Source organism: Anolis sagrei, chromosome 3 (genome assembly GCF_037176765.1).
Source record: "Anolis sagrei isolate rAnoSag1 chromosome 3, rAnoSag1.mat, whole genome shotgun sequence".
Lineage (NCBI taxonomy): Eukaryota > Metazoa > Chordata > Lepidosauria > Squamata > Dactyloidae > Anolis > Anolis sagrei.
The window spans coordinates 245,442,506-246,495,005 of NC_090023.1; the positions used below are offsets into that span (position 1 = coordinate 245,442,506).

At 39.4% G+C, this 1,052,500-nt stretch overlaps 10 protein-coding genes and 1 long non-coding RNA gene across 24 annotated transcripts in view; 6 read left to right on the plus strand and 5 right to left on the minus strand.

The window, feature by feature from the left end:
- Positions 1-90,217, plus strand: part of RSRC1 (arginine and serine rich coiled-coil 1) — a 187,533-nt gene extending 97,316 nt beyond the window's left edge. For both annotated transcript variants that reach the window (XM_060767630.2, XM_060767631.2), the window contains exons 6-10: positions 6,918-6,969; positions 62,936-63,004; positions 86,329-86,435; positions 88,190-88,336; positions 89,151-90,217. In XM_060767630.2, coding sequence (XP_060623613.2) covers positions 6,918-6,969; positions 62,936-63,004; positions 86,329-86,435; positions 88,190-88,336; positions 89,151-89,243 — 468 coding nt within the window. In that variant the 3' untranslated portion in view covers positions 89,244-90,217. The remainder of the gene's footprint in view (positions 1-6,917; positions 6,970-62,935; positions 63,005-86,328; positions 86,436-88,189; positions 88,337-89,150) is intronic.
- An 18,639-nt stretch (positions 90,218-108,856) lies between these two features.
- On the plus strand, positions 108,857-128,666 carry MLF1 (myeloid leukemia factor 1). Its single transcript, XM_067466276.1, is given in 9 exon segments — positions 108,857-109,044; positions 109,046-109,216; positions 115,688-115,841; positions 120,326-120,370; positions 121,193-121,237; positions 123,905-123,991; positions 126,114-126,242; positions 127,238-127,397; positions 128,455-128,666. Coding segments are annotated over 9 exon segments (1,167 nt in total). The 5' UTR covers positions 108,857-108,880.
- Positions 128,667-134,712: 6,046 nt separating this feature from the next.
- Positions 134,713-177,320, plus strand: GFM1 (G elongation factor mitochondrial 1). The gene is made up of 18 exons (XM_060767624.2): positions 134,713-134,837; positions 135,858-136,010; positions 139,034-139,166; positions 142,215-142,419; positions 144,681-144,797; positions 145,679-145,829; positions 149,191-149,345; positions 149,963-150,047; positions 150,264-150,401; positions 152,566-152,667; positions 153,965-154,021; positions 154,832-154,969; positions 155,445-155,527; positions 169,969-170,131; positions 172,151-172,295; positions 174,112-174,272; positions 176,224-176,277; positions 176,948-177,320. The coding sequence occupies exons 1-18, from the start codon at positions 134,790-134,792 to the stop codon at positions 177,077-177,079; spliced, it is 2,220 nt and encodes a 739-aa protein (XP_060623607.2). The 5' UTR covers positions 134,713-134,789; the 3' UTR covers positions 177,080-177,320.
- On the minus strand, positions 154,785-166,351 carry LXN (latexin). Its single transcript, XM_060767626.2, has 6 exons — positions 165,917-166,351; positions 163,137-163,199; positions 161,033-161,210; positions 158,946-159,082; positions 157,058-157,120; positions 154,785-155,817 (listed from the first exon to the last, which is right to left on the minus strand). Exons 1-6 carry the CDS (start codon positions 166,334-166,336, stop codon positions 155,719-155,721), a joined length of 960 nt encoding a protein of 319 aa, XP_060623609.2. The 5' UTR covers positions 166,337-166,351; the 3' UTR covers positions 154,785-155,718.
- A 3,748-nt stretch (positions 177,321-181,068) lies between the features above and the next one.
- On the minus strand, positions 181,069-198,690 carry RARRES1 (retinoic acid receptor responder 1). Its single transcript, XM_060767623.2, has 6 exons — positions 198,338-198,690; positions 187,680-187,742; positions 186,659-186,797; positions 185,170-185,297; positions 183,676-183,738; positions 181,069-181,682 (listed from the first exon to the last, which is right to left on the minus strand). Exons 1-6 carry the CDS (start codon positions 198,584-198,586, stop codon positions 181,512-181,514), a joined length of 813 nt encoding a protein of 270 aa, XP_060623606.2. The 5' UTR covers positions 198,587-198,690; the 3' UTR covers positions 181,069-181,511.
- A 37,314-nt stretch (positions 198,691-236,004) lies between these two features.
- MFSD1 (major facilitator superfamily domain containing 1) lies at positions 236,005-254,986 on the plus strand. 2 transcript variants are annotated; one of them, XM_060767621.2, is made up of 17 exons: positions 236,005-236,221; positions 238,162-238,214; positions 238,663-238,775; positions 239,200-239,242; positions 239,421-239,488; positions 239,919-240,027; positions 241,146-241,248; positions 242,088-242,186; positions 244,093-244,204; positions 245,830-245,886; positions 246,150-246,306; positions 246,762-246,859; positions 247,454-247,566; positions 247,974-248,021; positions 249,006-249,066; positions 251,474-251,585; positions 253,211-254,986. In XM_060767621.2, exons 1-17 carry the CDS (start codon positions 236,062-236,064, stop codon positions 253,268-253,270), a joined length of 1,566 nt encoding a protein of 521 aa, XP_060623604.2. In that variant the 5' UTR covers positions 236,005-236,061; the 3' UTR covers positions 253,271-254,986. The 2 variants fall into 2 exon arrangements, with proteins under 2 accessions (XP_060623604.2, XP_060623605.2); XM_060767622.2 differs by lacking the exons at positions 251,474-251,585; positions 253,211-254,986 and adding an exon at positions 250,576-251,337 and having other exon boundaries at positions 236,009-236,221.
- A 113,510-nt stretch (positions 254,987-368,496) lies between these two features.
- LOC137096516 (uncharacterized) lies at positions 368,497-370,277 on the minus strand. Its single transcript, XM_067466015.1, has one exon. The coding sequence runs from the start codon at positions 370,249-370,251 to the stop codon at positions 368,497-368,499; it is 1,755 nt and encodes a 584-aa protein (XP_067322116.1). The 5' UTR covers positions 370,252-370,277.
- A 74,882-nt stretch (positions 370,278-445,159) lies between these two features.
- Positions 445,160-965,243, plus strand: SCHIP1 (schwannomin interacting protein 1). Of its 12 annotated transcripts, XM_060767611.2 has the most exons (12): positions 445,160-445,333; positions 550,541-550,605; positions 551,866-551,946; positions 561,691-561,841; positions 843,923-844,612; positions 939,069-939,187; positions 953,444-953,561; positions 954,606-954,803; positions 956,430-956,553; positions 957,976-958,069; positions 959,647-959,691; positions 964,464-965,243. In XM_060767611.2, the coding sequence occupies exons 1-12, from the start codon at positions 445,325-445,327 to the stop codon at positions 964,513-964,515; spliced, it is 1,746 nt and encodes a 581-aa protein (XP_060623594.2). In that variant the 5' UTR covers positions 445,160-445,324; the 3' UTR covers positions 964,516-965,243. The 12 variants fall into 12 exon arrangements, with proteins under 12 accessions (XP_060623594.2, XP_060623596.2, XP_060623597.2 ...); XM_060767613.2 differs by lacking the exon at positions 959,647-959,691 and having other exon boundaries at positions 445,162-445,333; XM_060767614.2 differs by lacking the exons at positions 445,160-445,333; positions 550,541-550,605; positions 551,866-551,946; positions 561,691-561,841 and adding an exon at positions 777,831-778,242.
- A 39,896-nt stretch (positions 965,244-1,005,139) lies between these two features.
- Positions 1,005,140-1,017,306, plus strand: IL12A (interleukin 12A). Its single transcript, XM_060766745.2, has 6 exons — positions 1,005,140-1,005,413; positions 1,008,528-1,008,706; positions 1,013,768-1,013,845; positions 1,013,948-1,013,989; positions 1,014,089-1,014,193; positions 1,016,392-1,017,306. Exons 1-6 carry the CDS (start codon positions 1,005,362-1,005,364, stop codon positions 1,016,590-1,016,592), a joined length of 657 nt encoding a protein of 218 aa, XP_060622728.2. The 5' UTR covers positions 1,005,140-1,005,361; the 3' UTR covers positions 1,016,593-1,017,306.
- Positions 1,017,307-1,028,626: 11,320 nt separating this feature from the next.
- Positions 1,028,627-1,033,573, minus strand: LOC132769846 (uncharacterized). The gene is made up of 3 exons (XR_009630926.2): positions 1,033,494-1,033,573; positions 1,030,449-1,030,494; positions 1,028,627-1,029,011 (listed from the first exon to the last, which is right to left on the minus strand). It is a non-coding gene; the product is annotated as an uncharacterized lncRNA (long non-coding RNA).
- Positions 1,033,574-1,041,627: 8,054 nt separating this feature from the next.
- The window catches only part of LOC132770547 (NACHT, LRR and PYD domains-containing protein 1a allele 5-like), a 40,995-nt gene continuing 30,122 nt past the window's right edge, over positions 1,041,628-1,052,500 (minus strand). The window contains exons 14-16 of the mRNA XM_067466020.1: positions 1,052,276-1,052,356; positions 1,049,136-1,049,408; positions 1,041,628-1,043,355 (exon numbers count right to left, since the gene is read on the minus strand). Of these exons, the coding sequence (XP_067322121.1) occupies positions 1,043,336-1,043,355; positions 1,049,136-1,049,408; positions 1,052,276-1,052,356 (374 nt within the window). The 3' untranslated portion in view covers positions 1,041,628-1,043,335. The remainder of the gene's footprint in view (positions 1,043,356-1,049,135; positions 1,049,409-1,052,275; positions 1,052,357-1,052,500) is intronic.

The following is a 1,052,500-nucleotide window of genomic DNA, read 5'->3' on the forward strand; positions in this document are numbered from 1 at the left end:
CTTTTTCTTCTCTTTTCTTTCCCTTCAATCTTCTAAGCCAGGGACAAGTATAAGGCAAAGGCCCCATACAAGCATCCAACACATCCTTCCCACATTACAGTTGTTTAAAGCTATCCTCCCTCATCCCCCACCCCATTCTAAAAGGTGCTGATGCTTCTCCCAAGGCTGAGTGACAGTTTAAGTAAAAGCCTTAGGATAAATTGTGGCAAGCAGTTAGGGGCTAAATACTCTAAATCAGGGGTTCTCAAACATTTTCAGCTGCAGAGCTCTTTTTGAAGCAAAAGTTTCTTGTGGAGCTCCAAGAAATATTTATATATTGTAATATAATAGTGTGTGTGTGTGTGTGTGTGTGTGTGTGTATAATATATATATGATGTGTGTGTATGGCATGGTGTTTTGATGCATTGTGTTTTAAAATTTGACAGACAGGCTGGGCCAGTGGCAGATGGATGGAGAGTGTTTGTGTGAAGTAATTAAAAATGAATAAATTCCTATGGACACTTCACATATCTCATTTGTAGTGCAAAGGAAAGGACAAGAAGAACAATGCAGTATTGGAAATGAACAATTTTAATCAGCATAAACTTAACAGTATTTCATTGGAAGACCCCAGGGGCCACCCAGTCCACCACCCTTCTCCCATGCAGGAAAGCAGCCTTAGTAGTAGTAGTAGTAGTAGTTGTTGTTGTTGTTGTTGTTGTTGTTATAGGAGTAACCCCAGGGGTCATCCAGTTCAACTCCCTTCGACCATGCAGCAAAAACACAATCAAAGCACCCCCTGAGCGGTGGGAGGGAAATAGGAATTTGGCAGCAAGGGAGGCTAAGGGGAGGGAGAGGAGCAGGAAAGAGGAGGGAAAGCTTGGAGGAGGAAACCGTGAAGCCCCTTAGTATACTTTGTGAAGCCCCAAGGGAGCACACTTCGTGGAGCACACTTTGAGAACCTGTGCTCTAAAGGCACCAAATTCTCTCTGATCTGGGAGGTTAAAAAAAGTCACCCCTAGTTATATTTGGATGGGAAATTGCCGATAAAGTTTGAGTTGGGGGGGGGGGGGGGTTAAACAGGCTATAAACCAGTAAAACATCTTTAAAAATTAGATATACACACTGCCTTTCGTGGGTTTAACTTTGACCATGGACTCACACTGAAGGACCTAAAGATTCCAGAAGGAACACTTTGGGAGAGTTTAGGTCTTTCTTCCAGGGCAATTCTGTTATCAAGATGGAAATTCCTATGGACACTGCACATATCTCATTTGTAGTGCAAAGGAAAGGGCATAGAGATTCTTAGGGAGGTGTTTTCTCAGGTTGAAAAATTAGCATTTTTAAAATTTAGTTTTCCCACTTAGGGTGAGATCTACACCCCCTAACTCCAGCAAAAGTGGAGGGCCTACTATAGTTTCATGGTATTTCCCAGTAATTGGATACCATTATAATTACTGTTCTTTTTCAGTGTCCTAAATGTAACTAGAATAGTTGCTTTTAGTTACTTAAACACACAACTAAATAATTCAAACCACCTGCCTGTGGTACAATAAACACATTCTCCTCCTATGCACGTCATTTGTCACTTCAGCCATAACAGAACAGTGTTACTAATCACAAAATGTAGGGATGATGGGAGATGTACTCCAAAATATCTGGATGGTAACAAATTGTTGTAGACTGTTATAAACTGTTAAGAAGTAGAATGTGTTCCCCATCCTTGTAAATAACAATTAGTTCACATTTGTAATTTTCTAGTAGATAAGATATTAATATTGTAAGTATGAAATCTGTATAATATGATTTTTTTTTTGTAATTGATGTTTTCAGTATAACAGCTGGTTTTGAAGTGCACTGTAGATCAGAACAGCTAGATGTTAGCTATTCTGCTGAAGAGAAACTAGGCTGAACTTAGAATACAAACATGTGGAACACCTGGACTTGTGGATTAGTTAAGATTGTCTTAAAATTAGATATGCAAATAATAACCACATCTGAAAGCATTTTAAATATTTTAAACAGATGTATTAATACTTTCATATTAGCATTGTAACAATTTGAAAATAGTGTTAGTGGATTGATTTAGTGAAAAAACACAACTAGTAATAAACAAACTTGTATAAACCAGATGTTATCTAACCACTGGGTTGGACTGTAGCTATGACCACTTGGCAGAGAATGTAAATATGGAAAAGCAAAAGGAAAATACAATCAATGGAATACTTGTTAAAATAATTAGGATTTAATAGGGGGGAAAAACTTGGTAGAGCCATTTCTGTGTATCCCTAAAAGCTTTATTTAGGGTTTATTGGTGTGTGTGTGTGTGTGTGTGTACTATATCCTTAGCAGTGATAGTGATTCCCTACAATAGCTCTGAAGAAAAGTTTACCATGACCAACATAAAATAAATTTGCCTACACATTTAGTCCACTAAATGTAACCTACACAATACATATAATAAATGTAAGAAAATGAATAAGATGATTGTGTATCAGCACAGTTATTTTTCAGTAATTAATTATGCTTTTAAAATGTGAACACTGAGTGTTGGAATTCTGAGGGGAAAGGTTTGAATTATGTTGTTACGCAAGTATGCAAGAGACTACTACCTTCCGCACAGGTCTTGGGAAATATTTTAATTATAGTTTTCTACAGAATGTACAATCCATCTAAAGAATGTCAATCACATTGCCATGAAAGATATGGTACTTGGAAGCTGTCATTCATGTCTGCTATGAGAGGAGAAGGTTTTCAGAATTGCTGCCCAGTATTTATCAAATGCACATTCAGGAAACTTGAATTAAACAGGGACTCATGAATCACACAATTCATTTTCAGTATTGGATATAGTTGCATTTTGAAGACCCAAAAATAATATTTTTGACTTGTTTGGTCCAGAAACCTGTTATTCCTGAAGCAAAATAAATATCACACCCTAGCGTTAACCTCCTTAATTGTAGAAAACTGTAGTACTGTAATAAAGGTCAACAAAAACAGTGACTGTGTAGCAAAATAGTAGTAACTGAACTGACTGGGTTATATTACCATTTTCAATATGTAAATGTAATGAACTTGTGAAAATGGCTCATTGGGGGTATGTTGCTTTTTATCAGTTTGGAAATACATTCTATTCCACTTGCTTAATTTCTATCACTCTTCTATTCCAGATTTTCTTAACAATACTACATTAAAAATGATTATCTCAACTGAATGAGATCTAACGTTTAGTCCTACATTTATTTTGTTATCATAGTTACCAAACTCTAGGATGATGCTTATATGAAATAGCAAGAATTATAACAGAGCTTATTAGTAAATTGATGTCTTCCTTTTTTCCCCCCAGGGTCTATTTTCTTTACAACTTTGTGTCTTACCAGGATATGCTGCACTATTATTTTGGAAATAATTTAGATTAAAGACTTTCTCTCTCTCCTGTGAATGCTAACGTCCATTGAGAAGTTTTCTGTTGATTTCTGATATTTTGATGTTCTGTTTGATAAATCACATCATTTTGAGTTCTTCAAAGTATTTTCAGCGCAGTATAAAAAATTATAAATTTATTTATTTATTTGGAACATTTATATCTCGTTCTTCTCAACCTCCGAAGAGGGACTCAGGACTGCTACCAACAGGCACTATTCAATGCCAATACAAAATAAAACATAGCATAAAATACAGTTCGTACAAATTAAGACAGTTATAAATATACGAGGGGTATTTTTTAAGTAAGGTCCATTGGAACATAAGTACACAACGAAAGTTTATTTCAAAAAAGTAAATTTATTTTCAGAAAGTACATACTTCACTCTATTTTTCGACATAGTTGCCAAGTTTGTTCAAACACTTATCATACCTCTAAACCAATTTTAAAATACCCTCTTCATAAAAACTTGCCACCTGCTCCGATAACCAAGAGTTCACTGCCGTTTTCATGTCGTCATCAAAGAAGGGCGACCAGAGCGTTCCTCATCATGGACTTTGTCACGGCCATCTTTGAATTGTCGTACCCACTTACGCACTTCGCTTTCACTCATAACAGTATCACCGTACACTTCACAAATCTGTCGATGAATTTTGTCAGGTTCCTTGCTGACAAAAACCATATCACTGAGCGAACCTCACATGCGGCAGGTGAGTTGATAGTCTTAAACATTTTTAAAGCACAGAACAGAACCATATAGGTTAGCTACAGAGCGGCAACTGAGCACAGTTGTTCCCGAGGCATGCTGGTACACAACGCACACGCTCGTTGCCGTATGCGCGCAAACTACTAGTGTCTACAACAAAACGGACCTTACTTAAAAAATACCCCTCGTACATTGCATTAAAACAGTTTGCCAGTTAGAAGGCACCAAAAAGGCCATTTAGTCCATACACACCCATCCAAGTGGTACAGCAAAGGCACTCCTGAGAGATGGCCAACTGACCTCTCTTTAAAGACCTTCAAGGAAGGCAAGCCCATTTCCAAGTTATTCCGTTCCATCATTTAATTGTACTTACCATCAAGAACTTCTTCCTAATATTTACATGAGATACCTTATAATTTTTTATTATTTCAGTAAACATTAAAATATTTTCATCTGTTTATTAAAAAATCGCCCCTATTTCAACATGAGAGAAGTAGGAGTTCCTTTTGGGAAAAATTCTATCCTCCTTTCTGTACTACATTTCTCTGGCTCATTGCAACTGTAATGGAGTGTTCATCTCTGTCTCTGTCACTGCCCTTCTGTTTCTCTTTCTCTCTCTCTCTCTCTCTCTCTCTCTCTATCTCTCTCTGTGTGTGTTTTCTGACAGGCATATTGAGTAGACTGTATTGACAATAAGGATAGAAACAGGATGAGTATTTGGAACCATAGGGACACAGAAGAGATATCAGAAAGGCAGCTTATGGCTACCATTATAGTCTACTTGCCACCTGATAATACTAGTACAGTAGAATCATAGAATCAGAGAGTTGGAAGAGACCTCATGGGCCATCCAGTCCAACCCCCTGCCAAGAAGCTTAAGCAATTTGATTTCTTCAATGTTAAATCCATCTTAGAAAAAATTAGCAGGTTTCTACTACTCAGAATCATAGAGTTGGAAGAGACCTTGTGGGCCATCCAGTCCAACCCCCTGCCAAGAAGCAGGAAAATTGCATTTAAAGCACTTAGAATTATCCCAACATGTTTTTCAGTTCCTGACTATTTCAAAGTTCTTCATACAGTCTAGTCAAAGGACTGTGTTGAGTTCTTATGCATTGCAGCTGAAGACTTCCTTTTTTTTTTAGCTAAGAAAAATTATATTTGTGTTGAGCCCTGCTGTCATGCCTTGCTGTATTCCAGTGCCATACATTGTTTTGAATGATGTCCTCAAACAAGGCAATCATATTTCTGCTTATTAAAGTTTCAATTCAATGTAATTAATTTCTTGTAAGTTGAGAAGACAAAACCCTAATGAATCACAGCAATCTTTGGCTTATTCTTCATAATTACTTTTCTTTGACACTTAATACTCCTAAATCTAATTGCATAATATTAATTGTGCTTGCAAAATTAGTTGCAGGATAATGCAAAGCAGATTTGTTCTTAGCCTCCTTCATAAACTTCTGTGTCAAAAACTATAACAATAAAATTATAATAGCCACAAGTTGTCTATTCATCCATCTGGAAGGAGAGAGAGAAGGAGGGAGGAAGTGTAATTGTGAGCATGAGAGAGTTTGAAAGTGCTCCAGTGCTTTGTGTTTTCATCTATGTACTATATTCATCACAGCCTCTTTGGAATAGTTAGCCAATGCTTATATACCCGTATTTACTTGAGTGTAATGCGGCATCAATCTAATGCACACCTCAATTTTCAAAACACTGACACCAAAACAAGTACTTGCTGGCGAAGGTGATAGGCAGTGGCAAAGAGTGCACTTTTTATCATTTGGCACAAAAAGTTGTGCAGTACAGTTGCAGCCTACTTAGAATTACTTCTTTTAAAAACAAAAGTGTTAGAACACCACAGCTTTCAGCAACGGAAAAGAAAACCTTGGGGTGCATCTGTTCTGTAGAATGAATTCACCTGGCTCAGTTCTGTGGGGTCATAGGGGCTGCCAAAGAAGGTAGGTGCCTCACCAAACTACAAATCCTAGCATTGCATAGCATTGAGCCATGGGAATTAAGTTAGAGATGACATCCCTCAAAGAGGAGCATCAGATGCTCCTGAAGTAACTTCCCCTATTATTTTGGCTCAGCATTAAGATCACCATAGTACGTGAATATAATGCACACACTTATTTTGGGAAGTTAATTTAGCCAAAAAGAGTGAGTATTAGATTTGAGTAAATATGGCAATATGTGTAGATTGAAAATATTACTTTTATCATCCTATGTATAACAGCAGTTGAGTATTTCCATTTATTTAAATTTATAATTGCATAATCTAATGTGTTCCAGGATTGTTTGCAGTGCTTGGAATTTGAAAAAGATTTTTTAAATGATCAGAGCTCAGTAGGTTGTGATTTCTTAAAGAATGTTTTCTACTTTAACTTAGTGAAAAAACTAATTTTGTAACTTTCCTTAGCTGTCCATTGATCAAATAGACCCATTTGGATGAAATATTCAGCATAGTTTCGGTCCTTGAAAAGAGTATCAAGGACAGAACTACATTTGCGGGTAGAAGGGAACAATACTGAAGCCCTGCAAAGGATGTGCTATTTAGTCTGTGAGAGAAGTTTTAATAGCTACTTGTTAGAAATAGTTAATATTATAGGTTAATAGTCAGCTGCTTCATTGATTCAAAGCTCTGTTGAAATATGGCTTGTATAACTATTGTGATTTTATCCTGAAAACATATGATATAGTTAATGCAAGTAAATGAATAATAAATGCAAGAGTTTTGTGCTGAGACTAATTCACCCAAACTTAGATTTCAGTTTGTAATATTTTCTTTTGTTTCCCTCCCTTTAGTCTGCTGCAGAACAGGCCAAAGCTAGATTACAGTTGGTTCTTGAAGCTGCTGGTAAGTATAAGAAATATAAAATTGTTCTAGTATTTGTTTTGACAGCATTGTAAATAAATTAGCAGATCTGTCACAGAAATATGGAATTTAATATAGATATTAGGCTTGTAATTTTGTTTTAAAATCGTATTTTATTTTAAAAAAATCATTCGAAACATGCAGGAAAGGTGGGGATTTAGAAATTGAAACACCAATAATTTTCGTTAATGTTCTGTAAGATTAGGATGTCTCCCAAGGTCAGTTTAATTTTCAGTATAACCATTAGGCAATTTTGGTAAAGCCAAGAGAACATAACTTAAAAACCCATTCTTTTACTTTGGAGTTTGGCCCGATGTCACCATAAGGAAGGTGTTGTGGGTGGGATTAAATTTAATGGAGATTGAGAACACAGCCATCTTAAATGTAGCTTTGGAAAGCGAGGCCCCCAGTGGCAGAGAATGCAAAAGGCCAAGCCAGAAACAACATTTCCCAGAATGCAATTCTGCTCAGGACCCAAATGAGGGCTGAAGGACCCAAATGATAGCTGACTGCAACAGTCATTCTTTAGAGTTAGTCTAATAATAATAATAATAATAATAATAATAATAATAATAATAGATAATTATTGAATCAGAAAAGAGTACTAAAGTAAGTAAGCATTAAGCAAAGCCAAGAAAATATAAAGTTCTTTGAAAAAAACATCCCTTTTAATTTTGGCCCTTTGCCATAAGGAAGGCACTGTGTGAGTGTGGGTGGGTAGGTGGGGGGAGAAAGCCAGCCAGTCTTTTTGTGTGTGTCAGGAACAACTTAAGAAACTGCAAGTTGATTCTGGTGTGAGAGAATTGGCTGTCTGCAAGGACATAGCCCAGGGGATGCCCAGATGTGTTACCATCCTGTGGGAGGTTTCTCTCACATCCCTGCATGAGAAGCTAGAGCTGACAGACAGGAGCTCACCCTGCTCCTCAGATTCAAGCCACCGACCTTTCGGTCAGCAGTCCTGCCTGCACAAGAGTTTAACTCATTGCACCACTGGGGGCTCCATTTAGAGTCAGTCTAACAATAAATAATTTTTTAACCTGCAAATAGGACTAAAGTAAGTAAGTAATAGTATAAATCTGTGCCAAGTTGAAGTTATGTGGTTGTGTGTCATAAAGACAGATGGACATTCAAGAGGATTGCTGATGTCGCTTTTTGGAGGAATAAATTGTTTTGGTCAACACTTTTAAAAATCCCCCAAAATCTGTAGATGTGTGAATCTTTCTGAAACTTTTGAAGATAGCAAGTTTCACCCCACTAGTTTTAAAATGAGGGAGATACCAGCCCCTGAAGTTTCCCCAATAGTAGTAATTATTGCATTAATGTGCATGCATAATTACTGTAATGAAATAATTATGAAATTTCGTTAGTCTCATTATAGTAACGTGTTTTTACTAAGAATACTTTAGAAACACTTTGGAAATGAAGCGCCAGCTCCCCCCCCCCCCATTTTTGTAAGTAATTTTAAACCATTTTTTAAATTGATTGCACATGCCTAATAGATATCCTCAATTATTAATCAGTAGTTGTTACTTTATATTGGCTGGTACTCTGATAACAATGGCTATGCTTTTTTTTAGTTGTGTAGAAACAATTTTCTATTCATAACTAAAAAGCACTGTGCATTTCATAATGTTAATAGGTGATTAAAATTTACCAAATTACATAGTGCAACACATTAATACTGTGTTCACCTGTCCTATTGAATCTCTTTACATACTTTAACCGAAGAGTTGACAGACACCTTTTTTTTCTCTTTTATTATATATACTGATTGTGTTTTTATTTTCTTACTTAAGTTTCACAATTAAACCTGATAAAATAAAATAATCAGAATATAGTTAGGGAACTTCTACTCCACTTCAGACTTTTGTCCAAACCCATACTTTGTATTCTTATTTCCAGTAAATGTCCATATTTTCCGGCATCATGTCAGTTATGTCCTAGTTTCAAATGTATACATTGTTCTCCCCTTCTTTTAATATATCTCTGAAGCATATAATTATAAAGTAGATGTGACAGTACAGACCTTGAAAAGCACAATTTGTTTATACTGCTCTGAGCTGTCATCCCTCATTTTTTAAAATTTAACACCTAGAAAATGTATTAAAGTTACTATGAGTTTTATGTCATTGTGATCAGTAGTCGATAGATTTCAAAACACATTTGAAGTTCTTGTGACACTTTTTAATCTAAAAAACATAAAATTAGAGTTAAACTTTGAGATCCCAATTACGCTTGAATGAATTATGGGATTAGAAAATATGTTTTATTTATACAATGTTAAAATATTTTATTTATATATTTATTAATAGCTGCACATTAACAGTTATTCTCGGAGCATTTTATTGGACAAACAAAACAGATAAAATATTCAGAATAATACATACAATAATTAAAAGTATCAGAAAAACTATAGAAACACTGCCTAAAACATTTCTTCTAGCGTGATCTGGCTAAACCAATTAAATGTACACACTAAAAGAGTAAGACCTTGTGCTGTTGCACCCAAGCTACTTTAAGTGACTTCAGCACTAACTTGTCTTAACTTTCTATCAGCTTGGGGGATGCTGGTTTGCCTTCCTGTTTGAGCAAGGAACTCCAAAGAGTCAATGTCCACGCTATTACTTAAAAAAAAAAAACGGTAACTTTTTGTAATTGGTCTTGGGCCTATCTCCACCCCATTACTATCTCTATCCCGTTACTATTTCCCAGCAACAAAGTCTATTTTCTTACTTAAGTTCCATAATTAAGCATGATAAAATAGTTTGAAGATAACTGGTTAGTCGCTGCTTGTGAATGATTCTGTAGACAAAGGGCAGAGGAAAGATTCCCTTGCTCACTTTCTCCAGTAAAGGGGCCTATGGGCTGCCCAATGCCCAAGGTGATCAGGCTGGAGGCTGAGAGAGCAGGTCTCTCCTATTGAGGCCTGGCACCTTGCTGAAAGTGCTGGAAACTCTACAGGCCATCACTGACCAGCGGTAGATCAGTACAGCCACATGAGCTGCCAGAATGGTAATAGTAGTAGTATTGGCTTGAAATGGTTTGTCCAAGCCTGGATCTCGCTGGGACGCTTTTTGCTTCCAAAATTCCCTGGTGGTAATAACCTTAAACTAAAGATGGCTCCCTATCCCTGGACAAAGAGGTGGGCCAACTTACTACTCCAAACCAGAAAGGGTTTCCTTAAGCTCCACCCTTGTAAAACTAATAGAAAAATGGCTGTTCTCAAGCTGTGGGTGAGACATCCTAACAAAATGAGGTGCGATCTATACAGTTCCATCACAGAGATCGAGGCTTATTTGAAAGCTAGGTTTATTTTAGATATTACCAAATTAAAATGGCTTCTCTCAGCACCAAATAGATGAGAATAAAAATGCCAAATGACTCTGCTTGAGCTTTTCATGTATACATTGAAAAAATGTATAGATGAGTTTAGAGTTCACTTAGGAACTCTAATTAGGAGTGTTTTGAAACTTTAAAAATACAGTGCATAATTAAGAGTTATTGTAAATCATGTCTTGGAACAGAAATGGGGATTGATAATCTTTGGTACCACTTTCTTTATGTTTATTCTTTTGTGTGAAACAAAAAATTCTCTTTGTATTTCAGTGTATTCACTTTTTAGGTATGATTACAACACAATTTAAGATCTGTATTTTACTTTTCAAGTTTTCTTTTTTAAGCCAATAAGGCATTCCAGGGTTTATGCAGTAACATACTAGGATTGCATTCCAATTCATACTTTACCCTGGCATTTTTTTTTACAGTTGACAAACTTTTGTCACTGATTTCTTTAGCCTTTGATAAACCTTACAGGTGTTGGTTGTTGCTGGTAGTCGTTTGTGGTACCATTAATATCTCTGAATGCCCAGAAAAAATAAACTTTAGAAGTCCATAAAGCATTCAGTTTTTTAAAGTCCATGCCAGTATTTTAAGGAACATTAAACAGTGTTGTGGATAGGGATTTGCATGCACTCTTTTTCTTGATGCATTCAAGTAATATTACATTTTTTCTATATTACTTAGCTGGTATGGAATTCTCATAGGACATAGCTTCAGGAAGTCTGAACTACTAATATTGTGTTAACACAGTTTGTATTATATTTATTATGATTCTATGTTGCTCAAATATCGGCTGTAGATTTTGTGTTAATGATAGATTGTAGTTAGGCTTGCACAGCTTAGGCAATAACTAAACTAACATGAACATTCTTTCTGTGAATTGTTTAAGGAAACTTTTTGTGCACACAAATACTGTGACTCAGTAAGGATTATTACAACCAGCTATAATTTTATATTTGAACCATTGTATTTCCTTGTTTTCTCAGTTGATCTATAGAAGAAAAAAAGCCATGTTAGAACAGAATAACAATATCACAGCAACTTGCTACGTCTGAGCAGATGTTAAGCAGGCAGTGACTGAATGTTAATTCTGAGAGGGTGGCATGTTTAAGCCTATCTGAAGTATGTTGCATGTGGGGTTTCCAGGCTTATTTACAATGCTGCCTCTCTTGGGAGAATTTTAACGCTAAACCTCTTTCTTTTTGTCACTCTATATGGACTCTCTCAAGTCAGTATAAAGCAGATCATCCCTAGGCTAAAGCTCTTCAGCTTTTGTTATTGGGCTCTGTAGACCTGTAATTAGGCCTCCTGGCAAGCCTTGCAGCCCAGTTAATGGTCATATGGAGTTTCTATGAAGCAGACTGGCTTTGTATAAATCCTTCGTTGGAATATGTTTATGGGTCACTTCCTACCAGGACCATGTTTTGTCCTTGTGCCCTGTGGACTGACAAGGAACAGGTTCCCTTGACCATGGACAGCTCAGTTTGCTACTCACAATCTACTCAGCTAATCCCCAGTGTAAACAGAGGATTTAGCATCGCTTCTGTCACTTACAGTTGCCAAACCACTTGGGTGTCTGTGATTTCTTTTCCAGAATTCATTACTGAATGACAGGGAACTGTAAAAGGTTTCATGCTTATTTGTCATTAAAAGCATCCTTATTTTCTTAAATATTATAGAGATATCAATATGCAAAGATATCTCACCACAACACAAATTATAGATACTGTAACAAATTAAACTTATTATTTTGAGTTATCTATATTTTCATTTAATAGAATTTAATAAAAACCAGTTTAAAAACATACCTTAAGTAGATATGAATATTTTGGAATGATTAATTTCTGCTTCTCATCTAATAATGTAGCAAAAATCTGCTATACTAGTAACATTTTCTTCTCTTGCTTATGAAGACAATTACAAAAGTTGATTGATGTGTGCTTTCAAAGGTCCGGAGTTGAAATGGCTGTCTGATCTGCATGAGGAATCTGCATTTCAAATCTGTTTCTAAAAGAGCATGCAAAATACTGTATTTTAAAGACAGAATTGTTGATAGTTTAAAGCAGACTTGAGAATAAAGATGTTAATATGACAGTAGCAATATGTGGTAGAAATGACAGAAGAATAATGAATGTTTTATATTTAATGGTGCTGTTTGACAGCTTATCTGGATGTTTGGCTGTTTAACTCATTATCCTGTGATTATATACTCAGTTTGTTCTGTTAATTTTCCATCACCATCTTTAAAAAAATCGTCACACAAATTAAGTGGACATAAAAATACAAATGTATTCATATTAGCTTCTCTAAATGTAGTAAGACATTTCTTGTATTGTTGACTCTGTCTTTCATGAAATATTTCTCAAGAATGACAAATTTGTAATGGTTCAGTCTTTCCTCATAAGTGGTCTACAATCTGTGGTTCTAAAATCGCTCATGACAGATGTGGCAGAAAAGACCACATACGTAGAATGTATGATTTTAGTCTGGTGGAACTAATAGGATCACTCATTACTTCAGAGATTTTTGCTCTCCCCTTTTAATGAAAATTACTTGCTTAAATAGTATGTCCTTTTGTTTCCCATGGTCAGTGGCTTTGCAAGTTCATGTTAAAGACCAGGTGGGAACAAAGAGAAAAATCTTTGTATTTTTCTCTGAATCTGAAAATCTACATTAAAAAGGAATAGTATATGATAATTTAGACTTGGTTTTGTTATTTTGAAGGTTCGTGGATACTTCTTACTTTTTTCTCAGTCTGAAAATATAATAAACAGTAGGAGAGATTCCTCTAATTTATGGCAGGCTATAGAAATAATGGAAACCCAATGGGTAACCTTGAGTAAGTCATGCACACTCAACCTTGGAGGAAAGCAATGGCAATCCCCCTCTGAACAAATCTTGCCAACAAAACCCTGTGATAGGTTCATCTAATATTTGCCATATATTAAAATGACTAGAAGATGACAAACAACAAACAAGTAATAACAAATAAGATATAGTAGCAAATAATGCACCCTGTCATCAACAAATGAGCCATTTACTGTGCCCATTCCCTACATCAATTTTGTACTTTATGGGACTTTGCCTATGTTTCCACTGAGGTCTCATGCTCCACCAGGGTTCCCCCAGAACTCCACTAGAAAGCTACCCTAAATGCTTAGAGATCCTTTGGAATAACACTGTTGAAAAGTGGAAATATATTTATTAATATATTTTTATCCTGTCCATCAAGGCAGGTTTACCTTGCATGGAAGGAAACTATGCTATCCTTGGTAAGGATTAGATTCACTTTATTATCTTGCTTCTTGTGATCATTTTTTTTTAAGCTGGTGAATGATTCAGTGAACAAACAAGGTCACAGTGTGCCTTGTTTTTCATCCACCCCATTTCCTGGCATACATAATCCGTCGGGGTGATTATGGTAGTTTGTTCAAAGTCCAGGGCAGAATCCAAACCAGAATGAATAGGTGATGTTAGGAACTTGGTCTAATTGGCCTTACTCATATCACAGGAAGTTCCAGAGAAGGCCTTAACTTTCCCAAATAGAAGATCAGTTGGTTAGCTGTTAGATTAGTTGAAGGTTAGTTGTTGCAGAGGTTCTCAGTTGTTGATTTATTTCTTTATTTACATATACTTCTATAACACTTATACCCAAAGGCATTCAAAGCCATAAAGCATATTCATAGTACACAAATAAACAATGTACAAGTTAACAAACATTTGTTATCATGTCCAAAAATAACTATTTGGTTGGGTTACTCAGGGAGGACTTGAGAAATAAATAGTTATTTAACAAGATTGAAGACAAAGTATAGTTGGAACCTATCAAATTTCAAGAGGAACAGCTTTCCATATGGAAGATGCCACCATGCTCAGTTCCCTGCTTCATGTAATTGCTGGATGAACTTCAGGAGCATGTGCCCTTACCAGAAAGACCTCTCTGAATAACTTCAAATGGGAATGTGTAAGAGTGTTAAAATAAAATAGTCCCCATTTGTACTGAGTATCTAAGCATTTCACAATCTGAGGCTTGAGATGCTGTTTTTTTCCATTTCAGTAGAGGGTTATCATAAAGGTACAAAAAATGTTGTCCTGCATAGCTGTCTTTTGCCTAATGTTACTTGCAAAGTTAGGATAAATAACCAAGGATGATAGTTTGAGGATGAAATGGAGGTGAGTGCACTCTGCAATAATATAATCATATGTGTTATGTCTACATAATTCTATTACGTAGCGGTATATCAATGGCTAAATAACAGAATGAAAAAGTTTTTTTATTTTTCTTTGTTATAGTGAATTTTAGGCTTTGTTACAAGTTATTTTACACATCTGTTAGAATCAAGAAAAGAGATACCTGTTGTAGTGTATGTGATATAAACATTTATTTCCATCTAATTCATTCGTTAAACTTAATGAGTAACACCCTATAAATCTTTCAGTTGGTAAGCAGTGAGGATCTAAAATTCCTCTGCTATATATTTATATACATTTTATTGTGCGGTGCTGTAATAGTTTTGAGTGCTGTGTAGGGCTCTTGACTTGCTTAGTTCTAGCAGAGACACTGGGCATTGACAACTTGCTCAGTTCCAGGAAGATTACTATATTATATGTCCTCAGACCATGTTTTTGGATCTATATAGTATAGATTTGCAAACCTTAACAATAATAACTCTCATTTACTTCGATTTAATCTTGTTCTTCAGATATCAACGTATGCTAGTCTTCTGGCTAGAGACAGGATGTCTATTATTACCTAATGCTGGGTAATTTTGGTATAAGCACTGGTATTTTTGTGGGCTACCAGTGGATATGTGGCTGGCCAGTATGGGACATCATGCTAGACTAGATGTGTCTCATATATTGTAGATCGTTCTGTGTTCATAGTCTTGATGTCAGCCAGAGTAGTGAGATCTCATTGTTGTCTGTCTTCAGTGCTGTGCTCATATTGTGTGTGTGTGTTTCAAAGATTATATTCATGCTATTTTGCCTGAGCTTCTACATAGTTTAAATATTAAAATGCCTTGCATCATGTACCAATAAGTCGTCTTAAAAACAGTCTTAAGAATAAAAATACAGATTGATACAGTAGACTTTGTGAGGCGTGCATGTTGATAAACATTAGAGTAGACTTCCCACCCTTGTGGGAAAGCTTGACTGCACAACCCCTGCCATGATGAGTATCACGCATATTATCTGCTTCTCTCTTTTATCTTGTCTGAGTTTTTAATTAATTTTAATTAGTTGTTTTTTAATAATTACATGTAGCTGGCCCGTTGTCTCTGCCTGTGTCTATTGTAATTCTTATATTGTTATGTATTCATATGTTTTATGTAATTATGATGTTGTTTATTGTTTATGTTTTCAATTGTGTTTTGGTTTTCTTTATTGTAATTGTTGTTCGGGCCTGGCCCCCATGTAAGCTGCTCCGAGTCCCCATTGGGGTGATGGCGGCGGGATACAAATAAAGTTGATTATTATTATTATTATTATTATTATTATTATTATTATTATAAATTGTGTGCCATCCATATACACACAGAGATACACACTTTGGCATGCATGCCCCCTCTTTATCAATAAAAGCAAGATACTTCTTCCTTGCAGTCTGAAATGATAGAACAAAAAGGAAAAGAGAATGGGGTGTATAGAAAGAAAATTAGAATAGTCAGGCATCAGTTCTGCAAGGTCACATGGATCTTATAAGTGACTATAATGCTGCTGCAGATTGTTGTACTTCTTATCATGACAAACTGGGATATAACCAAAAAGGTGTTCTAGTATATTAGGAGTTGGAAAGACGGAATTGATGGTGAGGAGTCTACAAGGAGAATTCAGGAAAACTGTAAAGCAGAAACAATTTGTTATGTTGAAATAAGTCTGCTTATAAGTCACTTGATGTTTAAAATAGATTTTGAGCCAATAAACGTTTGTTATTGCTGTTTACATCTCTGAGTGTCATTCATTTGGGGGCTCTTAAGGGAAATCAGTTGTACACATATAAAACTACCCCCCCCCCAATTCTCTCTTTGTGTGTTTAGTGACCCCAAATAATCAACCTGTAGAGTGGTTTAAAGGTGTTAGAGGCAAGGTGATTGACAGGAGCCTGTCGCTGTTTGTGTAAGCAACAGGGATGATCCATTATAAAAGTGCACTGTAAGAATCTGCTATTTTTAACACAGGTAAGCAAATGAACACACTGGGTAGCTGACAATTTGTAGGTGATGAGGACTCATTCGGACAGCTGAGCATTTGGGTATGTCATCTTCCTTTTCTTCTCAGAGCAGTCCCCTGACCATGCTAATTGTTGAATTCATATTGAGTGAACTGTTTATTATTATGGGAAATGTCACCTGGTATTGCCTCAAAGCGCATGAATGCAGTCACACATGTTCTCTGTACACATGTTTACAAGAAATCTTGTGATCTTGAAAAACAGTGCAGCCTTGGCAAATTGGAATCAATATCCACATTCACACAGGGCTCTCTAAAACTGACATTTTAGTGAACACATGGCAATAAAGATATAATGATGATATACTGTGATAAAGCTTCATAAATGACAAAACAAGTATTTAGTAGTTTCTTTAGGATGGGAAAATATTAACCCAGCTGAGCAAACGTCCAAGAATGAAAGCAGGTTGATGATGCTTTGGAATTTGGAGAAATGAGATAAATGTGTCTTTTTTAAAAGTACCATGTAAAACTTTGCATAACCCACACACAAATTAGAAAAAAGGGAAGCAGTCTTGGGAAGCTTCCGTGTACAGGGAAAGTCTTCTGTAAAAGACACTTTTTAGAGACCTTAAAATACTATTTGGTCTTGATGGATCCTTCTTGTAAGAAGTTAGGGAGTGTTGGCACTGCTGACTGGAATAGTGCAAAGACAAGGAGATCCAGTAGCCCATGGAGCCAGGAGCAGAAAATTAACTGATAGGTTTCTCTGGCCAAAGTCCCAGGTTCTGGGTCTGAAAAACTGATTCCAGTTTCAAAGGAGCAAAACCTAGACCCGTGATGGCGAACCTATGACATGCGTGTCAGCACTGACACACATAGCCATTTTTGATGACACGTGGCTGCATACAGAGAAGCATGGGGCCTCATGCCAAGAAGGATGTTTCATCTTCGGCACCTGCACAGCTAGATGTAATAGCCGAGGATGCAACATTTGCTGTAGTGTAGTATAGACACTCTGTGACGGAGGTTTGTAGGCCAAAATAACAGAGTTCTGGTACAGAGCATCTATTTCTGGGACTTCTGGTTAGGCCGTTAGAGGATCTTTGAATTCACTTCCAGCCAGGGGAGCAGAGGAATGCCGCGGGGATGCATTTATTTATTTATTTATTAGATGCACTTATTGACCGCCATTCTCAGCCCTTACGGGGCCCCTGTGATCACCATTACCAGCAACGACATAACCACAGCAACCATCATCCAATCTACTGTTCTGGGGTGTCGTGGATTTCTAATTGCCCATCATTAGTGAAATAAGTGAGGGGAAGGCTGGGAGAGACGAGGGCCTGTCCTATGTGTGCCATTTCCCGCCATTAGAAATAGTGGGAGCCATCTTAATTTACACTAAGCAGGTAAGTTAAATAAGTAGTTTTTGGTTTATTAAATATAGTTATATATTACAATTATACTTTATACTTTTTTGTTATTTAAACTATCAATATCACAAATCTAAGGTTTTTTTCTCGAAGTAACAACCCACCTGAGTTATGCTCGGGTTTTTTTTTGGCAAATTTTGACACATTTAGCTCAAAAGGTTGCCCATCACTGACCTAGACTACACAAGTATTTCAACAAGAGCCTTTCTGAAGGAGGAGATAACTGGGGGTTCTTGCTTGATGCCCACCCCTAGAACAAACTACCATTGAAATCAGAATCATTTTAAAGCATCTGAAGCATGATGTCAGGAAGTTCTCTAAAACAAAGGAACTTCTTACAAACAAAAGATAGTTGTCTCAACTTGTGAAGTATCTATTAGTGATGTCTCAGGCAAGCATCTGCTTAAGGAAAATATCACCGAAGCGTCAACCTGAACATCCTTGATAATAACATTTCCCATATTACCAACTGCAGGGCCATGTGCTAGGAGAAATGTGCTGGTGGGGAAACTGTGTCCCAGTAGATTAAGCAGGAATCTTTACAAAACTTGGTTATGGAGTTCAGAATAGGTGCTAGCTATAGAATTTGATCAGAGAACTTTTCAGCTAATCCTTGCTCTCTTAGGCTAGGGAATGAAAGAAATTCCATTATAATACACACACATATACATCATATCAAGTGTGTTGTACAGAAAATGGCAACACATGATCTATCACTGTATATGTGGAGTAAGTACCGGTATTTTGTACTTTGCATACAGGGCTGACACTCAGTTTAGACTTTGCTGATTCATTTGCTTTGTATCTGTAAGCACCTGGATTGAATCACAACTAATGTTTAAAAAAGAGATAAATCAGCAAGTGATTTGAAGACTTACCTGGTAATTTGGGGACCTGCTTTTAGTCAGAGTGAAGAGAGCTAGGGGTACCATTGATCTGACCATGTAATGCAGTATCGTATACTGAAATAGAAATACAATTTTAAAATGTATCATTTTTTAAAAAATTGAACGTGTATTGATCAGCCCTGTAGATATGCTTTAGCCATATTTTTCTGACAGGAGAATGAGCTGTAGTATCTAAAATTGAAGAGGGGAGTTGTAGTGATGGTAGTTCATTCAGGGAACTGTTTCATCATATATGTGTCTGAGTTTTATCTGAATGCAATAGACTCAGTATAAATCTGTTGGGCTGGCAAAATAATTATAAATCAAAATCCTGATACTCGGAAATCTAATACAAATTCAAAGTTATTAATAAAATATATCTGAATATTAATTTGTGTATATCAGTATGTAGATTCTAAAGTGTTATTTTCCAAAAAGTAGCAGTAGAAGGGCTGGGTTATTGTATAGTATATTTTAAATTATTAATTGGTTTCAGAAATAGTCTCAAATGTTTCAGGATTGCTGTTTGGAAGGTAATTTTCCATACTAACTCTTAAGTAAATATACCTCATGTTTACATTATAACTAGCAGAATTTTTGCTAATGTAGCATATGGTATGAATGATTCTGATGCAAATGTGTGCTAATTATGTGCAGCTGAATCTTGCATGCTTGTCATTGATCTCAAGTCAAAGACAAATTTGTGTTTACCTTAACTTATTTATATTTATTTGTATTTAGCAAAGTTTTCCAAGAAAATTAATTAAATATATGTATTGGTTGTAAAACCAGCGCACAGGAACAGTAACATTGTTGATTTTTAAAAATCTCATAATTTGTGAAAAAATGAATTGCTTTCCTGTGGGAAATACATTTTGCGTTACTCCAGATATTATATTAAATATAATCTGTTCTGTCATTTTGACCAGGTGCTTACTTCTACAGTAGTTGAAATTGTTGTTTTATAGTTAAACAAACCACATTCTTGTTAGCAGCAAAATCCAAAGAATGATTCTTCAGAAATAAGTTCTTCTGAGACCTATACATCTTGCTTCCAACTTTAGTGTACAGAGATTATAATTTCAATTTGAATGTGTTTCCCAAAAGGATTGAAATGATAACTTTTGTTTCTATCCCTAGATACCTATTAGTTTTCAGTTTCACCGTCCTAGGAAGCTATAATTAATAGATTTGACTGACCATTCATAGTATCTTTGTCCATAAAATGCTTTTAATATGCTTAGTCCTATTAACTACAATTTCCCCCCCACAGGTATACAGTTATTTATAAATATTTAGGAACTGTTGCCTTTTGTATCCACAAAATATCAAAATTAGTGTCTTAAAATCCAAGAAGAAAGCAAATAGGTGTGTATGTGTGTCAAAGCCATGCTCACTTTTCTTATGTAACACATCTTAAGAATTCTTTCTTTTTATGACTGTTTAGGGTTGGCTGAAGCTATTTTGAGCTAGAACCTTTATATGTCAAAAAACCGTAAGAACTTTACCTTTCGTTTTTAGAAGTTTATTTTACGTGCAATTCTTTTAACTATCTATACATTCTGAATATGCCACATAGAGAACCATTCTTATGGCCATACATAATAGTGGGATTGGTGTAGTCTGTGTTGTGTGCTAAAATCTGAAAATTAACCTGTGGAGTGCTACTTCTGTTTAAAAAGAATCTCAATGGGCTGAGTAGAGAACGGTGAAAAATGCAGTCCAGTGACACCCAGAGAACTGCATTATACTCCTCCCTCCCATTAATCCTCATAATTACAATAGACACATTGAATTAATTGTTGAATGGTGAAACAACACTTAGATGTATCCCATTTATTTAGTGTGTATATTCTAGTAGGGACTAGCAATATAATTGTAGCTCCCTTAATTTTGGTCATCACTATTCAGGAATCTTTAGTTCCCTCAATGCAACTTCTGCTGGAAGTTGACCGTAGACTTTTGCTGGAGAATCTACAGATTCATAGAAAGGTGTTTTTGTTAGGAATGTCTAGGTCCTCCAGAACAACTGCAGTCAGCCCTCCATGCTTGCTGGATACACAATGTAATGTGAAAAACGATGAATATCTGAAAGAAGATCTCTCTAGGTGATTTCCAGTATGACTCTATGGTCAACCTCTGCCAGATAGAATTGTGCTGGAGGGCCTAGAGATTCCTAATCAAACTGTGAATAATCATATTCTCATAAGACAAACCTGCAAATGTGAAGGGTTGACTATACAGGAACTGTTTCATTATGATCTTTTATCATGCTTAGCACTTGCATTTTTAAATTTGTTTTGCAGACTTGGCTGAATATTCTGATAAACATATTAACATTAGTGATCCTTTTATTGTGTTTGGAATACAGAACTAAATTTCTGATAACCTGCTATACTTGGAACGTTCTTTGTCAATATGACGTAGGAAAGGATCTGTTGATGCATTCCTACGGTTGACTTTTGGAGTAGGGATACCTCATTCTGTTTTGCCTAATTATCATTTCTGTATCCACAAGTCTCATTAAGGATAGGTAGGACATCCTTTGGCACACTCTACTATGGCTGTCTTGGTTAAAAACAGGAAAAATGCATGGTGAAATAATGCACCATTGATACCAATCTTAATAACCCCTTCAGGTAATAAAGCCAACAGTGCCATCATTGGAGGATACCAAGACGCTACCCTTGCATGCACAGCTCTGTTTGATGATACCAATGGCCCTGGATGCTCAGAGGCTAGGAAAAATCAACTTTAGCTTACTAACAACAGCTCAACAGTAATCCACTCCACCAAGCTTAATGTGAGCAATGTTCAGAAAAGAAAGATAATGGTTTCCTTTGATTCTTTTATATCATTCTTCTACTCTCATTTTTGGGAGTTTATGGTGGAAAAATATAGCACTTTCAAGTGGGAGGGAGAATTGGGGCATTGTCTACACTAGCAAAAAATTATATTAATATCCAATCCTATTTTGGTGCTGTAGAAACACACAATATACAACCGTTTCAGCAGTAAAAGCACTAAAGACCTTAATATTATTTATTGAAGCTTCTTGCTTTGCACTTTCCTGGAAAGAAAGTCTGTTGCTGCAAGTATCCATTGGGATCAGAGTCGTATTGCTCTCTGTGTGAGAAGGATTGGCGGGTGGCCACTGTCAACATTTTCCCATAATGTTCAAGGCTGTTACCCTGATCCTTGCCACATCTAAGCATGAGATCAGTGGTGAGGGGTAGATCGAGACCCTTGCCGCTGAAAAGGGAAAAATAGTTTCATTCTCCTTGGGACTACTCTAACCCCCCTTCCAGCTTTTAAAAATATTTATTTAAATCAAAACAGAATGCTTGAAAAGATGGAATTGCTACTCCTGGAGAAATACTCCTGAATGCAATAAAATAACTCTAAATTCCTTGTCCTCTAAACACCAAGGTGTCAGAACAGTGGTTATACTTGGTTCTAATTTATAATTCAAAATGGATTTCTGTAACCTACAATAGAAATTGTAGGCCACTGGGCAAAAACTGACCTCTAGTCCATCACAGTTCTGCGCCCCTGTGCTACAGTTATTGGAAGGAGTAAAAGTGATTGTGTTGAAGAAACAGCATTTGGCCACAGAATCTGTAGCAGGAAGCAGCTGGCTTCACTAAAGGAGTGTTTATCTGAAATGTTGGGCTTCCACAAAAATATACAAGCACTTTGCAGTTTCTTTTGAGAGATAGTTGTGTTAGCATTTTTATCATAAAAAGGCACTAGCATCTTTGAGAATAGCTGGGGGTGGGGGAGGAGGGAGAGGATTCCTGTATTAGCTTTTAGGAACTCAGTTCACTTCATCAGATAAAGCAGATCAAGTGGACAGAATCCATAAAAATGTTTGCTAGAAATTTCCTCCTCCCAATTTGTCTCAAAGGTGTCATTATCATATACAGTATACTCATGTATAAGTCAACCATGTGTGTAAATGGACAACGGGTTTGAGGGCCAAAATTAAAGGTTTTTATATGACTTATGGATAAGTCGATGGCCATTCTTCAGAGAGAGGAAGCCACATAAGGACTTGTCAGCACTGACTCATTTTTCTACTTAGCCATTCAAAAAGGCCAGGAATGGCACCACATTGGTGAGAATAGAGAGGGTCAGTAATTCTTTTAGATTCTCCTGAGATGGAGTAAGTTCTTGGTTCTCTGCAGTCAGTGTATGATGAAAAGCCAGTCTTCATTTTTAGAACATATGTTATTATACAGTTATACACTTATTCTGCATTTTAAGGAACCTTTGTCTTTATGTCTAAATACTTCCATTATAAATCATCTGTATTAATTACTCAGTTGAACAATGATGCTTATAACTCAAGCAATAAAATCATTGTGTAACTGTTACTGAAACTGTATTTATCACTACCTTATTAAATACTGAGGAATAAGTGCCATTTCCCCCAAATAGTTTCATTTGCTCATATTTTCTTTGTTGACCCAAATGAATGAAATTAGAATAAACAATCTTGGAGTCATTTGTAATCACGAGCTGATTAATGGAGTTTCGTTTCCTAGCCATTATTCATTCATGAACACCTGATATCTTTCCCATAAACAAATTGTGTTTGTCCAAATTAAGAAATTAAATGAAGCATTTGATGAGTTTATGATTGACCCTTCTAAGTTGGAGCCCATTAGTCAATGTCGTTATCATACAAAACTGTTTGACTAATGTGCTGTCTAAGAAGCATGTGGATTTATTATGATTTCTGATTAATGCATGCTGCAAGCCAAATTACTAGATTGTAATAATTTTTGATTCTCATTTTAGCAGTCAGTGAAGATTTTCATCTCTGATGAAATGCATTTATGTCCCTTCAGATTTAGAGTTGATTATAAAGAGTTGGCTGAATAAATCTTTAAATATTACACTGCACATTTTTCAAAGGCATATTTTCTCAAAACTCATATTGCTCGTTGAAATTTTTACATTAAAAATGAAACACTGGGAAGAGACTTAATGTCTAAGCCACTAGCTTAAATATATTCTAAAGCCTTCATATACATGGGTATCTTTCAAAATATATCTTTCAGTGCTTATTCTTATCAACCATACTTACATTTTATAAACCATGGTGGCAAGTTCAATCAATGTATAGTTTCTGTTTTTGTGATATCAGTGAAATCCCCTGCATGTCTACTCAAAAGTAGGTTCCTTCAAGTAAACAAATACTCAATTGTATCTGTATTCTCTTAAATAGAAACAGGTCACAAGTGAACTTGGGATTGATGCTGTTGAAATGAATATGCTTAGGTTGAAATTCTGTCCTTGCATCTGACACAATAGCCATTGGACTTCTCTGCTTAGCATCTAATTGTGCCAGATTGTGGCTGCTGTTCCTTTATATTATTACATTATGCATATTGAAATAAGAATTATGGTGCGATTTTACAATGACAGTCAGGCTTTTTGATAATTCGGTACAAAAAGTAAATTTTCTTTTACAGAGATAGCATTTTCATAAAAATCATTCTTTCTGAAGACACCATTTTTTGTTCGTCACATTTTCAGTTTTATAGTTGGGTGAAGGTGCATACGTTGCATCTTAAATAGATGTCTCAGGGCTTGAACAAAAATGTACTTGAGTAGGCTTTGATCCAAAGGGGGTAAGAGGAGCAAGTTTTAGCATTATGTTTGGGTCTATTATCCCTTTTGTCTTGGATAAAGAATGACAAATTCAAATAAAAATTGAACAATGGCATAATTTATTAGGTCATCTATATAGTTATTTGGTTGGATAAAAGGTAAAGGTTTTCCCCAGACATTAAATTCAGTCATGTCTGACTCTGGGGGTTGGTGCTCATCTCCATTTCTAAGCTGAAGAGCCGGTGTTGTCCATAGACCTCTCCAAGGTCATGTGGTTGGCATGACTGCATGGAGTGCCGTTACCTTCTGTCGGAGCGATACCTATTGATCTACTTACATTTGCATGTTTTCAAACTGCTAGGTTGGCAGAAGCTGTGGCTAACAGCAGGAGCTCACGCTGCTCCCTAGATTCAAACCTGCGACCTTTCGGTCAGCAAATTCAGCAGCTCAGCACAGTCACCGGGGGGTCCAGTTATTAGGTCATCTATGTAGTTACACAAAAGTAGAAAATAGCCTTTTCCAAACAGAATATTTGGCAGAAAAAATGAAATGCAAAGATACAGAATGGGTGACGCCTGGCTTGAGAGCAGTACGTGTGAAAAAGATCTTGGAGTCCTCGTGGACAACAAGTTAAACATGAGCCAACAATGTGATGTGGCGGCAAAAAAAGCCAATGGGATTTTGGCCTGCATCAATAGGAGCATAGTGTCTAGATCTAAGGAAGTAATGCTACCCCTCTATTCTGCTTTGGTTAGACCACATCTGGAATATTGTGTCCAATTCTGGGCACCACAATTCAAGGGAGATATTGACAAGCTGGAATGTGTCCAGAGGAGGGCGACTAAAATGATCAAGGGTCTGGAGAACAAGCCCTATGAGGAGCGGCTTGGGGAGCTGGGCATGTTTAGCCTGAAGAAGAGAAGGCTGAGAGGAGATATGATAGCCATGTATAAATATGTGAGAGGAAGCCACAGGGAGGAGGGAGCAAGCTTGTTTTCTGCTTCCTTGGAGACTAGGACGCGGAACAATGGCTTCAAACTACAAGAGAGGAGATTCCATCTGAACATTAGGAAGAACTTCCTGACTGTGAGAGCCGTTCAGCAGTGGAACTCTCTGCCCCGGAGTGTGGTGGAGGCTCCTTCTTTGGAAGCTTTTAAGCAGAGGCTGGATGGCCATTTGTCAGGGGTGATTTGAATGCAATATTCCTGCTTCTTGGCAGGGGGTTGGACTGGATGGCCCATGAGGTCTCTTCCAACTCTGATTCTATGATTCTATGATTCTATGAAAGGTATTATCAAAAACAGGTACATTATTTTGAATGATATTTTTCAGATGCATATAAATCATGGGAAAGGATTAAAATATCCTCCTGGACTTTGGTGGTACTTTCAGGATTCATTTGTGATGTACTACTATGTGTTTTGTGACTTGCCTCATGGAATCCAGATATATTGCTGCTATTGCCAAATAATGTTAATAGCGCCAACCTCTTGAATTGCAGTGTCTTTGCAACAAATAATAAAATGCCTCTTAAATTCTGACTTCAAAACTGTAGGAGGGGACATTTGTGCATTGCTGTTGTGTGCCTTCAAGTCATTTCCAACTTAAATCAACCTTAAGACAGCCCTATTCTGGAGTTTTCTTGGGAAGATTTGTTTAGGCAGGTTTGCCTTTGCCTTCCACTAGGGATGAGAAAGTGTGATTTGCCCAAGGTCACTCATGGGTTTCCTTAACCATGCAGGGATTTGAACTGTGTTCTCTTGAATTGTAATCTAGTGATCAAACCACTACACCACATTGCATGTCTTGTTCACATTGCACTGTAAAAGTCTCCTGACTCCGCCTTGTCCTCGGAAGACCCTATGGACAGATATCCCACGTCTTCTTTGGTTTACTAGAAATCTATGAAACAAGATGATACTTTAGACCAGTGTTTCTCAAACTCTGCTCCCACAGATGTTTTGGACTTCGGCTCCCACAATTCCTAACCACTGGTAAACTGGCTGAGTTTCTGGGAGCTGAAATCCAAAATACCTGGAGGAGCAGTTTAAGAAACATTGTTTTAGACCAGGGGTCCTCAAACTTTTTAAACAGAGGGCCAGGTCACAGTCCTTCAAACTGTTGGAGGGCCGGATTAGAATTTGAAAAAAAGCATGAATGAAGTCCTATGCACACTGCACATATCTTATTTGTAGTTCAAACACTTAAAATAATACAATAATGAAAATGAAGAACAATTTTAACAAATATAAACTTATTAGTATTTCAATGGGAAGTGTGGGCCTGCTTTTGGTTGATGAGCTAGGATTGTTGTTATTGTGTGCTTTCAAGACTTAGGTTGACCCTGAACGAGGGCCGGGTAAATGACCTTGGAGGGCCATATTTGGCCCTCGGGCCTTAGTTTGAGAACCCCTGTTTTAGACAGTGGTATGCCTGGGATCTTAGCATTATTTTTTCTGCATTGCTTGGAGTAGATACCATCTGATATGAAGTGTTACTGCTATTTTTCTCCTGCTCCCCTAGGTCCTGTGAAAATGGAAGGCCAACTATAATTTCTTTGTGCCAGTGCATTTACATAAAAATACAATGTATGCTCTGAAGCAAACATAGACATAGGTTGCAGCATAGTGTACAACCCATGTCTCTGTCATAGCGATCCATCCATTGATACTAAACTAGTTTTGCAACGCTACAGCATTATTTCTTTCTTTATTTATGACATTTATATGCCACCCTTCTCACCCCCAAGGGGACTCAGAGCAGCTTACAAGGTATATATACATACAATATATTATATTATTAGCATAGTACAATATCAGTATTAAATATTACTATATTGTACTATACCATTACATTGTAATATTATTAGTAATATTACATTTAATATAAATATATAATTATAATATCATATTATTATTAGTATTATATTCCATTCCATTATAATATTATAAATATTATATGTATACACAATATATTATATTATATTATATTATATTATATTATATTATATTATATTACATTACATTATATTATTAGAATAGCACAGAAGACAAGATGGAACTGTCCCCTGGCCCCCCTCTCTTCACTCTGGCCCAAAGTGGCAGTTGGTGCTGGGGGAGGGGTCCCCAACTGATGTCATATGCAGGTGACAAGATGGAACTTTCCCTTGCCCCCCCCCCTCACTCTGGCTCAAAGTGGCAGTTGGTGCTGGGGGGAGGGGTCCCCAGCCGATGACATACGCAGGAGACAAGATGGAAATGTCCCCTGTCCCCCCTTCACTCTTGCCCAGAGCAGCAGTTGGTGCTGGGGGGAAGGGACCCCAACTGATGACATATGTAGGAGACAAGATGGAACTGTCCCCTCGCACCCCCCCCCCTTCACTCTAGCCCAGAGTGGCAGTTGGTGCTGGGGTGGGGGTGGGGGTACGTGCTTAGATTTTACCTCCATACTGTAGCATTTTTAATTCATTGACTTAATTTGCATTTTAACATTTGTAAATTATCCTTTATCCTAAACATACCTGAGTGGTATCCAAATTTAATTAAAACAACAAAAACACCAAAACATGTCAGAATGAAGGGATAAATAATTAGCAAATATAATACATTTGATGGGAGCAGCCAATGAGAACAGGCACAACCAGTCTTAGTAAACAAAAGGTATAAAACTTGAAATGCTTGGGCAGTTGCATCTCCATTGGTGAGAGTGTTGCACAGTTGAGGTATCACAACTGAGAAGGCTCGCCTTTATTGGCACATAATGCAGTTGAGTACACAAAGAAGAGGCTGCCCAAAGGTCTTGTTCATGTCTACAATTTTTCCCCACCTTATTTGGGATGGTGATAAAATAATACTTCTGTCATTGATGCAAACACATCTTCCCCCATAATTGCAGAGGAGATGAGCACTGTTTAGACAAATTAGTTTATTTTAAAATTTTGCATTTTGAAACTTTTGCCTGTAAGCCATATGCTATTGACATTTTTTACAAAAGCTCCACTGAGAAGCAGATGATAAAATCAGATGTTGTCTCCAGCAGATAAATTTACAGTATTCAGCTGTTGTAGGTGATTAGGCCAGGTCCAACAAAATAAAGCCTAAAGCATCATATTAACAGTGCCATTTATATGGGTCTTAATACACTGTGAATAAAAGCCTCAATTACTAAGCACTTTTGAGTCCTGACAAGGCGATCTCATGATGTTAATGGTATCTTTATAACCTTTTTAACTTCTTATTTTCTCAAACAGAGCTCTACAATAATAGCAGTGAGTTTGCCCTTGGCAAACAAACTCATTTTGAGACAATAATAATTATTTACTATTTAGATAGATGGCAGTAAAATTTCTTTGAATGAGATTTTCCTGAGAAAATACAAATTGATTAAATTACTTACTTTAATGGAGTGGTGAAGCATGTAGTACTTGAAGCAATGAGCTTAATGTTTTTCTTTCTTTGTCAATTGAACCATAGAGAGTTTTTAAGGTAATCTGAGTGACAGCTTTTTGTTTAAAATCACATCCTTGTCCTTCTTTAATAGATTAGAATAATTGTGAAATGCATAATCTTTGTCCTCAGTTGTTTCAGATTAATTCTTACCAGGGTTTTTCTCTTGAAAATTTCTAGTGAAAAGTGGTATCATATTTTTATTCTGTGAGTAGTATCTGCTTGTGTTTGCAGTGGAGTCTTAGAGTAGGAAAATGAAGCCCACCTGGATATTTTGTTTTATACTGAAAGATATTATAGGAACTTCTGTAAATCCCATATAGTATGCGGTAAAATCCAGCCAAGACTATGTTTCCCACAACTTTCTCCTCTTAATACCAAAATGTTGACCATGACTCAAGTCAAGGCAATCATAATTAGTTAAATCTCTTCATTGAAAATATTTCACATATCTTCTTCCTTGTAGCCACCCAAATTGCCTCATTTTGTGGGGATATCTTAATGCAGTGGTTCTCAGCCTGTAGGTCCCCAGGTATTTTGGGTACAACTCACAGAAATCCCAACCAGTTTACCAGCTATTAGAATTTCTGGGCTTGTATTGATATATGGTTTTACTGTATGTATGGGCAAGAGTGTAAGTTTTGTATGTTTTGCATGTTTGAAATGGTCAAAATTGACTAATCAATAAAGAATTGTTGTTGAATTTCTGGGAGTTGAAGGCAAAACATCTTGAAAACCCACAGGTTGAGACCCACTGCTTTAAAGAATATTGTTTCACACCATTCTTACACTTTACCAAAAGAGGTTCAGTTAATGCTTAGTTTATTTAGTAGCAGTATATTTTCCCAAGGCCTAAATACTCTAAAGGCAACAGATTGTGCCTGATCTTGGAAGCTAAGCTAAGTCATCCCTGGTTAGCACTTGAATGGTAGACTGCCAGTGAATACCAGGTGTTTTAGGTTATATTTCCAAGTAACAAACTGGAAAAGCCATCTCTGAGCATTCCTTGCCTAAGAAAACCTTATGAAATGTATGGCTTTATCCTAAGCCAACAGTTATGTTTTACATAAAACAAATTTCAACTGATTACACTTGAAATAACAATAGCAGCAGCAGCAACAACAACAACTTTATTCTTTTATCCCGCCACCATCTCCCCGAAGGGACTTGGGCCAGCTTACATATGGGACAGAATGTCCACAAGACATAAAAACAGAACATTAATAAAACTCAATTAAAATAAGATCATGGTAAAATATAACAATCCAGATAAAAACACAATTAAATAAAACATCATAAGAGTATAAAACAGCAGCATTGAAACAAAAACAATTATTAGAATTTGTTTCACAGCAGATTCTATGAACAATGGAGGAACATCAATATTTTTGGAGGAAAAAAATATGCAGTTTGTTTTTAAATATGCTCAAAGATAGCTGTGTTTTAAAATGATTATAAACATGGATTCTTAAATATGCATTCTAGATCAATACAGGACTCTGGAAACACAGAAGTCTGAAATGTTTCTTTGGGAGACTAAATGGCCAACTAATCATGAACAAAACCTTCCTACATTTTTTGTGGATCCAATTAAATAATACACCCAGTTGGTGATCAAACATGGGCTGATATATTGTAACAGACAAACACTTCAGATTATCTAGATTTAAGTATAATGGAAGAAGGCACATAATTTGGCCTTCTTTACATCAAGGCTACATTGCAGGGCTTGCTATTAAAGCCAGTTTTTAAGATGCTAGTGCTTACTCGATAGCAATAGAATATTTTACATGTGTCTAAAAAGAAATAAAATATAAAACCTAAATAAATGTAGCTGAATACATTTTTACATCTAATACTTTTTACAACTCAGAAGTCAGGCATATTCTTAGGTAAATGCGTGCTGGATTTCAGCATGATTAACACATGAAGTTGGGATGCATGCAATGAATAAGAATAAATAACACAACCTTAATTCTATGGTATAAAAATATTGAAAATGCAATGCAAAGGCAAAATATACAGAGTTGAAACAACTCACAATAGAATAGAAATATATGTGGTATATTATACTGTCGCAATAAGATTGCTATGCAAGAAAGATAATACGTTTCCAGATGTTTTGAAATAGGATGGGAACTGTTTTTCCTGTTTTCCACACAAACCTTTTTGGATTTATCTGATTTTCTAAAAATGCAGTATTAGCAGTCTTTTCTGATTGAAGTGCATTATGTCTAAGTTGGTTTGGATCATAATATCATTACTTGAATCTACTACACCATCAAATGTCATGCACACCTCAATTTTCAAAACCCTGAAACCAAAAAAAAAAATGCTTCCAAATGTAATGCGCAGCTGCAAAAAGTTGGCTCTTTTAAAATTTTTGAACAAAAAAATGTGTGCATTACAGTTGCTGCCAGCTTAGAGCTGCTTCTTTAAAACACAAAGTGTTAGGATAGCAAATCTTCCACCAATTGAAAAGAAAATCAGAGAAAATGGTAACACTTATCTTAAGGAGCCTCTCCTGTTTATCCTGCCTCATCTTCCTTAGGTGAATCTATGCTATATAATGAATACATCTTGATACTGCTTTAATGGCTCTAACTCAACGCTATGGAATTCTGGGAGTTGTAGTTCTACAAGCCCTTTAGCCTTCTCTTTCAAAGAGGGCTGGTGCCTCTACAAATCTCAGGATTGCATTCACTGAATAACGGTATTCTCGATGTTATCAGACAGTAGACATGCTTACAGTAGATGCATCCTAGGTAATTCCAAAGTCCTTGGGTGAATCTGCACTGCAATTAATGCAGTCTGACTCCACTTTCACTGCTATGGTTCAATACTATGGAATCATGGGACAGTAGTTTACACAGTCTTCAGCCTTTTCTGCCAAAGAATGCTGGTGCCTCACCAAACCAGAACTCCCAGGATTGCATAGTACTGAGCCATGGCAATTAACAGTGGTGTCAAACTGCATTAATTCTTTGGTGTAGATGCATTCTAGGAGGGCTATGTTGGAGTCCTAGACATTAACCCCCAAATCTCCTCGGAGCTGCAAAAGGGAACCACAAGCCAATCTTATGGAAACCTCCCCTGACTTACTGAAAGGATTTGCACACATGCAAATCACCCCAAAGAATAGGATTTAGAGTCTGTGCTGCAGAATTCTTGGGAAGAGGTTTCTCATTCTAAGTCCTGAACTCACTGAACTACAAGCCCTAGAACACTGCAGGTTTTAAAGTGGGGCAGGAAAGTCCTGTCTGAAGTTGGGAAGGTCAATATTAGCTAATGTTTGAAATGGAGACCCTCAATGTTAGGTTATATTTCAGGGGAAGGAGTAGGAAAAAATCCCTTTGTGGGCCCCCTTTGGGCAACAGCTTCTCCCTCTCTCATTCTCCCTCCCTCACAGCTGGGAAAGAAAGCTGGGCTTCAGAAGTTTCCCCAAGCCAAGTCTTCTTTGTGGTAGAGGCTCCTTCTTTGGAAGCTTTTAAACAGAGGCTGGATGGCCATGTGTCAGGGGTGATTTGAATGCAATATTCCTGCTTCTTGGCAGGGGGTTGGACTGGATGGCCCATGAGGTCTCTTCCAACTCTATGAATCAATGATTCTATGATTCTATGATTCTGATTCTCCTTTCTCCATCTCTCCCCCTCCCCCTCCCAGCAGGGGAAGAAGGCTGGCCTTCGGGAGGACTGCTTCAGAAATGACTTGGGGAAGGAAAGAGGTGCAGTTTCTTCCTCCATCCCCAACTTGGGGGACAAAGGAAGAAATGGTGTGGAGAAGGTGCAATTTCTGCTCTGTTTCCCAAGTTGGGAAGTAGAGGAGAAATAGCTTGGGGCAGGAAAGGGTTTTTTCCTCCATCCCCAACTTGGGGGACAAAGGAAAAATGGCTTGAAGAGGGTGTCATTTCTCCTTGTTTCCCAAGTTGGGAAGTAGAGGACAAATGGCTTGGGGAGTGTGCCGTTTCTTCTCTGTTTTCCAAGTTGGGAAGCAGTAGAGAAATGGCCAGGGAGGGAAATGGGCACAATTTCTCCTCTTTCCCCAATTTGGGAGACAAAGGAGAAATTACTTGGGGAGGGAAACAGGTGCCACAGGCGGTGTTCTCCTAGTCATAAAAACAGAAGAAACCATCAATACAGCACCTAAAACACGGAAGTTACCAGGTTAAAACGGGGGTGGCAACATTACGTTAGCAGTAAATCTGTGCTGATTCCTTCAATGGATAAAAAACACAGTGTAAAAGGGTCCCCTTTTATCCGGGTTCCTTCAAGTAATTCAAGTAATTTCCAACTTGTGTTGATCCTAAGATAAACCTATCACGCGGTTTTCTTGGCAAGATTTATTCAGAGGAGGTTTGCCTTTGCCTTCCCCTGAAACTAAGATAATATGGGTGCATCTGCACTGTAGAATTAATGCAGTTTGATGCCATTTGATCCCATGGCTCAATGCTATGGAATACTATAGAATCCTGGTGTTTGTAGTTTGGTGAGGCACCAACACTTTTTTGCAGGGGAGGAAAAATACCTTGTAAAACCACAACTCCTGTGATTCCATAGCATTGATCCCTGGCAGTCCAAGTAGTGCCAACTACATTCATTCTACAGTTCAAATGGATCTTTGGACTTGCCCATGGCCACCTAGTAGATTTTCATGGCCAAGTGGGGATTTGAACCCTGGTCTTTAGAGTTATAGTCTAACGTTTAAATCAATATACCATGTTGGTGCTGTATTGTTCCTGGATTGTTCCTATTGGCATTTTTAGTGTTCTTTAATATTAGCCAAAGTGACTAATAGCTATTGTCATGTACCAAATTCCAGTTCTGTTAATCAGGTAGTTGCTTGTTGTGATTTTTTTCCCTTTTTTGTTCTTTGTTGAATTTCGGCCTTACTTTATACTTTGTAATTGTAGGTATGCTAATCTGTTTAGTTAGTTTTACTCCTAGACAAACATACATAGGATTTTTGCTTTAGTATTTCTATCTGGGTGGTATTAAACACATACACATTTACTCTGAAGACCAGTGGTTAGTTTCCGTTGTTAAATAAGTTCTTTTAAGGCTTATTTACTTTCACTATGAAGCTAAATTTGCCCTGTTAATTAACGTTCAGCGATCTTAAAAGTGCAATTTATTGAGGCTCTTGTGGGAATAGCAACAAATTCTGAACAGTAAAGTATGAATCTTGTCTCTGCAATGTTGTAAATATGAGAAAAACAAAACATTATGTGGTTATAAACTCTGAACTTTTTATATTGATTAGATTGGTTGCAGAGGCATATTTGGTATCTGAGGATAATATATTAAATATTTTTTTACTTTGAATTTTTGGTGAAAAGAAGATTGTTGTTTGTTTCACATGGGAGTTTCAGGGCCATGGGTAAGGCTTTTTACACGGAAACAAAGTAACAGATTGAAGTGGTTTCGGGGCTTCAATCCCTTGGTAAATTAGCCAGCAGGCTAGCCTTTTTATAGATGCGCTGGTTGATGCCATTTGGGCTTTAGCAAAGAGAATTACCTGAGGGAATAGGAAAAGAATAAGGAAAGAGTGAACATAGTCAGCGTGGCCATTATGGCCAGGCATACTTTGTCAGTAAAAATGGGCAGTACCTAAATGTTGGAGAGGGACATTGCTAGAAGGGATATATTTTTCTAATTCTTATAATTACAAATCAAATTATTAAAACATTCTGCTTCCCTGGTGTTTTGTGATCCCACAATCAGTCACATTGCTTTGTTCAAAAATGTATCTTATAAAGGTGCATTTGTATATGTAGCAGAAATTAATAGACGTGATGAAGTTGAGAAATTAAATGCAAATTATAATCCCATGTAATGCAAAGGTATTGTGATGATTTTTGCAAAGTAAAAACAAGTTGAAAGTTTCCTTTGGTATATAATACTCTTAATGCGTACATAATAGCTGTCATTTGTATAGCAAGTTTATATAGGGAATAAAAAGAAACTATTTCATTACTCAAATACTGTGATGGGAAATATAAGTGGTGTGTTTTCCTGTGATTTATCCAGTACTAATTTATCTCATAGCATTCTAAAAATTAAGATTTATTTTAATTGTGATACTGCTACATGAGAACTAGAAGGAGATACGGTGAAATCATTAAGTCTACCTGTTAGCCTCTAAGGCCTTCTCATAGGGCTTTTAATTTTCTATTTATAAAGGGGTTTTAGGGATCAATATGAGGATCTGTTGGTAATATTATATTTAATTAGAGTAATCAAAAACCATGCTCAGAGCATGACACCTGCCAGGGAGAGCGTCAAGCAGCTAGTAAGCAGCATGTGTTAGTATAGCCCCTTTTACTTGTCCATGAGCGCTAATCTTGCAAAAGTCCCAAATGGGGCAGCTAGTCAGCTATTTCATTGACTTTGATCTGGTTTGGGGGGCAGTTTATTTTCCCATAATGCTGTTGATCAATGATTTCCTTTCAGCACTGATGTAATTAAAGGGATTTAGTCGGTTTGTGCTTGTGTTGTCTTAAAATTTATTATTCTGGGGATATAAAGAGGATCGATACAGTGCAGTGGCCCTGTGTTTAATCCAGACCAGAAGGGACCCTACTGATAGGGCTGAATAGAGTGAGACAAGCATGAAACGGCTTCAGGACATAAACAAGATGTTTACTTGGGACTTTGAGCTGACCTATCCACAGCCTATTCCTGCTTAACCATTAGCATTTTGCAACCTATTTTTCTCATACGGTCTCAAAAATTGATTGCTATCATTATTCTGTTCAAATACATTAAAGGATTTTTTTATACATACAGTTTTTTAGAAATATCAAGTGTTATTAAATTATCATAACTGAATAATTCACTGGATCATTCATGCAGTTTATTACCTATAGAAAGGAGATCTGATTTTTAAACAGGAAGACATTGTAAAATGAATCATTTGAGGCACATATTGTAAGGTTGACCCTGGTATTTGGCTCATGATTTGTAGAAACGTGTTTTTTTTTGCACACTTATACATGCATGCAAAATAAGAATTCTTACTGCATATATAACAGAAAACGTTGCTATTTAATCTTCGGTATGTTGAAATAGCATTTGAAGATGGCAAGCAATCTGGTGATGCTGTACAACACACAGGACAGGAGATTTAATGATGGAACTGAATATAAGACAACTATTGGTGCAATCAACACATGTATTTCAACAGTTTTTTAAAGTTTGTAAGCTCAGTTTTATATTTATAACAACAACTACCTTCGGCAACACTTATTGATTAAGAGCACAAAAGTCAGGCATGTTTGAAGAGAACCGGGAAGCTGCAGAAACAGTTTCTATGCATAGATGGGTTTCAGAGCTCATTGTTGTTACTGCATCTCTTCATATGTCCCTCCCAAGAGACAATTTTCTTCCACAGTTTCCTACATAAATGAAGTAACTACAATCAAAATAGAATAATTGGGATTCTTTGGTGTATATTCAGAAATGCTAATCATATATATATTCATGATAAATTAATCTCATGTATAAGTTGAGGATACATTTTGGGGCCATAATTATGGATTTTGATATGACCTATGGATAAGTCAAGAATTATTCCCTAGAAAATGTTTGCCAAAAAAGGAACTTCTCTGAGTAGAATGGTTAAAGGCGAGAGAATTTACTTTTGGGCACTGTTGCCATCATTTTCCCACCCAGGCATGCAGAAAGATCAGAAGCAGAACCAAAGCTAAAAGTAGAAAAGGTCAGTACTGTTTTTAGGGCTTCTGGGATGAACTAAATTCTCGCCTTTTGCCACTTTACTCAGAGAATGAGGTGGTAACTTTTTTGTCAAGAGTTGAGATACAGCGCTTCACATTGATCTGTGGATGAGTCGACTCATGTTTCTGGGATTTATTTTTTTAAAACTGAGATTTTTTTGAATTCTGCATGAGTATATATAGTAAACTCTTCACTGATTCCCAGTGGCGCAGTGAGTTAAACCACTGAGCTGCTGAAATTGCTGACTGAAAGGTCGACGGTTTGAATCCAGGGAGCGGGATGAGCTCCCGCTGTTAGCCTGAGCTTCTGCCAACTTAGCAGTTCGAAAACATGCAAATGTGAGTACATCAATAGGTACCACTTCAGCAGGAAGGGAACGGTACTCCATGCAGTTATGCCAACCACATGACCTAGGAGGCATCTATGGTTAGCACCGGCTCTTTGGGTTAGAAATGGAGATGAGCACCACCCCCCAGAATCTGACATGTCAAGAGGAAACCTTTGCCTTTATTTCTGATTTGTATCAAGAGTGGGCAGGTCATTCCATTGTAAAATATTGTGGTTGCAAATAAATTATCTCCATTGATAGAGAGGATGTTTTGCCACCAAGAAATGAAAAGTAAAATTTGGAGACTTATAAAAATATCTCACAAATTTGGTATGATGAGTGCAATAGAACTTGATCCTCTATATCTTATATTTTTCCTGCTATTTCTTCTAAAATGAATTGTCACTTATATGAATACAAAAGTATAGGACATTAAATATAATGGTTGTTACATCTGTTTTCAGTATTTTTGTATGTCTAATACTATTCTTAAACTGTTTCTTTTTAAAGGATATACAACATAGTGGATACTTGCCTCTTAAATGAATGTATTCATATTTGAGAGTTTTTTTATTTATTTGCTGAAGAGTTTGCTATAACATATTATGTTTTCAATGACAACCACTTTAGTTAAAGCTTGAAATTGTAATTGGTGGCTTTTTAAAACTGCTACTGATACTGAATGTTACTATTTATTATCTTGTTGCTGCTATGTACAGACATATAAGTGCACATGTCTCTGCTAAAATTATTTTTTGAGAGTTATGAGAGTAAAGTTAGGATTCTCAAGGTTGCAGGTGTGCAGGATGCTTGTGTATATTATGAAGAGTGTCCTTGGAGCAGGCTTTCTGTGCTGACAGCAAATCCCACTAAAATTCTTGTTTGAGAAATCCAGTCTTTGTTCATGAATATATTTCAAGTGTTATGGATTGAATGTGTGGTCTTTTAAACCCACTTGCTTTAAATGAACTGAGAGCTATAATAATTAAAGGAAATGTGATGTAGAAGGTTCCTAACCTAAACCTTAAGCAGAGAATTCTTGTTTTTATTCTGCCATACGTATATAGCTTTCCCTTAATGCAGCTACTGAAGTTCAGACAGGCTTGACATATCAACAAGATTAAACTGTTGTGTATAGTGAAGATGAATTACTTGTTTTCTATGGCATTTATTATTATTTTTTCTCTAATGCCAAAATAAAATTTGATTTTAACACTGACCCAGTGAATGCGTAAAAAGCATACTAAAGGATTTTAATGTTTTTTCTTGTGAAATTTAGTAGGATAATGGTGATTACAGTATTATAGTATCTAATGGGTTAGGATAAAAATAAAGCAGAGTTTCTCATAATTTACCCCTCTTGAGACTGTGTATGCAGCACTGGTTGCTGGTACAAAATATTCATTCTGAGAAACTTGAAACATGCTGTTTTCAAAGTCAAGTGTACTTTCTTCAAGGCTTTTGGTAATATAATTGAGAGTATCTTGACATCAGCAATAACTTTTTACACAAATCTCTTCTTGATGCACATTTTCTCTTTTGCTGCCAGGTGTCAAGTCCTTTTGGATGTCTGTCTTATGATTTTTCACTTAATGTACAGTAAATCCTGCTGCCTTTTGTGTTTCCCTCCAAAGTTTATACTTCATTCCTCCAGAAATGAGCCCAAGCTGCGATTATTGAAAGGGCCAGTGCTGCCTTTGACAGCACCTCAAGGCAGCAGGTTATATTTAAAATGAGGCATTTGTGGTGGAAAAGAAGGACATTCTGAGGTCACCTTTTTATCAGCATATGGTTAATGCCCAAATGCATGTTTGATACAAAATTAGCTGTTTGAGTTTGGAACATTGGTCACACTCTGTTGAAGAACTGGTGGTGCATGAATTGTTACTGTGGATAATTAGAATAATTATTACATTGTTACAGATTTTAAATGATATATCAATATATTGATCCATGAGATTCCTAAGTGAATAAAAATTCAGATGTACATAGAAAACTGATATGCAGATATTTAACTAAATACAATGCAGAAGCCCATATTACCAGACCTCTGTGGACAGGAATGAACTCAGAATCCTAGACTTGTTTGTGGCTTCTACAAGTTGTGGGTCTTTTAACAAGTGTGTGGCTGGTTCTTGTTGTAGATTCTTTGTAATAAGTTGTCAAGTTTCAAGAACAGCTTTGAAAACAATTTTGTCACTCTTCCAATATCACTCTTCTTCCCATTGTCTTAAATGCAACTCTAGTTCAGTGCCTTTTGACTATTACTTTATGTTTTTTTTCCTAACTCATGTAGAGGCAATTGCTACATACTTTTAGCAAACATATTAAGGGATTGATTACACTTCTGTTTTGTAGCAGAGGAGAGGGTCCACTTCTACCAGGAACATAGCTTCTTGCTCATGCAGTTCCACCACCATGGAAACGGGGGTGCCGTGGAAAAGGGAGTGCATCTAGATTGACTTTTCTATAACATTTTCTGGTACCTACAGCAACAGACTGGTTGGTCAGAGAATCATCTTTTTTCCATTTTTGAAAACAGTTAAAACATTTTGTCCCTCATCTTACAGAGTTTTTGTTCTGAAAAGAAACCGCCTTTGTTCCCCTATGGACAGCTTTGCTATGAGAGATATGGGATATTTTGGCCCTATTGGTTCTTTTGGCGCTTTGGGGGAGTGGAATTTTATAGTCTAGACCAGTGGTATTTTAAAGGTGGGAGTTAAGAAGTAAGTAATTTTCTCATGGCTGTAGAGCAGTGGTTCTCAACTTGTGGGTCCCCAGGTGTTTTGGCCTACAACTCCCAGAAATCCCAGCCAGTTTACCAGCTGTTAGTATTTATGGGAGTTGAAGGCCAAAACATCTGGGGACCCACAAGTTAAGATCCACTGGTCTAGAAACATCCACTGAGAATGGTATCTCTTGTGTCCTCACCAGATGAGCCCATAAGGCTGGTGGGACATGGAGAAATCTGCTTTTTAGGACTACTCTCATTATTCATCCTGCTTGAGATGGAATTTCATTTTTGGCAAGACTGATGTGGAAAAGATCCTTTGTTCATAATGCTAGATTGTTCTTCAGCACTCAACTAGCAGACTAGATGCCATCAAAACATGGGGAATTCTTCCCACTCTCAATTTCCCATCAGGAACCGCTTTCATGTTTCTCTTTGCACACAAAGTCACCAGTTTCTCCCCACTTCACTTCTCTCTCCAAATGGAAAGTTGACTGGCTGGTGAAAGAATAACTGTGTTATCTCCAGTCACTAGCTGGAGATAACATGTGGTGGAATACTCCTTGTTTTGGTTGCCTTTCTAATGAGATCATTCAGCAAGACAGAGAACAGTCTCGGTGTTCCAGATAATCAGAGATGGGGTATCAATTCTTCCCCACTGAAGCCCCTAATATTGAGGATGTGGGAAGAGATATATTTGATTGTTTTGTTGATTTTCTTTGGATATATCACACATATATCCAATATATTATTTTCTTCTATGTTATGCTTTGATCTTTCTGTGCTCTCTTAAAAAAAACTGCTGTTATAGGGCAACCTAAAAAGTAAAAAAGTGCCACATTTTGAAGAATTGATTTTATTGACCCTCTAAAATTGTTGTCAAGAAGAAACTATTCTTTTTGTCACTATATTAAGTGAGAAAGTGTAGCATAGACTTTGTGATGTTGATAAAATTTTTGTATAGCTACTGTCCATCTTAATATATTATCAGAATTCATTCAGTTCTTGGCAGTAGTTAATAGATAATACAAAATATTGGAGGCAAATAATATAAACTTTTTTGGAGATCTGAACGAACTGCTGTGAATCTACACCATACCATGTTGTTTGGTTAGTGCAGTATGTATTGTGACTCAACTGCGTCTGTGAGATTGTTTCCATGTAATCTAGAGACCTGAAGTTGGTTGTCCAAGGCAATTGGTGTGACCCATTCTTACTATTTGCACTGCTTTGAAAATGTGAATAGCAAAATTTGGAATGCAGCTTACAGATTGAAATAATAAAATGTCACCGAGTGTGAGGGATTTTGTTATTCTATTTTCAGCTTGCTAAATAGTGAGAAAGGGAAGGCTACAGTTGTAAAATAACTAGGATTTTTTAAACTTTATTCTTCACACAATGGAACAGTGCTTTGATTATGGAAACATTTTAAGTGAAAATGAGACTAACTCTCTGCTTGCAAAATGCAGGCTATATTTAATGGTATGTTTTTTATGCAGATAGCCTGATAGTAATAATTGTATAATTTTTAGTTCTAGAATGATTCGTTAGTGTCACTACAATGTCTTTTTAAAGTATATCAGTATTGAAAACATTTGCAGTATAGTTTGTGGAACATTTTAATTTTCTTCATCTGTTTGCATGTGTTTTTAAAGACAGACAGAATCCTTGTCATCTGCATGCATTTTATTTGGGTATATACCTGACATTTTCAAAATGGCAGATGAAAGAAAGGTTCATGCTTCAGCCTAAGATTGTTCAAGTTTGCAGGCAAGCTGTCATGCTGAATTTGGTTGTTACAGCAAAGAGAAACGTCATCTGTCATATTTAATAAGCAGATTGTGATCTGGTGGATTTGAATTGTTCCTGATATACTGAGGAGAGAAAAAAACTCCAAGGAGATATGGTATTAGAAAACGAAGACCGCATATTCATTTGGCAAATAATATCACAAGAATTCAGCCTCCAACTGTGGTGAGCTATTCAGAACAAAATATACTTTTGTTAATGTCATGGCATAAAGGCTTAAAGTTGATGCAGGTATATACATTGCCATATCCATTGTAGGAATATGGTGAATTGTGAGAATGTGATGTAGTCATTTCAGCATTGGGAATGAGACCCTGGAGTGTCTGCTTTGCCATGGAAAATCCACCCCCACCTCATGAATGATCTTGAGCATATAACACACTCATTGCCCCTGAGGGAGCCAAAGGCAACACCTCTTCTTAATAATCCAGCCAAGAAAACAAAATGATAAGCCATTTTAGGGTCATCAGAAATCAGAAAGTAATTGACGTCACACAACAACAGGTGAACTGTAGTCTATCAGTATAAAGATGAAGATGTGAAAGAGGGAGCAGCAAGTCCTTTGCCAGGCAGTTTAGTTATCTGTTCCCATATCTACATTACTGCCTTCATTCACAAGAGAGTAGAGACCATTAATGTCCAAGAAAATTATTTGTATTACACATATTCAGGATTGCATTACTCTACATTTCCAAATATGAGGTCTTCATAATATGGTATTCTTTATTTCAAGTGGATGTCAAAGCCTCAGCCCCCAAATACCAGCAGAGCACACATTAACAGCCCAAGGTCAAGCCAATAGTCCGACAAAGGTGCAGGCATTAACAGGATAACACAATAGAGGAGCCAAATGTCCAATCCAGGGTTGTGAGCCAATTACCAGAATGTCCAGAATACAAGGTTGAATCAGAGTCCACAAGCCGAGGTCCGAGGTAAGTCCAGGGTTCAGGAAACATGAGATATCAAAAACCTAAGGTTATAGCTTCTAGAACTGACATTACAGCCAGCAACCAGACTTCAGTTCCTTAAATACTAAATTTACCTGTTGCTTGCTCTCTTCTCAACTAATCTCAATGATCTGCACAGCTGAGACCTCTCTTTTCGCAGGTACAAGAAAGCTGAAACAGTTAACTCTTCTTCAGCTTGCTCTGAGGAACTTTGTTTGCACTTGTTCAGCAGGCTGAGTAGTAACTCCTTCCATGGATGTTGCTTCAGAGCTTGGCTAAGGGAGCTGCTGGGCTCCAACTTGACAGCTGAATCTTCCACCAGCATCATCCATACTTTCCAAGCTGTCTGCAACAGTGAAAATCTTGAAATATTAACAAAAACCCCTTTTCTCCACAGTCTTTTTTTAAAGCTGATAACCTTGCTTTTTAAAATCTTAGCTTCAGATTCTAAAACAAAAATTTGCATTTGTATTTTGCTACTCTTCAAAGAGAGCAATGTAAATGCCTTTCTCCTACCACTCATTTAGTCTTCATAACAGTCTTTGGGTCATTTAGTTTTAAGATAACAATCTAAAAAGCATACAAACAGCAAGCTGTTGTAAATATAAAAAGTTTAAGTCAGTTTTCTAAATTATTATTGCAATTTGAAATACTATTAATCAGATAATATTTCAAATAGCAAATGGCTATTCCCCTCAAGTTGGAGGTTGCACAAGTGGAGCTTCCAGCAGTATTGTAACTGGGGCCCTATTTTTCTCTGTCCTTGACTTTTGCATGAGAGGGGGAGCAAAGCTGCACCAAAACCCTAGCATCTCCTTTATGCAGCCAATGTTTGGTTTAGAAAACTGTTGACTTTCCTTTGACAAGGAGGATATGACAGGAAGGAGGCTCCTTGTTATTTGCTAAAGGTTGGAGATAACCGAGAATGTTCACTGTGAAACATTGGTCTTCCCAAATGGAGGGCAAACAGCATGGGGTAGATGTTGTTGTTCATTCATTCAGTCGCTTCTGACTCTTTGTGACCTCATGAACTAGCCCACGCCAGAGTTCCCTGTCGGCCGTCATCACCCCCAGCTCCACCAAGGTCAAGACAGTCACTTCAAGGATACCAACCATCCATCCATCTTGCCCTTGGTCAGCCCCTCTTCCTTTTTCCTTCCCTTTTCCCCAGCATCATTGTCTTCTCTAAGCTTTCCTGTCTTCTCATGATGTGGCCAAAATACTTCATCTTTGCCTCTAATATCCTTCCCTCCAATGAGCAGTCAGGCTTTATTTCCTGAAGTATGGCGGTCCAAGGCACTTTCAGAACTTTCCTCCAACACCACAGTTCAAAAGTATCTATCTTCCTTCGCTTATCCTTCCCTATGGTCCAGCTCTGACTACGGATGTCAATGGGGAATACCATTGCTTTGACTATGGATCTTGGTTGCCAGTGTGATGTCTGTACTCTTCACTATTTTATCGAGATTGGTCATTGCTCTCCTCCCAAGAAGTAAGCATCTTTTGATTTCCTGGCTGCAGTCTGCATCTGCAGTAATCTTTGCACCTAGAAATACAAAGGCTGTCACTACCTCCACATTTTCTCCCTCTATTTGCCAGTGATCAGTCAGTCTTGTTGCCATAATCTTGGTTTGTTTATTTTTTATGTTTAACTGCACTTTCTTCTTTCACCTTGATAAGAAGGCTCCTCAGCTCCTCCTCACTTTCATCCATCAAAGTGGTATCATCTGCATATCTAAGGTTGTTAATGTTTCTTACAGCAATTTTCACCCCAGCCTTGCATTTGTCAAGCCCCGCACATCGCATGATGTGTTCTGCATACAAGTTTTTTTTTAATAAATTTTTATTGAGGTGTATTCATACAAATATATAAGTAAAAGGGGGGAAAGGAAGGGATAGGGCGGGATTAGGTAGGTCTAGGAGTATTAGTGGGGTAGATTGGGTTAGGTCGAGGGGTGAGAGATTGGGTTGGGGAAAGAGGGGGCGGCAAGTATGGAGGGATATCAAGGGGAGGGGGAGGAGGTAGGGAGGGGTATGGGGGTAGAGGGCGTGAGGGGGTCTTTTGACTTCCATAATCTCCTTCTCTTTGGTTCCATTTTCTTATTTTCTTCCTTTTTCTGCCGAGTTCATTCTTCCTCCTTTTTTGTCTCTTTCTTTTCTTGATCTTCTATTAGGTATTCCTCATATGGCTTCCAATCCGTTCTTCTCATTGGTTTTCCATATGAATCTTTTAATGCGAACGTCAATTTGTCCATATCTTTGATTTCATTCATCTTGCTTGTCCATTCCTCTTTTGTGGCTATTTCCTTCTGTTTCCATTTTTTTGCCAGAACTATTCTTGCAGCTGTAATACAATAGTTAAATAGAATGTCCTTATTTTGATCTAGTTCCAATTCCTCGTCTGTTATTCCCAGTAGGAAATATTCCGGCTTCATGTGTATCTTTGTTTTTAAGATCTTTTCACATTCTTGATTTATCATTTTCCAGTATGTGCTGATCATAGGGCATGTCCACCAAGCATGGTAGAACATTCCGGTGTGAAGTTCACATTTCCAACACTTATTTCTTACAGTATCATACATCAAACCTAATTTTTGTGGGGTCATGTACCACCTATTAAACATCTTTAGCCAATTCTCTTGCATGTCGGTCGAGTAGGTATATTTGATCTTTTTTTTCCAAATTTCTTCCCATTCTTTGTATTGTATTTGTCTTCCTATATTTTTAGCCCATTTAATCATACATTCTTTTATTATTTCTTTTTCAGTAGCCCATTCTAATAATTTGTTATATATTATTGTTATGTTTTTCTTCTTTTTTCCTAAGATTTGATCCCATATATCTTCCTTTATCATAAAGCCTATTTTTCTGTCTAGATTGTAGTATTCTTTAAGTTGTAAATATTGGAACCATGATACGTTTGTAAACTTGACATTTATCTCCTCTCTCATCTTTAGTTGTAGTTCATTGTTTTCTTTCTTTAGTACATCTTTGTATGTTGGCCAATTGGTCCATCCCAGCAGTCTTCTTTGTTTCGCTTCTAATGGTGATGCCCATAGTGGAGTTTTAGAGTACATTCTTGTTTTGTATTTATTCCAAATTTTTATTAGCGCAGCTCTGATAAAATGATTATTAAAGTTTTTTTCTTTTGATGTTTGGTTATACCATAAATACGAATGCCAACCAAATCTGAGGTCGAAGCCTTCAATTGTTAAAGTTCTTTCTTTTTTCAATGAAATCCATTCTTTTACCCATGAGAGTCCACTAGCTTCATAATATAATTTTAAATCAGGTAAGCCCATTCCTCCTCTATTCCTTTGATCAATCATGTTTGTGTATTTGATCCTAGGTTTCTTCCCATTCCATATGAATTTTGAGATCTCTTTTTTCCAATTATCCAATAATTTATTATTTCTGATTATAGGTATATTCTGGAAGAGATATAGCATTTTTGGAAGAACGTTCATTTTTATTGTTGCAATTTTCCCCAAAATTGATAAATTTAAGTGTTTCCAATTATTCAAATATTTCTTTATTTCAGACCATTTAGCTTCATAGTTATTTTTTAGAAGTTGGGAGTTTTTTGCCGTTATCCAAATTCCTAAGTATTTCAATTTTGTGCAGGTTTGAACTCCTGACAAATCCTCCAATATCTTTTGCTTTTCCTTAGACATATTTTTTGTTAGTATCTTTGTCTTTCCCTTATTTATTTTAAAACCTGCCACTCTTCCAAATTCTTCGATAATCTTCAGCCAATTTAGTATGTTTTCTTTTGGGTCTTCCATTATGCAGATCAAGTCGTCCGCATATGCCCTATATTTATATTTTTGTCTACCAATATTCAATCCCTGGAGTTTTTCGTTTCCTTTGATGTTTCTCAGTAATATTTCCAATGACATAATAAAAATAAGGGGTGATAGGGGACACCCCTGTCTCGTGCCTCTCTTAATTGTTATTTCTTTAGATGGTATTCCATTCACCCAGATTGTCGCCTTTTGCTCGTTATATATTGCATTAATTGCATTTTGAAAGTTATAACCAATGTCTAATTCTTTGAATATAGTTTTAAAAAAGTTCCAGTTTAGATTATCAAAAGCCTTCTCGGCGTCAATTGTCATTAGAGCCATTTCTTTTTCATAATGCGTCTCGTAATATTCGATTACGTTCAGTATATTTCTTATGTTTTCTTTTATATGCCGTTCTGGTAAAAAACCAACTTGATCTTCATCTATCCAATTCACCAAGAAGGTTTTGAGTCTTTCCCCTAATATGTATGAAAAATTTTTATAATCCAAATTAAGAAGCGATATGGGTCTATAATTTTTGATATTTGTTTCATCTGTGTTTTCTTTATGTATGAGTGTTATATTTGCCTTCTTCCAAGTCTCCGGGATATTCTGATCTGTCATGATCTTATTCATCAGGGTTTTCTGATAGGGAGTAATCTCCTCCATCATTGTCTTATAAAAGATGGCTGTGAAGCCATCAGGGCCCGGGGCTTTTGACGGTTTCAACTTTCTTATTGCCTTCTGTATATCTTCTGTTCTGCATACAAGTTGAATACATTGGGTGAGAGTATACAACCCTGCTGTATGCCTTTCCCAGTCTTGAACCAGTCTGTTGTTCCATGGTCAGTTCCTACTGTTGTGACTTGGTTCTTATACAGATTCCTCAGGAGAGAGACAAGGTGATTTGGTATGCCCATACCACCAAGAACTTACCACAAGTTATTATGATCCACACAGGCTTTAGAATAGTCAATAAAACAAATAGACGTTTTTTCTGAAACTCTCTGCCTTTCTACATTATCCAGTGGATATTGGCAATTTGGTCTTTTGTTCCTCTGCCTTTTCTAAACCCAAGAATGATATTTCCCTGCTGTATTCCTTATGGGGGCTATGAGGAGGGTATGGCCAATGGATGGAATTTGGTGATGGGCCAAGGACCCAAATGACTCCTTCACAGATTGGACTTGGGCAGAGGTTTCCTTTACTGCTCCATATGATGGAAAAACTATAATAGTGAATTCCAGTGCTTGGTTACTGATATGTTAATTTTTTACTGTCTTTACACATGGGAAGAACAAGAAATTAGTAATTTGCCATTTGCTTACCCTAAGTAAATGCAAGCTTCTTAATTCATAATCTATGATTGCTACATAATCAGAGGTATAAAAGCTCTATTGGACTCCCTTGGTCATCTTTGTAATCTCACTTTTAATCCCCCCCCTCCCAAAAAAACCCCTACTTTATAGCATTCAATTCAAGGTGACGGACAGTAATAATTTATTATAAGCATCTTTATATCCTCCAATTAAATTTCAAATCAGAAGTATTATTTATGCAGCAGCTCCTTCTTTCTTATAGTCTTTATTTACTTTTAAATATATGATTTATTTTCCACTAAAATCAAAGACACTTGCTATACAATAAAAAATAAAGTACATGTCTGCTCTAAATGGTTTTTATTCAATGTTTCTCCTTTTCACCTGCCCATAACCCAAGATATGAAACTCCCCTTCTTTTTATGAGCTTTTCTGCCCACCCATCTACACCTTTTATAGAAAAAGCCTCCCTTTTTGAAAATCCCCCCTTATCTACTATTTCAGTCTTCTCTGTTAAACAGTCCCTCTTTCACCTCTAATTCTTTGATGTTGTCACCTGTATCTGCTGCCGACTGTTTCTTCTAAGCTGTCTATTACTTTCCTATTAGTCTTAGTCAATTGAAACTGCCTGTGAATATATCCAGTGACATTTTTGTGGTTAAATCTTTGGGGAATCTTCATTTGATTCCTTCTTGACCTGATTCACAGCATGCATATTGTTCACTACACTAGTGCTTCCCACATTAACATTAATATATGTAGCTTCCCTGCTTACAGTATCTTTCTATATTCTCTACTAAGTGCTGCTCCTTTACACAGTTTAGTAGAGCTCAGATTTTGAGGGGGAAAGCTCAGTGTAATCCATATACCCTTCTTCTTCACCACTTCAGCCAAACCAAACTTCTACAGCATAAAAAATAGTCAGGGAGTCTGTCCTGAAGGAAGAGGAGCAAGGTCCTGGGAGCTATAATGTGAACATTGCTTGCTGGCTTTTAATCTTTCATAGGCTGCCTATGTGTCTTGTGCTGCTTTTGTATACTGAGCATGTTAGAGATAACAGCTGATTTTTCCATTCAGACCTGAGCTTGAAATCATTACCATTTAATGCTAACACATTAGTGTTCAGTTGTTCAATCAGTCGATATACCATAAAATCAGTTCATTGTGCTGATGTTTACATTTAAATTAATTTAAAGTGTTAAAAATGCCCCAGCACTCCTGCCCATTCCATGTCCTCTAAAACCCTTGTATTTGAAGTAAATGGTATCCCAATAATATTTCACTAATACATTTTGTAGGTTTTCTCCTTTTGAAAGAAAAATCCGTAGTGTGATACCTTAATAGCTACTCAAAATCAAGCATCCTTCTGATTTATTTTTTTTCAGGGAGGTATACATCAATTAAAGTAACAAACTTTAAAACTGTTGCACATTTAGACAAAATAGGGCTAATGAAATAATTTCAAAGAAAGTATTTGTAGCATCAATCCTAAATCTACATCCCCCCCCCCCTCCAATTAACACAAATCAATTGAATCAATTTGCATTAGTGTGGATTTATCAAATTCCATATGAGTCTATTCTAGTTGGGACTGGATTTAGGTCTCAGTTCCTCATTGACAAAATTACCTTATTTGTTCTTTCAATACAGTGTGCAGTCTGGGAATCATGCACATGTACTCCATCCATATAGACTTAGTTCAAAATCTTATTTCATCTCTTCAAAAATACATTTTCTTCTCTATTCATTTGCTTCTTGGTCATCAAATGTTAATAATAATAACAACAACAACAACAACAACAACAACAACAAAATTTGAAAAACATCTGTTTCTGGTTTGAAAGTTTTATTTCTGTTTAATTGTGCGGTGCTTACTTTGAAAGTAGTTGTCATACTCCAGAAACTTCATTTATGTGGCTGTCACAAACTGTTGAATTTTTGAACCTCACAATCTCTAAGGATGCCTTCCATTGATGTGGGTGAAACGTCAGGAGAAAATGCTTCTGGAACATTCCCATACAGCCTGGAAAACTCACAGCAACCCAGTAATTCTGGCCTTGACAGCACATATGTTGAATTAGTTGAGATCCGATGAGATATTCATTGAAAAATTATAGCAAAATGTGCTGCAGGATGTCCCATAATTTAGTTTAATCAACTTTTCCCATGTTTTTATGATAGAACTAATTAAGAAATTACATTTATAACCCAGGAACAAAAATCGTGTTACATAGTGTAGTCAATTATATAAACCGTTACAATATTTTTCAGCATTTCCTTGCACAGGAAAAGGAATGCACTTTGTGGCAACTCCTATGGGCTGCCAAAAGAACTTAAGATTTAGCAGTGTTGTAGTGTTTGACTAGTCTAGAGGCACATTAAAGGTACTTCTGCACCATGGTTGGAGCAAATTATCCTGCCTTCCACACAATACTGTATGTATCACAATAAGGGGAACCTGGCTTTGAGCCAAGCATGTGCAAAATATTTTATAGACTGCAAGAAAAACCTTTTTTTGTTTGTTTTTAAACCCAAATCCTTAAAAACCAGTTACAGTAAACTTCGTGTCTATATTGATCCTTTTTCGGTTTTTCTAGTTCCATGAAATCAATACCCTTTTTGACATACAGTAAAGTACTAGCCTGAATGCATGCTTCCTCTGTCATTTTTATAGAACATATTTCCAGGCCCAATCTGCTGTTGCATAGACTTCTGGCATGTCAACATTACCTCTGTTCCCTTCTATTATGAAGCACTGCAGTTTTTTTCATCTCAAACTGGAAACATGAGTATGTGAACACATAAAATTGACACGTCTTTCCAAATAGTCCTTGTGTGCAAATGTATTGCACAGTTTTGGCCTTTTAAATACTGCCATTTGTTTTTCTGGATTCATTGTATATTCATATATCCAGTTTGACAATTACGAATGTTTCAAAGCCATTTTTTAAAAAATTACTATGTTGAAAGTATCTCTCTACATGTATTTTAAATGCCTGTTGCTTAGCTTGTGGCTGTGTTTCTCTTCTTTTGCAGACCCTGTTATGGTGTTCACTAAATGCCTCATAGTGGTTTCTATCTATTTATAACCAGAGTAAGAAGTAATAAATATAAATGCATTTGATTCAAGAGATCTGGTCTTATCTTCTTGAACCGATTGCCTCTTTGGAGAGAAGTGCACTGTAACTTAATATGCCATTGCATTAAAATCAAAGATGTCATTTCATTTGGCGCCTTTTAAGAGTCATATCAGCAAGCTAAGTAGTTTGGCTAGCTAATTACTTAATCAGTAAAAATCACCCGATGAAAGCCAATTGTTTCCTTGGTAAATAAAATATTGCATTTCTTAAAAAATAGCAAAATATAGCACATTTTAGTTTTGATTTTTCCAGCATACGGTATATAAGTTGGTGCTTTAAAAGAAGGCTTTAGTGGTATCTTTCTGAGGTGTAATACCTTCAATTGCTAAAAATAACATCACAAAGCATGTTAGTTATATCCGTAATTGTTTTGACCATAGAATTAATTTTAAAGTCAAAGGGGGCACTGCTTTTTCATCATTTCTAGCTCAGAATATTCAGCATGTCACAGATGTTCATGAATAATGTCCATTTAAAACTGTTGGCAAGAGTGCCGGAGAGTTGGCTAGATGAATTAAATGTTGGGGGGATCTGACAGGAAGCACGCTGCTTTGTGATCATTCCAAAGTTCTAATAATCTCCCTCACCTTCCCTGCCTGCCATTAATGAAAGAGAATAGGTGATTGCACCTCCGGCTATGTTCTGCGCCTAATGACTCCTCCAAAGGCAGATTTATGAAGAAAAAATTAACTTTGAATGAGGATTGAATTGGCCCTGACAGTCTGATAGACTGTGACACAGATTCTATGGCAAAACAGACGTAGCCCTAATTGATTATCAATATTTTAAGCAAAGTGATGAAAATAAGCATTAAGTGATGAGAAACACAGTCTTAATACAGTAGGCAGGAGCCAGGATTCGGAGAGTCTTTGGGGAGGCTGCCCCAATCGCTATTATGGAGCATTTTCCCCTCTGGTTTCTTGCTTATATTAATTGTTCCTTTATGTTGATTTCTCCCCTCTTTTAAAGGGCTGTGATTAGAAACGTAGCATTTGTGATGAAATCTGCAGTTTCTGTAATCTTCTATTCATCTTTTGCATTTGTAAACATCCAGGCATATTCTACCCTACGTTGGAAGCAAATATTTAGAAAACTTAAATTTTGAGCTGTCTTTTTAAAACATGATGACAAATGCATTTCAAGGCACTATCTGCTTAAGTTGTTCTTTCTGGGGAATAATGTCTGTTATTGTATTGCTGCTCTTTGAAAAAAAGAAAAGGTGCGACAGGATTGAAAATATTAATTGAGCTTATTTTGATATGACGGGATCTACACATAGATGTATGTTACTAATGAAAGAACTCTGCAATTTCACATGTTGTAGTCAATTCCTCCTTTATAAAAACTGTTGAGAATACAAGGGAATGTTGTGTTTCTCTCATGGAAATGCCAATTACTGAGTTCCACTTCTGAATGTTAACAACCACCATCAGTGTGGCCAATCTGCATATGTAGAAGGTTGTTCACATTCCCTTGTGCTTGTCAGCAGTCTCCATCTTTTGGACAGTCTTTGTAATTTACATGCATTGTCTAACTTAAAGGGATGTCTATGTCTACTCAAAAATTAACTCCAAATAACTTATGTATTTTATTTGTTTGGGATGACAGCCTCAGTTTAGTGAAACAGTAAATATATATGGATATGTTATCACCTACAACAGATTCTGAGATTTTGGACAAATCCAAAAACATAGCTGAGTGCACATGGTATTTCACGACACCATACAAATACCGTTGTTACTTAATGCTTAACAGTGTTTCTAAAGGTTGTGAAATTATACATTGCAAATGTATAATATAGCTGATGAGTAAAATATATGTGTCAAACATATGATTTTTGAAATGTGTTCAGTCTTATAACCTCATAGGTTATAAGCTTTGCTAATTTAATATATGATAGAAAATGTGAGTTAAAATGCCTTGTGATCGATAAGAGATTGTGCTTTTTAAAGATTATATAAGTGTCTGAGATTCTTATGTTCATCTGACTAAAAAAACCCCTAAAACAATTACTTGATAATACGCTAGTATGGGAGTCAGCAGCCTGCTAACCATGTTTGTGTTGCCTTTGTTCATGAAATGCATTGCCTAATTCAATTAATAATAGCATCTTCTCTCACCATATGTATTAGGTGCTCTTGTCCCTTGGTTTTCCATTCTTCAACTCTACTTAGGCTTTTTCGAGTACTATACTGGTCTTCAGAAGTGACTTAACTTGACAGTTGTTCTGGTTTACTTTTGACTGACATTGAGTACATTGCTCTCATTTTAACAATACTGCATAAATAAATGGTATTAAAATATATCCTGTTCAGTTTATTATGTCCCTTGTAATCTTTCAGCAATTAAAAGAGAATGCATTGTTTTTCTAGGTAACCCCTCCCCAAAAATTCAAATAAGTCTGAAATCTTTGGAAATAAATTACCTTTTTATGGTCTGTTTTATATAACATTCCCTATTATGTTATTGAGACTTTTAGGAGTACTATATAAGTATGTGTTGCAAACTTGTAAAATGTTAAGTATTAGATGAGAATGTTGTATGTTACCAATCTATAAACAGGGATAAATGTAGTTGAGCTTACATAATAACAGCAACATCAACAACAATAATGCCATGGATTTGACCAGTGACATCCACCCATCCGCACTATTTTTACCAACCTTATTTACATTATCATCAGTTAATCATTATAGCTTTGAGAAATATAATCAGAATGAATCACACCTGGATTCTTTGAAGCAGTACTTTTCTCTAATGGCAGTTTAAATAAAAGGAACACATTCTTATTAAAAGCATCCTTTGCTTTAGCATAATTTTATTTCAACATGCATTTTCCTAGGTAAAACCATCCATGGGACAAGTAGATCAAAGGGTTTTAGTTCAACTGAATGTTTCAGGATTAGACAAACCCCTGATAATGAGTGCTTTATCTGTCATCTCATTTGTTTCATTCCATTAGACAGATGCAGCGTGGTTAAATGCAAATATAAATTATTCTACTTGCGCCCTCTAGTGAATATCAGATTGTTTTGAGCATTACACCTTTATGATTGAATCAGCCAAACCTAATGCAAAGTTATTTAAAAACAGATTTTTGATACTTAGAATGAATATTGAATGTTGCAAAGTTCAGTGTTACATGTTCAAAGTGAATCATTGTAGTAGAAATATGAAATATTGGCTATTTTTCCCAAGTTGATTAGTTTTTCACTTTTAGTCTTCCAAAGGAAAACCCAGTTCTTGTTTTCTTTTACTTAGTGAAACAAAGTTGGAAAGTAACACAAATACTTTTTTTTGGGGGGGGGGGCATTATTTGATTGTAATTAATTTGTTTCATAAGAACTCCACAGCAGTCTTTCATAGCTTCTAGCTAGGTCAAATATTTCATCTATGCTGCTTTGTATCAGCTGAAAACATCTCCAGATTATAGTTTTTACATTGTTGCTAGAATAATGTCCAAGCATTGTTGCTAGAATAATGTCCATTGTATTCTGACGTTTTCTGTACTTTCAAAAAGTTTTAAATAGAATAAAAGGGATACCCATGATGTGAAGTGATGAGCAACATCCTGTTTTCTAAAGAAATATAGTCTTCCCTAAGAAGGATCATGCCATAGTATATTTGTTTTAATGGTATTACAAGACTCTGGGTATTCCAAGCTATATAAAAGAACATTTACTTTTCAAATCCATTATTTTGCAATTTATCTTGTGCTTTCTCTACCCGATTTCTCCTATTTTATAACAACCAACTGACACAGAAATTAATTCATGCAGTTGTCTGGTTTGGATTGATGGGTGTGTTTGCTTATCATGATGATGTGGACAGGTTGCTTGGAGAAGAGAGATCAACCTGTTGTCTGTAAGATCCATGCCATCCTGGATACTCAAGACTTCCAGGGGTAGCCAGTTGGATGATGGAGGTTGTAAATGCTTCTTTGAAAGAAGTTTGCATCTCCACCTGTGTAAAAGAGACAATCAGTAAACTTGCTCTTCTTGGTAGATGACCCACATTGGGGGAAAGGGAGGTTCCATTTCTCATGGTTCTTTATGCATGTTCCACTATCTTGCCATGCTAAATTGGTAGCTAGAGGTCACAGCTTCCTCAGTATCAGCATCCCTACTTTAAAGCACATGTCTGAAATGGAAAGCCCACAGGCCGAATGCAGCCCACCCCACCACATCATTTTATGTGGCCCGCAAGGCTTTCAGTGCCAGGGCAACATAGTTATATTCATACAGTCTTACAATTGCAAACGGCTCTTTGAAGGCAGCCATAGAGATGATATGGTCTTGGTGAAAATGGTGAAAATCACAAAAGTAGATTCATAGAGAGGCAGGATGCAGCAGAGCCTCCACTGAAGATCTAAATTCTGGGCAGGCAGAGGCAGTTCCTCAGATATTCTTACCCCAAGACATATGTAGCTTTGTAGGTCAGCTTTATGACCTTGAATTCTGCTTAGAAACAAATGGAAAGTTATTTAAAACCAAAAACAAAGGAGACCCAATACACATAGTTTATCTCCATTTTACAAATGGAAGGCATTCTCCTTCTGGAAGACTTTCACATATATTGTCCACCTATTGCAGCCCTGTATTGATCCATTTACCCTCAGTTGTTTTTCAGGGGCATGTGATAAATATGATACTGCTATAGAGTGTAGTGCATGAGCAGAGTTCTATTTTAAAAGTTTATATAAACATGATTGCTGTCATACCATCAAAGCTTCCTCGGGAGTATAATTCTTCCCACCCACATAGATAGACAATTAACTATAAGTGGCTATTTCAAAGCATTGCCTGTTCAACCAATTACACATGGCTCCTGGATTGTTGCATTATTTGGTCCCCTCATTGATCCCAAGAAGTGTCATCTGAATCCTATGTAAGAAACAGTTTTTGTTGGGTCTATCTGCCATCCATTCTAGCTTTTGTGGTCTTCCCAACAGTTAGAACCATGTACTTAATTTGCATTTCCACATATGTGATTCGTTGCTATGTAGCCCTTACTCTTGAGTCTGGATTTATTTGTCATTGTCATTTCCATTTGGCTATTTCCTAGACTTTTTCGCATAGCTTTCAATAGTATGAAGCATTAATGTTAATTAAATTATTATTAAATTAACACTATGACAACAGTTGTGGACAATTAGAGTGGACACCTGCATTGGGTGGGAAGAACTTCATTGACAGATTCTGATGCAGGATGATAACAGTTTTTTCCCATTTGTGCCTTAAAACTTTTGTACAAAATTTGCAAGGTTTTCTTCCTGCAGAATTACAGTTGTGTAGATAGCATCAGTGGTCTTGGAGGAAAGTGCTGAGAGTGTCTTGGACAGTGAGAAGATCCAACCAGTCCATACTTCAAGAAATAAAGCCCGACTACTCATTGGAGGGAAGAATAGTAGAGGCCAAGATGAAGTACTTTGGCCACATCATGAGAAGAAAGGAAAGCTTAGAGAAGACAATTATGCTGGGGAAAATGGAAGGAAAAAGGAAGAGGGGCCAACCAAGGGCAAGATGGATGGATGGTATTCTTGAAGTGACTGGATTGACCTTGAAGGAGCTGGGGGTGGTGATGACCAACAGGGAGCTCTGGCGTGGCCTGGTCCATGAAGTCACGAAGAGTTGGAAACGACTGAACGAATGAACAACAACAACAACAGATAGCATCAGAGACAAGACCATTATGGCATGGCATGTCATGGCATCTAGTAATGTACTGTCTATTCTTAGAAGCCTTCTGTTGCTCACATTGGATCTAAGGCAGTGGGGCCAAGTAATACATGCTTGATGCCAGCATATTTATCTGTCTCTGTGTTACGTTTTCTCTGGAGTCTTTAGACTCTAACCATACAAACACTATTCTGTGCCTCTCTATGGTACACTTCCTGATAACTAACACTTTTTGCACCACTTGCTATGGTGTTGATGGAGCACTTTCTCACTAAAGTGGCATCCTTAATTACTGTCATTAGGGACAGCACTCTTAGGATGGACTCTGCATTCTGCAGTCCAGTGTAAGCTAACATAGGCACAAAGTGGTGCTTCACCCAGGCATACCATTCCTTTGTGAAGTTTATTTCTGTGATTCCTAGTGTTAGGAAACCCCACAAGAGACAGGAGGAATTCTCATTCCCTTTCCAATTCTTCATATATTACACACAAACAAACAAACAAACAAACACTGTGTGTGTGCCTGTGTGTATGCCTACTTTCTTATTGCATACATTATTCCTTATACTTGTAGTCAGGTGTAGGAAAGATTCACCAGGCAACTGGATTGCAAAACAGCAGGACCTGTTTGTTTCCACCAATAGAAATACCAGAAATGAAGATCATTTTTATTTTTATTTTACTCGCTGTATCTCTGTCTCAAAATATTTTAAAATTCAGCAAAGCTTTTCTGGCCGTTTGTAAAGCTCCTGAAGGGAGGAAGAGTATAGGAAGCAGGAATTTAAACATGCCCTGTGTTAGCACTCTGAGGCCTGTCTTGCAGAAATTATCTTTGAAACTCAAAATCATTGTTTTAAACAAAGAAATATCTGGATTTGGATGCATAATTGTATTTAGCATTTTTCAGCATCACATCGAACAATAGATGTTTGTTCTTCTGATGTGTTAGACTTTAAAAATTCCATTTAAACCCTTAGTAAGTTTCCTTGGAAATATTTCTAAATGATGTAAGTGATATTAGCTTTCAAGAAAGTTGGTCCTGCATCAGTTTTAGAGCTGTAGGATGTAGGATGTTTGTTTCTGTTCTTTGATGTTTTTGCTTCTCTGGTCAAATTAATGAGCCAAGAACAGAAAATAAATAGTTATTTAAAATGTATGTAAAATGTATGCACATCAAAATATAGAAAATTAGTAAATATATAGGTTACCGTTAGAAAAAGTATTCTTAGTAATAATACTATTTCACTTATGATTTAGGTATTTTTTTAAAAAATCTCATAAACCATTCTTATGCAGAGAACAAATCAGTCATAAAGAACTAACAAGCATAGGAGAATAATCAGATTTAAGCCTGGTAGGTTATTGAATCTAAATTTTTTTCCTGGTTGGCCCAAGAGCCATATATAAGCCATCAATCTTGTGTTGATAATGGACAATCTTGAAACCTACCTAATGTTTGTGTTATTAAATTTCAGTCTAATGAGCTTTGCTAATACATATTGAAGATGCTTGTAAGGGTAGAATGTGAATTTGAGCAGGATAATTCCAAAGAGACACAAGTGAGGCATTTTACATGACTCAAGGGGTATCGCTACAATTACACATATAACCAAAATTGGATTTAAATGGAATTTCTATTACGGTTTCTCTGCTACTAGGGAGAATAGAGTGTAAATGAAGTAAAAGTCTTTATTGTTACCAGTGCTTTGTTTTTATTATCTAATTTAATAGATTCTTGTAAAGATATTGCTGGCAGAAAAGTTTTAATATTTCATTACTTTAAATGTAGTATGAGTGTGTCTAAAAGCTTGTAAATGGAAACAGATGTCTCTGTAATTGTTTCTTATATTTTAGAACATCAGCATTTAAGTTGTATATTTTAAGAAGGTGTAGGCGCTGACTGCAAAGAGACATTGGATTTCCAAGTTGTGGTCATGTGGCATTCACATCCTTTGTTCTTACTACACTAATTGAATATTCATATAACTAATGTATTGATGCAGAAGACTAACAGAGAAAAGAATGAACTGTTGCTCTATTAAGTGTATAATTGATTTATTGTAAAGTATGAACTGGTATAAAGTCTTAACTACCCACATTTTGGTTCTTTATCTTTTGACAAGGCAATACTTTAAAAAACTTAATATTTCATCAACTATAATGCTGTTAGAGACTTATTCTAAGTTCACTCATCAGGCAGTGAGCTGGCAATAAAAGAGAATGGCCCCTTGGAGACATTAATGCTTTGGAATAAATGATGTGCTAGAACAGAAATTTAATTAATTTACAGAGTATATTGATAGTCCCTTGTTACTGTGCTGTATATTTTTAATCTTCTTTTAACATCTGTAGTAAAGTGTTTAAAACCCCTGCAGTTGAGCAACTTGTAGATAATTAAGTAATAAGGGGAGATGTTTCTAAAAAGAAGAACATTCTTTTTAGAAGATGCTGTCGTAACATGAATTAAATGCCGCTGTTGTGATCTGCACTGAGGATTTTGTGGGGAGGATGTGGGGCAAGTCATGAAGTGATTCTGTCTCTCTGCAGGAAAAAAAAATAGAAAGTTTTTAAAAAAACAAAAAAAACAAGAATTCAAATTTCTCTGCATCCAGCCTATTGAAAACACATTATATCCTAGTCCAGGAATTGGTCACATTCTTTTAGGATTTGCACAGCACCATACTATAAACTATATTGAGCTTATGGAATTCCATCTACAGGCAGTCCCCAAGCTATGAAGAAGATAGGTTCTGTAGATTTGTTCTTAAGTTGAATTTGTAAGTCGGAACAGGTACATTTTTGAGGTGTAACTCCAGCCACACACACACACACAAACAAGCTTTTGATAGCATAGAGAAGGGTTAATATCCCTGTGGTGTTTGCTTTGCTGTCTGTGTCCCTGTTCAGAGGATTTCACCTCACTTTCCGTCCCTGTGATAATTGGATTTTGAAAAATTGGACTTGTTGTGGAAGCAAGGCTTGGTGATAAAGCTTCAGTGGGAGACATCTTTTCCCCATGATAATAACACTTTCAGGAGTTCATTTCCTTTCTGAAGGGGAGATTTCTCCCACTTCCTGTTGTCTCACCCCGTTCTTAACTATGAGTCCTTTGTAAGTCGGATGTTTGTAACTCGGGACTGCCTGTATTTAGTTCTTAGTACTCATGTTTGTCAACTGGCAAGAGAATCTGAGGAAGAGAATGTGGAGGGATAAAGGAAGGCATTGTACCTTTTCCAGATAGAAAATACCATATATACTCGAGTATAAGCTGACCTGAATATAAGCAGAGATACCTAATTTTACCACAAAAAACTGGGAAAACTTATTGACTCAAGTATAAGCCGAGGGTGGGAAATGCAGCCACTACAGGTAAATTTCAAAATAAAAATAGATACCAATAAAATTACATTAATTGAGGCATCAGGAGGTGAAATGTTTTTTTTAAAATTTACACTGGTTCCGGTCCAGTGTACTTGTCCGAACGGATCTCCCTCTACACCCCACCTCGGAGTTTAAGATCCTCTGGGGAGGCCCTGCTCTCGACCCCGCCTTTATCACAAGTGAGACTGGCGGGGACGAGGAGCAGGGCCTTCTCAGTGGTGGCCCCCCGCCTGTGGAACTCACTCCCCGGGGAGATTAGAACAGCGCCCTCCCTTCTCTCATTCAGGAAACAGCTGAAAACTTGGATGTGGGACCAGGCTTTCGGAAACTCTGGCAGCTAAAAAGAAGGACCATAATGAAGGGCAAATATTGTAGGAACCTATTTTAACCTATTGGACCTATGGAACGCGAAACACTGACCATGAGATTGCTTACTGTTGTGCTATGGTGCTATATATTGATGTTTTAATCTGTTAATTATTTAATTACTGTTTTTATAGTTGTATGTATTTGTATAAGGGCATCGAATTGTGCCTCTCTGTAAGCCGCCCTGAGTCCCCCTTCGGGGGTGAGAAGGGCGGGGTATAAGTAGCAGAAATAAATAAATAAATAAATAAATAAATCATTACATGTCTTCAATGTAAATGTACTTACGTATCCTTCCAACAATAATAGAGAGTAAAATAATAAATATAATAATAATAAAGTAAAATAATGGAAATGCAATAATAACAGTAATAATAGAGTAGAATAATAACTGTAATAATAGAGTAAAATAATAAATGCAATAATAATAAAGTAAAATAATCAATGTAATAATAATCATAAATAGTGTAAATAATAAATGTAATAATAATAGGGTAAAATACTGTAAATGTAATAATAATAAAGAGAGTAAAATAATACATGAAATAAAAATAATACTAATAACAGAGTAAAATAATAAATAACCTTGACTCTAGTATAAACCAAAGGGAGCTTTTTCAGCCTAAAAAAGGGGCTGAAAAACTAGGTTTATACTCGAGTATATACAGTAAGTACTAACATAATTCTCGTGTCATACATCTCAGGTCCTATATTTTGAATCCAGAAATTCAGAAGGTTTGTTGTTAGGTGACATTTAAAAATAAAAATGAAAAGTATTGCAAACATAAAATGTGAATACTATTTACTGTATGTTTATGCCACTGGAATTGTCATTGAAGTTTAAAAACCTTATCCAAAGCTTATTTTAAAATTTACATATAAAATGTATATCACAACCCAATCTCTAAATCTCTATACATAGAATAGATAGAGAGGGGAAAGCACCCATGCTGCCTTAGAGAGTCAGCCAGCCCTTGCTGTCACTACCATTTCTCCACTCAGGTGTTCAAAAAAGGTGGAAATGGGATCAGGACAGAGAGAATATATGGGTCAGTGCTTCTTTTAGGTTCTCCCAGGACAGGCAAAATTCTTGCCTCTCCCCACTCTACTCAGAGAAGAGGATGGCTCATTTTTTGATAAGACAGAGTAGTTACCCTGACCTGTGGATAAGTTGACCCAGGTTTTGGGAGTTATTTTTTTATTAAAATTTATAGACTTATACATTAGTATATTGGACAATACAACAGTCCAATTCCTCAATTGTAACACACTTAAAGCATGAATTAAGGCAACTTGGTTGAAGTAGATAATTGAGACAGTATTTTCATCTGTTCCAGCTTTTTCTTCAGTCATATAGTCAAATGCGTTTTCAATGTGTTCGCCACACAAATATTTGGTTTGCTGTGTATCCTCCTGTGACGTATGGGACCACAAGCTGTAATTGGTTTTATTCCATTGCTTATTGATTGTTGCTCAACTTACCTGCAGACTGCAGGAAAAGAGCCATTGTCTGCTAGCAGTTGATAACTGAAAGAGCCTGGCTCTTGCCAGCAGTGATGCCCAAATAAGATGGAGAAGTGCTCGACTGCTGCCCTTCTCCTTTTCCAGCTAAGTAGGAAGTAGCAGCTGTAGAGAGAAGTTCTTGTCGACACCTAGGCCCAGGGAAGATAGAAAGATCTCTGAATACAGCTGTTCTATTTATGCAGCCAGTACTTCCTGTTGTTTGTCCTGAACCTCCTACCATTTAGATTGGATGACCCCACATTTGTGTACAGGCAGTCCTTGAGTTACAAAAACATCTTGTATTATGTTTGTATTATGAAAGACAAAGTTCACTCTATACACTTTCACCACTCCATGCACACTTTTATGCATTTGTCCTATCATTCCTTACTAACCTTTTCCTCAAATGCTAAAAAAACCCAACCCCATATACAGAGAATTACTCCAGCTTTTTAATCACTTTGTCTGCTTTTTCTTAAGTGAAGTTTCTAAAACTTTCTGACTTTAGTGGTATTTTACTGAGGTAACACAAATTGGATTCTTAATTATTTTTCTGTAGAAGTTAATTAACTCTCCCTAAAAGTGTGTCATTTAGAGTAGCACAGGCCAGATTTATGAGATGGAACTCCCATTGTCTATTATGTAGGAAGATGTACTTGCCTGTAAATCTACACTGAAAACTTCTTTTTTCCACCATGAAGGATTTTGCATGCTAGCTAGAAACAGAGAAAATGAAGTTCCTATGAATTTATATTTTTGTGGGAATGTAAAGAACATTCTCTCTCATCATTGACTTATGTGTACCTTGCTGCTCATATAATAGAAGCAGCCAGGGATTCCTTGGATTTTCTTACAGTCTTGCATTTCTGAAGATTTCCATATTGCTCAGCCCCATATTGCTCATATTTCTCTCATTTTTATAAGTGAATGAGTGCTGCTCTTGTAGTCCATTCTGTAGTCCACCTCCTCCCCACGAAGAAGTCAGTCCAGACTTGTATCTTGTTGTTTGACAAAGGGAGGTCTTTTTCTAAAGGACTTAAAATACTGTAAAAGCCATGGAGAATAGGAATTCACATTTTTTAAAAATGTACTTACAAACTCACAGATTATCTTCAGACCAGATCATTGCTTCCAGCTTTAATAATTTAATTTGCACGTGTTTGTTTTTAAGTTCCAGCTGTCACTTGTTACATATTCTGAAATCACAGGTTTGTTTTGAAGTTGCTAAAATATTGTTGTTAAATAAATCTGACTGAATGTGCAGTTGTCTAGAAAACATTTCTTTACTAAAAATGTTGAGCATGGAACTAATCACCCCTTTTTATTTTTAGCTAAAGCTGATGAAGCATTAAAAGCTAAAGAGAGAAGTGAACAAGAAGCAAAGAAGAAAAAGGAAGAAGGTAATCCATATGTCCTTCCTGTGTTATCTAGGTGAATTTTTGAAGGTTAATTTATTTTATTCACTTAGTCCTATCAGAATTATTATAGTATTCCTGATATTTGAAAAACCCAATCATCATTAGAAAAAAAAATCTGTAAACAAAATATTTGCTTTTTGCTCAAACCAGATGTCTTGAAATCTCCCCCTCAGAAACCCCCACTTTCAGAGATTCTTGTCTTGAGATGTCTTCTGCTATGTGTATACCACATTTCAGTTTTCTGGATTGCCTGAAAACTACCCTAACCATTTCAGGCATTAAGATATGTAATTTTGGTTGTAGAAGAAATTTGTGATCATGGAACCCTTTTCTGCCTGTGGTCACCCAACAAGACTTTTTTGCTTACCTCCAAGGCTTCCTGCTCTTTAGCTTTTGGTTTGTAATTTGGATGAGGGAGGAATTTCTCTAACTGGGTGTCTAAATGCACGGACAGTTGACACATTGTATTGAACTTTATTAATGTGTATTGTGAAATTGAAAATATAAAAAATAATTAGCCATACATTTTAGAGTAATCGTTTTATTTTATTTTCACAATTTTAAACAGATGATTTTAGAAGTTCAAATTGCATCAACTTTTCAGTTTAATGATCTGTTTAAAATAGTTGAAGCTTTCCCCTCTTTAACTTCAAAGCACACTGGGCACTGATTACATCTGAAGAAAAGCTTTTCTTTTATGTTGATATTCTAATTATGCTATCCAGATACACCGCGTGCATGTGTTCTAATAGGCGTATATGCTCACATTTAGTAATGTCCAGTGAAGCAAAAGATAAAGCCACTAAAGTTAGTGCCACTTCTAGGCCTATTGCTTCTATTCTTGAAGCAGGTAATAAGTGAGAACAAGAGTGCCTCTGTTATCCTGGGCATGGTACTCTAACGTGCTTTTAAGGCATCTGGGTAGGGCTTTTTGTAGTTTTTTACTCTGACTTGAAGCTAAATTGGAAGACACTGGAAAGGGCATTATGTGAAAGCAAAAGTTGATAACTCAACTATGCTTTACCAATGTTCTGACTTCAAAGTGCAATGAATATAGGTTCATCTTGCATTGCCTGCCATCTCAACAGTACTCAGCAGGTGATTAAGTACTTTCAAGTCTGGAAGCTTTCATGTAAGTTGTATCAGGAGTGCATTAAGATCTCAGTTCAACTTGCATAAGGCAAAAATGGTCTGTTTTCCTATATGGAATCTTTATGAAGCTGGAGCCGGGTTATTGTTATACAGCCCCCAACACCTCCAATGCCATTTGATGGCATGGGAAAACTGCTTGCCACCCTGGAGATCTGTTATAAGATCGGTTGTGGGAGTAGGAATTGTCTGGAAAAGAATGTGCTAAAGTACTTTCTCCATGTATATTATTTATTTGATTTTTTTAGCCTGCCTTTTTTTCTAGTATGGGACCCAAGATGAACTTCATTCATACTCCTTCTATAAACAGACATAGATGCTCATATGCATACTCTCTCCCTCACACACACTATTGTTATTAGCCACTGAGAAAATAGTAATAGAAGTACCCTATTGTTTCTCTCTTGCCCCCATCTCCATGTCAACAGCTGTTGTAAATTTTGAAAGTGGGGAAAATGATGGTCAGAAATATAGGAATTCTTTTACTTTATGAAAGGGACTATCTTCGATCTCCCTCTACCACATGTTTTTATTTTATTTTGGGGATCATCAGTGGTGCTTTTTCATTTGGTTTTCTAAAACATCTCCAAGCATAGTATTTACTATATTCTAAGGACAAATTTCTAAAATGCCCTTTTTATTCTTATTGTTTCAAAAAGGTCTTGTGTAATATATAGTTTTAAAATTTTTCATAGAATCATAGAATAATAGAGTCTTCCTGGGGAACTCTCCAGATGTTTTGATCTGTATAGCTGCTGTACTAGCAGACACTAATTGTGTTCAAAGGAGCAATCCAGTAATCTAGTTTGTTCATAACACTGTGGGTAATGAAATTGAGATTTTTTGCTCATAGATGGGGTTGTATCTAGCACACCAGCCTAAGTTGGGAGAATCATAGAATCTTTGAATTGGAAGAGACCTTGTGGACCATCCAGTCCAACCCCCTGCCAAGAAGCAGGAAAATCGCATTGAAAGCACCCCTGGCAGATGGCCATCCTGCCATTGCTTAAAAGCCTCCAAAGAAGGAGCCTTCACCACACTACCGGGCAGAGAGTTCTACTGTTGAACAGCTCCCACAGTCAGGAAGTTCTTCCTAATGTTCAGGTGGAATCTTTTTTCCTGTAATTCGAAGCCATTGTTCCAGGTCCTAGACTCAAGGGCAGCAGAAAACAAGCTTGCTCCCTCCTCTCTATGACATATTCCCCTTACATATTTATACATGGCTATCATGTCTCCTCTCAGCCTTCTCTTCTTCAGGCTAAACATGCCCAGCTTTTTAAAACATTCCTCATAAAACTTGTTCTTCAACCCTTGATCATTTTAGCCACCCTCCTCTGGACTCATTCCAGCTTGTCAATATCTCTCTTCAATTGTGGTGCCGAGAATTGGACACGGTATTCCAGGTGTGGGCTAACCAAGGCAGAATAGAGGGGTAACTTGACTTTCCTGGCTCTAGACACTTTACTCCTATTGATGCAGGCCAAAATCCTATTTGCTTTTTTTTTTTTTTGGGCTGCTGCTGCTGCATCACATTGTTGGTTCATGTTTAACTTGTTGTCCACAAGGACTCCAAGATCTTCTTCACACGTACTGCTGTCGAGTTAGGCGTCTTGACAGCAGTACTTATTTTATGGAACAGTAGGTTACTGAAAGAGTTCTTTTCCCATTCTTCTTTAGAGTTGGGTCTGAAGACAAATCACAGTTACTTGTTGACTGACCAGTTTTGAACAATCTTTTAATAATGATTACTAAATTCTAGGGGAGGCAAAGGTGATGCACATTAGAAATCCCTAAGTGCCATCTTATGTCCTAGAAGCTTGGTAAATGTATAAGTTTTGAGGATTTTGATGTCCAGGCAAATTAGCTCTGTATCCTAAAGCATAGAACAAAAACCCTCCATCAACATAATGACCTCATTTTGGTTCCAGTTTCATCTCTTAGGAGTAATTAGAAGTTATTGTTGGAACTATACATTATGGAGAGATTCTGTCTCTGGCAATCTATAGACCATATAGTCTTCTAAGTCTACAAAGAAGGGAAAATACACATAAGCTAGTATAATGAGCATACAAAAATATGTCAGTTTTGGGATGTGGACTCTGAAAGATGTAGCAGTGGAAAGTTTACTGGTATTGTGCGCATGTCAGGACTCTGTAGGCTTTCAGGTGGGTGGGCAATGAGAGTGAAAAATGCCTGATATTTTTAGAAAAATTAGCAGCAGAAGTTTCCAACTCTCCCCACTCTTGTTGAAATCCCTGGTAACTTACCTGGATGAAAAAACCTGCATTTTGCTGGTGGAAAAACAAGTAAAAATTCACATACTTTCTAGGATAGACAACATGAAAAATAGCGATAATATAGATAATATCTTACAGAGTAGCATATTTAAAAGATACAGCCCACTGGAATATAGAAGGTTACTGTATACTAAGCCAAGCAGTTTCTCCATCTAGCCCTGTATTCCTAACAGTTACTGGCAATGATTCTGCAAGTATTTCAGATTCTTTTCAGTCTTATTTGAGATCCCATAAAGAGAGCTTGGCCCTTTGGTTATACCACTCAACTATGGTCCTTCTTCCTAAAGAGAGCCTATCCTCTTTGCCCTGAGGACCATAATAATAATAATAATCATCATCATCACCATAATCATCATCATCTTTATTTATACCCCGCCACCATCTCCCCAAAGGGGACTCGGGACAGCTTACATGAGACCAAGCCCAGAAGTGCATTACAATAGAGTAACATAAAAAGAATATAACATGTAACACACTATTAGGAAAGGTAAATAAATGTATGTTTCATGTATATTCAGAGGACAAGCTCTAACTCATATTTGTAACAAATTCAGCTAATTATATTCAATGATAAAATCAATATCAATACTTCTTTTGATATTTGTTTGAAGAATAATTTGTATTAAATTGGATTGAAAATACCTTTTTACAGTGATTCACAAGCATTTTTGAGATGTCTGATGCCACAGCTCTAATAGAAATGCATAGACAAATGGTTTTGTATTTTTCACTCTCTACATGAGTTTTTTATATTTGTAATAGGTTATTCTGTTTGATCTTTCTTTCTTTCTCTGCACATTTTACAATTATTGTGTCCAGCAAGAACTACCATTCAAGTGAAAACAATAATTTGTAATTGAATGACTAGATTGTAGGATACACAGCTTTTCTTCTTCCTCCTTTGGTCGCAGTGGGCATTTTAAACATAATGATATTCCCCCTTCCCCATATGTTGACATATGATAGGTAGCAGAGTTCTGGAAATGAATGAATCTAAAAGATTTGCCTTTGTTGCTGTACTGTAGAAAACCTGTGGTATAAATAAGCATATTGTTTTCTACCTCAAGAAGAAAGATTATTCTTTTATCTAACCCTGAACATTACTTTTATTGTAATTTTATTGCCAAATCAGGTGTGAGATTAGATGTTGGATGTTACATGTAATCTGCTCAGAAATCAAATTATTTGACCTCCAAGCCCACCACGACACCCTCCTGCTGGTTTGCTGTTACATATGCAGTATTTTCCTGTCATGAATACAAATGGAGGACAAATTAGAATCTACAGACAGCTGACCTGAGCGACAGATTAGAGACTAGGGGGCTTGTGCTACTTTAAATGTTTTAATTACCACAGTCCCTATAGCCAGTTGAAGGACTCCTTTAGAAATAATTTTTGTGGCAGAAAAAGGAAGGCATGAGAGATTCCCCCCTCCTCATTTAAATTTAACAGAGCTATTCTGGAGCTATGCTAATTTGCTGCATAAAATTAGGCCTATTAAAAAAAAAGTCCACTTTTGCAAGAATGTTTTTAGTGGCAAAGGTGTTTTAATTTGGGATTAATCCAAAATGTCATTAGAATTTGAATTTTATTTATGGTGGCATCAGGATTTATGACAGCTCTATTGGCAGACCTGTAGACAGTTCTTATATTCTAGACCTGGCTAGTCAAGTTTGATGAAATATATAGTCACAATTGCACAATGATATGGTACCAAAATATATAATTGCTGAGGAAGAACATGGCTCTGTCTGTATTATTATTTCTAAATGGTTTTAATGTGTTGTTCATAATACAGTTAAACAATGTCTTGATTTCATAAATTGATCTAAGGATGAAAACATATAGTTATGTGAAGTGGAAGATGATTAAAATATCTGACAGTGATAGCACTATTTTGGTACCTGGAATGAATTCGTGTGAAAAAGATTTAGAGGGAATTATTGGGGAAACACATTTGTAAATGTAATCCTAAATATCAAAGGAATAGTGCTAAATGAAGACTAGTTCCTTCGAATTTACAAAATAAAATTGACTAATGCTTAAAGGAATGTTATCCTGACGCCTTCGTTCCTAAATTTGCATTTCAGTTTTTCATGTGTGTTGGCCCAGCATTGAATTGATTAGTTATGCCTAGCTAGTAAGCAGTGAAACATTTTATATACATTGGGGAAATAAATTTGGCAGAAAATCAGCATGAGTAGATTTAATTATCGCTCTGAGACCTTTCCCTTTTCTAGCTTAGTGATCCTGAAACTCCACGTGTTTCACTGAAATCTGTGTGGATGCTAAGCTTCGCTTCCCAATTTGTTCCTCCACACAATGATAAGCCAAGCAATTACTGCTTTATTGATTTTTCATCATGGCAAATTTAAAGTTGGTTTTTCCCTGAAAAGGCAGAGGTGATTAAGCGTTTCCCCTCAGTTTAGTACAAGAGAGCTATGTGGCAGAATCTAATATCCTGAGGTCAGCCTCTGCAGGGAGATAATACGGTGTCTTGGCCACGTGTTAAAGAGAGAAATCAGGGCTACAAATGTGATAGGATATATGTGCAGACAGTTTAATTTGCTCCATTTATATGAACAATTCACGTGGTACATGCTTGGAAAACATTGTATTGCATAGGCTTGGAAATACAGGGCACGTGAGCAGAAAGAAAGGGTAAATACAAATGAAGAACTCTGAAAAAATGGTTCCTTAGGGGAAAATATGATATTAAAATAGGAACTAAAATAAAATAAGATTTAAGAAAGGAACTAATAAACAACAATTTAGAGTTGTATGAAAAATTTGAACATTTCCTAGCAAATTGAAAGGTAGTATAATTTGCACCCAAATAAAATCTTTAAGAAGTTTATAATATGTCTTCCTGCCTTTTGGACAGTAAATATCTGCATTTAATCTTGCTTATCACAGCTCTATGAAGTAGCATAATTTTATCCCACTTGCACTCACTGCTTACTTAAATGTTGGCATGCAGCAACTGCAGCCTCTGGTTGTTTGAATATTGTTTCTGTAGTGATGAGCCTCGGATCTGCTTGTGGCTAGCTGCGTATACCTACTCTTTTACAAGGAACACACCTTGGCTCTTTCTTCTCCTGAGTGAACTGTACATTATCAGACATTTTCCTTGTGTACATTCATTGTAGCATGGGCAGGGTGTCCATGAGCACCACTCTGTAATTTTTTTTTCCGTGTCAGGAGCAACTTGAGAAACTGCAAGTTGCTTCTGGTGTGAGAGAATTTGCCGTCTGCAAGGATGTTACCCAGGGGATGCCCAGATGTTTTGATGTTTTACCATCCTTGTTTGAAGCTTCTCTCAAGTCCCCGCATTGGGAGCTGGAGCGAACAGAGGGAGTTCATCCGCGCTCTCCCTGGATTCAAATCTCCGACCTGTCGATCTTCAGTCCTGCCAACACAAGGGTTTAACCCAGTGGTTCTCAACTTGTGGGTCCCCAAGTGTTTTGGCCTACAACTCCAAGAAATCCTAGCCAGTTTACCAGCTGTTAGTATTTCTGGGAGTTGAAGACCAAAACATCTGGGGACCCATAGATTGAGAACCACTGATTTAACCCATTGTACTACCGGGGGCTCCACCACTCTGTAATATTGATGTATTGTTCTTCTTGGATCACTTGAACCAATCAGGACACAGCAGATATTTTGAGTTAACATCATTGAGGCTCTCTGATTTTAAATGTTTTTCATGCACCTATACTATAAAAATATCATAACAGATGAGACCTTCCCCTTTTTATCTTTTTCACTCTGCCATTAACAGGGACACTTGTGTTATTAATAGTGTTGCCAGATCTTAAGGTCTGGTCCAGAGTCAACAATTTTCATAGGATGTCTCCAGGAGCTGAGGAATGACACAAAGGTGGCTCTGCCCCCCAGCAAGACGCTACAGATGCAGAAGACCCACTTCCCTCATTCATTGATCAATGAAAAAACAAAGAGGGATTGCATAGTTCCTTGAGGCTAATAAGTAGAAGACTGACTAGGCACCTGGTATCTAAGTGTGTGTTTAAGTGCTTTCAAATCACCTGCCAACATATGCTGACCCCATGGATTTCATAGGACTTTTTAAGACAAGGAATACTCAAGAGGTGATTTTGCCAGTTCCTTCCCTTGAAATATTGCCTACAGCACCTGTTATTCGTTGGTTGTCTCCCATCCAAATACTAACCAAAGCTGACTGCCTATAAATCTCCCAGTCACTTCCTGGCAGCTTTGTTGCATTTAAACCTCCTCCTAGCAGTACTTTTTGGATGTGTCTTTTTCTGACCTACTTGCTACAGTTTACAACTTTGTTTTACTTTTCTTTGGGTTTTGGGGTGTTTTTTTCTGGACTTGCTGAATAACTTCTGGACTAGCTGGCAGCCAAGTTTTTCCTTCACCCTTCCTCCTGTTGGATACCCTGCAACTGAAATACATGGAATTAACGCCGTATCAACTCTCATCCTCCCAACACTTGATTCCTGAATCACTTGCTGACTAGAACATTGGATAACATGGTTTCCCCTGATTTCTACAGAATTGACCACTGATTTGAAATATTCTCTATACTCACGAGATGTGTGTCAGGTTTTGGCATTTTATGTGGATTGTTCATTTTCCTAGGAATTCACAGACACATTTTGTCCGCTATTCATATGACAAAAAAGACCACAATGTCTTTCCAAATGGGTTATAGCAATTCTTTATCTAGTCTATGAACATCTGGGGATGCACAAGTTGAGAACCACTGGACTAGAGTTTGGGAAGTATTGATGAGTGAGTTCCAAGTTTGGTGCTCCACTTTTTGAGCTCCCAAAATCTTTATCCTTTGGCCAGGCTTGTTGGGGTTTCTGGGAGCTGAAGTCCAAAGCATTTTGAGAACCACAGTTTGGGAAGCACTGCCTTGGATCCTTGGCTGCTGTTTCAATGTCAGTGGAACTGAGGGTTTATAGGGAGGAAGCACACTTGTGTGGATGGGGTTTCTGCAAAAAAAAAAAAAAAAAATCTTACGTAAGGGTTCTAGAAGGTTCCAAAAGATTCACTGCACAGACACAGGTACCCCTATTTGTGTGAATTCACAGATGGCCACTCAAATAACTAGAGTTATATGTAAACAGCCTGCCCACTTTCTCCCTCAAGGAAAACATTTTGAATTATAGCCAGCAATTCTTGCTTCTCAATCTTTGCTTTATTTTTATGATGCTTATATTAATAGATGCATGTTTCAGAATGCATTCTCTGTTGAATGAGTGGCATGCAGAGCCAAGAAATCTGACTTCAGATGGTTTTTGTGGGTCTTTATGGGTCAGTGCTTTACGCTAGCCCTTTGCTGTGCATTCATGATTTTGAGGTAAAGTTTTACCATTTTGTGAAGTAGCTTGCTACCTTATATATATAGCTCGGATTCAAAGAAAGAGTGCATAGGATATGTTAGATAGAAAGACTGCATTAATTTAATTTGTGTTACATTCAAATATCTGTCAGATTGTGTGTGTGCATGTGTGTGCGTGTGAAGAAGAGCAGGATTTGGGTTCTAGGCATTTTCTTTTAAAATTTATCCATAAACATAGCTCAGGGTTTTTTCCCCCCAGTAATAACCACCGACTTCTGTATTTATTTATTTATTTTTCTTGTGGTTCATGAAGGGTCATAGCTGGGCTTCACTTACTATTTGAAATCATTATATAATCCTTCATTTGAATAAAATCTCTTTTCTATTGCTTAGAAAAGAGATTTAGGAAAGAAATATTGTTTTGTTCTGATAATATTTGCAAGTTCCCTGGGAAAATGTGGATGAAGGTATGAAGAGTTTCTCTCTGATAAATAGATAATTCCTTTGTATTGAACAACATTCTTATCATATCCAGAAAATCAGGGCAGAACAAGTTTTTTGCATTATGGGCAACAAAAATATCCTTTGAATTCACACCTGAAACTCCAGTTCCTGCAACGTTTGGAACTGGGGTGTCACAATATACTCTGAGACATGTATATCAACCAAATACAATTTGTCTCATTTGTAGGACTGCCATGAGTTTTATTTAACTGTGTCTTATGAGGCAAGAAAAAGCACCTAGACAGCTCACTATGTTTGTGTACAAGCTGATTAACAACTGGTCACAATGATTCTGCGTTATCATTGGGTCTCTGCAGTATAAATTCCTCTATAAAGGTAGAAAGACCTGAAGAGAACCATTTGCACTTTGTCTTCTGTAGGCAGAGTTAAAAGGTTCACTGACAACAGCCATATGGCAGACATCTCATGGACAGCTATCCCATGAGATTTGTCACAACAACATCTGTTATAGAACTCCAGTATGCTGAAGACAATGTGGTCTGTGCGCATTCAGAAGGAGACCTACAAGCCACTCTAAACAGAAGCGTATGAAATGCTTGGCCTCCCACTGAACATCGAGAAAACCAAAGTGCTCTTTCAACAGGCACCAGCCAATCCCCCTGTAATGCCAGAAATATAGCTTAATTGTGTAACATTAGAAATTGTTGATTATTTCTGCTACCTTGGCAGCCATCTCTCCACAAAAGTTGACTTCGACACTGAAATACAACACTGCCTGAGCTCTGTGAATGCAGCATTTTTCTGAATGAAGCAGATAATGTTTGAGGATTGGGACATTCAGAGTGAGACCAAGATACTTGTTTATATAGCCATTGTCCTCCCAACCCTGTTATATGCCTGTGAAACATGGACCATCTACAAACTCCTGGAACAATTCCATCATTGTGGCCTCTGAAAAATCCTGCAAATCTCTTGGGAAGACAGGCAGACAAATCTCAGCATGCTGGAAGAAGCAAAGACTACCAGCACTGAAGCGATGATTCTCTGTCATCAACTCCACTGGACTGGCCACCTTGTCCGAACGCCCGATCACCGTCTTCCAAAGAACTACTCCCAACTTAAGAATGCAAAATCGATAGGAAAAGAGATTTAAAGATGAGCTTAAAGCCAATCTTTAAAAAAGTGGCATAGACACTGAGAACTGGAAAGCCCTGGACCTTGAGCGCTCTAACTGGAGGTCAGCTGTGACTAACAATGCTATGGAATTGGAAAAGGCATGAATGAAGTGCGAAAGGGAGAAACGCATCAAGAGGAAGGCATGTCAGCTTAACCAGACCAGGACCGCCTTCCAGTTAGAAACCGATGTCCTCACTGTGGAAGAATATACGGGTCAAGAATAGGTCACCTATGGACCCATCACCAAGACCCTATCCTTAGAAGGCCATCCTACTCAGATGCGAGTGATTGCCAATGATGATTATTTATCTTATAAGTACTACATTTTCCCTATGCCTATGTATCTACTTTTCTGTTCTGACGTTCACTATTAACAGGATTTTAAATTCCATCAAAGTTTAGCAAATTTAGACATAATTTTAGTTTATACAACGGATAATTAAAGTTTACATTGTTTTCTAATTTAATTGATATTGGAAACAAGACAGAACTTAGTACAGCAGGTTTTAGTTGCATCTGGCTCATGTAGTTGTAATAACTTAGAGTGCTGTACTCAATGATAAGAAAATATATCTCGGTGCCCTTAAGTTCATTAGGGTTTGTCAAAGGTCACAGTTTATGTTCAGTTAGTTTTATTGAGGTCTATTCTTATGGCAATGACCTGAACTCGGGCTGTGTATCCTTTAGCACATAAGAGTATATATTCTGAAAGAAACTCAATTTTAAATTTAGATAACGTCTGGCTTAGTTATTGCATTATTAATCAAAATCAGTCTGATCCACTATAGTAACTGAAGTATCTAACTTTGAATGAAAGGAACATTCAGCACTAATTCTCTTATGAGACTGTGTAAATTAAATGTCTGTATGGCTCTACTATACAAACAGAAAGATTTTATACTCTTCAATTAATGCCTAACAAATGGCATATTTTAATTTTTAAGCAATATCTGAGAGCCTCCAACTACACCCTTTTTGTCCCTGAAGAGTATAGATGTTGCTTCATTAGGCTGACATAACCACCTGGTGTTGAATTTCCAGCCTCTAGAGAATATGTAACATCTGGTACATACCATGTGATATCCCTTTTTTGTGTATATCTGATTCATCTTTTATTGTGACTTTATGGCAGAAATTAATTAATTAATATGGCATCATTACCACAAATATTCAGATGAATAGAAGTGTAGCATATTATAGAAATAATACAAACACACAATAGTGAAATGGCTTTTTAAAACCCGCATTTTGATTTATACAGAATCTTGCTGGTATTTTGCCATAGGGCTGTTGATACTTAATTATTAGATCGTGGCCATCGAATGTAGTAAATGCAGTGTGTAAAATTGCCTGTTTTCATTTTTTAAAATGTATATTTCTAAATATGCTACTCTCTTTAGTACTGTGATACATTTATTTTTTTTCCATCCTACAATAGATATTCCTATAATTCCTGGAAGTGTTTTTGTGCTAGCTCCAAGAATTGAATGATACATATTTTGTTGTTGTTACTAAAAAGAACTTGGGTTGCAAAGTACACAAGATAGTTATCAAAGTAGAGAAAACCTGGAAATCATTGTTTCCTGTAGAATAATTGCCAATCCACTTGTCAAATTTGCTAGTTCAGATTACTTTTTTGTTCTACCCCAGAGCCACTATAACAACCAGAATCTGGGTCTCAGCCACTAAGTATACTTCAATTTATATGTCACTGTAAAAAATACTGGATTTTTTAAAAGGCGTAATTACAAAGAAAGCTTGAAAAAGGAGGGGAAAGAGAAAATTATACAAACATATAAGATAGAAAAATGGGCTAGAAATAAATATCCAAATAAACAGACCGTATTTCCAAAGGCACATTCTTGAGCTGATGTAAATTCATGAATAGCTAAAGTAGTAAGGCATTCTTATATTTGAAAGGTAGATGATAAATGTTTGTTTTTCCAACCTTGGCATGTGAGTCTTTCAGCAACAGTAAGGTGCACATATGATCCACCTGCATTCACCATCAGTTAAATTCCATAAAAAAAACTTTGTGTCTACAAATGCCAAATATTTTTCTCATAGAAAATTAATACAAAGTAATACAGATATTCAACCAGAAAGGGGTAACTGGTGAATGTACCCACACCATATACCACAACGAAATATTTTCTGAATTGTATTTAGTTGCAGCAAACAATTGGATTTTGGTATGCTTCAAAATTGCTAGCCATGGCTTTGCTCTACAGCAGTGGTTCTTAACTTGTGGGTCCCCAGATGTTTTTGCCTTCAACTCCCAGAAATCCTAACAGCTGGTGAAGTGACTGGGATTTCTGGGAGTTGTAGGCCAAAACACCTGGGGACCCACAAGTTGAGAACCACTGCTCTACAGCCATGAGAAAATTACTTACTTCTTAACTCCCACCTTTAAAATAGAGTAATAGTCACTGATACCGGTTGCTAGGTTAAGAATGTTTTAAGGGTTGACCCAAACATTTTCTTATGGCACTTTTGATGGCACTGATCTAGTCAAAGCAGCTTGTTAGCACATAGACCAACCAAATACATATGGGAAGTCCATAAACAAGATTAGAGGGTAAGAGTAATCTCTTACTACTGTTTCCCAATAAGTGGTATACTGCCTTTGATACTAGAAGTAACACACAACTATTTTGACTTATAGCCAACAATAGCCTTACTCTCCATGGATCTGACAACTCTTTGAAAGTTGCCACAATTACTATCCATGTTGTAAAAGAAAAAAATATTGCTTAACTATGTGTTCTAGGAAGATGTGCTTCCCTTTATTTGAATTGGTCACAATTTGGCTTCATTGGAATGCCAAAGGGCTCCTGATTCACTTTCCCTGCATCAAGCATAATTTGATTCAAATCTCAGCTATCTGTAGACTAAATGAGTGGTGTGCTGTAGACATCACACCACTCTTTGACCAAGCTTCCCCCCCCCCTCACCCCCCTCCATCCCTTACTGAATTATTATGGCAAGTTTTGTTCTGGAACTGTAGTTTTTTTATTCTAGCAGAATTTTTATTGATATGGTTTTAAGTAAACCCCAATCATTCTGGAGGTATTTCAAATATTTAACTTGATGTTACCGTTTATTACATCATTTCAAAGAGGTTTCACTGTTCTTCCTGTAGAGCAAGAGTGGGGAACATATGACTCTCCAGATGTTTTGACCTATATAGCTGCTATACTAGCAGACACTAATTGTGTTTAAAGGAGCATTACAGTAATCTAGTTTGTGCATAACACTGTGGGTAATGAAAGTGAGATCTTTTGCTCTTAGATGGGGTTGTATCTAGTACACCAGCCTCATTTGGGAGAATCATAGAATCATAGAGTTGGAAGAGACCTCGTGGGCCACCCAGTCCAACCCCCTGCCAAGAAGCAGGAAAATTGCATTCAAAGCACCCCCGAGAGATGGCCACCCAACCTCTTCTTAAAAGCCTCCAGAGAAGGAGCCCCCACCACACTCCAGGGTAGAGAGTTCTACTGCTGAACAGCTCTCACAGTTAGGAAGTTCTTCCTAATGTTCAGGTGGAATCTCCTTTCTTGTAGTTTGAAGCTGTTGTCAGAAGTCACTTTTTGGTCATCAAAGCCATTTCCCCTTTCACAGAAACCCCCATCCCTTAAACAGCTCGTGGTACTTTTTTTGTTTTGCAATTGGATATGTTTCATAGATGGACTGTTTGCATACTACTATTGGGAAATGGAAGTTGTAAAGGAAAGGGAAAAATAAAATATAGCTATTGGTTATGAAATCTCTGCTCTTTGTTAAATGCCATTTTCAATTCAATAGTTATAAAAATGAGAAGTGCCCTTAATATTAGGCTTTATTGATCAGAAAAGGTCATGGGCAAGCTATATATTGCCTGTATCTCTGCAATAGCTAGCAAGCCTAATCAGTAGTGTTCTGTTTCTAATTTCTCTTTCTGTTGTGCAAAACAGAAACAATTGAGGAGATTGTCCAAAATTAATAGAAATCGTGGAAATTGACTCTGCATTGATTTAAATTTTAAAAAGAACTGAGCATTCTGGTCAAGTGTCTTTTCTCTTCCATTTTCCTTAAGTGGCTTATTTTAGTTTCCTAAATTTTATTTTCCCTCTTTCTTTACAAACTGGGGCTCAAGGAGGTCTTAAGTCTGTTGACTAAAGGTTATCTTGTAATGAAAATATAATAATTCAATTTTCCTAGCAGCAAAGGGCATACCTCTGTAATACTGGTTCATTATTCTCAAAAGGCTACTAACTACCTTGTTTTGCAAACTTGCCGAAGGTAACAAACCAAAGCTTTAGCTGCAGTTGGATTTAAATACAAAGCTTCAAAAAATCTGAAGTAATCATTGTCACTTTGAAAAGATATAGGTTCAGAGTTGGATTATTTACAGCGTTTTCTTCCCAGACCTAATGCAGCAAAGTCATAAATCTGTTTGTGAAATTACATCTTGCTTCAGAAGTACTGTGGTCAATTTAACATTGACTTGATTGCAAGTACGAAATAGGACAAAATGGGCCGTGAAGCAGATTTTGTGTTAAAACATTGTTATTCTTGATGATTAGCAGAAACTGTGAGGGACACCCACAGGTACCTCACAAGATGAAAACATTAAAAACATATTAGTTTGATTAGTTTCGGGGGTGAAAGACCTTCTTTGTAAGTCTGTGTGTACTGCACCTGCTTTATTACCTTCAGAGAACTGTCTGGAACCTCTGATTTTTGAAAGAATGAACATTTTTAATAAAGTCCTGTCTCTCCAAATCAGGCATGCCATTATACAAGTGCCTTCTGGCAAATTTCTAAAATATTTGTCTTAGTATCACTATTGTAACTTTTTTTTCATGCCAGGAACAACTTGAGAAACTGCAAGTTGCTTCTGGTGTGAGAGAATTGGCCGTCTGCAAGGATGTTGCCCAGGGGATGCCCAAATGTTTTACCATCCTGTTGGAGATTTCTCTCATGTAAGAAGAGTCTATAATATCAGTATGCAAAGCAATATTTAGCACTTTGAGACTGAGTGCGACAAATTGTAGCATAAGCTTTTGTTGTGTCTGATAAAGTAGAATTAGTTGGCAAAACCTTATTCTACAACTTTTCTTGCTCAGTTAGTCTCAAAAGTCTATAAGATCCCTCTGTATACTGATATTTCTCTGCAGATATGACCAACAGGAGCACTTATTGTGAGATAAGTGAATTGATTATCTCCCCAGCAGCTGTAACATATGTCACAGACATTATCTCAGGTTTCATTTCCATACCATTTCTGGCTTTTCTTTCTCCCTTTCCATATTTCCCACTTGATAAGTGTTCATTGTACATCATTGTAAGCTTTCTTATGTAGCAATGATTTTTTAAAAAACTCCACATTTTCTTTATTATATATGAAACTTATGTTCATTTGCAATCTTACCTACTACTGAGATTTGGAATTTTTTTACCAAGATGTGTAGCTTGTGGAGGTACAAAGAGGAGGTACAAAGGGTGGGTACTTTGCTTCTCACCTCCATGAGAGAATGAGAGAGCCCATCACTCCCTCTTTGCCTGTTATTCTTGCATTGCAGATGCTGGGGTGGGAAAAACACACTTGGGACATATTCATTGACAAAAGAAAAAGAATTACCGATCACTCTCAAAATATGTTGAAACAATAGCAAGGGAGGATCAGCTCAGCCCAAATGGGATGTAAGTGCCTGCTTATAGTTTAACGCTTTGTGCTAGCCTTGAGATGCTGGTGTTCCACCTCTAGTTTATCCCCCCCCCCCCCACCCCGCTCTTTCCCTTGTGTGTCATATCTCTGTAGTGTGTGGCCCTGATGGACGGGCTTCTCTCTTTTTTTTTAATTGATGAGAGCCTCTTTAGAAGACAATGATTATCTGAAAACATTGTGTCATAGTAATTTCCTTACAGTGTCTTTTCTAAACAAATGTATCCTAGTAGAGCAAGTGCTCAGGCCATGGTTCTGGGTCACTTGGAGGTCTGTATTGCCCCCCAAGGTGATGAACAAATGCAAACCAATAAAAACAGTACTAAAATAAAAATGCTTTAAAACACATTAGCATAATCTTTAAAAACTTCTGAAACCAGTCTAAAACAATCCTAGAATCCACTTTGAAAAGTGGTGAAACAGCATTTTGAAGCATTGCATGTAATGCAAAACATAACCCACGGGAAGCTTAAAAATAGCGTTGACTGCTAGCGCAGGGAGCTCCACAGTTGATGGGTTGCTACAGAGTAAACCCTGGTTTCCTTTCCATCTACTTTGACTGACCACAACTTGAAATGATCTTTCCCATTACTTTCCTATCTAGCTGGAGATGCTAGATATTGGACCCAAGACCTTCCACCTTGCTTTATACAGAATTGTCTTAATATTGCATTGTATATAGTATTCCAGTACCCCTGTATTACAGAATGCAATCTAATTACGATATAAAAGATTTTATGAAAAAAAGCAGCCAGTGCTATTTGCCTAAAGTTTGTTATTTTGGAAATGCTTTGTTTAAAGTTAGTTTGTAAACTTCTCCAACTATGTATACTCAAGACAATTATTTAATTTATTTTTTTCTTTCTTAAAAAAAGCAATCTAATATAAAGCTCAGCAGGACACAGAGGAAAGGAGTGATGAAGAAGAGTTAGAGGATTGGGATAGATAGATAGATAGATAGGCAGGCAGGCAGGCAGGCAGGCAGGCAGGCAGGCTAACACATTACCCTGCTGTTATGGAATAGTCTCCCTGCTCATATTATGACAAGTTATTTCTTCTAAAAACTTTGTTTAATTCTACATCACATTACACATGTGTGGTAAGTGTAGCATCAGAAACTGCCTGATCCTTATGATGATTTCATAAGGTATAAACCATGTGAAAGAACCACCAGTTTCAAAATGTTGCTTTGTTTACATCAGATTAATGCTAATACTTCACATGATGAACATTAAATAAAACCTTCACACACAAGATTTTATTTAATGTTCATCATTTTGATAGACTGGTGAAGTCCATCTGTTTTGAGGATTCATAAAGTTAGCAGTGTTTCCCTATGTCTTCTCTCATTATTCTTGTTTATATTCCAGGACAGCTACAAGATTGTGTGAGACATGATTTTTCACCATCCCTGCTGTGTAGTTGTGTTGGGTCTTGATCAAGAGAGAAAAGTGGAGTATAGATAAATAATATAATAACAATGCACATTATATTGACTCATAGGAATAGACAGCAGTTTTCCTTTTATATGAGAGTTTTAAAAACTATATTTAGAGGTGCATTTAAGTAGCAGCAAAATATGCCCACTGATCTTGTGGAAAGCAAATGTTAGTCTTTCTCCAACTTGTGGTGATTGTTGACATTGATTTTAATGACCGCCACAGAGAATCACAGCTGATCCTTTCTGTCCATCCTCTTACTAAATTCATCGGTTTTTAAAATATATATATGTGTTTATATTTTGATCCTTTTCCATTAAATCATCAGTGTGTTTGTATTCTAATTCTGTTTAATTACCCATTTACAATCTTCTGTATCAGTAGTATGTACTTACTTTATTTTTGTTATGTATGCAGGCATAACCATGGTGGACAAGTTATATAAAGTTTTTTGGATTACATAGATGTAAAAGATAGAAGAAGCTAGTAATTGCCTTTAAGATCAGAGCACAAAGCATTACCTTGGATTTTACAAGGCCAGCCAGCAACAAAAGAGCAGTAATTTATGAGCTCAGTGTAAAAGAATAGCATAATTACATTAAAAATTAATGCTAATGAACACTAAAATGGGGAAGGTGGTTATGATGAAAGTTTGTATTCATCTTCCCTGGTTTGAATGATGGCTAGTGACTTGATTAATGGCTTAATTTCTATCAATTAGTGGGGAAAAATCTCCTACAAGACAAGGGTAAATTGAGCATTGAATTACATATCGTGCTTTTGTACGCTGAGAAAAAAGCGCTGAGTATCTCTCATATTAGCCACAGTGACAAATGTGGTGTGCCCCTCTATGTCTGCATTAGCTCTCCTGACAGGCTGGTTGTGTGTGGTTATGGGGTGTTTGGAGATGGTTGGCAGACAGCGTTTGCTGGCAAGTTCCTGAGAAACCTACAGCTCTTCCATCTATAGAATTTTAATTAGAGTCAATAAGAATTCAAGCATTGAAATGGACAGCTAACAACAATAGCAGAAGCTGCACTCTGGCCTTTTCATGTGTTGCAGATGAAACTTTCTTCCATCACTTCCTCTGAAAACACAGCATAATTCTGCAGTAATATCCTTACAGATATTATTGATGCTCCACATCATTTTATTTGCTATTTTATTTGTGCACCTTTTATTTAAATATTGATGTCTGGAAACAATTAGTTCAGATACTTAATATAGCCAATGATTTAGCTAAAGGATGCATAAAGAGATTCCCTCCAATACTCCATATGTCATTTGATCTATATATTCATGGCCAAATATAGCTTCCTGCCCTCAGCCACTCGATGATATATATGAACTAAAACACAGGGAGAAAATTATAAAAGAAGGACTTCTCTGACAAAATGTATCTCCATGCTCACTGAAAAAAGACCTAATCATTATTTGCTGGAGTACTGACTTACGTATAACTTGGTCAGTTTGCAAAACATTTAATATAATGCCAAGTTTTTAAACTTTGTGCTTTTTGAATACATTTGGTTTGCGTCTGATATGATAAATATAAAATAGTTTGCAAAACCACTGTTTCTGGTCGTCCAGTCCCTTTTTTATTTACTAAATATGTGGGCATGGGATTCTGTTGTTATTTAAGTGGGAACTGAGTAAAAAATCACCCTCTGTGGTTTTCTTGGACTGGCATTGAAAATGGTATGATTCCATATCATGCATTATTTCTTTTCTTCCTCTTCTCCCAGTATGCCCTATCACTTTTCTATAGGCATTATGATCCGATCCTTCTCTTTAAACATCTTTTCTCCCCAAGGTTCTGTCACCTTCCAAAGCAATTCGGTAGAAATGCTGTTGCCCGATACAGAAGATACTATTGCTTTTCTTCAAAAGTTATTTTTGAAAACTGTCGTGTACAAAAAATTGTAACAGATCCGGGATACGTCCCAAGTGTTATGGTTGCTGAAAACACAGTAGTTCTGGAGCAGTGTGGGTCTGTGTGTGCCTCTGTACAATCCCAGCATGCAGAAGGTTCAGGCTTTCCCATCCACATACACACTAAGTATTCTCATTTATAACATGATGAGACTTCATTTGGCTTTAAAGAGACTGAATGCTTAATTTCCTATTGAATCTGTATTGCAAGCTTCAATATTGATGTGTAGACAGCACATGAATTATAAAAGCATATAACACAAAACAACAGTAGGGAAGAGCTTGTGAGCTTAATGCTCAAGAGCAGTCAAGAAAAGCGAAATATCCGAGAAAAACTTAGTGTTTCTCTGTTCATTGAGTACAACAAAATCCACCAAAGAGTGATACCTTTATCGGCCAACCAAAATGCAGAAAACATATTAAGTCAGCTTTTGAAGCTTTGTTGGCTATTTCATCAGGCAAAGATACTAAAAACATCATCTTCTCAATGAAATGGCCAGCATTCTGTCCTCTATTTCTTTATACATTTTGATATTTTCCTGAGTTGTTCCTTACTAAAAGACTATCCCACGAAACATATTAGAGTATTAGAGAATTAGCTGGCCAACCATATTTTGGACCGCCATATTTGTGTATTATGTCTAAACATACTGATTCACAATAGACTTTGTTCCCTTCCCTTCTCTCCTTTCTTCAAATTATGTTGAACTTCCCTATTGGGTCTCTAGTGACCTTGACTTCTTACTTCCTATTTCCTTTCATTTTCAAAAGTCTGAACACTTTCTTGCATTTTACTTGGTCCTACTAAATTCGTACCACCCCAACTGTGGATGTTGGATTTTGTTTTAACTTCCCACCAAACTTCCCACCAAATTACCTTCTCCTTTAGTTCGTCTTTTATTTATAGGAACAGCATTTACATTAAAAGTACTTATGACACTGAAGATTACAAAAACATCTCAGGAAGGCAAATATTCTAAAGTTTCTCTAAAAGGACTCTTTCTGAAAAGTAAGATGTATTACAAATGCTGACCACAAGGCCATTGGAGCTCTTGTGCTGTAGTTTAACTGGTAATACATTGCCATCTGCTGTTTGCAAGAACTCACTACCACAATATGGTTGTCTTCACTTACAGATATAAACCATGTGATTTCAATGGACAGATTGAAATTGAAGTTTATCATACGGAGGCCTTTCCAAACCTTTTGCAAAACTGTATTGATATTTTTTGCAGTGTGTTCATATTTCTCCCATTTTTCCCCACTGTGTTCATAATAAAATAAAAGGAGCAAAGCTACCAGGAGCAAGCTTAATTGTGATTCGTATAGAAGGGATGATTTATGTATGAAACATGGCATCAAGAGTCACTAATACAAATAGTTCTGTATTTTCAGTCTGACCAGAGTGAACAGACTTGCTGTCCAATGAGTTAGTATTGATTTTTTTTGTCTGTACCCTCTTAGCTTTCTGACTCCATTATTTTTGATTTTACTATGAAATATATATCCTTTCTACTGACATCTGACAGACACTGTATGGAAGGCATTTTATCTACCAATAATGTGTTTGTCAACAATATTGTAGACTAATGGATACAACTTCCTTCTAGTCCATTTTTATCCAGTTAATGTCACTGAAGTAATTCAGGAAAAATATTTTGTGATTTCGTTTCTCTTGGGGCACATGTCCACAGTTTGTAACTGTCATTTGCATTTGAGCACTCAAAAATATTAAAGGTCATACACATGCCAACTCAAGGTTTGTCACTGAATATTTAATAGGTTTTTTAAGGTCATGCATTGGTCACATGAGATATTGTATATACAATATATAGTTTTCTACACAAATGTTATTGATTTTCTGACACAAATGTCAGTCATTAATGAAGAAAGTTTAACATGCATGACATAGATATGTCTGATAGTCCAGGGAAGTTTGGATGGTATTTCTATATTGTTTGAATATGCATGGAAAATCTTGATAATGTTTTTATCACAGGAGTGACAAATGTACCTCAAAGGCCGTATAGTGGTTTACCCATTTTTTAAAAAAGTACATTAAGAAAGGCTAGTTTAAGAGAAGTGGTGGAGATACTTAAAAGTTAATTCTGTTTTTGCCATCTTAGATTGTCTGTTTGTCCATCCTAAAGTACATATAGATTCTTTCCCAGTCACCTCCCACTGTCATACCAGTAGTAGAATTCAATTTTATGTAAAGATATAGTCAATGTCTGGGAGTCCCTGAACCACCCCTGTGGGGTGAGGTGGGGTAGGGCAAATGGGCAATAGGAATGTTCCTGCCGCCATAATAAACTACTGTGTGTTGAATGCAAATGTCCTAAGAGTTCCTGGGCCTATGACTTCCACCTATGTCCCTCTAGCCTAGTGGTTCTCAACCTGTGGGTCCCCAGGTGTTTTGACCTACAAATTCCAGAAATCCCAGCCAATTTCTAACAACATCCAAATTTAAATAAAACTGAATTGATATGAAAATGTGTTGTGTTAGATCACATGGCAAAAAGTTCTCCATCCAAACTCTATGTCACCAAACACAGCAAAGCATGTGGTTTGAGTTTAGCCACCAATAGAGTGTTCCACATTTCAATGACTTCAGGTTTTTGACAGGTCCTAACCTATTGCATTAACAGGAGTCACTGAATTCAATTAAAGTACTCCTGAAAGATGGTCATTCAATTTCTGTTTGGAGACCTACAAAGAAGGAGGTGGTCTTCTCCACTAAAGGGTAGCTCTTTCTGCCAGGACCGAAGTTTTGTTTTGTTTTTTTGTAATTGGAATCCATTAATTTGTGGATTTAAATGACATGATGGAATGTTTCTATGTATAAATATTCAGGTTATTTTTTAGCAGAAGGAGAGCATATTTAGTGATATCTAGGGTGGGCATTGATGGATGATCTGCATGATAACGTTTTTCAAGAAAGATTCCTGAGAAATTTTGGATTGTCTCCAACATAACTTCAGATTAGTGTGTATTACAGTACTTCTACTACTGGAAAATATTTTCTGTCATGGGATCAGTTCTCTTTGGTTTTCACAATGTGCATCTGAGTACTTGCATTCTAATATATTTTATTGCCACTAGATATTTGCCTGATCTTACTTATTTTTTTCTATCACAACTGAAACATGTGTAATTCATGTTTATTAAAATAAAGCTCAAAGGAAATATGTGAGTCTGTAAAATGAAATGCTTTGAACTCTAGAGGATACTTCAAGTTTTTCAATTATTACAAGATTGGGAAAAACCTTTTAAAATATTGCTTCAAAACAGAATACTAAAATAGTGTAGTTGATACAGTATAGGTACTGAATACAATAGAGGTATGTTTTAGAGATCTACAATAGGCTCTGTGTAGAATGACTCATCACTGCATAGCATTTATTTCAGTTGGTAGGTCTTCTTGAGAGACTCAACTCTTGCTAGACTATGCATACACTTTTATTGAGTCAGGTGACAAAATACCAAGGCTCTTTTCCCTCTAAGCTTTATAACAAACCATTATCCAGTTTGGGGGCTGGTCATGGTGGTGGATTATCACACGTATAATTAATAAGCATTTCATTTATAGCAGGTGTGTATGGGGGGAAGGATTGGCATTATTGTCCAAGGAATAGTTTTAACCTTTCCATTCGTTTTCTCTGAACAAAGCAAAAATAGTTTCTCCTTGGCGGAACCTTACTTAACCTCAGATTTTTCTATTTCCCTCCAAAAAGAAAGCATAACAGAAAATTGCCATGCTGACCTTAATCTTATGCTAAATTATACTGACATTATACCCTCCTCTGTAGAGCAAACCACACTTGTGGAACAAGTGAAACGAGTGAAAGAAATTGAAGCAATTGAAAGTGACTCCTTTGTTCCACAGACATTCAGATCAAGCAAAGAAGCCAAAAAGGTAAGTTTGTAATTTTATTTCTTTGCATGTTGTCCATGTGAGTTGATGTAAAATTGCATATTAATACACTTTACATTGAGTGTTCATACTAGCAATTTATTGTATGCTGCCTTGTGGCATATATTCAATTTTATTTATCGTGTCAGAAGCGAATTGAGGATACAGTTATAATGTATTTAAAAACACAAACAAAGTTAAAAACTTGGCATTATACTAAATATCCTTTCACCAGTAGCTGGCCACTTGGAGTGCCTCTGGTGTCACTGTGAAAAGGTCTTCCATTGTGCACGTGGCGGGGTCCAGGCTGCATTGTAACATGTGTTCTCTGGTTTGCTCTTCTCCACACTTGGAGGTCATGGACTCCACTTTGTAGCTCCATTTCTTAAGGCTAACTCTGCATCTAGTAGTGCCAGAGCACAGCCTGTTCAGCACTTTCCAAGTCGCCCAGTCTTCTAAAGTCAATAGTAGTCCTAATTCCAGTAATCAAAAATGTGAATTCTGATCATCACATTAAACTTTATTTTTATATTTTTGAAAATGGATATTTATCAGCTTTTTAACATATTTTTTAATGATATTTGAACTGACTTTTAAAATAATTGTAAATGTTTTTTCGAATTTAATATTTACCTCTTGTAGGTTTTTAATTGTGTAATGTTTAAGTCGTGAGCTACTTTGGACCTCAGTGCTGAGAAAGCTAAAGGTTCTGCACTCTTTAAAGAAAGCTAAAGGTCCTGCATAAACTATAACTCCCAGGATTCCACAGCCACTGAGCCATGGCAAAATTGCATTTGTTCTCCAGTGGAGGTGCAACCAGAGGCTGCTTTTAAATGCAGAAAAAATACTGTATATCAGGAAATATGACAGGCTTATTCCTCCCTTGCACCTTGAGGCGGGCTTGCTGTGCAAGGGAAGGCACCATGTCTTTTTCAAAACAGCCTTTTCCACAGACAAGGAAAAAAACCACAACAAATGGAAACCCCTTGAAACAAGAAGTGTCCAGGAGACGTGCAAATGGAAGAAAAATATCCTCTGACACAATTTGGGTCGTGGAAGCAACAAAAGCCAGCCAGGGCCCGGGGGGGGGGGGGGGGGGAGGGAGAATGAAGGACTGCTAGAGAAAGTAAAAAGGAGAAAGAAAGGGAGAAGGGAGAGATAGAAAAGAGTAGAGAGCGAGAGAATGTGGGAAAGAAGGAAGAGGAGAGAAGTAACCGAGAGAGTACAAATAATAGCAATAACAATAAGGCCATACAATAACCATACAAAACCAGCCTCTTTCTCATTGTGCACCACTCATTTGTTTCTCTGGGTCCCAATCAGAATATATGTTATCATCTGTTTGCATGTTTACAAATAAAGCTAGTATAAAATAATGAATCCATACAAATGAGGAAAATCCTGCAGTGAAGATACAGGGTTGGGCAGGCCACAATTTTTCAGTGCACATTCTTTTTCTAAAAGACTTTTCATCGTCTTTAGTTCCAACCCTGAAATTAAATTCTGGGTCAGGAAAGCTCCCTTTGTAGATGTTCAGGCATTTAGCACTGCTTATTCAGACTCTTTTCCAGCTCCAAGACAACCTGTTATGTCCATTAAACAACAGATGTAATGGGTCAGTCTAGGCAAACAAAATGTATAAGAAGAATTCTTTTTATTGAGCAGATCTCCCTCACGACTCATATACTATCACAAGGTGAACATTCAAATGAAAGTTTTGCTTATAAAGATGTTTGTGATCCCACTCTGCACTTTAGGTAGCAGAACTTGTTGAAATCAAGTCTGAACCTATAACGATAGAAGTGGCGGATGCTGATTTAACTACTACAGAAAAAGAAACAATGACTGGAAATATTCCTACAGCTATCAAATATCAAGATGAGAACTCACTGGCCCACCCCAACGTAAGTAAAGTTGTATAATAGCCTTTGACATTCAGAAAAAGGAAAATCTAAGTGATTTTTGATTTATACATTTTTAAAGTCTTAAAAGCACTTTTCATATAACAAACGTTTATAGCATGAGCGTAAATTGTTTAAAATAGATTCTAGTTGCTATCTTCAGATTTAGGTAACTTACTGCAAACTGAATTTTTTTCGGAGTCTTTTTTAAAAAATGCGTGGAGGAGAGTTCATTTCCTGGTAGATATTCAAAATTACTTAAATTGGGCTACTTCCAGTGTCTCAGCAGACAGCCATTTTGCCTTCTTGGTTTTCTTTTTCTTTCTTTTTCTGCCAACCTAGCAGTTCAAAAACATGCAAATGTGAGTAGGAGGCATCTACAGACAATGGTGGCTCTTCGGCTTAGAAATGGAGTTGAGCACCACCACGTAGAATCAGACACAACTAGACTTAATGTCAAGGGGAAACCTTGATATTAAGGTATTTCTTTTGGATTGAACAGTCTGTCCTTGTTGTACAGAGCATAATACAGATGTCTGTGTATAAAGCTTAAAATTCTTGATAAACTAAAATACAAGTACTGATGCAAATCACAGCCCAATTTAATAGAGAATGAATATCCACAAGGGGGGAAAAACAACAACAATAAAAACCTCATTTTGACAAAGGCATTTGAATATGTATTTGAATATGTATCCCCCACTGCACTACTGATTGCGTGAGTTTTCTGAAAATTATTTTCACAGGGAATTTGTAGCATTTACAAATCCAAGTACCATGTATATAAATTGTAATATATTTTTACCTTCTCTTGTAGTTGTTTGTGGACAAAGCAGAAGCAGATGAAAGATGGTTCCAGAGGCTGATGACGCTTCGACAAGAGAGGCTAATGGGTAGTCCTGTGGCCTGAGTAAATTACTATGTTTGGGCTATAAAAGCCTCATGGTAAAATCTGATGAATGTTCAAGTAAATACAGCAGAATTTTCACCTGATTTCTGTGTGAGACCAACTTCGTTTTAATTCAACAGTGTGATGGCATAATGGCTCATTATTTGCCCAGTCCTTGCTTCAGAAATAGAATGATGGTATGCATAGCGCTTTGAAGGAAATGTTAAGGAAGGGTCCTGAGGGTATTAATCTGTGACGAAATTTCCTTTTATGAGAAAGTACTTGGTGAGTTTTGCTTTCTCCACTCAATTCCCTAGGATTGCCCTAAGGACACTATGATACAATGTCTTTACACTTCTTTACAATTCAGATCTAAAAGTTAATAAGAATGAAACATCTCTCATTATAAAATGTATACCTTTTTCCCAAGAGGAGCAAGCAAGTCTTGATTTTTTCTAATTTTTGGCATAGCCATTTTTATCATATGGCTTGCTATCTGTACAATGAATTAGAATGACTACATAAAACAGGGAAATAGAAAAGAAAAGAATGTAAAACTCATCATTTTACTGCATCTCCTATTACTGTATGACACATTTTAAAACATATTCCCAGTTTGTACATACCTTTATGCTACAGTAATATTGAAAAGCTTTCTCCTGTAAAAATGTGATAAATTACTAGATGATTATAGTATTTTATTAATTTGTGTTCAACTGAATCAGCTAGGAAACACCATCAGCAATGTCAAGGCACGGAATTCCTCAGTGCAGTGGTTCTCAACCTGTGGGTCCCGAGATGTTTTGGCGTTCAACTCCCAGAAATCCTAACAGCTGGTAAACTGGCCGGGATTTCTGGGAGTTGTAGGTCAAAATACCTGGGGACCCACGGGTTGAAAACCACTGCCTTAATGGGAGGGGAGATCTAGGAGTTGCTTAGGAATATGCTCAGCATGCCTAAACTAAGTGAGAATAAAAATATAGTTTGGAAATAAACCTCTCCTAAAGTGTTGTACAATACATGCTCTTCATCCTCCAGTTTCAATTATATTGAGATGACCTGTTCAGATACATATAAGTCATTGGCAACAGGTGTTATGTGAAAAGGGAATTAAGTTACTTTTCTATCTTAGTGATCTGCATGAAAGCTTAGGAACGGATCATCTAAGCTGGTAAACTGGCTGGGATTTCTGGGAGTTGTAGGCCAAAACACCTGGAGACACAAAGGTTGAGAACTGCTGGTCTAAGTTATATCTTGGCAAAATGCCATCTGTGTCATTTTACACATAATGAAACATATTTTAACTTCTCTCAGAAATGGTCTCCACAGTACCATTCTGAAGGTTGGCATTTGACACCATCGGTGTAAAACTCTACTGGGATCAAGGGAATTGGTTTTGGAACTCAAAAGAAATAGCCTTCAATTTTAATGCATAAAGAAATATTTTGTACAAACACCTGCCAAAACTCTGACCGCCATCCCTTTTGTCCTGTGATAAATTACCTTTACATGTATATGAAAGACAGGGGCTAAACAGGGAACAAAAGAGATCATATACACACAATAGCTTTTGTACATTCTATGTTCCCATATATTCTGAGCCATGTCTGGGGAAAGATATATGACTTAAGTGGCCAACTATTAAAATTTTCTTTACAAATAGGTTATTTGTTGTTGTTTTTTCTGACACACTTTTGTGGAGCTGTAAAATAATAATAATAATAATAATAATAATAATAATAATAATAATAATAAAAACCTGAATTTTTAAAGTTACAGCAGGGGGTTTTGAGGACACACTTTCGGGCTACAAAATGAATGGTAACATATTGAGTCTTAGAAAATGTTAATATGTCAAAGTAAGCTCAATGGGTTATTAGAAATATAAGAAAATACAAATAAAAAAACTTCAAAAAATTGCATGCGCCCCCAATCTGGGAGAAAGGCGATATACTTTTTTTTCATGTCAGGAGTGACTTGAGAAACGGCAGATCACTTCTGGTGTGAGAGAATTGGTCATCTGCAAGAACATTGCCCAGGGGACGCCCAGATGTTTAATGTTATACCATCCTTGTGGGAGACTTCTCTCCTGTCCCTGCGTGGGGAGCTGGAGCTGACAGAGGAAGTTGAACCCACTCTCCCCAGATTCGAACCGCTGACCTATTGGTCAGCAGCCCTACTGGCACAAGGGTTTAACCCATTGTGCCACTGGGGGCTCCTCAATATACAAATACAACAATCAAACAAATAAATGATATACAGTATTTCCAATCTTTCCAACTCTCAAAGATCAGAAAATGTTTGCTGTCATCAGCTACCTAAAAATCAGTAATGTGTTTTTCAGCAGTAGACATCCAACAAGTTTAAGATGGATAATTTATTTTCACTCAAGTAAAAACATCAACCTGATTCCCCATCAGATGATGTTACCTAGATTTTAAGATACTCACTTGCTAGGTGGGCATAGAATACAAATCAATAAGCTAATGGCATTTAGTGTAGCAAAAGCACTGCTCATGGGGGTCATATCATGCACTTCTATTCCTCCCAGCCAACACTGGAATATTAGATCATATCTATATCTTCTCTCATATTTGCAGATACAAGGCACATTAATTCTTAAAACATCGTGTTGCCAACCAAACTTTGTTTCTTCCTTTAAAGCATTTCCTGGTTGTGTGAGAACTGGAATAGGAGGCAAATTGTTTTATTCAATATTGCAACCATTTGAATTATAAATAGTCATATCTCTATCAATTTATAGACCACTAGACTACTTTAATCCTTCGGTGTTATACCACAAGCATTTTTCTCTGTTTTGCTCTGTAATTAAACAAGATGAACTTGTGTAGTAGTACAGACTTTGGAAAAGTTACTTTTTTGGACTACAGCTTCCAGAATCCCTCAGCCAGTATGACCAGTGGCATCTCTGGAAGATGTAATCCAAAATATAACTTCCAGTCTCTGAAGTTTAAATGCTTTAAATTCCTTCCCAAATTACTAGAAAAAGTTAAATCTTCCATTTTGCAATAAAAATAAATATAAAAGCAAAACCCAACTTTTAAAATCCCAAATAATTTGGCTTACTTATTATGTAAGAGGTAACCTTGACTAGTGGTTTGAGCACTGGACTATAATTGAAGATCAAGGTTTGAATCCCCACTTAGCCATGGAAGCCTACTGGGTTTCCCTTGGGTAAGTTACACTTCCTCAGTCTCTCAACTTTTTTACCTTGGACGAACCCTTGAAATCATGGAGTCGTAAAATCTTAAGAGTTGAAGAGACTACAAGGGGCCATCTAACCCCCTGCCATGAAGAAAAATGAAATGAAACAAATCCTGACAGATGGTCATCTACCGTCGGCTCAATAAAGGTCTCAGGGAAGCCCAGCATTAAAATAATCTCATCTACAGCTGGTGGAGAAGGATCTTTATAATCATGATGTCTTTCAGAACCCCGAGAGACCTCTCATGAGTCTCTAGTCTTCTAGGGAACTCTGGCTAGGGAACAGCCTAAAAGACTGGGCTGTTTTGGTTAAGACAGAACCAGTACAATACCAAGAATGCTTCAGTGGCCAGACAGCTCCTCCAAAGTGCAGCTCTATAGATTCTCCATATGTGGCAGTCATGTACAAAGTTGTGAGATCTCAAATTCCTAACAGTGGTGCATCCCTTCATGGATGTTTTGGATTGCATCACACCATTGATTGACAGCACATTTCTCTGTCACCAGTGCTTAACAAACAATAGTTCAATTGCCATTTTCAGTAAGTAAGGAAACCAAAAATAAAAATGTAAGTTAGTACTCGCATTTTTCTTCTGATGTTTGATGTATTACGTTCCTTTTTTAAGTGATTTGCTGCTATTTTGAGAGTGACCAAAAAGGCTCCTACAAGCGGCTAACCACTGACTGTGAGGATGGGACTTGTTTGAAAGGCAAGCAGGCTAGCAGCTGTTGAATGAGCGTGGATGAAGTCAGACCAATCCTTTTTTCTACAACAGCTGTAGCATTTCTGAATGTATTAACCATCTCAGTAACAAATCCAGGTACATTTGCTAAAAGGAGATAACATTTGCGATAGTCATTTATGGCAGGTTTAAGCTCCCTGTATTACAGACCAATAGGTGGAAGAGATTATGAGCAAGAGCTTTCACATAATCTTTTCTGTGTTTCGAAAAAGGATATACTTAACTCATTAATTTTTTTAGGCAGAATAGAAGTCACACTAAATAGGAAAGCTGTAAAAAAATTAAAAGTAGCTGCTTTCTCAAAATTTGGTTTCAAAGATGGCTTCCAAATTATTCCCAACTGAATCTTGGAAGGAGAAGGAGATGGTGATTAGGATTTCCAGGAGATAGTTATTGAGCAAAGATTATAACAAAGCCTTTGATTGTGTCATCATGAAAAACTGGATCACTGTTACAGAAATGGGTGTGCCATAGTATGCTATTGCTCTGAGGTGTAAACTGTACTTGGGACAAGAGAATACTGTTATGAGAGAATACAAAGAAACAGAAAGGCTCATAGTTCACAAGGAGGAGGACAAGCAAGGCTGCATTTTACCACCCTATGTGTTTGACTTTGAATGCTGAACATTCCATTAGGCGATCCCTGGTAGTCCGAGGATGATGGTCCTCCAAGGTCGGTGTTCTGTCAGTGGGTCTGTAGGTGACTGTGGAGCCCAATTCTTGATCTGCATCTTCTCCCGCAGTGAGGGTATTGGTTTCCAGGTGGAAGGCGGTCCCGGTTGGGGTTGGCTTGACGTGCCTTCATATCATGGGGAAAACAGGATGAGGAAGTGTGAAAATTGGAGGAAGGAATGAAAGCTGGACAGTAAAGAAAGCTGATAGAAAGAAAACGCTTTTGAAATATGTTGGAGTTGCATTCTATGGATAAACGAGTCCTAGATCAAATCAAGGCTAAACTATCCCTAGGAACCAAGACAACTACAGTGTTGTATTTAGGACAGAGCTGGAGAAGACATAACTGTCTAGAACAAACAATAATGTTTCCTAAGGTAGACTAAGGTAGCAGAAAGAGAGGGAGACTGTATTCTAAATGGATAGGCTCAGTAAAGAAAATGACAACACTGAATCTGCAAGACTTGAGCAGAGCTGTTGATGATTCAATGACCTGGAGGTTTCTAATTCATAGATTCATCATAGGTAAAGCTGACTTGATGCCAATTAAGAACAACAAGTGCTTCAGTATCCTCCCAAATACTTGTTCCTCTGGATAACCTGCAAGTGCAAATATTCCAATACACTGAGTTTCCCTAGATTGTGTAAGTTATAAGAACTGGAATTTCTTGCAACTTAATTTGCATTGCCTTAGCCAAAACGTTTAGTTTTGTTAATGAAAAGCAAAATGGCATGTTGAGAATTTAGATTGTATATCTGCCAAGCTCCGCAGAATGGGTTATAAAATGAAATATGCATAAAATGGGATGCAATCTAAGTTTGTACAGTAATCGCCTTCATTTTGTACGCGTCTTTTCATCCTGACTGTGCCAACTTAGTAATGTGAATTGGCTGTTCACTGCAAACAGTTTGAAAACACCTGGGAAAGAATCAAAATTTCTTTTTAATTATGCTTTGTGGTTATTGACATAATGGTAAATATGGAAGTCTTTGTTCTCCATTAATCTAAAGAAGACGTTTAGGCAAACAGTACTGTTTGTAGATGACTATTTCCTTTAAAGAACAACTGAAGTGTTCCATTGCAAGAACTAGCTGTATAGATTTGCAACCTTATTAATATTTCCTGAGAGGTACATCATTGGCTGCTGACCTCTGACATAGTATAAAAGATTTTTGTTGACGTGACTGCAGTATATAATCATTATTTATTTACTGGTAAATTATTGATAATCCTCTAATTCATGTGTGATGGGAGGAAGTGGGTTTGCAAGTGACTTATAAGTGGAAGTGTGTCAAGAACCTGTAGAAATCAATGATAAATCTATCTATAGTTAATCCTAGTGAAAGTTCTGTTTATGAAACAATGATGAATGGCAGATCTGCTAATGGAGATTTTTTTAAATGTTGTTATCAGTGATTAATGAGTGATATGTGAAACCCAGGGAAATGTGTTTGTTTTCTGTGGGTTGTGTAAAGGATTTCTTGCTTGGCTTTCAGAGGCTACTAGATACAAACCTAGAGGGAAAGGAGTAATACATAAGGATCACCCCCCTCCAATGTATCCCTGTCCTCATGGGATCTCCAAGTAATTTAGAGAGTGTATTAAAGGAGGAATCACACAGCAACAAATCTATTGCTGGCTTAGTCGAGCCAAACACATTCATAAAGATGTGCAGGATATAATAGTTGGAGTAATAATTGGCTGGTTTTCTCTAAAGTTATTTCCTTTAAAAATGTGAAATCTGGTTTATATGCAAGGTAGGGTTAAGAGTGGTATGTCTCTTTTGGAATAGTAGAGATATACTTCAATATCATTCGATCTGTACAATTTCTGTAGTAGTTGAAATTTGTGCTAAAAGGACAAAGGCACCAGCAGCTTGAACACAACTAGTGTATTCTTGACATCCATTAAGGAACAGGTGTCAAGTCTACCCTTTAATTCTAGCACTGATAGATTAATAAGATTAGATGTACTGTATGTGTGATTCAAGTTTGATTAATTTGCACACATTTGTCAGATTTTTCAAGTGAGTGGCAATGAGAAGGAAGGAAGGAATAGGAGATATGTGGAATACAGCAGGCCAAGGATGGTGAAGAACTGCATCAAAGGCATCAAAAAGTTTAAGGCAGGCAGGCAAACGCACACATGGCTAGCTTCTAACCACTTTCTGAAGAATTAAATTACCCTCTAGAGATCATTACAATATTTAATATTTATTGTTTCATACTTGTGTTTTGATTCCTTTCCCTCATTCCCAAGATCATAATTTAGAAAGTTGTATCCAGTCACACACATATTTCAGGACAAAGTCATTTCAAAAGACCAATAGTTAATGTACAAATTATTTGGAAAATGATACTATCATCTCTGTAATTCTTATGACTGAGATTGATTATGACTAATATGAAACCTCCAAAATCAAAGGAATCTCAGATTCATTCCTGTCTCCTGTCTGACTCCTACCGTAGTTGACCATAGTCCAAGCCCCTTTGTGAGTTAGTCCCTCACAAAACCTAGTTGCTGGTGTTAGGTATCAATAATAGGCAGTACATTGTTTTGGGCATTTTTTAACTTCATACCACACCTTCCTCGTTTCAAAAGACCTAGCCATTAAAACATTTTAGTCGTAGAGATACAGATACAAAAAGAATGTGATAATTGGTAGAGAGGTGTGTGTGTGTGTGTGGTTTCCTATTTTGCCTCAACCATAATAAAGAATGAACCCAGTCTGTTATAGCAACGTCCTGTGAACTCCTTGGATTTACATTTGATGTTGATGGTATTTATAATTTTATCCCAGACAGCAATTGTGCCTCACCCAATTACAAAGCCCAGGATTTCAGAGGCCAGCAGTCTGGTACACCATAGGAAATCCAGCTTTGTTATAACATAGTGACAAAACTAGCTGAACAATATTTTCACAGCCACTTTGATGGCTGAAAGTGAGGAGGAGCTGGGGAGCCTTCTAACCAAGGTGAAAGAAGAAAGTGCAAAAGCTGGGTTGCAGTTAAACATTTTAAAAAAACCAAGATTATGGCAACCGGACTGATCGATAACTGGCAAATAGAGGGAGAAAATGTGGAGGCTGTGACAGACTTTGTCTTTCTAGGTGCGAAGATGACTGCAGACACAGACTACAGCCAGGAAATCAGAAGACATTTACTTCTTGGGAGGAGAGCAATGACCAATCTCGATAAAATAGTAAAGAGTAGAGACATCACACTGACAACTAAGATCCGCATAGTTAAAGCAATAGTATTCCCGGTAGTAATCTGTAGATGTGAGAGCTGGACCATAAGGAAGGCTGAGCAAAGGAAGATAGACGCTTTTGAACTGTGGTGTTGGAGGTAAATTCTGAGAGTGCCTTGGACTGCAAGAAGATCAAACCAATCCATACTCCAGGAAATAAAGCCCGACTGCTCACTGAAGGGAAGGATATTAGAGGCAAAGATGAAGTACTTTGTCCACATCATGAGAAGGCAGGAAAGCTTAGAGAAGACAATGATGCTGGGGAAAATGAAAGGAAAAAGGAAGAGGGGCCGACCAAGGGGTAAGATGGATGAATGGTATCCTTGAAGTGACTGGCTTGACTCTGAAGGAGCTGGGTATGGTGACGGCTGACAGGGAGCTCTGTCATGGGCTGGTCCAAGAGGTCACGAAGAGTCAAAAGTGACTGAACAAATAAACAACAACGAAATGTGTTGGATTTTTCATCAGCTTAAAACAGGCAGAAGGTCTTCTAATCAAGAGACTCTGAATACACACCATACCTCTGTTTGTTTCACTTATCATCTGGTCTATGAGCTCTAGCTGGCCATCATTTGTCTGGGGAAGTGCCTTTGAAACTATCTAATGTGGTGGATCAGCCATTTGTTCCCCCAGTGTTCTGGGACTGCATATTTTTGCCCACTGGCTTCAAGGCTTTCTTTCTTTCCTGGAAATTTGCTGCAGATCAACATATTGTGGACAGGCATTAGTCTATGTCACTTTATGTAGCACTGGTCCAGGTGATAAAAATGTAGATACTCCTCATAATGCTGTGTTTCAAATGTTTATACCTTCTTAAACCAGAAGGTGGCATCCAACAACCCAATTTTCTTTTTGGACTCTCAGAGCACATCTTATGGTACATGTAACATGCTGCTATTTAAATCTAATTCTTTAATCTACAATATTTATTCTTGGAAGACGAAAACACACATAAATTGCCTAGAAAATAGACATGTCAATGAAATCAGCTAGCTGTGTCGTTTAAGGAGTAAGCATTAGTAAAATTGCATTGGTTAGGCAAAGTTACCTAATTTGCTTTCAATTGATTTTTCTTTTTTAGCTTATCCACCCTCTTAAATTATCTCCAGCTCTGTTAATAAGATGCTAATATTAAGAAGTCAATGTGCTTCGCCCGGGACGGAGATAATTCTGAGTTTGTGGCTTTTTTTCTATTTTAAGAATTTTCCCCCTTCACACACTTTCACACTGAACACACAAACCTTTGAAACATTTTACCTGTTCAAGAGACTGGAAGAGGGCTTTTGGCTGGCCTAAGAAAGGGATGACATTTCTATAGGATTTCAGATTTTATCTTTTAGCCAATGTCCATAGGTTTGGCTTTTGTTTGTTTGGGGTTTTTTTTGGGGGGGGGGGTTATTTTTCTAGTTGCTGCTTTTAAGTGTTCACAGCATGCACTGGACATTTGAGTGCTATGTATATCTATAATGGGTAAGTAAATTTTCACTTTCTGAACTAATTTACTCTTGCTAATGAAGAATAATGTTGCAGGCATCCCAAGCACTGAAACAGCTGCCTATCATTCAGTGATAGTGCAGTGTTTCCTCTAGGTCTTGCCATAGTGGGTTCATGTTATCTCTGCAGATTTAACTGCCAGTGAGAGTAGGACACTGTGTGAAGTCATGGGAGAGAGTCTATTAATGTCCCCTGATTGTGGAATGCTTTATTTTAAACATTTATATTCCGCCCTTCTCACCCCGAAGGGGACTCAGAGCAGAGCACAACATACAAACTGCAAACACCCCCTTTGGAGTCCCAAGCTGAAGGCAATCCATTGATTCTGCATCCATGAAGTCAACTATCCATATATTGAAAATATTTCTTTTTAAAAATCTGAAAAAGCAAACTTTGATTTTGCAATAGGGAACATCCTTTTTTCTATGCTATTGTATATAATAACACTTGAGCATACCCAGTTTTAGTATCCATTCGGGAAAATGTCCTGGAACCAAGTCCTAGTGAATACCAAGGATTCATGGTGCAATAATAAGAAAGCACAACTAAAGAATCAATTCCTTTGCCCAAATGTAAGATTTTACATTTTGAATAGGACTGTCAAGGAAAATTGAGCACTGAGGCTGGTTGTAGGGCAGTGTGTGGCCCGTTGGAGAATTGGTCCTTGTGTCTGCCCAGATTCCTCACTCATGGTATACTTTATCTTGCATCTATTGCATTTGAAATTAATGAGATTTTCCATAGCACAGCTTGCCATGGGAGAAGTTACTGCACCCTTTGTGTGGGTGAAAAAGCACAACTTTTACATAATGCTTATGCAAGTAGTCAACAATACTTATACCAAGAATACATAAATACTATAACATGATTTTGTGTTAGTGATGAATGTGCTTAATGAGGCTCCAAATTCTGAATAGGATTTAAATAGCCATATCTTGGAAATCTGAATAAGAACTAAGAAGGCAAATTAATTCCTCAGGGAAATCGCAACAGAACTCATTAGTTCAGGCATGAAAATACCTCAAAACTTTTAATTGGGGATATTTACTCTGAATGAATACCATTTGGCAGCTTTCTGCAGACTCTATAATCTCATTTATGCCCAAAGTTTTCATTTATTACTGGCGACATCATTAATCTCGCTGGAAATGCCCTGCAGTCTGACAATCCTGGTAGCTGTGAGAAGATTTCCTCCAAAATTCTTTTTATCTGTGGAAAAGTACTCTAACTCAATCAGACAACAGTCGGGAAAAGGACGGAGCAATTAGAGACATCACTCTCACAAATGGGCCCCTGACACTCGCGTGTTATTACGCTTCTCTTAATGAGTCCGTTCCTAAATAGGAGCCCCTCCCATCCCTAAAGAATGTGCACTTCCCAAAGCTCCTCCTTGATATTTGTGCAACTGTACACTTTTGGATTTTTGAATGAACCAATGAGTCAGTTCTATGTATTATAAAGTGAGATTCCTGATGAGCAATGCCTGTCTGCTTGCTGATCCATCCCTTCTTGTTGTATCCTGCCTCTCTTCCAAATGATTCTGGGATTTTTTTTATCGTGTCAGAAATGACTTGAGAAACTGCAAGTTGCTTCTGATGTGAGAAAATTGGCTATCTGCAGGGACATTGCCCAGGAGATGCCCAGATGTGTTACCATCCTGTGAGAGGCTTCTCTCATGTCCCCCCGCATGAGAAGCTAGAGCTGATGACAGGAGCTCATGCTGTCTCGTGGATTCAAACTGCAGACATTCAGGTCAGCAGTTCAGCCGGGACAAGGGTTTAACCCATTGTGCTACCACAGCTCCTGAATTCAGGGATGTGTTTGTAGAGCACTCTTGTATTTCCTGATTTCCAGATCCTTCATCTGATTTAAAACCAAATGAAGGGCCAGGAAATCAGGAAATAAAGGAGTTTGTGAAATAGAGCAATGATGATCACTGACATGATGATTTCATAAAGAGGATATAGATTTACTGTTGGGGCTTCCCCAAGGGATTTTGCTCCAAAAGCCAAAAATCAAATGTTCCCTTCTCTCCAAATAAAATCCATAATATTTTAGAATTTTCTGTCAGAGAATCCCAAATATTCTTCTCCCTCAAAGAATCAAACATTTTCTAACCTTTCATGGCTTCCAAAATATCTGAGGCATTCATCTCACTCATTATCTGTGGGGCTGATTACGGTTACTACAAATTGCCAGACAGGTTGTCCTTGAATTGCAACTATTACTTCAATTTTTATTTTCTGTCTATACTCATTTTGTTATTTTTTTTCTTTTTATAAAACACATCCCTTTAACAATGTTGCAGCCAGGAAAAAGAAGCTATATATGTTTCACTGAACTAAATATATTAAGGAGCCCCCAGTGGTGCAATGGGTTAAACCTTTGTGCTGGCAGGACTGAAGACCGACAGGTCATAGGTTCGAATCCAGTAAGAGCGTGGATGAGCTCCCTCTGTCAGCTCCAGTTCCCCATCCCTCTTTGAGCTCCCATCTCAGCTCTAGTTTCCCATGTGATGAGATGAAAGAAGCTTCCCACAAGGATGGTAAAACATGAAACATCCTGGCGTCCCCTGGGCAACGTTCTTGCAGACGGCCAATCCTCCCACACCAGAAGCAACTCAGTTTTTCAAGTAGCTCCTGACACACACAAAAAAACACCTAAATATATTTGAGAAATCAATAAATAGTTACTTTCCATTGCAGACAAAATGCCTTACATTGGTATTCTATTAATGGCAGGGAAGAGAGGGGGGTGGGGGATTTTGTTCTGTTGTAATGAACATCCTAAGAAAGCTGCCCTGTGTGTTCTAGCCTAATTTACGACAAGTGTGTCTGGACATGGACTACAAATGAATCCAGGATACATTATTTATGCAACTATCTCAGTGTGGGGGAATGTAAAAATGATATAACTAAGCACTAGTGAACATTACTTGATATTGTACACCTCAGAAGTTGAAAGTCTCAAGGTTCTACGTGCTCAATTAGGGCTGATTTTACTGCTGCAACATATAAAATGCATAAGAAAAAATAGTATTAAAATATGAGAAATAATGAATTGTTGCAGTAATGAAAGGGTCAGTAGGCAGACCTAGCAGTATTGAGCTTACAGATGAGCCACTTCCACTCTTCTGCCATACGATTATAACTGATATTTTCTCATAAGACATCCTGAGATCCATGGCATCTAATAAACGTTTTTGGCATGTCTCAAATGCACATTATATATTAACATAGAGATATAATATTTAGTTTTGCAACTTCTTTTGACCAAAGGAGTATTTGCTCAGCAGAAGGTTTGTACAGAATTCAACAGCTGAAGGTCAGCTCACCAAGAGGGTGGATATCAGTAACATGTCTTCCTCTCTTGTTCAGTAGAGTTTATGTTGATTTTGGCCCATGGGCTTTTCACAAAGGTGCTAGTCACCTTATTGTCTCCACTGGGAGTTAAAGAATGGCAGGGTTGGGGTGGATGGGAATCCCAGTCTGATTCCCTGCTTTGGATTTAAAAAAGAGGAATGCAAACCTCACTAGGCCGCAGCATACCTTTTTTGGGAACAACATGTCAGCAAATGTCTATCTTAGCAAGCTGAAACATGTTTTTTACCTATGTGCCTGGAAGGTGTTGAAAAATAGCATTTGGGCTTGATCTATAGAGGAGGGAGATTAAGATTTACATAACATGTTTTGGCTCGCCTGGGATCATTTGCCATTTGGTTGTTCTCCCAAAGCTGTCTTCTCAGTTCTCAGTTACTCTACCTAGCTACAGAAGAAGGAAAGATGAGGCAGCATAACATGTCATGGATTTCTAATTGACCATCATTATTGAGATAAGTATTCCCCGTAGTAACCTATTAATTATAATATTACTTGTATTTGCCATACATATTCCACTGGATTTCCCAAAGAAGTAAATATCACCTGCAAATATATGTATATTCAGGTGATATTGGTATTTTCTGTTTTAGTAATATCAAATAATGTTAATAAGATGCTTGCCATAGATGCAGGTGAAACGTCAGGAAAAAATGCCTCTAGAACATGGCCATATAGCCCGAAAAAACTCTACAACAACCCAGTGATTCCGGCCATGAAAGCCTTTGACAATACAATAAAAACCATAAAACACAAGTCCGCAGCATCTCCTCACTAAAATCTTTTTTCCGTTGCATCGCCCAAGTGTTCCATGGGTCTAAATCTGTTACATTGCATCTGCTAATTGCTGCTCAAAAGGCCAGGTTTTAACTTTCTTTCGAAATGTTAGGAGGGAGGGGGCCAATCTGATATCCCTAGGGAGGGTGTTCAATAGCCAAGGGGCCACCACTGAGAAGGCCCTGTCTCTCATCCCCACCAACTGCATCTGTGAAGGAGACGGGACCGAGAGCAGGGCTTCCCCAGATGATCTTAAGTGCCTAGCTTAAGGGTTAGGGTTTCACAACCTATGGATATGAAAACTGGACAATAAGAAAGACTGAGCGAAGGAAGATAGATACTTTTGACTGTGGTGCTGGAGGAAAATTCTGAGAGTGCCTTGGACCGCAATAAGATCCAACCAGTCTATACTTTGGGAAATAAAGCCCGACTGCTCATTGGAGGGAAGGATATTAGAGGCAAAGATGAAGTACTTTGGCCACATAATGAGAAGACAGGAAAGCTTAGAGATGACAATGATGCTTGGGGAAATGGAAGGAAAAAGGAAGAGGGGCCAACCAAGGGCAAGATGGATGGATGGTATCCTTGAAGGGACTGGCTTGACCTTGAAGGAGCCAGGGGTGATGACGGCCGACAGCTCTGGTGTGGGCTGGTCCAAGAGGTCACGAAGAGTCGGAAGTGACTGACCAAATAAACAACAACAAACTGAGTAAGGGAGAGGTGAGGGCCTGTGCTATGGATGCCATTTCCCGCCATTAGAAATAGTGGCAGTCATTTTAATTTAGATAAGGAATGTCATCTTGCAGCATAGTGCAGACTTCATTTCACCACTATTACTGTTTCTGTTTATTAACTCTGCCCTTTCTTAAAAGACTGTTACATGTGCCATCTTGCACCTTGAAAAATATAGCCAGAGTTTTACTCACAATTTTTCCCTCTACGTACTTTTGTGAGTCCTTATCCTCGGCGTTAAATAATATCAAAACCAACAAAAGAAACAGACTGACAGATGAAGTTAGTAGCTCTTGCTTGGTCTTGAAGTGTACAAAATACCAACCTTCGATTGAAGATTGGGCCCATGAAATTCAGCAACAAAACAGCCACTAATAGACAGGTTAGTTAAAGAATTCCCCCTCCCCCTCACTTATCTTAGTTCACGGCACCCCACACAAGTTCAATAATATCAAGACCAACAAAAGAAACCGACTGCAGATGAACAAAGAAGTCGCTAAGGAGTTAAGTTAAATAATGAGGTTTTGGTTTATTAAATACAGTTATATATTACAATTATACATTTTTGTTATTTAAACTATAAATATTGTGAAATTTTTTTTCTTTCAAAGTGATATCCCCACCTGAGTTAAGCTCGGGGTTTTGGTTTTTTTTTTGGCAAATTTTGACACACCAAGCTTGAAAGGTTGCCCATCACTGCCCTATGCCATACAGATTCTCCTTGTTCTGTTTACAGATCTATTCATCTATGTATTTATTAGAAGCAGCCAGGCAACCTGAACTATTATGTAAAGGTAATTTCAAGGTCGCTTTATTGACATTACACTTGTCTAGGTGCTGGGCATTTTAAAAATACTGCTACTCCTGAGCCCTTGAAGTGATGTCATTTAAAGCAAGATTGCTGAGTTCTTCTAAACACTTCAGATCAGGTTTCTGCTGCCTTCACATGAATCCAATACCTTTTGCAAAGACAGAAGAGTAAAACACATTTTATTTACAGATCTCAGCAATAAATTGTAGGCTGCGAGCATATTTTTCTGAACTACTGGAATGTTATAAATATCAGTTGGTCAAACCAGTCAGGCATGGTTACTAGAAACTTGTTATATTTGCAAAACATACAGGAATATGGGTTAGTTAACTACAAGTGCATCTATATCAGGAATGGACAAACTTCAGCCCTCCAGGTGTTTTGGACTTCAACTCTCACAATTCCTAACAATCGTGGGAGTTGAAGTCCAAAACACTTTGAGGACTGAAGTTTGCCCATGCCTGATCTATATAGTGCCAGGTTAATGCAATTTGACACCACTTTAGATGCTATGGTTCAGTGTTATGGAATCCTGGGATGTATAGTTTCATGAAGCAATGGCACTCTTTGGCAGAGAAGGCTAAAGACCTTGTAAAACTATAATTCCCATCATCTCACAGCATTTAGCCATAGCAGTTAAAGCAGTGTCAAACTGCATCTCTTTCCCAGTTTTAAACTTCACTGCAGGCTTGTCTGCAAAAGTCCAGGTTTCCCCAGCCCTGAGTTACCATCCTCTCAGTGCTGATGCTGCTTAAAAAGTTCAACCTAGACAAAGGATGATGAAGAAAGGAGACTGCACAGGCATGAAAAGCCGGAGCTTCTCAGACAGACATATTGTTAATTTAGGCAGGTCTATATATAACTTAACTAAGAATAACCTGCATCACTTAATGATTTATTTAAGCCTAAATTAGTAAGAGACTGAGTGTGTAGTCATTTGGTATATTTAAAAGAGCTTCTTCAACCAAAGGTGTTATTAAAAACAAGAAAGGAAGACTACAAAGGGCTGCTGTGCTGGGTTGAAAGGCAGTTCCCATAACAAATAACCAGATGCTAATGGGAAATACATGAATAGACATGAACATAAGAGCATCCTCCTGTTGTCCTGCCCCAGTAGTTGGTAATGAGAGGCATATTATTTCTGAACTTGGTGCCCTCATCATGAATATGTATTCACTTTTTATAATCATATTTATTTATATCTCGCTTTACTTCTCCAAAGGGGACTCAACGCGTCTTGATGTAAAAGCATTATTAGTATACAATTTAAAATATATAAACATTAAAACAGAATTAAACACAAACAGTACTAACATGCAGTTAAAATCCATCAAAACCTATTCAAAGTTAAAAAACAACAACACAGCACAGCCTTACTAGATGGTTTAGTGGAGATTAAAGTCCTCTCAAGGTTGCATCTACACTGCAAAATGAATGCAGTTTGACACCATTTCAACTGCTATCAAATCATGGGAGGACTGGTTTGATGAGGCACCAAGCACTCTTTAAGCAAAACTCTTATAATTCCGTAGCATTGAATAGGTGTGGTTGAAGTGGTGTCAAACTGCATTCATTATACAGTATAGATGCACTCTTGTATCAGCCATCCATGAATCCCAGCTCCTTCAAGATCGAGTCAGTCGCTTCAAGGACACCAACCATCTTGCCCTTGGTTGGACCCTCTTTCATCTATCAGTCAGATGGCAAGCTGTTTAACCTCAGCAGACTGAAAGCCAAAACCAAGGTTACAACAACAACTCCAGTATGCTGATGACAACGTCATCTGTGTGCATTCAGAAGAAGACCTACAAGCCACTCTAAATACCTTTGCAGAAGCATACGAGAAGCTCGGCCTGTCATTGAACATTGAGAAAACCAAAGTGCTCTTCCAGCAGTCACCAGCCAACCCCTTTCCAATGCCAGAAATACAGCTTAATTGTGTAACATTAAAAAATGTTGACCATTTCCGCTACCTTGGCAGCTATCTCTCTACTAAAGTTAACATCGACACAGAAATACAACACCGCCTGAGCTCTGCGATCGCAGCATTTTTCCAAATGAAGCAGAGAGTGTTTGAGGACTGGGACATCCGTAGGGATACCAAGGTGCTTGTTTATAAAGCTATTGTCCTCCCAACCCTGCTCTATGCCTGCGAAACGTGGACTGTCTACAGATGTCACATGCAAATCCTGGAACGATTCCATCAGTGCTGCCTCCGGAAAATCCTGCAAATCTCTTGGGAAGACAAGTGGACAAACGTCAGTGTGCTGGCAGAAGCAAAGACCGCCAGCATTGAAGCGATAGTCCTCCACCATCAACTCCGTTGGACCGGCCACGTCCGGATGCCCGACCACTGTCTCAGTTGCTCTACTCCAAACTCAAGAATGGAAAACGGAATGTTGATGGGCAGGAAAAGAGATTGAAAGATGGGCTCAAAGCTAACCTTAAAAACTCTGACACAGACACTGAGAACTGGGAAACCCTGACCCTTGAGCGTTCCAGCTGGAGGTCAGCTGTGACCAGCAGTGCTGCAGAATTTGAAGAGGCACGAATGGAGGGTGAAAGAGAGAAACGTGCCAAGAGGAAGGCGTGTCAAGCCAACCCCGACCAGGACCGCTTTCCACCTGGAAACCAATGCCTTCACTGTGGGAGAAGATGCGGGTCAAGAATAGAGCTCCACAGCCACCTACAAACCCATAAAAATAGTCATCAAGGAAGTAAGTACTCCAAACTCAAGAATGGAAAACGGAATGTTGGTGGGCAGGAAAAGAGATTTAAAGATGGGCTCAAAGCCAACCTTAAAAACTCTGGCATAGACACTGAGAATTGGGAAACCCTGACCCTTGAGCGCTCCAGCTGGAGGTCAACTGTGACCAGTAGTGCTGCAGAATTTGAAGAGGCATGAATGGAGGGTGAAAGAGAGAAACGTGCCATGAGGAAGGTGCGTCAAGCCAACCCCGACCAGGACCGCCTTCCACCTGGAAACCAATGCCTTCACTGTAGGAGAAGATGCGGGTCAAGAATAGGGCTCCACAGCCACCTACAAACCCACAAAAATAGTCATCAAGGAAGTAAGTACTCCAAACTCAAGAATGGAAAACGGAATGTTGGTGGGCAGGAAAAGAGATTTAAAGATGGGCTCAAAGCCAACCTTAAAAACTCTGGCATAGACACTGAGAACTGGGAAACCCTGACCCTTGAGCGCTCCAGCTGGAGGTCAACTGTGACCAGTAGTGCTGCAGAATTTGAAGAGGCATGAATGGAGGGTGAAAGAGAGAAACATGCCATGAGGAAGGTGCGTCAAGCCAACCCCGACCAGGACCGCCTTCCACCTGGAAACCAATGCCTTCACTGTAGGAGAAGATGCGGGTCAAGAATAGGGCTCCACAGCCACCTACAAACCCACAAAAATAGTCATCAAAGAAGACCATCTTACTCGTCCAACAAGGGATCGCCTAAGTAAGTAAAGTAAGTAAGATCTACAGACGTCACATGCAAATCCTGGAACGATTCCATCAGCACTGCCTCCGGAAAATCCTGCAAATCTCTTGGGAGGACCCTGGACTCATCGCTGAGCCTGGAACCCCAGGTTTCGGCGGTGACCAGGGGAGCATTTGCACAGCTAAAGCTTGTGCGCCAGTTGCGCCTGTACCTTGGGAAGTCTGACTTGGCCACGGTAGTCCACGCTCTGGTTACATCCCGTTTAGACTACTGCAACGCTCTCTACGTGGGGTTGCCTTTGAAGACAGCTCGGAAGCTCCAACTAGTCCAACGCTCGGCAGCCATGATTTTAACAGGACCGGAGCGCAGGGAGCATACAACCCCCCTGTTGTGCCAACTCCACTGGCTACCGATCTGCTACCGGGCTGAATTCAAAGTGCTGGCGTTGGCCTTTAAAGCCCTAAACGGTTCCGGCCCAAGCTACCTATCCGACCGCATCTCTGCCTATGAACCCACCAGGACTTTGAGATCTTCTGGGGAGACGCTGCTCTTGATCCCGCCTGCTTCTCAAGCTCGGCTGGCGGGGACAAGAGATAGGGCCTTCTCGGTGGTGGCTCCTCGGCTGTGGAACGCCCTTCCTACGGACATTAGACTAGCACCATCTCTAATGGTATTCCGCAAAAAAGTGAAGACCTGGCTGTTTGAGCAGGCGTTCCAATAATTAGTGCAATGATTGGTTAATGAACACTGGAATGGAACAATGGATGACGAATCTGGATGATGTTTTTGATGACGAGACGACAGTGAATGGGTCGTGTAATGTGTAATGTGTTAGGTTGTTAACTGTTTTTATACTGTAGTACTGAATTTTTGCTGTTCGTATTTGTTGTGAACCGCTGTGAGTCGCCTTCGGGCTGAGAACAGCGGTATATAAGTATGGTAAATCAATCAATCAATCAATCAATCAATAAGATCTGCTGCAGATAAAGATAATAATAATAATAATTATTATTATTAATAATAATAATAATAATAAAGAGTCAGGCAGAGAGGGTGGTTCACATGGACTCTGACCATCATCAACATCAAGAGCCCTGCTTTGGAGCCTTTGATTAAACATCTAGGAAGAAAGCACAATGGAGAGAACAGCAACAACAAGCAAGGGCCTAGGAAACCCAGGCAGGCAGACTCCTAGCGTGGCTACGGTTGCTATGGTAACGGCCCCTCCCCTTTGTTGACGGTCGCCATCTTGGGTGCCGGCCAGAGCCAATCGGGAACGAGAGGGGCGGGGATTTGGAGGCTGGAGGGGGGGAGAGGGGTGGGGTGGCTACATCTTGGGCGGGGAAGATCTCTCCAGGCTTTTGGAGTAGAAGCCGCCACAGCAGCAGCAGCAGCAGCAGCAGCAGAGCTTCGGGAGCCAGAGTCATGTTCGGGAGCCTGTCCAGAGTCTTCGAGGAGGACCCCTTCTTTCGGTGAAGAGGGGAAGGGGGCTTTCATAGTCTTTTCTGCGGCCAGGATAACTCAGGGGGCCTCCTACTCCAGGCATGGGCCAATTTGGGCCTTCCCTCCAGGTGTTTTGGACTGCAACTCCCACAATGCCTAACAGCCGGTAGGCTGTTAGGCATTGTGGGAGTTGTAGTCCAAAACACCTGGAGGGAAGGCCCAAATTGGCCCATGCTGGTCTTAAATCTGAAGATGGACTGGTCCAGTCTAACAGTATAGCAAGAATTTCAAAAGAACTAATGGATTGCCTTGGATTAGAACAACTCAGGGCCCCGCCACACAGCCCTGTAACCCATAATATCAAGGAAGAAAATCCCACAATGTCTGCTTTGAACTGGGTTATCTGAGTCCACACTGCCATATATTCCAGTTCAAAGCACAAAATGTGGGATTTTATTTCAGCTGTGTGGAAGGGGGCAGAGGTTTAAGTGGGATATTTTTCTTTAGGCTTTTCTGTCACAATGGGCGGGGAAGGAAATTTACGAGGAAATAAATACTGTGAGGCTTACTTTTGTCTAAAACTCTGAAAGCTACTTGGAAACAAGTGTTTTAAACAAGATTGAGGAAACGAATGGATCTCTTTATATAATATATTATAATAATATATATTAAATACATACACACATATCTATTATTAATACTATCCATTTGTTTCCTCTATCTATCTAACTATCTACTTATATATATATATATATATATATATATATATATATATATGGTAACATTGTAATGTAATGGTGCTGGCATATTGTATGTAATATTAATAATGTTATGATATAATATATTGCATGTTGTATATGCTACAACGTATGATATAGTAAGGTAAAGGTTGTCCCCTGACATTAAGTCCAGTCATGTCTGACTCTGGGGTGTGGTGCTCATCTTCATTTCTAAGCTGAAGAGCCAGCGTTGTCCATAGACACCTCCAAGGTCATGTGGCCAGCATGACCGCATGGAGCGCCGTTACCTTCCCGCCGGAGCGGTACCTATTGATCTACTCACATTTGCATGTTTTTCGAACTGCTAGGTTGGCAGAAGCTAGGGCTGACAGTGGAAGCTCACACCGCTCCCTGGAATCGAACCTGCAACCTTTTGGTCAACAAGCTCAGCAGCTCAGTGCTTTAACTCACTGTGCCACCAGGGGCCCCATATTTATATATATATATATATATATATATATATATATAGTAACATTGTAATGTAATGGTGCTGTCATATTGTATGTAATATTAATAATGTTGTAATACAATATATTGCATATTGTATATATTACAACTTATAATATGGTACAACATATTATATAATACTAATAGTATAATTACTCATACTATATTATATATATTGGATCTCTTTAATAATAGGTATGTGTGTGTATGTATTTAATATATATTATTATAATATATAAGTTATATATATTTATACTTATATATATATAGAAATAGTAACATTGTAATGTAATAGTGCTGGCATATTGTATGTAAGATTAATAATATTGTAATATAATATATTGCATATTGTATATATTACAACTTATGATATGGTACAACATATTACACAATACTAATAGTATGATCTACTCTTAGTATATAATATATATTGTGGTATAGTGGCACGGTGGGTTAAACTGCTGAAATTCACTTCACTTTATTTCTTAATTAGTCGTTCTCCACCAAGGAGTTCCGAGCGACTTACAATTTAAAATAGCATTTACACAATATAAAAACATTCAACATAAAAACATACAAGAGTGACTATTTGGCAAATTAGATCTGATTACTTTACCTAAATGCACAACCAAACAGCCAAGTCTTGAGCGCCTTTACAAAAGGTTGCAACTCCGACATTGCTCTAATATATGGAGTCAATGAGTTCCACAGAATAGGAACATAGATTGAAAAAGCTCTACGCCTTGTAGCTTCCAGGTGTACCTCCCTAGGGCCTGGTATGTATAGGAGATTTTCTTGGGTGGATTGAGGTAACCACTGATGGGAAAAAGGAATGATGCGGTCCCTAAGATATAAAGGTCCTTGGCCATTTTGAACTCTAACTTGTTGACTGAAAGGTCACAGGTTCTAATCCGGGATAGCTGCATGAGCTGCTGCTGTTAGCTCCAGCTTCTGCCAACCTAGCAGTTCGAAAACAGGCAAATATGAGTAGATCAATAGGGACTGCTTCAGTGGGAAGGTAATGGCGCTCCATGTAGTCATGCCGGCCACATGACCTTGGAGGTGTCTACAGACAACACTGGCTCTTCGGCTTAGAAATGGAGATGAGCACCAACCCTCAGAGTCGGACATGACTGGATTGAATGTCAGGGGAAAACCTTTACCTAATAATATAGTTCAATATAATAATATATAAATAATATGATAATTGTATATAAAGGAGCCCGCGGTGGCTAGACTTGCAGACCAAAAGGGCGGCAGTTCTTTTTTAAAAAATTTTTTTTATTATACATTTATCAAACAACTTGTATAAGCATACATTCTTCCCTCTTTTTACAACATCGCAGATAGAAGAATTTGTCATATTATATACAATCTAACAGCAAAAATAATCAAATACATCTTTAAGCATATTTCTTATCATTCAGTTACAACTTATACTATGTATATCTCTACCACACACCTTTTATCTACTTATACATGTTTTATTTCTTTATAATTAGTATTATACCATTTCCCACCTCTTCCCTTTACCTTTAGTTTGTGCCCCCTTCACCAGGACCTTCACCAGGTCCTGGTGAAGGGCGGCAGTTCTAATCTGGGGAGCGAGGTGAGCTCCTGTTGTCAGCCCCAGCTTCTGCCAGCCTAGCAGTTCGAAAGCATGCAAATGTGAGTAGATCAATAGGTACAGCTCAGGTGGGAAGGTAACAGCACTTCATGCAGTCATGCCAGCCATATGATCTTGGAGGTGTCTACGGACAACGCTGGCTCTTCAGCTTAGAAATGGAGATGAACAGCACCCCCCAGAGTTGGACACGATTAGATTTAATGTCAAGGGGAAACCTTATAATTTACTAACAATATTGCAGTATAATGTGTTTTATATATATATAAAGACGTGGATTTGTTTTGGGGATTTGGAGGGTTGGTTATTTTTGTCTTTGTTCAGCTTCTCACAACATTGAATGTTTGCCGATATCTGTTGTAAACCGCCTGAGTACCCTCAGGGAGATATGGCGGGACATAAATAAAGGTTTTTGTTATTTAAAGGAGCCTCTTTTTGTTGCACTCCCCCCTCCCATTTTTAAATCTAGGATAGATTTGTCCGAAGAGTGTCCAGTCAGGAGATGCTTACATAACTATCTAGCAATTTCATGCTTGTCTGCATGAGCCTTGCAATCATGTGATTTAATTAATCTGAATTAGATCTAACCTTCCCTTAGCAGCTTTGTATCCATGCATGATTGTGTTTCGAGAATTGCTTTCAGGTAGTGCAGTACACACCCTGTTTGGTTTGGCTCCATTAAGCCAAAATCATGCTTGCTCCTGAATCTCTTGAAATCAGAATGGAATTTGTTGATGATTTTATGCTGTGTCAGCAGCTGATCACGCAGCCCTTTTTGGCAAGGTTTCCAGCTTTTACATTGCCGCCCATCTCCAACTTCAATAAAAGTGTCATTTTCCTATAAACATGCACACACAGGCAGGTTCTTTCATTTGCATTCAGTCATTTAATCTTGTCTTCTCTTTTAATGTATAAAAATCTGGAAGTGACTTATTCGTTCTTTTGAAAAGGTGGGTGAAATTCAATGCAAATGAAACAAGGGCACACTCTCATAGGGCATGTTCAGTTTTTAATCCTTTTACCAGTAGATTTCTGAAATATCTAACCATAAAGTATAAGTCCATAAGAACCATGTTGCATAATATAATTCATAGTACTTTCATTTTAATACAATGAGATATTTGAGATACCGTGGAACATTTCAAGCTACCTGTAATTGGAAATCACAGTTTTTATTATTATGGAAATGAGCCTATGGTAATCTCCTTACACCTCAGTTTACTCTCTCTTCCTTCCACTTTTCTCCTTCAAAATGATAGCAAAAAGTAATTAAGACACTTTCAGTTCGATTATTGTTCACTACAATAACTCAATGAATTGTGCTGAACTTTATGAATGGAAAGAAACTTCAGTCCATTGTTTTTTTTTAAAGCAGTTGTGGGCAAAGTGCAGTTGCCCAGGCATTGTTGGATAGCAGCTCTTTTGATACTTCACGTATGGGTATGTTAGCTTGAGCTCCAGTCTCAATAACATCTTGAGGGTCACATATTCTCCCATCTCTGTTTTAAATATCTTGTCAGGCTTGAACACAAAACCATAAGCAATGCATAGTGGTCCATGAACTGGTTGGTATTGATCCATTAGCTATTACTTGTCGTTCCCTAGGAAGAGATAATGAATTGTAGCCAAAGAACACAATGCTGGTATTCGTCCCTGGCACATTTGCAAAAAAAGTTGTTGATTAGGTGGTTTAGGGAGCACTAGCCTAATGTAACTCCCGAAAGTTGTCATCTTTAGTGGTTACATGTTTAATTTTTTGGGGGGAGGGGGGGGACATGCACTTGTCTCTTCTAAAGGCTACAGTGGTTGATGTAAGAATAAAAATCAAATTGTACTACTCATCTACAGCACCTTTTATTTTGGATACTGCAGACTGAATCCTGCAAGTAGTTAGGACTACTGTACTTCACCTTGTCATTAACCTCTAAAATACGAGTTTAGTAATATGAAAGGTTTCCCTACCTCAGAAGGAGAGATCTTGAACCGGCAGCCAAAAATACTGTCTAGGATAAAATTGCTTTTAGAAATGTCTCCCTGACTTTGCAGCTGTTCCTGGGAAGCTCTAGTACATCTCACACTCTTTCCTGGACCTGCCAAGTTTTCCCCCCCTGAATAGGACAAGACAGGTGCATAAGCAATTTCCTCTCTGTGCAAAGGAGTCCTGTGCATTTAGTTTGCCAAAGAGTGGCCTGTGATGTGTTTTTGTTTTTTTTACAGTCTTCTGCTGTGACCAGTGTCTTATACAAAACCAACTGTTCTAATTAGATTTTCCTGGAAAACTTTGTGTGCACTAACTTGATCTCAAGAAGCAAACATATATTGGAGAATAAACTTAGCAAAATAGGCTCTGTTTGCCTTTGTAATAATATTGTTCAGGCCTCAAGGATTAAAATGCATTTTGTATTGAATCATCTTGTTCCAATAATTATTTTGTAGAAATGTGAAAAACGCATATACAGTCAGCTTTAAGTACTCAGACATTGCATCCATGGATTCAGTCATCAACAACTTGAAAAAATTCCGCATGATCCATTTTTTCTTTTTATTTGTCATTTTATATCAGAGACACTATTTCACAAGCTCCATTGTATGCAATGGAACTTGAGCACCCACAGATTTTGATATCTCTGAGAGGTCCTGGAATCAAAGATCTTATTGTATAGGTGAACAAAAACAGTAGAATGGTTGCTATTTCCCTTGATGTTTGTTTAGCTGTCAGGGATAATATGCTAATATGTGCTATTATGACCATTTTCAGAATGTATATCAGAATAAACCATACAAGCTCAGGGTATAACAACATGTGAGAAGTAAATGAACACCTTTTAACTTGATAGTTTTTTGCTTTGTTTTTTGGAGGTTAGTAATTTTCTTATATGTCTGCATCAAAGTCCAAAACCTGTGGAGGGAAGGCCCAAGTAGGCCCATATCTGCTTTAAAACTGAAGATATATCTGATAGTCTGATCCAGTCTAACAATATGTAAGTTTACTTCATATATGCTGAAATGATAGCTTTTAAGAAGCTACCTGGAAGCAAGAATTTAAAAAGAAAAGGACTAATGGATTGCCTTAGATTAGAATAACTCAGGTTTAAGTGGATTGTTTTTCTTTAGGCTTCCCTGTCACAATGGGCAGGGAAGGAAACGCACTAGGAAGTAAATACTGTGAGTTTTAGTTTTGTGTAAAATTTTAAAAGCTACTTGGAAGCAAGAATTTTAAAAAGATTGAGGCAACCAATGAATCTCTTTGATAATAGATAGATAGATAGATAGATAGATAGATAGATTGATTGTTAGGAATTGTGGGAGTTGAAATCCAAAACACCTGGAGGGCTGAAGTTTGCCCATGCCTGATTTAGAGTGATTGATTGAATCAGCTCATCACAACTGGGCTCTGAAGATGAATTCTGAGTCTGCATCTCATTCTGGTTCTTATGTGAGATACATTGTTCATGCATATTCCCCAAAAGATTGGGTGGCAGCATTGATTTTAACTCAGAAAAAATGTGCCTTGACTATTGGAAGTCTGGTAATCTATCATAGCTAATTCTTTAAGTTGTGTAACTTAAATATTGACATTTTTCTAAATGTACATCGATAGATGAGCTGTCTCTCTTCCCTCCCTCCCCCCCCCCCCCAATAATTTTCAGGGATCCATTTGCTGCACATACTGAACATGTACATCGTTTCTTTTCTGAACCCTTTGGGCGTGATCCATTTCTTGCTATTAAAGATGGTGGAGAAAGAAACATAGGTCACAGAGGACGTCCAGATTCTCAGGTTGCTTTGAGAAACAATCACAAGGTATGCTTTCTCTTTGATAAGCAGAATATATTAAAATATGTAACCAGTGGCAGGATGTGGTGCTTTGCATTGTGTTATGTTAGTTGTAACTTTCCTGAATATTTGCTGTGCAAGTTAGATACATTTGATTTCTCACATGCAAATCAGAAGCAATTACGTTTAAGTTTGTTTTCAACTATCCAACATTTTATAGAATCTAAATGATAGAACAAAAGGAATAAAGAAAGTTTTTTTTCTTTTCTAGATAGCTAACCTATTTTGACCAATTTATATCTATATTGAGGTATCTGATATAGTGTATTAACACCATACCATCATGGCTACAGCTCTCTTGATGAATTTGCACTATAGCTCTTCTTAGTCTGCAGTCCTGTAGCACATACTTAGGTATAATGTCTAATGAATTTCACTAGGGCATACTACTAAGTGAACCCAGAGAAGATTGCCTTATATATCACTAATTTGCTGATACAACAAGCTGTAGAAACTTGATATAAAGAAGATAGATATATAATATCTTCACATATGAAATTGCAATCATTTCAGGGTTTTCTTACTCATTAATTGGTACATTAGATATCTGTCTGTGTGGTGAAAAATCAATATTTCCGATGCATGTATTTTAAAGATGCATGTATTTTAAACAATCGATTAAACCAATGTTTCTCAAACTGTTCTTTAGGTGTTTTGGACTTCAGCTCCCAGAAATCCCAGTCATCTTACCAGCTGTTAGGAATTGTGGGAGCTGAAGTCGAAAACCTCTGGAGGAGCACAGTTTGAGAAACTCTGTATTAATCTTTCAGGGTCCTTGTCTAATTAGTGTTAGAATGGAACTTTAGTGGGAAGTGGTGTTGTGCCAGGATCAGTAATCTAGATATTTAGAATGGATGCTAGGACCAGGAGAAACTGTCACCTGCTGGTCAGATCTTTTTTTCCACTTGTATTGGCCTCTGTTTTCAGCAAATAGACTTCAGTGGATTTCAGATCTAGTTTTGTGGTGAGCAGTATTGGGCTTTAAGACACATATTTACATTTAATTAAAAAGGATTGTTTTGCAAATAGGCCTCATCACTTTTTGTGACTTACAAGCCTGGAAGCCTGTACTTGATAGAGAGGTATGAGTGAATTGCCTAGAACAGTGTTTCTCAAACTGTGCTCCTCCAGATGTTTTGGACTTCAGCTCCCACAATTCCTAACAGCTGGTAAATTGGCTGGGATTTATGGGAGCAACAGTCCGAAACACCTGGAGGAGCACAGTTTGAGAAACACTAGTCTAAAGCATATTACAAGCCTCTACACTTCTTCACCCCCTTTTCTTTAATTTTATTATCACCTGTTCAGTTTAGAAAATACTCTTTGTTGTATAAACTGAACTGGAAGAACACATGCATTTTATTTAAAAGAAAGCAAACCCAAAGTTATTGCTCGTTAGACTTACTGTATGTCAACATAATTACATTGAAATTTAGTAAGTTTTCTTACATTATATGCATAACCCCTTGAGGAATGCAGGAGGGTAAATATTTTTGACAACTGAGTTCCATATTTTATATCAAACAAAAATCTGACTTGATTCAAACTAGTAAATGCCCAGAATATGTTCCTTATGGCAATTTTGAATTTTTCCAAGCATATTTATGTGATTTTTGTTTGATATGAAGCTACTGTATTTTGTTTGGTGCTATTCTATTGTCAGAAAATACATATACTGTCAGTACTATGATATTGTAACTAGTTAATCCCACCAACTGTCAGAATAATTTTCAGTGTTGTAAAATTACTAATTTCTTGCTTTGAACCCTCTGATTCTGTTCAGGAAGGTTGTGGACTCTTCAGAATTGATTTGATATAGGAGTTGCATAGGGGAGGAACGAAGTAGAAGTAGCTGTTGCCATTTCACTTTTTCCATATTCTAGAGTTCTTACAGCTCCTTGTCTAACACTGAATACTTCATGCAAAAAAAGGCCTGGTGAAAGGCAGACCTATATGATTTCAGACGTTAGACCAACCCCTAGATATTGTGTGATTGAATTTTAACATGACTGAGAACTATCTTGAAAGTAGTTTATGATGAAAATACTGAACCTCCTATGGTTCTGACAGTTTTACTACAATGTCTCTATAATGGTCATCTTTAATTTAATATTCTACACTTGGAAAGAAGGGATAGTTGAGGATTTACCCCCTTTGCCTATTGATGTATTTTAATTTTCAGATTCATGTATGTAAAGAGAGGCAACGTAAATATTTGGATCAGGTTCTTGGAAGCATTATGTCCTGATGAACTAAAGAGGAAAAAAATGCAATTAACTGATTGTATCTGAAAAGGTGCCATATTTATTTTTTCCTGGAGTCCATACATCTAAAAAATCTGTTTGTTCTAATGATGGATGTGTAACACTCTATATTGAATGTACAATTATGTTTTAGATTTGACTGAATAAGCTTTGTGTGTACCTTTTCAGTCATCTGTTTTGGTTTGTGATAATACAATATGTGTGTGATGGAAATATTATAAAATGCTTCATAAAATCAGTGCAAGCATAAACACCGAGCTTCGGCTACAGTTTGCATCCAGAGAGCCAGCCTTTTTCAGGAGCTGATAAAATGTCCAGTGTCTCAATATATCTTTAGTCAGGATGCAGCAAAACACGAAGGGTTATCTAGCAGGTAGAATTACTGAGCTCTTAGGAAGCAAGGCTGCTATAATGAGGACTGGCTTGGCACCTCAACGTATTATTAGTTCATGGATTTACACAGTCTGTGCATTACTCAACTCATTTTAGAAGGAGATAATACTGTGTACCAGCTTAGGCCTGAAATAAAAGAAAGGTTTGCTATTAAATTTGGTTGTGGTATACTTTTGCCTTCCATCTGTCAGTGCTGCATCCCATTAATACCACATAACCCTGGTGCTGTAGTTAACACTCCAGTTTAGCTTAGACATACAAATTGTTTAAAACATACTTTCATTTACGAGATTAAAACTTAATACTTGGCAGCAAAATACCAAGTAAAACTAGTGTACTCAATAGCAGATTATTCATGTTGTTAGTTTCTAGTGCACATTTTAAAGCAATTTGAGGCTAAGCTGTTTATTTCAAAACTAGCTATCGTAAAGTTGTCCTCAAGCAGCAAGAATGTACTTTGCAGAATAATCCTCTGAATTGATTGAGAGGAGAGAGCATTCCTCAAATCTGTGGCTGAATATCTTCAGCATTCCAAGTTGATATAACATAGGTCTTCCCAGAAGGACCAAATGCAATTCCCATTCCCAGGAATTAGGTAAAAGATATGGGAATAAAAATAGGGATTACAGAGGTGAAGAAAAAAAGTGAATGAGTCATGGAACTGAAACAAGATATTGGCTGCAGGCTATAAATGAATAGAGTTGATTTTACATGCACTCTGTTTTAGTAGTTGTACTCTAAGAAGGATTCTTTGATTACTGAATAAGGAAAAAGACCATTGTATTAAAATGCATTTCCATAGAATAGTTTGATTTATTGTGTGCCCTTCAGCTGGGCATTCTGGAGATTAAAATTTATATACAGATTCTTCAATAATACTTTTTTGTCCTGCAGAGATGCTCAAGCTCTGTTGGCTGAGATCTGAAAGTAACTATGTTTGATGGTGTTTATTTATATGTGTATATTAACATATAATTTCTTCACTGGTGAATTTATAAGTTAAACCATTTTGTACTCAAGACCTCTGAAACTGCTGACATGGGAGAGATGACTTAGTTTATCACCAGAGTTCTATGAATATTTAAGATAATAAGTATGTATTTCATTGCTAACTCTACATAATCTCTTGCTTCTGCATAAAATGATTGCTTGTGTACATACTAGCTGCTTCACTTATTTTAATTTTTTTGTTGTCTGCAATTTATTCCCTTGGAATTTAGTTACTTGAATTTATATGTTGAGTAGGAACAGATTTGTTGGTTTTAATTAACATCTTTCCATCTGAACTGGGCTAATCTTGGTTGCAGATAGACAGAATTTGAATGTCTGAGAAAGCAGTAGAAGTATAAAATACAGAACGCTATTAACTTGAAGGTGCAGGAGAATATTTTTAGTGCACTAAAACATATTTATTCAAACACATGATAAACCACACTATTTTTAAATGCCAGTTCCAAGGCCAGCCAAGATGTGTCATCTGCAGCCATATTTGTTCACATATCCAGTGGCTGGATCTTAACAGAAGGATCAAAAGAGATGCATGGAGGATAGAAGCTGTATCCTCCTTCCTACCACATTTTGACTGTCCATATACCTTGTCAGAACTATTTTACAAGCCTAGTTCACTTTAAGTACTGAAACTAGGAATGAAGGACAATGTGATCATAATACTGCCCAGTGAGCCGAATCTGTAACCTAAAGAGGCAGACACACATGTGTTTAGTTGCCTCTTCTTTATCTGTGGACAAATATTTAAGTAAGAACAATTCATATAAGCTGATATTTTTCTTTCAGGCGATGAGCTGTTCCCTTATGCCTTTTGGCAGTTTTGGTGGCATGGTTAGTATGCTGAAGAAGTACAAAACTCTACCTTCTGGTGATCTGGGCATGCAAGAAATTTTGAGCACTAATGGTTTATGGTATTGGCATGCTGTTGTTTTTAGGCCAAGCTCAGACTAATCTATTTTTTATTGTATTTCATTTCTGGTTTTGGTCCTTCTTTGTCTGGGAAGAAAGCATAGCATGTTTCTTCTGTTTACATAGCTTCTGTTCTTTTCTGGAGACATAGGCATGGGCTCCTAATTTAGTTGAAAATGTGTTGTTAACACAGAGATAGGAACCTGAAAGGTGTGCCAGGTAACAACGTGGCAAGAGTTACGGAAAAGATGCTTCTGAGCACATCTTCAGACCAGGACTTTGTGATAGATACCATACTCAAGATTGTAAATTCTTTCACTTGAAAAATCTCATCTTGGTTTTTTCTTCAAGAATTCCCACCCCAAAACCAGGAACCTCTTTAAAAGCTTATTGGGAAACAGAAACTCTTGCCAATATACCAATCTATCTCTGTGTTAGCAAAATGTTAGCAAAATTGAATTGATGCAGTTGAATTCACACCAACAGACTGTTCCTCTTTGGGCTATGCCTCCTTAAACTATGATTCCACTAGCACCAGAGCTTATGCTACTTCCTTGAAGAAGCAATGCCACAATAAATACAGAAAGGGGGCTTGGTGGTAGAGCTGCAGACTTCTCTTTCATGCAGACTGCAACAGTAGATTTTATTTCAAAAACTCTAAACACTGCAGTGTGTAAGCACTCTGCATGCACCGAGGCCATTGTATAACTGAATAATTTTCATGAGCTGACATTTCTCTTTCAGACCATGAATTTCCCCCTAATCCCCTTTGGCTGTTCTGTTGGCATGGTTAGTATATTAAACACAGTGATGTTTATAATTTTTGGTGAAATGGGCATGTCTCTCTTTTTAACTAAACTTAAACCTTTTTTTATTGTATGCTCTCTGAAATTCATTTTAGCATTCCTTTTTTCATTTCTGAAAACAGATTTTAATGTACTTATTGGAAAGATTGAATTATACAGATACCCAATGAAATTATACAGACATCCAAAGACATATTTTTACTATTTTCTTGACAGTGAAATAAGTGCTGGAAAAGCAAAAACTTAATTTAAGGATTCTATAATATCTGCAACTATTATTTCTATCAATCTGAAAGTTTATATGATTCAGTCTTTTGAATTTCAGTTTTTTCTATCATGTGATGGCTTTATAATTTTAATTTCTTGGTGCATGTAGGGTTTTTTGTATATTTATTACAGTAGCTAAAATAATAAGTTAGTGTATATCGTGCATTGTAGAAGTGTTTAATCTTTCCATTCTTTTAATTTTTCACATTTTGTTGTGTTGCAACCTGGACTTGACATGGATTTTGTTGGCATTTGCAGTTGCTTGATACTCAATACTGTGAATGTGCAAGATATTTTTTACCATGGCAGAAAAACCAATTAAAAAGAAAGTCATTTTCCCTGGTTGGATAGGGTAATCCCCTGTTTTGTAGTGAAATGCATTAATGTTGCTTCTAGAAATTACATGAATAGTTGAATGGATTCTACCTGTGTGCAGTTCCAGTATCACATGGTGTCACATTAAATACATTGCTGGAAGGCTCTAGCTTGGTGGACAATATATCTAAACAAACAGCACCATGAACACCAAGGAGCTATCAAAACAAGTCCAGGGTAAAGTTTTGCCGAACAATCAGATTTGGAATATTTTAAAAAAGCCAACAGTGAATATTGGCTTAAGTCCATCATTACCAAATGGAAGGAACATGACTGAAATGTAGGATTGTGAAAATCTTGATTCATGCTTTCTTTGCCTAACATTCATAGTTGCAGGGGACAATTTAAGACATGACCTAATAACTTTCTGGTAAAATCAGAGAAATGATGGGTTGTTGGTTAGGTATTTCAGTCCTGTATCCTCTATTTGGAACCTTCTATTACACAGAGCTGGCTTCAGCCACTGGTTTTTTTTCTGCCTCAGACAACAAAATGTCTTGACCCAGTCCTGTTTCTGAAGTCAAGTCTTTTGGACTATCCTTTCTTATGTTTCTTTCTTCCTGCTGCCACTATTCCTTCCTACAGAAATTTTAATCTAGCACACAAACGTATGTGAAAAAAATAACTGCACAATTTATTATATCCTGCTATGGTTTGATTGTCAATAGCTTGGTCTTTTTGGCACATAGTACATATAGTCAGTTATAGCTAGTGCTAATCCCATGAGCAAGTCTCTGTTGAGTTTCCTATAAAGGCTTTAGTATGCTTCTGTTAATGTTCCCAGTGTTCCTTGTGGTGGTCAACCATCAGTTGGAATGCTTGAAACAAATAGTATCTATGTCAACGGAAGCCTTGGTTACTGAGGAGTCATAATAGACATTGGAGCCAAGTCAACAGTGTGTCATACAAGCCTGTTTCTTGTGCTGTCTCATCAAACCATGTCTTCTTTTCCAGCAAGTGAAAATTATACCTGACTTACAAATCGTAAATCACAGAAGGGAAACTGAATAATGGACACTTTCATCAACTCACAAACTGATGATTTCAGTTTAGTCAATAACTTAGGCCCATGTTCTAAAAGATAGGGCTTATTTTTGTACCTCTTCAATAACTTGATAGAGTAGAAGAAAAAATGTCAATTTCTTGCAAAAGTCTCAGTTGGGGAGGGTTTTCGGTCATAAAGCTGAATCTCTCATAAAGCTTCTCAAGAAGCTGATTTTTTTTTCACAGTCTCAATGTGTTATATTTCTGGTGGTAACCTAGAGTTGCTATTATGCTGTGATATTTAAAAAAACTAAGAAATTATCTAAACATTCATACATGAAACGAGTCACGCGTCAGAACACATGGGCTATATTTTCAGTAGTTGAAGTTAATGCAGAAAGCCTTTCTGAAAGCCCTTTACTTCTGTGGCCTATTCCATTTTCCTTCTAGCAGATTAGTAACCAAACTGAAAGTGATCCGGAATCTCCCATTGTTTTCCTTTTAATTGGTAGGGGTAAAGGGGGGGGGGGGGTCATCAAAATTGGAAAGTATCACTTTGATATAGAGTATCTTAACCTTTGCCTAAACTTTGATATAGAGTATCTTAACCTTTGCCTAAACTTTGATATAGAGTATCTTAACCATTGCCTAAATCTAAACTTATATCACCCCATCTCGTTTTAACTCCGTAGTGTAAAAAAGGCAGACATAAATCTCATGCATCATGTCTAATTTAGATTTCAGCTAAGCACAACAAAAGCTTAAAAGAATAATAGCAAACATTCTTGGGGTTTTTTTAAAAAAAAAATAAACCCACACCATCCACACTTTGAACTTTTCTGGTGCTATACCTTGTGGTCTCTGTTTTTTTAACCTGGTGTTCTTGTTTGCTTTCAGTGGTTAAGGGAATTAATAAAGCTGCTTAATTCTGAATCTTCTGGTTCTTCACTGCAAAACAGTCCTGAGCTGTAAATACTGTGTGGTTTCCCCCCTCTTAAGCCTTTCCTATCCTCTCTTCTGGCAGAACATGGATTTCAGGGATCCTTTCTCTGCGATGGATAGAATGATGTCAAATATGAGAAACAGCATGGTGGAATTGCAAAGAAATTTTGTAAGTTCATATTTTTGTAAATGCAAATGAAAAACTGCATCAGTATTTTTAACGGAAATAATATGAGTAGCAAAAATACCCTATGAAATGTGAAGTAGAAGATAAATGCTGGGATCCAGGGTGGGTGGAAAAATGTTAGCATGTTATGGACACAGTGTTTTTTTTTACTTTGAATTTAGAAAAAAAAGTGTGTTAAAAGGTTATTCTTGTAACTATTCACGGATACTGTTAATGGACTGTGGGAAGGGGGAAAGTATAGCCTCCCAGATATTGCTGGATTGTAACTGCTGTCATCTCTCACCATTGACTATGCTGGCTTGAGATAATGACAGCTGCAGTCCAAGAGTATTGAAATAGTTTGCATAAGTGAAAGATATACTATATTTTCCTATCCCCACTTCTGGTCCTATGAATGTTCTTTAAACACTGTAGAAACAATATACACAATTTGGCATCATATCCATGAAAATAAGTCCACAAATGATGTTGGCTAGCCTTTACATGCCTGGCCTTGTGGGTTGCCAGGGGTAAAATTACTTTTGTATAGAATTTACCTTTGCAATAGTCTTGAGTTTGTTTTTTTCTATCTGCCAGTTACAGGTAAATGGCTGTTTACATACCTCATATTGCATGCAATACATTCCATCCTGAATTATGTTCTTCAGTTATGTGACTACAATAGTCCTTTTGAAAGGCTTTGCACACTGAGGGTGCATCTACACTCTAGAATTAAAGCAATTTGATACCACTTTAACTGCTATGGCCTATTACTATGCAATCATGGAAGTTGCAGTTTTATAAAATCTGTAGCCTTCTCTATCAAAGACTGGTGCTGTGTCAGAATCCAGATGCCTTTAAAGAGCCAGACACAGAGATAAGGTCCAAACAACGTTTATTAAAGCAACAAAAAGGACTCAGGGGCACTTACTTCAGTGTCCCTGGCCAAAACCAAAAGGTTTCAAGCAGTTTGCAAGGCAAAAACTTAACTTGGCAAATAATCCGGATGAAACCGGAATATAATCTGGGATAAACAAAAAGTTGAGCAAAACGCTCCAAAGTCACAGAGTTCAAGGTTTGCAAGTAAACAAGGTGGAAGAACACAAAACCGTAGTCCAAAAACATCCGAAGTCAAAGATATTAGAGTCTAAAAAGCAGCGTCATTGTCCAGGCAGTCCAAAGTCAAGAAGAGGGGAAGTCAGCACTTACAGGAATCCAAAGCCAGTCGATACATGGAGAAAGCAGCAACCTGTAGTTCCAGGACCCAACAAGAGAAATGGCAGTGACAAAGACCCAGGCACGAATCCAACACTTTGCCTCCTGCAAAGTCCCATTACTCCAGTGCCTACATTTATCTTACAACTCATGATCTGTTGATGAGCTGTCCTCCACCCTTTCCTCATTGCTATCAGCTGCTCTAGCCTCCACAGCTGATCGCCAACCCTCTCACCAGCTTTTCCATCTCTTATCAAGACTTAGGTCTCCCCATGTATCACCAGATTGCCAACCCCCAGAAAACCCTTCAAAAGTATTGCTGGACATAGGTTGTGTACACACATCTTTAACTTCTTGCACACGAGTCCAATCCAACCCATCCTCCTCGTCACTACTCCCAGACCCATCACTTCCAGTGAAGCCCATACAATCTTCTTCAGTTGGAGCAGTAAGTATATCACGGATCCGTTTCCTCTGATGCTCTTTGTCAGACTCCTGCTCCCGAGTAATCCATTTTACACCCCGCTTTCATCTCCTTCCTCCTCCATTTTTCCGAGAAACCCTCAAATGAGTCATTGTCTGTAGGAGACATGAATATCGTCCAAACTCTGAGCACCTCTCTTTCCTCCTCTACTACCCCATCCTTACTAGGAGACTCAACTACAACATGCTGTGATTCCATAGCATTGAGCCATGGCAGTTAAAGTGGTGTCAAGAGTGATTGATTTTACTGTGTAGATGCACCTGTAGTGCTTGAGATTGCCATGATGTACTGAGAGTTGTGTTCCTATAACATTTTCATCTTTAATTGTTCAATGGAACCATAAACAGTATTGAATAATGCTTTTGGTTATATATTCTTATCCTAGTTTTCTTTTGTTTTGAATAATTTGTTGTGCTTGAATTTCAGGATAAAATGGCAGTTGATACAAATGCTCACACTTTCAGTTCTTCTTCGGTGATGACCTATTCAAAAAAGGGTGATGAACCTCCAAAGATTTTCCAGGCTTCTGCTCAGACTCGAATGGCTCCAGGAGGAGTAAGTTAGACCCAGTATATAAGAATAGTTTGGGTGATGTGGTTTGCTGTATTGCAGGAAGTAAGCTGCAAATTAACATTTGCAAAGGGAACAATAAACACAGGGCTCATCTTATAGTTCCAGGCCGCTGTCAGACCCCATGCACTTCATGCACTTTCTTGGTGAGATTTAAATGAAAAGAAACATTGACATAATTTTTTTACACATTATGTATATTTGTTTTGCAGCTTCCATATAACTGTTGCATCTAACTTTGCTAAGAAATTTGCATTTGAACCATGACAATTCATGAAAGATTTTATATATAAGAAGAAAAAGTGGTGGAAAATAACCTACAGTTCTGAACTATAGCCAGTACTTTGTTATCAGAAAGCTTCTAATAATATAACTGTGAGGATAGTGATAAGCAGTAGCCAAGGTTTTCAAGAAGGTTAGCCTGTCATACTAACAGTTAGTGTCCCTTTCATGTAGCACATACCAGCACATACTTATCTCTAAAGGCCCATTCACAGCCTATATTTAGACTAGGCTTAGGCAGTTTTTGAAACGGTTCTGGTAGAATAATATGTGATCATTAACTGGTAGACATTCATTCTATGTGTGAATCATAGACATTCATGTTATGGTCTCAGTTCTGTGAAGTGATGAATCATGCAAAGGGGACAATTAGACAAATAGCTGTCAATTGCTGGTTTTCTTTTAGTAGTTTTTGCTCATGAGGAGACTAACAACCCTCTAAATGAGGCTTATCTCTTCAAAAGTGGGAAATGCTGCAGTATAAATTATAGGTATCGTTCCAAGTGTTCTCATTTATGCTCAGCATTTAGATCTTCCTTTGTTTTGGTATATTCTTTTCCTTCCATGCATACAATTTCCAGTTTAGGTGATTTATTAGAGTTTATATGCTATTTCTGTCATCTTGATTTCAACTCTGTTGAAATGTAGAACCAAGAACATTCATTCATATGAATAACTTTTTTTCTGTACACATACAGATTAAAGAAACCAGAAAGGCACTTAAAGATTCTGAAAGTGGGCTTGAAAAAATGGCTATTGGTCATCACATTCAGGATCGAGGTCATGTAATTCAAAAGGAAAAGAACAACAAAACTGGCAATGAAGAATTGAATCAAGAATTTATCAATTTAGATGAAAGTAAGAAACTTTGTGCTGGCATCCATGTTTTTGGTTTTTGTTCTGTAATACGAATTGTCAACAGCTTACAAGGGATTAGGTCTGTGCAAATGCATGCACAGAAAAATATGCATATTTTAGGATCCCCCGTGGTGCACCGGGATAAACCCGACAGCTGAACTTGCTGATCGAAAGGACAGTGGTTGGAATCCAGGGAGCGGGGTGAGCTCCTGCTGTTGGCCCCAGCTTCTGCCAACCTAGCAGTTTGAAAACATGCAGATGTGAGTAGATCAATAGGTACTGCTTCTGAGGGAAGGTAACGGCGCTCCATGCAGTCATGCAGGCCACATGACCTTGGAGGTGTCTATGCCGGCTCTTTGGATTATAAATGAAGATAAGCACCACCCCTAGAGTCAGACACGACTAGACTTAATGTCAAGGGGAAACCTTTGCCTTTTAGGTTATTTCCTTTTTACTTCAAATTTGATTTTTTTATCAGACTATAATAGCTTTAACCCACATTGAGTTACATAATCATGGCTGTTGTCTCTTCCCCAGTGATAATTCCAATGTATTATTTGGTGTAAAAATACTTTATTCCTATAGGAGTGTTTGTGGGTGCAGATTGAAGGCCAGGATATTTATTTTGAGTAGGTTTTTTTGCTCTTTGTTTAGCAGAATATACAGCCAACACAGTTGTGATGTCTTAAAATACTGTGTGGTTTGTCTTTTTTTTTAAAAAAAAAAAAAGCCTGCATTCAGTAGATGAATCTTGAGGACATTGTTATCTCTTCAGATGACTTCATGTTAAAAAATACCTACTTTGTTGGTGTAGCTCTAAGTGAATTCTGCAAGAAAATGTGACTCTGGGGAACTAAAATATACTGTCTGTCTTGGTGATGTTTTAACATGTTCTATATCAGTGGTCTTCAACTCCCAGAAATCCTAACAGCTGCTAAACTGGCTGGGATTTTTGGAAGTTGTCGGCCAAAACACCTGGGGACTCACAGGTTGAGAACTACTGTTCTATATGAAATGGTTCAAGTTAAAGACATGGTATCTTTCATTTTTTGAACAGCCGAAGCTCAAGCATTTGATGATCAATGGCAAAAGGAAATTGGGAAGTCTCAAACCCTCTGTAGACAGAAACACCAGAAAATGTGTCAAACAACCGAGACACAACCAAAACACAAGAAATGTGTCAAAACACCTAGATTCAGCATTACGCAAGAAGATGCAACAGCATTGTTAAGACACTGTTGCACCACAATTAGGAGCATCCCTAAATAGCACACATTAACACTTCAGCCAAAAAACTTGTGAGACCACACCTTGAGTAACTTATGTTGTTGTAGCAAATTTGGGTTTAATGCATGTTTCCGTCCATTGGAGAAGGGCTTTTGGTGATGTGGCGGTTTGGGAAGAAGCAGATATATTGTAATGGCACCAGCACCTTCAGTCAATAGATATTTGTGTTTGTCTCCTGGAGAAGAGAAGAGAATGCCAAATTTGTCCATTTCTTCCAGCCTGCTAAAAGAAACTCTTAAGTTAATTCTTGGATGTAGAACTGTTTCAGCAGTTTTGTAAAATAAATGTGGTAAGGATCTCTGTTGGTTTTTATGGGAAACACTGCAGGCTTGAATTGCGGCTGCTTTAGGAAAATACCTCCCTAAACACCAAATCTCATCCTAAAGCCAAAAACCAAAGCTCAGTGAAGGCTGTGCAGTACAAGGATGTGAGAGGACCAGAGAACATGTAATGGAACTTAGAAAGAATGCTTCTTCTTGAAACTCGAGAACGTTACGGTTTGTCAGGTTCACAGTCCTAGGGCCGATCATCTAATCCAGAATAAGACAGTTCCACGTGTCTTTCTGGCCAACACTCTTGCTTGTTTGCTAGTAAACTGTTTACCTAACTAATAGAACACCAAACATTTTTATAAAATCATAAACATCAAGTATTCCCTTGATCTAAATGTCATTTCAGGGAGAAGACTCACCCAAGAACAGCCATAGAGGGACCGAGGAGGCCACAATCTTCTGTGGAGAAGCTCAGTGTCAAGGGATCACACGTTCCCCTCAAAGCCAACAAAAAATAAATGGCTGTGTTGTTTTTGTGTTATTACTCTGGCTGTTTGTTTTGGGAGGATACAACCATTCTGGATCAATGAATAAGACCAAGCTTACTCTTCTTAGCAGTAGTGATTTTGCTCTTTGACTCCCAGATGTTCATGACGGCTCTCAGCTCTTTGATAACACTTGCTTTTGACCAGTAAAGGAAAAACACTTGATACTAAAAAGCACTTTATGGAGTTCTCTCTCTGTTATGAGGTAGATTGTTAAAACATATGGTCTTTACTGACAACAGCGGCTCTATTATGTTTGAAGACAGAGTGATATATGCAGAGTTTCAAAGGAGCACAGGTAGTAAACTGCTGTTTGTAATGGAAACAATGCAGGTCTTGTTTGGTTGAAGAGTTAGTCAAGATCTAAAACATGATAAAGAAGAAAATCACTTGGAAACAATAATTTACTGAATGTACTGCTGTTAAACTACAGACATAGAGATGTGCAAATGATTTGCATAGTTTAGAATTTTTTTGGCAGTCTCTTAGTTTTGTGTATTTCTCAATATAGCCACCCTCTTAGGTTGTTGGTTATTCTGTTACTATAATTCAGTTCTGCTGTTCTCCTTGCTGAGTGTAAGTAGCATTTCCTATAACAATAAACCATTGTCCTACCCTTGAACAAGCTGTGACTTGTTTTGGAAGGTGGGCATCAAGAGTCGTATTAGAGATATAATTAATAGACATCCTAGTGAAGCAAAAGCTTTTTTCAGTATTCTGTATAAAGGATTAGGTGTAATCAGATTTTAAGATGAAACATTATTAAATAATATGCTAGTAGCTCACTCAGTTTCCAGAAAACATCTGATAGTTTTTCTGAATAGATTTCCAATACACATAGCATCAACATAACTAAAAACCTAAGAATGTTTTCTACAGAACAAAAAACTACCCAATATCTGAACGCACTGCTAAACTAACTGGGAATTCCCATAAAAGGCCTATAATTCTGATCTCTATATATGTTTTCCAAAGCATGGTTTATTATAGTACTTATTTTTAGCATGCTCCACTTAGAGATATTTTTAGTAAACATGTCTCCCTTCAAATGATTGTAATTCAATATGCTTAATGTTAATAAGCTATTTTAACGTATAAGAAGTCATATTTCCAATGAATACACTTAATCCCTTTAATTGGAAATTATATTGACACTGAGGGAAGGCAATTTCATTTTCAGAACTCTAGATTGGAGTAGAAATGCACAAAACACATTTTAGAGTGTTATTTGACAGCACACACAGATTATTTTAGTGCTCCTCATTGTTACTTTTTCTCTCTGTCTTCAGGATTTCTGTTTCTTTATGATTTATTATTTTGTCCCCATAAGGGCTGGTTGTGGGTTAGAAATATAGGGTCTGTTATGATCTGGGAGGCATTTTGTTTTGCAAATCCCCAAAATGCTTGCAATAAAAGTGAATTTAGGAGAGATTAAATTTATGCTTTCATAGTTAAAATGCACATTTGCTGGATGTTGTCTTCACTGTAAAGTCTTTGTGGTGCACTCATTTGTAAGAGATGGCAATTGGAAAGTATTTTTAATGCGCAATCATATGCAACCTGTATTTGTGTTACCTATAAATGCACTAGATTAAGCAAATTAGTTGGCTCTGCAAGTTAGCTCAAGGCTTCTCAGTTCAAACCTCATCTTTCTATAGAAACAATCTTGCAGAAGTTTGAACATTTAGCGCTTCAATTTCTTTATATTAGGATAGCTAACAAAATATCTGGTATGTAAAAAGTTAAGGATCTGTACAGTTAAATCCTTCCAATAGAATAAAGTAATGGTTTCTATGCTTTTTAAAGCCACACAGGGCAGAAATGTATATCTTTGCATATTTTTCTTGCAGCTGCATAATTATAAATACTGTATGACAATGTTAATACATCAATTCTCATCAAATGAAAAGTTCACTTGCCACTTTTTGTTAATAAAGAACTGTTCAACAGAATACTGCATCAGTTGCTATCGTGCTTTCCGTTGTTTTTCATTAAGTTTTCAAGAAACAGACATTTGATTCAGCTGCTTACATTTTGGTAAGCAGCCTGACTATATTTCAGCAATAGGAGTCTTGGTTTTCTGAACCTAACATTTCCTTTAAATAGCAGTGAATCTAGTGTTTTTCCATGCACACATGCTCACTCCATGCAAAAGACCATGCACATGTATGCACATGTGTTCAGACAAGTTCATGGTGTTTTGAGGTAGGAGGCAATGCATATGCCAGCTGAGTAGTTTGCAACCTATCATCTCCCTAAAATAAGAGCCTTGCTAATCTGAACGGGTGAAGACCCTTAATGTTCACATATCCTAATAACTGTTGCCAAGAAACATGACTCTAGATGTGAAAAGCTCAGTGTTGGTGCACAAATCCAGTGATTTATTCACTGCTGTCGCTAAGATTACAGCTGCCATGTGGTCAAGCCAAATAGACACAGTGTTTGAAATTGCCACCTGTTCAGTGCACTTCCCTGTTCTTATGCAGGGAACTCCAACCGTGTTTTAAGCACGTTTGTAGGGCAGCAGGTGTTTTGCATATATCACTGTTACTCTGATTTTGTCTTTGCTAACTGAATATGAACAAAATCTTATTTTTCAGTTGCTATGAAATAGTTGCACGACATTCATCAAGATCTTTGGGCCACAAGACAGACGGGTTCTTAGGATATTTATTCAGTCTCTTAAAACCAATTTAAGAACTGTGTAAGTTTAGGATTATGTATCTAACAGAGGATGTTACAAACTCCTCTTATTCAAATTTTTGCTTGGGTCACCTTAAAATACTATAACTCACTGCTTCCTGCCCCCAAATGTGATCCTGTGAGCTCAATGAAGGGGCCACAAAAATTTGGCAACAGTAAAAGGTTTCGGAACGCCACCCATTTACAGAAATATATTGGCAACAACATGCAAGGTTTACAGTGGATTCTGCAGAAAATGCTTCAGCTGTACTCCACAAAAAGGAAAATCAGCCTGTTTAGTAACCCTTGCAAATGCAGATTTATTATCAGTAAATGTTCGTTTTTTATACCTATCTTATATAACTATATAACTGGGGTCCCTGGTGGCGCATCGGGTTAAACCGCTGAGCTGCTGAACTTGCTGACCAAATGGAGGGCAAAAGGGAGAAATGTGCCAAGAGGAAAGTGTGTCAAGCCAACCCTGCCTGAGACTGCCTTCCACCTGAAAACTGATGCCCTCACTGCTAGAGAACATGCGGATCAAAAATAGGGCTCCACAGCCACCTGCAGACCCACTGCCGAGACGCTACACTTGGAGGCCCATTAGGCTACGAGGAATCGCCTAAGGAAGTAAACACACAATAAGAAATATGGATACAAGACCTTTTCAAGAGCCCAGCACTTGTCCATTCTTGTCCTCTTTTTCTTCTGCCGATCAACAAAACGGTCCCCCAAAAGCATGTTTACAATTCTGAAATGCCATTGATTGTAAGACACGTGCTAATTTCAGTACCACCAACAGGATAATTACGCTGTAGATATATAAAAATGCATTTGTGACACTAAGGCCCCTTCCACGCAACTGAATAAAATCCCACATTATCTGCTTTGAACTGGAATATATGGCAGTGTGGACTCAGATACCCCAGTTCAAAGCAGATATTGTGGAATTTTCTGCCTTGATTTTCTGGGTTATGTGACTATGTGGAAGAGCCCTATGATGCACCCCGTTTTCGGGCCCTTCCACACAGCCCTTTATCCCAGAATATCAAGGCAGAAAATCCCACAATATCTGCCTTGAACTGGATTATCTGAGTCCACACTCAGATAATGTGGGATTTTCTGCCTTGATGTTCTGGGATATAGGGCTGTGTGGAAGGGCCCTAAAGACATGGTTTTGTGTAGGAAAGAGCATCTTAAAATCGAGGAAATACTATATGTGGTTTTCCTCTGCTTACTGCTTATAGAGCAGGCATGGGCAAACTTTGGCCTTCCAGGTGTTTTGGACTTCAACTCCCACAATACCGTATTGTGGGAGTTGAAGTCCAAAACACCTGGAAGGCCAAAGTTTGCCTATGCCTGGTATTTGTTGTTCATTCGTTCAGTCGTCTCCGACTCTTCGTGACCTCATGGACCAGCCCACGCCACAGCTCCCTGTCGGCCGTTACCACCCCCAGCTCCCTCAAGGTCAGTCCAGTCACTTCAAGGATGCCATCCATCCATCTTGCCCTTGGTCGGCCCCTCTTCCTTTTGCCTTCCACTTTCCCCAGCATCATTGTCTTCTCCAGGCTTTCCTGTCTCCTCATGATGTGGCCAAAGTACTTCAACTTTGTCTCTAGTATCCTTCCCTCCAGTGAGCAGTCGGGCTTTATTTCCTGGAGGATGGACTGGTTGGATCTTCTCACAGTCCAAGGCACTCTCAGAACTTTCCTCCAACACCACAGTTCAAAAGCATCGATCTTCCTTCGCTCAGCCTTCCCTAAGGTCCAGCTCTCACATCCGTAGGTGACTACAGGGAAGAACATGGCTTTAACTAGGCGGATCTTTGTTGCCAGTCTGATGTCTCTACTCTTTACTATTTTATCGAGACTGGACATTGCTCTCCTCCCAAGAAGGAAGCGTCTCCTGATTTCCTGGCCACAGTCTACATCTGCAGTAATCTTTGCACCTAGAAATACAAAGTCTGTCACGGCCTCCACATTTTCTCCCTCTATTTTCTAGTTGTCAATCATTCTTGTTGCCATAATCTTGGTTTTTTTGACGTTTAGCTGCAACCCGGCTTTTGCGCTTTCTTCTTTCACCTTGATTAGAAGGCTCCTCAGCTCCTCCTCGCTTTCGGCCATTGGAGTGGTGTCATCTGCATATCTGACGTTGTTAATGTTAATGCCTGGTATAGAATCATGGAAACAAAATAGGAAGATATGCCAAGGGGCATCCAGACCAACTTCATTCTTCCATGCAGGGATACAATCAGATGGCCATCCAGCCTTATGCTTAAAAATGTTCAGAAAAGAAGATCTCTTCTTGGCTAAAACTATAGCTAAGAATTAACCTTGAGGCCTGTTTCCTGCTAAGGTAGTTGCAGAAGATTTCCTTAAAACAGGGCTGTGAAATCAGCTAGGCTGCCTTCCTTCCCTTTCCTCCTAGCAGTTCCTCCCACCAGGCGAAAGGTGGCGCTGTAACTTTGGTCTCCCAGGAGGAGGCAAGGTTGCCTACGCCGAGCCCAGCCTTCCTATGCTCCAGCGACGTCACGGGAAGTTCTTGCCGGCTCGAGCCGGAAGTGGAGCCCCTACAGATCTGGACGGCGTGACTTTGACGGGAGCATCATGTTGAGGTGGAGGCGGCTGTGGGGCTCCGTGTTGCCCGGGCAACAGGTATTTTTGAGGCGGCGGGAGGCCTTGTTTTGAAGGGTGGGTGTTGTTTCTATGTGGGTGGAGCGAAGTCGTAGAAGTCTTGTGTTGGGGTGGAGAACGAGGAGAGGCCTCTAACTCAGAGCTTAGTTCTGTGGGCTTGTGGTGGTTCACTGTAGAACTGGCAGGGGCAAAGTTGGGTTTTCCCTCCAACCGGTAGGCTGTTAGGAATTGTGGGAGTTGAAGTCCAAAACACTTGGAGGGAAGGCCCAACTTTGCCCATGCCAGTCTTAACTCATAGACTTCTCTTTGATTGTAGTCAAACTATAAATCCCACTACCTACAAGTCCCAAATGCCACAATCAATTACCCCCAAACCCCACCAGTATTCAAACTTATGCATATCAGATATACAGTTTGGTTACCCTGCAATGCCCGGGTTATTTGAAAAAGGCATTGTTTGGTTTTGGATGTTATGAATGGGCCCATTAAAAACTGGTGCAGATCCATGGCTGATGGGGTTAGCAGTAATCTTTGGATGTGAATGCAGGTACTGCAAATCACATTATCCATGATTCATCCTCACACAAGCTTCACCAGGATATAGCGTGAGTCATTGGGGGTGGGAGTGGGGGTCTGTGTCTCAAGTTTGGTCCATATCCATGGTCCATGGGGCTTGCAGTACTCTCTGGATATGGGTGAAGGTACTGTAAATCCTATCACCCATGGTCTATTCTCCCCAAACCTCTCCAGGACGTAAAGTGGGTCATGGAGGCTCTGTGTCCCAAATCTGGTCCAGGTCTGTCATTCATGGGGGTTACAGTGGTCTGTGGAAGCGAATTCCATTGTCTGTTGTCCATCCTCCCTAAAATCTCACTGTAAGAGAGAGAGAGAGAGAGAGAGAGAACTACAGAGCTTTTTTAAGCAACATTTTCTTTAGACTAAAAATACCTCACTACTTACACTTGATTGTATGTATTTTTAATGCTAAACATTATCTTGTGTTGCAATATTGTTATACTCTCTCTCTCCTTTGTGTTTCAGCTATACTTGAACAGCTGCAGATGGTGCTCGTCAGGAATTATTCCCAATGAAAAGATCCGGAATATAGGGATTTCTGCACACATTGACTCTGGAAAGACAACATTAACTGAGCGCATACTTTTTTACACAGGAAGGATAGCTCAAATGCATGAGGTACTTCTACACATGATGGTGCTTTCAAAGACAGTGTATGAGTGCTATTTGATCTCAGTGGCTAGAATCTTGTTGGTGTGCTATGCTAGCATGACATTTATATAGTGCTCATTCAGTGTTGTACAATGTGGTGGATCACAAGCTTTCCATAGGCAGCAAAGATCTACTTAGAAACCAGTCACTGTATCATGTTGTTTGGGATTCAACGTCTTTCTTTCCAGGCAGTGATGGAGGTGAGTTATTCTGCTTTTTCCATCTTTACACTCGTACACACCACATACACCAAAATAGAAACAGAAGAACGGCCTGCCTCAGGGAAGTGTGCTTGTCCCATCCATGTTCAACATCTACACAAATGACCAGCCACTGTCAGAAGGGACAGAGAGCTTCATCTATGCTGATGATCATGCCATTACTGCTCAAGCAGGGAGCTTTGAGATAGTTGAACAGAAGCTCTCCGAAGCTCTAGGTGTTCTTACTGCCTACTACAGGGAAAACCAGCTGATCCTTAATCCATCTAAAACACAGACATGTGCTTTTCATCTCAAGAACAGACAAGCATCCCGAGCTCTGAGGATTACCTGGGAAGGAATCCCACTGGAGCATTGCAGCACACCCAAATACCTGGGAGTCACTCTGGACTGTGCCCTGACCTACAAGAAGCACTGCCTGAATATCAAGCAAAAAGTGGGTGCTAGAAACAATATCATACGAAAGCTTACTGGCACAACCTGGGAATCACAACCAGACACAGTGAAGACATCCGCCCTTGCGCTATGCTACTCTGCTGCTGAGTATGCATGCCCAGTGTGGAACACATCTCACCACACTAAAACAGTGGATGTGGCTCTTAATGAGACATGCCGCATTATCACGGGTTGTCTGCGCCCTACACCACTGGAGAAATTACACTGCTTAGCTGGTATTGCACCACCTGACATCCGCCAGGAAGTAGCAGCCAATAGTGAAAGGACCAAGGCAGAGACATCCCCAGCTCATCCCCTGTTTGGGTATCAGCCAGCACGTCAAAGACTTAAATCAAGAAATAGTTTTCTAAGATCTACAGAGACACTCGCTGGAACACCTCAGCAAGCGAGAGTCCAAAAGTGGCAGGCTCAAAACCAGAACCTCAACCAGTGGCTGATACCCAATGAGAGACTCCCCCCTGGGCACACAGAAGACTGGGCGACTTGGAAGGTGCTGAACAGACTGCGCTCTGGCACCACGAGATGCAGAGCCAACATTCAGAAATGGGGCTACAAAGTGGAATCCTCAACATGCGAGTGTGGAGAGGAGCAAACCACTGACCTCCTGCTGCAATGCAACCTGAGCCCTTCTACATGCACAATGGAGGACCTTCTTGCGGCAACACCAGAAGCACTCCAAGTGGCCAGATACTGGTCAAAGGACATTTAATCAACTGCCAAGCTTGCAAACTCTGTGTCTTTTCTATGTTTGTTTGTTTGTTCTGTCAAAAATATAATACAACTGTTCGGTTGCCTGACACAATAAATAAATAAGCCAAAATAGTTATGATCTCCGATGTAATTTTTTTTTCTCTTTCTGACTATCCATTGTAGAATTTTAAGTACAACATACATACAACGTACCCCTGAGGCCTACAGATTGCTGGTACATACAGGGCTGATACAGGTGCTTTCTTTGACTCCCCAGTTGGCTTTACAATGCAGTAAAGGATATAAACTGTGTTATATTTTCCTTTTCTTCTTTGTAGAGTGGGTCATTGATTCCATAACATTCTGATCCACAACTTCCAGTGATTTCAGGCTGATGTGCCTTGTATGTGTAAATAGTGACAATGTGTATTTTATGCTGGTCTTATTTAATAATATAGGGCATGATCATCCTTTTTTTTCTATCAATGGCTGGTTTTGGGACAGAACACCTGCAGATATGGCAGGCCCATTGTAACGGACATAGTTCCTGTGATGGTTTTCTGGGGGCCCACGCAGCTCTATATATCAAGAATATCAAGGCAGAAAATCCCACAATATCTGCTTTGAATTGGATTATCTGAGTTCACACTGCCATATATTTCAGTTCAAAGAAGTTAATGTCAGATCTTATTTAGCTGTGTGGAAGGGGTCTGAGAAACCTGGAAAGTGAATTCTCTGTAGTGGCCGTTGCTTGTAAAATTTTAGATGATCTGCCCCCCCCCCCCTTGCTTACTTCTAAAGTAGTTTTTTTCTTGCCCGTGTAGCCATCTGTGAACACCCATCCCTTATGATCTGCTGCGGAGGGACTTGCTCAGTAACTTATCAAATAGGGTGAGGCTAGGGAGCAGAGCATCCTCTCAAGAATGTTTCCAGTTTTGTGAAATTAGCTATTCTAAAAGACATTATCAACTGCTATTAACATACATAGGAAGCATGCCTTTAGTTCACAGTTCCTTAAAAGCTTTAATGGAATATCTTCCAGACACATTTGCTGGATATCTAGAAATCATCATTCTTTACCTTTAGTAGAGTATAATTTTGTGACTAACCAAAATGTCACTGAACAGAGAACTAACTTTCAGAGTCTCAGAAGTTTTTTTCAACCAGAATGTTAAGCCATATGGAAGGTAGCAAAAAAGAGAAAAGACGAATGGAACCTAAATGCCTTACTGCACAAATTGAATACAGTAAACGTGTAGCAGGTGTATGTTGCTGTTCTAATACATATCTGTTGAGATACAAGTTTCATTGCATTTAGGGGGACTTATTTAAATATAAGTATGTGTAGAATTCCAACCTTAGCTTGGTTAGTTTTTGGGTGTGCAAAATAGTTTCAAAATATGTTCCATCCTAATGAGATAAACACGTAGTGATGGTCAATCCTGTGTGTTTCCTCTTTCATTCCCTCCTGATAGTAAATCCTAGCAGACTTTATCTGCAGTTAGAATTCTGAAAGAAACAAAGTAAGGCATCTTGGGGAAGATCTTTGCTTTGTGCAGAGAGGCATAGGTTTGCATGCCGAAACACATGGACTTGCTGTTATGAATATGTATTTTTTCATATTAGGTTAAAGGTAAAGATGGTGTTGGTGCTGTCATGGATTCGATGGAGTTGGAACGACAACGAGGGATCACTATTCAGTCTGCAGCAACTTACACTATGTGGAAAGATACGAACATCAACATAATTGACACCCCTGGTATGTGGATTCCTAAGCTTGTTTGTATTTGGCATGTGAAATATATCTGAAGTTCAGAGAGCATGAATTTTACCCCCAGCCAAAATCACATCTGTTTGATAAATCTATTTCTTAGCTGACTCTTGGTTTGTATTGCAGATGGTACTAAGGGTGTGACTCTGTAACCCCAGTGTTATGTAAAGTTCGTCAAAGTAAATGTCTCAACTGAATCCTGGATTAGACTTGGAATCTTTGTGCCTAAGATCACAAGTCACTTACTGAATAGTCCAGAAATGGAGCAGAGCGAGAGAATGTTTAATGGGAGGGATGGAGAACATGGGACCCTCCAGATACTGGGCAGGAATTCTCTATCCAACATGACCTGTAGTGAGGGATGAAGGTTCAATTGACCTTATTGTCCACCAGGTCTTTCTTAGCCTCTCACATTTCTCTGTACACTCCCAAGCATTACATTCTCTGGCAGTAGGATTCTTTGCAAAAGTTTATATGTGTCTATGCATTTAGATTTAGATCTCTTTGAAGGTTCAGAAGGACTGTCAATAGTGTCCTTTCCCAGCAGTGCGATTGGTGTTCATAATCCTTTTTAAACTGAAAATTAGTTATCTAATTCTTGTTTGTTCAAGATCCCCACAACAATACTCATTTATACCTTTTTGTAAGCAATAATAACTATTTACTTATGACATGCTCTTCCTCCAAAGAGGCCAGAAGGGCATACATTAAATGATTTTACCCAACTAGCAATGAATTGAAGCATGTTAGTTTGAGAGGAATGGGTTCCTTAGTGTTTAATTGGTGAATTTAATGTTGAGTGAGGACTTGGGTTTTGGATTTATCTGATTTTTGTTTAATTTAAATCATCTGATGTGTGCTTTTTATTACACAAAAGTGGTGTTATGGTTACAATTTGCAGGTGAGGGTAAGCTCACAGTTTGTGTAAAGTTGATTATTATTTTTATGTTTATTTGTATCCCACTTTTTCTCTCAATAAAGAGACTCAAACAGCTAAAATTAAAAGCAGCAGCTAATATTAAAAGCATTACAATACAACTTAAAATATACAAATAATAAAACGGTATTCAACGTCATTAGTATTAAAACAATTCAGATCAAATTCATCAAAACATAAAACCACATTAGCACCTTATATAATCTTTAAAATCTTCTTCTTTAAAAGCCTCTCTGAATAAAAAGATTTTAGATGAACTTGTGCCAGTTACTCATTCTCTCAGCCTAACCAACCTCACCGAGTTGTTATGAAATGAAGGGTCTGTGAGAGAACCATGTACGATAGTTAAGTGCTTCTGGGGGGTGGGGTGGGGGGCTGCTCTCGCTCCTGCCCCCATTGCAGGCGGGGTTGGTGGGACGAGAGACAAGGTCTTCTCGGTGGTGCTCCACAGCTGTGGAACTTGCTCCCCAGTGATATCATAAAAGCTCCACCACTCTTAAGCTTCAAGAAAAATCTTAAAACCTGGCTATTGAAGCAAACCTTTGGGGATTAATATGACCCATGAATATAAGAACGATGGAAGCAATTGGTGTAATGTTTATGAAGTGAAGTTGGTGCTAGACCTTTGATATGTTTTAATCACCTGGAAGATTATTTATAATTGATATTTATAAGTTTTTACATTTCTATAATTGTTACTGTTATTGTTATTGTCTGAATCTGGCATTGACAAGGGGGTGACAAGGGCAGGACATAAGTACAATAAATAAATAAATGTGTGCAAATTTGAACTCAATGAAAAAAAGCAGTTTATTATTGATGTACACTTTTAAAAATAATTTACTTTCCTCAGCTTTCAAATTAAACTGGTTATTTTATTTTTATTGCTGTATCTATTTGCAAAAAAAATCAACTCCCATTTTCTACTGTCTTTCTTTGAGGCAATGCTAGAATATTTTTTTATTTAGGAAGTACAAATTGTCTCAAAATTAAGAAGTTTGTAATACAGAGTGTCTTTCAAATAAAGTTTATTATAAAAATACTGAATGACCTTAAGTATTACAAGATGCCAATTTGCACCTTCTGAGGGTCATATAAAATAGGGCTTCTTAAACCTTTCCACTCATGACCCCTTTTGGCCTGAGAAATGTTTACATTTCAGGTATACAGGTATATAAAATATGTATAAAATCAAACATTTAGTGATAAAATATCACTGTATTGTCGAAGGCTTTCATGGCTGGAATCACTAGGTTCTTGTAGGTTTTTTCGGGCTATAGGGCCATGTTCTAGAGGCATTTCTCCTGACGTTTCGCCTGCATCTATGGCAAGCATCCTCAGAGGTAGTGAGGTCTGTAGGAAATAGGAAAATGGGTTTATATATCTGTGGAATGACTGGGGTGGGGCAAAGAGCTCTCTGCTGAAGCTAGGTGTGAATGTTTCAGCTGACCACCTTCATTAGCATTTGAAGGCTTGGCTGAGCTTGGGAAAATGTTCTGTTGAGAGGTGTTAAGATGTGCCTGGTTGTTTCCTCTCTGCTGTTTTGCTGTAGTAATTTTAGAGTTTTTTAATACTGGTAGCCAGATTAAAAATGCTAATGAAGGTGGTCAGTTGAAACATTCACACCTAACTTCAGCAGAGAGCTCTTTGCTCCACCCCAGTCATTCCACAGATATATAAACCCATTTTCCTATTTCCTACAGACCTCACTACCTCTGAGGATGCTTGCCATAGATGCAGGCGAAACGTCAGGAGAAATGCCTCTAGAACATGGCCCTATAGCCTGAAAAAACCTACAAGAACCTATAAAATATCACTATTTGCAAGCTTGCTAAACAGGCTGATTTTCCTTTTTATGAATCATCTTCTGCAGAGTCTACTGTGAACACTGCACAGTGCACAACAGATTTGCGTAAATGTCTAAAACAGACACTAGGTGATTTGCAGGAACCTTTACTGTTGCCAAATGTTTGGGACCCCATTTGGATCTGGGACACACAGTTTTAAGAAGCTCTGATATAGAACAGAAAGAAAGCCAAATTCAGTGCCAGCAGGAGTAGAGGCTTTTAGATAATCATGTATGTTTCCTTCACTTCCAGGGCATGTTGATTTCACTATAGAAGTGGAGAGGGCACTGAGGGTTCTTGATGGTGCCATCCTGGTTTTATGTGCTGTTGGAGGAGTTCAGTGTCAAACCATGACAGTGAACAGGCAAATGAAGCGGTATAATGTCCCATTTTTGACCTTCATCAACAAACTGGACCGAATGGGTTCAAGTCCAAACAGAGCTCTGCAACAACTCAGGTATGAATTTTGTACTTTGAAAATTCCACCCTCTGCCAAAAATCAGAGAGAAAGCTGGGCTAAATATTTTTAAAAGTCTCTGATAAAACACATACATCTTTTGTGGAATGTTCTGGATGTCTTGTTTCTTAGTAGAACATGTGAAATGGGTTTAAAAATCCATCCAGAATCATCATTTATTTATTTACTTTACTTTACTTTACTTTACTTATATACCGCTGTTCTCAGCCCGAGGGCGACTCACAGCGGTTCACAACAACAAGAATAGCAAAAAATTCAATACCACAATATTAAAAACAATTAACAACTCAGCACATCACACAATTAATAAGCAATTACTACAATAACTTCACTATCGTCTCATCCACAAGAACGTAATTCAGATTCGTCAACCATTATTCCATTCCTATATTCATCACCGGTTATTGCACTAATTATTCGAATGCCTGCTTAAACAGCCAGGTCTTCACTTTTTTACGGAATACCATTAAGGATGGTGCTAGCCTAATGTCCGAGGGAAGGGCGTTCCACAGCCAAGGGGCCACCACCAAGAAGGCCCTATCTCTCGTCCCCGCCAGCCGTGCTTGAGAAGCAGGCGGGATCGAGAGTAGGGCCTCCCCAGAAGATCTCAAAGTCCTGGTGGGTTCATAGGCAGAGATGCGGTCAGATAGGTAGCTTGGGCCGGAACCGTTTAGGGCTTTAAAGGCCAACGGCAGCACTTTGAATTGAGCCCGGTAACAAATCGGTAGCCAGTGGAGTTGTATGCTCCCTGCGCTCCGCTCCTATTAGAATCATGGCTGCCGAACGTTGGACTAAAAACTTTTAAAACTTTTATGGTGGCTGTGTCTCATGAAAGATACTATACCTCACTACATGAAACTTTTTCTCCTTCCATAGTACTGCTTGAGTCATATTTGTGTGTGTGTGTATTGTCCACTGTGTCGAATCTACTTTGCAGGCAAAGTTGTTAGCACAGTGGAGATTGTGACATCTCCTAAAACAAGCAAACTCTTGGTATGGAGAAGTTCTTGTCTGGTGCTTTTTAATCTGGAACGCTTTGGTAGTATCTCTCCTTCTGAGGATTGGTGAACCTTAATGATAGAGAAATGCTACCATAGTTATGATGTTCTCATGTTCTCCAATTTTGTTCAAATTTTAGCTGTCACACCAGTCAGGTATTAAACTAAGTTTCCCAAAATTTGAGGTCTCCAACAGTAATAGTTGCTGATCTAGACTGCCTTATCTGAAGGGTAGTCAGTCTGCGTGCGCACAACATTTAACAAAATGCCATTTTTGGGCTCTAATAAAATTGAAACTAAATGTAGAAGAATGGCTGGTAAATTGAAATCCTGTATGGTTTTTTTTCTTCTGCTGATCCCAATGAAATTAATTTAACATTATGGATGCAAAATCCAGTAAAAAAGCTGACTCAAAGTGTGCATCAAAATGTGTCATGATTCATTGCGACAGATATTCAGACTACAACAATTTCCATGCAAATGAAGATACAGACTTGAAATTTTGACCATAATACATAATGTGTTGGACATAATACTTGTGTTGGACATAATACTTCCGCCCTGCAGAATCTCTTCAAATTTGTCACTGTCAGTGCAAATGGTAAAATCTACTAAAGTTCAAAGCAGATTATTAAAAAAGAGTCTACCTGAATATGCTTCTGAATAGTATCATCTGAAAGAGAACATTTTACTCTACAAGGCTGATGTTTTTGTTTGGCAATGGGACCATTAAGTATCAATTTACTTAGGTCAAAGTATGGTAATATTGTGTGTATTTATGCATTATGCTTTATGCATCCTCATGGTCCTGCTAGTTCATTTGATAGGACGCTGAGACACGATACTTGCTGGATTCCAGAACAACTTTTTGCTGTTATCCCAGCTCCATAGGTGACATCATCCGGTCTTGCGGAGAATAATTTTAGGGAAACTATACTGCTGACCAGGTGATGTCACAGGTAAAATTTGAACAAAATTGGAGAATATGATGGTGTGAACTTTTAAACATTTTAGACAACTTGGCATGGAATGACCCAAAACTTTCAGACTGTAAGAGCTGGTCAACAGTGGACCTCACTCCTCGGAGTGCGGTGGAGACTCCTTCCTTGGAGGCTTTTAAACAGAGGCTGAATGGCCATCTGTTGGGGGTGCTTTGTATTTTTCCTGTATGGCAGAGGGTTGGACTAGATGGCCCATGAGGTCTCTTCCAACAGTATGAGTCTGTGATTTTTATTTTCACAGATCCAAGTTGAATCACAATGCTGCTTTTATTCAGATTCCTATGGGCCTGGAGGGAGATTTCCGGGGAATCATTGATCTGGTTGAAGAAAAAGCAATATACTTCGATGGTGACTTTGGGTAAGGGATCTCAACATTTTCTAAATATAAAGAGATTTTATCCCTGTGGATGGTGAAGCGACAGCTCCCCTGGTGGCCAAAATTCAAAAAGCATACCCTCATGAAGCTGGAAGTTAAATAGCCTCTGTGTCTCTGTCTATATATGTTGTGTGCCTATGGCATTGAATATTTGCCATGTATTTGTTCATTGTGATCCGCCCTGAGTCCCCTGCAGGATGAGAAGGGTGAACATAAATACTGCAAATAAATAAATAAATAAATAATGCTCTTCAGGCAGATTTTCTGCTAGTGATAATATTTAGAGAGACTAGATTAAGTGTTACTTGTTCACTTTTTTCTATTTCACTTAACCATATACTTCTCTCTGTACATTTTTGTGGTGATCTCAACTATCACGGATGGTTGTGGCACTACCTAAATATAGCTTATGTAAGTAGGCCAGTAAATCCTGTGTTAGTAACACAAAGTCCAGTATAATGGCCCCCATAGTTTGACATGAATCATCAAGAACAAATCAAAGTAAACCTCAACATCATATTCTTCCTCTTGCCCTACTTCTTATGGTTAGGAGGAGTGGTATGGAAATTTTTGTCATGTTGTCAGTGCCAACAAACTGGTGAATATTAACTTTGATTAATTTTGAATAAGGCAGCTCCAGCTCCTAACTACTAACTTCTATGAACAGTTTTTAATCTTATCTATATTCTTGTCCTCCTAGCTACTTTGTTTAATTTACAGATGTAAAATCAGCTAGTATACACACACATCATTAGAACAATCTAAATTTCCTGCTATTGTTTGTATTGAAGATACTTACGTGACTTAAATATCTGTTTGTGTTGTGAATACTAATGGGTTGTTTGTTTTCTGTTTTTCTGTAGTCAGGTTGTTAGATATGATGAAATTCCTTCTGAATTCAGAGCTGAGTCAGTGGATCGCCGCCAGGAACTGATTGAATGTGTTGCAAACATAGATGAACAGCTTGGGGAACTTTTCCTTGAAGAGAAGATCCCAACGGTAGCTGACTTGAAGGTGAAAAGAGTTTAAGGTCTTTTTCATTTTGCAAATAGTTACCCAAGACATCTGATGTACAGTACTGGAACATGTGGGTTATACCCAACTTTTTGTGTACATTTTTTGCTCACCTGTACAAAGTTAAGAAGGTTTAACACTCATAGGACTTAATCTAATCTTTGTGGAAGATTTGGAAGAGGGGTAGACTCTGTCAGGGATAGGCAGCTGTGGAAGGCTAGGGAAGCTCACTAGTCTCCAGGGGACAGAGGAGAATGACTCATAATTTAGTGGTTAGGTCAGAACGCGCACATACACACACACACACACACACACTTTTTTGGACTGTAACTTCCAGAATATTCTCTTGGCTGTGTTAGTTGGAGGATTCTGGGAATTTGAAACCAAAAAAGGAACCTTGCAATTCTCTGAGTTAAGGTATGTGATTGCACAAACATTGAAGACTACCACTAGACAAAATGCCCTTAGTTATGCCCTGTCTTCTCTGTCATGTGTTTCTAATTTACCCTATGGGAATCTCCATTTTCTGTTCTAGTTCTTAATGAAAGATAGATAAGTATTGAATCAGAAAATGTTGCCCTCAAATCTCAGCTCAGCCATGATTTTGTTTGCTCAGATTGTACAATTTTTTTTCTGTGTCAGAGGTAACTTGAAAAACCAGAATTCTCTCACACCAGTCGCTTCTGGTGTGAGAGAATTCGCCATCTGCAGAGACGCTGCACAAGGGACGCCCAGATGTGTTACCATCCTGTCAGAGGCTTCTCTCATGTCCCCGCAGTCCTGCCAGCATGAGGGTTTAACCCAGTGCGCCACCGGGGGCTCCTAGATTGCACAAATCCTTGACTTCAAATATGAAATGGTCTTGCCATTAATTGCAATTAGTGGCCCAATCACAACAAGAGGAAATACGTACAAGCAAGATGAGATTTAAAGGTAAAAGATTGTTGGTTCACCCAGGATTATTGAAAGAGTGGTTTATAACAGAAATATGTAAAAATAAAAACTGGCCCATAAAACAACAACAAAAAACCACAGTTGGATTATAACTGTACATGAGTAAATAACTAAAAATCCCATTGAATTATTATTGTAAATAGGTACACAAACCAAAATGAATGAACAGGAAAAAAAATTGAAGGTTTATTTTGACTGATGGTGGGTGTAGGTTAGCTTTCAAGCAGAGATAGCTTTGTATCTTGAGGTATCACATTTCTTTGCTTTTAGGAACTGAACTTGTTTGCAGCATGTGCTATTCTGCAAGCATCTGCAATATCTTTGTCATGATACTTTGGTGCTATCCAAGGAAGCAGCAGCCTTTCACTACTAGACATGAATAACCACAGATTATTGTAGGGGATGAGCACTAGCTGAAGGATAGCAGCTGCTAAGTGTGATTGACAGAACTCTGACAGATCTTGGAAGTCCTTCATCTTTTTTTTCCTGGATGTATAAATGTGGGATTTGCACTTCCATTCTACATTTGTATATCCCTCACCGCCATCCCCTCATGTCTAAATCCAGGGGCAGCTCGTGTAAGCAGACACTGTTTCACCGGAGCTGAACCCATCAGACAAGGCCTGAAGTTGGCTTGCGGAAAATAGCAGCTTTGAATTTGGAAATAAACCTCCTGTTACCCTCGTTAGCCTTTGATGACTTTGTGGTCTGGAGAAATGCTGCATAGGGGTTATGTAATCATTTCATGCTTTATTCCATCTCTTACACAACAGTTGAGAGGAGCAGACTCATTTTAAGTGCTGTTGAGTGCTCTGTTGCTCCCAAGGGTTAAAGCACACCAGCTATTCTCTTGATATTATCCATTACCCTGACTATCAAGGGGGCATATAGCTAATTTGGGTATCTGAGGATCTTGCAGGATCCTGGAGATACTTTTCTTCATTTGTTCTGATGGAAAGTGCTGGTAGTTGCGTGTGCAGTGGTTTGGAAGCAAAGCGAGGCCTTCCAAAAATAAGTTAGCCGTTTCTGTAAACAAAGAGGATTTCTTGGTCAATTCATAGAAGTACATATATTTGTGAATTGGAAAAATTATATTCAGACACAGAATTGCCTGATTAGCAGCTATGAATGGCTACGTTCAGGATAATGTATAATCATGTTTTGCTGATTTTGGAAGGAATCCCCCCCCCCCCCCCCAAAGTAAACAGCCTATATGAAAAATTTATCTCAAAATCAGCAGTCAGTTGGTCTACAGGTAAATATAACCAATGAGTAAGTATTAACAAAAAAGTACATTTTCTGGTTCAGGGTATCATTGTGTCTACCAACCCCCTGTTCAAAAGTAGATAAATTGCAAATTATTTAATAACTGTGGAAAGTCCAAAAGACAGGTTTGTTCATGCCAATTTGTCTCCAGGAATAGATCTTTCTGCTGTGGCTGGCAGCCAAGTTTTGGGTTAAAATATTTTTTCATGGCGAACACATTGAATATTTGTTGCGAAGGTCATGGTTTCAGCAGCCAGTTCTCGTTAAGCATGATGTGCAGAAATAACCTTCTCATTTGCTGGTATCAAAATGTTATTGTCAAGATAAATGATTGATCTACCATGACTACAGAAGTCAGGAAACAAAAAATACTTGAAAAGGGAACTGAAGTTGCAATTTAAGAAGGAAGTCATTTCCAGCTTGTGCAATGTGTTTCCCTCCCAACTATGATATGCTGATCCCTTTCATGCAGTGGAAAAGGAGTATGTAGTATTTCAGGGCTTAACTCGGAACTTCAGGTTCAGAAGCCTTAAAGACTTGGCCTTACAAGTGAAAGAATCCAGCTTACAAAAAAGAGCTTTGTTGGACTATAGCTTCCAGAGTATTCAGCCATCATGGTCGGTAGTTACACAAGTAGGAGAATCTGGAGTTCGGTGTCCATCTACTTTCCCTTCCAAGTTGAATAAATACATTTGAACTTGGAAGAGAAAATAGACAACATCACTTATGAAGCAGTATGAAGTCATGGGACAAGGGAAGCCTGGGATTAGTAGGAGAACCTTGGTCTTCTTCCTTTTCCACTTTTTGTTGTTGAAGACACTACTTCAAAAAAATAATCTTAACATGATTTGAAGCATGTTTCTGAGTTGCACTCCCATGAGACTTGTTTTCTAAGTGTCTTTTGGCCAGCTCCTGATGTGGCCAAAAAAAAAAAATCAATAAAATGTTTTATCTTGTTCAGTTCAAAAGCTGTGCATGGCTCCAGCTTGAAAGATATTGGAACCTTTCCCACCATAGTGGAAAGATAAGTAGCCATTCTGCTTCTGTTGTCACTAATACTCTTACTGTACTTCTTATTCTTCAGAGTGTATGCATTGTACTTACCGTTAGGCACAAATCATGAGTGTTTCATTTCTCCTAGTCTGCAGTCAGAAGAACAACACTTAGTAAATCCTTCACACCTGTGCTGGTTGGAAGTGCTTTGAAGAACAAAGGTGTGCAACCTCTGCTGGATGCTGTCCTTGAATACCTGCCAAACCCCGCAGAAGTGCAAAACTATGCCCTTTACAATCAAGAGTGAGTACAGTATGCATAATGAAAGTGGGGAGAGCAGCCTTGGATTATGCAGGACACCCCCTCCAGGATAAATGTTTTGCACCCTGTTCTAATCTTTCTTGTGAAAGGAAAGGCCAAAATGAAGAAGGGCATGAAACTTCCACGCCAGGGCATGAGCAACTGAACCATATAGATTTGCTTGATGTTTTTGTGCTTATTCGGTAGTCTGTGCTGTAAAGGAGAAAGGTATTTTTGTTGGAGTTACAGTCCAACAGCTGGAGGACTGCATGTCCTCTGTTCTTGCTGTCCAGGCTACAGTAGGGCAAAACTGTTGAAGAAAGAGCTTTTAATGGAGGGCTACTGTACTTTTATAGTTAAAATTGCATTTAATGTAGTTGTGCTTTTAAAAACATTATAACATTTATTATTTTTAGCTATATTATATGCATTCAGCATGATTTCAGCCACTTCAAATCCAGGTTTTGGGAGAAAGGTGGGACAAAACCATAGGGGGAAAAGGAAGGGGCTGACTGAGGATTCTACATTTCTTGTTGAGAAAATAGATTAAAACATAACAGAATTCTACAAGAAATGCAGGTGGATAAGCAATGTTAAACTAAATTTCAATTCTCTTCAAGGAATTCTCAGGAGAAATCCAAGATATTGTTGGGTTCTGTGAGAGACAGTTCTCTGCCCTTTGTGGGCCTGGCATTTAAACTCGAGGTACGTTTAATCTGGGGGTCTTGGGGCATCTGCTGTACACAGAATTTTCTAATTATCTAAGAGGCATTGATTGGGTCACTAAAATCCAGGAAAAGGTTATTTGTGGTGATCTTTTATCACTTGTTATGTTTTATACTGATTTTTCAATTTAATCTCTAGTTCTTCCAACTCATTGTGTCTCTTGATTTACAAATTCCCATATTATGCTACTTGCAGGCTGGACGGTTTGGGCAGCTCACGTACGTTCGTGTTTATCAAGGGATGTTGAAGAAATCCGAGTATATCTACAACACGAGGACTGGTAAAAGGGTGCGGGTGCAGAGGCTTGTCCGCATGCATGCGGACATGATGGAGGTGAGTATCATGACAACTAGGATGCACTTTGTACCTGATCTGTGGGACATTCTTACTTATAGTCAGAAAAGAAGACACTATTTAGATATAATCTGTTTTCAGTCATCAGTATCAAAAGATAGGGCCCTTCTAGTCCAATGCGATGGTAGGAATTTTAAATGCAGAGTTTGGTTTCCCATGTTAATATGGTTCCAGTTTTTCAGTCCTCTTTTTAAAAATATAACATGTTTTCGTGTATACCCTGCTTTTATCTTTAGCACAGTAATGAACTGCTGGAGCCCCATAGATTCAGTGCAGAACCGCCTCTAGCAGTTGCCATCTGGCCCTAACTCATCTCTTGCTTCTGAGAATAAATTGTGTTAGCCACTTTGCACTGAGACACAGGCAAAGGGGTTTTTGATCCATCCTAAACAGTGCAAAGAGCTTTAGAAACACTGGCAGTATTTCACCCCTTAAATACTTTAGGCAAACAAGTTCCAAAGAAGATGAAAAGAATAAAGGGAAAAAACCTTCCTTTGACACTCTGAAAGAGTAATACACTTCGGCTAATCTATCTTACAAGTGCTTTGGATATAATTCATGATAGGGAACAATGTGCTAAGGAGGCTTTTGTTTGGGTCTCAACTAATGTAAGAATGAATCCATAGAAGGGATTATTGTTGCTGACCCATCAGAGGGAAGGAAATGACCCTGAAGGTCATGTAATCCAATCTCCTACCAAGGAAAGAAATCCACTGTCATTGACCATTCAGAAAAACCACCAACAAAGAGGGGCCTACCACCCTTGGAGACAATCTGGTCCACCACTCTGTTTACATCATGCCCCCTTACATCAGCTATCAACAAAGGCTGTATGCTAGAGAAATTAGCAATATTTTAATGATCTTTCTGGTTTGTTCTGTTATGCCCCAGCTGTTCCTGTTTTTCATTTAAATAATGTTTTGTCCGTGGAAATCACTCTGCCTGCTGGCTCGTATCAACTGTTTTAACAAAATGATTAAACTGGGAAAGATCCCAGTGTTACAGGTGGCCATTGGGGTCAATATCCTTCTGTAAAGTAGCTTTTGACCTTTGGCGTATAAAATCATTAGGCTTCCTCATTGATTTTGCCAGTGAGGCAGGCCTATCTTTTAATTTCTTATGCTTCCATTAAAAAAAATGTCTCCCATATCAGCAGTCATTTTGTATTTGAGAGCCACTCATCTCATGACACTTCTTCCCTTTTTAATAATCTAACTGGCCAGTCTTATACAGCTGCCCCGAGTCCCCCTTTGGGGGTGAGAAGGGCGGGGTATAGTAAATAAATAAATAAATAAATACACTGGCTGACTTGCCAGGGTAAGATGCATTTGATAGAAGGCTTTTTCTGGCTGATGCATACTAGCAGAGTCTGGTACTAATTTGACAGTTTAACCATGGGTTTAGGTCCAGTTACAAATAGGGACTGTGCCTCTGCACCAGGGATGAGCAAACGTGCCATGTCTGGAGGGGTTCTTGGCACCTGGGACATTCTGGAAGTCAAAGGATAGTTTACATGTCCCCAAGTAGAAAGCAAAACAAAACGGGAAGCAACAATCAGTCCACTTCTGGTTTGGAAAAAAATGAATTTTCTAATATTAAATAGTGCAAGGGCCCTGCAATCTATTCCCAGAGATTTTCAGAAGAGATAATTTTACCTTTTTGCCTAAAGGGGAAGTTAAATCATCCCTGCTATTAACCAATCTAGAAACAGAAATCTAAATCCATGGCCATCTGCAGATGCTGTTTAAGATTGAATTTCATGTTGTTATGAGAAGCCTGGCAAGGCTCCGGTACCATGGAAGACTGCAGTTGAGAAATGCTGAGCCAGTTTCCTTTATGCATCTATGATGGAAATTCTGTGACTGCCATGTGTTTTTTATGCATATGCTTTATTAGATTTAGATTCTGGGTGCTTTTTATACTTGTTAGACTGAATGTCTTTTTCTCCTGATGATCAAAGATAACCTTGATATGCAGCTCTTACTGCTGGTGCAGAATGGCTACCAGCCTATGTTCAGTGAACTTATACAGTGACTGCAGACTTCACTTGACGCTGTAGCATTTGCTCTCTCTTGTCATTTCTTTAATAATTGCCCTTGTATAATACTTGAAAGAGTACCTAAAATTCTTTTTGCTTTGCTAGGATGTGGAAGAAGTTTATGCAGGCGATATCTGTGCATTGTTTGGCATTGATTGTGCCAGTGGTGATACATTTACAGATAAATCTAGCACTGACCTTTCCATGGTAAGTTTTCCCTTAGTTGACCTGCTGTGGCTTTATTTAGATTTAGGAAGCTTTCCAAAGCGGTAGAAATGGGAGACTACTCACTCAACAGGACTTTGTCCCTCCCTTCTGCCTTCAGTGGCTTCCTACAGATCTCCACTAATGAGTCTTTCAATCCTCCAGAACTATATACAGGAGAAGTCAGCAGATGGAAGCAGTTAGATTAATTTAAAACTCTCTCTGGCTTTTCACCCTGAATTCCTAAAAGGTTACTCTGTTGTCTTCCTCATCAAAATGTCATCTTTACAGTGTTTTAGGAGAGCAATGTTTGAACATTCGTTTTATAACTGTCACAAACTTAATAAAAACTAAAAACATGACAGTATGAAGATCATACTAACAATTTATGTTCCGGTAGCATGAAAGGGCATGGTCAGGGCTATGTAATGCAATGAATACAACTCTGTTTTGTTTTTAAGTTTCAGATTCTGTTAGGTATGCAGTACTGCCTAAAATCCCAAGGTTTTTCAAGAGAAGGAGGAATTTTGATAGCATGTTTTAGGACATGATTTGACTCCAGTATTCTAATACGTTATAGACAGCAAGTCAGGAGAGCAGGGAAACAAAGCAGACTTGAAGATCGCTGCCCACCTCATCATAGTGACATGAATGAATGAAACAGGGAGAACCTATGCTTACCTGATCATGCGATTTCTCTGCAGTTCATCCCCCAAAGAGAAAGTTGAAACAATATTGTGTAAGCCAGCTATAAATATGTGCCCTTCATTTAAGTTGTTAGATATAAAGTATCACCTGAACAGGCCCAAAGTGAAATGAATTTACTCACATCTTCAAATGGTCAAGTTATTTCTGGTAGGAGCAAGGCCCAGTTCTGGTATCATCGCAGCAGAGCAAGCATCTGCCTAAGCATATTTACTACTTCCATAATACACAGCTTTTGTGGTTTATTCAACCTACAGTTTTTATTAACTCCAGATTGGGTGAAATCTCTGACTGCCAAGGTTTAACAAAATCTGGAAGTTTTGAATTATGGACGGTGACAGAAGAGAGATTTGGGTATTCTTTTAATAAACCGTGATTTATTGAATCGAGATTATTCTAGAACAGACTGAATTTTATAGGAGAACAAATTCATCAGGCAAGAAGAAAATGTGGTCATCTATTCAGAATGCTTTCTTCATGGAATGTATATACAAGAGTATTTTTGAGCACACAGTAATTTGAATATCGATTTCTGTAAAGAGCCATTTTGAGATTTTTAAACTGACAAATAGTCATTCTCTTTTGTTTTGTGCAGGAATCTATTCATGTTCCTGATCCTGTCATTTCAGTAGCAATGTCAGCATCAAACAAGGTAAAGAGTCTGAAGTTTTAAAAAAGTAAATAATATTATATCTAGTTTGGGGAAAAAATACTGTGATTTGATTTGAGAAGAAATAACCAAGGTTTAACCACATTTACCAAGTGTGTTCAGGAATAACTAGGCTTTATGCTTTAACAGAAAGTATGCATTTGTATGCTTGTGTTGTTTGTATTCTACCCAATGTCAACATTGCCTTGAGTGAGAGAAGTTAAAAGACTGTGAAGCCAGCGTAAGCCTCTAGCAGTTTATTGAGGTGGCTGAGTTTTTCTGGTCTTTGTTCTGGAATGCTTTTGAAGATGACTACAGGAGGGGAATGGACCTTGCATAATGTGATGCATTGTATATTTGTTACCTTGCATAACATACTGCATTGTATATTTACTGCTTTCTTTTTAATGGTTATGTTTTTAATTGGGTTTTATTTCCTATATGTTTTACTTTATTGTATTGTTCTGTGTGTTTATTTTAAGTTCTGTTTCAGGCACTTTGTGCTATATGTCAGCTGCCCCGAGTCCCATTGGGAAGATGGAGTCGGGGTACAAGAATAAAGTCATTATTATTATTATTATTATTATTATTAACTGGTTAAATTATTTTTGAAACTATTGCATGAGGTGAATTTTTAGCTATGTTTATTTTAACTCTTGTAAGCTGCTCTGCATCACAAACTGAGAAAGAGATGAGATATAAATAAATATTGGACTAATAATAATTTTACTGGATGGTCAGCAACTTCGGGGGTTTTGTTTATGAAATGATTAAAATTCAACACATTAATTTACACAATTATCTTTAATCTAGAATGATTTGGATAAGTTTTCAAAAGGTATAAATCGCTTTACAAGGGAAGATCCCACTTTCCGAGTACATTTTGATACGGAGAGCAAAGAGACCATCGTTTCAGGAATGGGAGAACTACATCTGGAAATCTATGCTCAGGTGATAATTAAGAGTGCTTTGATGAACTATATAACTGACTTTAACTTTTGTTTCAGAAAGTATTTCTTTATTTTAACTTAGTTTTTTTCACTGGTTCCAGGCAGAAGAATGTTGTAAACTGTATAGCATTGGTTCAACTTTAGCAATTGGACCTAAGTTAATATTTTCTTCTGTTTACAATTTGTGAAATATTGGTTGGGATTCAAGGTTCTTTTTTCATAATTACAGGATATGGATAAAAGTATCTTCTTTGAAGCGAGTGGGAGCTTGCTAATATAATATAATATAATATAATATAATATAATATAATATAATATAGTTTTTATAAAGAAAAAACTCAACAAAAATCAGATTTTGGATTTTGTTTCATATATGATTGTAAATAACATTAAATATTCATATGTTGATTTCTTTAGCTTGGCTGAATGTATTTGCAGCTATTTTAATCAGTATATATGTGTATGTTTTTACTCAGCGAATGGAAAGAGAATATGGTTGTCCTTGTGTTACTGGAAAGCCTAAAGTCGCCTTTAGAGAGAGCATTGTGGCAACTGTACCGTAAGTATTAACTGACAAACAAGAACCACCAAACTAACGTCACAATATGTTTGCTTTGGTTTTCACAATATGCATAGAATTGGACATGTTTTTGAAGCTGAATAAGCCTGTTGTGTAACTATTGTTTTCTGTATTTAGTTGCTTTAAAAACTGTTTCAAAAAGCTCTAAGAGTAGCATAGAAGACGTGAAGCTAATCTTGAGCTGCACGCTTTGGCTGGCGGCTGTTCTGTGTTACTTTCACTCCATGCTGTGGATTCCATAGTACTTGCATATGCCAAGGAATAATTTCCTGTGGATAAAATAGCACCAGAAGTTAGTAAAATCTAAACATTAGGAGACCCAGGGAGCTTTAATTCAGGTCTGGTCTTCTGACAAAAATCATTTATTAATCTAGTATGCACATGTCAGGTGACATTTTTCTTCTCTCTCTCTCTTGTCATTTTCACATTTGTATGTTCATGAAGTATAATAAGCTACAAATGAAAAGAATCCAGAAGGTAGATGAATAATGACAAATAATTCCACACATTATTGGATTAAAGTCAACTTTTTCAGATCTCTAATATAAAAATAGGCTATCTATATAGTTAATTCAGACTTATGTGGGCAAATTGTGGCCAAAGCATTAGGCAGAGTTTGAAAACAAAAACAAACAAACAGACTTTAGGGTGATCTTTTCCATAGACCATTAGAGGTTAACCTTAGAAATGCGGTGAATTGAATGCAGCGGTTTTCTTTCTTTAATGAAAATAGCCTATCACTGAAGTAGACCTATGGAAAGAAGTTTCTGCCTTAAGGAAGGGTGATCTGTAATTTATGATAATTTTCAAGTCCCTTATAACCCTGTTTTTGACTCTGTTTTAACTCGCATCAAGCCATGAGGAGAAATAAAATGATGATGATGATTATCACTATTATCATCATCATTATTATTACTGTTACCCCATAAAAGGCACAAAAGGCAGTCCCCAAGTTACAAACATCCAAATTACAAATGACTCATAGTTAAGAACGACGGTGAGACAACAGGAATTGCAGGAAATCTACCATTTGGAAGGGAAAATCACTCCTGAAAGAGTTATCATGGGGAAAAGGGGTCTCCACTGAAGTTTTATCACCAGTTCTTGTTTCCACAACCAGCCAATTTTTTTTTAAAAAAAATCAAGTTCTCACAAGACAGAAAGTGCAGTGAAATCTCCTGAATGGGCACAGACAGCACAACAAACACCACAGGGGTGTTAACCCTTCTCTATGCTATCCAAAGCTTTTGTGTGTGGGGTGGGGGTGGAGTTACACTTAAAAATGCACTTGTTTTGACTTAAATACAATTTCATCTTAAGAACAAACCTGCAGAACCTACAGTATCTTGTTTGGAACTTGACGACTATCTGTATAAGTAATTGGTTCAGAAGACAAACAATGGAAGTTTTAATTTCTGTTTAGTTGTTCATGTCCTTTGTAGTAGTATTGCATGGAAGGCTCTTAACCACCCTCCCCAAACAAGCAAACTGATATGTAAACTTACTTACCTGGGAGACCATATCATGAAGTAAAACAACAAAGGAAAATTCAAGGTAGTCATCTTTTCTCTTCTGAAATCAACAAAAGGAAGGGGAGAATATTCCACTTTAGTTAGCACAGAGCTAATTGCAAATGTTTTCATTGAACATAAAAGGCTGAAGAGCTGAATAAACAAATGAGGGAATTTGTTTTGCTTTTCTGGTCATTTTAGCCACATAAATTCTAAAAATAGCATTGTGTAGCCGACATTTTACCAGCACATTTGCATGATGAGGGACCTTATTGGAATCACAATATGCTACATTCACAGCTTTTTCTTCATCTACCAAGGAAATCTATAGAGAGTTATATTCTCTATAGAAACATTGAATTATTATTATTATGCTTATTATGTTTATTATTATGTTTATTTATAACCTGCTTTTTTCCTCCAAAAGGAGACTCAAAGCTGCTTACATTAAAAGCATTTCAATACAATTTAAATTTTACAGATATAAAAAAATTAAAACAGGATTAAATATCATCGACTGACCAGGAGCGCCTCTGTCTTGTCTGGATTAAGTTTCAATTTATTTGGCCTCATCCAGTCCATTACTGATGATAGACACTGGTTTAGGGTCAAGACAGCTTCTTTGCCTTTAGATGGGAAGGAGTAGTAGAGTAGCAAGTCCTTTACATATAGGTGGCACCATATTCCAAAACTCCAGATGACCTCTCCCAGAAGTTTCATGTATATTTTAACAAGATGGGGGACAAAACCAAACCTGAGGAACCCCACACGACAACGGCCAGGAGTTCCTGTACTGTCGTCCATGAAGGAACGGAACCATTGTAAAACAGTGCCCCCCAGTCCCCATCCCAGAAAGACAGTCCAGGAGGATATCATGGTCAATGGTATCGGAAGCTGCCAAGAGATCCAGAAGAACCAACAGGGACACACTCCTTCTGTCTACCTCTCTGCGTAGGTCATCCACCAAGGCAGTCAAAGCGGTTTCTGTTCCATAGCTAGGCCTGAAACCAGATTGAAATGGCTCTAGATAATCCATGTCATCCAGAAATCCCTGGAGTTGGAAGGCCATTACACCCTTGCTCAGAAAGGGAAGGTTGGACACTGGCCAATAGGTGTTCATTATGAGGGGGTCAGGGATCACTTTTTAAATATAACTTTCACAACTACCAACTGATACAGCTCAGCTGGACAGTTCCTTGCAGATACAGTAGTGTCAGCTATAAACAATTTCTCTGCTGCATCCATTGCCACAGAGTAGGCTTTCAAATACACTCTAGCCTGTGCTTCATCAGATTTGCTTTGAGTTTTCCACCAATGTTGCGGTGTCTCTCTCACTTGCTTCATCGCCACCAACTCCTTTGAAGAGTAAGGGGCTGGTTTGGCTCTCCTCCCTGAGAGGGGACATTCAGGAGCAATTATGTCCACTTTTTCCCATTCCAAAGGTTAGCTAGTGCTTCAAGGGGTTTGTAAGGTGGAGCGTGCCGTTTCCAGAAATCCAAGGCTATCTTTAACTATTTAGAACCATAAAGGGTGGTCCCAACTCCTAAAACCCACTCATTCATGGCCCCCATAAATGTATATTATTTATTATTGGGGAGGGGTTGGTTGATTTCCCCCTTAACAGCCAATGTTGCCTATAGAACATGCAGTTATTAGAACTCTGCTAAATAGAATATTGAAGTAGTTGCAAGCTACATTTAACCAATCACTGGGTGAAATATAAATTAGAAAGGTAGATGGATAGTTAGATCATTGGCCACCTTGAGACGCTTTAAGAGATATCATCTTATAAACAGCTGGTTTTTTTTTTTAAAAAGGAACCGGAAGAGTCCCTTTAAGAGTATCTAAATCCACTTTTAAAGCACTTTTGAGAGAAGCTAACTTACCACTTGCTTGACACTTTCAATTTGTGCCAAGTTGTACAATGTGTCTTCTGTGGAAATCTGCCATATTACATGTGAACAGGCAACAAGGGCTAAATTCCGAACAGGCTCCATTTCTGCTGCCATATTTCCATAATTGTCTGGTAACAGAAACAAAGTTAATATTGAGATATGGAAAGTCTTGATTGGTGTTTGTCTAGATATTATATAAAAACTTGTATTATATGCCTTATCGTCCCCCAAAAAACCTTTGCAGTTCAGTAAACAGTATGTAAATGGCCCTTGTGCCATTTGGTGCAGTTGGTGCTCTTTACTCTTCAGTCGTATCATGGCCTTGCATTTGGTGAAATGTGAAGGTATGGGGTTTGGGGGAGGGGGGAGACAACATGGCTAGGGCATTATGACCAGGATTCATGTAGAAGGAAGCCATGGGAATTTTAATAATTTATAACCTCCACTCCCTGTTGAAATAATATATATATACAGGTTGAATCTCCTTTACCCAAAATACTGGGATGAGAGGTTTTTCAAATTTGGAATACTTGTATCTACATATACAGAGTTAAATAGATAGGGGGAAAGGGGGGGGGGGGTAGTCACATGTCCAGCATCCATTGAATTTTTCCTCAAGTTGCTCTAACGGGGGGGGGGGAGGAGAGTGGGGGGGGAAGGAGAGTGGGGGGGGAAGGAGAGTGGGGGGGGGGGGGCTCAGCTTATGTAAGGTCTCTGAAAAAAAGATGTCCCAGGCACAGTAGCCAGGAAGGGAGTAGCAAATTAACACCCCTTTCCTGTGAGACTTTTTATTCTCTCTGTGATGGTAGCTGATGGAGTTGCTTTGCCCTTTCCCTCCTTGTATGTTTTCCATCCAGGCTCCTTGAAGAAAGCTTAGCATGTGCTGAATATGCGACTGGCCCCGTTTCCACAAAGGTGGAAGTAAGAGCTGCTGGCTATTTTGTTTGTTTGTTTTTGGAGTATTTTGGATTTGGATTTCTGAATAAGGGAGACTCAATCTGTTCTTTTTTCCACACCCAACTATACTGTAACTGTAGAGATTACATTAAAACTGGATATAAATTTTCTCCAAATTTTGTACTGCAAATCAGCTTTGCACGTGTAGTCCAGTGGATGCTGGACATGTGACTACCTTCTTAAAACGAAATATAACAACATTCCTCAGAACAAGCTATGTTAGTTTATTTCATCAAAACAAACAAATGAATCAGATGGTGGTCAAGTTGGTCTTTTCTTACAGAATGGGAGACTCCACCCCACCCTGTAATTAAAAGCCCTACTCAGGACTTGCAAACACATGGCTTTCCTCTCACTGCCGCCCACTTTGCTGAACATTATTTTTCAATGAGTCACACCATTTTGTAAGATGTCCAAAGAACAAAAGCCTTCGTTCCACTATTTTAGATTCTAGGGAGAGTTTGGGCTTGATTTGCACTCAGATGTTTACTCAGATTTTTTGGCAGGAGATTTTATACATAAAGCACTCTTCCAGTATCACTTTTTAGATGAACTCTTATGATGATTTCCCTAATTTATCCTTGAATAATGTATTCTGGCATTTGTGGACCAGAGTCTACTTCCTCAGACTCATAGAATGTCAGCTTGAATTGCTAGGTATAGATGCACATGGATGTGAGAAAGAGAAAAATGTTTGCAGAAAGAACAAGTTAGAATAAGATGTTAAGAACCAGACTTACTGGGTCATGCATTTCCTTAATAACCTCACAGCTAACTTTTTTTCCTACGGGCTCATGGTGACATTCCATGCATCTGATGATACAGACTCTGTCCTATGAAGCATAGGTCATAGTAAATTATTATTATGCCACAAGAAATTGGCTATCGTTAGTTTTTAAAGTGATACAAGATTAATTATTTCTGTTGTAAAACTACTGCTACATAGCCATGTATGAAGCAAAAACACACATATATAGAGGGGAAGCTGGAGCTCTTACTGGAGCACATCAGTGAGGAAAGAGACTACACTGCACCATTTTTTTCATTTGCGATATTTCAGAACTTCTGTTTAGCATTCAGAAAGTACAATCTCAAGTCATAAAAAATATATTTTTAAAAACCTGGGATTTTTTGTGCCTCTAGTGGTTCAGAAAGATTCTTGATCTTGTTGTAAAACTTGTTATCTGCCTCGTCTGTATTGATCTCAAGCTCCCCTTCCACAGTGTAATGCACTTCTGCAGCAACATGTGGGTCACCGTGATGATAAAGAATCTCAGCCGTGCAGTTCACAGGACTTCCCTGTTGGGGGAAAAACATTTAACATGGGAAAAATTCACTGGAACGTGCTAGCATAGATTTTTACTTCATTTTTATACTTGATACTGTTTAATATATCTCAAAGATATATCTTTCTGTTAGAACAGTCATGCATTTTCCTTTGCTCACATCCTACTGTGAATCTTGAATACTCACAATAACTGAGGACTACTTTGAATTTAAAGAAAAATGTCATGTAGATTCTCTCTACACCACCTCTTTTTACACAACTGCTCTGATTATTATATTTATTATTAGTTATATTTCTAACTTGTCTTTCAGCATGTTCAGGGCAACAAATAGGACTCTTGTACTCCACCCTTTATCCTCCTAACAACCCTGCAATGTAACTAATGACCCATGGTCAACCAGTGCATTTCAACCTTCTGTAGGAACTTGATACAATACTGTGGAATGGCTACTTAAGAGCATCCCAACTTAATGTTCTTAACTGAAAGCTGTTGCTCAGCTTAAGTTTAGCTTTGACATAAGAGCAGCATTTTGAGTTAAAAGGTAGTGCCAGAGGGAGTGCTAGTGTGAGACTATGGGGGTTTACGGCTTCAAGGAAGCAGCCTCCATGCCTCATGTTCTTGTCCACTTTGGGAAATTGCTGTCTGCCTTGCTTTTTCTGCTTTAAGGAACTTTGGGTTAGATGATTTTGTGTGGTTTTTATTCCGGGTATGTTTGGATTCATGAAAAGAAAGAGGCAGAGAGCAAGAGAGGGAGGGAGGCTGGAATGAGTACAGTATGAAGAAAGTGATGCTTCTGCCTCTTCGCTTTGTGCTTCCTTGTACTTTGTACTTTTACCATTTTAAAGTTGACCTTTTTTATTGTTCCATATGAATGTGCAAATATACATTATTTGTTATTTATGAAGTACATTTTCTTAATTATAAACATGTAGCAAAAATGGAGGGGGTTGGGGCTGAAATGGATTAATAGCATTTCAATGGAAAAATCCACTTTTGAGATAAGAGAGTTTTGGGTTAAGAGCTCAATCACGGAATGCATTAAACTCATAAATGCATTAAAGTCAAGATATCACTGTATTTCCAAAAGTCCTGAAGCCACAACACTATGCTAATTCTCTTGATGCCTGGAATTATGCAGATTAATATATAGTCTTTCTCTTGTTATGGAATCCTGCTGTGGTGGATGGTTTGTGCTGCAGGATTGCCTGCTCGAATTGTGCCAAAATTACTTATAGAAATTTTTACAGAGTTCATATCAGAGCTTGGCTGAAAAAGTCTGGCCTGGTTTCCTATGGACCGTAGTGCAAGTATTCAAAAAGTATATATGAAATGAATGAATGACAGATAAAGCTAGGTGTTTTGATTTTTTAAAAAAATCACTTGACAGAAATGTGTGCATTTAACAATTTACTGTATGCAGATTTTATGAATAAACATAGAATCACATATATTTGAAGAGCAAACATAATTGAACAATCACATATGGTGCTCAGTTTTTGTTAGGATAGAGAGAAGGAATATTTCACCTGCCCCATTTCTCAATAATGTGATATGTTCAGGTTCCTCATTGCAATACAATTATATATATATATAGAGAGAGAGAGAGAGAGAGAGAGAGAGAGATTGGTAGAGCTATAGGTAAGAAGTACAAATATGATTGTGTACTGTGGTCATCCAATTTTGTTCCATTTTAAATTGTGTTAGAGAATATCCCAGTTGGAAAACATTTTATTTATTTATTTATTTATTTATTTATTTGACTTGTATACCGCTACTCCCAATTTGGTTTACAGCAGTAGATTAAAAACAATACAATTAACTTTAAAATACAATAAAAACACAATAAAAACAAGAACAGACATAGTCCCGAGTTATTCATGCATACACACACAAGCACACATGCAAGAGACATGGTTGATAAATAAGTAGGACTTACTTTCTGAAGGGCCTCTTCCAGTGAAACCTTCAGATGATATTTATTTCCAACTCCTGGAATGCGCTTTACAAAAAGAAAATAATAGTTTTGCATATTATTAATATTTTACCAGACTCAGGTAGCATTGTTGAAAAACAAGAAATCTTATGACTGCAGATGAAAACAAAAAGAGGACATATATTACCTTGATTCCATAAGGAAAGTGATATATTTAGTTATCTCCTGATATAATAAGTGGAATTTAAAAGTCTTCAGTTTAGTGGATGGTTTCTTATGATTAGAAGCAACAGCTAGCCGTCTTTTCCTAACCAACGGCTGAGATCACGAGAGAGTGATAATGCTCATGGGGCACAGATATGGAGAGATATGAGGAGGCACAGCTTCATTAGGAAGTTGTCTGTCTTTTATTTTGCCCAAAGATACAATCAGATGGGTTGCTGTGAGTTTTCTGGGTTGAATGTCCATGTTCCAGAAGGTTCTGGAACATGGCCATACAGCCCGGAAAACTCACAGCAACCCAGTGATTCCGACCATGAAAGCCTTCAACAATACAATCGGACGATTTCTGTATGGGTTGTAATTTGATCAAGGAACCAGGCCTAAGGAGCAGATGAATGTCTTAATTTGCATCGAGCGAGAGGGCAGGGCTCCAGATGTTGTTGGACTGCAACTCCAATGATGCCTGGATGGATGTTGCAGTCCAATATTGCTGAAACCGAAGGTAGAGGGGAAATGCTTTCAATAACCAACCTTAGAATTATTGTTTTCCACTGTCAGTGAGCTGTGTTAGGAGTGTATCCCTATACAGTGTTTCCTCGCTACTTCATGGTTCGCTTTTTGCGGACTTGCTGTTTCGTGGATTTTTGCCTTCCAGTTTATGAATGGTTGCCATTGCCCAGAGTGGCGTTCTAATCCCACCACCTGGCAATGATGTTGTGTGGAAGGGGGTTTCACCCTCCCCCTCGGGAGAGAGGCAACCAATCAAGAGAGATTGCAAAGCATAGCAGAGATAGCTAGCAAAAAAAGGGTGTGGTGCCTTTAAATCTCTCCTCGCTTCTGCCTCTCCCTCGGAACACTATATACATATATAGCGTCCCTACTTAGCAGATTTTCACTTTTCATTGGTAGTCTTGAAAGGTATTTTGCTGCCATGGCCTTGATTTGTTTCTGCCTTGTGGGAGTAGCAACAGTAACCAAAGGTTGAGGTCACGAGAATGTGATGGCAGCAACAAGTCAGAGGACATCACAAGTGGAAACGCTCAGGTGTATTGTCCACACTGGGAGTTGTAGTTTGGCGAGGTGTTGGCGTAATTTGGCAGTGAAGGCTAAAGGCCTAATGCCTTTAGAGATTGTTTTAAACAGTCGATTTTAATGTTTAGATAAATGAATTTAATGCTTATGTACGTGTACAATCTTATTTATGTCCCGGCATTGAACGTTTGCCATTTGCATGTTGTGCTCTGCCCTGAGTCCCCTTTGGGGTGAGAAAGGTGGAATATATAGTTGAGTCTCGCTTATCCAACCTTCACTCATCCAACTTTCTGTATTACCCAACGCAGTCTGCCTCCCGCCCAGATCCACAGCTCTTTCAATACATTGTGATGTTTTGGTGCTAAATTCGTAAATATAGTAATTACATAAATACATAACGTTACAGTGTATTGAACTGCTTTTCCTGTCGATTTGTGGTAAAACATAATGTTTTGGTGCTTAAATTGTAAAATCATATCATAATTTGACATTTAATAGGCTTTTGCTTAAGCCCTCCTTATTATCCAATATTTTCGCTTATCCAACGTTGTGCCAGCCTGTTTATGTTGGATAGGTGAGACTCTACTGTCCATGTTTTAAATAAATTAATAAATAAGTCATAAGTAATGCTATAAGGAGGCTTTATTTGGAGCCCTTGGTGGCACAGTGGGTTAATGCGCTGAGCTGCTGAACTTCCTGATTGAAAGGTCACAGGTTTGAATCCGAGGAGCGGGATGAGCTCCTGCTGTTAGCCCCAGCTTCTTCCAACCTAGCAGATTGAAAACATGCAAATGTGAGTAGATCAATGGGTACCGCTCTGGCGGGACGGTAACAGCGCTCCATGCAGTCATGCTGGCCACATGACCTTAGAGGTGTCTACGGATAACGCCAGCTCTTCGGCTTGGAAATAGAGATGAGCACCAACCCCCAGATTCAGACACGACTGGACTTAATGTCAGGAGAAAACCTTTACCTTTGCTTATAAGGAGGCTTTAAAACATAGGCTGGATGGCCGTCTGTCAGGAGTGCTTTGAATGGGATTGTCCTGCTTCATGGCAGGGGGTTGGACTGGATGGCCTGCGAGGTCTCTTACAACTCTGTGATTCTGCAAGCATGGGCAAACTTTGGCCCTCCGGGTGTTTTGGACTACAACTCCCACAATTCCTAACAGCCTACCGGCTGTTAGGAATTGTGGGAGTTGCAGTCCAAAACACCCGGAGGGCCAAAGTTTGCCAATGCCTGCTCTATTTTAGCAGTTGAGGATGTCCTGTCTGGTTTTTTGTTTTGTTCTTTGTGTTGTTTTGGCTTTTCCTTAACTACCATGGCTCAATACTAAGGGCTTTGCTGATAATGAGGGATCAGCCCTCTGTGGCAGAGAAGGCTTGCAAAACTACAACTCTCAGCGTTTCCTAGCAGTCGGGCACCGCCTTGGGATAGCCGTGGCTGGATCCCATGGGGTCGTGGGAGCTGTAGTTTCTCCCTCTCCGTCAAAAGAGTGCTTCCCGTGCTTTGGGCGTCTCTCCTCTTACCTCCCTTCTCGCTTGGTGCACCGTCGGCACCTGGAAGAGCCTGCTGGGGCTGCCCCGCTGGGCGTTGATGTAGTGGGCGACCAGGCGGGCCGCCCGGGTGGCAGGGTAGTTGCCCCGCGGGATCTCCTCCTCCTGGCCCTCCATGCCGGGGCTGCGGGGCGAGGCTGGGGAGGAGGAGGAGGAAGAAGAAGGGTCGCCCGCGTTGCTGGCGGAGGCACTTCCAGCCAGGGAAGCAGGAAGCAGGAGGAGAAGCAGGAGGAGGAAGCGGGCGGGGACCCAGCAGCCCCGCCGACGCCTCTTCCCTCCCAGGAGCCCCATCTGAACCGGGAAGAAGGCAGGGAAGGAGCCGGGCTTGCTTCCGCGCTGGAAGGGCGCCCAGACTTTCCCAGGGCGGGGAAAAACTTGAAGGCTGGTCTTCATTGGCTTTTAATTCCTGCGTTTCAATATTGATATCAAGTCATAGAATCCTAGAGTTGGAAGAGACCTCATGGGCTATCCAGTCCAACCCCCTGCCAAGAAGCAGGAAAATTGCATTAAAAGCACCCCCGACAGATGGCCACCCAGCCTCTGCTTAAATGCCTTCAAAGAAGGAGCCTCCACCACACTCCCGGGCAGAGAGTTCCACTGCTGAACAGCTCTCACAGTCAGATTCAATACATTGTGATGTTTTGGTGCTAAATTCGTAAATGCAGTCAATACAGAGTTTATGCTAGGCCAGGAATCCTCAAACTGCGGCCCTCCAGCTGTTTGGGCCTTCAGCTCCCAGAAGCCTTAGCCAGCTTGTTTCGTTCTCAGGAATTCTGGGGGTTGGGGGCCAAAACAGCTGGAGGGCCGCAGGGAAGGAGCCGGATGCCTGTCTGTGGCATGATGTATAGCAGGCAAGGGCAAACTTTGGCCCTCTGGGTGTTTCAGACTACAACTCCTACAATTCCTAATATCCGGTAGACTGTTAGGAATTGTGGGAGTCAGGCCCGTAGCCAAGATTTCGATTCGGGGGGGGGGGGTTCGGGGGGGGTTGGGGGCAGCTGAGTTTCGGGGGGGGGGGGCTGAGTCTGAGTGAAAGAGGGTCTACCCTAGCAAACCTTTTGTATCGTTACCCCAAAACCCCCATGCATATGGGATATATTGAGCATGGTGATCAGATCATGATATGAATAAACATAACAGTTTAAATAATGCACCAGTAAGGCCTTTTCACGAACCACCATGAGAATTTCGGGGGGGGGGGGTGTGAAGCCCCTCAGGCCCCCTCCCCCCCCCCCGGCTACATGCCTGGTGGGAGTTGTAGTCCGAAACGCCAGGAGGGCCAGAGTTTGCCCTTGCCTGCTGTATAGTATGGTGTATGGAGTATAATATTAGTTCAACTTCTTTCTAATATTAACTTTCCAGCATGTGGAAACTACACTTACCTGCTATCTACCAATAACAACAACACTATGTAACATGATTTTGGTTCCTGGGTTTTCGGTGTTGTGTGTGTGTCAGGAGCGACTTGAGAAACTGCTTCTGGTGTGAAAGAATTGGCTATCTGCAAGGACATTACCCAGTGGACACCAGATGTTTGATGTTTTAACATCCTTGTGGGAGGCTTCTCTCATGTCTCCACACGGGGAGCTGGAGCTGACAGGGGAAGCTCATCCATGCTTTCTCGTGCTCTCTTCACATTTGAACCCTTGATCAAGGGTTAGGGTTATTTAATTACGTTTATTAAAGTTGCAAAAGTTTAGGGTTTTTTGTGGGAGGGACATCTTTGCAGCACGTTTTGCAATAATTTTTCAATGAATATCTCATTGAGTTTCAACCAATTCAACATACAGTAGTTTGTGGCAGCCACAAAAATAAAGTTTCTGGGGTGTAACAAATACTTTCTAAGTAAGTAACACACAATTAAAGAGGACATTGTACTTTGTGCTTTCCCCTCATGACGGGCGTTGGACTAGATAATCAATGTGGTCTCTTCCAACTTTATTATTCTATGATTCTATGTTTTATCTCTTTTTTGTGAGAGGAAACTGTAAGTACATTTTCTATAATGGATAGAAATGTGTCTTATTGTGATCCTTTTGGACTGCATCTCGCATAGTCCTTCATCATTGGGACTGTTAGGAACTTTTGGCAATCCACCATATATCTTCTCCCTTTAAAGGGATTTTCCATTTTGAAATCAGTACAGTGAAATCAGTACAGGCAGTCCCCAGATTACAAATGTCCTCATCACCAATGACTCATAGTATGTAGATGTCCAACTCCATCACTCCTTTCCACCTGCTACTAAGGAAGCTGTTCAGGCCCTGAATCGGTGCTTGGCAGCTGTGACTCTCTGGATGAGGATGAACAAATTGAAATTGAATCCAGACAAGACAGAGGTCCTCCTGGTCAGTCAAAAGGTCAAACAGGTCATAGGGTTACAGCCTGTCTTGGATGGGGTTACCCTCCCCCTAAAGACACAGGTTCACAGCTTGGGAGTTCTCCTGGATTCATCGTTGAGTCTGGAACCACAGGTCTCGGCGGTGACCAGGGGAGCTTTCTCACAATTAAAACTTGTGCACCAGTTGCTCCTTTACCTTGTGCAGTCTGACTTGGCCATGCTGGTCCACACTCTTGTTACATCAAGAATAGACTACTGCAGCATGCTCTACGTGGGGTTGCCTTTGAAGACTGTTCAGAAACTTCAAGCAGCAGCCAGATTTCTAACTGGGGCATCATACAAGGAGCATACAACTCCCTTTTTACGCCAGCTTTATTGGCTGCCAGTCTGCTACCGAGCACAATCCAAAGTGTTGGCTTTAGCCTATAAAGCCCTAAACAGTTCCGTATTTCCTTCCAAACATATCTCCTTCTATGATCCACCTCGGAGATTGAGATCTGGGAAGGCCCTGCTCTTGATTCCACTTTTCTCGCAAGCGCAACTGGTGGGGACGAGAGACAGGGCCTTCTCACTAGTGACCCCTTGACTATGGAACTCCCTTCCTAGTGAAATTAGAACAGCTCCCTCTCTCCTGACATTCAGGAAGAAAGTAAAAATGTGGTTATGTGACCAAGTTTTCAAACAGCAAAGCTTGTAGTGCACTACGGGCTTGATTTTGGATGGCATGATTTTAATAAATGTTTTAAAATTGTGTTGTTTATTGGTGAGTTTTAATATAATGTTATTATATTATTGATGCTTAATTTTTATGTTTTATGTCTAAATGTTCTTTTGTGCTTATGTTTTAATTTGGTTAGGTTAATTTATAGTTATATGTTATTGCCTTGCAGTTATCTTTTGGTTTTCACGTATATGTACGGCATTGAATTTTGCCTTTATAATGTTGGAAACTGCTTTGAGTTCCCTCAGGGGAAAACGCAGATATAAATGTAATAAAATAATAAATAAGAAAGAGGTTGAGACAACATGAAGTGAGAGGAATCTGCCCCTTGGAAGGGAAATTCACTCTTGGAAGAGTTATCATGAGAGAAGCTTTATCACCAATCCTTGTTTCTACAACAAGCCAAATTTTCAAAATTCAGTTATCACGGGACAGAAAGTGAGGGGAAATTTTTTGAATAGGGGCACAGAGAGCATGACAAACACCACAGGGATGTTAACCCTTCCCTATTAACATTTTAATTCTTTTATTCCAGCAAGAGTAGCTATTTTTGAGTCGCCTGTTAAGGGCTGAAAAATGCGGTATAGAAATAAAGCAAATAAATAAATAATAAATACATTTTTGATGTTGATGTTATGTTACGTCCTTGCATGTTGTTAGTAATTGCAGTGGTTTTATTTTAAGTTATTTTAATTTGACCTATGTACTTGTTGTTGTTGTTGTTGTTGTTGTTATCATCCTATCCAAAACGTTTGTGTGTGTGTGTCTGTGCCAATGCATGTCTGGAGTTATGTTTAAATAATGTACCTGTTCTGCCTTAAATACAAGTTCAACTTAAGAACAAACCTACAGAATCTGTCCTGTTTGTAACTTGGGGACTGCCTATACTCTCAGTCTCTCTTCACACAAAGTACACGAGCCAAAGATTCCACACTGACTCGCCTTTTAAAATGTCTTTTGCAGGTTTGATTTTACTCATAAAAGGCAGTCTGGTGGAGCTGGCCAGTATGGAAAGGTCATTGGATTTATAGAGCCTCTGGAACCAGAGAACTACACCAAGCTGGAGTTTGAGGACAGAACCGTTGGAACAAATGTCCCAAAGCAGTTTGTGCCAGTTATTGAAAAGGTAATCTTCCCGCCCCATAAAAAATCATGTTTTGCACGTTGGGAAACTGAACATTGTACCTTTTGGTAATACAAGTAGAACACGACATCAAGCCGGAAATTGACATTGGCTGAAGCAACATGTCAGTTGGGAAGCCATGTAACATTTATATAAAAAGAGCAATTATAAATAAAAACAAAACTGCAAAAAAACAAAAAAACATGCACATTACAAAAGTACAAAATAACATTGAAAAAAGCAACAATCCCTCCGAACTCTTAATGCATAGTAGATTGCAGGACATGGGGCTGCATGATATCCACTGGGGTTTTCTGGTGCCTCATTCTTGATCCATATTCTATTCTGACTGCTGCTTGTGTTTTTGGAAAATGCCATTGAAGTAATGTCTTTCCAAAGAGAAACAAGATAATTACATTGCATTTTATATACTTGATTTTCTGCTCACTTTCATAGTCACACAAAATAAGACATTCAGCCTGTCCTCAGTGTTGGTTTACTCTGAACATTCTCAGGCCCCTTCCACAAATCTGTATAAAATCCACATTTAACTGGATTATATGGCAGTGTGGACTCAGATAATCCAGTTCAAAACAGATATTGTGGATTATCTGCCTTGATATTCTGGGTTATATGGCTCTCATATGCCAAAAGAGAACAATTTATTTATTTATTATTTATTTACAGCTTTTATATTTCGCCCTTCTCACCCCGCAGGGGACTCAGGGCGGATTACAGTGTACACATATATGGCAAACATTCAGTGCCAATTTTTTGACATACAAACATATACTGACATACACAGAGGCTATTTAACTTTTTTCTGGCCACCAGGGGAGCTTTCATTGTTTGTCTGTGACGCTGATGAAGCACTTCCGCATTCCCCACATGCTTCCCCACTGGAATGCTTTGCTGGAGTTTTCTTTATGGCCTCATAAATCCGTTTATTTAGCCTCCCCACACTTTAAGGTAGTACCTTATTTTCCTACTTGACAGATGCAACTGTCTTTAGGGTTGCAAAAGTCGACAACAGGCTACACACAATTGGTTGGAAACCCACTCCAACCCGGGCTGGCTTCGAACTCATGACCTTTTGGTCAGAGTGATCTTAATGCAGCTGACACTCAGCCAGCTGCGCCACAATAGTGATAGTTTCCTCCCTTTAAAAATTAAGCAGACCCTCCAATCATGGTGACTCTTTTTCGTGATGGGACAGATTAAGAGCAAATGTTGGATTTTCTACATTCTGATAAGATTTCTCTGTTTTGATAATGGGAGAGAACAGGAATTTCCTCTGCACAGGAAGGTGTGTGTTCGTTCTTAGTGTTGAGACTAGACTTCCAAATGACAGTTTGGAAGTTTGTTTAAAGTGAATCTGTGCTAGATTGTGCACACAACAAACAACTCTATGGCCTTAGAGGCATCATATCAGGTCAAACTAGTTACATCCGCTACTGTCTAGGCAATGTATTACAAGCCAAATCTGCAGTAAACTATATTTGGGTTTGCATGCCCATTCAGAATGCATTTAACATTTCATTTGTAGTGGACATATTTCTTGTTGTATATATGGCGTGTAATCTTCCCTGTGCCTGTGTATCTTTTGCCGACTTTGTCTTTTAGCATCCATTCCCAACCACTAGAGCCCAAAGCTTCTGTTGTACAGTGTTCATTGGGGCAAACAGTGGAAGTGCAATACACTTTCAAAAGCTTTGTCTTCTTTTGGAGGGTGTTATATGGTTAGGTTCCACCCAACCGTTGGCTGTCGCTTTGCAGTTTGTTGTCAACTATACATTGGGACTTGGAAACTATGGAAGTTCAAATGTTGCATTTCAAAACAATGCATCACACCTTCAAGGAGTTCATTCACTGTCAAATTAGTCACAATCTTTTTAGTCTCATAATATTTTGACTGCACATTACTGTTTTGCTTCATACTTGTTATCTGCCCATTTCTAATAGCAGATAGAAATTCTGCCACTTGGAACGGAAAGTAACTAATGCACGTAACCTTCTTTCTAGGGGTTTCGTGATGCCTGTGAGAAGGGCCCCTTGACAGGTCACAAGATTTCAGGAATACGGTTTGTCTTGGAAGATGGTGCTAATCACATGGTGGATTCTAATGAAATCTCTTTCATCCGAGCTGCTGAAGGAGCGTTGAAGCAAGGTACGACTTCAGAGACAGGACACTTTCAAGCTCATCTACAAAGGCCTTCTGTCTTTTCTTCACTTCTTCTTACAGTTACCTAGATTACATATGCAATTCATCACTTTTCAGTCTATTTAATCAGTGTTGTCAGAAGCTTTAGAAGTATAATTTGTCATCCAGCCTTGATGTTTTACAAGTTTGCTGATAGCTCAAGTCAGCATTTTGATAATCACTTAGCTTAGTAATGTTAAGAATTCTAAGGTATCCATGGACTGCTCTGATTTCATTCAATCTTTTCCAAACCTTTCCAAAAGCAATCTTTGCTGCAGGCAATAGATTCACCTGTATTGTAATATACATTATAGTATTATTGGGTTATATAAATTATGGTATGCTCAAATGGAACCCCTGGTGGTGCAGTGTGTTAAACCGCTGACCTCCTAAACTTGCTGACCGAAAGGTTGGTGGTTCAAATCTGAGAAGTGGGGTGAGCTTTCGCTGTTAGGCAGTTGAAAAACATGTAAATGTGAGTAGATCAATAGGTATTGCTTTTGCAGGAAGGTAATGGCGCTCCATGCAGTCATGCTGGCCACATGACCTTGGAGATGTCTATGGACAATGCCAGCTCTTCGGCTTAGAAATGCAGATGAGCACCACCCCTCAAAGTTGGACACAACTAGACAATGTCAGGGGAAACCTTTACCTATGCCCAAATAGTCCTGATGCCTCTCTGTGTGTAGTTACAGGATTCTGATGTATGTGTGCTAACTCCAGTGTTACTTGTGTGATTGTCTCCTTATGTAATGAGAGCCCCATCTCCCTCCTCTTTCACAGTCCTCACTTCCATCTGCCTCTCAAATCTTTCCTGGAGGGGATGCACAGGCGCAGGATGAATTTGATGCAATAGCAGCTGTTTTATACATTGGTGGAAGGGGCCCAATTAATTATAGTTCTTCTAATTCTACTGTACATTTTGAATTCTGAAAACTGAATGTAGGCAGTCCCTGAATTACAAGCAATGTAGATTCTGTATGTTTGTTCTTAATTTAAATTTGTATGTAAGTTGAAACAGGTACATTTTTAAGTGTAACTCCAGCCATATATGTAATTATGTGCATAGGTGTTTGTTTTGCTGTCCATGCCCCTGTTCAGAAGATTTCACCTTGATCTACTCACATTTACATATTTTTCAACTGCCTAACAGCGAAAGCTCATCCCACTCCCCAGATTTGTCCCTGTGATCATTGGATTTTGAAAAAAATGGTTTGTTGTAGGAAAAAAGGGATTGGTGATAAAGTTTCAGTGGAGACCCCTATTTTCAATGATAATAACTTTTTTCAGGAGTGAATTTCCCTTCCGAGAAATACGTTTTTCTCACTTCCTGTTGTCTCACCCTCGCTCATAACTATGAGTTAATTGTAAGTCAGATGTTTATAACTTGGGAACCATCTGTTCTTCAAAATCCAAAATTGTTCATATAGGTGGCTGAGATAGTGACACTTTTGCTTTCTAATGGTTTAATATGCACAGACTTTGTTTCATGCACTAAATTATTTATAATAGCGTGTATAAAATTACCTTCAGGCTATCTATATAAGATGAATATGAAATATAAATTAATTTCATGTTTAGGCTTCCATCCCATTTCCAAAATATCTCATTATGTCAATGGAAGTATTACAAAATTGCGGTGGGGGAGGGAACACTTCTGGTCCCAAGCACTTCGGATAATAAATACTCAGCTTATAATTATTTTTTAATTGAAAAATAATGGAAAAACCAGTGTAGGGAGAGAGGTGTTCTAACATTTTCTTTTGTACTCTGGAAAATACAGTTATGGACAATGCGTCCGTGTGTATTCTTGAGCCCATTATGTCTGTGGAAATCGTGGCACCCATTGAATTTCAAGGAGCCGTGATTTCAGGAGTGAATCGACGCCATGGAATCATCACTGGGCAAGATGGAACTGAAGGCTATTTCACCCTCTATGCTGATGTATGTGCTTCAGAGTTTATTCAACCCACTCTTTCTTTACCAGAGAATGAAACCTAACTTTATTTTTTCAATGCATCTTAGTCTGTGAACATTTTATTTTAAAAAGTGAACATTTTATTTTAAAAAATAGATTTTGGTGACAGAGAAACTGTATATCAAGAAGGGAATGATTGTTGTAGAGTTATATGTGGGAGTCCTTTTTGTTCTGTGTTCTTTTGAGCCATTCTGTCCATACCATTATGTGGACCGACAATATGACTGTAGGTTGTCCACATGGTGGGGCTGCAGTCACAGCAGTTACTTTTGAAAGGTATTTGCCCTATGTTACAGTTAGTCCCGTCAAGAGGCCAAGTAGGTGATTCATATATCTCTGCTTCATCCAATGAAATAGATTCCTGTGTGGTATTTTGGCCATCAGGCAGCTTTTCAAAATGAGAGTCTTGAACTGGGGGCTTATATTAACCAATATTATGTTGAAGCCTATAGAAAATGTCGAAGCAAAGCCATGTTAGATTTGCCCTCACTTCCTTTCTTCACAGTTTAGGTTAAAGTAGACACTCTGATATCTTCCAGGTTTATTGACTATAGCAGGTGATCCATCTGTGGCTTGTGATGTCTCTGTGTGTTTCCTGTATACATAAAATGTCACACGAAAGGTCCTCAGACATTTTGGCCAGTAGCTCTTCCTTAGCAAGTGGCAAACCTTCTATATTAAGAGACATAATAGTTAGCAATGTCTATTATGCATACACACAATCATACAATGTCTGTATGCTTGTTCACAATGCTCTGCCTCATGTACAGAGGAAGAATTATTTAACAGACAATATGGTCGCTGTTTCCCGGTTTTGGTCAAAAATTATTTAGCCGCTTGTACTCCTATTTTTATCAGTTTTATACTAATGTATGCAATGCTTTTGATATAAAATAAATAAATCTCTGGCTTAGGTGTGGAATTGCACACTTCTACACCATAGAATGTGCAATTGTGAACAAGCTTCATAAAACCAGTTTGAATTGAAGAATTGGATATGGTTAACCTAGTGGGATGGATGAATTGTAAGATATTTTTCCCCATAGATTTTCCTTCTCTCTGAAGGTACATGTCTTTGTGAAGTCCAAGTTCCAAAGAAATGATACTGTGTAGGATAGATGAAGTGGTATTGTTTCTGACTACAATTTAGCTGTCCTGTGCAGCAAATAAAAACAGGTATGCATAGTTTTAGAAACTGTGTCTTTAAAAAGAGCCTTTCTAAAAAGCTGTGAGGAGGCATTGGAAGAGCTTCTTTAGAGAACAGATGTGCTGTGAGCAATCCTCAACCCTCATCCTGTGCAGATGTAGATTGATATCCATGCTATGTCACTTCAACCTAAACAAATCGAGCTACTTGGAGTTTATTCAGTAGTACTGTATATGCCTTCAAGTCATCTGTCCACCTATGCTGGCCCCATACATTTCCTAGGGTTGATCTAGGTGAGGAATACTCAGAAGTGGCTTTGCCTGTACATGTGAATTAAATTCAAAGGTGTAGACTAGGCTGCAGATTAGAAAGTGAACTCGTCTTCTAACTTCCTTGGTTTTTATAGGCAACGCATGAGGCTAAATTGAAAATATTTTGTTGCCAACCTTTTTGGAGTTTGCACTAAGCGCAGTTAGGCCAGTTCATAGAAGTTAACGACCTTTACTCCTCCTTGATACAGAATCTGCAGGAGTCTTGTTCAGAACTCTGTAGAATTGTATACATGCAGACTATTTCACTTGTGGCCTACATTATGAAAATAGCTCCTCTTTCACAACAACCCAAAATAATTTATTATATTATTAGTGGTCATGATAACCTAAAAGATTATATTTAGACATCAAGACCTTTTTGCTTTAGTTTTCCCAAAAAGCTAAATAGTTCTCTTCCCACTAAAATTGATATAAAATATACTTTCAATCTATTGCCAGGTCCCACTGAACAATATGTTTGGATATGCGACAGAACTGAGGTCATCCACTGAGGTAAGTGCTTAATTCATTAGCTTGTTGATTTTGTATCTCCGGTATAGAAGTAAGGCATGTTTGCTATAATCTATGCTCTACTGCAGTGTGTTAGGCCTGTTTTTATGTTGATGGTGACACAGCTTCTTGGAATGGTTGCCTGAGCTTTCTAAAAGTCGTAGGACAAAAATGCTGCTAGCTCTTATTGGCTGCTCTTAGAAAGCAGCAAATCAATCAGAAAGATCAGGCAGAAGGGGAAGACTGAATATATGCCTAGAAAGAGTCCAGAGTGGCTACTCAATGAAAGCCAGTTCAGGAAAACTAGATTTATGAAGGGTCTCTAGAGCCAGAGGAAGTGCACCCGTGTTTCCTCCTGATAGACTGCAGCTCCTATAAGTGTCATTCCACATATCTGATTACCATGGACTGTGAAATGTATAGTCTGAATCACTTGGAGGACAGCAAGCTTCCTATCTTTGATATAGAGAAATTGGGAGGGGGTGGAATTGTGCAAAATTGTAGTTTGAAATTTTTACATTTGAGCCAGATTTTGAATTGCATGGAAAGTAAGAACTACAGGCCATGTTGTTGTTTTTCTTTTGGAATGGCACGTAACTTTTGGTTGTGACTTGCTTTTCTGCTGTGCTCATCTTCCATAGTAGCTGTCCTAACATTGACATTCTATCTTCAGGGGAAAGGTGAATACACAATGGAATACAGTAGATATCATCCCTGTTTACCCAGCGTACAGGAAGAATTAGTTAACCGATACCTAGAAGCTACAGGTCAACTTCCCGGGAAGAAGGGCAAAGCCAAGAGCTGAGTCCCTTCTGGGTGAGCAGATTGTAAGGACCTGCTGATGAATGTCTGCTGCAATGAAGTTCTATTGATTTAAGAACTTTAGAAAATTCAGAACAGCTTGCTGAATTTCATTCTGGATCAATATTTCGACTTAATTATTAAGTCACTAAGAGACTGCTACTGCAACCATTATAAATTCCATTAGTTAATCATTGTCCTTAATTTAATAAAATATTGGCTTTGTTTTATGTGCTGGATATTCAGATTGTGCTGATCATATGTTTTCTTTTACCCTTCTTCCCTTTTTGAAATTCTCTCTTTTTTCTTGTTACTGTTGTGTGTTTTGCCTACAAGGATGAGGTTGTGGGGGGAGGGGGTGGAAGCCCCCTACATGAGATCATGGAGAGCATCTGCCAATCAGAGTAAACACCACTGAGCTAAAATTGAGAAATACAATGATCTTGTATAGCAGCTGAACATTTAACAAGGTGTTGTTGTTGTGTGCTCCTTCAAGTTGGTTCCGATTTAATGATGACCCTAAGGCAAAACTATCATGGCATCATCTTCAGAGAGGGATGTGCCACTGTTGTCTTTGAGGCTGAGAGAATGTGCCTTCTCCAATGTCATCCAGTGGGTTTTCATAGGGATTGGAACCCTGGCCTCCCAGAGTCCTAGTCCGTGCTGGCTCTGTGGATTTATACACACTTTATAACAATATACCGGTGGTACTATTGGATTTAAAGAATGAGAAAAGGTAACTAGTTTTATTTTTCTTCCTGATGTTTTCCTGCAGTTAAGCAATGAAGGGGGTGGGGGCTGAATCACATATTCCTCAACCATCTTCCCAAGAATGCTTACTCTAAATCAGTGGTTCCCAACCTGTGATTCATGGACCACTAGTGGTCCGCAAGAACTAAAATATGGTTGGCGGTCTCACCATTATTACACTGTTGCAACGAGAGTGACTGGTCTCACAAAATCCTCTTATAGTGCCAAGGCATATTAATTATGGTGTTCTGTGGGCAAGCAGATGGCGACTACTGGATGACATGTTTTTTATCAGAAACTAGAGCTGATGTAGTTTATCCAATGCAGTCTTCTGAATCAGCACCCCAAATAACCAAACTGAATCTAAAGTTGACAAAAAACTGATTCTTAACCTTTTTTGGTACTAATGTTCGAGAGTAGTCCCTGGTCAAAAAATGTTTGGGAACCACTGCTCTAAATACTCTTTAAGTCTGTCCCTGGCATTTGTTTAATCTGTGTTTCTGGGACAAAAGGGCATGGTGTTTATTAATGAGTCACTGAGGAGCCTCCCTACTGAGTCTTAAACCAGAAGAAAAATACAAAGGCGGTTGCTGGTATGTGTATATAAAGGCTAATATTTCCTGCTTAAACATCCCCTCATTACACTTCAGCCAAATGGGTACAAAAAGCCAGGTGTCTAATACTAATTGATATGCCCATGATAATTTTCTTCTCAGTAGGACATGCTTCTTTGCCAATAAATATCCTCAGTGGTGACACTCTATGTTATTGTACCTAAAATATACCTAGATTAATATTGCTCCCTCTCCAAAGAATAGGGAGAACACTCAGTGCATGGGGCTCACTAGAGTTATATTCTTCTATTTTTCTAATGAATGCTTGTTCATGTATTTGCTCCAGGTCCCATCATCTCTCACCATTGGCAGTGGATGAGGATGATTGTAGTTTATACCTGTCCATCCCTGGACTGGAATATGCTCACAATTACTCTGGAAGTCTGGCTTACTTTGTCACACCATAAGGTTCCATATCTAACCATCACTTTGAATATCATGTTCATATGCTCATGTTAGTCTTGGCTATGATGTTGTGGAGACCTGAGTCTACCAGTGGTGTCTTATTCCAGTCTTGCCTTCAATTCTACCCAAAATCTGGTTTTACTTGGGCTCTTCATAGTTTCACTATTGACCTGCATGCAAGCTAGCCCTATCTACCTGCTGAAAATAACTAGTCACCTGAAGCTATTGAACCACAAGAAAGGGTGTGGTTTTGGCAGAGGTCTGTTTGCTAGTGGTCTGCTTACATGTCTCCTTAAATAGCCAGTTCTGGAAAAGCCCCTTCAATCTTGCTTCCCATGTCACTGGAAAACACGCCTACGGTTGGGTCCTTCGCAAACAATTTATGAGCCCTCTGTTGGCAATTCCTGACTCACACAGTCATGTTCCTGCTGCCTATGTATCTACTCTGCCAGTACTATTGCTGGACCTTACTATGTCACCAATGACAATGGAAGGTGGTTTGCTTGCTCATCTTCCATTTTTTATATATGCCACCGCTGTATAACTAATGTCATGCTCTTTTCACTAAAGGCAAACCTTTTCTGCACAAAAGAATAAAGGGACCCAAATCTAACATCAGAAAATATTGAAAAACTGGCAGGAGAACACATTGCCCTCCCACAGCACTCTGATTTTAAAGCAGACATTATAGAACAAAGACATTGCAAAGAAAGATTAAAGCAAAAGAGAGCAGTGTTATAATTCATCAAGTGGTGAGTCTGCCTCCAAAGGTCTGAATTGAAATAATGGTTTCTTATCATCAACCTGGGCAAGCAACCAGCCTTCCTTGGAACTCACATTATCAGCAGGAACAGCTTTGTGAACGACTAGCATTAAAGTAATTGTCACTGTTTGTACTTCCTTCATTTAATGTCCTTCTGAGCTCACTGTGTATGATTTCTATCACTTTATGTTTTGTATATAATAGCTGAACATTGGGATCACCCTTCTCTCTAGTTCACGAAGGCTTCTGCCATAATACTTTGGTTAAGTTTTTATGCTGCCACAGGGTTCTTTTGCTGTTTCTACCACATAATAAGAAATCCCTTCTGTTCTTCCAATTTTTTTTACAAAAGCAATCTCATGTGGGGAGAAAGTTATGCATTCTTTCAAAATGGTGTCTCTGATATAAATAGGCAAAATCAAGATTTGGTTTTTGTATTTAAACAAAATATTTTCAAATCATTATATATAATAAGACTTGGGCATCCACAGATTTTGCTATCCACAAGGGGTCCTGGAACCTATCTCTAGTGGTCACCAATGCCCTACTATAACTCAGAAAATATTCCTTAAAATCAAATTAATCATCACTCTATTACTACTCCAAAGGATCATTGCCTTGTTGACACATCATGCAATGTGCAGTGCTTGATGAATCCAAGGCCAGAGTTAAAATTGTTGGAAAAACATTAACAATCTTAGATATGCAGATGATACTACTTTGATGGCTGAAAGCGAGGAGGAGCTGAGGAGCCTTCTAACCAAGGTGAAAGAAGAAAGTGCAAACACTGGGGCAGTGACACACTTTGTATTTCTAGGCATGAAGATTACTGCAGATGCAGACTGCAACAAGGACAGAAAATGTTTACTTCTTGGGAGGAGCAATTACCAATCTCGATAAAATTGTGAAGAGTAGAGGCATCGCACTGGCAATGAAGATACGCATAGTTAAAGCAATGGTATTCCCCATATTAACTTATGGATGCGACCATAAGGAAGGCTGAGCAAAGAAAGATAGACGCTTTTGAACTGTCGTGTTGCAGGAAAATTCTGAGAGTGCCTTGGACCGCAAGACGATCAAACCAGCCCGGCTGCTCACTGGAGGAAAGGATATTAAAGGCAAAGATGAAGTATTTTGGCCACATCATGAGAAGACAGGAAAGCTCAGAGAAGACAGTGATGCTGGGGAGAATGGAAGAAAAAGGAAGAGGGGTCAACCAAGCACAAGAAGGATGGATGATACCCTTGAAGTGACTAGCTTGACTTTGAAGGAGCTGGGGATGGCCATGGCTGACAGGGAGCTCTGACGTGGGCAGGTCCATGAAGTCACAAAGAGTTGGAAGCAACTGAACGAATAAACAACATTTATTACATCAACCTTTCCAAAATTTCTGTCCTCCAACACGAAATAATTACTTTCAAAATGATGTGACAAATGTACAAAAGACATGAGAAAAAAAGAAAATGTGCATTATTGATTTTATTGGATATAAGTTAAAAGTAGGCATCAATTGTTTTATTTTCAAAACTTTAAGTATCTCAACACATAGTTCTTTAAAATGGTAGTTTCATATGTATATCAACATTATATATATCAACATTTTTTCTCAATACTAAGCTACCCCACCTAATGCCAGAAACTTGGATTCAAATCAGTAGTTCTTACATATATTAAAACAATCTGGAAAAATGTTGTAGGAAGGTACATAAAAATACTTTTTCTTCATATGAAACTGCCCAGAAAAAGAATGTATTTATGGCAGAAAATAAGCAACTAGTGCAAAACTTCAAAGTAGACTGAAATGATTTTATGTAGAAGAACAATCATAATACTGATTTTGGAATATTAATGTTAGGTGCTCTACACCTTTGCAGAAATGTTTACATCTTTATAAACACAAGCATTCACCCTATTAAAAAATTGCCTTCTGGCTCAATAAGAAAGCCACTGGTAGATCCCTGTTCTGCTCCAGATCCATCACCAAACCCTGAAGATTCATCTTCAGCAGAGCAGTCATACTTCACTTTCATAGGCAGTCCAAGCTTCCAGATAAGGCGCATATGGCAGGACAGAGACTAGAGAAATACAGAAAAAAATATAATCAGAATTTGAGCAGCAGTGTTGAACATTAAGAACATCCATCTGCCTTAAGAGAAAGTCCGAGATGTACCAGTATGTAAGGTAGCAGATGTACCAGTATGTAAGGCTGTATCTACTTTGAGGGGGCAAACCTTATTAAATTTAATAGAATGGGGTTCTGATTCAGTTAAAATCAAGGCATATTCTGGAGTTTTCCGAAAACTCCTGAGTATCCCTCAGCTTCAGGGCAGTCCAGATGGTTGGGCTGAATCAATTATTCTTTCCCTGTGCTGTTCACTGTAGAGAAAGGGATGGACCGTTCTGTGTCGCCACTGTTTCTAGCTGGCCATGGAGCTCTGGGCAAGCTCCTGGCTGTCATGGGCACCTCTGTTGAGATCAGAATGGGGCTCCAACATGGCAAGCATGAAGGAGTGGGTGATCCATCCTCCTTTCTGATCTCATGGGTGCCCTTTTCTGACATCAGCAGAGGCAAGTGTGTGACCAGGAAGAAGAAAGGCAGATGGTCTGGTTGTGCAGGTGCTTCTGCCAGTGTGAGAATGGGGCACCCACTTGATCAGTAAGAAATAGTAGCCCATCTATGAATGGCATTCTCCTCTCCTTCATCACATTGGTATGCAAGCACCCTGTTCTGATGTCAGTAGAGGTGACAGCCAGGAACGTGCACCGAGTTCTCTGACCAGCTAGGAGGGGAGGTCACAGAAACATGAAGGAGGTAAGATGCACACCACCCCAATGGAACAGCAGCATTTTCTGGGCATGTAAACTATGACCCTGGAGCACGTTTATATCATGCTAAACTCCCTTTTATAGAAGGGTTCTTAGCTTGCAAGAAGCACCCTGAACCCTCTGGGCATGCATCAGAGACCGACAGCTCCTTTGGCAAGCATGAGGGGAAAATGCAGCCACTAAAATACTGTGTAAACCGCATTGAGTCACCTAATTTAGGTTGAGAAACGCGGTATAGAAATAAAGCAAATAAATAAATAAAAGACTTATGCTAGAATGTGTCACAAAGTTCTAGTCACTGTCAACAGAATTGGGAGGCAGTGCAACCCCACCTTTCACTGTTTTACTCGACAGTGAACTCATGCAGGGTCATGGTGTAGAGCAGGAGTTCTCAAACTGAGGCCTGTGGGCCGGTTGCGGCCCTCCAAGGTCATTTACTCGGCCCCTGGTGTAAACTTTACACTTAGGGTCACCCTGAGTCTGAAACAACTTCAAGTCACACAACAACAACAACAGCAACAACAATCTGAATTAGCTTGACTATCTGATCAGCCAAAAGAAGGCACACCATTCCCATTGAAATACTGGTAAATTTATGTTGGTTAAAATTGTTCATCATTTTAAATACTGTATTCTTTCATGTTTTTTGCAGTACAAATAATATTTCTGAAACGTGCATAGGAATTTGTCCATGTTTTTCTCAAAATATATATACCCCCCCCCCCAACAGTCTGAGGGACAGTGAACCAGTCCTCCGCTTTAAAAGTTTTGAGGGTCCCTGGTGTAGAGTGTATGCTCACCTGCTCATATCTCAATGTCACACAGGCATCAGACCACCACTATGACTGAACCTCCTTTCTTTTTCCTCTCCTTTGTACCACTACACTCCTAAATGGATCTGGTGGGATGCTGGAGCATTTTTTGACAGTGCAAGAGGTGTGGATGGGATGCAGTGGGGTGAAGAATGGCCTCCCCTCCACTGAGTCAAGCATTTCATTGGAAAGATGTTACACTGGATCCATACAATAACCCTATAAGGCACACTGCTATTATTATGCCCAGTTTGTAGGTGATTTGCTGATGCTGAGAGAGGCAATAATTTGAATAAAGGCCGCTTAAGTGAAATCACAGCAAGACAAGGGGGGAGACCTTTGTAAATTCCAGCTCAGACTCTCAGCTTCTGAACAATCCTATCTTACTGCATGTGGAAGAAGCCATCTTAAGCACTTTTGGTTTTCTTACCTCTGAAACTCCACTTGAGAGCAGAATACTGTAATCAAACTCAAGGGACTCGTCAGTTCTTCTCTGCATAGAGGAGAAAAGAGATCAGTTAAAATCAGAATTACACTTGGGATCACATGTTGTTGGTATTTGAGAGTTGTGATTCATACTGTGATTAACATTAGCTCAGAACTTAGAAAGGTTCTTTATTATTGGACTACCACTTCTTATGGTGGCATATAAAGGCCCATCTTGTGTCATACAAGCCATTATAATAATATAAAGGCACCCAATGAGTCTGTCTGGGGAGGGCACTTTATAGATGGGGTGCCACAACTAAAAGGAGACCTACGTCATGTAACTACCCTGCCTTTCCTTATGTGGAAGAAATCCCTGGCAGAAGGCCCCAAATAACAACCTTGAAACGTTTCAGCACTTTATTGTTTGTTGTTATAAGATTGTTGTTATAAGTTGGGAGTTTCAGACACTTCCTGACCACAAGGTACTTTATGGCAGCATAAAGTTGCAGCAACAATAAGTGAAGAAAAAATATGGCGACTCCGGCTTCTCACCCATTTTATTTATATTTATTTTATCACCGTTTGATGGATTTGGGGTAACGTACCAAGATCAACTTTGTGATGAGTAAGCATAAACTATGCCAGCATATTTTTTTACCCTCGTGGCCCAGGGAGATAGTGATGGGGGTGGGATGAAGGCAATTGCCCTCCTTCCAGTGAGAATTATGCCCTTCCCCAATGAAATTTGCATTCAGCCCCATAACTTTTAGCACTGCAAAGAGTGAGACACTGAAAAGCATTCACATCTAGAACTCTTGTATTTGCTTGGTAACTTTGCTGGCAACTTGTATTTCAATACTCAAACTGTTCCTATATGCTCAGCTGAAGTTGTAAGTTACTTATCCGAAATGCTTGGGAGTAGAAGTCTTTTGGATTTTCAAATTTGCATATTCTGACATAATGAGGTATCTTGGAGATGGGACCATGTCTAAACATAAATTTTATTTGCACTTTATACAAATAGCCTGGGTGTAATTTTCTATACAGTATTTGTAATCAATGTGTGCATAAAACGACATCTATGCACACTGAATCATCAGAGAGCAAAGGTGTCATGATCTCAGCTACTCATGTGGACAATTTTGGAATATTTCAGGATTTTAGGTAAGGGATACTCAACCTGTACTATTATCCTACTTCAGTTTCCATAGTTGAATCCTATAAAACCTTGTAGTTTGCTGAGCATTATAAGAACCTCTCCCTTTTTTACTGCAAGTCTCAAGATTCTGTAGGATGGAACCACAGCAGTTATAGTGGAATCATAATGCTATTATACAAGTCTCCATGGAGAATACTAATATTATATTTTACATTGGAATAAAAGGGACCTTTACAGATTTCAGCCATATGCCAGGGAAGTTGAATTACTTGTAGTATTGTCACTTTTGGTGGAGCCTTTGTTCTCATACTTTACTTTTTTTTAAGTTTCACCTACCCACTGCTTCACATTCTTGATTTGTGTCATGATGTAATTTGAGTCTACAGTTGCCTTCTCCCATGCGATGTAACTGCTGCCAACTGTGCCCAAAGCCCACAGATGATCAAGAGAGGGCTCATCACTATCTGTAAAGGACAAAAAGAGAATGCTTTTGAAAATGTAAAATATGATGATAATATATTTTATTAATATTCTGCTTTATCTCCCTGAGAGGCCTGTATGTATTACAGAATACATATATGGCAAACATTCAATGCTGTTATATAATTAACAACAAAGACAGTACATAGACAGAGGCAAAGCTTCCCTCTTTTTCACCTCTTGCATCTGGAGGCTGTGTTCGACTCGGTCATGGGGAGGTGCTGTTGTTCCGTTTTTCCACGCCGAGGAGCCTGTTATCTATGGACGCCTTCCTGACTGAATTGCTGGCATGTCTTCAGGCGTGTCTTTTACCTCCCCGCCAAAGCGGTACCTATTTATCTACTCACATTGCTACTTTTGAACTGCTAGTAAGCAGAAGCTAGGGCTGATGGATAGAGCTCACCATGACCCACGACTTGAACTGCCAACCTTCTGGTTGGAAAGATTTTCTGTAGGTGGCGGTTTAACCCGCTGTGCTAATCGCAGCCCCAATAAGACAATACTAACTAAAAATGCTATGAGTTACGTTCGTAACATGGTAGGTAGTAATGGCAACAGGTTAGTTTTCAGTGTCTTTAACAACTAACAGGAGCAAATTCCTTTTTAAAAAGTAACTTTCCAAATTCTGGCTGGCAGTTCAGTATTTTTGCTTTTTTTCTTCCTCCATGCACAGAAGTTGCCAATGTACACTGTTCCTAATATTGGAACTTCCTTCAGTCCCCTTCAGGGGAGATAAAGCAGGGTATAAATAAATAAATAAATAAATAAATAAATAAATAAATAAATAAATAAAAATAGTAATAATAAATTCCTAACATACACCTATACATTTTACCATTGATTATTGTGCATTTTGGGCCATTTGCCTTTTGTAAAGGAATTCATGGCTTTTGGTCTTTCTTGTTTCCCTGAAATGTATTTATTATAAGCATATGCTAAAACTATATTGTAATGGGTACTGTGTGTCTGTCTGTGTATAAGTTACTCTTTGCTTTGTAAGGGGTCTGGAGACGTACAAAAGGAGGCTACTGGAAAGAATCCAACAAATTTCTTCTCCATTCCTTATTAAACTCCAGCACTTGTTTACTTTTCTGCCTTCTCCCACAGAGGAAAGAATACGGGGAGGAAATTGCTTCTTGTTTACCAGAAAGTCCCGTTTATCCTTTTGCATGCATCAATGCACAGCATAATCCTAAATTCACCATCCAAAAGCATCTATCTGCTGAGCATCTCTTATTGGGCTGGACTGCAATAATTGCAAACACTTGTTTTTTGTGTTCAATGAATTAAAGCTAATGATTATAAAAGGAAATGCCAGGAAGATATTATTTTGCAATCGATATACCTCTAATGCTTAGGTACAAGCTGTAGTCCTCCCGACGACGTTGAACCGGATCTTTGTTACGGATGCAAGTAATTTCAACTGTTGGCTTAGGTTTTGTCTTCACGTAGAACACAGATGCGGTGCATATGCCTAGTTTTTGCTTAAGAAATTAAACAAAATGTAAATTGAAGTATTTCATTTCCAAGCTAAATTTTTCTTTATTATTGCCAGTTTGATGTCTCATCACACTACAATTCCACTTTAATAATCATAACAATGACCTATGAAGTCCTGGGATTTGTACGTAGTTTGGCACTAGACCTGTCTGAGTCTGGATTCTAAATATCTCTTCCTAAATTGCATATCCCAAGTTTCCAAAGGATGTTGCCGAAGCAGATCAAGTGGTATTACAGTGCCCTAATTGTATAATATGACAAGGTCCCCAAAACACATTCCAAATAAAAATGTTTTACAAGCAGTTAGTTAGTGTTATGTCTGGGAATAGAACATGACTGGAGGGAGGATTTTCGTCTGGAAAACAGATCAATCCAACTTCTCTACTGTTTTAACCAGGAAAGCAGAAAACATATAAGCTCATCCTTCCTATAAACCACCGTCCCAATCGAAAACCTCTTGGTCCATCCAAGCATAACATTCAAGGAAGGTGATTACATATCAAACATGAGGAAGAACTTCCTGACTGTGAGAGCTGTTCAGCAGTGGAACTCTCTGCCCTGGAGTGTGGTGGAGGCTTCTTCTTTGGAAGCTTTTAAACAAAGGCTGGATGGCCAGCTGTCAGGGGTGATTTGAATGCAATATTCCTGCTTCTTGGCAGGGGGTTGGACTGGATGGCCCATGAGGTCTCTTCCAACTCTTTGATTCTATGATTCTATGATTTGGCCCACCTTGGAGAGCTAGCTGTCCATCTCAATGGGTAAGTCGGAACTTGGAAAAGTGATTTTTAGGATTACAACTTCTGGAATTCTCCATTCAATATGGTTACTATAGTTGTAGGAAGCTCCAATTCATATAACAAACTTACCCCCGTCTGAAGATCTTTTGTAGAAATGTGAAGGAAATATTTCTTTCCAACACCTGGAATATCCTACAAGAGAATTTTTAAAAACAGTTGCATTTTAATGCATTTCAAAGTAAATACACCATAAATAATGGTAACAGTGTGTTCGTTTTACATCAGGGCTAGGAAATATTTGCCCCTCCAGACACTGTCGCTTGTGTTCATCCTTACCTGGAATATTCCTGCTGACACTCCAGAACATTCCTTAGTTTACCCATGTTATATAAACGAGTTTTACCACACTTTATGGACCAGAACTCTTTGGACATCATCTGGACACCCAGGTTCAATTTCTGGTTGACACCAGTGTTTGAGACCAGTGGAGAAAACCCTCAGGGGCATCAATACTGCAGAATTATAACAGCCTCACGCCACATGGATCAATGCTATGGAATTTTAGGATTTGTAATTTTGTGAGATATTTACCCTTCTCTGCCAGAGAACCCTGGTCCCATAACAAATTAAAAACTTCAGGATTCCATAGGATGGAGCTATAACAGTTAAAGCTGGGTGAAGCTGTTATAGGCCTGCAGTGTGGGTGGTCCCGTGGTCTATGGCAGATTATACTACCAACTGTGTTCTGTCATTGGTCTCTAATGTGTTGCAAGATCTCTTTCCATATTGATATTCCAGACTAACATGATCCTATCTTTGAATTCTACCAATTTGTAAAGGCAAGACATTCCATTTGGACAAGGAGTATTATCAGACTCTGCTAATTAATCAATGATTTATTTATTGACAGCATTTATATTCTGCCCTTCTCACCCCAAAGGGAACTCAGGGTGGATCACAGAACACATGCACGGCAAACATTCAATGTCGTTAAACAGACAGGACAGACAACAGATAGAGGTATATATCGGAATTTTTTCCCAACTTTGGTGTCCTGGAGGTTGTGCTCGATTCCAGCCACAGGGAGGTGCTGTTACTTCATCCTCTGTGACAAAGAGCCCTTGATCACAGACTTCCTCCTTCCTTTGATCGATGGCATTTTCTGGCATTGCCTTTATGGTGCCGTACAATTCCTCTCCGCTTAAGCGGTGCCTAATTTCTCTACTCACAGCTGTTTTTGAACTGCTTAGGTCAACAGTAAGCTGGGCTGAAGGTCAGGTGCTCATCCTGACTCAGGTTTCGAACTGCCAACCTTTCGATTGGTAAAATCGATTGCTGCTGGTGATTAACCAGCTGTGCTAAAGCCCGGCCCCAATGATTAGTTGATAAATGATTTTAAAAGACAGTCTCTTTTTCAAAACATTTACCAGTCATGCTGAAAACTCTGCTTTCCACCCTTGCTACCTGGAAATACATAAATTTCACTTCTTCCAGAGTGATGGATGATACACAAGTATATTCTTCCTTTGGTCTTAAGTATGTACATGTAACTTGTCATTTGTGTAGACTTGTTGAGATCCTTCTGCTTTTAATTTTCAACGTCATGTTCTCAAGTTCTCATGATGGAAACACAAAGAAACATCCAAATAACAACAGGTTGCAGTTCTACAAACATTGGATAGACATCCAACCATATGAGTAAGCTGCAGGGTTGCCAAATAATTTGTCTGGTCTCTCACTTTTGCCTTTAGCAGCTGAGGAATACACAAATTTCTTTCCATGCTGTGACTGCCTGATGATTTGGGACTTTGAGTTGCTTCGTTTTATGTATCAGCCCACATTGTAGATGGGTCTTAATCCACATGAATTTAAAAGGCCCAGTCATTTCAACATAGCTATGGGAGACTAGCAGCTCCAGTTCCTGAATTGTTGCCCAATACAAGTACATTTTTGAGAGCTCTTTCAGTCTGCCTTGCCAAAAGATGCAGTTTGATGGATAAGGAAGGTGTGGGGGAAATGCCAAATCGGCTGCAAGACTGAATTTCAGGGCTGACAATGTGCTGCTTGTTCTATAGCCCCCTCACCAGGAAAGAAATGCATTGAGGGCTCATTTTACCTTCCTCAGATTATTCTTTTGTTTCAGAGGGAAAACATTTCAGAGATGTCTTGTTTCAGGCACAGTCTTGATTTTTATGGCCTACTAAGAAATACCAGGCTTTTGAATACCATTCTTTCATAGGTACAATATAAAAAACCATACTTAAACAAGACATAGGGTTCATCTATACCAGTGATTCTCAACCTCTGGGCCCCCAGGTGTTTTGGCCTACAAATCCTAGAAATCCCAGCCAGTTTACCAGCTGTTAGGATTTCTGGGAGTTGAAGGCCAAAACATCTGGGGACCCACAGGTTGAGAACCACTGATCTACACTGTAGAATTAATGCAGTGTGACACCAATGTAACTGTCATTGAATGCTATGGAATCCTGGAATTTGTAGTTTGGTGAGGAACCAGCACTCTTTGGCAGAGAAGGCTAAAGACTTTGTGAAATTACAACTCCCTAATTTCATAACATTGAGCCAGGGCAATTAAAGTGGTGTCAAACTACATTGTAAATCAGGTATGGGCAAACTTTGGCTTTCCAGGAGTTTTGGACTTCAACTCCCACAATTCCTAACAGCCTCAGGCTCCTTCCTTTTCCCCCTCAGCCGCTTAAGCGGCTGAAGGGGAAAAGGAAGGGGCCTGAGGCTGTTAGGAATTGTGGGAGTTGAAGTCCAAAACACCTGGATGGATGAAGTTTGCTCATGCCTGTTGTAGATGGAGCTCTAAGCTGTACATTAAGGGAACACACCAACATGAGAAACCATGGTTTCAATTTGGCTTAAACCATCTTCTCCATTAAACCATCAAGGTCCTCACAATGCTCATCATCCCATCTACTGACTAAGTATGTGAAATGTAGTTCAGTGTCAGGGAGATAGGTTGGGGAAGGCTGCTTAACTGTAGCTAATGTGATATAATTTGATATGGTCTATACTCTATAGTATGAAAGTGGGCCCGGTGGCGCAGCGGGTTAAATCGCTGAGTTGTTGAACTTGCTGACCAAAAGGTCAGCGGTTCAAATTCGGGAAGTGGGGTGAACTCCCATTGTTAGCCCCAGCTTATGCCAACCTAGCAGTTCAAAAACATGCAAATGTGAGTCGATCAATGGGTACTGCTCCGGCAGGAAGGTAACGGTGCTCCATGCAGTCATGCTGGCCACATGACCTTGGAGGCGTCTATGGACAATGCCAGCTCTTCGGCTTAGAAATGGAGATGAGCACTACCTCTCAGACATGGACACGACTAGACTTAATGTCAAGGGAAAAACTTTACTATAGTCCAAAAATTAACTTTTCTGTGCCATGTCTACAAGTAAGAAAAAGAAATCCAGCCACCACTATGGATGGGACACCATTGGCCTTCCAGTATGGGTCTTACTACTGATATGGAGATGGCTGTTAGAAGCTAAAGTGCAAACAATTGAAGGACCAACAGTTCTCAATTCTTAAAATATGGTTTAATTCTCCACCCTTAAAATATGCTTTAATTTCATGTTTAGGATCCAAGGCCAATGCGTTAAGCTTATTTTGAAATCAGAAACTTATACAACTCTACTGATGGGGACTTATGCTCCATGTTTGGGAACATAGCTTATGTCCAATCAAAACAATGGCTTTAAGCTTTCTAAAATCTGCTCTGGACAATAGCCAACACATAGGAACATAAGGTAAATGCGCAATTCCAGAGGTTAGCCAGAAGAGACAAGGAACTATTTTTAAACAAGCAATGCATGGAAGTGGAAGAAGACAACAGAATAGGAAGGACAAGAGACCTCTTCCAGAAAATTAGAAACATTGGAGGTAAATTTCAGGCAAAAATTGGTATGATAAGAAACAAAGATGGCAGGGACCTAACAGAAGCTGAAGAGATCAAGAGAAGGTGGCGAGATTATACAGAAGATCTGTATAGGAAGGATAACAATATCGAGGATAGCTTTGACGGTGTGGTGAATGAATTAGAACCAGACATCCTGAGGAGTGAGGTTGAATGGGCCTTAAGAAGCATTGCTAACAACAAGGCAGCAGGAGACGACGGGATCCCAGCTGAACTGTTTAAAATCTTAAAAGATGATGCTGTCAAGGTGATGCATGCCATATGCCAGCAAATATGGAAAACACAAGAATGGCCATCAGACTGGAAACAATCAACTTACATCCCCATACCAAAAAAGGGAAATGCGAAAGACTGCTCCAACTTCCGTACAGTGGCCCTTATTTCTCATGCCAGTAAGGTAATGCTCAAGATCCTGCAAGGAAGACTCCAGCAATACATGGAGCGAGAGTTGCCAGATGTTCAAGCTGGGTTTAGAAAAGGCAGAGGAACGAGAGACCAGATTGCCAATATCCGCTGGATAATGGAGAAAGGCAGGGAGTTTCAGAAAAACATCTACTTCTGCTTCATTGACTATTCTAAAGCCTTTGACTGTGTGGATCATAATAAATTGTGGCAAGTTCTTGGTGGGATGGGCATACCAAGCCACCTTGTCTCTCTCCTGAGGAATCTGTACAAGGACCAAGTGGCAACAGTAAGAACTGACCACGGAACAACAGACTGGTTCAAGATTGGGAAAGGCGTCCGGCAAGGCTGCATCCTCTCACCCAACCTTTTTAACTTGTATGCAGAACACATCATGCGATGTGCGGGGCTTGATGAATGCAAAGCTGGGGTGAAAATTGCTGGAAGAAACATTAACAACCTCAGATATGCAGATGACACCACTCTGATGGCCGAAAGCGAGGAGGAGCTGAGGAGCCTTCTAATTAAGGTGAAAGAAGAAAGCGCAAAAGCCGGGTTGCAGCTGAACGTCAAAAAAACCAAGATTATGGCAACAAGAATGATTGACAACTGGAAAATAGAGGGAGAAACCGTGGAGGCCGTGACAGACTTTGTATTTCTAGGTGCAAAGATTACTGCAGATGCAGACTGTAGCCAGGAAATCAGAAGACGCTTACTTCTTGGGAGGAGAGCAATGTCCAGTCTCGATAAAATAGTAAAGAGTAGAGACATCAGACTGGCAACAAAGATCCGCCTAGTCAAAGCCATGGTATTCCCTGTAGTAACCTACGGATGTGAGAGCTGGACCTTAGGGAAGGCTGAGCGAAGGAAGATCGATGCTTTTGAGCTGTGGTGCTGGAGGAAAGTGCTGAGAGTGCCTTGGACTGCGAGAAGATCCAACCAGTCCATTCTCCAGGAAATAAAGCCCGGCTGCTCACTGGAAGGAAGGATACTAGAGACAAAGTTGAAGTACTTTGGCCACATCATGAGGAGACAGCAAAGCCTAGAGAAAACAATTATGCTGGGGAAAGTGGAAGGCAAAAGGAAGAGGGGCCGACCTAGGGCAAGATGGATGGATGGCATCCTTGAAGTGACTGGACTGACCTTGAAGGAGCTGGGGGTGGTGACGGCCGACAGGGAGCTCTGGCGTGGGCTGGTCCACGAGGTCACGAAGAGTCGGAGACGACTGAACGAATGAACAACAACAGGAACATAAGGTGTGAGATGTGAGATGGAAGTGGAAGAATCAGAAGACAGCCAAATCCTACACCAGATTAGATTTCAATCCAATAGTTACATGCCAAGAAAAATCCTGACAAGTTCAAAGAGATCTAGTAAATACAGAAAGACAACATTAGTTTCAACAGTGCCAATATATCAGACCGTGGGAGTGAGTGGTTGTCCTTTAATGTGTTCTCTCTTCTGACTTTAAAAGGCTCTATACTGAAAATGAAACTCTCTCAACATCTACTAAAGCAGTGTTTCTCAACCTTCCGAATGCTGCGACCCCTTAATACAGTTCCTCATGTTGTAGTGACCCACAACCATAAAATTATTTTCATTGCTACTTCATAACTGTAATTTTGCTACTGTTATGAATTGTAATGTAAATATCTGATATTCAGGATGTATTTTCATTCACTAGAACAAATTTGGCACAACACACCCGATACACACAAATTTGAATACTGGTGGGCTTAGGAGGGGGGGTTGATTTTGTCATTTGAGAGTTGTAGTTGCTGGAATTTATAGTTTTTTTTTAATGTCAGGAGCAACTTGAGAAACTGCAAGTCACTTCTGGTGTGAGAGAATTGGCCGTCTGCAAGGATGTTGCCCAGGGGTCGCCCAGATGTTTTGATGTTTTACCATCTTTGTGAGAGGCTTCTCTCATGTCCCCACATGAGAGAACTGACAGAGAGAGCTCATTGGCGCTCTTCCAGGATTTGAACCTCTGACCTGTCAATCATCAGTCCTGCTGGCACAAGGATTTAACCCACTGCGTCCCCGGGGGCTCTGGAATTTATAGTTCACCTACAATCAAAGAGCATTCTGAACTCAATAAACAATGGAATTGAACCAAAATTGACACACAGAACTCACACAACCAACAGAAAATACTGGAAGGGTTTGGTGGGCAGTGACCTTGAGTTTTGGAGTTGTAGTTCACCTACATCCAGAGAGCACTGTGGATTCAAATAATTATGGATCTGGACCAAACTTGGCACAAATACTCAATATGCTCAAATGTGTACACTGGTGGAGTTTGAGGAAAATAGACCTTGACATTTGGGAATTGTAGTTGCTGGGATTTATAGTTCGCCTACAATCAAAGAGCATTCTGAACCTCACCAACGATAGAATTGGGCCAAACTTTCCACACAGAACCCCCACGACCAATAGAACATATTGTGTTTTCTGATGGTCTTTGGCGACCACTCTGATACTCCTCCCCTCATGACTCCTCAGGGGTCCTGACCCACAAGTTGAGAAATGCTGCTCTATACTGAAAATGCAACTCTCTCAACATCTACTTAAGGAAACATTTGTTCTCTTGTTTTCCAGACCAAATATAAGAATGTAAGCAGCGGAGTCTATCAGGGAATGATTCACCCAACTCTATTGATAACAACAACAACAACAAAAACAACAATACTTTATTTATGCCTTGGGGTTTAATTGCACTAGATGCTGCAGAATAAGGGTTGAGTGATGGTGTGTCTACACTGTAGAATTAATTAAGCTGCTGTAGGTATGGAAAGAGGAGGAAGAGAAGGCATTGGGCACTATCAAATCCTAACTCCCATGATTCCTTTACTTGCTCCAAGGAGATGACTGGTAGGTACAGCTTGGCAAAAACAGTCTTTCGATGCCATCCATATCCAAAAGACACAGGAGCCCCTGTAGCTGGCAATGATTTATACCAAACTGGCATCAAAATCACAGCTGGGATTGAATGGGCTCTTTGAACACACACAATGGTGCTGCTGCGTTTCTGTTTTTCCTCTCCAAAGCCATGGAATTTTTCCTTAGAAGACCGGCTTTGGATCAAACCACATCCAAAAACATACTTCTGAAGGAGTCCAAAGGCTGGAAATGTTAACAAACACTCTCCTTCAATCCCAGCCAGCCAGCTGGTGTGTTTTGTAAAACATTACAGAGATTGCTTACTCTTGTCTTTTTCCTCTCCTGCAAACATCCCTCTAATACAAGGGGAGGGGGGAACGTAGCCCCAGGCACTTTGCTGGCTGCTTTAAAGGTGTTTCTTCAGATTTTCAGAATGCTGTAATGCAATACACTCAAAGATTAGAGCTCACAGAAGATCTTAAGAGGCTAGGTGCTGACAGCTTGAGTTTTGAATGATTTGGAAGGTAGTTTTTGAAGTTTTCATAAGTAAGGTTGGAGAATAAAGGAGAGAGAAATGTTACAATGGGCCAAGGTAATAAATCTAAAACTGGAAAAGGTTCTTTTTCTTGGAGCACAACTCCAGAATCCCTGGACTAACATGGCCAGCAGAGCTATACTTGAAAAACATAACTTTTCCAAGCTGAGATATAACACGGATCTGAACAACCAGTCCAAATTTCCATATCTTAAGTGCAAAATGGACCTCTGGATTTTCAATAGTATATTTATAGCATCAGTTACAGAGCCACAGAGCAAGTATTGACTTACGGGAATATAATTTCTGAGAATGGATGAATGCTATTTATTATGGACTCTTCTGTTTGCAATACCATGCAAGCAAAAGGTGGACAACTCAGCTTTCACATTGTCACATACTACAAAGAACAAAATGTGCATATTATGGCCAGAGTTGGTTCCTGTTTAAGTAGTTACACTGAGGTTTTGGTATCTGCTAGAGTTTGGTTTCAGGATCTCGATGGAAAACCAAAATCTGTGGGGAGGGGGGATTCATGTCAGGAGCAACTTGAGAAACTTCAAGTCACTTCTGGTGAGGGATAATTGGCTGTCTGCAAGGACATTGCCCAGGAGAAGCCCAGATGATTTACCATTCTGTGGGAGGCTTCTCTCATGTCCACTCATGAGAAGCTGGAGCTTATAGACAGCAACTCACCCCGCTCCCCGGATTCAAACTGCTGATCTTTTCGGTCAGCAGTTCTGCCGGAACAAGGGTTTAACCCATTGCGCCACTGGGGGCTCCTGTGGATCCGTGTATACTCCAATGGCATAGTAAAATGGTTTCCCTTATATAAAATGAAAAAAAATCAAGTTTTGCTTCTGGGAACTTTATTTTGAATATTTTCAAACTGTGGATGATTGAATCCGTGGGTTCAAAATGCATGAATATGGAGGGCCAGCTCTACTGGATCACATTTTAATGACATTTAGGAAGAATACTGGCAAAGTCACTTGAGCACTCTCATTTTTGCCCTAAACTACTAGTTTTGAAATTTATTTAAATGAATTCATTGAATCAGCCAAGATCAAATAGGATTACTTTGCTGGGAAAGTGATTTTTCAATGGGTTAGGCAAGGTTATTTTCCCTTCCCATTTTGGTCCCCTATCCCCTTCCTACACCATTCAATGTGGTCCAGAAACTGAGCAACAACCGTATTGCCAAAAGCTTTCATATCCAGAATCACTGGGTTGCTGTGAGTTTTACAGGCTGTATGGCCATGTACCAGAAGCATTCTCTTCTGACATTTTACCCACATATATAGCAGGCATCCTCAGAGGTTGGAGGCTCTGTTGGAAACTAGGCAAGAGAGTTTATATATCTATGAAATGTCCAGGGTGGGAGAAAGAACTCTTGTCTGCTTGAGGCAAGTGTGAATGTTGCAACTGGCCACCTTGATAGCATTTAATGGCCTTGCAGCTTCAAAGCCTGGCTGGTTGCTGCCTGGGGGAATCCTGAGCAACAACCCTTCGGAGCAGATTTTTAGATGCTGTGAAAACCTGAAGGGGTTTAGTCTTTCAGGCAAGGTGATAGATGCTACTGTGGCATTTGGATTTCAACCATTCAGAACGGAATATTAAGAACAGTTATGAAATCCCCACAAAACTATAGGGTATCCAAATAAACACATGACAGGAGCTTCACCCCAGATTCAAGACAGTATCTGTAATTTAGTCATAGGACTGTGAGGATGAAAAAGGAGTGAGAAATCCTATCAGCTGCCTTGAGGTCTTTAGAGGAAAAGTGTCTTGCAGTGGTTAGCTGTTGTTATTTGAGGTCAAGCTGGCTTCTACCTATGGCAGCCCTATGAACGAGAGACCTCCAAGAGCCTCAAGAAAACAACAGAACCAATTGCAAGAGGGCAAGGTCCCATGTGAGGCAGGGATGCCTTTTAGTTTTTTATGATTTCTTATGAGACTGGGGATTTTGCTTTTGGAAAGTGCAGCAGTACACACATTTGGGACCCAAGTTTCCCCAGCTAGAAATTCATTATCTTTGTACTGTTATCATTTCGTTGCAATGTTGATGTTGGCTGTTCTTTGCTTATGAGGTTAACTCAGCCTTACTGGAGAGGAAAGGGGCTCAGAATCTAAACAATACGCAGTCTTGATTCAGGGATTGAGATAAACATCTCAAAAACTGTTACACTTTTCCTTCAATGGAAAAAGATTGCAGGGGGCAATTGGTTTTTGTTGTTGTTTTGTGTTATTTTGTGTTTAATCCAAAAGAGCTCATGCTAATTTCTCTATATGAAAGTTCAAGTTATTTGAAATAATAAGCAAATAAAGTACAGGGTTAGTCAAAATGCATAGGCCAATAAGCCATTCAATTGAATGGCAGATTGGCCTATGCATTTTGACTAACCCTGGATTTTGCCCACTCTCCATGTAGAAGTATTCATCATCGGCATGAAATCTTAGCACTGGCCTCATTGCTTCTATTCAGATCAACCATGAAATTGTATGAGTTTGAAGTCAAGCAAAAGAATCCAAATATCCCACTGCTTATGGGCCAATGGGATGCAACAGCCATTAGCCAGGAGCCCCTGAAGGGCGGAATGGGTTAAACCCTTGTGCCGGCAGGATTTGAGGTTTGAATCCGGGGAGAGAACGGATGAGCTCCCTCTGTCAGCTCCAGCTCTCCATGTGGGCACATGAGAGAAACCTCCCACAAGGGTGGTAACACATCAAAACATCTGGGTGTCCCCTCGGAAACATCCTTGCAGATGGCCAGTTCTCTCAAACCAGAAGCAACTTGCAGTTTCTCAAGTCGCTCCTGATATGAAAATTCATGAATTTTTTGCATGAAAAGTGCATCTATCCAGGCATGGGCAAACTTGGGCCCTCCAGGTGTTTTGGACTTCAACTCTCACAATTCCTAACAGCCAGAGGCTGTTAGGAATTGTGGGAGTTGAAGTCCAAAACACCTGGAGGGCCCAAGTTTGCCCATGCCTGGTCTCCACCTCCTCCTCTGCCTCCTCTTCCTCTTACCTTGACCGAGACCTTCTTGACATGCTCAGGAGCCCGGAGTGAGCTGGGAGAGCTCAGATTGTAGTTGAAATAGTGGATGGCGGCCTGAGCAGCGCGCAGGACGGGCAAACTGGAGGCGGCGGGGTCTCCCTGTCGGGAAGGCAGCGAGGGGTCCTTCCAGAGCAGTTTGGGGGTCTCCTGGGGGTCCCCTCCCGAGGAGGAGAAGGAGTAGAGCGCCAGGCAAAGCAGACACGCCGCCAACCGAGGCATCCTGGAGGCAAATGAGCCTGAGCCCAGGAGGAGGAGGATGGATGGATGGAGAGATGGATGGGACAAAGAGCAGCCCCGACTCAAGGCGCGCCTCTCCTCCGCCCCTTCCTTCCTTCCTTCCTTCCTTCCTTTCTTCCCTCCCTCTTGGCCACCCACTTTAGCCACCAGTGTATATATAGAACCATGGAATCCCTAGAGTTGGGAGAGACCCCAAAGGCCATCCAGTCTAACCTCCATTCTGCCAGGCAGGAAGGAAGGCACCCTCAAAGCCCCCCTGGATCACTGTTAATGGAATTTGGAGAGTTTTTGATTTCACAGTCTTTAGCCTTCTCCTCCCAAAAGTGTCTCTGGTGCCTCTGCCAAACTACTTCTGGCATGACTTCAGAGCATGAAAGTCATGGTAGCTTTTTTTTTTTTTTTTTTGGTCGTGTCAGGAGTGACTTGAGAAACTGCAAGTCGATTCTGGTGTGAGAGAATTGGCCGTCTGCAAGGACGTTGCCCACGGGACGCCTGGATGTTTTATCATCCTTGTGGGAGGCTTCTCTCATGTCCCCGCATGAGGAGCTGGAGCTGATAGAGGGAGCTCCTCTGCGCTCTCCCTGGATTCGAACTTGCGACCTGTCGGTCTTCAGTCCTTCTGGCACAGAGGTTTAACCCACTGTGCCATTGGGGGCTCCTGCCATGGTAGTTGAATCTCATGAATTCTCTCAGTGTGAGTGCACCCTGGAAATAAACCAGGGTTTCAAATCCCTGCTCAGCTTTGTTGAAACCCACTAGGTGGCTTTGGGAAAGTCACACTATCTCAGCCTCAGAGGGAAGTCAAGCGATCCTCGTGGACAACAAGTTAAACATGAATCAACAATGTCATAGGCAAAGGGAAAGCTTTCCCCCTCTTTTAAACAGAGACTGGATGGCCATCTGTCAGGGGTGATTTAAATGCAATATTTCTGCTTCTTGGCAGGGGGTTGGACTGAATGGCCCATGAGGTCTCTTCCAACTCTTTGATTCTATGATTCTATGACATTAAGTCCAGTCGTGCCCAACTCTGGGGGTTGGTGCTCATCTCCATTTCTAAGACGAAGAGCCGGCATTGTCCATAGACACCTCCCAGGTCATGTGACTTCATGGAGTGCCATTACCTTTCTGCCAGAGTGGTACCTATTGATCTACTCACATTTGCATGTTTTTGAACTGCTAGGTTGGCAGAAGCTGAGGCTAATAGTGGGAGCTCACCCTGCTCTCTGGATTTGAACCTGCATCCTTTTGGTCAGCAAGTTCATCAGCTCAGCAGTGTAACCCACTGCGTCACCGGAGCTCCAACAATGCTATGCAGCAGCTAAAAAAGCCAATGGGATTTTGGCCTGAATAAACAGGAGTCTAGTGTCTAGATCAGTGTTTCTCAACCTGGGGGTCGGGAGGGGTTGCAAGAGGGTTTCAGAGGGGTCACTAAATACCACCAGAAATCACAGTATTTTCTGTTGGTTATGGTGATTCTGTGTGGAAAGTTTGGCCCAATTCTATCACTGGTGGAGTTCAGAATGCTCTTTGATTGTAGGTGAACTATAAAACCCCAGCAACTACTACTCCAGCTGAGGGGGAAAAGGAAAGGTAAGAGGAGGAGGAGGCAGAGGAGGAGGTGTAGACCAGGCATGGGCAAACTTGGGCCCTCCAGTTGTTTTGGACTTCAACTCTCACAATTCCTAACAGCCAGAGGTTGTTAGGAATTGTGGGAGTTGAAGTCCAAAACACCTGCATGGGCCAAGTTTCCCCATGCCTGTTCTATAGCATTGAGTCAGGGCAATGAGAAAACTTGTCAAATTACAGGGATTCTAAAGTAGGCATGGGCAACCTTCAGCCCTCCAGGTGTTTTGGACTTCAACTCACACAATTCCTAACAGCCTCAGGCTCCTTCCTTTTCTCCCTCAGCTGCAGTGGCTGAAGTTTAGCCATGGACCATAATATAGAATGTGATTAAAAATAAAAATATTCGAATAAATACAGAAGTCACATATTGAAACAACACAAGATCCCTAAGTGAGAATTCAGTCCTATATCAATATATGTAAAGCCCATTTAGCTCTGTGGGACTTATTTCTAGTTGTTTACCTTAAGGTTAGTTCAGGCAACACTGCGTTAAAATGAGAAGCTAAGTCTGAGGCCCCTTCCACACAGCTGAATAACTGGAATATATGGCAGTATAGATTCAGATAATCATAGAATCATAGAAGCAAAGAGTTGGAAGAGACCTCTTGGGCCATCCAGTCCAACCCCCTGCCAAGAAGCAGGAACATTGCACTCAAATCACCCCTGACAGATGGCCATCCAGCCCCTGTTTAACCCAGTTCAAAGTAGATAAATAAAATCCCACATTACCGGCTTTGAACTGGAATATATGAAAGCGTGGACTCAGATAACACAGTTCAAAGTAGATATTTTGGGATTTTCTGCCTTAACATTCTGGGTTATAGGGCTGTGTGGAAGGGCCCTGAGTTCTCTTGTTCCTAGCTCAAGTCAAGCTCTGATTTTGGATTTAATATATCCTGGAAATTTTCTGTGTTCCTGTTCTTGTACCCCTGTTCAAGTCTTACTAGTTATATCTTCCTGTCTGTGGACTTATGCTGTATCTGTGATTCCTGGCTGTTCCTGGATTTTGTCACCTTTGGAACTTTATGAGACATTTTGGATTATTGTTTGGTTCTCACTTTTTGTTAAACCTTTTAGGATTATATATCTTTCTTTCTTATTCCAGATTTTATATGCTTTTAATATGTTTTTACAATAAACTGTTTGCTCATATTCCTGGACTCTTGTGTGGTGCAGTGGTCATAGGAGTTTCCAGGCCTGGAGTTCAACAGTTACTTCCAAGTAGAAGTGCAAAGGTTTACAGTGTAAGTCCTCGTGTTTTCCAGCCTGTTACAAATTAGGTTTTTTTTTCCATTATGACTAATACGAGTATTTCTCACTCTCCCTACCATAATTTTAACATCCAGACCACAAAATTTCTGCAGAACTTGAATGTTTGCTTACAATTTTGAGATACTGCCTGGTTAGCATTTTAATAAATATGTATTGTATTTATGGTTACAATTGTAAGGGGTCTCTATCTCAATATATTTAAGATGACATATTTAAAAAATGTATGCATGTATGAAATCAGTGATTTCAATTTCAGTGGCTACCTTTTTAAACCAAAAAGAAAAACCTTTTATATATTATGCACAATTATTATTCCACACATTGATATAGAGAACAGACACTCTTCCTCTGTCTTATAAACTTCATGATTCATTCTATTTATACTGGGAAGTTTTCAAATCATATAGCATATGTTCTTTTTTTTGTGCTTAGAATCGCATTTATGTTATTTATATTATGTTCCGATTTATATTTGGACTAGAACTTTGTAGTTCCTGTATAAGGAGGTGTGGTTAATCAAGTTGTGTTATTTCCTTATTCAGTTATTTTCCACTTCCTGTAGTCTTAATAACTATTAACAACAGTGTTTATTTTAAAATTTATTTATTTATTTATTTATTTATTTATTTATTTATTATTTGCACTTGTTAACCGCCACTCTCAGCCCGAGGGCGACTCGTGGCGGTGTACAAAACATAGAACATAGAAGACAACAGTTTACAATAGATCAGGACCACAACACACATCCTACTAATACACAGCTAATTAAACTAAAAATCCTTCATCATCCCTAAACAACATGTTCTAAATTACAAAGCAAGTAGGACAAGGCATTTGTGGTCTGCATTTAGTGCTCATGAACACAGATGATTGCATGAGAAAGCAAAAAAGTTAACTGTGGTGTCGACTCTTACTGGGGAGAACTTGGGGAAAATTACTTTTTTGAGCTGTTATTTATTCTGAACTGCCCTCAAGCCAACTTCAGCTTATGGTTTTGTTTTTGTTTTTTCATGTCAGGAGCTACTTGGGAAACTGCAAGTTGTTTCTGGTGTGAGAGAACTGGCTGTCTGCAAGGACGTTGCCCAGGGAATGTCTGGATGTTTGAGGTTTTACCATCCTTGTGGAGGGCTTCTCTCATGTCCCCGAATGGGGAGCTGGAACTGACAGAGGGAGCTCAATCTACTCTCCCTGGATTTGAACCACTAATGTGTTGGTCAGGGGTCCTGCCAGCACAAGGTTTTAACCCATTGCACTACCAGGGACTCCTAACTTATGGTGATCTCATGAATGAGAGATCTCATGAATGAGAGACCTAGGCCAGGCATGGGCAAACTTTGGCCCTCCGGGTGTTTTGGACTTCCCTCCCCACAATTCCTAACTGCCTACAGCCCATGCCTGCTTTAGCCTCAGGTCTTGCTGACTCAGGGCTGCAGCTTCCTTGACACAACCTATCCATCTCCAAATGCAGCCTTTCTCTTTTCCTGCTGCCTTCCACCTTACCAAGCATTATGATCCTTTAGAACAGGTGTCCTCAAACTGCAGCCCGCCAGCTGTTTGGGCCTCCAATTCCCAGAATTCCTGTCCAGGGCTTCTGGGAGTTGAAGGCCAAAGCAGCTGTAGGACCGCAGTTTGAGGATGCCTGCTTTAGAATGAATCAAGTCTTCCTATATGATGGTTTGTTGTTCATTCGTTCAGTCTTCGTGACTTCATGGACCAGTCCACACCAGAGCTCCTTGTCGGTCGTCACCACCCCCAGCTCCTTCAAGGTCAGTCCAGTCGCTTCAAGGATACCATCCATCCATCCATCTTGCCCTTGGTCGGCCCCTCTTCCTTTTTCCTTCCACTTTCCCCAGCATCATTGTCTTCTCTAAGTTTTCCTTTCTTCTCATGATGTGGCCAAAGTACTTCATCTTGGTCTTTACTATTCTTCCCTCCAATGAGCAGTCAGGCTTTATTTCTTGAATTATGGACTGGTTGGATCTTCTGGCGGTCCAAGGCACTCTCAGCACTTTCCTCCAGCACTACAGTTCAAAAGCATCTATCTTCCTTCCCTCAGCCTTCCCTATGGTCCAGTTCTCACACCCGTAGGTGACTATGGGGAATACCATGGCTTTAACTATGCGGATCTTCGTTGCCAATGTGATGTCTCTACTCTTCACTATTTTATCAAGATTGGTCATTGCTCTCCTCCTAAGAAGTAAGCACCTCTTGATTTCCTGGCTGCAGTCTGCATCTGCAGTAATCTTTGCACCTAGAAATACAAAGTCTGTTACTGTCTCCACATTTTCCCCCTCTATTTCCCAGTATATGATGGTACTTCTGAAAAAAAGCCTATCGGGGTCACTGGAGATCTCCCATCCAAGTTCACTCTGCTTAGCTTCCAAGATCAGATAGGATTCCATACTTTTCGGGTACTTAGGGTAGTTGAATTATCATCTAGCAAAGGCATATAACATTAAAGCAGATATGTTTTACATTCCAAAGTGGCTAGCCTGCAAAAAACAAAACAAGCCTAGCCAGAGCAACAGTTCCAGAGAATTGCTGGAAGAGCCTCCAGTAACAGCTAGAGGTTTGAAAAGTTCATTTTGGATTGGCACTCCCAGAATCCCTCATGTTGAATGAGGGAGTCTGACAGAGGTGGTCCAAAACATTCAGTGTTCAACCAATTGACTATCTTGCCCTAGGATTTCACTTGACAAGAAGGAGAATTGCTATAATTTTTAAAATATCATATTAGACTGTGGATTGCTGTGAGTTTTCCAGACTGTATCGCCATGTTCCAGAAGCATTTTCTCCTGACCTTGCAATCTCTGAGGATGCCTGCCATAGATGTGGGTGAAACGTCAGCAGAGAATGCGTCTGGAACATGGCCATATAGCCCGGAAAACTCACAGGAACCCAGTGATTCCTGCCATGAAAGCCTTTGACAACACATATTAGACTATTGTCTTAATGGTGAATTTTTTTTCTCATGCCTTGTTTTTTAGGGATTTGTTCACCATTCATGTAATTTATTTCAGATCATATCTTCAAAGCCTGTATCTTTTCCTTCCCCTTCCTTCCTCTCAAATTCCACTTTTTTTTGTAACAGCCACATAACTCATCATAATTACTAACATACATCTTACAATAATGTTGAGTGAATTCAGCATTTTTGTATTGTCTCTGGCGTTTTATGACTACATTTATAGAACAAGTTGTTTCTGAAACTTCCTGTGTGCAGTCTTTTTTTTCTTTTTAAGAGAAAAAACATTCACAATCCTTTTTCCTCATCCCAGCATCCAAATTGACCAAACTCAGCATCCTACCAAAATGATCTTGTTTCCTCCAAGGCATCTTCCTCCAACATGTTAAAGGAAGCTCTGTCTATTAAAGGGGATTCACCATGATAGCTCACATATCGGTGTTATTTGGTGTCAAGTCTGTTTTAGCTTATGGTGACTCTATGAATGAGAGACCTTCAGGACACTTTGTGGTCAACAGTCTGACTCTTGCCCTACAAACTTAGCTTCCAGTTTACAAATCACCATTGTATTTTCTGTGTCATATCCCCTCTGTGGTTAAACTGTTGAGCCGCTGAACTTGCTGACCTGAAGGTTGGCAGTTCAAAAACATGTGAATGCTAGTAGATCAATAGGTACTGACTCAGTGGGAAGGCAACGAGGCACTCCAAGCAGTCATGTTGGCCACACAATCAGGAGGTGTTTGCGAACAACGCAGGCTCCTTGGCTTGGAAATGGAGATGAACACCTTCCCCAGAGCCGGAGTTGAGCACCGCCTCCAGAAGCCGGAGATGAATTTGTCTGTACGAAATGTATGAAATAAATAAATAATAAATAAAGTACAATACCCTGAGTTCAGTTGTTTTGGCATCTAGGGACAGCTTGGCCATGATTTCTTCAAGGATCAATTTATTTGCCTTTTTGCGAATCTGTGGTGTCTGTAGAATTCTCGTCCAGCACATTTCCAATACGCGCATTCCCTTCTTACCAGTTTTCTCCACTTTTATTTATTTTGTTATATATCCCGCCCTCTCTTCCTCATTGAGGGACTCAGAGCAGCAATTTCTTCTTTCACAACCATAAATAGATATTGGAAATGAGATAGAAGGTCCATATTCCATGAGGATATATAGGTTGAGCATCCCTTATCCAAAATGCTTGGGATTAGAAGTGGAACTTCAGGGTTTTTTTCCCTGGATTTTGGAATATATTTTGGAGATGAGACCCAAGTCTAAAAGCAAAATGCATTTGTGTTACACATACAACTTATACACATAACCTAAAGGTAATTTTATACACTATATTTTAAATCATTTGGTACATGAAACATTTGCGTACACTGAACTTTCAGTAAGCAAAGATGTCAGTATCTCAGCTCCGTATGGGATCAGGTTTTGGAAAGTTTACTACCCTGACTCCCCACGGGGAGATAGGGTGGGATATAAATAAAGTTGTTGTTGTTGTTGTTGTTGTTGTTGCTGCTGCTGTTGTTGTTTATATTATTATTATTTCAGTATTTTTGAATTCTGGATAGGGGATGCTCAACTTGTAGAACTGGCATACTCCAATTGACATAGCTGTATCTGATGCAATCCAAGGCTTTGTAGTTTACTGAGGCACCTGCTGAACATTGACTGCAAATCTGTTGGGTAGAGCCACAGCAATTATAGTGGAATCACAGTGCTACAATAATATAGTGTGGAAGGGTCCCACGTCTCCACTAAGATTCCTAATAATGTTATAATTTGCATCTGAAGGGAAGGAATGCTTACAGCAGTGGTTCTCAACCTGGGATCCCCAGATGTTTTTGGCCTTCAACTCCCAGAAATCCTAACAACTGGTAAACTGGTTGGGATTTCTGGGAGTTGTAGGCCAAAAACATGTGGGGACCCCAGGTTGAGAACCACTGGCTTACAGGGTTCAGCCATATGACAGGGAATTCAAATTGCATGTAATACAGTAGACTTTGGCAGGACCTTCAGTTTTAATGCTTTGACTTTTTAAATAATTTGGTGCATGAAACAAAGTTTGTGTACACTGAACTTTCCAAAAACAAAAGTGTCACTTTGTGTCTATTGTCTGCAACATGATGCATTTCCCAGGATTTTGCTTCCAGTTGTGGATATTTTCTTCAGCTCCAGTTTTAATGATGCGTTGCTTTCTGACTCATAAGCTTGGGGCAGCTTTCCCATTCTCTTCAAAGCTAATTTGATAGATGTAGCCGTTTCTTTGTTAAAGTCAGACTTCAGGTTGCGTCAGATTCGTCCTATAAAAGTGAGGGTGATAACACCATCCTGCCTCTTGTCTCAGGTAATGAAAGACTTTGGAGGCAGCCTTGGGGAAGTGAGGGTGTTTCCTCCCATGCAGCAATACCATCTATCACCACCATTGACCTCCAGTGAATCATGGCTGTGTATTTCACTCTCTAAGGCCCCTTCCATACAGCTGTATAAAATCTACATTGAACTAGATTTTATGTCAGATAATCCAGTTCAAAACAGTTCAAAATAGATCTTGTGGATTATCTGCCTTGATATTCTGGGTTATATGGATATGTAGAGGGGCCCTAATTCTGTGAATACCTCACATTTATAAAAAATATCATAGTTACCTGGGTTGTTGTGAGTTTTCCTGGCTGTATGGTCATGTTCCAGAAACATGGAACTTGGCCATACAGCCTGGAAAACTCAGAGCAACCCAGTGATTCTAGCCATAAAAGCCTTTGACAATACACCAGACAACCCTTTAATCTGAGAACATTTGCGTTTTGAAAATGCGAATGTTCCTGGATCCAAGTCTACACATGCTCCAGAAAGCTCTTGCTTTCTGGGGCGGGGGTCCAGATGGGCTTCTAGAACTTTCAGGGATAACACCTGGACACTCTAACCCCCTTCCTAAAACCTTCCAAAATCCCTTATAAAAACAAGAGAATTTACCCGGCCTCCATTTGCGTGGTGCCAGAGCTCTCCTGGCGCATAGGAATGATGTACCAGGAGAGCTCTGGTACCACATGAATGGAGGTTGGGTAAGTTCTTTTATTTTGGGGCGGGGGTCCAGATGGGCTTCTGGAACTTTCAGGGAGAACACCTGGACAGTCTAACCCCCTCCCTAAAACCTTCCAAAATCCCTTATAAAAACAAAAGAATTTACCCGGCCTTCATTTGCGTGGTGCCAGAGCTCTCCTGGCACATAGGAATATGTGCCAGGAGAGCTCTGGTACCACATGAATGGAGGTTAAGTTCTTTTATTTTTAAAAGGGGGTTTTGGGGGGATTTGGGGAGAGGGTTTATGTCTTCATTGTTTTCTGGGCTAATTTAGCCTGGAAAACCACAGGACTACTGTCTGGGCTGCCCCTTCAAAAGTCCAGAGAGCAGTCCAGATAGTGGAAGCAGTGGGTTTATCCCATGCCTTCCAAGAATGTTAATTGTCTGTACTGCGATATTTTGTTTGTTGGCATCTAATGATTGCCAGTTGTAAGCCGCCCTGAGTCCCCCCTCGGGGCTTGAGAAAGATGAGATATAAATGTTTGATTTTTTTTTAAAAAAATGGATAAGACCACTAACAATTAAATTCATGAGAAACCAGGGTTTTCCTGGTTTGTGGTGAATGAGTGCGTGTTTGTCTAGGACGTCATCTGGACAGCTTCCTTTTAATTGCGGGAACTCCTGCGTTAAAGGGGCTGTCTGGATGCGCCCACAGTTAACTGTTACAGGAACATATTTCTGGAAGACTTGCCCCATTTGCAGTTTCCCAGGGTTTTCTTCTGCAGCAAAACACAAAGAAGGGAATGATCATCTGCATTTCTTATGCCAGAGGAAGTTTTAAACTGGTGGCCTGACAATCTGAGATTTTTTTCTATTGCCTTGCTCCAAGAAAGAGAAGTTGATTCTTTGTCAACAACTCAAATGGAAACATGACACAGGAATATCTCAATCATACTTCCACATTCATAAGTCCACAATATCTGAGTTCAATTTATGAAACATTTTGTACAGAAAACAGGTATGCAATGCTTATATCTGTTAAGAATGATAGATAAATTTCTGAGTTATAATGTGTCTGTGAATATTCATTTTAAGTGAAAAGTATTAAAGGATCAGGTCACCTCCTTGTTATGGATATATTGGAGAAGCTGTGATTTAGGATCTTATCCCATTTGAATTCAGGAAATGGTGTGAAGCAGTTTGTTGTTATTTTAGCTTCTCTCCCTTCATATTTCCAGAATATTTGGGGTGATCTTGGGCCTATTATATCCTGTAGGTCTAACATATCTTACAGAATTATTGTTACATATATATATATATATATACACACACACACACACACACACACACACACACATACACATACACACACACACCTCTTGAGTTCACTGCTCTCTTGAATTCACTGCATGAAGGGTGAGGATTTAATGTGTCAGAGACAATAACTGGATCCTTCTGTGACAGACATTCAGCCAGGCTCCTTTTTGTATACAAGATGCATGGAATAATTTGCAAGTATTAAAGGCATACTCATTTTGGTATTAAACTCAATTGAAAAACCATCCATGTACAACCAACAGTCATTCCCATGGAAATATTTTCTTAAGCACAGCTACTTTGAAAAGCAGTGGGAAGGTGGCTATTGTGAATGTTTGTAAAATATCTTCAGTCAGGACTTCAATGGCTTACTCTGCAGATGGTTTGGCAGCACTCTGGACCAAAATTTTAAGACCCCACATCAAGATACAGACAACCATTGTCCTATTGTTTGCATCAGCTTGGGAAACAAGGCTCTGCCAGCTCCAAATACCAAATTTGCATCCTTGCACTTGAAAAAATATTAATTTGGGCCCTGCTGTTTTTGCTTTTGAAGGCACCGGATGGTAGCACACCCCTTGGCCCCTGACATTTTAAGTTATTTGCAGAAACGGCAGCCACGATTTGTCAGGACCCATTGTTGCTGGCTCTGAAAGGCATTTTGCGAATGAATGGGCCGTGTTGTGTTGGTGATAAGGCAGACCAATGCTTGGAAGGGACGACTGCCAGGTATAAGAGAAAGGCTGCTGAAGAATGAAAGAGGAGCCTGGTGACACAACGCATCCACATTGGCGGAGGGGCTTGGTGTCTCCTTGTCCAAGGTCAGACCTTGCAAAAGGAAATGGAGAAGCCAGTGTCAGCAAACTTTGTGGTGACGTACCCATTGATGCCGCAATAGAGGGCAGGGAGGGAAGGGCTGTGATTGTTCTCCTTGCCTGGCAAAAACAAACCCTGGACCTTTAGCAACAGGCTGCAGATTGCTCAAAAAGGCATTTTATTCTCATTTCTCCATTGTCTGGCTGTCACAAATTTAATAAGCTGAATGCTTAAAGCTTAATGCTCAGCACTGAGGATTGACAGAGTGAAAACTGAGCCTTTAATGGTTGCTGAAGAAGGCCTTACCATAGGTGTTGCTTGTCATACAACAAGCAACACATATGGTAAGGCCTTCTTCAACAAAAAATATCACAGTTATGGCAATTCACAACCATTATAGCAGTGGTTCCCATCCTTTTTTTTTTTTTGACCAGGGACAACTTGACCAGGGACCACTCTCCAACATTAGTACCAAAAGGGTTATGAATCAGTTTTTAGTCAACTTTAGATTTGGTTTGGTTATTGGGGTGCTGATTCAGAAAACTGCATCGGATAGACCACATCAGCTCTAGTTTCTGATATGGAACTTATGCCATCCAGTAGTTGCCATCTGCTAGCCCACAGAAACCTATATTTAATAAGCCTTGGCACTATAAGAGGGTTTCATGAGACCTGTCTCATTGCAACGTTGTAGTAACGGTGAGGCCGTGGACCGTATTTTCATTCTTGCGGACTACTGGTGGTCCACGGATCACAGGTTGGGAACCACTGAATTATAGGAATCCTCTCAGGTTTTCAGTCTGGCAATCCTATAACTTGGGGAAATGAATGCCTATTTCTTTTTATCCCTCTTTCTGCTTAGAAACCCACAGGGGTGAGATCTTATAGACACTGTATTTTGAAACATGTGGTCTGTATTTTGGACTGATGCCTCCCAAGCTATCTGATGTGTGGGACTGGCAGTTTCCACCCAAACATGGCAGGAACCAGTATCATTACTGTGCTCATTAGTTATCATTATCTAATTCTTGGTTAGAAGCTTGCTGGAGAATGGCAGACAAAGGTTTCAGGTTGCAATGATAATTTGAGGTGCACTACTCTATTGTTTATTTTATTTATTACTTATTATGTTTAGGTATATTTTGTAGTTATATTTATATTTTGCCATAAGGACAGCAGGGAGGGAACCATTCTGGCTTCCCTGGGCAGGGAGTTCCAGAGTTATGGGCTTTCTAGACTTTCCTTATGAGCTTTAGGATGCATGTAAAATATCACCTTTTAATATATTATGTTTTCCACTTCCTAAAACATGTTTGCTTGGTTTTTTAAAAAACAAAATGGGTATTGGTCCACAAATGGGACTTCCTTTGCCCATCTTGTGAGAACCAGCGTTATGTAGAGCAGGCATGGGCAAACTTTGGCCCTCCAGGTGTTTTGGACTTCAACTTGCTGTTAGGAATTGTGGGAGTTGAAGTCCAAAACACCTGGAGGGCTCACATTTGCCCATGCCTGGTGTAGCGGTAGAGTGTTGAATTCTGGCTGCATCTACACTGTAGAATTAATGCAATTTCAAACCACTTTAACTATCATGGCTTAGTGCTGTGGGACCATGGAAGTAGTAATTTGGTGAGATACCAGTACTATTTTACAGAGAAGGCTAAAGCTGTCATAAAATTACAACTCCCATGATTCCATGGCATTGATCCATGACATTTAAAGTCGTGTCAAACTGGATTACTTCTACAATGTAGATACATCTTAAGATTCTGGGAAACCAGGGTGTGAATCTCCACTTGGCCACAGAAACCTACAGGGTGACCTGGAGGAAATCAGTTTTTTCAGACTCAGAGGAAGGCAATAGCACACAATTTCGGAACAAATCTTGCCAAGGAAATCCCATAATTGGCTTTCATTGGGGACACTGTAAACCAGAAATGGTTTTATGGGAGACGACAATATCGACAATAACATTCACTCAGCTTCCAAGATGAATACCCTCCAACATTTCATATGACCAAGCAACATCAGAGTGTAGTCAAGATGGCAAGTTACTATTGAAGAACAAAAAACTATGATTTATTATTGATTTATTTTATTTACAGTATTTCTATCTCGCCTTTCTCAGCCTGAAGGTGACTCAAGGCGACTTACAAATTGGCAGCAATTTGATGTCACAACAATAATAAATAGTATACCAGTAAAACATTTGACACGACATAATAAAAATCCATATAAAAAACCTTATAAAACCATTAAAAACATATAATCACCAACATCGTCCAGTTAAACTCATTTTCCATTAGCATCATCTAGCCGTTCCATGTTCACTCTTTCATAGTATCATATTTATCTACTGCACTGCATTTCCAAAAGCTTGTTCAAAGAGCCAGGTCTTTACTTTTTTCCAGAAAGTCAGGAAGGAGGGGGCCGATCTAATATCCCTGGGGAGAGAGTTCCACAGCTGAAGGGCCACCACTGAGAAGGCCCTGTCTCTCGTCTCTACCAACCACACCTGCGAAGAAGGTGGGATCGAGAACAGGGCCTCCCTAGACGATCTTAAGTTCCTAGGTGGTTCATAAGGAGAGATACCTGTTCGGACAGGTAAGCTGGGACAAAACTGTTTGCATCAGATTGCTTTTGCCTGTGGCTATTGGAGAGGACAAGATTCTGCCTCTTCCTCTCTTTCCTCTAAATACAAACGACAGTACTTTTGCACTTTGAATTGGGTTTGCGGCAATTGTAGTAAGTTAAGGCAAAGTTGGAGGAGAAGAGAGAAACTGGGACAATGTAAAAGAATTTGAAAGGTGGGATGACAAAGGATTAATTGGGAATGTCCCTTCCAAATCAGTTACAGGATATGAAACTCTAACAATCGAATACAAAAACTAATATATGTGTGTGTGTGTGTGTGTGTGTAAAATGGAATGAAATAAGTAATGTAGGGAAACCAAAAATTAAAGACCCATAAGATGGTTCAAACTGGGCAGGGTCACAATACATAATAGAGAAGACCCTCTCCCAAATTCGTATCATTTAGAACAAACAAAGATGAAACGGACACTTTCATTTCCTCAGAATCTGCCTTCATTTCTTCATTTCCAAGAATTACAAAATTTCCAGTCTATGAAGAAACTAGGCCTTCATCCAGAATCTTTCCTTGCAATAGTCAGAAATCTGTCTTCGGCCTATTTGTTGATGTTTTACTTAGGTTTTTTTTTTTAAAAAAAGTTTTCGGAAAGCAACGACTAATGGCAATTGTGAAATAGTTCTGTTGTTATTACAGTTTTGTTCTTGGAGACACTGAACGCAGCTTTCTTGAGAAATATAAGGTATCTGGGGAATCATAAAATTTACATGTTGCCAAAGTACAACTGTAGAACAGCTGAAATTTGCTAAACACTTGTTTAGGGTTCTCCCCAATATACCTTGAATATTATTTATTTGTTTATAGTGCTGACCTATAACACAAATGCAAGAATCCAACTTGACAGCAAGGGAAGGAGCACTAATTTAGAGCCAGTTGGGTGCTGTGGTTTGAGTGTCGGACTATGACTCCAGAGAACAGGGTTTGAATCCCCACTCACCCATTGAAACCCACTCAGTGTCCTTGGACAAGTCACACTTCCCCAGCTTCAGGGAAAGGCAACACCCTCTGAACAAATCTTGCCAAGACACCTGTGATACATTTCCGTTAGGGTCACCTTAAGTTGGAAACGACTTGAAGGCATACTACAAGTACAAGCTGAGTATCCCTTATGTTGAATTCTGAAATCAAAAATGTTGTTGTTGCTCATTCGTTCAGTCGCTTCCAACTCTTTGTGACCTCATGGACCAGCCCACGCCAGAGCTCCTTGTTGGCTGTGGCCACCCCCAGTTCCTTCAAGGTCAAGCCAGCCACTTCAAGGATACCATCCATCCACCTTGCCCTTGGTCGGCCCCTCTTCCTTTTTCCTTTCATTTCCCCCAGCATCATTATCTTCTCCAAGCTTTCCTGTGTTATAACTATGTGGCCAAAGTACTTCATCTTTGCCTCCAGTGAGAAGCTGAGCATTATTTCCTGGAGTGTGGACTGGTTTGATCTTCTTGCAGTCCAAGGCACTCTCAGAATTTTCCTCCAACACCACAGTTCAAAAGCATCTTTCTTCCATCATTCAGCCTTCCTTATCATCCACTTCTCACATTCATAGGTTACTATGGGGAATACCATTGTTTTTACTATGCAGATCTTCGTTGCCAGTGTGATATCTGAAATAAAAAATAACATATTCTAAAATCGACCACATTGGTGTCTGTGATAGTCAATTCTCTGCTTTCTGATGGTTCAAGATAGTCAGAAGTTATTTCATGTGCAAAAATATTTTAAACATTGTGTATAAAATTACTTTCAGGCTATGTGTATAAGGTATATGAAACATCAATGATTTTGTGCTTAGACTTGGATCTCATCTCTGAAGCTTTTCAGTATGTTCTTATATGCAAATACACTATTCCAAAATCCTAAAAAAACCCAAACAAACTCCAAAACATGTCTGGTTTTAAAGGATACTGAACCTGAAATGTAAAGCAAAGTGGTCGTAGAAAAAGGCTGGATCTAAACTGCCCTATATCCCAGGATCTGATGCCAGATTGGGTTGCTGTAGGTTTTTCAGGCTATAGGGCTGTATGGCCATGTTCTAGAAGCATTCTCTCCTGTTGTTTCACCTGCATGTATGGCAAGCATCCTCAGAGGTTGTGATACCAGATTAATTTCCTTATCCCAGATTATCTGGTAGTGTAGTCTCATATAATCCCGTTCAAAGCAAATGCAAAATCTTTATAAAGTTTGAAGCAATTCTTAAGCTGATCTCTTTTTGGGCAGAACAATGAAAACCATCAGTTCCTTTCAGGAAATGCTGCAGTTTCTCAATAAAGTAGAAGTGAAAATGTGGGTCCTCTGCTGACATTTCCTTCAGCAAAGAGCTAAATGAGCTGTTGGAATTTAAAAACCATCTCACGACCCATCTCTTCCAGCAGGCCTACCCGGCCAATTTGAAACGTGAATTTTAAACTCGTGTCCTGTGTTTCAATCTCAACCTTCAACATTTCTGAAATGTAACTGGAAACCACAACCAGAAGTGATTTCTAGCTGTGATTTTTTGTGCATTTTCATTCCAAAGCCTTTGTGGCCCAGAGCAAAAATTGCCTTTTACATTCATAACAGCTGTTTTGGCTACTGTGTCTGTAATGGTTGTAACTTTTGATGAGCACAGATACGTTTTACCAAGTGCACCTTCAGCCGATTGGAACAATAACAACAGCATCGATTATGAGCATACTAGAAATGCAATGCATCTTTCCATATTCCGCAGAGTAGAATAGAAACAGAGGATCAAATGCCAAGCATTTAAATGTGATCAGGTTTGAAGCTGGAAAATAATAGTATTGACTCTGTGGGGATTTTTCTCCTCATTGCCTGAAGTGTTGATCAAGAGCAGAGTGTAATATGAGGATAAACAAAAATGTGTTAAATTAAGCCCCCACCCCACCCCACCCCTAGCTTTCCTGCCTTCCACCTGGGAACTTTGTGCTCAGTCAGAATAGTCCACCCTGGAAGGATCTTGTTGAGGAATTGCGGATATGCTGTACTACAAGTTCCATCCTCCCACCAGATTGGGCAATGGGTTACTGTTTGAAGGCACACAAGGGAGGTTGGAGACTGCCAATTCTGTGCCATGCCATTCCTAATTTTTAATAGGCATTTAAAAATAAATAAAAGAGATACCAAGCCACAAAATTCTATACACAATGTTTTCCCAAAACTATGTATTGTCAAAGGCTTTCATCGCTAGAATCACTGCGTTGTAGGTTTTTCAGGCTATATGGCCATGTTCTAGAAACATTATCTCCTGACATTTCACCTGCATCTATGGCAAGCATCCTCAGAAAAACATACAACAACCCATTTTCCCAAAACGGTTACATGAATTTAAATACTTTGACAAATCATCATCATCATCATCATCATCAATAACAACAACAACAACAACTTTATTTATATCCTGCCACCATCTCCCTAGGGGGACTCGAGGTGGCTTACAAAGGCACTCCAAGGTGCAGCATATAACATAAATGGTACATGAGTATAAAACAATATCACATAGAAATTATAAAAAAAACCACAAAGCTGCCTCAAGTAGTTCTGGCTTCTGGCTTATGCATAGAAATGTCCATAAGATGTGTCACCGTTTAGTTTCTGCTGATGCTCTACTACTTTTACTGCATCAACGCAAAGATGTGCTTGTCAGTCTTTTGACAAATCCACACTCAGTTCTAGTTATTGCTAAAGGACCTGTTACACAAGACCTTGGTTAGCAGTCACATCCACATTTTTCAAATTACAGATTTCTACCACTTCTTCTTACAGGAATTTCCAGTTAATACCTGCTATAAAGGGACATCACTTTTTCAAAGTGCATTTTTACAGAATGAAACAGTGAATGCAACAGTTCCTGCCAAATGTTTGTTCCATTTCAATCCCTGCCAAGAAATGACTGATGCTTGTGAAATCAAGGATTACAAATCAAATTCTGAAGTAGAAGTATTCTTATAATGCATTTCAGCTGTGGGGAGTAATACTACTTTTGTTCTTCTTGTGAAGAGTAGACATGAAGAACACATTGTAGGCTGCTCCCTTGTGTGCCTTCAAGTTGTTTCCAACTTATGGGGGCCTAAAGCAATCCTATCCCAAGGGTTTCTGGAGCTGAGAGCATATGACTCGCTCAAGGGGATCCAGTAGGTTTCTATGGGCAAGAAGAGATTGGAAACCTAGTCTCCAAAGTCAGAATCTAATGTTTGAAACATTACACTACACTAGTTTCCTAGGGACCCATAAAACACTAGCAGCTAACAGTGACCAGTTGGTTCCATGTCAACAGAACAGTAAATATGCTCTAGATTTTATTGTGATGTTTAAATAACTTCTCCTAGATGCTAAACCCTTTCCCCCAAATATGTATAGCTCTTTTTTAATTTTTCTATAGTATCTAAAAAACTATTAAGAAAGGAAAAAAGAAAAGAAAAATGAACTGGTGGCGGACATAGGATCACTGACATACTAAGCATGGGATGGAGAAAGCTTTCTGCCTGAGGTGCAGGCAATAATACTGCCTGTCTAATGATTGTGGGCAGGAGAAGAAATCTTTTTATCCTTTCCTTCCTTTGGGATTTCTTTCCAAGCAACTCACCAGGTTACAAACTCATTCACTGAATCACACTCTCGTTTTTCTTTTCTTCGTTTTCTCTGCTTTATGCAGATTGCCTGGGAGATGCTAAACGACAATGAAACTTTTCTGGTTTTTTACCTGCAGAAAGTTTTTTTCCTTGTTTGTTTTCTTGCTTGCTTATTATTTTGAAAATAAAAGTGGAATACAAATGGAGCGGATTCCCTATATGATTGACATGGGAGCCACCTACCACCACCACTAAATAGGTGTCTTCTCAAGAGAATAAACACATGCACAGAGAATAGATGGGGAATTTCCAGTGATGGGCCAAATGTGGCCCTTGTGGTTTTGAGGGTCAGATCAATCCCCCAGGTGCCACTTCCTCTTATCAGCCAAATCTCTTCTGTGTAAATTTTGAAAATTTATACCAGAATATTTCTTCTCATGTATGACAGAATCAGTCCATCCGTTCTCCCACATTTTATGTCCAATTATCATCCAAAATAGTGACACACATATATTGTATTTCTCAATTTTTTGAATGGAAATAAATATGTGTACAAATGAAAGGAATGGAAATATGTGTACAAATGAAAGGAATGGAAATCTGTGTCAAGGGTTCACTTTATGAGGTCTCTGTGTTAAATTGGAAGCAGGTCAAAGCAGCGGGGAGTGGAGCACAGGGCCAACCTTTGTAATAACAGCAACAGGAGAGACTGTAATTTCAAGAGTGTATTTAAACATTTTGGATCAAGGATCTTCCTACTTAGGAAGGTTTCTCTGTTTTATTGTTTTAGAATCACTCAAACTATGGCCCACTTCTTACAATTGCATCATCTGATACTCTAGGCCAGTTGTGCTCTGGTAAACTGACAGGGATTTCTGGAAGTTATAGGCCAAAACACCTGGGAACCCACAGGTTGAGAACCGCTGCTCTAGACCAGTGTGGTCCAGGACCATTTTTGTGACCCCCTCCTTCAAATTTTCCCTATTTTTTGTGCCTCAGTGACATCTAGAGAGCCATATTCCTGCACCCACCTCAGACCACGCTAGATTTAGCCAAGGACTTAAAAATTTGGGAACAAAAGTGAATATAAACTTTTAAAAACCTTGACTGACCCCGCTTCCAAACATGGCAATTCTTCGCTACTAGACTAGTAAAGGGTATTTCTACCACTAGAGGGTGATCAATTGGGAGGCAATTTGGGGGGGGGGGTATAGCTTTCCAAGCTCTCTTGGTAGCTAATGAGGATCTCTAGAATCATGAAATCTTAGTACCCTAGAGTTGGAAGACACCCCAAGGGCCATCCAATGACACCCCCCCCCCACCCACAATCATGCAGGAACACCCAGTCAAAGCATTCCCCAAAGCACTCGCCATCTAGCCACTGCAGGATACTCCACAAATAAACAGCCCTTAACCATCAGAAAGTTCTTCAAAAAGTTTAGGTAGAATCTCTTTCCCTGCAATTTGAATCCATTGCTCCATGTTTAGAGCAGCAGAAAACAAGCCTGTCTCTTTTCTCAATGTGAAATCCTTTTAAATATATAAGCATGGCTATCATGTTCCCTCTCAACCTTCCTTTCTCACCATACTCAGACCCCTAAGCCATTTCTTGTAGGGCTTGGATTCCAGGCCTTTAATTTATTTATTTATTATTTATTTACTATATTTGTATACCGCTCTTCTCAGTCCTCAGGGTGACTCAGAGCGATTCACAATGGTTTAACCATTTTGCTTGCCCTTCTTTGGACACATTTTAGTTGCCCACCTCTGCTCACTTATGCAACTTAACTGAAGTAAACAGAGAAAGACACTGACAAACCTCTTCTATAGAAGTCTTAACAGGGGAGTTGGGCAATGCCAAGGAAACACATCCTTCTTGTGTGTTTTTGGTGGTGTTGAAGTTGTTTCCAATGTATAACAATCCTAACCAATTAAAGAGTTTTCTTGGCAAGATTTATTCAGAGTGGATTTGCCAATGCCTTCCTCTTTGAATTGCTCAAATTAGGTTTCATGGGCAAGTGGGGATTCAAAGCCTGTTCAATGCTCAAGCCTGTACACCACACCAGTGAAAATGCAAGCCCCAGATTTCCATAAGGTTGAGCCATAGCAGATAAAGTGGCATCACTTTTGCAGAGATTATCCTTACTGCTACCTCAATGAAAGAGGAAGGTGACGCTGGGAAATTCAATGCCATCCTGCTTCCTTCCATCAACCATGCCAACAGTTTGTCTTTAAGCCAAAGGGGAAAGATAGCTCGAAAGTGGATGTGGTTGTGTTAGGAGTTTCAAATATTTGCAAAGTGCAGAGAGCAGATAACAAACATACAAACACTATCATGTAACTCAAGTGAGCACCCACACTGAAAGAGCAACAACTACCATTAAAATAAGAGAAAAGCAGAATGCTGAAAACTCAATCCAAGTTGTTGAAAACTCTTCAGATGAAACAGATTTGTTGCATATTTGTTCCCAAAAGACCAATAAAACTGAACTTTTATAAAATCCTCCTGGCTGGACATTCCGTCATTGTGAGGCAGCCTTACCCTGCTCGGCTGATATTTTTACTTCTTTCAAAGATGGGATTTTCAGCAGAGCCTTTCCTTGGCAGGGACAGGGAGGGGTTCCGTTCAAAAGTAATTTCCATGAGAAAACAGAAGAGGACTCAGGGCTCTATTTAAGGGTTAGGGTTAGGTTTAATTCTGTTTAATTCTGTCCCGTCATTTTAATCTTTGTACTATGTATTTTAATATACGTACTCTATGGTATTGTGTTTAATCTGGGTGTTTTTACTGTGTTGTACCCTGCCTTGAGACACAAGGAAAGGCAGGTAACAAGTTGTTTACAGCCCCCAAATATTTTTTTCTTGGTGTCTTTGTTTTTAGTCCTGTTCCTAGGGTTATTTGGGGCACTGGTTCAGAAAACTGCATTGGATAGACCGCATCAGCTCTAGTTTCTTAGATATAGTTATCATGATTTTCTATGGTGTGTGCAGATGGTGAGTGCTAGGTGGTATATATTTTGTACCTCCAAAACAAAGAGCTGATAGGGAGAAACTAGTACTATTTTTGAAATTAGCAGGTTCAATATGCCCAGAAATAAGTCTAATGTTTGAGGCACCAAAACTTGTGTTGCTTTTTTTTCCGAGTCAGAAGTGACTTGAGAAACTGCAAGTCACTTCTGGTGTGAGAGAATTGGCAGTCTGCAAGGACGTTGTCCAGGGGATGACCAGATTTTTGATGTTTTACCATCCTATGGGAGGCTTCTGTCATGTCATTGCATGGGGAGCTGGAGCTGACAGAGGGAGCTTACCCACTCTCCCTGGATTCAAACCACTGACCAGTTCTGCCAGCACAAGGGTTCAACCCATTGCACCACCAGGGTGTCCTTATGTTGCTCAGTGTTGTTGCTGTTGTTGTTATTCATTTAAATAGGGTTCACTATTATCCAGTTTCTTTTTTCCGCTCTTGAGTCCGGGAATGTGTTCTCTGTCGTACTATATAATATATAATACTATATATAATTATAGTACTCTAACTACCATGATATCCTATACTCTTAAGGGTCTTTTATATAGAATTCTGGCATTTGTGCCCAATTGATTACATCATTCCTGTAAAGCCCTCCTCTTAATCATTTCTTTTAAAAGGCAGCACAATCTTTTTTAGCCTGAAAATTGTGCAAAAATCCCCTCCAAATGTGTGAAAACATGGGAAAACATTGGGTTGTTATGAGTTTTCTGGGCTGTATGGCCATGTTCCAGAAGCATTCTCTCCTGGCGTTTCACCTGCATTTATGGCAGGTATTAACACTCCACTGATATATAAATCCCATTTTCCTGGTTTCCAACAGACCTTGCGTTTTACCTACCATAGATGCAGGCAAAACGTCAGGAGAGAATGCTTCTGGAACATGGCCACACAGCCTGAAAAACTCACAACAACCCAGTGATTCTGGCCATGAAAGCCTCCAACAATACATGGAAACGTTCCTACCATATCCTTCAAAATCATATGCTACCTTTGATCCTATCAACCTGCCATCACTGTCCCGCTAACATTTTTATATGGTCAAGGATCAGAGTTTGTGGACGGCTTGACAATGTCATCTCTAAGCTGCTGGGAAAGAAATAGCACAATTAATCAGGTTGCACATAATGCTGCATTTCGATCATGCTCTTTTATGACAATGTGTTGTCAACATGAGGAATGTTTTCACAGAAACATGGCCAAAAGGGCAGGACTTTCCAATCTGTTGTTACTTTCCTTTCATGAGTTAATTCCATACTTGCAAGTCTCATATCACTTATTTTTAAAGAGCAGTGTTTGCAGATTAATTCCTTGGGCCTGTTTCGGCTCACTTTATTCATTGTTCTTCCCTATAAAACCCTGGCTGCATAAATGTGTTTCTCTTAATGTAATGACGGATATTTATGAAGTTGTTTCGGCCCTCTAAACTGCGGGCGATGAACTCGGAGATATAAAATTGCAAAGCGATGTAATCTCTATGGAATGAAAATTTTAAATCAGCTGCCAAGCCCGATGCCTTTAAGGGAAATAAAATATTCTGTGATTTTTGTTGCTGCGTTAGCATATTTTTCATTTTCTTCCTGTGCAGAAAATAAATATTAAATTCTTTCCACAAGGCAGCAATGGCTTTAAGTTGGTTGGTGGATTGGTAGAGAATTATATATTGTGATTCCCTGTTTCCTTTCTTGATTGCTTGAAGTGCCATGCCTTGCTTAACTTTATAAGTAATTTCTTCTGCCAGCTTTTTATTCCTCCTGTATAATAACTGATGGTTTTCATTGCATGAACTAGCTAAGGAAAGTCATTGCCTCACCTTTTCGAAAAGACTGCAAGATTTGTCTTGCAAATTTAAGCAAACTTCCCCGGGATCCAGGTTAATGCCTTCATATTATTTAAGGGTTTACAATCTGCCTCTCTTCCCAGTTGCCAAGAGATCAGGGTACATAACAACCTGTTAATTAAAACCAAGAATCTATACTATACTTACTTATGCAATCCCTCATAGCTCGAGGATGATTGTCTTCCAGATGTGGTGTCTTGGTGGCAGGTCCATAGGTGGCTGTGGAGCCCTATTCTTGATCCACATGTTTTCCCCCAGTGAGGACATAGGTTTCCGGACAGAAGGTGGTCCCCGTCAGGGTTGGCTTGACATGCCTTCCTCTTGGCACGTTTCTCCCTTTTGGCCTCCATTCGTGCCTCTTCAAATTATACAGGACTGCTGGTCACAGCTGACCAGCTAGAGTGCTCAAGGGCCAGGGCTTCCCAGTTCTCGGTGTCTATTCCACAGTTTTTAAGGTTGGCTTTGAGCCCATCTTTAAATCTTTTTTCCTGTCCTCCAAAATTCTGCTTTCTGTTCTTGAGTTCGGACTAGAATAACTGCTTTGTGAGAGGGTGATTGGGCCTTTGGACAATGTGGCCAGTCCAGCGGATTGATGGCGGAGGACCATCACTTCAGTGCTGGTGGTCTTTACTTCTTTCAGCACTCTGACATTTGTCCGCCTGTCTTCCCAAGAGATTCGCAGGATTTTTTTTGGAGGTAATGCTGATGGAATTGTTCTAGAAGTTGCATGTGACGTCAGTAGATAGTCCACGTTTCGCAGGCATATAGCAGTGTTGGGAGGACAATGGCTTTATAAACAAGCCCCTTGGTATCCCTACAGATATCCTGGTCCTCAAACACTTGGTGCTTCATTCGGAAAAATGCTGCACTTGCAGAGCAACAAGAATCTATAAATTACCATCTGACTGAAATGGTGTTTTAGAACCTGCTTAAAACAAAGACCTAGTCTATGTGAAAGAAGCCAGCCTTGGTTTTCAATATTGTATACATAAGGGGACTAAAACTGGATAATGCAGTTTGAATCTGTATGATATGATTAGTGTAAACCCATACAATGCAATATATCTGCACTGAACTCCATTATATGGATCTATAGGGGTTACGTTCCCCTGAAGATGCAGGTTCGCAGCTTGGGAGTGATCCTGGACTCATCGCTGAGCCTGGAATGTCAGGTTTTGGTGGTAGCCAGGGGAGCTTTCACACAATCAAAACTTGTGCGCCAGCTGCGCTCGTACCTTGGGTAGTCTGACTTGGTTACGGTGGTCCATGCTCTTGTTACATCCCATATAGATCACTGCAACGTACTCTACATGGGATTGTCTTTGAAGACTGTTCAGAAGCTTCAATTAGTCCAATGGGCGGCAGCCAAATTGTTCACCAGAGAGGTGTACAGGGAGCACACCGCCCCCTTGTTACGTCAGCTCCACTGGCTGCCAGTCTGCTACTGGGCACAATTCAAAGTGCTGGCTTTGGCCTAAAAAGTCCTATACGGTTCCAGCCCAGCTTACTTGTCTGAATGTATCTTCCTCTAAGATCCACCTCAGAGTTTAAGATAGTCAGGGGAGGCCCTGCTCTCAATCCCACCACCCTCACAAGCGTGACTGGTGAGGACGAGAGACAGGGCCTTTTCTGTGGTGGCCCCCTGCCTGTGGAACACGTTCCCTGCTGAAATCAGGTTGGCCCCTTCCCTCTTGTCCTTTAGTAAAAAGCTTAAATCATGGCTATGGGAACAGACATTCAAGCAGATTCAAACTGTATTATGTGACAGTGCAGATCCAGCCTTTGCCCTTTGACATATAGTAAGATGATGGTAGGGTCAAAGAAGAGGGCAGCTGTATTGACTCTCTATTAGGTGCCATTTACACTGCCATATAAAATCCAGAATATCTGCTTTGAATTGGATTATATGGCAGTGTAGAAGGGGTCTTACATGGGTTTTTTTATTTATACAAATGAATAATAGAATGATGGAGAGGGAAGAACTTCTGAGTTCTATCCAGTCCAACCCCATTCTGCCATGAAGGAATACACAATCAAACCACTCCTGACAGATAGGCATCCAGTTTTTGTTTTAAAAATTCCAGAATTCATCCAGTGGATTTCATGGTACTTCATCACAATGTACTGGGAAAATCTATTACCCCTTTAGCTACTATGAGCATTTCAGCCAAACATATAGTAAACAAGGGAACCTAAGGAAGAAGGGAGCAGTTGTCCTTATACTCATGGCTAATCCAAGCATCCTAGGATTTGACTTTACATGTCCTGGTTCCACTGTGCGACTTAATAGGACCATTCAGTTAAATTTTTATAGGGATGTTTGGCACTCTATAAATATGAAGGCACAGTTACTTTTTTGCATTGTTCATGAAGAAAGGAATGCCTTCCTTGGATTAGGATGGAAGTCACTCAGCTGTTTTCATTTTGGCGGAAGCCAAATAGAGCCAAAACAACTGAAATGATAGGAAGGGTGGGAATTTCCTGTGGTTAAACGGAGAGGAATTTTTTTCTGCATTACACCACAGGGCAGTGTTGAAATACATTTTAACCCAGTCTTATTACCTCATTCCCACATTTCAAGTAGTATCATTTAGAAGAGAGAGAGAAGTATTTCTTATAAAATTAATGTAACAGGGTCAAAATGGTCAGAGCTAGAAAACTTAAGATGTAGTTGTTTTAAGATGCACCTACACTGTAGAATTAATGCAGTTTGATACCACTTTAACTGCCATGGCTCCATGCTACAGAATCCCGGGCGTTGTAGTTTAATAAGGTCCTTAGCCTTCTATGCAAAAGAGTGTTGGTACCTCACCAAACTACAAATGCCAGGATTCCATAGGCATAGATAGAGCCATGGTAGTAAAAGTGGTACCAAACTGCATTAGCTCTACAGTGTAGAAAATGCACCCTTGATTACATTGTATTCTATTAGTTGAGTAGCTCTACCCTTTAGCCTTGCACTTGGCTTTCTCTGCAACTTTTACCCATCTCACCTGGGGTAAAAGCTTATTATGCACCAGTTTTTCGTGAGGTTTGTGCAGTTTTATTGTGAACATTTCTGCATGATGGCAATTACTATGCATTCACATATTTTAATCATCAGCACTCATATTCCAAGTTTCAGAATCTGAAGCTTATTTCATGCTAAAATAAGTGCCTGAAGGTAGGTTTGAGAAATATGAATATTGTCCTACACTGCTATAGCACTACCATTCTACTTTAACTGCTTTGGCTGAATCTTGTAAAATTCTGGGATCTGTAGCTTAGTGAGGCCTAAGTGTTCTTTAGCTGAGAATCCCAGGATTCCATACGAGGCAGCCATAGCAGCTAAAGTGGAAGAATAGCACTATGATTTTGATCTAAGAGAATTCCTGGCTGGTTACTTAGCTTTGGATGTTAAAACATTGGATGCAAGAACTTTTGAATGGCACAAAATGCTTCTATCTCACTAATTAAGAAAAAATTCAAATAAAAGGCACAACTGAAGGTGTTATATGCTAGAAATGAATGTCTGTTTATCCAATCATTCTGTATTTTTCACAGCAATGGCTTGAAAACTCAAGCTATGCATCTCTTCAAGAATTATTGAGTTAACATATAGCCCTGGAAGGTTCTGCATGGAAATGAGCTCAGGTTTCCATTTAGGGAAACGGATGATTGTGAGAAGACATGTATAGAACAGAGTTTTGCTTTGTATGGTTCGTGTGGAAATGTCCATACTAGGGAGAAACACACCTAGCCCCATGCATTTTGTTTTGAACCAACCCCAATACAGTGTGTCCCATTCCGAAGTCCCCAAGTAGCATTGTTTGGTGGTCCCCTTGTTAACGGATCAATGAATCCACTCCGAGGGCCCTTCCAGACAGGCACTATATCCCAGGATCTGATCTCAGGTTTTCTGCTTTAAACTGGATAAGAGTCCCCACTGCCAGATTATCTAGGATAAACAGAAAACCTGGGATTAGATCTTGGGATGTGCCCTGAACTTTAAAGGATCTGTCCAGAGTTCTGATTGTATCTGAGGAAAGCACTCAGCACATAGGATATCTCCTTTAAAGTTCAGGGTAATTCACCACCCCACTGACATGGGATCTGTCCTTGCCCCTGAAAGCTTCCCCAAACTAATTCTGTTTTGGAACCAAAAGAAGAATATCTATCTCCTTTTGAAATTGAGTTTGTTTGTATAAGTGATTTCAAGTTGTCTGTCTATGGATTCCATAGAGTTTTCTGATTGTCTTCTTCAGAAATACAGTTGACTCTCCACATTTGTAAATTAGATTTATTAGTATTTGATTATTTACTGGTTTGATTAAAATATTCTCTCTTGGAACCTCTAGATCAAGGATCCCCAAACTAATGCTTGGGGGCTGGATGCGGCCCTCCAAACTCATTTACCTGCCCCTGCCCCTAATCTTTAGTCTTGAAGGCACACAAACGACTTGAAGGCACACAACAACAACAGTCCAAAATTAACTTTACCATCTCATCAGTTGAAAACAGGCCCACACTTCCAATTGAAATACTGGCAAATGTATGTTGTTTAAAACTGTTCTTCATTTTAAATATTGTATTGCACTCCACATAAGGCATGTGCAGTCTGCATAGGAATTAGTACATGTTTTTATTTAACTATTTTTCCACTCTCCGGCAGTCTGAGGGACCGTGAAACCTATGAGAACCGGCTTAAAGAGCTGGGCATGTTTAGCCTTCAGAAGAGAAGGCTGAGAGGATACATGATAGCCATGCATATATATATATATGTGAGGGGAAGGAGGGAGCAGGCTTGTTTTCTGCTGCCCTGGAGACTAGAATGCGGAAGAATGGCTTCAAACTAGTGGGAAGGAGATTTCACCTGAAGATTAGGAAGAACTTCCTAACCGTGAGAGCTGTTCAGCAGTGGAACTCTCTGGCCTGGAGTGTGGTGGAGGCTCCTTCTTTGGAGGCTTTTAAGCAGAGGCTGGATGGCTATCTGTCGGGGGTGCTTTGAATGTGATTTTTCAGCTTCTTGGCAGGGGGTTGGACTGGCCTGTGATTCCAAGAACCAGCCCTGGGCATAAAAAGCTACTTTTCTGGGCAAACAGAAAGGTTACATTGCCTGGAACATTTTGGGATTTATAATCCGGACAAATTACTTTTCCAATATCTGAGTGTAAGGGCATTTGAAACCTAATTATACACAGTAACACATGATCTTTAAAAAAATAGAATCTTATGCATATTTACTCAGAAGCAAAACTCACTGAGTTCCAGGTGACTTTGTCACTGATAAATGCACAGAGGTGAAACAATATGTGTCACTTAGATTTGGGCAGCAAAATGATATCAGGCAACCTTTAAAAAGCCACAGTCTCATTGGTGTTTTGTCATATTTCCCAACATCTTTGCTAGAGCCTATAATAATTTTTTAAAAAGAGTACCTCTGAAAGCTAATAGTTGCTTCACCTGAATATTTATTACCTGGAGTGCTAAGCAAACATTGATTGATCAGAGCGATGCAAAAATGTGCTACTGGAAGCCCGCGAATTTTATAGCTCCTATAAAGTGCTGTATACAGTTTTTGCTCAATTTTATGCTGTTAAACCAAACATTTGGTATCATATGGCACTTTGAGTGCTTTGATTTATGTGAAGACAGCAATTGCTTCAGTAATAAACTTTCTAAAGTGTGAGCTTAAGAGCAGTCTACTGTATTTATTTGTGACATAAACACTCACCTGCAATGCATCCGAGAATCGTCTCAGATTTAACTCATATCGTACATTAAAAACATTAAGCTTCAGACACTACAAGGTCATCTCCAAGGTAAAGGCAGCTGTGATGAAAAACCAGCCAAGGACAAAGTGGGAGCTATTTTGAATTTAAACTGATAGGGAAAAATGTTCAATTCTTCCAGAGACAAAATCTTTATTCAACTGAATCAAACAATCACAGTAAGCAACTCTATATATAAAAAGGTAAAGGTTGTTCTGTGACATTAAGTCCAGTCGTGCCCGACTCTGGGGTGTGGTGCTCATCTCCATTTCTAAGCCGAAGAGCCAGCGTTGTCCATAGACATCTACAAGGTCATGTGACTGACCTTCCCGCTGAAGCGGTATCTATTGATCTACTCACATATGCATGTTTTCGAACTGCTAGGTTGGCAGAAGCTGGGGCTGACAGCAGAAGCTCACGTCGCTCCCCAGAATTGAACCTGTGACCTTTCAGTCAACAGGCGCAGCAGCTCAGTGCTTTAACCTACTGTGCCACTGCGGATTCCTCAACTCTCTCTCTCTCTCTCTCTCTCTATATATATATATATATATATATATATTAGATTTTAACCTAAATTGGTGATCCCCCCCCTAGTGCAAATGATCTGAAAACCACATTTAATTATATGGAAAGAAGACTATATTTTACTTTAAGTCAGGAAAGTTCATTACTTATTTTCTGTTTAACTCAGTACAGTGTTCAAGAAATATATGAAAGATAAATCCAAATATAATCTGGAAATTTTAGTTCCACATGGGGTGGGTGAAAGGACGGCCATTATGGATTTACACCTCCAAGACAAAATTATATGATAAAGGAAGGAAGGAATAACAGTTGAATAAGTATATACAAGAGTTATCCATAAAGTAGGGTTACAAGGCACATAGCTCTTGCGGGGAATTTTCATGGCAGAAGTTGGTATCACTGCCGTGTAGAGGGAGGCCAGTGGAAGTAAACAAGCAGTGACAGTCATCAGTAGCTCATCGACTGGCGTTGTGGTGAAGGTTAGAGATGAGCGTCCCCATTCCGTTTCCCTCCAAGTATGAAGTTTGTGCTGTAATATGCTACCTAAATGCTAAGGGCATGAACACTGCTGCGATTCATCGCGGAATCTTTTCAGTTTATGGAGAGGACAGCATGTGACAAAATGGGTATGGAATATATTGTGAGACCATGAAGAAACTTTGCAGAGCCATCCAAAACAAACATAGTGGGATGCTGATAGCAGAAGTCTGTCTCCTTCATGACAATGCACATCCACACACCGCTCTTGCAACACAAGAATTGTTGACTTCATTTGGTTGGGATGTTTTAAGCCACTCCTCTCACAGCCCCTATCTTGCACCCAGTGACTATAATCGCCTCACTAAATTGAAGGAACACCTGGGTGGGAAACATTTTCCCCACGACAATAAGGTGAAAATCGAAGTGATGAACTGATTGAAAAAGGGAGAGGGAAACTTCTATGACACAGACATCAAAAACTTGTCCCACAGATGACAAAATGTATTGAACTGAATGGTGATTATGTGGAAAAATCATGTAATGCCTATGCTATAATTTATGTCCGTTTTATTAAAACATATTTGTATTTTTAAAAAAATCTTGCAACCTTACTTTCTGGATATCCCTTGTATTTGCGGTGTAGATAAGATAGTGGTAGGCAACTAAGAGCCTGCCAGATATTTTGAACCATAAGTCCCATAATCTTTGACCCTCCATTTATCTATGGTAGACAGTGATAAGGTAATACAAGTAGAGTGGATGAACTATTAAAGGAAATTTATGTTGGCGAAGGCGTTCATGGAAGTTATCACTGGGTTGCTGTGAGTTTTCCGGGCTGTATGACCATGTTCCATTTTTAAAATATATATTTTTTATTTTAGGACATACACAAACACAACAGTTACAATTCCCACCACCACCATGAGGATTATTTTCTTTTAAATATTTTTGAGATTTACATACTATATAACATTTGTATTCTATTTCTTATGGCCTGATCTCTAGACATATTCATAATATAATTCTTGACCCAGTTCCATCTTTCTTCAACTTCTTGCATTCTATTTTCATTACACTTTGAATCATTTAATTTTATGGAATTTAATGGAATTCAAAATTATGGATGTAAAAAAAAAAGTAAAAGTAAATGTATGGCCCTGTTCCAGAAGCATTCTCTCCTGACGTTTTGCCACATCTGGACACAACGTATTATTTGAGAATGCATAAATGCTAGACCTCTCTAACAACCACCATGTCAGACTACACAGAGAAGCCATTGGAATCCACAAGCATGTGGACAATTTCAACAGAAAGGAGGAAACTGTGAAAATAAAGAAAAATTGGCTACCAGTATTATTTTTTTAAAAAAACTCCAAAATCAGGAAAGTAAATAAAGAACAACACTCAGAAAACAGGGGAAATCCAGAGAAGAAACCATCAGGGTCATCTAAAACCTTCTAACAAAGGATGTCGCCAAGAAGCAGCCAGGCTTTGAAGCTGCAAGGCCATTCAGTGCTAATCAAGGTGGCCAACTGTAACATTCACACTTGCCTCTAACAGACAAGAGTTATTTCTCCCATACTGGACATTCCACAGATGTATCAACCTCACTTGCCTAGTTTCAACAAACCTCACAATCTTTGAGGATGCCTGACACAGATGTGGGCAAAACGTCAGGAGAGAATGCTTCTGGGACATGGCCATACAGCCCAAAAAACCCTCAGCAATCCAATTTCAGTTTGCTCCCTCCCCTCCATAACATGTAGCACTGGACTGGATTTAAAACTTTGGACATATAGTTAAAATCAAGACAAAGAGAACTGGAAAGTTTCAGTACTTCCAGGGGCCAGGTCACCTTTCTGGATAGGCCTGTGAGAAAGAGGTCTGTCTGTAACCTCATCTTTTGTAGACTGGGTCTATTTCATAAGATGCAAGTGTGAGTATTGTGCGCTTTGAAGTGTAGGTATTGTCAGCCCCATGGGGTGCTATTTTTTCCATTCTATAGTCTGCACCAATTGCTCTTAGCTAAATAACAAATCAGTCATTTACATTTAAAAAAATCTTATTAAAGCAAAATGTGGCACCTTATTTTACAGGAGAACAATTCTCCTGGATCTTCGTGGCCCACTTTTTTGGAGAAAAGAAGGGTCAATAGAGGAGCACTGCGATCTCTGGGGTCCTTGTGAGAAGCCCCAAATATGTGCAATTTCCACCCTGATCTGGAGCAGGGAGGAACCAGTCTCTAAATGGTGGACAGGAAAAAGTTATGTTGATGATTGCAGCTCATCAATGAATTCCTAGATTCCCTAAAGATGGGCATTGAGCTTTGACTCAATAGATAAGGTGAATATTTCTCAGCCTTCTATCATAACAGAACATTGTTCATATTGTATCATGGTATAAGGCAGTGTTTCTCAACCTTCCTAATGCCACGACCCCTTAATACAGTTCCTTATGTTATGGTGACCCCCACAACAAGAAATAATTTTTGTTGCTACTTCATAACTGTAATTTTGCTACTGTTATCAATTGTAATGTAAATATCTGGTGTATTTTCATTGACTGGACCAAATTTGACACAAATACCCGATACACCTGAGTTTGAATATTAGTGGGGTTGGGGGGACGACGACGACGACTGATTTTGTCATTTGGGAGTTGTAGTTGCTGGGATTTATAGTTGACCTACAATCAAAGAGCATTTTGAACTCCACCAACAATGGAATTGAACCAAACTTGGCACACAGAATTTCCATGACCAATAGAAAATACTGGAAGGGTTTGGTGAGCATTGACCTTGAGTTTTGGAGTTGTAGTTCACCTACATCCAGAGAGCACCGTGGACTCAAACAATGATGGATCAGGACCAAACTTGGCACAAATACTCAATATGCCCAAATGTGAACACTGGCAGAGTTTGGGGGGAAATAAACCTTGACATTTGGGAGTTGTAGTTGCTGGGATTTATAGTTCACCTACAATCAAATTGGGAAGTTTTGCCCAATAGAATTGGGCAAAACTTCCCCCCACAGAAACCCCACAACCAACAGAAAATACTGTGTTTTCTGAGGGTCTTTGGTGACCCCTCTGACACCCCCTTGTGACCCTTCCAGGTCGAGAAACACTGGTATAAGGGGAAGCAAACAATGAAAGATGTAGCTTTTGCGACAGCAAAATGATGGGTTGTTTGGAGCTTTCCAAGCTCGAGGTCATATTTATTTGCTCAGTTTATCCTCATGTTTCACTGAAGAACGCACTGGCTGTTTCTGAGTGCATCTCAAGCTTTCCTACATTCAGCTGAGAGTAAAAAGGAAGTGAAAGCTTTACTCATTCACAAACATTGCAATATAGTATGATGACTAGAAAACCACAAGATGATGCCAGCACAGACGGGCTTCCCAGTTTCACAACTAGAGAGACTTATTGCAAAATAATATCTTCTTATCAGTAAAGTACAGTCAGTCCAGCAGATCTGTAGGTTTGACTTTTGCTCACAGCTTTGATTTAAATGTTTTCTTTATGAATCTCTAGTTCCTGCAGTGCAACCCCATGGACAGCCTTTTCCAGAATAGAGGCATTCCAGAAGAGCAAGAGATTGCTACAGAGTTATTCCTTCAGATAAAAATGTAAAATTTTAATGTATGTTTTTTTCAGTTTCCTCTTACCTCAGTGATGTAAAGTAGCTTATTTTTCAGAGGATGAATCATAGAGATGGAAGAGACCACATGGGCCATCTCGTACAACCACCTGCCATGTTGGAAAAACACAATCAAAGCAACCCTGATAGATACCCAGCCAGACTGTGTTTAAAAGCCTCCAAAGAAGCCTCCACTGCACTCCGAGGCAGAGAGTTCCACTGTTGAGCAGATCTTACAGTCAGGAAGTTCTTCCTAATGTTCAAGTGGAATCTCCTTTCCTCTGATCTGAACCCATTGCTCTGAGTCCTGGTCTCTGGGGCAACAGAAAACAACTTGCAGTTTCTCAAGTCGCTCCTAACATGACAAAAAAATAAAATCCCTCTCCTCGTATTCGAACTGCGGACCTTTTGGTCAGCAGTCCTACATGCACAAGGGTTTAACCAATTGTGCCACCAAGGGTTCCAGCTATTTGGTAATACAATATGACTTAATCCCAAAATTCCAATTGTAAATCCTTTATCATGGCAATCCCATGAGTGGTTAGTGAAATGCTTTTCATATTCTGAAATCTGTGCCAAGTCTCAGCCTTTGTTTGGCTGTTAGAGAGGATCATTCTACATGAATAACTGAATGGCTTCTGATATAACATTTGAAAACTTCTTTGTGTAAAGAGTTTCTACATATGAATTAAATACATCCACTCAAACAATGATCTGAAGGTGAGTGAAGTTATGGCTGACCAGAAATGGGTTCGGCACATAAGTAGATAGAAAATTATTAAACCATCCAAAGGAAGAGTAGGTTATACGTATAATAAGTAAATAAAACAGAATAGCCGCAGCTGCTTTAACAGTGGCTGTAATTCCCAAACTAGTATATTGGCAGAACTACATTTATTCAGTGCGGGGCTGCTAGCAAAGTACTGTGGTGACAAGGCCACTAGCTTTTATTTCTCAGAAGATATTTCATATTTTTCATAATATATTTTATTCAGATATAAACATGGAAAGAAAGTACAGAATATTTTGCTTGGATTTTCCTTCAACCATCTGGTAAGTGCAATGCAGCTCCAGAGTGCCACCATCTGCTGAAACACTAGTATTAGACGCTTAGAAATGACACTCAGAGAATAATCTTGTGTGTATGTATGTACAGGCAGTCCCCGAGTTTCAGACAAGATAGGATCTGTAGGTCTGTTCTTAAGTTGAATTTGTATGTAAGTCGGAACAGTTACATTTTTAAGTGTAACTCCAGCTGTGTGTGTGTGTGTATGTGTTTGTACAGTGTAAGAGCACCTGATATGGGGTGCTCCTACCCTGTAGAATTAATGCAGTTTGACACCACTTTAACTGCCTTGATTCAATGCTATGGAATCCTGGGAGATGTAGTTTGCTGAGATACCAGCACTCTGGTGGAGAAGGCTAAAGACGCTGTAAAACTACAACTTCCATTGCATTGAGCCATGGCATTTGAAGTTGTGTCAAGCTACATTAATTCTACAGATTGCACCCCATTTCTTCCTCATCCTCTGTTTGCTTTACCAGCATCAGTCTGAAAACAAAGGCTCTTTCATGACGGTTTATAAAGGTGCGTGAGTGGATTTTCCTCCCACCTCTTTTAATGTGAAGTAAAGAAATATTTAGGACAACGGTGCAGCTGTGAGAGGGCAATTTGCGCACCAAAAAAGGAAACAAATTCCAGCATTTGATGAGTTACATTACATGCAAGTCAATGGACCACAATACTTTTGAATGCAACTGGATTTGGGTTGGAAGTGGGCACGGACAGGAGGAATTAAATATTTTACCTTTACAGCTGAAGCTTTCTGAGATAGTCAAGTCCCATTTCCAAGTAAAGCTGGGTTTACACTGCCACATAATCGAGATTATCACACCAAATAATCCAGATTATCTGCTTTGAACTGGATTATATGAGTCTGCACAACCATATAATCCAGTTCAAATCAGATAATCTGGATTTTAAATGGCAGTATAGATGGGGCCTAAGTATTCTTCTATCTTGGAATGCTGTTGGAAATAATCTCTCCCAGATACAGAAGGATACTTGAGTTATCCAGATACTGAACTGTATAGGTTTTCTTCAGCGGGAAATTTGGCAAGAGAGGCAGAAATAACAGCAGGAAATCTTGCTGTTGCTGGGGAAACATTAAGAGGAGTGGTGGTTCTCATGAAACTTTTCCTTGATTGGAGTCTACTGGGAGGAGGCTGATAGCCATGCAGCGGGTGGTTTTCACAGTGTTCAACCTTATTTCTCTCACAGTTGGCAGCAACTTCCTGTCGCACATCAGGGTGGGGTCGGGTGGGGGGGGGGGTGGAGCAAGGGCAGCTAACTTATAGTCTATCAACAAGTGTCTAGAGACATCACACTCAACTCCTGGAACGATTCCATGAGCATTACCTCTGAAAAATCCTGCAAATCTCTTGGGAAGACAGGTGGACAAATGTCAGTGTGCTAGACGAAGCAAGGACCACCAGCACTGAAGCGATGCTCCTACGCCATCAACTTTACTGGACTGGCCACGTTGTCTGAATGCCCGATAACTGTCTCCCAAAGCAATTATTATACTCCCAACTCAAGAACAGGAAACATAATGTTGGTGGATAAGAAAAGAGATTTAAAGATGGCCATATAGCCTGAAAATACCTACAACAACACAGTATTTTCTGTTGGTTTTAGGGGTTCTGTGTGGGAAGTTTGGTCCAATTGTATCATTGGTGGGGTTCAGAACACTCTTTGATTTGGTGAACTATAAATCTCAGCAACTACAACTCCCAAATGCCAAGGGTTATTTCCCCCAAACTCCACCAGTGTTCACATTTGGGCATATTAAGTATTGGTGCCAAGTTTGGTCCAGATCCATCATTGTTTGAGTCCACAGTGCTCTCTGAATGTAGGTGAACTACAACTCCCAAACCCAAGGTCAAAGCCCACCAAACCCTTCCAGTATTTTCTGTTGGTCATGGGAATTCCCTGTGCTGTTTATTTATTTATCGTGTCATCAGCAACCATACCATTGTATTACATTTCTAACAGAACAAAACAAACAAACAGATTAAAAAAACACAGATTTTGCAAACTTGGTAGTTGATTAAATGTCCTTTGACTAGTATCTGGCCACTTGGAGTGCCTCTGGTGTTGCCGCAAGAAGGTCCTCCATGGTGCATGTGGCAGGGCTCAGGGTGCATTGCAGCAGGTGGTCAGTGGTTTGCTCTTCTCCACACTCGCATGTTGAGGATTCCACTTTGTGGCCCCATTTCTTAAGATTGGCTCTGCATCTCGTGGTGCCAGAGCGCAGTCTGTTCACCGCCTTCCAACTCGCCCAGTCTTCTGTGTGCCCGGGGGGGAGGGGGGTGTCTCTCATCTGGTATCACCCACGGATTGAGGTGCTGGGTTTGAGCCTGCCACTTTTGGACTCTCACTTGCTGAGGTGTTCCAGCGAGTGTCTCTGTAGATCTAAGAAAGCTATGTCTTGATTTAAGTCGTCCCCTGTGCTAAGATTGGTTCAATTCCATTGTTGGTGGAGTTCAGAATGTCATTGATTGTAGGTGAACTATAATTCCCAACAACTACAACTGCCAAATGACAAAATCAATCCCTCCCCCAACCCCGCCAGTATTCAAATGTGGGCGTATGGGGTGCTTGTGCCAAATTTGGTCCAATGAATGAAAATACACCCTGCATATCAGATATTTACATTATGATTCATAACAGTAGCCAAATTAGTTATGAAGTAGCAAACAAAATAATTTTATGGTTGTATTAAGGGGCTGTTGCATTAGGAAGGTTGAGAAATATTGGTCTATTTGAACACTTTTCAGGGTTGCTCAACTTAGACTAAACTTGGCTACTTTGCATTTCCTCCCCAGCCCTACACTTCAGGCTCCCACGTGAGGGCTGGGTGAGGGCGGGTCATGTGACGCACCCGCTCACGTGATTCCGCCCGCCCGTCAAGATGGCGGCCATGGAGGAGGAAGAAGAGGCGCTGCTGGAGGGAGAGTCGCCCGCCGAGGCCTCTCAGGGCCCTGAAGGGAAGCCCATGCCGGCGGTGTGCGACCCCAGCCGCCTGGCCCACCGCCTCCTGGTCCTTTCCCTGATGTGCTTCTTGGGCTTCGGTGAGCGAGAAGACTTTCTCTTTCGTGGAAGGGGCTTCTACACCAGGCATGGGCCAACTTGGGCCATCCCTCTGTGTGTTTTGGACTTAAACTCCCACCATTCCTAACCTCAGGCCCTTTCCTTTCCCCCCTTAGCCGCTTAAGCGGCTGAGGGGGAAAAGGAACGGGCCTGAGGTTAGGAATGGTGGGAGTTGAAGTCCAAAACACACAGAGGGAGGGCCCAAATTAGCCCATGCCTCCTTTACATTGTGAAATGGATGCATAGCTCGTTCACTGTCATGCCTCAATGATGTCGAACCAAGTGACCAAGCATAAAAAGTGGAAGCAAAGGAATGGAGGAATAGGCAGGCATTGAAGTGAAACTGGTTGAGTTGCAGTTTCAAACTTCCTTCCTTTTTTGAATGGCAATTTCTAATCTCTGTCGAGTCTACTGAGTCATGTCATCAGGATGGATGTAGCAGCAAGTGCCTTAAACTGAACCAGAGTTTTGAACTGTTTAATTCATCTGTTTTATTTCTTTTATTTATTTATTTATGACATTTATATGTCGCCCTTCTCACCCCAAAGGGGATTCAAAGTGGCTTACAAGTAAAAAGTAAATACAATATATTATTATTATCATTGCACAATATTAATATTATATTTTTGTTCTGGAACAGCTGTTCCAGGAGCTCCAATTTTATTTCATGGCCCCTCTCTTCATTCTGATCTTCTAGTCCAAAAATACAGTTTCCAAGCTCAAATTGTTTTTTCAGAGCATCAGGAGGATTTTGTTTTTTTAAAAATATTTTTTATTAAAAGTTTCCAAATTACATTATAAAAAAGTGGGAAAGGGAGCAAAAACATAGGGGAGAAGGGGAAAGGGTAGTTGGTTCCCCCAACTCTGGAATGCATTGCCCAGCGAGATTAGACAAGCCCCCACCCTAGAAACTTTCAAGAAGAACTTCAAAACTTGGCTTTTCCGTTGCGCTTTTGGAGAGTGGTTTTACATTCCCCTTTGTCTTTCCCCCCAAAATGGGTGTCCCCATATTGCACTGCCTCTAACCCTATCATACCTGTTGTAGGGATAAAATGGAAAATTGCTGTACAATGTTCCCTCACTTATCATGGGGGTTCCGTTCCAGGACCACCTGTGATAAGTGAAAATCCGCAAAGTAGGGACATCATTAATTTTAATATTTATACATTATTTTATATATTGTATATATTATTTTCTTACCTGCGCTTCCTTACCCATCTCCTGGCACATCCCGTGGGTGCCTGCCTGACTCCCTAGCCTCCGCAGAGCCTCTGGAGCCATACAGGGAGCAGCAGGCCAGGGAGGCAGGCCTTCCCCGCCACGCCTCAGGCCGCCACACTTCTGGGGTCTGTGGAGGCCAGGGAGGCAGGCCTTCCCCGCTGCACTTCCAGGGTCCCTGGCCTCCACTGGACGTAAATATTTTATATTTGATATTTTTAATTAATATTTTAAAAAACCTGCGAAACAGCAAGTCCGCTAAAAGCGAACCGTTAAGTAGCAAGGGAACATTGTATTGACCTTTCTCCTCCAAATCATGTTTTATATGTCATCTCCTGTCATCTGCAATCAGCATGGACTATGGTAGGAAATATTGGGAATTGGTTAGGGTTCGAATCCGGGAAGCAGCATGAGATTCCACTGTTAGCCGCAGCTTGTGCCAATCTAGCAGTTCGAAAACATACAGATGTGAGTAGATCAGTAGGTACAGCTCCTAAGAGTTTGAAAACATGCAAAAATATTGTTTCCAAGCTCAAGATTATCCTCTCCCTTTATTCTCTGGTGCTCCAGAAAAAATTGAGGATGCCTTTCTTCCTCTCTTCTTTCTCTTTATGTTGTGATTTAATTGTGGGATCCAAAGTATCAATGCTACTATTAAAAGCATTTTCAATAAATCTTTTTTTCTTAAATTTTTGTTCTTTAGGCAGCTATTTTTGCTATGACAACCCAGCAGCTCTTCAGACTCAAGTTCAAAGGGTAAGTGAAAACCACGAATTTCACCCTTCATCCACTAAGATGATAATATTTTAATTGTGCACTAGACCTTTCAGCAACATCAAGGAGAGACTTACATTGTCCTCCTCTTATTTTTTAAATAGGACCTACAATTTAAAGTACTTGGCTTGCTAATTCAGTCTCTAATTCCAGTACTTTTAATTATAATGTAATTCAAAAGCTATTTAGGGAGGTTTGATAATCTGTACACGACTGAAAGGAAAAAATGGAACTGTCCAAAATGTGTGTACTTCACATGGAATTTATCACAGATACAATCTAGACCTCACTTTTATATAGGTTTTTTTTTCCTAGCAAGGGTCAGGTTGTTTCAATAGGAAAACCTGCATTAGATAGATTTTTCTTAATATGTATTTTATAACTAAAGTGGAGCTGAAATGTTGATTTGTGTTTTTGCGCTTTCTTTTAGGACATGAAAGTGAACACTGCTCAGTTCATGGCACTGTATGCATGGTATTCCTGGCCCAACGTGATTCTCTGTTTCTTTGGAGGCTTTCTTATTGACAGAGTATTTGGAATAAGGTAAGATAACTTATTTATTTATTTATTTATTTACTGCACTTGTAGACCGCCGTTCTCAGCCCTAGGGCGACTCATGGCGGTGTACAACATATAGAAAACAATTTACAATAAAGGCAATATCACAAACCACAATAACAACATCACTACCAATAATACAATTATACTAAATCATTCGCGACGTCTCATCATAGAATCACAATCCAATCTCGTTATCCATATTCCCTTCCAATCATCGTTGCCAATTGTTGTAGCACTTAATCAAACGCCTTCTCAAACAACCACGTCTTATGCATGCATTGGAAGATATTAATGGCTGAACGACCTTTAGATGTACTTTATGTTCAGCTGAATTGCAATAAGGGGGTATTTTTGTGTTGTTGCTTCTTTATTACAATGGCTTTAATGGTTGCAAACTTCTTTGCAGGTGGGGCACAATAATATTCAGCTGCTTTGTCTGTATTGGACAGGTAAGTGGAATAAATAACTTACAGTTAAATATAAATCAATAGATATTCAGTAGATCATCCTAATGATCTGCAGACCATTAGATTATTCTAAATTTTAAAAAATACTGAGTGAAAATATTTGTTAGTGATGTGGCTCCAGCATTTAAGCTGACATGTTATTCATATTCCACTCTTTAAGGTGATTTTTGCTATGGGAGCAATAAGCAATACTTTTTGGCTGATGGAAGCTGGCAGGTTTGTGTTTGGGTAAGTTCTTATATTAGCTTTGTGTCATCCCTTGTTACCTTCTCTCAGTATTAAAAAGGCTATAGTTAACTTTATATTTTTTTAAAAAAATCTTCTGAATCAGTTCAGTTTCTTTGTCTTGGGAAGCATTAAATCATTTCCCTTTTGATCTTCTGAATACTCTAAACTAAACTTGCATATTAACATAAATATAACTCCAACGGAGCTCCATGCAGTCATGCTGGCCACATGACCTTGGAGGTGTCTATGGACAACGCTGGCTCTTCGGCTTAGAAATGGAGATGAGCACCACACCCCAGAGTCGGACACAACTGGACTTCATGTCAGGGGAAAACCTTTACCTTACCTTATAACTCCAAATAACAAGAAATGGTTGTGTCATGCATATTGTTTTAATCATTTATTTTTTTAACCCCCTTCTTTCATTTAGGATTGGTGGAGAATCCTTAGCAGTAGCTCAAAATACCTATGCCGTGAGTTGGTTTAAAGGAAAAGAATTAAACCTTGTGTTTGGACTTCAGCTCAGCATGGCTAGAATTGTAAGTTTGAAAACTCATTTTTGTTTTCTCTTGTAAGGACCATAAATGCATCCTAACATTTATTTCTATCTATGCATATAGTTAGGGACATAATTATTCAAAAGGAATTTTAGAATACCCAACAGAATTCTCTAATAACAATTCTAAGAATTCATTCCTTACAATTGATTGTCCCAATGCTTCTGGTTAGCCAGTCTTCTTGGTGGACCAGTTTAAAATTGGTCCACTGAGAAGATGTGATAGATGTCAAGGGACCTCAAATTGTACCTGAAATGCTCCCTCTTGCAGAACTTGACTCTTGTAAGATTTACTTTGTGTGAAAAAGAATGTATTTGAGTCTGATTGCAGGTAAGCACCATCCTATTATCACATATTAGCAGACTCCATTAAAAATGTAGTCAGAATGATAGCGTAATGTAGTCAGAATGACAGTCCTTTGACCAGGCAGGTTCTATAGAAGACCCTTCTTCAGGCCTTATCAAGTATTTGAGAGTACAAGTCTCTTGAGTTGTCAGGATTAGCAAGAGTTGCTGTCCAGATAAGCAGGTTGCTGCCTTTGGCATGTTGATGATAGCTACCCTTTGCTGAGTGTCTGTAGCATCTAGTTTATAGTCTCATAGAGACTACATGGGCTATCCATCCCCCTCCCATGCAGGAATACGCAATAAAAGCACTCCTGGCAAGGCTATTCAGTGCTAATCAAGGTGGCCAATTGCAACATTCACACTTGCCTCCAACAGACAAGAGTTCTTTCTCCCACCCTAGACATTCCACAGATATATAAACCTCATCTGCCTAGTTTCCAACAGACCTCACAGCCATCTGTGCCTGCCATAGATGTGGGCAAAATGTCAGGAAAGAATGTTTCTGGAACATGGCCATAAAGCCTGGAAAACTCACAGCAACCCAGTGATTCAGGCCATGAAAGCCTTCGACAACACTACTGACAGATTTACTATATATGAATTCTGCATTCTTGATTGCAGACAGTTGTTCAAGCTAGATGTATTTGAAGTGTTGTGTGCAACACACACAGAGATTATTCAAATGGATATTCTTTTTTCTGTTCTTTTGTACTGTGTTGAAAATATATTATCACAATTCATTTATCTTCCTAGGGGAGCACTGTGAACATGAATATTATGGGATGGGTATACTCGAAAGTTCAAGATCTTCTGGGTTCTACAGGTCACACTACTCTTGGGGTAGCACTTTTTATTGGTTAGTAAATTCTTCTATTATTTACTCTTAGTGTTTTGGGATTTGCTCCAATATGGATGAATAGGAAGCTAGTGGTTAGTTTAGTTTATAAACTCCAGGTTCTTCGTAAAATGTGTGAAAGCAAAGCTTATAAATTGTTCTAATGGAATAAGAGTAAAATTTACTTTTACTTAGATGCGTAAGAGATTATCATGTCCTGCTTTCCTGCACCACACACAAGTTAGATATCTGATCCAATTAGAACAAAGCAACTATAATCTTGAAGTGTAATCCTTCCATAGACAGCTCTGATTCCCATTGTATCCATTTTTAGATCTGTTGGTACACTGATAAATATTACTAACATAAGCTGAAAGAAGTTTCTTAAACTATTCAATATTTAACTGAGAAATTTTCAGATTCTGAACTGTATGCATTTATAAACTGAGAAGTGTATTCTTTTAGACCATTGCATGCATTCTTTGGGCCATGGGTAGGAATTTGGCCCTCCAGAAAATTTGGACTATATATCACATAATCCATTATCAGGGGTACACTGGCTGTGAGCTTTGGGACTCAAAGTCCCGAATATCTCACCACCACTGTCTTAGGTCATCTCTTTCCAGCCAATTTACTCTTGTTTTGGTCTTAACTCCTACTACTCGCGAACAGCATTGCCAGTGGCAGGAATGGGGCGAATTGTAGGCCAAAATATCTGGTGGGATCAACTTGTGGAAAACTGCCTTTGATTATTTTTAGTTCCATATCTAATAACACAATTGTTGTTATTTATTCAGTTCTTAGTAAGTTGCCATTTCGGTATAATTTTTGATATAAAATGCATTTACTCTCAATTTCAGGTGGTGTGACATGTATTTTTTCATTAATCTGTGCTCTCATTCTTGCTTATCTGGACAAAAGAGCTGAGAAAATTCTATGTAAAGAGCAAGGAAAGACTGGTAAGTGTGTGTTGTTGTTCAGTAATGAAATGTTTGTTTTTAAAAAAATGTTTGTTAGAGAGTGAATAGAAACAAATATTGAACATGTTCCTTCTTTTCTTTGGCCCCTTCCACGCAGCTGAATAAAATCCCTCATCATCTTCTTTGAACTGGAATTTATGGCAGCATGGACTCAAATAACCCAGGGCCCTTCCACACAGCCCTGTATTCCAGAATATCAAGGCAGAAAATCTCACAATCCAGTTCAAAGCAGATAATGTGGGATTTTCTGCCTTGATATTCTGGGATATAATGCTATGTGGAAGGACCCCCAGTTAAAAGCAGATATTGTGGGTTTTTCTGCCTTGATATTCTGGGTTAAATGGCTGTGTGGAAGGCCCCATCTATATATATAAATTTGTTAGGGGCATCCAACGAGGAAACAAAACTCAAAAACCCCCCAACGAAACTTAACCAAAATTCCCATGCCCATAACACAACCCACAAGGTACAAACATATCTACTCAAAATGAAAAACAACACAACAACACACTCACAAAACGGCAAAACAACAAAACTCAAAAATCCCCCAACGAAACTTAACCAAAATTCCCATGCCCATAACACAATCCACAAGGTACAAACATATCTACTCAAAATGAAAAACAACACAACAACACACTCACAAAACGGCAAAACTTCACGCCCCCTCCAAACCCCACCCCGCCCCTTCCCGCCCTGTCAAAATCTAGGAAAGACAGGAAGGAAGGAAAGAAGGAAGAAAGAGAAAAGGAGGTAAAGAAAAAGGGGGAAGGAAGGAAAGTTAGAGAAAGAAGGAAGAAGAAAAGGAAAGAAAAGGAAAGATGGAAGGAAAGAAAAGAGAGACAGCAGAAAAGAAAGAAAAAGGGGGAAGGAAGGAAAGAGATAGAGAAAGAAGAGGAGAAGGAAAGATGGGAGGGAAGGAAGGAAGGAAGGAGAGAAAGAAGGAGAGAAAGAGGGAAGATTGGCCACAGCAACACGTGGCGGGTAAAGGTTGTTATTTCTATTATTATTATTATTATTATTATTATTATTATTATTATTATGCTATTGTTCCTATGAGACCCTTTTAGGGGGAATGGGAGAGGTGTCAGGTCCCAGAGGCAATGCATTGCATTATTGTTATTGTTATGATGGTGGTAAAATAAAAGGAAATAAAAAGTGAAAGAAGGAAGCAAACAGGGAGGGAAGAAAGGCAAAGGAAGAAAGGGGGAGGGAATGAAGGAAAGAGAGAAGGATGAAACCAAGTAGTGAAAGAAAGAAAGAGGTAGAGAAGGAAGAAAGGAGAGAAAGGGGGAGGAAAAGGGGGAAGGAATAGGTAGGTACCTCTCTTTCATAATAGTCCAGATATCTACCTCAACTTTGATAAGTTTTACTATAGGCCACAGCAACGCGTGGCAGGGCACAGCTAGTTGAATATACATCAGTAAATTCCTTATTTTGAAATGACCCACTTTTGTCTCTTTCATGATATTGTTTGCTATTCACATGGGGAATTTCAAGCCCTGGTTTGCTTCTATAATGCATAGTCAGATTAAGGCCCCTTCCAGACAGCCATATAACCCAGAATATCAAAGCAAATTATTCCACACTATCTACTTTGAACTGGGTTATCTGAGTCCACACTGCCATATAGTCCAGTTAAAAGCAGGTAAGTGGGATTTTATTTAGCTATGTGGATGGGGCTTGATGCATTGCAAAGAGAGAGCATTTAATACACGAAATAGCAGTAATATAAAACAGGCTAAAAGCAACTCTGAAAAGCAGAATTTGACTTTTCTCACTGAAGAAACTTTTACATGAAATCCAGTGTTACAGAACACTTGTGAATCTGTCTTTTACAAATGTAGCTTATTAATTCTGATACTGATGTTTCTCTTTCTTCAAGGTGAAGTGATTAAATTAACTGATGTGAAAGACTTCTCACTGTCCTTATGGCTCATATTTATTGTCTGTGTTTGTTATTATGTGGCCGTCTTCCCGTTCATTGGACTTGGAAAGTAAGTGCATGTTTAGTAAGACCTTAGACTTGCCATTTTGGAGTAAGTTTGTCTAGAGTTTTTCTTTGGTGTGTTGTGAATTGGTGATTTTAAGTGATAAATACTTTTAAGCACAGTGTTCAGTAGCTTTATTTGGGTCCATGTTGGTCCATTCCATCAAACCAGTGTTACTTGTTCAGTTAATTGATAAGCTGCTCCATACCTGATTTTAGAGTGGTGTACAATAGATGAACATTTTTATAAAAAAATTATAATAAAAGCAGAATGCATTAGTTAAAGAGTCAATTGGCATTTATTAGCCTTGCTGAAAAGAAAAATATTGAGTAGGTGAAAGAATTAAGTGTAGTTATGTTTCACTTTTGTCAGGAGGGCATTCAACACATATAAATCCTTTAATCCTGGTTGACTCTGAAGAAGATAGCAGACCCATGTGAAACCATCAAAGACATCTCCTCAAAAGATCTAATACAATAGTCTGAAGATTGCTGCAGTTCTAGATCTTACCGATACATATTCTAAACTCAAAAATAAGCACTGTAGGTCAGACTAGAGATAGAGGAGTTCTGTGGCTGTACATTTATCCATCTGAAAACTATGGCAGTGATCAAAAGAATTTACTAAAATGTTGCCTCGTGTGTATTCTCACACTTGTTTATGTATCCCTCCCCTGAAAGCCTTAGGTTGGCTGCTCCAATAACACAACCTGTTCATTTTTTTGCATCATAGGGTTAGCCAACAGTAAGTTGTGAATGGCTTCTCTAACTGTGACTTTAAGATGTCCTTTGTATAGATGCAGTCATAAACATTGTATGTGCGTGTTCCCTTCTGAGACACATAGAACTTTCGCCTGTGTGTTGTGTTTTTCAAGTAAATGCAAAATATATGTCAGATGTAGCTCTGTCACTGACATACATTTTACAAATCTGAGCACTTGACTTTAGCCTCTTCCTTATCCACCTGATCTCTCCTTTGATGGAAGACTTACTCTTACTCAGACTGCACAATTCCATTGCAGAAAAAAATTATACACATCGAATGGTATTATTAAAAACCAATATTTTCCCCAATCCCCATTAATTCTAATACACATAGACTGATCTTATAAAGATTATTGCTATCTTGCCAGAATTCCTAAACACTCTAGTCTTCTCATCCTTTTACAAAACCAAGTAGTCCAATCAGAATTACTCTCAGGCTTGGAGCTCTCTTTGAAGCATAAATCTGCAAGCCAACCCATGCCTACACTACTTTCTTGCTCCTTAAAAAGGAGGAAGGGCAGGGAAGGGGAAAAAAGGAATTTTACAGCACCTTTAAGACTAATTGGTTTTTATTTTAGCCTGAGCTTTCGTGGATATAAATCCATTGTTTTAGATGTACTGAATGATGTTAAGGCCTCAAGTATAAAGCATATGCATACAGATGTACAATGTCTTGGACTGGCCCTGTTACTTCTTATTCATTAGTCAATTAGCTATTTTCTCCAAGATAATTTTGTCACATGGTTCTTACTTTCTTGAGGGCTGCTGATAAATGCGTGCTATCAAAATTGTAGGCTGGTTGTTTTAAGTCATTAATTATTTTTAAAGCTGGCATGATTGTAAATTCTCCATGGTTTCTCTGAACAGAGTTTTCTTCATTGAGAAGTTCAAGTTTTCCTCTCAAGAAGCAAGTGCAATCAACAGGTAAATAGGATACAGCTTTACAAATGAGGTTATTAGTTGTTTCTGCCTTTCCACAGTTTGCAATTGGAGGTAGCTTACAGTATTTAAGACATAGTTAAAAATTACTAGCATACAAATGTTAGCAATCAATCAAACCATCATAAAATGAAAAGCAGTTAAAATAAGGACAGAAAACAATAATTTAAACTCCTATACATTATACAAGGCCTGTTTTTTCCTTGGAATTCTAGCATCCTTACAAGTACCTCTTGTTTCTTTTATAGTATAGTGTATGTCATATCAGCACTCATGTCCCCTGTCTTCGGATTCCTAGTTGACAGGGTTGGAAAGAATATTACCTGGGTTATATGTGCCGTGGTGACTACATTGGTGTCTCACATCATGTTGGCCTTTACTTTCTGGAACCCTTGGGTGGCCATGGTAGGTGTTTCTTCTGATTTTGTTTTATTCAAATTCTGGGGTGTGGGTGCATAATTGTCAACTTTTACAGGAACTCTGTTTCATGTATTACACTCCAAAAGATTTTATGTATATGAAAATGGTACCACAATAATAGATACATCCTATTTCCTTCCTTCCATGCACATATTAGAAATCGAAACTCTAAAACAGCTTTTTTCATAATAGCAATTTAGACTGCTTCAGGATGTGTCCATGGTGTTAGTGGTGTTGTTTATCAACTAGGCTCATTATGTAGTTATCACTTTGACTGTCAGCTACTTTTAGTTCCCACATGTTATGTCAGCAATAGAAGCAGCCTATTATCACAGGAAATCTATGCAGAAATGCAACGTATCGTTTGTTATATCCATATTATTGGTTCCCTTTAGTGTTCTTAAATGTTGATGCAGTGTTTTTAAATCTATCTTCCACAGTGTTTGCTGGGAGTAGCTTATTCCTTGCTTGCCTGTGCCTTATGGCCTATGGTTGCTTTTGTTGTCCCCGAACATCAACTGGGAACAGCTTATGGCTTGTAAGTAATAGGTATTTATATTTTCAATTTTGGAAATGAGCCTTTGTCTTTCAACCTAAACTTATGGCAAAATATTCAGGTCTTTGTTCTATTTAACAGTCTTGATTTACAAGAATTGTCAACTTGAAAGTATAGTAATGTGAAGAGTCCAGATTGGGGACAAATTCTGAGCAAACTTCTCTTGTTCTATTGCTGTTATCCTAACATTCCCACCTCAAAAAGTTAAAAACCGAAACAAAGCATTGTGGTGGTTGGTTGGTTGGTTGACATTTGCCTAGAAGATGAATGTCACAGCCGATTTCCTTCTTTTTAGGCTTCAAAATATAATTACTGCTGGGAAAAGAAAATGCAATATCTGCGTTCAGGATGCATATAAAACATCTGTGAAGATATGCTAAATCTTAATTGCAGTTTGCTGGGTTTAGCAGCAATTCTAATGTCCGAGTAGTACATATTTCATTATTCTAAAGGATTTTTATTTTTCTATAATTTCAAATGTTATTGACGATTTGGGATAATATTTCAGGCAGCTTTATTCTTAACTGAAGGGGAAATGATTGGCCTCTGTAACCCAATCATTGTATTGCTTTTCAGCATGCAGTCAATCCAGAACTTGGGTCTAGCCATCATTTCCATTGCAGCTGGTCTGATACTAGATTCCCGAGGGTACCTCTTCCTAGAAATATTCTTCAGTGCTTGTGTGTGTTGTAAGTATGATACCATCTCAAGGTGCAAAATGCCTTCAAAAATGCAATTGAAATAAAAGCAGGTTTCAAAATAAACTGTGGTGGTGTTCCTGGTGAAAGCTGGGGCATGTCCATGGTTTGAGTAGTAAGGCAACTATTTTTCTCCTCCCAACTTTGTACTCCTCCTGTAAGACTCAAACATAGATTATCTATGGTACTGTACATGAACATTTATCATGTGTCTGTTTTGTTATACTGTAGTTGCATGTATTTGGAATCAAAGTACTCCTGTGTGGTTCTGCACACAATGGCCACCTTAGAAAGAAACCGCTTTGGTGTTAGACAAATGCCCTGTTTGAAAGTCTTTGGCTTGTAACAACCTGTGTAATAAGGCGGCTGTCATATGGCTTTTTATTTTTATCTTTTAGTGTCACTCATTGCTGTGGTCATGCTGTACTTTGTGAATTACCTTAGAGGTAAGCATCTTTGATTTTAACTCTCTGTACTTGTGAGCACTTACATTTGAGTCAGCAGATGATTTTAACTTCAACCAATGTTAACATAGTGGCACATGCTTATAACTGACATTTTTAACAACAATATTTGTGGTTTTGACTCTACAATAAATCTCACTTTGTTGTCCCATCTTGCTCTCACATACAGATATTTCACAGTAACTATAAACATGTGTATCTACCATGTACCACCTTGTTTTCTATTGCAAACCCAGTATGTGTCATTTGCAATAGTTTGTTTCTTTTGGAACTTTCACTTGTTTTCCTTTTGTTTTAATACCGTTTTTCAATAACTCTGTTTATAACAAACACACATACACAAACATACTATATTTTATGCCATTGAAGTGGCTCTCTGAAGTGGTATGTAGTCTTAGCATGCCATAGTATTTTGTTAGTCAGAACCATAATACTCAATTTTGAAGACACACACTTTCACTTTTTAAGACACTAAAAAGTCAGTATTGAAACAACCAAGCATGCCTAATTTAGCCTGAAGCTTTTAGTTCTCTGAGTTGGTGTTTGTATTGTATTTGGAGCAGTGAATCTCCATGAACTTAATTATTTGTGAGATTTAATGCAAAACGGGTGACTCTCCTTATGTCCAGAGCTCTCAGAATCCCCGTAGCTTGAAAGGCCAGCTACAGAGCTACTGATTGGATTGGCTCATCTTAGAGTTGCCACAAGTTGGAAAAGCACATACTGGCCAGTATGACATAAATCTGGGGTTGCCATATGGGTAGAATTGTGCAGGTCACTTTCTTTACTTCTTCTAAGTTGATGCTTTAACCACTCTCAATGTAGTGAAATTTCCTTCCCCATTTTTTTTAAATCTATGCATTTAAGTAATCTGTGCCCTTCACAAAGTTGTGGTGCAAGTTAGAAGTGACTTCTAAAGAATGTTCAAAGAATATGTTACAAACATGAATATCTCTTATGCCATAGGAGGTGACCTTAACTTATCTGCAAAGAAAAGGGAAAAGTTGCAGAAACTAGCTGTGGATGAGTAAGTATGTAGCTGGAGTTCTGACCTGAGTCATCTCTGATGTATTACAAAATAAGGTGGAAATGGATAATGGGCATTGACATAACTATGCACTGTTTCCCCCCACACTGTCTGGTGACTTGGAAGAACATTAAACCTTTATGACATCTTGAAGATCACCTGAAGATAATGGGTTAGGAACATTTTTTTGATAAAGTGGAAGATCCTGATAATATGACAGTTTACTATAAAGATAAATGTTGGTATTATACAATACAATTAGATACACAAGGTTTACTGAAATCAATGGGACTGCAGTGAGATTTGAGCCTTGGTCTAACATGAGGAGGACAGCTGCTGTGAGTGGGCTTGTTTTTTTCCCCAGGGGACAATAGGTGGCCTCTTCCCCATATCTCTCATCCCTGAATTTTTAAAAATACATGTAATGTATTCTGTAGCCAAAATTGTCCCTTTCTACCTCAGCCATGGCCCTCTAGACACCTTTGTTCTTTAACATGAAGTCAGTCAACTTTCCCTCCTTCCCTCTTCCCACTTTCTTCCCTCCTCCCCCCCTTCTCTTTTTCTCCTTCCTTCCTTCCTTCCTCCCTTCCCTTCCCTTCCCTTCCCTTCCCTTCCCTTCCCTTCCCTTCCCTTCCCTTCCCTTCCCTTCCCTTCCCTTCCCTTCCCTTCCCTTCCCTTCCCTTCCCTTCCCTTCCCTTCCCTTCCCTTCCCTTCCCTTCCCTTCCTTCCCTTTCTTCCCTTTTGTCTTTCCTTCCTTCTCCCTTCCTTTTTTCCTTTCTCCTTTCCTCCTAAGGAATGTTTAGCTGGGAGAAGAAAAGGTAAAAAGGGAACATGAGAACCATGTTTCAAGATTTAAAATGTCCCATTGAGAGAGGTGGGCTGACTTTTTGTGGCCAGGACACAAGGGAGCAATGGTTTCAAATGGCAGGGAAAGAGACTCGACTGAAAAGATTAGGAAGAACTTCCTGAAAGTAAGAGCTATTGGAGAGTGGAATAGGCTGCTTGGGAGTGTGGTGGAGTCTCCTTCTCTAGAGGCTTTTCCGCAGAGACTATATAACGGGAGTGCTTCGATTGTGCCTTCTTGCATGGCATAGGGTTGGACTGTATGGCCCTTGGGTGTCTCTTCCAGCTCTAGGATTCTAGGATTATATTTCAGGAGTAGGCAGTACTGGGTCTAACGGATACACTTTCTCTCCCATCCACCATCTCATCCGGACCATGGCTAACCCTTTTAGGATCCAAATGTTTCTTGTCTTTCCTTTACTTTCTGCCTCTGAAAGAGAAGGGGGGGGAGGGAGGAAGGGGACTTGGGGAGAACCTCCTCCCTTCCGGCCCACACATCCTGCTCCGGCTTGCCATGCGCCCCCCAAGTTAGAAAGTTTGCCTATGCCTTGTTGGGTTAAAAAGGCTGTCTCACGAGTCAAAGAGAGATTATTTACAACTTTCTCTTCAGCTCCTTCAAGAAGTCATAGTGGTAACAATAACAAATCACTACAATATTTTTTGCAGAAAAGAAATCTGAATAGGAAATCTTCCAGAAGTGGGGAGGATTTGATCGGCAACGTGTCCTGTTGAAGAGCATTGTATATGCATCCCGAGGGATAAACATCAAGCTCTTTGAAATAGTTGATTCAATTCATTGACTCTTTTAACGTCTTATTTGTATCAGTGATCAAAATGGCATCATTACCCAAGTACTAAGCTGGAGTCAGACAGGTAGTTTACCTACCTAAGAGACTACTCCTATTCAACGGAAGGTGGTTTCTTCAGCTTATTTGGAGCCAGTATTTTAATCTATGGGCAGCTCTTTGGATGACTTCATCTTTCTTCTGTGGAGTAATCATGGTTCAAATAATAAGGGTGTATTGTTACTCAGTAACTGCATTTTCTGTTGCCTTACAAAATGCAGGTTAATGTTTCTCAGTTTGTTGTTGCAAATTACGGTTTCATAATAAAATCATATGAATTCCTGGATCAGAAGAGTTTAAGTGAAATTGTTGTTATATGTGTTGCTAGAATGATTGGAGAAATTATGTGAAATCAAATGCCTGTCTCTGAGAGAACAAAATATTGAGTGTTTTTCTAGCAGCCTGCTAAGCAGTCTTGTGGACGGGGGAAGTTTATGTCCTCCCTTTTGTAATGAAACTGTTTAATTCTGTTTAAATGTACTTCTTTTGTTAAAGGCAGAGCTTACCCTTTGACTCACCATGTTGACACTTGCACTTTTGCACTGGAATTTTGATCTTTGTAAATAAATACTGGAGAAAAGAATGTCTGCCTATCAAATTTGTCTGATTTAACCTACCTTCCCAGTCATATTATTGATCTAGGAATAATACCTAGGAGATTTTCTAGCACACCTTGTGAATTCACATGTGCATTAATAGCATCCCCTTTCTCTTCACAGAGCAAAGAGACGGGAACAAATCAGACGTCAGAATGAAGATGACTTAGCCAGATTGCAGCCAAAGAATGACTTTAGTTTGAGGAATAGGTATCTCTCCAGATTAGGTGCTCAGGTACTGATAAGTAGTATATATAAGTATATATATATATTTTAAAACTGCAATAATTATTGCTTTGTCAGGCTACTTTCGATTTCAGATTTGATCCCAGCATCATGATCATGTGGCACATGACACTTAATGTTATTGCACATGCATTGTGTGTTGAAGGTGCAGTAACAAGGGCTTCTGGTTGCAAGGGCCTCTTTTGACTGAGACCTTGACTGTATCTAGTTAAAACAGACAGTTTTGGCCCAAATCTCATCTGTTCAGAGCTGAGGGAAATGTGCCTATCCACCCACAGTATCATCTTGGCTGGCTTCTAGCTTTATTTGAGAATATTTGAATGTCATGGCTGCATCACATATGCAATTGATGGGTTTTCTTTGGGGATTCCATAAAAAACTTCAGGTAGCCCTAAAGATATTTACAATACCAAATCTTCTTTTTCCTCGAAGTTTCCAGATCAGTAATTCTTTAGTGGGATCGCACACCACTTCCCAACAACTTAACATTTTCCAGGATTGGAATTAGGTTTTCAATTCTTTTTCTTTCTTTCAAGTTATGGCATTTAGGACAATCTATGTGACCTTCAGAGACCCCTAGAGGGAGAAAATACTGGTAGCCAGATTTTGTTCACAGAGAAGCCATTGACATCCACAACAAGCATGTGGACAATTTCAACAAAAATGAGGAAATCATGAAAATCTGACTACCAGTATTAAAAAAACCCTCTAAAATCAGGAGAGTAAATAAAGAACAACATATAAAAATAAGGGAATTCCGGACAGGAAACAATCAGGGTCAGTTAATCACCTCCCAACTCTTGTCTGTCTCCAACAGACATGAGTTCTTTCTCCCACCCTGGACATTCCACAGATATATAACTCCACTTGCCTAGTTTCCAACAAACCTCACAACCTCTGAGGATGCCTGCCATAGATGTCAGTGAAACGTCAGGAGAGAATGATCTCTGGAACATGGCCATACTGCCCGGAAATCTCACAGCAACCCAGATTGGGAAATGTGTGACTCTTCTGATGTTTTGGACTGTAGTTTCCATTAATGTTAGTCATCACAACCAGTTTTTTTTTTTTTTGGTCGTGTCAGGAGCGACTTGAGAAACCAAGTCGCTTCTGGTGTGAGAGAATTGGCCATCTGTAAGGACATTGCCCAGGGGACGCCCGGATGATTTGATGTTTTATCATCCTTGTGGGAGGTTTCTTTTATGTCCCCGCATGAGGAGCTGGAGCTGATAGAGGGAGCTCATCTGCCTCTCCCCAGATTCGAACCAGCGACCTGTTGGTCTTCAGTCCTGCCGGCACAAGGGTTTAACCCACTGCGCCACCGGGGGCTCCATCACAATCAGTGATGTGCAGGATGATGAGAGTTAAAATCCAGAAACATTGTGGAGCCAAATATGCCTCTTCCCTAGGCTACAGTCATGATTGGGAGTTGTGTGTAAACAGAATCCAAACATTTGAAAGATCTCATAGACTTGTTTTGGCTCATTATTCCAGCCACGTTGTTGCTCTGTGCCATAGTTTTCAGTTGTCACATAGATCCTTTGTTATTTCATTTAGCAAATAACTTGGAAAAAACTTATTGATGAGACGGCCTGCTTTTTCTTACTTTTGCAGCTGCCTGACAACTATGCTTGTCACTTACCTGCACTGGCTCACAGAAGTGTGTTGAAATAGCAGAGTGGTGCCAAGACATGGGGATGCAATACATGAACCTTGTGCGCCACACACGACCACAGTCTTCCATACAGCTGCATAGATAATGAAAATCCCAACAATATGTTCTACAAACAAACCAATAGCTGATATTGTGAAACTGCTGCCCTGAACCTTGTGCCAAAGCTGATAGGGTAGGAATGCTTTTTAAAAGTTGTCAGTTGTGTGCTGCTACTGATAGATTTCTGGTTTTGCTCAGGTTCTTTATCTGTTCATAATATAGGCCTGTTGAGCAGCTTGACTTTGAGAAAGAGTTAGATAGAACACCGTAATTCAGCCCTTTAAAACTGCCTCTTGTTACAAACTCAATAATTATATTCTTTCTATGGTGGACATCTTTGTTCATGCCTTAGATTTCTTTCTAATGAAGGGAAGCAATGAATTTAATTCACTAGACTAATGATTTCTGTGAAATTTTTGTGTTGCTTTTATCAGAAATGAATGAAACTTTTAAAGCATACTGTTACTTAAAAGTAGCTGTTTTCAAAATAGCGTTAATATCAAGTATTTCCATTGTTTATGGTAATGAAAAGCAGAAGATTGAGATTTCCTATGGAAATAGCTCAGTATGTATCTTTACTGTCAAGGCAATTGCATTGATTTTGTAGAAAAATGATAGAAATCACCCATTACAGTTCATTGAAATGATAATATTTTTTAAAAAAGGATTGATTTTACTACCATAAGTGAAAGAGTGTTAAAATACAGAGAAAAAAAAAAGCAGACTTCAGAGCTGACCTTGGTTTTGGAACTCACCACGAAGATGTTATCACAGTTGCCTTGCTGTTGGATTCAAACTCACCTTTCCATAAATGGTGTGGAAGGGAAAGCCAACCGACAGAAAAGTCACTAAATGGAAATCAAAGGAGATTTTCACTGATATCCCTCTAGAGCAGTGGTTCTCAACCTGGGGTCCCCAGATGTTTTTGGCTTTCAACTCTCAGAAATCCTAACAGCTGGTGAACTGGCTGGGTTTTCCGGGAGTTGTAGGCCAAAAACATCTGAGGACCCCAGCTTGAGAACCACTGCTCTAGACTAAGTATGGACAAACTTCAGTTCTCCAGGTGTTTTGGACGTCAACTCCCACAACTCCCTATTGGTTGTTGGGAATTGTGGGAGTTGAAGTCCAAAACACCTGGAGGTCCGAAGTGTGCGCATGCCTCCTCTAGAGTATCTACATTCTGTCCTCTAATTTTCTGCAACAGTTCTTCAGAAAGCACAGGATCGGCTGATTGAGGAAGAAGAACAGGCATAAACTGGGAAACCCAATTCCAGGCTATAATAGTACACTTTCAGTATTGTAATCTGTATTCTAATTAACCCTGATTCTTCTGGTAATTCTGTCATTGCTATTTTTAATTTTGATTGTACTTTGAGCCAACAATATGGTACAACTTCACTACTAAAGATTTCTTACATTTTTATTATCTGAAGTTGAAACTAAGCAATGTCCTGATCTTGTGATTGTTAAAGGCTCCTAATACAGAAGTTCTCTTGACTCATATAACAAAACGCTTTCAGGACTGTAATTGCTGAAAAGTTGATCTAGAAAGTCAATTGAATACATTTTTGTTACTTGTAGCAATTTCATAAAATAAATAAAATTATATTTTAGGGGAGGAGGATGCCTACAATTTATGTTTTTATTCTTTCTAAATAAAGTCAATATGTTCAGTATTTTGTGATTCATTTTTATTAATAACTATCATTGTGTGACTGCCATTATGCTCTCTCAGCCTGAGGAAGGCAGTGGCAAATCTCTGAACAAATTTTGTGGTAAGATTTTCAGGCTTAGCTCAGTGGGTTAAACCATTAAGCTGCAGAAAATCCTGCCAATTGAAAGGTTGGCCGTTCCAAGTCCAGGTCGGGGTGAGCTTCCTGCCCACCCAGCTCTCTGCAGACCTTAACAGATAAAAAATAGAAATGTAAGATAAATAAGTGCCACTTTAAAGTGGGGAAGTAATAAAAGTGCCCATGCCTGCAATTTGATTGGGAGGACGTCAAAAGGACAACAAAGCTCCTCTGCATGGAAGATGGAGTGTCGAGGACAGTCTCCAGATGCCAGAAATGGAAAAGATGGGAAAAGCCTTTACCCTGTTTATGTAATGTCTGTCCTTGTTAATTATATAATGGCAATGCTGTATATGTGTTCCGTCATCCACCCTGAATCCCCTTGGGGAGTTAGAGTGGGATATAAATAAAGTGTATCATTTGCCTTAGAATTGCCCTATGTCAGAAACAACTTGAAGACACACAACAACTCAGCATTGTGAGAAGCAGTTGGGAAAAGATTCTGTTCAATGTCATTTACTCAGCAGGAATATTATTTTTCTGGTGTTTTTAAAACCTGATGCCCTTTTGGTTGCCCAACAAAACTAATTTGCCAACTTCCAGAAAAGTAGGGTGTGGGGACTCCATTGCAGAACATAAGAATGATTTCGTTTTGCACTAAATGATTATTCAATATTTGATTCACAAAACTAGTATACCAGATGCTCTTACAAACAGGACATGTCAACCCTAAATGCATGTGATCCATTTTAGAAATTATCTATGTGATATAAATGCAGAAATCTGGAAAAAAAAGACTGTGACTTAAATAAATTGAGCTAATTGCCTTTTGAAATTGCGCATTTTACACTTGAAGCATAACCTTTTTGTGAGGGATACAGCTTGGGAACCAAGAAATGAAATGCTTAAAAGTTTACATTTTCGGGTGCAAAGGCAAAGCCTGGAGAGTTGCACTATGATAATATTCTTACATCTGTTTTGCAATGAGGCATTTGAATGGGTAAGATACAGCACACCTGTCATTAACTGGGATGCTGTCACTTGGCTGAAACCAAAGCCCTTCCCATGGGCTTTTAAAGACCTATGGCTGGACTGGATGAGTCTTTCAACTGATCAGGCAAGGTATTTCTGTTGTTTTTAGGTAACTGTTACAGTTTTGGGATTGGCATTTGGCCTAATTGTTTTAATGAAACCATTTGGATAAAACGCAGCCCCTCCAAGCACACTGCTGCATTTTGTGTGGTTAAAGTTTGAAAACATAGCTGTTGGGTATTCGGAATATTAAAAGAGGTTCCTGTTCAAAATCTAACAGGTTTGCATGTATAAATACCTTTTTAAAGGGGCAAATGGTGTTAAGAGGCTAATACAATTTAACAAAGCATATTGCTCGAAATGTGTATTTTTACACTGTTCTACAGTGCATATTATAGTTTGTTGCAGTCAATGTCCTTGACTCATAGATAACAAATTTAGCCAAAAGGAATGAATTGCCTCCCTCAAATCTATATAAAGGGACGGTTTACATATATTGTTTTGAATAAATCATTTCCATATTCTACCCAATAGCCACTAAGACAGGCTAATATCCCCATATTGTAGACAACAATGGTGATGCCAAAGGTAAGACTGCCCAAGACAATCTTCTAGCCCCATGTATGAGAGAGAAGTATTTGTATTATTGTATCAAGGATGTACCAGGGATGTGCTTATGTATTCTAATACGTCATTAAAACAGTTCTAGTTGCAATTCGTTTTTTACAAGTTGCAATTTTCAAAAGTTATTTCTTTTGAATTTAGCAATGTTGATATCAATGACAATATTGTGTGGCATTTGGCTTGTTTGCTTCCTTTATCTAGCCACAGTCTTTATGACAGATTTGAGAATCTGTAGGTGTTTTTGAGCTACAATTACCCTTCGTTTTTAGCCATGGCTAAGGCTGATGGGAGGTGCAGTTCTACAGCTTTTGGATGGGAACATTTTCTCAAGAATGGTTGAGTTGAGGTATCTGAATAAATTCAGTTAGAATTATTGCTGCATCCGCCTTTCTCTGTGAATGTGAATTTTATCACTTGTGTACAAGAAGATACAGGCTAACATACTTCATGGAGATAGAGATGATACCTATGCTCTTTACTGTAGCTGTTGACCTTGATGATGCCCAACATAATTCTTGCCCAACTCTACACTTCTGATTTTCATGCATTTGGCAGCAATCTGAAGAGGTGTGTGTATACCAGCTGTACTGTTGGCTACCTTGCAATATTAAGTTAGGACATGTGTGGAATCCCACTTCAGTCCAAGGTTTGATGGATTTCTCTTGGTTCCCATTTCCCTGAGGGCTCAATACTGCCCCCCCCCCCCATGTTATTTAACATCTACATGAAGATGTTGGGAGAGATTATCCGGAGTTTTGGAGTTCCATGCTATCTGTACGCAGATAATGTTCAACTCCATCACTCCTTTCCACCTGCTACTAAGGAGGCTGTCCAGATTCTGAACTAGTGCTTGGCAGCAGTGATGGTCTAGATGAGAGCAAACAAATTGAAATTGAACCCAGACAAGAAAGAGGTGCACCTGGTCGGTCGCATGGCCAAACAGTGTATAGGGTTACAGCTTGTGCTGGATGGCGTTATACTCCTGAAGACACAGGTTTGCAGCTTGGGAGTTCTCCTGGATTCATAGCTGAGCCTGGAACCCCAGGTTTCGACAGTGGCCAGGGGAGCATTCACACAAAACTTGTACACCAGTTGTGCCCATACCTTGGGAAGTTAGACTTGGCCATGGTAGTACATTCTCTGGTTATAACCCATATAGACTACTGCAATGTGCTCTATGTGGGGTTGCCTTTGAAGACAGTTCTGAAGCTCCAATTAGTCCAATGGCGGCAGCCAGATTGCTCACTGGAGCAGTGTTCAGAGAGCATACAATCCCTCTGTTACATCAACTCCACTGGCTGTCCATCTGCTGCTGAGCACAATTCAAAGTGCTGGCTTTAGCCTATAAAGCCCTAAATGGTTTTGGCCCAGTTTACCTGTCTGAACATATCTCCTCCTATGAACCATCTCAGAGTTGGGCCTGCTCTTGGTCCCACCTTCCTCGTAGGCGCGATTGGCGGGGACGAGAGACAGGGCCTTCTCAGTGGTGGCCCCCCTGCTGTGGAATTCCCTCCCCAGGGGTATCAGATCAGCCCCCTCCCTCCTGACCTTCTGTAAGAAAGGAAAACATGGCTTTGTGACCAAGCCTTCAGAGAACTTGAGAAATAGATAGATATGGACTTGATGTGTACGGACTACTGGAACAGCCGGATTACGCTTGAGGATCATGTGATTAATTGCTAATATATTGTTTTAAGTGTTTTAAATCTGTTTTAATGTATTTTATAACTCCTTTTAAATGTCTAGATTTATACATATCCTATGGCTTCGTATGGTTGCCTACTTATAAGCCACCTTGAGTCCCCCTCCGAGGTAGAGAAAGGTGGGATAGAAATGCTGTATATAAATAAATAAATAAATAAATAATAAAAGCAAGATGTACATGTGGGAAAAGGATGTCCATAGATGGATTCTCTATGGCTCCTGATTGACGGAAGTTGCTGAAGCAAATGCCTCTAGTCTCCCTTTGAACTTTCACTGGATGTGTGGAATGCAGAGAACTGAGCTGACCGGAAAAGTCTCCTCTAGAAGAATAACAAGTGAATCCGCCCTTGACAGCATGTTTCATGGAAAAAATGCAGGCATCATCTTTAGTCAAATGTTCCAGAATAATTCATATTTTCATAGAGCTTTCCTTTAAATTCATGATATCTGTCATGTTTGGTTTATTTTGAAAGATATACGTGAATATTTATTGAAACCTGAGCTGCTACTCAAGTTTGAAACAATAAAGAGTTGATGAGGCAACAACATGTGGAGATGCTTCTAAGTCTATAAATAGATTAAACTTTTTAGATGCAGATGGGGATTTTATTATGGCTCAGAGGAAGGTGTTTGCTGCAGCCTGTGGAGAGGAAGGTCTTGGTGGGCTTTGTGTGTACACTATAAGGAAAGCTTTGCACATTTCTGTTCTCCAGTTTTGTTTCCACACATCTCTCAAAGTACTCACATCTAATTAGTGAAGATTATGAAATCAGCCTTTTTGATATTTACCACTTTGGGCCTTTGTGTAATACCACAGGGAGTCAGAATTCTTAATCACCCAGGAAACAAAAGATGTTAATCTGCTTCCTACTTCAAAGATGCTTTTAAAAGTAAACAACCATAACTCAACCTATAGCACAAAGAATGAATCATGGGGGAAATTAATCTTGCTAGTTTGGAGAAACAGCTGTGAACTTCACGTACACGACAACTCCTTAAAACTGGCTATATCATCTTTTTGAATGGAAAGAAAGGGGGTTGTGCATACTAATTATTTTCAAAGTTAGCCATATTGGAACTTGATATTTTAGACTCTAAAGGCAGCTAAGGGGAAACTGTTTGCTTGTTGCATTGCTTAGCCATGAAAATCCACTTGGTGACCTTGTGTGAATCACGCACTCTAACCACTTCATCACAGTGGCATAGCTGGCTCCACCCTACATCATCCACGAAGCCTACCAGCTCCCATCCAACGATATTAGTGGGGCTCTGTGGGTGATGTAGGGTGGAGGTGGCACATGTCACCTCCATAGCAACATAGGAGGCTTCCCATGTTGCTAAAGGAAGTCATGGGGAAGTCGCAAGATCGACACTCCTCTCCATTGGGTCAGATGGATGACGTGGGGCGATTCCAGCGGCCATGTGACCAGGTTGTAAGAGGAAGGCAATGGCAAACCTTTGAATAAATATTGCCACTCCCAAAACACACACTGTAATTTGGGTCTAAGTTGGAATTGACTGAAAGACCCATAAAAACAAATAGAAGGTCAAGGTACCTCTTCTTGTCTGCTGCAATGCACCCTGAGCCCTGCTACATGCACAATGGAGGACCTCCTTGCAGCAACACCAGAGGCACTCCAAGTGGCCAGATACTGGTCAAAGGACATTTAAACAACTACCAAGCTTGCAAACTTTGTGTTTTGTCTGTCTGTCTGTCTGTCTGTCTGTCTGTCTGTCTGTTTGTTTTGTTAAAAATGTAATACAAATGTCTGGTTGCTCCTGACACGATAAATAAATAAAATAGACCATCAACTCTCCCCAATATCGGGTTCCTTGCCGTTTATCATGCATTGCAAATACAGAAGAATTTATTTCCAAAGAGTCTCAGTTAAGAATTATTTAGCTTCAGGTTTTTGGTCAGGAGGCTGTGCCAACCTTGATAACAGGCTGTGCTTTGTGGCCGCCACAGTTATCATCAGGAAGCTTACACACAAGCCTTAAATTGTCCATATAACTCACTGCTGAAGATGGTTATAGCCTGCTAAAATGTGTTTTACTGCTAACTGGTTTAGTCTGTTACTTGCTGAAGTGGATGCAAATTCCACTTCAGCTTACAACATAACCAACATTATTGCTAACATTTGATGTTAGTGGTGTGTGTCTATATAATAAAAGAAGAGCATGATCTAGGTAGTGCTGAGTACATTTCTATGGTTTTAATATGGGAGAGCAATTTGAAAGTACTTAGCTTCAGCTGGATGAAGCCCAATATAATCTGTGTGCTCCTGTTTGCCAAGCGCTCAAACTATTGCAACTGTGAATGCAAACTATTTAAATTGAATCTCCACATTTGGGATTACAATCAGCCAAAACCAGCATGGATAGGCTCATGTGCTGATGGGAAAAGTAGTCTAAAACATACAGGGAATACATGGTTTGAGGAAGCTGAAGCATACAGAGGGCATAAAATTGTATAGTCATCTTAAATATAGGCAGGAGTTGCAACCTTAACTGTACCACCAACAGCATTTAACCAATGTTGCCAGCTTATCCCATTCTGTCCTTTTTTTGCAGTAGCCTACCAGGAGCAAGCCGAAATAGGCACGGTATTCTTTCAGCAGCTACAAGCTGAGAAAATGTTTGTCTTCCTAATGTATTTTCACTGGGCAGTTAAGATTGCAGTAATAGTTATAGGAAGAGTTGGAACTCTATAATTTGGATGGCCTTATATACTAGAGTAATAAAGACTGCTATCACAGTTGCTTTGGAAGGAGCAGTATTGTTATCATCCAATGCTTAATATCCGAATAAACAGATGGCCACACAGTAAAGTAGGTAATGGGAATCAATACTACACACTCCTGTTTTGATGCCCTCATGAGAGTCCTCTCAAAAGCATTTCAATAATCCCGAGTCTGGGTCTAATATTTCATCTCCTGGATCAATGTTTTCCAGTGGTCACTTCTAAGACGTTGATCCATCATGAAATACTTTCTGGATAATTGCAAAACTCCCTTGTTGGCATCTCTGTTGACACATCATCAAACGTGGTGTTAGGGCTACATAGGAACCTGAGGATTTTATAATCTTCTGTTTAACAATGATTCTTTTCATCCACTAGTAAGTCCATAACTCTCTAAGTCATCTCCTGCCTTACATAGACTGCTGTTATCCTCCCGGTGCATAATTGTAGCTCTATGGGGATTGTTCCCCTGTAGTCTTTGCATGTGTGTCTGTGGCATGTGGTTGAATAAAACAACTATCTGCATGGTTCTTTATCACCGGTTGGTGAGAAAGATCCATGCAGATAGTTGTTGAATCAAAGAGGAAGGTCTTCAACCCCTTATGGAAGCAAGTGAGATCTTCCTCCAAGTCCAAAAAAAGATTGTTTTTGATGAATGAACAACTAATTCCCATGCCATGTCCCATCCCAGTACCAATTTGTCTTTCTGATGCACTTCATCTCATCCCTCAGTGGAGATTAACCTCATTGTTTATCCCACCCGAGCCTCCCACTAGACACATCATTTTATCTATCTCACCCATGGGTTTTACAATTTTTACCCTTTGCATTTGACCCAGCTCATCCTTGTTTAATTCTTTTAGCATTTTATACTTTGTTTTTATTATGTTATTGTCATAATATTATTGCATTACTATTTTATTGTTAGGCATTTTTATTTGGGTTGTTGTAGGTTTTTTGGGTTGTATGGCCATGTTCTAGAAGCATTCTCTCCTGATGTTTTGCCTGCATCTGTGGTAAGCATCGTCAGAGGTTGTGAGGTTTGCTGGAAACTGGAAAATTGGATTTATATATCATTGGGTTTATATATCAGATATATAAGCCCAATTTTCCAGTTTCCAACAAACCTCACAACCTCTGAGGATGCTTGCCACAGATGCAGGCGAAACGTCAGGAGGAAATGCTTCTAGAACATAGCCATACAGCCCCAAAAACCTACAACAACCCAGTGATTCCGGCCATGAAAGCCTTCGACAATACATTTTTATGTGATGTTATCATCTGTTTTGTATGTACTTTACTTTTCTTTATTGTAATTATTTGGGATTGGCCTCATGTTAGCCGCCCTGAGTCCCTTCAGGGAGATAGTGGCAGGGTATAAATAAAGCTATTATTATTATTATTCCACAGATGTGGAGCCAGGTCTTGAAAGGCTCGCAGCCTTGACAGATGTGTTGTCGAAGGCTTTCATGGCTGCAATCATTGGGTTGCTGTGAGTTTTCTGGGCTGTCCACATTCCAGAAGCATTCTCTCTGGACATTTGCCCAATCGATGAGGATCCACATCCTGACGATGTCTGCCATAGATGTGGGTGAAATGTCAGGAGAGAATGCTTCTGGAGCATGGCCACAAAGCCCGAAAAAATCACAGCAATCCTGCATGTTGGTGGAACAGAAAATAATCCCTTGCCTGTAGATCTTAAATTTCTAGATTGCAGACTATACAAGTTGATCTGCCAAGAACCCTAAATACAAGACCCAAAGCTTTGAAAAGGGACCTATTAGCTCTAGAACAGCCCCAAATTGGTAGTCGGTGTAGGGCTCTATGGAGGAAGAAACATGTAAATGTTTCATGAGATTTAAAATAAACTGAATGGCACTGTTCTGTATTAAAGCCAGAGGAAGATTGATTTTGTTAGAAAAATCTGTTCACAGTTATCTTAAGACAATTCCCTAATCAAAAGTCTAAGTTTGAAAAGGTGTCCTGTAGAAAAGATACATGCAATTTTTGTCACAGAGTTTGAAAATATAGGATTTTTTCACTGACTATATACTCTTAGCCAACCACTAGGTGACACTAGTGTCCCATGAATATAAACTATTCGTACATTTCTTTTCCTGCAGAAAAGTGGGAATTTATATAAATAATTTCAGAAATGCAATCACTGTAGTAAAACTATTGGATTTAATTCAGATTATCACTTTATTCTCTCAGTATGCAATTCAAAGTTTGAGATGAATTTGGCAACACCATTTCCCTGAAGGAGTAAGACCAGTTTTCAACAGATTAATCTTAAATCAACTTTCCCCTCAATTAAGCAAAAATGTCCTATAAAATATGGCCTCTTCAATTAATGTACCAAATAATTGAGTCTTATGAAAGAACAAATTATTTTAAGATTAAAATCTCAAACCCATTGAGCCAGGTTGATTCCTGATGAAGAGAAATAATTTTAGTTCAGTTTTACAGGTAACACCAGCATATAATGTAGCAGAAAACAGCATTATGCACCCCAAAATGAGAAAACTCCAAGTTTCCAGAGGAACAAAAACCAAAGAGCATTTAAGGCATTTAAACAGTCAAATTATGATTAAGTATAACTAATGACCAGAGACACTAATTTTTTTGCAGATGAATAAATAGTATAGTAGACTCCCAGTTAACAGACTCACATGGAGATGGGTAGATGCTAGATAATAATAAAGCAGCCTTATATGGGGAAACCATAGTCTTTCCTATGGTCTTGGATCCAAGTTGAACAGGGCTTTTATAGGTCACATTTTAAACACTTCAGCAAGTAACAGGAATGAATATGTCCAAGTCCGATTCCAACTCAAAGAATATACTGTACTTACTCAAATGTAATGCACACTCCCCAGCCCCCCCTTATTTGCTTAGCTGAAAGCGAGGTGTGAATTATAATTGATGGTGCATTAGAATTGTGTCGCGAATCCCACCTGTGCCCTTATGTCAGGCTAAGACTAGCAAACTCACCATCTTTATCCTGATGAAGGAGCGGCAGCTTCCCAGCTGGTCTCATTCAGGCTGTGAATGAGACCAGTTGGGTAGCCACATCCCTCTGCCAAGCTGAGGTTGGTGAGTTCATCAGTGTAGGTTTGGTGGAAAGGGTTCCCTTTTCCTTACCTCTTGACTGAGACAAAGCAACTAAGAGGAAAGGGAAAGGGTGCCCTTCCACCAAGCCAAGCCTTGGCAAACTTGCTGGCCTTGGCTTGCCGGAAAGGTGCGGCTTCCAAACTAATTCATAACTTGAATATGAACAGTTGGGAATCTGCCTCCCCTTTGTCAGGCCAAGGGAGCTCCTGCTTGCTAATCAGCCAGGGTGGAATGGTTGAAATTGTTGTTTATTCATTCAGTCGCTTTCGACTTTTGGTGACCTCATGGACCAGCCCATGCCAGAGCACCCTGTTGGCTGTGGCCACCTCCAGCTCCTTCAAGGTCAAGCCGGTCATTTCAAGGATAACATCCATCCATCTTGCCCTTGGTCGGCTCCTCTTCCTTTATCCTTCAATTTTCCCCAGTATCATCTTCTTTTCCAAGCTTTCCTGTCTTCTCATTATGTGGCCAAATTACTTCATCTTTGCCTCAATATCCTTCCATTATTTCCTAGAGTACGGACTGGTTTGTTCTTCTTGCAGTCCAAGGCACTCTCAGAATTTTCCTCCAACATCATAGTTCAAAAGCATCTATCTTCCTTCACTCGGCCTTCCTTATGGTCCATTCCTTATGGAATGGCTGGTAGGGAAGGGGAAACTTCAAACTATCAGAAGAGCAGTGGATTCTCTTCTGGCCTCATCCAGGGGGCCTTCAAAATCTCTGGGTTTGGAAGACCTCTTTAAATGAGGCCACTTTGGGATCCACCACCTCTCCATCAGGTTGAGGCAGAGGCCTGAAGGAGGCATGCGGTTGACAGGCAAGGCAAGGGGCACATTACATTGGACAGCAAATCTTTGTTTTTGTAATGTGTACCTCAAAATTGAGGTGCATATTACAATCAAGGATGCATTGTACCCCAGTAAATATGGGTACTTGTAGAAGTGGTAATGAGAAAAGATGACAGAATGGCATTTCACCATGCAATAATGAGCAGGATTTCTCAGACTCTTATATCCAGACTTTTAAAAAAAAATAGTCTTTAAGAAGAGACAATTGAAGCCTAAATTAAATATATTTAATTTTCTGATGTGCCTGGAGTTCTGTAAACACGAAGCTGCAATGTGCTCCAAATTAGTGAAATACTCTATTTTCCAAGAGCATAATCACTGCAATTAATTCTGCTGTTTACATGTTTACAAAGCTTGCTCATGGAGCTATTATGCAGCTGTTAATGTCAGCAGTGGGGAAGCCATTTAGTGACTCTTTTGCATTTGCCCTATTTGGGCTCTTCAAGTGAAAGCTTTCTTGACAAACAAGAGATCCTTAGTATATTGACCAAATTCTACAAAGATACTCTGAGCACGTAACATCACCGACCTGAGTAGTGTCAGTGAAATCAATGCGGCTGCTGATTGACCCATTATTGTCAGATTGTCCCAGAGCAGCAGTCAATTAGATCAGGACTTAATTGTCATGGGTACTGACAATGTCTCAACATGTGACACCGATTTGTCATTTCCAAAAGGGTTTACCAAAGGTCTAAAGCATGGTTCATGGATACAACCAGTAAAGAGATAGATTGGATAAAATGCCAGAAGTCATTATTGTGTAGCAAGAGAAGCATTGGTAATGAGAGGTAAGCAAAGCAGAGTTCTGCATTGTTTGTTCTAGGAAAACTAGCAAATAATCATTACAGTCGGAGTGGAGAAAATGTGACCCCTTTAATATTGCTAGACTGCAATATCCCTGACTATTATCCCTGACTATTGGGCATAATGGTTGGAACTGATGTGTGTTGGAATGCATCCCCAGGAGTCCTCCATGTTGCCTATTTCTTACAGACTAGAATCATAGAATCACAGAGTTGGAAGAGACCTTGTGGGGCATCCAGTTCAACCCCCTGCCAAGAAGCAGGAAAATTGCATTCAAGGCACCCCTGATAGTTGGACATCCAGCCTCTGTTTAAAAGCCTTCAAAGAAGGAGCCTCCACCACACTCTGGGGCAGAGAGGTCCACTGCTGAACAGCTCTCACAGTCAGGAAGTTCTTCCTAATGTTCAGATGGAATCTCCTTTCTTGTAGTTTGAAGCCATTGCTCTGCGTCCTAGTTTCCAGGACAGCAGAAAACAACCCTGCTCCCTATGACTTCCCCTCACATATTTATACATGGCTATCATGTCTCCTCTCAGCCTTCTCTTCTTCAGGCTAAACATGCCCAGCTCTTTATGCTGCTCCTCATGGGGCTTGTTCTCCAGACCCTTTATCATTTTAATCGCCCTCCTCTGGACACATTCCAGTTTGTCAACATCTCCCTTCATTTGTGGTGCCCAGAATTGGACACAGTATTCTAGATGTGCTCTAACCAAGGCAGAATAGAGGGGTAGCATGACTTCCCTGGATCTAGACACTATACTCTTATTGATGCAGGCCAAAATCCCATTGGTTTTTTTTGCTGCTGCATCACATTGTTGACTCATGTTGAACTTGTCCACAAGGACTCCAAGATCTTTTTCACTCGTACTGCTCTCAATCCAGGCATCCCCCATTCTGTATCTTTGCATTTCATTTTTTTTTTTTGCCTAAGTGGAGTATCTTGCATTTGTCTCTGTTGAACTTCATTTTGTTAGTTTTGGCCCATCTCTCTAATCTGTTAAGATAATTTTGAATTCTGCTCCTGCCTTTTGGAGTATTGCTTTTCCTCCCAATTTGATGTAGTCATGCCTTCTAACCCTTCATCTAAGTCACTAATAAAGATGTTGAACAGTACTGGGCCCAGGATGGCACCCTGAGGCACTCCGCTTGTCATGTCTTTCCAGGATGAAGAGGAAGCATTGGGGAGAACCCTCTGGGCTCGTTCATTTACCCAATTATAGATCCACCTAACCGTAGTTTTGCCTAGCCCATATTGGACTAGTTTCCTTGCCAGAAGGTCATGGGGGACCTTGTCGAAGGCCTTACTGAAGTCCAGATACGCTACATCCATGGCATTCCCCGCATCTACCTAGTTTGTAAAGTTTAAAAGGTTGTCCCCTGACATTAAGTCCAGTCATGTCTGACTCTGGGGTGTGGTGCTCATCTCCATTTCTAAGCCGAAGAGCCAGCGTTGTCCATAGACACCTCCAAGGTCATGTGGCCAGCATGACCGCATGTGTTAAAGTACTGAGCTGCTGAGCTTGTTGACCAAAAAGGTTGCAGGTTCAATTCCAGGGAGCGGCGTGAGCTTCCGCTGTCAGCCCTAGCTTCTGCCAATCTAGCAGTTCGAAAACCTAGTTTGTTACTCTATCAAAAAAAGAGATCAGATTAATCTGGCATGACTAGTTTTTGATAAATCTGTGTTGACTATTAGCAATGAAAATCAATGACAAATATATAGGGGAGTGTATTTATTTATTTATTTATTTCAGACATTTCTATGTTGCCTTTCTCCAAGGCCTCAGGGTGGTTTACAACCATAATTAAAACATAACAATATAAAATAACCCATTAAAATAATCCCAGAGGTCTTTAGAGGTCTCCACCCTGTTGGGGCCATCCATCTTTGGGGTCTTCACCTTCCAGAGTCCTCCCTCCTTTGGGGTCTTCCATCTCCAGGGTTCTCCTTTGGGATCATCCATCTTTAGAGGTCTCCATCCTTGGGGTTGTCCTTCTTTGTTATCTTCTGTCTTTAGTGTTCTCCACCCTTGAAGCTGTCCATCCCTGGGGTCTTCCCCTTCCAGGGTCTCCCCCCCTTTTGGGTCATCCATCTTTGGGATCTCCCCCCCTCCTCCCCGCTCTCTCTCCTGACTGACCCCTGGCCTTTTCTGGCAGAGCAGAGTGCCTCAGAAGATATGTAAAGCAATCTCCTAATTCAGACTTCACTACAATTTTATACAATTTCAATGCTAGTGCATCTTGAGGGGATGCAGTTTTTAGGATTTGCAGGTGTAAACTCCAAACTATAGCACTAGAAATGTCTCACAGAAAAATCTAGAAGCCTCCTGAAACTACATATCCCAGGATTGGGCCATGCTACTTCACCTACATTACAAGTAACTTCACACTGTACCCTTGGAATGGACGTCAGCACCCAGGCTTTCAAGTCTCCTTATCAACTTTCTTCTCCTTCAGCACAAATAACTCTAAAATTTGATTTCCCATCAGGATGGAGAAGCAGAGCAATTCCCTAAAATTTCAGTTGGCTCTCAAAGACCTGGCAATTCTTCACTAGAACTAGTTGTACTGACCTTTAGAACTAGCTCTCTGAAATGTGTCAGGAAACAGATTGATACTGGTAAAAGCTGTTGTAATAAGAGAGCCACAAATTCCCTGTTACATTTGAGCCAGGGGTGGGCAATCACAAAGGAAGCAGGGTCTATTTTTCATCCATATCATGTCACTATGGTGTTTTTTTAAAAAAAATATGTAACCTATGAGGGACAATGGGAGGCTGTTGCATGTTTTGTGGATCTGTAGAATATTTTGTACCAGTTTTGAATCATTTCAATCACTTCCTTCATTTTTGTTTGGAGAGATCCTCCAGAGAGGGGCCCTGGAGATTTTGGGAGCTTAAAAAAATAGTACACTGGCCTATTAGGCACACTTTCCCTACATTACAGTTCACATTATGTCACACGTATTTCACATTTTCTCTGCATTACTAGTAGCAACCTGCTCCCCCCCCCCCAGCAATACTTTTCATCTGTGTCAAATAATTCAATGTAGACTAGAGATGTCACTCCAAAAACATCTTAGCATTTATTAACTATGCATACCTCTTGAACTTTACTTTTCAGTTCTGCTCCTACAATATTTTTCATGTCTTGGTTTTTGGCCTGTTCCTGGGTTTATTTGGAACTTTGATTCAGAAGACTGAACTGGATAGACAGCATTAGCTCTAGTTTCTAAGATATCCCGATTTTCTATGGGCGAACAGATCAAGAGTAGTATATGGAATATGTTCTGTATCTTAAAAACTAGAACTGATGGGGGAAAACTGGTGCCATTTATGGAATCAGCAGGTCAAATATACCCAGAAACAAGTCTAACGTTTGTGTGTTGGTCAGTGTTATCTTTTTAATTTCATTTATTAAATTGATAGCCCCTCTCCCATGTTGTCCAAGGCAATATATATGGTCCTCTACTATCATTTTTAATCATCATATTTGTAATGTAGGAATGCACATTTAGAGTTCTAGTGAGTATTTAGTGTTCTAGTGCCTTGGCAATTTAGAAAATCTAGGTTTGCATAGGAGGAAAGTTTCAATGGGACCAGAATGCTATAACTGTGTAACTTGAAAGGACCTCTGGTCAGGCTGAAAGGCAGTGACTGGCCCAAGGTCAAGTGGGTATCATGACTGTGTGGGACTTCGAAGTTGGATCTCATTTCTAGTCTGGCACACTTACTGTGCTGTCGCATGCTGGGCCTGAAATAATGTCTGTTTACAGAATGTGCTCTCTTTATGCTCAATGGGACGCCGGGGTGCCTCAGCTGAAGGGCCCTTTAGATTTCCCAACACAGAGTTCAATTGAGACTTGAGATAAGTTCAACAAAGTTCTTTATTTGGGTTTAAATCTTCAAACAAATGAATTAAACACTTTATAACCTTGGAAAACTGGTAGCTTCCTCAATCTGCCAACAAGGGACAGGCAACTGGTGGTAAACTGTTTCTTTATTCCTTAGGGAAATCCTTTGACCCCTCCCTGGGCAATCTCTCTTTACCTTACTGGTGTGAGGCCCCTACTCCTGGCTCCAAGCTGCTTTATGGATAGCCCGAGTGGTCCCTTACCAGGCAAGGTTCCTGTAGATCTGCCAAGCTGAAAGGTGTCCTTTAGTTTCTCCACAAAGGCTATAGGAACAATTTCTTTACTCCCCAGCAGAAGCTGTGGATCCTTTTCTTTCCCCCCCAGCAAAGCTTTGGATCCTTTCCTTTTCCCCCCAGCAAAGCTATGAGAAATGAAGCCTTTGTGCAGGTGGGAAAGAGAGACCCGCACGTCCTTCTGTTAGGCTTCCAACAGTCAGACTGAACAAAGTCTTCCTTTCCCTCCAAAACCCTGGGAAAAAGGGGTGGTTCTAAAGATTCTAAAGATGATAGTTGATGGCCCTATGACTGCAACCTGGGGAAGCTACCTGATTGCAAAAAGCATGACTTAGATTCATGCAAACTAGCAGTGCAAGAAAAAGAATCAAATCTCCTGGCACTGCTGTGCCAGCACACTTATCACTATTTTGTGGTGGTTTTACTTACATGCACAAATCAGAGCATATTATTAGTCTGGCAACTTCCCTGGCACCTACTTCAGCCTCCCAATCCATATCATGTCTTGCAGATGTCTTCAACTCTATAGGGCTACATTGGAAGGGCTAGACAGCTTAACTGAGTTAATTAAAATATGTGAGAGTAAAAGCCTTTTTCTGCTAAGGTAAAGCCACAGCTGGCTAACTGTGAACCATCACATGTGTGTGAGAATGTGCCTTCAACTCACCTGTCCACTTATGGCAACCCACAAATTTCATAGAGTTTTCTTAGGTAAGGAATACTCAGGTGGTTTTGCCAGTTCTTTCCTCTGAAACGCAAAGATATGATATAGGTATTCATTACAAATGTATAGGATCTGTGAACAAAGAGCCGACTCCCAGTTTTCCTCTACAAAGCCTTATTTAAAAGCGGTAGCTTTAGTAGCTGGCTAAAAATAGATGTTGAAATCATTATCTGTGCAACCTGTCATCAAAGATACATTTAAGAGCAGCAGAGGAAAAGCATGAAGATGGAACAGGGAATTGTAAGGTGTGATTTAAATATAAAACCTATTCTTAAAGTGTTTTATATTATTGATGTCTTCCTGTGCCAATAAGTTCTAACATAAATATGGCAATCCATAATGTATTGACCATAATGGCAATGTTATTTTAAGCTGTCTCAAGAAAAACAACATCTAATTGTTGCTATCAATATATAAATATCATGCTTATGAGTGGGGGCAATTTAAAAAACACATTGGAAATACACTCTGAATTTAACCCTCCTATTCTCATTGAAATGTTTGGAAAGGTTTTAATATTGGCACTACACAATTCTGGCCATGGTGTTTGTTGGTGTCAAGGGTGGGATTGTGCAGCCCTGCAGATGTTCCTTTTTTTGTGTCAGGAGCGACTTGAGAAACTGCAAGTTGCTTCTGGTGTGAGAGAATTGGCCATCTGTAAGAACGTTGCCCAGGGGATGCCTGGATGTTTTGATGTTTTACCATTCTTGTGGGAGGCTTTTCTCATGTCCCCGCATGGGGAGCTGGAGCTGACAGAGGGAGCTCATCTGTGTTATGCAATATCTAGCATCTCTCACCATTGGCTATGCTACCTGGGGATGCTAGGATGTTGTAGTCTAGTAACATCTGAATCTCAATCCTGATTTAGATGCAGTAAAGAAGCTTGCAGAACCCCATGATAGGTTCGCCTTTGCGTTTCCATGAGTTAGAAATGACTTGAAGGCACACAATTACTATTACTGCTATTATTATTATTATAGTGTCATCATCATATCTAGCATTTTACAAGTAAAAGAACAACACAAAACAGCCTCCCCAAGGATGTACAGTTTAACACACAATCAGGAAAAAGAAAGAGTGATACAAATAAGAACTATGCAATACAACTGTGGAACAAATTTTCCAGACAGAAATACAAAAAAATTGCAATGAATATAGAACTAACTGGCAAATGCATATCACCAAAATATCAAAGATTGCAGAGCAATACTAAACTACAATTTCATAAGCCTTAGGAAAAAAAATAGAAAAATAGAACTTTTATTCTTATATCTGAAAACTAGGAGCAATATACAGTACAGAGCAGTAAGTGATGAAGGACAGGCTGTGTTCCTAGAATGCAGACCATGAAAAGAGATTGTCTGAGTTGCCTACTCTGGAACATGCAACATATAAGTGTCCTTCTTTAGGGGCCCCATTCAAATCTATGATACTATATCTGTCCTATACATATACATATGTGTGTGTATGCGTGTGAATCATATCTACAGTATTCATTTATATCTATGGCTGGATGGCTCTATGCTAGGAGGGCTTTGATTATGTTTTCTTGCCCTGGTGAAGGGAGTTGGACTGGATGGCCTTAAGGCAGCATTTCCCAACCTGGGGGTCTGGACCCCTGGAGGTTGTGAGGGGGTGTCAAAAGGGTCACCAAAGACCACCTGAAAACAGTATTTTCTGTTGGGCATGGGGGTTCTGTGTGGGAAGTTTGGCCCAATTCTATTGTTGTTGGGGTTCAGAATGCTCTTTGAGTGTAGGTGAACTATAAATCCCAGAAACTACAACTCCCAAATGTCAAGATCTATTCCCCCCAAACTCCATCTGTGTTCATATTTGGGCATACGGAGTATTTGTGCCAAGTTTAGTCTAGATCCCTCATTGTTTAAGTCCACTGTTCTGTCTGGATTTAGGAGACCTACAACTCCCAAACCCAAGGTCAATGACCACCAAACCCTTCTAGTGTTTTCCGTTGGTCACGGGAGTACTTTGTGTCAAGTTTGGTTCAATTCCATAATTGATGGAGTTCAGAATGCTCTTTGATTGTAATTTAATTATAAATTCCAGCAACTACAACTCCCAAATGACAAAATCATTTTTTTTACTGATGATCACTCATCAGTAAAAGGTGTCTTGTGGCCAAAATTGGTGGCAATTCATTCAGCAGGTTTTGAGTTATGATGTCACACAAAATGAACAGAGCATGTGTGTGTGTGTGTGTGTGTGTGTGTGTGTATGAGAGAGGGAGGGAGGGAGGGAGGGAGAGAGAGAGACTAGTTTTTATAAGTCATTTTTTTATTTTACATGAGGGTTCTGTGTGCCAAGTTAGGTCCAGGTCCATCATCAGTGGAGTTTGGAATGCTCTTTGATTGCAGATGAACTATAAATCCCAGTACCTACAATGAACAATTGTAAAGGCCAATTTCCCCCCTCCCCCCAAAAAATACACCAATATTCAAATTTGAGCATATTGGGTATGCGTGCCAAATTTGGTGCAGATCCATTGTTTGTGTTCACAGTGCTCTCTGGATGTAGGTGAACTATAATTCCTATAAATCAAGGTGTATTCCCCCCCCCCATGCCCTCCTGCATTTTTTGTTGGTCATGGGGGTTCTGCGTGCTACGTTAGGTCCAGTGCCATTGTTGATGTAGTCCCAAGTGCTCTTTGATTTCAGGCGAACTATAAACCTCAGTACCTACAATGGCTATAAATCAAGGTGAATTCTCCCAAAACTTCTCTAGTATTTTTTTTTTGGTGATGGGGGTTCTGTGTGCCAGGTCCATTGTCAGTGATGGTCACAGTGCTCTGACTTGATGCAGAGTGAACTACAACTTCCATCATGTAGAATGAATCCCCCAAACTCCTCCAGTATGTTTAGTTGCTGCTTGGTTCTGCTCTGTTTGTTATGCAGACAGAGTTGAAAAGAGTAGGAAAGGGCTAAGGGAGAGGCAGTGGGCGGAATCATGCAAATTCCACACCAATGGACAGAGTGGGATGTTTGCAGTGGAGGAAACACGTAAAATTTAGGATGAAATTGTCCCTGAATGAAAGTATTCCTTGGGTGGTGGGCTGTAGTGTTTGGGAGAACATTGGCAGGGTTTGGGCTACATGCTCATGGTGCTCGCTATAACCTGAAATGTCATTGGAGGGAGTGCTTTTGGTGGCTCCTCAGCACTGTGGGTTATAGCTGTTTGTGGAAGTGGGAGCCTGTCTGTGGAAGTGTGCACCCCAGACACACACATACATATTTTTACTTTTATTGTGTGTATAGATTATTTATTATATTTATTTGCGCCTCACTATTCTCCCAAGATTGAAAACCAAAGCTGCTGTATTGAATCCTAAAAGTAATAGGCAACCAATCAGAGATTTCAAAAGTGGAGTTGCATGATCAAAATGATAGCTGAAAAAGATAATTTTAGCAACAGAATGGAAACCAGAGGGCAAAAGGAGATGGTGGTGATAATACATTGTATCCTCATTTGTGAAGTTCTAGAGCCTGCACTCTTTTTTATTCTAGGTGTGAGGTGATTTGCAGGAGAAAGCAGGCTTGTTCAGAGAGCATTGCTGAAGAGACATTGTCTGATGTCTTCAAACAACCAAGTTCAATGTGTCTACGACTCCTCACCGTGGTTGTATGCCGCATTGTCTCCCTCCTGCTGCCCCAGAATTTAAATTAGGAACACACCATACGCACAGACCAAAAGGGCCTACATTGGAGTATTTTTATGTAAAAAGGGCTAGTTTTCAGAGAAACCTAGTATTGCTCTGTGGCGTAGGGTTAGGAACAGCCAGATCTAGAGTTTTAGGAATTATTTCTTTTTGAGCAGATTGACAGGTGGCTTTGGAAAACTTGGATGGAATGTATTAAAAGAAGGCACACATGCAACCTGTGGACATATGAATGGTCCTGCTAGATCAGTTCAAATGCTCAATATGAAGTTAATGAAAGCGCAGTCCCTGGTCTGTATTGTAACCCTCTGAAACTACTTTTTTTTAAATTGCATTATTTTTCAGGTAGGATTTACAATTTTCATGTATTCAAGCCTTGATATTACTTGCTTGCTCGTCAACTTTTTTTTTCACAAGGAAATTACAATTACTCTTTTGACTTTAATTCTATTTTCCTGCTTTTAATCCAGGTTACATTTTGGGTATATGTCTTTGGTTTATTCCACAATTCTCTCCAAACTGCAATTGAATCATCTTTACTGGCAGGGTGTTGTTACAGATGATTTCTCCTAGAAGGGTGTTTACAGAACTGTTGTCAAACATGCTGAAGTCAGATATTCTACTTAGGAGTGGGGAGCACATTTGTGGCTGGTTAACAGTGAGTGTTAATGCTGTTTATTGCAAGATATCGTTTCAAAGCAGCAGATTCAGTTTCCCCCGCTCCCAGGAACCTTTAAATACAGCGGGGAAAACCATGAAAAGGCTCCTAAAATCTTTTGGTCCAGTGTGTATAAGTTACTAGTGCTGCTGCAGCAATATTAGGACAATCCACGTGTTATTGTGGGCATTGCTTTCTCTGTTCTACTTCCCTGTTCCTAAGCTGCAGCTATTCAACTTCTGGTGAGCAGTCATTACTTCCCCTTTTTGCCCCATTTGCCCCCCCCCCCATCTCTGAATGATTTAATATATTTTTCCTTACACTATTCTGTTTCCCTTTGTTATATATTAATTCCTTCATGGAGTAAGGTCCTACTTTGTGTGTTCAATTACATTTGCCTGTGTGCTAACTAGGATTGCCATTTGAATGTGGACATGCACCTTTCCGACCTCATCAGAGGTTGGAAAGGGCTGCTGAAATCACCATGCATCATGACAAATCCAGCAGTGGCCTTTGGATGGCATGGGGAACCCAGCACTCCACGTCCCACATCGTCCAATGCATTAGTTGCCTCATTCCATGGGGGGGGGGGGGAGTGTCAGCTACCAACTTCCCCCATTGTCTCAATGGCAACATGGGAAGCCTCCTGTGTTCCTGCCACCAGATCTTCTATAGTTTTATGATGGAGCCCTGTCAGAAATAGTTCAATGTCATGGGATGGGAGCCAGCAGGCTCCATCATAAAACTATAGAACAGTGGTTCTCAACCTATGGGTCCTCAGATGTTTTGGCTTTCAACTCCCAGAAATCCTAACAACTGGTAAACTGGCTGAGGTTTCTGGGAGTTGTAGGCCAGAACACCTGGGGACCCACAGGTTGAGAACCACTGCTATAGAAGATCTGATGCATGCTGCCAAAAGTAAGCCCATCTGATGAGATCATTAATTGTGATTCCAACTGGCAGACATTGTCACCAATTTTTCCCCTTGAAGTTCTGCTGACCCCAGCATGCCAAAATATGGTTTGGTGATGATAACTATACCACCCTGGCAGCATAACTTTGGACCTTATCAGATAGGTGGTTTTTCCTGGCTCTGTACACGGCTAGCATGCTGCCAGAACAGAGTTTGCTGAGCCCATCAAATGATGCAAGGCTACTGCTGACAGGGCTCCATGCCAGCAGCATGACAACCTGTCTTCTCATTGAAGAAACCGAGGACAGCACAGAAGGAAGACAGCAGAGAAATGTCTGATGGAGTCCAGACCCATGACAGTGAGGGGACAAAGTAGAGCACTTACCCACAGTTTTCCTTGCTGTCCCCCAGCTTCTGGACCTCAATGTGATGAGGATCCTAATGTATATAAGGCTGGGATATCTATATCCATTCTTATGGTAGGTGTTACATATGTATGGCAACCTTGAACTGCATTAAGGACATGACCCTTAAGGACATTCAGGAACTTGAGCTGTTCTTAGACACCACACACCACACTGGCCTAGACACGCAGCCCATATCACACCAACATTACGGGGAGGCTCAACAGGACAGCACCTCAGATGTGGACAACCCTCAGGCTTGGAGAAATGTCACCCTTAGAAGGACACATAGGACCCGGAAGCCTCCTCAGAATACTTCCGCTCAGCTGCAGTTACACAATAGATTCCAAATTCTCACACAACTATCACCTGACCAAGAAACACAACATATTGGGGAAGACCAGAATGGCTTAGATACTGATCAGTGGCTCATCCTTGATCAGTGTGCAGGGGATAGCCCTGACTGGGACAACACTTCACAACATTCACACTTGCACAATCCTGCAGGTGTACCATCCCCAACCGTAGACCAGGAGCAACAGGAACACATACAGGAGAACCATAGGCTCTTGGACGAATCTCAATGGATTGTCCTTGATGAATGCACCGGGGATGTCGAGGAGGAGGACAACACTTTTCACCTACACAATTCACACCAACAGGATCACTTTTCTGGAGACCTACACACTACATTGCACAAAAGGGGCCCTGTCATTCCCGAGAGTAAACAGGTCTTGGTAGTAGGCGACTCCCTCCTTAGAGGAACGGAAGCTGTCATTTCCAGACCAGATGGGATGGCTCGAGAAATATGCTGCCTACCGGGGGCAAAAATACACCATATCACTCAGAGGCTCACCAGGCTCCTCAAGCCCTATCACCGTCCTCCCCTCATGCTGATTCATGTAGGAACCAATGATACTGCAAGGCATACGTTTCAAAAGATCACAAATGATTTTCGAGCTCTAGGAGCAAAACTAAAAGAATGTAATGTACAGGTGGTCTTTTCATCCCTCCTCCCTGTTGTAAGACACGGACCCACAAGAGCCAGAAAAATAGTACAGGTCAATGACTGGCTTAGAAAATGGTGTCAGGAGGAACGCTTTGGCTTCCTCGACCATGGCCTGCTTTTCCAGGAGGATGGCCTACTGGCAAGGGATGGGGTGCATCTCACACAAGTAGGAAAACACCTTTTTGCTCACAGACTCGCAAACCTTATTAGACGCACTTTAAACTAGGTCCACCGGGGGAGGGGGACAACAGCCTTGCGAACACTACCTTACCCATAATGTCTGGGAATCGCCAGAAGGCTAAACGGAGGGCTGCACAAACACAAGGACCAAGTACCAAAAGCACAATAATCCCAATTAAACAGCTCAAGGGAAGATCTCAGGGGCTCATATGTCTTTACACTAATGCACAGAGCATGGGAAATAAACAAGACGAACTCCAACTTTTAGCACAACACCACAAATATGATATCATAGGGATCACTGAAACCTGGTGGGATGACTCCTATCGCTGGAATGTAGATATCGAGGGGTATAACCTCTTTCACAGAAACTGAACAAAGGGGAGAGGAGGCAGAGTAGCCTTATATGTCAAAAACTCTTATGCTGCAGAAGAGATTCAAGACAGCAATCTGGGAAACCAGCTTGAAATCATCTGGATAAGAATCAAGGGAACTGGGACTCAAAAAGATGTCGTTGTAGGCGTCTACTACAGACCCCCAAGCCAGGAGGAAGAACTTGATGAAGTCTTCTGCCAACAGTTGACCAAACAGGCACAGAGAAGAGATGTAGTAGTCATGGGCGATTTCAACTATCCCGATATTTGCTGGAAAACAAACTCGGCCAAGAGTACAAGGTCCAACAAATTCCTCGCTTGCCTTGCAGACAATTTCATGGTCCAGAAGGTAGAAGAGGCAACAAGGGGATTGGCTACTCTTGATCTCATCCTAACAAATGCGGAGGACCTGATCGATGCGGTCGAAGTGGTAGGATCCTTAGGGGCAAGTGACCATGTGCTCCTGCAATTTGAGGTACAAAGGAAGGCCGAAACTAAGACAAGTCAAACCCGCGTTTTGGACTTTAGGAGAGCTGATTTCCAAAAAATGAAGGAAACGCTGAGCAGCATTCCGTGGACACAGATACTAAAAGACAAGGGAGTTACGGATGGATGGGAATTTCTCAAGAGTGAAATACTCAAGGCGCAATTGCAAACCGTGCCAACAAAGAGAAAAAATAGGACAAGTGCAAAGAAGCCAGAATGGATGTCCAAAGAACTTCTAACTGTGCTAAGACACAAAAGAGACATGCACAAGAAGTGGAAAAAGGGAGAAATCACCAAAGAAGAATTCAAACAAATAGCCAACACCTGTAGGGAAAAGGTCCGCAAGGCTAAAGCAAAAAACGAGCTCAGACTTGCCAGGGACATTAAAAACAATAAAAAGGGCTTCTATTCTTATGTCAGTAGAAAAAGGAAAAACAAGGAGGCGATAGGACCTCTTCGAGGAGAAGATGGGGCAATGCTGACAGGGGATAGGGAAAAGGCAGAACTACTTAATGCCTTCTTTGCCTCGGTCTTCTCACAAAAAGAGAGTCTTCAACCTCAGCAAGATGGAGTGGACGAGGGATTGGAGGACATCCAACCCCAAATTGGGAAAGAAGTCATCCAGGAATACCTGGCCGCTCTTAATGAGTTCAAGTCCCCAGGGCCAGATCAACTACACCCCAGAGTATTGAAGGAACTAGCGGAAGTCATTTCGGAACCATTGGCAACCATCTTTGAGAGTTCTTGGAGAATGGGAGAAGTTCCAGCAGATTGGAGGAGGGCCAATGTGGTCCCAATCTTCAAGAAGGGAAAAAAGGATGACCCAAACAACTACCGTCCGGTCAGCCTCACGTTGATACCGGGCGAGATTCTGGAAAAGATTGTTAAGGAAGCGGTCTGCAAACTCTTAGAAACAAATGCAGTCATCGCTAATAGTCAACATGGATTTATCAAAAACAAGTCATGCCAGACTAATCTGATCTCTTTCTTCGATAGAGCTACAAGCTGGGTAGATGCGGGGAATGCCGTGGATGTAGCGTACCTGGAGAGCAGATGAGAAACTCTCTTCTGGGCACACAGAAGATTGGGCAACCTGGAAGGTGCTGAACAAGCTGCAGTCTGGCACCACATGATGCAGAGCTAACTTTAAGAAATGAGGCTACAAAGTGGAGTCAATGACATGTATGTGTGGAGAAGAGCAAACTACAGACCATCAACTACAATGCAACCTGCCACATGTACAATGGAAGATCTTCTCACAACAACACCAGAGGCACTCCAAGTGGCTAGCTTCCGGTCAAAGAACATTTAGCATAATGCCAACTTTTCTTAACTTTGTGTTTTAAAATGCATTTTAACTGTACCCTCAACTCACTTCTAACATGATAAATAACCTCTTAAGCAGGTCACACACTCTCATCCTCAGAGGAAGACAATGACAAACTTGATATGAACAAACTTTGCCAGGAAAATCCTGAGTCACCATAAACTGGAAATGACTTGAAGGCATGCAACATTATTGGTAACTACAAGCATACTGCTTTCTAGTACTAATGCAAATATAACCTGTAACGGCACAGGTTACACTTTCATTAGTATTGTGATGTCTGATAGAGAACAACTCAGCCAGAATGATACTGTGCATTAAATGTTGTGCTTGGTAAGGTAAAAAGCAATAGGAGAAGACAAAGACTGCATTACAGATGGTAGACAATCCAGAAAGCCACAGCCCTTAGTCTGCATACCTGAGCAGAAATGTTGATAATAGGATCACTTGGAGGTCTCTCATTCATAGGATTGCCTTAAATCAAAGTTGACTTCAGCAGTCCTTAACAACAAATAAATGTTATTCTGTCTTTATGCCTAAAATAAATAAGTAATAACCCATGCTGGTTATAATAAGTACATTATATAAATATGTTCTATTTCGTTCTCTGAAATTATAAGCAGGCCATTTTCTAACATCAGTATAACTGCTAACTCCTCTACACTCTGCATAGTTCCTATCATGCTTCTGTTGTATCCTTCTGGTATTCTACTCCTAATGTAAACAAACCAACAAAGAAAGTTTTGCAATAAGATATCCGATCCCAGTGGAAAAATTAGAATTTCACTTGAACATCTGTTTCAATAGGAAGGAACAGCCTTTAGTAAGGAGTGGCACTTTTTTTCTATTCTGTTTTGTGTTTTAATTTTTGTATGCTGGGAGAACATTCTGCACATAGGAAAAAAGTTAATATGTATGCAAAATGTAAGCAAAATAAAGAGTTCCAGTGCATGAGTGTTTATTACTTATTCATATTGAAAGGATGCTAAATTAATTTCCTTTAAGTTGCTGCATATTGGCAGGCGGAGCTATTATAATTCATTATAATAATTGCTCATATTTCTTTCCCTTTGATGTAATCTTGAACAAGGTACTTTTTCTGTTTTGCATCTCAGAAGCTAAAAGGATTTGAAGTTAGGTCATGACCAAACATAATAAACAAAAACACTCTAAGCCTAGCAGAGAGACATTGGAAGAGTGTGTTTACCAATTTTGTAATTTCCCTGTAATCTCATAACAGAAAGGGACCCTAAACAAGGAGAAACTTGAAATTTGGAAATATGGAGAGCTCTAAAATTGGGGATACATCCAAGCTGCTGCCTTAATTTTCCCCCGTGCCCCACATTCAGGAAAGATGAACACCAAAAAGGAGAGCAACCAGGGAGGATGGGATTAATTTCTCCTTGCCTTTTGCAGTGCTAGAGTAACAGCCACTAATTTATTTGAGTTTGATTTCTATCCTACATTCATTCTAAAACTGGGGCTCAAGGCAGCTCAAAACCAAACAAAACAAAGATGGAAACAAAAACATCAAAGTTGTAATAGTAATGTATTTAAATATGACTGAATTAGAAACAAATGTTAAATACAACTATTAAAAAATGTACCATTCACCAATTAAATGCATCTTCTTCAATAGCCAACCAGTTGCCAAAGGCATCTCTGAATAAAAAGCTATTTTCCTGCTAATGAAAGGATAACAGGGGACATTATCCCACTGAAGTCACAGAGAAGTAGGCATCTCATTGTGTTTCATGTGTAAATTGTTAATTTGATAGTATGACTACTGTGGCCTTCACAAACAAGGATGGGAACCAAGAAAGCCTCCCTTCAAAGAGAGGTCAATAGCCTCAGAGCAGCTACTGGAGAGACTTGTTGAAACTGGACTCAAGGGAGATCATTTTCCGCCTTCTGCTTTGAATGTCAATGGCGTAGGGGTCAGAAAGCAGAGGAAAAACCTGGTCTCTAAATAAAACTTAGCAGAAGTGTTGGAAGTTGAGTTTACAAGGGTATTTGAAACTATGTACAACCACAGAAGCACAGATTGTTGAATTGGTGCAGTTTCATGAATGAAGAGAAGCACAATATCAAAAGTGCTCATCCCAGGATGTATCCGCTATCTTTGCTGTAGAATAGCAGCTTTGTGTAATAGAGTCTTACGTCAATCCTTCTGCAAGTAGTCTTTTCTATTCCCTTCTACTTTACAAAACATTACCTTCTCGTCTAATGGATCATGTCACCCATGATGTGCCTAAAGTATAATAACCTCTGTTTAGTCATTTTCATCTCAGGGGAACTGATTTGCTATTGGACCTACTGATTTGTCCTTTTGGTAATATATGATATCCACAGGATTCTCCTCCAGTACCAAATTTCAAATGAGTTGATTTCCTTCTTTTCTTCGCTGTCCAGCTTTCACAGCCATACACAAAAATTAGAAATAGTGTGGCTTTGAAATTTAATGATACGTCTTTATATTTCAGGATCTTAATCTAGATCAGCCCAATTGAAAGAGGAACAACTGGTATATGGATGTGAATTATATCTTGCCTGCCTAGTGATCACAAATAAAACATTCCCTTCAAGCTGTTTTTGCAAACATTCAGGAATACTATGCATTTCAATATGGGATGGGGGAGGAGGATAATTTGCTGCTGCTCCTCAAGCAGAAAAATGTAGGGACTTGCTCTGCAATTAAATGCTGCTAAAATCATTCTTTTTGTAAAGAACAGCTTCAGAAAGGGACTGATTTGAATGAAAGAGAAAGGATTCACAGCTTGCAAAATGTGTTTCTGCTCCAAATTGCATTTTCCCTCTTCCCATTGCTTCCAACTGCTCCACATCACAGACTTTTGGGCATATGCTTCCCTGGAACTGAGCTGATAAGGATGCAACCACAGGCCCTTTCATGCCATACAGTTATAATGCTATGATTCCCCTATAACTGCTTCTGCTCCATTCTTTGGAATTCTGAGGTTTAGCATGCCATGGTGGTTTGAATGGACTAGGGCTCAAATTCTCACTCAGCCATAGAAACCCACTGGGTGACCTTGGGCAAATCACACTCTCAGCCTCAGAGGACAACAAGGGCAAAACTCCTCTGAACAAATATTTACAAGAAAACCCTGTGATATCCACCTTTGGGTCACATCAGTCAGAAATAACTTGAAGGCATACCACAACAGCAGCAACAGCAGAAACATTAAGAATTATCATCCAGTGAACTTTAGAGCCAGAATTCCACAGAATGTGGCATGGTCTTGTAATTTTGTAGTGCGAAAAGTTCCCAGATACTTGATTAGAGTCTATGCTTCAAAGTCCAATTTTTGAACAAGTTACTGGTCTGATTTTTTCAGCTGGAAGTATACAGAATGCCTTGCAGTTCTTCAGGCTCAGATGGAGGTAGTGGTGATTTTGTTTTAGATTTGGTATTTGCATATCTGACCAAGTAAATCAAGAATGTATCTGATTTTTCTATAAGCTGACACAGTGTTATATTTTTAAAAAACTGTTTCGATAAGCCAAAACATGGTATCACAGAAAAACTTGGAAATATATGATCTCATTAAAAAAATGCTGGCACTTGGAAAGATCTCTGGTCGCCAATCACAACTTCAGGGTGGCTGTAATTTATAACTTTTGTCCCCCAAGCTAAACCATTTAATCTGATAATCAGCATCAATCAAGGAATTTTAGTGCCACATTTTGCAGTCTGAGCAGAAAAGCTCTCTCTTGGGGACAAATTAGGCACCCCAATGTGACACTCGCAAATAAATATTGTTCGCTATAACATTTGGTGCTATGATTCAGTCAGATCGATTCACGGTAGAAATGCTTTTGAAGCTAGAAAGAAGTATATAATTACATTTAAAAATACAAAAGAAAAGACACATGTGGAGCAATAGCATTTTGGTGGACTAAAAGGCCAGCTTTCCTACCAGCTCAACAACATGCAATTTTATTTATGCTTCTCAGAAGCTGAAAGCTCGTGTGCTCAGATAGGTTCCATAACAGTTCATAACTCATCATTAAAAGGACACAAGAACCCATTATGCTGGGATTCCATCTTTTTCACTGACTCAAAATGCAACAGTTTGACATTCAATATTTGAGATGTCTAAAGACTCATGTCATTGTTGCAACTGCCTACTGCAAAAAAACTCAAAACCAATACATCAGGAAAACTAAGATAATACGTAATGATGTCCAATTTTCTATTAATTTAGAAGCTCCATGTAAAGCCAGGCAACTCTTAGAAAGTAACTAAAGCAGTCTTTTTCCTATTCACAAGCAATAATTCAATTAAATTTTAATAGAAATCTATTAACATATTAAAATATTAGCCTTATTAAAGTATTCTGTGAAATCAGGCTATTAGCCAAACCCGTTGGGGCTAGGTGGATGACATGGGTTTTTTTTGGGTTTTTTGTAGCAACCCCATCTGCCTATCCCATCAATCTATGAAGGCCAAACTGCCTGCATCCCTTTTAAGCTTCTGCTTGAACCTTTTGTGGATATAAACCCACTGTAACCAGGAACGGTCATACAAAAAACTCAGTAAGCCTTAAAGGTGCTGATGTTTGTTGTTGTTTATTCATTCAGTCGCTTTGATCCCTTTGATCCGGTGGAATGATGGGAAAGATATCTACCTGAAACCCTAGAAATCCATTGTTGTTGTTGTTGTTTATTCCTTCAGTCGCTTCCAACTCTTCTGACCTCATGGACCAGCCCATGCCAGAGCTCCCTGGCAGCCGTGGCCACCCCCACCTCCTTCAAGGTCAAGGCAGTCATTTCAAGGATACCATCCATCCATCTTGCCCTTGGTCGGCCCCTCTTCCTTTGTCCTTCCATTTCCCCCAGCATCATTACCTTCTCCAAGCTTTCCTGTCTTCTCATTATGTGGCCAAAGTACTTCATCTTTGCCTCTAATATTCTTCCCTCCAGTGAGCAGCTGGGCATTGTTTCCTGGAGTATGGACTAGTTGGATCTTCTTGAGGTCCAAGACACTCCCAGAATTTTCCTCCAACACCACATTAATTAGCTTAGTGGGAGAGTTGAGTTTTTACAGACATCCTTCCTTATTCTAAAAATTACATGTGCTTTCACTTATTGAAAGATTAGATAATTACTCCAATTTCATATGCAGTAGATGTCTGTCTCCGCAATCTCTAACTGTGAGACACATCACTCATGGGTTGTTATACGTTCTTACATTACTATAGAAACAGCTATAGTTTACTGTGATGTTCTTGAAGGCAGTGCAGCTGTGTCTAGGGGCTTTATCACTCCAGTTTGTTGTCTCACAGCAATCATGTTTCAGCAAATGGTAACATGTCAGTGTAGAAACAATTATTTTCACATCTTATCTCAAATAGCATTATGGTGCTGTTTCAGCTATTCACATTCCTGCAATAAACTTTGCTTCCCTGCCTTCCTACCATGTTCACCCTATGTAGCACTTGTGTGCTGTTTTTTCCCCTGTATCTGAAATAGCAGTTGTGCAGTCCCAACTCCTCTTGCGAATTGAAGGTGCTGCCTTATTTGTTCATTGTACAGAAACCCTTAGTGAAAGAAATGGTTGCTTACCTGTAACCATGTTTCTTTGAGTGGTCATATGTGAAATTTGCACATATGGTATTTCCTGCACTTGCGCAGACAGGTTGGAGTCTTCTAGAAAGCTTCTCAAGATACATTTTGGTGGAAGTTGATTAATTAAGATAAAAAGTTGTGTCAAGCAGTTGTTACACAGAATAGCACAGTGCCTTTAAAGCAGAGCTTTCCAAACTGTTGGTCTCAACACATTAGTGTGTTGGTTGCAGTATGTCGGTATGTTGCACAAACATAATGAGAAACCTCTGAGTCTATGTGAAATAAGCAATAACTTGTATATACAGTAGAATCTTGCTTATCCGATCTTTGTGTATCCGCCATTCTGTCTTATCCAATGGTCTTATCCAATGCCCCCTTTTCCTCCAGCATTTCCCCTTCAATTAAAGGAGTGCTCCCCAACTCTCTCTCTATTCCCAATAAGTGAAAATGGAAAGACAAGAAGGAGGAGGAGGAGAGAGGAAAGAGGGAAAAAAGGCAGGCCCAGAAGCGTAAATGTCCTCCCTCCTTCCCTCTATGATTTCCACACACCTGTTCCACATCTGGGCACTTCTTGCTGGCTGCTCCAGCCCCGAGGTGTTGCTTTGCCTCAACCCTTTGAGTCCCTATGTGAGTTTTCTAGGTGTCTAGCACCATGTTGGATGGGTAACAGAAGGAGATTCTGTATTAAATGACATTTTCTTTTATCTGACATTCTGCCGAACCATTGATGTTGGATAAGTGAGACTACTGTATTTTTAAATATATAAATGAAAAGTCTTCATGCACTAACGTTGTGTCTCCATACATTTTGTTATCACAGCTTATGTCCATATCTCTTATAAGGGGTTCATTTAACTTCTGCTTTACTAGTTAACAGGAATTGCTGTGTTCAGAATGATGCATGTTTCGAAAGTGTCATCAACATTAAATATTTGTAAAGCTCTGCTTTACAATGTGGATAGTTTTTAGGAAAGAGAAGCTAAAGTAATTGCAACACATAGCACGCATAAAAATACCAGCAGAATTTGGTGACTCTCATTTAGGATACATTTTCTTCCTAACCTAACTAAGGTCAGTTATGACCTATTGCGGTTTTGAACATCTTTTGAACGAAATGTTTTAGTGTGCCATCATAAGGACAACAGGGAGTAGGCCATGCTAGCTTTTATGGGGAGTTCCAGAGTCCAGGGACAGCTCCTGAGAAGACCCCCCCCTCCTTTGCATTTCCACCAACCAAGCTTGTGATGGAGGTGGGACCGAGAGAAGGGCTTCTCCTGATGATCTCAGAGTATGAGTAGGTTCATACAGAGAGACAAAATATGCCAATTAATTTGGACATGAACTATTTAGGGTTGTATAGGTCATAACCAACACTTTGAATTGTGTCCAGAAACAAACAAGCCAGTTGAGCTGTTGGAACAGGGGAATTGTGCATGCCCTGTAACCAGCCCCAGGCCCCTTCTATAATGCCATACAAAATCCAAATTATCTGCTTTAAACTGGATATATGGCAGTGTAGACTCATGTAATCCAATTCAAAGCAGATAATGTGGATTTTGTATGGATTACATGTAGACTCATGGATGGATTACATGAAGACTTTGAACTGGTTTACATGTAGAATCATGTGATCCAGTTCAAAGCAGATAATGAGGATTATATGATAGTGTAGAAGGGCCCCCAGTTAGCAGTTTGGTTGCAGCTTCTTGGGACACTCTTTAAAGGCAGTTCCTTTGATCTACTTTCAGACAATGCCTTCACCCCTTGCCTCTTTTTTTCACCCTGGTCCTTTTCTGTTTCTTTTCTTTGTAGATGTTTTTCTTGTAAAGTGTTTGAGGGAGAGGTTCAACTCCTCTTGTGAGTAAAGCAAAAACTACACTACTGTACAAACCAGATATTGCTGGATTGCAAGTCCCAACAGCTCTATCTAGCATTGTATACATGAAGAATGTTGTGAGTTGAAACCCACCAACACCTGCAAGGCTTCAAGTTGCCTACCCCACCAAATCAATAAATAATTACACATCAGCATGAGCTACAAGATGTACAGTTCCACAGAAGTCGGGTGCCTTTCTTTATCAGCTTATAACATGCATGAAAACAAGTCCAATATTATGTGATGAAAGAAATGGAAGGACGGAGCTGTTGGCTGTACTTGAAAATGGCAGTTCTGTCATGCTGTGCATGAGAGAAAATAGAAGGCCTGTTTATGATTCACTGCCCAACCATACACCTGGCAGACAATATCAGCTGGGGGACAGGCTGTTTCTCTCTAGGTAGACTGGGCTTGAGAAAACAGTTGCCATCTTGCCAAGAGACATGAAAGGCGCAGGCCGGTCACAGACATTGATTTTGCCAGACAATACTTGTGTAACAATTTGATTAGTTTGCTTCAGAGAAGAATCGCAACTGCATGTGTATTCATTCTTTATGAATACACATCAGACAAAGCTGAGCTGAGAGAAGTTTCACTACGGGGCTCTCATTCAACCGCATTTGAAGCACAGCAGAATTTACATTTTAGTTTTTTATAGTCACTGTGACTACCAAGCTCCAACCTTTATCTAAAAATATAGATGTAAATTATAATAGGCTTCTATAGGATCCGTGGCACTCTTGGGACTGCAATCACTTTGCTTCATACAAGGAATTTGATGAGATATCAGCACAACAGAAGAAGGTATAGATGCCTACCTACTACAATTCCTTCTGCAGCTGATTCCTCTCTTCTCCTCAACTATTGTCCTCTACAGAGCATACTCCCCACTTGTCCTGATTTGGTAGAGACAGTCCTGGTTATGCTTCTGTCATTCCACTTTTTCAACTGTTTTAAAAATGCTCCAGTTTCTCTCCCATCATCCAACTTAATAAAATAAGGAAGGATTTTCGTTCTGGAACACACAATATAAATAATAGTAATAATATAATCATCAGCAGCTGCTACATACTGCAATTCACAATACAACACTGAAAACAAAAGGGATCTTTAGCTACAATCTCTTATGAAAAAATGGTTATTGGATCAAATGGATGGGGCTCACATAAATTGTATACTTATCATATCTCATGTGGTAAAACAGGTAAGTCTCTTTCCTGTTTCCCTCTTGTAAGAATTGTGCTGTAACTAGTCAAACACAGAATGGGAGTTGCGGTCCAAGAAATAAGCACAAAACCAATCTGGAAAAGCACAGCATATATACCATATGTCTATATATGAATTTGTCCCCTGTGCTTTCTTTTTTCTTTATGCAAGGTGCTAATGAGGAAAGTGTATTCACTATTTTAACCTAATTACACAGTATCCCAGACCATAGCTGCTTGTACATTCTATACCTTTAGAAATTCATCACCTCAATATTGCCTAATAAAGTTTGTAAATGGCTTCCAAATGAGCAAAAATTGCCTCTTCTAGTCCAAGAACAAATGTGCTTTCTACCCAAGAGGAGAATGGTTTTCGAATCCCCCCATTCATTCTTCTAACGATGTGCTAATCGTAATTGCAGTCCCAAGAGTGCCACTGATCGGGATCAGAGAAATGCAACATTTACAACGTTTCATTGACACAAGGGCCATACAACTTCAGTTACAAGTGTGCATTATATAAGAGTCAGCATATCTGGTTAGATTTGTAAAAACAAAATCTATCAACTATGGATTGTGCTGCCTGATTCTGAACTTCAAACACATTATTTTTGTTTTACTTCCCTGCAGCAGGGGACTTACCTAGATGCCTAATGCAGTACCAACCTCACACGTATCACTATAAAGTTGGTCTTTAAAGTGAGTTGGTCTTTAAAAGTAAAAATGCAAAATCCATTGCTTGCATCCAAGGCCAAGTGTAGGTGGCTGGAGCTTGTGAGCAACTCCAAAAAAAAAAACCAAAAACACCCTTGTACACATATGCAAGCCATTCTAGACATGCTAGCATGGAACTTAAATGATTAAGTAGTAAACAGAATAAAATAAGTGCCAGCATGGTATGATGGTTAGATTATATGACTCTCTGGAGACCAAGGTATGAATCTCACTCAACCATGGAAACCCACGAGATGGCCTTGGGCACATCATACTCTCTTAGCCTCAGAGCTAAGGGCAAGCCCTTTCTGAACAAACTCCATCTACCAGTAAATCTCTGATAAGTCCACCTTAGGGCTGATGTAAATCAGAAACAACCTGAAGGCATACAGCAACAAGAGAGTAAAACAACACCTTTAGACAGCAGGACCAAAAGCTTATTTTTCTCACATACTGAATGGATCACCAGCATGTGAAAAGGAACATTTGGTAAATATCTAAGTCTACATATATGGACATAAAGGAAAATGTTTTACACTGAGGGGACAATGAAGACAATGATGTCTTCTTGGCAAATCTGCAGAGAAGCCTGATATATCTTCTCTTGTGTGGGGGAGAGGCTGTTAGATAGGATTTCAACCCATAGGCTTTGGGCTCTTATTTTTATGCACTTATGAAACAGAGCTCCACAGGAGTCCCACAGAGGTCATCATATGACATGAAGGCACTTCTGGTGGGAATTCATGGGGCTCAGTTTCTGCAGCACACATGGAAGTGGAGTCTGAAGACCATCTTCAAGAGTCAGATGTTACACGACTCCAAACGGATTCGAAGATAGGAGAAAGTGGGGAAAAGACAGGTAGACATGGGATGGGGAAGGACGGGAGGGAATGGGTTAAGATGGTTCCCTCCACTTTCCCTCGCTTTCCCTCACTCCATCTGATGAAATTGAAAGAAGAGTCTTGGCTGTAGTATGTATGTATAGGCACATCTGTGTGCTATGGCTCTGCCAGAAGGACAATACTCCTCATAGAAATGATAATCATCTGCTTGTCCTTGGAACAGGGTGGGTTACACATTATCTATGGTAGGCTGCAGGATTTCTCCATTTTAGAGTATTGGGTCTCTTTGTAATTCCAAGTGTGCACCAATAAATCTGACTCTGGTTTAACGCTAACTTCTGGTGTCTTGTCCATTGATTCTTATTATAATTTGCAGTATGTCACTTTGCTGCCAGCCTGTTTTTGGACCCAATGTAAAACACTGGTTTTATCTTTAAAGGGCCAAATGTCTCAAGAGTTACGTTACCTAAATTTAGTGCTATGACAGAACGAGGACACGATCATCCTGCAGAATTCTGCCCTCCAAGATAAAATTTTATTTCAGCTCATCTCTACATTGTAATGAAAATCATCCACACCTACAACTGTTGTATTCCTTGTGCTCTCATTTCCTTGGTAACTTGGCCAATTCCCTTTGGAGGGGGGGGGGGGGGCTGAAAGAAAAATTCATTTGAGGGTAGAATTCTTTGTGGGAGGCATTCCCTACCCATAGCTGCACTCTGCTTATGTGAATTTTCTTTTATGAGTTTCCTTTCATGCCTACCTACCTACCTACAGGGACCCTAATCCTTCAGATACTGCTGCCAAATGAATCAAGGTGGCTGGCTACCTGAGAAGGAACCTTTTCAATAGTGGCATTCAATTTGCAGAATGCCTTCTGCACAGCATCTGGTACCTAGGTTATGGTATTTTCAGTACCTGATAAAGATCATGTTTCAATTCTCCTATATTTTTTAAGAACTATATTTTAAGCATTCTCAATCCACTATGCCAACCCCCCCTCCCTTTCTTATCCCCCTTTTATTGTGTTCCCCTTTTACCCCTGGCTGCTAATTTTATTGTGTGCTATTTTATCTCATGCCACCTTATTGTGTTTTTATGTCTCATTTTTAAATGTACTTGTAAACTACCTAGTGGACCCCAGTTATTAGGCAATTTAAAGTATAATAAACACTCTCCATCCCTGCCATTTCCCTTGATCAAAAACATGACATTTACACACACTCACCTAAGCAACTGTTAACTACTTTGGTGAATTAAGAAGGAACAATATACAACCTGTTCTCCCCAATATGTCTAGTGGGGTGTAGAATTTTAGAGGAAGGTAAAATGATTGTTTTGTAATCCTTTCCCCGATATCCCTGTTCCAATGAAACCTGGAACTGTCTTGAAGTGCTTTTAAGTTAAAAATAAACAAAGAGGAGGCCCAATAGCCATTCCAACCTCCTGTGTTATATTTGCTCTGTAGCAGAAATCCACAAGTACAAAATACATGGCCAGGAAAACAAATGTCAAATCTTATCCCAGTGTATGAATTAGCTGAAATATTTGTTTTGAATTATTTAAATATTAACATAATAGAAAGGATAAAATATGTCACCGAGATCAACTTATTAAAAAAGAAAAGAAAATTGTAACCCTGTGGTGTAATATGGAAGAGGAGCATTTCATAGCTGCCCCTTCTCAAGCAGTGAGGAGGTGCCCAAAGTGAAGGAAGGGACAGGTCAGCTAAGGCATGAGCAAGAGGGCAGGTGCACCCAGCTTTATGCCTTACCATCAAGCCTTTAGCTGAAAATGCTATTTTTAAAAAAAATGTTTTATTTTATGTTGTTGTTTATTCGTTCAGTCATTTCCGACTCTTTGTGACCTCATGGACCAGCCCACACCAGAGCTCCCCAATGGCCGTCACCATCCCCAGCTCCTTGAAGCCAGTCACTTCAAGAATACTATCCATCCATCTTCCCCTTAGTTGGCCCCTCTTCCTTTTTCCTTCCCTTTTCCCCAGCATCATTGTCTTCTCCAAGCTTTCCTGTCTTCTCATTATGTGGCCAAAGTACTTCATCTTTGCCTCTAATATCCTTCCTTCCAGTGAGCAATCGGGCTTTATTTCCTGGAGTATGGACTAGTTAGATCTTCTCACAGTCCAAGGCACTCTCAGAACTTTCCTCCAGCACCACAGTTCAAAAGCATCTATCTTCGTTGCTCAGCCTTCCTTATGATCCAGCTCTCACATCCTTAGGCTACTACAGGGAATAGCACTGCTTTAACTATGCGGACCTTCGTTGCCAGCATGATGTCTGTACTCTTAATTATTTTATCGAGATTGATCATTGCTCTCCTCCCAAGAAGTAAATGTCTTCTGATTTCCTGATGGCAGTTATCCTCACACCTAGAAATACAAAGTCTGTCACCTCCTCCACATTTTCTTCCTCTATATGCCAGTTATCAATCAGTCTGGTTGCTATAATCTTGGGGTTTTTATGTTTAACTGCAACCCAGCTTTTGCACTTTCTTCTTTCACCTTGGTTAAAAGGCTCCTCAGCTCCTCCTCGCTTTCAGCCATCAAAGTGGTATCATCTGCATATCTAAGGTTGTTAATTTTCATCCAGCAATTTTAACTTCAGCCTCGGATTGGTCATGCCCCACACACTGCATGATGTGTTCTGCATACAAATTGAAAAGGTAGGGTGAGAGTAGACAGCCCTGTCATACGCCTTCCCCAATCTGGGACCAGTCTGTTGTTACTTTGTTGTTATACAGATTCCTAAGGAGACAGACATTTTATTTTATCTCATCTCACTTTACTGTGATTTTATATCTTATTATTATGTTCTTGTAAATAATCTAGTGGACTGTAGTTATTGGGCAGGGTATATTGGTCAATGATATATGATAAATGAACATCACTCCCCTTCTTATGGCACTTCTCTTGATCAAAATCACAGCACATCCATATCCACACCAATACTTTGCAAGACAGAAGCAGAATCTGTTTTCTTTGCAAAGAGACAGTGAGTGGAGTTTTTTTACATCCAGCTTCTCATGTAACCACAAAGGGAAGGATAGCTTATTATTTGGTGCAATGTTTTTTAAGGCTAAGGAGGAAAAGAGAAACAGCAGAGCACTGCTTCAATGAGCAGCTTAATTCTAGACACTGTTCAAGCTCTGAAAAATAACTTATATCAGAGCAAGACAAGTGTCCATGCAGATGTAAGAATATTCGGTATTTTTGCTAGCAGTGTACATTGGGTTTGTGCTCTTAGCTGAAGACTACAAAACAGGAGTAACTACTCTGGAGACTAACTCTGGAGGAAGAGGAAAATAGAAATATGCACATATTAAGAGATTCCTCTAGGCTTAATTTCAGAAGCCCTAAAAGCTAGCTTTCATAAATGTTTTGGAGTTTTCTTTTTGGACAGAAAAACTCTGCAATTTCAAGATTTTATCATATCGACAATTTCATATTTTTATCACTGTTCCATTTTGTGGTTATGCAGTATCATAGAATCATAGAATCAAAGAGTTGGAAGAGACCTCATGGGCCATCCAGTCCAACCCCCTGCCAAGAAGCAGGAATATTGCATTCAAATCACCCCTGACAAATGGCTATCCAGCCTCTGCTTAAAAGCTTCCAAAGAAGGAGCCTCCACCACACTCCGGGGCAGAGAGTTCCACTGCTGAACGGCTCTCACAGTCAGGAAGTTCTTCCTAATGTTCAGATGGAATCTCCTCTCTTGTAGTTTGAAGCCATTGTTCCGCGTCCTAGTCTCCAAGGAAGCAGAAAACAAGCTTGCTCCCTCCTCCCTGTGGCTTCCTCTCACATATTTATACATGGCTATCATATCTCCTCTCAGCCTTCTCTTCTTCAGGCTAAACATGCCCAGTTCCCTAAGCCGCTCCTCATAGGGCTTGTTCTCCAGACCCTTGATCATTTTAGTCGCCCTCCTCTGGACACATTCCAGCTTGTCAATATCTCTCTTGAATTGTGGTGCCCAGAATTGGACACAATATTCCAGATGTGGTCTAACCAAAGCAGAATAGAGGGGTAGCATTACTTCCTTAGATCTAGACACTATGCTCCTATTGATGCAGGCCAAAATCCCATTGGCTTTTTTTGCCGCCACATCACATTGTTGGCTCATGTTTAACTTGTTGTCCACAAGGACTCCAAGATCTTTTTCACACGTACTGCTCTCGAGCCAGGCGTCACCCATTCTGTATCTTTGCATTTCATTTTTTCTGCCAAAGTGGAGTATCTTACATTTGTCACTGTTGAACTTCATTTTGTTAGTTTTGGCCCATCTCTCTAATCTGTCCAGATCGTTTTGAATTCTGCTCCTGTCCTCTGGACTATTGGCTATCCCTCCCAATTTGGTGTCGTCTGCAAACTTGATGATCATGCCTTTTAGCCCTTCATCTAAGTCATTAATAAAGATGTTGAACAGGACCGGGCCCAGGACGGAACCCTGCGGCACTCCACTTGTCACTTCTTTCCAAGATGAAGAGGAAGCATTAGTGAGCACTCTCTGTGTTCGTCCACTTAACCAATTACAGATCCACCTCACCGTAGTTTTGCCTAGCCCACATTGGACTAGTTTCCTTGCCAGAAGGTCATGGGGGACCTTGTCGAAGGCCTTATTGCCACATGGTATTAATTTCTGGGTTTTACCCTGCCACTTTTGGATTCTCATTTGCAGAGGTGTTCCTATGAGTATCTGCCTAAGGTCACCCAGTGGAGTGGGAATCCAAACCCTAGTCTCCACAGTCATAGTCCAAAGCTCAGACCGCTCTTCTACCCTAGATCTCAGGCTCCATCTACACTGCTGTCATAATGCAAATTGAACTGCATTATATGGCCCACACTGACCATATAATGCATTTCAATCTGCATTGTAATTGCAGTGTGGATGGGGACTCGGTTATCAAAATACCATGTGGCAATCATTCTCCCTCTCTTCTTCTATAAGCTATTTTAGTAATATTTAGTAAACATTTTATGCTAGTTTCTTACTGTGGTTATTAAAAATGATGCTGAAAAGGGATATTTATCTTTTCGTTATAAAGATATATAAGCTGCTGTAAAGCTACATCTGTTACAGAGTACATCAACCAGATTGTTAAAAGTACTTAGGGTTATCAGTACATCTTACATGCTCTGCGTACAAATACATTTGCTAAAGACTGATTGCACTTATTTATTGGAATTCCAACTGGCATTTATTGTCATCTTTTATGGTTTTGCTTTTTCTTTTAATGACAACAGATGCAATTTGATCTTGGAAGCTAAGCAGGGTCAGGCTTGGTTAGTACTTCAAAGGGAGACCACCAGTGAATACCAAGTGCCATAAACTATATATTTAAAGGAAGGCAATGGCAGACCACTTGGAGTATTTATCTCTAAAGAAAAGCTTAAGAAATTCACTCAGCCACCATAAATTGATAGAAGACTGGAAGTTTCGTGCTGCTAGTACTCCATTTGTGATCACAGGTGGGGATTTCATTGCCAACTCTCCTTGTTTCTGTCAGTATTTGGTTACTTTATCTTATAATTAAAGATATAATTAAAGAATCTGTTTATTTACTTTGAATTTGTCATTTGGTCAGGTCATCTACAATAATGGTAAAAAAAATTGAAGTCACTGTAATCCTGCAAAAATAGTGATATGGATCTTTTCTATTTCCAGAAGATCCACTGCAGTAGAAACAAAGTATTTTGGCTTCTGAAAGAACTAATTAATTTTAATTGGAATAAGCAATTGGGGTCAGTAGCCCATGCCATCGAAGTCATGGAATGATGCCTTACCTGGCAGATTACTATACAGTCTTTATGTAATTTAATTATACCTCCGTTAATTGACAACTACTTATTTGTAGCTATTTCCTTCCAAGTGCTTGTTGTGTGCCATGCTGGCAATTCACACACTACACAGTGAGTGATTATCAGCCTGTACTACCATAGGTTGAGCATCCCTTATCTGGAATTTTGAAATCCCAAATATTCAAAAATCCAGTCATCCACATGAGTGGCTGTGGTGGTCATATCTTTGCTTTTTGATGGTTCAGTATACACAGACTTTGATTCCTACACAAAAGTATTACAAATATTGTATAAAGCTGGCCTCCGGCTTTGTGTATAAGGTGTATCTGAAATATAAACAAAGTTCACATTGGCACTTGGATACCATTTTCAAGGTATTTCATTATGTTTGCATAAGCAAATACAAGTATTCCAAAATATGAAAAAGAATATTGTTATCGATAATGGACCCCCAAAATGAGGGATGGATGAATTGCCTAGCGAGGTCCCACTCTGCTCTTTCTCCCAAATCCAAAAACCACATGGAGCCTCCCTTGGGAATCTGGCCCCAAGTTGGCACCAACACCACACATTTCCTCATACTTGTACCATCACTATAAGTGGGAATCAGTCTCAGCCATTTCTCCTGTGTCACAATGGTTCCAAGCACAGCAACAACTAAATAGTCCATTTACCTACCTACTCGTCCCTTGTCATACCAGCAAAACTCATCAGAGCACTTAAGCACCCCTTGTTCCTAAATCCCAGGACCTACCAGAATGCCCAGAAATTCCATTATCCCTGACTTAGGAACCTTGTCCTAAGGCAGTGGTTCTCAACCTCTGGGCCCCCAGGTGTTGTGGCCTACAACTCCCAGAAATTTCAACCAGTTTACCAGCTGTTAGGATGTCTGGGAGTTGAAGGCCAAAACATCTGGGACCCACAGGTTGAGAACCATTGTCCTAAGGGCTAACCTTCTAAAATGACAATTATCTCCTGGAGGTGCCCACATTTCTTTCCCAGAATGTCCCAAGTAGGCAGACACATCAAGCAACAGATGAACTTCAAATTCAACCAATGAAAGTTTATTGAAAATTCCCACAAGACTACCCAGCCAATCAGCAACTGAGATTCACAGACTTTTAAACTTGCAGCCAGTCCATGGCTGTGCATGAGCAAGATGCCACATCCAAGGAAATCTGGCCATCTGTTCTTCATGTTCCCAAATGTGTGTAACTTTCTATAACATTACTTTACTTACTTAGATGATCCCTCGTTGTCCGAGTATGATGGCCTTCCAAGTATAGGGTCTTGGTGGTGGGTTCATAGGTGATTGTAGAGACCTATTCTTGACCCACATGTTCTTCCATAGTGAGGGCATTGGTTTCCAGGTGGAAGGCGTTTCCAGTCAGGGTTGGCTTGAGGTGCTTTCCTCTTGGCACATTTTCCCCTTTCACCCTTCATTCATGCCTCTTCAAATCCCACAGCACTGCTGGTCACAGCTGACCTCCAGCTAGAGCACTTAAGGTCCAGGGCTTCCCAGTTCTCAGCATCTATGCCATAGTTTTTAAGATTAGCTTAAAAAACTAATACCCAGGGTTGTTTTAGATTTTTCCGGCCTATATGGCCATGTTCTAGAGGCATTTTCTCCTGACATTTCACCTGCGTCTATGGCAAGCATCCTCAGAGGTAGTGAGGTCTGTTGGAAAATGCCTCTAGAACATGGCCATATAACCCGGAAAAACCTACAACAACCCAGTGATTCCGACCATGAAAGCCTTCGACTAATACCCAGGTTTGGGCTCTGGGGATATTGCCCTCAGGGTCCAAGAGCTGATCGCTGCTGTGTGCATCTGTTTGGGCTGCCACACACTGGGAAAGAACCCGAGATTTCAGGCAAGAGTATGAAATCCAAAACATTTCTTGTCTGAAGCCTTTTGGATAAGGGATACACAACCTGTACTATACAAACAATTAGCATTCACGCTGGAGAAAAGAAACAGCTTGCATTACTTTCTGAGTAGCAAAAAAATATTGCTTAGACTTAAATGAAGGCCATTTGGTGTAATGGGCTTTCTTTGGTTTATTCATTCATTCAATTTATAGACCACTTTTCAATGCTGCTGTTCCCAAAGTTGCATACAATAAAAATTAAAACATCAGCACTGAAATAATAACAATAAAACCAATAGGAGTTGGCATTAAATAAATATAGTTTGTTTTTTTTAAAAAGCAGTGCAAAAGCTTAAATGGCTACTAGCATTAAAACTGCATCTGCACCTTCTTTATTGGGGGTCTGCCTCATCATTAGGATTTAAATCTTGGAAGGGCTCATGAAGGAATAAAGAGTTTCTTCGGATACTGTTTCTTTCAAGTGGTGCGGTATTTCAAAATAGGTTTTCTATGGCGGGCGGAAAAAAAAACCTCTCAGATAATGGTTGCTGATGGCCTTTGGCTTCCATTTTAAATTTTGGTTGATCTTTTCACCTGGAAGCAATTTAGTGGAATTGAGATTCACTGATTCTATCTAGTGAGGGGAGTTTGAAAGCTACCCACCTCTTCCTTTAACCTGAGGGAAATTCCTTTAAAAATCGTTGAGAGCAGAGATATCTCATTGTACTTTGGTATGTATGAAAAAAGCCCTCTTCTCAGCCTGACTTCCAGCAAACAGAAATGAGATGACGCCGGCAAAAGACATTTGTCTAAGGACTAGGAAAAAATGAGTTGGGCAGAGGAGAGAGAATTGAAATGAAGGGCAGAGAAGTAGAAGGGAAGTAATCCCTCATTTTCTCGCGTCCTGCTCTGCTTGCAGACTTGTGGAATTATATTTATATTGATTTGGGGAAGATGTCACAAAAAACAAATAAACAGCTTCGCTGCAGTAAATAATGCATCTGATTATTCCATGAAAGATCTTTTAGAGCCCACCAAGTAATGAGAGAGCTGAATCCTCCAAACTTCAGCGTTGTCAGCTTGGCCAGCATTTTGGGATCAATTTAAAGCCCAGTGAAATGGCTTGGAATATTACGTGCAATTTGTATCAGATTTTACTTGACACGGTCAGACATTTTCAACACTTCAGAAAATAAAAAGTGGAATGAAGTATACTTTTAATGTTTAAAAAGTCAAACAGAGTTTGGGAAGCAATGATCCCCAGGAAGAGACCAGTAGGTTAGCTAAATATGCTTTTCCTCTCAGGTTATTTCTTCACCCAGAGTCATCACTTTCAATTTGGGTTTAATCTCACCTACACAAATAGTGGAAAATATGTGGATAGTGGTTAACTAGTAGATTTTTCTTTCTCTCTTATTTGAATGTTTGAACATTCAACTGAAATTGTATCTGATTCCAACATTTCCATAATTTGGTAGACTTCTTGCTAGACAAAAAACAGTAGAATAAAAATGGCACATTGCAAGAATGCTTCACAGAACAATGATATAAATGCAGACTATAAAGCAGAGCACGAAGCAAATACATACAGTTGCCATGAAAAATGCTTGGTGGACTTCTGATTAGGAAAATGTGGGGCTTATTTCTAAATGTTTTGAATGAAAACCAGCAGTTATTATTGCACTTTTTCCATGTCAGGAGTGACTTGAGAAACTGCAAGTTGCTTCTGGTGTGAGAGAATTGGCTGTCTGCAAGGGCATTGCCCAGGGGACGCCTGGGTATTTTACCATCCTGTGGGAGGCTTCTCTCATGTCTCCACATGAGAAGCTGGAGCTGACAGACAGGAGCTCATCCCACTCCCCGAATTCGAATTGCCAACCTTTTGGTCAGCAGTCTTTCCGGCACAAGGGTTTAACCTATTGCACCACTAGGGCTCTTATTATTGCACTAACCATGCACTCTTGTACTTGATGCACAAGTAGAGAAAAGCATCCAATCTCTTCCTACAGAAGGAAAATAATGTCCAAATAGGCCAATCTGAGAGAAGAACATATGGTGAGAACTGGGGTCTTTATAAAGTGCAATGGTGCACAGAGCTGAAAATTAGGCTGGAAACGGGGAAACCTTGGGTAACATCAAATATGTTAAGATGGTTCCATATGACACAGTGTGGATGGCACAGACTAGCAATATCTCCAAATTCAAAATGGTTCATTGAAGGAACATGGGAGAAACTTAAAATAATTTTTGATACAAAGCCCAGATTTGTTTTTTATAACATGCTTTGAAGTATTTATCTGTTTGTTGCTTGGAGAGCAAGAGTACACCTGGAGCAACCAAAGCGTGCCTTTGAATGCATCCCCTTTCTACTTAAACTGTACAAGAGGAGCAAACAACCAGATGGATTACAGCATACTTAGCCTTCTGTCCACAGACTTTCACGCTCTTATGGCCATGTAAGCAAATGATTCACTCTAAATTGAATTCTTACTGACCATAAAAATCACCTTCCAGGTTGAATTTTAATGAGCTAGAAAAACATTAACAAATATGACCTACTGCTGTTTGTGGCTTTTGTGGCAAGGCAGTGTTTCTAGGAGGAGGGACAGAAAACAGCAATATGTTATTCTTTATTTGTGTCCAACTCCTGTTCAAATATAAGGATTTAGCTTTTAAGAATGTATTTTGTAATAGAAAATGAAAGCTGGGTTGTAGCCTCTTTTTCATCCTTCTGTTGTAAATTGATTTTAAGGGTTTTCTAAGGGGAAAGAACATATATCTATATGTATATACACAAAAATGTGTATGTGTATCTGGTGGAGGTGTCCACTTACACAGAGAGCCTCCCACCTCCACAAACAGGCTATAGTTCCAAGTGCTGGGAAGCCTCCAAAGGCACCCCCTCAACTGTCATTTCAGGTTATAGTGAGCGCAATGAACATGTAACCCAAACATTGCCAATGTCCTCCCCAAACATTACAGCCCACCACCCAAGAAATACTTTCATTCGGGGAGAATTTCATCCTAGATTTGATGTGGTTCCTCTACCGCAGGCAGGCATCCCAGGGTTCCTTGTGTGGAATTTGCATGACCCTCCCTGCTGCCTCTCCCTTCACTCTTTCCTACCCTTTCCAAACACAGAGGAACTGATCAGCAACTGAACAGACTGGGGGGGTCAGACAATGGACTGGGACCAACTTGGCACAGAGAAGCCCCATGACCAACTGAACATACTGCAGGAGTTTGGGGAAAATGACCTTGATATTGAGAGGTGTAGTTCACTTGCATCCCGAGAGCATTCAATCTCACTGACGATGGATCTGGACTATACTTGGCACACAGACCCAACATGGCCAACTGTAAATACTGGCTGGGTTTGGGGTGATTGCCCTGAGAATCTAGGGGTTGTAGTTCACCCTTATCCATAGGGCACTGAACACACTCATGACAGATCTGCACCAAACTTGGCACACAGACCCTGGTTTGGAGAGGACTGACCCACGATTCTGGGAATTGTAGTTCAGTCACATAGTTATGTATTTTCTAATGGGAACATTAATAAAAAACAAAATTACATTCCTAATAAATAGTGTTACTAATTAACTAAATATTATTGCCTAACACCCCAAAACAAACAATGCCTTTTTCAAATAACCCGGGCACTACTGGTAGTTAATAAAAGTGAACTCTGAGCTGATAGGGGCTGTGAAATAGGGTTTGATAGATAAGGGGAAGAGGCACAAATGATATCCTTAAAGGACTGCAAATGACCACAGAGATTTCCTTATACATCTTGGAGCTGGAGAATACAATTAATTTTAAACCCCAATTCAGTGATTTGAAAACAGTCCAAGTCACCTTGGTGCAATTCAAAGTCTGCCGTATTCATCTCAAGGCTGAATTTGAATCTTTGTTACTGTAAACTGCATTGACAAGTTTTAAAAAATAACTTGTACAGGTGGTCTGTAAGTAGGTTTAAAAATAATTAAGCAATAAACAGAGGAGAACAAAACTTGGCATCTTCTACCCATGACTCCTGGCTAGGAGGAGAGTTTAGGAGATTATTGTGTGCTTGTCAGACATGTTCCCAATCTCAAAACTGGGCAAAATGAGGAAAAGACAGCTCCTTTTATGGTTCTTATGTATTTTTTGAGTTTTACCAGGAAGTTTTCTTCTTGAAAATGGAAATAGAGAATTACAGATGAAAAGCAGATTCCAGTGTCTGCATAGCCCTATTTAGCCATTCTGGAATGTAGGTTAAAGAAACATGGAGGGAGGTGGGACACACTATCCTTGTTCTCCTTGTTCCTTCTCACTTTCTTTTGTCACTTTCCTTAAGAACAGAGTGATCTTCTGATGGGATTTCTGGGAAATCGTGACAATGGTTGGGACATGGCTAGCATACGCCCCTTTCTTGAGAGCCTGTTTAATTATGGTATTCCAGAACACCTGAATGGTGTCCAATTGTATTATATGCAGTAATAGGCAGTTCCAATCCTCCTTAAGACTCCTCAGTTCAAAATGAGAAGTGCTATAAAGAATACTCTTTCTTTTTTGCAGGCTCCTTTTCCTCAAAATCTTCAGAAAGGGAGGCAATAGGAACAGTAGGTATTGGAAAATCCTACATCCTACCTCATCACAAAGGGCTTGTTCCAGCAGCATACACCGGTTAAGCTCTAGATCAGGCATCCTCAAACTATGGTCCTCCGGCTGTTTGGGCCTTTGACTCCCAGAATTCATGACAATTGAACAAGCTCATTAGGGCTTCTGGGAGTTGGAGGCTCAAACAGCTGGAGGGCCACAGTTTGAGAATGCCTGCCCTAGATCATTGATGGAGCCTACTGGCTCCCATTAGGTGATGCAGAGACACCTTCAGCGGGGCTCCGCGATCCATCTAGAGCAGAGCCGGTGCATGTCATAGTTGCGAGAAGCCATAGGAAGACATGGGATGAAGCCACTCCATCAATGCTTCCCTTCATGGGTTCAACATAATTAGGAGCTGGGCAATGCAAGATGTGGGGCAGCGGGATCCCCACACCCTCCCACGAGGGTCGCCGGATTCGCCATGATGTGTGACAATTCCAGCAAGCATGTGACAAGGTCCTAGACTTCCAGGGCCAAGTTGTAACAAATTGTCTGCAATAAATAAACCTTGGGTTGGGGAAGAATGAGATTCTACTGTAGCCAATCCTATTGTAGTTGTGTATGTGTCAGGCAGAGTAAACAGCATCTGCCTCCAGAATGCTCTACTGAATATGTGTGAACACCAAAAGAGAGGGAAAACAGATTGGCCTTATTCACCATTTATCCTTAGCTTGTTAAAAAACATAGATCTATAAATGATCTGGTTATCAAAATTGAAATTTTAATGAAGGTAGAAGCTAATGGAGGGGGAAAAAAATCACCCATGGATTCATTTTGGAAGCCACTTGCAAGTGTTTTTTTTAGACAACTGAAATGTTTTTATTTATTTATACAAAACTTGGCCAACTTGGGACCTTATCCCAAGTCTCCCTCCCATTTTAAAACATTTGTAATCTATTGAGGGTACGATTTCTGACAGAGCTCTTCCTATAATGCAGGGGAACTTCATGTAAGCTCTGTCAGGATTCATTAGGGAAATGTCAGAAACAGTCATAAAAAGATTGGGGGGGGGGGGGGGTGAGGTAGGGGAGAAGATGGTCAGATATTGTCTTCTAGACTCAGGAACTGGAACATAACCCAAAAACATGTGGGAAAGGAGCTGTCAACGTTGCCTGGGTTGAATTACTTCAGTGAAGGTGACTAAGGGGTGTTCCTGTGGATGATCCCCTACCAAGCATTGACATTTCTCTCCAAAATCCTGCTTCCTGAGCCTGACATGGTCTTTTTAAAAATGAATGTAATCATTCAAAATATCAAAATTTCAAAATATCTTTGTTTTTCCTGTCTGTGCTGGTAATTTTTAACATCTCGGACTTCTGCAATGGAAAGTACTGAGATCAGAGAAAAGCTGGTATCCCCAGAGTCCTGTCTCTTCAATTGCTCCTTCACGCTGCTTCCCCCTCCCCCCCCCCTCTCTTCCTCCATACAAATGCAGGTCAGGAAGGCAATAATTGGTCATCTTTTGCTGAGTTCTTTAAGCTTCACAAACAAGTTCTCCACATTGCAGAGCTTTTGTATGAGGAGTTGGGAGGAGTAATTGAAAAACAGAAGGAAAGAGAGAGCAATGAGCTTTGCGATGCAAGAGACACCCCAGCAAAGCCTACTCTCCCACCTTCCAGCCATACAGAGGCACAGTTGTAATGGGTAAATTCTAACACAGCACAAGAAACACTTCAGAGGAGCCTCCTGCTTTCTCCCCTTTGCTCCCTCCTTCCACTCTCATTCAGAGATCTGAATTCCAAGAGGCTTCTCTACTGCCAGCACAATAAATCAGTGCCTTCCTTCTCCTCCAGAGCAGCAGGATGGGAGGGAGGGAAAAGCCGGGTATCCCAAGAGTCCCCCCAAGGTTTTCTTTCTTTTTTTTAAGGGAGTGGTCAGTAACTGCACTTGTTGGTGTGATAAAACTTAAAATGGATTATTTCAGGAGAAAAGACAAAAAAGAACAACATAAGATAAAGAATAGCAAATGGAACAGTGTGCTTTGTAATGCTACAGGAATACATGCCATAATAATAATACCCCCCCCCCCCCAAAAAAAGGCATAAGGTTCTTGGTCATTTCATTTCACATGTGTACTATATTAGTTCTGAATAATGTTTCCCTAACTGTTCTTATTTTCTGTTGTGTAGGTGCCTACTTTTCCCATGCTGTTTCTGCATCTAGTATTACATTTTCTATCTAGTCTTCCCAGGCATTTAATAGAAAGCCTGTGATGGACTATCCCTATTTTTAAAAATTGTGCCAGAAGTGATGTAAGAAATTGCAAGTCGCTTCTGGCATGAGAGAATTAGTTGTTTGCCAAGACCTTGCCTAGGGGATGCCTGGATGTGTTACCATCTTGTGGGAGGTTTCTCCCATGTCCCCGCATGAGATGTTGGAGCTGAAAGATGGGAACTCATGCCATCTCGCAGATTCAAACCGCCAAGCTTCAGGTCAGCAGTTCAGCTGGCACAAGGGTTTAACCCATTGCATCACCGCGGCTCACATTATCCCTATTGAGCCTAGGACATTCTAACAACCCTAGGATGAGTTGTTCTAGATTTTTTGGGCTGTAGGGCCATGTTCTAGAAGCATTCTATCCTGATGTTTCACCTACATCTATGAACCTCAGAGGTTGTGAGGACCTCATAACCTCTGAGGATGCCTGCCATAGATGTAGGCAAAGTGTCAGGAGAGAATGCTTCTGGTGTATGGTCATACAGCCCAAAAAACCTACAGCAACCCAGTGATTCTGGCCATGAAAGTCTTTGACAACCCTAGGATGCTTTCACGCTATATATTTATATCACTATGATTCCACTTTAACTGCCATGATTCCCTCCTATGGAATCCCATGGTTTGCAGTTTAGAGAGAGGTACTTAGGATTCTCAGCCAGTGAGATCTGGGACTTCACCAAATTACCCATTCCAGGTTTCCACGGGATGCATTCATTTCAATTAAAATGGAATCAACATGCTGCAATTATATAGTGTGAATGGCCCCCTGGACTGGATCTGCTATAAACATTAGTGCCCATGCAATATAGGTGGGATCGCCACAATTCTTTCTCATTTAGACACAAAATCTGTTGATAATGGAACTTACTACAAACTGCCAGACTTGAAAGCATAGCACACAGAAGAGCTGGAGACTCAGAAAACAAGCTAGCAAGTGAGAGAGAGAATGAATGAATGAAAGGGAAATATTTATCATATTTTTACTTTAAAGACAGAAGGATTATTCATCATCTCTGACTCATGTAAACAAGTCATTACTGCATTGAGTGAATTTTGCAAATTAGATTAAACAGAGGTAAGGTGCAGAAAATTAAAAAGTTAAGCTTGGGCATTTTCTGAACTCAAGGATGCTTCACAGGTCCGTGAAGCCTCTTGAAAACCATTGATGAAAATGTAGACACCTTGGCCTTGTGCCCATAGCAAACTTGTCACAAAGCCCTGCCATTGTTGGCAGTTGCACAGAATGTTGGCACTTGCTCAAATATTGTGTTTGTTGTGGCACAAAGAAAACAAAACATGGCATGTGATGATGGTTGTGAACTTCAAGTGGCTGTTACTCCCTCAGACATTCAGGGAAGGTGGTCATTCATTTCCTTTGGCAATTTTCTGGTCGCATTTCCTCTTTGGAGTTTGGCGGACATTAATAACAGGGTGTTTCTGATACAACAGAAAAATCAATGTAGCCCAGCTATCTCTGTAACAGACAAGGATCTTGGGTATTATAGTAATGCAACAAGATGGCATTAGGTCTACAGGGCCAGAAATCACAACTTGGCATTTTCTTTCCCCACGTCGCAAAAGTCTTGCCATTTTCTCTAGAGCACGGGATCTGAGGATTTACTGCCTGTGAAACTGCCATGTGAGTACTTGAATCAAACGACTGTGATTGAGTCGTTCTCAGTGGGATTCGGCGTGCTGAATCACCGAGTTATCTCTCTCTCAGGGAAAAAGTGATGAAATACAGCCTGTACAGCTTGAACCGAACATCTCGAAGAGGCCATCCAAATGCCAGAAATATACATGTCATCTCTGGTGGATTATGAATAAGAATTTAAGCAGCAGCTACAATTGCTTCTGTCTAGAGAGTTTCAAACACTATTTTATCCAACACCACCATAATTTCTTATACCTGTTCATGTTATTTCTGCAGATATAAGATCCCATGAGTAACATATGGGAATATTGCTAGTATACTTGTTGCCCCATGACCAAGTTCTATCCATCTTACTACAGTGACAATGGTTATCTACGTCTACTCAGCCTTCATCCAACTATCGGTTTCTGAGGGCCACGGCTCTTCCTGTTTCCAGTTCTTTACTATTAAAGAAAGGGCGCTTTCAAACATAAAATTATTTCTTATAAAGTAATAATAATAATAATAATAATAATAATAATGTTAATAATAATCTTTATTTATGTTCTGCCCTTCTAACTGGAGGGACTCAGAGAAGGATTATAGAATCATAGAGCAGACAAAGGCAAACATTCACTGATTTATTTATAGACATACAATAAGACATACTTACTTACTTACTTACTTAGGCAATCACTCGTAGCTCAAGGATGATTGTCCTCCAGATGTGCTGTCTTGGCAGTTGATCTGTAGGTGGCTGTCTTGGTGGTGGGAAGGTGGTCCTGGTCAGGATTGGCTTGACATGCTTTCATCTTGGCACATTTCTCCCTTTCACCCTCCATTCGTGCCTCTTTGAATTCTGCAGCACTGCTGGTCACAGGTGACCTCCAGTGAGAGCGCTCAAGGGCCAGGGCTTCCCAGTTCTCGGTGTCTATGCCACTGTTTTTGAGGTTGGCTTTAAGCCCATCTTTAAATCTCTTTTCCTGCCCACCAACATTCCGTTTTCCATTCTTGAGTTCAGAGTAGAGTAACTGCTTTGGGACACAGTGATCAGGCATTCTGACAACGTGGCCAGTCTAGTGGAGTTGATGGCGGAGGAGCATCACTTCAATGCTGGTGGTCTTTGCTCCTTCCAGTATGCTGACATTTGTCTGCCTGTCTTTACAAGAGATTTGCAGGACTTTTCCAAGACAGTGCTAATAGAATCATTCCAGGAGTTGCACGTGACGTGAGTAGAGAGTCCACATCTTGCAGGCGTACACCAGGGTTGGAAGGACAATGGCTTTATAAACGAGCACATTGGTATCCCTATGGATGTCCGAGTCCTCTAAAACTCTCTGCTTCATTTGGAAGAATGTTGCACTCGCAGAGCTCAGGTGGTGTATTTCAGTGTCAGTGTTGACTTTTGTGGAGAGGTGGCTGCCAAGGTAGCAGAAATTATCAACATTTTCTAATGTTACACAATTAAGCTGTGTTTCTGGAATTGGAGAGGGGTTGGCTGGTAACTGCTGGAACAGCCAGGGGTTGGCTGGTAACATTTTCTAGATGTTCAATGACAGGCTGAGCTTTTCATATGCTTTTGCGAAGGCGTTTAGAGTGGCTTGTAGATCTTCTACTGAGTGCACACCAATGACATTGTCATCAGCGTATTGGAGTTCTATAACATATATTGTTGTGACCTTGGTTTTGGCTTTCAGTCTGCTGAGGTTTAATAGCTTGCCATGTGTCTGATAGATGATTTCCACTCCGGTGGAAAGCTTCCCGTCAACAAGATGAAGTATCATAGCAATGAAGATGGAAAATAAGGTTGGGGCAATAACACATCCCTGTTTGACACCTGATTCCACCTTAAATGGGTCACTTTGAGAGCCATTGCTGCCCAAGATTGTTGCTATCATGTCATCATGGAGGAGCCGCAGGATCTTCTCAAATTCACTGTAGACAAAGGCGAACACTTCTCCTTTCATTTCTGGCTTTGGAGGCAGTGCCCATTTCTGACTCTCGGAGGTGCTCTTTCTCCATTTTTCAAGCTGGGTGCCTGCGATGTTACCTTCTGATCATGTGGCCAGCACGATTGCTTGGAGCAACTCTTTGCCTTTTCCCACAGAAGCGATAGATATTTATCAATTCACATTTGCATGTTTTTGAACTGCTAGGTTGGCAGGGAAGCTAGGACTGGAGAATTGAGCTCACCCCACCTTGAGGATTTGAAGGTCAGCAGATTCAGCAGCACAAGGGTTTAACCCATTGCTCCACCACAAGTAGGACATCTTAACACTCTACAAGCTTTTTAGAGAAGAGGTACATCTACACTGAAAAATTAATGCAGTTTAACACTGCTTTAACTGCCATGGCTCAGGCATGTAGCCGGGGGGGGGGGGGGGGCTTGAGGGGCTTCAGCCCTCCCCCCCGAAATTCTCATGGTGGTTCGCGAAAAGGCCTTACTGGTGCATTATTTAAACTGTTATGTTTATTCATATCATGATGTGATCACCATACTCAATGTATCCCATATGCATGGGGGTATTGGGGTAATGATACAAAAGGTTTGCTAGGGCAGACCGTCTTTCACTCAGACTCAGCCCCCCCCCTGAAACTCAGCCCCCCTGAAACCCCCCCTGAAAAAAACTCAGCCCCCCCCCCCCCCCCGAATCGAAATCCTGGCTACGGGCCTGCCATGGCTCAATGCTATGGAATCACAAGACTGGTAGTTTTACAAGATCTACAGTCTTCTTGGCAGAAGAGTGCTGGTGGCCCACCAAACTGCAAACCCACAGATTCCCCAGCATATTGAGCCATAGCAGTTATTAAAGTGGTATCAAATAAAACAATTTAATTATGAAAACTATAAATATAAACATGTACCTAAACATTTCTATGAATTGTCAGCGAAATTGATTTTCTGGGGTTAATTAAACTGAGAACTTTCCATGGGATCCTCAATGAAAGGATTGATAATGCAAGACGGTCTTTCTGGAAAGACAATTTGACCACAGCTAGAAAAAAAATAATGTGAAGACTAACAAATTAACATTAATTTGTACATTGCTGTGATGAAGTCTCACTGAATATTACAAAATTAATTTGTTTACTCCAACATTAGAGCTGTTAAATTATTTTTAATTTTAAAAAAAACTATTTAAAAGAACCAACTCTTCAGAAATTATCTTCAAAGTACTAAATTAAACTAACACGAAATTATAATTATGATTTATACTGCTAATAGCAATTAGTTAACTAAATAGTAATTAAAGTAACATTTTAATTTTTTTGAATAAAAAGTATGCAAAATGCATAGCTTATATGTATAAAATAAAGCAAATGTGTGCACATTTTTATTTTTAAATGCTGATGTATTGATGAGATGGAATGGATTGGGTAGACATAAGAAATTGACCCAGCAGTGTATCGTTTAAGTGTTGGGCTGTGAGTGTAGAATTCTGTAGAATTAATGCAGTTTGACACCACTTTAACTGCTATGGCATAGTGCTATGGAATCATGGGAGCTGTAGTTATACAACTCTCATGATTGCATAGCATTAGGTTTTCATAACATTAGAAGTTTAGCCTTCTCTGCCACAGGGTGCTGGTGTCTCACTATACTATAGCTCCCATTGAGGATTCCATTGAGGCATAGCAACAATAACTTTATTTTTGTACACCTCCCCCAACTCCCTGGAGGGACTTGGGGTGACTTACATGGGAAATAAGCCCAGTCAACGTAGTTAAATTGTAACACATTAAAAACATAACACCAGCATAAAAACAGAACAAAACAACATTATAACGAAACATAAAACAACCATCGAACCAACAACCAATTGACCTGAAATAGCAATGACAAAACTTAAATCTTGCCAAGAAACCCCTTCGCAAGAAACCACCATGACAGGGTGACTAGAAGAGTTAACTTCATGGCATAACAATAAAGAAATTGTCACAGGCTAGAAAGAGATTTATTTGTCCATATCTATTCCTTAGCAAATAAACTGACACAAACTCCTGAATGCTATTGGATGAAATTATTATTATATCCCCCATTATCTAAAATGTCCTACTTTATCACTTTGGCAACATACTTTTTAACATTCACACATGTACCCAAACAATAGCAGAGTGGTCAAGATGGCAAAAGATAGAAATGAGAAAGTAGAAACAAGCTTGGAGAGGCTACAGTAGTGACGGGGAGCTCATCCATCAGGCCCCAAAACTGGGACCTGTCTTGGTTTTTACTGGAGGTGTCCAAACAATGCCTCCAGTTAAAATGAATTAATTTGGAACAAACCAAGGTCCTACATCTTTTGGGCTCTTGGAGCCCAAAGGTGAGGGATGGTACCCACCCTCTCCCCCAACCCCCAATTTAGCCCCTAAAAATTAATTAAAACATACCTGACCACCATAACTTCCTTCTTTGCATCCTCCTGGTGCAAAGAAATGATGTGCAAAGAGATGGGGGGGGGGGAACGAGGGGGGACAAGGGGGGATTTTCCTCCTCACACCTCCCGTCTCCTCAGGTGTCATTTCCTCAAGCCAGAAGGACACATCTTACTCCTTTCATCCTACTCTTGACAAGTTAATTGAATGCGAACCACTTTTGCACTTTGCACTCAGTTTGCAGCTACTGAAATAAGCTGAGGCAAGGGGAAGAAGAAAAGAGAAACAGGGATCTTTTAAAAGGTTCCTAAAAAGTGGGGTGACTAGAAGATTAATTGGGGCTGCCCTTGCCCATTTGGCTTCTTTGGCTTGAGCCAGAAGGGGGAAAAGCATTTGGAAGATATGTGGGAACAGTGGTTGGATAAAGAAGAAGATGCAGATTTTCTTCTTGAGACCAGTTTATACTTTTTGTACTAAATAAGCAACTGTAAATCCACAGTAGTTTGCTGCAATCTCAGACTGCCAGTGTGCATAAGGCTTATAAATCTTGCTGGCAATTCATCTGTCTACCTTGATATATCAGAAAGGGCTCTCACTTTTCCTACTTATTTGGACTTTCAGAGCTTGTCCTTCGAATGAATAACGTTCAGTTCAGAGCTGTAAAAATAAAATCTCATTCTAGTGGCATAGAAGAGAAATTTGTTGTGCTCTTTATCAGACCTGCTGTGTATAAAAATGCATGCACCATGACACTAGCATTCCCCTTTGGACTTTGTCCTTTCTTTTTAAACAGAAAGACCTGAGTTGAAAATGTCTTTTTTGAGTTGGGTTATTTTGCTTTAAAGTCTGTCTTTTTCACACTATATCAATGAATTCCATTTCATATGTAAATATCCCCAGGGTCTATGGCAGCAAGCACATCAGTGAAAAGAAGAAAACAAGTGATACTGAGGGAGATACAACTGAAGTTTATATTGTCAAGTAGGAGAGGTACTTTTTGAGAGAAGAACTTGGCACCGGAGTCCAGAAGTTATAGTTCAGAAAATTAACTCTCCCAAACATTATATCATGAAATGTCTCATCCCACGTTATTTGAAATCTAACAATGCAATCTTTGGAAAGGTTTCCAAGACCTTATGGAGTAGAGGTACACACCATATCTGCCTCTCTGCCAATGGAGAAGTGGAGATTGATTGAGGGAAGATGCTGAATCAGGGATCCTCTAATCATCAATCAACATATAGCTGTTAAACAATTTAACATCCACTCATAGCAGTCTCCATATATCTTCCATAGGGGCCTCCAACTGTCCTGATTTGACAAGGACACTCCCAATTAAACTTCTATTGTAAGGCTTTTTCAATTGCTTTTAAAATAGCCCAGCCCCGCCTTGTCTGGAGTGTATGCCAATTCTTTCTAACTGAGTTTGAAGTAAAAAAGTTGCATGCAATTTACTTAACAGAAGGAAGAGAGAGGAGGGGCACAATCCCCAAAGAAAACTGTTAAAACCTTTTCTAGCTTTTGTGTTCTTCTCCATTTATAACTTTTTCTACCTGATATTGTTTGGCCATACCTGTTCCAGTTTTAATGTATAAAAAGTTGATAGGGTATGAAATTTATCCAACACAGTACAGACTATAGTTTTGTCAGAAGCACAACTACGGACCTCACCATATTAGTAAAATTACCCAACCAATAAGGGTTTTACTACCACAATTTTTAGGCTGGATAGGAATCTGCCTTGGTTGAGGGAAGCATTAGCTACCCTCATTACCCAGTCTACTAAGCCCCCTCTGGCCTGTTCAATTAGCCAAGAAGGGCAAGGATTTAGAACGCACGTGATGGGCCTCACCTCTCTAAGGGTTCTGTCCACATCCTTGGACTGCACCAACTGAAATGAATCCATTAAGACATGACAAGCAGATTTCTGAGTTACATCCACCAAGACTGTATCAATTCACACATCTAAGTTGGCTTGATTCTGAGCACCATTATCTGCAAAGAACTCTGCAAGTTCTTCACAGCAGGCCACCAAGAATCAGGATGAAGGAGTCTCCTGACCACCCAGAACAGTTCTACTGGACGGTTCCTTGCAGATGCAATGTTGGTGGCCAAAAAGGGTTTCTCGCCTCCCTTCACTGCCAGGGAGTAGGATTTCCAACACACTATATTCTGTTTTCGGTCAGATTCAGAACAAGTTCGGCACATATTCACCAAAATTACTTTAAAATTAAAACAACACTGTGGCAGAAAAAACGAAAAGACTCTTTTCTTACCCTGAGAAACGACTGAACTCCATTTCTCTGTATCTGAGTTAGTTGTATTATCCCTGAAATATACCTTGCTTCCTATTGTCAGTCTCTGGTACTGTCTTGTTATCCCTGAATTTCCTCCACTCGTTTCCTATCTGCTGCTGCAGGACCAGGACATGGAACAGACACTTCACGCTTTCAATGAACAGAATGGCTTTGAACTCAAAACTGGGAACACTAAGTTGCAGCTTTGGCCACAACAAATGAGTTTTGATTGGTGAGATGATTTACTCTACCATGTGAAGTGGCAGAATGTTTATACTCAGACATTATAGTTTTTATAAGCATTATTCTCCAGAGTTGAATCTATCACATTTAAAATAAAAAAGAGTAAAAGCTTGCATTTAAAACATGAGTATTGCTTTACAGCTTTGTAGGCTCCATGGATTCGAGTTATGCAAGATGAGGACTATTTGCATATGATTAAGTGCAGTATTTATGATACATTTTAATGTTGGCATAAGTAAATGGAGTGGGACAGACATTCATTACCATTGTAACCAGAGGCAACGAAGACGTTGCACACAAGACTGGTACTGACTTTTCAGGAGGTAAACACAGAGTTACTGGAATAGTTGGGTTTCCTAATGTCAACAGTGTGATTTCTGACAATTCAGAAAAAGAACAAGTTAAGGGTATTATTTGCAACCTTTGCTTTTTGATTAGTTAAGGGACTGAGTGCATATTTAAATATTCTTTAAAAACATGTTTTAAGCCAGTTAAAAACATTTAAAACATAATTGCTAGTAAAGGATTAAAAACACAGCGCACTACTTTCCACATGCACTATTGTTCCATAATTAAAATACACAGATTGCTTGAATTAAAACATCTTCCCCTATCAATGGAAAGAGAAAAGGAAGGAAGCCAACGATATATCTAGTGGGAGGGAGTTCCACAGACTGGGTGCAATGATTGAGGTCCCTTCCATACAGCTGAATAAAATCCCACATTATCTGCTTTGAACTGGAATATATGGCAGTGTGGACTCAGATATCCCAGTTCAAAGCAGAAATTATGGGATTTTCTGCCTTGACATTCCGGGTTATATGGCTGTGTGGAAGGGCCTAAGCCATCCCCAAACATGCCTGTGAAAGTAGTGGTGGAACCAAGATAAGAGGGGCATATCTGACTGTTGGGATTAGGTAGCAAACATCTAATTAAATGAAGACCGATTTATGCTTGGGGTCTAAGCTGCTTGTGATGTAGAGCTATTGATTATCTGATTAGGATATCCAATCACCCTTCTCTCATGCATGCCCTCCTGTCTGCCTCTTTCTACTGAAGTGCTGAATTTTGACATATAGAGTGTTTAAGAACTTTCCCTGCAAAAATAGATCTGTGTCTCTGGCATAGAATCATAGAATCATAGAATCATAGAATCATAGAATCATAGAATCATAGAATCATAGAATCATAGAATCATAGAATCATAGAATCATAGAATCATAGAATCATAGAATCATAGAATCATAGAATCAAAGAGTTGGAAGAGACCTCATGGGCCATCCAGTCCAACCCCCTGCCAAGAAGCAGGAATATTGCATTCAAATCACCCCTGACAAATGGCCATCCAGCCTCTGCTTAAAAGCTTCCAAAGAAGGAGCCTCCACCACACTCCGGGGCAGAGAGTTCCACTGCTGAACGGCTCTCACAGTCAGGAAGTTCTTCCTAATGTTCAGATGGAATCTCCTCTCTTGTAGTTTGAAGCCATTGTTCCGCGTCCTAGTCTCCAAGGAAGCAGAAAACAAGCTTGCTCCCTCCTCCCTGTGGCTTCCTTTCACATATTTATACATGGCTATCATATCTCCTCTCAGCCTTCTCTTCTTCAGGCTAAACATGCCCAGTTCCCTAAGCCGCTCCTCATAGGGCTTGTTCTCCAGACCCTTGATCATTTTAGTCGCCCTCCTCTGGACACATTCCAGCTTGTCAATATCTCTCTTGAATTGTGGTGCCCAAAATTGGACACAATATTCCAGATGTGGTCTAACCAAAGCAGAATAGAGGGGTAGCATTACTTCCTTAGATCTAGACACTATGCTCCTATTGATGCAGGCCAAAATCCCATTGGCTTTTTTTGCCGCCACATCACATTGTTGGCTCATGTTTAACTTGTTGTCCACGAGGACTCCAAGATCTTTTTCCCACGTACTGCTCTCGAGCCAGGCATCCCCCATTCTGTATCTTTGCATTTCATTTTTTCTGCCAAAGTGGAGTATCTTGCATTTGTCACTGTTGAACTTCATTTTGTTAGTTTTGGCCCATCTCTCTAATCTGTCAAGATCGTTTTGAATTCTGCTCCTGTCCTCTGGACTATTGGCTATCCCTCCCAATTTGGTGTCGTCTGCAAACTTGATGATCGTGCCTTCTAGCCCTTCATCTAAGTCATTAATAAAGATGTTGAACAGGACCGGGCCCAGGACGGAACCCTGCGGCACTCCGCTCGTCACTTCTTTCCAAGATGAAGAGGAAGCATTAGTGAGCACTCTCTGTGTTCGTCCACTTAACCAATTACAGATCCACCTCACCGTAGTTTTGAAATCCAGGTACGCTACATCCACGGCATTCAGTTTATATCATAATTATTCTTTTAACTTGTTAATGATGTGGATTTTAACTACATTTGTTTTAACTTTTGGGTCCGAACCAGTGAAAAAGTAAGGCTGTGATGATGATGCCGGTGAGGACATAGGCTTGATTCCCATTCCTGGAAAGAGTCACTATGTTACAAACTACCACTAATACATGAGTAGTAACTTAGGGTGTGTGTGTGTGTTACTCACCCTATAATGATTGGGGGATATTATCTTCTGCCTGGACCATAATAAATGTCTAAATTAGTGTGGATTGACAAGAAGGATGTGTATTGTTGAAGGCTTTCATGACTGGAATCACTGGGTTGTTGTAGGTTTTTCAGGCTGTATGGCCACATTCTAGAAGCATTCTCTCCTGATGTTTCTCCTGCATCTATGGCAGGCATCCTCAGAGGTTGTGAGTCTGTTGGAAACTAGGAAATTTGGATTTATACATTTATCTGTGGAAGGTCCAAGATGGGAGAAAGAACTCTTGTTTGTTGGAGCTAGGTGTGAATGTTTCAATTGGCCACCTTGATTAGCATTTTATGGCCTGACAGTTTTTAGGTGTGGATTGACATGATAGTTGTTAAAGTGGTTCAGCATTTCCATGTTCTCAAATAATATGCTGTGTCCAGGATGGTTCATGAGGTGCTCTGCTATGGCTGACTTCTCTAGTTGAAGTAGTCTGCAGTTCCTTTCATGTTCCTTGATTTGTGTTTGGTGTTCCCTATGTAGACTTCTCCAGGATACACAAAGAAGTAATTGAAATCCACAAGTATGTGGACAATTTTAACAGAAAGGAAAAAAACCATGAAAATTAACAAAATCTGGTCATCAATATTAAAAAACTCTAAAATTATAACAGTAAATAAAGAACAGCGCAAAAGCTGGGTTGCTAAACGTCAAAAAAACCAAGATTATGGCAACAAGAATGATTGACAACTGGAAAATAGAGGGAGAAAATGTGGAGGCCGTGACAGACTTTGTATTTCTAGGTGCAAAGATTACTGCAGATGCAGACTGTGGCCAGGAAATCGGAAGACGCTTACTTCTTGGGAGGAGAGCAATGTCCAGTCTCAATAAAATAGTAAAGAGTAGAGACATCAGACTGGCAACGAAGATCCGCATAGTCAAAGCCATGGTCTTCCCTGTAGTAACCTACGGATGTGAGAGCTGGACCTTAGGGAAGGCTGAGCGAAGGAAGATAGATGCTTTTGAACTGTGGTGTTGGAGGAAAGTTCTGAGAGTGCCTTGGACTGCGAGAAGATCCAACCAGTCCATCCTCCAGGAAATAAAGCCCGGCTGCTCATTGGAGGGAAGGATACTAGAGGCAAAGCTGAAGTACTTTGGCCACATCATGAGGAGACAGCAAAGCCTAGAGAAGACAATTATGCTGGGGAAAGTGGAAGGCAAAAGGAAGAGGGGCCGACCAAGGGCAAGATGGATGGATGGCATCCTTGAAGTGACTGGACTGACCTTGAAGGAGCTGGGGGTGGTGACGGCCGACAGGGAGCTCTGGCGTGGACTGGTCCATGAGGTCACGAAGAGTCGGAGACGACTGAACGAATAAACAACAACAAAGAACAAAACTCAAACACAGGGGAACTCCAAACAAGAAACAATAAGGAACAGCTAATCACCTCTCAATAAAGAATTCCCTTTGTAAGAAGCCACACCTAAAAACTGTCAGGCCATCAAATGCTAATCAAGGTGGCCAATCGAAACATTCACACCTAGCTTCAACAGACAAGAGTTCTTTCTCCTACCCTGGACTTTCCACAGATGTATAAACCCAAATTTCCTAGTTTCCAACAGACCTCACAACCTCAGAGGATGCATGCCAAAGATGCAGGCGAAACATCAGGAGAGAATGCTTCTAGAACATGGCCATACACCCTCAAAAGCCTACAACAACCCAAGAAGGATGTGATTATGGGGGTCAAAATAAGAACAACAGAACTAAAAAAAAAAAAACAATTCTACTCCCAAGATGAAATTTTCCTTCTTTTTGCACATTTCTAGCATTGCAGTAACTTAAAACTTGAGTTGGACATTTAGAAATTCAGTGAACACATCAAGCAGAAGAGTTATAGGGAACAGTTTTTAATGTCTTACTATCTGCAATATTAGATATTTGGGGAGGGCAGAATTTTTGCTTGAGGGGGCAATGCTGTCATTATACCTCCTATGGGTATACTTCTATTTGAATACTGAGCTGTTGCTGAAATCCTATCCCACCTGATTCGTCTGCAATGCCTTCTATTATAAATCGCCTCCGGGCTGAGAGGGGCGGTCAATAAATGCAATAAATAAATAAATAAATAAATAAATAAATCAGAACCTGCCTTAAGAATATTATGTGCAGCACCTCAGGATTGCCTTTTAAATTTTTCTTAAAGGGCACTCAAAGGGTAGTACTCCCTTTTCACTGCATAGATTTGGGAGGCTTCTGTTAACACATTTCAGATGTTTGAAATTATATCACTTGGAATAAGTAGATGAGAGTGGTTTTGCCTGGCTGAAAAGTACATAAGTGAATCCAATTTTGATGCTTTTTTACGTTTACCGTTAGCCCAATGCAAACACTCTAAAGTGTTTTTTTAAGCACTGAATTGCTTAATCTCCGTTTTCTCAAAGAGTTTATAACTCTACCTTATTTTTTTCCTGCATTTTTATTCTATGGAGGAAACAGCATGATGGTTGCAAGATTACACACAGCTGTTTTCCTTCGTATAAATTCAGTGCTCACATGCTGAAAAACTGTGGCTAACTGTGGTTGACCAATGCATATAGATTTACACTTGTTACTTCTTAAAACACTTTCTTATATGTGAGTTATATTTCAGACCTTATCTGGAAGACTGCTTCCAGTTCTGGACACTATAGTTCAGGAATGATGTTGAGAAGCTGAAACACGTCCAGAGGAGGGTGGCCAAAATGATCAAAGGTCTGGATGCCAAGCCTTATGAGGAGCAACTTAGAGAACTGGGTATGTATAGCCTAGAGAAGAAAAGCCTAAGAGGGGACATGAAAGCTTTGTTTAAATATTTGAAAGGATGTCATGTTAAAGATGAAGCAGGCTTGTTTTCTGCAGTTCTTGAGACTAGGACACAGAGCAATGAATTCAAACTGAAGGAAAAGAGCTGCCGTTTGAACATCAGGAAGACCATCTTGATAGTAAGAGCTGGTGAACAGTGGAATATGCTGCTAACTCCGGCCCCTTCTACATTGTCATATAAAATCCAGATTATCTCCTTTGAACTGGATTATATGGCAGTGTAGAATCATATAATCCAATTCAAAACAGATAATCTGAGGTATAGGGCAGTGTAGATTAAGCCTCAGAGAGTGGTAGAGTCCCCTTCTTTGGAGATATTTCAAAGAGGCTGGATGACCATCTGTTCATTGTTGGAAGATTGCATTTCTGTATGATGGCAGGTTATCATGGATGGTCTTTGAGGTCTCTTGATCGTATGATTCTAAAGCAATCTTCCAACAATGAAAAGCAGAATATTATATGTGGAAGTGAATCACAACAGATTTGATTATGGAAATATGGTCATTTTTTATAATGGTAGTCTTTGATGATAAGCCAAGAAATAGAAAACTGATCACTTTTGGTTTAACCCACTGCTCCCCGTGGCACAGTGGGTTAAACCCTTGTGCCGGCAGGACTGACAGGTTGGAGGTTTGAATCGGGGAGAGCACAGATGAGCTCCCTCTGTGATCTCTAGATTCCCATGCAGGGACATGGGAGAAGCCTCCCACAAGGATAGTAAAACATCAAAAACATCTGGGTGTCTCCTGGGCAACATACTTGCAGACGGCCAATTCTCTCACACCAGAAGTGACTTGCAGTTTCTCAAGTCACTCCTGACACATACAAAACTTTTGGAATGAGAGGTTTCTATCTATTTTTGAGAACTCTTCACATGATTGATGAAACTTTGCAAATAGCAATGAAAAGTTCGGTTTCTTCTTTTACCACATGTCACATCAGGCATCAGCTAAGCAGTAAAAGCACATACTTCAGAGAACTATGAATCTAGTTTCCACACATAATAGCTTGAAGTAATATACAATGGCATTATTTACATCCCCATAAATTTACAAAATTCACTGAACAGATGGTGGGTGAAAATAAAGTTTCCCTTTAATTCTTCTATAAACTAGCTCAGACAGAAAGTGTTAGACATTATCCAAGCGGTATGAAAATTGCAACATGTTAGTTAGGATAATGGAAAACTAAAAGGGAACTCCTAGAAATGATTACTAGAAGCAAGGAACACATGAGGAAGGAAAGCAATAACTGTCCATCTCCTATTGCATCGACTGTCCTCTGGCATTTGCTCTCTGTTTTAAGTAACTTCCAATTATTCATATTCTGAAAATGAGCTGGTGGAGGAGTAACAAAATTACTTTAATCCTTGGGAATCTTTAAAGGTGTTTATGACAGGTGGCGTCTGGTGAGTAGGGACCATTTTGGAAGCTAAAAAGGTTGGTGGGATGAACCTGGTGGGGCATTTAGAAGGAGAGTCCTGGCTTTTGTGCTATTGGGAATTGCTAAAACTCTCTCCCTACATTGGATTACTTTCCTCTTTTTAGAAAGTGCTGGCTTAGTTAAATTGCTGGGATAGGCCACAAATGAACCTCACAAAATATAACACCAGTTCCGATTTGCACCGGGAATGAATACGTGTATTAATCAAAACAGTGTCCACAGGCTACTTCTCAGAAGTAAGATGGGAACCAGAGCCTAGGAGTTGTACCAAAGAGTCAGAAGTGAAGTATGAAGCCAACAGACAGAGCCAAGGAATGAAACCAGAAATTAGGACTGAAGAGTCTACAAAAATACACCAGGTCCAGAGAGCTTCCATTCGGGGAAACTGTCAGGCACAACTTCACCTTTTATTTATTTATTTACTTACTGTATTTGTATACTGCCCTTCTTAGCCCTCATGTGACTCAGGGCAGATTCTCCTTTGTGAGACAGGATCATCTGACTGGATGGCAAAGGCCAATTCAGAGCCTAATAAAAGCTGTCTAACTGCATCTATGGGGTGTATAGTATATGAATATAGTGAAGCTTCATCTGGTGTCCTGAGAACTGGCAACTGGAACCATACTGGCCCATTGTTTGGGGCACTGATTCTAGTCTTCACTTTCTAGAACAAAGGTGAATGACACCTGACTCTCAAGACGTTGTTGGTTTACAGCTCTCATCATTCTTTACCATTGGCTATGCTGTGAGTTGCAAATCAACCATACCTGGAGGATTGTATTTTGTCCACTACTTCTTTTAGAGAATGAAGGATTTTGCTGCCAAAGTAAAAACCAAAGGACAATTCTCCTGTCCCTATTCCACCCACTTATGGAAGCTAAACGTCCCCTCTCAAGTAGCCGAGCTAAACCAGCCCCTTGGTTTACTGAGGAGCTGGCAGCTATGAAGCGAAGGAAGAGGGAACTAGAGAGCGTGTGGCGTTCGGAACCGAGCGAGTCAAACCGAGCACGGTTTGTGTCCTTTCTTAGGGCATATGCCGCGGCAATAAAGACTGCAAAGAAAACTTTCTTTGCGGCCACTATTGCGTCTGCAAAGAACCGTCCGGCGGAGCTGTTTCGGATTGTCAGAGGTCTTTTAACTCCCGCCTCTGCAGGTGGGAACCCTGACAATTCGGTCGCGCGCTGTGAAGCATTTGCTCGGTTCTTCGCAGACAAAGTCGCCTTGATCTGTTCTGGGCTGGACGCCGCGTTAGATGCAGACTCTGTGGATGTAACGAGAGCACCTGCTTGTCCTATTTTGTTGGATTCTTTTCAGTTTGTGAAACCCGAGGATGTGGACAAGATACTTGGAGGAATGAGGCCCACCACGTCCATCCTAGACCCCTGCCCATCCTGGCTTCTGAGAGAGGCCAGAGGGGGATTGGCCGAGTGGGTAACAGTGGTGGTGAATGCCTCCCTTCGGGAAGGCAAGATTCCAGCGAGCCTAAAACAGGCTATTATAAAGCCGCTGTTGAAGAAGCCATCACTGGACCCCACTAAATTGGACAACTTTCGGCCTGTTTCCAATCTCCCCTTTTTGGGCAAAGTCATGGAAAGCGTGGTGGCCTCACAACTCCAGGTATTCTTGAGAGACACAGATTATCTGGATCCGGCACAGTCTGGTTTCAGACCGGGGCATGGTACCGAGACGGTCTTGGTCGCCTTAGTGGATGATCTGCGCCGGGAGCTAGACAGGGGGAGTGTGTCCCTGTTGGTGCTCCTGGACCTCTCAGCGGCCTTCGATACCATCGACCACGGTATCCTTCTGGGGCGCCTTGCGGAAATGGATCTTGGAGGCATTGCTTTGCGGTGGCTCCGGTCATTTCTGGAGGGTCGCACCCAGAAGGTGTCATTGGGGGACTCCTGTTCCGCACGACAACCTTTGACTTGTGGGGTGTCACAGGGTTCCATACTGTCCCCCATGCTGTTTAACATCTACATGAAGCCGCTGGGTGAGATCATCCGGAGTTTCGGGGTGCGGTGTCATCTGTACGCAGATGATGTCCAACTCTGTCACTCCTTCCCACCTGCTACTAAGGAGGCTGTCGAGGTCCTGAACCGGTGCCTGGCCGCTGTAACGGTCTGGATGAGGGCGAACAAACTGAAACTAAATCCAGACAAGACAGAGGTACTCCTGGTCAGTCGCAAGGCCGAACGGGATATAGGGTTACAGCCTGTGCTGGACGGGGTCGCACTCCCCTTGAAGGCGCAGGTTCGCAGCTTGGGTGTGACCCTGGACTCATTGTTGAGCCTGGATCCCCAGGTTTCAGCGGTGACCAGGGGAGCATTTGCACAGCTTAGGCTCGTGCACCAGCTGCGCCCGTATCTCGGGAAGTCTGACTTGGCCACGGTGGTACACGCTCTTGTCACATCCCGCCTGGATTACTGCAATGCTCTCTACGTGGGGCTGCCCTTGAAGACGGCCCGGAAGCTTCAGCTGGTCCAGCATGCGGCAGCCATGTTACTAACTGGAGCGGGTAGCAGGGAGCACACAACGCCCTTGTTGTCCCAGCTTCACTGGCTGCCGATTTGCTACCGGACCCAATTCAAGGTGCTGGTCTTGGCCTACAAAGCCCTAAACGGTTCCGGCCCAAAATACCTTTCTGACCGCATCTTGGCCTACGAGCCCACGAGGACCTTGAGATCGTCTGGGGAGGCCCTTCTCTCGATCCCGCCTGCATCACAGGCACGGCTGGCGGGGACGAGGGAGAGGGCCTTCTCGGTGGTGGCCCCCCGGCTGTGGAACACTCTCCCGGCACACATCAGACAGGCGCCCTCCCTCATGTCCTTTCGAAAAAGCCTTAAGACCTGGCTGTTCGAGAGGGCATTTAATTAAGTGCTAAGCAACAACATTACGGTAATGAGAACTGGAATGGTATAAGGAAAATGAGACTGGCTATGATTCTACTAAGAGACGAAGCGGATTTTTATGTAGTTTGTATTTGTTGTATAGTCATATGTTGTTGATACTGGCCTCTGTAACTGTCTTTTTATGTGTACTGTACACCACCATGAGTCGCCCGTAAGGGCTGAGAATGGCGGTCAATAAGTGCATCTAATAAATAAATAAATAATAAATAAATAATCTAAACAGACTTCTTGAGTCTTAAAGCAATACTAGCAGTAGGACAGGATCCTTCTATATACTGGAGGGCAGTGACTGACTTAGAGATATAGGGCAATCTAACAAACAAATGGGGTAGGCGACTGTGGGATGCTAGAGAGGTCTATTAGCGCACAAGAGTCCCTAGAGGCCCATACTATCCAAATGTATCCCGGGGGGAAAAAACCCTGCAATTTCTGTTCCCAAATGCTCTCTAGGGCAATGGTTCTCAACCTGTGGGTCCCCAGATGTTTTGGCCTTCAACACCCAGAAATCCTAATAGCTGGTAAATTGGCTGGGATTTCTGGGAGTTGTAGATCAAAACACTTAGGGACCCACAGGCTGAGAACCAGCATTCTAGGGGTTTGGAAGCATTTTGCCATGTTTTTGCCCACTCAAGCCATTTTAGGTCTGGGAAATATCAGTTTTTAGCAACAAGAAATAAGTGGAATGAGCTTCCTGTATCAGAAGAAGGCATGTTTTGGAACAAAAATGGCATGTGGGCAAAAGCATGGTGACAATATTCCCACCATTGTCTCTGGAAAACATTTGAGGCAATACCTTACTGATTTCTGAGGCCCACAAAATAGCACTGGGGGCCACAGGCAGTCTATGACCTTTGTGGAGGAATGTTGTGTTTGCGTGGTAGAGGGAAGCTGGCAACTTCCCACCTTCCACAGCATCTTATTCCTGAGATAGCTGGCTCAGTTAATATCTTGGAAAGGCCAAGCTTGCAGAGAGCTATGACTATGAACTGTAGGATCGCTGTTTATGAAAATTTAAAACAGATTTCATAGGTAGCTATAACAAAATGTACTATCAAGTTCTTCCTAGGCAATTGCAAAGTATGTCCACATTATATTTGCACAGATAATACAAAATGTTATGACTAGAACAACTTTTGTTGTATGGCTGAAATTGGAGATATTTCTCATTATTTATTGTAGTGTTCCAACTCTGACTTCTCAAGGGGGAAAACCTGGTGGAAGCAGTAGGAATGCTGCTAATACTGATAAGAGCAAACTTCTGGTATCTGAGAGCAGTATATTCAATACGTTTAGAGAGACAAGCTGTTTAAGCCTGGAAGCTTAAGGAAGAATTTTTGGATTGTCAGTTTGATGAACTAGTCTTATAATTATCCAATATTAGGTTTTTGTCATGCTGTTTTAATGCTTTGTTGTAAATGATCAAAACCTCTTTGCTTGATTAATACACTGAACTGAACAGATGAAACGATCTAGGCCAGAGGGCTAACCATAATGGACTTTTCACCATCCTTCTATGTGGCTGTTCAGCAGTTCCTCAAGGAAGACTTTACAGCCAAGTTCATTTATATAAAGTAAATCCAAGGCTTTGTTCAGTAATATATTTAGGAAGTTGAAACTTCATGATCCTGCAAATAGGTATGAGCACAGAAGAGCCTTCTGCTTAAACAGGGAATAATTTATATGTTATTTTGGCATGTAATTTCACCCCTGCTGGTCTGGAAACTCATTACAAGGGAGCAGGGATTGCTAATCAAGATCTCTGGGTCCCATTCCCTTTCTGATAAGCCCATAGACCATTATATCATAATCTTCAGCTGATATCAGCATGTATCATGTCTTGCTATAAGTGATAAAATGTTACATAGTGTTCTATGGCTCTGTTAAGTATAAATGAATAACAGTAAATCATCTGGAACAAATTAACTTGTTTTGGGTTCTCAGTTTATAGGGTATTGTTCTTTACAGCACAACATCTATCTGAGCATGAATCAATTTTTAGTCTATGCAGAAAAGCCACCCGTAAATTTACCTGTACACCATACAGAAATATTGGAAACAGTCCTGTTATGGGTGTTGATTTCAGTTTCTAAATTTAAATGTTGTTCAACGTATAGTTGAAGGCTTTCATGGCCTGAATCACTGGGTTGCTGTGAGTTTTCTGGACATGTTCTAAAAGTATTCTCCCCTGACATTTCGGCCACATCTATGGCAGGCATCCTCAGAGGTTGTGAGGTCTGTTGGAAATTAGGCAACTGAGATTTATATATCTGTGGAATGTCCAGGATGGGAGAAAGATATTCCACAGATATATAACCCACTCTTGCCTAGTTTCCAACAGACTTCACAACCTCTGAGGATGCCTGTTGTAGATGTCGGTTAAATATCAGGAGAGGATACTTCTGCAACATGGCCATACAGCCTGGAAAACTCACAGCAACCATAGATCTTGTTCTTCAATTAGAAATGTGGATAAAAGGAACAATTATTTCCCTTAAATTAAAAAGTTGGCTTTTATATGAGCGTAGTCTTTCTTGCGTAAGTGTACTAATGTACATGAAAGCTTCATGTCATGAACAGCATTTCAAATGTTGGACCAGGATGTTGCAGGACAAGAAGAGGAACTCAGGACTCTTCTCACAAAATCAAGCAACATATGACTATGGTTTTCCCAAAGCATGTAAAGGCCTTTACGTCTGTGAAAATGCCTTTTCATTCAGGTTTCCCATGGTAAAAAGGTAAAGGTTTCCCCAGTTGTGTGCGACTCTGGGGGGGTGGGGGGTGGTGGTGGTGGTGGTGGTGGTGCTCATCTCCATTTCTAAGCCGAAGAGCTGGTGTTGTCCATAGACACCTCCAAGATCATGTGGCCACCATGACTGCATGGAGCGTTGTTACCTTCTCGCAGAAGCGGTACCTACTGATTAAGTCACATTTGCATGCTTTCGAACAGCTAGGTTGGCAGAAGCTGGGCCCAACAGCGGGGACTTACCCTGCTCACCAGATTTGAACTGACAACCTTTCAGTCAGCAAGTTCGGCAGCTCAGCAGTTTAACCCACTGCACCATTAAGTAAGGCCTTACAGTCAGTGAGAGCAGTCCTCTTGAAAATACAACTGTTGCTACTATCTGACTACTGATATATATTTAAGATCAAGGTCAGTCAGCCAGGTTGCTGTTTCTAATTTGGTATTGACCCACCACTGTCTCCTTGCATTCAATTTTAAGGAAAACCAGCAATTAGAATAATCCAACAGGCATCATTATAAATTGATTTTCAAATTTAAATGTCAGTGCCTTTGCGTATCGCATCTAAAATGAAATGGATTTTTGTTTACTGCTGCACATGTTGCCTTTGTATTCTTTGCCAAGAAAAAAAAGTTGCATTTATCTGTTATTGGTTTAGTGCTCAGAAACGGCATCCCTTCCCCAACATGTCCTTGCTCTTTGAAAAAGAATTTGTTCAGGAAAGGTTTATCTATTCATCACTCATAATGGTAATTTTCCTCTCGATGCCTTTTCCTTTCCCCCTTCAGGATTGCTTGAGCAAGTGAACATTAATGCTGTCTGACTAGGTAATATTGCTGAGACAGACTGATACAACTTAATAGCAAAGCAGAGTTTAAATATCACGCTCTTAAGAGGAGATGCATTCAGTGCGCCTGCACTTCTAGTGACCTGGCCTAAGATTACATTTCTGTGCAGCTCTGAAACCCCTTCCATAAATATCTCACCAATATGGAGCGCAAACTTTAAACTTCCTGGTGAAGCAGTTCATGTCTTATATAAATATAAGTCCACTCTGCATAGCTCAACATGAAGACATTTAAAATAGATCTTAGTTGTTCCACATTCCTGCTAAAGCCTGGAAAGTTCACATTAAGCCTAGGGACTTAGCTTAAAGATTAGTCATTATGGTCTCATTTAGCTGTTAAGGTATGCTTTTGAAAACTTCTCTTTAAAACCAATGGCTTGATAACTGGGATTAGTCTTCACAGTAGCAGAGAGCAGGGAGGAAAAGGTAGTTTTGAATGACAGTAAACCATAAAGTAAAGGTTTTCCCCTGACATTAAGTCCAGTCGTGTCCAACTCTGGGGGATGGTGCTCATCTCCATTTTTAAGCCAAAGAGCCGGCGTTGTCCAGAAACACCTCCAAGATCATGTGGCCCGTTTCCTTCCTGCCAGAGCGGTACCTATTATCTACTCACATTTGTATGTTTTCGAACTGCTAGGCTGGCAGAAGCTGGGGCTGACAGCGGGAGCTCACCCTGTCCCCCCCAGATTCAAACCTGTGGCCTTTTGGTCAACAAGTTGAGCAGCTCAGTAGTTTAACCCACTGCGCCACCGGGAGCTCCCCTAGATATTGGACTTGGTTCCCTCTACTTTGGGATGAGGACAAGGAATATCAGGGCAATAATCCTACCTTCAGAGGCGTCCCTAGGTAATTTTCAACGATAAGCAAACAGTATTTTGGTGCCCCCCCCCCCCCCCCAATCACTGATATATATTTTCAGTTTGTCGTGGGAGTTCTGTGTGCCATATTTGGTTCAGTTCCATCACTGGTGGAGTTCAGAATGCTTTTTGATTTTAGATGAACTATACATCCCAGTAACTACAACTCACATATGTCAAGGTCTATATTCCCCCAAGAGCGCCTCAAGAACACCCCTGGGCAAAATCAACTATACTGCAAATGCTTACTTTGCATAATGGGTTGAGCCGCCTCTGCCTACCTTGCGTTTTCTCAACGTGTTAGATAGGATGTCTTTGTATGGCACATTCTGCACAAATGTGGTTGATGTTTATTATATCATGCTCAATGACATTACCAGGGAACTGTCCCTTCTGATAATAAGGCTGGTGGTTCAAATCCGGGGAGCGGGGTGAGCTCCCACTGTTAGCTCCAGCTTTTGCCAATCTAGCAGTTTGAAAACATGCAAATGAGAGTAGATCAATAGTTACCACTTTGGCAGGAAGGTAACGACCACAGTCATGCCGGCTACATGACCTAGGAGGCATCTACAGACAATGCTGACTCTTTGGCTTAGAAATGGAGGTGAGCACCACCTCCCAGAGTTGGCCACAACTAGACTTAATGCCAAGGGGAAACCTTTACCTACATATTTTCACTGATGGGCTATAACTCTAAATAAATACATGTTTTTTTTAAAGTAGAGGGATACGAGACCTTTTTTGTTTCAATATTGTCTTGAAATTATAAAGTAAATCCAATGCATGAGGCAAGGCTGTGTGTGTGTGTGTATATATATAGAATAAATGTTACAATTAGTGCTGGAAACTTCCAGAAAATATTTCAAGGTAACAAAAATGTTCTTTGGATGCTTAAAAAAGCTCCCAGAATGACAGCAAAAAATTAATGCAATTTCCTGATATGCCCGATTCGGAGGAGCCCAATATCTTTATATTTAGTGCCATGTGTATGCATGTGCTTTTTAATTTAAACTTTAATAAGATAGTTTTTCATCAGGAATTTTTAAGCAAGACTACTGACTGTGTCTTTTGTCAACAAAATGCAGAACAAGAAAAGGGGAAGGAGGGTTTGGTGCAGTGAATTCATATGTATGAAGAAAGCCATTTAAGTTTCTGATAGCCCCCAGAATTCCGATCAAATGTTCTCAGTATATTTCAATCAATAGGGATGCTTCTCTTGTTGGAAATGTTTCTTCTAGAAATGTAATGGAGCTATTCAAGTATGTTTTTCTTAAGAGAAGCAGCAGCAGCATATTTTTTGTAAAAAAATGTGCAGTACCAAATACTATTCATTATCAAGTACTAGGAGTGGGATAGGAAAGATAATAAAGCTATCTATCAAGATGGTGTTTCAATATTATTCTTCCATGCCACACACTTTCCTCTGCTGATATTCCACTCTTGCAGCTCTTCTTTTTTTAGTCCTAATAAATCCCAAACTCCAAAAGAAGCAGCTGCGGCTGGTAGCATCCAGTTGGGTCTGTGCTTTGGCAAACATGATGCAGTTTGCTCCTCAAGTATCATGTTATGATCCTTGTAAGTCTGATTACCTGGCAATAGGGCCCTTGGTCCTGATATTTTTTGGAGTGGATACCAGTGCATGTCATTTTGGTGGGAGAAACATACATCTCCAGACACCTCGAGTTGGCAGTCCTATTTATTACTTATCAATAAAGGCTCAGATAGTGTGGTGTTAGAATTCTGGGCATAAATCACGGACAGCTGAAATACTCAATATGAATAACCACTTTGGAAATGTGTCATAAACCTGGCAATTGTTGCCAATTCAAATATCTGATTGCAGATAATTGACATAATTTGAATGGGCAAGGTAAATATCAGGGTACTCTTGGTGGAAATGTTTCCAACTGTCCTGAGTAATAACCAATGGTCTGTTGTTCCATTTTTTACAGCTGCTTTAAACGATTGTCCCAATTTCTCTCTTTTTGTCCCCTCTTTCCCCCATCTGTGCTTTCATCTTACTCCATTCACTGCAAAATGAATTCAGAGTACAAAAGTTGTTGCACACAACTAACACAGCAGTGTAAAGAAGAGAAGACACTTGGCCTTCCCAATGAACTGAGGCAAACACAAACTGCCTTGTTTGTCCTTTGTCATTAATAACTTTTACTATCTTAACTACACTCTGATATCGCTTGAACACACATGTCTTGATCTTCATGTGTGAAATGTTGGGAGATATGATGTCCTGTTTCACCAAGATGAGTCTTCTAGCCATCTGGTATGAAAATCAACACTCCAATTTGCTCTACATGGAGCCAGATATGGAAAGCATTTTGGGTGCTACAAAAAGGTACCAAGTTGTTTGTAATTAATGTATTGTTATTGACTCTCTTAAGGCCAGAGAGAGTAAGCAGTGTTGCAAGATTTTCTGCCCCAATATTTGAATGACTTCATTGATCCTTGAAACCATGCACCACAACGTCAACTCCACCGATCCTCAGGAAGACATTGACACCCACTTCTGTATTGCTGCCTAGCTTGAGGAGAAGTGCAAATCTATCTGGATTAAAAAGACAGAAATTGAATGTCAGTGGACTGTGGTTTCCATTAACTTTCGACACAGCTCTCTTTGAGGATACTTATAGTTGAAGTCTAGAAATGTAACTTCCCTGACCCTTGCTTTAGGGCTTAAACGTTTACTTATTCTACAAAATTTTCTACAAATTTAAGATTCTTGGTAAGCAACTTCAAATAATTTTGATACACATTAGGGATAATTCATGAATTAGGTCTTGGGCTGAATGGCAGCAAAAGATATTTAAAGGGGCTCCATGAAAAGAAAAGGTGAAGAATTGCTGTCACAAACAGGGAGGAAAGAGGTGTCCCCCCCCCCATGCCCTACATGCAGTGATGGTGGCAATGTGAGAATGCCCTCTCACAAGGATTTTAAGACTCTGAGAGGTTCATTTTGTTCACATACAATCTTCATATGTTCTTGACCTAAGATGTAAATGGCGCAATTGCTGGATTGCTAGAACTGCCTGTTTGGCATCTCCCTCCAACCCTCTTTATGGGAAGACCTAGTCTTCTAGTATTATAATGCATCACAGATTATGCAACTCAATCTGAAAGGAGGTTAGGTTGACTCCTGTCCTGTTCTTCCATTCACAGAGAAAAATAATCCATTTTCATTTAGGTGGAATCTTAACAATTGATTGGAGGAAGGTTTTTTTAAACAGAGGGGGTTTCACCATTGGAACACATGAGCCTTTAAAAGGTGTGCTTCAAGATTAGAATTAGTTTATTTACGGTATTATAATATACATTTTGGAGCCCCCGGTGGTGCAGTCGGTTAAACCACTGAGCTGCTGGACTTGCTGACCGAAAGGTCACTGGTTCGAATCCGGTGAGCGGGGTGAGCTCCTGTTGTTAGCCTCAGCTTCTGCCAACCTAGCATTTTGAAAACATGCAAATGTGAGTAGATAAATAAGTACAGCTCCAGTGGGAAGGTAACAGCACTCCATGCAGTCATGCCGGCTACATGACCTTGGAGGTGTCTACGGACAATGCAAGTTCTTCGGCTTAGAAATGGAGATGAGCACCAGCCCCCAGAGTCGGACATGACTGGACTTAATATCAGGGGGAAACCTTTACTAATATACCTTTTATACTATTTCACTTTATTTAATTGGGTTTTATCTATATTGCTTTTTGTACCCTCTAAAATAATTTTCAACCTTAATTTTGGGAGAAAGGCAGCATATAATCATGGGAAAAAACATGATTGTGTAAATGTCAATCATGTTACTTATCTTTTTTAGCGACGCACCTGAAAAACCTTTTGTACCTTTTTATTTGAAGAAATGCATAAATGGGCTCTACTGACCAAATTGCAGCTCTAGGTGAACACTGAAAAAATGTGTTGGATACTGTGCTTTGATGTGACAGGAAACATAACTTCCTTAATTACTTGCTCTGACACCAAACACTGTTTGTCAGGATTCAGATAAAGTGGTCTTAAAATTTAGAAATTTACTAGATTAGTGTGCCAGTCAGAGGGCTATAATTTTTAGGGCTTTGGTTTAAAGGAACATAAAGTAAGGGGAAAATAGTGAGACACAAGCAACTTTTAAATTAAGTAGAGAGGTGACATGCATCTTAATTTTCAGAGTCCCCTGCCTCCCCCACCCCATCCCAGCCAGGATTCGTAGCATTGACTTGTAAGATAATTCTTACAAAGTTGCTGTTCATTCTCTCTTTCCAAACACAGCACAGGTTGTTCGCTAACAGAGTCCCATTTGTTTTATTGCAAAGCCAAGGAGATGTTCGGATGGAATTGTCACAGAGAAAATAAGTTGCTGGCAGCTCCCATCCTTCATACCAAGGAGATGCATGTAATACATCCCATTCAGCAAGATAAATGGGCCGGAGCACTCAAGATGTAGCACGTAGGAAAGGCAGATCCTCTTTTGGATAAATCTGCAGGTTTTGCCCAAGTGGGTTATTATTTTAGGCAAATAGTATGATTGTAAAAGTATTGGATGACATTCTGTTTGGTATATACATCATTATAAGCCAACTTATGAGCCTGTAAAGGTGCTGGTAGAATGTCTCCACTCTCAGTAGAGGCGCACAGACACCAACATCTTTGGCACCATTGGAGTCAAGAGCATGGTTCCTGGTGGATCCCATTGCACAATTGGCATTAGAGTGTTGGTTGTAGTAGTGATATAGATCCTGTTGTACAATATGCACGAGGAACTCCAATGTACCTTGCCACACTTCACTACATGGGGTACATATCATGTTTGGGACATAATTACATCATTGTAAAGTTATATGTCAGGACGCTGGATATTGTTCATTCCATAATACTACATTTTGAATAAAATTGGGGAGTTGCGGCCCCTCCCCAGACTAGCTATGGTTATCATATCTTAACCCAAAGATAATGGCCAATATCCCATATAACTGGCATCTCTTGAGTCAACTCCTCATCCTTTACAAGGCAGCAACTGTTGCTAGCAATAGAAATGTGTTTCCCTGTAGTTCAGCACACAGCATGTTGACATTTGCACTTCCCTCCTTCCAGCGATCTCCGGTATGACAATCAAAAGCAGTGCTGTTGCCATTCCTCCTTCCATTGCAGTTTGGTGACAGGAGGTGGGGGTAAATGTCATTATGCAACACCCCACTCAACAGGAGAACAGACTTATGTTGCTTGAGGCAACTACTGCCCAGTAAAGAAAGATTGGGAGATTTCTTTATGTTCTTGGCAATAGTGCCACAATTGTGAATACACAGGGCTCATGCATACAAAAACAGTTATGGATATGTTACTCTGGTTTTCATCTATAACTCTGACCGTGAATTCCAGCCAATATTTTGAAATACTCAGAGATATCACAACAAAATGAAGTTTCTGGCCTCTTTCACCGCTAGACTCTTTGTACACCTTTCTCCTCAAGCTGAACCCAATGTTCTTTTTTCGCCCACTAATCTGTAGTAAAATAAATAGCTGTGTTGCACCTCTTCCACGCTTTCAAAAATGCATAGCATTTCTGAATTGATTGAGTATTGCAAGGTTTGAAAATACTTGAGGAAAAATGGGATACGCAGAGATGGTAGCAATTTGTTAGTAATTATATCGATGCCAGCACAGAAGGCTTAGTTACAGGCCACGCTATTCTGGACTTGAAGAACAGTCTGATTAGATGCTATTCAGTCCATCTCATCGAGAATGAAATGACACCTTCCTCACACCAAAAAACTCCAATTTCTTCTACCGCTTTCTGAGAGTCTTCATCATTGTTGGCTTTCTTAAACTGCAGAACAAAGGAGCAATCTACCACTTACATCCTCCCCTGATAAATTAAACACAAATTGGCTCCACTGGGTGCAATATCCCACCACGCTTCAACATGCTTGGCAATCTTTAGCATCCATTTGACACAGCAGTAGATCAATTATGCTTTCTTTCTTACTTGCATCAAGAAAAAAACCCCCTACACCTTAAACCAACAGCCATGAATTTGTTTTCCAGAAGCGGCTTTCTTCAAACCAGAATGAAATACTAGTGAGATTTGCTGATTGGTATCCCCGATTATTAAACATTCTGGAGTGTGACTGCTTAGCAGAAACATTATCGACAAATTATGGGAGAAAAACAAGTGAGGGAGATGAGTTGCTTTATATCACTAAGAAATCTATCACTGGTTCTGCAATGAGATCAATAATGAGATATAGGCTTCTCTATAAAGACAATTTGACTGAGATTCTACAATGTATGTGTTCTTAAACTAGGACATGTAATAGTGTTTGTCTACAAATTTCATAATTTTTGGTGTTAATGTATCCTGTTTTGTTTTTGTTTTTGTGTGTGTGTGTGTGTATGTATGTATGTATATATATATATGCAGCATTGAATCATGCTTTTTTTGTAAGCTGCTCACTCTTTGGCGTGAGAAAGGCGGGGTATAAATACAGTAAATACATTAATAATAAATAGTAGTGGCTTAGAGTCTATTATTTATTTATTTCACATATTTGTATCCTGTCCTGCTCACCCCAGAGGGGGTACTCAGGGCAGCTTACAACAGGCAACCATTTGATGCCATCATACTGATTCATAAATTGCAATTGCAGTTAAAACAGTAATTAAAACATCAAATTATTAAAACATTCATTTTAAATCACACAGATGCAAATCATACTCATATTCCAGGTCAAACCATTATCAGTACATCCTACCAGTGTACTTATGCAAAAAGTGGTTGTCCCTATACTTGGCTGATTTCTCTCAGCATTGTTGTTGCATATGGATATGGCAAAAGGAAATACTGGATGCTTCCTTCAGTGTGGCCTGAAAAAGTACTCACCTGTGTATGTAACCACAAGATACTGATTTTGTCTCCCATTATCAGGTCTGTTCTGAGGGACTTTGATGCCTGAGATGAAGAATGGGGTTTCGCCTACAGAAGCTCAACCATCGATGTCTTCCAGTGCATCTGAGAGTGGGAAGAATAGGATAGCTCATATAAACCCCATAGGCCTTAGATGAATTCAACTAACAGTTCTTAAAACTGCACAAGACATTCATTAAAGTGTGTGAGAAAATGTTGTAGCCTCATCTCTACTCAAGATCTCGGACCCCATGTTTAGGGATTTTTGAGTGAAAAGTGGAGAAGGCTCCTGTACCTTTAATGGTTGTCTAGAAGAAGGAATTTCAACAGGTGCTGTTTGTTACATGCTTGTTACATGATTTAGCAGGTGTTGCTTGTTACATGCTGAAACTCCCTCTTCTAATCTAGACAACCATTATAGGCACAGAAGCCCTCCCCAATTTACTCTCTAGCAGCTTTAAGTGGTCTGGAGCGAAATGTGATTAAGTCCACATGAAGGTTGTTACAGAGAGTGAAAACGTGAGAAGAAAAGGTCTGTGATTGTATTAAACTTGTAGTTACTTCTCAGTAAATATAGGGAGGTTAGAAGCGAAGGCTGAGGAAGGGAGAATTATGTTCAAGTTTTGAGATTTCTATAGGAGGAAGTAAGTCTCAGCATCTTCACTGGCCCATTTGATGAAGGCACAAAGGATGGTATGGTTAGTAGTTGCTCCCAGACAGTAGATCTCTCATGAAAAGTGGCACTGCCTCCATTTCCGCTTGGCTTTTGCCAAAGTAGCAAAATCATTTTATTGAGAAATGCATTTTGCCGCTCACTGACTGTTATAGAGATAGCTATGAAAGACACTACTGTACTTTTAAACACCTCTTTTGTTATATTTTATATGTTTTCAAATTGTGTATAAGTAAAAAGGTACAAACAAACAGCAAAATGACCCAAAACATGGGTCAATGGTAGGACAAGGTCCTACTGCAAAAATAGTGACAAAAGGCAGAGTAAGGGATGCTTTCCAATCCTATTTCCCCTCTCTTGCCAAAGCTGAGAAGGAAAGATAGCCTTTCCTCCTTCCTCAGCAGTAGTGTGTAGGAGCCTGAAGAAAGCAGTCCATTTGTCATTGGCCACTAGAAGTGGAGTTGAATAGCGGTAGACATGGACATGTCAAATAAAGATGTACTGCAATAAGCCTGTCTTGAGTGGCCATTTTTAATAGGGTGGACAAGTCTCTCTATGAATTTTAATAGAGGATGAAAGTTTGATTGGTACAGGTATCCAAGGTTATACCCTCTGCTCATCCACAGATAATTTTGGGTGTATATGGATATTGCTTTTGCTTGCTTTAAGTGAGTGGGATTTTTTAAAAGCTGTATTCTAAGTCAGATTGTTAGGCTCTCTGTGTCCTGCACTGGGAGTATTGCAAGACATAAATAATAGGTTCCTGTTGACTGTGCGTCTGCAGCTGTATTCACCATAGTACATTTTCCCTTCAAAATTTTCCCTCTATGGACACAATTTTTGAACATCCAAGAAAGGCTATAGCTGTTCTTTTAAGACGAGGGACCATTTTGACCAGATACCACTCTTCAATGTTAGTACCAAAAGGGTTACAAATCGGTTTTTGGTCAACTTTAGATTCGGTTTGGATAATCGGGATGCTGATTCAGAAAATTGCATTGGATAGACCACATCATCTCTAGTTTCTGATACAGAGTATATGCCATCCAGTAGTTGACATCTGCTCACCCACAGAAAACCATATTTAATAATCTAGAACTGATGTGGTAGTAGTAATCTTTCATGGGTAGTCAGCCTCTCCCCTCCTGACTTCCCTGTTGCCTCAGCACTATAAAAGGGTTTTGTGAGACCAGACGCTCTTGTTGCCACATGGTTTTGTGCTGTAGTAATGGTGAGACCGTGGACCATATTTTCATTCCTGTGGACCACAGGTTGGCAACCACTATTTTAAGAAGAGAAGAGTTGATCTGAGAAAGGGCCTGATATTGGACCATATAGAGTAACTGCCTTCCTCTCTTGCTATTGATGGTGATCATTAAAGGACAGAGGAACCTGATAGAACGGCCACCTTTCCCGTCTCTCCCTCCATTGCAACTCGTAAAGTCTATGAGCATGTCAGGTGTTAGTAGTGGAAGACATGAGATATTCTGCAAACACTTAAACAATTTCTTTCATCAAGTTCATTTTTCTCCATATACTTCTGAAACTTGATGGTTATGTCACTTAGAAGTACCTCCCATGCTCATCTGCCTAGTAAATTTAGAAATATCAACAGGGTACACCAATATGAGATGCAGAAATAATATCATTGCTACTGTAGAATTAGATTCAAAATATTACCCGGGGTTAGGCTTATTGCCTTTTAAGTGGCTTCAAAGTATTCTCAACACTTTTTACTCCCTGGGACCATAAATCCAACATTTAGCACTTCATTGATCTGTCCCTTCCTCAAATAACTTCTTGTTTTCTCCACTTCTGCAAATATCCTTTTGGAAAAAGAGCTTCTGGGAGAGTGGCATATTCATGAGCCATTAAAAAAACCTATTCAAGAGGGACTCTTTTTTGATCCAAGTATGTGCACCCTCACAGATTTTGTAAACAACTTAATTTTATGCTTATTCCCGAGATGCACAAGAACTTTCAGCAACTCATTTTTCATCACACACTACTTATCATTCCTATCTTCTTCTTAGTAATATAAAATATGCTTGTTTTGTCATTGTTCTTTTGTTTGCTTGCTTGCCTTTTTTGTATTGACTGGTTTACATTTGACTCTGGAATTGCTCTGCAACTCCTTTATCAATTTGAAGTTGAAAAAAATAATCAAAGAAGCCCTTTCCAGCTAGTCTTGACTGTTGCCTCTTTCACATCTGCTACAAAGTCTGGAAGATTCCTATCCATTGGGGTAATTATCAAGTAATGAAGAAATAATCTGCTTTTTGTTGGTTAAATGATATAATGTACTTATGTTTTCACATCAGCCAAACCACAATATGGGGCCTCTGTTGAGATATCAGCGGTAACTTGTGTGTTAAGAAATAAATATCAAATTCTATATGATGTTAGTGATGCCTTGGTTGTTGTGCACCTCCAAGGCATCTCTGATTTATGGTGACTTTAAAATCTATCATTGCTTTTCTTGGAAAGATTTGCTCAGAGGGGGTTTGCTTTTGCTTCCTTCTGAGGCTGAGAGTGTGTGACTTACCTAAGCTCACACAGTGCATTCCCATAGCTGAGTGGGGATTTGAACCATGGTCTCCAGCAGTAAAGTCCAATGTTCAAATGTTGCTACTAACAGTTTACTAAAGGCTTTTTGCTAAGTAATAGCAAGGATCTGAACCATTATATTACAGCACTAAAGCAGCTATTATGGCTTATGTGTTACTTACTTACAATATAAAACAACGTACTGAGTTTGTGGCTGTTGTTTTGCATTTGCGTTGCTTGGCTCTGTTTTGGAGCTGGAAGCAAGCAGCAGGTGGCTGTTTTTGTTGCTGGGAGCTGACATGCAGTGTTTGGAAGTTGGAAACTGAAGTGTAAGTCAAGGCCAAGAAAGACTACTTATCTAAACTACAAACCAAGGGTACCTTATTTTCAACAACGTAGACAGAAACAGAACTATTTACTATGTTTATTTCCTGTTGTGGTAGAAAGAAGACTCACTGGTGGGATCAACTATTCTGATTTGCTTTGTATCATTATTGAACCAAAGTGAATGAACTATTTTCTTTTCTACTTAAAGCCACAACTGACTCATTTGTATTTTTGAGTTCAGGGTCACACTATATTAAAAGGGGCTGCAATATCTTTAACAGGATATGTGCTTGCTTCTGTGGGCTGCTATCACCAGTCTGACATTCAAGCCACCACATCATACTGGCTGTGCCTAAGCCCATTGAAACGAATTCTCCCAGTCTTGTAGAACTGCACAGATCCTGGAGGGAATACAGCCTTGTTATATATTCTTTCCTATTTCATCTTGCATCGTGCCATCAGAAACAAAGCAAGTTTAAAAACAGAAAGAAATTCAAAGGTCTAAATTTTTGATTGGCTGATAAATGCAAACATCACAGTGTTTCCACCCCAAAATCCTTGATAGTTTTGTAGTAGAGGAAAATAAATGGGCAAAAATCCAGATGATGAAAAAAGTACTTATTTCTAGCACAATGTTTTTCAGATACACTCCTTCCTCAGAGGCATTGTGCACAAACAAGAGTGGATAGGAAAGGAATGGAATATAAATGTTTCAGAATACCAAGGAAGTGAACAATTCTCATTTTTATTTCATTGTTTCTGCAAATCCCGCCTGCATTCACATCTAAACTTTTATTTATATCCATCGTGAGAATTTCTTTTTTTTCTTCCCACAATGAAATGTATGTGTCTCTTTGTATGAATTTTCCCTAATGTGTGCATTTATTTATGCATTTTACTTCATCTACATATTTTCTGCATTGGCTAAGGTATGCTCATGTGAGTTTTTCAACTGCATGCATTTTCAGCAATTTGCATTTTAAAATGTGCACATTGTTAAGGGTGTACTTTATTCCTTCAAAATGCCCCGCAAACCTCCCCCAAATGTGATTTTTCATGGCATGGAGCCTTTCATTCTACAATGTACAATAGTTACTTTCTTTACAATCATGAATAAAATGCAAATTTCTAAACATTACATTACAGGCATAAATCAGTTAATGAAGTATATGTATTCCTCAGTTTTCCTTCTTTAATAGACACTTTGGTACCAGAGGCAGAAACAACCTGAAAATAACAGGGATAAGTTCTTACATCACAAAAAAGAAGAACAGTTCAAGATGTTTTATTCAAAACTGAAATAAGGTACATTTGAAATTCAAATAGGCTTCAAATCTATCTTTTGATTGTTTTACCTTACCATCTGAAGTCTAAAAGAGATCATATTCAAAGTTTAAACAAGCAAGTCAACAAATAACATTTGACCCAGGCAAAAGAGGGTCAGCCCTGGAGTCTACTTGCCTGTATTTCACAGGGAGGAACTGGTAAAATTACCTTTCAATATTCCTTGCCTAAGAACACCATATGAAAAGCATGGGGTCACTAAGTTGACAAGCAAGGTGAAGTTGCATGCAGACACACCTACGCACACACACATTGATTGAGAACCCTATCAATTATAGATGGCCTTAAGGGAAGGGGAGTATTTTATAGAAAACGCAACAATAGTGTCATTGCAGGAGTCTACTGTATACTGTGCGACTGTGGACAAGTCTATATAGGGACCACCAAATGCAGCGCCCAAACACAAATCAAGGAACATGAAAGGCACTGCAGGCTGGTTCAACCAGAGAAGTCAGCTATAGCAGAGCACTTGAACCAGCTTGGACACAGCATATTATTTGAGAACACAGAAATGCTAGACCACTCGAACAATCACCATGTCAGACTACATAGGGAAGGTATTGGAATCCACAAGCATGTGGACAATTTCAACAAAAAGGAGGACACCACGAAAATGAACAAAATCTGGCTACCAGTATTTAAAAAACTCTAAAAGTGGGACAGTAAATAAATAACACTCAGAAGACAAGGGAATTCCAGACAAGAAACAATCAGGGCCAGTTAACACCCCCCAACACAGGATGCCTCCAGGCAGGAAGCAGTCAGGCTACTTAATGCTAATCAAGCAGGCTAAGTGCAACATTCACACTTCCCTCAAACAGACAAGAGTTATTTCTCCCACCCCGGATATTCCACAGATATATAAACCCCTCTTGCCTAGTTTCCAACAGACCTCACAACCTCTGAGGATGCCTGCCATAGATGTGACCCAAATGTAAGGAAACAATGCTTTCTGGAACATGGCCATACAGCCCAGAAAATTCATAGTAACCCAGTGATTCTGCCATGAGAGCCTTCAACAACACATTGCCATATAGATATTTAGACCATTCATCTTTATAGTACTATAACTTATGGGCTGAGAATGGCGGTTAATAAGTGCATCAAATAAATAAATAAATAAATAACTTGATGTAGTTGAGTACACTAATATAGGAGATATTGTCCAATTGTGTTACTTGTTGATTGAATTTAGGATTTTCTTCACATAAATTTTGTGACATTCTTTTTAGCAATTGTCTCGGACTCTACTCTTGTAATCACACATGGGACAGGACTTTTGACCAAATCAGAAATTCTGTTGTATTTTAGTTTTGCAGAATGTTATACATGATAATTTTGTAAAAGATCAGAAGAGGCACAGCCTTGAAAATGCAAGGGCTTTCTGTTCCTCCTCTTCGTTAGTTATAAAATGCGATGAAATGTTTCATTGCAAATTATTACCATAGCCTAATTAGCCATGGCCTGGCAACTAGACATTCTGACATAGGAGAATGTGAGTGTTAATTCTGGTGCAATGAAAAACATTTATGGCTTGATATAAAAACACAGTCTTAACTGATGTCTCTCTGTTTCAGCAATTTTTAAAGAGATGGTCCAATGCTAATAATTAAAATTTCACTCACTTTGCTGAAACCATTCAGCTAGGGAAGTGATTGCTTTATGGAATCTGTTTTGATAGTGGAAGCTTTTGCTAATTGGATCACTGACTGGTAACATAATAGATTGACCAAAATTAATGGAGACAAACATGCTGGTAATGTGTACTGATAATGACGTGGGCAAGTTAACCCAGTCATGACTGCACTTTCCTTGAAAACATTTTATTTTTGCATTATTCCTTGTCCTCATACTGGAGATAATATAATCTGCAGAGGATGAAAAACAGGATTCCTTCTACTGATGTTAGTGAATGGCATACATAAATAATATAAGTATCATTCACCATATACTTTTACATTATTTTCACAATCTCCCAGTCTGAATGTCCAGTAATTTTCTAATTCCAATGACTAGGTGGGGTGTCACCTTTGATGGAACTGAGTATACAATCAAAACCTTTCCAACAGATAGCCATCCAGTCTCTGTTTAAAAACCTTCAGAGAAGGGGACTCCACCACACTTCAAGGACCTTATCACATCCTCCCTGTGGCAAAACAGCAGATGCACCGGGCAACTCTGCTGCCTCATGCACCCCTCCAGCACAGTGACTCTTCATCACATTGGGGAAATGTCACCCAGCCGGGGCAGATGTGTTACTTCCATTGTAGTCAGTAGGGCTGGGCGGTTTCGTTTCGTTAATTCGTAATTCGTTAAAAATTCGTTATTTTTTTGATAACGAAGCGATAACGAACCATTCTGGAGCAACTTAAAAACGAAACGAATTTTTAAATTCGTTTCGTAATTGTTTCGGATTCGTTATGTATTCGTTTCATTATCGTTTTGAAGTCGTTTCGTTATTATTTCCGCATGTCTGGGGCAAGTTTTATAGTTGTTTTTTGTTTAATTAGTGAAAAAAATTATAATATCACACCAACAGTCAACAACAGAGGGAGAGGGAAGCTTCAGAAGTTCCCCCTGTCCCATTTGGAGGTTTTTTAGCGTATTTCGCGGTCGAGTCCGCCATTAACGAATCGATTCGTTATTGTTTTGAAATCGATTCGTTATTGTTTCGTAATTTTTTAAACATTTACGAAATTTCGTAAATATCAAACTTTTTAAAAGAAAAATTTCGGAATTCTTTTTAAAATCGAAACGCAAAAACCCCCCAAAAACGAATCGATTTTAGAAACAAATTTTTCCATTGTTACCCAGGCCTAGTAGTCAGCACAACATGAGGAAGCATCCTAGGATGCATCTATGCCTGTTGGGGGCAGGGCCTCCACCTGACATCAAGGGATGTTGTGTGATGGGCTGCAAGTGTCCTAGGATGCTTAAATTAGTAAGTGTGATGAGGTCCCAAGGCAGATATTCAATTGCTGAACATGTCTTACCATCAGGGAATTCTTATTAATGTATAGGTGGAATCTGTTTTTCTGAAGTTTCAATTCTTTGATGTCCTAGTTTCTAGAGTAGCAGAAAACAAACTTCCTCCATCTTCAATATTAAATTCTTTCAAACATTTAAACATGGCTATCATGTTACCTAGTAAACATCTCTTTTACACCTTAAACATACTCAACTCCCCTAGCTGCTATCATAGGGCTTGGTTTCCATACCTTTGACCATTCTGGTCATCCTCCTCTGGAAAGTTCCAGCTTCTCAATACCCCTCTTGATTTGTAGTGCCCAGAAATATGGTGCCAAATATTGCAGTCTGATCAAAACAGGATAGAGGGGTACTATTCCCTCAATCTAGACATGCATTGTGCCCTTGTTGCTGAAGCCATGAATCACATTGACTTTTTTAGCTGCCACATCACACTTCTCACTCAAGTTCAGCTTGTGGTCCAATAAGATTCCAAGATCCCTTTCAAATGTACTGTTTCAAGTCAGGAGTCACCCATTTTATATTTCTGCGTTTCATTTTTTTTTGTCTCACTGTAGTATCTTACATTACTCTCTGGTGAAATTCTTTTTGTTAGTTTTGGCCCAGCTCTCCAATCTGTTAAGGCCATTTTCAATCCTGATCCTGTCCTCTTGTGTATTTGTGACACTTCTCAATTTGATGTTATCTGCAAACATTATGCTCAGGCCCTTTATTTCATCATCCAAGTCCTTGATAAAAATGTTCAATAACTCTGCACCCAGGGCGGAACACAAGTGGAAGCATGTGGGTGTGACATGAGGGCATTAGTCCTTTCCTGTCGTTGTCCCCCACAACGACTATATAATTTTTATCCTAAATTTTAAATTTCACTCTGCCCATTTGATTTTGTTGTTCTTCAATGATTATTATGGAATTGTAAATTTTATATGTTACAATCTGTTTCAATGATTCTTACTTTTGGTATAAATGTATATTTGTTTTGGGATTTGGGTGGGATGGATATTTACTTATGTTAGTTGTATGGCATTGAATGTTTGCTCTTTTGTTGTTCACTGCCCTGAGCCCCTTTGGGGAGGTAGAGTGGTTTCTAAAATAATAATAATAATAATAATAATAATAATAATGATAATGATAATGATATTTAGGTGATGAGTTCAGACTAAAAGTCCTCTTTAAAATGGATGACTGAAGGTATAAATTTCATGTTCTAAGATTTCCCTTACAACTCTTTGGCAGTAACAGGAATATAACACCATTTATAGTACAATTCTAATCCAAAGATTGCTGTGATACAAGACCAATAGTTTTTAATTAACATTTACTTCCAAGTGAGCATGCATGTATTTGCAACCTTTAGATCATTGGAATATTTGTTATTTGAAATTATTGATACATTTCCAATTTTTAGACAAAAAGACACATTTGTACTCAATACACATGTTTTGATTAGTTAAACTTAACATTAAACAGTTGTTAATTAAATAAACTATATTATGTATTTCTGATATATCTGTTAAAATCTTTATCTTTAACCTTAACAAAACAAAAACAGAGTTATTAACAATTGTGAGAACAACTAATATCAAAGCAATATAAAAACCAATTAAATACAAATCCCCAAATCCTAAGGGAGACAGCAATAATCACATCTTTTTTTTAAAAAGCACATAGCACAGCCAACTCCAGCTTATTACAAAAACTGAATTAGGGATGGGCCAATCAATTTATTTCCATCTTCTGCCACTTTTTCATTATTTGTTCCATTTTGATATATTTTGTTTCCACATTCAAATAAGCATTCTATTTCCTATATGTGAGTACTTGGGACTGCTGTGCAACAAAGAAACACTGCTATTTCTGTATTCCCAATTGTGGAAAATACTGTTTCATCTAGCTATGAATGTTTGTAACCAGTTTGGCAACAACTAGGGTTGATCTTTCACCTGGATGAAAAATGATTCTTTTGACTTGTTTGCAGTTGAGTGAAGAAGCACTTCAATATGGGGCAGCTAGGTCATTTCAATGGTTCTAGCAGAAAGCTGTATGGATGATAAAGGGAAAAAGAAGTGAGTTGAAGGGAGAATGGCGGACTCCTGGGCAGGGAAATGTGAGAGGAGTTCACTATGTTGAAGTAGGGAGACAGAGGCTGTATCTACCTGGACCAAATAAAGGGGAGTCACCATGCAACTATTGCAAGGAGTCTATATGATATATACATTACTCTAAAGCTTCCAGAAAGCTCTGAAGTGATCTTGGTGTTTTTGAGGATCTGGCCTATTCTAGTATCCTTATGCCCCAAATACCTGACTGTATCATGAGCAAGAACCTGCATTTACGATGAGATCACAATCTGGCACCCGGCAATGTGACCAAAAGAAATGATGGCACCAGGAAGCCTTTGCAAGGGAGCATATTTCATTGACCAGAGGTGATGGTGGCATCAATGTGCTCTTGACCTGGACACCAAAAGAGCTCTGGGTATGCTCCCATGTTACATTGATACAGCTCTGGAGCACAGTACTTTGGATTATTTGGATGACTGGTAGCTGAAGCCAGAAAAAGTGTCAGATCCATTTAAAAAGGAAGCCCACATAGCTTCAAGGAAGTTGCTTCAGTCCCAACGAAAAGACAAGGGAGGCAGACCAACAATAACCAGAGACAATGAGAGCATTTGATAACACCTTTAGTTGCCTTGACTCCATCTTGTAAAATCATGGGGTTTATAGTTTAGTGAGTTAGTTAGAGTTTATTACCAGGCAGCTGCAATGAGAATGTATTAGAGAATATTAAGCGCAAATTCAAGGATTCCATAACATAGAACTATTTCTATTAAAGTGTGATTACTCTGCTACATTTGCACAATGCAGAGAGCCCTTCCACACAGCCATGTAACCCAGAATATCAAGGCAAATAATCCACAATATCTGTTTTGAACTGGATTATCTGAGTTCACCCTGCCATATAATCCAGTTCAATGTGAATTTTATACAGATGTCTGGAAGGGGCCAGTGGCACCTTTGGTTTCATAAGAACATGTCCAGGAATTGTGATTCTTCATCTGATTTCTGTTAACCTTTACACATAGATCAGAGCAATGAGAACTTTTCATAAAGCAGAACCTTAGGCCGGTTCCACACATGACTTTAAGAAACCCGATCAGGCGTGGATTAAACCCAATTGGGCACTGATTATAGTCCACACGCCTCTCCCCCAAACCCTGGCTTACCTGGGGGGGGGGGGGGGTTGTCTAGATGCCCTGCTGGATCTTCTGTTGTTTGGAAGCCTCAGTCCAAGAGGACCCGCATTTTGTGAGCTGTGTGAATGTGCCCTTATTTATTCTGTATATGTCATTTCAATCAGTATTTAAGCAACTAGAGTTATAAGTTCAGTATTGCTTTCAGTTCTTGTATTTTGACAGCTTTAGTGACGACTGTTTTTGTGAGTGTCTGGCATGCCGAATATCAGTCTTGGTGGATATCATTGCTCTCTTCAAGTACACTAGCAGGATTGACAAGGAGAAAAGTACAACCATAGCACAAAATCATGAGGCAAGATCCACCCCAGACTCATGAAAACCAGTATCTTCTCTTAACAGCCATGAAATATTATTTTTTGGAATGAAAACTAAAATTGTGCTTATTATTTTGTCAGGAAAAAAATCAAAATACCTATAATATCCTCAAAAGTCACATAGATATAATGAGGGAAACAAACTTATCCTATCAATAATTCAACAGGTATAATTTGTTCACACATTTGTCCAAGCCATCATTTTATTTTCTTGAGAAAATGTCCAGTTTTTGTTTTGGGAAATTAATCAAAGACAGAATCAAACATTTCACTAAGCATGTTCTCATAATGTGAGATGCACATAATTCTTCTCTATAGCAGCTGACACAATATAACAAAGCAGGATATGCTTTCTTGTTCTTCATTTGTCCTGTAATTTTTATTGTTATACTTTCACTTGAGACATTCTAGAACTATAATTTTTTTAGGACAGCTATCTCAGTATGTTTTACCATAAAAAGACATAAAGAAATCCACCTTTAAGATCAATCTTTTGTTGTTGGTGTTGTTGGGGTTTTTTTTTGTATGTTGGTTTTCCTTTAATCTGTCTTAATAAAAAAATAATCAAAAAATTAATGGGGAAAATATTTTTGGCATAAGATTTTGTGGGCTATAGTTCACTTTATCAGAGGAATTGAACAAAGTTGTTGCTTTCAGATCCATAGAATGAAGTTGTTATGATGTGATAATTCCCTGAAGCATTGCTACTGGCAACTGTCAGAGGTGGATCAGGAGCAGGGAACTGTGGTGAGGAGCACACCTGCCTATGGAGATGGTTCCTTTGTCAAAATATGAATGAATGGACAAAGGAGTTTTATGTCTTCTATATGCGGTTTTGTGTTTTGAATGGTTTTATTTTACTGTTTATTGGTTGTAATATTCTTATAGTGTATGTTTTATGTAATTGATAATGTTTTTGTTTATGTTCTGATTTTATTTTGTTGCTGTGTTGTTGGGCTTGGCCCAGTGTAAGCCGCCCAGAGTCCCCACTGGGAAGATGGTGGCGGGGTACAAATAAAGATTATTATTATTATTATTATTATTATTATTATTATTATTGATGCATAGGCTCTCCGTGCAGTCATGCTGGCCACATGACCTTGGAGGTGTCTACCGACAACACTGGCTCTTCGGCTTAGAAATTGAGATGAGCACCAACCCCCAGAGTTGGACATGACTAGACTTACTGTCAGGGGAAAACATTTACCTTTACCTAGATGCATAGAAGACTATCAGATCTAGAAGTTTTGTTGTGTTTCTATATTTTCAGTGCTTCTACCTATATGATGGGCCCATCATAAGCTTATTCATATATTCACATGAGTTTTAGCATGGGCAAAAGGTCTCAAATTACTTAAGGGGATCCACAACCATGTAATCTTGTAACATATAGAAAATGCATAGAAAATGATTTTTCACATTTTGATCCTGAGCCTTAATTGGCACCGAAATACTTGGCATTAAACCAATTTTAGTTTTCTTGCATGGAACATACCAGTTTTGCCCCCATTTATTTGAACTGTTGATATTATTTCATAAATTACATCACAGATTGATCTGTGGATAGATTAGCTGTCTTGATCTTTACTGACAGACTGTGAGTCAATCATCTTTAGAGCTACTGAGAAGACTTCAAAAGGCCAAGAGGAGAATGTACAAGACCAGACTTCTATGTCATTTTGCTGGCGCAGCTCCGCCATTGTGATAACCACCATGCACTCCCAGAATTTCTGTCATGACCCTTGGGTACCCCATGTGACTTATCTGCTAAATATTAATGGATACAATTACTTGTATCTATATTGATTTGAACACCATTAATGTTGTAGCTTCCCTAGGCCTGCACCACTTCATTGGCAGCTGTGGGATAGGAAAATACTGAACAGCCACACATTTAAGTGCAGTATCTAATTTGACCTTTGGCTGGGGAGCAAGGAGCAATTCTGGTCCTTGCAAACTTTCTTATACTTATGATCCTAGCAGTTAGAATCCTTGGCTGAAGAAATATAGCAAACAGAAATAGAGCTAAGCTTCCTCACTCTCCTGCTGCTTCACACAAAAAGAGCTAAGCTTCCTCTCTTTCCTGCTGCACACAAAAATCACCTTTCCAAGCTGCCTTTATTTATGAAACCAAAGCATATGCTTTTGTTACACTCTTCCGTGTAATGTGTAGTCCATCATTTAGCTTTGGCAGCCAGGATTTTTTTTTCAATTTTTTCCCCCACATGTTGACTTTGTAGGATGAATGTTACTTTAATTTGCTTAGTAGAATCAGGCAAACCTCCAAATTGCATTCTAATTTCAGATGCTGTGTACGTTAAGCTAATGGCATATTTTCAGAGTATTGTAATATAGGCACTATGAAGAATACTAACAACTTCGTGGAATCTTTTCCTGTCCCGTGACGTCCCTTGAGATGCAGTATTATTCTGCAACAGAGAGAATGGCAAGGAAGTATGCTCTTTCGTAAGATGAAAAACAAACATTAATTTCCAGAGCAGTATTTGAACAAAGCAGGAATGCAGAATGAACAATTTCTGGTTAAATCTGAATAATACTGGCTTAGTGATGAAGGATCATTCAAACAGATTTGAAGGGCAAAAATATACAGGTATTGTGCTTATGCAATTCAGGATTGTGACCTGACTAAATGCTGTAATGCATCGACAAATTTTTAAAACATGAATGAGAAACATCACACCTTTTTGGCAAATCCATCACTCTTGGGATCATCCCAATTGGATCTTTTGGTGTAACCCAGACAGCCACACACCTTTTGCCACAGACCTATCATTTTGTGATTTCCCAAAGTCTGTATACATTTCCTCCCATTCCATAAGGTTGAAATTGTCTCACAAGGTCCTTATTTCCTTTAGCAGTAAGACCTTAAAGAAATAATATCTTTGGTCATCACTGGAATACAATGCCTAAGTGCTTCCCTGAAACTAAATTCATCTGGAACAAATCTGGGTCTACCCTCTCCTCTCATTAAAACAAAGACTGGGGAGATGGACCTTTACATGACTGCTCCTGGAGACTATGCATTAGGAGAAATGGGTGGAGAAAAGGTGCAAACCTCCCCATACACATGCCAGATTCTATGAGGGAGAATGTAAACTATGTTTTAGAGGAAGAAACTGGCAAAAGCACTCTTGAAGATTTCTTGTCTAAGAAAACTTTATGAAATATATGGGGTTTCTGTAAGTCAATAGATGGCTTGATGATACACATTGTCTCATTGGGTCTCATGCTAGAAAAGGAATTGGTCTTGGTCTTTTTGGATGCTTTTCCTTAGATCAGTGTTTCTCAACCTGGGGGTCGAGACTCCTGGAGGGGTCGCCAAAGACCATTAGAAAACACATATTTCTGATGGTCTTATGAACCCCTTTGGGTGAGAAAGCTGAAGATCTCTTCACCTGTCCTTCTCTTCCTTTTTGGAAACAGATGGCAAATTTTAGGTGAACTATAAATCCCAGAAACTACAGCTCCCAAATGTCAAGGTCTATTTTTCCCAAATTCCACCAATGTTCACATTTGGGCATACTGAGTATTCGTGCCAAGTTTGGTCCAGATCCATCATTGTTTGAGTCCACAATGCTCTCTGGATGTAGGTGAACTACAATTCCAAAACTCAAGGTCGGTGCCCACCAAGCCCTTTGATTGTAGGTTAATGATAAATCCCAGCAACTACAACTCCCAAATGTCAAGGTCTATTTTCCCCAAACCCCACCAGTATTCAAATTTGGGCATATGGGGTATTCGTGCCAAATTTGGTCCAGTGAATGAAAATACACCCTGAATATCAGACATTTACATTATGATTCAAAACAGTAGCAAAATTACAGTTATGGAGTAGCAATGAAAATAATGTTATGGTTGGGGGTCACCACAACATAAGGAACTGTATTAAGGGGTTGCAGAATTAGGAAGATTAAGAAACACTGCCTTAGATAAACAAAATTAGGTTTCTAATAAGGGAAATCTAGTGTGAAATCTAGTTTTTGTAGCACCCTGGATCATTATAGGATGTAACTAAATTCAGAGATATCACTTCTAGTTTCAGTGAACAGGCATAAGAAACTTTATAGTGGAATGGGGTTTCAAAAGTGGGGAAAAGATATATCCAAAATAATACAGGACTAATCGAATGAAATAGAGGTAATTTCAAGTGATATGTTGTGCTTTAATTCACAATTTTAAATAAGGGATTTAATTAAAAGAGTATAAAACAGGATCTTAGACAACTCACCCCATTTGAAAAATATTCCTGCAGTTCAACTGAGGAAGCAAAGTACTTTATCTTGCTCTCATCATTTTTTTCCAGTCAGCCTTCTACATTTGCTGGAGTTAGGGACACAGAACACACAAAAAGTAGAAAAACTACAAATCTCAGTATTTTTTTTTACCTGAAAAAAACTTCTCTAGAAATCTCTAGGTCTTCCAGTGCAACTTGAGTCAACTTCTGCCAAAAGCTGGCCATAGCATCATGCTGGGGGACATAAAAATGTCTAGAGAAGTGTTTTCTATGGGAAATTCTAGGTCTTCCAGTACAACATTGTGGCAAAAGCTGACCATAGAGTCATGCTGGAGTACTTAGAGATTCCTAGAGAGAGCATGTTAAACAAAGCTGGAAACGTGAAACCCCAAATCATAGAATCATAGAATCAAAGAGTTGGAAGAGACCTCATGGGCCATCCAAGAACCAGGGATATTGCATTCAAATCACCCCTGACAGATGGCCATCCAGCCTCTGTTTAAAAGCTTCTAAAGAAGGAGCCTCCACCACACTCCGGGGCAGTGAGTTCCACTGCTGAACGGCTCTCCTCTCACAGTCAGGAAGTTCTTCCTCGTGTTCAGATGGAATCTCCTCTCTTGTAGTTTGAAGCCATTGTTCCGTGCCCTAGTCTCCAAGAAAGCAGAAAACAAGCTTGCTCCCTCCTCCCTGTGGCTTCCTCTCACATATTTATACATGGCTATCATATCTCCTCTCAGCCTTCTCTTCTTCAGGCTAAACATGCCCAGCTCCTTAAGCTGCTCCTCGTAGGGCTTGTTCTCCAGACCCTTGATCATTTTAGTCGCCCTCCTCTGGACACATTCCAGCTTGTCAATATCTCTCTTGAATTGTGGTGCCCAGAATTGGACACAATATTCCAGGTGTGGTCTAACCAAAACAGAATAGAGGGGTAGCATTACTTCCCTAGATCTAGACACTATGCTCCTATTGATGCAGGCCAAAATCCCATTGGCTTTTTTTGCCGCCACATCACATTGTTGGCTCATGTTTAACTTGTTGTCCACGAGGACTCCCAGATCTTTTTCGCATGTACTGCTCTCGAGCCAGGCCTCCCCCATTCTGTATCTTTGCATTTCGTTTTTCCTGCCAAAGTGGAGTATCTTGCATTTGTCACTGTTGAACTTCATTTTGTTAGTTTTGGTCCATCTCTCTAATCTGTCAAGATCATTTTGGATCCTGCTCCTGTCCTCTGGAGTATTGGCTATCCCTCCCAATTTGGTGTCGTCTGCAAACTTGATGATCCTGCCTTCTAGCCCTTCATCTAAGTCATTAATAAAGATGTTGAACAGGACTGGGCCCAGGACGGAACCCTGCAGCACTCCGCTCGTCACTTCTTTCCAGGATGAAGAGGAAGCATTGGTGAGCACCCTCTGGGTTCGTCCATTTAACCAATTACAGATCCACCTCACCGTAGTTTTGCCTAGCCCACACTGGACCAGTTTGTTTGCCAGCAGGTCATGGGGGACCTTGTCGTAGGCCTTACTGAAATCCAGGTACGCCACATCCATGGCATTCCCCGCATCTATCCAGCTTGTAACTCTATCAAAAAAAAAAAATCAGATTAGTCTGGCATGACTTGTTTTTGATAAATCCATGTTGACTATTAGCGATGACCGCATTTGTTTCTAAGTGTTTGCAGACCACTTCCTTAACAATCTTTTCCAGAATCTTGCCTGGTATTGACATGAGGCTGACCGGATGGTAATTGTTTGGGTTATCCTTTTTTCCCTTCTTGAAGATTGGGACCACATTGGCCCTCCTCCAGTCTGCTGGAACTTCTCCCGTTCTCCAAGAACTCTCAAAGATAATTGCCAATGGTTCTGAAATGACTTCCGCTAGTTCCTTCAGTACTCTTGATCTGGCCCTGGGGACTTGAACTCATTTAGAGCGGCCAGGTATTCCTGTACGACTTGTTTCCCAATTTGGGGTTGGATGTCCTCTAATCCCTCATCCACTCCATCTTGCTGAGGTTGAAGATGACCTTCTTTTTGTGAGAAGACCGAGGCAAAGAAGGCATTAAGTAGTTCTGCCTTTTCCCTATCCCCTGTCAGCATTGCCCCATCGCAACACTGGTTAAAGTGCCTAAAGACCTTGGCCTACACTTAAAAACAATAGGAACTGACAAAATTACCATCTGTCAAGCTGCAAAAGGCCACTCTGCTTGGATCTACATGCATTATTTGTCGTTACATCACACAGTCCTAGACACTTGGGAAGTGTCCAACATGGGATCAAATACATACAAAAACCAGCATTGTGACCTTGTTTGCTGTGTACCAATCTTGTTGTGTATATAATTATGATGATGGTGGTGGTGATGGTGATTATGATCCAAGATTGCACACAGTTGGATGGCAACTGCCCTCCCAATCACATTGCCCAAAAGTGGATTTGATAGTTCTATAGTTATTAAAGTCCTGGGAGGGCCTTTTTTTGTAGAAGCAGCCATATTACTGCTTCTTTGAAAGAAGATGAAGAAGTTCCCTCCCTGAAGGATGCATTGACAATATATCGCAGCTCAGATCTAACTGTATATTCTCCCTGAATGACCAGCCAAGAAGGGCAGGACAGCTCAGCCCAGATATCTGCATGCATGGGCTTAGATGAAAGATTAGATGAAAATTCTACTATAAGCATAGCTGAATGTTTTAAATTCTGTCACAGCACTTGAGGCGTGACAAATGATCATTGAAAAATCTTGCCATTTTAGAGCTGACTGATCTTTTTATCGGGCAGATGGAAAGCAGCATGAGAAGCCATGACATTTTGCCTCATTTCAAAAAGAAGCCAGTCAACTGTCCTTGGCAGCTGACCCAAATCACTTGGAGAATGATAAATTGTGTGTGAGTGTGTCTTTGCAACAGCAACCATTACTTTTAGAGTACTGGAAGCTGCTCACAAAAGAGACAAAATTCTGCCTCTGAGATCACCTGGATGAAAAACCCCAGGAAACTTCATGAATATTGCAAATCAGCTTGAAGATACAAATGAGAGACACATTTTTTCCACACAGCAAGAAGACACAGGCTGCTGTCAAAATCCACAGGAGGAATGCTACCACAAATTTTATATTCTAAGGAGCAAACAATTGATTTCCTAAGGAAATATACCCAAGTCAGCTAATTCCTTTTGGTACTGTTCCAACAATATTTGGCTCAACCGATCTGAATATCTGAGTACTTTCCAAAAGTTACTTTCTGATGCTCAATAGTTTGGCTGACGGGGGGGGGGGGGGGGGGGGGTTGGAACGGGACAGGGGACATTGCAATCTGTTGTAAAATGTAATATTCTTTCAATTGGAGGTTTTCCGAAACAGCAGTTCACTCTCTTTTGGTACCAAAATCATCAGTTGGAAGATTCCGAAGGAATTGAGGGCCACAAAACATCTTTGGAGAGCTACACGCAGCCCCAAGCTACACTTTGCTTGCCTACCATCTAAATCCATAATTTAGTGAGTCTATTCATAATAGGCTAAATAATAGGCTAAATTATGTCTAACAACCATTCCATTTCTTGTTACTGAAGTGTCTTATGAAGGAAGCCTCTCTTCATTTGTTGTGGATTCAGGCCACCAAAGGTAGCTTCACCTTGATTGCCCCTTTTTAGACTAACTCTGTATCACAGAAAGGGATAAAACCATTGCAGGTTTCATATCCGCAGAGCATTAACTTGTCTTGCTGAGGTTTGTTTTTTTGTTTTGTTTTTGGCTAGGAAGAAAACCTTATGCCAACAATTTCTTTGTCCCATCCATCAAACATAAAGGGAAGCACTGCTTTGCTGCAAGAATCAGTAAGACATATTCTCAGCTGTTTACAACACTAGAGGGCTTGGGACAGAGGTTTCCAGGGGTCGAGGGTTGTGATAGCCATTGGAATGCTTTGTGCAGCTTTATTAAAGGGAAGCAAAATCTGACGACAAAGTACCAGTGGGAACGGAACCAAAATGTGACCACTATTGACCTTCTTTCAGAAAGCTGCTGACTTGTAACTTGTAAAGGGAATTGTTTACTCCTTTTGAATATTTCCACCATACTTACCTTTGATGCATTCCTTAGACATTTTCCCTATAGTTTCTTATACAGCTTGCCATAGATGCAGGTGATACGTCAGGAGAGAATGCTTCTAGAACATGGCCATATAGCCTGAAAAACCTCCAACAACCCAAACACGAAGAAGCAAGAGGTTTTGAAAAAGAGGATGAATATGGCAAAACCCATATTTTAACATCACTTAACCTACACAAAAGTTGGTTGGCAAAAGGTATGTTACACTTACATTTCATAACTCTCTGCCACCCCAAATGTCAAATTAATTCCTTTTTAATGGAATGTAACTTTGTTCACAGTCAGTGGCTGGCAGTAGAAATGATAGCCTGGAGCCATTTGGTGCAATGTCTTTAATCCATATTAGGTTGCATTCCACATTGCAAAGTCAGTGTCTTGCACCCTAACTTACCCCTTCTTTAGTCATTATCAGAGGTAGTTGTTGTACCCAACATCTACATGTAGAGCTAAAAGGGTTTAGGTCATCAGGAGACCATGGGTCCTTCCACACAGCCATATAATCCAGAATATCAAGGCAGGAAATCCTACAATACCTGCTCTGAACTGGGTTTTCTGAGTCCACACTGCCATATATTCCAGTTCAAATAAGATATTGTGGGGTTTTCTACCTTGATATTCTGGGTTATATGGCTGTGTGGAAGGGCCCCTGTAGTGAAATCTACCTTTAAGGCGACCAGGCCAAAGCCTGAGTATCAGTAGCTGTCATCTTGAAAGACAGGCAGAAGCAGGAGGAGGAGTCAAGCCGACTCCTGATTGGTCAGAGCAATTAGGGGAGGAGTCGGTTGGAGAGGGAAAGAGGCTGTCAGCTTTTGACAGGGAGAGAAGTGTCTTGACATCAGACACAGAAGGAAGGGATTTTTAGGAGAGGAAGCTAGATAGAGTTCTGACAGGGAAAGAAAGCTTTAAAGTGAGCCTTAAGGATAGGGAATAAGTTGCAGACAAGGGCTAGGGTTACTGTATTGAGAGAATCAGTAACAGAAAGACTTGTCTTCTTATACTAAGGGAAAGTATAAGAGAGCTTATTGCCCTGTGTGTGAGACAGATAGGGGTCTGTTCTCCAGTAGATACTGTTTCTAAGAATAGAACAGTGTGTTTAAGGAAACTCACAGTTTTAAAAGCTTTATTGTCAGTAGAACTATTTGTTTAACCCAACTAAGTCTCTACAACTGAATCACACTTCTGTACCGCTCATTCTATGAGTAGATATTTGTTTAAAGTTTAATAAACCTTTTCTAGTTCACTTTTAACTTGTGAATGCCTCAGTCTGTCAATCTCCTCAGAACCAAGTCAAGTCAATAATAGAAACCTCTTTAAAGTCCAGTCAGCCAGTGAAAAAGCAATAGAAGAACCAAGGGCAAACACACCTTACCTACAACACATTCACACCTTTGGTTCCTCACACCAATAAAACTGAGGTGGTGGCAGTCAGATCTACCAAAAACATCGGTCATTGATATAGTTAACCTATGGTCAGCAGCTAATTATTTCACAGTGGTGACAGCGGTGGGACTCTTTGGTTCCCCCCTGCCCCAGGTATCTTTGATCTTCTTTACAGCCCCATATTAATAAAATCACTTTTTAAGGGATTATGGTGTGTGTGTGTGTGTGTGTGTCTTCAGGTCACCTATGGACCTACAAAAACCCCATGAATTTCACAGCATTTTCTAAAATAAGGAGCAGGTATGGTTTTGTCAGTCCCTCTCAAACATAGCCTACAGCACCTGATATTCATTGGTGGTCTCCCATTCAAATAGCAATCAGGGCTGACCCTACTTAGTTTTCAAGATCAGATAGTATCTTGTGCATTTTAGGGTATATAGTAAGGTCCATTATGATAGTAGCTCCTTTCTCTGAAAAAGTGCTTTCTTTTGATTATTTTAAACCTACTTGCAATTAATTTTTGAGGCTTGGGTGCTCTCCTACCCACTCTCACTCAGCCACTCCGAGTCCCGTTAGGAAAATGGGGCAGCGTATAAATAAAGTTATTTATTTATTTATTTATTTATTTATTTATTTACTTATTCATCTTTTTATTTATTCAGGATTCTGAAATCTTCTACAATGCTTCCACTTCTTTTTTCCCCTCCACTAATAATTCCCAAGTATTAAAACCTTTCCTTACAAAGCTATCCTCATAAATTCCCCTTGTTTACTTAACTACCATTTATTATGTTTCCTTGCTCTTTTATGTGTTCTTTTTTTCAGATGGAGTAATGGGAACCAAAGGCATTCTAAATTGCTTAATTCCAAAAGAATAGGCTAGGACCTTATTGGTACCCTACACAAAGATCCTCTACTTGAAGTGAATAGAAACATTTACCATAAACTATGAAAGGGTTGAGTGTGCAGTACCATTGTGCTTGCAGATATCCACTGTGCTTGCAGATCTTAATGCAGATCAATTGCAATGCAATGTGGATGAGGGCAAGATCTGCATTTGATTGTACATTCAGAAGTATGCTCACTTCTGTGATATTGCAACACAAGGCTTGTATAGCACAATACATGTATAACTCTACAAGTAGAGATTTAGACAACACCAATATAGATTCTGTGTGTTGCTATACGTCCATGATGAAAAAAGAACCCAGCCTACTGTGGCTGAAAAACAAGCTGTCCTACTTAAATTGTATTAACTTCACAAAGTTAATGTAAAATTAAATATAAAGGATCTTTTAGACACTGGCCTTGCAGAACTCATAAATAACATTTATCTTGCTTTTACTCTGGGACAACAGTGAAGTGGCTGGTTCTTTGTATGGTCACCTGCTTTGCTTTATTTCAACAAATTCAGTTGTAGGAAAATAAATTAAAGCCATTTGTTTGCTGGATTCTGCTCCTTGACAAGTTTCTCTCTTCATTTCAGGCTCTACCTAATAGTTTTCAGAGTGAGGTGGGCTTCTACAATTAAAAACATCTCAGAAAAGTATAATTTCAAACTAAATAGATAAGATTATAGCCATAAAATTTAGACCAAGACAATTTGCCCTTCACCAGCAATTTTCTGCACTTCCATAGCTCTTGCCACATCTGACATCTGAAAACTATTTCTATTTTCGACCTTACCACAGGATGGCATTTCAGAAAGCTTTCAGGGACAAAGAGTAATGGTCTCTGATTTATGAACCAAATGCTGAAATGTTCTTTCTCAGACACTATACAACATGCTATTGAAACTCTCAGTATGAAGCGTTGCCCATTGTGTCTTTACTTTAAAAAGATGTTTTTAAAATTGGTGTTGCAGGGATGTTAAACCTATGGCCTAGGCTATATTTCCTCAACTTGTTATCCTCCAGAAATTATCATTACTGATCCCCCGAAGCACTTCCACTAAATAATTTTACTATGTAAGATAGCCTTCTCCAACCTAATATCCTCTAGAGGCATTTTCCATCATCCACACAGAACAATGATGGGGAAACTCTAGACTCTTATCTGGGCAGCAAAGTGATTGGATGTAAGAAGGTACAGTAGTATTAGAAAGATGAACAAAGGAGAAAATGCACCTGGATCGGTCCAGACTCTCAATTTTGGGCAATCTCTACAATGGATAAATGAATGTTCATCGGGATGACACTGTGCAAATGCAATGATGACATAAGGTTTCCAATGAGCTTTAGCCTATTTTCAGTTAGACCTGCTCATAATTTGCAACATCAACACTCTAGTCTCCATCCTATCTATTTCATCACCACCAGCTCCATAAGAAACCAAGGGAAGTGCTGGTGTGTGGCTCCATTCCATGGACTACAGTACCAAAGAGTGATTATATCTACTACTTTGGTCATTTCTTCATTCCAGGGAGAATGCAATGGAAAAATGAGGAGAGTGGCAAATCAACTTGCCAAAGCAAGTCACCAAAAAAAAAAAAAGTATTGATTAATCTGCTAAGGTAGACCATCCTAATTAGTCTCCCATTCCGTTAGAGGTTCCAGGACCCATCAGTCAGGGGGGAGGGTAGTGTCCTAGAATGGTTCCACCTAGTCTTGGAGACTAAGTTCCATGCTGGACATCACCCAATGTGGTGTGACTTCCAACAGAGACCCCACTCCCAACTGTGGTGGAAGCATCATTGGACGCTTCCTCCGTAACATGGGGGGCAGAATGGGGCTTTGCCAGGAGGGCGATGCTTTCCTCCATGTGATGGTGGAAGCATTGACAAGAGGAAGTTGCATGTGGTCCTCTCTTTTCTCGACAAGGCCAGACAAAGTGGGATGATGAGGCCCTATGTCTAAATACCACTAGGTAACAGTCTATCCATGATAATGGGGCTATAAAATCTTCCCCCACACTAGAACCACTATTCTCTCACCCAACCTGTTACTGTGAGAAGAATCCAGGCTGGCAAAGCTGTGAGAAAGTAACCACATCTAGCTTCAAGCAAGTCAGGTCTGGGTTGCTGTGAGTTTTCCTGGCTATATGGCCATGTTCCAGAAGCATTCTCTTCTGATGTTTTGCCCACATCTATGGTAGACATCCTCAGAGGTTGTGACCTCATGGCCATGCAGCCCAGAAAACTCACAGCAACTCAGTGATTCCAGCAATGAAAGCCTGCATCAACACAATACAGTTGTGTAAAATCCAAGCTAGGTCAGCATTCTCATCCAAGCTCAAATCATGGGCTCTTCGTCCATATAACTAGGCACTGAGCAGCAGCATTTACAACATTTACAGCAAAGTGATTCTGTGGCAAAGTGTATACTCTGGGAACTGACCCAAAAGTATGGAACTGAGTGAAACCTTCTTCTAACTGCACATTATTTGCTGCCTTGCTTCCACCTTATCACCAAGGCTACATTGTTGTTTCTATCTTTTCTGTCCTGAATTAATTTTGACTGTTCAAATCTATGCTTATCATAGGACTGTTGTAGGTGTTCTAATTTTAATGGCAGTTGAGTTATTTGCCAGATTAAGGGAGATATTTAAAGAAAGAAAAAAGTTGTTTTTCCTTTTCCCAATTTCATTAAAGTTCATGCTTCCCTCAACCCTCTATCGGTTTATCTATCAGAGGGACAGAGTAGTCAAAATTCAAAAAATCTTGAAAAACAACTTCATCATATGTTGGGAAACTTTGATGTAGAAATATGTTTGCTATGCAGAAAGAAACTATTGGGAGACAGGATCCTTTTTTTCTATTAAGAAAATACCATTTTCTAACAAACAAAAAAACCACCATAGACATGTGGGGCTTTGTGTTGTTGCTGCTATTGATTTTTTGGTGGCCTACAAAAAACTTGAACTGTGAATACTCCTCAAAAACCATACAATTTTCAACAACTTTATCACAGAAAAAAATAGTAATAGTAATGTTATTCATTCTAAACTGCAAGAATATATAGGTGGTCTGGAGACATTGTAAGAACAATTCATATAGGCATACACATTGATTCAACACATGCTTCAACCATAATCTACAATTTACATGTTTGCACCTTGGATCTGAGCCAACAAGGGCTTCTCTCTTTTTTAATATTGCAATTTAACGATCAAATGACAGGTGGATTTCAATGATAAATTCAGTTTTAGGAACTAAAAGAAGCACTGTGCAAAAGACTCAACCCAAAGATTTAACATTTCACTAATTTGTAACTATCTTGCACAAAATAAGAGCAATAATACAGCTCCTTTCAGGCTCCTAGTAACATACTGTCGTGATGCTGAGTTTGATATACTGCCAATCTTTCAGTGGTTTATCATTCAGGGGCATGTTTCTCCCTCTAACCTAACAAGGGACACACAACAGGATGAACAAAAGAATGAAGCTCTGAAACATTAAAAAAAAATCCCCAAGTACGGTGACCACAGATATTCCCAGACATTTTTGCCCTTCACAGTGATATACAGCCTCTCATTATCACATTTATAATAATTCAGCAGAACCATTTCCTGGTGCGCCCATCGGATTCTGCGATTTATGAATGCATTACCACAATAAATACAGTAACAGGTCAGCCCTGCAGTGCCAAATGAGAGACTGTGAAGATTACATTTTGTGAAATGGGAGGGGGAGAAATCAGGTGGAGCCAGAGGCAGTAAAATACAGTTTTTGTGCACAAATTTATCCTTAACTAAACATGTTGGCTGTTAGCCCAGACTTGTGGGCACATGCAAACAAAAAATCCAGGTACACTACCGTGTATCTTTCCCATACACTATTGTTGTTGTTCATTCGTTTCAGTCGTTTCTGACTCTTTGTGACCTCATGGACCAGTCCACGCCAGAGCTCCCTGTCGGCCGTCATCACCTCCAGCTCTTTCAAGGTCAAGCCAGTCACTTCAAGGATGCCATCAATCCATCTTGCCCTTGGTTGGCCCCTCTTCCTTTTTCCTTCCATTTTCCCCAGCATAATTGTCTTCTCTAAGGTTTCCTTTCTTCTCATGATGTGGCCAAAGTATTTCATCTTTGCCTCTAATATCCTTCCCTCCAGTGAGCAGTCGGGCTTTATTTCCTGAAGTATGAACTGGTTGGATCTTCTGGTGGTCCAAGGCACTCTCAGAAATTTCCTCCAACACCACAGTTCAAAAGCATCTATCTTCCTTCGCTCAGCCTTCCCTATGGTCCAGCTCTCACATCCATAGGTGACTACTGGGAATACCATTGCTTTAACTATACGTATCTTCATTGCCAGTGCGATGTCTCTACTCTTCAATATTTTATCGAGATTGGTCATTGCTCCAAGAAGTAAGTGTCTTCTGATTTCCTGGCTGCAGTCTGCATCTGCAGTAATCTTTGGACCTAGAAATTCAAAGTCTGTCACTGTCTCCACGTTGTCTCCCTCTTTTCCCAGTTATCAATCATTCTTGTTGCCATAACCTTGATTTTTTAAATGTTTAGCTGCAATCCAGCTTTTGCGCTTTCTTCTTTCACCTTGATTAGAAGGCATACACTTTTACAGATAGGGAAATGCTGTGTAGTATAGTATACTCATTAAGCAATGTTTCCAAAAGGAATATACTAGCCCTCAACACACAATTCCATAATAAAATAGATATTCTCACCACTGGGATCATCTTCACTGGCTTGTATCTTTGTAGTTCCAGAGTCTTTGCAGTTCCATCTTTAAATCCTCCTATCATGTTGTAGCTTCCCTAGACCTGCACCATTTCATAAGTGCGTTCTCAAATAATATGCTGTGTCCAGGTTGGTTCATCAGGTGCTCTGCTATGGCTGACTTCTCTGGTTGAAGTAGTCTGCAGTGCCTTTCATGTTCCTTGATTCGTGTTTGGGTGATGTTGCATTTGGTGGTCCCTATGTAGGCTTGTCCACAGCTGCATGGTATACGGTAGACTCCTACAGAGGTTAGAGGATCCCTATATATCCACTAGGGCTGGGCGGTTTCGTTTCGTTAATTCGTAATTCGTTAATAATTCGTTAATTTTTCCAATTACAAAACGATAACGAACCATTCTGGAGCAATTTTTTTAAAAAACGAATTTTTAAACACGTTTTGTAAATGCTTCGTATTTCGTTATTGTATTCGTTTCGTTATTGTTCTGAGGTTGTTTCGTTATTATTTCCGCATGTCTGGGGCAGGTTTTTTGTTTAATTAGTGAAAAAAAAAATAATATCACACCAACAGTCAACAACAGAGGGAGAGGGAAGCTTCAGAAGTTTTTGGAGGTTTTTTAGCGTATTTCGCGGTCGCGTCCGCCATTAACGAATCGATTCGTTATTGTTTCGGAAATCGATTCGTTAATGTTTTGTAATTTTTTTTCACATTTACGAAATTTCGTAAATATCGAACTTTTTAAAAGGAAAATTTTGTAATTATTTTAAATATCGAAACAAAAAAACCCCCCAAATACAAATCGATTTTAGAAACAAATTTTTCCGTTGTTACCCAGGCCTAATATCCACAGATATATAAACTCAATTTTTCTACTTTCCAAAAGACCTCACAACCTCTGAAGATGCCTGCCATAGATGCAGACAAAACATCAGGAGAGAATGCTTCTAGAACATGGCCATGCAGCCCAAAAAACCTACAACAACTCAGTGATTCTGATCATGAAAGCCATCAACAATACATTCTTTCGTGTTTCTTTGTTCGTGATCTGTGTTGTCATGAGTCAGAAGAAAATGATAGCAGCTGATCCACAAAGGAATCAGATTCCTAGCTTCTTTATCCAGGAGAAAACCTGGGAACATGATTTCTATGTTAGTGTCATGCATCCTGTTCTAATTAGGGATATGAGGAATTCTGTTCTGTTTTGTACTTGGTTTTCAGTTCCATTGTGTTTTTACATATAACTTGTTCTTGTATTATTGTAACGCCTTAAGCAACTGACTGGAGAGTAGTGCTCCAAGCTGCATGATATCTTTAAACCCCAATTTAATCCATTTTACTTTAGAATAAAGCTTTCTTTGTCACTATTAAACCTCTGTTTTGGTGCCTTGGCAAATAGGAGTGCATTTTTCCTCAGTAAAAAGGGAGAGAAACGCTAGATTGCTTCAGTTTGCTCATTCCCAAAGGAAAACGTGGGAAGAAGATGAGTGGCAGGAATAGTGAGCCTTTTAAAAATAGTATGTATTGTTGTAAATTACCTGCATTGAACCCTTCAATTGACTTCTGCATGTTTAACCACTATTTTGATACATTAGAAATTTCCTCATTTTTCTATGCACAATTTTCAAACATGTCCCCAGATATGTTTACAATGTGTCTATGACAGGATTCAAAAATGCTTTTGTGAACCAGGAAGTGCATACTGAAATCAGATTCCCCCTAAATACTTAAGTGCCAGCAGTCAAGTGGTGATTTTTTTCCCTCTCTACCCATTGCTTCTAGCCTGTGGCATGTTCATATGCTTCATATGCAATTAGGCAATGCCAAATAGTGGAAGATAAGTAACTTCATAGTGACAGAAATGTAAAACAAGTGTTTGACACATAGAATGAAATTACTGATGTGGGGAGTTTAGCCAGTTCAGGAACTTTTGGCATTGCAGAAATCATGTCAATTTATTTCTTTCTACTCTCTTTCACTCTGACTTAAACATATGAGCAGAAGAAAGTGTCATGACTGGCTTAAGATTAGTATCCAATGAACTGACACTACATAAGAAGGTTGACATTTTTGCTAAATATCTTTCATTTATTATGAGAGATCCCAGAGACAATGAAAAGAAATGTATAAAAAGGGTAAGCACTCCCTCTTGCCATCTATAAGGCATCTTTACTTGACTGGCTAGTACAAATTGAATCTCCCTTATCTGGAAATCCAAAATCCAACACATTTGAAAACCTGAAATATTTTACTACTAATAGCTGCCCACTTCTGCCTTTGGGAAAAGGGGGCTAGTTGCAAGACCAGTACCCACTGGGTGTTTCCTCCACTTACACAAAGCACATATCCTAGACACTTGTATGTTCATCTTCCACCCAGCCAAGGATGGAACATGGTAGAGCAACTGCCCTGGAAATGTAACATGTAGGGAACATGGAATGACTCTCTTGCTTGCCACCTGTATCCAGCCCAGAAGGAATGATAAAGACCTGGATTTTTCCTTCTCTTCCTGACTACGGATGCATCCAGACGGCTTCATTATTGCAGTAACTTCCACAATAAAGAAGGGGCTGTCCAGATGACATCCTGGACAATCCCAAATTAATTCACTACAAAACAGGAAAACCCTGGTTTGTAATAAATTATTTAGATAGTGTATTTATTCCATGCCTTCTTGGAAGGTGTGGGATAAACCCACTACTTCGACTGTCAGGACTGCTTCCTCAAAAGTTCTGGACTTTTGAGGGGGCAGTCCAGATAGTAGTGTAGCAGCAGGTCTGTTACCCGAGGTCAGATGAGTGCAATCAGGAAGGAAGAGAAAGGAGACGGCAGCAGATTCCAGGCTCTTTATTCAATCAAGCTTGATCGGGTGTTCAGAATACAATATCTGACACACACTGGAAGTCAGATTTGCTCCAGCATTTATAGCATAATTCTCAGGGTTACACATGCGCAGAAAAGCCCTGACATTTACACAATCTAATCAACATCCTTTGTCCTCGAGGAATCGCAGCCAAGAACATTTGTTGGCAAGATCCACTATTTTCCCTTCCATCAGCTGACTACATTCCCAGAGGACTTACATAATCTTTAGAATGAATCATCATTTCATATATTTCTCTTCATACATATGTCTTCATATATATCTCTTCAATTTATTCAAAACAAGCATTTTCCTTATTAATTCTCCTTAATTTCCCCCACAATACATTCACAATATATTCATAATACATTAGTCCTTTCAATTGATTCATTTAAAAGGTGTATTTAATTGCCTGCTATTTACATCAACCAGACAGGAGGTGGCGCTGTTATACCATATCTTCAAATGTTCCTTCTCCCTGGATTAATAATTATTAACTTTGTACTTGGCACTAACCCTAGTAACACATTTAGCTCCAGCCTTGGCTTATTCAAATATTGACATAAGATAAAACCAGCCTGAAAGGTTTCTAAGTCATCTGTAAAGTTTCCCTTCTACCAAAGACTCTGCTTTCCTTCTCAGAAACAAACAGGTAACCCCTCACTTCTCATTATTTTCATTTCAAATTATAATTATTATTTTTCTTCATACAGCCACCACATTCCCCCCTTTTTGCGAGCGAATGTTCCACAGTAGCATCGCAAACTCAGGATGTCAGATCCTTATTTTAAAGCAAGAAAAGAATAACAATTTTAACATAATCAAACAAAATTATTTATCACAATTATTGAAGAATGTCCCATACACGTTGGCACTTCCACAGTGCTCCTCAATCTTCTGTCTGATTTATTTGACCAGCTTCCAGGTATGTGGTCAAAACCAGAGCTGTAGTCCTCTTTCTGGGTCTCATGGCGCTGTTGGTTTGACGGTATGAAGTCTCAGGAGATCTTTCTGTTCAGGAGTCGCAGTCCACTCAGGTGGTGCCTTTTTTATTCTGGTGTAATGGATCCAGGCTTTGATTCCTTCCACTTTGACAGCTGTGGGAGTTGAAAGCAAGACAGTAAAAGGCCCTTTCCATTTTGGTCTTAACGGTTCTAGTCTCCAATCCTTAATCAGCACTGAGTCCCCCGGGCGGAAGGAGTGTAAAGGAGTAGCTGGCCAAGGTGGTCTTAGTTCTTCAGTGTATTGTTGAAGTTGGGCTATGGCCAGCCCTAATGCTTGAACATCCCTTTTTAATGCTTGCTGTCCCAATTGATTAATATCTCCTTGAAGATGCCTCAATCCAAGGGGAGGTCTTCCATACATAAGTTCAAACGGGGACAGGCCCAAAAACTTAGTAGGAGTACATCTAACATGGAGCAAGGCTATAGGCAGTAACCTAGTCCATGGCAAGCGAGTCTCTTGACACATTTTTGATAATTTTCCTTTTAAAGTTTGATTCATCCTTTCTACTTTTCCTGAGCTCTGAGGTCGATATGCACAATGCAACTTCCATTTTGTTCCCAATAGTCGGACCAAGGACTGTAAGACTTCTGATACAAAAGCTGGTCCATTATCTGAACCAATGTGCAAAGGAATCCCATATCTTGGGATGATGTCTCTAAGAAGTGCCCTTGACACTTCAGCCGCCTTTTCAGTTCTAGTTGGATATGCTTCAGGCCATCCAGAATGAGTACATACAAACACAAGCAAATACTTATGAGGCCCACACTTTGGCATTTCAGTGAAATCTACTACTAAAGATTCAAAAGGTGTATTTCCTTGATATTGAACCCCTGGAGGTGGCATTGGTCCTGTTCTGGGGTTATTTTTAGCACAAATATGACATCTGGCTGAGGCTATTCCTGTTAGGGCAGTGAGCCCATTTATGTAAAGTTGTCGTCCCATTAGTGAGGCCAAAGCTGTTTTTCCCAAATGGGTTTCTTGGTGTGCCTCCTTAATCATTTCCCAAGCTATCTGTCTGGGTACAAACAGCCTCTGGTCAGGCAACACCAACCATCCATTTTTCCTTACAGCTTTCTCACGCTGGGCCCATTGTTCTTCCTCTGGAGTATATAGCAAGTCATCTTTCCTTAACCAGTCTCTTACCTGCAAAGGGGCCATAACCGGCTCTTGTCCTCGTCCCTTCCGGGCCGCGGCCTTTGCGGTAGTGTCAGCATATCGGTTTCCAAAGGTCACAGGATCCTCGCCATATTGATGTCCTTTACAATGCATCACTGCTACTTTAGCAGGAATCCAGACAGCATCTAACAATCTCAGAATGGTCTCACTATGTCGTATTTCTTTCCCAGCAGAATTTAATAGTCCCTTTTCTTTATATAAAGCTCCATGTGCATGCAGAGTAGTAAATGCATATTTTGAATCTGTATAAATGTTGACTGTTTTTCCTTCTGACAATTCAAGAGCTCTAATTAGGGCTATCAGTTCTGCCTTTTGAGCTGATGTGTCTAGAGGAAGTGGTTCTGCTTCCCACACAGTGGTTGCAGTTACTACAGCATATCCAGCATACCTTTGTCCATTTTCAACAAAACTGCTTCCATCTGTAAAAAGAGTGGCATCCGCCTTAGGCCAAGGTTGATCTTTTAGGTCAGGCCTACTGGAATATATCTCATCCATAGTTTCCAAACAATTATGTTGAAGTAATTCTCCTTCAATAGGCAGGAGTGAAGCAGGATTTAAGGTACTGCAAACCTGTAACTTGATTCGAGGGTTCTCACATAACAAGGTCTGATATTTCAACATACGGCTATTTGTGAACCAATAATGTCCTCTATATTCCATAATAGCTGTTACTGAGTGAGGAACCATAACTACCAATTCTTGTCCTAAAGTCAACTTATCAGCTTCTTGAGTCAGCAAGGCCGTAGCAGCTACAGCACGTAGGCAAGATGGCCAACCCTTTGCTACCTTGTCTATTTGTTTGGACAAGTAGGCTACTGGTCTTGCCCAGGTTCCTAGTAGCTGGGTAAGCACCCCCACTGCTATTCCATCTCGTTCACCAACATAGAGGGTAAATGGCTTCTCCAAATCTGGCAGGCCCAATGCAGGTGCTTGCACCAGAGCTTGTTTTAACTGGGCAAATGCTTGGGCACATTCGGGGGTCCAATTAAAGGGTTCCTTTTCACCCCCCTTTGTAGCTTCATAAAGAGGTCTTGCCATGATAGCAAAGTTCGGTATCCAAATTCTGCAAAACCCCGCACTTCCCAAGAATTCTCGCACTTGACGCCTACTGGTGGGGGTGGGGATGGCACAAACTGCTTGTTTTCTTTCAATTTCTAATTGTCTCTTTCCTTGTGACACACGAAAACCCAAATATTTGACATCAGTTTTACACAGCTGGGCCTTCTTTTTAGAAACCTTGTATCCTTTTTCATAAAGTAGATGTAATAGTTCCTTAGTCGCCCTGTAACACTCTTCTTGTGACGTGGCTGCCAAAAGAAGATCATCCACATATTGTAAAAGCACCCTATTTTTAGGGTCAGATGGGAACCCTTGTAAATCCTGAGCCAATGCAGTTCCAAATATCGTCGGGCTGTTCTTAAAACCTTGAGGCAACCGAGTCCAAGTATATTGGACTTTTGCTCCAGTTGTAGGGTTTTCCCATTGAAAAGCAAAAATGGGCTGACTATTGGTTTCAAGGCGTATACAAAAAAATGCATCTTTCAAATCCAGGACTGTAAAATGGGTAGCAGCTGCTGGTATTAAACTTAAAAGTACATATGGATTGGGCACTACAGGATGTATGGTTACTGTAACTTGATTTATAGCTCTTAAATCCTGCACCGGACGAAAGTCTTGTGTTCCTGGCTTTTGTAACGGTAAAAGAGGAGTGTTCCAAGGAGACCTACATTCTCTTAGGATCCCATATTCAAGTAACTTGCTCAGATGCAAATTGATCCCTTCTACAGCTTTTCGAGGTATGGGATATTGTCGAATAGCCACAGGTCCCATCCCTGGTTTTACTTCTATCTGTACAGGTGGAACACACCGGGCCAAGCCAGGTGGATTGTCTTCTGCCCATACACCTGGAACTCCATATCTCTTCCATTCTTCAGTACTTTCCTCACAAACAGTAAATATTCTCCATTCCTCTGACATAGGACAAATCAAAGTATAAAGTCCCTTTCTAACAGTCATTTCCATTGTCCCATTGTCTTCAAATGCTAATATTGCTCTCATTTTGCAAAGCAAGTCTCTTCCTAATAAAGAGATTGGGCATTCAGGTATATATAAGAATTCATGCATCACTTGTTGGTTTGCTAAATCACATTTTCTGCTTTGTAACATAGGATAACTTTGTCTTTGACCGGTGGCTCCAACCACATTAAGTTCTAGTCCATTTTCAGGGGCCACTGGCTTTGTTACCACAGAGTGGTCAGCTCCCGTATCTACTAGAAAAGTCATTTCCTGGCCCTCAACATTCATTTTGACCAGTGGCTCCCCCGGGCCTAGGCATAAGGGGGCCGGTCTGTCCTATTCCGTCCAGTCTTCTCCTAATCCAACCATCCCAACAAATTCTTCTTCTCTTTTTTCTCCATATCTAGCCCCAGGAACCAGGTTAGCATATCCCCCTTGGTGGCCTCCTCCCCGGCCTCTTCCTCTCCAATGTCCTCTCTGGGATGGCATTCCCCTTTGTATTCCTACCGTTCCTTGAGCAGATGGGCACTCGTTCTTCCAATGACCTTCTTGACGACAAATGGCACACTGGTGTCTTCCCAGGGGCATCCCTCGTCCTCCTCTTCTTTCCTTCTGCCACATTCCTCTTTTCCTTCTGTTTCCACTTTCAGATCCTTTCAATTTATCTCTTTCATCTAAAAGGTTCAAAAAAATCTTATGATCTTCCTCTCTTATTTTCTTTCTTTCTCTTTTTTCTGCTTCATCCCTATGGATGAATACCTTGGTAGCTATTTCAATTAACTGGGACAGATTCATCCCTGCAAACCCATCTTGCTTCTGCAATTTTCTACGAATGTCTGGGGCTGATTGAGTAACAAATGAAGTATTTAATAATGCAGATCCATCTTTTGATTCAGGATCATAGGGACTATACTTTCGGTAAGCTTCCAATAATCTCTCTAAATAAGCACCTGGACTTTCATCTTTTCCTTGCATTACTTCCTGTATCTTCTTGAGGTTGATCACCTTTTGGGGTCCCTTCTTCAAAGCTTCCATTAAAAATTCCCTGTATCTGACTATATAGTCCATGTCTCGGCTTATATTAGGATCCCAGTTTGGATTTGTCAAAGGAAATGCCCCTGCAGCCCATTCAATGGGATTATAACTTGTCTTCTCAGCAGCATATGTCTGTGCTAGTTGGGTTCCTTGATTAAGGATTCTTCTTCGCTCTTCAGATGTGAAGAGAGCCTGTAATAGCTGTTGGCAATCTGACCAATCTGGCTGGTGGCTAGCCATTATTGTTTCACACAAATTTATAAGTGGCTGAGGGTTTTCAGTATAAAGAGGATTATTAGACTTCCAATTTAACAAATCTGAAGTGGTAAAAGGCACATGTTGGTAAGTAGTTTTTGGAGTTAAAGTTAAGTCTCCTTTGTCATCCATCTCTTGTACATATTGGACCATTGATCTTAAAGGCAATTGAAAAGCAATCTTTGGGTTTGGATTACTATGGCTTCTAGTTCTTCCAGCTATGGGACTATCTCGCAAAAATTCTTCTGTTATATTCTGAAGCCATCTGCTTGCAGATGCTAGATCTATTAAAGGTGACTTTTTAGATTCCCCAGGAGAGGTATCAGAAGAGGTTGACCTTTCATTGTCAATGGCTTTTAACTGTGGGTACATAGGAACATAAGGAGGAGGGTTACTCACTTCTTCCTCAGGACAAGGAAAAATTCCAAATCTTCTTTTCTTCTTATCTGCCTGAGGCTTTTTCAAATTAGTTAAAGCTACAAAAACAGCACATTCTTTGTTTTGACATTTCTTTAACCATGCGGGCTGTGTAATGATAGCATTTTCCCATGCCTCTGCATATGGAAATTGATCCGGATGAACCTCTGCTGTTATTCTCACAACTGTTCTGATATCTTTTAAATCATAACTTCCTTCACCTGGCCACCCGGTATTAAATTGCACCCAGTCTAGTTCACAAAGAGATCTCAATTTCTGGGGGCTATTACATCCTGGTGTTTGAGTTAATTCCTTAAATTTTGAAAAATTTTCCACCATGCATTCAAGAGCAGTTAAAGACCTTTTACTTGGTGTACCACCCATTTTCTATATTTTTCTCCTTTTTTTTTCTTTTTAAAACAAAGTATTAAGCACAGAAAGCATAAAGAATGGAAAATACAGAAGCAAAGAAGCAACAACACAATATTTCATAAACCAAAATACACACACAAAACAACCTTATCACTTTCCCCTGAAAGTGTGTTCCTTTAACCTGTGAGTGCGATTTCTGTGCGAAAACGTCACTCGAGGGGTTTCACTTGATTTCTGCAGTAATCACACAGTGAAATATTCCCCAGGTACTTCCCATGTACCTCCTTTTCCTGTCCCTTTAAGGCTAGCCTTTTTCCTTTACCTGTGCCGTGGAATCAATATACCCTCAGTCTCAATATACCCCAGTCTGAAGGGCAGGGAAGGCGAGGATCAGCCGGGTCATTTCTTTCAATGGGTACCCGTATTGCCCCTTCTGATCGTCGTCTTATCTGACCCACTGAGTGGTGGCAATCAAGTCCTCAAAAGACTTCGTTTCTGTTCCTTCACTGTTGACTCAGATCCCGGACGAGCCCCCATTTGTAGCAGCAGGTCTGTTACCCGAGGTCAGATGAGTGCAATCAGGAAGGAAGAGAAAGGAGACGGCAGCAGATTCCAGGCTCTTTATTCAATCAAGCTTGATCGGGTGTTCAGAATACAATATCTGACACACACTGGAAGTCAGATTTGCTCCAGCATTTATAGCATAATTCTCAGGGTTACACATGCGCAGAAAAGCCCTGACATTTACACAATCTAATCAACATCCTTTGTCCTCGAGGAATCGCAGCCAAGAACATTTGTTGGCAAGATCCACTATTTTCCCTTCCATCAGCTGACTACATTCCCAGAGGACTTACATAATCTTTAGAATGAATCATCATTTCATATATTTCTCTTCATACATATGTCTTCATATATATCTCTTCAATTTATTCAAAACAAGCATTTTCCTTATTAATTCTCCTTAATTTCCCCCACAATACATTCACAATATATTCATAATACATTAGTCCTTTCAATTGATTCATTTAAAAGGTGTATTTAATTGCCTGCTATTTACATCAACCAGACAGGAGGTGGCGCTGTTATACCATATCTTCAAATGTTCCTTCTCCCTGGATTAATAATTATTAACTTTGTACTTGGCACTAACCCTAGTAACACATTTAGCTCCAGCCTTGGCTTATTCAAATATTGACATAAGATAAAACCAGCCTGAAAGGTTTCTAAGTCATCTGTAAAGTTTCCCTTCTACCAAAGACTCTGCTTTCCTTCTCAGAAACAAACAGGTAACCCCTCACTTCTCATTATTTTCATTTCAAATTATAATTATTATTTTTCTTCATACAGCCACCACAGTAGTCCTGAGTTTTCCAGGTTGATTCAGCCTGGAAAACTGTGAGGGCTCCAACCCCCTCCCTAAAACCCCCCACAAAACACTAAAAAATAAAAAAGAAAGTTACCAGTAGCCATTTGGCTTCTCCTTCTTTCTGATGGAACATACCAATAACACCCATAATGAAGCGGGGGGGGAGGGGGGGACAAATTGCTCCCGACTCCTGATATGTTTTTGGGCATCATTGGTATGTTTCTACAGGTAGGAAGAGAAGCCAAATGGCTCCTGGTAACTTTCCTTTTTATTTTTAAGGTTTTTTTGGGGTGGGGGGTGGGGGTGGGGGTTATTTTTGGATGGCCACATGCTATTCTGAATACTTCCAGGATAGTATGTGAACAGCCAAAGGGGAAAGCCCATTTTCCCCCTGCCTTTGTGTATTTAAAACCCCTTTCTTAAACCTGCTCCAAAGGGGGTTTAATGTATGTGTGGAACTCCCCTACATTGCTGACAAATTTGAAAGTATTATGACATCTCCTTTAACAGAGGCCTTGTGTAAGTAGAGTCTTCTTCCCCCTTCTTCCACTTCTTTTTTCCTCATCAGGATTCTTGGAAGAAAACCCAGTGGGCATTCAGCATTTGCCTAACTGCCTTTCCCCTCATCCCTTCTTTCCTAAGCATGTGTAAATACAGGTATTCCCAAATTCAGAATCCATCAAAGTCGTGGTCCCAAGCATTTTAGATAAGAAGGACTCAGCCTGTACTGTCATGTTAATCGCTACAGTAAGATGGAAGCAACCCCATGGGTTACTCATTCTCTTTTTACTGCATTACTCCCAAGGATCAGTGAGCATCAGTCTCAAACATCTATAAGGCATGTCTCAATGTTTCTCAAGCTTTTGTTGCTCGCAAACCTCAAGATGGGGAATATTTTTGGGAAACGTTTGAATGAGATTGAAATTCTGATACTTGTTCCATGACTAGATTTTTTTTCACATATTGTGTGGGCGGGCATGCACCTTAATTCTACAAAGTGGGAATAGCAAGCAGATTTTTGTGAACACATGCAGCAAATTGGTCCATTAATCAGGGAATCCTGATGAGACTGTGTCATTATAGCTCTAATGGAGGATAGAAATCATTTGGGTTGTATTATAGCACAGAAAAACTTCAAAGTAACTCACAACTGCAGGTTTTTTTTTACCACCATTGCATTGAAGACGCTCCATATGATGAACAGATGAACAGTAGCCCCATAGTGCACTTCTGTTAATAATCTCTACTACTTGTAGAACCCAATGCTGAAAGTTAAAATACTAACTATATATATATATACACACTTTCTGTCTTTATTGCTTTGTCAGTTATTGTTCATTTTCACTGGAGGTGAAAACATTTTGTTGACTGCGACACAGAGCTGGCTTGAAAAAGAAAATCCTGAAACCCTTCAGGGCATTTTATGAATGAAGAACACACTTTTCCTTTTTTGAGAGATGGGTGGAAGGACCTTCTTTTCAACTGGAAGCAAACAAAATCACAGATCCAGAGAACAAAGGCTTTATTTTGATGATGTGAGACTTATGAAGCCTTAAAGGCACTATATCAGAATCTTAATAAAATGTAACTCATGTCTATATTTAAATTGGAGGAACAAATACCAAGGAAGCTCTCTGTTCTGCTGAGTTAAAGGATAATACTGAAGGGCAGTTAAGAATGACTAGGCATCTAACATATATTGTTGTTACTAAGGGCAGATCCAGCCAGGCTTTTATCCCAGGAGAATCTGCTTTTAAAAATGAAGATTTTTCTGGGGGCCTGTCCACACCCACCCCAGAAAGTGTGCACTTTCTGAAGTGGGTGTCCAGGCGTGTTCTCAGGACTAGTTTGAGAGAATGTCTGGAAGCACTCCCCCTCCCCCCAAGCCCCCAGACTCCTTAGAAAACTAATGAAAACTTACCCATCCTCCATTACAGGCTTTGGCCAGCTCCCCAAGTGCATAGAAATGATGCACCAGGAGAGTGGGGGGGGGGGGAGTGATTTTACTTCCTCCCCCCCCCCCCCGCTCTCCTGGCCCATCATTTCTACACACCAGGAGAGCTAGCGGGAGCCTGTAATGGAGGACGAGTAAATTTTCATTAGTTTTCTAAGGGGTTTGGGGGCTTGGCAGGAGGGGGGTGGGTATTCCCATAGTAAACAGTGGAAATACTGTCTGGACTGAAGTATTCTGCAGTCCAGAACCGGAAAAAGAAGACACGGAATAAAGGCATGGAATAAACCCCACTATCTAATTAATTCACTACAAACCAGGGTTTTCCTGGTTACTTTGCATGTAAACCAAAGTCCAGCCCTTGCATCCTTTGATCTGGTGGAATGATGGGAAAGATATCTACCTGAAACCCTGGAAATCCGTTGTTGTTGTTGTTGTTTATTCCTTCAGCCGCTTCCAACTCTTCTGACCTCATGGACCAGCCCACGCCAGAGCTCCCTGTCAGCCATGGCCACCCCCACCTCCTTCAAGGTCAAGTCAGTCACTTCAAGGATAGCATCCATCCATGTTGCCCTTGGTTGGACCCTCTTCCTTTTTCCTTCCATTTTCCCCAGCATCATTCTCTTCTCCAAGCTTTCCTGTCTTCCCATTATGTGGCCAAAGTACTTCATCTGTCCCTCTAATATCCTTCCCTCCAGTGAGCAGTCGGGCTTTATTTCCTGGAGTATGGACTGGTTGGATCTTCTTGCAATCCAAGGCACTCTCAGAATTTTCCATTGTGATCCAAAATAAATCAGAGCTTTGAAAAATTACCGACCCACATTTATAGGCACTAGACTCCCCAGAAAAATGCTTCAAAGTTTTGAGGTACAGCCCATATATACTTGGCTAGATGGGCAAATAATCTGACCTAGTATGTGCTCTGCTTTCAATCACAACCTTCTATTTTCTGTTAACATCCATTTCTTGCCTCTACCCCTTGGATTAGCCATTAAGTGAACAGTCCTACTTGCTGTTTCAAGCAGATATGTCTTAATTTGAGCTTGTTTTCTGGGTCATCAGTTTAGTTTCTGAGTTCTTTACAGTCTGGAGGAATCCCAAGTACCAGAGGTTCATATCTTTTAATCATTGGATGGTTCTCGGCTTCATGCAGTTTTAGAACAAAGCTTTCAAATCTGTGTTCATTACTGTGACCTGAAGTGCCCTCAGCTGTATCATGCTAACGGCAGGGCAGCCATTGGTATATTGAATCCATTCCTCACTGGTATCACCTCTTCAATCAAGATTAAAAATTAATATTAAAAGTGGCTGTTAGGCTGAACCTTTTGATTAGGAAATATTTCTCCAGACTTGTCGTCAAATGGAGAGCTGAAGCACTTGTTTGTCATATGTGAAAGAATCTATATCATTACACGCAGTTGCTATAAGAAATTGGGTCATTGATCCAGGGCTTATCCAAGGCACCTTTTTCCTATTCAGAGTTGGAATAGAAAATGGTACCCACTTAAATCAAGGTCTCTAATGTCCAAAGGCTAGAAAGCCATTTTGGCATTGCCATAAGCCCTATCCCAACCCTAACTCTGCAAACAAACTGCATAGTAATTAGTTTATACATTGCTTCTATTCCATGCCTACTCCACCAATTTGCTGCCTGAAACATGGGGATATAACATTAGACTATGTTATTCTCAGGTGTGAAGACAAATACTTTTTAATTTTTTTTAAAAAAATTGTATAATGGTGGGATAAAATGAATATTTCTGCACAGCTTTTCCCAAGTATTTGCACATCCTGAAGTGTTTCAGGAAATTATTCCATGGATAATGGAATAATGTACCAGAATCCTTATGATCTGCTACTTTATGCAACTTCATAGAATTGTAGAATCGTAGAGGTGAAAGAGACCTCGTGGGTCATGCAGTCCAACCCCCTACCAAGAAACAGGAAAATTGCATTCAAAGCACCCCCAACAGATGACCATCCAGCCTCTGTTTGAAAGCCTCCAAAGAAGGAGCCTCCACCACACTCCAGGGCAGTGTGTTCAACTGCTGAACAGCTCTCACAGTCAGGAAGTTCTTCCTAATGTTCAGGTGGAATCTCCTTTCATGTACTTCGAAGCCATTGTTTTGCATCCTAGTCTCCAGGGCAGCAGAAAACAAGCTTGCTCCCTCCTCCCTATGACTTCCCATCACAAATGTATACATGGCCATCATGTCTCCTCTCAGCCTTCTCTTCTTCGGGCTAAACATGCCAAGCTCTTTAAGCTGCTCCTCATAGGGCTTGTTCTCCAGACCCTTGATCATTTTAATCACCCTCCTGTGGACACACTCCAGCTTGTCAACATCTCCCTTAAATTGTGGTGCCCAGAATTGGACACAGTGTGATTCCAGGTGTGGTCTGACTAAGGCAGAATAGAGGGATAGCATAACTTCCCTGGATCTATGCCAAAATCACATTGGCTTTTTTAGCTGCCACATCACACTGTTGGCTCATGCTTAACTTGTTGTCCACAAGGACACCAAGATCTTTTTCATGCATACTGCTGTCGAGCCAGGCATCCACTATTCTGTATCTTTGCATTTCATATTTTCTGTCTAAATGCAGTATCTTGCATTTGTCCCTGTAGAACTTCATTTTGTTAGTTTTGGCTCATCTCTCTAATCTGATAAGATCGTTTTGAATTCTGCTCCTGTCTTCTGGGGTATTGGCTATCCCTCCCAATTTTGTGTCATCTGCAAACTTGATGATCATGCCTTCTAAACCTTCATCTAATTCATTAATAAAGATATTTACCAGGACCGGGCCCAGGATGGAACCTTGTGGCACTCTACTCATCACTTCTTTCCAGGGTGAAGAGGAAGCATTGGTGAGCACCCTCTTGGTTCTCTTAACCAATTACAGATCCAGCTAACTGTAGTTTTGCCCAGCCCACATTTGACTAGTTTGTTTGCCAGAAGGTTATAGGGGACCTTGTCGAAGGCCTTACTGAAATCTAGATACACCATACCCCTGCATCTACCCAGCTTGTAACTCTATTGAAAAAAGAGATCAGATGAGTCTGGCATGACATTCATGCCAGAGTTATCTGACATTCTGACATTTATGTGTTCCTAGCTGAGTAGCAGAGATGTTAAGAAACTCCTTTACTGAATTGCAAATATGCATAATGGGATCTCAGCAAGGTCATTCAACATGGATTGGGATTTATGCACATTAGGATTGATGCACGTCATGTCACTCCACAATGTGCACCAGGGCACACTTTACACTGATGTTCATTGCACATTTCACACAGATGCACATCAGGCAGCGCTCACCATAGCCCTGTATTGGATATGGATGTTATGCAACTGTGCCATTCTAATTCTTACAGATAGCAGTGTACAATGTACATTGATGCATAAAACACATCAGGCACTTTGCTGGCTGTGATCTGTAGTAAAGTAACATCAGCTTTCTGCTTGATGTGGACATTACAAAACTGAACAATTCAAATTCCCAGAGATGCAGGTCCATTTACGAAGATGTACATTCTCAACAGGATCCCTTGGAGCATCTGTTTCAGCAAACTACATTACTTTAATTACTTCCAATCTGTGCACCAAACATGATGCATTCTATCAAGTTGAAATGGCTGGTCCAACGTCACCCAGTGAGCTCGGTGGTTCAGTGGGGACTAGAATCTAGACTTCCCATTTCCAAGCATTTTAACCATTATACCACTGTGGCTCTCCAAAAGAATTCATACCCATGAGTGGATTTGAACACCCAACCTCTGGCTTCACAGTCATTATTTTCTAGACTAAACACTATGCTAGCTGTCATGGTTGTTTTAATGGGCTGCTTGCTATTTTGCAGAAACTGACTCTAATTTAAAATATTTCATCTGAATGGGATAGAAATGATTTGCCATATCATTGTCAAAACTCTGATATATATTGCAAAGCATTTTATCCCCCTTTGCATATAATTTAGTGAAGCTAGTTTCATAAAGGAAAGATGCCATTAATAATAATTGCATTAGATAAGAGTGATAAATGGAGAAAGTGGCCATAAACCTGCCATTAGCTAGCTGCAAACGTTTGTGTGCTATTCTGTTTTCCACACTACAACAAGGCAAAATATTCAGATCAGTTCCCACCATAAGGATATTAACACTTCATATTTCATGATAATGTTTATGATCAGTTTTGAACAATTGGAAAGCATTATATAAACAGTTATCGGTTATGGTTCATCATTTGACCAAGATAAAATTATTTAGTCAAATGACTGCTCAAGTATTTTTGAAATAATAATGTATAAACAAGAAATAAAAAAAAATCCCCAACAGCCTGAGACTTAGATTAATTTAAAAAATAAAACAACATCACGGAAGTAACTTCTATACATAAACCAGAAAGATGTCATTGTAAAACAGGGAATTTAATCCAGACTTATTCATAATTTAAAGATTAGCATGAGCCCCATGGATTTCAATGATTTTGTATAAGTAATCATGACATTCCTTTCTATGCACTTACAGATGGTTTAATGATCTATTCTCAAAGATTATTGCTAGTGGTTTTGAGATTACACCTGCCATTTTTCTATATAGTTCATCTGGCCCTGGAGACTTGGGTATTCCTGTTCTATCACCATGCCTATTCTGTACTACATTTCCCTCATTGCATCATCTGTTCTATTCTTTCAAGGTGAATTGCTATATTCCCTTTAAGTAAAGCCAGAGGGTATGGACCTCATTCCATTTGCTGACAGAATTGCCATGAATCATGGTGAATCCAGCAGTGCCTGGTGGGGGGAACCCATTGCTCCAAACCCAACTTTGTCCTAAATACCTCTAATCCCATCCCACCGGGGGGGGGGGGGGGGGAGTCTGCTGCCCAGCTTCCCCCATTGTTGCTAATACAACACAGGAAGCCTCCCATGTTGCCACCACAGTGGCATATGCTGGTTCATCTTCAGTTTTGCTACAGAGCCCTACCATAAGTAGCTGTACATCATGGGATGGGAGCTGACGGGCTCAGTGGAAAAACGTAAGAGGAACTGGCAAATGCTGCTGAATTTTGTCCTGTCTGAAGAGGTCAAAATAAAGCAATAGGTAGTTCTACATTTTTTCTGTACCCCATTAGCATTTTGTCTTTTTCTCCATCAAGCGGCCTCGCCTTTTCCTTCTTCTTCATTTATTTCTACAAATTTATTTATTTATTTGTTTGTTTATTTATTTATTTATTTGCAGCATTTTTATCCCACTCTTTTCAGCCCAAAGGCAACTCAGGGCACCGTACAGATTGGCAACAATTAGATGCCATAAACATACATACATACATATCGATTAAAAACATTTAATACCACATAATAAAAATCCATATAAAAACCAATTAAAGCTATAATAATTAATGTCTACCAGTTCGACTCCTTATCCATTTTGCAATCTCTTTTATTGTTTTTGACCCTTCTAGCAAGTTTGATCTTGTTCTACATTTTAACTTTTTTTTACTCTCTGACATGTGCAGGCTATTCATTCTCCTTTTCCATTTTTACATGTCTCTTTTAAATCTTAGCTCAGTTGATACCCATCTCATTTTTCTTCCTGTTTGAAATTCTGCCTTCAATATGACACCTTTAAGAAACTTCTATCCATCATGAACTCCCTTGTTCTTTAGTTTTCCAGTGTTTCCACAAAGTTACCCAAATTGTTTTCTCAAAGTCTACAATGCATGTCTGACTTGGGGCCCTTCCACACAGCCCTATATCCCAGGATATCAAGGCAGAAAATCCCACATTATCTGAGTGTGGACTCAGATAACCCAGTTCAGAGCAGATATTGTGGGGTTTTCTGCCTTGATATTCAGAGATATAGGGTTGTGTGGAAGAGCCTTTGGCTTCCCATTTCCACTGTATAATGAAACCCAGGAGAACATGACTGACACTAAGCAGGGCCAGCCTTGGCAATCAGGTGCTGAATGCTGGTTTTCAGAGGACAAAAATGGCAAAACCACCTCTGAATATTCCTTTCCCAAGAAAACCTTATGAAATTCATGAGATCATCATGAGTTGATAAGCAACTTGAAAGCATGCACACACATATATAGAACCGAGGCCCCATCTACACTGTCATATAATGCAGTTTGAACTGCAATATAATGGTCAGTGTAGACTACTATAATACAGATTGAAATGGATTAGTGGATTACATGAATCTATACTGCCATATAATCCAGTTCAATGCACTAAATATGCATACTGAAACTGTATTATATGGCAGTGTAGATGGCACCTGAGTTGCAGGCAGAAAATGTGTTGAGTGGAGTTGGGCTGAGGTTCACTGGCAGGAAAGCAATTGTATGGCACTGTATTGTACTTTGCAACCTTAAAAACACTTGTATGATATTGAACCATTTTTTATAGACAGGAAAGCATTTCTATGGATCTGAGCTCGCTTTTGCAGACAGGAAAATGGCTGTATGGAACATAGGCTTTGATAGTTAGATATGCTTAGTGGGAAAATTGGCCAGATGGCATGATTATTGTTTTCTGTTATTTTAATTTCTGCATGTTTTTCTAACCTTTCCCCAAGATTGGCTGTTTTTATGGTAAGTAGGCTACTTGTAACACAAACAATTGACAGTTATAGCAGCTTGGATGGCGGCAGAATGTCATCATAAAGCCATTTTAGTACGGGAGGATATAAAGCAGTTACAGGATCTGTGTCGTATGAAAGATCTGTCTGATCTGCCAGGACTGAACTAGTCATGCAGTGAGGTGGAAGATCTTTCAGTCGTTGTGGGCAACCTTTTTGATATGTGTACTGCAAGTCAGACACAGTATGAGACGGTGTCACTCTGCTGTGCATTTGCAAATACATATCCAGTTCCACGGTTTCTTGAACACAGTGCCACCTATAACTATAGTGTGCCAGAAAATGAACAACAGCACAGAGTTTCTTTCCCAAGTGGGGAGGGATAAAGAAGCAACTCTTGGTCTTTGCGAAAGTGCAAGGATTTGCCAACTTCTGGAATGGAAATTGGGTAAGGATTCTTTATAAAAGAAAGATCCCACCATGATCTGCAGCATGAATAAAGTCAGAAAACAGATCATAAAATCATAGAATCATAGAGTTGGAAGATACCTTGTTGGCCATCCAGTCCAAGCCCCTGCCAAGAAGCAGGACAATTGCATTCAAAGCATCCCCAACCGATGGCCATCCAGCCTCTGTTTAAATGCCTCCGAAACCGGAGCCTCCACCACACTCCAGGGCAGAGAGTTCCACTGCTGAACAGCTCTCACAGTTAGGAAGTTCTTCCTAATGTTCAGATGGAATTTCCTTTCCCGTAGTTTGAAGCCATTGCTTCAATTGAAACCAGATATAGCATTTGTGGTAGAAACCAGAAGAATGCTGCACCCCAGGGACCAGTAGAATCCAGGCTGCAATAGAATACCTGGAGAGTATCCTCATTACACAATTGTGGGGCCTAAATATCACGTTGACTACATTGACTTCATCTCATTGAATTCCTGGATATGTAATTTAATGAGGGACTTGGAATTCTCTGTCAGATATTAGAGCCCAACCAATGCATGGTATTCCAGCCTTTCCAATGAAATCAAATATGAACAATGTACAATCTTCCTGTTTTCAGTAGAAGTGGTTGGGCACAATAATACAACAAGGGGCACATCTACACTACTCTGCTACTTTTCTTGGAAAGTGAAGGGGCAAATAGACTCCTATTTCATTAATTATCATTAATTCTGGCTACCTGTTCTAGTTTTGTCTTATTAGAAAATTCATTTTTAAAGCATCACAATGGAAAACTTATTTTTAACTGAAAGTAGTTCTTACAAAATAATCAGGTATTTTTAATGAACCAACACTTCGCCATAAACTATCTCTTAAGCATAAATGGGATTCCTTTTCTATATCTTTCAAAAGTCCTGATTATGTTGAACAGAGGATTATGGGAAATGCAACTCAAAAATGTTTGTCAAGTCCTAATGAATCCTGTGCCTAAATGTAATTGCAAAAGGTGCTCTGTCAGTAATCCCATGAGACAGTAATTCTGTGTTTACGTCAAGATAAAAGTCATTTCCCATAAACACTATGAGACAAAATGCTGCTGTGATTTTTAGGACTATATCTTTAGTAGCAATAGTAAGATTTTAGTAGATGAAGCTGCTTGAGAATGGGAAAAGAATCTTGTAAACACTGGGATCTTACATCACAATATGCAACCATGTTGGTAAATTGTGACAAAGAACAGTGGGATACCATGTAAGATGAACTGTTGAACAATAGGGGCTCCCGCTGTGCCTCAGGACACATTGTTGAATTGGGACACATTGTGTATTGCAACTGTGTGGCCCCACTTGTGCAATGGTCTGGATGGCATGGCTACATCTTTATCACCCTCCTGAGAAGTTAAACTTTGCACAATGGCACAATTCAGCTTCGTGTGGCTATATTTTTCTTAAGAGAGTCTTGCTGGCTTCGGTTCTAATTTCAAACTGATGCTAGGGGGGAAAAGATGCCAGTAGAGTTTGGCTGGAACCAATCTCAGAAGGCCAGGCAATGGGATTCTGAATCTGGCACATGCTGAGCTCCACTATTTCTCTCTTTTTATATACACATAGCAGGAGGGGGGTTCTTCTGAGCTCAAGTCAGATTTGCATGCTAGTTTTCTAGAACAGGCGCAAGCACTTGGCAGTGGGATGCCATGCTCTGATTTCAGTCATGTGAAACATCCATTCTGCTCTTTTCGCAGTCCTAATGAATTGTGAATGATTTTTATTTTGCTTTGTAAAGGCAAATATCAGAAGTTTGTTGTTTTTCACTATGTAGCAGGTCCAGGACTAGATATAACTGTTGATATGACAAAATGAAAGAAATATTTCTTAAGTTATGCAACATGCCACAAACAACTCAGCCAGGAGAGATGGCTTGCAGTATTTGTCCCTGTCCTTCTTTTTTCAAAGTTGTTGGATGTGTAAGCCTATAGTCATCCTGTAGTTAAAACCCCCTAGCTTTAATGTATTGAATGGAAATAGCTGCCCCTCCTTGGTTCTTAGTTGAGAAACTAATGCAGACCGAGTGGGTAGAACATGTCTACGTATCATATTGTTGATCGTGAGTCACCTCACCTATGCTTTCAGAGTGTAGCAAATATTATTTGAAATTCCATTGTGGCTTTTAATGGCATAAATACAATGATGAAATAAGTTGCATTTTCTTAGAGATTATGTAAGAATCCTATCCTGTCTGGAGTTGTGCAAACCCTGTGATTCTGATTCAAACCATTTCACTAGGCTACATGACACAATGGGTTAAACCCTTGTGCCAGCAGGACTGACGACTGATGACCGATATAGCCCCTGGTGGCTCAATGGATTAAACCCTTGTGCCGGCAGGACTGATGACCAATAGGTTGGAGGTTCGAATCCAGGGAGAGCACGGGTGAGCTCCCTCTGTCAGCTCAGGCTCCCCATGCGGGGACATGAGAGACGCCTCCTATAAGGATGGTAAAACATCAAAACATCTCAGTGTCCCCTAGGCAACATCCCTGCAGATGGCCAATTCTCTCACACCAGAAGCAACTTGCAGTTTCTCAAGTCGCTCCTGACATGAAAAAAAAAACACGCAAAAACTTAGGCTAGGAGGTTCCATATGGTGGGTGGAGATTTGGATAGAAAGGTGCATGATTGTAACACTTGTGAGACAATCCAGCACTACAGTGTAAGGTGCATTTGTGTAACAGTGAATCAGATCTAGTCCACAGCTTGCAGTTACTTTGTAACAAGGGGGGGACAATCGAAGTGCTCAGGGGGTTTTCACTTATAACATAACTGAGCCCTAGCTATTATAACCAATTATGTGGGTTACTTCAAATCTCCAAATACACCTGGAAGGACTTAGTTGTCTACTCCTGCTCAATAGTAACAGTAAACTTTGAAGTTAAATCTTTTCATAGGTTTACCTTCTTCAAGATTACAAGTAAGAGAATCATTCTAAGCACATTTGAGATGGTGCTGTATACTACAGGGAGAAAAGCTCCTAACCAAATATTTTTCCTAGAAATTTTTAGACTGAAAACCAAGGAGCAAGGCTTATTTTAGATCAGGGCAGGGACTGTCAAGTTATGCATTACCTTCCAAACAATATGCTGATATATCATTTCAGAAAAGGGTGTGACCAGACGAAAAATTGGGTGTGGGCCTAGGAAATTGTGTTGAATGTACATAGCCATATAGTCTGTAGGAAAAAAAAAACATTCAGTAGATCTAGGATAACAGAACAGCGTTCACTGCTGCCCTAAATACCAGTATGCCCAGAGTTCCCTTTGCTTTGTCCCACTTCACTTGGTTCATTGACATCTATAGAAGAAGGGTGGGGAAATACTGTCTGCTAACGTCATTGCACACTTATTTTAATAGGTGTTACCAGGGAGATGCAGAGTAATGTCATGAAGCTCTCATGTCAAGTCTGATTTTCTGTCTTGCACATTTCAGCTTCAGGGGAGTTGCTTTCAAGTTAGCATTTACAATTATGGCATTAAAATGTATTTTGGGGAACTATTAGTGGGAATATCAAATATACAACATTTATTCAGAAACTGAAATTGCCTGCTAATCATAAGTTCTCCTATAGCTAGCTCATTATGGTGGATGTCATTTTTGAGACAAGCCCAGCTCCAAGTAGTATCAAGGGTTAATTCATTTGCAGCTAAAGAAGTGGAGTCATTATCATGATATAATCTCTCTGAAGTAATAGCCACTCATATGAAGACTGATATTTCATGGACTAAGAATGAAATAAAACTCATCCTCTCTTGGAAAAATTGTAGAGCCAAAAACTGGTCTTGCCTTTGTCTGCAGTGCATGAGAAATCCAGTTTAGATTAATATAGTTTAGATTAACTATATTTGTGCACTTTGGGCACAAATATAGTTCATATCTGGGCTCAGTAGTATTCATATATATGTTCATGGGACAATTGCAATTATAGCATAATCATGAACGTGAGTTGCTTTGCACTTAGTGCAACCACTGTCCACCAAGCTCATGGGTACTTTGGAAGGCAACAATTACAATCATAGAATCACAGAATTAGAGTTGGAAGAGACCATATGGGCCAATCTAGTCCAACCCTCTGCCATATAGGAAAAGCACAATCAAAGTATCCTTAACAAATAGCCACCCAGCCTCTGTTTAGAAGCCTCCAAAGAAAGGGGTTTCCACCATACTCTGAGGCAGAGAGATCCACTGATGAACAGCTCTCACAGTTAGGAAGTTCTTCAGGTTGAATCTCCTTTCCTGTCATTTGAACCCATTGCTCTGGGTCCTAACATGTTATCACACCAGGGCTTTAAAGCAGGCAGCCCCACATTTCTGACACCTGCAGAACTCTGGGGAAAGTAGTTTAGCACAGGGCCTTTTGAATTCTTAGCTATAGAGGTCCTTGCTTTCCCAAACTACATTTCTCAGAATTTTGCAGGTGGTAGAAATGCATGGTTGCTTGCTTTAAAGTCCTGGTGTGATAATGTCGTATGTCTCCAGGGCAGCAGAAAATAAGCCCATTCCATGTATTGTCGAAGGCTTTCCTGGTCAGAATCACTGGGTTGTTGTAGGTTCTTCAGGCTATATGGCCATGTTCTAGAAGCATTCTCTTCTGATCTTTCACCTGCATCTATGGCAGACAACCTCAGAGGTCAGTTTTTCCTAGTTTCCAACAGACCTCACAACATCAGGATAGAATGCTTCCAGAACATTGCCATATATCCCGAAAAGCCTACAACAACCCAACTAAGCCCATTCCCTCTTCCTTTGACATCCTTTCAAATATTTAAACATGGCTATCATGGTTCCTCTCAACTTTCTCTTCTTCAGGCTAAACCAACCCAGCTCTTTAAGTTGCTCCTCAGAGGGATTCATGATCTCCAGATCTTTGATCATTTTAGCCATTTTCCTCTGAACACATTACAGTTTGTCAATATTTCTCTTACATTGTGGTGCCCAGAATTGGACACAGTATTCCAGGTGAGGTCTGACCAAAGCAGAATAGAGGGGTAGCATGACTTCCCTTGATCTCTAGACACTTATACTTCTTTCAATGCAATCCAGTATCCCATTGGCCTCACATGGTTGGCTCATGTTCAACTTGTTGTCTGCTTTCACATGTACTATTGTCGAGCCAGGTGTCACCCATATTGTATCTATGCATTTCATTTTTTCTGCTTGAGTGTAGAATTCTACATTTCTCCTTCTTGAGGTATTTTAGAAAGGATTTTTTTTCTCCTTGGAGATGCCAAGGATTCAACGTTTTCTTCTTCATAATGTAAACATATTTTTACCACACAATAATGGTTCTTTTCACAAAAGCTGCCACAATGGTGGAATTCATGGTGGTCACATAGATGGCCTTTATGTTGAAGATTGGGAGATTGTAGATGTTACATTTAATCCAGACTCCCAAAATTTATCACCAAGCCTTTGGAGGTTTCATAGGTAAGTCTCAAACTTAGAAAAGTTGTATTTTGGAAGTTCAGCTCCTGGAATTTTCCAACTATTTCATAATATCATGTGACTTGTGTGAACTGAGTGGAGAATCATCTATATCTCCTTGCCAAGTAAAACAATCCACCTCTTCCTTATGTGGAAATTCCGTTCTCACAAACTGTATAGTAAGTCATCATTATGTTTGAATGGTCAAGCATTTTTACACAATTGTTCCCCTAAGAAAAATATTCTTTATTGACATTTTAAGCATATCTCTTTGTATAAATCAGGTGTATAAAATAAAAATGGCCAGAGCTAGGAAAAGTTTTTGAAATATAACTCTTCTGATCCTCCAGATGACAAGGCCAAAAATAGCTTTCCTGAGTTCTGAAAATTGAGTGAATTATGCATATTGCTATTCCAAAGAAATGAATCTGAAAATACTGAAACCTTTGCAATTACTCTGGCTATGGCAGCAGAGCCAATTGTGTGTTTGTTTCAAGGGTTTAATTATTTTTTTCAGGTAAGAGTACTGCAAATATTTAAAATTTGATTAAAATTTTTGAGCTCTTAGTTTAATTTCAGGAAAGAGGAAGTGATAGGAAACCAACCATCTGTGCTACTCAGGCTGGTAAGCCAAGAGGCAAGCAGCCAATGAACGAAACCACCAGCAGGGCCAACACCACCTCACAACCTGCCAACTTAAGGGTTTCGGTATTGTATAAGCAATGGCAAATTGACTGAACAGCTTGAACCAGCATTAGGCTTGTCCAGTGAAATAAGGGGCTGGGCCCCTACCCCTATTAAAGGCTGCGTAAAAAAGGGGATTTCAACAGCTGGGCTTATCTCTTATTTCACTGAGCAAGTCTTGTCAGCATATGAATGGATGTCATTAACTGGTCTGAAACTAATATCGTACTTTGCATATCTGTCAAAGATAGAAAACTGGAAAGAGCTCATCTACCTTTAATGGTAGTCTTGATGCATAGTGCCCCGTTACCTCTAGTCTTTTTAGTTCCCAAACACTAGAATCAAGGAGATTAAAAATACAATAGTTTAATTCTGCCAAAGAACTAAGGGGTGGGTTGGTGTAGGTTTTTTTGGGCTGTATGGCCATGTTCTAGAAGCATTATCTCCTGACTTTTTGCCTGCATCTATGGCAGACATCCTCAGATGGTGTGAGGTCTGTTGGAAACTAGGAAAATTGGGTTTATAAATCTGTGGAAAGTCCAGAGTGGGAGAAAGAACTCTTGCCTGTTCAACTGTTTCAATTGGCCACCTTGATTAGCATTTGATGGCCTGACAGTTTTTAGGTGTGCCCTATTACTGCCTGGAGGAATTCTCAACCTATAACAACCCAGTGATTACAGCCATGAAAGCCTTCAACAAAACTAAGGGGTGGTTTACAATCAAGTCAAACCAAGAAAGCAGCAAGAAAGTGCCATGCTTGACTGTTTCTGCAAAATGGGTTTTATAGTCTCAAATTGACACAAACACGCACGCATGCAGTCAAACTTCCTCTCAGCTTATCTTTCAGCTCAGCACCTCTGGCTCTCTGTTCCTTCTGTTCCTAAACATCCTAGATTTCTCTTTGTTTCAAAGCAAAACAATCTTTCTGCACAATTTTCCTCTCCCCCTCACATCACTGTTGAGTCAATCTGATCTCCTCCTACCTCTCACCCAAATGTCTTGTCCTGGCAACACTTAGCAATGCTATCTATCCCAAATTTATTCATTCTTTCTCCTTGCACCCTTTAATGCATTCTTAAACTTTTTCTTTCTGAAATTCACTTTACATTTCCTGGTCCCAACTGTAGTAAAGACAGTTGGTCATTAGGGGACTTTGGGAATGCAAACCACACCAGGTGACACATTACAGCAGAGACACCAAAGAAACTATCTATAATTTTTTGTGTCATGTTTCAGCACAAATGTATTATTTCCCTTTTTAATTAAATTAGCCCTGAAGTTAGAGATCAGTAGCCACAAAAATATTTTTGGTCTACCCAGCTACATGTACTATACCAGTGGACCCATAAGATGAAAACTCTGCGCTGATTTACCTCACATGCATACACTCTGGTTAGAGATGTCATGGATTATAGTAAACCTTATATTTTGACCATACGTGGAACTTACTATAGAATCGCACTGGAGTATCTAAAGAGATTCACAAACACTTCCAGGTTGAAGATGGAGTGTTTCTGGTTTTTTTTTGAGAATTGATAAGTGAAATAAATATAGAATCCATGTATGACTTACTTACTTACATTATTTCTTATTTATTTTGCCTTTCTCCCAATATAGGGATTTGTACTATAGTGTGGTAAAGTCTGGCATGGAAGGAGGTCCATGGTATGGCACCATGAGTAGGTGACACCAACCCTAGTGACCTCTGTGGGAGTAGACGAGAGAATTTCAGCAGATATTGCTTGCCACATGAACAAGTAACAAGCAGCACCTGCTGAAATCCCTCCTTTTGCACAACCATAACTAGTCCAGGGGCTCTTTTCATTCTGGCAGCCTTAGTAAGGGTTCAGAAATCACTATCTTTTCTATAGCTTACAATATCCAGAATCCGCTAGGTATCGTGGTCATGCTAGCTGAGAGATTCTAGAAGCTGTAATACTAATAACAGCCAATAATATAAACTATCCATCCCAGTTAAGCGGATAAGTTGGGTGGGGAATCTCCCCTCCCAACCTGTAGGGAAAGAGTTTGGACCTCAAAGCCAAAGGTTCCCCTCCGATGTAATGAAAGGATTCAAAGTCAAGGTTCATCATAGCCTTTCTCATTATGCATATCATCTCTAGTCAATAGTCAACATTATCTTTTCTGTTAGAAACAGTGTGTACCTTATGCTAAGTCAAACCATTCAGCCCTACAACTCACTTCTGTTTAAAACAGGGTCTTTTCACACTTTACCTGGTACTACCATTGGCTAAGCTGTGACCTTTTGCATGCAAAGCATGTACCCTATCACTGATTTACAGTTTCTCCTCTTACTTAACCTTTCTACTTTGAGTCTGCCATCTAGCTATTCATTTTGCTCCACAGCTCTGGTATAACAAGAAAGTGACACTTTGCAGATGCAATATAAATCTTACAAGAGCCGGGATGGGGCATGTAACGGGATGGGTTTTCTTTTCAGGAATGTGATGGCTAGCAATGCTTGAATTTCAGTTTATAAAACACCCTCCCGCCCACAAATATAGGAAAGTTCCTTTCTTGGATTTTTTTTGGTTTTGATGGTTATTTTATATATAATGTTATAATGTTGATTTATTTTTGTTTTATACTTTGTATGCATCTTATTTTAACTGTGTTGGCCCCATGTAAGCTTCCCCGCGTCCCTTCAGGGAGATGGAGGAGGGGTACAAAAGTAAAGCTATTTCTAACCAGCAATAACATAGGGATCCTCTATTCCTATTCACCACTTGGAAGTTGGAAGGGGCATCGAGTCTAACCCTGGCCATGCAGCAATACATAACCAAATCTCTCCTGAGAGATGCCCTTCCTTCCTAAGAATGGAAGGACACTTAACCACAAGAGGGAAGAAAAAGCACAACTTTTGATCTCTCAGAGTTGACCTTTCATGAAGGGAATACAATTCTTTATCAATATAAATCCATGTTAGAGAGGGATGTACTGTAGTGTGGAGATGGATTCTATTTTAGTCCAGTCTGAGGGTGTGTCTATACTGTAGAATTAATGCAGTTTGACACCACTTTTACTGCCACAGCTCAATGCAATGCAATCTTGGGATTTATTGTTTGCTGAGGCACCACCTCCCTTTGGCAGAGAAGCCTAGAGACCTCATAAAATTACAACTCCCATGATTCCATAACATTAAGTCATGGCAATTAAATGGTGTCAAACTGCAGTAATTATACAGTATAGATGCACACAGGGAGAAGAAAATTGTCTTTACTCTCCCAGTCTCCATTATGCAAAGTGTGACTGGGTACTGTGGTCACTTCCTTCTCTCTCTGGTTAATAAACTGCTATGGCAGTGTGCTCTAGCTTCAGAAAGCTGTTTCTGGAAATGGGAGGGATGCAATACTTCCTGCTCAATGTAGAATTGTGGTCACAATATCCAGAAAACCAATATAGCACAAGAGATTTAACTGGGACACTCTTGCTTGAAAACTTAGCTTAAGATGATACTCCTTGCTGGCTATGGACAAACCATGTTCCTGTAAGCCTCTTTTCTCGTTTCAATATTGAGACAGTAGTGCTTGCCTACCTTACAGGGGTAAAATTGCAAGATTAATGAATGAATAAAAAGGAGCCCCCAGTGGGTTAAAGCACTGAGCTGCTCGACTTATAACAACAACAACAACAACAACAATAAAAACCTTTATTTATACCCTGCCACCATCTCCCCAAGTGGACTCGGGGTGGCTTACATGAGGCCAAGCCCAACAACTTGCTGACCAAAAGGTTGCAGATTCAAATCTGGGGAGCGGGGAAAGCTGCTGTAGCCCCAGCTTCTGCTACCCTAGCACTTCAAAAACATGCAAATTGAAGGTAACAGTGCTCCAAGCATACAAGAAGCTCAGTCTGCCATTGAACATCATGAAAACCAAAGTGCTCTTCCAGCAGTCGTCAGCCAACAGCCAATCCCTCTCCAATACCAGAAATACAGCTTAATGGTGTAACATTAGAAAATGTTGACCATTTCCACTACCTTGTCAGCCACCTCTCCACAAAAGTCAACATTGACACTGAAATACAACACCGCCTGAGCATTTTTCTGAATGAAGCAGAGAGTGTTTGAGGACCGGGATATCCGTAGGGATACCAAGGTGCTTGTTTATAAAGCTATTGTCCTCCCAACCTTGCTATATGCCTGCGAAATGTGGACTGTTTACAGACATCACATGCAACTCCTGGAATGATTCCATCAGTTCTGCCTCCAGAAAATCCTGCAAATCTCTTGGGAAGACAAGAGGACAAATGTCAGCATGCTGGAAGAAGCAAAGACCACCAGCACTGAAGCGATGGTCTTCCACCATCAACTCCGCTAGACCGGTCACATTGTCTGGATGCCCGACCACCGTCTCCAAAGCAGTTGCTCTACTTCAAACTCAAGAATGGAAAACAGAATGTTGGTGGGCAGAAAAAGATATTTAAAGATGAGCTCAAAGCCAACCTTAAAAACTCTGGCATAGACACTGAGAACTAGGAAGGCCTGGTCCTTGAGTGCTCCAGCTGGAGGTCAGCTGTGACCAGCAGTGCTGTAGAATTTGAAGAGGCACAAATGGAGGGCCAAAGAGAGAAACGTGCCAAGAGGAAGGAGCATCAAGCCAATCCCAACCAGGAATGCCTTCCACCTGGAAACCATGCCCTCACTGCAGGAGAACATGCAGATCAAGAATAGGCCTCCACAGTCACCTATGTACCCACCGCCAGTACACTGATCTTGGAAGACAATCCTCGGACAATGAGGGATCGCCTAAGTAAAGTAAGTAAAGTAAAAACGGTGCTCCATGCATTCATGCTGGCCACATGACCCAGGAGGTGTCTATGGACAACGCCGGTTCTTCGGCTTAGAAATGGAAATGAGCACCAACCCCCAGAGTCAGACACGACTGGACTTAATGTCAGGGGAAAACCTTTATCTTTACCTTAATGAATGAAAAAGCTTTGAATTCCTGGAATGTGCTAAATATGAAAAGTATTATCTGTGTATGCCATCTACATCAATGCCCTTGAGGAAGAAAACTCCTGAGGCTAGAGCCTTCATTGGCTCCCAAATGGATCTGCTTACTTTAATGTTTGCCTTCATTTTCCTATCTTGTTCAATCAGTTCTTCTCATTTGTTCTATCATGTGTGCTGTATTAAAATATCCTTTCTTTCCTTTGTATTTGCACCCTAGAGCTCTGGCACAAGGTTTATAACAAACCAATTAAAACCAGCTGCCTGCAGATTGGCAACATGACATATCATTTCCCTTCGGAAGATTGCTCCATGCCCCGTGGCAGGCAACAAAGCATATCTCGGTGTGCAGCTCTTTCCCTTAATAATATGCCAAAAAGTTTTCACCAAGGAGTGTGTTTTGTGTTAGGGGCTGCTTTTGTGTGTTTTCCTCTTCACAGTGTACGCTGACATTTCTTCATTTCAAAACTTTTGTGAGCTTTGTAAATCGTACATTTCATCCCCAAAAGTTTGCTTCCATCCCCGGTGCTCTATTTATAACTATTGCCATGGCAGGGCTGATGATAAAGGCAAGATTATGATCTGTCTGCAAAAAATATATAGAAGTTCCTTTATATAAAAGAGGGAAAATGTTTGTTCCAAGTCGGCCACAGGGAGTTGGGAGATTGTAATAGATAATACAATTTAATAATTCCTATGGTATCTTTCAGAATGCAGTTCTTAGAGTTTCTGCTTACGTTTGAAGTGAGCCTGTGAAATGGATTGAATGAGGAAACTGATCAGCTTTTTCACTAAGGAGTAGGATTACTGGATAAGGACAACTGCAAGACCTGAGAATTTAGGAGAAGAATCTGAGACTTAGTCCCCATCTATACTGCCATATAATGGAGCTTGAAGCTGCATTATATAGTCAGTATAGACTTATGAGTTTGTACTGAGTCTACACTGACCATATAATGCAGTTTCATATTGCATTATATTGCAGTGTAGATGGGCCCCTAGAGATGAACCACTTGGGATATCACAATAGACCGGCCCTTATCGGACAAGGATGGGATTATAGAAGAGAGCCCCTGGAGATGTCATTAAGCATCAATTACAGTTATGATACATCTTCACTGTAGAATTAATGCAGTTTAACAGCACTTTAACTGCCATGGCTCAATTCTATGGAATCAGAGCCCCCGGTAGCGCAGTGGGTTAAACCCCTGTGCTGGCAGGACTGAAGACCGACATGTCGCAGGGAGAGGCGGATGAGCTCCCTCTATCAGCTTCAGCTCCTCATGCAAGGACATGAGAGAAGCCTCCCACAAGGATGATAAAACATCAAATCATCCGGGCGTCCCCTGGGCAACGTCCTTGCAGACGGCCAATTCTCTCACACCAGAAGAGACTTGCAGATTCTCAAGTCTCTCCTGACACGACAAAAAAAAGGGGAGTGTAGTTTAAGTCTGTAGCCTTCTCTGCCAAAGAGTGTTGGTGCCTCATCAAACTACAAATCCATTAACCCATAATATTGAGTCATGATTGCTACAGTGATATCAAACTGCCTCAATTCTGTGGCATAGATGTACTCATAGACTTCAAGTCTATTGTTTCACTCCAAGCAAAGTAGGCCCATTGAATCAATTATTGAATGGTAAGCCTACATGTTGGTAAATTGTATTAAATCAATATGTTCGCTCTAATCAAGAGAAACAAAATAATTTAGGCAATGCCAAGTAATGGCTACATCTGAAAATGTTTAAGTGGTAGCTAATGGTTGACTACAAGAAGCCATAAAGTGAAACCATGGTTTGAAGAGGGGTTTCTAACCATGATTTTTGGTTGTTACATTGTACAAAGCAAATCAGGGTTGGAGCTTTTTCAGCCCATTGTACTTGCAGTGTGATAGACAGCTATTCTTGGCATGATCTCCACATTGGCTCTGAAGCAAATAGCCTAAAACAGAATTTTACTGTACGTAGGAGATCATCATGAGAACAGGGAAAATTTACTTTTAAAAATTATAACTCCCCAAATCTCCCAACCAGTATGGCAATGTGGATAGAGTCAAGGGAGTCATTTGTTTAAGCTCTGGTCGAGGAAGTATTTATTTATTTATTTACCCTATTTCTACCCTGCCTTTTTCAACCCCAAAGGGACTCAAGGCAGCTTACATATAGACAATTATTCAATGCCTAAGAGCAGACTGCTAGGAATTGTGGGATTGAAGTCTCAAACACCTGGAAGCTGAAGTTTGCCCATGCCTGCCTTAGAGCAACATACAATTCCAATAAGTTTACTTGTCAGAACGTATCTCCCTCTGTGAACCACCAAGGACCTTAAGATCATCCATGGAGGCCCTGCTCTCGGTCCCACTGCCATCGCTGTCACGTTTGGTGGGGACGGGAGACAGGGCCTTCTCTGTGGTGCCCCCCGGCTGTGGAACTCCCTCCCTAATGAGATCAGATCTGTCCCCTCCTCCTGACCTTCCGGAAGAAACTCAAATCCTGGCTGTAGGATCAAGCATTTGCAGAATAGACTAATTTACTGGTGAAGATAAGGTTTTAGTGGACCGCAATGGACTGATTTGGATGACGATTTGGAGCAGTGAACTGTTATGCAAATTGTGGGTTGTTGCAGGTTTTTTCGGGCTATAGGGCCATGTTCTAGAGGCATTTCTTCTGATGTTTTGCCTGCATCTATGGCAAGCATCCTCAGAGGTAGTGAAGTCTGTTGTAACTAGGAAAAAGGGTTTATATATCTGTGGAATGACCAGGGTGAGACAAATGGACAGGTGGACAATTTCAACAGAAAGGAGGAAACCATGAAAATGAACAAAATCTGGCTACCAGTATTAAAAAAACTCTAAAATTAGAACAGCACAACAACAGAGAGGAAACAAACAAGGACATCTAATCACCTCTCAACAAAAGATTGCTCCAGGCACTGCCAGGCAATCAAATGCTAATCAAGGTGGTCAGTTGAAACATTCATACCAGCAGACAAGAGTCCTTTGTCTCACCCTGGTCATTCCACAGATATATAAACCCTTTTTCCTAGTTCCAACAGACCTCACTACCTCTGAGGATGCTTGCCATAGATGCAGGTGAAACGTCAGGAGAAATGCCTCTAGAACATGGCCATATAGCCCGAAAAAACCTGCAACAACGCAGTGATTCCAGCCATGAAAGCCTTATGCAAATACATATGCAAATTGTATTTTATGTTATGTTATTATAATGTGTCAGCATTGAATGGTTGCCTGTGGGAAGCCGTCCTGAGTCCCTCTTCAAAGGTTGAGAAGGACAGGGTATAAATATTCTAAATAATAAATAAATAAATAAATAATAAAATTAAAATTAAAAATTAATGCATATTAAACATTTAAAACATAACATTCAATATTGAAAACACACCATCTGTAATCATAGTCCAGGGCTGTTCCAATAATCATTGCACATATTCCATATCTATTACTCCCTTGGTTAAAGAGTATTCCTGAACTAGTCCTGTCCTGTCTGTGTATAATAACTTTGAATGTTTGCCGTATATGTGTTCTGTGATCCACCCTGATTCCCCTTCAGGGTGAGAAGGGCAGAATATAAATACTATAGATAAATAAATAAATAAATAGTCCAAAAACATTTTGGCTCCATATCTTCTGAATGGTCATATCTCACAGAAAAAAAAAAACAAAACATTTTTCTATAAGGTTAGGGGAATGACAATGTTTATTCACATGTGATTTCACTTGTCATCTCTTCCTCCCCATCTGCGATATCACTCAGATGTCTGACTTCAAAAATTACAATGAACCATATTGCTGCAAATGGAGATAGAGTAGATAGGTACCTTTTGGGAATAGAATGATTTCTCCTTCCTCCTGGGATCTCAGTTGAGCCAAAAACAGGCCATTCATCATTTAATTATTTTAAAACAAGTTATACCAGGGGATTTCTGTTATCTTTTTTCATTGCTATTTTGTCATTCAGTGAACCACAGCTCTCTTACTCCCTTCTTGTTTCAAAACTTTTTCCATGACTTGTCGTTCATGTAAGGACAAATATGAAGCAGCCTTCTTTATTTACCTAATCTATATATCAAGGTTTATTTTGGCAATTGTGTTTGTTTAACATTGTGTTATGATACAAATTCTTATTAAAAGCATTGTGGAAGGAGGTATATTGTACCTTCTTACCCAATAATTCCATGGTCAGTCAGTGACCAGGGGTTAGCTTTTGGATAAAAGTCTAGGAAAAGATATGGCCATTATTAATAAAGTTAGATAATTGAGCAGAAGATAATTTATTAGTAAGATGATTGACAGTGAAGTAGTGTGGGAGGGGAGGGATGAGATAAGATTTCAAATTATGATTGATTGCCTTATTATATATATTGTGAAGATGTAATAAAATTATCATTAATAGTGGATACATATTATGAGCGCCCCCCCCCCCCCCCCCGGTGGTGCAATGTGTTAAACCACTGAGCTACTGAACTTACTGATCTAAAGGTTGGTGGTTTGATTCTGGGGAGGGGGTGAGCTCCCACTGTTAGCCCCAGCTTCTGCCAACCTAGAAGTTTGAAAACATGCAAATATGGGTAGATCAATAGGTATCGCTTCTGCGGGAAGGTAATGACGCTCCATGCAGTCATGCTGGCCACATGACCTTGGAGGTGTCTACAGACAACACCGGCTCCTCGGCTTAGAAATGGAGATGAGCACCACCCCCCAGAGTCGGACATGACTAGACTTAATGTCAGGGAAACATTTACCTTTACTTACCATGAACAGCCTCAATATTACACCCCTCTCATTACCACAATTGCACCTATTTGATGATCTGTGGTCCTGTGATTGCACTTTGGCATATCCTTGTCTCTCTACCTTCCTGCACTACTGTTATTCCTTAATGTAGTACTGTTGTTTTTAGTGCAAGTGTGAAATTATAGTATTTTAAGAAAGACAAACATATATAATATAGTATAATAATAATATAATATAATATAATATAATATAATAATAATATAATATAATATAATATAATATAATATAATACAATATACAGCCAGCTTGGGAGTTGTGAAGGGAAGGGAGAGAAGGGCAAGGAGGAGAATCCACTACCTGATATCACTTTATTGTCAGAAAGGTAAGGGATCTATTGAACAAATGTAGGTGATGAAAACCTTGCAAGATTAGGAACTATTGGTGCGTTAAAAGATAGGGACAGAATATGCATGGGGTGGGCAGGGAGTGGTGATCAAACTAACAAATAAGATATGCATAGAGATGTGTGATAGGGACCATCTCCAAAGATGATTGTCCAGCTGCAATGCCAGTTTGCCTGCCTTATATTGATAAAATCCTTCATAAAAATGTGTGCTGTTAACAAGTCACTTTTCCTTCATATTCTATAATGCCTGCTGTAACTGTCTTTCACATTCTGCAAAATTCAGTTTACTTAAATAGTTAAACTGATTATTCAGTGCAAGGCCGGTTACACAGTCTGCAAGATATCATTATTGTGTGTTTAGTCTGAACTTGTTTCTAGAAGACATGAGGTGAAGAAAGGTGATTACCTATTTACTGACCTCACTAGTCACTGGAGTCCAGCAAAATGTATTGCCGTTGCTCACAGATTGCTGTATTATCTGAGTTTACAGTTGGCCTTCCTTCTTCCTCTGGCTCATTCTGTATCTAATTTAGCAAAATTGCATTTAAATTAGTCCCTGATGAGAGACCTAGAGTTGACATTTTTCCTTTAATAGACACGTTAGTCTCCCTGCATGCTAAAATTCCATAAATGGCTCTTTACTCTTCACAAACGAGACAGCTACTATACATCAGTCAGTGCATTATATTCCTAGATTCACCTTGGGGAATTATTAGTAGCCGTCACACATTTATTTTTTTCGGGGAACGAGTCAGGATTTTCCCACTAGCTAATTTGTATTTGTATTGTTCATTCCTTTTCTCTCACTTGACCTTCTTTCTACACAGCCATCTTGTAAAGTCTACTTTTCCACAAAGTTAATTGGAGCAGGGAAGGAATTCGATACAAACCAAATTATATCTGTCTTCAGATTATAAGTTTCGCATATTAGATTGTGAAAATTTGTGGCTGGCTGATAGCTATGACATTTCTATGGGAGGTCAGGGCTGAGAAGTAGAGAAATCATTCCAAAAGGGAAACATCAACCTTCCAAGGTCCGACTTGGTAAAGTGAGCAGGAGCGCCCCCACTTGCAGAAGAGTGATTTCCATGTGTTCAAATAGATGAAATATTTCACATTACCCTCGAAAGCAAGGGTTCTCAAACTTTTTCAGCCACAGAGCCCTTTTTAAAGCAAAAGTTTCTCATGGAGCTCCAAGGAAGGTTTATATATTACATTATATATAATGTAAATATATCGGGCATGAGCAAACCTTTTGATCCACATAAATTTAACAGTATTTCAGTGGAAGACCCCAGGGGCCATCCAGTCCAAACCCCTTCTGCCATGCAGGAAAAGCACAATCAAAGCATCCCCAACAGATGGGCACCCAGTCTTTGTAATAAGAGAAACAATGGGAAAAGCTGGCCTGATATGAGGAATTAATATTGAACTGCAAAGACTCTGGCACAAGCCAGTAAAGGTGGTCCCAGTGGTGATCGGCACACTGGGTGCAGTGCCTAAAAACCTTGGCCTGCACTTAAACACAATTGGCACTGATAAAATTACCATTTGCCAGCTGCAGAAGGCCACCTTACTGGGATCTGCACATATCATTCGCTGATACATCACACACTCCTAGACATTTGGGAAGTGTCCGACATGTGATCCAATACAACAGCCAGCAGAGTGATCTTGTCTGCTGTGGACTCATCTTGTTGTGTTTCAAATAATAATAATAATAATAATAATAATAATAATAATAATAGCAGCAAAATCATGGAGCCCCTCAATATGCTTTGCAGAGCCTGGAGCACATTTTGAGAACTGCTGATCTAAAGAGAGGATCTCTATTTGAGAACGTATTAGGAATCACCATAGTGCCATTTTATGTCATTTCTCACAAACTGAAGAAGCTGCTAGCTGCTGGGTTGACCAGCGGTGGAATACTAGTGGATGTGCAAATGACCTAGCATCATAGAAATGCTGGTGACTCAGCAGGCATAGCAGCCCAGAGATTTTTTAAAAAAGTATACTTGGTTCTCCATATTCATGAGTTCTGTATCCATGAATTCAATCATCCATGGCTTGAAAAATATTTTTTTTAATCCTGGACAGCAACCCGGTTTTGCCATTTTTGTTATATAAAGAACACTATTTTCCTGTGCTATTGTATAAACAGACAGCCCCCAAGTTAAGATAAGTTCTGTAGGTTTGTTCTTAAGTTAAATTTGAATGTAAGTTGGAACAGGCACATTTTAAAGTGTAACTCCTATCTATATAAATAAAAATGTAATGACACCAAATTTGGACACAATACACGTACAGGCCAACAAGTGACCATCATGCATAAAAACACTGAAAATCACAACAGAAGAGACTTAAAAAGCCAAAAAAAATACAACACATGCATAAAACCACACACACACATATATTATGCAAACACACATATATACACATATACACAAATATATACACATATTACACACATAAAACATATATACACAGACTGGGCCACAGCAATGCATGGCAGGGGATGGCTAGTATATATATAAATAGAGAGAGAGAGAGAGAGAGAGAGAGAGAGTGTCTAGGAAGGGTTAACACCCTGTGGTGTTTGTTTTTCTCTCTGTGCCCCTGTTCAGAAGATTTCACTTCATTTTCTGTCCCTGTGATCATTGGAGTTTGAAAAATTGACTTGTGGGAACAAGGAGTGCTGATAGAGCTTCAGTTGAGACACCTTTTTCCCATGATAATTTTTTCAGGAGTAAATTTCCTTTCCAAGGGGTAGATTTCTGTGAAATGGGAACAAGAATATTGAACATGTATGTGGGAAGAGTCATGATTCAAATGTTGCTGCACATGTTTTTCATTTGGAAGTTCCCAGATTCAATCTGTGGTATCTTCTGTTAAAATGAGTAGCTGGAGACTCTGGATAGTCACTGAGAGTCAGACTAGACACAACTAATCAAGATGAATAGTACCAATCTCCTCTGGGATTATAGCATTTTGTGTTCCAGAACAACACTTTAACTTCAATGTTCACTCCTTAGCTTTATGTCATGAAAAAGAATCAGAATCATAGAGTTGGAAGAGACCTCATGGGCCATCCAGTCCAACCCCCTGCCAAGAAGCAGGAAAATCACATTCAAAACACACCTGACAGATGGCCATCCACCTCTGTTTAAAAGCCTCCAAAGAAGGAGCCTCCACCACATTCTGGGGCAGAGAGTTCCACTGCTGAACAGCTCTCACAGTCAGGAAGTTCTTCCTCATGTTCAGATGTAATCTCCTTTCTTGTAGTTTGAAGCCATTGCTCCGCGTCGTAGTCTCCAGGGCAGCAGAAAACAAGCTTGCTCCCTTCTCCCTGTGATGTCCTCTCATATATTTAAACATGACTATCATGTCTCCTCTCAGCATTCTTTTCCTCAGGCTAAACATGCCCAGTTCTTTAAGCTGCTCCTCATAGGGTTTGTTCTCTAGACCCTTGATCCTTTTAGTCATCCTCCTCTAGACACATTCCAGCTTGTCAGAATTTCTCTTCAATTGTGGTAGCCAGAATTGGACACAATATTCCAGATGTGGTCTGGAAAAGAAACAAGGAAGAACATTAGGAAGGAATCATTTAAATAAGGCACTCCTCTCTAATTATGTTGGACTACAACTTTCATAATCCAGCTGGTCATGGCCATACTGGTTTGGAAATGTAGGATTTAGTGCAACATACCTGGAGAACATCAGGTCGCTAGGGGCTACTTCAGATGAGAAAGGCTGTATATTATGGCTTACTTCTCATTCCCATTACAGAAAATGTTTTTGAATTTTGACAGGCTCATATTACTTCAAATGACTGCTAGTATATAACAGTGGAATGATGTAGAAGTGACAGAATTTTATTTGCTGCCTTCAGATTGAATTTCTCGAATTTGGCAAAGCACATTCACACACATGCCTGCTTACACATACACACAGATGCCTTCTTATGCTTTTTTAAAAGTACTTATTTCTCTTGCTGGCAAACGGGCTCATAAAAAGCCTCTGGTGTAGTATCTTGAGGTTGCAAATAGCAGTGTTGATGGCTCTGTTCTGATTTAAAATGAACTCTCATCCTATGTGGCTCTGAAAATGTAAGGAAGGTTCTCTCTATAATGCCACATGTTAATAATAATCCTGGAAAACAAATGCTGTTGGCTGGAATGCAGCACAATTGTAGGAAATGAATGCCCAGGTGAAAAGTTGGAGCTGATGATAGAAGCGGCTGAGATGAAGATGAGACTTCGGTTCTCCATATCGGCAGCAAAACTCTTACTCACAAATTGCAAATCTCATTCCATTTATATTCCTGTAAATGGGAAAGATAATGGTATTACGGCAATGAAGTTGTAGGGTGCAAGATGGGTGGGAAATTGCATGCCCGAGCAAGCAGAGATATATTTAAATGTGGAACACTGTTAAAACTATGTGGTGGTGTAAAAGAGAATTGAGTGTAGGTGGCTTTTAAGAAGACAGGCAAGAGTAAAGCACAGTTGGATCTCTAAATCCACACATTCTGCATCCAAAGATTCCATAATCCTCAGCTGGAAAATATTTTGTAAGAAATCCAAAAAAGCAAACCTTGATTTTGTCTTTTTATAGAAGGCAAACTATTTCACTACATGATTGCACACAATGGGACTTGATCATTCCATGAGGGGCTCTGGAACCAAAACCCAGTGGATACCAAATGTCCACTATACCTTGTCAGATTCTTTGAAAGTTGACCCTTCCCTTCTTATTATTAGGAAGCTGCCATGTACTGAATCAAATATTGACAACTCTGATTGGCAGTGACCCTCTATAAATTTGGACAGCACCAAGATCTTAACTCTAGCTTTCCCAATTGGGCATGGCATTGCTTAGCGTTTGAAATCAACCAGGATTAAATGCATTCAGGATGGTGTAATGATTTCCCCCCTTATGAAATATGTTTATTTATTTAACCAAGCCTATAAGAGCTTTCTTTCTTAAAATTTATTTTATATATTGCATTTCTCCCAATATGGGATATGGTTGATTGACTAATGTAGTAATAGGAAATTTAGCCATTTTAAAAATTCTGCTTTGAGGACAAATGTCTGCCAGGGAAATAAAGGAGCATGTTGTTCTGATGTTCCTGGTAAAGCTTTTCCTGGATTGTATTATTCCATTTTCTGGTAATGAGAAAGTAACAGATTGCAATACTAGTTTAAAGGTGTCATACCTGATAATAGGGTTCAGTGAATTTTAGTCTATTCTTCTCTTTGACATGCTGTTTCCAGAATGGAGTGAGGGGTTTTTTTTTTGTAAGCAGAGAGTATTTTTTTTATTGGTTGCGGAATGGGAGACCATGCAAGAACCCCATAGACTCCAAGTTAAGTAACTATTCTATACTGTTATAACAAGACACTGAGCCTATTTGTACAGGAGGTTTCAGCACCTCGGATAGTTCCATTACAGTCTAGAAAAGGATTTGCATAGAGAATTTTAAAAATTGTGTCAGAAGCGAATTGAGAATATACTGCAAGTTGCTTCTGGCTTGAGAGAATTGGCCATCTGCAAGGATGTTGCCCAGGGGATGCCCAGATGTGTTACCACCTTGTGGGAGGCTTCTCTCATGTCCTCTGCATGGAGATGAACATCTTAGTTTAAAGCAGCAGTAAAGACTAGTATCTTTTGGTTGGCTTAGCCAAATAAATGTTAAAGTATTATTTGATTGATTTTAATATTATTTGGTTTTATGTGCTCTTTCAAAAGATGCCATATAGTTAATCTGTCATTGTTTTAACCTGGATCCATATGGAGATTTTGAACAACATTATCAACAACAATAATAATAACTAACTACTACTCATAATATAATTTAGCAGCCATATGTGGCTCTATTCCTCAATTAAGTAGGATGTGTAATGTCACTTACCTCCCCATTTCATGCCGTGTCATATTTGATGGGGGATGTTTAGTGTAAATAGTTTTATAATTTGGAATCAACATGGGTCTTATTGATAAATGACCCAAGAGCAAAATAAGAAATAGTGTTTTTACCAATGAAGAAATCTGGTAATTCCGATGTAATGAAAGTACCCTGCTGTAAACAGCAACCAAGATAATTAAGCACCTGATTTTTCTGCCTGAGAAGGTCGTTATTAAAGAACTCCAATGATTAGAGTGTTCCAATTAAAGGTTGCTGTCAGTTTCATTCTTGATTTAGGCTTAGAGGAAAAGTTATACCTAAAAAAACAACAACTCCAAACCATAGCCACATAGAAATATTTTCATGACTTCTTAAATCCAATGAACCAATTTAGTTTGGGAAGCTTTCTTGAAGCTAAGCGCCTTAAATATGGCAGCATTCTGCTAATTTATGAAGCACATAGTAAACACAAACAGCAAAGAGCTATAAACAAAACTGATGCAGGCTGGTTCATTGTCATTCCCCCAGCTTCTGTGGGTAATGACGAAAGTAAATAACGTAAGTGGTAGAAATTGAATTAAACTTTTTAAAAAAGTATTCTGTAGCATTAGTAAAAGAGGCAGGAAATCTTCACCAATTACCAAAAAGTCATTTTCATTTGATTGCATCTCTGCTTTAAACCCCAAAGCTGTGAAGATAATACCTGATGGATCTTGGCCAACTTGGTTGGGCATTACCACTGCATTATAACATTATACATTTCTAGCATCATTGGCTCAAGGCTCAAATAAATCAGTTGGATTTGGGGTAAGATTATTTCTTCAGCAGAATCAAGTGGCAACATTTTCCTGGACTGTGTAACTTCATACTGTCATAGATTCATAGTGTTAGAAGAGACTACATGGGCCATTCAATCCAACCCCTGGCATGAAGAAATACACAATCAACCGACTCCTGACAGATGTCTATCCAATATCTAACCCTCTAAAGAAGGCGCTTCCATCACACTCTGAGGCAGCATATCCCACTGTTGAGGAGCTCTGACCATCAGGGCATTCTTCCAAATTTCTTTTCTTGCAGTTTGAACCTATTGCTCCCTATTATAATTGTTAGAGTAACCAAAAACAAGCCTGTTTCATCTTCAATATTTAAACATGGCTATTATGTCTCCTTTTAACCTTCTCCAGGCTCAAAATACCCAGCTCTTTAAGCCACTCTTCATAGGGCTTGGTTTCCAAGCCTTTGACTGTTTTGTTGTCCTTCTTCGGCCACATTGTAATTTGTCAATATTTTTCCTGACATGTGATGCCCAGAACTGGACACAGCGTTCCAGGTGAGGTCTAACCAAAGCAAAATAGAGTGATACTGGACAAACTGGCTGGGGCTTTGGGGAATTGGATTCCCAAACACCTGGAGGGCCACAGGTTGTGCAGGCCTGATCTAAACACTATTGATGCAGTCTAGAATAACATTCGCTTTTTCAGCACACTATTGACTTATGTTCAGCTTATGCTTTACTGAGATTCTGGGATCTCTTTCACACATGCTGCTGGCAAATCAGGTATCACTCATCCAATATCTCAGCATTTTAGTTTTGGCCCAGGACTCCAACCTCTTAAGGTTATTTTGAATCCTAATCCTCTCCTAGTTTGAGTTCACTTTCAAATTTGATAAACATGCCCTCTATTCCATCATCCAAGTCATTGAGAATAGCACTGAGTCCAGAACAAAATAGTGGCATTTCATTATTCACCTCTCTGCAGGATGAAGAGGCTCTGTTGTTGAGAACTCTTGAATTTGGATGGTCAACAAATTACATAGTCCACGTTCTAATAGATTCAAAAATCTAGCTTCAGCAATTGTGCACGAAGGAAAAACATGATTATAATGCCCAAAGCTCAGAAGAGTTACATTTTTGGACTATGATTAACCATGTAGTTCTTGTGGGTTTTTTCGGGCTATATGGCCATGTTCTAGAGGCATTTCTCCTGACGTTTCGCCTGCATCTATGGCAAGCATCCTCAGAGGGTCTGGTTGCAATTAGTACAATGGGTTTATATATCTGTGGAATGGTTGGGGTGGGGCAAGGAGCTCTTCCCTGCTGCAGTTAGGTGTGAATGTTAGCTAATCACCTTCATTAGCATTTGAAGGCCTGCCTGAGTCTGGGAAAATCTGTTGCTGGGAGTTGTTAATCTGTGCCTGGTTTCTTCCTCTCTGATGTTTAGAAACCAGGCACAGATTAACAACTCCCAGCAACAGATTTTCCCAGACTCAGGCAGGCCTTCAAATGCTAATGAAGGTGATTAGCTAACATTCACACCTAACTGCAGCAGGGAAGAGCTCCTTGCCCCACCCCAACCATTCCACAGATATATAAACCCATTGTACTAATTGCAACCAGACCCTCTGAGGATGCTTGCCATAGATGCAGGCGAAACGTCAGGAGAAATGCCTCTAGAACATGGCCATATAGCCCGAAAAAACCCACAAGAACTGAGTGATTCCGGCCATGAAAGCCTTCGACAATACATTAACCATGTAGTTCCAAAAAGCCTTCCAAGCATAATGCCCCAGTAGCAAAGCTAAGAGCCCTGAGCTTTCTCTTTCTCTTAACATATAACTGGCATTCTTTCTCTATCCTCTATATGCTAAATGTATTGTACAGATTCTGAATTCAAGCTGGTTTGTGCTTTTCGCTGAAATTATATTTGAACAACATAATTGCCCTTCAAGAGGTTATCAATGGGTCAAATTATTCATAAGGAGTAGCAATATATGAAAAGTCAGGCAGAGTGCTTCACAAAGCTTCAGCATGCATGGCTGTCTATTTGCTAGTGATGCATGAATCTCCCTCTGAAGTTGCTGAAAAATGTGAGCATTCCATGTGAGTGTTTGCAAAGGCCTCAAGAATTTGTGAGTGTTCCTAGTTCAGTGTTTGCTAATTGCCTCCTTGTGCCACCACCTGCTTTCTCTGATATAACCACCTTTCATAGAATCATAGAATCATAGAATCATAGAGTTGGAAGAGACCTCATGGGCTATCCAGTCCAACCCCCTGCCAAGAAACAGGATAATTGCATTCAGAGCACCCCCGACAGCCATCCAGCCTCTGTTTAAAAGCCTCCAAAGAAGGAGCCTCCATCACGTTCCAGGGCAGAGAGTTCCGCTGCTGAACAGCTCTCACAGTCAGGAAGTTCTTCCTAATGTTCAGATGGAATCTCCTTTCTTGTAGTTTGAAGCCATTGTTCCACGTCCTAGTCTCCAGGGCACCAGAAAACAAGGTTGCTCCCTCCTCCCTATGACTTCCTCTAACATACTTATACATGACTATCATGTCTCCTCTCAGTCTTGCCTTCTCTTCTTCAGGTTAAACATGCCCAGCTCTTTAAGTCACTCCTCATAGGACTTGTTCTCTCAACCCTTGATCATTTTAGTCGCCCTCCTCTGGACACATTCCAGCTTGTCAACATTTCTCTTCAATTGTGGTGGCCAGAATTGGACACAGTTTTCCAGATGTGGTCTAATCAAGGGTACCATGATTTCCCTGGATCTAGATACTATACTCCTATTGATGCAGACCAAAATCCCATTGGCTTTTTTTTTTGTGCTGCTGCATCACATTGTTGGCTCATGTTTAACTTTTTGTCCATGAGGATCCCAAGATCTTTTTCACATGTACTGTTCTTGATCCAGGTGTCCCCCATTCTATATCTTTTCATTTCATTTTTTTTCTGCCTGTGGAGTATCTTGCATTTATCACTGTTGAACTTCATTTTGTTAGTTTTGGCCCATCTCTCTAATCTGTTAAGATCATTTTGAATTCTGTTCCTGTCTTCTGGAATATTGGCTATCCTTCCCAATTTGGTGTTGTCTGCAAACTTGATGATCATGCCTTCTAATCCTTCATCTAAGTCATTAATAAAGATGTTGAACAGGACTGGGCCCAGGACGGAACCCTGCGGGACTCCACTCATCACTTATTTCCAGAATGAAGATGAAGCATTGGTGAGCACCCTCTGGGTTTGTTCATTTAACCAATTACAGGTCCACCTAACTATAGTTTTGCCTAGCCCACATTGGACTAGTTTGTTTGCCAGAAGGTCAGGGGGACCTTGTCAAAGGCCTTAATGAAGTCCAAGTGCGCTACATCCACAGCATTCCCAACATCTACCCAGCTTGTAACTCCATCGAAAAAAAGAGATCAGATGAGTCTGTCATGACTTGTTTTTGATAAATCCATGTTGACTATTAGCGATGACTGCATTTGTTTCTAAGTGTTTGCAGACCACTTCCTTTCTGAAACTCATGTTGGGCAAAACAAAGGAAGAAAGAGACGTGTTTCAAGCACCTCAGGTGGCAAATGCTGGGAGGAGGCAGCAAAGTGTTGAGGATACAACTGTATGATAAACTGCCTGACTTGCACCTTCCAAGCTAGCATTTTGCCTTCAGGTGCAATGAAGATGCAGTCCTATTACCAGTGTTATGGATGCATCCAGCTGCCAGGCCAGTTGGCTTTAGCACAAGGAATAGGAAAGATGCCATCTTGTTATTCATCTCATGCAACACAATGTCTGGGCTAATCCTATTCAATTCCAACACATTCTAGATGGTGATATGGTGCTTTGCTTGTGGATGCTACTGAATGGCATATGACACCATTTTTGTGTAGACAGCACTGGATTCTGTAGTTCCAGATGCAGTGAGAAGGAGATATCTCTGTTGGTGACTCAAAAGAGCACTCAAATGTAGCTGAGCTTCAATGGCCTTCCATCATATGTCAAGGTAAATTTCTTTGTAAATTTCCCTCAAGAGGGAGATTCCTGTTTCTCTAGATAGGACAGAGAAGTGGTGGGCAAGTGGTGGGCATCTTGGTGGGGAATCAGGGCAAGCAAAGCATTTTGAAAAGAGCTGTCTTCCTCCTAACCCTATAATGTAACATTACTATTTTCATATGGAAAATTAATATTATTGGTAATTATGTTACTTTGCAAGATGAATGACATAATGCTTGTATTATTCCATAAGTGAGATCTATTACTATCTTCAAAGTAACAAGAGTAGTATTCTCATTTCACAGGCATTATATTTGAGCTCTGGTTGAAATGGAAGATGATTTGGCATAGGATGATTAAGTCATTTGGGGAAACTAGCAAAAACTGAGTGCCCCAACTAGTACAAGCAAAAACACTTTCTCAAAGGCAAAAGCTCTGTTGGATGCAACCCAGAATTTGCAAGTCTTGAACGCTCTCTGGTTAAAATCAATAATGCAGCTCTTTGCATACTAAAAATTAGTATGTCAGGAAGAACCATTCTCCTTACTACATTCAGCACAAATATACTGTACATTGATTTTAAAAAAAGAGATAGAGATATACTAAATAGTTTAATTCACACTTGCAGCCCATTGCAATCCAGTCCAGTGAAACCTTTTCTGCATGAGTCTCCCAAATGTGTAAAACTAGATCATAACAACTCTATGAGTCTGGCTGAACTGTGTCTATTTTTGATGCATATCTCAATAGACTTACTTATAAACGTCCTTAAATCACATGGTGTGGTTGATAAGCTATTTATATGTAAAATATTTCAGTTCTACATTTTGCATGCATACAGAATAAAAATTCTCTCTCTCTCTCTCTCTCTCTCTCTCTCTCTCTCTTTCTTTCTCTCCCCCCCCCCCCACCCAATTCCAGTGATTCCCCAGCCCCACAACATGACATGAAGTTTGGGATGGTGGAATGAAATCAGGGACAGGGCTCCTCTTCCCTTAATAGCTGCATAATATTATGAATTTATGTAGATATTGCTTGTCATACAACCAGAGTCCTGTCCTTTATTTCACCTGGCAGCTTTGCTTGCAGTAGCAGATTGTGGTTTCAGTGTAGTCTGATGATGAATTCACTTTCAGTTTAAATCCACCTTTAAAGGAGTTATCCAGAGCGCTGAATATATTTTCATGATAGGGTTCGGGTTCTTAGATAGCTCCTTCAAAGTTTGAACTAAAATCCATTGTACATCCATTTCACTTATCAAAGCCACCAACCCTGAATAGTGTATTATTCTGGATAGAGATTTTATTCCATGTATATTTTTAAGAAAAATCTATTTTTGAGCAAAGATTAACAGGAGTCATCGGGGTAGGGTTATTTTGGATGTGTGTGTAGAGTGGGGTTCTTTTAGCATTTCTGTCTTACCTTTTAAGGCAAGATTTTGAAGTGTGATGTGGATTCCTAACTCCAGAGATACCTGGATGAAATGGATTATTTAGATCCATTTCAACCTGGCTTCAGGTCTGGCTTTGGTTGTCTAAGGTAAACATTAGATGGGTAGAATGTATCTCTGTTGGTTCTGCTGGAGTTTTCCACACTTTCAATGCCATCAGCCATGGTATCCTTCTGGGTTGCCTCCTTCGATAGGACTTGTGGTTACTGTTTCATAGTTGCTCCAGAAATTGGTGCTGGGGGCTGGGGTGGGGTCCCTTCTTGTCACCTTGGCCTGTGGTGTTCCTTAGGGATCTGTCTTGTCCCCCAATGCTCTTTAGCATACATATGAAATCACTGAGACAGGTTTTCTGGAGATCTGGCAAGTCAGGAAAAGGGGGTTCAACTCATGCTGGATGGTGTAGTTTTGGATGCATTCCTGAACAAGCTGACCAATTTTGTACAGTTAAAACTAGCATGTTATCCTCACCCACCTACATTCAAGGATCCCTCAGTATGGCTTTCAACTCTATAATAGCAATTTAAGATCACCTTTAGCAATTAAAACATTTTTCCTGTTTTCATTTTCTCTTCCACATCCAGCAGTTGTTTTCTACACAGCTCATTCTTCCAAACTATTTCTGGTTCCCTTCTTCCCCTCAGTTGACTCTTGATTATATTACTTCAGATTTCCCACTGTTCTTCAAGGGGAAAGGCACCACAATGACCTACAAAAGACTCTGTTGTACTTGTTATATCCTTGTTACACTGAAACAATTTCTTGGGGAAAATAGCAGTGGCTCCCATCACTTTGTTGATAACATGGATCTGCATTGCACTCAAACCTCACTATTGATTATCTTAGGCCATGGTAAGGATGTGTTTACTGCTTCTACACTCAAGACACCTTGGTGTTTGCTCTGGCTGAATAAAAGTGTAATGGAGACTTCCTTTGGGGGCTCCCCGCAGTCCCTAAACTGTATGACAGCAATCAAGAGACAGTCTGAGAGGCCTTAAAATCAATAATGCATTTGGTGGCATAACTGTGATTACCCACATTGACAGTGACTTTCTGCTAAATAATAATTCTTTCTCCATTACATGTGTGTTTCTTCTTGAAAAAGATTTGAACCTTTAATATTCACCTTGATAAAATTATGCTCTTTTGCAGAATAAATACACACCACCCAGTCCTTTGCATGTCTGTCTGATCAATGCATCTGTTTCAAAGTGCAATAATACCAGAATGCTTGACCTGCCTTGCAAGTGGAGGCAGTCATTACTTTTTCTTTGCTGCAATTGGATGTGCCCCTTACCTGTGGAAGTCTGGTGTTTCACTAAATGTAATTACCCAAAGAAGACTTAGAAGCAATTCTCAGTAGTTTGAGGGAATTGGCTCTAAGAGCATTTAAGAGTTACAAAGCATATGAGTCTAGAAGTCAAAGTAATGGCATCTAGCTTTCTGAGAAGGGGGAAACACAGTTGAATAGACGGGTCTTTTCAAATGAAAGTTCTCATTTTCCATTACTCACTTATTCATTACAAGACAATATGTGAGGCATGAGAGCAGAAGCTTTTCTTAGCATGAAATAGGAATGGGGAAATGCTCAGTTAAAGTGACCATATCAGTCTCTTTCTGGCCCACATAAATATCCTACATTTCACCCATAAGGCTGCCATGCAAATTCCAAATTAATTGTGATTTTTTTAAAAAAGTGCATCACATTTTGCATTTAAATATATATCTAAAACACACATTTGAAAATGTGTTTTCTTTTGAAATGTCAATTTCTAAAAGTATATGGTTTAAAATATGAAATTTCAAATGTATTTGGTATGCTTGTTTGTTTATTGAACCAAGAACTTTATGACCAGAAATCCAGCACAAAGACATTCTGATCTATACATTTGTCTGGGATGTACAGTTCAGGTTGGAATCAGGCTGATCTAACTTCAAACTATTCAAGAATCCTTTGTTCAAATGTGATGGCAATGTGTGTTGCGTGGGCATGTACGACTACTGTCTCCCGCTAGCAACCCAATTGCAACACACACAGTGTTGAGATAACAAAAAGGCCATGACTTGTTTATTGCTTACAGAAGGGAATCAGGGTTGGCCACCATGCATGAGTCTTAGATCAGGGATCGGGCAGCCCATTGCTGACTGATACTGCTTAACCATGGCAGGGGGTGCTGCTGTTTCCAATCGGCACAATACTGGGATACTACAACCGTCACATTCCTGGTAAACCACCAGACTCCCCCCCCTCCAATGGGGGGGGTAAGGTATTCAGATCAGGGGTAGCTGCCCCCCAGCAAATCAGGTGGTGAAAGGAAGCCACTGCTGATTGGCTGGCCAGTCGCCTAGTGGGAAGCTTTCCCACCACCCAGGGAGTTTCTTGGAAGAAGAAGCCCCGCTGGAGCCATGGTGTGCGGGAGGCCACCCTGGAGCAATGGTGTGCAGTAGGCTGCCCTCTGCCATAATCTCTCCACCTGGTAAGTCAGGCAGTGCCTTTATTGTAGAAACCAAGCTGTGAGCTAGTAAAGTTTGAGAGAATTCAATCTCAAACCTGGAAAATATGAAGTGAATTCCTCACTAGGAATGGATTTGCCTGTAAATAATTTACAATGATTAAACGGATCTAAAGAACTAGTCTCTACAATTTTGGTTCAATTGGACTTCAGGATTTACAACTCCCCAGACTAGCTTTCTGTCACACACATAAACAGGTAATGCATGCAGTCAAAGAAGCAATAGGTACGGTAATTGCTTTAATAGAAGGTAGCCAAGCTTCAACCAGATATTGGTTGTATCTGTTTAAAACTGATGTAAGATACATTCTCATTTCTCTCATGGACCTTTGGTTCAGTTACCTCTCTCACTGCCCTTTTTGAGACATTGGAACTATTGATTACTTGATAGCAAAGACCAGAATAAATGAGAGCAGGATGATATCCACATGAAGAAATTCTTGCTTTATATCCTTCCTAATATTATAGATCTTTCTTAGGCTCCATTACCCATGGATGAGAGGGGAGATTGTTGCTTGTGCAGCTGTCAATCTTGGAGCACTTTGCTGCCTTTCCATTACTTCCCACCTGCTGTATCGTCTGCATGGATGAACAGGGACCGGAGAACAAGAGGCATCTTGCATGATGGAACTTGATTCACTGGGCTTTTGAAAGAAACTGTCTGATTGGAGGGTTCTCTTCTCAGGCATCATAGAAGGGAATCCATCTTGTTATTCTGCTGGGATATAGCTGGGAGGGACAAAAATATTCTTCCACCTTTCCCATGTTCTTTGGGGCCTGTAATGTATAAGATTCATGTAACATGGAAGGTAAAAGGAGACAATGAGTAAAACAGATGAGTTAGAAATTGTTTATTTTATGTTTTATTTGTAGTTTTTAAAATAAAAATGAAATGCAAAAACCTAGTATGCCTGAGTGCAAGAGGAACCCTGGGCTACACATTCAGATATATCGGTGATGGTCTTGTGTACCCGCCTGTTGGGAAACATGAGATGTTTCCATATGGCAGTACCATGTATTTCTCTTAGAGGGGTTATGAGCCCTCATTTCAAATACTGATGATATGTGTGAATGCAGCAGCAAGCTTAAATTGTATTTTACTTGAGCTTAGTGACAGAATGCAAACTAACAATACTAGAGCACCAATTAAACCAAACCAAGGGGGCGGAGAGGGAACACATGTACATCCTTACACAAAGTGAAAATACACCTGAGGATGGAATATTATTTATTTATTTACTTCATTTCTACCCAGCCTTTCTCAACCCGGGAGGAGACTCAAGGCGGCTTACAAATTCGGTAAAAATTCAGTGTAGGTAAAGAGTAAAACACATCTCATAAAAATATAAACAATCTAAGCATATAAGCAATTAAAACACATATCAATCTATCAAACAGATTAAAAGGACACATAAAACACTGCATATGTTGCCTCCAGAACATTTAGAACCAACTATGGAGATATAATTGCTCACAGTAATTTTGCATATATAGTCATATTCCATTGAAACAGAATTACAGACCTAGCAAATGCCTCCTGGGCTGATGTTACTGGGTGGATTTAAAGTTATATTCTTATCTACCACCATACATGTTTCTGGTCAGCTTCAGTGGAATCAATGCAATGGGGTCAGTGCACAATTATTATAATTCTGTGCAATGTTATGGAATATAAATAGGCTTTGAGCTCAAACTATCATGAGTGACATTTACCAGAGCAGAATTATGATTTAAAATCTACTTTTCTGCTTTAAGACATTTTATATTGTTATGCATTAATGCTCTTATTATGTATGAATAAGAGGGTTTACTCCAAATGTTTATATTATATAACCTAAATTATACTGATTTTTTTCCCACTGGGAACTAGTACTGGTTTGATTGCTAAATGTGAACACAAGAGAAACCTAGACATTTCCGTATACTGAATTAACCTATAGTTTTACTGACAAAACATAAAATACTTGTATATTAAATTCTTTGTGGGTATAGGGCAACGGATGTGTTTTGACATTTCTTTTCAGTCATGCACCTTTTTCTCAGTAGAATTTGTTTTCTTTGAAAACCAAACCAATTCCTTGATTTTGTATTTATGAAATCTAGTCATTTTATTCTCAGATTTAGACCCATTTTGCCTTATCAGAAGAATTAGCCAACCCACCTTTCAGGGCACATTACATTCACAAGGAGAGCTACAAAAAGCATCAAAACACATAACAATATAAAAATAAATAACAGATGCTACATTAATTCATTGGAGACAGTAATAAAAACACATGCAAGGCTTTGTCAAAAGTAGCAGCAGAAAAATTATACATATTTTTCTTGTTAGGAGTGCAGCAACGCTTAGCACCGAAGAGTCAAGAATACCTCAGAGTTGGCAGTACTAATAGGATTAGATAGTTTGAGTGATCCAAAGTGTCCTCTCTCCTTGTCTACCTATTCAGACCCTCTGTTTTGTAAACTGATAGACCTATAATTGTTTTCACACTGCTTCTCTTCTCACCAGTCCTTCTTCCTTAGAATGAAGCTAGATTGGATTATTGCCCTGAATGACTTTCTTGTCTTAGAATGGAGCTCCTGTAAGATACTTTAGTTTGTTTCTCCAAACCATTGGTATCATTGGTCTCTAACCACTACACACATTCTTTACAAGGCTACAGGCCCAAGCTTTTGTTGTTTTGAGAGATCTATGAAAGGATTAAAGTACATCAAAGAACTAGGCTACTTCTGAGAATAGAGGCACGGCAATTTCTTGAAGTACCCTAATTGTGATCTCCAATCATTGTACAGTCCCTCTATCATTTTGAGAAGACAGTTCCAAAATGCCACTGCAAATTGCCATGTTCCTTGTATAAGAACTGACATCTTAGTTCTTACTAGTTGGAAAAAGAGTAGGCACTGTTTTTAGGACACTGTTATGTACCATTCCTGTAAGAAATTTATATGTATTTTTATACTTATAAAATTGCAAGGTGACTGTGAAAAAAATGGAGCTGTGTTCAGTATATTCTAGATACCAGAGAGAATATTATTGCCATCATAATATTCTTGTGAGCTTCTATATTTTCTTGTTAAATTAGAATCAATTAGACTAGATTAACCTTAAAATAAAAAAGCACACTTAACTTTTTGCATTGCTATTGCTTTGTGTGTTTGTATGCATGGGAACAACTCAGGACCATCATCATGAAATGACCAAATTCTCTAAAAAAAAAAATCTCCTGCACCTGCCTCCACAATCATTTAGGCCCCTTCTGTACTGCCATATAGTCCAGGTTGTTAAAGCATATAATCCAGATTATAGGATTTGAACTGGGTTATGTGAGTCTAAACTGCCATATAGCTCAGTTCAAAACAGATAATCTGGATTTTATATGGCAGGGTAGAAGAGGCCTTAGTGGCCAGTGGAGTCCTGGAAAGTCCAGGGATGTGTCAGATGAGGAGAAAAGTTTCAATTGGGCAGTACTTAGGACCTCTTCACACAGCCCTTTCTGTCTGTGCCTATGAAAGGAAAGGCAAGTGGGGCAGCTCATGGTACCCAGTGTGCCCTCCCTCCTTCCCCCATCATATGGTGGGGATGGGAAGGGGTCCTTTGGCATGCTGTCCCTGTCCCCATCAGATGGGAGAAAAGGCAACAATATGCATTGGCCCGCTGCCCTTCCCCACTGCCCTTCTCCCCATCAGAACTGGAATATTATCTCAACGGTTTTTCAGTTTTGTAGCAATTCCTCTTGAGTTTTCAGCTGACATCGTCTAGTCACCCTCCATTTTGAACAGGGAGCTCCTGGAATAAAGGGACTGTGTGGATGGGCCCTGAGAGGAAGCATCCAAGGAAGCTGATAGGGAAGACAGGTGGAGGGAGGGCTGGAAGAGGAGAAAGTATGAGAGCCATTTAGTTAGGTGTGGTGAAAGAATGAGTGGGAAACCAGCATAAACCCATTCCTCCCCACTCTTCCCAACACCTTTTCCATCCTCTTCCAAATCTGGCAAGTCTGGTGGTTGCTTCTTTTGCTATCCTCACACATGCAATGGGAATGCCTTCTATTTCCTCTCCTCCTCCTATCAGTTTTGAGACCAGGTTACATGACTGAGAGCCCGCCTTCCCTATTAAAAGGACTACAAAGACTGTCAAGTTCAATCACCTGCCATGCAGGAATATGCATCAAAAGTATTATTAAAAGATGGGCATACAACCCCTGTTCAAAAATCTCCAAGTGGAAGAGTCCAGCATCCTCTGAGACACTGTGTTCCATTATGAAATAGCTATAACATAAAATAAGTTCTTGATGTTTAGTTGGAATCTCTTGTATTGAAATTTGAATCAATTAGTTCGTGTTCTAATTTCTGGAGCAGCAGAGATCAAGGTCATTCCTCCTTCTATATGACATCTCTTCCAACATTCAATTATAACAGCTATATCACCTCTCAGTCTTCTCTTCTCTGAGTTAAACATTCCCAGCTCCCTACATCATACTTCATGAAGTTTGGTTTCCAGACCTTTCATCTTCTTGGGCATTTTTCTCTGGATCCATTCCAGCTTGTCAATATCCGTCTTCAAGAAGGACTTTTAAACATCTCTTATGATCAAGACAGCCTACGCCAGCTTTTCTTTTAAAAGGCACTCTTAACATGATAGAGACTGAATGGTAAGTGGGTGCTTTACTCAAACTTACATAGAAGTTACTAAGTCAGTTGGTCATTACACTAATGATTACAAGCTCTTCTTCTGTGGTCTAGAGAACAAGATGTTCCATTTTGAATGCATTCTTCATATGTTCACTCAAACTATTTTTGCAGTAGTGAAGAGTGGATCACTTGAAGCTGAGCTCATTTTATGAGGTGCATTTCTTGCTCTCAGAGCACTATTAAATATTACTCTGAGAAGTCTTTCTTTCTTTTTGAAAAAAAATGTAATAAAATAAACACTGAAGGCTTTTCATATAAAGCCAGGTCCGTGATAAAAAGAGAGGTAGACTACAATTGCAATATATCTTGAGTGTGCTAGTTAATTATAAATGGCATGCAATAAAGGGATATGAATGACAGAACAGAGTTATATGAAAAATGAAAGCCTTGATTATTCATTCCCCCTTTTCTAGCAAATGAAGATTAAAATTATTGTTCTTACAATGGGAATCTGTGTTGCTTTGTTTAAAATATGATGCTTTCCATATAATTAACTAGGCAGTCCCCTGCTTTGGGATCTGGAGCTTTTTCTTCCTCCTACAAATCTGTTGTGTTTAGGATTGATCTCTTCGAAATGTACCAATACATTAAATAAATGTATAGAATAAATACATTTCAGACTAAAGCACGTATATTACTAGAGGGGAAGGGGAGCCCATTGCTACCTTACTTATGATGTTGCAAGAATGATTTGCCACTATTTGCCTACAATTAAGTTCAATAACTTTTATGCTGTGATTAATTAAAGCCTAACATTTCCTAGTAACCCCTGCATATATTAAGCATTGAAATGAGTTTTCTGCATCAACTCATTAAGCATGCAGCAAGCCCAGCAATACAGTGGTTCTTCGCTCTAATAAAAATACTTAGTCTTTACATTCCTTGCAGATCTTTATAAGCATAGCAATCAATCCTAACTCTACAGTTGACCCTTAGAGGGAAGGACAAGTTAGCATGGAAGTCACTAAGGTATAGTGACATAGTTTGCAACTATTAGTGGTTAGTTCACACTTTGAATACCAAAAATGTAATAGATGCTGAAGTACTTGATATATGGCATTCTTTCTAGAAAGACACACAGAGAAAGAAATCATATTATTTAATGTATTTTTCATTTTTTCTTGCTTTTGAAATTTAAATATGCCACTTGTATAGTATAAGTTAAAGGTTTTCCCCTGACATTATGTCCAGTAGTGTCCGACTCTGGGGGTTGGTGCTCATCTCAATTTCTAAGTCAAAGAGCCAGCGTTGTCCTTAGACACCTCCAAGGTCATGTGGCCAGAATGACTGCATGGAGCGCTGTTACTTTTCCACCTATTGATCTACTCACATTTGCATGTTTTTGAACTGCTAGGTTGGCAGAAGCTGGGGCTGACAGTGGAAGCTCCTGCCACTCCCCGGATTCAAACCTGTGACCTTTCGGTCAACAAGTTTAGCAGCTCAGCGGTTTAACCCACTGTGACACCAGATATACTTGGATAGTATATTTCAATTTTAAAAAAAGCTTTAAATGGTAGTTGACATTGTGGTGTATCATATATTGTGACTTGGGTCTTTGCAAACCTACACTGTGAACATTTGGTTGCTTAATTGTGGGTTGGAGTGCAAAATCACCAGTTTTACTCTTCTGGGATAAAAATTTCCAGCACTTTAAACTATGATTAAAGAAGTACCAACACTGGGGCACTACTATAGTAAAAGTTCCAAGGTTCAGTCTCTGACATCTCCAGGGATGTCTGGAAAAGATGCCTCTTTGGAATACTCTATAACTGCTGGCAATCAATGGATCTGCTCCAACTGTCTTAACTGGCAAGAGTCCTAATTAATTCCCTGCCATCTTACTTTTCCAGCTTCTTTTAAAATATCCCAGTTTCTGCCCCCCCCCCCTTCCCCACTTTTCCTGCTCTTCCCCAGCTTCCTTCCATTGCTACAAACTACTATTTAAGCACAGCAGTAGTTTCCATTTGATTAGCTTATCAGTAGGAGAGGAAAAGTTGTAGCAAAATCTTGCCCTGTGCAATACGTTTAGATGAAAGCAAACTGCTGCACCATCTCCTAGTTTGGGTGTGTTGAATTGTTGTAGGTTTTTGAGGCTATATGGCCATTTTCTAGATGCATTCTCTCCTGACGTTTCACCTGCATCTATGGCAGACATTCTCAGAGGTTGTGAGATCATTGGGTATATTGTTTCTCATTAATAACTTTGGCCATTTTGACCAGATTCCAAAGTTGCTTGGCCCCATGTATCCTCATTTTCATCTGTGAAATGTTGGATGGTGTACCAGTGTAGATCACAACAGGAAATTGTCAGCCCTGAACGGTTTGGGACCACCCTACCTGCGTGACCGCATCTCCATGTACGAACCCACACGCTCGCTCCGGTCATCTGGGGAGGCCCTGCTCGTGATCCCACCTACGTCGCAAGCGCGCTTGGTGGGGACGCGGGACAGGGCCTTCTCTGTGGTGGCCCCCCGACTTTGGAATGCCCTCCCAAAAGAGCTTCGTCAGGCCCCTACTCTGGCAGTTTTCAGAAGGAACTTAAAAACTTGGTTGTTCCGATGTGCCTTCGCAGATTAGGAATCCCCATCCCAAGTCCTAGATGCACTTTAGCACAACTAATGTTGCTGCACACCGCACTTTTAATCCTACGTTCCTCCTGCCATCTCAGCACTTTTAACCCTGTACCCCATTGCGTTGGCCGAACCAGTTTTAATAGTGTCTTGATGTATTGTCATTGTGGTTATTTTGCTTAATTGTTTGATTTGCTTTGTTTATTGCTGTGTTATGTTTTCTATTGTATTGTGTTTTGTGGCTTCGGCCCGTGTAAGCCGCATCGAGTCCTTCGGGAGATGCTAGCGGGGTACAAATAAAGTTAATAATAATAATAATAATAATAATTAGCAGGCCTGAAAACAAGTATTATTTCTACTCAAATGTCCCTCACCAATTTTGTAAGTGTAGGACAGATCTTGGACTTTATCAAATGAACCAAGCAAGCCAACATTGCAGTTGGACCATCACCTTTGCAGACGATAGCTATCACATGATGTTGTGTGCATCCCAACACAGGTTTGCCTCCCCTTCATGATTATCCCACCCCTTTTAATTGATGGGTAAACCCCAACAATAGCTTGCTGTCCTGCTGTGTCCCCATTACTTATCTTAGTGTGATAGGTCCCTTCTGTTTCTGTGCCAGCATGGGTAGGAGTCTTTTCCCGTCTTCCTCATCTCCCTTGCCCCTGCATGCTTGGTAGGGCTTGGGTAGGAACATAGCATTACAGAGACTGTGTGGAAGACCAGTGGCAAAGTAGATTAGCAAACCAGTGCAGTTGTGAATGAAGGGATACTGGAAATTCCCAACTTGATACATATCCATTATCTATCCTGACATGACTTTTGTGGTACAGCAGGTTGTTTTGATAAAGCCCTTTTTCTTCTCAATGGGAAGTGATCCAGCTGTCAAATTCCATCTCACTCTCCTCTCCCCCCTGTATTATCTCTTTTAGGCTTAAAAGGGCTGGGGAGACCCCTCCAAAGATGTGGCCAAATTGCCCCCTATACCCTTAAAGGCCATTCTCTTTGTAATACCTTTGTAAAACACTTAGGAAATCTGGAAATAAGTGTTACACCAGATCTTTAATCTGTTAAATAATGTAATGGAGAAGCTAAAATTCGGATGCTTTTGTATTTTGTATGCACATTGAATAAATATTTGTGGAATGCACCCACATTTTGTTAGAATATTTGTGACTTAACAATGTCTTTGCAATTCATTCAGGAAGCAAAATGCTTGTAATAAAGCACATAGTTTAGGAATCCTTTCAATTTCACAAAATCAGCTTCCTGACAGTAGTGAAACAAAGAGGATTTGGAGCCATCTAATAGCATTTGTTTTCATTTATTATCTAAGATTTAAAATAGCAAACAGACCCCAGCCCTAAGAGATTTCTGGATTCCACCCCCTGCAAGTCTTTCTCCACTAATTAGCTCCCAAGAGGTGAGAGATTTTTGTTCTGGCTTCAGCTTTGAACAGAAGGAGCCAGTTTTTCCCTCCCCCATGTTTCTATTGGCATTCAAAATGTGTATTGTTTAAAATCAGAAGCCATAGCTGATAGCCATAAATGATTAATATGCTATTTATAGGATACAATTTGCTGTACCGCACAATAGGCACATCTTGAATCATTCTTCTTCCAAGGCTTTCAAAGCCAAATTATGTTGAAAGTTTGTTTGTTAGGCCTTCTGAATGTTAAAAGCACCAGAACAATTCACTTTCAGGATGATGGTTCTGTAAAGCTGCATTTGCTCTGTTTAATTAATAAAAGCTCCTTCCCCTCACACATTTCTGGCTGCTCAGTGGGAATCTAGACTAAGGAAATTGAAAAGTTTACATTGTCTCCAACAGACAAGAGTTCTTTCTCCCATCCTGGACCTTCCACGGGTATTTAAACCTTCCTTGCTTAGTTTCTAATATACTTCACAACCTCTGAGGGTGTCTGACATAGATGTGGATGAAATGTTAGGAGAGAATGCTTCCAGAATATGGACATACAACCCGGAAAATTCACAGCAACCCAGAGAGAATATTCTCTCTACATATGCTCCAAATGTTCTAGAAGTGTTCTTTTTACAAGTACTGTACTTAGAAAATAATGTTCTCTCTAAGACCGGGGGAGGGGGGGGGGGAGGAAGAAAGCACAAAGCCCATAACTTTGAGAACCACTTCTCTAGGAATTTCTATGTTTTCCAGCTTGAAATGGAAGTTGACCACAGTGTTACAGTGAAGTAACTAGAAATTCATGGAAATAATATGTGAATCAAATCTACAAAAGTGAACCCCATAAATGTGAAAGTCAGGCTACACTTCCTTCCTATGTTACATTGCAAATATATTATGTTTACCTTATAGAAAGCAATTTGACAAAGGAAGTAGTCTGCCAGATGTTCATCCTATCTATCTATCTATCTATCTATCTATCTATCTATCTATCTATCCAATATACACACTTTCTCTCAGGATAGGTTTCAAAGTGGCTTACAACAGTTTACAAAAACAGCACAACTGAAAAACTATTAATATAAAAATTGAAACACAATTAAACTAGTCTTCTATTCAGAAAAACAGAAGCTAAAAATACAAGTTAGAAGCATTTTTGAAAGTGCACTTAAGGCATAATAAAATAGAAACACAACATCCAACATATCCAATGAAAATGTTATAAAGACTATACGTGCTTGCTGAAGAATATGTACACCCGTGTTTCTTTAATGTACAGCTTTGGTTCCCAGTCTGTTCTTTCAAATGTTTGGGATTTAAGTTCCCAAAATCCTTGACCCTGGACCATGTCAACTAGGGTTCCTGGGAACAAATGTGCAAAAGAGTTGGAGGACCAAGGGCTGCTCTGTGATAGAATATAGTTGCCTCTTAGTAGTTTAGGGTTTTTTTAAAATGACAATCTCTAGACCAAATCCAGTTTGTCTTTCAGCTTTTCTAATCCCCAATAGAAGTAATAAGCATATATTTAGTTTTTGTTTCCATTGTATGGAATAGGACCTAAATTTTAATGTTGAGTGGAACATACTGAATAGTACTAGATATGGTTGGAAATTCCCCATGTAGTTTTTGTTCTTATCATAAAAACAAAACAATGTGGTTTTTGCCCCAGAAGAATTGGGTTTTGTGAAACCTTGAACATTCCAGTATTTAACTAGCCTTTTCAGCCTCATTCTTTACAGTGCTTTCATCTTTGTCCCATCAGTTATGCTTAGACTATAAGCCCTCCAGGAATGGAATGTGTCACTTTGGTTTAGTCAGCAGGTTATAGTACGCTGTTGGAATTAAATTTGGAACTGCAGGAGAGTCCCTCCTAAGGGCACTGCTGCCTGGAGAGGCTGGTTTGTTGGGCTTTTTCCTGTGTGACTCCCCAATTGGAGAACGCAGTCTCTCAGGAATTTCAATTGACTCCTCACTCTCTTGAGTTCAAAAAGCTGTTAAGACACATTTATCTCATCTAGCATTTTGAGCACTGATGCAATATATTTCATGGTTTTATTAATTTTTAAAAGTATACCAAAGTTTGTTTTAGTTGTTCTGTTCACTGCCTCATCAACCTTTTGCCACAGAAGAAACTTTGAAACATGTCAAGATAATCAAAACATGAAAAACCACTTGTCCAATAAATAGTTTTGTAAGCTCCTGGTCTAGCAATTTTTGAACTTTGATTCCGAACCGCTCCTGAGGAAGGCCTGAAAGTATATACAGGTTGAAATACATAGGGTTTCTTAAATAATAAAACAACCATCTTTTGAACGTCTCCATTTTTTCCTGTGGATTTCATTAGAAGCTTCCCAGTTTCTGCCTCTTCTGTAGCTTTTTGGCCAGAAAGTCAACACAAATATTTTTATTCACACACACACTAGAATTAACAAGTGGTTTTCTTTTGGAAAATAAATTTGACGGATACTTATATGCTTGTGTTGAGTGTAATTAACATTTTAGCTTATGTTCTCTTCCTCAATGATTACATGCCCATGAAATAATACCTTGCCTAACTTGGAAGGTATAGCTTAGTTCTGCAAAGTATGGATTTTGAAACAATGACAACCTGTGTCAATGGGACTGTATGCTCTGAGTATTAGACCAGTCTTTGCAAAAGCTGTTCTATGTAACTTCCTAGCATTAAGAACTTTTATCACTGGAATATGGTACCCCAGAGCACGGTGGACACTCTTTTTCTTTGTGGAAGTCTATAAACAGAAGTTGACTGGCCATATTTTGGGAGTGTTTTGGTTGTCTATTTCAACATGGCAGTGTGTCGGACTAAATGGTCATTGTGGTCCCATCCAACTCAATGATTCTATGAAATCCTCTGGAGGTGTGACTGGAACCTACATCTTTTCAGCAATAGTTTAAGACCTTTTTGGATACTTGGCACCTCACATTTTAGCCTGTTTTATTATTCCACATGTAGTTGTCTGCACAAAACTATATTAAGTCATACAGAGTCTCCAAACTAGTTTTGCTTTCAGAGACTCCACAGTTTCAGCAATAAACTGGTCATGTGGACATCCTGTTCTGACATCAGCTATGTACTCAAATGGAGTTCTGTTGCTGGCTAGAAGCAGCAGTGGCAGCACTATGGGATTGAGTCATCTCCTTCGTCTGCACTGAGGAGTGCAGAGAAAAGGTGAAGGTGGTAGTGTTCGTCTGAACAGGGGACCAGTTGGAAATAAACTTGTCCATGTCATACTGATCTACTGTTCAGACTGCACCAAAGTATATTCTGACTTGGTCCAAAGTAAGGCAAAGTGGGGAAAGTCAGATCGAAGTAAAAGAAAAGGGAATATTCACTGGAAGTCACTGTGCATCATGAAGATTGCCAGTGGTGCATTTGTGGTGAGTCTAGGATTTGGGGCCAATATGGAGAAGTGCTTAGTCTATGAAAGATTATGCTACCCAAGTCATTCTCTCAATGAGTGTCATTGCTACAAGATTCCTTCAAATATTAAGACTAACATTAATATGTCTTTTAATTGCTTTAATTAGTTATTCTCGAGGTCTGTCATTTGACCTTCAGTTTCTGTTTTTCCTCACCATTGTCTATGATAGCTAAGGCTTCTGGGGACTGTAGTCTAATATTATCTGGAGAATAATAATTGCCTTTGTTGTTGATGTTGTTAACTGCTATAAAGTCAACTTTGACTTATGGTGGTTTCATAAGAGACCTCCAAGTTGCCTTATCATCAACAGTCCTGTTCTGGTCTTGCACACTCAGAGCTGTGGCTTCCTTGATGAAGTCTGTCTATCTGGAATGTGGCCATATGTAGAAATGGGAAATATGATGGTATGGAAAATCCTAACTAATATTCCATTATATGTCTTAACACTTCAGGATTCTGTTTAATTCCTGCCCCCTGTACAGTTAGCCACCCCAGGCCAACAATATGTATGCTGAGAGCAAGAGAAAGTAACCAGGTAGTCTCTATGTACATATCAAAGAAAGATCGACTCTGCTCTCACCCAGCTATTGCTGTGTTGCTCAAGGTAAAACATGCACAAGTTTTGAAAAAGAGGAGAGGGGCTAGGGAGAACTAATAATCTGTATTGGCAGTGAGCTTCATATATGCTTGCTTGAATTGTAGATTTAGCCTCATACTTTCTCAAAGGGTCCACACCTCCCAAAGGAGTTTTGGGGTCCATTCAATCTACATAAGAATCAAGCTTTCTAGATCTCAAATAAGGAACTTCTTCTATAATAAGGAATGCTCGACACTTTTATTATTATAGCCATGCACCAGCAATACACTTGTACAATGCAATCTTAGCTACCATTATTTTGGCTGTTGCCAAGCAGTAACCATAACTGAAGGCACGCCAGCCCACGACCACTGTGCTTACTGCCTTCCTCAGTTGCGAGCACTAGCTGCTGCTGAACCAGATGGCTCTGGACAAAGAGGCATTGCTATTCCCACCCACTAGATCTAGGATTACATTAATAAATAAAGGAGACACACTGCTTGGAACAGAAGATTTTTTAATTTCACTTTATTAAAAAGGGTTTAGCTGCCTGCTTCATCCTCTAACTCTGCTCCAAGAACTGATACTCATAAATAATCTCATCTTTTATCAGCTTGCTTTTTAAATTACTTTTCCATCAGTTAATGTTTAGTTACTAATTAAAAACAGACTAATAAAATTTAATGGTGCTATCTTAATAAGAAGAATCATTCAGCCTCCTAACTATTCTAAGTTGAATTCATACTAGCAATGATTTGAGGGGCTAGAACTTGCTCCCTACCTGTGCACTTTGAAGCAGAAAATATATAAATCATTAATGGGTTTTTAAAAAACCATTACAATGAGTAAATTCTAACTTTACAGTTGAACCAGAAAATGTGTTGGTGGAATGAAAATCCCAGCAGCCCTAGCCAGCATAGCAAGTGGGAAGGGTTGATGGGACTCATCATCCAACAACATCCAAAGGACAATACATTTTCAACCCAAGCTTCAGAGAAGCAGTAATATGATTGCATTAAGGGGACAGAAGTGGATCAGGATAGAGAAATGTCATTGCATCTGAAAACAGGGCAAGGACCAGGTCCTAGCATTGCAGATAACTGGAGAAGTTGGATAGGTGTGAGGCAAGTGCACATAAACTGATACTTTGGTATTATGTGAAATGGGGTCCCCTAAGCTCCAGCTCTTGAGCCCCTGCATTTGAATGTTAGGGGGAAAGTGACTAGATATAGGGTAGTTTGGTTGGTGAGAGTAAGCAGTTTGTGTTGGATTAATACTCTGGGAGACCAGAGTTTGGAAGCTATGGAAGCTCACTGGCTGACCTTAGACAAATCATTTTTCAGTCAATGCCAAACCCCTTCTGAACAAATCTATTATGAAAACAGTGCAAAATGACCTCAAGACACATAACAACCACATTTTGAGTGATAACGCTCCAATTTTAGAAGGTTGATGCCTGCCATTTGGTTTCATATTAGGTGTTGAGAAAATCTGGTTCCTTTTACTATGGTTTGCCAATTCTTTTTTCTTGTTGTTGACAGTTTTGTGGCTAGTCTTCATTTTATTTCATTTGTTGATTATTTTACCTATTGTTGATTGCTTAAGTTAATTATTTTGATTCTGCAAAGTGGGATGCAAATAGTTGTAAACAAAGTAAGCACAAATAAATAGCTTTAATAGAGCATCTCATGAGAATTGCTTTACATGCCCTGTTTATTGATGGTAGTGGCCTGTCAAGATCCACCCAACTGGAGCAATTTGACAGCAAGGAAACCTGGGTCCTATTATACTACACAATAACAGTGCTATGGTTCCACTTTAACTGCCATAGCAACATCCCACTGAATCTTGAGATTTGTAAATTAGGAAGGGATATTATTGCCAGAGAGCTCCTCTTAGTGCCTCACTAAACCACAAAATATGGGATTCCATAGTATGAAGTCATAGCAATTATGGGGGAATATGCCACTCATAGGCTGAAATCTAATATCTGATGAGTGTTGTGGATATATCTGCTTGTAGAGATACATTATATGAATGCAATACAATGTTATACAACACATGTGGATGGTTAGGTGCAATTTTACAGGGTACCATACAGGGTACCATTACAGGGGACCCAGCATGTAATGCCCAATATAAAGCTTGCAAAGACATTGTATAGCTGAACATGGTCTATGCTCAATTTTGCTTCCATCACTATCAATGGAATGTGTCCATTGCACAAGGTTGACATTTGGCCCTTCACGTGGAGCATGATTTATGCATGCATGTGTTTCTGATGGATTTTCACTTAACTATATAGGGTGACAGAGCCTTTGGTTTAGCAGGAGAGCTGTCCAGCAAAACTGAAATAACAGTAGACACCCAGAGCAATGGAGCGCTGTCCAGCAGAGGCTGGTCCTGTGCAATAATCCTTAAGGAATCGTTAAACTAACAAGGGCAGTCACTCAGCAACTATACATTGTATTGAAAAAAATCCTCTTCCCAGAGACTCACAAGAAGTACTTCTTGAGGGCATGCTATTTCCATTTTTTTCTGCCAAGTAGATCTTTACTGCCAAGTAAAGCTGTATATTATATCTTCAGCTCTGGTTTTTGGCATAGGTTTATTGTTTACTCTGTTTTGGAGGCTTTGGGGGATAACAATTAAGGACTCACATCTGTAGCGGTGAATCTGTAGATAAAACAATACTGAGCTCTTTATCAGGGATGGTAGATTGGCTTCATAGTAGGCTCTAGCTATAGGCCATAGTAGTGCCATAGGTCTCAACTAGAGCTTCTTTTCACTTGTTTCAGCTCTAGGCCCAAATTAAGCTTGATATTAGATGGATTATGTTAATTAAAGTAGAAATTGGACATATACTGTTGGAAGAGGATCAGCTCCAGAAATGCTGCCTGAAGGCAAGATGGAACCTACTCTCCCCTTAATAGAGAATCTGAGTGGAGTGCAGCTGGACAAATGGTGGCCAACTATTATACTGAGCAATAGGCTCACATCCTCTAACACACCTCAACCAGCAGGCAAGTTTAGGGAAATCATGATAGGTAGTGTGCCATGCATACGTGTGTTCTTTGACAGAAGGAAATTGCTGAGGAGTTCAAGAAAAAAAGTCCTTGATGTCTCTTTCTGGCTTCTCCAATTTGTCTAGTGGTAGAACTAGCTCTGATCTTGACATATTAAAAGAAAATTCTATAGTAATGAAATCTGAGCAATTTTCTCACCAGATGGGGCTGTTTTCATGTCTTATTTCAGATGTTCATATGCATGCAAATGGGCTATACATTTGAAATATTTTTAAAGAAAAGTAATTTCCAGTAGACTTTCAGATCATACTTTAAAATGAGGATTAAAACTTATTTCCCAGTATCCTAAGCAGAATTCTGTACCATTAAAAATATGAATGCATGAAGGGAGCTTAATACTTCTGCTGGAAAATAAATCCTCTTGGGGTTCCCAATCAAATTTTGAACTGGAGTAGACATCACTGACAATATTTTGTTCTGGTAAGAGATTTTTTAGATGTAAAGCATCTTTGTCCATGTCTTATATTCTGTCTGACTAGCCGAAACATAAATAATTGCACGTCGGAGTAAATGGAGATGTGTATGAGCCATAAATGATGGCTGTTCTGGTGAACACTGTTGAGTTATATCAACCAAACTGATGTGCACAGTAGGCTGTCATATGACAAACAGGAAGACTCCAAAATATGCTCAAAGCAAAAAATAAAAACATTACATTCATCATTTTTTAAACTCTTCTATACCTATTAGCAACAAACTCTTCAATCATAGGGAGGCAAAGAATAAATTAAGAAGAATTTTTTTCCACTGAGTGTGTTACACTTGCATAGCAGTATGTAATTTAAACATGATATATACATTGCTTCATAAAAACCTATTGCTAAGTTAACATTCACATACTGGGGTTCCTAATACATTTTATTCTACTACCGAACACTATATGGCACATAAATATAATAGATTATGGCAGTTTCAGCATATTCCAGGCAAAGTATGTATTGTGCATCGATATGTCTGACATAAATAGGTGTTCTAAATGCACATGCTCAGGGCTCTTAGAAATGGGAGGGCTTTTCCAGTGCATAGCTATTAGCCATTATGTGTATATCATCACCCTGATATTAGATTTAGCTCTGCGTGTGTTGCTGGATAATATACTGTGGGTATTGGACATATTCACATGTGTGAACTTCCAACAGCATATCATGAAAATGTGGCACTGAAACAATTATGTGCATCTAAAGGGGCATTTGTAAAAATACAGTGATTGCTTCTTTCATTTTAGAGCTTGGTTTATGGTTGAACTACTCTGCTGAAGCAGGATATCAGGGGCTGGCCCAATACTTGAGAAAACTTACAACATTAGTCCAAAGAATGAGAAAGAGCTGCCCATGTTTGAAAGGTGGGTATCTCATTTCTATTACCTCTGAGGTCCTCCACCCGCTTTTTCATTTCCAAGACAGAATTATTTCTAGTTCATTAATGAAGGAAACTCTGGTGGCTATCTCTCTTTTTCATGCAGGATTATGAGAAGAGATTATTATACATTCAGAGTTGTCCACTTCTTTTAAAGTAAAATTAATTTACAGAGATAATCAGCCATGCATGAAATTTGCCCATATCCACAAATTTATCAAAATGCATTTTTCTGAGAGTTCCACTTTTTACCCTCCCTTGGATCTGTGCTTTATTTTTGCAATATAGTTTTGCAATAGTCCAAATGCCTCTTTGTAGGAACAGAAGCTAGATAGAGATAGCATCTGTTTGTGCCTAGCATGAAGGGAAAAAAAGAACAAGGATCAGTATGACCAGTTACCACTTAGTGTCTGCTTTGTGGCCTAAACATACTACCAAACTACTATCCTTTGGACAAAGAGTTCAGAGCCGGAGTATGGGGTAACTAAAATGAGGAAGAATCCAAATTTCTCACCTGTAGCATGTGTTTGGACTACAATGAGGGGACTAATGTGAGTGAACGGATAGGCAATTTTGGTCTTAATATCTACCCATATGGACATCTTGTAGAATTTTAGATAGTTAATTCCGTTGCTGAGACTTGTTTGGATTGATGGAGTAGGAACATTTTTAACCAAGTTTCACAATTGATGGTTGGGAGTATGAATTTCCTTTTTCTTATCTGACAAGGCCATAATTACAAGGAAAAATTGAAGAATTAGCTCACTACAAAACTCCATAGGAGCAGGGTTTGCCCAAGTTATTTTGCTGCCAGAGAAAGTTTAGATAAGGTGTAACTGAAAGAAGTAACTCTGTTCTTATGTATCATAGGTAAACATATAAGAATATTAGCACCATAAACACTTATTTCTAGATTCAACAGATTTAAAAGCAGAATTGAAAGCAAAGGTAGCATAGAAATAGAGCTGAATGACAGAGTGAACTGCTTCCAAAAAAGACCATGAGCTTTTTTGCTTTGAATTGGCACAAGAATCACAGGCTACATTACATTTGGATTTGTTTAGCTGGGAAATCAAGAGGTTTCCCAGCTAATTCTCCCTATGACATTTGCTGAGAGCAAAGGTATTCACCTCCATATAACCTATATGTTTATTGGCTAACTTTGTGATCTAGGATTTATATTAGTGTTAACAGCCAAACAAAAACAATTTCTTGGTGTCCTGGTTTTTAGGCCTATACCTGGGTTATTTGGGACACTGATCCACAAAATTCCATTGGATGGAGCACATTGGATCTATTTTCTCAGATATGGTTATCATAATTTTCTATGGGTGAGCAGATGAACATGTGGCATATGTTCCATATCTCAAAATCTAGGGCTGATAGGGGAAAACGGGTACAATGTTTTGGAACCAGTATGTCAATATACCTAGAAACGGGTTTAACATTTCAGGCACCAACATGTGTGCTGCCCAGTGAAATGACCAAGTATAACCCCTAAAACTTATCTTCTCCAGCAGGCAGCATACCAACCAGATGGCTTTTGATGTGCTGAAAATCTGTGAGGGGTGTTGAGACAAGCATATGGGATGCGATCTGGTGGGAGCTCCTCAACTGCTTGGTGTCCATGTGCCCTGCAATGGTGAGAGCACGCACTACAAATGCCATCTCCCAGCATCTTAATCAGCAGCTTTTCTAAACCCCTTTAATTGGGATCTTATTTTGGGATTCTGCCTGGCCCAAAAAGTTTGTTTTTTTGTAGTGGATGCGAGGGTGGAATCATCAAGCATAGTTTTGACAATGGAGCTCCAGTGTCATAGTTATATCTGATGATGCAGGAGATCGATTAACATAAAATTTCTTTTCTTTTCATTACATTGTTCTGTATGAACTGATTTTCACCTAATTTAGAGGTCATGCTTGGAGTTCACTGAATTAAAAGACACACTGTCTACATGTGTATATGTGCCTTAAAGCCACCTGTCAATGTACGGTGACCCTATTAATTTCACAGCATTTTCTTAGGCAAGGGTACACAAGAGATTGTTTTGGCACTTCCTTCCTCTTCAATATAGCCTACAACACCTGGCATTTTTGGTGGTCTCCCATCCAAGCATTAACCAGGGTGATCCTGCTGAGACAGGAATTGACAGGGTCTGGTGCCCTTAAAGTATTTAGGCTGCTATCAATTATTTTTCATTCATATAGAGGAGTGTAGTACAGCATTTATAAGATTTCAGTGAGCTCAGTTAAAATTTATTTATTTGCCATAACTACATAAATAAAATTAAAAGTTCTGTCTCTGTGTTACCATGTCAGCTGGATAGACCTGATCTGATTTGGAGGAATGTTTGGAGCATTCTCACTTAATGTATAGGCCATGTGACATACAGAAAGCTCACTCTGGGGGACATTTTTTTTTCATTCATATGACACAGTTTGCTGGGCAGTCACTTGAGATAGGTCTTCTCTCTCAAGGCCAAATAAGACTAATGAGCAATGTCATAAATGTCAGAGACCTCAAGGAGACAGGCAGTCATCCTCAGGAGCAGTTAAAACTAGATGATCATTAGTAATGGTTAATGATTCTCCGGGTCAACTCTGGGTATTTCCGTCAGTGGGAGAAAAAATACAGTAGTGATAGATATTTGATATTTTCTTTTAGAGATGTTATGATTTATTAGTATTATGAGGATTTTATCTCTCTTTGCATCTTATCGTTTGTTTGTTTGTTTATTGTCGGGAAGACGTCTTTCAATTTTTGCTCAAGCATCAGGGAAGATACAAGTACAGATTACCACTTCTCTCTGTTTTCATGCAGTGGCCGAATGTGGTTTATCAGTTCTCTACAGATTACTATTTTCCCCATGTGCTCTGTGCAATATCTTCCATATGGCCAGTGGTCATCTGAATTAACTCAGGAATTGTCTTGATCGGAGACAGATTGCTGGTTTATACAGAAATGTGCAGAGTTGATTTTTCCCCCATTGGATCAGTACTCTTATTGCAACTTATTTACTTCTATTTTATATGAAACTGTTCAAATGCTACCTCAACAAATTCAGCAGTGTCTCCTTTCAATTGTTTTTTAAAATAAAATAGTATTATTTATTATATATTTTAATCAATTTATTCTGATATTCATGTGGTCCCTTTTCTCTTTAAAAATAATGATCCAAGACTGTTTGTAGCAATCAAAACCAATATACTGTTAGAATATACCAGCATCTAGGAAACACATTTCCTTAAATATGTCAGAAGAAGTCCTGTTTAAAGAGATCTTTGAAATATCTCAGTTTAATGCCTTGTCTACTCGCTTTACAAACCCTTCACTGTTGATAATTTCACTGTAATCACACATTTCAGCTATTCTCATAGTCATGTCATGCTTTCTTCTTTTGCCTGGCAGGGATGCTACATAGGATGTGCTTGTAAACACCTTCAAGTTCAGTGTCTTTTTTCCAGCTCCAGGGACTTCTATGTTTATCAAGAGCCATGCACAGTTAGCTTGAGATGTAATGCGTAGCTCCCCCACCACCCCATTCTGTCTATGGAAAGCTCTTTCAGTGAACAGGAGGAAGCACTGCAATGAAAATGAACACGAGAGGAGGATCAAGATGAGTAGAGAGAGATAGGATGTTGGGAAGCAAAGCAATCTGGGAAAGTAGATTACCTGACCTTACAAGAATGGGTAGACTAAAAAGGAGGAAGAGGTACAGAATATGTTGACAGAGTATCAGAAGTGTGGAGATTAGGTGTCTTGGAAGCATGGCGTTTATTATCTGGGGAAATGATGCTCTATATTGCGCAATTTTGTCCATGATGCCAAAACTGGTAGCCTGTGTGAATTCTTCCCTCCCTGTTTAGAGCCGTGAAAACTCATACTGTGTCTGTATTAAGGACTTGATCACATGGAGGTGGCAAACAGGTGTAGAAGCAGGACCATCACCTAAAAAGGATGAAAGTTCCAATTGCATGATACTATGTGATACCCATTTCTGGTCTGCCACTTCACTTGGACAAACCTGTCTCCTGCTATTGATTAGGAAATGCACCAATCAGGCCCATAGCCAAGATTTTGATTCGAGGGGAGCTGAGTTTGATTTGCGGGGGGGCTGAGACTGAGTGAAAGAGGGTCTACCCTAGCAAACCTTTTGTATCGTTACCCCAATACCCTCATGCATATGGGATATATTGAGCATGGTGATCAGATCATGATATGAATAAACATAACAGTTTAAATAATGTACCAGTAAGGCCTTCTTGTGGACCACCATGAGAATTTCAGGGGGGGGGCTGAAGCCCCTCAAGGTGGACTTCATACCTACATACCTGGCACCAATAGTTCCTTTGTGCTATGTTTCCAGGATATACTATGTGATGATCTCCAGGTGCTTCAATGCTGGCAAGCTGGCATAGAAGTAATATCTCCCACTCCCTTTCTCACTAAAATAAATAAAAAATAAAAATAAATTAAAAAGCCCTAACCTTTGTGGAAACTGCAAATTTCCCTTTTAAAAATTAATTGAAAAAAATATGCAGCTACAAAACAATAGGAGATCTAGCAACAGGACTCACTGAGCAGTAAAGTGACAGAGTTGTGGAACTATGTGAGTGACTGTCACTCACAGGGTGACTGTCAAATTCCTCACAGGGTGACTGTCAAATTCCTGGAATTAGTGATTTATGAATGGTACATGAGGATGTCTTTGTGCAATAAACTCCCATGTTCCTTTTTACCTCTTAGGAGCCACAACATTTTATTTATTGAGACCGAGCCCACTTTGGTGTTGAGGCAGTGGCCCCTATAATTTCTTTTTTTATAAGAACCCACACTAGCTTAAGGACTGATCAACAGTGTGGCAAGGTCAGAGCATTCATGCCCTAATAGTATGCACAAGAATAACATAGAGAATCCTTGCTTTTTGCGAGCCTGGGGTAAATTTCATTCTTTTTTTGGGGTAACCTTGAGTATTTATTTACTTCTTTATTATTTACTATATTTATATCCCACCTTTCTCATTCTGAAGGGGACTCAAAGTGGCCTTATAAAAGGCAACAATTCAATGCCATACCAACAAAAAATGCAAGTAAACATTTACAATAAAACATAAATTTAAAAGGCATATAAACATTACAACACATTATTAAAGCCATGCAATCCAGAATCATACCCAAAAAGCCATTCCAGTCATTGCTTTCTCAAGGTGAGGAGGGAGGGGGCTCACCTGATTTCACTGAGGAGTTCCAAAGCCAAGGGGCCACCACTGAGAAGGCCCTGTCTCTCATCTCCACGAACCACACTTGCGAAAGAGGTGGGACCAATCTTAATCTCTGAGATAGTTCATAGAGGGAGATGCGTTCAGACAGGTAAGCTGGGCCAGAACTGTTTAGGGTTTTATAGGCTAAAGCCAGCACTTGGAATTGTGTATAATGATATAATTGAATAATATGATATTGGCACATAAAGTAATTTGTACTATATCTTCTAGGCAGGGTAGTCTTGATTGAAGACTACCATTATGATTTGTGTCCTTTAAAATGCATAGTTCTACCTCATTTCAATGTAAAGAATGCTGTGTAGTTTTTGTGTAAGGGTGGTGTTATTACCCCTATCCTGTCAGGGGCAATTTATTTGTGGAAAGAGTATATGGATCAGCACCTAATTTTTCTAAAGTTCAAATGCAGCAAGCTTGGTTGTGTCCCCTTTAAAAGAAATACTTCCATACATCATTGATATTTTTGGAGATTTATGAGGCAGGAGAAGAATATAACCTGTTCTTCTGAAAGTGTGGATTAGCTTTCTGGTAAGAGTAGTAAAACTGTGGCTTTGCTAGTAAACTAAGTGAATACATCTTAAAAGATACCAAGGGACAGATGTAAAGTATTCTGTGCCCTTTTCTGTCATATCTATGTCTGATAGAGAAGAGGAAGCAAACCAGGCTGAGAAATGCCTTTCAATTTTACAAAGGCAGTAAATTGAGAAAAATACTAAAATCTTTCAGAACAATTCTGTATCAGTAGAAAAATACCCCTTTCTTTGCTTTGAGCAGATAAATGTATTTTTTATTACCAATGAAAAGCTCTGAAGCAACCTAACTTATAGAAGTTCTATAAGCTACTATTTTGTCAACACAAAAAAGACGACAAAATCCTGGTTTTGGTATGTAGAGCCTTAAATAGATTGTGACCCATGTACTTGATGGAGCACTTTTTCTGTCATGAATCTGCCTTTGCCTTGAGATTAACATAGAAGTTCTTGCTCTGAGGAATTCCTTTGAGAGAAGCAGTGAGGGTAAAAAGCAGAAGGAATACTGTTTTGAGGATGGCTTCCTTCCCATCTATGGACTGCTCTTTCCTGCAAGGTCTGGCTGGTTCCAGGACCATCATTCTTCAGATACCCAATTAAGACCTCAACCAACATCTCCTCAGTGTAGCATAAATATCTGCATGGCAATCTGTGCCACCTGAACTATATACCATTTTAATTGGTAAGTGACAGTTAAAAAAAGAAACTGGTATCTAATAAATTGATAATGATAATAAGGCAAAAAATCATAAAACAAAGGGGCTTTATTCCATAGGGCATCACCAACATCCTAACCTCTTGTTGAAACCTTCAGCCATGGGGCATCACCCTTGTGTTGGCTTACACGTGAAAACATTTCATAAAACTGTTTTCTGGCTCATCTACACTGGCTGTAGTTCACAATTTCTCATATTCCTGCTGTGTGAAATTCAGTGCCAGCTGGAGCCTGAAAAATCGATCTCGTTTAAGCAGGAGTGATGTATCATGGGGCAGTGCAGTGGCAATGGTTCTTCTTCTAGTGTTTAGACCTTGCTTATGGGCTGCTGCCAGCACAGCTCTCTGGCAGAATATGGGGCAAATAGTAAAGGCTGGATCATTTTAAATTGGGAGGAAGTACATTACCATAAACTTCCTGAGAGTGTTAGGAACAGGGAAGGGAGGCTCATCATGATTTCCTCAGGTTCTGGTGCCAGAAACACACACAACAGCTACTGTTGCCAACAGAGAGCTCAGGAGGTGAGCTGCAGAAGTGAAACCAGAAAATGGATGAAAAAATTGCAAAGGTTTTAGCCTTGTAACCTCATGGTATTTTGCATTTCTAACTTCAGGAGAGATGGGAAGATTTCCCTCTGTAAACCAGCTGTGCCTTCTGGCTTTGTCTCTGTTTATACTTCTGAGTCTGAGAGCTGGAAAGTAATGTGGGACATCAGATGTTGAACTCTGTGTTCTGCTTTGCTGCTTTAATTGGTAAATACCAAAGTCTCACTTTGCATTTTGGGTCTCACTTTGTTAGGTAGATTCACAAAACTTTTAATTTTTTAAAATATGGTAGAAAAATGTCTAAGTTTTGAAAAAGAAGTCATCTTCTCAATTGTGAAGGACCTCATGTTTACCATGTGCACCTATGCTCTAAAATGCTTCAAAGTGGTAAATGGGGAAATACTCTAGTTCCTAAGCTTCTTTAAGAATGTAGATACACAGATACACTTCCATACAATACATTTGATGAAAGAATTACGCATTTTGTGCTTTGTACATGGTGGCACATAGTTGAGTTACAATCTCATTAGCCCACCATACTTGCTCTCCCCTTTTGCCACAGAACCCATTTCACAATGTGCATCTACTTCTATCAGGGCTCCATAGCAAAAGGGGAAAGTAAGCTGTGTATGCTGAAGTGGCAGAAACTTGGGAGGCTTCCTGTGTTTCCTTTGCAACAATGGGGGGAACTCGGGCAGCAGATGTTTCCCCTCATGGGAGGGGACCAGTGGTAAGTCAGGCAATGTGGGGCATTGGGGGGGGGGGCAGATTCTCCACATCCCTTGCCAGGACCCACCAGATTCACCACGATGCGTGGAAAATCCCAACCTTAATATGATAAGGTTCTTAAACTCCCCAGCAAAATGCAACAGGGGATGTATTCGTAAGACGAGTCAGTGATGGCTAGTGGCTCTAGTGCCCCCGGTGGCACAGTGGGTTCAACCTCTGTGCCGGCAGGACTGAAGACCGACAGGTCGCAGGTTCAAATCCGGGGAGAGGTGGATGAGCTCCCTCTATCAGCTCCAGCTCTTCATGTGGGGACATGAGAGAAGCCTCCCACATCAAATCATCCAGGCATCCCCTGGGCAACGTCCTTGCAGACGGCCAATTCTCTCACACCAGAAGCGACTTGCTCCTGACACGACAAAAAAAGTGGCTCTAATTTCTATTGGTGAATCTGCTCTGGATTTTAGTTTGAACTCTACAGAAAATATTCAATGGTACTGAACCAATGTTGGAAGTGGGGTTCATCACTTTAGAGAGTGCTTTTATATTTGGAGTAACACTCACAATGGATTCACAGCCCCATTAATATGACTGCCAGTAGTACCTAGTTGATGAGTGTGTGTGTGTGTGTGTGAAAGAGAGAGAGAGAGAGAATGTGTGTGTGTGTTAGCTAATTTTTCATTAACTGAAAGAGAAGGATATGGTGATATTACTATTTATTTTTGTAGGAATCTGAACTGGCTTTAAATCTGCTCTTCCTGTTGTCACACTGCCTGTGTGTACTATTCAGAGGAAAGACATAGAAATATAAGATTAGCTTGTGTTTCTGATAGGAATGGCCAAAGAAAGTACAATGCAGAAAAAATAGGTATGTTTCTGCGTCCCATCGAATTCAGTGGAATCTAAGCAAACTTAAATTGGCTGTTTGCCCCTTCCTTTGACTAGAATTTTGCTGTGAGTCTGTCTTCTGTCATGCAGCTCTTACCGCATCTATACTATACAGAAAGCTACTCTGTTATGTAGTTTAAATGAGACACAGTACAAAAAGAACATTGGTGGACCTGATCAAATGAGATTGATGTTATTTTTCCCTACTGAACAGTTGTAATCCTCCAAGGAACAATTTAACACAGAAAAGCAGCAGGGTGGCTGTTGGACTCTTCTTCCATTTGCCATTTTTGCTCTTGTAGAATATTTGTCTCCTGGGCTGCCTTACATCTGGCAAGGTGAAAAGTGATATATTGAGTGAATTGGAGCTGTAGATATACCTTCCAAAATTTCACAGGTGAGAACCAGGACAAATGTGGCCAAGCAACAGCAATATGTGTTCACAGTGGCAAACAGTTATGTGTGAGCTAGGAGAGGCTGCTATAGTTTGCTTTCTCCCCTGCTGAATTAAATGAATGTAAACCACTTTTGCCCTTTAGACTCATGACTTCATCACACTGAGAAATTTCTCCATTGTAGGACACTTCAGTATCTTTTGAAGTATGTAGAGACACAGAGCTCATCACATGAGTTAAACTGCTTCTGGCCATCATGCATAGCCCTCCTTGGTTGAAAAGAGGCAGAAGTGTCCAGAAAGGAGGGAATCCTGCAATTGACCTCATCATATTAAGAAATGTCCTGAAAGGAGGAAACTCTGAACATGGGCTAGCAATCACATTCAGAGCTCCTACCTCCTCTTGCACCTTACTCCCATGGTTCTAGCTGAAAAGCAGGTGGAATGGGAGCCATCAAAGTTTCCCATCTCGTTTCATTGCCTGCCCACAGAATGTATTGCCAGCTCTTTCCACGTGTGAGTGTGATGGGGAGGCAAAACTTGAAACCTGACAGTTGATGATCACCCCTGCTTTCTCATCTCAATGTGATGAGGTCATTAGTCCGAACCAACTGAAGTAAGCTGAAGACAAAGGGAAAAGTAGGATGAGAGATATGACTCTTTAAAAACAACTGGAAAACAGACATGACAAAAGATTAAATGGGAATTAACCCATCAAATTGGAAGACTTAGAGGAAAGATGTGGATGAAAGAGGAGTTCAACATTCTCCCTCCACCCTGTGCCTGATTTTTTTTTTTTGCTTCAGTCAGATCAACCATACAATTTTACTTTGCGAGAGCTCAGCACAACTTACATTTGAGAGACAGCTTTATTTATTTATTTATAACTTTTATATTCCGATCTTCTCTACCTCCGTAGAGGGACTCAGACCGGCTGATAGCAAAAATTCAATGCTAACACTAAAATCTAAAATATCATACATCAACATTAAAATTAACCAATACATATAGGATAAATTACATAACAGCCGTTCGCCAGGATAAAATCATGCCAACTCAGTCTGTATATTCAGTCCATATATTGTGGTCAGTAACTTTGGTCAATTGCCAGTCTCAGACATCATTCCACAAAACCTTTGTTCCACAGCTTTCTAATTGTCATCTTCAGTTCTAGCCAATAAAGGTGGAACCTATTTCTAAGGACCGCTTCACAAGTTGGGGTGGGGTGTGCTGTTTCACCATAATATGCCAGCAAAACAGCAGGTGCCCATGTGCCCTCCCTCCAAGTGTGCCCTCCCTCCAATAGGCTTTGTCCCTTCACATCACATGTGAGGGATGGGACAGGGCATGTTGGAATGCCCTTTCCTCCATCACAGCTGAGGATATTGGGTTGGCCTGAGTGTGGTAAGGGTAGTTGGTGTGGTTAAAACAAAAATAGGTTAGTTGTGATTCTTCTATATGTTATTGAATAATCTCCACCACCCCCCACCCCCAACCTGGAAATAAATATGAGCATAGGCAGGTGCAGTATGATGTGATCAATAACCAATCTGTTTCTATTGCATGTGGTGTCTTTAAGAGGTGAGGCAGAGGGCCTCACTATCAGCAGTTCTTGTGGTCGGAAAATAGAGTAATGAGTTCAGTTTGGTGTACAAGCTAGTAACAGATGTTGGGGCTTACCTTACCTCCTCAAAGCCCTGGGCAGTTTTGACTCATGATTCTTTAAACTCAGATCTTGTTCGGTGTTCCTGAAGCTTTTCCATAAATAATGCTAATTGATGTAGTTTCTGTGTAGCAACGTTTCATGTATCCAACACTGTTTTCTGGGAGGGAAAGGCAGAGGGATGTTTAGGGTAGGCAGTCATCCATGTCCAGCATCTTACCACAGGGTTGGATTGGGAATTGTAGTGAAGGAATGTTTTAATCCATCCCATTAGGGGTGTATACCTTGGTGAATAACTTCAGCAGTGCAAGAATATGAAGGTTTCACTGCAACTTTCAGCCACTATCCTTTTGTATAAATTTGTCTGTACAAAAATACACATGGGCAGAAGATACTATTTCTGCACAGAAAATGTGGGAATGAGCCTTTGAACTGGAAACAGTATATTTTTGTCCGGTTTTCTGTGGAGAGAAACAAAACATGCACATGCATTTTTGCACAAACAAATCCAATGGCTGTCACCTTTTTCTTCATGGGACGTTTCAAGCATAGAGATATTCCCTTTTTCATTCAGCATACAAATATACATTACTATTTTTTACCATCTCCTCACCACATGATCTCACTGTCACTACAACTCCTTAACTCTCTGGTAGGAAATAACTGTCACACAGGAGAAGAAAGGAGATGTGAAGTCCCATCACTCAACTGAGCTCTTGGACTCCACTGTTTCCTTTGTTCTGCTCCTTTTCCAGCAAGCAGAATGAACTATATATTACATTTAAAAAAAGTTTTACTTCAACAGCTCTCTCTTTTGGCTTCTCTAACTTTAGATAAAGAACTCTCCCTGTTAAAACATCTGTGGTTCTGGCTCTCTGTCAAGTTCATCACTTCTGTGACTGGGATTGAGATGAGAAGGTTCCTTACTCCTTTAACTGGAGAAGCTTGCTGGCGCCAACAGGTTTCTCATTAAGCCTCAAATTCAGAATGTGCTGTAAATTCCAAATGTGAGAGAGGCCTTAGAAGAACCAACTAACCATGCACACACATACAAATGAAGCTGTATCCTGTTGGATGCCTTGCAGAACAAGTCAGGTATTTCATGTGGAAAGCTTTTAAGCTATTTATACCTTTCAGTTATTTGGTCTGACACAAAGCTGGTTATGGAACACTGCTGTTTTCAAAGGCTTGCGACAAAACAGTAGGACACATTTTTAAAAAGGATAAAATATCATTGTGTGCCTTCATTAATTGGTTCAGACAAATGTCATTTGTACTAAAAATATTGGGTTGCATCCAGACTTTAGTCACACTTTAGAAGAAGACTCATCCAGATCAATGGCACTCAAGTAAATCATGACTCTTTCTCTCTTATCTCCTGCCTTCCTCCTTGCGCAGGACTCAAGGTGGCAATTTAATTCTCCTTTACATCAGTAGATTTAGTCTAAATAGTGAGTCTGCTCAAAATATAAATCTCAGTCTCTCCAGTTAAGGGACAATTTCATTTGAAAGACTAAGTGAAAAATTTGGCATAATTTCTGCATAGCCAGTTGCCTTAAATTTTACATGCCCTATCGTGGTAGGGAAATATAATTTAGCAACTCACATCAAAGCGAAATAGGGGCAATTCCATATAATCTGGACTTCAGGATTTTAATGAATTCCATACTGGACTCTGTGAGCATTACTCCTGAATAGACATGCAAAGGTTTGTATTATAAGTAAATCAGCGAAATTCTTGTTAGAATGTCAGCAGGTGCAACATTACAATAGAATGTAGGCCAAGATCCTGCATCAGAAATATAGCTATGCTTCATCTCCTGCTCCAACTCTTGAAATTCCCCTTAAAAGACAGTCTTTTTGGATGATGGGGTTCTGTGGGGCTGGCAAAAAGAACCGGACCACCCTTCTCTTCTGGTTTCTGCAATGTTCTGTTCACCAGTCCTTCAATACTCTATCTCTTTATATTGTTGATTGGATTTTAATGTGAGTTGTAGGAGGTCTTATACTGAAATGGTGAGTTAATGCCCATACTTCCTAGACCATGAACCACTGGCAGTGCCAGATTCACCATTGTGCTTAGATGTGCTTAAGCACAAGGCCCTGTTGTCTAGGAGGGTCCATCTTCTTGTCCCAATTTTTTAAACAGATTTTACTTATGTGGTACAATTCTAAATTTGAAGGCATTCTGTTTCAGAGTGATTCTAGACATAATGAAAGAGTTGATAATCTATGGGAGTGTGCCACAAATCTATGGGAGTGTGCCTACTGGGCCTACCTCCTTCAGGGTCCAAGGAAGGGACCTCATAACTGAACTAGCACCAGGGCTTCATTTGTCCTAAATATGGCACTGAGCACTGGTACTTCTCATCTTACATGCAAACCAGTTAAAATTACTCTAAAACCATGGGATGGGTGAATGGAAGAAAAACACATTACAATAATATTCTTTGTGGAATTTCTTTCAGAAAAGAGTCATAAAAAGATAAAGAACAAAACAGAAATCAATAAGAAACTAGCATGTTTGGAATGCATCTTGTGGACTTTGCATACAACTTGGGTTGTCAACTAGATATTATTATCCCAGTGTAGCCAGTGAATTTGTTTTCTGTCCAGTAATAATTGGCAATCATAAAACAGTTAGCTCCACATTCTTTTAGGGTTACATCATAATCCAATCTTATCTACTTTTTTCAAATTTGTACCCTCCAGATGTTTTGGGTGGCAATTCTCATAGTGAAGTTCCCCCGCTCGTAGTGAAGTTCCCCCACTAAGCCAAGGATGGGCAGTTTCACTATAGATGTGAAGGATTGCACTGAACTCCCCAACCCACTCCAACAGGTTTATGGTATAGAAGAGTAGCAGATTGTCCTTCAGCATCATATTTATTTACTTATTTATATCATTTCTGTCCACTCTTCTCACCCCACAGGAGACTCAAAGCAGTGTACAAACTTTATATAGAACACATATAGGCAAACATTCAATGTCATTATGCAGTTGACAGGACAAACAATAAATAAACAGAGGTATAGGCTTTTTTCCATCTCTGATATCTGGAGGCTGTGTTTGACTCTGGCTTTGGGGGGGGGGGGGAGGTGTCACTCCATCTTCCATGTAGATGCCTCCCAATCAAATCATTGGTATGTTCTTTATGGACGCCTTTATTACCTCCCCGCTTTTAAAACGGTACATATTCATCTATTCACATTGCTGTTTTTGATCTGCTAGGTGGGCAGAAGAGCTGCTGGCACAGGCTTGAACTGTCAACCTTTTGATTGGCAAGATTTACTGCAACTGGCAGTTAGCCCACTGTGCTAAAGCCTGGCTTTTCTAACTGCAAGGATAGTGTGCCTCCTTTGAATCTAGAATACCAAGGAGACAGAAAATTTTCTTCTATTGTAAAGATGAATCTAAACAGAGGTGGCCAGCTTCTGGTAAAAGGAAATTTAGTAAAATGCCAAGTTTTTAACTTTGTTTGTGGTTTTTCTATACATTCTGGCATGATAAATGAATAACAGCATACTACTTCTAGTACTTCTACTATACATTTCTACTCACTTCTCCCTATGGAACAAGGCATAGAACAACAACAAATTCAACATGTAACACAATGAAAGAGCATCTGGAGCCAATGCATATTAAAAACAAATTAATGGTAATTTAAACATTCATAATTTAAAAATAATCTGGATGGAACTGCTGGAAGAAATTGGTATTTAGTTTTCAAAACTCTTCCGGTAGGCCATTCCACAGGAAAGTCACAAGAAGTACTACTTTGAATTTCAGTGGCACTGTCCAAGTTGCTGAGATCTATCCCTGAAAAAGAATAGGTACCTTGGAGAGGTCCCTCCTTCATATGATATGTTGAAATCCAGACTAGCATACCATTCTTCAAATATGGAAACATTGGGTAACACACAAGGACTTTATTTCAAAGGTTGCCTTCCTCAGACTATAGGAGCATTTTTTCTGATGTAATATTGCTTCCATCAGTGGATGGAGTCCTCCATAATGAGTGAACTGCTTTCACTTGAGGAACTGAATCTTTAGATAAAATCCATTATTTTAATTCAAATGCGAATGCCTCTCAATGCAACATTATTATTTACTTCTATTTGTCTACAAGTTTTTACTCCATGGAGAAAAAGAGTTCTTTTCAGAAACAGATCAGCTTCTTGAGAAGAGTCTAATGTATCACTTGTTTGGCTCTTGGCACAGCATGACTTTAAAAACCTGAAGTTTGCTGTTTTGTGTGGTGACTGGGGAACTGAATGCCTGTTGGGCCATTCGCAGTTTTCAGTTTGACTTGGGTTTCCAGCAGGGGGTGAGTGACTTAAAAAACAACAGTTCTTGATGGGAGGAAAACAGTTGTGTGAATTCAGCCTTAGGGATACACAGAAAGAAGAGCAAGCATGGAGGAAAAACACATTTTAATCATCTTGGTTGCTTTTCTGAACTCTAAAACAGATTTTTTTTAAAAACCCAAACTATTTGGTCTTTAGTGAATAAGCAAGTTTATGAGTAGTTGAAAAGACTTTTCCCCTGTACCAGTGCTTTTATCTGACATACGTAGTTATGCATGGTTATCTGAGTTTGACATGAATGACTTTATTTAACACATATAAAGGAAATGCTCAGCTAATATTGAATGGGCCCAAGGCTATATTAGTCATGATTTTCTCTTACTGATGCTAAGGGGAGAACTTAGCCATAATTAAATGGGATGCAAACCATTGGGCTATATCCTATTACACATCCCATGGATGGAAAGGTTTGTGACAGTGCAACATGGATGGTGGATACACTTACCAGATCCTCAATATTTGCTCTGCAGGGTTTCTTAACTTCTAGAGCAAATTTTATTTGGAGCAGACAAGTCACTGAGGACTTCAATGGATAGGATACATTTTCATTGCAGGTAGATCACTGGATTTTGCCCATGAAAATCAAGCATTTTTCTCTTTTGCACCTGCAGTGTGTGTGTTTCAGGTCTCCAAATCGGGAGATTTTGTATTCATATCAATTATAAACATTAGCCATCTCTTTTTTAAAAAATGTTGACAGCCATTTCAATTTAGAGTTAAATTGTATTTTTTATGCTATTACTGAAAAATCTCAAATACTTCCTCACATTGATCATCTTAAACCCTTGTCCAAGCGAGTGTTTATGGGCATTGGGTGGGAGGTGGGAGGTGAGGTGGAATACCATAGTTTAGCTTTCTAGTACTATCAGAAATACACAACTGACATAAATAAATCTGTTTATATGTCTAAAGTGCCTTATAAAAAGCTATGAATCCACTTTGAGGCATAAAAGGAATTAGATTTGCTGCTATAGCTCTGTGCTGGGATTAATAAAATGCTCAGAAAATAGCTGATGGAATGATCCATTTGAGGTCGGTACTAGTATCTTGGGAAGCTAGTAAGGCTGCTCTGTGTGTGTGTGTGTGCATTTGTGGCGAAGAGAGTTACATTTGTTCAGTATTGTTTCTGGAACAGCATTGTTAAAATTAGCTGAGATAAAGCCTGCACATATTTGCAGAGCCTGTTAAGCAGGGAGAAATCCATCTGTAAACCTAAGTTTCCCCTCATTTCCTTCACTATATATCTCCAAATTACAGTGAATTCATTCCTGAGCTGGAAAGGTGCCAGAAGTTTCTCATCTAGCTATTTGTGTGCTGCCTCTTTCTGCTTCCCCTCCCTTCTTCTTTTCCTTCTTCTTCTCCTCTTCCCTCCACCCTCTCCCCTTTGAGGCTTTCTGATGCCTATAGAGTGAGCTCAACTCAAAGGTTTTTCAGCCTCACACTTGCCTGGTATTTTGCAACAGTCAGATCCAGCTCTGTGTAATACTCAGGAATACTGTGGCAGCATCCGATTTCTAGCCCATTTTTTCTCCTGCAGGTGATCCAGAAACTTCAACAATGCATCTGGTAACGTATGCTTTTTTCTAAATAAGCCATGCAGTGTTGTTTCATTTGATTTTCTGCAGCTTTTCTGAGCATTTTCTAAGTGAAGTGAATGTGAAGAGGGGGCTTATTGAGACACTGAGATGTATATATATGATGTATATACATATATGAGATGTGTGTGTGTATGTTGAATGTTATATTGTTTCAGAAGGAAATGCATTTTAAGTATCTGTGCAGAAGATTCTCATTCAAGTATCATTTTCTCACTGAGCAAAGCCATTGCAAATATAGATTGTTGCACATGCAATTTATAATGAGATAAGTTTTTCAAAGCAAACCCAAATTGTAGACTACTGTTTCACACTGGAGTGGCTCGGTGCTGAAATGAGATACTTGTTTGACAGCAGTACATTTAAAGGAAGAGTTGGATAAATATCCAGGGACTCTCTGAACTCTGGAAAAGCAAAGATCCTGCTGCTGTTGAACAATTTCAATAGATCTTCTCCCATTCTTTAAAATCATATTTTATATTTTTATTTGGCAGCTGCTTTTGGGAGTAAAAATATGGCTACATTTCCAAGTAACCTCGCAGGTTTCTGAGACTCGATATTCAGGAAGTGGCATAGCTGTTCTTAAATCCTAGTCCTTGGATAGCAAATGGATCAATATAAACATCTGAAGTCAGAATTTGAGCTATTTCACCATGAGTATTTAGAAAGTGGGATTTGCACATCTGTGTGAAGAGGCAGGTTGGTGGTACTCATACAAGAACTGTTTGTGATGCCTTTGTGGTGCCAATCTTGGTCCTCAAATAGTTTTGTGGCATTTCAACATGAATTGCTATGGGCAAGTCTTTCGAAGACCATTGTCTCCACTACTGGTCTCCAGCATCTAGAAAGTCTATTGTTGGGTTGAGGGGGTAGGTTTAAAGGGTATTGAAAAAGTACAGTTTTTACTCCTATGTTAAGAAGAAAAACACTCAACATTTTATTTGTTGAGTAGTAGATGTGACACTTAGCCTACAGTCCTGATCTTACTTGAGAGTAAGCACCACACATTGCAGTGAGACTGATTTCTGAGTAAACATACATTGGATGGCGCTGTTGGACTATACAAGGATCTGTGATATTTTGCTACATATAAATTCAAATGTATACACACATCCCATGTGTTTTTTTTTTAAAAAAAGAGATCATAGCTTTGTTTTCTGTTTTGTAAAAACGTAAGTAGCCAGTTCAAGTATTTTAAACATTATTATTATTACATCTTAAAATTAAACATTTCAGACCACTCTATAACATCAAACAGCAACCACATACTGTATTTTTCATCTGTTAATTTATCTTTTAGGGAAAGAGACCTGTCTTTACAGTGACTGTAAAACATGCCTTAAGAGTGTGTGAGCCCACTGCCTTGACATAGGAAGAAAACAAACAAGTGTTTTTTGGAGATGGTAGACTGTTTATTAGGTCCAAATGTAAATATTGTCTCAATACTGGTTGATTATGTTTTGGTAGTGGTATGCTTGCTCTACTATTATATTGCATTGAGGCTTCTCATCTAGCTGTTTGTGTGCTGCCTCTTTAAACAATGATTCTGGTGTAATTTGCAGCTGGCTTCACAATGCCTTGCTGAGCTGTGACATGAGTTACATGACACGTGTTACATGAGTTACATGACATCCCAACTTTGTGCCAATATTATATACTAATCCAGGGTTCATTATGTGTGTGATCATATGGTGATCCCATGAATTTCATAAGTTTTTCTTAAGCAAGGAATACTCAGTGGTGATTTTGCCAGTTTCTTCTTCTGAATATATAGCCTACTGTACAATGTATTTTTTGCCACTCTCCCATCCAATAACCCAAGCTGTCCCTGTTTAGCACCAAATGGGATCTGGTGCTTCTAGGATTCATTGTAAGTGTGACTGGAGCACAATCTTGGAATCTAAAGACATACTCAGCAGTTAGTACAAGAAGTCAAAGGAAACCTGGGATAAAGTGTCCCAATTCTACAGCTTCCTTTGGGTGAAGAAATCTTAAAAGTATGTTGCATAGAGTGGAAAACTGGAATGATAGGAATTTAATTAAAATTATAGAATTATATTTTTATATGTGAATTGCTGCTATTTTTCAAACACGAGCAGTGAGCTATTATCCACCATAGCCTACACCATAGGAGAGATTCCTTGGCCACTATTACATTATTAAAATATTGTCCGAAATTGTTTAACATTCCCTCATCCTTAGGGTGATCTAAAGCCTGATTCATATTAGTAGTCCCAGCCAGTGTAAACTCATTGAATCAATGGGGTTTAGCTAATAGTTCACTTAGCATTCATCAGTTAATTCAATGGCTCTCCTCTAGTTGGGACTAACAATGGAATTCAGATCCTAATTTGGCTGAAGCACTTTCAGGGATTGCTGAAACCACACCATGGCCTGAATCCTATTGGGAAATGCTAAGGTAAAAACATTGAATAATTAAATCAAATAGTGAGACAACATGTAAGTAAGTAAATTGTTTAATTGGTTCTACTCTATTTGGCAAGAGGAACAGGATTCAGATAAATTTCTCTCCACCCATCTCTTTTCAGGATATTGTATTACAATGAATTCCTTGATCCGGTCCCATGCTCTTTTCTTCTTCTCTATATAAATAGTCTTGGACTAAAATTAAAATGGATTTCTGTTATCATTCAAGTTATGTTGGTACTTCTTTAAGAGGAGGATCTTACACTGATTTCTGCCTTGGAATAAAATATTGAATAATGGGCTATGCGGAACCATTATAAATCTAAGTCTCTGTATTATCTAACAAATTTATTAGACAATTACAGACTATTTTGTTAATTCACACAAATGAAAACGTGCATTAGTGATGATTAATTTACCCAAAGGTAGTTAGACTTTGATTCACTCCATTGTCCAGCCAAAGCCACGGTATGCATTTGCTAATGGTTGCCTATATATTTGAAATGTCAGCACACATAAAGTGCCAACCTTGGAACCTTAATTACATATTGAATGCATAATTTATTTAAAAGGCAGCTTAGTGGCATAAAACACCATAATTGTGCTCTACTTCACAAATTAAGCCATTTTAAGGGACAGAAGCTTCTACTAGTCTCTGTCCTGGGTTTTACAATGTTCCTTTCAAAGATTTCATTCAGTATATAGTTTGGTTTTGATTCTCACATAGGTTTGGTAAATGTAATGTAAGCTGACTATGCAGTTGGTTTTGCTAAACATACTGAGAAGTAACTACAAATGCTTGAGACTATTTGTGCAAGGTAGTATTTCTAATGCAGAATAATCTTAGGAAGCCTTGGAAAAGTTACTTGCTACCTGGAATCCTCTCAGCAACATACAAATGGGCAATTTAATGTTACCCATGTCTTATTTTGTATTGAGCACAAGAGGCTATTTGTTACGCCCTTGCACTCTGCCTTAAGGGAGCAACAACAGTAAAGCTCCTGCATATCTCTCTGTGTTTTCATCTAGTTTTAAAACATCAGTATTTGTGGACAATCCATCATATGGACAATAAAGAATCTTAGCTGTTCATGAGTTGGGGGGAAATGACAATTTGTCCAAGACCTTCAAAAGAAATGCTGAATCTACTCTAGAAGTATTATATAGGGTGGTGGATTGATAGTCGTCATTGCTCCATTTTTTTGATGGGCAGATAAACCATCTGGTAAACCTTTTGGTGTCACAGCTATGATTGCTATGTGGATGGAAAGGAGGTGACCAAATAGCTGGGACTACTTTCCACCCCTCACTTCTCAAGAGACTAGAGGAGGAATGGCAACTTCCTTCATTTTTGCTCTCAGACTAATGAACTGCAGTGAGGAAAAAAGCAATCCTCACTGCTTGCTTAGCTCTCTTCTTCCCCCCTCCACAGCTATTTAATGGATGTAGCAGTAACCCCCAGAGTTTGACAACTGCAAGAAGAAAAGAATTATAGAGTTGCAGGCATGGAGCATTACCTTCCATGCCTTTGATGTAGGATCTCAGCCATCATGGTTCAGAGCTCTGCTCCGCCATGAGACTTGTTGGTTGGCCTTGGGCCAGATCATAACTTATTGTACAATGCGGTTGTGACGATAACTCCAGAAACATTTTCAAGCTAGTTGCTGAGCATGAGGAGTTGAAAAATTGTCAATTTGGCCAGGATTACAATATCACATGGTACTCGGGGGAACAGTCTGATAACTACAAAGAGTTTCCTCAAGGTACAGAAACCTAATGGCGGAAAGTTATCAGAAATTCAGTTGCTGAAGGAAGGTCACAGAGTAGCAGTGGGAACCTAACTAGAGAAGATGAAGGTTGATAGCGAAGTGCAATGAAGAATAGGTATTATGGAACAACTTTAAGTATTCTGCATTCACCAGCCTGTAATTGACTAAGGAAAAAGAGCAGAAAATTAAGAAGGAGGTTTGGAACTGAGAATGGATTATATGTATATGTAATTCCAGTACTATTAGGTGAATTAGAACCAAAGAGTGCATCTATACTGTAGAATTAATGCAGTTTGACACCATATCATGGGCATTATAGTTCTACAAGGTCTTTAGCCTTCTTTGCCAAAGAGTGCTAGCTTATCACCAACCTATATAGCATTCAGCCAGGACAGTTAAAGAGGTGTCAAATGCATTAATTCTATAGTGTAGATATACCCTTAGTTCAGGAAGGTATTTCCCTCAGATACGGAGGCTGTAATGTAAATGTATGTATTTATGCATCATGATTATTAGCATTTCTCAGTGAATTTGTCCAGTATACCTTTTACATTGACAGGAAATGCAAATTCCCCTGACTCCCATGTTGTGTCTATCCGCAGCCACAACATGCCACCTACTGACTCCTCAGCACTCTGGCAACATCAACCAGAGCACTGCCTTGCTAAGGAATCTGGGGGGGGGGGGGGTGAAAACCCCTTTCCCCGCTCCCTTGCATTTTAACTTACACCAGTCAGAGCACTGAGAACAAGGTAGTTGGCATGTCACTGCCAGGGACTACCCTGACATTTGGTGAAGGGGTGACAGGACACCTGAACCCAGGGGGCATGGGATGTCAGTCAAGACAGCTACAGGCAGTTTACCAGCTGTTAGGATTTCTGGGAGTTGAAGGTCAAAACACCTGGGGACTCACAGGTTGAGAAAAACTGGTGTAGAAGCACTTTTCTCTCTTGAGTTTTTCACAATTCAACCTTAGGGTCTACTGATATAAAAAGGGTGAGAAAGCTTTTCCACATCCATTTTACACACAATGGACATAATTTTATTCACTTTTAGTATGTCCTACCTTACACAGCTACAAATATTGAAAGTTCCATCACGTGGAAGTTACCCCTTGATTTTTTGGGTTGCCACCTTTCTGTACCCTTTCCAGTAAAGGCTGTTCTTCAAGCATAATGATGGCTCTTTTTCATCTGAGGACTGTGCCATTTACAGTGGGAAAGGCCTATATGTTTGAACCTGGCACATTTGTCTTTGCCATTTGCAAAGTCCATAGCTGTGAGGACTTTAATGAAGAAATTCAATGTGTATAGGGAAAATATTAAGAAATATCATAGGGAAGATGTCTCAAATCCACCTATTATGATCTGCTCTTTTTATTGGCTGGTATGTGCCTGAGGCAGCTGAATCTTCTAACACTTTCTGCCACCAAATCCTCTGTTTCCTGGCAAATACAAAATACTAAATTCAACATCTGTCTTGCCAAACACATTTGGCCAGTTATCATTTGGAGCAGACCCTTGTCCGCATGGAATCCAAGTAGATCCAAATCCATTTCAGCACTGAGAAGAACACATTTTCTTGAACTTTGCACTGCAAGGGAAACAGAGCCTGTGTGATTGCAGCAAGCCATTTTTAAAGCAGCTGTCTCCATTTTGTCCAGTCTGCTACCATCCCTATTTTCTCCTTCTACATTGCTGCCAAAGGGTCATTTCTATCAACCACTTTCTTTTTTTAAGGATCTCAACACTCACATATTAAAAGCCAAGGTTTTTGAAAGTCAGCCTCATGCTGAATTTTCTTACACATTTTAATGATAAATTACCACAGATGTTCCAGTATCTCCCATCTGTAAGCTTTGCAAATATCAGATTTGTTTGGCAAAGCTCTTTTACAATATCATATTTTCCTTAATATAATGTAATTTCCTTTTTCCAGGCACTTTAAGAGAGAGGGAGAAATCTATATGGTTCCAGATGTTATGAGGCTACCTCTCAACTCTGAAAATCTGAATTTTGATTTTTGTTTTGAGTCAGTATGTTTCATGTAGGTTAATAATGTAAGGTGAATGGTGATATCTAGACCACAGACTTAACAAGCCACTTGCTGACATTCAGGATAAGTAGGAATACCTATGAGGATTTTCAGCACCCAACAAGAATTAGGAGTTTTTAGAGGAAAGTCTAACGATTTGAATGTTGTAGCTGTCATGTACAACTTTTGGTCACTCTTAGCCCATGTTGGTAGATTTAATGTTTTTACTTTTGATGGGAGATACTGAGCCAAAACAAAACAAAAAAATAGATGTAGTAGTGAGAGCTGAGTACCTCTTTAGAAAAGTGTATACCTTCTGCTTAGTAGCACCTTTGTGTGCAGTGTTCAGCATCACCAACATATGTGGTGGTTGTGCCTTATGTGTCTGTGGTTTGTGTCTCAAGTTACCAGCTGACATATAGAGACACCATGACTCTCAAACAAGAAATACCCAGAGGTAGTTTTTCCAATTCCTTCCTCTGAAATATTATCTGTAGCATCCGATATTCATTGGTAGTCTCCCATTCAAGTTTTAACCAGGGCTACCCCTGTTTAACTTTCAAGATAAGACACAATCTGATGCCTTGTAACTATTCTTAAATAATATAGTGTGTAGACATTCTCAGATTGCAAACTCATATTGCCAAGCAAAAAAAAAAAAAGCCATATGAAACAATCTCCATGCAATTCATCCTTGGTCAATCAAGTGTAACCTTGCCCATTTTATAACACATTGTTGTTAAAATGCACTCTTGAAAAGCTGGAGTTGTGTAAGCTCTTACTATTCATGGAGAAGTTTCTGAAATGCTTTGCATGCATCTGGCTGCAGTATCACAAGCTTGAATTTATAACTGTCAAGAATTTCCCGCTTGCTCTATAATGTTTTAAAGATGAACACCTTTCTCATCTCTCAAAGTCTAATCTCATGAGATTTCCCCAAAAATTCTTAGATTTCACACAAGACTCCCAACTGAATACAATGGGCACCACAATGGAAAACTTGCATTTTTCCACAATGGAAAAATAACCTTCAACTCCAAAGGTACATTATAAATTTCCAGAAGTTTATTCAGTGCAAGTTTATTCTTTCCCCATTGTTATTATTTTTGTCTCTGTTGCTTTATTGCTAGGTAGTTAGGAATGCTCAAACACATAAAAACTTAAACATATAAACAACAGGGAATTAAATATTTTATTTTGCACTGTTTGAAAATTATCCAAAGGAAACATACATTTTAAAACAATAAAGAGAGAGAGAGAGAGAGAGCTTGTAAAATTTCTTAATAAACCATCATTTTACAATTTGGGTATGAGATTAATGCATTATTTGCATTGTCCAAGGCATAAGTGTAATTCTTGGAATAAAAAAGGGCAATCTTTCTCTGGAAGTGGGTTAGAAACCTCACTATTTCTAGATGTTTTGGGCTACAACTCCTGTTATTCCATAGCATTGTCTATGTTGACTGGGACTTCTGAGAGTCTGTTAGGTGGATATCTACTATTGGTAGACTAAGGTTTTCTTCTTCAATAGATAGATCTTCATTTCACAGTGGCATATTTGATCATCTTTTTAATTATTACAAAAAAACAGAACTAATTAGCCAGTTATCTAGCTGTTCTGCAGACGATTGCCTGACCAATTTACAGGAACAGTCCTTAGTCCAACTAGAAAGGTGTCCTCATTATACAGCAAAGTGATGAAGTTTTCCCCCTGAATTGGACCACAGGCTGTAGGGGTGTTACTTCTCAGCTGACCTTTGGTGGTGTAAACTGAGTTCAAAATGCAGTCTGTGCTCAATGAACTGGGGAAAAGGACAGGATGGGGTGGCCCCTTACCCTTCCCTGTGGATCCAGGCAAAAGCTAAGTGTTGGAGTCTCTCCTAGCTTGTGTGTTCTTCCTTATTAATAACTTTTGCCACATTTTCCACATCCTGATGGTGTTGGGTCATATATGTCCCACTTTTCATAATAATAACCTTTATTTGTACCTCACCAGCATCTCCCCAAAGGAACTTGGAGCAGTTCACAGAAGCATTCCAAGTGCCACATGCAGACAACAATACATAAGTACAAATACAATGACATAAGTATAATTGACAGCACACAAAAATCTCATTAATAAAATTGTAAACATTTGAAAAATATATAATTCCTAAATCGGTGAAGTATTGGAAGGTATCCTTTTGCCTGGCCAATATAAGCCAAGCGGTCATAGGAGAAGAGGTCTCCTTTCCTTCCCATTTTATCCCCAGTCTTACTACACAGCATTGTTTTATCAGTAGAGTTTATACATCACTTCTCCGTTGTGATCTGGACCCAAAGCAAAACCTTTGTGTCCAAACTACTATACTGACACTGAGATGTCATTTCAGGAGATGTCTTGTGTCTTGTAAAATGGAAAAGAATTATAATGAAAATTTAGTCTGGCAGCAGAGATGGAAAGAACAGGGGTAAAACTAAAAGCAGTCAGTGTGTGTCAGCAAGAAGCATAGCAAGGCAGCCTCATCAGATCTCAGCTAGGGCAGGGAGGAACTGAAAAAACTAGAGGAGAGAGACATGTGTTGCACAGAGTCTGCCCTATGCTTCTTCAGTTGTCCTCAGGTAGAAGGTACTGCTCCCAAACCAATGCTGAAGTGAGATTTTATTGCTGATCTGGTCAACTTTTGTGGGACAGGTCACCTCAGGTCACAAAATACCTTGAGCCAGCCATGAGTTAAAGAAGCCCTGATATCTGAAGGTCTAAAATACTAGTAAAACCTTGCCTAACCAATGGCTAAATTATGATAAGGCAAGACATGAATAGTTTGAGATGCGACACAACTATATTCTTGTCTTTGAGGTTGCCTTTGCTTGTTAGGCAAGACAAAGATTACAGCTCAGGATACCAGACCGTTGTTGTTAATTGCCCTAAAGTCTCCTTTAATTTCACCACATGCACAATGGAGGACCTTCTTGCAGCAACACCAGAGACACTCCAAGTGGCCAGCTACTGGTCAAAGGACATTTAATCAACTACCAAGCTTGCAAACTTTGTGTTTTATTTGTTTGTTTGTTTGTTAAAAAATGCAATGCAACTGTTTGGTCTGTCCCTGATACGATAAATAAATAAACCTTTAATTTATGCCACTCCTATGAATGAGAGACCTTTGGGTCACCTTTGCTCAGCTCTTGAAGACTCAGGGCCATGGCTGGATTCCTTGATCAGTTCTGCCCATCTGGAATGCAGTCTTTCTCTTTTTTGGAAGGGTGCCTTTTACCTTCCCAAGCATTTTCCCCTCAGTGAGTCATGTCTTCTCATGATACAGCCAAAGTATGATATTCTCAACTTTGTCAGTTTGGCTTCTAAATATAGTTCAGGCCAGATTCGCTGTATAACTCAATTATTTGTCTTTTTGCAGTCTATGATATTTGCAGACCTCTCCTCTAGCACCACATTTCAAATGAGTTGATTTTCTTTCCACCAGCTTACTTCACTATCCAGCTTTCACAAGTATACATAGAAATCAGAAGAATGAATGGAGCATTTTCAAAATCAGTAGGTGGTCTTTATGGCATTTCTCAGAATGAGTATTTAAAAGCGATGCGTTTAACTCACTGCTGTGTTGCTTTCCTTGAAAATATCACTGCTACACTTTCTTTAAATTGTCAGAAATAGATCACAACCTTAACAGAATTTCAGGTGTTAACAAGCGCAAACTACATTTCCCCCCAAAACCAAACAAAATCTTATAGATTGGAAAAGGGATTTACACATTTTCTTATTTTATTATCATGGGCAAGTACTAAGAATGTCAAAAGCTTTTACCCTTCTGGGTGAAATTACAAGAGCTCTGATCAAAATTAAAAATAGAGGTAACTTTCACAATCAGTTTCCAATGCCTCAAGTGAATTATACAACAGTGTTTTTGTTAAGTGACTGACTGATGAGTTCTAATTGGTAGAAGCACTTCATTGTGTTAGTTTTTGGCAGTCATACTTAGTTGCTGAATATTTTTAGGTGGCTTGATTGCAGCCCACAGTGCAAACTCTCCAATACAGCTTATCCTTTCTCTTCTGTTATTATCATCTCTTTAGGTTGAGACTGTATTTGCAAAGGTCACTAGAGATGAGAACCTTTCAAGCTAACAGTAGTAACTACAAGAGCAGCTCATTCCAGTAGTTAAGCTTAAATTAGCAGAAAGCAGGCCCATTGTGAACACATCTTTTTTTTAAAAAAAAAAAACTGGAGAGCTGCTAAAATTAAGGAGCCATAATTTCCATTGATAGTGTGAAGAAAATGAATCAAATTTGTCAAAGTAAATGCCATCTACATTCAATGAGGATGGTTTAACAGTGTAGCTCAGAGTTTCGTACTGAAAAAAGACATAACTAATTTTCTCAATGGATCCAATATACACTTGTTTACATTGCTGTTGGATAAACCATTATCCATATGATCTTCTCAATCTAAGTGATGTTCAGCAGGTCGCTATTCTAACTAGACTTTGGAAAGGTTATATGTTAGATCAAACAGCTGCTTAAAATCTTGCCATGTGCTCAGGGGAAGGAAGATGGATGATGGAACTTTGAGACCTGGGCATGAATCCTTTTGTCTGTCCAACTAAAATGACCCCATTAAAGCTGTAGGATTTATTTATATGTTGAATCACTGCTCTAACTGGAATTGCCCAGTAGGCTTCAAATAAAGGGAGAAATGTACATATGGATCACATTTAAACAATGTAGACTGGAAAATAATGGGAGCATACCCAAGTACTACAGGCTACTACAGGCTATATCTTAAACATTGAATTAGTGTTTTGTGAGATATTTATTCTTCTCTGTCATAGATCTCGGGTAGCACAATGGACTACAAATCCCATGAGTCCATAGGATGGATGCATGGCAGATAAAATGGTGTCAAGCTGCTATAATTCTGCCATATCATTATTTCTCAAGAGCTCAAGTAATTGCTCTTATTGGGATATTGGGAACTTTATAGAATAGTAAACAAATTGGATGCTATTCCTAGGAACTCACATATGCTCGTTGACCTTTTGGCTATGATCAAGTATAATGTATCCCCCCCCCCCCCCAACATTGATAGCAGATGAATACTGTACATATAAGCTGGGGTATCCATTGGTGTTTGCTGGTGCCAAGACCCCCAATGAATACAAACTTCATAGATGCTCATGTCCCTTTATAAACGACAGTATATTAAATGTTAAAATTAAGGTTTGCCTTTTGCGCGGTGAGGTTAGGATGGAGTATTTTCAAGCTATGAATCATTGATTCCATGGATACAGATTCTGTGGATACAGAGAGATAATTTGAGTGTATTTACCTAAAAGTGGGTGAGTGGAACAAAATAGGGATCTGTTGGTGTGCTGCCCATGCTGCTCAAAAGTCTACATTCCTGAGCTAGCTGGGGTGGTCTTGGGATTGGCATTGGAGTCTCAATGGCTAATAGTGCTGGGAGACTTCAACATCCATTCCGAGACTGCTCTGTTGGGTGTGGCTCAGGTCTTCGTGGCCTCCATGACAACCATGGGTCTGTCCCAGGTGGTGCCTTGCCCTACACATGTTGCAGGACACATATTGGATCTTGTTTTCTTTGTAGGATGGAATTATGATGCTGGTGTGGAGGAACTGGCACAGTTCTATTGTCATGGACCGATCACTACAAAAAGTCTCCTGGTTTCAGGATGCAGGGATATAAGCAAAGTGCCACAGATCTGAAAATCAGTCAGCTTCAAAGAGAACAGAATCCAATTTTATCAAATATCTCCTATGGGGTGAGTAATGATGGCAGTGCAGCTAAACCTGTAAAAACAGCTGGGGGACCACAATTGCCCACTTCTGTTTTACTGCAGCCACAAATTGCACAAGTATGACGAACAGAAAATTAGAAAGGATGTCCTTCAATGTAGCAGAAAAAGAAACAGCTACCCCTAATCACCTAAAAAAGTAATTTATAGGCCTCCTATTATTTGAAACAATCAGCAGAGCTGTTTGTATATGCTGAGCCTTGCAGCGGGTAGCAAGGGGGAAAGGATGGTGTGCTGAAGATATAAAGTGATGGGGATTGATGCCACAGCCAAGGCTAAATAAATATGAGGAGGACAAATTCATGAATATGTTGAAGCAGAGAGGTTTTTGCTCATTTAGTGAGCATAATCTCATCTCATTCATGTTCTCTTTACTGTAGTACACATAGCCACCAGCTGAGACCTGCAATAAAATCTGTTTTAATTTTGCTTACAAAACTTAGGCACATACGTTTTGAAAGCCAGGAACATTTAAAAATGAATACTTGACTCCCTAGTGACCCAGCCTTTGGAGTAAATGGGCTACAGATTGGCATTCCTGCTCCCTACAGCAAAAACCGACCAGCTCAGACCAGATGCAATGTGGCTCCCCAGTGAGACGTTTCTGCCAAGCCTCTTTTGCTCCATTTCCGGTGGGAAACTGGGGAATGAATGCACTGGAGCACAGTTCCACCAAATACTCCTTTGACATATGGAATGGAAAGCAGCAAAGGATGAATAACTATTCATTGCAAATGTCTCTCCTTGTTTTGCAATCTTCAAAAAAGAAAGGGCCAGAAGAAAGACTTCTGCCAAGGAAGGGGCATGTGTGTGGAATAATAATGAGCACATTTTGGTCACTGGCTCCATGCTCAGTTGCACTGTATGCACCAGCTGCCATGGATTCCAGACATACCACTTGTCACTGATGTGTCTATTGGCTTGGCTTTTTTTTTTTAAAAAAAAAACCCCACAGAATATATTTTCATTTTTTGTAAGATACGCAGCAACCATATTTCCCCCCTGAAATTGCTGCTTAATCTAAACAAGGAAACTGAATGATAAGGCTTACCATATGGCTTGGTTCTCGGGTAGATTTCCACTACTGCCATCACAGCCAGTAAGCACAGAAAATGACATCCTGCTGAATGGTAGGCAATAGCAGTCATCCTCAAACTGTGGCCCTCCATCTGTTTGGGCCTCTAACTCCCAGAAGCCCTTACAAGCATCTTCAATTTTCAGGAATTCTGGGAGTTAAAGGCCTGGGCAATAGCATAGGAGAGCATAGGAGAGCAGGCAAGAGAAACCTACCTAAAAAAAGAAATAGAATTGATACTGCATCTCACTTGAAGCTTCATTCAGGCTTCAATTTTTTTTTTAAAAAAGACAATTACTGTAAAAAACAACCATTTTCTATGGACTGACACAGAAATTAGGGGCCAAGGGGAAGATCAAGCAGCCCACCTTCTTGTTTCACTCCAGGCCAGGAAAACCCTCTGACTTTAAACACCATACAGCTGGGTAAAAATGCAAGCAGTTTATTGAAAATAATTGAAAAGCAGTAGCAGTAGCAGTAAAAACACTCCATAAAAATACGTAAATCCAGTTAGGTAAAAAGATAAGCAGAAACAAATAGTTCAGGAAATTAGAAACTTCCAAGGTAAAACTCTAAAACTTAAATCATGAAAACAAACAAGGAACTTAACACACAAATTTATCCAAGGCAAGGCTTCCAAGAACCAGGAAATATGACTTGACTCAATTCCAACGTTGCTTCGTCTGAGTATAGATTATGTACTTGGCACTTTTATCCCCTAATCTACTTTATGCCCAAGTGGCCAGAAATGGATTTCTATTTCAGCCTTGACTCTGTTATCAATCTCTCCCTCAGTCTGGCAGAACGCCTGAGAGATTGGTTTGTTTGCCTGTGCTGACTGAAAATATGCCTTCTATGTTTTGTTGTTTATTCGTTCAGTCGTTTCCGACTCTTCGTGACCTCATGGACAAGTCCACGTCAGAGTTCCCTGTCAGCTGTCATCACCCCCAACTCCTTCAAGGTCAACCCAGTCACTTCAAGGATGCCATCCATCCATCTTGCTCTTGGTCGGCCCCTATTCCTTTTTCCTTCCATTTTCCCCAGCACAATTGTCTTCCCTAAGCTTTCCTTTCTTCTCATGATGTGGCCAAATTACTTCATCTTTGCCTCTACTATCCTTCCCTCCAATGAGCAGCCGGGCTTTATTTCCTGAAGTATGGTCTGGTTGGATCAAGATTTTAAACAGTTCAACTGGGATCCCGTCGTCTCCTGCTGCCTTGTTATTAGCTATGGCTTTCTATCTACTGGCTCATTAATTTCTGCAGCTGGGCCAGGTGCTGAGCTTTTCTCAGGCTCAAAGTCCTGGGAATTCTCTGGTAGCAATTCAGGCCCTCTTCCAGGGACCATCATCCCCAAACCCTTCAGGAAAGACACTTTCAACAGGAATCCCATTGTCATTCTCTGTATCTAGAACAACCTCATCATTATACACATCATTAGATACATGAAACATCATTGTCATTTCCAACATCCAGAGTACCCTAATCATGGCCTTTAAAATTAAATAGTCCAATTCCAAAGAAGTATACACACATTTCAATGTGTGATGTACAATATAGTTCCTTTTCCTTTTTTAGACAGCTGTTCTTTTGTTCCCAAGTGTTAATACTACTTTTTAAAGAACAATATATGATTAGAGATCAATTTTGTGATGCCTGGGGGCATATTGCTCTATAAAAGTTCTACAGCAACCTTCTAGAATATATTACACAGGTGTTTCGGTGAATAGATAATCTGAAAAAATTAACTGAGCCCATCTTGAATGTATTCCACTTCATATTAATTGAGCAACAGATTGTATTTGTACAGCTGAAAGCAGTTATGTAAGCAATCATATTTAAAATAAAAAACAACACTTTTTAGAAGTATAGTCCGAAATGCAACCATTATTTCTCTCTTTTGTAATTCCACTTTAGATCCCTTATGAGAGAAAAGTGAGAGATATATTCATTAAATAATAACATCAATAATAATTATAATTATAATCTATGCCAAATTTTTAAATTTTCTTGTGTGGTTTTGTGTTTGTGTGTATCTGTACTCTAAAGTTTTCATTTGTATTTTATGTGTACAAATCCTCACACTGGGTGAGACATCAAACTTGGACCTTATTTCATACAAGTGTTGCTGCTGTCCTGACATTGTGTAAAAAATTCATGGACAGGACATATTTTGGCAGAAGTGGGTTAGTTCAATTGTTGGTGTCAGTCCTTGATGTTGTACCATGCAAGAAAAAGACATACACACTGATGCCTTCACTAACAGTAATTTGTTTAAATCATATTGAATAAAGAGCAAGATCAAAACATAAAACTTAATTGAACAGATCCAGGATGGTCCTAGCCTTTGAGACAATGCAGGACTCAACTGCTAGAAGAATTACCCCCAAACTGAAAACTTGCCTGTCTTCCCAACTCTGAAACCTTCTGGGCCTTTCTATTAAAGGGGTAGTGCTCAACAGGTGCCATCTGTATTAAAGTTTAAAATCTGCTTGAAGGTTTTATCCCCTTTGAAACCTGTGATCTACCATTTTGAAACTTCAGCATATCTGTCAGCTAGTCAATTTTTCTCATATACATAAGAATGAGAGCTTTTGTCCCCTATCAGTATGTGATAGAACCTGCAGGAGCTCGGTGTCATTATATTTTTATATCTCTTTGGAGAGATTTAAAGTGGCTTTGAAATAGACTCAAAAACAATTCAGAAGCTCTTGGTATGACCTGGTGCACTTTCTAAAATCCATAACTCACAGGTGACAGATAATGTATTTTTCTTATTTGTCTTAAGGGCCATGAATAAATTGGCAATAACCACCTCTAGATTATTGTAAAGATCATGCTTTAATGTTATAACTGCTCTTAGCCTCTTGCTGCAAGGGCCAAATTAATGAAGCTAAAATATTGTTAAATATATGTAGATGTGATGGAATGCCATTGTGATCACCCAGTTTTGGTGCTACAGTACTGCTGGAAGAATACATGAATGTTCACCTAAAGAAAGAAACATCTTTTATATCTAATGTCCATAGAAGATGGGATACTCTTTTCCAAGGGAGCACCTTTAAACCTATGGTAGAGTTTCATAGTAGGAATATACAAACCGAATCCTGTAATGGAATCATTTTCCTCAGAATAATTTTTGTTATTATTTAGTCTCTTTCAGAAATATGGATCCATGCTAACATAGGCATACTCATGTTATGTGTAGAGAGGATCACCTGTGATATACAAATATGATAATAGAGAGTTTGGTCGTTCAGAAAAAATAGTCCATGATAGAGATAGAGACTTGATCTGACCACCTTGCATTTGTGTATGTGTACTTATGGTCATTGCAGAAGTTGGTATCATCATTTTTTTCTTCATGGTGTCCAAAACCCTCCTACTTCCACATCCTTTCATTGCAGCAGCCTCCCCAAAGTCATTCTGTTACTGGTGGAGAGTAGGCAAAACACTGGAAAACCATCTGTCTATCTTTCCATAAGATAGTATCTCCCAAACTCTGGTCTTTTAGGTCTTTTGGACTTCAGTTCCCAAAATCCTTGGTCATTGTCCAAAGTAGCTGAATCTTTTGGGAGTTGAGGTCAAAGACATCTGGAGTACTAGAGTTTTGGACTCACTGCCTTAGACTAAAGATATCATTCGCTGATACCTTTGGAAGACTCAAGTGGATCCCAATGGATGGCCTCAGTTTGTGTCTCTCTATGGAAATATAGTTAGATTTTCTTCCAATCCCCTTGCCAGTGCCACAATGAACAATGGGGATGGAAGTCCCCAACATAATTCTGCCCAAGGTTATTTTATCAGTGCTGCAACTAACATGTAATCCCTTTTGAAAGTTAATGTTAAAGAACATTGTAAGGGTATTGTACAGGGCTTATTTTCCAAAAGCTACATCATTCCTTCATCATGAATATTGCAACAAGTTATTTTTTCAATAAATGATTATCAGCAATGAATTTAATCTTCATCTTATAATGAGAAAGAAGAATGGTTTACTTTTAAAAGGTACATTCCTAAAGTTTTCTTTTGTTTATTACTTCTAGCATATATTTTTCTTTATACTATTTCAAAGTCAGTCTATCTTTACATAAACAGTTGGCTGCAGAAAACCCACTGGTCTGAACAGGACAACACAGTACTTGGCAACCACCAAAGTGTTTCTGTTTTTTAGTCCATTTTGTGCATGGAAGAATATTCCAAGAAAGTATGCAAGTATGCAAATAGAAGATACTAGCCGTCTCCTGCCACACGTTGCTGTGGCCCAATCTGGTGACCTGGAAAATAAAGTAATGAGAAAGTGTTGGTTTCTAATCTGTGTAATTTCTTTATGTTTGTGGGTAAACAGCATTTCTTGTTGTTTCTTTGTCAGTGTTGATGTAGAGATTGCCTGGCTTGCCTACTCTGGAACATGCAACATATAATTGTCCTTCTTTAAGGGTCCATTTCAAATCTATTATATTATATCTGTCATATACATGTGTGTGTGTGAATCCTATGTCTATCTATACCTATAGCTGGATGGCCTTAAGGCAGCATTTCTCGACCTGGGGGTTGGGATCCCTGGGGGGGGGGGGATCATGAGGGGGTGCCAGAACACAGTATTTTCTGTTGCTCATGGGGGTTCTGTGTGGGAAGTTTGGCCCAATTCTATCATTGGTGGGGTTCAGAATGCTCTTTGATTGTAGGTGAACTATAAATCACAGTAACTGCAACTTCCAAATGTCAAGGTCTATTTTCCTCAGACTTCATCTATGTTCATATTTGGGCATATGGATTATTTGTGCCAAGTTTGGTCCAGATCCATTATTGTTTGAGTCCACAGTGCTCTTTGGATGTAGGTGAACTACAACTCCAGAACTCAAAGTCAATGTCCATCAAACCCTTCTAGTGTTTTCTGTTGGTCAAGGGAGTCCCGTGTGCCATGTTTGGTTCAATTCCATCATTGGTGGAGTTCAGAATGCTCTGCGATTGTAGGTTAACTATAAATCCCAGCAGCTACAACTCCCAAACGACAAAGTCATTTTTTAAAGTGATCATCACTCCTTGGGTTAGTAGGTGTCTTGTGGCAAAATTTGGTATCAATTTGTCCAGCGGATTTTGAGTTATGAAGTCACTCAAAACGCACAGAGCATTTTTATATGTATAGATTCTGTCAGATGCCTAGCCTTTCTTTTTGTCATCTGCTTAGCTTTGCTGAGCCAAATGTAAGGTTTGGGCTTTGAAATGATTGGGGATGTGTTCAGGGCCATATTGGTGGTAGTGCTCTGGAACTAGCAATACAAGGAAACTACTAGGTTAAGACCTAGTTAAAACCAAATGCAAGGCTAAATATTCCTCTATTTTCTCAGTGGACACGGCTGTGATTCAAATTACCAATTATTTGGTTCTAGCTGGTTGGTTATGAGTTTAGGAATTAAGCATAGCTTTGGGAACTTAATACATTAAAATAAACAGAAGTTGGGATCATAGCTGGCGGTACTGGAGAAGGCAGTGGAAATAGCTAGCATGTGCAAATGTCAGATTAAGGTACTGTGAACTCTAGAGACTTTCTTCCAGAGAGATACACAGTCTTAACCTTATAAGAAACCATTGCTATTACAGGGCCGTTTTTATTAAACCTTCTCACACAGTACTAAACAAACACTTATTTTCAGTTATACCTCTGGCATGCATTTCATTCCAAAATGTTTACCCTGGGATGATCTAATGGAAAGACTGTTTGCTTAACCACAGGTTCTTGCAAAGAAAATAAATGAAAGCCTGAAGAATTGAGCAAAAATACTGAACCATATCAACATTCAGCATATGCTGAGCTGGTAGCATCTTGTCCTGGGATCATATGAACACCTGGTTATGGCCCAGTAGAAATTACTCGGTGTTAGAAAACATTTCAAGTGCAATCTTCATGTTGTATTTCTGGGTTTCTCATTAAAAACAGCACAGTAAAGAGAAAAGTAAGAATATGTTCCTTTTTGCCTTTGAAAAATGTCATTTATGAAGTTTTAAATTTCTCTGTTGCATGACTGCCCTTGTTATCAAATGTTTTTTGATGACCAGAAACAATACAATTTTCTATCCTCAAAACATTGGCATTACCTTTGTGCAGCTTTTCCCCAATGTCGTCACCTCCCTCTCTCATGATTCTTCCAAACCATCCCACCAGTTTTAGTCCTAAAAGCCCCATCCTACATTTGATTGTCAGGACAGCTTTGTGGTGTGTGTATGTCTGCATGTAAAAGGCTGTAGTGGAAAGGATTATGGGTGTGTATGTATATAAAACACTATAGCAACTCTCTTTCAAAACCAATATTTTGAGGCTTGTTAACCTAAGTATTCTTTGAAGCTTTTATATTAAGCTACTATAAACTCTTCTATATACTATTATTGCTTTATATCAGTAATTTATTTTCTCCATGTGTACTTGTTAAGAAAGGCCTCTGGAGAAACAACTATGTCTTTGTAATATGCAGCAATCAATTCTTATTATTACCATTCTCTGTCTTTTAACATCTAAAGACCAATTTGTACAAGATGGCTACAATCCTACGCAAGTACTCCTGGAGTAGACTGGGACTTACTTCTGTGTAAACAAAAGTAGGATCATATTGCAAATCGCATACAAGAAACTGATAAATCAGCCAGTCTTTCTGAGCTTCTGCATTAACTTGGTCAGGTCAGAAATTCCTAGTTCTTCGGGGCACTTTGCGTGTGTATCACTGAATTTATCTACTGTTTATCCCCTTGCCTTGAAATAAATTAAGGATTGTAATTGAATTCATATGATTCTGTTAAAACCTAATTTTGCAGAGCTCACACAAATGAAGCAATTTCCTTGGCAGTACTTTTTCTTAGAAGATATGTGGAAAAGATGGGGAGGGGAAGAGACTGGTGAGAATAGGGATTTCTACCATGTAATTTGTCATGAAATAAAAATATCCTGTAGTGATAGTTATTGATCTAGAAAGATCTCACTAAATGGAAAACTTCTATCACTCCCCACAACCTTTGGCTACTGATACTGATACATTTAATTCAACACAAAGGTTGCCAACGATGGTATCTTCAGAAACGATATGTAAACATTGCCTTCTGCATATCATAAAAATTAACGGATTGTATATTCTCTGTTTTGAAAACACGTATTCCTATTTCGTTGTTAAACAACTAAAATAATTAAAAATGAAGGAAACAGAACAACTGAACAGTCTAAACCCAGTAAGGGGGAAAACCTTCTAGCAATAGTAAATAAAAAGGGGAGTGAAGCCCACTGGAATAATACAAATAAATACAACCTAATTCCAAAGGCCAGTTGTTTGAGAGGTCTAGTGTTAAATTTATTTATTTATTTATTTATTTACAGTATTTGTATACCGCTTTTCTCTCCCCGAGGGGGACTCAAAGCGGGGACTCAAAGCAAAAATTCAATGCCAGTACAAACAATTACAATTATACACTACAATTGGACATAAATTAAATTAAAAAATACATCTATAAGCAATAAAACAATCATTAAGACAATAAAACAGTCTTGTCCATTGAATTGCAGTTCCAGTCATTGTCTTGAAATGCTGCATACATTTACTTCTACTGCCCGAAGGCCTGGTCCCAAAACCATAATTTTAATTTTTTTTCTAAAAGCCAGGAGGGAGGGAGCGGATCTTACCTCATTTGGGAGTGTGTTCCATAGGCCGGGGGGGGGGGGGGGGGGTCACAGCCGGGAAGGCCCTGTCTCTCGTCCCCGCCAGGCGCACTCTTCCACAATGTTGATACACTGCAGAAGAACCTCAGCATACCAACCTTAGTACATGATTCACTCTGTAGTCAGTTTTTTCTGTTGCTAAATTTAATCATTGATTTAGGTTTTTAATATCTGTTTTTATACCTGCATTTCTGGTCATTAAGAGCCACATTATCACAGGCTGTCTGTGCCCTACATCACTGGAGAAATTATACTGTCTAGCTGGTATTGCACCACCTGACATTCGCCGGGAAGTAGCAGCCAATAATGAAAGGACCAAGACAGTGACATCTCTGGCCCATCCCCTGTTCGAATATCAGCCAGCACGCCAACACCTTAAATCAAGAAATAGTTTTCTAAGATCTATAGAGATACTCACAGGAACACCTCAGCAAGCGAGAGTCCAAAAGTGGCAGGCTAAAATCCAGCATCTCAAGCCATGGCTGATACTGAATGAAAGACTCCCTCCTGGGCTCACAGAAGACTGGGCAACTTGGAAGGCACTGAACAGGCTGCACTCTGTCACCACGAGATGCAGAACCTACCTTTAGAAATGGGGCTACAAAGTGGAATCCACGATATGCAAGTGTGGAGAAGAGCAAACCACCTATTACAATGCAGTCTGAGCTCTGCCACATGCACAATGGTGGACCTTCTTACAGCAACACCAGAGGCACTCCAAGTGGCCAGCTATTGGTCAAAGGACATTTAATAGAATGCCAAGTTTTTAAACTTTGTGTTTTCTCAAATACTTAATAAGTGTACCCTTGATTTGCTCCTGACACAATAAATAAATATCTGCTTTTGCTCCTGCTTTTAACTGTGTCCCAGTGGCCTTTGTTTTTATTCTTTTTAAACTGAGTATTCTGCTTTGACCAGTGTTAAATGAATAATGACATCTCAGATTGTGTTAAGTAGAAATGCATAGACCAGGTCCACAACTACTGATGAATGTTGTGCATGGGAAAATTGCCACTGCAATAATATGCTCCAAAAAGCCCTGTCAGTCATGTGGAAGTGCCATTACCAATCAAAATAGTTAATTCTTCCAAGACATCTCTAGAGTTTAGATGGCGGTAGGGGAGGAATACTTGGCTACATGGTTCTGTGCTTGTGCATGTGTGCATATGTAGCATGAATGTGTATTTGAGTGCCTGGGGGAAATTGTACTCCAGCTAGCACAGTTGGGATGGGCCCCATCATGCACAGGGAGGATAGAGGTAGATGGATCCAGTGGGATAAATTTAGTATTCGTTGCAATTAGAGCAGCCCACTGGAATGAATGGAACCACTCACTACGTATTTAAAACCTGTTCATTCCAATGTGTACAGTGTAAGAGGAACTAATGTTGGATTTAGCCTATTGTGCAAACCAGCCTCCAACCCCAAATAAAACCTCATGCATTTTGTGAAACATAGACTAGAGCTAATATCCTCTTATGTGAATGATGTAAACGCAGCTTCAATGGCCTAATTCTCACTAGGCTTTTCTCCCCTGCAAATACTTGACTCCAGTTGTCACTTCCTGTCTATCTGTGAGAGTCCATGGGCAAAATGAGGTTCCCTTAAGCCTGGCTGAGCTCAGCGAAATTCAATCCCATTTATTCTTGGAGGAAGGACATATGTCACCATTCTGATGAAAATAATATGCCAAGCATTTGGGAAATATAGACTGTGAAGTCAATTTGTAACACACGGTCTTTCGTGGAAATTTAAATTGCATGTTTTTGTTGGGGTTGCTTAGTACCAAGCAAATTAATGTTGTCTGAGCTGAAAATCTAAGTGCCATTCTGCAAATTAAAACCTACTTTCCCTTTCACTTTACGATTGGAAGTAACATTCTTGAGTGAAGTTTTGTAATTAAAAGTAAAACAGGGGGCTGAGGATGATAGATGTGACCTGCGGTGCCAGCATACTGAAAAGCTTAAGCAATTTTTCTTTGGCAATGGGTAGGCTGTAGATTTATCATCGGTACAGCAAACATATTCACTTGGGGTGGGGTGGAGGAAGCAATTAAATATAGACCTTGGTGACAGCACCTGTCACAAAGAAGCCGTATGAATATCCTTACATGAATTTTAAATTAAAATCTGGGTTTTATTGTCCTTTTGAGCAACTTCATGCTCATTTCATAAGCCAAGCAACGAGATCAGTGATAGATGTGTTCCACAAAACTTAATATATGGAGAGAGTCTTGGTATGAAGAGATAAAACAATCTTATACAATGGTTACTAGTGGTTCTTGTCACAAAATAAACTGGAATTAAATTAAATCAGATCAGAGCATTACATAAGAAGTGAACGTCCTGCATTTTATAACAGGCTCATGAGTCTGGGGGTCCCTGATGGTTGTGAGTTCTATTGTTCTGCCAGAGCCAGGACTGATCGGCAAGATTAATGGGAGAAAGATTAATGGCAGAAAGAGGCTGAAAACATTTGCTCTGTCCCTACAAATATGTGAAAGCATTAACCCAGCACAAATGGCATCAATATTTGAAAACACTGGTTCATTAGGACCAATAATGTGTATAATAACAGCACATTTTGAGTTTATTGTTGCTTTCACTACCCCAGATGGCTGCAAAATCATAATGTCGCCTTCCATTGTGTTCTTCCTTACTTCCAAGCTAACAAAAGGATGGCAACATTTCCGCTAGCCATTACACAGTATGTATGTTAATTGTGTAAATGACTTTATTACACTGTTCAATTGCTCCAAGCAAGGAGGATAGTGTGTGTTCAGTGAATGGGTGACTCACTTTTTGCATTGGCTGGGTTCTTCAGAATGAATAACTCTGCATTGCAATTAGCTTGCTTTGCCTAGAGGTTTTTTTTTTAAAGTTTGCTTGATTTCATTCTGAGAAACACTCAACTATCTTGCTTCTACTTCCTTGTTTCTGTGTTTGTGTATCTTCAAGTCACCTGCCAACTTAGGACAAATACATACATTTCATAGGATTTTCTTATCCACAGAATACTCAAAGGTCATTTTGCCATTTTATTAATTTTAGTATTTTGTGAAGGTCTGGTGGTCAGTCTCTTAAAGACAGGGAAATACTATAGTGGAAAAACATATGAGAGTCATTGCCAGTCAGTAATAGTAACAGAGCACCATTGGTGGATACCAAAATCTGTGGATAATATCCAAGTCCTTTTGTATACAATTGTATAGTAAAATAGCATCCTTTATGTAAAACAAAAAAAAAATTGCTTTTTTTTTTACTTCTTGGGGTGATGGGGATGACGGTTTTCATGGCATGAATGTTTGAATTTGTGGAAAGCATATGGAGAGGCAACTGTACTGAGCTCACATTTCTACCTTGGTGTTAAGCAGTTGATCTTTAAAGTATTGGATAAATGGCAGATGCTGGAAAAGTATATTTAGTGAGCTGATTGAAGGCAACCTTTTGTCAGTGCAACTTTAGCGAACACCCTGATAACTTCTTTGGATTGCCTGGGCTTTTGGGCAATGCTTCTGGCTTCTTGGGACTTTGATTTGGATTTTGGCTTCTTGGGACTCTGTCATGTTGCCATGGAATCTTGTTTGATCAATGTTTATGGATTATGCTTTATGTTATTTGCCTTTGGACTTTGGAAACTCTGTCTTTGCATTTAAGACTCTGTTTGGCTATTGAACTTTTGCAACTTTACTTTTGTGTTTAAGGCTTTGCCTTTTCTTTAATAAACTACAGAACCTACAGCCTTAGTATGTGTAGTGTTCTGAGAAAGGTGAATCTATCCTGAGGTGCGACATCTTATTAGCTGTGCACAGTGTATAAGCTGGTAAGTATCATTATACAGTCTTCCTTTCAAAGGGTTTGTTGTACCTTACTACTCAAAGGAGTAGAAAGAGTAAACTCCCTTTGGCAAGCAAAATGATAAAGAAGACCTGGATAACTACATTGCATGAATTAATTGAATACCCATTTGTTGAAATTCTTAACATAAACAAAGCATGCTTCAGCTATGCCAAGCCAATTCCAATTATCTACCTCCCTTTAGAGTTGCAGTGTGACATGGTGGTTTAAGTTTTGGGCTAAGTGTCTGGGTGACCAGGATTCATAGCCCCACTTGGCCTTGGAAATCTGAGTTATCTTGGGCTGAGGAATGAACTAGCTAGGATCCGCTCCGTGATTGCCCAAAGGTTCCTTCTGTTTTCACAGGAGAGAAGAGGGATTCCCCATGTTGGGAAGAACAGCTGATTTTTAGATCATTTAAAGGTCCAGTCCATTGCAGGGACACCCCTATGAAGGGTGTGAAACTGAAGAGGATGACAACGGGTATAGATAGATGGTTCTTTGATTGATGTAAATCTGCAGTCCCGAAAAGTCAAAGGTGCAAGGCACAGAAGACAAAAGGGGATAATGCCAGATATCCAGAGGCTCAGCTGTCCTTTCAAAAGACTAATTTATTATCTGAGTTTGACTTTGTCTTCCGTGGGAGCTATAAGCCTCTGGACACATCTGGCCAGGTAAACAGAGCAAAACACAACCCTACTGATAAAGGGATTAACTGTCTTTCACTCATATACAAAAGAGATACCATTTCCAGGTCTGGTAAATCATTGGAGGGATATTTCCTGATTGCTCAACGACCTCTGTTTGCAAGGGTATATGTAACTACAGGTTACTGGGGGTCAGGAACGGATGCCTTCACAATGGATTTGATTTTTGCTTTATACACTTATGAATTAATACAACACACAATTAATACAATTTACACTAAATTTTTCATTCATTAAATGTATGAAGGATGTCTTAAACCCCTTGACTTGGTTAAAATGAAGCACAAATCTTTTGCATCTTCTCTTTCACAGCTCCCCATTAAAGTATCTACTAAAATAAAAAGGCCATCATCATCCTGTCCTTTCCCCAGACTGGGATTCAAAGTAGTTTACAAAATTAGAAAGGCATTGTTAAAAATATACATGATACAGTATATGATTAAACAGGGGGAAAGACTTTACGTGTTTGCAAAAAGCAAGTAGGGAGGGTCCTGGACTGATCTGTAGTTTGGTGATGCACCAGCGCTGTTCACCAGAGAAAGCTGAAAACCTTGTAAAACTACAGTTCACGTGATTTGATAGCATTGAGGCATGGCAGTTAAAATACTTGTCAAACTATAGCATAGATGCACCCTTTGCAGAAGGAGACCAGACAAAGCCACAAATCCTGTGTAAAAACAGCCTCTGTCCTTTCCAAACACTCATGTAATGGTGGTGGGACACCAAGAAAACCCTCCCCCACAGATCTGGTAAAACCTGGTCAGGTTCGACAACAAAATAAATGGGAAAGAGTTAAGTGCAAGTGTACTGCTATTTTCTGGAATAGGTTCTTAGAATTTGTGTTTCCCTTTGGGTCAAAGAGTACTAGGCAACAGTTGTATTGCTCTCTGCCATGTTTCTGGTGTTCTGCTTGGGAACTTTTTTCCTTGCAGTCTTTTACATAGATAACGGCATTTCACACATTACTAAATTCAGACTCTATAATTAATGGTTTTGGTTGCCAGCTTCAGTCAGCATAAAGCATTCTTCTGAAGTTGAATGATTTCATGTTTGCTAATTGAGGGAAGAAATAAATAAAATGCCAGTCAGAATGATGGAATTTCTAGGGACGTATTTTGTCAACTGTGGTAGTGTTCCCACTGTTTTCAAGTCATGGGCAAAATATGTCACTCCCTATTTGCAATGTATGGGAGAGGCGGAAAAAGGGATTGTTCCTTGCTGTAATCAATCTACATTAGGCAATGAGAATGAGTACATATATAGTGGCTTATTTTGACAAAAGCTAATCTAAAACTAGCATTTAGAATAAAGAATCAGCTCTTTTTTGTTGTCAAACCAATTTTATTGTAAAGTATTTGAAGAAAGAACTATCATAATTTTCTGGGAAAAATAATTTAAGGATGGCCACAAGTCTTATTTCTTACTAGTCTTCCAATTTGTATTGTGGTTTTCAAAAACCTTCCAACTGGGTAAGCTATCCTTGTGTCCCCTGAGGACTTAAGTTGAGTAAATCATATGTACACATCTTGTCAAGCATAAAGGGGATGTTTGTGTGGAATTAGGTATATATCCCTTGAAAGAACAATGACAACAAAACAATGAAATTTGAGCCCTCTCAATTTTGATTTCCATTTTTAATGAAAATATGTCCACCTAATTCTATCAGAGTTGATGACATTTCTCTTGCAAAAGTAGTTAATTGTACTATTCATTGCAGGTATGTTCAAGCTCTATTACTTCTTGTCATTAACATATTGTCAGGTTTTACATTGACCTCACCTTACATTGGGAATGGCCCAGAGTGTTTTTTCTCTCCTTTGGTTGTTATTTAGCAAAAAGGTTCAAAACTGCGCAGGACTTGGAACATTATCACATTAGTAAAATACTCCATTTTCGAGACTGTTTGAGAATGATTTCAAACAGGTCCTATCACATGATATTTCCCCTGGTGCATCAGTATTGTATCGGAATCCATCTGCAATGCATCATAGAAATTGATTACTTGGATGGACTTCCGGTGGACATGGCGACGGGATAGCCTCGTCGAGAGAGAGCTCCCGACGAGGACCAGCGTTGTGGTGGTTAGGTAGAGCTAAAAAAGCTCCCCCCTTTGCCGGATTGAGTGCAAAGGTGTCGCGAACCCCAAGAAACGCTTGTGACCCCAAAGATCTCTCCACCCTCAAGGAGGAGAGGTCGAGAGGGTCCGAGCGGGAAGGGGAAGCGAACCACCCCGCAAGGATCAAGCCGCGAGGCTTGTCTAACCGTCGCCAACCCACTCCAAAATAGAAGAAAAGGAAGATAGAAGAAACCCCCGGAGGGGGGAAAGGAAAAAGAAAGACCCCAACCCCAGGTAACGGGAGAGTGCTCCCAAATTAATAATATTCAAAAGAAGGGAGGAACGGAGGGAAGAGGAAGACAAGGAAAGCTGGAGAAGTAAACAAATAAATAAGAACGGAGAATAAAGAAATAGAGAAGAATAAGTATAAACCATATTTGGATATTTGGATAAATTGAGAAATTAAGAAATCGGACAACGGACTTAAATGGAGTAAATTGAAACCTGGCGAAAATTGATTAAATTATTGGGAAACTGATTAAATTAATGGAAAATAAGCCGATCTATGGAAATTAATTTTAGATCTATTATAATTATTTAAAGAGGATAAGGAACCCCCCAAGCAACCCTAGCTGGGGCTCCTTTTGGAACTTGAGACGGAAGAAACAAAGATAAACAAATACCGACCTTGACGCCATTATTGTTGAGTCTATCTCAGCCTTCTCTATAAACAACTGGGTTGCTTGAAACAAAGGAAGTGACGAAACAGGAAGGCGGGAGATAGTGGAGGACCAAGAATTAGAGAGGAATCAAGAGGGGTCGGAAAGGAGCGAATGGAGGAAGTGACGGGGCGGAAGGAGTATTGACGCCATTTTGGATCATAGAGAAAAAACGTTATAGATCGGCTGGAAGGAATTGACACAGTGAAACCCAGAGGAGCAAAGGAGTTAAGGAGTGGTGGTGTAAGGGCAAGATTTTAAATAGAAGCAACGGAGAGGAGATTCGAGGACGAGAAGAAGACGACGACGGACAAGGAAGAGAAGAAGACGGCGACGGACCAGGAAGAGAAGAAGACGACAACGGACCAGGAAGAGAAGAAGACGACAGCGGACCAGGAAAAGAAGTAGAAGAGAGTTATTACAATAAGGAGGAAAACTGGGAGATAAATAACCTCGGGAGGAACTAAGATGAAGAGAGACAGATAAGTAAAGGACTAATTCAATATCTGGAGCTTTTAAGTGGAGGAAAGAAGAGGAATTTGATACTGCTCATCTCTATTTTTGACAATCGTTAATCTATAGTATCCAATATATTATTATACGAAATTGATTTTATATAATACAGTGGCATATTATGAAATAGAGTGGTTACTTTGGTATATTTGTTGTTTAAGTAAGGGGGGGAATCAGAATTAAATAAGTAAAATAAATTATAATTAATTAGAGTATCAGTGTTTAAATTTGCTCAATTCATTCCCTTTGTTGTATTTCTATTATCTTTTTATATCACAGAAAAACATAACAATATAATACTTTTTTTTGATAAAGATTTCTCTGCTTCCCTTTCATATGACCTCATTATACTTACCTAAAACATTGTCTTAGGGGCCATGGTGGCACAGTGAGTTAAACTGCTAAGCTGCAGAACTTGCTGATTGGAAGGTCGGTGGTTCAAATCGAGACAGGGTGAGGTCTCATTGTTAGCACCAGCTTCTGCCAACCTATCAGTTAAAAACATGCAAATGTAAGTAGGTCAATAGGTACTGCTTCTGTGGGAAGGTAACAGCATTCCATACAGTCAAGCTGGCCACATGACCTTGGAGGCATCTATGGACGCCAGCTCTTTGGCTATAAAATGGAGATGAGCACCACCCCCTAGGGTTGGACATGACTAGACTTAATATCAAGTGGAAACCTTTACCTTTAGGGCACTTCTACCCCTCTTCAGGACAAAACCCCACACCGGCCATCACATGACATAATGTGTGACTTCCAGTGGAGGCCCCCACCTCCAACTGGGATGAAAGCAGGTCCGTAGCCAGGATTTCGATTCGGGGGGGGGGGGGTGTGAATTTTTTTAAGGGGGGGTTTCGGGGGGGCTGAGTCTGAGTGAAAGAGGGTCTACTCTAGCAAACCTCTTGTATCATTACCCCAATACCCCCATGCACGTGGGATATATTGAGTATGATGATCAGATCAGATATGCATAAACATAACAGTTTAAATAATGCACCAGTAAGGCCTTTTCGCGAACCACCATGAGAATTTCGGGGGGGGGGGGGGGGGCTGAAGATCTTCAAGCCCCCCCCCCCCCCCGCTACATGCCTGAATGAAAGCATCATCGGATGCTTCCCCCCAACATGGGAGGCTTCCTCTTTGGGAGGGCGGCACTTTCCCCATGTGATGCAGAAAGCAGGGTGACAGATTCATCCTGCTGCCCCTCTTTTTTTGCAGAAGCCAGGTGAGGTGGGATGCTTTTCCTGGCCTTTTTTACCTATACTACTACAAAAACAACCTAAAGTCATTCCTTAGCTATAATCGCCTTGATTCTGTGGTGATCGTTTGCATGTAAGGTCATAGTCCATTCCAACAATACAATCAGCAAAGATTTCAAAGAAATATCTGTCATGCCTTCTCAAAAGGAGAGGCAATGCTGACAGAAGGCTTATTTGCCTCACTAGTGCCTCAAGTTCAGCTCCATAGAACTGAATTACTAACTAAAGCAATATCAGCAATAATTGCAGCAATGGAACCACGCCTACCATAATAACTAACTTCAAAAAGTTTATTTCCAGATTAACAAAAACAAGAATCCACAGGAGTTTTTGTTTTTCACCAAAAAGTAATGATCAAGTGAACCTACTGCTGTGCAGATGCAAGATATTTTTAAAAATATCACAAGAGATGTAGTTCAGAACTTTGAGGCTACATTACTGTGCGAACTTAGGAAAAAAAACTTTTAAAAGGTCACAGATTTCGAACAGATTGGGAGGAGCCAGACTTCTGTGGCGTTATGAGTCAAAGTGCTGTATTTTCTAAATGTATGACTTGTAGTAATTCGGTGTGATGGGAACAGGTATGCATCCCATCTGAATACAGAATGCATTAAGTAATTAAAAATGTGGGATACATAATTCTTGAAATAGAATCTGAAATCTGCATCCTGTTTCACATAATAGCCAATCAGAATCCTAAAAGTTGCCCACAAGTAGAATATGGATACAATATCTTCCTGTCCATGTTCCCTAGCAATCAGTAAAAGGAGGTATATTGTATTATATCAATACCCTGACTATTACTAAAATAAATTTTATTTGTCCACTCTTCCTCACAGCCACAAGTACAATAAAACACAACATCTATCTATCTATCTATCTATCTATCTATCTATCTATCTATCTATCTATCTATCTATCTTATAGCCATGTAAGATTAAAACACCAATAATAATAAAGTACTAGCCATTTATAATCTCATTTTCTGCAACAGGGGTTGAGAAAGTTTAGCCTGTAGGCTGCATGTGACTCACAACCCCCTTGACTCTCAAACCCCCACTCCCAAATGTAATCATAAAATTTTAGCTGACTTGGGGGTTATATCTCACCCAGAAAATAGCTCAGTGTGCCTCAAAGTCCCTCATGAAAGAAAATAGCTGAAAAAATGTGACTGAATATGATGTTCCATAACTTCTGGCATCCTCCCCTCCCTGCCGCTGCCAGTGTTTCTGACATTTAGCAAACTGTTCGATTTTCAGTAAACCTGTGAAGGACAAGAGGTTATAAGTACAACTTAGTTGATGCCAGTTTATTGCCTCTAATCTTACTTTAGCTAACATCATTATCTTCCCTCTCTCTCTTGCAATATTGTCTTCGTCATGTCGCATATTCCAAGCTACTCTGTAGTGCTTCATCTAAGCAGGGTCAGACCTGGGAAGGAGATCACCAGAAATCTCTAGGTAACACTAGAAAGGAATTCTGCCTGAAGTCCCAGAGAACTATAACTACTCAGAACTGGCAGAACTGACTCAGATGGATCCATGTTTCTTTCAACCTGAGGCAGCTTTCTATGTTGCTTTGTTCCTAAAAATCAGTACACAGAGATCTTAAAATCTCATCCATGCAGTGATGTTTTCCCTTACTTGTCTAGTTTGGTGAACGCAAACTGTTCACATTATTCTAATCCAGGTGAGTTATCAATACTATGATATTTTATTAATGCGTCAGGGCTAAATGGCATGTTGTGTAAATGTGCCTCTCAGAAACTGCTACGAAGCTATACCACAAGTGGTTAATGTGTATATAAATTTAATTCAACATGTTCCATATTGAAATGTGACTAATAAATAGGCATAAACAGCCTTCCTACAGACTGTTTCATATGTATGTATTAGTCACATTTCAATATGTGGCTAAATAAGAGAAGCAGAAATGATTTCTGATGGAAATGTTGTTTGCTTCTGGAAAAATTGATCGTATGATGAAAATTCACCTGACAAGACCTTGTTGCCAATCAGTTTGTGTGGCAGTGTTGCTAACTTTTATATACTTCCTTCTACTTGGAGATGCTGCAAGGAACACAGTGTAGGATAATTAAGCTAAGTTTGAAGTAATTGTAGCATTTCCTTCTTAAAATTCCAATTAATTCATGGATGTAATTTAAACCTGGAGTCATCAGGAAATAATTACTTTATTAGTTGAATGCTGGGGGAGGGGGACATTTTCATTAACATGCTATAGCAATGGTTCTGAACCTGTGGGTCCCCAGATGTTTTGGCCTACAACTCCCAAAAATCCCATGCCAGTTTACCAACTGGTAGGATTTCTGGGAGTTGAAAGCTAAAACATCTGGAGGCTCATGGGTTGAGAACCGCTGCTCTGCTATTGTTGTGTGCCTTTGAGTCATGCTCAACCTATGGACAATTATCGTAAGGTTTTCTTAGCAAGATTTGTTCAGAGGAGGTTTACCATTTTCTTCCTCTGAGGCTGAGAGTGTGTGACTTGCCCAAGGTTTCATGAGCAAATGGGGATTCCAGCACTGGTCCTGAGAATCATAATCCAATGTTCCAACCACCATACCATGCCAGCTTACTTTATGAGTCAGTAAATAGAAAAAAGAAAATCCAAACTATTAAGGATTTAGGAAATATACACTGTGTTTTCGCTGAGAACTATTAGTCACAGAAAAAAGCCATTTTTGGCAGCTCCTGTCATTTTCTTTTCTTTTTTCTTTTTTTAGGCATGTGTATAAACTGATACTTTCTCTAATTTCCAAAGAGCCATCAAACTAAAGTGTTTCTAATAAATAACAGCTCTGAATTTCACCTGTTCATTATTGTTTTTGGGGAGTACACTCAGAAAGGAAATGGTTTCTTACAGAAATTTAGCCCATTGCCTCATCACATTGGTAAGATGTCTGATATGACTAATAGCCTTTGAATAAATGATTGGGGAGTTCAATTAAGGACTCTCGTGTATTACATATTCCAGGCTGCATTTAGTCCTTGGTCTTGCACATTTCCCATCAACTTCCATGCAGGCATACAAAAGAAGAATGTGAACCCATGAGTGTTTTGTATAATTTATACTAGTAAATTGATTTAAATTATTTAAATGAATGTCTGCACCAAGCCTAGCATTTTGGAGGTAGGGGCGGGAGGAGTTCTGCATGCCAAAACATTTTGAAGAAATAAGACGATAAGTTTGACACTAAAATGAGAACAGATATTGATTGTAGAGAAGGGAAGCATTTTCCTATATGAAAATACATGGAGGTGATGGGTCAGAATAATAACATGTTTTCCTTCAGTGCCATTATATATTTGTTTAAATGTTACCTATTATGAGAAGAATGCTTAATCCCCTTGCCTGGGGAAGGGATAGAACATGCTCAACATTAAAATAAATGAATCCATTCCATTTTATACAAGAGTCTTCTGGATTTGCTTGTCATCAAGAAGAGTTGCTTTCTGTCCCTGCTACTGATGGAAAAATGATTAGTCTTTTCCCTATTGTGAATGTATTCCTGGGTGTTGGAACAACACTTTGAAAACATACTTTTCCAGGTCAGCCTTTCCTAACATTTTCAAGATCTGACTTGGAAGCAATTGCTGTTACAGAGTAAAAAATGGATAAAGTTTCAAGGAAGAGAACAGTCATAAAATAGTTTGAGTGTTTTAATTTTTATCCACTTAAGTATATGATAAATTAAAATATAAGCCAAAAAGAAGTAATAGAAATCATATTTCAATGACTCAATGTGTGCTTGGGAGCACTTGCATACCAACAGTTTTCTTATATGCAGAGGCATCTTTATTCATTTCAACATCCAGATTAACCCAGCATAAACATTCCCATGAGTAACTGTCATTGATCCCAGAGTAACATTACTGTCAATGGAAATACTGCGTTCAGATGAGGACTATGTATCCATTACGGATCTAATCCATTGTTCCATAGGCAGCCAGAGGATTCTAAAGAAAAATAGCATTTCCCCCTTTTTGGACCCTATTTTTATGTTATTTAATCACAAACTCCCACTAAAACAGTCAAAAATATAGAATATGAACAGGCGTGAAAGAGGCACAGTTGCTAAGATTCCTGACATAGGGTAAAAAAGTGAGAAAAGAGGACATTCCACTTGCAAGGTTCCTGGTTTTTTTAAAAAAAAGCATAGGATGGACAACTCTGTACCTGTGTAGTGGAAGGCACTGGGGAAGGGGGAAGAGTTTTTGTATGTGGGGAACTTTGACAATTGGCTAAAGGCAGAGTCCTTAACAAAAAGGCTTTGGAAATGCTTCCTTGGATCCTGCTATTCAGGGGACAATAAAGGACACTGTTCTTGGGACTGGCCTACGGGTTTTGTTTTTACTTTAGATTCTGTGACATGAGGGGGTGGAGTCCTCAGGCCTGTCTTCTAGGATATACTAAGACAGGAAGCAACTAAACTGTTTAATTGTCTTTGGGGCTCAGACTTTCTATTCAGGGAAGGACTGAAGAGGAAGTCAAGGGATGATGCCTGCTTCAGCTGACCAATTTTGGGATATTTGGAACAGATTCAGGCAATATAGGAAGTACTTTACTTAGAACCTCATCATATTGAGTTCTGGCTCCATCCTAGGGAGCTTTCAGGATGGAACCAACCAGAGCCCTTCACACGATGCAGGGCTACTTCTGGTGGGGCTCCATTCTGGACACATTCTGGGACAGAGCCTTGAGAATATGGGTGGCTATCCATATTCTCATTTTCCAATACAGGACCAGCACAGGGGGAAGTCCCCCGTGTGACGGGGAAGGTCGCCATGCTGCCCGGCAAATTTCCCTGCTGTCACATGAGTTAGGGACTTCAATATGACAAAGTCCTTAGTGGATAATGAAAAGAGTTGTGAAGATTTAGGGTAGCTGTTCCTTAAAAGATAATTCAAGGGAGAATAAAGGAGAGCTTGGTTAAAAAAAAGAGATGGAATTGAAATAAAAGCAAAGTTAAACTGAGCCATGTTTCACAATCAAGGAATTGCTGAACTGTTTATGATTGTAGGTTTAACTTCCTCGAACCTATTCCACTTCAGGTGAATACAATAGTAGGAAAGGAAAGTTTCAAAGCAATTGGATCAGGGACTTTTTAATGTCCATGTCCTCTCCCCCTGTTTTGTCTACAAAACAAAGAAAGGGAATCAGAACAGTTGTTTTAATTTCTAAAAGCTGCATCTTGGTAAAGGAGAGCTGTAGAGTGAGTGCTAAATATAACTCAATTGCAGAATTTTGTGTCTGCAAATTAAACTGTAGGAATCGCAAGCTATAATGCTAGCAATCTCCACATACTGAGCTTTTTTTTGTTTTTTTCCCCATGATTACTGCTACGGGGGTTCCTGGTAGAATCAAATCCTCATGCGGCAAGTGTGTTGTCCTATAGTTAATCATTTATTATTCGTTTACAGCATATCCCACCTCTGCTCCACTGGACAAGAAGCTGTTCATGGCTTTCCTTATCCCTGCTTTTTTGAGATATAGCAAATCTGTGAGGTAGGTCAAGTGGAGGGAGGAAAGAATGGAGGAAGAATGTCTGCCTGGTAAATTTCATGGTTCAGTAGTGATGGGAACTTGGATCTTCCAAGTTCCAGTCAAATCCCTATATCAGTAGTGAGCAAATAATGAATCTAGGGGGAAATGAGGCTTTCATTCCTGCGATGTTCCATGGATTTTTTTTATGGCAAAGAGTGGGTCTCTAAGAGTAGTGATTGATATATTAAATAGATTGCTTCTCTGCAGTGTTTAGCATATTTTTCTCCAAAACCAACGTGAAAGTCCAAAAGACAAAAAATGGGCCCTGTTCTCACTGTATTTCTTTATCCATACAATATACTTCACTAGACCCTTTTGTTTTTGAAAACATTACCCAGTCAATATGACCATAGTTTAACATAACTTACAACAACAAGGAACTATTTTAGGAAGTATGGATCTTAGTGCCCAATTTCTAGCAATATCTATATTGTGGAATCTGGCAAGAAGCTAATTCTCAAGTATATCTATATAAAGTAATCACTATCACCTCACATCAGTGTCCAAAATACTTTTCTGTATATTCAGAAACTCAGTGTACAACAATAGCTACAATTCAGAAATTTTGAATTATAGTAAATTATAGACTGACCCATTTGGAGAAAAAGAATGTTAAAGAGCCCATGATGATCATACAAACTAGTGTTTCTCAGACTCTTCATATTTGGGACATATCTTTTTGACTTCTTTCTGGATACAGTTAGAAGCATACTGCAGAAAAAAATGTATATTTTATCTCAAGCCATTTTTCAGTGCCATGAAATTAAAGCTATCAGATAGTGCTGTTAATTTGTTTTCTTTTTGGCTCACTGCCTCTTTGCCCTGGTTTCCAGAATGCAACTACTTTTCCTGGCAATGCTAATACTGCATGGATCCCCCATCTCTGCCTACAGCAACACAGGCTACAATATATTCATTCAACCATTTCAGATAGATGCTACTGCCCATGGCCAATCATTTGATTGGTTTCCAAGGGTAGATGTGAATAAACAGATGAAGTATGTAGCTTAGGGAATACACCCCATTCAGAATACCTCTGCCCCATGCAGCCCAAACCCTGGCAAGTTTTTTCCAGAGGTTTTAGGAGGACCATCTGCAATACATTTGGAGTCCTATCAAGAAGTAAACTGAGGTGAAGTCCTGTTGAGAGAGTAGAGGTCCCCTTGCACAACATTGAATGAAAGCTAAGCTATGGAGTTACATGCAAAAGAAAATAAAATAAAAAGAAAATTCGAACTCCCATCCCTGGCATCCTCAGTTAAAAGGAACATATATTGGGCGATGGAAAAGACATCTATCTGGGAAAACTATTGTCACAGGGATAGGCATAAATACTAGTCTGTGTGTATTGTGCCTTTGTGTTCCTTCATGTAGTTGGTTGCCTATGGTGACCCTAGGAAATATTTTGGGTTTTCTTAGGGAAGAAAACAACTGAAATACAGCCCATAGCACTTGGTATTCCTTGGTGTTGCCCCACCCAGGTTGAACTTACTTAGCTTCAAAAAATGGATGGGGTCTGGTGCCATCGAGGTAGAAGAACAATATTTCCAACATGATATAGGTCAGCTTTCTGTGTTCCCATATTAGAATGTCTTTCTTTACAAAATGTACAGACACACTTTGTTGTTGTTGTCTTCAAGTTGTTTCCAAATTATGACAACTGTAAGAAAACACTTTCATTGAATTTACTTGGATTTATTTGCCTTGCTTACCTCTGAGGCTGAGAGAATATGACTTGCTCAGGTTCACACAGTTTGTTTCCATGGCTGACCGGGGAGCCAAACGCTAGTGTCCAGAGCCAGAGCCCAGTGCTCAAACAAGGACACCATCCTGGCAGATTTATTAGTGACTTGAAAAAACATAGCAAACTATCAGGTGGGAAAAGACCCTACAATATATGCAAGTTAATAGTGGATCGCATTTTTACTGGCTGCACTATTTATTTTTTATTTTTATTAGAAAATGAGAGCCCTTCAATGTCTCTATTTTTGTACTAGCTGAAGTCACATTTCAGTGGGCTGTGCTCAAACAAATGGGCTATCTGTGTATATTGTCAGTCATAATAATTTGAATGCAAAGTCTGTTCTTGAAGTGAGGGGAGAGGAAGATGGTTTTCATAAATGCCACTAAACTTCAGCAAGCACATGCTTGGTGAACTTTATAAAAATGTCTTTAATAAAGGGAAATAGAGCATTTGATAAGCACCATTTTTCTCACACATGGAACTGGCTATACTCAGGTTAAGGCAGAGCTGGGGCAATTTAGACTAGTATGGGGCAATCTTGTGATGACAATACTGCGAGGTGGATGAGGAATGTCCCCTTTCCAGCTTCTGGCCAAGATAAATTCATCATGTTCCCCTTCTTGCATAAATCCCACTTTATGTATAGAGTGCTCCCCTAGAATTCAAAAAAATATTCTATTCTTCCTAATATTCCTAGTAGCCTAAATTAGAATTAAAAAGGATGTAAGGATCTTGTTAATTTGGACATTCTGCATTATCAATCTTGAGGAGTTGTGGATGTGGGGTGCTTGTAAAACTTCTTAGTCTGAAGATTACAACACATTTTTTCTCAGTTTCCATTAAGTGAGAATGCAATGGCTGTAAAAACTGTTTAGGAAAGGAAGCTTGTGCAACAAAGCTCATGGAAGGAGTGGTGTTTAGAAAGGTATTAGGGAAGACAGGACTACAGAATCAGGCGATCGTTTATTAGGACTTTGAACAGGAAAGAAGATAGGATTGCCATATCCCACTGCATATAATTTCCATATTATGCAAATAATTCTAATTATGCAGTTACCAAAATTTACATTCAAATCCTGCAAATTGAACACATGGATTGTTACATTTTTTAAAAAATTCTAGGTTTCAGCCTTCATGGCACAAGGGCAAGGGCTAATCTTCTTGCTTGGAAAGAGGAACCATTTTCTGTTTCAAACTAGTAGACTTCTTAAACAACTTGCCTGTGATACATACAGCTTTGGACGGCAAGTAAACCAGAGGCCTGAGACACAAGGAAGTGGAACATAGTATTTGAAGTGGAGAGCTGAAGCTTCAGAACAGTTTCCAAATCAGACCCGAACAGTATGTTATAGTAATCCAAATGGGATGTAATCAAGGCATGTGTAACTGTAGTCAGAAGCATACCCACACTAAGTACGATACTTCTGTGCCCAGAATTGCATTCATGCTGTGGGCCCAAGGCTGAATCCCTATTTGCTGTTCTGTCTTTGACTGAACTAGGAACATGTCTGTCTTATCTGGATAAAGTTTTGATTAGTTCATCCTCATTTAGTCCATTACTAATAGCACAGACTGGTTCTGCACAGTTTCCTTAGAATTAGATTTACTGACAGCACTGAACTTCCAAGCTCTGGATAACCTCTCTCAGTTGTCTATATGCTGAATTGCATGGAAAACAAACCAAGTCATGAAGTCTAGGAAGTCAAATAGAAATTTCACAACATCACCTTCTGAGTTCAGCTCTCGAAAAGAACTAGAATGACTGTAAAAGAAGTGCGCTGCAATCTCATAGCAGAAATACTCCAGAAGACAGGAGCAGATTAGAGAGATGGGCCAAAACTAACAAAATGAAGTTCAACAGTGACAAATGCAAGATACTCCACTTAGGCAGAAAAAATGAAATGCAAAGATACAGAATGGGGGACAATGCCTGGCCCGAGAGCATGATGAGTGAAAAAGATCTTGGAGTCCTCATGGACAAGTTAAACATGAGCCAACAATGTGGTGTGGTGGCAAAAAAAGCCAATGGGATTTTGGCCTGCATCAATAGGAGCATAGTGTCTAGATCCAGGGAAATAATGCTACCCCTTTATTCTGCCTTGGTTAGACCACACCTGGAATATTGTGTCCAATTCTGGGCTCCACAATTGAAGAGAGATATTGACAAGCTGGAACTTCCTGACTGTGAGAGCCGTTCAGCAGTGGAACTCTCTGCCCTGGAGTGTGGTGGAGGCTCCTTCTTTGGAAGCTTTTAAACAGAAGCTGGATGGCCATCTGTCGGGGGTGCTTTGAATGCAATTTTCCTGCTTCTCAGCAGGGGGTTGGACTGGATGCCCATGAGGTCTCTTCCAACTCTAGGATTCTATGATTCTATAAATGTAGTCCAGAGGGAAATTATGGTCTGTGATATAGAAAACCACTGAAAGGTCCTGCAGAGCCAATGCTCTGTCCAATTTACTTATTTATTTACTTTGTTATTTACAGCCCCAAGAGTTTTGAGAATGAGGAAAGCAAAAAGTCAGGCCAATTGTTCTCATCTCACAGATGTTTTAAAACCAGCTTTCAGAAACTCTAGTCAGGGATTCTTGGAGTTGAAGTCCAAAACTAGTGGAGGGCTTACCGTATGCCTTCATACAAGAGCAAATAAATCTACAAAGACAGGGCTCAAACTTCTGAAAAATGTTAGTTTGGGCAACAAAGTCTTTGCCTTGATAAATATACATCAATTATATTAAATTTTAATTGAATGTATTATTTTTTTGTTTTTTATATTAAAATAATTCAGTACTGCACATTGAATAGCTCTAGGTTAAATACACCACAAAGCTGCTTCTGTTGAAGCTTCACACTGATTAATGACACCTTTCCTAATATTGCCCAAGGCCCCACGAAATGCCTGGCTGCAGTCCTGTACCTGCTTATTAACACAGTTGGCATTGTGTTTTAATTAAAAGAAAGCAATGGGAGAGGTTGCACTAGAGCACTGATGCCACAGCAAAATTTAGAAGTGAAATAAACACATATTATTTATTAATTTAATTTAAAGCCTTTCTGTAGCACCTTCCAGCCTATAAGAACTCCCAAGATGATGAACAAATAAAACCAATTAAAACAGTACAAAGATAGAAATATTTTAAAACACATCAAAATATTCTTTAAAAACCCCTAAAAGCAGTTGAAAAACAATCAAAAATTATGAAACATAAAAAACAGCAGTTTTAAACATTAAACATGATGGGGGAAATTAATATCTGATTGTCTGATGGAAGCTTAAAAGAGATGAGGCTAGCCTAGTTTTCCTGGGTAGGGAATTCCACAGGGGCCGTGCTGCTACCTCATTAGATGCCAGGACATATAATAATAATAACGGCCATTGCATTTTGCATTAGGTGCAGCTCTTTCAGAGGCAGCCCCACGTAGAGCATATTACAGCAGTCTAGTTGGTAAGTAACTAAGATATGAAAAACTTTAATCAAATCTACTTTCCCAAAGAAAGAGCATAGTCCAAGTTGGACTTGAGGTGTACGAGCACCCAGGCCTGTAGCCAGGATTTCATTTCGGGGGGGGGGGGGGGCTGAATTTTTTTTCAGGGGGGGTTTCGGGGGGGGGGCTGAGTTTCGGGGGGGGGGCTGAGTCTGAGTGAAAGAGGGTTTAGCCTAGCAAACCTTTTGTATCATTACCCCAATACCCCCATGCATATGGGATATATTGAGTATGGTGATCAGATCATAATATGAATAAACATAACAGTTTAAATAATGCACCAATAAGGCCTTTTTGCGAACCACCATGAAAATTTCGGGGGGGGGGGCTGAAGCCCCCCGAGCCCCCCCCCCCTGGCTACATGCCTGCGAGCACCTCAAGGCTATGAACCTGATCTTTCAAAGGGACCATAACCTGTCCAGAACAGGCTCTGAGTCCAAGGCTGGTTTTTCTACTGACCAACAGCATTTATGTATACTCTGGATTCAGCCTCAGACTGTTTGTCTGCATCTAGACAATGATTCAGTACTATCAGAGTCTTCTTTGTATCAGTTGTAAAGAACAGATAGAAATGAGTATCATAAGAATATTGTTAACTGACCTCTCCCAGAGGCTTCATGTGGATGTTAAAATGCATAGGGCTTGGGCCAAAATCAGCTTGACTGAAAGTGATTTGTAATATTCAGTGGTCCCTTTTGTGTAATCCCCCAAAAACATAACGGGGAGGAGGGAACCAAAAAGATTGGCAAAATGGATTAAGAGCCATATTTATCAGCTACTGGAGAAGATGGAGTTAAGTCTGCATTATACCTGAGGTAGGGTCTGTCGGGGGGCTCCTGGAGAAGACCCTGTAGCATCTTTTCTTCCTCCCAGGCAGCAAAGTGTCCATTTTTAAAAAAAGTTCCATAGGTTCCTCCTTCAGAAAGGGCCCTTGCTTTCCCAGCAGCATTTGCATGGGGTAGGCACTGAAAAGCATCTGAGTTCCTCTCAGAACATGATGGGAGTTGAAGTTGAAGCATCTCTCTCTCTCAGCCAATAAAAGGCCTGGTTATGTCCATGTTTTGATTGGCTGAGAAGGGACACAACCAGTGACTACAATTCCCAGAACCCTCTTTTGCGGTTTCTCTTATTTTTAAAAATGTTATGGTAAAAACTTAAAATAATTATAAAAAACAGTAGACTGGTGAATTGTTCTGAAACTTGGCAGGCCTAAAGTTATAAATGGGGTCTAAAACCGAAGTAGGTTTCATGCAGATAGGTCTTAAAATGACTGAGGATTGAGCTTTTCAAGTTTCCCATTGTAGCCAATGATCTGAATCTTTGCCAAATGAAAATGGCAACACTCCACCCGATCCAAGTAACTTCTTGGCAAACAGAATGAGGGGTTAGGTGTCAATGGACTCCAAAACTGCATGCCTTTTGGCTGAATTGCACACCTCTAATTGGGACAGTATTCGTTAATGGCAAACAAGTTGAACGACAAAGAGCACCACTCCCTGTGAATGCGCCTTCGGAGAGTGATCACTCAACTCATTTGTTTGTTTCCACCTACAGTTATCCTTATGATAAAGCACCTTCCCTTGCCCCTATAAAGGCCAAAATCCACTGCTCCTCCCTCTCGGACTCCTCTCTTATAAATGCACTTTCATTCCTAACTCACCCAGGGTTTTAACCTTTTAACCTTTTATTTCACACATCTGGCCCACCCTTTGTCTTTGATTTTACTATGCCATTTTATATTATTTTATTTTATTTGTTATTTTATATATTTGTTATGATGTATTTCTTTGTTATTTTGCGTCTAATTATGTTGTATTATTTTGGGCTTGGCCTCATGTCAGCTGTCCCGAGTACCCTTTGGAGAGATGGTGGCGGGTTATAAATAAAGATGATGATGATGATGATTATTATTATAGACAAGAAAGACCAGAACCACTGCAAAGCAATGTCCGCAAGTCTCACATTTGTTTTAGTCCTATGTAACTCCCAAGAGCTGGACATTCTGCAAAAATTATGCAGATGCATCATATGAATAGGATGGCTTGTTGCTAAAGAAATAGTTGCTGCTACTTTGTCTCATTTTGTGACATAACTTAGTTTGACCATTGTTATGGCAGCAGCTACCATCTATCCATCTATCCGTCCATCTATTACTCTTGTTCTAGGCAACAAATCCTAATAAAATGCAGATACAATTTTGATTTTAAGAACATAAAATAAATGAATTGCAATGTATTTTAAAAGACAAAAAGAGAAAGCCATAGCCAGTTCTCATGGAGCTGTTATTTTTTTTAAAAAACAAAAACAAAACACAGATGTCTATATGTTAAAAAATACCATGTTCTTGGAGTTGTTCAATCTACTCCACGTCTGAGTGGAAATGATAAAGGAATACAGTTCATTTATTTGTTTAATTAGATGGTTCAATAACTTGGGTTGTCCCTTTAAAATTAAAAATAAAATGTGGAGCAGATTTATTTCCCCACTAATATGGAAGCCATAAACCCCAACTGGCAGATGGAGTTATATATATAGATGGAGTTATGATCCCAATCCACAGGGAGTTCATAAAAACATGGATAATAGTGAATCCTATTGAAATAAAGCACCTCTGTCCCAATTGCCTTGTTGTTGTTGTTCGTTCGTTCAGTCGTCTCCGACTCTTCGTGACCTCATGGACCAGCCCACGCCAGAGCTCCCTGTCGGCCGTTACCACCCCCAGCTCCCTCAAGGTCAGTCCAGTCACTTCAAGGATGCAAAATATGTCCCCAATTGCCTATAGGGGACATATTTTGTCAAACATGGATAAATGAATCTATGGATCCAGGTCCCATGGATATGGGGGTTGTACTGTGTATCTAGCAAAAAACCTCGGCTCAATTGAAGTTATTCTTAATGGCTATAGATATTAGATACCATGCCCCTCATACAAGCATATTGGCTACCTCTGTGAGCCGAGGTCACTTAGAAATGTCTCTCTGGGCCAGGCTGATTCTTACAAATGTGTAATAGGCTGGAGTGAAACCCATGTTGGAAAAGAAATGCACCAGATGATTTGTAAGCTGCCATCCTATTGTTAAGTCTGTCCTATTTGAGCTAATAGGAAGATGATTATGTCTTCCAGCAAGAGATGGCCTTTTGATTCTTTTCAATTTGGTGATTTCATTTAATCATGTGTAGCTCTATAAAAATGGGATGTGAATGTAATACTTTAACTAGAGCATCTAGCTGAATACTAACACAGACACTTTATCTGAGGACTGGGAATGATAAAGGTCAAATTAGTCAAGATGCAAAAGATTTTCTGGGCAAATCCTGAGCAAATCTCATCATGAATCTCCTGCTCCATCATGTTTGCATGCCTTTGCTTGGTCAAGTTTTCCTGGGACCAGTAATGCAAGATATAACCAGCTGACTATAACTGGTTATGCTGGGAAGAATCTCTTCCTCCTCCTCTATTTTATTTTTATCCTGCATTTCTCCCCATAGGGATTCAATGTGGCTAATGATAACATGACCAAATACAAAAGAATTAAAAGACAAAGCAAATACATATGAATATAATATTGTCAAAATATTCGTGTAGTGAGTGTAAAACTTAATACACTTAAAATACATTCTTGGGGTACCATGAAGTCAGTTCCTCTCTAGGTGGATGTTGTACCCCTACATTATATGACCTTCCAACTCATTACACAGTTTGGGCTAACTGTGTGCCACCTGGCATTTTTTAAAACTAGTCTACTCTCTTGGTTGTATCTAGTACTGTCATATTGCTATCCTTACAAATGTTGCAAATGTTAAGTCTTATGCTTAGGACTTTATTGCATGGGGCAGGCAAACTGGCATTGCACTTGGACTATCACAATTGATGATGGTTCCTACCACATTACACAATGTGTATCCCGCTACTAGTATGCCTCCTTGTCATGATTCTTGTGTTTCTAGCTATTAATGGATAAAACCCAATCCAGTAGGGTTCCCATCTCCTATCTTGGTGCAATGGCTCCCTTGCGCTTCAGTGCCAGCATGCCAGCAAGTAAAATGATACAGGGGGTGGGATTCTCCTTCTCTTCCCCTTTGCTATTCCCATGTTTTCTATTTTCTTTTAAATGTTTTATGTTTGTCAGGTTTTTAAAAAAATCTGGAATTGCACAAAAAATAAAAAAGAAACCACAGTAGTGCAGGAAGGTAGGGTTATAAGGGCATGGAAGTATGAACATAAGACCATGAATTGCTGTATTGGTGCAATTATGCTAATGGTGAAAGGTGCGATATCAAAGATGGCCAATTCATCATGTATCCGTAAACAACAATAACATATCCATTGCATAATAATAGATTTGTATGATAAAGCTCATAGATTCTACTTGAACAAGTAGTCAATGCAAGGGTTCCACATTTTATTACATGGTGATAGAATTGAAGAGCGCCATGACATAAGGCACTGCATAAATTAATTGCCTGCATTGAGATCCCTCCTGACCAACTGAGATAACATCTGGTACAAAATAAAGGCCCGTGACTCCCACACAGTCAATTTGCTATTCTTCTGCATGACTTTAAAACCTTTTTTTTTTGCCTAATGAAGAAACCAGTGGAACTTTGAAAATTTGCATAAAATGTTTTTTGCCTTCTGGTTGGCCTGTAAAGGTATTCCTGTTTGTGGATTTGGTTATATTTTACTACATGACCAACATGGTTTTCAATATGTGTTAGCTGTTTACACAAGATGTTGTGTGGCTGCTAACAAAATCACATCTGTATATATAACACTGTATTCTTTTCTACTCACTCTTATTGTAGCATACTTTTGACCAAAATGAGGTGGATATATTTTAAAATCTGTGCACACCTATACTAATAAATGAAAAAAGAAGAAGAGTCAGGTGCAGGTTCCATCCAATTCGTCTCTCTCTCAGAGATGTAGCTATATTATTTATAATGTTTTCTCCATGAGTGTGTTACTGCAATTGAACCTATCACTTTTTTTAAAAAAAAAAACAAACCCAAATGTACTGGATTAGAATGAGTAATTATTAAAGTTCAGCCATGAATATTTTGGCTACTGTAAGAGCTGCAAATATTGATTTTGATGCACTATTCTTCCTTTATTGCTTGGTAACAGAATGTAAAACATGGGATTTAAATAGAAAACCGATTACTTTCCAATTGTTTTACTGTATGTGTTCTAAATTTAGGGGTAATTATATTCTCATTGCTGGTAACAATTCAGTTGCTTCTCCTTCTGGAACATTTTGAAAGATCAATATTTTGCAAAGCAAAACTGTTTCCCAACAACACTTTGTTTTTTTAACAGAAAGGGTTGTGCTCTTCTAGTGCAGCCTGCTAGAAAAAGATGGATGTATGAGGAAATGTGTATGAGGAAAATGATGTGGTCTGAATGACAACCATCTTTGGCTCGGGATGGAGCTGAAATACTTTAATTTATATTCCCCCAAATATTTGTTTTTGGCATCAAACAAGCCTGAAGGAAATATAATGATACTATTGCAAATCCCAGGAAGCATAATATTAATTTACTTTTAGTTAATCTATTCTGGAATTTGATCTGCACTTAAAGTTTTGAACCCTATCTCCCAAAGAGGTTGAGCACCTTGGTTGGGTCATATTTCAGGACTGGATATACTGTCCCACTAACATGGAATCCTTGAGGATTTTCATCTCAGTTCCTCAGTTGACTACATGATGAAGTTGACAAAATGGCTATAATATTAAATTAGGAAAATAGGGAAGATGTGACCGGGGGGGCGGGGGGGGGGGGGCGGGGTGAAGTTTACATTACATTATGATTTAAGGTTGAATTTCTACAAGATGCTGTACTAATGGTATCTAACACCAGTAAAGCTAGCAAAAATGTGTATCAGTCAAGGGAGCCAGTATTTTGGGTTCTGGTGAGAAGGCAAAGCATTAATTGAGCCTCAGGAGGCCAGCTGCTCTTGATCACCACTGTCATATTTCTGCCCAGGCATTGAAAAAGGCCAGAAACAGTACCACACCAGAGAAAGTAGTGTGGGGAGCTCGATGCTTCTTTTAGGTTCTCCAGCAATGAACTGAGCTTTTGTCTTTTGCTACTCTACTCAGAGTATGAAATTGTTCATTCCTTCATCAGAGTTATAGCACTCACATTGACCTGTGAATAAATCCACCTAGATTTTTGGGTGGATTCTGACTAAAAATTATATGCTTCTTCTATACATGAGAATGTATGTGTGTGTGTATGTGTGTGTGTGTGTGTGTGTGTGTGTGTGTGTATGGTATGTTGGAAATGTGAACATCAAGAAAGTTATTTTGCTAACTCTGGTGGAATTGTGACTATCATTTTCCAGGGCTCTCTCCTGATAATGGCATAGAGTTTAGCCAAACAAAGCTAGGCTATGGCCAAAATCTATTTTACTTCGTCAAAAAACTAAAACATCAAGATGCTGCAATGACTGACTAACAGAACAGGAGTATAATACATGGTTAAGGTAATACAAACAAAGCTCAATGTTCCAAAGGTGCAGACTGCAGTTAGAGTTCCAAAACCAAGGCAGATGAGCAAGGTTAGCTGGTGACCATAATCCAAAGGTACAACAAACCGAAGTCTGATAGGACAAACCTGAAAGTCAGCCCAGAGTTCAGCATCAAGGTTTCCAGGTATAAAAACATATAAAACAGGGTTTCAAGATGCAACAGAGTTTATGACAGGGTCATAGAAATAAGGTCTGGTATCAAGATCAAACCCAATGGTCACAGCCAAAATATCGGTCCCATATTTCAATGGTTACTGTTCCCAAAGAGCAATATCTTGTTGACCTCTTTTTAAGCAGAGATTCTCAAATGCTGCTCATAGCGGCAGACCTTCACCAATATATTGTTTTCACCAGTAATTTTTGCAGCCTGTGAAACATTACCTGGAAGGGAAGGTCAACTTTGACCTCTTTTTAACAGGAGATGGATTGACCCCTTCCAAGCATTCAGCAGCAACTGAACCAAACTCACCAAATGGCTGATCATAAGACTGACAATGTATACACTTTTTGTGACAAACACAATAGAAGACTAAAAAGATATACTGATTTTAGAATATGTAGATGATGCAACTAAAAGCAAAATCAACCCACTGCACAGATACAGCATTTTGATACCTCTTTTAAGTGTCATGTTTGCTTTTTATTGAATCCTGGACTGATTTGTTTTGTATTCTGTATTCTGTATTTTGTATTTTTGTATTTTTGTATTTTGTCTGTTTGTTTGCTTTGTTCTGTTAGAAATGTAATATAATTGACTGGTTGCTGGTGACTCGATAAATAAAATAAATAAATAAATTTGTTTTGTGAAACATTCCAAATTCTCAGCTAGAGAACTTTACTGCTGTGATTCAGGGGAGGGTGCTCCATGGCAGATAATTTCAGCATTGGTTCTTGTGGGTTAATAGAGGAAACTTGTCAATTCTTAAAAGACAGAACCAGTTATAGACAGCTAGTCACTTTCATATGCTACAGAACCAAGGAGAGCTCCCAGTGAGACTACAAGAGAACATTGGCCAATTAGGATATCAAAAAGTAATTAAATACTGGTTAGATGTTTACAGTGACAATATGGTAGATACAAACCAAGTTTTTTTTCCAGAAGCTTACAGGATGAAGCAAGGAAATGCATCAAGGCTATAAACGTGTGACCCACTTAGCTGAATGTGGCCCATCAGGATTTCTTGTTTCTTTTTTTGTGATTAATAAATTGCTTGCTTTTGTTGCCTGGTTGGGAAGACAAAAATATGTGAGTTGTAAAAATTGTCCTGTAATTGGTAGTTGTTGTAATGGGGCTTTAGAATATTCAGCCTTGCTTGCAGTGCTCTTTGCATCAACCTCAGAGTTGTTGCAAAGCAATCTATTGACAAAATAAAATCCATGTCCCTTCCCCCAATACATTAAATGGAGCTATCATCAAAATTCATTACTGTGCCCAAACAAATTTGTGGGGTTGGGGGGTTAATTTAACACTGCATTTCAAAACGTATCTTTCTGAAACTTACTTACTTGAAAGAAGGACCGCCCCCATCCAAGAATCTGGTGACATGACCTTTACCTCCTCCTGCTGACATTCCTGAATACACAAAGCATCTATAACCCATCTATAACCTTTTTACTTTGAATCTTTACAATTTGACAGGTGCATCTTGTTCCCACCTTCCCAAGACCATAAAGGCAGCATCTCCCCATTGTAACATTTATAGAACACTTCACATATGTGAAATTTCATAAAGAGGCATATGACTTTATCTGCCTATTTGACCTTTTCTTCAGCTTGAGTCAATATTCTTCTGCTCAGTCATTTTATTGTTTCCTCAGTTTGCTAAAAAAAATCAGTGAAAAATATAAAATACACACCCATCACATCTTACCAAAACACAGCATGTGTCATAGGAAATGGGAGAAAAAGATATTTCCTCCCTCAGGTGTTTTTGTTGTGGTTGCTCCAAACCTTAAACTGTTAACATTTAAGAAACATCAACCAATCAGTTTTCAGTAGGGAAATATGCCTCCCCAGCTCAATACCCTGTTCATAAAAGGTAAATGGCAAGCGGGATTTGGGACTGATGATTATCCAAGAGACTGCTGATGGCATCACGTTGTTTTACATCATTTCCCTCCCAATAAAACCTTATGAATATTGTTGCATAAATCCAAGTCACAGAAATGTTGCATCATAATATCATTTCATTCTTATGAGCCTTTAGAAAAAATAAATGTGAACCACTGCTAAGAAGATCTTTAGGCAAGGCTGGTGAGATTCCTCAGGCAAATTACTTTTACCTTCTGTACCTAAAACCATTGAGACTGCTTTCCTCTCTACAATGCCCTACGCACAGTGAATTTCACTGTAATAGCAAGCCATCTCAGAACCCTCCCTGATTAAGTAAATTATTATTATTATTATTATTATTATTATTATTAATTACCTACCTCTTCTTTTCCTTGATAACATTGTAAAAAATATTATCAATGAAATCATTTTTTAAAAATCCTGGGCCTGTTGATGGAATCCAACTTGTATCTTTACCACCAACTCATTGTCTTTCTTTCATCTGCCAGTTGACACTTTACCTTTATTCCTCTCTCTTTCCACTCTGACGGTATTCTCATGTATGTTAAAATATTCTTGACTTTATCTATCATATTTGTAGAAACCCCTTCCATTATTTTGCTGTTTAAAAGACAGACAATGCTCTCGTTCCATGGAGCAATCTGTTTGTCTGCCAACCCCCGAAGTAAAGACTCACGAATAAAGACACAACAACCAAATCAATGGGTTCAAATTGGGCAACTTTTATTTAACGTTACCTATTTAAGTGCTTAACCTAACTCAAAGGGGTGTCGGGAACTGGTATAACCAAACCCAGGTAGATTCACTACCAGATCTTAAAACAACAATTTTCGGGCGAAGCACCTGGGTTTCCTGGTAATAAACCCGGACCACCAAGCAAGGGAAATGAGTGAGGAGTCTCTTCCAAAGATCTTGCACCCTGACTCCTCTCATTTCATGGCCATTTGACTTCACTTCACCTTTTAACTAAACAGTAGGTGAGTGTTTAACTTAATGGCCTATCACCCCTTAAGGGGGTGCCTTAGGTGCACACCGACTAAAGGATTTCCCTAACTATTTTACGCTAGCCTATTTAAAGATAGTCCACCATTCTATCTAGCCCCTAAACAGTACAGGGTAGGCAAAAAACCCTCCCCTTGAAATAAGAAGGGAAAAAATTCCTACCCGGTTCCATAGGCAACCTAAATTATACTGTTAATGGGTGGGAGTGGTGAGCCTCGGTGGGGGCTGGCCTGTACTAACAGGCCACGCCCCCTAGTCCTCTGGAAGGTTCCATTGGAACCATCCCTGCCTCGTGGGAGGCAGACAAACCATTTTTCTCTCCCCATTTCACGGGGAGAGGAAATTTATTCTTAGGAAGGAACTTCTGGATGGATTCTGACAGTCTGTTAATTCCCCAGTCCTTCAACAATAGGTTCGTACTCACTTTACAGGATATTTTTGATATATGTTTTGAAATATGTTGCTCTATTTATATTAATAAAATAACCTAAAAGATTATTAAGTTGCCAGCTCATTCTGCCATGTAAAAATCTTGGAATTCCAATGATTAAGGGTGTTTAAGTTGACGCTAAATCTCCCTTTTGAACTATATATTTGTTCATGAGTTGGTAGCTGATGTAAACCAAAGATGACAAAGGGCACCAACAAACAGATACAGATTAGCTGGCTAATAGCAAAGAATCCTTGGAGCCCACTTTCAAAAGAGATAGGATTTGAGAATCATGTTTCTTTCAGTCACTCAGCATATAATATTCTTCCAAAATACATGTGGTAATTCAGCTCTGCACTCTATAAATGTATCCACACCACTTTCAAACCCCAACCTTCCTGACAGATATTCCTATAAGTAATCTAATAAAATATTCAATGGTAATATGAACTCTTATTCAAAATATCTATTTGCAGGATGCAAAATACCCTTTTCTGTTAAATGACACTCTAAATAATAAATAATTTAGGAGTTTATAATAATGTGCCATTTTATGGAAGTGTACTTTCATAAAGGTTATTAAGTTTCAAAATATTTTCTGATAGGTTAGGGGTGAATAAATTGTGGCCCTCTAGATTTTGCCAGATTGCAGTCCCTAGCATTTCTCACCATTGGTTATGTTAAAACTGATAAGAATTACAGTTGAATGACACTTGGATAGTTGTATTTTCCCAGTGCTACATTATAAAGGAAGTTCACTCTTTGATAAGCTAGCTGTAACATGACAACACGCTTAAACCCAATTGCGAATGCATATTTCAAAATGCTTAACAAAAGTTTTACATTGCTTCAAGTCTCAAAACTCAGGAATTGAAGGGAAAAATCATGGAGAGAAGTTTTTATTTGGGAGGGCAATATCGTCATTTTGCTACCTCATAACATATCGTTGTTTATGTTTATTCGTTTGTATGGCCAGTTTAATTTATATCATACCTTTCTCCCACCATAGGATTGAAGGCAGTGTATACCTTAAAAAATTCCACTTCAAACCTATTTTTTTTTAAAAAACTTACAAATGACAATGCAACTTAAAAGCAGTTTTAAAATGTATTTAAAGTATAATTAAATTTTAGTTGTCATTTGCTTTAAAATCAACTTGAACCATAGGAATGAGAGTCTCCTTGAAAACTCAGATCTATCACTCCCTTATATCTTGCCCTTGTAGTGTAGTCTCCCTTTTCTCCAATGGTGTTCTACTTTACCAAGCACTGTTATCTTTTCCAATACTGGTAAGTTACTTTGTCTCATGATACAATCAAAGTATAACAGCCTCAGTTTAGTCATCTTGGCTTTTTATGAGAGTTCATATTTGATTTGCTCAGAGACCCTTTGTAGTAGTCCACGATATCCACATAACTTTTCCAGCACCCCATTTCAAATAAGTTGATTTACTTCCTGACAACTTTCTTCACTGTCCAACTTTTATAGTCATATACAGAAATCGAAGCCGAACCTCTAAATTAGTCCACTGAATTAGGCTATGGGGAATCCAGGTTCAAGTTCCTACTGAGCCATGAAAATCACTGCATGGCCTTGGGCAATCCACTCTCCCACAGTCTGGCTTACTTCACAAAGTTGCTGTGGAGGAGAGCCATGTTTGAGACTTTATTCTCAACAGGAGAAAGGTAGTCAATAAATATAAGTAATAGGTTGTTGTAGATTTTCCGGGCTGTATGGCCATGTTCTAGAACATGGCCATACAGCCCAAAAAAATCTACAACAACCCAATGATTCTGGCCATGAAAGCCTTCGACAATACAATATAAGTAATATGTTATAAAGTGAAAACACAAAACTTTGTTTTGCCTTCTGGCACTTGGCAGTAAGTCAGTCACAAAAAGCATAGTTGTATGGGATATAAATGTGAGAGGGCAAGGAGGTTGGGGCAGAGAACCCACTTTCTTTAGTGCCCTTCTATTGCCATTGTTGGACAAAGAAGGAAGGGAAATGGGTGGAAAAAGAAAGGACCTTGCTTCCTCTTGGGTTCATATTTATATACATAAATCCTGAGTGGAAGTAGACACAATTTACAATGTGAATGCTGAACACACACACACATGGGTGTGTGTGTGTGCTATATGAGGATCATGTACTTTCTGGGGAGCATATTTTCCAGGACATGCCAATGATAAATGAAAGTTCTTACTCTGAGTGCTCCAAACCTGTTATCTCAAGGGATAACATTCATATCTGTGAAATGATTTCTGAAGAACTGAACTCTCCATCCCAAACCCTTAGGCCTAGGGAAATTGAAAGTGGTTCTTTATGCCAACATGAGAATCTTTACTTTCCTGATGTTTATTTGTTCCAGGCCCAGCAATGATTTCTGTCTTGGTAAATTCATCATCAGCCATGAAGGGGAATTTCTAATGTGTGTTGAAATTAGTTGTTCTGCTTCTGGCATGTTTACCTGTCTGGTTACTGACTGATGGTCTATGGTTGGGAGCTCACTTTTTGTATCCCCCATATATTCTAGTACATTGGAGAAGAGAAAAGCCATTATAATATGTCTCGCAGCTGTGTAAAAAGTTCAAAAAAATGCCCCACAAATGAATAAGTTTTGTTCTGAGATCTCTTACTCCAAAAATGAAACACTTACTCTGTTAGGCACACAATTATGAGACTTACAATTACATATACATAAATTAGATGTGCCTATTTGTCACTGACTACAAAAACACTGCCCTAAGGAATGTTGAGGCTTCAATACAGAACAACAAAAATGAATTTTGTAGACTGTAATCCCTGATGTGTATTGCGCAAGTGAATAATGCACATCTCCTTTCTGCCTCTCAAAGATTCCATGGTCTGTGTGACTTGCTACTTTATCACACCAGTGAATTAATCCACTTTAAATCCATTTTCTGCCTCCTGCAGAATTCTGGGGTGTGTAGTTTAGTGAGGCTGTTAAAGGCTTCTCCCTAAACTACAAACTCCAGAATTCTTCAGGAGGCAGCAACTGGATTTAAAGTGGATTCATTCTCTAGTGTGATGAGGTCCGTGGACACTGTTTTGAGAGGAAATGTAAAACATTTAAAATTCACTTTTAATAGTAGGCATTCTGGGCCCAAATCTTTTTAAAAACCATACTTAAAATTTGTTCCTTTGTTTTTTCATATGTTGTGGGGAATGCCTTTTGCACAAATTCCAATTGAGAAAGAAAATTTTGGCACACCACATTCATTAATATGTGTTTTTTCAAGCACTGTATTTCAAGGCAACATACAAAAGACTTGCATTGACCCTTTTTTTCCCTCTGGAACCACGTTGTGCTGGATGAATTTTTATCCAAGGATGGGAAAAGTGCTCCTGTGCCATGTGATAACCTATCTAGGTTTGGATACTGTACATGAACTTATTAATACTTGCATTCAGTACTTACTTACTTAGGCGATCCCTCGTTGGACGAGTAGGATAGTCTTCCATGATCTGTATTCTTGTGGATCCGTAGGTGGCTGTGGAGCCCTATTCTTGACCTGCATCTTCTCCCACAGTGAGAGCATTGGTTTCCAGGTGGAAGGCAGTCTCGGTCGGGGTTGGCTTGATGCGCCTTCCTCCTGGCACGTTTCTCTCTTTCACCCTCCATTCATGCCTCTTCAAATTCTGCAGCAGTGCTGATCACAGCTGACCTCCAGCTGGGGTGCTCAAGAACCAGAGCTTCCCAGTTCTCAGTGTCTATGCCAGAGATTTTAAGCTTTGAGCCCATCTTTAAATTTCTTTTCCTGTCCACCAAAATCATTGTCAGTTTAATCTACCCTTTTTGGCTGTGATGAGCATAAAGTCAAAGAAAAACAGTTGTGTTCACCACTTTGGCAATAGTCTTTTTCACACAGTGGTCTGACCCAGATTCCTTGTCCTTGCACTGCAGTAATTGGCCAGCTATGTTTTCAGATACGATAACGTTGGTGGATAAAATAAGGTTTTGGGTCTTGACTCCTATGTGTCCTGGTTTGAGACAGCAGACAATCTCCAAACTCTCTGCTGACTTACACAAGTACAGAAAATTCAGTATTAACCTTTGTCCTCCATGGAAAACATAATAAAAGTTATCTATAAAAGTTCTGAATTTTTCCATTAAATAAATCTTTAATGCTGAAGAAATGCTCATTATAAAGGCACAAATTGTAATAACCAATTTCCAAAACTACAGCATGAAACTTCTGCATTGGAGATAATTCTTCTTCACTGACCAAGTGGAAATATACAAACTTGTGTAATAGTATTTAGTTGAATAAGGGAATTAGACTTGGGGATACTGCAAGAATTATAGGAATAAGCTTGACAAACTTGCCATCCTAAGTATACATTTATAGGCTAAATAATTTGTATGACACGTGTCTGTTTAGCATTTAGATATATTAATGTAGACTATATTAAGATTCTTAGGTAATTCCAATAATAAAATATTCAAACTTATATTAAAAATTTATTTCTTGTTTGGAATGATGCTATTATGTTAGAAGTATGTTGAGTATAAAATCTGTGTGCTATCAAACTGCATTTTAAAGAGAACACCAAACCTTTAATACATGCTGTACTTTAATATATGCTATTGAAAATCCTGAATGTATCTTGCAATGCAAAACAATGTTGAAGGCATTGTTTGTTACTTTTGTATTCTATCTTCCTTACAATGAAATAAAATTCACAGTTCTCCTCCTCCACACTTTATACTCCAAACAAATCTGGGAGGCAGCTATAATAATAATAATAATAATAATAATAATAATAATAATAATAATAATTTATTTGTACCCCTCCACTATCTCCCCAATGGGGACTCGGGGCAGCTTACATGAGACCAAGCCCAACAACACAATACAATAGATAAAATCAAAACACAAACAACATGATAAATTACATAAAACATAAAATGTAAGAACACAGTAAACAAAAATAAAATTACATTCATAACATAAACTAGAATAGTGAGTGGGCCGCCTGTACAGACTAACATACTAAGGCTAAAAACATGGCTAAAAACACGGGGTGAGACAACCATGGAGCAAATTATTTGTGGGGGAGAAACTTTACAGAGTGGAGACAAAAAAGAACCTTCATAGATAGATGTTGAGGAATAACAGTCATATGAGATAGTATGATTAATTTCCAAAAGCGCTGTGGAAGAGCCAGGTTTTGAGGTTTTTCTTAAAATTTTCTAGAGTAGGGGCTCATCTAATCTCACTGGGCAATGTATTTCATAGTCGGGGAGCCACTGAGGAAAAGGCTTTCTCCCTTGTTCCCACAAGGTAGACATGAGATAACAGTAGGGATGAAAGAAGAGCCTCCCCCGAGGATCGGAGGGATTGGGCAGGTTCATGGAGGGAGATACAATCACAAAGGTAGGCGAGTCCCAAACCGTTTAGGACTTTTTAGGTGATGACCTGTACCTTGAATTGGAAGATAAACTGCAGCCAATGGAGCTCTTTAAACAGGGGGGTTGACCACTCCCTGTAGTTCGCCCCCATTATTAGTCTGGCTACCGAACATTGAACAAGTTGAAGTTTTCGGGCCATCTTCAAGGGAAGTCCCATGTAGAGTGCATTGCATTAGTCCAGTCTAGAGGTAACTAAGGCATGGACCACTGTGGTTAAGTCCGACTTCACGAGGTATGGTCACAGTTGGTGCACAAGTTTTAATTGTGTGAAGGCCCTCTCGGCCACCGCCGACACTTGAGCATCAAGTGTCAGCGCTGAATCTAGAAGGACCCCTAAACTGTGGACCTGTGACTTCAGGGGGAGTGCAACCCTGTCCAGCACAGGTTACCATCAGGTGAACGACTGACCTGGAGACCTCTGTCTTGTCAGGATTAATCTTCAGCCTGTTCATCCTCATCCTGATCATCACAGCAGTCAGGCACTGGTTCAGTATCCAAGGGGCTTCCTTGGATTCAGGTGGGAAGAGTAGTGGAGTTGGGTGTCACCTGCGTAGAGGTGGCACCATACTCCAACACTCCGGATGACCTTTCCCAGTGGTTTCATGTAGATGTTGAATATCATGGGGGATAAAATAAACCCTTGCAGGACCCCACAGGTCAATGGCCAGGAGTCCGAGCAGGTGTCCCCCAGCTTTACCAACTGGGAATGACCCTCCAGGAAGGATCGGAGCCACAGTAAAACTGTCCCCCCCCCCAGTCCCATCCCAACGAGTCTCCCCAGAAGGATACCAAGGTTGATGGTATCAAAAGCCGCTGAGATGTCCAGGAGATCCAGCAGGATCACACTCCCCCTGTCCAGTTACCTGTGGAGGTCATCCACCAAGACTACCAAAGCCATCTCGGTACTGTGCCCAGGCCTGAAGCCTGACTGCGAACGATCCAAAAATCGGTGTCATCGAGGAATCCCTGGAGCTGTGAGGCGACCACCCGCTCAAGAACCTTGCCCAAAAAAGGGAAGTTGGAAATTGGTCTGTAGGTGTTACGTACAGTCGGATCAAGGGAGGTCTTTTTTAGTAGAGGTTTTACCACCAACTGCTTAAGGCAAGATGGGAATTTCCCCTGGCCCAAAGAGGTGTTTATTATGACAACAAACCAGTCTAACAACCCCTCTCTGGCCATTTTAACTAGCCAGGAAGGGCGAGGATCCAGAGCGCAAGTAGTCTCTCTCGCAGACCCAAGGACCCCCTCCACGTCATCCGGCAGAACAAGACAAAAAGAATCCCATAAGATGGAACAGACAGGTGCCTCGGCTACCTCATCTGGTACTGCATTTAAACTGGAGTCCAGCTCAAGGCATATCTGAGCAACTTTGCCTGCAAAATGGTGTGCAAACTCGCTTCACCAAGTTGCCGAGTTGTCTGGAAGCCCCCCAACCTCCAGAGGATTACCTGAAGGTATCTCCAGGCAAATAATTTCCCCCCAAATATCAAGTATCCTTAATTTCCTGAGCAAATGATGGATACATTACATTACTCCTAAAAAATAAATGTTCATTTCATTCTGTGTAAAAACAAAACAATATAAAGATGGGAAATTTCAGAATAGTTTCATTGATAGATCTATAGTTGGAGAGATGGGACTGTAGGTGCTCTTATTGCTTTTTCTCAGACTAGTATATTTTAAGAAAATAAAAACCCACTAACCACTAAGAGGAGGGCTTCAGTTTGGTTTGCCTTTGGATTCTGACCTCAGAAAAGCAGCAATGGCATCCAGAAAATAGAAGCTGAATTGATTTATTTTGGGTAGTTGCTATGGAGACTTCCCACTGATACAAAATACAATGAAAAGGTTGGGGAAGAAAAATAGGACACTAGGTTATGAAAGCACAGAGAATGAAACTATATTGGATGGAATGTCTTAGGTAGCCAGTAAAAAAATAGTTCTCAGAATTATACCTATTGATTCAGAGGCACAAAAAATCAACTTAAATTATGAGGCCACCTTGGCTTTGAAACAGATCATAGCAATTAAACTGTTCCATTGTCATTATCTAACATCCACCACTGTCCTACTTCCTACTGAAAAGCCCTATTGCTAACCGTAAAAGGAAAGACACAAATTTGTACCAGAATTCAAGGATGTAAGGCTTTCACGATATTGCTCCACATTTCATGTATAATGCTGTCTCTTCAACATCACATTTAATTGTCCTACTGTCCCAGTTTGGGAAGAACAGTCTCATTTTAACCCTCTGTTGTCCCATTTTTGGGCTGCATTTAAAATATCCCAGTCCCATCCCCCGCGCACACACAATTTTTCTTTGCTCTAAGTTAATTCAGCATGCGAAGGGGACAGAAGACGTGGAATGTTGCCCTTCCTAGGACCTCATTACATGGACCTTGACACACATGGGGAGGGGGGGCGGCATCTATCTAGCGAAGGGAGTCATATCTTTCTATCCCCAATTGTGCAGTTTCAAGTTCTGTCTTCTCATCACACGTGTTTCCCTCTTCAGTTTTCCCCCAGTTTTGCCCACCTTTGAATAATCATACAGAGAATCCTTTTCTCTGCCCTCTCCGTAAGGAAAACTTCAATATTAAAAGCCAAGATTACTATGGACCTCATCCCATCCCTCATGCCCAAGGTGGTGAACAAAATATAGATATACAAATAAAAATACAGCCATATAATGTTATAATAAAACTTTTGATATGGAATGTTCATGATCATTCTGCTTATTGTAAATAAATAATAAATATAGATATTTTTCCCCCTTCCCAAATGGAAAGATAAATTACTTACTGCTGAAAGTTATGAATAAATATCCCTTCAAGGCACCAATTTCCTACATACTGGGCGGCTGGGAGGTGAACCAATATGCTGCTTGAGAAGTAAATTATTTGTTTACCCAAGCCGGGTTTCCATTTAAATCACCAGTTGTCAGTGACATTGACTTCCCTGTGATGTAGGAATTACAAGGTTTGCTGTAGAAGGAACAAACATTTCTATTGAAGTAAATGAATGCTAAGTAGTTACTCCATGTTAAAAAGTTGTGTTTCAAAATAGCAGGTTACATGACGCTTTGCTGGTCCCCCTTCACTTCAGAGGAACGACAATGGCGTGCTCTCTTGCTTTGAACAGAGCGCATACCTGATTTGATTTGCTGTATTCCCACACTCAAAGGAATGCATGTATAAGTAATAGTCGTATTCTTTATTTAGCAGGATGGAGGGGGATCTGGTGCACTTGAAGTGAGCATTCTTTAACCATTTGGCCTGACTTCACTGGGAGAAACATGAATAAATCATTTAACTTGACACCTTTTTCCTTGCGTAATATTATTCTTTTGTATTTGTCCAGGAAAACAGAGGTCAAGTATGGAAGATTAGTATATTTCTCCAACAAATAATAAACAAATCTCTTTTTAAAGGCAAAAAAAAAAAAAAAAAGACGAGTGCCCTGAGTCTCCATTTCTGAGAAAACATTTTCCTCCCTGTGATAACCTGGCAACAAGATGGTGGAGGAACTATGGCTAATTCAATTTTACTGGACACTGCATCTAAAAAATCTGGTGATGGATATGCCAAGTTCCATGTTTTAGCTATTACTGAGCGCACACTGACTAGCAGATTAAGATCAAGTTCAATTCTCTGTTTGCTGATTTGGAAACCAGGTTCAATCTAAACTTAAAAAGTTGGACTGGGAAATCTGAAGCTTTATAACTCCCTTGGTTTATTGCAAACCAAAAAATGATATTTTTCCTGTTTGTGAGAGCTAAATGACACTTGCAGGCATAGTAACTTCTTGTGAGGATATTGTTTCATAGGGGGTTGTAGTTTTAGAAGGACTTTAGCCTTCTCTGCTTAAGAGTTTCTCTTGAGTTTTGTCCTAGTCATACATCATAACCAACATCCACTTTTGTTTATTTATTTATTAACTTGGTTATTCTTAACACTTGATGAAGCTTTTAATTTAGGATACTATTTTTAGCAATTGTTTTAAAATCTATTTTGTATTACAGTCGCAATGCATATTGTTATATTTTTACCATTTGTTTTTAAGTGAGAATAAAAATAATTAAGAAGTTAGATCATCTGATTTCACTATATTTCTTCATATAACTTCAACCCAAGGATGGAACTGTTTCTAACATATTCAAGTCTCCATATCTTCAAATTCTCTTAAGGGGCATTATATGACTGGTTTGACAATGTGGTATACTCCATTTCATTTAACAGTGAAGCCCTACAATAAAATTAATTCATCAGTATCAAGAGACCATACAACACAATAACTCTCTGAATGAGTTATCTGCAAACCTGCAGTCCAAGTGGTAACCCATTTACTCAGAGGATGGGAATCTCAAATCATTAAAATGATTTAAAATGTTCTTTCCCTCTGTGGAGTGATTAGATTAAATTGCACCAATCTATCTGTGTACTGAGAACACCATATGCTGGTTTAAGTGAGAAATATGCTTCTGCATTGACAGCATTGCAGAACTAACATGTGAAAAACTGAGTCAAATGCTCTTCCTAAATTTAAAACAAAAATTATTAGCACATTTCAAGAAATTAGAAAGTATTGGCAACAATTTGTGCATATTTTATTTATGGTTTCTTAAAACATAGATATGAGCAAAAGGACAGAGTATTAAATCGAGAGGGGCACAGGAAATAGGCATGTAATATTTGAAAAACACCCACTTGACTGTGAGAAATAAGGATGAATCTCTTCTGAACTTATTTCTAAAAAGTAAGTCATTGTGTAACACATTACAGAAAAATACACATTATCACTTCTTTCTTTTTCTTTAAAAATAATTCATTACATTACTGGTTCCATTATTCATTACTTTCTTCTTGTTTGTGAGGTTCGGTTTTTAAAAAATCATTCTAAAAAGTTTTAAAATGAGTTCTCAGAATGTCACCTCCCTAAACAATCAAAAACATCCTCCACAGTTGGCAGGTAAATAATACTTAGTGTGCTGAAAAATATTTTGGCCAGCATCCTTTTGCTGACATATGTAGGTATAAGCCCGCTTTACAGCTTCATGTGTCTATTTATAGTCAATGCAGATATTCACTATGTCCCTTGTGTAAATCCATCAATCTTTTGCCACCCCCCCCCCCCAACGCATGGGAAGCCATCTTTCTATATCCAAGTGCACAATGACAACGCAATCTGGATATCCCTGCAGATGTTGTTGTTTTTGCTGCTGTGAATCTTGCTATAGGGACAGATTGGACCCTTTGTTGCTTGCACCTTCTGACCACTGAATGGCCATGAGATACAGGAGACATGGGGAGTCTGTAGAACTTCCACTAGATTAAATCGGATCTTGGCTATTACATTAACAGGCTTTACATTATAGTATGACCCTTATATCCATAGGGAATATGTCCCTGGACTTTGCAGAGATATGTAGGACTGCAGGGAATTGCAAAATCTATTTAACAAATGACTTTTCATGGAAGCATTATGTAGAGTTACTCTGGAGGAAAGGTCGAGAGAGGAAACCTCTGTAGGCATTGCTAGGTTCTTAAGTGCAACTCTGTAGTCAACTTTCCATGGAACCATGCTCTAGAATCACTCAGGGGACCCATAAAATATCTATAGAGGTAAATAAATGAAACTGCAGGTCCCAGTCCTGTGAATTCAGCGGTCATACTATACTTGTAAAAGGGCTGTTGTAATACCCCTGTTATCCCTGCAAGGTCTTTAACTTCAATGCACTATTTTCAAGCTTTACATTCAATATTAAAACCATGCCATCCAGTTATTTCCAATTATTCAAATGCCTGGATTTATTATTATTATTATTATTATTATTATTATTATTATTATTATATTATAACTTTATTTGTACCCCGCTAGCATCTCCCGAGGGATTCGATGCGGCTTACAGCAGGCCGAAGCCCAAAAACAATACAACAATACAATACATAGCAAATAAAAAACAGTCAAGCAAAAACAATAACAATAGAACACGACAAGACATTATTAAAAAACTGAGTCGGCCAAAGTATGGTATAGGGTTAAAAGTGCTGATGTGTCGGAGGGGTGTAGGATTAAGATAAAAGTGCAGTGTGCGGTGTACGGTGACCTTGGTAACTAAAGTGCTTCTGGGATTTGGTCCTGGGAGATTCCTAATCTGAAAAGGCACATTGAAACAGCCAGGTTTTCAAATTCTTTCTGAAAGCTGCCAGTGTAGGGGCTTGTCTGAGATCTTTCGGGAGGGTGTTCCAGAGACGGGGGGCCACCACGGAGAAGGCCCTGTCTCGCGTCCCCACCAAGCGCGCTTGTGACGCAGGCGGGATCACGAACAGGGCCTCTCCAGATGACCGGAGTGAGCGTGTGGGTTCGTAGACAGCGATGCGGTCACGCAGGTAGGGTGGTCCCAAACCGTTTAGGGCTTTGTAGGTAAGCACCTGCACCTTAAATTGGGCTCGGAAAATAAACGGCAGCCAGTGGAGCTCCTTAAACAGGAGGGTTGACCTCTCTCTGTAATGGGCCCCAGTTAACATCCTGGCTGCCGCCCGTTGGACCAATTGGAATTTCTGAGCCGTCTTCAAGGGCAGCCCCACGTAAAGCGCATTGCAGTAATCCAGTCTAGAGGTGACTAGGGCATGGATTTAGGATCTTGGGTTTGATATTCCTGGGATTTATCTTGTTCAGTTGAAACAAATGGTTAAGGTGGAAGAAGGTTTGCTGGAAGCAAGCACATATTTAAGTCATATTTTAATGACATCTCTTGATTCATAATAAAATAATGCAACATAAAGTCATATTACTGAAATCATAACCCCTAAACCAGGAAATATTAGATAACTAAGGCTGTTCAACATGTTCAGGAAAGCTATAGTCTGCACTATATCAGAAAGTATAAAACAAATACAGAGCCTAGAAGAGTTCTTTTAAATACTTTGCAATTTTTTTCACCTCTAGTAAAGAGCTCATAGACCACCAAGAATCTTTTAAATTAAGTTTAAGAAAATCTGATCTAGAAATTATGTAACTAGTGGGGAAAAATCAATGATTTCTAAGGCTGGAGCCATATCTAAAAAACAATCAATCCTTACCTCGATACCAATGCTGTTGGGACATGCAACTTTCCTCTGGTTCCAAAATAAAAGTGCTTATATTTGACTTTCGTACCATTTTTAAAAACTCCCTTTTTATTCTACAATTTCTAAGAAAAAAATATGTGTCCTGCACCTCTAATCAGGATTATATTGTAGGCATGGCTCTAGCCTAAGACTGGTCAAATTTTGACATATAAAACTGACATATGGCCTTGCGGTTTTCAGTGGGCAGAATTTCTTACTGAATACTGCCTTTACCTATATGACATTTTTGCTCAGAATTTTTGATTTCTGCACTTTTTTTGGCATAACAGAGATAAAATTCATGGTTATTAGTTGAAATGAATTAAAGCTGGTATGTTTTATAATGACTATAGAAGCATAAATGTCATATGAATTCTGAATGATACATATTTAATGGTGATATATCTACATCTCATTTTTCTGCCGTCATTGTTTATCTGCTCCACTTCAGAGTATTACTTTTATGTCTAAAATTAAAACCAAATGGGCACTTATGGCTTTCGATCATCTGCCGTCATGAGATAATGGATTTTGCAGTCATTGTAAGATAATGGATTGGCAATCTTTCTCTGGCCTCCTGGTCAGTTTGATATAACATTACTGCTATTCAGACAAACACAATATTTGATGGTGGTGGTGATTTTGACCTTAAGTGAGAGGAAGGACAGCCACCCTTTTTTTTTCTTCAGTGGTTTCTTCAGTGGTTTAGCATAAAGTGGGGAACCACTTTATGCTATTTCTGTTAGGTTGAATTCTTTGAGCCTTCATCTCAAGAGTCAGGGAATAGGTTATTTGCTATAGTTTTTGCTTGCCAAATATAGGGAATCAGTTTTGGCTCAGGAGCCAAATGCCTAAAGGGTCTCAGGACTGCATCCAAATAGATGTGGGCCAAAGACAAAACAGCAAAGCCAAATCAAAGTGGGTGGAAAAATATACAATTATTGCCAAAAGGACATTTACTATCAAGTAGACAGAGCACAGCTAAGGACTTTTTAGTATCACCCAGGGATGTAAAGCACTGGTTAATTCCATGTAACTTATTTTTAATTAACTTCATCTAGTAAGCTTGGAGACACTTAGAGTATAGCATTAGTAGAACAGGATGTATTCCTAAATCATGTTGAACTTTTGGCATACTGCTCTTCGAGTTTATCAAACACACTTAGGAACCTCATCAGATAAAAGCCCTCTCCTCTTTCCACACACTTCTAAGACATTTCAGGGAGGGCCATGGAACATGATATAAAATTTCTTCTGGTTGTCATCCAGTGCCTTTTGTCCCTGAAATGTAGTAAAAGTGTAGAGAAGGGAGGGGGGGGGGGGGTGGTTAAAGGAAATGGGTTGAAATCATCTTCAGAGCTCCCAATGCAGGTGGAAACAAGAGAAAGATAGGGAAAACCCATGGGACTGGATCTGTCAGATTCCTTGGGTTGTTTCAGTTCAGTGATGTTGAGCAATGGGTGGACAGTATGCTAATGCTCCTTAAGACAGTGTGGGTCCCACTGAAAGAAGTGTTTTAAAAAATGGCTTAATTCTCCTTTAGTGGAAGGGTAAGACTCAATCATTAAATAAACAACACATCTCAAACATTAAAAGAAAATGAAATTTTAAAACACAATGGAAAGTTGTGTCTTAAGAATTGTGCCTTAAGCACGGTGCTTTAACTCTGCTTCAGTGGAAGGGCTTTGAGGGCAAACGACCCGAGGAAAAGTGGTGTCTTAAGAAAGGTGCCTTAACTCAGCTTCAGTGGAGGGTCTTGACCCCATGAAACTTGGTGTTGTTTAAACAAGTATGTTGGTATCCTTGAAATGGGAGGAGACATTGCCTGCCCATGTGATGGAATTAAGCAGATAGTTGAATTAGAAGCTGGAGGAGATGGTCTTGTGTGACCAGGGTGAGTAAATTCTTTATCTTCCTGAAAGACAGAACCCCATGAAATACCATGCCAAGAAGATGATTTCCTACACTTACCCCTGTTTTCCCCAGCTATATCTGATGAAGTGTTGGTATGTAATTTTATTTTATTTATATATTTTCCCTGCTTTTACTGTGAGGAACTCAGGATAGTGTTCCTTCACACTAAATACATAAATAGTCAAATAATAATAATAATAATAATAATAATAAATAGTATTTGTTATGCCCCTTCCTCAGTGACTCAAGGTGGGATACAACATAGTTAAAACATCCAGAGAAAAATGGATGCCGTTAAAACATGTATATTAAATTACATTGGGCAAAGATAAAAATGCCAATACTAATAAAAGGTGAAATTGAAGTCCATTGCTGAAAATTCCACATCCTCACATGCAAAATGAAGACATTCAAATACTTTCTCCTTGCTGGGAGACATTACAGAAGTTTTTGAATATTTTCTTATGAATTTTCTTATTTGGAGAATTTATTGTGAAAATTTCATTTGTTCAAAATACACTGTTGCACAAACCAATGTGTTTGGCATAGAAAATGGTACTTTGCACAAGATAACATTTTCACTGGGTATGAATAGAAGGGTGAAAGGGCTGTCAAAGATTTTTCTCATTGCCTCCTATTTACTAGTATACTTTGCATCCTTCTTTCACCCTGAATTACATTATCTTACATTTCTCAGTAGATACTTCCATACTTAAGAATTCCCTTCTAGAAGGACTCCTTCTGTGATCTCTTTTCTCTAACAAATAAAAACTATCTTATTCCATAGCAATTTTAGGAATTGGTTATGATTGACTTTTAATGATGTGCTATTTTATTGATATTTTTAAAAAATCTTAAAAGAATTTTGATTGAGTTGAATGTTGTACGCTTACAGCGCAAGGAAAGTTATTTTAAAAAACAGTAGTATTCATGTATTTACATGGTTTTAAGTCTGTGCTGCTTTTAATTTGAACTGCTTTGAGACTCATTATTGCAGCATGACTAAAAATAACAGTAATGACAGTAATCATTGTAATACTAAAACCCTTCCACATAGGTAGGAGGAAAACGATGACCGCTACTGAGCTTCAGGCAGGATGTGAATCCAGATCTTCTTGTTCCTAAATCATGTGTGCCTTCGAGTTGCTTGTCAACATATAGTGGTCCCTTGGACCTCATAGGGTTACTGTTTTGTAATGTTTCACAGATTATAATGACTCCAGTCTATATCTTTGGATGGTTTTTATGAACAAGACATTGCCAATTTTTAAAACTTAACAATTGAAGGGGGTGCCCTGCATAGGAGAATGAATGTATCTAAATTAGAAGTCAAGGCTTCTTGTGGATGGATTTTTCTCAGATTGAAAGAGAGCACACAGCTCTTAATTGGTGGGAAACACACTTAGGAAGAATGCATCAATATTTAATAGGTGAAGAGAAAGAACAGACTGACTTCTTTTTAATAATTTGCAATTTAAGATGCAATCCTACACTCAATATCTACTAGCACAACAGATACACCAGCGTAAGTCCCTAAATATACCACTGAAACACTGTGCTATGTATGTTTTTGTAATGGAGCAGAAGATGTGCTGGAAAGCATTGCTGTTACAATGAGTTCATTTCCCTCCTCCAGTTTTTGCTTCTGTTGCTTTTATTCTGTTTTTGTATACAGTATGATTCCCAGATCTGTGCAACCCATGGTTTTGCTTATCAATGTCTGAAAAAAAATTATCTCAAGTAATGTTTAAGTCCTCCAATGCAATTCTATGATCTGTTTCTCACTGAAGTTGACCACAGAATCATGCTTGAGGACCTAGAAATGCTAGAAAGGTTATCTTGCTAGGGATTTCATAGGTTCTCCAGCACAATTCTGTGGCACACATCTGCCAATAGACTTCACTTTTGCATTTCCATGATATGACTAAGAACATAACTCCCACGAATATGGGGGTTGTACTGTATACTAGTACATTTTGACCAGTCTCTCATAAATAAGAATGACATTGCACCAATCTCTCATGAATAAGATTCAAGCTGGCTTACAGTAAGACCAAATCATTAAATAAACAACACATCTCAAACATTAAAAGTAAATGAAATTTAAAAATGCAATTCAAATTAAAAACACATTAATAAATATGCTGAAAGTCTGTCGCTATATACTTAATCTTTGTTTTCTGAACAAAGGAAAAACCATAGGGAGACAACTTAGTTTCCCTTGGAAGTGCAATCCCTAGCCCCTGAGCAGCCACTGAGAAAACTTGGTGTCTGTATTAGACTGTTTCAAAGCTGGTAGGACCAATGTGATGGACTTCCAGTAAGATCCCAAAGTATAGGCAGGGTTATATGGCAAATAAAGCAGGTACTTGGTATCTGCTGGGGTTTGGTTCCAGGACCAACCCGAGCAACCAAAATCAGGTCTCACCATATGCAATGGCATAATAAAGTAACATCCTTTATTTAAAATGGTAAAATCAAGGTTTGCTTTTGGGACTTTTTTGTTTGGAATATTTTAAAGCAGTGAATGATTGAATCCATATATCTAGAATCTGTGGATACGGCAGATCAACTATACAGTCATTAAGTAGTGTGAAGGCCAAGCTGATAAGACTTATCTCTACATCATAACCTCTAAATTGTACACCAGGACAATATAATAATCATTGAACAAAGGAGGTGTTGTAGCAAAGGAGCTGCTATAGGTCTCTTTTAACTGGCTAAAGATGGGAAAGTTAGTAGGAAAGAGTTAATGTATTTAGTTAAACATTAATCAGCTAAATAAGCTAATTCAATTACATTTATATTAAAAAGGAAAAAAGTAAGCACATGAATGTTAAATTGCCAATTAAATTGCAATTTAGAAAGGAAAGGGAAAAATTAAATATTGGGTTTATTTTACATAGCTACTTCATTTTAAATTATCTCATTGCACTAAAAGCCTTACCTAAATGGTAAGGCTTTTAGTGCAATGAGATAACTTAAAATGAATCCATGATTTTACTGTCCGCCCCATCCCAAGTTTTGAGTTTGAGAAAGAAAATAAAAGCTACATAGCATTTTGAAAACTTCGTTTCTGGAGTACCTCACCACAAACCTTTATCTTGTTTCCCTTTTGTCCTTTCTTACAATTTTATTTTCTACCTTTAGCTTACAGGTTTTCATGTGGGTCTTAACAAATGTTAAACCAGAGTTAAACACCACAAAACTCAGTTTTCTTGGATAGTTGAGGAGCCTTAAGGTATCCAGTGAGTCTCAAGTATCTAACTAGCTCGTTATCCATGCATGCAGGAGTAGACATCTCTGTTCAGGTATAGTTCTATAGTTGTCCACAGGCATTTTGCACTAGATTCCACCTATGTATCCATGGACAGAGAATTTAAAAGTACTCTTAAGCTGTGGTTCTGCTCATGCAATGGGAGCCCATCTTCCTTCAGGACAGTTTGCTTACCCTGTTTCTGGACCTGTAAACCATCAATCCTCAGAGCCTCTATTTTATTTGGGTTCAGCTTCAGGACCTCATCCCATGGGGAAAATTCCCAGCTGTAGAACACTTTGCCCACACATATAGCATCGAGCTCACCACATCTCACCACATGACACACATCTACTTCCAGTAGGGCTCCACGCATCAGTAAAGTGTTCTACGCAGCGAAATCTGGACATGGGAGACTACTCATGTTCAGATAGAAAATCATGGGGCAGAGTGGTCTCACACCAAAAAGGTACACTTTCCAATGTGTGATGGGCAAGCAGGTGATGGGGGTGATGCAGGGTACTGGGTGACGAATTTGCTCTGCTGCCCTATGTACCCCCCACTGTCCCCCACATCAACAACATCCATGTGATGAGGTTCTTGGTCTATTCTCAATCACCCTGGTATAGGGCAGTACCAGCATGCTCGTTGTCAATTCTCACAACAGAGGAGAGCTCAGTGTCATCACTCTGGGTTTGGTACAAAATTTGAGAGTGCAGTCAGTCTTCCATATCAATGGATTATGCATCCATGGATTCCATTATCCATGACTTAAACTCATTAATGAAAAATCCAAAAAGCAAACCTTGGTTTTGTCATTTCCTGTAAGGGACACCATTTTACTTTGCAATTGTATATAATGGGACTTGAACATCCATGGATGTTGGTATCCATGGTGTCTGTGTGTCCTGGAACCAAATACCAGTGTATATCAATGGTCCACAGTACAGCCACACTTTGCATCCAGTAGGAGCCCATACAAGCCAGACTGAACATGTCTTTTGACTGATTATCTGTAGCTTAGTTTTGCCTGGATTTAATGTTAGTCTTCATTCAGTCAGTTACTGATATCAGCACACCTTCCACTGGCACAGTGGTAGTGGATTTTCTATCCCCCCCACCTCATTTTGACAAGATGGGATTGTTCTGGCTGACACATTGCATATACTGGTACATTTCTTTTGCTTTTACATCTTTTAAAACCTTTTCCTTTGCCTAGTGCCATTAAACTAGCCACTTCAACACCCTACCCCCCCTCTTCCCCTCCCTCCGCCATCAAAACACTCAATGTTTCAAATTATTTCTGTGCATTTTTATAATAAAATGTAGGAAGGAACACTAAATAATTTACATTGACAAACAAAAACTAATTTTCCAATTTTTAATTTTTATCCAGTTACATGAACCATGATGGTGAATAATTAACAACTCAGAAATGAATTTCATATCAAATTCTCTCTCTGGAAGGACTGGTTGTAAATATTAGCATCTGCATCTCCTTCCTGAACACTCATTTATTATAAAAACATATTTTTTTTAAAAATGAAAAAATAAAAAAAGCCCAGCGGGAAGAGTTTTCAGCAGGAATTGGGCTGTAATAAGAAGAGTGGCAGACCCCGGAGGGTTTGCTTTGTTACCGCATAGACCCGGGATAATTTGTTGGATGTTGTTTTTGAATTATTCATATATCCTGAGCTCTTGGCTTTGAGAGGCTGAATACTGCTAACTTCTATCATATGCCTTCTTATGCTCCTTTTTATCTGCATTTAAAGATTTCTAATAGGATGTCTCTCTGATTCATCCACATGGCAGGATACTACAGGATTCTATCTGCCAAGCATACAGTATTAAGAAGAGGGATTAAGGTTAGCAAGAAGGACCTTCGATGAAATTTTGTGGCATGAAGTCCTCCTGTTCATTGTGCAAGTCAGATAGCTATAACCTCCTCCACCAAACCTCTTTCCTTAGCCTGTCCCAGGTGGCTTTCCACTCATCATTGAAGGGATCAGACAATATCTTGTCACAGCAGAGCAGGATTATAACAGATCATGATCTCTGGATTATTACAGATGTGACAGAATATACTACAGTTGGCCTCCATCCATATCCATGGATTCTGCACCCACAGATTCAACTATCTATGGTTGAAAACATTCCACCTCCAATCCAAAACACAAACCTTGATTTTGTCATTTTACACAAGGGACACCATTTTACTATGCCATTGTAAATAACTGGACTTGATTATCCATGGATTTTGGTATCCACAGTAGTGGAGGTGGGTCTGGAACCAAACAACAATGGATAGTGAGGGCTCACTATATTAAGAAATACAGAACTCTCTGCTTCTTGCTTCTTCTTCTTTTTTTTGAAAGGGGCCTTAGCATGTTTCCCAACAAATCTAGCTAGAATCAATCCAATGGCAGCAAAATTAGAGAAAGTTAAACAATAATAACTTGCCCTATGAAGATCTTCATATGGACAGATAGAATGGGTTGGGCAACTGGTATTGACTGAAAATCTAACCACAAATTAAAGACATTAAAGGGTGGAGAGAAACACAGTATACATTACATTTCATGGTATTCATTTATAGCTGAAATTGTGGGAAAAAATGCATGTTGAAAATTCTATATGTTGCCATATCTGTCAGCATGAGCTGATCTCCAGCCCTGATGTATTGTTGTTTTTATTTCACTTATTTTAATTCCAGTGATTGAAAATGAAAATAAAATTTAAAAACACTGAATGTTCTTGGCAATGTGTGTACTTCAGTTGGAGCTAAAATGTGATAGAGAAGTATAAAATATGTTTGGAAAACTATAGGGATTGGAAAAGAATGGGCCATCCCTATTATGTATTATTTATTGTGTAAAGTACAGGGTGAGGCAGCATAACTTCCCTTTTTTCAAAATTTAATAAAACCCATTGTATGAATCAGAATTTTTTATTTTTTTATAATGTAAGCGCATACCTAAAGTTTTGTTTTACGTAGTTTTGAAGATCAAATTAGAAATCGGTTTACTCAGTGAATGGAGAATGGGGGACATTTCCCATACACTGAGTAAACCGATTTCTGGCGTTTGTCATGACTCTTGCCAGCATAGCAGGCGTTATGTTGGCAATTTCTTCCTGGATGTTGGTCTTCAAATCTTGTAGGGTCCTTGGACGGTTCACATAAACACGGGATTTCAAAAAACCCCAAAGAAAAAAAATACAAGGGGCCAAATCTGGAGAGCGGGCCAGCCACTCCAAATCCGCTCGAAAAGTAGGCCTCAACGGCAAAAGCACGCTCCTCACTCTTCCAACACATGATGGCGACTGAACTGTGTCAGGACAAAACTTTATACTCCCACCTCTCGAACGAGACCACTAGTGCTCCGCTACGTCTTCAACCGACTGAATGGCGCGCATTTTAAGAAAGGAAGTTATGCTGCCTCACCCTGTATATGCTTTCTATACTTATGAACTCACCATGTATATGAATCCATATATGGATCCAAGGAGAGGGCATGCATGCTTGCAGCATGAAGAGTAATTCTAGAAGCCCATACCCAGGTATATGTCCCCCAATATCAGTCCCTTCCTTTGCACATTAGTAGGAAACTAACTGGCATCTTTCAGTTCTGAACTATTTTGAAAAGATGTAAAGAAAACGATCTAGATTAAGGTTGGCTAGCAGAAGGAAAAAGAGAAAGATGTGAAAGGGAACTTATTCTAGCAGAAGGAGGAGAAAAAGTGTGGCATGATGCAAAAGAAGGAAATTCTGTCATATTTTCCCTTTACTCAAAGCCTATGGAGTACCTTATAAACTTGACTATAAGTTTTTCAGAACATTTTTAATGCTGAAAAAGGCCACCTCAGATTATACTCTAGTGAGGGTCCTGGCTGGAAGACGTGGGGCTGAAAGAAGCCCTTTGTAGGGCTTCTACCAGCTGTGTGCCTCCTCCCCTTTTGGCATAGCAACCTAGCTGGGTCTCTGTGCTGAGAGGGGAGGAGAGGAAGGTGCATGGCTCATCAGCCACGCACCTTCCTGCTCGGGTGAGCCAGGCCTCTTCTTTCAGCACAGGAACCCAACTGGGTTGCTGTGCTGAGAAGAGAGGAGAAGCTGCATGCCTTTCTCTTCTTCTCTCTCAGCACAGTGACCTAGCTGGGTCTCTGTGCCAAGAAATATTTATCCAGAACATTTTAAAGTAGTGAAAGATGTGTTTCATTGTCAGACCTAATGTATACACTTATGCCAATACTGTGGTTTTACCATAATAACTGATACTTGGTGATTTAATTAGTATTTATCTTTAATAGGTGAAATATCCTAACTGCCTGTAGCAGGTATTGTGGATCAAAGTTGCTATGTAACTCTCTCTCTCTCTCTCTCTCTCTCTCTCTCTATATATATATATATATATATAGAGAGAGAGAGAGAGAGAGAGAGAGAGAGAGAGATACACACACTATCCTCCCTTTTAAATATTGGCAGTGGGAGAGAGCTTAGATTAACTCCCAGGAACGTGCGCCAGGAACAGCTGTCAAAGTGTATTTCCCTTTTCTTGTTGGTTGTTACTTTAAACCAAAAGTTATACAAAACAGCAAACTTAAAAGTGAACAGCTTTACTCCTGGCTGAGATAAGAGTGACTCTCCTGCCATTTCCTGACATCACCTCTATTAAGGGTCTTTCTTGTTTTTTTGCTATTTAATTCTAATCAAATATCAAAGATACCTTCTCAGGAGAAAGCATCTCACCCTGCAGGGCTTCTGCACTAATTGGCTCCTTGCTGAACAGGAACATTTGCTGAACAGAATGCTGGAAGTGTAGAATTTCATTCTTTTGGCTGGATAACTGCATGAAAGTAGTTGGTATATTGGGAAATTTGGAGGTGAAAGTGTGCAGGCAGTGTCCAATATAAGTGATTGTATGCAGTCTGCAGAGGTGATTTGCCATTCAGTTTCCAGATATGTCAAGGTGAGATATGGTTGGTTAGTAAAATTAGGGCTGCAACTGTTGTATGTACACATGTTACCTGCAGGGGTAGTAGAGACAAATAGGGTTCCCCATGGTGTTTCTTAACCATTTGAATGGTTAAGGACAAGTGAGAATGAGCAGCAAAAGGTGACAGACACAGCCCTCAGTATCCACAAATTCTTTTTCATAAATTCAGCCATCACAGATAGAAAATGTTTTTGAAAAATCTGAAAAGCAAACTTTAATTTTGTCATTTTAGATAAGGGACACAATTTTATTATGTCATTTTATGTCTACAGACTTAAGCATGAATGGGCATGGATATTCATGGAAGGTAAGCTTCAGTGGATGCCAAGTGTCCACTGTATAATGTATTGCCGAAGGCTTTCATGGCCGGAATCACTGGGTTGTTGTGGGTTTTTTCGGGCTCTATGGCCATGGTCTAGAATGCCTCTAGACCATGGCCATACAGCCTGAAAAAAACCCTCAACAACCCACTGTCCACTGTATCATAATAATCAATGTAAAGAAATTGGTTTTAAAAAGAAGACATTTTTTCTAAATTTTTCAAGAAATTAAAAAGAAAATCAAATTAAGATTAAAAAGTCTATATAACTATAGGTAAATATATTATATGATCTGGCCAAACAAGGAGTACAATGAGGAACTGTATAGAAGATATGAAATTATTACTGGGTCATTCCATGCCAAGTGCTCCAAACCTTCTCACCACCATGTCTCCAGTTTTGTTCAAATTTTAGCTGTAGTGCCAGTCAGGTGTTAGACTAAGCTTCCTCTACAAAACAGATATGTTTTTGTTTTGCAATACAACCATTAAGTATCCATTTATCATCGAACCTTTGGAGACTTGTTCTGCATAAGCAGGAATTCTTTCCTTTTCCACAACATCTCAATTGGATATGGAATTGGTTGCCAAAACTTTGAATGTACCCTACAAGCTATTAAGCTCATTGCTGTTGAAGGGGAATGTCAACATATGCTAACCATATGTTGTGGTCTAAGTCTCCCATTCTTTTCAGATTATGATTTGTCAGAATGGGAGACAGAAATGCACAGCTCTAAATAAAGATGTGTCTTTAATCCATCAGCATTGCCTGCTATTCTATCCTAGTGTGGCTGCAAAGTGTACAGTAATTTCACTCCACTAGCATAGATGAGATTTGGACACAAGACATACATCTCCTTTCAGGCTAGAGTCTGTACAACATTTGATCATTTGGGAAGTATAAAAGGAAGGCATGAAAGCAGCTGTTGGTCATTCCAAACACAATTGTCTGCTAGCAACTGAACATTTTCGAGTTCATGGCAAAAAAAGAAAAAGCCAAAAAGGCAACAGGTTGAGAACCATTGCAGCAGCTGGTACTGATGAAGACCCCCTGAATATGCACACCTGGACTGCAGATGAAAACCGAGGAAACTGGGGTGTCTACCACTGGTTCATCTAATCCAAGCCCTGTCAAAGAAATCATGGAACAGGAGCAAAGATAAGAACCTGTATTGCTGTTAGACCTTGCACTTTATATGAACCAATTGAAAGCCCTATTAGTGCAAAATCCATGGACTCCATTGTCAGGATATGTATTTCCTGTGGATAAGAAGAGAGACCTAAGCTTTCAACCCAAATGGTTCAGCAGATTTTCCTGGTTAGCCTATTCATTTCATCTTCAAGGTGCCCTCTGTAAGTATTGTGTGCTGTTTGGAGGAGAAGTTGTGGGGTAAAGGCAGTTTTCAGGAGCTTTGTGCATTGTTGCTAAATCATTTTTGCAGTGGAAAAACACAATAGAAATCTTCAGTGGACACAAAAAAACAGAGTATCATCAGAACAACTTGTGCTTAGCTGAAAACTTTCTTTTCAGTGGAAAGCATCTTGATGTAACCCATCATGATTAAGGAAATATACAGTAGAATGAGTAATAGAATTTAAATTATTTTGAGTTATGGATCTACTCTTCGTGATTTGCTAAAACATACAAATGGCTCCCCACTGCATCTTTTTTCTTTTTCTCGCTATAGGCCTGCCCCCTTCTTATCCCGAGGAAACTGGGGTGTCTACCCTACTTGTTCTTCCCTGTGAGAGCTGTTCTTTATATAACTATCATTTTTTTCCAAAAAGGACTTGCTCAGATACTTCATAAAAGTGAAGCATCCCATTGAGACAAACAAAGGCAAGAATCAGAGCTTTACTGCCAAAGGAAGTTTTGAGTTCTTTTGTCCTGATAGCAAAAGTAATCTGTGAGACTATTAAAATGTTCCCCCTTGTCCTGTAAGTATCAAAATGCTTGTCTGTCCAATATTTGTTCTTTCTTGCTTGCTTTCCAGGGATTGTCCTACTCCCACTTAGTTCTTGCAACTTCTTTGTTAGCTTGGTTTCACTTGAATTGCACTCCAGGCTACTGCCTTTGAACCAGACTCAGGTCTGTTAAACCTGAAAGTGATTAGGAGAAACTGGAATATTTCTTATTTGACTCCAGGGCTTCAGGTAAACCACACTGTCAACTTAAAATCAGGGGAAGTGATGGAGGAGTAATACAGCATTGCAATTCTTTCCATTTCTTTGCTTCTTCAATGGGAACATTCTTCATAGAATGTGAAAATAATACTATTTGGATAATAGCGCCCAGCTGGAGGGATTTTGGAAGATGTCATTAAAGAAGTAACTTCACCAAACTCTGATTGACACTGTATAAATAAGTTTGTGTTGATGAGTTTGTGGATAGTCAGGGGAGTGGTAGGATCCATGGAATAGTGGACAGTTGTTTTTTTTATGGAGTTGTTAAATAGTTTGATTGTAAGCACCTTCAGATAAGAAAAAAGTATCTGGAAGCTCTGCAGAACTGTATGGCCCTGTAGAGACTTCTTGCTTGGGGGAGTTTTCCCTAAATCAGTAAACCCAGCTTATTCCTCTTATCAACTTCCATTGAATGTTGGAAGTAAATTTTATAGATATATTATGTGCTCTGAGAAAAAGCAAATCCTTTTATCAATCTTATTGTTGGGTTTGTATAAGGATTATCAAGTAGAGAGGAGATGATTGGTACTTAAGAGAAATATTTTATTACATGGGCTTCCTGAGAGTTGTCAATTGTTTTGCCCTTTTGAATAGAGGCAAGAAAATCTTCTTGGTGAAAAGGCTGAGATGTGGAGGAAAAATCTATCACCCTAAAAACATTCTTGCCCCAAGTGTCCTTTGTTGGGGATGGATTTCATTCTCTTCCCAGTGGTTAGCAAGGTACTAGTTTCTAGATGCTAAACAACATTAATGTCACAGATTTTTTTTCCTGTTAATGAAGATGCCCTCTGTTTAAAGGAGCATAGAAAAGGAAAACAGAACCCTAGAAGCTGTCATCATCAACTTAAGAATAGGCTAATTAGTCACATGACTACTTTTAGAATTTGATAAAATATATAATATCTTTTTAAAAAAGCAATCTATATCTTATTATGTATCCATTCACAAGGTATGCCAACACAGTCAAATTGTAGCCAAATGTATGTTTTTGTTCACCCTCCTTTTTGATGGTGCATTTTTTGGGAATAGATAAGTGACCCTCCTGAGAGTAAGTAGCACTGAGCACTTGCTTCTTCAGTGAATGTTCTACAGAGACCTTAGAACTAATCTCATTACACCACAGCTTCTAAAATACCCAGGGCGCAGCAAAAAATATTATTGCACTCTAGCACTACAATAACTTACAGTGTTGCTAAGTTTTTTGCTGCAGCATTTAAAATTAGACGGATGATGACTTGCCCCACCAAGGGAACACCCTGTTGGGAATGCAGTTAGAGCAACCTGTTAGAGCTGAAATTCTATTAGACTTGCAATGTGCCCCTCCCATTCCCTGTAGTGCTCCCCCCAGTGCTTTCACCCCTCCTATCAGTCTCCCCTCACCTCAGTTCCATACCTCTTACATTAACCTGTGTTTTTAAACGGTGATTTTAAACTGTTTTCTAATCTGTTTTTTTGGCAAAAATATGATAGCTGGGACCATACGCTATGCTAGTTGTGCAACACGGCTCAGAATTAATGAAGGGAAGACGTGCACGAGACCGTGGAGTGAGTGAGAGACACAGCTGCGACAGGATGGCAGTGAAGTAATTTAATTCAGGTGGGGGAGGATAAGGGTGAAGTAAAGTAAATCTTATTTAATGTTAAACAACAGCTTATGAAAATAGTAAACGGGATAGAAATGTTCCCTCTCCCCCTTTCTGGCGAACAATGTTGTCACGACTCTGACACAGCTGCGTCTCTCACTCGCTGTGCTGTCTTGCACACGTGTTCCCCTCATTAATTCAGACCTGCATTGCGCAACCAGCAGAGGGTCCCAGCTATCATACTTTTGCCCTGTTTTTAAATAACGGCTTCATTGGGGAGCTGTGTTTTCCCTTCCCTGGGTGCTTGTGCTCTGCTTTGTGCTGGTCAGTGGCCATAAAAGCTTTGTATTTGTATTTAAGTGACCTTCCTGAAAGTAAGTAGCACCGAAAGAAAGGTACAAGGAAGTGAGTTTGTGGATAGTATCTCTTCATAGTATCTCTACATGGTTCACCATTGTGATCCATTTTTGCTTTTTGTGGAAAGATAGGATACCTAAACTATCTGTAGTACATCTTGTACCATAGAAACTATTGGTCTCTTTAATGGAAATGGAAATTTAGTCCAAGCAGCTGCAGTTCTACATCTCATCCTGTTTTTAATCAAAGAATGTGTATACCTTTTGTACTATTTTATCTTGTGTAATTTGTTGCTATTCACAGAAAAGGGGGGGGGGGGTATATGGAGCTTCTCTTTCATAGGCTTCTACCAAATTGCTACCTCTTTTTCTCTGTGTGTGTCAAGAGAGAGATATTATACTGTAAATTATACTAGCTCTTTTAAATAGACATGCTTTTCTTGTCAACCTGTTACTTCACAAGATGTTTCTTAACTCCATTTCACTGCAGCTGAGATGTTCAAAGGCATAGCTGAATAGCGTGGTAATTTCCCTCTGAGTGTAATCTCTGCCCATCTTTTTAAATGGTACAGTAAAATTATACACAGGTTGTAAAGAGACCACAGTGGATCGAACAATCATGTTAATGATTGTTATCAAGTGATTAACTACAGAGTTTGAGTGTAGTGAAGATGAGATTATTTCACCTGTGAGATTGCCATGCTCTGCCTCTTTATGACATTCCTAATTAGCATGGTTCTATATTATAGTAGTTCCCAGTAGAATTACTATAGTTAAGGGAACTTGTCGGGACAGACGCCTCTCTTTTATACATCACATTGACTGTTTTCAATGGTCTTGGAGTGTAATGTGTGGGAAAGTTCTGTGATGCAAACTCTGCTGAAATAAATAGGATTTGGACAAGTTGCACAAAAGTGCTGAAGTTTCAAGCACTGTTGACTAGTTTTGGGATCCCCGGGCAAAACATGTCAGGGATATTCCCATCAGAAGGAAATGTATAGCTGGTTAGGTGATTTTACACATAGTGTTGTAAGTGATGTGTGTGGCTTTAACAAGATCATTGTAGACCAGATAATGCAGCACAAAATCTTTTTTTTTGTCAATGTATACAAACCTCCAGATCAAATTTGGTGGGAAATTAAGATATACATTTTAACAACAACACTGATCTAATATTTTTAATATGCCAAGTAACAATGGTTTTCTGGGTTTTGTAAGACCTCCATAGGATTTGTTGTTGTAATGTGTCCCAAAGTCGTTTCCAAATTATGACAAACCTAAGGCAAATCTATGATGGGGTTTTCTGAAACTCAAATTGTGTAACTTGCCCAAGGTTACCCAGTGGGTTTTCATGGCTGTTCTCCAGAATTGTAGTCCAACGCTCACACCACTATGCCATGCTGGCTCATTAATTAATCATGCATAGGATTACACAGTTAATTTCAGCTGAGCATACATTGGCTAATATTTTTGTTTTGATGGATGTTCAAATTAGTGAAATGCTTGCCTGATAACAACTACTTAGAAGAAAGTCCCACTGAGTTCAGTAGGATTTGCCTTTAGGTAAATCTGTGTGGGATTAGAGCTTTATTCTTACAAAACACTGAGTTCATGGCTCATGCTACAGTTGATATATATTTGGTTTAAGTATCTTCTGCAGCTGATGAAATGTTTGCTTTGCAAAATGTTCCCACTTCAAATTCTTAAGTGCCATAGGAAAAAAAATCATTAAATATCAGTCTCAAACACATATGTAGTCATAATGAAATGGCTTTTACTTTCAAAGTGTCACTTAATCTTCTGTTTTCCCCTCTCCTTTCAGTTTTAGTGGAAATTTTTAAGGTTTCAATTTCCCAGGCTTGATTTTAACAAGTTTGAAATTGCTTTGAGTCGATAAAGAGACATGTGAAAATATGAATTTAAAGAAGCAGTGTTTTTTGAATTATCGAACTGTAATTTCCAGCTTGCCTCATCATTAGTAATGCCAACTAGGGCTACTATAAATTTATGTTCAACAACATCTAAAAGATGGTAAAATAAAATTTGAGATTTTTTTTACTTAAACTACTTACAAATAGAAGTGGTTTCAAGGTGTCAATCAGGTTTGTCTCAGTCCAGCTGGTGTCTTCAAATTACACATGGGCCGTGTCAACGTCTTACTGTCTACTGCTTGAACCTTGAATACTGTTTCAGATTCCTAAAGAGTTGGTACCTAACTGGCTGATTAAACAGAGTTCTGTATCAAGGCTCTGGTAGCAGATTCAGTGGAAAAAAAATGTAAAGCACGGTACCATTTCTGACTATGTAGACACAATCTAAATATAATTGTGCTATAATACGATTGGCCCTCCACATTAGTGGGTTTGACTTTTGAGATTTGATTAAAATTGTTTCTCTGTGATTTATGGTGTGCCTCTCTGGCAACTTCTCCCAGACATTTACCGATGGGTCAAATGGGAAGAAATTGAGTTTCCTACAGAGGACATAGAGTTCTCTACTTCTAGCATGATTCTAGGGTCACTAATGCAAGTTGATAATAGAGTCATGCTGGAGAACCTAGAAATCCCTAACAGAGGGTTTTTTGGGGGGGGGAGGGGGGGGTTAAAGTATATTTTAAAATGTGCATCCTCCTTTTCCCTTTCACAGGGCCCCTGTGCCCCTAACCTCGGCGAATTTGACAGACTGTAATCTTTTCTGAAAAGGGATAACCTGGTCATGTGCTGGTTAGTAACTTTTCTGTTCTAGGCAAATGGAAGAGATGGGGTGGGTCTGGAGTTTTGGTTATGCTTTAGAGCTTAGTGTACACTTAATTCAGTTCATGCCATTCACTCAGTTAACCATAACCAGTCTTAACTCCATTGCTTTTCATATAGCACTGACATAGCTGTTGCTTTTTGTATAGCACTGACTTATGGCACTTTTGAAACTTTCTCTCTTAGAGTTACTTGATTCGTTCAATTACTTGCCTGGTGTATGTGCGCACACACATAAACGTACTTTTTGTTTCTGTATTTCTCCAATATTGCCAGATGTTGTTTTGAGGTGGATATTGAACAGCCTTGCGCAGCAAAGACACCACACAGGAATACTGCTCCAAGCTTTTTTTCTTTCAATATGATCCTTATTTTAGCTCCTGACTCCTAGACTGGGTTCTCTTTGCATTGGTGGCTAAAAAACTGTTTGATATTAAATTTAGAATATTTTTCACAGGTTCATGGTGAGGAAATAATTTATTTGAGTAAGAGAAGGCAGGGAAATGAAACAATGAAGAGAGAGTAAAAATAGAAAATCTCGATCCACCCCAGCAGTGCTTTGACTGGCAATAATTAAATGATGGTTAGTTCTTATGTTTCTCTTCACTAAAATAATCAAAATGACTGAAGGGTTTCATTATAGGCAAGATGGGGAGAGAGGGTTTCCATGGCTTTGCAACAGCATAAGACTATTTGGTAAAAGTTGCCGTGTATGTAAAAATTAAGACCATTAAGAGGTTCTAGTTTAACTAATAGCATTGGAATTACAAATCCATACAATCCATTCTCACTTTCTGACTTAGGGTGCATCTACATGGTAGAGTTAATGTAGCTTGCCACTATTTCAATTGCCATGGCTCAATGCTATGGAATAATGGGAGTTGAGGTTTTAAAAGGTCATCTTCACTTTTTAAAAAGTGGTGGTGCTTCACCAAACTACACATCTCAAAATTGGTAATTAAAATGGTGTCAGACCGCACTAATTAGTGTAGATACACCACAGACTCTGGTAATGTGTTTCTAAGTGCTATTGATTTCAATGAAACTGTAGCAGACTGCTACAGTTTGATGATAAGCAGTATCATCAAATCAAAGCCTAAAAATATTTTTAGATATGCTTGGCTTTCCATAGCAACATTTTCAATGAGTTATCAGTTTATTGTACTGTGTTAGCAGATCGTATAATGGAGGACTCTTTAATAGCAGGCTCCAAAAGGGCTCTTAATAATTAGACATTATGTCTTGCACTTACAGTAAAATCGTTGACAGGATCAAGCTGCCACATCCCTTATCAAGAACACTTGTTTACTCTTTTGAATCTGTTATAGTGTATATTTCAATCCAATAACAGGGTCCTTTAAAATAAAAGAATAAACTATGCAAGTCATTAATCAATGACACCTTACTATCCCCCACACTAGGGTCTTGATCCAGATGAATATGGTGTAGATGAATATTATGTGTTTGTGTGTGTCTCCAAGAAGATAAGCCCTAGAAATCTTAATATGCAATATGACATTTATATTAAAGGGGCCTGAGGTCTTGCATCTCAGGACAATTTTGTTTTTAAACATTTCAATTCATTAATGATTTCTGTAGCCTACAGAACCACGCTGAGTCACTGGGTCACTAAGGGACCAATCAGAAGTAGAGTGCATGGCAAGCAGTATATTTCCTCAAGCATAAGAGTAGTGTGTAGTGGTGAGCCTTGTGGTTTGGTGTGGACAAATCACACAAATGTGATTTGTCTTACTGCTTCAGCATTGAAACAGGTCCTGCTGGAATCCAATCTATAGAGCAACTTTGAAAGCAGGGAATCTAATTGGGAAATTAGCAGCATAATTGTAGATGCATGTGTGCATGCTGCCAATCCTTTTATGACCTATTGCAAGGTATGCATAACGAGCAAATAATTTACATGAAATGCAAAAATAGTTGGCAGAGTGTGGGGAATTAAAATGTGGCATAGGAATTCATTGTGTCTGGTAAGGATGGAGAGCAGAGTTAGAAAGGTGGAAAGTATGAGAAAACACTAGGGTGGAGAGAAAGATCACGAGAAATTAAATGGGAGAAGAGAAACAGAACTGAGAAGAGGAGAACAAAAGGGCATGTAACCAGGTGAAGCTAGTATAGGCAAAATAAGTCCAGGGTGGAGAGAGAAGAGTTAGCTGAAATGAAGTATGGCAGAAGGAACAGGGAATTAAAAGAGTGGGATTGAGAGTGGATCTAAACTTTTAACTATAGTACCAAAGTTGGATATGTTTGCTGAGGTACATGTGGAGTTGGGTAGGAATAGGGTTGCCAGGCCAATAGTGTGTTAAGTTCTGAGATTAAATGGTTAAAACTTGAAATCTTGAGATGGCCTGTTGTGATGACACAGGTAAAGGTAAAGAATGATGTTAAAAGGGGAAGCTCCAATGAAAAAATATACACACATCTTTCAATATCATCATCATAGGCTATCACTCGTGGCCGAGTTTGATTGCCTTCCAAGGGTAGGGTCTTGGCGGTGTGTCTGTATGTGACTGTGGATACCTATTATTGATCCATATGTTCTTTTTCAGTGAGATCTTCAGTTTCCAGATGAAAGGCAGTTCTGACAAGGGTTGTCTTGACACGTCTTCTTCTTGACACACTTCTCCTTTTAACCCTCCATTCATCTCCATTCATGTGTCTTTCAATTCCACAGCATTGTTTGTAACAGTTGACCTCCAGTTAGAACGCTCGAGGGCCAGGGCTTCCCAGTTCTTGGAGTTTACGCCACCATTTTAAAGCCCATCTTTAAATCTCTGATTCTGTCTGCCAACATTCTGTTTGAATCCCCACCATGAAATAAAGACATAAGATATAAGATGTGAAGAAATAAATGGTCCATTTATTGACCTAATTAGAAAACTGGTAATTGAGCTAAGTAACTAGTTGTGGGGGGGGGGGGGGGAGCACTGTGGCATGGGTAATGGTGTGAGACCAGGTATTGTTCTGGGACTACCTTACAAGCCAACCACTGGATGAAACGCCTGATCCTTGGAGCACTCCACATTGATGGTTTGCTATCCTGGTGGGTTATTACTGGAATGCTGTCCCTGGGAACCTCCCCCTGCCCCCAAGCCATAGATACGATGTCAGCTTGGCGGTCTGCTCTCTGGGTAGGGTGAACTACAATTCCCATAATCAAGGTTAATTTCCATAAACCACAGCAGTATGTTCAGTTGGTCATGGGGGTACTCTGTTCCAAGTTGAATTCATTGTCAGTGAGGGGGGGGGGCAAGTTTCTCTGGGTGCAGGTGAACTACAACTCCCATAAATGAAGGTCAATATCCCTCCCCCAACTTCTCCAGTATGTTCTGTTGGTTATGGAGAGTCTCTGTGCCAAGTTTCGTCCAGGTCTGTTATTTGTGTGGGTCTCATTGGTCTGTTCAAGTTGGAGCTGAATGGGGTGAAGGTACTGCAAATACCATCATCTGTAGTCCATCCTCCCTCTATCAGCATCAGGACATGAAGGGGGTCATAGGGGGTCTGTGTGCCAAGTTTGGTCCTGATTGGCCAACTACATTTCAAGTTTTGCAAGCGCAAACATACACAGGCTGGATTTTTATATATAAAGGTAAGTACTACTTTAAAAATCCTTTAGGTTTTGGGAAAAAACTTAAGAATCAGCGGAGAGTGCATACTTTCAGTTGGTGCTTTGTGTTAGTTTTATATGGTTTTATATTTCTTTACAATACCCTGTCTAGCTTTAGAAACAGTATATAAAATACTGAAAGCAAACAAATGTGTTTCCAGATCAGAACAAAGGAGTGTCCAAATTACAATCTATGCTAATTAAAGAGAATATGTTTGTCTACCTGTTTGTGTCTGCCATCATTGGAAAATTCTATTTTGTTTGCATACCAAGGGGACCCTGACAGTGTTCATCATGAGGTTATTTTGTTTTCAAATCAAGGTAATTACTTTAAATTAATTAAATTTTATCTGTAGCCTGCAGTATCATAGTGTGTCTCTAGGTGACACTGAGACACCAGGAAACCAGGCTTCTCAGGAGTAAAATCAGGTAGCTTTGAGGTTTGATCAGTAGGTTTTGGCTAATTAAAAGGACCAAGTTAATTACTTTTCTCCTTGCTATCCATTTCCTTGCTGGAACAACACACAGCTCCCACTTCTTTGTAATCTAGATTCCAGATGAGTGTTGCCTATACTTAATTCCAAGTGTCAGTTTCTATTCAAGGAAAATTTCTACTGCCTGATAGGTCAAGGAGGGAAAATGCTGAATGAACAGAGGTCATTGGGAATTTTACCCAGCTGTCTGGTTTTTAGGACACACATACACTGAGCACTTAATGCAATGGGGCCCCAATTCAGCTTTGTGGCAGCCAAACTATGCATTGAACTGATCTGGTCTAATGCAGGACAAGGCCACCATAACCTTGACTTCATTAACCAAAGTTGTGGGTTGCTCTGAGTTCTGGACTTGGGCCAATTCTGAGATGGAACCAGCTGCAACCATTAACACAGCCATCCCATATTTTCCATCTGTTCTCCGCATTATGACAGTCTCTGAATGCAACATAGGTCCTCTTGTTGGCTGGTACCCTGGCCAACATAATTACAGGTGATGAGCAACTGGCAGGACAGTGTTGTGCCTGGTGACACTGTGACATGGAGAACAAAGGGGACAAAAAGTATGGTTGTCTGGTGGTGCTGAACTAGCTTCAATGCTGGTGGGCAGTCAGGAATCACTCCCATCCCTCGGGGTGTGGCTACGTAAATAATCCCAGGGCTGATCCAGTGTACGTCATGCCCTTACTTGAGTTCTAACTATGTCACCTAGTGTTTGACTGCATACTCAGATTATGATTTTTAAAAGAATATAAAGACATATCTGAACTATATCTTTAAATTAGCCTCATACTGCTTTTTGTGTTCCATCCTAACAAATCTATGATTTGTAGCCTGGTAAAATACTTAGCAGCAAAGCCTGGAGAAGACAATTATGCTGGGGAAAGTGGAAGGTAAAAGGAAGAGGGGCCGACCAAGGGCAAGATGGATGGATGGCATCCTTGAAGTGACTGGACTGACCTTGAAGGAGCTGGGGGTGGTGATGGCCAACAGGGAGCTCTGGCGTGGGCTGGTCCATGAGGTCACGAAGAGTCGGAGACGACTGAACGAATGAACAACAAAAATACTTAGAATGTACCAATGTACCTGACAAGAGTGGGATTAATGATGAATTCAAATTAATTCCATAGCAAAGACAGGACTAAAATATTTTGCTCAATTGTTTTACAAAAAACAAACCTTCCACTCTGAAGCACATAATTGATGATGATTCTTTGACCACAGTTTCCCACAATTTATGGATCTATCCAATGGTATGCCTGTCTTTTCCACCTTTCTTCAATTTGCTTATTAAAATATTATGGGGGACCTTTTCAAATGCTTTGCTGAAATCTGGACAAAATTGCTTTAGAGTTTTTAAAAATAATAAGTGGTATAACTTTTTCTAAAATGTCAGCAAATCAATATGTGTACATTAGCAAACCTACAAGATTTTAATCTTTTCAACATCTAATCTTTTTTAAAGTGCTGCTTTTTATTGATGACCTATTGAATGGACAATATCTGACAATTTAATAAATGCATTAATTCAATAATACTACTGCTCATTCCTGCATTGCAAAATGTTGTGATTGCTCTTTTCCTTCTATTGCTTTATTATTTCCTTAAAATCAATTTCACTACATTATCCGCTAAAACTAATCAAGCATCAATTTAAAGAGAAAGAATTTTACAGCCTAATTTTATGTCAAAGAGACTTCAAAATGAATGTTATCAGAACTGTGATGAAGATCACTCATGTGCAAGATGTCATTTGTGCTGTACAAGCCCATCATTCACACCACTGTACAATCCTCTCTGTTATTAGTATTCACTTTTTTGTAATCTAGTGAATCCATTATGTGGTGTGTCCAAGGGATTGCATCCTCTTCGACTGAGAATAGCTTAGTGTCAAAAAATTGGAAGCATAGCACATCCAATGCAACTCTAGCATGGAGAATATTTTATCTGAGAGCTTGCTGACCATTATAGATACTACTTACTCATTTATTAAAATAGTCATATGTATGTGCACCCTGTCCAATATCTAGAGATCCCAGGAAAGCCTTCAAATACCACTATGGCATTGAATTGGGAGGAATAGCTAATACTCTGGAAGACAGGATCAAAATTCATAATTACCTCAACAGATTAGAAAGCAGGGCAAAAACTAACAAACTGAATTTCAGTTTAGGGTACTTCATTTAAGCAGAAAAAACCAGGTGCATAGAAACAGATGGGTGATGCCTGGCTTGACAACATACATGTGAAAAAGATCTTGTAGTCTCAAACAAGTTGAACATGAGTCAACAATGTGATGCAGCAGCTTAAAAAGCCATTGGCATCAAAAGGAGTATAGTGTCAATCGAGGGAAGTAATGGCGCATCTCTATTCTGCTTTGATCAGACTTTGGAATACTGTGTCCAGTTCAGGGCACCAAAATTTAAGAGAGAGATTGACAAGTTGGAATGTGTCCTGGGGAATGTGTCACGTTGACCGGGGACCACTCTCCAACATCAGTACCCAAAGGGTTATGAATAGGTTTTTGGTCAACTTTGGATTCGGTTTGGTTATTTGGGGTGCTGACTCAGAAAATTGCATTGGATGCACCACATCAGCTCTAGTTTCTGATACAAAACTCGCCCACAGAAAACCATCTTTAATAATATAGAAAGGATGCGGTAGTAGTAATCTTCCGTGGATAGTTAGCCTCTCCCCTCCCAACATCCCAGTTGCCTTGGCACTATAAGAGGATTTCATAAAACCAATTGCTCTTGTTGCCACGTGATTTCAAGGCAATGGTGTAGTAATGGTTAGGCCATGGACCATAATTTCATTCTTGTGACCACAGGTTGGGAACCACTGCTCTATAAGAGGCAGCTTAAAGACCTGGATATGTTTAGCCTGAAGAAGAGAAGGTTGAGAGGAGACATGATCATCATGTTTAAATATTTGAAAGGATGCCATAAGGAAGAGGGAGCAGGCTTGCTTTCTGCTGCCCTGGAGATTTGGACTCACAGCAGTGGGTTCAAATTACAGGAAAGGAGATTCCCCTTGAACATTTGCAAGAGGATTAAAAAAGTCTTTTATACAGCATGTAGCAGTTAAAATCAGAGCTATTGGGGAGAAAAGACACATGATTTTTAACTCCAGAATATCAGACATCATAGTGTAAAACTCCACATGCTCAGATCAGAATGTAAGAGACGCAGGCCCCATCTACATAGCCCTAAAATGTTGTGTCGGAGGCACATTGTCATGAGTCGTCCAAACTACAATAATGCAGATTAACCTAGAATAAATCTGGAAATACAAGTTTCTTTCAGGTTAAAGTAGTACTTTCAAAGATCCAAACCTTTCACTAAGGTCCCAATTTTTGAAGGTGTGGGTCTTGTGGAAAATGCTGCTGAGATCACCATCTGTGATCTCAGCAGCAGTCTCCACAGCAATCCCTCCTCCACAGACTCAAGCAGCAGCAATGGAGGAGGGTTTGAAGTGCCTCACTCCATTTAAAAGAAAGCTTCTTACTGAGCATGGGGGCTTTTAAGGGCTTTGTTTTCACTCTAAAAAACTTGTGGAGAGAGAATTCCCCCCTCCCTTTTTCAAAAACTCAATCACATCCAGTTGGGGTTTGAAATCATTTCCTTTTAGTTTATTTATCACAGTAATTATCCGTCATATGTCTATTCTAATATTCTGTTCAAATACATAAAAATGCATATTACCCAAAGGAGGAAACGCTTTAGATATGTTATGCAGTTTGCATATTTTGATTCACATAATTTGGGATATAATGATATTGTGTCCAAGAAAGAGTGGCTCTTATCACAAGTTTTAAATTTAATGTTAATAACTATAATTGTGTACAGTATGATCTATAAACCTCAGTACTTCTGTTTTTAACCCCACTTTATTTTTGCTCTATTTTTAAAAAAATAAACTATAAGATTATGTAAGAGATATAAGATAAAGGTAAATGTTTCCTTTTGATAAGTCTAGTCATGTCTGACTCTGAGGGGGTGGCGCTCATCTACATTTCTAAGCTAAAGACCCTGTGTTGTCTGTAGACATCTCCAAGGTATGTGACCAGCATGACTGCATGGAGTGCCATTACCTTCCCACCAAGGTGGTGTCTGCTGATCTACTCACATTTGCATGTTTTCGAACTGCTAAGTTGGCAGAAGCTGTGGCTAACAATGGGAGCTCACCCCACTCCCTGGATTCGAACTGCTGACTTTTCAATCGGAATGTTCAGTAGCTCAGCGGTTTAACCTACTGCGCCACCGGGGACTCCTTATGTAAGAGATATATTAAATGATAAATATGTTTCAGATTATCCCAATGTACTTGCCATTGCAACATCAATAGATACTACAGGCTGGGACAGTATTCTAGCTCTGGAAACTAGCCAGACATCTGCTTGAGAATCCTATGTAATGGTCCTCTTGGAAAGAAAATGCCACTTGTTGAACAAATTAAATAAAACAGGTGTTCATATTATCATAGAGTTGGAAGCAGTCTCAAAGACTGATTCAATGTGGAGGGATGGCTATATTTACATTTTTCCAGAATCCGACTTGCAGCTTTCCTTACTGTATTCATTCCGCCATCGCACTAACTCCTAATCAATCATTTGGCCACAGTATCTTCTGGGGAAAATTCACCTTTTTACAAAACTAAATCCAGAAAAGGAGAGGTTTATATATCACAATATGCTGGCCAATTCCTGAAGCATTCTTTCCACATAGAAGATGCAAGGGAGCCCTCCTTTTTTCGAGTGGCTCATTGTACTCTTTTCAGTATGTTTTTCAGAACTCTAAAAGCTATAACTCATTACAAATGGAGAACAACAGGGCTGTTTCATTTCTTTTCATGCAACTGAAACTAACAGTATGGAAGAAAACAACTTATTAACAGCCAAAGAAATGGGACAGAGCACAGCATGTTGTAATACAGAGTCACATGTGGGAGGGAAATCTAAATAGGGAAATGATCTTTGGATTTCCATTCTATCAGTTCATGCTATCCTGTGAAATAAATGTCAGCTTTGAACTCTTCATTGCCAGTTTTATGTTACGGGGTAGATTTCTCCAAGGAAACAATTTGCTTCTCTTTCTACCACTGCTTTATTTATTCATTCATTATCATTGCTATTATTAATGTGTACTGTACAAAAAGATGCAGTGAGGATCTCAGAGTAGTGCATTGTAGAAAAATGGGTGAAAAAACTATTTCTGTTGCATTAAGAGAGGCAGATAACCAGAAGAACAATGAAGCCAGGTCATTATGATGAATGTGTGACTGTATTTAGCTTGCATTTATTGCTTTATTTTTATTTTAGTTAAAATGCACTTTCATGTTCAGGGAATTTAACTGGCATCCTATTAGTGAATTATGACGATATAGGACAGAGCCATGTCATTGTAACCCTTTTTTGTGGTTTAGTTTGGAACTATTCTTGACTTTGCAACAACAAAATTCTCTTCTCTAAAATTCCAGTTGTAAGCAACTCAGCCCCCTTCCACAGTGAGTTTTTCATATTGACTCAGAGTGGGAGGTTCAATGGGGACATGTCTAGCTATTTTCCTGTAGGAGATTTGTAGGGAGGACCTAAAACTGCTTGGAGGAACCTTTTTGTTTTTTGTTTTATCATGTCCTTCTACAGCAGTGATGGGCAACCTTTTGGGCTTGGTGTGTCAAAATTGGCCAAAAAATCGAGCATAACTCGGATGGGGTGTCACTTTGAGAACCCCCCCCCCCATCATTTTATGATATTTATAGTTTAAATAACAAAAATGTGTAATTGTAATATATAACTGTATTTAATAAACCAAAAACTAATTATTTAACTTACCTGTTTAGTGATTTCTTTGTTTATCCATCAATCAGTTTCTTTTGTTGATCTTGATATTATTTAACTTGTGTGGGATGCCGTGAACTAAGAACAGCGAGGGGGGGGGGATTATTTAACTAACTTGCCTATTAGTGACCCAGCCTCCCCCTTACTTATCTCAGTAATGATGGTCAATTAGAAATCCATTTTTTGTCGTGTCAGGAGCAAGTCACTTCTGGTGTGAAAGAATTGGCCATCTGCAAGGACGTTGCCCAGGGGATGCCTGGATGATTTGATGTTTTAATCATCCTTGTGGGAGGCTTCCACATGAGGAGCTGGAGCTGATAGAGGGAGCTCATCCGCCTCTCCCCGGATTCGAACCTGCGACCTGTTGGTCTTCAGTCCTGCTGGTACAGGGGTTTAACCCACTGCGTCACTGGGGGCTCCTTAAGTAGAAATACATGACACCCCTGAACAGTAGATTGGATGACGTGATTATGTGGTTGCTGGTAATGGTGATCACAGGGCCCGCAGAGATGTGTTTCCTGCAGAATTCCGCTGCTCCCTGCTCCACCGGCTGGAAGTGAGGTCAAAGATCCCCATACGGCCTAACTGGAAGCCCCAGAACTAGATGCTCTGTGCTGGAGTTCTGTTGTTTTGGCCTACCAACCTCTGGCACAGAATGTCTGCACTACACTACAGCAAATGTTTCATCTTGCTAAAGCAAATGTTTCATCTTCAGCTACTGCGCCTGGCAGTGCAAGAGCCAAGGATGAAACGTCCTTCTCGGCATGCAGCCCCATACTTCTCAGTATGCAGCCGCATGTGACTGCGTGTCATTGAAAATGGCTATGCATGTCAATGCTGACATGCATGTCATAGGTTTGCCATTACGGTTCTACAGCCAGAAGCCTCCTGTTGTTAACCTTACTCCAATGACAGGTTTTTTTTTGTCTAGTTCTCAACTTGAAGGAACAAATGTCAGATTTGTTGTAAGCCAGGCTCGTATCCTGAGGCAGCAATGCAGTTTATCTGGTGGTCTTGGGCCAATCATTACATCTTATCCTGACCTATTGTACAGGGGTTTTTGTGACAATACCTGGGTGACTGGTTTGTGTTCATTGAAAATAAATAAATCAACAAATAAATGTCCTGGTTTGTTCTGAGTATCTAGAAAGTTTGGCAGCTATCATGCTAAACCACACAAAGCTTTTATTTGATCTAATTAAGCACTTCTTGCATTTTTACAGGCATTATTTTGTACAAGTTCACTGTCCAAACTCAAGTCTGAGCTTTCCAAAAGACGGGCAAAATGGATGGATGGATGGATGGAGAGAAAGAGAGAGATGGGGGGGGGGGTGGAATCCTTTTTCTACTATAACATGTGTACATGTGTGTGATTTATATCAGGTAAATTGTCTGTGTGCACACTTTGTGGAGAAATTATTATCACTTCTCCTATTTAGCTCCCCTTTGCTGTGGCCATGCTGCTTTTGAAGATTTAAAAAATGCTGAGATTTCTGTTTACCGATCTCCTGCATTGTGTAGTTCTGATCCTCACACTTGCTTTGATATAAATCCTATTTCGATCAATACAGTTTACATGTAAGCTTACTCTGCAAAGACTGCCATAGATTTTGTTTATATTTTATGCACTTCACTGTGTTTAGCAGGTAGAGTTATTTCTGATAACATGTATTAGAGGAATGCTTTGCCACCTGAAAGACAATTTTGTGCCTGCATTTGGGTATGAGCCCTATAACTTCCTATACTGGGAAAAAGGCAGGATAACAGTAAATTTCAAAGTCTAAATAAATAAATAAATAAACAAACAAATAAATAATGTGGTTTATAATATGCATGGTAAAAGACAGCAAGAGGCAGGAACTAACCATTTTATATGCACATATAATTGACATTTCAGCAAGTATTAAAAAGTGTATTGATTTTGGCGTATAATGCAGACTAACTCTGATGAAATCCTCACTGTAATCAGTGTAGCTTACTTCATGGTAAATGTGGCTAGGATCTTGACCTTAGTCTATTTTCTTCGCACCATTTCAGCTTGTGTGGTGCACAGGTGTTTGGTAGGATTTGTGTAAAATAGTTTTCTGAACTATCTCTGACCTTGCTGTTTTTGAGAGCTTCAGTTATTTTCTGTCCACATCTCAGACTTGTTTTATTGAAGTAGCCAACTTCATTGTAGAAAGTAAGTACAGTATGACCTCTACCCTTTATCCACAGATATGATATCCGGTTTCATTTACCCACCTTTCAAAAAATATTTTCCCCAGATATCTTTGTGCACCTCTTTAGGTCCTCCAGTGCAATTCTGTAGTATACTTCCAGCACAAGAATAGTGAATGCATAGGGTTTGCTATTGCTATTGTCTATGTACTTCTTGGGAGGAGAGCAATGACCAATCTTGATAAAATAGTCAAGAGTAGAGATATCACACTGGCAACAAAGATCCACATAGTTAAAGCAATGGTAGTCACCTACGGATGTGAGAGCTGGACTATAGAGAAGGCTGAGTGGAGGAAGATAGATGCTTTTGAACTGTGGTGTTGGAGGAAAGTGCTGAGAGGGCCTTGGACAGCAAGAAGATCCAACCAGTCCATACTTCAAGAAATAAAGCCTGACTGCTCATTGGAGGGAAGAATAGTAGAGGCCAAGATGAAATACTTTGGCCACATCTTGAGAAGAAAGGAAAGCTTAGAGAAGACAATGATGCTCGGGAAAATGGAAGAAAAAAGGAAGAGGGGCCGACCAAGGGCAAGATGGATGGATGGTATCCTTGAAGTGACTGGATTGACCTTGAAGGAGCTGGGGTGGGCTGGTCCATGAAGTCATGAAGAGTCGGAAACAACTGAATGAATGAACAATTGTCTATGTTTTCAGGCATTTATGGTGCGTGTGTACATCTTGAAGGATATCTTCCACAGATACAAGAATTGCACTGTATAAGTCAACTTTGCTTTAATGATAGATATTGAAAAATAAAATAAAAAGGAAGGTACAAGATACTACTAGTGTGCCATAAAGAAATCTAGCTTTAGCACCTTGTGTGAAGTTAGGGCTCCCTTCACCCGAAACCAGGGAACATTTTGAAATGTGATCCTCCACCTGTGCTGAAGTCTTAATACCAGAGAGAGACTGCATTATTGTGGGTTTTACCTTATGTACTGCTCATCTTGTGCATCACTATTATCACTGCTCAATATGTATTTTGAAATAGTAGCCATACTCTTGATTACTGCCCTGTGAAGAGGATGTAGTAAAAAAACCTGTAGGACATACATTGAATTGCAGCATCTGCTAGAACTGAAAAAAAAATGAAATGAAGACCAATAAACAGTGTGAGATAATTGCTTGGCAGTCATTGCTCCCGTAAGTGTCTTCCATTTATTGGGTAGGTATTTAGAAATCTTGCTTGCGGTGCCATCACTTAACCATTTCCACAAAGCCTAATGTTTATCCCAGTGGTGCTCTAATTAGCAGTTATATCTTTCCAGTTTGAAAGGCTCCAATTATTTCTGCCCTCAAGGTGCTGCTCTGGGCTTAGTGTCTGCACCACATGACAACTTATTTTATTCTGAATTTCATTGGTGTTTGATTGGTGTATATTTTCTAGAAATACAAATATATGCATTAAAGCATTCATACTCATCTGGTTGTACAGTTGGTCTTCCACGTTTGTGGGTTTAATTTTTTCAGATTTAGTTATTTGTGGATTTGATTAATATGTTATTTTTAGGAATCTCCAGATCCTCTAGGTCCATGGTTCTCAACTTGTGGGTCCCCAGATTTTTTGGCCTTCAACTCCCAGAAATCCTAACAGCTGGTAAACTGGCTGGCATTTCTGGGAGTTGTAGGTCAAAACACCTGGGGATCCACAGGTTGAGAACCACTGCCTAAGGTGATGCTATGGATCTTCTTACAGAACTACATGTCTCAGATCTTGAGAATTCAACAGTTATAAATCACTTGGTTTTCATGTGAAAGGCCTGAAGTTCAGTCCTGGCATCTTCAGGTAGAAGTAGGAAGAATCCAGCTTGGATATTGGAGATTTGCTTCCAATTAATGAGCTAGGTAGTCAGGTAGATTATTGATTTGACTTACTATCAGGCAGATTCCTTATCTTTTTGTAAAGCTATTTACTTCATTTGTCTTCTCCATGTTGAGATTTCAGAATAAAATTAGTTACAGTTTCAAGGATCAAAAAATAAATTAGAAATTTTAGGGGGGGGGGGAAGCATCTCTTCCTTGATATTTGAAGGTTACTATAACAGATACTTTAAGCTGTTTTGTAAAAATTAAATGCTGCAAGTTATTTACTCACATTAGGAAGCATCTTTAAGTACCACACTTCCCTTGTAACCCTAAAAGTACCGATGGAAAGAAATCTTGTCAGACTTAATGTAAAAGCAGGGTATTCGCACTTTCCAAAGCAGGTGAGAAAATGTGCACCTTGCGTGAAGCATTAGTAAATCTTGAGAGACTTATCAGTCATTTTGAGAAAATGAAGTACTCACAATACCATAAGGGAATTTTTAAAATCAAAAAAATAGAAAATCTTTTAGACAGTGTGGGAAACTAGCATAAAGGAGGGGTAAATTATGCAAATAATTGCCTATGCTAGCAAAACTGTATTTTAAAAGTATGAACAATTTAGTGTGGGAAGAAACCACAAATTTTTATCGATGATAATAGAAAAAAATGTAGGTGAGATTTAAAGAAGCTTGTTGACATCAAGGCTATGATATTTTGACACCTTTAAATAGCTGAAAGAGTCACCCAGAGAAGGAACAGTGTTTTCTTTTATCACATTACAGTTATGTAAAAATACATAATGTATAATATTACCATAGATATTCACACTGGTCAGCAGTTCAAATTTGGGGAGTGGGGTGAACTCCTGCTGTTAGCCCCAGCTTCTGCCAACCTAGTAGTTCAAAAACATGCAAATGTGAGTACATCAACAGGTACTGCTTCGGCATGAAGGTAACAGCATTCCATGCAGTCATGTCAGCCACATGATTTTGGAGGTGTCTACGGACAACACCAGCTCTTCAGCTTAAACAAATTACATGCATATGGGACTGTTTTCTAACACTGCCTGTTAAGTGTGCCTGTGTGTATGCATGTAGGCATACAAAGTAAGATGTTAGGGAGGCAGTGGATGTAGTCCAGCTTCTATTTCCATGTCTGTGGAATGTATGTGGAAGATATGAATGTGTACTGGAAATTGTACCCATAGGAGCAGGAAGAGGCAGGATGTGAGGAGCAGAATCCATAAAAAGAGCACACTTCTTCCAGTTGTTTAACTATGGGCTGTGGTTTCCCTTTTGCTGGCCCTGTCTTCTCTGGGAAAGGGCAGCACACTTCTCATGGGCTTTCTGAAGTCCTTCCATCTCAAGGCTGAGCCATCACTATGGCAACTCATCCTCAAACGTGAGGAAGTGTCAGTGCCACAAATCAGAAGAAGGCGAGCAACACAAAGGAAGTTTCACCTTTAAGTTGCTAAATTTCCACTTCTGTTGCCTTCAGAACTGTATATTTGTGTATGCCAGAAGATGAAATGAAACTTCTTTATTCCATTTCTGGATGTGGAAAGACTATACGTTACATATATAGAGTGAGTTATGTCAGCATCAAAGAGACAGTGTGCTTAACAATTACAGTGGGCTCTTGGTATCCATTGAGTTTTTGTTCCAGGATCCCTCAATCTATGGATGCTCAAGTTCCATTATATATAATGGTACATCAAAATGATGTCTCCTATGTAACATGGCAAAAATCAAAGGATGTTTTTTTATTTTTTTAAATATTTTCTATCAGTAGATTGTTGAACCAGAGGATACAGAATTATTTCCCTAAGAAGCAAGCCTTTCCCATTATCTAAAAGCTTTCATTGCCAACTGGAGGCAAAGGCATCTCAAAATGTTTTACATCATAATGGGGCTAACTCACAGAATTATATTGTTGCTGAGGAAATACATCCTACCCGACCCCCCTTCAGCTATTGTTAGTTACAACATTTTCATCATTTTAATTTTCCTGCTTTTTATTCATTTCATACTGGCCATTGTCTGTTGTTTTGTTGGCTGCCCAGGAGTCATATTTGGGTAAAGATTGTTGCAAAAATATTTGAAATGAATAAAAAACAATAATTTGTAGGTGTAGCACCTAGTAGGGTTGTGCTTTTGGAGTAAACCTTGACCCGTTTTGTGTCCTGGCTTTTGGTGGGGCCCCAATCTATTTTTTGGGGGGGGGGTGGTGGGAGCCTTTTGAAATCAGGATGGCAGATTTTGCTCTGGATTGCTGAAAGAGCCATTTTCTATTGGCCCATTATGGGGGAGAGGATTTCCCAGGATCCCCTTCTTGCCATTTTAGGTATTGAAGCTGTTTTACTCTAGAGGAGAGGCACTGAGTTGCAGGCAGGCACATTCTTTAAGGAGGCTTTCTTACCTGTTTTTACTCTAATGGAGAGGTGCTTGGCTGGAGTCAGGCATGCTTTCTGGGCATACACACCACATATGCATGCACTTTCTTTCCAAGGCAAGGATGCAAGTTCTCATTCTTACTTTAGAGGACGTGCTTGGCTGCATACAGGTGTGCACACTGTCTGGGCCTGCACACCACATATACTCTCTTTCCAAGGCAAGGAGGCAACAGGTAAATTCTCATTCCTACTCTAGAGGAGGCACTTGACTGCAGGCAGATGCACACGCTTTCTGGGTCTGCACTACCTACACACACACACACACACACACTTTCCAAGGCAAGGAGGCATGGATCGTCACATGCTCATGAAAAGCAGATGAGGAGCTGGGATTGGCTCCCACTTGTTTTCATGTCGAGCTGATTTTTGTACCAGGAGGGGCCTTCCCATTATGTGCCCCAAAAGGAAAACAGTTCCATGCACAACTCTAGTAACGGCATAATTGGTCTGCCCTGTTTTATTTTGGCCTTGAAATGGTATCAAAGCAATCTGGCTTCAGTCTATATGGATGTAACTCTCACACTCATTGGAAAATACATTGATATAGCTAATTGTGCTAAAGTAATGTCATTTGAGCTTATTAAAGTGCAGTAAGTAGCTTTGAGAAGAATATAATGGGCCTTTCTACCATTTATGCTGATAGATTTCTTTTTGTGCAAGCCATACCAGAGTGCAACACCACAATATTATTCTTTATCTGAATAGATCTACAAACTCTATAAATAGTGTGTACACAGAGACAAGAAATGAGTAACATGCTGGTGCTTCAAAAAGCAAGCTTGCATTTTTGGCCCTCGCTTTCTTCTTAACTATTAATGTCCATTCGCAACAGCAGGGATGGGGGAAAGGAGCAATGCCCTGAATTTTACAGTACATTTACATTATAACAAGTTTATGGAGGCCTCGTAATTCACTGAGTATTTCAACAGGAGTTTGGATTGCTTCCAATTTAATTTTCTGAAGTTCGAGCTTACAGCTGGGTCATTCCTGGCATAATCTGTGAGATGTATCTCCTAACGCTGTGAATTGGAACGACGGCATCTCAGATGTAGGCTGTTACAAGGAGTCATCATTTATGATAGTCGGGGTCTGAGGGTACAACATCAAAATCACTTTATGTGGACACAGCAACACAGCTTCATAAATTTTGTTGCAAGGTGCAATAATCAATACTTCATGTTTAATGACGCAAACCTGAAATTAGTATAGATTTTATGTCTTCAGCTCTTCCAAATTATGCAAACTTTACTAGCCCCTTTTGTAGATGTCCTGTTACAGCTTCTCATAAAGAACAAGCCAATAATATTTAATTGAATGATTGAATGACCCAAAGAATGTCAGAGACATTTTTTCTTACTTTTGTTAAGCCTTTACCCTTAGGTTAATATAAAATGATGTCAAACACATGCACCAAATGATTTATGTAAGCCATGCAGGTTTTGTCACCCTTGGCTATAGAAAAAATCAGTTGTAAATTGTTTCCACATTCTAAATTACCTCACATTGCTTTGGGATATACTGAAAACAAAATTGACCACTGGAGTGCTTGGAAAAATGAAATAGGTTATCTTTTAGATTTGAGCACACTATAGACAAATCATTTTTCAAGAAATTTTGCCGTTTTCTAAGTTTCATGCAGTGGAAAGAGAAAGAAAGAAAAACTTTTATTGTTCAAAGATGGCAATGAGATTCATGACTGGGCTCCTCCAAATGGCTTTTGAGTGGTTCAGCAGTGCTAAGTCATTTAAAATCATCTTCCAGTATTTCAGCTATTTTAGTGAAAATGGAGACAGAATGTTCAGAGAATAAGAAAAACTTTGAAAAAAGTTTTCAAACATTCAATACAAAAATACAAAACTTTATTACTGTCACTGAGCAGCACAAAGCAGGATACAAACGCCCTGGGAAGAAGAAACACAGCTCCACAGTGAAGCAGTTATTATGTTATGTTCTAAGTTGTTGGGATATATTTCAACATTTCCAAAGCACATAGGAGATGGAAAAGGCATTAAAATTGTATATGTCAGTGATGGCATTACTGTTTTTTGTCTTGAGAAAAGATACATCTAAGAAAGTGGTTCTCAACCTGTGGGTCCTCGGGTGTTTTGGCCTACAATTCCCAGAAATCCCAGCCAGTTTACCAGGTGTTAGGATTTCTGGGAGTTGAAGACCAAAACATCTGGGGACCCACAGGTTGAGAACCACTGATCTAAGAACTCTGCATTTCTACTGCAGGAGCCACAAACAAATTTTGTCAATCATTTTTGCAGGGAAAGTTACCACACATAAAATCTATAGTAATTCCATGTCGGGAGCATACCTTTACATAACCATACCTTCCTCTGAAAATTGGGATAACTTTTCTTTCTTTAAAAGAAAATGTGTGATGGGAACTGCTTGAGAATGGCTGCTATTGCAAAATATGCAGTGCTCAATAATGGCATGCATGTAACTTTGGCCTGTCCCAGTGTTGGAGAGCAGCATTGGGTAGAAGCAAACCAATTTTAATCCCAACTACTTCTGACATAATGAAATGAATGGGCCATGTTAATCAATGTGTGTCCCATTCCTTTCAGAGTATTTACTCCAGTTGGAGAAAAATGGATCTAGTCAACAGGTTCAAATCCCTGCTTCATCACAAAGTTCAGGTGGGAAAATGACATGGTTTTGTCTTGCATGGAAAAGATCCCAGTGTCATGCCTCAGCATGTACTAAGTATTGTTTGAATATAATGCTACTCAACAACTGCCATTCAATGTCCATTTTATGGAGTCAGTTTCCAGTAAGTCAGACTATGTACTGGTTTGGCATAAGACAGCTTTCTACCGTAGCTTTGTAAGGATAAAAGGAAAAGCTGCATGCACTCATAAGATAGGTCACAAATGTAGCACACAAATGTAAGTACAGCATGATAGGAATTAGATTGGGGCCCTTCCACACAGTCATATAACCCAAAATATCAAGGCAGGAAATCCCACAGTATTTGCTTTGAACTGGGTTATCTGAGTCCACACTGTCATATATTCCAGTTCAAAACAGATACTGTGGGATTTCCTGGCTTGATATTCTGGATTACATGGCTGTGTGGAAGGGCTTTTGGATGCCTCTTGTAGTCTATGGTAGTCTATGTAGTTAATTCTATGGTTCTATGATTTCATCCATTGTTCCTTTTCCTATTTCAAATATTAATGGAGCAGAGAAGAACAGATGTAATAGATAGGATAAAGCCTTGTCAGATAAGCATTCTGTTTACACACTGGCCAAGATAATGACGACATTTATTTATATCCCATTTATTCCAGTCTGAGGCTTACAAAAGATTTATAGATATACATATATCAATCACAAATACAGACGTTTAAAATATAATTATATCATCAATTAAATTAAAATCAGTTTAAAATCGTAACTATGATTACATAAAGACATCAGATGATCTTTAATCTTGGGACCTAAGCAGGCCCAGCTCTGGTTATTACTTGGATGAATACCAGATGCTATAGTCTATATTACAGGGAAAGAACTGGAAAAATCACTTCTTGAGTATTCCATGCCAAAGATAACCATATGAGATCACCATAAATCATCAGGCAACTTGATTTAGAGACCACAGATTCAAATGTATGTACATTAAAAGCAATAACTAAATAAACACTAGTAGACACTCTAGCATAGTTTTGCAAGACCCACCCAGTTATCTTAATAGGCCAGTCTTCAAATGCCTTCTGTAATGTTTAAAAGGTCTTAACCCACCTGGAGAGAGAAAGCGAAGTGCCAGTCTAAACTGTCTGGGAAGGGAGAGTTCCAGAGGCTTGGAGCAGATGGCTCTGACAGTTTGCAAGTAATGTAAAAGCTTCCTCTTGCTGACTTCCACAGCCACTGACTTTCATAACATAATATAAATATGCATTTTGGTGCACTGTCTTCTGAAATGAAAAAGGATACTTGTTGTCCAGAAGTGGATATCTTTTGTCTAGAATTTGTATTTGCATCTATTTATATTTAATTATAATGGAAATACAATTGCAAATGCAACTTGTAGGGCAAATAATATCCACATCCGTAACTGTAATATCAAGCAGACTATGGATCAATCCTTAATTGGCCCTTAATTTCAGAAGACAGATGCACAAATGCTTGAACTATGGCCTCCTTGCAGACAGACTTCATCCTCTGAACTCAGGTCAGTGCTGGCAGAATGTACGATGCAAATGTTCTCGTTCCATCTTATAATTATCTGAACTTCAACAACCTTGAGAGCTTTTTTTACCTTCCAAAAAGACAAACTGTTCCATTTTGACCTTGCTTCATTCTGATTGGTTTTTGTTTTTGCATTATACTCTGAAGTTAATGAGCTAAAGGAAGACATAAAGCACTGCTTAAGCTTCTTAAATTGCCTTCGCGTCCACCTCATGTTAAATTAGCATATATAACTGATGCACACAGAAGAACAGTTAGATATATTAAGCTATAGGTGATGTGTTTGTTTTCTAGTCCATTCAGGTTCCTTAATATTTTTTTGCTTGAACGACTTTCTATTATGTTAAATCTGAAGCTATAGCATTTGTAATGAAAAGCATGCCAGCAAAAGGTCCCTTGAGGCTGAAGGATATGTTCTCCACGGATAGGCAATGGTTTGTCACATCAAGGGCAGATACTGTTTCTCTAATCTACTGCTCTGCCTCGTATGATAGACAAAGGGACGTTGTCCTATTATACTTACCTCTCATAAGCAGGGCCAACCCTAGCATTAGACAAAATGAAAGAACTGCCTTAGGCAGCCAATGATGGGGAAGGAGAGGAGCAAAGGTGTCTCAGATGGTGCAAATAGAATAGCTCTATGTCATCTTGATACCCTTCCCCCTCCCTAGATTCTCCTCTTTGTTTTGTAGTAGCCTTTTATCCTACCCTACTTCTCTTTTCTCCTTTGTAGACCTAAAGAAAACCATGATGTCACCATGATGGAAATAATTCACTTGTATACTCAGTTGGATTGTCAATGATAGTTCAGCACACCATCCCTACATACAAGTCCAGAGCACTATAAAAAGGTCCATCCCACCCAGAATCCCCATTCCCATTATTGCTAGAAAGTCCTTAAATAAGGCATGGACTACTAGCGGCCATTATCTATTGCTCTCCAACAATGGATATCCAGAGACTGAAATGGAGGTTCTAGATAAGAGCCCTTCCAAACACACCAAAATCCTGAGAGGAACCAAAATCCCAGTTCCTGTCAGGATGGAGGCCACACAGCTGGCCCAAATACCAGGATTTTGCAGGGATGAGGGGTTGCTAGATGCTCTTCTGTGCTGATCCAAGATCAGCAGGGGTGGGCAAGGGCACTGCCAGCCTCCCCCTCCCTATACTTCTCCCTCAATTTACCAGAGGAAGACCCTGATAGAGACTTTCTTCCTCCCTCTCCTCCCATGGAAGAGCTGACACTGGGATGAGTAGGGGAGATTCCTTCTCCAAGGCTTTCTGTTGGCTGTTGTCGGGAGAAGAGAGAGCTTTCCTCCGGTAGATTGAGGGGGAAATGGTGGACAGGGAGGGGAGGCTGTCAGTACCATCTCTGTTTTTCAGGCTGCCTGAGCCTGGAAAGAAGGAATTGCTATGGAAACAGACACTGGGTTCATGGAAGGCACAAGCTCCATACCTCCAAAGGCTGCATATCTTCAGGAAATGCCTGGATCTTTAGAGGTATTTTTTAAACCTGAATTAAACCAAGTAAATTTGGTTTATTCCTGTTTTAAGAAGATTAGCCTGAAATGCCATCTGGATAGGCTAAATCATTTCCCAGCTTGTGTGTAGATGGGACCTAAGTGTCCTTATTCATCCTCTGGTAGAAATAACTTTGAACTAAAATGGTGTAATGTATGACTACCAGAGTCTGAATCTCCAGCCATGGAAGCCTGATAGGTGACTTTGGGCTCCTAGCTTGTGTGTAGATGGAGACCCAGTTTGTGCGTAGATGGGACCTAAGTGTCATTATTCATCCTATGATAGAAATAACTTTGAGTTAACATGGTGTAATGTTTGACTACCAGAGTCTGAATCTCTGCTTGGCCATGGAAGCCTGATAGGTGACTTGCCAAACACATATTCACCTCTCCCTGCCACTGCAGCCGCCTGCAATGCTCTCTTTTTTTACATTTACAACTCAGTGTTAAACTGTTGCTAGCAATTCAGCAAATGTAACCAAGCTTAAGGGCTTATTTCTTGACTGCTATCTTTCAGAGCCAATTTTGTCCCTTGTTACCAAGAACATCTTAATCTTTTTAAAGGCAAGTTAAAGCTAAAGCACAACCCAGAATCCTGTCATTTAGCATTCAGGCTTTCTTTCACCCCTTTCCAAACGAAATTGGACAGTCAAATCTGCTGGTTTGCTGTTGGACAGTTTTGTCCATTTCGAAATTAATGCCACATTAAAACTAATAATATTAAATATTGATATACCATGATATCCTATCACAATGTCTTTAATGTAGGCTTTGGGTTGAAAAGAAATGTTCTCACTTAAAGTTCTAAGCCCCTCAAAAGGTTATTTGCTGCTACAATTGCATTTATAACAGTATATCCTTACTTTTGTTTGATTTGGTTTAGTAACTTTAAGAATTAAGATGCTACAAGCTGCTGGACTGTGATACAGACATTTAAGCAGTGAGGCCATGCATCACTGCAAATGAGAAAGTTACTTAAAGTAGTGAGAGTTACATGACAAAAGAAATCTGCAGCCTAATGGCATAACATTTTAGAGACCATGCATCAGTGATCATGAACCAACAGCATTGCCTTCTAATTTGCTCCTGAGATCAGTTCAAGGTATTTGATTTCACTGAGTCTCTCTTTCAATGCCATCAACAATGCAACCTTTCTGGAACAGTTCTCTGGCATTGCATTTGGGGGCACTGTTCTACACTGGTTCTGTTCCTTTTGGCAGGGATGAACCCAGCTTTGCCGGAGGATGCTGATTCACTCTCCTGCCCATTAACCTGTAGGGCAGTGGTTCTCAACCTGTGAGTACCCAGGCAGGCCCGTAGCCAGAATTTCAATTTTTTTTGGGGGGGGGGGCTGAGTTTGTTTTGGGGGGGGGCTAGCAAACCTTTTTGATCATTACCCCAATACCCCCATGCATATGAGATATATTGAGCATGGTGATCAAATCATGATATGAATAAACATAACAGTTTAAATAATGCACCAGTAAGGCCTTTTCGCGAACCAACATGAGAATTTGGGGGGGGGGGGGCTGAAGCTCCTCAAGCCCCCCCCCCCCCCCCCGGCTACATGCCTGTACCCAGCTGTTTTGGCCTACAACTCCCAGTAATCCCAGCCAGTTTACCAGCTGTTAGGATTTCTGGGAGCTGAAGGCCAAAACAACTGGGGAAACCAAAGGTTGAGAACCACTGCTCTAGGGTCTTTTGGGTTGTGGTTCTGTCTCCCATTCTGTTTAATATCTACATGAAACTTCTGGCAGAATTCATCAGGAGTTTTTGGGTTTTGGTATTACCAGTAAGCTGAAAACTTCGAATGCATAAAAAACCACCCACCCACCCACCTAACTCCAAGGACGGTGTTTCTGTATTAAAGCAGTATGTGCCATCAGTAATAAACCAGATGAACTGAAACTTAAACCAGAAAAGACAGTGATGCTCCCTTTCAATTAGAAGATGTGCATAACTAAAATTAGTGTGCTAGTTCCATTGATTGCTCCCGTAGTTGTCAAATCTCGCTTTGGTAACACATTCCTTGATTACATCCTGCTTGGATTACTGTAACACACTGTATGCATTACTATCTTTGAATTTCTTTGAATACAGAATCACAGTTTCTATACATGGCAACAAACAGTTTCCTGTTCTCAAATTCACATAGGTGGGAGTTAAATCCAGTTCTTTCTCTTCCTCTGAGTTCACAGCAATGGGAGTTGGGATGGAGGGAAGGTAGGTTATCTGCTTGTGGCCTAGGCATGAAGGATGTCTGCTTACAACCACCACTCCACCTAGTGTGCTACATCATGCATATGAGTGAAATCTGAAGCAAAATATTTAATTTAAGAACTCTAATAGCTTAGTGTCTGCTGTTTTTTTTGTCTCCCTGCAGGAAGAACTCAAAAGACTACAGCATACCTTGGAGCAAATTAGTGATGGAAAATATTTACTTGAAAAGTAAGTCATTACAGTTTTTTATTTCTATTTTTAAAAAATGCTTGCATGGATTTTAATGAACGTATCAAGCTGTATTTGATTTAGCCAATGTATTACTCAACTAAATCTTGGACTGAACAACCAGCAAAAGAGGGCTGAATTTTTGAAGTGGTAAGTGAGATAGGAGTTAAATGGATTCCTTTAGTGCATTGCTAACGCAATTTCAAATAAACGTATCTCCATGCAATCTATACATTTTAACTTATTTGATAGACTTGTTTTCTTTTGAAAAACACGACATACAAAAATTGTGCTAAGTAAAGTATGAGAGGGTAGATATCTGTCTCAGGAATCTTATAATCTATGAACCAATATGGGGAAAAGGGGGAGAAAGAAGTGAAATGAAGGGAAGAATTTATGAGGAAGAATATACTAACCCGAATGAATATTGTAGTTAGATCTATATAGGCTTAATTCTACTAGGATATGGGAATAGAAAGCTGGGCATGCAAAAATCATTTTGGAAGAGGGTTTCAAAGGAGATCAGAAAAGTGGCACAATGGAGATAAAAATAAAACTAGAGTTGCAAGAATTAAAGCATAGTGTCTTTTGAGGAAGTTGACTTTCAGATGAGCTTTGAGTGGTGGAATTCAACCAAAGAAGGACTAACTCATTTGTAGGAAGATATTGGGATATAAGAGCAGAGAGATGAAGGAGACTCACACCTCAGAGGAGTTGTGTGGGATCTGAGATTGAAAAGAGAGACAGGATAAGGATTTTGTATGCACAGGGCAAAGATAATGTTGTAACATATGAAGTATCATTTGATGTATCATGTAAAGAAAATTTATGTGGTGTTTAAGCTTCAGGATCATACTTCTGCATGGATAGTTTTGAGGGCTAAACAGAAGATTATTCTAGTACACAAGTATTTTAGGAGTGACAGCTCTAACTGGCTTCACCTTGAAGAACACACTGTGTTGTTATTCTAGCAAAGCAACAGCAACATTGCAAAGGTCAAGAAAAGAGGGTAAAGGAGAAGAAAAAGTAATTGCAAAAGTGGCAAATTAGGTTTCTTTTGTCAATTATTTAGGACAGCTGGCTTTTAAGAATTCCTGTGAGACTTTTCTTCACTCCTTGTCCAAGAGAGGTCCATTTTAGAGCATGCAGTTGGAGTACATTGTTTTTAAGTGGATTGATGCTTATGGTGACTGTAAAATATGCTCAAATAGTTTTTAATTGATATCCTTTCTGTTTTCTCTTTCTCCCTCCTTTTTACAGTCACCAGCTTGCTATGGATGTGGAAAATAATATTGAGAAATATCATATTAATTTACAGCCCTTGGAATCAAAAGTGAAAGTGTAAGTGATATAAAGTCTGCTATGTTATGTCTCTTGTATAAATATGGCAGAATCATTGTCCTCAGAGAGATGTTTTATTTGGCTTCTTGTCTTCAATTTATAAATGTCTTCATTCTTGTTTCATGGGCTTAAGATTAACAATATTCTCACAGAAGGATGGTAAAGAGAGCATCCTGAACCTCACTTAAATTCTATGATCAAAAAATTACGAAGATCGTTGAATGAAGTTTAGGGATATTTCATATGATATTTGTGGTTCTGCTGTCAGAATTCTGGAAGATGTTAGCAAATAATCAACACAACCCTAAGTGTGACACAGGTATCGATGAGAGCCCCAGGTTGCATTATGTTTACTGAGGCAGTGACTTTACTACATGCAAGACCTCCCTTGGGCCAGAGAAAACAAAATGTTTGGAGGATTGCATGGAGTGTGCTGCCAATAAAAGTGATAGCCTATATTAGAGTGGACCTCTTTCTCAAAGGAAGGCAAAGACAAACCTCCTCTGAACAACTTGAAAGCACAAGATAACATATAGTTTGGGTCCAGGCTATTTGAAAAACTATTTCCCTTTATGAGCCCTTTAGAGCCCTAAAATTGTATGGACACTACAGGGTTACCTTCTCAGTCATTTTGTGGGAACAAGGGAGAGGGTCTTCTTGGTGACAGCTTCCAGACATTGGAACTTCCTCCCAGAAAAAAAAACCCTATAAAGGCACACGCACTCACATGTCGTAGCTACCTTGAATCCCATGGTAAAATGTGGTATATAAATGGAAATTATCATCATCTTACAGCAGCCATGGAGGGAAGATTATAGAACAGAGTCATGGGAGTCAAGCTAGATTCTAAGGAAATGTGTCCTCCATACAAGTAACACTTTTTTCTTTTATTAATTAGATTAATTCAGAAACACATGCCAGGCTTGTGAATTTTTAGGATTATTTATTTGTTGTATTTTTATCCCACCTATTTAACAGTATGGGACCCAAAGCAGTTCACAATAAATTAAAACACAACTAACACATATTTAGTACTAAATTTTAGAAACCACTCAACAAGCCATTCTGTTAAAAACCCCAAATTAAAATAATTTAAAAGCACATTAAAAGATAGTAAAAAGGATGAAATGCATAACACACCCATTAAAAGAGACTTCTGGCATAGTAAATTAATAGCGGAGGCCTGCTTATATAAAAAGTTCTTTACCTGCTTGTGGAAAGAGAGTAGACAGGAGGGCATGTATGTCTCCTGAGATTTTAATGGTTCAACAGGCTTATAGAGGGAGATAGAGTCTTTCAAACAGTACAAGGGTTTACAAGGCTTTAAAAGTCATAACCAGCACTGTGAATTGTGCCCGTAAATGGTCTGTAAGTTGAAGGTGTTGCAACATGGGAGTTATGTGTTCCCAGTCAAATTAAGGCTGAGTTTACTGTCCTGTGATCAGTCACAAAAAAGAGACACGATGCAAGTTATATAGATGTGGAAATAAGAAAGATGCCATGGCCCATGAGGTCTCTTCCAACTCTTTGATTCTATGATTCTATGATCACTTGAGAGAGTGCATTTTCTAATGTCTGTTAAATGTATTCTGTAATGTGATCTACTATAATACCAATACTTAGTAGTAGTAGTAGTAATAGTAGTATTGATATTATTACTATTATTAGCATTATTCAGGTTTATTCTGCATTAGCCAATTATATTGTCATTGTTATTATTCTCCATGAAGGAAGATCATGTAGACTGAATATAAGAAATGCTATGATAAAGTGATACAATGGTAAAGCAAAGGTAAAGGTCTCCCCTTGGCATTAAGTCTAGTCATGTCTGACTCTGGAGGGTGGTGTTCATCTCAATTTCCAAGCCAAAGAGCCGGTATTGTCCATATAGGCCTCCAAGATCATGTGTCCAGCATGACTGCCGTTACCTTCCCATCGAAGTGGTATCTATTTATCTACTCACATTTGCATGTTTTGGAACTGCTAGGTTGGCAGAAACTGGGGCTAACAGCAGGAGTTCACCCCGCTCCCCAGATTCGAACCACCAACCTTTTGGTCAGCAAGTTCAGCAGCTCAGAAGTTTAATCCACTGCACCACTGAAGGTTCCATGATACAATGCTATATGTGTCATAAATAATTTCTCCTCTGCAAAGAGCCAGGAGGAAAATAAGCGTAGTTGAAAATGATAATCTAAATATCCTATGGGAATTTAAGGTTCAAACTGACTAGCAATTAGAATATAACATGCCAGACCCAACTGTGGTTGAGAAAATGAAAGCTTGTATTAGTGGTGTGGCAATCCCTTGGGTCAGCAGAGCTGAAGACAAAGAGAGGGGAAAGGTTATAAAATATTGAGACCTACAAATTAAGATTTAGCACCTCTGGGAAATGAAGACAACCATAATTGCAGCAGTGATAGGTGCTCTGGGAGCAATTCCAAATCAGATATCTCAATGAAATCTCCACAGACAGGATAGCAATACCACAGTTACAAAAAAACAATACTGCTTAGAATATACCATATTATTCAATGATATATTCCAAATTTCTAGCTTCTTGGTTAGAGTCCAAATCATTGATGACATCTGGTAGACTGGGAATCCAACGATTTTTTTACATTCCATTGTTTTCCCATCCCCAAAGCAGTTCGAACAGATACAGATGAAAGTCCACATAAATAACATGTACTAAAGTTATAATATAATTAAAAACTATACATACAAGTAAAATAAATTTAAATATATATCAATTTATGTATATCCAATTGAAGAAGACTCCTGCTGATAATTATCTCAAGTTTTATCAGATAATAAGAGCAAGGAGCAGCATGGAGGGCAGTGAACAGCTGCAGGGAAGCAAATTTTCTTGGATAAATTGCATTGGAAGAAGGATTCAGTTTCAATGTCATAGTCTTAATCTGAATTATTTCAGCACAGTTGCTGTTTGAATTGTGGAGTACAAAAACCATCTTAGAGTTGCACCATTAGGGTATACAAGATTAATGTAGAATTTAGGATAATTGGATATTCCTGATTGTTTCTTGTCTGGAGTTCCTCTGTGTTTGAGTTTTGTTCTTTATTTGCTGTTATAATACTTTCTTGTTTCAGACAAGAAACAATCAGAAACACCTAATCACCTTTCAACAAAGGATTCTCCCAGGCAGTAATAAGTCACACCTAAAAACTGTCAGGTCATTAAATGCTAATCAAGGTGGCCAATTGAAACATTCACACCTAACTCCAACAGACAAGAGTTCTTTTCCCCACCCTGGACTTTCCACAGATATATAAACCCAATTTCCTAGTTTCCAACAGACCTCACAACCTCTGAGGATGCCTGCCATAGATGCAGGTGAAATGTAAGGAGAGAATGCTTCTAGAACATGGCCATGCAACCTGAAAAACCTAGAACAATTGATTCCAGTCATGAAAGCCTTTGACAATAAAAAATGTTGTTTATAAGAATTTTAAAAATTCCCCAAAAATCCATGGATAAGTGAAACATTCTGAAATTTGGTGGGCTAAGAGTTATAAATGGGTTCAACCATTGTAGTCAGTTTCACACCAATAGCTGTAAAAATGAGGGAGAAAAGAGCCCCTGAAGTTTCCCCAATTATAGTAATTATGCTCAATTACTGTAATGAAATAGTAATAAAATTTCATTACTCTCATTATAGTAACAATGTTTTCATTAATTATACTTTAGAAACATTTTAGAAATGAAGTGCCAGTGCACCCAGTTTTGTAATGACTTTTGAACCATTTTAATGGATCGTACATCTCTAGTAGCCCCTACGACGCATGCAGTGCACAGATATTAGAACGTTAGGAGCTGAGCAGTAAAAATATTTTCCTATAGCTAGATTTGCTGCAAGAATGTCATCTATAGGGACATCTTGAGGACCACCAGAGATCTCTATGTATGTCTTTCACTGCTTGTCAAAATAGAAGAAAATTTATTTCTCTCGTTTTCTCCACTATCCTACAAAATGGAGATGCCTGTGGTGGGGAGGGTGGAGGAGTGCATTGTTACAGCAATGATTCCCAACCTTTGATGGGTGTTATGAACTTTGGTTCCCAGAATTCCTTACAGTTGGCTAAGCCGGCTGGGCATTCTGGGAGTTGAGATCACAAACACTTGGAGGACCACTGATTGGACTGGAAATCACTGGCTTAAAATATGAGTTTTGAAAGCAAGCATAGGGAGATATAGCTATGGAAACATAACTTCCAGATGTGTGTACATGTCCTAATGCAGGCTCTCAGCCATGGATTGTAAATTAATATGCTTCCATTTGTAGTCTTACTGCAGAAATAAAAATTACAGGCATATAGGTTATTCATAATAATATATTACAAGATAAATTATTAAATCTGATTATTGCTTGAAAGCTACGTGTGAAAGCAGAAAATATGTTTGTTTAAATTAGCCAAAGCCACAACTGTTTGAAAAATTCATTGTCTTGTAAAGCATATCTCAAAGGAGCAGTGAGTTTTAAAAGCATCCAAATTCTACCTGCTCTAATCAAAATCCAAACTGGTAAATGTTGCTCAGTCATCCAGAATATGATTTCCATGGAAAGCCTTTCTTTTAGTCTTCCTAAAACATGTTCATGTCTTAGTTACTTCCTAATTAGACTTTTAGAATGTGCTATATATGAGGCTGCCCTTGAAGAGTGCTGCAAAGCTGTAACTAGGGCAAAATGCAGTAGCCGGATTGGTGTTAGGTATGCATTTTTGAGACAGTATAACACTGGTCTTACAAAGACTTCATTGGCTTCCTATTTGCTTCTGAGTTCAATTCAAGATTCTGGATATGACCTTGTTGTAGCTATGTGTCTTCAAGTCACCTTCAATTTTTAGTGACCCTATAGGGGCTGTGGTGGCGCAGTGGGTTAAACTGCTAAGCTGCAGGATTTGCTGACTGGAAGTTTTGTGGTTTGAATCTATGGGATGGAATGAGCTCCCGTTGCTAGCCCCAGCTTCTGCCAACCTAGCAGTTCAAAAAGATGAACATCTGAGTAGATAAATAGGAACCACTTTGATGGGAAAGTAACTGCGCTCCATATGCCGGCCACATGACTTAGGAGGCATCTAAGCTCTTGGGCTTAGAAATGGAGATGAGCACCACCACCCAGAGTTGGACACGACTAGACTTAATGTCAAGGGGAAGCCTTTACCTTTTTAAGATGAATCTATATTGGGGTTTCCTTGGCAAGATTTGTTCAGGATGACTTTGCACTGAGTCTTCATCTGAGGGAGTATGGCTTACCCAGGATAACCCAGTTGGTTTCAAAGGCAGAGTGGGGGTTTTATCACTGGTTAATAGACTCATACTCCAGTGTTCAAACCACCACACCAATGACTTTCTCATTACAAAGCCCTAAATGACACAGAACCAGGATATCTTAAAAAAAATCTCTCCTCTTCTCCTCTGTCACATCTCATGAAATTAGATTGGAATATGCACATAACAGGGCTTTTTCTGTAGTTAAACCCTGACTGACTATGGAACTCTCTACCTAAAGTAAGCTGTCTTCATCCATTCCAGTAGGCAGCGAATTTATACCGTTCCAGTTGGCTTCAATGTTAGAAATTTCTGTTTCAGTTGCTTTAAAACTGCTTTTTAGATTACTTTTAGAGTTTTTTTTTGAGAGCCTTTAATATCGTTTTAAATATTTTTTTATTATTTTAATTGATATTACTTATAACTGCCTTTGAAACCCTTGTAAGTTGGATAGCAATATAGAAATACCTTAAAGAAAGAATTTGTCTTGCCTGCCCTTCATTCCTGACTTCCTGACTTCTCAGATACTCTTGAGTACTGATTAGCAGGTTAAAAAACCAAACAAACAAATAAAAAACAATAGTAGCAATAGCAACTGGAAGGAGGTAAATTTCAGGAGACTATTTAGGACAATTCCTGCTCCTTTGGGCTACAGATTTGACCCTCACAGGGTCAGATGTCTGCTTAAACAAATAGTTATAATGCACTCAGGAAAGGTCTGAATCTCAGTGTAGCTTTCCAAAGATTTGGTACAAGATTCTCTGTTAGGCAGAACACTTCTGAGTATTTCTTACCTAAGAAACTCATGGAGTTTTCAAGGTGACTTGAAAACACATCCAAAAAATAGGAATTAGTGGTATATGATGGAGATATTAGATCCCTTTTTATGCCTGAAAATAATTGAATGTCATTGCAGAAGATGCTATACCTTTTTGGATTCCTTCAACTAGTCTATCTATTGACCACATTGAGTAGAGATTCTGGAAGCTGGAGTCTAAAAAGTATTTTTCCACTCAGTGCTTATTTTATTTTAATATAGAATCATTAGAATCATTTGTAGCATTATATCTTCCTAGGAAATTCATGACAAGTATTATTAATCACATTACCATCCATAAGGCTTGCAATAATTTAGAATAAAAGAAACTTTAAACAAGACTTCTTATCTATATACATTATTTATATTGATCAATCTTTCATCAGGTACAACCCAGGCTTTGTTAGCTGATCTTAGCCTTGACATTCACCCCACCCTTAAGGCTGGTTGCTTGGCTTTGGGTTGAAGAAGGTTGGCTTATCCATTCATTTAAAAAGTAAATTTTCTGTATTAATTTCACTGCCTCCTACACATCTGTTCAAAATCCAGATCTTATTTGATACTACACTGCCATCTGGCGTTAAGTATGGAACAGTAGCCAAGCAACTGAAAACATCTGTTGACATTCAAAAGTCTATGAAAGGATAACAAGCCAATTAAATGTTTGCTAGAGTCCATTGGCATGATGTGCATCTACACATAAGTGATGAATCGGATATTAGACATTTTTTTCTTGCTTAAATCAAAACAGGTTGTTCTGCCCTAAGTGTAGAAAGGCAAGATCTTTCTCGTGGGAACCAAGGCTTTAGAGCTAAAGAGTTCTTCTCTTTGCTCTTTGACATGCACGTTTTTATTATTCCAATTTCCTTTGCTGTCTCAGCATTCCCAAATGCCTCATGGTAAATAAGACTACTAGCCTTGATTGCTATGTAGTAGATACAGCAACAAAGCAATTCCCCCTTTTGTTATTGTCTAGTGTTGGGAAACAAGAGTAGTGGGTCCTGTCATGCATGTGGGCGTTTATAGACATCTCATTGGTCACCTTCAGTCTGATCTATCTTTATGTTCTTAGATGTGTTATGTTTGGCAAAATAATTACTGTTTTAAACATTTTTTAAAAATATAACAATGTTATATATATTCCTTCAGAAATAAGTTCCAACAAGTCCAACAAGATTTATTTAGCATAGAATAGCAGGTTTAAACATGATAGTTTGAGTTTTGCTGGTAGTTCCAACTAACAGGGGCTGCAGTAATACAGTGGTTAAAGCCACTAGCTGCAGGAAACAGCTGTGGACCAGAGGGTTAGTAGTTTGAAGCTGCGAGTCTGGGTAAGCTCTCGACCATCAGTCCTTGTTTCTGCCAACCTAGCAGTTTGAAAGTATGCAATGCGAGTGGATCAATAAATATTGCCTCGGCGGGAAAGTAAAAGGGTGCAGATATATAGACATGCTGGCAAAAAGATTGGAGATGTCTATGGACAGCAGGCTCCTTTGGCATGGAAAATGGAACAAGCGTACTCCCCATGGCCACAGGTGAGTATCGCCTTCAGACACCAGAGATGGAAAAAAAGGGGAAGACGTTTACCTTATCTGTGTATTCTATGTGCCTGCTCAAAGCCACAAAAAATGAAGAAAACTACCTCAATCAGCTCCGAAGTCTTATCTTTTATTGCAATCTACACTAAAAACTATATACAGGTGTAGAGAAAAATATGTCAGTTCACTTTGCCATATATCGATGGAAAAGCACATGCTTATCAGATCTCCTGGCATCCATCTCCATCACAGGAACTTTCCAAAGTTATGCTCTAGCAATACATCACAGCTCTATACATTTAACTTTTGCATTATTTTGCTACACCACACATTTAAACTACAAACAATATTTCACTACATTTAAACACCCATGTTCTGACAGAGTATTGGCCATATATATGTACTGTAATCAGCTCTGAGTCAGATAAAGTGAAATACAAATAAGGTGTATGATTATTATTATTATTCCGTCCTGGGCCCGGTCCTGTTCAACATCTTTATTAATGACTTAGATGAAGGGCTAGAAGGCATGATCATCAAGTTTGCAGACGACACCAAATTGGGAGGGATAGCCAATAGTCCAGAGGACAGGAGCAGAATTCAAAACGATCTTGACAGATTAGAGAGATGGGCCAAAACTAACAAAATGAAGTTCAACAGTGACAAATGCAAGATACTCCACCTTGGCAGAAAAAATGAAATGCAAAGATACAGAATGGGGGACGCCTGGCTCGGGAGCAGTACGTGTGAAAAAGATCTTGGAGTCCTCGTGGACAACAAGTTAAACATGAGCCAACAATGTGATGTGGCGGCAAAAAAAGCCAATGGGATTTTGGCATGCATCAATAGGAGCATAGTGTCTAGATCTAAGGAAGTAATGCTACCCCTCTATTCTGCTTTGGTTAGACCACATCTGGAATATTGTGTCCAATTCTGGGCACCGCAATTCAAGAGAGATATTGACAAGCTGGAATGTGTCCAGAGGAGGGCGACTAAAATGATCAAGGGTCTGGAGAACAAGCCCTATGAGGAGCGGCTTAGGGAACTGGGCATGTTTAGCCTGAAGAAGAGAAGGCTGAGAGGAGATATGATAGCCATGTATAAATATGTGAGAGGAAACCACAGGGAGGAGGGAGCAAGCTTGTTTTCTGCTTCCTTGGAGACTAGGACGCGGAACAATGGCTTCAAACTACAAGAGAGGAGATTCCATCTGAACATTAGGAAGAACTTCCTGACTGTGAGAGCCGTTCAGCAGTGGAACTCTCTGCCTCGGAGTGTGGTGGAGGCTCCTTCTTTGGAAGCTTTTAAGCAGAGGCTGGATGGCCATCTGTCGGGGGTGATTTGAATGCAATATTCCTGCTTCTTGGCAGGGGGTTGGACTGGATGGCCCATATGAGGTCTCTTCCAACTCTTTGATTCTATGATTCTATGAATAATAATAATAATAACCACTGAATAGTGTTGAAATGTCGAGCAATTAATACACAGAGTTTGCTTTTGTTGGGTCTAACAACTAGGGATAGAAAGAATCCTAGAAAATGTTTAAAAAATAATTTACAAACATTTCTTGGGTATCATGAAGGCTGTCAAAGTAGGTTCCTGGACTGCCGAGAATCATTGCCGTTCAGAACTTATTCTATGCCGGTTGTTATGCAACCCCCCCCCCCCCCCCACCAAAAGGACTTAACAATAATTGCATGTGAATTTTGTGCAGAATAAGTTCTGAGTTGTAAAAACCTGTACAGTTTTTAAAGTCATTCCCACAGCTAGAATAAAATTGCTTAAATTACCTTTTGCTTCCTTTGAAAATGAAACTAGGAAAAAATAGGAGCCAAATCCAGGCTTGTATATTCAATTCTGTCCTGTTGGAAGGATTACCAATTATTTGGACCAAATGGTGCTCAGTGTTTCTGAGTAATTTCTCATAATGTTAGTGGCATTTCAAAAGAGAGATTTCAACATTTAGATTCAAATGTTGTGCACCATCTCATTCCAGCTCTACAAGACTGTTTTCCATCAGGGCTCCTTAGAGAGAAATATTTCAGTTTTGTGAGAATGTATAAGGTGTCCCTATAATCATCCATATTTCAACTTTAATGTAGCATTCAGAGAGCATGGCGTGAATATCTACAGCGGCAAGATATACAGAACCAAGACCAATTGGAGAAGCGCAGTCCATCACCACCTTCTTTGTCATCTGACAAAATGAGCAGTTCTATCAGCATGAACACCTTTTCAGATGGCAGCACTCCAGTAAGTAAAGGTTCCCTTTCCAAACTTACTTAGTTGTGGTTGCAAGTATTAGGGCTGGGCGGTTTCGTTTTGTTAATTCGTAATTCGTTAAAAATTCATTATTTTTTTTATAACGAAGCGATAACGAACCATTCTGGAGCAACTTAAAAATGAAACGAATTTTTAAATTCGTTTCATAAATGCTTCAGATTTGTTATGTATTCGTTTCGTTATCGGTTTGAGGTCATTTCGTTATTATTTCTACATGTCTGGGACAAGTTTTATAGTTGTTTTTTGTTTAATTAGTGAAAAAAAATTATAATATCACACCAACAGTCAACAATAGAGGGAGAGGGAAGCTTCAGAAGTTCCCCCTGTCCCATTTGGAGGTTTTTTAGTGTATTGCGCGGTCGCGTCCGCCATTAACGAATCAATTTGTTATTGTTTCGTATTTGTTTCGTTAATGTTTCGTAATTTTTTTAACATTTACGAAATTTCGTAAATATCGAAATTTTTAAAAGAAAAATTTCGGAATTCTTTTAAATATCGAAACGCAAAACCCCCCAAAAAACTAATCGATTTTAGAAACAAATTTTTCCGTTGTTACCCAGGCCTAGCAAGTATTTCTCCAGGGAAAATGCTTTGTTCTTTTGGATCATTCCTTACAGTGCAACAGTGACTTGTGGATGACTCTGTGACTCTTTGCTATATCTGGAGATTTTACAAACTGTGTTGTTATGTTTGAGCTTGAAATGGACTACACTCATTGGAGAATAGTGCATCTCCTTATACTGAAACTGTTCTTGCTTGCTTGGTGATTGTGCTTGCTGTTGTTTGATTCTGGAAGAGTTAGATATCAGATCTGCATTTGTTTATACTGTGATTATCACACCTTTGAAGAGGTAGAATCTGAATTTTAAAGGGGCCACGTTGCAGAAAGAGAGCTTTATGTTTTTATATGACTTACTAGGGCATCCATCTGAAAATCCACTTCCTCTGTAGATAAAAGAACTGACAAATGTTTTAGGGAACAGAAGACCAAGTGTCAGCCTTCAGTCAGAAGCAAGTACTTATAAATATAGGGAAATAGCAATGACATCAACAATATCTTATTGTGTGGAAATATTTACCAAGATAGCAATGTGGAAACCAGCCTTGAGCAATTCTGAGTTATCTGAAACTTCTTAGACTGTGCTTGCATTTACACAGGAACAATCATCTTGCTATGGCTGTGATATCTAGTAAGCTTTTATATGTGAAACTGTGATCATAGATCACTTGGTACAGGTACTTTAGAGGCCTGACCTAGCCTAACTTCTGGTTTTCTTTTGGATCAGTTCCTTCCAATAAGCCCTACAGGTATGCGTTCCTATGCAGACAGGCCTCATTCAGGCCAGCATGTTGTCTTACATTATGATCGTAATTGTCCCAGTATTTTTCATGCTTGATGTCCTTGCCAGTGCAGTAATTTTCAATGGAGTGGAGGCTGTTGTCACATTTAGATACCAACCATATGGCGATGATGAGACACTAGGTTGAGTGCATATCTAAATTAGCACTTGACTGAATGTTTGAAGGGAATGTAGAAACTACTGTTATGATGGATGTATGTCTTTATGTTGTGATCGTTTTCTTTTCCTTCAAAGAACACTGCTCTTGTGTAACATTCTTGTGCTGCTGAATGAAATAAATGTGCTAAATTTATAACTGTACATAAATCTTGGACCTAAACCAATGGTGTGATTCTATTTTGCAATTATCCTTGGAGGAAATTTATATGCACGATGGCGGTTTTGCAAGAAAACAGGTACAGAGATTTTGTGGACTTTTTAAACTATGGGGACAAAGACAAAGAAAATATAGCTATGCAAGATATGGTGTCATGGTCCACATGAATGATAAAGAAAATCCTAATGTTATGGCACCACAATGAATTCTTGTCCTTTTTTAAAAAAACAAAAACTGGTCCATATTGCACAGCATCTAAGGGAGAACTTTTTCCCTTGTCAACCTGCGCTCATAGCCAAAAGGCTTCCAATGTTTATGTACTCATAGGGTAAGGTTGAAAGAAAAGTTACCATAAACTTCCTAAGGAAAGTGTAGGGCTGCTCAGATACTGCAGGAGTAAGTAAGTATTCTATTGGAGGTTCACTGATGTGCTGGGTAGAATCAGATAGACTCATTTTATTAACTGCTTATTTTCCTAAGGTACCTTGCCAGTTTTTAAAGCACTGGTAATCTGAAGAGAATAATTCCATGATAAGTCATTGCACAAAAGAATCAAGTGAGAGAGGAGTGTGTGCCTATCACATGCTTACCTTTTTGTAATTTGTAAATGTTATTAACAACTTTCAGGCATGATATGAAAATCCATTTGTCCATTGTTTGTTTATATTTTAGATTTGAATCTAATTAAAACTTGTGCACCAGCTGTGTCTGTATCTTGGGAGGCTTGACTTGGCCACAGTGGTCCACACTCTTGTTACATCCCGAATAGATTACTGCAACGCACTCTACTTGGGGTTGTCTCTGAAGACTGCTTGGAAGCTCCAGCTAGTCCAATGTTCAGCAGCAAGGCTGCTCACTGGGGTGGGGTACAGGGAGTGCACAACTCCCCTGTTACGCCAGCTCCACTGGCTGCCTATTGGCTTTTGAGCACAATTCAAAGTGCTCGCTTTAGCCTATAAAGCCCTAAACAGTTCCAGCCCAGGAACTGTTTACCTGTCCCTCTACAAACCACCAAAGACATTAAGGCCCTGCTCTTGGTCCCACCTCCTTCGTAGTCATGACTGGTGGGGATAAGAGACAGGACCTTCTTCATGGTGGCCCCTCAGCTGTGTAACTCTCTCCCCAATGATATTAGATCCACCCTCTCCCTAAAAAAACCCTCAAATCCTGTCTTTGAAATCAAGCATTTGTGCAATAAATAGATCAACTGGGGGAAAATGTTTTAGTGGACCGCAATGGACTGATTTGGATTATGTTTTGAACCAGTGAATTGTTTTTAATTGAATGCTTATAATTGTTTAAATTGTGTTAATTGTAACTGTGTGTTTTAGTGGGGGGGGGGGGTTATATCCAATGACTGCCTGCTGTAAGCCGTCCTGAGTCCCTCTTCAGAGGTGTGAAGGATGGAATAGAAATGCTTGAAATAACTAAATGAATAAATTGTTAGCCCCAACTATAACAGATTAGACCTATGGATGAATTATGAGAAGTAGGCCTGTGATTCAATTCTACAAGTTGGGAAGGTTATGTAGTTATAATTCACTAATTTATTTGAATGCATGTAGAGCTGAATGTTTTATTTATGACTAGAAACCTCGTAAGGGTAGCTAATAAAATGGTAGATTTAATTTCTTATGCACCAATGTACTTATAGTTCATTTATTTAAAATGTGTGCGTATGTTGCTGTTCTAGAACTAGAGTGTTATACTTGCTTGGATGCTGGACTAGGACTAAGAAGACCAGAGTTCAGATCCCTGCTCTGTTGTGGCACCCTAATCGGTGGCCTTGGGCAAATCATGTTTTCTCACAGGAAGGCAATGGCCAAACCCCTTGAACAAATAAAACCTAATGATAGGGTTTAATTTAGATTGTCTAAAGTCTGAGATGACTTGAAGGCACAAGTCTGAGATGACTTGAAGCAGCAACAAGTTGACTTTCATAAAATGAATTTCGGTCAGGTTATGTCAAATTGAAACCCCATTATAAAAAGTGCCTACCTCACATTTATCTTTTCCACAGGATAGAAGTCATTTATTGGTAGTGGGTTAGCATGGTTTGAGTTGAAGTTGGGCATGTTAGCAATAAAAAAAGTCACTGTTAATTTTTTTTTTAATCCAAAAATTGACTTCTTGCTATTCAGAAAACCTGGGTGGAAAGAATAACACAAAGACAAGTATTATGCGTACATTTCACACATCTCAAGGTATTTCGGGAAATTATTTTTCATAAAAGCATCTGAATTTGCATTAAAATTATAGCATCTGTGCAAAAAACATTTTCAGTTCAAGAACTATTATAAATTTTTGGTGTTCTCCCCAAGTACATAGTTGGATATTTTCTGTGTCAAAATTGGTTTATTTAAAAAGGGAGTGTGTTTCTGTGCAAACATCCTCAAGAAAAACACATTGATGTTTCTGGACTACTAGAGGTTTAAGCATATAGTTTTTGTTCCCAAAATAAAATATATGTTTTTGAAAAACCTTTTTACACACAAAAACAAAAATTACAATTTTCCTGCATAACACTTATTGTGCACAAAAGCTACAATTCTCTGTAAAGAGAAAAAACTGCTCTCAGAAACATGCTTTTTGGGGGGATGTGTGAATACTGAGTAAATAGTGTGCCAAAATATATATTTTATCCCCACAGGGAGAATATTGCAACCTTGCCTGTGATGAAGAAATAGTGAAAGATTTATATCCCTGGCATGTGTAAGGAGTTATCTGGGCTGACAAGCAATGACAGCTTCACAGGACATGTCAACAAGATAGCTTATAATGATTGTTTCAACATTGGGGAAGCCAAGCATATACAGACACACATTCTAGGCTTAAAGAAAGTTGATTTCAGTAAACTTTGGGGAATATTGAGTTTGATCCTATGGTCAGGAATGCAGATCATGATGGATGGGAACTTCTCAAAAGTGAGATACTGAAGGCACAATTTCAAATAGTTAGAATGAGGAGGAAAATGGGAAGCATCTAAAGAAACCAGAAAAGATGACTAAAGAACTTTGAAGTGAGCTAAGGTTTAAAAAGGACATGTGGAAGAAATGGAAAAGAGAAGAATAACCAAAGATGTTGCAGCCAGGGAGTGATGGGACATCTAGGGTAGCTGCCCAGTGGTGCTAAACTACACTTGGCACAGCTGGGAAAGAGGGGCTCCCTTCCACCTCTGTGGTGGCTGGGGGAGTCCCAGTGATCTGGCAGCCAGCATGCTGGATTGGGTCCACATTAACAATCAGTGTTGAAGTGTCTTTGACATAGAGCAGCCAATTCTAACTATAGGCAGTCCCCAAGTTGCAAACAAGATAGGTTCTGTGGGTTTGTTTTTAAATGGAATTTGCATGTAAGTCACAACAGTTACATTTTTAAGTGTGACTCCCAGCCAGAAACATATCTTTTAAATCTTTGGATAGCATGGGGAAGGATTAACACCCCCGTGGTGTTTGTTTTGCTGTCTGTGCCCCCTTTCAGAGGATTTCACCTAACTTTCTGTCCCTGTGATAATTTGATTTTGAAAAAAAATGCTTGTCATGGGAACAAGGATTGGGGATAAAGCGGCAATGGAGACCCCTTTCCCCCATGATAATACCTCTTTCAGGAGTGGATTTCCCTCCCAAGGGGCAGATTTCTCTCACTTCCTTGTTCTCTCATTTCCCCATTCTTAACTATGAATCATTTGTTTGTCAAATGTTTGTAACTCAGAGACTGTCTGTACAGGAAAGAGATTCAACCAAACAATAGATGGTTGAGATATTAAGAACTGTTTGATAGTGGGTGCTTTGACTGTTTCTGCATGGCAGGGGGTTGGAATGAATGGCCTTTGCGGTCTCTTCTGATTCTGTGATTCTTTGATAAATCATAGAATCATAAGAATAGGAAGAGACTTTGTGGGCCATCCAGTCCAATCCCCTGCCAAGTAGCAGGAAAATTGCATTCAAAGCACTCCCCAGCAGATGGTCATCTAGCCTCTGTTTAAAACCCTCCAAAGAAGGAGCCTCCACTATACTCTGGAGCAGAGAGTTCCACTGCTGAACAGTTCTCACAGCGAGGAAGTTCTTCCTAATGTTCAGGTGTAACCTCCTTTTCCTGCAGTTTAAAGCCATTGTTCTGCATCCTAGTCTCTAGGGCACCAGAAAACAAGCTTGCTCCCTCCTCCCTGTGACTTTCCCTCACATATTTATACATGGCCATCATGTCTCCTCTTGGCCCTCTCTTCTCAATCATTTGCTAAGATGCTATGCTGTGTTTCTTGTGTTGCTTTTTTCCTCTTCTTTCTCCATGCTGTTCTCTCTTAAGTGACATTTCTTGTATGGTGAGCTGGGATGTCATCATATATGCTATGTAGGTGTGTTTGTGCAATAGAGACATTTCAAAAGAATTCCACAAGAGGGCTCTCTTCTACCACATTGGAAGAGTTTGGCTCAGAATATAACAAGAGAAAGTTTATATGTGCGACAACAGATGTTTCCACCCAGAGCCATTAATATCAAGTGAGATTTTACCAGTGCCTTCTGTCAGATGTGGGTTGTTTTCTGTTCTCAGAATTAAATTATAAGTCTTTTTCTTGTGTGCAGAATTCCTACATGTTGAAATCTGCAATTGTAATTTTATAATTGTAGTTTTACAAGCACTTTGCTTTTTCTGTCAAAGAGTCCTGGTATTCCACCAAACTACAAATCCCAGGATTCCATAGAATCAAGTCATGGCAGTTAAAGTGCTGTCAAACTGCATTCATTTGACAATGCAGGCGCACCCTTAGTTGCCCTGTAGTGAGCAGATTATCAAGAATGACCTGCTTCATTGCTTGCTGCTCTCCCAAGGAATGATCTATGACTAGGGTGATATTCACACTTTTACCCACTTCAGTTATTAACCTCTATTGTGATGTGCTTCTGCTGTATGGCAAAGTGTTGTTGATAACTTGATTTTCAGAAGCAGTTGCTATACGAGCAATGCACAACTCTGATACAAAGTCTGCCTAGAAGTACAGAAGTCTTACATATCAATTGCTTGATTTATTATATATATATATATATATATATATATATATATATATATATATATCTACATAAGAAAAAACAAGTGTCTGACTGCTTGATCTTAACCAAATTATCAAAAACAACAGGGTGGATTTTCAACAGATATGAGGAATATGTTTAGGATGTTTTGACTTATAAGGGAAACCATTTTACTGTGCCATTAGATATATAGTGGATTCACAGTTAACTGGAACTCAAGCAACTGGAATTCAAGCAACTGGCCAAACAAATCAACTAAAATTACATACTGCATCCATTAGACTCTGTTTATAATATAGTAAATTGTGTTATTTTAAGTTAAGTTTATCTTTGTCTTAATTTGCTTTTAATTGTTGTATTTCAATATTAATATCAAGTCAATACAGAGTTTATAGTCTGGTATAGTATGAGGTATACTCTGAAGCCTAGTTTTAATAGTAACTCTCAAGTAAACAGAAACTAGATTTATCCAATATTTACCAATTCCCATAAGGGACCACGGTGGTGCAGCAGGTTAAACTGCTAATCTGCAAAACTTCCTGACTAGAAGGTCAGCAGTTCAAATCTGTGGGACGGGATGAGATCCCACTTTTAGCCTCAGTTTCTGCTAATCTAGCAGATCAAAAACATGCAAATGTGAGTAGATCAATAGGTACCGCCTTGGTGGGAAGGTAACGGTGCTCCATGCAGTCATGTCGGCCACATGACCTAGGAGGTGTCTACAGACAATGACGATTCTTTAGCTTAGAAATGGAAATGAGCACTACCCTCAGAATAAGGCTTGACTAGGCTTAATGTCAAGGGGAAATTTTTACCTTTACCAATTCCCATGGATGCCGATTAACTGAGATTCTACTGTAATGGGACTTGAGCTTCCACATATTTTGATCCTGGAACCAAACCCCAGTTGATACCAAGGGCCTACTATATCATTATTTATGTAGTATTAATATTTACCCTTGAGTAACTCAAAAGTCATATATCGCAAGAAGAGTTGCTAGTTCTTCTAAACTCACTTAGCTCATCAGAAGGCTTATTTTCTTCTTTATGACTATGTCATGCTTGCTGGCACATGGAAAAAAAATCTCCAGTATACCAAGGAAAGATGTTGTCCACTCCCTTGAAAGCAATGCCTCTAGTTGTAATTCAGTGGACTGACTTTTGTATTAGTCAGCCATATCACAGCTTTCATTTGGGTAGTTTTATAAGGGTTTTAAAAGGCTATTAGGGTTTCATGAGCAGGGGAGTGCTACTAAAATTGAATTTCCCCCTAGCCAATATGATGTGGCCAACACACAATCAGTCATTTGATCACTGGTGCATTATCAGAGTGATAAGGATGTTCTTTCTATTGGTGTGATGCCTATAATTCTCCCCACCTCCAAAACAATAACAAAGAAATAAAGAGTGATCAGTTCTCTACTTGAAGTCAAGCAGTTTTATAGAAAACTTGATGTAGCCCCATCCCTGTTCAGGGACTTCAAAACAATCTTGTGCTCTTCCCTTTCCCCTGCCAAAGCTCTTCTGCCTGATAAATCATTGATAGCATCCCACTGAGCAGAATTTAAAACATGCTTTAGAGGCACCATCTGTATTCAGACAAAACTGATACAATCTGTGCTATGCAAGGTGATGACCATGATGCCTCAAACCTCGTGTCATTTTTTGAGCACATAGTAATATGCCTTTCTTTTTTTTACTTCTTTGGTCATCCACCTCTGTCAAGTCAAAAGGGAAAGACAAAGAAGGCCACCTTTTTAACTAAGACATAAATCTTGAAGTAAGCCAAGCATCAAATACAGAAATTCCTATCACTACTTCATGCGGGATTTAAACGGGTATGGATGCAGATACTGAATATGTTCAGAACATACGTGGACCATTTTCCTTGTATTTTTAATGGCATGCTCACCATCAGTGTGGAGGTTTCTTTAGATCAGTGGTTCTCAACCTGTAGGTCCCCAGGTGTTTTGGCCTACAACTCCCAGAAATCTCAGCTGTTAGCATTTCTGGGGAGTTGAAGGCCAAAACATCTGGAGACCCATCATCATTATCCTTTAGACTTTCAAGGAAAGCATCTATCTGTTTTACCACCATCTCACGTGAGGACACAGTAGACAGCATCCTTAGCAGCCTCTCTCATATTGTAGAAGTGCCTCTCTCCCATTGGAAAGTAGGTTTTCTCCCTACTATGATTTATTTTTGTCAGCAGGCAAATAACTTTTTGTCAGCAAGCAAATATTATTCTGCCACCAAAAGTATAGGCATGAGTATCTGCATTGTTATATTAGAGAAGGAGGGAACCATGAAGACATAGCATTCTTCCTTTTCTTTCTGTTTGTTGTATTTATGCCTGTGGCTTTTGGACCAAGATGCTAACATTTCTTATGTCAGTAGCATTTCATCTCCTTCTGCCTGCAGGTGTGCATTGTCCCACCATTGGCTGGCTGATGGGTAGCAGATGGTAGAAAAAGTGTCCATTTATTTTCTGGAGTCCTGACATCTTTGTCCTCATTTTTTCTGGCAACAGGTTTTGTTAGAATGAAATGGATGACTTAGCTCTTTAGGAAACTGTGGAGACGAGTAATGCAGGATTGAGAGAGAGGTGCTGGAGAAAGGACAACACAGCAGCTCATTGCTTTCTCCTGGCTAAATTGTTATTAAATATTGTGCTGGTTAATTGAGTGCAATTTGTTGTCAAAGGCTTTTATGGCTGGAATCACTGGATTGCTGTGAATTTTCTGGGCTATAGGGCCATGTTTCAGAAGCATTCTCTCCTGACATTTTGCCACAACCTCTGAGGATGGCAAACATCCTCAGAGGTTGTGAGGTCTGAGGCAGAGACCTCAGCCTGGAAAACTCATAGCAACCCATAGAGTGCAATTGCCATGTGAATACAAGACTTCTCTCTTTATAATTCAAACAATATTAGAGATTGACAGTTCTGCCTTTTTATATTCCCCAAAACACTTTAGTGTGTTGTTATTAATAATTCAATTCTATGTTCTGTTTAAAAGAATATCATCTCAAAAATGTGTATGTTATTATGGATTTCATTGTATTTCAGAATCCATATTTACATCTTCATTTCTATATCTAAACCTCTTGTACCACAACAGGTTATTTTAATTCTCAGGAGTCACGCTTTGATACAGGATCCACTCAGAACTCTATCCACAATTTCTGCATTGTATACAACAATTCTGTATAAACATTCCTCTGAACATGAGGTTATATTGGTCCCCTTCTCCCACCTCCTGAGATCTCAGAGTGTATGGGGATTTTCATGGGGTATCTTACAACATGTGCAAAAAGTTCGCCTTAATGTATGGTGGCAAGAACTATGTCTCAACATTCCACGTACCATTCTAAAAAGCCAATCTTATCATTTCATGGAGGAATTACTAAAGATCATACTCTTGAAGCCACTCAAGAGTGCACCCTTCAAACAGTTCTTAAACTTTTATCAAATACATATTTACCTGGGAGTAACTAACTCCCCATTAAAATGAATAGCTTGGCAAAGATGTCTCTTAGCACAACCTGCAACATCGATTTAAACTGGTGTAAATAAGAAGAGTTTGGTTCTTTTTAAACTAATTTCTTCCTTTTTATTTAACTGGAATAAAGCACCTGGCAAAATATTTCTAAATGAGATTTTACTTTATTGGTTTATAGTTTCCATATAGGGAAAAGCGTAATTGAGAATTACATTAAATTGGAGATCCAATTAAATGCACATTCTGAATTTTATAAGCCAATCAGTTAGGACTGCCTTAAATGTTACTGCCCCTGTGTGAACATCAATATAAAGTGATTACCCATCACAAAGCTTTACATGGAAAGCATAACATTTCACTCTGCTCATTTATTGTATGCCTGGAACTAGGGCTGGAGTTTTGGTCTGTATTCGTTTCTCACATCCATTCATTCCAATTTATGTATGAGTTAATATTGCTCTAGATTTTAGAAAATGCAAAATCTCAATCTTTTTTCTCATATATACATCTTGCATAAGTTTATTTCAAACATATAGAATCCTAGATGAAGCGGACTTCCGGTGGGTGAAAATGGAGGTAGGCACGGCTTGACAGTGCTCCTGCCAGGCACCCGGTTTCTCCAACGATCGAGAGGAAAAGAACCTCTCCTCACACCCGCGGATTGAAGCGGGGAGAGTCGCAAAGCCAGCGACCCCCTCCAAGATCCCAAAAGTCACCCCCACCCTCAAGGCGGGGGGGACTAGTGGATCTGGAGCAGCGTGGTCGGGCAAGCGGATCGGGGATCCGGGAAGCGGGGAAAACTCCGCAATAACTACCTCCTTCGCCTGTTTTCAAAAGACCGAAGATGAAGAAAAACTGGAAAGTGTGCCAGGGAAGCTGGTAAGGGGGCATGGCTTTGTCCAGCCCAAAGAAATGAAGTTCTCTTACTGCCAATAGAAATCTATCTCTGAAACCTCTGAAATTCCGTCAGGGGTAAAGAAGGAGCAAAAAGACAAATAAGAAAACAGCTGAAAGAGAAAACAAGAGATCCTCTTTAAAGAGTAACTCTTTAACTCTTTAACTGGAAATTAATAATATATCAAAGGGAACGCGGGAGCGCGCTCTCGGAGCTTTCGAAGAATCGAAACTGCTGAAGCCAGGAGGAAGGGGGGAAAAAGGGAAGGGAGAAGGGTGAAGAAAACAGTGGGAAAAGACAATATTTTATTGTGAGATCCCATCGTCCAAAGTGTGTGTGAATTGGTACTTGCTAAAACTTGAAGAGCCCAATGGCGGCAAAAGAAGGTACAGCTAACAAAGAGTACTGACCTTGAAGCACACTTTGTTATGTCTAGCCCGATCCTTCTTGTAAACAACGTTGGAGGACAGGAAGCTGACGAGGGGAAGAGGAGGGCAAAGACGCGCGCAAGGAAGTGACGCCAAACAAGGAAGACAAAGTAGACCATAGAGAGAATAAAATCTAGAAGTGAACCCTCGGCGCGAACGGAAGCGGAAATAGGTTGAAAGCGACTATAGAGCTACAAAAGGAAAGAATAAGCAACACTTACATAAGCTTATAGCTATAAAAATAATCCAAAAAACTAATAAATAAAGAAGGAAATAAAGAAAGGAAGCCGTACAGAAAGGAGACGACGGACAAGGACGAGAAGAAGACGGCTGCGGACCAGGAGGAGAAGCAGACGTTCGTCGGACCCGGAAGAGAAGTAGACGCGCTCCGGACCCGGAAGAGAAGCAGACGAACACCAGAATTGATAGAAGAATAGAGAAGAATCCAAATTAAGGATTACAAATTGAAATTAAGCAAACAGAAGGAAGAAAAAAGCCCAAAGATAAAAGTTGCAAGTCAGAAATAAATAATAGTAAAAAGAAAAATCAAATTGAGAGAATTAAGATAAAGGAAAAGGGGGAAAAATTTACATAAAAATATAAACAAAATTAAAAATCAACTAACAAACAACTAATTACAAAACCCACCAATTATTAATTAATTAAAAATCATTTAATAAATAATTAATTATAAAATTCATTAATTTCCAATCATTTTCTAATTAAATAACAACAACAAATTAAAGTACTAAAAAAAAAAAACAAAAAAAAAGAAAATTATTTCTATACACATATATAAACACATATATACAGCAACAAACAGAAAAACAGATACACAACACATAAAAGAAAATAAATAATAAAATTAGAACCAACCAGCATCTGATATTTAATTAGCTATAAGACTGGAGTCATAACTCTGACACAAAGACATAAGGAAAACACAGAACTCTTCTCAACCGAGGCAAGCAAAACCATAGGGACTATTAAATAATTAAATACAATCATTTCTCTCAGACAAGGCCAAAACAAGAACGCTTCACAAGCTTAAAATGACAACCCCAAAACACAAGACAGAGAAGGAGCTTAAGGACTTAAAAGGAACAACTAGGAGAGGATCTGGACAGGAAGAGACAGCAACAGCGATGGGAGGAACATCAACAGCAACAGGGCCAATAGGGTGGAAAGACATTCTTAAAGAAATACAAAAACTGTCAGAAAAACAAGATGAACTTAAAAAAGATTTTGAGGCAAAAGCAGTCAGACACGAAGAACAACAAAAATTGCTGAGGGAAGAGATGGCAGAAATTAAAAAAGACCTGAGAGAAGAATTAGGGAAAATGAGTAAGGAAATAAATGAACTAAAAAAAGAGAAAAACAAAATAGAAAAAACTCAAACTAAAATACAAAAAAAAGTGGAACAACTGGATAACAAAAACACAAAACTGGAAAACCTACACGAGCGTCTAGAACAGAGTGAGATGGAGTATCAACTCAGGTTTAGAAATATAATAGAGACGGAAAATGAAAATATTAGAGACATTGTAGTAAAAATAACAGCTAAGATATTGGAGTGTCCGGAGCAGGACATGGATAATGGAATTGATAGGGTGTTCAGAATTCAGACTAACTATGCAAAGAGGAACAAAGTACCAAAAGATACGATAGTTAATTTTGTGAAGAAGAAAACACGAGATGACATCCTACATTATAGCAGCCGAAATCCAGCTTTTTTCAAAGACACAAAGATAATAATACTCAAAGAATATCCACTCATGACCTTGAACAAACGCCGTAAATATTTCTTCCTGACGGACGAACTGAAAAAATTAAACATCAGGTTTAGATGGGAGAAGAATGAAGGGATAATGACCACGTATAAAGGGGAGAAATACTGGCTCACGTCGGAGGAGAAAGCAAAGGACTTTTATAAAAGACTGGAAAGAGAAAAAGTAATAAAAACCACACCCAAATCAGCAGAAAGAGGGAAAAAACCCAAAAGGAAAAGATCGAAATCCCCAGAACTCAATGGAGCAACGACAACAATGCAATCAACCAACGAGGACGGAGATGATGAAGAAGACGACGAAGAGACAGAAGAACCACAAGTAGAAGAGTGAAATGGCAGAGTTCACATTACAGTTAAATTGTTATTCAAATAATGTAAATGGATTGAACACACCCAATAAACGCAAGAAATTATTTAACCAGTTAAAGCGTGGAAAATACAATATCATTGCTTTGCAAGAAACCCATATAGCGCAAAAACATACGTCATATTTAGAACAAAAGAAATTAGGTAAATTATATCATTCATCAGCAATAGAAAAGAAAAAGGGGGTTGCATTATACATTGATGAAGGAATCTCATCGGAACTGATCTTTAAAGATGAGGAAGGCAGAATAGTGGTGGTTAAGATAAACATCGGCAGGGAATCCATTTTGATATGCAATATATACGCCCCAAATGGTGCAAAGACCAAATTTGTTAAGACTCTAAGAGAAAAATTACTAAATTACCAAACTAATCATCTAATTATAATGGGGGACTTCAATGGAGTAATGAACGCGAAATTGGACAAATCTAGACAGCAGAAAAGAACCAAAAAAAATAATCAGAGTAGTCTTCCAAACTGCTTCCTCTCATTGAAAGAGGAATTTGATCTGGATGACACTTGGAGACTACATAATTATGGGGAGACAGATTACACCTTTTACTCAAGTAGATATGCAAGCTGGTCAAGACTGGACATGATATGGACGACCAGAACACTTACAACTAAAGTCGATCATATAAAAATTTTACCAAGAGACCTATCGGACCATAGCCCAATAGTAATGTGTATGAACTATAGGAAATCAATGAGAAGATGGAGACTAAATGATAATTTGTTAAAAACACAAGAGGATATAGATAGATATAAGTCAAAAACCAGAGAATACTTCGAATTGAACAATAAAAGTGACATAAAAATACAGACGGTATGGGACGCATACAAAGCAGTAATGAGGGGCCATCTAATCCAATATAATGCAATAAGAAATAAAAGGAAAAATCAAAAAACAAAAGAACTACAGGAGAAAATTTGGCAAAAAGAAAAGGAATTTAAGAGAGACCCAGAAAACCAGAGCCTAAATAAAGAATTAGATATACTCAAAAAGGAAAAACATAATATGGAGCTAGAAGAAATCGCAAAACAACTAAAATACATTAAACAGACTACATTTGAGAATGCAAACAAAATTGGAAGGTGGTTGGCCAGGAAAATAAGAAAAAAGAAACAGGCGCAGATTATAAATAAGATTCGAATTGGGGAGAGAATAATAACTAAAGAAAGAGAAATTATAAAAGAATTCCACAACTACTATCAACAACTTTATAGAGGGGAAGACATAGATAAGGGAAAAACCATGGAATATCTGAATAAGCAAAATTTAGGGAAAATATCAGATGAACAAAGGGAAAAACTAAATAGACCAATAACAATGGATGAAATCAAAAGGGCGATACAAAAATTGAACAATAACAAAGCCCCGGGCCCGGACGGTTTTTCGGCTTGCTTTTATAAATCCATGCAGGAAGAAATTTTGTCAACCCTACAAAATATTATGAATGATGCTTTAATTAGGAAACAAATACCAGATTCGTGGAAAAATGCCGACATCATTTTGATACATAAAGAAGGAACTGATATTGAAGAAATGAGAAACTATCGACCAATATCGCTGTTAAATTCGGATTACAAAATTTTCACAAGTATATTAGCTAATAGATTTAAAGACTTCTTAAAAGACTGGGTGGGGGAAGAGCAAAATGGTTTTTTGCCAAACCGAAATATCAAAGACAATGTAAGAACAATTTTAGATGCCTTAGAATATTACGAGCTACACAATCAACAAGAAATGGCCCTACTTACTGTCGACGCAGAGAAAGCGTTCGACAACTTGAACTGGGACTTTTTAAAATTCCTATTTAGAGAAATAGACATTGGGCACCACTTTCGGAATGCTATAGATGCGATTTATGAAGACCAAAAAGCGAAATTGTTAATCAATGGTAACGCCTCAGAAGAACTAATAATAGAAAAAGGCACTAGACAGGGATGTCCCCTGTCACCCTTAATTTTCATTTTTGCGTTAGAAGTGTTATTAAAGGACATAAGGGAAGATAACGCGCTGAGGGGCATCAGAGTGGATAAACAAGAGTATAAAGCAAGGGCTTTCGCCGACGACTTAATATGTATCGTTGACAACCCACGAGAAAATATAAAGAGGTGGATCCAAAAGTTGGAAGAATATGGAGAAGTCGCGGGGCTGAAAATCAATAAAATGAAAACAAAAATGCTAGCCAAAAATATAACCGAAAAGAATCAAAAAAGATTAGAGGAGATAAGTGGCATTCAAGTAGTATCCAAGATTAAGTATTTAGGTATTTGGCTAATGGCAAGAAACTTGCATTTATTGGAAAACAATTACCTTAGCAAATGGAAAGAAATAAAAAGAGACTTAAATAATTGGGAAAAATTAAATTTATCTATGTTAGGTAGAATCGCAGCAGTCAAAATGAATATTTTGCCAAGGATGCTTTATTTATTCCAAAATCTCCCCATAATCAGGAACAACAAAACTTTCAAAGACTGGAATAAAGACATAATGAAGTTTGTTTGGAACAACAAAAAACCCAGAATTAAGTCAATAATCATAATGACTCCTAAAGAAAAAGGAGGGTATGGATTACCCGATTTAAAACTTTATTATGATGCAGCCGCCCTAGCATGGGTGAGAGATTGGAGTACACTATCAAAAATTAAAATTCTGACCTTAGAAGGTCATGACTTGAGAAGAGGTTGGCACTCATATATGTGGTATGACGGAGCCAAAAAGGAAAAAAACTTTGGAAACCACTTTATCAGGTCGTCGTTACTAAAAGTCTGGGAGCAATATAAAAAGTTCTTGTTCGGGAAAACTCCCTTATGGATTTCGCCTTTAGAGGCAAATCAAAGAAGACTATTGGGGTGGATGCAGTGGCCGACGTATAAAGATATGTTGATAAAAAAAGGTGACACCTATGAATTGAAAAACCAGGAGGCCATAACAGGACAATTTAAAAATGTATCGTGGCTTCACTACTTGCAAGTGAGAGAAGCCTTTAATATTGATAAGAAAAATGGTTTTGGAGATAAAGATGACTTTTGGAGTAAAATACAAAATACAGAAAAAAAGTTAATTACAAAAATTTATAATAACCTGTTGGGCTGGGCTACAGAAAAAGAGGTCATTAAGGACTCAATGATTAGATGGGCCAGAAATATAGGGAGGACAATTCAATTAAAAGAATGGGAAGAAATTTGGGAGAAAAGACTGAAATATACATACGCAGCAGAACTTCAAGAGAACTGGCTAAAAATGCTACATAGATGGTATTTGACACCACAAAAATTAGGAAAGATGCACAAACAGGTAAAAAATGAGTGTTGGAAATGTAAAAAACAAGAAGGGACGTTTTATCATATGTGGTGGTCGTGTGAGAGATCAAAGCAATATTGGAAAATGATACATTCAGAGTGTAAAAAAATATTAGACACAGAATTTCAAATGTTACCAGAGATGTACTTATTAGGGATCTTTGAAGCGGACATTTTTAATGACCAAAACAAAGAAAAATTATTCACTTTCTTTGCGACAGCGGCAAGAATTGTTTTCGCCAAACTTTGGAAATTGGAAGAGACACCATTAAAAATGGACTGGATAAAGAAAATTCTTGAGATTAAGGACATGGATGAATTAACATACTGGTTGAGGTACAACAATGGACAAGGTAGAAAACCAACAGACTGGAAAGCAGTAAAGGAATATATAGAGAAGATAGAATGGTCAAAGTAATACGTTAAGGGAGATAGAAACAAGTTAGCTAGTTCCTTTCCTAATAATAAGAATAAAACGATGGTAGAAGAAAGAATGAAAGAGGAAGGGAAAGAGAAGTATGTAGACATGGTTAAGTAAGAAGAACGGAAGTCACACTAGGGTGTTTGTATATTTTTTATCTTATTTTTTTTTCTTCTTTTCCTTTTCTCTCTACATTGTGGTGGTTTTGGTGATGTCAAAATATTTTGTGATATCACTGGTGGGTGGCGGGATTGGGAATCACTGATATATGTTCATCACAAAGCTTTACATGGAAAGCATAACATTTCACTCTGCTCATTTATTGTATGCCTGGAACTAGGGCTGGAGTTTTGGTCTGTATTCGTTTCTCACATCCATTCATTCCAATTTATGTATGAGTTAATATTGCTCTAGATTTTAGAAAATGCAAAATCTCAATCTTTTTTCTCATATATACATCTTGCATAAGTTTATTTCAAACATATAGAATCCTAGATGAAGCTTTGCAAAGTTTTGCAATGTGGTAGCTGAACTGTGGCTGTGTTTTAATATTTCATATCAGTCTGTGAAGTGTGATTAATGTTTTGTCATTTCTTCATTTGAACTGAATTAATTGTCCTTGATATTTACTACATAAGGTCTATGCAGAAGAACAATGCAGCAAGCTTATAGGATTGCATGGGCTTTGGTATACAGAAATTTGGAACCATACCAGCACTGCTGCCAAAAGGGGAAGAGAATGTGAGCATCAGAAGTTGATTAATAGCAGTGAGAGAAAATGGGGCCAGAAGAGGAAGGAATGGAGTGTAGGTGGTTTGTATCCTATACAGGAACATGCTGTATTGCAACATGTTGGTCCTGTGTATAAATCTGACATTCTTAAGAAAGATGGAGAAAACATCATTTCTCCCAACATTTTTAAAACACTTTGGGACTTGCAATTGAAATATGTGTATGTTTCAGACTCAAGAGTCTATTCCTACAAATCAATGACATGGAGTAGAAGAAGCCATATGTCATATTCTAAGTATGAAGTAGGAGAACTCAGATTTGATTTATCTTGAATGATGCTGTATGCACATGGATAGCTATATGGGATAATAATTCTATGTAATTGGAATGCCTTCTGATGATACATTCACATGTGCCATGCTGAGGAACAATAGCAAAGTAGAGCTTTTCTCTGTTGGAGTTCAAGCAAGCTGTAGATTATAGTACAGAAACACTTCAAACCAGACTGAAAATGGACAGGTTTATTGAATTTGTTCATGGAACTGCAGTTTCCACTGGTCTTGGACAAAATGCTATCTGTAGGGGAAAATATCTTTGATACATAGCTCTGATCGTATGGCATAAAAGAACAATATTGTAAATACCGGAGTCATAAATTAGTCACTGATGGTGTAACTTGTAAAACACAAAGTTCTGAATGTGAAGGGTAGAAAAAAATATTACTTCTTACATTCCTTTTTGCTTTCCTTTCTTAAGATTCAAAGCCAGGCTTTTAAACAGTCTAAGCCCTCTTCCTGAAGAAGGGAATCAATCAGTTTTACTCTCTTCCATATGTATTTTTTTAAAATCTTTCTTTCTCTGACATTTTTAATTAACTAGCTCTTTCTGTCATGCTTTTCCCCCTTATGAATGTGTGTGTGTGTATATATAATAAGTCTGTATCAAAAAGCAAACTAAATGAAATTTCCTACCAACCCTACATATGTACACCACTTGTCATTCAGTATAAGCCCTCACATATTCACTCAAACACCTGCATTGTGTAGTTTAAATGTCAAAAGAAGCTTTGTGTCTAATGTGGCTTATTGTTGAAATACAAAAGAGAGGGTTGAGAAGGATTTGTAGTGTCCAGCTGCAGCTCCCTTGAAAATAAGGCTGTGGCATTTCTCCATGTTAAAGGTGGATGCAGAAAAAAAGTAGCAATACTAATCATTGTGCAGATTTTCAATGCATGTTGAGTAACATTGTTGCACATGACTGTTTATACCCAAATCCAAAAAAATTACAATGTTATTGGCAGGTGAACTTTTGCTGGGCAACTGTTTCTAGTTCATCAGTGAAGTCATTTCATTCATATTTAAGAAAAAAACAGTTCATTGTCTGCTCACCAGGGTGCAAGTAGAACAGAGTTTGTATTTACACATGGCTACAGTTGCAATTTACTTAAAGAGGCCATCCGTTAACAGTCCTGTGGCTTTTTAAATCATTCAGGCATAATCTCCAAAAGCCACAGAGAACCCGCTCTCTACTGTGGTAATTCTCAGCAGATGAGCAAAAACTGGCAGGAGACATACCTGGCTATGGAGATTTTATAGCACTTAAAAATTAATTCAGATTCTGACCAGGGGGAAATTCAGTCACCTCTTCTTGAAGTAAAAAAAATTATTCCTGAAAAAAAAATCTTTCATTTACTATCTTCATATTAACCTTAGGTAGATGCATTGCTGTAATATTTGTCTGTGAAAATCTAGACATACATAAACCTCTAAAATTTTGATTCTCTAATATTCACTTCTGACTAATTCTGGTGACAATAACTTTGTCTTATTTTGTATTATCCTTCAAATAAGTTAACTTGCTTAAAGTTACTTGAAATCTAGGAGTTGTAAGTTTTCAGGACCATGGACAGCTCTGAGAGCACCTCATTCTGTGAGCATAAGACAACTGCAAACGTTTCACTGTCTTAAATGTACATACGTTAGAAAGAGGTCCTTGTCTAGAGTGCACATAGTCTACATTACATGATAAATTCAATGAACAGGAGCAGACAGGTTCAGGGACAGGTTGTCAAATCTGTAATGAGCATGAGACAGAGGGGAATTGGGTAGCCATGAAAGTATGAGCAAGATGAGACTTTCCAGGAAAAACACACATGTGAGGATTTTGAGGGAGTTACCTAAAAGTGATGGAAATGCCTTGGGGAACACAGAGGCAGAAGCCTTCGGTGATATGATAGCATGGCAAGAAGTAGAGAGGAGAATCTTACATTTATTTCACACATTCAGAGGAAAGGAAAGGAAAAGAAAGGAAAGGGCCACAGGTATAAAAAAATGAAATTGAAAATGTTGATAGAGTTAAAAAGCAACATAAAATTCAATAATAGGAACAATTACTTAAAACACAAAAAATAATTGTTAAGACCCCTTGGTACACAAAGTAGTTTTACCTCATGCCAAAAAATCCTATATTATCACCAGACACACTTTCCTTGGGAGGGTACTCCAAAGTTATAGACCTACGATGGGGAAGGGCTGCTATTGTGTATACAATCTTTCCTCCATATCCATGGATTCTGTATCCACGGTTTCAACCATTCATCCAAATCAAATTCCAAAATGAAACCTTGATTTGTCCTTTTACATAAGGCACACTATTGTATTATACTACTATATATAATGGGACTTGAGCACCCACAGATTTTGATATCCATGGAGTGTGTGTACATCCTGAAATCAAGCCACAGTAGATACTGTATGCATTTCTAATGTATGCTGAGAAACAGAATTTCAAGATTGGGCTCTGATACCAATAATGCATAACTAGGTTAGTTCAAGTCAAAATGCTCCTTTAACTATTTGGAATTGATGTTCCCCAGGATTATAGAAGTAAGCATCAATACCTTGAACTATATAGCAAGCAGGCAGCTGAAATAACTCCTTCATAGTTAATTCAATGTGACTCTGGCTCAGTAGGTCAACCATAGTTTTAGCAGTTTAATTATGGTCTAGTTGAAAGATCCTAACTGTTTTCAAGGATGCAAGAGATTATATTATTCCAATCTGGAGGTTATTTGACTATAGTTCACTTCAACCAAATTGTCACAATATAGTAAATTCCACAACTATGGAGAACACTTGGGTATCTCATGGCAAGGTTTGATTAGGAAACATTCCAAAGTTGAACATTAGATTGCCCAAGTAGAATGTCCTCCCCAACAGCAGTGACTCCCAAACTTTGGATCTCCAAGTGTTTGAGACTTCAACCCTCAGAAGCCCCATTCAGCTTGACCAACAGTCTGGAATTCCAGAAGTTAAAATGTAAAATATCTGAAAGACAAAAGTTTGGAAACTACTACCTTAGAGAACAGGTAGGACACTTACACCTATCTCTTAGGAATGATATAGTCTGTGTTTTTGCAAAAGTTACTTTTTAGGATGACAACTTCCAGAAGTGTGGCTAACTGGGTGTGACTTGGGGAACTCTTGGAGTTATTTTTGTCACCTAAAAATAACTTTTCTCCAAGTTTTGCATGATACTTCTACCTTGGTCAGGAATCAGGTTCATTTTATTGACTCTGGACAATTTATTAGCTTTGATCAGTGATGAGTCCAAGGCATAATTCAGCACATCATCCCTTACTGACAATCAACTGAAACAGAAATGGGTACCATGAAAAAAATGCCTCAATCTAAATCTATACATAATCTCATCCAAATACTATTTGAGTTTTTAAAAATGACAGATAAAAGCAGGACCAAAACTTAAATGCAATAAGTTCAAGCAGATATGATAAAATACTACTTTTTGAAACTGGGCTGGTCTGAACTATCATCACTCAAATCTCTTCTCAGCCATGGAAAACCACTGGATGGCCTTGAGCAAGCCATATTCTCTTACACTTAGAGGAAGGCTGTGTCAAAGCCCCTCTTAACAAATCTTTCCAGAAAACTCCATGATAGGGCATCATAAACTAGAGCTGAAGGCACATAACAACAGCAAGTACACTTCCCTCAGATATGGTGTTAGTCGCATTTGACCTGTTCTTTGAAGGTTTAAATTTAGTTATGAGTATCAACTAAAGTAAACCTGTTGAAAAGATGGGAACCTGGTAAGTCAATACTTAAGTAGACAAGCCAGAACTACCGTATTAACTGAATTTAGGCCTAATGCATGTTTGAAAATCATACATTCCCCCAGATTTTGTCAATTACAGGTACCATCAACCCGAATAATCATAACCTATGGTGTGTCATTTTGAAAACTGCAGTCCAGGGAGGAGACAAAGTTCCCATCACCGGCCTAAATATATGATGAAATCATTGTAAAAAAATTTTTTTGGTGTCAGGTGTGACTTGAGAAACTGCAAGTAGCTTCTGGTGTGAGAGAATTGGCTGTCTTCAAGGATGTTGCCCAGGGGGTGCCCAGATGTTTAATGTTTTAACATGCTTGTTGGAGGCTTCTCTCATGTCTCTGCATGGGATGCTGGAGCTGACACAGGGAGCTCAACCCACTCTCCCTGGATTAAAACCGCTGACCTGTCAGTTAGCAGTCCTGCCGGCACAAGGGTTTAACCCATTGTGCCCCCAGGGGCATCATTGTAAATAGAACAAGAAAAGAGTATGGAAAAACTATTCATTTGGACTACAACTCCAAGAATTTCCCAATCAACTTCAGAAAAGCAAGAACTCAGTCCTGGAATACAATCTGTGTTTATTCCTCGGCACTTCTAGTTTTTTTTTCTTCCTATACCTGGGAAAGATCTCTGCTTGGGAGTGCTGTTGTCTTCTACAGCAGACAAAATTAGGCAAATGAGAAAATAATCAGACCTGTCCTTTCACACTGCACAATTATACCAGTATATTTATATGCCTTGGCTACAACCCAGAGAATCTTGGAATCTGTAGTTCATTGAAGTACTAGAGCTCTCTGTCTGATAATTCTAAGTACTCCACCAAACATTAAATCCCAAGATTCAACAGGATGTTGTGACAGCAGGTAAAATGGAATCATGGTTCTATAATGGTGTAGTGTGGACAAGCCTTAATATAAAGCAATTTTTGTGTTTCTTCTCTGTTATTTATAAATACTGTGTAATATTGCTTGCTCTGGTCAATGTCAGTTGAAAAGTGAGTGGATTACTCTAAATACAATTTATATCAGTTTTTCATGTACCCAGTCCACCTATCTAACAGCTATTTCTTAACTGCACCAAATTACATTTATTTTTCTATTTATCTTTCCCCAATGTATGCATTTTTGCTACTAAAGTTTTAACCTAAGCATTTAGACCTGAGTGCATAATTGTGTTTCAATTCTTATAAATGGAGATGTGAACTTGGGTGCATTTTAAAATGCATATTCAAATGACATTCTCTCCTATCCATTTTTAGATGCTTGCCAAAAAATGGTTGGCACAGGATTGAGAAAAGATCTCACGCAGTATGAGAAAGACTGTAGGGAATTAATCTCTTGGGCAAAGTCTACCAACTGAAACCTTAATGATAGATTTTGACATGATGCGTTGGATTGCTTTTTTGTTTTTATAGCTGTGGAGGTTTACAGCTGGGTAGAACATTTGAGAACCTGCAATCACATTATCATATCTTATCAAGTGATGATGTGGTCATTGAAATTCTTGTCGTGTCTTGCTCACTCTGGGAGGCAGAAGGGGTTTGTGGTGTATCTGTGTGAGGATGCTCAGCAGGCAATTAAATGTGGAGTGGGGATCATCTAAATTCCCTCTAATTGTACAGGCACAGCCCACACTCTATTGACTTCATGGTGTGTGTCCAAATGAAGGTGGAGAAACTGAATTCAATTTCACACATAATAAAACTGACCAATATCGGCAGAACAATCTGACTCCTGAGGCAGGATTTTAAGATCTTGTTAAAGTTAAAAGTAGCAAGTACAGGAGGAGTGATCTGTTGGTGGTATGAGGCTTTAGCATAGCTCACAAAGCTTACATTTTAGACAATATTTTCAAGAAACATCGAAGTCGAGGAACTGTAATCCAAAAAGACCCAGCCTCTTACCAGAATGACCAGTTTACAGGGGTATGGGGTAGAGAAGGTTGGCACGTTGTGGTCTTCTCTCACCATACTGGTGTCCTTATCAGAGGGCTACATAACTTTCAAAAGCTTTGAGGAGGAGCACCAGTCATCAAGGAAGGGGATAGTCCTTTCCTTGTGTGGGAGGGATGCACAAAGTCTTTTTTCCATCCACTCAGGGAGGATAAAGAGGTTCCACTTTGTTCCATGGGACTGGATCCAGCTTTAGGGATATGGGGCTACCACCCCTCTTTATTAACCCTTTTATTGAGTTAATGGCAACTAGGCCCCAGCTCAGCTTCCTGTTACTTTATTGCAATATTTTGTCACTGTTCTAACCTCTGTTCTACCTTTGAACCCTCTGTTCATAACACAAATCTTGAACCCATAAACATGTTAAGTGGAAATAGTAACTAAATTCCAAACTCAATTTGATTGTTTGAAGGCATTCCTATGGTCCCAGTAGAATCATGCATTGCCCATAATCTAAAGCCAGTGAGGCCATAGGTCTTGAGTCACCACTTTACCTGTAATGAAACACTGAAACTTATTTTCACACATTACAATAGAGGAAGAAAGGGAAACATCACTTTCTTTTTTCCATAATATTTTTCCATACTTTGTAGCAGGGTGGGGAACCAACTTACCCATGACTTCCAGCCGTGATTTATATTCCCTTTTGATAAGCAGCATACCATTGGTGGACAGGGCTGATGCCAAGAATGGCTTCAACTAAACAAGTCCACGTGTCCATCAATTTACACATAACACAAACATGCTCCACACGCCCTCTCCTCTCTCCTCCTGTTCCTTCTTTGATATATGTTTATCTATGTAGAAATATTACAGTGTATCAGGTCCAGACCAATTTAAGCAGATGTAAGAAATTGCAGTTTCCTAGCAGTATCTGAGAAACTCGGGATAAGGAATAAGGATAAGAAATGTGAAAGACAAAGGCCATAGCTGGTTACAAGCGTATTTAAAGCAGTGGGGATAAGCTAGTGACCATTATTGGATTGCACACCACAATTTCTTCCTTCTCAGACAAAGGGAACAAAGAAATTGGCTAACATCTGGAAGAAGTGGGATGTGAAGCCAACAGATAAGAAAGAAGCATACATTTGTCTGCAAATATTTAAGGAACTCAACCACAGGGTCTGCCTAGCCCTGCGTTGCTCCCTCTTCCACTGATCCCCTTATACAAGTTTGATGGCTCATTGCTTCCAAGAATACACCTGCAGTTACCCCTAATGCACTGGCATTAACCTCCCAGAAACCTTTAAGATATCATCCTTGGAAGCATTGCCCTTGAGTTTCTAAGTGTGTTGTTTTCATTAACTTTGCTATATCAGACAACCAGCTGCTCAGAAACAGCTTCAGGCTCTTCCTACTGGCCCCACCATGAAATGAAAATACAGCCTTTTCATTTTATTTTCAGCCAAATTCAAAATCACATTTGTGCAAAGATCTTTTCTGCCCACTACAGTGAAAAATGATGGACATTGCCACTCTTCAAAACCAACAACACCAGTCTTCATCCCCTTCTTCCCTACTTGCCTTAAAAAAAATAACAAAGCTGGATACTGAGGCCTCCTGTTGTCAGCAGCCACCATGTAAAAATAGTGAGCTGCTAATGGAAGGACATAGCAATACTTTCCCATGTTAAGACTGGCAGAATGCTTGGCTCCATGCTGGGCAATGTGAAAGATGCCTCTTCTCATTGCTCTTCATGGAAATACAGAAGGAGCTGGGGAAGGAACAGAGTGCTATGTGCCTTCAGCTGAAGCCTGCTAGGTGGGTTTTGACTGAAGATAGGCTGGAGGGAATCAATGCTGAAATAGCCCACAGGCTGAAGATCCCATGCCTATCTCTGTGGGTTGTTGAAACATTAGGCTGGTTGGCTTGCATTTGTCTATGACAAATAGGTTTTCTTCCCATCACCTTTTCAGGAGAATACGTTCACATTTTCTGCTGCTCATTGTCTTTTATATAGAAATCGCCTGCATCAATATCAAGTATTATGCATGCATGTGCAAACATAAAGGCAGTGACAAATACAATATTGATGGTAGTAGGTTGGATGGGACCCCTGAGCATTGCAGCTGACCCATAGGTTGAATGTTCTCTATGGCTAATATATCAGATTAGAAAACAAAGGCTTTGGTAGAGAATTAGCATTACATTTTTCCAGGATCTGTTGACAATGGTGGTGTGATGAAGTTTAACATAATGCTTTTGCCTTGAAAATAGAAAAAAATGGCTGTCTTTCTCAGTAAAGGAGTATTTCTTTTCTGGAAAATTCTGAAATCTAAAATATTCTCAAACTCAAAATTGTCTATGTGGGTGGCTTTGCCCTCTGATGGTTCAATGTGCGTCATAGTTTGTTTCATGGACAAAATTAGTCAAAACCTTGGGTATAAAATTACATTCGAGTGATGTTTTTATAAGGTACATAGGAAACATAAATTAATTTTGTGTTTAGCCTTGTGACCTATGTCCAAGATAACTCATTATGAATATGCAAATATTCAATAATTTGAAATATGTAACTCTATTGGTTCCAAGCATTTTGAATTAAGGATATTCAACGTAGCATATTAAAACATCTACCTAAAAGTGTGGATCTGCTTGCTTATTAGCTTATCTCTGTGCCTGTGTACTAGGAGGTGGCATATAAATGTCATAAATAAATAAATAGGAGTGGTAAAAGGCGAACAGGGAGAAGCCTCTTCTTCCACAGATTTGGGATCTCTAATGCTCTTTCCAGTGGCAGGCAGAACCCCAAAGATGACATTTCAACTAAAGCTAATGAATAATGAAAAAGAAAGCTGCACACGATTTTCTCAGACGCACAAATGATGGCACTGTCTGTTTGCTGTGTCTTGCAATTATCATTTTGCCAGTGCAGAATTATAGAATCATGGAAGGATAGAGTTGAAAGAGACCTCATGGGCCATCCAGTTCAACTCCCTGCGAAGCAGGAAAATCGTATTCAAAGCACCCCCAACAATGGCCATCCAGCCTCTGCTTAAAAGCCTCTAAAGAAGGAAAGTTGAGCATGCCTTATCCAAAACACTTGGAACCAGAAGTGTTTTGAGATTTTGCATAGTTTTGGAAAACTTGCATTTGAATATATGTTCATAATTAATATTTTTTTAAGATGAGGCCCAAGTGTAATCACAATTTTTTTTCATATACATATTATCCATATAACCTGAATGCAACTATAAGCACAATATTTCTAATAATGTTGTGCATGAAGTAAAGTTTCTGTACATTGAACTATCAGAATACAAAGGTGTGACTATCTCAGCCACCAATTTTGGATTTTGGAATTCCAGATAAAGGGAATTCAATTTATAAAAGGAGAAATCAGGAGATTTGAGTCTGAGAATATGGATAATTAGATCCTTGGCAGTGGTGTTATGTTTCTTCCAACATTGTCATATTCCTAAGAAGTGTTTTTTTTTTCCAGTAATGTGAAGATTCATATTAAATGCATTTTTAAATGTACTGTTGATAAGAGACACCCTCATCAACTCCACCATAAATACTTCTAGGCTTTTTTCTTTATCCTGATGGTCTTTTTTCACTGTTTTTTACTCGCTGGAAATGAGGGAGACTAAAAAGCTGCTGAAATTTGGTGATAAGAAAATTCTTTGTAACTGTTTTCATAGCAATCTCTTGTTTGTTTCTTTAAACCACTAAGCCTAAAGCTAGTAACAGATAGTCCAACAAGAGGCAGCCAGGTTAAGGTGAGACCAGCAGGTTTTAACTGTTCCTGGTTGATTAATCTCACACAATGATATTTATTTATTTATTTGAAACATTTGTATTCTGCCCTTCTCACCCCAAAGGGGACTCAGGGTGGAACACAACATATATAAGGCAAGCATTCCATGCCGAGACATAAAAATCTATAAATGTACACAAACACTAAAAACAGCTATATCTACTTTAAAATAAGTTCTTAAAAACTAACTCAAAACACCATGCTGGCTCCGGTCAGCAGAGTGAGTATTCTATTATTGACTTATTGCACTGTACCAAAGGCTTGGTCCCACAGCCAGGTTTTTACCACCTTTACCATCTTTTACCAAAGACAGGAGGGATGGGGCTGATCAGATCTCACCAGGTAGGGAGTTCAATAGAAGGGGGGCAATCACTGAGAAGGCCCTCCCTCTCATCCCTGCCAAACACACCTGTGGCGGTGGCAGGACCGAGAGTAGGGCCTCCCCAGAAGATCTTAGTCTTCGTGGTGGTTCATAAAGGGAGATGCGTTCAGATAGGTAAACTGGTCCGGGACTGTTTAGGGCTTTATAGGCCAAAGCCAGCCCTTTGAATTGTACCTGCTAGCGAACAGGCAGCCAGTGCAGCTGACATAACATGGGAGTTGTGTGCTCCCTGTAGGCTTCCCCAGTTATTAACCTGGCTGCCTCTTGTTGGACTATTTGAAGCTTCTGAACAAAGGCCACCCCATGTAGAGCACATTGCCGTAATCTATCCTAGATGTCATGAGAGCATGAACCACCATGGCCAAGTCTGTCTTCCCAAGGTATGGGTGCAACTGATGCACAAGTTTTAATTGTGTGAAAGTCCCCCTAGCCACCACTGTAACCTGAGGTTCCAGGCTCAGCGATGAGTCTAGGAGGACTCCCAAGCTGTGAACCTGCACCTTCAAGGGAGGTGCAACCCCATCCAGAACAGGCTGTAACCCTATTACCTTGTTTAGCCTTGACTCTGACAAGGAGGACCTCTGACTTGTCTGGATTTAACGTCAATCTGTTAACCCTCATCCATGCCGTCATGAATGACCATTCAACATCGGTAGGAGAAGAAAATGAGGTTATTGAAACATAAATGAAAAGTTTAAATGATCACCAAATACTTTTAAAATGAGGAAGTAATATTAGTCACTAGAGTTTCAGCACTTGAGATCTTATTAATACAGTTCTGTCTTTTTTTAAAAAAAACCAAAAAAAAAAACCCCGTCTCTATTCTAATTATACCAGTTGCCATACCAACATTGAAAGGTGGGTGCATCATTATAGATCTGAGACTTATACAAAGCACAGTGCATTGCCTAAAAACATTCTGTTCACATTTGTTCCCAAAGGAGATGGCTGTTTATTTTGGTCCTTATAAGCATCTTAAGAAAGATTTACAACACTGAAGAATGAAAGCAGTTGAGTAATCCTTTCTGGGGTTTTTTTTAAAACTTGTCCTGCTGTTATGAATGTAAGATACCATTTTTATTTGCTCTTCTGATATCCAGACAGTGCTAACTGTATCCAAATAACTAGCTTTTTGATGTTGTTTAAATTCTTTCCCTGTATATAGACTATACAATTGTAATCACAAGTAGATTTTGTGATTAACATTAGATTTTTTGAATTCACTTAATGAACACCATTCAGCATTTCTGAACGATAATTGATTTTTCTGATGCAATGGAAAAAAGGTATATTCATAGGGTCCTCTAAATGTCTTTATGAAAAAAAGACAAGCAGCCTATTATTCTAAGATTTCACTAGGATCACTGCTATGGATGCTGTCTACCTATACATTTCTACTCAGAAGTAAGCCCTATAGGATTTAGTGAAATTAAGGCTGCACATACACCACAAGATTAATACAATTTGGCACCACTTTAGCTGACATGGCTCAATGCTATGGAATCATTGGAATTGTAAGCCCCCAGTGGCATAGTGGATTAAACCCTTGTGCCAGTAAGACTGCATATTAGAGGTTCGAATTCAGGGAGAGCAGGTTGAGCTCCCTCTATCAGTTCCAGCTTCCCATGCGGGGACATGAGAGAAGGATGGTAAAACATCAAACATCTGGGCAGACCCTGAGCAACGTTCTTGCAGACAGCCAATTTTCTCACTCCTGAAGCAACTTGCAATTTCCCAAGCTGCTCCTGATATGAAAAAAATGTAATTGTAGTTTTACGAGGTCCTTAGCCTTCTCTGTCAAACAGTGCACAAAGCTACAAATCCCAAGATCCCACAGCATTGAGGCAGGACCGTTAAAGTGATAACAGATTGCATTAATTCTAAAGTGTAGATGCACTTTATAGGATTGTAGCCCTTCTATTATGGGGGTCTCTATTCCTTTTGGGGGGTTTTAAACAGAGGATGGCTGGTGCTTTGATTGTATGTTCCTGCATGGCTCAGGGTCCGATTGGATGATCTTTCTGGCCTCTTCCAACTCTGTAATTCTATAAATACTATTTAGCTACACTTACAGTAATCCTATCAATGGCCCTGGAGTTATCCATCTACAACTTCTAATGGTTTCAGAGTTTCTGTTGTAATTATGACCAAAACCTTGATTCACCCCCTAATAGCCCTCAATAAGTTAAAGATATTATTCTTTGACAATCTGTTACTTCGGGAAAATCTTATGTCCATCAATTAGCTCTGAAAATGGTTCACAAGTCACATAAATCCATGATCCCTAGGCTATGACATTTGGAATAATACGGGATCTATCTCTTCCTAATGATGTCATTATCTGGCCCATCATTCTGCTCAATAGATGGTATAAAAGAACCTACAGAGCATTCATTATGTCACACTATTAGTGATCTTTCTCTGCAGCCTAGGTAACAACCTTGTTTACCAGTTGAGTTTTCATTGACCTTTATCCACATAAACTTGCCAATTTATCTTTGGATCACAGAACAGAAAATAGGTTCTAGTTATACACTGAGAAAGATGCAGCACACGTGCATTGTGCCTCTTCCGTCTATTGCTTTGCTTCAGCTTATACTCTTTTCCTAGACAAAACTACAGTTGTGCATTTTCACAACCTTTGAATAGTATTATCTTTATGCATTATTCCATTGGCATATAACGTTTATCATTCTGTAAGCCATTGTAGCCATTCTATTCCACACTTACAGCTTTAGTGTTTATCATATTAGGAGTATATGGAGAATTTGTGATTCCTAAATAGAAAAGAAGAGACAGAAAACTGCATGCTAATGTATGTTGAATTTGCTGCACACAATTTGCTTTGTAATAAATAGTGATTAGTGATATATTATTATTATTATTATTATTATTATTATTATTATTATTATTCACTGTCTTTCAGTACAAAGTTTTCTTGCCAATGTTAAATTTGTATCTTGGCTACTACACATATATAAATACACATATTTATAGAATACATATTAAAGTACACAGAACAGAGACTAAAACACAGGACACAAGCTTAAAATTCGTGATTGTAATGATCAGGACTATCAAGATTATGGCAACTGGACTGATCAATAACTGGCAAATAGAGAAAGAAAATGTGGAGGCAGTGACAGACTTTGCATTTCTAAGTGCAAAGATTACTGCAGACACAGACTGCAGCCAGGAAATCAGAAGTTTACTTCTTGGGAGGAGAGCAATGACCAATCTCGATAAAATAGTGAAGAGTAGAGTCATCACACTGGCAATGAAGAGCCGCATAGTTAAAGCAGAGGTATTCACCTTAGTAACCTATGGATGTGAGAGCTGGACCATAAGGAAGGCTGAGCGAAGGAAGATAGATGCTTTTGAAATGTGGTGTTGGAGGAAAATTCTGAGAGTGCTTTGGACCGTGAGACGATCCAACCACACCATACTTCAGGAAATAAAGCCTGACTGCTAATTGGAGGGAGGGATATTAGAGGCCAAGATGAAGTACTTTGGCCGCTTAATGAGAATACAGGAAAGCTTAGAGAAGACAATGATGCTGTGGAAAATGAAAGGGAAAAGGGGCAGTGGAAGAGATCCAATGGCTAAATGAGCTGTCAGGATTCAAGACACAATTAAAGATCTAACTCTTCCAGCAGGCCTATCCAGTCATCTTTTAACCATGAGTTTTGAATTTGAATTGCATTGCTGCTGTATTTTGATCTTTGTACCATGTGTTTTGGTATATGTTTTAGATAGTGTGGTTTTGATATATGTATTTTGTTGTAAGTATTTTATGTTGCTGTGTTTTGACTGTTGGACCCCAACTCAAGAATCACAAGGAGAGGTGGGAAACTATTCTTATTCTTATGGATGGTTGATCATAGATATACAGCCATACCTAACACATAGGTACTGTTAGCTTTAGGGTGCAGGTCTTTGGTCTGTATCTGAAAAGAAACCTCCAAGAACACACCAGTATGCCCTTAATCTCCACCACCTGCCAATTATTGCTGCTGTATTTTGGTCTTTGTACCATGTGTTTCGGTGTATGCACTTTAGAGTAGAGTGTTTCGATATATGTATTTTGTTGTAAGTATTTTATGTTGATGTGTTTTGACTGTTGTACCCCAACTCAAGAACCATGAGGAGAGGTGGGAAACTATTCCTATTCTTGTTCTTATTATTATTCTTATGGATAGTTGACCACAGAGATCCAACCATACCTAGTACATAGGTACCATTAGCTTTAGAGTGCAGGTCTTTGGCCTGTATCTGAAAAAGAACCTCCAAGAACACACCAGTATGTTCTTAATCTCCACCACCTATCAACTGATTTATAAGCAGAACAGCATCCAGTACAACTTAAGCCACCCACTGATTGACATGTGCAGAAGGGAAACTGCCCCCCTTCATATGCAGCAGAAATGAATTTATTTATTTATTTAAAAGTTTTGTATACCGACCTTCTCACCTCTCTTGAGGGACTCAATGAACCATAAATTCCCACTCAACCTCCTAGGATAACCAGCTAATCATACTCAGAACTTGGGTGGTGAGTGAGGGTGAGTCACTGTAGGGAAAGAGGCCTGAATAAGAAGACAACTAGGTCTTCATAACTTCCATATCTCCCTTCTTTCCTGCCATTTCTGCCAATGGCATTCCCAAACTGGTGCAAGACCAGAGAACACAGTTGTTAGATGTTGGAGTTGTGGATATGATTCTTGTTTCTTGAGTTTTCGAGGCCCACTCAAATTCTTTGCTGAATTGTGAGTTGTTGTTGTTGTTTTCCTAAGTGGAAATTTATGCACGTTGTGGTACGCACTTTCCCTAGTGCATGGATTGTTACATATTTTATCCATAAAATGTGTTTGTTCCAATGTTTTCATATACAATATATACATCATCTTTGATGTGTATAGTAGACATACATTAGCTCCCAGGGCATAATAGAAAGCCCAGAATAGAACACTTCACCTGCATTAGTCTTTAAATGCATGGCTTCAAATGTCAAAACATCTCTCATGCTTAATTTGACACACTGCAAGTAGATTCTACAGTTCCGTGTCTCAGTTCATAACCCAATTCCAAATACTTCCTTATCTTTTGTGTGAGCGTGTGAATCTCATTCCAGACGGCTTTTATGAATTAGAGAGGAAATTGCTCTTTTGCGGTGATGAGTGAATGCTTTTATGATCACAGAAAATATTGACAGATGAATGCCATAATAGAATACGTCAATAATTTTGATTGGTTTATCTTGATAGAGTCAACATTACTGTACGCTGCCTCCGTCAAAAAGAAAGGGCTGTTTGTGTGCACACAAAGCATAACAAGCAATCAAAGCTCTTTTATTCACAGTGCAATGGAACAAAATGCAGAATAATTGATATAAATGGCACTTGAAGGCAATACAGCTTTTTTGCCGAATTAAAAAATGACATTTTTTTTTGCTACCTGCTTGTCGATGAGAACTGATATATAAGACTTGCTTGAACTTGCCTCATTAGTTGTAGCAGTTAATTAAGCTTGATACAACCTTAATGTCTGACCAGGCTAGTTGGCAATGAAGGTAAAACTGATAGCTGATGAACAGTTAACAGGAGATACAAGGGAGAAAGGAAATAAAAGCACCACTGTCAAATTAAAAGGTATTGTTGTGAGATATATATATATATATATATATATATATATATATAATCCACATTGTGAGCTGCTTGATTACTGTTTTCTTTTGGGAGAAAGCTTTTGGGGCTTTCTTTTTTTCACTGAAAACCACAGCCTTCATTAACTTGATTGGTTTAATTGCATTACTTTTTTGTAGATATCACTCTGGTTACTCTGCTAGGGAGAAAAAACCTTCTGGATTAGTGTAAATAAAGGTGTCATGGATTTTTCAGGGTATTTAAAATTCTATCATGGTTTCTGCAAGCCACAGACAGTGGGTTATTTTTTTTTCCAGAGCTAGGCAGTGCATTCTTCTCTGGAGGTTTTATGGACAAGCTGCATCAAACGATAACACAATGAATAGGGCATCTGCCATATCCCATCAGCTACTTAAATTTGCTGTTTCGGAGAGAAATCTAATACCGTAATGGAGTATTTTCTCATCTTGCCAATAGCTGTGCAGGCTGAGGACAGTGGGATCTATAGGCAAAAATCTCTAGAGGGATACTAGATTATAGAAAACTGCTATAAATTACTCAAATAGACATAGAAGTGTGAGATCTAAAAATATTTTTTGGAAATTTAAATGTCAGTGTAGGAATATGAAAATCTGTTAGCCTCAATTTCATGCTATTTCCTAAGCTAGTGGTCACCTGCAAATTTACACAACCCGCCCTTCCTCCCCTCCTACTTGATTGTCATGCCCCAGCTCTTTTGTATGCGATTTTAGCGGCGGAAGAACTGACCGCAGCCCCTCAGGAGGGCTATTTATAGAGGGGAGAGGGGCGGGAGGGGCTGCTCCAACTGATCTCTAGTCTCGTGAACTTTCCGTGATAGTTTCTTTCTTCCCACATGGAAATTTGAGCATTTTTTTCATAATGCCCCTCCAATATTCCATTGTTTTATACTTCAATGTAATTTTTTTACACTTTTTAAAACATACCAACATATTCACAGTGGTTTGGTTCCAGAACCCTTTGAAGATATCATAATACCATAATGTCTGACTATACATTGGTGTAATAAAATTATATTCCTCATATACAATGGTACAAATTAAAGTTTTCTTTTTAGAACTTTTAATATATGTTTTCAAGCCATGAATGGTTGAATCGATGGATACAAAATCTGTGGATATAAGGAGGCAACTGTATACATTTTTTCTTATTAACTAGAGTGTGCATCTGTATATTTTTAAAGCACAGTCATGCATGTTTTCCCAACATGTGGTTTTGTGCTGCATGACAAGGAAGAAGATGGGGCTGTCAGCGTGGGTCTCCTGCGATGGCCAGGAGTTCTCATGGAGTTCTCCGGCTGTCTGGCAGCAGTGATGGAGACACAGATTGAAAGGTGATGCAGGTGATGTAGTCTGAGCTCAGCTGGATGAGCTGGACTCTAACCTGCTGCCACCACAGGATTCTGTTCTGGATTGACCCTGGATTAAGTAGAACATATAGCTGAGAACACTCTCCCTGTTTTCTCATTATCTTCTTATCCACTCCCTCCCTCTCTCTTTCCTCTGCAGCTTCTTTCCAATATACACATGCTGTACTATGAGATATTCCTCTGTTGGCTTCCTCTTTCTGACCCACTTTTCTTTGCTGCTTCATGCTTGTTCCTCAAAGCCCACCCCTCCCCCTTCACCATTGACTATAAAATTCTGCTATGGATACAGGAGAACTGGTGGAGAGAGATGTGAAAACAATGTAGCAAAGAATATGCCTTGGGAAATACATACAAAATTATATTAAATTTCACTTTCAAAAATGTACTTTTTGGTTCATAAAATATTAGCATATAATTAATGTAATTAATATGAAGAAACTGGAACTTAATATTTTTAACTTTTAAGCCTTGATCATCTCTTTATTTTCAATCTATTCCACAAACTATTTTTCAACTGTCACAACTGAGCAGCTGTCTTTGCATCTCTTAAATTCTTTAGCTGTAATTAAGAGATGATTGAAAATCTCTACATCACAATAATTTTATTTGAATTTCCGTCAATCTTCAACAGTTGAGGGTTTTCATTAACGGTGAAGACATTAATTAACCACTTTTGGTTTATCCAGTTAAGCAATGAACATGTGAAACTGTATTACAGAATCTCAATATGGGTAAAAAAAGAGAATGTATTTGACAGTCTGATGTTGTCATTAAAGTGTTGGCATGCACTTGGGTGATCTAGTTCTTCTACCAAGCCATGAAGGTTGGTCAGTCTATCTGCCTCACAGAACAATTGTGAGGATAAATCATGAAAGAAGTGCATTAACTTGAACACTACAGTCAAGAGATCAGAAGAAGTCTAGGACTTGGAAGGGTAGAAATAGACAAGATCCTGGAATGTTAAGATATACCATTGAATACTACTGATAGGATTGTCCATGCCATTATATTTCTAAATTCTATGTATGATTGTGAAAGCTGGACCTGAAGAAAGCTAATAGGAAACAAATCAAATATAGTGTTGAAGGACACTGTGTATTGCTAAAATGACAAAACAACAACTAAGCAATCCTGAACTCTTCCTAGAAGCCAAGATGACTAAACTGAGACTGTGCTACCTTGGCCTTGTCATGAGAAGACATGACTCGGTAGATGATAAAGCTTGGTGAAATAGAGGGCATTAGGAAAAGAGGAAGACTGCACTACAGATGGATGGACTCAACTAAGGAAGGCACAAACCTGAGTTTGTATGACCTAAGCAGATCTGTTGATAATAGGGTGACTTGGAGGTCTCCCATTCATAGGATCACAATATGTTAAAGTCAACTTGATGGCATTTGGAAGATAGAAATGTCTAAACAGACAGGCAAATGAGAAGTCTTTCTCTGGAGCTGGCCAATCCAAGATTTCTTCCACACTGCTGTTGGGGAATTTTGGGAAGAGAGACTGGTGTTCTTCAGAGCTTCCTGGAACTGTGACCCATGCTCTGAAAATGTAGTTGAAGGGTGTGGTCTGAATTGATCAAACAGGTAATTTTTTTTTTAAAAAAAGAAACATTTCCTGGGCAGTTCATCTGTGCATAAGTGTGGAAGTGTTGGGTTGAGAGTTTAAAATGACAGCTTTCCAGCTTTATAGAAGTAAGCCGATCAGGAGTAATCTTCCAAAGAGGATTGCAGTGATTGTGCTGGGCTTACCCACAACAGTGTAAGGCTTTGCATTTTTAATATTGCCCGCCTATTGCTGGTTTTGGCACTTGCAATCTGTGAGCTTTGCTGAAAAGGTTTATAGTGTAGGGCAAGTAGGAGGGCATATAGCAGAACTGTGAGTGTCCTCTTAGCAGAGTCTTTTCCATTAAAATGGAAATCCAGGGCATTTAGTTCTGTAAGGTGTTGTAAGACTTGAAGTCCTTTCCAACTTGTGGTGACCCTAAGACAAACCTATCACAGGGTTTTCTTGGGATTATTTATTCAGAGGGGATTTTCTATTTGACATTATCTAAGGATGAGAAAGTGTACACCTAGTGTGCCTGTCTCAAGGATTTTAGTCCTGATCTGCATAGTCATAGTCCAAGGTTCACTGTGACCATGATGACTCTCATTATATATCTCCAGGTATATCCTGGTCAAAGTCTAACCCCATTGAGTTAATATTTTTTTCATATTTTCCCATCTCCAAGTATTTATGCCCCTCAAAACTGTTTTCTTGTTCCTACCATGCACTGGGAACTACATAGTCATGTTAGGAACCAGGGGATAGAAGTCCAAAACAGCTGGAGGACTAAGGTTTGCCAACTACTAAAGCACTGCTTCTTAAACTATGGGATCTGACCTCAAATTGAGTCCCCTTAGTTCAATGTTGGGGTCCCAGTAAACATTTTCTGAGTGTTACCTAGTGGTTATTTTAGACATTGACATGAATCTGTTGTGTAGTGTTTACAGTGGACCTTGCAGACAATGCTTCAGTTGCACTTCATAAAAAAGATCAGCCTGTTTAGCAAGGCTTGCAAATACTTATTTGTTAAGTGTAAATGTTTGATTTTAAAGCTATTTTATGTATCTATATTCCTAGGGGGTTGTGAGTGGAAAAGTTTAAGAAGCCCTGAACTAGAGCAAATACAAATATCTGTATCAGCAATTTAAAGTGATTTAATATGTTCTTTTTGGATTATTACTTTTTCAAAATCTAAATATTCCTGTTCCTTAAATTCAGATTTGTTCTCAGATGTTTATGGACAAAATCTTACCTCTTTTAAAAATGCATATCTAGCATTGAAACAGTCTGAAAGTTAGCTGTTGAAAATCTCATTCATAGCTTTTACAGATAGTCCATTTCATTTTATGGCTGTCGTGTCAATACTATTAAATGAATTCTTCCTGGAAGTGAAGATGTTTTTAATCTTTCCCAAGACATACTGCTATGGTTTATGAATATATTGATATTTCACTTACTTTACATTTCATAATCTCACTTTCCATGCTAATATTTTAGATATCATTAAGAAGTAATCATTCAGGCATCACATCCACCCAATAAAGGCCAACACAAAAAGTCATCAGATCGACTTCCCTTCTTATGCCATACTCTGTTTTATCCAGCTCTTGTCAATCTTCTTCTTTGTCAATTAGATTATTTGGATTGCAGAACCGTGGTCTACAATTGACAAAAATTAGCACTGCCCTTCCACACAGCCATATATCCCAGAATATCAAGGTAGAATAACCCACTACATCTGCTTTGAACGGGGTTATCTGAGTCCACACTCTTCCACATAGACCAATTCAAAGCAGATATTGTGGAGTTTTTTTTCAGCTACTACTACTACTACTACTACTTTATTTTTGTACCCTGCCTACCTCTCCCCAAAGGGACTTGGGGTGGCTTACCTATGACAGAAGGTGCCTGATAATAACGCATAAAATAAACATAAAAGCACATAAAAAACAATTTAAAATGGGATGGTCAAGAATGGGACGGTGAAGAACTTCTTGGTGGCAAGAGCTGTTCAATAGTGTAGTGAAGTCTCCTCTGCAGATATTTAAATTGAGGCTGAATGGCCATCTGCCAGGAGTACTCTGACAATGCATTCCTGCTGGATGGCCTATGTGGTTTCTTCCAACTATGATTCTATGCTCAATATGCATTTTATTTCTTCAGTCCCCTGGATGAGATGATAGTATTGCCCAAGATAAACTTGTAAATCTTTTCTCCCATTAGGGCATACATTTACAAAAGAGAAACGGGGATTGTTAGTAAAATATGATACCCAAACCTTTGTGACATGCCTGTTTTTAATTAAAATATGCTTTAATTAAAGCAGGAGAACAATTTCTGAGGAACTCTTTCTGCCAGATGGTGATTCCTAATTTACCTCTAGTGTGTTGGATGCAACATGATTCTTTTCTGATTAGATGAGGTTGATTGGATGCAGTCTTTCGATGTACAGGATACTTTTATTAAGGAAAAAATATTTCTACAAATTGCACCTTCTTAATGAAAACAACATTGGCAAGCAGGGCAATGAAGGTGGGACTCATCTTTTACAGATTAGAAGGTTTAATTACAGATGCAACATGTTTTCCATTTGAAAGAGTCCTACCAGTAAGAAGAGTGAGGTAGATGCCTCAGGTTGTAGATGAACGGTTTGTAGCAGCAGAAAACCTTGTTAATGTAAAGTTTGGAAATATTATCTCCTGGACTGCAATTCCAAGAATCATCATTCAGCTGGCTGAGGGATTCTGAGAGTGGTTCTCCAAAAACCCATCTTTTCAAACTTCCTGAGTGACCCAATCATTCCTATCCAATGTCAACCAGTGGGTTCCCAGGTGTTTTGGCCTACAACTCCCAGAAATCCCAACTAGTTTACCAGCTGTCAGGATTTTGAGAGTTGAAGGCCAAAACATATGGGGACCCTTGGCTTAAGAACCACTGTCTTAGAGGCACTGTTCACTGATTGTTTTGGCCACATTCCTAAGTTGTCTTCTCCCATTGTGTTGGAGACAACTTTTAACAGTGAGAAGGGACTGATAACTCTGTGTCATGTACATCCAACTCTACTCACAGTGTTGTTGTCACTGGAGCATGCAGTCCCAAGTCAGAGTGTTTGCTAACTATTGATGAGGAGCTAAGAATATGCCCTTGAGTGGTTTGAGAATACAACTCCCATCACCCTAACTGTTGGCCATTTTTGCTGGGGATTTTTGCTGTGGATTTGAAGTATTGTGATACAACAATTTCTGGAATGCCTAGTTTGGAAAGCACTGTTCTAAGCCATGTTATGGCTTTTATGTGTCAATAAAATGGAAGGTATTATCTTATCACTACTAGTAGCTGCTGGCTGCATTTAGCCCATACTTTAAAGAAGCTATCCAGGATATTAAAGCCTATGTTAAAAATAGCATCTGCACCTTAGATAGTTCTTTTAAGGTTTGGACTAAAACCCAGAGTGGATTCACCCCCTATCTTATATGGAAACTACTAGTCACAACAACCCAGTATTGCAGTAAGATTTATCTGACAATCTGGATTTGGATACTATGAAGATTTTTTAAAAGTCTGAATAAATTTTAATCCTTTCCTCAATTAGCAAACCAGTTGGGACAGTCCCAAAGTTCAGCATATGTTAAATGATGGGACTGTTTTTTTAATATATATATATATATATATATATATATTGTGAGTTTGAAAAAAGGCAAAAATTTCAGAAATTAAAACAAAAAATCCCATGTACTCCATTTGTCCTCTAAAAAGATGAGATGTTCCACTGAAGCATTCTATCAAAATATATTAATTTGGCCCTAAGGAAAGAATAAACCAAACTGCTTCAGGCATTTATGCTTTTGATCATAGCCCTCTGATAGTCTTGATTAAGACTTTCTTCTACATTTCAGCCCTGCTTTGACACATCATTTCCCTTTTTGTTCATTTCTGGTTTTGATGCCATCTTCTTTTTCAATAAGGATGATTTACCCATATATAGCAGAAAGCCATTGGAATGAGATAATAAAGAGAAGAAAATGATAGAATGTCTGATAACATTTTGATCTGCAAATGCTCTAGATCACATTTTAAACCTTTCCCTAAATTTAAAAAAAATGTTGCCTCCCTGCAAAATGGTATAGTCCTATTGTTTACTTTCCTTTTTTTTTAGCCTAGCCCATTTTTCTGACATTTTAATTTATTTGTTTTGACATAAAGGGAGAATTTGAATGCTACCTACCACAATATAGACCAGCAAATTATGTACAAAATGAGTGCTGAGGGACAGCATTATGAACATCAGGATTGACATTGTTTTGATTTGAAGCATTACACATTTTGGGATTAATTAATTGCCTCTAATGCTAAGAACCGAAATGGTTTGGCTGGCTCAATTGTCATTAATTAGTTTGCTATCTAAAGCATTCCTTTTCGGAATATATCATGGGAATCTCAAAGAATGCAATGGAATTTCTCAACATTGACTCTTGGGATCACATTTTGTTACTTGTGTCTTTAAAAGGTGTATATGGGGATGGTATTTTTTAAGAGCTCTTCCTAAGTACCTTATTCCAATCTAGAATTTTCTTTCCAGATGGATTACAAAGTTCTTAACATGACTTTTGTCTGAGAACACAACCTCCAATAAAAAAATCAGAAGATGCACACTCCCTCTTCAGCCAGAACCTCCTCAGCCTATGTTGGCCACTAGATGAGGGAAACTCTAATATTCTTCACGTATCCTGGTTACTTGGGGACTTCTACTGTGCAAACAAATTACCTTTCCCATCTCACCCTGTTCCATTTCCCTCTTGCAAATCAGCGCTATTTTTTTCTTATTTCCATTCTCCTTCAACTGTTTTTCAAACCCAATTCTTCAATTACTTTCCTACTGTTCTTCTGTGCCTGGACTCTAGAGGTTTTTCTCCCTCTCTCCATCCTCTCCATGAAAGCAGCAAGTGGGTTAGCCCACCTAGCAACATAGACTTCTCTTGTTTTCTTCCAATCCTATGATTGCTTCCTGAGATTTTCCTGTTTTACTGAATCAGAAAGAGAATGTGCCAAATAATGCTAATAAATCTGAATGACCTGCAATCAATCAATTAAATAATTAAATTGGATAAGAAATTTAGTGCAGTAAACCTTACCAGGAATATCTAACAGATCAACAATTTTGAGAGCCAATTAACTTGTTATTTCCAAGGTCCGATTAGGGATTCTGTCTCTCTGAAAGCTGTTGTCAAAACGAGATAATTCACAGAGATGTTGAATGTAAGTGAATATGCATAGTCTTGGACTGGAAAGCCTGGGCCTTGTTCAGAGACAGACAGTGGCTTTCATAGTGTTTTCCTCCCATGTGTGGTTTTCAGAATGTCCCCCTTTGTCATCCTCTACTTTTCTAAGAATGATCATCACATTTAATTGACACTCCAACTTTAAATGGCTGTCAAAGCACTCTGCAGAAACCCAAATTAAGCTATTTTAGAATGAGCTTGTGTCGTGTCCTATGTGACAATTTTCAAAGCAATTTGTATGATTTCTGCTTCTGGTCATGGATTTGTCACTTCAACTGCACAATTGCAAGACTTTAGAAGGATGTTATCTAATTGGAAAATATTTGCTTGACACAAGACAGCAGTTCGGTAGGCACAGCTTGTCCTCCACTTATTTATTTTCCATTTTTCTGTTTGCTTTTCTGCACAGAAACACGCATGGTTCCACACAGAAGCAGAAAGTGGGAACAATGCTTGTGGATGCTTTCCTTACTTACCCAAGTTCTCACCTCTTTATTCCTCAGTCATGGTCTTGAAATAGAAGTCTATACTCAATTATCTCAACATATAGGAAGAAGTTCCATAATTACTCAAACCAGATCTGTGTCTAAATGTATCACTCTGCTCATGGGTGCTATTTGATGTAGCTGAGATTTAAACAAATAGATCCCCCTTCCCTCTGCATCCTATTTTCCCTATTTATATTCCAGATGCCAGAAGAACCCTTTGGGACAGCAGCAGAAGGAGGCAAAAGGGAAACTTGCAATAGTGGTTACTTCCTATACATTCATGGAAAATTCTGCCAAGATCCTTCTATAATTAGAAGGACACAACTACATTGGGTGATTTTCTCATCTTACACATTAATTGTTAACTGATCCTTATAATGCCAAGAACTGTTTTACACAATCCTTCAATGAGATATAATTCCATCCTAGTTTGAGCTATTGGTAAATCAGGAGGAAAAATGCTCTTCAAAAGTAATAACTTTTAAGTTTCTGATATTGAGGATTCACTATTAGCAAGGAATAAAGCATCTCTTCGGAAATATAATTTAAGTGACAGAATTCGGTGTCACAAAATGGGCAATAACTTAGCCTGTAATGGGAGTTAGACAAAAGCATGGGCAATAAATTTGCAAATAGCTAATATCATAATTAAATAGATCATCAAGGTTGGGCAATATTAAAGTTACAGTCCTTTATAGAATTACATACAAGTAAGACATATTGCAATGTCAGCGTGGTAGTAAATCTTTAATGTAATGATCTCACATGACTTTCACTCTATTTGCTTTCCCCATTTTGCACGTGAGCACATATAGGAAGGAGCCCCTGGTGGCACAGTGGGTTAAACTGCTGAACTTGCTGACTGAAAGGTTGGAGGTTTGAATTTGAGGAGCGGGGCGAGCTCCTGCTGTTAGCCCCAGCTTCTGCTAACCTAGCAGTTTGAAAACATGCAAATGTGAGTAGATCAATAGGTACCACTTCTGCAGGAATATCACAGCACTCCATGCAGTCATGCTGGCCACATGACCTTGGAGGTGTCTATGGACAACACTGGCTCTTTGGCTTAAAAATGGAGATGAGCACCACCTCCCAGAGTTAGACACGACTAGACTTAATGTCAAAGGGAAATTTTTACTTTACATATGTAGGAACAATATTTTTTCCCATTTTTGAGGGCACCTTCATTCTTCTTTTAAAAAAATTAATGTGGAAACCACCAAACACTAAAAACAATAAACTATTTTTCCATGGGTATTGACTATGTGAGCATTAATACTGTCCTTGAACTGGGAGAGAAACCAAATTTGACACCAACCAGAGAAAATATATAATAAAGGTGTACTACTTCTTTCATAAGGAAAATTGCTTTTTATATATTTATTTAATTTATATCCTGTTTTTCTTCCAAGGAAGTAAACAGCATTTTGAAAGCATAACATAATTGAAAAAAAACTGTGAATACAGAAGTTAAGGTGCAATTAAACTACATTTCTTTTTTTAATGATGTAAATTTAAAAACAGAAATAAAAATATAACATTTGCCATTAAAATCTGCATATACTATAAATCAAAAGCTTCCCTAAATTAAAAAAATACATTTATTTGCTTGGTGAAATTTTCCAAAAGAAGGGTCAACCAGGTGTTTCACCTATATCATCTAGAAACAAATGAATACCGACTGGCCACCACATACATTCAGGAAGCATTTGAAGACAGGAGGGATAGCTAAAGGTAAAGGTTTTCCCTTGACATTAAGTCTAGTCATATCCGACTCTGGGCCAGCATTGTCCATAGACGATGTTATGTGGCCGACATGATTGCATGGAGTGTTGCTACCTTCCTGCAGAAGCAGTACCTACTGATCTACTCACATTTTCATGTTTTCAAACTGCTAGGTTGGCAGAAGCTGTGCCTAACAGTGGGAGCTCACCCTGTTCCCCATATTTGAACCACCAACTTTTAGTCAGCAAGTTCAGCATTTCAGTGATTTAACCCGCTGTACCACCATTATCTAGAAACAAATGAATACCGATACATTTTGTACTGCTTGACCACCACATGCATTCAGGTAGCATTTGATGACAGGAGGCATAACAGATGTGATTATCCAAACTAGTGCTGCTTTTCTAGCTAACGTTGATAATGACCTTTGTGCATACTAGGATTTTTTCACTTATTAAAATTTCTTTTCAATGTAGCAATAAAATATAATTTTATTGGGCAACTCATTAGCATAAACTGATTCAGTATTATATCTTATATCAAAATCCATGATTGCCTTTCCATCTGGCAGCTTCTCCCCAGTCCAAATATTTACATAAATATTTCAGCAATAAAGAAAAATTATGAAACATAAACTCTTTACATTGTATTCCAAATTGATTACTTATTCAAAATTTAATAAACCAAGGAACTGTGCAATTTCAAAACAAACAGTGTCTTTGCTTTCCAGGTGTTTGGGGAAATAAACCCTAAACTGTTACTCACTTTAATGTCTTGAGATTTTTTTTTTCCAGAAAGGGGGAAGCCATTAAAACACAATAGAGTGGCTGGGCAATATAGCCCTCCCTTTTAATCATAGAGGATTTGAATATTTGTTGAATAAATTTAACATTACATTTTAGAATGGCAAAGAAATAGAATTAATTATAGGCGTATGGAAATGAAAAGGTGGTGCTATACAGATTAGAACAAGATTTTTCCTTTTCCATCATCAGAAAGCCAAAGCAGGTCTTCAACTCTACATATCTTCTCTATGAATATAGCTGTAGAATTCCTGGAGTTCACCAAGGTAAAAGAATATTTCCAATTCAGATTTATGGAGAACTATGTAGTATTGCACACGAGAACACCAGTGAAGTGGAAATAAAATCTGCCTTGAAAATGAACAAATCACTCTTCACAGATACATTCCATCAGAAGGAATGTCAGCTCTGATATCTTGATTCTTGGATGCAAAGAATCATATGTGGTTGTCCATGTTCTTTGGAGGCAAGAAAGGGGGACGTATCGTTGTCCATGTTTTGGTGTCTTCACTACCATCCCTCAACTCTGAGTATGCTAACAAAGATGATGGGAGTTACAATCTGAAAACATCTGGAAGACTACACATTTGTCACTTCTGATCCTTGAAAAGCAGGTTCTTGCACACATAGTTTATCACCTATTTTAGTGACTGACAACTTGTTAATCACTGAAATGCACCATGAATCATAACATGAAGGGCACCTACATGATAGAATTAATGCAGTATGATGCTATTTCAATTGCCATGACTCAATACAATGGCACCATAGTGGTAATTTTCAAGGTTTTTAACTTTCTCTGCCAGGGATTGTTGATGCATCACCAAACTACAAAGGCCAAAACTGCCCAAATGATCTTAAACAGATAAAGACCATAAATGATACATATTGATTGTGGTCACCAGAAAGTCAACTGTAAGGAAGCAACTGTAGCAAAAAAAAAAAAAAAAAGGATTGTTAAGCCTCTAAGCTCCCCTACCTTCCAACTTTTCACAGATGAATACTGGTACATGTGTGGCCAAGCAATATCCATGGTTTTTTTTGGGGGGGGGGGGGTGTTGTCTCAGGAGTGACTTGAGAAACCGCAAGTTGCTTCTGGTGTGAGAGAATTTCCTGTCTGCAAGGATGTTGCCTGGAGACACCCAGATGTTTTGATGTTTTACCAACCTTGTGGGAGACTTCTCTCATGTCCCTGCATGGGGAGCCGGAGCTGACAGAGGGAAATCACAGTTGCCTGGCCATTAATACCACAGTTACCTGGCATGAACACTTATGTCCACTGTGGGGTGGTTACTCCAACCAGCCAGAACCCAACTGAACCCAACTGAACCAAAGAACCTTTTCTTTGGCCACACCAAGACTGTGGAATATGTAGCATTGGACATGAGAATGTCACTAAAGTGAAGTTGCAAGACAGTATTCAAAACTATGGAATGACCTGCGGGAAAAGTCCCGACAGTAAATGAACTGTTGGAATTTAAAAACCAACTAAAGACCTATCTCTTCTGGTAGACCTACCCTGACCGTTTTTAAACATGAGTTTTAAACATGTGTTCTTTGTTTCATCTCTTTTTGTGTATTTTAATACGTATTTAATATGTATCTTTTATAGAAATACATTTTTATATATGTATTTGTGGTATTTTTTACAAAGTTTATGTGATTTAATTATTCTGTAACCTGCCTTGAATCAAGAGGAGAGGCGGATAAGAAATAAAATTTAATAATAATAATAATAATAATAATAATAATAATACAGTTGCTCAGATGATTCATTGGAACCTGTGCCACAAATACCATCTGCCTGCAACAAAGAACTGGTGGGATCACAAACCGGAAAAAGTTACAGAAAATGAACACGTCAAGTTCCTCTGGGACTTCTGAATTCAGTCAGACAGAGTTTTGGAGCACAATACTCCTGACCTCACAATCGTGTTAAAAAACAAAGTATGGATTTTCGATGTTGCAATCCCAGGTGATAGCAGGATTGAAGAGAAACAACTGGAAAAGCTGACACAATATGAGGATTTAAAGATTGAACTGCAAAGACTCTGACACGAGCCAGTAAAGGTGGTCCCAGTGGTGATCAGCACACTGGGTGCAATGCCTAAAGACCTTGGCCTGTACTTAAATACAATCAGCGCTGACAAAATTACCATCTGCCAGCTGCAGAAGGCCATCTTTCTAGGTTCTGCAGGCATTATTCGCCGATACATCACACAGGCTTAAACACTTGGGAAGTGTCCAATGTGTGATCCAATACAACAACCAGCAAAGTGATATTGTCTGCTGTGGACTCATCTTGTTGTGATTCAAATTATTATTATTATTATTATTATTATTATTATTATTATTATTAAGCATTATTAGCACAGAATGACATACAGTGTAAAAAAAGGCTACAAAGGTTCATTTGAACCTAAATTTATAATAAAAGGCAAGATTCTGCCCTCTCTTGTCTGAGTTAATTGACTGCGGACTATTTTTGCCTTTTGAACTCAGTTTACAGCATCTGAATTAAGTGGAGAACAAAAGTGAAGAGTGGGAAGAGGAGAAAAAACTGGGTTATTTCAAAAGCTACTGAAAAAGGAGGGTTTGCGCTGCAGTGTGTACTCATGACTGGTCTATTAACCATTGCTAGCGATTGCATAGGTTCTCCCTGTTAGGTAAATGTGAATGTTTTGAAAATTTAAGCACTAGTAACATGTTTAAAAGATAGCCTGTATTCTGCTTTACAAAAATTTGAGATATGGAGTAAGGATCAATGATATCATAAATCAAAGGGGACGATATATCTATTGCAGAGCAGCCAGGCCTGATTACTCTGGCACTAAAAGCCACAGAACGGCTGGATCAGAATAGTTTGCACAACTCTCCATCTGTCTTGTCATTAACACTCAGGCAGGTTATATTTACACATGATCAGATAATGCTTTTCTCTTCGCAGAAAGCTGGAACTCAATTTTCACTGATGCAGGCTGTGGAATCTTCATGAAGTTTTGTAGATAATAGCACATGATTGGCATTCAAGATACATCTTCTGTGTTTGTACAAGTGTTGCAATGTCTCCAATCCTGCAGTGATTCTAATATATGGGGGTCATTTTACTTATACAAGCATTCCCAAAGGGAAGCTGGCATGGCCTTGGAACAGCTTCATTGCCTTCTGCAGTTTTCCTGGATTAGTTACACATGGGATGGATAAAAAATAGATTTGGATGTACTAGTGGATTTGTGAGTGATTCACCATAAATCACCAAAGATTTATTATTATTACTTGTTTAACAAAGACAGCAGCAACAGCAACCACAAAAGGATGTCCAGCTACCTCCCAAAGTGTTATTGCTGAAATGAAATAAGATTTAGTTAACCAAGACTGGATATTTCTGTGTGCTGAGATTGCCACTGTATCTTTTGTAGTATGATCTAGCTAATAGATCTCAGGGTCTGGGGATATGGCAAAACTGGATTTATTACTTTCTGGAGACTCTCTCCAATTAAACAAAATAATAACAACTAAATACAATAAAATTAGTGCATTCCTATTCAACAGAAAGGTTGAATATGGTTTTTTCTTAAATTAAGGTTTTGCCTTAAATTAGTAATATTTGATATTGAGCGTTGTTTAAATCTCTACCAATTAATATTAACAGTGTCACTGTAACATTTAACCAGGCATGGCTCAAGCAACTGCTTTTCCTAATAAAGTATATGCAAATGCAAGTTGCATGTATATGCAAACACAGTTACTTTGAAAACTACAGGAATTATTCAGTATATTAAGGACCTCTTCATACATGCTGTTTGAATCACCACGAATCATGGCAATTCTGTCAGTGTCTATCAAGAGGCATGAGGAACCCATTGCCCCATGCCCCGCATCATCCAGCTTACTTATAAGTCCATCTCACAGGGGAAGCGTCTGCTACCCAGCTTCCCCCCACTGATCCAAGGTAACATGGGAAGCCTCCCGTGTTGCTGTGGTAGTGACATGTGCTGCTTCAACTTCCCTTTCACTATGCAAGTCTGCTGGAAGTTGCAGTACATCATGGTATGGGAGCTGGCAGACTTAATGGTGAAAGGGATGGTGAACCGGCTCATGTCACTGATTACACCCCCATCTGATGAGGTAAGGTAAAGGTAAAAGTTTCACCTTGACATTAAGTCTAGTCAAGTCCAACTCTGGGGGGGGGGGTGCTCATCTCCATTTCTAAGCCGAAGAGCTGGTGTTGTCCATAGACACCTCCTAGGTCATGTGGCCGTAATGACTGCATGAGAGCACTATTAGATAGTAATTAAATATCAAATATAGATGTTATGTTGATATTAGACATCTTTAGCCTAAGGGTTGGTCCAATTAGCAAGATTAATTTGGTTATCAAATTGGTTTCCTTTGAACTGATAATTGAGATCCAAGAGAAAAGCCATTTAGAATTTGACTTACGACCTCAACAGACAGGGTGCTTTTCAGAGGCATGCGCTGGTTCATCTTTACTTTTGAGACAGAGCCTTCCTGGCTCCCATCTCACGATGTGGAGCTACTTCCAGTGGGTCTCTATTGCAAACGTAAAGATGAGGCTTGTAAGCCATTGTATGCCGCCTTGAGTCTTCCTGTCAGGGTAGAGAAGGGTGGGGTACAAGTATGCCAAATAAATTAACAGGTGCATGCTGCCACTGCTGCAACATGGGAGCTTTCCTGTGTTGTATTGGATCAACAGGGGGAAGGGGGCGGCCAGTGCTTCCTTCCATGGGATGGGACATTGGGTAAGTTGGGCAACACAGGGCATGAGGTGATCAGTTCCCCACATCCACCCACCAGCAGCACCAGATTCACCATGTTTGGCGATTCTGGCAGCCCATATGATGAGGTTGTTACTCAAGTTTGTGAGATTTGTGCTTTAGTTACTCAGTCTGGTTAACTTTTATATATTCACTACCTTCTCAAACTAACTTTCTGTCACAGGATCCTCTAAACTGTCTCCAGTTGTTAATCCCAGCTACAATAAACTCATTGAATAAATTGAACTCTTTAAAAAACACTTCTATATGTCCCATCAGTTCAACCAATCTATTAGGTGGGAGTAAGAATTGGATTAAATCCCCAAAGTTCTTTACTCTTAGGTCTGCATAACAAACCCTTCCTGGAGTGTTATTTCCATCAAATTCATTTTCAAGTTTGGTTCCATTCCTCATAAATTCTATGTTAGGCAGAAATCTTTGGCAGCCATTGCATTTGGAAGTTTGGATGTTTTTATACTGTTTTTATATTGTTTTTATTAAAATTGTATATTTATGCTTTTGGTTGTGGGCACCATGGTGTGCCAGTTGTTAGCTGCCTTGGGTCCCTCTGCGGAGGTCAAGAGAGGATGGGATACAAATATCTGAAATAAATAAATAATAATAATTAATAATAAATATACATATATTACACATGCCTGGGTCTTCTTGAAATACAAAGCAGTTTATGTGAAGTACCCAGTCATTTTATTCTTCTTAGCATCCTGTGTCTTCAAGCTATTATCACAGAAGGCCATTTTTGATTGTTTGGCTTCAGCTATAATCAGGACTGTGATCATAAAGAACATCAGTCTTAAAATCTTAAAGAAAAAAATTGCTGAAAAGTCAAATAGGGAAGATTTTTTTTAAAAAAAATCTTTTCTAATGTAATTTAGTGACATATGCTTAGAGTTCAAGCTCAGAGTCAATGTTCTTAATAGACCAAGAAGTTTGATATATCAAAGTAATGGAGAGGGGAAGGAAAAATACCGATACACCTATCTGAATTCTCTATGCAAGCATAACAAAAGCCTGGAAAAAGTGTTTTGGATGTGATACTAAAATCTTAATAACCTGTCAGATTTGCTGTTTGAACAGCATTTGGAATGAAAAATAGAAGAAGGGGTTCTAACTGAACAGTATTGCAGTGCACTGTAATTCATCAAAATTCAAAGTGAAAGTTAATTTGCCTCAAGTCATAATCAGGATGAAAACCAATCATAGCCATCTTTTCATAGCTTAATGAAGGAAAATAGGTAGCCACCTATGCCTCTTTGCCTGCCAAAGGCATGAGTAATGGAGTAGCACATTTGATTACACCAAATTATCTAACAGTACATTCCAATAGGATTTGTCCAGTACTGAGAAGTACCTCTGTAGCAATGAATAAACAGCAAAAAAAAAAAAAAAAAACCACAAATACAAAACAAATACAAAATAGAGCTTTCTGGGATATTAGAGTTAATGGAACTAATGGACATGATGGATTGTAGTTTAAAATGACATAAACTGCTTAAGTCCTTTGAGGTTTGATATAAATGAGTCAATGCAATGGAATATGAACTACTCAGCTCAAACAATGGACAAATATCATTTTTAAAACCCTCTAAGAACTGTCCAGAAATTGTTGATTGGTAACATTAAGAGAAGCATGTGTAATATAAAAGTAAACCCATGTAATGAGTTATGCAATTTGGAAAATATCTTATGCAATTTGGAAAATATCTTAAGTGTCTCACAGCTGTGAGAACATTCAGTCTATTACTATGAACAGGCCAATTTGGAATATTTATAATGTGTTGAATAGCAATATTATTATTTTATTTTTTATTTTTAAAAAAATCAAATGATCCTGTGTCCCAAACATTTAGATACTACATTGCAAATCTACTATAGGTACTTTAAAAAGTCTTTAATTTTACACACTCACCAACTTAGGGCTCTTCTACACATGCTGTGAAATCCAGAAGTAACTGAGTTAAAATGGGGTGATAGTGGTGAAACAATGTTTAGCCAAAGTGCAGGTGGGATCAGGTAAAGAGCTTAAAAGCACGTGTTTAAAGGGTGCGCTTAAAACCTGATTCCACCTGAAAAATATGCACCTTTGCATGACTGTATATCCCTGCAGTCATGCAAAACATGTGCTTGCTTTCTTTTCTCTTTTGTGTAGACTGCTCCAGCACATGTGCACTTTTTAAAAGCCCGAAACAGCTAATCATTTGATCGGGCTGTCAAACAAATGCACAGGTACTTCAAGGGAAGCACAAATGGAGAGCAATTGCAACTCATTGAAACTCTATATTTTCACTTTATAATCTTAAACAGAGGTTGAATTAAGAATTGGGGGAAGAGATTATAAGGAAGTTGTTTTTTTTTATTAAAAAAATCCCTCCATTATGTGCTGGACCTCATATGTGCACATGTGAATCTGCTTGTGTTTATATTAAGACATTTTCATTTGTGCATATATGGTCCAGCACATAATGGAGGACATTTAAAAAAAAAAAACTTTCACCGGATTTCCCTGGTGAATCCCTCCCTCCATCTTGATCAGCTTCAAAAGATGCGAGGATGGCAGAGGACCATATCCCAGGACTGAGAGGTCTGTGTGTAGACCTGCTGTCAGGTCCCGAGATTTTTTGACTCAGTGTCAAAATCTGGAAGCACCCTAAGATTGTAAAATGTGATGGCCATGACAACGCCCTCCCTACAGAAATTAGACCGGTCCCCTCCCTATTAGCATTTCAGAGGAAAGTGACGACCTGGTTGTTCGAGCAGGCATTTGAATAGGCAGTGTAATGAATATAGGAATATGGAACAACAGATGATGAGATTGGATCTTGATTCTACCTATGTCCCGCTAATGGAATGTTATATTGATGTTTAATTGATTTTTTATTATGCCATTGTTTTAACTGTTTTAAACTGTTTTTATGATGTTGAGCATTGAATTTTGCTATCGTTAACCACTTTGAGTTGCCCAAGGGCTGAGAAAAGCAGTATATAAACTGAACTAACTAACTAAATAAATAAATAAATAAATAGTTGAATGACATTTATCTGGTGTTTAATGCTGTTGCCCTAGCTGATGTAGAGACACTTATACAATCCAACTTACACAATACAACCAGATTTCCCAGTAGGTCTCCCATACTCTTCCAAAACCAGCTGAAAGACCCATATCAAAATTAACCAGACTAGTATATGGGAAGCAAACTATTTAATATAGCTGTTCACCATACTGAATAGAATTTCTAATATAATAATATACTCTGAAACCTGACTTTTAATGTGACATTGTTTGATACAATGTGAAACTCATATTTTAAATAATTATAATAATTATTATTATTATTATAATTTCATTTCTTACTCGCTTCTCCTCATAACTTGAAGTGGATTACAACATCACTAAAAACATGTAATCGTTTAAAAAGTATTCTATAAAGACACACATTAAAAACATTTCTACAAAATACATATTGCACAGAACAAACATTAATTATAACACACAAGTTTAAAATTCGTGATTTGAACTGGCTGGGTAGACCTGCCAGAAGCAATAGGTCTTCAAATGTGTTTTAAATTCCAACAGCTCATTTAGCTGTTGAAGCTTTTCTGACAGGTCATCCCACACTCTTGGGGAGGGTGATGAAAGGTTCCTTTGAGTGACAGGCACCAGTCAGGACCAAGGCATTGGCATCTCTGGCCCATTCTCTGTTCAGATATCAGTCAGCACACCAATGACTTAATTCAAGAAACGGCTTCCTAAAATCTATAGAGATACTCGTAGAAACACCTCAGTTAAGTGAAAGTCCAAAAGTGGCAGGTAAAAACCTGGAACCTCAATCAGTGGCTGATACCAGATGAGAAACTTCCTCCTGGGCTCACAAAAGACTGAGCACCTGGAAGGCACTGAACAGATTGCACTCTGGTACCACGAGATGCAGAGCCAATCTCAAGAAATGGGGCTACAAAGTAGAGTCCGTGACATGCAAGTGTGTAGAAGAGCAAACCGCAGACCACTTACTACAATGCAGTCTGAGCCTGCCACATTTACAATGGAGAACCTTCTTACAGCGACACCTGAGGCACTTGAAGTGGCCAACTTACGGTCAAAGGAAATTTAGCATAATGCCAAATTTTTAACTTTATTTGTGCTTTTAAAAAAATACATTTTAACTGCATTCTCAATCTGCCTCTGACACAATAAATAAATAAATAAATAACCAGTTGGGTTCTGGAAGTGTTTGGGGTGGATTGCATGGGAGAGGGAGATTTTGGAGGAAACCTGGACTCAAACCATGTAGGGCTTTAAAAGTCGAAACTAACATTTTGTACTTTGCCTGAAAACAAAATGGCAGCCAGTGGAGTGACTTTATAATAGGTGTAATATGTCCACTCCTGGTTGTTCCTGTAACCAATCTGGCTGCTGTATTTTGAACCAACTGGAGTTTCCGAACTTGGTACAAAGGTAGCCCAATGTAAAGCACATTGCAGAAATCCAACTTTGTGGTTACCAGGAAGGAACACAGCTGCCATATCAGTTGAAGCTGGTAGCACGCTCTCCAGAGCATCACAACAACTTGGGCTGACATTTGGAGAGATTCAGGAGCACTCTAGGAGGACGATGGCAAAGAAAATCCCTAATTTATTCCATTTCAGAGTGTTCTTTCTATTAAAAGTTTGGAAATTCATATCCAACTGAAATTTGCCATTCTGTAACTTAAATAAATTAGCTTCAGTCCTGTCCATTTGAATATATGACTTCTGGCAGCTACCCATTATGAATGACTTTGAGCTGGACATTTACATATCAATACCTATGACCTATATATTTACATATGAAGAATATTTCTATCTGTTCATTCATCTGAAACTGCAAACTATGAGGTTATGTGTATTCACTCAAGTGCAAAGAAAAGAAAGCTTCTATCTCATTTTGAGAATTCAACGTGTCTTGGACAGGTGGTTTTTCCATTTAATTCCCACATTGTCCTTGTATCTTCAAGGAAAAAAACCATTTAAGTTAGTTTTCAAACCACATTTTCAATGATAGCCTGAACCTAAAATATAACTTGTAACTTGTAACACAAATATCTGTAGATATGCAAATAACTCATTAAGGTAAGCCATGAAAATACCTTTGCTCAAATAAACTTTTAATAAATACTGGACATGGAGGTTGAAAACTTTCCTTTTCCTTGTAATTAAACATTTCCATCTTTATACACTTTGACACCGAACAAATTAAGTAGACTCCCAGAATAGGAAAGAGCCATTACTCTTAAAACAAGAGGTTATATTTCTCAAGTGTACAAACTGTTAATTAGAACGAGACAGCTAATTTAACCAAAGATGTGAGAGGCTTAAATTAAGTAAATGGAGTTGCAAACAAAATGGGAAGATTTTAAATGCTGGGAACAGTACTAAGACAGTGATTTTTGAATGGTGCTTCAAGAATCTGAGTATTGAGAAGTATTGAAATATATGGTTTTTAATTATTTGAAATGGAGCCAGAGGAAATGGAATCCACTTGTCTTTTTCTTATCCATTTTTTTTGGTTTGGAAGACAGAGAGGCAAAACTTCCTATTAGAGTTCACAAATGAGTAAATTAAAGCTTTATGCTGGCAGTGTACACAAGATGACTAATAGCATCTGAGGGTGCATAGCACCATTTTCTGATCAAGATGTTAGAGTAAGTAACCAATTTAGATACAGCACACAGTATAGCAGACATATTTTACAGCAGACAGACACAAATGTCGAAGACAATTAATCACCAGCAGAGCAATAATTGATTAACTAAGGAGAGATTTATCAATCTTTTCCCCCCAAATATATTGAACTTTTTGGCCACTCTTCCTCCTTCTCTCTTCTGAAATGCATGTCTTTTGTAAATCATTTTTCTTGCCTGATTTCTTGGACTTGCAACAAAATGTTATGATATGTAGTTCTCCTATACAGAGTTCCAGGATACTGGTATTGGTTATTCAGTACAGCAATGAGTGAATTGATGGGATCTGGAAATACTCTAAAATGTTCTGAAATGCAGGAAACGTGTAGCATTGCATATTCCACCCTGCCATCGAAATCACTTCCATGAAAGAAATGTTTTCAGCAAGGGATGCAAAAATCTTGATATCTGATAATCACAGAGCTTCACTGTGCTTCTGGTTGTCACCAAGACTCCAGCTGGTGTGATAATCATTTTATATCTTAGCTGCTTGCCTAGTTGCTCATGGTGGCAATTAATACGAGTGCCTAATATTTACAGGATTCTTATTGCCATGTCGCACGTTACTGCATGAGCTGCCGTTCATTTCCTACATAAATTATATGATAACCGTCTTAGTTTTGCTAACCAGTAAAAAGGATCTTAATTACACAATACATTGAGCACAAAGCGTCTTCTCGGTTGGTGCCAGACAATGGAGATGGGTGATAAAAAGCATTAAGCTCTCATTGGTATTGTTTATACATTTATAATAGTGGTTGTGGTCTTCGGTGATAGCAGAGGCAATAAATAAAAGCTATTAGGACTGCTCTTTTCATTATCATATGATTTTTATAGCTCTTGGTTTCTCAACTAGCCATGCATAAAATTAACTGATATCACTCACAATTGTGGGAAATAACTACTTTTAGTTTGTCTAGCTGATATTTAGAGCTGTAAGCTCATTTGCAACATGCCAGTGGGCTTTAATGCAATATTTCAGGGTGTGCTTGTTAGCTAATAATAGAATGAGCTGAAGTGTTTGTGTGGGAGTTAAACAGAAAACAACAACAACAACATGACTTTGGCACATATCCAATACCAAAAAGTCTAAAAAGTACTGCCTGTCATTGGTATCAGAAAGTGTATAACAGTGCCGAATGCCTTCTGCTGTTTAAGATATGGCAAAATGTCAATTTGAATTTTTAAATAGCAAAATGTTTTGGCTAGTTCAACCCATATGAAGTTCCAGGCTAACACTGAACAAAGAACAAGAAGTCTGCTATTAGAGTTGACCAGCTACAGACAGTTTTAAAGAAGTATCCCATAAGATGAAGCAGCAGAGGGAGCAGGCACCCATTCATGCTACACAATTACTGTGCTATTCTTCAGCTTTAGCTGCCATGGAATCCTGGAATTGGAAATGTAGGGTGCATTAAGAATTCTCCATCAGAGATCTGCAGTGTCTCAGCAAACTGCAAATCCCAGGATTCCATGAGAAAGAACCACATCAATTGAAGTGGAATCATAGCGCTATAATTTTGTAGTGCAAAAAGTCTCTAGTTCAACTAAAATGTTGTCATCATCTGGATTCCCATTTCTGAAACATTAAAGAACATAAAGTTATTTTTTGTTACCAAAGCAACAAGCTGTGGTGAACCACAAGAAACATGCTGTAGAAAATCCACAATTCTTGATTCATTTGTTTTTGGCTACTAGAAATATGCATGCACAGTAAAACTTCAATGCTGGTTTTGGGGGGGAAGGCTCTGTACCTTTCTTTAGAAGAAAACTGGATGCTAGTGGAAATTATACTTATTTTGGGTTGTCGAAGGCTTTCATGGCTGGTATCACTGGGTTGCTGTGAATTTTCTTGGCTGTATGGCCATGTTCCAGAAGCATTCTCTCTTGACGTTTCACCCATATCTATGACAGCCATCCTCAGAGGTTGTGAGGTCTGTTGGAAACTAGGCAAGGGAGGTTTATTTATCTGTGGAATGTCCAGGGTGGGAGAAAGAACTCTTGTCTGTTTGAGGCAAGTATGAATGTTGCAATTGGCCACCTTGTTTGAGGCAAGTGTGAATGTTGCAATTTGGCCAGCCCTAAACAGTTCAGGCCTGGCCTATCTTCATAACCGTATCCCCTCTATGAATCAGCATGGACACTAAAATCTGCTTAGGAGACTCTCCTCACCATCCCACCACTGTCACAAGTGTGGTTGGTGGGAACAAGGGAGAGGGCCTTCTCAGTGGTGGCCCCCCAGCTCTGGAACACCCTCTCCAGGGAGATCAGGCAAGCACCCACACTGTCCTCCTTCTATGGGGACCTGAAGACTTAGCTGTTTCAACAAACTTTTGAAAATGCCTTGTCCCTAGTTGACCTACCCAGGTGTTATACAACCTTGCACTTTATCCCATGACCTCTTCCCATGGTTACAGCTTTGCACTTATCCCACTCCCAGTTTGATCATTTACAGCCTGGCCATGCTTACAGTAGCTTGCCCCATTGGTAATGAGTGCTGTTTTTGATTGCGCATTACTTGTTGGTTATATGTTCATATGTTTTAGTTAATTTTATTTTAAATTGTTTTTTATGTTCAGTTTTTAGGCACCTTGCGCCTAAAAGCCACCCCAAATCCCTTCAGGGAGATGATAGTGGGATACAATAATAAAGTTATTATTATTATCTCACAAAAACTCTCTTTAACAGCATATTGTAGTAATTTTTTTTTTAAAAAAACTACCGTATTTTAAAATTCAAGATTGTTTAACAACAGATTAAACGAATTCTTAAAGCCAATCTTACAACTTATTTTAAGTATCAAAGAACATGTGAGATAATATGGGCTTTTCTGCCTTCCAGAAGTATGACAGTGATGATGCCACCCTGAGATCTATCTTGTATACTATTCACTATATATCTCAGACTGTGCAGCAAATGAAGTTGGAGGTTAGAAACTGGATGGCCTCCATGAATAAGGCTAGTCCACCTCCACATGAACCCACCATCTACCCTCAGTGCAGTGTGAGTGTCACTATTCATTTTGGGACTATGTCCCATGTAGGAATTTTCTCCTCTGTACTGGGTTTTTTCCCTTCTGTTTTTGCCCACCCCATAGTGTACTTATGGGATTTTATTTATTTATTTATTTATTTATTTATTTGCAGTATTTATATTCCACCCTTCTCAGCCCTCAGGGGACTCAGGGTGGATTACAATGCACATATACAATGCAAACATTCAATGCCATTTAGACATACAACATATATAGACAGACACAGAGACAATTTAACATTCCAGTTTTCCGGCTTCATGAGGATATGCTCAATTCCGGAACTGTTGCTTCACTGTCCACTTGTGACACTGAGTCCTTGATGGAGTACTTCCTCATTATTATGCATGCTGCTGGAAGGTTTTAATGGTGTCATAAATTAGTTAAATTAGCCTCCCCTCATAAAGCTATACCTAAATTTCTTACTTGACATATGTAACTGTCTTTGGGGCTGCACAGGTCAACAGCAAGGTAAACTATTAATGGTCTGGAGCTTACTCTGAACTGGGCTGGCTTCAAATTCATGACCGCTCGGTCAGTAATGATTTAATGCCGCTGGCTACTAACTAGCTGCGCCATAGCCGGCCCTTGATAATTAGTTAAAGTTGGTGTCAAAAAATAAGTTGTAATTGGTGGTTTGGGGGGGGGGGCGGGAATAGAACAGTTTGTTGCACACTTTACTACTATGACCTAGATATGGCTAACTTTAGTCAAGGCTGATTTCTTTTCTGGATCATTCAAGTAGTCATAAAGGACTTCATGGCAAGCTATTATTTCTCAGGCCGCATGAACCTCCAATTTCCCCTCTTCTGTGGTTCATTGAGGATTGTTAGCTTCTACTAATGATTATAAAATGAGGGGTCACAGCAATAAAATGCCTGGTAGATTTGGCCTCCTTCTGTTCTGCAGAATTCTGAAGCAAAAGTAAAAATGATGAGAGCGAACAGACAACCCTGGAAAGCCAAATACAAGGTATAATGATGATGGATGAGTATTTAAGCCTGGCCACACTGAAGTCAGAAAATACTGTGATGGATCTCTAGCTAAGAAATAGTGTGATGAAGCCTGTAATATTAATAACATTACTAACAGTTCAATAATTCTCTTGGTGAAAGCTATTTTCAAGAACTGTTTGAGGGCCACTAAATAAAAGTTCACAGTTCTGGTTTGTGCTTTGGTGCTTAACATTGGAGCTGATCTGGAATGGGAATTAGAGTCAAAAAAAGGCGAAACATACATGAGGAGATGGAACGAAAATCTAGGAAGAACAATCAGAAAAGAAGAATGGGAAAATGCGTGGAGAAGAAGACTTAAATATTGTTATGCGACAGACTTAAAAGAGAACTGGACAAAGATTACGTATAGATGGTACATGACGCCAAAGAAATTAGGGAAGACCTACAAAAACATGACGACGAAATGCTGGAAATGTGGGGAAACCGAAGGGTCGTTCTACCACATGTGGTGGTCGTGTCCAAAAGCGAAAAGATACTGGAAGGAAGTACAAAAGGAAGTGCAAAGGATACTGAAAATCAGCATACCCTGGAAACCAGAGATATTCCTATTAGGAATGCAAGACCTAGAAATAGACCCAAACACAGATAAATTGATGTCTCTGATGATGACGGCAGCTAGAATCTGCTATGCACGAAAGTGGAAGCAGAAAGAAACCCCGGAGGAGGACGAACGCTTAACGAAGATACTTGAGATTAAAAACATGGACAGACTTACCTCTCTAGTATTAAGGAACAAAAGGATAAACAGAAAAAAAACAAACTGGGAGAACGTACTAGAATACTTTAAAGAAAGAAACAAGAAGATCCTTATAAAGGAATAGGACAAAACCTCTGAAAGCGAAATAGATGGAGAAGAGAGAGAGAAAGAAACAGACAAGAAACAGAAGAAAATCAGCGGATAAGAAGAGACCCTGAAGAAGATACCGGGAAGTCACAAGCTTTTATTTTTTTTTTTTCTTAAACCCCCTCCCACCCCCATCGCTACCCTAAACTCTCCTTCCCCCCTCAGCTACCTCAACACCCCCCCCCCCCACCCTCCCGGCCCCTACTCTCCCCGATCTATCCCCTCCCACGCTTTTGATTTTAATTCTAATTTCTTCTTCTTGTGAAAAACTTAATAAAGATTATTTAAAAAAAACAACAACATTGGAGCTGGTTAGGAGATGGACAGTTGAGGCAATATACTCTATAAATCTTTCCATCTCTTACCTGTCCAAATGTCACACTGATGCCAATATCTTTGTGGTGGATCTGTTTTTTCCTGACATCCCTTTTCTTAATTGTAGCATTTTAGAAGAGGAGGCAGAAACAAAGTAATTTGTTGCTGTTTACCTTCAAATCATTTTTGACTTATAGTGACCCTAAGGAGAACCTGTTACAAGGTTGTTGGCAAGATTTGTTCAGTGGGGGTTTCCCACTGCCTTCCTCTGAAGCTGAGAGAGTGCAGCCTGCTCAGCGGGTTTCCTTCGTCAAGTGGGCATTTGAACTCTGATCTCTTGGTCCTAGTGAAACACTCAAACAACTAAGCCACACTGGCTCTCTGTTACAACCTAAGTAGCTACACAAAAACATTCCAAATCTGTAAATATAATATAGGCAGTACATATTTAAACAAGCAGTTCATATTGACTGTATTTGTCTGCCTTGCTTAACAGGGGGTTGGACTTGATGGCCCTTGTGGTCTCATCTTATGATTCTATGATAGCAATTATTCTCTTCAAAATGTCAACTATGTTAGTATAAAACTATTATGCATCATTATAGAAATACAGTACAGCCCCATATCCACCAGACTGTGGTTTTATTTATTCACTTGTAAAAAAATTGCACCTCTAGGCATTTTCTAGGTTTTCCAGTACAACTCTATAATATTCTTGTGTTGGAAATCCTTTATTTCAATTGGGTGTGCTATTATGCATAGTTTTGCATATGTACATGGAGACTGGGAATGTATCCCCCAAGGAGGAGCCCCCAGTGGCGCAATGGGTTAAACCCCTATGCCGGCAGGACTGAACACCGACAGGTCACAGGACTGAATTCGGGAAGAGTGCAGATGAACTCCCTCTATCAGCTCCAGCTCCTCATGCAGGGACATGAGAGAAGCCTCCCACAAGGATGGCAAAAACATCAAAACATCTGGGCATCCCCTGGGGAACATCCTTGCAGATGGCCAATTCTCTCACACCAGAAGCAACTTGCAGTTTCTCAAGTCACTTCTGACATGACAAAAAAAAATCCCCCAAGGATACTGCATGAGTTTCTGTGATCAGAAATATCAAACTGATCAAACTGATAGGTTTCTAATATATTGAGGGTGGTGCTCAGCATTCAATGAGAAGCAGTACTGCTTGGACCAATTTCTTTTAAAGACAGATGCACATTTTCACTCCAAGTTTTCAGTCTATTTGTTTTAGGAGAGTTGCATCTTCTGGGTAAATCAGAAAATCAACAAATTCATGTTGAAAAATCTGTTTAAAATATTTTGTGGATATTTTAGGCATTATTATGAATCACATTTGTATAGTGTTTGGTAGTATTTTATGATTCACACTCATCACTGCAAGATATATAAAATGAAACAAATTACTTTTGACAAAGATGCAGCCAAGCAGTTTCAAAAACATATTTACAAAATTATCTTCATTATGCTATAAATAACCAAGGTTTTGACCCAGTCTGCATGAACAGAATGCTAGTTGGTACAACTGCTCTTCTCCTAAAAACAGAGCTGATACCGAAGGCATATGGTGCAGCGCTTCACAAATCTGAGGATTCCTGTTGACACAAATAAATTGCTTTCCAATTCACAGCCCTTTCTCTTTATAAATAGTCTTCACTTCTCACCCTGTGATGAACTGTTCAGGCTTAAAGCATAATGATTAGGCTTTCCTTTGATCAGTCTTTGCCAACAGGGTCCTGACTTAAAAGAACATTATTTTAAGCAACTGATTTGCCAGCACATTGGCTCTGTGTGTGTATGGATATAAAAACAGCTTTTCTGGTACCTTTCTTCTGGATTTGGTTAATGGGGGGGGGGGGGGGGGGGAGAGAGAGAGCTTAATAAATAAGCAAACATTATTTTTGGTTTCTTTCTTCTTTAGTTTTTTAAAACCAAAGTATAGTATGACCCTTCTCAATGGACTCAACATTCACAGTTTCACTTATTACCTCCTGGAAGTGCCTGTGGGTCTCTCTAGGTCCTCCAGTGTTATTCTATGTTATGCTTTTGGCCCAATTATAATCAAAACATAGGGTCCCCAATTATCAATCGTTTCAGGTATCCATGGGGATGTGTATCTTGGAATGTTTCCCCAACAGATATGGGTGTCATTTTGTAAGCTGTAACCAAGGTGGCCTTGTGGATGATGGTGTTATGTTTTATCCTAGGTTAAGACCATTCAGTGTTGAGATCTAAAGTCTGGGAATCTGGGTATGCTTATGTCCAAAATATCCAACAGACATAACACCTTAGTTCCAATCACAGACAAATCAGATAGGTTGTGGTGTTCCTAGTTAAAGCATTAGTCGCGACATGCTCGGAATTCCTTGTTAGGATTGAAGGCTTGTGTTTTCTGAGGCATGTTCACAGATCTGTGTGTCATATGGATATATGATTCTAACGATACTAAACTCTTTATGCATTTCTTCTTTATTAACTTTTATTTTCTGTTCAGTCCAGTGGTGGACAAAGTTATGTGAGGTGTTTTCTCATTTTCTAATTGTTTTTGTTCAAATTAATAGAAATATATAATATAATAATAAATAAAATATAAAAAGATACAGATTTTTTTTTGGAAAAATGTCCATGGGTAGGGGTCAGGGCTCTTTCATTTATCTTAGTTATAAGGTATCCCAGGGTTATATGTGAGTGTCCTGTATTATGTTTTTTAATCTTTTCTTGGGGATCTGCGGCCTCTACAACTTACCACATTTCAAGCCAAAGACATAGGCAAGTATCCTTTTTCCATAGGGCCTTTTAAGATCAAGGAAGTTTCACCTTGAAAAACATGTTTAAAATACAAAAGCAATTCTAAGTTTTTCTGAGAATCAGACAGGAAAACCAAATAATTATGGTGTTAGGAATTCAGGAATAACTTCATCACAACACTACAAAATTCTACGCTATGTGAATTTAGTACATACTTTAAATTGGAGTGGAAATTGCATGTTCTATGGGCCTCACATGCTATCTATCATGTGTCTGATTAGATATCAGTAGTTTAGATATATGATTGACAAACAGTCAAATAGATAGAATGATAGATAGAATAATAGATAGATAGATAGATAGATAGATAGATAGATATGGAAATTTCCCATGTGAGGAAAACTAAATCTTTTTTTGGAGCACTGAGTATTCATTTCAAAGCTATTCAACCCTCCCCAAAAATGGATAGAACCAAATTATTTCTCTCCCCTGTCCCTGGGGTAAAATGTAACTATTAACCAGGCATTAATCTACATCTGCTGCTGAAGTAATAAATAAACAGTCTTTCATTATCTTAAAAATTAAATGATTTTAAATGGCTGATGACATTTAATAAGCTAACATGCCACATCCCTTTGAACTTGTTTTCTTTCATTTAAACAATACTACCTCACATGACAGGGGCATTTTTTTTATTTTTAAGCATGGATGGATGGATGGATGTATAAAGATATAGATTGTGAAATCTATAGAACAAAATGATGTTCTCTTCCACCTTTTAAAATGCTGATATTATGCACAATTTCTCAACATTCAGAATTTTTCTCTCTTCTTCGGTGACCAAGTATTTTATGAATAAGTCATGTCCTGCTAGTCAATATGATGAATGCTGGGACATGGAGAGAATAGTTAAATAATTTGTTTTAACGGTTATGCATTTAAATTGTTCTATTAGAGAGTTGATTTTCCTTTTGCTATCAATAAAAATCTGTTTTTTGAGGCTGAAGGTGTCTGCTTGAGGAAGTAACTTTTGTTAACTTGCAGAATGATGGCTTAAGTAAGTTATTAGTAGCAGAATAGAGCAGCCCAGCATTTTCTCACATTCATTCTTTTCTCATATAAATGTGTGTGTGTGTGTGTGTGTGTGTGTATGTCAAGTTAGTATTGCAAGATATATTTTGAAGGTCATCTTAAAGACATCAGAATCTACTTTTAAATGCCCTTACTAAATGTTGCCATGGTAATATTAATAGTAATAAATGGTGACAATAAATATTTCATCCTTGGAGTATAACTTGTAATAATTCTGGTAAGCTTGATAGATTTAAATTAATAATTCTAGAAGTAAGTTCGAGGAATATATGATGGTTGCACTGTCGGTACCTAGGAGTGATTGAAGGTAGAAAAGCTATGGATTTCTAACAGTGTTTAGCTCACTTACTCTAATGTTTTATTCATGATACTTCTGAGGATGTTTCAGGAGGCTTTCAAAGAAGTGGAGGGGAAAACCTGGTACACAATGATTCTAGGTTATAGTAACAAAAAAGTGAGGTGTTTGTGCACAATTAAATACTCTCAAAAACCTTGGATAGCAATGGCCAGGTAAGACCAAAACAGAGGCAAATTCAAGCTTTTTGTTTTATTATTCATCCTGGATTTTCCCCAAATAGGTTCAAACAGGACATATATTCACCACTCACAGTGAAGGTATTGACCATCCATCTTGTCAAATCTGCAAAATTAGATTTCAAGATAACTTAGGTTTACTACTATAACAATACAAAAGAGCACTCAGTGTTCCTAGTCTTAGGGTGCATCTACACTGACACCACATTAACTGCCATGGCTCAATGCCATGGCATTCTTGGATTTATAATATGGCACCAGTACTCTCGCAGAGAAGACTAAAGATTTTGTAAAACTTCAATTCCCATGAACCCATAGTGTCAAGGCATGGTAGTTAAAGTAGTATCAAATTGCATTAATTCTACAGTGTAGTCTAGAATCTGGGTATTTTCTACTTTTTCAGTACTGAAAGCTTACACTAAATAAATATATATCTGATAGAGAAAGAGCAAGATTATATATAGGCAGTTAGTGCTGGAAGTAATTGTATTAGCAAAATGGGCTCATATCTATATAGCAACATTTTTTTAAAAAAGAAATCCATCTTACTTCATCTGAGACAACTTGTTTTTTAATAGTCCCTCCAATTAGTCCACACCACACTACACTTTCTGGTCAGTCTTATGTGGATTTTGTTTCCTGTTGGCCCAGTTCACACCCTTCTCTCATTTCCCACAGTTGTTTGTTCTTGATGGTGTTGGTGGTAAAGGCACATTGAGATTTCTTTTTCTCCACAAGAAGCTAGAACTTTATTTGAGACCAACTCATGTGTTTTTCTTTCAGTGTGTGTGTGTGTACACACAGAGAGAAATTAAGCACACATTCAGAATGGGTAGCTGAGGTAGTGACATCTTAGCTTTCTGATAACTTGATTTACACAAACTTTATTTAACGTCCAAAATTATTTTAAAATAATGTGCATAAAATTACCTTCAGTCTTCATATGTGTATAACTGTGAAACATAGATGAAGTTCATTTTTAGACTTGGATCTCATCTTCAAGATTTTTTATATATGTATGTGCAATTATTCCAAGCTTGGGGGGGGGGGGGGGGTCAAATAAAGATTTTTTTCTGCTCCCAAGCATTTTGGATAAGGAATACTCAACAGGCACATACCACATATGCTTACTTTGTGCAAATATCAGAGTGATTACAAACATTGCCTTACAAATGACTCATAGTTTAAAATGATGGTGAGACAACAGGAAGTGAAAGAAATCTACCCCTAGGAAGGGAAAATCACTTTTCAAAGAGGTATCATGGGAAAAAGTTATCTCCACTGAAGCTTTACCACCAATCCTTGTTTCCACAAGCCAATTTTTCAAAATCCAATTATCACAGGAACAGAAAGTGAGGTGAAATCTTCAGAATAGGGGCACAGAAGGCAAAGCAAACACCACAGGAGTGTTAACCCGTTCCTATTCTATCCAAAGCTAAAAAGATTTATTTTTGTCTGGAGTTACATTTTAAAATGTACCTATTCTGATTTACATACAAAGTCAACTTAAGAAGATACCTACAGAACCTATCTTGTTCATAACTTAGGGACTACCTGTATAGAGAAATCAGACCGCTTTCAACTAATCCACAGGACAATTATAGATTTACAAAATTCTGTTTCAAGGTTAGATGCTCAAAACTATAACAAATGATGATGCTACACATGAATGAGCAGTACATTAACTGGAGCGCCTGTCTCGGCAAGTTCTGAAACACACACATACGTGCATACACACACACACACACACACACACACAATGTCTCCAGAAATATGGTAGAGAATTTTTTCATCAAGATGCAAGATGAGTCTGGGACTAGTTAATATGAAGGAAGACTAGAAGAATTAAAAGTTTGGGAATTTTGGAACAGTTAAAGCATATGTCTCAATTGCAAACCAATAGTAAAAGGTCTTTTTGCAAGAAATTAGAATAATTGCACCAAGGGAAAACATTACAGTGCAATCTATTTGTTTAGGAAGCAGAGCTTCCAGGAGGGAATCCCTAAACGGCTTTAAGAAAAACCCCTATCCATGTTGAATCTTAGCCAGGTGTTCACATACTTTATGCCTCATACCATATCAGCCTTTATTTGATGTAGCAGGTTTATATCTTCCCCTTGGCAGAAGATCTAACTATTCCCTTCATTCATACCACTCCTGTGCATAAGTGGGTTCTTAAACACCAGCAATCTGCATTCACACCCCTAAGGCAAGTGAAGTAGTTAATGGGAGGTGCATTTAAGCTTTTTGTTGCAGTCCCTCTGTATCACTTTCACCCTGCACTATTAGATCCCACCATCTACCTGTCTCTTTTACACCAGACTATTGGATCCAACCATTCCTTTCATTCTACAACACCCCTGTGCATACTCGATGATTCATGGTTGCATCCTATGAAATTTGGGGACACATTTGAGCTTCCCACAGTGCTTTTCAACCTAAAATAGGTTCCACAGCTGGGGGTGCATGCAGCCATTTGAGGAGAGGGAGAGAGAGGAGAGGGAGAGAAGGAAGGAAGGAAGTCAGTGCCATTGCCCTCACCCTCTTGCCCTCTCGTCCTCTCATTGTTTACCCAGCACCATTGGAGGAGAGCAAGAGAGATAAGGAGAGTCCCCAAAGCTGTTGTTGTTGTTGTTGTTAGTTCCCATTGCCAAACACAAGAGTTGTAATGGGAAAGCAGCCATTTGTAAGATCCTGTTCAGACCCTCAAAGTAATTTATTATTATTATTATTATTATTATTATTATTATTATTAGCTCCCATTGCCACACATCAGTTGTAATGGAAAAACAGCCCTTTTTAAGATCCTGTTTAGTCCCCCAAAGTTGTTGATGTTGTTGTTGTTATTGTTGTTATTATTAGCTCCCATTGCCAAACACAAGTATCCCTTTGTAAGACTCTATTTAGTCCCCAAAGTTGTTGTTGCTGCTGCTGCTGTTGTTAATCCTTGGGTCTCATGCTCCGCTTTTTGTATTTTTTCAAACTCAGCCCCCTCCTCTTCTTTTTTTAACACTAGAGTTATAATCACACAGCCCAACCAAACAAATTCTTGGTGTCTTTGTTTTTAGGCCTGTTCCTAGGATTATTTGGGGTGCTGATTCAGAAAATTGCATTGGTTAGACCACATCAGCTTTAGATTATGAAATACGGTTTTCTGTGGGCAAGCAGATGGTGACTACTGGATGGATGGCATATGAGAAACTAGAGCTGATGTGGTCTATCCAATGCAATTTTCTGAATCAGCACCCCAAATAACCAAACCGAATCTAAAGTTGACCAAAAACTGATTCGTAACCCGTTTTGACGCTAATGTTAGAGAGTGGTCAAAGTGGTCCTTGGCCAAGTCATCCCTGGTCAAAAAAGGGTTGGGAACCACTGCTGTACAAGAAGTCTAAATACCTTTGTGCAAGTCTGCAAATCTCAGGATTCCATAGAATGAAAATATGGGCATTATGGAATCATGGTGCTATACTTTTATAATGCAAAAGTCCACACTTTATTTGAGCCTACTTGTATAGGCATTCATACACAGAGGAATTAATTGCTTATTCAAATACTATAGAAATGTGTTGTAACAGAATAGGGACTTCTTTGAAGTGAGTATTGGGGAGCTCATAAGGAAGAGCTGAATTTGTGGTGGTGCTTCATACATCTTTGCAGTTAACAAGCAGGGTTTTTGAAAGATGCAAGTAGAATCAACCAGGGTGTTTTGGAGAGTGCAGTCATGATTGTGATTGCAACAGAAGAGGAATTTCTTCCATTTCATCCTCTCTGTTGGGAAGAGAGTCCCCATTAACCACAAAGGGAGATTTCTTTCCTTTGCAAAGAGGCTCTTCAGAGGAAGGATTTTTCTCAGCATCACAGCAGGAAATAGAGAAATAATGCTCCTCTCTACTGATGCCCCTTTCACCCAGCTTCCTTTTTCACCCTTGATGCTATTTGCAACTTTGAAAAAGTGCATTTGAAACACAAAGGCACATTGAGCAATCTAGTTTGCTTGGTCCTTGCTCATTCAATGTGTTAGCAATACAGCTAAAAGCTTGAGCAGAGAAAGCCTTGCAGTAATGATTTTGGTACAGCAAAGCACAATTAAAGCCATAAACCAGGAAGAAGTCACATGCATTACAAGTAAAGATCAAAGCTGGAGAAAGATCAGGTGATAATAACCTCCGTAAATAACAAGTACATCATGTAAACAGGAGATCTTTTAAATCTACATTATTGATGTCTGCAGAAATGGAAATGGGGAACATATGCTTACTATTAAAATACTCTGAGAGGAATACAGGGAAAAAAATACCTACCTCAGGAACAGGAGTGCATTAGTTAATAGCTGTTAGTAATTACATTTTCATATTACTCTTTCTGTGTTTTTATTGGATTCATTGCTTCAAAGTTGTCTCATCAATATGTAATATCTTAAGGATAAGCTCAATAGAAAATAGAGGCTCTAATGCTATTCATTTTCTTGGGAGTAAGCCCACTAAATTGAATGGAGCTTTCTTCATAGAATCATAGAGTTGGAAGACACTTCATGGACCATCTAGTCTAACCCCCCTGCTAACAAGCAGGAAAATCACATTTAAAGCACCCTTGACAGCTGGCCATCCAGCCTCTGTTTTAAAGCCTCCAAAGAAGGAGCCTCTACCACACTCTGGGGCAGAGAGTTCCACTGCTGAACAGCTCTCACAGTTAGGAAGTTCTTCCTCATGTTCTGGTGGAATCTCCTTTCTTGTAGTTTGAAGCCATTGTTCTGCATCCTAGTCTCCAGGGCAGCAGAAAACAAGCTTGCTCCCTCCTCCCTATGACTTCCCCTCACATATTTATACATGGCCATCATGTCTCCTCTCAGCCTTCACTTCTGCAGGCTAAACATGCCCAGCTCTTTAAGCTGCTCCTCATAGGACTTGTTCTCCGGGCCCTTGATCATTTTAGTTGCCCTCCTCTGCACACATTCCAGCTTGTCAACATCTCCCTTCAATTGCGGTGCCCAGAATTGGACACCGTATTCCAGGTGTGGTCTGACCAAGGCAGAATAGAGGGATAGTATGACTTCCCTGGATCTAGACGCTATACTTCTATGGGCCAAAATCCCATTTGTTTTTTTGGTTTCTTTGCCACTGCATGGCATTGTTGGCTCATGTTTAACTTGTTTCCCCTAAGGACTCCAAGATTTTTTTCACATGTACTGCTGTTGAGACACCCATTGTTCCCCATTCTGTATCTTTGCATTTCATTTGTTCTGCCTAAGTGGATTGTCCCCGTTGAACTTCATTTTGTTGGTTTTGGCCCATCTCTTTAACCTGTTAAGATTGTTTTGAATTCTGCTCCTGTCTTCTGGGATATTGGCTATCCCTCCCAATTTGGTGTCATCTGCAAACTTGAAGATCATGCCTTCTAACCTTTCATCAATTAACCAATTACAGATCCATCTAACTGCAGTTTTGCCTAGTCCACATTTGAGTAGTTTGTTTGCCAGAATGTCATGGGGGATGAAGACCTTACTGAAATCCAGATACACTACTCCACAGTATTCCCTGCATCTATCCAGCTTGCAACTAAAAAGTGATCAGATTAGTCTGGCATGACTTGTTTTTGAAAAATCCGTGTTGACTATTCGCAATGACTGCATTCATTTCTAAGTGTGTGCAGACCGCTTCCTTAACAATCTTTTCCAAAATCTTACCTGGTATCCACATGAGGCTGACTGGATGGTAGAATCCTTCTAAGTAGAAGGATTCCCTGGCAGGTTTCTTGACATGCAACTCTTCTCATCTACATACTATTATCCCAGCAAAAATATATATAATCTCATAAATCATAAATTAAAGTTTATTTTAATTCTGAAGTTTCAATAATCCCTCTACTATGGGCAGAGTTAGGAGTGCTGAACCCCTGTGAAAGTGGAAAAAATGAATGTAAACAATTGATTATTTTTTAAGCTGAGAGCAAACATCTCTTGGAATCTCTCAGTCCTTCAGAGGTTAACGTCACAGATGTTTTGTTTTTTTACACGTTCTCCATTTCTAAAATGGCACCATGGGCCAGATGAGCCCTTTCTAACATGTTCAAATTGGGTTGTTGAAAGCCTTCAATAATACAATGCCTTCAAATTGTCCTGTCCTTTTGCTATCTTAGTATAACATATTTTCAAGTCTAAAAACTTGGCTGACTGTCTTTTTGCTTCCTCTTAAAAAAATTATTCTGCCACCAAATTTTCCCTTTTCACCATTGTAATGGACCAATTTGACTGCAAACAGTTTAAACTTTGTTTTTCTAGCCTTTTATTGAAGATTTACAAATTACCTCCCCAAAGTCAATTTTCTTACAAGTCCACACTCAATAGACAAAATAGCTTGGGGGCTAAACTATTCTTGCTTCATAGTAGCGCATTATGACATTATTAATAAATAATTTCTTTTTGAAATGTATTTCAGTCTCTGCCAGTCTTGGCAATCTCCAGATAATCACAGGCAAAGTGCAGAAAATCCATGCTGCAATGCTCCCTTAACTGTAAATTGGTCATAGCGGTTTTTGTCAAACTAATTTAATAGGATGAGTAGAAATAGTTCACATTCTTTTCTTGGTAAGTGTTTGTGTAGCCAGGCTTAGCAATGTGAAAAATAGGATTACACTGTGAACTATGTATTTATTCACATATATTCTGAATCTTTTAATCCCAGCAGCAGCACTGACTACCAGTTTTTCCCACTACTATAGAGCTGTACCCCTCTTATTAGCTGTTGGATCTCATTTAGGAAGCAGTTGAAAACATGGCTTTGGAAGCAAGCTTTTGAAAATGGCCAAATTGTAAACTAAGAATAGAGGTTTTAACGGGATCTATTTTAATTGGATTTAATTTAATTGGTGGTACTATATGCTTTTATTGTGGTAATGTTTTGCTTGCTTGCTTGCTTACTTAGGCAATCCCTCATTGTTCAAGGGATCCAAGTTCAGTGTCCTGAAGGTGGGTATGTAGGTAACTGTGGAGCCCTATTCTTGACCTGCATGTTCTCCCGCAGTGAGGGCATCGGTTTTCAGGTGGAAGGTGGTCCCATTTAGGGTTTGCTTGATGCGTCTTCTTCTTGGCACATTTCTTTCTTTTGCCCTCCATTTTTTCCTCTTCAGATTTTACAGCACTGCTGGTCACAGCTAGTGCGCTCAAGGTCCAGGGCTTCCCAGTTCTTGGTGTCTATGCCACAGTTTTTAAGGTTGGCTTTGAGCCCATCTTTAAATCTCTTTTCTTGTTCTCCAACATTCTGTTTTCCATTCTTGTGTTCAGAGTAGAGGAACTACTTTGAGAGACAGTAATTGGGCATTTGGAAAACATGGCGGGTCCAGCCGAGTTGATGGCGGAGGACCATCATTCAATGTTGGTGGTCTTCGCATCTTCCAGCATGCTGACATTTGTCTGCCTGTCTTCCCAAGTGATTTGCAGGATTTTTCAGAGGCAACGGTGATGAAATTACTCCAGGAGTTGCATGTGACGTCTGTAGATAATCCACGTTTCGCAGACGTATAGCAGGGTTGGGAGGGCAATAGTTTTATAAACAAGTACCTTGGTATCCCTATGGATGTGTTTGAGGAACAGTTATGTTTTATACTTGTATGGGCAATGTTATGAGTTCTAAGTAATACATTCTGTTGGGATTACTTTCTTTATGTATTGTAATTTGTACTTTTCATCTGTTTGTTTTTATTTTACTTTTTGGATTGTAAGTGTGATTGATACTATGTCTATTGCTTTTACTTGTTGTATAAGCATTGTTGTTGTTGTTGTTGTTGTTGTTGTTATTGCATACCCAAATCCAGGACCAGCCCAGAGCATAACTGCTCAAGACTGGCACCTGAAAGCCACAGAGATGTCATGCTCTGGCCCTGACTTGGAGTCTCAAAAGTCCATTCAGACCAAAACTGTTTCAGCCTAGCTGGACTGTCACCCTTAACTGTCCTGTCATCCCAGTCACCACAGGTACTGGCCAAAAGGGTTCAGAGAGCTCTTCAGCCAGAAAAAGCACGGCCCCAATCTACATTCTTTTCTGCACCATTGAATGGAGGGAAAAGGGGATAGTGGCACTGACCCATACAGACAGCAAACCAGTGGGACTTCTCCAGGGATTTCATGAAATTCTTGCATTCCCTGACATTGTTTAATATGATGTCAAACTGGTTTCACCTAGTTTACTTTGTGTTAATAACCAGAAGTCCCTGGACATTACCTTGACATCCAGGTTCAACTTCTAGTCCATCTTGAGATAAAGGGCTAGTGCAGAAAAGCCCAGAGTTTTCCATAGTAGAGGATTGTATTATTATGGTAACTTTCCAATGCCACAGTACTGAAAAAGTGGGTTCTTTATACAGGCAGTCCCTGGGTTACAAACACCAAACTTACATATGACTCATAGTTAAGAAAGGGGATGAGCCAATAGGAATTGAGAGAAGTCTACCGCTAGGAAAAGAAATTCACTCCTGGAAGAGTTGTCATGAAAAGGGTCTCCACTGTCCAGTTAACTTTACCACCACCTTTGTTTCCACAAGAAGCCACATTTTTCAAAATTTAATAATCACAGGAGGGGCCATCTTCTGAACAGGAAGCAAAACAGACACCACAGGGATATTAACCTTTCTTTATGCTATCCAAAGTGTGTGTGTGTGTCTGAAGTTACACTTAAGTTACGCTTAAACATGTATCTGTTCTGACTTACATACAAATTCAACATAAGAACAAATTTATAGAGCCTATCTTGTTCACAACATGGGGATTGCCTATACTCAGTAGATGCAGATAACAGTATGTTCAGAACTGTATAAGAATGTTTCCAATTACCTGAAAAACATTGCCTAAACAGGAACCAAATTCACTTATGATTTTTCTTTAGGAAAAGTCATGAGCTACCTCACTCTAGCTCCAGATCACATACTTGAGATTTATGACTATTATTGTTCTTGTTTACACTATCAGTGGCTGATCTGAGTAAAGCTTTTTGAAAAGTGAGCAGTTTGCTTTGCTTAAAACCTGCATCTCTGTGTACAATATACAATGCACCTAACTTTAATTTCTAGTGACTGCTCCTAATTAGTTCGCTTTTGATTTCTCAGTTGGCAAAACTTGTTACTTGCGCCATTTTAAGCAATTTTCCAGCACTCCAGATATCCCAGCAGTTATCACCATGGATTATGCTGTCAAGGCCAGCTGGGAGATTCAGTTCAGCAACACTCAGAGGACAATACAAATCCCATCCTAAGACAAGCTTTCCTCCTCTGTGAAATTGAGATTTTCCATACAACATATGATTATTTTTTTCACGGAATGAAATTAAAGGTCAGAATGAATTGTGAGAACTCAACATCTAAAAAGAGCCCATGACAATTTGTTTAGGGTTGGGGAGTTACTTGCAATATGTCTCCCAGTAACACCAAGGTCTCCAAGTTCTTGAGCACACTTCTGCCCCACCTGAGATCATCCCAAGGTATTTTTCTGCCTGAAATCATGGTCAGAGGTGCCCACTTTCATTTCAGAGTTGTTTATGAATCTTAGTTTTGTACTGGTGATGATACAACTGCCTGAGGGAAGCAGACTAATTTTTTGGGGTTTTTTTGTCTCCAAAATCTTGAGGATGCTCGGTACTCTCAAGCAGCTGAAGCAGCTCATTCATTCTACCTACCAATAGACCAGCCCTGTATCCAACTCTGTCAGTCCCTCACCAATTTTCTCCTGGTGTACTCTTCTGTCCTCTGAGTCTTTCAAGCTGACTTGTATCTTTTGGAAGAACACAGTTTTTCAATCAGAGTCTTGAATTTTTCATCTCATTCAGTGGCCTGTATGATAATTTGGAATAACAAGCATAAAATATGACCAGGCGCAGATACACTAAATGAGGCAAGACAGTGTTCCATTACTCATCACTACAGACTGCAATATTCATGGAACTATAGGCAAGCATAAGCTCCTTAAACATATATCAGAAAAGGCACACCTTCCAAAAGACTTTGAGTTTTTCAAATTAGAGTCCTAAATGTGTTATGGCTGTAAGTGAATTTCAAAATTCATGTTTAAAAGAATTGAAATGTAGCACTGCTATTTTATCAAAAACCCACTGAATTTTCATTTCTCATCACATTTTCCTTCTCTTTCATACCTTTGAATAATACATCAAGAGGGAAAATGAGAGCTCTCTGTACCCTTTGTGGTAACTGGGATGACAGGACAGTTAAGGGTGAAAGTCCAGCTAGGCTGAAACAGTTTTGGTCTGAATGTATTTTTGGGAGTCCAAGTCAGGGCCAGAGCTTGACAACATCTCCGTTTTCAGGTGCCAGTCTTAAGCATTTCTTCTCTGGGCTGGTCCTGGATTTTTAGGTATGTGTAAATGAGACTCAACAGCTAATAAGAGAGTTTATTTCACTCATTGGTAATTTATGATTTAGCAAACAAAAAGGCTAACTTGTAGGAAGGTTTGAAATATTAACAAGAAAGTTCTCATTTTCAAGAGAATTCAGAATCTATTATTATTATTATTATTATTATTATTATTATTATTTAACCGGGATATAGATCTGGTTGTCAAAACGTCTGTCATGACTAATTCCACTGGGAGTTGGAAAGGTAACATGTATTTCTGCTTAATGCAAAAATCTACAAACTCTTCCCACATAAATTTCATTCAGAAATTGAGTTGATAAACCCATATAAGCTTTGGATTTCTTTTCCAAATATACTGTACCATTCATATATATTCATCTCATTGTATAGTGCTAGAGGTAGATGAAGCATTATTTAATGTCCTACGATATTTGACTATCAGTCCTTCCCTAGAGAACTTCTACTGATGTCGACTCCTACTTGTCTTGCTCTTATTAACATTTGTAATAGCTCCCTTCTGATGGTATAAGCTGCAGCCAGACACCACAAACACAATTGTGCTTGACCTTATCAATAACTGAATGTCAGTGTAATGATCCCAAAAGACATGTGTGTCTTAACACACCATAGCAGAAAGTAAGTTATTCAGTTACTCTGTTTCCCTGAAAATACGACACACCCATAAAATAAGCCATAGCAGGATTTCTAATCATTTGCGCAATATAAGCCATATCCCGAAAATAAGACATAGTGATAGGTATGGCTATGCAGTGTACCAGTGAGGAGTGGAAAGGGGATCAGAGAGGTGCACGCAGCCCCATCAACAAGAAGGCTGGAAGGGAAGGGAAGAGGGAAAGGTAGGGAGAAAGAGGGACATAAGGAAAGAAGAGAGGAAGAGAAGGAGGAAGGAAAGTGAGAAGGAAGGAAGGATAGGATGGTGAAAGAGAGGAGAGCCTGATAAAAGGTCGGCTCCCCCCGTCACGTCCCAGTAGTTTTGTGCGTGCTGCAAGCTGAGGCATAGAAGGAGACATAGAAGTCAAAGTAAAAGCTCCTCAGTAAAGTGAGGAGCAGGGCATTTAGGTATTGTGTATCCTCAGGGGGAAGAAGTAAAACTGTGGTTGCCATTTTACTCAGCACTGTGGGTCTCTCTTACCCAGCACCAACCAGCAACTGTCTATGGATCTCTCTCATCCCAGACAAAAACCAGTAAAGCTGCCGTTAATTGTTGTACCATACTTAATAAAAAATAAGACATCCCCTGAAAATAAGCCATAGTGTGTCTTCTTGAGGAAAAATAAATATAAGACAATGTCTTCTTTTGGGGGAAACACGATGCATCTTTTTTTCAAACGTATTTGTTAGTTATATTACAGTGTTGAAGCTCAGTTCCTCCTGTTCTAATAAGTCTTCCTCAATCACAATTCATAGATTTCACTCTTTAGTCTAATCAACTAACCCTGATTTAACTATCATAGAATCATAGAATCAAAGAGTTGGAAGAGACCTCATGGGCCATCCAGTCCAACCCCCTGCCAAGAAGCAGGAATATTGCATTTAAATCACCCCTGACAGATGGCCATCCAGCCTCTGTTTAAAAGCCTCCAAAGAAGGAGCCTCCAAAGAAGGAACTATTATCTACTCAACTCTATCAGTAATTGAATCATATCTCTAACCAATTGTCAAACACATCAACCTTTTAAAAATCTCATCCAAATGATCAACCAGTCATCTCCCATATTACATGCTCACACCCCCTTCCTATTAAACTACTTAATGTATTTTGTATAATGCAATGCATAACCATGTCTATCAATACATTATCTTATTTTCTATTATATAAACAGAAAACCACACACACAGAAAGCCAGAACATCATAGTCACTTTGGGAAATGCTTGATTTTCCTATTGTTCTCCCATATTTGACCATCTGTATTTCCCATAAATGCCACCTTGGGAAGCCCGGTCTAATTTTTAATTGTTTGTGCTTGGGAGTTAGTTAGTCTTCCTTGCTTGTTCCTAGGCTCCAGGGAAGAAAGAGAAAAGCAACATTTGGAGCCAGAATGTCAGTTATGTTTCCCTGCTATTCTGATATTATTTGAAAACAAGACCTGTGGGTAAGCTGATAAGTCAGTTAGCCCTCCTGAAGAAAAGCAATCTAGCAAGAGAAGTAACCATGCAGTGACCCCCCTCTCTGCCAGTCTTCTTAAGATATCAACTCTGTCAGAGTAACATGTGAAGACCAGCTGTGCTCTCTCTGTTGAATAAAAACAACATGGAATGGCTGAATATTTCATGCTTGATGAGGTCCCTTAGTAAGAATGGGTCAGCCAATACCTCTGAATACTCACATTCAGACATGAAAATATTGACATTTCCTATTGTTTCTCCACTAATGTATAGGCTTTATGTGTAGCTGACAGATAATTATTGTACCAACACAGCCATTTCTAGGCCCAGTTTTAGAGATTGGCATGTTGAGCTCCAAGGCTTTGAAGAGTGAATCACTAACTCAGAATCCTACCTCTGGCATGTTTCTAGAGGAACAGAGGGATAAAGTGGCAGTGGCAACAAGCAGAAATACTGAATATGGCCTCTGGTGTTGGAAGCTCACCAGAGACCATATTCAGTAATTCTCATAGATTGAGTGGAATCACTAGGAGTTGGTGTTATCCCAGTGTGGTAATTTATAGTATTACCCCCCCCCCTTCCCCAACTGAATGGTGGTGAGGAGGAGAATGAAAAAAAAAAAGCAATCTGAAATAGGTATGCTTTGAGAGTGGTCCCTTTAGAGCAGAAATCCTAGCCATCTTGCCAGCTGTTAGGAATTGTGGGAGGTGAAATCCAAAACACTTGGAGGACCAAAGGTTGGAAGCACTGCTCTAGAGCCACCCTCCTTTTAGACCAAGCATCAGTAAACGTTGGCCCTCCAGGTGTTTTGGACTTCAACTTCTGCAGTTCCCAACAGCTGCTAAGCTGGCTGGGATTTCTGCGAGTTGAAATCCAAAACACCTGGAGGGCCGCCTGTTTTAGAGCCAAGAGCTACCCACTGTTCTGAGAGCAAGAATGGTGTGGGTAAAGAAGGCATTACCTCTCCTCCCATATGTTGCCTACTCCTGCCTGCCACAACTGAAAACCAGCATGAAGGAGGAGCTTCCCTGCTTTCCATGTCCATTGGCCGCTGACCAAAAAACTGGAGCAGGGATGGACTAGTATCAGTTCTTTGGATGGAGGAGAAGGTGAGTCACTCCAAGGAGCATTCAAACAGAATCACTCAGAAGGAGGCAGACAAAGGAGAAATGAAACTAGCTAAGCAGTTGACACAAGAAATGAGACCTTCTCTAATGGTGTCACCTCAATTGTCCACTAGTGACACCACTGCCTGGATACTTTTACCATATGGATGACTGCAGTACTTTAGATGGGAAGAAGCCAAGACATTGATCAACTCTTGACACAGAGCAGAAAGTACCTTGAATAGCAACACCAGGCAAAAGTTTTGATAGCAACTGTAGTGCTATTTAGTAGTCCAGTATGGTAGTGGGATATGCATGTGCACTGTTGATGGCACCATCCTGAGAGGCTACAAAGTCTGGCATCAGCCCAGGTTAATGATCCCTGGATTGGGTTCTAGCTTTAACTGGACTTGAAACTGGACTGAAGAAAAAAGGAAGCTCCAAAGTCATAGAATTACATGATTCTATGACTTCAGGGCATTCCTTTTTCTTCACAGTCTGAAATTCATTAATGTGGATGACTTGTTATTTAATAAACAATCATTTACCATTGAGTTAGAGGGTGCTGAGAGCTGAGAAGGAATTTCAATTAAGAAAGGTGAAGTAGAAATGCCATAGTTAAAGAATAATTACAAATTTACACTTTGCGGCCAAAGGTCATATCTCTAAAATACCATCTGAAGCCTGATTTTCCATTCCCAGCAAGTATCTTTTAGACTTTCATAAGGTTGCCAGAGCCTCCTCCTGCCTTTCCTAAAACAGGCTTGCTCTTTAAAGCAAACACGGTTGAACCTACCTGCCATTGTTTTACAAGGCACCCGCATTTCCCCATGGTTTTTATTTCAGGAGTCTGAAGCTTTGTCTAAAAAGAATTCATGTTTACAGAAGCTGAAAGCAGAACGAACACTGAGAAGAAAAGAACAGGAGACGTACAGCAAGTTCACTCAACCATTGTGTCAGTAAAAAAAAAAAGACTACTGAGTTTTTGTACACAGTAAGAGATGTGTGTCTCAGCCTCCTTGAGTAATGTCAACATTACAGCATTTGCAGATGGATTTATTCATGGCAACATTTGGGAACAATAATAGCTTTCTCTTTCAAACAAGCAATAAACCACCAGCAAAGTATCTGCCTTAGTTCAGAGCATTGCCTTGGGGACATCTTGGTTCATCATCATTTGTCCTTTTTACTTTATGATTGTCTTAATACAAAATATTGTCAACAATAGAAATTAGAGCTCAAGTTGCTATGAAATGTAGAGTCAATAATAATAGATTTCTACATAACCAAGTATTTAGTTATATTTCCAAAATGCTAAATGGATTGATGAAATGTTCTTGACCATTCCCTTTTGTAATTTTTCAGGGGCAGGGTGCAGTTTCATAGCTACGAGGAGCTGCTGATAAGTCTTTGGCTTTACCCAGAAAGAAATGAGATAGGAAGATTAAACTTTACATTTATTCCACATACTCTCCATTGATATCAACACCCTTCTAACATCGTTATTCCATGTTCTGTCAGCCTTTCAAAAAGAAGGATTTGAATTGTGACTCAAACCAGTGATTTGTAGCAGCCATGGCATCAGAAATGGTGTGAAATTTGGTACCCTTGAGGTGTTTCTTCAGGTTTGGAAACAGATGATAGTTGGAGAGAGCTAGATCCAGTGAATAAGGTGGGTGGTCAACCAGCTGGAAGCCTAGCTCCACCAGTTTTGCCATGGCACTTGTGCAGTGTGAGTGAAGGCGTTGTCTTGCAGGAACAAGATTCCTTTGGACAGTTTGCCTCGCCTTTTGGCCTTCAGAGCTGCCTTTAAGTGGTCAAAAGGTAATACCTTGCATTGATGATGGAACAATTTTGAAGGTCATCCACTAGCTGCACGCCCTCCTTATCCCAGAACATAGATGCCATCACCTTAGTTACTGATTTTTGCACCCTGAACTTCTTAGTATGAGGAGGACCACCGTGCCTCCACTTGTTTGACTGCTCCTTGGCTTCAGGGTCAAACAAACAAATCCAGGTCTCATCCATAGTGACCAGTCAATCCAGGATGTTCTTATCAGTCCGGAAACGCTGACAAATGGACTGGGAAGTTTTCACTTGCATTCTTTTCTGATCTGTTGTCAAACATTTAGGGATCCACTTTGCAGAGAGCTTCTTCACAGTCACATGTTTATAGATAATGACACAAACACTTTCACAAGAAATCCCCATGATGTCTGCTATTCCTTTAGCTGAAAATCACTGATTCTCCAGTATGAGGTTGTGCACAGCATTGACGATCTCTGGAACAACAACCACTCTCGGTCCTCCAGGAAGTTCCTCATCATTGGTGATGAAGTGCCCCATTTTAAATTTGGCAACCCAGTTCTTATCTATAGAATATGAAGGGTATTGATCCCCCAATGGCTACAACATATCACCATGAATATCCTTTGCAGACTTTCCTTGCAGAAACAAGAATTTTATCACTCCTCTGCTCTCATTTGCTGTAAATATAGCCTTAGACTCCGCCATTTTGTTTTCCCACATGCCTAGACCACTTTTGCCATAAGTTACAAACACTATATTTTGCAAACATATATGAGACACATAGGGCTTTCATGTGATTTGACATTCATTACTGTCACATTGCCAGGGCTCTACCTTGTTTAGGTAGAGATGAATCAAAACTCCCAGTTTTATCAAACAGTTTAATTAAAACAGCACTTACTTTCTGGCTGTTTTAATAGAGCAAAATATGAAATACAAAGATAGCACACAGCTACAGAATAAACAAAAACGGATGGCAAAAATAACTTCATAATCAAAAGGATCCAGTCCAGTGGTCAAACGCCAAGAGTTCAATAACAGAGTCCAGGGATCAAGAGTCTATACCGTAGTCAAAAGCCAGTTCAAAGGTTCAACGTTCCAGGGTTCCAAGATTACAGGAGATAGGTCAGGATACTGAAAACCCAACAGACCTGGGGGAAAAACCAGCAGCATCCACCACCAAAATGCAACAAATACTTTTTTCAGAAGGATAAGTCTCAAAGTTAACGCCTTACATCCAGTAACACCCAGCTGCAACCCATCTCCTGCACACCTCCATCTTTAATTGCTTTTACCTGTAAACTGTTACTTACAAATTACTCAGCCCTTTAGAACCAAGACTTACATTAACCCTTCCATCACCAACTGCCAGGTCTACCACCACCAACCACCATCAACTATGGAACATATGACAATTACCATAGAAATGAAACAAGAACATAAAGCCAAAGACTTATCAGCAGCCCCTCATTCAAAAATAGTAAATCCACTCCTCATTTTATTGCTATTAGTCCTAAAACTTGTCCCTGTTCTATGTTGTAGCCTGTCTCCACTGTATAGGAACATTGTTTGTATTGAACTTCTGAAGAGAGAGGGTGGAGTACCAGAAGAGCTCCTGTACAAGTCAGAGTAGGTATGAAAAGAACAGCAGTAAAATCAAACATGGATTTTTATCAACCACGCAATGGTGTATTTAATGGTTTATTGAAGTTTTCTTTCAATTTAGGCCGTTTGAGATAGTGGAACCACAACTCCCATCATTCTCAACTGGATGATGTATTTAATTTTTGCATTTTTAATAACATCCTCAACATACTGTTGGTGCTACAGACATTCATTATAATAAGCTGGAAGGACAGACAGCCCTCTGTATCCACATATCCTGTATCCACAGATTCAACTATTCATGGCTTTAAAAATATGTTTTTAATGCAAGGATTAGCAGCTTATTTATAAAAAGGAAGGATTATATTTTCTAGAAATCAAGTCTGAAGCATTTTGCACAGTTCCCACATGTCTTGTAACTGCAGAGCATGCGTACTAGAATTTCAATGCACTTTAGGAGAAAATGGTATAGTTGATGTTTCCTAAACACAGGCCTTCTTTAAATGATCATTTAATTGCAGTCTCTAAAAGGTATCATTTATGTGCTCACAAATATTAACTTTTAAAAGAAACCTGATACAATTTTCTCGTCAGGAGATGAAGGGTTTACCAGTTGGAGGAAATTTCAGCAAATGGGTGCCCGGCATGCACTTTGCAGCTCTTAAAGTACCTAATTTGAAGATCTTGGGGAAGGAGAAAATAATTTTCTGTAATGTGACTCTATTTTCATAAGAGCTCAGTTTACTGAAGCATATTATTCTGGAGGGATATGCACAATAAGCTGAGATACACAGAGGTAAGACAGATCAGCCCTGTTTGCATGATAAGGACCACATAAGTGGATTCTTTAAGTGATCTGATCTGACAGTTTCAGCAGAGAAATAATGCAGAAGAGCTAAAAAGTGTTTGGAATGATATGCGCTCATAGTACACTCACAACCTAATGCTTGTAAAAGGGGAATTACTTCAAGGACTGGTTTTCACATATGGCACAAGTAGATGGCTTTTCTTGGACGCGATCACTTCAGTCTGCAGATGCATGTGTATGTTTGCATTCTTTCTCAAGGAAAAAAGAACAATGAATAACACTTTAAAAACTTTGAAATAATAATACTGAACACCAAATTTAAACAATTTTAAATAATGTTAAAAACAAAGGGAAGGCGTGCCACACTCACTATTTGTTCCACCAAACACTAAGGAAGCTATCTCTTTTCTGAATCAGTCTTCTAGTGTTTGGATCAGTAATGGCTGTCTTGAAACTGAAAAAAATGAAGCTGAATTCTCTATGTTGCCAGTAAGAAACCATGATATACATGGGAAATTGCCATAGACAAAGTTAGAATATTTGTTTATCCAGTATTGTCTGCTATAATTGGCATCACCTCTTCAGGATCTCAAGCAGAAAAGGATATGGGAAATGATTGATTTTGGTTAGATTCCAGAAATCCTGGGAACTTCTACATGCAAACTATCATCCCTCTCCCAAAGATGTACACTACACTCCATAGCAAGGCTGGAGAACCTGTGGTCCTCCAGATGTTGTTTGACTCCATTTACCATCAACCACAGCTAGCCTATCCAATGGCAAAGAACCATGGTAGTGCTATGTTATCAAGATCTGAAATGCCCCATACATCTTTATGACTTTGGATTTTATCACATGATGCTGCTGTGTTGTGTCATTTGTGCTGTCTGGGTTTGGGGCAACTTACCGACATGGTGACTGTCATTATCACACTGTGATGCTTTGGTGATATGTCACCCTGCAGCCATATTTTTGGTTATGAGTGTACTTCCCTCACCACCACCACCATAGTTCCACAATTCTATTTTTTTACACATTTTATTAAAACAACTATGAGGGAAGAGTGGGAGAGGAGTGGCCCCTGCCATCATTTCTGTGCCAGCATTCTGGCACAGAGGTGACCGGCAATCATCCACCAGTTAAGTTGTTGCACTGTGGCATGATCAGAGGTGGGAAAGTAGCCGATCAACAATATGTTACACACAGCATTGTGTGATAGGAACCATCACCAAAGTCAATGGTCCTACTTCTATGCTAATTTGCCACTTCTGTGGCATAAGTGTTAATAAGTACAGGCAGTCCCTGAGTTATGGACAAGATTGGATCTGTAGGTTTGTTCTTAAGTTGAATTATATGTAAGTCAGAACAGGTATATTTTTAAGTACCAAAAATACATGGAAGGACCAAACTGGGACCAGCCCAAAATTATTACTTTTTGGTTTTGGATAGCATAGGGAAAGGCTAACACCCTTGTAACATTTTTTTTCTGCCTGTGAATAGGGGTTTAGAAGATTTCACCTCACTCTCTGACCCTGTGATAATTGGATTTTGAAAATTTTGGCTTGCCATGGAAACAAGAATTGGTGAAAAAGCATCAGTGGAGACACCTCCCCCCCCCCCCCCGATAGCTCTTACAGGAGTGAATGTCTCTTCCTAGAGGGAGATTTCATCTCAGTTCTTGTTGTCTCACCCCAATTGGTTGCTTCTGATTGCATACCAAATGAGAGACTCCCTCCTGGGCACATAGAAGACTGGGCAACTTGGAAGGCACTAAACAGACTATGCTCTGGCACCTCAAGATGCAAAACCAATCTTAAGAAATGGGACCACAAAGTGGAGTCCACAACATGCGAGTGTGAAAATGAGCAAACCGCAAACCAACTATTGCAGTGCAATCTGAGCCCTGCCACATGCACAATAGAGGACCTTCTTATAGCAACACCAGAGACACTCCAGTGGCCAGCTACTGGCCAAAGGACATTTAGTATAATACCAAGGTTTTTTAAAAAAAAACTTTGTGATTTTTAAATGCATTACGACTGTACCCTCAGTTCACTTCTGATATGATAAAATTGGTAACTAGGAGTCGTATGTAACTCGGGACTGCCTGTAGTTCGCCTGGATTCTTTATTTTACCACTACTTCTCAGAGGGACAAGATTCCCAGAAAAATTCATTGTATCATTCTCAGGAACTTTCAGGCATAACAGGGCACATTTGTAATTTGGGTTTGTTGTAAAGAATGGTCAACTGGAAGGCTGTTAATACAGCCCTCCTGTTTTGAAACAGCCTTTCCCCAGCCATGCTGATAATTTCTGATCTCTTAGAAATGAAGCCTTTAGCACAGATGTGCTTTAATGACTGTGACATGACTTCACCTGCTGGTTACAGCCATGTTAGGTTTTGTTAGGTTTTACAGCCTAATGTATTAAAATTCTGTATTGGATTTGTTTTTCTTTTTTGTCTGTGAGATTGAATACAGCATTGCAACATGCTGAGCAATATTCATGCTCATCTGGATTTTTTGCCGGGTGGGGGTATTAACATTTTAATGAAATATTTTGTTGTTGTACACATAAACAAGTATTGCATGCATAAATACATGTAAACCCCCATTTTCCTTCTCCCTGTGTGTGACATCAAATTACCTCCTCCACAGACTTGATACATAAGAAAAATGGAGTGACAATAAAAATGAAAACCATCAAAAACAAATACTATAAGAGAAAATGTCTATGGGTAGTATGGAAACCTTTCATCATACAAAACATTACTGAGTTACAGTTAGAACACAACAACTTCCCCCACCCTTCATAAATTCATATGAAAAGGAGTTATAGAATCAGTGGGCTCAGCAACAACAGTGCCAGATGCAAGCTTCTTATCACTACCAGAAGAATGTTTTTCAGCACCACATTGCCCACAGCACTGATAAACGGACATTTCACATTGCTCTATTTTGTTCAGTTATAATTCTACACTGCTGCTCCCCAGTTTGGTCCTTCCATGTATTTTGAAGGTATAAAATAGCTGGTGATCAAAGATGATGAAACTATGTATTGTTGAAGGCTTTCATGGCCAAAATTATTGGGTTGTTGTAGGTTTTGGGGGCTGTGTGGCCATGTTCTAGAAACATTCTCTCCTGAGATTTCACATGAATCTATGGCAGGCATCTTCAGAGATTGTGAGGTCTGTTGGAAACTAGGAAAATTGGGTTTATAGATCTATGGAAAGTCTAGGGTGGGAGAAAGAACTCTTGTCTGTTGGAGGTAGATGTCAATGTTTCAATTGGCCACCTTGATTAGCATGTGATTGCCTGACAGTTTTTAGGTGTGCCTTGTTACTGCCTGGGGGAATTCTTTGTTGAAAGGTGATTAGGTGTTCCTGATTGTTTCTTCTCTGGGGTTCCCCTGTGTTTGAGTTTTATTCTTTATTTACTGTTATAATTGTAGAGGTTTTTTTAACCCAGATTTTGTTCATTTTCATGGTTTCTTCCTTTCTGTTGAAATTGTCCACATGCTTGTGAATTTCAATGGCTTTTCTGTGTAGCCTGACATGGTAATTGTTAGAGTGGTCCACCATTTCATGGCCAGTCTTCTAGGAGAGGCCCGTATTGTGTTCACTAGAAGTAATCAAGCATACAAAGGCATGAATTTCAAAATGACCTCAGATGAGGATGTGGTTAGAGCTGGGTTTACATTTCCACGAAACTAAGTTTCCAAGTGTCCAACCAAATGTGAATGTATCTAAAATGATGATGATGATGATGATGATGATGATGATGATGATGATGATGCAGCTCTCAGAATTGTTATCCAGGATGAGAACTGAACATATCACTAGCATCCTTTTGGGAAGTGACTAACCAATATTTGGAAATATCATTGGCTAAACAAACCATAAGGAAATTTGGTTTAGGGTTTGTCACTGTCCCTATCTTTCTCTTCCACAGAGATTGTAAAAAGAGACTGAAAGACTATTCCGTCTAGTGTGGCAGATTATGTCTGTTTGGAGCCCCAAAGCAACAAACTACAGGTTGGAAATAGTCAGCTTCAATGAATCATTTTGATGCTCTAGTCAATGAGGTCTTCATGGCATCAGACAAGCAGTAAGCTTACTTGAAGTTTATCCCTTACTATCTCCTGTTGGTCAATGCCTGAACAGACAAATATACAGTTTAAATGCACAGCTCTTGATTTGTTGCATTGATCCCTAATAGACTATTTTACAGTCTTTATCACTTCTCAGTCGGTGAGCTAGATATCTTGTCAGGTTTTGGCTTTCATATTATCCACACAGAATAACAATTGCTTTACTCCAGCTATATGGCAGTAATGCATAGTCTTTTTGTCACATGCCTGCACTACTAACCACCTTTAAGTGATCTGAAGATTTACATTGAAATCCCCAATCTCAATTAAAACGTTCTGTATCCATTTTAGCATATATTTCAAGCCACAGGAAAAAGCATGAAAATACATACACTTTAGTTTTGTGGGTTTTCTGATTCATGATAACAGCTGAAAGGTTAATTTTTAGGTTAATACACACGAGGTTTTGTGATTTCAATGGTACTCAATGAAAGTACTTTTTTTACTTTCAGAAAGAGGCAATTTCTGGTGTAGTAGAACGCTTCATGAGAAAACTGACACCAAATTCATATAGGTTCTTCTCTTAATGCACAACATGGTTATAGGAGGAAGGTAGGAACACAGTGCTAAAGCACCAAGTTTTCATACTGAATAGCCTATCCTGAATTTCTCAAAATAGGACTATGCAATACTCTGAACTCCTGGAGATATGTGGTCAATAAACCAAAAAGCAACTTTCCTACATGAACTATAGAGATTGGAAAACAGTAAATCAACATTTTTTGATAGATCTCAAAATGGTTTGCAATGAATCAACAAAAAAAACTTAATTTCTAGTCATATAACAATAGCAACATATTACCATGATAAAAGAGGAAAGCCAGAAGTGAGTTTCAGTGTGAACAGACTTGTGAACTCAGTTCAGCTACTCAAAGCTTTTGGATTAGGCTTGTATTCAGAGACACTCCTGCCACTCATTGACCAGCCTGAACTCTGTTCAGTGAGCTTCAGGGTCCTAGTCAATGAGCAAAGTTGATCCTGAAAGCTGTCTACTCACCCTTAGCATGACTTTGTGTTTTACTGAGGGACATTTTCCACTAGTGAGGAGCCATCAACGTTCTATACATTGCAGAATGACTACTCCCATCTTGCCTTGCCATTGCCCGACTTGTGAAGTTGTGAAGTTCAACAACATTTTGGAGGGACAAATGTTACTCAGTCTGGCTAGCCTTTGTGTAAAAGTTTATTTTAAATGAATCCAAGATTTATTCTTATAGAAAATTATGGTGTATAATTCACTGTCTTAACAGTACACTCAGGACTAATTTTTGTCTGGATGGGAAGTTCTTGCAGCTGACCCAAAAAAATTGGTACTGGCCTTTCTGTTCTCAAGTTGTAATGAAAATCTTGCAATAGTTGACTTTTTTCTGTCAAACGTTCTCAGTATCCCAAGACACCATTTTCAGCTAAGGATGAGAAAATGTGTGAATATTTTTTACATTTCTTTCCCGAGGCAAAGACTACTCCCCTTTAAAATGACCAGAATTAACCCTTCTCCATAAACCTATCCTACACTGTGAATATGGATTAAATTATTAGCCTCCATGAACTTAATAAAGCCAATTAATCATAACATTTGAAATTCTGTATAGGGAGTGGGGAGCTAAGAGGGAAAGACTATGCAGAGACAGTTAGAAATAGATATAGGCACAAAGAGCAAATGTAAATGGATTAGGTTTTCAAAAGAGCAGTTATAGATAGGGATGGTCGGAAGCAGGGATAGGGCTTGATGGAAACTGAAAATGTGGAAGGTGTTGAGATTAAAAAAATGTTAATTTGTAGAAACAAGTGTTATTTATTTATTTCATACATTTGTACCCTGTACTTCTCACCCCCGGCGGGGCACTCAGGGCAGCTTCACAGCATTCAACCATTCAATGCCAACACATAAATTATAAATAAACAATTACAGTTTAAAAACAGCAGTTAAATATCAATTATTAAAATATAATTTTTTTAAAATTGCCAGCTCAGAATCATAATCCAGAGTCAGACCATTGCCGGTCACATAAAATCACTCTCATTCTAGTTGCTGCATCTACTACTGTTATGTTATGTTGTGTGTGTGTGGAGCCAGTGTAATGATAGATGTTTACCCTAATCACTATACAATGTTTTTTGTCTTATTCTTATATCTCCATCTGGTTATACTGTCATTTAAGCATTAATGAGGTGAAGCAGTAATACATTACAAAACTAAATCCAACCAATAAATAATAGACCTACATATTACACAAGCTTCTTGAACACAGTTCCAGTTATATGAAGAGAGCTTTGAATACCATAGAATTGCACAGAAGGACTTAGCAATGTTTAGGAAAGTGTTCTCTCTAGTTATCCAGTGCAATTCTATGGTCAACCTCTGCTGGAAATTCTGATGGAAGTTCCACTGAAAACTGACCATAGAATTGTGCTGGAGTCCTACAGAGAATGCTTCTCTAGGCATCACTGGGTCCTCCTGTGTGATTCTCTGGTATGCTTCAACCAGAAGCACAAGACACATGCATTATCTGAATAATTTCAAATAAGAAAAGGGGTCATGTACATAAATCATACTACATGAAGAGTCCCAGATTGGATTTCTCATGTAATATGCAGGTCTACTGTATACCTGTATCTTGAAGATACTGCATACCAGTTATCTTGAAGCCCAAGTACCAGATTCAAAGATAGAATTTAAAGGTGGCATTGTAAGGTGAATGATAGAAGCTCAAGGGTTGGAACTGTAGGGGCAATCTGGAGCCCGGATCTGTTACACCCATCACTAGTGTTTTCAGTGAAACAAAGTCTAAATTGTAGAAGCCTCACATAGAGTGCAGCTTCAGGTTTGGTTGCAAACAATTAAAAAATTACAACATTTCTAAAATGTCAGGTAATGGTGAAACTCTTCCCCAGTTAAACTCTCTCTAACTTAGTTTTACTATCTCAGTCAAATGTCTCATTTCAAAAATAAGAACTGAACTGAAAACACAACAGGGATAGAGGTAGAGTCAAAAAATTCAGAGCAACAATTTAGGAAGGAGAGCAACCTAGCAATTCAAGGTTTTAAAATACTTTTTGGTAGTTCTCACTAAAATAGCATCATTGAATCAGTAACTGCGTGTTGACACACCCTTCAACAATTGACTGAAGGGCTTGACTCCAGTTGAGATTGACTGGCAGGATTCCATTCCAGCAATGGCGTCAGGGATTTGCTAGGTCAGGGCTGAGGCAGAGAAAGATGAAGGCATGCCAGAATTTGGTTTATTATGAATAGTATCTGGACTGGCTCTCAGTAGAAGGCCTTTACAGACATTCAGCAAGATTACAGTGAATGTGAATGGGAAACGAACACTATAGCAGCAGATTACACTCTACTAATGATCATTACAGTGCCTTGCTTGCTTATAACTGCAGCAGGTTCATAGTCTGAGACTGAACAAATTAGTTTTTTGGACCATAACTCCTAGCCAGGATGGAATAACAAACCAGGAATATTTCTGAACTATTGAGAAACCTAATTTCATCTTTTTCTCCAACATGTTTTTATGTCCTCTGGTGACAGTGATTATACAGTTTGGCCTAATAGCATTGTATATTGCTGGATGTCCTTCTTAAATAAGTCAGAAGGGTTTTTTTAATGTCGCTCTGAAGAAAACTTCATTGCTTTGCACATTAAATCGCTATGGCCTATGACCACGTTTTCAATCAGCTCATATAATGGTTTAGTATTAAAATGGCAATAAACGTTTTTGAACTGTGAATTCCTAATTAAGTCAATTCATGATACTGTGAGAGCAACAAACTGTGCACTGAATACATCAATACTTTGCTAATTGATTTAGCATGGCCTCTTCAGCTGAAACAATACCTAAAAGTATTTTAGATCGTCCATATTCAATTGGTCTTAAGGAATTAATGTGGAAGTGAGAAAATCTTAAGTGCTGGGGGAAATTTTGAATTGCCCATGTAGCTCTTCCTGACTATTGGTGTTGATTTAAAATATTGAGAAGGAATTATCTGCATGTTGCATTTAAATATGAACAAAAAGCTTTGTAATGATTGCTTGCAAAGTCAATCAATCTGAAAGGTCAGTATTAGCAGTGCATGCTGCATTTGTCCCTAAAGCTTGAAGCAGCCATCCATATAGCTAGGAAACGTGCCTCATGCAATACATTTCCATCAGGAGTTAGATATAAGAAATCGTAAATGCCCTCTTGGTGATGTGAATTGCCAAATGGAAAGATGATAAAGTTTCACAGCAGACTGAGATGAAGATTTATACAGCATTCATAATGACATGAAAGGCCAGATTTCTCCAGTGGACTGTATGTAGACCAGAGATTTCTCAGTCTATTTAGTTTACCAAATCATAAGAGTAACCGTTTGATCCTTCCAAGGATAGACTGCTTGGGTTAAACCATAGGTCCCCTTCATACATTACACACATAAAAGGATGTAACATCTTCAAAGGAACAGCAAGGTCACACTTTAGCTGCACATCTAAGAATTTTCTGCTTTCCACATCCCATTCCCAATGTATTTGCAAGGGACTTGAGAGCAGGAAGCTTTCAAATGGAAACTTCTCATCTAAGGATGATAGACCTTTCATGCCATAGGCTGTATTTGGCATCCTCAACCTGAAATGAGACATTCCAATCCTTCAACTCCATTCCATTCTAGCTCATTAGGGAAGTACTATTTTAAGATTCGGAGGACTTCCTTGAGGTTTCCTTTCCACAAGAAGAGAGATGCCAATTTAGGATAAGTGTGAGAAAAAGATGGAGGGTGTTTGGGAGTAATTCTCTGTACTGAGAAAAACAATGTGTTAACTATGTCCCCATCCACTACAGAATATCTTTATCCAAGTCCGCTTTGGTCCTTGCATACAAGCTGACACCGAATCTGAAAAAATGAAGGAACCTAGTTCCCAGGTTCAGGAGTTGGGTAATTTCTATGCCATGGATGGGGTTGTGCCACCCTAATGGGACAAATTTATAATCCCATGGAATGCTTAGAATCAATCATAAATCTTACTTTAGTGTAAGCTTCTGGGTATTTAAGGCAGAATGAAGCCGAGGAAGCTTTCAGAACTAATGCAAGCTTATCTCTAAGGTTCTAAAGAGGGGGAAAGGTAACTGCATCTTCCTTGGGCTCTGAAAATAGAAGGCTTAGTTATGTGCTCCAACTTTTCCTAAGTTGCACACATCCTTCTTTTGAGGTATATTCCGAGAATAGCAATTTATGCCAAGCAATGGATTGTCATTTACATTAACCATTACCATTATGAGCAGTGTTAGCTAGGACATCTGGGAATTATGATGTCTAATACATCTGAAGAATCAAGGGTCCCCTACTCCTGACTAAAAGATAAATCAGGAAGATGTAAAAGAAAGTAATTTCATGTTAATCTGTCATTTTCATGGCTATATTCTACACATATTCATCTCAGTCTGATTGCTCTTTACCAGGTTTGTGTTCCCATCAACTGTTTGTCAATATTTAATTTGTTGGCTAAGGTCAACATATGTAGTCAGGGCAATTAGAAAATGTAACTCTGCATGTTAATTGAACACTGCCTTTTCTCGTTCTGATTATAACAACCTGGAGAAGATGGAATCAATACCCGTTTCTTCCTGAATCATTTGTATATCGACTTTTGTTGCTCTTTAAACATAATACTTCAGTGATGCTTAAATTAGCCAATAGGTTGATGATCCAGAGGATTTCTACAAATAGTCAGTTTAGCCATGCTGTGATACGTCTTTTCATTTTAATATGAATCTTGTCCTTCTTTGCAACAGTAGAATTATAATAATACAATGATATTTGCAACAGGAGACTTGATACCAATATACCAATAAAATGGATATAGTGTGAATTTTTTAAAAAATTGAACTCCATGAAAGCCAGTGTGGCCAAAGCTTTTGGAAGTTGTAGTTCCTTCCAAAAATAACTTTCCCAGAGGGAAATTTAAGAATGGAAATTACATGAAATTACTTCATGCTTCATTTTAAAGTCAGGAGTAGGGGACCTTTGAAGGGAGGGTTGAATAGTTACAGTTAAGATAACCATATAGTAGCTGAAGAGCCAATTATCTCCAGTAAAGACAATACGTTTTTCCAGATTGGAAAATTGCTGAATTTGTAGCAATTTTAAACATTCTGATAAGAAAAAAAAACCAAATATTGGGTTAAAGTCAATAACCAGAAATTATAGGGTGCATTTATGGGGTTGTATTGGTTCTGTGTAACTTTTTAAAAATATGTCTCTTGCATCACATAGTAGTCACAATAATATTTAGAAGAAGAAGAAGAAGAAGAAGAATAACAATAGAAGCAACTACATAAAATTAGCATAATAAGAATTCAGGAATGTAGTTTCAGAGAAGGGAACTAAGTAAACTGGGCCCTTCACATTTGTGAGTTTGACTTTTGCATTTTAGATTAGTCTGGAATTTTATTTGAAATGTTCTCTCCAGGAGTGTCTAGGCCCTCCAGTGTGACTGTGATCTTCTTCTGCAAGAAGACTACAGGAACATTAACACAAAGTCATGTTGGAGAATCTATAGATTCACAGAAATAACAATTATCTTGGAATCTGTGGATCTTCAGTATAATTTTATAGTCAATATCTATGGTCTGCTGGAAGTTGACTATGGAGTCATATTAGAAGACCATTAAATTCCTAGAGAAGTACCGTATCTTTTAAAAGGAGTATATTTTATCCACTCATAGTTTATCCACTTTCACAGGAATCCTACACTCCTTACCCCAGCAAATATGGAGAGTTGGTTATATTTCAAAAGAGACTAATTCGTGCAGAGAAGGTGGACATTTTTTGAACAAAATCTTGGGATGCCAGCTATGCTGTAGAATGAATCCACTTTAGCTGTCATGGCTCAGTGCTATGGGATCATAGAAGGCCTTGAGTCTTTTCTGTCAAAGATTATGGCTGCCTCACCAAACTACAAACCCCATGATTACATAGCATTGAGCTATGACAATTAAATTTCAGCTGACATCACTCAAATAGAAGCTCCAGGTGCTCCTGAAGCAGCTTCCCCTTTTGCTTTGGCCCAGCACTAAGATTATTGTATTACACAAAAACATCTAATGTGCACCCTAATTTGGAAGGTAATTTAGCCAAAAAATGTGAGCATTAGTTTTTATGTATGAGAATTTTTAACTGTATCTGTTTCAAGTTTTGTAAACATACTAAATCCTTGACTAGAAAAAAGATGAGCGATAAATAATGACTGGGGAAAGGAGGAGAAGTGTATTGTTAAATTAAAATCTAATGCCTTTCCATTTTTACTCCTGTTTCTGTTGGTACCCTCTGGAGTCACAGAGGAAAAGTCTGCTCCTTCTTTTTCATGATAGCTCTTTATATATGTGTAATCTTATTTTCTGAAGGCTAAACATACTCACTTTTTCATAGAACTTGGTTGCACCTTGAGGCATTGTTGTAGCATGGGGAAGAGGAATACCCAGAAGAGGTTTTACATTTTCGCAAGTTCCCTCTTAAAATACTACAAAAATCCTCTAAATTCAGTTTCTAGGGGCAGAGATGCAGCATATATTAAAAGCAACAAGAAGGGAACAAAGGCACTTCCACATCTCAGAACATTGTTGCTAGTCAGTGTGAAATAGCTTTTCCCAGTGGACAGTTGCTAAGGGCAGTTGCTATCAAAGTAATATATGAATTCTTTCCCTCTCCCACGTAACCTAACTACAGAGGGAGTATCCAGCAGTTTCACTGTAACAGCTTTAAAATGCTTCCTTTAAAAACTCTGGCAAGTCTTCAGGGAAATGAAATAGGGCAACTGTTATTAGCTTTTATTACAATTAAATTGTGTTTTACTGCCATTCTAATTGGATTATTGTTTTGATTTGCATTTTGCTAGAGAGGTTTCTTGCTGCTATAGGTCTCCTCCCTTGATAATTTTTATAGTGCTTTGAAGTGCTGATGTTTCCCACTTTTTTCCCTTGCTCATTCCAAATGTATGTACACTGGCTCAACACGGGTGGTAGATTTAGATGTTTCCTTACAGGGCAGGAAATTACTGTAGTTGTTTTTGAAGACTTTGTCACAGTGAAAAAGAAGTTGCTAAGATCACTTGTTGCTTTCTTTGAGAAGAAGAAACAGGTTTTTGTGACACTCAAAAACATATTTTTGAACTATATCTCAAATATTTTTGAATATTCATCCCATTCCTAGGCACCATAGCCCATTGTCAGGAAGACTGTTGAAGACAGTTTAATCCCATGTCAGTTGAATGGTCTTATCTTTAGTTTCCACCAGGCTTTAGTCCAGGCTTTAAAGGAGCTATTCAAGATGCTGAATCCTGCCCCCAAGATAGGTCCAGCACCTTGGACATTTCCTTTAATTAATGAGATGGAACCTGGAGATTCACTGCCTCAGTGAAATGAGTGCCAAACTGCCAAACAGCATGATCTGAACTCAATCTAGAAATGACATGGAAGATTGCATTTTCTGAATCCATACACTTACAATTCTGGAAAGGGGGAGGGAAATGTATTTATTTATTTACAGTATTTATATATATATTACTCTGTTAGGTTTATGTCAAGCTATAGGAATACCTTTTGCTTTGTTTGTTTGTTTGTTTGTTTGACTCTTCCTATATAGTGCAATCCCTTTATTTGCAGGACCTGTATCTAAAGTTTCATTATCCATGTCCTCGCTAGGCATTTTCTTGGTTCTCCAGCATGATTCTGTGATATTCTTGGTTGAAAAATCATTAATGTTAATAGGATTCACTATGTCATACTGTACATCAGGGCTGAAAGCTAGGAGATCTTGGAGGGCCGATGTAGTGAAATCTACCTTTAAGGCGTCCAGGCCGAAGCCTGAAAGTCAGTGGCTGTCATCTTGAAAGACAGGCAGAAGCAGGAGGAGGAGTCAAGCCGACTCCTGATTGGTCAGAACAATTAGGAGAGGAGTCGGTTGAGAGAGGGAAAGAGGCTGTCAGCTTTTGACCAAGGGGGAGAAGTGTCTTGACATCAGACACAGAAGGAAGGGATTTTTAGGAGAGGAAGCTAAATAGGAGTCTGACAGGGAAAGAAAGCTTTAAAGTGAGCCTTAAGGATAGGGAATAAGTAGCAGACAAGGGCTAGGGTTACTGTATTGAGAGGATCAGTAACAGAAAGACTTGTCTCCTTAGACTTGGGAGAAGTTTAAGAGAGCTTATTGCCCTGAGTGTGAGACAGATAGGAGTCTGTTCTCTAAGTGATACTGTTTCTAAGAATAGAACAGTGTGTTTAAGGAAACTCACAGTTAATGAAAGCTTTATTGTCAGTGGAACTAACTGTTTAACCCAACTAAGTCTCTACAATTGAATCAAGTTTCTGTACCACTCATTCTATGAGTCGAAATACTCTTAAAGTTTAATAAACCTTTTTTAGTTCACTTTTACTTGGTGTCAGCCTCAGTCTGTCAAGCACTTTTAGAGTCCAGTCAACCAGTATAGGAGTTACAGAAGAACCAAGGGCAAACACGCCTTACCTACAACACCATCACACCTTTGGTTCCTCAGACCAATAAAGCTGAGGTGGTGGCAGCCATATCTACCAGAAACATCGGTCATTGATATATTTAACCTATGGTCAGCTGCTAATTTCGTTACAGCCATACTCTCCATTGCACCTGCACTAAAAATATTCGTCTTTAAAGAAAACTCCTCTCAGCAATTTTAGGCCCATGTTGTTCTTTTAAGAAAAGATAGTGAGCAGAAACCATTTTTTGTTGACTTCCTATATTTAAAAAAGACCTCTTGAAGGCCTAAATTGACCTGGGGAGGTAAATGGCAAACGTGGCCTACACATTTGGGGGCAATTTGGGGCTCCAGAGCACCTTGGGGACCACAAATATGTACCTAGGTGGCTGCATGTGGTCCATGAACTGCACTTTGACCACCCTTGCAATACTTAATTGAAACACATGCATATGCTATGTGATGGTAATGTACTTTTGCTGCTTCTACAGTATTTTCTGGGGAAAAAAGAAAGAAAAGGGAATAGTTGGGAGTTGCATAAAAACAATGTTACTTTGGAAGAAATGTTCAGTGGCCTGCTACACTATGTGTTTCAAGAAACATTGTTTTGAATGAAAGTGAGGTTTCTCTTTTCAGCTTTCAGGTTATTTTTCTTCATGTGCTGAAGATATGGTTTTTATCATTATGTCTCCTTATATTTTGGTTAGATACTACAGTAATGCATTTGCACATGAATTCAGGTTTCTATCCTAATGGAATCAAGTGAAAAGCATACTTTAAAGTAATTGTCTAAGCAGCCGTCCAATGAACAGGAAGTAATGCATCTCATATTGGACCTGATGGATTGTGGTAATTTGAGCTAGGCTTGCTTGCAAGCTAATAGAACTAATTTTATATTAACGTTTTCCAAATTGTATTTATAAGTATTCTTTCTTTTTTCATGCTGTTCTCTATACTTTTAAGCAGAACATAAGTCTATAGATTTTCTCAAGCGTGCCAATATACTTCATCAATTGGGAAAAAATGCCGTAGATTTTCCTGCTATCATTTAACATGGACTACAGGTGAAAACACAATGGATCGTATTTCCTTCACGACCACAAGTTCCTGACTGACAAGATTCATTCATTATATGGTTGCAAAGATAATTAGGAAATACTTTCACAGCAATATTTTGACTTCTAGAAAAAGAAATACCCAGGTATTGAGGCAAGATTGTACAGTGGATAGATACAGAACATTATATCTACTTGGCTTCTGGTGACTTCTTGGTTCCTTCCCCACCCCCAACTTTTTTCATCCATGGAATGATTTACTTTTCCGCAATGAAGACTAAGAGGCAATAGCTTTTTGACATCTTGAAGAAGATTGTTGTTGTTACCTCAAGAGTTCATATATCTTTCAGCCAAATTTAATTAAATTATTTTAAGAAGTGAAAAGAAAAGAACTTGCCTTAATTTAAGGAGGTTGCCAATCTTCATTCTTTTACATTGATTTGTGAAGCCAATGGAACATGACTGGCATAGAGCTTCTCCCTGTTAGATATAATGGAATACTGAGATAGATTTTGGCACGTGGATAATAGTTTCACAATTTTCTCTATGGATTTCTTCTTTTCCACCTTGAGCTGAAGTGCTGGTCTCTTGGTTTTGATTTGTTCTCCACCAGACTTAGCAGGCAAGAGTTACCATTGGAGATTTGATCTGGTACCAATGATTACATGAGTAAGATAGAGGAAAAAGTTTGTTGGGGAAAAGTGTAGATAATCCTGAGCTGTCCAACTATTCATGAAGAAACAACACTACATGGTACAAAGCGGAAACTCATCATGGAACCCCATATACTCATCTTTTCTTCTATTTTCCTCTGTTGGCAAATAGCCACTAATGGAAACACAGCTGCCTATTTTTACACTACAGCAATCTGCAAGTATACAAATCTAGTGTGTACAAGCGTGATTTTTCACTACTGAAAAGATTTTTTATGCAAGGCAAAGAACTGGATATTTACTGATTTATCCTTCCTAACACAGCTGTCTGTGTTATACAGGGTTAGTCAAAATGCATAGGCCAATAAGCCATTCAATTGAATGGCTTATTGGCCTATGCATTTTGACTAACCCTGTATTCCATTTGGTTCTTGAGAATCTTCCAACATTCATGAAACACTTTTCAGGTGCACAAGAGTCTAGAGTGAGTTAGAGGGACTGAGAAGAAGTCATGTGCCCTTACATTCAAAAAATTGCTTTGCACAAGCTCAAAACTATCCCTGGATTTTTATGTATGACAGATTTTTGTTTGAAATGAGCCACTAGCTGCCTTTCATCACAGGATACAACCCAATAATCCATTCATAATTTAAATAAATAAGGTTACAGAAAATAAATTTGCTGATTTTAGACAGTAGCCTGCTGATTATTTTAACATAAACATCTGTCCATCCTCAGATATTTGCAATCTTTTCAACAGATGGGAAAATACTATTGAATTATCACAGTTGGTGCTTTATTGATTTTACTGTTAATTTTCATATTTATTTCTAATTTTCACTTTTAAATTGAATGAAACAGCTGCAAAAGATACTTTGTACAGATGTTAAAAAATAAGAAACCATGGCTCCCCCCCCCCCCCCCCATTTCCATTGTTTTTTCAACATGTGGATTTTATGTTTTGCTACAAGGTCCAATGTAATAGCTGTGCACACAGCTATTACAAATGTTGAAAGAGAACCACAAAAAAACTCCCATGAGAAGTAAAAAATAGAGACAAAGGAGAGGAATGCATTTAAATGTGCCCTTTTCATGCACAAAAGAGGTTTTTCCAAAAGGCAAAAGAGAGATATGATCCAATCCAGAAGGCAACGGAGGTAGCAGGGTAGTTTGAAAACCCCTTGTTGTGGCTGATTTCTTGTTCCATATAATTGTTGAGAATACTATCTGCAGAAAATATGGGGCACATCATTAAGCAAACACAGCTATTATGTCTACTGCCTGTAAATATATTGTAGTTCAGGAACCACATGTTTTCCATCTCTACTTTATATTTTTTTATATGTAAGTGTTAGGAATCAGAGAATATGTGGGTTTCAATTTGTAACACAGTTCAGTATTGAAACTTCAAATTATTTAAATCATGGATATGTATACATTAGAAGTGATTCATAAAACCTTTAAACACCCCCCCCCCCCCAAATTTACACATCCACATTCAAGTGCTACAGAACCCATTTCCTGCATCTTTTCCCTGCTATCTGTGGGTTAAAAATAAGCAGACTTATTTTAAGGGAGAAAGTTTTAAGTAAGGTTTGAGACAAATGTCACTTTGTAGTATATTTTAATAACAATAACAACAACAACTGCAACAACAACTTTATTTATAGACTGCCCTATCTCCCCAAGGGGACTCAGAGAGGTTTACATACAAAAAAGGCAAACATTCAATGCCATAGTCAAACAAATATATACAAATCAAAGTAATACAGTATAACATCAATAAATTTATAGCTAAAGAGATAATAGGAATAAAAATCAAATAGTAATGAAAAATACAAATATTTAAATAAAACATAATTACATTAAATGTGCACACTAAAAACATGTGCCCTGGACATTAGACGACTAAAATCCATTTAAAAGTGCCAACATCAGTTGTGATTTAAAATGTACTGTAGCTGCCATAAGATGCGAATAAATAAGCTGGAATTCCAGTGAGACTGATTTAAGATGTGCTAGTCCTCCTCCTCTCCATACGCTAAAGGGCATAAGTGCATTTTAAAAAGTATTTTAAAGGAGAGGAGGGTAGGGGCCATTTTTATTTCTTTGGGAAGGGAGTTCCAGAGGCAGAGTGTGATCACAGAGAAGGACCCCTCTCTCATTTACACCAACTGCGCTTGAGAAGGGCCACCTCCTCTGACTGTAGTGAGCGAAGTGGTCTACATAGGGCGATGTGATTTGACAGATAGCCTGGACCCAAACCACTTAGGACTTTATAGGTAATGACCAGAACTTTGTATTTAGCCCAGAAGCAGACCAGCAGCCAGTGGAGCTGCTGCAACATGAGAGTGGTTCTCTCCCTATACGGAGCCCTAGTTACCTTGGCTACTGATCTCTGAACTAGCTGAAGCTTCCAAACTATCTTCAAAAACAGTCCCACATATAGAGTGTTTCACATCAAGCTATGTTAGGAAGGATAAATCAGTTTATGGAACCCCTTTTTGGCTGGACTACCTTAGGTTCGGTCCATCTAGGAGACTAGGATGCGGAACAATGGCTTCAAACTACAAGAAAGGAGATTCCATCTGAACATTAGGAGGAACTTCCTGATTGTGAGAGCCATTCAGCAGTGGAACTCTCTGCCCCAGAGTGTGGTGGAGGCTCCTTCTTTGGAAGCTTTTAAACAGAGACTGGATGGCCATCTGCCAGGGATGCTTAGAATGCAATATTCCTGCTTCTTGGCAGGGGGTTGGACTGGATGGCCCATGAGGTCTCTTCCAACTCTATGATTCTATGAAAGTCTCTCTCCCTGCACTTTCTGGTGTGCAACAGACTATTGTTGTTTATCTTGAAGTCATTTCTGACTAGGCAAACCTATCATAGGGGTTTATTGGCAAGATTTTCTTTTTGACTTGTTCAAGGTCAGCTAGTGGGTCTCCATGGTCAAGTGGGATTCAATCCTGTTCTCCAGAGATTTAGTCCAACACTAAAATTGCTGTATCACACTGGCACTCAACAAACTGTAATGTGTTGTGTATCATGCTAAATTAAATCTAACAGAGTAAAACAAATTTGAAAAACACAGGACAATCCTTTTGAAAGAATGGGCTGCTTGTTTCAGTAGCAAAATGGATATGCCAGATCAAGATTTTTTTTTTATCATTCTCAACATTACACAAGATGGCAATGTTTATCTCAGGAATAGTATGGCAATATCTACAATTACAACACTTATACAATTTTTCCATTAGTCCTGAGCTCCTCAGTCACAAGATTACTGAGTGCTGTTAAGGACTATATCCTCAGAGAAATTGAAACCAACAACTGCATCTTATAATTGTCAATTGCAAAGAGATATGTTTGATGTAAATGACATTAAAAACCAGAGGAAGAAAAGCGCTGTCCTATACAAATCAGGCAAGTGAAACTTGTTCTAGCCTCAATATTTAAAATGTCCTGAGATTCAAAACTGCTTTGGTTCAGCAAAAACTTTCTTGAAAATGCATTGGATACTTCTATGTCTTTTAAAGAGGGAAATTGGGCTCTTCGGTGATGAAATAGAGGCATTTATTTGTGGTGCGTGAAGAATTGAGCATGTCCGACACTCTCTTGTTTCAGAAATATAATTATGAAAACATAACTACAAGTATCAAACATGTTTATAAAACAAAATATAGTTTTAAATTACCCTGTGATGTGGAATTTTACAGGCAATCAATATGGCTAGATTCTGTGTGCTCTCACTGGAGGTGGAAAGGCAAATATTCCCCATCCATCATTCAGTGGCCAGAAGGTCTTGACTGTTTTAGCTGCAGAGAAATGTGCTTCTTATACAAAACAATTCAAAGTAAAAGCTTTTTAAAAACGTATAGTCAGTTTATATTAATGGAAAAATCTAGCCCCCAATCATTTATTAGGCCTCTCCCAGTGTTTCTAATTTTTTTATATAATTTTATCCATGCATCTGGCCCTGCCTAGTGAAATTCCCTGTGTTTTTAATGTTTGATTTTATATTGTTGTGTTGTATATTATTTTGATTTTGCATTTTATGTATTTTGCTCATTTTATTGTGTTTTGTGTTATATTGCTTGTATTGTATTGATGGGCGTGGCCTCATGTAAGCCGCACGGAGTCCCCCTGGAGGAGATGGAGCGAGGTATAAAGTTATTATTATTATTATTATTATTATTATTATTATTATTTCCTTCTTCCTTTTCCCATTTGCATTAGTATTTTATAAATCTTATAAAATATGGCTTAAATCCAATTGTTAATTCCAATTAAAATATATCCATTTAATGGATTACTGAGTGGTATGAAAAAATAGAATGGTAAATAAACCCCATTGCCTTCATTGATTTACTTTAGTTTAGGCTTCTTTCCCCATGTCAGAAGTGACTTGAGAAACTGCAAGTCATTTCTGGTGTGAGAGAATTAGCCATCTGCAAGGACATTGCCCAGGGGATGTCCGAATGTTTTTATGTTTTACCAGTCTTGTGGGAGATTTCTCTCATGTCCTCGCATTGGGAGCTGGAGCTGACAGAGGGAGCTCATCCCCGCTGTCCCCAGATTCGAACCTGCAACCTGTTGGTCTTCAGTCCTGCCGGCACAAGGTTTTAAACCACTGTGCCAGCGGGGGCTCTAGCAATTGGATTTAGATGCACATATACACACATGCCCCTGGTAGTCCAGTGGGTTAAACCGCTGAGCTACTGAACTTGCTGACTGAAAGGTCACCCATTTGAATCCAGGGAGCAGGGGTGAACTCCCACTGTTAGCCCTAGCTTCTGCCAACCTAGCAGTTCAAAAACATGCAAATGTGAATAGATCAGCAGGTACCGTTCTGGTGGGAAGGTAACGGTGCTCCATGCAGTCATGTTGACAACATGACCTTGGAGATCTAGGGACAATGCTGGCTCTTTGGCTTAAAAATGGAGATGAGCACCAACCCCCAGAGTCGGACACAAATAGACTTAATGTCAGGGGAAATGGTTACGTATACACACATGAACAGGCATATGTTCAGAACAACCACGCTAGTTCATACCAAAAGTCATTTATTCCACCACTCTTTCTCACACTGGCCAATAAGACCAAAGTATTAAAGCTGTACAGGATAACTTACAGTGTGTTTTCTGAGTAGCAGTACTGTAAACCATGCAGCTACTGGTAACTTTATATTTTCTGATTAACTGTGAAGTGTACCCCCAAAGGACTGAACTCTATTCCGCAACACCAACAATGCAAGATCCTTAATAATACCACACTAATTTGGTTGACTGAACTGAGTTTGACTTGTGTACAGAGGAGAGAGAGGGGGGAAGAGAGAGAACGCAGATACTTAACTAACTGTGACAGAGAGGTTGGCTGTGGTGCTTCCTAGCCCTGATGTAGCATTTATGAGACCAGACTGCCATGAAGTGTGGTTGTTTCTTTGTATTTTGTGCTGGATGAAAGGATTGAACAAGCGAGATCCTTTAATTGCTTTTATTCAGATATGGCTTTAAATAATACCATACTAAATGAAAATATTGTAGGAAAGGAGTTCAGATTTGCTTCCAAGTTGAATCACACCATGACATCATGGCACCATTCAACACTAGTAGACCTTTGTCAAGTCACAGTCTTTCTGCATCAGAGAAAAACAATGATAGACCCCTTCTGAACAAACCTTGCCAAGGAAACCTTATGAAAAGTATGTCTTAGGGTTGCTATAGGTCAGAAAAGATAAAGACACACAACAATTCATCTATAAAAAAATTAAATAGTTGAAAGCTCAATAGTAGTGTAAGTGGGAGAAAATGGAAGAAAGAATTAACTAACAGCATGCCATGTTAACGTTTCTAGAAAAACACTCAACTATTTTAAGGCATAAATAATTGAGTGTTTCTCCCAGCACAAGTTTTTTTTCTTTTTCCACGTGTTGCAAATTATCTGATTTTTTTTTTTTACAATTGCTCATAACAGTTAAACATGAATATCTTTTAAAAGACTGATTGCTCACAGAACTTTACAAGAACTGTGAGCTTGGAATGGGGAATATTATGACAGAAACCCTGCATTTTCTATTATTTGACTCTGACTCAAGCCCCTTCTACACTGCCATATAATCCAGATTATCAAAGCAAATAATCCAAATTATCTGCTTTGAACTGGATTATCTGAGGCCATTTCTACACAGCTGTATAAAATCCAGACTATCAGTTTGGAACTGGATTATATGGCAGTGTAGACTCAGATAATCCAGTTCAAAGCAGATAATTTGGACTATCTGCCTTGCTATTCTGTATTATATGGCAGTGTAGAAGGGCCCCTAGTCTACACTGCCATATAATCCAGTTCAAAGAAGATAATCTGGATTATATCTGCAGTGTGGAAGGGACCCCAGCCATTCTTGCAATTGAGCAATTGGGTTTTTCCTTTAGTTTTGTCAGTTTGACTATGCTAGCTGGAAGGAAAATAGTTTAGAAATTATTTCAACTCAGGATGATCTCAATCACTTATGAACATGCAGCGGTGGACTCTACTAGACAATAAAATGTAGGTGATCCAGGAACAGTGTAATGCTATTCTTAATGGATCAAGCTAAACCAGAAGAGAACTGCAAAGGAACTAGTTTGGGTTGTGCAGCACTCATCCTCAACTCAATGTGAAAGGATTTTTTTTAAAAAAGGATAGGAGAAAGCAACTTGGAACAGTATCTGCAGTCTGTTCCTGTCTAAAAATAACAATTTAAGAAGCTTTTTGCAGACAGGTATATGTGCTTCCTTGAAGCCTCTGAAATCAATTAGCATCTAAGTAACAATTGGTAACTAAAATCGAGCATCCATCCTGAATTGCACTGTAATTCAAAAAGAGAAAGTAAAGAAAAAGAAGAAAACAACCCTGCACTGTACTGATTTTATGTTTTTGATTTACCAGCTAGTTTCTTTGATTGTCATAATGCAACCAATTAAGACAGTTTTCCTCCTTTGTTGCTCACAGAAGAGTGAAACCATTTGAACAGTTCCTGAAAACAAGCCTCTCGATCATGTTTATTGTTTCGTGACATGCTTTACAACATCTTTAAAATTCCAGCTGCAAGGAAAGTCGCTGTCCTAGGTATTTAGTCCCCAGTGTGCATCAGTGATTTTGCAAGGTTTGTATTAGAGCATAGCAATTTAATTACCACCATCTGAAGCTGTGGCTTAGAAATTGCTACTAAAAATTAAAAGTTAATGAAATGCATGTTCTTTTTTTAAAAAAAAAACAACAACAATTTGGTGTGCCTTCTATTAGACAATAGATATTGTAGTAAAAAATAACTGGCATTTCTATGTACTCATACATGTGAAATACTACTAGTTTTACTTTATATTTTGATGGAAACTGTCGAATCTGTTATGAATATTTAGTCTGCACTGTGATTGTGTATATCAGAGGGTAGAGGTCATGACAGGTTTTATTTGGATGTAAACATGATTGGATTCACAACTTATCACAGAATGTGTACTGGCAAAGATCCTACATTGAGGATACAGAGTGCGATTTTATGTTCATGGAGTCAGGCTTGAAAATGTAGCAAAACATTTTTTAAAAACCCTTGATTTTGCTGTTTTATATACATAATAGCATTTTATTATACAATTGTATATAATGGGACATGCATCCACAGATTTCAGTATCCGTGGGGAGTTCTGGAACCAAACCCCAGTGCATACTGAGGGTCTACTGTGCCCTATTTCCTTTCTGTTCTCTTTTGGGCTCTTCTTTTGACATCCTCTTCTGTCTCTCTTTCTGACCAGAACTGATATTCTACATCAATACTTAGTCACATATGTCCTGGTAAGACTCCTGGAGCCCACATTAATAGGCAGCATCTGCACTGGATGAAGAATGGCTTTTTCTTGGTTTGTTGATCTGGCAAAAGTGAGGCAAGGAGAATGACTGAAAACACCCTCCTTTTTGCACTTTAGTCACCAGCAGAATAGATTATCTTTGCCTAATGCAGCTGCTGGCTCAGGACAAGGTTGCATAGTCTGACAACAAGACTACACACTCAGTATAGAATATCTACAGATGCATAACTCTAGCCTCTGAATCCATAACTGCAATATGTGGGGCTGCCTTTGAAAACTGTTAAGAAGCTTCAATTAGTCCAATGGGCAGCAGCCAGATTGCCTACCAGAACTGTGTACATAGAGCATACTACACCACCACCCCCACCACCACCCCCACCACCACCCCCACCACCACCACCACCACCACTACCCCAAATTACCTCAGCTCCATTGGCTGCCAATTTGCTACCAAGCACAATTCAAAGTGCTGGCTTTAACCTATAAAGCCCTAAATGGTTTTGGCCTAGCTTACTTGTCCGAATGTATAATTTTTAAAATAATTCAGTATTTTCCAAACTGTAGTCTTCCTGTTCCCAGATTCCCAGATCATTGGCCAAGGCAGTTGAGCCTTCTGGGTGTTGAAGTCTAAAATACTTGGAAGATTAGAGTTGGTAATCATGGAAATAATTCATTACTGCACTTGCTAGTGCTAATTACTAATTATTAGTAACATTATGCATTAGTGCAAGTGAAGGGTTGTCTCCATTTTATACGAAACAGCTTAGGGAAGGTCTCTAATTCTTGCTTTAATGCAAGAGTGTGACTCTCCAGAGCACAAGATCCTCTCTTCCAGGCTACTGAGTCCATATTTGTTAGAAAGGAGAGAAGCAGGGGCAACATGACAAATTGTAGTATTGTGTTGCTCAATTACACAAGAAGTGTATGAGCAGGCCAGCCACATTCTTTGACATGTTAAGGTTTTTTTGTTGTTGTTAATTGGCTTCAGGACCTTGTTTTCTTGAAAAGGAAGAAATTAAAAAGAAAACTAATGAGGCAAGGGCAAGATGCTAACATCATTTTTGCCTACATGTCTGATAACTTTGGGTGACCAGAGATACATATATGGCTAAAGCCATATAATAGCAATGGAGATGTGGGGTCCTTTCATGCAACACATTTATAGTGCTATGTTTCCACTTTAACTGTTCTGGCAACATTCTATGTCATCTTGGGATTTGTAATTGCTGTGTGACTAAATTCTGGCTGAAAATTTTAGATATCCCTCCCTAAACTACAAATCAGTCCATATTCTGAACATTTTTGTAAAGAGGTCACTTCTGTAAATATTATTTAAGACTGAAAGACATTCCACTAATTTCATCTCAATAAGTAAGCTAAGTGCCAGGTGTGTGGCAGGCTAAAAGTAAATAGATCCTTTCTACTTCATTTACTGTCAACCTTTGAGAATTCCTTTCTGAAAAAGAGCTCGAGTGTAAAATTTCACACATTTGGATTTGAAAGTGGTAATTGCAGGTCTAATTGGACTAGCAATTACAGATGCTTTGCCTCTGAACAGTTGGCTGAACTTAAAAGCTAGCTTGTGAATAGGAAGCTGAACATAGCATTAAGCATGCTCACTGGAATTAGACAAATGCCTTGAAAGATATATGCCCAACCACATACTAACACCAGTTTTCACCCTAGATCCCTTGTGTCAGAATGTACCTTCAGATTTTAAGCTGCAAAGTAATCCTGGAAATGTTCACCATCTTGGCTGGATAAAATATTGAGGAGGGATCATGGGCTAAGAGTTAAATCCACTACTTTGGGTGGCATTTGGGCATGTATAGTTGCCAAATTCCTTGCCATTTGGTGAAATACAGTTGACAGAAAAATAAATACAATATGTTCCCCACATCCATGGGAGATATGTTCCTAAACTTACAATGAAATGTAAAACCACAGGTAACAATGGACTCTTTTAAAATGAACCCTTCCAGCAAAAGCACGCCATAGAGCATGTTAGAAGACCTAGAAAATATGTTGTTGAAGACTTTCATAGCCAGAATCACTGGGTTGCTGTGAGTTTTCCAGGCTGTATGGCCATGTTCCAGAAGCATTCTCTCCTGATGTTTCACCCACATCTATGGCAGGCAGCCTCAGAGGTTGTGAGACTGAGGATGCCTGCCATAGATGTGGCCAACATATCACGAGATAATGTTTCTGGAATATGGCCATGCAGCCTGGAAAACTTACATCAACATGACCTGGAAAATGCTTAGAAAGAACACTTCTCTAGCATTTTCTTGATCCTCCAGAACAGTGTTTCTCAAACTATGCTCCTCCAGCTGTTTTGGACTTCAGCTCCCAAAATTCCTAACAGCTGATAAAATGTCTGGGATTTCTGGGAGCTGAAGTCCAAAACAGCTGGAGGAGCACAGTTTGAGAAACACTGTTCCAGAGTGACTCTTTGGTCAAGTTCTGGTGGAATCATGCTGGAGGACCTAGAAAATGCCTAGAGATGCTGGTAAGTGAACTTGCAGGTACTGGTTCATATGGATACGAGGATTGTAATGTGCATTTGGGAGGTCTAGGATTTCAGAGAAATTTGCAATGGCAGGGGTTGGGATCACATACAATCCAGAATTCCATCCCATCTTTTTAAAAGTCTTTTTTGCTTTGAAACAATGATTTACATATCTTTCTTGAACAGGACAAGCTTTGCTGGGTTGAGAGAAGTGTGTGTATGTGTAGAACGAGTAGAATAGAAAGTGAAGAATACTACATAAGATTCACAGGGGGAAACATAAGCCCCTTTATTGTCTTCTGGTGCTTTAAATGTAGGGCATGCTGATGATTTATGGAGAAGCCTATGACTCATACAATATGTTACCCGCCAGGAAGCAGAGAATGAAAACAGAGCAAAAATAATCCTACAATCACTGTAAGGTATGGGTGTTGATCATAGTGATTTTCTGTGACAGGAAAATGTATCCCTTGGGAGGTCTTATTAATACTTCAAAGCAGATTATGCTATACTTGGCTGTATGTTTACTTTATTGTAACTATTGCCTTTTGACAACTGCACCATTCAGGTTCCCTGCTGAAAATTGTGAGTTTAATGCTAAACCTTGAGAATGATAAGTATAGATCACACGGTAAATAACCATACATTATTCAGAAATTGTGTTTCAGCACGCATGGATCATCTGCTAGAACAGAATTTATCTCCAGATTCCCAGTTACCTAGTTTCCATATTTCAATACTAATATCATCAACTGGTTCAAAATGCAGGCATTTCCCGGTAGGTTACAGGGTGGTTTTGTGAGAAACGAAAATTGTATATTTTTCTAATCATATATTTGAGTATGGATGAGCCATATACTGGTTGATCACTAAAGAAGGGGTGGAAAACCTTTGCCGTACAACTAATTTCTAATTCTATTTGTGCTAATATTAAGGAAGTGAGCAATTGTACTATGGCAGTAGAGAAAGTGATGATTCTTCCTTTCTTTCTCTTATTCATAAACCCAAACAAAAAAGCACAAATTCTAAAGTATATCTCTCAACAACAAAAAGTACCTAATGTTTGTTTGTTTGTCGTGTCAGAGCAACCAATCCATTATATTACATTTCTAACAGAACAAAGCAAACAAACAGACAAAATACAAAACTTGTGAGTTTGGTAGCTGGTTAAATGTCCTTTGATCAGTATCTGGCCACTTGGAGTGCTTCTGGTGTTGCTGCAAGAAGGTCCTCCATTGTGCATGTGGCAGGGCTCAGGTTGCATTGCAGCAGGTGGTCTCTTCTCCACACTCACATGTCGAGGATTCCACTTTGTAGCCCCATTTCTGAAGGTTGGCTCTGCATCTCGTGGTGCCAGAGCGCAGTGTGTTCAGCGCCTTCCAAGTCACCCAGTCCTCTATGTGCCCATGGGGGAGTCTCTCATTTGGTATGAGCCATTGGTTGAAGTTCTGGGTTTGAGCCTGCCACTTTTGGACTCTCACTTGCTGAGGTGTTCCAGCGAGTGTCTCTGTAGATCTTAGAAAACTATGTCTAGATTTAAGTCGTTGACATGCTGTCTGATACCCAAACAGGGGATGAGCTGGAGATGTCTCTGCCTTGGTCCTTTCACTATTGACTGCTACTTCCCAGCGGATGTCAGGTGGTGCTAAGCAGTGTAATTTCTCCAGTGGTGTAGGGCACAGACACCCCGTGATAATGCGGCATGTCTCAAGAGCCACATCCACTGTTTTAGTGTGGTGAGATGTGTTCCACACTGGCCATGCATACTCAGCAGCAGAGTAGCACTGCGCAAGGGCAGATGTCTTCACTGTATCTGGTTGTGATCCCCAGGTTGTACCTAATAAAGAGAGGTTTGTATGTCGGAGTAGAATTCTGGGACAGCAGGGTTTGAATCCCCTCTTGGAAAAGAAAACATTGGGCACTCTTTCAGCCTCAGAGGGGGATGCAAAGTCAACCCCCCGTAAACAAACCTTGCCAAGAAACCCCTGTGATAGAATCACCAAAAGCTGGAAGTGAACTGAAGGCACAAAACAACATTTCCTGATGTTACTTTTACTCATAGTATTTTTAAGATGTATAGTATTTGTTGTTGTTTTTTAACCATCCCTGATACTGCAAAGCTAAAAATAAAAAAGCAAATACCTCCTCCCCACCCCCTTCTTTCTGCATTTTTTTGGGTGTGAGTGAGAGTAGTAGTAGCACAATGAGGCAACTCACACATGGCATTATAGGAAGCTCACACATAGGATTTTCTATCTCACAGTGCTTTTGGGATACATTTCACTCTCCTGTCGATGGAAGGTTTATACTACTGCAATTCTGCTTTTGGTTTTTGAAACCCAGAATGTTTGAAATTAACTATTCCTTACAAAACCATTAAGGGAAAGAGCTATCATATTAACACGACTGTAAAGCTAGATTCCAGCACCCATTTTCAAACTTAATTTTAAATAAGGTAGGCCTTGTTATAGTAATTAGCCTGAGCATGATAGCTTTGCTGCTGTTGATACAGGTCCCGTGGTAATAAAGCTCATCTTGAATAAAAAGGCAATTCTGGACCTAGCTATGTATCTCAGGGGACCTTTTTTTCTCCATGCTTATTGCCCAAATTCATAACTGCTGAAATAATGCAATGTTTTAATTGCACTTGCTGCTCTGTATGCAAAGCAAGCCATACCGCTGATGAGTTTTACACTTTGATTAAGCTGTCTGAAAATGTATGCATTTTATCTATAATCATATGGCCTCAAAACATTAAAATTCTGAATACAATGTTAGAGGAGACCCATGAGACATTTATTTTCTGGAATGTGCATACACTTTTGACAGTGTACAATAAAATCAGAGCACAAGACAGACAGGTCTTTAAAAAACAAGGCAAATTAAACAAAACGAATTATGCTATGATGGTCAGTGGCTTCCAGTTATGATGGTTAACGTGCAATCTCCAGATTCAGGTCAGTGTTAACAAGTAATTTGCTTCTCTATAATGTGCTATGAGGAGGGGCATTAAGAAAAACATAATAGTGATTTTGCAAAATCACATAATGATAACATAATAACACTGTTACTCCCCCCTACTCCCCCCCCCCCCCAATGTAATACATACCATTTACCTGGTACTTTTGCATGGATTAGGGGTACATGACCAATCCAGCCCAAGTTTCTAGACAGAAGAGTTGCACGGGAAGACCTAGATTCCTAAAGAGACCATATTAATCAAATCCTTGAATAAGCAAATCCTCAAAACAGGCCCGTAGCCAGGATTTTGATTCGGGGGGGGGGGGCTGAGTTTGAGTATTGTTACCCCAATACCCCCATGCATATGAGATATATTGAGCATGGTGATCAGATCATGATATGAATAAACATAACAGTCTAAATAATGTACCAGTAAGGGCTTTTCACAGACCACCATGAGAATTTCGGGGGGGGGGGGGGCTGAAACCAAAGCGCCTCCAAAGCGCCCCCACCCCCCCACCCCCAGCTACATGCCTGCCTCAAAAGTTAAACCCAGAAAAGTGGAGGGCTGACTATATTTTCTATAGGGCACAGGTGGATGTTTGTTCTAAAAGGAACCCAAAAGTTTTTGATAATGAATTAACTAATGAAAGAACCTCTGGTGTGGTGATAAGTTATGCTATGTATAATGAGTTACACAGTAAATGTCTCTCTAAACATCATTTTCCACGCTCTGGCTCAGAAACATTGTGCATCTTGGCTTTGTTGAACTTCAACCCCACACTGCTCAAGTCTCAAGTCCCCAATGAGGAACAGTTTAGTTAGTTTAGAATAGACTAAGGGTTTCCCTTCCCCCATGGCTCCTGTATGACAGTTGGGAATATATCTATTTGCTCTCTCTGTTTCTGCTCTTATTCTGGTTGGTTGCTTTAAAAGGATGCTTTTTTACTGCAAGCTTTTTAAATCTGACTTCTGTCTTCTTACCCTTTAGTATGGAGAGTATATGCTGTGTGCTTTGAGATCTCTCTCTGCTTGTGTGTCAGGAGAGATGTAGTTATTGAGTTTTTCCCCTCTCTTGAAACCTTAGAAGAGATGGGTGTTAGAGTAGCTCAGACCCAGTTCTTGATTATTAAGAAATGCAGTTAATTCTTTATTTATTTGTAAGGTAAAGGTAAAAGTTTTCCCCTGACATCAAGTCCAGTCATGTCCGACTCTAGGGGTTGGTGCTCATCTCCATTTCTAAGCGGAAGAGCCAGCATTGTCCATAGACACCTCCAAGGTCATGTGGCCAGCATGACTGCATGGAGTGCCATTACCTTCCCGCTAGGGTGGTACCTATTGATCTATTCACATGTTCATGTTTTTGAACTGCTTGATTATTAAGAACACAGTTAATTCTTTATTGTCGTAAATATACCTTTTGTGGGTTTTTTTAAAAGATTTGACTCTGCATCTTGCTTGCCTAAGCTCTAAATTCTTTACAGCCACATCACATGGCACTTCATGCTCTGCTCACTAATGAGTTGATGCTTAATTTTTGTATCCTGTTTGATTCTTGGATGCTCTGCTATATTTTAGGGTAGTTTTCCAAAACAGGCTCTGGCTGTTGGGGGACAACAGAAGGAGAAAACCAACAAAATGCTGATGGGTTGACTGATAGACTCTTCATTTATATCCTGTCTTTTCTCCAAAATGGATTTGACCCAAACACCTAAGATATTCTGACCTTTTCTTTTTTCTAGTTTGGGTCAGTGACAGGCATGTAGCCGGGGGGGGGGGGGGCTTGAGGGGCTTCAGCCCCCCCCCCCCCCCGAAATTCTCATGGTGGTTCGTGAAAAGGCCTTACTGGTGCATTATTTAAACTGTTATGTTTATTCATATCATGATCTGATCACCATACTCAATATATCCCATATGCATGGGGGTATTGGGGTAACGATACAAAAGGTTTGCTAGGGTAGACCCTCTTTCACTCAGACTCATCCCCCCCAAAAAACTCACCCCCCCGAAACCCCCCCTGAAAATTTTTTAGCCCCCCCCCCCCCCCGAAACGAAATCCTGCCTACAGGCCTGGTCAGTGACAAGGAACTACTTTTCTTATACAAAAGAGAAAGAGACATGGGAGAATTTTTGTTCTTGGGTAGAACAAAGTCAAGACTCAGGAAAACATTTGCTTTTGTCATACATGATGGAGCTTTATGGTACCTCATCCTGTTCCAGTGCCTGCCATGAATAAAGGTTATGCGTGCCCCAACCTGGATGCATCTGACAATCATACTTCTTGGAACTCCAGGTTAGAGACCGAAGCAAGAATCTTTAAAAAATCCTCAACACACTAGCAATCACATGTTTCACTGATCATTAAAACTATATATACCATACTAATAAATAATCCTCAAGGGAAATGAGCAGAGATAGATAGCATTCAATTAAGGCTCTAAATTAAATGTACAGAACAAGATCAAGCAATTAACATTGCCTACAGCTTCTCCTGTACTGCTGCTGACTTGCTTGCATCTTCAAATTTAGTTTGATTTTGTGCAATTATGCTAGAACCACAGGGAAAGTAAACCCATTTCTGGCTTTTAGTGGAATAAGTGTGTTGTTCAAAAGGCAGTGATGCTACCCTTGAATATGAAAGGAAGTTGAAGCTCTGTAAAATTCTCCTAAGTATGATGTTCTCCTATCTTTGAGAAAGCTTACTGAAGACTCCTTTGAAGCAGTTCAGAATCTCTCATCCGCTAAAATGCATTGTGTCCAATTCAGGTCTAAGCTAGATGATGGCTTGTCAGGAGAGCCCGAGACAGTGTTAAACAGCTGAACTTGCCCACACAGCATTCATTTTATGTGAACAAACTGATTTTGTGCATTTTGTCATTTTCTTTGTAGTTCAAAGTGTACTCTGAGAAAGCCAAAATGGACCCCATAAGCATGACTAGCATGAAAATACAATGGCTAAAAACACAATAAAACATACTATAGATAATATAACCTTATAGTCTGAGTGCTAATTTGAGTGATATTTTGCAAAAATGTAAGCTCCTGGGGTCTAAAATGTTTCTGTGAAGTATAAAGTGTAAAACATAAATGTTTCTGTGTAATATTAAAAGCTCAGGCATTTTCTAGTTCCATGCATGAAACCAACCCAATAAAAATGAAATGATGAGCCTAAGAGACAGCATACATTAATGGCTAACTTGTAATGAACTCCAGAAAGGACTACTAATACTGCATGAAAGTGTGATTTTCCCCTAGCAACCTGATGGAAGGGAGCAAAGAACCACTTGTTCCAAGTGTCATGTCACAATCTGATTCATCACTCCCTTGCTCACCCATGCTGACTGAGGATAACCTTTCATACATTTGATGAAGTGGGCTGATGTCCACAAAAATTGAGGCCATAATAAAAGGATAGTCTTAAAGATGCCACATGATATTTTTTTTTTAATTCTGCAACATAAAAATACAGCTTTCCCTTTAGAAACTAAATTAACTATGCTAAGATTTGAATAGACCCTTAGGACTTCATCACATGAGGTAGGAAAACTGGCATTGCAGCTGGATCATAATCTTTCATGACAGTCCCTATTACACAACACTACATGCATCCCACTATCAGTCCACCCCCCCCCCCCCCAATTGATTATCCCATTCCTAACTATTCATGACTAAAACTGTCAACTCAGATGAATGTGTTCAAATCACAGCAAAGGAGACTTCACCTGAACATTAGGAATAACTTCCTGACCATAAGAGCTGTTCAGCGGTGAAACTCTCTGTCTCAGAGTGTAGTGGAAGTTCCTTTGGAGGCTTTTAAACAGAGGTCATCTGCCGGAGTACTTTGCTTGTGCTTTTCCTGCATGGCAGGGGGTTGGACTGGATGGCCCATGTGGTCTCTTCCAACTCTATTATTCTATGATTCTATGATTCTATAATATTCCCAACACCTTCCTTGGTGTATCGATCGCTTCCACTTCTGTGCTAGTATGCCAGCAGTAGCATAATCTTTGTGGGTAGGATTCCCCACTCTCTCTCACACACACACACACTATTCCCAAAGCTTCTGTTTCCCTTTTATTTTATGTTTTCTATTTTTTGTGGTTCTATGTGCTGAAATTGTGCAATGGCACTAAAAATAAAAATTTTAAAAATTAAGGAACTGCCATAGTGCAGGAAGGCAGTATTTTGAGCATGTGTGGCAGTGTGATTGTTGTGCTACAGAATGACAAATCAGCACAATTACACTACTGAAGAGGTGAGAGATCAAAAGCATTCATCCTGGTATAACTCCATTATCTATAATAATGTAACTGTATCATAATAGCATGTTGGTGCAATAAAGTTATTTGACTTGGTCAAGAGATTTATTTTACTATTAAAGCATAAAATAATTTTTACAATTTGAAATAATTGACATAAATTACCTTTGGACCTGAGATACAAAGGGCTGTTAAGATGCTAACTAATAATATGATTACAGCCTGCTGTAAATCTGCTGAAGCTAGATCCTTTTTCTAAAATTATCTCAGATTCTCCTGAAAATTGAATCCATTTGGACACAGATTGTCCAGGAAACTGAACCCACTAAGCTGTGCATCATAAAAACTTCAGCAAAGTACTCAAAAAGTAGTTAACATTTTTAAATGTGAAAGCTGAAAACCTTTAATGCATAATATTTCCTGGATGCTTTGTTCAGTGAGAGGTGAATTATATCTTCAAAAAGACATGAAGGGATTTAGTCATATGATGCTGGACTTCAGTGAAGTCACACAGTCGGGTGCCTCTTGGAAATCAGCCTCTTCCCTTTTCAAATGGGTTTTCAATCCAGCTTTAAAGTCCATAAAAAACGTCTGTCCTGCAGAGTTGCATGTTTGTTTGTACTGTGACTGCCAGACTTTGCTCAGTAGGGAAATACACAAATTCTTCATATAACTAGCCCTTTGCGTGGCTCAAATTGTTTTTGATGTGCTCGTTACAGATGAAAGCTTTATATAACCCAAGTTTGAGATTGCTACTTCGAAGGTCATTTTCAGGTCCAGCCACTCTCCCTATTAATTTAAGGATAATTCAAAATGCATCTTAACAAGTGCCAATCAAATGTTGCAACATTGGATGGTACTCGTCAAATGTCACAGGAGTTCAGTGTCTGCAGTTTTAAGAATTGGTAGACAAAGTTAAAACATATCAGACCTTACAACCTCTGAGGATGCCTGCCTTAGATGTGGATGAAACATCAGGAGAGATTGTTTCTGAAACATGGCCATACAGCCTGGAAAACTCACAGCAGCCCAGTGACTCTGGCCATGAAAGCCTTCAACAACAGATTGAGGAAGGTTTCTGCACTGCTACTAACACTTACATGATAAATCATAGAAAGGACTGAATTTGGAAGTCATTGCCCCCCCCCCTTCTTAAGAAGATTGTTCATAGCTTAAGGAGTCAAGTTTATATTTAATATCATTCATAGATATGGCACTAGATCCCATCTGATCTTGGAGTCCAAACAGGGATAGTACTTGTACATATTGCCAATGAATGCTATGTGCTGTAGGTTACATTCGAGAGGAATGAACTGGCAAAACCACTTCAGGGTATTTTTTTGAAACCCCTATGAAACTCATGGGGTCACCATATGTTGACATGTTTTAAAATGTGTTTGGAGTATAAAGTATGGGGACCTCATCCTGGTTGAGATCTGCATTTGTGCCTTCATGAAATAATGAATTTCCAAAGACCAACTGTGAGGTAAATCAGCATAAAAAGGAGTAAAGCTCAAGGTCACAGACTGAGGTTTGTGGTTGAATCTGGGTCTCAGAGGCTCAGCCCAGCATTCTAATTGCAACATCCCAACAACTGTCACACCCTTTACTAAAGCTCTTATTTTGTATTGCTATCAATGATTTTAATCTAGGCTTTTAATCATTTTTAGTAACACAATTCTGGCAGTGCCTTGTAGACCATATTAAGTGAGCTAGAGATCACCACCTTATTTATCTCATGAAATTATTTTTATAAATTGCAAATGACAGTCAGACAGAAACACTATTTGCATGCCATTTGTGGAAGCATCATAAATTACTTGTACCACAGCTCCATGCATCATAAAACACTTGCCTTGCCTACAAGCAAACATGGGAACAAAATTTGGGTAGTTTTACTGACTGAATACAAAGGACTTCAGAGAGTCCAGGGACTTCTTCTTATGGATTTAGAGAGCATTTTTCATTTCTAAGAATCCTCATCCACACAATCAAGATTACTAAATATTTGCATTATCTACCTGTGACATTTCACAGGAAATCTGAGCCTTGGAAAAAGCTTAAATGAAGTCAGGGTAGGTGGCAAAGAATTCTCAATCAGATTCTCTGTGACTAAGTTTGGAAGAGAGGACTTAGAAGTGTATTACTCAAATGTTTCTGAATTTTTAAAGCGTATGTCCCTATTCAACTTCCTTGTTGCCAGTGTCTCGTAGCCAGATGACAAGTTACATTAAACATGTCACATACAAATGTTTCCATTTGTTACTCAAAAGTAAATGTTCATGGCTTAGATCCAGACCCACACTGATATGTGCAGATCTGCTTAGATCTAAAATAAAATCCCTCTCCCATCTGCATACAGGATAGTAACAGTGGGCAGGGCCATAGCCAGGGTGGGTGGGTGGAGGTGGAGTTAAAAGTTCAACCCTGCTTTGAGATGTGTCAGGTTAAAAAAAGAAATTTGGTTTACTCAGAACTTGGTTTACCAGTTAAAATTCTTGAATAAACCAGGGTTCAGGGTAGGGGGGTTAAAACCCTTTTTTGGGGAGTAGAACCCTTAACCCACCCACCCCCCCCCACCCCTTGGCTACAGAGCTTGTGTATCATGTTTCAGGCATGTTAGATGAGAATATATCATAGAGCCTTCTTGGTGGCTGCTCCTTGCACCTTTGGTCATCTCTGCTCTTCTTCCACTGGAGAGAAAAGATCTGTTTATTTCTCCAGGATTTGTGAACTACTGACCAATTGCTTCTGTATGGTCTTTTCATGGATATATGTGTGCTGTTCTTTTAATGTAGTCTCATTGTTAGGTTTTATTTGCTCTTGAACTGTTTTAAATTAGGGCTGATTTTAATAGGAAATTAACTGTATTTTATCTTATTTATGTTAATTTAATTCAGATTGATGATTTGGATGACTTTGGAGACCAGGATTCAATTCTTCTATTAACCATGGAAACCCACTGAGTGATTCACTGCCTCAAAAATCCTATCATAGGCTTGTCTTAAGGTCACCATCAGTTAGAAACAACTTGAAGGCATGCAGTGACAATTTAACTTACCCACTTTGGTTTCATACTGAGAGAGAAATGGAATTGTAAAATCACTCTCGGCCTCAGAGGAAGAAAAATCACTCTCTCAGCCTCAGAAGAAGGAAAGGTAAACTGCTTCTGAACAAATCTTGCCAAGAAAACCTCATGTTAGGGTTACAATAAGTCAGAAACAACTTGATGGCACACAAAAACAACATCTCAGAATAAAAAGAATCCATCCTCTAGGTAGGAATAACATATTTTTATTTGTTCTGGGAATTGCCTCTCTATGTTCTGTGAAACGGGCAACATGAAGTTGTGTTTTTTTAAAAAAGAAAACTTGCCAACTTTAGCAACAGATATAGCAACCAACAGGAACATTTCCTCTACATGTTTTCCCCCTCATTCTCACACTTCCATCAATAATACTGTATCATACTGACATGTATTTCAGGGTCACCGAGAGGATTACTGAGATAATGTATGTGAAACACTATACTAAGAAAGAAACACTACATTGATCCTCTGGCTATTCTTAGCATTGTGGCCTGTATTGCCACAGTCCATGTTCTTGGGGTTTTGGAGAGTTGGATTAACTTCCTTGCTCAGCATCTAGTCCTCAGCAGGAAGGTCAGGAGCCGGAACTAATTACTTCTTTCCAGGACAGATACATGCAGCTGAGCCTATCTGACAGAGAAGTAGAAAATGGCATATCTCTGGGCAAGTCTGAGTTTCCTTTGCCACTAGGGAACAATCAGCTTTCCCAACTTGAACTTTAATTTAAGCTTCTATGGGAGTTGGGCAAGTAGTGAGCTAATCAACTGCAAACTAGGTTCAATGTGCTTCTTTCTCTTTCCATAGAAGAGGACTTCTGTCAGGATTCTCATTGTATGCATAAATGATGGCTGTGGCAGACTCTGCTTTCTCTTCCCACATCCATATGCTCAAAATCACATTGATGGTGTGTGTGTGGAACCAAAATAAAGTAGGCTCTCTGCATTCATGGATTCGGTATCCATGGATTCAAATGTCCATAACTTGAAAATATTTAAACAAGTGTCTAAAAAATGGTTTTGTCACTTTATATAAGGGACACCCTTATTAGCATCCATGGTTTTTCATATCCATGGGGAGTCATGGAATCAAACTCCAGTGGATACCAAGTTTCCACTGTATAGATTTGGAAAGCTACTTCCAAAAAGAAATTATCTGCACTTATAGTTCCAAGCCCTTCCTAGCTCCCTCAGTTAGGACTTTATCTCCTACCATCAAGTTATCTTTGCTAGTGGATACAAATCACACTGAGCATCTTCGAGAATCAGCAGCAGCATGCAGACAGTGTTATGTGATAGTTACCCTTACTTTTGCTGGTGGTCCAACTGCAGTGCCACTTTGCCTGCCACAAGTGATAAAGTCCTTAGTCACATTTCAGATACAATATTTACTTCTCATTTCCTAACAGTAGCAATACCTTTTTGAAAAGTTATGTGCGATGAACCACTCACCCATGAGACTACAACCAAGAATTAGCTGAAGTGCTACTGCTATTGACTCTTGCAGAAGTGTCACCCTCTACTCCTGTGGGCCAGAATCTGTTTAGTATATTTAGTGTGGCATCTCAACTTATAACTTGGGAGATCTTACCAGCAGTACTGTTACCATCAGCATAACCTCTTGGATCACATTTATATACAGTCCCAGCACCATGAGAGTGCCATTGGTGGGTTTTATGACAGCAGTAACTATCATATAGAATCTACTGTTAATATTGATAGTCTTCTTTCTGGGAAATCTGTTCCATTATTTCTGTTGCATTGTGGGTTACAGAACCCAGGCATGTAGCCGGGGGGGGGGGGGCTTGAGGGGCTTCAGCCCCCCCCCCCCCCCCGAAATTCTCATGGTGGTTCGTGAAAAGGCCTTACTGGTGCATTATTTAAACTGTTATGTTTATTCATATCATGATCTGATCACCATACTCAATATGGTGATCAGATCATGATATGAATATGCATGAGGGTATTGGGGTAATGATACAAAAGGTTTACTAGGCTAGACCCTCTTTCACTCAGACTCAGCCTCCCCCCCGAAACTCAGGCCCCCCCGAAACCCCCCTGAAAAAAATTCACCACCCCCACCCCCCCACCCCCGAAACGAAATCCTGGCTATGGGCCTGACAGAACCCATGGATTATGTGGCATTTCCCCAAGGATTTACAACTGAGGTATTTCCTCAGACATGTATGGCTTTGTTTATAAGGCAATGTGACCAAATGGATCTCTAAACCTATTGGGAATGTAGGAATTAAACAAATGGGCAAAATAGACAAGAAATTAAGACCAATGCTTCTAGATGCTATTAGGGTCACGATGCTGGAGTTTTTAGAAATAATGTATATGGAAAACTCTCAGGGTGCATTTATGTTTTTAGTGGAAAATATCAAAGATGCAAAGATACCCCTAGTACTATTTGAGATGTATACAATCTGAAGAGAAACCTAGTCATGGTGATGAATGTATCTAAATTCTCTGACTGACTCTTTTACACATGTCACTCTACTTCCCTTGCGTTCACCTTGCAATTTAATCTCATTTTATCAAATGTATTATTTAATCAAGTTTTATCATGTTTTAATGTATTTTAGTTAACTATTAAAGGAATTTTGGCATAGTGATTAGTGTCCATTTGTCTGTGTATTTTTGTATTTGCATTTTATTGTTGATATGTTTAGTGGACTAATCAATAAACATATCTATCTATGTACTATCTGAGATATTTTCTCCAAATATCTCCTGAGTGGAAAAAACTGAAAGTTGAGCCAGGTGGCTAAAGTCTGGAGATTTCAACACTAAATGTGCCTATCCTAGTTATCCAGTTCTCCTGAAAAAAAAAAAAAGATCTAGTCAAATTGCTGCTGTTACGGGTTTTTTTAATGTTACTTATAAAATTGAAAGTTAATTGATAATTATTATATAAACATTAGAAGTACCAAGGTTGTGCCCAATAACCAAAATCTATTGAAAACACCTAACTCCGATTTCTCTACTTTTTGGTGTCCTTGACCTTTGTTTTGAATCTTCCCCCTTTACCCTTTGAACTTCAAACATTAGCCCAATAGTCTGTATTTATTTACCCTTCTCATAACTCTGTAGTGATACTTTCATCACAATGTCTGCTCTGCATAATATCTTACTTCTCATGGCTTCACAGTGATATTTTCATCACAATGTCTACTCCACATGATTCTTTTTATGGCACCATTGAAATGACAAACTGTAGGCCATCCTGAGAGTATTTTATACCTCAAGCATAGGCTCTCTGGTTATTCTAAATGGCTTTGTTCTCTTAACAAAGTGCACATTCATCTATCCATAGGAAGGCTGAAAGGGAGACATTTGGGGTTTAATTATCTATTATTTCCCAACTATGTATATGTGGCTTTGCCTGAGTGATTTTTTTCAATTTAATTTAAAACTCGTGAATTCTTTTAAATAGGCTGCAGCTTGCAAGATCAGCAAGCACATTACACAAGATTTTAATTCCATTAATAGCTCTTAGCCACACCATAAAGCAAGAGGCTGGAGGTTAAAGGGGTAGCTATCAAAAACCTGAAGATGGAATTTCCTAAGGGTGCTTATTTACTTACGTATGAAATTTTGTGAAATAATCATTCCTAGCTCAAAGTGCATCAACATCATGTTAAAACACTGCTACAACAACATTGTTGTTTAAAGGGAGTTTGAAGATTTTAATGAAGGTACAGGACACATAGGTAAACAATGGATGCATCCATATTTCACAACTAGCCAGTATTCCAGAGGAGCCTTGGCTTATGGAGGATGAGTCAATGTGCTGCTTTCTAGTGCTTCATTGCTCCTACATGCAGTAACAACAGTTAAATGAAGGGCAGGCAAAGTGCAGCCTTTGGAAAATATGAAACCACAAGATCCATTTTTTGATGCCAAATCAAGCTTAACCATAGTTCAAGAAAAAGTTCTCTTATATGTATGTGTCCTGTGGGCCAATGTGGTTCTTAAATCCCCAACACTTGTTCTTTCCTGAGCAAAATAAACCATTTGAGACTGTGGTTTGTTTAGTGTGATGTGTGGACCCAGCATGCACTTTGGCATCTTTCTCCCCATCACACCAGAAAATAAATGAAAGTGTGTTCTAGGATTATTTTTCTGGCTGAGTAACACAAGCCAAGATGTTATGTATTACTGGGTACACACGATGCATGGGGTGAAGATCCATGGTGGGTTTAGAAGCTCCTACTGCAGGCATGACATTGCTTACATGCAATAAGCCAGGATAGCTATGGATCTCTGGCTTACCTAAACATGAAAATCTGGTCAATGAGGCTGTACGTGTAGCAAAGCAGGTAGCACCTTAAATAATAATTTGATCTGGCACAACAAATCATATGCTTGAAAGATGTGTAAAGTTGTTCATACATCCACCCAAACTATCCAACTCTATGATTCTATCTGTATATATCTGCTATGATTCACACATGGCTAATTGTTAATTGACATTCCAATTACACATCTTGTTTGGTGCCTCAGAAGAATTTCTAAAGGATATAGTGTGTGTGTGTCTGTTTCTGTACAACTGCATTAAGTCCTGAGCGAATGCAATAGGGACACTTATTGCGCTGCATTGAGTGCTTTGTCTCAATACAACATACATGTCCTTTTAAACCACAAGAATGTATATGAGAACTAGGTGGCTTGTGTCCTGACTTTATCACTATGGCACACAACAGTTAACCTTTTTGAGTGAGAAAATGAAATGAGCTAAAGGTCAACCCACAGAGAAAGGTTTAGCTTTTCTTCAACTAGAAATGGAAGGAAAACCACCAGTTTTCAATTGTGCTTTTCACACTTAGGAAATATCCTCATATTAAATAATAGCTAAAGTGATGCATAATATCAAGGCCACTGTACTGTCAACTTTTTTAAAAAATATTTTGTTTCCAGTTTTTTCTTCCCTTTTTGAAACATGTTTATGGTTTTCTCTAACTCAGAGGTACTGGGGCATAGTCATGATCCAAAAAAATGGAACTGGGATATCACAACCAAGATAAAGGTTTGTAAAAGGAAGATTTTACCCAAGATATTGTTTCCATTTTAAATGCTACCATTTAACATTCCCTGTAAATTAATAAAGAAATGGGACAACTCAATTAAATGTTGGATAGCAGGGGCTCACTAGAGTAGAATCTCTAACTCGATATTATACTCTCCAGAAGAGATGTATAGAACTGTAAAGGAATGTAATGAACAGAATGTGTCATATGGGGTAAAAAATAATAATATATCATTGTATGTATGCAATTGTGACAATGTTACAAATTACTTACATCTAACCATATATATATATATATATATAAAATCATAGTTGTAGTCCTGTGCTCTGAGGTGTGGATCACTCTATAAAGGACACTCCATATGGGATGCCACTCCCAAGGAATGTTAGTCATTCATTCTTGAAACCACAGAAATGGCCCTTTTGGCCAACATCTCCTTCAAGCAAATTTCCTTCTAAATCTTCCTAGCCATGTCTGTCATAAAAAGGCTTGAGATCATGTGCAGTAGAGTTTCTGAATACCATGAACTGAGTAGCCTACTGAAGCATTCAATCTTTGTAAACCTTTTCTGGGATAGCAGGTTCTTCCAATAGGATTTGATCCAACCTAACAACAAAACTCTGTCCAGGGTTCTGAATGAAGCCTGAAGAAGAGAAGGCTGAGAGAAGATATGATAGCCATGTATAAATATGTGAGAGGAAGCCACAGGGAGGAGGGAGCAAGCTTGTTTATTGCTTCCCTGGAGACTAGGATGCGGAACAATGGCTTCAAACTACAAGAAAGGAGATTCCATCTGAACATGAGGAAGAACTTCCTGATTGTGAGAGCCATTCTGCAGTGGAATTCTCTGCCCTGGAGTGTGGTGGAGGCTCCTTCTTTGGAAGCTTTTAAACAGAGGCTGGATGTCCATCTGTCAGGGGTGATTTGAATGCAATATTCCTGCATCTTGGCAGGGGGTTGGACTGGATGGCCCATGAGGTCTCTTCCAACTCTTTGATTCTATGAATGATTGCTCTTGCTTGCAGTTTCTGGTGAAACTGTGGTGTCAGGCAAGACTTCACTGTATCTGCAGTGACTCCCCTTCTCCACTGAGACCTATGACTTTGTTGAAGTGGGACTTTGCCACCTCAGAACTTTATGAGACTCCAAGGAACCTGGGAACTTCCAGGAAAATGACATTAGCTAACAGTAGAATCCAGAGGTCTCTAGTGCAGATTTCAGGTGCCATCAGAAAAATCAGATCTCAACCTTTGGGACCAGCAGATCCAAATCTTTTCCAGTGTCCAGCATCAAAAAATTGGATAGGTAAAATGTGTGCTGTGGGTGAAGCACATGACATGAACCAGATTCTTGAAATTGAAGGACGCTGCTCCAGGCCCCTCTACATTTTCACTCATGACAAGATACCTAAACTATGCACTTTGCTAATATACTGACTGCTACAAAAGGGCAGACTCAATGGTGGAAGGCTTGGTTTCCCCGTTCACTTTCTGTAACCACAACTTTTCTTTCCAGGCCCTTCAGCACAGTGCAAAATATCGCTCTCATTGCTTTTGAGACAGGCAACATATATGTCCCAAATATTCCAAGCTTCTGGTCTATGATATAAAGCTGTATGTCAGGGGGAGGAATCCAGTGACTCCTGGGATAGATCCCAGATACCTAGGAAATGTTATGACTTTTAAAATAGAAAAAGAGGCAGCTGATATACCTATGCCCCTGTGAGTAGTGGTTACTAACAAGTAATGTAATAAACAACTTTTCTGAAAACTGCAGTAATGAGGAATGAGAGCAAACTAGAAGATAACACTAAAGGAACTCTGTGAGGAGGTAAGGATTTCAATCTGGGGCCAAACATTGCAAGCAACAGACCGTGCCTAGCATTCTTTTCTCTCTGAAACCATTTTCCATCTGCACAAAATAGGCACATACATAAGCAAAGAGAGATTTTACTCAGGAGCTTTGTTGTTGTTTGACATTATTTTTAGTATGTTAGTCTTCCATGGGAACCTTTACAGACTTCATTTACTTGAAGCAAAGATGGGAAAAGAGCCCATCTTATGCATCAAGCAGAAGGTACTCAGCAGGAAACCCTGCAATTTTTTTTAGAAGAGTTGCAGATTTAAAAAGGATGCCAAACTAAGAAGAGCTTCTGTTGAATATATATTCAGTCACAGAGATAGATATTTGAGAGGACGAGTGCTTGAATTCTGTTAGTTAAGGAAGCCTTAACTAATTACTATTTTATAAATTCCTACACAGTCATGGAAATTCACTGGGTAACATTGGACAAGTCTAACTCTCTTAGCCTCAGAGGGAGGAAAGGCAAACCACCTTGAAACAAATGTTGCCAAGAAAAACCCATGATAAGTTTGCCTTAGACCAGCATAAGTCAGAAATGCATTGAAGGCATACTACCAGACAAGTTGCATTTATATCCCTCCTAGTAGGTTTCATGGTTCAGTGGGGACTAAACCAAATATCTCACAAAGGAGAATAAAATTGTCATTCCTGGCAGTAAAATTATTCTGTAACTAAAATACTGAAACTTCCAGAATTCGGTACTGAAGTTTTTGTCTGAAGTAGGAAAAGTGGCAATGTTTGGTTGCCCCATCCCTGTTCATACCAATTTTAATACTAAAGATTTTACTACTTAAATGATTGTGTAAGTTCCCTTCCAGATGGGACCCCACACTTAATCCAGACCCCACACTCACAGTGAACATTTAATGCAGTTTAAAGCTAGCTTCAAACTGTGGTGACTGGACAACCCTTAATGTGTACAGTGCTCTGTAGCTTGTATAATCACCGCCGGGCCTCATACTGGTTCTGGGATTTCCTATATAATCACCTGCACAGCAAAATCACTTTATTCAATACCATCTTGAAACTGCATTAACTGGTCAGTGTAGATGTGCTCCCAGTTTATAGACATCCTGCCCAGTTAACTGTGGCTAACATAACCTTCCCTACTGCAGGGCATTTTTCTTACAATTCTCATAGAGTCATTAATGGTGTTAGAAACAGCAGAAAAGATCAACTTTAAGTTCAACCCTTATGGGCGAGGGTCTGAACTTTCTGCATGACATTTTCTCTGACTTTTGCTGTCAGGGAAAAGAAAAATGCTGTTGCCAGTGGTAGTAACAAACATCCTAAGGGGAGCTCTTCTGGCAGATGGCTTGAAAATGTTTTTCACTTAGCAGCATTATCCAGTGGATATACAAGTTGCATATATATATTCCAATGTCTTGCTTACCTTCATGCAAGCTAACATTATTTCACTGGCCTACTTCATACAATTGTACGCCATTCAACAAAAATGGAAGACTGGAAATTCCTGACTCTAGTATTTCCACCTTTCAACCTAAATGAGGACTTGACGTCCCTTGATTCTGTGGCTTACAAACTCCATATTTTCTTGCCCTTGGCCATTCTCACATGCAGAAAGAACTAAAGATTATCCACTCAAATATTCCAGTCTAGCTATACCTACAACATACAAAATTCAGTCCTTATTATAGGGGAAGATTGTGTGTATATATATATATAGAGAGAGAGAGAGAGAGAGAGAGAGAGAGAGAGATAGTATCCACGAAGCACAACAGGCCCATCACCTATAATTTAGCATCTGTATTGTTCATTTACATAAAAATGTATCAAATATGTAGCTAAACTCTGCAGGATCAGCTACATTCCTCAAGATTATAACACAGGTCTGATGGACAAAGCAGTGATAAACAAACCAGCTGCCTTTTTCTCAAAATACTTAACACTTTTTATCGTCTGATTTTACAATATTTATAGCCCACCAGATAACAAAGTTCTCAGGCAAGATCAAAGAAAAGACTTGATATGAAAAATGTTGGGATAATTGGGGAGAGTTTAAAAAAACCCTGACAACTCTTTTTGAGAAAGAGTTACAATTACAAAAAGAGAAAGTAACTGAAAATTTGGGATCAAATTATTTATTATAATAAATAATTGAGATTAAATTACTACATGATGCTATGAGAAGTCTTAAGGATAACATAATATTTGCTGCAGAAACATATCTCCTGGTTTTGGTTTTTCAGATCATGTAGGTACTATATATGAATCCCATCAACCCCCAACCCCCCCCCCCCCCTTTCCGTACTATAAAAGAAAACAGATATCTCCACATTTGGAGTTTTGACTTTTTTTGGATTTGATTATTCATGGATTTGATTTAAACTGTTCTAAGAACCTCTAGGTTCTCCAGTGTATCTCTATGGTCAACATTTTCAATTATGCTGGAGAACCTAGTGATTTATGGAGAGAACATCTCTCTAGGAATCCCTAAGTCATCCAATGTAATCTTATCACAAGAATCCAGTGGAAGTTGACTATTGAGTCATACTGGAGAACCTAGAATTTTTTAGACAGGTATTCTTTCAGGTAAAAATAAAAGCAATTTATTTATTTACAAGTTTCCCCCGGTCTCGCCAATTCTGGAGGACTGACTGTATTTCATTATTGTTAAATCCTGATTTTAGCTGTTGTGCCTTTCAGAATTAAACTCAAATTGAGTGTATCAACTACGCTGTGGAAACCACCTAGAAAAGAGAAGGCTTTGCTTCCATGATTCACGTTGACAATTATAATTTACAAGCCTCAACTATATCATTGTTTGCTAAATGCTTTTCAATCCAGCAGTTCTTGTTCAAGTGTGCTGAGAGCTTCTTTGAGTTTATGCATTTTCCTGTTAGACTTCATTCTAATGTAATCTCAGGAGAGTAATAGGCAATCAGGCCTTGATTTATTTTATCCATTACTGAGTAGGGGCCAAGAAAAATGTTTGCTAGTTCGTGTAAACTTGGCAAATGAGGGTGGGGGCTGAATCTTCTGTGGCTCCTTAAGATTTTATCACCTGGTTGTATTTGACATTGAAAATTCATTTTTATTTAACTATCTTAAAGGTGTTTTAAACTTGGTCATAGAAGAGAAAGAAGGACAAAAAAAAAACAAGAAAAATCCCAAGCAGCAAAGTTCAAATAGAAGTAATTTGCACTTAATGGTGGAAGGAGAGTTGGGCTCATTAAAATGAGGACTACTTTATTTCTTTAGCCTGCATTAATCTTTTTGTCACCTTTTGCAAAGCATGTACAATTTATGCACCATCCTCCGATTCAAAGGTGGATAATTACTGCACATTCATTCTCTATAAATTGCACTTACATTTACATCTTTTTACAATATTCCTTGTCTAGGCTTCAAATAAGTGGAGCCTGGAATCTGGAAGTTCCTGATTTGTATTTTGATTTCCACTGTAGACAGTTATTCTTCCAGATTCCTGCAAAGCTTTTTCTAATAAGGAAGCCCATTGTTCCTACTGCCCTATATCACCTTAATACATCTAGTTTTGGGGTCTGCTCACATTTCACAATTACAGCAATATAATGTCATTTTAACTACCATGGTTCTATTTTGTGAAATTTGGGGATTTGCAGATATGGAGGGGTGCTTAGAATTGTTGGCCAGATAGTCCTAGCGCCCCACTAAATTGCAAATCTGAGTTTTCTCTAGATTGGAGCCATGGTAGTTAAATAACCTCATCAGAAAGCCCCGGTGAAGCATTTTCTGATGATGTTGGGCTTCCATGAGAAAAGAGGGAGCAGTGGAGTGAACCTGTCGCCCCACATGCAGCTCCTTCTCTGGTGCTTTCCCCATCATATTGTGAGTAGGCCTTGTACCGGCTCCATTGGAGACAGTATAACATGGGAAGCCCCTGTCTTGGGGTGGAAGCGTCCGATGATGTTTTCACCCCAATTGCATAGTCACACTATGTCATGTGATGTCCTATGTCAACTTCTTCCCCCAGACAGGGTGAAAACATCTTAGGAGGCTAAAACCACCCCATCTGAGGAGGTTATTCGCGGAATCATACTACTTAATCACACTAGAGAATGAATCCACTTTAAATCCAGTTTCCACCTCCTGCAGAATTCTGGGGTTTGTAGTCTAGTGAGGTTGTTAAAGATTCTTCCTAAACTACAAACACCAGAATTCTGCAGGAGGCAGCAACTGGATTTAAAGTGGATTTATTCTCTAGGGTGATGAGTTCCGATAGTGCTATAGTACTATAACTGTGAAAGGTAAAAGAGCTCCTTGTCCTTTACCTGGAAAATAAAATATTGATGATTTTTGCACACCACTTTTGGGACTTTACAAGTTTCTTTGTGTCTTAGCTGTATTGATTTTTCATCACTTTGTCTTTCTGAGTGAAAAGCTGGTGGGTCATGTGTCTTGCTCTACAGAAGAAAGGCATAAATCAGGGTTGCTAAAAGGCAGTACTCCATTTGTCAAATCCATTGTCCAGATGCTAATTTCTGATGGGTGACTTCAGTGTTGCCACTGTCCTTTCTTGTCATTCTTAATATTTAAACCAAATATCCTCTGTTTGAAGGTTAATATCTGGATAGCAGACTGATTTCACTTGGTTTTGCCTCCATGCTACCTGCAGTGACATGCATTGTATTTCTGGATTTGCATCTAATGTGAATTTGCCTGTACAAATTTCATGCAACTCTACATCTTCTTCTTGAGCAATAGATTTCCTCTTCTTTTTCCTTTTTTTTTTTGGCAAGGTATACCACACCTGGCGGGTGTCAAATTCAGTGCAAGAGCACACGTTTCATATACAGAAAATTCCAGCCATGACCTCCAATATGGGCTTTTTTGCAATTTAATTTTTATTTAGACAGATTAAAACAAAACCTACATGCATATAAAAACACTAAAAAAAACAACAACATCATCAACCAAAACTTAAAAATACTTTTTTTAGAATAGTACTACTACATCCTAACCATAAAAAAAATATTAACTGCAAATTACAAATAATCTACATTATCTAATTTAGGACTTTACATCATCTGTCTGGTGATTATATTCTCTCTGTTTTCTATACCCATTTAGTGGAAAGGAACCACTGGTACAGCCTTTCTCATATAGTAACACACTTCTAGTCCAAAAAAACTAGTGATAGATATTTGACTCCATCTTTGCTGAAGGAACACAATAAATGGGACCCAGTCTTTCTAAAAGTTAGTTAGAGATTTTTCCTAAATCACCATTGTAAATTTATCCATTTCCACAAGTTCATTTATTTGCATAAAACAATCACAATGTGATGGAATCATTTAGTCTTTCCATCTCTGGGTGAAGGTATTTCTTGCTTCTGTTATCATTTATAGCAATAATTTTCCCCATTTTCTATTGAGTTGTTCATCTAACATCACACGTAGGTAGAGTTCAGGTTTCATTTCAAATTTGACTTTAACAATTTCTTCTAAATTGGTATGCATCTGTGTCCAGTATTTCAGGTCCTTTTTTATATGACCACCACATATGAGAAAAAAAGGTAAAGGTAGTCCCCTGACATTAAGTCCAGTCATGTCTGACTCTGGGGTGTGGTGCTCATCTCCATTTCTAAGCCGAAGAGCCAGCATTGTCCATAGACACCTCCAAGGTCATGTGGCCAGCATGACTGCATGGAGTGCCGTTACCTTCCCGCCGGAGCGGTACCTATTGATCTACTCACATTTGCATGTTTTCGAACTGCTAGGTTGGCAGAAGCTAGGGCTGACAGCGGAAGCTCACGCCGCTCCCCGGAATCGAACCTGCGACCTTTCAATCAACAAGCTCAGCAGCTCAGTGCTTTAACCCACTGCGCCACTGGGGGCTCAGTGAGAAAAAGTACCCACCTTTTTCCTGCATTTCCAATGATCACTAGAACAATTTTGAGACTTCTTAGCAATCCATTCTGGTACCGTGTATCATCTGTACATCATTATATATTTTTTAAGTCTTTCGGGGCATTGCTCAGTGTAAATTTCAAATGCTTTGCGCAGACTCTTTTCCATTTGTATTGGGTTACCAAAATTTTGTGCCCACTTAACCAAACAATCTTTCACCTGTTCCTCCCCCATTTCATATTTTAACAACAATTTATACAGCTTAGCAATTAAGTGGTCATCTCCAAAGTCTAAAATATTTTAAGTTCAGGTTTATCAATAGCAAATAAAAACCCATTTCTATCCATTTTAAATCAATCTATTAATTGTCTGTATGGAAACAATAGTATTGGGAAGTTTTTGGACAGCAGTTCCTCTCTCGTCTTTATTCTATAATGATCACTATCCAACACAAACAAGTCTTTATAGGTCATACCTTCAACATGTTTAAATAGGACTGTGAAAAATTCCTATCTGAAACCCTGGAGAGTTCCATGTCAGGTCACACAGACTAGACTTGGGCAATGGTGATTTTTGTTCAATAATTCTTACAGTCCTAACAAATATAAGAAATGGGAGCCTGAAAGCATCTGGAAGCCACAAATGAATACCATATACATATAGTAGTAGACTGAGAGTTCCTTGGACCACTAGAAGATCAAACTAGTCCATACTCCAGGAAATAATGCCCAACTGTTTACTGGAGGGAATGATATTAGAGGCAAAGATGAAGTACTTTGGCCACATCATGAGAAGAAATGAAAGCTTGGAGAAGATAATGATGCTGGGGAAAATGGAAGGAAAAAGAAAGAGGGGCTGACCAAGAGCAAGATGGATGGATGTTATCCTTGAAGTGACTGGCTTGACCTTGAAGGAGCTGGGGGTGGCCATGGCTGACAGGTGTGGGGTGGGCTGGTTCATGAGTCGGAAGTGACTGAACAAATAAACAACAAGCTGGAGTGGTGGTCTTAATTTCAGGTGAACAGCCTCCTGTGTTACTTCTTTTTTACATCCACTTAGATCCTGGAACCTTCCAGTTGCATTCTTCTGGAAATTGGACTTTCCAGCACCCAGCCTTCCTGTATTTCTCTCTCTCTTTTATTCAGCTGGACAATGTTGTTGCAATTTTCCTAGTCTTTTATCTAGTGACACAGTGATATATTTGGAAGCACAGACAAGGACTTTAGGGATCATGGCATTAAAGGACTATAAAGTCTTGTTATTGAATGTCACAGTGCAAAATGCTCCTTTGTCATTTTTCTGTAGCTGGAATGGATTTTTTCATAGTAAATATAAATCTGAGCAACATATCGATTGCATCAGAGTAATACAGCATAATCTGCCATGACAATAAATAATAGATATAATACATTATCATTATCTGAATGCAGGTATAGTTAGCATTTTGAGAATGTTTTCTTGAGGTGCTAATACTAAGCAGAAAGATACAAGAATACCACATAGAAATCTGCAAGTGAATATTTTGACATTGGGTTGCCAGAGATTACAGTCAAGCAGACAATAAATATGAAACAAAGTAAAAGCACACAGCATACTATTCTGATTGTCCCCTGTGAGCATCCAGGTGACCTACCCGGGCTTTTCATGAGCTAAGACAAGATGAAGAAGAATGATGGATGCTCCAGTAATATTGTTTGACACCCTTAGAATAAGTTTAAGAACAAATGATGGACTCTTTCAATTTTATTTCAAAATTCTTTTTTCAGACTTTTCTATCCAATAATTGTTCTCACTCTTTCGATGGAGCCCCCAGTGGTGCAGTGGGTTAAACCCCTGTGCCTGCAGGACTGAAGACTGACAGGTCGCAGGTTCGAATCTGGGGAGAGGCATATGAGCTCCCTCTATCAGCTCCAGCTCCTCATGCGGGGACATGAGAGAAGCCTTCCACAAGGATGATAAAACATCAAATCATCCGAGCGTCCCCTTGGCAACATTCTTGCAGACGGCCAATTCTCTCACACCAGAAGCAACTTGCAGTTTCTCAAGTCACTCCTGACATGACAAAAAAACTCTTTCAATGTTATATCCTAATTCATTAATGAAACAACCCAATAAAAAGTTAATTACAAAAAAAGAACTCATGATGGACCAAGTCTACAGAATGTCCAATGAGGGAGGGCTTGACATGCCATTGCTCATCTTCCCAATCTCCAGCTCCTAAAAAATTCCTCTGTTTGAGGGATAGCATGGTTTCAAAGGGAGATTTTATTTTATTTTTTTGGAGGAAGGGTAATATTGGGAGACACAACAATATTGACTAATGACCTCATCATACGGGGCTAAAATTGGCAGCATATGCCAATCTAGCCCTGGTCACCCATGGAGCCAGCCAGCTCCCATCAGATGACATTGTGCTGGCTCCGTGGGTGAAGGAGGGTGGAACCGGTGTGCTGTCACCACCGCGGCAACATGGCACACCTCCCATGTTTCCATTTACTTTAATGGGGGGAAGCTGTGTGCTCCATGAGTGCAGCACACTTTTCCCCATGGGATCAGTTGCCAGTGGAACCTGGTGATGCAGAGCATGGGGTGGTGGCTTCCCCATGCCCTGCAGTGAAGTGAAACCATGTGGGACATTTTTGGTGGCTGTGTTACAAGGTTGATAGATGGACTGTTAAAGCTATATCTCCAAAAGTAGGATCTCAGCCAGGTTTCTGTGTGTTCTGCCCATGAAACCCTTTGGGGCATTTTGTGTCAAAAAAATAAATAATCAGTTTTCATCACAGAATAATTCCTTCACAGCACTTCAAGACAACTCTCCTCAGGGGCAGCTGCACTTCGTTGCCCTTCCCCATCCTCAATCTACTGGCAAGTGATAGCTCACACCTAACTTATGACACCACAACTGATAAAATCTATGTTCCTCTGGACTTCTATGAAATTGATCAGTAGCCTACTACCATCATCAGATAAGACTCTCCCTCCACCCACCCCAAGAACCTCATATCACATTTACCATCCCCCAAGGCCCAGGACTTTGTTTTTTTACCCTCCTTGTTTTGTATTCAATCTGTACCTAAGTAACTTTGTGTCTGTTGGGATGTGGGGGGAGCAGGGAGCGTGGTGGGGAAGGGGAGATACGGGAAAAGGAGACCTTTAATTCGGCCTAGGGAACGGGGAACAACTTTAGTAATTCCAAACCGGTCTCCTGATACGGTAAGTAGGTGTAACCAGGATGGCGGTCCCTCGGGATTGAAAGTGGTGCTGTTGAACGCCAGATCTGTCAATGGCAAAACAACTTTCATCCAGGACTTAATCCTGGATGAACGGGCAGATCTGGCGTGCATCACAGAGACCTGGCTGGACGAAGCTGGAGGTGTAAACTTGACCCAGCTTTGTCCACCCGGGTTCTCTGTGCAGCATCAACCGAGATCCGGAGGGCGGGGAGGCGGGGTTGCAGTAGTCTATAGAGATTCCATTTCTCTGACCAGGACCCCCATCCCGCAGTCAACAAATTTTGAATGCGTCCACCTGAGGGTGGGTGACCGGGACAGTTTAGGGATTCTGTTAGTGTACCGTCCACCTCGCTGCACTACAGTCTCCCTACCTGAGCTAGCGGGGGTAGTCTCGGACCTGGCATTGGAGTCCCAACGGCTGCTTGTGCTGGGGGACTTCAATGTCCACGCCGAGGCTGCCCTAACGGGAGCGGCTCAGGACTTCATGTCTACCATGGCGACCATGGGTCTGTCCCAACAAGTATCTGGCCCCACCCACAGTGCTGGATATACATTGGACTTGGTTTTCTGTCAGGGATGGGAGGAAGGTGGCGGTGTTGAGGAGTTATCCATCTCTCCGTTGCCATGGACCGACCACCACCTGGTCAGCTTTAGACTTACTGCACCCCCTAACCTCCGCAGAGGTGGAGGACCTATTAAATTGGTCCGCCCCAGGAGGCTTATGGATCCGGAGGGATTCCTGATGGCTCTTGGGGAATTCCCCGCCACCTCGGTTGGTGATCCTGTTGATGCCCTGGTCGCTCTCTGGAATGGGGAGATGACTAGAGCAATAGACACGATCGCTCCAGAACGTCCCCTCTCAAGTAGCCGAGCTAAACCAGCCCCTTGGTTTACTGAGGAGCTGGCGGTGTTGAAGCGAAAGAAGAGGGAACTAGAGAGCGTGTGGCGTTCGGATCCGAGCGAGCCAAACCGAACACGGTTTGTGTCCTTTTTAAGGTCATATGCCGCGGCAATAAGAGCCGCTAAGAAGACCTTCTTCGCGGCCTCTATTGCGTCTGCAAAGAACCGTCCGGCTGAACTGTTCCGGGTTGTCAGAGGCCTTTTAAAACCCACCATCCAGGATGGGTGCCCTGATGACTCGGCAGCTCGCTGTGAAGCTTTTGCTCGGTTCTTCGCAGACAAAGTCGCTTTGATCCGCTCTGGACTGGATGCCACATTAACGGCAGTCTCTGAGGATGTAACACGAGCATCTGCTTGTCCGATTTTGATGGATTCATTTCAATTGGTTCAAACCGAGGATGTGGACAAGGTGCTTGGAGGAATGAGAGCTACTACATGCATCCTAGACCCCTGCCCATCCTGGCTTCTAAAGGAGGCCAGAGGGGGATTGGCCGAGTGGGTTAAGGTGGTGGTTAATGCCTCCCTTCGGGAAGGCATTTTTCCAGCCAGCTTAAAGCAAGCTGTGATAAAACCGCTGTTGAAGAAACCATCACTGGACCCCACTCAATTGGTAAACTATCGGCCTGTTTCCAATCTTCCCTTTTTGGGCAAAGTCATGGAACGTGTGGTGGCCTCACAACTCCAGGCATTCTTGGTAGACACGGATTATCTAGATCCGGCGCAGTCTGGCTTTAGGCCGGGACATGGTACCGAGACAGCCTTGGTCGCCTTAGTGGATGATCTCCGTCGGGAGCTCGACAGGGGGAGTGTGTCCCTGTTGGTGCTTCTCGACCTCTCAGCGGCCTTCGATACCGTCGACCACGGTATTCTTCTGGGACGCCTCGCAGGAATGGGCCTCGGAGGTACTGCTTTGCGGTGGCTCCGGTCATTCCTCGAGGGTCGGTCTCAGAAGGTGTTACTGGGGGACTCCTGTTCTACCCCACAACCGTTGTTTTGTGGGGTTCCTCAGGGTTCAATATTGTCCCCCATGTTGTTTAACATCTACATGAAGCCGCTGGGCGAGATCATCCGGAGTTTCGGGGTGCGGTGTCATCTGTACGCAGATGATGTCCAGCTCTGTCACTCCTTTCCACCCGCTACTAAGGAGGCTGTCGAGGTCCTGAACCGGTGCTTGGCCGCTGTGACGGTCTGGATGGGGGCGAACAAATTGAAATTAAATCCAGACAAGACAGAGGTGCTCCTGGTCAGTCGCAGGGCCGAACAGGGTATAGGGTTACAGCCTGTGTTAGACGGGGTCGCACTCCCCCTGAAGACACAGGTTCGCAGTTTGGGTGTGATCCTGGACTCATCGCTGAGCCTGGATCCCCAGGTTTCGGCGGTGACCAGGGGAGCATTTGCACAGTTAAGACTCGTGCGCCAACTGCGACCGTACCTTGGGAAGTCTGACTTGGCCACGGTAATCCACGCTCTGGTTACATCCCGCCTTGATTACTGCAACACTCTCTACGTGGGGTTGCCTTTGAAGACGGCCCGGAAGCTTCAACTAGTCCAACGGGCGGCAGCCATGGTATTAACAGGAGCAGGGCGCAGGGAGCACACAACTCCTCTGCTGTACCAGCTCCACTGGCTACCGATTAGCTACCGAGCCCAATTCAAAGTGCTGGTTTTGACCTTTAAAGCCCTAAACGGTTCTGGCCCTACATACCTATCCGAACGTATCTCGGCCTATCAGCCCACCAGGACCCTAAGATCTTCAGGAGGAGCCCTTCTCTCCATCCCGCCTGCTTCACAGGTGCGGCTCGCGGGAACGAGAGATAGGGCCTTTTCTGTGGTGGCCCCCCGGCTTTGGAATGCCCTCCCTATTGAACTAAGATCAGCCACCTCGCTAATGGCATTTCGGAAAAATCTAAAAACTTGGATGTTCGAGCAAGTTTTTAACTAATTTCCGATGTAAGGTTATTTTGACCATGGACTTGCAACCAAGGATAACGAACTGAACTACGATTTTAACTATGAGATGTTTTCGACTTGTATTGGTGGCCCGATACTAAGTATGTTCATACTATGTATGTTTTATGTCTTGTATTTTGATATCTTATTTTATATTTTTAAGTGACTATTGTATTTTAACAAGTTGTAAACCGCAATGAGTCGCCGCACAGGCTGAGATATTAGCGGTATACAAGTGTATCAAATAAATAAAATAAAAGGAAGTGCTGAAATGCTATGGAGAGAGAGTTGAGGAGTGCGGGGGGAGAGATGGGGTCTACATTGTTAATTGCAGCAATAATATGTTTCATGCTTATGCCTATGTTTGATGTTTCTATAGTTTTAATGGTTTTTATCTACAGTTATATGTTATTTATTTAGATATGTGATATTTTATGTGAGGCGTGTAATTTGCCATTTATTATGTTGTAAACCGCTTTGAATCCCCCAGGTGTGAGAAAAGCGGTATAGAAATGTAGTAAATAAATAAATAAATAAATTTCCATCCTTGAAGGCTTCCAATAAATGCAATTTCTTCTCCATTTCGATAAGGAAAATGGGTGCTCTGAGAGTCTGAACAGGTGGGGATGCACAAAAACACTGCCTTGTAGCCTGTATTTTTTCTCATTCTTCTACTACATCATTCTCATTAAACAGCCATTTTGTCTTTAGGAAACCATCATTCCATTTTTCCAATGATAGTGATCTTTGTCACATTGCCCTATTAGCAGCATTTAGTTGAAAAGGACACGCTGAATGTCACTTTTGACAAAATCCTGAATTTTAACTCTGCAATATGAAATTTCCTATTGGTGCTAGGGAACCATTTGCAAGGGATTATGATGGAATTAGCAACGATCAGTTTCAAGTATCAAAGCTTAAGTGAGTTCACAATGATGGAAGCGAATCTGCATACCATGTTAAGACTATTCACAGTGCATTAAATTAAAATGAGGCAAAGGAGAAAAGCCAACAGGCACGAACTCATTTACCTCTTGACACAAATTATTAAATATTATCATTTTTGTGACCTAATCCACATGCTTTCATGGATCAAGAGAGATTATCCATGTTGCTCTGAAAATGAATTAAGCATTCTTATTAAGGAGAACATTTATGAAAGCATGGCACATAATTTACATGTAATTACCAGTTTTACAAGCAAAAGCTCTTTTCAATTTAAAATGGCATGTGTGTGGCAGAGACAGAAATGTGCCACTTCAGAAATGGGAGCTTTTAATATAGACTTATGTGATGCTCCTGCTTAGCTTCTGTCCACATGTTTTTGTACTATGTGGATTTTGGACCCCATAACAATTGCAATGTATATCAAGGCATAAAAATACCCACATCCACAGGTGGGCTGGTGAGTACAAAATGAAGGCATTCCACAATATTCAAATACTCAAAGCCAGAAATCATATGTTCACTTTAGGCAAAACATCTGTTCTAAGTAGCTGACTGACCATCTTTTCTGAAGAAGAAAAAGTAATCACTTTAAATTCTGTGTCCTAAAAATAATATCCATAAAAATCAGTGTTGCATAGTGCTTTGAATGCTGACTTGGACTGTGGAAGACAAGGATTCAAATCCCTGCTCTTGACACAAAACCCACTGGGTGTTTTGGGCAAGGCGCATTCTCTTGATCTTCGAGGAAAGCAATGTACAAATCTTGCCAGGAAAACTCCAAGTTCTGCATTTCAGAAAGAACATGAAGGCAAACAATAACATGTTATTTCCAGCTTATAAATCCTTATTATAAACCTTCAAAATAGGAAATAGAAATAGCGCTGTGGTATAAAGTGAAAAATTGTATTTTCAGAGTAGAATCTCAGCCAAGTTGTCCAGGAATCACTTTGATGGTGGAAGGCAGAGATTCAAGTGATTTTTAGCTATCTTATTTCTTTGACATACTCAAGAGCCCAAAAATTACACCTGCCCTAGACATGGGATCCGTACACAATTCAGAATGATAGTGTTATTATTCCACTTTAACTTCCATGGTTCCATCTTATGGTTTCCTGGGATTTGTAGTTCAGGAAGGGGGCATTTGGAATTCTTAGCCAAAGAGCTCCAATTCCTCGTCAAACCAAAAACCCCAGGATAGAACTAAGGCAGTTAAAGAGGGATAACTGCATCATAACCGACCACCTTCTCAAACTGAGATATTTCCCAGTTGTGGGACACATTAATTTATTTAGGAGATTTCTATGCCACCTTTCTCCAAGTGGCGGCTCACATCTTCTTAAAATATACATCATAACACAAAGCCAAAGCTAAAAACAAATAATAAAAGTTTCAAGAATGCTCCATAGCATCACTTCAGCCTCTTTTCAAGCATGAAGAGGCACTGAGCTCATCACATGAGTTAAACTACTTCTGGCTGTCATGCATAGCCCTCTGTAGCTGAAAATAGGCAGAAATCTCCTGAAAGGAAGGAACTCCATCAATCTGACTTCATCACATTGAGAAATTTTCCCCTCGCAGAACACGTCAGCCTCTTTTCTAGCACAGAAAGGCACAGAGTTCATTACATGTTCCAGGATTGAAAAGAGGCAGAAATGTCCTAAAAGGGATTTATGTGGCTGAGAATGCACAAAGGAGTTCATCTGCCATACTAAAATACCTGAAGTCAAAAGGGGGACACTTTATACCAGCAGCACTCAAACTTTTTGAAGCAAAGTCAATGGCACAAATTGTTTATGGTTCCCAGATTGGTCCCTTTTCTGACTTCTCCCCACTGGAGATTGTTCAGTCCAAATTCTTAAGATCAGCTCTCCAGGTACCAAGGTATGTCTCCAGTGCCACCCTACGTCTAGAGACATCCTCTTTGAGAGTTGAGGCCAGGGTGTGGGTGGTAATATTGAATTACTAATCTCTCCTCTGGGCCTTGCACCTCTCATTATGAAGTACAACTTTCAATCCAGTTATTTTATACTAGGAAAAATTGCATCTCTGGGTCTATCCCCAGAACTACTCACCAGCATGGTATATGACCAAGCCAAATCCCAGATTAAACAACGAATAATAGACATTGAGCACCAAACAGATCTATCTAGTGCCCCATTCTTTATTACTGGTGCAGACAGTAGGGACTGTACCTCCCCTATGGAATATCTTACTGTGTTGGAGGTAGCCAGCCATTGGAGAGCCTTCACCTTGGCATGATGCCATGTGCTTCCTTCTGCCATACTGGAAGGTCGTTACCAGAAAACCCCATACTCTGAGAGGCTATGTCCCTGTGACTCAGGTCACATAGAAACAACGGAGCACGTGCTTCCACAGTGCCTGTTTTATAGAGACATTCGATCTTGTCTCATCTTACCATGGACAATTAAATATCCAGGACACTCTGGACAATTCTATGTAGATCTGCTGCTCTTAGACACAAACTTGGCTGTGACATACAATGTCGCTAAGTTCTGCACAGCTGCAATTAAAATTCGGCGGACAATGATTGAGGGTTAAAAGACCTAAGCTTCTCCTGGAATATAGATGGGAAATCAGATATAGACTGATATTTATAGAGTTGGATATTACCCCCCTCCCCAGTGCCATCCCCACTACCTCTCTTTAGACTGCGTCGGATGATCTTGCGGGTTGAGTTAGGTTTTAATTACTTGTATTTTAAAATTAGATTTTAAAATTTGTTGAAGTTTGAAGTGTATAACCCCTTGGGTTTGATGTGAATGTACGGGACTGGGTCCCCATGTTGTGATCTGGTCATCAACCGTAATAAACTTTACTTACTTACCCATCTTTACAACGGAAAAACAGTTGGAATGGGAACCATCAACAATTTCTGTCCTGTTTCATTGCCCAACCATCAGCAGTTGCTTTTATCCTATTGGGTTTGATGCAGAACAGTATGATGCCATGGAAATCAATGGTTTTAAACTGATGTCAGTCTTCTTTCATATAAGGGGCTTTGGGCAGGGCAAGGGAGCTCTTGGTTTTCAGACACTGTTGTTTCTCCTGATTAAAAAAAAGTAATGCTGACTTTGTGATGAATGTAAGATGAATGTATTGCCAGCTCTCAAGTTTTTTTAAACAGTGCTGCTGCCCCAATGCACCAATTTCAGTGTTTTTGAAGAACAGAAGGAGAAGTGAGGATATATACAGCCACAGGAAAAGAGCTGGGCATATCCACGCTTGTAACATTTGCCCTGCAACAATGTAAAAACAGCTGTGTTGGAGGGCAGAACTGCTTAATAGGTAGATTTTGGAGGGCTTCTTGGTAATTTTACGATTGGTCATGTCTTTAAGAGCAAATGGGATCTTTCTCCCCATGGCTAAATTAAATCATTGTGCACTTAATAGTATGGTATTCTCTATCTTGGGAAGAAATAATTAAACTCACCTAGCAAAAACCTGGTGAAGTCCTTAAGCTAATAGCATCTGCTTTTCTGTGTGTGTGGTGTGTTAATCATGTAATCCCATTAAGAAAACCTGTGTCTGCATTGTCATTCTGTCAGCCCCAGGGCTTCAGTAATTTATGCCTTCCCTGTATAAAATGGAGCAAGCACAGGAGAGGCACAGCCATCCTTTACTGCTTTTAGCTCTGCCGATTTTAAATTATTTTATGTTAGATGTTGTAGTTATATCCCAGACCCTGATAATGTTGGGATGATTCTTTTCTATTTAATTTATATGTTGAGTTATATTTTAATTCTGTGATGAAAACTGCCCTAGGGGGACATTTGACCTAAAAATCAGTTTATGACTGTTGGAAGTATTGGATAAATGAATAGTGGAAATTTCCTTTATATATTTACACCCGAAATCTGATAGAAATGCCCCTTCTGGAACAACATGTTTCTCAAAAGGTAACTGGATCTTTCATTAAGTGCATTGCAATATCCTAACAAAATTCAAGACCTAGGCCAATGGTTCTCAACCTTCCTAATGCTGCAACTCCTTAATACGGTTCCTCATGTTATGGTGACTCCCCAAGCATAAAATTATTTCCATTGCTACTTCATAACTGTAATTTTGCTATTGTTATGAATCGTCCTGTAAATATCTGATATGCAGGATGTATTTTCATTCACTGGCAGAAATTTGGAACAATACCTGATATGCCCAAATTTGAATACTGGTGGGGGTGGAGGGAGGATTGATTTGTCATGTGGGAATTGTAGTTGCTGGGATTTATAGTTCACCTACAATCAAAGAGCATTGTGAACTTTTGGAATTGAACCAAAATTGGCACACAGAATTCCCATGACCAACAGAAAATACTGGAAAGGTTTGGTGGGCATTGACTTTGAGTTTTGGAGTTGTAGTTCACCTACATCCAGAGAGCACTGTGGATTCAAACAATGATGGATGGGAACCAAACTTGGCAGGAGTACTCAATGTGCCCATATGTGAACACTGGTGGAGTTTGGGGGAAATAGACCTTGACCCTGGTGGAGGTGGAGGGAGGATTGATTTGTCATGTGGGAGTTGTAGTTGCTGGGATTTATAATTCACCAACAATCAAAGAACATTCTGAACCCAGACCACAATGGATCTGCACCAAACAACACATTATCTACCTGGCCAACATTGAATACTGGTGGGGTTGGAGAAGCAGCCAATCACAGCAGGAGAAGGGCTTTTGGTGGGAAGATTTGCCGTCTGTTTCCAAAAAGGAAGAGAATGACAGATGGAGAGATCTTCAGCCTTCTCTGCCAAAGGGGTTTCTAAGACCATCAGAAAGATGTGTTTTCTGATGGTCTTTGGCAACCTCTCTGAAACCCCCTCGTGAACCCCCCAGGGGTCTTGACCCCCAGGTTGAGAAATGCTAACCTAGGCTGTTCCCTATTAGAAATTAAATATGGCTTAAATGTGTACTTTCTGCAAAACATCCCTTAAATATGTCACATTATTCAAATAAAAGAAGAGAGAGCAATGTGTTCATAGGTACATCAAATAAGAAAGATGTTGGGCTTCCAATATGCATCACCTAAATATAAACCAAAGTATTTGGGCCTCACATTTTGCAGGGTAGGGGGCAAGACCAGACCTCATGGATTATAATAATTATAATATTCTTGTTGGAGGTGACTCAAATCTGTGTGTTTTGGTTAGGGTACCATTTGTCATTATGTAGCCCCAATATGCATTTAATCCCATTCCTTTTTTGTAATCATCATCATCTAATATCCTACTCCAGAAGTTACAATGTATAACTTTATAATGACAGAGCTACATCATTGATGTGATATGCCACCATGCTAGTAAATTCCAAGGATGCACAATGGAGCCGTTGTTGTTGCTGTTGTTGTGGTTGTTGTTGTTGTTTCTCTTTCTTTCCTGCCTCCCCCATGAATCAAGGCAAGTTACATCACTAAAAACACATAATCATCTAAACATTCTATAAAATATATTAAAACATATGTCTACAAAGTACATATTAAAATTCACAAAACAAAGATTAAACACAAAATGGAAGCTTAAAATTCATTATTAAAACTGGCTGGGTAGGCCTACTGGAAGAGACAGGTCTTCAAATGTGTTTTAAATTCTGACAGCTCATTTCGGCGTCGGAGCTCTTCTGGCAAGTTATTCCACAGTATTGGGGCAGCCAATTAAAAGGTCCTCGGGGTGACGGTTGCCAGTTGGGTTCTGGCTGGTTGGAGTAGAAAGAGGACCTCATTGTGCAGGGCAGATTGTATGGGAGAAAGCGATCCTGAAGGGAACTGAAACCCAAATTGTGTAGGCTTTTAAAACTCAAAACCAACACATTGTGCCATTATGTACATGTACAATGTAGGCTCCCATTTCAGAGAGATGTACTGTGCATTCAGCCACATGCATTGGGATCACTAACCATGCTGCTGGTTCTGCTTGCACAATTGCCTCAATGGCATATCAACTTTTCTGATTTAAAATTCTACTTTGAAGAATACAGGTACCATGAACATTATTAAAAGTTCTGATTGACCTCACAAGATCCACCTGTCTCCGTGTCACTCAAAATAGAATACTTTTTTATTGAAAACTTACTCTGCAAATACAGGTTTCTGGTTCTGAGACCTCCCTGGTGACTGCATTATGTCATCTCCAACTTCTAGAAAATGTTCTCCAAAATTTAAAATCAAATATGAGTTGGACAGATTTTCAGCTGATTTCAGGGCAGTGGAGGCTTATAGAGATACAGTAGAGTCTTGCTTATCCAACATAAAAGGGGCGGCAGAACGTTGGATAAGCAAAAATGTTGGATAATAAGGAGGGATCAAAGAAAAGCCTATTAAACACCAAATTATATTATGATTTTACAAATTAAGCACCAAAACATTTTTACAACAAATTGACAGAAAAGGCCATTCAATACATCGTAACGTTATGTAGTAATTACTGTATTTACGAATTTAGCACCAAAACATTGCAATGTATTGAAACAGCTGTGGATCCGGGCGGGAGGCAGACTGTGTTGGATAATACAAAATGTTGGATGAGCAAGACTCTACTGTAATTATAAACATAACTGCTATAAACAGAACTTCAGTAGGTTAAAAGCAGATTAAACCTGTTAATATGTTAAAACAGGTTTAAAAGATTAAAAGATATTATAATTACATGCCATAAACACTTCAGAGTGAATCTATTAGACTTTCAGTGAACCATGGTGTTTTTACCTGGCCTCTAAATGAAGCCAGCATTGGTGCCAATGGTGCCTTCAGTGGTAGGGTGTTCCACAGTTGGGATGCTACAGCTGAAAAGCCCTCTCCCAGATCATATCCCAGTGGATTGATTTCAGTGGTGGGACTCCAGGAGACATTAATCCTGGGGCAAAGGCACTCCTCCAAGTTTCAAAGTCTATTTGGGGTTTTAAATGCCATATGTAGAAAACTTGACTTCCCACTTTCTTACACAATGTAAATGTTTTATTTCTGTGATTGAGCTGCAACCAAAGCATTGTGTGTTTCTCCATTTATTGCAGAATTTCTCAGTTGGGCAATGACACGGTATACTTTAATTCATAAGAGAATGTGGAAGCAGGATGAGTATCTGCACTGAGCATCTCCCACAGATTGCACTAAAAAACTTAGTTTTTCAACACACATATAGCCCCCAGGAAGTGGCAGTAGGGATATTCTATCAGTCTTATCAAATCATAAGAGTAGGACTCCATCATTCCTTTGCTCACTTCTCTGTTCCAAAATTTGTCCAATTCCTATTATTTCCTTTCTTTTCCCGATTTAGGGGGTCACGTTTTCATTTGCTTTGGCCCATCCAGATGTGCCCAAAGTCTGTATTTGCTCATGAATGATTATAACTAGGACTTATTAAGCATCATCATGTAAACTTGGCATTTTATTTACACTTGGGTTGCAGGTGCGACAGTAATGTGACTTGCATAAACCATTTACATTTTAATTTTCTCTTAATTTCTGGAGACCCATTATGTGTTTACCAAAGCATGTAACAGCTTTATGTTAACAATACAACAATGCATCATTAAGGGCATGCCAGCTGTTCATATTTTAGTTTTATGCTGCTGATAGCCCTCTGCATGCCCTGTCAAGAGGGAAAAATGTATGTTCCTCTTCTAATAACTAACACTAACACATCAAAACAAGAGACATTAACAAAGAGCTTTTGACACCTTGCTTTGATAAAACACTGCCTTGGAACTCATGAATGTCAGCAGGCTGCATAGTGGAATACCCAGACCTGAGCACCTGATCTGAAATGCTCGGCAGTGAAGTTCTGCAACAAAAGAGTCATTTTGAAAATGGAACTGCTGGCACTCTTTTAAATGACAGCTCTGTATAAATTATGGATCCCAAATCGCAAACAAATACTCTGCATTTTGATGAAAACTTTCAAGAAAAATATTTAACCAGCCTGTTTGACCTTGCGCTACAGAACACTGAATGCATAAATAAAGAATTTCCAACAAACTCTTATAATGTTTACATCTTTGCCAAAGTCTAACTTTGACAGACTACTGTAATGGTGATGATGACTTCTGTGCCTTCAAGGCATTTCCAGTTTATTGCAATTTATTATCCTCACCTTTTCTGAGGCTGACCCTCATATCTGCAAGGGATATTTTCCAAGATTAGCACTACTCACCAGGTATACCTAAAATTGTGAGCAACAGCAAACTTTCTATTTTGACTATATTTGAGACAGAAGCATGCCCATAGCATAGCACTGGAGGATTTAGAGAAGTCCTAAAACAGGGGGCTGTGCTATACTTATTATGCAAGCAAAGACCATGCCACCTATTGTGGATTAAGTTTTATGTGATTCCTGGACTAAAGTAATGTTCATCTTAACTTGAGCCATTGAATCTGGTGGGATTTATGTTAGTGATGACCAATATTCATTTCAGAGAGTCTCCTGAAATAAATATTGGTCACATTGAGGATCTGAAATTGAGATGACAGCTGGGGAATCTATGGGGCAGCATGGCAAATCCATGAGGCAATGGAAGAAACTATTGCTCCGTGTGCCTCATATCTCACAGCGCCCCCTTCTCCTTCACACAAGGGAAGCTGCCACTGCCCAGCTTTTCCCCCACGTTGTCCCCAGCTTACTCAGTCAGAATACAGGCAGTCACCCATGTTCTGAATTCTTCCTCTCAGCATGCTTTGAACACTAAGCAGGTACGAAGCCCCGCTAGAAGTAGCCCTACATCATGTGATGAACTCCGACAGGTTCCAGATAGGCTCTGTGTTGAAAGTGTCCTACCATGGTTTAAATGTAAATTTAAAGAGTTGCTCTCACCTCAAAAATTTCCTTCAGTCCTCAACTTTCTAGCATTGCAGACACTGAAAATTGTTCATACCTAGAATACTTATATTTGCTGTCGTCATATTCCTTTGGTAACTTTGTTATCTAAACTGTATTTCTAAACTCTCTACTGAGGTTTAAACCTACTTCAATGCTAGAAATTTGGTGTCTAAGAATAATTTAATGGGCCAAAAAAATCTTACTTGGGAGGGATAATGCCCCACCAATCCTCACCTACAGCCTTGCACTGTGCCCTCCCTAAGTCACTGTCAATGAAAAGTTACCTAACTCTACCTGAGATGAAATGTTTTGTGGTTTCTGTGACACTAGACACATGATTCCTGCTTGTATGGGAGAAATTAAATTCTGTCACTAAAGCGCTAGTGTAGTGGTTTGAGCATTTAACTCCAACTCTGGGGGCCAGGGTTTGAATCCCTGCTTAGCCATGGAAAACCCACTATGTCAACCTGGGCAAATCATATTCTGTCAGTCTCAAAGGCACAAATCTGCACAAATCTAGCCAAGACAATCCTGTGATAGGGTTATCTCAGAGTCACTAAAATTCAGAAACAACTTGAACGCACAGAATAAATAAAAGATTAAGGAAGCTGTGAAGGCTCATAACAGACTATCCAAATAGGTGTGCAGACCAGAAGTCATTTCCATTATCCCTTAGAACCTGATGAGTGCTCTTCAAAGTGAATCCAAATTTTCCCTATGAGCACAGCTCTGTTGTGATCAAAAGACAGAATCCACAAGCCATTTTTTATATAGACACAATATTCTTCTATTGGGAATTTTATTCTCAAGAATGTTTAGTTTGTCTGTAAAGCTGATCAAACTCAATAACATTGATTACACGCTGCTCCTATGATTGGGTAGTGCTAAGTTTCTTTGCAAGTGCCAACAGGACAGATAAACTGTCTTGACCAGCGTTTATCAACCTGTGGGTCCCCAGATATTTTGGACTTCAACTCACAGAAATCCTAACAGCTTGTAACCTGGCTAGGATTTTTGGGAGTTGTAGGCCAAAACACCTGGGGACCCACAGGTTGAGAACCACTGGTTTTGGCCATCTTATGCAGAGATTCTCAAACTGTGCTTCTCCAGATGTTTTAGACTTCAGCTCTCACAATTCCTAAGAGCTGGGAAGTTGGCTGGAGTTTCTGGGAGCTAAAGTACAAAACACCTGGAGAAGCACAGCTTGAGAAACAATGATCTAATGAGTTTTAAGAGTGTGAATACAAATTTGTTATGGAAAGTATATTCAAAAACAGTTCAAAATTATTTTTAATCCACATTTTTTATTTAAGATATTCCCGTGACACCTTTCAGCCTGCAGGGGCTCCCAAGTGAGTGAGAGGGTGAAGAACTGAGACACTGAAAATGTGAAATGCACATAGCAACCTTATGGAGTTGGAAGGGGGATCTTGATAGCTTGGTGTGCTCAGAATTGTGCAGCAAACCAGAGATCACTTTTCTGCATTTTTTCAATAATGCAATTGTAAAAGTAATGTGTTAGTAACAAGTAATCCAGAAAGGTACTTTCCTGAGGTAACTGCAACAAGTAGTGATCGGAATAGTGAGTAGTGCAACTATCTCTTTTCAAAAAGTAATATTCTGAGTTATAGTTATCTTCATAATATTGAATGGATTATGCTTTGTGCAATGGGGAAATTTAGCTCTTTGAAAATATAGCTTTTTTGACAAGTGATATTCCACTTCAGTGACTTTCTCTTTGCTGCTGAGCAGGAGCAGGAGCATGAAAGAATTCTGAGATCTTTCAAGATGTTTAGTATCTGGCAATACTACTTACTCAAGAGCACTTTCACATGCATAGGAAGCAAAATGTCAGGACTGCTTCACTCCCTTTGTATTATTTGTTTTCAGTCATGCATATAATTGAGGCAGGTTAGCCAGCCAGCATCCTTATGTAGGGGGAGTGACAGCATCACAGCTCCGTTTGATTCCAATCATCAGCTGCTGGAAGGGCGGATCAAACCCATTTATCTGGTCTGGCACCAAAGTCTTGGAAAACTCAACTTAACTGGCAAGAAAAATTACCCTGATGTCACAGATTCTCAAGGGACTAATTAGTTTGAATACTCATGGCATGATGGATGATAAGTGTTCCTTTTTGTAGTTTTAATGTACCGCCTCCCCTAAATCCCAATTTGCTTTATAGTTTAGCATGTGAATTAGAGATGTTATTGGTAGGTTGATACTATTATGGACAAAGAGAAGAAAGGCAATAAGCTAAAGCATACCATTCAGTACTGAGTCATGGAAAGCAATATGTAACCATGGTATTTTGTAGCACCAACACAGAGCTGAACAAAGTGTACATGGTCCATTGGAGTTTGGTCCAATTGTTTCTGATTTATTCAAGTATTATCCCAACTTTATTGGCTCTAAAAGATCCAATCTGAGTTGTGTTTTATCAAATACTGTATTCTTTGTACAAAAACACCAATATCTTTGCTCCAAAGTTGACATCTGCAGGGTGAAGACATGTGGCCATCAATCAGGGATGCAATATTTTCAGAAATTTGGAGCTGTGGAAGAAAATGTTATTAGTGGTTGTGTTGGTCCTGCCCTTCTATGGACATTTTAAGCAAAACTGAAATTATTTAATACTTATTTTTATGTCTTTTCTAAACATTGTATTGTTTGAGTAACATAGATACTCATAAACAAGATTGTACTGTTTATCATTTTAAATTACATGAATATAACAAAGTCTTAGGTTTGAATCACATGCTAGAAAGAGATGCAGACCACTTCACCCTCAGCTTTGCCTAAAGACATGCATACCATATTGAATAAGGTATTATTGTACAATGCCTCTTATATTTGCAATAAGCATGCCCCCTAAAAATTCTGTCATTGCTAATCTCGATGATCCATGTCTAAAAGCTAACTCCTGAATCTGGGTCTTCATTTTTATCTTGAAGAAAATTCGTGTTTTGTGTGAATTGCCATCATCCATTTATATGCATAGGAATTATTGTTCTTGAATCCTGTAACTCTTCCCTACCAACACATCTCCATAATACTCATTTTAGCATTTTAAAAATTTAGCTTTGTCTTAAACAATAGTTAGCTAACTGGAAAAAAAACAAAAATATTTAATCAGAGAAGGTCCCCATTCATTCTCCAATGATGCCAGTTTTCCAGTGGAGAAGTTGTCTGGAGGGAAGGTATTTCAGATTTTGTTCTGGGGCTGTCCTTCTCTAGCTTTGTCCAGCTGGAATTTCCAGCAGCCCTTTCCAGGGAGCTATACCATGTCTTTCTCCTGAATTGAACCCACTGCAGCTCATAAAATAGGATGGAGACAAATGTGCAATAGTCCACTGGTGGATCTGTGCTGCCAAAGAGATGATTGACTTCATGCAGATCACACACACCAACAGGTGATTGATGCTATTTTGTTCCTAATGTCACAAAAACAAACAGACTGTTTACTGGCAACACTAGAGAAAGCACTGTGCCACTTGGATTTAGGTTTTTGCAAAGCTGAACAACACAAAGCTAAAAAATAATGGCAGTGACAGCTGGCATTCAATCTGCATTACACATTTTTATATTGGAAATGTGGATCTGGAAGAACCTGTGGCAACAGCAGTAGTGGGAAGGTTTTCAAGCAGGTCCCCAATGTAGATCAAGCTATAGAAAATGAGCCAGCAGCCATAGAATTGACTGGAAACTGCAGTGAATCAAAGGGATCTCGTTATTCTTAATATAGGAAGCACTATTACAAAAGATTTAATCCATGGTTGCTGAAGAGCTTAGCATTTATCTAAGAGAATCCATGCATAATGTAGAGCATAGCTGATTTTTTTCTTTTTACCATATTTTCTGGCGTATAAGACTACTTTTTAAAGGTAAAGGTTGTCCCCTGACATTAAGTCCAGTCATGTCTGACTCTGGGGTGTGGTGCTCATCTCCATTTCTAAGCCGAAGAGCCAGCGTTGTCCATAGACACCTCCAAGGTCATGTGGCTGGAATGACTGCATGGAGTGCCATTACCTTCCCGCCGGATCTACTCACATTTGCATGTTTTTGAACTGCTAGGTTGCAAGAAGCTAGGGCTGACAGCCGAAGCTCATGCTGCTCCCTGGCATTGAACCTGCGAGCTTTTGGTCAACAAGCTCAGCAGCTCAGCGCTGACCCACTGTGCCACCGGTGACCCACTGTGCCACCAGGGGCTCTACTTTTTAACCCAAGAAAATATTCACAAAAGTCAGGGGTCGTCTTATACATGGCAGTCATCTTATATGCGGGAGTTGGCTTATATGCTGGGAGTCTTATAGAGCGGGGTGCTGAAACTTCCAATCCGGACTGGAGAATCTGAGGTTACTGCATATGGTGGGGGGAGCTTACAACTGGCAGTGGCCGCGCCCCTGCCATATGCAGTGACTGTATGCAAGCATTAAGGGTGACGCTGTACAAGTACGGTAGAAGAAAATCTATTCATCGGGATTTATGGACTTAAGTGGACCTGATGGTGAGGTGAAGGGGCACCTCACTGGGAAGGTGTAAGTGAAGGGTGCAGCAAGCTGCAGGCGTCTGGAGCACGTGGGGTATGGAAGAAAGAGATAGAGTGGCTCTGGGCCCAGAAAACACACCTCCTTTACCTGTCTGGCCCGCCCTTGTATCCTATTACCATATCTCCTCCTCTGCCTCTCAGATCTTGCTCCTGAAAACTTTGGTGAAGCAGTGCAGGTGCGCAGGTGCAAGATCTGAGAGGCAGAGAAGGAGGTACAGTAATAGGAAAATTACCATATTGGAATCAAATCTGATGCTTTTTAAATTTTTATTTGGTGTGCATTCGAAATATTCCAGGTTCTTTCTCCTCCTCCCGCTTTCCCTCTTGCCTTCACCTTACTCCGATAGCTACATACTGAGGGTGCCCCTAAACTTTAGAATCAATGCAGTTTGATGCAATTTTAACTTCTCTGGTTCAATGCTATAGAATCACGAGGCACCAGCACTCTTTGTCAAAAAAGGCAAAATACCTTGTAAAACTACTTCCATCAAACTGCATCAATTCTACAATGGATGCACCCATAGTCCATTGCTCAAACCACTGTACCACACCTGTTCTAATTACACTTTTACCAAATATCTTCTAGACAAATTTGATTTTGAAAGTTCTAAATGGAGTATCAGTGAATCTAAAAAGACTAACTGCTTCCATATTATCCAGCTCACTCCCTAACATCAAAAGGAGAGTGGCTGCCCCTAGATTATGGGCACTCTGTGCAATTTGATTGGATCTTACCAGCTTTAGCTTTTGCCACTTACTAAAATCTTTTTTTTACCACAATAGGGAATGTATTTATGGGTACATTTACACAGAAACTTATGTCAGGACCAATCTTATGTGCTAGTTGCCAGATTAGCCATGGACTAATCTGTAGTAACACATAGCAAGACCACCCTAACCACCACCCCTTTCACCCCCAGGTTGCATTACTCTCTGACCATGATACAGGACCTACTGGTTCATTGTTCCTTGCCCTAATGTCAGACAGAACAACAGGGCACGGAGGGAAGGGGGGAGAGAGGAAACAGAGACCATCATGATACAGGGTGCGAGGCCACTGCCAGTCTGTGTCCCCGAGCTACCAGAGCCCAAGGACTACAGAATGGCAGTGAGGGCAGTTGCAGCCGCTTCTGTTTAGGAACTGGCCCCACTGGCCTTAAGTCAGGGGAAAGGCCAAATTCTAGGGCAGAAATCTGGCTTTCCTTTGACTGTCAGTAAAGCAGAGTAAAGTCACATTAAGGCAACCTTTCCCTATGTTACTGCAGATAAGCCCCATGTGGCGCTTGGCTACCATGGGGTGATCCTAATCTACTCTGGGGATGGGATGTAGTTGTTTTTAACTGTCAAACATGTTCGCTTGGTTGATAATTTTATATTTTTTTCAACAATGCTACAATTTCTAAATGTAGTATGCTGCACTGTATAGCACTCTTGCAGTCATGTATACGACAGCATCTACAAAAAACAGACCTACAAAAAAAAGAACATCATATGTCTGCACAAGGAATTCTTTGTGCTAGACACCTCCAAATTTGACAGAATGTTTTTTATCATTCTTCAAGTTTCTATGACCAGATCCAAATAGAAATTCCAAAGCAGAAGGCTTTTTGGAAGGTAAAAATGATAAGTATAACTGCATCAAAATTCAGCAGGGTTTTTTTTGGGGGGGGGGGGGGGTTGTCACTCAAGTTTTATTAGCCAGTGTCATGCTAAGATTCCTAAAAGGGAGCAGGGTCTTTTTATATGCAAAAGGAAAACTGTCAAAACGCATCAGGAAATAATTTCTAAAAGGCTGGAAAACAGAAAAGGAGCATTACTGTTAAAATTCCTAGGGAAAGAAAGTAGGCAAAGTAGGAGAAGTCAAAGACACTTTTAAGGATACACCTACACTGTTATGCTAATTCCATTTGATACCACTTTAATTACCACTGCTCAATGCTATGGAATTGTAGAAGTTGTAGTTTTATAAGATCTTTAGCCTTCTCTGTAAAAGGAAAATGTTGATTCCTTACTAAACTACAGCTCCCAGGTTTCCATAGCAATTAATCAGGACAGTTAAAGTGGTGTCAAATTTAAAGTGTATATACACCCTTAGCACCAAATCAGATGAGCAGGGGGAAAGTGGAGGGAACCATCCTCCTTCGTTCCCTACTCTCTTTCCCTGTCTTCTGAGATGGTCTCCCATCCCAAGTGGTTTCCCATCCTCCCCCACACCCTTTGTGTTCTCCAATTGGAGTCAGATAACACTCAACTCCTCCAAAGGCACTCTGGGCTCCATGCTGTTGAAATGAAGCCCCACAGAGTTCTGTCAGAAGTTGCCCTACACCATGTGATGGGCTCCATTTCAGCAACTAGGAGAAATGAGGAGAAAACACAGAGAAGACTGCATCTGATGAAGTCCTTTGAAAGAAACTTCCATTTTGGCAGGAGGTGGAAGTTCAGGCTAAATTTCTGTCAAAGGCCCAGCTCTTCTACTCTTTCTGTCAGCCCCCAAAACTCCTTTATAGATTTTAAAAAGTCAGTTTGGAAAAAGAACATACAATATAAAGTATATTTTTCTCTTCTTCTGATACATAATTTGTGATTGGTTGCACTTAAAACAGGAATCCAGCAGGGAGAAACTCTTAAATTCTCTGCCTTCAGGATATAACAAACATATATTACTTATGTAGGTAAACGCCTAGAGAGAAATGAGCAGAATGGTTTCAGTAACTATTATATAATGGCTATTTTTCTTATCTAAACTTTATTTCCATTAGTACCTGTCAAGAGTACTCACACTTCATGTTTATTTTTATTTTGCAGCACTTCATCAGTTTCACTGCTATTAAGAAGTAATATATACCTTATAAGTAGCATAATACACTTTTTCTCTAACAACAGAGATTTACATCCTTATGTTTACATATCTCTCAAGCTGCTGTTAAACTGCACTTGATATTTGAGTGTCAGAATGAAAATTGGGGTTGGTATAAATAAAATGATTCCTCAGAAAGTTATTATAGACATACCATAAATCAAAACTTGATGTAGCGAGTCTGAATAATAAGGATTAGGAGATACCAGCTCCTTAAATAATATATTAAATAACAATAGTAAAGGTATCAGTAGACATTAATATTGTCTTCTTTTCCATCAAAGTGGAAACCCAGCACATACTATAAAGGTATAAATTCAGTTGCATTTTTTTTCAATGGAAATTTGAAATGAGTTATAAAATACTCACAGGAACACCTCAACAAGCGAGAGTCCAAAAGTGGCAGGTGAAAACCCGGACCCTCGATCAGTGGCTGATACTGGATGAGAAACTCCTCCTGGGCACACAGAAGACTAGGCAACTTGGAAGATGCTAAACAGGCTAACCTTAAGAAATAGAACTACAAAGTGAAGTCCATGACATGAGAGTGTGGAGAAGAGCAAGCCATAGACCGCCTACTACAATACAGCTTGAGCCCTACCACATGCACAATGGAGGACCTTCTCACAGTGAGACCAGAGGCACTCCTAGTGGCCAAACGAAAATTAGCATAATGCAAAGTTTTAAAACTTTGTGTTTTTAACTACATTATAACTGTACCCTTGATTCACTTCTGACACTATAAATAAATAAATACCAAAAATTCTTTTGTAAATAGGTAAGGAATATGCTGCTTACTTAGACTATCAGTACTTTTAGAAAGAATTTTTGTTACATTGCCCATTTGACTCCTTTAAGAAATCTTACCAGAGTGGAAATGGGGTGATATCATTTTACAGCTATAAGTCTCCTAGATTTTCCTATTTCTTCTGCTACTTCTTTCTTAAAATCACTAAAATTCACTAATGAAGGAGAAAGAGTTGGAACAGTTGATTTGTAACACCAGAACCCATTTGTAATAAGAATTTTTCCTCCTCATCCTCCTCATCTTTGTACCCAGTGCCAATTATCACTATCTTGTATGGATTGGATACTAGTCAGCTAGCTTGAAAATGCTTTTAGAAAAGAAAACAAAGAAAAAAGAAGTAATTTGGAAGCATGGTATGACCTCCTAATTTATGGATTATTTTAATGGTGGATACAGATTAAATGTTGATATCACCTTAGGGCTTGCTCACTGAAGGATGTTAATGAAGGTAAAATGAGATTGTTTCAAAGCCTGAATTACATTCCCTGTGATTGCCCCTTTCAGATTTATTTGGGTTATTTTTACAGGGTTGTATATAAAGCAGTGGGAATTTTAATTTGTTTGTTGTCAGCCTCAAAAGGCCTGTAGCACTCAACAGTTGACATATTAGTAGATACGGTTGGCTTATCTTCAAATTAGAATTTTTTTTTAAGAGGGAAGTTTGGTTTAGATGTATGTATTTGAAAATTGGGACTAAAATTGTACACTATAGTAGATAAACTAGGATAATGTTTTCTGTTGTTTGAGATGTCTAACTGCTTTCGATAACTAATAGTGTAAAAGTATTTTAAAATGCCATCCTTGGCAAATTTTGTAAAAGGAGAAGAAATGAGCCTGGACAGAACCTCTTCTTATCTTCCTCCCATTGGTGCTGGATTCCATTATTATTCATATCCAAGACTAGTTAATTGTCTACACACTATATTTTCTGTGCATATACTCTTTTTCTGAACAGTTTCTATTTTATCCTTGCCACAGAATTATAGAGGTGACAATTTTAGCAATGAACCTTTGTACTCCATCAGACTCTAAAAGCATTTGGCTGAAAATCAAGCAAATGTAACATTACTAAATGGCTAATTATTAGAGAAGAATGAATATAAAGACGACCATTGTCCTTCATAACTCATCTTGTCTTCTTGAACATTCTGTTTTAATATTTGGAGAGAATGGAGATAAAATGTATTATGTTCTATTTGGAATATTATAAGACTGTACCGCCCACTTCCTTTGTACTTTTCCTGTGTCAGGATTACATCTCTTAAGGCAGAGGTGTCAAACCTATTTTCGTTGAGGACCACATTCACCTCATGGTTGCCTTCAAAGGGCCACTGAATCCATATTTGGAGAGTCTATGGATACAGGTGGCCAACTATAATTTTTTACATAGTGGTTGGTGCTCTTTAGTTTTTATCCTGTATGGGTCCCCAGTAGTTAATGAACAACAACAACTCTAATCCCTTCTGATTTTATGCAGACTGAGGATAATGGGAATTGCAACCTAGCAGCCCTTGTGGAGCCTCTGGTGGCACAGTGGGTTAAAGCGCTGAGCTGCTGAACTTGTTGACCGAAAGGCAAAACTAAATGCCGTACATACATGTGAAAACCAAAACATAACAGCTAGACAATAACATATAATAATGCATTTAAAACCTAACCAAATTAAAACATAAAACAACATTTAGACATAAAGCATAAAAATTAAACATCGATAATACAATAATATTTATATTAAAACCCAACTGTAAAAAACACGATTTAAAAACAGCTATTAAAATCATGGCATCCAAAATCAAATCCATAGTCATTTCATTGGTCTGTTCACTATTCCTTATTCTCTTATTGCACTAAGAAGCTGCCCGAAAGCTTGGTCACATAATCACATTTTAACTGTCTTCCTGAATACTATTATTATTATATGACATGGACGGCCAAAATCAGCCCTCAGGCCTTGAGATTGACACACGGGTCTTAAGGCTACATAATGTAGAAACCTAATGGGGAAAAATATTTCTGAAGCAGAAGCAGCATAGTAATAACTCAAATCTAAAACCAAATCTGCAGGGATGCTAAGAAGTCTATGTAGAAAACTCTGGCAAATACATGTGTAAACTTAGTACCTACAGTCGTTCTTCTCAAAGCTGGGACCAATGATTGTTGTAAAGTTATGTACATAAAATGAAATGCTCACCCAGCCTTTGGCATAAGTCATTGTCCTAGAGCAGTTCTCAACCTGGGGTCCCCAGATGTTTTTGGCCTTCAACTCCCAGAAATCCTAACAGCTGGTAAACTGGCTGGGACTTCTGGGAGTTGTAGGCCAAAAACATCTGGGGACCCCAGATTGGGAACCACTGTCCTAGAGGAAGCCATGAGGAGTTGGGCATGTTTAGTCTATAGAAGAGACGATTAAAATCAGCTATCTCAATATAGGAGGCTCTTGCTATTTTCATACAGAGACCTATGTCCTGTTGTTAATCCTAACTAGAATATGCGCGTTCAGTCTGCAGGTTGTTGTACCATTCAACAGTTGGTTCAATGGATTTAGTCCAGTTGAAACTAAGCGAGGGGATATTTAATTCAACTCCCCCCACTTGTGTTTATTCCAAATGTTTTGAACTTCAGTTCTCATCCATCTTTGCTAGTATGGTCACAGGCCAGTAATATTGGGGGCAGTGGGTAAAGCATCTGGAGGGCATAGGGGAAGGATGATATAGTTTATTAACAGCATATGCACAGCCAAATTTTAATCTTCTTTTGTACAGTTTCACCCAGAAATACATCAACACATTCATTTGAAATACAGCTTTGGAATACAGAACTGTAGAATGAACTATCCCAGAGAGTCATATGTAGGGTGCTATTTGCATAAGGCTTAGCCAAGCCTATATCTATAAAAGGCTGAGGGTACCAGTCAGTCTGTATCAAAGTGCTATGGATTTAGTGGTTTCTGGAATTATTTTGATTTGCAATTCTGCCAAGCCCTCAAAATATCTACACTGAAACAGATTGTATGGTACTTCTGATTTGGAAACATATGGCAAAATCTCACAGGACTTTTTAGATTTGTAATTGCAGTCTGGAAATGTCAAAAAGAAGTTTAAGAGTGTTTCAGAGCAGGCAATATGTTGTTATACCTCTGTTATCTGCTCCTGTTTTTCATTTTCTTGGGCTACATGGTTGTTTGAGCTAATAGAATCATAAAGTCATAAAGATGTAAGAGGCCACAAAGGCCATTGAGTCCAACTCCTTGTCATGCACAAAGTGCTCCTGAAAGAAAGCCATCTAGTCCCTGTTTGAAAACTTCCAAAGAAGGAGACTCCACCTCACTCCAGAGAAGTCTATTCCATTGCTGAATATCTCTTTTGTTTGGAAGATCTTTGTAACAGAATACTGCATATTCTAGTTTCTGGTGCAGGAGTAACAAGTTTGCTCCATCTTTAATATGGATATGGCAACCCTTTCAAATATGCTAATATGCTAACTATCATGTCAACTTCTCTTCTCTGGAAAATGCAGGTCACTAAACCACTCCTCATAAGACTTGGCTTCCAGATTTTTTTACCATTGGTAAAAACACATTCCAGCATGTTAATATCCCTCTTGAACTGTGCCTGGAATTAAACACAATATTCTAGATGTGATTTGACCAAAGAGAACAAAGGCCCCTTCTACACTGCCATATAAAATCTAGATTATCTGCTTTGAACTGGTTTATATGAACTGGTTTATATGGGTAGATATGTGTATTATCTTCTTTGATAATCTGGATTATATGGTAGTGTATAAGGGGCCAAAGTGGTATTATTACTTTCCTTGATCTAGACACCTACTGTTATTGATGCCATCTGAAATCACATTGACTTTTAACTACTGCATCACACTGTTGACTCACATTCATTTTGTGGTCTACTAACACTCCTAGATTCTTTTCATATGTACTGTTTTTGGGCTGGGTGTCACCCATTCTCTATCTGTGCAATTAATTTCATTGCCTAAGTGAAGTATCTTAAATTTCTCCATGTTAAAATTTATTTTATTAGTTTTGACCCAGCTCCTGAATCCTGATTCTTGCTTTTGAATGGCACTGGTCTCAGGAAAAAAAACATGTAGTACCCCACTAGTCACTTCTCTCCAGAATGAGAAGCCATACTCAAGTACACATTGGGTTTTTCTGGTCAACCAATTGCAAGTGCATCTAACACTAGTATTAGCTAGCCAACATTTTACTAACCATCTTCTATTGCACCATCCTAGTACATACCAGTACTAGGAATTTTACCCTTACCTCCACCTCCTATCTCCCCTGGGGATTGGCAGGAGCTGAATCGCCCAAGGTCACCTGTTGCTATGATTTCTGTTTCTCGGCATCAATGATAAAGGAGAAAGCTTTCAATCAATTCTCTGTGGCTCCAGACTCATAGAATGTCTCCATGTCTTCTACTTCTATGTGTCACATTACTCTAATTGTCTCCCCCTGCATTTCAGAAATGAGTTGCTCCTTAAAGACATTTTATGTGTGTTCCTCGTACAGGACAGTCTGCTCTTCTCTATCCAAGAAAACTTCCTCACTAATACCTTGAAGAGCAGGTACATGGGTCTCAACCTTTTAGACCTTCTCTTCCAATGGGGAAACCAACTTACATATCCACCAGAAAGAAAACAAACCAATGTTTTCGCTGGTATTTATTTATTTATTTATTTATTTACTTATTTAAAACTTGTATATCCCAATCTTCTCTACCTTCGTAGAGGGACTCAGACCGGCTCACAGCAAGGATTCAATGCTAATAATACAGTCTAAAACACCATACAACAGCAATACATATAAATAAAATACATATAAGCCAAATCGCCAAGATAAAATCATGTCCAACTCAGTCTGCATATGTGGTCAATAACTTTGGTCTGTAGCCAGTCTCAGCCATTATTCTGGGAATGCTTCATTCCATAGCCATGATTTCACTAGCTTCCTGAAGGTCAGGAGGGAGGGGGCAGATCTGATTTCAGTCGGGAGAGAGTTCCATAGCCAAGGGGTCACCACAGAAAAGGCCCTGTCCCTCGTTCCCACCAGATGCAATTCCTAAAGTGGTGGGACTGAGAGCAGACCCCCATCAGAGGATCTTAAGAGCCTTGATGGTTCATAGGGGAGAATATGTTCAGACAGGTAAACTGGGCCGGAACCGTATAGGGTTTGGTAGGTTAAAATCAGCACTTTGAATTGTGCTCAAAAGCTAATTGGGAGCCAGTGGAGCTGGTGCAACAAAGGAGTTGTGTGCTCCCTGTACCCTGCTCCCGTCAGTAACCTGGTTGCCAAGCACTGGACTCATTGCAGCTTCTGGGCAGTCTTCAGAGGCAACCCCACATAGAGAGTGTTGCAGTAGTCTATACGGGTAACTGCAATATCCATACCATTCACATTCATTAGTCTTAAGCTGGTACTGTAGCAAAACTCCAGGTGTCCTGTGCTAAACACTCGTGCAAAACACCTGTTGATCTCACCAACCTGAATATTCAGCCTTTCCAATTATAAATCTGCCACCTCCAGCAAATGTCATATAATAGTTGTTGCTTTCTTCATTAAATCGGCCTTTATATAGATAATCTTTATGATGGTGGAAGGGAAATGGACTTTCTTCTCACGTCATGAAAATGACTACCAGGTACCTCCTATATCAGAGAAACCCTTCCTTTTTTAAAAAATAAAAATCTTGTTTACCATTTTGGCTTTAAGGCAGCCAGCAGGAGACCAGAAAAGCATAGCTCTCCTGAGCTGATGTCAAAATGTTGTAAGGCAGATAACATCAAGTGCTGGCTCCATGCAGTGTGATACTTGCCCGCAAAAATCAGAGTAAATTTCTGAAGTCAATGGATGCATGCATAAATACCAAAGTATTGGGGAAACTGGAAAATAAGAGTAATATCTTAGAATGCTGGGAGGCCCAGTTGTTGTTGTTGTTGTGTGACTTCAAGTTGTTTCCCACTTATGGCAACATTAAGGCAAATTGTGTCATGAGGTTTCTTTGCAAGATCTGTTCAGAGGGGGGTTGCCATTGTTCCATAGTAAAGAACATGTTTTTTACTATATTCAGTTCCCAATATCACCAGTTTACTTATTATTCATTTATTGTATTTATAATTCATTTTCCCAGTGAAAAAGACCCAGGCCAGCTTAAAGGAGAAAAACACACACACACACACACACACACACACACACACACATATATATATATATATATATATGAGCAACAGACAGAGACACAGACACAGACACACACACAGAGAGAGAGAGAAGCGTTATAAACACAGCAATAAAAGAAAACACAGTAGCCATCCTGTTAAAATCCCATTCCACAGCAAGAGAGGTCTCTTGGCAATGGCTTGTCTAAATAAAAAAGGTCTTTGCCTGCTAGGAGAAAGGCAGCATGAAGATTAGTTTCCCTTGGTCAGGACTAGGGATGTAATTTTTGTTAACTTCATTCTCACAGGAAACTCCAAATAATTTATTCAATTTTCTTCCCACTGAGAGAATGTCATTGAACACTGTGCAGTTTTCAAAAGTATTCTCACAGTTCAAAATTGATATTTAAAAGAGAGGGGACACCTCAACACTATAATTGCAGAATAAACACTCCTGTCCAGAACTTTGGTGTCTGCTGCCTTCACCAATCCTCATAGTGTCCCTTCCCATGACTATTGTAAAGTACAGTTAGCCCTACATATCCATGATTCAGCATCCAAGGATTCAAATATCCATGGCTTGAAAGTATTTCCCCCCAAAAGTCCAGAAATTCAACCTTTTTCACCATTTTACATAAGGTTCACCATTTTACTACACCACTGCACACTTGCGTTCTTGATCATCTACAGCAGCATTTCTCAACCTGGGAGTAGAAGTCACTAAAGACCATCAGAAAACACAGTATTTTCTGTTGGTCATGGGGGTTCTGAGTGGGAAGTTTGGCCCAATTCTATCATTGGTGGGGTTCAGAATGCTCTTTGATTGTAGGTGAACTTTAAATCCCAGGAACTATAACTCCCAAATGTCAAGGTCTATCTTCTCCAAACTCCACCAGTGTTCAAGATTGGGCATATTGAGTATCTGTGCCAAGTCCGGTACATATCTATCATTGTTTGAGTCCACAGTGCTCTCCAGAGGTAGGTGAACTACAACTCTAAAACTCAAGGTTAATGCCCACCAAACCCTTCCAGTATTTTCTCTTGGTCATGGGAGTTCTGTGTGCCAAGTTTGGTTCAATTCCATTGTTGGTGGAGTTCAGAATGCTCTTTGATTGTAGTTGAACTATAAATTCCAGAAATTACAAGTTCCAAATGACAAAATCTATATGGCTTATACAGTCAGTCTGTGGATCATGGGGATCGAGTGGGACCACAGAAAAATCACAAAATTATGACAATTGCTCTGAGATGCTCCAGTGTCTTCCAAACACATCAGAGCTGCTATCATTTCACAGTTGAGTACAGGAATGCTGCCAAATGCTTCTTTGATCCTGCCCACTATCCATGAGTTACAGAATGGCCATGTGCAGTAGGCCATACTATCCAGAATAGTGCTTTGCCCAGTATGAAGAAGGGAATCATGCAGACAGTATTGGTACTACACCAATGCTGACACCTTTCTGATACCAGCTTCAATACATCAAATACATTTAGATCCAATACTGACTGCATGATTCCCGTGTAGAGCCAATACTGTATTGAGGTCCACAGCACCCCAAAAAGAACATGTGCAGGCATAAGGGATATTTATGCATACAAACAGGGTTCTTTTTGTAAGCCAACTTAGATCCTACTTCTGGAGAAAGATAGCATCAAAATAAAATAAATAAAAATAGATAAATGAATATTTTTTCTAAAGCAACACTTTAGAATGTGCAGATCAGGTCTGTGTATTAACTTTGCTCCGAATAATGAGTGGACATTTTAAGAATATCAGGCATGCACCAGCTTTTTCTTAAATTGTTTGGAATGTGAATCCAAGATGTACTTTTCTGGGAATGGGCATTATATTTATCTTCCATGAAAAACATTCACAACTGGTTCAAACAGTGTTAAAACAACTAAAAAGGACTTTTTAACGTTCCATACATGTGGGCTACATTCTCTGCCAGCTTACCACAAACTCCATGCCAGACCAAGCCATATTGTGTCACCTGAATAAATACATTTTATGTTATTTACATATTCTGTTTCTCATTGCCAGGATAAAGGGACATTATTGGAACTTCATTGAATCCTGGACAGCTGTATCAGATCCAAACAGAAACCACTGCCATCATCCTTTCACTGTGCTGATCAACACAGGAGAAGGGGGTGTCTCATCCCCACCAGTCATGGAGTGTGCTGTATGGAGCTTGCTGTAAACACCTGGCCATCATGGACCCTAGAGTGATGTCACTCTATGGTCTTATTGTTGGTTGCACAGATACCTCATTCTGACATCAGCAGATGCAGTTACGATGGCCAGGTACTTATAGCAAGTTCTCTGGCTGGCAGGGAATGGTACTGACAATACAGAAAGAACAAGGTCCCTGCAAGGCTAATGTGGTCTTGGCCTAGTTAGCCACAGACTCCAGATTCAGCACATATATGTTGGATCTGGGGCTGCCCTGAGGCAGATATACACTGGAGTAAACTGCCCAGTGAAAACTCCGCCTACGCAAGCCCTGTTGGCCTGTGACTTTAGAAGACTGAGATGCAGAGGGACCAGAATACTTTGTGCAGAGCAACTCAATCACCAAAACCATAGGATTTAATCTGTAGTGTGGAAACACTCTATATTCATCCCACTGTTGTCCAGCTAGTAACTGCTAGGATTTATGATTCTGAGAATTCGCCACTTCTAACCCAAGATTTCTTCTAAATATTTAAATCCTTAGTGATAAAATTAAAAAACCATGTAATTCCAAGCATTTTGTAACGTACTTAATTTTTTTTTTAAAAAAAGAGCCAAGCTTGTATTTGCTCTATTAAAACATTCCTTATTCATGAATCCAAATTGCAGCAATCTACATACTAGATAATATGTAATTGCTGCTTAATACTTTTATATCCTAATACAGCTAGAAAGGAATAAAAATTATTAAGATCATTTGGCAATGTTCTCTTTTGATGAAGACAACATTAGCAAAGTAGTCTTTGACATTAATTCTTGAAGTGAATTCAGCTAAACTGAGCACTTACAGTAAGCTCCATTTCAGCCCAAGAAGGGGATCTTTTCAAGACCAAAGCTGTACAAAGATGGGAAAATTAAAGAGAGACATGCATATTTTGAAAACAGCTTGAGAATAGCTTAACAAAAATAAAACATGGCTTTATAATTCAAATTTCCCAAGGGCTGAAATGTTTAACCTCTCAAAATTTGCATTCCAAATCTATGTATGCTACTAGCAATCCAGACACTTCTTCAGATAAGTATGTACTGCTTGTCTCTTAAAGGATTATATCAATTTCAGTGTACTCCATTTATCTTTGTGGTTACAGAAATGTTTGTCTCTATAAAATATGTACTTCTCCATTTATTTTTGCATGCAAACTCTGCCTCAGTAAATACAGATATAACAGTTCAAAGTGTTCAAAGTTTAATTTCCCAAATATGTGGCCCAGGTCCCGTGGAAAGCAGCCTCAATGTCACAAAAGAGGTTTCCCTGTTGTGAATAATCTGCATTGTAATGCATTTCCCCTTTTTCTATACACAAAAATGCTGATAAATAAAATAAAAAGCCCTTTCAGAGGTAATAGAGCCAAAGCCAGAGCTTTAATCAATCAAATATGCATACCAATAAGTAAAAAAGAAACCATCCGCCAAATTCCTAATGGCCACAGCACAGTGTTTTATAGCAAGATAGTTTGTTCATTAATGTACTATATCTGTTGCTTTTAATTCCATTGTTCAATTGATGATCTGTGTGGAACTTGCCAACACAATACAGATTGAAGTTAACATATTTGCTTTTTGTGCCTTTAAGTATTTTCTGATCTATATGGCAACCCATAAAGCACCAAGCTGCTGAGCTTGTTGATCGAAAGGTCGCAGGTTCGATTCCGGGGAGCGGCGTGAGCTTCCGCTGTCAGTCCTAGCTTCTGCCAACCTAGCAGTTCGAAAACATGCAAATGTGAGTAGATCAATAGGTACCGCTCCGGCGGGAAGGTAACGGCGCTCCATGCAGTCATGCCGGCCACATGACCTTGGAGGTGTCTACGGACAACGCTGGCTCTTCGGCTTAGAAATGGAGATGAGCACCACACCCCAGAGTCAGACATGACTGGACTTAATGTCAGGGGACTACCTTTACCTTTACCTATGGCAACCCAAAGGCAAACGCATCACTAGGAATTTTTGGAAAGATTTATTTGGAGGAGGTTTGTCATTGCCTTCCTTTCATAAATTCACCATCCCACTACATCCATATTGATGATATTTTTATTTGTACCCCGCCACCATCTCCCCAAAGAAACTTGGGGCAGCTGACAAAGCACACTGAGGTGCCGCACATAAACAATACATAGACCTAAAAATGATTAAAACATGAAATTACAATTGCACGCACACATAATCACATAATAAAACAATTAAAATTCATAAAACGCAGTCATAGCTGTGGATAAAAACTGGTTGTTTTCAATTGAAGCATCCAGTGCCAAAGTGACACCAACAGTTAAATACTCAGACTAACCCTTAAAAATCTACTCATATTTAAATACTTGTTTTAAAAGCCATGTTTTTAAACTGGATCAGATAGCTTGGAGTGAGCGGGCTAACTTAATCTTTCTAGGGAGGGCATTCCAGAGCCCGGGGGCTCTCTCTCGTCCCCACCAGCCATATTTGGGATGGTGGTGGAATCGAGAGAAGGGCCTCCCCAGCAGATCTCAGAACCTGTGTTGGCTCATAGAAGGAGATGCAGTCTCAAAGGTATGTTGGACCCAAAGCATATAAGGCTTTAAAGGTGATAACCTGCACTTTGAATAATGGCCATATACTACATTGAAGACTTTCAACAACATATACCTCTCTTCCATAGCACAATTGCACTGATTCACTAGTCCATGATCCCGCAATTGTATTGTTATGAACCATCACCAACCGCAATACCAGTTTGCTTGTCTTATGCAATAAAGTACTGTGACTTTTTCAGTTGCTTATCAGCAAATCAGTTTGAGCAGCTTATACTGTATCTATATTAGAAAGTATTTTTTATCATATGGATCTTAATATCTTATTCACCACAATAAATTTAGATTTGTTCATGGTCAGTTTTGAAAAAAACACTGCTCTCAGATACCCCCGTCCCAGCTATGTTGAGATGGCTAAACACAAAGTTGAGAAGTTTGAATGAGGTAACACATAATGCCAAATCACTTGGTCATTGAATAGTTCCAGCAGTTCAACTCGGCAAGCCCTATTGCTGCTATACTACTATGCTTATTTGCAGTGGAAGAGTGAATACCTAAGAACCAGACATGTAGCTGGGGGGGGGGGGGGGGGGCTCGAGGGGCTTCAGCCCCCCCCCCCCCCCCAATTCTCATGGTGGTCCATGAGAAGGCCTTATTGGTACATTATTTAAACTGTTATGTTTATTCATATCATGATCTGATCACCATGCTCAATATATCCCATATGCATGGGGTATTGGGGTAACGATACAAAAGGTTTGCTAGGGTAAACCCTCTTTCACTCAGACTCAGCCCCCCCCCCCCCAAAATCAAAATCCTGGCTACGGGCCTGCTAAGAACCAAACTGCAGTGTCTACATTCAGGGGTTGTTTTTCATTTACACATACTTTTATGTAAGTTCTGTGATGTAGAACATGGGCAAGCTGTATGGTTTCACCCTGTCCTCCCACACTTTGTGTAGCTACTAAATAACATGGCTATAAAAACCAAGCTCTACCTGGAATGTACCCATAGGCACATAATCCACCAAGTATGGCTGAAAAACTATAGAGTATTTCTATACAACTGGGAAGTGTCTTCTGAGCTCAGAAAAGTTCTCTATTTTTGGACTACAACTCCCAAACCCTTTAGCCACCTGTAATCCTCTAAGCTATTTTGCAGACTCATTAATAACAGCTATGAAACATTAACATTTATTGAACTCTGTCTACAGTAAGTAGAAGTTATTATGGAAGGAATTTGTCTATAGCTTTGTTAGTATGAATTATTTTGCAAAGCAGGAACAGCCCTCAGGAATAACAGTAAATTTTGCAGTGATAATGAATAGCAGTGAATAATGAGTTACAGTGATAATGAATAACAGCGAATTGCAAATCACAGATGATATTTACACTTCTTTGATAAGATGAATTAATCAGTTTGGTATGACCTACCTCTGCAATGACCTTTTCATGCTGAGGAAATGTTACCAAATGCATGTTTCCCATGTATTCAGGAACAGATCTAATTTTAGATGGAGTTAGGCAGTCCCTTGAGGCAGCAGAAGCTGAGTAGGAGTTGAGGAAGTGGGAGAAGCAGGATGTAAATGGACTCTGCTGTACATGCCCCATGCCTGCTCTGTTGTCCTCTGCTAGCATCTTGCCACAAAGAAGACACTCTATCCTGTGCTAACTTGCCTAGTTGGCCAAAAAATTAGGTCCTCCAATTTTTTCCACTAAAACATGAGCAAGTTTGTGAAGCTTATTTTGAACCAGGGGATAGGACTGGACATATTACAGTAGCATATTTGGGGAGAGAAGGGATCTTCTTCGTGGTAGGACACTAGCAGAACATTATGGATGCAAACCTACAGTGAACAGTAAGACAGTGATTGTGCTATATTACCCTGACATTGCACAATTGATTATGTATCTGTTAATTTGCCTTCTTCTTCCATTGTGCAGCAGGGAATGAATAGTAGCTGTTCTTCATTCCTAGTGAACTTCTTCTTCTTCTTCTCCCTCTCTTGCTCACCCTCTCACTCACACAGACAAAAAACACACACACCATAGTTTTCTTTTGTTCTCACCCAATTCATCCCACATGTATTTCCCATGTTAGTTTTACCACAATTCCATTCTATGCCTGCTATAGATACAGGTGAAGCATAAGGAGGGAATGCTTCTGGAACATGGCCATACAGCCTGAGAAACTCACAACAACCCATTCCCTTCCTGTTTCTTATTCTTCTCTCCCATATCTAGTCAATTATACATGTCCTAATTTTGACTATTTTCTGATGTTTTTCAATCATATGTGTCCCAGTTTTCTGACATTCCTAAAATGTTGAAGGCAGTGCCAAGATGATCAAAAGCTATATATTGAAACCAGCCACATATCCCTCAACTGCCCTGACTGGTAAGAACAATGTCAGTGAATCCTCTGTTGTCCTAATTTTCAGTTGTTTTTTTCCAATTTCCCAGTTTCTCTCTTCTTCTCCCACTTTGCTCCTTTGTTCTCAGACTACTTAATTTGCAGCAAATACAATTAGCTCAGCACTGGGGAGAGGGGGCATGGAGTCTTAACATTTTTCAGTAGGCTCAGGAGAATGCAAACCGCTCCAGCCTTTTTTTCTCATAAATAACTCTGATGTTGCTTGGCCACAATATGTCCCAGCTTTCACGTCTGAAATACAGGAGGCTGTGCAGAGACCTAGATATGTCCTGATTCCTGACACAATTTCATTCCCATGAAAAAATAAGCTCTTCTTATCCATCCACCACTCTCCTGAAACCCACAAATTCTAGTGCCAGTTAGTGAAAAAGAATTTCCTGTTAAGAGATTCTTAGCTATTTTCCTCACATACCACCCGGGACCTCCTTCTGCATACTGAGTGCATAGCCTTCTAAGTAATGCAATAATAGGTTCATAGCCAAGACTATTTCACTGCAATTTCAATGCAATGCAAGCATTGTGAAGACACGTTGCACTATCACACAGCAGTTGCACAATCACACATAATGGTAACATATTGGGATGGACACCCTCACTATCACATCTCTTTGCACTTGTGCAACTGCTCCAATATGTCAATCCATGGTCTCACAGTCATACTTCCACCCTCCCGCACTTCTACCACTCCATTATTTTTCTTTTTGAGGAAGCAATTCCACAATTCCAGCTAAGGCTATAAAATTAAAATAAAAGAATTACTGCCTCGGGCATAGCAAAGGATAGGAAGGTAGAGTGGGGTAGGAGGAGAATCCTTCTGACACTACTTCAGTGCCATTACTTCAGGGAATGTGGCACAATCTGCTGGTATTGAAGGGCTTATATCATGGGGAGGAGGCAGGCTGGCAACAGGGTGCAGACAACATCGCACACATGGTGTCCTTCAATGTTAGTCTCTTCTCATCCTAAAATAATGAAAATCTGTGTGAAAGTGTAATGACTGGTCCCACATTCTCTGTCATTTCCCTGTGAATATATATATGTCCATGATTTTCAGTGCTGGGGAAAGTGTACAGCAAGGGAGCCTTGTGTGCTTGTGAAGGTTCTTTGCTGCAGACCTTCTCTGTGGAAGGGTTCAAAGGCTGTGAGGTTAGGTGACATAACAATGGAGTGGATCAGCACTATTCCTTCATGCTGTCCTTGCTATCTGAGAGTTTCAGTGCATGCTTCATTAAGATCCAGAGAGAGAAAGATAAAGAGATTCTCTTTCTTTCAGGGTTTAGCAGATTTCTTCATTCATTCATTGTGCACAACTTCCATTTTACAGTTTTCATTTGACTTTTTGTCTTTGAAGTTTGCTTTTGACTTCAGCGTAGTTGGCATTTCATTATGGCTGTGCACTGCCAAATAGCACAGGAATATAAAGACACAAAATACAGGGTTGTAAAAATTGCAGGAATACATCAAAGTGATTTGTATTACCCATTATTGACTATATAAAGTTACATGGGCTTTGCTTTCCATTGTGTCTTTGCTTCTTCTATAAGACAAATGCTTGCTGTGTACTAACAATTAATTTTTTTTCTGGGGAGGAAAAAAGGAGCTGGTTCCATATTATATGGAAGTCTTGGGAATATTTCTCCTCCCTTCTTTTCTTTAACACAGCCCCTTTGATGAGAATAGTTTATAGTTTTTCAGGTTTTTAATCTCTCCCTCTAGAGACGTGAATGGATCTGCCTGCTTTCTTTAGAGTAATAAGTCTACCCAATTACCTACCCTTAGAAAGGCTTTTAGTGCTCCTTAGCATTATCCTTCAAAGGGCACGGCATCGGAAGAAGCAACAGAGGAGACCGCAAATTATCTTCTGATAAGGCACATAAAAAGCTGGATGCTGGGCTGACAGAGCTGAAAACTCTAAATCCAAAGTTTTGCATAAAAATAGGTATCTTTTCAACCATTTTATGACATATTTGCATGTACATTTCACAACACTGCTGAAGAAATTATATGGGGAAATCCTCCTGACTGCTTGGTAAGATGATATAGATTGTTGCCTTTCTGAAATTTATGTTGGTTTCCTTGTGTGCAGACAGTAAGAAAGAGTGAGAGTGTTCCAGTTTAATCACCTGCACTGCTTTCTTTTAGGACAGCTTCAGATACCAGTTGTATTTCTGTGCTTTTATCAGCCCTCCAATCCTTTAACCTGGAGTAAAAAAATACTCAACTAGTAATAAATTTCATTTTCTTATTTATACTACCGATGTATATGTGACCTTAGATATGTCCTCGAACACACTCTCTTCAGTATTATGGTGATCAATGCTCAGATATTAGTACATTTATGCCTAGCTTGGAAGAGTTGCATTTTTTCCTGTTGTTGTTGTAGTGTTCCTTAGAGTTGTTTCTGGCTCTTGGCAACCCTAAGGTGAACTTCTCATAGGGTTTTCTTGGGAAGATCTGTTCAGAGAGGTTTGCTTTGTCTTCCCTGAATTCACCCAAGGTCACCCAGTCAATTTCCATGGCTGAAAAGGGTTTTGAACCTTCATATCTAGTTGTACATACTCAAAGCATTACATCATGCTGCCTCTTGCCCTTTTAAACTAGAGCTCCCAATATCAGGAATCCTGGTTACACTGACTGTCAGGTTATAAGAGTTGTAGTTTTTAAAAAACGTTGCCCAAGTTCTTCTAATTAATAATGTTTGCTCATTTCAAAGGCACAAGTAATTCAGGTTTGCCTATGAAAAAAATTCAACATGTACCATATAATTCAATAGCATACTTTCCTCCTCAAATATATATTTTTAAATTCCTTTGAAAGTTTTTAAGATAGTCTTGTTAAATTCAAATACAAATAGTCCTCTTCTATTAAACAAAGCCCAAGCCAGCTACTCATATTGCAAAACATACATGCCCAAATGATAGATTTTCAAAATGTTTAGACTCATGTCCCAGTAATATTGCTTAGAGGAACACTGGTTTAATGTGCATTAAACATGAACTAGTGAGATCTGAATTTAAATGCATGAAGCTCACTGGATGACCTTGAACCTGTTTCTTTTAACTAGCTTACCTTACATAGGTAACTGTGAAGATACAATGAGATGATGCAACCCTAGACAGAGACCCATCTTAAAGTGAATGTGAAGAAGATACTGCTCCTTGCAACTGGATGCTAATTTTTGTGTGGAAGCATTATTATTATTATTATAAATTATCATAGTTCATATGTAGACATGAGTGAATACAATGGGTACTATCTCTTGAGTTTTTCTGGGACTGTGGGTTTGTGACTCAGAGTCAGCCAGTAGATTTTCATGTCCAAGCAGAGAAATGAACTGGTCTCCAAAGACATAGTCCAGTGCTCAAACTACTACATCACAGTGGTTCTATTGTCTAAAATTACCTCACTTATCTAAAGGGAGAGTTATACTATTGTTATCTGATAATGAACCAGCATTTGCAAGGCTTGCTAAACAGGCTTGTTTTGCTTTTTATGAAGTACAGCTGAAGCATTTTCTGCAGAGTCTACTACATCTTGCCACTAACAAATTCATGTAAATGTTTAAAATAGCCACTTGGTGGCAGTCAAAAACCTTGTACTGGTGCCAATTTTTTCATAACCCCAACATTGAGCTATGGAACTGAGGTTGGGGGGGACCCACTGTTTAAGAAGAAGTGCTTTAGTTATTGGAATGTTTGCAGAATATATGGGGAATACTTTACAATAACCCAGTGATTCCGGCCATAAAAACTTTCGACAATACAATTCACATTAAGTTACCTAAACCTTGTATATTATCTGCAATCACCCAATTCCATGTTCCAGTATAAGTGGGCTAACACAATAAACAAGTTAGTGGCTCCTAGGGGTGTGCAGAATTCCGTTTGGTGATTCGGGATGCAGGAAAAGTTGGCTATCCAGATTTTGGGTGAATTGCCAAGAACTTTAAACATTACCCAAAAATCAGTGGATTGATGTAACTTTCCAAAACTTGGAAGGCTTCCGGTCATAAATGTGGCCTACATATGAGGCAAGTTTCATCCTGATAAGCCTAAAATAATGTAGAAATGAGCCTCTAAAGTTTCCCCATTGGCACCAATGGATTGAATCTTACTGGAACAAAAATGGCACCCCTCCCCCCCTATTTTGGGAATTTCCCAGAAAATGGAAAGGGGGGAGCCAAATCGGAACCAAAAGTGGTACTGTTTTGGAGCATTGTGCACGCTCCTAGAGGTCCATAATTCAAACATTTAGGTAGCTATCTTTCTACCAGGAATCTGTCCACTCAGCATTTGTTTTCAACTTTCTTTTACTGCTTATGTATTTAAACATTTATTAATAATGTTAATGGGTTTGAATTTGGCATTTAATCATTATGTTTGTTTGTTTCCTTGAGTATATTTTTATACAAATGCAAGGGAACATTTTGTATACAAAGATTTTGGGGAAATAACAGAAAAATTCAATTTCCCTCTTCCTGATCAAGCAGTCTTGGACTACTGGTGTGTGCCAGATTTTCTGGTTACGTGCTTATAGGAAGTAGCCAAGTTTTTAAAGTGCTGTGAGTCACTCGGTACCCACACATCTCTGAATGTAGAATGATATGATTAAAAAGCTAATAAGCCCATAATATTCATGGCTGAAGAGATGGAAGGAGATCCAGGGTATTGCTTATCCCAACCTGCTGTTCTAAATGTGGCACACTACACTTAAAGCATCTCTGACAGATGTCATCCTAGCCATAGCTTGAAAATCCATAAGATTTTTTTCAGCTTTGTGATCAGAATTTCCTGAGCTCTGAACCCTTTGATGCTGAAATGTCAAGTTCAAAACACACAGCTAAGCTCATTACAGGATGTTTGTAAACTATCATCCACTCCTCTCTTGCTCCTTATAGCTCATTTTTCTTCTTAAGCAAATAAACGTGTGTTTCCCATGATTGAATGTGGTCCAGATAAGACCTTTAAAAACCAAGTCCCTGATTAATCTGATCCCTGCCTTGTCAGGTTTTTGCACTTAATCCTTAATATATTATACTTTGAGTTAGCAGATGGATCTTGTCTTTGCCCTTTGGGGATAGGAGGCTTTACAGGAAAGTTAAGGAATAATGCTCATATTTCAGAGATAACAACTGCCCATCACATTGCTCGCCTCCTATTAGAATAAACAACTTCAGTTATTATTGGATGAAAATTAATGCTGACCTCGTAGGCTAGTGGAAAAAAAGATTTGCAATCCCTTCCCCTGTGTATTTCTGTCATAAGCAGGACATGCAAAAAAATATCTCTATTTATTTTGTTGTGGATGTAAAGGATTAAAAGATCTGGGTTGTTGTAGGTTTTTTGGGCTATATGGCTATGTTCTAGAAGCATTCTCTCCTGACATTTCACCTGCACCTGCGGGAGGCATCCTCAGAGGTTGTGGGGTCTGTTGGAAACTAGGAAAATTGGGTGTATATATCTGTGGGAGGTCCAGGGTGGGAGAAAGAACTTTTGTCTGTTGGAGCTAGGTGTGAATGTTTCAATTGGCCACCTTGATTAGCATTTGATGGCCTGACAGTTTTTAGGTGTGGCTTGTTACTGCCAGGGAAAAATCATTTGTTGAGAGGTGATTAGGTATTCCTGATTGTTTCTTGTCTGGAGTTCCTCAGTGTTTGAGATTTGTTTTTTATTTAATTTTATACTTTTAGACTTTTTTAATACTGGTAGCCAGATTTTGTTCATTTTCATGGTTTCTTCCTTTCTGTTGAAATTATCCACATGCTTCTGAATTTCAGTGGCTTCTCTGTAACCTGACATGGTAGTTGTTAGAGTGGTCCAGCATTTCTGTGCTCTCAAACAATATGCTATGTCCAGTTGGTTCATCAGGTGCTCTGCTATGGCTGACTTCTCTGGTCAAAGTAGTCTGCAGTGCACCCTGGACCTTCCACAGATATATAAATCCAATTTTCTTAGTTTCCAATAAACCGCACAACCTCTGAGGATGCCTGCCACAGATGCAGGTGAAACATCAGGAGAGAATGCTTCTAGAACATGGCTGTGTTTTCTTGGAATGGGCATGTCTTTTTCTTGGAAGCAAAGTCTGAAATTTCCTCTCCAATGTGCCACTTTCACAACGTAGGCTTGATCTACACTGCCAAATGATGTGGTTTAAACTGCATTATATGGTCAGCGTAGATCAGTGGTCCTCAACCTGTGGGTCCCCAGGTGTTTTTGCCTACAACTCTCAGAAATCCCAGCTAGTTTACCAGCTGTTAGGATTTCTGGGAGTTGACCAAAACATCTGGGGACTCACAGGTTGAGAACCACAGGTATAGATGCATATAATGCAGATTGAATAGCAAGAACTGGATTATATGAGTGTAAGCTGCCAATGCAGTTAATCTGCATTCTGAAATTGCATTATTTGACAGTGGAGATCTAGCCTCATTATTTGACAGTGGAGATCTAGCCTCAGAAGGAGCAAACCAGATGAAACACTCTGATTTCATTGATGTTGTTCGATTTTAAACATTTCATTTCCTGGTTGAGCAGCAACCAGCCTTGCAGACCAGATCTGATCTCAACTAATCTTGAGGATTTAATCTTGTCGGCATTCTTTTAGCAATCCAAACAACTGTTCACTTTTGTTTTGATCAGAACATCAGAACAATTATATATATTATATATATAATTTCACCTGTGAAGCAGGGGAAATATCTGTAATGGTGATCAAGTTAAGCAGCTTCCAGTATATGTAATTTACCCCCTGAAAAGTAACATGGATTTCAAGAATAAAGAAGGCACTTCAATTCAGAATTCATATAATGTTTTTTCTGTGGTTGTATCTTGCATATATGCCAATTTTCCCAAAGTTTTCAATATTCCTTTGAAAGCACTGATTTTTAACTTCTCACATAAAAGGAGGCATATTGTGTCCTCTAAGTTTTCTTTTTTTTAAAAAAATAGCTTAGGGTAAAGATCACAGATGGAGGGCATTCATTTGATGCTCAAATCTATTTGGGAACAAAACATTAATCAAGGGGGAAAGCCAAGTCATTCATTCTCATTTGTCAAGCCAATACCACTGCTGATCTCATTAAGTAAGAAGTGTACAAATAAGAGGCGCAAACATGTTTAAAAGGTGAGCAACTTCATCTTAGAAACAACCCAGTCAGGTATAACAGAAAACAAACCTTTTGTGTTTCATTTCTCATAATCTCAAACATGACCCATCCTCTGCTATTTATTTATCATATCAGAAGCTAACCGAGGTACAGTTGTAATGTATTTAAAAGCACAAGCAAAGTTTAAAAACTTGGTATTATACTAAATGTCATTTGACCAGTAGCTGGCCACTTGGAGTGCCTCTGGTGTTGCTATAAGAAGGTCCTCCATTTGCATGTGGCAGGACTCAGGTTGCATTGTAGTACGTTGTCTGTGGTTTGCTCTTCTCCACACTCATATGTTGTGGACTCTACTTTGTGGCCCCATATCTTAAGGTTGGCTCTGCATCTGATGGGGCCAGAGTGCAGTCTGTTAAGCACCTTCCAAGTCATCCAGTCTTCTGTGTGCCCAGGGGGGAGTCTCTCATCCCTGGGTTGAGTTTCTGGGTTTTAGCCTGCCATTTTTGGACTCTTGCTTGCTGAGGTGTTCCTGCAGGTATCTCTCTCAGTCTTAGAAGACCATTTCTTGATTTAAAGCATTGCCGTGCTGGCTGATATCTGAACAGGAGATGGGCCGGATATGTCACTGCCTTGGTCCTTTCATTATTGGCTGCTACTTCCCGATGGATGTCAGGTGGTGCAATACTGGCTAAACAGTATTATTTCTCCAGTGGTGTAGGGTAGTGGTATAATTGCTCATCTGCTTCTATAGGGCAAATGTTTCATAAAACTGTTGGATCTGTTGAATTTTAATGACATAAAATAATATGGTTGCATGTTAAATATGTGTGCTTGTATGTAAAACTCACAACATGGTACACTATTATTAAGATAAAGTGTGTATTAAATGTTCCCCTTGACCTAGCACAATTTTTTTCCCAAACACGAATGAAGACATTAATCTTCCTATGGGGAAATGGACAGACAATACCAGTCAACTTACTGGGTGCTTCTTCTCAAACTTTCCACTTCCACAAATAAGCAATTTCATACCCTTTCTACATCAATTTCATTCAGACCATCCTCGGCCCATCTCTCTGCACCACAAAATATCATATTAGCCCACTGAACTGGGTTTTTTTAAAAAAAGTATAACCTGCAGCTCTTATTCCCACCTGTACATTTTAGTCATAATGGTAGACTGCAGATTATATACTTTCATTCATAACTTTACAGACACTGTAGTCCTATGAAAATGGGGAAACCCTTGACTTGGCGAAGATAAAACTTAAGAGGAGACAGGACAGCAGTCTTCAAGTATCTGAAGTGCCACCACAGAAGAAGTGGAGCAACTTGTTTTCTATCATAAGCAGAAAGGGACAAGACTAGAACCACTTATTCAAAATAGCAGGGAAGCAGATTTCACGTGAACATTAGGAGACTTATCAAGAAAAGGCTTCTGATAGTAAATTAGACTGTTTTGTAAGTTAGTGGGTTCTCTTTTACTCAAGATTTTAAAGCAGAAACTAGGTGCCTATCAGAGATGGTCAGTCAGATCCTCCATCGAGGATGGAGCACAACCCAATGGCTTCCAAGGTTATGCCTAGTTCAGGGATTTTGTATTAATATTTCTTGTTCATAGGAAATATGAATATTTTATTGAAATGCATGCTATGTATATATTAGAGACACATATAACATTACAAAACTCTGCAAGACCCCTACAAAATCAATTTTGCACTTGCAAAGATATCACCAACAGCCAAATATAATGAGCTCACAGTTGGAAGGTGTTGGAGCATGGAAGAAATCAGGTAGTATGTGTTTGTGTCAACTGTAAAGTAAGATGCACTGAGCTGATTGGTTGGGCTATGCCCAGGGATCTAGCTGAGCCTGAGACTTTTGGATACTGATACATTTTTCAGGCTTGAGCTATGCAAATGCTTGCAGAGAGAGAGACAGTTTAGAGTGTGTTCTTCCTTTATGAGCTGCTAGAAGGAGTTTTTCTTCATGGACATCAAAAGACCATTTTAAATATCTCTAAAAGGACATTATGTGAGTTAATACAACTGTCCACATTGTTGTACATATGTTGTTCTGTCTTACAAATAGTAAACTACTTGTTCTTGACCATCTGCGTGGCATATTTTCTTTCTCTGGCAAGACAGTGTGTGGACTGATAAAACGTGAACTACGTGTGATTTTCATTATCTCACAAAAGGGACTTAAAGTGCCATCTAGTCCAACAACTTACCATTGCAGCAACAAATAGCTACGGTACTCCTGAAAGTGGTCATCTAAACTCTCAGTCATTCAGAGATCAGGTGTGACTGACTTATGGGAAGGATGAAATCAGCTTCTGAGCAGAGAAATAAAGGCATATGAAGATTGTTTTCATTTGTGTCCAATCTGGGACTCGACATGGCACTCAAGATATTAGTCCATTCCTTTAGAGCAAGGGCCCCCAAACTAAGGCCTTTGGGCTGGATGCAGCCTTTCAAGGTCATTTACTTGCCCCCAGCCCTTTAGACTTAGGGTCATCCTAAGTCTGAAACGATTTGAAGGCACACAACAATAATAATCCTAATTAACTTGACTATCTCATCAGCTAAAAGCAAGCCCACATTTCCCATTGAAATACTGGTAAGTTTATGTTGGTTAAAATTGTTCTTCATTTTAAATATTGTATTGTTCTTTCATATGTATTTTTGCACTACAAATAAGATATGTGCAGTGTGCATAGGAATTTATTCATGTTTTTTGTAAACTATAGTTGCACCCCAACAGTCTGAGGACCATGAACTGGTCCACGGCTTTAAAAGTTTGAGGTCTCCTGCTGTAGAGCATCTATCTCTTTCAGCAACATATTTTCCCTCTGTTGAGGTTTTGTAGGCATTACAAAAAGAATTTACTATTTTGTTTTTTACACTCAGAATAAATCTCGCCAAAGGTTTGATGGAAGAAACAAAACATTGAAAGAAGATCAAATTTTGCAGCATTGAATGCTCTTCCAGGCTTTCATGCCAAACCGCTTCCAGCACTGTATATTCTTAACATCAATTAAACAGGGCTGTTTCAGCAGTTTTAAAGGTGACTTGATAAAATATATATGCAGATTACTTCAGGGCAAGCACTCTGAGATCAATTTATGACAGGTCAGTTCTGGAAAGACCTTCAATTAAAAGCTGCCATATAGCTGGTGCCTGATTGCACGATTTTACCATGGAATGAGGTTTTGATGTTGATTTTTGTGTGTTTTATCTAAGTGGAAGGCATGCACTATGTTAAGAAGTCCTCACACACCTAGAGAAAATCATATCTCTGAGATTTAAAACCAGAACATATTGTTCTTGGCTGGTATTGTGTATTTTTTTTAAAAAAAACTGCAGCACTACATGCTTGACAGTCTTAACCTTTCTGCTGCAGATTGGAACTCTGCCATTTTTTCCTGGCTTCTTATGAAATGTGAGGGATTGACAGCATTGGAGAGACAGAAATGCTTGTCTTAACTGACAGTCTATGCAACTTGCTTTCTCATACTCATCCAAACGTCCTTCATACTAACCTCCAGAAACCTATCTCTTCTGGATGGAAAGCATAATTCTTCCTTTCAGATTTATGTAATCTTCGACCTCTAGTGAACAAAGACTGAAGTTACTGTGTGGGTTTAATTGTATTTTTTATCCAGATCTACTTGAACCTTCTGTCCTAATGTCTCTACACTAAGTTACAATATCAGTTAGTATCCCTGCAGTTATAGAAGTTTTAAGAAAGAATAAGCAACTTGGGAGAGTTTGTACCCAACCTTTTATTATTTAGTTGATATGGACCCTTCCTGTCTCTGACTCATGGGACCCAATGCGGCTCACAATACAATTAGATTCAGATAAATAGCTAAATATCCAATTACCAGGGCCCCCTGGTGGCACAGCAGGTTAAACCAATGAGCTGATGACTTGCTGACCAAAAAGTTGGCGGTTCGAATCTGGGGAGCAGCATAAGCTCCCACTGTTAGCCCCAGTTTCTGCCAACCTAGCAGTTTGAAAACATACAAATGTGAGAAGATGAATAGGTATCACTTCTGATGAAAAGTAATTGTGCTCCATGCAGTCAAGCTAGCCACATGACCTAGGAGTCTATGGACAATGACAGCTCTTCAGCTTAGAAATGAGTGCCACCACCCCAGAGTCAGACATGACTAGACTTAATGTCAAGGGAAACCTTTACTTTTACCCTAAATATAGACATAAAACAGGTACAAGTAAAACATGTAAATAGTTTTTATCTTAAAATTAAATAAGTGGCATAGTGATTTGAGCATTTGACACCAACTCAGGAAACCAGTGTTCAGTTCCCTTCTCAGCCATGGAAATCCACTGGGAGACCTTGAGCAAGTCACACACTCTACTCCAAAAAAAACCCATGATAGGTTTGTGCTGCAGTTGCCAAAAGTTATAAATAATTTGAAGGCACAACAAAAACAGATTTTATAACACTATTGGATTTAGAAGCAATTGAATAACATGAACTCATTTTTTTAAAAAATTAATAAATACGGCCAATCCATTAAAAGGCCTTTCACCAATAAACAATCAATAAAAAGTCCAGTAAAAATACTGCATGATGTTGCTAAAAGAATTGTGTAAATGAGTGATACTCAGAAGCCTTTTACTGCTGCCAAATGTTTTGTGACCCCAGCATTGATCTAAGAGGCCCCATTTCAGGTATGGACCTACAATTTAAGAAGCTGTGGTCTAGACTAAACTTGGTTAAACTTAGCTAAGGTGTCTAAACTAGTATATTTTTTAATAATTTGGACATATCATGAGATGACATAACTCATTAGAAAATAATGCTCAGTAAAGTGAAGAATAAAAGAAAGACCAATTAAAGGTAGAGTGATTCAGTCAAGGAAGCCAGGCCCAGAGAAGAATAATCAATGACTAGGGGCTTTTGGAGGTCTCATTCATAGGGTCACCACCAGTTAAATTTTATTTGGTACCTTGTCTCACTGTGCCCAAATGGCACCCGCACAGGGGTCATGGGAACCTGTCACCTCACACCCTGCTCAGTTGTGGCTTCCCCCACTTCATCATGTGGAATAAAGCCTTTTAATGGCAGTTCAACCCATCTTTCCTAACAGATAGACAGAGAGCTACCCATCAACGCTGCCAGCAATTTTGTGGCAGCAGCAGGGTGTTTACTTCAATTTGGTCATGGAGCTACCCGGAAATACTTTTCTGGGATATGATAGGAGCCATTGGGCTCTGTGGCTTTATTTGTCGTGTCAGGGCAACCAGTCAAATTATATTACATTTCTAACAGAACAAAGCAAAGAAACAGAAAAAATACAAAATTTGGGAGTTTGGTAGTTGATTAAATGTCCTTTGACCTGTATCTGGCCACTTGGAGTGTTTCTGGTGTTGCTGCAAGAAGGTCCTCCATTGTGCATGTGGCAGGGCTCAGGTTGCATTGCAGCAGGCTCTGTGGCTGAACTAGAAAAACTCAGAGTTTTCTCCTGAAAAACTCAGGAGAAATGCCTCTAGAACATGGCCATATAGCCCGAAAAAACCCACAAGAACTGAGTATCTCAAGTAAGTTTGAGAAATGCATAGTCACACACAGAAATAAGTAATGTGACATGCTAACCCCCCCCCCCAAACCTAAGTTTATACTTTAGACATATTCTAACAGCTGGTAAACTGGATGGGATTTCTGGGAGTTGTAGGCCAAAACACCTGGAGACTCACAGGTTGAAAACCACTGATCTAGACCATGCCTTGACTTGAATTATAGTACTACACAGCTGAGCTGAATTGGGGAAACCTGCAGTTGGGTTATACCATATCCTTTGGAAGGGTAAAGATCAGTGTTTCTCAACCTGTCATTTCCCAGATGTTTTGACCTTCAATGCCCAGAAATCCTAACAGCTGGTAAACTGGCTGGGAATTCTGGGAGTTGAAGGCCAAAACACCTAGGGATCCACAGGTTGAGAACCACTGGTATAGATTTTGTTATCAGGTGGAAAGAATATCTAATTGCAGAGCTGCCGAAGATGAAACAAGGGGGCCAAGATCCAAGAGTCGTGTAGGGCAAATACCTGCATATAGTTTTAAGTGTGCTACATAACTCTTGTACTCAATATCAGATGTCCGACCAAATACACAACCAGGAGTGCAATGTACATCAATGCTAAATGCACTTCTGCATGCACAGTGGCACGACATGAGAACTTCACTTCCACAGCCTTGAACTAAATGCTAACATCCTAGTTTGCTGGGAGATCTTATATAAGGGACTCACAGGACCTACACCAGAGATACTTTTTTTACAAGAAACTTACATACCACAGTATGCTAGTATACAGCATAGTAATTAATTATTACAAATTATTGCAACGCTTTGTGGGCATTCAAATTGACAAGGCCTCTCTGAGTTCTGCATGTTATAGACATGTATTCAAAATGTTCAGCTAACCCAAACCTCCTGCTATCTGACAATGTGAATGAAACAAATGTGGAGACGAGATTAAAGAAAAAGGAGTAGGAGTGGGAAGCGGGTTCGCTTAATCCCTTGAGTGCTGCCTACTGTGCCTGTTCAGAAGCCATGAAATTTCCCACAATATCCATTACACAGCAATTGTAACTTCAGAGAAATGAGAGTGTATCATCTTGGGGCCAGTGGGGTTCCCCACTCAGAGAAGAAAGGTCATTGTGGAATCCTCAGAAAGGAGTTCAGCTCATGCATAGCCATTGTGCTGGCATCTTTGTGCACTGTAGCATAGAGTTCACCCCTGAGGCTGCGTGGGTGTTGTAACTGTAGAAGAGGCACAGTAAATCCATACAGGTTAATCTCTGAAAGGTGAGAGGACGGTAACTCCTCATTGTTAATACGCTCTTTTACAGAAGACCCGCACTCTTTGTTGTTGCATGGCAGGTTTTATGGTTGATGCCTCCCTGACAAGGAACATAGATATAGTGCAAGTCACTAGCTCACCTCCTAACTCATATCTGATTAAAACACAGGAGAGATCTTAGCAGGCAAAAATCTATTCTGAAAAGTGCTAGGAATACCAGATAGGTACCACTCATCTTCAAACTATATATGGAAGGGAAGGGAAGGGAAGGGAAGGGAAGGGAAGGGAAGGGAAGGGAAGGGAAGGGAAGGGAAGGGAAGGGAAGGGAAGGGAAGGGAAGGGAAGGGAAGGGAAGGGAAGGGAAGGTGGGAGGGCAATTTTTTTAGGACTTGTCATCTTATAGGGGTCTTATCCTGACACACAATCTCAGTGACGATTAGTTTGAAATGCATTTCTTTGGACTTTAAAGCATTTTAACAAAACCTTATCTTTTACTCTGCCTTTTACTCTGAGATTTTTCAGAAAATACATTTATGATGGCCGGGGGAGGGGGGGGGGAGCAGAGCATCCATGGCCACGTCACTGAAAATAATTCAAAAGATGAAAAATGCTGGCTTCCCCCTAGGAGTATGCCTGGGGTAAATGTGTGGTTGCTTATGGTGATCTCACTATGATGTATATGCCCATTAATGGGGTCATGGCAGGACCAATGAGGAGCAGAAAATGATGTGCCAATACAGCAGTTGTTCTCAACCTGTGGGTCCCCAGGTGTTTTGGCCTACAACTCCCATAAATACCCGTCAGTTTATCAGCTGTTAGGATTTCTGGGAGTTGAAAGCCAAAACATCTGGGGACCCACAGGTTGAGAACCACTGCAACAGAGGGTTTTTTAAAAACTATTGTATACAAGCAGGTTGGAGTAGCTGCCCCCCCAGAGGACCTAAATGTTCTGGGCGGATTGTACGGGAGAAGGCAATCCTGTAGGTAACCTGGACCTGAACCATATAGAGCTTTGAAGGTGAACACCAATACTTTGTACTTATCCTTTTTCCTTGATGGAATTAAAGATGGCTCACAACATGAATTTAGATAAAAGGATTTTAAAATTAAATTAACTCAACCATATTAACCATTAGCACTTTAAAAGAATAGAAGACTGTCTGTCTTTCTAATTTCTAGTGGTTTCTAATTTTTTGTGACACTAAGGCAACCTTATCATATTTCCTTGGCAAGATTTGTTCAGAGGGAGGTTGCCTTTGGTTTCCTCCTTTTTAGAGCTGTTTGGGAAGGCAAAGGACCTTTTCATAGACCACCTCATGACTGTGGATCAGCCTGCTGGAAGAGTTTTAAACACTAGATCAGCTGTCAGAATGTAAAACACAAGTAAAGACCCATCACTTCCATCAGGCCAAACCAGCCAGTTTTAATCATAAATTTTAAACTTGTGTCTTGCATCAACTATATTTTATTCATTGTTCTGTGTATTTTAATATATGTATTTTGTAAAAACACACTTTGATATGTGTAATTTTATAATGATTATGTGTTTTTAGCTATGTTGTAACTTCCCTTGAGTCACTATTATGCTGTAAGAGACTAAGGACTTCATTCCACTACTGGACGGAAACAGGGGAAATCATCTTTTTCACATGGCATTTAGTTTCTGTCTGTCTAAAAAGGAAATGTATTAACCCCCATCACATGTGTTCACCTTCTCCCATTTGTACTACAATCATCTGTTTGTTTTGCCATCACACAGAATAATGTAGATTCCTCCCACCTCTTTCTTTTTTAAGGAAAACTTCACAATTGTGGAAGTCCTGTATCCATTCCTTAAAAATAAAACTTTCTGAACAGCTAATTGCACTGTTTCAGCATTAAAAGTAATTATTTTAAAAGGAATTTCTACTTCCTTTTCACATACTAAGAGTAATGGTGAAAATTGGAGCATTGAGGGACATGTAAAGACCACCCACACAAAAACGTCTCTAAACTGAAAGAAGACAGAGAAACAAAACAATTTCCTTCTCTCTTCCACTTTGCTACTTTCATCCATTTCTATGCACAGGGAACCAGCTGGAGTCAATTCCTAAGTGTCATTAAAATCCTTATGTTTTTAAACACTTTAGAAACAGGCTCAAATGGGGAACCCATGGAACTATCTTGTGTTGTCTGATGGGTTCTGTGGGGCTCTGTGGGTCTCTGTGGGTCTCTGTGTTTTAAGTGTCTAGAAATGCTTGGAAAAACACCATGGGATGAAGTCCTAACACAACTAATTTTTTGAGGAGGAGGGGCAAAACAGGGAAATGACTATCTCTGGTGCCCAGATGCAGCCGGTAGAAACTTGTACTTTGCCAGCATGCTTACAGGATTTGAATAAATATGAGTCTGGAATGCCCTTCATTCACACAAACATCATTCACACAAGCAGCTTTCTTGAGTGACGTTAAGCAAGACACAAGTAGAATCCATTCCCACTTTAATTTCTTCCTAACACGCTCATGTATGCTCTTCAACATACTTTTGAGACCCTGCTTAATAATACATAATGTCAGTCTTCTCCCTCACTTTCTCCTTCTTTCCTTCCAAGTTTCACCTTGGTTCTGAATTTCTGAAGAGCTAGGACAGTCTCCACTATGCTGATAATGCAATCTATTCCCCAGAAGCTGCTAGAGCAATCTTGATAATCCTGCCTCTAAGAACTCTTAAATAATAAAACATAGGTGCACAAGGCAAGATGGTGGAGTCATTTGGGGTCTCCCTTCCCCCAGCTTCCTAAAGATAAACAGTATAAATTTTTGATATTGCTTGTTTGGGTGCAGCTGTTAGCTTTCCCTATGAAAGATAGTTCTCTATCCATTTTTCATTTTGAGTAGCCTGATCTGTTTGTATGTTTCTCTGTCCATAGTTCTGACAACAAACGGATTTGTTCAGAAGAGCTCTCCTCATATTTTTGTGCTAAACAATGGAGTAGAAAGGGTTGGGCTTGAGGTTTAGGATGAGGTGGGGGAAGGAGCAAAATTCATTCAGATTTCATTTTCAGATCAACCTATTTTGCATTCCTTGAATCACAATATAATGATTCTTCCATGTTTGCATTTCTTCACATTTCTCCAGTGGAATTCTGTGATCCAATAATACACATAAAGTGAGAATGTTAAGGGAATGACTGATTTTCTAGTAAAAATACATGCAAAAGGATATTGTCTATAGGGCTTTTTTTGCAAAATGTTTACATTATACAAAATGCATGCAAAAATGCAAACATTCGGGGAATTGTGGATTAAAAATACATACTAATTCTAATGCACATTTTACAAACTCCTGGAGAGGTGGAACAAAAACTGAATGGATTTAATATTGGAAAAATTACAAAATGAAAGAAACGAAAACTGGCAGATTACTGACAGCAAGGCCTGTGGAATTTTGAATTCTGCTTTTTTATTTGATTTTGGAGTTATCTCTCTTAGACTCTTGTATTCCATAGTGTGAGATGCAAATCATTCTGAGGGGAGGAGGAAGGCACACTCAGGAAATGGAGAGGGAAGAGATGATACAAAACTGAGGCTTGTCTCTGGCATAAGGCAGATAGGAAAAAAATGGTTGAGAGATATGAGAATAAAGATAGGAGAGCTGGCAGAGAAGGGGGAGAACTGAATACTGTTCTGGGGAGATGTGAATGATCGGATAGCTCAGGAGCTAATGTGTGATCTAAATGTGTCTTGATACACCTTTAAAAAGACAACACATCCATGTCTGGCTGTTCCTAATAAGTTTTAACAATAAATCCACTGGTCCACTTAGGAATTACCAATCAGACCCAAGTACCCAATCTGGGGAGAAATGAAGAAAGGCAAAGGAATTAAGGTGAGTGACTGGTGTTCAAGGATTGGAACTGCAGAGTCAGTTTGGGGAGGGGATCCATCACAATCATCTCTTCTTTCTGTAAGGTGATACTTGTCCAAAAATGAACCAGAAGGACTCCTCTGAGTGACTTTGGGCTCTCAGATGGAAGATAGAACAATTTTACCTCTATCATCATCATCATCATCATCATCATCTGACTCTCTTGAAGACAAATGCTGTTTTCAAGTACCACATTTTGCAGATGAGAAATGTACTACTGGATTTGAATAGATCACTGGAGCTTTGTGGACTTGGTAGGAGTTTGCAAATGGTTCTTGGAGTGCCTGCATAGGCACTCAGAAATGAACCAAATCTCTTTGAGCCACATCATGAATTAGAGTAAGTGGCTATGTGGATTCACCCTAAGATAATTGACCTTTCCAAGGAGCTTTAGAAGCTTAAGAGTGCTTCCTTTTAAGAAAGGACAACACTAATAAAGGTCGTCTCTTAAATTCTTGAATAAGAAGTCTTTCTGTATATTGTCCGTTGTGCCTGTTTGGTAGAGATGGCCCCATTACATGCTGTTCCACTTCCTCCGATTCTTTTAAAATGTCTGTTTCTCTCTTCTCCTCCCCTTTTCTCTTTCATCCTGCACTTACTTCGATTTTTGTAAACAGAATTCAACCTATAAAAGTAGTTCACAGTCTGTGAACTCAGCAGAAGGAATAGGAGGAACAAAGTCTTGTTTTTTCCATAGTCTTGATTGTTGTTGTTATGGTTTTTCCTTCAGACTTTCATAAACCCAGAACCTAAATTCCAGGGTTTCTTGGCTTTCAATAGTAGTTTTGTGTGTTTCTCTTCATTAATACTAGCATTGGCTATCACTGCCCATGCACGTCCTTTTTACCATACAATCTTTCTAGGTTCTTCTCAATTTAGTGGAGAAAATGCACTATGTATCACTTTGTGCTAGTCTTGGTATGCCTAAATCAAGCCCTGATGCTTAAAGGGGTCATTTTGCTAGGTTGGATTAGCAGAACAAAGCACAAACATTACCAAAAAGGGGCACCATTTTATGCAGATAGGTGCAAACTTAGAAATAATTGCTGTAATATTTTTTTTTAAAAAAAGAAAGCCCATCTTGTCATATTGGGGAAGACTACGCACTTGTTTAGTTTGCATTTTCAAACACTCAGCATTGCTGGGAAATTTCAAGGGCACCGTTTTCCCTTTTGATGGTGCTTAATACTTAAGCCAGGCTTTGACTAGATATCACTTCAATAGCTGAAATGACTTCTTTAAAGTAGTAGGCTATTCTCTCTCTCTCTCTTTCTGACTCAAAGAATGCCTTGCTAAATCCTGTCAAATTAAGTTCAGTGGAAGATGTCCATAGTGAGAGAGGAACAAATTGTACAGTTCTCTGGTTGCTGAATACAGGATACAGAAACAAGCCTAACTAGTAACCTTTGACTGGGTCAAGGTGTGTTATCTGCTTTAATGTGTTTTGTTGGTTTTTAGGGATTCCCTTAAAGGGCAGTTGCCAAAGCTCTCTTCTTTGTCAATGGACTTTTTTCCAGACATCTTCCTGCCCCTAGGTTTAAGACGTATTGTGGGGTTAGTTTCAGACAGGTAAGTACTACTTCTTTACAGGGGCCGATCTTTTAAAAACTGCTCATCTCCTGACATTAGGAGCAGCACCTGCATGTCAGACCATGTGCTGTACTGATATTGCAGAGTGGAGTATAGGACTGACCTTCTAAGCATCTGGTCACCAGTTGTCTCATGCTGTCATTGAGAGCCTGCCAAATTAGAAGCTGTCTGTACCCATCACTTTTGGAAAGGAAATGTGTGTGTAGATGTTCCACCTTCTGTGAACCTCTCGCCCTTGGAGTACTTCTCAGTAGGTGAGCTATGCTTCAGGACCATGTGGAATGGAACAGTCCTGCTGTTCCTGGAATGGCATGAGAATCAACCCTGAAGCATAACTGCTTCTTGTCAGATGCGCACAAAGAGACCAGCTGGAACTTTTGATCTTCTGCAATGTATTTTTATTCAATTATGAGATAAGCTTGTCAAAAACAGAGCAGCTTTTGAAGTCTGCCTGCTCAACAACCTTCCTCAGCCTGTTACCCTCCAGATGTTCTAGACAAGTGCTTCTTAAACTATTTGACGTCAAGGCCAAGCATAGTTTTTTTCCTCAATGTGCCAGTGTCTAGGAGAATATTTGTGCCAATTGGCTTTCTTTCTTGGCAATTTGACATGGATCAACAGCCAATAGCTTGTGAACCAGCACCTGGCCATGCTGGGTGAACTTGATGGAATTTATAATCCAAAATACCTGGCTAGCATTATGATTGGATATGGCTTGTCTAATCAATCCTTATTTCTTGTGTATGCTGTTCAGTTCAGTAGCAAGGAGTGATTTCTTTCCCCTGCCTCCACTTCTCCTCCTTGTCCCATCTTCTCCTTCTGCTTTCAAGAGATGTCATTATAACAGATGCCAGAATTTTATTCATACTGTAAAAGGCACAAGATCCCATCTGATCTTGGAAGCTAAGCAGGGTCAAGCCTAGTTAGTACCTAGAAAGGGATCACCAAACAATACCAAGTGCTGCAAGCTATATTTCACAGGAAAGCAATAACAAATCATCTGTGAGTAAACCTTGCCTCAGAAAAAGCTGTGAAATTCTTAGTACCTCCATAAATCAATATGTGACTTGAAGAAGCAGACACATGCACACACACACACACACACACACACACAAAATCCAAGAATCAGTTCATTATGTAAAGATGCCAAGAGAGCATTGCTTCAAGGAGAAATATCATAGATGCTTGCATAGCACCTTAACTGACAAATACCTGACATTTTCATACAAATTTATTCAAAGCACACCTGACTTCTAAATAGGTCTAGAAACAGATAATTCAGAACAACTATTTCAGTACTCAAGTAAAGTAATACCAAAGCCAAAGCAGGTGTGTCAGGCAGGTATATGTAGCTGTCGATGACATTTTTTAAAAAATCCGATACTGGAAGCATACAAGGATGTTTGTAGAAACAGCATGGAGAAGTGCTTTCCCCTTGGGTACTTTTCAATTCAAAATCTTTTCTCCTGAATCGGCTTGTCTGCTTTTGGCAATAGGGACATTATATACATGGAGCCTTTTCTCCATTCCTCCAACTTTCAATCTAAATTCACAAGTTCCTGAAGATACTTTGGGGTGTTTTTTATATTGGAGGGGAAAGCTGGTGTAATTGCATGTTAGATCATCTTAATTCAAAACAGGGCCCCAGCAAAGAAAATGTACAAGCAGTGTAATGAACACTTGTGGTCATCTTTCCTTCCCTAGACTGGATAGACAGTCTAGGGCTCCAGTCTGAATACATAATAAAAACCCACTTGTGACAGAAGTCAGAACTGTGAAGGTTTCCAATGACAGCCAGAAAGATTGTCTACAGATGCCAAGTGCAAGTTGCCTGTTCGTATGCTTCATAAAAGTTGAAATTGTTTATATCATCAGTGGATGTCTTAAAGAAAAAGAGTGCATCTTATTATTTAGTTGTTACCTTGAATATATTGCTCTTTTGACATATCAGTGTCTGCATTGCAAGAGAATTGCATTTTTAACACAGCTGGACTTTTCATAGGAATAACATTTTCAACAAAACCACTGTCGAAATAAATCCCTGGCAACAACTCCTCTTGTTTTGACACTTGCCACTTGAGAAATTTACTTCCTTCAGCTTCTCCATACATATTTATTAATAGACTGGCTCCCATTCAAGGTCTACCATCCTGCTGGAGTACCATGCATCCTAATAGTCTGTTACACAAATATTGTCATTTTCATTGTACTCAAAGAGGGAGGTGGCAGAGAGAGGAAAAGACTGTTGCCACTTTATCACTTGTTTTCTAAATACTCAGCTTTTAATGGGTTCACAGAACCAAGGCACTATAAGTAGACTAGCTTATATGGTCACCTATCCCATATCATAGACAATTGCCCAAGTCAATTCTCTCATACTTTCTTGTAATCAAGAAAATGCCTCTGAATGCCATCTGCTGATGAACAATAATGGGATAGAGCTATCATACCCTACCTGCCCTTCTGTGCTATATTTCTGCCCATTGGCTTCCAGTAGGCATCTGATCAATGGGATCTGATTTTATTTTATATTATTTTATTTTATTTTATTTTATTATAGGAGGGTGGAAGGCCAATTTTAAAGATGTCAAGGACTAGCTCTATGCTGTTGAAGTAATGCACTTTAACTGCCATGGTTCAATGCTATGCAATCCATGGAATTGAAGTTGGGTGAGGCACCAATACTCTTTGGCAGAGAAGGCTAAAGGCATTGCAAAATGTGAAGTCCTATAATTCTATTGCATTGAACCATGGCAATCAAAGCTGTGTCAGACTGCATTAATTCTACAGTATAGAGCGACCCAAGACCATATTCTACACAAGCTCATCTAATCAGTTCATAGACACATTCAGAGATTCAGACGTGGATTCTGTTAAGTCTGGAGTCAGACTGCATTCAACCAACTCTGAATCCTGAACTGAGATTTGGAAATCCAAATCTGTATTCCTATTGGCTTGCCTTGGGAAACCAAACTACCATTTTGTTTTCCTCCTCCACAAGTATATGAAGTTTAGAAATAAAAAAGATCCTAAAGAGGGGTTTGAGCACTGGACTACAGCCCAATCACAGTACAGTTTAGAACATTATTATGTGTTGAGCATCCCTTTTTTCCAGAATTCCAAAATTGTCCACAAACATGACTGTGTTAATGACACCTCTGCTTTCTGGTGGCTCTGTGTAAATTTTCTTTCAAGCACACGCTTATTCAAAATACTGATATTGTGTACAAAATTTCCTCCAGGATATGTGTATTAGGTGTATCCAAAATGTGAAAGAATTTCATATTGAGAAATTGATCCCATCTCTAAGACATCACATTATATCCATATAAGCAAATACAACATAGAGCCAGTCCGGTTTATCTGAGCTTTCAGGCATTTTTAAAGCTATAAAAACTTGGATTTTCTCTAGGCAGGAGAGGGTATATTTCCAGAATCAATGTAGAGCAGAAAGATGTCACCTTATTCATGAAGATCCGTAATAAAATACCTTGGGGATTATAGGCCCCATCATTTACTCCTTGTCTGGAGCTTCTAGCAAACGATTTTCATCCACCATATATTTCCTCTTAACTCTCCATGATAATGGCATAGCAGAGGTAATTTCCCAGAACATTGGGGTTATGTCAAGAGTAAATTGTCCTGCATTTTGTCTGATCTAAAAGATGGCAGAGACATGTTACTCAATAAACCTTTTTAAATGGAGTTGTATGATCATTCCTGTTGCATTCTCTGGCATGGGTCAGGAAAGATCAGGGACCTCCATCCCTCAGATGTCAGCTCTCTCTTGTACAGAGGGCCAGAGATGTGACAGCTGCCTTGATCTTTGCCAGAGATGGACAAAACCCAGGTTGCTAATGTTTTCTTTTCACCCAATTTATTGCTTCTGTGTTTGTTTGTGACTTGGTTGCTGTCCTATATATGTGAACCTTTTATTGCACTTACATTTTCCTTTGCAAGTGTTTTATTTGCTTTTTTAAAAAAATAACAATCACGATGATATTTTGTATTTTGAATGGACTGATTAACTGTGGATTATTATTCCTTTAATTTGTTGTCTCTGTGTATTCTGATATCTTTTATGACAGAAACTGGAACAATTTAGGTTTACCATTCATTCAGTAGAGTTTGGTGCTATGCAGCTCCATAAAATTCAGTGGCAGTTATTCCAGCAATGTACATGTAGTATCAGGCTCTAAAAATGTTCAATTTTGAATCAAAGAATGATAAAGTTTGATGGGGTCTTGGAAGACGGCCAACCCAATGTCCCATCTAACGACCTCATCACAAACACCAGGCTAAGTACCCTGCTTCATTGCTTGACATGCAGCCCTCTCTCGGTAATGCATTCCCCATCACACTTGGGAAATGTTGCCTACTCATGCTGGCTCCACTGGAAAAGAGGCTCTATTGGAGCCAGCACAACATGGGCAGGCTACTGTATTGGGAGAGAAGCATCTACAGATGCTTCCACCCCGATTGGGGGAGGGGCCTCCACTGGAAGTCACAAGATGTTGTGTAATAGCCAGCATGGAAGCATCCTAGGATGCTAAAACTGGCCCATCTGATGAGTTCTTAATGCAGGATTTAGAATACAGGATATAGATATGGCTGAGTTGACCAACCAATTACATACTGGTGAAAGGCAACCCATTATTTTCCAAGGCAGCCCTCCCAAATATTACATAACTTATAAAACAGGGAAGTTTATTTTACTATTTATTGGAATATTTATTTCCTATGATTGTAGCCCTGTCAACAACAAAAACCACTCCATCTTTGGCTGCGTTGTGCTAAGCTAAGTGTATACTTTCAGATTTGTTCACCAATACCATAGAGATACATAATATATATTATGTCTAGGTACTTTTGTATTCCACCAGATTAGAGATAAATTATTCTGATGGCATGGTTACACAATCCTACAATAGGAAGAGTAGATGCTATATTTCAGAATTGTGCATGCATACATTACTACTATTCCCAGTTCTTGTCTCCTGATAATGATGCATAATTATATGCATATTTACTCAGATGTTTATTGCACAGCATTTGCTAAAACCTATTATATAGGATGTATTTAAGTTGCAATCCAAAACATATTCACTGGGGGATAAAATCCAGTGAATTCACAAAGTCATTTTCTGCATTTATGCATTTGAGGGAGAAATTGGATATTGAACTTTTTTTTTTACATTAACCAAGAAATCCCAATTGGATTACCCCCCCCCCCCCCCCAAACGAGGGTCTTCCTCCCGGGGAAAACCAAGAATGGGCAACTTGGAAGTCCCTGAACAAATTCAGAAGTGGAATTGGCAGAAGAAGAATCCTCCACCTTGTGTGACTGTGGAGCAGAACAAACAACTCTGCATATGTATATTTGCCCACAATGCCCTGCTTCATACAGAGAGGAAGAATTGTTTAATGCTACAGACAATGTCATTGTTGCCCATTTTTGGTCTAAAATTATTTAGCCACTGGCGCTTCCTTTATTTTATCAGTTTTATACTTAATTATGAAATTATTTTGACATGAAATAATAATAGTTAAAAGACAGAAATCACACAAAAACAACAACAGATGAAAGATTTCAAGCAGTTTAGAAGTTGAAATGAAAAGTATAAATAGCATGAAATGATAAAAAATGATTAAACAAGAAATAAAATAAGACCAAGTAATATTCTCAGCAGATAATACCAAAATTGCAGTTCTCAAAACTGTGGGAAGCTCTCGAACCAATCCCTAACACTAGTACATTACTGGATGGGAAGTAATGAATTGCAAAAACACAGCTATATGTAACTAATTACTTAGAGAGCAGGTACCCTAAAAACATCATAGAGTTGGAAGAGACCTCTTGGGCCATCCTGTCCAACCCCTTGCCAAGAAGTAGGAAAATCACATTCAAAGCATCCCTGACAGGTGGCCATCCAGCCTCTGTTTAAAGGCCTCCAAAGCAGGAGCCTCCATCACACTCCAGGGCAGAGAGTTCCACTGCTGAACAGCCCTCACAGTGAGAAAGTTCTTCCTAATGTTCAGGTTTAATCTCCTTTCCTGTAGTTTGAAGCCATTGTTCCGTATCCTGGTCTCCAGGGCAGCAGAAAACAAGCTTGTTCCCTCCTCCCTATGATTTCCCCTTACATATTTATACGTTTCCATCATGCCTCCAATCAGCCTTCTCTTCTTCAGATTAAACATAATGAGATCTTTAAGTTGCTCCTCATAGAGTTTGTTCTCCAGATCCTTGATCATTTTAGTTGCCCTCCCTGGACACATTCCAGCTTGTCAACATCTCCCTTCAACTGTGGTGCCCAGAATTGGACACAATATTCCAGGTATGATCTGACGAAGGCAGAATAGAGGGGTAGCATGACTTCCCTGGATCTAGACATTAGACTCCTATTTACACTGGCCAAAATCCCATTTACCTTTTTGCCACCACATGACATTGTTGGATCATGTTTAACTTGTTGTCCACAAGGATTCTTTTTCACATGTACTGCTGTCGAGCTAGGCATTGCCCCCCATTCTGTATCTTTGCATTTAATTTTTTTTTTTGTCTAAGGGGAGTATCTTGCATTTGTCCCTGTTGAACTTATTTTTTTTTTTAATCTCTTATCATTCAATCTCATCTGATCTTGTAAACTAAACAGAGCCAACCTTGGTTACCAGATTCTGTAGGCTATATTTCAGAGGAAGCAACTGGCAAAATTGCATCTGAGTATTCCTTGAAATTAATTGGGTCACTATAACTCAACAGGTGACTTAAAGACACATTACGAGGACAACACTATTGCATTTGAAAAGTGAATCAAGGAAGATTAGGGTTTGTTGTTGTTCATTCGTTCAGTCGTCTCCGACTCTTCGTGACCTCATGGACCAGCCCACGCCAGAGCTCCCTGTCGGCCGTTACCACCCCCAGCTCCCTCAAGGTCAGTCCAGTCACTTCAAGGATGCTATCCATCCATCTTGTCCTTGGTCGGCCCCTCTTCCTTTTGCCTTCTACTTTCCCCAGCATAATTGTCTTCTCCAGGCTTTCCTGTCTCCTCATGATGTGGCCAAAGTACTTCAACTTTGTCTCTAGTATCCTTCCCTCCAGTGAGCAGTCGGGCTTTATTTCCTGGAGGATGGACTGGTTGGATCTTCTCGCAGTCCAAGGCACTCTCAGAACTTTCCTCCAACACCACAGCTCAAAAGCATCTATCTTCCTTCGCTCAGCCTTCCCTAAGGTCCAGCTCTCACATCCGTAGGTTACTACAGGGAATACCATGGCTTTGACTAGGCGGATCTTTGTTGCCAGTCTGATGTCTCTACTCTTTACTATTTTATCGAGATTGGACATTGCTCTCCTCCCAAGAAGTAAGCGTCTTCTGATTTCCTGGCCACAGTCTGCATCTGCACTAATCTTTGCACCTAGAAATACAAAGTCTGTCACGGCCTCCACGGTTTCTCCCTCTATTTTCCAGTTGTCAATCATTCTTGTTGCCATAATCTTGGTTTTTTTGACGTTTAGCTGCAACCCAGCTTTTGCGCTTTCTTCTTTCACCTTGATTAGAAGGCTCCTCAGCTCCTCCTCGCTTTCGGCCATCAGAGTGGTGTCATCTGCATATCTGAGGTTGTTAATGTTTCTTCCAGCAATTTTCACCCCAGCTTTGCATTCATCAAGCCCCGCACATCGCATGATGTGTTCTGCATACAAGTTAAAAAGGTTGGGTGAGAGTATGCAGCCTTGCCGTACGCCTTTCCCAATCTTGAACCAGTCTGTTGTTCCGTGGTCAGTTCTGACTGTTGCTACTTGGTCCTTGTACAGATTCCTCAGGAGAGAGACAAGGTGGCTTGGGATGCCCATCCCACTAAGAACTTGCCACAATTTATTATGATCCACACAGTCAAAGGCTTTAGAATAGTCAATGAAGCAGAAGTAGATGTTTTTCTGAAACTCCCTGCTTTTCTCCATTATCCAGCGGATATTGGCAATTTGGTCTCTCGTTCCTCTACCTTTTCTAAACCCAGCCTGAACATCTGGCAACTCTCGCTCCATGTATTGCTGGAGTCTTCCTTGCAGGATCTTGAGCATTACCTTACTGGCATGAGAAATAAGGGCCACTGTACGGAAGTTTGAGCAGTCTTTCGCATTTCCCTTTTTTGGTATGGGGATATAAGTTGATTTTTTCCAGTCTGATGGCCATTCTTGTGTTTTCCATATTTGCTGGCAAATGGCATGCATCACCTTGACAGCATCATCTTTTAAGATTTTAAACAGTTCAGCTGAGATCCCGTCGTCTCCTGCTGCCTTGTTGTTAGCAATGCTTCTTAAGGCCCATTCAACCTCAGATTAGGGTTACTTGATTGTTATCATGGGAAACTGTTCTTATATAAAGGTGTTACTTTTAAAAGACTTTTTCAGAACAGGAATTGTTGACAAGAAATGTTCAAGTTTTATGTCCTTCTTTTATGAATCTGAATGATTTCTTTCTTCCCTAAAAAGTAACCAAAGAAAAATAATGAGCAACCTAACAGCCCATAGCATATAATTTGTCAGGAAGAGTCTGATCCATGTTTGAAAGGTCAATTCATATGCATCTTAAACTCTATGAATCTCAGCCTCAAGTCACCCTTCACAAAGTTGGTGTTGCATGGAGCAATCAATAAAAGACTCCAGCATGGCAAATTCTCCTGCATATATTCTATGAAAATATTCTGCTCCTTAGTTAGTCCTGAATTAAAATGCCATCACTTATTTAAATGAAAATTTGTGGTACCTCTGCTCTGCTGTATTTATTTTTTCTTTCACTCTGCATTCTGCTGCTCTTTCTTTCCCATCTCTATTCATATTTGGGTGCTCTAGCTATACATTGCCTCTGCTCAGTTTCTACACTTGGCTCTGCACATTTGTAGGTTTCATTTTTGTGGATTTGATTATTCACAGATGTGATTTATACATGTTCCGTAGGAATCTCCAGGTCCTCCAACATGACTATAAAGGGCAAACTTTTGAGAGAAGTTGACCATACGTTTTCACTGGAGGACCTAGAGATTGTTAGTAAGGGCCCATCCAGACAGTACCTGTATTGTGGTGTCTACCGCAATAAAGGAGGGGCTTTCCAGACAATGTTCTGGACAGTTCTGAATTAATTCTCTACAAACTAGGAAAACCATAGTTTGTAGCAAATTAATTAGACAGTGGATTTATTCCACGGCTTCTTGGAAGGTGCAGGATAAACCCACTACTTCTGCTGTCTGGACTATTGTCCAGACACCATTCCCACAGTTTACCAGGCTAAATAAGTCCAGTAAGCTGTGGGAATACCCACCACCTCCCCTAAAGTCCCCAGACCCATTAGAAAAGTAATGAAAACTTACCTGGCCTCCATTACAGGCTTTGAGCAGCTCTCCTGATGCATAGAGATTATGTGCCAGGAGATCGCCACTCTCCTGGCACATCATTTCTACACACCGGGAGAGTTGCTCCTAGCCTATAATGGAGGCCGGGTAAGTTATTTTAGTTTTCTAAGGGGTCTGGGGGCTTTGGGGGAGTGGGGTAGGGCTTCCAGATGTTTTTGTAGGCCAGTCCCATGAAAGCATCTGGACATCCACCCCAGAAAGCACGTGATTTCTGGGGTGGGTGTGGACAGGACCCCAGGAAAATCTGCATTTTTAAGATGTGGATACTCCTGGGATAAAGGTCTGTCTGGATCCACTCTAAGAAAGCTTCTGTGGTTATTTGTAGGTCCTCAAGTGCAATTCTGTGATCTACTTCTACTGGATAAAAAAATAGCATTGTTTTATTTGAATTTTTTAAATTTTTGTGAGGGTCCTTTGCCCTTAACCACTATGAAGGGATAGCTATATTCTAATGTGTTGTAAATTTAACAATGAACAAAAAAAAAAAAACAAGAAAGCTCATTTAGTCAAATGACATTTCAGAAAAGAAATGTCAGAGAAGAAATAAATTTGTCAAGGCTTTTCCTGCACAAATAATCTCTATTCTCTTCTTTAGCACACAAAAAAGTAGCATTGTTCTAGTTTGGAAAACCAATGTTTCCTCTTGAAACACTGCTGTAATGTTATGGAAACCTACCATAATAAATTCATTTGTAAGCAGAGTTTTTGACAAAATAAAATAAAACATGTTCTCTATCTGGACTATTGCATGTTGCTGCTGTAACATATAGAATGTTCAACAACTTGATATAATTGCCCATTATCTTCTAAGGAAAGAGTAGATCGAAAAAGATGCATAATTGCCTAATACCTGTTCACTGCCACCACTGTACATCTTCATAAACCACAATCTGGTTTATCCTGTATAATCACATGGAGTTGAATTACTATAGCTAATCTACTCCACAACAGCGGCCATGACTTCCCCTGATGGGTTTTTCATTAGTTGTACCTTGAACATAATTTGTTTCAACACAACCCAGTAAGAAATTACTGTACGTTGTAGGCCCGTGTTAAGAAGCTTTAGCATTAAGAGGAAAACTATTACTCTTTCACACAATCCCCCCGGGGTTTCTTACTGCCATGCCAATCTCTGAGAGAGTGACTAACATTGTTAACTGTATATACAAACACACACTCACAGCAAACACGGACAGACACATTAAACAAATCCAGTTTTGGTGTGTGTGAAGAAAGGCTGCTTTTTGCCATTTTTTTCCGCTCTTCTTGCAAACTCTGTACTTCTTTCTCTTACTTATCCTCTTGAAGAGCAGGACTAATCATATTATTAACAGAGAAATTAGGAGGGAAAAACAGCCGTTAACAACATTGGTTTCAGATTATTTTCATTTTCCTTCCATTCATCTGTATTGTAAATAGATAACAGTATAGTCACAATGTATATTAATTTTTTCTTCATAATACTTTCTATTTCTACTATAACTTTTCCCCAGAAACTCTGTACATATTTGCTTTGCGACCACATGTGGATATACGTACCCCTTTCTTGGCAACCCCTCCAACATTTTTCTGAAAAACTCTTATCCATATTGTGTATCTTTGTCGGGGTCAGGTATCATTTCCATATCATCTTGTAGTTTTCTTTTATCCTAATTGATAAATCCTTGAGGTGTCCTGCTCTCCATAATTTTTCCCAATTCCTTTCTCCTATTTTTGTTCCCAGTTCTTCTTCCCATAGTTCCCTTGTTTGTATTCCTTTTCTGTCCCCTTTAATATCTATTAATATTTTGTATATAATACTTGTTGTCCCTTTTTGATGCTCATTTTCTTCTTTAGCCAGTTCTTTTAATATTATATTTTCAAATTTTGTTGGTTCTTTTCCCCCTGAGCTCTTTCTTTTCCAATTTTTGAACCATTGGTCCAGTTGGACCCAATGGAGCCATTATATATTTAATTCACCTAGGATTTCCTTAGGGTTTCTTAAGATACCACTTTACTGTGATAATTGACATCATCTGGAGAGGCTTTTCTAACTGTGACAGATGCTTTTGAGGGTTGTCTTTACTTGCTTTTTTAAATTGGAATAGGGCATTTAATGTTGTGACTTCCAAGTCGAATACTGCTCTCACTGATATTCAGAACATCAGGTTTATCTATACTCTGGGAAACTACTCACAAGTGCGTGTGCGTGTGTGCGTGTGTGTGTATATATATTTATATATAGAGAGAGAGAGAGAGAAAGAGAGAACCATTGTTTCAAAAACAACTTTTCCAGACAGCAAGGGCGAAATGGCATTTTCCAAAGGGTGGGGGAACAAATGTTATTAGGTATTCCTTTTGAATTCCAGGAGTGTAAGTCATGTTTAAAACATACTGGTTGAGAAAACTTGTCTGGTTGTTTGTGTTTGTATGTAATGTTTGATGCTCAGCAAACCTTTGTTATGTATTGCCTTGAGGAGATGTAATGCACATAGAACAAAAAATGCAATACTTCACACTTTTGTAGTATTTTCCTCTTGGTTTGGAAATGCTACTGTTGAGAAATATTTGGTCAGTGCTCATCTCCATTTCTAAGCCAAAGAGCCGGCATTGTCTATAGATCATCTGGCCGGCACAGTTGCATGGAGAACTGTTACCTTCCTGCAGAAGGAGTGCCTATTGATCTACTCACATTTGCATGTTTTCAAACTACTGGATTGGCAGAAGCTGGGGTTAATAGCAAGAGCTCACCCTGGATTTGAACCATCAAACTTTCAGTTAGCAAGTTCAGCAGCTCAGTGGTTTAACCCACTACACCACCAGGGGTTCTAACTAATAAATGTTAATTTATGAACATGATCTCCTAAAATAAAACTTTGATTCCAGTCTGATCTTACACATGTTTTCTTGAAAGTAATTCATACTGTGTTCAGAGTGTCTGGTTGCTAAGTAGGGATGGAAAAGATAGCAGGTTTGAGTTGCTGTGAGTTTTTTAGGTTGTGTGCCATTGGCTATGTTCCATCAACATTCTCTCCTAACATTTCACCTGCATCTGTGGCTGGCATGTTTGGAGGTTCTGTTCCTCCGAAGATGCCAGCTACAGATGCAGGTGAAATGTTAGGAGTGAATGTTGCTGGAACATGTCCTTACAGCCCAAAAACTCACAGCAACTTGGTGATTCCAGCCATAAAAACCTTCAGCAACAGTAGCAGCTTTGTTAAGTTTTAACTGTAGCCTTGTTAATTCGAGCACCTTTATTTTCCTGCTTCAAATGTGGTTTTGAGGTCCATAAAATGTAAACGCTGGAAGAAACCTTCCTATGTTCTGTGCCATTGGCATGTTGACATGCATCCTCTGCAAAACACTTGCCATCAAGAAGAGTCTAATAACTTCCAAGGTACTCAGTTACATTGTTGAAAAATGCTCAAGATGTTAAGATGCTTCTCCCACAAGCAACATGCTTCAAAATGTACAAGCATAAATTCACAGAAAAATGCATGATCTCTTAATACACTTCTGACAGTTATTCAGACTTCCGGCTGTCTCACCTAATTGGCTGAAAAAGAGGCAGGCTGGGATCCATGCCCGGATTGCCCGGGGGTTCTCCAGACTTCACAGCCTGTAGGAGGAGATTCCCACAACAAGAGAAAAGACAGCTAAAGAGCCAATCCATTGCAGGAACATCCCTTGGGCGGATACAATCCAGGAGGAAATGTTAATGAGTCCCTGATTAACTCAAGTGTCCAGTTCCGTTTGAAACAATGGGTGCAAGAGACAAAGGTGGTGAATCCAAAGGCTTGCTCACCCCTATAGAGAGTTCAGCTATTAATGTTTCCTGAGCGCCCCCCCCCCTTTGTGGGAACAGCAGACTCTCAGCCTCAAATTAAATGAACAAACATCCTGAGCTTATTCTGGGGACAACGAGGATCATCTATCTGCATATATAACAAAGGTTTTTATATTTATCCGGCTTGGGAAATAGCAGGAGGGACCATGGCTGTGATTTCCTTTCCTGAGGGCATGGAAAGATAGATGCCTCCAAGATACATTTGGATGCATTATTATTTGGTAGTTTATACTTTTAGGTATTGACACAATACATAAAATCTCAAGTTTATACATTTAATGAAGGCTTAGAGTTGATCGTTTGTAGGGTACAGCTGCTGCTAGGTCCATTCCAGAGCCTCTAGCGCTTCAACATTTTGCAACTCTGGAGCTGTGGAAAATGTTTAATAATATAGAAAAATAAATATATCTTGCATGGAGCCTCTTAATGTTCTATAAATATTTGGGGGGAGGGAGATGCTGTGGCTGAACAACACAACTTTCTGTACTCTGTAGGATGAAACAATGACAGATAATGTGGTATGAAACTGCTGTCCTTGTGCATTGGGGCACACCACAGGATGCATGTCTGATTGTACTCAGTTTTTGCACCCTTTGCAGAAAATCCAGTATGGCATCTTCACTTTTCTCCAGATTCTTGCCACTTTCAAATCATCAATCAGCAAGCTGGGTCTATAGCATAGCAGTTGTGAAGCATTCTCTCCTTCACTCCCAATACGCATTACTTTCACTGTCAGTGCCATGTAGCTGTATAACTGGCTGAATGTGTACAAGTTCAGTTATGACAATATTATAGGCTGGCATTGTTTGTGGATTTGTTATGAGTTACAAAATCTTTGTAGTAGTGAGTTCACAGGAAACCTGACAATAAGAGCTAGCGATGGGGATTAGTTGGGAATGCATTTTTTGATGAAAGCTTTCTTTTTTGTACCTTTGGAGTCCCCTGGAAAAAAGAAAACTTCACTTCCAAAACCTGCACATTTGCAAATTTGAGGTATATGTTAAAGAAATAAGATAGACACAAAATCATGCATATATATTTTAATGGGAATGGCTAAAATAGGTAATATTAAAAATGAAGAGATACACTTTAGTCAAAAGGGAAATGTGTAAAAATATGCATGTTAAAATGCACACAGAATATGTGGAATTATTTAAATGTCAATAGAAAACAATACAGGAAAAATCCTTTGCAAGAAGGAAAATAAAATCTCATGACCTAATGGAAAGAAAGGACAGGAAAAGAATGTGTGTGGAATGCATTGAAGTGCAGTGAAATCAAGAGTCAGAAAACTTTATATCCCTACTAGCAGCTACTCCAAGGGCACTCAAGCTGGTGCTTCTTTATTATTAGCTGACTTATATGTCTGCAAATGCCTTTGCTATCTTGCAAGTCCTGCTGTCTGCTGGGAGAGACAAGCCAAAAGGCAATTAAAGTTTCTTAGATATTCACATTCATGATGGTTCACACTCCCCATTTAGCTATGGAGCTTGCTAGTTAACCATGTGCCAGTCATTTTCTCCCAGCCTAATTTACCTCCCAGGACTATTATAAGAGGAAATGAAACTTATAAACAGTGCTATAGAAATGAGAAGTAATCATTATTTTTCAATTTGTGTAAAGAGGGTCCCCCCGCTCCCCTTTTCAGAAGGTTTTATCATGGACAAGTTGCCCTGCCCTAACAAGCATTTCCACAGGCTCTCGTTCCCTCCAAATCAGGGAAATAAATCAATAGATATTGATAGCTATCACAAATAAGCAACCCTCCTTGGATCTTTAAGTATTGGCAATCGTGCAGCAGAGTAATGAAACCCAGGAAGCTCTGCATTAAATCATTCTGCCCAATGAATGAATGAATATGTGCGTGGGAGGAAATTGCCGTTTGCCTCCCAGATATCCCACTCCCAATGGCAGAAAAGGCTAAACACATGCAATAAATTATTAATTCCAATTTATTCACCACCACTTTAGTTGAGATAACCATGCTAGTGCTTCTTCTCTTCTTGCAACAGATCAATAAACAAGCAAATACAGCTATTTAGGGCCAAACTCAGACATGGCATGAGACAGTTGTAATCACATCTCTTGATGTCTTTTACTTTGCTTTAAAACAGCCATGAAAGTGAAGAGTTGGAGTGGTAGGGTGGTTCTGAACATTTTATTCCTTTCTTATCCTTGCTGTGTTCCTGATCTAAAGTGCATCACTTAGAAAGCCTCTATTAGTCACAAAGGGAGAAGGGAAGGCAATGACCTGTATTGGATCTGTCTTTTTCCTCTTTTTCCAGGAACAATGGGCTGTGGACCAGTGCTTGAAATTAGGGTTGTAACAACCTATTGTTGCAAAAGTGAGAAGGACATTTTCACTTTCAACCAAGGATGAGGTCACGTTTGAGGGGAAAACACAAATCTCAGCAGCACAACTCTCTGCCACCAGCACCTATCATTTTTAATCCCTGCCGTGCTCTGGAATGATAGTACATCACAAAACAGTACAATATGCCTCCTTATCCATAGATTCAATATCTACAGTTTCACTTACCAACACTCTAAAAAATATCCACCGTTCCAGAAGTATTTGTGGACCTCAGGTTCTCCATTGACATTCTATGGTATGCTTCTGGCTCCTGTATAGTCAAAATATAAGATTTGCTATAATACATAGTTTTAGGTATTCATTATCCACTATGCATATGTTTTAGAATGTGTGTTTAATGTGTATTTGAAAAAATACATGTGTATTTGAAAGAATACACATGAAATAAACTTTGGAAAGCATGTGAACGAGTTAAGCTGGAAAGCCTGGAAAAGTTGTATAATAACCAAGGTGATATGTTTCATCATTAAATAGTTTGCCTAATGCCTCTCACTAATAAAACAAAATGTATCTTAGGAAACTTAGAAACATAAGAAGAAATTAGATAAATAATACATTGACTCATTCATTAGCCAAAATGGTGACTATAGTCAAGAAATCAGTGAATTATATGTTGATACTAAAAATCAAACATCCTTGGCAGCCATACCACAGTATTTCTGATTTCTCTCTATCTTTTTGTGTGTGTCCCTTCAAGTTGCCTATTAATGTATGGCAATCCCATGAATTTCATGGGGTTTTTTTAGACATGGGAAACTCAGAAACATAGTCTACAGCACTAGATTTTTTTTTTTTTAAGTCTTTCATGCAAGTAGTAACTAACTAACCAAACATGGTTCTGCTTACCTTTCTAAGCTTTCAAGATAAGAAAGCATCTGGTGCCTTTGGGGTATTTAGGCCTGCTTTCTATGTACAAATGTGAAACTTTAACAGTGAAGAAAGTCAACAGAAAACAAAAACTCATGTGAAATGTGGTGCTTCCAGAGAGTTCTGTCAATACCACAGATCACACAAAAAATGTGTCTGAGAGCAAACTCAGCCTGAAGTCTCACTAGAAAGCAGAATTGGGCTATCAGAGTTTAGACATGTCTTAAGGAGGTATGATTCCTTGGAAGAGATGAAATTTTTGAGAAATACTCAAATCAAGTAAGAAAAGAGGTGGATTGTCTCAATCCATAAAGAAAAACACGATCTCACTTTGCAAAATCTGAACACAGTGGTTAATAACAGGACCACCTGAAAGTCTCTCATTGTTAGGCTCCCCATGGGTCAAATCTGACATCTTATCACTAATAATGACAACAACACAAATGTCTAACAACTTACGATCCCTTTAATCATATCTAAAGTCTGCCTACCATTAGGGGAGTTCTACTTAACAGCCCACCCAAAGTTTACATTGCTTCTTTGTAATATAAAACCAACTAAAACAGATGTCCTCGAAAACCATAGTCCTCACTGGTCCCTTCCACACAGCTAAATAAAATCCCACATTTTCTGCTTTGAACTAGAATATATGGGAATGTGGACTCAGATAACCCAGTTCAAAGCAGATAGTGTGGGATTTTCTGCATTAACATTCTGTGTGGGCCCTGGGATAACAGAGCAGATCAACCAATCACTGTTAAATGACATCCATGACCTATATGGACTGCTGCAATGCTTTTGATTGATATTCCTTGAGCCTTTATTTAGAGTTATAAGACATAATATAGTCAATAGCCTTGCTAATGGTAAATGATGATAACCAACACATTGGTTCCTCATGTGAAATTAGGCAATGGTTATGAAATTGTTTTAAAAAAACAAATTGGATTTTTATGGTTGCATGGGGAGTGTATTATGTTCTAGCCAGCATTAACACTCGTATACTAAATAATAATGTTAATTGCGTGCCACCAAAGTCATCAAATTTTTGCCTAGGAAGCTATTATGCTTAATGTTGTAACATTTCCAAATGCTTTTGCCCAGCAGGCTAGCCCACCCCAGCATCCAGCCCTTCAGAATTCCTTGCAGGCACAACAGTTCAACTATATGTGTTTGCCAGCTGGCAAGAAAGGGAGCATGCTTCCCTTAATCTAAGGGATTTAAACAAGTTAAACAAGGGGCAAGATGGCTATGGAGAGGTATAGTTTCTCTATTTATAGAATACTCGTGAACATCAAAGTTGAGGCTCCAACAATGTTTCTAGATGAAAGTCAATTATGGCACTCCTGTAGAATCCACAAACAAAAGAGATTTGGTATTAAAACCAGTGGGTTATATCTGAAGTCAAAGCTCTTGGAAAATCAGAAATAAAGTATAAAAAAAGAATGTTATTTTCCAACTTCTCTAAAACCAGACGGAGCAGAAAATCAGATTTAGTTCTACTGGTAGATTTCTAACTATAATTTGCAGTAGATCAGTAGATTAAATAATTCTGAGTCCCAATTATTTAATCATACCAGCTACAGCATAATATTTCTTTTTCATAAGTGCTATTTTTGTTAATAAGGAAAGTTGGTGCAATCAAGCTTGTTGTTATTATTAATTTTTGTGGAACTGAAATCAGAAGTATTCAGTTCCAAATGTATGGCCCTTGGCAGCAGGTTAATGGATCTGAGGGTCCTGGCGCAAACAAGCATGTGACTGTGATTTATGGTAACTATTCTGTCTTGACAAAATTTATTGTGGTGTTTACTGTTGCCTTACCTTTAAACTAAGATAATTCGACTTGCCCAAGATCACCCAGATCTGAAAACCCATCACTCAAACTACATCACACTGGTTTAGTGTATAGGTTTTTGCTGTTTCAGGTCCAACCCATTTCAACCAAAATCAAAGACAAATGACTGGGAGTGATCATACCTTACCATCCAACATTTTACAATTGAAAATTGGGATGCATATGTCCAAGAAACTTCAGAATATGGTCAAGATGGCAAAAGTTATTAATGGGAACACAGGCTTGGAGAGGCTACAATAGCATCTTTTAGCTGAATCTATTGGGAAGAGAAAGACATGCAAAGGAGTGCAATAGAGGATTCAAACAGTGTCAGACAGATCAATAGCCTAAGTCCTCCCAAGCTCTGACTAACAAAAAAATTACTTGAAGGAACAGTTGGAAACTTAGAACTTAATTGGACTTCTCTTAATTTCTTCCACAGGTATTTTCTTTCTCGCCTCTTTTCTGTGTCCTTTGTGTGGTTAGGCTTCTGTTAACACTACCTATTTTCTTCTTTAAACTGCAGACTTGGTGATATATATATATATATATATATATATATATATATATATATACACACACACACACACACACACACACACACACACACACATATACACACACACGTACATACATATACAAACACATACACACACTGTAGGCTTGGTTCCTCAATACTTAAAGCTTGTTTCTCCAAGTCTTAAACTTCATTTCTTCAACCTTTGGCTTCTTAAACTTTGCCTTAGTTTCTTTAACCTTTGACATGGAGCATATTGCAGCCTCTGGGCTCCTTGGCATCCTTAGGCTGACTAAGAAGGTCATCACATGACAGAATGGCAATTTTACCCATTTCTAAGTGGGTAATTAAAAAAAAACCACTTGCCAACCAGCTCTGAAAGTATGGGAAAAGATGACCCTTAACAATGGAAAATACACATAAAGTATATTGTTTTATACTCTTGTATCATTTATGTTATATACTGTACCACAGTGTCTTGTAAGCTGCCCCAAGTTCCTTTTGGGAGATGGTGGTGAGATATAAATAATGTTTATTTATTTTATTTATTTATCCTACATTTCAAGGCAATGTCATATGATGAATACAGTAGGTTGTCATTTTTTAAGTATTTAATGTGTGTGATGAAGTGGCAAAGCCCCTTCAACACAGCTGCATAACATCCACATTGAACTGGATTGTATTGCAGTGTGGACTCAGATAATCCAGTTCAAAACAGATATTGTGGATTATCTGCCTTCATATTCTAGGGGTGCATCCACACAGGGTGGAAAATTCACATCCTCCCAAGGGCACCCAAAAAACAAATTATTTTGACACAAAGCAGGAAAACCCTGCTTTGTGCTGAAGTAATTTAATAGCTGGAAAGACCTGGGTTTTTCAGAAGACCCGAGTCTTTCCAGCTGTGGACACTGTGTGGATTAGGCCTGGGGATTGTGTCACTCGACTTCTGATCCCAATCCACACAGTTGTCTTGGTACTTTTGAGTTCCTGGAGCCAAAAATAAAAAGACAGCCCTCATCACCTCCCAAAACCTGTTTTAAAAGCCTTAAAAAGAAAACATAACTTACCTGGCCAGTATCTCCCGGCTCTCTTTTCCACTTGACTTTTGCTTCATCCCTGGCACTGAAGAAAGAGGTCCTTCCTACTATTTTATCCTTTTCCTTTTAAGTGGATGATGAGAAATGTCCTTATTGGACAATTTTGTTGGCGTGCATTTCAGTTCAACTTCTCAGAAATATAATTAGAAACCCTGTTAATTCTGGGGCATTTATTATGTGCTTTTCCACTGAGTAACTTGGGAGTAGCTGCTGATGTGGAGGTAGAATTTATTTTACATAGGAAATCAAACCTGGAGTGGCCCTTCCACATACTCTGTTTTGCTGAGTGTACATGCCCAGAAATGACCAGAGGTCAGAAAACAGCAGTGCCTGTAACAGTTCCAGAATCAGTAACACTGGGAGGCAAAATTAGCACAGTGCTTTGGCCATCTCCTGCTGCATGAAGGAGGAGACTGAAAAGGCAGCACATACACCTTCCAGACATGAGACTCAGTGCAAAGAGCTTAGCCATCATTCTTCGGTTACTAGTTAAATATTCTAGGGTAGTAGGATGCCACAAGTCAGAAAATACTTGAAGGCATGGTTTCAACAACAAAGATTACAATTAATGGCAACTGCTACAAAAAAAAAGTTCTTCATAAAAAGTGCTCCTTGGAAATACAACAGATGCCATGGGAAGGGCAGACTGACCCTCACATATTTAACCGAAGCTGATGACCATCTGTCAAGGATGCACTGCAAATTCTTGATCAGGTGGTGTACCTTCCAGCTTTATTAGCCTTTTTGGAATACAAAAGACCTTTTACTTTCCCTCTTAGAACAGGTAATGGAACAATAATCACACAGATAACTTTGGAATAACCACTGTACATGATTGTTTGGAGTTCTAAATGATGGTGGACCAATGGTTAAAATGAACCCTTTCAAGGAAACGGACAGTAACAGAAATATGCAGTTGTATTGGTCTGTTATGTTTCCAGGGTCTGAACATTTAAAACAGTAGTGCTGGCAGATGTTGTTAGAAAGTAGGGTGTTAATGGGGCACTAGAGAAATACTGCTTTCTAAAGGGGAAGATAGACAGAGACAAAGTAGCTTGGAGGAAAAATAGATTTGCAAAAAAAGCTGATATTGTAGATTCAAGGAGACAATAAAAATCTGATTTGTGGGCTTGTGCTGGGGCCTGAGGGAGCTTTAAAAAGAAGCTAGTGGGGCAAACCTCAGGATTCGCATTCAAAGCAGCACCATCCCCTGGTTGTATCTCTTAATCATCTGAGAGTTGTCAATAATATTTCCTACAAGCAGAATGACTGTGCTCTTTTTTCTAAGTACCCTGTCAAGGGACTCAAGTTATTGACAGAGCTCATTAGCCAAGAATGGAAATTACTGTAGTAGTCCAAAAAGTTGAGCATTGTATTATATTATATAACAATTATATGGATGAGAGTTCACTGGGACACTTCTAAATGTGTAATCCAGGGTTACATATTTATGATTATTCCATATTCCTTATTCCTTCGTATTCCCTAGTTAAAGATATATGTAGCAACTTTGAAAGTGTTTCAATCTCCACTTACAGGGCAGCAACCATTGTGGTCAACTAGAGCTTTCATGTCCCTTCACACAAGTGATCTCTGGTAGAAGGAGTAATTGTGATAAAGACCTCATTTTTGCCTGGCACAATGGAGATTGTTCACAAGAGAAAGTGAGAACATCAGTCAAATGTTTCCCATGTAACAGGGGAATGAGCCCCCATTCATCACAATGGCTGCTGCCCAGAAAGTGGGATTTGGAAAAGGATTCATGTACATTTGCCTTCATTTTATAGAGTTTAATAATAATAATAAAAATAAAGAACTAAAAATAAAGAATAGACTTTGTGTGGTGCTTGGTGGGAACCACATATGAAGAGGAGGGGGAAAGGTGAAGAGTGGGCTCTCGCTGTGGCTGAGCAGCAGCTGAGGGGGTCACTGATGGCATTTGTTACATTTTGCTCATCTGTTCATACACACATTCACGGAAGAGAAAAGGAATAATAAAAATAATAAAAGTAGAGAAATAAGAAGAGATACATAGTAATGAGGGAAGGAGAGATATAGAGCAGCAGGGGCTCAGAAAATGAAGGTGTTAGGGTTACTTTGTGGCCATCTGGCCAGCTTCCTAACTGAGAGGGAGAGAGAATCAGCTTACTGATCTCCACCAAGGCTGCAGAAATCAGTTGGAGCAGGCTGGCCTGAGTTAGTAGGTTTAGGGGACCAAGTTGGGTGGGTTGTTGCTAGTTCTGGGGAGGCCCCGAGGAGACCGTGGCAACAATGGATGTCTCCATTCATCTGGTCCTCCATCCTTGGGAAAACTATTACTCATGGGACACAATCTATATGTTCTTTTTATTAGGAGTGGGGTTGATGGTCTTCAGTATCATGATGATAATATGATTTGATAGCTATAATGAAAGGGAATGCCTCTATGTTTCTGATAGCCATAATAAACTGGAACATTGTGGTATATGACTCAGAATTTGACTGAGCATTTTTGATGCTGTCAACTTGTCTTGCCAAGGTTTGTGTCCAAGTGCCAAAAGCCCTCTCCATTTGGATGACTAGAAATAGAAAGTAGCAGCAGCCATAGTTCAGTAGGAAAACAGGGCAGATGCCTCGAAAGTTGGTAGAGTGGGTTTTGGTTGTCATCCAATTTGTGATGTCTGGTTTCAAGCTGAAAAGTCAGAATTCTAAATGAGATGCTCAATAGAAGGAAGGGGGGTAGGGGATGCCAAAACTCATCAGAAAATCGTAGTAGATGCCTCAGAATTTGGCAAAGTATTTTTAGTTTTATCCATGTTTCAGTGCCAGTTTCACGTTGAAATTCCATAGAGGTACATTCATTAAATAAAGGAGGGGCTGCCATAGCACATCAGGAATTTTAAGAGCTAGAAAACAGACAAGGGCTCTCTGAGGCACTGCTGCTAAGTCAGAGGGAAAGGTAGGCAGGAGAGAGCTGCCTGGTAATCATTTATGTGGTACAAAAAGGGACTGGAAAAAAAACAGGAGTTCAGTTGATATCTTTGAAATATTAGATATGGACTAAAACAGTACCAGGCATTTCGGCTAACAATGAAAATACCAAAAGGCCCATCATTTGACATTGTGGTTTGAATAGTAGATCAAGGAATTGAATCAGTACACTGAAGAGAGAGATGATTTTTATGTAGGCTGCTGAAAAGGAGATGTTATATAGGGAATCTCTCTGGGCAGAATGTCTATATATTTACTTGGGCTCAAAAACATTTCTGGGAGGTCACATAACCCATTTCATCCCACAGTTTGGAAATATAAGGTCCCCAGTTAAAAGAAGTGGATCTGGGAAACCCTGGAGAAGTATTTCCTCTTCGATGGACCAGTATGAGTTATATTGGCTAAAATTGACAACTTGGGAGTTGGATGTTCACAGCTTTTTTCGTACTCCGGATGGAAAGAACTTGAAGTCCGAAAACATGATTGCAGGTCAAAGTAAAGTCTGACATATTTCCACAGAGATGGATAAAATGTATCTTCTGTATCTTCTACAGGAAACCTTAGCTAGAAAAATATATTGTGTGAAGTAATATAAGAATATTGGAAGTCAGATAGTTGATTTATTTTACCAAGTGGTCCCTTAAAGCATTGCCTGGCAGCTGCTTCAGATATAATTTTTTTCTTAGCCTTGCCTGGAGATTTCAGGGGTTGACTTTAGGACCTTATTTATGCAAAACTTGTGCTGTACTAGTGAGCATTGCCATAACTGTATACTCATCTTTATCCACTGCTGCCTGGTTAGAAGTGTAACCTTTATTTATGGTACAATGTTGGAATCTAAAAGATAGAAAAGTGGGTGGCTTTTGCACCCAACTCCAAAATTCCCCTGGTGTTAATACTTCAGAGCCTTTAAGAAAAAAGTTCCTTTTTACATGGTCTTTTTATGTCTGCTTTCTGTCTGACTTGGTTTTGCTGTGTGCTTTTTGTTGTTGCTGTTGTTGTTGTTAATTCCTCAACCACAGTTGCAAACATAGATATACTTACCAAAGGGTTATCCTCCATTAAAATCAAGTGAAATATGTGTAAGATTATGCTGTGAATTTGCATAAATGTACCTATTAATAAAACAGTATTTCTGAGGGAAAATCAAGCTTTTCTATTCTTTAGGCAGTGTACTTGCAAAGCTACATAAGAAATACAGAACTGGAAATTTTTCAAATGAAAATAATGATACTAATAAATCCCTAATGTTCTAAAAGCAAAGCAAAACTATCTAACTTATTCTGTAAGATATAGCTGGTTGTAATACTTTGATCTTCAAAAATGCTTGGTTTTAAATCTCAGAACTTGTTTGTTTTGATTTATATTTAAGGATTCTTAAGGGCATGCCTTCTTTCAGATCATTATCAGATATCTGGTGCTTACCCATGCTCATCTTGTTAATAATCTCCAATCAATACAGACAAATATCAGAGTCTTCAAAACTCATGTGAAACACTAGTTTGTAAATCAGCCTTATGGGTAACATTTTGCCTGCACAAAAACCTCCCTGAGTGTAATTTCCATTTGCCGTCTGTGCTTCATTTATTTTATGTCCTAAATGAATGTGTTTGGTACTTTAAATGTTTCTTAGATGTGACATGGTAGGAAAATATATCTTGTAAACTTTTGCTAATGAAGTCAGTGCAGACCGGAACAGACTCAGAATTTTTGCTGATGTAGCAGTCCAAAACTTTGCAATAAATCCACATCAAGTATAGAAATTTAATATAATTGACAATAAAAAAGCACTAAGTGTGTGCTGTGATTTTATTCAAAGGCATTCCCTGCTGGTGAAATGTCATTTAGCAATTCAGAAAACATGGCCAAGATTTCAAACTGTCTAGTCATAAGCTGAACAGTAGGCACTGGATGAGGCATTAGCCTCCTGTAGTTGAGCTAATTGTTAGATCTTATTTTAAATTAATAAGTGCTATCCATATATGAAAAGAAACTTACAGGCCTTCAAAGACAAATCAAGCCTTATTATTAGGGCATAGTTGCTATGGTGATTGTTTCTTTTCTCTAGGAGATACAGGTCAAGAGCCTCGTATGGATAGTTTAAGGATATACTTCTAGTCTAGAGTAGAATCATAGAGTTGGAAGAAGACCATAAGGGCCATCTAGTCCAACTCCATTCTGCTATGCAGGAATACACAATCAAAGCACACCAAACATATTGACATCCAGCTTCTGTTAAAAAAAACCTCCCCAAAAAGAGATTATATTACACTCCAAGGCAGCATATTCCACTGACAAACAGCACTTATCCTCAGGAGGTTCTTCATAATGTTTAGCTAGAATACTTCATCACACTGAAAGGGACAAAGTATGCATCCCATTGCATTCAGTATGTAAACTGACCTGAAATCAGACAGGAGCCATATCTCCTGCCCTTGAATTGAATAAGGCACATTTGTCATCATCACACAGGGAGCTTATGATATTTGCATGTACTATGAGACACAACAGTAATTGCAACATTTCAGAGATAAGAAATCATAGAAGTTTTCAAGAGTCATTTGGCTTATAAAGACTGTAGAGCCCAAAGTACAGGTAGAATAGAAGTAAGATACATCTTTTCTTAGAAACAATTCTGAAGAAGAGCATTTATTATTTTTAAAAAACACTTCAATGTGCATACCTTTGACTGTAATATACTCATGTTATTTTCACCGGTAATTGAATGTGAAAGACAAACCAATGACTTTCCATAATGCACACCCACATGACACATCATTGATGGAAGACAACAAAATACACACTGGTACAAACTACAGGAAGCCATCCCATGCAGAAACAAGTTGCTTATGATTCCTGCCAACGTTTCAGAATGAAGAAGGTGCAAATGGTTTACCTATGGCATCCAATGGTATACTCATGAAAAGGGATGAACATTGTGGAATGGAAAGCATTGGATCTCATAGGTAACACTTCAAAACTTAATGTTTAAACCCAGTGAGTTAATATCCCAGGTCTCTGGAGCATTAGAAAACAATCTTGTTCCACCTTCAATACGACAACATTTGAAACATTTAAATATGGCTATCATGTCACCACTTAACCTTTTTCCTCCAAGCTAAACATACCCAGCTCTCTAAGCGGCTCCTCATAACTTATGGTTTCTGCTCAGGTGTTCAGCAAGCCCTATGAGCAGCATCTTAGAGAGCTGAGCATGTTTAGCCTGCAGAAGAGAAGGCTGAGAGGAGACATGATGGCCATGTATAAATATGTGAGGGGAAGTCATAGGGAGGAGGAAGCAGACTTGTTTTCTGCTGCCCTGGAGACTAGGTTGTGCAATAGTGGCTTCAAACTACAGGAAAAAAAAATCCACCTGAACATTAGGAAGAACTTCTAACTGTGAGAGCTGTTCTGCAGTGGAACTCTCCGCTTCAGAGTGTGGTGGATGCTCCTTCTTTGGAGGCTTTTCAGCAGGGGTTGGATGTCCATCCGTCAGGGGTGCTTTGAATGCCATGTACCTTTTCATGCAAATATGGCAGTTAAAGTGGAAGAAGAGCACTATAATTATGTAGTGCAGATATGCCATTGGTTTCTGGAACTAAGATCCTAAACAGCATTCAAGAAATTTAATATTTCTATCATATTTGTAATAGATTATATCACATGTGTGTTGGTGTGCATGTATCTTTAAGCAGGCTGCATGTACTTGATTAGCACAACAGGAGGAGAGCTAGTTGAAACCATTAGTCTCTTATACATCCGTCCCATTTCTTAAAAAAACATTTGAGCTTTGAGAGAAAAGCAGAGAGACAATGAGAGAAAGGCTTTTTAAAAAACACCTTTCCATTACTTTGTTTTTACTTTATTTTCAAACACGTCTCCTCCACCTGAATAACTACCAATATTAAAATAGAATTTGTTATCCTGGCACCCTCCTATTCATGTTTACCCATTTATTTCCTAAACGGCCATTGGATTCCAGCCCGAGGTGCACTTTACAGCAGCTTGTATTTATTAACATTGCTTTAATACACACACATATATAGACAGACATAGAATGACAATGCTGTTACTATTACTGCATGTTGTTGCTACTCCTAGCTTGGAGGTGTATCATAGATTTTGATTTTTTAAAAAGTGAAGGAAAGATGGAATGAAAAAGTCATGCTGCATTAAATGATGTGAAGTGTACACTGGGAGTGGTGAAAGGGAAGGAAGCATGAATAATTCAAAGGAGAGGCTGGATTTGCGTTGCAAGGTCGATGAATGAAAAAGGCAAGGCTTTAGGACAGATCAGCTCATATTCTTTCAGTGTTGTCAAGAGATCGCCATCCATCTGGAGGGTTAAGGCAAGTTCATGCGACGCAAGGCTCATCACTCCAAGAAAAGATTAGACTGAAACCCATTGGCACCAGGTTGGGTTCAGTGGGAGCCCGGCAGCTGCTGGGAAAAGGTTGGAGCCTGAATGTTGGATGCCAAGCGAATTGGAGCCTAGTTTGAACTCAGCTTCCACATTCTCTGAACAGAATGGTTATCAAAGGGGACGGGAGAGGATGAACAATACCCACCCGGGCAGCCAAGTACAGAGAACACGACCCTACTTTATTTATTCCATTGAAATGACTGGAATGCCTTACAGAATGGCTTGAAAGAGAAGGTCTGTTTGTAGAAGATGAATGTGAGTATTGCTAAAGCGAGGGGGTGGGGTAGGGCAGAGTTTTCAGTGCATTTCTGGCTTTAATAAGGACCATTTGATTTCTCTTGCAAGGGATGACAATAGCTATTGTAGGGTGCAAACAATTCCAACAGTGTGCAGGCTATTCCAGCTGCTTAGAATGGAACTTTTGGCTGGGCTTTGTTTTAAAGTAATCTACAGATATTCCAGGTCATGGTTAGACCGGAGTGGGAAACATAGGAACAAATAACTTGCATAGTCGGATGAATGCATTTCAGGTTTCAGCTCTCTTTAATTGCATCTCGGTGGTACCTAATCTGCCAGAAAGCACTTTTATTTTTAGAAATGTTTCAGTGGATCAAGCAGCCCTGCCCCAAATGTATACATTTGCTTTTCAGCCACTTTGAAAGGTAGGAAGTAAATAGCAAAATTATGATTTAGTGCTGTTCATAATCAATTATGCAGGCTTTGTAACTTTGACAGGGAGGAAAGCAGAAGCCTGCGGCTACGGGTATTTAGAAGGGCAATTGCTAATTAAATGTAGAAAAATTGTGTTTGAAGGGGCAAATTTAAAAATTAGCCACAGTTTGAACAAACCGGATATAGGCAAGATGCATTTGGAATAGAACAGAATTGCCTTTCAGTGTGGTTTTATCAGCTGAATTGATCCAAACTGCTACCCATGCTGTTTCTAAGTACAGAGTATTGCAGAAGTCTTGCTTTTCAGGCAGTCAATGGGCTGTTTCATGATCCTAATATTTTGGCAGTGGAAATCATTCTAAGTAATGCACTTTAAAATGGATTTAATTTGTTCTAGTCAGCAACTTTAAGCTGCTCACCTGTCTACCATAGTGAATTAGATGCAGAATGAGACAGGCATGTATCATATGAAGCATTATCTCAACAGTTAATACATTCAACATATCATCTTGAGTGTATTAAAATAAAAATGTTCTTTGAACATGAGTTTTTTTAAGTCCAGTGAAGCAGTGATCTTCTCCTCTTCCTCCTCTTCTCCTCCTCATCCTCTTTCTTCCTTACCACATCTCTCCCTCCCTTGTTAGCCTTTGAATCAATGATGCAAGCTTTTGTGAAAACTTTTGGTGCACATAAAACTGTATTTGAAATAAACTCTCAAGCAAAACATATTAAGTCATAAAATGATAGACACCTAAGGGAGTTAATATTATGAGGAATGATTTTTGGGATTCACCCTTTGCAAATTCCTCTCAATAGGTACAGCCAACCCTAACTATACATGCCTCATAGTCAGTGTATATACCATTTAAAAAAAGGTGATGTGTACATTGACTTCCTTTGTACATAGACCTCATCAGAACAAGAGGTTTCCAACTGGCTAGAAATGTACATGTGGGAAATAGATGTTCCTTGATATCAAGCATGACAATTTGGCCAGGAGATATGGGCTAGCTCTTTTTATGAAGAAGACACTTATCTATAATGAGATGAGGAGAAAGAAGATATGAAACATACAAATAAATAGAGGAAATTAATTTTCCTACAAAGAGATAGAGGGAAACCAGAACCATCATTTACAAAAACTCCCCCTACTGGAGAATGACTTCTACCTCCTATTCAGTTCATAGGCTTTGATTTGAATGAACAAACATTGCTCGTACAACTAATAGCATGAAAACAAACCTAGCAGAATTGTTCAGTGCATGAGTCTTAAGATGAGAAATCCTCAGTTCAGATATTCTCTTTCTGCTCAACTTGATAGCTTTAGATAAGCCCCTGTTCTCTCAGTTGAAGGCTATCACGTTCAGTGTGGAGATAATAACATAGATAAGGTATGATTGTTAACTTTTGAGGAGCCTGACTCCTTTTTGGCTCTTGTAATCATTGACAGTGTACTGTACATAGCACACAAATATGCAACACAGCAATAGAGATGTTGGAGATATTTTTCATTGATACAAACATAATATTTTTATGTTAATATTTTGTCGATAACTATAAGCTGCAGAATGGAAAGGGCTTTTCTTTTCTTTTCAAAAGTGAGACTGATCCACATTTTCACCTGCACCAGCATATCCAATGGAAACCAAGCTAACAGACACATAGAAGGTGCACAGAGATCACATAATGCCCTTATTGAGACTGCTCTACTGGCTCCCAGTTTGTTTTAGAACACAGTTTAAAGTACTGATAATGACCTATAACACCATATATGGCTCTGATAAAAGCTGATAGCTGATATCGCCTATGAGATCATCAGGACAGGTCATTTTCTCAGTCCCGACACCATTTACAAACACAGTTAGTGGGGATGTGAGAGGGGCCTTCTCAGTGGCCCCTGAACTCTGGAACTTCCCTTCCTGTTGTCCTTCGGGTGGCAAGTTAAAACATTTTTGATTCAGGGAAGCTTTTGAAAACAGAACATTTTTAAAGAATGGGGGCATTTATTTATTTTAATTGAATCATTTTAATAGTTGTACAGGTTTAATTCCATTTTAATATTTACCTTTTGTGTATGTTAATAATATTGCTTTGTATGTGTGCAGGCATGTAGCCGGGAGGGGGGGGCTTGAGGGGCTTCAGCCCCCCCCCCCCCCCCCGAAATTCTCATGGTGGTTCGCGAAAAGGCCTTACTGGTGCATTATTTAAACTGTTATGTTTATTCATATCATGATCTGATCACCATACTCAATATATCCCATATGCATGGGGGTATTGGGGTAATGATACAAAAGGTTTGCTAGGGTAGACCCTCTTTCACTCAGACTCAGCCCCCCCCCCCCCCCCGAAATTCACACACACACACCCCGAAACCCTCCCTGGAAAAAACTCAGCCCGCCCCCCCCTGAATCGAAATCCTGGCTATGGGCCTGTATGTGTGAGTTGCTTTGAGTCTAATCCTGAGGGAAAAGGTAGAGGAAGTGGAAGAGGAGGAAGAGGAGGAGGAGGAGGAGGAGGAGGAGGAGGAGGAGGAGGAAGGGAGGGAGGGAAGGAAGGAAGGAAGGAAGGAAGGAAGGAAGGAAGGAAGGAAGGAAGGAGGGAGGGAGGGATGTAGTAAAGAAGAACAATCTTTTAGAAGAGGAAGTTAGAGAATATTTTGTATGCAAACTTGGCAAAGCTATGGAGTGGAATTAATACAAGAATGCTTTGGGGTAAAATTTGCTCATTTAAACAATCTAAACATCAGGACCATAATCCAAGCAAAGTTAAGCATTGATTGATTCCAGTAGGAAAATGTTAAGATTGCACTTGAATTCATGGAACCTATAAGTGCTTAACTTTTGCTTACAGTGTAATAAAATACAGTGATAGATATATTATACTCTCGTGTATGTACTCATCAAAATAACATGAACCCCAAATAGATAACCTAAAGCTTCATCATATTAGAATTGATTTGGACAGTTATTGGGTGACTTATATCATTAAAAGAATGCAAATATATTTTCCCCTTATATAGCACACATCCTAATACATCCTTAGCACTCCTATTTATCACAATATGTAGTGTAGAAACTCTTCTTGTATAGGATAACATGAAAACAATACAAATGGCAAAGAACAACTGGAGGGAATATGCAAGCATTCATTCATTTTTTTGTCAGCTGATGGCTGATGCAAACTTTCAAAGTGCAGGCATTAGCTGCATAATAAAAAGGGTAATGCAATGCAGACTTGTGCTTAAGGACTTGAAGAAAATAACTGGGTAGAAACAAGCATCCAAAACAGCATAGATGTTTGTAAGGAAAGCAAGTTGTTTTCAAAGCAGCAGTCTTGAGGAAGGGAAGACATTAATGATGCCTTACCCTTTCCATTTCTATAAGTCATTAGTAATTATTTATCATAATAATCCCATGTTCAAAATTCAAAGACAGCTCATCCTTAGGTATTTAGATAATTAGGACCAGCCACATGGAGGGTTAAAGCCTGAATGCTTTTTTTTCCAGCTTCCCAGAAGCATTTGGCTAGGCAATAGTGTTGCACATTCGGGGTAAATCTTGACTCGCTACATGTCCTGCCTTTCGGTGGGTACCCCGATCCATTTTTTGGGAGTCACCTGAAATCAGGAGGGCAGATATTTGTTTTCACTCTGGGGTGCTAATAAATTCATTTTCTATCAGCCCATTATATGGGGGAAGGCTTCCCAGACTCCCCTTCCCATCATTTCAGGCATTTTAAAGCTGTTTCTACTCTAGAGGAGAGGTGCTCAGCTACAGTCAGGTGTGCACTTTAAGGAGACTTCTTCTTACTTGCTGTTTCTATTCTAGAGGAGGCACTTGGCTGCAGAACTGGCAGGTGCACGCACTTTCTGGGCCTGCATGCCACACACACACACTCTTTCCAAAACAAGGAGGCAAGTTGTATTTCTTACTTTAGAGTAGGTGGTCAGCTGCAGGCACTGGCCGGCACGCGCACTTTCTGGGCCTGTACAACAAAAACACTAGAGTGTGTGTGTGGTGTGCAGGCCCAGTGCACACGCCTGTCAATGCCTGCATCCAAGCACTTTCTCTAGAGTAAAAAAAATGCTTACTCTAGAGGAGATGCTCGGATGTTGGCACTGGCAGACACATGCACTTTCTGGGCCTGCATGCCACACATGCACTCTCTTTCCAAAGCAAGGAGTTCTCTTTTTCTTACTCTACTGAAGGTACTCAGCTGCAAGCAGGTGTGTGCGCTTTCTCTCCTGGGCGGGACCATACCAGCGATGACCTCAAAGAGGAGAGTAGTTTTCAGGGAATGACAGTTCACTTTTTGTTTGCTGGGGAATTGATTTTTAAAAGATTAAACTGTGATGCCAAAAAGCAGAGAAGGCGCTGTGTCAAGCTGATTTTTGTCCCGGGAGGGGCCTTCCCATTACATGCTCCCAAAGGTAATGAAAGTAACAATATAATGATGAAACAGGAGAAATTAATTCCATGCACAACTCTACTAGGCAAGGTCCCAAACAATATATCTGGCTTGCACCCAACAATGTTTTCCTAGTACACTACAGATATTATGACTCTAATTTACATCTCAAGCTCATGAAGACCTCCTTGGCCAGTTTATCACATTTTATTTCTTGTTCCCAGCATCACAAGCCATTCCAATAACTCCCCTCGCCATTGATATAGTTATCTACTTATCTTGGAGAACTGTATTTACTGCATTTACTTACAGTAAACAAAAATGTGGGAAACAATGTGGTGTAGTGTTTTGAGCATTGGATTACAACTCTGTAGACCAGGTTTCAAATCTCTGCTCACCCATGAAAACCCACTGGATGACCTTGGGTACGGCACACAGTCTCAACACCATAAAACATCTTATGTTAGACATCACTAGAAAGTGCACAAAAATAAGAAGGGCGAGCACAGAGCCAGTGTCGTAGTGATTTGGGTGTCATGCTTAGCATCTTTGGTTCATCATAAGTTGGAAATAACTTGAATGCATGCCACAAGGTCCACACGTATGCTACTCTGAGACCCGAAAAGGAGTTCTATTGATGTGTGTTTGAACACGTCATCAGGATCCATGCTTTAGCATGTTTCCCAAGTGCAAGTATACATAAGTAGAAATTCCTTTTAGAACTTCCTTATTAAAAAGGGGGTGAATCAGGATGGAGACAGGATGTTGGCACACGCTTTACATGCATGACTTTATGCCACTTTTAGCCTTTTTCAGGCTGAAAGCCCACACAGCTCCAAACCAGTATATTCCCTGGTCTTTCCTTCGTATCAAAAAAGCAAGTTTCATTTGTCTAACTCATAAGAGCTCACTATGAGAAAGCCAAGCCTTGGACAAATTACTTTTAAATCTTTAGATTCCAAAATCCCTTCCACCATCATTGTAGGAACTTTTTCCAAGTTCAGTGCAAAACAAGCACTGTCAGTATTTTGCCTTATTCTCTTTTTGAAAAAATGTATTCATAATTTTAATTTCCCTTTCTTTTTTACTGTCATGTTCAGGCACAGTGATACAGACTGATGTCTGGAGACATTATCAAATGAACCAGGAATGAAAAGGAAACAGACTTTTAAAGTGGTCTTTTCTAATTGGATCTGTAGGCAGCTATCATTGTCAGTCTGTGTCTCTGTTCTTCATAATATGATCTAGGGAAATCAAAGAAACAATGTCTTTTATGGAATATTTGATGCATTCGAATGCTTATCTGTGTGTGAAGTGTTGGAGAAAAAACACGCCTGCCATCTGAGATTTCTCTGCACTCCTCACTCTCTAACACTAAACTAAACTCTTCATCCTCTAATCTTGCTTGAAGGATAATCTTTATTTCATTGTATGCAAAGATAACATTTGCATGAAGGCTTTTGTGTCGCAAGATGTGCTAATTATTGAACAAACACTACCAAGCAGGCTATGCATTCCAGTTGGCCTAGTATTGTGGGGACATTGTGTGGCAATTCAAATGGAGCTTAGAAAAGTTACTTTTTGGGCTACAATACCTTGAATTCCTCAACAGCATCGTCAAGTACATCTCTGCACAATTCTTTGCCATGAAATTACTCTTTGCTAAATGTTTCTCACTTTCAGTCTTACATATGCTGGTCGCTTCTGGGGATCACAACCAGATACAGTGAAGACATCTGCCCTTGCGCTGTGCTACTCTGCTGCTGAGTATGCATGCCCAGTGTGGAACACATCTCACCACACTAAAACAGTGGATGTGGCTCTTAATGAGACATGCCGCATTATCACAGGGTGTCTGCGCCCTACACCACTGGAGAAATTACACTGCTTAGCCGGTATTGCACCACCTGACATCCGCCGGGAAGTAGCAGCCAATAGTGAAAGCCAATAGTGAAAGGACCAAGGCAGAGACATCTCCAGCTCATCCCCTGTTTGGGTATCAGCCAGCACGTCAACGACTTAAATCTAGAAATAGTTTTCTAAGATCTACAGAGACACTCGCTGGAACACCTCAGCAAGCGAGAGTCCAAAAGTGGTCCTGATTAATCCTCTACAACTTCTCCCTTTAAGCTTTGAAATGCCACAGTTTTTTCCCACCTCCTCCCAATTTTCCACTTTGTCCTCAGCAGGCCCGTAGCCAGGATTTCGATTTGGGGGGGGGGGGGGTGAGTTTTTTTCAGGGGGGGGTTGGGGGGCTGAGTTTTGGGGGGGGCAGAGTCTGAGTGAAAGAGGGTCTACCCTAGCAAACCTTTTGTATCATTACCCCAATACCCCCATGCATATGGGATATATTGAGTATGGTGATCAGATCATGATATGAATAAACCTAACAGTTTAAATAATGCACCAGTAAGGCCTTTTCACGAACCACCATGAGAATTTCGGGAGGGGCTGAAGCCCCTCAACACCCCCCCCCCCCCCCCCCCCGGTCCTCAGGTTACTACAACTGCTGTAAGTAGTGTTCAAAGTGCAAATGGAGTTGGCATTCAGCTATCTTAGTGGAGAAAGAACAGAAAGCAGTTCTTGCCTTTCCCAGTAGACTCAGGCAAAAGCAACAGGCTGCAGTCTCTCCTGGCATATGTACTTTTTCTCATTTATAAGCAAACTCTGGTATTGCTTGGTCACATATGTCCCAGTTTTCATCTGTAAAATGCTGAATGATATAAGCATATCTCCAACACATACAGTACTAATGTGCAACCTTGATTTTGTAATTTTTTATTTTCATTTTTTTAATTTATTTTTCTTGGTGTTCTTAGCTTACCCTGCAATGCATTTGTCACAAGCTCATTAATCCACCTTAATACTTGCAGCCTTTATAATTGCTGAAGCAAGACAAGTTACAGTGGCTAATTGGATATGGTGTTAGGTTTTATGGATTTAGAGATACACATGATTCTATGGCTGGATGGCCATCCGTTGATGGTACCTTGATTGCATAGCAAAAAGTTGGACTGGATGGCCCTGGACAGCCCTTGTGGTCTCTTCTAGCCATATGATTCAGTGAGCCCTCTTCCACATACACTACCATGTATCCACATGCCAGTGACATTAAGTCCATGCTACTACCAGCCTACAAAGATACATGTATACACATTCAGCATGCATATAAGAGCTCAGTATGCTTATTTCTGGAAACCGTGCTCCTTCAGTGACAGCATATATGCTTGGCATGCTCCTAACTCAGGCATGAGCAAATTTTGACCCCCTTGGTGTTTTGGACTTCAACTCCCACAATTCCTAACAGCTGGTAAACTGACTGGGATTTCTGGGAGTGGAAGTCCAAAACACCTGGAGGGCTGAAGTTTGCCCATGCCTGTCCTAACTGCCACATGCCAGATTTAAGCATGAAGGGAAACTAGAGCTTTGTACAGATATAATCAGAACTCTGGACAGCATTCCTATTTACAAGGAAAAGCCATATGGTCATAACCCAGTGGGAATGGAGCATGACTAGTAGAGCATGCAACATTGGGGAAGCACCAGAATACATGGTCTTACTGATCCTGATTGTTAGGGTCCTAAATCAGCTGTGAATCCATGCCAGGGGCTATCTAAAGTGCTGAATCTACTTTGAAGATAAGGTTGAAGAGTTTTGGATACTTCACCAAAGTTGAAGAGCCGCGGTAGCGGAATTGGTTAAACCCTTGTGCCAGCTGAACTTCTGACCTGAAGGTCAGCAGTTTAAATCCATGAGATGGGATGAGCTACCATCTGTCAGCTCCAGCTTGCCATGCAGAGACATGAGAGAAGCCTCCCACAGGCGTCCCCTGGGCAATGTAGCTGCAAACAGCCAATTCTCTCACACCATGAGCAACTTGCAGTTTCTCAAGTCACTTCTGACATAATAATAATAAAAAAAAAGCTGAGCATATTTGTAACCACTGACACTAAACTGCCAACTGCCAGTGCTTGTTTACCTCTCCTCTACCAGACATATTTGATCTTTTTCATCTTCTTTTGTGGAATTCTTGCTGCTGTCGTTTCTGAAAAATACACTGCATCTATGAAGGATCACTATCAGGGGCGGCTCAACCCATTACGCAAAATAAGCATTTGCAGTATAGTTGATTTTGCCCAGGGGCGCTCTTGGGGGAAAATAGACCTTGACATATGTGAGTTGTCATTACTGGGATGTATAGTTCACCTACAATCAAAGAACATTCTGAACTCCACCAATGATGGAATTGAACCAAATATGGCACACAGAACTACCATGATGAACAGAAAATATATATCAGTGTTTGTTTGGGGGGGGGGGGTGCCAAAATACTGTTTGCTTACCGTTGATCAGAGGGCCACCTCTGATCACTATTATAACCTTTCAGTTTAGTAAACCTTCTCCCTGCTCAACATGACACCTTCAAAATGTGTTGGCTTGCAGTGATAATCATCCCCATTGGTTTGTTGTTGTTGTTGGGTACTTCCAAGTCATGTCTGATTTATGGTATTGCTAAGGCAAAGTTATCACAAGGTTTTCTTAGCAAGATTAATTGAGAGAACCTTGCCCTTGCCTTTTCTAAGACTGTGTGAATAACTTGCCAAAATCACCCAGTGGGTTTCCATGACTGAATGAAGATTTGAATGTCAGTCATCCATGATCCTAATCCAACACCACACTGACTCTTATCTGGCATAGCTAATGTTTATACAGGCTCACCACAATGGGAGCTCCACTACATCTGAAGAGCGCCAAATTAAGCAAAGATGAAGTGTTAAGAGCATATGCATGGACATAAACTTCAATTACTATTGTTAACAAAAGACAAGGCTTTGTAGAGGCTGTTGCTGTAATAATAGGAAGGAGAAAAGGATGAGTGGAGGAAGGTTGCCACATACTTTGCTTTCCTGCTCCAGATCTCAGCATGGCACAATTGTATTTTTTAATTAAAAAGTTAAATCCTCCCCTCTGAAAGGACAGTAAGTACTGTGCAATAGATCATTTGCTGAATCATATCAGTACAGAGTAGATATAGTCTGCATGTCCACAAACTATGAGAGCATTTAAGGAAAGCTGATGAACGGCCCTGGCATTTGTGTGGTTTGGACTTTGCAATTATCTCAGAGAATGATAAAGCAGTTTTCTGATATATTCTTGATATACTTTCAGAAAAGCCCGAGGGATATAAACTCATCGGGTGCGCTCAAGTTAACAGTCATAAATCTCTATGCTTTGAGAGGAGATTATATCCCTGGGGTGACTTGCTTTTTATTCTTTTCATACAAATGCTATTAAATAAAATCTTGCTGATGAGGCATCTAGTAAATGTTGATATATTATTCCAGCACAGCCATAACTTAAAATTGTTTGCCACTACCTTGTATAAAAATGTGTCTCACCATTTATTTTTTAAAATCTGGAAATTATTCTTGTTTTTGTTTTTTTCATGTTTACTTTCTGGACATACGATCCCCTCAAATATATAATATACTAGCCATGGCTGGTTTATGCTTACATATCTATGCAATGTTTCATTTCTAAAAAAAAGAGAGATGATAGAGCTAAAAGAAGAGCCATAACTTTTGGCATGGTTTGTACATTATTGTTAGGGATTTATTTCATCATCATCATCATCATCATCACTGGTGATCACTCGTGTCTGAGTAGAATGGCCTTCCAAGCATTGGGTCTTGGTGGTGGGTCCGTAGGTGATTGTGGAGACCTATTCTTGACCTCCATGTTCTTCCACAGTGAGGACCCATGTTTCCAGATGGAAGGTGGTCGGTCCCGGTCAGAGTTAGCTTAACACACCTTCATCTTGACGTGTTTCTCCTTTTCACCTTCCGTCCGTGCCTCTTTGAATTTCACAGCATTGTTAGTCACAGTTGACCTCAAGTTAGAGAGCTCAAGGGCCAGAGCTTTCTAATTCTTGGTGTCTATGCCACAGTTTTTAAGGTTGGTTTTAAGCCCATCTTTAAATCTCTTTTCCTGTCTACCAACCTTCTGTTTTCTGTTCTTCAGTTGGGAGTAGAGTAACTGCTTTGGAAGACGGTGATCGGGTGTTCAGACAACATGGCCAGTCCAGCTGAGTTAATGGTGGAGGATCGTTGTTTCAATGCTGATGGTCTTTGCTTCTTCCAGCATACTGATGTTTGTCCGCCTGTCTTCCCAAAAGATTTGCAGGATTTTTTTGGAGGCAACGCTGATGAAATCATTCCAAGAGTTCGGTGTGATGTCTTGTAGACTGCACATGCTTTGCAAGCATATAACATGATTGGGAGAACAATAGCTTTATGAACTAACATCTTTGTCTCCCTTTGAATGTCCTGACCCTCAAACACTCTCTGCTTCATTCAGAGAAAGGCTGCACTTGCAGATCTCAGACGGTGTTGTATTTCAGTATCGATGTTGATTTTTGTGAGTGCCAAGGTTTTTTAACATTGTACAGTTAAAGTGTATTTCTGGCATTGCAGACTGATGCCTATTGTAAGAGCACTTTGGTTTTCTCAATATTCAGTGAGAGGCCAAGCTTTTTGTATGCTTCTACAAAGGTGTTTAGACTGGCTTATAGGTCTTCTTCTGAATGAGCACAGACATTATCATCAGCATATTGGAGTTCTATAACAGATATTGTTGTGACCTTGGTTTTGGCTTTCATTCTGCTGAGGTTAAATAGCTTGCCATCTGTCTGATAGATGATTTCCACACTGGTGGGAAGCCTTCAATCAACAACGTGCAGTATCACAGTGATGAAGATGGAGAATAAGATTGGGTCAATAGCACATCCCTGTTTGACACCTAATTCCACCTTAAATGGGCCACTTTGGAAGCCATTGCTGTCCAAAACTGTTGCCATCATGTCATCACGAAGGAACCACAGGATGTTCATACATTTGTGAGCACCCCCGATTTTTTTGGAGGATGGTCCAGAGAGCACTGAAATTGATTGTGTCAAATGTCTTTGTGAGGTCAATGAATCCCATGTACAGAGGTTGGTTTTGTTCTCTGTATTTTTCTTGGAGCTGTCATGCTGTGAAAATCATATCTAGTGTTCCTCGGTGGGGGGGGGGAGCCTTTCTGGGATTCTGGGAGGGCACGCATAATTATATAGTCTGAAATAGTTAGAAGGTAGTTTGCAAGGATTCTTGTGAAGATTTTCCCAGTGGAGGCTAGAAGAGAGATGCCTCAATAGTTTCTACATTCTGTTCTCTCCATCTTTTTTTTTAAAAGGGTGATGATGGTGGCATCTTTGAAGTCTGCTGGGATTTTCTCAGTCACCCACACTTTTTCAATGAGCTGGTGGAGTTGTTGTGTCAGCTCAGGTCCATCCTCTTTAAAGATTTCAGCAGGGATCCCATCAAGTCCACTGGCTTTGTTGTTTTTTAATTGGCTGACGGCTTTGCTGACTTCTTCCAAACTAGGCAGCACTGCCTATGGTTTGTTGTTGTGGGATTAGTGAGAGAACCTCTTTGGCCACGTTGGAGCTGCAGTTAAGGAGGTTGTGGTAGTGCTCTTTCCAATGCAGTGCAATTGATATTTTATCCTTCCAAAATTTGCTTCCATTTGGTGAGTGTAAAGGGTGTATACCATGATTTCTTAGTCCATAGATGACCTTTGTGGCATTAAAGAATTCCTGTGCATCATGGACATCAGCAAAGTGTTGGATTTCTTGAGGCTTTTTTATCTTGAGTTGTTCTCGAGTTCTCTGGTCCTTCTTTGAACCTCAGCTTTTGCACTGGCATAGCAGTACAGTTGGTGTCTCTCTGTAATGTTTGGAAGACTTTCCTTTTCTTGACAATTAACTGTTGGATCCCTTTGTCATTTTCATCAAATCAATCTTGAAGTTTCTTAGTTTAGTATCTAATGGTTTCTTCACAGGCTGTGATGATGGAGGTCTTTAGCTGGTTCCAATGTTCCACGATATTTTCAGGCTGTTCTATGGGTAGATGATCCTTGAGTGTTGTTTGGAGAAGAATTAATTTGGAGTACTCTTGAAGGGCTTGGGTGTTCAAATTTTTTTGCCTTATCTTTCTCCCTTGGAATCTGCCTTTGGGGGCAATCTTGATGGCCATCATGGATTGGATTAACCTGTGGTCTGTCCAGCAGTCATCAGCACCCACCATGGCTCTTGTGAGGAGTACATTGTGGTGGACTCTGGCACGCATATTTACATAGTCTGAGAAGTGTCAATGCTTTGACCGGGGATGCTTCCTTGATGTCTTAAGCTTGTTTTCCTGGCGTAAGAGTGTGTTAGTGATGACAAGACTGTGTTCTGTACATTTGGTGCAAATGCCATGGGATGGCAACTTCATGTGATTTATTTAGAGGTTGACACAGCTTACATGTGTCAACCTGTAGGTAAAAATTACATTTGCTTAATGATGCAAGAAATAAACTCTACACATACTGAGCAACTCTTCTTATAAACTCATGTACTTTAGCATAGGGCCTAAATATGAAACATAGCCTCTTGAAATGCACATTTTAAGTGGATTTTTTATTTAACTGCATTTATATTCTTTTTCTTTTACCATAAATTGTTTTAGCAGCATTTTGTTTCAAATTTTCCTGAAAGCCACACATTAGGCCTAGTATTGGGAGAAAAGCAGGATTATAAATCAAACATACAAAAATGAAATACAGCCATTCTTGAAGGCCAGCTGGAGATGAATTCATTCCTTTTTTGTCAGAAAAAGGGCAGGCGGGGTAAATCTGTGGGGCATAAAACTGAAAGAAGAGTCTCAGCTTGCCCACCTCCTGCCATAGGGAGATAATAAATATAATCAAGTGAAAGCTGCATGCTTTTTGGCAATGTTCCTATTCCATGGTAGCAATTTAAATGAGAATTCGAAAAGTAAGTCTTCACTTATATTGAGTGAGCCCTTGCTTGCTATCTGCTGGGGTTTGATTCTAGGAGCCCCCATGAATATCAAAATCTGTGGATACTGAAGTCTGATTATATTCAATGGCATAGTAAAATCCTCTTTCTTATATAAAATGGCAAAATCAGGGTATGCTTTTTAAAATGTTTGTAGGATGGGGAGGAGAGATATTTTCAAACTGTGGATGGTTGACTCCATGGATACAAAATCCATAGATACAGAGGGACAATTGTATCTTGTTTCCACCTTCTACACCAACATCAATATTTTGAATGATAGACAGTTCCGTGTACTTCAATCCAAAAATGGAACCTGCTGGACTTTAGAAAGAGCTGTTGCTTAGGATTGGGAGAACAGGGAAGGACGGCAACTCAGATGAAGAAAAAGCAGCTGGTCACAACTGAGGTGAGGGAGAGAAATGTTTTCTGTGCTGGCAGGTCAGAAACTAATTTTCATAAACCAGTCATAATCTCTCATAGTTTATCCTTGGTAGGCTGTCTCAGGCATCAAGAGATGTCCTTTATTCATTCACAATGTGAATATTAATTAGTATTCTTCACATCCCCAGTGGTAACATTTCTTTGCAAGATTATTTGCATTTTTAATTAAAAGCTAAAGGTGGATTTTTGCTGGCTCAATGTATTTTCGGAAGTCAGAAGTAAACATCACTGAGTTCAATAACATTTTGCATCTACAGGGACAAATGCAAGATACTCCACTTAGACAGAAAAAACAAAATGCAAAGATACAGAATGGGGGACAATGCCTGGCTCAAGAGCAGTACATGTGAAAAAGATCTTGGAGTCCTTGTGGACAACAAGTTAAACACGAGCCAACAATGTGATGTGGCGGCAAAAAAAAAAGTCAATGGGATTTTGGCCTGCATCAATAGGAGTATAGTCTCTAGATCTAGGGAAGTCATGCTACCCCTCTATTCCGTCTTGGTTAGGCCACACCTGGAATATTGTGTCCAATTCTGGGCATCACAATTCAAGAGAGATATTGACAAGCTGGAATGTGTCCAGAGGAGGGTGACTAAAATGATCAAGGGTCTGGAGAACAAGCCCTATGAGGAGCAGCTTAAGGAGCTGGGCATGTTTAGCCTGAAGAAGAGAAGGCTGAGGGGAGATATGATAGCTGTGTATAAATATGTGAGAGGAAGTCACAGGGAGGAAGGAGCAAGTTTGTTTTCTGCTTCCCTGGAGACTAGGACGTGGAACAATCGCTTCAAACTACAAGAAAGGAGATTCCATCTGAACATGAGGAAGAACTTCCTCGTGCCCTGGAGTGTGGTGGAGGCTCCTTCTTTGGAAGCTTTTAAACAGAGGCTGGATAGGCATCTGTCAGGGGTGCTTTGAATGCAATATTCCTGCTTCTTGGCAGGGGGTTGGACTGGATGGCCCAGGAGGTCTCTTCCAACTCTATGATTCTATGATTCTACACACTGCAAGCTCTAAATAGGATTGCAGTCACTCCCTAGAAACATAATTGTGAAATTTTATTAGTAGCTTTAGTGATCTAGATCCCTGAATTTTACAATGGTCTTTTAAACCACATTTTTAGCTCTTTTTAATATCAAGAATTGAAAGGGGAGGGGGACTCAAACTTTCTCATCCTTTCTTTCTCAGTCCCTTTTGAGGGTATACTGTCAGATCCTCATATCCACAGATTTTTGTCCATGGATTCAGCTATTTATGGAGCTCCTGGTAGCACAATGGGTTAAATTCTTGTGCCAGCAGGACTACTGACAATAGGTCAGTGGTTCAAATTTGGGGAGAACGTGTTGAGCTCCCTCTGTCAGCTCCAGCTCCCCATGTAGGGACATGAGAGAAGCCTCCCACAACATCAAACATCTGGGCGTCCCCTGGGCAACATCCTTGCAGACAGCCAAGAAGTGACTTGCAGTTTCTCAAGTCACTCCTGACACACAGAAAAAAAGCTATATATCACTTGAAAATCTTTGATAAAAATCCCAAAAAGCAAGCCTTGTTTTTGCCATTTTACATTAAGGTCACCACTTTACTATTGTATATCATGAGTATCCATGGATTTTGATATCTATGAGTAGTCCTAGAACAAAAACCATGCAGATGCCAAGGTCCTAGTGTATAACTATGGGTTCTTCTTGACAGCATGGCTACGTAGGCTATGAACCTGAACACTAGTGAGTGTTTGACAGAAGTCAAAAATCCATGCTGACATGAAACATTCATTCCCCTCAAGTCTCTTTCAATGCAGTACAGTATATTAGTCTCACTCACACAAATTGTACATTGATACCTGCCAGCAGGTAGTCCAGACAGTCAGTGTTATATCTTAAATTCTTTTAAACTGTTTCATGTTAGCAATCCCCCCCCCCCCCAAAAAAGATACTTCTACTAGATTGCTTTTTATTGTTATGATGTGTTTTTAGACATATTATATTTTAATAGATGTTGAAATTATACCTGGGCCCCATACAGGGGGGAAAAAAAGTCAAGGTATCAATAAAATAAATAAGCCAGTATGCACATAATTCTTTTTTTAAAAAAATAGCCATGGTAATAATGTTACCACATCCTGTAGTCGTGACCCTTGCTGCCTCTTTAAGCCAGCTTGTCTCACCTGTTGCAAAGCAGCATCAGCTAAATCCAAGTCAATCTGATAGCCCACGTCAAGTCTATTGTCTACAGACATGCCAGTAGTTCTCCAGGTCCAGCTGTCAGTGTTATTTTAAGATACCCTGCAAAGCTAAAGCTTTATCCTGCTTTCAGGAGATATAAATACTTCCAGCCTGACTGGGCAAAGTGGCTTTATTTGTCGTTCAGCAAAACAGGAAGTCCGTGCCATGGAACCAGAAGAAGGAAATATCCAGATCAGTTTTATGGCTGTTCATAAAACATGGGTGAATGTTCTCTTGTGAGTAAAGGTATGAAAATTGTTGTGGTTAAATGCTGATGGTTCTGATTATTTTAAATAGCTACCTTTTCATACAATCCTCTAGCCACTATCTTTCTGAAGGGAGTTGAGCTCCTGCATTGTTATGCTGTGGCTTTCTGTAATAAAGCTAACTGCAATTAATCACTGGTTCCAGAGAGCTTGTAGAGCAAGTAAAATTGCCATACTAAAACAAATAATTGGCTCATTGAGTCCAATCTCTTATAATCAGACAGTCCAGAGCATAATGTAAACACCTGGTAATAAAACAGTGGCCAATAAGTGGCCCAAAGGATATATTTGCATATATGTTCCAGTTAGTTAGCAGTTATATTTTTTCAGTGGAATGTAACTGTAAGAGACTTTGTTACCTTGACTGGGCAGTATCAGGTTTTCATACTGTCTAAACCATGCCAACCCAAGATATTTGAAACTAAAATATATATTAATTGGTATTTGAATTCTGTATTTTTGGCAGTTCTTGTTCTCAGTGTGTATTCAAGATTTATTTTTCATGTCAGGGGTGACTTGAGATGCTGCAAGTCAATTCTGGTGTGAGGGAATTGGCTGTCTGCAAGGACATTGCCCAGGGGACGCCGAGATGTTTGATGTTTTTACCATCCTTGTGGGAGGCTTCTTTCATGTCCCTGTATGGCAGTGGTTCTCAACCTGGGGTCCCCAGATGTTTTTGGCCTACAACTCCCAGAAATCCCAGCCAATTTAACAGCTGTTAGGATTTCTGGGAGGTGAAGGCCAAAAACATCTGGGGACCCCAGGTTGAGAACCACTGCCGTATGGGGAACTGGAGCTGAGAGAGAGAGCTCAATCTGCACTCCCTGGATTCAAACCACTGAACTATCAGTCAGCATTCCAGCTGGCACAAGGGTTTAACCCATTGCACGACCGGGGGCTCCATATTCAAGATAATATAGGACCTTATTACATGAAAGTCGGGATTCGCCACACTTCATGGTGAATCCGTGGGGTCCCGGTGTCCCATGCTCTGCATCACCCAAATTACCCCATCCCACAAGGGGAAGCATCTGATGTCCAGCTCCCCCCCCCCCATTGTTGCAAAGACAACACAGGAAGCCTCCCCTTTCACCATGGCATATGCTGCATGTTCTCCCCTTTTACCATGGAACCCTTCTAGATGTAGATGTACATTGTGTAATGGGTTCCATCGCAAAAGGAGAGAGCAAGCAAAGTACTACAGGCAAATTAACCTGTATGATGAGATTGATAGTGATGTCCAAGGCATTAAGATGGAAGAACTTAGTGCAACTGCAAATAAGTATTATGCACTCCACTTTGAGATGCTACACCCATTGTTAAATCTTTGTGGTTACTTGAAAATGTGGTTTTGTATACATATATAGCCTATTCTAAAGCCATGTCTACTAAAATGCATAGGATTTCTTTCAGCAAAAGTGTTTAGGATGAAAGGCAATAGGATAAGGAGAAGCTAGAACATGTCCACAGAAGAGCAACCAAAATGACCAAAGGTTTGAAAACCAAGCCCTATGAGGAGTGGCTTAGGGCTAATGTTTAGTTTAGAGAAAAGAAGGCTGAGAAGAGACAAGATAACAATGTTTAAATATCGGAAACAATGTCACATTGAGCAGGAGGCAAGCTTGTTTTCTGCTGCTCTGTAGATTAGGACATAGAGCAATAAATGCACATATCAGGAAAAGAGATTCCACCTTAACATTAGCAATAGCTTCCTGATGGTAAGAGCTGTTTGGCAATGCAATATGTTCAGAGCATGGTGCCTCCTTCTCGGAAGGTTTTTTTTTTTTTTAGTAGAGGCTTGATGGTGCTTTGATTCTTTGTTACCTCATAGCAGAGGGTTGGGCTGGATGGCCCTTGGGGTCTCTTCCAACTCTGTGATTCAATTAAAAGAACTAACATATGAGACCAAGTTCACATTGTCCCTTCTGTGCTCCCCCAGTATTTATTTCCTGGATGCATCAACATATTTAATATCAGTGTTCCTAATGTTAATAATACTAACCATCTACTGGGCCTAAATACACTTAAAGCAGAAGATCTATTCTGATTTTGGAAGCTAAGCAGAGGCTGCCCTCATCAGTAACTAAGTTGGAGACCATGAATGAATACCAGGCACAGAAGGCTACATTTCAAAAGAAAGAGCTTGACAAGATCACCTCTGACTATTCTTTGCTTAATATGTGTAAAATTCATGGGATATCCATAAATCAACAGGCAACATATGGGGACACATACACACACAATCTTGTACTGTTCCCATATATTTTCCCCCTCTGGTGTAAATCCTAAACCCATTAACACCAAACTTCTTCCCACTGGCATCAATATGAGGAATATAATACTTTGGAGTACAGTAGACAGGGTTCTTTTGAATGGATGTAGAAAAGTTTCAGCAGATGATGATTGTTACCCAAGTAGGTAACAAGCTACACCTGCAGAAATTCCTTTTTTGATAGAACCATCAAAGGTACAGGAGTTGCCTCCCATTTTCACTTTGGCGGCTTGCTGTTCAGAGAAGCATGAAATGTGTGCATCAGAACTTGTATTAGAGAGATTAAAGCATAATGAAATGATAGATCTATCAATTTCCTTGCATTCAAAAGTAGCTCTGGATTCTATCCCTTGTCATTAAGTTTTATTCTGACTTACTACGTGTCATAACTTTGTAGGAAAAGACCTTTTGGTATATCTCTATTTTTTCCTACTTCTGCGGTAAGAAGAGCACATAGGAAGGTAAGAATGGAGAACATTTTCCTTCCATAAACAAAACTTTTTTAAAAAACCTAACAAATTTCTTGGAATTGTTTACTCTTTAAGAAAGGACTTTAGTGTAGTGCAGTAAAATTTAAACCCTTTTTTAAAAATAATCTTTTAAGAAATGTTTTACATTGCTTCCAATGTTATTGATATAGAATCATAGAATCAAAGAGTTGGAAGAGACCTCATGGGCCATCCTGTCCAACCCCCTGCCAAGAAGCAGGAATATTGCATTCAAATCACCCCTGACAGATGGCCATCCAGCCTCTGTTTAAAAGCTTCCAAAGAAGGAGCCTCCACCACACTCCGGGGCAGAGAGTTCCACTGCTGAATGGCTCTCACAGTCAGGAAGTTCTTCCTCATGTTCAGATGGAATCTCCTCTCTTGTAGTTTGAAGCCATTGTTCCTTGTCCTAATCTCCATGGAAGCAGTAAACAAGCTTGTTCTCTCCTCCCCGTGGCTTCCTCTCACATATTTATACATGGCTAGTTTAATTATATTTGAATGCTAAGTGATCATATTTATTTATTTCCATTTATTGAGTGACTTTTTCAATAAATATGGAAAAAGCTCCAGAAAGTAAACCCTTGGTTTACAATTATTTTTTAAGTCTTAGCTAAAATGTAGTATTATAAATGGGTTTTTTTTAAAAAAAACCATTAAAGAACAATTCTGTTAAAAGCATATAGTTAAAGACAGTTTAAAATGCATTTGAAACCACAAAAGATATAAACACATCACATCACTTTCAAATGCTGTTCCGCCATTTGAAAGTGTTGGAAGATAATGGGAAATGCAGTACCCACAGCATTCAGTTTTTGTCTTTTTGAGCCAGACGAACCTATGCTTGGCCTTGAGACAATGCTTCAGACACGGTGGACAGTGATACAGAATTAAAAGTAATTATTGTTAAAAAGGAATTGTTGCTCCTTTTTCATATACTAAAAGTAATGGCAAAACATTGGAGCATTGAGGGTTGTTGTTATTATTATTATTATTATTATTATTATTATTATTATTATTATGAGCTCCTGGTGGCACAGTGGGTTAAACCGCTGAGCTGCTGAACTTGTTGACCGAAAGGTTGCAGGTTCAAATCCGAGAAGCAGCGTGAGCTCCTGCTGTTAGCCCCAGCTTCTGCAAACCTAGCAGTTCGAAAAAATTCAAATGTGAATAGATCAATAGGTACTGCTCTGGTAGGAAGGTAACAGCACTCCACGCAGTCATTCTAGCCACATGACCTTGGAGGTGTCTACAGGCAACACCAGCTCTTCATCTTAAAAATGGAGATGAGCACCAACCCTCAGAGTCAAACACGACTGGACTTAATGTCAGTCAGGGGAAAACCTTTACCTAACCTATTATTATTATTATTATTATTATTATTATTATTATTCTCATCACACATACAAAAATGATTACATTTTAGCACAAGTTCTAAATGGCAAAAAGTTACAAAAATTCTTGTTTATCTCACAGAGATGGCACAAGGCTGTAGGAACTTTTTATCTGTATGTATAAGAATGAAATAAGATTTCCCTTCATGATCCTATGCTGCAGCTCCGACTTATCTTGAATTATGACTTAGTTCACCTATTAACATAGGCTTTGGATCACTATATTTCACTTCTGAGTATTTATTAAAACATGTCCTTCTGCTCATCTAGATGAAACAATTTTCCTACAAAAGAATGCAAATGTTGAAATCACACATCGCCGGCTGCATTTTCCAAAATATGCAATCCGCCTACATTGCAGTTCAGGAGCTGTTGAAAGATGAGGCTTCAGCCTCGCAACAGCTGTGTAAAGTAAATAGATAAAGCTATCAAGAGCTGGATTAAATTTGTACTGATCCTTATATAATTGAACTGCCACACACAGAATGCTGATTATCAAGCCATTTCAATAGACAGAGCCGCCTTCGTCGAGACGTTAGTCATGAATGTCAGAAGGAAAGTAAATACTTTCTGCTTGGTATTTCACCATTTTTTCCTGCTAATACTCCTCTTAATATATTTTACCAGGACAAAGCTTGGATGTTTTCCCATCAGGCTATGGTTTTGTAAATTTAGATTGGAAATAGACCAATTCCCATGGCCAGAGCAGTTAAATGGAACAACTCTTGTGGTACAGAAGAGCACCAGAACATCCTCCACTCCATAAAACACTTTGAGGCCCAAAATGTCATAGAATCATTTTCCATTCTGGAAAGACTATCAAAGTATGGGAGAATCTACCAGGATTGGTAGCCCCAGTAAAAGTGGATGTCAATTATTGTTGTTGCTGTGTGCCTTCAAGTAGTTTCTGACCTACAGCAATCCAAATATGACCCTACTACAGGTTTTCTTGGCAGGATTTCCTCAGAAGACATTTGCCATTATTTTCCTTGGAGGCTAAAAGACTGTAACCTGTCCAAGGAATGGCCAAGCAGAAATTCAAATTCTGGTCTTCAGAGTCATAGTCCAGTACTCAAACCACTACCCAAACTGACTTCTGGATTTTTTTAATGAGATACCAGAATGAGGAGTTTACATGTGGATCATGCACTGATATAACTATTTATTCAGGGTAATTGGCCCAGTTCAAAATGATGAAACAAAAATATGAGTATAAAGATGTCACCAATTCTGACTGGTAATATTTTGTCAGCCTTAACATATCAGCTCTACTGATCAGAGCTTGTAACTATTGTTGTTGAACCTTCATTGGCTGATTTTCAAGACTTTCCTGAAATGATCTAGCAGAATTGTGCCACCAAAACTTCTAGGAAATTAAACCTCATTGTGAGGAAATGTTGAAGAAGCTGAGCATGTTCAACTTAGGAAAGAGAAGACTAATGGGTGATATGATTTAAATACATCAAGGACTGCCACAGAGAGCTCCAAATGTTAGAACCAGGCTTAATGGTTTGAAGTTACAGAAAAATAATTTTGATTGAATATTGTAAGGAACCTTTTAACAGTAAGAGCAGTTCAACAATGAAACCAATTGCCTAGAAAGATAGTAGTTTTGTGATTTTATGACTTACCAGGGAGTAAACTACCCTGAACACATGGAAGTTTCTTCTAAGTATACATTATGCTAGCAATAGTGTTCATAGGGTAAAGGTAAAGATTTTCCCTTGACATTAAGTCCAATCATGTCTGACTCTGGGGGTGGTGCTCATCTCCATTTCTAAGCCAGAAGACCAATGTTGTCCGTAGACACCTCCAAGGTCATTTGGCTGGCATGACTTCATGCCTCTGCATGCAGTCATGGCTCTCTAGCCATTACCTTTCCGCCAGAGCGGTACCTATTGATATGCTCACATTTGCGAGTTGGCAGAGGCTGGGACTAACAGCGGAGCTCACCCCGCTCGCCGGATTCGAACAGCCAATCTTTCAGTCAGCAAGTTCAACAGCTTAGTTTAACTCACTGCACCACCAGGGGCTCCTGTAGTCTTCATAGTTAAGGATAAATGAATGAGGACTCTAATGCAAATAGGCAAATTTCATAACCCCGTCTGCTAGTGTTAACCCCATAATCACCAACTTTCAGTTTTAATTTTGTAAGAATTTGCCCAAATACTCAGTATCAAAGAAGCTGAGGTTTAAAAAATACTTTGAACAAAACTGAAATAGTTTAAAATCCTTATTTTTAAAGTCTGGATTTGCATCCCTGTGTTTTTAGTCATATTAATACTGAATTAGGATTGTTGCTTCTTTATTTCTGAGAAGTACATCAATAAAATTTTTATTGCAGCCAAGTGCAACATACAGTTCCCCATCCATACCAAGAATTCAACCATCTATGACTTGAGAATTATAAAAATAATACCCAAGAGGAGGAGGAGGAGAGAGAGAGAAGTGCAGGAAGAAAAAATCAAGGGTGATTACCACTGAACACTAGGATTTGACCTTTATTGTATTTTCCTTTTTTCAAGATATGTTTTACCTGGCATTTCTGCACTGTAGCATATGAAATGCGTAGTACTGCCACAATAATCTGTTCAGGATCAGCGCTTAGCCAGGAAAGAGGTCTCAGTGGGAAGAAAGGAGTAGGAGACGAGAGGACAGTAATCATTTAATGCAATTGCAAGGCACTGAAATGGATGGAAGACTTTTTTGAGTTCACTAGCTCAATAATCTCTCTTCTCTGTGAGATGGTAGGGAGAATTTCAAAAGCACTGGAACATTTTTCAGAAGCAGTTACATAACTTTCTGTGAATATTTCATTGGCTGGGAGATCAGACATGAGCTTGGGGATTCGCCGAGCCTGCACCATCTGACCCTACATGACTTCTACATGGTGGCAATATGGGAAATCACATGCCAAACACATTTCATGTGAATTCTCCTCCATTCCTAATTGAAAAAAGAAGGTGATGTTTTATGACTGTGTCAAAAGATTGTTTCTATCCCATAGCCTGGTATAAATGCTAAGCCTCTCACTCTAGATCAGGAGTGGGGAACATGGGACCATCCAGATGTTTTGGGCCCACCCTTTTGGCAAAGGATAATGGGACTTTCCATCGAGCAGTATATGTACCCTATTACTAATGTCCTAGAGAGACCAACATCCTGAGAGCTTCTTGCAAGGAACATCACAGTCTTGATGTGCTATTTGGCCAACCGCTTCCCCTAGTATGAACCTGCCCAGGCCCTGAAATTGTCAGAAGAGGTCTTTCTCTCGTTCCCACCTCCATCCCAAGCTCAGTTGGTGGGAACGAGAGAGAGGGCCTTCTCAGTGGCTGCCTCTCGACTCTGGAACTCCCTGCCCAGAGAAGCCAAAATGGCCTCTTTCCAACTGTCCTTCTGGTGGCAGGCGAAAACCTTTATTTTCAATCAGGCCTTTAAAGATGAAAGTTTTAAAAATCAATTCAGGGGGTGCTGTGGTTTTAGCCTTAAATATGCATCAAATATGTTTGAATGGTTTTAACTGTTGATCTTTTAATACTGTTTATTTTTAATTCTATTTTAATATTTGTATATTTGTGTATTTTAAATGCTGTGCTAACACTTTTATGTTAAGCTGCTTTGAGTCTCCTTCAGGGGAGATAAAGCAGGGTATAAATACAACAACAACAACATAGCATTGAGATAATAATGGAATTAGGAATGCTAAGAGAGACTGAACAAAGATAAGAAAATACTACAATCTGAGCCGACTAACTGCATAACTAGGACAGGTGGAAAAAATAGATGGTCACACAAGACTCAATTAAATTTCTGAAATTCTGTATGATGACCACAGCCTTACACACAAAATATGTGTTAAGTTTAATATATAGATTGTAATCCTCCATGAGTTATTTCTTTTTTCATGAGTTAGTGTGCAGGCCTGATCTGGATCAGAAACAAAGTACATGAGAGGAGAGTTAAATCCTTCACTCCCTTTAAAACATCCACTTTAACCTCTCCCCACCACCCACCCACCTCCCTTTTGTATAATTTAATTATTCTCCCTAACCATCCCATTTGGTGGAGATGGAATAGATGGAAGGAATGGGAAGGATTTAACCCCTGTTCTACAGGATATGTGGTCCAGTGTGCTGTAGTAGTTTGAGATTAGATTACAACACTACACACCATATTTTGAATCCCCATTCACCATCAAACCCACTGGGTGACCTTGGGTGGATTGCACTCTTTCAGCCTCAGAAGAAGACAATGGCAAACCTCATCTGAACAAATCTTGCCAAGAAAATCATATGATAGAGGTTGAAAACAAACAACAACAAATAGAAATTTTCCATATAAACGTGCATGCTGTGTGCTAAAAGTAACAGGAGGGTTGACGTCTGGATGATGACTTTCCAATGAGATCACCGGGGGGGGGGGGGGGGGGGAATTCAAGACAGGTGCCCATTATGTCTCAAAACCTTGCTTTTTAAGTTGTATTTAAATGGCCAGTAAAGTTATGCTTTATAACTGCTCTGTACTGTCATAGGAGGCTAAATACCCTAAAGGTACCAGATCCTGTTTGATCTTGGAAGTTAATTATGGTCAGTTATTGGATGAGAGACTGCCAAGAATACCAGGTGCTGTATATTTCAGAGAAAGGAACAGGCAAAATAATCTCTTGAGTATTCCTTGTCTAGGAAAACCCTATGAAATGCAGGGTGTCATCATAAATAGATATTACTATGCACCTCTGAAAAGCAGTATATTGTGATTGAGTGTTGGACAGGGTTGAGGAAACTAGGGTTCAAACCTCTGCTCAACATATACTATCTCAGCCTGATATGAAGGCAATGGTAAGTGTCTTTTGAATTGGTACTGTCAAGAAAAACCAAGGATAAGGTTTCCATAAGTCAGAGTCAACACGAAGGAACATAAGAACAACAAAATTCCCCCTTCTGATGACCAGTACTTTCCTTTTGAATTTCACTGTGACTCAGGGTGCATCTACACTGTAGCATTAATGCAATTTAACACCGCTTTAACTGCCATGACTCAATACTAGGAAGTCTAGTCTAGTGGGAGTTCTAATTTGGTGTGAAGTACCAGCACTCTTTGGCAGAGAAGGGGTAAAGATCTTGTAAAGCTACATCTTCCATTATTCAATGTCATTGCATGGATTCTACAGTGTTGATACACCCCCAGGAATCTGTCTATGTATATTTCTCTTTCACTTTACACATAGAGATTCAGAAGCTATTTTCTTGCAGTCTCTTGGAAGCACATGCTGTGAATGGGGTGTTCGTTATACTAATGGCACACTGCCAAACTTTTAAAAAAATCCTAAGAAGAAGCTACCTATTGCATCTAAAACCAAGAAATAAATATCGATACCATCATAAAATGCTTATCAGTTTCCTTTCATACTATAAAGTTTCAATGTCTTTTTGATGCATGCACTTTTCCCCTCTTTTGTGTCTTCAGCAAGGATTCTCCAAGTCTCTCTCTCTTTCAAAATTGCTTTGCAACTGATTGTTTAAGAGCTGTTACTGTTTCAGAAATGTGCAACTGCACATTTGCAAGACACTTGTAAAATACTGACTGTTTTTAAAAAGAACTGGCTACAATGTTTCAGTGGGCTGATTTAAGGAGTGTGTGAGCACCACAGAGAATCCAGTGGCCACATTTTTGACGTGCACTTGCCATGTCATCACACTGGGTCAAATTGGACCCTTGCAACACTTTGGGAATGGGGCCTTCCGAGTGGCATTACATGACGCATGACAGGCGCTGCCCCACTGATGGTCAAAGTGCCAAGAAAGCATCACAAGATGCTTCCTTGGCCACAACAAAAGGTAAGGCTTTTTTCAGGTAACTCCAATAGAGCTATCCACATTTTTCTATCCTTCCCTCACCCCACCTGATGGCGACAGGGCACTAATGTAATTGCCAGCAAAATGGAGCAAATCGGGGGGGGGGGGGATTTCTATGATGAGGTCCTTAGTCTTTTGTTAATTGATGTGAGCCACTGCTGGGGAAATGATAAGTTATAAATATATAAACAAACAAACACTCACCATCATGTGCTTCATTCTCATAGATTGATACTATATGCAAAATTTATCACATGGTTGTAGTATTTACCCCAATGCTTTTCTACCTTCCTCAAGTTTAAATGAATACAGACTTGTAGTACCTATTTTGATAATGGATAGAAGTGAGATGAGAATCATTATGGCATAGTGGCTTGAGAATTGGACTGTTACTTTGAAAACAATGGTTTATATTCCCTCATGGGGACCTACTGAGTGTCCTTTGGCAAATCACACTCTGTTAGCCTCAGAAGAAAGCAAGTCATCTCTTAAGAAATGCTGTCTGGAAGGCCCCATCTTAGGTTTTCCCCAAGGTCACCATAAATTGGAACTACCTTGAAGGCATATGACAAAGAAGTAAGATAGCTCTAGACAAGGGGGTCTCCTGGAAGAACCAGTGAAATGGAGTGGTCTACTATCCATTCAGTATTTCCTGTATAAAATAAAATCATATGGCCATAGCTGACCCTACTGGTTGCATTCTGATCCACTTCTCATTTCTTCAGTGTACATTATCATCTGCCATCCATGATTACTCGAGCTGTGTTCTTCTCAGTCCATAAACATGTAGGAAGCTAATAACATGCAACTATACTGTTGGTTTGGTCATAAATGGTGTTCAGGGTATTAAAACAATAGGTTGAAATCGGCATTAAATGTTTAACACTGCCACCCTGCCCAATAAGAAATGGTGGGGAGGGGGGATATTACTGTGGTGTGTGATACTGTCTGCTTCCTTTAATGATAATAACACTGTGATTACTTACTCGCTTAGTCACTGCAATTACCTATACATGCACATTAACTAAAATTTTTATAGAAGATCATTTTTTTTCAAAATTGAGCTCTGAGAGCTAGTTCAGAAAACCATTAATGTAGCTGATATTTTCCATAGAAGCAATTAAAAATAATTTAGCTTGACATCAGAAACACTAAATGAAATTACAAAGAGCTAAAGCAACTCTTACAGTATAATAACATAATTACATAGATACTTAGACCTAGTCTAGGAAAGCTTATGCTACCAACTTCATTCTCTCAGTCTTTCAGGTGTTACAAGATCCTTTTGCATTGGATACCTGTTGTCATTCTTTTTTTTTCTTATGAAACATGAAAAAAAATCCCTACTCATCATCCAAACAAGAAGTGCTTACAGTCCCACAGTAATTATATCTTGTTTTTGCTGGATATTCTAGAGATTTGGAGAATGATGTTGACAGGTAGACTGTGCCATTGTCTGATTAGAAGTGAGGAGATGCAGGTTCAAGCCTCCAGTCAGCTATAGAGCTCACTGGGCCAGATTGGACCAGCCACTGTCTCTCATCCTGAAAGCAAAATGAAGAAAAGGAGATCTGAATTGTTTGGAGAAGACAGTAGGATAGAAATGCTTCCTATGCTTGCAAAAGTCTCGGTTGGCCCCTGAATATGTAAACTGTCCACACATATAAAGAACTACTGGTGTCAGTTTCAGCCATGCAAGTGAATGTATTTTGAAAATAGGTAGAAGTGAGGCATGACTGGTGAAATGTAGAACTCCATTGTCTGTTCAATATAGGGGGAACATCAGAGTTCACTATGCTGACTTTGCTCATACCTACATTTCTGGTCCTCCCGATGTCTCCTAAACACTCTAAGGAAACAAAGGCCTGGCTACTTCTAGGCAGAGGTCCTTACTATTGGTTAGGCAATCTTTTCAGTTGCTCGCATGCTAATGGATGGATCCCACTCAACACTTGCAAATTGCACCCTTCACATTGGTTCTTTCTCGCACCCTGGACATTCCACGGATATATATTTTATTATTTATTTATTTCATATACTTGTACCCCACCTTTCTCACCCCCGAGGGCAACACAGCAAGCACCATTCAGTGCCATCATAATGATAAGAACAATCAACAAATTCATTAAAACAAAACATTAAATAAACCATTGTCAAAACACGCCAATTAAAATCCAGGTCTGGATCAATTCATTGTCACTTCGAAACTGCTTATGTCTTCTTCATACAAGCTGCTATTCAATGGTCAAATGCAAGGTCCCACAGCCAACTCTTGTGTTTCCTTCTAAAGGACAGGAGGACGGTGGCAGTCTGATATCTTTGGGGAGGGAATTCCACAGACACAGAGCCACTGTTGAGAAGGCCCTGTCTCTCATCTCCACCAATCACATTTGCGATGGTAGTAGAATCGAGAGCAGAGCCCCTCCAGATGATCTTAAACTTCATGATGATTCATAGCAGGAGATACGTTTGTACATGTAGTCTGGGCCAGAACCTTTTAGAGCTTTAAAGGTTAAAACCAGCACTTTGAATTGTGCTCAGTAGCAGAACGGCAACCAGTGGAGCTGGCATAACAGAGGAGTTGTATGCTCCCTGTACGTCCCTTCGGTGAGCAACCTGGCTGCTGACCATTGGACTAATTGAAGCTTCCTGGCAGTCTTCAAGGGCAGCCCCACATAGAGTGCATTGAAGTAGTCTAATTGGGATGTAACAAGAGCATGGACGACTGTGGCCAAGTCAGACTTACCAAGGTATGGGTGCAGCTGGCGCACAAGTTTTAATTGTGCAAAAGCTCCCCTGGCCACCGCTGAGACCACCATCAGATCCTTTGAAGATGCCAGTAAAAGATGCAGGCAAAACATCAGGAGAAAATGCTGCTAGAACATGGCCATACAGCCCAGAAACCACACAACTTGTCTTCTTTTGTTCACTGTGGAGGCTAGTATTTCTCTTCCACCCTCAGCAGCAATTCTGCCTCCCATTCGGCACTCATTATTGCATTGGTGATGGAAAACCAAGGGAACTGTAGTAGCATTTGGCTGTTTTCAGTGTGGTGTGGTGGCTTCAGTGTTGGACTACATCGAGCTCTGAATCCCTCTGAATCCCTATTTGGACATGGAAGCCTCATCTTATTTTCAGAGGGTAGCAAAGGCGAACTCTCTTGAATAAATCCTGCCAAGAAAACTCCACAGTAGGTTCACTGTAGGGTCACCATAAGTCAGAAATGAATTGAAGGCACACATCAACAACTAAAAACTAAAAAATCTTGAACTCTCTTGACATCTTCATTACTCACATTTAAGTTATACAAAATATCTATGGACAATACGTTGGGCAACACATTTTTGTGCCTCATATGTTAGATGTGTTTCAGGATATTTGAAAAACAGTATCAGTTTTCCTTTATTGGCTCTAGCTTTTAAAATACAAAACATATGCCATATACCAGTCACCATCTGCTCACCCATACAAAATAATAATAACTATATCTAAGAAACTAGAGCCGACACAGTCTATCCAAAAGCTTCTTAAGCTGAACTGTATACAGCTTTACTAAGCAGAACCACTTTGTCTACAATAGTGCTGCATTTCAGCACCCCAAATAACCTCAGAAACAGGCCTAAAATCAAGACAGAAAGAAAAAATTGTTGGGCTGTGCTATTTTTCTTGTTTTCTACAACCCTGTTTGGGCATTTGATTCTTTAACTTTCCTCAATACTCATTCTTGGAGCCCCTGGTGGCAAGGTGGGTTAAACCATTGTGCCAGCAGGACTGAAGACTGACAGGTCACAGGTTCGAATCTGGGGAGAGCGTGGATGAGCTCCCTCTGTCAGCTCCGGCTCCCCATGCAGGGACATGAGAGAAGCCTCCCACAAGGATGTAAAACATCAAAACATCCTGGTGTCCCCTGGGCAACATCCTTGCAGATGGCCAATTTTCTCACACCAGAAGAGACTTGCAGTTTCTCAAGTTGCTCCTGACATGACAAAAAAACCTCTTTCTAAACCTTTGGTATTTTTAACAAGTAATATGGTATTGTCTGTATATCTTAAATTGTAGGTTTTCCTTCCACTAGGCTCTATGCTTTCTCCCTCTGACTCTCATCCTGTTTCCATATAATACATTCTGCATATAAATTAATGAGACATGGTGATAAAATGCAGTCTTGTTGGACCTCCTTGTCAATGGAAAACCATTCTGTTTCTCCATATTGTGTCCTAACAGTTGCCTCCTGTCCAGAAGTGGCCCTAAGTAATTTCAATGGTAAGCAAACAGTATCCCCCCCCCCCCCAAACCAATCATTGATATATATTTTCTGTTCGTCGTGGGAGTTCTGTGTGCCATATTTAGTTCAATTCTATCATTGGTGGAGTTCAGAATGCCCTTTGATTGTAGGTGAACTATACATCCCAGTAACTACAACTCGCATATGTCAATGTCTATTTTCCCCCAAGAGCGCCTCAAGAGCACCCCTAGGCAAAATCAACTATACTGCAAATGCTTACTTCGTGTAATGGGTTGAGCTGCTCCTGTCCAGAGTAGAGGTTATGTGTGGAGATAATCAGATGCTGTGGCACACTTCTTTCTTATAGCATCAACCATAATGTATCATGACCAACACCATCAAAAGTATTGTTGTAATCTATACAGCATGAGTGAATATTATTCTTAAATTCTTTGATGTGTTCTTATTCAGTGTTCTGTTATTTAACCATATGTTTACCAACAAGTCTACCAAATGTCTCCCTATCAAAGTGACAAGGGTCCTCATCCATTAATGCTTCCTAACAACTGGTAAAGACTCTGAACTTGTAGACTGTATGTTGGCATGATGAGTAAAAGCCACCGTACCAGCTAGACCATTCCACTGGGTTTAGAATACATTTGTTTGAAAATACCAGAGGACAACCATTATTTGGGCTGCAGTCCCATGATCTTGCACAGATTAAGTTATTTACGTAAATAAGTAACATACTTCCAAACTCATTGTTTAATTGTGTGCAGAAAAGGAAAAACAGAAATAGAATCACGCCTACAGTAGCTTTCAGGCAAATATGGTAATTTATGCATGGGCACGGAATAAAAAGAGCTTGCTGCATCTGTTCTAAGTGAAAAAACAATTTTTCAGCAGGGATGAGATTTTATCCATTCAGATATAAGTATATGTATTGTAATTACATATTTCATTCTCCTCGGCATTGTAATTATTTTTAAATGTTATCACTATTTTCTGTTTTGTTTTGCACTCTTCTTTGGTAAACTAGAATTATCTCTGCCTGCACCCGCATTAAACCTCTAGCCTTTGCTATTATAGTGGAGCATTTCAGATTTTTTATCTGTCTATTTTCGATTTAGTGTTCAGTGACAGAAACAGGTGAATGGTGAAGATCTTAAGCTGGAGATTTATCCACAGGCAGAACTTTGTATTTCTGTGCTTCTGCTTCCCCAAAGTATATACTGCATAGGGAAAGAAAAAATGTAGGAAATATGAGCCCAAGGCCACTACAACCCAACCACAGTTTCCCATCTGTAAAACCGGGAAAACACTTCTACAATAGCAGATATCGTAAAAGCAAGAAGAGAGTTTCTGCAAGCTTCCATATCAAATTTCATTTTCAATTGACATCTCTTTAGATTGACAAGATATTTGGAAAAACCCAACATTATTCATAATTGAAGAAATTTTGTCCATCAAGATGGAAGATGGCAAATAAGGTCTGAAGTGGATTTTTCCCCTTTGCATATCAAAATTTCCAATGTGACTGAACCCATAGTCACCTGTACCTTTTAGGGAGTTACGGTGGGCTCTGCTGGGTTTGGTTACAGGCCTCCATGTGGATACCCAAATATTTGGTTACTCCAATCCCATTATATAAATTGTGCATGAAAATAGAGTTCTTTATATAAAAATGAAAAATCCAGGCTTGCTTTTGGGATTTTTTAAAAAATATATATTTTCAAGCCATGGATAATTGAATTCATGAATGCAGAATCTATCAATATGGAGGACCAACTGTATAGTCAGTGTCCTCTTCTAAAGAGGAAGTGATAGAAAAGGATTAGAAGCCAAGAAAAAAATTGGATTGTTCTGCATTGTTGAGAGGCAACAAGGTGTAGTGGTTTAAGCACTTGACTAGGATTCTGACCACTTAATGCAGTTGGAAGCTAGCCTCAAATTTCAGCAGCCAGAGAACAAACACCCACGACGGGAAGCAGAGGAAAGCCCTTAGTGTGCATCAGTGCTCTGTGCTTCCTATAATCACCACCAAAATCTCTAATTGGTTCCAGGATTTCCTATGTAATTATCTGCACAGTTAAACCACTTTCTTCAATGCTGATTTGAAACTGTATTAAATGGTCAATCTTGATGGGACCTGAGAACCCAAGATTCAAATCCCTGCTCAGCCATGGCCGACTCATCCTACAGAGAAAGGCAACAGCTAACCTTCCCTGAGGAAATCTTGCTGAGAACAGTTATCATAGGCTTGATATAAATTGGAGTTATCTTGAAGCTTTAAAGAACAGTTTCTAGTTCCATACAGTTGCCATCTGTCAATAGACTTTGGGTTGAGGAGAAAACTCATTATTGCTTTGCTTAGGCAGCAAATTATCTTGGGGCAACAGAGTTTTTCACAAGCATAGCTTTGCCTCCAAACCCACACAGCATTTATTTAGTATGAGACACTTGGGAGTTTTGTGTGTTTGTTTTTCCACCTGTCCAGGGTCAATGCTGCATAATACTCTCTTTGGAGAGACAGTCTGCCCTCATTTGTCCTGTTCTGAAGAGTTGTGGGTTAGTTTCCCCAGCACTGTATATGAAGGTCTGTATATGAAAATAGTTTCTATCCACATGGCATCATCTAGAGGACTGCATTAAATATAAATGCATGCCACTTCAGCAAATAGAGCCTGAAGAACTGAGTTCATTCTCTCCTATTTTTAAATGAAATCCAGCATCAAATATATACATATTCATAGTCCATTTGAAAATGCCCAAACGACAGTACTGTGCCTCACACAGAAAGCAACATAAAGCATTCCCAGGGTCTCTAGAGAAAGGTAAAGCATGAATAGCATTAATGTGAAATTTGAATAGGACACACTAGTCCTGGCATAATAACTTATAAAGATGCAAAGGGAGAGCTGCATGAATATCCCACTGTATAGGTGCCCTTGATTCAAATTGGAATCAACATAGAACTAGGTCTGAAAGAAGACAATCAGTGCAAAAATATTGCTGTCTTGCTCTTATACATACTGATGTACAGACAAGCCATTGCCTTGGTAGGAAAGTAATATATAAATTGTTTGGCTCCAATGCTTATAATGTCCAGCCATTGAATTTTGGTTTTATGGCGAATACAAACATAAACTCCCAATTGTATTTCAATCACATGTCAAGACTGTCCCCAGAAAAGTTATATTTCTCAAAGTTCTGCTGCTTGGAACATTCATAGAAGCTCTTCTTTAGTAATGTCCACAATATTTTAAGCAGCTGTATTATTAGGAACTTGATCATGAAAGGATCAGAATCAAAATGTATAGCCAGTGCTCATCTAAGGAAATACAAAGAAAGTGAGCATCAAATTCAGTAGTTTGTAAAGCAGTCAGTCCTAAGGACATATTTATATGTAGATTAGTGTTACACAAGGAATATGTATGCATTTGTCAACTCATTTAACTGGAGAACTACATATGCAGGAAGCTGTTACAAGTGAAGTTGGAAACGTCACTTTTGGGCCGCAGTTTTTAGAATTTCCAATTGAAGTGAATATTCTGGCAGTTTGTTTCAAAAGTAACTTCCCCAAGCTTTTTTCCCCAACAAATAGTATATTTTCAGTCCCCAAGTTATGAACAAGATAGGTTCTGTAGGTTTGTTCTTGAATTTGTTTATAAGTCAGAACAGATACATTAAGTGTAATTCCAGCCAAAAAATATTTATTTTTTAGCTTTGGATAGTATTAGGAAAGGGTAAGACCCCTGTGGTGTTTGTTTTGCTGTCTGTGCCCCTGTTCAGAAGATTTCACTTCACTTTCTGTCCCTGTGATAATCGGATTTTGAAAAATGTGGCTTGTTGTGAAAACAAGGATTGGTGATAAAGCTTCAGTTTAGACACTTTGTCTTATAACTCTTTCAGGAGTAAATTTCCTTTCAGAGGGATAGATTTCTCTCACCTTCTGTTGTCTCATCGCTGTTCTTAACTATGAGTCAATTTATCGATGCAAATAATCTATCTTTCTTTCTCTTAAATTTTGGAAACTTTATCAATAAAAATATATTTTTAAAAAAATATGAGTCAATTGTAAGTCAGATGTTTGTAACTCAGGGATTGCTTGTATACAAAGTAGTGGCACAATAGCTGCATTTGATAGAGTTACAGGGGATTACAATGATGGAAGGATGGGAAATGATACATGTTTTTAAAAGTCCAAATCAGATATAGAAGGAACTGCCTCTATTTGATTTTGTATTCCAACATGCCCGCAAAGAATATATGGACTCAAGAGAGAACAAGAACATACAACACGAATGCATTTGACAGCTTTATGCAAATGGAGGTCGCACTTTCATGTGGTGGTTTTCTCCGAGTTGGAGGACAACTCCTTAGTTCATGCCAAGGAGATTAAACCACAACTTTAAGACATAAATTTTGAACATAGAACATAGGGCATAATCTATAAGAATGAAGGTGTTCTGTCAAAATCTATCCATGTCTACTCAAAAGCTATTCCCATTTTTGCATTGTAGGATTTATCTTCTAGTCTCATTTATATCAGTGGCACTTTAGAGACTAAGAGAACAAAGTTGGTAGCATAAGCTTTTGTGACCTCATCACACTCACCAAATTCAGCATTCTAGGTCTGTTTTGGGGATAGACCCCCATGCCGACCATCACACAATGGTGTGTGACTTCCGGTGGAGGCCCCATCCCCAACTGGGGTGGAAGCATTCTTGGAAGCTCACAGCTTGGAAGGGTGATGTTTTCCAAGTGTGATGGGGAAAGCATCACCAAGAAGGAGCTACATGTAAGGCTGGAATTCCCTTGTTTCTGAGTGGTGTTTTTTTATTTACTGTCTTAATTCTGGTGTTTTTAAAATACTCGTAACCAGATTTTGTTCAATTTCTGTTGAAATTGTCCGCATTCTTGTGGATTTTGATGGCTTCTCTGTGTAATCTGACATGATGGTTGTCAGAATGGTCCAGCACTTCTGTGTTCTCAAATAATATTCCGTGTCCAGGTTGGTTCATCAAGTGCTCTGCTATGGCTGACTTCTCTGGTTGAATTAGTCTGCAGTGTCTTTCATGTTCTCTGATTCGTGTTTGGGTGCTGCATTTAGTGGTCCCTATTTAGACTAGCATTTGTTGAATTTTCTTGGTGGGTCTGTAGATTGTTAGTAGGTTATTTTTCTTCATCAGTTTCCCTATGTGGTCAGTGGTTTCCTTGATAAAACCTCTTTTTATACTGATATCCCAACATTTGGATTATATCAATTGATTTACTGTATGACTTGTGTTTGGATCCAGGTAATGGATCAAGTGTTTAATATTGTAATCTTGGTGATGACCAATCAGCCAAGTTCCAAATACCAAGATTTATGGTAGTTACAGCCTCAGGGACAGCAACTCTCCTCTTTGCAGTTCCAGCAATTCTTATAAAATTGGTACAGGGACTAGTAATTTGGCTAGACGCAAGGGTTGATATGTCTTTTGGCAGATTATGCTAGAGCTATCATTGTATGTGGAATTAGCATATTTTCCCAAGTCTTGCACAGTATTGTATTGTAAAGTCTGTTTTTCAAGAAACAACAGAATAAGAAAAATGAAGGTATACACCACAGGAAACAATGTCTCTCGCTTGCCATTTTCAGCTCTCTTAAAAACTGTCTCCAGTACTTATGTAGCTTATTAGCATGTACCTCATTTGCATGCAAGGCAGGCTTTTAATTGTCCAACTATTCCTTATTTGCTTGGCAAAATGATAATTATTATTCTATGTTTCTTGCTTGGGAAATGAATCTCATAGTTTTGCTATGCCTCAAGACAGGATTTGTGACAGGAAAAAAGACCACTACTAGTATTAAATGCTTACACAATATTAACATTGTATAATTGTTAGGAAAAGGGGGGGGGGGGCTATTATTAGCCATATTGAAGTACCTCCAGTTAGAGGGACAGGGAATGTTGAAGCAGAAAGTTATGTATAATACTGGATTATTAACACTGCAGCTAGTACAAATGCTTAATCACTAGGAGCCCTATATGGGACTGCACACATACATAAACATACAAGCCTCTTGTGCTGTAATCCTCTGAAGAGAGAAATGCTTCTGTTATGAGTAGGGGCTATAGACACTCTTCCAATATTCCTAGTCATCATACCAATTATATATGAATTGTTGAATGGAAAAGTGGAATGTTGTTCTCCTTGAGGCTACACCTACCATAATCCTTGACATTGGAAACAAGGTTCATCCATCATCACCAAGACTGCAGTTCTAGATCCAAAGTCATACTTAAAGTAAACCCATTGTTATCAATGGACTATGTTAGCCATGACAAGAAGATAAATTCTATGGAGCAAAATGGGAATTGCTTCTGAAAAGACATGAATAGATTTTGACAGAACATTCTTCTTTTAGATTATGTCCTACATCTATTAATTTTGTCTTCAACTTGAGGTCTAACCTTCTCACCTTCTCACAGAAAACTTCCATATGGAAGTGCCATCCCCAGTTACATAAAGCTGTCATCCTTCCCCAAGGTTAGAAGCATTTATTGTCTATGTCATCTCCATTTCCAAGCTACAGAGTAAGTGTAGAGACAGCTGGCACATTTGGGTCATTGCTGAAACTCCAGCTTTAGTCATACCAGCTGGGATGATGGCTCGAATCCATTCTGTCTTGGGCCTGAAATGCAATTGCTCCTCTTGGTCCTAAATGTTACAATTACCACTTTGCATTCCAGTACTAATCGTATGCTTTCATGTTTATTAACCTCCTATTTATTTGGTTTAACTACACGGATACTCTTCCTGATCACAGTAGTATGAAGCTATTTTTCCCTGTCTACTCCATTAGATTATTATTTCTCTAGACACAAAATAATTAAGTAGCACTTTAAAATGTGTTATACAGAAGACATAGTTTGTTTCTTTCTCTCTAGACCAGGGGTCCTCAAACTATGGCCCAAAGGCTGGATACGGGCCTCCAAGGTCATTTGCCCGGCCCTTGCTCAGGGTCAACCTAAGTCTGAAACAACTTGAAAGCACACAACAACAACAATCCTATCTCATCATCCAAAAGTAGGCCCACACTTTCCACTGAAACACTAATAAGGTTATTTTTGTTGAAATTGTTCTTCATTTTAATTATTGCATTGTTTGAAAGTGGTTTTTTTTTTTGTACTACAAATAATATATGTGCAGTGTGCATAGGAATTCATTCATGTTTTTTTCAAATTATAATCTGGCCCTCCAACAGTTTGAGGGACTGTGACCTGGCCCTCTGTTTAAAAAGTTTGAGGACCCCTGCTCTAGACCCTATGTGGATGAATGGGCATGGGGCTGATCATTGTTCAGCTTCAGCCTTACCAATTTGATTACGCTACTAGAGAAATCCTACTGTTTCTCACATGTCCCAACGTTGAATCACTGTGGTGCAAACCCTGCCTCACAAATGTGCCCAGATGAAGGCCTGTATTTCATACTGATCAAGGACAGTTATATTAATCCAGCTTTGACTATGTGTGCTGCTGTGCATACGTTTTTTCCTATAAGACAGAGCTCCTTAAACTTTTCCACTCACTACTCCATTTGGCCCAAGATTTTTTTATGTGACCCCAGGTATATAGGTATATAAAATGGATATAAAATTGAACATTTTCTGATAATAAGTCAGCATTTGCAAGGATTGCTAAACTGGCTGATTTTCCTTTTTGTGGAGCATTTTTTCCAAAGTACACTGTAAGCATTGTACATTGTTGTACAACAGATCTGTATAAATATATGGCATTCAGAAACCTGCTACTGTTGCCTAATTTTTGTGACCCCAACATTGAGCCATAAGGACCCCATTTGGGGTTGAGAACCATATTTTAGAAGCCCTGCTTTAAGAGGAAGTGGTGGATGTCATATTCAATTGCAACTAAATTTTCTATATGTGGCATGGGATAGCATTTGCTCTAATCAGGTCTCTTACTTATAGTCTCAAGCAATAAAATGTCCTGATCTAACCCACAGCAGAAAATGTGGAGGTTAAGTACAGCAAGAATTTGTTTGTTTTTGGCAAATAATGCCATAAGCCACATCCCACTGGTGCTTTTCTATCGTGAAAATCTTTAACACTTATGTAAAGCAACCTCTGTCTGATATTGGAAGCATACAACAGCCAGGACCAATTTCCTCCTGTCAATCTGAAAGACCCATTCATTAGAAGTAAAATGCTCTGACATTCAGAATATCCAAAAGGCTGTTCTCTTTGAAGCAACCATCAGCTAAGCTTCCTGAATCAGAGCTAAGGTACCAGAATAACATTGGAAATAAGTAAATAGTCCTATTCCAGATTATAGCATATTATTAGCAGATGTCTTGAAAGTGCAATTTTATTTACACTTATTTTCACCATTTTTCTAGCTAATATCAACTGGCTTCCAAGATTGAGATGTTGCTGCTGCAGTTACAGTTACTATTACATACAGGAAAACCTTTATAACTTCCAAATGATTTATGATTCTATTTGACCAAGTTGGTCATAATAAGGCAAGTGGGAGGAAAAACTATGATGAATAAGTTATATTTCAGGGGTGATTTTGACATTTTAGTCATGATATTGAACCCTCCAGGTCAGTGGTTCTCAACCTGTGTGTCCCCAGGTGTTTTGGCCTACAACTCCCAGAAATCCCAGCCAGTTTACCAGCTGTTAGGGTTTCTGGAAGTTGAAGGCCAAATCATCTGGGGACCCACAGGTTGAGAACCACTGCTCCAGGAGTTCCTTTTCATCTTCCATAGAATCCAGATTGTGTGAGTTACTTGGACTCCAGATTGTATGAGGACTTCAAGTAACAGCTTATGAGAACTCATTTGCTGAGCTTAGGAATAGTGATATATAAACATTTAACTAATTAATTTGTTAAAAATAATTTTAAAATGTAGACAATGGTGAGTAACCAGTGCATCCAGTGGGTGAAGGATCCCTCATTGAAGGATTTTTTTCTGATTTCTTTGGTGCATTTATCCTCTTAGTAATATCAGTGAAGCTACTTTCTCATGGTTTAAATCACACTGCTGGAGAAATGTGTGACTTCAAGCATAACTACACCACTCAATTATAGGAATCGAATACTACTTAAAATGCCATGGTTCTATCTCATGGAATCCTGGGATCTGTAATTTAGCTGGCTAAAAAGTTCTAATCTACTCCCAAGAACAGCAGTCAAATTTCCACAACAAACTCCAAATAATACATTAAATTAAAAATAATATAACTTAAAAATAGGAGCCATAACAGCTTTATAGGCCAATTTAACCTATAAAACCCTAAATGGTTCCGGCCCAGCTTACCTGTCCGAACACGTCTCTCCTTATGAACCATCTAGGAATTTAAGATTGTCTGGGGAGGTCTTGCTCTCGATCCTGCCTTCTTCACAGGTGCATTTGTTGGGGACGAGAGACAGGGCCTTCTCAGAGGTGGCCCCTCGGCTGTGGAACTCCCACACCAGGAATATTAGATTGGCTCCCTCCCTCCTGACTTTCCAGAAAAAAGTAAAGACCTGGCTCTTTTAACAAGCCTTTGGAAATGCGAAGTAATAGATAAATATGGTACTATGAAAGAGTGAACATGGAACGGCTTAAACGATGTTAATGGAAAATGAGTTTAACTGGAAGACATTGCTGATTATATGTTTTACATGGTTTTAATATGGATTCTTACGTCATGTTAAATGTATTTTAATGGTATTGATGACTGTCATGGCATCAAATTGTTGCCAATTTGTAAGCCACCTTGCATCACCTTCGGGCTGAGAAAGGTGGGATAGAAATACTGTAAATAAATAAACAAACAAAAAACAAATAAATAGTAAATAAATTAAAAATTGATATCAAACTGTCATAACTGTGTAGTGCAGATATGTGCACAAAACTACTAGAGATGTGAAGGATTGGGGGAAAATTGGAAGACTGGGGAAAGGACAAAAAGTAGGGTGCATCTTTAGTCCTTTTGATAACTAGATACAGACAATGGAAAGGTCAATTTTTGAAAAATCCACCCTCTGCAAATATCTCTTGCAAGTCATAGCAGATTGAACTATGAAAGAAAGAAAAATAATGCCACTCACTTTGTGTATGAGTTTGTTCAAGCTGCCAACCAGACCAGTGTATTAATGCTTCTTGGGAAAGCAAAATATGATGACTTTGCTTAAAGTATAGTAAAGTATAAAGTGGTGTTCCTTAAAGTATATGCTAACTTAACACTGGGATATGAGTAGATGCAGATGCTTACGAAAGCTTGGAAGAATTTCAAGCAATTTTGCAGGCTGAATTCAATGTCATATCTGTCTAGACACATTGAAATGAATATTGTTACTCACAACTAATTTATCTTATTGACTACAATGGACCTACTGTAGGTAAGATGGATGTTGGTTTTACATGATATTTTATTTATTTATTACATTCATTTCCTACCTTTTTCCATGAGGAAGTCAAGATAGTATGCATGGAATTAAGTAAGAAATATCACCCAGTTATTTATTAGACCCTGATCTGTTCAGTTTTAGCATGATTGCTATCTTAAAATCTTGAAAACTTGTGGCCTTTTGGATCCTGTCAGTTCTTAGAATAAGGGAAAGATTTTTTTAAATATTCAATAAAGCTTTTTCTTAAGTATCAGGAAACTCTGATGAGGAGACTCTTGGGGCTCTTCTACAATGCCATATAATCCAGAATATCAAAGCAGATAACCCACGTTATCTGTTTTGAACTGAATTATCTGAGTCTACACAGCCATATAATCCAGTTCAAAGCAGATACTCTGGCTTTTATTCAGCTGTGTTCAAGGGGTCTTAGACTAAAAAGAATTTATACATATGCACACAGTCCACAGTCACATCTTCAAACTACTATGTTTTCTGCACAAAAATAGTATTTTCTACACAGAAAATACTTCAGTTTCCAAATTTTGTGCATAGTTTTTGAAAACTTTCTCACATTCGAAAGAAAATTTCTAAAATCTGAAAGAAAAGAAAATCAACAAATAATTGTACTCTTTTCTACCTTATTCATCAAGAGGCTCAATGGTTGGAGAAATGAGAATTATGATTCAACACCAGTGGGAGGGCTACAGTTTGAGCCCTGCTGTTTTATAACTTTTTATCCTTTTTTTCCTCACTCAATCTCATGGTTTCATCTTTCTCCTCCAGTTGTACAGTCTAATAAACTGGTATGGATTTGCTAGTCAGGAGACTTCTTTTGTAGTACACTATGACTTAAAAGAACATGGATCTTCACTCTATATATAACCTCATCCTGGCCTAGGTCAAAATCCTAAAGCAGCAGAAAGGATGGTACTACAAGAATCTTGACACCTTCTGTGTTATGCGAGAAGGTGAGAGCAGTACAGTGGGAGCAGAGGAAGAACCTGGCACATCATTGCACATGATGTGCTGTGCATTGTGCAACATTGCACATAGTGTGCTGATTACATGGTTGAATGTGGTTGTGTGGTTTTGATACACAGCAATTATGTAGCATGATCAGTATGAACACTCATAAATATAAAGTTATACTGTGTCTCTTAAATGGGGAATCTTAGCCATAATTTTATTATATGTATTTGAATGCTCCTTTTACATAATGCCCTCAGAGCATATAGTAATTGTCAATAACTTGCATCCTAGTTATGAATTCATAACTAAGTGACATACTATAACCTGCACATCCAAGACCACTTTAACAGCCAATAGCTGCATTGTGGTCTATTCAATTGGTAACAGACATTTTCAGACCATTCCCTCCAATGAGCAAGACTGTAATGAAGAACTGTGACAGAAGCCCTACTGCTGATTCCCCCAGCCTTGCTTGCTGATGAGATGGGCAGGAAACCATCTCCTTTGCATGCTCATCAGGTGCTAAACCCCCCCCCCCCCCCCCTTTGCTCGATGCACCCAGTGGCTTTTAAGGTGGGCAAGGGTATTAACACTTGTGGCAATAGTGAATGAAACATGGAATCTTATCACACATACTTCAGAAAATGCATTTTTAAGTAGGCAACCTATCATTTAATAATGCTAGATGAGGACTGCATGCCTACTTACCCCATCTCACATGCTTCTCTCCTTTCCGTATATATGAAATAATATGCATTACCACACAGCCGAGGGATGATCCCTTCCAGTCTCTCCAATGTTCCCCTATATGTCTCCCCTTCCTTTCTACTCTAGAGGAGGCACTCAGCTGCAGGCACTGGCAGGCCCATGCGCTTTTAGGCCTGCATGCCACACACAAACTCTCCTTTGAAAGAGTGTGTGTGTGTGTGGCATTCAGGACCAGAAAGTGCACACACCTGCCAGTGCCTACAGCCAAGCATCTCCCTCCAATGGAGTAAGAATTTCTTACTCTAGAGGAGGGAGGCGCTCGGCTGCAGGCACTGGCAGGTGCATGCTGTCTGGGTCTGCACACAACACATTGTCTCTCTCTTTTCAAGAAGGGTGCATGTGTGGCATGCAGGTCCAGAAAGTGCATGCATCTGCAGTGCCTGCAGCCAAGCGCCTCCTGTAAAGAAAGAATTTCTTACTCTGCAGGAGGCACTCGGCTGCAGGCACTAGCAGAGGCATGCTTTCTGGGCCTGCAACACCACACATGCACTCTCTTTCCAAGGCAAGGAGGCAAGTTCTGGGAGGTGCTTGGCTGCAGGCACACACACTTTCTCTCCTCGACTACACTATATCAGCCACACTTTCCATTCCAAGGCATTTTAAGGAGGCTTCCCACTTCCAGGTAAGCAAGATTGATGACCTCCTGGACGAGGAGAGTAGTTTTCAGGGAACAAGGGTTTACTTTTTGTTTGCTGGGGGAGTAATAAAAATATTAAATTGTGAAGTCAGAAAGCAGGCATGGAGCTGGGATCGCCTCTCGCTTGCTTTCATGTCCAGCTGATTTTTGTACCAGGAGTGGGGTTCCCGTTACATACTCCCGAAGTACCAAGAGAAACAAAGAAAGGGAAGAAATGAATTCCACGCACTAATCTAATAGCCACCAGTAGGCAAAAAGTGTCAGAGGCAGTGTGTTAATGTGTGTGATAAGGGCTTTCTGGATACATTGCAGTTACAGATCTATAACTTTAGGTTATATATCCATAACTATAGTACAAAATTCCAGCTAATAATATATCACTATGCATGGTACAAGTATGTTTACAAATAGGCTAGTATCCCAAAGAAACACTAACCTGTAAATGTTTACATTTTTTCCTACATCATCTTTTTTATTATCATTATTTGCACTCTGTGATAGTTTAGGTGTCATAAATCACTCAAAGATGAGGCATTTCTCTGGAGGTGGTATGCTGGGGAGTGAAAAACAAACTATATTAAAATTCCTCACATACTTACATGCTCTGTTCCTTTTTTGAATATATTTATCTTTCTGAAGATTCCATGGGATATTTATTTGAAACCACAAATGTTCCACACCTATTTGTGAAAGACAAGAATGCAATACTTTTGAACATATTAATCACATGAGGCCCCTTTCCCCCTCCACATTTTTTTTCAAAATCTAGCTTCCATTCTCAAGATTGAAGACATTTTTATTATTTTGTCTCTCTTTTATTTGCTTGTCTAAGGAATAGAGCAGGATTGTTACTGACAGAAAAGAAAGCTCCTGGCTATGGAAACCTCCTTGAACATAAATTGGACCTCTATAAAGTCAGTTACACTGAAGTCATTTTACTTTTTCATTTAAAAATGAGGAAAGCTTTAAAGGATCATTCTATGACAAAAGGATCTGAAAAAGTGTGGTATTCCAAAGAAAAATAAAACAAAAAATCTTCACATGGACAGTTTCAAAAGTAAGGTCCTCGGCTCCTTCCTCCTGCGTTCCAATGTTAACAGCATTGTAGAAAAACACATTCCTTACCTGCACAGTATTTAGTCTAAAAAAGAAAATTTTAATCTGAATTGAAGAGGTGTGTGCTGTGTGCCGTCAAATTCTTTTAAAATTTAGAATCATAGAATTATAGAGGGGGAAGAGACCACGTGGACCATCTAGTCCAGTCCATCTCCTTGCCATGCAGGACTTATGGCACTCTTAAACCAAACCTATGACAATATTTCCTTGGCAAGATTAGTTCAAATGGGATTCGCATTCGCCTTTCTCTGAGACTGAGTAAATCCTTGGCCAAACAGGAATACAGATCGTAATCTGCAGAGCTGTAGCCTAATGCTCAAGCCACTATATCACCTTGGCTCTCTAGATTGAACATCCTGCCTCCTAACTCTCACACATACCTTTAAAATAATTATTATAGGTCTTTGGCTTGTAATTTGTGAGGTAGATAGGAGTTTTCATAGGGTTTTGCTATGTTTGAATTGTTCTTCATATGATTTAAACTTCATTCTTTTAACCAAAGTGTTTTTTAATAAGTTTTGTACAAATCATGTTTAGTTCCCATTTTTGACTGCTTGTTTAGCTGTCTTGGATTCTGTATAAAGAAGAAGCTGGGGTATAAACTAAATAATTAAAGTAATAACTATTTAAAGTTATGAATTCTGTCAATCGTCTTAACTGGGCCCATTGAATAATAATGTTTGCCAACTTGTTGACTCACCAGTCAAGAGTTGATTCAGTGGATGTATTCTAGCTGGGGCTGTCAATAGCATTCAGGTCATGGAATTAAACTTGTAGAACAAGATTCAGAGAAATACACCAAAATAACCAATTAAAAGAGGAGAGGACAAAAGAAATGAGTGTAATTGGTTATTGACTAAGAAAGGATAAAGGGAAGAATAAGAATGAAGATAAGAATGATAGAGAAGGTTATGCATAGGGCACCTTGATACTATCAAGTGAATCGTTTATATGGTAGAGTTTGCATATACATTCAATAACTGTAAACACAAGTAAAGAAAGTGATCTTACCAATGTAAGTTTGCCATTTGTCTCAGAACTTGGAATAGTTCTTTCTGGGGGCGAAAGCTCATAGATTTGTATTCCACTTCTGATCTGGCCAGTTTTTTTATCTTCCTGCTCTGGTTCTTGTGCCCAAAAATGAACTGTTTGTCAATTCTGCAAATTTTCAGACTCTTTGCTCCTGGTTCATCTGGTAAGGCCAACTCTGATGCTGACTGAAGCACTGATGTCAGTAGAAATGTTGGGGATGTGTGAAGTCATAACTGAGTAACAGTTCTAGTTCATGCCATTATGTTCAGAGACAAAACATTCTCATTGCTCATGGCTGTTCTTATGAAACTCATCTTGAAATAATGCAAGGCAATAACATGACCAAAGTCATCTTCTCAATTTTGCTGGCTATGAGCATAGCTCATAGAACAACTCACTCTGAAAGGAGCAATTGCCTCTGAATATTTAATAAAATGCCATATATATAAGGCCCATAAGAAAGGCTGAGTGAAGGAAGATAGATGCTTTTGAACTGTGGTGTTGGAGGAAAATTCTGAGAGTGCCTTGGACCATGAGAAGATCCAACCAGTCCATACTCCAGGAAATAAAGCCTGACTGCCCATTGGAGGGAGGGATATCAGAGGCCAAGATGAAGTACTTTGGCCAAATAAGGAGTAGACAGGAAAGCTTAGAGAAGACAATTATTCTGGGGAAAATAGAAGGAAAAAGAAAGAGGGGCCAACCAAGGGCAAGATGGATGGATGGTATCCTTGAAGTGACTGGCTTGACTCTGAAAGAGGAGCTCTGGCGTGAGTTGGTCCAGGAGGTCACGAAGAGTCAGAAGCGACTGAACGAATAAATAACAAAATATCTAAATATTAACAATTGCTCTGATGTTTTGATTTTACTATGCTGGTGAGCAGGAACTTTGTGAGTGCAGAACTGCAATTATTTTTAAACATTAAGCACTTTCTCTGTTCATGCAAGGTATTTTATCCCAAAAATTGGTTCGCCATTTCACAGCATTTCTTCATTTCTTTTGGTCATCTGATTCATCTTCGAACAGAGGCATCACTTAGGTTACAAAACTAGTTTTCATTAATTTAAAAAAGAAAGAAAAAACAAGCACATTTCAGCACTGGTCTAAAGTGTGCTACGTTGTTTTTTCAACAAAAGCAGCTTATCAGCTTATTATAAGATACCTGTGATTTGGTTTGTTCTTGTTGTCGTATTGCCTAAACTCAACATGGGGACCTCTGATGAATTATGTGGGCACAAGACTTATGGCAAAAGATTGCATCTAATTGTTTTCTCCCTGCCACAACTGTTATATGGCTCAGATTTCTATTTTACCAATAAAAACAATAAGCTTACCAGTAATCCAGTGTTAAGGTTTTAAAAACAACAGCAGAGGCAGCAGAGCTGTCCAGTAAGGAATCAGAGCTGAGCAAAATAAGATGCTGCTTTAACAGTGAAGAAACAGTTGAGAAGCACCACCCCATAACATCTGGTTTTCTCTTTCCAACTAGGGGATCAGAAGCTGTGTGTCATCAGACAGGCACTTTTTTTTTCATTTCAAGATTTCCACTTGGACTTGCCAGGAATGATCTTGAAGGGTGCATGCATTAGCTGGAACCATTTATATCTGGTCCCTGAATCTGGCGTCTTTCTCAGTGAGGCATCTTCCCAAGGAGGTGGACTTCTCACTATCCTGAACCACCTAGGCCTGATGTGGGAAAATATTGACTTGTAGGTTATATGTATCCCACAGCATTTTTGGATCTGACCCAAATCCTCTTTCTCCTGGCACTGCCCACACAAACATGGCAACTAAAGTAAGGGAACAGCCCCCTTTGTCATCAATAGGGCCTCTCCCCACCCCTGCCCCCATTCTGAGGGTAATTTTTTGAGGATGGTATTGGTTTCCATTCCCTCATTCTGCAATCCCTCTAAAAACCACCCATGTTACCTTTTATATAATTACATGCGTGCCAGTCAGAATCTTTGTTTATAGTCACTGCATAGAGAGTGAAAAAATAAATATCAAAGTCTTGCTGCAGGCTACAGGAATATTTAAATCAATTAAAATTAATTAATGCATTTAAACAAAACTAATAACTCTGGGATACACATCCCCAAAGTCCTCTTAGTATGTATGCCAAGTTTCAGATATCAGATATCTAGATTTTATGGTCTTGGAGATATGATGAAGAAAGACAGACAGATAGGTCATCAAAAAGCAAGATCATCATCAGATGTTGATGGCAGGTCTTCCATCTGATACAGTAGGACTCTTTTCCAGGCTGTATGGCCTTGTTCCAGAAGCAGTCTCTCATGATGTTTCACCCACATCCATGGCAGGCATCCTCAGAGGTTGTGAGCTAAATCAAGACTAGGAAGAGCATCATCATAGTATCTCATGAATAACAAAATATCAAGTCAGCAATGAATGCATTTCAGCCACACAACTTTTTCTCAGCCCATGTTTGACATTATTGGCCAGAATCCCATTGCCATCTTAAGCAGGTGTAAATTCCCCCATGGAAGTGGTTCTACATTTTTGTACAATACAAAACATCTGCTTTCAGGTCAAGGTTGCAGAAGCTGAGCTGTGCTGAGCATGCAGTACCACTGTGTATATAGATGTCAATGTACATTCAGGCATACATTCAATTGCGCGGTGTCGCCATTCAGTACAAGCGTTGCATGCATGTAGGATTATGCAACCAAGTAGAGGATCTTGGACATTATACTGAATTCTAGTTGTACTGTGCACAATTTTAATGTAGTGCTACATAATATTTAGTGTTGTATCCATATCGTGAATTAATTAACCAGACAGTGAAATATGGTGCAATGTCTAAAACGTACTTATGAAAAATCTAGCACTAGTTTCCTAATCACAGCTTCATAACTGTTACTGAATCATCAGTCCTGTATATGGGGATGTATGAGGTGGGGGAGGTTATGATTCAGTTGCAGCTATATTCTCTGCAGATGAAGCTGGTACTTGGTTTTTCCTGAAGAACATCTAGGAATCAGCAGACCCTTCACTGCAAGTGCTTAGGAAAGCCCTGAAGTCATATTTCTTTCTTTTGATATTATTTCCTCTTCTGTAGTTTATTTGGACTATTGATGGTTCTTAGCTTAGTATTTATGCTATGCAATCTCTACTTGGTTGCATAGCATAAATACATGTTACATTTTAGGATGTGGTAAGACTAGATTTTGTTCTGTATTGTCAGTGGCTTTTACTAAGATTTACATGTATATTATTAGATGGGGTTTTTAGCCCCTATAAGAGTTCACTGTGATGAATGTGACTGGCATCACTATCAAAACTCATCAGGATCAGCAAGGCACAGTTGTAAAAAAAGAATAAACAAATAGGAGTTTATTATGGATTAATTTATTAATCCATAATTAGATCATACTTTAACCCCTGAACTACCTAATCATTCACAGCTCCCTAAACCCCTATTCAGCTCTTTTTCCTCTCTAACTGTCCTATCCCTATTCCATCCTTTCCCATAACTGCCTTCTATCCGCATGATTTTTAAGCTTCTTTGCCTGATAAAGAATCCAATAGAGATTTGGAATCTTGCAAGATGCATTATGTGCATTTTGTTGTTGTATTTTGCTGCATGGTCCACACAGCTACCTCTGAATAAGTTTGCTAGATTTGGAGATAGTGAATGTGGCCACAACTGGGAAATCCTTTAAAAATGGACTGGGACTTAAACCTGAGGTCTCTATATCTTTTCTTTTTTTACATTCTTATTTAAATACTCTTTATTGTGGTTTTTGCATACATACCTCTTTAAAATAAAACTTGATAAAGAAGAAAATTTGTAAGACAAGCAAGGAAAAAAGGAGAAAAGATTAGAAGAAGATGGAACAAAGAACAAAAAAAAAGACATAAAAAAATTAAAAAGTGATTTTAAAAGAAATGATAAAAATAAACGGCTGTGCAACTTCCGGCCATCGTCAATGTAGTTTTGCCTTTCAGTTCTTTGTTTTCTTCTTTATATTATTTTCCCCTTCTTTTCACTTTGTTTTAGGGTGGCTTTTTAATTCTTTGTTTCTTTTTACTGCGTCCCTTTCTCCTTGTTTTCTTTTATCAGGTGTACATTTAGTGGACACCAATCTGTTTCTTTTTGTGATTTCCCTTGGTGCTTTGACATGACCTATGTCAATCTGTCCATATTTTTTATTTCTAATATTTTAACCATCCATTGTTCTGTTTTGCAAATTTTGTTTTGTCTCCAAAATTTCATGTAGATAATTCTTCATGAAATTCAAGATTTTTCCCCTATTTTTGTCTAACTTCTGGTCAACCATTGCCAGCAGGTAGATTTCTGGCTTCATCTGGAATTTTATATTCAGTATTGTTTTGCATCTAACAAGCATAAAAGTTTTTCATTTAAAGGCAAGTTTTATCTCTACAGCACCTAAATTTTTTTCCAGTTATAGCAGTACACAGATATTTTGAGAAATCCAGTGTTCTCTGCTTGGGGTCTATGGCTTCACAAAGGAGGGTGACAAACAAAATCCCAAGAAAAGTTATTTTACTGCTGCTGATGGGGTTTAAATTTTACTGACTTTGATCCCTAGATGGCCTAGAAAGGAATGGCCACTGCCTGCTTTTGGATTTGTCCAAGCCAACTGAACTTCGACAGAAACAACATCTAATACAAAATGTATGCCTGTGGTTCTAGCATCATCACTTTTCTTGTCATACATGATTTTTAAAATATTTTGGCTGATGAAGAAACTGGTGGAGCTTCAAAAGCTTTCATAATGCATTTTGGTTCACCCACTGCATTCTGGATTTTGTATTTTGTTGTTTTGTCAAAAGACATGTCCTTTCATCATGTGATTTTAATTGATGTTTTAATTAATTAATAATAATTAATTGTTTGGTTTTAATTGTAATTGGGTTGCTGTAAGTTTTTCAGGCTATATGGCCATGTTCCAGAAGCATTCTCTCATGATGTTTTGCCGGCATCTATGGCAGGCATCCTCCATAGATGCAAGAAAAACATCAGAAGAGAATGCTTCTGGAACATGGCCATACATCCCAAAAAACTTGCAGCAACCCAATGATTCTGGCCATGAAAACCTTCAACAACACATTAATTGTAATCATTTATTTGATACATGTATGTATGACATTGAATTGCTGTCTCTTGTAAGGCTGCCTTGAGTCCCCTCAAGTCTCACTCAAGGGGTAAGAAAGATGGGATACAAATATGGGGGGGGGAGGTTGGTTTTTTTTGTTTTGTTTTGTTTTGTTTTGTTTTGGTCATGTCAGGAGCGACTTGAGAAACTGCAAGTCACTTCTCATGTAAGAGAATTGGCCGTCTGCAAGGACGTTGCCCAGGGGACGCCTGGATGATTTGATGTTTTTATCATCCTTGTGGGAGGCTTATTTCATGTCCCTGCATGAGGAGCTGGAGCTGATAGAGGAAGCTCATCCACCTCTCCCCAGATTTGAACCTGCGACCTGTCAGTCTTCAGTCCTGCCGATACAGAGGTTTAACCCACTGCACCACCAGGAGCTCCTATAAATATGGTAAATATATAAAATAAGATTAATTACCATGGCCCTCCCGCCTTCACAATATTTCCTTAGCTGTGATTGTCTGGAACCAACCAAGACTGCACAGCCTCTTCCCTTACATCCCTCAGTAAGGCAGAGATTTCAGCCAAGGGCATGTAAAGATGTGCTAATGGCCATTAATTTCTTTATAGTTTATAAACAGATAACAGTGGATCATATAATTAGTGTAATGTTCCCAAAATGATTTTAGGCTGCAAGGTCATGAAACCATTAGCTTTTATAGGATCATAAAAGAACAACCATTACAAATACAGAAAGCCCTTGCTCCCAATATAAGTATTGCCAATGAATGCTAACGTTGAGGCAATTACAAAGAGCCACACAAATATCCGTGTTTCAGTTCTCTGCTTCCAAAAAACGTTCCATTTTCAGATATTAGCTGGAGGGGATATAATATTACTTTGTGAACTGATATATCCGAAATTTGGTCTAGAACAGTTTCCCCAAATTTATGTCATAATCAGTTCGATGTGGACATAATCCTACAGAGTTTAAACTACTAGATTAGTCCAGCAAATTCCTCATTTCCAACAGCTGTCATGTGCCTTCTGTGCAGCCTAAACTTTTTGGACATGAAATCAAAAGGTTTCTGAAGTTGTTTGCCTTCCATACCTGATATTCCGCAACAAATCACTATAAATATAAATGTTATATATTAGAACTGATACATATTAACAAACCTACTGATAATGTAATCATTTTTAAAAAACCATGTAAGGTTTATGATGGTCATTGCAGCATCTGTGTGAAATCCACACGTTAATTTAGTTCATCAAATATAATTGATGGGGAAACCCTGTAAGATTCTAGACACTTTGGTTTCTATATAAGGAGAAAAGCAATATATAAATTGAATAAATAAAGTACATTGTTATTATGGCAGGTATAGGCTCACTTAATTCATCTTACAAAGCTTTATTTAAGATAATCCCCAGGAAACTATACATAATGTGTGTGTGTGTGCGTGTGTGTATACATACATACATACATACATACATACATACAGTTCTGTCGCGCACTGGGTATGAGCAAGTTGTATTTAATCTATAGGATAAACACTTTAAACCCAGTGGGAAGCCAGGGTGCCTCAAAGAGAGATTCTTAGGGAATTCCTGAAGTAAGAGTCTTTACAGTCTTTAATGGTACAACAAAGTCTTTATTAAGGAACAGATAACAAATCTTCAGACAACACTTCAAGGTTTTCTTGTTCTAGTCTTTAAGAGACTGGCACTAACTTGGATTAACTGTACTTTCTTAGCATAAGGATGAACCCTTTATAATCTCTCCCAGGCTGTCTATTATCTGGGCCTCGCTGATTTGGGTCTTACTACCGATCCCAACTGCTTCTGGACATTGAGTAAACCTACCAGCCAAGGCTTGATGATACTTCAGCTGGAATTCAGTGGTTCTGTAATGCTGTCCTGTTTTCTGGGCTGTTTTCCCCTCTGGTGCTCTGAGGCTGAGAGGCTGTGAGCTCTCAGCCAGAGCTTTTAGGATCCTTTCCTTCTGTTCCTGTTTCCCTGGATGATCCCCAGATGATCACCGGATGGTCCCCGGATGGTTCTGAAGAATGAAGCTTTTCCTACGGGATGAGCTGTCTGCGTCCTATAGACTAGCTTCCTTGTGTGTGACTGACTAAAAATGGCTCCCTTCTCTTCTGAAACCCAAAAAGGGGGCGGAACTAAGGAACCTAATGATGATGGACAGGTGGCCTGCCTTATAACTAAAACTTAACAGGAAGCTACCCTCCTGCAGAGTCCCAAGCCTTGGGCTGCAAATAACCCTTAATGCAAAGCAAATAAAGTGGGAGCTTCTGGTACAGCTGTACCTGCACACATACATACATACATACATGCATGCATACATACATAGGCAGAACAAATCAAATAATATACAGGCTTTCATCCCATTTGTCAACATTCTGCTTTCAGTACCTCCTTCTTGGGCTGTCCCCCCATTGGTTTATCAATCATAAAATCCCAGAGCCAAGCCCCTGTACCATTCTCCCATAAGGACAACTTTAAGGCTGTTACAGATTTCTACAGCTGTCTAAAAAATCTACCAAGCAAAAGGAAGCATTTCTAATTAACTAGAACTTGTCCCACAAGCCTCAACTAAAGCAAATAATACCAGCATGTTACAAAATATAACAACACCCACCATCCAGTATATATATGAGAGCCCCTGGTGGCACAACAGGTTAAACTGTTGATCTGCTGAACTTGCTGGCTGACAGTTTGGCGGTTTGAATCTGGGGGGAAGGGTGAGCTCCAACTGTTAGCCCCAGCTTCTGCTAACCTAGCAGCTCAAAAACATGCAAATGTGAGTAGATCAATAGGTACCATTCTGGTGGGAAGGTAACAGCAGTCCATGCAGTCATGCCATCCACATAACCTTGGAGGTGTCTATGAACAACGCTGGCTCTTTGCCTTAGAAATGGAGATGAGCACCAACCCCCAAAGTCAGCCACGACTGGACTTAATGTCAGGGGAAAACCTTTACCTTACCTACCTATGGTGATAGATGTTGCAGAACAGTCTCAGGTGAAAATGCCTGCAACCTGTACCTCACCCACTGATGTTCTAAAACCTGGAAATGTGAGTAGATCAATAGGTACTGCTCCCGGGGAAGGTAACGTTGCTCCTTGCAATCATGCCAGCCACATGACCTTGGAGGCATCTAACTGACAATGCCGGCACTTTGGCTTAGAAATTGAGATGAGCACCACCCCCAGAGTTGGACACGACTAGACAATGTCAAGGGGAAACATTTACCATATATATATATAGAGAGAGAGAGAGAGAGAGCTCTATGAGCAAATGAATGAGTAGATAAAAAACAAAACTTGAAGAACTGACATAGTTTCAATATGGTATAGCTCAACAAAACATGGGAGAACTTAGGCTCCTGGCAGTTTGTGTAGTGCTTGCATAAAACTACATTCATGTATTTACATGGTTGCTGCAATAAAGCACTTTTCTGCCAAACACCAATATTGTGGAAGAACAGTGTTATTTGCCAGTGTGCCTGCCTATTGTCCTATTGAGCGATGGGGAATGCCTAGTAGTTGTTTCTGCAATCTCGGGGAATAATTGAAAGCATTGATAAAAAGTTGTCCAGCATTCAAGAATGCACAGCTGGAATCTTGTTGGTGAATCTCAACTAGAGTGCATCCATTCAGTAAACGGTTGAATGATGAGCCAACATACAGGCAAATCCAATTGATTCAAGGACTCTACTCAATAGGGATAACAGTATTTTGGCCTATATGAAATGGTTACTTGTGGATTCCACTTATGGGAAAAATAATTGAATATGTCTATTGTACAACAGTCAAATGAGAACAACCATGCGTGTAAAGGAATGTATTCATATCTATGATGCCAATAGAAGTGCAGCCAATTATTCCATCAAATCTGATTAGCTTGTTTATTAAAGTTTAGGATATCATGTGACTATGGGCAGAGTTCAGAAATATCATTTTGCTATTCAAGGAAATATGGGCAAGAATTCTTCCTTCTATGGAACCATCACAAAACTTCACATTTCCTTTTGTTTTTGTTGTTATTTTTAAAAATTATATTTATGGCTTAATAAAATCCATCAATAATTGTTAAAAACTCCAAGGCTTGCCATTTCCAAGCTAAATGCTGTACGGACATCGATATTATAAGACTACCAAGCTGAGGCTGTTAATGTACATCCTTTTATTTTCGCAAATGAAAATTTGAAAGTGTTGCTGCATCTGAAATGGAAAGATGATTAAATATACATTATGGAAAGCTTTATTTTTAACAGAGTTCTTTGAAGGCTGAAAATTTGTATTATAGAGCAGGCTTCAGTGAACCAGGATATAATAAAACAGATTAGCTTTTAATTGAGATATTTATAGGCTACTGGTAATTAGTTGCAATTTTAAAAATGGGATAAATCACCAAGTTAGTACAAACTTATAATTATGTGGTTGCACCTATATCTTTACCCCTTATTGCAGCTGGTGTGCAGAACCTCTGGATGTATAATTCCTTCAAAGGCTAATCCTAAAAACAAAAGACAATCTAAGAATACTATCCATCATAGGCTTTGTTAAATGCCTACATAAAATAATACTAAAGATACTTTTGATCCATTTATTCATCCATGCATAATATGGCATAGAAACGCGAGGGACAGATTAACAAAAGAAATTTCTTCATATTTTTGGTTTTATCTATTCTGGGAATAGATAAGATTTAGGGTGCATCTGCTCTACAGAATCAATGCAATTTGACACTACTTTAGCTATCATGGGTCAGTACTATGGAATCAAATTTAACTTCTGTACTAATTGGAAACATAGTGTTTGGGGAAAGCAATTTTATGTCAGAATTGAAAAGAACTGATTTGTGATAAACAAAACAACCCTTGTATCCATGGGAGATACATATTCAGAACCACAGATAATAGTGAAGCCTTGGGGAAATGAACAATCTCTGCCCCATGAATATCGCAAAGACATGTTGGAGGAATGAGATTGAACACTGTGAAAGCCATCCACTGCATGGCTATCAGACTCCTCCTAGTAGACTCAAATCAAGGAAAAGCTTCATGAGAACCACCACTCCTCTTAATGTTCCCCCAGCAACAGCAAGAGCAGCCCTCTGGGCAGCTAAACTAGGGAATCCCAATTGGATGGTCCCACACAAGGATCTGCCTCAAGGGGCAAACCAAGAATGGACAACTTGGAAGTCCCTGAACAGACTCAGAAGTTCAGTGGGCAGATCAAAAGACAACTTGGCAAAATGAAACCACCTAAAAGAATCATCCACCTTATGCGCTTGTGGAACAAAACAAACAACTCTGCACCTGTATGCTTGTCCACAAGGCCCTGCCTCATGTACAGAGAAAGAATTGTTTAAAGCTACAAACAATGCAGTCGCTGTTGCCCAGTTTTGGTCAAAAAATATTTAGCAGCTTCTGGTCATTCTATTTTTATCAGTTTTGTACTTATGTATGCAATGCTTTTGATATGAAATAAATAAATGTTGGGAGGACCTAGAACACATGTGTGAAACTCAAGGCCTAAGGGCCGATTCTGGTCCACCACGTCATTTTATTTGCCCTTCCAGGTACTGGACTACAACCCCTGTGTCTCTCACCTTTAGACATTATAACTAGAGCTGCTGGGAGTTGTGATACAGTAGCATCTGGGAGCTGCAGTTTAGTCAGGAGAGTGGAGTTTGAATTTAGATACTTGGCTTGTGGATGTGATGTCTGACTTTAAAATGTCCTTCAACCTGTCCCCATCCTCAGAACCACAAGTGATGTTGCATTGCAATTCCCATTATTCCTGGTCCACTTGGCAGATAATCAAAAGTGATGGAAGTTGTTGTTCAATAACATCGGGGGACCCAAACTGGGTAAAAAACGTAAGAGCACCGACCACTATGTATTATATATATATATATATATATATATATATATATATATATATGTTCTCCATCTATGGATTCAACAATCCTTTGAAGAAAACCATAAGGCTGATGTGACCCTTCATGAAAATGGATTTCATACCCCTGACCTAGAAAATGCTTAGAGAGGGCATATTTTGTTAGATATGGATACATGAAACTGGATATTGGTCCCATACAAAAGAGTCATACTATACTTTTAAAAAAACATGACAGCAAAGTTAAGGTTTCAAAATGCACCAGCTACCATAGTCTAATGAAACTGAAATTCATGGGGTGGGTATTAGTGAACTAAAACTCCCAAAAGCCCTAACCAGTACCATCAGTAGTAAAGAATTCTGGGAGTTGCAGTCCAACAATAACTGGAAGCCACACAATTCCCATCCCTGCTGTGTTGTTTGCTTCCCTAGTGCAATCCTATAGCTGCTTCCTCAGAAGTAAGTTCCTTTCATTTCAGTCAAATGTGTTCTCAGATAAACAGGTGTAGGACTTAAGCTTTTATAGTCTGCTATCACGGCCATCTTTTCGTGAGCTGGTGCAGTATTAAACATTTTCTCTTGGCTACCAGCTGGTTTCTGATGCAGATCAAAGTGTTAGGGCTTAGCTGTGCAGTCCTGAACGTTACAAGTTTGTCTGCCTGCTGGGAGTACTGTGTGAGTTATACAGCTGTTTTGCTATCAACAAAGATGTCTTTGGTGCAACTTCTCTTGATTTATAAGAAGTCGGAATCTGTTGACCTTCTGGCTTCTTGCAAACCTCATCCATTTCCTCAGGCTGTTTGTGGGGAGCAGAGGGAGGGAAGCTGATCTTCCTCATGAGAAATATGGATGTGATTTTTTTGCCTTTACTGGGATTTTTTTATCACACTTATTCTTATTATTTTGGAAGAAGCTGAAATATTTTCCCAATATTGACTTGTGTGAAAAAGTACTTTATTATTATGAGTGCCAAGTTATCTAGTGCCATTTCTTATATGCTATGGATTGACTCTGAAAAACACACACACAATCTGGCAGGATGCCTAGAGCTCTGTATAGGTGTGTTAGAAATTGATTTGTATAAATCAAAATAACCTTCACAGGCTACTTTTTTCCATTTATCTTTGCAATGAGGAGTGAACACCTGTAAAGAGCAAAGAGCTTTCTGTAGCCTGTTAAAACTATGCCCCAGGAATGCACAAAATATCTGATAATAGTAATCATTTTACTGGTAAGTTATCAGATTTATAGTTGAAAGAGGAGCTATAGCAAGCTCTCCATGTTGTGGATTTCACTTTTGTGGATTTGATTAATATGTTTTCTCTAACAATCCACAAATCTCCCAATATAACTTAATGGTCAACTTCGGGTGAAAGTTAACTTTTGAGTCACAGTGGAAGTCCTAGAGATTCCTAGAGTGATCATGATGTCTCTAGGAATTTGTAGGTCCTCCAGAATGACTCTGTTAATCATAGAGTTATGCTGTAGGCCATAGAGATATATTCTCTCAACTCTTTTTTTTTAAGTGTTTTCATTCATGTTTTTTGCATCTTCGTGCGGATCATGTGCCCCTACCCCCAGAAAATGTGGTGGGATTGTATTCCAGGCGGCACTGACAAACAACAAACCTACTAAAGTGATAATTGTATACCCATTTACTCCAAATTCATCCTTACATAATTTATAGGAACTAATTTCTGGGTAAGCATGTTTAAGATTTCACTGTATGGCTAAATCGAGATAATTGGCTGGACCCCAAACACTCTATTTAAAAAGTCAAAGGATTAGAGTGGAGAAGAGACAATTTAGAGGTGCCATAGTGTCCAATATCGAATATTTGGAGGTCTATCATATCAATTATGGGGATAATGTTCCTCTAGAAAATACCAATAAGGTCCAATTACTAAACATGCATTTTGGTTGTGTATTGAAAACGCAATAAAATCAATCTACAACTGGAAAAGATTCCCTTGAAAACTGCTAGACTCTCTTTTGCTGGCTATTTATAATTGAAGGCTAGATGGCCACCTATCTGAAAAGTTTATTTCCTGCATTGGAAAATGTGGACGACTCTCATGTGCCATTGCACTGCAATTATCATCAGCCCTAGTGAGCACAACCAAAAGTGGGGGTCATTGCAGTTGTAGTCAACTGTGATGGAGATATACACTCTTCAGGCTGGGACTAAAGCCCTTCTATGTCTATGGTTCTCTCACTGTGTCAGTGTCTTTACAAACAAAGATTGTGCAAATAATGGGGGATGGGTACATCAGTGCCTATTACCTGACTTCCCATCAGATACATTATCCTACTCATCCATCTAACCCAGGGTTTTAAAATCCTATCCGTTGTATTTGGCCTTCCCACTTGGTTCAATGTTTTGTTACTTTGTTTATACTCTGTAGTTATTTTGTATTATCTTTTACTTATGTATTTATTTGATTATTATCTTATGATCTTTTGCTGTATTTTTTGCTCTCTTGTAATTTGTTGGGCTTGGCCTCATGTTAGCCACCCCGAGTCCCCTTGGGGAGATGGAGGAGAGGTATAAATAAAGTATTATTATTATTATTATTATTATTATTATTATTATTAAGATCTAAAATAAAGCTGCACATACAGAGGATGCGTGAGAAATGAAGAGCCATGAGGAAGCTTTCTGAACTTCTTAGAAACATCTGGGAGACTTGTATTAGAGTAGAAATGAATATATGTGTCCCTGGTGTATTACTTCAGATGTTTCCCTATGTTTTAGTACTTTTTCGCTGCCCACTATCTTTAGTTCAGATACCACTCTCACTTAAGGCTACATTTTATCTGCTTGTTGTTGAGCGGCTTCTGAGCTATGGAGACCCTTCTGAGTCTAAGGACCTCTTCACATGGGGCTTTTTTCACCCTAATTTTCCATTTGTTGACAGGACCTACCAAACATCAACAGCCGACACTGGCCTGGCCCCGCTCACATTCCTCATGAAGGGGAGGGGAAACATTGTAAGACACTTCCTTCTCCATGACTGTTTTTTGGGTAGCTCTAATGGAGCTGCCCATACTTTCCTCTCATTTCCTCACATTGCCACCCTTTCTTCCATATGATAGGGATGGGGATTGGGCACCAATGCACTGTGTCCTGGCCCCAGCATATTAAGGGAGAAGGCAGAAAGGAGACATGGTTTCTGGAGGCTCAAAAAGCTATTTAAAGCAAGGATTGGAATTGTGCAGTTCCCCAAATGTTATTGGACTATAGCTCCCATCATTTTTCATCAGCTATGGTGGTCAGGTCTGGGAGTTGGAGTTGAATTACACCTGGAAGGCCACCTCAATCCCTCCAGTGAAAGCTTCTTTTATATGTCTGCTTGCAGCTCACACTATTGCTTCTTCTTGACCTGCTCCACTCCCCTTAGTGGTATCTGTTCCTTCCATATAGCACATCACCACCCTTTCCCCCCATATGATAAGAACAGGGCACAAACACACTGTGTCCCATCCCCAACATCCCCTAAACGGTTCAGGCCCCACCTATCTCTGCAATTGCAGCTCTCTCTATGAACTAGCACAGACACTAAGACCCACTGGGGAGGCCCTCCTCTCGCTCCCACCACCGTATCAAGCCCGGTTGGTGGGGATGATGGAGAGGGCCTTCTTGATGGTGGCCCCTTGCCTCTGCAATGCCCTCCCCAAGGAGATAAGGCTGACCCCATCCCTCACCTCCTTCTGTAAGAACTTGAAGACTTGGTAGTTTCATCAGACCTTTGATAATGACTAGTCTCAAGCCTTGGTCCAACAGTTAGGACTTGACCTTGTACCTCATCCATTCCCCAGTTCCCTGTCATCTGAGGGCACCTTTTCTTCAGGACCAGACCTTTTTTTATAGTCCTTTAATTGGCCCAGGAATTGAGTGGCCCCGGTCCCCTAGTAGGGCCATTGCTGAGACCGATCCTTAGATTGTAGCATTCAGCCAGCCCCATTTTCTCTTCTCCTTGCACTAGCCTTGGCCCAGCCCGTTCCAAATAGTCTAGATCCCTTATTGAAATCTTTGCCCCTGGCAGCTTACCTTGTATGAAGAAGAGAGTAGAACTGGTTTTAAAATGATTTTAATGTATATGTTGTGTTAACAGTTTATGCCTATGTTTTTGTTTTATATTTTATGTTTTCTGTATTATTTTGCATATGTGGAAGCCACTCTGAATCCCCTAAAGGAGACAGGGCGGTATATTAAAAAAGATTATTATTATTATTATTATTATTATTATTATTATTATTATTGAAGGCATGCAGGGTGCCACAAGCCATCCCATGCACCTTCCATGGTGCCGTGTGAGGAGTTCCTAAGAGAGTGTGATTTGCCCAAGGTTACAAAGTGAATTTCCAACTCTGAACAGGAATTCAAACTCTGTTCTCCAGAATGGTAATCCAACACTCAGACCAGTATGTCATATGGTCTCTCTCTCTCTCTCTCTCTCTCTCTTTTAATCTGCACACCTCAAACATTTCACTAAGAGATGCAATTTGCAATAGTGCTCAATTTTAATTCCTTTTTGCCTTATCAGTCCAGTCGTAGCCTTTTTCTCAAAACCAAACACCTCCAGCTTATAGGGAGAGCCAACTCATAGATGTCTTTGAAATACACAAAAAAGGTTAAGATGGAGCAAAATGACCAATTACTCCTGGAGGTTTCACAGAATAGCAGTGTCACCTTCATTTTGATAAAAACAGAGATTTGGTCCTTGCGGGAGCTCAAAAATAGCCTTTGGATGATGTATTTTGCCTGCCCCTGTCCTAAGAAGTAACATATCACTGCATGTAATAAATTTAAGATTTTTAAAATATAGAAGGAAATAACCATCTTAGTATGTTGCAGCAAAAGCAACAAAAAGTTTTGCAGCACTCAAAAGGCTTTTAATTTGATGTTACATAAAGTTCTGACCCACTTCATCAGCTGCCTGTAATGGCAGATGTTTATACACCAACTCATGTAGGAGTGCGGTATATGGGAATAAAGAAATTCAAAAGGTAGACAGAGATTTTTTTTATTTGTTTTAGTCATTAACACTGTTATCAGAAGGTTTGAGTCATTAACACATTGTTACAAAGATTTGCTCACAAGCCCTTTCTTCTTGTGCAGAGGCAAACCCATCAAAACTGGAAAAATCTGGGCATTTGTGCCCAAGCCTGGAGTTGATTTACAATCTGTAGAAACTCAGGGCCAGGCCATCCTAATTCACCCTCCGTCACACACTGTCCAGTAGTGAGAGGAAGGAAAGACTGGTCAGAGGTATTTTACTGCCTGAGGCAAAGAAGCACATAACATACATCACTTAGGCACACGCCTAAGTGATGTATTTAAGTGGATTTAGTCATCTTGGCCGATCACGTCATAACTGGCCCTGGAGGCAGAAAATCCCACACATACCTCACCTCCTTTGCTAACAGCAAAAATGCAAATATAATACACAGGATAACTCAAGATTTGCTGTGTCGCCCATCCCTACTGTCTGGGTTACATGATGTGGGAGTGGAATTGTGTGCTTTATACACTGGATTGCAGCTCTCAGCATTCCTTGTTGCAGTGTGCCTTCAGGTCATTTCTCACTTATGGAGACCCTAAGGAGAATCCAGCATGGGGTTTTCTTAGCAAGATCAGAAGGGTTTTGCCCAAGATCACCCAGTGGATTTCCGTGGCTGAGGGAGGATTCAAACCCTGGCCTTCAGAATCAGAATCCAATGCTCAAACCAGTACACCATTCTGGCTCTCATCCTGAACTCTTCCATTCCTAGAAGGCTGCATGCATCTATCAATGTGTTGTGCCCTTGGGCTACCTTTACAACATGTTCTGAAACTCCAATTAGTTCAAAGCATAGCAGGCAAATTGATGATTAGTACATCTAGGAACAGTTGTATGACACCAATATTAAAATCACTCCACTGGCTGCCAAGTAATACAGGTTAGGTATCCCTGATTCGAAATGCTTGTGATCAGAAGTGTTTTAGATTTTTTTTATTGATTTTGGACGTATGCATATAATGAGAGTTCTTGGAGATAGGACCTAAGTCTAAACATGACATTCATTTATATTTAGTGTACACCTTAGACCAGATGTAGACCAGGCGTGGGAAAACTTTAATCCTCTGGGTGTTTTGGACTTCAATTTCCACAATTCCTAACGGTGAATTGTGAAAGTTGAAGTTCAAAACACCCAGAGGGCTGGTTTGCCCACGCCTGCCTTAGACACATAGCCTGAAGGTAATTTTATACATAGTATTTTAAACAACTTTGTGCATGACACTAAACCATGGGAAAAGACCAGTGTCACACTTGCAGTTACCCATGTGGCCAATTTTGGAATATATTCTAGAAGGCTTTCATGGCCAGACTCAATGGGTTGCTGTGTTTTCCAGGCTGTATGGCCATGTTCCAGAAACATTCTCACCTGATGTTTTGCCCACATCTATGGCAGGCATCCTCAGAGGTTGTGAAATCTGTTGGAAGCTAGGCAAGTGGGGTTTATATACCTGTGGAATGTCCAGGGTGGGAGAAAGAACTCTTGTCTGTTTGAGGCAGGTGTGTGTTGCAATTGGCCACCTTGAATGGCCTTGCAGTTTCAAAGTCTAGCTGCTTCCTGCCTGTGGAATCCTTTGTTGGGAGATGTTAGCTGGCCCTGATTGTTTCTTGTCTGGAATTCTCCTGTTTTTGAGTGTTGTTCTGTATTTACTGTTATAATTTTAGAGGTTTTTTTTTAATATTGGTAGCCAGATTTTGTTTGTTTTTATGGTTTCTTCCTTTCTGTTCAAATTGTCCACATGCTCGTGGATTTCAGTGGCTTCTCTGTGTAGTCTGATATGGTGGTTGTTAGAGTGGTCCAGCATTTCTGTGTTCTCAAATACCTTCACACTTGCCTCAAACAGACAAGAGTTCTTTCTCCCACCCTGGATATTTCATAGATATATAAACCCCACTTGCCTAGTTTACAGCAGACCTCACTAGGCAAGTGGGGTTTATATATCTGTGAGATGTCACAGACCTCACATGGAGCCCCCAGTAGCACAGTGGGTTAGACCCTTGTGCCAGCAGGACTGAAGACCGACAGGTCACAGGTCATTCGGGGAGAGGGTGGATGAGCTCCCTCTGACAGCTTCAGCTCCCCATGCAGGGACATGAGAGAAGCCTCCCACAAGGAGGGTAAAACATCAAAACATCCAGGCGTCCCCTGGCCAATGTCCTTGCAGATAGCCAATTCTTTCACAGCAGAAGTGACTTGCAGTTTCTCAAGTTGCTCCTGACATAAAAAACAAAAAAGGCCTGGGGTGTCACCCATCCTCTATCTGTGCAATCCATTTCAATGCCTAAGTGAAGTTTCTTACATTTCTACCTTTTTTTTTGTTGTGTCAGAAGTCGCTTCTGATGTGAGAGAATTGACCATCTGCAAGGACGTTGCCCAGAGGACGCCCAGATTTTTGATGTTTTTATCATCCTTGTGGGAGGCTTCTCTCATGTCCCCGCAGAGGAGCTGGAGCTGATAGAGGGAGCTCATCCGCCTCTCCCCGGATTCGAACCTGCGACCTGTCGGTCTTCAGTCCTGCTGGCACAAGGGTTTAACCCACTGCGCTACTGGGGGCTCCCTGTTTTCTCCCTGTTAAAACTCATTTTATTAGTTTTGGCCCAGCTCTTAAATCTTGATCCTTTTTTTTGAATGGCACTGGTTCCAGGAAAGAATCATGGAGTGGCACACTAATCACCTCTCTCCAGAACGAGATGCCATACACCCTTGGGCAACGTCCTTGCAGACGGCCAACTCTCTCACACCAGAAGCGACTTACAGTTTCTCAAGTCACACCTGACACTCACAAAAAAGCAGACCTTACAACCTCTCAGGACGCCTGCCATAGATGTAGGCGAAACATCAGCAGAGAATGCTTCTGGAACATGGACATTCAGCCCGGAAAACACATAGCAACCCAAATTTGGAGTAGTTTCAGAATTCCAGGTACTCAACCTGGATTTATTATGATTAGAGAAACTTAGGGTCAACTTTTCCTTCCCATCTAGCCGTGCCAGGGCCTGCTGACCCACCAAGGTGTCCTTCTGAGGACCTGCCCCCATTTCTAGAGGAGGCAGGGAAGCCCCTCTTTGTGCAGGTTCCAGCGAGAAGAGGGTGGGCGAGTGGGCCAGGATCATGCCCGGCCTTGCCTTGCAGGAATGCGGAGGCGGTGCCTTCAACTCAGGCCCCTGCCCGGCTTCCCCTCCCTGCCTCTGCCTCTGCCTTTCCCGGGCTTGCTTCCCTTCCTCCTCCTCTTCTTCTTCCTTCCCGGGATCGCCCTGACTGGGCCGCAGGGGGCGGTGTGGCCACGGCGCCTTTTCCACGGACCTTGTCCAATTTCCCCCTCCCTTTCTCCTTGCCTTACGCCGCCTGCGTGGGGAGGGCTGCTTGGCCTCGTCCGACTCCCCGGCTTCCCCGCCAAGCCCTGCGCCGCCGGCGTAAGCTCCGGGAAGTTTGCGGTGCCATTGCGAGGCAGGAGTTGGTGGCGCGGGGAAGGGAGGGGAGAAGAGAGGAGAGGAGAGGAGGAGGAGGAGGGAATCCCTTCTCTTCGCATTGGCTACTCCTTCGCCCGCCGAAGAAGGGGGCGAGGTGGGGCTAAAGGGAAAGGGAGGCGGCCCCACCTTTGGGGAGAGCCAGAGAGAGGGGGGCTTCCGAGGGAAACTTTGGGAAGTGGCGGAGAAAGAGGGTCCCCTTTAAGAGCCTGGGAGCATCTGGAGCCAGGCAAGGAGGGAGTGCTGCTTAGAGGAGCAAGTGGAGAAGAAGGAGGAGGAGAAGTCTCTTGGTCTTGCCTGTAACGCGTGTCGCCTTTCTCCCCTTGTCTCCCTCCTCCAGGATGGCATGGATTTAGGCAGCGACCCCTGCAGCAGCCGCTCCAGCTCGGAATCCAGCTCCAGCAAAGCCACCCCCTGCTCGGAATGCAAGTCCTCCCCGTCGCCCACCAGCCTGGACCTGGCCGCCTTGGAGGACTCCGAGGAGGAAGGAGAGGAAGAGGAGGAAGGAGAAGAAGACTTCCAGGTGTACCGCAAGAGGAGAGAGATTGATGTGTGGGAGGAAGACGAGGAGGAAGAAGAGGAAGAGGAGAAGGAGGAAGACGGGAACGATGCCTCCCCAGCCCGGTGGAGTGTAGCCCAGGAGCCCCAGGAGGGGCGGAGGAGGAGGAAGAGGGGCCCGGCCATGCCGCCCCCGGCCCCCCAGGGCCACCCCCCGCCCCCACACCACCCCTTGCACCCCCTGCACCCTCACCCCCTGGACCTCCGGCACAATGCCAACCTGGGGGTCTCGCCCCTCCACCGCAGGACTGGGCAGCCCCGGGCCCCCCGCCCCCAGAAGGGCCAGCCGGGCAAGCTCAGCAATGGGAGGCCCCCGCCTGTCTCTTTGGAGGTTCCCTCGGGGGGCCTGAAAGTGGGGCAGGAGGAAGCCCAGCTGCCCACTATGGACTGGGAGGCGCTGGAGAGGCACCTGGCCGGGCTGCAGTTCCAGGAGCAGGAGAGCCAAAAGAACCAGAGGAGCAACTACACCTCAGTAAGGAGACCCTCTTTCCTCTTCTCCCCCCTCTCTCCCCCACCATTGAAATGTGCCAGATCTGTCTGTGGGGAAAACTGAGCAGGGAAGTGTTAATGTCAATGGAATTATGACTTAGCTGGGAGAGGAGACGGTGAGTCACTTCCCTCCGCAGAGGGAGAGCTTGCTTCCTTTCCCATAGAAGGCAATTTGCAGCCGGGCAGCTGGGGTACTTGGGGCCGGGATGCTCGGCGTCCTCCCTCCTCCTCCTCCCTCTGGATGGGTCACCAACCTTGAAGCTGCATAGTGTGTGTGTATGCATTGTCTGGGAGGGAGAATGGCTCTCTTTGAGCCAGCTTTGCAAAGAGAATCGCTGCCTCTTGTCCTTTTGTTCCTCCAAGGAAGGAGATGCTTGACCCTGGCCTTGCCTGGCCTGGCAGATTAAGGAGTGGCAAGGAAGAGAGCCAGTGACCACCCTGTGTGTGCCAAGAAAGAGGGGGGCACAAGGGGGGGAGAAGGAGGAAGGGATGGGGATTCCAAACTACTTCCTGTCTCCTATCCGGGGGACACCTAGCTGCCTTCAAAGAATCCAGACAGTGTGGTGTCATCAAGAGAGGAGGAGGAGGAAATAGCAAAACCATTAGCAAGCATCCTAGCCAAGCTGGTACATGTCCCAGGGCGGTTTTGCCCCAGCTAAAAGGGTTTGTACCATTTAGATGTCTCTTTTCCTGTGGAACAGCTGGCTTTTGGAGGGGAGTTGTGTTATCTTTGCAATATGCACCTTGGCCTGTTTGGGATGCCTCCTTTAATCTGGCTAATGACTATGCAAATATCACGGCTGTGTGCTTGCCATGTTGATACTTTGCCTTTGGGCGTGATTTGAGAAATCCGGAGCCTCCAGCTTCTGGAGATTGGGTGCAGTGCACTTTGACTTTCAGGCAGGAGGATAAGTAACTTCATTTTGCAGTGTAATTGGCATAGCTGCTTCCAGCAAGAGAAGGGCAAAGGCAAGAGGACTTGTTTCCTTTCTTTCCCTAATTGGATAGAACTGGTGCTGAAGATCCAGGTTTTCCTCACACGTCCCTTCACTGTCTCTCTATTGGCGTTTATTAGCATTGCCAGGCTGGCCTCTCCCACAACTCAGCATCCACTGTATTCCTCTAAGTAGAAATATGGAGGGGGTTATCTCTGCAAGATTGAAAGAGAAAACATGTCTCTCTGGGATCCCTGTTTGTATTTTAAAGCCCTTTCAAAAAGAAAGAAAAACATGACATGTAAAGTTAGATAAAACCAGCTATACAACCCAGCATTTGTCACTTTAATAGTAAACTGTTGTGAGGTTTAAATTCAGCCATGAGGGATGCTGATGACACTGCATTTTAAATATGCTGTAGCTCTGGAGATTTTTTTGTGTTTGAGGAAAGGCTATTTTGCCTGGAGATAATAGAATTCAGAGAGATAACCAAAGAACTGCAGTGCCTGGTTTTGCAAGCTGCTGTGACAAGATTTCCTGTGTTTCCAAGATTTGCATTCTATCAATGGACTACTTCCAAATTGCTTAACATATTATTTATAACTATTCTTGCTTTACAAATACCTTGTGCAGGTATTCTATAGCTGCATCTTTGAGAGTAGATTACACTTAAAAACAAAATACACCATTCTTTAAGACAAGTAGGAGTTTGATAGTGAGTTGGGCCAAAATGTCCCATATATTAGTCTGATAATCCTGACTTAGAATTTGAACCCAAGACCCTACTATTTAAAGATCCTACATTAACTCTTCATTTCTGTTGTCTGCTTTCAAGTTGTTTCCAGCTTATGGCAGTCCTAAGGTGAACCTACCACAAGGTTTTCCTGGCATGATTTGTTTAGAGCAGTGGTTCTCAAACTCTGCTCCTGCAGATGTTTTGGACTTCATCTCCCACAATTCCTAAAAGCTGGTAAACTGGCTAGGATTTCTGGGAGCTGAAATCCAAAACAACCTGGAGGAGCACAGTTTGAGAGCAGCGGTTCTCAACCTGTGGGTCCCCAGGTGTTTTGGCCTACAATTCCCAGAAATCCCAGCCAGTTTACCAGCTGTTAGGATTTCTGGGAGTTGAAGGCCAAACATCTGGGGACCCACAGGTTGAGAACCACTGGTTTAGAGGAAGTTTGGCTTTGCCTTCCTCTAAGGTAGTAGTTTTCAACCTGTGGTCCGTGGATCACCAATGGTGCTCAGGAATGAATATTATAGCATATTCTTCCTGAATATTATAGTATATTCTTCCTGGAAAATGGTTCAGAAATTTAGAAACTGATATGACACAGTTTTGTGATATTAGTTTCATGCAGGATATTAATATCAGGTCTTCTTGACAACTGGGGACCTTGTCAGAAATGAATTGGGTAGAAGTCATACCTTAAATGTTGTATTACATTTTGCTGTGGCATGTTTTTAAATGATGGAAGTTGGTAGTTCTGTCAGGATCAGCCCCCCACAACTCAAACAAAAACATCCTAAGACTGGCTATCATATGTACAAGCAAGGATATCACACAGTGAGAACAAAAAAGGTCACTTTATAGAAAAAGCATTATGTTTGAGCATTATGATTGAAGTGTGATGTATGAAATTACACTGGTGGTAGTTGCTCTGTGACAGAAATTTCAAATCTCGCAAGAACTCATTTCCAATATATGCATGTGATCCCACTTGTTTTGCATTTCTGGAACATGTTATATACCAATAATGAAATTGCCAGGAAATAGTAATTTTACCCCAAGGAGTGCTTTGCTCACTTCAGATGGAAGATAACGATTGGTGATGCCAAAATAATGAGAATTCCTCCAGTGGAGAGCTTGATATTTTTTATTCCAGCTAATATTTGATATTTCATGTTCTGCTATATTTATTAATTTTTATTATTGCTACTCACAATGTACAGTCCTATATGTGTCTAGTCAGAAGTGAAGCCAACGGACTTCATAGAATTGTAGAGTTGGAAGGTGCCTCATGGATTATCTAGTCCCACCACCTACTCAATGCTGGATCTCCAGCTGAAGCGTCTTCAATAGGTCCAGCTTCTTTTGAAGATGCCCAGAGAAAGAGATCCCAGTTGGTTCCATTGATGAATTCCTCTTAGTGTCACAAAGTTCTGTGTAATATTCGATCAAAACCTACTGTCCTGTAACTTCAAACTTGGAGAAACCTATTGCATAAATATCACACTATTCATGGAAGGAAAACAGCATCTGAGCCTATTTGCACAGTCATTCTTAAGTTAGATCTATAGTTATGCTGAAATTGTTTATGATTAGTAGATCTGAAGTGCTGGTCCTGAATACCTAAAGCAGCAGACCATAACTGATCTTGGAAGATAAGCACAGATAGTCCTGGTTAGTATTTGGGTGGGAGACCACTATTAAATACCAGGTGGTCTATGCTGTATTTTAGAGGAAGAAACTGGAGGATCCATCACTAACTATTCTTTATTACCTTGAAATGCCAGATCTGGCCATGGGTAGTCCACGCCTTATTTACATCCCATCTGAATTACTGCAATGTGCTCTACATAGGGCTGCCTTTAAAGACTGTTTGGAAGCTTCCGCTGAGCCATAGATCAGCAGCTGGACTTCTAACTGGGGTGTCATAGAGGGAGAAAATCACTCCCATGTTATGACAGCTCCATTGGCTACCAGTCTGTTTCCGGGTGAAATTCAAAGTGCTAGTCATTACCTTTAAAGTTTGGGCCCAGACTATTTGGCTAATCACATCTCTGCATATGAGCCTCCCAGGGGGCTGTGATCAACGGATGAGGCCCTGCTCTTGGTCCCACCCCTGTCCCAAGCATGGCTGGTGGGAATGAGAGAAAGGGCCTTCTCCATAGTCAACTCCGACCTTTGGAACTCCCTCTGCAAGGAAATTAAAATGGTCTCATCTTTACTCTCTTTCAAAAAACAGTTCAAGACCTTTTTATGCTCACAAGCATATAGAGAGGAAGACATATAAACATGTGGCACAAGCAAAATGGAATGGAATATGAAATGGCATATTCTTCTAATGTTTGAGTCTTATTGGCTTAATTTTTAAGACTTGTTTTTAACTGCTTATTTGTCTTAACATGAATTTTTAGTAGTGTGATGCCCTATTTGTTGTAATTTTTTATTATTTGATGTAGATGTTTAATGTGTTACGATTTGATTCAGGGTTAGTTTATGGTATTTAATGTTTGCCTCTGCATGTTGTGAACCACCTTGGGTCCCCATTGGGGAGACAGGGCAAAATAGAAATAAAGTTGTATTATTATTATTTTACTGACACAAAACCACAGAACCAGAGTATGTCACAGCAAACGAGATCTATATGCTGGATTTCGTATCACAAAATCAGAAGTCAAACACTTCCCAAGCATCTAGGACTGTGTTGATGATGTGCGCAGATCCAAGCAAGGTGGCCTTTTTCAGTTGACAGATCATTATTTTGTCAATGTTTATTGTTTCCAAATGCCGGCTGAGATCTTTTGGCACGGCACCTAGTGTGCCAATGACCACTGGGACTACCTGTGCTGGTTTATGCCAGAGCCTTTGCAGTTCGATTTTGAGGTCTTGTTAACGGCTGAGCTTTTCCTGTTGTTTTTCCTCGATGCGGCTGTCACCCAGTATGGCGACATCAAATTATTATTATTATTATTATTATTATTATTATTATTATTATTTGAGAAAACTGGGGCAATTCATGGCATGACAGATATGAAGGCACATATACACACATAAATGAAAAACAATTTTGGATAATAAAGTATCTTAAAACTGGTCTGGGTGTGTAACAAAGAAACCTGTAAACTTGTAAATCAAAGCACTTTGTTCTGATGCTACAGACCTTCGTGCCGCCCCGTAGTCCTTTGAGATGTGAGTGTTTATAGAAAGACATTTTTTAAAGCTACATTTTCCATTTTGTTACAAATGGCAACAGCCAGTATATGCTTTGGTATCTCAGTGTGTAGCAGGAATTCTTTTCTTTATGCAGACTTTGTTTCAACATGTACAAGTTTAAAAAAAACTTCATAACATCCTGTGCTGACGATGTAGAGAAAATTTATCACAAATGCAGTGCAAGGACTGGCTTTAATCTAAGACAATGGATGGCCAAATACATTGGCTCTCCAATTAAATTATCCCCCTTAATAATTGACAAGTGTCACTCTCAAGATACAAACCTTGTAGAGATTTATAAGGGTACATACATACAGTATATACTTGAGTATAAGCCTAGTTTTTCAGCGCTTTTTTTAGGCTGAAAAAACCCATTCCAGATATACTTGAGCGAGGATCCTGGCAGGAAGGCATGGTTGCTGTGTCAAGAGGGGAGGAGAGGCCATGCACATTCCTCTCCTCAGTCCTTCTCACTGTTTCCCTTCTCACCTCAGTTTCCCCCCACTTTTCCAGCACCTTTTCCCCATCCTAGTCTTCTCTTTTTCTAGTTTCCCCCTTCCTACCCCAGGTTTTTACTATCCTCAGCCCCTCTCTCCCACTTTTCCAGCTCCCTTTCCATCCCAGTCTTTCCCAGGTTCCAGCCCCTCTTTCCCATTTCAAGTCTTGCCCCCTTTCCTACTACAGTTTCCAATTTTCCCAGCCCCCTTTCCCAGCTCAGTCTATCCCACTTTCTCCACTTGCCCCTTTCCAGACACCTTTTCACCCTAGTCTTTCTCATTTTGCAATCTTCCTTTCCCCATTGCAATCTTTTCCAGCTGCTCCTCTTTCCCCAGCTTTTCCCAATCCCCCCAACCTATACACTGGGATGTTTCCCACTTTTCCAGTCCCCCTTTCCATCCCAACCTTTCCCAATTTCCAGCATCCCTTTCCCTTCTCAAATGTTCCCCCTTCCCCAGTTGCCCCCTTCCCACTCCAATCTGTCCTACTTTTCCAGCTATCCCCTTTCCACCTATTATCCACACTTTTCAACCACCCCTTCCCATTTATTTTTTTGAAATTTACCAGTAGTTGCTGCATTTCCCACCTTCGGCTTATACTCAAGTCAACAAGTTTTCCTAGCTTTTTGTGGTAAAATGAGGTGCCTCGGCTTATATTTGGGTCAGCTTATTCTCAAGTATATAGGATATTACACTTTACCAGTGTCCTGCTCGTTTCTCTGCTAACCAAAGAGCCAGAAAAGACAATATAGATGTCTTTCCTATCAGCTAGGTCTCTTTATGTCATTAACATAATTCCCTGCCTTTTAAAAACCCTTCATGGCTTATATCTCATCTGATTGTGGGAGAAGAGAATTGTAGTTTTACATATGTGGAAGAAACAACCAGTACCTTGAGAAGGCTCATATAAAGTGACAATTTCAGGTCATGCTGGTTGGAGGATTCTGGAAGTTGAATCTTTAAAAGTTTTTTTAAAGACATAGTACAACTTGTTTATCCACAGATTTGATATTCACAATTTCACTTACCTGTGCTTCAAAAATATTCCCCAGGAAGAGTTTGTGAGTTTCTCTAGGTCCTCCAGTGTAGTTCTATCATATGCTCCCAAGCCCAAGTATAGTTATAATATAGGATTCACTATTATCCACAATTTCAGGCATGCACAGTGTGTGTGTGTCTCAGAATGTATCCCCTGTGGATACAGAGGTCATAATGTACTGTGAAACTTAAATATATTTTCCCATACATTTTGTAGCACTTACTTTATGTATATATTTTCTCTTGCCCCATTCAGTTTAGGCTCATATTGCATTGGTATTTCCCCTCATTAGGGGCAGATTGTCTGCTGCAGTAAGAATGTGATAATATGCAGCAAGGAAAAAAATCTTGCTACCAGTATTTTTTAAAAAACTCTAAAATCGGAATGGTAAATAAAGAGCAAAACTCAAAAAATGGGAATTCCAGACATGAAACAATCAGAGCCAGCTAACAACTGTCAACAAAGGATTCCCCCAGGCAGGAAGCAGCCAGGCTTTGAAGCTGCAAGACTTTTCAGTGTGAATTAAGGTGGCCAATTGCAACATTCACACATACCTCAGGCAAACAAGAATTCTTTCTCCCACCCTGGACATTCCACAGAAATATAAACCCTGCTTGTCTAGTTTCAAACAGACCTCACAACCTCAGAGGATGCTTGCCATAGATGTGGGTGAAACATCAGGAGAGAATGCTTCTGGAACATGGCCACACAGCCAGGAAAAGCCACCACAACTTTTTCTTTCAATAGTTCTATCACAACTTAGTTTTTGAAGCATTTTCTATTTATCGCGTCTTTAGCTGAAATGATTTGAAGGATGTAATCACAGCTGAAGAATTAATGCAGTATTTTTCCTTCTCTCAACTGAGCACAAGGGAAATGCTTTCCCCTCTGAAACAGCATGTGCCTGCCCTCTTTTCCCAGGATTCATTTTGGGCTGAAATACTTGAAGGAGGAAATTAAGAGAATAAACAGCAGTGTCATTGAAGGCAAAAACACACGCAACCCCTATTGGAATGGATCTTAAAAGAGAAATGAGCATAGAATACACATGCAAAAGGTAGATTAATGGTAGTGTGTCTCTTTGATCTCTTACTGGCTGTGTAGCTGTGTCAACAATCTGTGTGGGAGAACAAGAAAGTGTGCTTATTCACTTCATAATGCTAGTCAGCACCGAACAGCTCTTGAATATAAGTACCCAGAGCGAGAGGTGATACTTAACTATGCAGCAGCAGAATTCCTGTTATTTCAACTAGATGACAGTGGGTATACAGGAAAACTTAGATTATTGCAAGGATCTCTTTGCACAAAGACCTCTTGTGGGGTATTTGTCACTAAGCAGAGCAATGTTTCAGAAGAGCTTAAAGTCAGGTTTTATCCTATAATAGTCCCCTTGAATGCAGAAGATTGGTGCGATAGATTGTTAGTACAGCACAGTGAGGGAAGGTGGAATGATAGAAGATTAAAGTCTGTTGCCAATTTTTCAAGATAATTCTATAGCTCTCAGGGTCCTTCCACACAGCCGTATAACCCAGAATATCAAGGCAGATAATCCACAATATCTGCTTTGAACTGGATTATCTGAGTCCACACTGCCATATAATCCAATTCAATGAGGATTTTATACAGCTGTGTGGAAGGGGACTCAGTGTCTCTCCCTGCTTCCATTGTGTAGTCAAAGGCTTTCGTGGCTGGAATTGCTGGTTTGCTGTGAGTTTTGGACTGTATGGCCATTTTCCAGAAGCATTTTCTCCTGATGTTTCACCCACATCTATGGTAGGCATCCTTAGAGGTGGTGAGGTCTGTTGGAAACTAAACAAGTGAGATTTATATATCTGAAATCCACAAGCATGTGTACAATTTCAACAGAAGGGAGGAAACCATGAAAATGAACAAAATATGGTGACCAGTATTTAAAAAAAACCTTTAAAATCAGGACAGTAAATAAAGGGGAACACTCAAACAACAGGGGAATTCCTGACATGAAACAATCAGAGTCAACTAACACCTCCCAACAAAGGATTACCCCAGGCAGGAAGCAGCCAGGCTTTGAAGCTGCAAAGCCATTAATTGCTAATCAAGGTGGTCAGTTGCAACATTCACACTTGCCTCAAGCAGACAAGAGTTCTTTCTCCCACGCTGGACATTCCACAGATATATGAACCTCACTTGCCTAGTTTCCAACAGACCTCACAACCTCTGCCATAGATGTGGGCGAAATGTCAGGAGGGAATGCTTCTGGAACATGGTCGTACAACCCGAAAAATAAACAGGAACTTGTTTCCATTGCTTAGCATTCTGAAGCTACGGAATATCCTGAGTTTTCATTGGATTACTGGAGGAGTCCTCTTCTGCAAACCTTGGGGGTTCCCCATAGCGACTAGAACCTGCCTCTTGTGCATTGGTGGTGTCATTTTGGCTACTTAAGGATCTGTTCTCAGAAAGCAAATCCATGATGTGTTACAAACAAATGCATCAGATAGGTTACAAACAAAACCGTAGGTTAAAAAAATGCAGTGTATTCTCACCCTTAGCAGAACTGCTTTGATTCCTGGCATCAGTCAGCTTGCTACAGAAGTTGGGCCTCTCAGGGTGTGCATTCAGGAATGGGAAAGGAATAAGAGAGAGCCTTTTTCCCTTCCTTCCTAAAAGATGTTCTCCCTGCTGTGCTTTATAGCTCTGGAAGACTACTAGTCTCAGATCAGACTGTGTTATAGATGTGTGGGAGGGTGCACATAGTTCTGGAGACAGAAAAAAGATACCTCCAACTCAAATGTTCCTGCACTATAAGGTGTTGGGCATATTAGTAATTCCCTCTCTTCTCCAGGTTTATATTTTCTGGGAGGAGAGTGTTGTCAAAGTGATTCAGTCATTGTTATAGTGATTCATAAGTCTCAAACTGCGCTCACAGTCTTGACTGATATATAGTTTGCCTGACTTGTAACTTCTTTCACACACACACACAATATAAATCCCAGGTACCAACTTTATTCTCCCAAATCCTTGTCTGGGGTGTCTGTGGCACACAGCCAGTTTTGTGGCATGCTGCGAACTGGAAGGAGGGAAAACAAGATGTTTCAGGAGCAGGTACCTTGCCTTAGTGAAGAATTGTGCTCCTAAAAGGCTTCAAGAAACATCCATCTTTTAGACCAGGGTCTTGTTTTAATAGAAATGTTTTTTCAGAGTATTTAGTTGTATGTCAGCAATTTTGAGGAGGTATGGGTGGCGCAGTGGGTTAAACTGCTGAGCTGCTGAACTTGCTGACCGAAAGGTCAGCGGTTCGAATCCAGGGAGTGGGGTGAGCCCCCATTGTTAGGCCCAACTTCTGCCAACCTAGCAGCTCAAAAGCATGTAATGTGAGTAGATCAATAGGTACAGTTCTGGCAGGAAGGTAACAATGCTCCATGCAATCATGCCGACCACATGGCCTTGGAGGTGTCTACAGACAACGCCGGCTCTTCACCTTAGAAATGGAGATGAGCACCAACTCCCAGAATCGGACACGACGGGACTTAATGTCAGGGGAAAACCTTTACCTTACCTGCCTATGGTGATAGATGTTGCAGAACAGTCTCAGGTGAAAATGCCTGCAACCTGTAACTCATTCAGTGATATTTTAAAAGCTCAATTGCCATCAGCACTGTTCCTTTCAGGAAACTTTTTGATTCGATTTCCTCATAATGGCATCCTTAGAACATTCTCCAAATAAATAAAAGGAATGTACTTATTTGGTATCTTTAGGGATCATGAAGAATAGTTGGGCTGCTTAAGGATTCATAATTCACTTATTATTGATTTACTCAGTACTGTGACAAGCTTTGCCTAAACTACCATGAAGCAGGGCGGGAATGCTGCAGAAGCCTTGCAAAAAGCATTCCACAGATTACACAGAGAAACCTTGAGTAATACTAAATTGATCTCTGTAGCATATCATAGGATATTCTTGGCCACCACTGGAATACAGTCCTAGACTAAACACTCAGCCTTATCTAGCTTAGTCTTTTATTTCTGCCTTTCTTTTAAGGTTGGTCGATGACCTTGGAGTTTTATTTAAGTTCCCTTTTAGCTAGAAGTGTATGATATATTATTCACAATGCCCTGACTCCAGATGACTATAGTTTGTAGTGCCATTGCTCATGAGCTATGTTTTGCACTGTGGTCAAAGAAAATGCCTCTGTGGCTTTGGATGTTGGTTGATGCATTAGAAGGGAGACGAGGAGGAAGCAGAAGTGTCTCTGGAGGTTGTATATCCTGGGGAGGGAGATGAATTACTCCTGCATCATATTACCGAAGACGTAGAAGCAGAGGCACTTGAGGTTCTTTCCTCGTTGCTTTCTATCTGTATTCAAAGACATAGTTGCTATGTTACCAGAACAGTGTGTGAGCTACTTGTTATATTTCATTTAAAATATTTATATTCCCTCTTTTGTTGTAAGGTTCCATGTTTTTAGATGGCCAACAACCAACTAAAAACATAGCATATGATTGGCAATAATAATATGGGGGTGACCAAATACAGCTCAAAACCCTAGGAGAAGGCATGTATTTGAATAACAAGAACACAGTCAATAAACCCTCATGCTGACTCTACTGAAACCATTAATACCAAGGTCTTTTTGTAGTCGTGAAAGTTTCCCAGGGAAGGTGTGAGGCACACATTTGATGGGTGCAGCCATCAAAAAGGCCCTCTTCCTCATCCTATTCAGACATTGATTTGGACACCAAATGATCTGTTTAAGTTCTCAAATATTTTAGGCCCATTCATACTACTACACAAAATAGTGCTCTTCCACTACCGTGGTTTGATCCTATGGAATCCTTAGATTTTTCCATTTTGGGAGTGGGTTTTTTTTTTCATATTCTCAGCCAAAGAACTCTGCTGCCCCACCAAATAATAAACTGGTGGAACCATGGCAGTTAAAGTGGAATAATCATGCTTTAATGATGCAGTGTGAATGGGTCCCAGGTGATAGTATTTGTAAGAAGGGCCGTGGGGATCACAGTTTCTTCCAAAATCCAAAGTTGAATGGTACCCAACATAGCAAAGGCACATATTTACAGTTGATTAGTAGTCATGGTATCAGATCCTATCAAACCACAGAAGTTCAGCAGGGTCAAGCCTGGTTAATTCTTGGAAAGGAGAAACTAGAGAATACCAGGTATTGTATTCTGTATATCAGAAGAAGGCAATAGCAAAAAGTCTGAATAAATATTGCCAAGTACCGTAAATCATGTGATGGAAAGTAGACTTAACACGTTTATTTATTTATTTATTTATTTACCATCTTTATATACCACCTTTCTCAGCCCAAAGGTGATTCACGGCAGTTTACAGTCAGCAATCAATGCCTCCAACAACATAAAATATAATTAAGAACATTAACATATAGTATAAGCCATATAAAAACAGTAGAAGCAATAAAACAATACAAACACAAGTCCTCAGCATCTCGTTACTAAAATCATTCAGTTGCATCGTCCAATCTTTCCATGGATCTAAATTAGCCTGTTACACTGCACTTGCAAATGCTTGCTCAAAAAGCCATGTTTTTAACTCTTTTGAAATGTTAGGAGTGAGGGGGCCAATCTGATATCCCTAGGGAGGGCGTCCCACAGCCAAAGTCCTGTCTGTCGTCCCCACCAGATGCGCTTGTGAGGAAGGCTGGATTGAGAGCAGGGCCTCCCCAGACAATCTTAAGCTCATAGCTGGTTCATAGGAAGAGATATGTTCAGACAAGTAAGCTGGGCCAGAACCATTTAGGGCTTTAAAGGCTAAAGCCAACACATGATAACAATTAAAAATGTGAGCCTCTCTGGCTGCCCTCCAGCTTTTTGTTGCACATGGAAGGGGAGAAACTGGACAAGGAGAGAGCAGGTTTTAGCACCTTCCATAAGTATCTTGGTGGAAATTTAGACTGAATCACATATAGGACTTATGCCCTGCTCTGTTTTTACAAAAGAGTAATATGGATAGCATGATTTTAATAGTGATTATAATGTTATATGTTTTAATGTGCATGTAACTCTAATTTTAAATTAACTCTAATTTTAATTTTTAATTTTAACTTAAATGCATTTAATTCTCTGTTGTCTAAAGGCATCAAATAGTTAGTATATGTAAAGCCACCTTGAGTCCCCTTCAGAGTAGAGAAAGGCGGGATATAAATAGAGAAAATAAATAAACTATGAGCTCAGTCACCTGATTTAGAAAATCGGTGGTTTGTGTGTGTGATTATTCACTTTGCACAATAATCATTTAATAGAGACCTGTTCACCCTCTATATATATAGATAGATATTGATAAAAGTAAAGGTTTCCCTGACATTAAATCAAGTCATGTCCAACTCTGGGGGTTGGTGCTCACCTCCATTTCTAAGCCAAAGAGCCAGCGATGTCCAAGGCGGCCTCCAAAGTCATGTGGCCAGCATGACTGCATTGCGCACCATTACCTTCCCACCAAGGCGGTCCCTATTGATTTGTTCACATTTGCATGTTTTTGAACTGCTAGGTTGGCAGAAGCCGAGGCTAGCAACGGGAGCTCACTCCAATCCCTGGATTTGAACCGCCAACCTTTTGGTCATCAAGTTCAGCAAGGGGCATGTATATAGATATAGGTATAGATATAGATATATTGAACAAAAACCTGTATGTGTTCATCATTATTTGGGTGATAAGGGTTGACAAATTCCTGGTTCATAACATGTGGCAGCCCTTCATCTCTGTTTGTAATGTGATATTACAATACTGGTCATCTTTACCAGCTAGTTGTAATGCCCACTGAGAACATGAATGTGATGCAAATTCAACACTGGAGACATGCCAAATAAAAGCAATGGGAGGTTTGTGTTAGAAGAGCCTGAAATATAACAAAAATCACATTTGCTTCCAGCTATATGCCACTTCTGTAGAATGCTACCTGTAAAGTTTTAGTTCTCACAATATGTCATAATGATAGCTCTTAAACTGGAGGTGCAAATGGTGTTTGGGGGATTCCAAAACAGCGAATCAAGCATTCCTTGGTTATGCCTGTTATTTCCTTTTATAATGGAAAAATGAATCTGGATGCTCTTCTCTTCCTTGCTTTGCTGCCTGTGCTGGAAGGAGATTACAGTTCTTCATGTCCCTTTGGCAAGATTCCTTTTACCACTTAATCTGTTTCTCCTACAACATTTGTAGCTTTCTGGCTTCAGTCTGGAGGACAAGCAATTCTTTTTTGTTCCGCTGTAATATATAAATCAGCTGGAGGAGGAATTTATGAATGATAAATGTGTTGGTATAGAACATTCTTGGTTTTTCTTCAGTTTATTAATGTTTCAGTGTTTGGTGGCTCATGGTATTATTGTTGCCATTTGAGTTTCTTTAATCTGCTAATCATGCTAGAAGATAGTCCAATTGTTCTACATTTTTCCTAGAAGCTTTGGTTAACAAATTTTATGAGCAAGTGTGTCTAATGAGCTGATTTAAATTCTTAACCCAACATATTTTGCAGTAGTTAATCTTCATTCCTGTTTTAGAACCAGTCAATAGTTTATATCCAAGCCAACAGGAAATTGTGCATTAACTCTTTGAGAAATGAGATGGTATTATAGATAACCTTCTATAATTGGCATTTTAAAATAACTAGTTGTTTCCTTCCAATAAATTGCATCCCTAATTAACATGCAGTGTTTGTATTTATTTATTTATTTATTTACAGTATTTTTATTCCGCCCTTCTCATGCCGCAGGGGACTCAGAGCAGATCACAATGCACATATACATAGCAGACACACAGAGGCTATTTAACTTTCCAGCTTCATGAGGGTATGCTTTGAATTCCAGCCACCGGGGGAGCTGTTGCTTCACCATCCACTTGTCACTCCAATGGAGCACTTCCTCATTCTTTTGCATGTTGCTAGATATTTTTATAGCATCGTAAATTAGTTAAATTTACCTCCCCGCAAAAGCGGTACCTAAATTTCCTACTTGACGGATGCAATTTTCTTTCGGGCTGCAGAGGTCAACAGCAAGCTAGACAAATGGTCGGGAGCTTACTCCGACCCAGGCTGGCTTCGAACTCATGACCTTTCGGTCAGTAGTGATTTTAATGCAGCTGATTCCCAATCATTCAGTCATGCCGGCCACATGACCTTGGAGGCATCTACAGATAACGCCAGCTCTACGGCTTAGAAAAGGAGATGAGCACCCAGAGTTGGACATGACTAGATTTAATGTCAAGGGGAAACCTTTACCTTTTTTATATTTTTTAAAATACACATTTTGGTTTACTTTGAATTGTAAAACAGCTTACTTGGATTTTTTTTTCATTTAAATATGTGCACTTGACTTTCCAATAAGTCATTTAAAGGCCTTTGGAAGAACAGGAGAAGACAGAACTTGAATGATGAATGGCACAAATATCTAACAATCACTGTCCACCTATATTAAGTACTTCTAAGTCTTACAGATTTCAGCACTTTTAGAATTAGCTTGACTTTGGCTAAGCCATGCAATTTATATCTTTAGCAATATAGTAATACGTTTCCAATTTTCTCCTCTCATGTAAAAAAAAGCAGAGTAAATATTCATTATGTACATTAAACCAATTCAGCTAACTGATGTGTCAGATTCTATGTAGCAGATGTGTAAGATCTGTATCTTATAATAAATGCTGGCAAATATACAGGGAAAATGTTGATTGTATAAATGTACTGGGACTTATATTAAAGGTATGTGGGAGAGCAGTGGTTGGCCATGATTTTTGGCCATCTAATTGGTGATATATCTGGATCTTAGGATTTTGTGGTAGCGGCTGTTGTAAGGGTATGGACTGCATAAATCGGAAGTGACTGTGAGAGCTGGAGTCACAATGCAATCTGAGACATGTTTCTGCAAAAATCAGTTCCACAGTGTTCATTTGGGTTTATTCATAGATAAAAGGATTGGTGCCTCCCTTGTCCTTTTCATAAACAGTACCATAAACAAAATCTTGCCACACGAAGTACCCCCTGTTTTGAATTTAGCCCATTCCATGCCATCTCTAATACTGCTAAAAACAATAGCCATAATCACATGAGTGCCAAACATGATTAGTTGGTTTGTTTTGTAAAGCTTGGAATTCCCCCACTTTTGTTAGTAAATGTTTTCTGTGTGACAATGGGGTGTTTCTTGCATCATCTGCCTTGCCGCTCTCCTCCACTCCCTGGAATACCATATGTGTTTCATTGGGGACCACAACTGGCCTGGCGTGTATCATAATGATGGGGCAACATGGCATAGTTTTAGCAGGCTGATACTCTCTTTCTTTGATACTAGTCCACAAGCTAGTCATGGCAGGGACTTGGGAGGCATTGGGATGGGTTTGTTGTTGTCGCTGTTATCTTCTTCATAGCCTTATCCAGCTTCAAGAGGGGAGTCATGCATTATCTTCACCTGCAAATCACCTTCATCTCTCTATAATATTTTAGTAGTTTTCAGATGTTTTACTCAGTGATAAATTTATATTACGCATCTATGTTTGTATGAGTCATTTAAGTTTTTATCATTGGTTAATTTTTTCTGTTATTAAGTTTAAAGCTAGACTGTTTATATATTGCTTGATGTGATTTGTTTTGATGTAATTTATTTGTATATTTTTTTTTTCCTTTTTGGCACTGAATGTTTGCCATATATGCTGAAAACTGTCCTGAGTCCCTTTGGGGAGATAGAGCACTCTACAAATAAAGTATTATTATTATTATTATTATTATTATCATCATAAGGACTTGGAGAACTGAGAGTACAATCAGTACATAACAAAACATTGACATAATTTGAAATATGATGTCAAAAAGTAAATATCGTATTTACCCTAATCTAATATGCCATTGGATCTAATGCACACCCTAATTTTGGGAAAGTAATTTAGCCAAAAAGGTTGAGCACTAGAATCGAGTAAATATGGTATTTATAACGGGAAAACTGTCAATGCCATTTAAATAGACACTGAACCATGAGAGCTATTATATTGTGCTGCTAAATCAAAAGGTTTGTTAGACTGCACACATCCCTGATGGGCTTCCTTTTGCATTATATGTTTTATAGTTCCATGAGAAATAAAAGGCTTCTGTCACAAGTCAAAAATGCCCCAGCCTGATACATGTTATCTTGTATCTTTTTTTTGTTATGTATCTTCAAGTAATTTCTGACCTATAGCAACCCTAAGTGAACTTATTGCAGAATTTTCTTGGTGAGAATTGTTTGCTTTTGCCTGCCTCTGAAACTGAGAGACGGTGACTACCAGTTGGTTTTCATGGCCAAGCTAGAATTCAAGCCCTTATCTTCAAAACTGCATTCCCAGCATTTAGACCATTGCACAACACAGGTTCTTGTAATATTTATTTGCATCATTTACTTCACCCCATTAGCACTTAAGAACAATATAAAATTATCTTGTTTAAAGCTCTCATCAGTTCATGCAGAGTAAATCTGAGCCTAAAAGGTCTTTCACTGTACAAGGATTTCCAAACTTAAATGTGGAAAGATGGGAAATATTTTAGAGCCCCAAATGATGTACCAGCAAGGCTCAAGGAAACACCAATAGTATGAAGTTTCCATTGTTCTGTCACTTTGCATGCATTCATGTATTTCATGAACATTCCATCTTTTCTTCAAGATGATGTGATTCACAGATATGCCATTTTATATGGTATGATCCTTTTGGGAGATCATTTTGTCCCATATAGGTAAGGTAAGGTTTCCTCTTGACATTAAGTCTAGTTGTGTCTGACTCTGGGGGGTGGTGCTCATCTCCATTTCTAAGCCGAAGAGCTGGAGTTGTCTGTAGATGCCTCCGAGGTCATGTGGCCAGCATGACTGCATGGAGTACTGTTACCTTCCCACCAGATTGGTACCTATTGATCTACTCACATTTGCATGTTTCCGAACTACTAGGTTGGCAGAAGCTGGGCCTAACAGTGGGAGCTCACTTTGTTCCCCAGATTGGAACCACCAACCATTTGGTCAGCAAGTTCAGAGGTTTAACCTGCTTCACCAGCTGGGGCTCCAATCCCATATAAGATCCCACAAATTCTATATTTTAATTGGAAGAGTAAGTACCAGACAATTACAACATCAGCACACAAAAGATGGACCCCTAAGCCAAAAAGCTTCAAATTAAATACCAAATCCACAGAGGTCCAGTTGATTTGAACACAGATTTCTCTATTCTATACTAACTCTAAATAATACACTTACAGCATGCTTGCTACAGTAGCTTCCTAGTCTCAAGGTGGTTGCTGTCCAACTATCCCCAGATGCTTTTGGGTTTGGAGTTTCCACAAATTATGAAATTCTCCCCAAGAACTGGAGCTTCCTGGAAAATACCTGTATTGGCCTGCCTCATGGATTTTCCAGCTAGTCTTGAGCTGGCAACTCAGTGTAATTTTAGAGCAGATCTGAAGAGTGTGGCTTAACACCCCTCTCTGTGTCACATCATGATTTTCAAACATCTAAATACATTTCTCATTTCTCGTTTTACCCTTGTGGTGACCCTGAGAAGTACATTAGACTGAGAGATGGTGACTGATCTAGGTGACTGCATGGGATTCAAGCGGTGACTGCATGGGATTCAAGCTTCATCTCCATAGTCCTAAACTGCTCTCAAACCAATATACTACACTAGACTCTATATATCACAGTATACATGCACTAGTTATATACGTACACTGGGGATTGGGAGTAAAAGATTGATTCCAGATGAGCCAGTGATGCTGAATCTGTGAAAAGAAAAATTTAATAAAAGGGGAGTGATTTCATGCAACAGTAGTTTTTAATTCCTTCTGATTTGCAAATCTACTCCAAGATTCAGCATTGCGCAAGTCCACATGGACTGCATATAATGCATGAACATTTATATGGATGTTGTATGTAGAGTAACCCTCAAACAGCTTACTCTCAGATCATTAGAAGCATTGTCAATCTTTTTTTCTCAATTCAAATTACCTAATCAGCCTAATTTGTAGTTTTGTAAAGTTCTGATTTAAACTTCTAAGGTTTGTATATGCTACATGAGGTCTTAAGATCCCAATATATTTACTTCCATTTTTAGAGGGGGGGAAATCTGATCATATAACTTGTGTAAGATTATGTTACAAAAGAACACCTTATATCTGTATTTTATAGTACAAGGATGGATTTAAATTGACAGCATAGAGACTAAAATGCTCTATGCCTTTGAACTCATATGCTGTGGGAATTGTGATAACAGCATCTTTTAAAAAGTAGAAGGAGGAAAAAGGAATAATTTCTGGAACATCTTGAATGTTCAGGAGTTTAGAGAGAGATTTGGGATTCGCAGAGGCACAAGAAGGGCATTTTAAATTGCTGAACTGTTTCAAAGCATATGTGTAGACTTAAGTAGGGATAAAGTGAGAAGGAATTCTGGAAATTTTCCAGTGATGGCTGCAAAAGGCTTTCAGACAAGAAGATGCAGGAAGAAAACACAAGGTTAGAAAGCCAAAAACAGCTCTAGGCATTTTAGTTTGCTGAGATAAAGAAAAGGTGCATTTTTGTGAGTCTGCCAGGTGCAAAGAATTCACGAGGTCGCTATAAGTTGACAAGTAACTCCTACGCACATATGCAGACAGACGAAGAAGGGACTGTAGCACAAAGTTGTACCATTGAAGGGGTTGCTTTACTAATGCAGAGGCCATGACTGCTCAGTTTTTGAAAGTCACAATAGGATTTCAGGCTACCTGTTAGCATAAAAAGGCAAGATTAAAGCCTAGAGAATTCTTACAAACCAATGTCTGTCATCAATAATGGACTGGATGAGGACAAACAAGTTGAAACTTAATCCAGACAAGACAGAGGTGTGCCTGGTCAGTCTGGAAGGCAACTGGCAACCATCACCCAGAGGACCTTTTCATCATCTACCTGAAGACTGTGGAATGACCTGCCTGAAGAACTTTGACAACTAGATTGGTTATGATGGCAAATCATAATACTACATTCCATAACCAATACTTTGAATTGTTCCTGTAAATTGACAGGTTTCCAGTGGAACTCTTAATAACAGAGGTGTCGTATGATCTGAGTAACATTTTCTGAGTAATTGTGGGAGGAAGTTCCCTCTTCCAGAATACTTGGCAGAAAGACATATATTCCAGAGCTAGCCAGCTAGGCAACTAAGGTGGATGTTTAATACTTTGTGAAATACTTCCATTAATCTTGTTCTCCAACTATCAGATGTTTCATGGAACAAGGCTTTGTTGCTTTGCTGACTAAAAATTTTTGCATCTGCAGCAGGTCAAGTGTTACTTCTAGTGAATTTAACAATGGGGCTATAGCTGCCTTCTACTAAATCTTTTAAATAGTAGGTTACTTTCAGATTAAAGTCTGCTGGCTCATCAGAATCACTGCAGCAACCATATCTGAGGGAACCAAATATCCGTGCTACCATGTTGTTGAGCATTTGTCTCAACATCATGTTAATTTAACTGGAATCTCCATGAGGCAGAAGCTTGAGACGGCTCTGCTAAAAACCTAACTGGATGTAGGAGCAGGTTTTAATTTGAATGAGTTCAGTTAAATGCACAGTAAAATTTTACTTCAACTCTAGGGCTTGTATATTTAATTAATTGAATGTAATTTAAGTGCTTTCTGAAAAGTAGCTTATTTGGAAGTGAAACCTGCATGTAATGCCAGGAAGGTGCACATAAGATTGCAGCCTAAGGTCCAAACATGCGGTGTTGGGTGACTACATAGATGTCAGACATGTGTTTGCCCTATTCATATATGAACTTCTGTATGTGATAGTCAGATCTGCTCACAAGTAAAGACAAGTGGAAAATCAATCTGTGCTTTGTAGGTTGTGCAAATAATGAAAAACTGTGGATTAGTCTTTAAAAATGCATGCCACAACATTTGCTTGTCCTGACTGGAGATCATTATCAGGCAAGAATATCAAGAAACAGAATGGTCTTCAGTTGGCAAGTCTGTGTTTTATTACACTTTCTGTTTAACTTATATGCAGAATGCTGGGAAAGCAGGATTAGCCTTGGAGGAGGGAAGTGTGAACAAGTGGGAAGGAATGTCAAGAATTTAAAACATGCAGATGACGCCATGTTTCTAGCAGAAAATAACAAAGATTTGGGACGACTATTGAGGATATTTAAGTACTACTGAGGAAAGTTTAAAAACAGAGTTACAATTCAAGAAAACATACACCATGAGCATAGATAATCAACAACATTTTACAATAGACAAAGACGTAAAAACAATTAAAGGGTTTTCTATGCTTTGTGCCAATCATAAAACAAAATAGAGGTTGGATTGAAGAGATCAGAAAAATACTAGGACTTGAAAGGATATCTGTGAGTGAATTAGATAAAATGCTAAAATATATTGTCAAGTACCAAAGTCAGAGCATATATGTGGCATAGGGTTTCCAGTGTGCATAGTTGTAAAAGTAGGAAAGTGAAGAAAGCAAAGAATAAAATAATTTCATATGAAATGTGGTGCTGAAGAAAAGCTCTGTTGATAACAGGGACTGTCAAAAAACGAGTCTGAGAAATATTCTCCAATATTGTTGTTTAATAGCTTGCCTGACAGGCCTAACCTCACTCTTAGGTCTGTCCCCGAGTATAGCTGTTGCAATAATAACAATAGTCGTCTATCCACATTCGTCTTTGCCAACTTTATATTCTCCAATATTATTAAACTGAAGCTGTTATCCTTTGGACATATCATGAGATCACATGATCAATTGGAGAAACAAAGCAATAATGGTCATGAGATTAGCACGGTTGGCGGGGACGAGAGATAGGGCCTTCTCGGTGGTGGCCCCTCGGCTGTGGAACGCCCTTCCCACGGACATTAGGCAAGCACCATCTCTAATGATATTCCGTAAAAAAGTTAAGACCTGGTTGTTTGAGCAGGCGTTCGAATAACTAGTGCAATAATTGGTAATGAACATAGGAATGGAAAATGGTTGACGAGTTTGGATTATGTTTTTGTGGATGAGATGATAGTGATTAGTTATTGTAATAAGTATTTATTAATTGTGTGCTGTGCGGGATTGCTAACTGTTTTATATCTGACATTGAATTTCTGCTGTTTTTTGTTTGTTTTTGTTTTAAATTTTATTTAAGTAAACATACATTTGCAAGTGTTTGTTGCATACAGTGCAATACTCTCCATCTATTAATGTTCTATAATCCTTTATCTCATAATATATTTCGATTAAGGGGTCACAGTCTACTATCTAAATATTACATAAAAAGATATCATAAATTCTTACTTTACATCCACTTCTTCCTTGTCTACAGTCTTATAGGATCCTCTATATACATTTTTAATTTAGCTTTACATTAAGGTGTTGAATCATTGGTTGCCATTCATTAACGAAGTTGTCTAGGATTTCTCCTCTTAATAATACAGTTATTTTGTCCATTATCAACATATCTATAATATATTTTTCCCATTCTTCTAAAGGAGGTATATCTGGGGTTTTCCAATATCTAGCATATACTATTCCAGCTGCCACTGTTGTGTAAAACAATTTTTTTCCAGATTTTCTTTCTAATTCTTCCTCGGGCATATTCAAAAGGTACATTTGAGGTGTCATTTTGAAATTTGTGTTTAACATTTTTTCAAGATATATGTGGATCTGTTTCCAGTAATTTTTTACTTTGCTACAAGACCACCATGTGTGGTAGAATGTACCTTTTTCTTTCCCACATTTCCAACATCTGCTGTTTTTGTTGGTTGTGAACCGCTGTGAGTCGCCTTCGGGCTGAGAACAGCAGTATACAAGTAAAGTAAAGTAAATAAATAAATAAATAAATTAGAAAGCAGTAGATAAAGACAGAGGCCATATAAGTCTATTAGTATAAGTTTAGAGCTATAGCTTCTTCAGTCAAGGAAGGTATAGCTCTGAATTTGTAAGACCCGAGCAGGGCTTTTGATGACAAGAGGTCCTGGAAGTATCTCATTCATAGGGTTGTCAAGAGCCAAACCTGACTTGATGGCAAATAACAACAGACAGCCTTCATTACTTCACTGTACTTTGGTCTTTTAAGTATTTCACCCTCTTATTTAATTTTGATGCTGTGTTTAACATGTAAGATGGCCATATGTCCTTTATAGACAGTGCTTCTCTATTTTAAAAGCTTCCAGGGGACAGTCCACTTTTTGAAGGTATCTTGTATTTAAAGGCTGTCCAACAGTCCCATGTCTGAATTACAGAAAGGAGAGATAAGAGAGCACCCATAATAAATCTATCTGGGTAGAAGAGTCAGCAATGGCTACATTCTAATTCACTCAGGTGTAAGTCTGCTTAAATCATAAACATATGTTTGCATCTCTGTATAAATTAGAATATGCAGTTTTATGTTTTTTAGTGTCCTCTTGCTGTTGGGATTGTGAAGTGGACACCCTATTGACAAATAATCAACTTACATATGTTAATCAAAATATGCATAGCTTGGACCTTAATGAAACAAGCCAAATCTACTAGTAAACAGAATTTTCTACATTTATATAACCAGAATCAGAGAGAGGGGCAGAGAAAGAGATTGTAAATAAGGTGTCTCCTCTCTCCAACCTCAGCTCGCCTTTATCATGAAAAATGGAAAGTTATTGTGTTAACTCAAGATAACCAGAAAAGAAAAAAAAGTCTTAGACATAATGTCGCTAAATCAAAAATAAATGATTAGCTAAGATACGCAGACCACATGTTAATTTACATTGCTCTCAGCATTTCTCAGGGTACTAAAAGTTTTTAGCTGATTGTTTCCTACTGGGAAGTTGCTTCAAACAAGAGTTTGTCACTTTTTTAGGCCAGAGGGTGGAAATGCTAAGTGTGGCATTGGTCATATTTAGTATATATCGTGAAGAAAGCTGTCCACCCACGAGTCAGCTAGATGTCTGTCTCAAAGATTTGTCCTCACCTTTCTTGAAATGAAATGACTGTGGGCTGCTTGATATGTTACATCACCGCACTTCTTGCCCTGCAATTGTGCCTATCATTGGAGGCGATATTGGTGTGGGTGGAACCATTGAGGTGCCTTATTTCCTACTGAGATAATTTTGTGAGCAACTTTCATATAAAACAAAGATGGTATACTTCCTTCATCCAGCCTCCTGAAGGCTCTCTGAACTTTGGAAACTGCTTGATCTGCTTTAGGTTACTAAATGGGAAATGAGGTATACTCACTTCTTGTCCAGTTATTTTTCTGGCCTAGAGCTTCCTTCCAGTTGAAGAAACTCGTAGCCTCCAAAATGTAGCACAGTTCCTCTCCAGAGCTATTGAAAACAAAAGGTGGAAGAGGTTAATTCCTCCCAAATTTTTAATGTAGAGTGGAGGTTGTTCCTAGACCAGTGAATGTTCTCCATCATGGATATAAATATTTTGAGTATTTGCCCATCCTTTACATAGGAATTATTTTATTTTATTTATTTGTGATATTTGCATACCACCCTTCTCAACCCCGAAGGGGACTCAGGGCGGTTCACAGTGTTGGCAACAATTCAATCTTAAGAGCAGACAAGCATCATGAACCAGGGAAGGAATCCCACTGGGGCATTGCAGCACACCCAAATACCTAGGAGTCACTCTGGACCATGTTCTGACTTATAAGAAGAACTGCTTGAATAGTAAGCAAAAAGTGGGTGCTAGAAATAATATCATACTAACAAAATGAAAATCACACAATTCAATATTCTCAATAGCTCTAAGTCTGGGTCCCTGTAATGGCTTGCAACAAATCCAGAATAGACTACAGAATATGTATTTTTACACTTACATTTTAATCTATGAATAGGCAGCTCTTTTTAAATCTATGTTTTTTCCAGCCCATCTGAGCCACAGTCTCCTCAGCCTTTGTTTTATCGTAAGAGGCATAGCAGTTTTCAAAACTTTGAAAACCTTCACTTCTTCATTAAAACTAGGAGTAGGGCTTACTTACTTATCCATGGCATTTAAGGAGCTTAGGACAAAGATGAAACTGTTGTCATTTGAAGCCACATGGCTCACTTTTGTATTGAAACAAGAAACGTTGCAGCTTGTTTTGTTGGTTCTAAGGTACGAGGGTTATCCAGAAAATAAGGTTACAAGATTTTTTTTAAAAAAATACAACGAATGAATATATTTTAATAAAACTTACATAGATTGTAGCATAGGCATTTTTCCACATAATCACCATTCAGTTCAATACATTTTGTCATCCGTGGGATGAGTTTTTGATACCTGTGTCAGAGAAGATTTCCTCCACCTTTTTCAGCCACTTCATCACTTCGATTTTCACCTCTTAGTTGTCATAAAAGTGTTTTCCACCAAGGTGTTCCTTCAATTTAGTTAACAATGATAGTCACTGGGTTCAAGTTCAGGGCTGTGAGAGGGGTAGCTTTAAACATCCCAGCCAAATGAAGTCAACAACTTTTGTGTTGCATGAGCTGTGTGCGAACACACATTGTCATGAAGGAGACAGATTTCTGCCATCAACATCCCATGACGTTTGTTTTGGATGGCTCTGCAAAGTTTCTTCATGGTCTTGCAATATATTCCGTACCCATTTTGTCACATGCTCTCTTGACAATACATCCTCTCCATAAACTGAAACAATTTCATGATGAATCGTATCAGCTTTCATGCCCTTAGCATTTGGGTAGTGTATTACAGCACAAACTTCACACTTGGAGGGAAACAGAATGAGGACACTCATCTCTAACCTTCACCACAACACCAGTCAATGGGCTACTGACTACTGGCACTGCTTGTTTGCTTCCACTGTCTTCCCGCTACATGACAGTGACACCAACAGCTATGTGCCTTTTAACCTTACTTTCTGGATAACCCTCATAGATAAATTAAGTTCATTGAGGTTTATCCATTAAATTTTTATTCCACTTCTGCCAACCCTAACCTTTCAGAAGAAACATTATTCCTAACATTTCATGGAAGCAGATGTGAAATAATACCATTATGTGGGGGGAAACTGCTATCATTTTTCTTTATACAGCCAACTCCAAAGTTTTAGCTTACATTAGAAGGAATAGCAAACGGTTTGTATGATTTATTATAGCTGGTAGTGGGTGTAATAAGATCATATTGTGTGACTAGGAAGTACTCCCCTTCTATTTCATCATCATCAATAATACTTCTTACAAAACCAACACTAGCCTTAATAGGCTTAGTTTCATTCTTGTCATCACTTCTCCATGAACCATAATTACAATCAATAGGCTTGATATTGAAAAATTCTAACTGCCTGTGAAAACTGTTCAGGGATTTCTAAAAAGAATAATTTAATAGTTATATCACTTTTTATGTAAGTTTGTTCACAAGATTCTACAGGGTTGAGTAAGTCAATACAAATTGTGAGTGACAAAACCAATCATGAGTAGAAAACATGTGGGCACCACTGTATCTATTGTGTGACACTTGGACAGCCCAAACTGTGAAAAAAAAATAGCCAAGCAAGAACAGTTGGCGCTTCTTAGATAAAGTAAAGGTTTTCCCTGACATTAAGTTTAGTCGTGTCTAACTCTGGAGGATGGTGCTCATCTCCATTCCTAAGCCAAAGAGCCAGCATTGTCCATAGACACCTTCAAGGTCATGTGGCCAGCATGACTGCATGGAACTTTTCTTATAGCCCCCTAAAATGGCAATAACCTTTTAAAGCAAGGTCCAGGACCTCCTTTGCTTCTGACAAATATATTTTCATGTTTTGCTTCTGATGGAACCAGAAGGGGACTTCGAGACACTTGCAATTATACCTTTTTGTGATGGGGAGGTATAACCTGATGAGTGTGTTGAAGATGGATCCTTGCAGATTCCACAGAGACCCACTTTAAGAAAATGGACTGAGAACGTAAGAAGAGCCTTGCTAGATCACACCAAATATTTGTCTCATTTAGCATTCTTTGTTCAGTGAGATGTCTTTAGAAAATCCAGAGGTCTACTTTAAAGCCACTGTTGTCTTATTAATGTTGTTTCCTAAGCAACGGCCAGGACACTGTTAAATATTGGGGTTATATTTTGTTATGGACATTAATTGCCATTGGGAGATTTCTAGAAATGCATCGATTTGTTTCAAATAGTATCAATTCCCTTAAACAACATTCTATATGTTCTATGCATTGTGGGAAGGAGGCCTTTTGTGTCTGTCCCGTATTTACTAACACTTCATTTTCTTGGGCAATTCAGGTTATTGGAGTTGAGTGGGAAACACTTGCTGCTGTCTCCCTGCATTTACTTATGACTTGCTCTTATTTTGTATTCTGAGATAATTAAGAGCATTTCCAGAGAAACACTTCTGACATCTGTTTCAGCTGTTGAATTTCTGTGTGTATCACCTTGAGAAATTTTGTGATTATGAGAACTGACTTGAAGAAGACTCGTCTACCTTCTCCTTTTAATGAGTGAGATGTTTTGGATTTATGGCAGAAATTAAAACATGGAAGGAAACAGATGTTAGCCAAAGTTGATTTAAAGCAGAGATGGGCAATATGCACCCTGGGAATCACATACCTCCCCCCCCCCCCTTTCAACATTACCATATGCAGACATCAGAATTTTTACAATTTCTCTGGAAAATAAGGCATATTATGGCCCACATACTTCAGGATTAGCATTTCATCTAGCTACATTTGACAAAATATGCCCTTCTCTAGGAATTTTCTATGTAATGTTATGGTTTGCTTCTGATGAATGTTACCACCAAGTCATCCTGGAGGACATAGCAAATTCCTAGAAAGGATGCTCCTCTAGATTTTTTTTCTAGATCCTCTAGCATGAGTCAACCTAAAGGATCCCTCTCTATGAGTTTCCTAGGTCCTCCTTTGTTTGCTTCAGGAAACATGTCTACCTTACTTTTAAAAACTTCTCACACCATATTGTCACAAATGATGCTTCAGGACATAAAATTGGGCTAGGTACCATAGGAAAGTCAGCATGGTGTTTGACTGTGATAATGGCAGACCAGGATTTGAATAACTGCTCAGCCATGGAAATCCATGGCTAATTCACACTTTCTCAGACTCATAGAAAATATGGAATCACAAGCCTCCTCAGAATAAATCCAAGAAAATCCCATACTAGGTTCACCATAGGTCACCCATCAGAAGAAACAGCTTGGTGACGCAACAATAATAATGATGGCTACAAGTTACCATCGTTGGTAATGCAAGGCATAAAATAGTAATACATTTTCATTCATGTCTCCCTTCATGTCATTCACACATGTATTAAGCATCTTCTCTTTTAAGTAATTTATTCCTGTCACTTAGATGCGGAAAGATCTGCCTTTTCTCATAATATATTTTGAAGAGTGAGGGAAATTAAACATAGAACAAGAAAAAGGAAGAAGACTAATGTGAGGGGGAGGGAATCCATTTTCAGTTGGCACAGAAACCTCCAAAATTCAGTCAGAAACGTTGAGATCTATAGTCCTTCACAATTTTTAGAAGTGTAGACTGTTAGTAGCTGATCAGTGAGAGATAGTAAGTCTTTCGTTCACTTCTCAATCCGCAGCAAGGGACCTGATGGTTTTCCAGTTCTGCAGTGTCATATCTTTGGAATAGTTAACATTTTTGGAGCACAAGACTCCTTCTGGATGTGACCCGGATAACCAGGGTTCGCAGTGGGTTTATGGTTTCATATCACTCTGAATAAGTTTTATACTACCCTCTTTCTATGGATCCTGGGCATCACAAGGAGGCATTAAAACCCAATATGCCAAGAGAGGAAAGATGATCTTGCTCCAGAAACTACCCTCTCCCATTGGGTGGCATATTTTTGTGCAAAAAGGAGGAAAACACCCTCCCCATATATCCATGTGGTACAGTCCAGAATTCTACTGGCTGTTTACCCTCCCTTCAGTTCTCTATTGAGGGATCATCTCTACATAGAACTGTGCTTAAAAGCCAACGTGGCAACTTGATGTAGTTTGGGGCCTCTTAAACTTTTTCCACTCATGACCTGTTTCTACCTGAGAAATTTTTATATGACCCCAGGTTGTATAGGTGTATAAAATAGGTATTCAAATCAAACGTTTACTGACAATAAATCAGCATTTGCACGGCTTGCTATACAGGCTGATTTTCCTTTTTATGAGTTACAACTGAAGTTATGTCTGCAGAGTCCACTGCGAACACTGCACTTTGTTACCAACAGAGTTGAGTAAATGAGTGGGAACTCAGAAACCTTTCACTGTTACCATTTTTTTTTTCAAGAACGTAACATTGAGCGAAGGGGACTTAAACCCACAGTTTAAGAAGCAGTGATGTAGCTTACCTAGCTAAACCATTTGTGCTTTGGGTTGCAATACAATTACATGTGTGCATCTTTGTATTGTAGCTTTCTCCACCTGATAGTGCAAGGATGCAATGTGTTGGGGTTTGGATTCACATTCAGATTTGTGTGTTTGTAACACAGAAGTCCACATGGCTCCATGGGCACCAGCTTCATGAGTGCCTTTTTTCCACACAAGTGTAGTAACACGGAAAGTTGACTGTTTGTGCATCCCATGGCTGTTTGTCCACCATGTGCCAACACATTTTGTTCCCTCTGAAAAGGGAAGGTCCATCTGTCTCAAATTAAAGTGCATGTTACTCAGTAAAAAGAAGCCTATGGAAATAATGTCTGTAGATTCTATACCATTTGGATTTACACAAAGCAACATCATAGGGGATTTGCACATTGTCACAAAATTTTGGTTCTTCTAACTGTATGGTCATTCTGTCATTACAAAGTTATAAAATCCCATGCTGGCTTATTACAAATGGATAGGAACACTCTGCAGATTGCCTATTGACTATGCAATATGGCTTCAAATCAGTTGACTGCACTTCATCATCTTTGGGTAAGTGACAATTTCATCTTGCACACAGTGAAAGATTGTATATTGAGGGATGGCTTGGGAAAACTATTTGAATTGCATCTATAATAAATGTCATCTAAATTTAGTTTGTGATAGCAGAAATTGTTACGCTTATTGCTGAAATAACTGCGGGGAAAGTAGCTATGCATCACATTAAAAATGGAATATATTTCTCAAACAAAATATGATTAATCTTGAGTCTTTGAAAGGAGACAATAGGCATTCTTTACATCCTACATAAGTCAATATAATAGTTTCCACTTACAGAAATGATTGTATATTTCACCCTCTCTAGTTTTCAGCAGGCAAAATTCTATATAATTTCAGCTATTTTAAAATAATATCTTAAAGTAGTGTATATATTTGTTCAATCTTTAGTTTAAATATGATAAGATTGCTCTTACTAAAGTAACAGAGAGCAAAAGAAAAACAGAAATTGCTGTGATGGACTTTTATTTATGTGAGCAAATTAGTGTATACATAGCAATTTACAATGACTGTTGTTCAATAATCTTCTACTTCTCTTACTTCTGATAGATAAGATGTGGGAGGGCAATTCATGATCAGATGTGCACCGCCTTATTTATTAAAATCTGTATCACACTATTGTATTTGAAAAGATACTTTCAGAGCTTATGTAGGTTAATGTTTTGGTCAATTGTTGCCAGAATCCCACAGTCAGCATATTAACTTCTCAAATTGGCTGGCATTTAGTACAAAATAAAATTTCTGAGCTCTAGTTAGATCTCTGGAAGAAGGGTTGATTCCTTGTGTGTTCTTCAATATGAAGGAATTGCCAAAAGTTCTCCATGAACCTGGATAATTTGAAAAACGAAAAACTGACTTTTTGTCTTTTTAAGCAGTATAATTGAATCAATTTATTTATTTTGTGTCAAAAGCATTGCATAGATAAATAAGTATGAAACTGATGAAATAAAAGGAGCAAAAGCAGCTAAATAGTTTTAGACTAAAAACGGGCAACAGCAACTGCATTGTCTGTAGCTTTAAATAGTTCTTACTCTGTTATTGAGGCAGAGCATTGTGGGCTCTGCCTCAGATGCTGAGTTGTTTGTTCTGCTCCACAGTCACACAAATTAGAGAATTCTTCTAGGTAATGCTATTTTGCCAGGTTGTCTTTTGATCTGCCAACTCCACTTCTGAGTCTGTCCATTCTTGGTTTGCCCCTGAAGGAAGACTGTCATGGAGGTGTCCATCCGGTTGGAATTGCCTGATTTTGGTGCCCACTGGGATATTTTTGCTGTTGCTGGAAGAACATTTAGAGGAGTGGTGGTTCTCGTGAAACTTTTCCTTGATTTAAGTCTACTGGGAGGAAGCCATACAGTGGGTGGCTTTCATAGTGTTCAACCTTATTTCTCTCGCAATTGGCAGCAACTTCCCATCGCATTTTGGGTGGTGGGGGCAATGCCAGCTAGCTTCTGAAGTCTATCAGCAGATGTAGGTTCATGACATCCTATGATTATTCTATATGTTTCATTCAGTGCTATATTCACCTGCTTCACATTGGCAGATTTATGCCAGGTGGGGCAGTCCTACTCAGCAGTTGTGTAAAACAAGGCCAGGGCTGATGTTCTTATTAATTTGGGGTCTGTACCCTATGCACTATTAGTAAGTTTCTGCAGGATGTTATTGTGTGCAGCTACTTTGTGCTTGGTGTTCACCCAGTGTTTCCTAAATGTTAGTATTCAATCTAAGGTGATACCGAGATGTTTAGGGTGGGAACAAAGTTCAAGCTCTTGGCTTTCCCAGGTAACCTTCAGTTTCCTGTTGGCTTCACGGTGATGTAGGTGGAAAGCATACATGTGTGTCTTGGTAGGATTATGTGGTTATCTTTGCAGTAAGCTCATTGGTAAGCTCATTTTCAAATATTTCAAAGTCTTTTGCTTGTGTTGTTAGGCCAAGTTCATCAGTGTATATAAAGCTCTTTATGAGTGGTGGTTGTGACTGATCGTTAGTAAAAATGTTAAACAAGTTCGGTGCAAGAGCACTGCTTCGAAGTAGACCATTCTTTTGCCTCCTCCATCTACTTTTCCTGCTCTGAAACTCCACATAGAAGCTGTGGTTTTCTAGGAGGGTCTGGAGAGTTTGTAAAATCATAGTCCCAAGTTATGGTAGACTTTATGCAGCAATTTCCTATGTTGCACCATGTCATAGGCTGCTGTAAGGTAATACAACATTTCTCATAGCCTTCCTCGATATAAGAATTATATTGGTCAGATTAAGAATTTGAACTATACAGCTTTTCTGTGGTCTGAAGTCTGCTTGTGGTGCAATAAGCTGGGATTCAATAATATGGCTTAGTAGATTTAATAGTATCCTCTCATATATTTTACACAGATAACATAGGAGAGAGATTGGTCAGTAGTTCTTGGCACTGGAGGCCTCTTTACCAGGTTCTAAAATGACAATAACCTTAGTTTTCCTCCAGTGTCTGGGAATCTGTGTGCCAAGCATTGATTGTCAAAGTTCAAAAGCCAGTTTTCAGCTTTGGGGCCCAAGTGTTTGATTTGCTCCATCATTAGGTCATCTAGGCCGGATGTATTACCAGTTTTGCATCGCTTAATCACTTTTCTGCATTCTTTCAGGTTTAGGAGAGATGACAACTGGTGAGTTTCAAGTTCTAGTGCCCTGTTGATTTTCACCTTTACTCTGCTGCAGTTTTTTTTTTCATTCTGAATTAGCTGGTATGCTATCTGGTCTGGTGTTACATTTGCATGTCCATAGTTGATCAATGATGGTGCAACAACCTCAGAAACTCTTAGTAAGATGGATTTTCTGGAACTATACTACCTAACATATAGACAGGGATCAGTATAATAACAATGTTGTCTGCCATTATGTAGGGCCTTCTTTACATCATCCAGTGATTGTCCTAAGGGAGTGCACATGTCCTAAGGGAGTGCCTCAAAGAGAGTAGTAGACACTTCCTGGAACAAATCTTTGGTGATAGGTCAATGGTAGTTAATAGTTCCCTGGCTTATCTCCTTTGAGTATTGTAGGGATTGGTCAATTGGAAGTGTGTGCTTTCAGAATTTTTTTAGGATTGTATCTTAAATGAAACACACGATAAATCAAAAGTTGGATGGATGGATAAATATTAGGAAACTACTTTTCCTCCTTTTGTTGTGATTTAATTTGTCTTTATGTGTATTAACATTCAAAAGAGACCTCTATGGCCCAGGTATTTTCAATCTAAGGCTTGACTGGAAAGGAGATAGAATGGATGATCACATGTAAGAAAGAGTGAGGAAATACAATTACATGCCATAATGGGGGCATGGGAACACCACATTTTACAGGAAAAATCTATGGCCAGATTGAAGAGAGAGGGATATAGTTAGCACTATCCTGTGTCTCTTGAGAGAGCTGTAGAATAGCTACACCCTCTGTTTCATTAGTAACTTCCATAAGTGAAGTTATTAAAATTTATAATGCCAAGAGCTAGAACATACAGAACAATACTGTTGTGTTTACTGTGAAAACTAAAAAACATTTGATATGAATGAGAGGTAGTAACATTTAGTCTTGCAACAACATAATAGCAGGCACGACACCTGCCATATTATAAATCCACACAGTAAAGCCTTTTTAACAATCATTTGTAAACTGGGAAACGTTTAATGAAAGTGTAGTTCAGCGAAGCATGACACATCTTCCGTATGTAACAATCAGCACTGAAAATACCAGGCTGATCTTCACTGGGAATAATTGCATGTCCAGAGCAAACAGGTTAACTGCTGCTGACAAAGCTTGTAAATAATAAATATGATTCACCATGCCCAAAGTCCTCAGGGTGCCTAACACAACATGATAAAATAAATATTACAAGCAGAAAAGCAGCATGGCCCACATACGGCTGGAGAAGATTGTTGCAAAACAGCCAAGCCACGGCTAAAAGATAAAGACAGATGTGACGTTTTAAGTGGTCTGAAGTTGCCATTATGGTCCTTGAATATTTTCTCTGCACTGAAGTGAACCCTGGGAGGGGGGGTGGTTTTGCTGGTTTTGGAAAAGAGAGAGGAAGGAAGGAAGGAGGGAATGAAGGAAGGAAGGAAGGAAGTTTAAATCGTCACTGTGTAAATTCCTCAATGATTGTGGCAGTGCAGTTATATTGCTGATGTCATATGTAGTAGACAGTAGCTTTTGAACCAGGGAAAATGTAATTCTTTGAAACAGAAACGAATAGTGATCATATTGCAGTGGTTTGGTGGGCCACTGTGTTGTAATATCAACAGAATCTGACATGCCCTAATCCTTGAGCCATTTTGTTACTGTTAAATTGCTCTTTCTGACTGTTTGTCAAAGAATAGGTTTATAGTTACCGTACATGCTTCATGAATAAGTTAAGGGTAGGTTCTGAAGCCAAAATTGCGGATTCTCATATAACCAGTGAATAGGTTGAGGGAAAATGCCAGCATTGCCTCAAGGGTCCAGGAATTCAAAACAGCAAAATGTGGCACCACGGTGGAGAGTAAACAAGGTCTATTTTTCTTTTTGGTTCTTCTGAGGCAGACCAAGTTGTCACCTTTCAGCGCTCTACCCAGAGGTGATTCCTGTACTGATAAGAGTTTTAGAACACAGAAATGCTGGATCACTCGTAACAACCACCGTGTCAGCTACAAAGAGAAGCCATTGAAATCCACAAGTATGTGGACAATTTCAACAGAAAGGAGGAAACCATGAAAATGAACAAAATCTGGCTATCAGTATTTTAAAAAATCTCTAAAACCAGGACAGTAAATAAAGAGGAACACTTAAAAAAAGGGGGAATTCCTGACAGGAAATACTCAGAACCAGCTAACACCTCCCAACAAAGGATTCCCCAGGTGGGAAATAGCCAGACTTTGAAGTTGCAAGGCTATTCAATGCTAATTGAGGTGGTCAATTGCAACATTCACGCTTGTCTCAAACAAACAAAGAGTTTTTTTTCCCACCATGGACAAGCCACAGATATATAACCCCTCCCCCCCCCCCCGCCCGCCCGCCTAGTTTCCAACACACCTCACAACTTCTGAGGATGCCTGCCATAGATGTGGGCATAACATCCAGAGAGAATGCTTCTGGAACATGGCCATACAGCCTGGAAAACTTACAGTAACCCAGTGATTCCAGCCATGAAAGCCTTCGAGGACACGATAAGAGTTACAATACAGAACTTACATTGACCCATAGATAAGTCAATCTGTTGTGTTTAGTGTCAATTTTTAACTAAAATTTCTAGACTTGTGCATGAGTATATATAGTACATGTTTAGGTTTTCAGTTTATTTCCCGTTTCTCTGAAATATGACATTTTAGGAAGCTTTCAGAACAAGTAAAAACAAAATACAACAAATGTTTTTATAAAAGGTAATGACTTTTAAAAACCCATCATATTTAAACAGTGATTTCAGAGAGCTTTTAAAAGCATTTGAAATGATAGTGAGGACTAAAAGTACATTTCCCTCTATTAAAAGCCACTTCTGCAGCTGCAATGAGCAGCTAAAGGCCTGTCCAAACACAAGTTCTTTGCTCGCCAGAGGAAAAACAGTAGATGCAATTCCATAGCCTAGGAGATCCTGCCTCAGGTCTCCTCCGAATGTGTCTATGACAATGGTAGGCTCTATAGAAAGCCTTCCCCTGAAGATCTTTAAAATTGGAGCAGGCTTTTTAGATGGGTGTAAGTCAGAAATATCTGCAATATTTTAGTTGTATGTCTAAAAATGAAGCCAGAGATTAAAACACTACATGTTCAATTCCTATAGAACTGCTCTACAGTGGAAAGATCATAAGAGAAAGCATTTCTTAGCAATAATGTGCCAATAAATGTGCCAATAATAGTAATAATTATGACGAAACAACTTTTATTGTCAGTATCAGTTTCCTGCAAAGCTGCCACTCTGTTTTGATGTGTTTGCTCTGTTATACAGATAGGTAGTATACCTCCAATTAGAATGAATTGTTCTGACAATGCACCTCAATACTGTAACTCAGTTGTCATCAAACCTTTTAAACAGCAAGTGTTCTCGCCAATTAAGAAGAGGAAAGACATCAATTTCAGAGAGAGTGGCAACATGAAGGCGTAATCCGATGACCTCCTCCATTTCCTTCTCTTACATTATAATCATTAAAATAATGTGTATTCTTGGAAGTTTAAATAGACAGGAGACAATGAATGAGATTCTAAAATAATTTTATAGAATCATAGAGTTGGAAAAGAGACCATATGACCATGAAGTCCAACCCCCTGCTATGAAGGAAAAGCACACAGTTGGCCACCCTGCCCCTGTTTAAAAGTCTTCAAGGAAGCAGCTTCCACCACACTCTGAGGCAGTGAGTTTCACAGCTGAATAGCTTTTGTGGTCAGGAAGTTCTTCCTAATAGTCAGTGGAATATCCTTTCCTGTAATTTAAAACCACTGCTCTGAGTCTCCAGAGTAGCAAAAAAACAAGCCTGCTCCCTCTTCTTTATGGAGTCCTTTCACATATTTATACATGGCTATCATGTCTCCTTTCAACCTCTTCTTCTACAGGATAAACATATGTACTATTTAAGCCATTTCTCATAAGGCATGGTCTCCAGACCTTTGATCATTTTAGTTGCCCTCCTCAGAACACCTTTCAACTTGCCAAGATCTCTCTTCAATTGTGGTATCCAGAATTGGGCACAGTATTCCAGATGAGGTCTAATCAAAGCAGAATAGAGAGGCACCATGACTTCCCTTGATCTAAACACTATATCCCTTTTGATACAGCCCAAAATCCCATTGGCTTTTTGAACTGTTGTATCAAATTGTTGGCTCACATCCAACTTGTTGTCCACGAAGATGGCTAGAACTTTTTCACATGGACTGTTGTCAAGTCGAGTGTCACCCGTCCTGTATTTTTGCATTTCGTTTCTTCTGCCTAAGTGTAGTATCTTACATTTCTCCTTGTTGAATTCATTTTGTTAGTTTTGGCCCAGCACTCTAACCTGTTAAGGTCATTTTGAATTTCTGATCCTGCATTCTGGAGTATTAGCTACGCCTCCTAATTTGGTGTCATCTGCAAACTTGATAAGTATGCCTTCTAAACCATCATCCAAGTCATTAATAAAGTTGTTGAACAGTACTGGGCCAGTACTGGGCACGGAAGCTGCAGCACTCCAATAGTCACTTCCTTCTACAATGAAGAGGAGCCATTGATGAGCACCCTTTGGGTTCGATTGCTTAACCAATTACAGATCCACTTCATGGTACCATTGTCTAGCACACATTTGACTAGTTTGTTTGCAAGAAGATCATGGGGGACCTTGTTGAAGGCCTTACTGAAATCAAGATATGTTGCATTAACAGCATTCCCTGCATCTACCAAGCTTGTGCCTCTATTGAAAAAAGAGATAAGATTAGTCTGGCCTGACTTATTTTTGAGAAATCCATGTGGACTTTTAGTATTCACAGCATTCCTTTCTAAGTGATTGCAGACTATCTCCTTATTGATCTGCTCCAGAATCTTTCCTGATATTGATGTCAGGCTGACTGGACAGTAATTGTTTGGGTCCTCTTTTTACCCTTATTGAAGATACAGACAACATTGTCCTTCTCCGATCTGCTGGGACTTCTCGAAGATTCCTGCCAGTGGTTCTGAAATGACTTCTGCTAGTTCCTTCAGTACTCTTGGATGTAGTTCATCTGGCCCTGGAGACTTGAAATGAATTAGAGTAGTCAGATATTCCTTGACTACTTCTTTATCTGTTTTGGGTTGCATTTCCCCTTTTACCTGTTCAGCTTCATATTGGTCAGGTTGAACACCAATCTCTTATTGGGAGAAGACTGAGGCAAAGACGGTGTTGAGCAGCCCTGCCTTTTCCATCTTCTCCATGAAGAAGCCTCACCATTTCCTTGTGTTTCCTTTTTCTACTGACATAACCAAAGAAGTCCCATTTATTGTTTTAATCTCTCCGGCAAGCCTGAGCTCATTTTGTTCTTTAGCAATTCAAATCATTTGGTTATTTGTTTGAATTCTACTTTGATTATTTCTCCCCTTTTCCATTTCTTGTACATGTCTCTTTTCAATCTTGGGTCAGTTTAAAGTTCTTTGAACATACATTCTGGTTTCTTTACATTTCTTTTTTTTTCTTTTTTTTTTCTCTTGCTGCCACTGTTTGCAATGTTACCTTCACTATTTCCCATCCTTTAAAGTTTGTACCAATACCTGGAAACAATTAACTACCCCATTGATATAGATGCCACCCGCCCCTCTATAGATAATTGTTCTTGGAGCAATGTGTCTTATTTGAGATATCTAATTTATTGGGTTTACATGGGAAATAATCAAAATGTAAAGTACAGTATTGATATGCAATCAGTCATATGGATACATACCTTCCTTGTTCTATTTCTTCTGGTAAGTGTTTCCTTCAAACCTGTGTTAACATTGCTTTTTTATGAGCATGAGAATGAAATGGTATTTCTGTTTCTTATCTTCCAAGAACCTTAACTTATCAGCACTTTTTACTCCAAATTTAAAATAGGTACAATCAGATTTGCGAAGATGATCAGGAAGACCTTTTACTGTATTTTAAAGATCAGCCACATTTTGAGAAATGTTGATATTTTTGGTACTGATACCAATTATTGGAAATTGTAATCTTCAGTTTGGCTCACATCCAATGCATCCTCTATATCATGTTGCTCTGACTTAATTGTGTGTGTTGTGAATGTATATTAACAATCTGAATATGCTGAAAAAGAAATCAATTTCCTTTATTAATCCTACTCTATTGATTACACTAGAGGCAAATATTACTTTCCCTGTATGTTGTTCTTGCACATCAATATGTGTTAAGTGGTTCCTTTAGTTTAATGAAATACCGCACTTTCCTTGTGGCAATTTTCATGCACATTATTAGCTCCCACAAACCTCCTATATTATAAAACCATTTGATTTTACTCAAAGACTGGATTTCCATCAGCCATTTATTATTATTTATTTGCAATATTTCTGAGCAATTCCATAATCAAAGGTCACTGGGTTGTGTACATAAAAATGGTCCAAATTACATGGTAAACCACAAAAGTAGAATCATCATATGAAACACATGGCAACAAAGATTTATCCAGTTAGAACATTCATGTTTACAACCAAAGCCCCCAGCATGGGTAAACATTAAATATTGCTAACAGTTTAAAACATTTAGAAAGAAATGTTTACAAGGTGCTGAAAGGAATATAGAACAGGTGCCAGAAGAGTTCTTCTGTGAAAAGCATTCTCCTCCCATGATACTGTCACAGAGAAGACCCACTGACCAGTACCTGGATCGTTGGCTGAAAAAGATGACTGAAGTGGCTTACAAAGACTGATAATGACAGTTGCCAGGAGCACTTGGAAAAGGATTTCCAACAAGAACCCCAGGGCCCTTCCACACAGCCCTATATACCAGAATATCAAGTCAGAAAATCCCACAATATCTGCTTTGAATTTGCTTATGTGAGTCCACAATCAGATAATGTGGAATTTTCTGCCTTGATATTCTGGGACACTGGGCTGTGTGAAAGCACCCTCAGTCCCCTTCTACACTGCCATATCATCCAGTTGAAAGCAGATAATCTGGATTTTATATGGCAGTGTAGAAGGGGCCTCATTGTCTAGGTCAGTTTACCAGCTGTTGGGATTTCTGGGAGTTGAAGGCCAAAACATCTGGGGGCCCACAGGTTGGGAACCACTGGTCTAGGTGAATATTAATGTAGCTTTTGTATCCTCTTGGACTAGCCATTTATTGTTTAAGAAGTGACAAACATCCCTTTATACTTGCCCTGGAGATGGATTGGAATTGAAAACATGAACAAGTGAGATTTAATAGCCATGTTTTGAGAGTGCTTTTGTTGGCTGGGTATTGGATTATGACTGGAAACCTGGTTCAAATCCCTACTCAGCCATGGAAACCCACTGGGTGACCTTCAGCAAGTCACTCTCTCTTAGCCTAAGAGGAATACAACCCCCCTCTGAACAAATCTTGCCAAGAAAATCCTGTGATAGATTCACGATAGAATTGCTATTAACTGGATAGGATTTGGAAAGCATTCAGCAACAAATGGGTTCCATTCTTTTCAGTAGGTTTATTCAAGGTACAACTAAGGCCTGATTTTAGCCCTATGTGTTATTATGAAAGAAAGAAAAATCTATAATGGAACATTGTAATATTATGTGCAGATTTCCAGTGTTCTCATGCCACACATTTTGTTTTGGCTAAAATTAGTGGTGGTATGAATAGTCTCAAATAATAAAAATAAATATCCTCACAAGGAAAAGGGATGTTAATAGTTTTATGATACTGCTAATGGCACAGTATATGTTGGAAATGTTTCCATGTTAAGATAGATAAGTAAGGTTGTTGATTTTTTTAAAAAATAAGGCAATTTATATTGCATTTAGTATAAATGTTCGATATAATAGTATTCATCCTAATACAGCCACTCTTTTCCTCCTTAGAAGACTTGAGAAAACATGTAACAATAATCTTTTTAAATTATTAGTAATGTGAAAATATGATATTGAATGTACAGCAGGCTTTAAATCTAGAAATGTTTGTCTATAAAGGTATATTAGTAGAGGAGCTTTATCTCATATGTTTCATTTTCCAACTTATCATGTGAGAGATTAAAAATGTTTCCAAGCAGCAATGGGGAGGAGTGTACATAACCTTTCCTAGATCATGTTACTTTAATTTATTTCTGTGAACAATTATTTAAATTGACCCTATTACAAATATATATTTGTTTCATGACATTTGTTGCTGTAGACACTGAGTTGCTATGGATACATGTTAATGTTGCAAACTGAGCTTTCCATTAAAATTGAATTGCAGTCAGTATCATCATACATCATTGAGCTGCCTGGAATATTTCAATAGTTGCGTTTAGAAGTCTGACCTCCATATAATTGTGTGTGTTTTATTTGAACAAACATATGTTAATATGCTGTCATCCCCTTGGGAAGTTACATTCTTGTAAACCCACATGCAAGTTGAATTGCATGGTTCTGCAAAGTCCATAGTCTCAGGAAGATATAGTACATGCAGAGCCAACAGTGTGGCTGTTGCACAATGTGTCCAAATATGCCATGAGCCCTTTTGTGCAGTAAGAGCCCCCTTGTGTACAACAGGATTTCTGACCCTGTGTTACATTGTCACAATGCACTAATATGGATGCATAGCTAATTTCAGGACTTGCAAGAATCCAAAAGTTCTGTGAAAGTACAAATGGAATTGAGTGTCCTTGGTTTTTCATGATTGCTTAGGACTGCAAAACAGAGAGTGATTCAAGAGTTGGATCTGTTAGACAAGCAAAATAGGGGAAAGGAATTTCAATGATGGGATTCTCAGGTCAGCAAAATCAGGAGAGGGAGTTCCTTGAACCAGGAGATGATGGCGAAAATCCTCACAAATGTTTCCAATCAAAGAAGTCCCATCAGTTTAGTAGAAAGAGTCATGGCAATAGATTTAGATTTAAGATTAGTAGACTTCTTGCAGACTACAGTTTATGGCTGTTGAGCTGTATTTGAAAGACTGGACAAGTCACACTTTCAGGCTCAGAGGGAAGCATAGGCAATCCCCTCAGGGCAAATCTTGCCAAAAAGAAACACCCCAGTGATATTTTTGCCTTACGATTACCATAAGTTGGAAACACACAATTCAGTAATACACAACATCAGCTAAATATGATTCATCCTCAAGATTGTTGACCATGATGCAGCACACAGGCAGGCAAAGTTGAACTTTGCAGTTGGTTATAAACTTCCACCAATTCTAGCCAATATTGAGGAGTGCTTCAGTTGCAATACAGTATCTCTCTCCAACTTGGGTGTATGCTGCAACAGCATACCTAGCCTTCTGGATACATTATTAAAACCATACAAACTACTGACATGTAAATGTCCATATAGAACTGCATATAGATTACACCGTGAAAGCCATCCACTGCATGACTATCAGCCTCCTCCCAGTAGACTTAAATGAAGGGAAAGCTTTATGAGAACCACCACTCCTCTTAATGTTCCCCCAGCAACAGCAAGAGTATCCCTCTGGGCAGTTAAACCAGGAAATCCCAAATGGATGGCCCCACACAAGGGTCTGCTTCCAGGAGCAAACCAAGAATGGGCAACTTGTAAGTGGAGTGGGTAGATCAAAAGGCCACCTGGTTAAATGACACTACCTAGAACAGTGGTTCCCAACCTGTGGTCCATGGACCACCCGTGGTCCACAAGAACTAAAATATGAGCTGTTGCCTCACTATTACCACACCATTGCAATGAGAGAACTAGTGTTGTGAAACTCTCTTACAGTGCCGAGGCTTATTAAATATGGTTTTCTGTGGGCAAGCAGATGGTGACTACTGGATGACATGTTTTGTGTCAGAAACTGGAGCTGATGTGGTTGATCCAATGCAATTCTCTGAATCAGCACCCCAAATAACCAAACCAAATCTAAAGTTGACCAAGAACTGATTCATAACCCTTTCGGTACTAACGTTGGAGAGTGGTCTCTGGTCAAAGTGGTCCCTGGTCAAAAAAAGGTTGGGAACCACTGACTAGAAGAATCCTCCACCTTGTGCGACTGGAGCAGAATAAATAACTCTACATCTCTATGCTTGGCCACTATGCCCTGCCTCATGCACAGTGGAAGAATTGTTTAAGGCTACAGACCATTCTTTCACTGTTGCTCGTATTTGGTCAAAAATTATTTAGCCACTTGTTCTCCTTCTAATTTTTATCAGTTTTATATTTGTTTATGCAATCCTTTTGACACTAAATAAATGGCTTTCTATGCCAAACTACCCAAAACAGAAATTGGAAAATTTTTTGCTCATGTTAGCAAGAGGTTTCCATATTTTTTTCAAGCTCTAAGCTAAACAATACCTAAGGCCAGCAAGGGAAAGAAGAGTGAGTCTGTGTAAGTGAAGTGGGTGAGCCGAGTGGGTGAGCCTGAGAGCTGTTCCTTATCCTTAACCCAGGCTAAAATATGAACAATGTATATATTTATCAGATTATGAAGGTAAAAGCATGTGTTCTACTACCAGTGTCTGAGTATTATTTTTAATACAACTTTTTTTGTCTGCTTTGATAAATTGATATAAAATAATCTTAGGAATCATAACCACTCACTCTTGGCTTACACGGATACTTGGTCAGTTCTGAATTCTTTCACTTTCATAGGAATTTCTTGCAAGGAAGATACCATGCTGTCTGCCTAGATTATCTATCTGCTCAGGAATCCTTACAGTGGAGCATGGCTAATGTAAATCAGTGGACAGACACTGTTCTTCATATTTTCTCTCCATAGTAGGGAAAGCGGATGTGAAGTCCCATTGCAAATGTATCATGAGCTGGAATATTAAAAGTCAGTTTGCATGTGATAGTTGGATGTGACTGGAGTATATGCATATTTCATTTGCATGATAGTTGCCAGAATACAAGCTAGAATTTATTGTAGGTCATTCTTAGTCCAATGGTTTTCTCCACCCACACTTTCTCTTTTTAAAAACCTTTTCTTGCAACTATGGGATTAGCCTCGGCTCTTGAGAAACAACCTTACACATATATCATGAACCCCCCAAAATGAAAGCTGGACCTGATTGACTTACACATGTATCATACCTGTTACAGCAATACATGCCATTCTGCATGGCAGGATGAGTACCATAGCTTTAAGTTAATCCGAGGTGTCATTTGAGGTGTTATTCATGGAAAATAACTAATTTCATCAATTTAACATAAGGATGTTGTCGCTGAATTTCACAGATTCATTAAAACTGTACCAAAATGTTAGGCAATATGCTCATTATGAAATTAAGCAAGCAATAGAAAGTTAAGGGATTCATGAACATGAAGATTATACCTGATTCCAGCAGCACTGCCCCCAATGTTTTATTTCCTTATACAGTCTTATTAACAGAAAAACTGTCCGGGGTCTTATAAATGAAACCACATTTTCTGCATAATTATAGTGAAGGATTTCCTTTATTAACTGAAATTTCTCATATTTCCTTCAAAGGTCCAAATTTCCTTCCAATGTCCAATGTGAAATAGAAGTCTCAACGCCTTTCTTAAGTAGCTAATAATAGTTTTTAAATGACTTCACATTAACTTCAGTAATCTTTATTTAACTGGGAGAGGTAGTCCAGGAGTTTGGAGTTCGATGTTATCAATATGCTGATAATGTGCAACTTCGTCTGCCCTTTCCATCTCTGTCTAGGATGCTTGTGAATACTTCTAACCAGTGCCTGATTTCAGTAATAAAATGTAGCTAAGGGAAAGATAGAGATACATAAGCATATTGATGCCCACCTGGAGAAAAAAAAACAGGCCATCAAGTAGCATTCTTAGAATCATAGAGTTGGAAAAGACCTTGTGGGCCATCCAGTCCAACTCCCTGCCAAGAACCAGAAAAAAACGCATTCGAAGCACCTATGACAGATAGCCATTCAGCCTCTGTTTAAAAGCTTCAAAAAAGGAGCCACCATTACATTACAGGCAGAGAGTTCCACAGCTCCCACACTCCGGAAGTTCTTCCTAATGTTCAGGTGGAATCTCCTTTCCTGTAGTTTGAAGCCATTGTTCCATGTCCTAATCTCCAGGGCAGCAGAAAACAAGTTTGCTCCCTTCTCCCTATGACTTCCCCTCACATATTTATAGGACACTTTTCTCCAGGCTGACCAGTATTCATAAATAGAAAACAGTGGCCTAAGACTGACCTTGTCTTATTGCTACATCCCAGTCTGCTTCAGTTCTATCCCAATCCCATTTTGAGTGTAGGACACATGTTGCAAAATACTGGGTTTTCTTAAAAACTGTGGAATAAAAGTTCTTTTTAAAGGTGCATTAAAACCTTAATGTAGAAAAGGGTGCTTTCACTTCAAAACTGCAATCAAACAGGATTGGAATTGAAGTAAGGATAGAGTATTTTGCAGGTGTGAATTCAGCCAATACAGTTTTCAAGTATACTTCAGAGACACACTTTTGGAGAACATATTACGGTAATTAATATGGAGACCTGTATTCTCCAACAACTGGGCTTTCTGGAAGGATCAGAACCACTGTAGCAGATAGCATCCCAGAAAGGACATTGAGGAGAATGTTATTGTCAGTGAAATCAGGAGACACTGAGAAAGATGTCTTGAGAAAATGGTATTGGTGTTGCATTGAAAACTTTTTTGTCTCTTGATATTTAATCTTCATGGCAGCAGTAGGTTGTATGGATACAACATTTGGCACATTGTAATTGGCACATTGTAATTGGAAAAAAATATATTGCCTGCACTTCAAATTGGTACCAAAGTTGAATAATGTAAAACACCTGAAATTGTTTGGTTATTAGTATTAATGTCTAAAGCAAACTCTGTCCACAACCCTCACTGTATGTGTACAAAATGTTATGTTTCGACAGTGCATCTACTCTTCTGAGAATAAAAATCCTTTTAGTGCATTATTAAAAATTTAGTTTAAATATGTTTTTATTTAATGTAAGTTCCACATCAAATTTATTAAATTGGGACTTGGGGAATATCAGAATAGCCTTCGTGTGTTTGATGCAAGACCTTCCTAGTTTTCTTTGTTTGTATCTGTACAGTTTTCAAGCCAAGTCATCCTTAACCATTACATTTCCTATTTGCAGTTTGAGACATATTGATGTGCCACATTTAAAATACATGAAGCACCCCTGAACATGACCTTTACAAGGTAGCACAGGGTTTACATCCCTAAAATTGTTAGATCACACCAAACTTTGATGAGATACATGTTTACTTGTGGAAATGGTGTATGTTCTAGAAGCGTGACACAAGGCAAAGTGGACCTTCTGTGTGTGTGTGTGTCTTACTGCTGTTTCTTTGTGACATATATTATTGATCATTAGCTACTAAGAGGCTTTCTGGTGTTCTGCACCAAGGATTACTTTTGCTGAAGACTGAAATGTTCCCCATTAGCTAAGGATTATGAAGAGATTCCTTTTTAGTTGGTCTAATCTTATAAAAGAAGGGAAGAAAACTCCTTTATATGTTACTGATATCTTTCTGTAGATGTGTAAAAAGATGATGAAAAGAGGCTGAATCTCAGAAGAAAGAGCAAAGGATATTTGTTTTGCACTAATGGCTTTGCACTAATGGCTGTCTTCTGTATTGAACTAAGGAGCACATTGCCACTGGAACTTATTTATGTCCTTGTGTTCATGGAGATGCTTTTATTAACAGACACATTTTCACTCACAGATATCTTTCATAAAGATCCATTCTTTTTTTTTTGTTCTTCCAATTTCTTTTGCCTGCATGCACACATTTTACTCACATACACAATATTTAGTTATGCTAACACCTTTTCATACTATATATTCCAAAGCTTGTGAAGACAATAGTTTTTATGACCTCAGAAAGTGGCATTGGAAGAGCACTGCTCAAGCTTACAGGGAAATGCAAGCACCCATTTTGTACTCTAATTAGCTTCTGCATGAAACAACTAGAGAGGTTTTCCAGAAAGATTGAGTTGTATTACCGTCAACCTGCTAATGACACTTGTTATTTCTCTTTTCTGCCTGATTATAGGAAAACAAATTAAAACATTTAAAAGGTTATGTGAATGGGGCAGTCCAAAGGATCAAAGGAGGCAAAGGAGGTTGCCTTATATGTTGCCTTATATGTTTTTTTTACAGTTATGTGCTGTTGTTGTTCTTTAGGGGGAAATTGGCAATAAGAGTCTTAAAGAGTTGTATAAAATTATGCATTTTGTGAAGGAGGTGGACCAGAAAACCTGGTTCTCTTATATTATTAAAAATGGGTATATCCAGACAAGTTGAATGTCAAGGGTTCAGGATAAATAAAAGGAAGTATTTCTTTTCACAGTGCAAAATTGTACTGTGTAATATAGTACTACAAACTCTAAGAGTACTAGATATCAATGTCATAAAGTAGTACAAAATTCATGTATGTTGTACTTCTGATACTCTTATAGGCCGTTTATATGTGCTTTTATTTGGATCTGCCCTGGGTGACCAGGGGAGTATTTGCACAGTTAAAGCTTGTGCATTAGCTGCGCTCGGACTTTGGGAAGTCTGACTTGGCCACGGTAGTCCACGCTCTGGTTGCATCCCGTATAGCCTACTGTAACACACTCTACGTGAGGTTGCCTTTGAAGACTGTTTGTAAACTTCAAATGGTCCAGCGGGTGGCAGCAAGGTTATTAATGAGAGCAGCGCTCAGGGAGCACACAACTCCTCTGTTGCGCCAACTCCACTGGCTGCCAGTTTGCTACCAGGCACAATTCAAAGTGCTGGCTTTAGCGTATAAAGCCCTAAATGTTTCCAGCCCAGCTTACCTGTCCAAACATATCTCTCTTTATGAACCATCTAGGTACTTCAGACCGTCTGGGGAGGCCCTGCTCTCGATCCCGCCTTCATCGCAGGCACGTTTGGCAGGGACGAGAGACAGGGCCTTCTCAGTGGTGGCCCCTCAGCTGTGGAACTCCCTCCCTAGGGATGTTAGATCACCCCTCCCTCCCTCCTGAATTTCTAAAAAAAAGTAAAAACTTAGCTCTTTGAACAAGCTTTTGGAAATGCAGTCTACTAGATAAACGTGAACTATGAAGACTATGGAATGACTAGACCAGGGGTCCTCGAACTTTTTAAACAGAGGGCCAGGTCAGAGTTACTCAAACTGTTGGAGGGCCAGATTATAATTTGAAAAAAAGATGAATGGCTTCCTATGCACACTGCACATATCTTATTTGTAGTGCAAAAAACACTTGAAAACAATACAATAATTAAAATGAAGAATAATTTTAGCAAATATGAACTTATTAGTATTTCAGTGGGAAGTGTGGGCCTGCTTTTGGCTCATGAGATAGGATTGTTGTTGTTGTTGTTGTTGTTGTTGTTTCAGACTTAGGTTGATTTTGAGCGAGGGCCGGGTAAATGACCTTGGAGGGCCATATTCGGCCCCTGGGCCTTAGTTTGAGAACCCCTGGGCTAGACGATGCTAATGGAAAATGAGCATAACAGGGCAACACTGGTAATTATATGTTTTTAATGGTTTTTATATGATATTAATAATGCTATGCTGTATGTTTTAGTTGTATTTTTTATGCATGTGTGGCATCAAATTGTTGCCAATCTGTAACCCGCCTTGAGTTGCCTTAGGGCTGAGAAAGGCCTGCTAGAAATGCTGTAAATAAATAAATAAATAAATAAGTTTTCAGATGGTCTGATATGGGTTAATGAACAAGAGTTTAACAAACTAAAGACAAGTACATCTGATCCAGGATTCGCATTTTGAGTTGAGTTCTACTACTAAAAAAACAAGTGCTTAAGTGCTGCTGGATCTGGAGCTGCTTTTAGATGACCAGGCGGTGGCAATTGCAAGAGGAAATGTTTTTGTCAAGAACAAGATTGATCTTGGGAGCCTGGTTCCTTTCAGTTTAGACCATTTTAACAATATTCTGTCATCTTGGATTGCCTTTTAATGTTTTGAAAAACTTCAGTTGCGACAAATTGGAGCAGCTGGCAAAAGTCAGCTCATTTGATCAAATGATACTAATATTAGCAACTGTTAACGTCAGCTTTCAGTTTGCTTACATCTCAAAGTGTTGCCTTGACTTGTAAAAGATGGTTTTTGAGCTGAATGTGTGAAGGACTGACCCCTCAAACACTAATGTAGCTAGCTATATACTCTGTAGTCAATTGAGAAGGGGCTGCTATGTTTCTTTCTTGGAATATTTAACATAAGCAAAAGTAGTTAAGGTAATATGAAGTAATGTTTTGTGTCCTAAAAATAGCATAAGGTAGGAAAAAATCAATAAGATGAGACACAAAGAAAAGTCTGGTAGAGAAAAAGTCATCTCTTGGTCTTCTGTGTTGTCTGGGCTTGCAGAGCATGAGCAACTCCCATGTTTGCATTAGTGAGCTTGGTTGAAGCCCAACCTTTTTCCTCCCTGTTAGCATTCTAACAAAATTTGATTTTTTTTCTGTTCATGGTTTGAAAGTGCTATTCTGTTTAATTGTATGACCCTTACTTTAAAAGTAGTTGTTCTACTCCAGAAACTTTGTTTTTGTGGCTGCCACAAACTATGTTGAATTGGTTGAGACTCTTATCAGATATTCATTGAATAACTATAGCAAAATGTGCTGTGGGATGTCCTACAAAAACAAAGTTTTTGCAGTTTAATAAATGTTTTTCATGTTTTTAATGATAGAACCAATTAGTAAATGACATTTATAACCCAGGAACAAAAATCATGTTCCATAGTGTAATTTTATCTTGGCTTAGTTCCTTTTTATTAGGTGTGTCTTTCAAAACAAGGACAAAACCCAGACACATTTTCACAACATCTCTGGGATGAGATCAGGAATTCTTTCCCACTTTCTTAAGATAAATTTGAAAATCATTTCAGAGAGTTGCCATCCTTCATTGAAATCAAGCAATTCAACCTGAAAAACCATGGTGTTAAGAAAAATCATTGCCATTGTTCTTGGACACAGACTCCTTTTTTTAGATACCTCTTCATCATTTAGATCTTTATAGGGCCAAACCAACATCTTTAATTGAACTCAGAAACAAAGTGTGATTACAAATATTTATAGTGCTATCTGGTCTATGGGAGAATCTCTCCAGAAGTAATGTACAACATGTTTTTCAAAATCCAAATTTCTTTGCTATTTGCTGCAGGCACAGAAGAATCCTTCCTGCTTCTATTGAAATGTAATTCAACCTGCTCCCTCATACGGCATTGTCATAGCACTCCTCCAGGATGACTGCTTCTCTTGATGTCCATCAGAAGCAACATGCTGTAATTGAGTTAACTGTTTCCTGAGAATTTTTTTGTGTTAGATTAGAAGCAACTTGAGAAACTGCAAGTTGCTTCTGGTGTGAGATAATTGGCTGTCTGCAAGGACGTTGCCCAGGGGACACCCAGGTGTTTGATGTTTTTACCATCCTTGTGGGAGGCTTCTCTCATGTCCCTACATGAGGAGCAGGAGCTGACAGAGGGAGCGCAATCCGCTCTCCCTGAATTTGAACCACTGACCTGTTGGTCAGCAGTCTTGCCGGCATATGGGTTTAACCCATTACGCCACCGGGGGCTCCTTTCCTGAGACTAAGATAGTGGGGAACATCCATAAGAGACTGAAGAAGATGTTTGGAGATGACACTGCCAATCACAAAACTGTTAGCCACTGGGTACACAGGTCATCTGGTGAAAAAGCGCATGCCCATATTTAGGGTGCTCCACGAAGCATACAGAAATGCTTTCTGCCATTTGCTAACTAGCAAAACAGAGGCTTCTGTGATGAATGGGTAAGATTGTTCTAATCAAGACACATTTTGGTACTTTGTAGAAATGTCAGAAATGCACTGTTCACAATATACGTCATTTCTGGATTTGTTTTTCATAGCAAGTTTTCTCATTGTTCAAGAAGCATGTTTTCTGAAATTGGATTATTGGGGTTTTTTCTCCTAATTCCATCTCTATGGCCTTTGCATTCTGTATTTGATTGGTTGGCCAATTTCTACTTATAAATACCTGAAAAGATCTTCAATGCATCCATTTTGTTTTTCAGTATTTCATTTTGATAACTATCACAAGGGCATTATACAATATCAAACTGATTTGCTCCTTTACTTAAAACATAATCTTATTTTGTATGCACACAGTGGTCCAAACAATCTATTTATTAAGTGCATAAAAAGGTAAAGGTTTCCCCTAACATTAAGTCTAGTCATGTCTGACTCTGGGGGTTGGTGCTCATCTCAATTTATAAGACGAAGAGCCAGAGTTGTCCATAGACACCTCCAAGGTCATGCAGCCAGTATGACTACATGGTTTGCCGTTACCTTCCCGCAGAAACGGTTCCTATTGATCTACTCATATTTGCATGCTTTCTAACTGCTAGGTTGGCAGAAGCTGGGGCTAACAGCTGGAGCTCACCCCACTCCCCAGATTCAAACTGCCAACATTTCGGTCAGCAAGTTTAGCAGCTCAGTAGCTTAACCCATGCCAGCAGGGGGCACAAGTGCATATATCCTCCAAAACATGGATAATCCCATGCCAAGAGTCAATTTTATACCTCCCTGCTACTTGTAGATACTAATTCAGCTACAACCTACAATGTTGCAAAATTTTGTGCAGCAGCATACAAAATCCTTCAGGGGATGACTGGTCCCAAAAGTTAATTGTGTATCCAGTAATCATTTCCTTGAATCTATAATTTGCTGATAGACCTGTGCATTGCATGTTTTTACCCTATTTCCCCTTCCACTCCCTCACCCCTATTGTGCTTCAATATTTATATTTATATTTTTAATGTACTAAACGTACCAAGTTTGTATGAAACTGACTTTTATTTCCTGTGTTGGTCTATGACCGAAATAAATGATTTGATTGGATTTGAATTTCAGGTTAAGGTTATAAGCAAACATATAGGAATTGAGAACCAGATAATAATAAAGTTACCACTCTGAATTCCAAAGATGTCTGAAATTTTAATTAGTTTATTGACTGCATTCTCATCCCTGATAACATTCTTCAAGTGATGTCTTTGGCTCTTCTTTGACATTGCATAGGGAAAAAAACAAAGGCATCCTTTAAATATAGATGCCAAGCATTTACCCAGGTAAAACTAGCATCTTTTACCTGGGATAAATCACCATTAAGCTTAATCAAGCTTTCCTTGAGAAACCATCTCCTTGAAATCTATTTGTTTCTTTCCAGCTGCTTAAACCATATTTTATCGCTGTGTCATAGGGACCTCTAGTGATTAAAATTGCATTACATCCTTTGATCTCGCAGGTGATATTTATGTGTCTGGCTTCATACTGACAATCTACCATTGTGAACCTGTTTTATGCAGCAGCATGAACATCAGATAATAAATTATTTCACTGTATTGGCTTAATTATGCTGTTTTATGAAGATGTGACTTTGTATTCCCTTCTTCCTATGCCAGCTCCTTCTGGAATTCTGATGTAAGCCAACTTATTCACCCACCACATTCACTTTAATCCTTTTCGTTGTAATGAATGAAAGCTACCCTGATCTGACATGATGATTATTTTTACTTAAAAGTGTGGTGCACATTGCTTCCAAAATGGTGGGTATTCATAAAGATTAGTAATTTAGGTTGTTGACTGCATTTGAAATACTGATGGAGAAAAGCAGTATGCTGATGCCCCTGTCTAGTGTTGCATTGTACTTTGGCTTTCATTGTTTGTTCCTTTTTTTTTCAAAGATATAGCCATGTTCATCTCTTGCAGCATAAAATGGAAGCAGGGAGAATGAGAGGAGGAAAGAATGTAGCAGAACCTTTAAGATTAATTGGTTTTTATATTTGCACTAATTTAGTCTATTTAGTCTATGTACAAAATGCATAGGTTTGAGGATTAAATACAACTGAAATCATGCCAGGTTAACCCTGAGAAGCTCCATCAGTACTGAAAGTTTGTTATGTTGGACAAGTTTGCTCTAGGTGCATCATCGGTGGGGTTCAGTTTGCTCTGTTGCTCTGCGGCTGTAGGGTAAACTACAACTCCCACCATGGTGAGTCAGTCCCCTCAAACCCCTCCAGTAGGTTGAGTTAGTCATGGAGGTTCTGTGTGCCAAGTTTGGTCCAGGTCCATCATTGATGGTGGTCACAGTTTCTCTTGTTGTGGATGAACTCTGAAGTGGTTTTATACAGGTAAAAGTGCATGCTAAAATAAAAATCAGGTAGACTTAAAGATGTTACCACATTCCTTTTTTCCTTCCCATTTTCTCTCCATTTTATTCTTTCTTTTTTAAAAAATGGTCCTACAGGGCATTGTTTAAGTATAGGCATTTCTTCTGGATCTGAAATAAACACTGTTATGCCAAGGAACCAAGAATATGAAGAATTTCCTTTCCCTAAAACTAGTCTGGGGAAAGAAAGTAGATGCAGCACTGTTAAGAAAAGCTGTTCCTTCAGCAGAGACAAACATATTCAACAAAAAATGCAATGTGTTTTGGACCAAAGATTGTCCTTTGTCTGGGGAATTATGTATTTTTAGAAGCAAGCAGTCTTGGTAACAGGGGAATCAAATGAACAAGAAAACATGTTATGCTTCTCCACAATGGAATATCATGTATTGCAGGTTCATGCTTGGACAAATCCTTGAAGCAATCTACATCTTATTATTCTACCAACAAGATAGTGATTTTGCAAGGCATTCCAGACAGTTTTATGTGAATTAGGGTAAACCAGTGGTTCCCAGCCTGTGGACCATGGCCCATTGGTGGGCCACGAGAGCTAAAACAAGATCTGCAGCTCTAGATTATTAAATATGGTTTTCTGTGGGCGAGCAGATGGTGACTACTGGGTGGCATATGTTCTATATCAGAAACTTGAGCTGATGCAGTCTATCCAATGCCATTTTCTGAATCAGCAGCTCAAATAACCAAATGAAATCTAAAGTCAATCAAAAATTGATTCATAACCCTTTTGATACTAATGTTGGAGAGTGGTCCCTGTTCAAGTAGTCCCTGGTCAAAATGGTCCATGGTCAAAGTAGTCCATGGTCAAAGTGATCCCTGGGCAAAGTGGCCCCTGGCCAAAGTGGTCCCTGGTCAAAAAAAGTTCAGGAACCATTGGAGTAAACCCTGGGTAAGCATCTAAGACCTTAGTAGCTCCAAGCATTCTAGTTAGCAAAATAAGACTCCGGAAAGATTCATACTTCTGGCTCTTTATAAGAGATCATTTTAAAAAACAGATGTTGCTTTTCCATGGACAGTACATCACACCCAACAACTTCAAGATCTTTATTACATTACTTAAAAAAAAGACCTACTCTTCTAATAATAACTTCGATGCAAATACATAATATAACCTGAGAAGGCAAAGATAACAGAGCTACAGGCAGTCGCAGATAAAAGGATAAAAAATACATAGATCAAAATGGTCATAACCTTGCCTTTCTGCACAGCTTGGGTAGCCAATTCAAGCTGGGGCACCTTAGCCTAAAATGGCAATTCTGAGCTCTCAAGGAATACACCCCATTTTCAGGTAGTAAAATAAAATGTAAACATGACATGGTGATTTATTAGTGTATCCAGCTGTAAATGCCATATTTATTTGAATCTAATACTCAACTTTTTTGGCTAAATTACTTCACTAAAATTAGGGTGCACATTAGATTTACAAAATATGATGAACTATTGTATCTATATGTGTGTTTGTGTGTGTGTGTGAAAACTATTCACTTTTCCACATAATCACCAGACAATTGGATACATTTCTACCAACAATGAACAAGTTTTCTGAAGCTGTCACAGAAGAAGTTGACACTCTGCTTCTGCAACCAATCATGCAGAGATCTTTCGATAGCCAAGCAAAGCAATAATGTGACCCACACATTCTTATGAAACACCGATTATGCTTTAAATTTTTCTTTGAGTGATACGATTATTGTCCTGAATCAATCTGTCAACCTTTTGCTTGTGAAACTCGGTGGTTGCTGTCACAGGACGTCCAACTCTTTTGTCACTCAAGTCAAACATTCCCACCTCAATATCTTTAAACTTACCCGTGCAGCGATGCACAGTATTCACATCAGCACAATCACCATAAACACCTTGCATTCTCTGATGAATCTCCTTTGGGGTGACACCTTCTGCTATCAAGACTTCAATGGCTGCACATTGCTTAAGTTGCATTGGCTGACCGTCTGCACAGGGTTCCATACTTAACACTTTAACAACATAACCATTCAATGCTAAGGCTCCCTGCCAAAATGGAACTGTAGAGGAGACTCTACTGAAGAAGCCAGTACCTGCCGCATAACAGTACTGACATCTATTGAGGAGTGACGAAGGTGGAGGCATTACTTTTCATTCAACCCGTGTGTGGCCACACGAGGCGTCTATGGACAATGCCAGCTCTTCAGCTAAGAAATGGAGATGAGCACCACCCTCCAAAGTCAGACACAACTAGACTTAATGTCTAGGGGAAACCTTAACTTTACCTTATCCCAGAATGTATCTTTCTTTTCTTTAGTATCCAAATCATATCCTTTTGCTATTGATTTAAAAGTCTAAAATATCCTAATGATTAGGCAGAAAAACAAATCTTAAACATGGCATGTACATACATGAATAAATATAACTCCTGCTCCCAGCTGGGAAGATGGGGCACTGCAAGAATATTGATCAGAGGCGCACAGTCCAAGGATGAGCTTCAGAGCGTACACACATTCTTTCATTATAATCATTAAAATGTTTGGGCTCGTTATGGTCTGTAGCTGGCAACATTCTCTACAGCAGCTACCAAGGAGACAACTTTTAGCATTATATACAAGCTTTCTAACTGGGCTTCAATACAGGCCCATATTTCATTGAATGGATAGGGCAGAGGTTTATGCTTCTCTCATGTTTACTGTAATAACAGATAAAAGAAACTGTAATGAATTAGTCACTGGCTAGCCATTTATGAGGTAGCTATAATTACATAATCCTTACTCACACATGTGACATAATATATCCCACAATGCATACCTACCCATAATCACTCATACTTTTTTTATTGCCAGAGGCTACTATTTCTACAGACGCCAGAGGAAAGGCATTTACTTAAAGAAGTCAGTGTTAACTTTCAAGGACATTTGAAATGTTGAAAAAAAAACCTTTGTTCTTTTGGTCAAGACTCCTAGATGTTTTATTTAAAAATAATACAGAAACGTTTCTAACAGTTTTGTATGTAAACCCCGTCTTCTTAGAATCACTGAGTTGGAAGAGATCTTGTGGGCCAAGAAGAAGTAAAATTGCATTCAAATCACTCCCGGCAGATGGCCATCCAGCCTCTGTTTAAAACAAAAGAACCTCTTTGCTAGTAACTTGAGAAGTACTCTACACTTCTTTCTACAATAATGATCAACAAAAAGCTTATTTATTCAGAAACTGCTGAAACTGATGCAGGCTACAAGTCCATGCACCTTTGTGGGAGTAAGTCCCGCTGAGTTAGCAGAAATGAATTCCAATTTTGTTGGGTATATAGGGCTGCAACTCTAACCATACCTACTTGGAAGTAAATCCAGATAACATAAATCCGGTCCTCAATAAATTCAGTTATGACTTAAATACAATCATCTATGGGAACTGGAAAATATTTTATGTTTTCTAACCTGCCAGAGTCATTCATATCTATATCTATATCCACACACACCAAGCATTTAAGACTTTTAAGTAATATTGAATATCCATTTACTTAAAGAAAAACTCTGAAACAAGAGTTAAATGTCATAAAATATGATGATGTAGCTGAAAACATTTATTATAAAATTAATAGCATCATGCAAAAGTGCCTAAAGGCACCACATCACACCTGATCTTGGAAGCAGAATAGGCTTTGGTTAGTACTTGAATGAGAGATTGCCAATGAATATGAATACACACACACACACCCGGTGGCGCAATGGGTTGAACCCATGTGCCGTCAGGACTGAAAACCGACAGGTCAGAGGTTCGAATCCATGGAAAGTGTGGATGAGCTCCCTCTGTCAGTTCCAGCTTCCCATGTGGGAACATGAGAGAAGCCTCCCACAGAGATGGTAAAGCATCAAAACATCCAGGCATCCCCTGGGCAACGTCTTTGCAGACAGTCAATTCTCTCACATCAGAAGTGACTTACAGTTTCTCTAGTCACTTCTGACCAAAAAGGTTCTCAATATTTCCCAGTGTGACTAGTATCCATTCTTAAAGTAAAGGTAAACTCCCAGGGGTGGTGCTTATCTCCATTTCTAAGCCGAAGAGCTGGCGTTGTCCATATGTGGCTGGCATGACTGGCATGGAGCGCTGTTGCCTGCATATTTTCAATCTGCTAGGTTGTCAGAAGCTGGGGCTAACAGCAGGAGCTCACCCTGCTCCCCAGATTTGAACTGCTGACCTTTCAATCAGCAAGTTCAGCAGCTCAGCAGTTTAACCTGCTGTGCCACTGGGTGCTCCATTCTTTACTAATTTAATAAATATATCCACACCAAATAAAATTGAAATCTGAAGGGAGAATCCATGATTATTTCAAATTCAGAACTCATTCTTGACACTCAGGCAAGGAAGCAGGCTGAATTGGAACATAGTATTCATTATTAGAATAAAGTTACAGTATGAAATAAGTGCTTATGGGCAGGTCACAGGGTTGTGTTTTCAAAGGAACCTTCTCCTGGTTTAATGCCATAGTACTGGAAGACAAATTGCAATATGTTACATATGTAATGCCGCTATTCCCTGGATAATCTTTTAAAGGGAACTAATTTCTCTTGAGGCCTTCTTTCAGTGAAGGTATTCCCACAGGCGTTTTATAATTTCTGCATGTTAGCTGCGTTCCTGACTGAAGCTATATCCCTTCTTTTTTCTTTCAGCTGCTTAGAGGATTAAGAATTTGAAGTCATAGAAATACCTGAAATACCAGGTTGGGGTGTAACCGGGAGCCTGGAGGGCTGTGAAACATTCCAGCAGACTTGGTGAATGCAAACCATGTGCGAACTTAAGTGCACTGAGAGTATTTATTTTTACTCTCAGCCCATCACGGTTCAGAGAGAAGGAGATAAGAAAATGTTGGCTGACATCTCTAAGTAGGACTGGCTTCTTAAGTGTTTTGTGCTGCTGTTTTTTCTGGCAGTCATTCATACATATTAGGCAACATGTAGATTAAGTCATATGATTACACAGCGCCGTATTTTTACTGCACTGTATTATTTGGACATTTTCCCAAAATACTTTTAATTCCTCTCTTCACAACTTGTAAATCTGACAAGAACTGATGCATTTTTGATAATAACCTCTTTGGGGAATTATAGCTAGGGAATGTATTTTCAGATTTTGTTAAAACTATTCATTTGCAAACGCTCATGCATGTAAATCTGAATAACTCATAAAGAAATAAAGCTATTCGTTAAAGCCAAAACCAGAGCTGGGTAACGCCTTTGTCTAACCATTAAAATATCATAGTTTTCTAATAAAGCAATTTTATCAACATTATTTTTTTAAAGACACATTTCTTTTTTATCTGCAATCAAACAATTCCACTTATAGATATTTGAAGAAGGATCCATCACTATATTCGCCACTAAAGAGAGCCAAAGGTGTAATAGTAGGAGTGTTTGACTTGGCTTCTGGGAGGGCAAGGTCCAAATCCCTGTTTAGGCATGAAAATCCAGTGGGTGACCTTGGGCAAGACATGCACTCTCAGCCTCAGAGGACAGTAATGATGAGCGCCCAGTAATAAAATATTGCTAAAAATACTATAAGAGCGATTTGTTGTCAGGTTTTACAGCAACAGGGAAAGGACATGAAACACCAAAGGAGGTTTAAAGCATACTGAAGACTTCATCTTCATCCAGACACAGGATAATACCCAAAGTGACTACTCTTTATTTGTGATACAGAGATTCCGAAATTACTAGCAGCATGGTCCACTGAAATTCCTGCCTTTTCAATTGAAAGTGAAAATTCAATTGATAAGAAGCCATTGATTTATATCATCCAGGGTGTCTGCAGTTTTGTTTTTTTTTTTGTTTGTTTTGTTTTGCTTTGTTTTGCTTTGCTTATGCCGTCTCTCAAAAACAAAATAGAAAAAAATATGTTTTTGTTAGCCTGGATGTATCCGCGCGCAATACATGGCCAGGCCATTCTGTTTCCCTTTCTTCTTCTTCCTAATGAGGCCAACTCTCATGAGCAAAGGATCCTGAAAGCCAAGTGCTTTTAGATAACCATATCCATGCAAAGCACTGGAATGTATCCTCGTGGATATGAGGATCTTGTTTATTTTCTCTTCTGTCCAGTAGGTGGCAGTTCCGAGCATTCAGCATAGAAAGCAAGGATTCACCACTGATGTTTTTCATCTTCCCTTTGTCATAAACCTGCTTTATGTTCTTTGATCATTCATTTTTCAAGTCCTATCCACCTATGGAAATAATAGTGGTTGGCTTGTTTTGAAATGTCTCAAAATAGTGTTAGTACCTAAATGTGTTTGATAGTTTTTTGTGTGTTGTGTGTGTGTGTGTCAGGAGCTACTTGAGAAACTGCAAGTCACTTCTGGTGTGAGAGAATTGGCCATCTGCAAGGATGTTGCCCAGAGGACACTCAGATGTTTGATGTTTTACCATCCTTGTGAGAGGCTTCTCTTAAGTCCCCGCATGGGGAGCTGGAGCTGAGAGAGGAAGCCCAACCCACTCTCCACAAATTCGAACCGCTGACCTGTTGGCCAGCAGTCCTGCTGGCACAAGGGTTTAACCCATTGTTCCACCAGAAGCTCCCTTGCGTGATAGTATTTCTTATCCAATCAACCTTTTCCTCTTTGCTCCTTTTAGCACTAGGTCTTGATTTTTTTTTAATTGCCTTGTTATGCATGCACCATCTTTTGCTTTTCAAACCTTCCTTTTTTAAAGGTAATTATTGAAAGCAGCTATATTTAAAATGCATAGTGCAGAGTTCCTTGAAGAAGAATTGCTTCCAAAAAGTCACTTGGAAAATACCACTTCAGTACATGCAGTCATCTGGATGACATCCAATATAAAAATTCAGAATTTTAGGACTGAAAATTGGTTCATTATATGACAACGAGGACTTCCATAATTTCATTTATATAATATTCATAAATATTGAACCTTTCACACTATACAATTATAGCATTATGATTCTGTTTTAGGCCTCGATCAAGAGAGGAAAGCAGGGCATGATGTTGGTGATGGTGATGATTGAACTCTGGCATGGGCAAACTCTGGCCCTCCAGGTGTTTTGGCCTCCAACTCCCACAATTCCTAACACCCTCAGGTATAAGTGGCTGAGGGGGGAAAGGAAGGAAGGAGCCTGGGGCTGTTAGGAATTGTGGGAGTTGGAGTCCAAAACACCTGGAGGGCCAGGGTTTGCCCATGCCTGATTTAACTGCGGCAGCAACATCCTGTGAAGTCCTGGGATTTGCAGGTAATTCTGCTGAGCCATGTAGTCCCCATCCTACACCTGTGCATTTGGTTTTTGTGCCCTAAATGTAGAATTTTGCACCTCTCTCTTGATTTCATTTTATTACTTTCTACACTTTTTTTAGTTTATCTTTTTTGAATTCCTTTTGAATTCTGTTCTTATTTTCCAGTATGTTCCCGTTTCTGTCATCTGCAGACTTGACAAGGATTTCTTCTACCCCAACTTTTAAGTCACTGATATAAAAGTGAAAGACTAGGACAAAACATTAACATCTCTTTTTAGCTTGAAGAGCAGCTACTGATGACAAATCTTTGAGCATGTTTTCCCAACTAATTTTGGATCCACCTGACAGTGCTTCCATCTATTTCATATTTAATCAGTTTACTAATCCAAAATATTATACAATCAAAACATCTAGCAACCTAAAACAGTTAAGATGAACAATTAGGTGCATAATGATTTGGAGTGCTTCAGTCATTTCTTTCCATGGTTTGAAAGAGATAGTTCTGAGCCAGAAAGCTGTAGTGATTCACCAATCCCTAAACCTTAGGATACCATGGGGTGCTGTGACATTTAAAGTGGAATATAGTGCTATTATTATGTGGTGTGAAAATACCCCATGTTCTCAGTTCAAGTAGGACATGTTAGCAAGGTGTTCAGCCCAGAGAAAAGATATCCCATACTTGAAATGTTCCTTCCAGATGGCATTCCATTCTCTTCTTGAATTCCTCACCCCCCTTAAGTAATTTCCTTTCATGGCTGATTTCCTTTGTTGATTAGCCAGGAAACTTGAGGCCAGATCCAAGTCACCAAACAGAGGAAATGAGCAAGAGCTGGGATGTGGTTTGCAGATTTTCTTTCCTTATCTTTAAGATAAATATGTGTGTAAGGAAAAAGGATGGAGAGCATAAGAAACTTGTTTGCACTGATCTTTAAAAAGTTAATTTGTGATTGGGTGACTTATTTTATTGCCAATTTAACTTTCATTGTCAATTTAGTTTGCTTTGTTATTGTTTCCAGTATTATCTTGCTATAGGCAAACATTTATTTATTTATTTATTTATTTATTTATTTATTTATTTTGTACCCCATCCTTCTCACCCCCGACGGGGGGACTCAGGGCTGCTTCACAACAAGCACTCATTCAGTGCCACTCACATTCATAAACACACATTTTAAACAATTCATTAAAACATTACATTAATAAGGCATGTGTTTAAAATAACGCAGACTTAAAATCTGTCTGTTGCCATTCCTATCACTTGAGTCTTATTCTCGATTGCTGCTTCTATAGTTTAAATGCTTGGTCCCATAACCAGGTTTTGAGTTTCTTTCTAAATGAAAGGAGGGAGCTAGCCAATCTGGTGTCACAAGGGAGAGAGTTCCACAGGTAAGGAGCTACCACAGAGAAGGCTCTGTTTCTCATCCCCACCAGTTGCATTTGCGATGATGGTGGGATCGAGAGCAGGGCCTCTCCAGCTGATCTTAAACTTTGTGATGGTTTGTAATGGGAGATATGTTTGGACAGGTAATCTGAGCCAAAACTGCTCAGGGGTTTAAAGGTTAAGACCAGCACTTTGAATTCTGCTCAGTAGCATATTGGCAGCCAGTAGAGCTGGTGAAGCAGAGGGGTTGTATGCTCTCTGTATGCCTCTCCATTGAGCAACCTGGTTGCCAACTGTTGGACTAGTTGAAGCTTCCAGGCAGTCTTCAAAGGCAACCCCACATAAGAGTGCATAGTCTATTCAGGATGTTACAAGAGTGTGGACCACTCTGGCTGAGTCAGACTTCCCAAGGTACGGGCACAGCTGGCGCACAAGGTTTAGTTGTGCAAAAGCTCACCCAGCCACATTATTTCAATTTTTCTATCGCAGAGTGTCATTACCAAATAAAGTTAACTTTTTTGCTTTTGAAGGCTTCATTTCCCTGGAATTTTATTTACCTAAACTGTTTTGCAGCCCAGTTCTGAGGGGAAGCTGGGAAATAAATAAAGCTTATTTATTTATTATCTTTAAATGAATAAGAAAATAAATTATTCATCCTTAAATGATGTTAATAAACATATTTTGGGGGTGATGTAGCTTTGTATTCCTACTTTACAGAAGAAATCCTTCTAGCTCTACAATTCTGTCATTGTCATTCTTACCATTGTCATCATTGTTGTCCCTTCGGAGAATCTCTGAGGTCATATTTTCTCAGGAACTGCATTTTGATGGAGAGGAGGACCACTTTTGGTCTCCGTCTGCCTGCTCTTTTTCTTTCTTCCTCCCTCCTTGCCAGGCATATCATTCTTGAGCAAACCTTGGATGTCATCAATTTGCAAATAATAAGTAACTTGTATTTGTTCCATTTTAAAATAACTGGTATGTATAACTAAAATAGGTTTGTAATGAGATAGTAGAGGCAAAGATGAAGTACTTTGGCCACATCATGAGAAGAAAGGAAAGCTTGGACAAGACAATTATGCTGGGGAAAATGAAAGGAAAAAGGAAGAGGGGCCGATCAAGGGCAAGATGGATGGATGGCATCCTTGAAGGGACTGGATTGACCTTGAAGGAGCTGAGGGTGGTGATGGCCGACAAAGAGCTCTGGCGTGGGCTGTCCATGAGGTCACAAAGAGTCGGAAACGACTGAACGAATGAACAACAACAAAATGCTGTATTCCCTTTGCAATTTGTAACTGTAACTGTGGTTACGGCTATTGTTACAAAATTATGCCTCCCTGTTTAGGCATGTTGTGGATGTTTTAACATTCTGTTTTCCCCGCAAAAAAGTTAATCAAAAATTATCAATAATTATCATTACTTTTCAGTAGTAAGAATAGAAAGAACTGCTTCTTCAACTTCTTTTTAACTCCTTAGTTAACTGTAACTCAATCTTTTTTGAACTCGCCTTTCAAACTGTTGTTTTTCCAGAAGCCAAAATTAGTACTTCTAGAGGGACTTTCATAATTAGGCCAAGGTTCAATGACATTAGATTTTAGGCTGCATTAGTCCACCATTTATCTATCTATCTATCTATCTATCTATCTATCTATCTATCTATCTATTTCCTTACTTACTTACTTACTTACTTACAGTATTTATATACCAGTATTCTCACCCCTGCGGGAACTCAAAATGGTTTACACAAAAATAATGCAAAATTTAATGCCTTACATACATTAACCAAAACACAAATCAACAATATATAACTAGGCATAAAATCAATAGGCCAGTTCACCATAAGATAAGATAAAAGGACATTTAAAACATTTAAAACATGAAATAAAATAGTATTTTGTTGTATATATCACATATAAATGATATCATAATACACTTTATTTATATTCCGCTTCATCTCTCCGGAGGGACTCAGAGCGGATTACAGTACATTTAAGGCAAACATTCAATGCCTTTATTTTACATGAACAATGCAACATACAATACACAGATAAGGTAAAGGCCTAGGCCTTTTTTGCATTTTCGGCATCAGGAGGCGAAGCTCAACTTCTGGCCATGGGAAGGTGCTCTTGTTCTATTTTCCATGCAGAAGGAACTTGCTGTAAGTAGGCTTCTCCAATCTTTTAGCCAGCATGTCTGTATGGGGCACCGTTTTACCTTCCCACCGAGGTGGTACCTATTGATCTACTCGCATTGTAAGCTTTCGAACCACTAGGTTGACAGAAGCTAGAAGTGACAATCGGGCGCTCACCCCAACTCGTGGCTTCAAACTGTTGACCCTCCAGTCAGCAGCCATTCTTTCAGCTAGCGGCTTTAACCACTGTGCTACTGCAGCCCATATCTTATGGGCATATTTTTTAAATGTATAGAAAGCCCTTATTTTCTGTTTTTAGCTTTGCAGTCTCACTAACTCAAACATGCCTTCTGTTTTTGATCTCTGAGACCGTTATAGGATTGGTCCTTAACATAAGCACACGTCTTTTAGTTAGTCAAAGTTGATCCATATGAAGGTCTACAAATTCCTCAGAAGAAAGAAAAATAAAGGAAAACCTTCTCAATTGTGAATCCATAACAAGACTCAGCTGTTTGGTTGTTTATTTTTACACCTTAACAGATCCCTTTAGAAAGAAAGAGGCCACTCTTGTCAGAAATCTGTGCGATATGAAACAGCTCTGAGTCACTCCAGTTGTTAATAGACTGGTGATGTGTAAAGCAAACAATAACTTCACTAGGATTTATGTGACATTTCAATATTAGTCACAAAGAGGTTATATAATATAATTGGAGTTTTAAAAAATATATACATAATTTTAAATTTATGACTTTCTCTGCATACCCAACACCAGTGGTTCTCAACATTCCTAATACGGTGACCCCTTAATAGAGTTCCTCATGTTGTGGTGACCCCCAAACATAACGTTATTTTCGTTGCTACTTCATAACTGTAATTTTGCTACTGTTATGAATGGTAATGTAAATATCTGAAATTCAGGATGTATTTTCATTCACTGAACCAAATTTAACACAAATACCCAAAATGCCCAAATTTGAATATGGGGGGGGGGGGGGTGTTTCATCATTTTGGAGGTGTAGTTGCTGGGATTTATAGTTAACCTACAATCAAAGAGCATTCTGAACTCTACCAATGATGGAATTGAAGGAGACATAGCACACGGAACTCCCCTGACTAACAAAAAATACTGGAAGGGTTTGGTGGTCATTGACCTTGAGTTTTGGAGTTGTAGTTCACCTACATCCAGAGAGCACTGTGGACTCAAACAATGATGGATCTTGACCAAACTTGGCAAAAATATTCAATATGCCCAAATGCGAACACTGATGGCGTTTGGGGAAAATAGACCTTGACATTTGGGAGTTGTAGTTCACCTAAAATCAAAGATCATTCTGAACCCCACCAATTATAGAATTGGGCCAAACTTCCCACACAGAACCACCATGACCAACAGAAAATACTGATTTTTCTGATGGTCTTTGGTGACCCCTCTGACACCTTCTCACAATCCCCCCCCCCCAGGGGTCCTGACCCCCAGGTTGAGAAATGCTGCCCTACACCAAACTACAGAGTACTACTGAAGAAAATAAAAAGCACATTAAAATTAATTTCAAAACCACATTTTTAAAGGAAAATGTATAGAGATTCAGGAAATTAAGATGTTTTTAATCTATTTAGCATATACATCTTGGTTGCATGGGAAGTCCTAATAACAGAACTGTTCATCTTCTCAGGAGCTACATAGCTACTTTCTAAATTGATCCTGAAGCAGATTTAGGCGTAATCACATTTGTGTGGAATAGAGCCAAGGAAAGAAATCTTTGTACCATCATAGAGTCCAATCTATTTGCTAATCCCAAGCAGGAGACCCCCTAAATCAGTAGGAATTACATAAGTTTTGACTGAATCGGTCTGGTGATTCTGCAGTGGTAGAAACAGAAAACTGAATTTTGTCCAGAGCTTGGATTATTTTCTATTTGTAAATTCAACTTTTTACAATTGATCCTTTTACTTTTGCTGGAAAAATAACTAAAAGTCTTGAGTCTTACCCATTACCAGGAGTACCGATCTACTGCATGCCCTGGAGTTCAGTTTTTTAAGCCTTAATAATGATCCTTCCTCTATGGGTAGGGCAAAAGAGCACTCTAAATAGGATTTTTTTAATATATAAATGGTTTTAAAAATGGTTTATTCTAACCATGTTCCAAGAACTGAATCCAAGCACAGAAAAAAATACCCATGGGACACATTCCTTGTGAATGAAGGTGTGCTGTTAATCCAGGCTAATTACACTATATTCTGTACTAATTATACAGCTACGTATTTACAACTGCATTGCATTAGTTCCTGCTGCATGCATATAAAGAATAAAAGCTCTCCATATTCATCCCTAAAATAAAAGTGCTGCTTATGTTCAGGGTATTAAATTGTTCTCCTTTCCCGCCCCCTCTTTGTATATGTGTTGGGAGGGGTATCTTGTGAGAGGGAAGGATTAATCTACATTATTTAAATGGCCCAAGTACTGCAGTGTCCTATCCATAATTAGGAACTGTCATGGTCCATGTATTCTTTCTTAATCTTGCTTTTCCATGTTTGCGTTAACCACAGGATAACGTGTTTCCATTAGCGCTGACCCTATATGCTTCCAGTAAAACTTTTATTATACACATGGTCAGTTTTATTCATGGAATTTTACAGAAAGGAAGGGGTGGACAGATTAGCACATTTGCAAAATTGTCTAGGCAGCCATATCCTCAGCCTGTTTTTTATGGCCACATCTAATTTCAACTAAACATTATCAGAGTAGAACTGAGGGTGCAGTAAAGCTCATAGTTAAACACAGTCAAGTCCATTGGTGGAGATAAGTATTGTTAAATCAGTATCATTTCGACCTTTTCCTCAATTCCAAGTCCTTTTTATTATGGAGGAATAGTTCCCTTCTCCTTTTAATTTCCTTCAAATTGACCACTGGTTTTGAGAATGTTATTCCTTTGTTAAACAAGAGGTTTCTTAGCAACCTTGAGTGGAGGACCCTTTAAACAGAGAAGGCCTTCTTGGTGCTTGCTCTTGGATTTGGAGCTGTTTTCATAGAGATGATACTCTGAAAGAAATGGATTTGGCACATCTGATTGCCCTGTTGTGTAACATATACTCAGGAATCCATTGTAAGGACAGAGTGTAGAGAAAGAGAATGGCAAAGGAGCCAGATAAGGCTGAATTGCATTGCCCCCTTCTCTTTAGTTTATACACAGTTTATGGCATGTGTAAGCAGCATTAGACACAAAGGAAGGACATATGAATTTTGAGAAGGAACAATGTAAAATACACAGACTTTTTTTTGTCATGTCAGGAGCAACTTGAGAAACTGCAAGTCGCTTCTGGTGTGAAAGAATTGGCCGTCTGCAAGGACGTTGCCCAGAGGACGCCCTGATTATTTTGATGTTTTTATCATCCTTGTGGGAGGCTTCTCTCATGTCCCCACATGAGGAGCTGGAGTTGATAGAGGGAGCTCATCCACCCCTCCCCGGATTCGAACCCGCAACCTGTCAGTCTTCAGTCCTGCCAGCACAGGGGTTTAACCCAATGCGCCACCGGGGGCTCCGGTGATATATTACTAGCTAAAAATGTGAAACAAGGGCTGATGAAAAATAAGAAAGCATAAATGGAGGTTTAATGTTGAATACTTAAAGAAAACAACATAATAACTGTTTATTATTTACATAACTTTAAAGTGGATGATGAATACATCAATATATAGTCAGATCCACACATTTTCTGGGCTTAGGGGTATATTCATCATGACCCTTGTTTAGTTGTTATAAATTTCAAAGGACAAACTTTGTTGTTTTGAAGCAATTCAGATTCCAGAGGAAAGTATGCACATGGAATTATTTCTGTTCTCATCCAAGGACTGTCAGGTCTCAAGACAACAGTGAAGCCTCATAGACCTGCTATGACTCCCTGGATCTCTGGCAGGAAAACAAATTTCAGAGCTTGTTTTTCTAATTAAAAGAGAAGAAAAATTTTGCATGAAGTGGCACAAAAGGTTGAGCATGTATGTTGTGAGTACAGAATGTCCATGGACCGAGCTGAGCAGGAGGGGGACTGGGACAAAAGCTGGTGAGTGCATCCACTTGAGGACATTGTTTTGGTTGGAGCAAAGGAGGAAGCGGAGTGCCAACATCATGACTCATGAACCTTCTTGCTATACAAGTCTGGTAGAAGTAGTATGAGGCATGGAGAGAAAGCTTGCTTGGGCCAGGAGTGAGACCTCTAATAATCCTTGTAGAAGTATAGAGTATTGGGGGGAAAAAACCCTATGTGCCATTTGTGCTGTAGGTTGGTCCACTTGGGATGTGAGTCCCAGGGGGCATGGTATTAACTTATTTATTACTGACTGCATTTTACCATCTGTCTAGTAGCTGAAATTAGGGCTTTCCTGTATTCTTTAGGTTGTCATTTTATGTGTGTAGCTTGGTCTTACCCAGATTCAGAATTAATTTGGAAGGATTCCTCTTATGCCTGTTTTAACAGTATACTGACCAAGAAGCATTTCCATCCATTCCAACACTTGTCTTGATGACATTATAATATTGCACTGTAGAGTTGATAACAATAATAGAAACCACTTGGTCAAAGACAATACCAAGTATGTTAGAAATTAGCAATCAAAATCTGGACCACATATTTTGGATGTGGTTGGATAATTTAATATCTTTCCTGCTTATTAATAAAATGCTGGTGGTTCTGCTGAACACAAGCATCCTATGTATGGTTTTCGAATAAGGCAAGATTCTTAATTAAAAAGATTTTCTGAACACATCATTTAAGTCCACATATATTTTTTTAATTCTACTGGATGTATTAAAATGCACTGTCTCCTTTAAAGTTCTTAGAGCTGTGGTGCCACAGGCTCACATATGATCTTGTGTGCACTGTTAGCAAAAATCACTGCAGGGAGAATAATGCTAGCAGTTCAAGGCAGTGTATTGATTTATCCTTTTTGCATTCCCTTTTCTCTTTAATGAGGACTAGCATGTTTCCACATCAGTTAGCCGCCTTCATAAAGCACCAGAAGGTCACACCAGCCCCACACTGATCTTTCTCTTTGTGTGTACAATATAATTGGCTGATTGTGTTAGTGATGAGTGAGGCTCCCCTCCCCGTTCTCCCAGAGCGGTCTTGGCTACATGTTATTAAACCTCTGCGAGTTCCCTGAGGAGAGCAGCTCTGCTCTCCTCCGCTCTAGCAAAGGCAGTGCCATTGCGCAGGTTGAAACAGCAGAAACAGCATCCATTTTAATCTGCGGGAAGCCTCTTGCCTTACAAGGGCGTTCTCTTCTCCTTCAGATGCTGTAAAATTGTAACTGTGCAGCTTCTGCATACATTCTTGGCTCTTGGTATCAGCTTTCTGTATGATGCACTGAGATGGTACACCAGGAAAACTGCTCGTATCAGGTAAGAATTAAAGCTCTTTTGCCGTAATCAGCATCATCCCTCTCCGGAGAGAAGAGGGAAACAGGCCTGCTTTTTCCCAATGCAGCAGGTTGCTTCTTTTCAGCTTCGCAAAATTGGGTCATCTTTCTAAATAACAGGATTTCTGGGCTGTATTCTGTTGGTGTTCTCTTTTCAATGCAGCTATTATGGGTGCAGTGTGCAGAGCAAGGGAATAATCCTTACTTTGGTTTAAGATCATCGGGTCTTCTAAGCACCTATTGCTCTGTGTGTGTGCGTATGTGTGTATGTGTGCGTTTAATAGGAAAACAACCCCCAAATACTAAAACTGAACTCTTATGTATGTGGGGATAGATAAGGATGTTTATGAAGTGGATGAGGAGAGTGCCTAGTGAACTGATAAGGTATAGTAGCCATTAAGATACATAATCATTTGGATACTCATTTCCACAGATTTTCAGTTCTCAAAGCCATCAGTCAATGTAGGTTGTCCTATGATGAGAAGTGGGAAATTACATGCATGAAGCATAGACCACCATATCCCTCTCTTCCATCATTTGTACCCCTGTTCGGTATTCAGATACTGTGTTTTTAGGGGGAACCAAATTCAGCACATTTAGTATTATATTCGGAAAAAATGCATGTTTGCTAAAAGATGTTTCAGTGTAAATAGACCCATTTCAAATGCTTAACATTTGAATTATGACCATAAATACTTCCATAAATAACATGTAAGGTGTATAGGTTGCAAGTTGCGGGGGGGGGGGGGGAAGAGGTTGAGAAACAGTATTCTACCATTTTTTGTGTTCATACACTGTTGTAGAATAACTGGGTTTCTGACTCAATAGGTATTTTCAATCTTAAATTGGTCTGATAGGGTGGGACTTAAAGGGATGTTAATACACGTGATTTACCATTTACGATTTGCTATTAAAGGATGATGCCATACAGAACTCAGAATACATCATTACTGTCTTTTCTTTCTTTGAGTATATTTAGAATGGAATACTTCTATTAAGATCAACTCCACATTTGTGTGTATTTCTTGTAATCGTCTCAATCTTTATTTTATTCTTGAATATCAGTCAATAACATTTAAACAAAGAGGCCAAATAGGCTGTTTGTTCAGAGAAATGTTCAAGTGTACATGGCTAGAAGGAGAATCAAAGACTGGGGAAAAGTTGTTACAAGGCCAGATCTGTTTCCAGAGAAGCTACATTTTCATATATATATATATGATTTCAGGTGGAAAAGTATAAATATGCATAGCTATAGAAGTAATATAAGATTTGAACAGCCATTGGTTTTACAGTAGAGTCTCGCTTATCCAACCTTCGCTCATCCAACGTTCTTATTATCCAAAGCAGTCTGCCTCCCATCTGGATCCACAGCTGTTTCAATACATTGCGATGTTTTGGTACTAAATTTGTAAATACAGTAATTACTATTATAATTATAATTACTAATAATATAATATATTGTATTGTATATACATATAATATTTATAATATTATAATGTAATACAATATAATACAAATAATAATAATATAATATAATAATTATATATTTTTATTACATGTAATATTACTAATATTATTACATTATAGTGGTATAGTACAGTATAGTAATATATAATTCTGATACTGTACTATGCTAATATTTTAATATATTGTGTGTATATATGTGTATGTGTGTGTGTGTGTGTATATATCTTGTAAGCCGCTCTGAGTCCCCTTTGGGGTGAGAAGGGTGGCATATTAGAGTTGTAAATAAATAAAATAAATACTACATAACGTTACTGTGTATTGAAATGGTTTTTGTGTCAATTTGTTGTAAAACATGATGTTTTGATGCTTAATTTGTAAAATTATAATGTAATATGACGTTCAATAGGCTTTTCCTTAATCCCTCCTTATTATCCAATGTTTTTCTTATCCAATGATCTGCCAGCCCATTTATGTTGGATAAGCAAGACTCTATTGTACTTTCCTTTTTGCATACAAGCAACAGTTTGTCTCTTATTTTTATCTTCCCGTTTATGTTTCTCTGGTTTAAGGATTTCTGAATATTGTAGCTTACGAGTCACTTTGTAAATAACCCTACTGTGGTTTGATACTTCTTGGCATTTTAATAAACAGCCTCAATGCTGGCTCACAAAGAATGCTTTGACAGCCACATTTTGTAATCTGGTAGGGGTTAAAGGTTGCCTATTGTTTCCTTTGAAATGGAAGTCAGTTCTCTGGGAAGTGTGATTTAGAGAAGGTACACTGAACACCATCAAGAACGGATGGTAATATTGGGAAGGACAGCCTTGTGACACATCTGTGCTTTTCATTTTTGTGTGCCCCTCACACAGCCTCACCTTGATGTAAAGTCAGTGTGCTTGCATATTAGCATGCACATCTCAGTGTAAACAACAAAAGTTACATTTTTTTTGAAAGCAAGACTGAGAGTAACATTTTAAAGAGAGAGACGGAGAGACACAAAAATACTGTGCTAGGATGACATGGTTCACACAGAAATAAAAACACAAAGACAACAAGCTCGGATCATCTTTTTTAATCCCCCTGTGATGGGAAATCGGGTTTTAGACTCAAGCTGGAAGCTATAAATGATTAGATTTCAGGAGGCCAGGAAGGAGGGGTGGTTTCTCTCTCTGGGGGAAGGGAAAATGTCAAGAGCTGCTCCTCGCATTGGTGCCATCTGTGGCTAAGTAATAAATGCCTTGTTTGCATCATACAGTAAGCTAGATGAGGCCCTTTTAATTGCACTTCATAGAGGAGCCTCTATCTTCTGTTAAAGGATAATGCTCTCGACCATTTATGGATATTGGAATGTTAGGCTCCTTTTCAGCTTTCATCGAGAAACAACGCTGGGTAATGGTTTTGCATGGGCCGCTTTTGCACATCACTTTAAGCTGTGATGGTTTATTAAATCATGTGAACAGGATGGGAATGAGTACCACACATTTCCTTTGATGCTTCTCTTTATGAAACTGTGTAAACAGCTCAGTATTGACAGTGGGTTATTACAGCCAGCCCTCCACATTCACTGGGGTTAGGGGCACAGGTTTCCAGTGAAAGTGAAAAGTGGCAAATCAAGAAATTGCTATCTTTTTACCAGACAGATCACTATTAATTTCTTGGTCCTTCAACATGATTTTATGGTCATGTCAGCATTGGAAGATCTAGAAATTCCTAGAGAGATGCTCTTTCTAAAATCTCTTGGCCCTCCAGCATGACTGGAGGAAGTTGACCATAGAATAACACTGAAAGACATAGCTATTCACAGACAGAATATTTTTAATCAAATTCATGAATAATAAAATCTGCAAATGTGGAGGGGCAATTGTATGACTAAGGCCCCTTCCCCACAGCTGAATAAAATCCCACATTTTCTGCTTTGAAGTGGAATATATGGCAGTGTGGACTCAGATAGCTTAGTTCAAAACAGATATTATGGGGTTTTCTACCTTGATATTCTGGTTTATATGACTATGGAAGGGCCCTCAGACTATGACATGGAGCAAGGGATTCAGGTTGTAGGAAAAGAGATCCCACCTAAACATTAGATGGTAAGAACTGTTTGACAGTGGAATATGCTGCATCAGAGTTTGATGGTGTCTCCTTCTTTTGGGGGTTTTAAACTAGGTTGGATGGCCATCTGTCAAGGATGCTTTGATCATGCTTTTCCTCTCTGGCAATGGGTTGGACTGGATGGTTCTTGTGGTCTCTTGCAACTATGATTCTATGATTATATTACTGACTTTACCCAACTATAATGTGGTCATCTTCTGTCTCTTACTACCTCCCAATTTATTAAGTATTATCATCTTTTCTAATGAGGATTACAAATGTTAAGTTCTAATGTGTAAAGGTTCTAATGAGGATTACAGGTATACAGGTGGTTAAGAGGTGTAAAATCTCTGGAAATATTGAAGCCATGGCAGGGAGAGACAGTCTTTTTCCCTGTTGTGGAGGAACAGAAATGTTCTGGAAAATTATTCTATTATTCAGTTATAAATTGTAATTAGTGATGGACAGTTCAGTGAAAGATAGGCCACAGTTCAGATGGGAAAGGAAGCAAAGACAGTGGGCCTGGAAAATTTACTTATTCTGTTTTTTAGACCAAGCCTTCAAAAGCTGGGTCATGTTTTTTATGTGTAAGAGCAAGTTATTGTGTGCGTGAGAGCAATATAATGAGCAATATAATTTGTGCGTGAGAGAGGCAGACAAACAAGCCTAGCCAACCAACATTAGTGCACAAGTACAGTTTAAAATGAGGGTTCCTTATGTGCCATCACAAATTAATTATGCCATCTATCGAATAGAACTGGCAGCATTCCTTGCTCTATTTAGTATTTGTTCTTGTAGTTCTAAGACTTGATTGAGTGTATTATTAGGATATACAAGTATCGAACTCCTCGTTGCTTAATACATTGACCCAAGTGGGATGAAATGCACTGCTTATACTAAACAAGTAAAATTGTGGACAAAAAACTGCCCATAAAAGCTGGCATAGTTTAAAGCAAACTTCATCAGCCTACTACCTTGTAACTGGCGGACTACAATTCCCAACATACCCAAACCATGCTGTAATAGGAGTTAAGGCCCAACATTTGGTAAGGACTAGTCTAGTGGTAATGGACTTCACCAAGGAATGTGATGTGGGTGGGAAATGTGATGTGGATACAGAAGCCCACTCACTTTTCATTTATGTCAGTTACAAGGTACAAACAAGTACATGGCTTACACTTGGAACATAGCAAGGGAATTTTTTCCTTCCCACACTTGTCTCGGACAATGTAGTCATCCGGGATAGGGTTTATGAGCAATATTCATAACATTGGTCCTCTGAATGCATTGCTTTGTACATTTGAGTCTTGCTTCTCATTCTTAACGTAACTCAATACAATAATTCCCATGTGGTTTTCTAGACAGCAGATGAAGACCTGTTCAGCTTCAGCAAGATTGCTGTATCATGTGTCTTCAGAATGTCCCTTAGGACAGTTGACATAGATGGGATAAACTAAAGCATGTTGAACTGGATCATGGATCTGTCTAGACATACATCTTGTTTCCAGACACATATCTCTTGGGAGTCCACAAGCAGGAGATGATGGAAACATCCTTCCCCTGGTTGTGTGTGTGCAAACCAGACCTAGCGTGTATTATCCAGAGATGCATTGCCCCTGAAGCTGCCATTCCATTTTAATTGAAAGCTGTCCTGTCCTCGGGTGTGCTTAATCCCCTTTTAAAGCCATCTAAACCAGCTGCCATCACTGTATCATATGGCGGTGAATTCTGTAAGTTGATTATGCCGTATGTGAAGAAGCGCTTTCTTTTGTTTACTTTGAACCTAGTAGATTAATTGCAACAACCAGCTCCTAATTTTCTAATGGTTTCTTAACACTTTCTATAATAACAGTCACATTGTCCCATGGTCTCTTTTTCCTCCTTTCCCCACCAAAACTGGGAAAAAAAACAAACCAATATTTCACCCTTTACTGATAAAGAAAATGTTAGCTCTCCCCCACCATTAAAAAACCTATATGGCTTACCTTGTTTTTCTAGTTCTAAAGTAACTTTTTATGTTACCTAGGCTGTATAGGACATCCCAAATGTAGCACCACTAATAACGTAGTAGAGTATGAACATAGTGTTATAATGTGTGTAACGTCCCAGGAAACTATTCTTTCAGCTCAGCCCACTGTTGATGGACTGGAATTTGTGGATATATTCTAATTTCTCCTTCTTTTGTACTACTATTGTTGTGGTTGTTGTTCTTGTGGCTGTTGATGGTCCAAGATTGCTGTTATGAGACCTGAGATGGGATGCCCAGGATGACTAAAGTATTTTCTGACTGGTTTTAGTATTTTCCCATTCCTAATGTATGATTTATATCCGTTTATCCTCTGGTGCAAAGATTGGTCTGCTTGCCAAGTGTAGAGTTCTGATAGGCTCACTGATGATGGCTTATATCACATTAGAGGACGATCAAGTAAAAGTTTATCTAATATTATAGTGATGTGATTAGGTCTTGCGGTAATTTTTTCCAAGTAGATTTGTCAGTAGAGTTGGCATCTAGGCTTGTAGCAAGATCTTGTACTGCAGGAAGCTGTCTATAGGCAAGAGCTGTTCCTGGGCACTTCACCCCATGCATCCAATGAAATAAATATCTATAAAAGCTTATGCTACCAACTTCTTTCTCTCACTTAGTCTCAAAGGTGCTAAAAGATTCATTCAGCAAAGTTTTGCTGTTATTGTGTTGTACCTTCAACTTATTTCCAATTTATGATGACCCTAAGTAAAGCCTATCCAGGGTTTCTTAACAAGATTTGTTCAGAGGTGAATTGCCTTTGCCTTTCTCTGAGACTGAGAGACTATGACTTGGTCAGGTTTTCTCAGAGGTTTTTTTGTACAAGTCTTAGAAGTTTTTTGAAGCACTGATATCCAAGGCAAGGCTGCAAATCCTGGGAGCCAGGCACTAGGTGGCCCAATTCTCCACTGGGATAACCCGATTTTGGATTGGGAGAGTATGCACTGTGGTCATAGATATATTTTACTTCTCTCCCCACACTTTATGTGATCTGCACATGTTTCCTCCACACACACATATCCTCCCATCATAATTATAGTGATTTACTAGTTTAAATTAATGGGTGTGAACTGCACCATATCAAATTATACAGGAGAACTGCTTCATGAATGTTGACAAACTGTGGCATCTACTCTCACCATCCAGCTTTATGTCTATATGGCCATGAGCTTTAGCATAGAACAGTCCTCTTAGGCAAGGCAGCCACTATAACCTTAATGGGTTTATCTTAGTTTTTTTCCTCCCTAAAGGGATTTCTTAGTGCCAAATTATTACAAAAGCTATTGATTGTAAGAAGACAAATGATGCAATCTAGTTAGAAGTCATTAGGACACAAAAGGAAAACTAAGCTGCAGCTTTTAACTCTAATAACTAACTAACTTTAGAAAACTAAAAGTGAACATGATTTCGGAATCCCTTTTCTTTTCTTTTAACACATTATTTTCATCCTTTAGTTGATCAGTCATGATGAATACACAAGATTAGATCGTACTAGAATTATTACCTCCATAGTTTAATTAATACAGTGAAACTACATCAGCTGCTTTTCTACTTAAAAGCACAGATTGCAATCCCCACATAATAATCAGTGTTAAATGAGCTCATATATGAGATCACTCAGTTTCTGACTATAATGTCAAAGCTGGTAAGAAGTAATGGTGCTTTGTTTACTGCCTGGATGCACCATCCATTTGAAGTCTTGTTTTGTTGGTTTGACACTATGAGAGGTTCAAAAATGAAAAATGTGTGCTTTGTATTTGTCCTTGAAACATGTCATTTGCCTGACATTATAGGGATCACCCTGTTCGATATTTAGGATGATACACACACACACACATACACACACACACACACACCTGCTAAAGGTTTTGTTTCCAATTGTTTTTCTAGATGCCTCTATATTCTAAAGGCTAGAATTTACATTTCTGCATTTGCTTCTTGACCTGACAAAGTCTTCCAAACAGAGAAGACATTCATTAATTGGCAGCTCTACTGAGAATTTTTTTAGTTTCCTTTCTTCAAAAGGATATTATTGTTAAGATGTAGGCACTTACCAGTGTTTTTAATATTTAAGAAATTTCTAAATCTGTTTCTGTGATAGAAAAATGTTTACTTCATTCTTAGCTTCCACCATAATGTTTTAGATATCAGGCGATTTAACATGGATAGCTACAAAAAGTTGTTGACTGGATTTTGCAGCTCACCAAAAATCTAATCTGTTTTAGTATCAACTAATCATTGGTTGGAATAGATCTGTACTAAACTCCTTACATCTTGACATGAAGAAGAACGCAAACACTACATCAACAATTTTCAGTAGTTTCCTACTGAAAAGAGAGATCTTTCAAATGTGAATGCATGTATGTACATGCATCCTCACGCACTCCCAAATTATATTAAGACAAATAAGGTACTGTGTCATCAGTGGGTACTTGGTATCTGTTGGGGTTTCAGTTCAAGGACCCCCTGTGGATACCAAATTCAATGGATAGGCAAGTCCCAAGATATACAAAGACATAGTAAAATGGTGTCCCTTATGTAGAATTGCAAGGTTTGCTTTTTTAGAATTCTTCAGAATATTTTCAAACCATGGATGGTTGAATCTGTGGATACAGAATCTGTGAGTACAGAGGGCTGACTGCATGCATTCAATGCAGTGCAATATTGGGTATTACTTTTTGTGGACATCAATCCACTTCTCAGATGTGCTGAATATGTGAAATTAAAATGCCCTTTAAAGTAGCTGGTAGCATTTTGGGCATACAGTGTACAAGAGATGTTCTCGGAGAAGATTGGAAAGAAAAACATCTAAGTTGGGTTATATTTATACATTCCAGGCCAGTGGTAGAGGTCTGAACAAAGATAACAGTTTCATGGTACACAAAGTATATTAAGACACAGGTCCTTAAAACCACTTATGTAACAAAAGGAATCATGTCAGAAAAGGCTTTAACCCCAAAGAAACTGATTTTTGATAAGCATATTTATGACTTTCACTCATCAATACTAACTGACCACTTTAAAGAATACTACAAGCCGATTGAAAGACCTAAATCACCTCATTCAGCTCTCTGAAGATTTATGGCCAGGGTCATGATTTGCATCCTTTCTTCATCCCGTTACATTGTGTGTAATTACACTTAAAAATGTGTGGCTTTAATATCACTCTGACAGAGTGTATGAAAAAGTGGGTTAATATCCAAGGGAGATCATGCTAAAATAGAAATCACTCTTAAAGATGCTTCTAGATTCCTTCCCACAGCTATTTCTTTGAAATATTTAGTGAGACTGAGAGAGAGAGAGGTGTACACAATTTTAAATAAGTTAAAGTGAATAATTTGTTAATTGATTCAAAGACTGACATTCAGAAACAGAGGGATTAATATTGTAAAATATATCAAAGTAAAGAGGTTTTATGCCATATGCTTCTTTTCAGGCTGAGAAAATGCTCACATCCAGCCATCGAAGGCTGATTTACGCTGCTACCTTTCTGTAGTTGGCCTTATATAACACAGCATATACACAGCAGCTAAAGAAAAGATAGTGTGAAGAATCAGGACACTCAGTGATCTGGCAGACATGTTTGTTTGTTTATTAAAGCAATGTAGGTACAATTCTGAATACATTTGAGAATTATTATTATTAATTATTATTAAACTTTATTTGTACCCCGCTAGCATCTCCCAAAGGACTCGATGCGGCTCACAAAGGCCAAGGCCTCAACACAACAACAGCAAACAATAACAATACAATACAAAGCAAATTAAAAACATAAGCAATAACAAAACATTACACCATTACGCAATAAAAACCAGGGCCGGGCCAATGATGGGTACAGGTTAAAAAGTGCTGGGTGTGACAGGTGGTATGTTGGGATTCGGGGCAAGTGCAATGTGCAGAGAAATGACTGCTTTCTCCCTGTATGCTCCATACATGTAGTCTGTTTCACTGTGCCATTCTATACTTACATATATGTCTGCTTGGAGGACTTTGGCAGCATCAACCAACCTGACAAAGATAAAATCTCAGTGAGTGGAAATCCAAGCTGTTGACAGATCAAGTGATGAAAGACTAAAATTATGTCTATGTTTGTACGTGTGTACGTGTGTGAACTTATACATATGTGAGCCAATCCATCGTACAGTTACTGTATTTCTTTGATTCTAAGATGCCATTTATTGTAAGATGCACATTAATTTCAGTATAAACACCAACAAGGAAAAATACATAAGACATACCTGCAATTCTGAGACCACCCCATATTTCTAGATATTTATAAGAGGAAAAGTGTGTCTTAAAATAAAAGAAATATGCTGATTTTGTTGTTTATTAGTTCAGTCACTTCTGACGCTTCGTGACCCCATGGACCAGCCCATGCCAGAGCTCCCTCTCGGCTGTGGCTACCCGCAGCTCCTTCAAGGTCAAGCCAGTCACTTCAATGATACAATCCATCTATCCTGCCCTTTATCAGCCCCTCTTCCTTTTTCCTTCCATTTCCCCCAGCATCATATTCTCCATGCATTCCTGTCTTCTCATTATGTGGCCGAAGTACTTCATCTTTGCCTCTAATATCCTTCCCTCCAGTGAGCAGTAGGTATTATTTCCTGGAGTATGGACAGGTTTGATCTTCTTGTGGTCCAAGGCACTATCAAAATTTTCCTCCAACACCACAGTTCAAAAGTATCTATCTTCCTTTGCTCAGCCTTCCTTATGGTCCAGCTCTCACATACATAGGTTACTACGGGGAATGCCGCTGCTTTAACTATGTGGACCTTCATTGCCAGTGTGATATCTCTACTCTTCACTATTTTATTGAGATTGGTCATTACTCTCCTCCAAGAAGTAAAGGTCTTCTGATTTCCTGGCTGCGGTCTGCATCTGCAGTCATTTTCGCACCTAGAAATACAAAGCCTGCCACTGCCACCACAGTTTCTCCATTTATTTGCCAAATATCAATCAGTCTGGTTGCCATAATCTTGGATTTTTTTTTATGTTTAACTGCAACCCGGCTTTTGCACTTTCTTCTTTCGCCTTGGTTATAAGGCTCCTCAGCTCCTCCTCTTTTCAGCCATCAAAGTAATATCATCTGCATATATAAGGTTGCTAATGTTTAGTCCAGCAATTTTAACTTCAGCCTTGGATTCATTAAGCCCCACACGTTGCAATTAAACCCCACACATTGAATAGGTGAGGTGAGAGTATAGCCCTGCCATGGTCTGTTCTCACTGTTGCACTTTGGTGTTATATATATTCTTTTTCCATTCTTCACACTATGAATGCCATGTGCACATATATGGCTGTTTTCCATTTTCTTTCTAGGGCTTTTATTGAACCTGCTGTATTCAGTATTCTTTTGTGGTTGCATGAGATAGCCATCATGTCCTTATTGAATTGTCAACTGTACACACATGAAAAATGAATTCATTTGTAATGCAGGCATATTTAATTGTGACTCATTTTTCACTCCCACAGAGACATGCAAAAGGTTTGATTCTCCATCACGTTGCCATTATATGCAGCAAAAGGGGATTTGTAATCCTTTTTTTTTAAAAAAAATGTGAATGATGTTGGATGAGCAATTTCTAATTCCTTGCTTAATAAAAGTTGCAACATATTTTATAAAGCTGCTGCATAGTAAATGAAAGGGTTTTTTCCCTTTTGTTCCACTGATAATTGGCTTTTAGGTAGAAGTCAGTGTTATCATGGAAAGAGCAGAAAAAAGAATTAATTTTAGCAACACGAGGAAATGACATGCAGAGTCAGCTGTGAGGATGAGAGCCATAAAAAAGTAAAGCATATTAACATAATTTCTATGTGCAGAAAAGTAATTACATAGAAGCCTACTAGGACAGTAATTAAATTTGGATAGCCTTACATAATTTACATCTTCTTTTAAATTATTTTATAGTATATGTTAGAGAGACCTTATTTAGAGTTTCTAATATGTTTACTGCAGATCACAGACATTTTCTGTTAATTTCAGAAGAGATATAAAAGGAGGATTTTAAAAGCAGCTGTATTGATAATCGGTTGTCTGACATCAGTTATTGTTTCATAGTATTGTGTATCAAAATAATCCTCCTTCATTCTTATTCCTCTTGAAATTTTATGCACTTCTGAAGCACACACACATATATTAATAGTCTCAACATTTTAAGTGCTTTTTTGTGGGAGAAGGTGAAATTTGCAAACAGCTTTGGAAAGTATTATTATTGATGTCATATTGGAGTCAAAGACAAGGCACAAAGGGAACGTAGACGTCTCATCTTATTACTGATCTGGAAATACTAATCCAATTCTAGGTTGTAGAATTGTCAATACCTCCTCCTATAAAATCTTAAGTGAGGCAATTCCAGAGACATAAGGTTTGACAGCTTCTTCCCAGTAATTATTATTGCCTGCTCACCTTTGTTGGGTGAATGGCCATGAGTTGATCACATGCAAGTCCCATCCCCCATCTGTCCTCCCCCCCCCCCCCCCATTTCCACATACTTCTAAAACAGTTAATGGATGAAGTTCAACGAAGCCCATCATATGTCACAGAAAGACTTCCAGCTGTAATCCATGGTGTTTCATCAGTGAACTATCTCAGAAGTGTGGAGAAACAGGAATGGACATTCTTAAGAATGCAACCTTGGGTCTCCACTAGAGTAACTGGATTGAAGGGGGGAAATGAGCCCAGAAGTGGTGACTGTCTTAAGAACAGTGCCTTGGGTTTCCTCTAAGTGAATAGTTTAGGTGGGAGGAGAGATCCTGTGTGATGGGAGTAAGTAAATTCTTCATCTTCTTTAAAGTCGGAATTCCACACAAAGAAGACTATTTCCCTGCCTTCCTCTGCTTCCCCCAGCTTCGTCTCATGAAGTCCTAAGAGTATGTCAGTAACATTAGGAAGCAATGACTGTTACAATAAATCATAGTTATAGTTACCATGACAAGGATGTGCATTGGTGAGCTTCCCTCTATGGTGAGCTTCCCTTTGTGATCCACTACAATGCAATTTGCCCATGCAATTGGTGGGGATGAGAGACAGGGCCTTCTCAGTGGTGGCCTCTCATTTATGGAACTTCCTCCACAACAAAATTAGATCAGCCCCCTTTCTCCTGACCATCAGGAAAAAACTTGAATCGTGGCTTTGAACCAAGCCTTTGATCAGTAATTTGAGCAGTGCAATAAGGCGTACAAATACTCAGATATGGTTTTGCCAGTTCTAAAATATATCCTACAATATACGATGATTGTGGACTGTCTTCTTGTTCCCATCAAGTAATCTCCAAATATGACCCAGCTTATCTTCTAAGATGCAACAGGAATTGGTGTCTTTAGCGTATTTTGAGCCCTGGAGATCCATATTGTCTATGATATTTGAGGTAATCTATAGCCATTATGTTTATAGACACAGATGGGCATAATCTTCATAAATTGTCTAATTCCCATTTAAAGCTGCCCAAATGGAACTGATGTAATGATTCTGTAAAAAGAAACTTCTTTGGCAGAGGCCTTTTTTTACTGAGGTTTGAATCTGCTGACGGTTTATTATTTTATTATAGATTTTCCTTTTGTTGGGGTAACAAGGGCACCATATACTTACAAATAATCAAAGTACAACAATAAATAAATGTCCTACACCCATTGCCTTTTCCCTTGAGGAGACTCTATTATGGTTTGGATGTTTAACCTGATAACAACCCTTATTCTGTGTCATTTTGGGCTCTCCTCGTGGCATTTAACATGAAATTTAATTGATCTTCTGAAAGGATTTATGATATAATCTTCCAACAAGGAAAGTGGGTTCAATCTTGAAGATTTTGCTCATCGAAATTCACTGCATTTCAATATTTTCTTGAAATCTATTAATATCAGCAGGGATCTTTCTCATTCTGGGAAACTGAAACAAGTGTATCATTCATATATATATATTTCTTGCCCATTTTGCTGAAATATTATTTTAGCAAAACTAGTTCTATGTCATAGCCTTTTCTTCAAAATGTCCTCCTTTTTGCCATCGTTAGAATAAATTTAGTTATTCTGAGTAAGTTCATAAAGCAGAAAATGTTTGTGAGATGTGTCTATACAAATCATGCTCAAGGTGACATGACTGTGAGAGTAGTGCTTATGCAAAGAAGAGTCTGCCTATTGGAGTGATGTTGGGAAACTGTATAACTCCTTACTTGCTTTGCTCTTTTTACTTAGGCAAAGCAGTATTGTTACAAAGATCTGCCAATCATATTTTTAAAAGAAGGAAACTAAACAGTTGGAGATTTTAAAAATCCCACAGTAGTCTTAGTAAGCACAATCGAAAGTCATTCTTTAGAAGTCAACATTAGAAGGTGCCCCGTGCCTCTGTTGTGTTGAGCCTTCAAGTCGTTCCCAATTTATGGCAATCTCAAGAGGAACCTCTCATGGGATTTTCTTGGCAAGGTTTGTTCAGAGTGGTTTTGCTTTTGTTTTCTGTCAAGGCTGTGAGAGTGACTTGCCGAAGGTGGGTTTCTTTGGCTGAGCAGGGATTCAAACACAGGTCTTCAGAATCATAATTTATTTAGTTACTTTATTTCTCTACCCCAAAAGGAATTCAAGGCAGCTTACACAGAGGCAATTACTCAATGCCTTAAAACACATACAATTTCAAAAAAAATAAAATTAGATTAGATTAAAATTAAAAATATATATTAAACATTTTAAAACATTGCATTTTATATTAAAATCACACCATCCATAGTTGTAATCCAAGTTGTTCCATAGTAATTCCATATATTCCTGATCTGTTCATTGCACTGCACTATTCTCCGAAGGCCTGATCCCACAGCCAAGCTTTTACCTTTCTTCTGAAGGCTAGGAGGGAGGGGCTGATCTGGTGTTCACACCATTATTCAGTGCTCAAACCATTATTCATCAGTCTAACCCAGTATTCCCAGTTCTGACAGGCAGAAGTTGACTGGCCACAAACAGGACTCTTACTTCCCCTGCTACCTGAAGTCTGTTGAACTAGGATTGTCCAGAACTAAACATGAGACATTTCTGCATGCAAAGGCTGTGCACTACAACTGAGCTAAAGTTCCTGCTACTAAATATACTTCTGAATGTGAACTGGGAAAGCAGCCTTGTCCTTTCCGCCCTCCTACTTCTTTCATGAGGGTTGGGGTGGAGGTAGTTCCATATGCTGCTTTGAATCTCATGGAATTGCCTGGCATTTGAGTGATTTGAATGAAGATGTGGCAATTGATGTAAGCTCATAGCTCCTTTTGGTTCATTTTTATTTATGGCTATAGCGCATGTAGCCTTAACTTCTTTTCTATTTTGAAAATAGCAGGGTTGTGTGTGAGTGTGTGTATTCCCTCTCCCCCTGCTGTGTGCAGCCTGTTAGGAGGTTGTCCATCTATTTTTATCCTGTACTTCCAGCGGCCGGAGGAAAATTGTTGCTTTCCTTGTGTAACTGGCAAGGAAGCGCAATCAGCTGGCTGCAGCTCAAAGGCAAACCTTTACTTTATTAGGGAAAAAAGAAGCATACTTTGCAGTGGATCGTGGCAGCAAACTTCAGAAGTAGGTGATAGCAGCTGGTGAGAAGATCAATTTCCTGACAGGTCCAAGTGTCGGTGAAGAGGAAGCCTCTAACTGCACAGCATGGAAGCTGTTCTCTCCTCACTTGTGAAGGAAACACACACTGGGACATTTATCTGAATGAAGACGAAGGCTGGGGTTGCCTGCTTGACTTTGGGCTGCCTCCTCCCACTGCACTTTCCAGAATAAGCCATGAGAAAAGAAACATGGAGCATGGGGTAACAAGTGTTAGCTGGAGGAGGAGAAAGTGACTGCCTGGTTTCCTTGGGTCTTTAAGAGTTAAAGAATGCATTTGGACAGTGATGGAATGGATGACATCATGGCTGAAGTATCCACATTGGATATGGAAGGGAATTATAAAAAGGTAAGGGACAGAAAGGGCTCTTTTGTTTTGGAACAATCACGCCGGTTTTGCAGAAAGGAAAGAAATCAAAGCCATGCAGTTAACACCACACACACACAAAAGGCATTCATAAAGCATCCTTGAGGCTACAGACACTGCCTTGTGTTTTTGATCACAATAGTCTCATTTTATTTTGCTACATAGTGACATTTGTTGTCATGATCAACATTTGCACCAACTTTTTGTTAAATTCTGGACAAGAGTTCTGTATTCAGAGTGCCTTTTGTTATGCTATATAAAATACAGTATTTTAGCTGTCAGCAACAATATACATAGATTAAAATCAGCTGCTAGAAATATATTCATATGGATGCTGTTGGCTTGGCAATTCCTGTAACTCGGTAAAATGCTTAATTTTGATAAATGTTTGGAGACGTGTGTGACAGACTTTTTCTTTTCCCTTATTTCTCCAGAAGCCCTGTTTAGTAGAAACCTTTGAAATAGAACAGAACAAGGAGTTTGCCAGAATGTGGAGTGTTTATGTAAACTGCTGCATTGGCATGTCTTTAAAAAGCATGCCGGCTGTGATATGGAACTTTAAATATAGTAATTGTCTATGTCTGGTAATAACAGACATACTTAAAAATAACTTCAGTTGCATGGTTGAGGTCTTGACGTCAAATAACAAGTACATGCACGTCCTTATCTTCAGAGTGCTAAAACATCATTCTGTTTATGTGTTTCTTCTAAGCGATACTTGTTGGCTGAGAATATGTTCAAAGATTGTTATACATAGTCACTGGATATTCAAGTTTCTTCATGCATCTATGTTTGATCTTGGCTAAATGGAAAGTTAATAATTTTCAGGTTGATAGCTGTTTTACTCAGATCCAGTGGTCTTTTGGTACCTTAAAGGCTAAGGGCTCATTTACACTATACGGTTATAGCACTTTGATTCCATATTTACTGACATGGCTCCCTTAAGAAAAATCCTGAGTTGTAGTTTGTAGGGTTTTTTTTCTTAATGAGAATTCTAAATAACCCTAAATTGCAAATCCCAAGATTCAATAAGATGTGTTCATGGTGGTGCAAGTGAAATTATAGGACCATAATGATGTAATGTAAAGGGGGCATGACATATTTTGCACTGAGCATCGATATCTTATGAATTTTTTGACTTAATATCCAAGAGAACTTTCCAGAAGTTAGATTGCAACTCTATTTGCCATGTTGGCTAAGGCAGATGTGAATGGCAATCCAGTAATATCAGGGAGGTTACAAGGCTGTTTATCTCTTGTCTTAGTACAGCCTTCCCCAAGCTCATGCTTTGTGGATGTTTTGCTTTGACTCCCATTGACCCCACTGCTTATCTTAATGGTAAGGTTAATAAAATCTGGCTTATCTAGGACATATTGACAATGTTATCCAAGGGTTGTAGAATCATTCATGAGATTAGGCTGTGGCTGACGTTTTCATTCAAAAGGTTCAAAGATCAGTCTCTGACATTTCCAATTGAAGGGTCTCCTGTATCAGAACTGAGACCAGGAAATGCCATATTCATTAGAAAGTTGCTGGTCGAAATGGGCCAAATCTAAATCAGCTATAATGAAAGTTATATTCACAGATAGAGGTCTTAAACCTGCTAATTTACAATATGGAAGTCAAAATAAATAATCTTCCATGCAAGACAAGAAAGATCCCAAGTGATCACAAACAACAACATGCTAATCTCAGAGTAGGGACCTTTAAAAATATTTCTGGTTCCTCAAGAACCTAGACATTTGAAATCGTAGTCCTGATCTTAAAAGTAGATTATCACAGCCTTTAAATGGACTCTGTATTATCACAGGACTAAATAGACATGTTGGCTACATTTCAGAGGAAGGAACTAACAGAGCCATCTTGGGGTCCTTGTGGACAACAAGTTAAACATGAGCCAACAATGTGATGTTGCGGCAAAAAAAGCCAATGGGATTTTGGCCTGCATCAACAGGAGCCTAGTGTCTAGATCTAGGGAAGTAATGCTACCCCTCTATTCTGCCTTGGTTAGACCACACCTGGAATATTGTGTCCAATTCTGGGCACCACAGTTGAAGAGAGATATTGACAAACTGGAATGCGTCCAGATGAGGGCGAGTAAAATGATCAAGGGTCTGGAGAACAAGCCCTATGAGCAGTGGCTTAAAGAGCTGGGCATGTTTAGCCTGAAGAAGAAAAGGCTGAGAGGAGACATGATAGCCATGTATAAATATGTGAGAGGAAGTCATAGGGAGGAGGGAGCAAGCTTGTTTTCTGCTGCCCTGGAGATTAGGACACGGAACAATGGCTTCAAACTGAACATGAGGAAGAACTTCCTGACTGTGAGAGCCGTTCAGCAGTGGAACTCTCTGCCCTGGAGTGTGGCGGAGGCTCCTTCTTTGGAAGCTTTTAAACAGAGGCTGGATAGCCATCTGTCGGGGGTGCTTTGAATGCAATTTTCCTGCTTCTTGGCAGGGGGTTGAACTGGATGGCCCATAAGGTCTCATCCAACTCTATGATTCTATGATTCTGAGCAGGGTAACCATAAGTCAACAGGTGACTTGGACATTCACTCACAAATAGACACTATGAGTGGGGTTGGTCCATTAGTTTCAAATGTATATTCTCATGCAAAGGCTATTGAATTGCGAGTTACATACAATGAATGAGATGGCACACCAGGAATATAGTTTTACTTGTTCTGAATTCTAGGACATGTCTGTTGGTCTATTTGTGACCATATTTGTAATACTGTAAATACCAAGCATGTTATGTTTCCTAGAAAATATCCAATAATATTTCTATCCCAAAGGCCTTGCATGAATAACAAAGTGGGGAAGAGGGGCGGTGATACCCAATAAAAGGCCAGCTTAGCTCATATAAATACCATTTTTAGTTTGCACATATTCATTATAAAGCTTACTAAGGATGCACACTGTTAACATATAAAACCCATTTATTGGTAATATGTGAAATAAAGTGTACTTTAAAAGGATCAATAAAATTATCTTCTAATGTGTTATTGCTGCTAGATGAACAATCACCTAATGATCCTGTTGGGATTCAAACACTCCTTAACAATTCAGACAAAATGATAGGAAATAGGTTGGCTAAATTTCTGAAACACCATAAAAGAAGCAATAAAACACAGAAAGGCTGCACAGCTCATCCGATGGGGTTTGTGTGAAGCTCAGCAAGAGAGGAACAGATCAAAATACATTCTTTGAAACAAAATACTATATCTAGAGACTTTGTCACTAGAAGTTCCCCTCACCTGCTAAAGCTGCAAACCTTATCTGGTAATTTGTTCTTTCAGTGTTATAGTTTGACTTTCATACTGTAATAAAGAGAACAATTTTGTTCACTAGCTCTCCTAAGGGCAAGAAAAGTCAAAATGAATTTATAGGAAACTATGTTTAGGTTGATCACAAGGAGTTTGTCGTGTTCACTGGCTGTATTATTAGATATGGGAATGGTGGGCCAAATCCCCATTCAGCTTGCTCACTGGGTGGCTTTGAGCATCTCTCTTCATCTCCCACATTGCAGGTTGATTTCATGTTAACATTCTGCTCAGAGAACTTTGGAAAAAGGGTGAATGCATACATTTAATTAAATTTCCATTAAGCAAGCTGTCTGGGGAGCCAGCGGAGTAGTTTCCCTGGCAGTTTTTATGGGAACCAGGAAAGTGTGTCTCTCGGAGAGGATGACAGGCATGTTCTCTTTGTCTCTGATTTGTGAATAGCAAGCCTGAACAGAGCTTTAGATACATTAACCATATACATTCTTTTGATACAAATTTGTCGTACTAAATGCATTAAGGCCACTACAAGAAAACATCATCCTGTATCCTGTTAAATAAACAACATGAAGCCTGGATAAAGATGATGACAAAATCTGAGTGCTTAGTAGACTGCTATTATCTGAATTTATGGTATGTTCTACTAGTGTTGTTACCATATTGTCTATCAGAGGCATGTGTCTACATTTTATTTCTTTCATTTTCAGAGTAGTAATATTGTTAAACATCTTGAAAAAAATATGTGCAATAATGGTGACTCCAACTATATTGTTCCAATAGAACTGTGTTCCCTGTCTTATAAAATATATCTGGGAAAATTCAGGTCATCTTTCTCTTATATAGAACAAAATGTAATCCATGCTATAAATACAACTATGATATAAAATATTCATACATCAAAAGTATTTCCATGTTGAGATTTTCTCTGACTATCCAGGCAGTCATTGCAAATTTTATACTGTAAGTGGGAAAGCATACATTAACTTCAATAAATAAGTTTGTGTTCAACATGGATGACTTCGAAGCAGTCCACATTCTGCTGCGATTTTATCTGTTATAGCACATGGTTTTATATATTGAAGAGGCAAGTTCAAATTTTCATTCTTTCACAGAGATTGTGATTGTTCTTGACAAGTCTTTGGCCTAATTCAGATAGAATACTATGTACAAAAAGTATCTAAGCTGCCTTGGGTCCCTGTATCAGAAGAAAAGTGGGATAAAAATAAAGTAAAATAAATAAAGCCTTTGACAATACATCAAAATAAATAAAAATAAATATATTGCAGGATAGGAGAAGATGGAGGCATACATGAGCAAAACAATCAAGAGACTGGAAAACACCTCTTGCCCTTGAGTGAAAAGTTAAAATCTTTGTGCTCTTTAGTTTAGGAAACAGAAGAGTAGTAGAAGGGTGTTAATACCATCGTACAAGTATATAAAATCATGTATCATATCAAGATAATTGGAAGGAGAGGAGCTTTGATGAGGATGAATGATATGAGATCAAAAAAAAAGGAAGTACTATATGACCTGCAGAAGAATTTGTTGTCAGATGATGTGGTAGTCATCAATTTGAATGACTTTAAAAGAAGATGAATCACTGATATTCAATGTGGCTATATTACTTCCAGTATCAGATATGCCTAAATATCTGTATGCCTATTCCTCTACATATGTATGCAGTATGTGTCTATATCTGTATACCAGTTACTGAGCAACATAAGCAAGAGAATGCTATTTCCGTCATGTCCTACTTATAGGCATCCTGTAGGCAACTATTTGGTTACAATGTGCTACATTAGACAGGCCTTCAGTCTGGTCCCATATAGCAGTTTTTACATGCTTATCATATGAATATTTCATTCCATACATGGGTTAATGGGTAAACAAATTTAGTTCACAATTTCTAGCTTCCCCTTCCCCATTGCTTTTTCATGGCAAGCCAGAGTTTCCCATTGCATCCAGATCAGTAACTTGTGGTTTGTGCTTAATTTGCAGTTCAGATTAATGGAAAAATAAAATTGTGTTCTGCTGATTTAGAAGATAATACAAATCACTTGCCATTTGGAAGGGAATAGTAACCCATGAGGTAAAAAGATGGAACACTTGAGCAGGCCAGTGGATATCTGGACTTCTTAAAGGTCTCTCATTCATAGGACCACCATACATCGAAGTTGACTTGATGACAAATAACAAAAAGTAGAAGTTGTTATATGCCTGTGCTTGCATATTTTTTTAATCTGTTCGGTATCCTAGTTCCAAGTTATTTAATGTCAATAACAGAACCTTAAGCATGGCTACACATATCCAATATTTCTTTGCATATGCCATTCAGCTACAGATAAAACTATTGTTTCCCTTATTAATATTTAAATTGATCATATTGTTCGTGAATCTAAATACTACCCTTGCATGGTTTATTAAATCCTTTAGAGAATTTCATCAGGAAGGCCACTGAGAGTTTTTGTGGCTAAAGAATTGTATTTTAAATGTCTAAGGGGAAAACCTTTTATTTTAAAAGCAGATAAATGGCTTGCAAAACAACCTTTACAATGTGTTTGTATACATATTTGGCCAGAAGATTTGTAAGCCTAATAGAACAGCTAGTACTTGCATTATTTTAAATGAGTTGGCTAGGTTCCTTAATTGTAGTTTAGCTGCCAGTGTTAATAGCATAAACCTCAAGCCTCCAATATGTTGCTGTAACATAGTTTTTTTAATGTGTTGGAAAGACCCAGTGACCTCCACTACCATATCATGAAACATAAAACCAACATTACTGGGACATAAGTATATGCACACATTTTTTAAAAAAATGCATCAAATGATTTTCTAATAACTCTTTGATCTCCCACTGTGATTTTTGCTGCAGCCAACAGATTTTGTTCTGCCTGCCTCTTTATAATGATGCTATTTGATGCCAATTTCTACTTTTCATTAGTTACAGTATTAACTGTCATTGCAGCATTGCTTATACTTCTATCATAATCACAACATAATTGGTCCTTGTGCTATTTTTATTGTAGGTAAAATGTGGTTGCCTTGAGTAGATATAGGTAGGACTGGGACATAAAATTAGACACATACATTTAATCTGTGGCCATAAACAAAGTGAGCGTCTGATAATCTTCAAAACCATGGCACAGTTACAGCAACATATTGGAGGCTTGGGGTTTATGTTTTTAACACTTGCCAGTACTTTAGACTTTCCTGTAAAGCAAGAGCGAGAAACCTCTGGGCTCCCAGTTATTTTGAACTTGAATCTACAGAAATTTTCATTCTGGGAAGGACAAATAAAGAGTATAGGCCAAAAGGTCAGACCAGTTCAGCAGCTGGCTATGTGGACTCTGTTGGTACTTATCCAGAGTACCCGACTCAGCATCACCATTACTGTTTGTGGCACATGTAGATGACCCCAAACTCCAGTTAGAGTATGTTAGTTATAGCTGGATATTCAACCCTCTTTGCATGACCAGCTAGCAAGAAGATTGCATTAATAAGTTTGTGTGTATGAATGGCACTTGCTTGCACCTTTTGTTCAGGCCAAAACATAAATGCTGTGTTGGTCCACAAAGACACACAATTACCATCCTTTGAGGACTTATCCTAATAGTTTATCTAACCAACTCTCTTCCATATAATACTTTGTCAAGAGTTTATTAGTTGGAGGAAAGTTCTGCAAGTACCTAGCAGTAAAGCTCAGTGCTAATCCTCAAACATATTGTAAGACGTCCTAGGTTTATCAGCATCACAAATGAAGATGTTATAAATACTACTGTTGCAAGATATTTCTGTTTAGACCTGAATTAGAAACAGTTTTGTCAAAGGCTTTCATAGCCGGAATTGCTGGGTTGGTGTGAGTTTTCCAGGCTGTATGGCCATGTTCTGGAAGCATTCTCTCCTAACATTTTGCCCACATGAATGGTGTCTTACCATACATCAAGGGAACCACTGACTGCATAGGGAAGTTGATGAAGAAACACAACCTACAAACTCTCTACAGACCACTAAGAAAATCCAACAATTGCTACATGTATCAAAGGACAAGAGGGATCATCTCATCTCTGTAGAGTCTATCACATACCATGCAGCTGTGGACAAGTCTGCATAGGGAAAATGCAGCATTGCCCAAACACGAATCTAGGACCATGAAAGGCATTGCAAACTAATTCAACCTGAGAAGTCAGCCATAGCATGAACCAACCTGGAGATAGCATATTATTTGAGAACACAGAAATCCTGGACCATCTAACAACTACCATGTCAGACTACACATTGAAATCCAAAAGCATATGGACAACTTCAACAGAAAGGAGAAAACCATGAAAATGAACAAATCTAGCTACCAGCATTTAAAAAAACTCTAACACTAAAGAAAACAACACTAAAAAAGCAATACTAAAAAAAGGAGTATTCCTGACAAGAATCTATAAGGGTCAGCTAATACCTCCCAACAAAGGATCCCTCCAAGCAGCAAGCAGCCAGGCTTTGAAGTTGCAAGGCCATTAAATGGTAATCAAGCTGGTCAACTGCAATATTCACACTTGCCTCAAGCAGACAAGCATTTTTTTCTCCCATTATGGACATTCCACAGATGTGTAAACCTCACTTGCCTCATTTCCAACAGACCTCACAACTTCTGAGGATGCCTGCCATAGATGTGTGTGAAACGTTAGAAGAGAATGCTTCTGGAACATGGCCATACCACCTGGAAAACTCACAGCGAGCCAGTAGAAAAAGTTTGTTAATCAAACTATGAGGCTTCTTAATTAGCAAAGTGGGAGCTCTATGGCAGGGTTGGTATTATGTTTCCTTTGGGACCATCACAGTCCCTCAATCCCTGCACCTCTCAAAAATGCTGGAAAATGATTTTTGAGGCAGATTTGCCATTTAAGAACCAAATTGCCTTTTTGTGGAACCACTGTATATTCTTGGAAAGAGATGGAAATCTTCTATTCTAAATAGTGACAACAATAGAAATCCCAAGAGGAGGACATCTTTTTGCCCAAAATGTCAACACTGTGCAGCCCTCTAGAGTTGTCGAAAATCTAGGGTTGTTGAAACCCTAGACTCCAGGGGATGCCCACCGTGTGTAAATTCTGCTTAGGGAAAACATGCTTTATTTCTCCCTATTTACATTTGGAAACTGATGCCAAACTGGTCCAAAAGATGTTGCAATATCCTTTCCATTTAAATGAAATATACTGCCTAGTGATTTTGAGCGGTAACGCAATTAGTAGTATTCATTAGTGGCTGCATGTAGATGCTGCAGCTAACTGAAGGTTTTCCCCCACATCTTCAGGTAAGATCCTCAGCAATGTATCATGCCTCTGAAATATTGCTTTTCTGTCTCAAAAAGTGCAGAGGCAAACAAACTGCATCACACAGGAAAAATCAATAGCGTTAAAAGCAGATTTGCTGAACTTAATAAGCTGGTACATTCGTTTTCACTTTACCACAGGTATGGCTATAAAATAGAGGACATCTCAGAGGACCCCCCTCATTAGATCCCCACTGCCATCCCCATTCAATGTATTTCATACTGCTGGAAATGTTTCCAATTTATATCACTATTTTTTAAACCCTGAAAAATGTCAGTCTGTAAAGGACATAAATGTTGTCAAGGAAACTTCATATAAGAGTAACTGTGACTGTACTAACACCACAAATTTAACAATTTCATGTGTAAGAACATCAGACCAGCTATAAGCTGAAGTACTACTGACAATTTTATGCTTTAAAAATAAAATCACACAGGTAAGGGAACAGGTTTTTTTCATGTCAGGAGTGACTTGAGAAACTACAAGGGAACAATTTATATATGTATTATATAAAACACAGAGAGATAGTAGACATGCTGCACTTTACATATTATCCTCATAAAGGGTGCACTTACTTTGTAGAATCAATGCAGTTTGACATCACTTTAATTGCTATGGTTCAGTGCTATGAAGTCATTGCAGTTGTAGTTTTACAAGGATTTTAGCCTTCTCTGCCAAAGAGTGCTGATTCCCCACTGAACTACAACTCCCTGGATTCCATAGCATTGAGCCATGGCAGTAAAAGTGGTGTATAATTGCATTAATTCTGCAATATAGAATATGGCCATGCAGGAACCCAGTGATTCCAGCCATGAAAGTCTTCAACAGCACAATATAGATGCACATTAAGAGATTGTAACTAACCCAAGGTCACCAAATAAACTACAAAACTAAGCAGGAACTTCACCCAATTACCCAAGGCTGATTATTGTTTCTACACCAGAGCATTATTATTTATATTATTTATATTCACCATGGTATTTGTATAAATCATAAATTAAATAGAAATGAAATCATAAGTATATCTAGATACATAAAACAGATTCAACAGTGAGCTACAATCTGAACATGAGTCTGCAATGTGATGCAGCAGCTTTAAAAGCCAGCGCAATTCTTGGCAACATGAACATCACAAATAACTCTTTTTTTCTCCTTGAATTTCTACTCTGAATAAAACCCTAGACTCCAAACCAAAAGGTTGTCAGAATTTATTGTTTGTGAGCTATACAAGCCGCCACTTGCATTTTCCTTCATAGTGTAACCAAAGGCCCTTCCACACAACCATATAACCCAGAATATCAAGGCAATGCTTTGAACTGAGTTATCTGAGTCCACATTGCCATATATTCCAGTTCAAAGCAGATAATGTGGGATTGTATTCAGCTGTGCAGAAGGGGCCCAAGATGTTCAGCTAACAGTGGCATCTTGTGGTGAAGACCAAATAAAAGATCAAGGGCACACAGGACAGTAGCATTCTTTGTTCCAGTGTTTCCCAAACTCTGCTCCTCCAAGTTCTGTGGATTTCAGCTCCCAGAAATCCCAGCCATCTTACCAGATGTTAGGAATTGTGGGAGCTGAAGTCTAAAACATCTGGAGGAGCACAGTTTGAGAAACTCTTCTTTATGCTATGGTAGAAATCCTTAAAATATATATGGTGGCAAGGCTGGGCATACTAGTGTGGAGAGGAGGGAAAACCTAAGGATCATTGAATCCTAAAAATCCTAAAAATCCTAAAAATGTACAAAGTTAGTGATTTTTTTTTATGGCACCGTTTACTGGATTGTTAAAATTATGTGTACACACACACATCCTTCCACTAATTGAAACATGAAATAAGTGACTCATTAGAGGAATTTGTAGATGAGGGTGCCTTGCCTCAGATTTAAATATTGGTTAAACCCTTGTTTTAAATATTATTTACAGTCATGATCAACTTCAAAGACAACAGTCAAGAGGCTTAAATTCAACACATATTCAGTATTTGTTAGGAACTGTGGAATAAATATCCCTCTGAGTGACATTCAATGTAATGGTACTCTAATCATTTCTTGCTGTGTGTTGACGTGTTAGGTTAATCTTAAAGTACTGTTTTGTGAATGCTGACATGCTGGATTAATATGAATGTACTGCTTAGACTCAAATGTGAATTGCTGTCAGTTGGTTGAAGACAATTGTTTACTTCTGCATTTTTAATTTTGTTAATTTCTTTATTTTATTTAGGCTCAGAAAAATGAGAGAGAGTCTATCAGGCAAAAATTGGCACTTGGAAGTTTCTTTGATGATGGCCCAGGAATTTATACCAGCTGTAGTAAAAGTGGCAAGCCAAGCCTTTCTTCTCGGTGAGTGAAATTGTGTTGTGCACATTTCTCATTTTAATGGCTTCCATGTGGCATAATATCAAACAGTTTCCAGCAAATGTCTAAAGCTAAAGTCCAAGGCTTTGCAGATGCATGACATTATCTTTAGTGTTCTCTCTGTTGAAGTTTTTAACTACAAAGGGGAATCCCTCAGCTGTCTGAGCACCAATTTCGTAAAGCTTCTACTCTTCTTTCATTTTTAATGACGTTTGTCATAGTTATCTTCCATTTCCAAAGTTTAAAATGTCTGCTTTCATATCAATAAAGTAGGCATTTCCTCTAGAATTTTATTCTATGTTTCTATTATAATATTACTAATGATAATGATAATAATAATAATAATAATAATAATAATAATAATTTATTTTTAACCTGCCCTCTCTCCCAGAAGGGACTCATGATGGCTAAATTTATAAATGTATGCTTTTACATTATTTTCTAACTTGGGTGAACAAAAGTGCTCATATTTCAAAAAAATGTCAGAAATATCTTTTATGAATAATTTCTTCAGTATTTAAATTTCTTTTTGAAGCATTCATGGTGTTAAGGTTGAATAGAAACTGAACTGACAGTGTTACTATTTGATATCTGTATTGTACCTCTTTGATGCTAGTAAGCAAATATGATATTTTTATTTTAATTATTTATTGTGTCAGAAGTGAATTGAGGGTACAGTTATAATGTATTTAAAAGAGAACACAAACCAAGTTAAAAACTTGTCATTATGCTAGATTTTCTGTGACCAGAAGCTGTCCACTTGAAGTGCCTCTGGTGTCACTGTGAGAAGGTCCTCCATTGTGCATGTGGCAGGGCTCAGACTGCATTGTAGTAGGTGGTCTGTAGTTTGCTTTTCTCCACACTCACATGTTGTGGACTCCCCTTTGTAGCCCCATTACTTAAAATTAGCTTTGCATCTCGTGGTACCAGAGCGCAATCTGTTCAGTACCTTCCAAGTAGCCCAGCCTTCTGTGTGCACAGGAGGGAGTTTCTCATCTGGTATTAGTCACTGATTGAGGTTCCAGGTTTTAGCCCACCACTTTTGGACTCTCGCTTGCTGAGGTGTTGGACTCTCACTTTGCTGAGGTGTTCCTGTGAGTATCTCTGTAGATCTTAGAAAGCTGTTTCTTGATTTAAGATGTTGGCGTGTTAACTTGCAGTGTGCAATCAGCAAATATGATAATCAACATGAAAAGACAGAATAGGTGAGCATTGCTTTCTGATTGGTAGTGCTTGAAGATCCATATTATCAATGACTATGTAGAGAATCTATAGGGATATCCACAAGCCAGGAGAACCTCAGTCAACCAAAATCCATGAGCAGTGATCAAGATCTACCTGTAAATATCAAGGTGATTTGTAGACCAACAATTTCTAACTAGCAATGGCTTGATCAGCAGCTAAAGCTCAGAAGTTAATTTCCCCTCATACTAAAATTAAGAAGGCTGGTTTGCAGAAAACAAAGAGTTGATTTGTCAATGGAAGGATTACTGTATTTCTTCAATTCTAAAACAACATGATTGTGAGATGTGCATTAATTTCAGTACCACCAACAGAAAAGGCTATATAAATATAGATATATCCACCTGCAATTCTAAGAAGCACTTTTGCAGAGATTTTTATATGGGTGAAAACACATCCTAGAATCTAAGAAATACAGTATTTTGTTGCAGTTTCATCCAGGAAAAAAACCTTAAAGTATATATTTAAAATCCCAAATCTGCCACCTCCTGAACCAGATAATACCAACCTGGAAATATGTGGCAATATTCCTATTATTTCTGCTATCCTCCACAATACTAGAATTATATATGGTTCCCTCCCATAACAGTACCATAATCACTGGCGGCTGGAGGCTACCATGGTATCAGGATGGCGAATCCACTCAAGGTTTTAGTGTGAACTTTAACAAAACTGTCCAAGCTGCTAGGCTTATTTTGAGGTGAAGGTCAGCATCTTGAATAGCTCCTGTAAAGTTTGGACTGAAACCAGAAATAGATTAACTACCTACTAATATGGAACCAGTAGATGGCATTTGCAAATAGTATTTAATGGATGCAAATAGCAATATTCACATGAGTTTTGCATGCAAGATTATTGCCCCGGATTGCAGCCAGCTGTCTCTTGCTTTGAAATACCCTTGTGACCAGCCCAGTCTATGAGAGCAGATGTTTCAGTATTACACTGTGTGGTATGAATACCTAGAATCAACAACTTCTATGCCTGAAAGCTGATGCAATCCTGCAGAATTCATTGCCTGGGAACGCCCATTTTCGTAGTGATAAAAATGTTGTCAACATTGTTCAGATTTTAAAATAAATTTGATGCAAGACACTGGGGAGCTTCAAGGCCCTCACTGTTCCAATAAAATTGGGTGTATTTCTGGAATGGATGCCTGGTTCTACCAGAACATAACCATAAGCAATAGATTGTGTCATAAAATGGTAAATTATTTTGTGTTCATTTGTTCATTTGGGAAATTTTCTGTTAGGCAGGATTTGATGTTTAGTGTTATTATTAGAAAGAAGAGCGAACACATGCGCAATTCTGCTTAGTTAAGGTATAAATATTTTAGCAATGTTTCTTTACCATTTTATGACATATTTAATTATGATTTCTTTTCCTGCTGCTGCCTTCCTTTGTGGGTTATTACTCCTAGGTAGCTATATGTTGCTTATTTTAATACTAATGGTATAGTGAATCCTCATAGTGTAGTTGTGGGTTGAGTGTTAAGCTAGGGTTCCAGGAAACCCGCTTTCAAATGCTGTCTCATGCATGAAAAGCTATGGGGTAGTTTGGGGCAAGTGAGTCAGACTCAAGAAAAACATAGAAAAACTTTTCTGAAAAATCCTGGCAGCAAAACACTGTGAGAAATGGCCATTTTAGGATTACCATAAGGCAGAAATGATTTGAAGGTTTGTTGTTTATTCATTCAGTCGCTTCCGACTCTTTGTGATCTCATGGACCAGCTCCCTGTTGGCTGTGGGCACCCCCAGCTCCTTCAAAGTCAAGCCAGTTACTTCAAGGATACCATCCATCCATCTTGCCTTTGGTCGGCCCCTCTTCCTTTTTCCTTCCATTTTCCCCAGCATCATTATCTTCTCCAGGCTTTCCTGTCTTCTCATTATGTGGCCAAAGTACTTCATCTTTGCCTCTAATATCCTTCCTTCCAGTGAGCAGTCAAACATTTCCTGGAGTATGGATTGATATGACCGTCTTGTGGTCCAAGGCACTCTCAGAATTTTCCTCCAACAAGAAATATAGGATTTTTCCCCAATCGAACTTAAATTTTCTTGTTCTCAGACTGAAATCTTGAATATTTTAGCTACAGCATGAATGCATAATAGAAAAGGAGCTTATGACTGATGCAAAGAAGCAAGGAGCTAGCCCATTTTCTTTTGCAAACAATACTATAATAAAGAAAAGAGCAGAATATGCAATCAAACCCTTCCCTGGATAGCTATAATTTATGCTTTCAGCCTAAAATCTATTGAAAACCTTGTGCAGCAGAAAAAGACATGGCATAAAGATGTAAGTACGCAATTATTCATTATATATTGCATATTAATAATGCATCCAAAAACCCATTAAAGTAAATGGAAAATAATATTTTACTGTCCATTCCCACTGAAGAGTATTATAAGATTAACTCTCTTGAGGTGAAAAACTAACAAGAACTAGCATGAATCAAAGCCCGTGTTTATTAGTTACCCATGTCTTGTCTGCCTGGTATGTTTTGCTTGACATCATATTTCAAGTTCCTAATGAAATAACAAATTAGAAATAATTTTCCTGTAAATCGAAACTATTCCATATCTGTCTGGAAAAAACATAGGCTTCTGTGTTGTCTTAGTGGCTATAAATCACAGTTAGCATTTTTATGAATTGACATTAAATAATTGAAGAATTCTGTCAAGGGAGCTGGATGAATAGAAGTCCAGATGGCCAGAAGTGTAACACCACCACCACCACCATCATAATAAACACATATATGGAAGGACTGTTCCATACTAACAGAATATATCATCAAAACAACCCTGACAAAATAATGTCTTCTATTCCCCTTACATGCAAGCTAATAGTACTTTAGCAGGTGTGCTTTGTGGGCTGAAACTAATTATAGATTGCAGCCAGAGGCGGCCCTAAGTAATTTTCAATGGTAAGCAAATAGTATTTTGGCGCACGCCCCTCCCCAAACAATCACTGATATATATTTTCTGTTTGTCGTGGGAGTTCTGTGTGCCATATTTGGTTCAATTCCATCATTGGTGGAGTTCAGAATGCTCTTTGATTGTAGGTGAACTATACAGCCCAGTAACTACAACTCACATATATCAAGGTCTATTTCCCCCCAAGAGCACCTCAAGAGCGCCCCTGGGCAAAATCAACTATACTGCAAATGCTTACTTTGCGTAATGGGTTGAGCCGCCCCTGATTGCAGCTTAGAAAGTTACTTTTTTGGTCTACAGTTCCTAGAATTTGACAATAGCTCCCAGTCATTGGCCACGTGCAATGTTCCAGTTCTGTGTTCTGTCTAGAACAGATTCACAAAAATCAATTTGTGTTAATGTAAATCCTAAGGAAGACCAGCATTCAGTTTAGCTCTGTATCTGCAAAAGGCATATGATCGCTGAATATTACATTTATTTTAAAATGTTCCTAGTCTCCATTATGACACATTTCTTATTTATGATACCAGATGCTGAAAAGTGCAGAAACTGCTATAAGTGATCTTGTGACTGAGATAAGTGTTGATTTAAAAAAAGAAATCTATATTCAGTTATGCCGGTAAAGCAGCCTGCTGAGGAAACTAATGGGAAGGAACTGTTTCTCAGACCTGAGAAACAGTTCCTTTCTGCTAATCTTTCTATTTCAGCTGTCTTGAAAGACTGTAAGATGTCTTCTCCTTTAAAGGCATGTGAGATATTACCACACTGTTGTTGGTGCATCTGTAGAAGTTTCTTGCAGGATGTAGATTACATAGAACCATTTCAACATCCTGATTTCAAACTAAGATAGAATGCCCATACAGCTTTAGTTACCCTATTACCTATGCCTGATGAAAGTAAGAATACCATCCTGTTCATAGTATCTGCCCCAATCATGCTGTTGGACCTTGTTTTCTGTCCTCTTGACCTTGTTTTTTCATCCTAAATTGGATGGGGATGATCTAGAGATTCAGGAACTTTGTCTAGACCCATAAACACAGATAGATCACTGCTGGTAAGGTATAGACTTATTGGGGCCCAGAGCTACTGCCAGGATCACCCCCACTTGATCCACCTCAGAGGCTGATTGTTCTAGATATTTTTCTGATAGTTCTTTAGGATTGTTTTGATTATTTCTGGGATAATGTCATGGAGATGATCATGTCTAGTTATTTCATCTCACAGAGCTAAACTAGTCCTCAGGTTCTTTAGGAAATTGGCAGCAATAAAATAAGCCAGACATTGGTTAGAAGGATGCTTGCAGAAAATACAGAGTGAGTCTGACCAAATACTTGGCAGTGTGGGCAGCAAAAAAAGTCTTTTTTCATCCTCTACCACCATCCATCTGCAATGAGCTCTCCAGTGAGCTATTTCAAGTGGTTAGCAGGCTTTTTACAACTTGGCCTAGAAAGGAACTCAGGCCACTAAATGGCTTGTGGTGAAGAATTTGGCCAGCATTTTGCAAACAAAATTGCTTGAATTCATTCAGATTTAGGTGTTGTAGTTGGTACAAGTCCAGTGCATGCAAAACTGGCCTCTGCTTGTCAAATGCTAATGGATGTTTTCAATTTGCACAGCCTGAGGAAGTGGTCAGAATGTTTGGAGAAGTGAGAGCAACTACAGTTGTTTTAGATCCTTGCCCATCATCCATAAGCAAATGACATGGGGATTGGCAAGTGACTATAGACCTTGGTAGTGACCTCTGCCAAGTTTTGGAATTTTCTCTTTCTAAGATAGAATGGTTGCCCCCTTGCTCTCCTTCCATCAACAAATAATAACTGCTCTGTTCTGACAGGCTTGTATTAATTGACTGCAATTTATGAATTGCCTGCAAAGGCATTTGCCAGTGTGTTGTTTTCCTGAATTTTATCTTTAGTCCTTGAGTTTGTTTTAATTCTGTAAATAGCTTAATTATATTTTATTGATCACTTTCATGTTTTATAATCTTTCTGTTTTTAAATATAATTGTTTTGTTTCGTTGTGAGCTGCTTTGAGTCCCAGTGTTGCTATATTGTTGTTGCTATTGCTGCTCATATTAATCTTCCTAGATGTCTTAGCAGTTTTCAGTAGCATTGATAAGGGTATCCCACTGAATCAGCTCTGTCTAATGGGAATGGGAGGTACAGTTTTAAAACTCTCCCTTATGGGGCAATTTCCTGAAAGTGGCATTAGAGGACTCTGTTCTTGCCACCAAATGACAGGAATGAAAGAAGGGTTCAACCAGCCCCAAATGGTTGAAGCGAGATGATGTGGTTCTCCAGCAATCTCCTCTCTGAAGTCTACAGCTATGTTACTGGCACAGGGGCATTTCCTCCTGTAATATTTAATAAGAAATAGTAAGCCCCATTTGTTCTACGCAAGATGTGAGTACATCCATGTGAGGCATGGTATTTGAATGTACTGCTATGGGTACATTCCAAATACCTGTGTTTTCACCCATATCCTTCCCAAAGTAGCAATGGAATTGACACCGCCTCAGTTCTGTTGATCGTTTTGAAGAAGATACAAATGAAAACGAAGTCATTTGGTGACTGGGGTGGATGTGTTTGTACATTTTCCCACAGTTTGCAGACAAAAATCACTCAAAAATTGCATCAAGAGTTTTTAAAATGGGGGCTTGGGGAAACTGGTAAGGGGCATTGAGGTCGAAAGGGCTCAAGTTGTTTGTGGCCTACATTGGTCCTTAGATAATAACTTAGAAGACTTACATAAACCTGTGTGAAGTTCTGTGAAATAATTGTCAACTGACCTGTTCTTTTAAAAAGTAATGTTCAAATTCCTTTTGACATGCATTTCATATCTCAAATAAGCAGGCTGGATGTGTGTGGAGTAGCCATATACAGAAAAATGGCATTTGCTTGTTTCCTAAGATTTCATTGAAAAGGAAATGTCCAAGGTGGGTGGGATGGGGGCAACTGAGAAGGCTGTCACTAAAAGAATGAGAAGATAAGGCAAAGCCATATGGTATGGAGCATCTGCATATAATTATTGTGATTAGGGCTGAGGAGAAGGTATGTGAACAGATTTATTACATTGCCTCTAACTTAAGCCTCTTGATTGACACAATTTGAGAGATCTGCAGGGGATTTGGAGGAGAAAGCTAGGCTGTTCCAAAGAATAGAGATGGCTTCATAGAAGCAATGAGGAACACATGATGAGAGATAGCTACTAGATCACTGACTGAAAACTATTTTTGTATTCGGGCAGGATCACATCACGTTAGCCAAGTTAACATTACTGGCCACATAATCAATTCACATACTGTATCTTAGTGAACCTTGGTTGGCTTCTGTAAATTAATGCAGATGGTTTTTTGTTTAGGTTTTGTGTGAGATATAATTTTGTTGATAGGTTGCATTTTAATCATTTATCGATGTCATGTTATAAATTGTTTTCATATGTGGGGTTCTTTTAGGTTATTATGTATGAATTTGTTGTACTAAGGCATTGAATGTTTGCCTTTTTTGTTTGTTGGAATGCTAATCAATTGAAACATGCACATCTACCTCAAACAGACAAGAGTCCTTTCTCCCATCCTGGACATCCCACAGATATATAAACCCCACTTGCCTAGTTTCCAACAGACCAAACAACCTCTGAGGATGCCTGCAAAATGTCAGGAGAGAATGCTTCTGGAACATGGCCATATAGCCCGGAAAATTCACAACTCATACTTGAACAACATTTATATGACTGACTACACAATTTCTCTCATAAACATACATCTCTACTCTATATATAAATCCAAAATACACATATGTGTGTTTCAAAAGAGGATTCCTCCTTCTCTTTTGGCTGTTTATCAACATTTTTACTTCCATTTTATATCCAACAAGTTATTTACTTCTGCTTGTTTTTACATTAACAAATACCTCCCAGTTCATTTGCTGCTTTTTTATTTTGCTTTGCTTTGCTTTATGTTAGATAGTGGTATACTATATAAGGATAGTGATTCAGGTATATTGCTCAAAATTTCTATTTGGAATATATGTTCACACATTTTAAAAGATTCCAGTTGCTTTCCTTCATTGTTTTGTAAACAACAAAAGCAACGCCTGCCTAATAATTGATGAAACAAGATTTAGACTTGGGTTTTATTAAGAGCATTGACAGATATTATAGGGTTTAATCTAGAAAAATGATAGGCAGCTTTGAGTGTAAAGAAACTTCTTTTGAAATTGGTGGCTTTCATCCTTTATTGCAAAAGAGACTTAGGGCTGATCAGGCGAGTAGAAAATGACTCTTAGACACATGGGCAATAGCAGCTGGTCATATCTCTCCAAAATGGTGTTAACAGGAACAGGTCTATGCTTGCTTTCCATTTTTATGAACACCTATGGATCAAAATGGAATGACAAATTGGATATGCAAGAAATTGTTTACTCAAGCATTAAACTGTTTCCACGTCTATGATTTACATGCATAGTTTTTCTATTCATTTTCTCAGAATGATTGTGGCATTTTAAACTTCCAAATTTAGAACAGCTACAGCTTGGAAATGGCTTTGTTAAAGTAATCCAGTGAATTATCTATCTGTCTAGCTGAGAAGATCCCAGAGTGTCATAATAATAAACCTGCATATGTAACACAAACATCCGTATGACTTTCCAACTGTAAACGAAATGAAGCTCAAGTGGATGGCTTTGTGTAACTCTTTTATTCCGAGTTAAGGGAGAATCAGAGGGAAAATAATTCCGTAGGAGGATGCCTTATAACAGGACAGAACTTTGGTTTGCTTAGCCCGGTATTGCTAACACTGATTGCCTATAGCTCTTTGGATTTTTCTTCTATATATGTGTACAATTCAGGCATCCAGCTGCTGTCCAGGTGCTTATTTTTGAAAGACATCTTCAAGACCCTTTCTGATTTCTCTGATTCTTTGTCATTCTACTTGAATCAGACTGGGTGAGCTGCTCAAATAAAGGAGGACATCTTCAAACAGAGGCCTGCCCTTAGTAAAGGAAGTCATGAGGCTGCCCTAAATTCCACTAAAAGCAGTTTCCCTGTATTCTGTCACCTGAAGGAGGCAGAGCGTGTTCATATTCTCGATAAAAATAAAAGAGAACAGTTCTTATATTCTCCCACCATGATGTGTGTCGTCTCTTGCACTTGTTATAATGTCCCACTCCTACCAGCAGCAGCTGGTGATGGAAAACATGCAACGTGCTCATGCCGTGATGCTGGGTAAGTGGCACCGTGCACAACAACAATCAGGGAGAGAACTAAACAGCAGCAGTTTCTTGTTGAGCATAACATATATTGTTTTGATCCTGTTTGATTTTCCATAAACGCAACCCTTGGAGAATGTAAAATCTCGATGCAGTACTCTGTTGTTGTCAGAACCTCGCTTTCAGCCCAGTGTTGCAGGGTGCAATTCTGTCTTGGTTCAGATATGAAATACACAGGACAGGCAGTCCTCAAGTTACAAACATCTGACTTACAAATGACTCCTAGTTAAGAATGGGGGGTGAGACAATAGGAAGTGAAAGAAATCTACCCCAGGAAGGGAAATTCACTCCTGGAAGAGTTATCATAGGGAAAAGGTCTCTCCACTGAAGCTTTCTCGCCTATCCTTGTTTCCACAACAAGCCATTTTTTTCAAAATTCAATTATCACAGGGACAGAAAGTGAGGGGAAATTTTCTGAACATGGGCACTGGCAGCAAAACAAACACCTCAGAAGTGTTAACCCTTCCATATGCTATTCAAAGCTAATAAATACATATTTTGACTGGAGTTACACTTCAAAAATGTACCTGTTCTGACTGTGACAACAAATTCAATTTAAGAACAAACTTACAGAACTTGTTTGTAACTTGGAGACTGTCTGTATATTGGAGGGGTGGGGTGTATTTAAAGATATATTTCTAGCAACTGACCTCAGAGTCCAGCAAACACACTGAAACCTAAACCCATTTAAAGATTTACAAAGCTCTTATACCAAGAGCCTTTTCTCAGCTCTTAGCTGCAGTGTTGTATTCCTTATAATTAAGTCAACAGGAGAAGCTAAAAGAATTACAGGATTTAATGCATAAGAAGGCCTACCTACTTTTCCACAGGGATAAAGTGGTGCTGTGGTAGTTTTTCATATTCATAAGTTTACCTCTCTTTCTATCTTGCTCAAGTCACTCCTGACACTAAAAATAAGAGAAAAAAAAGAGTAGTTGTAGTAAGAGCTACTATCAGGGTATTCTTATTGGTATATGTCTGAGTTCTATCTTTCTACCCCGCTGATGGTATCCACTGCACCTTGATATTTTGTCACATAATTCACCCTCAATCTCTCCACACCATCCTAGCATGCATTTGGTTGATTGTCCCAGATCAGAGACAGAGCCATTAAATCTAACATTCTTTGGTAGTATAGAAAAATGCTGACTAAATAGAAGTGGGGAGATAGTTAAAACAGGGCAAATTGTGACCAGAATAGAAAATTGATTTTATAATAAAAATATGCAAAATATTGTATTTACATATGCTCCAAGGTGGGATTGTGGAATGTGTTGCCTCTTGTTGTTGTTTATTCGTTCAGTCGTCTCCGACTCTTCGTGACCTCATGGACCAGCCCACGCCAGAGCTCCCTGTCGGCCGTTACCACCCCCAGCTCCCTCAAGGTCAGTCCAGTCACTTCAAGGATGCCATCCATCCATCTTGCCCTTGGTCGGCCCCTCTTCCTTTTGCCTTCCACTTTCCCCAGCATCATTGTCTTCTCTAGGCTTTCCTGTCTCCTCATGATGTGGCCAAAGTACTTCAACTTTGTCTCTAGTATCTTTCCCTCCAGTGAGCAGTCGGGCTTTATTTCCTGGAGGATGGACTGGTTGGATCTTCTCGCAGTCCAAGGCACTCTCAGAACTTTCCTCCAGCACCACAGCTCAAAAGCATCGATCTTCCTTCGCTCAGCCTTCCCTAAGGTCCAGCTCTCACATCCGTAGGTGACTACAGGGAATACCATGGCTTTGACTAGGCGGATCTTTGTTGCCAGTCTGATGTCTCTACTCTTTACTATTTTATCGAGATTGGACATTGCTCTCCTCCCAAGAAGTAAGCGTCTCCTGATTTCCTGGCCACAGTCTGCATCTGCAGTAATCTTTGCACCTAGAAATACAAAGTCTGTCACGGCCTCCACGGTTTCTCCCTCTATTTTCCAGTTGTCAATCATTCTTGTTGCCATAATCTTGGTTTTTTTGACATTTAGCTGCAACCCGGCTTTTGCGCTTTCTTCTTTCACCTTGATTAGAAGGCTCCTCAGCTCCTCCTCGCTTTCGGCCATCAGAGTGGTGTCATCTGCATATCTGAGGTTGTTAATGTTTCTTCCAGCAATTTTCACCCCAGCCTTGCATTCATCAAGCCCCGCACATCGCATGATGTGTTCTGCATACAAGTTAAAAAGCTTGGGTGAGAGGATGCAGCCTTGCCGTACGCCTTTCCCAATCTTGAACCAGTCTGTTGTTCCGTGGTCAGTTCTTACTGTTGCTACTTAGTGTTGCCTCTACCAGGTGTTAATCTGTACATCTCATCAGCATAGCTGACGATGGGAAGAGTAATAGTCCCAACAATACATGGAAGTCTTTTCTGGTTCATTTAACTTTATTCCACTCTGCAATACATTGTTTATCAAGTTTCATCGTGAGAGCAGATAGATATGAGAAGGAGATGGTGGAACTGTTAACTTTCGCCTCCAGATCTGCATCCAGAACCTTTCATTAGACTGCTATAGCTTTCAAGAGCCCTTGATTTCATGGTAGGTATATTAACAGCAGTCTCTGGTGAGCAGCAACTGAAAATTTCAAGCCATGAGACTATCCTGTGATAAGGATGGTGATGATGATGATGATGATGATGAGAAATCATCCAATAAGCAAGACAAAAGGGCAAACCAGCAGTCAGGGGAAAGTCTAGCCCAAAGAATACATAACATGAAAAAGCTGAGAAAGGACTTCATCACAAAGGGCTATGGATTTGCTACACATTGTGGTGAGTCTATGGGGTCCGGGGGGATCTCGAGAATCTGTCTTTCCACGCCCTGCATCACCTTACTTACCATGGGGGGGGGGGGAGCATCACTACCTGGCTTCCCTCCATTGCTCCAAAGACAATATGAGAAGCCTCCTGTGTTGCCACTGCAGCAATGTATGCCACTTGCTCTCTTCTTTCATCATGGAGCCCAGTTAGAAGTCCCTGTGCATTTGGGTAATGGACTCCCTGTCAAAAGTGGAGAGCAAGCAGCATACAACAGGCAAATCAACCCATCTGATGAGGTCAAAAGGCATTATTAGCTGGGCAAAGGTTAAGTGGAAAGGAACCCTTCCAGTCCAGTAGTAGCCAACCATCAACCAAAATGTGCAGATTCCAGAGGCTTCAGGATGCATTTAAGCGGATCACCACAATGGGGCACCAAAGGCTTCCACTTCAAGCCAAAGTGGTTCCTGGCAGAAACATTGAGTCTGTGTCTTCAAGTCAACTATCAACTTATGGTGACCTTGTGAATTTCATTGGATTTTCTTGGGGAAGGAATACTCAGAGATGATTTTGTCAGTGCTCCCCTCTGAAATATAGTTACAGCATGTGATATTCAATGGCAGTTTAAACCCCTGTGAGTCTTGGTGGAAAAACCATGTTTAAAATTTCCCACACCCTGTTTATTAAGTGAGGGTTAGAAAGAACAGGACATTTCAATGATGGCTTCTTTCGTTGGATCTGCTTCATGGGAAAGCTGGCCAGCATTTACTGTCAGGATGACAAAGTTGGTAAAAGCATGGGTTGTTTTGATATTTGCTGACTGTGTTGTGACTGCCATTATATACTGATGCGTTTTGTTCCATACTACATCATTATAATATTTTGATGCCACTTCAAATCATGGGATTTGTAGTTTTATGAGTAAGTAAGGATTTTTGTCCAGAGAGTGCAAGTGCTTCACCAAATGACAAATCTAGGATTTTGTAGGATGAAATTAGATATAGTGGGACCAAACATTATAATTTCAATGTGACAAAGATATATATCTATATATTTATTGTAATCTTTATTGTGTTTTAACCTTGAAAATCCACTTCTTCTGAAATATAAAGCAGTAATCGAAACATAGAGTTGAAAAAGACCACAAGAGCCATCCAGTCTAACCTCATGCCATGCAGGAATACACGATCAAAGTACTTCCAATAATGTTACCCTTCTTCGCAGAAGTCAGAGATACAATATTTGGCAAAGAGTTGCCTGTGCTCTTATTGCTGATACATGGCACTGGCTGCAAACTAGAATCTTCTTTCATTAACAGAAGTCAGGCAGCTCCTGTCTCAAGGATTCACAATCTTCCCTGGGCAATCCAACAACAGATGGTGACATGATATTGTTGACAGATGAATAATGGGAGCTGAGTGGGAAAGGTTACATAGAGGTGGGTGGGAAAAGGGTTGCTCAGAGAAGTTTTGCTGAAAAACTGCGTCTGGGGGTGGAGAGTGGAATAATTCGCAGCATAGAGAGCATTAAAGAGTGATATTCTCCTGCATGGCAGTTCAAAAAATTACTTACTTGCCTTTATTTATCTAAAGTGCTGTAACATGTACAACAGAGCAGTAAATACTGAAGAAGACGAATAGATTGATTTCTTCTTTTTAAGTAGGAAATTGCTATTCTGCTTACAGTTTCTGTGTAATTTCTCTAAGCATCCTGGGGCTCTCCAGATGTTGCTGGACTCTACTCTCATTATCCCTGACTGTTGACCATGGTGACTGAGACTAATGGGACCTAGAGCTCAAAACATCTGGAATGTCATAGGTTCCTCACTGCTGATGAAGCCAAGCTGGTAAAGAGATTTAATAACAGACCCTATAGTCAGTATTTACAGCCAAGTAAACATGTATAGGATTGCAGCCTAAATACCTTGACTCATTTGGACCAGTGTTTTCTGTAGATATATAGAAGATTGAAACAATCCTATCTGGAGAAAGCTCTTTTTCAAGAAAATGTTAATTCTGCAATGGTTTCATTGCAGAAAGTGATAATCTACTTTCCCTTGTCTTCCCAACCTCAAGGTTACAAAGTGGGATGAATCTGCAAATATGTTTTGTAAATGACAGTGGCAGTGACAAAGACAGCGATGCAGACGACAGCAAGACTGAAACAAGTCTGGATACACCTTTATCCCCCATGGTGAGTCTCATTTGCAATCTCACAGCCCTTCCACACAGCCATATAACTGAGAATATCAAGGCAGAAAACCCCACAATATCTGCTTTAAACTGGTTTATCTGAGTCCACACTGCCATATATCCCAGTTCAAAGCAGAAAATGTATTTTATTCAGCTGTGTGGAAGGGGACCTAGATAATCTCAGGAAGCTGCCCGATTTTATATTGTAGGCTATTCAAATAGAGTGCCATTGCTACAAATTTACTTCAAGAAAGTGGTGGCAAGGCTATTGTGTTATAACCTGTAATAAGCAGTGTAGCCTTCACTTTTCATTAGAGGTTATTACATGCATGAAAGAGGTATTCAAGCTTTTCAGACAGACTATGTGGCCAGTCTCAAAGCCATTTAAAAATAATGTAAGGAAAGTATTTGCTCATAGGTTTGGCTATTTAATCTGGCAGGCGGATATAGTTTTCAGAGTAATTATACTAAGAAACTACACTGCCATATAAAATCCAGATTATCTACTTTGAACTGGATTGTATGGCAATGTAGGCTCATATAATCCAATTCAAAGCAGATAATGTAGATTATCTGATTTGATAAACTGGATTATACGGCAGTGTAGAAGGGCATGCAGTAATCCATCTAGGCCCCTTCTACACTGCCATATAATTCAGTTTATAATCCAGTAATCCCATCTATCTTAACCCAATGTTAAGTCTTGGAGCAACTCTCTAATATCTCAGAAAAAGCCAGCCCTGATATCCAAGATATTTGTGCTGGACATTAAGACAAGGTAAAATAATCAAATTATTAACTCTTCTGTTTATTCAAGTATAGCAGGCAGCTTGTTTCCATTCCATGGCAGTGAATCAGTCGTAGACCCAGTTCATCCAAATGAATGAATTGGTTCATTTCTAGCTCACAGGAGCAAATTCAAAGCTCATTCAGGTTATGAAAGTGCTAATGTTATTTTAAGTGGCTGATCCATTGTTGAATCAGACATACTTGTTTGCATATGTCCAGCCATAGAGCTGACATCTCTGTGTTGTCTACTTTCCAGAGCAAGCAGAGCTCTTCCTATTCTGACAGAGACACCACCGAAGAGGAATCAGAGTCTCTGGATGACATGGATTTTCTCACAAGACAAAAGAAACTTCAGGCTGAAGCCAAAATGGCATTGGCAATGGCAAAACCGATGGCCAAAATGCAAGTAGAGGTGGAAAAACAGAACAGGAAAAAATCTCCAGTAGCTGATCTTGTATGTATTTATATATATACACACATATTTTAAACCTCAATGTCGTCTAATTGTTTTACTTCTCCAGGATAACTTGAATAACTGTAAATCCGTTGGAGTATTTAGAAAATCTTGTAGCTTCACTTTTTTAGAAGTAAGTTTTAAACACAAACACAAACCACCAGGCAAGGAAAATACACCAGGCAAGGAAAATAGTGAATTATGCAAGGAAAATACATTTCATGCCATCTACATTTCTGTTCCACAATCTACATTTCTGTTCCACAAAATCAGAGTCTGGACCCCTGCTGGTACACTGTGCTAATAGGCCATTGTGTTGCGGTTTGTCACTTACCACGTTTTGCACTTCTGGGGGAAGGTTAAGAAATCATGTAGATTAAGCTTCCTGTGTCCAGCTTCCTCGATGCCTGGTGGTGTGACTTTGAAGCTGTGTGTGAAGCAGGGCATTGTGCGCAAGCCTACAGATGTGGACTTGTTTGTTCTGCTCCACAACCATACAAGGTGGAGGATTCTTCTAGGTAGTGCAATTTTTCCAGGTTTTCCAGGTTTCTTTTGATCTACTCACTCCACTTCTGAGTCTGTTCAGGGACTTCCAAGTTTCCCATTCTTGGTTTGCCCCTGGAGGCAGACCCTCATGGGGGCCATCCAGTTGGTGAAACTACACCATGTCATTCACTTTAAATGCAAACCCTCCAGTTGTTCCAAATTGGCAATGACAGTCATGATTAATTCTAGCTATCCCACTTGTTCGGCTGTTTTTAAAATGTCCCAGTTATGTTTAGACATATTTGCCCTACTTTTCATTTATGAAATGTTGGAGGGTATGTAATTATAGATTTGGCTAGAACATGGTTCAGCATCCAGCATGGTATTGTGTTTTGAGTATTTAATTAGGATATGGGACATCAGGTTTCAAATCCTTTTTCAATCATACTTTTGGTCTTGGGCAAATCACACTCCCTCAGCTTTTGGGAAGGCAATGGCAAACCTCCTCTGAATAAATCTTCCCAAGATACCTCTACAATAGCATCACTGTAAGTCAGAGTTGGCTTGAAGGCACACAACAATAACAATACTATTGTTAGTGTACGATTCTAGTAGATTTGGGAACTTTTTCTTTATCCTTGTAATATTACTCATCTAACGCAAAACTGTAATAAAAGGTAAAGGTTTCCCCTTGACATTAAGTCTAGTCATGTCCAACTCTGGAGGTAGCGCTCTTCTCCATTTTGAAGCCAAAAAGCTGGGGTTGTCCGTAGACACCTCCAAGGTTATGTGGCCAGCAGGACTGCATGGAGTGCCATTATCTTCCTGCTGGAGCAGTTTCATATTGATCTACTCACATTTAGATTAAGAGCTGAGGCTAACAGCGGGATCTCACCCCGCTACCCGGATTTGAACCACTGATCTTTCAGTCAGCAAGTTCAGCAGCTCAACAGTTCAACCTGCTCCACATATATATAAAACATTGTAGCATCATGTATCATACTGACATGTTACATATGTAAAATCCATGCAGTGCTATTTTTCTTACAGTGTATAAAACATCTACTTAGAGTATTTGCTTTTGCAAAAATGTGTAATGATACCAGCCTAAGGTTATTTTTTTCTCTCTGTAACTTTTAGTTGCCACATATGCCTCATATAAGTGAATGCTTGATGAAAAGAAGTTTAAAACCCACAGACCTGAGAGATATGACAATTGGGCAGCTACAAGTGATAGTCAATGATCTACATTCACAAATAGAAAGTAAGTGGAAAATTTCTTCTATATTGCATTACATTTTTGCATATCGTTGTTGACAACATTTCAATCGATATGGAAAAGGTTTACATTATATGTATAACTTATATAATTTTGAGATTAGTATGGATGTGACAGCTCATACTAGCACTAAACAAGAATATATGGCAATGTCCCCAGAGAATTACAGTAGGCTCTCACTTATCCAACTTTCACTCTTCCAATGTTCTGTATTATCCAATGCAGTCTTTCTCCCACCCAGATCCATAGCTGTTTCAATACATTGCAATGTTTTGGTGCTAAATTTGTAAATACAGTAATTACTACATAACTTAACTGCTTATTGAACTGCTTTTTCTGTTAATTTGTTGTAAAACATGATGTTTTGGTGCTTAATTTGTAAAATCATAATGTAATTTGATGTTTAATAGGCTTTTCCTTAATCCCTCCTTATTATCCAGCATTTTCATTTATTCAACCTTCTGCCGGCCAGTTTATGTTGGATAAGCAACCTTTCGGGGGAAGCAGGTGGATTATGAGGGGTCATAATCATAGAATCATAGAATCAGAATCATAGAATCATAACCTTATGATCCATCCTGTCCAATCACTTGCCATGCAAGAAAAGCACAATAAAAGTACCTATGACAGATTTCCATCCAACAGCATGTTTGGAAGCATTGGTCCAATGGGCAGCAGCCAGGTTAATCACTGAAGCAGCATACAGAGAGAGGACATCCCTCCTGTAGCACCAGCTCCACTGCCTGCCAGTCTGCTACCAAGCACAATTCAAAGTGCTAACTTTAGCCTATAAAGCCCTAAATGGTTCTAACCCAGCTTACCTGTCCAAACGTATCTCTCCCTAAGAACCACCTTATATAATAAATAACCATAGCACTGATGTCATCATTATGCAACTGGCTTCATGAGGATGCAGTGGTACTCAACATTTGATCCTCCAGGTGTTTTGGACTTCAGCTCCCACAATCCCAAACAGCTGGTAAGATGGCTGGGATTTCTGACAGCTGAAGTCCAAAACACCTGGAGGACCAAAGGTTGGGAACCACTTTGCTCAAGGATTTACTTCCCTTCTCACAACTGGTAAAATAACAACCCCTCCATGACTTGTTTAAAAGCCTCAAATTGTATGAGTCCATTCCATATTTAAATAACCACTTTTTGATTATCCTATGGCAAATACACCACCATTTTGCTAATGTTTGTTTTTGACAATACATGCCATTCTTCTCTATCCATTACTTCATAGCCTTCCTTATGTATATTCAAAGTGAAAAACTGAGAGGCCTTCTGTTTCTTTGAATGAGCTCTTGAATTTCTGTACCATGACAACTAATAGATTCCAGAATATGAGTCACAGGAGAATGCGATGAAATTAAACCCTTTATTTCTTTTCTTTTCTGCTGTCAGGCTTGAATGAAGAATTGGTGCAACTGCTGCTTATTCGAGATGAATTGCACACAGAACAGGATGCTATGTTGGTAGACATTGAAGATTTGACCAGGTTGGCAATATGTTACAATCTGTTTTAAGGCTGATGGTGGCATGAGATTGAATCAGGAAATACAGCTCTTTGAATTTTGGATGCTGAAGTGTCCTCAACTGAAATAGAGGTCAAATATTTTCTAATTAGTTCCATCTTAGATCATATCCTGCAATCCACATTATGATAAGGCTATCATTGATCTCAGCCAAGAAGCAAGAAAATAAAGTACAGTCATCCGTTCTTTTTCCAGAACTCTTTATGAGATTGGATATTGAACAGATTTTGAGCTGGCTCCATATAAGGTCATTACCCCATATGTTAAGGTGAAATGAGGAAAAGTTATTCATTAATTAGATTAACCGCAAGATGAATCAAGTGTATCAAAACGGCTGGGACAAAGAAACAATAGTGTCTCATCACCCATTCTGGGAAAGTAATTTCAAAGTCTAATAATTACTTGATTCTGGCTCCAGCTTTAATACAAGCTTATACCATTAAATGTGCACCCATTTGAGTTTGGCTATTGCAGCTGTTCTTGCATTAATGGCTTTGCTTTTTTGCTGTTTTTTAAGCACATGAGCACCTCTTGCTCCAACTGTTGGTGGTTGGTTGGTTTTCCTTTAAAACTGCAGATTTGGACAGTAGAACATTTCGATGTGATTCACCCTCTCCTATCACATGCTTAATGAAGCTTCTTGATTTACTGAACCAATTGAAAACCAGCATCTAAGGGCTGATATTTCATCTAGATGCTTGCAATAAGATGGTTTGGAGCTCTTTTCTCTAGGGAAAGTTATTATCTCTAAGAAACATAAAGCTGGGTGAATTTTGTCTGAAGAAAAAAAGGAAATTGGTTCTAAGAACGGATATGAAAACTTGCTTCATTTTAGAATTTCCCTTTGTGAAGCCAATCTCTATTGATTACTGGTTCAGCTATTCTGTGATTTCAACTTCATTCAGTTCCAACTTCAGTCATGTATTTGCAATTTACTTTTCTTCTAACTTTTGCTTCTTTCCCCAATTTTTCTTTTCTGGAGATCTTATAATCACTTTTCTCCTTCCTTATTTTAATTGAATACACAGCATGTCCTATTATTGAGCATGCCCCTCATACAAAAAACTACCAGATAATATTGGGACTGGGATACTATTTGGCAAATCTTCTGGAGCCAAAATCTGTTACATCAGTTTCAAGCATGATTTCCGGACTTGGAAGGTTCATAAAGAATAGCCTTCTGGTATACTATGACCAATTGCAAGCTTTCAGAGTGAATGTTTCTTGTCCAGAAGTGATTTTTTTTTTAGAGTGCAGCCTGATGAAAAAAATTAGATGCTATGAGGAGCATTTTACTATTTACATCCTCCATAAGGAAAAGGATACAAGCCTTGGTTGGGTGGATGGAGTTCCCTTTATTGTTTTAGCACCTTATGAAATAATCTAATATGTATTACTTTTGTTTTCCTTCCTGCTGGTTATCTCTTGTGAATGCTTCGCATCCTGTGCCAAGAGATATGTTTAGCCTCTACAGACAGAGATGAAACTTAACTCAAACAAAACAAACACATGTATTTTTTCTGCAATATTTCTTTTACAGTGCGGCCCCCTTTCAATACCATTTAGCACCATTGCTGGAGACAAGGTAAAATACAGTAAAACCTCAGTTTACCAAGATCTTTTTTTAATCCAGACCCTTGCACCTTTGTCTTCTCCTTATATCAGTCTTCTGTCACCCTCTGTTCCAGATTGCTGTCACGTTTTCTGATTGGCTATTTAGGGAGGGTTCTCCAATAATGCAGCAACAAGAAAGGCTAAATCACCTATTTTATACTATGCGATATCTGTCAGCATATCCACTGCACTGACATCTGTTTAATCACAGAAAATGAATTCTAGAGCCCGACTTTTCGCCTACCATGCAGGATATTACTAGCACTATCGGTATTTATGAAAGCATCCCATGATTAATTCCTTAACACAGAAAATGATGCCTTAAGTCATCCATTTGTATAAGGCCTTCAGTGGTCAACAAATATCTGACTGTGTGTCTTTTTCCAATTCCCTTTTTCTTTTCCTGCACACTTTTTGAACATTTTTTCAAAATACACGGCAGCTTGGGAGCTGCAAAAGGTTTTGTTTGAAATTTTCATCCCGCAAAAGATATCATTGCCAAGACATTTGAGAAGACAGTAACTTCATATTGCAAGAACATTTTGCTTATATTTATCCATACACCTGCCACCTGTCTAATTCTGACCAAGCTTGGAAACATTATTTTTTCAAACCACCAATTGCAGAATCCTCCGGTCAACATGTCCAATATCTCTCAATATGGGGAATGGTAGTGCAAAATAGTAAATAGTAAATAGCCCTTGATCTAGAGCAGTGGTTCTCAACCTGTGGGTCCCCAAGTGTTTTGGCCTACAACTCCCAGAAACCCCAGCCACTTTACCAGCTGTTAGGATTTCTGAAAGTTGAAGTACAAAACATCTGGTGACCCACAGGTTGACAACCACTGATCTAGAGTATCAGTTCTACAGCCTCTTTCTCCTTGTAGATTCTGTGATACCTGAAGCAAGCTGATGAGGACACATTGCAAGGCACCATTTCTGATCTTAGCCCACCTTGTGTTTGCTTAGGGTAAACATAATAAAATGGTTGAGACTACATGTGCTTCATGTATATCAGAGTTCACTGTGAAGACAACACAGTGAACAATAATTGCATTCAATAACTGATAACAGAAGCATCTTTCATTGATTCAGCTGCTAGTCACAGTTCACATCTGGCAAATCTAGGCTGCCCAATTTAAGAAATGGATTGAATTACAGATAGATGGAATGGGAGGGAGAGAAATCAAACAATAGATCAGATAGAGATCACACTGGGAGTTCTGTGATTATTGAAGTGGAACTCTTGACTCTTAATTTGAACCTCAAGTGGTAAAGATTGCTAGGTGAAGCTGTTTAGAAACCTCTGGAGGGCCACATATTTCCCATTCCTCCTCTACATTACATCTCTTCTTGAAGTTAAAGAATAAATAAAAAAGAACTATATATAACACATTATTTTAATTGATAGGAAATGTGTTGGGGATCTATCAGGAATGCAACATCTTGAGAGGAAAAGTTAATTCTCTTCCTGTTCTGTTGCAGTCCTAATTAAAAGCCATTCCATATTGCTGGTAGACCCAGGGGAAAACCCCACCCCCAAAAACCTGGTGATGGAAATGTATTTGCCATAAATCCCTTTTAGAGCTTTGTACGTTTATGTTCAGGATGAGTTTAGCCCTCAATGTCAGTTAATGCTGCCTGTGCATTCAAGTGTGTTATGCACATATAGCCACAATGCACATTATTTGGCTTTTGCTACACTACCTCTAGTAACTCTAAATCCTGCATGCTACAGCCCAATGGACATGACAAGATCACAATAAGAGCAGTGAATATGGCACAGTTTCCATGGCTACCATTAGGATGTCTTAACTAGTGGAAGCATCAAGAAGGAGAAGAACTCAGTGGTAGAAGGAATGATTTCCATTTAAAATACCCCGTTGCTTAAGAAGAGGGTGGTGGGAAATTTTCTGGCTGAGAGGCCTTGCCAATCAAATAAGGGATTGCTGGGTTAAGTGGAAAAAAACACTTACTTAGAGGGGTTTCTTATATCCTAGAATAGAGATGGGGAAAGTGCAGATATCAATTGTATGAAACTTTTCAAGGTGCTATTGTGCCCAGTAGTGGTTTCCACTCCTGGGGATCTGGGGAGATAGTTAGGCTCTTTCAGGCCAAGGGAAGCCCTTTTTCTAAAGGAAAAAGTGACAGCAGATTTACATCGACATTTGAAAAAGGTATCTACATAGTAAAACTGGCTGGTTGAAAAAAAGTTTAAAATGGAATAGGGACAATGCAGTGGGATGTTAACAATTCAAGGTCTGCTGAGCAGCACATGCAGCTCCCAGATCTCAACCAGTTGCTCATCTTCTTCCCCAATGAAGGTTAGCTGCAAGGAAGTGTGAGGGCTTTTCATCCACATAGCAATAAATCCCAAACTTTGCTAGGTGACTGTTAATGTAATTAATTTAGGATCATAGATTGACATGCTGCATAGTTTTTTCTGAAAAATATAAACACTTTTCCAGCAATCAGATAATCCAGTTGATGCCTTTCCTCTGCTTTGTAGCTTAGGAAAGTTTGCCGTATAGGCAACACACAATCTTGTGTGTTGTCACATTTGTCTTTCTGCCTGACATTATCCTCAACCTTAAAAAACTGTTGACCAAGTCTTTTCTGGCTGTCTTATCAGAGACTTATTTGTAACGTGTGCATTTGCATGCTCTCGCACAAATATTTTGCTGGTTCGTACCCTTGTAATGCAACAGAATGTGTATCTTGCCAGTTGTTTGCATCTTCAGCAGCAAACATGCAGCAGATACTTCAGACCATCAATGTGTCGTGGCCAGATGGCTTGCAAAAAGGAAACCATATGTAACATTTCTTTAAACTGCTGCAGTAATGAATTATTCTCACTGTGAAAGGAAAGGGGGAACGAGGGCATAAATCCTGTCTGATCCAGCTAGAAGAAAACCACAGACCCATGGGATTTGCCTATGTGTTGACTTACCATTCAACACTGAGTCTATCAGTAAAATTCAGTAAAGTATCTAGTATGGACACAAAATGGAGAGGGTCCATGGCTCATTAGGGGAACCATGCTTTTGCATGCAGGAAATCTCAGGTTCATTTCTCAGCATCTCCTAGTTGGGATGAATGTCTGACTAGCAGAGTGGTTACAATATTGATCCTGAGCTTGGATCTAGGTTCTAGTCCCTACACCACCCATGAAACTCACTGGGTGACTGTGGTCCATCCATTTTCTCTCAGCTTGACCTACCTCATAAGGTTAGAGTAAGGTTAACATGTGAAGGAAGAGAACCATGTAGACTGCATCAGGCTTACTGGAAGAAAGACAAGTACTATAACTCATACGTACAAGGGAAAACCTCTCTTTGTATGAAACTCTGGTAAACTTCTGTCAGCAATTGTTACCAACACTGTATTGGATGGACCAGTGTCTGCTTTAGAATATAACAGGTTTTTATGTTACTATGTGGTAGCAGTGATTGTTCTTGAAACACTTTGCCCATGGATGGAGATGAGCCCCCGGTGGCACAATGGGTTAAACCCTTGTGCTGACAGGACTGCTGACCAAAAGGTCGGTGGTTCGAATCCAGAGAGCAGGGTGAGCTCCCATCTGTGAGCTCCAGCTTCTCATTAAGGGACATAAGAGAAGCCTCCCACAGGATGGTAAAACATCCAGGCATCCCTAGGCGATGTCATTGCAGGTGGCCAATTCTCTCACACCAGAAGCAACTTGAAGTTTCTCAAGTCACTCCTGACATGAAAAAATGAATGGAGATCTTCTCTTTCCCCTGAAGATCATTGGTGAAAAGAATCATCCCTGTTTTCAATGAATGTTTTCATACATAATATATGTTTTCATACATAATATATTGTTAAAATGTATGCTGTCCAAATATCAGTGCTTTTAAAAGAAAGCATCTCTATCCCAAAATGGATGGTGCCTGTTGTCTTAGAGTTGCTTGGAAACACAGACTGGAAAGGTTTGTTAGCATTCCTAAAAGTGGTTTGATGCAGTTTATTTTCTCGGATGGCATATAAATTTCAATTCCAATCGAAGATGAATTTACCAAAATGTTCAGCTAGAATTAAGGGCAGTATGCATGATTTATGTCTTGTCACTGTTCCATGTTATCCTCAATGAAGTAGGATATGCTGGGGGGCGGGGGGGGGGGGGAATGATGACCCTTCCAATGTCCCTTGAAAACACTTTATCATGTTGAAAATGTTTGACTCCATAGTCAATGAACCTTTAAATAGCTAACTCTGGCCAACAGACATTTTACTGCCCCAAATGTTAGACCTGTTTCTGAATATAATTGACCTGCTGATTTTAAAAAACAGCACCAGTGTTTCGCTATCAGCTCTAGTTTTTGAGATAAGGAACATATTCCGTATACCAGTCTTCATCTACTCACCAATAAAAAATCACGATGACCATATTTAAGAAAATAGAGCTGATGAAGTTTATCCAATGCAATTTTCTGATTCGGCACCCCAAATTACATCAGGATCAGGCCTAAAAACCAGGCACCATTTTTTGTTGTTGTTGGGTTATGTGATTTATATATGCAGATAGCCTCTGTAACACTTTCCATTGAAATAAGTTGTGTATCTTTAAGCAGGTTTCATAATTGCAGCAAAAGTAAAAAAAAACCACACTTCTAATCACCACAGTCCTTCTTTCCTTTCTAGATATGAATCTCTATAAGTTTGGGGCAACAGTTAATATTAAGTTCATTTACAATCATATTATTTTTTCCCATTCCTCCATCAGACACGCTGAAAGTCAGCAGAAGCACATGGCTGAGAAAATGCTAACGAAATAAAAAGAGAAGCCATCAGACTAAAGAACGAGCTCGAACTTTTTTTGCTTCTGTGGTTGTACAAACGCCGATGCTCCTCGTGTGGCACACAAGGAAACCAGTGTTAGTCCTTGATCCCGGGCGCCGTCTGCCAAGCACAAGGAACCCTGCACGAAGCCCCCCTTTGAACCGAATGGTGGACGCACCGCACCAGTGCTTGGTGAATTGCTCCCGATGTCTGAAGCTTTATGTCCAGTGATTGGCCTATGCTTTTTAATTTATTTGCTGTTGGGTTTTTATTTGTTTTGTTTTTTACTCGTGCCACTAAATATTGGACAGTTTAATAACCTTATTGTAGAACAAAATGTACAGTACTTATAAACATTGCAAACATGAAAGAAGAAGAGAGAGGATAGTTTAACTTTTATTTTTGTTGATTTAGAGACTTTTAAGTTAAAGCAGTATTTTACCATTGACTACTTTTTATTGTCCCACCATAGTTTTTAAAAAATGAGACTGTAATTTGACGGTGCTATACAAGTAAAAGAAGAAGAACAAACATAAATGCCTGCCTTGTAGTGAAGTCGTAGCTTTCAGTAATATGTATATTTTAATCAGTTTTCAACATTTTGTGAATGTTGACTACCTGACATTCATTTTTAGATGTGCTATTAACATGCAGTTGGGTTGAAAGAGCTACCTTGAAAGTTTTATGTATAAATATGTAAAATAAAAATTAAAAATTTCTTTCATATCATATCTCTTTTTGTTGACTAGTGGTACAATGCCAGAAGGCACCTTGAATATCCATCTTGGGCTTATATGAAATTCTTATTTTTCTGATCACCAAAACATCTTTCTTCATACCTAAGTATATATGTAGATCATTTTTATTGAGTTGTTGAAAGCTTTCATGCCTAGAATCACTGGTTTGCTGTGAGTTTTCTGGGCTGTATGGCCATGTTCCATAAGAAACATCAGGAGAGAATGCTTCTGGAACATGGCCATACAGCCCAGAAAATTCACAGCAACCCACTTCTATATATATAAATTTGTTAGGGGCATCCAACGAGGAAACAAAACTCAAAAACCCCCCAACGAAACTTAACCAAAATTCTCATGCCCATAACACAACCCACAAGGTACAAACATATCTACTCAAAATGAAAAACAACACAACAACACACTCACAAAACGGCAAAACAACAAAACTCAAAAATCCCCCAACGAAACTTAACCAAAATTCCCATGCTCATAACACAACCCACAAGGTACAAACATATCTACTCAAAATGAAAAACAACACAACAACACACTCAAAACGGCAAAAAAACAAAACTCAAAACCCCCCCAATGAAACTTAACCAAAATTCCCATGCCCATAACACAACCCACAAGGTACAAACATATCTACTCAAAATGAAAAACAACACAACACACTCACAAAACGGCAAAACAACAAAACTCAAAAATCCCCCAACGAAACTTAACCAAAATTCCCATGCCCATAACACAACCCACAAGGTACAAACATATCTACTCAAAATGAAAAACAACACAACAACACACTCACAAAACGGCAAAACAACAAAACTCAAAAATCCCCCAACGAAACTTAACCAAAATTCCCATGCCCATAACACAACCCACAAGGTACAAACATATCTACTCAAAATGAAAAACAATTCACTCCAAGCCCCGTCGCGCTGCTTCCCGCACACACACACACCCTGCCGCACACACACACACAACCCCACACTCCATCACTCCCCCCGCCGCCGCACACACACACGCAACCCCACGCTCCATCACTCCCCCCGCCGCCGCACGCACACATGCAACCCCACTCCCCCCGCCACCGCACACACACACGCAACCCCACGCTCCATCACTCCCCCCGCCGCCGCACACACACACGCAACCCCACGCTCCATCACTCCCCCCGCCGCTGCACACACACACGCAACCCCACGCTCCATCACTCCCCCACCCCAATCTTACCTCCTTTTACTTCACGCCACCTCCAAACCCCACCCCGCCCCTTCCCGCCCTGTCAAAATCTAGGAAAGACAGGAAGGAAGGAAAGAAGGAAGAAAGAGAAAGGGAGGTAAAGAAAAAGGGGGAAGGAAGGAAAGAGATAGAGAAAGAAGAGGAGAAGGAAAGATGGGAGGGAAGGAAGGAAGGAAGGAGGGAAAGAAGGAGAGAAAGAGGGAAGATTGGCCACAGCAACACGTGGCGGGTAAAGGTTGTTATTTCTATTATTATTATTATTATTATTATTATTATTATTATTATTATGCTATTGTTCCTATGGGACCCTGGGGGAATGGGAGAGGTGTCAGGTCCCAGAGGCAATGTATTGCATTATTGTTATTGTTATGATGGTGGTAAAATAAAAGGAAATAAAAAGTGAAAGAAGGAAGCAAACAGGGAGGGAAGAAAGGCAAAGGAAGAAAGGGGGAGGGAATGAAGGAAAGAGAGAAGGATGAGACCAAGTAGTGAAAGAAAGAAAGAGGTAGCGAAGGAAGAAAGGAGAGAAAGGGGGAGGAAAAGGGGGAAGGAATAGGTAGGGACCTCTCTTTCATAATAGTCCAGATATCTACCTCAACTTTGATAAGTTTTACTATAGGCCACAGCAACGCGTGGCAGGGCACAGCTAGTTTATTATATTGGTGTTCACTATTAATAGAGAATATAAATAAGTCAGCACTAGAACCTCTCAAGATATATAAATAGGTTTAAAATTCACTTTAAAATTATGTGAGCTGAGTCCTTAAAATGGCACCACATTTCAACTGTGCATTCAGAATGAAACCAATGTAGCAAAGATATTTAGCACATTTCCTACACTGTTGCTCTGAACCTCAATCAGATGGGATCGCAATATCTCGATTTATTATATTTTGCTGGCATTAGCACAACATTAGTCTTAGTCATTTTCTCATTGAGCTGACAAAAAGAAAACTGGAATTCACACAGTGTCTCTCTGGTTGATCATTTTTCCTAACATAGTAAGAACTGACTACCTTCAAAAGCTATTTCTTTTTTCACTGTTCTTAGATGTCATAATTTCATCTTTAGTCTTTGCTGAGCGGCAGAAACAGCCAGAGGGTGAGAACTCTACCTTAGAACTCCTGCCTGGGGCCAGCCTTTCCAAACATATTGGGTGTTGCCCAGTATTTTCTCACCTGACACCAGCAGCAGATACAACAGCCAGCGCTGGATCCAGAGCCTGCTTTGCAATCCAACTATGTTAAGCCAATCAATAATAATGATAATAATAATAATAATAATAATAATAATAATAATAATAATAATCTTTATTTATACCCCGCTACCATCTCCCCAAGGGACTCAGTGCAACTTCCATGAGGCCAAGCCCGCAATACAAACAAATCAATAAGATCTTGGCACTATAGGACTTTTACCAACATGGATAGAGACACCTCACCATCATGAGAAAAAATCTGCCTCCTCAAGGACCTCATACCACAGTTTATACCCCCCATGAAGAACTGGGTTGCATAACCAGGTTGCAACCATATTCAGAGAACTTAATTGTGAGGATCTGGGAATCTCTGGGATAGCATAAAGAATAGGGGTGGATATTATGGGGAGGTGGGTGTGGGAGGGGGATGGTAACTAAACCCCTATAAGTCCTTTTTAAATTGTGGAATTGTGCAACATAATTTTATTCGGCCAGCCCCTTAATCACTCTGACTTAGACACCACCTCAGCCCTGTTGACTTGTAAATGCCTTTTTACTTTTAATGTTTTGACTGTTTGCTATTATTTGATCTAGTAGTAAACATGTTCTAAATGGTTGATTTATATATTTAAATGTCTAAGTTTGTTATTTTTGAGTTTTTTCTAGAAGTACACCTGATGTTGTTTATTTTATTGTTTATGATTTGATGTTTAATGTTATGCTGGCATTGAATGTTTGCCAATTTTCTGTTGTAAACTGCCCTGAGTCCCCTCAGAAAGATAGGGCGGTATAGAAATAAAGATTATTATTATTATTATTATTATTATTATTATTATTATTATATAAAAAGGAATTCTTTGTCTCTCATATAAAGCCAGTATTTAGATGAAAAGACCAAATTAGAAAGGGTCAGAAAAATAATACCCAAAAACACCTGGGACACCCATCATAGTCACTGCGATTTTGAAGAAGGCTAAACATATTTCAGTGACAATTCTAATATGTGTTCTGTCTTTAATGTTTAGCAGTTTTACATGAAATTCCAGTGTTGAAAGCATACATGTGTATTGCTGAATGTATACCTTTTTTGCAGTCCAGAAAGCCAAGAGATTTACCATATATATTGGAGTATAAGCTGACCCAAATATAAGCCAAGGCACCCACAAAATCTGGGGAAATGTATTGACTTGAGTATAAGCTGAGAGTGGGAAATGCAACAGCTACTGGTCAATTTCAAAATAAAAATATATTCCAAAAATTACATTAAATGAGGTATCAGTACATTAAACATTTTTGAATATTTACATAAAACTGTAATTTAAGATAAGATTGCCCAACTCTGATTAAACCGTTATTCTAACCTTCTTCACTGCAAATGTGCTTACATAACCTTCCAATAATAATAGAATGAAATAATAAATGTAATAACAATAATAATAGAGTAAAATAATGTAAATGTAACAATACCAATAATAATAATAGAGTAAATAATAAATGTAATAATAGAGTATAAAAGTAATAAAAATAATAGAGTAAAATAATGTAAATGTAATAATACCAATAATAATAGAGTAAAATAATAAATGCAATAATAATAGAGTAAAATAATAACTATAACGACGACGACGACAACAACAGAATAAATGATAAATAACTTTGACCCAAGCATAAGCCGAGGGGGGCTTTTCAGCCTAAAAAAGGGCTAAAAATTCATCTTATACTCGAATATATATGGTACTTATGTGATTTGTAACGAAGATGGGAAAGCCGAATTTACTGAAAATAAATGTTGATGCCATAATAGTTAAACTGCTGAGGGAGAAATTATCATCTAGATACACTAAGATTTGAGTCATCAAATGGAAAATCTTGGCAGTCACTTTAGGACAACAGAATATATGTGCCATTGTTCAATGCTTATTACATGAACTATCTAAGGACACTACAATTGTCATCAAACATAAAAGTTTGGGTTGTATAGTTTTTCAAAAAATTAAAGATTACTAATTGTTAGCAGGTAAGATAAAAGAGTCCACACTCAGAGCTTATCTCTCCTGGCATCTTCTAGATGTAATATGGTGGGTTTTCAGAACTATAAATAGGGGGTAGATCTGAGCTGAACTGTTTAATCCTTTCACCCAAACATGATTATCAAAGAATCCCAACCCTGTGAGCATTGAAAGAGGTCTCAAATGGAGCTTCCCTTAGTACAAATTAGAAAAAAAATCATTGGGGAGATGAAGTTTAGTTCTGCTATGTGGTTATAATAAACCATAAGCTTCTCCTCAGTAGTCATTTACAAACAAATATGCACACCAATTAAATTCATGTAGTTTAAGATGGTATCAGATAATTGTCATATAATTTGAATCAAAGATGGGAACTTGGCACTCTTTAGGTCTGCCAAGATTTCCACTGAAGCCTCCTTCATTGCCAAATAACTTGACAGGGTATAATTCCCATTTTTTCATGTTCTTAGGAAAACCCTAAGCCATTAGGTGGAAAAATAGACTTTTTATCTTCAAAATTGAAAAATGGGCAAATGCAACCCAGGGGTTGGGGTTTTAAAACAAGGGAGGACACTAGGACAGCCAAGACAAAGATACCCTTGGATCCCAAGAGGAGCTACATTATAACTGCTAATGAAGTTTAGATTTTACTGTCCTTTTCCTTGATCCCGACATGACCAAGAAGGGAATGGCCTCTGCCTGCACTGAGATTCCTCTATACCAACTGAACTACAGCAGATACAAAATGTAAGCCTCTGAATCCAACATCATCACTTTTTCTTTTTCTTGCATAATTTTATAAAACCCTCTTTTGCCTGATGAAGAAGTCAGTGGAGCTTTGGAAGCTCGTCGGATGTGGTTTGTGCATTATGATTGGGCAACAAATGTATCACTCTCTTGTAAATTTTGTATTTTGCTTTATTTCAATACGGAGTGATTACCTTCTTGACAAGTTTTAATTATCAGGTGGTAATTAGAAACTACCCTTTGGTGTGATTAAAGCAGTTCTAACGTTCTCATCATAAAAGAAGATTTATCGTTGTTTTGTTCCTGAATACCCTCCACGGCAGTTTGAATAAGTAGATAATTAAAACGTGAACAAATTGGAAAAAATGATTTTCAATCTGTGCCTTAAACACTAATCAAAAACAAGGGGGGAAATGCTGCTAGAACACAGCCTTACAGCCCAGAAACCACACAGCACCTCAGTGATTCCGGCCACGAAAGAGTTTGACAATACAAAGTTATGTCTATTTTAAAAGATGGTGCATAACTTGCAAAAGCTTGAAAACGGCTACTCCTCAAATATTGTTGAGGAGCATTATAATTTACAGGTTCATATCTTGCTTCTGGAAGGCTTGAAGTAGCCCCCCAACTACTAGTACCTTCATTTCGTCACAAGAGTTTCACCCACAGCTTTCTTATCCCACTGTTCCACTAGTCTAGTGTATCTACAGAATTCCAACTGAGGACTGCTACCATTACTTTTACTTTGGCTACATTATGGCAGAGTCCTAGAAACACACTGCTGGTTAGGAGACCACCCACAAGACGGCCCACATCATAGCTTTGATTGAATGCAGGTAATTCAGACAGCTCTTTCTCCACCTGTTTTCATACTTTTGGAATGGAATATCACAGTTCTTGAGTCCAGAAGACGATTCCAGACTTTCTTCTCCCCACTCCCTTTTTTATGACTGTTTCTGACGTTTCACTGATGAATCATGATGGAGCTGACAAGAAGTTTCCTTGCGTTGTGGAAAGAGTTCCTTCATAAATGGTACCCTCAATTGATTAAAAATGTTTTAAATTGGGATGAGATAAGGTCCTTAATCTCCTTATATAACTGAGTATTGAGATCCTTAGGGTGGGATTTCTATCAGTCCCACTTTCATATCAGGATTTTGATGGCAGCGCAGGACAAAGGTTTTTTAAACAGTTGCTGCCAGGCTGAGCTAACCTTTCCAAATATCTGCTAACAGATAGAGATCTTCCATTTATTTAATGCAAAAGCACCATACAATAAAGTGTGCTCTACTTTTCCTCTTATTATTCTGTTTTAAAGCCTTTTAATTAGTTCTACATTAGTGCTGCTGTAAAAATAGGCCAGGTAATAATAATAATAATAATAATAATAACAACAACAACAACAACACCAACAACTTGAGGCCAAGCCCAAAAATAATACAGCAAAGTTCAGCACAAAACAACAGAAAAATTACATCACAACAATATACATAAAGTAACAAAATAAAATAAACAGTGCAAATAAACACCAACTACTCTTGTTCAGGAGATCCTTACTTGTATCAGTTCCTATGACTGAGACCAAGCACAATATGTCCTTCTCATTTTACCCCTGAACCCAAATACTACAAACCCTCCAACCCCAACCTCTAAAGCAGCCCTTTTAAAACTACAGCAGCTGATTTAACCCCATGGCCTTGGCAGCTCTGTGCCTCTGAGTGAAGCACCGCCAACCCGCTAGTCACTTGCTCCGCTTTATTTGTCTTGGTTCACTGCCACTGAAATAATTGGAAGAGAGGTGAGAGATGGGCACATCACCACAAATGAGAAGTAATGAGTTGTTTAAGGCAAGCCAGGAGTCCTCCGCCTGAGGCAGGGTGATGTATCTGCAGCCATTTAAGAACAGCTGTGGCCCAGACACTTGAGGCCTCCGCTGTCTTCTCACTTTCTCTAACATAAATCTGAGGGCACTTCAGTGAAAACGATAGTCTTAAAATAACTTTGCCATCTTTCTCACACCACACAATTACAGCACTTTGATATCCCTTTAGCAGCCATGGCTCAGTTCTCTGGAATCCAGGCTCTTGCGTGTTGAAACACTAGAGCTTTGTAGCCAAAAATTAAAAATACATCATGAACCTACAAAATCCAAGATTCCATAGAAAGGACACAGTATTTCTAATAAGGAAAGCAGAATAGAATGATATTACTACAGGTTATCCCTTATCTGAAATACTTGGGACTAGAAGGGTTTTGCATTTTGGATTTTTTTTTCAATTTGGAATAATTGTATTTGCATAATGTACATAATGAGATATCCTGGAGATGGGACCCAAGTCTAAGCATGAAATTCATGTATGTTTTAAACACACCTTATATGCCTAACCTGAAGGTAATTGCATACAATATTTTAAATATTTTTGTGCATTAAGCAAAGTTTATGTACATGGAACCATTAGAAAGTAAAAATGTCATTATCTCAACCACTCATGTGGACTATTTTGGGTTTTGGGGTATTTTAGATCTGAGAAGACCAGATAAAAGATGCTCAACCTGCATGCATATATATTAGGTCTCTGTGATCAATGAAAAAAAAAAGCCTTCAGTACACATTACTAAATTAGGGAGGGGAATGAATAATTTCTAAAGTGTTTCTAAAATATCATAAGAGATCCATATTGTAACTATAAAATTATAACAACTTTTTGTTACTTTTTTGCTATGTTATTATGCAAGTGGGGAAGCTTCCAGGGCTTCTTTCTCCCTCATTTTTAGAGCTATCAAGATGAAACTTGGTACAAGGGTAGAACACATTTACCACTGCTCTCCTCCCAAGTTTCAGAATATTTCACTCATCCACTGATTTTTTTTCGGATTTTAGAGAAATGTAACCAACATAAACCTATCTATTATTTCACTGGAACACCCCAGGGGCCATCCAGTCCAACCTCCTTCTGCCAGGCAGGAAAAACACAGTCAGAACAAACCCAACAGATGCCCTTCCAGCCTTTGAAATAAAAATAATAATAGGAAACCTACTAGGTAAACTTTAGAGTTACTGCCTCTCAACTTTGCCTACCACACAGGGTTAATTCAACTCCCAACAGTCCCCTTTTATCTCAAAATCCCTTTAGAGAATGAACACCTTTCAGGGAGGAATTCTGGGAAATGTAGTTTGGGAAGGCAAGGTCCCTATGCCAGGGCATTCAAAAGGCCCCGCCCTAAACTACATTTCCCAGAATTCTGTTTGCTTCAGAATACCAGGTCTGTCTGCGTTACAGCCTCTATGTGAATGTGGTCTCTGTCTATCTGTCTCTGGGCCAGCCATGTGCTGGTAGGGCTTCTTGCCCGGCCATCTAACCAGACATCCTGACCTCCTCACCCCCACCCCGGGCCCCCCATGCTGCCCCTTTGGGGAAAGAGCAAGACTTCTCCCTCCATTCTGGCCTTACCTTCTCCTTGGGACCCTTTGGAGGAACCAAACCCAGCCCTTTGGGGGGGGGGGGGAGCAGCTTATATAACAGAGTTATATAAGCCACTTTTGAGTCTTACATAAGCCCTAGGTCAGTGTTATGAATATTAAGGGGTTTTTTGTGTGGGTGCCCTTCACATTTCTTAATATTGTGTCATATGTACGAATCTTACGAAATAGCTACGACAAACGAGGCACAAAGTTTTGCCCATGTATATGTTCTTTATAGGCATTTGCTAGGTTCTCTATGATAACTGCTGAAGGGAGCATATCATAGAATCAACATATTTTGTCAGGAACTGCTGCCACTGGTACAGAGGTGGTATTAAATTACACAGTCATTTAAATTAAATAGAAAACTCTGTACATGAATGTTATATTATTTATTTATTCACCCCGAAGGAGACTCAGAGCAACTTACAAGTTATATGTACATACAATATACATTATTAGAATAGCACAATATTAGTATTAGATATTACTATATCGTACTATACCAGTATACTGCAATATTATTAGTAATATTAGTAATAATCTACAGGAGGTATTATACTGTATTACAATATTATGATCAATATTGTATGTACATACAATATATTACAATTATTAGCATAGCACAATATTAGTATTATATATTACTATATGATACTATACCACTATACTGCAATATTATTAGTAATAGTACATATAATATAATATATATAATTATTATATTATTATATTGTATTTTTATTAGAATTATATTGTATTACAATATTATGATCAATATTGTATAGTAAAGGTAAAGCTTGTCCCCTGACATTAAGTCCAGTCATGTCTGACTCTAGGGTGTGATGCTCATCTCTATTTCTAAGCCGAAGAGCCGGCATTGTCCATAGACACCTCCAAGGTCATGTGGCCAGCATGACTGCACGGAGCGCCGTTACCTTCCCACCGGAGTGGTACCTATTGATCTACTCACATTTGCATGTTTTCGAACTGCTAGGTTGGCAGATGCTAGGGCTGACAGTGGAAGCTCACGCCACTCCCCGGAATCGAACCAGCAGCCTTTCGGTCAACAAGCTCAGCAGCTCAGTGCTTTAATCCACTGCGCCACTGGGGGCTCCTTCAATATTGTATGTACATGCAATATATTATAATTGTAAGCATAACATAATATTAGTATGATATATTACTGTATTGTACTATACCATTATACTGCAATATTATTAGTAATATTACATGTAATATATAATATACAATTATTATATCATATTATTATTATTATTATTATGTGATGCTATGATCATTTTCCATCAATTAAGACTAATAGAAGGTGATCAAGTGAAGAACTAAGCAAGGTTTCTAATTGCAACAAAAAAAAACATTTTATCTCTAAAATCCTGAACACTTCAGATGTAGAGTGGAATATATGTAAAAATATTAACATTGCATTCTCTTTTCAGTATATTGCTTCACCAGTAGTGCTGCTTTGGAATAAAAATGATAACAATCTCAAGCCAGAATACCATCCAGACCAAACTCGAGATTGCTTCATCAAGATGGACAGCTATTTGACACCACTTCTAATAGCTCCCCACATGAACATTTTTAAGCGGCAAAGAGAAAATGGCCTTATGCCACAAAGCAAAGCACACAAATAGCTTTCCATCAACATAAAGACAACCACCACAGAGACTAATTTTCAGTGCAGTGGGCCTATGTCACTGACTTTAACAGAACACTTTCATCACAGAATTTGGCCCAAGGGCACCATATGCCTCAAGCAACACAAAATAAGTTTGGTGATGTGACGTTTTATGCATTCTTTCTGGACCCAAGAAAAGTATTATCCCCTTTCTGTAAGATCATTAAAAGTGCCTTTCAACCTGATTGTTAAGGTGTTGTAGTTTAAAATGTAGATTAATGTCTGTTTATTGCAATTACATTCTCTTGATTTAACCTTTTTCAAAATTGTTTCATAACTGCAGCTTTCCTGGATTATCTGGTGGATGTGTACAACAGCAATGTTGCAAAATGGACTCAACTGCATTTCTAAAACATGACATTCTGCATAAATGATATAATGTTTTCCCATGGTCATTTGGCATTACTGTTTCCGTCATATGAAATAGCTCTGGCATACTTTTGCCACCTGGTGGCCTACAAGAATATATTCAGTTTTCTGTTGATAATTCGGTTTTTGATTTTGTGACCCTTTGAACTTTACATTTCTAAATGCGTTTTCATCCATAGTTAGTTATGCTATTATTTTTTTAAATATGTTACAATCTTATTTTATTTTAATGAAGTTATGAATACAGGCTGTTAATATATGCTTGTTGTTTAGTTACCTGAACAATTGGCTGGTGACTGCTGGAAGAGCACTTTGGTTTTCTCAATGTTCAATGAGAGGCCAAACTTCTGCAAAGGTGTTTAGAGTGGCTTGTAGGTCTTCTTCTGAATGCACACAGATGATGATGTCATCAGCATATTGGAGTTCTATAAGAGATGTTGTCACCTTGGTTTTGGCTTTCAGTCTGCTGAGGTTAAATAGCTTGCCATCTTTCCAATAGATGATTTCCACTCCGGTGGAAAGCTTCCCATCAACAAGATAAAGTATCATAGCAATGAAGATGGAAAATAAGGTTGGGGCAATAACACATCCCAGTTTGACACCTGATTCCACCTTGAATGGGTCACTTAAGGAGCCATTGCTGTCCAAGACTGTTGCTATCATGTCATCATGGAGGAGCCAAAGGATGTTCACAAATTTGTCAAGGCATCCAATTTTTGTAGGATGGTCCAGAGAGCACTGCAATTCACTGTGTCGAATGCCTTTGCAAGGTCAATGAATGTCATCAACTCCACTGGACTGGCCACATTGTCTGAATGCCTGATCACCATCTCCCAAAGCAGTTACTCTACTCCAGACTCAAGAACAGAATGTTGGTGGACAGGAAAAGAGATTTAAAGATGGGCTTAAAGCCAACCTCAAAAACTGTGGCATAGACACCGAGAATTGGGAAGCCCTGTCTCTTGAGCAATCTAACTGGAGGTCAGCTGTGACCAGCAGTGCTGCAGAATTCAAAGAGGCACAAATGGAGGGTGAAAGGGAAAAACATGCCAAGAGGAAGGCACATCAAGCCAACCTGATCAGGACTGCCTTCTGTCTGGAATCCTATGTCCTAACTGTGGGAGAACATGCGAATCAAAAATAGGGCTCCACAGCCGCCTATGGACCCACCGCCAAGACGCCACATCTGGAAGACAATAATCCTCAAGCTATGAGGGATCGTCTAAATAAAGTATCTGTTAACATCAATAGTATTTTAGAGAAATAGTGATGTGCAATGCTATAAAAAATAAAATAAATAACCATATACTTTGCATTTCTTACATTTACATCCCATGTTTCTTCCAATGGATCATGGCTCTATACCATGTATGGGCAAACTTGTGGACTTCCAGAATTCCTAACAGCCTATCATTGCTGTAGGAATTGTGGGAGTTGAAGTCCAAAACACCCGGAGGGCCAAAATTTGCCCATGCCTGTTCTACCCCCACCAATTAATTTGGGGTCTCTGTTTTATAAGGGCATAGGCAAGCCGGAGCAGGTTCAGAAAAGACTGAAAAGGAGTATGGAGAACATAACACATGTGGAAGGTTGAGGGTGCTGGACATTTTTGGCTTAGTGAAGAGAAGACTACAGAATCATAAGAGGCAGCTGGTATCCCTATTATAAAATGCCATGTGCATCCCACTACTCGTTTCCCTCCCCTTCCAGTGCAATTGTACTATGAAGAAGTTTGGAAAGTTTGGCCCAATTCTATTGTTGGTGGGGTTCAGAATGTTCTTTGATTGTAAGTGAACTATAAATCCCAGCAACTATAATGACAAAAATCAACACACACACTCAACCCCACCAGTATTCAAATTTGGGTGTATTGGGTATTTGTGCCAAATTTAGTCCAGTGAATGAAAATACATCCTGCATATCAGATATTTACATTAAGATTCATAACAGTAGCAAAATTACAGTTATGAAGTAGCAACAAAAATAATGTTATGGTTGGGGATCACCACAACATGAGGAACTGTATTAAGGGGTCAAGGCATTAGGAAGGTTGAGAAACACTGACCTAGATACTTAGAGGTAGCTTTCCTCACTCATCGAAAGAGCATAAGATCCTAACAGGACATTTTCAATTCTATAAGATGGCCATATGAGGAGTGAAGAAAGCTGTATGTATTGCATCTACAAATTCACATCCAGCAAAACTACAGTGAACAGGGTCTAATTCAGGCACCTACTGATTCTAGAGCTGTCAGCATTTCTCCGCAGTGCTTTTAGTAATAATTTCACAGAAAATTCCCTTTATACCTATTTGATATACCTGGGTCATGTAAAAATTTCTCAGGTGGAAAGGAATCAGGAAACAGCTTAAGAAGCCCTATACAAGCAAGTGAAATCACAGGTACTGGTACCATGGACAGGGGAGTTGTACTATAATACTGTTAATAGCTATCACTGGGATATTAAAAATAATGAAGAATCAGATAATCATAAATTGGGGAAAGATCGCAAGGGCCATTCATATCCACTGAATGCAGAAATGTACAACCTGGCATATTTCAAGATGTGACTGGATTCAAACCCATGGATCCACAGGTGCCTGTATTAAAATAAAAAGTGTTGGAAATCCTCAGTATTTTGAGTCAATGTGCTTGAGTCCGGTGACTCACATAGAAATCAATAATGTGCTTCATGTGTGGGAAATAAACACAGGCTTCATTTCTGGCAGTGTGGGATTTCTCTATATCATTTCACCTCACACTTCTGGTGTTACTGCTTGAGGAAGGAAAAATGAAACAATTCCTCTAACCTTTTCATTTGTCTTGGTCAACAAGAGGAAAAAAATAGGTACGCTGAATATTTGCAGGCAATACAAAGAAAACATGAGTCAAAAACACTCTCACTTCCTCTACAACCAGAGGAGCAAGTGAAGAGAAAGACATTTCTCGGCTGCCTTAGTCTCTACACCTACAGAAATTAAATTCAGGAAAGACATGTCAATGTAATATGAAGGAAAAGACAGAAATGTCAGGGAATTCAAATCTTGCATGATTGGGGCATCATTCGTCTGGTACTGGCAATTAGTCAGTAGATGCTATGCCCCAAAGCATGTTATAAATATGTTTATTCAAATGGATACAAAAATTCCCCTGTTGCTAATACTACATCCAGTAGAACTAAATAATGGAGGTTTCCTGATTCTGGATCATGTAAGAACTTCTCAGCCCCAAATGGAATAAAACCCATCAGCCATCTCCTTGATATGGAGTTGGAGATTATTTAGTTTAGGAGGAGGAAAACATGATGGGGCAACATACTAACAGCTGTATAAAAATTCAACATAGTATCAAATGTAAAAGCATGATGTTGAAGAAGTGAAGAAAGAAAATGTTTTCCTCCTTCTTTGATAGTTAAACCCTGATGTCATCTAATAAATTTAACAATGAAAAATGTGTAGAGATGCAAAGAATATTCACAGACCTTCTCATCATCAAGGACTGTTGCTCCAACACACCAAACAAGTCATTGAAAGACTATGATGAGCACCAACCCCAAGTCCAGTCGTGTCCCCAGAGTCGGACACGACTGGACTTCATGTCAGAGGAAAACCTTTACCTTTACCCTATGTTTAGGATGCCTTTTATAGCCCCTTCCCCATATGGGATGAGCAGAGAGGATCCTAAATAGGGCTGCTCAGTCATGGATACATCTGCCAAACTGCTCAACAGCCTTGAAACTTGAGGCAGAATGACTGAATCCATATCCACTGCCCATGTACTAGTCTGTGATTAGGGGCTTCCAGATTTCACAGTCCTGCCCCCATCACCTCTTGCTGATCTTCATGTGACTTTTGTTGGTTTTCTTTTCTTTTTCTTGGAAGAGATCTATGCATAAATTTTATTTTATGGGTGGAGATCAGTACACACCCGATCAACACACAGTCTTCACAGAAAGAGGTTCACATTCAGTGAAATGGTTAACCCAATGACCGGTAGCTTCTCATCTGTTGCAGCCTTCTTCTGCCTTCACAGTCATTGTAACATGTACCATGATTATCATTCGCCTACTCCTCTATTGAGGACTTCAGATCATGCTTGGTCTGGGTCTTCCTTTTTGACCTTGCCACCCTGGGAGTGCCCTCTGGGAGTACGTGACTCTGACGGCTTCATGCACAGGTTCACTGGAATGTACAAACCATGACAAGGTAACAATCCATCAAGGGATTAAGTAGTAGCCATTAGTAATCATGAATCTATGTAATTATCCCTTTCTGAAACTGGCACCCATCCCATGAGGTGAGATGAAACTGGCTACTGTGGCATTTTTTTCTCTTATTTACTAAACCCAAAGCACCTGTTCCAGTGTGCAAGTTTATTTCGAAGCCTCATCTGACCTCATCTGCACAAAGCAGATTCTAATCTGATCTGATGGACATTTATTTGAAGTTACTTTCACAGGCTCATTTAAAGTCACTTAAGGACAACAAGAAGGGCCTATGGGAAAATATAGCCATGCACTTTGTCTTCATATTGGTACCAAAACTATGTCATTGAGTACATTCTTTCTGCTTGATAGACGTTCTTAATGAATATTTCAGATTCATGGACTTCATTTTCATATGGTACATCTATCTCCATATTACAATCACAGGTTTCTCCTTGAGAAACAATCTATATACCTGCTTTCTCTCTCCCCTTCTGCTCCAAACCTCTTTGCTAATGCACATTGTAGATGCATGACTTATTATGAGTGCATCATACATTAGTCATGTTGCGAAAGTCTCTGGGCATTGACCATGCTTTTTCTGACCTGGGCTCTTTAATGTACTAGTTCCTTGTAAAAACTATATATAGGTCAGATATCCCTGCTGCATTTTTATACTGTGTATAAAAATGTGCATACATGCACAGCTGCCCATAAAGCCCTAAAAGCCATGGGGCATTACTTACATTTTCCTGTATGAAGCCTCCTCAAAGGCAGTTCTTTGTGTGCCCTCACCTGGTAAAATTAGATAAATGGCAACTAGGGGAAAAGCCATCCAGTGCAATTCAGGAGTCTATTTTAAGCTCTCATCACATGCAAGTCTCCACCCCCACCCCCATCATGTGACCCAAGGGGGCTTTCACCTCACGCCTGTGATGCTTCGTCTCTGAACTGTCTCTAAACTGTAGGGAAATGGGGGGAACTGGAGTTGGTGAGAAAGCATCTTCTGAGCTCCCAATGTGCGTGGTAATGGGAGAGAGAAAACAGGGGAAAACACATGGGATCTGTCAAAGTTGCCCGTGCTAAATCACTTCAGTCATGTGGAGTAATGGGCATCCCTATGGATGGTTTCCTACCAAGCATTAACATTTATCTCCCAAAATCTTGATTCATGAGCCCGGCATGGCAATTTTTAAATTAATTTAGTCATTAGAAATATCACAATTTCAAGATATCACCACTTTATATCTCCTGTCATTTCTCCTTCATAGAAATCTTGGCTTTCGAAATTGTGCTACTGCTAGCTTTTTAACTTTGTTTTCCTTTTTTTGTACCAAATTCTAGTACCTAGTAAGTTTGGGACTTAAACAATTGATAGTAAGGAAATTAGGTGGGAGGGGAGACCAGCAAAGTGGTGTCTGCCTTAAGAATGATGCCGTCCGTCTCATTGAGTGTAAGGAGATTGGAAAGGAGAGGAGCCCTGAAAGTGGTGTCTGCCTTCAAAATGATGCCTTCCAGGAATAGGGATTCAGCCTGTGCTGAATGGGGTCAAACTCCACCTGAAGACACAGGTCCACAGTTTGGGGGCCCTCCTGGGCTCAGAACTAAACCTAGAGTTCCAGGTATCTGCAGTGGCCAAGAGGGCCTTTGCACAATTAAAACTTCTGCACCAACTGTGCCCTGTTTCTTGAGAAGCCAGATCTGGCTATGGTGGTACATGCCCGTTTGGATTATTGCAAAATGCTCTATGTGGGGCTGCCTCTGAAGTGAGCTCAGAAACTTCAACTGGTCCAAAGAGCTGCAGCCAGGTTGCTCACTGGGATAGGCTACAGGGAGCAAATAACTCCCCTGTTGCAGCAGCTCTACTGGCTGCAGGTCTGTTACCAGGCACAGTTCGAAGTGCTGGTTATGACCTTTAAAGCCCTAGACGGGTCAGATCTAGGCTATTTGGCTGACCACATCAACTTGTACTAATCTGCCCAGGACATGAGATCTTCAAAAGAGGCCCTTCTTTCTTGTTTCATCTCAAGCTCAATTGGTAGGAATGAGAAAGCAGGCCTTACTTTTCAGGGATTGCCTCTCAACACTGGAACTCCTTGCTCAGGGAAGCCAAAATGGCCCCCTCCCTGCTGTCCTTCCAGCAACAGACTAAAACATTTTAGTTTAGACAGGCTTTTAAAGAAGGTTTTTAAGATCAAGTCAGGGGCTGCTATGCTTTTTAGCTTTGTATATGTTTATATGGTTTTTAACTTTATTTTTAGTACAAATGATATTTAATTTTGTTTTAATATTTGTATATTTTAAAATTGTATTGAAATGTTTTTAATGTAAACCGCTTTGAGTCTCTTTGTGGAGGGAAAAAGCAGGATATAAATAAATAAACGATAACAACAATAATAGCAAGATAAATATAGTAATTGTTTTTCAGTAAATCTCATCAATTAAAATGACTACGAATGGCGTACAGGAGCTGCATCAAAAGCACAGGCTCTTCATGTTCAAAGGATTATGGATAATTTATTCAGAAAGAATGTATACAGGAGTTATGTGTCATTCTGATTTAACTTTGTTCACAACCAAAGCTAAAAATTCCAACTGGTACCTCTTTTTAAAATGGCCTTCCATCCTCTATGTGGCATAACTGATTTGTACCTGGCTTAACGGACTTCTTGCATTAATGTAGCATTAATAATACAAACTCAGCTGAAAGGCTATGTTTTCCCTGTCCCTATACAATCATACATTTAATTATATCACATAGCATTTGATGTAAGCAAAATCATTTTAAAGTAGTAGACTTATCTGTTCATAATCCCAGTGACTTCCAGTGATGTTGCTGTTATTGGGTATTTTTGTAGTTCGTGGGGAGCCCTCCAGAATGTTTCAGGGACAGAAAACTGGCTGCCTGTTCTGCAGCAGCTGTCCTTTACTTACTTACTTACTTACTTACCTAGGCGATCCCTTGTTGGCTGAGTAGGATAGTCTTCCAGGAGCAGTATTCTGATGGATCCGTAGGTGACTGTGGAGCCCTATTCTTGACCTGCATCTTCTCCTGCAGTGAGGGCATTGGTTTCCAGGTGGAAGGCGGTCTCAGTCGAGGTTGGCTTGATGCGCCTTCCTCTTGGCACGTTTCTCTCTTTCGCCCTCCATTCGTGCCTCTTCAAATTCTGCAGCACTGCTGCTCACAACTGACCTCCAGCTGGAATGCTCAAGGGCCATCCCTTATGTAAACATGTCACTGTTTTCTCCTGTGATAAAGATGTAATAACTCTTAGGCAGTATAAACAGCATCCTGTGTTTTCTCATTTTACATCTACTGTTATCACCATCTATATCACTGGGTACAGTGGACTTTCTGCTATTAGATGGGACTGACTTATGGTATGTTCCCAGGTGGGGCATGGAGGTAGGATCAGCCCTGCAACTGAGGCATACAGATAACAAACAAGAACTTTGCCAAATAACCTATCAAGCCCCAACACTGGTAAAGATAGATAGAGTTTATTTCAAACATCATTAATTTATAGAATTTCAAAGCTACAAAGAAAAAGGCAAAGTGTGCATAAGCAATATGCAATGTGTACATCAGCGTTTCTCAACCTGGGGGTCAGGACCCTTGGGGGGGTCATGAGGGGGTATCAGATGGGTCACCAAAGACCAGTATTTTCTGTTGGTCATGGGGGTTCTGTGTGGGAAGTTTGGTCCAATTCTATTGTTGGTGGGGTTCAGAATGCTCTTTGATTGTAGGTGAACTATAAATCCCAGAAACTACAACTCCCAAATGTCAAGGTTTATTTCCCTAAACTACACCAGAGTTTATATCTGGGCATATTGAGTATTCATGCCAAGTTTGGTCCACATCCATCATTGTTTAAGTTCACAGTGCTCTCTGTGGACTTAAACAGTGAACGACAACTCCAAAACTCAAGATCAATGGCCACCAAACCCTTCTAGTATTTTTGGTTGGTCATGGGAGTTCTGTGTGCCAAGTTTGGTTCAATTCCATCATTGGTGGAGTTCAGAATGCTCTTTGATTGTAGGTGAACTATAAATCCCAGCAATGACAACTCCCAAATGACAAAATCAATCCCCCTCCACAAGGGACAGGCATGTAGCCTGGGGGGCTGAAGCCCCCCCCCCCTGAAATTCTCATGGTGGTATGCGAAAAGGCCTTACTGGTGCATTATTTAAACTGTTATGTTTATTCATGTCATGATCTGATCACCATACTCAATATATCCCATATGCATGGGGGTATTGGGGTAATGATACCCCAATACCCCCCCCCCCCCCCCCGAATCAAAATCCTGGCTACGGGCCTGACAAGGGGTTGTGGCATTAGGAAGGTTGAACCACTGGCGTACATGATCATTCTTATCCAAGGTCAATGTGACCCACAGAGAATGTCAGCAGATATTGTTGTTTATGAGGGTGTTCTCAGAGTTATAACATCTGATGGGGTGGTGCTGGGCACATAGTAGAAAGTTGAGTTAATCATGCCAATGAAAACAAAACAATACTTGGCACCACCACTGAAATCCAATGGCAGTGCCAGCAGCTGTGCTTCAGGATAATGTACTATATCCTCTTGCATCACAGAGTGCTGAAAGACTGCAGGGCAGTGTCTACTTCCTGAAAGTAAGTGAGGCAGCCCATTGTGATTTCAGTGGCACAGATAGTGATACTCATGGTGGGAAATGACATAAGATTGTCATGGTGGGAAATGAGCATTGCATGATGTTAGAGACACATTCATCACTGTTTTAAAACATAACTCGCTATTCTCTGGTTGTTTCCCTTTAAATGACATAAGAAACCGTGTAACAAATTTCCATTCATACAAAACATAGAAACAATTACAATTCTGAGAAACCTGGAAAGTAATTTCAAAGAAAGGCACTCAAATATTTTTACAAACACTTTCACTTCTATTGAGAAAATGGTCTCCTAACTTTCTTATACCAGAGTAAAAAGTCTCAATGACTTTACCCAAACACTGGAAAATACACAGTGCACCTGGAAAGTTGTAGATCATTAGCAGAGAAAGAAAGCAACTGTTGTTATACATACTACAAGGGATTCTTAAGAAACCACTGTCAACATCAAGTGACAGAAATCAGGAAACTGATAGAACTCAAGCTTATTACAATTGAAGTCAATAATGAAATTGCTGCAGTCAATCAAGTGTAATTATCTACTCAAGTATAAGCCTAGTTTTTCAACCCTTTTTTAGGCTGAAAAAGCCTCCCTTGGCTTATGCTCGAGTCAAGTTTATTTATTATTTTTCTCTGTTGTTGTTGTTGTTACATTTATTATTTTACTTTATTTTTATTATTGTTACATTTATTATATTACTCTTATTGTTGTTATTACATTAATTATTTTACTCTATTATTACTGTTATTATTACATTTCCATTATTTTACATTATTATTATTATTATTATTATTATTATTATTATTATTATTATAGAATCATAGAATCATAGAGTTGGAAGAGGCCTCATGGGCCATCCAATCCAACCCCCTGCCAAGAAGCAGGAAAATTGTTTTCAAAGCACCCCCCAATAGATGCCCATCCAGCTTATGTTTAAAACCTTCCAAAGAAGGAGCCTCTACCACACTCCACTGCTGAACAGCTCTCACAGTCAGGGAGTTCTTCCTAATGCTGAGATGGAATCTCTTTACTTGTAGTTTGAAGCCATTGTTCCGCGTGCTAGTCTCCAGGGCAGCAGAAAACAAGCTTGCTCCCTCCTCCCTGTGACCTCCCCTCACATATTTATACATGGCTATCACATCTCCTCTCAGTCTTCTCTTCTTCAGGCTAAACATGCCCAGCTCTTTAAGCTGCTCCTCATAGGACTTGTTCTCCAGACGCTTGATCATTTTAGTCGCCCTCCTCTGGACACATTCCAGCTTGTCAATATCTCTCTTTAATTGTAGTGCCCAGAATTGGACCCAATATTCCAGGTGTGGTTTGACCAAGGCAGAATAGAGGGGTAGCATAACTTCCCTGGATTGAGACACTATACTTCTATTGATGCAGGCCAAAATCCCATTGCCGCCACATCACATTGTTGGCTCATGTTTAACTTGTTGTCCACGAGGACTCCAAAATCTTTTTCACATGTACTGCTCTCGAGCCCCACATCCCCCAATCTGTATCTTTGCATTTTCATTTTTTCTACCTAAGTGGAGTATCTTGCATTTGTCACTGCTGAACTTCATTTTGTTAGTTTTGGCCCATCTCTCTAATCTGTTAAGATCGTTATGAATCCTGCTCCTGTCCTCTGGAGTATTGGCTATCCCTCCCAGTTTGGTGTCGTCTGCAAACTTGATGATCCTGCCTTCTAGCCCTTCATCTAAGTCATTTATAAAGATGTTGAACAGGACCGGGCCCAGGATGGAACCCTGCGGCACTCCACTGGTCACTTCTTTCCAGGATGAAGAGGAAGCATTGGTGAGAATCACCCTCTAGGTTCATCCATTTAACCGATTATGGATCCACCTAACCATAGTTTTGCCTAGCCCACATTGGACTAGTTTGTTTGCCAGAAGGTCATGGGGGACTTTGTTGATGGCCTTATTGAAATCCAGGTATGCTACATCCACGGAATTCCCCGCATGTATTACATTTATTATTTTACTCTCTTTATTATTAAGCAAATTTACATTGAAGAAGGTTAGAATAATGGCTTAATCAGAGTTGGGCAGTCTTATCTTAAATTACAGTTTTATGTAAATATTCAAAAACATTTAACCTACTAATGCCTCGGTTAATGTAATTGTATTGGTATCTATTTTTATTTTGAATTTTACTAGTAGCTGCTGCATTTCCCACCCTCGGCTCATACTCAAGTCAATCCATTTTCCCAGGGATTTTTGTTGTTGTTTTTTAGGGGGCTTTGGTGTGATAAAAACTCAAATATATATGGTAATTTGAATTCATAATTACTTAGAATCAAAAGGCAGGGAGTGATCACAGTAAAATATATCGGCAATATTAACATATGGAATTTTACAAAACTCTTAAAATTGCAAAGGTAAACTCATCTTATATCATTTGAGGGAATACGCATCTGTTATGAATCATCTGTTGCTCCACCTGTATGCAAGCTCATGTCAGCCACTGTTTGTTTAACCTTTGAAAATGCAAGAGAAGAGTCATGCATACTCAGTTAATTTGTATTATTTACTTAACCTGCTTGGAATGATATCCAAGTCAGCTTCCAAAAGTTCAAAACAACTATAAAACAGAAATAAATGTAAATCTCATGTCACAAAAAAATTAATCAAGTCTTACCATAGAATCATAGATTTGGAAGAGACCACAGGAATACACAAACAACTCCCAACAGATAGTCATCTAGTCTCTGCTTAAATATCTCCAGAGAAGAAGACCCCACTCATTCCAAGGCATATTCCTTTGTCAAACAACTCTTACTATCAGGAAGTTCTTCCTAATATTCTGGTGGAATCTCTTTTCCTGTTGTTTGAATCTATTCCTCCGTAGTCTCTGTAGTTACAGAAAACAAGCCTGCTTCACCTTCAAACAAGCCTGCTCCACCGTTCAAATATTTAAACATGGCTATCATATCACTTCCTAACCTTCTCTTCTGCAGGTTAAACATACTAATCTCCTCTTAGGCATGTTTTCCAGATCTTTGATCATTTTGGTTGCCCTCCTCTGGACACGTCGCAGCTTGTCAATACCTTTCCTGAACTGTGGTGCCCAGAACTGGAGATATATTCCAAATGAGATCTATCCAAAGAAGAGCAGAGCAGAACTATTATTTGCCCAGACACTGTGCTCCTATTGAGTATGATTAAATATTAACCAAATATTCATTTCAAAATATGTATTCCCGAACACGAGTACAAAAGAATAACACGGACAATTACTCATATAACCTCTAGGCAAAAGTGCACTCAAACTTTGCAACACCAGTAAAAAAATACCTCCAAGTAAGGACTGTGCACTTTTCTCTGTTCTAGAAAAGGGAACAAATGTTTGATATTTTGTCCAAACAATCCAAGAATGCCAGAAGTACAAGGTTTTAGTAAGGTTTCTAGGCAGCTTTTCCAATGTTCAGCACAGAATATCAGGTTGAAAGAGGAACAAATGAGCACTATTTTGTTTGGACTATCCACAAATGGCATTGGTACACATTTCCACCAAATATCCTGGTCAGCTTTCCCCATTTTATAAATTTGGTATTGAAATACCTAGAATGATGTTCTTATGTGAACATACTGTACATGGAATGCTCTATTTTATAGAAGATAACACAAATACAGAAATTACTGGCAGTAGTTTGCACTAAATAGATCTTTTCTTGCTTGTTAATAGAACCCATATCCAAAGAAAGGGGTGCCTTCAGAGAAGTACTGTATATGTGCATGTATAAGTTGACCTCATGTATGAATTGAGAGCAGGTTGGGGGCCAAAATTAGGGATTTTGATGTGTCCATGGAAAGTCAAAACTCATTCCATGGGAAGGAAAAGTCCAACAGCACTTCTGCAGACCAGTTCTCCTGGCCACCACCGACATTTTCATACCTAGGCATTCAAAAAGCCCAGAAGGAGCATTTTAGTGAGAAAAGGAGATAAGGTCAATGCTTCCTTTGGGTTTTTCCAGGACAGACTAATCTCGTCCTTTTGGCCATGCTACTCAGAGAATGGGATAGTTCCTTTTTTCATAAGAGTTAAGATACAATACTTACATAGAATCATAGAATCTTACAGTTGGAAGATACCACATGGACCATCTAGACCAACCCACTGCCATGCAGGAAAAGCCAATCAAGGTACCCCCAACAGATGGTCATTCAGCCACTCTTTAAAAGCCTCCAAAGGAGGAGCTTCCATCACACTCCAATGCAGTGAGATCCACTGTTGAACAGTTCTTACAGTCAGGATGTTCTTCCTAATGTTCAAGTGGAATCTCCTTTCCTGTAATTTCAATCCATTGCTTCAAGTCCTAGCCTCCAGAGAAGCAGAAACCAAGCCTGCTTCCTCTTCCTTATGACATCAGTTCAAAAGGCTATCATCTCTCCTCTCAACCTTCTCTTCTGCAGGCTAAAGATATCCAGCTCTTTAGGGTGCTCTTTAAGATGCTCCTCATAGACGGGAGGGAAAAGTGTATCCATAAGACCCTGTATTGCCTACTCCTGATATGGAATCCTAGAGTCCTAGAGCTGGAAGAGACCTCCAAGGGCCATCCAGTCCAACCCCCTGTCATGCAAGAAGGCACAATCAAAGCACTCACAACAAACAGCCTCTGTGGAGAAGCCTCCTGAGAAGGAGACTCCACCACATTCCAAGGAAGTCTATGCCACTCTCCAACAGCTCTTATTCTCAGGAAGTTCTTCCTAATCTTTTTGGTTGAATCTCTTTCCCTGCCATTTGAACCAATTGCTCCCTTGTGTCCTGGTCTCTACAGCAGCAAAAAGTCAGTTTTCCCCCCTCCTCCTCAATGGGACATCCTTTTAAATCTTAAAACATGATCCTTATGTTCCCTCTCTACATTCTCTTCTCCAAGCTAAACAGCCCCCAGAAGAAAAGGAGGAAGGAAAAAGAGAACAAATGAAGAGAGGAAGAGAAGGATGGATGGATGGATGGGAGGGAGGGAAGGGAAGGGAGGGAAGAGAGAAGCAAGGAAAGACAAAAGGGAAGGAAGTAAGGAGAGAGGGGGGAAGGAGGCAGGAAAGAGGGAAGGAAGGACAAAAGGATGGAAGGGAAGGAAGGAGGAAGAAAGAGGGAGATGAAGGATAGGATGGTGAGAGAGAGGTGGGCCTGAGAAAAGAGCCCAAGGGGCCTGGGTTTGTCCATACCTGATCTAGGCACTATACTCCTTTTCATGCAGCCCAAAGTCCCATTGGCTTTTCTAGCTGCTGCATCAGTTTGTAAGTTGTTGCTTTACATTGAGTCATGGATAAATCAACCCAGGTTTGAGGTCCATTTTTTTTTTTACTAAAATGTCTAGACTTATACATGAGTATATATAGTGTGTAAATGAAAAGCCAATATTCAGCTTGTAAACTGTAAATTATAATAGGCCATTACCAATAACATAGACTCTACGTCTGAGGATGCTTGCCATAGATGCAGGCAAAACGTCAGGAGAGAATGCCACTAGAACATGGCCATATAGCCCGAAAAAACCTTCAACAACCCAATAACATAGATTATTTTTAATATTTTATGAGGATTTGTATCTATTTATGACCAAATTGCATTTTCTCCCATAAAGTGCAGTTTTGTTCCCCCATTAGATTACATTATGCCATTTTATATGGAACCATCTTTTCCCAAAAGGAGAACACCAGGAGCAATCCACCTAAATGGGGAAGACTTTCAAACACTCAGGCTATGTGATCCTACAAGTGTTGTGATACTTCAGTTCTCATCATTCCTTACCAGTGACTATGCTGAGTGGTGCTAAGTACAGCAGTCCAACAATATCTGTTGAATTTTTGAAACTGGGTTTAAGTTTCATAATGTGACTTTTTGAATGGAAAAGCTACATCTGCAAAACTTCTGTAAAAAAAGAGCATGGCATTTTATCTGAGCAGATATCAATGAAACAATTGGCAACGAAACATTGAAGATGTAGAGAGACTGTGTGCTTGGTATGATATTTAGAAGCAGTTTCAGTCTCAGCGTGTTCTTGCTTTTCCCCAAACACAAGAACTGAAAGTGTGACATCACACTACAATAAAAATCTAGCAGCACAACTTTCATATTCACATTCCTTATAGCCATTCAGAAAAATTAAAACTGCCAAAATCTGAAACTTCAGTTATGAAATTAACATGAATTCCCTTGTATCGGGAATAGCCACAGGGGAGCTTTGTATGCTCCTGTATCACATTTCTGTATGAAATCGGGTCATACTAAAATGTGAAACAGATAGGAAGGAAGACAAAAGAGGAGCAAAAAGGAAAGAAAGATATGCCTAGCAGGGCAATTTAGTTACTGAAAAGAAAATATACAAATAAATACACTTCTGTGTTTTCCTAAGTAGCAGGATAGTGGTTTCAGTGCTGGATGACATTTTGACAATCATGGTTTGGTAAGCCTTGCTCAGCTGCAGAAACCTACTGGGTGAGTCACATACTCTCAGCCCCAAAAAAACCCCATTGCTTTGGTCTCACTCACCCAAAATGTTCAATAAAGGTATCTAGCAATTCTCTTTGCTTTTCACAAGAACTTTAAATACTAGAGTCATATTTTCTTATGTGTCATTTAGTTTTTCCACAACAGAATGGATTTATAAGTCTGCCATGCTTTCCAAGACAAAGAGGAAAATTTCTAGAAAGTGTACAGATGGGGACTACCATATTTTCTGGCATATAAGATGACTGGGCGTATAAGATGACCCTCAATTTTTCTAGTTAAAATATAGAGTTTGGGATGTACTCACCGAATAAGACTACCCCTCTTCCAATGCACACCAAATAATTTTTTAAAAAAAACATTCGATTTGATTTCAATATGGCAATTTTCCTATTACCGTATCTCCATCTCTGCCTCTCAGATCTTATACATGTGCACCTGCACTGCTTCACTGCAGTCTTCAGGAGTGAGATCTGAGAAGCAGAGAAGGAGGTATCGTAATAGGATACAAGGGTGGGCCAGACAGGTGAAAGAGGTGTGTTTGTCTTCCTTTTTTTCATACCTAGGGCGTCCCAGATCCCTTCACTTACACTTTCCCGGTGAGGCCCTGCCTCACCTCGTCATTGGGACTGCATTAAGTCACCTCTTTCCATGAATCCTGGAGTGTGGATTTTCTTCTATCGTACTTGTACAGCACCACCCTTGCTGCTTTTATACAGTAGCCGCATAGGGCGAGGATGTGGCCACGGCCATTTTTTAGTTCCCCCCACCATATGCTGTGACCACAGAGTCACCTGCCCTATAAGAAGACACCCAGCATGTAAGACGACCCCCGACTTTTGAGAAGATTTTCCTGGGTCAAAAAGTAGTCTTATATTCCAGAAAATACAGTAATTTGAATATTGTACGCAAAAAATCTATTGGGCATCCCAACTAAAATAACAGTGGAAATGCTTGACTGGGGAATCAAAAATTAAGCTGGTATTATTGATTCAATGAGTTTGCTATAATTGCTTTATTTGTGATTAACTATACCAGTGGCTCTCAACCTTTGGTTCTCTGGGTGTTTTTGACTTCAGTTGCCACAATTCCTAACACCTGGTAAGCTGACTGGGATTTCTGGGACTTGAAGTCCTAAACAAATGGAGGATCAAAGCTTGGGAACCACTGAACTATACGGATCCCTGAGTTTAAATTCCTTTGGGTTGCTGTAAGTTTTCCAGGCTATATGGCCATGTTTCAGAAGCATTTTCTCCTGACATTTTGCCCCCATCTATGGCAGGCATTCTCAGAGGTTGAGGAGTTTGTTGGAAAGTAGGCAATTAAGGTTTATATATCTGTGTTCTCAAATAAAAGTCTACAAAGAAACCACCAAATGCAGCACTGCCTAAACACAAATCAAGCAACATGAAAGGCACTGCAAACAACTCAGCCAGAGAAGTCAGCCATAGAGAAGCAATTGATGAACCAATCTGGACACAACATATTATTTGAGAACACAGAAATGCTGGACCACTCTAACAACTACCATGTCAGACTACAGAAAGAAGCATTGAAATCCTCAAGCATGTCGCCAATTACAACAGAAGGGACAAAAACATAAAAATGAACAAAATCTGGCAACCAGGTTTTTTTTAAAAAAAACACCTCTAAAATCAGAACAGTAAATAAAGAGCAAGACTCAAACAGCAGGGGAATTCCAGACAAGAATCAATCAGAGCCAGCTTACACCACTCAACAAAGAATTCCCCCAGGCAGCAACCAGCCAGGCCTTGAAACCGCAGGCCATTAAATGCTAATCAAAATGGCAAATTGCAACATTCACACCTTACCTCAAGCAGACAAGAGTTCTTTCTCCCACCCTGGACATTCCACAGATATATAAACCTTAACTGCCTAGTGTCCTACAGACCCTTCAGCCTCTGAGGATGCCTGCCATAGATGTGAGCAAAAGAGAGGAGAGAATGCTTCTGGAACATGGCCATACAGCCCGGAAAACTCATAGCAACCCATTGAGTCTGGCCATGAAAGCCTCCAAAAACACATTTAAATTCTTTTATTATTATTTATCTTTTGTAAAGATCTAAAGATGTGGAAGTTCCACTGTGCATTTGATTAGACAGTTTCCCCTGAAAAATTTTGGCTCCCAGTTATGATCCAGTTTTCAGTCTCTGCACTTTACTACTGCCTCCTGTTTAGACATATAGTGTTCCACTTTATATTACCCATTGCCCCCACTTTTGTTATCTGGTACTTGTACTTTATCTTTCAACACTTCTTCACAACTGCTTGTATTGGCCCCTCACCCATTCTCAGTACTGCATTGTTATCTCAGGTAACTGGTTGTCTGTTTGATGGTTGTTTTTATATTGTGGTATACCATAGTTGATTTATTTTGCTTTTTGCTGTTTTTATTAATTTTAATCTGTTATTTTAACTATGTTGATTGTGCTTGTCCCCATGTAAGCCGCCCCAAGTCCCTTCGGGGAGATGGAGGTGGGGTACAAAAATAAAGTTACTACTACTACTACTACTACTACTACTACAGCTGGGTTTTTCTCTCTAAAAAGAGACTCAACGCAGCTCATGACAAAACCAATACAATTTAAAACCCAAAAATATGCAAACATAAAATTAGACTCAAATATTAGCAATGTTAAAAAATAGATAAAACCACAGCACTGCCTGAGCTGAACTTAAAAACTTCCTTCTCCAAAAGAGATTTTGCCTACTGCTGCAAAAATAGCAGGGAGGGACCCATTTTGACTTCCTATAGAGTTGAGTGGCTGCCCCCAACTTCCTCAAAATATGTATTGGATGTTACGCTACATGTGCCATGCTTTGGAGGGACTACCAGATACAGAGTTGGTCTGAATGTTTCCACTCAGGTCACTCCAGGCCAGGCCTGTAGCTGGGGGGGGGGGGGGGGGGGGCAGGGGGGGAAGGTGTTCCAACCCCCCCCCCCCTGAAATTTTTCACGTTAAAAAAAAACCTGGTTTACTCATGAATTTTAACTGGTTAATCAAATCCCCATGCTAAGTCTATGAGACGCAAACAATTAAGAGTCCCTCCAGAACTGCAAGCACTATCTCTAGCAAATATTGACAATTTATTCATTCTGTCATTACTTGCAGCAATAGCCGATGTAGCAAAGCAACCAAATTGGGGGGGGGGGGGGGGAGATGTTGAATGTTCTCATTAAGGAGGCCAGACTTGGTGGAGGTTGTTGACGGGTGGAGTGCGGGCTATTGAAGGCTGCTCTGCCCCCTGCTGTGCTCTTTGCTTCAGCGTGAACTAGGAGGCAGATTTCAACCCCCCCCCCCGTGAAATTTTCAACCCCCTCCCCCCCCCCCCCCCCCGAAATTTTCAACCCTCCCCCAAAACATTTTCTGGCCACAGCCCTGATCCAGGCTCTATGTACATATGAATAATCCAGTGAGTGATAAACCTCTGTTGCCTTGGAATTAAGAGGATCCCATTTATGATATTTGAGAGACTCTCCCAAAGTTTCCAGGTCAAACTTGGCTATGCAACAAGTGCTTCCTTAAGAGACTACCAAATCGTGTTCCCTTTGTTGTGTCTCTGTAAGTCTTATCTTATCTGACATCCTCTTGTCGAGGTGAGTCTTATCTTATCCGTCAAGATGTAAGTCTTATCTTATCTGATATCCTCTTGTCAATCTTATTTAGAATGTTGGCTCACAGCGCAGAATTCATGGTTTTCCCCTCCGGAGGAAAAAGAGATGACAGCAGCAACCGAGAGGCAAAGAGAAAGAAGAGCATCAGAGATAAGAGCTGAGGCAATTCTTCTCTCCCTAAAAAAAAAAGGGCTGCAACTCACAACCACGCTGAGGGGAGGCAGGAAAATCAAGGCTTATTCACTTTGCTGTTTGCTCTGAGGGAAAGGTACCTTCCTGCAAACCCAGAGATAGATTGAATACCAATCTATGGCCCAAAGGTGTTTAGTATATGTACTTTTGGGCCCTTACTGCTGCCAAGTTGTGCAGCCTGACCTAGAGATTCCGAGAGAGAATATTTTAATCACATCCATGAATAATCAAATCCACAAAAGTCAGTTCTTGTATATGTGCTTATTACAGTGATAGACAGTTGTTTGACCTGAGACTACATATGCTTCCAGAAAACCCAGCTAGGATTCACTGGGTGAAACCCACATATCTTGCTCAAAGATAAGAGAGCACTGCAAAGGAAGGGGCTATTTCAGGTATGGGCAAGCCCGGGGGCCAGATGTGGCCCCTTGGACTTTTTTCTCGGGACCTCTTCTCGCTCACCATCCTATCCTTCTTTCCTCCTCTATTTTCCTTCCTCCTTCCCTCCCTCCTTCCCTTCCTTACCTCTTTCTTTCTCCCTTCCTTCTCCCATCCCTTTCACCCTTTCATCCTATCCTTCTTTCTTCTCTCTTTCCTTCCTCCTTCCCTTCCTCCCTTCCTTCCATCTCTCTATCCTCCCTCCCTCTCTTTCTCTTTCCTTCCTCCCTTCCTTCCTTCCTTCCTTCCTTCCTTCCTTCCTTCCTTCCTTCCTCTCTCCCTTCCCTTTTGTTTTTCCTTCCTTATCTCTTTCCTCCCTCCATTCCCTTCCACCCTTTCTTCCTTCCTTCTCTTTTTCCTTCCTCCTTTCCTCCTGGAGGATGTTTAGCTGGGAGAAGAGAAGGTAAAGAGGGAACATGAGAACCATGTTTCAGGATTTAAAAGGGCATCTCATTGAGGAGGGTGAGGGGAATTGGAATATCTGCTCCTCTAGAGACCAAGGCACAAGGGAGCAATGGTTTCAAATGGCAAGAAAAGAGATTTGATTGAAAAGATTAGGAACAACTTCCTGAGAGTAAGAGCTGTTAGAGAATGGCATAGGCTGCCTTGGAGTGTAGTGGAGTCTCCTCTGAAGGCTTTTCTGCAGGGGCTGTTTTTTGGGAGTGCTTTGATTGTTGCTTCCTGCATGGCAGGGGGTTGGACTGGATGACTCTTGGGGGTCTCCTCCAGCTCTAGGATTCTAGGATTATATATCAGGATACAGGGTCTAATGGACACACTTTTTCTCTCCCGTCCACCTCCTCATCCTGATGAAGGCTAACTCTTTTGTGATCCAAATGTTTCCAGTCTTTCCTTCTCCTTCTGCCTTCAAAAGAGAAAAGGGGAGGCAAGGGCAGGGAGGGGGCTTGGGGAGAACCACCTCCCTCCTAGCCTGCCCACCCCACTCCGGCCCACCATGCAGCCCCCAAATTAGAAAGTAGAAAGTTTGCCCATGCCTGGGCTAGTTCCTCTCCTTGAAAAAAGGGAAGAAGACCAAACAATCATCTGATGACAGCTCAGCTGAGGATTTCTTCTAATAGATTCACAGCAATTAAATTTATGCCCATACTGTAATTGTCTATTGTGGAAATACTCTGTGATGCATAGGCAGAAAAGCTGGTTCCACCAGTTCATCCTTTTGTTTGACAGGGAGTCCGTGGGACGTCTGTAACTTGGGAGCAGCCACCAGAAAGGCATTCTCTTTTGTCTTCAACACACAGACCTGAGATGATGGTGGGACAGAGAGAAAGCCTCCTCTGTTGATGAGAGTACAGGGAGACACAGTTTTACAACACTGCTAGATATACATGTATATGCCTCTGCCGACTGTAAACTGCCTCAAGTCGCCTCCGGGTAGAGAGGGACGGTATATAAGTATGGTAAATAGATAAATAAATAAACAAACAAACAAATAAACAAACAAATGGTCCATACTGACCTAACAAGGAGAGATTTAAGGCCCCTTCCACACAGCTATATAAAATCCACATTGGATTATATGGCGGTGTGTACTCAGATGATCCAGTTCAAAGCAGATTGTATTTATTTATTTATTTATTTATTTATTTACCTTGCTTATATACCGCTGTTCTCAGCCCGAAGGCGACTCACAGCGGTTCACAACAACAAGAGACAGCAGAATTCAATGTTACAGTATAAAAGCAGTTATCAACTTAATACAGTTGCACAATTAATAAACGATAAACAATTAACAATTACTACAATAGCTATTCACTATCGTCTCATCATCAAAACATGATGATACATAATTGTAGATTATCTGCCTTGATATTCTAGGTTATATGGCTGTGTGGAAGGGTCCGTTGTCAGTGTTTCTGAAACTGCTTCTCCAGTTGTTTCTTACTTCAACTCCCAGAAGTCAGAGCCAGTTTACCAGCTGTTAGGGAATTGTGGGAGCTGAAGTCCAAAACTTGGGAAATTCTACAGATGCAGGAAGAAAATAATTTTGGGGTTCTTTTGCAAACTTATGTAGAGGAGTATGTAAGTATTTTAATCTGCCACTATAGATGAAACAAAGGAGACTGTTGAAGCTAAGGAGAATTTCTTCCAATTAGTGCCAGGAGAATCAATAATAGTCAATAATAAGCCTCAGTGGTATCAACTGAAGGCATATAACAATTGATGTGAAAGCTGAAACTGGTGGTAGAATGATACTTTGGACTGGAATGATCAGGTTTTATACAGTCCAGTTACAGCCCAGAAACCACACAACATTCCAAAGGAGTTGCTTTTCTGCCTTGATGTTCTGGGATTTAGGGCTTTGTGGAAGGGCCCTCAGCAAGACGGCTTCTCCAGGAGCAAAGTGGGAGACATGCAGACCTTTCAATGTTGTAGTGCAACACTCAACCTTTGTCATATTGGCTAGAACTGCTGGGATGTTGTAGTAGAGTCTGTTGGCAACACTGCAACTGGTAGTAGGAGTGTCAGAGGAGGGAAACAAGGTATTCAGGAGTTAGATGAAGAACAGCAGAAGAAAAGGATCCGGGAGATACTTATGTCACCCACTGATGAAGAGTCCTTCGAGGGGTTTTCCGAGAGTGAAATGAGCGAGGAGGAGGAAGGAGATACAGTAGATGTGAATAGGGGAATTAAGAGAATTACTTGAGAGCAGGAGTCAGACGAGGAATGTCAAAGAAAGAAGATCCAGGAGATACTTACTGCTCCCATGGAAGAAGAGGATTTCGTGGGTTTTTCTGGTAATGATGGGTTTGGGAGTGATGGGGATGAGGAGGAAGCACTACATTGGACCAAGGTACAAGAGGTTCAGAATGTGTGTACTCAACCAACGTTCAGTGACACATTTGTGGGGTTTTCTGGTGGTGGAAATTGGCAATCAGGTGATACTGTAGAATCCTGGGGAGACCTAAGTCTTGACAAGAAGTGGAAGAGTGGAAGGGATGGGCGTTGGCACTCAGCTGTGGAAGCTAAACCAGCTGAGAGTGATGAGGACGGGGTGGAGGGCAGCTCATCATCGGATGATGAGTTGTAAGATAAAAATAGGCACTGAATTGATAAAACTTTGTAGTAGGCAAAGTGTTGGTTTCGTGCCTTGGGTCTTGTCGCTGCTACTTTCCTGTTGGGCTTGGGTCCGGGATCTGCAGGTTGCTGTTTTGCTTCATGTTACCGACCGGCTTGGATTCTCGTAAGTGCGGATTTCCCCTCTCCTTGACTTTGGCCTGCTTTTGACAACGACGCTGCCTTGTGGACTTTGGAACCTTGCAACTTCAGACTTGGACTTCTTCGACTTTGGCCTTCATTTGGACGACGGCTCTTCTTCACGTTGAATTTGTTGAATTGTTTTCCATTTACTGTGTGATTTTGGGGTGTTTTGGAAGAACTTTTGTTTAATCCGGATTCTTTGCCAGGATAATCTGGATTATTGACTAAATTTGTTTTTCAAGCTGGAAATTGCTACAACTTTTGAGTTTTGACCAGAGGCACTGAAGTAAGTGTCTCTGAGTCCTGTTTACTTTGCTTTAATAAACTATTATTTTGGACATTCTCCTGAGTCTGGCTCTTTAAGGCGTCTGGGTTCCGACATGGGACTTATAGTCCAACTATACATGGAGGACTGTGTGATTCCCAGTACTTCCAATAGAATTCAGTATGCATTTATAGCAAGTTCCCAGTACCTTCTGTTTACTTCCTGACCACTACTTCCCTTAAACTGCAAGCTGACAATTCAGAGAAAGGCCAAACAGCATTAGTGTGGCCTAATAATTCAAACTTTGTTCTTTTATATATGGAACTGATAGCTGTGAGTCAACATGATACTTTGCTGGAGTGGCAAAGTTTATTCTCTGTGAGTATGAGATTTCACCCAGCAAACATAACAATGATGTAATTGAGTTCGAAAAACACAAGGGGAACTCAGGCCTGGGAAATGGAAACTGGCCATTATGGCTGAAGCATGGTTGGAATGAGTATTTGGGAATGTCAGAAAAAAACGAGTAGACTCTTAATCTCAAACCAGCAAGACATAGATACAGACACAGGCAAAAACAATGAACCACGGTCCAAGCAAATAGCGTGTTTTAAAGCAGATAATAAAGACAACTCAGTGACTTGATCCAAGGTGGGTCACAAATAAACTAGAAAAGATACATAACAACTGACTGAACAAGGGTTCATTCCCTCTACAGTAATCTCATATCCATATAAGTCATTTAAGGCAATACAGCATAACTTCAGAACAAGCCGTGATGAGGTAATATCAAGGGCCCCTTCCACACAGCTGTATAAAATCCACATTGAACTGGATTATATGGCAGCGTGGACTCAGATAATCCAGTTCAAAGCAGATACTGTGGATTATCTGCCTTGATATTCTGAGTTATATGGCTGTGTGGAAGTGCCTGATGTCAATGTTCAATGTGTCTGGTTATTCTAAAATATGGAAGTACTTCGGTATTGGGCCATTTTTAACAGTACCCAGTTCAAAGGATTAGTGGATTTCCTGGCTAGTTGGTGCAAAAACAATCACGGAAGCAAATTGCAGGGAATTTCCCTTTTTAAAATCATGATGCACATTACATCACTCTTATAGCCTTCGAAAGTCATAGCTTTATCCCTGGAGAGATGGTATTGTGTAATGGTTTGTTTTGAACTTGGGGACAGTGGTTCTCAACCTGTGGATCCCCAGTTGTTTTGGCTTTTAACTCCCAGAAATCCTAACAAATGGTAAACTGGCTGGGATTTCTGGGAGTTGTGGACCAAAACACCTGGGGACCCAGAGGTTGAGAACCACTGAACTAGGACTTTCTTAGACCAGATTTGAATCCACACTCAGCCATGGAATCTTGCTGCGGGTATTTATTTATTTATTTATTTACAGCTTTTATATTCCGCCCTTCTCACCCCGCAGGAGACTCAGGGCGGATTACAATGTACACATATATGGCAAACATTCAATGCCAATTTTTGACATACAAACATTTACAGACATACACAGAGGCTATTTAACTTTTTCTAGCTGCCAGGGAAGCTGTCGCTTTCCTCGTCCATCTGCGACGCTGATGAAGTACTTCCGCATTCCCCGCATGCTTCCCCGCTGGAATGCTTTGCTGGAGTCTTCTTTATGGCCTCATAAATCAGTTAATTTAGCCTCCCCACACTTTAAGGTGGTACCTAATTTTCCTACTTGACAGATGCAACTGTCTTTCAGGTTGCAAAGGTCGACAATAGGCTACACACAATTGGTTGGAAACCCACTCCAACCCGGGCTGGCTTCGAACTCATGACTTTTTGGTCAGAGTGATCTTAATGCAGCTGACACTCAGCCAGCTGCGCCACAATCCCGGGTAAGTTCCTCTCTCTCAGCAAATGAAAAAACCTTACCAAGAAAACACCATGAAAAGTTTTCCTCATCCCATGGGAGGGGAGGGGAGGAGTGGGGAGAATTGTCTTCTTGCTGTAGCATTTGGTTCCATTTCATTTTAAAGAAAAATGGATAGTATTTTCATCCCCATCACACATGATATATTTTGACAATTTATACTCTAATCTTCCGCATTCTGAACTATCACACAGCCAAATGTAGTCCTGCCCACTCTGCATTCTTCTTCTTCGCAATTGTGGAAGTCTGAAATCTAGGTCTTAAAAGGGGAGGGGGAATATAGCCACAGTGAAATGGTAAAATATTGAAATTGTGCAATTCCTGACAAACAAATTAATTTTCAAAATTACTGTAAAAGTTCGATGAAAGAAGAGTACTGGCAAGAAAAAGAGCCTCAAGGCTCATTTTGAGACCAGCGACAGGAATGCCTTCTTTAAAACATCACCTATTCTTTCCATTAAGGAAAGGCATATGTCCCCTCACAGAGTTAGTCATCTTGGTCTCCATAAATCATCCCCAGTGTAAATGGAGCCCCTGGTGGCACAGTGGGTTAAACCCCTGTGCCGGCAGGACTGAAGACTGACAGGTCGCAGGTTCGAAACCGGGGAGAGGCGGATGAGCTCCCTCTATCAGCTCCAGCTCCTCATGCAGGGTCATGAGAGAAGACTTCCACAAGGATGACAAAACATCAAATCATCCAGGCATCCCCTGGGCAATGTCCTTGCAGACAGCCAATTCTCTCACACCAGAAGCGACTTGAAGTTTCTCAAGTCACTCCTGACACGACAAAAAAAAAATCCCCAGTGTGATCTGCCTTTGGCTGCTTTGATCATTTCTCACCTACTTCTGAGCAAATTTGAGAAAGGCAGGACATATTTTAATGCAATAAATAACCAGCACTATTCAGTAAGGCAGTGGTTCTCAACTTTCCTGATGCCATGGTGACCCTCAACCATAAAATTATTTTCGTTGCTACTTCATAACTATAATTTTGCTACTGTTATGAATCGTAATGTAAGTATCTGATATGCAGGATGTATTTTCATTCACTGGACCAAATTTGGCACAAATACCCCATACGCCCAAATTTGAATACTGGTGGGATTGGAGGGAAAATGATTTTGTCATTTGGGAGTTATAGTTTGCTGGGATTTATAGTTAACCTACAATCAAAGAGCATTCGGAAGTCTACCAATGAACCAAATTTGGCACACAGAACTCCCATGACCAACAGAAAATACTGGAAGGGTTTGGTGGGCATTGACCTTGAGTCTTGGAGTTGTAGTTCACCTACATCCAGAGAGCACTGTGAACTCAAACAATGACAGATCTGGATCAAGCTTGACATGGATACTCAGTATGCCGAAATGTGAACACTAGTGGATTTGGGGGAAAACAGACTTGACATTTGGGAGTTATAGTTGCTGGGATTTATAGTTCACCTACATTCAAAGACCATGCTGTACTTCACCAATGATAGAATTAGACCAAACTTCCCACACAGAACCCCCATGACCAACAGAAAATACTGTGTTTTCTGATGGACTTTGGCGACCCCTCTGATACCACCTCATGACACCCCCCCCCCAGGGGTCCTGACCCCCAGGTTGAGAAAAGCTGGGTTAGTACAACTGGCTGACCATGCTAATTTTTCTACTTTTACTATGTGTCACTCCTTTTTATTGTCCCCTCTTCTTCGGCTGGCACTTATAAGCCCTACAGCCATGCTGTCCAAAGGAAAAAGTATGAATGTCACATTGGGCGTATTTCATTTGCTCAAAAGGCAAAAAGCATGGAAATGAGGGAGTTGGTTTATTTGTTCGACAGGCGAGCAGAATTCAGTGGCTTTCTTCTTTAAAGTTATCCTTGGAATCATAAGGCTCTCTTAGGCAGGTTGACTATAAGTGTGTGTTTGAGCCTATGTTTTTAATCACCCTTATGGATTTTAACTTATTATTATTATTATTATTATTATTATTATTATTATTATTATTATTTATAGACTGTTGTATCTCCCCGAGGGAACTCAGCGCAGTTTACACACCGAAAGGCAAACATTCAATGCCCAAGCAAATGCAAAAACATTAAAGCAATATCACAAACACGAATAATGACAACAGTGAGCTTATTGCATAAAAGAATTAAACATCAAAATAAGGAACAGGATACAATTAATCACAAAAACACAATACATTAAAACAGACTCAACATTAAAACACCTTTCCTAGTAATAGCAATTAAAATCGGGGAGCATTGGCTGTTTTAGTTGTTCTTAAAATGTACCATAATGGCCACAGGGCATAAACAGACATACAAATAAAAAAAACTATATATTAAAACCAAAAAGTTAAAAACATCTAAACATTAAAACCATTAATTAAAATCACACAATCCAAAATCATAGTCCAGGAGCCATTCCGGTTGTAGTTGCATTTAATTTCGTATTCACTTGTTGCACTAAATTATTGTTCAAAGGCTTGGTCCCAAGCCATGTTTTTAATTTTTTCTAAAGGTCGGGAGGGAGGGAGCTGATCTGAGAGTTTCACAACCAAAGGGCCACCACTGAGGAGGCCCTGTCTCTTGTCCCCACCAACCGCGCTTACAAAGGAGGTGGCACGGAGAGCAGGGCCTCCCCAGAAGATCTTGACCTCCAAGGTGGATCATAGAAGGAGATACATTCAGATAGGTAAGATGGGCCAGAACTGTTTAGGGCTTTATAGGCTAAAGCCAGCACTTTGAATTGTGCTCGGTAGCAGACGGGCAGCCAGTGGAGATGATGTAACAAGGGAATTGTTGGTTCCCTGTACACCACTCCAGTGAGGAATCTGACTGCTGCCCGTTGGACCACTTGAAGCTTCTGAACAGTCTTCAAATGCAACCCCACATAGAGCATGTTGCAGTAGTCTATTCAAGGATGTAACAAGAGCATAGTCACATTGAGGAAAATTGAGTTTTCTTTTCATTAGAGCTGTTTAGGAGCGCATTGTCAGGCAGGTTCCAGTTTAGCCACATTCCACCCCGTTGAAGTGTAGGAGATCCCCTGTCACTCATCATAATCTAAGGTTGTCTAGGGGTGTCATTCTCCAAGCACAAAGCTTCTAACATTTGTGACAACTAAGGGCCCTTCCACACTGCCATATAATCCTAAATATCAAGGCAGAAAATCCCGCAATCTCTGCTTTGAACTAGGTTATGTGAGTCTACACTGCCATATATTCCAGTTCAAAGCATATAATGTGGGATTTTATTCAGCTAGATGTAGATGGGACCTGAATGAATCAACAAAACCCTGGGGGGGGGGGATGGGACAAGTTGTTGTGTTGGACAGTGGACTCTTCTCCAGGGGCCCTTCCACACAGCCCTATATCCCAGAATATCAAGGCAGAAAATCCCACATTATCTGCTTTGAACTGGAATATATGGCAGTGTGGACTCACATAACCCAGTTCAAAGCAGAGATTGTGGGATTTTCATTTTTCTGAATGAAGCAGAGAGTGTTTGAGGACTGGAATACCTGTAGGGATACCAAGATGCTTGTTTATAAAGCTATTGTTCTCCCAACCCTGCTATATGCCTGCAAGACATGGACTATCTACAGACATCACATGCAACACCTAGAACGATTCCATCAGCGTTGCCTCCAAAAAATCCTGCAAATCTCTTGGGAAGACAAGAGTGCTGGAAGAAGTTGTTGCATTGGACAGTGGACGGTTCCCCAGGGGCCCTTCCACACAGCCATATAACCCAGAATATCAAGGCAGAAAATCCCACAATATCTGCTTTGAACTGGGGCCCTTTCCACACAATAGCATCCCACATTATCTGCTTTGAACTGGAATATATGGCAGTGTGGACTCAGATCACCCAGTTCAAAGCAGATACTGTGGGATTTTCTGTTTTGATATTCTGGGCTATAGGGCTGTGTGGAAGGGCCCTGGGTTATCTGAGTCCACACTCAGATAAGTGGGATTTCCTGCCTTGATATTCTAGGATATAGGGCTGTGTGGAAGGGCCTTAAGAGAGGAATTCCAGGGAAATGAATGAGTAGTGCCCTGTGAATGGATTGTGTTCCCCATTGGGCGAGGATAGCGCCTACTTTGGGATTGTTTGTGTTGTTTGGCGAAGGTGCATTTAAAAAATAAGAAACCCTTCAAAATTTCCGCTCCGCGAAGGTGTCGCTTTGGAGCTCCTTGTGAGTCATGGCTTTGGAGGGAGACCGCAACGTCGCAGCGGGGTTTGTGGCATGAGCTAAAAAGAGAGAGAGAGAGAAAGGGAAATCCTGGGACTGCGGGCTATAAATGGGGCTCTGGCAGCCCAGGGACAGAATCATCCTCGAAAGGGACTCTGGAGAGACAGAGCGACAGAGAGAGAGAGACTCGCCCTCCTGCCTCCAAGATGCCAAGCCTCCGCTGCGCCTCCAACTTGCGCCAAACCATCCCCAGGACAGGTAAGTGATTTGCAATGGGCTTGGCTCGACTCCCGAGACAGGTGGACGCTTGGAAGCCGGCTCAAGGCAGCTTCTATTCAGCACCCTGGCTCCCCAATGGCCTTCTTTCCCCCCAAAAGTCCCGCTTTGCTGAGAGCCAGGCGCCAGTGTTATTTTGCCGCCCAACACTTTGCCGCGCTTGGCAACTTTCCACTCTTCTTCTTGTCTTTGGGATGCTTAAGCTGCATCGTTCGTAGTGTTGTCTTTTTGCCCCGTCCATGGCCGGAATCACTGGATTGTTGTAGATTTTTCGGGCTATATGGCTATATTCTAGAAGCATTCTCTCCTGACGTTTCGCCTGCATCTACAGCAGGCATCCTCAGAGGTTGTGAGGTCTGTTGGAAACTAGGAAAATGGGGTCAATATATCTGTGGAATGATGTCCAGGGTGGGACAAAGAACTATTGTCTGCTTGAGGCAGGTGTGAAGGTTGCAATGGCTACCTTGATTAGCATTTAGTGGCTTTGCAGCATCAAAGCCTGGCTGGTTGCTGACTGGGGAGATGCGTGACTTACTCTATATACCAGGTCCTAGAGAAGTGCACTTGGAAAGTACCAGATGCAGGGCTTTTTCTATTTCTGCCCCTGCCTTATGGAATTCCTTGCCACCCTATATGAGAGCCATGCGTGACTTAGGACCTTTTACTCTAGCAATTAAGACCTGGCTTTTTACTAGAGCATTCGATCTCTGTTAATTTTTAATTTCTGTATGTATGAATTTTATCTTTTACAATTTATCTGTAAATCGCCTAGAGCATTCTCGGATGGAGAGCGATTAATAAGTAATTAAATATGATGATGATGATGATGATGATGATGATGATGATGCATCTATGGCAGGCATCCTCAGAGGTTGCATGTGAAGCGTCAGGAGAGAATGCTTCTAGAATGCCATTTTTTCCACCCATTTTCTAAACTTCGATCACAGCAGTCCTTCTAAAGACATATATATACCTAAACATACTTGAACAAGTTAAATAACCCAAGTGCCAGCAGAACTGAAGACTGACAGGTTAGAGGTTCAAATCCGGGGAGAGCATGGATGAGCTCCCTCTGACAGCTCCAGCTCGCCATGAGACATGAGAGAAGCCACCTGCAAGGAGGGTAAAACATCAAAACAGCCGGGCTTTTTGATGTCCTTGTAGATGTCAATTCTCTCACAGCAGAAGCGACTTGCAGTTTTTCACCGGCTGTTAGGAATTGTGGGAGTTGCAGTCCAAAACACCCGGAGAGCCCAAGTTTGCCTATGCCTGTTGTATCCAGTAAATTATTTACTTCTGCATGTTTGTACCTTAACAAATGAGTATCCCAACATTTGAGATTTCCAAAGCAGTATCTAAAGTCCTTTTCTCACCCTCATCTCTATATTGATAGAAGGCTGTCTTGTAAGAAAGTGTCTAGTGCAGGCACGGGCAAACTTTCTAATTTGGGGCCATATGGTGCACCGGAGCAGGGTGGGCCGGCTGGGGGGAAGGGAGGGGGTTCTTTCTCCCCAAAGCCCCTCCCTGTCCGTTCATCCCCTTCCTCATCTCTTTCAGAGGCAGAAACTGAAGGATCCCAAAAGGGTTAGCCTTGGTCAGGATGAGATGTGGGACTGGAGAGAAAAAATGCATCCATTAGCCCCTGTATTGCCTACTCCTGATATAGAATCATAGAATCAAAGAGTTGGAAGAGACCTCATAGGCCATCCAGTCCAACCCCCTGCCAAGAAGCAGGAATATTGCATTCAAATCACCCCTGACAGATGGCCATCCCTGTTTAAAAGCTTCCCAAGAAGGAGCCTCCACCACACTCCAGGGCAGAGAGTTCCACTGATGAACGGCTCTCACAGTCAGGAAGTTCTTCCTCATGTTCAGATGGAATCTCCTTTCTTGTAGTTTGAAGCCATTGTTCCGCGTCCTAGTCTCCAAGGAAGCAGAAAACAAGCTTGCTCCCTCCTCCCTGTGGCTTCCTCTCACATATTTATACATGGCTATCATATCTCCTCTCAGCCTTCTCTCCTTCAGGCTAAACATGCCCAGCTCCTTAAGCCACTCCTCATAGGGCTTGTTCTCCAGACCCTTGATCATTTTAGTCGCCCTCCTCTGGACACATTCCAGCTTGTCAATATCTCTCTTGAATGGTGGTGCCCAGAATTGGACACAATATTCCAGGTGTGGTCTAACCAAAGCAGAATAGAGGGGTAGCATTACTTCCCTGGATCTAGACACTATGCTCCTATTGATGCAGGCCAAAATCCCATTGGCTTTTTTTGCCGCCACATCACATTGTTGGCTCATGTTTAACTTGTTGTCCACGAGGACTCCAAGATCTTTTTCACATGTACTGCTCTCCCGCCAGGCATTGTCCCTTATATAGGTAAAGGTTTTCCCCTGACATTAAGTCCAGTCGTGTCCAACTCTGGGGGTTGGTGCTCATCTTCATTTCTAAGCCAAAGAGCCAGCGTTTCTGTAGACACCTCCTAGGTCATGTGGCCGGCATGACTGCATGCCTTCCCGCTCACATTTGCATGTTTTCAAACTGCTAGGTTGGCAGAAGCTGGGGCTAACAGTGGGAGCTCACCCCGCTCCCCAGATTCGAACCAGCAACCTTTCAGTCAGCAAGTTCAGCAACTCAGCAGTTTAACCCACTGCGCTCCTGATATAGAATCCTAAAACTAGAAGAGACCCCCAAGGGCCATCCAGTCAAACCCCCTGCCATACAGGAAGACACACTCAAAGCATTCCCAATAGGCAGCCTTTGCAGAAAAACCTCCAGAGAAGGAGACTCCACCACACTCCCAGGCAGCCTATGCCCTCCAGGTTAGGAATTGTGGGAATTGAAGTCCAAAACACCTGAAGGGCCGAAGTTTGCCCATGCCTAGGCTAGACCTACTGGTGAGTTTCATGTGCGGAGGTTGCCATCTTTAATTTGTTCATAGAAAAAGTAGAACACGGCAAAACTCCAGTGGAGATTTGACTATATAGAAGGAAGGAAAATATGAGTATCTGAAATTGACAAAGAGGCATACAGTGTCAGATTTCTTTGTGCCCGTTTCCTATATGGTTTCATTGCAGGTTCCATTGGTTTCATTGCAGGTTCCTGGATTCTGATGGCTTTCCTTTTCACAACATTACCCAGTTTATTTGTGGCTTACCACAGCCCTGCTCATGCGAGACGACTCAACTCCTCAGAAAGAGTAACCAATTTAACCCATTGCCTGACTATTTCCTCCAATTTGATGGTGGCAGCAGAGAATGCTCTTCATCAGTTCCAGGTATGGCATGCTTCTTTGGCATTATCGTTATTATTTTTTATAGTGCTACTAGTGTACACAAAATTCACGTGACAAAAAAGAAATACAGATCCCTGTACCCAAAAACCTTACACTCAAAATGGAACAGAGGAAATAATGGATGAAATAGAGGAAAGATCTGGGTTGCTGTAGGTTTTTTCGGGCTATATGGCCATGTTATAGAGACATTCTCTCCTGACGTTTCTCCTGCATCTATGGCAAGCATCATCAGAGGTAGTGAGGTCTGTTAAAACTAGGAAAATGGGTTTATATATCTGTGGAATGACTAGGGTGGGGCAAAGAACTCTTGTCTGTTGGAGCTAAGTGTGAATGTTTCAACTGACCACCTTGATTAGCATTTGATGGCCTGGCAGTTGTTTGGTGTGGCTTGTTGGTGCCTGGAGCAATTTTTTGATGTTTTATTGCTATGTTTTTAATGAGTTTGGTTTTAATGTTTTTTTATTTACATATTTATACCCCACCACCATTTATTTATTTATTTATTTACCACATTTATATCCTGCCCTTCTCAACCCCAAAGGAGTTGAGAAGGGTGGGATATAAATGTGGTAAATAAATAAATAAATGGTGGTAGGGTATACATAAAGCTATTATTATTATTATTATTATTATTATTATTATTATTATTCAAGTGAGACTCCAGGCATGAAAAACCCACGTCTGAAGAGCTACTGTTACCGAGGGTGTGTCTAAGATTTATAGGCTCAACAAGTATTACAACATTACAGCACACATACAGAATTGTAAAGTTAGTACTGAACTGACTACAATAATCATTAATGATAGATATAACTTGCTTGCAATTATGTTAGCATGACTTACTTCCAAACACTGTCTTGTGACTCAAGCAGAGCGGGGAGGGTTCCTATTTGTGGTTAGGTGTTCCTTTCTGCTCATAATGTGGGCTACCAGTCTGTGTGCAGAACCGCATCGTTGCATACCACGTGTGCTAGCAGGAATCACATACTACTAGGGGATTATTCAGCTCCATAGGTTAAATATGCAAAGACCTTTCCCATATTTGTCAAATATATAACACAGGCTCAAATTATTTGTATTTCATTGGGGCAGGTCAATTTGTATTGCTATTGAACTTTTAAGCCACTGTCTTAGGACCCTTCCACAAAGCCCTATATCCCAGAATAGCAAGGCAGAAAATCCCACAAAATCTGCTTTAAACTGGTTTATCTGAGTCCACACTTAGATAATGTGGGATTTTCTGTCTTGATATTCTGGAATATAGAGCTGTGTGGAACAGCCCAGAGTGTTCATTAGATTTTTATAACTTAGGGGAAATGTGGGTTGTTTATATAGAAATGGAAAGTAAAATGCATGTTCTTTGTTGCTGTAATTTTCTCTACTACCTCTCACTTCTGGCAGGTTGTCCAGAATTGCACATCTTCCTGTAATATAGAAGGATTTGCATTAGTATAAGTGGGACCTGCCAGAAAATACTCCAGAGTGGAGAATTACTGGATAGGATGTCACTTATTTCCCCTTGTATACTAATATCGGTCTGCATTTCTGTACCCACTGAGCACGCTCAGTCCAGAACTGTTTTTTGGATGTCTCCCTACCCCATTTTAGAGATTTTTTTCAGGAACAGCAACTAGGATTGTTTGTAATTTCTCTAGAGCTATTGTGTCCATAATGCTCTTGAAACTATATATTGCTAGCTGAACTACACAACAGAACTGGAGTTGTGGAAAGTGGAACAATGTTTTAATAACTTAGTGATAACAATGCAAAAGGTGAGATGACCATGTGAGTTGCTCTCCATAGATCCAATATCACAAACAAAATTATACTTCAGCCCATATAGCAGTGGTTCTCAACTCTCCTAATGCTGCAACCCCTTAATACAGTTCCTCATGTTGTGGTGACTCCCAACCATAACATTATTTCCATTGCTACTTCATAACTGTAATTTTGCAACTGTTATGTATCGTCATATGAATATCTGATATGCAGGATGTATTTTCATCCACTGGACCAAATTTGGCACACATACCTGATATGCCCAAATTTGCATACTTGGGATTGATTTTGTCATTTGGGAGTTGTAGTTGCAGGGATTTATAGTTCACCTGCAATCAAAGAGCATTCTGGACTCCACCAATGATGGAATTGAACCAATTTGGCACACATAACTCCCATGAACAAGAGAAAATACTGGATTTGGTGGGCACTGACCTTGAGTTTTGGAGTTGTAGTTCACCTACATGCAGAGAGCACTGTGGACTCAAACAATTATGTATCTGGACCAAACTTGGCACAAATACTCAATATGCCCAAATGTGAACACTAGTAGAGTTTGGGGAAAATAGACCTTGACATTTCGGAGTTGTAGTTGCTGGGATGTATAGTTCACCTAAATCAAAGAATATTCTGAACCTCACCAACGATAGAATTGAGCCAGACTTCCCGCACAGAACCCCATGACCAACAGAAAATACTTTGCTTTCTGATGGTCTTTGGCGACCCCTCTGACACCCCCTCGTGACCCCCTCGGGGTCCTGACTCCCAGGTTGAGAACCACTGCCATATAGCAATGTGTTTTTGTTCAATAATCTGTTCACACATCTAGCTGTTCACTACTTAAAAAGATAAAGTAAAGTTCAGATAAGCTTCCCAAGTGACATCACCATAATGTTTGTTTTAGAACTCGTTGAACTAGTGTGTATCTAAAGTGTTTATGCAACAGGTTGTGGTAGGGCATGCACACTGATGGCACTGAAGGCCCTTCCACACAGCCATATATCCCAGTATATCAAGGCAGAAAATCACACATATCTGCTTTGAACTGGGTTATCTGTCTCCTCACTCAGATAATGTGGGATTTCCTTCCTTGATATTCTGGGACATAGGGCTGCGTGGAAAGGGACTTAAGTTGTCAGAAATGTTAGAAGCTTGATGCTTGGAGAATAACACCATTTTAGACACAACCTTAAGAGAAATCAGGTGATGATTCTTGGGATGCCTATTTGCATAGCATTAGTGATAAAGCCTGTTATAAAAGTGAAAGGACAATTAGAGTTTCAACAAAAAGAGCACAGTTCAAATTTAAAAGGCTTGGCAAGCCCTTAATAAAATTTTAAAATGCACCCACTGATCCCATCAGTGTTAACAAAATCTCCCCATTTCATGGCCTATTAAAAATGAAAGCTAAGGACATAAAGTTGTAGTGCAGACTGAACTGCTAGTTCCAACTGGAGGAGATTAATGAATTAATTGGCTTTACATATATGTTGATTTCATAGGCTTATTCCAGTTGAGATAAGTCTATGGGCATTTATGTTGCTATCTTAGGGCCCTTCCACACAGCCCTATATCCCAGAATATCAAGGCAGAAAATCCAACAATATCTGCTTTGAACTGGGATATCTGAATCCACACTCAGATAATGTGGGATTTTCCGCCTTGATATTCTGGGATATAGGGAAGTTTGTAAGGGCCCCTAGTCAAAAAATAAAACTTAGACATCTTGCCCAGTTAGAAATATGGATGGTAATATTTTCAAGGATGTAAAAGTTTGGTTCACACAAAATGGTAAATGAGGTTGTTGTTTGTTCAGTTCTAGCCTGAAATATCTGAAGGCATGTCTTAACCAAACACAGAAGCCGTGTTGTGCTATTTGCTTACAAGCCCTGGTTTGTTAGTATGTCTGAACTCAGAACCTTCTCTGCTATATTTCCTCAGCTGTGCACCCTGAAACAGGAGCTGATAAAAGGAATAAGATGGAAATTGATCAAAAATAGGTGGAACTAACTAGTTTTCTGGTAGTTTATCTTAAATTCCAAGCTGGGACTGGGATAAATCATGGTTTATGCCCCCCCCCCCCCAAAATAAACCATCGCCCCTAGACCAGTGGTTCTCAACCTGTGGATCCCCAGATGTTTTGGCCTTCAACTCCCAAAAATCTTAACAGCTGTAAACTGGCTGGAATTTTTGGGATATATAGGTCAAAACACCTGAGGACCCACAGGTTGAAAATCACTGCCTTAGACATTATCCTGTCCAAGGAGGGTCAGAATTTGTCCTGCTGAAGGGTTCCCATTGACCTGACCTTCCATGAAGACCTTCTCAAGTCCTGCCTCCTCCATACTCCCAATGAAATATGGTTCATGAAAAGTTAGGGTGGGAGGGTACTTATCACACCTTTCAAACTCTGGCTTAGTATATTTATGAAAGTGGCCAGAGAGGACAATTAGGAAAAACAATGAGAAGATTAATCTTGGGATGATGATGATGAGACATCAAAGCACAGTTATTAAGCAAACCACTTAAATAGAATTAGATTAAGGTGGGGATACCATACAGGGGTTGGGAAACAATTGTTGGATCTTCTGGTTTCAACTTCAAGTTAAACTTTAAGATATTACTTCAAAAAATCACTAAGGCCCCTTCTACACTGCAATATAATCCAGATTATCTGCTTTGAACTGGATTATCTGAGTCTACACTGCAATATAATCCAGTTCAAAGATGATAATCTAGATGTTATGTGGCAGTGTAGAAGGAGACTTAGAAGAACAAAATCATCCTTATCACAGGATCAGCAGTAGAGGGTCAGAAGATTTTTGGGTTGGTTGGTTGGTTGGTTAATGAAGACAGTCTCACTGGCATGCATCATGCAGAGAGCATTGCATGAGTGATTATGTACATGAAAACAAATATTCTCACATGCCCTAGATCAGGCATGGGCGAACTTCGGCCCTCCAGGTGTTTTGGACGTCAACTCCCACAATTCCTAACAACCTACTGGCTGTTAGAAATTGTGGGAGTTGAAGTCCAAAACACCTGGAGGGCTGAAGTTTGCCCATGCCTGTCCCAGATGTTAAAGGTGCTTTAAATCTTACATAACTTGGCACAAGGATGAGCATATTAACCTGGGAGTATCTGGATAACTTTGCAGAAATCAACAAATGAGATTGTAGGGAGTGATGAGGGAAGGACGGGTCATTAATCCTATTCCAGTTTAGAATATCCTGATATTCTCTTCATTGGGTATCTTTCATACAGAACGAATCTAAGTGTTCTCTTGACTACAATATTGTCGAAGACCCTAAGAATGAAGAGAAGATCTTGAAGGCCTGCATGGTAGGAAAACTAATTGTATTATAACAAGTACTTTCTACAAACCTAATGGAATTAACTGGACTTGTGACTGCAGTAGAGTTAATATCTTATCCTCTATTTCAGTATGAATCCTGTCCCTCTGCAGCAAATGAGGTGGTTAATCAGGTAAATCGCGCCATTAGCAGCAAGCTTATTTCACATTTGTTTTGTGTAAAGGCATCTTCCAGCATCTTCATGCGTTTAAATTGCTATTCCTTCTTGTAGACTTTATGTGTGAAGACTGTCTATCAAATTCTGAAGAGCTATGTGATGAAAATGAAGAATTATATTTCTCCAGATCTTTTGGATACTGGCAACAGTATGTTGAAGGTATGCTCTGTGTGTTTGTGTGTATGTAATAAAGGTCTAGAATGGGATGGAAACAGTGAAGCCACAGGTGTTTCTTTCCAGAAGGTGGACATGGAACAGCAGAGGGTGAGACCTGGCACTATGGCTGAAAAGGAAGGAAGAAGCTAATTAAGTATATTGTTAATCTCTATGGGAAGTTAAGCTTTAGAAACTGCAGCTGAGGTGGACATTTGCACAGTTTTTTCCTCTTGTCTGGAACCTAGACTCCTAAAACCCACTGTGGAGGATTTGTAACCTCGTCACCTGCCATGAGATAACTCTCAAAACCTGTAGACTCGGGGCTAGCCCTAAAGTCTAGCCATCCCATTGTGTTTCCTGTCCCCAAACTCTGTGCTGTTACGTAATTTCATGCCTGTATCTTAATTTTTCAAGGGAGGGAAGCACATGGAAACTGTCAAATGCAATGTAATGGACATGTAGGTGTGCATTCACATTTAATATGATGGGATACAGTTTTTTTAAAAAAAAAACGAGTGGTTTGCAGCACTTACAAATATTGGAACAATCATATCTTAGTTCTTGTGGGTTTTTTCGGGCTATATGGCCATGTTCTAGAGGCATTTCTCCTGACGTTTCACCTGCATCTATGGCAAGCATCCTCAGAGGTGAGGTCTGCTGGAACTGGGGAAAAAGGGGTTTATATATCTGTGGAATGACCAGGGTGAGACAAAGGGCTTTTAAACCATGTGCATTATCTGTAACTTTTTGAAACTTTTCAAAATATCCAGTCACAATTTAAAGAGAAATTGCCATGGACACAGAAAATCTTTCTTTTGAATTAACATCTATGGGATGACCTTGTAGGAACATTAGCAAATCTAATTCTAAAATGACTGGAATCTCATTGTTTAGTCCCAAGTAGGATATACTCGTGCAAATCTTTTAACATGTAGCTAAACGCAGTTGATTCAATGACTCCATACTAGTTGAGATTAATAGGGTTTGGGTCTAAATTGACCCCCAAATTTAAGTCTCTGTGTAATTATTACAGTGGGTTCTTGGTATCCACTGGGGTTTAGTTCCAGGCCCTCCTGGTGATGCAGCATGTTAAACCACTAACCGGTGAACTTGCTGACTGAAAGGTTGGCACTTTGAAACTAGGGAGCAGGGTGAGCTCCTGCTGTTAGCCCCAGCTTCTACCAACCTGCAAATGCAAGTAGATCAATAGGTTCTGTGGGAAGGTAACGGCGCTCCATGGAGTCATGCTGGCCACATGACCTTGGAGGTGTCTACAGACAATGCTGGCCGTTCAACTTAGAAATAGAGATGACCACCCCCCACCCCCACCCCCAGAGTTAGAATATTAGGAGAAACCTTTACCTTTACTTTTTACAGAAGTATAGCAAAATGGGGTACCTTACATAAATCACGATTTGCCTTTTAGATGAATATTTTCAAGCAGATAGTTGACTCCATGGATGCAGAATACATGAATATGGAGGGCCAACTGTACATTTATCATATAGAGGCCGGACTTAGCACAGCAGGCTAAACCACTGTGCTACAGAACAATCCTGCCGATCGAAAGGTCAGCAGTTCGAGCCCAGGTCGGGGTGAGCACCTGACATTACCCCCAACTCACCTGCCCACCTAGCAGGTTGAAAGCAGAAATGCAAGTAGATAAAATAGGTACCACTTTTAGTGGGGAAGTAATAAAGATGCCCTTAAGGACACTGATGGAAGGAAAACTCCTTAGCATGGAAGATGAAGTGACAGCACACACACAAATGTGCACACGCACAAACACACACACGGGTGGCTGGAGTCGAGCACAGCCTCCAAGATGCCAGAAATAAGATGGGGAAAACTGCCTTTACCTCTGTTTGTGTTATCTGTCCTTGGTAATTGTATAATCAGCGTTCAATGTTTGCTGTATGTGTGTTCTGTAAGCCACTCTGAGTCCCCTTCGGGGTGAGAAGGGCAGGGTATAAATACTGTAAGTAAGTAAATAAATAAATATAAAGGGGGCTCCCCAGCTTTGCTCTTAGGAATCTTTATAGTCTACTGTGGTAAATATGTGCCATGCTTTCAAAATAGTAGCTGCAAGGCATTGTTATATTGTTTTACAAACCATAGGCACCATGCCAGTTGTGTTTAAAGGTGTGTGTAAATCTGTATCCATAATGGTCCTTCATTAGGCATCTCTTTTTCCTCCCCAGGCTTTAAATATCAACTCGAAGATGAAAGGACAAATACTGCCTTCCCGACAGCACCTGTTAAATGAAAGATTTGATGTGCCGATGACGCAGTGTGAAATGTTCTTAGTTTTTCAACAGCTCACTCAGACAATTGACCGAATCTTGCATTACCGTAAAGAAGTGGAAATTAAGTATCGTGCTTCAAATGGTTTAGAAATGTGAGAGAGAAAAGAAAGAGAATTGGAGAATGCCCCATCTTCAGTCCCTTCCTTCTGTCCCAGTCCTGTGCTTTCAAAAACAGATAACAGATTACCAGGCATAATCTGAATTAGGTAGGGAATCGTTGATGATTTTTAGATAATTTGGGTCTTGATCTTGTAGCATTCCTCACCAGTGGCAAGGAGGGTCTCCCATAGAGGCATCTGCCAGGTGAATGGTCATTACCAAAAGCTAGGTTCCCCTCTCAAACGGGACCATGGTTACTGCCTTGTACTTACAATCTCATTCCTCCAGATATACAACCGGTCCTGCAAAACCTATCCTATTCAGCTTTACATTCATAGTCGCAACCCAGCAACAAAATTAAGACATAGGAATCTAGCAATGTGAACTATATGTGCATTACTCCTTTTACCAAAATAGCACTTAATCCAGAAGGAAGTCACATGCAAACCTGTTTACCAACCTAGACTGTTCTTTCCAGACTGGGATGAAAAATGTCATACAACAGGTCTTCCAAGAGAAAAGTCTCCTTGGTTGAATTCACTCTTCACACCCACACATCAAAGCAAATTCCATTATCATTATTAACCTATTAACTTAATATCGTTACAATAATCCTTTTGTAGCTCCCTGACAGTTGAGATGCTGAAAATGTGCTTCTGTGTAAACAGTGCTTGTGCCTGAAGCAAAATGAAAGGTTGCTCACAAGTGTCCCAATTTAATTCAACAACTAGGAGCTCCTGGTGGCACAATGGGTTACACCCTTGTGCTGGTAGGACTGCTGACCGAAAGGTCGGTGGTTTGAATCTGGTGAGTGGTGTGAGCTTCCTGCTGTCAGCTCCAGCTTCCCATGTGTGGACATGAGAGAAGCTTCCCACAAGATGGTAAAACATCCAGGTGTCCCCTGGGCAACATCCTTGCAGATGGCCAATTTTCTCACACCAGAAGCAACTTGCAGTTTTTCAAGTCACTCCTGACATAAAAAATTCAACTGCCTCATACAAACAGGCATCACAAACTATAGATTAGATGTATCATGTATACAGAGACGGTAATGCATTTGGATACAGGTGTATTAAGTATTGGCTTAGAATGGGAGGAAAGAATGAAATGCCTTTTTAACCAAGATTTTAGTAAATTAATCTCCCTGCATGGAGAAAATAAGCTGCATATCCACCCACATATCCACCCAGAAGTAAGTCCCACTTAGTTGCACGAGTCCTATAGAGTTCCTCTCTATAGAACTTGGGCCATAAAAGGTTGCATATTGATTTTGTCATTTGGGAGTTGTAGTTGCTGGGATTTATAGTTAACCTACAATCAAAGAGCATTCTGAACTCCACCAATGATGGAACTGAACCAGTCTTAGCACGCAGAGTTCCTATGACCAACAGATAATACTGAAAGGGTTTGGTGGGCATTGACCTTGAGTTTTGGAGTTGTAGTTCACCTACATTCAGAGAGCACTGTGGACTCAAACAATGAGAGATCGGGACCAAACTTGGCACAGATACTCAATATGCCCAAATGTGGACACTGGTGTAGTTTAGGGGAAATGGACCTTGACATCTAGGAGTTGCAGTTGCTGAGATTTATAGTTCACCTACATTCAAAGAGCATTCTGAACCCCACCAATGATAGAATTGGATCGAACTTCCCACACAGAACCCCCTGACCAACAGAAAATATTGTGTTTTCTGATGGTCTTTAGTGACCCCTCTGACACCCCCTTGCAGCCCCCCAAGGTCCCAACCCCCAGGTTGAGAAATTCTGTATTAGTACAACTGACTCACCGTGCTAAATTTTCTACCGATATTATGTGTCACTCCTTTTTATTGTTCCCTCTTCTTTGGCTTTTCTGAGTTTAAAAGGTAAGCTTTTTGGGGCAGGACCCTGTCAGTTTGGATTTTTGATAATACTTCAAATGGTATTTTATTATATTAATTTATAAATATGTAATATTTATGAGTAATTTATATAATATATGGCATCCCATGTATTATAAACTGACATGTCTATATTTATGTCCCAATAAATTATTACTTTTACATCTTACTGGGTTTTGTTCATTATTGAAGTGCTGTGAAATTGTTTCAAACATGCCTAGATTGTGCTCCAGTTTCTTGTCATTTTGCCAACAGGCAAGTAAATGTGTTTAAAGTCATTTGATAAAGGAAGAAGTTATACATTTAATATTGGATTGTGAAGGATATGTAGCACAAGAGTAGAACTATTCACCAGCCTTTTTCCTAGTCACCCCATAATTCTTGGGTTATGTAATTCAGGAGGCTATTTTAAAAATAATAAATAAATAAGACACCATTGTGGATATTGGTAGTGTGTGTTATCTCTCCTTCACCTTCCCATATTCTGCTTGGATCACAGAATATATACTTCCAACACACTTAATTGTGGGGACTTTAATCCAGACAGGACAGTTGTGACTTTGCTGAAGACTTGTCCAGACAGTACCTTTATCCAGGAGCTTCCACAGCAAACAGGAGGATAGCCAGATGCCATTTCCTGTAAACATGGAAGCAATCACTACAAAAGGCAAAAAACACGAGTTTTCCAGGTGCAAGAATATCAGTTTTGAGCCAAATATGCGGATCTTCACATGTCTGCATGTCCCTGCAATCGGTAATCATGGGATTTTTTAAACTAAGTTTGTTTCCAGGTTTTAGATCTTTGTTCCTGATTGGTCAGTTCCTAAAAAGAAGGTGACACTTGAGTAGAAGGCAAAAACTTTGCTTGTCTTCCAAAAACATAATGAAACATGTGGAGGACACTTTTCCTCTGGCCAGGACAAAATTGTGACCCCCTAGTCAACATTGTATATCTTGTCACAAGAAGAGCAATCAGGAACAGCTATGTATAACCCAGGAACAACACCTTGTTGTTTGATGCCACAAGTGCACAACCAAATCTGTCTGGACAGATGGCCAGGCAGTCAGGCTCTAAAAAGTGTCAATAATGACAAAGTTCTGTTCCTGGCTTGAAAGTGTGTGTTCCTGTTTGATTGTGCAGTGCTGACTTGGGCAGAAATGGTCCTACCCCATAAACTTTGTTTGTGTGGCAGATACTTCATGAAATGTCTGGAGGGGACAATTTCTCTGGCCAAGACCAAGAATGGAACTTTTGCAGTGATTTGTTGCAGTGATTCTCCATATATCTGGATATCTGCATCTTGAGGGATTAAAAAAACAACGAAGTTTCTGGTGCAAGTCCCACAGTGGCCATCTTAGGAGCCTCTAAATCTTGCATTAAAGCATCAAGTCTGGACAACGGAGGCAGAAATGCCTGGACCAACAGGTCTGTATGTAGACCTCTTCCGAAGTCCCAGGATTTTTTGCCCCTGTCTAAAACCTGTGATTTAGTGCTGTCTGGATGTGCCCTGAGTCAAAAAGCAGATTAGAGCAACAGGGAGTCACCCTATGATGGCTGGGGTTACACTTGCCCTGAGATCATGTTTCCAGCCCTCCTGGTTCAAAATTAAGTAGCTTATCACATAGGTCAAGCAATATGCTGCCCAGAAGTCCAGTGGAGTCTCCTTCTCTGGAAGTTTTTAAGAAGCAGCTGGGTGAACATCTGTTGGGGGTGCTTGGAGTGAGCACTGCAGGATAGGGTTGGACTGGATAGAATCATAGAATCATAAAGCTGGAAGAGACCTCATGGGCCATCCAGTCCAACCCCCCTGTCAAGAAGCAGGAAAATTGCATTCAAAGCATCCCTGACAGATGACCAGGATGGCCCTTGAGATCTTCTTAAATTCTAGGAATCTATGATTCTGTGGAATTGCAATTACAGCAGAACAACATCTGTCCACACCAACAGACAAAAACAAAAATTCCACAAACGACAAAAGCAACAGCCGAAACCAGAACTGGATACATCACGGACCATCATCAACCTGACAGACAGACAACTCTCTGAAGACCAAGTATCCATACTAGCGAAAGGAGGAAACTTTGCTGTAACCGCCACCAGGATCCCAGTAGAAAACATCATTGCCAATGTTGAATCAGCAATTTACCGCCTCCCAGAGGAGGAAGCAGAAGAAGTACGAGCGGAAGCAGCAAGGATCCTGAAAAAGGCAAAACTCCCCTCCAGTAACATTACTAGGAAGGAAAGAGAAGCCATTAGAGACCTAAATTCAGATCCTGATATCCTCATTCTTCCAGCAGACAAGGGGAATGCCACAGTCATCATGCATACAGAGCAATACAAGGAGAAGATCAGAAAACTCCTGGACCCTACTATATACAGAAAACTTAAGCAAGACCCAACCTCCAAAATAACCAGAAAAACCAACACTCTAATTAAAAACTCCTCAATCAACTTCGACATACGACAGCAGCTATGTAAATCGGAAGCCCTTCCACCCAGGCTTTATGGACTCCCCAAAATCCATAAGGACTCCACCCCACTCAGACCAATCGTGAGTGCCATTGGGTCCCCCACATATGACTTAGCCAAATTTCTTGCTGCACAGTTACAAAGCCACATTGGGCTCACAACACACTACATCAAGGACTCAGCCCACTTCATTGAAAAAATCAGCAATCTCAAGCTAAATCCAAATGACAAACTGATCAGCTTCGATGTGGTGTCTCTATTTACCATGGTCCCAGTTGCAGACACCATGGCACTCATCAACCAGAGGTTCCCAGAAGACATCACGGCGCTGTTTCACCATTGCCTCACCACCAGCTATTTTCAGTGGGACAATGAATTCTACGAACAGAAAGATGGAGTAGCTATGGGGAGCCCTCTCAGCCCAGTCATAGCTAACTTCTACATGGAACAATTTGAAAAACAAGCTCTTGAAACAGCAACCAAAAAGCCCACTATATGGTTCAGATATGTGGATGACACTTTCACCATTTGGAGCCATGGAGATGAAGAACTCAACAGGTTCCTGGAACATCTTAACAGCATCCACCCTAACATCCAGTTCACTATGGAAAAAGAAAAGGAAGGAAGACTGCCTTTTCTAGATGTCCTAGTCATCCGCAAACCTGATCAACAATTGGGTCACACCGTTTACAGAAAACCCACACACACAGATAGATATCTACATAAAAACTCCAACCATCACCCAAGTCAAAAAAGAAGCACCATTAAAGCCTTGGCAGACCGTGCAAAAAGAATCTGCGAACCCCACCTCCTCCAAGATGAACTGAACCACCTCAACTGGGCTCTACAGGCCAATGGATACTCCACCTCAGACATCAGAAGAGCTGCAAGACCAAGAACAAGCCACAAGAGTAAAGATGAAGATCCACCCAGAGGAAAAGTGTTCCTGCCATACATCAAGGGAACCACTGATCGCATAGGGAAGCTGATGAGGAAACACAACATACAAACAATCTACAAACCCACCAGGAAAATCCAACAAATGCTACGTTCAGCAAAGGACAAGAGGGATCCTCTCACCTCTGCAGGAGTCTACCGTATACCATACAGCTGTGGACAAGTCTACATAGGGACCACCAAACGCAGCGCCCAAACAAGAATCCAGGAACATGAAAGGCACTGCAGACTACTTCATCCAGAGAAGTCAGCCATAGCAGAGCACCTGATGAACCAACCTGGACACAGCATTTTATTTGAGAACACAAAAATGCTGGACCACTCTCACAACCACCATGTCAGACTACACAGAGAAGCCATTGAAATCCACAAACATGTGGACAATTTCAACAGAAAGGAAGAAACCATGAAAATGAACAAAATCTGGCTACCAGTATTAAAAAACTCTAAAATTAAAACAGCAGAGAGAAAAACAGGCAGGGACATCTAATCACCTTTCAAGAAGAGTTTGCTCCAGGCACTGTCAGCCCATTGTATGCTAATCAAGGTGGTCAGTTGAAAAGATTCACACCTAGCCCAACTTACAAAAGCCTTTTGTCTCACCCTGGTCATTCCACAGATATATAAACCCCTTTTTCCCAGCTCCAGCAGACCTCTGAAGATGCTTGCCATAGATGCAGGCGAAACGTCAGGAGAAATGCCTCTAGAACATGGCCATATAGCCCGAAAAAACCCACAAGAACTGAGTGATTCCGGCCATGAAAGCCTTCGACAATACATTGAACATCATCTTTGGCTGGGAATTATTACATGATGTTGCTCCTTTCTCACCACTCTTTCAGTAAAATAAAACCTGGAAGCTTTTCTTTTACAAACATAATTCATTAATTATTTCCTTTTGTAAAAGAAACACCTTCCAATGATTTCCCCCATGAAGAACAGATGAGGATGACTCCAAGTGATAACCCCCGCTGTTATCCTGTTTTGCTTGCCTTGTGTGATAAACCTCTAAGTCTAGAGACCCAGGTTTCTGAATTGGCAGGAGTGCTTTTGCATACTAATTGTTGGAACTCAGTGTTTAAAGTGTAATGTTTATCTTAGAACTGCAGTGAGGTTAATGGGCGTTTCTATGACCTAATATCTCCTTATGTCTTATCCACCAATCACTCCAAATCTCCTGTCTCCTGTTTTCCTTCCACTGCTCTAAAAATAGAACTAAGCCCTCTTCCTTTTCTAGCCTAGCAGTCTCAGAGAACCTTCATATCTCTAATGGAGCTCCTATAGTAAAAGTTGGTGTTAGTGCTTAGTAGTTATGGTGCACTCATACACTCTCTACCAAATGCTTCTGGTCACTTCTGGTGTGAAAGGACCAAGGTAGTGACATCTCAGGCCTATCAGCCAGCATGCTAACATCTTAAATCAAGAAATAGTTTTCTGAGATCTACAGAGATACACGCAGGAACACCTCAGCGAGCGAGAGTCCAAAAGTGGCAGGCTAAAACCAGAATCTCAATCCATGGCTGATATCAAATGAGAGACTCCCGCCTGAGCACACAGAAGACTGGGCAACTTGGAAGGTGCTAAACAGACTGCACTCTGGCACCTTGAGATGTAGAGCCAACTTTAAGAAATGGGGCCACAAAGTGGAGTCCACGACATGCAAGTGTGGAGAAGAGCAAATCACAGGCCACCTATTAAAATGCAGTCTGAGCCCTGCCACATGCACAACAAGGACCTTTTTATAGCAACACCAGAGGCATTCCAAGTGGCCAGCTGCTAATCAAAGGACATTTAGTAAAAACTTTGTGTTTTTTAAATACGTTACAACTGTACCCTCAGTTCACTTTGAAACAATAAATAAAAATATACCAAATGCTAGTGGGCTACCTTTGCCTATTCTAGAAATATCTAACATGATCATGGTGACTCATAGAATCATAGAGTTGGAAGAGACTCCATGGGCCATCTAGTCCAACCTCCTGCCTGAAGGAAAAGCACAAAGTACCCCAGACAGATGGCCATCCAGCCTCTATTTGCCCAGAAAACTGGGCAACATGGAAGGTGCTGAAGGTGCTGAACAGTGTTTAAAAACCTCCAAAAAAGGAATCTTCACATTAGTTATATCTTATTTGAATTACTGTGATGCACTCTATGCAATATGTCCTTTGAAGAATACATTGAGCCATCCACATTTGCAGGTTTCACTTTGGGATTAGTGCACTCTTTCACATTTGATAACTCATGGGTTTGATTAAAATGTTTTCTCTGGAATCTCTAGAGTCCCTTATACACATGCCTAAAAAGTAACCAGGATTAAAGGGGGGGGGGGGTGAGGGTGGTTATATGACATTTCAACAAAGTGTGGGCAGAATTGGGTTAACAGCTGAAAAGCACAAATTTAAAAAGTGCACTTAAAACCCAATTCCTCCCCCAAAATGACTGCATATTCCTGCAGTCGTGAAAAACATGTGTTTTCTTTCTTTTCCCCCTGTGTAGACTGCTTCAGCACACATGTACTCCTGAAAAGCCCAAAACAACTGATCAGGCTGCCAAAACATGGAGCCACAGACACACAGGTGGCTCAAGGGAAGCACAAATGGAAAGCAATTAGAACTCTCTGAAACTCTTTCTTTAAAAATTTATATATTAAACAGAGCTTGAATTAATAATTGGGTGAAAAGAGAGATAAGAAATCTGCTTGTGTGTACCTTAAAATATTCACGTGTGCGCATATTCACTCAGCGCATAACTGAGTGATTTTTTTTTTTAAAAAAACTTCTGCCAAATGTCCTCCACCTACATTACATCTTGATCTGCTACAAAGGAAGGCTGTGAGGATGGCAAGAGATCATTTCCTGGGACTGACAGGTATGTGTGTGGACCTGCTGACAGATTCTGGGATGTTTTGCCTCAATTTTAAAACATGCATTTTGGCACTGTTGGAAGTGTTTTAGGTTCTCCAGTGTAATTCTGTAGTCAAGCTCCCAATGGAAGTTGACCTTGGAGACCTAGAAATTCCCAGAAAATTATGCTTTGAGGTATTAAGAAATAGCAATTTATGAAGGTCCAACACTCTTTACCCCAGAGAATGTGGAGGGCTGGCTGTATGCTAAAAAGCTACAAGCAGGTTGTTAACTAGGGCTGGTTCCAGACCATTGCTACACCAGCTTCACCAGCTGACAGTTCATTTTTAGACACAATTAATTTTTTTTGTTATGATCTATAAAGCCTTATACATTTTAATACCAGCCTATAAACATATCCTATATTCCCATTTGGGGTTGTCTGGGTCTTGGGATCCTCAGTAGAAACCTTTCTGTCATTCCTACCATTTTGGGATAGAAGGCAAAACTTTCCCAGTGGCATAGCTAGGCTCCAGAACCTGCTTCCTAAGGATTCTACCAAGGTAGTCTCCTTGCTGTTCTTCCAATTGATATATATGTATGTATGTACGTACGTACCTACATATGTACATACGTGTATGTGTATATATATATATAAAGAGAGAGAGAGAGAGAGAGAGTAAAGGTTTCCCCTTAACATTAAGTCTAGTCATGTCCAACTTTGGGGGGGGGGGTGCTCATCTCAATTTCTATGCCGAAGAGCCAGTGTTGTCCATAGAAGGACATGTGGTCAGCATGACTGCAGGGAGCACCATTACCTTCCCGCTGAAGAGGTACCTATTGATCTACGCACATTTGCATGTTTTTGAACTGCTAGGTTGGCAGAAGCTAGGGCTAATAGCAGGAGCTCACCCCACTCCCCGGATTTGAACCACCGACCTTATGGTCAGCAAGTTAGCAGCTCAGTGGTTTAACCCACTATGCCACCGAGGGTTCCTATATATTCCAATATTCTTTGGAGAACTGAAGGTTTTTAATTCCATTTTAATGTTGGCCTTCTAACTATGTCATATTTTAATTTGTAAGCCACCTAGGGCTCTGCTTTGGGGAAAGAGATTGGGTATAAAGAAGCTTAAGAATGGATTATAGTTTTCTAGCATTGTGATAATGCTCTTTTTAATTCACACCTATTGCTTCCTTGAGTTTCACTAATTCCAAATGAGAAGGCTTGGCATGTTATCTCATTTTCCCCTATTTTTGTTCCCTCATATCTTATCTAACATCTTACCTCTTGGGTTTTAAATTTCATTAGAAGGTGTTGATTATAAACTGCCACCAAGTCCTCTGACAGTTCTCTTCCATTTTTCTCTCATACCATGGATATGGTATAAATGTGTCTGGGGGCAGAACACATCTTTATGGTTGTATGCAGTCTCTCCCTTCACATATTTGGTGAAGTAACACAGAAGAGGATAAGCTTCCAATTCTCATTATGTCTAGGCTTCACGGGTTGTTTCTTACCTGACTTAAGAATTCTCCATGTTAAAAACATACATACACATTTTATTCCATATATATTCTCTAGTATCCCTGCTGGCAGATGATACGTAAATCATGAAAATCTGCAATTTTACATGGTAATTATCTCATTAAAATAATAAACCAACAAACATTAACATTACATTAGCAAGAGCAACAATATAACAAGCCAGACAGTCCCAATGAATCCATTGTTACCCCACTTTTTCAGCAGTTTTCAAAAGTGTCCCAGTTTCTCTTTCTTGCTTTTACTTTCTCCCTCTATCCTCAGCATATGCCCATTGCTTCAAACAGAGTTCAAAGGAGGCTTTTAAGCAGAGGCTGGATGGCCATCTGTCAGGAATGCTTTGAATGCAATTTTCCTGCTTTTGCACAGGGGGGTGGACTGGATTGCAATCTCTTCCAACTAAATCATTCTATAATAGATCATGCCCCATCAGAGTCTGGATACGTGGGTAACAAGACATGCCTATAGCTCTATTATCTTAGCAGGCTGGAATTCCTTGATTCACTTCCACCATCTGCTTCCCTCTACAACTTAACTCTGACCCTCCAGTTACTTTATCAATGCAGTCTAACTTTAGGCTGCCCTCTAAACTTTAGCAATGGGACAGAATCTGAATCTCTTTGCTTTACAGTTTTCATTGGTCAATTAAACCAGCATCCGGAAGGAATGCGTCAACAGGTCAAAGAAATGTTAATATCATGTGAATGTATAGTTGTCCTTCCACACATGCCTTTATACTACAGTTGTGACAATGTAAATTGAAATCTCCTGGGATAAGGTAGTCTTTTTGGAAAGATGAATCACTGTTTAATCCAATAGTCTCCAATCTTCTTTTTACCCATTTTACAATGCAGCATTGACCTTTGTTTTTAATCATGCATGTTTGCATTTTGTCTTCTCTTTCTCTGCATTTTTCTATCTCCTTGATGACCCATTCATCTCCTTTAAGCTTTATTTAAAACTAGGTGGCCTATGACATTTTGCTTTACTATCCATAAAGCCATTGTCAGAATGTGTAAATAACACTATGTAACAAAATTTGAAACATGTTCTGCTCCTGGTTTGAAAGTGTTATTTCCTGTTTAATTGTGCGGTACTTACTTTGAAAGTCATTGATATACTCCAGAAGCTTTGTTTTCGTGGCTGCCACAAACTATGTTGAATTGGTCGAGATTCTATGCAATATTCATTGAAAAACTACAGCAAAGTGTGCCACAAGATGTCCCGTGAAAGAAAAGTTTTTGAAATTTAATAAACTTTTTCCATTTTTTTTTAAAATGATAGAACCAATTAGGAAATCACATTTATAATCCAAGAACAAAATTCACATTACATAGATAAAGGTTTTCCCCTGACATTAAGTCTAGTCATGTCTGACCCTGAGGGGATGGTGCTCATCTCCATTTCTAAGTTGAAGAGCCAGTGTTGTCCATAGATGTCTCCAAAATCATGTGGCTAGCATGACTGCATGGAGCGCTGTTACCTTCCTGCCGAAGCAGTACCTATTGATCTACTCACATTTGCATGTTTTTGAACTGCTAGATTGGCAGAAGCTGGAGCTAACAGTGGGAGCTCACCCCACTTCCCGGATTCAACAACAACAACAATTTATTATGGTCCATAGACCCATCAGTAAAACCAACAGTCATTTTAAATTCACCCATCTCAGGAGAAGTCTATGGTACAAAATACATCTGCACAGTTTCAAGTAATACCCCTATCAGATTTGTTGCCACTGCAAGGAATTTTGCCACTGTGAGAGTCACCCTGTGGCACTTGTCCTCTAAAAGATATCTAACAATCCTCTGCGGGGGATGGCTTCCCAGATTCGAACCGCCAACCTTTTGGTCAGCAAGTTCAGCAGCTCAGCAGTTTAACCTGCTGTGACACCGGGTGTAATAATAACAACAACTTACCCACCTCTTCCCATAAGTCAGGGTAGGAAACAACAGTACATAACATTAGTTAATAACACATAAACCAGTTAAAACACATAATATCCGTTAAACGGATATGTAAGATCAAGACATAATTTAAACTTCATAATTTAAAAGTAATCTGGATAGGTCCACCAGAAGAAACCAGTCTCTTCTCAATTCAGGCAGCAATTCCAGCTATCAAACATCTTCCACAGTCAAGAAGCAACTGAAGTCTTCTCAGTGATGGTCATCCAATAGTGCATGGGAAAAAATTGGGCAGAGGAAGAGACACTCACATTTTAAAAATTGTTCTATTTACAAAAATACAGTGACCCTATGCAGTGGTTCCCAACCTTTGGTCCTCCAGGTGTTTTGGACTTCAACTCCCAAAACCCCCAGCCATCTTACTGGCTGTTAGGAATTGTGGGAGCTGAAGTCCAAAACACCTGGAGGACTAAAGGTTGGGAACCACTGACATAAAGAGACACAAAATAAGTCATAAATATATACACCCAGGGTCATAACAAGTATCTCAGTCATGACTTCTTTGGCTCCTCAACTTATAAAGGTTGAAAGAACTGAAAAGTCGAGCATAGATTATTCAGGATGAACATATAAGCCGTAAACATTAACATGGTAGCTAGAGATGCTATAAAAATATGTACAAGTATTTGTTCCCAGGGCTCCATATCAACACAACAGGAAATAAGCATGAATTGATAATAAAACCAGTAGAGAGAATCCTTCAGCTGCTTCGTGGTTGCCATTGCCTTCAGCCGTTGTTTCTGGAAGTTCTTCCTATGAAACCAACAAAGTGAGGGTGAGATTTGTGCTTTGATTTGAAGAAAGGAGGCAATACAACGTTCTGTTGGACTTTAGTTTCTTTAGTTATAAATGTACTCTAGTTAGATTGATCACTCTTTCCCAAGAAATGGTAGCAGCACACGTCCAACTGAGTCAAAGTGAGACCTAGGGCTTCTTAGGTCAATATGAAACCAGCATGGAAGGAAGCAGTTTCAGTGTGTGGATGATTTCATTGCAAATCCAGTCTGAGGCCCAGATCGTGCTTACACAACCTTAATGGTTGGCCTTGAACTGGTGCCAAGATTTGCAATATCCACAGCTTGAAAGCTGCAAAGAACGTGGGTTTTTCTTTCTTTAACTCTGTATTTATTTATTTGTGTTGCAAAAAATTATACACCCACAGCAGCTTAAAATGGTGGGTTTATTACTGTTAAATGTTTTGTTGTTGTTGTTGTTTTCGATCTATATATTTATTTATTTTTCAGCATTATATATATCATTATACAAAGTCAGTAATTTTCCAGTACATGATTGAGGGTGGTTCTACACAGACACTATAATCAAGTTTGAAAATGGATTAAAACAAACCAGTTTCCTGTGGAGCACCTACACAAACACCACAAAAACCGGTTTGTTTGGGTTTTTTCGGTTCATGGGTCAAAACCAAAGCCAAAAACCATAGCATCCGCAGTTACAGTCATTGGAAAATGCAGGGTTGTTTTTTCCTTAACATAATATGGGATTTGTTGTCCAGCAATGTCTTGTACATTACAGGTTCATGCATTCATCAGTTGGAGCCCCCGGTGGCACAATAGGTTAATCCCTTGTGCTGGCAAAACTGCTGATCAAAAGGTCGGCAGTTCAGATCTGAAGAGCAGGGTGAGCTCCCACAGTCAGCTTCAGCTTCCCTTGAGGGAACATGAGAGAAGCCTCCCACAGGATGGGAAAACATCTGGGCATCCCCTGGGCAACGTCCATGCAGACGGCCAATTTCTCACACCAGAAGCAACTTGCAGTTTCTCAAGTCGCTCCTGACACGAAAAAAAAATCATTCATCTTACTTATATCTTTTCACCACAGAATTGGGACTCAAAGCGTTTTAGCAGTATATGTTGCATATACAAATGTGTGTCTATGTGATTTTAGCAGTATATGTTGCATATACAAATGTCTGTCAATGTGATTTTAGCAGTACTGTATATGTTGCATATACAAATGTCTATGAAGCATGGGCACTTAATGAACCTTATTTAATGCTGCCTTCAAATAAGAAGGCTTCCACCCATTCTCCCTCCTTCACATGCCTGAAAAAAGTGACACCTTTAGTGGGGAAAAGGAGGAGGAATCAAAAACTGAAAGAAAAAGCCTATGTTAATAAATTTTCTATACTCTTCATATAACATTATTCCTAATTAATAAATGCATCATTACCTATAACTGATGACAATTTCTTGAAGACCAAGCATTCTTGCCACTCCTAAGAAAAAATGGAGAAGTATCAATATACATAGACTAAAATTGCTGCAGTGAAAAGATGCAACTAAGTAACTTTAGACTAAAGAATTTAATGCCAGATACTATTAAACAGGAGCCCCCAGTGGTGCAGCAGGTTAAACCACTGAGCTGCTGAACTTGCTGACCAAAAGGTTGGCAGTTTTAATCTGGGGAGTGGGGTGAGCTCCTGCTGTTAGTCCCAGCTTCTGCCAACCTAGCAGTTTGAAAACATGCAAATGTAAGTAGATCAAAAGCCCCCGGTGGCGCAGTGGGTTAAGCACTTGTGCTGGCAGGACTGAAGACTGACAGGTCACAGGTTCGAATCCCGGGGAGAGCATGGATGAGCTCCCTCTATCAGCTCCAGCTCCCCATGCGGGGACATGAGAGAAGCCTCCCACAAAGATGGTAACACATCAAAAACATCCGGGCATCCCCTGGACAACGTCCTTGCAGACGGCCAATCCTCTCACACCAGAAGCGACTTGCAGTTTCTCAAGTCACTCCTGACACGACAAAAAAAAGTAGATCAAAAGGTACCACTTTGGCAGAATGGTAATGGCGCACCATGCAGTCATGCCAGCCACATGACCTTGAAGGCATCTATGGACAACACCAGCTCTTCACCTTAGAAATGGAGATGAGCACCAACCCCAGGAGTCGGACACAACTAGTCGGACACAACAAGCGGAAACCTTTACCTTTGCCTCACTATTAAACAATTCTGTGCAAACAAAATTGCTGTTCAACTATCTTATCAGCAAAGATAAGGTAGCTATAATTCAATTTTTGCACAGCGTGAAAGTGAATTGCAGATAGTTTGGCTCCTTTCGATGTTAACATCACATAAGCACATGATTTTGCTAAAATGCTCATGTCCTCTGTGTGAAGCCATTTGGAAAATGACACATTTTTAAATGAGGAACTGCTTGTTTTAATATGATACTTTAAAAATAATATCACACTACCGCCTTTGTGTGATAAAATCCTAAAATCTCTTGACAGAGCCTCTGGAGCAGACAAAGCAGGCAAAACCTGGGAGACTGAGTTCAAAAAAAAACCTTGCTTAAAGCTTGGGGGGGGGTCAAAAAGATTATATTAGAGAAGAAAAAGATTGCTACCCTCCCTTTCATGAATAGAGAGAAGGAAATGTGACCTTCTTTCATAAAATCAAATCATATTCTGATTGGAATGAAGGCAACAACAAAATTAGGAATACAGTACAGTCAACCTTCCATATGTGTAGGTTTTCCAGCATGATCCTATGGTCATCATCTCTAGGAAGCTGAACACGAAATTACATTGGAGGACCTAGGGCCCTTCCACACAGCTATATAACCCAGAATATCAAGGCAGAAAATAACACACTATCTGCTTTGAACTGGGCTATCTGAGTCCACACTGCCATATATTCCAGTTCAAAGCAGATAATGTAGGATTTTATTTAGCTGTGTGAAAGGGGCCCTTGAGATTCCTCGAAAGGTGTTTTGTGTAGATATCTCTACTATCTTGCACTGGGACTGTGATGCAGCTGGCTGAGTGTCAGCTACATTAAGATCACTTCTGACTGAAAGATCATGAGTTCGAAGCCAGCCCGGGTCGGAGTGAGTTTCTGACCAATTGTGTAGCTTGTTGTCAACCTTTGCAACCCAAAAGACAGTTGCTAAACCACATCAGCTTTCCATGATAAAGTAGCAGACTCTTAATAACAAAATCCATAAGCACTTTCCTTGACAAATTTCAATTTTAATCAAATAATGATTTGCGATTATATGAAATGTAGGACCCTTTTACACTGCCATATAATTCAGAATATCTACTTTGAACGGGGGTGCATCCAGACAGCCCCTTTATTGTGGAATCTTCTGCAATTAAAAGGGGCCTGTTCAGATTACGTTCTGGGCAACCCGTAATTAATTCGTCACAAACCAGGAAAACCCTTGTTTGTGGTGAATTAATTAGATAGTGGATTTATTCTGCGCCTTCTTGGAAGGTGTAGGATAAACCCACTAATTCCGGTGTCTTTTTAAATGCGGATGCTCCTGGGATAAAGGGCTGTGTGGAAGCACCCTTGATGATCTGAGTCTGCACTGCCATATAATTCAGTTCAAAGCAGACAATCTGGATTTTATACAGTTGTGTAGAAGGGGGCTTAGATAAGATGAAGGGCCCGAAAAGGTCAGGAAGAGCCAAACATTGAATTCAACTTGGCTGGAACAAAGTGAGAAATTAAACCCCATCGACACTGCTATATAAACCAGATTATCTGCTTTGAACTGGATCATATAACTCTACACTGCCATATAATCCAGTTCAAAGCACATAATGTAGATTTTCTATGGCAGTGTAGAAGGGGCCAAATTGTAACTAAACAGCAAGGAGGAGAAGGGCACGGGAGCCAATCTGTTTGCTTATTTGATAACCATGAGATAACAAAACATTTTTTCCAAGCAAACAATGGATGAATCTACAATAGAAAATGAATACAGTTTGACACCACTTTCACTACTAAAGCACAATGTTCTGAAAACCTAAGAACTGTAGTTTTACAAGGTCTTGGTCCTTTCCTGACAAAGTATGTGCCTTGCTGAACTACAACTTCCATACTCCCATGGAATTCAAGTGGTGTCAAACTGCATTAATTCTACAGTGTAGATGTACCAGTAACAGTCCTTATCGATCTTTCCTTCAGTAAAAGAAAAAAGAAAAAAATGGAAGGTACTAAATAGACAAACCCCCACTGAGAAACTCCAGGGTAGGGTCATCTTCGGGTTGACACAAGTCGGAAACGACTTGAAGGCACACAACAATATGAAAATCAATAATGTTCTTGCTTTAGTAAGTATAGGTCAGTATAAGAGAAACCATATACCTTCCCGGTTTTAAAATTTCCGGTTAAGAGGATATTCTCTTTTGCTTTCTCAAACAAAACAGGAGCAAGTTTCCCAAAGGCTCTTTCAAAGGGTGAGGAGAGATGTGTCTCACCTTGGTGTGAATCTGAAGTTTCTTCCTGATGCACTTTTCTGCTAGGCTCCCCAGGATATAACTGAGGCACTGGATTCATTCAGCCCAGTTTTCCCTAAGCATTGGTGATGCAACTGTTCCGCATGCCTGTCCTCCCACGAACTTAAAGTCTAGATAAATCTAAATTGCAGCTTTGTGTTTGGGATCACAACAGAGCACAGTCTGATCTGACACATCTGTACATACAGGTGTAGCTTCACAAACCATAATTTCACAAGCCACTTAAGATTATAAGTGCATAAAGTAAAATAATGTCTATTGGAAAGGGGTGTGAATAGGATTACAGGTGCAGTTCCAGAGTAATCAAGCATAGAACTAGGCCATGAAATGTTGTCAGATTCCAAACAAGCATCCTTCAAAAGAAGTTCAATTGAAACAAGTGGAATTGAAATAAATGTTTTCGCTTGAGGATACAACACTTTTCAATGGAAAGGACACAGAGAAACAGCTTATTGGTGCATTTTATAGGAGCTCCCAATGGCACAATGGGTCAAACCCTTGTGCCAGCAGGACTGAAGACCGACAAGTCGCAGGTTTGAATCTAGGGAGAGCGCGGATGAGCTCCCTGTGTCAGCTCTGGCTCCCCATTTGGGGACATGAGAGAAGCCTCCCACAAAGACGGTCAAACATCAAAACATCCACGTGTCCCCTGAGCAATGTCCTTGCAGATGGCCAATTCTCTCACACCAGAAGCAACTTGCAGTTTCTCAAGTCTCTCCTGACATGAAAACTGAATACTAGAATGTGAGGTTTTCTTAATGCAGATGTAACTAGAGGTGCAGCTACACTGTAAAATTACTGCAGTTTGACATCAGTTTAACTGCCATACCTCAGTACTATGGACTTTTGCCATTTGTAGTTTGGTGAAGCACTTTTGGTGAGAACTCTTTGGCAAAGAAAACTAAAGATCTTTAAAAAAAAAACAATTTCTAAGACAGTAAAAGTAGTATCTAACTGAATTAATTTTACAGCATAGTTGCACTCTAGGGTTGCCAGATTTTCTTTCCAGTCCTGCTCTGGTGACTTTAATAAGCAATTTGATACAGAAATTAAACAGTTTCTTCTGCAGAAAGGCTGTAAGGTTAAATCTGACCACTATTAAAGGCAGAGGAAAAGTGTCATATCTTTTTTAAGCAACTGAACTTTTATTTTATTCCATATGATCCCTTTAAAATTGATATTCTGACCCTAACAATAATAAATCATACCAATGTCATTTTATGCTAGAGAGCTGGTGTGATGGTTTGAGGGTTGGATTGTGTATGACTGGAGACTAGGATTTAAATTCACACCCAATCCCAGAAATCCACTAGGTGACCTTGGGCAAGTAACCTTCACAGCTGTTTAAAATCCCACATTGAACTGGATTATATGGCACTGTGGACTCAGATAACCCAGTTCAAACCAGACATTGTGGATTATCTTCCTTGATATTCTGGGTTATATGGCTGTGTGGCAGCATCTTAGACCTCCTACTTGCAGAACAAACACAACAGGAAAAGTCTTTAAATTGGAAAATGTTAATTTTTATTACTATTTTAAGAATGTGTGTGAACAAGAAGAGGGAAAGAGAAAGGTTTATGGACCTCCATGCTCCCTCTCTAGACTCTCTAGACATAGTTCTCAGATGTCCACACTGCACATAGAAATTTTCCCAATATCCCAAAGGCAAATAATAATATCCCAACCGTTTCTCACTTTTGCTGGCACTTCTACTCATTGCCAAAAGAGGAGGAAGGAAACCTATCATTAAAATAGAGGACAAAAGAGAAATTTATTGCATAAAATTTGTGCATGCTAATATACATGTAAGGATGGAAATTGAGTAATAATTACTACAATTTAAGCAGAATTACAGTAATTCCAGGCTGAATAGACTTAAAAGCCACTTTCCTCAGGTTGAATAATGATTTGATTTTTGCTCCAATCCACAGGTCACTGAGCCTTGTCTTATTAGCAATGGGCCAGTTCCAGAAAAGGAAGCCTACAAATTAGGTTCAAAACCAATAAAAGAGAAGTAAAGCTCCAAATGTAACCAGCAGCAAAGCAAAGAGAATAAGGATAGTAACACTATATTATTTTTTGTGTCAGGAGCAACTTGAGAAACTAGAGTTGGAATCATGTTGTTTAGATGCAACTCTTGTGAGCCCTACCCAACACTGCTAATAGTGAGGAAGACTGAGAGCTTTTCTCAAGCATGTTCTGGAAGATGACATGATTACAATCCCTGAATAAAGCATAAAATCCAGAATCCTGTATCAACTACTTGGGGCATATCTATACCTATCAGATTAATTGGATGCAATGGGCTCTGGAGCTGCACCGATGCCCAGGAACATATCCAGACCCTTTGACCGGCCAGCCCAAGGCCACATCCAGGCCACTGCTGACCTTTTTTTCAGTGTTTCTCAACCTTCCCAATGCCTTAACCTTTAATACAGTTTCTTATGTTGTGGCAACCTCCAACATAAAATTATTTTTGTCACTACTTCATAACTGTAATTTTGTTACTGTTATGAATTGCAATGTAAATATCTGATGTGCAGGATGTATTTTCATTCACCAAATTTGGAACAAATGCCCGATACGCCCAAATTTGAATACACGTGGGGTTGGGGGGGTTGATTTTGTCATTTGGAAGTTGTAGTTGCTGGCATTTATAGTTAACCTATAATCAAAGAGCATTCTGAACTCTACCAACGATGGAATTGAACCAAACTTGGCACACAGAATTCCCATGGAATACTGGAAGGGTTTGATGGACACTGACCTTGAGTTTTGGAGTTGTAGTTCACCTACATCCAGACAGCACTGTGAACTCAAACAATGATGGATCTGGACTAAACTTGGCACAAGTACTCAATATGCCCACATGTGAACAGTGGTGGAGTTTAGGGAAAACAGACTTGACATTTGGGAGTTGTAGTTGCTGAGATTTATAGTTCACCTACAATCAAAGAGCATTCTGAACCCCACCCACACAGAACTACTATGACGAACAGAAAATACTGTGTTTTCTGATAGCCTTTGGTGACCCCTCTGACACCCCCTCATGACCCCCGCAGGGATCCCAACCCCACAGTTTGGGAAACACTGCCTTACTGTATCACCAACAGCAAGTAGCTTTCTCCCAGAGGCTCACTGGCCATTTCAATGTTTGGTCTCATGGCTTAGTGCCCAAGATGACAATACTAGAAATGAGACACCTCCGGCAATCCAGACAGCAGTCTATCTCCCCCAACCACCCCTCATGCCACAACAGTCTCTGGCTGCGACACAGATCCCACCTGCATTCCATGGCATGCTGTGATGTCAGCCAAGGTGACACGGTGCACTAAACCAAGTGGAGAGAAAGAAACCCTCTTGCTCTCTCTTCTCTCTTCCCAGCCCTGGCCAGCGTGATACCACCATGATGATGGGGTGTTTTCTTTAAATGCCAGAAAATCAATGAAGGTGTAGAAATAAGAGAAGAGCATGCTATCAAAATTGTAACATTATTGGCTTACCTTTACTAACCACTGCAGTCCAATTGCAAAGAGAGCTGATTTGATTCATAAAAAATAGGTCAAGTCCAATCCCAGAGAGGGTTATTGCACCTTTAGGCAGAATCCCCTAGCCAGCAGGCCACAGAATAATTTCCCAAGTTCTGAAAGTATAGTTTCTGCAGTTATAAAAGACTTATAGCTGCCATCAAGGGTGATGAAAAACAGGTACTTGCACCATCTGCTAAGTGCTTCCTGAATGCGTTACAGTACTGTGACTTGCTGTGTATTATTTGTGCCACACCTCATTGAGCAACAGGTTAATTTGCTTGCTGCCACTATCTTGTTCTCACATTTTGTCATCTCTCCTTGCCAGTCCTGTTCCCTTTCTGCCTCTACAAACCCTTCAGAGATATATAGTATCCCGTCAAGCTCCTTTTTGTGCAAGGTATAGCCTAATCACTCTATTAGTAAGGGTTGTATTAACGTCTATCAGCTTTCAATTTTTTTTAAAAAAAAGGTGTTCTTGGAATCTTTAAAAAGTATAAATGGAATAAAAGGAGAGAAAGAAGGAAAGAAAACAGCAGAAACAAAACCATAGAAAAGGTGGAGGAGTACAAATAATACATAGCGAGGCAATGTGGTATAATGGTTTTAGCACTGGACTATGTCCCCATATACAATATAATATAATCCAGTTTCTGAATCCAGATTTTATGCTTTGAACCGGATTAAATGGCAGTGGAGACACATATCATCCAGTTCAAAGATGATAATCTAGATTCAGAAACTGGATTATATGGCAGTGTAGATCCAGCCCATGACTCTGAAGACCAGGAGTCAAATCCCAGTGGGACCATAAAAGCCACTGGGTGACACTCTCTCAGCCTCAGAGGAAGGCAAAGGCAAACCATCTCTGAACAAATCTTGCCAAATCCTTCCCTGGTGAAATCGAGAATGGGACTTTTAATCGCTGTGCAGAAAAGGGCATTTCAACCAGTGTCACTTCCAAAAGCAAGACCATTTTTATGGAAGTTACTTGCAGTTGATCTCTAAGATCTCTCCTCATTTCTCTGTTTAATTGGATTGCTACACCAAACATCCCCATAAACGGTGGAACATGTTACAGGTTGAGTAGCCTTTATCCAAAATGCTTGGGACCAGAAGGATTTGGATTTCGTTTCTTTTCTTTTAAAATGTTGGAATGTTTATATTTGCACCTGTGTCCACAATGAGCTATCTTGGAGATGGGGCCCAAATTTAAACGTGAAATTCATTTATAAATCATAGTCGTTTATGTATCCAGCGTTACCCAGGTTTGAATTTTGTAATGGTATTTAGTAAAAATAGTTGTTAATTTTATATTTATAGGAATTGTTCTATCACCAGATTGAAACCAAAAGCAGTAAGTTTGTTGTCCTTTTGATCAGATGATATAACCCAGATGATATAAGCCTCTTTGGCAACCCTCTAGTGGCCTTTTGTGGTTAGTGTCTTTCCGCTCATTTCCAAGCTGTCAGTCACATGGCTCAGATGATTTACTTGACTCACATGCTTACATAAATTGCACTGTCTTTGTTTTTGGAGCAATGTGTCCAATGGGGCTTTTTAAGGTATTCTACAGTCACCTCGCTTGATTAAATAAGCAAACTTATTTACCACAATAAAATCCAAAATAGCAGTTTCCTTTTGTTGCAATATAGATAGGACCGTGCTTAGAGAGTCCATGCCTGGCAAGTGTATGCTAAACCAAAGAAGCCAAGATAGAGAAGCCAGCTCACCAGGTTGAAGACAAGCCACAGAGGTTTAATACAATTCGTCTGAAAAGGATGCAATTTAGGCAAGCTGAGGACAGTTTTAGAGCAACAGTGAAAGTGGGGATACTGAGAATTAAGTGCAACAGTCACTGCCAAAACAGGTCATTAGGAAGTTAGGATGTTGCCATGACATTTAAAGTGGTCTCAAAGCAGGCTAATCAATTAAAGCTTCCGGGAAGATAGGGCTGATTTTGACTGGTGAGTTCTCATTTTGACTTCCAGGCCACGCAATATATTTCAAAAGACAGAAGAGTAAGCATACAGAGAAACACAAAACATCTTATACAGTTCTGTCAACCATTCAGACCTCCTTGTTACCTCCTGATTGGCCAGGATTGGCCAAAAGCTCAACTGACATCATGACTTCCAGGCGGGGATTCCCTTGGCAGGGAGAATGGTGGCTGGGGATTGGTCAGGGCAAAGGACAATCAGCTGCAGAGATGTCCCCTGGGGCAATGCCAATGAGATGTTGATGAGCTTTTGATTAGCTCAGCTGTCCAGTTCTGTGTTAGACAAAGATATGGAGCTCAAAAACAAAGGTGCACAACTCAAGGGACAAAGGTGCTGATCCTGGGCAATCAAGGGCTTGGCTGTCAGTAAAAGAGTTAACGAATACACATACTCTTAAGTCTGTGTTTCCAAGGGGGGCAGTAGGCACTCAGCCTCAGGTGAATCACACAAACATTTTTGAGCTAATCTGGCTGTTTGAGTACCAAGTTTGTTCCAGATCCATCATTTGTTGGATTAATACTCCTTTCCAGATGTGGGTGGACTACAATTCCCATCATGCTCTCTCTCTCTCTCACACACACACACACACCATCCCACCACTTTTTAAGCTGGTCATGGGGGATAAATGAGCCAAGTTTGGTCCAGATCCATCAAGACATGTAGAATACTTTTTGGTTCAAATATATAAATAAACATGCCTATTATGACTTTTATCTATATAGATACACTTTATACACATAACCTAAAGGAAATTTTTATAAAATATACTTTAGTAATTTTCTGCATGAAAGTTTGCTTGCACTGGGTCATCAAAAAGCAAATTTGCTACTATCTCAGCCACCCATGTGGACAATATCCAATTTTGGAGAGGTTTGGGTTTCAGAATCTCAGGATTCTGAAATTCCAGGATTATGTAATTAATTTTGTTTACATATGGAAACCACAAGGTGAAAGAGGTAGCAATTTGTGGATTGATTAAAACACTTTACTGCCATTGGCTTATTCTGCTTGTTTACATTTCAGGTGATTCACATTATTTGATTTGTTGCCATGTGCCACAATATCTATACTGCTTTCCTTTTTAGATCCAACATAAATCTAAAACATGCAACCTGTCTCTGTCGTATCCAGACTGTTTCTATTTGCCTAAATAGTTTGTACTTGGATCTGTTAAAGTTGTTATCAAAGGCCAGGCTGGTCCAAAATAAACAGTTCACGTTGGCACTCCCTAGCTAGAATTCTGATCACAATGGGACCAATATATATCCAGATCTGTGCACATTGGTCCCACTGTCCCACTTTACCGGATGCAGATGTTATGGACTTGTCCAATTCTAAATCCAGCAGCTGCAAGTCCACTTAAATATATACAGAATTCTGGACTCTATGTACAAAATATAGATGGCCCAAAGGGATACTCCTGTTTAGCCAGGTTGCTAACAGGAGTGGCACTCAGGGAGCACACAACTCCCCTGCTGCGCCAGCTCCACTGGCTGTCAATCTGCCACCAGGCACAATTCAAGGTGCTGGCTTTGGCCTATAAAGCCCTAAACGGTTCTGGCCCAACTTACCTGTCCGAACGCATCTCCCCATATGAACCATCTAGGACATTAAGATCGTCTGGGGAGCCCTGCTCTTGGTCCCGCCTTCGTCACAAGTGCATCTGGCTGGAATGAGAGACAGGGCCTTCTCAGCGGTGGTCCCTAGGGATATCAGATCAGCCCCCTCCCTTTTAACCTTTCAAAAAAAAGTCAAGACGTGACTTTTTGAGCAAGCGTTTGCAAATGCGAAGTAACTAACAGGAATATGGAATGATTAGATGATGGAACCGGACAATGTTTTTAACAAGGAGACACTAATTACTTATGTTTTTATTGATGTTGTTATGGTTTTTATTATATGTTAATGTTTTTAATTGTATTTATGGTATTGTAGGCATTGAATTTTGCCCTGTAAACCGCCTTGAGTCATTTGTGGGCTGAGAAAGGCAGCATACAAATACAGTGTGTGTGTGTGTGTGTGTGTGTGTGTGTGTGTTATAAATAGTCTGATATTACCAATTCTGAGTCATACTGTTTGGTGAAACTTTCAGCAACGATTAATTTTTGTTAGCTTGGCACTTATAATAGCACCAGGAATGAGTCAAAGACAAGATGTCAGATTTGCACACTTACATGCATTCCATCTATGAAAGTGACCACACTGTAAGCCAATTCCAATTTACACCCTGGCAATGGGACAGGATCCATCATTGTATTTCTTGACAGAAAACCTAGCATGGGTTTTCTGGCAAGCAGTACATAAGCATCAGACCATATACGTGGTACAAAGAGCTTTGCTCTCTAGCACTGTGCCAGGTACTTTCCCCTCCAACATCTGCCACTTGACGGAACTGTCTTACACTGTCAAGAATACACTCATCTCTAACAAGTGCATTCACTGCTATCAGGGACATGGGATTAGTTCCTGTTTGTTCAACAAATGTTTGTTTAATTTTAATTAAATAAAGAAAAAATCTTATGTTTGTATATACATACATGTTTAAAGGCAATGAAAAAACCAAAATAGAATACAAAACATGGGCAATTTATTTAAAACAACATAAGACAATACAATAGAACTGTACAACAAAAAGACAAGAAATTAGTGACATTTTAGGACCAATATGTAAACTCTTCACATAGAGGCCAATGCTACATTTAAAGACGGGGTGATGGGCAACTTGGGAGTCATACAATTGGCAAATGCTTATCTGCTTTAAGATGTGTCTCAATGATTGTATAGCTGGTCTTGAATTACTCCTCAAGAGTTCAAACCATCATTCTAAGGGCCCTTCCACATAACCATATAACCCAGAATATATCAAGGCAGAAAATCCCACAATATCTGCTTTGAACTGGGTTATATTTGGCCCCTTCCACACAGCTGAATAAAATCCCACATTTTCTACTCTGAACTGGAATATATGGCAGTGTGGACTCAGATAATCCAGTTCAAAGCAGATATTGTGGGATTTTTCTGCCTTTATATTCTGGGATATAGGGCCATGTGGAAGGGCTTCTAGTTCAAAGCAGGTATTGCGGGATTTTCCACCTTGATATTCTGGGTTATATGGCTGTGTGGAAGGGCCCTGAGTCCACACCACCATACATCCCAGTTCAAAGGAGATAATATTGGATTTTATTCAGCCACATGGAAGGGGCCTAAGAAGTGTTTTTCATTATTTCTTTGCTATTAAATTTATCCAAAGTTATTTTAAAAATCCTCTAGGAAATTAATGGTTATCAGAGCTATGCACGCACCGTAATTCTAGGATATAAGTAAATAGGGACTCCTGAAAATCTCAGGCCTCATCTACACTGCAATATAAAATCCAGATTATCTGCTTTGAACTGCATTATATGGTAGTGTAGATCCTGTCACAATCTCATTTTTGTTGTTGTTGTTGTTTCTTCTGCTGAAAAAGGAAGTTTCTGGATCTTTTGGTTATGAAACATGCAACGATGCATAATCATTGCAGAAATCAAAACGGCTTCCTGAATAGTTCCAGTGATTAGGCTTCTGCATTGCTTCTCCCCATTACCTTTCCCATGTAAAACAAAATCAGATAACACAAATTAAAATAGCTGAACAATAGTTATGCAAATTTCTGTAATTGCAATGAAGTTAGCTTTTCTTGGTATACAAGTTGGACTCCCTTGCCAAGTTGAGCAGGGTGCATTGGGTTGTATTTTCCATTTTTCTAAAAGCACCTAGAGCCAGCCCTGGTGCCTCGTGATCCGTTCTGCTTGTTTAGGGCCTCAGAAACCACAGCAAAAGAATGCAGCTGCCATTTCCTTCTGTTACATTTCCCTCTGATGTAAAACAGGAAGGTAACATCCGAGCTGTGCACAGCATTTATCATTATCAGTCTCTATTTAGCGACCACAGTTCTAGATCATCTAAGAAGTGTAAACCCAAAAGACCTGAGAACATTTTGGAAAATCATGAACCATCCTTATCCAGGTGACACACATGTAAAAACTGAAGTTCCATCTGTTGGGTATGGCAAAATATCTTTGAGGAAATTGCTCAAAAATGCACTGTTTGATTCCTTGCTCCCCAAAAGTATATCTCACCCCAAAGTTTCCAAACTGTTCTATCATTTTTTCTTCATAGCAACTTGCCAGAGTTTTAGATTGTTGGCAGTTTACAACAAAATCCCATTTGAACTACGTAGAAAATTGTCAAAGAATATTCCTGAAGTTTGGTTTTCCTCTGCTTCTGCGTAAACTCACGTCTGTGCTAAAAAACCTGGTTTTGGGAGGGGGCCAGGGGAGAGAGAGAGAAGAAGAAGAAAGTATAGTTAATGTATGAGTTATTTGGATTACGGAGCAGTGGGGTAAATACATCATAGCCCTATTCAGGCATTTGGGATTAAACTGAATACAAGACCAAAAGAAAGGTAACAGCACACACCTCAAATTGGTTTCTTTATATGAAGAGCAACAGTCTGAGAAGGAGAGTATTGAGTTTTATATGGACACTATCCAGCAATCCAGAATCCCGGAAAATCAGAGCTTTCCGTTGTTTAGAGACTGTGTGGCTCAACATAGGGCCTTTCTGCACTTAGCTAAAATCTAGAGGAAGTGAGCTAAAATAACCTGCTTCCTCCCAGGTTTCAGTCTCCACCCCCTCCCACAACCCTAGGCTTTCCATGGGTGGGGACGAATCCAGTTTACTTTGGATTAATCCGCAATTACCTGAGACATCATTTGGATGCCCCAAGTAAACCTGTTATCTATCATGGATTTTGGGCTTTTATAGAAGGGCCTAGAGAGAGCAGACAGTGAATGGGTTTATTTTAACCCCTTTTTATTGTAAATGCCCATGTTTTAAGAATAGGAAATGATTAATCAAATTCCAGTCTTTTGATTTTGCGCACTGTATATCATTTAGCAATACTGTGGTCACAGATACAATAATAAAGGTGTAATTAATAATAAACAGCAATGCTAAGTTAAGGTACATATAGGAATAGAACAACATTACTCTGGCCCCTTCTACACCGCCATATAATCCAGATTATCAAAGCAGATAATACACATTATCTGCTTTGAACTAGATCATCTCTGGTTCCTTCTGCACTGCCATATGAAATCCAGATTATCTGTTTTGAAAACTGGATTATATGGCAGTGTAGACTCATATAATCCTGTTCCAAACAGATAATTGGAATTATCTGCTTTGATAATCTGGATTATATGGCAGTAGAGAAGGGGATTGAGTCTATACTGCCATATAATCCAGTTCAAAGCAGATAATCTGGATTCTATATGGCAGTGTAAAAGGGGCCTTGGACTCTTCCACACAGCTATATAAAATACAATGTGGACTCAGATAATCCAGTTTAAAACATATATTGTGGATTATCTGCCTTGATATTCTGGATTATATGGCTGTGTGGAAAAGAGAGCAGAGCTCAAATCCTTGCTCAGCCATGGAACCTACTGGGTGACCTTGGGCAAGTCACACTCTCTCAGCCTCACTGAGCCAAAGGCAAACGTTCTTTGAATAAATATTAACAAGAAACCCCTTAATCATATGCCAAAGTGAAAGCCACATACTAATATTATTCCAGTATTTACTGAATTTTTACTTCTCAATACCACAAAATCCTATTGTACAACCTTGTACATATAAGATACCTGAATACTCTGCTGGTTACACCTTTAGGCACCTGCAGCTGATTGTATTACTATAGAAACTGGAAATTCTATTTCAAAGAACCAAAAATAAAGAATGGGTACAAATTTGAAATAAATATTTTATGCCAAAGTGATCGTTATTTTATAAAATTCCCCAATCAATTTATTTTCATGTATATATGTCATTTTCTTATAGCCTGGGTGAGCTTTGGACAAAACACCTGATGGAAAGATGGTGATACCCAGACCCACAATTATGACCTTCTATGGGGTTTGGGGCAGGAACAGGGAAAAGCTGGAATATTACTTAAGTTGAAAAGCATATATTACTGTAAGTTAAATAACACCCAACATGTGCAAGCATGAGACAGGCAAAACTATACAATGAACAGGACAATAATTGGATTACAATATATAAATGCAAAATACAATGGAAACGTAATCAAAGCACAATGGGAATCCCAGAAATAATCTCCATCCTATGAAGCCTTCATTGGTAACAGTGTATATAATCTGGTGCCAAAACAACATATTATGAGTATAAACTTAAAGTTAAGCCTATAAACAACCACAACACATAAGTCAAACCACAATATATAATCCAACTAGGGAACCTTGTTCCTCCAGATCAGAGAGATAGTAGACGCCTGCTTCTTATCCAAGGCCGTTATTACCTGTGTATAAATCTTTAGAAATCCTGCTAACTTTAAATCCTCATTCTTACTCCTACACTCTGTTAATCTGGCCTGTGAAATCATTTAAAATGTATAATAAGATTCTAGCTTTTATAAGCAGGTTGAATAGGCTTGCACAAGGGATTGCATTTTTTAGAGAATTTGCATCACGAGAATATTAAGCCAACCACCAGATAAAGGCTTGCGTCACCAGCAAGAAGTTTTGTTCCCTACATGCCAGCAATCAGGTATGCTCCTTTGAGGTGTGGTATACAGTTTAGAATTAAAACAGAATTAAGACAGAATTTCATTATGACATTATTTCACAGGTGCAATACAGAATGTGTAGGAAAGATGTTGACAAGCTGGAATGTGTCCAGAGGAGGGTGACTAAAATGATAAAGGGTCTGGAGAACAAGTCCTATGAAGAGCAGCTTAAAGAGCTGGGCATGTTTAGCCTGAAGAAGAGAAGGCTGAGAGGAGACATGATAGTCATGTATAAATATGTGAGAGGAAGTCATAGGGAAGAGGGAGCAAACTTGTTTTTCTGCTGCCCTGGAGACTAGGATGCAGAACAATGGTTTCAAACTACAAGAAAGGAGATTCCATCTGAACATTAGGAAGAACTTCCTGACTGTGAGAGCTGTTCAGCAGTGGAACTCTCTGCCCTGGAGTGTGGTGGAAGCTCCTTCTTTGGAGGCTTTTAAACAAAGGCTGTATGACCATCTGTCGGGGGTACTTTGAATGCAATTTTCCTGCCTCTTGGCAGGGGGCTGGACTGGATGGCCCAGGAGGTCTCTTCCAACTCTATGATTATATAAATCTATGATTATAACTGTAGATTTGAGTTGAAAGCTTTCCTATGCCTTAGATATGAAACAGATCAGGTAATATCTGCCTTCTTGGCCTGAAGACTGCCAGATTGAATAATGTTTTGTAGTTTATATATAGGTTCCACTTTCCATTTCTACAATATACATTTTTTTGTACAGAGTGTCATCAAAAGATTCATGAAGATTTATATCTGATGAAGATTTCATCATGTTACTGCCTGTTATGCTTCTATTGCAGGGAAGAGACAACAGAGACAACATGCATGTAGCCTTCCAAATCTAACTCCCAACAACTCTAGGCAGCATAATCATGGTGGTGGACCATGGAAACTGTAGTTCAACAACAGCTGACAGGCTAATCATTTCTTACTCTTGTTCAAAGGTGTTCTAAAGCAGGGTGAAAATCTTGTGACCCTACAGGTCACTGGTTCTCAACCTGTGGGTCCCCAGATGTTTTGGCCTTCAACTCCCAGAAATCCTAACAGCCGGTAAACTGGCTGGGATTTCTGGGAGTTGAAGGCCAAAACACCTGGGATCCACAGGCTGAGAACTACTACTCCAGATGTTATTGGAGTCCATGGAGTTTCAATCCAAAACACCTGAGGGGTGTATGATCTCCACCCCTGTTGTAGAAGAATATGTAGAAAAGTACATCTCAAAAGGAAATCCGAGAAGACAAAACATGGGAATAATCTATTTGAAAGAACCAGCTAGGTCTTTCATAGTGTTGCACATTTATTAGGTGCAATTTTAATGCTGAAGCAACCTTATTAACTTTAGCTTTAGTACAATCACAACTGTTGCAATATTATATAGTAGAGTAAGCTTTGCCATAGCATGTAATTAGATCATGATCTTATAATTGGCTATAGCACAATTCCCATCGTAAGCAGTCAAAACTGGCAAACTGGTACCTTTCCACATCTCAGACATTAAGTAGCAGCCTCACCTCCTCTCATCTTAGGGTGCATCCAGATAGCCCTTTAAACCGGGAATATTCATGTTTTAGAAACATGAATGTTCCTGGGTTCTAATCTATAAACTGCCCAGAAAATGCATGCTTTCAGGGGCAAGTATCCAGGTGCACTACCAAAACCCTTTTTAAAAATAAAAGAACTTACCTGACCTCCATTAACGTGGTGCTGGAGCTCTCCTGGCGCACAGAAATGATGTGCCAGGATAAAGGGTAGTGGGGGGAGAGAAGGAAGTTGGTGTCCTCACAGTTTTCCAGGCTAATTTAGCCCAGAAAAGTGTGGGACTACTGTCTGGACTGCCCCCTCAAAAGTCCAGAACTTTTGAGGGAATAGTCCAGAAAGCAGAAGTAGTGGATTTGTCCCACGCCTTCCAAACCCACTAACAAATTAATTCATGACAAACCAGTTTTCCTGCTTTTTGGAAGGGGGTTGAACTGAATGGCACATGAGGTCTCTTATAACTCTATGATTTTACGATTCCATAAACCAGGGTTTTCCTGGTTTGTAGCAAATGAATTCATTTTTCTGTGGGACACCATCTGGACAGCCCACTTTAAAATGCAGGAACTCCCACTTTAAAGGAGCTCTCTGGATACACCCTTAATGGTTCCGTTCCAAGAAGAATCCCACCAGCTCCCTGCCAAGCTGAATCAACATAAGGTGGCCCTTCCACAAGGCAATTCCTTGGCCATGGCAAATGCTTGTTGCCTTTCTCCACATCATAGCCCCTATCTTTCTGTCATGCCTTTGTCCTCTACCACTGAAGCCCTGCTTCTCTTCTCTTCTCTTTGCTCCCTTGCCTCTGGTCACCAACCACCACCACACATTTTTGTTCAGGCTATCCAGGCTCCTCCTCTACTGAATTAACACATAGCACTTACTAGGCTTAGGCCTCTTCTACACTGTCATAAAATCTGGATTTTATATAGCAGTGTAGAAGGGGCCTCAGGATCAGCAGCAGCAGTGATGCTACATGTATTGTCGAAGGCTTTCATGGCCGGAATCACTGAGTTGTTGGTTTTTTTGAGCTATATGGCTATGGTCTAGAGGCATTCTCTCCTGACATTTCACCTGCATCTATGGCAAGCATCCTCAGAGGTAGTGATGCTACACTTTCCCACATTGCAGTAGTCCATGTTTGCCAACGGCAAGTTGTTGGAAGAAGAGGAGTGGAGGGAAAGGAAGAAATCGTGGAAAGGGGGAGTTCGTGCCCCACTCAAACACCACTCTGTGCAATGCAAAAATGTCTAGCTTTGCTTCTGCTGCTCCTGGAAGTGTAAGTCTAGCAATGTATTGTGTGTCTGTGCAACAGCAGCAACAGATATGCACACAAGTAGAGAAACTCCCAAGACCCAGCCAGTTTTATTTTCAGCATAATAAAAATGTGGTGAATTAAATAAGCATTGCTTAGCCCTGGTTAGTACTTGGATAAGAGACTGCCTATAAATACCAGGTGCTGTTGGCGATATTTCTGAGGGAAAAAACTGCCAAAACCACATACACACAGCTTAGAAATGAGTAATGCTTACTGAGATCATCTCCCTAAGTCTAGTTATTTTTACAGCACAAATTGCTAATTTAAGGACCACAACTATTGCGTTATAGCAGATCTTACTGCATCACCACTAAAAACGAACAAACCTTAGCTCTTGCACACAAGACAAGCACAGGAAAGATTTAATCACAGGAAAGAAGAGAAAGCAGGGGCCACATATGAGAGACATGGGAGAAACCAACAGACCAGAGTTTTTGCTTTGATGTTGTGACAGTTAGAATCCACACTGTAGCATACTTCAATTTGCAGGACACTTAAGACACTTTGCTTTAAATTACTTCTGCTACACTTACTTTCTGAGTAGCTAAAACATCATGGAGAAACAAAGTCTAAAGACAGTTGATACTTACCTTCTAGAATTTGTAGCACTTCATAGGATGCATCGCCTTTTATGCAATCATATAAACTTTGGGCAGTTCCATTGTTTTGCTCGGAATCCCTCCATTTGCGCAGCATCATGCATTTATATATATTGATATCTTCATCTTTTGCCTCAATCTGCTCAATATCTTCAACAGACACCTTGAGACACTGAATACCAAGCACTTTCCAATCTTTACCCATCTTCTTTGCAAGGATCATCAGCTGTTGATCAGTTAACACTGTTTTAGTTTTAACGCCATCTAAAAGAATGGAAATATAAAACAGTTATATAGTTATTGTTTTTGCTCTCCCTTTAAACCCCAGGAGGTAATAGAGTGCTTCCAGACTGCCCCCCATAATCCGTGCCAAAGTGGGTTTTAAAAGTGTGGGGTTCCTCCCTAAACTACAAACTTAGAATTCTGATGGAGGCAGAAACTGTTTTTTAAGTGGATTTTTAATCTGGTGTAATGAAGTATCTAATACAGGTGTTCTGTCGCGCACTGGGTCCGAACAAATTGTCTTTTTAATATAGGACGTACACTTTAAACCCAGTGGGAAGCCGGGGTGCCCGAAGAGAGATTGTTAGAGATTTCCTGAAGTAATGGGCTTTAGAGTCTTTAATGGTACAACAAAGTCTTTATTAAGGAACAAATCTTCAAACAATACTTCAAGGCTTTTCTATTCTAGTCTTTAAGAGACTGGCACTGACTTAGATTAACAGTACTCTCTCAGCATGAGGAAGAACTCTTTATAATCTCTCCCAGGCTGCTTTCTATCTATGCCTCGTTGGCGTGGGTACTACTACCGAATCCACGTGCATCTGGGTATCGAGCAGACCTTACTGGCTGAGGCTTGAAGATATTGCACCTGGAATTCTGTGGTTCTGTGATGCTGTCTAATGGGAACTTCAAGGGTGTTTTTCCCCTCTGTGCTGTGAGGCTGAGAGACTGTGAGCTCTCAGCCAGAGCCTTTGGGATCTTTTCCTTCTGTTTCCCCGGATGGTTTCCGGATGGTCCCCGGATGGTCTTGAGGAATGAAGCCTTTCCTACAGGACAAACTGATTTGCGTCCTATAGACTGGCTTCCTTGTGAGTGAGTGACTAAAATGGTTCTTCTCTCTTCCCAGAGCCCAGAATAAGGGGCGGAACCAAAGCTAAATGATGATGGACAAGTGGCTTGCCCTATAACTGCAAACTTTAAAGGAAGCCACCCTGCTGCAAAATCCCAAGCCTAGGATTGCAGGCATACCTTTAATATAAAGCAAATAAAGTTGGAACCCCTGGTACTGCCGTACAAGAACAACAGGGGTCCTCAAACTAAGGCCCAGGGGCCGGATGCAGGCCTCCAAGGTCATTTACCTGGCCCTTGCTCAGTGTCAACCTAAGTCTGAAATGACTTGAAAGAACATAACAACAACAATCCTATCTCATCAGCCAAAAGCAGGCCCACACTTTCCACTGAAATACTAATAAGTTTATATTTGTTAAATTTGTTCATTTTAATTATTGTATTGTTTTAAAGTGTTTTTTGCACTACAAATAAGATATGTGCAGTGTGCATAGGAATTCATTCATTTTTTTTTCAAATTATAATCCAGCCCTCCCACAGTTTGAGGAATTATGAGCTGGCCCTCTGTTTAAAAAGTTTGAGGAATTATGAGCTGGCCCTCTGTTTAAAAAGTTTGAGGACCCCTGATTTAATAGGTCTAGTTGGAACCTCTCCATAATAACTAAAGTTGTCCTTCAATATTAGTTTAGAAGTATGAAGTCAACTTAAAGGCAGCTAGCTATCAGCAACAAATGAAAATGATCAAGTATCTCCCTCTAGTGGTCACTTACTGACATAGCACACTGCATTCAGAGACTAAAGCAAAAATTGGGAAACTTGGGCCCTCCAGGTGTTTTGGACCTCTGGCTGTTAGGGATTGTGGGAGTTGAAGTCCAAAACATCTGAAGGGCCCAAGTTTGTCCATGCTTGGGCTAAGGTCTCTATTACATATCACTTTGGGCCCTTCCACAAAGCCATGTAACCCAGAATATCAAGGCAGATAATCCACAATATCTGCTTTGAACTGGGTTATCTGAGTCCACACTGTCATATATTTCAGTTCAATGTGGATTTTTTACAGATGTGTGGAAGGCACCTTTGATATCAAATTGCCATAACTGTATCCCACAACTTTTTAGCCTTAAACAAATTTTAAAACTAATTTAATGTATTATTCATATGTAATTACTGTATATATTATGTGTATGTAGTGGCATCGAATTGTGCCGAATGTAAGCAGCCCTGAGTCCGTCCCCCCCAGGGGTAGAGAAGGGTGGGGTACAAATGCTTGAAATAAAATAAATAAATACATGGAATCGACAGATTATGCTATTATCTATCTAGCAGTGTTAAAGAGACCTACCTTTATACTTGCAAAAACTATTCATATTTTCCTCCATATTCAGATCATATGTCCTTTGACGTTCTATACATATGCATGATATTAACAAATGAAGTTGTTATTACATGTGTACTAATCAAATTTAATCATTAGTACAGGTGGAGAAACCCTTACCTAGAATTCTAAAACCCTAAATACTCAGAAATCCTTTACTTCCTGAAACTTTTACTTCCTGATATATCAATGTACACAAACTTTGAAATTATTCAAACATAACAGCTTCTGCCAACCACAGCTTCTGCCAACCTAGCAGTTCGAAAACATGCAAATGTGAGTAGATCAGTAGGTACCGCTCCAGTGGAAAGGTAATGCTGCTCCATGCAGTCATGCCAGCCACATGACCTTGGAGGTGTCTACGGAGAACGCCGGCTCTTTGGCTTAGAAATGGAGATAAGCACCAACCCCCAGAGTCGGACATGACTGGACTTAATGTCAGGGGAAAACCTTTACCTTTACCTAACCTAAAATTACATTCAAGCATGAATGAAACATAAATGATGTTTCCATTTAGACGTGGGTCCCATCTGCAAGATATCTCATTATGTACATGTGTGCAAAATCCAAAATACTTCTGGTCCCAGGCATTACCAGATAAGGGAGACTCAACCTGTATATTGCAGAATGGGAGGATAAAATGTGACTCATGATAATTGTTATTTAATTATACAAAATCCTTTACCTGAAATGTCATTACCCTTTAGCCGTTTATTGTAAAGCTCATCACCGGAAAGACTGTTACTGGATTTACGTCTCCTGATGCCTGAGAAAAACAAATAAAGGACATAGCATTCAAATGTTGCATTTTGGCAGTCATTTGGAGTTGGATTCACACTAAGCATATTACTCCTCAAGGCTCAGATTATGAATGCAGAAGGTATATCTACACTGTAGAATTAATTCATTT

Excerpts from the sequence above, each read along its gene's own strand:
- GFM1 (XM_060767624.2), top strand. The coding sequence starts at position 134,790 with ATGTTGAGGTGGAGGCGGCTGTGGGGCTCCGTGTTGCCCGGGCAACAG. Across the intron at positions 142,420-144,680 it reads AGAGCTCTGCAACAACTCAG|ATCCAAGTTGAATCACAATG; the intron begins GTATGAATTTTG and ends TTATTTTCACAG. Across the intron at positions 152,668-153,964 it reads CTAGCACTGACCTTTCCATG|GAATCTATTCATGTTCCTGA; the intron begins GTAAGTTTTCCC and ends TGTTTTGTGCAG.
- LXN (XM_060767626.2), bottom strand. The coding sequence starts at position 166,336 with ATGAAGACCAGCCTTCAAGTTTTTCCCCGCCCTGGGAAAGTCTGGGCG. Across the intron at positions 161,211-163,136 it reads TGGAAGAGGCCCTTCAGAAA|GGAAGTCCTGTGAACTGCAC; the intron begins GTAAGTCCTACT and ends TTCCCCCAACAG. Across the intron at positions 157,121-158,945 it reads TTGAAAGTGTCAAGCAAGTG|AAGAGAAAAGATGACTACCT; the intron begins GTAAGTTAGCTT and ends TGTTGATTTCAG.
- RARRES1 (XM_060767623.2), bottom strand. The coding sequence starts at position 198,586 with ATGCCTCGGTTGGCGGCGTGTCTGCTTTGCCTGGCGCTCTACTCCTTC. Across the intron at positions 185,298-186,658 it reads CTTGTACCTAAGCATTAGAG|ATAGTGATGAGCCCTCTCTT; the intron begins GTATATCGATTG and ends TGTCCTTTACAG. Across the intron at positions 183,739-185,169 it reads TCAAGAATGTGAAGCAGTGG|AGAAGAACTGACGAGTCCCT; the intron begins GTAGGTGAAACT and ends TCCTCTATGCAG.
- MFSD1 (XM_060767621.2), top strand. The coding sequence starts at position 236,062 with ATGGCGGCCATGGAGGAGGAAGAAGAGGCGCTGCTGGAGGGAGAGTCG. Across the intron at positions 239,243-239,420 it reads GCTTTGTCTGTATTGGACAG|GTGATTTTTGCTATGGGAGC; the intron begins GTAAGTGGAATA and ends CCACTCTTTAAG. Across the intron at positions 246,860-247,453 it reads CTGGGAACAGCTTATGGCTT|CATGCAGTCAATCCAGAACT; the intron begins GTAAGTAATAGG and ends ATTGCTTTTCAG.
- LOC137096516 (XM_067466015.1), bottom strand. The coding sequence starts at position 370,251 with ATGGGTGGTACACCAAGTAAAAGGTCTTTAACTGCTCTTGAATGCATG.
- SCHIP1 (XM_060767611.2), top strand. Across the intron at positions 550,606-551,865 it reads GGAAAATATTTACTTGAAAA|TCACCAGCTTGCTATGGATG; the intron begins GTAAGTCATTAC and ends TCCTTTTTACAG. Across the intron at positions 956,554-957,975 it reads TCTACATTCACAAATAGAAA|GCTTGAATGAAGAATTGGTG; the intron begins GTAAGTGGAAAA and ends TTCTGCTGTCAG.
- IL12A (XM_060766745.2), top strand. The coding sequence starts at position 1,005,362 with ATGCCAAGCCTCCGCTGCGCCTCCAACTTGCGCCAAACCATCCCCAGG. Across the intron at positions 1,013,990-1,014,088 it reads CAAATGAGGTGGTTAATCAG|ACTTTATGTGTGAAGACTGT; the intron begins GTAAATCGCGCC and ends TCCTTCTTGTAG. Across the intron at positions 1,014,194-1,016,391 it reads CTGGCAACAGTATGTTGAAG|GCTTTAAATATCAACTCGAA; the intron begins GTATGCTCTGTG and ends TTTCCTCCCCAG.